Here is a 1,152,773-nt window from a genome sequence, read left to right as displayed (position 1 = left end):
AGCAGAGACTTTGAGTTGGGAAGAGAGACTAAGAGAATGCAGGAGAGAGAGGCCACTCATCCCCACCATTTACGTCTCACCACTTTCAAATGTCACCAGCCGCCACTGATTGCAAAGCTATAGCAGCCCTACATACTTACTTTCAAACTCCAATACCCCAAAGCTCAGCCACATGTAGAAGCATATAGTCAGTACTGTAGAAAAAAGATAAGTATTCCATACACGTGCGCCGACAGCCAAACACACAGCTCACACATTCGCCTAACCTCCAATCAAACATCGCCATACCATGGACACACAAACACTCAAGCAAGCGCACACATACCTACCTCACCACCCAGTACCAGCGCACACACATCTACCGCTCCACCCAGTACCAGCGCACACACACCTACCGCACCACCCAGTACTCTGGTACACTCACCGACGCACGCAAAACAAGCTTTCCCACTCTGGTAACTGCGGGATGGTCTTAGCTGAGGGGAGACACATCAGACACGTGAGAAAACCTAGCGTGTGTGGGGGATGCGGGAGCCTCAACATTGGTACTTTCCCCTTTAAACCACATGCTAAAACACAAGGAATATGGACCTGGAACCCTTGGAAAGCTGCAGTTGCTAATCTGAGAGTGGAAGCCCCAAGTCTAGGAACTCCGCAGCAACCTCCCTGCGCCCCAATCCCCATCCCCGCCCCCACTCCCACCACACCTATGTAACACCAGAGATGTCACAAGGTAGCTCGGTAAATCCCACGGCGCGTATACACCATGGCCGAGTGGACAATGCCACCTTTTCATACCCTCATCTGCAGGTATCACGTCCCCCCAGTAGAGCCAGCGAGGGAACAGAGCACTGGGGTTTGCGTCCGTGCACGCCCCGCTCCTCCTAGAAACGAGCAGAGCGATAGGTGCAGCGTGTGCCAGCAGCACATACCTGGGCTATACTGGCTCAGACCCCGGTGATGCCACTGCCACGACCCACCGCACACACGACAGCGGTTTAGAGAGCGGGCGTTGCACGTATTTGCCACCAGACATGCTGCACCGGGCGCTGCAGGGAGCGGTGCTGATCCTCCAGGAGGTGTAGGGACGACTAATTTAAGTGATTTGGGAAAGAAAGGTAGAGCATCGTGGAAAGTGAAACTAGTTTTTTTTGTGGTTTTTTTTTTTTTTGGAACAGACTAGTTAAGTGCTTGCTTGACACATGCCCCTAATCATTTAACCAGCGAGTCATCCACACTTCTCTGTTGTACCTCAGGCGCTACCTCTCAACATTTCAGGCTCGTTGAAATAAGCCTACCAGCCTGCAGTCACAACCAGGCGTGGACTTTCAACCTGACTTCTGTTTCTTGGCTGTGGAAATTGAAGGTGCTATTAGAAACTTTTGCTGCACAACTTCTCTTGTTACTTGCTGTTCCATTTGGCAGCCTGTGAGCCTCTCTCCGCACTCACACTTCAAAGGAACCTGCTCCCCCGCCACGCAATGCAGAGAACTTGTTGTTTACAGACAACACCCCAGCTTCTTTTGATCCGGAATCCGCTCCCCCGCACCCCTCTGCGCAATGCTAGAGCTTGTTGTCCAGCAGATCACTGCAAGGCTTTATCAAACACTGTCTTTGGAATCCTCTGGTCGCAGGCAAGGAGATAAACGTAAAATCTGTAGTGTGAGCGAACAGGCCACTGATCGGTTTACATTTTGTTGCAAGCACATACTTTAAGACGTTTTCAATGTATGGTAATGTGAAGATATATTCTCACGTTTTCTTGATGAATTAAGGAAGTGTAATGAATAAGTCATCTTAGATAAAAGGACCTCCTTAACTCTCTCCACACCCCTCCCTCTCTACACCCCTCCCTCTCTACACCCCTCCCTCTCTACACCCCTCTCCCTCGATACACCCCCCCCTCTCTACACCCCTGTCCCTCGATACACCCCTCTCTCTCTCTACACCCCTCTCTCTCTCTACACCCCTCTCTCTCTCTGCACCCCTCTCTCTCTCTGCACCCCTCTCTCTCTGCACCCCTCTCTCTCTCTACACCCCTCTCTCTCTACACCCCCCTCTCTCTACACCCCCCTCTCTCTCTACACCCCTCCTCTCTCTCTACACCCCTATCACCCTCACTCTATCTATCTATCTATCTATCTATCTATCTATCTATCTATCTATCGCCCTCCCTCTATCTATCGCCCTCCCTCTATCTATCACCCTCCATTGCGGACTGTGAGGCAAGACTTAAGATGTCGGGCATACTCGCCGAGAATACATATACCCTTATCCACCTGGATTACTGAAAAATTGAAGATATTGCACTGATTAGTTAAGGATAAATGGACCTCGTTTTTGAAGAAATATAAAAGGAAAACGCTATCTAGATCATTTGACCGTGACGTAGAACTGTGCAACTGACAGTCTTTTTGGAATCATGAACCTTTTCTCACTCTAGGAGGAATTATCCTTGCCCTGAAGAAGTCATTCGGTGAATGTCCCGTGGCGAAACACGTGTCGGCTTTGTGCATCTTTTGGCTACACCTGTATGATTATCTGAAGCCTTACTGGAAGGTCTGATTGTTTGAGAATAGAAAGAAGAAAAAAAGAAATAAATGGAACTGATTTTTCTACCACATGATATGCGAAGAATCTGAATCTTTATTTCTCATATAACTGTTATTGGTGTGATCTTTGCTCGGGACAGTTTTGCTTTATCTATCTATCGCCCTCACTCTATCTATCACCCTCACTCTATCTGTCTATCTATCCCACTCACTCTATCGCCCTCACTCAATCTATCTATTGATCGCCCTCACTCAATCTATCTATTGATCGCCCTCATTCTATCTATCTATCGCCCTCATTCTATCTATTGCCCTCACTCTATCTATCGCCCTCCCCCTCTCTATCTATCGCCCTCCCCCTCTCTATCTATCGCCCTCCCCCTCTCTACCTATCGCCCTCCCCCTCTCTACCTATCGCCCTCCCCCTCTCTATCTATCGCCCTCCCCCTCTCTATCTATCGCCCTCCCCCCCTCTATCTATCGCCCTCCCCCTCTCTATCTATCGCCCTCCCTCTCTCTATCGCCCTCCCTCTCTCTATCTATCGCCCTCCCTCTCTCTATCTATCGCCCTCCCCCTCTCTATCTATCGCCCTCCCCCTCTCTACCTATCGCCCTCCCCCTCTCTATCTATCGCCCTCCCCCTCTCTATCTATCGCCCTCCCCCTCTCTACCTATCGCCCTCCCCCTCTCTATCTATCGCCCTCCCCCTCTCTATCTATCGCCCTCCCCCTCTCTATCTATCGCCCTCCCTCTCTCTATCGCCCTCCCTCTCTCTCTCTATCGCCCTCCCTCTCTCTATCTATCGCCCTCCCTCTCTCTATCTATCGCCCTCCCTCTCTCTATCTATCGCCCTCCCTCTCTCTATCTATCGCCCTCCCTCTCTCTATCTATTGCCCTCCCTCTCTCTATCTATCGCCCTCCCTCTCTCTATCTATCGCCCTCCCTCTCTCTATCTATCGCCCTCCCTCTCCCTATCTATTGCCCTCCCTCTCCCTATCTATTGCCCTCCCTCTCTCTATCTATCGCCCTCCCTCTCCCTATCTATTGCCCTCCCTCTCCCTATCTATTGCCCTCCCCCTCTCTATCTATTGCCCTCCCCATCTCTATCTATCCCCCTCCCCCTCTCTATCTATCGCCCTCCCTCTATCTATCGCCCTCCCTCCCTCTATCTATCGCCCTCCCTCCCTCCCTCTATCTATCGCCCTCCCTCCCTCCCTCTATCTATCGCCCTCCCTCCCTCCCTCCCTCTATCGCCCTCCCTCCCTCTATCTATCTATCGCCCTCACTATATATATCTATCGCATCACCACAGCATCACTCCGCACCACCACAGGGGCACCACAACATCACTATGCGCTACCACAGCATCATTCGTCGCCACCACAACATCACTCAGTGCCACCACAGCATCAATCTGTGCAACCATTCAACAACAACTGGGTCAAATATGTTCCCTCAACGTTTCAAGCTTTATTGCAAATGTCACAAAAGGATGTTAATATTTCACTTCTGTTATGGTATTTTCATGACAATAAAATACACTGAACATAATCTTCACAAAAGTTGTTTACTAAGTTGAAACTATTGCCATTATAAATTACAATAACTTTTTTTTAAGTATTAATTATTTTTTTTTAAAAGACAATGTTATTTGTTATATCAATAAATCTAAGTCACGTAAAACGCTGTAGTTGTCACATCTGCGAAAGTTAAAACTATTGGCATTGTAAATGACAAAGCTATTAATTTAGCTATTTTCAAAACCAACACCTAAATACAAAATTTGTCATTTACAATACCAATAGCTCAAACCCTCCTAATGCGAGACCTATTGCATTGAAAATGCTTGTTTTTCACAAGCAGTCACCTTCATTTTTGTTGGTAAGCATAGTGCATGTTTCCAGTACAGAGTATGTGTAGTCACCCTATATATTTATTGAGCACCCCTTGATACAGCAAGGCCCATGTGCTTGCCTTACCTGTAGGATGTGATTGCGAAAATTAAGCAGTCTAGCAGTTATCACCTGCAGTGGAGCTCCTGGCCCCAGAGGTCTCCCTGGGACCCTGTGGCAAGTGGGGCAATTGGGTGCTGTGTAGGTCTTATAACACTAAAAAAGAAGGCAGTTGTAGACTAATTTCCCCTTGCCAATATAGTTGAGATTGTCTTGACCTTGTCAGGTGGGAGGTTGTTCTCCACCACTGTCAGCATATCTTCAGATCCGCCTTCACCCTGGCTTTCAAGCGGACTTAATTTGTCACACCCTTAGGAGCATTTACATTTTTGAGAAATGCCATTTGGATTGGTGTCTACTGCTGCTCAGTTTTTCAGAAACTGGGGAACATGGCTGGTGTAAGGTGTTTCCAAGACGATGTCTTGGTCTTTGTTTCGACCTAGAGGGAACAAAACTTACCATCATGTGAAGTGTCATGAAACTGCAGGATACTGGTTTGACTCTGAACATGGAAACATTTTTGGGAGGTAGCAGAGGGAATGCCTTTTTTTAGGAGACAGTGCAGGTTGAATGGATAAAACCTATTAAATATAAAACAATTAAATATCCGACCATATGTGCGACTTTGGAAAATAAAATGGTTTGGAGACCTCTTTCCAATAAAAGTGATTGTATTGGGATTCCTATAGCCCTGACGCCCACAAAATATTGGCTGGGATCAAGGACTACAAGTTTTCATGTATATTTTTTCCTTGGCACAATTAGGCCCAACCCCCTGCAGCACAAACCCTTTGTCTGCCAGTTTGCAGTCACACATTTTGGATCAGGGACACACTGCGGTTAAGTTAATATGTTTGTCCATATGTTAACGCTGTTCAAACTTGAATTTATGGTTCATTAATTGAAAGCCTTTATTATTCGGGTGAGCGCTCCAATTAAATGTTGTTAGCTCTGACTGCACTACTGACAAGTGGTTCCAATATAAAAGTGTGCACACGTTTCCAAAGTTTAGCAATAGGAGGCTATGTATAATGCTCTCTGATTTGATGCAAATATTTGCAGAAGCTTGAAAGCAAGATTGATGAATCTATGCTTTCAAAATAAAATGTTCATTAAAAAAATGAAAGCAGGAAAAAAACTTTTTGCTAAACTACTGTGAAATTTCAGGTACCATTTCTTTGCAGCATCATTTAGTAACGTGTGTTGATGCATGCTAGTATTTCCCCAACATATTCATAATGGAAAATCAGTGTAACCAGTTTCAATAAGATTATGGAAAACTAAAAATAAACAAGCATTGGCAAAACCAGTAGGTCTGAAATTAGTGGCCAGCTTTTTAGTTTTATCAATGTGTGAATTGTTTTGGCTTGGTTTTTGTAAATCTCTATTGGTGTGGGAGATGCAGGGTCTTCACCATTATAACAAACATTGGCAAAAGAAAACATATTTTTTGGTCTCAAAAAGCACATACTGACACAGCAGTAACTGGCACTGAACAAAACTACTTTGTTTGCTGATATGCTCTTTGTGAAAGAGCATAATGCTGTCACTCACAGTGAAGCCAGCTAATTCAGAGAGCGAGAGAGACAGAATTCTAATAGACATAAAAGGTCATGGTCCACACCAAACCAAATTAGGGGCCTAATTATTAAAGAAAGTCTCAAAAGTGCTCCCATGCTATATGTCCTTGCTTTAAGAGCAGCTATACGTCTTTCGTCAATTCCCAAGAATTTACAGAAGTAGGACAAGAAATATTACTCCTAGAAAATATATGTGAACTGCATTTTAGCATGAGCAAATATGCATGTGTAGATTTGCTCATGCGAAAATTTGAGTGTTTGCAAGTTCACTTTCCCTCCACCCACTTTTTTCACATCTGGAAGAATGTTTTTCTCTGCCATTGTCAGGAGTAAATTTCCAACATTTCTCAGTATGGGAAACGATTAGGGAAGAGTTGTTGAAAACCCTTAAAACATTCAAGTTAGTAGGTTTGCACCGACTCAGAAGGACTTTCTAAACCCTGGAACTATTGCTTACTCTTACTACTGCCTTCAACCCCAGTATGTTCATCTGTGGAAACGTGGCAACATAAGGGGATTGCAAGTATTCATACACTACTATTGTATGAGTCCTGGCATAATCAGAGAGGCCAAATCAGAGTTCTTATGAGGTTGCTGCCATAATGTGTCGCCTCACTACATGGCACCAAAGGGATAAGTAAATTTTGTTATAGGACAAGTAGATTTATGAAGCAACCTGCCCATGAACAAGTAGATATTGTATTGAATCCCACACTCATGTGAGTGAGTGTACAATTCAATGTACAATTGAAAGTTTTGGAGTCTAGAGAGGAGGCGATCTCTTTTCAAGAATGGTGGGGATTTTTTTGCCATTCTCGCAACAATTAAGCTGACAAAGCCGCTTGTATGAGACCTTTGTGTAGGAAATGAGTGAGGTTATTACTGGACTGAGTGAGACATGTAACAAGAAATCTGAGTTGAGAAATTCAGAACAGAAGTCTGCCCTTTATTTGTTGGGTCCAAATTGGAGTGGCGGGGTGGGCAGAAAAATTAGATAAAACCCAGATCTGTTGACTGCGGGTGAATGTTTGCATTGTTCAGCATTCCATCTTTCATCTGTTCTTTTTTCGTCGTAAGTGGGAAGGGTATGCTCAGACATGGGTCCCGTGCTCACCGGATTCAAGCTAGCTGATGAAGGTTGATACTCCAGAACCGGTCCCAGGGTGCTTGTTTCTGGTCCAGGGAGGACCTGGCTTGGCAGTTCCGATTGGAGTGATTCCACAAGGAGCAGGGTCAGGACTGATTTGTATATGGTTGGGTCCTAACTGGGTTGGCGTGGTGGGCAGAAATAATGGACTAAACACAGATGTGTTGACTGGGGGTGAATATTTGCATTGTTCAGCATTCCTTCCATGATCTGTTCTTCTTGATTTGCTGCCATTCATATATGGGAAAGATAGTGGTGGTGACTGATGCCAGTTGCAAGGGACTAAGAGTAGTCCTAATACAAGTTGCTGACACAATGTAAAAGACTATTGCTCTCTTTCTCGCGGTCTTTAACGGAATTAATTTGACTATTCTGTAATTGAAAAGGAGGTTCTTGCAGCATGTTGAGCAATCTAGAAGTTTAGAAATTTCTTGTGGACAAATACTATTATAGTGAGATTGGACCACACACCTTTTAATGTAGATTTTTCTCAAAAAGGGCCTACACTTTGTGACTTCCAGGATCAGAAAATGGGTGCTAGATCCTAATTGCCCCACAACGAGCCACACTTACACAGTTTTATTAAGACTAGGCAGGAATTACCACAGACCCGACTATCAAGTTGGAAGCCATTAATCATTCAATCTGATTTGTATAGCGTGGCTGCATCACCCGTGAAGTTTCGAGGCCCTGGGAGAACGAGGTGTCTATTCTCCCTTTGGTTGAACATCCAAGTCTTGATGTCCTTCTTGAACTGCTAGAGCAATGGTGAGGCTCTGAGGTGCTGGGGAAGGTTGTTCTTGGTCTTACATAAACAAAGTGAATCCAACAAGGGAAGGGGAAAGAGTGATCAATAGTTGTTGAAGCACTCAGTGTTTTGAAAAATACCCCTCACACACCAAAAGGCCCCTTGGTGTCATGCTTCATCATCGGGGTCTTCGCACCCCTCTATCGGGATGCGGCGTGCTGCGACCTACGACTACGCGGAAGCACTTGCGGTGTTGACTATGTGTGGTGTCCAGTGTGTGGGGTATATTAAGAGTGAGTGGGGGGGTGTGTGTAGTGAAAAATATTAAAAAGTACCTGGCACTAGAGTATAAAAAGAAAAAAAATGTATTCTGAACTCTGGCTGGTACTGTTAAAAGAAGTGCAGGTCGAGGTCTAAGTTGTATAATGAACTAGACCTCTGGTGTGCGTTGTTGTCGACATGTTTCGGAGACAAGCTCCTTCCTCAGGACGGGGGCACAACCTCCCCTCCCTACTCACGTCTTGTTAATAAAAATAGTGTATTTACAGAAAAGTGAATTTATAATTATAGGCTAAGTGTGCCTACAGCGGTCTGCTACAAGCACAATGACCTGTAGAAAGACAAAAAACACAACTAATGGTTACCCATGTAGCGGGTAGTTCAAACAGGTGCAGTCACCAGGAACCATACCATTTGCTTATTTTATAAGCCTGTTAAAACGGACTCACAACACATACAACATAAAACACATAAAGTACTAGGGTGTACTGTAAGATGTATTCCTACTTGTGAAGCTTCTTTGTAGGCTTCATGAGCATAATCAGGACGTCGGGGTGTTGCTCCAATGGCTATCTGTGGTGGAGAATGATGTAGCTGTAATCATTCATTCTATCACACTTACGTTTGTAGAGGATTGTCACTGGTCGTATTTGCTTAGTTTGTTCTGTATCATACTCACAAGAACAGGACTCGCTGGTCACCGTCTTACCCCGCACGCTGCTCCGCTGATGTGGAGTGAGGATGTGGTTAAGGATACTTATACCTTTTCATCCTAATTGGCGCAGGTAAGGGTGTGTTAATTAGGGGTGTTTTCCCGCCACTGATTGTATGTCCATGTATGGAGCATCCGCTTTCTGACCATACAGGGCTTACGTATGTGCTCGAGCGGGCGCCGACCTGGGATTAGTGTCTGCTTCATAGATCAAGTATAGACGGCGCATGTGCACTATCGTTACAGCATCCATCCATAGATGCGTGAAGGTAGTGAGTGTTTTTCCACGCGCATGCGCGATACACATACATATGTGTCGCTGTTTACTTCCAGAGTGCGTCTATTGATTCTATGGAGTATCCATTTAGAACTGTTGGTCCTTTTTTTTATAATGATAATTGACTCCAGGGTACATCATCATTAAGCCCATTCAGATGGGTCCTCAGTCTGAACACCCAACGTTGTTCCTTCTGGAAGAGGCCAGCCTCTGAGGGTAGTTGTTCTATGACCGTCCATTTCAAATCATTGACGCAGTGTTGTTGGGTCAGAAAATGCGTTGCCATTTTGGTTGTGCTTTTTTTGCACCTCACGTTGCTTTTATGTTCATTCATACGTGTTTTTATGGCTCTTGTGGTCATCCCCACATATTCCAGGTTGCATGGGCATTTGATCATGTAGATTACGTTTTTTGAGTTACAGTTTGAGAATCTCCTTTGTTCCCATGTGGTGCCATTGCGAAAAATAAGTCTCGTACTTTTTTCTGTTAAATGGCAGCTACTGCAATTACCGCAAGGGAAATGGCCCTGGATGCCAATCGATGGTTGAAGGGCTATTGTTGTCGGTCTCGGTCTTGTGTGTACCAATATGTCTCTCAGGTTGCGTCCCCTGCGGTGTGCAAACATTGGTTTCTCCAAATCCAGTTTTCCACATGTTAATATTCACCAATGTTTATTTACAATTTTTGATACATCATTTGACAAGGTGTTGAATGTTGTCACACAGATTGGCCGCTTGTTTTCTGTGGGTTCCTTTGTTCTCTCCTCAAGTAATGCCTCTCTGTTGTTATTTTTTGCCCTCTTCATTGCTTTGTTGATGATTTTGTCGGGGTATTCTCGTTGTCTGAGTTTCTCTTTGAGGTCGTTCGCTTGTTGTCTGAATTCGGACACCTCTGTGCAGTTGCGCCTAAGGCGTAAAAACTGTCCATAAGGCAGATTTTCCTGTAGATGTCTCGGGTGGAAGCTGTCGTATCTCAACAGGCAATTTCTGGAAGTAGGTTTGAAGTGAGTGGTGGTTTTCAGCACTCCTGCTTCTGCATAAATGTTCAAATCCAGAAAGACCAATGTCTCGTTTGAAATTGTGCTAGTGAATTTTAGGAAAGTGTTTTGGTTGTTTAACCATTCCAGAAAACTCTCCGCTGATTGTGGATCACCTTCCCAGATGACCAGGATGTCATCTATGTACCTCCTCCAACATTTTATATTGGCCCTATATGGATTTTGGTCATGGAGGATCTTGTTTGTCTCAAGATGGTGCACATAGAGACCGGCTAGGCTCGGAGCGAAGGTGCTTCCCATGCTAGTCCCATGGCATTGTTGGTAAAGCGTGGTTTTATACTGGAAAAAGTTTCTTTGTAAGGCCAGTGAAATGCATTCCAGAACCAAACCTCGTGGTGTTTGGTATTTCCAAGGTGTCGAAAACAGAACTTCCTCGATGATAACCAACGTTTCGTCATGAGGAAGGCTGGTATATAGGCTTTCCACATCTAGGGACATCAGAAATTGGGTTTGTGGGTCAAAAGTTGTCTCTTGCAATAGTTGTAAGACTGCCTTAGTGTCCTTTAGGTAGGTGTTTGTGGCTTGCACTAAAGGTCGCAGAAAAGCATCCGCGAATTTTGATAGTGGTTCTAGTATCGAGTCAATGCCCGATACTATCGGTCTGCCCGGGGGTTTGGTTAAGTTCTTATGTATTTTTGGAATACAATAAAAGTATGGGATGCGTGGAAAACAAGCGGCCAATCTGTGTGACAACATTCAACACCTTGTCAAATGATGTATCAAAAATTGTAAATAAACATTGGCGAATATTAACATGTGGAAAACTGGATATGGAGAAACCAATGTTTGCACACCGCAGGGGACGCAACCTGAGAGACATATTGGTACACACAAGACCGAGACCGACAACAATAGCCCTTCAACCATCGATTGGCATCCAGGGCCATTTCCCTTGCGGTAATTGCAGTAGCTGCCATTTAACAGAAAAAAGTACGAAACTTATTTTTCGCAATGGCACCACATGGGAACAAAGGAGATTCTCAAACTGTAATTTAAAAAAACGTAATCTACATGATCAAATGCCCATGCAACCTGGAATATGTGGGGATGACCACAAGAGCCATAAAAACACGTATGAATGAACATAAAAGCAACGTGAGGTGCAAAAAAAGCACAACCAAAATGGCAACGCATTTTCTGACCCAACAACACTGCGTCAATGATTTGAAATAGACGGTCATAGAACAACCCTCAGAGGCTGGCCTCTTCCAGAAGGAACAACGTTGGGTGTTCAGACTGGGGACCCATCTGAATGGGCTTAATGATGATGTACCCTGGAGTCAATTATCATAAAAAAAAGGACCAACAGTTCTAAATGGATACTCCATAGAATCAATAGACGCACTCTGGAAGTAAACAGCGACACATATGTATGTGTATCGTGCATGCGCGTGGAAAAACACTCACTACCTTCACGCATCTATGGATGGATGCTGTAACGATAGTGCACATGCGCCGTCTATACTTGATCTATGATGCAGACACTAATCCCAGGTCGGCGCCCGCTCGAGCACATACGTAAGCCCTGTATGGTCAGAAAGCGGATGCTCCATACATGGACATACAATCAGTGGCGGGAAAACACCCCTAATTAACACACCCTTACCTGCGCCAATTAGGATGAAAAGGTATAAGTATCCTTAACCACATCCTCACTCCACATCAGAGGAGCAGCGTGCGGGGTAAGACGGTGACCAGCGAGTCCTGTTCTTGTGAGTATGATACAGAACAAACTAAGCAAATACGACCAGTGACAATCCTCTACAAACGTAAGTGTGATAGAATGAATGATTACAGCTACATCATTCTCCACCACAGATAGCCATTGGAGCAACACCCCGACGTCCTGATTATGCTCATGAAGCCTACAAAGAAGCTTCACAAGTAGGAATACATCTTACAGTACACCCTAGTACTTTATGTGTTTTATGTTGTATGTGTTGTGAGTCCGTTTTAACAGGCTTATAAAATAAGCAAATGGTATGGTTTCTGGTGACTGCACCTGTTTGAACTACCCGCTACATGGGTAACCATTAGTTGTGCTTTTTGTCTTTCTACAGGTCATTGTGCTTGTAGCAGACCGCTGTAGGCACACTTAGCCTATAATTATAAATTCACTTTTCTGTAAATACACTATTTTTATTAACAAGACGTGAGTAGGGAGGGGAGGTTGTGCCCCCGTCCTGAGGAAGGAGCTTGTCTCCGAAACATGTCGACAACAACGCACACCAAAGGTCTAGTTCATTATACAACTTAGACCTCGACCTGCACTTCTTTTAACAGTACCAACCAGAGTTCAGAATAATTTTTTTTTTTTTTTATACTCTAGTGCCAGGTACTTTTTAATATTTTTCACTACACACACCCCCCACTCACTCTTAATATACCCCACACACTGGACACCACACATAGTCAACACCGCAAGTGCTCCCGCGTAGTCGTAGGTCGCAGCACGCCGCATCCCGATAGAGGGGTGCGAAGACCCCGATGATGAAGCATGACACCAAGGGGCCTTTTGGTGTGTGAGGGGTATTTTTCCAAACACTGAGTGCTTCAACAACTATTGATCACTCTTTCCCCTTCCCTTGTTGGATTCACTTTGTTTATGTAACTATCCCTGTGGAGCACAAATCCAACGACTTGCTCTACCTCCCTCAATTGTTTTTGATAATGTTCTTGGTCTTAGCCACCAGGTGAGAGAACATTGACCTTTATAAAGCATACATTACTTAAACCAGTATAGCAATAGTGACTAAGTGGCCAGAATTAGGGCTTGGCTGATCAGTACAGACACTAATTACTACATTACACGCAGCAGATACTATAGTTACCACTCAAGTTGATATAAATGAAATGCTGTACACTTATAATTCTGCCCTGTACAAGCAGACCGGAACACAGATTAGAGTGATTCACCTGGAGTATGTACATTATACCCAGCTAAAGAGACTATCCACTGATTAGTGGTCACTTATGGACTGCCCATTAAAGAGTGAGGAAGTGAAAACCGCAATGGAGGGAATAGCTGTGTGAAAAACCCTCGGAAGCAATGGATTGCAACAAGAGTTTTACACTGCTTCTAATGATATAATTGCACCTTGGTTGTTGGAGGGATTTTTGGCATCTAGAGACGTCAATTCACTGCCCTCTACTATCTCTGAGCAATAATAATGGTGCAGCTGAAGCCAGGCAGGGATCTATTAGATTAGTATTTAACCACCCTATCTATGTTTAATCTAGATTCTAAAATGTTGGCTAAATTATTGGCAAATATGCCTTTTGGTATAGTTGAATGTAAGCAAAATCTGCTGTGGCTCGATTAACTGACTGACCGCTGTGCATTTTTGAAGACAGACAGTTTTGTGGTGATACACTAGTGGCATTGTCTCAAACTTGACTCATAAAGGTCTTTCAAAACAAGCAAAGCAGGGCATAACATACAATATTGGTGGTCATGCGATAAATATGAAAGTGATGAGAGTTGAAAGACATGTTGTGAATAGTCCTTCTGCTTTCTGTGCCACTCGTTTCCCCCTTGTTTTTGTGCACCTTTTGCCTTCTGTTCCACTCTTTTTTTGTGCCCTTCTGCTCTCTGTTCCACTCGTTTTTTTGTGCCCTCCTGCCCTCTGTGCCACTCGTTTTTTCCCTCGTTTTTGTGCCCCTTTTGCCTTCTGTTCCATTCATTTTTTGTGCCCTTTTGCCTCCTGTGCTACTCGTTTTACCCTCGTTTTTGTGCCCCATTTCCTTCTGTTGCCTTCGTTGTCCCTCACCGCCCTCGCCAATGCGTCCCCTGTGGCCCCGCCCCCCTGACTGCCCACTCGCTGCCCCCGCCTCCCAGCTGCTTCTCCCCATATATGCCAGCCGCTGCGCGGGCGTGCCGATGGCGAGCCAGTCTCCGACCGTCCGCGCCCAGCGCCAGAACCCCTGGCCCCCGCACCCGCCACGACGATCGCCGCCACTACGACGCCAGCACTCTGCACGCTCTCAACTCCGGACGGAGCCACACCTGCTTCAAGAGCGCCCCCAACACACACACGGCCACTGCACATGCCGGAACTGCAGCTACACTAGCCTCAGAGCCGACGAACCTCCCGCCAAGAAAGACCCCAACCACCTCCGATGCACACTACTGAACACCCGCTCTGCACGCAAGCATGCCGTCGAGCTCTGGGACCTGCTCGACACCACATCCCTGGACATCGCCTTCCTGACAGAGACCTGGTTTAACGACTCCTCCGCACCCGACATCGGCATAGCCATCCCAGACGGCTTCAAGATCACCCGCAGAGACCGCACCAACGGAGTCGGAGGAGGAATCGCCATCGTCCACAAGAACAGCATCAGGGTCTCGACTAGCACCGACAGCACGCTCAGCACCGCCGAACACATGCATTTCCAGATCCACACAGACCCTAATTCCGCCCTCGGAGGCACCTTCTTCTACGGACTGCCTGGACACCGCCCCCAGTTCAGTGACTCCATCGCCGACTTGATCAGCACGCACGCCCTGACCTCCACCGACTACATCCTCCTCGGAGACCTGAACTTTCACCTTGAGAACAACAACGACAATAACTCCACAACCCTAATCGATGACCTCGCCAACCTCTGACTGAAGCAACTAGTCACAACACCCACCCACTCCGCCGGCCACACGCTCGACCCAGTCTTCTCCTGAAGCCCGTACGTCTCCATCAGCCACACCACCTAACTCTTCTGGACCGACCACCGCTGCATCCACTCCGTCTTCCAGAAACCCACCACACCCAACAGATCCCCCGCCGCTGCTGGAGCAAAATCACCGAAGACCAACTAAAATCAAACCTCGCTCTTAGCCCACCCACCGAACCCTCCAACACCGACGACTCTGCCCAGTCTCAGACGCTGGATCGAGGACTGCGCCAACACCCTCGCCACGCTAAAGAACCCCCCCACCCCACTGAGACACTGGCAAGAGGGCCAGCTGGTTCACCCCAGAACTCATAGCCTCCAAGCAAGCCTGACGGAAACTAGAGAAGAAATGGCACAGTGAACAAACTCCGGACAGCCACGTGGCACACAAGGACACCATCCGCAACCACCACCACCACCACCACCACCACCACCACCACCTCCTCATCAGGGCGGCCAAGAGAACCTCCTTCATTAACAAATAGCGGTTTCATAAGATAAAATGGAGCATTTCCCACTGATTATTTTAACTTTCATTAATTTTCCATTTAATCTCTGTGTTATTTTATATGTAGTTACTTGATTGTGAAAAATCAACACAATGGTTCCAGAATTTGTTCATTTTAGCCTCGCCTTTGGATTCCGCCTCTGCGCTCCCTAGCCCTGTCCCTGCTACAATATCCATATGATTTGTAAAGCACTTAAATCGCTGCATAGAATAGCTAGCTAATGAAAAAGCCAGTGATATTAGTATATAGTGTCCTGATTTCCCTCACCTTCATTATGTACATTTATTTATTTTTAAATATTGTGTTAGATTAAACTGTGATCGGCATTTTTTTTACAGGGTACTATTCATCCTACAGAATTGTACAAAAACTGTATTCTGGTTTTAAAGGGGACTGAGAAAAAGAAATTAACAACCTACTCAATGGCTTTAGTGCACTAAGTGTTACTGGAAAGCCTGGGTTCAAATCCCAGATTTCCTGCATGACTAAATTGTGTGAATATAAGTCCAATCAATTTACTTAATGTGTCAAATTCAGTTTAAGATGACCTGTGCAAATAAAACTCACTTGTATGTTTTAATAGCCAGTAATGTTTACCATCCATAACAAGGATATTGGTGTGTGGAGGGTGTGTGTCTGTGGGGTGGTATGTGTGGGGTTGTGTGTGGGGGTGTGTGTGCGGGGTGTGGGGGGGCTGTGTGGGGTGTGTGTGTGTGTGGGGGGGGGTGTGGGGTTGTGTGTGGGGGTGTATGGGTGTGTGGGGTGGTGTGTCTGTGGGGTGGTGTGTGTGGGGTGTGCGTGGAGTGGGGTATGTGTGTGTGGGGTCTGAACCCACCTTAGGTGGTTCGGGCTTGCTCGCTGCGCTTACTCACGTTACTGTGTCCCTGAAATGTTTTTCACAAAAAGGTGTGTCACCAACATGAAAAGTTTGGAAAGCTGTGCTCTATACAAATGAAACACAGGAAGGAGCGACTTCCTCGATTAGCTTTGAACCTTGCCACCAGGCACCAGCTGTAGGCTACGCCCTCTAAAGGGAAATACAATAGAATAATGGTAGCATTCATCTATTTTGGGGGCCTTTCAAAAAGGGTCTCATTTCAAGAGTGAACATCCTTTCCTCTCCTCAAAAACGCCGCACATTAAAGAAAGCACATATCTCAACTCCTGTACCACCCCCCTTCTAAGGCCGCTTTCAACTTGCAAAAGTGTTACTCCGTCAGAGAGGAGAAACAAAGCGCCAAGAGGTCAGTAAATTTAGATGAAGTGGCTGTGGCACATCTAAAAAAAAAAAAAAAACGCACTGAACCTTAACAGTACACGTTTCCGCTCTGTTCATGCAGAGGTGCTAATTGCTAATCTGAATGCAATCAACACCTTATATGCAAAGTATGGCAAGTGTTTCTTCTGGGTGAGCCACTTCCAGCAGGAGGATCCAGCAGATGCCTGAAGGACCTCCACGTTGCGAGTCTTATCAGGAGGACCACCATCGCCACTGATGTCCACGTGACACGGTTACTCGTTCTTTGACTAGTTCGCCATTCTTTCTTACACCAGATTCTAGAACTCTGTGTTCAAAAGCATCAACGTGGCGATTTTGGTTTTCGTTTAATATTCAATATTCAAGTGGTTTGCAAGGGCCAAGCAAACTATATAATATCACAAGAACAACAAGCATTTGCAATGTAATAGGTCTCGCGTTGGCCAGCGTTTGAGCTTTTGGCATTGCAAATACCAATGCCTTTTATTTATGTATTTTAAAAACCCGCAAGCTGTGCATAAACATACACTTTGTACTTAAAGATGTTGCTTACGAGAAGCAATGGCAGTAACTACGCCTCCTTTTTACTGCCAGCCTTGCTTCTCGAAAGCAAGGACTATAAGTACAAAGTGTGTGCTTATGCACCACTCGCAGCTTTTCTGAACACATAAATAAAAGGCATTGTCATTTACAATGACAATATCTCTCAAACACTCGCAAATGCAAGACCTTATTGCATTGCAAATGCTTGTTTCTTTCTTTTCTCCAAGACATGGGCGTTAAAACTTATTTTTTACCTGAAAATATTTAAAATCTCTCGAAATGATTGAATGTCTTTGCTAGAATTGCTCCATTAGGTAGGTACTCTATGCCACACAACAGTTCCTGCAGTATTGTCAACGAAGAGGCTTTTCTGAGTGCCTCTTAGATTAACTTTGCATTTAGGAGCACTGTCAGTTGTATAAACCTGATGTCCGAAACCAGTGTATTGTTTGCCGGTGTAATAACACTTACTTTTTAACCGATAATGTTGGTTAAATCATGTCTTTAATGGGTGCTTAATTGCTTGGAGCATGGCTGACACCGTTCTTGAAAATGAATGAGCAAACACTTTGGTAACTTTTTATACTGCCAAGATGGTAGGTCTGTGTACTGACAAGATAGTCTTTAGGTGTTTGTTACTTTCGCTGCTAAGGAATAGGGTGGATTGAAATCTCTAAAGCCCTTGTGTGCCTTCTAGCTAATGGAGCATTTATTCTTTAGCAGAAGTTTTTACAGTTGACCCCTCTTACACCTCTTGGAGCTGTCTTGAATTGTGGGACTCGACACTGAGGGCTCAGTGGACCTTAATTATCGTCTGAGCTGTAGCTAGATGCCCTCGGTGAAAAATGGGTAAGAGTAGTATTAAGACCTTTTTAAAACTCACTAATTATTCTGTTGATAAGACTTTTGCTGGGACTTTTTATTTTAGTATTTGTTCTAATGCCACTACCCCACTGCCTGTCTTACAAAGTGAAGAGAGAGAGATAGGCAAATTCGGGACTATTGAAAATGCATGCCTTTTTTATTGTTTTTGTTGAAAATAATATCTGGGTATCAGTCTTACAAGTCTGCTGGGGAATGTGAATTGCCTTTATTATAAACACTTGCACCGTTGCACATCTATGGGCTGTGCTAATGTAATGCCAGCTGGCAGAAGGATAGGAGTCAACTAAGGTTTCTGAATAGGAGATTCATGTGAAACTAGATTAGTGAGTGAGGATTATCCATTGTGATATTGCTCACGCCAACAGAACAGGAATATCCGCACAGGGTGGGACTCAGAAGTTTCAGGCTATGAAAGAGCACAGAACTGATTTTCCCTACCATCTTGGTTTAACGATGTTTCATGTAGTGAGAATGAGTAAAGCTGTTCTGTAGCGTACTGTACTTCACAAGTGATCTCTGGGTGCTGGGGTCTCCTACCGGATTTTTCAACAAAACCAAAGTTGTAATAGGATCCTCTTTGAAATATGGCCGACTTCTGATCGGTCCCAACTAGACTTTTCCTATAGACCGTAAATTGTAAATATACAAAAATATTCCAAGTCTGTAGTGTGATGCAGCCAATTGGAAAGGGTGTAAGATTCATCTCGCTTCCTTGTGGTCAGTGAACATATAAATGTACCCTGTCTGGCCGAAAAACGTTACTTGAATATAATGCATGCAGAGCCCTACTACTCCTAAAATATTGCTTTCCCCAGTAATTTTGTCAGTCTTTTCTCAACAAGTCTTCTCCAGTTCAACTTGTGTTTAGTGTGTTGCCACGTAATTTTAACGCGTGTATTTGTTCGTGTAATTTGGCTAATCATTTTAGTGGGCTAGCATTTGATCTGGTTACCTGCTTCTCAAATGGTCGACTCAGAAACCCTGGTTTAGTCAGTTGGCAGATTGTATAATCATGAATAAGCCACTTTGTCTCCTGTTTTTCTGGTTCCTTATCTGCTAAAAATTAGTGGTGCTCAGAAACAAGCTAACCCGAAATAACGAGTGAAATGTGTTCAAAATGTTTTTTTTTCTTTCAAAAGTGAAAATTTGCAATCTAAAAAATCTAAGTTGCATTCGTTTTCCTGTTCTCATGCCATGCTCACTACGGGGTCCAATTTGCTTAGCATCACCAAAGAATCGCATCCCGCTTGCACCGTACACCCCATCCGCTACCATTTTTTTTTTTTTTAGTTTAAGAGCTTTATTAAAGGATTTAAAGACATAGCTACAATATACATCCATGCAACTCGAACAAGAAGCATTAATTGAGCAACTGAATATATAATTTGGCCAATAACTAATACGGTAGAGCGAAGATGAATGAAAAATACGCCAAAAGGAGGAACATAGTAAGAAAAGTATGTATGTAAAATTCAAATAGCATTTGACATTTTTTAATTTTAAGGGAAGGAAAAGATCAGATAAAATGCAAGAGATCCTCTACCACTTTTAACAGGATGAATTATGTATGAATCCGTGGTAGTCCTCCATGATCTGTATTGATTACCGTTGAAGTGAAGCGTGCAGTGCAGACTGTTGTGCGGACAGTATTGGCTTAGTAATTTTCAATACTTGGTAAATTGATGGCTGAAGGTGTTCAAATAAACATTTGTTTAAGTTCTACTGACCTGCTCTCTTCCTTTGTGTCCATCCCAGACATGGCAAATATGAAGCAAATTGTCGATCGTGCAAGGGCAGCCTATCGCACTGGCAAAACCCGGCACCTGGAGTTCCGAATGCAGCAGTTAAAAGCTTTGAAGAGGATGCTTGTAGAAAATGAGGATGCAGTCAAGAAAGCGCTGCACGCCGACCTAAACAAGGTTTGTAGTCTATGCTTATCTTCCATAGTACGTGAAAATCTTTCCTAGGGACACCACATGTTCAAGACTTCTAGAAGCAGCAGTCACAAGTTTATAGTATAAATCAGAGGTCTTCAAACTTTTCCCGGTTGAGCCCCCCCAGCTGAATTCCCCCAGATGTTGGGGCCCCCCCACCACCCGACAGAAACCTCGGGAATCCGGCACACCGCATGATTGACTGCCACGCGCACACCACGGGCCATATCCGGCAAATAATGCTCAACACAACAAGAGTGCATAGCAAACTGCAGGCCTGTGAGTGGGTGTGACGAAACGACAGAGGCGTACCAGACAGCTCAAAACACAATCCTCCAAGACAAAATGTGCGCAAATTCTCCCCACTAGGATGCCCTGCCTTACACAGGACACAGATCAACAACAACACCACCAACATGAATGTGACGGGTGTGCCGGTGCCCATCCCTCCCCTCAATGGATTCGATGAGTCGGAGGACATCCCTAGTGTCTTGTAGAAAGGATGGGATCTTTCTGACCAAAGGTTGTAAAAATGTTCCCCGGCAGAGACACGGCGCAAGCGACGTATGTTGCCCTGTTTTCCCGCACACCCTGGGCGGACCACAGCTGGTTTTGGCCTTAGCCGAGTTACGGGACAATTGCTTTATCGAAACAACCGCCACTTTAGTAACGAGGTTGACTTTCAGTCTCCTAGTATTGTCCCGTTTGGGCTTCTTGACCCCCTCCCCTTCCATCTTTTTATCAGTGTGTCACGATGATGCTATACCTCGCCCATTATATTTTCCCTCACCAGGTACCATACCTTTACAGCTGGTCCCACGGGAGCAGACTGTGAGGTACCTTAGGGATTTCTCTGGGGTAAGCAAGACAACCCAGCCCCTTCATTTTGCAGTAACTTTTGCTTCTTCTTAACTCCAATGTTATACGACTCTGCATAAGTGAGATGAATGTTTGTCACAATTACTGCCTCACTATGCTGCTGTTTGTTTGTTTTTAACCCTTCACTTTTTGGTGTGTGTATTCCGATTGAACTTGTGCGGACCTTCCATGTGGGAATATTGCATTCACCCTGCTGTTCTGTGAATTGTCTTTATTCTTACAGGTCGCAATATTGCAGCAGGACCAATCGGCCTGCATCCCGGTATTACCGATCAAAGAAGGTTGTATACCATATTGCAAGTTTTAATTAGAAACTTTTTTTCACTGTGTGGTACTATTTACCGAGGTCCTGAGGAATTGCCATCACGGCAAGAAACATGTCGACCTAACCAGAGGGTAGTAGCTAATATACTCGGATAGTTTCAGAGCATTTATCTCCCCTCCCACCTTTTAATCAAGGGAGTCTACCACGTGAATAAAGTTGATTGTGGACTGACCCACCTTTTTTAATTTCACCTTCTCACATCACGACCACACCTCCCCGCCCTCTCACACGCATGCACCATATGGCCGGAACAAAAGATCTCAGATAAAGAGCCTCGGTCCCGGGAGCCCGTCAGACATTGCAGCGCCAGTCTGACGAGGAGCAGAACCCATATGATGAAGCATGACACCTAGTTTTCTGGGTGTGTGAGGGTTTTAGTTCCAACAATGGGATTCCCCCTTCTGTCTAGCACACACACCTCCTTTCTGTCACTCTTCCCGGGGAACTTTGTACTCTCTTTGTGTTATTGAAAGTCACTTTTGTCACGCTGGAAAAGTAACTACCAATTCTTTATATATATATATATATATATATATATATATATATATATATATATATATATATATATATATATATATATATTTCAGTCTACTCCTTCCCTAATTCTTCCCTTATACAACATAAATACAATCAAGATTGTGTTGCACTTTTGTCTTAATCTTCTGCTCGATCTCCCTGTGAGAAACAGAAGGCTGCCCTGGGATGACGCTTATGTCCCATGCTAATCCTGGTGTGTTCTGAGTGAGGGCGGGGAGGAGGAATTCAATTTACAAGCTGTTCCAACTTTCGTGGACATGTTTGTGCTGCGAGTGCTGCTAATCCCTGTGGAAGTCCTACACAGTGCTAGGGTGACCAACCGTCCGTAAATTTCCCGGACAGTCCGTAATTTCGTCAGTCTGTCCGTTGTCCGAGAAGGATTGTTTAACGGACGCCATTTGTCCGTAATTTTAACCGGGCACTGGTCCCACCACCCTAATGCCGGCACAGCTTCCACCCACCTCCCCTCTTGACTCCGAGGCTGTTCCAAAGCTTAGATACCCCGCAGCATTGGAGAGTCACAGCGGGATGGCAACCCTCATACCTTCAGCCCTTGATGAGCTGTTAAGAGGTGCTTGAAGGTGACTGAGAGGGAGGGGCTGCAGCTTCAGGAGCAGGGGCATCTATTCAGATGCAAACAGCCCTGAATGCTTCACGTCTCTGCAATTTAGAGGGGGCCTCACACATTCCCTTCCTATGAAGAAAATAGGCAACGTCTGTGGGGTTTTCTACAGAAGATTGTGGTTGCCCCTAGATTAAATGCTGTAATTCTTTGATATAGCTCAATCCTTTTGCACAGGTTTGATCTGGCTGTGACGGGCAGTAGGCCTGATTTTTATTGATTCTGCAGGGATAAAATTGAGATGCCTCGTGGCCTCCTGTTTAGCTTAGCCTCATCCACAATATGAGTTTTCTTGACAGGAAAAGTAATACAGAAGGAGGGGAGAAACCCTGACGACTCCTTTAAAGCGGAGGCTTCCCTAACATTAAATCACAGTCACAAACTGAACTAAATCAACAGGTGAGAAGAAGTGAAAACCCAAGATCTTAGCTGAGGCTTGCGATTTGTAAAAATAGCCTCCTTGCAGCCACAGATCTAGAAAGCAAATGCCAGTACATGCGCTGTCCCACCACTGCGGCCCTTGTGTATGCAACAGTGAGCATTTGAGGTAAGAAGATGCATCTCTCCCATAGTCATGAAAGAACACAACACTCTCCAGGCACAGACAGTGGGTCATGCATATTCGGAATCCTCTTCGGCTACTGGTGCTGGTACAAATGTGTGTCAGTAGGCAGCCCTGATGATCGTGTACTCTCTCTCTCTCCTTCATTCGTAGTTTTCATAAATTGCAGACGAACACCGCTGAGTGGTTGGAGCAGCAATATTTAGAGAGTAAGAAGGTGCTAGCAGTGGGTGGGCCAGCTATGGAGCCTCTCACCAACCTCTGGCTGTGCAAACATCCTAGTACCAGCCCTGATTACACCGAGGCAGCACGTGGTTCTCTTCACAGAACTTAATTACTGTCACTAAATTGTAAACAAACCTCGGGTCTTCAAACATGCAGTCTATAATGTAATAAAAAAAAGAAATGGCACAATGGCACCCACACTGATTAAGAAAGTATGGAGGACAATCAGTTAAATCAGTTCTCTTGGAGTATCTCCTTTAAGTACTGTACATCACAGTGGGGGATGGCAAAACTAACAATTTGGAAAGAGCATGTCTTCTCGTTGTCTTGTCCAGGAAGGGGTGATGGCTCCTGTCCCCCCCTTGTAGTGGATCCTGTCTCAGCCCTGGGTGCTAGATGGGTAAAAGGGTGGATGGATGAGTGAATGGATGGATGAGTGAAAAGGTGGATGAGTGAGTGAGTGGGTGGATGGATGAGTGAAATGATGGGTGGATTGATGAATTGATAAGTGCAAGGGTGAATGGATGGACGAATGAGTGAAAGGGTGGATGTAAGGATGGATGAGTGAGTTAAAGGGAGGGTAGATGGACAAAAGGATGAATAGATGAGTGAAGGAGTGAAAGGATAAGTGGATGAGAGAAAGGATGGATGAGTGATAGGGTCAATGGATGGATTCATGAGTGGATGAGTAGATGAATGGGTGGGTGGGTGGATGGGTGGATGGGTGGAAGGAAGGATGGCTAAGTGAAAGGGTCGATGGAGAGAGAAAGGGAGGATGGATGAATGGATGACTGAAAGGGTGGATGGGTGGAAGGATGAGTGACTGGGTGGATGGATGAGTAAGTGATAAGCTGGATGGGTGAAATGGTAAATGGGTGGATGGATGAGTGAGTGAATGGATGGATGGGTAGAAGAGTGGATGGATGAGTGTACAAATGCATATGGTGAAAGGGTGGATGGATAATGGATGGCTGAAAGGATGGATGAGTGAAATAATAGATGGAAGGATATATGATGGATAGGTTTGCAAATGGTTTAATATGGTTTAATATGTTTGGATATGGCTGGGCTTACTTATATACTATTGCGCGACCTATGATGTGTCTGTAAAACGTATTCAATTGTCTTGAAGTTTTGTCCTGAATTTTGAACTCCTGTCCTGAATTTATGTCCTGACTTTGACCCTTTGTCCTTTATTTTTACACTCCCTATCCTGAATTTGCACCAATGCCAGTTGGTCACCCTACACAGTGCCACACCCGACCGTAGGACTGAAAACACTCGAATTATTATGGGGTGGTGTCCCACCCCAAACATTCACCCTGAAGTTACACCGCCGAATTCATGTTTCTTCACGGCACTGTTATTTTCGTTTTGGGGAGTATAATCAACGCCTTTGAAGTCGTGCTATGAGTCTCTCTTCTCTCTCTCTCTCTCTCTCTCTCTCTCTCTCTTCTCTCTCTCTTTCTCTCCTCTCTCCCCCTCCCTTTCTGATAACGCATCGGAAGAGGGGGAGCAGAGCAAGCATTTCTCTCAACTCCCCAACACTATGCCCACTATGGCCGCTGATTTTGAAACACCGTGTCAATTATTTACAGAATCTGCCGCCAGGATTTGCTAATCTTTGGCAGTATCTGCAGTATATCTTTGCCAATTGTATTTGTAATGCACGTTTCAAACCTAAAAGTAAAGGATACAGCTCGCAGGCTTATGCTCTTTACAATTAGTGCTTTATTATTTACGTCGCTGTGGCTTGGAGTGGGATTACTTTCTCCTTTTATGCCCTGTTAGTAGTTGGGATTTCATACGGCATCCTAACTTTTCGCTTTTAAAAGTGTGATTCTTTTTGAACAGAAGCCTTTTTAGGTCTCGCCCTGGAATTCGCATCCGAAGGATGCGTCCAGGGCGGAGACTTATAGCTGTCGGCTGCCGGGGAATGAGGGACAAGAAACTGTGACGAGCTTATCCTGGCTGGATTGAGCTGCGTGCACGCGCGTCAACATTCACGCATGCGCACATCACAGCCACACGCATACACAGCACTCACGCATGCGCACATACACACGCATACACAGGCACACCCCCGTCACCTACACGCATACACAGAGACCCCTCCACACACACCAGCCCCTCTCCTCTCGGCTCCACACACACGCACACGCATTTACACTTACACAGACACGCAGGCACCCAGACAGGCAACCCCCCCCCCCGTCACACACACGCATACACACAGACTCCAGGACACATGCACATACACACACACACACGCACGCTCACACACATACACAGTCCGCCGCCGCGCGCACAGATGCCCCCCCCCCCCCCCCCCCCCCCAACAAGGCGACGCCCCACTCACCGGCATCCTCAGTGCAGCGGCTCCCACCGGCAGCAAGACTCTTCTTCGGCACCGGGGCGCAGGGTAGGCTCCTGCCTGCTCCGGTGCGCCAAACAATCGCGGCTCTTCCGTGGGAGGCGGGGTAGGCTCCTGCCCTCCTACTTCCTGTTGTCGCGCCGGCCTGCCTGACTTCCTGGTCGCAGGCCGGCAGAGTGACGGAAGGCGGTGACTTGCGGTATTTATTTACCGTACTGGATGCAGGGTTGTCTGAGAAATGTTGCCTCAAAGCACGTCTTGTTTAATCTATAGGAGTGTATATATAGTAAAAAGACGGCCACAGTGGACATGTATGGGGTTTGATTTTAAGCGAAGTACGTGAAGGGGAATTTACGTTGACCATGTCAATGCCTTAGTGCTAAAATAAATTGCGGCGGGAATGTTCAAATGTGCTTTATTTTTTCCTGCCTGTAATGTTTTACATCTCAGCTATGCAAACAGATAATCTTTCCATCTTTTCTCTATACTTCTCCCTTCTAGTCTTTTCTCTCCGATGTTTACCTATGCCCTCTTCACCATCCTTTGTCTACCGTGTCTCCTCACTCCTTTTTGCTGCATTTTGTGATGTTACTTGCTGGTTTGCTGCTGTTCTCCTGTTACGTGCATTTCTTGAGACGCTGTTTTTCCCTTGTTAAATGTGTTTCTCCAGACTAGGGTTTCTCGGTTTGCTTATTTAGTGCTCTGACATCCCCTTGGGTAGAGTAGCACTATAAAAATGTTTAAAAAACGTAGAAATCTAGCCACAATGTGTAGTTGGAGCGAGATGTAGTCTTTACATGGTTGTTTATGGAACCAGCAGGTGTGTTTGTGTGAACAGCATGGCTAGAGTGACAGTGAGTGCAGAGTGACAGTGAGTGCAGAGTGACAGTGAGTGCAGAGTGCGTGCAGAAACAGTGAGTGCAGAGTGACAGTGAGTGCAGAGTGAGTGCAGTGACAGTGAGTGCAGAGTGACAGTGAGTGCAGTGACAGTGAGTGCAGAGTGACAGTGAGTGCAGAGTGACAGTGAGTGCAGAGTGACAGTGCGTGCAGAGTGACAGTGCGTGCAGAGTGACAGTGCGTGCAGAGTGCGTGCAGAGTGATAGTAAGTGCAGAGTGCGTGCAGAGTGACAGTGAGTGCACAGTGAGTGCAGAGTGACAGTGAGTGCACAGTGAGTGCAGAGTGACAGTGAGTGCACAGTGAGTGCAGAGTGACAGTGAGTGCAGAGTGAGTGCAGTGACAGTGAGTGCAGAGTGACAGTGAGTGCAGAGTGACAGTGCGTGCAGAGTGACAGTGCGTGCAGAGTGACAGTGCGTGCAGAGTGACAGTGCGTGCAGAGTGACAGTGCGTGCAGAGTGACAGTGCGTGCAGAGTGACAGTGCGTGCAGAGTGACAGTGCGTGCAGAGTGACAGTGCGTGCAGAGTGCGTGCAGAGTGGCAGTAAGTGCAGAGTGCGTGCAGAGTGACAGTGCGTGCAGAGTGACAGTGCGTGCAGAGTGACAGTGCGTGCAGAATGACAGTGAGTGCAGAGTGACAGTGAGTGCAGAGTGACAGTGAGTGCAGAGTGCGTGCAGAAACACGGAGTGCAGAGTCAGAGTGAGTGCAGAGTGACAGTGAGTACAGAGTGACAGTGAGTGCAGAGTGAGTGCAGAGTGACAGTGAGTGCAGAGTGAGTGCAGAGTGACAGTGAGTGCAGAGTGACAGTGAGTGCAGAGTGACAGTGAGTGCAGAGTGACAGTGAGTGCAGAGTGCGTGCAGAAACAGTGAGTGCAGAGTGCATGCAGAGTGACAGTGAGTGCAGGGTGAGTGCAGAGTGCAGAGTGAGTGCAGTGACAGTGAGTGCAGAGTGACAGTGAGTGCAGAGTGACAGTGCGTGCAGAATGACAGTGAGTGCAGAGTGACAGTGAGTGCAGAGTGCGTGCAGAGTGACAGTGCGTGCAGAGTGACAGTGAGTGCAGAGTGACAGTGAGTGCAGAGTGACAGTGAGTGCAGAGTGACAGTGAGTGCAGAGTGACAGTGAGTGCAGAGTGACAGTGAGTGCAGAGTGACAGTGAGTGCAGAGTGACAGTGCGTGCAGAGTGACAGTGCGTGCAGAGTGCGTGCAGAGTGACAGTGCGTGCAGAGTGACAGTGCGTGCAGAGTGACAGTGCGTGCAGAGTGCGAGTGCGTGCAGAGTGACAGTGCGTGCAGAGTGACAGTGCGTGCAGAGTGACAGTGCGTGCAGAGTGACAGTGCGTGCAGAAACAGTGAGTGCAGAGTGCGTGCAGAGTCAGAGTGCAGAGTGACAGTGAGTACAGAGTGAGTGCAGTGTGACAGTGAGTGCAGTGTGACAGTGAGTGCAGAGTGACAGTGAGTGCAGAGTGACAGTGAGTGCAGAGTGACAGTGAGTGCAGAGTGAGTGCAGAGTGACAGTGAGTGCAGAGTGACAGTGAGTGCAGAGTGACAGTGAGTGCAGAGTGACAGTGAGTGCAGAGTGACAGTGAGTGCAGAGTGACAGTGAGTGCAGAGTGACAGTGAGTGCAGAGTGAGTGCAGAGTGACAGTGAGTGCAGAGTGACAGTGAGTGCAGAGTGACAGTGAGTGCAGAGTGACAGTGAGTGCAGAGTGACAGTGAGTGCAGAGTGACAGTGAGTGCAGAGTGCGTGCAGAGTGCGTGCAGAGTGACAGTGCGTGCAGAGTGACAGTGCGTGCAGAGTGACAGTGCGTGCAGAGTGACAGTGCGTGCAGAGTGACAGTGCGTGCAGAGTGACAGTGCGTGCAGAGTGACAGTGCGTGCAGAGTGACAGTGCGTGCAGAGTGACAGTGAGTGCAGAGTGCGTGCAGAGTGACAGTGCGTGCAGAGTGACAGTGCGTGCAGAGTGACAGTGCGTGCAGAGTGACAGTGCGTGCAGAGTGACAGTGCGTGCAGAGTGACAGTGAGTGCAGAGTGACAGTGAGTGCAGAGTGACAGTGCGTGCAGAGTGACAGTGCGTGCAGAGTGACAGTGCGTGCAGAGTGACATTGAGTGCAGAGTGACAGTGAGTGCAGAGTGACAGTGAGTACAGTCACTCAGCACCACCACATTATCACTCAGAACCACCACAGCACAAATATGTTCTCTCAATGTTTCAAGCTTTATTACAAATGTCACAAAAAGATGTTCATATTTCACTTCTGTTCTTGGATTTCGTTACAATAAAATACACTGAACATAATCTTCACAAAAGTTATTTACAAAAGTTTAAGCTATTGCCATTATAAATTACAATCACTTTTATTAAGTATTAAAAAAAATTAAAAGCCATTGTTATTTGTAATATCAATACATCTAAGTCACGTAAATACAAATGTTGCATTACAAATGCTATAGGTGTCACATTTGCGAAAGTTATAACTATTGGCATTGTAAATGACAAAGCTATTAATTTAGCTATTTTCAAAACCAACACATAAATGAACATTTGGTGAATTTCCATTAAAATATTTGACTTTTTTACTAAGATATTATTATACTTTTTTTATGCAAAGAAAATTTAGATACTGCATAAATAACTTTAATAAAATATATTTTATATGTAGCTTTTTATGTAAAAACATAACTATAGCATAAAGCAAAAAACAATTGCCATTTACAATGCTAATAGCTCAAACTTAAATAATGCGAGACCTATTGCATTGCAAATGCTTGTTTTATTAGCTTTAATTCTTGACAATTGCTGCTGTGCCATCTATTTTCCATAGTCTTCCTTTTGTCATATAACACCTAGCAGTTTTGCTCAGGTAAACATATTCGGATCCGACATTTTAGGTCTGCTGAACTTCTGCATCCAGATATATAATACAGCAAGTAAAATACGCCTACAACAAGCCAGGGCTATTTGCTTTGTCAATTGTTGTTAGTTGCATATAATAAACAAGCAAAAACGAAGGCTTTGCTGTATATAATATGGAAAATGCTTCAGTTCTAAAATGATAAGACTGTGAAAGAACTAAAACGAGTGAGCAGTAAAATGCTGCAGAGTTCAGATTTTCTTTTCGAAACTGACGGTGGGGGCAGAAATGGAGAGCCTGATAGGGACCCGTCTCAGCATTTCCAAGAATTGCGGGTGTTCAGCACCGGCAAGACCCAGCCCCCCTAAAGCCCTGGATCAGCTTAACCCCTTCGCTGCTGATGACGAGCTCAGCTCGTCATCAGCCACGGTGGTCGTGTGCGGATGACGAGTTGAGCTCGTCATGTAACGCGGCTTTTTAAAAATTGCCGCACACAGCGGGAAAAGCCGCCACAGCGATGCGGTTCAAAAGAGCTTTCAAGAGTACTACAGGCAGTACTACAGGCTCATCCCAGATGTTGGTTCATCTGATTACAAATAAAATATTGCTTCGGTTGCACTCCTGTTGGCTGCTGGAGCGTCTAACATGCCCAGCGCGTTGAGATATGATGACGCAATGGCTTGTCAATGGAAACCCATGGTAATGCAGCAGTAACATTGCCTAGTGCATCAATCAGAGTGCTAAATGTGCAGAAATCCTATCTGTTGAGAGGGGTTTCCTCTCAGCGGAACGGCATTCAATGGCAGTCCTACGCAAGTGTCTGCTTTAGTTGGACTGTTTTACTCACGCACTTGTGCTTTATAAAAAAAATAAAAAAAAGATATATATATATTTTTATAACCTTTACTGGTGCTAGCCAGCTCCTGAGCTGCTACTGTCTCTGGTGTGAAAAGCGCGAGAACTTGACAAGCGCCCGCTTGGGGCCCGGCCCCCTGGATCCCGCCACACCCCCATAGGAAGTCCAGTAGCCGGCTGGCTACTGGACAGGAACTCCTTCCGGGTCAGGCGACAATGCACTTCCGGTGCAAGCCAATGCAGTGGGGGCGGAGCCTAAGGGGACTATTTAGCCCTGAGGGCACAACTGCTCGCCATCTTGTTCCTGCACTGGACACCAGACCGGGGCTATCACTGGAATCTCGTCTCGAACCACGTGGGGACTTGTATCGCAGTCGGCTCCGGAGTTACGCGCCTGGATTCTTGAGCGTAGCTTGTAGGATTTGCGTCGGGCGTCGGTGTAGCATGGCGGGATAGATTACGAACTGCCCAGGGGTCGTGGATCTGAGGTGAGGTGTTCGGCACTGGGGCTTGGAGAGTTTAGAATGTGGGTGATTTAATCTATCGCCGCTGGTGCTCCCTCCACTCCATTGTAGGGTGGCACCCGGGTGATTGCAGTATTTGCTCCCGCATTGGGGCCGAGCCCTATTCTGAGACCGGGTTAGTGTGGGCGGGAGTCCGGTGGGTTTTGGAGCACCCCGTTTGTGTGGCGCACGAGCGAGGGGTAAAAAGAGACTGCACTGGTCTTGAGGCTTGTCCTTGTTTACCGCGTTGTTGGGGCGGGAGTCTGCTAGTTTCGAGCACGTGGGGCCCATTCCGGTGTGCGGCGCGTGAGCGGGGGTTCACCTGGGCGCGAGGCAGAGCGCTGTAGTGTGCGGGGGTTCCGGTGGGGCCTGCAGGGGGATCTGGCATTGGGTTTGGTGCTCGGTAATCGTTGTGCCAGCACAGCTGCACGTTCGTGTTTTAGGTGCACGAATGCTCGGGCCGGATTGGTGTCGGGTGTTTCCTCGGTACTCCCGTGGTTGCGGCGGTTATTTGTGGCGGTAACAAGCAGGTCCTCTAAGCCACATAAAGGAGAGCAGGGGCGCAAGTGTGAGCGCCCGGGTAGATTGTGCATTTAACCGGCTTCGGGCTTTTGTTTCCTTTTTGGTCCAAATATCTGAGGCAGCTATGTACATGAGGGCGAGGGTGTGAAGGAGTGCCATGCACAGTACTTGGGAGGGCTGGAGATCGTCTGCTTTGTGGGGATTGTATTAATTGATTAAGATTACTTTGGTAAGCACTGCATTATATTATTTGGTTCAGTCTGCTTAATAAGGGCTGCATTGAGTGGTAGAGGCTGCATCAGACTGGGAATTTAAGGAGTAAAGACTGCATTAAACCTCATCAAAGGTCCACAATGCCTCCCAAGCGCAACCAGAAGCGTAAGGAGGGGGAATCCGAAATTGCTCAGCTTTTAAAGCTAGTACTCGCAAAATTGGGCAAGGATGACGAGGATAGTGAAGGTGAACTATGGGGGGGAAAATCCAGTATCAGATAGTGAAGAAATGCCTGAACCTTTACCTGGGGCCCGACCACGGCGAGCCATAGTCCCTCCAAAAGCTGCCTTCCCACCCCTAGTTAGGAAGCCCAGGGTGAACAAGAAGGGGAGGGGGAGCAAGGTTCCAGATGATTCACCCCTGCTCCTATTCCCCCGGTGACGCCTTTGCTGCCCTTGCCTAGCGCTCCCACACCAGTATCAAGCTTACCGGATTCAGGGTTTCCTGCACCACTGGGGCTCCCAAATATAGTTCCTGGGGTTCCCATACCTCTGGTGCCGGCAGCGCCAGCGCCCAGTGTAGTTTCTGTGGTGCCCACATCCGTTGTCCCGGCAATACCGGTGCCCATCATCCCCGCCCCCACAACCGATGCCGGTTCCCCCACAGCCAGTCAGCGGGCCAACAGCAGAAGGGCGGGATGACGTAAGCATGATTTTGGCTGAGATCCGGAGTGCTTTGAAGGTCTTGACGCCAGCTCCAAATCCTCCTACCCCCATAGCACCTGAGGTGGCCCCGGTGGTAGCGCCAATTACGCCGGGGCAGTGCCAGGGGGGGTAGGGCCCACCCCCTCGGGATTGACGGGGCCAACATTGCAGGGAGGGCAAACTACCACGGCTACCATACTATCCACAGTAGCGACACTGTTGGCTCAGTTTGGCCCGCACGGAGTCAGCCCGACAGTGGCGCCATGGGCCACATCTGGTGGCACTGGGGGAATTGAATAAACAGGTTGCCCTCTTGGCCAAAACACAGGAAAAGGATTTGTGCACGCCTCCACAGGTGGTGGGTCAAGCAGCCCCCGCGCAACCAGGGACAGCACTAATTGCGGCCCGAGCTACTGTGAGATACCAGAATGATGGGTTTTGACATAGCAATGCTGACGTTTACATTTCTCTTCCTACTACTAGTATGTCATCGAAAGTGGTGTGGGTGTTGGGACACTCGTTCGTGCGGCGGGCCACAGTGCGGCTACGGCAGAAGCGGGTGTCGAAACCACCAGGTTTGAAAGGGACACCGTTCCTATGGCGTGGCGTCGGCGGCCTGCGAATTTGGCAGTTGCAGCGGCTAATCGAGGAGACACGAGAACGCGAGGTACATCAGTCCCCGGATTTGGTGGTGCTGCATTTGGGCGGTAACGACATGGTGGAGCTAGGACGCATGGCAATCAGAGAAGCCTTGCTTACAGAGTTTGCCTGGATAGGAAGGCTTTTCCTAACGCTCGCATTGCTTGGTCATGTATGATCCATCACAGGACATGGGCAACTGGAGTCAGATCCCGGGCTTTGAACGTATCGGTGAGACACCTCAACGGGGAATTGGCCAGGTTGTGTTTAGGCCCGGGCCGCTTGAGCCACATTCCACACAGACTTATCCCTGGAGACTTGATGTTCCATCATAATGGAGTGCATTTGTCGGACATTGGCACAGATGTGTGGATCAAAGGGATTTGGTCATTTGTGCAGAACTTGTTTGCGGGTGGGGAGGGTGAAGGACCTGTGGGCCTTGGTCACCCTAGTGGCGGAAAAGAGGCCACTGAACATTGATTGGCAGGGGGAGGTAACGGGAGGCCCGCTTACATACTCCTGAGGCCAGCACTGAGGGGAGAGGCTGTAAGCTCTCCGTAGGGAGAATGGGGACACCAACTGGGGAGGCAAGGGCGCCAGATCCCACAAGCCTCCTTGGCAGCCTGGTGGTAGAGGGGTGGGCCCCTGGATATGACTGACAAGGATTGTGGGCTCGGGGCTCACTGCTCAAGGACGCAGGTGTGTTGCGCCTTGCGTGGTTCTCAGTTTGGAGATACGAGCTAGAAGTCCCCTTGGTGCTGTAGGAAGTAGGTATTGCATAACCGGTGGTAATGAACAGTTAGCATACTTGTACATATTAAAAATGCAAATATTTGAATTCTGAAATGTGAATTTTGAATTTATGATCTGGTCATTTTTATGAATGTTTCGGAAGATTAAACATGGCCATTTTTTACCCACACTTTAGACTGGTTAGTTGTTTGTGGGTTGCATAAGGTTGGGGCGGGGGTCATACTGGGGGGTTCGGGCCCTATGAAAAGCACGAGAACTTGACAAGCGTGCTCTTAGGGCCCAGCCCCCTGGATCCCCGCCACACCCCCATAGGAAGTCCAGTAGCCGTCTGGCTACTGGACAGGAACTCCTTCCGGGGCAGGTGACAACTCACTTCCGGTGCAAGCCAATGCAGTGGGAGTGGAGCCTAAGGGGGCTATTTAGCCCCGGGGGCACAACTGCTCGCCCTCTTGTTCCTGCACTGACACCAGGCCGGGCTATCACTGGAATCTCTCACCCACCCGTCCCTAAAATTAGTGGTTCTAGTTATTGGAAGAGGGTGATGGGCGGAAAAGAGGCCGCATAACATTGATTTGCAGTGGGGGTAACGGGAGGCCCGCTTACATACTCCCGAGGCCAGCACTGAGGGGAGAGACAGTAAGCTATCCGCAGGGAGAATGGGGACACCGGCTGGGGAGGCAAGGGCGCCAGATCACACAAGCCTCCTTGGCAGCCTGGTGGTAGAGGGGTGGGCCCATGGAAATGACGGACAAGGATCGTGGGCTGGGGGCTCACCACTCAAGGACGCAGGTGGGTTGCGCCTTGCGTGGTTCTCAGTTTGGAGATGCGAACCAGAAGGCCCCTTGGTGCTGGAGGAAGTAGTTATTGCATAACCAGTGGTTATGAACAGTTAGCATACTTGTACATATTAAAAATGCTAATATTTGAATTCTGAAATGTGAATTTTGAATTAATGTTCTTGTCATGTTTATGAATGTTTTGGAAGATTAAACATAGCCGTTTTTTACCCACACTTTAGACTGGTTAGTTGTTTGTGGGTTGCATAAGGTTGGGGCGGGGGTCATACTGGGGGGTTCGGGCCCTATAGCTCCGTGGTTATGCGGAGTACTTCTCTGCCACGTGCTCTGGTAACTCCATGATGGGTGACTCTGCTGTAGTTTTAACTATCACATGTTCAAGTGGCCCAGTGGCTGTGCTGCATGCTGCTCTTTCGTGGGCTCCGGTGATTCCATGACACATGCCTCTGCTACAGTCTGGGATACCACAGGCTGAAGTGGCTCCTTGTCCGTGTTTGTGTTGGGACAGAAAACTCCTCCACATGGTGATGGATGTACACCCTTGCCCTGTGTGCGCCAATTCTACTAATGTCTGGATCACTGGTGCTGATTTTTGTTAATGTAGGCCAGGGGTACTCATAGTACGGCCCGCGGGCCAGGTGCGGCCCGGCAAGCCTTCCCTGGCGGCCCGCGGACCCTGCAGACATCGCCCTGCAGACATCGCCCGTGCTTTCCATTTTTGTTTAAGAGTGTCAGGAAACACCCTGCGGCAGCGCGACTCAGACAGCCGCTCTGTGGGGGCCGGGCGATTCCTATCATTGTCAGAGTGGGGCTCCAGGGGCGCAAAGAGGTGAACAAATCCTCATTAACATCGGAATGGTCTTTTAACGACTTGTGAAGTGCTTGGTGATGTGTTTGCGCGTTCGTGCACGTGTGTGTGTGTTCATCTGCACATATATAATCGTGCTATTGTAATCTAATCAGTGTGATCCTGAACAGAAATATCCTACACAGCAGCACAAAAACTAATATAAAGCCTCCGGAAGACACCTCATCACATAACAAACTGCACCCCTTCGTTGTGGGGTTTGGCACTTGCCATAGACGAGGTGTGACCCAGCAGGGCTACAGCACACCCTGAAGGGGAGGCGAGGACCCTTCTAGATTCGCCTCCATGCCACTTTCAGCACATGCCAACTTGCATATTTCTGAAAGAATTCCTGCTGAAAAACACATTTGTTCAGGCACCTATATATTAGCAGAGCCCTCGGTGACTATCAGGGTACTGACTGCTGTGTGTGCCGGCGGGGAAAGGGGTCAGTCAGTAGCGGTTAAAATGAGCCCAGTGGCTTTCCATAATGCAACCAATTCGGATCCCGCACTAAATGCTTCGAAAGAGACAGTAGCATGACGTCAGAAGCACACACTAGCACCGCATTAACCGGAACCTGTAATGCAGATTAATGTACAGGAGCTTCCCTTGTGACAGCCTCATGAATAAGGCATCAAACCTAGTCCAACTGCACATTCAACTATTTCTGTGTACACATTTGTTTGCCTCTGAAGCAGCTTCCATGACACTCACAGAACAGCGGGTTTACTTTGATTCTTTAAAATAAAAGCAATAAGTATTATGTTGTCAATGGAAACGTGTTCTAATCGCAAAACTCCTGAGAGCTCAATGTAGACATCACAATACCTAAGACTTGCTCTTTTCTTCTGTCTTCGTCTCAGAGAAAGTATCGCTCAACTGTACCTCAACTGTCACCCACAGCACCCGTGCTTTCATGCACCCTCTGCTGCTTCCTGACATGATGTAGGAGTCATTCAAACCTCCCGGCTTCACCTCACAAACTGCATGACCGCCCCACGCCATCTGCCTTAACCACACAGCGCCCAGTACTTTTATACACCTCTACGTTCACTGCATAAAACTTTTGGTTTTTCCAGTACTTCTACCCTCTCCTACAATAAATGCACGACTTTCTCACGTCCTGTGTCTGTCCCTGCTTTCCAGCACTTCTGCCTGCAGCAACTGTGTGTGTGTGTCTCAGCCCGGGCGCAGGGGGAGACAGGGAAGGAGAGGAGGCGAGGGAGACCTCAGAGTGAGTGAGGATGACAGAGGGAAGGAAAGGAGAGAGACAGAGGAAAGGAGGCAGAAGGGAGGGGGAGGGAGGCAGACCTCAGAGTGAGGGAGAGGGAAGGAGAGAGAGGGAGACAGAGGAAAGGAGAGAGAAAGAGACGGAGGGAAGGAGGCAGAGGAGGGAAGGAGGCAGGGAGGGAGAGGAGGCAGGGAGGCAGAGGAGGCAGGGAGGGAGAGGAGGCAGAGGAGGGAGGGAGGCAGGCAGAGGGAGGCAGAGGGAGGCAGAGGGAGGGAGGGAGACAGACCTCAGAGTGAGGGAGAGGGAAGTAGAGAGAGGGAGACAGAGAAGGAAGGAGGGAGAGGGAAGGAGAGAGAGGGAGACAGAGAAGGAATGCATGGATCTTTAATGTGTGCCGTGAATACATCCGCCTGTCTCACAGATTGTGGTCTTGTTGAACCAGAACAGGCATTCAAAGTACTGCCTTCATAGTAGTGAAAGGCTACAACCTTTACCAGGAGACAATCAGCACTAGTGCGGTGGTGGAAGCATAACTTGTAGTTATCAGTAAGTGTGAACAGGTCCGTTTAATCTGTTTCACTAGAGTGAGGCCCACAGGCTCACTCAGTTAAAGATCTGCTGCTTTGTTCCTAACTCACCTTTCGCCTGCATCGGTTTGGTGTGTAGCGCTGCGCCTTGCATGTGTAGTCTATATGTGTTGGGTGTTTGTGTAGCAACACAAAAAGATGTTAGACGAAATGCTGAACATTGTCAAACATTCACCTCACAGATCTGGGTTAAATTAATCATTTTTTTGCTGACCGTGCGTCCCCAGTTTGGATCCAGCCATGGGCAAATCAGTCTTGACCCTGCTGCCCATGGGAATAATCCAGCCCGAACTGCCAGGCCAAGTCCCCCTTGGACCGGAAAGCAAGCATCCTGGGCATGGGCAAATCAGTCTTGACCCTGCTGCCCATGGGAATAATCCAGCCCGAACTGCCAGGCCAAGTCCCCCTTGGACCGGAAAGCAAGCATCCTGGGCGTGTCTATGTATGTATGTATGCATATGTGTGTATGCCTGTGAATGTACAATACAGTGATAATGTAGTGCACACATGTTATTTGCATGTGCTCTGTGTTCTGTTTGTGTATGTGAGTGGTACAATACATGAAGGATGTAGTGCTGCGAAGTGTGTGTGTGTGTGTGTGTTATATTCATGTGCTGGATGTATGTTTGCTGCTAATGGCACAATGCACAGCAGAGACCGAGTTCCACTATGGGAGACCCACAGCTGCATGGTGAAACGAGAGGAGGTAAGGGAATTTCAGCTCTTTTGTGTATTGTTGCATTCCAGCTTTCCCTGGTTTGATGGCCTGTATCACCTGGACAGTCTCTTCTAAGCTGAAGTATAGAGTAGTAGTCCTTAATGGCAAATCGACCACCTGTTCAGCTATGGGGAACCCCTCTTTGTTTAGGGAGTATAACTTAAGAAAGTGAGCTCAGCATTCATATAAAAGTTGGACTATTGTAGGAGAATGCAGGTTTTTAAAATATTGTATTCTTGTCTTCCTCCAAACTTGTATGGGTTGTCTTTTATATGAAGGTTAATCAAGTGGAAAAATGGACACTTGTGACAATTCTAGACCATTGGTTAGAAAAACTATGGTATCCTCAAAAGACCCAATGTGTACAGGTGTAGCGGTATATATCGTTCATCCGCCCCTACATTGTGGTTTTTCGGCAGTTATCATTGGATACCATAGAGAGTGTGGGTGCCTGCCTCATCCAGAGGCTCCTCTGGTCTAGGTTGCAGTGTCCAGAGATGAAAAAAGAAACCAGTGCAAAGAAAGGTAAAAAACTGTTAAAAATAAGGTCAACACCAGAAAAAGTTTTAATGAATTGGTGGAGATCTTCTATTAAAATAAGTGGGTACTTATACTAGATCGAGTTACTTGATCTAGAAGTGCGATTTATCACAAAATTGTCGACATGTTTCAGCCCCCTTCGGCTCAACGGAGTCTATGGGGCTTTCGTCAGGACAGAGGGACAAACAAACATCAAGAATCTACTCACACTTTTTGTGTGGAGTTCAAATGGAAGTAGTGAGGGTCAACATTAGCCACTCTAGTTTCATTAACCTGAAAAAGAAAATACACAAAAATATGTTGTGCAGGGGTAATATGTATTCTCACAGTATTACAGGAGTAGTGGTAGGCACAGTAGTAAGCAATAGTCTAAACTACTACATTAATGCATGTTTAGCAAAAAATAGCGTAAAAATTCTAAACAGTGGAGTATCACCTGGTAGGGTAGAGGATAGAGGGAGGCAAAGGTGTGCAAGAAGGTACTGCGATTTGATTTCAAACGGCAGGGGGTAGTTTGTACATGATGGTGACATACCACAACTTTGTTTAGATTAATCGAGCACTTGGTCTGAAGCTCGTTAATAACACACAATAATATGTACAGAGTAATCTCAATACCTATTTTTCAGGGAGGACGAGGTCAGGTAATTAATCCGGAATTCCGGATTAATTACAAGATCTCCACCAATTCATTAAAACTTTTTCTGGTGTTGACCTTATTTTTAACAGTTTTTTACCTTTCTTTGCACTGGTTTCTTTTTTCATCTCTGGACACTGCAACCTAGACCAGACCTGGATGAGGCAGGCACCCACACTCTCTATGGTATCCAATGATAACTGCCGAAAAACCACAATGTAGGGGCGGATGAACGATATATACCGCTACACCTGTACACATTGGGTCTTTTGAGGATACCATAGTTTTTCTAACCAATGGTCTAGAATTGTCACAAGTGTCCATTTTTCCACTTGATTAACCTTTATACTTACCTGGGGAAATAAATGGACATGTATTCCTCCTCCCCTTTCTGATTACCCTTGTCTTTTATATGCTCTTCTGTGAGCCATATCTTTTCTTGTACGTATCCAGTAGGCTGACTTCTTCTCTCCATTGTGTCACAGGCTCTCTTCAACATTCTTTGTTGGTGTCTAGGTTTTAGCAAATCATGTATGAATTGCACTCTACCGTGCTTAATAGAAACGGAGTAGCTACTGTTTTTTCTCGTCGGAGTTCTCTTATTTTAATTATCTTGAGTGAGTATGGTCTTTAAGGTGGTTTGGTTTAATTGGAGTGTCTTTTCCGTATCTAATCTTTGTTGTTTTGCTTGTTTTACCCACCATTGTTAACTGAGGGTGACCTTGCTTGTTTTTTTTTACAGTATTTGTGAATATATTTCGGTATTGAGAAGACGCTTACATAGAATTCCTTTTCATTCATAAATCTTTTCTCAGATGATGACGCAGTCTGCTGCTTGAAAGTTTATTGTATCAAATTCTTCTGTCTAGGTTTTACCTGTCTTGTCAGTATGTTTCTTTGTCAGGCAATCAGTTTATCTTTTATTTTAATAAAACCCAGATTATCGTTTCATTTTTGTTGTATTCGGTTTGCAGTAATGCAATGAGAGATAGTGCCTTTAGCGAGAAATTAAGAAATGAAAAAGGCCAATTTCTTTGTGGAATAAACGTTTAGGTATGTCGCTAAAAGCTGGATATAGTTCTGTTGATGAGAAACAGCCTTTACAGCCAGGCATTACCAAACATCATTTACCATGCACTGCCTTTACCACGCATGTCTTTTCTACGCATGCAGCTTTGCCATGCATTGCTTTACAACGCAAGGTATGTGTATTTTAGATGGGGGTGTGTGTGTATATAAATATATTTATACATTTGGTAAGAGTATTTTAAGGTTTATGGGGTGAGTAGGAGTATAGAGAGATGAGGGTATTTTTAGGGTTTAGGGGTGAGCTGGAGTAGGATTATAGAGAGGTAAGGGAATTTTTGGGGTTTAGAGGTGGATAGGAGTATAGGGTGGTAAGGCTGTTTTTAGGGTGGCAAGAGTGTTTAGGGTGTGTAGGGGTATTCGGGTAAAGGTGTTTATAGGGTCTAGGGTGGATAAGTGTAAGGTGGGTAAGTAAAGAAAGAAAGAAATAAACAAATATAACAATTTAGAAGAAAGGGGTTACAATTACTGTGTATGTATGAAAATATGTTATGTATATATGTGTGTTGAAGCTGCCCATCTGGGGGTGGTAATTTAAGCAGTATTTGAATGGGAGAACTGTGACCGGAACTTGCACTTTCTTTTTCCGTCCTAGCCTCTGAAGAAGAAGATAAGGACTTCGAAACAAGCCGGGCATCTTTGACGGAAACAGTTTTTTAAGAAATCGGCATGTTGGAGGAGTCTGTACCTATTAACTCACCTTTTACCCTTGTCATTATGAATCTTCAGTGCTCTGTCCAATTTACCATGAATTCTTTTTTTTTATTTCAAATCATTTTTATTTCAAATCAGGAACAAAACAAGTACAAGACAATACAGTACAATAAGGATCAAAGAGGTAAAAAAGGATATTACAATGATTCAACATATTCAAGGCCTGAACAGGCAAAGTATAAAAGAAGGAAAATGGTGGGTGAATCATTTACTCATAAGTGACGTGGACAAACCTAAATAAACAAAAAAGACATCAGCAGTGGACATGTTGTGACATACAAATCATACATACATGAATACAATTGCAGTTGCGAGACCATCAGAATGCGCGTTTACGGTAAAATCATTAATTCGGGGGATTGCTGTTTGGGACAGGATGACTAGAGGATAGGTCATTACTCTAAGGGGGATCAAACGAAAAGGAGGAAGCATCCAGGGCCCTCCAAAGCTTTTTATGGGAGAAGCGGTTCGTTGAGGTGTGTAGCACAGGGTTATCTGCGCCTCTTAGGAAGGACAGCCAATCTTGCCACATTTTGAATGTCACCTCTGAGGGGTTCTTCCATTTACACAGAACAACCTTGCATGCCAAGGTGAGGAGGAGATCAAGGAGTTGACGATCCACTGGATTGACCAGACGTGGCTCTTGCACCCCCAATAGAACATACGCAAACTCTCTAGGTGGATTGAAACCAAAGATGTGCGTAATACATTCAAATATTCTGTTCCAGTAGCCCTTCAGTAAGGTGCAATTAAATAACATGTGAGCCAAGTCCCCCACCCCTGCATCACAGTTCCAGCAAGTTGGCGATTCCCTTAGATTCGTCTTAAAGAGTCTTTCAGGAGTCCAATACGCTCTGTTAATTAACATGAATTTAGTCTGTGAGAGGATAGGGGAAATCTTGTTTCTAAATGCAGTAGTGTGTATTATCTCCCAATCAAAGCTCATACCTGTCGTGTTCGATTCTGTTTCCCATTTCATCTCATTTTTCCTGTTAGCTTTCTGCGGAAGTGGGAGGAGCATTTTATAGACCTTTGAGACGAAATGTCCAGATTTATAGATGCGTGGAGCATAGTCCCACAACCATGGCACAGATGAGGACAAGGAGCGTGCAGAGAGTATTGCCTTTAGCTTCAGGAAGTCGTAAAAATCTAATGGTGTAAGGGCATGTTTGGCCTGTAGGGACGAGAATGGGAGGGGATCAGACCCCTCAAAGAGATCACTTGCTAAGTTGATACCCTTCGTGGACCAGTGTGCCCACCGCAGCGGTGTTCCGTTGATTTTCAATAGTGGGTTGTACCAGAGAGCAATTGATGTGGATTTTTTGATCTTTAGGCCTTTGTGGTTTACATGGTCAAGTTTCAGGAGAGCCCTTCTTGTATTCAAAAGAATATATTTGGAATGGGGTATATGTGTAAGGTCCATGGTGAGTAGGGCCACGAGAGGGATGCTGTCCAATATTGCTTTTTCAATGTCTATCCACAACGGAGTATATTCTGAATCTTTGATTAACCATAAAGCACCTTGTTTACATAAGAACGCTGTTTGGTAGTGTCTGAAGTTCGGGAGACCCAGGCCGCCTTTCTCTTTAGCTAGTTGTAGCTTTTTCATTGATATCCTTGGCTTCTTCCCTTGCCACAGAAACGTGCCAAACAGCTTCTCCACCTTGTTGACAAAGTCATCAGAGAAAGTCATTGGGAGCATGCATGCTATATAATTAACTAAGGGGGTTACCATCATCTTCAGGGTTTCAGCCCTGCCCTACCAGGATAGATATTTAGGGGACCACCCATCTAGAAGCTTATGTATTTTGTTTAACACTGATTTTTCATTAGTGCGGATTGTGGAGATTAGATCGCTATCAAAATCTAACCCCAGGTATTTAAAGCAGCCCGGCTGCCATGTGAGTCCCGAATCTCCTATCATGTCCTTAGTCCTCAGATTATTGAGCGATTTGACTTCTGTCTTGTCTTTGTTTAGTTTGTATCCGGATACTTTAGAGAATTCATCAATCGACTTGAGTAGGGCCGGTATTGCTTCATTCGCTTTCTCTGAAACTACCAATACATCATCTGCATATGCTGTTAACTTTATGACACAGTCTTTGAAGGGTTCTCAGCTATATTTTTGTTATGTCTAATCTGATATAGGAATGGCTCGATCGCCAACACGAATAGTGACGGGGAGAGGGGACAACCTTGTCTTGTGCCTTGGTGTAGTCGAAAAGGTGACGAGAGCGATCCACCCGCCCTGACCTTCGCTACTGGACAGTGGTAAAGGGACATGATCATCTTTATGAGTAATGGGCCTAGGTTAAATTCATGGAGCACAGCCTCCAGAAACCTCCAATCTACCTTATCGAATGCTTTTTCAGCATCTAGTGTTATTGCTGCTGTGGGGGTAGATAGTAGTTTCGCTTTCTCTAATACATGTGCTAGTGTCCTGGTGTTGTCACTAGACAACCTGTTTTTCATGAATCCCGCCTGGGAAGAATGTATGAGTTTTGGTAGTATTTTCTGGAGACGTGCCGCCAGGATGGATGCAAATAGTTTACAGTCAAGGTTTATGAGAGAAATGGGCCTATAGTTTTTAGTTAGGGTGGGGTCTTTCCCTTCTTTCGGGATAACTGCAATTGTGGCCTCTGAGAGGGTGCCCTTAGCTTCGCCTGTTTCGCTTATTTCCTCGAACATGTTGAGCAGGGGCTGTGCGACTGACATGGAAAAGCATTTATAAAATTTCGCAGAAAAGCCGTCCGGACCCGGGGCTTTACCACACTTTAGAGATTTAATGGCAGACTGGACTTCCGCTAGCGAGATCGGGCCGTTTATGTCTGTTTGTTCTTCCTCAGACAAGGAAGGGAGATTGCAGTTATTCAAATATTCATTAATCTTTTGGTTTTCCACTTCTGCATTCTTGGAGTAGAGTTTCTCGTAAAATTCTTTAAAGAGGTCTGTAATTTTGGCTGGGTCAGAGTGGGAAACACCCAAGTTATCAGCTATGGAGTTTATTGTGTTTTTTTGTATTTTAAATTTGAGATATGCAGCCAGACTTTTACCTGCTTTGTTTGATTCGCACAGTTTGAACCTTTTTCTCCTATCGAGCCAGACCCCTGCCCTTTCACTTACAATTTTATTATATTCGTATTTTTTATTGGCTAGCTTATTTAGTAACTCAGCTTTTCTGCTCTGCAGGTACTTAGCCTCCAGATTTGAAATTTCTTTTTCTAGCTCCTCTAATTTCCCATTATGATTCTTGTTCATGGCAGATTTAATTTTGATAATTACACCCCTCAGAGTACTTTTAAGCGCCTCCCACCTAATTAAGTCGGAGGTATCCCCCCTAGCGTTGTGTACCAGATATTCTTTGATAGCGGATTGAATAGTTGCTCGGTGCTGTTCGTGTTCAAGAACCTCATCATTGAGTCGCCATGTTGACTGACGGGTAGACGGTTTTATGTCTGAGATGGTGAGAGTAATGCATGAGTGATCGGACACAAGTCTTGGTTCTATTGTGGTTTCTAGTATTCGGGGTGTAGCGTTCTGTGTGATAAACAGATAATCAATCCGTGAGAATGAGTCATGGGGCGAGGAGTAAAATGAATAGTCCCTGTCAACCGGGTTTTGTAGGCGCCAGGAATCTACCAGGTGAAATTGCTGACATAAATTTTTGAAGGCCCTATGAGATTTATTACTACGAAAGGGACAACGCAAATTTCTGTCCAGTGTTGGGTCAAGTGGCAGATTAAAATCCCCCGCCAGGATGTGGACTGCCAAGTCCGGGATTTTTTCGATTTTTTTTTTTGTAAGGTCCGACCAAAACTTTAAGTCACATGTGTTCGGTGCGTATATGTTTGTAATATAGAATTCCGTCCCATCCTTCAGGAGTTTTGCTGTGACCCATCTCCCCTTCGTGTCAGATGTAGATGAAAGAAGGTCAATGTTAGATTTTTTGGAGATCAGAGTAGCTACACCATTCTTCTTCCCAACCGGGTCTGAGCCCGTGACTTCCCTGAAAAATCTATTCCTAAGAGTATATAACTGTTTAGCCTCCAATTTTGTTTCTTGTAGCAATGCTATATCTGCCTTTTGCCTGCGTAGGTAGTCTAAGATCTTTTGGCATTTTACTGGATTGTTAAGACCTTTGACATTAAGGGAGATTATCTTCAGTTTCCCCATCTGATGCACCCCCAGAGGTGTGTTAATCACTGACGAGGGTGTAGTCATTATTAGAGTGTAATACCGTCAGTATCCCAAGATTGTAAATTTACACCCTGTGCTTTGTTCCCATCCTCCTTTGTGTTCCTGTTCCCTATAATGGCAGTTCGAGTATCAACTATACTGGCTGTGGGCATAACCTTCAGCGCAATACATGCTAGTGTACAATCCCTCTTTGTAACATTGTAAGAGAAGTGCGCATTGACTGACGACGAAATGCAACCACTGCTGAAAATTAGAACATTAATTAAAACCAAAATATACACAACCCCAAATATACACCCAAGCCCCAACCCCTAGGCCCCCCACCCCCCCCTCCCCAAAAGCAACTTGTAGGTATGGCGACTCGAGAAAAATAACAACGGCATTATCTTCCCATGGGTAATAATACACTTACAGGAGTTGGAACTGGAATTCTATACCATATCAAATTATCACGAATTATCACAGCAGGTGTGACCATAACATAACATAAACAAGCTAATACTAGCCCTTCTAGCAGTTACATGGCTAGTCTAACGTAATAAGAGGCTAACTCGGTTTTGGAGAACATGTAATGTAACATCATGTAGCGTATTCAGAGTTTTTGCATTAGACTCTGTGTAATAGAAGGCAATGGATGTCTAAACATACCCGATCTGCATGCAAAGTGTTGTTATTGACATGCCCGTAACCATGACAACAGCAATAGCATAACCGTGACGATGACAACAGCATACAAATTCAAGGATTCTGGAGTAAGAATAACAATATTATAACAATATTTAGCCCCTCCATCATGTATACATCCGAGACTGTTCCTCAGTGTAATAGTATGTAATAGTATGTGGATCTTAGGACCCAAGCAGATATTCGATGGGGACCTGATCAGCTTTTGAGTCTGTTGATTGCAGATTCCCTTAAATCGTGTATGTAGCAGATGGAGGCAGCCAAAACTGACAGACAGTCGATAATGAACACAACTTTAGGCAAAAGCATTGTCAGAGATATACGTACAAGGAGCATGGTAATAATAAAACAAAGGATACTTAGCGTTGGGCCGGAGCTGAAGCAGAGGCCGAGGCAGTCGCGGATGCCGTCGCAGGAGTAGTCGTTGAAGCTGTAGCTGTTGCGGAGGCAGACGCTGAAGAGGGAGGCGGAGTATTACCATCATTTGCATTCTCATCAGTTGGGCCATTCGTGTCCATGTCTTGGATATCTTGGTTGCCCAGGAGTCTTTTGAGTTTTAGTGGGTCTGTGAAGATCTGTGTGGATCCATGCAGTGACACTCTGTATTTGGAAGGGCCAACGAATCCATATTGGTAACCTCTTGTTTGAAGCTGTGGACGAAGGGCCAGGAACGCCTTCCGTAGTTCGACTGTCTCCTTACTATAATCTTGCGAGATGTAGACTTTTGAGTTCTTCCACAGGATATGGTTACACTTCCGGATGAATGTCAGTATCAGCTCCACGTGCTGATATCTCAATGGTTTGCAAACGATAGGTCTGAGACCCCTCTGGTTTTTCATTATTCTGCCTGGGACCCGGTGGGCTCTATCAAACTCTAGCGGTTGATGGAAGGTGATGTTCGTGGCCTGTGTGAACCAGTTTTCTAAAAACTGTACGCAGGAGGTGTAAGACTCTTCCGATCCCTCCGGAATTCCGAAAATTCGGAGGTTCCCCCTTCGGTTCCTATCCTCCAACTCATACAGTCTTCTCGTGGTTTGATCTGAGACTAAAGACAATCGTTTGAGGGCGCCGCATGTTGTAGTCTGAGCATCCTCTATTTGGCTAATCCTTGACTTACCATGAATTCAATGCATAGAATGCCAGAGGACCCAGTGTTCCTTAGCCTTTATTATGATAGCATGTATTATCTGACTTCATTTTCTTTTGACAAGTTTATTAAACCCACATAATTCCAGCAGATTACTACTGAGGTGCGTCCCTTAATGCCCACCCTTTAGCCGATTTCATTCTGAGATAGTGTGATAAGGGCTGGGCGAGATGTAGTCTGATTAGATTTTTAGCATCTGCCTAATTGATTGTGTCTTCCCTGGCATGTCTTCCTCTGTCTATAGAACGCTTTGACCTTTTTAGGTCTAACCTATGCCATCCCGTAGGGTTGGTGGGCAAGATTTATAGTAAGGCTTCCGAAAAGTTTCCCCAAACTGCGGATTAGGTACAGTTCATGTGAGGCAGGCGCGTGCACATCGCCAGCCACATCATGCCTCGGCATCAGATTACAAAGGAAACCGCTCCCCCGCCCCCTCCAATCAGACTTCAAAGGAATGTGCTCCCCTGCCCCCCTCCACGCAATGCCAGAGCTCGTTGTTTACAAGCAACAATCCAGCTGCTTTGACAACCCTCCCTTCCTTGAATGTGCCTGTGCCGTCTCCACTGACACTCCCAGCCGAGATTGCCGATTACCGATTGAGTGAGCGGAGCCGAGCAAGTCGTAGCGGGAGCAATCAGGAAGGACACCGAAAACGCGGATCCCTCACTGACACCCGCTGACATCACTGCCTTTCTCTGCGGTAGCGGGCAGCCAAGTGGGGCCGAGTGAGCCGGGCAGAACAACCAGGAAAACAGGTAGAGCAAGCGGGAAAGGCGCTGAATCGCATATCCCTCGAATGGCGGCCCCCCCTGCCCTGAACTCGTCTGCTCTCCTCTAACCTTTTCTTCTCTCTGCGGTAAGTTGGCATTCAGCTGTGGACTGCAGGCAGCGGCAGCGGGCAGTGGGCAGCGGGCAGCCAAGTGGGGCTGAGTGTGTTGTGTCTGCTGAGTCTCGACCCCACCTAACATTGTGCTGCTAAAATAATCCCAGACAGCAGCAAGCAGTAACACAGACGAGCAGCTGAACAGTGCGTTGGAACTGTGGGCACTGTCACAAGGCGGGGATAGCGTGCTGCACAACAGACGAGGTATTGGCCCATCGGCGTCTTCCCTCCGTACAGCAGTAAAGACTCGGGCCCTCTAGCCCTGAGCGAAGGGAGATCTCGCTACTGCAGTGGCAGTGGCCGTGGCCCCCTCCGCTCCAGCATATTGGTCAGGCAAAGGCAATGCGGCTGGGCTTTTTTTTTTCTTTCTTTTTTTCCCTTTTATTGAAGAATTCTGGTACAAACAATACATATGTAATTCAATAATCCAAAAAAGACATATTCATTATACAAAAGGTATGGTTTTAAATGGTTTAAAATCTGGGGTTAAATAATTAACAAATACATAGAGTAAAAGGCATTGATTATTACTACACAGCAGTACTAGGATAAGAAAAGAAAAAAAGAAAATATACCTCATTTATAGACTTTAACATTTTGGAACCAACATTGCTAAATATACACATTCTATACCAACATATAATATCTAAATCCCAACAAAATTCATTATTCAAGTCTTGAATCCCTCCACCTTTTAAGTGGGGCCCAGATATTTCTACCCATTTCCCGGGTTTTCTTACCCTTGTGGTCATACAAACAGGATTCTATATTATGTATTCCCAACAATCTAGTCAGCCACATTTGAAAAGATGGGGCTATTGTATCCTTCCAGCCGGCAGAAATAAGAATCCGAAATACTGCCACCGAAATAAAAACCAGCGCTTCTACTTCCTTTCCCAATTCCTGCTTGCAACATTTTGCTGCTAAAATAATCCCAGACAGCAGCAAGCAGTAACACAGACGAGCAGCTGAACAGTGCGTTGGAACTGTGGGCACGGTCGCAAGGCGGGGTAGCATGCTGCACAAAAGACGAGGTATTGGCCCATCGGCGACTTCCCTCTGTGCAGCAGCAAAGACTCAAGCCCTCTAGCCCTGAGCGAAGGGTGATCTCGCTACTGCAGTGGCAGAGGCCGTGCCCCCACACCCTCCTCTCCGCTCCAGCATATTGGTCAGGTAAAGGCAATGCGGCTGGGCTCTGTCAGCATTTGTGATCCGTGGCACCGCCCTGGAGCTAGCGGTCGCTGGTCTCACGCACACCGCCAGCCTGATAGCAGATGGGAATAGCACACGGAAGGGAAAAGCACACGGAGCAGCTAGCTTAAAGCAAGGATGGGTCAAGCCAAGTGGACTTAATTTCTTTTGTTGAGGAAACTGCCCTTTCTGCCAGGAAGACTGATCTCATTATGGACATCTGCTGAAACACAAGCCAACTAAAGCCTTAAGTTACCCGTGACTGAGTGCGCGTGTGTGTGTGTGTGTGTGTACACCCAACATCACAGCCTGCCCCAGTCACTGCTCCCGGAAGGGGTGGTTTATAATTAGCGTGTGCCCCTGAAGCACCGCTGAGGTACCACTGAGGTGCTAGGGCACTGAGGCACTGAGGCTTTACAGGGGCACCGTTAGTAGCTACTACAACCTTGCAATTAGGTCAGGGAGAACCAGAAAAATGCAACCCAAACCCCTACCCAAAGCCAAAAGGCAAGAGTACTTAAGTGATAACTCAGACACGCCAGAAGCACTTTCCCTGGACACACCCCAGCCCAGATTGACTCACGGACATGCTCAGTCACCATCAACTAACCTAGTGATCCCCACCGGCACTTCTTCTCCCCCCTACACTGTCGGGGCCAGCACTCTGTCAGCTCTAAATCTGATACAAACAAGGCATGACAGTCTGTGTGGCCACTTCCCCTTCACGGATGACATTGAGGGATTTCTTTAAAAACGCAGCAGCAACAAAAAAGCAAGGCCTTACCCCAATTACCCCTTACAGCACTACGCTGGAAACTACAAAACCCCTGTGCCTTCAGATCAGAAGCTAAATCAAGTAAAGGCTATGCTTTATGATGGCCCCCACAGGTTAGGCCTTAGTCCGCCTCAAACTACATCTTCCTCAAGAACTTTAACGAAGGACGAATACTCAGCTCCAAATGTTACAGAGAGCTGTTCACCATCACCTCCACAGGGATTTAACATGCTTCAATACGACCTGCCACCAGCCAATATAAAGCCAACTCTGGTCTCGCCTCAAAATTCCCCTTTAAGGGAGGACGACCACCTTTTTATTATTACAAGCTCGCCACCACCGTTAACAGCAAACGCACAGACTATGATTACGGTCTCGGATGAGCTTGCTGGGAGTAAACCAGTATTAATCGCTCAAAGGGAACTACATATTGGGCCTACCATGCGCAACAACTTTTTATCACCCATAACATTCGTTCTAAAGCCATCTGACCAGTGCAACTACATGGGCCCCTCAACAGGCAGCCCGATTATTAGAAATTCATTTGACTTGTCTTTTTTCAATGACAATCACAACAGGCCGTCCGCCAAGGAGAGCTGCTGCTCGCACAACGAGAATATTCTGTGGCCTCAACTCCTGCAAACACTCCAATCAACAGATTCAGCTTTAAATTACCAGTCTGATAAATTGGATATGCAGGTGGACCTTTTAAACACACTGGCCGTGTTCACAGATGGGATTAACAAAAGCTAGAGGACCTTAACACCTTGATTATGAGGCACAATCCAAAGCTCACCTGGCGCAGGTGGTATGTTGCTGTTCACCAATATTTAATAGCCTCTCCTCGTTACCGGAGTTCCTCGCGTCAGTTCTAACTGAAGTCAAGAAACTCCTGCTATCGGGGCAGACCTGCATTCCATCTCAGGATTATTGTTCTCTTGCGGTTTCTGACCCAGTCGTTCAGAAAATAAACAGCCATCAAGGACCCGATAACAATAAAACCTTATCAGAAAGTTCGAGAATTGTCAAACTAACAACCCCTGGGACTACCAACCCCACTCTTGAACTTCAAGATATGGACAAGTCAAACCGCATAATCTTTCCATTCTTAATAACTAACTCTACCTCCTTAAAATCAAATCAAGTGACCTCTTGTAAGAGCACATGCTCAATCGGCAATACGGCTCCCGAGAGCTCCGGCTCGGGTGCCGATAAAGAAGTGATCGTGGCTCATATCCACAAGATGAGTAAGCGAGAGAAAAAAAAGACTCCGGAAAAACCGCAACAGACGAGTAACTGAAACTCGAAACACAATAAATAACTATTTTTTAAAAAAAATTCTACCCCACCACCGGGCTCGCCCAGTACAACTAGTTCCACTATCAGCCAGCCCTCGTCACAACAATCAATTTTGTAAAAAAAAAAAATTAACAAATCCACAACCTGCACTAAACGCTTGGTCTGACCAAATTGAAGTTCTCAACCCTACTCCCCTAACATCACCAAAAGGAGATCTTCCTCCACCCAACGTGATGCCCGAAATAGATCAGGCTAGCCCGTCTCCCACAAACAACATCCTAATGGCTACCTCCGGTGCTAGTACATCTATCCTGCCGGTAGCAGGCAAGACAAGACCAGGGAAGAACTCAGAGTGTCTAGCACACGTCGCAGGTAATCCCGCACATGACGCAGAGGAAAGGCGACAAAAAATTCCAACTACGACCCTAGGCCATGCCACCAAGTGTAAAATCACCCTTAATAAAGCAAGCCTTACATCCCTTAGTAGCAAAACCATCTTTAATAAAGTGTCCCCAAACCTCTCCAGCAAAAAGACAGGCCACCCGCAAAAATCTTTTGGAAACTATTGGGGACCAGACAACACCGCAAAATCTCCAGCTCCCACCATCATCCCAACAGAGAGCCAAAGGTGCAAAGAAGGGAACCAGTCCAAACTGTTGTTAGTCCCGGACTATATTTCCCAAGGCCCGAATGATATCCTGAATCGTGGGAACATTCCCAGACTTTTTAAATCAATTCCAGAGTTAAGCAAACTGGCATCTAGCGACATACTATCTATTGGATTTACACCTAACAACAGCAACCGATCAATTGAAACCACCTTGATAACCTTGGCAACCGAAGCAATAAAGGACCTGGTACTAACACAGACAGAGCAATTCAACAGCTTGGGGTATAAATCTAGTAACACCTACCGACCTTCGGTACCCCTCAATTCTGACTAGTGCCTTGGATCCTGCAATCCAATCAGTAAACCCACCATTTTCGATATTGAGATCAGCTCGAAGCAGCTCCCTAACAGAGTCTGGTGAGTCTGTCATAGAGAGCCAACCCACTGTAAAGGCCGATTGGGACTGGCTGCCAGGGGCCCTGTTCCGAGGTCATAAAGACTGAAATATTATCCGCTCCAGCTTCTTGCTATGCTCCTGGCACATTAATGGCCTTGATGCGAAACTTCAATCCCTTGACAGTCTGGAATTTCTTAAAAAAACAATATCATACTTCACCAGGAAATCTGGTCTGTATCAATTTCCCCTATCGAAGGTTATCTTGAATTTAGGTTACCAGCAACAAGAGTGCACAAACTTGGCCGGCCACGCGGCGGCCTTTCGATCTACGTCAATGGTAAATTATCTTTGAACAGTAAAGCGTTGGAATTTAATGAAGACTGGATTACTGGCATCAGAATCGGCAGTCCAAATCCAGCCAGACAACTTTTTCTGCTTAATATTTATGTTGCACCTTATTCTAGCAAGAAAAAGGCAAAATTCGACCGTCTGATTGACATCATGTCCAACCTGATAAAAGCCCATGGTGCCGTCCCATGCTTAATTTCTGGAGATTTTAATACCAATTTACACCTAACCACCCAAGATGAATATTACTAAATACTCCCTGCCGTACCATCGTACCTAGTGCCCCTTCTCAAACCATCAGGCATCAGGCCAAGCAAGTTGGATGAATATGCTGTTTTACAACTTAATAGCCTGGGTTTCACTGTATTGAATGGGAGATTTTCCATGGATTCTACACCAGCCTGGACTCTATCTAACGGCCTCTCCTACTCATTTCTCGTTTACACGCTTGGAAATATTCCCCCTAATAGAGAACTTTTATATTGAACCTCCGGGTGCAAGTGACCATCGCCCCCAAATAATTGGCTTATCCCTCAACGTTGCTCATCATTCAACAATAGCTCACACTACAACTGGCATACGCACAGAGAACCTTGAAAGATTGAAATGGATGGATCATCTACCCCCTGCAATAATGGACAAATGTAGATCTCTCCTAGGAGAATGGAGCACAGGTGAGATTGATTCAATTAAAATATGGGAGCTCCTCATCCAACAATTGTTGAGTCAATTTCCGCTTTCAGTAGGCAAATCTCCAGACCCTGTACAATCTCCCATTAAAGCAGAGACAAAAAAATGAAAGACCAAACGCAATGCTGCATTGCATTCCGCCAAGAAACGCCCAGGTGATGTTCATGCATTCGCTGTCTACAAGCAAGCTCAGAAAGCATTGAGAATATCAGTTATCAGGGACAAACACACAGCTGCTGACCAGTTCTGGTTGAAACTAGTACACGCCAGCAAAAACTCCAATCCCAAACCCTTTTGGACACTGGGGAATAGGAGGACACTGGGCGCAACCGGCCAATGCAGCGCCAACATAAGTGAACCTGAATGGGCCCTTTTTCTAACAGAGCACTTTCAAGATCAAAATAAAGAAAGGGATTATTTGAACATCACCTCACCATGGAGCACAAAGAGAAATGGCACATTAATCATAAATGATATTCCCAATGTCTTTACCTCACTTATTAATAAAGACGAAATGACGTTCCAGCAAGAACCTTTACTTTCAAACTTCTGGTTTTCTTATGAAGGCATGAGACAAAATATCACTCGCCGTATTACCAATGCCCGTTCGGATGGGCCCCGGGCCCTAATGGGCTCCCGCAGGCGCTGTTTAAAGCTGATCCTACGCTTTGGTCTGAACATCTGGCTCCACTATTTTTGCATTGCCGACACACCTACAATATACCAGATTCATGGAAAGGAGCGATAATTCACCCAATTTTTAAAGGAGGCAGAAGAGCCGATCCTAAAAACTACAGGATGATAGCACTCCTAGACGTAAACTCCAAGTATTTCGCCAGCCTCTTGTTGGAAGATCGGTCGTCCTGGGCGCTAAAAACTCAGCTGCTGCCATTTAATCAGACCGGCTTTGTGGCCAAATCGGGCACTACTAGCAACCTACTGGCCCTATCCATACTTATGGAGAAAGCAGCATCCTTAAAAATGCCATTGCACTGCTGCTTTGTTGACTTTAAAGCGGCCTTCAACCAGGTGCCTAGGGATCTTTTATGGCACAAATTACAAAAATGGGGAATCCCGAGTGTCCTGTTTAAATTAATAATCCAACTTCATTTAAACACCTGGATTCGCATCAAATTGGGTGATGGGTCACACGTCTCAAGGAAAATACAGACTCTCTGTGGATTCAAACAATGGTGTGTGTTGGCCCCTCTTTTGTTTAATCTCTTTCTCTCTGACTTATCCCATCTATTGGACAAGGTCAACTGTCATCCCCCCTCACTTGGTGGATCCCGAATTAGCAACTTGCTTTATGCCGACGATCTTGTCTTCTTCAGCCACAACAGGGTCGGTTTACAAAGACTTCTTGACCAGCTGCTTTCTTTTACATCAAGTAATGCTTTGGAATGAAATCTCTCAAAAACGAAAGCTATCACCTTCGGGAATCGGAAGCAGAAAACCGGTGGGTGGACCTTTCACGGCAAAAAAATTGAAACAGTGACATCATATAAATATCTGGGTATTCACATGGATTCCAAGGGCTCTTTTGTAAAACAGAAAGAAGCAGTCAAGGCAAAAGCATTGTCCCTTGAAGCAGCAATGATGAAAGTTTCGGCACAGTTACTTGGCCCTAGCTTATCCCCGCTCCTGACAGTTATGGAGGCAAAGGTTACAAACTGTTTAACCTACGGGCAAGAAATAATGTTGGGGAGCGACTTGTCAATGCTGAATAAAACGACAACCAGAATTTACAAACAAGTCCGGCACCTTCTGAAATCTGCTCTCCGGCTTAGATTAGGCTCGAGCTCGGCCTTCTGAACTATGAGGGCGTTGGTGCAGGTGCATTCATCAAATTGTGCCACAGACTGCTTAATTCAAGGGAAGGAAGCATGGAGACCAAGTTGTGGCAAGAAATATCAGCAGGTGACCCAAGTCAAAAACATCAATGTTTCCTTGACCACTCTTTGAAACTGCTCGATGCCATGGATTATTGGGGAACCAATCCGTCCCAGCAGGCACTTAAATTGTCCATTAAAAGAAGTGTTCGCCTCTGACCTTTCCATCAGGACAGGGCACAATTGTCTAAACGAAAACATACCTGGTCGATAATCACTGAGCTCAAACCCAGATCAGAGGCCCCATATCTTTCAAGCACCTATGCAGCTGTCTGGAAGAAAAGATTTATGGCCCTGAGGATGGGCGAATGGCCATTTTTAAAACACTTGCCTGCATGGCATCGTTCAAATGAGGACACTAATTGTAGGGGCTGTGGTCATTACACTGAATCAATTGAGCATGTGGTGTGTGTTTGCCCAGCATTTCTCAAGGATAGAAGGCGGTTGTTGCGAGGTGAATGGATCAAGCACGGCGTTGGATCATGCCGGCAAGCCATTCTATCATCAGTGAACCCCAACAACACAATGCTAAATGTTAAGTTCGCAAAATTTGTTTTCCAAATTGCAAAGAAACTTAACTCTGTAGGTTTGCAGGAACCATCACCACAATCTTCAGTTTCATGACTGGTCTGCAACACCCCGTCCCCTATTTAATTCCAAAACTCTTACTGGTGGAGCACTTGTATGGTTTACTGAAAGTCGGGGGCGGGTTTTACACTCGCCAATAATGTCATTACGTTTTTAAACCTATTTTAGCTGCTTTTTGTTTAAAAATAATAACAATAATTATTTATACATACTATTGCATTTTTTAAAAAAACTTTTAATTTTTTGTTGCATTAAGATGAAACGTATTTTTGTTTGTTTTTAAATTGTCATGATTTTAAGTAATCAAACAATAAACAATAATCAATAATCATTCCCTCCCTTCCTGCTGGCATTCCCCCCTCCCTTCTCGCCCAGTCCTTGTTTCCTCAGTAGCACAGCTGTTGGTAACTTTTAGCGCTGAGTTTTGGTTTTCAATATTTGCAGATTGGGATTGAATGTGTGAAGATCTAGGCTAGCCTGGGAGGCAGGCGACTTAAGTGACCGTGGGGAGGTGCAGTGAGGTTGCGAGTTTACTTCTCAATTGCAGCAGTTTATTGTGGAGGTGTCTGTGCTGACGCCAGCAGTCAGTATCTGCCCTGTGTGCTACTTTTATGCTGCTGATGCTCTTATACATTGAAAGCTGCCCGCTTCATTTGTTGGCGCTCGCTGTGCAGATGTTAATCTCCCCGTGCCCTTCCCCACACCACCCACAACAGTTCATGCACACCCCCCACACACCTCCAAGGTTACTGCTTCTGTTCTTGTGTTTTTCCTTGTAGACTCTTACTCCAGCGCTCTCTAGTTTGCTGTCTTGCCTGTGGGCATTTGTCCCCGAGCCAGATTGCATCTTTAACCTGTGTGGTTTCTGCAGGTCGTAAACTCTATCCCAATATTAATAGCTTTTTCCGTTTTTTTTCCTTTCTAATTTACTTGCGCTTAATTTATTTCGTGCCAGCCTTTTAAATCAGAAACGCGCTCAGATTAAGGCCCATTGGGAGCTTTACATTACTGTTGCATGTGTTGCGCTTTTAGTTGACTGCGTGCAAACTTTATTAAAATAATTTCAGATGTTGGTTTTAGCATTTCAGGTGCTATTAATTTTTAACACGGTTTAACTATTCTTCCAATAACCCTAATGCCCAACTTTTATTCTTTCTAGAGCAAATAAGACACAGCACGTTTCTTTCTTTGTGAGGTATCCGTGTAACAAGGGAGTTCCCGGCACTGCTCCATTCCTCACACCGATAGGAATGTCTGAGGAGTATAAAAAGAACACTCCCATTAACCAGACCCTAGCCTCAAGCACAAATAGCGTCGAACTGTGTATATTTGCTTTCGGAGGTTCCTGTTTTTTGATAACAATGCTTAAGTGGATGGAAGGTAAACTAGAAAATACATCTATCTAGGTAAACTGTGGTATCTCCAGCTGCAGGCAACTCGGAACTCTTTCTTGCTAATCTTATCATGAAGTGAAGTGAAGTGAAGTGAGGATTTGTAAAGCGCGTTGGCTACCCAGGGGCGTCCCAGCGCTGTAGGAAGCTTGAGCTGAGTCAGAGAGGTGGGAAGGGGGAGCATAGTGAAGTTTTAAACCGGAGTTTTCCTGAATAACCATGTTTTGAGATTCTTCCGGAAAGTGAGAAGGTTGGGTTCGGATCTGATGTGGAGAGGGAGGGAGTTCCAAATTTTGGCTAAGTTGTAGGAGAGCGATCGGCCACCACATCTGGCCTTCCTGATGCGTGGTACTGAGGCGAGATGGGAGGTCGCGGACCTAAGGGAACGGGTGGGCTGATAAGTTTTCAAGGGTGGAATTGATGGAGGGGCCTGTTCCCCAGTAAGAGCGATGTGCAATGCACATGCTCTTAAAAACGATTCTGGCTCTTATAAGGAAAATATGCTAAGTGGTAAATGAAAGAAACTGGTTTTCCACTTACCAAGTTCTGTTTTTTTGGCCAGGAACACTGCATTATGGGATTTGTAGTTTCGTGTTCAACTTTTTGATTATGTGCTTGTCCAGTGCAAACACAGACAGCCATAATTGGCTAATGGGATGCTGCGTGCATTCAGCCACTTGACAATTGATTGACTCCCCATGCCAATGGGCTCAGTGAGTGTCTGTACTTATTTATTTTGTATTGAATATGGACCTTTATCCAGCAGTAAGCACCCTGGCAGCTTTAAAGGGCTGTATCAACTGCAATAGAAGTGAAGCTGCCAAATAAGGCACGCCTCATAATTACACTGCATTCAATGCAACATACACTCCAAATACCGCTCAGTGCCACATAATTACCCGTCACATAATTACACTGCACTCCATGCAACATACACTCCAAATACCACTCAGTGCCACATACTTACACGCCACATAATTACACTGCACTCAATGCAACATACACTCCAAATTCCACTCAGTGCCACATAGTTACACCCCACATAATTACACTGCCCTCAATGCAACATACACTCCAAATACCACTCAGTGCCACATAATTACACACCACAAAATTAAACTGCGCTCAATGCAACATACACTCCAAATACCACTCAGTGCCACATAATTACACACCAAATAATTACACTCTACTGAATGCAACACACACTCCACACAATACCACTCAGTGCCACATAATTATATGCTACATATTTACACTGCGCTCAACGCAACATACACTCCAAATACCACTCAGTGCCACATATTTACACGCCACATAATTACACTGCACTCAATGCGACATACACTCCAAATACCACTCAGTGCCACATAATTACACACCACATAAATACACTCTACTGAATGCAACACACGCTCCACATAATACCACTCAGTGCCACATAATTGTATGCTACATAATTACAATGCAACATACACTCCAAACAATACCACTCAGTGCCACATAATTGCATGTCACACAATTACACTCTGCTGAATACAACATACACTCCTCATAATACCACTCAGTGCCACATAATTACATGCCACATAATTACACTGCACTCAAGGCAACATACACTCCAAAAACCACTCAGTGCCACATAATTACATGCCACATAATTACACTGCACTCAATGCAACATACACTCCAAATACCACTTAGTGCCACATAATTACAAGCCACATAATTACATAGCACATCAATGCAACATACACTCCAAATACCACTCAGTGCCACATAATTGTATGCTACATATTTACACTGCGTTCAACGCAACATACGTTCCAAATACCACACACTGCCACATAATTACACGCCACATAATTACATGCCACATAGTTACACTGCACTCAATGCAACATACACTCCAAATACCACTCCGTGCCACATAATTACACGCCACATAATAACACTGCACTCAGTGCAACATACACTCCAAATACCACTTAGTGCCACATAATTACAAGCCACATAATTACATAGCACATCAATGCAACATACACTCCAAATACCACTCAGTGCCACATAATTACACACCACATAATTACACTCTACTGAAGGCAACACACACTTCACACAATACCACTCAGTGCCACATAACTATTTGCTACAAAATTACACTGTGCTCAAGGCAACATACACTCCAAATACCACTCAGTGCCACATAGTTACACCCCACATAATTTCATTGCCCTCAATGCAACATATACTCCAAATACCACTCAGTGCCACATAATTACACTGGATGCAATGCGACATACACTCCAAATACCACTCAGTGCCACATAGTTACACGCCACATAATTACACTCTACTGAAGGCAACACACACTCCACACAATACCACTCAGTGCCACATAATTACACGCCACACAATTACTCTACTGAATACAACATACACTCCACACAATACCACTCAGTGCCACATAATTATATGCTACATAATTACACTGTGCTCAATGCAACATACACTTCAAATACCACTCAGTGCCACATAGTTACACCCCACATAATTGCATTGCCCTCAATGCAACATACACTCCAAATACCACTCAGTGCCACATAATTATACTGGATGCAATGCGACATACCCTCCAAATACCACTCAGTGCCAGATAATTACACGCCACATAATTACACTGCACTCAATGCAACATACACTCCACATACCACTCAGTGCCACATAGTTACACCCCACATAATTACACTGCCCTCAATGCAACATACACTCAAAATACCACTCAGTGCCACATAATTACACTGGATGCAATGCGACATACACTCCAAATACCACTCAGTGCCAGATAATTACACGCCACATAATTATACTGCACTCAATGCAACATAGACTCCAAATACCACTCAGTGCTACATAGTTACACCCCACATAATTACACTGCCCTCAATGCAACATACACTCCAAATACCACTCAGTGCCATATAGTTACACACCACATAAATACACTCTACTGGATGCAACACACACTTCACACAATACTACTCAGTGCCACATAATTATATGTTACATAATTCCAATGCACTCATTGCAACATACACTCAAAACAATACCACTCAGTGCCACATAATTACATGCCACACGGTTACACTCTACTGAATACAACATACACTCCACACAATACCACTCAGTGCCACATAATTATATGCTACACAATTACACTGCGCTAAACGCAACATACACTCCAAATACCCCTCAGTGCCACATAATTACACGCCACATAATTACACTGCACTCAATGCAACATTCACTCCAAATACCACTCAGTGCAACATAGTTACACACCACATAATAACTCTATCGCATCACCACAGCATCACTCAGGGGCACCACAACATCACTATGCGCTACCACAGCATCACTGAACGCCACAGCATCACTCGTCGCCACCACAACATCACTCACTGCCACCACAGCATCAATATGTGCAACCATTCAACCACAACTGGTTCAAATATGTTCTCTCAATGTTTCAAGCTTTATTACAAATGCCACAAAAAGATGTTAATATTCAACTTCTGTGCTTGGATTTTCGTCACAATAAAATACACTGAACATAATCTTCACAAAAATTATTTACAAAAGTTTAAGCTATTGCAATTATAAATTACAGTAACTTTTTTATTTAAGTATTAATTATTTTAAAAAATAAAAGCAATTCTTATTTGTAATATCAATACATCTAAGTCACGTAAATACAACACATATTGCATTACAAATGCTACAGGTGTCACATTTGCGAAAGTTAAAAGTATTGGCATTGTAAATGACAAAGCTATTAATTTCGCTATTTTTACAACCAACACATAAATGCAAAATTTGTCATTTACAATATCAATAGCTCAAACTTTCCTAATGCGAGACCTATTGCATTGCAAATGCTTGTTTTGGTAGGAGTAGGCTCCGGCCATAAATGGGAGCTCCGATTTGCCAAGGAAGTTTAGGGCAGGAAAAATGCTTGTAAATAGGGATTTTTCTTAGGCAATCTAAGAATTTATTACAGATAATGAGGCGTGAAGTGCAGTGTCTTTCTCTATCTGTTAAGTTCAGGTGTTGCCTTAACATCATCATTAGACTTGAAGTTAAGCTCTGAAATGTAATCATTTCACTTCCTCTAGGTCTCTTCTAGGGAGTTAACCCTTTAAAGTCATATTATGTGGTAGTATACAGGGTGGGACCCTCTCCACAGTTGTTTTCTTCTGCTGTTCACCCTGGCACTATGTCAGAACTTTTTTTCAAGGGCTTGTTTTTGCACCTTTGTGTCTGTCGGAGGGCAAACTGGATTGTCACCGTTTTCTTCATTGTTTGAAGCTGAGGGTCTCTATGTCAAGATGCTGATCAGTGGATGAGAGGTCACTTAAAATTCAGATCTTCCATGACATAAAGGACTTATTCATTGAAGCATAAACACCAGCGAGTCTTGAGTTAGAGGCCCTCTTTATTAAGGGTTTATACGTTGAGGCTATGCTTAAAAGTGTGGATACTAAGAAACGGTCAAGGGGTTCTGTCTGCTGTATATGATCGCTGGAACCTCCAGCGAAACCAGACATCATTCCTTACACGAGGAAATTCAAGTGAAACTCTTGTCCATGGAGAAGGGCACCTTGGAGATGTCCGACCGTAGGTAATGTAAATGCATTCTCCACAAAGGCCACTGAGTGTCTAATTCTCTAAAATATTGCAGTACACGTGCAGTATTTTATGTCTAACCTTATCTGGACCTCTTTTTTCCAGGCCCTCTTCAGTAGGTGATTTTATTGATTTTTACAGACACTCGGATGGGAACTGCTGCAAAGCTTATTATCCCCGCATTTACTCCACAACCGGAAGCATTTGCTATTTTTTAGATCTTCCTAATTGACAGTTTTTCAGTTCCATTTCTACTCGGCATCTGCCTAAAGAGACTTTTTTAGCAGACCAACCAGTCTGGTGTGTTAAGTACTGATGAGACTGCAGCAAAAATCTGTTTACTTACCGACTGATAGCGGAGTGATTTCCTTGAGATTGAAGAAGAGTGGTGCATGGTGGTGGCTGGGTCAAAAGACCGTGAAGCCGTTTCCATGTAACAGATGCTTTACATTCTGGCAAGCCCAGCATGATTTGTTGTACACGTTTCTTGGCTAGTGATCCACATTATATTGCTTGCCTATTGAGAGCTAGACTATGTTGGGTATTTGGTATCCTCCCCTAGTTTTTAATTGGGGGGGTGGGGGGGGGAGAGAATAGGGGGGAGTGCTGCAGAGCTACTAACTGTTGATACCAGTTACCTACTGACATTTCCTTGGAAAAATCATCATATATGGAGTCTCTTTCCCCTTGATTGAATTCTTTGTGTGCCTGAGAATGGTAACCCGAAAAGTGAAGTGGTGCACTCTTATTGCCATCCCCCTTTATATTTGTAAAATCTAGTTTTATAGTTTGTTCCTTAGTTTTAACTGTAGTCAAAGCATGCTTTCGCCTGCATGTCCCCCAACAAAACAAGCAAGTGGCCTATATTTAAGCAGCACTGTTGTGCACCAACAAAACGAGAGCTTGCACTAGGAGCTAAAAAGACAGTATATGCTAAAGTCTAGGATATTGTTTCATATTTAAAAATAAAACTGTATTTTGAAAAGCTCTAATCCTCCCATTTAAAATTTGGATTCCTTTTTTTGGTTCTGAATAAAATAAAATAGTCCCTAACGTGTGACTTTCTTTCATGTATGTTTCCTCGATATTGTGTATTGTTTTAAAGTTCGAATTGTAGGAATTACTTAGGTGGCAGTCGCCAGCTTTCAGTAGAGATTGAGTGGGGGAAGGGAGGTAGGAGCAAGGTGGGGGCCACTACAGAATCCAAAAGGTTACTACCTTTAGGATTCTATAGTGCATGATTTATGATCAATCTACAAAAGGATCAACATGAGTGAGGTCAAGGTATTGTAAAATAGTGCTCAGATACATTCCCGTCTACTAACATTTCATGCAAATCGTTTTTACAATCTTATGTTGGCTGTGAAATCACAAGACTAGAAATGGAATTTGAAACTCTAGTCAATGTGCCTTGTGCAGAAGGAGAAGAAAAATGATCTACTTCTTGGGAATCTTATCTGTTGATCTCAAACAGTCCATGTCAGAACCCCTTCTTGCAACAAGTGTCACATGTTATGTTATGTTAATTTATTTTTCTAATGCGCACAGCTACCCAACAAGGGTTTCCCAGTCCATGGCCTGAAAGTGACTCTGAAAACCTAGATTAGAATTATTGATTAAAAAGCCAAGATTTTAGTTGCTTGCGAAAACTAGGGTACAAATTCTCTTTCCGCATCACATCAGGTAGAGAGTTCCACAGGGTTGGTCCAAGAAAAGAGAAGGAGTGACCTCCCATTCTCAGCAGTTTAATCCTGGGAATTTCACATTTCTCTTCCGTGGAGGAACGAAGCAGGCGGGCGGGATGATAGGGGCGTACCAGATCTTGTAAGTATTTGGGTGCCTAGCCATTCTTGATTCTAAACATATACACTTGTAGAAGTTATTCTACCCCAAGTACTCCTAGAGTCTCCTAGATGAAAGGAAGAGGAGAAAGACCTCACTTTGAAGTAGCTGAAAACCCTCCACTTTATGCAGTTCAATGATTCCAATGCTCCCTCTCTGCTTTCAAGCACCCAGGTTTGTGAAAAACATCAGAACCCTTTTTCCTCCCCAGCAAGAAAGCCAAAGAGAATTGAGTATTGAATATTGTGTAGAATGGATGTGCTTTCAAATTCTAGCGCAGTGCTAAACCTGTCTACAGTAATCGTCCAGATCTCCCCTACCTGAACCAGCTGATTCAAGAGATGCAGTGAATGACGATGAAAAATGTAATTAAGATTATGCCCAGTTCACAAATGAAAGGGGGGATATAGTGGTGCTATATCTTGGCTGTAGACAAGGGGATGAAAACCACTGGATCTAAAAAATCTAAAACCTGGATGAAAATGAAATATTTCTGCACCAAAATTATCAGCTTCTAAACAGTGTGTATTGGATGGACTTCATAGGGCTTCAGAACTTATAGAAGACCTGCCTCACCTGTTAAGTCACATTTCCGCTGAAGGCTGCCAAGTTGTTCCCAGACAGTCTGTTAACATCTAGTCTGCACAGTTCTGTAGTAGGGGATCTCTGTGTATAGTCATAATCTAGTGAATAGTCCCGCTCATGTGCGGGGACCCCGGAGCAATAAAAAATAATCTCTTAAACTGTCTTCTGTGCAGACCTGCATAGACACTTAAGAGAGAATTAAAGACAAATAATGCAGCCTATACCTGCAAGGCTACACTGTCCAGTACTTCAACTAGAAATGCAAAGGATATTCCATCAATATCATATTCAACACAGTCTGCTAAATTTTACCCATGGAGAAACTTCCCTTTCACAAAATCCTTGGAATGATAGAGAGGAAGGGATGGACAGACAAGCCCCCCATAGGCTGCCATTATGTGGCTTAAAAAGGGATACCATGCCTTCGGTTTCCCAGAATGCACAGCAACTCCCTCCACTTTCAGTTCTTTTTTCCGGCTCCTGCTAGCAGGACCCTGGAGCATTGAGCTCTCCCTTTTTTGGGTGTTTTGTCAAATTATTTTGCAATTTTCAAGTGTTTCACTCAACGTGTTTTTGCCCTTTCTTCCTTTTACTGGTGCTTTCTGGTGAGTTTGGCCACTCTTTTGTCAGATATGCCTTCCTTATTTGACAAATGCTCTGAGTGTGCCAGGAAGAAGGCCAAATCTGATCCACACAGGGTGTGTATCCTATGTCTCCCTTCTTCTCATGTCCCTGTGGATTGTGAGATCTGCCAGCAGTTCTCCAACTGGACCCTGAAGGACAGAGAGAAGACTCTGCTCCAAGGACTGGAGCAAAGAAGACCGCAAGGTCAAGATGGGTCTGGGCATGGAGAGGCCTCTTCCTCTGCCCGTACTTCGGCCTCTGGGGAGCTCCCCAGGAAAGAGAAGGCCAGAAAAAGGCTCAGGTCTCAGTCGATGTCGATACCCTCGACATCGGCGTTGAGAGGAATAACCACTGTCTGCTCCTCGTCTCCCCAGGGCTCTGGGTCGAAGCGACGTCGCCGTTCGACGTCGAGACCTCGGACGAGGTCGACGTCGAGGACCGCTTCGTCGTCGAGACACCATCCACGTCGTGAAGGGTCTGGAAGGTATCGGCGCTCGCCGTCGAGGCGACACCGCCGTTCGACATCTACTCGACGTTCGTCATCGAGAAGAAGATCATCGATGTTGAGAAAGAGATCATCTACGTCAATGAGGAGGTCAGCATCGAGAAGGAGAAAATCGACCTCCAGGGGGTGTTCTAAGGCCAGGTCGGAGTCCCAGGGCTCTGTAGTCCGCCTTTCCTCTGCTTCCACAAGCCCACGGTCGCGGCGGCGCCGTCGCTCGTCCACGAGGAGGTCGGCCTCGAAGTCACCCCGGTCAAGTCTCCGGGCTCGGAGTACTCCCAGACCTTTTCGCCCTCACAGCCTAGGACGCCTACGCCTCCCCGGTTGCCCAAGGACCCTCCTCCGCGTAATCTTACGCCTCCACCGCCGCCTCCTCCTCCTCCTCATGACCCTCCTCCTCCTCCACCGCCACCTCCACCGAGGTCTCTCTTTGCCTCATCTCCCGACACCTCTACGGGGCCTCCACGTCCTAGGCTCCCGCATCCTCCACAGCTCCCTCCTTTACGGCCAGTGGATAAACCGAGGCCTAGGAGGTCGAGATCTTGCTCCAGACAAAAGGACAGATCCAGAAGTGAGTCGCTCTTCCACACGGTCCAGACGGCGCCACAGGAGGGACAGGTCTAGTCCCGCCACACGGAATCATCCAGTGCCCGGGACTATTCACCCTCATGGTCTCCAACCAGGTGATAAGCTCGGCTGCGGATTCCTCGCTCTTGGCAGCCCACGGGTACTGCCACGCCTGCCTGCGTCTGACGTCACTGAAGCCAGAGGCACAGCAGAGGGTCGCCAACCTACTGTTTTCAGGGGCGACCCTGTTCGTCAAGCATTCGGATGAGGAGATGGCCTGCATGAAGGCAGAGGCTGAAACCCTGACGGCTGTCGGGTTGGAGAAGCCGAAGGAACAGAGGAGGCCCTTCCACCCGTTCAAGCGGCGTTACGGTGCGCAGGGCAGAGGGCAAGGTCGGCAGGCTGGACAGCAGCAGCAGCACCAGCGGCGGCCGTTCCAAAAGCGCCAGAGGGGCAGAGGTGGTCACCAGTCCTCCTCTGCGAAAAAGGGCCCGGCCAGCTCTAAGCCCGAGGTGCTACTTCCCCCTCGTCCGTTACCCGCTCCGGTGGGGGGAAGCATACAAAATTACTTGGCAGAGTGGAGAAAAATTACTCAGGACAAGTGGGTGCTGAATATTGTTTGCAATGGATACAGTCTTTGTTTTCTCATCCCGCCTCCAGCGGTTTCACCGGTTTGCTCGCAGTTCCAACTGCGCGAGCTTCAGGCGGAGGCCGATACCCTGTTAAGAAAAAGGGCGATAGAAGACGTCCCTCTGTCTCAAAGGGGAAAGGGTCTTTACTCGCGCTTCTTTCTGGTACGCAAGAAAGACAAGAACGAGTTCAGGCCCATTCTGGATTTGCGACAAGCAAACAAATGGGTTCGCTGGGAGAAGTTTTGCATGCTGTCTTTGCACCAGATTTACCCTCAGCTGCAAAGGGGAGACTGGCTTTGAGCGATAGATCTGCAGGATGCATACTTCCATGTGCCCATTGCACGGAAACACCGTAAGTTCCTGCGCTTCCAAGTAGGCACCAATCACTATCAATACACATTACTCCCATTTGAACTGCGCCCAGGACTTTTTCAAAGTGCATGGCAGTGGTGGCGGCACACCTGAGAAAGAACAAGGTGTTTGTTTACCCTTACCTGGACGATTGGTTGATCAAAGCCTCCACCTTCCAGGAAGCGCAATTGCACTTAAACAGGACGGCCGTTCTGTTGAACCAGCTGGGGTTGCACATAAACATGTCCAAGTCTGTCCCGACTCCGGCCCAGTGCTTACAGTACTTGGGAGCCTCCATCAATACGCTGTCAGCAAGGGTGTCTCCTTCAGGGGAGAGACGCTCATCGCTCCTTCGGAAGGCTCAGGCTCTCATGGCTGTTCCACCTACAACAGTGAGGAAGGTGTCTTCTCTACTGGGGTCGATGGTCTCTTGTATCTTCCTCACTCCACATGCACGCCTACACATGAGGCCGCTTCAGGAATGTCTGGAGAATCAGTGGGACCAGAGGCGAGGGAACTGGGATGACAGGATACGACTGTCTCTGCACGCTCAGCAGTCCTTGAGATGGTGGTGTTCAGCAGAGAACCTCCTCAAGGGGGTTCCGTTCCACAAGGACATTCCCACTCAGACTATCATATCGGATGCTTCTTTCCACGGCTGGGGAGCGCATTCCGGACAGTTACAGATCCAAGGGACGTGGTCCCCAACGGAGTCCACGTACCACATCAATTTCCTGGAACTCAGAGCTGTTCACTTGGCGCTAAAGGCCTTTCATCCGTCCTTCCAGACCAACTCTCTGCTTGTACAGACAGACAATACAACCACGATGTATAACCTCAACAAGCAGGGGGGCTTGAGATCGCGCACACTGTCACAGGTAGCGCAGGGGATCTGGAACTGGCTGCTAACCAGAAGACTTACGATAACGGCTACCTATCTGCCAGGTGTGCAGAATGCTCAGGTGGACGCACTCAGCAGACTGATCCAGGAAAACCAGGAGCGGGTCATAAATGACGAAGTGCTCAAAGAAGTCTTTGCCAGGTGGGGCACTCCAGCCGTGGATCTGTTCGCCACCGCCGACAACAGAAAATGCAGAGACTTCGCATCCAGGTATTACCAGCAGGGGACTCTGGGGAATGCGTTATGGATCAACTGGTCGAACAGCTTTCTGTATGCTTTTCCGCCCATTCCCCTGATTCCGGCGGTGCTCATCAAGCTGTCCCAGGGCGCAGATGATCCTCATTGCCCCGGAATGGCCCAGACAGTGGTGTAGTTCACAGACCTGCTTCACCGGTCTCTCCTTCTTCACATACGGCTGCCGTGTCGGCCGGACCTTCTCACGAAGTTCGGGGGGCAGATGGTGCACCCCAACCTCTCGTCTTTGCGTTTGGAGGCATGGCTCCTGAGATAGTGCAATATGGCCATTTGAATCTTCCTGAAGATTGTATGGACATACTGAAGGAGGCTAAGCGTCCTTCCACTAGGACTTCCTATGCTTAACAAGTGGAAGAGGTTCTGTATCTGGTGCACGTCCAAGAACTATGATCCGATGACATGCAAGGAAGATGTCAGCCTTCCATACCTTTGGTGCAGTCTGGCCTTAATTTCCATTCTATTAAGGTTCATCTCGCTGAGCTGACTGCCTACAGGAAATGCCCTTCACAGACATCCTTCTTCCAGATTCCTGTGATAAAGGATTTTTTGGAAGGCTTGAAGAAAGTTTCTCGTCCGGTTCCGCTTCCTTCGCCTTCGCGGGAGTTGAACGTGGTGCTGTCCAGGCTGATGAAGTACCCTTTTGAACCCATTCATAAGGACTCGCTGCAGCACCTGTCCTGGAAGGCGGCGTTCCTCGTGGCCATTACATCGGAAGTGAAATTCAGGTATTGTGTTGCCAGGAACCTTCTACTGTATTTCATGCTGCTAAGGTTGTGATGGGTACTCACCCTAAGTTCCGTCCTAAGGTGATTTCTGATTTTCATGTTAACCAGACTATAACTTTACCTACGTTTTTTCAGAATACTTCCACTCCAGCGGAAAGGTCTCTTCATTCCCTGGATGTCAGAAGGGTGTTGAAATTCTATCTGGATAAAACCAAGGATATTCGTAGGTTAGACCAATTGTTTATCAACTCTGGGTCGTTCAGGACTGGTCTTGCTACCTCTAAACAGTCCATTTCTTGGTGGATTGTGTCCTATATCCAGTTATGTATCAAAAAGCTAATAGGACCTTAGGGGGTAAGCCTAAGGCTCATTCCACCAGGGGCAAAGCGGCTACAACAGCTTTTCTCCGTAATGTTCCTATTGCAGACATCTGTAGGACTGCCACGTGGAAGTCGGTCCATACCTCTGCGAAGCATTACTGTCTGGACTCTGATGCCAGATCAGATGCTCAGGTTGGGCACGCTTGGTGTTGAAATCTGTTTGCACAGTAGTGGTGTTGTCTTTTTCCTCCACCGCCGGTTTGGTTGTGGGTATGGGCTTGCCATCTATTCACTAGATTATGACTATACACAGAGATCCCCTACTACAGAAGGAGTAGTTTCTTACCTGTAACTCCAGTTCTGTAGTAGGGATATCTGTTATAGTCAGAAGTGCCCGCCCTCCTCCCCGGTGGAGAAAATGATGAAGTACGGAATGCTACAGGTCTAGCTTTATACACCTCCAAAAAGGACTGAAAGCGGAGGGAGTTGCTGTGCATTCTGGGATACCGAGAGTTCTGGAAAGTTTCCTTAAAGGCACGGTATCCCTTTTTAAGCCACATAATGGCAGCCTATGGGGGGCTTGTCTGTCTTCCTCTCTATCATTCCAAGTATTTTGTGAAGGGGAAGTTTCTCTATGGGTGAAATTTGGCAGACTGTTTTGAATATGATATTGGTAGAATATCCTTTGCATTTCTAGTTGAACTACTGGACAGTGTAGCCTTGCAGGTATAGGCTGCATTATTTGTCTTTAATTCTCTCAAGTGTCTATGCAGGTCTGCACAGAAGACAGTTTAAGAGATTATTTTTGATTGCTCCGGGGTCCCCGCACATGAGCGGGACTATTCACTAGATTATGACGATAACCGAGATATCCCTACTACAGATTTGGAGTTACAGGTAAGAAACTTACTTGCTCACTAGCATTACTCATTTCTTTCCTTGACTGCAGCCATGTGGCAGGTTGGTTTAATTTCAGTTATATCCTTTCTTGAAGCAAGTATAAAAGATAAAACCTCACCACACACATAGTTTATGCTGAGGAGACCGCCTAAAACATTCAGCATTTGGGAAATCGCTTTGCTGGACACTTGCTGGGATTGTTATGCTATTGTCACCAATTTGTTGTAGATGAACTAGATATGACTGGCAGCTGTGTTTTGGTCATGTGTGGAATCAGCCTTGTGAATTGCCAACACAAATATGCTTGAACGCCTGCCTCCTTCAGTTTATTTTGCTTGTTGTTCAAGGATTTCTAGACCAGTTTTTATCTCACTACGTTTCAGGCAGGCACTATGAACTTTGTGGTATCCTTCCCTCGTCAAGGAGGATGCTTGGATAAGCTCACATCATGCCCTCTGGCAATTTAACTAAGCAAAGCACATTGTACTTTGTACTATTTTGTGCGCTTAATAAGTTAGCGAGAGTCAGATTTTTGCTCCCATTATTGAGAAAGCTTCGACCGTGCACGTATAGCGAAGGTTTTAGCTATCTGCATTCATTGGCTTTTACCGATCTTTGTATTGAAGTAACAAACTTCTTTAGGGGCGCTGCCGTGATGAGAAAGCGATAGGAGTAAAATCTGTTCTAGAATATTAAGGGTGGAGCAGGGCAGCTACTCGTACCTTAATCGCCCCAATTTTAACCTTTCAATTGACTTCGTATTAGGTACATAATGATTTCTGATTACTTACATTAAGGTCTCCAAATTGGCCCAGGAGCGCGATTTTATTTATTTACTCGTTTCATTTATTTTAATGACCTCCCAGATCGAGTGTATGCTGGAAATAAAAAAGAAACTTGGGCGACTTGGCGGACCCTTTATTTGAGGTTCGTCACCTAGCTGCTGATCGCAGTCTTGTGGCCTTATCCTATATTATAAACAAGATGCACTTTAAAGATCATGAGATCTAAATTGTTAAGGAATGTCACTGCTTTTAATGGATTGTAGATTTTATAGTGTGCGCTTTTATAGTTCATTGAAATGAAATAAAGTTTTTCTGACTGACTGACTCTACCTTATAACATAACAGAACCTGATTATGTATAGTTGATGTTCTTGGAAATCGCTTGGACACCCTTGGGTCATGCGAAAGTTTTATAGAAACCTCAAACGGGTGTGGAATTTAATAAAAATATCTACTTGGCCATCAGCAGGTTGCTTCATACATCTATTGTCTTGTAACAAAATCCACTTGTCCGATTGGTGTCATGTAGTGCGACAAAAAATTTAAGAGCCCTGATATTGCCTCTCTGATTAAGCCGGGGCTCATACCATAGTAGTGTTTGAATACTTGCAATCCCCTTATGCTGCCACGTTTCTGCATATCTACATACTGAGACGGAAGGGAGTGGTAAGCAATTGTTCCAGGGTTAGAAAGCCCTTTTTAGTCTGTGCAAACCTACTAACTTGCATGTTTTAAGGGTATTCAACAACTCTTCTCTAATCTTTTCCCAAACTGACAATGGCAGAGTTGGGGAAAAAAGTTGTTAGAGGGAAAGTAAACTTGCAAACTCTCAGATTTGCGCATGAGCATATCTACACATGCATATTTGCTCCTGCTAAAATGCAGTTCACAAATATTTTCTATGAGTACTATTTCTTGTCCTTCTGTAAATTCTTGGGAATTCATGAAAAGCTGTATAGCTGTATAGCTGCACCTATTGCAAGGACATATAACAAGGGTGCACTTTTGAGACTTTCTTTAATAATTGGGCCCCTAAATTGGTCTGGCATTGACCGAGACCTCTTGTGTTTATTAAAATTCTGAGTCACATTTTGTATCGGCTTGCTTCACTGTTTCACAAGGAGCATATCAGCACACAAAGTAGTTTTGTTATGTGCCAGTAACTACTGTGGCAGTTTGTCTTTTTTGAGACCAAAAACTATTTCTGCTTTTGCCAATGTTTGTTATAATGGTGAGGGCCCGGCAGCTCCCACACCAATAAAGTTTTACAAAACCCATGCCAAAATAATTCACACATTGACAAAACTAAAGAGTTGACCACAAATTCCAGACCTACTGGGTTTGTCATTGCTTGTTTATTTTGTTTCCCATACCCTTATTGAAACTGGTTACAATGATTTTCCATTATGAATATTTTTGGGAAATACAAGCATGCATCATATTTTTAGGAAATACTAGCATGTATCAAACATGTTACTAAATGATGCTGCAAAGAAATGGTATCTGAAATTTAAAAGTAGTTTATCTAAATGTCACACTCACCGGAGCTGGGGGATGAGGGGAGTTCTCATCTGTTGCCGCCACCGCCAGGAGTCACTGCATTGCAGGCATAGGACCGCCGCCCCGGGACTGCAACTCCCGGCTGCCTCAGCGGCGGCGCAGCTTCCACACGCACTGCAAGCGCCAGGAGGCGCCCACATACAGCGTTCTGCTCGGCGGAGCAGGGGGGCACACTCACCGGAGCTGGGGGACGAGGGGAGTCCTCATCTGTTGCCGCCACCGCCAGGAGTCACTACATTGCAGGCATAGCGACGCCCCCCCGGGACTGCAACTCCCGGCTGCCTCAGCGGCGGCGCAGCTTCCACACGCACTGCAAGTGCCAGGAGGCGCCCATATACAGCGCTCTGCTTGGCGGAGCATGGGGGGCACACTCACCGGGGACGAGGGGAGTCCTCATCTGTTGCCGCCACCGCCAGGAGTCACTACATTGAAAGGCATAGCGCCGCCGCCCCGGACTGCAAATCCCGGCTGCCTCAGCGGCGGCGCAGCTTCCACACGCACTGCAAGCGCCAGGAGGCGCCCATATACAGCGCTCTGCTCGGCGGAGCGGGGGGGGGCACACTCACCGGAGCTGGGCGGGCGAGGGGAGTCCTTCATCTGTTGCCGCCACCGCCAGGAGTCACTACATTGCTGGCATAGCGCCGCCGCCCCGGGACTGCAACTCCCGGCTGCCTCAGCGGCGGCGCAGCTTCCACACGCACTGCAAGCGCCAGGAGGCGCCCATATACAGCGCTCTGATCAGCTTCGCGGGACGCGAGCGAAGCCCGGGCAAAGGGCGGGCCCTCTGTGGCCCTCATAGGACCGAGAAGGACGGGACGGGCCACCCCCCTTGGCTCCTACTGAACAAGGTATAGTGAGACTCCGACCTACATCTCTGCACATACTGCAGAGACACCAGGACTTTCATTGACTTTTTGCGGGACTCTGTTTGCTGCACCTTCGCCATGTCTCTTAAGGGGGCTCCCAAATCCAGTATTCCCCCAAGTGACTCTAGTAGGGGGAGGTTAGACTGCGATGTAGACAGGGTATTATAACCCGTTATTCATAATTTGGAAGATCTAGAAACTCGTTTGCCCTCACATAGCGTAGCCTGCAAACATCCCGAGGCGCAGCTAGTCGACACAGCATCAAGTTTGTCCTGGTTGGAGGAATTGAACGCCCTATGTCACATTCGATATGCACCATTCGAAACCATAGCAGACCCACCCCAAGCCCTTTCCAGCCCAATACTTCCCGTACATTTGCAGTCTAGCTCATTATTGAACGCAAATGATAACATTTTGGCTGCCCCACCCTTATCCCCGTCTGTAAAAGCAAACACTAAACAACTTGGGAACCCTAAAACTCCTATGGTCACAAGAAAGCGTTCCGGGGATAACAGCATGGGGAGGGAAGCAAAACTGCTAAAGCCTTGCACAAGTTCCTCACTGTCCGTCAGCAGCCTACCTACAGCTTCCCAGGCCTGCGATAACATTGAATCCTTTGCACCCCCCTACCAGACAGCTCTTCTGGTCCTGATTGAACGCCTGGTCACCTCTCTAATATCCCCTTTGACTGCAAGAATCAACTCCCTAGGGGATAGGTTAAGGGACATAGAGACCTCAATTAGGGCACCGACTCAACCTAATAAGAACCTGGCACGACTTAGCCAACCACAGCCCTTACCCGCTACCGTGGTTTATAAGTTAGCTCCTCAAAGAAGTAGCATCCCTCTCAACAGACCTACGGTCCCACAGAACCGCCCATGTATCTCCTTGTCATCCGACACCGAGCCCACTACCACCAAGAGTATCTTCGCTGATGTAGGGGTGCCAAACATTCCCACACCTTATGAGGAGAAAGCTACTAACCTAGATTATACTAAACATATACATTTGCCTCCAATGACCGCCCCCTTTGTCTGTGTTCTCACTGGTGTTTTACCAATTACAAAGGGAAAAACCGAGAGATCAGAGGATGTAAAACACAAGGTCATCTATTGGCTGTCTAGGAATCGACCGTTGCCAGTGAACATTGATGGTGCCTTATTTACAAACTTGGTTTCCACAATTAGGGGATGGCCCGATCTGTCTGGGGACTCCATGATTTCTACCCTAGGTCCCGCTACCCTCGGCCCTTAAAGACAAGACTAGAGAGAAAACACAATTTTCCAGAAAGAACAAGCTTAGAGATTAATTATCGGCCGGATCGGAGTGTGTATGTACAGAATGGCTTTAACAACCCCATCCCAAATTACTTTCCATGAAGTGTTTTTAGCAGTGGTATCCAGTGATTAGCAATTCGTCTGAATTGATTTAATCATGTCTTAACTTATTATCAATTATTGTAATGAAATGGTTCTTAATGTTGTGTATATAATGAATGTTGCTTTTATGATTTTATGTATCAAAATCGAATAAAGCTAATCTGAATCTGAATGTTATTTTATTTGAAAAGCAAAGAATCATTGATCTTGCTTTCATGCTTCAAATTTTTGCATCAAATCAGAGGGCATCTGGGAGCATTATACATAGCCTCATATTGTTAAACTTTGAAAGCGTGTGTACTCATTTTTATAGTGCAACCACTTTCTGTAGTGCAGTTAGATTACAACATTTACTTAGAGCGCTGACCCTAATAATAGAGGCTTTTAATTAATGAACCATGAATCCAAGTTTGAACAACGTTAACATATGGACACAAATATTAGTGAACTTCAGGCAGTGCCCTTCCCCGATCCATAATGTGGTACTGCAAACTGGCAGTCAAAGGGTTTGTGCTGCAGGGGGTTGGGCCTACTTGTCCCAAGGACAAAATACACATGAAAACGTGTTGCCCTTGAATACACATGAAAACTTGTTGCCATTGACCTCAAACAATGTGTCCTGGGCTTAGGAATATAGGAATTCCACATCCCTACTCAAACCAATAAATAAAAAACTAATTCTCTTCGAAAAGACTATATATTTTTTATATGAAACCCATTTCACAACACCGTTTTTCTGAGTGAATGGTGGTGGTACTTGCCCATCTCGGGAAAATGAGGAACACTGATGCATTAAGAAATGGATCTAGAACAGAAATGTGGATGAGAAAGATACTGAATTGAATGACATCTCAAAGAAAAGGCTTTGAAGGTTTAGGGCCTGATTTAGATCTTGGCGAATAGGTTACTCAATCACAAGGGCGACTGATATCCCATCCGCCGAAATATAAATCCCCCAAGGTATAATGGGATTTGCATTTCCTCGGATGGGATATCCGTCACCATTGTGACGGAGTAACCCGTCCGCTGAGATCTAAATCAGGCCCTTAGTTCTTTATCAAAGTAATGCCAATATAATGTTTTGCTTGTTGTCTGTTGCCATGCTTATCTGATCCATGCAACGCCTGCAGAGGCATCTGTTTTAGAAGGTCTTCAGGAACACAATCTTGTTTAGTGAGGAGTGGGATTCCATCACCTTCACCCAAGGACTTCACAGAGAAATGTTGGTAAGCTGAAGGTGATTATTTGATGAGCTTTGGCAGATCTCCAAAGTTAGTGATCATGACACTTAATCCAAAGTTGTACCTGTCCTGGGTTTGCCATTTACCGTCTTGCCACTGGCAGAGAGGGAATCCCTTTATAGTGATGTCCTTTGTGTTGGATTATCTTTCAATATTGGTTTGAGGTCTGTTTCATCCCTGTGTGACCCACTATGCTACATGTTGACTTATTTTGGATCCTGATGTCATTCAAGAAGGTAAGGCATCTTAGCTTTTCCCAACTTCCCAACTTTTTTTCTGTAGGGCTGGTTACACTTGTTTCATTGCATTAAGTATTGAATCTCCAAACTCTGAAGTTCTTTTTTGCCTGTTTTGAAAAGATATATCTTGGGACCAGTTTCAGAATAAGGGATCCTCTTTCACACTGTTTTCACAGCCAATGCAGACATTTGGGAGAGAACAAGACAGATTCTCCAAAGGGATTTTCAGTTTATTCTGTCCATTCTTAAAGCAGCTGTACATGAAGAAACTGAGAAGGTGCTCTGGAGAGCAGTGCTAAGAGAGCAACTCTCGTTAGCCCTAGCTGTGACCTGATCAGAATATTTTCAAGGAATAAAATGATTTGCGATGATATTGTCTAAATATGTACATTCTTGGATCTCTTCTTTTAAGCATCTTGACACACTTTTCTTGGTCTAATATGCAATTTGTATTTGTATATATTTTTTTCTCCGCGAGATTATGCTCCAATGGCGTGACAAAGGCCTCCACAGCCCCCCTGATGAGAGGGGCGCAGAGCTGCATGGGGGCCCCTTAGAACAGTACTTTGGTCTGAAAGCGCCTGATTAAATCCATAGCTGGCCCCTCCATGTACCTTGCAGGAGGAACCCCTCAAGTTTCGTTACGCTATTAATTTGCTCTGCTACATACAAACGTTGTTCATTTATGCAGATGTGTGCTGTATGTCAGGACTGAGACCTAAACGTGAAAATCCTGTGGAAATCTGCTTACCCCCAAAAAATGCTAGAATTCTAAAACCACAAAATAGGGCAGGCCACTGTTTTGTTCTGTTTGGCCATGTACCTGTTGAGGTGTTGGTAATTCAAGCCTCTTTGTTTGTAGGAGTGCAGAAGCCCAGCATATAAATTCGATAAGCAAATCCTTTATTGTTAGCAGGTTAATTTCCCTTTATCATAACAAATTTAGATTGAAAGTGAAGTCAAAGGGAAATATGAAATATTTTGTTGATTCTCGCAGCTCTGAATAAAATTCAATTGTTCATTTTGTGTTTGTTTTGATAGAATGAAAACACTGCTTATACTTATGAGATTTTGGGGGTTATTGAGGAGGTGAACAGCACTCTTGAAAATCTCCCAAAGTGGATAGCTCCAGAACCTGTGCAGAAGAACCTGATGACCTTGACAGATGACGTCTACATCCATTATGAGCCGCTGGGCGTAGTCCTGATTATTGGCGCTTGGAACTACCCCTTTGTCCTTCTTCTCCAGCCGTTAATTGGTGCCATAGCAGCTGGTAGGCTTTACTAGACTTAACTTTTTTGACTTTTGTTTTTCGGCAAATTTTCAGACCTTTTCCAAACTGTCTTAAATATGTCTTTTTTTCTCATAAATCTTAACACTGAACAAGCATGGAATTTTAAATGCATGAAGTATGTAAACGTTGCAGATATTTACGTGTGTCCACTAGACCTGTTATAAGTTTGGATATTATGGTTCTGTATATAATTTTCTCTTTCTTCTTTAACAAATATTGTTGTGAACTCTTTGGGCCAGTTTGAATACTTTGTGCGTCCTTTATTTAGAGGCCCTAGATCTTAATACAGTTGCAATACATTTCATAAATAAGGATCAGTGGTAATAGTTATGCCTCACTATATAGATTAGGCTTACTTATCTTTAAGGCCCATTAGGAAGCCAGCTTAGAGGCTGGGCGAGAAGGAATCTCTGGAAGCAACTGTGCTTCTTTTTTGCTTATGACCAATGTGGGAAGAGCCCTCTTAAGCATTCCTTTCTTCCTAGCACAGGATTAAAGGGCAACATCAACATAATTTACTTTGTAAATTCAGAACGTCCTTACACTGATATCACTAGGACCATTTATTCTTAAATTCTTATGATGTTTTATGGCTACCTTCGAAGTCCTGCTGGGTGGGTATTGCACCTGCAGCAATACTACTTGGATGTATTCTTCATAACTCTTAAGTTGGTGACAGGGGAGGCTGTATATGGTATCTGGGTTGAAAGCCACAAAATACATTTTTTAGGACGTGTCACAATGAGCCCAGAACAATCTTTGAAAAATCATCTGGGTAAAAAAAATTCCACTGACTGAGACTTTCTAAATTATGGTGATGTTGACAGAGGTGTGGAATTTTATAAAATATCTGCTTGTCCTTGGGATGGATTCTCTATTAGGTGACACATTATTGCAATGCTCTCATTATATGAGAGCTCTGATAACAACCTCTCTTATTATGCAAGGGCTAACATTATAGAGGGTTTAAATTCTAGCAATGCCCTGGTTTTGCCATTGTTCAAAGTGCTACATAATAGCGCTGTTAGTAGAGGGAAGCAGTATATCCGGGGTTGGAATACTCTTTTGAGTCTGTGCACGTTTACTAACTTGCATGTTTAAGGATTTTCACCAACTCTTCTCACCTTTTCTCAAACCAACCAGGAGAGGCTGGATCTTTACTCCCCACAAGGGCAGAAGTAAAACGATTTGCAAGGTGGGTAAAAGGGGTTTGTAGGGATAGTGAACTTGCAATCACTAGGAGATTTTCTCATGAGCAAATGTACACATAAATGCTTATTTGTTAAGGCTAAAATGCAGTTAAAAAACTTCTAAGATTATGGTTTCCAGACCCACCTCTGTAATATCTAGTGAGTTTTTGAAAATTGTAGTATCCTTCAGTGCCAGGGAATACTATGGCACTGATGTTTTGTTTTTTTTTGGTTTGTTTTGGGGGTTTTTGGGACCCAAAATATATTTTTGCTTTAACCAGGATTTTTGTCATATTGGTGAGTAACTCCCACATCATGTTTTACAAAAACCATGCCAGAACAAAAAGCTGACAACCAACGCCTGAATATTGGCTTAGCCAATCTTGCCGAAACTGGCTTTACACGTATGTTCCATTATTAATACTTTTGGAAAAAACTAGCATGTATCAAACATGTTTTACTAAATTGTGCTTCAATTAAATGGTACCTAAATTTGCACAGCAGTTTAGCAAACATTTTCTTTTAGTTGCTTTTTTATGTTCATTTTATTTTGAAAGCCAAGAATCCTCCATCTTGCTTTCCATCTTCTGCAAATAGTTGCATCCAAAGCAGAGCGAATTCTGAGTGCATTAAGGTAGCCTCATTATGAAAAACTTTACAAATGTGTGTATTCATTTTTATACTAGAAAGAAAATCTGTAAGTAGTGCATATGAAGCACACGGTCTTCCTTTAGAGCACCCAACTTAATAAATGAATGCTCCCACCCCCAGTTATCTTTCTCCGACACCCCAGATATTTCCCTAAAAGAGACAACGGATGCTTTAATCTGGGTAATTCCTGCAAAGGCACCAGGTTTAGATATGATTCCCGGTGATCTTTTTCGCACTAAACCAAGCACCTGTACCCCGTACTTATGGATTCTAATTAACGCTATACTCCAGGGAATGGCGATCCCCACGACTTGTTTGGGGGCGGAAATCTTCCCGATCTATAAAAAGGGCTCACCTCTCCATCCTGCAAACTATAGGCCCATCAGCCTCATTGATGTTACTCAGAAGATATATCCATGAGTGCTGCTGGACCGATTACAGAGCTGGATGGAGAACATACCATTCTCCGTCCATATCAGGCTAGTTTTAGAGCAAAAATGTCCACTATCGACCAAATCTTCAGGTTGCAATTACTGCACTGGAAGACTGTGATCTTGGAGGGGGGCAGCATCTATATGATCTTTGTGGACTAAAAATCGGCATTCGATCTAGTCCAAGGGATACATTATGGGCTATCTTACTTGACCTGGGTCCCCCCCCGAATCTCTGCCACCATCTGAAAGGACTTCATGAACATGATTTCTCCCAAATTAGGTATTGAAAAAATGGAGAGCTTACTGATCACATACCTATAGATTGAGGCGTAAGACAAGGGTGCGTATTGGCTCCGACCCTCTTTTGTTTATTTATCAATGGTCTAGTGGAGGCTTTGGCAGTAGGGAGGGATATAGAAGCCCCAAGGTTGGAAAACTGCAATGTACCATCCTTGATGTTTGCCGACGATACTCCTGCTGTCACAGTCCCCTATGGGAATACAGAGGGCTCTGGACACTTTTCACTCATTCTGCAAGAGTAGGGGCGGGCCTGGAGATAAATACTCAAACTAAATATATGGCTTTTAATGCAGGGTACTCTACACAACCCAATCCCCAGTTAGACGGGGAAATTTTAGAGAAAGGCTCAGTTTGTGAATATTTGGGATTGTCACTCACCGAGGAAATGGAGTGGGTGCACAAATAAAGAGGGCACCCTTAAAATTGGTCCAGACAACGGGAGGGGAGGTCTTAAAGATGCAGAGGAAGTGTACATATAAAACAAATGGGCCGGTGTTAGACATTTATAATGCACAAGCCAGAGGGGCTGCTTTGTAAGGGGCGGAAATCTTGGGTCATCGGCCATCTGACCATCTTTCTAAGATTGAAAATTCCTTTGCTAGACACCTCCTAGGTCTTCCTAAAAGTACACCGCTCATGCTGCTTCAAATGGACCTTGGAGTTGGCCCGATCGCAGTAGAGACTGCCCTTAGACCCTTGTTATAGTGCATCACCAATTTAGTACCCCAGAACTATCTGCTTACAGAAATGAACTGAGGGAAGGGCTAAATTTACAAGAAGCAAGTAAAATTCAATGGTTGGTCCATATTAAAAACTCTCTAATTGCTATGGGAATGGGTGACTTATGGGATAGTGTAGAAGAAATCTATGAAGGCCCTGTTAAAGAATTATAAGGAATACAATCTCACATTATTACAGGGGAGTTCTGCAACTGGCATATTGACAGCAACGTTTTTGGAAGTAAAACTCCAATATAGGCTAGAATCTGCCATTGACGACATACAGCCAGTCCTTGCTAAAAAGCTATATCTTCAATTTAGGCACGGCACTCTACCCCTACGTGCTTTTACAAAAAAATTGGGAGGGGGCCACTTTATTTGAGGGCTGCCCGATATGTAACAATATACTGGAGACGGACCAACATCTACTATTCTTCTGCCCGGCATACAAGAAAGCGAGACACAGATGGTTACTGCAGTTGTGTAGAAACCTTGGAACAGTTCATTGTGCACAGGCTTTCAGGATATTAAAATACGATCTAGCACGCCCATTGCATACTCAGTTTCTTGCTGTTTTAAATGTGGTGGGCACGCCAAGTTATTTTAAAGACACGGCTTGCCAACTTAACTCACCCTACTCCATCACTGTGATTGATTGTTTTACAAATCTGATTTTATATTATCTTGTGTCACAAATGTACACTTTTATATATTTTTCTAAATTTTGTAAACCCGTAGGAAATTTTAAACACATTATTATTATTATTACCAACGTATGAACTGCTTGAATTGTGTTTTTAACTGTGCTTTTATGGCCTTGTTAGGCCGAAATAAAGTATTTCTTGACTTGACTTGATAATAAAGGCTTTGTATTAATGGGCCATAAATCAAAGTTCCAATATCATGAACATAAAGTTAAAAATCTTACCTTAACTACAGAAAATGCTCTTTCACAGATCCATAATGTGGTTCTGTAAACTAGCAGCCAAAGACAAAATAAACATGAGCACTTGGTGTCCTTGGCTCCAAACAATGTGTTCTGGTCGCCACACCCCTGGTGGATGTTACTAGGAGTTTCTGAATAATTAAAAAAATAGTATTCTTTCTTGATAATCATGACTAAATTGTGGTGCCAAGATCCCTATAAATATAGGTTCAAGATTCATCTCATCGTCTCTTATAGACACCATGGGGTGTAGCTCCTATCACCATGCAGAAATGTGTGCATAGGGGCACGATGTGGGGTGCTGAAGTAAAATAGCCGTGCTGGAGTTCAGAAGGTGAATGAGAAATAAAAATCCCTTTACATTTTTTTTATCTCGTCACAGAGATAAAATGTTACTCTTGTCTTAATTGCTACACTTGTTGTATGAAGGTAGGATCATTCTAGCATGGTTACCCCAACTCTTTTTGCTGGTGTCAGTCGTTTTTTTTTTTTTTACTAGAATGACTAGCAGGATCCCAATCAGTCATAATGCTTATGCTGCTGCTAATGCTCCCTGTCACTGTTCTTCCTCCCCAAATTGACTTCGGTAAGTACTTCTGTGCCTCCAAAATTGGCTACTGGTGTACCCTTGCAAGTCCCTGGTATATGATACTGAAGTTCCCGGGGCATGGGTAACCAAGAGTCTCCCATGGGCTGCAGCATTATTGTGCCATCCATGAGACCCCTCACGACAGATGTAAGCTTTCTTGTATTTGAGGTCACTGTACTTAAAACCTAATAGTCACCCCTCTGGTAGGCCTTTCAGTTCTGAAGCCGGTGTGCTTGGTTATAAGTGTGAGGGTGTTCCTGCATGAGCAAGACACCCCTACAAACCCCGGAGTCGATTCTCCAGCAATTTGTATACATGTAGTGAACCTCCATCATTATGATATGTCTATCCATATAGCGGCTACACCGAACCTGGTCATGTTTGGTGTCAAACTTCTTAGAATCACACCCCAAAACAGATTCCAGTGTTGGAAGTACGATCCATTGTACTGGGGGGCTCCCTGGTGGTACCCCCCCCTTGTACTACCAGTTACAGCCTTCCAGGGTCTCACAGCAAGCTAATGTTGCTGCCAACCATAGACGTGAATCTGCCCTCTTCCTGCTGAACCAAGCTAGAGCAGGGGAAGGTAGAACAATAGGTTTACTGTCGAAGGGGGGTGTGACCACCTCCCCAGACAAGACTTGGTGTGTTGGACTGAGGCGCTTGCCAGCGCTACCAGATTACATTTGGTGCCCTCCTTGCACACTCCAGTTAGAAGCAGTTCCGGGAGCCCTTGGATCCTGCTCTGGAATGAAACTGGAGAAAGGACATGGGAGTATCCTCCACTCTGTCCAGCCACTCCTCAGGGAAGGGACCCTTGAGTCGTCGTAACCCCTTTACTAGTGTAAATAAGGGCTTACCTTGGGTAGGCACTTAGATGTGTCAACGGAAAAGACTCAAGCATGAAACCACATCACTCTTTGACTGTCTGGACACGTGGACTTCGCTGTATTTCGCCTGTAACGGACATCGCCTCAAGGAAGACCCTGATCAGCACCTGGTCTCACTGTTCTGCAAGTCTTCTTCATCGTCTGTGTGTGTGTGCTTCCTCCAGGATATTCAACGGACCTGTGGGCATCAAGGACGCCTGAAGTCATCTTCCTTGGAGTGAAGGAGTCACTCTCCTGCATCTGCAGGCACAGCAACGAAGCTGCCTGGTCTGCTGCTCCTGACGTCTCACGGGTTTCGAAAGGCTCAGCAACATTAGTGGTGGTTCTGCAGCTCCATTGAGGCCTGATCGGTCCTCTTTGCAATTTTGAGGCCAGTATCCCTCGTCTGAACCACTGGGACCAAACCCACTGTGCACTTTCGACTTGCTGTTGCCAAGGCTTGTCGTCTCTAATGGAATAAAATACAAAGGACCAGATAAATCTACTTCTGTGGATTACTCATTGAAAGATTGTGAATGGAACTTGTGTAATTGAACTTCATTGATTGGAGCTGTTTTTCTTTTGTGTCACACTAGTATATGAGGATAAAAGTAACAGTGTTTTGGTGGGCTTCGGTGCATATGTTGGACCACTGTATTTTGTGCTTATCTACCTGTTATAATTGAAGTATTATTGTGTATCTGTGTTTATATCTCCGGGTAGGAGATATACCAAGGTGTTTGTGAGTGTTGTGTAATGAATAGAAGTATTTTAATATATACACTGAGTTTTTCTTTCAGCCTACACTAATGATTGGATCTGGTAAACCCAAGCTGCTTAACACTCCTTCAAGATAAGCATGAAGGCTGCGCTCCACAGCTACCACTTGGAGAACTTTCTATGATTATCTAAGACCACTGGTAGATGCCCTCTCCGGGCTGCAAGGAATGTAAATGTAAATGTGGGATATTTGTAAAGCGCACTGTTACTCTAACCGAGTGTCCTGGCACTGCAGACCGCTGCGGAACCCGTCCTGGTTTTCCCTGTGAGATGGTCCCTTACTGGGTATCTCCAGGGTGAAACCAGGCATCACTGGCGTCTGTGGGGGGCAGTTGTAGAGATGAGGCAAGCTTAATGCCCAGAGTTACCGAGTGTGTTCCCAGGTTAGTGTAGGCACTGAGGCGAGAATTATCGAGTCCGTTGACCCCTGGTCCACGACCCTGCCACGTCGGGAATTGAACCCTCGTCCCGGGCCGTTCTCTGCTTACAGGTCTGCCGCCTCTAACCAATGAGCCACACCTCTCCACCCTTACTTTCGTGTGGGAGGCCCATATCCTACATCTTTACTGTAGAAGTAAAAAACACAAGGTGACCTCTCTCTTCCTAGTTCTAGGACTAGCAGTTGCTAAGAGGCTGATCACTAGGAAATGGGAGGCCCCTGAGCCCCCTCACATATTGGCTTGGAGGCGCTCAATGCTGACATGGGCTAAAGCTGAGCGCGTTGCTCTACATCTGAAGGACACACTGGACATTCTTAAGGCCTCAATTGTGACAAACTGGAATGCAATACTGAGTGATCTGCAAAAAAGTCATAACATCGATGTAGCCACGCTGCCCCAAAAGGACGATAGCACTGAGGGTGTAATATAGCCCTGACTCAGATGTAGCAGAGGGTCCATGGCTGGTGAGCACGCTCGCGCATCACCTGATGCGGGTTTCAGGGCATACACCAGAATATTCTCAAAACGAAAGGAGAAGATATGCATTGACACGGGGTACCAGGAAGTTCTCCAGCTAAATACACAACCACCTGTATGTTTTTACTTTGTCCCGTTACATTACTACCCTCCTACCCCATTAGCAGTCAGCACTTGGGTTGACAAATAGGATGCACTTGGATACTGAGTGACAGCAGATAACACCACCGATTAACATGTGAGGTGTATAGAAGTTTAGTATGAACATGTGCTTGCAGGGGTGGCTCCCCCATTAAGACGGTGGAGCATCGCCCCAGTCCCTTCTCGCAGTGCGAGAAGCAGAAACTTAAAATGGTATTTTAAATACCATTTTATGTATCTGCTTCGTGCACTGCGAGAAAGCAGAGGTGTATACCTGGTTGGGGGCAGTCGGGTGGGTGGGTCAGGGAGGAGTGGCTTGACCAATGCTGTGGGCCCTGACTGTTTGGTCGGCCCTCTGGGGCCGACCAAACTAGTCATGCACACTCTGGATTTTCTCTATGTAGGCTGCATGGAGCCTACGTAGAGAAAATTGCCCCCCCCCCGGGCGCCCTCTTCACCAGTCTCAACGCTGCCTATGCAGCGTTGTGATTGGTGTTTCTGCCAGAGGCAGGAGAGCAGGAAAGCAGCAGGAAAACGTGGGACCTGGCCAGTAACGGGGCAGCGTGGAACCCGGTAAGGGAAGTTTTTACTTTGCGCTACCTTCCGACACGTGAGTCGTGCCGGCTACGACTGCGTGCTTGTCACAGTCAGAGACGCAGATGCTGTGCATTTGTTTTAATATATACTGTCTGCCAAGTAACCAACCAATAATGGCTGATACAAAATGTAGTTTATACTGTGTATGTCTGGGTTGTTAACTAAAAATTCAATAAAACCGATTCAAATACAAATTAGAGTTGTCTGGATTAGTGCAATGTGTTTCACTTAAATAAGTCTGCACCATATAATAAGCCAGCCTTTTACACTTGTTCTTTGTGTGAAGCATGGGTTTTTCATAATGTCTATGACTTAAGTAATGTAGCATTGATGCCAGTACACCTTAGTGGGTTTAAAAAAGGGATAATAATGCACATCTGAGGGTCTGTCTTACACACAACTTAACAAGGCTGGGTTCAAAGTGGTCCACTCGCAGCTTGAGCTTTCTGATCGGAATCACATTGATTAGGCCAGTGGTGTGAAAGCTAGAAGACATAGGCTTCGTGGTGGAAAAGCTCACCAAGGGCTTCGTTGCAAACTGTTGGCTCACATTAAATGGACTCTATTTGGGCCACATGAAGGCAATTAAACAAATCTTATAAGTAAAAAAACAGGCGAGTAAGGAGAATGTGGTATGGGTTAGAAGATTGGCACTAGCCAAATTTGAAGACTAGCACGTTTGTTGGAGCCCAATGAAATGGGCTCAACTTTGAATCCCCCCGCACCCCACGCCCTTTACCTTAAAACCTCGTATAGCAACCAATTGTTACACAGGGTAGCAGGAAAATGACTGAAGTAGGTGCTTAAGTCAGCAAGCTTCCAGGCAGTCTTTTATTGATTCTCTTTTCTCTGCACTGGACTTCACCCAGAAAGTTGCTTTAACCCGAGATTGTGAAAACAAAGCAAGAGTTCAGGGTGTATGTAGTTCATAGTACACATTGGGCACTCATTCCACATTCATATCTTATCTGTGGGCAGACTCTTTCACTCACTGCATACAGTTTGTGGCTGGTACAGAGGCATCCTACCTTATTTGATTACTGGTTGCGTTATTTGTTTAGCTTATGCAATATCTGCCACCACCCCTTGCCAAAGTTTTGTTTTGGTTAAGCGCTTATCTTTCCCATGCTTGACATACTGACTTTGGGATCAGCTTTGCTGCACAAGCTATAAACTGCAGTCCTCATGGGATATTCACCCAACCATGATTCAGTAGTTTGTGAAATGTGTTCAATTTATGGTACAGCTGGTTGAAAGAAAGTATATATGTACATATTGTTTCAGGAGTGTCCTTATGTTCTCTTACGGGGAGTTTATTGCCGACACATTCAGTCACAAGAACACATGACCTTTCATTGTGCACATTCCTCCCACATTCCAAATAAACATGTTTATCATTACATTGGGAATAATCTAATGGCAGGATTGACCCTTGAGACCTCCTGCTTCGTCTTTGCTTTACCTCTCATGCTAATTGCGGTCACCCATCTCAGATTGTGTGCACATCTGTAATGAGATCGTTTATCAGATATTTTTAGGTTATTTTGAGACACTCCTATCTTTCCCACAGCTCTGTCAGCAAGTGTTGCTCTATCCGCTCAACAAACAATGAAACGTGTTAGTATAGTTTTGGTTGATTCGATAGAAAATCTTTATTCAGCACTATCACCAATGACCATTTGACAGTCCTGATTTAATGGTGATTACTGTGACCTTCGCATCAGGATTTAGCTTAACCATTTTTAATATCGGTCAGAATATTAAAGGGATCTGATAAATCACCTACACTTGTCTCTCTTAGAAGAAGCTGTGGACACCGTCCAAGCAAAGACAAAAACCGAAGTAGCAGTGGACTTTAATACCTCTTTTGAACCCTCTGCCCATTTAAATGAGAACACAAGAGTGGAAGACGAAATATGGGGTATTCCTCTCCTATTAGGACAATTCAAGAAAAATGTCTCTAACCTTGCACTACAATTAGCATCCTTAACAATTGGCAGGGGCATTAGAATCTGAAGTAGTATGCCTGTTGCATGCTCTAACAGAGCAGCAACATTCAAAAGAGGAGATTGCACCAGTGTTATCGATTACGCCCTTGTTGATTTGAAATTATGGTAACTTTTGGCTGATATGACAGTGGCAATGCGATTAGATAGTGGACACAACTCTTTATAAGTGACTCTGATGGGTGATTCCTTGAGACAAGCAAACAATCTATGCACAACTATAGTACCAGCTCCTCTTTTAACTTATAACTGTTGTTCTGTTTCATGGCTGAATTTAATGTCAAGCCAAAAATGATATATGCAGAACTATTGACTTGTTGTAATGTACTTGGAGAAATATGCGGGGCTTAGTGAGGATGAAATCCCTATCTTAAATATACATACTGGCTTGTTTAATGAGCTGAGAGAGGCTTTTTATAAGGATATTCCTAATGTGAAATCTAACTCGGCTGAATGTAATGATGTGATGTGCATGCATGCACATGCATTATGATGTAGCTTAGGAATGGCATGAGGGAAGTTTTCTGATATAGAAGGTTATGGGTCTTTCAATAGATTACAAGTTACAGTTTTGACTAGAGACTGGTAGCATCAGGAAGTTAATTTATACATATGCCAATAAATCACTTAAGAACTTACCATATGTTAAGCAAGTCATTATACTAGCGACGAGTTGGAGAAACCTGGGGGAAGTACTGTAGAGACTTCGGCACTGTAGGAAGCTAAAGACGAAAGTTGAAATGCTCCCTGAGGCTGTTTCAATTTTTCGAGGAGCGTATGCCTCCAGTTCTGGCAGGAATCTGTGGAGTTTGAAGTGCTCCAAATGCAGTAAGAGTGACTTTGTTTGCGTTGAAGTTCCCCTGTGAGGTCTGTTGGAGTGTGAATCAGTTGGAGTTTCCCTGAAAGCAGCAGTAACTGTGAGTGACTTTTGAATCTTCCGTTAAATTGTGCTGATCCATATGCTGTGCTGTTCCCACAGTAAATCGGAGGTGTTTGAGCACATATGTGCACTTACAAGTTGTTTTTTTTCCTCTGAATTTCATTAATCACATGTGCGCATGCGCAATGCACGTTTTACATGTCGGCCATTTTAAGGTCCGGCATTGAAGAAACCTCTATTGGAAAATGACAGTTTGAAACAATTGTGCATCGCAGAATGATTTATATTTTACGCTGATGTACATAGCTTTATCCTTATAACAAATACATATACACTACGCTTTTATACTATTTACAAAACTGGAAATTTCTATTTTTTATCAAGAAACTTGAAAAGTGTTATAAAAAACTGATGTATTATTCACAAAGATGAATTTTTTTATTTAAGTGCCAAAACACACGCAATTTAGTCACCATTTGGTGTGTCTCATTTGGAATACAATAAATAAACGCCAAAAGAAAGAAATAAAGCTCAATAATAGTTATGACAGCAGAAAGAGAAGTAAGGGTAAATGTGAGTTCTGATATGCATGACGAGGAAAATAATATAGGAAAAATATCACATACTGTATATAGAAGACCACTGCCCTTTGATCTCTGTGAACAACAAAATATTGCTCAAAGGTGGGAGAAATGGACAAGAAGATTAGAATTTTTTTTAAAGGCAACGTGTAAAAATCATACTGATGAACAGGCAAAAGATTTGATGCTGTAGGAGATGAAGTAGAAGACCTAATAATGACATTTCCACAACAAGAGGGAAACGCATATAAGAGCTCATGAAATGTTTAAATGATAAATTTGATCCTCACAGAAACCTTGATTTAGAGAGATAATTTTAATGTGCCATGTCAAAGAGGATGAAGCTTAAGGAATTGGTAACATTTTGTGAATTTGACAAATTCAATAATGAAGAGGCAATAAGGTTAGGAATAATACATGGTTGCAACTCAAAGAAATTCAGAAAAAAAACTCTTAGAGAAGACATATGATCTACAAGAAATTTTGCGCAAGACAAAAACAGAACTGAGGGCTGAAAAATATGCCATGAATAAGGAAGAAGGAAGAATACAAACTTTAGAGAAATGAGACAAATGTCACAAAAAGTGAACAGTGAAAAAAGAATGGAGACACATTACGGAGAAAAAAGACTATGTTAGAGATGTGGATTTCAGTTTCCCCACCACAAATTCTGTCCAGCTGTGGGACAACAATGTAAAGAATGTGGGAGATACAACCATTTTGCAAATGTGTGCAAGTTTAAGAAAGAAAAAAGGAAAAATGGACAAAGAAAGTGGAAATAAACAATTTGGTTCAGATGAAAAAAAAAGAAATGAAAACATGAAACACATGAGGAATGGAAGGAATTGAAAGAGGAGAAGAATCTGTAGAAGACTTTGAACATAGTGAAAGGCTATACATGATGCAAGAAAAAAGTGAAGTTCAACAACTTAACATGATGAGAAACGTGGATATCAAAAAGACAGCCTCAGTTGATTTGTTGGTAGGTTCTCAAACATTACCTTTTGTCCTGGATAGTGGAGCAAATTCCAATATAATGTGTGTAACTGAGTATGCAAAAATTTCTGAACAACCTCCTCTTAAACCATCGAATGTAAGTGTTTTTCAATGGGGAGCTACGCGTCGCCTGTGTAGTAAAATTTGAGGAAATTTTAAACATCAAGAAATAAGAAGCAGGGAGTTTTGCATGGAGAGGTTCCAAGATCATGCCTACTAAGTAACAGAACTGCTCAGTTTATGGGTTTACTAGCAATGACCTGTAATCTAACAACTGATAATCCTGTTCTCTGTAAATATCCAAAATTATTTGATGGTCTAGAGAAACTGAAAGATAAAACAATCACCTTACTTATAAATGAGACAATAAAACCTGTAGCGCAGACTCACACAGAGGGTCCAAGTCCATATGCAAGCAAAAGTTTAAAAAGAAATGAAGGCATTATTGGAAGAAGACATAATTTACGAAGAAGCAGGCCCAACAGCGTGGGTATCTCCCATTATAATCATTCCAAAAAAGGACACTGAAGATTTTCGAATTTGTGTGGACATGAAAGTTCCAAATAATCCAATTGAAAGGGAGAAATATCCAAGCCCTCATTTATATGACATGATTAGTAATATCAATGGTACAGATGTAAGACACTGCAAGATGTCCTGAGCTGTCTATCCACCGTGGAGGAGCGCGCAAATTACTTAGAGGGACGCTCGAGGCGCTGCATCATCCGCTTTTTGGGCATTCCGGAGGGCATTGAAGACGCAAACCCGCTGGAGTATCTAGAAGCATGAGTGAAAACCTTCACCCCCACATCGGACCGAACAGCATTCTTTTCCATTGAACGTGCCCACAGAGTCCCCGCCCGTAGACCTCCACCGGGGGCAGCACCCCAAACAATGCTGGCAAAGTTCCTACATTTCCGAGACCGGGACGCGGTACTCCTAGCAGCCAGACAAGCAGCTCTCCTACGGCTGGAAAATTAACAAATAATGATCTTCCCTGACAACGCACGAATGGTGCAGCAACAGACATCCTCATTTCTGGAAGTCAAACATCCACTAGGAGCGAATAATATCCAATATTCCTTACATTTCCCGTCTTGCCTCAAGGTCCTTTTTAATGGCTCCGCTTTCTTTTTCGCAAACGCAGAGGAAGGGCATGAATGGGCAGATCAACACTGCACACAACAATCCAAAGTCGAGACAACACGAGGCTCACCCTTCAAAGTGCTGCACTCTAGAAGACGTACCCCGAAACAACAGCGTGGCAGATTGCACAAAATTGCTGGCACTCAAGACTCTCCGGACCTGGAACAGATCATGAAGGAAAGACGGGGAGTTCTGCAGGCAGTGATTGACCTGCAGGCCTCCCCCTATGCGGAGGACATTGATCGACCCCCTAACATTTTTTCATCTAACGGTGAAGACAACAGCGATGGAACACTATCCGGAACGGACTCAGTCACACCACACCTGGTCACCCCTCAGACAGCAGATGCCATATTGGATGGACAATCTTCTACCACCCCACCCTGAGATGACCCGGTAGAGAATACAGTAAGAACTCACTCCACTCAAGCTCACCCGGTGAACGCACACTGCATTGACATGGCCTGACACATCTCAGGCAATGCACTATGATCCTAATATAGCACGCTCAACGTTACGCCTCGCACACATGCACCGCCACCCCCATTACATTTTGTAGTACTTCTCCCCATTAGTTCGAGGGAGCCAGTTTGGACGCGTCGTCACCATCAATGGGTATTGAAACGGTTTACCGACCCCACTATTTATCACCCCAGTTCAGAAATGTCCCATCCCCTCATGGAACTTCACAACACAGGGTACCTGCAAAACACGCATAAGTGACCATGTATCTCACATAGGTGATCACTGACCTACCTGCCACGTCAGCGCGCAATAACAACCATACATGGCTATGACAACACAGAGCACTGATATTAGCATCCTCATAATTAACGCTAAAGGCCTGCACATGCCGAGCAAACGCTATCCGGTGTACTAATGTACAAAGTGCCAGAACGCGCGGATCGTGTTTCTACAGGAGACTCACCTCACTGCGATGGAGATAGACGAACTACAGGCCAAATGGCGCAGAACCATATGTGCCTTGTCATACTCTGCATTCGCCCATGGGGCACTGATTTGGGTTCGTCCAGGGACCCCATTCAAAGAGCTCAGACGGGTGGTGGACAAGGAGGGTAGATACGCCCTGTTAGAGGGACTCCTAGACGGACAGGCAGTCTTACTGGGAAGCATATCCGCCCCAAATGTCGAGCAGGATAAATTCTGGGACCACCTTACAAAAGTTCTTGCCGAATTCACTCCTATACCATGGCTACTAGGGAGAGACTACAATTGTATACCAGATCCCAATTTGACCTATCCTACTCCCCCCTCGCACACTCCACATTTAGACAAATCTAACGGTTTAAGACTTGGGTCACACAACGGGCACTCACAGATGCATGGAGAATGCAACACCCACAGGCACGACTGTACTCGTTCCACTCTATACCACACAACCTACGGGTCCATTTAGATAGATTCCTATGCTCTGCGGCACTACTCCCTAAAATACACCACTCGGACTACATGGGTAGGATTGTCTCTGAACATGATGCCCACGTCCTGAGACTTAACTGTAGACCCCCTCATCCCCTGTCCCCACATGGCGACTACCGCTGGACTGTTTAACGGTAACCATTAAGAAAATGGGGTGACCCATAAGGTATGGACCTGGGCATTCAATGGTATCAAAACAACAATGGTCCTAGACCTATTAATTATACAAATTGACTTAAATCAATAATATCCATATTATTTTGTGAGTAGAGCAACCACAATCCGTCTGCTCTGTTTAACGGATCACACCTTCACACACGAACAGGGACTAAGTATCCAAGACTACTTCGCCCACAATGCAGGGACAGCCTCCTCGACGTTAGTAGAGTGGGACGCGTTCAAAGTAGCGGCCCGAGAAGAATGCATTAAGCAAAGAACCGGGGTAAAACGGACATTAGAACAAGCACTTACCAGAGCCGAATCACAATTGGCCAAGGCTACCAAATGAGCCGATGCCTCCGATGAAATGGCGACACGGGTGGCTAACGCCAAGACAGAGTACCAAACAGCTTGTGTAGACCTCCGGCGACACGACTTTCGAACGTACGGGTCCCGGATGCATAAGGAACGAGATAGAGCCGGCACTTTGCTGGCATGGTTAGCCAAAAATTACACTGACACACGGCCCATAACAGAGATAATAAAGCGCCTCGGAACTCTTGTACGATCTCAAGATGAGATCCTCTTAGCGTTTCATCAATACTACTCGGCAGTTTATCGTAACCCGGCAGCGGCTGAGCAGGGCATGCTCGACCAATTTCTAGACCCCCTCTCAATCCCCAAAATTACGGAGGCAGACAGGACAACATTCGATGCGAAGATACAATCTACTGACATCACTCAAGCCATCCACAACCTAGCCCCCAACAATGTTCCGGGACTAGACGGATTCCCCCTAGAATATTATACCACCTTCTTCACCTTACTGGTCCCCCGATTGGTCTCAATGTTCGTGGTCGCTTTAGAGACGAGAGAATTACCTAGATCCCTTCGGGAGTCTGTTATAGTGACATTCCTGAAACCAAACCGCGATCCTCAGCAAATTGCTTCCTATTGCCCCATCACACTGCTATCGGCCGACTGTAAGATTCTGGGAAAGGTACTAGCGGACAGATACTCGCAAATCATACAGCCATTGGTGCACCCCGACCAGGGCCTGTTTTGTCCCAGGCAGGAACACATCCCAGAATATTCGCAGACTATTTCATGTTCAAGACCAAGTCGGTGACGAATACCCCCGGGCAGCATGCCTTATCCTGGACCTCGAGAAGGCCTTGGATACCCTTATTTGGCAGTTCCTCTTCTCGGTCCTGCAACAAGCAGGACTGGGCCCCACCCTTATAGCGTTCACGCAGCTTTTATACACCAAACTCACCTCATGCGTTTGCATCGGGTGGTACATCTCACCAGAGTTTGCGGTGCAGAGGGGCATGAGACAGGGTTGCCTGCTCTCGCCTTTCCTTTTCGCACTTGCGGTAGAACCCCTAGTTATACGGCTTCACCAGGAGGGACAGCAATGGGGCATCCCACTTGCGGACGCCGTGCACAGTGTATCCATGTACTCCGATGACCTCCTGTTATATGTTCGGGATATCACTGCGGATCTCACTCCCATCTGGGCAACACTCACAGAATTCACGGACGTCTCGGGCTGAGATTGAACTGGGAAAAATCCACAGTATACCCACTGCACCAAACCTAATCGTCCACCCCATTAACCCCCCCTCACCCGCCCCACCCCCGGACGTCTTACTCGGGGATCAGAAGGTGGCTGTGACCGCAGAGGCTCCCCAATACCTTGGGATCCACCTTTATCACTCTCCAGCCGACCTATTCGAGGGCAATCACCGCAGGGCACTGTCCAGTATCAGATCAGCGGTTGGATTCTGGCGGAATCTACCATTAGCCCTGATTGGCCGGGTGGCACTAGCCAAAATGATAGTAGTCCCGAGACTGTTGTACCATTTCACCAATCTTCCAGTAATCCCGCCCGGAACCTTTTTCAGAGACCTAAACGTACTCCTCAGTTCGCTAATATGGGGGAAAAGCAGACCGAGGAAAGCATTAGCTAAGCTAAAACTACCCACTACGCAAGGGGGACTAGGTGCCCCATCGTTCGAATCATACTTTCTCGCAGCGCAGCTTCAGTGGCTATCCTACTTGAAGGCAGGTAGACACTTAGGTGAGACATACACCATGGCAGGTCGGGTGCCCACCCCGGATGTACAGCACCTTTTAATGCCAGGGACTACACCAAAGAGGACATACCCCTTACCAGTAGCGGTGGCCCGCACATGCGTGCAAAGGATACCTAGGATGTCACTAGAGAGGCCCCCACACTCACGACATGCGGTATCACTGAAGCAGAGTCACTATTTGAGGGCGGACAACTTAGACCATTCCAACAGCTCATAGACGAATACGATCTCTCCCCAGGACAGTTTTTACTCCATCGTCAGTTACTTGAAAGCTACCGACGGTACTGCGACCTATCTTTAGGAGAACCAACCACACACCCAGTCATCCATACAATATTATACGTGGGGGTGGGGATGGCACCTAACCACGTGGCTGTACAAAGCTATAAGGGATCTCACAACAGACCCCTGGAGGCCCTACGGAACACCTGGGAGGGAGAACTTGGGTGGCCCCTGCATGAGAAAGAATGGGAGGGAGCACTTGAATTTCCTAAGAAGGTGTCTAGAAACGCACAATTTAAAAATATAAATTCTACATCCTACACGGGACGTATCTGACACCGGCTCGTCTCCAAAGATTTTATCCCGATACTCGATTCCTCTGCCCTAGATGTCACGCGCAGGAAGCTGATTTCTACCATATGTTCTGGAACTGCCCAACTAAACAAACATACTGGCACAATATACACAAATCACTTGGAGAGCTCACTGGGCTCACACACCTCACCACTTGGGAATCCTGTGCCCTAGGCATATTCCGGAAGCAGAAGCAACACAAAGTACCCACCAGGTTTGTCTCATTAGCCATCTTACTGGCCAAACGTGGCATAGCCATGCACTGGCGATCCCCTACAGGTCCCCCGATCACTGCATGGGTGGGAGCAGTACTCAAATAGCGGTGGCAGAGGAAGAAGCACTGCGCGAGGAGGAGGTGAAAGGGATACGCAAACTCCCCATATCCATGAAATGGGTGCTGCTATTATTTCCATTCAAACAAGCCCAGCTTCATGAGAACCCAGACCACGACACACATGTATCTAGGGCATCACAACCACCAGCTCAGCCCACAAATTCACACCCCAGATCTCACCCTGAGGCGTCCATGCAGAACCGATAGCACATAGGGCCATACAGCACATCACATCTAAATACCAGCCATCAGAATGCGTCCGGCTTCTTATACCCCAATCCCCCCACCCCTTGTGTATACAATGACCTGATCCATCACTAGACAACAGTACCCAGAAGTTGAGGAACACCCCCGTTTTTTTTACCCCAGTTTTATATAGCAACCACTCGCTGCGACATCCCACTGTTGCCAGAATAATGGACTAAGCAGAGACTAAATTTCACAGCACCATATGCTAATGGAGAGTATGACAACACAATGTACTATATCCAAGAATACTCTGCAAATGTAATTTTTAAATGCCAATAAAAACATGTTATAAAAAATAAATCAATGGTGCAGTTGTTTTTTCAAAACTTGATTTATGTAATGGATACCATCAGCTAGAGATTGATAATCAATCAAGGCATATTACAATAATATCAACTCACTTGAGTCTTTTCAGGTATAAACGTCTGAATTTTGTTATATGTTCTGCTACTGAAATCTTTCAAGAAATCACAAAAAATGGCATAAGGCCAATACAAAAAAGCATGAATTATAGTGATGACGTCCTAGTTTTTCATAAAAATAAAGCAGATCAGGTTCAAGTCTTGGATAGTGTGACTCAACAACTCCTTGCAGCTGGATTGACTCAATCTCAAGAAATGTGAAATAAATAAAACCGAATTAACATTTTATGGGCATATATTTTCTTGTGAGGGAATTAAACCGGTTCCCAAGAAACTAGTTGCCCTAAATGCAATACAAAGACCCAAGGACATAACAAACTTGAGATCATTTCTAGGAAATGCCAGTTATTGTGCAAGGTATGTTAACAATTTTACAACTTTAAGTCGGCCTCTGAGGGAACTGTCGGCTATAATTCAGCCAGGCTTCCCTTATCGAAGGTAAGCGGCAGGTGTTAAGAGCTATTGAGACGATCCAACTGCCATTCGTAAAAATGACCTCAAGGTAATAAAAGCTCAATACTTACCCTCCATAAATGAGAGATATATAACTGTTAGCCCAAGTAGGTCTCTTACTACCCTGTTTTTAGACAAGGATCTCTCCTTGTCTAAAAAAATCATAGTCTATTGCGTTCGACTTAGGACCACATCAGAACTTGGCGTTTACAGAGACACTCACTGATAAATATATTAAAATTCCCAGGAGCTAGGAATATCCCATGGGTTAAATTTGTTACAGGCTCGGCATGCAGAGCTATTGAGACGATCCAACTGCCATTCGTAAAAATGACCTCAAGGTAATAAAAGCTCGATACTTACCCTCCATAAATGAGATATATAACTGTTAGCCCAAGTAGGTCTCTTACTACCCTGTTTTTAGACCAGGATCTCTCCTTTTATGACCATTCACAGCAAATGGTATCTAAATCAAGATCTTACATTCTGTCCCGCATGTGATTTGAACGACAAAGTCGAGATTCATATAATCTTCTTTTGTCCTGAGTATCGTAATATACATTGTAAATGGATTGTGTCCATCTGCCGTGATATGGGAACAAATAGTCATCTGGCAACATTTATCAAAATTACTTTCATTTGGCAGCATCATAGACTGATACAACAACATAGAATCAGTGGAGGCCGTACAACCCTGGGGCACAATAAACCGCTAATAATAGTCCAGTTTCACATGCTGCAGGGTCATTACACCCCCCCCCATATGCAGAAGAGAAGATGCTCGATTTCAAACAACTAGTCGTAAGGTTATACCCTACATAGAGAACAAGAAATCATAAACGAGAAAAAAAACAACTTCCGACCCCAACCCACCCTCCTCCCACGACCCGGTGGTGGTACTACCGCTTTCTTAAGAAGTGAGTAACACAGGTGTAACTGTAAAGGTGGACTGTGTAAGGGAGGCCCAGCCTTTCAGTGGGGCTTAAGTGTTCCTGCAAATCCTCCATGGAGAGGCTAAAATTGAAAGAGATGCATTGCCCTTAGAGAGGTGGACACACTGCTGAAGGCAAGCCTCGGGACAGATGCCCAACCAATGGGCCCAATTTAAATGTGAAATTCTTGTATTCGTCCCAGAAGATGTCAGCGAGGCGTTCCATAGAAAGAATTTGCCACAGGCGGGAGTGCCACAATGATATCACCGGCACCTCTTTCTTTTTCCATGAGGCTGCAATTGTAAGTTTAGCCGCCCCTAGACATGCCCACATAATTGCCTTGTCCGCTTTCGTTTGGTGTTCCGGATCTCTGATGCCCAGTAAGTTGTCAGGATAGGATATCCCAGCATCGCCTAAATATATGAAAGGATTTCCTCCCAGAACGGCCTAATCCCAGGGCAGTCCCACCAGATGCCGCGAAAGTCCGCTTGTAGACCACAACCCCCCCCAGCAAAGATCTGATGTATCAGGGAAAATATGCTAGAGTTTAGTGGGGTAAAGATCCCCGTCTAGTAGCGTTTTATAGTGGGCCTTCCTCAGTGCTAATGTGGCAAGGCGTATAGTGAGGAAGTAGCCCCTTTCATGGAACCAGCTTTTAGCACCAGTCTCTCCAAAGCTGTGAATTCTCTAGTAGCAGCCTCTCATTTGTGCGGTAGTGTAGCCCAATGTTTAAGCTGGAGGTAGTGTTCACTATGTGCGACCTGAATCTCTTACAGCTCTCAAATGTTAATACATCGAAGTTGTGAAATAGGTCTGATAGCTTTAAACATTCTCCCTCTCTCCAGCATTCAAAGGGTTTTTCGTGTAAATCCGTCGGGAAGGCCAGGTTGGAGGGAATTGGGGTGTATGGGGAGGGGAAAGTGGTCCAACCCTCCTTCTTTGTGACTATGAGTGTGGTTTGTGTGGGGGTGCTTAGGTACGCATTGGCTGGTCTGTGTTTCTTTGGTTTCCACAGGACATCCCGGATGGACCGACCCACAATCGCCCTGTCCATGTGGAGACCGTGTTTTTCATATTTTCTCGCCGTCCATTCCATCACCACCCGCAGTGGGGCCGCTTGATAATATAGTGCGAAATCTGGTAGTGCCACCACCCACCCCCCTCCTTTTTAGGTCGATGCCACACATGAAAGGGAAGGCGAGCCCATTCCCCTTGCCAAATGAAGCTTGTGAAGAGAGAGTGTAAGCGGGACATCATGTCCCGAGGAAGCTCAATAGGAAGAGCCTGAAAGAGATACAGAAGTTTTGGCGAAACCGTCATTTTGACTACGTTGATTGGACCAAGCCAGGAGATGTAGAGCGGTTTCCACCTCTTAGAATCCTGCTGAAGTTGTGACACTAGCGGGGGGGTAATTAGCTTTATACAAAGGGGTTAGGTGCACCAGTAAATAGAGGAGGGAGTGGGGAGCAGATTGGAGGGCCGTTTGGCCCTTTAGCCGCGTTGCTTTGGTGTCGGAGAGGGCGAGGTTAAGTATGTAGGATTTGGAGAGGTTATCTTTAAAACCCGCCACCAGTTTGAAGTTCTTCCTGGATGACCTGGAGGGAGGTGGCTGGTTCCCGGAGTGTGAGCAAAATGTACTCCGCAAAGAGACGTTTTGTGGTCTGTACCTCCGAAGCAGATTCCCTGGATTTCCTCATTAGCCTGGAATTTCACAGCCAGAGGTTCGATACTAAGGGCAAATAGCAGGGGGGAGAGCGGGCAGCCCTGCCGTATACCTCCGCTTAAGGGTGAAGGGGAGGGATGTGTTACCATTGACCAAAACCCAGCGATTGTGGAAGATAGTTGGCCTTGACCATGTTGAGGAATTTGTCCCCCGAAGCCCAATTTGCGCATGGTAAGAAAAAGGAATGACCACTCCACCCTGTCGAAGGCTTTTTTGGCTTACTAGGATAGGGGCCATCTGAAATTTAGAGACTTTCTCAATGAGGTGAATAGTGTGCCGTATATTGTTGCCCCTATATGAAACCTGATTGATCAGGGTGGATTTGTTTAGGCATTAAATCATCCAGCCTGGCAGCTAAAAATCGCAGAGTAAAGCTTCACATCAAGTTTAAGGAGCGCTATGGGCCTATAAGAGGCTCTCTTCTGGGGGTTCTTCCCGGGTTTGGTAATTACAGATATCACCGCCTCAGGCATGGATGTTGAGACCTTGGCATCCGTCGCAATCGCATTGAACAGTTCAGTGAGGTGTGGAATTAATTCAGACGCAAAAGATTTATAGAAATGCGCTGTTAGATCGTCTGGACCAGGGGCTTTGTGGGATTTAAGTTTAGAGATCGCTTGCCAACCTCCTCCGTATTAATTGGAGCCTCTAGAGGCTCTGCGGGAGAAAGATGTGGAAGGTCCACCGAATCGAGGTATCGCTGCTGCAAGACTGTGTCTGGTGGGTTACCCGAGTATAGTTCCCCATAAAATTTGGCAAAAAGATTAGCTTTGATGTCATCGGAATGGGTAAGGCGTCCGTCCCCAACTAGAATTCCCCAATGTATTCGCGTGCCCTCTTTTCGCGGAGCTGTCGCGCTAAGTGTGTCCCTACTTTGTTCCCCGGAGCATATGAGTTCTGTCGCAATTTCAACAAGGTAAACTCTGCTCTATTATTGTAGATGGTGTGCAATTTGCCCATTAGTCTGTTGAGCTCTTGATGAAGTGCTCATGTACGAGTTTTCTATTGCCCTCTTTCTATGGCTTCCAGTTCCCCCTCAAGCGCTATGTTCTCCCTTGCTCTGTTTATTCAATACTGAGTTGAGCTGAATGCATTTGACTCTAATCACCGCTTTTAAAAGTGTCCCAATTATTCTGTGGAGTAGTTGCCTGTGGCGTGTTGATTGCAAAGAATTCCGTGATAGCGGCTCTCAGATCAACACGTAGGGCCTTGTCTCTGGTGAGCGAGACCTGGAAGTACCATCGCGCTGTGCCGGGCTTAGACACATCCCATGCTAGACTAATTGAGATGAGGCTGTTGTCCAATACCGAGGGGGGCAGAATCTGAGCTGCCTTTAAGGGGCCCAATAAAGCTGATTAATAAAGATATAATCTATTCTAGAGTATGACTGGTGAACACAAGAGAAATAGGTGAAGTCCTTGATAGTAGGGTGCCAAGTCCGCCAAGCATCACAAAGGCCCAGTGTGTTCAATTTCTGTTTAACCCCTTTGGAAATGTTGCTGAGAGAAGCCCTATGGGTGCGGGAACTGTCTAGAGATTCGTTCCACGTCCGATTGAAGTCCCCCAGGAGTATCATCAGCCCTTCCGCAAAGCCACTAAATGAATCTAGTGTGTTGGAAAGAAAAATCGCCTGACCCACGTTTGGTGCATAGAGGGAGATGAATGTACAAAGGGTGCCCCTAAGTCTTTCCTTCACTATTAAGACTCTGCCCTCCCGATCTGTCTTGATGGCCTCAGGCTGGAATTTGGCTGTGGTGCGAAAAAGCAGGGCCACTCCGTTGTGCTTGGTGTTAGCCAAGGAACGATAAATTATTGGTTATGTTTAGTGGCGCCGCCCCCCATTCCGCCCCCCCATTTGCCCATGCATCAGGTACACAGAAGACAAACTGCGGACTATAAAAATCTTGGGGTGTCAAGAGTGTCCCAGAAGTTTCTGATTTAAGTGTTCAAGGTGTCCGCTTGGTCACAGCACTGACATGCCAGACGTCCCAGCGGTAAGACGTGCCTGGAGCTCAGCATGGGGATCGCCGTGGTTGATGTACCACATCTGGGAACTTCACTTGGGTGATCGTCTGTTGGTGGGGACCGTGTGCTAAGGTTGGGGCTCTCTCAGGGGCAACCCCGGGTCTTTGGAAGGGCCAGGATCGGAGTCCTCAGCTGGAGTGGGTGGACCCAGGAACGCTGACCCTCCTTCAGGTCGGAAATATGGTGAGATTTGTTCATGTGCTCAAAAGAGAGGCCAAAGGGGAAGGTCCAGCGGTATAGCACTCCGTCCTCTCAGAGTTTGGAGGTGATCAGACGTAGCGTCTGCCTGCGTGCCAGCGTAGAGGGTGCCAAGTCCTGCAATAACGCGCATTTGGAGCCCTGAAACGAGGTCTCTTCCTTTTTCCTTGCCGCCCACAGGATTGCCTCTTTGGTGGAGATTGAGTGCATCTTGACCAGGACATAGCTTCTGCGTCGGCGCTCTCCAGTCTGCACCGCCCCCACGCGATTAACTCGATCGATCTTGAGCTTCATTTGTTGTGGACTCAGGATTTCTGAGAAGAGGCCTACCATAAACGCCTCCATATCCGAGCCTTATGCTCCCTCTTCCAGGTCCCAGATACGTATATTGACCCTTCGAAACCTGTTCTCCAGATCCTCGGCCTGCAAGATCACTTGGTGGAGCTGGGCTCGAAGATCTTGTTGCGTGTCGTGTAGTTTTGTGGGACGGGCATCTACGGTCTGCTTCTGTTCCTCCACTTCCAGCACTCGGGACCCCACTGCGTCTACATCTTGGTGAAGCACCCCCATCTCTTGTGAAAGGTCAGCCTTGAGCTGGTCCATTGAGGCGTGCAGGTCCTGCTTATTTCCAAGCAAACCTCGGACTTGAAGTCCCGAAGAGAGGCCACCAGGTCTTCCCTGGTCTTCCCTGGTGAGCGCCATGTGGGGGCTCTGGTTGCAGTCATAGGCAGCTGGCCCTTTATCAACAGCCGTGAAATAGCAGGAAACTTTATTCGATGTCTTTTTAGGTGGCATAGGGGCAAAGAGACACTCTGAGGTGGGGCCGGGTACCGGGGGTCCCTTCAGCCAGCGGTCTTCGCTACTCCAGGAAGCTCTCTGAACTGGAGCCTTGTGTGGAATGCTTGCTGTCAAGGCAGGAATTCTTTGTGGTCACACCCCAGCAGCCATCTTAAGGTCAGGGGCCCTGCAGCAACATCCACCGTGTAGTCGGTCCCGGCCCCCTCTTTCCACAACCAGAACTGGCCAGGGGCTTAGGGTAGTTATTCCTCCATTGACCTCCCTCTCATGTCGCTGTCGGGCTGCTGGGTCTCTCCTCAGGGATGATCACTGGGCAGGCGCCATGTCAAGGTCAGGCAGGCAGGGCCTTGTGGTCTAACTTTCCATCAGGCCTCCCTCCCGCCGTCAGACAAACTCAGCGAGGGAGCAGCAGGCACCTCCCCAGGCCGGGCAGCACCTTCTCCGTGTCCCAGGTAGCAAGGGCACTGCCCGCTGATCACCCGCAGTCAGGCCGTCGACGTGGCACAAGTGAGTTCCCGGCCGCTCTCGGCGTCACAGCCCAGGCCACCCGGGCTCCCCTAGTGCGTCTCAGCAGTTTCCGGAGCCCCGCACAGCTCCGCTCACCGCCGATCAGGGAGAAAGCCTCCAAGCAGGCTACTTCAGCGGGGACAAGCGACAGCCGATCCATGCGTGGGAAGGCGCCCTCCATCTATCTCCGCGCCATCTTGAGTGCAATCCCGAAACCCTAGACCGCCTCCTGGCTAGGTCCCATCCACGGCACATAACTGGACCGGAGGTAGAGAAAGTGCAGCAGGACACGATGGGCATCAGCTGGAGCGATTTTCAACCCCGAGGGTCCACTGGAAGTGTATTGAAGGTCAGTGGGCAAAACTCTGGGGCCGGAGCTGAAGCGGTTCACATCCGCTCCGCCATCTTACTTGGCCACGCCCCCATCTGGCAGCTTTTAGGATTTTAAAAAGTGATACATCGATAAAAATAGTATTCGCAGTCAGCAAATTCTTACGAGCTGTTTGGTTCAGGAGAAAAACATTTTTAAAGCTAATTTTTAAAGATGTGCTAATACTGTGCTAACAAAATATGTTTATGCTTTTTTAATTATATTGTTCTTTGCACATCAGTATTTTTTGCCCTATGAACGTTCACTTTATGGTTTTGCTGTACTGTTTTAGTGTTTTTAATGAGGATGTCGCCCCACGAATGGATTGTGATGGATTGTAGATGGCAAATATTTAGAACGATGCTTGGGTCAGTAAAACAATTTTTCATGGCCTAATGTTTTTAGCTATGTTCTCATTGTTTTATACAAATTATGTATTTTATCTATCCAGTATTTGCACACTAGATCTGGTTGCACAATGCACTGTCACTTATGGAGCTATTGCTCTGTTGCATACCCCTTTTGGAGGTATATTGTGTATGAAATTACATGAGGTGGTTATGATGATTTTATTTTGTCCTAAGAAAATGATGATTAACTATAATTGGTTTACTGCAAAAACCTGAGACTATCATAGTTAATTTGTTTGTAAACCTATTCCTTTGAATGTGATTGATCGTATTATGTGTTTGTGTGATTTTACTATTGTATTTTGGTTTGAGTACACTTTGATGGCTATTCATAACAGGATACAATATTTCTACTACTACTACTATTCAGCACTATCAACATAGGCCATAAAAGACAACTATTTAAAATACAGTACATAATAAAAAAACGTTAAAATCATTAAAATACACATACGGAGCTAAACATAGTGCAGACATAAGACAGTATTACAATTGATAAAAAATGCTTTTCCTAATACATATTACTTCCCAAATATAAGAAGCCACATTAAAACATATTGCAGGTGCCTCCATGATACAGAGAAAATGCATTGCAGCATTATGATCCCTGACATTATGTGCAATAAAAATTGGTTTCAGAAAGTCCAGATAAAATTTGTTTTGAGGAACCACCACAGGAATAAAGGACCAATGCTCTGTACCATTAATTAATCAGGCGTCAAAAAATCTAGTTCCCTCACTAGCTATGGCAAGTCAGCTTTTATCAGGTTGTGCTATAATTAGGACCTGCTCGCCGTTCTGGTGGATTAACCAAGGACAAGTGGTCTGTCAAAGTAAAGGTGCAATAAAGATGTCTTTAAATATTGTTTTTATCTTGTAACACTTGTTCTGTGTTCGGAGACAGAGGTCAAAAGTCAGTTTACAATTACTTTTCCTTATCTGACTGCAGAGTTTCAGTATTTTGTAAAGTGAACTGTCTGACCCTCTGTACAAAGTATGAACCAAAAGGCTGTAGGATATCAGGTTTTTCCTAACACATTAAAATAGCTAATAAGTCAACTGTACAAACATTTCAAAATATCAGTAGTTGTGAAAGGTCATTTTTAGTTTGGGCCTAGACAGCGCAGTACTTTGTGGGGTCTGACACATCCCAACGGTTTGGATTGGCTTATGTCTGTGTCCTTCGAAAACCATAGCATGCAATTGGCTTATGGTTGGTGCTTGCCCCACCTGTATCTTCTTGTTTAATTATGTTTTCTACTAGTGGAGTACACTACTGAAGTATGCGGTATGTAGGGCCATGCAGTGCTTAATTTGTAAAATATGAAGTGCAGGTGCTCAAATGTTTGTTGAAGGCAACACCTACTTTTCTCCGGCTCCGCCCATTTCCTCCACTGGCTCCACCATTTACTCTATTAGCTCCACCCACATCCTCAACAGGCACTGCTAAAAGTCAGATGTAATACAAGGTACAAACACCTGTTAGTAACAATTCAGGAAAAGGGTAGAAACAGTAAAATGACTATTACACCAACGAGAGGGTAAAAAAAATTGATCTGTGTGCACTAGAGTAAGTAGTGATGCCAAGGCATATACATGCATTAAGTAGAGGGGCAGGAGCTGCTGTAGTAATATATAATATTACACTAAGAGGCATCGGGTGAAGTGCAACTAACAGGAAATAAGGACATGCTAAAAACTGTGGACCAACAGCACCACTGATACGTACCAGAACATTACTTCCCCATCCCAAGTTTCACAACAAACCCGTCCCTCCCCCACCCAGACAAATAAGTAGCTTACTAATGGATGATTTTCGGCAAATTGCTGCTCACCATGTACGATGTAACCGGTCTCTCCCTCCAACCCCCACCCCCAGTACACATCTTGTCCAGTGACTGTGATCTGAAAACAATTGTACTTCACTGTACTCTGCTCCTGAGGGCTGAGCGGACTCGGACACAACTGCGGCTTGCCCCGGTGCTGTATAATGGAATGCAGATGGCCAGGAATGAGACGTATCGGCAGAGCTATCATTTGGACTTAAGACGGGAATATCCAGGGCTAGACACCAGGAAGTCACAGTTGAAGTGAATAGGCAGAGCACTGTACGTGGAATCTAGTAATGGAATAAACCAAGGGCCAACGGGGAGGGTGGAGGTGCATTGGTGGGTCTAAGCTTGGATGCTGAAATGACGCGGCAGAGCAGACAAGAAGTGGGGGGCACAGGCAGGTCTGTGTGTAGTTTCCAGATTAGAAAAGAGTGCTTTGGGGCTAAAATTGAGATGCATTGGAGGGCAATGTTTGGTTGCCAGTGGTAATATAACGGTGAAAGGAGTCTGCGAGCACTGTGTGTGCGGCCAGAACTGTGTTAGAGGGGGTAGGGTGGGGTAGAGGGTCACTGTGTAAAAGTGACTGAGGTACACTATTATCCGAGCTTAGTTTAGTCTCCACTGCGCTGGTAGGAAGGAGCGCTGTGATCGGTGATTGGTAGAGCTGTGTATGGATACAGTTCTGGAATAAAGACGTTGCAGGCTACAAAGAGGTGCACCTGCGGAGCTGTGCATGACCTTCAGAAACAAAAATCAGGTGGGGAAAGGGAGATGTTGGGGTGCACTCATAGAAAGAACTGTGGATGAGTATTGAGAGGTCTGGCACGCCGGTCTCTTTTGAAGTGAGGCCAAATTGTTTAACTATTCCATAAATTGTCAAGTGTGGTGGGATATGTGACTAGAATCCAACATCGCGTGTCTGTGGCAGCTTAAAGGCCTCCTGTAGGTGTTTGTTGTAAAAAAAAACTTTGGAGGTGCTGTGTGCCATGCAACACGTGCAGGGACATCTCTGCATCATCATACCCTGCCCACATGAATAAGTTGTCTGATTGCATGGGGCTGTGCAGCCATGTCCCTGCAGCCCTGGCAGTGCAGGAGGCACACCCACTTCAACCGAAAGCCTATGGATGCTGAGTTAGCAGGGTATCAAAAGCCCCTCCCTACATTCTGCCCCTCCTCCTGCTCTGTGACCGGGCTCATAGCCACAGTTGCCCTCCACCACCTGTGAAACAGGTAACAAGAACCGAGGGGTCTTACCTGAGAAACTCCAGTGCAGACAAGTGTCACAGAAGTGTTGCCCACAGGTGGACACCTGCACGGGCTCGCGCATGACATTGGTGCACAGAAGGCAGAGAAGCCACAGTTTCGGCTTCTCCAGGAACTTGTAGGTATCTTTGGGGGTGCCGGGTCCGAGGGATCAGATGTCAAGGTGTCTGAGCCTTAGGGTTTTACACTCACTCTCGGGCCTTAGTCCTCCCAGTCCTTTTGTTCCTGGGCTCCCTCTGCCGGGTCCTTGCCTCTCTCATAGCCCCCGGGTTGAGGGCCTCTTCCTGCTTCAAGGGTCTCTTTCTCTTGCTCATTCCCCTGAGAGATGTAACCTAGACCTGCTGCTGTTCCCGGTGCACTCCTCTTGTTTCTAGGGCTCTGCCCAGTCTTCTTGTAGAGGAACTCTATCTACCGCTCTTGCCGGCCATGCTCCTTAGCGCGTGGCAGGTCGGGATATTTAAAATGTCCTGCGCACAGTCCGTGATGGTTCCTGCAGGTGCGCCAGGGCTTGACCTTGGTGCCCATGCAGCACTGTGGGAGGGGGGGGGGGGGAGGGTTTCTGTCTGGGTCGCGCTTATGTTACTTGTCCTTTCTGCTTCCCGACATGATAGCAGATTGCACTGTGACCAGACGTCCTCATGTACACCCCCTTGCTGGTGTCCGCGGCAGAGCCTGTTCTGGAGTCATGGCAGTAGTGGAGGCATTCTCACCGGAGAGTTTGACTGCATACATACATGCTCTCAGGGAAAGAGGGCGAGAACAATTTATATCGGCCGTGCTTGGTAATTAAAGGCGAGGCTACGAGAGGAAGGAGTGAGAAGTGGTTTGTTCTCTATCGCCACATTCAGTCGGTGTTAACCCCCTCCTCGCGCTGTCCTGTCTATTAATTGCACCCTTCCTCTATCTGCTCCTGGGGTCCACTGATCCTCCAAACCCACCTTACCCCTAAATGTCATCCCCCTTTGGGCATGGAGACGCTGCAGCCCCCCATCTTCGTGCGTGGCCCACCTACTGCAATACACTCCCTGTTGTACCTCTGACCAGTGGATACCTTCTGAAAGTTCCCACCTTCAATGTTACAAATCTAATAGCTTGGTGCTGCCCTGCTCTTAATAAAGAGGGGTAAAGTAGCCTCCAAAGGAGTTGATTTGATTATGTTAGTTATTTTGAAATAATATGCAGGTGACTTAATCGTCCTGAATGAAGTTAATCCTAGATGGTTCAGTAAACATGAAAACACTTAACATTAACCAAATATGACAATACTTCACATAAACATAATGTAATCAACGTAATAAACAATGGACATGTGTATAGGCAAAAAAATGATTTTATCAAATTTCAGTTGTGAAGGGAAAATACAATACAAAAGAATCTGTACAACAGGAAAACAGGATAAAAATTAGACACTTAATCAAAGATCACTGTAAAGCCTGTGCTATGCCTATCCAAAAATATAGATGTAGATAATTCTCTTTTGGATAAGGCCGGGAGTCGACGTTTCGGTCTTTATGGATAGCTCGTTAAGACCATCATCAGGACGGAGAGAAGTTAATATTGTAACTCCCTTAGGGCGAAAAAATGCTCTTTCCCTTTGTTGAGGAGAGTTGTATTTGATAGATAGACCAAAGCGAGAAGATTCAATCTCCTTAATAGCGGGGAAATGGCCACTGATATTAGCACTTGTATGTTGGCTCAAGTTTGCCGATTAGCTTAGTTATTGGGGAACTTCGTCACGTTGTGATGATCTCTAAGGATTCAGAAGTAGGACCGGCTATTGCTCTCAGGATATTTCAAACTCGTTACTTCAAGGTAAACAATCTGTCTCATTCGTGAAGGTTCACCGATAGCGGAAGGGTTCAGTCGTCACTCTGCACGCCAGGAGTGAACCTTCACAAATGAGACAGATTGTTTACCTTGAAGTAACGAGTTTGAAATATCCTGAGAGCAATAGCCGGTCCTACTTCTGAATCCTTAGAGATCATCACAACGTGACGAAGTTCCCCAATAACTAAGCTAATCGGCAAACTTGAGCCAACATACAAGTGCTAATATCAGTGGCCATTTCCCCGCTATTAAGGAGATTGAATCTTCTCGCTTTGGTCTATCTATCAAATACAACTCTCCTCAACAAAGGGAAAGAGCATTTTTTCGCCCTAAGGGAGTTACAATATTAACTTCTCTCCGTCCTGATGATGGTCTTAACGAGCTATCCATAAAGACCGAAACGTCGACTCCCGGCCTTATCCAAAAGAGAATTATCTACATCTATATTTTTGGATAGGCATTGCACAGGCTTTACAGTGATCTTTGATTAAGTGTCTAATTTTTATCCTGTTTTCCTGTTGTACAGATTCTTTTGTATTGTATTTTCCCTTCACAACTGAAATTTGATAAAATCATTTTTTTGCCTATACACATGTCCATTGTTTATTACGTTGATTACATTATGTTTATGTGAAGTATTGTCATATTTGGTTAATGTTAAGTGTTTTCATGTTTACTGAACCATCTAGGATTAACTTCATTCAGGACGATTAAGTCACCTGCATATTATTTCAAAATAACTAACATAACCAAATCAACTCCTTTGGAGGCTACTTTACCCCTCTTTATTACGTTTGTACCCAAGCCCCCAAAGGTTTACTGGGTTGCTCACTCTATTCACTATAGCCCTGCTCTTAAAGCAGGACTGGCATGCTTCTAGTGGCTGGCGGGAGAGACCTCGTTCTGCACTCGGGACAATCCGAGCTTCCAACACTAGACTAACTTCTCAGACCCAGGAAACACAACCATACCCATCTATTTCGTTCTTACCCACACGCCATATACTCACCCCCTCCAACTAGTTTCCCTACTGTGGTTTGTCTCTCCCCATGCACATAGTTGGTGTTAACACCATTCTTTCTTCAACCCTCCTCGTGCTGCCTTTTTATTTATTTAGCTTTGTGGGCAGTTTTATATAGTGAGAACTGGACTTGAAGTATTGGAGAGCTTTACATGAGCTCCAGTTACGTTACCAAAGCACACATTAGTTTTTAGTAGGCACAAAGAGTAAGTGGTATGCCCAGAATCACGGGATGTGGAGCTGACGCAGTGACTCGAACCAGCTCCAAAGTCAGCAGATGTGGCCGTTATCCTCCCACCCTGTCATTCCCTCCCACCGTCCGCCATTTCTTCACTTGTTTTAACAACCTTCGCATGTATCGTTCTCTATGAAAATTTTACAAATGTGATGTAAAGTAATATAATTCTTTGCTGATAAATGGCAGATTTCTCCCTTTCAGGAAATAAAACACCAACAAAGGAGGTAAATCACCTTTTGTGGGAGCATACATTCTAGTCAGTAGGAGACCTTTTCAACATGGAATGTGTACAACCATAAAGACTATAATTCATTTATTAAATAATTCAATGGGAGTTCTGTGTCTGCTCTGTCCAGAGCTCTTCTCGGACACCTGTAAAGCAGGTCCAAATTCTTAATAATATGCTGCTGGAAGTTGTGTGGAGCAGTAGATCAAAATCGAATCCTGGCAGCCCAGTCTCATCCTTTCATCATTCCAAATAGATAAAACGTTGATTGAACTTATCGAAATGTCTTGGTTTATTCAAGCTATTAAATCTTGCCTGTGGTGGCACAATTTAATGGAATGACTTTCAACTAGAGAGTCTGCCGCATCCTCCCGTCCTTGAAACTTATAGTTTCTCACCGTATACCATACACACGGATACCTATACATTGGTTCAGTGTGCTGTGTACAGTTCTATTATTTCATTGGCTATGCTTTCCTTATTAGTTGATGTTATCAAGAGAAACCGCTAGTCCTCGCCATAGCATGGTAAAAATATTTACCAGCGAACCTACATTATGTCAAAACGTATGGTTTCCATTTTAAGGACAATGACGGGTAGGCTTGAATTCCAATCAAGAAACTGGGTGTGCAGCTTCGCTCCCTCATAGAGATGAAAGTCCAGACCCATAGAAATAAAACCCAAAACCATTTCTGCCAGCTAATGTCCAGACCCTCCCTCAGCCTAGCCGGTATTCCCCCTCAGGAGCCCACACAACACCATGGCCTGTAATATGTCTACTAGTTTAGCTGCACACCAGAGTGGGGCTTTCTGTGTGCAGTCATAAAAAACACTACGCTATTGGGGATCAATTTTTTTCTCCCCTTCAGTGTGTGAGGCCCTGAACTATTATATCTTTGTGTCCATAAAATAGAGGGCAATTGTCCTACCACAGAAATAACATGATCAACCTATCCGTGGCTCCTTTTTGAAGGTCTGGCCTTTTAGTATTGGCTGCTGTTCTACAAAAAAACATGCACTCTATATATAGATAGAAGGGCGTTCAGTCACCAGGCTTCATTCATTAGTCTGTTGAATTGTCATTCGCATTTTATTCCGCCCACTAAAACATATAGCCTGAGGTGACAACAGGCCTCCCACTGTACCCAGTGGCATCCTCTCCTTTGAGTAACTGCCCAAAGCTTCTGCGCATTGTTTATATCCATTTAGAAACATGCTTACACATTTGTCTTCATTGGCAAAGCTCTATAATGTGCACTTTAAAAAAAGTTTAATTTTATATATTTTCTATGAAAAATTGCAATTTATTTTGCATTCAATTAAACTGCCCAGTTAGATGGTGATTTTTTTTTTCATAATCAACTTTATTGCTTTTTTTGATAACAGGCAAATTCATTGGTAGCAGATCAAGCTCCTTAATAAGATGAAATACAATTACGGACAGTCGACAAAAAACATTGGAGGCCCAAATGGAGTGGCTGTGGCAATCACATAATACTATACATGTACAAGCTTTAGTTGGACCTTCACTCAGGTAACAAATTGAACCATTTACCCCAAACTTTACCGAAGAGTTCGGGGCAACCCCGGGCCTTGAAGAGGGACTCCTCCTGTGCTCCACTCTAATCCACCCCTCTCTTCCCCACCTTAGGGCCTGCGTAAGTTCGAGTTCCACCCCTCTCCAGAATGGCGCCAGAGCTGGACATTGCCATACCATACCATAGAAATCTGCTGGAGCATACTCACAGCGCGCGCAAACCGGGGAGGATCGCAGCCGGGCCCGGAAAGTGAGGTATGCTGCATGGAGGTAGTAAAGGTGGACCAGGCATAACTTGGAGGATGTTGTCAAGGTTTTGGGTCTCACAAGGGCATCCCTCCAGTCCTCCAGGAGACCCAACCACCCCTCCCACCGGGTCCGGAGCTGGTCTAGGGACGCAGGGCCATTATTCACCAGTGACCGTTCTATTCGGGACACCACCCCATTCCCCAGGTTCCCCATCATCACCTGGGCCTCTAAGGGACTGAATTCCGGGAGAGAGGTGGGGGATGGAATGTGGGTGTGGAGGGCGTGTCTGAGTTGTAGATACTTAGCGAATTGGGAGGGAAGGAGGGCGTGGCGTTTTTGTAAGTCAGCAAAAGAACTAATGTGTAGCGAGATCCCGACGAGATCCCCACAATGAAAATCAAGTAAGGACGAGACCTCCCGCTGCCATGCACCACTCTACAGCGACGTTTGCCTGGTGAGCCTCCGGTCCCATTGCACATGGCGAAGGGCTGTTCGCAAGGCCATGAGCACTGTCCTAGTGACAGGGGGTAAAGCCTGCGGCACCGGGCTGCCATTTAGAAACGCCTGGATCTGCATGAAGTCTATCTCCCTAAGCTCCACCCAGTATGCTGGGTCAGACCAGCCGCCTAATAACCAATCGTGGATCTCAATGAGTTTTGTGGCCAGGTAGTAAAGGTGGAGATTAGTCGCCCCCATGCCTCTGTCGAAAGGAGGAATACAACAGTGTGCCAGGGACATTTGCTGCCTCCCCCCTCCCCATAGAAACCGGGTGAGAATGCCATCTAATTCCCGGAAACAGCTACCTGGGAGATGAATGGTGATATTCTGTAAAATGTAGAGGAAGTGGGGGAGGATCACCATTTTAAAGAGGGCACTCCTGCCCAGGGGGTTAAGGGGGAGGGCTTGCCATTTCTTGAGGTCCGCCTTCATTCTACTGACCAAGGGTGTGACATTCAGGGCCCATTAGAGCTCCGGCAGGAGGGTGACCCACACACCTAGGTACTTGAATGATTGTCTACGGAGGGGGATGTTCGCTTGCCAATCAAAACACGCCTGAGAAGGATGCAAAGGGACTAGGGTTGATTTTGCCGGTTAAGTCGAAGATCAGAGACCCGTTCAAGAGCGGAAAGGACCACCAGGCATCTGGGGCTGGAACGGTCTGGGTCTGCCAGAAAAAGCATGACATCGTCCGCATATAGGGCTATCTTGTCAATCCGAGTCTGGTCCCAGGCCCAACCACGGATGAGAGGGTCTTGGCGGATGAGCGCCGCCAAGGGCTCCTTCGCCAACGCGAATAGGAGCGGCGAGAGCGGGCACCCGTGGCGGGTGCCCCTCCGGATTGGGAACTTCTCGGATAGCTCGCTGTTAATGAGGACACGAGCCCTGGGGTTACTATAAAGGGCCCTGATCAGGCGACGGAAGGGAAGGCCAAATCCCATCCCATCCTATCCAACACGTCCTCAAGGTATCTCCAATCCACCGTATTGAAGGCTTTTAAAAAATCGATGAAAAGCAGCGCCAGATACGGGGTCAGGGGATGACGGTGGGCCATAGCCAGGTGGAGGTGACAAATGCAATGACTGGTACCCCTGGCAGGCATGAACCCGCACTGGTCAGGATGGATCAAGTCGTGCAACAGTGGATGAAGCCGCTGGGCTATCGCGGTGCCAAAAATCTTTACCTCTATATTAATCAATGAGATCGGGCGGCAGTCCGCACAATCTAGGGAAGGCGTCTGCATCTTTGGGAGGACTGCGATAGTGGCCACCTCGGTTTCAGGCGGGAAGGACCCCTCTTCCACCACATGTTTAAATAGCTCCACCAAATGGGGGACCAAATCGTCGCGGAAGGCCGCATAGTACTCTTGGGGGTAGCCATCAGGCCCGGGTGTCTTGCCTGGGTGTAACATTGAGATTGCCCCGTATATCTCCTCCGGGGTAAAGGGGTGGTCCAGGGTATTGGCGAGGGCCTGGGGGAGGCATGGCAGTTGAGTACCAGTCTCCTTCAATAAGTCTGCCAGGGGAGTACAAGGAGGGCGTGCGTCGTATAGGATCGCGTAGTAGCTAGCAAAAGTTTGCGCAATAGCAGTGGACGTTACATGGTGGATCTGGGTGTCCGTCCGAATCTCTGGAATAATGCGGTTAACTTTGGGATAGGACACTAGGTTGTGAAGAAGCTTGCCATTTTTATCGCCCACCATAAATACGTGCCACCAAAGAGCGCCAGAACATTTTAGCAGACTCCAGCAGGAGCTGCCGAATCTCAACGTGGACCGTTGCAAGCTGCCGAGAGGAGTCATCGCTGCCGGCGGTCAATTGGATTCTTTCCAATCATGCTGTTTGGGCCTCCAGCTGCACGAGCTTGGCGGCCTGCTCCACACGTTTCGCATGGACCAGCCCTCTGGCCACACCCCGAACGACAGCCTTGCTGGCCTCCCACAGCGTCCCCGGCAGGGAACCTAGCCCATATTGGTTGAGAAGTAGTGTCACATCTCCTGCGTGAGGGATTCTACCAGTGCAGAGACTTGCAGGAACCAGGCGTTCAGCCGCCAAATCGCCAATGGGCCAACAGGGGAGGTTCCGATATGGAGGGAGACGGGGGAGTGATCCGAGATCCCCCTGGGCAATATAGCAACCCCAGACGTCAATTGGCAGTCTGTTGCGGGCATCAGGAGCAGGTCTATGCGGGAGTGGGTGTGATGGGCCGCCGAGGTGTGGGTGTATTGTTCTTTACAGGGGTTCCACACCCTCCAAACATCATAGAGGACCAAGGCCGATGACCAATCAGACAGGCTCCTCGCCGAGGCAAGACGGTGTGCCGACGGAGTACCCGTCGCGTCACGTGAAGACTGCAGGACGGCGTTGAAGTCCCCCCCAACAACTGTCATGCCCTGTGGAAAAGAGGAAATCACCGGCGTGAGGCGAGGAAGGGTGGAGGTCATGATTGCGGGGGGAATGTTTGTGCACAGGAGGTTTAGAGGGTGTTCCTCAATCGTCCCTGACATGGCCACATAGAGGCCCTACGTATCAGCCTCGGCTCTGGCCAGGGTAAAGGGAAGCCCCTTCCTAAGTAAAATGGCCACCCCCCAGGGAACCACACGTAAAACCAGAGTGCCAGACCCTGTCAAACCCATACTGGGCCAGGAAATTGCATTGTGAGCCCAAAAGGTGCGTTTCTTGGAGAAACAGAATGTCAGGCGCGTGACGGTGGCCAGTGCGAAGGACGGCCGTGCGTTTGATTCGGTCGAGGAGGCCATTAACATTCCAGGAGAGGATGTGGAGAGGCTTATTGAGGGTGTTGGACATCTAGAGGAGTGGTATGTGGAGGGACGGGTGCAAGCGTGGGGCTATCCGTAGCCCAAGGGATACACCCATTCGGGGCCCGGGCCTTGGGATGAAGGTACGGGGAGTAGTGATCTGCGTGTCTTATGCGGAGACATTTATGTGCTTGCGGCTACCAATGAGAACGGAACACAGTGGCCTGTAGGTTGCTAAAAACAACAAACTGTTGGGAGACAACGGTTTCCCCCCCCCCACCTCCCCCCCCCCCTCCCTCAACCCCCAACTCCCCCCACCCTACACTTCTGAAGCGGAAGCATCTGTCGCCCTAAAGAAACTCCAACCATCAACTACCCCACAATGAGGCGTACCGCTAATCTAAAATTGTTAGCAAACAAGCAAGGATATGGCTGAGCTGGACCCCCTCCATGTATTCAGATGAAATGCCAACAGCTGAAAACATGAGATGATAACCGTGCAACCAGTAGAGTGTATCAGTCCCGGGACTGCGATAAAGATCCAAACTTGAAACTGAACCAACCAGTAGAGCCGGGTCGGCCCCAGTCCGGGGGATCAGGAGCAGTCTTGTTGCAGAGACTCCCAAAGGTGGAACTGTAGGTTGCGCATCGTGTGGCGCTGGTCAGACGCCCTCCTCCCCACCAGATCCACGGACCACAGGGCTCCTGGACAGATCCGAGTCCGACACAGCCCCCCGCAGAGTTTCAGCGGGCCCCGGGATAATGCCCATATCAATCAGAGAAGTAGCCAGGTTTGGGGAGGCGGATCCCTGATTTGGAGTCTGGGGCGGAGAGCTCTGGGCCTGCGCAGCCGGCGAGCGAGACTCCCCTCCCCAACGTTTGCCCCTCCTCCGAGACCCGGTCCGGCGCCGCTGGGACCTGGGCGCGTCCCGGTTCGGCTAGATGGTGATTTATTTCCTCTTCCTTTTAAAAGTTGCTATTAAAAAGTGTTTAAATGACATTGTAGCTATCTGTAGCCTTCATAAAATGTAATGGCATAATGCAATGCACAACTGAAAGGGTGTGTTTTTAAATCACTAATAAAACAGCCACATCAATGAATGGCTTTATTTTTTTATTTAGCCCTTTCATTGCAAGAATATGGAAGCCACATTTATGTGCTGTTTTTAAAGTGTTTTTTTTCTTGTAGCATATGCTTGCATCATAAGAATGTAAGAAAAAGAAACAACCATTGCACCTGCATGCCAAGGTCAACCTATTTCCATATGCTTGTCTGGCAAGTAGCGGTCTGATTGAGAGACTCAAAGGGGCATATGTAAAAGAAAATATCGGAGCACGGAGCTGCACTATGCTCCGACATTTCTAAAACATAGAGATGCTCTTTATTTACAACAATACAGCGCGCCCCTGAAGACTGTCCTGTTTTTTTCTTATGACACTGTAGAGGGGCTAATTAAACAGCCCAAACAGAACACCTCTTGCACATCGAATGGACCTTGTATGGTGAGATTTAACCAACAAGCCTGTATTTTGCTGCTCAACATGCGCTCCTATACACTAAAAGTCTTTCATCCTTAAACATACAACAGAGATGCGGCTTACTGCTCTACTTGCGCTACTGACTTTAGGGGAGGATTTGCAAACAGTAAAGATATTGTTATTGTCTGTACTTTGGCGACATGACTATCTCCTGGAGCAACATGTGCTCCAACACATAGAATTAGCTATTAACCAAACAATGGCTCTTGAGCTAGACTCACACACTATACAGTTAGGTACCGACAGAATTAAATCACAAGAAAAATAGGAAGGTCAGGAAAAGGCCTGATATAAACATAATATTATAAATAACCATGTGCTTGATATAAATAATTTAAAGAAAAAACAAAGGGCGCTAAAACAGTTACACTCATACTATACATAAAATATCACTAAAACATCACATACCATGTAAGAAATCAAAAACACAATGGCAGAGGAAAATATATATACAGCAATAAACACAGTATACAATCAAATAAGTGTCCTCTGGAATTTAGGCTTCAGGAGTGAAAAGCGACCACTTAGCAAAGTTTTCTAAAAGAATGAAAACATGTAAATGGGATTGATAAATAATAATGCAAATCAGAACTAGTAAGGCCTTATCAACACCGAATGTGTGCTCAGGAGTCTTTGGGTTGGTGAAGTAATCAAAAAAAGGTTTATAGTTAAAAGGGGGGGGGAGGAGAAGGAAAATAGTAGAACCAATCGCCCCAGAAATTACACCAAGTGCAACTCATTTTGAAAAAAAGGGATGCAATATTAAAAACTATGAGAAAAGAGGAAAACCTTAAAATCCTGTTCTACAGGGTACCCCTCCTTGTATCCAACATAAAATGATTGTTTTATTGGGGAGAGAGACACACAAGCGCCGCCACCGCCGAGAGTCACATACGGGCAGAAAAGGCCTTACCTGATCCAGCCGCCACCACCAAGAGTCACAAAGGCATCTGACACCGCGCCGCCGCTCCGGGGGACTACAACTCCCGGCAGGCCTCGCGGCGGCGCGTGCAGAGTGATGAGGGACGCGCCAGAGAGCGCCAACGGGCCAGTTAAAGGCAGGAGAATCCCGGCAGAGCGGGGAGAGAGACACACAAGCGCCGCCACCGCCGAGAGTCACGTACGGGCAGAAAAGGCCTTACCTGATTCAGCCGCCACCGCCAAGAGTCACAAAGGCATCTGACTCCGCGCCGCCGCTCCGGGGGACTACAACTCCCGGCAGGCCTCGCGGCGGCGCGTGCAGAGTGACGAGGGACGCGCCAGAGAGCGCCAACGGGCCAGTTAAAGGCAGGAGAATCCCCGCGTCACGGGACGCGAGCGGGACGCCCGGGGCTAAGCCCGGGCAAAGGGCGGGCCCTCTACTGCCCTCATCGGCAGGAGGAGGCTGGGCTGGGCCATAAACGCTGTTCAAAATTTGCCAAAGACGCCTTTCTAAGTAAGACTTGCTTATTATTTGCCTTTTTCGTTTAAACACTGGTCTTGTGTGGAATTCGCTAATTATGCCTAAGAAACTAGAGGAAGTTCAGTCTAACACCATTAACAATTACCTGGTGCAGACAGTTAAAAAGATAAACATGCAAAGAAGAGAGTCTCTGGGACTGAGCCAATCCCCTGATATGCGATGTTTATCTCCCTCTGCAGCTATCTTGATTGATGACACTACCCTGCAAGAAGCTCACTGTGTGGATATTAGTACTGGTCGTATTTCCCAAGGTTCTATTGACATATCCATCAATGCCACCCCAGCACTTGAGGGATTAAATGAAGAAGCTGAGGGAAACACAGACATGGACACTGAACTTGAATTAGATAAACAGATTTGTGCCTCAGCGGACGAGCAGTCCCCCACAAGACACAATGCTAGGCCAAAACGTCACTGTACTAAATACCCACCAAAGCAGGTGGGGTTACGCTCAGGGGCAAAACGGAAGAGGGTTACTACCCCAAAAGCTAAGCAAGTGATTTGTGATGAGGATACACCTAAACTATCTCTTGAGGAAGCCTTTTATGAAAAAATTACTGAATTCCTTGAGATAAAAATTAATACTATCATCAAACCTCTAATATCAAAAATTGATTAATTGCAAGCAGAGGTAAAGAAGTTGGGTGGACTTCATACTTTGGTTGCTGATGGGGTAGAAAATATAACTACAATAGTTACACACCTAAGTAACAACACAGGGGGAAAAGTTGCTGGTGATGATGTAACTGAACAAGTAGGTAATCAATTGCCAGAGGAGATTTTATTATCTCATCCACCAACATTGACTGCTAACAGTGAGGGCCTTTTGCCAGTCAACATTCCCACAGATATAACCCCTCTGGTAAATACCCCCTCAGCACAAATGTATTCATCAGACCCTCTACAATTCTTAGTAGAAGCAACACCTGTGGTTTTAGTCTTAGCAAATGTCCCTCCATTGGAAGAGGGAATAGTGGAAAGCCCTACTTCCCTTAGTAGTAAGGCCCTACACTGGCTGACCAGTAATACGCGGTTTGCACCAGGGGGAAAGCGTCATCTGGCTAGTGTTATCAAGTCAGTAACCAGGGTCCCCTGGTTGGGAAACCGTCCAAAAAAATTTAAAGGGGATTGCGTGGCAGTGAGTTTCTCAGCAAATTATGTTCTTCCCAATATTCTCGCTAACATATTCCCTCCCCAACGCAGACGGGGCAATGTTGTTCCCTTGACTTTAAAGTTCTTTTATGGTGAACAGCAGAATGTCACTTATCCAAGGACCCCAGCCCCAGGGTGGGATAGTAATTGGGATTCGAATTTTAATTGGGATCAGGAATCAAGGCATAACATAGCAGCTTACCACCGTTATCCAGCACAGTTTAACCCGGTTACACAACCTCTGCAACTGTTCAACCGCTATGCTCCACTATTCTTTTTGGATCAAAACGATTGACTCTCCCCAAGACAAGACAATAGAGGCAAGGACCTTCAGCCCGCACTCAGTCCATCAGTACAGAGCTCCGCAGGCAATGGGGCCTGCAGAATTATGAGCTGGAATATCGCTGGACTTAGAGCCAAAATTAAAGACAAGAATTGGCTGGACATAATTAGATTTTACGATGTGCTTGCCTTCCAAGAAACGTGGGAAACATCAGACAGCTTGGTTCTGGGCGGTTTTTCCCATTTTACTGTACCTGCAGACCCCAGTAACGCAGGAAGGGCAAAGGGGGGCTTGGCCATATATATTTCATTAGACCTTCAAGGAAAGCCAAGACACATTAAATCTAGCTCAACAAATTGCTTAGCAGTTGAACTATTCACACCAAATTCCTCTCCCATATTATTAGTTAACTTTTATAATTCCCCTGTCAGTCAAACTCCTAACGAGCATTTGGCAACATTAGAGGAATTCCTATCTACCCACAGTGAGAACAGTACCTATGGGTACGAGGTGATCCTCATGGGAGATTTTAACACCCATCCTTGCCATGTGGACTGCAAGTGGAATATGAGGAATTGTCCCCCTTTTCCTCCCCACCACATTTTGAACATACATCACGTGGACAGATGTTGGAATTGCTTCTAGCCACTTTTAACCTTTATGAATCATCTTGTTGTTCAATAGGCCCGAGGTTACCGACATACGTGGGCAATAATACAGGCACAATTATAGATTATATTTTCCTATCTTCTAGTTTTCTACCTGAAGTTATCAACTATAAGGTAGAAACAACAGTTTTTAGTGATCACAATCCTGTGATTTTAGAGACTATATCTCAGGGAGTCTTGGGAAAAAGAAAGGCCGATATTCTATGTACCACAGAATTAGTCTTAAAAGACCAGAATCGGAGACTGAAATGGGACCAAGTGACCCCTATCGCCTTTTTGCAGGAAACCCTGGCAAAAGTAGAGGGGGAGGTTGCAATCTGTCTGGACAATATGAACCCTGGTGCCAATGTGATTGAGGCCTTTGATACCATCTGCCGACGGGTCAATCTAGACCTGACCGTAAAGACAAAGGCAGATAGGATCAGGGGCCCCAGATGGTTCGATTCAAACTGCTCCAAGGCTCACTCTATTCTCTTAAAGGCTTTGCAAAACAAACCTAGAGACCAAGCACAGATAGCGTTACTGAGGAAGCAATATAACCACGCTATCAGGGTGAGGAAACTCGAGATAAAAAACGAGGCCTGGAGTGAATTATTATTGCCCGAAATACAACGATATAGTGCTAAATTCTGGGCAATCATAAATCACCCATATTTCGTGGGACAAGAAAATCAGAGAGCAGATTGCATTATACCAGACGATAAATGTGTGACACATTCTAGTAACATCTATAGTTGTCCTCACACCCCCTCAGATTGCGAGATGTCATCTCTGCAATCAACAACCACAATCTCTCCCTTTACTCCAGAGGAGGTCAAGAAAGCAATTAATGACACACTCTGTAAGAAGGCACCGGGGCCCGATGGGGTCCCTGCAGATTTCTTCAAAAGTGCCCCAGAATTTAGTACCAAGATCCTTACAAATATTTTTAATGTTACTAGGGACCTTATTTTCCCCATTAGCTGGACAAAGTCTATAATAGTACCTATTTTTAAAAAAGGACAAAGGACAGACCCGGCCTGTTAAAGGTCAATCTCCCTCATAGATTCAAGTGTTAAAATCCTGGGGAGAGTCCTTTTAGGAAGACTGACCCAGCTTATAGAAGGGAAGGATATTTTATCAAACGCACAGTATGGCTTCAGAGCCAAAAGAGGTACTATAGACCAATGCCTAAACCTGGAACTAATTTTAAATAAATATGTGATCGCCAAGGGGGGCTCTCTGTACATGGCCTTTATGGACCTCTCATCAGCTTTTGACCTGGTCAACAGGGCTAAGCTGTGGAGGATCCTTTTGGCCATGGGCATTGACCCCCCTTTGGTTGAGTACCTAGCAGAATTACATAGGGAGCTTAAGTCCTCGGTCAGAGTGACTAGGGAAGGAAGATGTACTTGCCACTTTAATTCAGAGAGGGGGGTTAGGCAAGGGTGCATCCTTGCCCCCCTCCTCTTCACTTTTTATATAAACGACTTGGAGAAAGTCATGGCTGCATCTCACATTGATATTCCGCGCGCAGGTGATACAAAGTTACCCGTCCTCCTGTATGCGGACGATGCAGTCCTATTAGCACGTTCCGGAGTGGCACTGAATAAACTCCTCTCATCCTTTGGAGATTTCATGACCTCGTTGGACATGAAAATTAACACAGAGAAATCCCATGTGATGATTGCAGGAGACGCAGGTAGGAAAAGAAAGACAAAAACATTTTTCTGCACAGGGAAAGAAGTTAGGAGAGTCCCATCTTTCCCATATTTAGGGGTGACCTTTGATGAAAAGGGCACTTGGGGCCCCCAGCACTCCGTTAAAAGCAACGCTGTTGCTAGAGCAGCAGCAGGGTTGCTTGGTTTTGCTAAGAAATTAGGTGCCCGTCCCATGGAAAGCATTATCAAAGTCTACAAAGCAAAATGTGTGTCCACTGCCCAGTACGGCTCTGCTATTTGGGGGTATACTAGTCACGATAAAATCCAGAAAGTGGAAAATAAATTTCTGAGATCTCTGCTTTCTGTCCCCCAATCGACTCCCACTTATGCATTACATGTAGAGCTAGGTTTGGGCCATATAACGGACACCCTAAAATTAGCCCCAGTTATTGGATTGATGAAAACCTGGCTTAACCAGGAGCTCACATTAAATCATATTATTTTAAAAGATTGTTTAGCCCTGGATAGAGCCTTACACATTCCGTGGGTAAAATTTGTTCATATGCAGTTGACTCTTGCCGGACGTCCGGAGCTTTTTTCTTCACCAGACTTGATAACTCAGGATGATCTTAAAACAGTAAAAAACACCCTGACTGAGTTATACGTTCTGGAGAGGGAAGCCATAGAGCTAAGAAAACCCACGGTAAGGAAACATTGTATGTTGACATCTGTTCCAGGAATGGAACCATACCTTGTCTTGGTAACCAAACCATACCATTGTTTCCTTTTAACGAGATTTCGTTTTGATCTGATCCATTTTATTTTGGTCAATTATAAGATTTGGAGTAGACCTGATGATGCAGAACCATGTGACTGTGACCACTTTTCCACTCAGGGCACAACACATTTTATTATGTTTTGCGGACATTATATCGATATCAGAAAAAAATATCTGCGTAACCAAGGTTTTATTCAGGTTAAACCAGCTTTGATGTTTTTGCAACTCCTTCCAAATGTTAAAGTAGCCTTCCATGTTGCTAGTTTCTTAGTTGCAGGAGCACGGATAAATAAGAAACGTACTAGACTTAGGCACCTTACTGAACATTGAATATTGACTTCCCTTTTATCTTTTAAAATTCCGTTTTATGGAGGGTCTCTTTTTAACATTTTTATATGTTTCACTTGTATATTGTGTTTTTAATGTTTTTTAAATATTGATTATTTGTTGAATCATGTATTAACTTGTGCTCTGATGAATTGCTATGTAATCATGCTCGTTCTTTTATGATTTTTAATAATCGAATAAAGATAATTGACTGACTGACTGACTGATTGTTTTATTGAAAGTTATTTGTAAAGCAGGGGAGTCCGAGAACAGAAAAAAGAATTTGAAGGCAGAAAAATGATTATTATAATTCCGCCTAGACTAAAAATTAATTAAGACCAAGACTCATATCTGTATATTAGAAACTCATACACTAGATGTAGAATCATCAATGGAAGGCGTCAGCAAATGATGCCAATAGAACGATGTTCAGGCAGGGAAAAGACCTCTTAGCAACATCGGAGCATTCGTAAATGAATTACTGGAAAAAAGAAAAAAGAAACCTCAATATCCGCAAGATTGACGCGAGTATAAGTGAACATTACTGCAAAAACAATGAGGTCAAAGGTTTAAGACAAGTTGGTAAAAATAAATTAAAACAACTAGTATGCCGACCATATCGTGATGACTATATTTGAAAAACAGAAGGCCCCGACTACAACCAGGGGGACAAAAAGGTATCACTGGGGATCAGATGAGTGAAAACAAGGACCCCCTGGGTATCGGTGATACACAGACTCCTAGGGCAGGGTAAAAACCAATGTGGAAGGAAATCCTAGGCCATCAGCTAAGTATGTGAACAATTAGTCAAAGACCAGTAGAGAAAAGGGAAATCAAAAAATGATGTATATTAAAACATATATATTTTTAATTAACATAGATAAAAATCATATAGAGACTCAGGCACATAAGTCAAACTATATGATACAGTAAAAATATAGTACATTAAAATTCATCAACAAACTTCAAACATGGTAAATACAGGGCATATAAATCATAATCGTATATAGATCAGTCAAGTAGCAAATTATAATATATTCAAGATCACAAATGACATAAGAAACATGGAGGAATTATTTGTAAACACTCGACGCGCGTTTCGGCAGAGAAATCCGCCTTTCTCAGGAGCCACAGATGAAACTCTGAAAGAACATTATTAAAAAAAAATATATAAATCAGATCTCAAAGTTTATATAACATAACTAATACATATCATCACCTATACTCAAAAATCTTACACAGATCAAAATTCAAAAACCCTTACTATCTAGTAGGTCTAGGCTATAAATTTGGTCACATATCGTCATATGGTAGACAGGTTTTCATACAGAAACAGTGTCGCACTTAGCAGAACAAAAAGCCAGATACACAAAGATTCATGGATAGTGCAATATTCATTTCATGAGAAGATGTTATAATTAAGTCCCCCATGGAGGAAGAAATGATAATAAACTAGTTTAAATCATAGTTAGTTATGGCGTACAAATCAATAAACTTACATTAGCAGTATTGACTTTCAAATCACTAGCACAACCAATCGATGATAACTTCTTGATAAGTCAGAGCCGCTTGATAAGGCTAGTTCCTGATAGATAAAATATGTACTTATGAACATGATTTTGAAAAAAAAAAAATTAAAAAAAAAAAAACAAAAAAAAAAACTGTCACTTTGAACACAGAGAGCCATTTCATTACTGATTATATATGGTCTGTCTAATTTCATGCGATCAAATAGAAGGATCGAAATGACATAGATATAGTTACATAGGTAACTGGGAATTCCTACTGACCAGTCTGTATTTTAAAACCAGCCATAATAAACAGGATGTATTGCTTGTATTACGTCATAAGGAGGGATTAAATACAAAGATATGCATCCATGTGCTTTGGTTGCAAGCTTGTTGTATTTAAAGGAGGATAAAGTGCATAAATAGAGACAACGCGTTATCTGTAATAACAAAAGTTGGTATAGGCTTATTATCCAAAATAAGAAATGTAAGTGGTGGCCAGTTGCTAGTGTCGGACTATAAGAGTAAGACAAGTGATAATATAGTCATGGATTTACCTGGTTAAAAATGTCGAAAAGAGAAGACACGGTGGTTGTTTATATGGTAGTAGTGATGATGTACATAGTGGTAGATTACGGCTAAAGATAAGAAGAGAAGAATACAAAATCGATAAGAACGATGGAGGGGAGGGGGGGATGGATAAAAGGGAGCAGGGAGAAGGGGTTGGAAAACAGGGGGGAGAAAAAAAGGAAGGGGGAGGATGGGAGGGGCGAGGATGGCAAGGGCGGGTTAGGAGGCGGATGGTATCTGGAAGAGATACTTGTAAGATAATACAGATTCTCATTGTCCTTAATACGTTAAGCAATAAATAGGTGCAAAAATAATCACCTTGTATATATGGATGCTAGTTTTGAAGTTTTCTGAATAGCAATACTTCAATCGATGAGAAAATCTGATAGTTTTCATTGATTAATGTCTAAAAAAAGAAAATCGCAAACTAATGTCAATAAACTTGTTTGTTGAGCTATGTTAACAGACATTTATCAGTGAGACGCTTTTATATGAATTTATACAAGTATTGTCAAAACCGATAAACTTTAGACATATACCTTCAAATATATAGATGGCTGAAGCTTCTCACGTCGTAGTAATTGTACACTTTTTAATTCACAGTGAGTCAGCATTCAAAGGATATGTTAAAGCTGCAAATAAAGAGATGCTACGTGAAAGCAGGAGAAACGCGAGATTGTTTGAACGTTCTCCAGTGCATATATAATGGAAGCAGCAGCAGGGGATACTAACTTGCATTAAAGGAAAATCTTACCTTAAAAATCATAAACTAATGTGCAGTATGATGATATTGATCCACAGGGGATAGTTAAAAGCTGAAAAATAGAGATATGCTAAGTAACTAGCATGGAACGGAAAGTAGGATAGTTCAGAAAACAACCGGCACAAAGCTCGTATGCGTACCGGCTAGAAATAGTTGCAAACAGCCGACAGCTCTTACCTACGAGCGAGGGACGCCTTGTGAACAGCAAGATGGTGCTGCTCCAGGAACTCGGAAGTTGATAAAAAGCCTCGTCAGCAAAAGAGTAGACGTTACGATGCCTCCAGCTATTTAAAGCTTACATACCCCGCAAAATAAAGAGGTCCGATAATTGGATGATAGACAGTGAAGACGGACTCTTGCTATTATACTTGTTATGTAGAAAACCCATTCCAAGATGGCGCTCAATTTTGGGTAAGCGCGCAATGAATCATATAGTTGCCTAAAAATAAAGAAACTGGGTGATAATATCCTACAAAAAGGATGAAAACATTAAATTCTTATTATGCGTCGGGCTTACAATACATATATAGATCCGTATTGAGGATTGAATATATTGAAATAGATATTGATCCATATTAGGGACTGTATATTATGAATTAGAGGAGATACATAATAGTATATCTTCTGATATAGGGGAGTCTATATATACTAAAAACCCTGACGTATATTATTTTGTACATAATGTGCTACTACTACACAGGGCTGCCATTCCGTAGAATGAGGATGGATTAAATTGTGAGGGTTAAACAACAAATTTTTAGGCTGCATCTTCTTGTGCGTCATAAAACGTGTGCTTGGTCTTCTTGACCTTCTTTTTGTGTTTAACTGACTCATCCGAAGTATCAGGAGTACTTGGAGTCGAGTCTCCCTGTACATCCCTGTCAGCCAAGGAACCATGGTCTAAAAGCACACTCTTTGCCACATTCAACAGGGCTTCAGCCGAAGCTCGAGAAGAAGAGGAAGATGTGCTTGCGGATTTAGACTTTCTTTTACCAGAAGATTTTAAAGTCTTCGCTAAAGGCTTCAGCGCCTTGAGAAGCGCCTTATTCATTAAACCCCGGACGTGGGCATCCTGGGCTTCAACAGGTTGCTTCTCCATAGGTTCCTGATATTCTTCGTACTCATTGTATTCCACCCACTTATCTTCCTCCTCAGCGTAATACGCCATGATAATGTCAGGAGGTCTGAAGGAGTTCTGGGGGGGGGGAGAACCCAAGGGCAAAAACACTTCTAACAGCCAAAAAGAAAAAGACTTGGGTCCAGTCAGCGTTCAAGACTGAGCCAGGGATTTGACAGGCGAGTGTAACACACAGCGTGAAGAGCCGGGCTTCCATTCAGACACCGGCTCTTCGCGCAGGCGCAGAAACACAAAGGCGGGGCTTAACCAGAGCCTGCTCCCCTCGCGCACCGAAGTGCGTAGCTCTGCTCCCTCGCCACAGCCCTCAATACGAGAACAACACGGAGGGGCACCGAAGCCTCAACTCTGAAGTAAGCAGGAGAAAAAAACTTGCCAAATAAAACGCGAAGCAGCGCTACAGATTAAATTGAAATGCGCAAGGGAAACCATGCCAGAAACCTACGGGAAGCGAAACGCTACTCTCGACACAAAGTAGAGACGCACAAGCTCGCGTGAAGCACAGGCAGCGCAGCACGCTAGAAATTTGGGAACAATAAGCATATAATATAAAAAATATGTAATAAGGAAAAGCACTTATCTCGCTGCTGCAGCAGCAAAGAAAGAGGAAGTGCCTACGTCATTTACACCATTTATACTTATTGCTGTCATATTATTGGTGCAGACCTGGAATGGGTTGTACTTCCGGGTTATGCTTGTTTAAAGTTTAACTCTTTTGCTGCTGTATTTGTCAGTAAAGATAGAGAAGCATAATTTGAGCCTCCGTGGACTGACATAGAATCAGGAGTGTGCTAGTTACAGTGGGCTCCATGGGCCATCAGAGACTAGGGGTAGACCGAAGCTGAAACCACAAATCGAACCCCCTGCTTGCTTGAAACGGAGCTACGTGTGCGATATCCATCATGCAGGCGAACAGCAATCCAAAATCAGTGGGACACGGAAGAATCCGGCACCCGGCTTTTAAGACGTGCACCCATTAACAATCGAAAGAGGACTGATCGCCGCGTCAAGCATAATGCGATCAACCAGCATTGGTTTCTGTATTAAAGAAAACCGAAAAAATGCTGAATCTTTGTAATAGGGGTTACAATAAAAAACAATAAAGAGCTTTCTGACATCGTGGTGTATAAATTACTCCACAGTGGACGAAAAGGCAGAATTAACCAAAAAAGTTAACCGACCGAAAAAAACATGGCGGCCATTTCAGGACAGTTTCCGGGATAGTAACAGAAAACAAACCCCATCACCAAGAGTAATAATTATCTACATCCAGCGACGATAGATTTCATAAATTACAACATACCAATTGGCATAATCATTGCTAATCGAATAACTGATGAAACAAAATAAATGCCCATGTTCATTACACATATACAGTTAGAACTACTAACTCAACAAAGCTTAAAACACTCCTCATGGTTGAGTTATCAAGACAAACTGTCTAGTCGTGCAAAAATATATCATTGGTGTAAACAATATCGTACCATTTAGTGTATTCAATGTTCAGATGCCAATTGACATCAGAGCAAACTACAATGCCGTCAAGCTACATAAATGTGAAAATAACAGCATCAGTTTAAAATATTTCCGGATTACGGAATGTCACAATTCTTAACTGAAAATCACGGGTCCAGCCATATGTACTTCATAGGGATTAAACAACATAAACATATGCATGACAGTCAGATTTAACACATGTCAAGTCAGCTTATTAGTTCAGTTGTAAAACATTTTTCAGTCATATATTCTATAGAGCCATAAGGCAACATTAACATATGTCAAACAACATTTGGATGAACCAGACAATATTTTTTGCACATATCCATCATTTCAAACTTGGAATTCAAGCATTTAAATAACATTGACTCAACAGCCTCTCCCCAGCTACTCTCAGCAACCCAGCAGGAGGCATAGTTTTATAGTTCGCTATTAACCCAGAAGCAGTGACTTTGAATAAATTCATCCAAAATGTGCTATCTTCAGACCACGCTTGAAACTTAGATTTTTAACAACAATCTTCAATATATTTGTTGCTGGAAAATGTTGGAATAACACCTCAACAGGCACCGGTTTATCTACCTTAAATTTAAATGGGCACAAAAAATTAAGGTTTTCACTAGGTCTGATTCCTTAGTTAAAACACTTTTGAGATGGATGAACACAGATCTATAATTATTTGGAATTCTGAGTCATTTGAGACTCTGCCATCTTATCAGTAACTTCATATTTAACTCCTTTCTTAACTTATGGTACTATACATGGCCTTGGGACGGGAAGAAGTTAACTTGTACTGTCCCTGAAATTTTACCGACTTACAAACTATTTTTTAGAAAAGACCTGGCAGCATAGGAATTAAATAAACTAGCGCTGTGTGATATATCATTTCTTTGTGGAAATGTATAATTTGGGAGAAATGTACTTAAAGCCAACACTGCTTAAATCATTTCTGCAAGTCATGATCAGGACATCCTTAATGGTACTTAGAGCCTCATTGGACAGAATTTAAATATTGCTGCACGCGACCAATTGCTCCAAGATGCAGACTTGTGTCTCATGCATTTAAAAAGCCATTTTGGGTATAATGTCGTTTTGTTTTCCTCTCAGACCTTACTACTGGGTCTGAATGTGGCCAGGTTATAATGATCGGATTCAGAGTGAACTGGTAACAGGACAGTGGGACCTTGTTCACCCCATTCAAAAGGGACGTAACTAGGGATGTGGATGAACAACTCCATCTGCCGTGATTTATACTGTTCCAGCACACTCTGGGATTAGGGTAATAGTAGATTCCTGCCTACTGGGACAGGGTGCAGGGTTGTTGGGACAATGGGTATGAATGAAATGCTCAAGAAGAAAGGGCTATATAGACATAACATTTTGTCCGATTATCCCTTCAACCATCTTGCTCTTGTGTGTGTGTGGAAAGTTGATAGGAATTTTGACAGACAATACAACAGCCCTGTTTAACACGCTAAACTGGGTGGAAGAAGGTTACCCAATTAGAGAGAAACACAACCGTTGAGGAAGTGGGCTTTCCAACACAGTTTCCGTCATGACCTAGGGTGTAAAAACAGTTGTGCATTTTCCTTTGATTCTGTTCTTTGTTTGCTAGCGGAATACCCTTAAGTTACTATCGACCACAGGCGACTGGCTGACTATCTGCTCTCATGACTCGCTGGTCTGCCCGCCTATCCTTTCGCAGTACGAGCGATCTGCTGTGCTCCCTCCTTTTATACGCGGCCGGCCCTTTTGGGTTGTAGGCGACATGCTGTGTTAATTCTTGGTTGGATGGTACCTTCACCTTTGTCGTGTCAACATGAATAGACCAATACTAGCCGGCCCGCTGGGTTGTAGGCAACATTGCCCTGTTTGCCTGACTTGTTTTCTGCCACTAAAAACAGATTTAATACTAAAAACAGTTGTGAGACCTAAATCTGTTACAAAGGAGTTACAGCTGCAGGGTGCCCTTTCCCTCGGAGGTCCTGATGCTTTAATCTTAGTAATGAATGAAAAGCTGACTGCTTCTCTTATGACCCCTATACACAAGACCAATATGAGATTGCACCAAGTATTCAAAGCTCCTGTCATCTCGAAACAGCAGATTTTAGTGCATCACTGCTGTCATTCCCATTCAAGGCAGACGTCAGTTCCAGGAAGACAGCTGCACTACCCACAAACACGTCCTCAAAACAGACTTTACAAGTTAGCTGAAAGGGAGCGTACAAACCAGAAGTCGGGGAACTGTAGTAGTTGTTGCAATGTACTAAGAGTGAGGCCTTCCAGGCTGAAATGAGAGAAGCACAGAATTAGCAAGGTAGTCAATGAAAATCTCGAACCCATTCTCCTAAATCCAAGATGGAAGAGTGTATCAACTGAAGTCAAGGAGAAGCAGCATACACAAAAATATGGTTATATGATTATACCACGACTTCAGTTACCACACATGGCTTTACCACGCGAATTTTACCTCGCAAGTGGCTTTACCACGCTGGTATTTACAACGTTGCATTTGTCTACGAGTAGAAACGTCTTACCTGCACGTCTTTCTCCTCGAGCCCTTACTTCCATCCTCCTTTGAAACAAACGTCAAAACACGTACACCGAAATAAAAAAAGGACTGTTTTTTTGACGTACACGGCACGTCTTTGGGGGAGGCTCTTTCCTCTTTCTTTTAATTTTTTTCCCGTTTTTTTTGTTAAACTAATCTGCTTGTTTTTTTTGGGGGGGGGGGAGACCCCCCCCCCAGCCCCCCCAAGCTCCCCTCCGAGCCCCCCCCCCTCCCTCTGCCCCTTCATGCCCACGCTGATCGACTTCAAGGAATACCACGTCTCCCCCCTAGCCCGTGGTAAAGACGTCGTGGAAGGAACCCTGCGTGGAAGGCACCCTGCGTGGTAAGTGTCACGTGGTAAACGTGAGTAGTGGTAATGCCTTCGTGGTTAATGATGTTTCCCCAAAAATATAAGTAAATCGCCCAAACAGACTTGGGTTCTCAAACGGATGTATCTTTGAGGCTAAGCTTCAAACCCAATGTGTGAAAGTTATAATCCAACCAACAACTCATCCATGAAGGTTGCTCCTCATTCGTGAAAAGCAAATAAATGTAATAATGCAACATGGAAATCCTGCAGAAAGGAGAAGAGCAGTCTTACGGAGAAACGTCAAGCAAAAGAAGAATAGGAACATCAAGAAATGGAAGTGTGCAAAGGGACAACTCGTCGTGCGGCAGGAAATGTGACCTCGGCTTATTGAATGTGCACAAGGTACTGTTGCCTGAAGGGGCTGTGCTGGAGTGGAATGTCCCTAGAGGACAAAGGAATAGGAGACGGGAGGAAGGTGTGGCACCTTGGAGTCTTGGTAGGCTAAAACAAGAGGCACCAGTGTCTCACTTCTATGCCAGGATAGTCACCACACGCCAAACGACAGACTGGGAGCACTGCATGAGGTAAGGTCTGGTCAAATCAAGCTGGTCACAAAAGTGTATGTATATATTGGCCCTAAAAGATTACCTTCTTCATCACCATATCTGTTGCTAACAGGTTAGAGGAATCCAAACCTGTCTACTCATATGCCTTTAGCACAGTTCTCCACTGTGTGTTTATAAATGTATTTTTTTTACCTATAGTACTCTGAATTACATATCCACTAAACGATTTTGAAATAAATAGGAAACCTCTATTGGTCAAAGTAAAAGGATGAAGAGGACTCTTTAAAAGTCATTCTAGAGCTGTGCCCTTCCCTGCAAATGGCAAAAGGGTATTGCAACCCTTTGGGCTCACAAAATGCAGCCACCCCTTTCACTGTTAAAATGCTACCGCTTCCAGTGTATCCAGTAAAGATAATCTGTGTCTTTAATGTCTTATGGATCTTGCAAGGCTCCAGATTGTGTATGCACAGAATCTTAAATAGGCCCCTCATCCAAACCCCGACAAGCAGCAATACTTACAAAATGTTATAACATGTAAATGAAAGTGAGGTTTAGCCTAAACGCTCAAATACATCTTGCTTCAGTTAGAGTTCCTACAATTTTGCTCCCACCTCTTAAAGGTTTCAAGTCTGTAGAGCATAGGATGATCCTTTCTTGCGGGTAAACAGCCAGAGGCCTACACTGTGTGGCTATTTCATGAGCATGAGAAAAGGTGTCTAGTTAGTGCCCTCCCCATGTCCTCCCCAGAGCACTGGCATTATAATAGAGCGGGTGTAAAGGAAGTATGATTTGAGTCCTCATTTGAGTGTTTTAGAAATGAAACCACTTTCTTACAACTTTAAAATGTACCAGTTGTACAATAAATAACATTTTATAAAATAAATATTTCATATGTCAGTCAGTCAAATTCACTTTATTCAGTTAATTAAAACCATAACCGTATACTACATAAAAGCAATTTAAGACACTGAGGTAGCACAAATACCAACACAATAAAATAAACATACATCTTAATCACCAATATACAAAAAATTCATGAGGGGCTTTATTAAAACTATTTTAAACTATTAAAAAAAATAATTAACATGTTCTAGTTCATAGATATCCTTCTCTTTTCCCTTATTCTGACTGCTGCTGTTAAAAAGCTAGCTATATTAAAAATTTCCCAGACATTGGTCAACATTTGAAAACATATCAAAGCAGGCTTTGCCTGTAAAAACCTTTTGCCCCATAAAATTGGTAAAATAAACCGTTTCCGAATGTGCAAAAAATGCTCACAGAATAAAACAAAGTGCAACGAGTCCTGGGTAGAAAAATTATCACATGTACAAATAACCAGGTCCTCAATCTTTTTCCATCCATTTGGTTTGGCAAATAGTGCAACAGGTTAAATCTAAACCTCACTAAAAGGAAAGAGGAAACCTTGATGCTGATTGGTTACTACATTTAGATAGGGTAAAATTGTGCTCAAAGTTATTAACAATTGATGTGCTTGTACCAATGGTTTTATCAATTTTTTGGCCTCTCTTTCCATCTGTGCCAACTGCAGGTACTTGTTCTTAGCCCACAGTATATCTACCTTCAAGAGTTTATCTGGGGAGTTACATAACTCAGGCCTTTCTAATTGCGTCGCAAGCCTTTTCACATAGCTAAAACAGGGAATGCTACTTGCTTGATCTAGTGCTAGGCAGTCGCGAATAATTTCACGATTCAATCCTAGCTCAGGGTTTATCCAAATTGCTATCCATTTGAGTAAAGGTGCCATTCCAATTAAATCAGACATGAAACCTATACCGGTTTCTTAGTGGATCATATAGGAAGGTGTTGATTGTGGCACAGATAGCAAATTTCTTGAAAATATATTTTCCACTATTTGGATATCCCTGACTTCTCTATATCTCCATATATGAGAGCCATAATTTGATATAGCAATGCATTTGGCCCTATATATATTTAACATTGCGCACATTGGCTTTGCCCCTAATCTACGTGCAAAGTCAAGGATCGCGGTGGATCTGGCCATTACATTTCTTTTTGCTTTCATTTGCAGTAGCTACGTACCCCTTTCTTCGAATAAAACACCGAAGTATGTTAATGATGTAACCCTTGATATGACCTTTCCTTCACAATAATGCATTTGAGGTTTTTTGGGCTTAAGGCTCATAATCATTGTGTGAAATTTAGAAAAATAGACATCTAGATCCAATGATCTCATAAAATCGGCAAAGGTAGTTAAAAGGCGCTGTAGGCCAATCGCTGTACCAGCTAGTAGGGCGGCCTCATCCGCATATAGGAGAGTCAGAATTAACCACTCCCCCACACGTGGGATGTCCCTACTTGCTCCCACTAGAGCACATTCAAGATTGTTAATGTATAAAGTAAATAATAGTGGGGCTAATATGCATTCCTGTATGACTCTTTTTATAATGCAGATGTCTTGCATAAAGTTTCCCTCTTGATCAAATCTCACTGTAGCTGTTGGGTCCAGATGTAGGTCAGCCAGGAAATTCACAATATTCTTGTCCACTCCTAATTTTAATACCAACACCCAAAGTTTGGATCTGTTTACTCGGTCCAAGGCCGAGGAAAGATCCATAAATGCCAAATAAAGCGTCCCTTTTTTCGCAATCGTATAATTCCTGGCCAGCAAAAGCAAGTTTAGACACTGGTCCGTGGTGCCTCTCTCCTTTCCTAAACCCAAATTGTGAATTTGAGAGTGTATTAGTTAAATATTTCATATGAATAAATAGCAGAGAGCAGTGTTCCCATTCATGACATTGCGGTTGCCATAAAACAGTTGTTCACCCAAAGGAATTTAAAACAACACCTTCCCTACTATCAAGGGTTCAAGAACAATGATAGGTCATCATATGTGCACAATATCCACTAACCCACGCAGGAAAAATGATGTAAATGTCAGCTTATGTAGTATATAGCTGTGTATCTTTAAAATATGATTTCTTCCCTGATTCATAACATTCCCAAGTGTGCGTAGTTTTAGTTTTAATATCTATGTAAATGTTTGGTTTGACAACACATTATGGTTGTGTTAGACCCGGAATCCCAGGTTGGCTGAGGTAGGTACCTTAGGCTAAATAGGGACCCGCGTTTCAATGTCAGGGAAAGGACGGACTCCTTCTGAGATATCCCGCGCTCACCCCCTTGGTAGCTTGGCACGAGCAGCCAGGTTTATCTTCAAGGCAAATGTGTAAAGTATTTGCAACCACGCTCACAGCAACCCAATGATGACACCACAAATGGACTCCACCCGAGTTTTATAAAAATTAGTATACATTTCATATAATAAGATATATGATAAGACCACACAATATAAATCCAACATATAAGTATGTGTAATATTCCACCTGGCTAGTTGTTAGGCCAGCACTTGTAAGTTCTAGTGATGATAATGAGCACTTCTAAACATTCCACTGTAGTCCTAATACCACGTTATGCAGTTCGTAATGCTAGAATCAGGCACTGGGCAATGGAAAAGTAATACAATGCGTAACACAACAATCAAGCACTGTCCAATGTAAAAATAATGCAATGCGTAACGCAACAATCAGGCACTTTGCAATGTAGAAATAATGCAATGCGTAACGCAACAACCAGGTACTTCATTATGAAGAAATAATGCAATGCGTAATACGCTAATCAGGTAGCTCGTTATGCAGAAATGATGCACGGTGTAATATGACAATCAGGTACTCAGTTATGCAGAAGTAGAGTAATGCGTAATACACTCCACCACCGATCACAGTGCCTTAGGCTGTCTCTCAACCACTCGTGCTGACTCCCAGTTAGCCTCTGTCAACAGTTGCCCCCAACACGAGTATGGTATAACCAAAAGTGCAGTTCCGCACACCAGCCCCAGTACTGCCACTCCCTTGGCCATTATGGGCCGCGATACGAACCGAAGCAGAGGCTCGCACTTTCGGAATGAGAGAGAGGCCGAGAGCATCTCCCACCGAGCCCGCACCCCGCCCCAGGCATCGACACACATTACCTGGGGGGTGCGACCGCCCTCTCCTCTCCTCTTCCGGCGACTTGGGCCTCCGATGCAATCTTTGGGAATTGGCAATGGCGGGCTCGGGCGGAGGCTCAGATCCTCTAGGGCTGCCGGTCTAGGCCGCTATGGCTCCGAAGATCTCAGACTGCCACAGGGCACACGCACACAGCGTCGCTGAGACACCCTCGTGCTTCGGGTGCACGAATACCAGGCACTCCTCACAAAGTACCACACGAGAAGACGCCACGCGATGGAGCCGGCCTGATCCATATTTTCAAAGCGTTACTTTTGGGCTATCTGACCCTCACTAGACAAAACCTAATGAAATTGGAATGTCTCTTCATAAAATAAACAAACAAATCTGTTTTTAACCTGGAGCCTACTCTGGAGGAAATTAAAGTCAACTGTTTAAAAAATTGAGAAGAGTTCACTCCAACTGCCCTGAAGAAGTCCGTGGAGGTCGAAACGCGTTGGCTACTGGATAGAAGAAATGAATAAAGATTTAATCTTCAAAAATACACCTAAGGAGACTGCTACTCAATTCATTGAATAATTTTGGACTTGTGTTGAATGTTCTTTAGTGTAACAGATTTCTGAAATACTTACGTGTGTGCTGGATCAATTGTTAAAAAACTCCTCACAAAGTTCTCAGGCTGCACGAAGAACACGCACACAGCGTCGCTGAGACTCACTTTAACTCTGGGTGCATGATAACACAGCAATCCTCACGAAGGTCTCCGGCTGCACCAAGCACGCGCACACAGCATCGCTGAGACTCACTTGGATTCCGGGTCTGCACGTTAACAAGGCAATCCTCACGAAGGTTTCCGGCTGCACAAAGCACACACACACAGCATCGCTGAGTCTCACTTGGATTCCGGTTGTGCACGTTAACAAGGCAATCCTCACGCAGGTCTCAGGTTGCAGCAAGCATACACACACCGCGTCGCTGACACTCACTTGGATTCCGGGTGTGCACGTTAACAAGGTAATCCTCGCTAAGGTTTCAGGCTGCACAAAGGAAACGCACACCGCATTGCTGAGACTCAATTGGATTCCGGGCGTGCACGTTAACAAGGCAATCCTCACGAAAGTCTCAGGCTGCACCAAGCACAGGCACACAGTGTGGCTGAGACTCACTTGGATTCCGGTTCACACAATAACTGGACGATCCTCACAAAAAGTTCAGGCTGCAAAAAGCACATGCACACAGCGTTGCTGAGCCTCGCTTGGACTCCAGGTGCCCACGATCACAGGGCACTTCGTACAAGGTTCTCAGACTGCAAAAAGCACACGCACACAGCGTCGCTGAGACTCTCTTGGAAACTTTTGTGTTCCTGTGTTTCTGCAACGGAACCAGCTCACCTCGGGCCCTTGGGGATACGTTTCTTCAGGATACAGCACAGCAAAGTCCTTTCAAGCAGGGGGACATAGCACACAGCAAAATCCCTTCAGCCTTTCCTTGGTAAATATAGCAAACTGCAAGCTAGCCCCAGAATACACAGCAAGGGTCAGTCCTTTCCTTCAGTCTCTTCAGTTTATTCTTCCTTGGCAAAGGTTCCTCTCGACCACGATGTAGCTCCAGTCTTCTTCAGTCTTGATCAAGCCATTATACAAGGTTCATGGGCTTCAGCTCTCATAGTTCTACCCCTCAATGGCTTTGACGTCTTTGTGTTCAGGGGGCACTGACCCCTGTTCAAACCAGTTCTGGGTGCTTCCCTGCCAGTGACACCTTCTTCCTTTGATTAGTGGGGCTCTGGATTCTCAGTCACTCAGTAAGAGATGGGACAATTGTTTTATGGCAGCAACCCAGGCCTCTTCACCTCTAGGGGCTACTCCTCCCCCTACACTCCAGATAAAGGTCAGCCTGTTGCTGTCTCACCTCCTCCCCTGGGTCAAGACATTCCCCAGACCCTTTTGCTTTCAAATCCAGACAGTCAATCCACAACCAGGCAGAGGCACACAGAAATGTTAGAGCACAAAAATCCAGCCACTCCTAAAAGAGCGGCTTATAAACACACATTGTGAGTTCAGGCATACTAAACTTCACCTCTCCATCTTAAGCTTTTGGGAAGATAGGCTGGAAAACATTACACAGCCTCCCCATTCTGTCCTTTGGGCAAGATGGCTATTCAGCAGTGAAAAACGAAATGGAGATTATTTCACTGTCAGGACATGGTACACACCTTAGTATATGTCCTACCTTTCACATGCACTGCACCCTGCCCAGAGGGTACCTTGGGCCTACCATAGGAGTGTCTGATGTGCATACAAAGGGAAGAGTAAGGTCTGACAAGTGGGTGCACTTGTCAGAACAACATGGCAATGGCAGGCCAGAGTTCCCTCTTTAAGGCTACTGCTGTGGGTGGCACAAGTAGTGCTGCAGGTCCACTAGTAGTATTTGCATTACCAGCACTGGCACACATAGTGCACTTTACTAGGGACTTTACTAGTAAGGCAAACATACCAATCATGGACAACCAATTACCATTATACTTTATACAGGGAGCACTTGCACATTGACACTGATCAGCAGTGGCAAAGTACCTAAAGCAATCAAGATTGTCAAAAATAGAGGAGGTAGAGGCAAAAAGTCCGGGGTAATCACGCCAAGAAATGCCAGGTCTAGCAGGTTGTATTTTCAACCCCAACATTTGCAAGATCTATGCATTGCATATATTTTTTTGCATAGAGTTGGAAAATGTGAGATTCTTCATCTTTCTACGGAATAACTTTTTTTTTCTTAATAATTTGCATGAATCGATCATCTTCATGCATCCTGAGAAAGTGAGGGAAATTTATGGATTTTTCCACACTTCCACAGGACGTAACTAGGTTACCTGCTCATTAACTTGTATCTGTGACATGTGCGTTTAAAACTTCATTAAAAATCCCAGTCATGCCTGTGTGCTCGTTTACTATGGATTTTCGTTACCCTTTGAGTCCTATAACACATTTGAACATGGGAGTAATTTGAAAAGTTTTTTTTAAAATTCTTTTTATTGTAAAGAAAAACAATCATGCATAGTACATTAACACTAATACAGGGCAGAATTCGTTGCCATATTTTCCTCCCGATGGAGGCATTCCCAACTACCCCACTCATTTGCGTGCCCCCGTTCTGTGGTTACAACAGTTATTCTTGTGGTTATCAACAGGTATTCTTGCAATGCATTCACCAAGTCGTCGTCGTCTCCTTCTTGATTTACAACTGGGCGTCATCCCATGATTACGATCCTCTATATTTAGCCCATGTCCCCCATATTATGTCTCTGTTTCGTGGGCAGCCCCGACCCTGATAAATTGTTTTCTACGCTGCACAACACCAATCAAGATCTTGCTCCCATTCCCTCACCATTGGTGGTTGTGGCTTCCCCCATGCTCTGGCAATATTCCTTTCTGCAACTATGTCTGCTAGCATCAACCAAAGTCTGGTGTGTCTTGGCCAAGCTATTTGTCCTGTAACTCAAAGAAGGTGCCATCAGGCCTCCATTGGGACTTCCAGCCCCATCACTCTGGACATCACAGCTACCACTGTCCTCCAGAATCTCTACTATCTTGGGCAAGTCCATATTGTATGGAAAAGTTACCTATCTCGCCACAACCCCTCACACATTTGTCTGAGTCACGTTTACCCATTGCACAGAGTAGTGGTCTAGTGGTGTAGTATCTGTGTATTATTCTTATTTGTATCAATCTGAAGCGCGCCCTAATAGCTACCTCCCTGAGGCCCTGTGTGACTTCCATTCTTTCATTGGCCTCTAGTATCCCAACATCTGTTTCCCATTTTTTTCCTTAAGGGCCACTAATGGGTCTCGAGCATTGCTCATAATTTTTGTTATATATTTGGGATGTATACTTATTTGATATTGGGTCTGCCAGTATTCTATCTTCAAGGGGAGCCGCCTCTGGTATTTGTTCGCCGTGACTTACGCGCATAGTCCGCGCATGTCTAAGCCGTATATAGCGGAAATTTTCAGTATCTGCCATTTGGTATTCTAATTACATTTCCCGAAAGTCCACCATTTTTTTTCTCTAGATCTACGTATAATTTTTGTGGGCTCTGCACACAAAGATGCAACCTCCCCACTATTGTTTTTTTGACGTGTGTCTTTGGGAATTCTACTGACTCGCTCGATCATGTCCGTGTCACAGCCTTACAGAAAAGTGTGTGACCTGCCCCCCTATTGTGGTAGTTTAAAACAAAAAACAAATCTCACCAGTAAGAGTGACGAGGTGTCTCATTCTCCTGACTTTGTTCATCGAGCTCATGGTAAAGATGCTCTAATTTCTCTGTCATATCTGAAACCTATTAGATTAAACTCCCAGTGGTCACAGGGTCACCGTTCACGTTCGTCCACACCTTACTTACCTTTTAATATTTTCCTCTGTTCTTGTTGCATTACAACATGCAAATAAACTGTGAACCTTCCGCCAAGTATTTCTGAATCCCCTGCTTCTTGCCTATAATACGATCCAATAAGAAGCAGTCATTGGCTTACTCCACTTTTCACTTGAACTGTGGGCCATTCGTGGAGGGTAAAACCATCTCAGATGCAGACTTTGAAAGATGAGTGCAAGACATAGCAAGCTGCTGTAAGGTTTCTGTAGAGAAAGCAGGTGATGTTGTGAAATACTGTCATATAATGCTGGACTGTGCAAAGTATTGTTGAAAAACTCTCTGCTACAACATTGTTTTTTCTTTGTCCTAGGAAATGCCGTAGTGTTGAAGCCCTCGGAGGTCAGCGAACACACTGCAAATCTGATTGAGCAACTGGTCCCAAGATACCTTGACAAGGTGTGTCTGTTGCGCCTACCTGTATGGACCGGGATATGGGATAGGGCTCAAAAGCCTTTTATGTGCTGTAAGATTAACTAAGTGACATTGTTTTGAATGCTCATCATTATTATTTCTACTCTAGTTTTCGGTGTGGTTATCGTCAAGTAAGATACCTTTGTGGATGATAACCATGTTGAAAACTAGAGCAACCGAAAATTGTATTACGAGTGGATAACTAGAATAAGTGAGTGCACTTACCAGAGTTGGGCCACCGTAAATATAAAAGTAATGATTTTCAAAAAATACCAATTCTTCAAGCTTATGAATAGCCTGTCTCCTATGTTGATGGCTATGTGAAAACATTAAAGAGCTTTTAGATTTAGCTGTAGTTCGTGTAAATGAGCTACGTGAAGGTGTCAAGTGACTGTTAGGGATAGACAGCAAGAAGTTGTCCCTCCGATTTAAGAAGCCCCAGCTCTTTAGATGGAATTTCATGTTTTAGATCCACTTTCTCAAGGACATGATGTGTAGTCAGGAAATGCATGTAGGCCATTCTACGGAAATTCACAGATACTCTTGAGTGCAAGCTTTGTCTCGTTAAATTGGTCCCCTTCTATATGAGCTGTAATCATTGAGACTTGTTTTCAGAAGTGGTTATCCATACCATCATAAGGCCAACAAAGGGCACGTATTCTGCTATTTGTTGTAACACTATTTCATTTCAATGTCCAGACATCAGTAGTCTGTGTTTCCCAGAGTAGCACATTTCTTGAGTGGATTCTCTCTCTTAGTCATATACTTGAGATGTTCTCCCATGTTTGAAGCAGACACTTGTAGTTCAGTAGCATATGTTTTACATATGTTAACAAGTAGCACATTACGATACAGCACGTAATACAATAAGGCAACCAACATTTGTACATTCCCATCCGATTGTACACCATTCCTGGCTGTTGCCCCCCCTAAGGCATTGGAATCTCTTGCGCAGTGAAACGCCGCAAAAGACTCCCATACGTCCCAGGGGCGGGAGTGCAGTGGCATAAGTTCCCAGAACTTAGACAGTTGTGCTTGGCAGTATGTCACATCATTAAGCCTTCCTTAAGAGGGGACTGGCTTCCTGCACTTAGCCAACAGGAGTAGCATGGCTGTGAGGCGACAAGATCTGCGTGTGTCTTTGACGTAACCCAACATACCCACTAAAGGGGTGAAGAAGGGCGAGTGGCCTGTGTTTGTATGGATGGTGGCAAACACCACTATCCAAAAGGATGTGACCCTCCTCCCCTGGGCAATGCCAAGCAAATTGGATACAGGAGGCAGAGGGAATGTTGCACCGCAGACAGCGCACATCTGAAGCCAATACCATTGTGAAAAGCTGCAGTGGGGTGCGATATAGTCTGAGTAGAAATGTAAAGTGTATGAGTCTGGGTCTAGTGGTGGGCGGTCAGCAAATGGTTCTGTGCTCTCGCCTTGCTCTGCCTGGTGGGTAAGGGGTCTGCTATCTGAGAGTTTGGATTGTTTGGCCTCGTGTTTCCCCATGGTGAGGACTGCTAGCGCAAAAAAAAAAATGACCACAGAGCAGGGTCTCCCAGATGCAAGATGGACACGTTGTACACCAAGCTGCGGGCAAGAACATCCAGAGTGAGCGGTCTCCGTCTGCAAAAGATGAACGTCGAGTGGTGTGTGGTGCCGCCCTGTGTTGTTCAGCGGAGCTCCGCCACACCATTGAAGGGCATGAGCAGGCTCGCCCTCTGGGATCGGGGCCAGTTCAGGCGACCCCAGCAGGCACTGGATAAGGGTGAAGTGCTGTGTGCCCAGCAAGGGAAACTGCTAGGATCCACGCCCAACGGTACAACAGTGCATCCCCTGATCTACAGGACTGTAGAGTGACCAGCCGAGGGGTGATAGAGGAATATGCCAGGGCGGGGGCAGCCGAGGCGAGGCTCTTGCACCAGAAAGACTTCGGGGGAAGCCAGAAAGCAGCCAAGAGAACTGGGCCTGCCAGTCAAATCTGAGTGGATATGTTTGTTACCGCTCAAGGGGGTCGAAGTGGGTAATGCAGTAGCACTTAATGGCGGCAAGTTTCTGCATTGTGAGGAACACACTGAAGTGAACCACAGGGTAAGTAGCAGAAGCACTGCAGATGCCTGCCTCTATGCACGACACAAAGCTGCAAATGCCCAGCTCCCCACAGGGTCCAGGAGTTAGAATGTTGAGGTCGGGTCACACATGGAATGAAGGCCATAGGGGAGCAGGCACAGGTCGCAGGTGACCCGCAAGATGCGGCGAAATGTTAAGGGGCACCTGCCCCAAATCACCAGCCCTATGGAAGGGGGAATCTGACTGCTTACATAACCACAGCTGCCACTCACAGGCCACGGGAGTGACTCGAAAGCCAAGGCCGTGGGATGGCTTCCAATGGGCCACCAGAGAAGAAGGCACAGGGCTGCCTGCCTACTGTGCTACTCCCAGCCCAAGGAGCCATTGGTGGTCCCATGGTCACGCTCGATCCGGTCTGGGACAGCTCTGCCTTGACTGCCCATCTGGTTGCAGCGTTGGTAAGTTGTAGGTGAGGGTGTCATGGTGCCACATGGATCCAGCGGGCACATCAGTGATTTAGCACCAGACCTCACACCGCACATCCATTGGTGTAAAGGGGCAGTGCGCCCTAACCGCAGGCGCAGATGGGCACCATCAGTCTCTCCACAGTGATCTCATGGAGGGTAGTTGTCAACAGCTCACAGTTGCAGGGTCATCCGCAGCCAAGGCACACCTCCCGGCTCTGGGACAACACTCCCTGCCTGGCTCCATCCTGCGTGGTCGGCAGTTCAGGGCCATGCGCACCGCACCAGTCGCCGACTCACCAGTCCCACTTAGAGGGCACATCTAGGGACTCCGGTGCCAGAGGCAGGGTCGCAGCTGTGAGGTGACCCTGTGCAGGCAATGGCTGGCGTTTGGGAGCCCAGTTGGTGATGGATAAATGATGAATTTGAGGTCCGGACGGCAGAGCCCTTTAAAGACTGGCCATCTTGCTGCCCGGCGGAACCGCGCGCCCTACTTCACTACTTAGTTAAATGCTAACATCAAGGGTATATTGCCACATTCAAAACCTATTTTAAAGAAGCTGCCCCTTGCGTCAACTCCCCGTCAAGATACCCCTTGTGCTTCTGTAGCTTTCAGTACAAGGATGCAGAAAAAGTATCTCTTCATGCGCAAGAGATCCCGTAGGGGCACAGCCTGGCTACTTTACTGTCATTACAGGAAACCCATATCAGACCTGCATTTTCTGGTCTACACTTTCCTTCAGTGACAGAGAGAACACACTTCAGCACCCTGCATCTAGTTCACAGGGAAGTAGTTGCTCGTGCCCAGCGGTTCCTAGTCAAGCTTCTGCATATTTGTATGCTAAAGGTAGATACCCCAGTATGGCTGTCTACAAAGACATGTACAAATGATTTCACACAATGTCCCTTCACATAGTAGGAATGTCCTAACGCAACGCCTCAGACTTGAGTTAGACTTCTGAAATGTAATAGAGGACTAAAGATTCACATCTTGTGTCCCCACTCACGGCTTAGATTGGGTCTTGCCCTCCTCTTCCTCTCCACTAACTATTGATACTTGCCTCCATGGCTTCTCATCCTTCCTTCATACTGCAGTCATAAGGCAAAGACCTTTTTTGTTTTTTAGTTGTCGCAGCCGTTATACATCAACATATCTTTTGTGGTTCTCCTACTTCTAAGGCTTTCCATATTAGTACTACAAAAGGGGATGATGGACGGAGCGTTTGAGCAAATCATTCACTCACCCCCAGTCAACGGATCTGGGTTTAATCCATCACCATTCTTTAGCTCACTCCGCCACCCCAGTTCAGACATGGCCATATGCAAATCAGTCTGACCCTGTGCCTCATGGGAACAGTCCAGCCCGAACTGCCAAGCCATGTCTTACCTGGACCAGAAACAAGCATCCTGGGACCGGTTTCGGATTCATAATCCTCATCAGCCAGGCTATCTTGAATCCATATTAGCACACCACGATAGAGGCTTTGAACATTGGCCGAGAAACTATCTTTTCTTTGTTAACCACTTCTCTTGCACTAATACAGCTCCTTCGCTTCAGCCTCAAAACATGCTCAGAAATTTGCTGCAACACTCGAAAAATCTCTAAAATATTTAATCATTACAGGTAAGTAACCTAACCCTAATCCACTTTCATGAAAATAGTCATTTGCACCTGCCCAGTTGTGTAGCGATCATGCATGTGCCCTGCTTCTGGCTGTAGAGATTTCTTCTGAGACGGATTACTTTTTGTTTTCTATGAACAGGAGGCATTTCAAGTTGTCAACGGTGGGGTGGCAGAGACAACTCAACTTCTTAAGGAGAGGTTTGATCACATTTTGTATACTGGGAGCACCAGCGTGGGGAAGATAGTCATGGAGGCTGCTTCCAAGCACTTAACGCCAGTCACCCTTGAACTGGGTGGCAAAAGTCCATGCTACATTGATAAGAACTGTGACGTGGATACAGCTTGCAGGTGAGAGGTTACTTGTCTTATCTTACTAGGCCTGAGGTGAAGGCAGATAAGATGCAGCAGTTGTGAAGCTTTCAAGCTTTTATGAATGTCCTCCTCGCTCTCCCACGTAGCTGAAACGTCTGAATTCATACTACATGATGTGATGACCTGTCTCTGTGTGGTGGTCTGGTTCCATGCTAGAACTTAGAGCTTGGAACCACCTGTCACCAGTGTTCATCTAATATGTAAGTTCCATATTTGTCAGTTGTTAGCTGACTGTTGGTTGGGGCTGAATAAATGTTACTCCCCAATGGTTTGCAGAAGGTTGCCTAGGTCCCCCTGGTATGAGATTGCAGTTGATATTGTGGAGCCGTTACATGGTGAGCATCAAACTCAGTTTATTTTGGTTTTGTTGGACTTGTATTCAAGATGGGTGGAGGTTAGTTTGGTGAGGGAGATTACAAGTGAGTCTGTTATTTCTTTCTTGGAGTCTGTCTTTAAGCGCAAGAGTTACCCGAACTCTATTCTTTCTGACAATGGGCCACAATTTTGTTCTAGGAAAGTTGAGGATTATCTCAGTAGGTGTGGTATAGTTGACAAGAGGATTTCTTTGTATCATTCTGAGGCAAATGGTGCTTTGGAGAGACTTAACAAGACTTTGAAGGAAAGCATTCAGTTGGCAAGGGTTAACAATTTGGACTGGAGAAGGGAGTTACAGAACAGAATTTCTGCTTATCGATTCTCTCCACACTCAACTACAGGAAAGACTCCGTTTGAACTCTTCAAGGGTAGGGCGCCTAATACTTGTTTGTGTCCTGCCTGGATGGCTGCAGACAAGGGTGGAAAAAATAATGATGTGGGTGCATGGAGAGAAAGGGAATTGAAACTACAGTGGCGAAGGAAGTTGTATGTAGATAGGAGAAACTCTGCAAAAGAATCCAAATTCAAGGTAGGGGAAGTGGTAAAGATTAGGGCTCCTGTGGGTTGTCAAAATTGGTCAAAGTTTTCTGTTCCTAGAACCATTGTAAAAATTTTCAAAAATGCTGTAAAGACGGAGGATGGTCGTATCTGGAACAATAGTCGTGTTTCTCATTTTGGGGGTAAAGGGAAATGTGAAGATAATGTTGTTGTTCCAGATTTGCATACTGATTCTTCTCGTAAGAGTGTGAGAGTACGCAGGCCTCCTGTTCACTTGCGTGATTATGTATAGGAACCTTTTCTATTGTTTCTTCATATGTTTCTGTTGTCTATTTTATTGCTGGACTTCTAAACCTGTTTAGTGTTTAAGAGGGAGAAGTGGGATGACCTGTCTCTGTGTGGTGGTCTGGTTCCATGCTAGAACTTAGAGCTTGGAACCACCTGTCACCAGTGTTCATCTAATATGTAAGTTCCATATTTGTCAGTTGTTAGCTGACTGTTGGTTGGGGCTGAATAAATGTTATTTGTTAACCTTATCCTGGATGAACTCTACTTTATTACACATGACAGCGTGTATATCGAATTAACTAACATGGGAGTGTTTTTGTAAGGTTTAATTTCAGATATAACGTTCTTTGGCATTCTTATAACTGACACCTAGGCAGCCTTTGTTATAACAGCTGCTATCAAGGGCTCATACAACATTAAACCATGTGCATGTTGTAGATATGTCCGGTTCGTCCATAGCCAAGGGAACTGGCTTGAAATGAGATGCTTTGCCATGGAACACCACCAACACCGTAAAATATCATATGTGTTCTCTGATGTTAAATTAAACAATATTTTAGATGTTTTCTTTTGTGATCTCAGATTTTGGGAGAACTCCGAATAATGTATCTTGTAAGTTTATTCTGCACTGGTAATGGCTGAATTAAACACAATTGCGGTACAAAAGACTAATGGACCTGTTCTTACATTGAACATTATTGGACGGGATAGCCTCTATAAAAACACCACCAAGAGCATGTAGCATCTGATTTGCATACCCAGCAATCATGCTCTCATGCTCACCAGTCTTGGCTCTGAATACGTAACTCGTTTCAGAATGTATCCCTAGAGAAAGGGGTGATTTCCTATCATGGTAAATGTACATCTGGTGGCTTAGCGCTAAATTAATCAACTTCAGAGATCTGTGTTTGATTGCATGATCATAAGTTCTAGTCCTGGTGGGTTCATTCATCCTTGGTGGATAAAAGTATTACCATTGAGCAGGGTAACAATAAGACACCTGTTACATAGAGCAAAGACCACCCTGTGTGAATGTGTGCTTTACATTATTGTGTTAAGGCGAAAGGGCTCATCAAACTGGGGAATAATTGTTTCACTAGAGAGCTGTTGGTGTGAAATTCTGCTGCTAACAATCTAATTCTCTTGGGCTTCAAGCTTTCTTGGCAGCTCTTTTACTTAGTCACTACTCCTTTGCCTCAAATATGCGAAGAGACCTAGTAACTTTCCCATTAATTAATATGACTCTTAACTTTGTTTCCTGGTCTTGGATGTTGGCTGGTGTGTTTGAAGCTGTGTTTGTGTCCGTTGGATTCTTAATGATGAGGTTGACATGATTTTTAATAGGGAGTCTCAAAGTGAAGATAACGTGTCCAAATTTTGAGTTGCTCTTTTTTTTTTTTTAACAGCGAATACTTTTTTCAAATACTTCTTCAGTTACTTAGTTTTTTTTAGCTTGAACCTCAATCCAGGTTTGGAATACATTTATTACAGAAAGGGATACCATTGGGTACGAATACAACATTCATATACAAAAATTGTTTGCTCCTTTTCTATTTGATTTACTGAAAAAATAATTGTCATCAGGTATAAGAAGTTTTAAGCATTGGAAGAAATCATAAGAACATTTAGTAGCTGTTAACATTGTTGTAAGCATGGTGACAATTCCTCTTCTTACTTTTTCTAGTTCCATTATTTTTATGCTTTCTGACTTTACTATTTTGTTTTTTTACCTTATTCAGAAGTTCCTATTTGTGTCATGGAAAGTGTAAAGTTTTAAACGTGTAGAAATGCTAAAAATGTCTGCTCGTTGTGTGCCTGCTTTTGTCACGATAATGCAGTTGACACATTTGTCGCCATGTCTGTTTTGTCTTATCACTGGTTTAGTGTTAGCTAGCCCCACTATTGTTTTCAAATTCTAAAACAAGATTGGTATTCAAGTACTACAAAAACCTAGGTACCAGAACATACTTTAAAGTGGGATTGCACGCCAGGACCATTGGGACAGAGATCATGCCAGTTTGCAGAGTCAACTTCCGTCCTTGGAGACGACCCCTGTTGACTGTTGATATTCGAGCCTCAAACAAGTTGTCTTAGGAAATAGCTTGCTTGTTATTTGATAATGAAAACGCAGGTATACTGTTGGTACCATCTCTGAAACTCGAGAACAGGCTTGCTATTTATTGCTTCAGATCATAACTGGGAGGAGAACGCTCCATAACAGAGCATGTACTGTTTGGTAACTCTAGGCTTGCTGACACTAGTGCACCCGCTGTCAAGTACCGGGATTGAGCTCTGCCGGCACAGGGCTTGGTTGCGTCCCACAAGGGCTCGCATCCCATGCCTGGCAGGTGGCTATCCTTAAAAATATCCCACTCAGAGAAGGAACTCGACTGAAAGTTGCTGATTAATGCACTGTGGTATGCCATCACTGGCTCATTCACAACACATTGGTGGTGCCCTAAACCTTGGCCTGCTGTAGGAGGGACTGATCTGAATTGTGGCCCAGGTAGTCAAGTAATGGGCTTACTGTGGGACTCTGAGGAATGGATACTATATGCCAGACTAAAATGTTATGTGATTGTGACCTTACGGCCCTCAATGTGAAAAACAGCATTGACAACCACAGTGGGTGAGATGGCTGTGGTGGTGAGGTGCTAGAAACCAATTCATATAATGAGTACTTGGCTTCCCTGACAACCAAGAGATCATCCTGTTTGACACTTGAATTACAGGCTGTGTGCTGCATGAGGAGTAGGAATTCATTGGGGAAGACCACATTCATGGAATGACTGACTATCTACTGTCATAGAGCAGGCAACAGTTACCACCTAAATCCGTAATAGCTGGCTTGCTTAAAGAAATAAAGTAGAGTTTGCTCCCTTTTGGCTCAACAATTGATCATCATACTTTCCAAATGTTTTGCAAAGGTGTAGAGAAGGCAGGATAGACACGGTAATACATTAACAGAGAAGGAGATCAGAGTGTCAGATGTTGAGGACTCATGTCAAGGCTCTGCTGCACCACTGACAGCCATCTCCGAAGAACTTCACACAGTGTAACTGAAATGTAAACATGATGACCTTGAAGGGCGCTCGTGCCGAAATAATATCAGGGTAATGGTGTTGCAGAGTCTGAGCGACCCACTTCAGGGAGCTCTTTGTAGAGAAGAGGTGCCTTTACACCTGTGTTTCGAATTGAAAGGTTCCACAGATTCCTGGCCCCTAGGCCCCACCCAGATCAAAGCCCTAGGCCACACCCAGATCAAAGCCCTAGGCCAATCATCGCCTGTTTAGTGTCTGTGTCCCTGAAACTCAGTACTGTGTCCAAAATGGGCTCAATCTGACTTCCAGTATGACGATGGCTCTCCAGTGGCGTTCTCTCCTCACTTTACACAGTTGGCGCAAGAATCTAGGAAATTATTCCTGGAAATCAAAATAAAAGGGAAAAAACAGCATTGTAAACAAGAAGTCCAATACTCCCTGATTTTCACTTTAAAACTGAGGGTGGAGAATAGTGGGAAAATATCCTTTTCACTTAGCTGGAGGCAGTGCAGGGATTTTTAGACACTCCTTTCAGGTCCGCAGGAGGGTCCAGGCCAGGAGCCAGTAACCAGAGCCATGGTCACAGTAGCCAGAAAAGTCTTCCTCCTTGCATCGATAACGACTATTATATTTTTTAATATCTCTGCTTGTTTGTATTTAGTATAGACGGAAACGTGTTATCTCAACGAGGAGACTGTTTTCAATGACTGTGCTGATTGGGAAAGTAGCAAACCCAATAATGTAATTGTCTCACGGTCAGTGTACTGAGAATGAAGACTATTTTGTTAGAAATATTTTGTATTCTGCTGCTTGACCACATGGCATCCGCTTATAATAGAATGATTACGTATGGGCAAAACTCTAATATAAGCTATGGGATCGATGCAATCTCCAAAATAGTTATTTGCATCTCGCCCATCCCATAGGGCGCAGAATGGTGAATATGAACATCACTGCCCAGGTTGATCATTGGGAAAACTTTGGGGAGGTAATATTTAACAGCCATTGGGGTCAGAATGGGAGGACAAGTTATGTTTAAGGGACTTCTATATACATTACTATGATGTACTTTCAAAGTCCTATTTCACTGTAATGTTTCTCAGTGTGTGGTTGTTAAACCACTGAGACTTTGCATATACATCATAGTAATGTATATAGGACATAAATGATCCAACATGACTGCACACAACAGGGCTTGCACCACTCTAAAATCGATCAGCTTTATTTGTACACGGCGTTAATAATCCCCACAAAACGTGAATTAACCTATCCTAAAAGACAAAGGGTGATTGAGGATTTTTTTTAAGAAACTCACACACCACCAGGAGCGCTTCTTATCTGTGCAACTGCACGGGGATGACCGATATTCCTCCTCGTTTTTGACATACTCCAGCGGGGGGGGACATTTGAATAAAACAAAAAGTGAATTACATACTCCAAGAATGGATACTGGAAACATAAATTTGCGTAATGTTTATGGGAGCCTTGTAGGGTCACTGAACTTTTACAGTGAGTTAATTGTAGTATCTAAGAAGTTTGTGGAGCATGCTAATCTGTGGGTAGGCGATTTCAGATTAGTATTTTTGACACAGCTGGATACATTGGCTAAACCCAATAGAACCACCTCACAAACCAGTGCAGCACTGGCTAAGATGATGTAACTTGAGTTGGTCGATGTCTGCAGAATTATATACCTCATTGGAGCAGGTTACCCATATTACCTGTCGACACATGCCAGCTCACATATCGAAATGTCGCTATAGCCACATTTCTATATGTGAGCTGGCATGTATCGACAAGTAGGATGCTAGCTTGGATTCTAAAAGCACAAAAGGATGACCCGCAGATAATAAGTCTCTTTCGGCAGGATAGTTGCATGCTCACTGACCTAGTAGCTAACCCAAACACTTTTAAATCTGTTATGAACAATTGTATACCTCACTCTTCGGCTATACTGTAGATGAAATAGCAAAATATTTTAATAACATAGCATTGGCGTGGGTGGAGGGAGTGGTCTGCGAGCTCCTTAACTCACTATTAACAGTTTACAATCTAAAACAAGCAATGGAGGCATTAGTGAATGGGAAGGCTCCAGGTAATGATGGCTTTCCCATTGAATTTTACAAGGAGTTCTCCAACATAATTGCCCCAGCTAATACGGATCTACGAGGCTATTAGAGGTTGTGTATTTCCCCCTCCGATGCGCGAAACAGTATTGCCAAAGCAGGTTGCAATCTTAGTCAGTCAGCTTCATATAAACCACTGTTATTACTCAGTGTTAAAAATAAAAGTCTGGTTAAGATACTGGTGCACAGATTACAATTCTGGGGGCGTGGCCAATCTGTGAAGCGAAATGGCCGCAGGCTAGAGGAGCTACGACACCCGTGAATTTCTCCTGACTATCCGCCACATCAATCCGGCTCCTACTGCGTTTGGAAAACGCATATATCCTTGCTGTTACAACCCCGCTGTGCGACGAAGGCTTGGACTGTAAGCCGACAGGAGTGAAGCCAGTGGGAAACGGAGGCCTGATCAGCTTCCCCCTGTAAAAAGCTGTGGCAGCTGCAGCGCGAAGTCAACGAATTGCAGACCTTCTGTAAACACGCAGAGGAAGAGCTGGAATACTATGAAGGGCACACCCGCCGCAACAACGTGGGCATCATCAGGGCTTCCAGAGAAAGTGGAAGTGAAGGCGGCGGATCTTTTTGTGGAAGACCTCATCCTTTCTCACCTCCGGCCCAAGGAACTTTCCAAGTTTTTCGTGGTTGAAAGGGCACACAGAGTCCCGGGTGGGAAGCCAAAGCCTGGAGCACCTCCCCCGCCATTCTTGGGCAGATTACTAAAATTCCGGGATTGACACGTACCCTCCAGACCGCCAGGAATGCCCCGCCGCTCCGCTATGAGAACTCTAAGGTCTGCTTTTTTCCGTAGTTTATCCTCGCTGTGCAGAAACCGAGACGATCATTTTTGGCAGTCAAGAAGAAACTCCGGGATTGGGGGTTAAGTATGCGATGTGATGTACCGAGCCCGCCTCCGGGTTGAGGAGGATGGTAGAGCTTGCTTTTTTGATCATCCGGAAGACGCTTCGGACTGGCTTGAGTCAGTCAAAATCAACTGGGATATACCCAAATCACCCTGTTATACCTAGGTATGGGACGTAATTTATACAATAGAAAATAGTATAAAAGGAAAAAATACAGCACAATTTATGAGAAGAGCACATTGAATTAACCCCTCCAAAATTCCAATTATTTTTGGGTAAATATCAAAACAGTTTCATATCACTCATGCACAGAGGCGCCTCATCAATGGAATAAACACAAAAATGATATATCACAAGACAGAAAAAATCAATATATACAATAACCCTACAGGAATAATTCTCACTAGTGTCCCCCTTGCAATTCAGGGTAAACTACTTGGAGGTAGTCCGGGGGACACACCTAGGGTGATATGAACTAATGGACCTAATTCTAGTATGGCATTTTACAGATATACAGATTATTAAATTACAACAACTCCTCCTTAGAAGTGTTGATGTGACCACGTTTCAGCATTTTCTTCTTAGGCCTCCTCAGGACTGGGGTTATACATTAATGTGGAAGACATCAAAAAATGCTGGGGTTCGAGGTCTCAAACACCATATAGGTGTCTCAGTGCTCCGGGTACAGTGACCTCCCCATCAAATTGGTAGAACACCCTGCCGATTTGACTCATGGAAAGTGTCACCATCCGCATCAAAATTGTCTCGTAGAACCAATCAATCGACTTTCGTCATGACAACCAGGGTTCCAATCTCCTCAGTCAACTTCTAAACTCCTATGTACACCGCGGACTGGCTTGAGGGCTGGAGAAGTGCGGAGGATCAGAACGCTCAAAGATGAGTGCCCTTTGACTCTGACTGTCTCCGAACCGTAAGATGCATGTACTGAGATTCTTGAAGGTATGGTTGGGCTTATGCTGGGAGGTGCTGAGCGTGTAGAGACCCGGGTAGGGGCTTGTCCTTACAAAGTGGGGAACCGTATTGACAAATGGTAGATCTATTTGCCTTTAAATCTAAAGTAGGAGCCTTAATTTTCTTTTCCACTAGGGGAGGGTTCATGTGGGAACTAGCTCCGCCCCCCCAAAGTTAAGCTACAGTTAGTTACCAGTTCGGGCGACAGGCACTCTGCATAGTGTTTGATGGGCAGTTTGAGGCCCAGAGTGCAGGGTGGGAGGATGTTGGGTTGGAATTGGGGATCTTAATTTGTTTTTCTTTGTTCTTTATTTACGCTTGTCGACTGATCTATTCTTCGAGCTGGAGCAAATAAGTATGAACTCTTTTCGTAATGCTGGGGACCCACCGTGGCGGACACTTTAGACTGTTAAGCTTGACATCCTCTTGTATCTGGCCACCCCCATGTCATCCCTATGAGTCGTGCTCGACATCTTTACCATCTTTGGGAGATATTCCGGGTACAGGATTAGCTGGGGTTAAGTCCCTCCTGTATGTTCTCAGTGGTGATTTCCCCCCCCCCCCTTACCTCACGACTGTCCTATGCAAATAGCAAAAGAGGGTTTCCGCTACCTGGGCATCTTTATCACAGCGGACCTCAGGCTCCGATACGAGCGCAATTTACTCCCCCCCACTCAATAGACTAAAAAATGATGTCACCACCTGGAAGAAACTTCTGCTCTCACTATTAGGAAGGGTGGCATTATTCAAAATGTCACTGCTACGTTTTTTATACGCTCTGCAAAATTCCCATGACTTAGTTGCAGCCAGATACTTTGGCGAGATTGAGAGTCTGCAGAGAGATCTGTTATGGGATGGACGGCCACGCTTAGCACTACAGATGGTGGTCCTGAGCTGGTATGACAGGGGTATTAGTTTACCAGACATAAAACAATATTACTGGGCCGCACACCTGGCGGCCATTAACCACTGTGTATATATATATATAGACAGGGTGATGACCCGACATATAGAATGTACAAGTGGTTATTACCTGGGAGGCATTTACTACAGAGTTCTCTACTCTAGGCCCCAGAGATATCACCTTACGGGACCGACCCAGCACTCTGTGGCAATTTGGCATGTTGCAAACAGGAGCATGGGGTGGGACAAAAAATTCTCTCTGGCTACCCCTCTATGGGACTCTGAACGATTGGGTACAATAGGCACCACAAAAGGGATTGACAAGAGGGACCTGATCGGAATCTCCACAATTGGAGACCTTTGGGAAAACGGGGCAATTATACCATTCTCTGCTCTGCGGCAGAGCCACGAGCTCGTGGATTCGGCGCTTTTCAGATATCTGCAAATCAGACATGCACTACAGTCAAACTTACCCAAAGACACCTCCCTACCGGACGCTTCACCTTTAGAGGACAGTCTCTTGGACGGTTACCTGCCAGATGGGGTTATATCATTGACGTATAAAAAGCTGATAAACAACACTCCAGATCCTCTGATGCGCCGCTGTGAGGGAGATGAATTGGAGATAGATGACGAGGAGTGGCAGGAGGCTCTAGCCTCCCCGAGGGAGGTTGCAATCTCTAATAGACTGCTCCTTATCAAGCTAAAGATCCTCCACCTGGTCTATGTTTCTGGTAGATGAGGGCGGCTGTAGACGTGGATGTGTGAAGCTTGGCTCATTTATGCGCATTCTATGGGAATGCCCTCTTATCCAGTCCTACTGGTCACGAGTGCATGAGTGATGTATTGGGGTAACCAAATGGCCAAAAGGTGTCTTTTAAATATTTGTTAGCCCACTGACCTTAATAGCAGGGACAAACTCTGGGCTACACTGGGACAGATGATAGCCAAACAAAACATTGCGCAGTTGTGGGGGCGGGAGACCCACCCAGGGTGGACTCCTGGAAAAATGACATGAACTGGTGTATTTGTAGGGAAAAGATTTTCTATGTCTCCCGTGGATGGGCCAATAAATGGTCCTCTATATGGAACAAATCGAACACCTACCATGGGAGTATCTGTGCTCCCCCCCCCCCTTGATCCTGTGTCGGACGACCATCTTGCACCATAGTCATGGTTGTTAGCCACATTTACCTGTACATGTATGCTTATGATTGCTCTAGACTCGAACTATGTGTACATTTTCAATGCTCTGTAAAGTCGACTCTGATGGTTAATAAAAAGAAATTAAAGAAAAAAGATTACAATTCTATAATGCAAAAATGTGTCCCCCTCGCACAATCTGGGGTTATTCTTCAACAATTTAAATGCATTTAGCTTAGGCATACTGATGGCTATATTCCATTGAATGGACCCCGAAATATCAGCAGCTTCGATATTAATAGATGTGGAGAAGTCGTTTGATGCATTCGATTGTGAGTACACGCACCAGCTGCTTAAGTGGATAGGCTCACATTGTTGTATACACAGCCTATGTATAGCAATTGTGAAATTCAGCGCTGTGCAAGCTGAAGCTTTTTCCATAGGTAGAGGCACCGCCACGCCAGAGTTGCCAACTCTCATCCCTGATTTTTGCTCCATACATTGAACTGTTGGTGTCCTGGTCACTTGAATTTCATCCACCTAAGGGGATGGGGGCTGAAATCTATTTTAAATTGAAACGCTGCTAGTATCATTATATGCAGACAACATTATATATCTAAAACTCAGTTGAAAATACAGCCCATATACCGTATCTGTTTCGCTGGCTATTTGCCCCCGCAGACCAGTTGTTAAAAAGTCCGACACGTTCCCACTAACAGATAAAACCAGCCCCTGGACAGCGGAATAACCTCTTTGGTGGACACCGATTGGACTGATATACCTTGGGGAGTATATTACCAGAGAGATGACTGAGCTAATACAGAAGAATTTTAGAGTGGTTCATGAGAATATCTGAGTACAAGTAGGTAGATGGATCAAGCTCCCATTGTCAGTAGCTGGCCGGATATCATTAATTATAATCATCAAATCAATTAAAATAATTAAATCATAACATTAATGTACCGGTCTACTTATCTCAAGAGTTTTTAAAACAAACCTGGCAGCTGTAGACATATGCTGCACTGAAGCTGATATAATAGCTACTACAGGCTGGGAATGGTGGGAAATAGCAAAATATAGGGGATTGGATACACTGTACTCTCCTTTTGTGTATTGCACATAGTACATTCCTAGCAACCCTGGTGGAACACTCATCCCAAACACTGCTTCAGAAGCTTACTATTATGATGGGAGACTTCTTTCCGGAATTCACTTTCTTAAATGAGGGCGGCTGTAGACGTGGATGTGGGAAGCTCGGCTCATTTATGATCTTTCTATGGCAATGTCCTCTTATCCAGTCAGGAATTCAAAAGTAATGGGGAGTTGGCAAATTAGTGGTCTTAAATCGCTGGCTCAGACAAGATGCTTGCACAGTTTCCCCTGACTTCCCCCAACTGAGCTGATGAATCTAACAAAAATGTATATCGGGGGACATGACAGCAAACCAGTCTTTCATGCATAATAAAATAATCCACATAAACAAAAAGATTCTATCAAAAAAAGTGCAAGTGTTAGATTTAAGATTTTTACAGTTTTTTTACTTAAGGGAGTGTAAAGTGAGGCTATTCATCAGATCAGTGGGATGAAGGCACTATGTGCTTTTAAAATACCCCTCACACACTAAGAATCCCTTAGTGTCATGCTTCATCATTGGGGTCTTCCCGTCCCTCTACGGGGCGGGGCGTGCTGCGACCTACGAGCTACGCGGGAGCACTATTTTTTGTGATGAAAGACTATGTGTTAGTGCAGTGTCAGTAAGGTTGGTGAAGTGTAGGGACCTTGTGATATTGGCAGAAAAATTAAAAATTCCCTGGCTAGTGGAAAAAATAATTTTATTCACTTCCCTGGCTGGGAATGTTAAAAAGGGGTTGTGAGGTAGGGCTGCACAGCCCTACCTCACAGCCTGTGCAGCCCTACCTCACAACCCCTTTTTAGGTTTTGCCTCGCCAAAAAGATGCGCTCTGCGCATCTTTTTTGCGCAGCAAAAACCTAATGAGAACTGTAGTGTGGCTTTGGGTCGGCCCTCGTCATTCATTGGCTGGCTCCATAAATGGAGCCTAGCCATTGGATGAGGGGCCTGTCCGTCAATGCCGGACCAGACACGGGGGCGTTCCCGACATTCTTTGGCTTTTGCCGACGTCACGCGACGCCGGGAACGCCCCCGATTCTGTTCCGGCATTGCCGGCACCTCCCTTGCTCCCCCTCCCGCTTGTTTCCTGGTGCCAGTCTTCTGCTCCGGCCGGCCGTCGTCAGCTCTCTCCTCCCCCTTTCCCGCCCCCTCCCGCTTCTCTCTGATTCCCGCCTTCCGGTGAGACACTGTGATGAATGCCACTGAAAGCTCTGGATGGACTGGGCTGGGTCCGGGTCAGTCTGCTCGGTAGTGGGCTGACTAGTGACTGTCAATGACCTCCTGCAGCGCGAAGTGCTGTTCGAAACTCGGAAGCCACCGCCTCTTAACACTAGTGAGTACGAGGAAAGCACGGGCGGCCATGCGTTGCTTTGTTAATATTGCATACAGATCTGAAATCACCGTTTGAGGAGTGGAGCCGGGGAGGGGGCGGAGCTTCGTGGCGAGAGCTCCGTAACAGACACTTGCCCTCAACCAAGCCCTCCGCCCCCTTACCACTCACACAAACAAAACGGAAGTTGTCGGAACCAAGAAGAAAAGCGAAAGGAGGTAGGGAGGGGAAAAGAAGCTGCCAGGGCTGCCATGAATATTAAAGTAAAGCTGGGTCATAAGCTTCCAGCCATGGGAGTCTGTGACTTGTAAACGGCTGATAACCCATGACCCCATGACCTCTCATGGGAACGTTCACAGAGCAGCAGAACAACAGACATCCTTAGTATCGGCACAAAGCCATCGCTGGCACAGTGATTCAAGCAAGTGTATTTTGAGGGAAGGGCTGTGATAATAGCAAATATGCATTAGGCGGAGCGACCCTTGGCTTGGCTGCGGTCTTACCAGGCGCACTTACCTCCATATCCGGCTCCACTCACGGACCCTCGACATGCCGAAACGGTGAACTAGCAGGAAGTGAAACTTATCGCACTAAGCAGCAATGCCCCTCCCCCGCAGCGCCCGCGAGCAAACAAGACAAGCATTTAGTGCAATAGGTCCTGCATTTGCGAGAGGTTAAGCTATTAGCATTGTAAATTACAATGTCTTTTATTTAGATTTAAAAAAACAAAACAAAGGCATTGTCATTTACAATGCCAAGAGCTCAGACCCAGCAAATGCGAGACCTACTGCATTGCAAATGCTTGTTTATTCTGAAAGCATGACCAGTGTACCGCACAGATGAGCCGCACAGGGTATAATGTGTCTATGATTGCTGAACGTGACTGACAGATGGGCGTGGGCTGCAAAATGTTGTTGAACCTACCTTACGATTATGCCTCCACGTTGAACCTTCTTGGCATCTGTGAACCTAAAATCTCAAATTCGTCCCTTTCTAAGTGTTGGAAAATAACTGCACACATTAGCAGCACATTACCAGCACTCAGTTTATCGACCTCAGAAGATTGAACAGCCGTGTCGGCCCAGTCCGGATATGAAATAACGACCTGTGCAAACAAAAAATGTTAGCAGCGACTATTTTGGTTACTTGAGTCTTCCAGACAGCTCAGTTATTTCGTGGAGAGCACAGACGGGGCTGCTCTGCCACATTCAATAAACAGAAGCGCCACTGGCAATTGATGATCACTGTGACACTCCCCCATATTGAGCGCTGAAAAGTCCAGGTCAAGAAAAGATGCCTTAGTACTTGATTAACTGTGTAGTCAGAAACCTTCGAATAGCACGGCTATTTGCAAATGAAGGGTTGGCCTCTAAATGATGGATTTATGACTAGCTGAGGACTGGCGGTCAATCAAAATCGACTGACTCAAAAAACATAGTGCTTACCGACTTATCAAGGACACTGTGTAACGCCGCAAGTAAAAGTGAAACAAAAACAAGCATTGGAAATGCAATAGGTCTCGCATCAGGAAAGTTTGAGCTATTGGTCTTATAAATGGCATTTTTATTTATTTATGTGTTTGTTAAAAAAGCTAAATTAATAGCTTTGTCATTTACAATGCCAATAGTTATAACTTTCGCAAATGTGACACCTATAGCATTTGTAATGCAACATGTTTTTTATTTACGTGATTTAGATGTATTGATATTACAAATAACAATGGCTTTTATTTTTTTTGTTAAATTAATTGTTAAATAATGTATTTAATTTGTAATGGCAATAGCTTAAACTTTTGTAAATAACTTTTGTGAAGATTACATTCAGAGTTTTATATTGTGACGAAAATCCAAGAACAGAAGTGAAATATTAACATCTTTTTGTGATTTGTAATAAAGCGTGAACGCTTGAAAACAGCTTGAAACATTGAAAGAACATATTTGAACCAGCCTTTGACAATAAATTATGACGTAATGCAGCTAACACAAATGTAACGTGTGAAACTGCAGACTGTTATGTTCAGCCAGAGTGGAGCTTCAGAGTGGAGCTTCAGAGTGCAGAGTGGAGCTTCAGAGTGGAGCTTCAGAGTGGAGCTTCAGAGTGGAGCTTCAGAGTGGAGCTTCAGAGTGGAGCTTCAGAGTGGAGCTTCAGAGTGGAGCTTGAGAGTGGAGCTTGAGAGTGGAGCTTGAGAGTGGAGCTTCAGAGTGGAGCTTGAGAGTGGAGCTTGAGAGTGGAGCTTGAGAGTGGAGCTTGAGAGTGGAGCTTGAGAGTGGAGCTTGAGAGTGGAGCTTGAGAGTGGAGCTTGAGAGTGGAGCTTGAGAGTGGAGCTTGAGAGTGGAGCTTGAGAGTGGAGCTTCAGAGTGCAGAGTGGAGCTTCAGAGTGGAGCTTCAGAGTGCAGAGTGGAGCTTCAGAGTGCAGATTCAGAGTGGAGCTTCAGAGTGCAGAGTGGAGCTTCAGAGTGCAGATTCAGAGTGGAGCTTCAGAGTGCAGAGTGGAGCTTCAGAGTGGAGCTTCAGAGTGCAGAGTGGAGCTTCAGAGTGGAGCATCAGAGTGAAGCTTCAGAGTGGAGCATCAGAGTGGAGCATCAGAGTGGAGCATCAGAGTGGAGCATCAGAGTGGAGCATCAGAGTGGAGCATCAGAGTGGAGCATCAGAGTGGAGCATCAGAGTGGAGCATCAGAGTGGAGCATCAGAGTGGAGCATCAGAGTGGAGCTTCAGAGTGGAGCTTCAGAGTGGAGCTTCAGAGTGGAGCTTCAGAGTGGAGCTTCAGAGTGGAGCTTCAGAGTGCAGATTCAGAGTGGAGCTTCAGAGTGCAGAGTGGAGCTTCAGAGTGCAGATTCAGAGTGGAGCTTCAGAGTGCAGAGTGGAGCTTCAGAGTGCAGATTCAGAGTGGAGCTTCAGAGTGCAGAGTGGAGCTTCAGAGTGGAGCTTCAGAGTGCAGAGTGGAGCTTCAGAGTGCAGATTCAGAGTGGAGCTTCAGAGTGCAGAGTGGAGCTTCAGAGTGCAGATTCAGAGTGGAGCTTCAGAGTGCAGAGTGGAGCTTCAGAGTGCAGATTCAGAGTGGAGCTTCAGAGTGCAGATTCAGAGTGGAGCTTCAGAGTGGAGCTTCAGAGTGGAGCTTCAGAGTGGAGCTTCAGAGTGCAGATTCAGAGTGGAGCTTCAGAGTGCAGATTCAGAGTGGAGCTTCAGAGTGGAGCTTCAGAGTGCAGCTTCAGAGTGCAGAGTGGAGCTTCAGAGTGGAGCTTCAGAGTGCAGCTTCAGAGTGCAGAGTGGAGCTTCAGAGTGCAGAGTGGAGCTTCAGAGTGGAGCTTCAGAGTGCAGCTTCAGAGTGCAGAGTGGAGCTTCAGAGTGGAGCTTCAGAGTGGAGCTTCAGAGTGGAGCTTCAGAGTGGAGCTTCAGAGTGGAGGTTCAGAGTGGAGGTTCAGAGTGGAGCTTCAGAGTGTCAAGAGCAATGCCAATAGCTCTAACTTTAACAAAGGCAAAACCATTGCATTGTAAATGCTTGTTAACATTCCCAGCCAGGGATGTGAATAAAATTATTTTTTCCACTAGCCAGGAATTTTTTTTATTTTTCTACCCATATCAAAAGGTCCCTACACTTCACCAACCTTACTGACACTGCACTAACACATAGTCTTTCATCACAAAAAATAGTGCTCCCGCGTAGCTCGTAGGTCGCAGCACGCCCCGCCCCGTAGAGGGACGGGAAGACCCCAATGATGAAGCATGACACTAAGGGATTCTTAGTGTGTGAGGGGTATTTTAAAAGCACATAGTGCCTTCATCCCACTGATCTGATGAAGAGCCTCACTTTACACTCCCTTAAGTAAAAAACTGTAAAAATCTTAAATTTAACACTTGCACTTTTTTTGATAGAATCTTTTTGTTTATGTGGATCCACAAGGAGGGTGATTCTATCAATTCCTCTACACTTCCTCTATTGTTTTGTAATAAAATAATCGCTATGGGTTGGCTCAGGACTATGCTGCTAAGTTAGAATGGCACAATGAGAGCCGTTATAGAAAAAGTCGCATTTCAGTATCGCACAAGTCAAAGATTTACTTATAAGCACAAGCTCCTACATTTTAAATTCATATAGTCTATACAATACCACAGAACCTATAGACACATTTTCCCCAAACTCTATCATCTAGTGTAAAAACTGCAATGTTATAAATGTATTTTTTGGCACTTTACATGGAATTACCCAGTCATGGCTAACTAGAGAGTATCGGATACTATCCGAAATGGTTGGAGTCGATATACAACCTTCTCCAGAAATAGTGCTGATGGATATTAATGAGGAGTTTCCATATAACATTCGCAGATTTAGATCTCTGGCTCTAATGTTTCATAAAATACAGTTAGTGGTGATCTGGATGGGTTCCGCGACACCTACTGCGGATGCATGGTTAAGATATGGAATATTACTATACAATGATGGAGATCTAGAGTGCTTTGGTATGCCCGAAGTTACACCTCACAGATACATGGGAGTGAAATAAAAGTTACACGCAATGTGACGATACTGATATAACCGACAATGAGTTGTGAAATTGATCTACCTGGGGGATATATAGAGTGGAGGTAATGAAATTTAAAGCCAAGTACACAAAGGATTATTATTGATATGCTATATGACGCTGTTGTGATGCTGGTATGTAATTGAACTGTCTACAGTATTGATGGTGGTCATGATGCTTAATTTAACTAACTTTGATAAAAATGTAACCAGAAATTAAACGCAAATAAAACTTAGCCTAGCATTTAGAAGAAATTGCTTAAGGATGAAATCAACTCCGTAATCGTGGTAGAATTTTTCAGGTTGTGTTAGATTTCCATGACGTGTCTTGCTGCATTACCTATATTCTATGTGGTTACCATTCATATTTTATGCACAAGTTTATAATTTAAAAATAAATATTTTAATGGGAAAAACGAAAGCAGAGAAATACATTGGAGGAAACCAAATCATGAAAAACGAATTATAAGGAAATACCGCTTTAAGGAAATACAAATACATCGAAAATTAAAGGAAACGTTTAAAAGGAAAGATAATTTTGAGGAAACCTCAAAATCACACACTTTGGTGAAGATTAGGAGTAATGAGGGTGGGTGATTAAGGGCGAAGAGGGCTTTTTGGGGATCAGGCATGGGTGGAGTTTATGGTGGTAAAGTGTTTTCAGGGTTCATGGATGAGTAGAGTTTGGGGTGTGAGGGATTTTAGGTTTTATAGATGGGTAGAGTTTAGGGCTGGTAAGTGTTTTTAAGGTAGGTTTTGGGGTGGAGAAGGGATTCTAGTGTTTGGGAATGGATGAACTTTAGGGTGGTGTGGGGTTTGGACGGGTTTAGATATTGGTGGAGTTTATATGAAGAAAGGGGATCTTAGCGTACAGGTTTGGGAGAGTTTAGGGGTGTTGTGTGGTTTTAGGGGATAGGAATCAGTGGTTTTCACGGGTGGTGAGGGTTTTTATGGTTCAAGAATTAGTGGAGTTTAGGTGTGGCAGGGTTTTAGGTGTTCAGAGATTGTTGGAGTTGAAGCACAGAAAAGGGTTTTTAGGCTTCAGGAATGGGTTGAGTTTGGGGGTAGTGAGAGGGTTTTAGGTTGATAGAGTTTAGGAGTAGAAAGGGCTTTAAGTGTTCAAGGATGGGTGGGGTTTAGGGGTCAGAGAAGTTTAGTTTGTGTGGTGAGGGATTTTAAGGGTTCAGGTGTGGTTCGAGTTTAGAGTTAGAAGGGGCTGTTAGGGCTCAGGGATCATTAGAGTTTAGGGGTCCGGGATGGGTGTCATTTATGCGTGTGGAGGAATATTTAGGGTGCCTAGATCGGTGGTGAGTCCAGCAAGTTAAAAGCATCCAAAGGAATTTTTAACTGTGTAAAAGTTATGAATCTAAAATAATGTCCCCTTTGAAAAAATATTTCTGAAAAAAACACTGGCTAAGTCAATCGGTCTTGCCTGTGTGAGACCCATTGGCTTTATCATGGCTGAAAGTAAGGGAAAAAGAAATGCTATGACTCAGTTAGCACTAGCCACGTCACAGCACTTTTTAGGTCTTGCGTAGCATGGCAGCGCATCCGCTGCTCGCCTCGTGAGATTTATTGTTGATCAGGACTTTCAGAAGAGGGCTTTAAACCCCGCCCCTCATTTCCATTGGCTGGCGTCACCATTTATGCTAAACGGTGCGCTGCCATTGGGAATGAGGGTTTTCTGTAGACACCCTTTCTCCTCCGAGCCGGACTCGGTGGCCTGATTTGCGTCTGTCGTAAAGCACTTTCTTACCTTTATGGGGCCATGTGTTTCTAACACATGGCCCCATTTGGACTGGAAGGAGGAACTAATACTTTCTTTCTCAAAGGTCCAAGTCTGTATGAGGCCATATTGGATGTAATGAGAGCATGCTGCCTTGTGACCAAACAATGGATTTAATTTCTTCTACTTGTAGGATTTTTTTCCCCGTTTCTCGCCATCACATTAAAATTATTTGTAAATAGCCACACATATTTATTGCTGATCTTTAAATATGTCAACTAAACTATCCATGCTCGCCCAGAGAGGCGAAACATCAATTGATTAATATCTTTCGGCAGAAAAATCCTGCCTAAAGCTACGTTTGGACAGCAGAGGCTCGGGGCTTCGAGGCGCTTGCAGCTCTCATTGGGCAGCAAGAGCGGGTGCACCTGGGGTAGAGCCGGTGACCCAAGAAGGCATGGAGCTGCTGTCCTAGGTGGTGACATGAGCAGAGACCCTTACTGCAGCCTCTCTGTCAGGGCCCCCCGCTCTGTTATGAGCCGGGTCAGCAGGGAGCGTTTAACCGCACTGAACACAAAGTGGAAAGACCGCCGGCCTCGGTTTAAGATTATACAAGCTCTGCTGTCCCTGACTGACTTCAGACCATCAAACAAGAAAGGTTTACATCTAGCAGCAACGGTTGGTTAGGGGTAAGTCCACTGCCCCCCAACCCCGTCACTCTCCTCCCAACCCGGCTGGGTCTCTTCCACGGCCCTGGCATCGAACTAGCGCTCAGCCTTGCTCTAAGCGCTACATAAAAGATTTGGGGTAAAAGGAGTTGGGGGGGGGGGGGATTTATATTGTCCAAAGTAAAGTAAGCATATTCTTTACACATTATCTTCTTTTGGGGGGGACAACACCTGCTGTGCAATCCCCCAATGCCCCCACCTCCCTACCCCACAATACACACGCACCGGCCCATCACAAAAGTGACTGTTTTCAGCCCTCGACAGGGTGTACAGTAGCCCTTCTTGCATCTCATAGCAGGGGGCTCTCACTGCGCCCCCTCTTCTTCCTGAGTGACTCATTGGGTCCGGAATGTGACAGCTCCTTTGTGCGTCTCTGATTGCGGAGGGGTAATCCGCTCACAGCTCATGGGATGTAATACTGTCAATGGCCCTTCGCAGAGAGCAAACTACAAACCGGAATGTGGTTGCATACTTAGAGAATAGGTGGGCTGTTCCGTAACGAAATGGCAACTACATGACCGTGGAAGGATGAAAGGCTGTAACAGTCCGACCAACATTAGGACCTTGGAACATTGTACAAAGCTCCTAGGCGACTTAACTGTCATGCTAAGATAAAGACCAGCGGGAAGGAATCTAGGACCCTGCGCGTGCGAGTCACCATACTACTTTTCAATACCTACGGGCATTTTATTAATACTCAAAACTCCCACAGGCCACGAAACACTCTTTCCAAAGTGCCTAGGCGCTTTACAAACGGTGCTGCAGAGCTACGCTCGCCTAAAAGACAGAGCACTCGTTTTATTGACCTCCAAAGGCTGAAATGCAGAGTAGACATCAGTGGGATTTGGACCTGAAACAGCGCAGATGTTTACAGCCACAGTGGTATCTCGAGAAGTGATTTCTAGGGGCTTGGGGACAGGGGAAGGAGATGCAACTGGCCTAAAATCTAATTGGTGGAGTCACCCATGAGGGGCAATCGTGAAGGGTGTTTGTGCACATGTGTGTGTACACAAATCTGTACTCGCGCACATACAAAGTTATAGTTATCGCATTCACAAAACACTGTCCGTTACAGACGCATGCATGTCCTCCTCAGTCACTGATTTACAGTGAGAGGTACTTGGACAACATGGGAAAGCACAGATTTAAATTGTTTTTCACCATCACCGATGCTAAACACACAAAGTGCCAGCTGAAGTGCACCCCTGGAGATACCCATTAAGGGACCATCTCTCAGGGAAGCCAGGAAGGGTTTCGCAGCGGGCGAAGCGCCTTGGGACCCTCCGGGTAAGTAGTGCGCTTTATAAATGCCTATACACACATACATACACACACACATTCCGTAACTTGTGCTCCATGCAGGTAACAGTGAAAGTTTATACAACTGTCGCCTACACCGGCTGACGAAACGGCGCTGGAAGCAACTGGAGCACACACGGAGAGTGAGCCAAGATCAGCAGACAGAGATGTTCAAACCCACACTGAGTTGCGACCAGCAGAAAATCCGAAAGACCAAGCGCACAGCCCCCAAGGCCTCAACAACGGCAGCACCACCAAAAACAAGCTTTTGCAATGCAATAGGTCTCGCAGTTACCAGAGTTTAAGCGGATTGCATTGTAAATGACATTGCCTTTTATTTATGTTTTTAAAACAAAAATAAAAGGCATTGTTATTTGCAATATCAATAGCTCAAACTCGCATTAATGCGAGACTTATTGCATTGCAAATGCTTGTTTTTTAGGGCTCGGGCCTCGCCTTCCACGAAGTGGAGGCGGAGCTTGCGAGCTCTTTAGTATTTAGAAAAAAAAAGTTCAGAAAGGGCTCCGGCTGGCACATTCCTTAGTTTTTTATGGCATCTGCCTAGTGATTCGTCTTCGCTGTGCTGTGTATTTAGTAGCGTTGACGTGATAGGCTGTATGTAATGTACGCGTGCCCGATTTGGCATATTCTGTGCGCGAACGAGCACGGAGAGTGATTAATCTTAATTAGGAGCTGTCAGAGTGCCCGTGTAATGCAATCCAGATGTTGTGCGCGCGTTCACCATCTAGCAGTGCGTTTGTCGGGCGCGCGTCAAGCAATGCGTGACGTCAGCACATGGTCGTAGGCAGCATGGAGGGCCAGTCCGGCACTTTAGGGACACATGTCCAGCACTTTTGTGCTCTGAGTTCTAAGGGATCCCCCAGTGCTGTAGAGGCAGACGCCGTATTCCCTGTTTGCAGCCCCAGGCGCAGCTTCCTGCCCCAGCTGAGTTTGATGAAATCTCTTGGCATTCCAGCAAGTTTAATGGGCTGCTGTCTCTCAGCCTGGGACCCCTGGCAGACCGACGGTATGTCTGTGATCACTATTCCTGGCTGGACAGAGATTTTAGGCAGTATTTTAAAGAGCCCTCTTCATGCATTACCCGTTATTGTGTCATTCACGTTTCTTCCCGCCCACTACATATGACTTTGCAGAAATTGACCCACTAAAGCCGATGATAATGCATATCTACAGGCTAGCGATGACAGCGCATATCTACAGGATAGCAACGACAGTGCATATCTACAGGCTAGCGATGACAGTGCATATCTACAGGCTAGCGATGATAATGCATATCTACAGGCTAGTGAAGCCAATGCATATCTACAGGCTAGCGATGACAGTGCATATCTACAGGCTAGCGATGACCGTGAATATCTACAGGCTAGCGATGACAGTGCATATCTACAGGCTAGCGATGATAATGCATATCTACAGGCTAGCAACAACCGCGCATATCTACAGGATAGCAATGACAGAGCATATCTACAGGCTAGCGATGATAATGCATATCTACAGGCTAGCGATGACAGAGCATATCTACAGGCTAGTGAAGCCAATGCATATCTACAGGCTAGCGATGACAGTGCATATCTACAGGCTAGTGATGACAGAGCATATCTACAGGCTAGCGATGACAGTGCATATCTACAGGCTAGCGATGACAGTGCATATCTACAGGCTTGCGATGACAATGCATAACTACAGGCTAGCGATGACAGTGCATATCTACAGGCTAGTGAAGCCAATGCATATCTACAGGCTAGCGATGACAGTGCATATCTACAGGCTAGCGATGACAGAGCATATCTACAGGCTAGCGATGACAGTGCATATCTACAGGCTAGCGATGATAATGCATATCTACAGGCTAGCAACGACCGCGCATATCTACAGGATAGCAATGACAGCGCATATCTACAGGCTAGCGATGACAGAGCATATCTACAGGCTAGCGATGACAGTGCATATCTACAGGCTAGTGAAGCCAATGCATATTTACAGGCTAGCGATGACAGTGCATATCTACAGGCTAGCGATGACAGTGCATATCTACAGGCTTGCGATGACAGAGCATATCTACAGGCTAGCGGTGACAGTGCATATCTACAGGCTTGTGAAGCCAATGCATATCTACAGGCTAGCGATGACAGCGATGACAGTGCATATCTACAGGCTAGTGAAGCCAATGCATATCTACAGGCTAGCGATGACAGTGCATATCTACAGGCTAGCAATGACAGTGCATATCTACAGGCTAGCGATGACAGTGCATATCTACAGGGTAGCGATGACAGTGCATATCTACAGGCTAGCGATGATAATGCATATCTACAGGCTAGCGATGACAGTGCATATCGACAGGATAGCAATGACAGCGCATATCTACAGGCTACTGAAGCCAATGCATATCTACAGGCTAGCGATGACAGTGCATATCTACAGGCTAGTGAAGCCAATGCATATCTACAGGCTTGCGATGACAGTGCATATCTACAGGCTAGCGATGACCGTGCATATCTACAGGCTAGCGATGACAGAGCATATCTACAGGCTAGCGATGACAGTGCATATCTACGGGCTTGTGAAGCCAATGCATATCTACAGGCTAGCGATGACAGAGCATATCTACAGGCTAGCGATGACAGCGCATATCTACAGGCTAGCGATGACAGTGCATATCTACAGGCTAGCGATGATAATGCCTATCTACAGGCTAGCGATGACAGCGCATATCTACAGGATAGCAATGACAGCGCATATCTACAGGCTAGTGAAGCCAATGCATATCTACAGGCTAGCGATGACAGTGCATATCTACAGGCTAGTGAAGCCAATACATATCTACAGGCTTGCGATGACAGTGCATATCTACAGGCTAGCGATGACAGTGCATATCTACAGGCTAGCAATGACAGTGCATATCTACAGGCTAGCGAGGACAGTGCATATCTACAGGCTAGCGATGATAATGCATATCTACAGGCTAGCTACGACAGCGTATATCTACAGGCTAGCGATGACAGTGCATATCTACAGGCTAGTGAAGCCAATGCATATCTACAGGCTAGCGATGACAGAGCATATCTACAGGCTAGCGATGACAGTGCATATCTACAGGCTAGCGATGACAGTGCATATCTACAGGCTTGCGATGACAATGCATAACTACAGGCTAGCGATGACAGTGCATATCTACAGGCTAGTGAAGCCAATGCATATCTACAGGCTAGCGATGACAGTGCATATCTACAGGCTAGCGATGACAGAGCATATCTACAGGCTAGCGATGACAGTGCATATCTACAGGCTAGCGATGATAATGCATATCTACAGGCTAGCAACGACCGCGCATATCTACAGGATAGCAATGACAGCGCATATCTACAGGCTAGCGATGACGGAGCATATCTACAGGCTAGCGATGACAGTGCATATCTACAGGCTAGTGAAGCCAATACATATTTACAGGCTAGCGATGACAGTGCATATCTACAGGCTAGCGATGACAGTGCATATCTACAGGCTTGCGATGACAGAGCATATCTACAGGCTAGCGGTGACAGTGCATATCTACAGGCTTGTGAAGCCAATGCATATCTACAGGCTAGCGATGACAGCGATGACAGTGCATATCTACAGGCTAGTGAAGCCAATGCATATCTACAGGCTAGCGATGACAGTGCATATCTACAGGCTAGCAATGACAGTGCATATCTACAGGCTAGCGATGACAGTGCATATCTACAGGGTAGCGATGACAGTGCATATCTACAGGCTAGCGATGATAATGCATATCTACAGGCTAGCGATGACAGTGCATATCTACAGGATAGCAATGACAGCGCATATCTACAGGCTACTGAAGCCAATGCATATCTACAGGCTAGCGATGACAGTGCATATCTACAGGCTAGTGAAGCCAATGCATATCTACAGGCTTGCGATGACAGTGCATATCTACAGGCTAGCGATGACCGTGCATATCTACAGGCTAGCGATGACAGAGCATATCTACAGGCTAGCGATGACAGTGCATATCTACGGGCTTGTGAAGCCAATGCATATCTACAGGCTAGCGATGACAGAGCATATCTACAGGCTAGCGATGACAGCGCATATCTACAGGCTAGCGATGACAGTGCATATCTACAGGCTAGCGATGATAATGCCTATCTACAGGCTAGCGATGACAGCGCATATCTACAGGATAGCAATGACAGCGCATATCTACAGGCTAGTGAAGCCAATGCATATCTACAGGCTAGCGATGACAGTGCATATCTACAGGCTAGTGAAGCCAATACATATCTACAGGCTTGCGATGACAGTGCATATCTACAGGCTAGCGATGACAGTGCATATCTACAGGCTAGCAATGACAGTGCATATCTACAGGCTAGCGAGGACAGTGCATATCTACAGGCTAGCGATGATAATGCATATCTACAGGCTAGCTACGACAGCGTATATCTACAGGCTAGCGATGACAGTGCATATCTACAGGCTAGTGAAGCCAATGCATATCTACAGGCTAGCGATGACAGAGCAAATCTACAGGCTAGCGATGACAGTGCATATCTACAGGATGGCAATGACAGCGCATATCTACAGGCTAGTGAAGCCAATGCATATCTACAGGCTAGCGATGACAGTGCATATCTACAGGCTAGTGAAGCCAATGCATATCTACAGGCTAGCGATGACAGCGCATATCTACAGGCTAGCGATGACAGAGCATATCTACAGGCTAGCGATGACAGTGCATATCTACAGGCTAGTGAAGCCAATGCATATCTACAGGCTAGTGAAGCCATAGCAATGACAGTGCATATCTACAGGCTAGAAATGACAGTGCATATCTACAGGCTAGCGATGACGGTGCATATCTACAGGCTAGTAAAGCCAATGCTTATCTACAGGCTAGTGAAGCCATAGCAATGACAGTGCATATCTACAGGCTAGCAATGACAGTGCATATCTACAGGCTAGCGATGACAGTGCATATCTACAGGCTAGCGATGACAGTGCATATCTACAGGCTAGCGATGACAGTGCATATCTACAGGCTAGCGATGACAGAGCATATCTACAGGCTAGCGATGACAGTGCATATCTACAGGCTAGCGATGATAATGCATATCTACAGGCTAGCAACGACCGCGCATATCTACAGGATAGCAATGACCGCGCATATCTACAGGCTAGCGATGACAGAGCATATCTACAGGCTAGCGATGATAATGCATATCTACAGGCTAGCGACGACAGCGCATATCTACAGGATAGCAATGACAGCGCATATCTACAGGCCAGCGATGACCGAGCATATCTACAGGCTAGTGAAGCCAATGCATATCTACAGGCTAGCGATGACAGTGCATATCTACAAGCTAGCGATGACAGTGCATATCTACAGGTTAGCGATGATAATGAATATCTACAGGCTAGCGACAACAGCGCATATCTACAGGATAGCAATGACAGCGCATATCTACAGGCTAGCGATGACAGCGCATATCTACAGGCTAGTGAAGCCTATGCATATCTACAGGCTAGCGATGACAGTGCATATCTACAGGATAGCAATGACCGCGCATATCTACAGGCTAGTGAAGCCAATGCATATCTACAGGCTAGCGATGACAGTGCATATCTACAGGCTAGTGAAGCCAATTCATATCTACAGGCTAGCGATGACAGTGCATATCTACAGGCTAGCCATGACAGTGCATATCTACAGGCTAGCGATGACTACATATCTACAGGCTAGCGATGATAATGCATATCTACAGGCTAGCGACGACAGCGCATATCTACAGGATAGCAATGACAGCGCATATCTACAGGCTAGCGATGACAGAGCATATCTACAGGCTAGCGATGACAGTGCATATCTACAGGCTAGTGAAGCCAATGCATATCTACAGGCTAGTGATGACAGAACATATCTACAGGCTAGCGATGACAGTGCATATCTACAGGCTAGCGATGACAGTGCATATCTACAGGCTTGCGATGACAGTGCATATCTACAGGCTAGCGATGACAGTGCATATCTACAGGCTAGTAAAGCCAGTGCATATCTACAGGCTAGCGATGACAGAGCATATCTACAGGCTAGCGATGACAGTGCATATCTACAGGCTAGCGATGACAGTGCATATCTACAGGCTAGCGATGATAATGCATATCTACAGGCTAGCGACAACAGCGCATATCTACAGGATAGCAATGACAGCGCATATCTACAGGCTAGCGATGACAGCGCATATCTACAGGCTAGTGAAGCCAATGCATATCTACAGGCTAGCGATGACAGTGCATATCTACAGGCTAGCGATGACAGAGCATATCTACAGGCTAGCGATGACAGAGCATATCTACAGGCTAGCGATGACAGAGCATATCTACAGGCTAGTGAAGCCAATGCATATCTACAGGCTAGCGATGACAGTGCATATCTACAGGCTAGCGACGACAGAGCATATCTACAGGCTAGCGACAACAGCGCATATCTACAGGATAGCAATGACAGTGCATATCTACAGGCTAGCGATGACAGCGCATATCTACAGGCTAGTGAAGCCAATGCATATCTACAGGCTAGCGATGACAGTGCATATCTACAGGATAGCAATGACCGCGCATATCTACAGGCTAGTGAAGCCAATGCATGTCTACAGGCTAGCAATGACAGTGCATATCTACAGGCTAGCGATGACAGTGCATATCTACAGGCTAGCGATGATAATGCATATCTACAGGCTAGCGACAACAGTGCATATCTACAGGATAGCAATGACAGCGCATATCTACAGGCTAGTGATGCCAATGCATATCTACAGGCTAGCGATGACAGTGCATATCTACAGGCTAGCGATGATAATGCATATCTACAGGCTAGCGACGACAGCGCATATCTACAGGATAGCAATGACAGCGCATATCTACAGGCTAGCGATGACAGAGCATATCTACAGGCTAGCGATGACAGTGCATATCTACAGGCTAGTGAAACCAATGCATATCTACAGGCTAGCGATGACTGCATATCTACAGGCTAGTGATGACAGAGCATATCTACAGGCTAGCGATGACAATGCATATCTACAGGCTAGCGATGACAGTGCATATCTACAGGCTTGCGATGACAGTGCATATCTACAGGCTAGCGATGACAGTGCATATCTACAGGCTAGTAAAGCCAATGCATATCTACAGGCTAGCGATGACAGTGCATATCTACAGGCTAGCGATGACAGTGCATATCTACAGGCTAGCGATGACAGTGCATATCTACAGGCTAGCGATGACAGTGCATATCTACAGGCTAGCGATGATAATGCATATCTACAGGCTAGCGACAACAGCGCATATCTACAGGATAGCAATGACAGCGCATATCTACAGGCTAGCGATGACAGCGCATATCTACAGGCTAGTAAAGCCAATGCATATCTACAGGCTAGCGATGACAGTGCATATCTACAGGCTAGCAATGACAGAGCATATCTACAGGCTAGCGATGACAGAGCATATCTACAGGATAGCAATGACAGCGCATATCTACAGGCTAGTGAAGCCAATGCATATCTACAGGCTAGCGATGACAGTGCATATCTACAGGCTAGCGATGACAGAGCATATCTACAGGCTAGCGATGACAGTGCATATCTACAGGCTAGCGATGATAATGCATATCTACAGGCTAACGACGACAGCGCATATCTACAGGATAGCAATGACAGCGCATATCTACAGGCTAGCGATGACAGCATATCTACAGGCTAGCAAATGACAGAGCATATCTACAGGCTAGCGATGACAGCGATGACAGTGCATATCTACAGGCTAGTGAAGCCAATGCATATCTACAGGCTAGCGATGACAGTGCATATCTAAAGGCTAGCGATGACAGAGCATATCTACAGGCTAGCGATGGTAGTGCATATCTACAGGCTAGCAATGACAGTGCATATCTACAGGCTAGCGATGATTCATATCTACAGGCTAGCGATGATTATGCATATCTACAGGCTAGCGATGACAGTGCATATCTACAGGATAGCAATGACAGCGCATATCTACAGGCTAGTGAAGCTAATGCATATCTACAGGCTAGTGATGACAGTGCATATCTACAGGCTAGTGAAGCCAATGCATATCTACAGGCTTGCGATGACAGTGCATATCTATAGGCTAGTGAAGCCAATGCATATCTACAGGCTAGCAACGACCGCGCATATCTACAGGATAGCAATGACAGCGCATATCTACAGGCTAGCGATGACAGAGCATATCTACAGGCTAGCGATGACAGTGCATATCTACAGGCTAGTGAAGCCAATGCATATTTACAGGCTAGCGATGACAGTGCATACCTACAGGCTAGCGATGACAGTGCATATCTACAGGCTTGCGATGACAGAGCATATCTACAGGCTAGCGGTGACAGTGCATATCTACAGGCTTGTGAAGCCAATGCATATCTACAGGCTAGCGATGACAGCGATGACAGTGCATATCTACAGGCTAGTGAAGCCAATGCATATCTACAGGCTAGCGATGACAGTGCATATCTACAGGCTAGCAATGACAGTGCATATCTACAGGCTAGCGATGACTGCATATCTACAGGGTAGCAATGACAGCGCATATCTACAGGCTACTGAAGCCAATGCATATCTACAGGCTAGCGATGACAGTGCATATCTACAGGCTAGTGAAGCCAATGCATATCTACAGGCTTGCGATGACAGTGCATATCTACAGGCTAGCGATGACCGTGCATATCTACAGGCTAGCGATGACAGAGCATATCTACAGGCTAGCGATGACAGTGCATATCTACGGGCTTGTGAAGCCAATGCATATCTACAGGCTAGCGATGACAGAGCATATCTACAGGCTAGTGATGACAGCGCATATCTACAGGCTAGCGATGACAGTGCATATCTACAGGCTAGCGATGATAATGCATATCTACAGGCTAGCGATGACAGCGCATATCTACAGGATAGCAATGACAGCGCATATCTACAGGCTAGTGAAGCCAATGCATATCTACAGGCTAGCGATGACAGTGCATATCTACAGGCTAGTGAAGCCAATACATATCTACAGGCTTGCGATGACAGTGCATATCTACAGGCTAGCGATGACAGTGCATATCTACAGGCTAGCAATGACAGTGCATATCTACAGGCTAGCGAGGACAGTGCATATCTACAGGCTAGCGATGATAATGCATATCTACAGGCTAGCTACGACAGCGCATATCTACAGGCTAGCGATGACAGTGCATATCTACAGGCTAGTGAAGCCAATGCATATCTACAGGCTAGCGATGACAGAGCAAATCTACAGGCTAGCGATGACAGTGCATATCTACAGGATAGCAATGACAGCGCATATCTACAGGCTAGTGAAGCCAATGCATATCTACAGGCTAGCGATGACCGTGCATATCTACAGGCTAGTGAAGCCAATGCATATCTACAGGCTAGTGAAGCCATAGCAATGACAGTGCATATCTACAGGCTAGAAATGACAGTGCATATTTACAGGCTAGCGATGACGGTGCATATCTACAGGCTAGTGAAGCCAATGCATATCTACAGGCTAGCGATGACAGTGCATATCTACAGGCTAGTGAAGCCAATGCATATCTACAGGCTAGTGAAGCCATAGCAATGACAGTGCATATCTACAGGCTAGCAATGACAGTGCATATCTACAGGCTAGCGATGACAGTGCATATCTACAGGCTAGCGATGACAGTGCATATCTACAGGCTAGCGATGACAGTGCATATCTACAGGCTAGCGATGACAGAGCATATCTACAGGCTAGCGATGACAGAGCATATCTACAGGCTAGCGATGACAGTGCATATCTACAGGCTAGCGATGATAATGCATATCTACAGGCTAGCAACGACCGCGCATATCTACAGGATAGCAATGACAGCGCATATCTACAGGCTAGCGATGACAGAGCATATCTACAGGCTAGCGATGACAGTGCATATCTACAGGCTAGCGATGATAATGCATATCTACAGGCTAGCGACGACAGCGCATATCTACGGATAGCAATGACAGCGCATATCTACAGGCCAGCGATGACCGAGCATATCTACAGGCTAGTGAAGCCAATGCATATCTACAGGCTAGCGATGACAGTGCATATCTACAAGCTAGCGATGACAGTGCATATCTACAGGTTAGCGATGATAATGCATATCTACAGGCTAGCGACAACAGCGCATATCTACAGGATAGCAATGACAGCGCATATCTACAGGCTAGCGATGACAGCGCATATCTACAGGCTAGTGAAGCCAATGCATATCTACAGCTAGCGATGACAGTGCATATCTACAGGCTAGTGAAGCCAATTCATATCTACAGGCTAGCGATGACAGTGCATATCTACAGGCTAGCCATGACAGTGCATATCTACAGGCTAGCGATGACTACATATCTACAGGCTAGCGATGATAATGCATATCTACAGGCTAGCGACGACAGCGCATATCTACAGGATAGCAATGACAGCGCATATCTACAGGCTAGCGATGACAGAGCATATCTACAGGCTAGCGATGACAGTGCATATCTACAGGCTAGTGAAGCCAATGCATATCTACAGGCTAGCGATGACTGCATATCTACAGGCTAGTGATGACAGAGCATATCTACAGGCTAGCGATGACAGTGCATATCTACAGGCTTGCAATGACAGTGCATATCTACAGGCTAGCGATGATTATGCATATCTACAGGCTAGTGAAGCCAATGCATATCTACAGGCTTGCGATGACAGCGCATATCTACAGGCTAGCGATGACAGTGCATATCTACAGGCTAGTAAAGCCAATGCATATCTACAGGCTAGCCATGACAGTGCATATCTACAGGCTAGCGATGACAGAGCATATCTACAGGCTAGCGATGACAGTGCATATCTACAGGCTAGCGATGACAGTGCATATCTACAGGCTAGCGATGATAATGCATATCTACAGGCTAGCGACAACAGCGCATATCTACAGGATAGCAATGACAGCGCATATCTACAGGCTAGCGATGACAGCGCATATCTACAGGCTAGTGAAGCCAATGCATATCTACAGGCTAGCGATGACAGTGCATATCTACAGGCTAGCGATGACAGAGCATATCTACAGGCTAGCGATGACAGAGCATATCTACAGGCTAGCGATGACAGAGCATATCTACAGGCTAGTGAAGCCAATGCATATCTACAGGCTAGCGATGACAGTGCACATCTACAGGCTAGCGACGACAGAGCATATCTACAGGCTAGCAACAACAGCGCATATCTACAGGCTAGTGATGACAGTGCATATCTACAGGCTAGCGATGATAATGCATATCTACAGGCTAGCAACGACCGCGCATATCTACAGGATAGCAATGACAGCGCATATCTACAGGCTAGCGATGACAGTGCATATCTACAGGCTAGCGATGATAATGCACATCTACAGGCTAGCGACGACAGCGCATATCTACAGGATAGCAATGACAGCGCATATCTACAGGCCAGCGATGACCGAGCATATCTACAGGCTAGTGAAGCCAATGCATATCTACAGGCTAGCGATGACAGTGCATATCTACAAGCTAGCTATGACAGTGCATATCTACAGGTTAGCGATGATAATGCATATCTACAGGCTAGCGACAACAGCGCATATCTACAGGATAGCAATGACAGCGCATATCTACAGGCTAGCGATGACAGCGCATATCTACAGGCTAGTGAAGCCAATGCATATCTACAGGCTAGCGATGACAGTGCATATCTACAGGATAGCAATGACCGCGCATATCTACAGGCTAGTGAAGCCAATGCATATCTACAGGCTAGCGATGACAGTGCATATCTACAGGCTAGTGAAGCCAATTCATATCTACAGGCTAGCGATGACAGTGCATATCTACAGGCTAGCCATGACAGTGCATATCTACAGGCTAGCGATGACTACATATCTACAGGCTAGCGATGATAATGCATATCTACAGGCTAGCGACGACAGCGCATATCTACAGGATAGCAATGACAGCGCATATCTACAGGCTAGCGATGACAGAGCATATCTACAGGCTAGCGATGACAGTGCATATCTACAGGCTAGTGAAGCCAATGCATATCTACAGGCTAGCGATGACTGCATATCTACAGGCTAGTGATGACAGAGCATATCTACAGGCTAGCGATGACAGTGCATATCTACAGGCTAGCGATGACAGTGCATATCTACAGGCTTGCGATGAATATCTACAGGCTAGTGATGACAGTGCATATCTACAGGCTAGTAAAGCCAATGCATATCTACAGGCTAGCCATGACAGTGCATATCTACAGGCTAGCGATGACAGAGCATATCTACAGGCTAGCGATGACAGTGCATATCTACAGGCTAGCGATGACAGTGCATATCTACAGACTAGCGATGATAATGCATATCTACAGGCTAGCGACAACAGCGCATATCTACAGGATAGCAATGACAGCGCATATCTACAGGCTAGCGATGACAGCGCATATCTACAGGCTAGCGATGACAGCGCATATCTACAGGCTAGTGAAGCCAATGCATATCTACAGGCTAGCGATGACAGTGCATATCTACAGGCTAGCGATGACAGAGCATATCTACAGGCTAGCGATGACAGAGCATATCTACAGGCTAGTGAAGCCAATGCATATCTACAGGCTAGCGATGACAGTGCATATCTACAGGCTAGCGACGACATAGCATATCTACAGGCTAGCGACAACAGCGCATATCTACAGGATAGCAATGACAGCGCATATCTACAGGCTAGCGATGACGGCGCATATCTACAGGCTAGTGAAGGCAATGCATATCTACAGGCTAGCGATGACAGTGCAAATCTACAGGATAGCAATGACCGCGCATATCTACAGGCTAGTGAAGCCAATGCATATCTACAGGCTAGCGATGACAGTGCATATCTACAGGCTAGTGAAGCCAATTCATATCTACAGGCTAGCGACAACAGTGCATATCTACAGGATAGCAATGACAGCGCATATCTACAGGCTAGTGAAGCCAATGCATATCTACAGGCTAGCAATGACAGTGCATATCTACAGGCTAGCGATGATAATGCATATCTACAGGCTAGCGACGACAGCGCATATCTACAGGATAGCAATGACAGCGCATATCTACAGGCTAGCGATGACAGAGCATATCTACAGGCTAGCGATGACAGTGCATATCTACAGGCTAGTGAAACCAATGCATATCTACAGGCTAGCGATGACTGCATATCTACAGGCTAGTGATGACAGAGCATATCTACAGGCTAGCGATGACAGTGCATATCTACAGGCTAGTGATGACAGTGCATATCTACAGGCTTGCGATGACAGTGCATATCTACAGGCTAGCGATGACAGTGCATATCTACAGGCTAGTAAAGCCAATGCATATCTACAGGCTAGCGATGACAGTGCATATCTACAGGCTAGCGATGACAGAGCATATCTACAGGCTAGCGATGACTGCATATCTACAGGCTAGCGATGACAGTGCATATCTACAGGCTAGCGATGACAGTGCATATCTACAGGCTAGCGATGATAATGCATATCTACAGGCTAGCGACAACAGCACATATCTACAGGATAGCAATGACAGCGCATATCTACAGGCTAGCGATGACAGCGCATATCTACAGGCTAGTGAAGCCAATGCATATCTACAGGCTAGCGATGACAGTGCATATCTACAGGCTAGCGATGACAGAGCATATCTACAGGCTAGCGATGCTAGAGCATATCTACAGGATAGCAATGACAGCGCATATCTACAGGCTAGTGAAGCCAATGCATATCTACAGGCTAGCGATGACAGTGCATATCTACAGGCTAGCGATGACAGAGCATATCTACAGGCTAGCGATGACAGTGCATATCTACAGGCTAGCGATGATAATGCATATCTACAGGCTAACGACAACAGCGCATATCTACGGGATAGCAATGACAGCGCATATCTACAGGCTAGCGATGACCGCATATCTACAGGCTAGCGAATGACAGCATATCTACAGGCTAGCGATGACAGTGCATATCTACAGGCTAGCGATGACAGAGCATATCTACAGGCTAGCGGTGACAGTGCATATCTACAGGCTTGTGAAGCCAATGCATATCTACAGGCTAGCAATGACAGCGATGACAGTGCATATCTACAGGCTAGTGAAGCCAATGCATATCTACAGGCTAGCGATGACAGTGCATATCTAAAGGCTAGCGATGACAGAGCATATCTACAGGCTAGCGATGGCAGTGCATATCTACAGGCTAGCAATGACAGTGCATATCTACAGGCTAGCGATGATTATGCATATCTACAGGCTAGCGATGACAGTGCCTATCTACAGGATAGCAATGACAGCGCATATCTACAGGCTAGTGAAGCCAATGCATATCTACAGGCTAGTGATGACAGTGCATATCTACAGGCTAGTGAAGCCAATGCATATCTACAGGCTTGCGATGACAGTGCATATCTACAGGCTAGCGATGACCGCGCATATCTACAGGCTAGCGATGACAGCGCATATCTACAGGCTTGTGAAGCCAATGCATATCTACAGGCTAGCGATGACAGCGCATATCTACAGGCTAGCGATGACAGCGCATATCTACAGGCTAGCGATGACAGCGCATATCTACAGGCTAGCGATGACAGTGCATATCTACAGGCTAGCGATGATGATGCATTTCTACAGGCTAGCGATGACAGCGCATATCTACAGGATAGCAATGACAGCGCATATCTACAGGATAGCAATGACAGCGCATATCTACAGGATAGTGAAGCCAATGCATATCTACAGGCTAGCGATGACAGTGCATATCTACAGGCTTGCGATGACAGTGCATATCTACAGGCTAGCGATGACAGAGCATATCTACAGGCTAGCGATGACAGTGCATATCTACAGGCTAGCGATGACAGTGCATATCTACAGGCTAGCGACGACAGCGCATATCTACAGGATAGCAAGTTAGCGCATATCTACAGGCTAGCGATGACAGAGCATATCTACAGGCTAGCGATGACAGTGCATATCTACAGGCTAGTGAAGCCAATGTATATCTACAGGCTAGCGATGACAGTGCATATCTACAGGCTAGCGATGACAGAGCATATCTACAGGCTAGCGATGACAGTGCACATCTACAGGATAGCAATGACAGCGCATATCTACAGGCTAGTGAAGCCAATGCATATCTACAGGCTAGCGATGACAGTGCATATCTACAGGCTAGTGAAGCCAATGCATATCTACAGGCTAGCGATGACAGTGCATATCTACAGGCTAGCGATGACAGCATATCTACAGGCTAGCGATGACAGTGCATATCTACAGGCTAGTGAAGCCAATGCATATCTACAGGCTAGTGAAGCCAATGCATATCTACAGGCTAGCGATGACGGTGCATATCTACAGGCTAGCGATGACGGTGCATATCTACAGGCTAGCGATGATGGTGCATATCTACAGGCTAGTGAAGCCAATGCATATCTACAGGCTAGTGATGACAGTGCATATCTACTGGCTAGTGAAGCCAATGCATATCTACAGGCTAGCGATAACAGTGCATATCTACAGGCTAGTGAAGCCAATGCATATCTACAGGCTAGCGATGACAGTGCATATCTACAGGCTTGCGATTACAATGCATATCTACAGGCTAGTGATGCCAATGCATATCTACAGGCTAGCGATGACAGTGCATATCTACAGGCTAGCGATGATAATGCATATCTACAGGCTAGCGATGACAGAGCATATCTACAGGCTAGCAATGACAGTGCATATCTACAGGCTAGCGATGACAGTGCATATCTACAGGCTAGCGATGACAGTGCATATCTACAGGCTAGCGACGACAGCGCATATCTACAGGCTAGCGATGACAGAGCATATCTACAGGCTAGCGATGACAGTGCATATCTACAGGCTAGTGAAGCCAATGCATATCTACAGGCTAGCGATGACAGTGCATATCTACAGGCTAGTGAAGCCAATGCATATCTACAGGCTAGCGATGACAGTGCATATCTACAGGCTAGCGATGACAGTGCATATCTACAGGCTAGCGATGACAGTGCATATCTACAGGCTTCCGATGACCATGCATATCTACAGGCTAGCGATGACAGTGCATATCTACTGGCTAGTGAAGCCAATGCATATCTACAGGCTAGCGATGACAGTGCATATCTACAGGCTAGTGAAGCCAATGCATACCTACAGGCTAGCGATGACAGTGCATATCTACAGGCTAGCGATGACCGTGCATATCTACAGGCTTGCGATGACAATGCATATCTACAGGCTAGCGATGACAGTGCATATCTACAGGCTAGTGAAGCCAATGCATATCTACAGGCTAGCGATGACAGTGCATATCTACAGGCTAGCGATGACAGTGCATATCTACAGGCTAGCGATGACAGTGCATATCTACAGGCTAGTGATGACAGTGCATATCTACAGGATAGCGATGACAGCGCATATCTACAGGCTAGCGATGACAGAGCATATCTACAGGCTAGCGATGACAGTGCATATCTACAGGATAGCAATGACAGCGCATATCTACAGGCTAGTGAAGCCAATGCATATCTACAGGCTAGCGATGACAGTGCATATCTACAGGCCAGTGAAGCCAATGCATATCTACAGGCTAGCGATGACAGTGCATATCTACAGGCTAGCGATGACAGTGCATATCTACAGGCTAGCGATGACAGTGCATATCTACAGGCTAGTGAAGCCAATGCATATCTACAGGCTTGCGATGACAGTGCATATCTACAGGCTAGCGATGACAGAGCATATCTACAGGCTAGCGATGACAGTGCATATCTACAGGCTAGCGATGACAGTGCATATCTACAGGCTAGCGATGATAATGCATATCTACAGGCTAGCGACGACAGCGCATATCTACAGGATAGCAAGTTAGCGCATATCTACAGGCTAGCGATGACGGAGCATATCTACAGGCTAGCGATGACAGTGCATATCTACAGGCTAGTGAAGCCAATGTATATCTACAGGCTAGCGATGACAGTGCATATCTACAGGCTAGCGATGACAGAGCATATCTACAGGCTAGCGATGACAGTGCACATCTACAGGATAGCAATGACAGCGCATATCTACAGGCTAGTGAAGCCAATGCATATCTACAGGCTAGCGATGACAGTGCATATCTACAGGCTAGTGAAGCCAATGCATATCTACAGGCTAGTGAAGCCAATGCATATCTACAGGCTAGCGATGACAGTGCATATCTACAGGCTAGCGATGACAGCATATCTACAGGCTAGCGATGACAGTGCATATCTACAGGCTAGTGAAGCCAATGCATATCTACAGGCTAGCGATGACAGTGCATATCTACAGGCTAGCGATGACGGTGCATATCTACAGGCTAGCGATGATGGTGCATATCTACAGGCTAGTGAAGCCAATGCATATCTACAGGCTAGCGATGACAGTGCATATCTACAGGCTAGTGAAGCCAATGCATATCTACAGGCTAGCGATAACAGTGCATATCTACAGGCTAGTGAAGCCAATGCATATCTACAGGCTAGCGATGACAGTGCATATCTACAGGCTTGCGATGACAATGCATATCTACAGGCTAGCGATGACAGTGCATATCTACAGGCCAGTGAAGCCAATGCATATCTACAGGCTAGCGATGACAATGCATATCTACAGGCTAGCGATGACAGAGCATATCTACAGGCTAGCAATGACAGTGCATATCTACAGGCTAGCGATGACAGTGCATATCTACAGGCTAGCGATGATAATGCATATCTACAGGCTAGCGACGACAGCGCATATCTACAGGATAGCAATGACAGCGCATATCTACAGGCTAGCGATGACAGAGCATATCTACAGGCTAGCGATGACAGTGCATATCTACAGGCTAGTGAAGCCAATGCATATCTACAGGCTAGCGATGACAGTGCATATCTACAGGCTAGTGAAGCCAATGCATGTCTACAGGCTAGCGATGACAGTGCATATCTACAGGCTAGCGATGACAGTGCATATCTACAGGCTTCCGATGACAATGCATATCTACAGGCTAGCGATGACAGTGCATATCTACTGGCTAGTGAAGCCAATGCATATCTACAGGCTAGCGATGACAGTGCATATCTACAGGCTGTGAAGCCAATGCATACCTACAGGCTAGCGATGACAGTGCATATCTACAGGCTAGCGATGACCGTGCATATCTACAGGCTTGCGATGACAATGCATATCTACAGGCTAGCGATGACAGTGCATATCTACAGGCTAGTGAAGCCAATGCATATCTACAGGCTAGCGATGACAGTGCATATCTACAGGCTAGCGATGACAGAGCATATCTACAGGCTAGCGATGACAGTGCATATCTACAGGATAGCGATGACGGCGCATATCTACAGGCTAGCGATGACAGAGCATATCTACAGGCTAGCGATGACAGTGCATATCTACAGGATAGCAATGACAGCGCATATCTACAGGCTAGTGAAGCCAATGCATATCTACAGGCTAGCGATGACAGTGCATATCTACAGGCTAGTGAAGCCAATGCATATCTACAGGCTAGCGATGACAGTGCATATCTACAGGCTAGCGATGACAGAGCATATCTACAGGCTAGCGATGACAGTGCATATCTACAGGCTAGTGAAGCCAATGCATATCTACAGGCTAGTGAAGCCATAGCAATGACAGTGCATATCTACAGGTTAGCGATGACAGTGCATATCTACAGGCTAGCGATGACGGTGCATATCTACAGGTTAGTGAAGCCAATGCATATCTACAGGCTAGTGAAGCCAATGCATATCTACAGGCTAGCGATGACAGTGCATATCTACAGGCTAGCGATGACATTGCAGATCTAAAGGCTAGCGATGATAATGCATATCTACAGGCTAGCGACGACAGCGCATATCTACAGGATAGCAATGACAGCGCATATCTACAGGCTAGCGATGACAGCGCATATCTACAGGCTAGCGATGACAGAGCATATCTACAGGCTAGCGATGACAGTGCATATCTACAGGCTAGTGAAGCCAATGCATATCTACAGGCTAGCGATGACAGTGCATATCTACAGGCTAGTGAAGCCAATGCATATCTACAGGCTAGCGATGACAGTGCATATCTACAGGCTAGCGATGACAGTGCATATCTACAGGCTAGCGATGACAGTGCATATCTACAGGCTAGCGATGACAGTGCATATCTACAGGCTAGCGATGACAGTGCATATCTACAGGCTAGCGATGACATGCATTATCATCGCTAGCCTGTAGATATGCACTGTCATCGCTAGCCTGTAGATATGCACTATCTACAGGCTAGCGACAACAGCGCATATCTACAGGATAGCAATGACAGCGAATATCTACAGGCTAGCGATGACAGTGCATATCTACAGGATAGCAATGACAGCGCATATCTACAGGCTAGTGAAGCCAATGCATATCTACAGGCTAGCGATGACAGTGCATATCTACAGGCTAGTGAAGCCAATGCATATCTACAGGCTAGCGATGACAGCGCATATCTACAGGATAGCAATGACAGTGCATATCTACAGGCTAGCGATGATAATGCGTATCTACAGTCTAGCGACGACAGCGCGTATCTACAGGATAGCAATGACAGCGCATATCTACAGGCTAGAGATGACAGTGCATATCTACAGGCTAGCGATGACAGTGCATATCTACAGGCTAGTGAAGCCAATGCATATCTACAGGCTAGCGATGACAGTGCATATCTACAGGCTAGCGATGACAGTGCATACACTCACAAGGAGACCACAGCCAGCTGAGGTGCAATCTTCTCCCACTCACAAGAACGACATCACAGGCAGCAGCAGTGCAAGCTTCTTACACTCACAAGGAGACCACAGGCAGCAGAGGTGCAAGCTTCTCACACTCACAAGAAGGACATCACAGGCAAGTGTTGCAATATTCTCACACTCACAAGGAGATCACTGGCAGTACACACCACATGAACACACTCCATAACACATAGCAACAATACATTGGCATTTACAATGCCATTAGCTCAAACTCAAATAAATCCGAGCCCGATTGCATTTCTAATGCTTGTCTTTATTTGCAGCAATACTACATATTAGCCTGGCAGCTGTATAACATGGTTGAACAAATCATTGAAAAGCCAATAGCTCTTTCATAGGGGATACCTATTGCATTTGTGCTAATGTTTTCTTTTACCCACAGCAAAGCCTTTCAGATCGGTGGCCTTGTGCTGCTCAATCCTCTTGAGACGTGTGGTAATAGTGGTTTCTCCTGTTCTATAATGATTCATCCTGCATTTACAGATTTGTTCAGAGAAAATGAATGGTTGGGTGCTTCGTGTGTGCGTGTTTTCAGCCCCCAGCCAGATTCCAAAAGGGCACGTGTGTATTACATTCGCTTACACTTACCTGTCTGTGCCATGGAAGTTCTACAGATCTATGGAAGGGGAACCTAAAAAACAGTTTGTTATCCCTGTTGCCAGAGCTTACCAAACTGCCACTGGTGGGCTTGCTCTTCTCTCCTACGCCTTGTTGGTCAGGCGCATAAAAGTGAATATGTTGCTTAATGGCATCTAGTTTACTATGAAGTCCTTTCTATTTGCAATGTTTTCAAAGATGACAAATTCAATATTAATGGACCATCGTGAAATTGTTTCTCACCACAAACTTGTGGGAAAGAGAGGAGAACTTTTTAATAAAAATGTTGACAGTCTTCTTAATTTAATGCAGCAGCAAGGAAACCCCTTTAAAATGACTGAGCCTGTGCGACTACACAACTTTGTGACCAAACAATATGTGGATAACAATCTAAATACATGTCTAACAGATGTCCTGGATCATGGATCGAAACTATACGCAGGAGAGATTTGTTTTGAAAGAGAAAAAGCTGCATGACCTAATCACTAAAGCTAAACTTCCACAGTTTAATTGCTATAGTAAGACTTTCGTCCCACCAGCCACAGTAACTTTCGCGAGCACATAGAGAGATACAGTTAACAAAAAAAAGGGGGAATTTATCAAGGACATTCTGTTGCATGATCTTTTTTCAACAGTCTCATTATTTGAGGGAGATGTTGCAACCAGACCAGAGAAGCACAAACTCTTACAAGAGCTCGAAAATAAAGTTAATCTGAAGAATTTGAATTTGCAAAGGTGACCTCATTGAAAACTGTTGTTGTGGACTATGTCACAATTGTGAATGGTCTAGATTTTATCCATGCAAACCTTAGGAGAGGTTGTTAAGAGTGTTCTACTGATATAAAACATAGTGTGCACCTTGCAAGAACTGCACATTGTCTCTGACCGTTATTTTGAACTATCTGACAAAGAATGTGCGAGAATGAGACCAATGTCTATAAGTGGAACAATTGACCTTGCCTGCATCACACCTATACCTGTGCAACTTGATAAATTCTGGTCTTGAACATCAAATAAGATGAACTTGGAGATGTCAACTCACAAAAACATTGCTGATGCTTTATTGAACACTTAATTTCTAATTATTCCAAGTTTAATGATTTTCAATGAGTAGTTGTTGTCTGCAGACCTATATTCAAAAGGTGCGGGCCATATTGTTCAAGAACTTAGCAGCAAATTGGAGGAAGATGCCCATCATGTTGTGCCACATGTTGAGTGGGCTGTTCGAAATTGTTCCAATCGAGTCATTGTACTGTCAAATAACACAGATGTTATTATTGTTGCAATGTTCATAAGTCAAGGATTTTCAGTTATGGAACAGGCAAGAAAAGACACTTAATCCAGCTTCATATTCTGTACAGGAAACTTGACTTGGAGATGCCCAAGGATCATTTTCTTACGGGTGATGACACTTAGCGCAACATTGAAACAAAGCTTTTGAGCATTAACCTCATCGCTGCTGAGGATATTTTCCTCTTGTGCTGCATTTTCAGAATTGGGTGTGGTCATGACGGAACGGTTCCGTCATCAGCACAGCTCACCCGTAGCTGATGACGGAACCGTTCTGTCATCAGCATGGAAGGGGTTAACTGCTTAACCTGTGAAGTTTCTAAAAGTATTGCTGAGACAGAAGAAGAATGTGTCTTTAAAGAAAAATATTTTGTGTGTGTGTGGAAAATGAGTTCTGAATGTCACATATTTGACGATCTTCAGTACAGTGAGTTCAAATGACCAGTCTCGCTAAATGACCTTCCACCGATGTAATATTCTGTGCATGAAGACATTAAAAGAGCGGTCTACTTGATCAGAAGATGTGTATATGTTTTGATCATGCACATGTAGAGAAAGATCCATGTGAATTTGGTCCTGAAGATATTGATGGGGTGCTAAAATCTACAAAATGTCTAAAGCCTCTACACACAGAACTTACACGTACATGTACTTGCAAGACCTGTGCTACAAAAAAGATGTCCCTGTCGATATGCTCAACTCAAATGTTCAACATTCTCCAAACGTACACAAGCAATTTCTGAAACAAATAGCTAAAGTAAACTATGAAAATGTGTGTAAAGCGGGAGTGATAATTTTTTTTATATTCAGATCATAAACATTGGCGTATAACAAAGGATTAATAAACCATTATTATTAGTTTAATTTTTACATCTCTTCTTCCTCAATTATAGGAGCCATTTTGAAAAATGGGGGAAGAATTGCTCTGAGTAGTTATTTTCTGTCTCTACATGACTATTTGACCCCCAACACTTTTGTTTTGACACTAACGTGAAGTATATAGGTCTCATGGTTTCTGAAATATTGAATCGTCCTTGCAATAAATCTGCAATTTTTTTAATGACAGTCTAGAAAAAAACTGCCTGGCTCAGCAATGTCTACTCAAGCTAAATTATTTCCCTACTGATCGAAAAACAAAAATAAAATCTCTGGACAACCATTTTTTTTATAAAGGTATATTACATATTGGTATTTCATCAAGTAGTTTGTCTATGAAATCCTATACAACCTATGCTGTTTTGATGCTGGCATGTGATTGATTGGCCAACAATATTGATAGAAGTCATGATGATTAAATTAATGTACTTTAAAAAATGTAAATAAAAATTAAACTCAATTAAAACTTAGCATAACTCTCAAGAAATAGATTGAGGCTGTGAGGATGAAATCAATTTGGTGACTATGTCAGAATCTTTCTGGTTGTTTTAGTTTTCCATGACATGTCTCGTTGCATTACGTATCATATTCTGAGTGGCTACCATTCATATTTTATGCACTAGGTTAGGATTTTAAAATAAACATTTTAAAATTCATGTCCCAACTTTTAATGCCATTCTTGTATGTGTTATTAACAAAAAAGAGTTTGGAGTACCAGTCTGTACCTGATCTTGTGGGATTGATATTTACCAGGAAACACATCCTACACCATATTGCTTAGTCGGTAGTTTGAGTTGCAGTGCAACTGGATTTCTAGCTTGTATTGGCACATTGACTAACTCCGTGCACCAGGGGGGTTGAAACCCCCAGAGAGCATATGAACATTGAGGAACCAAAGCACATATAGGCATGTCAATTGTGACAGTGCAGAGCTGTTCATCTCTGTGTTGCAGAGCAGGGTTCCAGAGCAAAGATTAACATTTATTTAAACCCATGTGAAAGCAGAAATAGCACAGTAAAAAATTCTACCTTGGTTTGTAGAGTGTTTGCTACTGTAGATTTGCGGCCTTCGTAACACTGCCATCTATAGGTCTTGAGGGTAGCACCCAATAATATCAATCCAAGAAGGAAGAAATGCAGTGTTGGCCTTGTTGAGTCTCGCCCATGTGGCTGCAATACATCTCAGATGTCCGCAAGTAATGCTTCACTTACGAGCCATATTTCTGGCTTAATTCAGACAGTGCCTTTTCTAACTCAATGTCGCTGTGAAAAAGGTAGACCTAGGTAATCTTGCAGTACAAGACTCTGTATATGGTGTCACAGGCAAGGAGTGTGCTGTAAGTTGAACTCTATTTTAGGTCTGTGTTCCATATTGGTGTTCTTTTTAATGTTCTTGAAGTTGCATTGCCAAATTATGAGGACTTTGAGCTGGACAGTGAGGAGACCACTAGAAATGCAGGATTACACGTCATAAGGCCAAAAAGGGTATGTTTTTCTTTTCAATAAGAGGTAGACTTAACCGCATTTATTGTCTGAGTCACCACCTTTAAAGTCATTGTGCTTGGCTAGTTCTAGCCGTACACGTGTATCAACAAGGGTGGGCGGGCAATGACCGTCTGAAAGAGCCTTGTAAAAGGGAATTCTGGTTTCCAACCTCCTTCAGATTTCCAAACTTTGGAGAATCATTTCTGTGCATAATTGACTGCAAAGTGGCATAAGCCAGCATGAGGAGTCAAAGAGGTTACAAAGAATAACTTTCCAAATTTAAGGTATACTCTAAAATATAAATGTATACTGGTTTGTGGATTCCCTGTCTTCCCTAAAGATGCAATAGATACAGTAGTTATAAAAGCCTCCTTCCTTTCCATAAGAATATTATGGATATTCATATATTTCAACATTAAGTTCAAGCCACCAATGTTAATTTTCTTTTTGCCGTAGTTAAGCTAACTGACTGTACCTTGGTGCCCCACTCAGCCTGCTATATAGAAAGCAAAGATGACAACATTGTGCTGCAAGGTTCCTACTATGTATATGCGATTGGTATCCAATAGATACTTTGACTTATCTGGCAGGCAATGACCCTCTGCATTCTGCTTCATTGCACATCACAGCCGATACAGACTAGGGCCAGTATTTCTGAATCGAAATCTGTGCTGCAGCCTTCTCAGCAGTAATGTTCATTCCAAGAACGAACTTGTTTTACTGAAGACTGCTTAGCAGAAACAACTTATCTTGAATTCACAACCAGCAAGTATTTGAGAAGGCTGTTTCTGCTTGCCAGATGACAAATAGGCAGTAATCTTTACCACTCCCATAATGTAGAAACACTGCTCCATTGGGACATGTAAGGGACGTGAGATTCTCCCGCAACTCTTCAACCAAATAACCGCTCTGCGGCTAGTACATATAGCATGTAGCAATGTTGTGTTCTAATCTAGGACCCCGATCAATACTGTGACCTTATGCCCCTATACGGCTATAATCCATTTATACCCCTATAATGGCATAAACGATCAAGAGCGATATTTCAGAAACTCGTCTCTGGCCTAACACGATCAGAGCCACATTTCAGAATCTCTTTCTCTGCAGCTCATTAGAGCAAATGACACAGCAGAAGCCACTATCTAAGATTCCTAGATTACACTCCGAGTTCTTCAACAAGATAAAACTCAGCAACCTGGGAAAGCCCCGCTTGCTATGTTTTGATTAGTAATAGAACTCTAATGAGCACTGAGAGACGATCACTTCCTAGTGACATCTTTATTGACGTCTTATGTCCAAAAACATACGTCAAACAAGGCACCTTTCCGGTATAAATATTACCAACGTTGCCTTAAGCAAACGCTGCCTCAACGACATCGATGATAGCGATGGTGTGGTGAACATAGGAGCAGAACAGCTGTCCCCTGCAGAGCCCAGCAGATGCAAGCTGCCCACGGACGCTGCCCCTCCTCCTCCTTGACGCGCTGAGAAAGATGCTGTCTTTTCTCTTGCAGAGAAAATCCAGCTCTGGCGTTTCCAGCCTACTCTTGCGAGTGACTGGGATATCGAGTCCTGGAAGGAGATACAAGACCTCCAACATTCTATTTCAGAGGTATGGTGTTGACTAAACCCTTAGAGAGAATTCTTGAAGCAAACCTTGGCAAAACCAACTTAACTAAAACTGCTACTTACTTACTCCCTCCCAAGTATTAGGCTTAGGTCAGGTACACTGGGGTAGGCGTAGTTAGAAGCACCAGTTGAGTACGTTAGCTGAATGTATGTATTTTATTCATTTTAAACCATTGTATGGCTAAGAAACCATATCAATGCTTTTACGGTATTATTTCGCAATCCTCATTTTACTGTACGCACTTTTTTATAATAACTAGTCTTGCAATTGTGGCAATTCATTTCTCTTGCACAAGAAGAAAGACTGTTCAATAAGTAATACCTTTTTATTGAAAACGCCCGTCTCTCTATTCTCTGCATCTTGGTGAAAGTAATCTGCACAACTGACTGAGTAAAATAACTGTCTATTGTTTCACACAACTCTAGACATTGACTCTTATTCTAAGGAGCAAAGTTGTCATGTTTATGCGGTTGTTGGAAAACTGAATCCCTTCTTGTCTGTACCAAGGAAGCTGACCACACAAGGTGGCACAGTCGTCTTCGTGATAGAGGCACACGAATATCGGCAGACAGAGGTATTCTATTCTTGGATAAAATTTCCAGCGGCAAACAACGCAACACACGAGTTCTACTATTACAAAATAGGGGATCCACCGTAAGAGTACGCTCCTTTTGAGGAGATTGAAATCCCATAAAAATTCCAAGAGCATCTGCTCTGGTTTAAAGGCGCCCTAAAACACAATGATCATATTACCAGGCTCGGTCCACTAGGTAGACCAGGAGCAACGTGGCCGGTTCTAGCCAGCTACACACCACATCCAGACATTGATAAAATGTCAAGTGAAGAACTCTTAGTTAAAATAAGAGAATTAACAAAGGCATATAGAGAGTTAGTTCAATTGACAATGGAGGATAAAACGATCCGCCAGAAGTTGAAGGAAACAGAGATAACAGATCAACCAATTGAGCTTGCCAGAATTATATAAAATGTTATGAAGAACTAGGTAGAGACAGCTTGGGTGGAAAACCAGTAAAGCCCCAACTGCTCGAAAACCCTGAAATTCTTTATTAAAAATAATTCTAATACTCCTAAAAAGAGCTGGGATGGAAAAAAACAATCCACTCCCAAAGAAAAAGTTTTCCAGTCCAGAGGAGGGTCTCCTCGACGGAGGGAAAGAACTCTGACTCGAGAACACCAGTCTCCCCAGAGGGAGCCCTCTGAGAAAAGATATAACCTTAGAAATAGGGATAATTTGAAGAAGCCTGATAGATATCAAAGTACTGATACACGTCCCTCTCGATCTTTTTCGCAGAAATCGGAAAGAAGAGGACGGTCAGACCCAGGAGAGCACACCAAGTCCAAAGACAAGGAACCTGCTCAAAGTAAAAAATCTCAATTTCCAAGAAAGAAGGTAGCCAGTATTAGAGTAATCGAACATGCCGAGAATACTGAGGACACAGGTGAAAAACGGGGAGTGGGCACAGACAATGCTAGACAGTGCAGCAGAAATCACCATAGCTCGCAAGATCCTGGTGAGTCATCTGGAGACAGTGGAAACGAATGAATACATTCAAGTAGAAACTGCTGACACCAGAGTTAGCGAGCCCCATAAGATATACAAAATAACACTGCGTATAGAGGGTGATAAGACTAGGAAAATAAAGGGTCTATTTTGGGATAAACTCTCAAAAGGCTATGACATTCTGTTAGCTGAAAAAGATTGGCCCCCAGAGTTTGTCAGGGAGTGCCCTCGTGGCGAAGAAATGATTATGCCTGCCTTCTCGAATCACATTCCGATTCACACTAAATATATATATGCAAGGAAATGGGCAGTAGCCCAGGCACCAGCATTAAATAAAAATCATGTAGGATGGGATGAGGACTCTCCTCCTCACAAAATCCAGTTAAAAAGTCAACCGACTGCACAAAAGCAGTATCCCATTTGGCAAGAAGCTAAAAAACAAGTCAGGGTGATATTAGATCAACTTGAATATCAGGGGGTGATTGAAACATGCACCTCTCAAATGAACAATCCCTTGTTTCCTGTCTCCAAACCGGACGATTCATATTGTCTAGTTTTGGACTACAGACACCTTAATGCATGTTGCAAAACATTTGCAGTACAAAATTCGCATAGTGCTGCAATAATGAATAACATAGTTAGGAAAAAATATAAAACGACATTAGACATATCAAATGGTTTCTTTTGTCAAAACATTGCACCAGAAAGCAGATACTTGACCGCTTTCTCAGTAATGGGGTCTCAGAAAAATTTCTGGAGGCTCCCACAGGGATTCAAGAACAGCCCAGGACTATTTTCAGCCAGAGTAACAGAGTTACTACAAATGTATGATGATGAGGCATTATCTTATGTAGATGATAGCTATCTTACAGACGACGACTTGGAGACTCACTTGAAAAGAGTGAACACCATAATACTTGGGTTCGCAGCAGAGGGTTACAAATTCAACTTTAAAAAGTCTCGAATTGCCCATTCTTAGGATACGAATTATCAAGTGAAGGAAAAAGCCTAGCGGACAACTTTTTAGAGAAGTGCGCTGTACTCCAAGCACCAAAAACGCTGAAGAACTTACAATCGATTCTAGGTTTCCTGAATTTCGGTAAACTTACACTTTAAATTATGCGGAGAGGGTTAAACCTCTCTACGAACTAATTAAACCTGATTTTAAACCAATCACTTGGACTCAAAAACACACAGAAATTTTGAGATCACTGCAAACAGACATGTTAGCAAAAACAAAATTAGATACACGTGACAACACACGAAATCTTGTAATCCGAGTCATCCCAGGAAGATGCGGATTCACGTACCTGACCTCTAATGAGGGAGAAAAGGTACCAATTGCTTACAAATCACACTTGTACACACAAGCAGAAAAAGCATTCAGTCTCACAGAAAATACTGTGAAAGCAGTACAAACTGCACTAGCGAATGAAAGGGAACTAGCACACGGCAAAAGGATTAATGTTCTCACAGCGGAATCCGCCTTTGAGGCGCTATTCAGCCCAGTAAACCTGCCTACAGTGTCACTGGGTCCGAAATGGATACAGTGTGTAAATTCTCTTCGAGCGGAAGATGTGAAATACTATTTCGCCCCGCAATTCGAAAAACTGAATAATTTGACTTATGAAGAAGAATATCCTCTGCCAATCGAACTTCTGCCTCTCCCACAGTACGCCTGTATAATCTATACAGACAGATTCGTACAGCATTTAAACGTAGAGAACAAATCCTACGATGCACCCTGCGCGATTATTAAAGGTCGCTGGCTGTGCGGTAAATTCAGACCGAAAATAACAAAAACTGAATCAGTAAGAAACTGTTCGGCTCAGAGAGCTGAAATCAGATCTTTAAAGATGGTGCTTGAAAATGCAGAACATGAATTCCCTACACTAATCGTGTACGATTCGCATTTTTGCGTCAACTCGTACAACAACAAGTTACAGAGCTGGGTTCAAAATGATTACAAAGATGACACAGGTGCCACAATAAAGCATAAAATGCTTTGGAAACAGGTAGTTCTTTTACAGAAAGAACTACAAAAGACTCACGTGATACACTCTCTGAGTCACCAACGTGATGGCATTCACGTTGCAGGGAATTCATTGGCTGATGAAGCCGCGAAGGCAGCTGTGCAAACGGCTTCCGTAGCTGCGATTACTCGGTCACAAACAAAAATAGACAGCGACATTCTACAAGCTGTCAGTGCGTCAGTAAAAGATGATAAAAAAACACTCCCAAAAGGCTTGCCAGAAAAGTACTTATACTTAACAGATACGAATAATGTTCCTTTTGCTCGAATCCCTGGAGTGGGGGATAGAGTAATTCCAAACATGGAACATAGGTTAGGACTAATCAAAGCGGCACACGAAGGGCTTGCTTCTGCACACGCTGGCGTTTCCGCAACAACATCACTATTAAAACAGAGATATTGGTGGCCTCGCATGAGAATACAAACTAAGAAGTATGTATTAGAATGCGAAATATGCCAAAGAATGAAAGTATCAACAGTAAAACGACCAGCGCAGACACCCCTTCTCATCTCAGATAAACCATTTGCATGTGTTTACCTGGACCACTGTGGTCCCCTACAAAGGGACGGCAACTATAAATATATCATGGTCGCAGTGGATTCCTGTACGAGATTTATATGGATGTGGCCCCAGCGCTCGGCTGATGCCAGAACGGTTATAAAAGATCTGCGAGTCTTTATCGGCACATACGCAATTGCCATGTTCCATTCTGACCAGGGTCCTGCTTTCAGCTCTCGAGCTTATAAGGAGGCCATGGCCAGCATGGGCGTTGGCTTGCGATACTCTTGTCCATCACACCCCGAAGGGAACAGTGTAGTGGAAAGAAAAAACCGGGACATAAAGCAATCTATAACAGTGAAGGTATTAGGTTCGGGTGATGGGTGGGTCAAACATTTAATAAGTGTCCAGATCAGTCTTAACAATTTGCCAAGAAATTCTCTAAAAGGTTTCAGCCCATACGAACTATTGTTCGGAACTAGAATGTACATTCAGGACTTAGATAGTCAGGTATCAGTGGTAAAAGATAAGAATAAAGACTTTGACATCAAAGACCGTTTGGCTTTTTACAGGACTTGAATGAAACAAGAAAATCCTTAAGCAACATAAAGTTAAAGCAACAGCCAGCTACCACTGACGGGGCACCACCAGCCCCAGCAAGGCCTGTCTGGATTCCAAAGATTGGGGATCTAGTCAGAGAAAAAATAGCGGTGAAGAAGGAATTTGGGCCTTCTTACAGAAAAGCAGTACCTGCAATCAACGGAACAAGATCAGTAGTACTACCGCCCCTTGCTGGTAAAAAGGAGAACAGAGTTGTATCAATCGACCTGGTAAAACCACAAGCATGTGGCCTATAATCAACAGTAGGCCCAGTGGACTCCCGAGAAACAACAGAATACCCAAACTTGCAACAATCCAAGAGGTTCAAACTGAAAGACTAATCACATTCGATCAGCCTGCAGTGCACAGAGAGGGACTATGCAATAATGCCATGGAACTCGTGCCACTCGGAACACAGATTGAAACAGTTCGTCAAGAAACACCAGTCAACAATGACGTGGCATCAGAATGTGCTACCGAAAGACAAATTTGAAAGAACAATTCCAACAATTGACAGAACTGCCTCTGGTTACTTCATTAACTTCGACAACTTTTCTGAGGATCAAAGCAACGCCGAAGTGATGCCAGAAACAAAGACTTTTAAAGAAAAAGCAACATAACTCTTTCATCAACTGAAGGAAATTTACCTTATATCTCCCTGGTTAGAGTTCTGGTTTGGACTAGGGGTATTTTTCCTCCTGCTTTGGCTCATCATGGTACTTTGTTTGGGAAAATGTATTGAAGGAAAATACAGTTCAATGGACACAGCAAGTCAGAACATCAACTTAGTCCTCAAACCACACAGATCATCCCACGTAAAGAAAAGAGAACTGTCAACAGTAAATGTCACAGCCATTCCAATACCGGGGGGGTAGTATGGGACAAAACTGACTATGAAATATATGGTCCGGTCGAAATCCTGACATATCCTCACCAGTTCAAGGTTTCCTTAAGTGACTTTGTAAAACCAAGTACATTTTCTGATGATTGGGATTTTGAAAGTATTAATAATATGATGTCTGATTTAGTGTTGTCAGCAAGATTTACAGAACATGATTATTTACAAGGTTTGTCTAGTTATGAACAGATGTACTGCTTCTCACATTATGGGGATCATTACTTACATAAATCTGCACAACCTAGAAATGTTTTTAAATATAACCAATGGGAGCATTGTGCTACTCCACCTAAAAGCAGTTTGAAAACATTCTATGAGAAATTTCAGTACTTCTCAGGGTTTAACACCAGTGATGCAGAAACGTTTTATTATAAGCTGTTAGATAAAACAGGGTTGAAAACAATGCTGACAAACACTAAATTGATATATTCAGAAGCATTTTATGAAAACATGATGACATTTGGTTTTGATTTTTGGAAAAATACCATTGAGACAAAAACGATCTGGGGTACGAAAGATTGGCAGGTACAAGGCATAGCAGCATTATTTCGAGCCTGCATGATCCCAGAACAAATAATGTTCTTAAATGACCCAATTCAACAAACAACCTGTCTTGGCCTAGCTAAAATTAAAGACCTTAACAAACCGTCTATTCCAAAGCCAATACCTGATAATGCAACTACAGATATTGAAATAGACGTATCAAAATTTTTACATCTAAACAGAACACATCCTGATTGGAAAAAGTGGTTAATCTGGCCTACTGACACAAACAACTGTCAAGATAGATTCCTGAATAAAACACAGGGGTTAGCAATGACCAGACCAGACCCTAGATACTCCCAGAGACAACATCCAGGGATAGTAACAACATACAGTGTAGGGAAACTGTGCCTCGAATGGCTAGAATCATCCACACTGGCAGAAATTAAGCAATACTTATCTTTACTTAAAGATAGTGCTGATTTGTGCGATTTCATTCTGGGACCTCGCAAACAGCGTCAAAAACGTTTCATAGCGACCAGTATATATGCGGCTTACAACGAGGCTTGGAAAGTCACACAAATTGAAACAGCTGAAAAAATACGAGAAATTGATCGTATTAATTTAGAAAAATCAATTTCTGTTGTGGACAATGGGTTAATGACTCTGTCCTCCAGAATATATTCACTGGACAGTATTGTATCATCTGCCATAGATATAATAGACAAAGACTTGCTAATGTTACAGCATGGCCAGTCGCAATTGCGTTCTATTGTACAGTTAGGCTGGACGCTGCAAAATCTTCGTTCAGGCTACGTGCCATGGCGTTTAATCAACACAACGTCATTGTTTTCCATCTTTAACCTTACTGATAAACAAATCAGCTTGGGACAGAAAGGAGCGGACTATACAATCCTGAGCATCGAAAAACTTGAGAGATTACCTTTGACAATGTCAGAAAGTCCAGTCATTGAATGGATAATTCACAGGATTATCACAATTCCGATAACAACTTTCCGATTTAAAAATTGCCTTGAATACATACCGACTGGCCGATATGAACGTTTGGGTAAAGGGTACATTAAGTCAGCATGGAAATTACCATACACACACACATGCTATAGTGACAGCAACAAAAATGTATTTCTTAGTGGTGAAAACTGCAAACATTCACTAAGCGGTATACTTTTGTGCCAAGGTATTAATTTACACGGAGCCTGTGAAGGAAATTCAAACAACCTTTCATGCCACCAACATGTCACACCTGCAACGCAGATAGAGCCTTTCTTTAAGCAGCTCTCGAACGGGAGTTACATTCTAATAACGGATCACAGCTGTTGCGGCCTTTTGCCAGGGAAAGCATATCTCGTATGTGTAACTTCCATGGTCAAATGCTGTATGCAAGCATTGTTTCCAAACGGCCCTGGAGACACGGAGACTCCCGTATGGCCTTGTTTGAATGTCTCTTCTATACAAATTGATACTTTAAGCAGAATGAAGTCTGTGCTTTTGCAGACAACAGTGCTCATCACGTCATCAAAAGAGACGTATGATCTCCTAGTTGCAATGACAACATCAGAGATTCATGACCTTTTATCAACAAATTGCCCGTATATTTCACTGAAATGCGTAGCCAAATTCTTAACATGTCGAGTGCCATAGGCATCCCAAGCGTATTTAAGACCATTTTTTCGGGACTGTTAACACCATTCAAAACAATTCTGGGAATCATTCCTAATTTTGTCCATTCAGTCTTTGGCGGCATACCCCTACTTTTGGGACTTGTAGCAGGCATTTTATTTTTGACCCTCCTGCTCCGATATGGCAAGCCAAAACTCAGACATGACTCCGGCAGGGATGGAAGAAACAATCCTAGCAATACGCTACCGGGACCGAATAACTAGTGTCCTTGGATTGGCCAGGCTGAGAGATCTGAACATGACCTGGTTTCTTTCATTCAGACCTATATGGCAGAGCTGCATCTTACCTGTGCTTCGATGTATGCTATGCGGAGATGAGTGCGTGTTGAACACCTGTCTTGCACTTCCATCAGCAGTACCAATGGATATCGATACTTTGCTAAGTCCTGTAATGGCTCACGCATTGTGTTGTCCCCAGCGGCTACCAATCCTGATGACGGCATTCGTTGAGACTCCTGTGCTACGACTAGGTGGTAACAGTGGAGCGAGAAATAAAAGCAACATCACCCAGGTACGACCTTCTGTGAGCATTGCTGATCCAGACTTTGATGATAGCAATCATTCTCACACCTGCCAAGTTACAGCATTATCGAACTTGGTCGAACTGTCACCTGATTTTGTAGACCAATTCTTTGAGAGCCTGTCTGATATGATGTTCTCCCCCGAACAGAAACAATAATTTTTGAAAAGCATTCCGACGCACAGCGTTCCCATGAACTCTGAATTCGGCCTTCAGTTTTGATAAACAAAAACTACTGAAAAGCGTTGGAACTCTATTCCCCCGTTCACCAAGAAAAAGTTTTTTTTTTTAATTGAACATTTTTTCAAAATATTTACCTTTTTCTGGCACAAAAATTCTTTGCTTAAAGTAGACCTATTCATAAAGAACAGAACTTCTATTTTTAGGTAAATCTAGAGACATAATAACTTTACATCAGCCTCTAGCACATGTAACAGCAAATGCATTTCTATGTGATGAAATTATCTCGCCGCCTTTTCTGTACAAAGAGATATTTCATGTGTAATTTTTTTCAAAATCGTTCACTGATTACATATGCTATAATTTCGAATGATTTCTATGCTTAAAGACGTACAGTACCAATATTTCCATGTATTTCAAATACGCCATTTCAAATGCAGATATGTATTTTGGGGTGGCCAATGTTACACATGCATCTTATTGCTATAGTGTTTAGTAATTTGATGGACATAAATTCGTGGAGTGGGTGTTGTGTTCTAATCTAGGACCCCGATCAATACTATGTCCTTATGCCCCTATACGGCTATAATCCAGTTATACCCCTATAATGGCATAAACGATCAAGAGCGATATTTCAGAAACTCGTCTCTGGCCTAACACGATCAGAGCCACATTTCAGAATCTCTTCCTCTGCAGCTCATTAGAGCAAATGACACGGCAGAAGCCACTATCTAAGATTCCCAGATTACACTCTGAGTTCTTCAACAAGATAAAACTCAGCAACCTGGGAAAGCCCCGCTTGCTATGTTTTGATTAGTAATAGAACTCTAATGAGCACTGAGAGACGATCACTTCCTAGTGACATCTTTATTGACGTCTTATGTCCAAAAACTTACGTCAAACAAGGCCCCTTTCAGGTATAAATATTACCAACGTTGCCTTAAGCAAACGCTGCCTCAACGACATCGATGATAGCGATGGTGTGGTGAACATAGGAGCAGAACAGCTGTCCCCTGCAGAGCCCAGCAGATGCAAGCTGCCCAGGGACGCTGCCCCTCCTCCTGCTTGACGCGCTGAGAAAGATGCTGTCTTTTCTCTTGCCGAGAAAATCCAGCTCCGGCGTTTCCAGCCTACTCTTGCGAGTGACTGGGATATCGAGTCCTGGAAGGAGATACAAGACCTCCAACATTCTATTTCAGAGGTATGGTGTTGACTAAACCCTTAGAGAGAATTCTTGAAGCAAACCTTGGCAAAACCAACTTAACTAAAACTGCTACTTACTCCCTCCCAAGTATTAGGCTTAGGTCAGGTACACTGGGGTAGGCGTAGTTAGAAGCACCGGTTGAGTACGTTAGCTGAATGTATATATATGAATGTATATATTTTATTCATTTTAAACCATTGTATGGCTAAGAAACCATATCAATGCTTTTACAGTATTATTTCGCTATACTCATTTTACTGTACGCACTTTTTATAATAACTAGTCTTGCAATTGTGGCAATTCATTTCTCTTGCACGAGAAGAAAGACTGTTCAATAAATAATACCTTTTTATTGAAAACGCCCGTCTCTCTATTCTCTGCATCTTGGTGAAAGTAATCTGCACAACTGACTGAGTAAAATAACTGTCTATTGTTTCACACAACTCTAGAGATTGACTCTTATTCTAAGGAGCAAAGTTGTCATGTTTATGCGGTTGTTGGAAAACTGAATCCCTTCTTGTCTGATCACTTCCTATTCAGTCAAGAAAGTTACATTTCTGGATTTCTTTGTCTGAGGTTTGATCTGTGAACCATTTCTGCCAATTAGCACAAGAAAAAAGACCATTTAAATAAGTAATCTGGAACTGTTTGCTTTTGATAACTGATTTCATAGTTGTATGTTGTTATTTATAAATAGAATTGGGAATGGTGTCAGGAAACAGTCTAAATGGACAGTATTTCCTCTGCTAAAGTTTGTAAACAGTTACTGGTCTCTTAACTGTGGACGCTGTTCCGAAGTCTCTAGACTAGAGGAACTCGAAAAAGTACCTGGAGCTAGTTAACAGTCTTAATTTTATGTGATTTCTCAAGAGACACTGAAAATCTGTCGCTATTATTGCATGTTGTTTTGTGTTTGTTTCAAGGCGGATAACCTGGGGCAAATATGCCAACTGTGGACAGACATGCATTGCCCCAGACTACATCCTATGTGACCCATCCTTGCAGGGAAGAGTAGTGGAAAAGATTAAAGAAACTCTAAAGGTAAGAAACGTTTCTTTTACAGAACTCTGCTTTTGAATCTAGTTGTAATCACTCTCTTTCCTTTTGGGGTGTGGATGCAATGCTGCTTATTTTAAAACTTGGCACAGCCTCATGAGCCAGTTTTGCGTTCATTTGTGTGGGAATTTATAAATATGGTTTAATGACTAGGCCTTTTTTCTGAATATAAATTTCAGCAAATGAGATTTTCTGGGTAATGGCACAGAGTACTTCAGTCTCGCAGAATAATATATTCAGCTTTGGTTCATGTCTCTCATCTTGAAAATCATGCATTTTTCTCATAATGCCAGTCTACTTTCGTGGTGGTATCTTTATTAGTATATAGAACCTTTGTTAGCAGGGCACCGGCATTCATCTGTGATTGACTGGTGTATTGGTTGTATCCCAGTAACTACAATCTTTTTTCCTACAAGCTCATATTTAGCAGTGATAGTTTTATCCTGGGTACTTCAGAACCAGAAAGGCACTTCAGAACCACAAATTGCAGTAAGGTTCACTGCTTTTTTTCTAGCTATTATTTCATTGCCCTGGAACCGTTGAATCTTAGAGCGCCCTTCCCATCTTCTTGTATATTGCAGCCTCCAACTTTTCCCTTTGCGATTTGGCTACTTTTTCCTTTTTCCTTAAAAGCATAGAAAACTGGCAACATGCTATTTCTTCTGTCATGTTTTTCTGCCCATATTACTGTGGCCACTGTATAGTGAGAACCTCAGGTTAGACTTCATAGAAAGTGCGACTATTGGCATTCTGAATCCTGTGCCTGTTTTGTGGTTATTTAAGTAGTCAAACTACACATTCATCAGCCATCTGGTGCTAGCAGCTTATCTTTCTGAATCTGTCTTTAGTCTTCGTGTCTTGCACACTGTTACCATGTCTCTCCTTCCTTTGACCTTGCTCTTTTCTTCATGTAAACTGAAGAGCTTCTGAGGTCTCCGTCCACACCTTATTACTCCTTCTGCACTGCAGCCGAAAGCAACCTACAAGTAATTGATACCTGTTAACATAAGCACCATTAGGACAAGACAGTGCATTCTAAGAAGTAAATATTACCCCTGATCAAAGAATCGTAGGCATTCTACTTCTACCTTACAACTTAGATCGGGTCCTCTAAAAGCCCTGGTTAGTGTTTTCAATAAAATGTTAATGTTGTCATGGATTCGAGGAAATGTTTTATTTAGTGCCAGAATCGGAGTCCATGTTTATACTAGTTTACCACCAGAGAAGCTATTCCTTCTACCCGATTAAATAAAAGTTCTTGAAGGTCGTCTCTGCAGGTCATTCTGCCACTTTTCTGATCTCTTCCAGTGTACTTCTCAAAAACAAAGGCTTTAGGTGCCATTGTGCATCTGGCGGAATGATATCCAAAAAGCGAAGTCAATCCCAACTTCCAACATAGCTCACCTTACCTATCTCATAATAGATTTGTGTAGAAACTGCTCCAAAGGGCTTTTTAATGCAAATCAAAAGTTGAATAACTCACTCCGATGTCTTATTCTCATATTACGAAAGGCATCAAACCACATAGTTTTGGATTGTGGTCAGACTTCAAGTGAGAGACTATGTGGATATATGACTGGTTCAGTCTGGCTATGGTAAAAAATGACTCCCTTCAGAATGTGTAGTTTTCCAGCGAGATCAAGGGCTCTGACATATGCAACCCTTTTATGGAAGATGAGAATCGCCTTCCTAGGAAGGAAATAGGTATTGGGCCAAGAAAGTAAGTTTGAGAACTGAATTAACATTTCAGAGTGTAAAATACCTGTAACCTCGAGACTTAGAAAGGAGAATATCCCTGAAAAGTTTGTAAACCAGAAAGTGTCAACTATACTAAATCATCCCCTTGAGGGGGAGGTGTTCCACAGAAATGGTGGATTTAAAGGTGATTACAGACCTGTATGCCAGCCCTGCAATGGTCTGCTCAGTCAAGTAATTCAGAATATGGAAATGGTCTGCCCCCATGGGATCTATATCTTGCCGATATAAACTAATATTCTCTTCCAAGTATGTCTGTATCACATATCGGTGCTTTCCGACCAAGGCCTGCTAGTGAGGCCCTGAGCCTGTTACAAAATGCCTGGACTTGATTAGCGTCTTATGAAATCCGCCAGGCCATGAGCTGCCGGAGGCCTTGTGAGACCAGCTGGTGAGTGTGTGTACTTGACTGTGCCGCAGAAATTCTTGAAAAAGGGGGAGAAGGATTAGAAAATCTCAAAGTTCCACAAGAACTAGAGACCAAACTTTAACTCTCCAAAGGGGTCTTACAGCACCAGATTCACCCTCTGCCTCCTAAACAGGGTTGCCGTCATTGTGACCTTGACAAAGGAGGAAAAGATGTGTTTGGTCCTCCCCGCCCACTCGAGTCCGGGTGGTCCTCCCCGCCCACTCGAGTCCGGAAGGAAGGTGTGCAAAGCCAAAGCTCCTGGATCCTGGCGCCACCTGTTATATCTCTACAATTGATGATTAAGGTGGGAAATAAACATATCTTCCTCACAGGCGCCCCCAACACGCCACCAGTTCCTGCAAGACACCTGGATCCATCATCCAACTTTTAAGCTCATGAAGGTTGATCCTAGGACAATACCCTTTTTTGTCGCTCTGGAAATGGTTGCTCAAAAACCACAGCGGTGAAGGGTCAGTGGAACCACAACCCTGATGGCCTTCAAATCTGCCACTTTCTCATCTGTCCACTAAGACTGATTGGGGACAAGAGGAGCAGACATGGGTAATATTCTTGCCTTGGGCATGGTAGAACTCAATTTGAAACCCTCAGATGGTTTGAAGAATGCAGGCATCCCTCGTAGTAGACCGGGAAAAAGCTTTCCAACCTTCTGCCTTAGCTAGGAAGAAGGGATAAGACTCACTTAAGGAACCTCCAGGGGCATTGGTGGGTCTTCTGAATCTACTGGGGGTAAGAATGTGCCCTTTTGGATTGACAAAAATCTCTGAACTTAGAAGCATTCTGGAACTGAGGCTATTTCTTAAAGGATTGAGAGGAAATCGGAAGACAAGCTTCCATTTCCACTAACTTCCCAAGAAAAAATCAAAGGGCGGAAGACCCTGTTAATGAAGGCTTGGGCCTTGTCCAATACAGAGAAAAGAGGGGCAAACTTCCTTGGCTCCTTCAGGAATGGATCCCTAAAAAGACCCACATCATCCACGTAAAGTAGCCAACATGCCCAGCTTCATGTCCATAAACATCGGTGCTCTGTTGACAACATGCAATTAGCACTGCAAAGAAACATCTGACCCACTTGGCCCAATCTGACAGGATCTCTGGAGAGAGCAGCTTTTCGGAGACCTTGGCACCTGTGCCACATCAGATTTTGGTAAGATGCCCACCAGTATCTAAAAGCTTACCTTAGCAGGCCCTCCAGGGCTTGTTAATAGTACTCTCTTCAAGTCCTTTACACATTTAGACAGAAATGTGACAATTTTCCTGTCCATCTCGGATGAGAGAGGCCATCTCCTCCAGCAAGGGGTGTGGTCACTCAGCCTGGCTTTCTTGAACCTCCTTGTTCAGGGGTTTGTCGATGCTCTGTGCCACATATTCTCTGAAGGGCACAACTCTGAGGACATAGGATGGTAAAGGTCTACTGGTTCCTACATGTCAAAGCGCTGGGCCAGGCTTGCATAGGGTGCCGACAGGTAGCAGGGATGTCTAGGGACTTCATTTCCATCCTAGGCCGTGAGCCCATGTCAGCCTTTAGATCCTCCTTCATGGAAAAAGTACCACTTCCGCCACGAAGGAGAGGGTTCTTGTTCTGGGGTATGGGCACGTTTAAAAGATTCCCATAGGCATTCAAATGCAACTGAGTGTATAGGATCATCTATCTTGCACTCTGCTTTACCTTCCTCGGGTCCCTCCCCTGGCAACTCTGCTCCCTTAGCTTCAAGTCCTTCCTGGGCCTAGATGTATCGTAATCACCCCCTCCCACCCCCCCAGACCTCCGCTCCCCAAGGAGTGGTTAAGGTGAGCTGCTGCCAGGAGCAGAAATTGTCTTTCCGAGGGGTTGCAACGTCTCCTAGACTTCCTTCGTAATGGACAAGTCTAGCATTCCAGGTAAGACTTCTTCCTTTAGTAGGAATCTAGAGAGGTGTTGGTTTGGGGGTGTACATAGGAGACTGGAGATGCATATCATAAATAGGTATGATTCTCACCCTAACTCAGCCTGCAAACACACAAAGCCCAAGTACGAGCAGAAAAACAATCCTGGGAAAAATACTAATAGCTCTTTGCTGAATTTGCCCTCTGAAGCCTGAAAAGCACTAAGGGAACGGAGACCCGAACAAGTACTCCCAACTGAAAAACACTCTACTCTGATATAGCACAAGAGGATCCCTGTGCCTACAGCACCCTGCAAGGAGTGGAGTAACTAAGCTCCTAATTACAGGCTCTCTTAGAACCTGGAAGTGCATGCATCCAGCGTCCCCTAGGGAGCAGAGGACCACACTACAGCAGAGCGAATGGTGCTATGGCAATCGAGAAGGATGGGCCGAGAGCAGAATTGATGAGAAACCTGCAAGCACTCTCAATTAAATGCAGCGCAACCAAGCCAAATTGGTTAGCTAGGCACTAAAATACTGCTGGGCAGGATGAAAAGAGAAAGACCAAAGGAATGGGCTTTTCTGCAAATTAATTTAAATGTGAACATTTTACGATGCTGAGACAAGGAGTTGAAGAGCTATGAGCATAATCCTTGGCCACCGGTTATGACATTGAATTTAATTTATTTCTTTTGGACTTGTTTTAAAAGGGCAAGAAAACATGACAATACAATTCTTGATTGTGCTAGTACTATTTCAGAGCTGTGTGTTGTATCTAACCCTGGGCGAAGCACTACGCTACGCTCGCGGAGTTTGCGAAGTTTGCGCAACTTCGCACTACGCGAGCTGCACGTAGCACAGTGCGAACACGCGTAGTGCAGCGTAGCGTAGTGCAGCGCTCATTTTCTGCTTGTTCGCGGTCCTGAACGTCATGTTCGCGACCACGCGCAAGCAAAATGACATCCCGGCGAGATTCTCAACGCGGGGAGGTAAGGTTTCTCATTGTCAGTGGTTGCGCATGCTCGAGACCGCTCTCAATGAGAAACTACCAGTTGGCTTTGAGAAAGCTGCAGCTCGAGTAATAATCTACTCGTGCAGCAGAAAACTACAGCTCGCACTGTGCAAGATGCCGTTTTCAATGATTGCACAGTGCTGGATGCTTGTTTGCACTGTGCAATCATTGAAAACACATCTTGCACAGTGCGAACATGCTACTACGCAGCTCGCGAAGTGCTACGTGAAGTTCGCGTAGTGCGAAGAGCACTTCGCGTAGCGCTACTTCGCGAACTACGCCCACCCTTGTATCATGTTTTGATGAGAGAGATTTTTTTTTTGCTTAGTACTTTTATAAGAGCAGACTTAAGCCCTCAATATGCTTTTCCTGTAATGATCTCCCTGGGTGCGATATCACCCTGGGACACTGTGCAATCCAGTGTGCCTGGACCTGAAGTTAATGGGTCTGGAAACATATGACCTGTTTATATAATGGTAAACCAAGAATGAAGAGGGTAGGGGCAGTGGACCACTGCCCCTTCAGCACAATGAGGAGAGCAGCAAACGTTTCTCCACCCCATCACCCCTCACAGTCTATTACCCCAGAGGCTCTCTCTGCCCAACACCACTTCACTCGCACTAATCCCTGCTGATATTAACCCCAGGATTGTGAAAAGATCCTGGTTTTCACCCTGTATTTTTAGGACACATAGTTGTTCTCAATTCTGGGCACTAAAACATGTAATGGCTGGAATTAGGTACTGGGATACAGTCTACAATTAAAGTTTTTGGACCTCTGGTATCCCTGTACCTAAATCCTGCCAAATCCTAATGAGGGTATTTGATTCAAAGACTTTCCCCCTCTCGGTGTTGTAACATCCTCCATGTTCTTGCTGCTAAGTAACTATTTTTTCATATTATAAGGAGTTTTATGGAGAAGATGTAAAGAAATCACCAGATTACGAAAGGATTATCAACAAACGTCACTTCAGTCGGCTGATGGGTTTGCTGGAAGGACAGAAAATCGCCTTTGGGGGACAAAATGATGAATCTACCCGATTCATAGGTATGTGCTGTATCGTATATTTAGTGTTGGCTTCTAAACAATTACTGAATCAATATCTGTCAGTCTGTTTTCTATAATTAGTCTGGACTGTATAGCAGGACGATGTTGTGAAGGAGCTTCTTAAAAATATTCCTCTTACTCAAATACTCTAACTTAAAGATATGCTAAGTTTGATGCCCATTGTACACCCTCACTGTTTACATTAAGGACTACAGTGTTGATTCCTTACATTTATATTCTTTATTTCAGACTGTTCGTTTTTCCTGTGATTACAATGGGTTTGTACTTGGAAGTTTACAATCTATACAAAAGCAGATTCCCAACAGGATGGGGACAAACAGCAGTGTAACACTTGTTGGCATATTTGGTTTCTCAGGTTCATTAATACAGTTCCATCAAAGAGTAGAAGGCATCTAAATCTGACTAATCTGACGAAAATCCCTAAATGGAGACATAGCATGTAATGGCCATTATTTGCAAATGGAATCTTTTTTTCAGGTTTGGGTGCTTACCTGTAATTCTGTTTGGGTTATCCGCTTTCCAATATATAGTTGTCTGCAGCAAACACACACTGAAATATGTGGTAGACAAATGCCCTAGAGAAGCTGCTACCGTATGAGAAGAAAAAGCCAAAGGCAATAAAAAAAAAACCTTGCTGAACAAAGACTTCAGAGGAATGAAGAAAACTAGGAACTCACCCTCCAGCCAGACTAAGGAATTTAATCAGTAAATGAGTAGGACAATAAAAAATGACAGACAACCACACGTGAAAAGAATCATAATGGATTGGGAAATTAAGAACGATTTCAAGGGAGGAACAGCCATGATTGATAGGGAAAACAAAGGAGAATAAAAACCTGATGTTGACTATCTGCAGTGTCTTCTTAATAGGCAGCTGCAAACTCTCTGGCCGGTGATTGATTTGTTGGAGCTCTAGATAGAAGGTATCAGTAGCACAGGATGGAACAGACCCAGATAAGAGACTCTCCCAGCACACAGCTGCGGGCTTCAAAGGGTGTCTTCCGAGTACTGAGCTCCAGGCTCCCGGCCAAGAAGCTGCAGCGTCCTTACTAGTGTGGAATATCCAACTTTTATATGATTTTCCAGGTTTGCCTATGCTTTGGTACAGGGCAACGGAAAAAATTCCAAACTCTGCATCTGGTGTAATTGTTGTTTCCTTTCATTGAATTGAGTTTACGATTGCTTTTTGGCATAGTCTATAATGGTGGACCATCTCTGTCATACAGTCTGATGGAGGCTCTGTCTCAAATCTTTGAGTAGCACAGTCCTGCCAAGCATCACGCAACAGGTTTGATACTCACGCATTTCAGTGCGGTGATCCGCATCACCACACTGAAATGCATTGTCACACATTTTGTCACCTGCCAGGGCGCGCCACCAGTGGCGCCTGTTCCTGGGCTCTCTGCTGCTTTGAGAGACGTGCTGCTTGTTGAGCGCAAGTTCCTAAATGGTTAACCGATCTGCTCTCAGCTCTGTGGAGTGGCTGAGAGCGCTACAGTATATCTCTGTACTCTGCCCAGGCAACTGCCTGCTGTGTTGCCCTGGAAACAATGAATGCAGCTAATGGTGCGTTGCGTGGCTTACTCAGACTCATCACACACTGCAGGGGTGGGGCTGCCCTCTCAGCAGTCGATACTGCTGTCAATCACCGTGGCAGCTTGGGGGCCGGGATTAATAATCCGGATGTGCCGGCCACGGCGGTAGAGAGTGCCGTCATGTCCCGGAGGAAGTAGGCAGAAGTGGCGGGGGATCTGAATGCAGCAGCACAAGACACTTGAGTCAGGAAAGGGGCAAGTCAGTTAGGCGCATGAAGAATGTGCGGCGACGGGACTCCGAGTCGCTGGGCAGAGTCTCACACAATGCCATGGCCAGGCAGCGCGGCATGCATGAGGCCTCACCTGTGGCTACAATGCAGCATGATCGGTCCGGCACGCTGCGTGTGCCGTGGGGAGACTGGCGCTGCAGACCTGCGCACACTGCTGCAGGGCTGGCATGATCATGATGTGTGGGGCGCCGTCCGCCGTCCGAGGAGAGGCTGCAGGTGCAGCACAAACTGCACTCAGAGGTCTGGTCCCCCGCCTACCGTGCGGCTCAGCGGCAAGCGCCTGCTGGCCGGGCTCAGCGCCCACCGCCCGGTATCACCCATGGCTAGCAGAGGGTAGAGAAGTTGAAGAACTTCAAAGAACAACTCAGTAAGTACTAGTAGAACTTTACTAGTAATACTCGTCTGACTGTCTGAGGGAGCCTGCTGTACTCAGTGCTCTCTGCCATTCTGAGACTCTGCCAGTCTAAGTGTGCAGTGTGTTATGCAGTAGTTACGTCGGCGGCTGGGCTAACTTGTTGTGGTGTAATGTGATGGGTGTCTCTACTCTTAATGTCACACAGAACTCAGCCTCAGCTGCACACACGGCACTGACCGACTCACACTTTTGTGACATTCTCAGAGGCCCCTGAGTCCTCTCATCATACTCTACAGATTTTTCAGGCAGAAGCTGGCCAGGGGGCGTACTAGGGTTAGTGCCCTCCCATTTCTTGTACTCTGCTGCATTTTCAAGAACTTCTTGGTGTTTCTTGTTGCTCAAATGGCTGTAATTTCTGATATTTAGACATTTCCCTAGTCTTCATTTTTTGCCTGCGAGAAAGTTTCACTCATTGTTGTTGAAATGTCACTCATAATTTTCCAAAAATTACAAAAATGTCACACGTGGCAATCTGAAACCTTGGCAGCTATGGTAGCAGTAACCCTCTGCACAAGAATAAAGGCTAGAGTGGTACTAATAAAGGCCCGTCTGGCGCTCTGCACCTAAGGGAGTCCTGTATTATTTTTCTACATCAGGCTGCTCAGGAAGATCTTCCTGAGCTGTCTGATTGTTTTTAGGTCGAGTTTACTCGAACCTATTGCTGTCCATCCAAAAGCTGACTTTTTACGATCCGGATTTTGACAAGTGCATGTACTCTCGTGCACGAGCTTGCCCGAGCCTTCTGCCTGCCTCCTGCCTTGAAGGCAATCTGCTTCTCCGCCCCCCTGGCAGCCAAACGCTCTTCAAAGGGTTTGCTCCACGCCCCCCGCCTGCACCACTCTCCATACTTCTCCTCCCACCTCCCACGGCCGTCCTTCCTGCCCGCCTCGCACACCACATCAAAGCCTGTCCAGCCTGTGCCTTCTCTCCCTACCCTTAACCCTTCACCCTGCCCCCACCACCTCTCGATATTGCTGCTTGTTTTAAACTTGTTTAAGACTTGTTATTAAATGTAGACTTCGTAAATTTTGGCCATTTTCTCCAGGTTTTAAACATTTTGTAAATTGCCTGCATATTTTGAGTAATTTTGATAAACGCCCTATGGTTTTGTTTCCCTTCATCGGTTTCAATGTGAATCGACAGCCTGCAAAAGCATCAGAGAGGGGGAAGGAATGGCTGGGTCCAGAGAGGCTCGGGCGAAGCTGCAGCCGGGAGGCTAGCGGTAGAGGCTGGCACTGACATTGGCACATCCTTAATATGAAAGCAGTTCAGCCGAGTGCCCTCTGTGCCAGGGGTTGGGCGCCTGCAGTGTGAGCCATGGTTCTAGAACCCTTCTCAGAGCTGCGATCATTGTAACGCCACCCAATCACAGAGATGGTGCAAACTCCATGCGTCACACCCACTTGTAGCAAATGCGTCAGATCCGGTCAGCGGGAGAGCGGGCATACGTAGCACGTCCCCAGCAGTGCCTTTTGGAGCACACCACTCAAATATGACTAACTCCCAGTGTGCTCGGGCACTGCCATTTACAGAGACTACATGTGTCATTGAAATGACGACTACATCAGAGTCAGACTTGCACTTTTACTACACAGTAAAGAAACAATACTGTATGACAATCGGGGTTTTGTGTGCATTTATTATTTGCGCCTCACACAAGTGTTTTGGTTTGTTTTAATCCTATTAAAATATTTCTCTCTATTACACTTTAGAATTGCAAAAAAGGCCCTATTTGTCCTATAAAATATTTGTGTATTTTACTTGCAAGTAAATGTATGCGTCCGTTGAAAAAATATTTGCTATTCCCCAGTCAGCCCCTTCTTGTGCCCGAAGGTTGTCGCTTGTTACTGCTTGCCTCTGCGTGCGTGTTTAGGTAAGTGTGCATCAGTGACAGGTGCGTGCTTTACTCACGCAGCTCCATTGTCTATGCAGTGAAATACGTGCGGCATTACACTGTCTGCCGGCGCACGCACTTTCCTTTTGGCTTTTGGTACTTTGTTTAAGGGTGGAACTGTGGCATGGGAGAGTGGTCACTTGTGCAGATAAGGTGGTTGTAACGCGCAGTATATATGTGATTCTGTTGGTGAGTGTGGGCAAACCCTTGAGTCGGAGTGCTCCCTCACTCACCAATGATAATACACTGCTCAGCCCCTATGATCTCCATGCACGTCCTGCACCCTTCTCTTTCTTCATGTATAACAGGGATAAACAAGCGTCTTCACCCCAAACCCTAGCGAGTTCACGTGAACACAAGCACGCGCTTTTCCCCTACATTGGCTTTCATGCTGGTTTACACTTCCAATTACCCTACCTCTCCCACAAAGCAAGCCAAGAACATCAAAGAGACCGGCCGCTTTGAGTCCATTTGCCACCCACCATCCACTTCACGCGCTCCTCGCTCCTCCTCCCAGCGCTACCTTTCCTCTGCCGGCTACTTTTAACTTGTTTACCGTGGGATCAGTAGCTCGGTAAATTGTTGGAGTTTGCAAGCTCTTCTCTCGATCCCTTTTCTTACACTGCAAGTGGTCAGGGATTTACTCCAGTAAAGGGCTGGAGTTGCTCCGTTTCTAGGTGGGGAAAGGTAATGGTGCACACCAAATTTCGTGTTAGTGCAGGGGAAGAGGTTTCTCTGTGTTGGCTTTGCACATAACATAACCCGGGAAAGCTTTCGCTGCGGATACAAGAAGACAAAATGTGTATTTGTACGACAGGCTGCCTCTCCCCAGAAGAATAGCCCCCACCCCCCAACATCACCCGCTGGTGAAAGAGCAGATGATCCCCGTCCTAAGCATCCCTTGGCGTGTTTGTGACCCTCGGAGCTCACACGTGTCTGTCTCCGCTAATGAAATCAGTGGCACACAGGCATTGTTCGACTGGCTGCTTCCCGTGCAAAGAATGTCTGTGGCCCTGTGCACAGACAGCCCAGCCTTCAACTCAGGGCAAGAAGAAACCCGTTGTACAGTTTTCAATCCTTCCAAACTCTAATGGGTATTCCAAAATATGTTTATTTTTTATCAGAACATCTGTCTGTCCGCGGGTAAATGTGCGCTGATATTATCGCCGGTCCCATCGTGATAATGTAGACTCTCGAAGATTAACAACCATTAGGGCCGTTGAAAGAAAACCATGCTTTCGATTATTTATTTATTTTTTTATTTTATTTTATTTATCGAATCAGTCATTGATACTAATGTCAGAATGAGAAATGGAAAGGAAGGGATTCTCGTGAGTTATCCTATTTGCAGACATTTAAAGAACTATGAAGCAATTGAGCCCTGGTGGTGTGAATGAATGTAGTCAAAAGATTATAAATGAAAACTATGTAAACACGGTAATGCAATTTTCTAACTACTTTCCATGTGACGCAGTGCATGTTTTAATAATTTCAGACTCACTTGCGAACAACGCATGTTATGGAATATACACAATAGGTTCTGCCTTAAATGTAAGGCAGATGCTGCAGCCCGCTCAGATACTTAACGCTGTGACTTTCACTGGAGACTGGCGTGAGCAACAAGACAATAGTGGCTGATTTCAGCTGTGTGCATGCGAAACCCAATACATATCCATAGCTTGTTTTTGTGCTCTGGCAGGGGCCACGGGTCCCAGCGGGTGCACGGTCTCGGCCTTTGATGTGGACCCAAACCTCCCTCTGTAGCATCCGCACCAGCTGTGATGCTTCACCACACGGTGCTGCATCATAAACCAGGGGCTGACATCCCTTGCCGGCCCTGCTGCGGCTGGCTCGCAGGCTTCTTGTTGATTTAAGATTTTCTCCTTCTTCAAAGAGCCCGATTTCGTTTAATCCAGATTTAGTGTGACCCCTATATTATCTCCTAGAGTAATGCTTAATACGAAATTTCTATCTTTAACTTTTCACAATGTTTTTCTTAAGGATTATGCTTGTTTCCATTTTTGGTATTCTCGCAGTTATTTTACCACTATCTTTCCCCTAATGTGCCTTTTTTTTAATTCGTTCACCATAATCCACACTTTATTGTTTAGAGCTCGCATTTGCAAGAGTTTAAGCTATGGTTATTGTAAATGACAATGCCTTTTAGTTATCTGTTTTAAAAACAACACATAGATAAAAGACACTGTCATTTACAGTGCCAATAGCTCAAACTTTTGTAAAGGCTGCGAGGCTTAGTAATTGGCAACGTTTATTAATGTGAATAAATTACAACCAATACACTTGAAGACTGAGGTCAACCAAGGAAGGACGAGGGGGCAAACAAAGGCAAGAGAGAGGGAGAGGAAATAAGAAACCCCACCCCTCTGAAATAGAACAATATAAAACTGCATGAAAAAAATAAATAAATACCTGATGGTTTGTAAGAATTGCTGGTACTGTCCAAGTAAAAGTATCATGTTTTTCTTTAGAAGTGCCGGTACTGCTCCCTCTAAAAATAAAAAAGTGAGGATGCTCCGTACTGGACAGTTCCGACCCATTTAACCCACTGGTTATCAAGTATTTATTTGTGAGTATCTTCATGTATGGACTAGCTGGGACACAGGCTCACACCAATTGCCTGGTCACTAAATGAAATATACACATTCCTAGCACCACCACAGCACCACCACAGCACCACTCAGCACCACTACAGCACCACTCTGCACCACCACAGCACCACTCTGCACCACCACAGCACCACTCTGCACCACCACAGCACCACTCTGCACCACTCTGCACCACCACAGCACCACTCTGCACCACCACAGCACCACTCTGCACCACTCTGCACCACCACAGCACCACTCTGCACCACCACAGCACCACTCTGCACCACCACAGCACCACTCTGCACCACCACAGCACCACTACCACAGCATCACTCAGCGCAACCCCAGCATCACTCAGCGCAACCACAGCATCCCTCAGCACCACCACAGCATCACTCAGCACCACCCCAGCATCAATCTGCGCAACCATTCAACAACAACTGGTTCAAATATGTTCTCTCAATGTATCAAGCTTTATTACAAATGTCACAAAAAGATGTTAATATTTCACTTCTGTTCTTGGATTTTCGTCACAATAAAATACACTGAACATAATCTTCACAAAACGTTATTTACAAAAGTTTAAGCTATTGCCATTATAAATTACAATCACTTTTATTTAAGAATTAATTATTTAAAAAAATTAAAAGCCATTGTTATTTGTAATATCAATACATCTAAGTTACGTAAATACAACATATGTTGCATTACAAATGCTATAGGTGTCACATTTGCGAAAGTTATAACTATTGGCATTGTAAATGACAAAGCTATTAATTTCGCTATTTTCAAAACCAACACATAAATAAAAAAAATTGTCATTTACAAGACCAATAGCTCAAACTTTCCTAATGCGAGACCTATTGCATTGCAAATGCTTGTTATTTTCTGCAAGGGCGATCAGCGTGCAGGGCTCGCTGACGTCATTACAGGAAAGTGAAAGTAAAACGAGCCGATGGGTTAATTTCACTGACACTGAATCATTGCTCAGGGGCATATCTCCGCTCCCTGGGCACTTATTCCTTTGGGAGAGGTAGCGTTGGAAATGGGAGAATCTCAGCTTCCCAATGCTACCACTGCCCACTGAAACCCTGCCTGGAGATCGCCACAGGAGGCAATCCCCAAGCAAGGATCCACCCCCTAACCACAAGGGATGGAACATTAGAACAGTGCATCTACCTAAACCGGATTGTGAATAAATATACAGTAGCAAAAACGGGTGTCCTTAATTTTTGTTTCGCAGATCTAAGCAGGGCTTTTGATCCTGTTAGTCACTCCAAGCTGTGGAACATATTGGTTGATTTGTGAGCCTCCTTGATATAATATCCTTTATTTCGCAATTATATAGCTATTTGACTGCCCATGTACGTTGCGGTGTAAATGGAGAATGCACTCTGGGCTTTAAGATCATGAAAGCCATTCGGCAAGGGTGCATTCTCACACCACTTCTGTTTTCTTTATGTATTAATGTGGTGGATGTATTTCTCCAACAAATAGCTGCTGACCCAGCTGCAGATGATTGAGTTCTGATAGTGTGAACTGCAAAAGGCCTGCAATCCCTTATTCGGAGGTTTTAACACTTTTATGGAGGAAAGGGATATGAGACTTAATCTATCTAAAACATTTGTGATGGCATGCAGTACAGTCAACATAAAGAAGAGGGTTTATCGATTAAAAGGGCAGAGAATAGCTGAAGTCGATAATTTTACATATTTTGGCCTTCATTTTTCAAATAAAAATGCGTGGAACCCTCATCTAAAAATTGCTAGTATGAAATTTACTAGTAATGCAGAAGCAATTTTTAGATTTGCTGCAAAAATTGGAAACAAACCGATAACAGAAATGTTACAATTGTACAAAAGTAAATGCATCAGTAGTGCTAATTATGGGTGTGCTTTCTGGGGTTGTCAACAGCACAATCACTACAAACCGTTGAGAATAATTTCCTATGCAGGCTCCTTGCTGTACCCCGTTCTAACGCAGCATACCTTGTTCATAAAGAACTTGCAACCCCAAATATAGAAGATAGTATTTATGCTAATCCATTTTTGTCTTTGTAAGGAATTTGGGATAAAACTGGAACCAAATGAACTAGGGACTGTTTGGCTTTAGTTGACAGGGATAAAATCCCATGGTTTGTCCATGTGAAAACTCTTTCCAAAATTGTAGACCCCAATTCTACTGTCGATGACCCATACATAATATTAAATTATAGTAAAAAAAATTATAAATGATTGTTATGGACCAGAGAGAAGTTTTAAGGGAAACCAGGGAGCGTATTAAAAAAACATCTGTAAAGTGCTGCTTTAATTGTTATGTACCTAATGTTATCCAGAGTTATGTAACTACTGTAACGTACACAGGAGAGGTTTTACCTTACTAGGCTCCGGCTATGCACCTTGCACTTTATAGTTCCATGTCCACAATTGGGGTCAAAGGCAAAGAATGTACAAATTTATCAAATTTACCAAATGGCAAATCTGCACAGTCTACTCAACATTTTCCTTTTTGTAAATCTTATTAGGATCTTATAAAATCATTTTTTAAAACTATTATTTATTGTTAATAGATTTATTTATTTTAAAGATGCTTTAAACTTTAAATTTAAATTAAATTCTGTGGAAGTTTGCTTTGCAGTAGCTAAATATATGGCATGTAGAATAAAACATGTTGAATGAGAGATTAGCTGTATGTAATTAGTAAACTGTGACTAGATTATAATTATCATAGGATGTCTGGATGTCTTAAAAATAATTGTTTTATATTGGTATACTGCTGCCAGATAATTAAAATGTATATGAGGATTGATTTGTTTTCCATGATATTTGCAACTTTTATGGATTTCTATATCCAAATTAAGATTAATTTGCAATGAATTGACTCTTTGAGTAATCATGCCATGTAGTGATGTTAGCTGAAACTCATACGCCATGCAGACGAAAGACTCGACCTCCAAGATGCCCAAGTAATTATTCCACTGGAAGGAAATAAACCAGCGGTCTTTGAGGTTGCCATCACTTATGTGTGTCCTTTGGCTGGAACATAGCTACCAAAGCACCCATGAAGGTATTCTAAGTTGCGGTGGCCATTTCCACCATCAGGGAATTCCTCTTTATCCTCAGCTGGATGGATGGTTTGTGAAAACTTCATCTCAGTAGACCAGCCTAGAGCATCTTCAGTTTAGTTGGCATAACATGTCACAATCTGGGATTTGTAAAACAAATTAACAGAAACCTCCTAGGGGACCAGCCATATGCAAATCAGAATTGGTCCAGCCTCAATAGGAGCATTTGTCTGAATGGCCTTGCCAGAATGTCCTCTGAATGGGAATGCAATCAACCCTGGCACTTGTTTATTCTTTAGGGACTACATCAGTGAGGTGGAGCTTTAGTCCTCTTGCACTGTGAGCTCAAACTCTACATCGTGGCAGCCCACTTAAAGTGTTCTACTGAAACACAAAATTGATGGATGAAATCCTTGCAAGAGTATGAGCCACAGGCAGTCATTTGTTGCTTCATTGTAGTCCATCATGTTTTGCCTACTATGCCCTATTAGACATGAATCGACCACATACATTGAAACCTGGTCCTGTCGCCAGAGGAACATTCTGGTCCTAACAGCTGGGCCACGTCCTCCCTGAGCGGGAACACAAGCAAACCAAAACAGATTTGGTTTTGCTTTATATTTCTTTGCGCTGTGTGATGCATACCAAAGGAATCATAAAATGCAATTGAGAATAGGAGTAAGCTTGTTTAAAAAGTCAAGTCTTTAGATCTTTATGGAAAGAAATCTGATTAGTTTGCGACAGCCAGGAAGATGGAGTAGAATTCCAAAAGGAAGGAGCCACAAAAGAAAAGAGGCTGACATCCATTCCCACCTTTCATAAATCAAGGGACAGAGTGCAGCTCTCGAACTGGACAGTACCATGCCACAACTTTTTTGATAAAAATCGAGGTCACTTCCCTGCAATTGCTTTAAAGGTGAGACCGCAAACCCTAAATTTATTTATTTGTTCCGTGGGCATCCAATGAAATTTTCAACGTAAAGGAATAGTGTGTATATACCCCAATTCTCTGTAAATCAGCACGGCTGCTTGATTCCGAACAGATTGTAAAATTTAAATCATGTTTGGGAGGCCCTTATATAAAGAATTGTCAAAATCTAGTTAGGATACAACTAGTGCCAACATAAATTTTGAGAGAGAAAATTGGCAAATTGTTATCTTTTTCAATGCAAGTATACAGATGGAATTATTGCATCAATTTGAGATTTAAGACGGGGATTGCTTTAAAAAAATTCATTGTTTGAGGCATATGAGCTGTAGATCATATGCTTTAGCATAGATCGCCATCTGGTGTCGGGTCCGGATGTTTTCACTTTGTTTTTGTTCGAAGAAGTCTTGCAGTCACAAGGAAGGTGACTCCTCCTTTCGGTGATACTGAGCATGGGCATCAACTCAATCCTTGGATTGGTTTTTTTTCACCATCGGGTTCGGATGTGTATTGCGGCGCTCCGCTTCGGAACCGTTTTCGGACACCTTTGATGCATTACCCTCAACGTTATTGTTATCGATCGCTGTTCCTCAATCGATGCGCATCGTCTCACCTCTGAAAACCTTCCATTGGAAAACTTGTGGCAGGCCCTCGGGCCTACCAGTGCCGACCCCGCTAGCAGTCGATGGATCGGACTCCATTCAAGCTATGTCCTGGTTGTCGTGCTAAATTTCCACGCACAGACTTGTATGAAGTTTGCAATCTCTGCTTGTCCCCATAACACGACGAGAAAGATGCACTATCTAAACAAAAATACACTCTCTCCAAAGAGCCTTGGCCCGATGAGCCACCTTTGGAATTGAAACAGAAAAAGCTGGTGATAAACAGTAAAACAGGACATATTCGAGCAACTCTTCCAAAAGAAAAACTAGACAACTAACCTCTCAGAGGACAATCCTATCCCTCTTCAGAAGAAGAATGTGGGTACTAACCCTTCTCCTCCTTCTCTTCCACCTCCTCCTCCTCCTAACTTGGCTATCACACCATTAAATTCACCACAACCACTTACACCTGACCCACAGGATGAAGGGGATGAGGATCAGACGTCACCATAGGATACTGACCCTTGGGAGGATTACCACATAGATTCAAATACAGATAATGACCCTGATTTGTATCCATCCAGAACCTCCCCACCTGATGACAACATTGGCTATGTCTAGCTCCCCAACATGGCTGCTCATTATCATGAGTTCGAACTCCATAAACAACCCTTAGACGAGGATTTTCTCTTTGAGACAATTTCTTCATCACAAAGAGCCACTCATACATTGCCCATGCCGAAAGGCATGTTCAAATACACAGACAAGACATTTAAAGATCATGTTAGGGCATGAATAATCACACCTGAAGTGGATACAAAATACAAATCAACTCCTACTGACCCTGTTTATATTAAAAGCCAGCTGCCCTTAGAATCTTGTAGTCTCCAACGCACGCAAGAGAGCTAACTCACAAGCCACAGGAGATATCCATCCTTCTGACAAGGAGTCCAAGCTTATTGATGCCTCAGGCAAAAGAGTCGCGTCACAGGCAGCAAACACCTGGCGCATTGTCAACGCCCACGTGCTACTGGTTCATTATGATAGAGCTCATTATCATGAGTTAGAAAAAATCATGCAACATTTGCCGGACGAAGATAAATCTAAGGCTAATGACCTTATTCAGGAAGGCAAACTCATTACCAACATCTCCTTTAGATGTGCACTTGGTGCATAAGACACAGCAGCTTGTGCAATCAACACAAGCGTACTATTACGCAGAAACGCTTGACTCAGAATTTATGGATTTAAGCCTAAGGTACAAACCTCCATACTTAACCAACCCTTTGACAAACAGCATCTTTTCGGCCCAGCTGCTGACACCTTGCTGGAAAAGATGAAGACACTGAGGTCGCAAAGTCAATGGGGGATTTATAATTACCTACCAGTAGAGGTTCCTTTCGCTGCTCTTTTTACAGGGGTGGTTCAAAAACAGCGTACACTGAAAATCCCTCCTCCTCTTACAAGGGCAACAACCAATCCCCTCGCCCAGAGGTTATTCAAGAGGAGGTTGCAGAGGGTACAATGGCAGGGGAAGAAGTAGAGGCAATTCCACATGCACTTCCCCCTGAAACAAACAATCCTTCCTTCCGCTATCCCAGATCATTCCACTCCTATTGAGGGACGTCTCTCCCCGTTCCTACCTGTCTGGAATTCAATCACCTCAGACAAGTGGGTGCTACAAATTATCCAATATGGTTACTGCCTGGAACTTACAAGCACTCCCCCAAATATTCTTCCAAGAGCACATGCAATGTCACCAGAACATCTCACCCTCTTAAAGCAAGAGGTTCTATCTCTCTTGGAAAAACATGTTATAGAACCGGTCCTATTAACATACCAAGGGACCAGGGTATACTCCCTGTATTTCTTAATTCCCAAAAAGGACGGCTCTCTAAGCCCTATACCAGACCTCAGAGAGCTAAATCTGTACATACAGTTGGACCACTTACACATGGCCACACTCCAACAGATGCTCCAACTACTTCACCACAGTGACTTTCTGGCCACCCCGGTCTTGAAAGACCCCTATTTTCATATTCCCATTCACCCTGCCCACAGAAAATATCACAGGTCTGTGGTGGACGGATAACATTACTAGTTCAAAGCCCTCTCATTCGGGGTAAATACAGCACCCAGGGTTTTCACCAAGTGCCTTGCAGTAGTCGCAGCTCATCTAAGAAGACCGAACATTCATGTCTTTCCTTACCTTCCCTTAAAGCCAGATCACAACAAAGCTGCTGACACCACAATCGAAAGACAGTTCAACTGCTTCACGACTTGGGATTCACTGTTAACTTCACCAAGTCTCACCTAAAGCCATTCAACACACAGCTGTATCTAGGAGCCACAATAGACACTCGCAATATACTAGCTTATCCCAACCCAGTCAGGATCAGCAACATGCAAGCCCTAATATCACAGTTTCAGCCTCAACACTCATTACCAGCCAGAGTGTTCATGCTATTGGTCAGAAGGATGGCTTCTTGCATTTTAATTGTTTCCTATGCAAGACTTCAAGTTCGTCCTCTACAGGAATGTTTAGCACGTCAGTGGAACCAGGCTCAAGCTATCAGATCTGGTATTGGTAGATGGCTGTACTCATCGCTCTCTGCAGTGGTGGAACGTACAAAACCTTTCCAAGGGACGGCCATTCCTCGACCTTGTTCCACAGATAGTGCTAACAGCCGACACATCGCTCACTGGTTGGGGTGGTCATCTGAAAAACCATACCAATCAGGGCATGTGGACTCTGAAACAGAAACAACTACACATAAATCATCTAGAACTGCTAGCAACTTTCCTAGCATTGAAAGCCTTTCAAATTCATCTAACAGGCAAAGCTGTCCTGATTCGCACAGATAACATGACTGCGATGTACTACATTCACAAACAAGGGGGGACACACTCTCTCCAGCTCTCACACTTAGCCCAGAGAATCTGGAGATCAGCTTTACCTCAAAAAATATATGTTCGAGGCATGTAGGCTGCTGAATTCATATCTGTGCATAGATCGCCGCCTAGTGTTGGGTCCGGATGATTGCACATTGTTGTCCTGGAAGAGTCTTCGAAGTATCACGAGATAGGTGGCTCCTCCCCTGGAGTACAGTGCGCACGGGCATCGACTCCATCCTCAGATTATTTTTTCTTCGATGCTGAGGAAGATGAGGGAGTCGAGCAGGAAGTTCAAGAGAACCTGTCTGATCCTGGATCGGAGCTCGACTCCAGTTACAACGCGGATGTGGAAATGGTCGATAATGAAGACGTCGTCGACGTGGTAGGAGACGACGATGAGGCCTTTGGGGCCGTGGAAGATAGCTCGAGCGAGGAGCTAGGCCCAGATGTTGGTACAAGGGCCGCAACCAAAACACTCGATAAGGCTCAGGTTTAGGGATCGCCACATGGCCTTACCCAAGATCGTACAGCTGGTTCTACAGCCTCGCCCCAAGGCCCGGCTACGGACATTTCCTACGAGCCATCGGTTGACCGATCAAAATCAAAACCGAAAGCGTCGGTGTCTACACAACCGAAAGCACTGGACGCTAAACCGAAACCAAAAGTGTGCATTGCTTTGGTCGGTTCGAAGGTCTCTGAACCATCGGCACCGACGAAACAGAAGAGTGTTATCGACCCGCTGAGGTCGCTAAAGGGTGTCGAGCCAAAGACCGGGGCACCGAAGAAACTAGTCAAGGACGTCGACCCGAAGAAGTCGGCGCCAAGGGCAGTCGACATAGACAAGGGACTCGGAACTCAGAAAGTTCTCGATCCAAAGCGTCGACCCGACAAGGCTAAAAGCAGTGCAGACCTCGAGTCCACACCCAGCGGTGGCTCGAAGGAACCCGTTGAGTCAACACAGCCATCCGCCTCAATCTCGAAGCAGGTGTCTGACTCGCTAAAACGCATTAAAGAAAAGGCTACTGCTGTCGGACCGAAGGCTACTCCACCCCCGAAGCCGGTCCGTAAACCTCCAAAATCATCGGCACCCATCCAGTTCACTCTGCCGCCGAAAGTGGTACCTAAGGCCTTCGCCCCTCGGACGGCTGTCAAAGCGACCAAGAAGGTGTCCACGGGGCCGAAGCCTACAACTGCGGAGGTGGCCACTAAGCATCGACAGCCTCCGCCTGAAGATCAGTCAAGGCAATTCATCGACGCTGAGACGGGTAGACTTTCTATTTTCAAGCGAAAGATCGCCCCTGAACAGCCTATGGAGTCATATAAAATTCTATTAAAAAAGAAGAGGGATTCTGCTACGTCACCTCTTCTTTTTGAACCTATAACACCACATGGACAAGACACTGCCCCTATCTCACCCACATACTCAGATGTGGAGGCAGGGGATGGTGACAATGAGGAATACAGCTATCCTGTTGACACTGTTCCTGAAGATCACAGTGAACCCTGGGCAGACGCTGCTGACCCAGGAGATACACAAACTGTCCCAGACAGTTATGTCTATGCTGTTAAAACCTCGCATACTGAAGACACTGTTGCGTTTAATGCACTTATTGAAAGGGCAGCTAAAAATCATGATGTCCATCTCCATGCTGACCCTATTGAAGAGTATTTTTTGTTTGACACCTTCTCAACCTCAGAGAGAACTGTCAAAACTCTACCAATGCTAAAGGGTGTCCTAAAACATGCTGGAGACATTTTTAAGGAGACCACAAGGGCACGGGTGATAAACCCCAGAATTGAGAAAAAATACAAACCTGCACCTGGGGACCCTACGTATATCAAGGAACAGTTGCCGCTGTACTCTCTGGTTGTTTCCAATGCCCGGAAGAGGGCGAACTCGCAAACAACGGGTGATGCTCCTCCCCCTGACAAAGAATCTAAAGTGCTAGAGCATCAGGGAAAAGGGTGGCAGCTCAAGCGGCCAATATCTGGCGCATCTCCAACACACAGGCACTCTTAGCCAGATATGACAGGGCTCATTATGATACACTTGAAACCCTGTTACAACACTTGCCAGATGAGTATAAGGAGGCAGCAGAGATGCTAATACAAGAAGGGAAACTCATATTAAATGCATCTATCAAGTGCGCGCTGGACGCAGCAGACACCGCGGCCAGGGCAATTAATACAAGTGTGATGTTACGGAGACATGCCTGGCTGAGGATCTCCGGTTTCAAGCCCGAGATACAAACCACCATACTAAATCAGCCTGTTAACCCTGATCACTTATTTGGCCCAGAGGTGGACACCACCTTGGAAAAAATCATAAAGGACACTGAGACTGCAAAGTCTATGGGGGCTCTACAGTCGCAGCAGTTCAGGGGTGGTTCCTTTCGTCGCTCCAACAATAGAGGAGCTTCCAGAGGCCAGCTGTCCCAGCAGACACAATACAGTAAAGGAGGCACGCAGACCACCTACAACAAACACAGTAGGGGTGGCTATCGTGGAAACAGCACCAAGGGCAGAGGTCGTGGAAACAACAGCTCCCGATCCTCCGCCACTAACAAACAGTGACGTCTTGTCACTGCCCCCCGACCATACCACACCGGTCGGGGGGAGACTGCAACAGTTCCTGCCGGTCTGGAAATCCATCACTACAGACAGGTGGGGGAGGCAGCTTATCCAGTACGGTTATTGTCTGGAGTTAACATCCACTCCACCCAACATACCCCCAACACACCGTCCTATGTCCACAGATCATTTGCAATTATTGCAGCAGGAGGTAGTTAGCATGCTGCAAAAAGGAGCCATAGAGCTTGTGCCTGTGTAACAAAAAGGTACAGGGGTGTACTCGCTGTACTTCTTGATCCCAAAAAAGGACGGGTCCCTCAGACCCCTACTGGACCTCAGGCCCCTAAACCAGTACATTCTATCAGAACACTTTCACATGCTCACATTACAGCAGGTTCTACCGTTACTCAGTCAGGAAGATTTCCTCGCAACATTAGATCTGAAGGATGAATATTTCCATATACCGCTACACCCGTCACACAGAAAATACCTCAGATTCACCATTCAGGATCAGCATTATCATTTCAAGGTCCTCCCTTTCGGAGTGACGACGGCGCCCAGGGTGTTTACCAAGTGCCTGGCGACAGTGGCTGCACACCTACGGAGACAGAACGTTCACGTCTACCCTTATCTGGACGACTGGCTTTTTCAGGCAAAGTCGGCCCAGCAGTGTGCCGCCCACATGTCCCACACCATTCACCTTCTTCACGATCTGGGGTTCTCACTGAATTATCCAAAGTCCCACCTTCAGCCCGCCCACGTACGGCAGTATCTTGGCGCGACAATAGATACTCTGGCAGCCAAAGCTCAGCCAAATTCAGTGAGGATCAACATCATGCAATTGCTGATACAACAGTTCAAACCACAACACTCGCTTCCAGCACGAGTGTTCATGCAGTTGATAGGCATGATGGCCTCCTGCATCTTCATAGTCCCGCACGCGAGACTACACATGCGTCCGCATCAGGAGTGCTTAGCACGTCAGTGGGATCAGGCTCACAGACAGTTGAAAGACCCAGTGTTGGTGACCGGTCGCGCATACAACTCTCTGCATTGGTGGAATCCACAAAACCTTTGCAGGGGCCGACCGTTCCAGGAGCCTGTGCCACAGATTATTCTGACAACGGACGCATCTCTCCAGGGATGAGGAGCTCATGTACTCCACTACACAGTGCAGGGACTATGGACAGCACATCAGAGGAAGATGCATATCAACCTTCTAGAACTGATGGCTATCTTCATGGCGATGAAAGCATTCAAGGTACATCTGTGCAACAAGGTTGTGTTGATCCGGACGGACAACATGACGGCCATGTACTACATACAGAAGCAGGGAGGTACACACTCTCCACAGTTGTCTCACCTGGCTCAGAGCATGTGGAAGTGGGCCATTCACAGGAACATCTTCCTCATGGCGAAACACCTCCCGGGCAAGGACAATCAGATGGCGGACCTGCTCAGCAGGTACAGCCACCAAATGCACGAGTGGGAGATACATCCATCAGTACTCCAGCCGTACTTCTAACAGTGGGGTCATCCAGAGATAGACCTGTTCGCCACAAAGGAAAACGCAAAATGCCAAAGCTTTGCCGCCAGGTTCCCACATCCACAGTCGCAAGGAAATGCGATATGGATGAACTGGTCAGGCATATTTGCGTACGCTTTTCCCCCAGCACCTCTAATACCGCTGGTGGCACGCAAGCTGAAGCAACACTTGATGACTCTCATCCTGGTCGCTCCAACGTTGGCACGCCAACCATGGTACACCACGTTTCTAGAACTCTCCGTGGTACCGCATCAAAGGCTGCACCTCCCACCCAGGCTTTTGACGCAGAGCCATGGCGACATTCAGCATCCAGATCCGCAGCAGCTCAACCTGGCGATCTGGCTCCTGATGTCTTAGAATTTGGCTACCTCAACTTGCCTCCTGACTGTCTGGATATCATAAGGGAGGCAAGGAAGCCCACCACTAGAGCATGTTATGCGGCAAAATGGAAGCGGTTTGTCATTTATTGTGCCGAACGCAACATCAACCCACTAGAAGCATCTACTCACAACATCATTTGTTATCTGTTACACCTATACAAATGCAATCTGGCCTATGCTTCCATTCGTATACATTTGTCCGCAATAGCAGCTTATCTCCAGAACAGGCAGCATCTCTCGCTTTTCAGAGTGCCTGCCATCAAAGCCTTTCTGGAAGGACTCAAACGAGTTATTCCTCCCAGACACCCACCAGCGCCTGTATGGAACCTAAACGTGGTCCTCACCAGGCTGATGGGTCCACCTTTTGAGCCTCTCCACTTATGCGAGATTCAATTCTTGACGTGGAAATTGGCTTTCCTAATAGCAATCACATCGCTACGACGAGTTAGTGAACTTTAGGCACTAACTATCCAGGAGCCATTCATACAGATTCACTCCAACAGGGTGGTACTCTGCACTAACCCTAACTTTCTGCCTAAAGTGGTTTCACAGTTCCATATCAATCAAACTATAGAACTGCCAGTGTTCTTCCAGAATCCTGAGTCAGTGGCAGAGAGAATGCTCCACACATTAGACGCCAAAAGACCTCTAATGTACTACATAGATGGACGAAAGATTTTAGGAAAACAGAACAATTGTTTGTTGCCTTTTGGCCACAACACAAAGGCAACCCCATTTCCAAAGCAGGTATAGCCAGGTGGATCGTTAAGTGCATTCAGATTTGCTATCAAAAGGCCAAGCGCACATTAATGGTTCCCCCAAGAGCCCACTCCACGCGAATTTTGGGGGCCTCCATGGCTTTCCTTGGAAATATTCCTTTAGAAGACATATGTAGAGCAGCCACATGGTCTACCACACACACATTTACAAAACACTACTGCGTGGATGTGCACTCCAAACAGCAGGCAGCTGTAGGGCAGGCTGTTCTAAAAACACTTTTTCAAACTGCTGCAGCTGGCACAGGCGGCCGCCGCTAATGGAGGGACTGCTACATATTCTATGCACAGATATGAATTCAGCAGCCCACATGCCTCGAACCGAATATGCTGCTTACCAGTATGCATCTGTTCTTGGCATGTAGGGCTGCTGACATTCATATCGCCCGCCCTCCTCCCCGGCGCCTGTAGCGGCTGCAGCACTCAGAATTACTCTTAGCATGGTCATCACTTACAGTGTTACACTCCATCTTTGCCACAATGGCGAAAAACAATCTGAGGATGGAGTCGATGCCCATGCGCACTGTAGTCCAGGGGAGGAGCCACCTATCTCGTGATACTTCGAAGACTCTTCCAGGACAACAATGTGCAATCATCCGGACCCAACACTAGGCGGCGATCTATGCACAGATATGAATGTCAGCAGCCCTACATGCCAAGAACAGATGCATACTGGTAAGTAGCATATTCGCTCCTTGCAGAACACCTTCCAGGAGTAAACAACCAAATTGAAGATCTACTCAGTCGTCAGCGACAGTAGATCCACAAATGGGAACTCCACCCTTAAGTTCTCCTCCCCTTCTTCCAAATGTAGGGCTTCCCAGAGTTAGATCTGTTCGCCACCCACCTAAATGCAAAATGCCCAAATTTCGCGTCCAGGCATCCACACCCATTGTCGAAAGTCAATGCACTATGGATGAATTGGTCAGGGATATTTGCTTACACTTTTCCACCTCTCCCACTCATTCCTTTAGTGGTTCAGAGACTCAAACAGCATTCCCAAAGGCTTATCCTAGTTGCTAAACCAAAATCAAAGATTAGGGAGTGTAGAGGTAGTGCTCCTAAGAGTACTGTGGTGGATGCATCCTCCAGACAAAATTCAAAGAAACAAAATGAACCACCTCAAAGAGGATTATTGTCTGCCTAGGTATGTAAGGCATACACAATGTTTGTTAAAATACCCCCCACACACCAAAAGGGCCCTTGGTGTCATGCTTCATCATAGGGGTCTTCCCGCCCGCTGCGCGATGGGACGTGCTGCGACTTGGAGACTACGCTGGAGCACTGATATTTGTAAGTGCTATGTGAGGTGTATTTTTGTGAGTGAAAGGGTCAGTGGTGGATGGAAAGAGTGATGTTAAAAAATACCTGGCCTTATGGGTTCAAAAAAACTTTTTGGCCATAGGCTGGTATTGTTAAAAAGTGTGGTCGGAGAGATCACGCTATTAATGTGCATTTTCTCCTTTGGGTGTCAACATATTTCGAAGCCAGGGATGCTTCTTTGTCAGGACAAAGTACGATCCCTCAGTCACTCACTATGTTGCTATCAATATGTGAAAACACTATATACAAGTGATGTTAAAAATACATACCCAATTGGTACAGGTACGACTTTACTAGAGCTCTATCAGTATTTCTGAGTATAAGCCTGTAAAGAGAGAGAGCACAGTTATTTCCGATGCGCTCCCAATGCGCAGTTACAGTATCACCTAAGGAAGAAAGGTGAGGCATAGTGAATATTTCTATAGTTTAACGTTGATGCCGTGACCTGTATCAGTGAAGGAAGGGGGGAAACAATACACACAACAGACAACAAAGAACAGAAATCACACACTTTGTAGGCTGGTTTTTAGATAGGTTTTGAGTAAACTAGGAGGTAAGGAAAGTTTGTTTAAGTAAAACAAAAGTACATACTAGATAACTGGGGAGTCATTGCCCCATGAACATCTGGGTCGATAGATGGAATGAAAGTTTCATCTTTATTTCAGAGGAAGAAAAACAAAATACAGAGTTGGTTTTTATTGTTACTTGAGGAAGAAGAAAGCCTCTAGAAATGCTCTTGTGTCAGAGGAATAAAGGTAGGATCCATACTGTTCTCACAAGCGGTTATGCCGTACTTACATATTGTTGTGAAGTCACTGCTTGCTCTCTCACCAACCCTAAGTTCTGTGGTTTGGTTTGGGAAGGCGAGCTGAGCGTATTTATGCATGGCTTAATTGGAAGATTCTGTGCACCTGGCCGTGAGAAACCAAGGCGGGATTTTCGAAAAAACAACTAGCGCTGCTTGCCTTTGTTTCGTTGTGGTAGAATCGGGGGCCATATTGGAGAGGTGCGCGTTTATTTCTATTGTTTGAAAATTAGAGTTTAACTTCCTATGTGCATGTGAGCGGCCCACTAACAATGGTAGGTAAATTTGGACATCCCTGAACGGAGGGATGAAGAAGTTGTAGTTTAAACCATGAAGTGGTTAAAAAAACGGCGGCCATGTTGGGAGGTCCGGCACGTCCACAGTGTCTTATGCGTGCAGCGCCCTTGGTTGAAGCGATATTCGTCAAACGAGAGCCGATTGGGCAGTAGTAAGTGTACTTTGGGCCCAAAACAGATACTTTACTGTGCTGCGTGGTATGATCAATATCCACATGCAAGGGGCAGTTTTTGTAAAGAGACGGAGGAGGCGTACCGATTGTCAAAAAACATTGTTCGTTTTAGTGCGCAATTAAACACACTGGTTGTGGGCTCAAAAAACCTTGACTGTGCCGCATGTCAGCAAAAATTACTTAATGCAGGAGGTAGTCAATGTGAAAAGAGGGGGGGGCGGGCAGTTCACCACACACATTCATATAGTGTGGATTGTAGCCCACTGGTCAGAGTCATATTCGTAAAGGTGTCTGCAAAGCAATTTCACATGTTGGTGTGAAGGAGTGATTTTACATATATCCACCACAGTACTCTTAGGAGCACTACCTCTACACTCCCTAATCTTTGATTTTGGTTTACCCTTTGACAGCGCACAGCTGTGGGAGTCCTCTCCCAAAAAAACCCCGTATTTCTGGTCTCAGGTGACAACTGTATTTTTCCGAGACACCCCTTTCCGTGAGAACAGGAAGGGATACACATAGCAGACACACACAGTAAAACAGCAGCAGCTAGACAATTTTCAACATACAAATTATGTATCACATTTTTGATGCTGCTACATACGGGAAAAAGCTAATGGACCTAGTAGTTAGAAATGTATACAACATTTCCACTAGGAAGAACTTAATTAAATGCAAGAGTCTCCGCATTGTGTAAGGCCAACGCGTTTCGATTCTCTTAGTGGCTTGCAGGATTGTCTTCAGGGCGATGACTGGTTTATCTAGGGATAGAGGAGGTGTGAATTATTAAAATGAAAGAACTCCCAACCTCCCATATATTGAGGATATGAGATTAGTTCCCCATAAAAAGTACCTGGCTAAACAGAGAAGTGTTTGTAAACGATGCAGGCTCGAAGGGCTAAATTGGTATATGAATGGCACAATCTAGAATGAAATGAGGCTGCTTTCAATTATGATGCTCGAAATGGTATGCGTGCAACATTGTAGCCACAAAAAGAAAATTGACACTTACATTCGCCTGGCGGACGGTGTTTTTGATATTGTATGCTGGCTTGTGAACTCCTGATTCAATAGATACTGTGTCCTATAATTTATAAATCAAAGCGTTGTAATGGAACTCAAAGGGGGCCTCAATGGAAATTTTTAATAACACGAAGCTGTAAGCTTACTTTAATTTAGCTTGTGCTGGCTCGAATTTGGCCAGCGTGTCCTCGCGCTCTGTAAACAAAATGAAGCTTTAACGCTTTGCGCGTCTTTAAAGATATTAAATGTGAAGTCTAAAAATGGGGAAATCACAAATTCTTACTTTTGAATTTGGCAAGGTGCAGGGCGTCTGACATTGCGACTCTTTGGAAACAAAGTTGATGGGGTCTACAATGACCGTAACCTTATTAATGGGACTGACTATTCTATCCAAGCTGTCACTGCCTCGCATCATAACCGTTCAGTTCTTTGCGAGTTTCGTACTATTTCCACTGAGCGTTTGATCAAACTTCTAAAAAATAACCGAAGTCCGTAGCTCCATCACACCCTTCCCCTCTAAAATGCGGCACAACATAGCCAATTTTATTGCACTTCCACTGGCGTCGCTGCTCAACAATATTCTAAAAACTGGTTCTTGTCCTTCAGAATGGAAAAAGGCCACCATTCTGACACTTCAAAAAAAAAAAAAAAAGTCACCCCTTGACCCGGTAGGAGAACAGAACTGTTGTCCAAAATCGAGACTTCCCTTTCTAGTGGAAGTACTAGTAAAACATCTAAATTTCTTGCTGTCTACATTCCATGACCAGCATTGCATTCTGGACAATGCCCAGTTTGCCTTTATCTTAGCCTATAGTACTGAAACTGTGTTGATTGCAATTTCAGAGGAGGTCAGGGACATACTGGACCATGGAGGCAAGGCTGTGGTGGTCCTTTTGGACGTGAGCCAGAGCGCAGGTTCATCTCGTTGCATCTCGCCTGTGGATGATGTTTTTCTCAATTGTTCGACCTCCTTGACGATTAAACTGATTAAAGCTACTATCTTTGCCTTGAAGAAGCTCTAGCCTGCAAGCCATTGGGTGAAACGCGTGTCAGCTGTTTTCTGATTTTACCTGTATTCTAAAAATAAAAAGGACAAGATTGCAACAACCATTTTACATTTATTTGCATATTGAAAAATAATATTACAACGACAGACTGTGTCACCTCGTATCTCTTGTATACCAATCCAAATTCTGGGATCATATCAACCCTGAGATTCAAGATAATGTATGTAGGCCAAACCTATCCATTCTGTGCACATTGAAACTGTGTTGCTGCAGTTTCAGAGGAGGCCAGGGACATACTGAACCAAGAAGGCAAGGCTGCGGTGGTCCTTTTGAACCTATCCGCAGCATTTGACATGTTAAGTCAGGAGATTTTGTAGCATTGGTTGATTGAGATAGGTGTCCAAGGCTCTGTCTTCAAACTACTCTGCTCCTTTCTGGACGAAATGGATAAAACTGTCAATATGGGAGATTTTGGTTATAAGTCTTTCACTTTGCCAAATGGTGTCCCGCAAGGGTCTTCATTATCTCTAACATTATTTAATATATAGCTGGATCCCTTTATGGGACTGATAAGTCCTTATGGCTTCTTTACAATTTTCTATGTGAACGACACCCAAATTATCGTCCCCATTAATGATACAGAAGAGGTAGCTTCTTGTTTCAATAAATGCATGAGTGGATGAGTTCCCACTGTCTTAAATTAAATTCAGAATAGACAGAGGTGCTGCTCTTTGAACATGATAGCTCCTTCAGAAATAAAATCTAGTGACTGCAGTCCCTCGGCTCTCTTCCTAGCCCAGTAACCAAAGTGAAGAATTTACTAATCATTTTCGATTCTAATAACTCTTTTAGAGGTCAAACTAATTATTTTACCTCCCCATGTTTACTCATTTTAAAAACTCTGAGGAATATCCTCCCTTTCCTACCATTTGACTTACAGAAAACAGTGGTCTCTTCTCTTGTGTTATCAAAGTTAGACTACTGTGATGCCCTCTGTTGGAGCCCAGCAAGGTGTTTTGGTAAGACTTCAGAGACTGCAAAAAGCTGCAGTACGTGTTCTAAAAAAAGATCAATAAGTTTGAATCAGTCTCCAAATCCAGGGAAGAACTCCACTGGCTACCCATCAAAAGAAAGTGACTTTTTTAGGCGCTCTGTATAGCGCATAAATCACTTTACCATCATGGTCCCAATTACCTCAAAAATTCTTGGTACACTCCAGATAAATCTCTTTGCACAGCCACAGCTAAGACAGTGTTTGTCTTTGTTATTCACAAAGCCTCATGGTGAGGTAGAAGCATCTCCTATGCCCCCTCCCATCTCTGGAATTATATGCCAGAGCACTAGAGGAATCAATCCAATTTCCTTGCTTTTACAAAGTTACTGAAAACTTGGTTGTTTACTCTTCCCTTGTAGGCTTTTTTTAGGCTTATTTCCTCTTTCATAATACTGGGAGTGCCAAGAAGCCTTTGGGCATACCCTGCGCTTTACAAAATATTAATCAAATCCATTTACTTACCCTGCACATCATCAAGTATGGAAAGCATAACTGACTCCGTGTTTTGGACTGGCAGAAAGCTCGCCTGAAAACAATCAAGAAATTTGGTCTCCTGTAAGTGGCGACATAATTCCTGCATGCCAGAGGCTTCCATGACTTTGGAAGATAATGGTAATAGCAAAATCGGGCGGTAATTTCTCATAGGTCAAGTGATCTTCACTTTGTTTCTTTTGCTGCAGTATTACAATAGCCTCTTTGAAAGAGTTGGGCACTGTCCCTTGGGACTGCAGGGAGCTTGAAATTTCAGATTGAAAAAGTTTTAGAATACAATAAATTCTGTACCTCAAACCACAGATTAATCACTGCATACCTGGAGAAAACATTGGCAGAGCCATCATACATGTGCTCTTGGCAGTTATGGACAGACCTATTAACCACCCGTAGCTCTGGACAATATATATATATATGTTAGGGGTAATGTTAAGGTTTTAGGGAGAGCACTGCTGCCGTGGTCAACTTACAAATATTGGGAAGGACTAGTTCTATTTATTTAGTCTTCTTGCAACTTTTCCCTTGTGAACAATTTAGTTCATAATTCCCATCTAGAGGTAAAGAAGATAATGGTAGCAGATAAGTAGAGCTGACTATCTGCACCACAGAAATGGGAGATCAGTTAAAAGTGCTATTGTCTGTTCAAGGACTGGGACTTTCTACAGATGGACCTTTGGCAGCACACAATACGTACAAAGTATACCTCCTGTTCCTCTTATTGGCTCTTAAAAAATTCAAAAGATCTGTAAACTCCGAGATGATACTAGAGTGTGGCCCTATTTTGGATTTGCCCGTTTTGCTTCTCTGAACTCTTGCTTTTCACACAGCACAACCTTCTCCCTCTACCTAGCTTACAGACTTCCAAACCCAAACAAGAGATTTAATTATTCAGCATTCTCCGATATTGGTACACTTGAGAACATTGGATCTTAAGGCTTTATGTAGTTGCGATTTCTGCGATTCAGAATGAAATCATCTTTTCATTGTACCCACTCCTTCATGGTTTTTTAAGTCATTTCTTACTGGGTGTGTGATCCTGATATAATACTGCTTTTGGCAAGGAAAGGAAGTTCCTCAGTTTTCTTGGTGGACACCTTGTTGTCATATGCATTTTCCCCTTCCTGCCCAAAGCCTAATCCCATCTCTATATTCTTGACTACCAAATCAGGTTCATTCCATATTGAGAAGAAAGGATTAGAGAACGGATGGCAATACCCTTAGCTCTTTGTCGCTCTTTCATGATACCAATCTTGTTTTCTCAGAGGAGCATATACTGTTGTTTTGATTTGATTGATTTGTATAGCGCAACAATAACCCGGTGCATCACTGCACGAAGCAGTTTACAAGAAGCGAGGGCATGTACTGGCTTTACTACTTCGGTGGGCCAACTTATCATTGTTTGGCTGCCCAGGGATGTCCCACTTTGATATTACCTTGCATTAATAACTTATCCAAGATACAGCGTACCGTCTGCAAAAACCTGGCTGGGACAGTGAAACCTACGGATTAAAGTGTGCTACGATTGGGAAATAGTCAGGTGTTTTTATTCACGATTAGGATCGATTTGCTAATTATCTCCTGAATGTGTGGAATATTTAGCTCTTTTTACTTTTCAACTCCTTGATGGCTACGTGGAATTCTGATTTGACACGCGTGATTGCCTTGAAAAAGTCTGAATACTTATTAATGTACAGACGAAACACGTGTTGGCTTGTATCTATTGCTGGGAACTTGCTATAGAAAAATAAAGAAGATCAATTGACATCCAGTGTGGAGAATCCATGAGAGCCTAGTTGTTACTTTGAAGTATCACAGTCATTCAATAACTGTACAATTGTGTCATTAGTGGAATAATATTTACCTACATCATAGGTTGTGTTCGAAGAGAACAAAATGTGACCAGAGGAGGTAGTGCTATTACTAATAATTTAGCATTTTGGATGTGCAGGTTTTGCAACAGCACTGTTGGTTAATCCGTGCGATTAGTTACCCTAGCACCCCATTTTTTTTTATTATATTGACGCTATTACTGGTGAACTATTTGACTTGTTTTCTAAATTGATGTGCAGCTTATCCCTTTCCGGGGATTGCTCTTACCCATTGTATTTATTATCAAGGTAGTACTGCTGCCGACTCCACACACAGTTCTACCCTCCTGCTGCTGAGCTGAGCTCGAGCAGGGGAAGGTAGTACAATCAGTTTCCTGTCAAAGGAAGTTGTGACCACCTTCCAGTCAGGACTTAGTGTATTGGGCTGGGGTGGGGGCCCTTGCCGGCGCCACCAAACTGTTTGAAGGGTACATTTGGTGCCTTCCTTGCCTACTCCAGTTGGAACCAGTTCAGGGAGCCCTTGGCTCCTGCTTTGGCGCAAAACTACATAAAGGAAATAGGAGTATCCTCCCCTCTATCCAGCCCCTCTCCTGGGAGGAACCCTTAGATATTCCCAACCCTTTCACCAGGGTACTTAAGGCTATTCCTGTGGGTGGCTCTTCTGAATCGTTGAGGGACAGTATTCAAACCTGAAACCACTTCAACTTGGACTGTCTGGGCACCTTCGACATGGTCTGGAACCAAGACTGCCACAAGGAAGACTCCTGCTGCTCCTGGTCTCGCTGTTCTGCAAGTCTTCTTCGTGGTCTATGCCTGTCATCCTGGTGGTCATCAAAGACACCCAAAGGAATTTATCATGGAGTTAAGGAGTTACTCCCCTGCATCTGCGACAAATCAACGTAGGTAGCCGGTCTGCCTCTCCTGACGTCCTACGGATGCTGAAAGACTCCGCAACACAGCGATATTACACACTTCCTTTCCAATTTACTCCTTTTTAATAGGTCAAAATGAACAATCTCATCCAAAGTTGATCCAAGAATGTATTGTATATTGTATGATAAGAAAATAGCACTAAATGCAAAACAGCCCAAAAGGCAGCGCTAGCAGCTGCTCGTGCTAGCTAAATTTCTTATTTCTGTACTTATGCCCCCCCCCCCCATCCACTAAATTAATCTTAATTACGTGAGTGGGTGTATTCACATAATTATTAGTCATTCCATGTTAAAAAGTAACATGCAATTCCCAAATTTTCTTGGTGTAATTAAATCACTCCTGAGACTAGTTACAGTGCTTGTGCCGCCCACTGCATGATCACTTTGTCAGGTAGCTACCATGTAGCAGGTGGCGTAAGTACAGTGAATCGCGGTCCTAAGAGTGTCTCTTAGGTTCCTGCTGCCTTCGAACCCCTTCATCAGGCTCCCCAGGATTTCTGAAGAAGGAAAATTATTTATTAATTATTTAATAATGATTATTAGAAGGTTGCCAGTTTCAAGCACTAGCCGCACTTCAAACCACACCCCTGCCCCATACCTTGCATGTACCTAACCTGTTGTCAGAGCATTTCCTCATAGGCAATGCTTTCCACAGGCTGAGCGCCAGTGGCCTCTCTCCTTTCCAAAGAGTAAATGTGTAGAGGAGGACTTCGTACTGGCTTGCCCTGAATGAACTTCATTGATGTGAATGGCCGCTGTCCTTTCCATAGAGTAAATGTGTAGAGGAGGACTTTGTACTGGCTTGCCTTGAATGAACTTCATTGATGTGAATGGCCGCTGTCCTTTCCATAGAGTAAATGTGTAGAGGAGGACTTAGTACTGGCTTGCCTTGAATGAACTTCATTGATGTGAATGGCCTCTGGCCTTTCATTAGAGTAAATGTGTAGAGGAGGACTTTGTACTGGATTGCCTTGAATGAACTTCTTTGATGTGTTAATGCACGAGTGTCACTGAAAATGTAGCCAGATCTGCCAACGCTGCCCAATGTGGCAGCTCGTCTGGCTTGGGGACTTGTCCTCAGTTAGGAGCACCTTGCTGCTAGCAAGTCCTGTGAGCGGTGTTCTGGTCTGAGGTCTTACATTTTACCTCTTGCCTTCAAAACCATGGTTCTTTAGTAAAGTGCCTATAGATGTGCACAGGAAATAGTTCCACCATTTAAAGGTGAATGCTTATGTGTCTTTCAGCTCCAACCATTGTTACTGATGTGAATCCAGAATCAAAAGTTATGCAAGATGAGATCTTCGGCCCAATCCTTCCAATACTGACTGTTAGAGATGTGCAAGAAGCGATTAACTTCATTAATGAACGTGAAAAGCCACTGGCTCTGTATGTTTTCTCCAATGACAAAAAGGTAGGCGGTGTGACGATTTTAAACATGCTGCAGGATATTTATATTTATGCTTTAAATTCCTTTTTGATTTGTTCACATTTGCAAAGTAATGGATTTGTAGCCGTAAAATTGCTGTAATCATGGTTGACCAAACTTTACGACGTTCATCTTTATATAATTGGCAAAACATGTATATCGCCTACTAAATAATTGTGTGAAAAAAGAGCGTTGGCTTAAATTGGATTGGAAAACAATTCACACAATTTCATTTCAGTGTCAGTTCCCTGAATCTTGAAATGCATTAATAGACATGAATGACTAGGTTTAGCCATTTTATAAAGTGTTTGATTACATTTGGTAATGGCATTTGCACTGGATGGTAACCTTATTTTTTGCTCTTGTGTAAGGAATGGTTAAAATGTCAAATTTGTGTATTCTGTACATGCTTAAAACTTGTGGGGACGGTAGATGTAATATCCAGAGAGGAATCTGCAAAGCTAAATATTTCAGAAACCCAGACAAAATTCAAAATCAGCTAGGGGTTATTTGTTCAGATTGGTTAATATGTCCCAAACAAAACAATCCTTGACTACCTCTAATGCTGTTAGATTATGATTTTTTTATAGAGCATTTTCTGTGGATTTTCACTTATGATAGGAAAATGTCAATTTTACAAAAATGAATGAGCAAATGTTCTACCATAATTTATTACCACACGTCTGTCAATGAAAACAGCAAACCACTTAGAGGATTGGCATATTGTACAGAACAAGAACCTGCCAAAACCACACCCATGCCGAATGACCTACAGAGAAGTAAAAATCATAAATTATTTCCAAGGGGGTATGGTTATTTGGTTTCAGGGTTGGCTGGCACCTAGGGAACCTTACGATCCCAAAAGATATTTGAAGGTTAAGGACCCAAGAGAAATCTGGGAGGTGTGGCTCATATGGATCCGACCACCTGTTGCCCAGAGTACTCTGCAAACATCACACAAGGGCTGAAAATAAAAGAAATACAATTTGCTCACATATTTAGGGTTCTCACTGGAATTTGATGTAAATAGCAATTTACTCACAGTCCTTTGTTCCCATATGCCTCCCAATAAAAATGGGTTCTCTCGATGCATGAATTGGCATACTGTACAAGACAAAAACAAGCCTAAACTGCAAAACTATCAAAGGTCATTGTTAGAAACGGGTAACGTGGTGCATAGTGGGTTGGCCAAACTCCAGAGGAAATGTGTAAAGCATCCACGCAGCACACAAAGGCGACACACAAGGCACACTACAAAAAGAGACTCCACACCAGGTTGGATGAAAAAGAACTTGTGTATTATAAAAGACATTAGAATGCAGAACACAGGTGCAAATCTTCTGTTCCAGCCGGCACTGGGTAACCATACACAGGGGACTATTTACAGGGCAGGGCCAATCGGGCCGCTGCCAGAACCATCACAAGGTACAATAGGATAAAGGTAAGTGCAAAGAATAAATGTAAAGTCCATCAGCTTTAGGACACATCGGCATCAGACCTGAAAAGAAAACATGCTTTTAGGCCAGGAGGCCTCACCTTAGGCATAAAGATGTTGTCAGACCTTGGGGGAAAAACATTATCATTAACATACAGCATTAGGCCGGAACATCTGTAAAAGGCACAGACCTGTGAACATCTCATTAAGCATGCACATTAGCAGTGGTATAATCATAAGGGATTTATGCAACATCGCATTTGCATAAATCCCTTTAGCATGGGGCATAAACACATTAGGTCATGAATCACAGCACAGTCACATAACCACATGAGATCAGGCGTGGATCTAGAACATCTGAGCACCTCATTAGGCATAAAACATATTATGTGGCCTCATTAGACCTAAACATATGCATGTGGCATCTCAATAGGCATAAAACACCTCAGACACAAAAATAGGCATGAACCTCATCAGCAGCCTGGGGCATGGCACATTATGCGGAACACCAACCTGGTAAGCGTTAGGGGAAAATAAACCATTAGCATTATAACCACATACATTAGGCATAACACACGAGGCATGTCTATAGGGCTATGAGCATGAAGAATAAACCATTGCATGCATAATCTCAGCATCACATTGACCGGGAAACACATTATGCATGACAGTGGGTATAAAAACCTCATTAGCATAAGTGCAGTGTCATTTGGCATAAATCATGAGGCATCATAACCTGACATTAAGCTTAGGCCCAAAAACAGAAACAGGCATGAGTCATGAGCATGGAGCATAATCATTAGGCAAAACACCAACAGTATACGCCTTGGGGGAAAAAGGCCATAGCATTAGGCTACAGCCACCTTATGCAGAAAAACAGATGAGGCATAAATGCAATATCATTAGGGTAAAGTCACATTAGGCATACATCATGGCATTAGGCATCATCAAATACAATAGGCACCAATCCTGGGGTATAAACACCCCGGGCATGAATCTTTGCAGGTACATTAAGCATCATTAGGGCCTTTCTCATTAGCATAAGAGCATGAACATCATGGCAGGATTACACTGCGTGTAGAAAAGCATTAGGCCTCAAGTCAGAAGGGCGAACCTCATACATGCACACACTTTGCAAAGATTGTCACCACTCCCTGGAAGTAGCTGTCTCTCAGGTGGGCAGTATAGATAAAGTGCTCTCCTCATGTATGGGAAGCCGTTCACGTCAAAATTACAGATCTCCATATAGGACACCTCCTGAAATGCATATCGTGATGCAAAATGATTATGACACACACCAGAATGAATATAATATATGTCAAGGTAAATATGACACCTGGCAGAGTGAATCTGACTTGAACCAAAACAAATATGAAACCTGGCAGAGTGAATATACTACTTAGTGATTAATATGGATAACACACACTCTGAATTGAATAAGAGACTTATTGAAATATACATCAATGATATTTTTGTGAATATGACCCTCACTATAAACGATATAGCAATCAGTGAAACAAATACAATATGCATCAAAAAGAATGGAACATTCCTTCAAATGACTAACATATGCCAAGAGGAATATGACATACAATAAAATGAAAATGACAGATTGAAATGAATATAAGTTACTGAAATGAAGATATTATATTCTGAAAAGAATATAAGGCATATTGAAATTATAATATACACTGAAATAAATGTAACACATGTTGCAATGAATATAAATTAAGTTGAAATGGATATTACCTACATTGCAATGAAAATGAGATATACAGAAATGAATAGGAGATGATTTCAAATGAATATGGCTTGTGTTGAAATGAATATAAGCCCCTTTGAACTGAATTTAACATGCCTTAAAATGAGTATGAACAAAGCTGAAATTCTCATGACCTTTGTCAAAATTAATGACATGCATTGAAATTATTATGCTACATATTCAAATGAATATGATATATGTTAAAATGGATAAGTTGCATCTTAACACTTATATGACAAGTGGTAATATCAATATGACATCTATTGAAATAAATATAGCATTGATTGAAAAAAATCTAACACATGTTAAAATTAATATGAAATAAGTTGAAATGAATATGAGGTCTATTGAAATGAATTTGCCATGTTTTAAAAAAGAATACGAGTAAAATCAAAATGAATACAGCTTGCTTTGAAAGTGATTTGATACACATGGACATGATTATGATACGTGTTGAAATGGCTATAATTCATGTAAAATTAATATAAGATGTGTCATTTTGAATGAGACATCCATTGAAAGCAATATGATAAATGCTAAGATGAATAGGACATGCATTGAAATGATTATGAGCCCCATTGAAATTGATTTAAAATGTCTTAAAATGAATATGACCAACAGCGAAAATAAAATTAAACTTGTCAAAATGAATATGTTATGCTTTGAAATGAATAAGATATACATCAAAATGGATATTTCATGTATTGGAAGGAATATTACCTACATTGAAATGGATGTGAGCCATGTTAAAATGATTATGACACCTGTTAGGGTGAATCTGACATACATTGAAATGAATATGACATTCATTGAAAGGAATATGACACATGTTAAGATGAATATGAACCACTTTGAAATGAATATGGCACCTGTTAAAATGAATATATCCACATCAAAAGGAGTATGACATTTATTAAAATGAATATGGCATTTTTTAAATGAATATGAAACTATTTGAGATAAATGTAACATGCTTTGAAATTAATAACCACATATCGAAATGAACACAAGCCATGTTTAAATGAATATGACCCTTGTCAAATGTATATGGCTTACAATGAACTTATGTTGATTTGCTTTAAAATTAATATTACATATTGAAATTAATATTACATAGCCTGAAATGATATGATGAGGACTAGATTGAATCAACTACAATTAATAACATACATTTAACAGAATATAAAACAAGGAACCAGTCTTTATCATGCATCCATTACATGCATCTATTTGCAATGCAGGTAAGTAACAACAGGCTCCTGTCCCTTAGCGGCGGCGTCGTTTGGCGTCGTCGCAGGAAGGCTGAAACAGCCTTAAGGCCCACAGCAGCCATCATGTTATTGGATGTTAGTAAGCGGCTTGCCTGAGCCGCGAAGTGAGCCCCAAGGCTGTTCCACCCTTCCTGCGAGGACGCCAAACGACGCCGCCACTAAGGGACAGGAGCCTGTTGTTGGAGGAACAATCTGTGCTGTGGGGACCCGAGTCCTGCACCACGAGCCACTTGGTTGTAATTTTCTGCTACGGGGGCTAAGCGCTGCACCTCACTAAAGGAAAACTGAGCACCACAAGTCCCAGAAAGCCATGGGGTAGCCATGCCCACTGGGGTGGGCTCTCATCATCAAAATGGTGTCACAAACTGCTGTGCTTTTACCTCCCAAGTTTATTTCCTCTGAAGAAGTGCTCTGCATGAAACGAGTCAGGCTGGACTTCACCCCTGTGTTGCAGTGCTCCCCCTCGCTGTGTTTTCTCCAATAAAGATGGTTGGCAATTGACTCACCTGTCGTTGGGCTTCCTTCACAGCAGGCATCATGTTGTGGGATATATATATATATATATATATATATATATATATATATATATGGTTCAGATATGGTTTAATAAATCATGGTTCATCCATGTTTTTCAAGTGCCACGCTTCTACTTTAGAAACAGACATTAGTGTGGACATAACATAAATGATAATATGTGTAACACTCTTGAGCGACACCCCCGCATCAGAAAATAAAAAATAAAAAATAAAATAAAAAGCCAATAAACAGCGAGGCAATAAAGTTTGTTGAAATGTGAAAAAACATATAAAAACGACTATTACCATAATGCACTATGAGAGGCATCAATGTGCATGTATATGAAGGGAAGGAGAGAAAGGACCAATGTACCATACTACCCTGATCAGGAACTATGGTTCGAAACGTGTAGGAGAAAGACACGTTTGTGAAATAAAACTATCTTGAATTTACCAAGAGGAGTGCCGTGAAATTAATCTTGTGAGACATATATATATATATATATATATATATATATATATATATATATATATATATATATATATATATATATATATGAAGCAGAAAACTCTGGGTAGTTCTCACGTTTAGGTGTAAAGCAGCTCCTGTATAGAGCACTCTCAACACAAGCTACGCTCACCTCTAATGTCTGTTTTTCTATCAAAGTCTTTAAGTGTAGGATTAGCACAGTGCCATTCACGCCACGATAGAAAGGGATAAAGGCGTTTGCCATTTCTACAGCAATGCTTTTAAACATAGGACTAGCACAGTATTATCCAAGCCGAGCTGTTAAATGACAAAAGCCTTTTACCACTCCCGGCGCAGTATTACAGCTCTGAATAGGTAAAATACCAACCGAGCCAACCTGAAATTAACAAAAGCAACCCCTGACATGTGTTTCGCTGTCATTACAGCTCTTCAGAGAGGTTTAGCTTTGTCCAGACACAAGGTAGCACCCTGTTTAAGTCAAAACAATACCCTTTCAGGCTAAGACTGACACATAAATTGTGCAAAAAAGAAGTACTCTGAGTAGTTCTCAAGTTTAGGTGGAAAGCAGCTCCTGTATAGAGGCCCCTCAAGACCAACGACACTCTAAATTTGCTCACCTCAAATGTCTGCTTTTCTTTCAAAGACTTTTATAGAAAAGCAGACATCTGACACTTTAAATAAAACATCCGGGGTAAGAACACATGTAACAGGGGCAGTCCTCATTGGAGGAAAGGAGGTACTAAGGAGGGACTTAGAAACAAATTAACCAACAAACAAAAAACAATTAAAAAAGACACTCAAAGAAGCCAATTAAGTACATAGGCAGAAAATGGACAGGGCGTCAAGCCCATATTCTGAATAAAGCAACCTAACTGTTGAGCTTCAGGCGACCAGGCTCGTTGCGCTCCAAAAGCGTTAAGCGAGACCTAGAAATGTTAAAAGGAATACAGCACTCAATAATTCACCACAGAACCTATTTGCACAGTGTGGGGATGAAATGTTAGGGAAGAGTGGTGAAAGATAAATCAGGAATAATAGAGATCAGAAATGAAGGGGAGATGGATGAGGAGAAGGACTGAGACTAAGGCATGAAGAGTAAGTAGTGTGAGATGAGGAATACTGCATGAGGTATGAGAAGCAAGAGATGAGTAGTGAAAAATGAGAAGTGAGGGATGAGTGATTAGGAGTGAAGGCTGAGAAAAGAAGTCTGAAGAGTAAGAATACAAAACCAAGGATGAGGAATGAGGAGTAAGGGATGAGAGTTAAAGAGTGAGAAATTGTGAGTGAGAGATTAAGACAGAGGTGTGAAAGGGTATTGAGGGAAAAGGGGGAATGAGTGATGAGTAAAGGATGAAAAGTAAGAGAGAAGTGTAGGAAAAGCAGTGAGAGAAGAGAGTTAAGGAATGAGGTGCAAAGGTTGAGAGGTAAGAGGTGTCGGATGATGACTGAGGGTTGAGGCCCGAGCAGTGAAAAAAGTGAAGAGTGTGGGACAAGAAATCTAGCACAAGAAGAAAGGAGTAAGGCATAAGCGTTGAGGTATTAGGAAGAAAAGAAGAGAAGTGAAGGTCTCATAATGAAGAAAGAGAAGTGAAAAAAGAGAAATGAGAGGTTAGGGACAGGAATCAAGAAATGAAGAGCAATACGTTCAGACTGAGAATTGAGCAATTGGAGATGAAGATTGAGGGATGAAAAATCTGAAGTAAGGCATAGACAATAAAGAGGTGAAAATGAAAAGAAGGTGCAGTGAGAGATGAGGAATGAGAGATGAAGAATGAGGTATGAGATGTGAAAGTAGAAGAGTGTTGGATGAGGTGAGGTACTAGAACTGATAAATAAGAATTGAATGGTGACAAGTGGAGAATGGGGTTTAAGGAGAGAGGTTTGATGAAAGAGGGGTGATCACTGAGTCATGAGGTCAAAGGAAATTGGATATATGGATGAGTGATAAGTAATGAGGAATAAGAACAGAGGCATGTGGCATGAGGTATTAGATTACCTTAAAATAGACAGGGTGGTGAATATTTTAGGACATCATCATTTGTCAATTGCACTTATCACGCAAAGCGTAAAGAAAAGGTGAAATCCAAGAGATCGAGAATGAGCGATTAGGGGTAAAAGGTGAGGAAGAATGAAGGGAGCATGAGGGAAGAATTATGAGGTTCCAGAGCTTCTGGAGCCTTGGATTATTGTTGAGGACCCTCTGGACCCACAAAAGGATCTTCTTGGAAGAAGATTCAGAAGTTTGAGATCATTTGGAGCATTTTTGTCAAAAACCTCCATAACTTGACCGACCTGTCGTCGAGAGCCAAGCAGGCGACGTCAAACCGTGACTCGCCCTCGTCATCGTAGTGTGCCCTATCACGTTGAATAGTTCTCCTGCCCTTCCCTAATGGAGAGCATAATCAGGGACACACGTTCCTGTCAGGGGCTAGTTACTCCATCACATCCATGGCACCAAAGCAATTCGAGGTGGAAACTGTAAAACTAACAGGCCTTATCACATGCTCAATGGGAGTCTTTACAGGGCCAATGTGAAGACATGACCTTTTTTTGTGCAAAATTATCACATTCCCTAACACAAGATGGTTTATAAAAATACCCCAGCTGGAATACCTGAATCATAGACTCTCTTCTGAGTCAGGGAAGCAGGCCAAATAACCTCTGCACTACCTTGTGTGGATCTGAAGTTTACAATTATATAATCACTACAATGATCCTTGTATCCTGACCCCAACCGTGCCACTCTCCATGTGAGCAAAATCTCAGTATTTATTTATTTATTTTTTTGCATTTGTACGGCGCTACAGCTACCCAAAAAGGGTTTCCCGGCGCCTGTGACATTCGATTGGATAGAAGGAAGACAGCTAATTGTGGTAAATTACTGCAATTGCTTCTGGAACAGCCAGGTTTTTACGCATTTTCGGAATTTAATATAGCTTTCTTCTTTCCGAATCTGCGGGGGGAGTGAGTTCCATAGAGTGGGCCCTCTCACAGCAAAAGAGCGCCCTCCCGTTTTTTGCAGTTTGAATCTTGGAACAGTGAAATTTGCTGCAGTTTGAGATCGGAGATCCCTTGTTGGGAGATAGGGGGAGGCCAAGGCTTGTAGGTAGCCGGGTGCAGTTTTGGTTTTAATTCTGAACATATATGTCAAGGTTTTGAAACTAATCCGATGTTCTATCCTGAGCCAGTGTAAATCATTTATGTGTTTTGAAATTCTGTCAAACTTTGGGATCTTGCATAGGAGTCGTGCAGCAGAGTTTTGGATCAGTTGCAGTCGTTTAATCACTGCTAGATTTGAGCTCAGGTAAAGAATGTTACCGTAGTCAATGCGGGATGTTATTAGTGCATTGACTACGGTTTTTTGGGTATTTTGGGGCAACATCCAGATAATTTTCTTTAACCATTTTATTATGGTGAAACAGAGGCCAGCCACTTTATTTGCCTGCTGTTTCATCGACAGAGTATTGTCGATAATGACTCCTAAATTTCTCACTTGTGTGGCTGGAATGGGAAGGTTGCCCATCTCTGTTGGCCAATGTGAGGGGCACCAAAGTTCTTTTTTTCTTCCCAGAAGGAGGACCTCAGTTTTATCCCCGTTTAACTTCAACTGGTTGGTGGTCATCCAGTTGAAGATTTCCTGAAGACCATTTTTCAGAGCAGATGGGGTTGAAGGCTTTGACTCAGATAGAGAAAAAATAATCTGAGAGTCATCAGCGTATGACATTAAGGTAAGGCCAACGCAGTCGGCTAGATCGGCCAGTGGTCTCAGGTACAAATTAAAAAGCAGCGGGCTCAAGATAGAGCCCTGTGGGACTCCATATGGAGTGGGGAACGTATCTGAGCATGAAATGCTAGATTTGATCTGAAAGGATCTGTCGGTTAGAAAAGACTTTATCCACTGAAGGGCCTCGTTGCGGATGCCGAATCTCTCTAGTGTGGTCAGGAGAATTTTGTGTGATATGGTGTCAAACGCCGCACTCAAATCTAAAAGAATGAGTGCGACAGTCTGACCCTCATCCAGGAGCTTTCGGATTTTTTCTGTTACACCCAAAAGAGCGGTCTCCGTTGAGTGTCCTGCACGGAAACCTGACTGCGATGGGTGAAGGAGGTTGTTGTTCAGCGTAAAGGAGGTGAGGGTGGCATGTATATGTCTTTCCATCAATTTAGAAAAGGCGGGGAGTAAGGATATAGGCCGATAATTCGACAGGACCGCGGGGTCAGCTGAAGGCAGTAGCCATGTAATAGGGGAACTTCCCCTGTTGGGCCAGCCAATTTAAACATGTATTAGTCCTGACCCTCCTTCTGATTCATTGATTCACATTCAACTCAGGAACTCCTACCAAAACAAGTGCATATGGGCAAGATACTGTGGTGAAATCAGTCACTGTTTGCCTCTGCATGCATACTGGGGTATTTAGCATTGGTGGCTGTATCCTCGCAGCTCCAATGTTTTTTTTTTGTGTGCAGATTTATATAGCGCAAAGTCGACCCAAAGGTATTGGACCGCTTTACATGAGCACCAGTTACATACACAGGACACTTTTTTTTTGGTAGGCACGGTGCGATTAAGTGATTTGTCCAGAATCACAGGATGTGGAGTTGACCCCGAGGCTCCAACCTTGGTCTCTCAGCTCCAAGGTTGGCAGTCTAGCCATGAGACCACTCCCTCTCCCCTAAAGGACAATGAGGCCTTATTAACTCCTAACACTTTTGATATGTGCAAAGTACACACAACTTCAGTCCCTTTACCATGGCTAGTTACAGCATCTCTAGGTAAAGTGGCTGTGTGGCTGTGTGGTTAGTGCTAGAGTCCTTAAACAGTTTGAGTTGGCAGTTGGAGGTCATAATCGGGGCACCATTCTCTGCTTCTGGTATTGAACATACAACTTGCTTTTGTTGGGATCAAACGCAATTGAGACCCATTTCGATGGGTTTCAACTGCACTATCAATGAGGTAAGTTCTTTATCCAGATATTTTTTAATTTTTCCAAAACAGGACTACATGAGGTCCACAGCGAAAGGAGGTGTAAGCATGGTCCCCTCTAGGCTGGAATTGTAAGGATCAATAATGTTCGAGTTAGCATATGAGCTAGTAAAAGCTAGAGGGAACAGAGACGTGTGCTGCTGTTAGGCCGTTTTGGTGGCTCAAGAATGTCGAGATGTAACTTTCAGGCATGCCCCTGTTGGATTAGGGTCCGGATTTGCCTCCTTGGTTGTTACCCAACCCCAAGTGGTCCACTGTACTATTTGTAAAAGTTGGGCTGTATGATAAGGAGCTGTCCAAGCTTGCATCATTTGGGATTCCCAGAGACAATGTCCTCTTAGTTGGGGATATTTCTGTGGAAATGATTCCCATAGCCCTCTGCAACATTTTATCGATGCTGGTATTCTTAGAGGGAGAAGGTGCTTTTGCCTCAACCTACTGGGGTTTACGTTTGCCCATTGTAATTTGGCGTTATCAAAACCTCAAGATCACCAGAGGCAGTATCCAAAGAATAGCAACCAGGGTAGAGCTATACCCAAACATGTTAACAGATCCAAACTATTCAGCTCTCCAGTACAATATAGGAGAGCACTCATTCCAGGATCACGATGTCAGAGTGTGGTCCAAGCCTCCTCCGGGCTCTGATGGGTGTAGAACACACCCGTCCATTGCCCGTGCAGTGGGAGTTTGGGGATTGCTTTAAGCGCTAAAGAGGTTCCTACCCCTAGCCGCAGATGCAGGTGCGTGCCTCCTGGAGCGATGGCAGCTAGAATGTGGAGTCCCCAAGGAGTAAAATGAGGGAGGAATGGCGGTATTATGGGAATGTATATACACACTGATTCCAGGACAAAAGCTCCTAATGTAATAGTATCTGAATGTGCTATCTCGGCTCTATTTCAGCTTTGATGAATGCCACTATGCTTTAGAGGTGCCATCCTGACGTGTGAAAAAGGTCTGTGAAAAGAGGGATACTGATGGAATGTTAATCTCTTAAAATATATGCTGTTTTATGTGTTAAGATGCTGTCATTTGTTGTAGGCAGGTGTACTGTTTTGAATAGAGTTGAAATAAAACAAAAGCTAATTTGAAACTAAATAAAAAAAATAACATTACAGGATGGTTTAAATATAAGAACTCTTGAAATTGATATAAATAACAGTGAAACAAATAACACTGTTTTTGAAATGAATATGTGCATCAATGAAATCGAATATGAATCACATTGTGTTGCATAGAATGCTGAATGAACTGGATAAGGATGTGAATGAATTGGATACGGTGAATTGTGTGTATAACACATACTGAAAAGCACGTGACACTGACAGCCAATCACAGCCGTATCCTCTTAGGAAGCTTTTTGGCTCAGGGAAGGTACTGTCCCGGCGTGCCTTTGGACGTGGGGAGAGGCGGATCCTGTTTGAAGGCCCCGGGCGCTGTGGCCCCTGCGCCCACACCATGCCACGAGCTCCGCTTGCATTTAGGAACAGCAGGGACTGTCTGGAAGCGTCCGTGCCCATTATCGCCACTCGAGGCGAAGCCTTGATGACTGTTGCTAGCAGCGGATGGAGGAGTGAGACGGGCCTGGACGGGCTTGCTTCGTGTTTTAAGCCTCTTTGGGCCCGTCACTGTCCTATAAACTGTCATAAAGACTGCACTTCTCACGGCAGCGCAGCACTGCAGCAGGGGTTGCGGCGCTCTCAGGTGTCCATCAGTGCCCCCCCCCCCGCCCCCCACCTGAGATCTAGCCGAGCGTCGCCTCTGCTTCATAGCCAGAGTCACTGCTGCCCCCAGAGATGCATATTTTTGGAGGAGTGAGGCTGCGGTTATGACGGTGTCTGTCTGGGGCCATGAGCCCGGATGCACCAGCGGTGAGAGCACCGAGATTCCTCTGTGGGCTTCCCCGGACAGGCACCGTTTGTGTGTGACTCAAAGTATCCCCTTCCAGTGCCAGTGGCCTTCTCTTCCTAGAGACCAGTGCACATTGTTGTCACACTCTTAGCTGGCCATGGCACTTTCTCCGTACAATGGCCTAAGCAAATAGGCCTTGCCTAGTACAAGTACAAGTGAGTGGATTCTGGAAAAGGGAGGTAAGCAGTGTAATCAGTCAGGGAGCGGAGAGTCTTGAACAAAAAACACTGATAAGGGTGAAAGTTGCAAAAACAATGTTTAGCTCTCTGGTGCTCAAGTGCAACGAGGGCAAGCAGTTCTTCCAAAAAATGCTCACTAGTCCAGCTAACCAGTCCTTTGCGACGAGCTGGATAAATGTAGACCACAAATGAGCTCAAAAAGCACGCTAGTGTCTAGAGGCTAGCAAAGTCCTGTTGTGTGCACCTATTCAAATGAATCAGCAATTTGGAAGCCGTTTTTAAGACCCTCTAAAGAAAATAAAAGTAGATGCTTTAGCATCAAAGCTAATAAAACATGTATTGGCATGATGCCCGAGAACTATATTTGTGGTCCGGTAGTTGTATCCTGGCAGACACTTTTGTAATGGCCTGTGGAGTAAAAAACGTTAAATGTGATCCTAATCAGTCCCTATTTTAGTTTGTAAAATGTGTACCGTGGCTCTGTGTTCAGAGAAGTGGTCTTTTGAAACCATACTGCTTACGTTTTTTAATGATCTAAACTAAGGACATTGAAACCTGTCGCTTCCTGGCAAAAACAATAATTGATTTCTGAATAATGAGTGTAAAAGGGTAAAGGTAACAATGTTGTTTACATTTCATATTCTTTACTTATTCTTGCATTCGCTATTTGCTTTTTCCAGGATGGTGGTACTTTCTTTTTCCGGCAGCATATTGCTCTTATCTAGTGCGTAATTTGAATTGAGCCGCATCCAGGTGGTTATAGTGGGGCACAATTGGATTGTAGCTGAAGGCAGTGTGAGTTTCTCTGTGGAGCACTATGGTTTTCAGTGGGGAGAGGATGTGGCACCATGGCCAGAGCTGCCAACTTTAGAACTGAGGAACCAGGCTCGGCCTTCATAACCAGTCCACCGACCACTCTCCTGAGGGAGCAGATTCCCGTGCTAGACTTTAGAAGGCCCTGCTAGACCATATAAGCCCTGGTGTCTTAGCAGCAGCAGGGTTAACCTAGTGGTGGCAAGTGTGGGTTAACCTTAAAGGCCTGTCCACCACAACCCATACTGAAGTTCACCTCCAGTCTTGCGGGCAGGCGGAAGCAGCATACCCTAGAGCAACAGTGACTCTGTCACTGCGGTCACAGAACCCTTGAGGCCAGTCCGCCTCACACATTGGTACCTCCATTGTCCTTGTTTTATCAATATTAGTGCAACTCACCAGGGATTGGCAATGCAGGATTTGCATGCACACCAAACTACGGGGCATATTTACAAGCACCTATCACCACTACAGCATCACTTTCAGTGATGTTGTGATGGCGATAGTGGCCTCGTCATATTTACAAGGCAGCATTAAGCCACTTAATGTAGCTTAACGCTGCCTTGTAAATAAGGCCCCTTTTCACGCTGAATTTAGCGTGAAAGGGGAGGGAGAGAGCAATGGGTGTTTGTTGCGGTGGAATGCCCACCGCAACACCCATTGATTTTGATGCTGCACCCTATTTACAAGGGTGGTATAAATAGAAAGCAGCTCTAAAATTAAGACCAGATAAAACCTGGTCTTAAACAGGCGAAACGAAATGAAATGCTTGATTTCTTCCCGTTTTTGCTTTTTGCGGATGTATGACGTGACAACGCATACTGTTACCACGCATACCTTTACAACGCAGTATTTACAACGAATACCGTTACAACACATAGCGCTTAGAGGTGCTGGATAGTGGTAAGTATAATTTTATATTCCAACTCCAGTCCCCGTGGACACTAGGGAAGGTGTTGGATATAAAATTATACTTATTCCCTATCCTAGAGCGCCCCCCAGCGCAATGCGTTGTAATGGTATGCGTGGTAATGCCTGGGTTCTAAAGGTAGTGCGTAGTAAAAATTCTGTTGTAAACGTTGTATACCGCTTTTTCCATGTGTGCTGCCTTGAGCAGCACACATAGGAACAGCAAATTGCCTATGATTGTTTATGTGCAGGAAGGTAGCCCTTCCTGCACATAAACAATCATTTTGAAAAAAATGACATTTTGTAACTTCTGTGTGTGCCACATTATGTAGCACACATAAAAGCACTGGCGGCTGGTGACATTTGAAAGAGGTGAGGCATAGAAGTTTGGCTTGAGTGCCACTGGCAAGTGAGTGAGCTTGACAGACTGTCATAAAATGGGTTTGGGGGGGTTTGTCCTGTAGGAATTTTTATTTTTAAAGAGGACAAATGATGCATTTTCAAGCAAATTTGAGAAACCAAGAACTTTTACAAAGCAATTGTGAAAATGAATATTAAAATATTAAAATAAATAAAGATACTCTATATATAATAGTGAATTAAAATTGTTCAACGGTTAGTGTAGTTTATAAATTCAAATTGTACAATGCAGAAAGCAACGTCTGCCATTATCCTACCTGGACTCAGGGTTGTCACTCTCTGCACTTCATCTGGTTGGCACTTAAAGCTGAAAATGTTCCTACAATAATGATTATGTAATAACAAGCAAAGACGTGGGCATTGCAAAATTAAAATGTTCATTATGGTTCGAGCAAAATATTAACATGTAATTACGTATGTATTAAACTGAATGGTAGAAGCCTTCCTTCTCTTTATAACAAACTTTAGTTGTGATGACACCAATAAAGAGAGTCATTTCATATAATGGATTTCCTTTCTCAGTGTTTACACAGTGCAGACTACAGCCTGAATCCATATGTCCTTCGATACCAGGCCCGGTATTCATGTGCTAACAAATGGTTTGTATTTATTGCTTGAATTTGGACCTAAGTGTCTGCTTTAGGTAGTTTTATTCAGACTTAATGTATGTGTTAAGACTGAAACACAGACCTTTAAAATACTTTGGTGAAGGAATTAGCCCAGGCACCTTTCCTTTGATGCCACATCACACAGACAATCTACATACATTGCCACAATATCAATAACACTGCTGATTTTTTAATTCATGCACAGGCAGTGCTCCATGAGCTGCTTTGTATTTCCTTCATTGCTTGCCTTGCCTGCTGTGCTTATGGCTTTTCATTCAGGGGCAGGCCTGAGCTGAGAGTCGCATAATTCAACAACACTACACGCAGGTAGAACACCACGCTATACAACGTTTAGCACGCATTTTTTACCGCGGACTACCATTACAACGCAGGCATTACCACGCATACCATTACAACGCATTGCGCTGGGGGGCGCTCTAGGATAGGGAATAAATTTAATTTTATATCCAACACCTTCCCTAGTGTCCACGGGGACTGGAGTTGGAATATAAAATTATACTTACCACTATCTAGCACCTCAAAGCGCTATGCGTTGTAACGGTATTCGTTGTAAATACCGCGTTGTAAAGGTATGCGTGGTAATAGTATGTGTGCTAACGTCATACATCCAACACCACACACTAGTTACTAAATACTATTTATTGCAGTTAAGCACACCGATCTGAATCCCAATCCTTAATCATCTCACACTGCTGCCTTTCGACCGGAATAAAACAGAAAGAACACATTGCGCACTGCAAGGCAGTTTAGTGGTAGTGTACAAGGTTAAACAGAAAGATAGATATCCTTTGTGAGGTGGTAGTGTGCACAACATTGCAGATTTTTTTAAACACATGCCATGCTGCAGTAGCACTATATGCGCTGCTCTTATGATTGCATTGCTTGCCTCCCCTGTGACTGTGGCTTCTCATTTAGGGGCAGGTCTGACCTCTGGGTCAGATAATTCAACAACACCGCACACAGGCAGCACATCACAAACGAGTTGCTATGAGACACCCAATCAGAATAACGATACATAATAATTTTAAACCACTGCCTTTTCGGCCAGGACCAACACAAGGAAAGAACACTCGGGGCAATGCAGTCCAGAGTAATAGTATACCTATGCGAAGAAAACACAAATTTCGTGACCTGTGATATTTGATTGTGTACAAGGATGGACTTTACAAAGGCGAGGTCTCGGAGGCCCGCTCCGAGTTTAAGTTAACCTGCGATTTATTGTGACAGGCCTGATCAGAGGGTCACATAATGCGAGACTTACACACAACACATAGTGACATACTAGTTGTGAAACGCTATTTCACTGGCTTATTTTTACAGATCCATCCCATTCCCGATCCTTACTTACTTTTTGGGACAAACACAGACAAAACACACGGTGAAGTGAGTGCAGTAGAGGAAAATTAAAACATCCTTATTCTTGGTATTTGAATTACCACAATTGTGTTTTTTACTATGTTGCTGCTTAACTTTGCAAAGGCGAGTAGCTGAGGCCCACTCTGAGCTTGAGTTTACCGTCCGATTACTTTGTGAGTTGACAGTGTGCAGCAAGGCCCACCCAGCTTAACCGCCAGTTTGTAACTCGTCGTGGATTGTGTGACGCAGTAAGTAATTATAATTCATAAAACAGCAGGGGAGATCTTTCAATGCCCATTTAAAAAAAAAAATAGCGAACATTTAAACTTCAGGGATGTCATGTCACACAATAAACACACTGCATCCCCACAATCAGGACTGCACTGCCCAAAAAAAACATTATGCCACGCACAGTTTGTCTAATCAAAATGACCCATGTGAGTTAGTTGCAGGCAGCAAAGCCTGAAGATATTATCAATAACAGCATGTCAGACCGAGATTGGAGTCCAAGAACTCTAAATAGCACCTGCGCTAGCTTTTAGAAAATTGGGCTTCCTCATCTCCACAATAATAACATAATACTTATAAATGCAAAACAAATTTTCATCTTTAGTTAAAAAAATTCACAAACAGCCTCAGAAAAGTATATCTTATAAATGTCCTCCTACATTTTCTACACCATTGTGGGAGACTCACGCCATCTCAGAGAGCTGTCTTCTTGCTAGCAAGACACTTGCCTGGAACCACTACGACTTCTCCACCTCTCCTTCTCCTGCACTGCCGTTAGTGACGCTGCATGCAGAGAAAAAGGGATGGAACAGCAGGTGACAGAATGGCCAATCACTGCTTGGCTCCATATTTGAGCTGTGCAGTTATCAGCCATATGCTCCATGGAACTAACATCCCCACCCCGCCCTGCTTCATGTGCAGGAAGACCAGGCCTAACTGTGAGTCCTGGCCAATCCAGACACTGCCCTCTTGCTGAGCGCAGACCAGGATTGGATCGAACAGGTGAACCCAGCACTCATTCCGAGTGCAGGGGCCTGCGGCTGGGATCCACCTCCCACTCACTATGTAAAAATAATGAGAGGCCAGTCTAATGAGCATGTCGGGTTGGCCACGGAAAGGCAGTCAGCCAACCTGGTTTGCGCACCTCAAAGTGTACGTGCGTTGACAAAGTGAGCCTGTATTCCTGATTGCATGTCAATTACCTTCAAGCCGCACCCTCTAATCACGATACAAGCAGTCCAGCCCACAGCTGATTATAAAAAATGAATGCCCAGCGGACGAAACGAAAACATTTGACTACAATTATTTACGTTAAATTCAGGAGTTGGGGGGCAACGCCCCAACACCCTACTGAGGGAGCCGCCACTGCATACAAGTTACAAAATGGAATTCAAATATTGTTTATGTGCGGGTCCCCCATCCGCACAAAAACAATGCCCCCTCCACACGGGCACCCTTGTACTAAGGTGTAAGGATGCCTGCGTTTGCGCTAGGTAGCCAAAGTTGGTGCCAGCGCATGTGGAAACGCAGGGCTGCCCCATATTCGACTAAATATGGAACATACCTGCATTTAAAAGTGATGAGACCGGTCGGTAGCCTTCTTGTCTTAACGATATGCTTCACCACTTTATTGTAAATATGCCCCTACATTCACAAACTTCATGGTCTCTCTGCTTCATGCACAATGTGAAAAGCTAAACAAATACTAGAAATTGGGATGTTTTGCTCCTTCTGGCTGCACCTCTGACCTAGATGCTCTGCGGGTGTCTACTGTATTAAACAAGTTAAAAATCTATAGTCCAACGAGAGCAAGTGGGCAGGAGCCCAGAGGCACTCCCATGTCATGAGAAATGAATATACTATACCTGTTGCAGTTACTGCAATGGGTGAGTGCTGCTCACATCAGAGGAAGGACCTGTCTGTGCTGGCCCCCGAGACTGATAAGATGCACAAAAGAAATACCCTGCAAATAATAGAAGAGATGAGGGTTTACTACTCTAGAGTAGTCCTCGAATACTTGGTGAGTGTTTGCCAACCACGCAGTACTTCTGACAAATGGGGAGAGTAAAAATATGGGCATGTTACACACATGCAAACATCTTAGAACAGCAAAGAGGGAGATTTTGAAAACAAAAAATCGAGCAAAGTTTTATTTCCCCATGACTTCTAATGAAGCATGGGCAATTTCAAAATAGAGACCCCTAAATTAATGCCATTTGTGTATTCAGAATCGGGAGTTCCCAAGTCTGTTGGCATGTATGTGTCAGTGCGGATTAGGATCTTAAACAAACATGGGCCCGCAACCCTGGACATTTGGGCTTCCGTTTGTCCCTATCTATAACCATTTTGTTCTTGGGCACAGACAAAATGTCAACTGTACTCGAGCGAGTGATAGATAAAGTACTATAATGTCCCCTCTGCCTGCCTTTTGAAAAAGCAGCCAAGCAGTCTCATGTCATGTTCGACTCCTTCATCCAGCCCTAGCTCAGTAGCCCAAAAAGCCAGGACTTGGGGATTCTGCCGACAGGGACTGCTCTTGTGTGAGTCGGACACGTTCTCTCTGCCTTTCATAGCGCTTTCTCTGTGCTCCTGACAGGTACAGAAAAAAGTATATTTACATTTATGATATCTGATCCTGCTGCAGCACATGTGCAAATCCCACACATGACAATAGTGCTGATTCAGGCATTATTAGAAGTCAATGGGAGAAAAACATTCTCCCGATTATTTTTTGAAAAACCTCCCACTTTCCTCTTCTAAAATATTGGCATGAATGTGAGTGCTTTGATAGTATGCACTCCTCTTCAGACTCTCAGCGCGGCATTCTGTCTGTGTGGCCACCATGACTCCTACCTCAGGAATGGGGTAATTGCTTTTCACTGCTGACCGAAGGGCTGAGACATACCTGCTGTCTACACACTCCCTGCAAAGCTGTTTACTAGCCCTCTCTAACCTTTCCATAATTTCCTGGCCTCCCGAGCATCAGGTGTTTATTCTTAGGAGGCACACTGGGTGTATGAGTACCTCTCAGACTGCTGCCTGGCACTACTGTGGTGTCACAGGACTTCCATCCTCTTACCATGCCAGTGGAGGCTTTGTTTCTACTAAGTTGCTCCTGAAGAAAGATAACACTGGAGGACCCTTGATGAGTGTACTCTACTTTCCAGAGTGCTCTCTATTATGTATATGCACCCAGGGGGGGTGCCTTTATGACTCCAGGGCTATGCCCCCCTTTGTTATACCAAGAGTGAATAATAATCTTTTATGCACTTTGGTATAAAAAGAAAATTCTGTCTAGCAGCAGCTTAAGGCATCTCTGTTAGAGACTGTTGGAAAATGAGGCAGTATCTGTGAGGCCTGCACAAATAACATTTCTACATGTGTCCTTCAGTAGGAACCAAACACCCCATTGTAGTGCTTGACTCTCAGAGAGTAGTGTTGCAGAGCAGTGTAAGGCTTACTCAAGGGAGGTGGCGTGGGCTAGTAATCACCATTTACCAGTACTCAGAACTAACACTCAATATTTGATTGTTCAGTCTGTACTATGCTTTATAAAAGGAAGAGCACTACTCAATACCATGCAACAATTTGCAAATATACATGAGCTGTTGGAATTACTTCATGGCATTGCATAACATGGGGTCTAGTACCACCACTCCGATGTATGCACATCACCTTGCCCCCAGATACAGTAGGTTGACCATAACCTAGAGTGAGGGCCCTGCCCACTTGCACCATACTAGTGGCGACCTACCCCATTATCTAAAGAAGCATATTTAATGGGAACACCTGCCATAGTGACACATAACCCTGACTGAGCATCTCATACTGACCATACAGTATACACCCCTGAATCATAGTGGCTAACAATCTGGGCTGTTCATCACTTAATGCAGTAGCAAGAATACATTTGTAGGCATCACTTAGACTGACAGTAGTTATCATATCTGGTCACATTGATAATGGAATAACATTAAAGCCCCTGAAAGGCATCACAGTTGTAATAATAGGATTATGCATGTACAACCAGGAACCCTAGCAGGAATGCTTAGCAACCTAACCCACTTTGTTTATGTCTTCACATTATACATGTGACTTCCAGTCCCCAAAAGAAATGCTATTCCTGAATGCACCACCTGTGCAAGTACACCTTCCCACAACTAGGGGATCACCTCAGTGACAATACATGTTAGACACTGCACACTTCATTGCAACCCTAAGCGGCAGCTCCTGATAGTTAGAACAAAAGTTTCAGCATGAGGTAGGTTTTAAAACAGAGATGAACCATTGAGAGGTAGTCTCCTTTGAGTCCCCCAGAGACTGAGGGTGGGGATGTTCCATTTTTGTGCTGGGGGTCTGCATTGCTCCTGCACCTCCCCCTGCACCTTTGCATGGATTTTGTGAAGACCCCACACCACCAACAAGCTGGTTTTCTCTGCAGGCCTTCCGAGGGAAATTTGGGCCATTTTCCTCATGCACAGTGAATAACAGAGCAGTGGTTCCCCCCGCTGCTCCGGGAGAGCCGTGCTGCCATGGTTGGTGGCCTTATGGCACTTCTGCACCCCGTTGCGTGTCTGTCCCAGCCGGCTCCCCTCTGGCCTGCACCCTTCTGTGCAGCCACGGGAGCCAGTGCGTCAATCTGGTCTGCCTGCTCCTGCGAGCATACATGGAGGCTGCTGCTGGTCCGGCAGGACCTTCTTCCCCGCCTTCCTCCTACCACGGGGGGAGTGCAGCAGCACTCCCCCTCCTTCTGGCATCACTGAGGCCCGAAGTTGGGGGTCCCGAGCCTAGGAGGTCTTCACAGGGAGTCCGACGGCGCTCCCCGACTTCTTCGTCGGGGGCAGGATAGGCTCCTGGGTACCTTCACAACGTTCTCTTCTTCTGGGGGCAGCCCCGGGACCTGACCTACTACGGGGCACATCTAAGACCAGCGGCGGAGACCCACGTGCTCCGCCATCAGTCAGCTCAGAGGCCAAAGGTCACCTACTTTCTGGGGGGCATATCTCCAGGGAACCGATTTCCACCATTCCGACCTCTTCGTGCTCCTGGTGGCCAGCCCTAGCCACTTTGAGCTCTCATCACCACCCTCCTACCCCCCCAGGAGGGTGGGCTTGGCAGGGAGCTGCCTTCAGTAGCTCCCTGTGCCAGCTTTTCACCTGGCTCTCCTTCTGGGCCTCTCATCTCCTTGCGTAGAGGCCCAGAATTCTCTTCACTGGCCCTGGACTCCCTGAAAGGCACAGTCCAGGGTCTTCGGACAGTCAGGAGGTTCCTCCTTCCAACTGCCCATAGCACCAGTCTTCCTCAGCAAGACCGTACCCCAGAGAGAGCTCCTCTCCTGTGGAAGACCTTTTAAAAGAATTTTGAAGAAGAAGAAAAAGAAGTGGCATTTATAGAGCGCATGGCTACCCATGGGCATCCCAGCGCTAAAATGACAGAAGCTTTTTGAGATCTATCTAGGAAAGAGCCAGGTTTTCAACAACTTGCGAAAGGTCATATGATTAGTTTCTTTCCGCAGTTGAAGAGGAAGAGAATTACAAAGTTTGGCGGCATTATAACAGAAAAGCCGACCTCCACTTCGGGCTCTTTTGATCTCCCGGATGGGCAACCAATGTACAGCTTTCATGGCTGGCTTGGCTGACTGTTGATATGGCGTGCCTATGGGTTCTTGCTGCACAGCTCTGAATCATTTGAAGCTTAGAAAGTACTGCCTCTAGGGCACCCAAATAGAGTGCATTATTGAAGTCCAAGCGAGATAGAGTAAGCACTTGCCCCTCAGTTTATCTAGCATGAAAAGGAAGTAGGGAAAGTAATTTACGTAGTGTTAGAACTGGCTATTTCTGGTTGGCTAAGGCTGACGCCAAAGCCAGGCAGAAACCACCATTCCAGTCAGGGCAAGGAAGTCACACGCCAAGATAACCTCTGCTCACCCCCTTGGTAGTTTGGCACGAGCAGACAGGCTTATCCCGGAGGCGATGTGTTGAGCATTTGCGCACCCTCACAGCAACAACATCCCAGGCACACCACAAAAGGAACTCCACACAAGGTTTTATAAAAATAACTTTTGTATTGTAAAAACACATCAGATAAAATCACACATATACATTGTGCCAACTGGCACTGGCAATATTCACATGGGATTATTTACACAGGACAGGGCCACGTGGGCGCCTGTCAAAATCAGATATAGCACTTCTAGAATAAAGAATAATAAACATAAAATGGTAATCAAAAGATCACAACCAGTATCCACTGGTAACAGGAACCAGGACCTTACTAGGACCACCTGTACTAAAAACAACAACCACCTAAGTATCACACAGCATTTAGGGGTATAACCAAGAACACAATACCCATGATGCCAAAACACATTCAGAGGAGTAGTAAAGGGAAACACATGATGCATAAAAACATTCAGAGGTGTAAGGACAACCACCTAAGTATCACACAGCGTTTAGGGCTCTAAGAAGGAACACATTACCCATGATGCATAAATATACATTCAGAGGAGTAGTAAGGACAACCACCTAAGTATTACACAGCGTTTAGGGGTCTAAGAAAGAACATATTACCCATGATGCATAAACCTACATTCAGAGGAGTAGTAAAGGGAAAGAAAGACACATGATGCATAGAAATACATTCAGCGGTGCACAACAACTCAATAGCGCAAAAACACACAGTAGGCAGTTACCATCCTAGACATCGCAGATAACCACATTGCGCACAACTTACATAAGCCACCACCTGTGGCAGTCCCTAGGCCAACTGGCCTTGTTGGGGCAATGATGCCATTGGTTCAAATGTCAGGGCGCGCTGCCATGCAGCGCCAGTCTCATGAAAAGAAAGCCTAAACGTAGCAGCTGGCACTAAGTGCTGCGCAGCTGTGAAGGCCTGGCACCACTGTGCCCTCTCTGTCCCACACAAGGACTCTCTCCTGAAATTGCGCCTAAACGGTGCAGCTGCCCACTAATTGCTGGGCAGCTGGAGAATCATGAAAAACTGTGGCAGGGCCTTCAGTAGCCCCTCTGGCGAATTGCGCTACAAATGGTGGAGCCACACAGGCTCTGCAGCAAATCCTCTCTTTGGAGCCCTCTGGCTCCTCAACAAAATACCCCCCCTGAGCCTAGCAGGCTCTTAACACAAATAAGGGGTCGTTGGAGCCCTCCCTCGGGGGCTCGACATCAAGAACCTGGCCCCCGAGCCTCTCTGGGCTCACAACACAAAAATGCGGGCGGGGAGTCCCTCTCGGGGGACTCAGAACAAAATGCCCCACGAGCCTCTGTCAAAGCTCAAGCAACAATGGTCTCGATGGTGGGGCGGCCCGCTACCATCTGGGGCCGCCCGACATGCTAGCAGCCCACAGGGGGGGCGGGCACCGGCAATGTGCCCCGACGCCCGCCTCTGCCATAACCACACCGGCCCCACTCGGCCCAGCCGTCCCCAACTCACCGGCTGCTGTTCCTGTCTCTCCGGCGTCAGGACCCGGGCAGGCTCCTTCCTCCGCTTTGGGGTCGGCCTCACTCTTCTTTCCCTCGCCGGACATCTCTCTCTCCTCGGGGCTCCCTCCAGGCTACGGGAGCCCCGCACCAGCCCGACATCTTCTCCTTCCCCCGAGCTGCGGGGGCGGGACTTCCGGCCGGCCGGTCAATCACTTCTGGGTCGCCGCAGGCAGCGCGGCGGCCCGATTCAGACAGGCAGGTGGGCGGCGATCACTGGGACGAAATTGAGGTGGGCTCTCGATCAAAGTAAATAATAAAGCGAGGTGGGCTCTTGTGAATGGGCATCAAAAAGCGCTCCCAAGCGCTACAAGGACAATGAAGCTCTCTAAAGCGCTAGGGGCGAAATACAGCGCTAATTACCAGAGCAGCACTCTCCAGCGCTAGAAGGGAAAATTAAAGCACTCCCACCGCTAGCAATGAAATGCAGTGCTCCCAGGCACTGTAAGTTTAAAGAAAGGTCCAGCACAGTTCTTCAGGGGGAAAACAGCGCCAAAAGGTCCCCAGCAAAGTAGGACACACAATCCAGCAACGAGGTCCTTCCAGGCAGTCCTGAAATCATAAAGAGGGAGCAGCATAGCCCCCAGCAAGAAAAGTCCTCCAAGAAATGCAGCAGGCAGGGGGACAGTCAGGAAGAGTCCCCAGGCAGTCCATCAGGGCATCCAGGGGCTGGGCAGGGCTCAGGGAGGTAAGCCTTCCCCTGAGCCCAAGCAGCAGCACGCCCGGCAGATTCAAGTCCAGAAAACAAGAACAAATTGGAAGGGGACACAGCCCCTTCTTATACAGAAAAAAGTCTTTGAAGTCTTTGTGCAGGCAGTGTGAGAACCAGCTAGAACTGGTTATAGGGAAGTCCCTTCAGTATCCGGGACAGAGGTGACAGTCGCCCAGCGGGGGGGTGGAGCCTGCATTGTGGTCAGGCAGGCACAGCCCTTCACTATCAGGTGCCATCTCCTCCCACTTCCCTGGCAGCAGATGCTGCCTTTCATCCACGGGCTGCCTCAGACAACCTCCTGGGCTCTCCAGCCCCTGTCACCCTCAAACCAGATAGTCAATACACAAGCAGGCCCAGGCACTCCTGGACCAGGCTCACCAGCCAATCACACGCCAGACACAAATTTCACAAATATGCCAACTTCTAAAAGTGGCACTTCTAGAATAGACACAATCATGCCGCATATACCATTAAGCAGCATTCAATCTCACGAGTTCTCACATACCAAACTCGCCCCTGCACTCCCCACACATCAGGAACTACCATGGGCATACATATTCCCCATTCATTCCTATGGGAGGGCAGGTCACTCACCACACATACAGAGAGCTCAAGCACTTTACACTGTACCACAGTGAAAAAGTGCGCAGAGGCCTAAAATCACCACCACCAGGTCACAGAAACAGGCTAGGAAAAAGCAAAAAGTCTCGGGGTGAACCTGCCTAAAGGGCCGGGTCCAACACGTAGCATTTTAAGCAGGCCAAAACAGGCCGCAACTACCTTCCTGGCTTGGAATTTAAGAGTAAGATCGGAGTTCAGCCAGAAACCCAAACTCTTTATGTTTGGTTTGGGAACGGGTGCTGATCCCATAATGGTCGGCGACATCTCAATCCGTCTGAATAATGAAGAATTACCAAGAATCATGAGCTCTGTCTTAGGGGCTGGCAGTAGGGCCCTTCTGCCCGATTTTGCAGCGACACATCACCTCTCAGCCACTGCTCCCTCCTTCCTGCACAGGCCTCTGGGATACTTAAAAATGACGTCGTCCAGGGGTCTCATGCCACATGGTCTCTGAAAAGGCCCCTTCCCCCTTGCTGCCTTCAGGGCCCGGGCCCAGAGCAGCCCTGGTGCCTGTCACCGGGAGACAGCTGCTGATAGATAACCTGCATGTTCACCCCCTTCTTTACCTCCTGGAGAGGAGGCCTTTGCCCTTAGGAATGCTTCTAGAGAAGGGCTAGGCCTCTGATGCCACAGCTTGGGGAGGAAGGTTATTAATCCAGCCTGGCAGGGTCACACCCAGCCAGGCTCTGATTATGAGCTGAGTTAGAGGAATATGGCATTTCTGGATGACCCATAAGCAGTACAGATATGGCTTTGGACTTAGCAGAATACCTTTTTTTACACATCTTACAGTGTACTTTGTGGCATGTCTGGAATGTGTAAGCCCTAGGGAAGTGAAACTACCCCATGTGGTCCCCATCTACATAGGAGAGTAATAGAGTGTTCCTACAGTGAAAACAGTAAAACACACTGACTTTCCCTTCCATGTGTCTACCCACATTATAAAGCCTATTCCATGTCACCACCCAACACTGCATCATTCCTGCCACACCATTCTATTTGTACCTGCTCCTGGTCTGCGCATGACAGGAGTCTTCCCCGAGAAGCCCCTACACATGTGCACACGCATGTATACAAGTGTCTATATGTAACCAGTCCGGTGCCCCTTACTCTGGCTGCAGCCCTGTGGCCTTCTCTCACAAGGGGGACACTGGTAAAATCCACATGCAGTCTCTGTCAACATGAGTTCACTGTGGCTGAGTCCCAGCTTATGAGGGTCTCCCTCAGTAAAAGCTTAAAAATTAGGTGTTCAAAAAGCAAAAATCTGAGCGGCTCAGATGGGCAGAACCACCTTCTAACAGAGACAATGTCTGATGTCTCATGCAGATGCATAATGGAGCCTGCACCAGCCATCAGAGATTATCTGTTGCTGTTGAAACCCCCAGCTCTGGCCTCAGGCCCCTGGCATTCCTCAGTGCTTCCCAATCTGTGATGTGGTAAAGCTTCACAGATAAAGTTAGACACAGCATTGCAGGCTGAAGCCCTGCAGTGCCCGAGGCCACACATCAATCCGCAAATCACCTCACCCTTTCGGAGCTTGTGATAGAGTTGGGAAAGGGTGGGATGAATGAGTAGAGACTGAAAACTCGAATCTGCGCCTGCGCAGGTTTGAGGTTTCAGTTTCAATTTTCGAAGCTGAAAGGTTCAGCAGCAAACAGGACCTGCATGGACAGCAAGGTGAGTAAAAACTGCTTTTAAATAAGGTGTAGTATATGTGAGTGTATGTCCGCGAGAATGTGTATATGTGAGCCTGTGTGAGTAAAAGAGATTGTCAATGAAGGCGTGAGTCAAAGTGAGGACTGTGAGTGATAAGAAGACTGAGCATGAATGAGGGACGGAGACAGACAGGGAGTGTAACTGAAGGTTACTTTTTGTGAGACTGAGTGAGTCAAGTCTGAGTGAGTCCGAATGAGTGGGACAGTGAGCCAGTGTGAGAGAGAGAGTGATACTGAATGAGTCAAAGTGAGCAAGAATGATTGTGTCTGAGTGAGGTTGAGTCACAATGGCTAGAGAACCTTTAGGGTTTGTAGAGGTCTCTCGGCGGCAGGATAAGGCAGTCTTTACCGATTGTTAAGTTTGCAGTGGCGGGTAAGGTTTCGCGCTGAAATGTCCACAGCAGGTTCTCTGTTCTTGGGGTCAACAGCTCTATTTTGCCTTTCTCTTCTTACGTGCATCAAAGTTCAGGGCTTTGGGATGCTGCTTGAATACTAAATTTAGGGGCATGAAATGTAGTGCCAGGTAATGGCCATTGGGCTATCTACCTTAGGTTGACTACACCCTCTATAAGACCCCTCCCACTGGGGTATGTGCATGCCCCTAACATGACGATTTCCCTCCAAATCAAGACGGCGGGGACTGAAAATGTGTTTCCCCTCACCTGCTACTTCTTAGGGGAGGTGCTAGCTGAAGGTGGGCACACCTCCTATTCTTTCTAGTTTTCCCACCTGTCCTCCCACCAAGAGTGAGGTCATGACAGGACGGTTGGCATCCAACACTAGTTGGAGCTGCCTGGGTTACATTTGAAAGATGGCATGGCCTTTGAAGCGTCCCACACTGGAAGGCTGTTCCTGCCCTGGGGAGGTGTGAAACACCTCTGCCCAGAGGAAACTTTGTTCCTGGCCTCTGAGAGCGCAGGCTCTCACTTCATGAGGTCAAGTACACATCTAGTGGTGGCGGCTGGCTGGGGATGGTCAGTAACCACACAAGTAGTCTGTAGGTTTTCAGGGCGCACCTGATGTTCTGTACCAAACATCTGTGGGTACAATGAAGCCATCATGGAGCTAGGAAACTTGTAATGACGAGTGTCCTGCCCATGTACTCGATATGGCTTTCCAGTGCACTTACAGTTTCCAAGAATGGACTTAGATATTGTAGGGGCATAGCTGCTCCTGCAGCTATGTCTACACCTGAGGTATAGTGAACCCTGCATTAGGGCTGGTAAGGTCTGCTGTAGGGATGGCTTACCTATATCACAGGCAGTGTCTGTAAGTATGGCACACAGAGGTATGTTTGAACATGAGGATGCACTATTCACCAATCCTGTAAGGTATATGGTTCATTAAACCAAATGTTTTCAATTGTTCACCTTCCTATTTACATAAACAAATTTTGTTCAAAACATATATATGCTCATCATAAATCACAAACTGTTGCTGGTGGATATCAATAAAGACAACACATTATTATATATCAAGTGTGGCTTTTAGAAAAGATACTGCAACCATCTTCACAATTCAATACACTGTATATTTATTTTCTTTGTTGAATATTCAATTCTTAAAGCTTGAGAAGGAATGTTTGATGGTTCTCAACTCCCAATGCATTTCGATGCTAAGCACCTTCATCAGGGGAATGCTGTAAAGATATACAAATATTTCACATGTTTCTGATTCTCATCATGTGCGTGCAAACACCATCATAATAAGTTAACTCAAAAAGTTGTTGTAAGGTACACAAACCACAGTTCTATATGTGAAAAATCCAATCTGTATACATGCAACTACCCCAGTGTTGCAACCAATGTTATTAAGGCCCACTAAAAAGTGTGAGAGCACAATGTGTTCAAATCACGCAAAAAGTGCAAAGTCATGCTATGCAACGTCAAAGATTAGTGATGTGAGTTAATCTCTAGTGTGTAAAAACCTGAAAGTGCAAAAACCAAAAAGTAAACTCTGTGCTATACAAGACCCACAAAGAAACACTCACTGGCACCAATGGCCGCCAACAGAATACCTCTCTGTAGGAATACGTGTTCAGTATAAAAAAGGACTCTACTGTCAACAAAAACGAAATTCACCAACACAATTCAAAAAGAGGCCTCATATTGCAAAATGGAGAGGCGAACCAGGTTTTTTTGAGGGTTGCACCTTGCATACTGTTTTGAATACCATTGCAATTTAGAGTGACAGTTTAATATTTTCAAAAATTAGGAGTGCAGGTTACGTCCATTGAAACTCCATTGAAACATAGAGATATGTGCCATGTTGACTCTTTTAGTTTTGCTTGCATCAAGGCATGCAGCCTGCAGTGGTAGTTTGCATAGCCTTGGTGAGTGGACCCTAGGATGGCACAATTGGTGCTGCAGCCCCAGTGGTCCCTTTTCAGTTTCTGTGCCCTTGGTACCAAACATACCCTTTACTAGGGACTTATAAAGTGGTCTGAATCTGTGCCAGTTGTGGTGCAGTTTAAGGGGAAGAGCTCTGGCACTGGGGCCCTCGTTGGCAGGCACCCAGTACATTTACAGTCAAAACCACAATCCCCTTAGGTTTGGCCTACCCAACACAAATCAAAATAGAGAAAAAAACTGGAAGAATTAAAAAGACAAAGCCAGAACCCCCCCCCCTTTTCTCAACTTCCCCAAGTAGAAAATGCAAAAAAAACATGTACCAACTACCTTCCCTTCATAGTCACAACGAGCATCAGCCTAAACAGCTTAGCATCAGAGGTAGTTGACTTCCCATATTTAACAGCTAGCAGCCCAAAAAGAATTCTAAAAGTGTAAAACAGAATTTACTACTTAAAAAAATAAAATAAAACTTCCCACCCCTGTTCGTGGTCAGCTAGCTGACAAGTGTGTTTCCTGCATGCCTCATTTGCTATGGTGGTGTTTAAGGTGGCTGAGGTTTTGGACCTTCAATGGCAGCCAAGACAAATGTCTTTACAGAGGTTCTTCAGTAGTGAGTCACCCCATCTGAACCCTTCTTTTAATGAAGCCCTCACTGATGTCCTACTCGGGCCTGTTCCGCGCCCTACAAAGGCCCTGCTGTACCTAATACAATTTCCTGCCACGGTTGTTCCGCTCCTGGGGACCCGAGTTTCCTTACCCAGCACTCCACCCTGGAGAACTTCGTGGCCAAGGTCTCCAAATTTGGAGTTAATCCTCATGTGTTCCATACCACTCCACCGGATTGGGGATACAAGAGGTTGGATACCTTTGGGAAGACGGGTTGAATGAAGGAACCCCACATGCATTTACCACACATGCCTTTACAATGCATTCACTACCCGACTGTGACGTTACCACACGTTACTTTACCACGCAAGTCATTACAATGACTTGGTTTAGGTGGCACTGGACTTTGTAATAGTATAAATTACTATTCCAACTCCAGTTTATGCATCAGTAGGAAAGGTGTTTGACTTAAAAATCCAACACCAGTCCAACAACGCGTCCCATACAGCGAGTCATTGCAACACTTTGTGCAATAAAGTAACATGCTGTAACGTCATAGTCGGGGTAGTGACTGTGCTGTATAAGCTGGTCTTTGTTGAAACTGCGGGGTAAATGATATTTCCTGGAAGAGGATGTCCTCTTCTGCCAGCCTTGCACTGTGGTCTGTGAACACCGCATGTATCTTGGGCCGATACTCTCATATGATCTGGGACTCGGAGGAGGCCAAGCCATACTTTCCTAAGCCATTGCTGAGGGGAGAGATGCAGCAAAATTAAACGTACTATGCGCACTGAACACAACAGAGTTGCTGTGACCTCATTGTCGGCGGCCCTTCGGCGCCATACCTTGCTGAGAACCAACTCCTTTTCAGGGGATGCCCAAGCCTCACTAATGGACATGCCCTTTGAGGGGTCTCATCTCTTTGGAGAGAAAACAGGCTCAGTGCGGCTGTGATTCAAGGATAGCAGCATGGCTAGCTCCTTGAGCTTCTCCATGGCCCCTCATCAACATCAGTCAACCTGCTGCCACACATGGAGGTTTTTAACCGCATTCATACCTTCCCGGCCTTTTCGTAGTCTTGGACCAAAGTCCACCCATGGACCAGAGACCATGTGGGAGAGGTAGCCAAAGTACACCGCCCAAAGCAGCTGCAGCCCTCAAACCCCTTTAATTTGCCCTCAGGCAGGATAGGCCATCACCTGCACCACCGGAGTTTGGAAACATCCGACCATTGTGTTTTACAGATTGTAAAAAGGGATTACTCCATCCCCTTTATTACAACACCTACACCCATGTCAACCACTTACAACCAGCTGACATAGGACCACCTCTCCTTGTTCCATCTGGAAGTGTTGACTCTCTTGGCCAAGGGAGCAATTAAGAGGGTGCCAGCATCAGAAGTAGGTCATGGTTTCTATATCACTACTTTCTGGTGCCTAAAAAGGACAGAGGCCTCCGTACTTGCCTAGACCTGCACCTTCCAATTTATTTCTGATAAAGGAGAAATTTAAATTGTTCATGCTTCCTCAAGTCCTGTGTGTCCTGCACCTGGGAGTCTGGATGGTAGCATATGACTTGCGTGACACATTTCTATCTTGGCGTGAAAGGCACTGTGCTAATCCTACGCTTAAAGACTTTGATAGAAAAACAGACATTTGAGGTGAGTGTTGCTGGTGTTGAGGGTTCTCTATACAGTAGCTGCTTTACACCTAAACGTGAGAACTACCCAGAGTTATCTGCTCATATATATATATATATATATATATATATATTCACTGAATAAACCATAGGTTTCACACCGGTTATAGTTAGGAATTAGCATTTAAAAAACCTAAGAAATTCACTGAAAAAACCATAGGTTTCACACCAGTTATAGTTAGGAATTAGCATTTAAAAAACCTATTAAATTCACTGAAAAAACCATAGGTTTCACACCAGTTATAGTTAGCTGGAAATTTTACTGACATAAAACCATTGAAATTCCACGTTATAGTTAGTTGGACTCACTATAACTTGCGCGCCTGCAATGCACTGCTGATGATGTCACATATTACATCACTCATGACATGGTCAGTGACATCACATATATACATATGTGTGCACGCCCGTGTATATGGATTTATATGTGTGTGTGTTTCTTTTTATTTTGTACATGAGAACCTTTTTTTTATTCCTTCCTTCCCTTTACCTCATCTAACCCCTTCCTAAACCCTGAAAGCACCATTACCTCCCTTTATCTCTACCCACCTCGAAATCCAAAAGTAATTCTTACCTCCCTTTACCTCCAACCACCTTTAAACCCTAAAATCATCCTTACCTCCTTTTATCTCTACGCACACATAAACAATTATGTTATTTACAAAAATACTCACCTACTTACCTGCATTGCAAATAGATGCATGTAATGGATGCATGATAAAGACTTGTTCCTTGTTTTATATTCTGTTAAATCTCTGTTATTAATTGTAGTTGATTCAATGTAGTCCTCATTATATCATTTCAGGCTATGTAAAATTCATTTCAATATGAAATATTAATTTTAAAGCAAATCAACATAAGTTCATTGCAAGCCATATTCATTGGGACAGGTGTCATATTCATTTAAATATGGCTTGTGTTCATTTCGATATGTGGTTATTAATTTCAATGCATGTTACCTTTATCTTAAATAGTTTCATATTTATTTAAAAAATGCCATATTCATTTTAATAAATGTCATATTCCTTTTGATGTGAACATATTCATTTTAACAGGTGCCATATTCATTTCAAAGTGGTTCATATTCATCTTAACATATGTCATATTCCTTTCAATGAATGTCATATTCATTTCAATGGATGTCAGATTCACCTCAACACTTGTCATAATCATTTTAACATGGCCTACATCCATTTCAACATAGGTCATATTCATTTCAATACATGAAATATCCATTTTGATGTATATCATATTCATTTCAAAGCATAACATATTGATTTTGACAAGTTTAATTTTATTTTCACTGTTGGTCATATTCATTTTAAGACATTTTAAATCGATTTCAATGGGGCTCATAGTCATTTCAATGCATGTCCTATTCATCTTAGCATATATCATACTGCTTTCAATGGATGTCTCATTCAAAATAACAAATCTTATATTCATTTTAACATAAGAATATCCATTTCAACACATATCATAATCATGTCAATGTGTATCAAATTACTTTCAAAGCAAGCTGTATTCATTTTGATTTTACTCGTATTCATTTTAAAACATGGCAAATTCAGTTCAATAGATCTCATATTCATTTCAACTTATTTCATATTCATTTTAACATGTATCATATTCATTTGAATATGTAGCATATTAATTTCAATGCATGTCATATTAATTTTGACAAAAGCCATGAGAATTTCAGCTTTGTTCATACTCATTTTAAGGCATGCTCAATTTACTTCAATGGGGCTTATATTCATTTCAACACAAGCCATGTTCATTTGAAAACATCTCCTTTTCATTTCTGTATATCTGATTCATTGCAATCTAGGTAATATTCATTTCAACTTAATTTATATACATTACACTATGTGTTACATTCATTTCAGTGTATGTTATTACAATTTCAATATGCATTATATACTTTTCAGAATATAATATATTCATTTCAGTAACTTATATTCATTTCAATCTGTCATTTTCATTTTATTATATGTCATATTCCTCTTGGCATATGTTAGTCATTTCAAGGAATGTCCCATTATTTTTGATGCATATTGCATTTGATTCACTGATTGCTATATTGTTTATAGCGAGGGCCATATTGATTAAAGTATCATTGATGTATATTTCAATATATCTCTTATTCATTTCAGAGTGTGTGTTATCCATAATAATCACTAAGTAGTATATTCACTCTGCAAGGTTTCATATTTGTTTTGGTTCAAGTCAGATTCACTCTGCCAGGTGTCATATTTACCTTCACATATATTATATTCATTCTGGTGTGTGTCATAATCATTTTGCATCACGATATGCATTTCAGAAGGTGTCGTATATGGGGATCTGTAATTTTGACGTGAACGGCTTCCCATACTCATGCAGGAGTAAAGTTGCATCACTAAGTCCAGGAATGCAGGACTAAGAGTCCTGGGGGCTGGAAAACAGTTGTAGCACTTCACGAGACTCTAGACAGCAAGCAGAGCACAGTCAATGCAAATATAGCACTCTGGCAGCACAGTGCTGCAGGACTCACTCACCTTCTTCTCCTGGGCAGGGGCTGGAGGCAGTGCTCACGAGGCGCTAGATGGCTCACAGTCCTAGTGTCCCCCAGAATAAAGTTGCAATCTAGCAGCACAGCGCTGCAGGCGTCAGCTCCTCCTCTGGCAACCATGAAAATAGTGCATTCAAGGCGCTAGGGAGCTGGTGAGGATCCAGAGTCCCACACAAGACAGTAGTGCCCACGAGGCGCTAGGTCCCAGGAATGCTGTCAAGGTCCACAGAATCAAGCTGCAGCAAAAATGCGGCGAATTGCATATATAGTATTGACAATGACCCGCTCTCCCTGGCAGCACCCGCAGCAGGTCCCACCAAATAAAGCTGCAGCCCTCAAAAGGCGCTAGAGGGCTGGCGAGGATCCAGAGTCCCACACAAGGAAGTAGTGCCCACACTCCTCACCTCCTTGAAATACAGGCAGTCAAAGTATAGCGCTCACGAGGCGCTAGGGCAGCAGAGCTGGCAGGTAAGGCTGGCAAAGATCAGCAGACAGTGGACACTCATCAGTACAAGACATCAGCTCCTAGAAGCAGTCATCTCCCTAAAGTGGCACTCCTCCTGACATAGCAGTCTTCACTCCAGCACAGGCTCTCACTGGCCCTGTGGACAGCAGAGGGGTACAGATGGGCTCAGGGGCCAGCACACCGACCCTTGCGGTGGTACCTCCTGGCAGTGTCACCTCTCAATCAAGTCCACGTTCAGTCTGAGCACATGGCATCTCTACTGCTCTACATATATACCCCTCCTCCAGCCTACCAGAAAGGGCTGGAAGCTTCTGGAAGGTTCACTGGGGAACCGGTCCCAACTGGTTTAGGGGGAGGTGTAGAGCACCCTGGGTGCCAGGCTGCCCTCCAAAAGCTGGGGTTGCTGGGAAACAAACAACTAGACTGCTAACCCACCTCAGTCAGGCGGCAAAACACATGGCCATGGCATCCATTTTAAAAGTAGCATTTCTCCACAACAGCACAAATAAATCTGTGCACGCCATTGTGCAGCAGGAATTTCCTCAGACATGGTATAAGGCTAAGGGGATTTTCAGAAAAAAGGGCCAAGTCCAACAGTCATTATGCAGAGGAATATTTGTACCAGTTTTTCATGGGTGATGACAACAGTCTCTGGGCAGAATATTGGCTGGCCTCCAGATACCCACTACTGGATGGATATGTTAAATAGGCCCAGGAGAATCCAGGGAGGTGTGGGTTGCATTGGTCCCACCCTTTTTGCTAACCAGGTTGCCATGCAGCTGTGATACAATGGCTTGAAAAAGAAAAGCAACTACTTCACATTTGTGTGTCTGACAAAACCAGAATTTATGGCATAGCAAGTCTAATATCCCGCCTTTCCACTTTCTCTGGCGAAAACATTGGATGGGCACTTAGTACTGGATAGGAAGAGGCCGAGACCTTGGCTTATGTCAAATTACTTTTGCTTATCATGATAGTGGTTTTGGCCGGAGGGACGGAAAGAAAGGTCTGGTGCTAACACCCCTGATTTGCTCTCATAGGGGAGAGTAAATGCATACTGTGGGTATGCCTAGCTTCCTTCTCCATTTTCATTTTGTATGTGAGAACTATATCTGCTGTTAGGGGGACATATCAAGTAGGGTCATAAAAGCTCTGATCTGCTCCCGCAGAAGAAAAGCAACCTAGATGCTGCATGGAGGCCATTGGGGGCATTTGGCACCTTGATACCTAGCTTCCCTATCCATTTTTATGTTTTTGTTTCTGAACAAATAGTTTTGGTGGTGTCAATACAGCACCCTGAAGGAGGCAGTTCAAGGGTAGAGAGAGCAAGAACTCCTCCAGATTACTACTCCAGGGAAGCTGAAATGCAGATGGTGGGTAGAGACTCAAGAGAGGCGTGCCTTGTGCCAGGTTTCCCAGCTCCTCTCCTCTTCTTATTTCTTCACTGGATAAGAAATTATCCTTGGCATTACAGAGGCATTTTACGTTTGCCAAGGTGACACAATAGGACAACATCCCTCATCAGTTTCCCTTTGCACCTGTGTTCCTCCCAAAAAGAATCCTCTTGGATTGCAGCAGAATGGTAATCTATGAATAAGAATCGTTTCAAGAGGCTATTGAGGTCTCTTTCAAAAAGATTCCTGCTCCGGACTGATGGTCTTGCCACAGTTCTTGCACAGGAAATCTACTGTGAAGGGGGCATTATTGGAGATGGCAGACCACTTTTCCAGCAGTGCCTCTAATACAATCATTACTCCTTGGGATGCTGCGATTTCTTACTTTGACTGTGAATAGTGTCACTAATTCATTTGCATGGCTTTACCTTTGCTCTCCGTTTCAGGACAGATTGCTAAGCTAATTAATCCCCTAAGCCACTCCATTCCAAAGGTTCCTCTACGTGAGTCTCAATACCTCAAATGCCGTTAATCTAAAGAACTGGTGGCAAACTTATTATGTTGCCAAGCATGTTTCCTCTCTCTTTGTGGGGTTGGCAGGTGATGGCAGGTGACACTCTGTTATACCTCTCCTGCACACAAAAATACTACTTATGCTGTGTGAAAGGATCTAGTGGGGCAGATTGGGCCCTGTGCAATGGGGCAGATCCATCCAGAGGTCTTTAGTTCCGGTGGGAAACATTCCTGTTGGGTACCTGTGGAATGTAGGATCTGCTTTCATAGTTACCCCACTTTTTGCTGGTGTCATTCTGTTTTTAGGTCTCGCTTCAGCCAGCGCATGCGCTGCCCTGGAGAAACATTTAGTGAGTGGGTTTTAAAAAGCCTACCACAGCTTTTTGTCTGGCATACTGCGTGCGGTTACATGCACAGGCACGAGCAGAGGTACCATCTGGCTTTCCTCTCGCTCTCCCAAGCGCGCGCGCCTCGCTCTGCCTCTCTGTCTTGCTCCCCCCTCCCCCACAACAGAGTGCAGTGCGTCTCGCGGCCACGGGTCTTGTTTGCTTTTCATCCGTCGCAGTCGAGCTTTTTTGCTCTTTCCCTTGTATTCGTCCCTTTCTCTCTTTAATTATTTGATTCTCTAGTCCTCCTCCTCCTTCATCGCATTCTTCTCTCCTTCTTTCGTCTCCTGTAGTTTTGTTTTTTTCCTTCTCTTTAAACTGCCAGTTCTCAATCTGTATCCCTTTGCTTGTTTCTTGACCTGCTTCCATAATTTCTATGTCTGTCAGTTTTCTTTCTTCGATGACTAGGGTGTATTCATAGTTCTGTGTCCCAGTATTTATTTCGCACACATCTTTTCACTTCTTCTCTTTTTCTTTTCCCTTTCATGACGTGTAGGAGAGTTGGGTCTGCTTCCTATGGTTACCCCCAATTTTTGCTGTGTTTCACTGGTTTTTCGACTTTAGTATGGCTGTGGTCCTGCTAATCAGGCCCAAAGCCTAGCTGTACTCTCTCTAAATTGATACCATGTACTTTAGGTACATACCAGATTGGTTACTGGGTCACCCTTGTGAGCCCCTGTATATGGTACCTTGGGTACCCAGGGGATAGGTCAACCCCAGGCCTACCAGGGGCTGCAGCATGTATTGTGCCACCCCTGGTTAGCCTTCCAAACTGACACCACAGGTCTGTACTTACAGCCTGGGTAAGGTGGTGTAATCACCCCTTACCTAGATAGAGCATATCTATATCTACCTTATATATAGACACATAGTAACCTATAAGTCACTCCTATGACAGGCTTTGACAATCCTGGAGGCAGAGTGCTTGGTTTTATGTGAGAGGGTGCCCTAGCTTGAGCTGAGTCCCTCTGCAGTTTTCGCAACCATCTCCTTATAGCTGTTCTATGATATAGCTATATCATATACTCTTAAGTGCATTATAATCCTCACAGTTAATGCTAACTTTGGTTTGGCTTTATCAAAACATGTCGTGTAAGGTATCAAACACTTTGGAATACTATCCCCCACCAATTCTGGTGGCGGGGCTAGCATTCCACCCTTCTAGAGAGAGAAGACATGTAGTAACTGTTAAACCCGGTTAAAGTTAAACAGAGCCCCAGCATCACAAAATGGATGCTGCTGCCACAGACACAAGTCTGCCCTCCTGTTGGCTGACGAAACTCCGGCAGGGGAGGCCTCAACAATAGGTTTCTTGTCCAGGGAGGTGCTAGCACCTCCCCAGACAGACTTTAGTGTATTGGGGCAGGGAGGGTTGCATTCAGTGGATGCTTTTCAGACATTGCCTGGGGCACACAAGGTGCTCCATGCATTTCTCAGTTCAAACCGGTTGCTGGGGCACTCAGCCCCAGCTCTGGCGTGAAACTGGACAAAGGGGAAGGGGTGTAACCACCCCCTCCCCAGGTCCACTCACAGGAGGGACCTTAGAGTTAGTCCATCCCCTAAACTTACTATAAGTATAGAACCCCAGTCCCTAGGACTTGAGATTACCCTGGACGAAACTCTGCAACATATATCTTGGACCTTCGACATTCCATATCGACTGGAAGATGGAAGAAATCTCCCTTGTGGTCAAGGAGTGACCACCCTGTTCAAACAGGCACCAACTGCATCTTTGCCGGTCTGCATTTTCGAGGTTCCCGCCGGATCCCGAAGAATCTGTGACACAGGACACTGACTTCCAGACATCTCTGACGCTGACCTGTGCTCCCAGCAAAGCTGAGACCTGTAGTGGACACGATGGACGTGGGACCGGAACTCCTGGACATCCTGCATTTTGCAACCTGCACCTACTTCCAGAGGTATCCCGAAGTTGTGCATTGGGGTGCTTGAAGCCTCAGCCCGAGCACCTTTTGCACCGTAGCTCAGAGGCCCACACTTTACGAGTGTCCCGTGGGCCCGCTTTGTGCATTTCAGCTCGACGCGCCTTCGCGGTTCCTAGTCCGTTGGCTAGTGAGCCCCCAAGAAGACCAATCCTTGATTTACTTTGCTTTCCTGGTTGCTCCAGGCTTGCTCCAACTCCTCTCCAAAGGGGGAGTTCCACAGACCTCGCTGGTCTGCACCGAAGCCCATCTCGGATTGCGTTTGCCAAGGCTTGTTGGGTCCAATCCGGATACCGACACTGCAGTCAACTAGGTCCTTTGTGGGACAGCTCGAATCCAGCTCCTGGTCGTCGTCGACGCCTCCTGGTCCTTGTGGCTGAAGAGACAAGTTTCACCTTCTCACCTGAAATCACCCGACATCGGCTGGCATCTTCCTATCGCCAATGTAAACAAGAAAACTGATGCAGTAACAAGGAGGGAGTAAACGATAAGTGAACAAGCAACACAGGTGGTTAAAAAAATACAAAATTTTGTTTATTTATTCAGTATATATACTTAGATTAAAAAACATAAAATAACTTGACATAAAGTTAAAAAAAATGCTCTTGACCTATTAAGAAAGTATAACCTAATATACTATTCCAAACAATATCATAAATTATTGGTTCTTAAGACAATAGTGGACAATGTTAATCTTCTTCTCGACGCGCGTTTCGGCGTTATCACTGGAACGCCTTCTTCAGGAGTCACATGTACAATCTGAAAGACATGTGCAATAATTCAATTTCCCTTTTTAAATAAATCATGAATACATCAACATCTGTATACATAAAGAAACCTGTAACAGCTTTGCATCTTATCAACTCCCTACTTATGTAGCCAACTATAGGGCTACACAAGGTACAACCTAAAGATCTTATATTTGAGCGGTAGTGTAACATAAATGGCTTGAGAAACGTGAGTACAGATATAAATCGTTTCTCTGAAAAGTATATATCAGCAAAGTACCAAATGTAAGGGAAGGTAATGCTCTAGTATCTTGTCACTCAATATAATATAATAGATGGATATGGTAAATATTACCTAGGCGTCTGCTAATAACAGCTGTGCAAATAAAGATAGTTACAGCTAGCCTATTACCAGAACTCAATGGGTTACAATCCCAAAATATTAAAGCCCTGGTATCTATATTCTTACCTTATTAGGCTGATAACTAGGTATGCCGGGAACGTTGCAGCAGAAGTGGTTTTTAATTGTGTTTCCTTGAAACACAATTAAAAACCACTTCTGCTGCAACGTTCCCGGCATACCTAGTTATCAGCCTAATAAGGTAAGAATATAGATACCAGGGCTTTAATATTTTGGGATTGTAACCCAGTGAGTTCTGGTAATAGGCTAGCTGTAACTATCTTTATTTGCACAGCTGTTATTAGCAGACGCCTAGGTAATATTTACCATATCCTCTATTATATTGAGTGACAAGATACTAGAGCATTACCTTCCCTTACATTTGGTACTTTGCTGATATATACTTTTCAGAGAAACGATTTATATCTGTACTCACGTTTCTCAAGCCATTTATGTTACACTACCGCTCAAATATAAGATCTTTAGGTTGTACCTTTTGTAGCCCTATAGTTGGCTACATAAGTAGGGAGTTGATAAGATGCAAAGCTGTTACAGGTTTCTTTATGTATACAGATGTTGATGTATTCATGATTTATTTAAAAAGGGAAATTGAATTATTGCACATGTCTTTCAGATTGTACATGTGACTCCTGAAGAAGGCGTTCCAGTGATAACGCCGAAACGCGCGTCGAGAAGAAGATTAACATTGTCCACTATTGTCTTAAGAACCAATAATTTATGATATTGTTTGGAATAGTATATTAGGTTATACTTTCTTAATAGGTCAAGAGCATTTTTTTTAACTTTATGTCAAGTTATTTTATGTTTTTTAATCTAAGTATATATACTGAATAAATAAACAAAATTTTGTATTTTTTTAACCACCTGTGTTGCTTGTTCACTTATCGTTTACTCCCTCCTTGTTACTGCATCAGTTTTCTTGTTTACATTGTCTGAATTTCCCTGTCGAACATATTCTGTTACCTATACAGGGGGTCCTTCTTATTTACACATCTTCCTATCGCCATCCTGGTCACTGGCTAGTGCCCCAGACTCTGTCTCCTCTGCTTTCAGGTTTTGCACAGCTCCGATCTGCCCTTGGATTCACCCTGACACTTTTCCTCTGGTCGCCTGCAGCACTTCTTTGCAGCTCTCCATTGGAATCGACGCCGAAACCCGACACCAAAAGGCAACTATTCATCGTAGTTCACCTAGAAGTACCCTTAAACTGTAACTTTGTAACTTGTTCCTTCTCCATAGAAAGTCAATGGTAACCCGCGGCTGTGTTTAGACACTGCACGCGTCTCCCGTGGGCCTCCTACATCCTAACCTTTGGTAGTTCTAGGCAGCCCCAGCGATTCCACAGGCCCTAGGCCTGCTTTCTAACTTTCATGTGGTTCTTATACCACTCTTTTAGTATATGGTTTGTGAGGCCCCTAGGGCATAGCGTATACTGTGCAACTTATGGTATTCTAATTACGTTCCTTGCATTGTACTTTTACCTCTGACCTCATTAAGAGTGCAGAGGGGTTGTGTTCAGAATAAATACATATATATTTGATATATACCTTGTGAGGTGTGCTTTCATTTGATCATTCAAGAGATTATAATTGGTAAAACAACTTGCTTAACTCATCTCCAAGTCTTAGCCTGAAGGCTGCTCTCCACAGCTACCACTAGAATAGCTTTCTATAAGGTTGACTTTATAACGTACCATCAATAAGGGTCGTTTGGACTGGTGCAAGGTGCCCACTAGAATAGTGGACATCATATACCAGGTCAGCCTCTCACATGACGTTGATTCAGTTTCTCACAATTTATGCTTTTAAAAATGCTTTCAATGTTGGCATAGCATAGGGAACACCCCTATGCAACCAACTCCACAGCAGACAGAACATTGAGCCGACCTAGGTCCGTACATTTCCGCCTCATGGCGCGCAATCGCAGTTTAGAGCAGCCAGAGCCTCCAGTTTCAGCACCTTGACAGGAGGGACTCCATCAGCTCTAGCTTTTACCACAACTACAACAATCATACAGACACTGGGCAAAGGCCAAACTCAGCCGCCCATCAGACCCCCTCAACACTCAGGCCTTCTGGGGCTTTCAGACTCGCTTTATTCAGGGCTGGCTGTGGGTGGTCACAAACACAGTCCACAGCAGGACAACCCTCGCCAGTTCTCGGCAGACCCAAAAACAGACTCCAAAGCAGTCCCAGAAGAGGGGCCCATCGCTCCAATCTCATCTCTTCCGGCCCTCACCGGAATCTCTCCGATCTACACCAGAGCCAGGGCCTGATAGCTGCGCTCATCGCACCCCATGCTCTGACATCTACTCTGGCTCTCCATTGCCAGGCCACCTGCCAAGCCCCTTACTCCCAACTGCACACGCCGCTTCGCACGCAACTGATGTGTGGCCCACCTTACGCCATGGCAGCAGCTCTATCATACCATTCGGACAAACTAGACAGCCAAGTGGACATCTTGGCTCTCTAGCGACTCACCACGGACATCGATAACAAATTGGACACCTTGAATACCTTGATCGAACGCGTGCAATCAGCGTCTGAACTGGCTGATCCTCCAACAAGCCAGTAGGGCGCCTTTCCGTGCTCTCCGATCTTAAAAAAGCTGGCCACCTTACCGCATGCCATGGAAACCCTGCTGCAGGGTCTCAAGACCCCTCTCCCTCCCTCCGTTCTCAGCAAAAAAAGCTTGTCTCTAAGTCATCTCCCAGTGGGCTGTATCTATTTAGACCCAGTTCCAATTTAGGAAAGAGCAGAAGACTCCTCTTTTGCTCTCAGAACCCAGCTTCCTTTCCAATGACTTGACTATATCTTTGCATTTGATACTTTCTTTCCAGCACCCAGTTCAGCAGTATAAATACCATTATCAAGCGCCATTACACACACAATGTCTTTATATGGCATTTGTGCATATCCCCCTAAAATGATCCGTGCTTAGGAGCGTTGTCCTTCTGTAGTTACTGGTCAGGAATAGTTTCAGAAGGGGCAATGTTGGAAAGGGGAGTTTTATCCAATTTCTAAGATGATTATTTGCTTCTCTCAATATCCAAGGATTTACAATTTCAATCCCTTTCTTGGATGCACAAACGTGCATAACATGCTGAGAGTACACCAATTTTAATCATGAGTGGCTTATAAAGACTGTGGCAGAAAATCTGAGTGTAGTGAGGCCACTGTCTAAAAGGGTCAGCTAACTCGCCTTTCTATATCCTGGTGTCTAGTGTTTACCCCCAGAGATCTACAAATTGGAGAGTGGGCAATTTCCTCTTGCCTCCCAGGCGAGTAGAAAGACTTTCAGAATTTCTACAGTTGCAGGATGTAGGGTCTCTAGAGGGCAGCCCCTGGCATGGTTCTTAGTATTGCTTCCCTTGCATAGGGCAATGTTTTTCAATTTGTCGGGCCTAACACAACTTGTGGTCCCTGCTTGTTCTTCTCATCGAAAGGAAAATACTATTTCTGTTGGTGGTTTCCCAGTTTTTTAACTCCCTCCTCCACCCCCCAACCTTTATTCCTAAATTATGAGAAACAATGCCATAATTAATCATCCATTACACAATTTACATTATATATAGAACTTTAAACAAATTACTGAACTCTTGTATCATTACTCAAACACATTACGTCTAGTGGGGTGGACAATACATCATTCAATTAGAATGGTTTAATGTGCTATATTGGTGTTACAATATGAGCCATTCTTTGAAATATGCAGAAAAATGTTAACAAATAATTTTAGGCCTTGCAACGTGGCTCACTAGGATACAAAAATTATATATAACAAATATACCATTCTTTTAAGCCAGCCCAATTACTTTGGGTTCGAGCCTCATAACCAACCCATAGTTATACACCTTTTTTGGATATATTCGTAGCATAGCATAACAATAGTCTTCTGATGGAAGACTGTATTGCAAACAATCCGAAAAGCCATATTTAAGGTGTTATGGGTAGAAGCTTATTAAACTTTTTGAACAAATGTTTTTTGACTCTGCTACATAGGACACATCCACACCAAGTGCTTCCCCACTCTACCTGCAACTAGAAACTTATTGGGATTACCAGACCATTTAGTGTAGGAAAGCTATGAAATTTCTCCTTCACAGTTGAATATAATAAAACCCTGTTAGTCCTGACATTGTTCTCGTCACCCTCAAGTAGTCCAAGATCAAGAATTTGCCATTGCTTTACTGATCCGAAAGATTTTTAACACTCTCTGATGGACTTGCTGTCAAACGTTTCGACAAGATCTTGAATTTTTAAGAGTTGAAATATAAGAAAGAACAGGGGAGTATTCCAGAGTAGTCCATCAGTCTACTCCCTGCTGCCAACATAGTGAAAAATTGCAGCATCTCATTGTTTTCAGCACGGATCTAGAGAATATTTGATGGCAGAGCACTTAAGATTACTTCTTAAGCACAACCATGTGGGAGGTCTGTACCGAAGTGACTCAAGTAGTTTGCATATTGAGTCTGTACAACAAGATATTATCCATCTAAGTCAGGGAATCCAACCCCTGGCCCCTTAGTGTGCAGGGAAACACTTGTATCTAATTAATTCTCAGGTAGCACCCCTCACATATCAAACATATCATTGTAGACTTTTAAAGAACTACTTCTAGACCAGTATAGGAACAGTCTGAAAACTATATAGCAGGTTGGGCAACTCCACTAGAGATACTAGCAACCAAATTCAATTATACAGTTTTATCTCCAGCTCAGTTGGCGCTACAGTGTAGTTACTTTTCTACAAAGCTTCTGAGTCAACCACAGTCCTCATGCCCAAATATGTCCTAGCGGAGGGAGACCACTGAAACAGAGACCCATCCACCACTCGTTGAGAAGCAGGAATAAGAGCTGTGAGGCCTGACATGTACCAATTAATATGTAACCCAACATAGACACCAAAGGCTTTGATGCCAGACATTTGGTGCACTAGATGGACCTGAAAGTTCTTACTGTGAAGAAGAATATCAACAGCTTATAAATCAATAATGTGTTAATATGAAAATATGTTAATATCTCTATTAGCATGTGCGTCACAGATATAAAAGGTCAGTAGTTATATTGCCAAGGCAAAATATAGGGGTGACAACATGCATCCATGCCATGTTCCCCTACTCGGAGAGATGACAACCAAGAGTACTATATTGACTTGTAGTTTAGCTGGTGGGGAGATGTATAGTAGACCAACCCAATAAATCAAAGTAGCTTCCAACTTCAATACTGCACAGAAGCTTGAACAGTTAAGGCTGCTTGCTAAAATTTATACCCCAGTAACCAATTCTACAGTAATAGAAGCAGCCGAATTCCTCAGAGATATCCACATCGCCACACACTCTGAAGAAGAGAAACTACAGCTTGAGAGTGATCTCACAGTCGAAGAAATAACATCAGCTATAGGTAGTATGCAGTCAGGAAAGGCCGTTTGACCCAACAGCATCCCAATCGAAATGTATAAAATGGTAGCAACAAAATTAGCACCACAACTGATAGAAATGTACCAGGCCAGCTTGGAGACCTGGGAGCTCCCAAAGGGCCAACGTCTGGCGACAATATTCACAATATGCAAACCAGGCAAACCAGAGGAGGAGTGTGCTTTATACTGACCCATTTCACTGCTTAATGCAGAAGCTAAAATACCGGCGGACTGGGAGGACCAGATATCATTATGGACGACATTCTCCTACACATCGCGTCACCAATGCGCTCCCTAGCCAGAATAATGAAAATGTTCACAAACTTGCGGAAGTATTCCGGGTACATGATAAATTGGAATAAATCAATTTTGTATGTCCTTGTCGGCTCGCTCCCAAACCTTCCCAGGAAGTGTGAGTCGAGGGTGGTGGTAGACGGCTTCCGCGATTTGGGTATCTTCATCACAACAAACCTTGAGGAATTCATGAATAGGAACCTCCAAGGACCCTTGCGACGCTTACGGAGAGATGTTGAACATTGGCTGTACCTTTCATTAACATTACTAGGGCACGCTGCACTCTTTAAGATGATGGCATTACCTAGATTCTTATACGCCCTTCAGAAAACACCATTCCGTGTACCACAGACATATGTCAAGGCAATAGAGGCTGAGGTACGTAGCCTGCTATAGGATGGGAAACCACCCCTCATAGCCTCCAGTAAGTAAAGTCAGAGGATGATACGATGGTGTTACAGCTCTCCCACACATACAAGCGTATTACTTGGTTTCGCAGTTCATAGTCCTTAACCATTAGGCGCACTCCCCCAGGCCGACCCCGCATTTCCAAAGGAACGGCACGTCCTGGGTGAAGGGGGTGCCCTACAAGCACTATACACCAAAGCAAACAATACAAGCCTCTCCTGACCTACAGCACAAACGGTCCACCTATGGCACACAGTACACAAGAAGCTGGGCTGGCATAACGGAATGACACAGATCACCCCACTCTGAGAGACTAAGAAACTGGGCATATCGATTAGCTGTGAATGATTCCAAAAATGGGATCTTGTAGGAATCTCAAAGGTGGGTGATCTCTGGGACAAGGGGAAAGCTATCCCATTCGAAAAGCTGCAACAACTATACAACATGGTCACAACGGAAACGTTCCGCTACTTACAGATCAGGTATGCACTCATGGCTGTTATCCCGGCAGACACAACCCTACCAGAAGCATCATCACTGGAGGACAGGCTACTTATGGAAAGAATGGATCATAAGGCAATCTCCTTAACATATCAAAATTAATGAATAATTTGCAAGATCCAACGCAATGCCTCCGATAGAAATAGCAAAAAGACATTGGGGAAATAGATGACACTGACTGGCACGAAGCATTGGAGTCCCCACCGGAGGTGGCAATACCCACTAGACTGTGCATGGTGCAACTCAAGGTGCTCCATAGAACATACCTACCCAGGGAAACACTAGTTAAAATGGAGAAAGTTGACTCCCAACTCTTGTCTGCGACGGTGTGTAGGAGCATGCACATTCTACCACATTTTATGGGACTGTCCTGAAATCAGGAATTATTGAGAAACAATCATGTATACTATTACGCAGGTTTGTGGCGTCCCTGTACCACCTGAAACCAAAATATGCCTTCTACATATATGGGAGGCCACAGACCTTAATCGCAAAAACCAAGACTGAAAGACACTGGGCATGATTATTGCGTAGCACAATATCGCTAAACATTTGGGAGTGCAGCCTACACCAACACATGCCAAATGGTACAAAGATATGAATTGGGCCATGGTAGCCTAAAAAGCCAGCATATAGAAATGGGGGATGCCCCAAGAAGTGGGAGCAGGTGTGGGGAGGAGGGAATACGTACAGGGGGGTAATAGGTATCCCGCCCCCCGGGGCTTGTCGCTGGAGGAGAGCTGAAGAACACACCAGGACAAATTAGGAATTGAGCCTCAAAAACGGCCCTTGAACAAGAAGAAGGAATGGGCATAGTTTACCAAAGACATTTTGATGCAATGTGTCAAACATTGTTTGAACTGTACTAATAACTTATGATGCGATCAATAAAAAAGGTTCGAGGCATGTGGGCTGCTGAATTCATATCTGTGCATAGATCGCCGCCTAATGTTGGGTCATGATGATTGCACATTATTGTCCTGGAAGAGTCTTCGAAGTATCACGAGATAGGTGGCTCCTCCCTCGGACTACAGTGCGCATGGGCATCCTCTCCATCCCCAGATTGTTTTTCTCCGCCATTGGGTTCGGATGTACTTTCCTACTCTCCAAGTTCGGAATCAAGAAAACTTCTCAAAAGGCCAAAAGGCCTTCGGATACTGTCGGTATTGTTAAGCGCTCGGTGCCGATACACTTTTTACAACTCGGTTGCACTCCAGTCGTCGAATCGGGCCATGAGGCCTTCTCGACACCACGTGGACCGACCGTTGATGGAACAAAGTCCGTTCAAGTACTGCCCTCAGTGCAACTCTAAGTTCCCCCACACAAACAAGCATCCAGTGTGCAACAAATCTCCAGATCACAACGAAGATAGTTGCCTGGCCTGTGCCCAGTTCTGATCAAAAAATACTATTCGGAATCGACGGGCGGCGAGGCAAGAAATGCAACGATCGGCGCCGGAGCCCGATAACATCTTCGGGGACGAAGAAGATCTAGCGAGCGCCGAAGACTCAGACCGAGACGACGGACAATACTCGGAGCCCTACTTCAAATATTACCCCGAAGAGGGAGAACTAATCGTCGATCTTGAAGACTATGATCAGGACATCATAGCAGTGGAAGACGACTCCGATGACGGCGAGGGGCGAACCGTGAGTACACCGCCCCATATAGACACTACACCTCTATCAGAGACTCAGGTCAAGGCATCGCCAGCAGGCCTTAGCCGAGACCAACAACCTCGTTCTACAGCCCCGCCTTGTCGCCCGGCGAAGAACATATCGAAAGAGCCCTCTGAGACACGTCACACAACATCGGTTCCATCGAAACCGAAACTTGTCGACAATACAGTGTACGGACCGAATTACGTCGAACCGAAGGTATCGAAGCCTAAAGGCGTCGACCCAAAGGCCACAGTACCCTCGAAACCAAAAACCGTAGAGCCGACATCGAAGACAAAAGCAGTCGAGTCGAGCTCAAAGTCAAAGGCCGTCGAGTCAACCTCGAAGCCAAAACATGTCGATTTGACACAAAAACAAAAACACGTCAAATCGACCCCCCAAAGGCACGTCGAATCGAGCAAATCAGCCTCAAGTATCGACAAGGGGAACAAACCAGTCGACGACAGAACAAGGCCTACGCCCAAAACTAGCGTAGAACCGAAACAGAAGGTGGACGAAAAGAAATTGGTCGAGCCGAAGCCCATTGACCCGGAAAATGGCGTCGACCCAGAAAATGGCGTCGACCCGAAACAGCAGGCTCCAAAACAACATAAAGAGACTATCAAACCGACAACACCGCTCGGTCTGAAAAAAGTTGTGAAGCCAGCAAAGGACGTTCAACCAACAAAACCTGTTGAAAAACAACCGAAAGCGATACAACCACCTAAAACGGTCGAGGTACCAAAAACCATTGACCCGAAAAAACAAAAAGCAAAGGTTGTAACACCAAAACCAACAACTGTGGAAGAGGAGCTTCTTCACCCAGATCCCTCCACAGACAACCAGTCAAGAATCTACATGAATCCAAAAACTGGTAAAGTGACTGTCTATACTAAAAAGAAAAGGCTTCTACCAACTGAAGACTTCCAGGATCCCCCTAAAGAAAAAGAGAGAATGTGCTACCTCTCCTATCCTCTTTGAACCTATCACTCCTGCTATGCCTACTACTCCTTATACCCCAACCTCACCAACACACTCTGACTACAACCCCGATGGACATCAGGACGCAGATGTAGGTTTTGGTTATCCACAAAACCCAAATACAGAGTCCGACACACAGCCATGGGGTGCAGGAGGGGAACCAGACAATGAAGGGATTCTGCCCATTACAGACCCGGCAGTATACCCTACTAACCCATCACCCATAGAGGATACAGTTGCATTTAATTCTCTGTTAGATAGAGTAGCAACCTACCGCAATGTAGAGATGCACTCTGATGCTATTGAGGAAGACTTCCTCTTTGATACACTCACAACATCTGAAAGACACGTTAAAACACTCCCAATGCTAAAAGGGGTGTTAAAACACGCAGGTGACATTTTTAAGGACACTGCTAGAGCCCGGGTCAAAAACCCTAGAATTGAGAAAAAATACAGAGCTGCACCTATAGATCCTACATACATCAAGGGACAGCTACCCCTAGATTCCTTAGTGGTGTCAAACGCACGTAAGCGTGCAAACTCACAAACCACTGGTGAGGCTGCACCTCCAGACAAGGAATCTAAGATATTTGAGGCATCAGGCAAAAGAGTGGCGGCTCAGGCAGCAAACTCCTGGAGAATAGCCAATACAAAGGCCTTGCTGGCCAGATATGATAGGCCGCACTACGACAGTTTGGAAGAAATTCTCCAACACTTGCCTGATCCCTACAAACAGCAGGCAGATGAACTCATACATGAGGGAAAGCTCATCACCAATGCATCCATTAAGTGTGCACTAGATGCGGCAGACACGGCTGCCAGAGCCATTAATACCAGCGTGCTAATAAGGCGACACGCATGGCTTCGTATATCAGGCTTTAAGAATGAAGTCCAATCTACAATTCTTAATCCGCCAATTAACCCAGACTTTTTATTTGGTCCAGCTGTTGATTCAATTCTGGACAAAATGAAAAAGGATGCAGAAACTGCAAAATCTATGGGAGCACTTCAGTCCCAACAACACCGGGGCTCCTTTCGTCGCTCCAATTATAGAGGAGGAGCGCGAGGAACATCACAGCAATCCTCTAACTACAAACCTAACACACAATCCACATATAACAAGAACACCAGCAGGGGCGGTTATAGAGGAAACAATACCAATGGCAGAGGTCGTGGAGGCAATGCAAATAGATCCTCCACTAACACAAGGCAGTGACTTCTTGACACTCGCCCCGGACCACATAACACCAGTAGTGGGAAGAATACAACAATTTCAACAAGTCTGGTTAAATATCACCACAGACAAGTGGGTCAGGCAAATTATCCAACATGGCTATTGCCTAGAGCTCACCTCAACTCCACCCAACATACCACCCGTGCACAGTCCTTTATCACAAGAACATATAACGTTACTTCAGCAAGAGGTCATCAGTATGCTGCAAAAGGGGGCCATATAACCAGTCCCACTGCAACATCAGGGAACAGGAGTATACTCCCTATACTTCCTAATTCCAAAGTAGGATGGGTCTCTCAGACCAATATTGGACCTCAGGCCCCTCAACCTCTACATTCTGTCAGAGCATTTTCACATGCTCACTCTCCAGCAAGTCTTACCATTGCTTCGCCAGGGAGACTTCCTAGCAACTTTAGACCTCAAAGATGCATACTTTCATATACCAATACACCCTGCTCACAGGAAGTATTTGAGGTTCACCATTCAAGGGCAACACTACCAATTCAAGGTCCTGCCATTTGGGGTGACAACAGCTCCTAGAGTGTTCACCAAATGTCTAGCTACAGCAGCAGCACATCTCAGAAGGCAACACATACACGTGTACCCTTATCTGGACGACTGGCTAATACACGCGCCAACAGCCTAGCAATGTGCCGACAACATGTCAAAGACCATACACCTACTGCACAGTTTAGGATTCTCACTAAACTACCCAAAGTCACACCTACAACCCTCCCACGTCCAACAGTACCTGGGAGCGACAATAGATACACTGTCAGCAAAAGCATATCCCAACACAGCACAGGTCCAGGGAATGCAGATACAAATGTTCAGACCCCAACACTAACTACCAGCTTGAGTGTTTATGCAGCTAATAGGCATGATGGCCTCGTGCATATTCATAGTCCCTCACGCCAGACTACATATGCGTCTGCTCCAAGAATACCTAGCAAGGCAGTGGAACCAGGCTCACGGGCAATTAAAAGACCTTGTGTTGGTGACCAGGCGTGCATACAACTCTCTGCATTGGTGGAATCCATAAAACCTTTGCAAAGGTCGACTGTTCCAAGAGCCTGTCCCACAAATACTGTTAACAGCGGACGCATCCCTACTAGGATGGGGAGCCCATGTCCTACACTACACGGTGCAGAGACTCTGGACTATACAGCAAAATAAAATGCATATCAATCTCCTAGAATGGATGGCCATCTTTCTAGCCCTAAAAGCTTTCGTGAAACATTTACGCAACAAAGCTGTGTTGATCCGGACGGACAACATGACAGCTATGTATTGCATTCAGAAACAGGGAGGAACACACTCGCCACAGCTGTCGCACCGAGCTCAAGCAATGTGGAAATGGGCCATTCAGAGGAACATCTTTCTCATGTCAGAATACCTCCCAGGCAAGGACAACCAAGTGGCCGACCTCCTAAGCAGGCACAGCTAACAGATGCACAAATGGGAAATTCACCCCAAAGTACTCCAACCATTCTTCCGGAAGTGGGGACATCCGGAAATAGATCTGTTTGCCACAAGCGAAAACGCAAAATGCCAGTACTTTGCCGCCAGGTTCCCACATCTGCAGTCGCAAGGCAATGCGATATGGATGAACTAGTCAGGCAAATTTGCGTACGCTTTTCCCCCAGCTCCACTAATAACGCTGGTGGCATGCAAAATGCGCAACATTCGCTGACGCTCATCCTAGTTGCACCCACGTGGGCGAGGCAACCATGGTACACGACGTTCCTAGAACTGTCAGTGGTGCCTCATCAAAGACTGCGACTAACACCCAGTCTTCTAACGCAGAACCATGGCGAAATCCAACACCCAGATCCCCAACAGCGGAACCTAGCGATCTGGCTCCTGAAATCCTAAAATTTGGGAACCTCAACTTGCCTCCAGACTGCATGAATATTATCAAAGAGGCAAGGAAACCCACTACCAGAGCATGCTATGCAGCAAAGTGGAAACGTTTTTTCATTTACTGTAATAACAATGACATTAACCCGCTTGATGCTTCCACTCAAAACATCATTTGCTACCTATTGCACCTCCAACGATGCAATTTAGCTCTTTCTTCCATCAGAATACACCTAGCTGCGTTAGCAGCATATTTGCAAAACAGGCAACACCTTTCACTATTCAGGGAGCCAGCAAATAAAGCGTTTATGGAAGGACTTAAACGCGCAAGTCCCTCAAGACGCCCACCCTCACCCGTCTGGAATCTAAACGTTGTTTTAACCAGACTAACGGCACCACCCTTTGAGCCACTGCACTCATGCGAACTACAATTTCTTACTTGGAAAGTGGCTTTTCTTATTGCCATTACTTCGCTTCGAAGAGTTAGTGAGCTGCAAGCCCTAATTATTCAAGAGCCATTCATTCAGGTACATGCAAATAGAGTAGTTCTTAGAACAAACCCTAAGTTCATGCCAAAGGTGGTATCCCATTTCCATATAAATCAAACTATAGAACTGCCAGTGTTCTTTCAGAACCCACAAACAGTAGATGAGAGGGCCTTGCATACCCTTGATGTCAAAAGAGCTCTGCTATATTACATAGACAGAACCAAAACATTTCGAAAGACAAAACAATTGTTTGTTGCCTATCTCAAAATCCAGTATAGCCAGATGGATAGTTAAGTGCATACAAATATGTTATATAAAGGCAAAACGTACCTTAACAGTCCCCCCTAGAGCGCATTCCACACGCAAGTCAGGGGCATCCATGGCTTTCCTAGGAAATATTCCTTCACACGAAATTTGCAGAGCAGCCACATGGTCAACCACACATACATTTACAAAACACTATTGTGTAGATGTACATTCAAAACAGCAAGCTGCTGTAGGACAGGCTGTTCTCAAAACTCTTTTCCAGACTGCTGCAGCTGACACAGGTAGCCACTGCTAAGGGAGATACTGATATACATTCTATGCACAGATATGAATTCAGCAGCCCAAATGCCTCGTACGGAATATGCTACTTACCAGTATGCATCCGTTCTTGGCATGTAGGGCTGCTGACATTCATATCGCCCACCCGCCTCCCCGGTGCCTGTCGCAACTGCAGCCTTCATTGTTTGCATGGACATCTCTTACTGTACTATACTCCATCTCTGCCACAATGGCGAAAAACAATCTGGGAATGGAGAGGATGCCCATGCGCACTGTAGTCCGAGGGAGGAGCCACCTATCTCGTGATACTTCGAAGACTTTTCCAGGACAACAATTTGCAATCATCCGGACCCAACACTAGGCGGCGATCTATGCACAGATATGAATGTCAGCAGCCCTACATGCCAAGAACAGATGCATACTGGTAAGTAGCATATTCCTTTTTTTAAATGACTGCTTTTATACTCCCACTGACCAGTAATCCTATTGTAAGAAGTGTATCCAGCATCTCCTGGTAGGGAAAAATAGCTAAAGACATATGGTGTCTAGATATGGAGGTGAGTAGATGCAAAATCAGAGTGGCTGGAGCATGATTTGAATATCTGCCTACAATATAAGTAGGCAAGACTTCTGAGAGGAAGAGAAACAAGGGCCATTTACTCTGTCAGCATTCCTGTTAGAGCTGTGGTGTCATTGTCTTCCCAATTCTCCTTTTACTCAGCCCATGAATAAGGAACTGATCACACATGAGATGTTCGTAGTTGGAATATTGCATCTCAAGAAGGCATTTGTCATTGAGGTCTCCGACTTATTGATGGAGGGCGGCTTCAACCACTGCCACCTCCAGATGAGAGGTTGAGTCATTAGGAAAGGAGTTTATCAGAGATATTTCAAGTCCATCTGTGGATTTTTTAAGTTTTTAATTTTCTTCGACATTCATCCAAACATCATTGTTTATTGAAGGCCTAGCAGCTTTTCTGATGCCTACGTTGATGCAAGTTATTCACTCTGTCCTTACCTCTACTTTTAGTTCCTGAATTAAAACCCCTTTTATGCAACTCTCAGATCTCTTATTTACACCGTGGCTGCTGCACCAGCCGGGCTCCTCTGCGAACAGTGTAAAATAATAACAATGACCCAGTGTGACGGGATTGTTACTAGAAGCAATTCTGGACAAGGCAGGAAAGCCATTTCCTTTGGAGAAGAGATTCTCCGCCATGTTTCAGAGATGCCACACGATCGTTGGAAATGTACTCTAACAGAGCGAACCGAGTAGTTCATGATGGGGATCATGGCTTTCAGTATTTTGTTTCATATCAGACTGAGTGAGACCCCTGCATGTATACTTTGTCAAGCAGTGACACTAAACAAAGACAGACTATAGTCCCTTCGGAGGAGAAGTACTGTTAGTTCCCTTTCAAGGAGAGGATTCATATGTAACTGATTACAAATTGCACAGCAACTTTGTGACTAACCCTTAGTTTTGCAATGTGACTTGTGTACTAATAGGTGGAATTGCAAAATCTCCAGTTTGCAGGGGGGTCATCGAACGACCTGTCTAGGTAGATCTGTTTTCCACCACCGCTAAAGAAACAGCAGACCACAATCTTTGTGTTTGCATTCTCAAACTGCATTATTTTTTTAAAGTGCAAATGTTCTTTAAAGGTGCCTGGGCTGCCTTTTGCTTCTCTCTTTCTGTTTATCCGTTTTATAAAAAATATACATAGAATATGTAAAGAAAAGTTCTAGTTTGGGAAAACCTCAAGAGGAGAAGCCAGCTTCTCAAGGTTGCCCACCACACTCTCAAAACAAATGTGTCTCAAGGGCAGACCGTTTCCTTTACGTATGTTACCGCCACCTTTGACGAGTCGGTCACTGATCAGTGATTTTGAACCTCTGTTGTAGATGCAAGCCATTGATTCGTGCCATACCGAATCGGAGTTGAGAGGAATGTACCTTCCTAATTTCAATTTAATAAGTTGCTAAACCCATTTTGTTAGATGGAAATACATACCAAAACCATTTTGTGGTTGCAGACATTGTGATTAATGTTAATTTCAAGATTTGCAATTGCAAAATGGCTTGGTAGACCTGGCCCGAAGGCTTGTTTTCCCTTTTGATGTATTATGGAAAAAATCAAGATTCGGATTGAGTGATCTGTAGATCTGCAGGCCATTTCTTTTTTTGCAAAATACCCACATTTCTCTTTTCACAGCAATATGTGCACATGCAAGCACTAATTGTATTTAATATCAGTGTAACTCTTCTGTCATCTCCATACCAGCGGCGTCATTCTAGACCTGTGCACTCAATGTGAAAATATGAAGAAACAATCTTACAAAGGACTTCAGCCCGTAATATTCCTACTGAATTTATAATATTATTTGTTATATTCCAGGTGATTAAAAAGGTGATCTCTGAGACCTCCAGTGGTGGCGTCACTGCGAACGATGTGATTATGCACTACACCGTTCCAGCTTTGCCGTTTGGAGGAGTTGGTGAGTTATGGTATTACAGTAATCTAAGCGCTCCTTTATACTGTTAAACAAGAAAAAGTTCTGTGAATTTACGCGCTCTGTTAAAGAAATCCCTGGCATTGGGTCAAGGTCCTTGGACTACGTTTGTATTGGTCATTTTTCTCTTTTTGTTTTGCGGTAGGTCCTAAATTTGCTATTGTCCCTTGGACATTGAGTCTTGAACATCCCCCTGCCTTTCCAGCGCATGTGACATGTATATAAACCTGAAGTTATCATCGAGCTAGACACACACTTAACTGTTATTCTTAGGTCATTGCCCACTCAGTCCTTTGTATACTATGCAAATCTTCTCTAGCAAGACACAAAGTTCCGAACAATATATGGAGGACTCCTCTCCAGGGAGACGCATGAATGAGTTGAAACAAATCATCTGCTCTTGAACGATATCAGGGCACGGAAGCGTTGGTGGACTAATTATAGAAACCCTCTATCGACAAGAGCACAATGCAACATTTCCAGGATGCGCAACATACAGTTGCTCTCTAGTTGTTGGTCAGACTTCTCTTCTCCAGTGGCTGGCTTTTCCCATCTGATCTGGATGCTGAGTTTCAGGTCTCCTATTGAAGTTTGGCCTAGGCTCACTTGTCAGCATGGCTGTCCGCTTCCACTCTCTTCTCTGCAGATGGGTGTTTTTTTACAGTACCTCCTTGCTCTAATCCCTAGTTTCACAATAGTTCCTGGAGAATGGCCCACTTCCTCTTTTGGCCAAAGATCAGAGTGTGTTCTTAAAATGAAAACAAGGTGGAATCAACACTTCAAAGGCAATAGGCTTTCTCACTGGTTTGGGGAACAGTTTGGGCAGAATCCACCGTTCACTCAGGAGGGCTGCAACTTTTCAGTTCTGAGCTCTCCTGCAGATTATTTGATGCACATATCCTGCCAAATCTTTCCAGTTGTGATGCTAATAAAATAGTTAAGGGGAGGTCATGCTCTCCTCCTGGCTTGCTCTTATGTTCTCGATCGAACATCGAAAGGGTTTGGCTAAAGCGCAGTAAGGCTGCGCCACTTTTAAGTGTAAACAAAACAAGATGCCAATACTGCCGAATGAGTATGCCTATTTTCTATATTCAACGATATTAAACTGTTGATATATACCAAGGACAAACAAATGTCAGATTAAATCAGTTTTTAATTTTGAATTTTTCTAAAGGTGTATTTTTGGTTGTATTATAATAAAATTGTGAATATTTAATTACAAACAGGGAGAGGAGCTTGAAAGAATTATTTTCTACACAGAGTAAAAGAACACACAAAGGATGTGGGTGTAACAAGTGAATGATATCAAAACATCAAAGCTCAAAACATACATACTCATCACTCATTTACTCCACGACATTCAACCAACAATCATACTGGAAACCTTGCACACTGTGTCAGACTCGCAAGTGGAATGAAAACTTAGAAAAGGAAAAAAGAAAAGAAAGGAAGGACAAGAGCCTTTTTTAATACCCTCACCTAGAGTCAGGGAGTCTATTATTAATTTTGGGGGTGGGGTATTAATGCAGTACTTTTAACGAAATTTTGACAATATGTTTCAATCAAAAATACAGGCCATCAACAATTTTTACAGTCAACAGAAAGTTACGAGTAGTCTACTCGTGTGATTGGCCTGGACAACAAGAAGGGGTCGACGCCTTTCGATGCCCCTCAATGCCGGGGAATCTCCTCAGGACCTTGAAGGATTGAATCCTGCAGAAGAAATGATAACAATCCTTACTATCACAAACCTCCTTAAGACAACCTTCAACTTCAGAATGAACCCGCACTAGTTTTTAAAGTTACCTTAACCTCTTCGAGGTGAGAACGGGGGGTATTTAAATCCAACGTTCCGTATGTTCTAGATGGCAGGGTCTTACTCAATGCAGCACCAGCAGGCTGTTGAAACCAAGGAAGTTCTATTGTAATTTCAGTTTCCGCAAGACGCACTTAATGTACAGCATACAATCAAAGGTGCACTTGTTTGTCTGTGTTTTACCTTAACGCCTGGCCTGGGTCACGTGATCTTGACTAAGGGCACTCGTTTTATGGCAGATGTAACATCGTTCCCGGAATCTGCGTGTACACAAAAAGCGTGCAGCCTCATGAAATTTCCTTTGTTTTCCTCAACATCATCTCTAATTCGCCGTTAAGACACAGTTCTACATGCGCTTGTGCTTACCTAAGTTTAACCGGGTCTCCTCTCCTCTACGCGGCGTCTTCCTGATCAGCCGTCACATATCGAGATGCGTCACTGTCAGCTCTTTTCAATGAGCGTAGTCAATGTCCGCGTGGTGCTGGGAGATGTAGTTTTTCGTTCCATGGGTTATACGGGCGGATGTTATCGGTGCAAAAAAGAACATGTATTCTACTTATAGAGGTGGTCGAGGGCAATCGATGTCGATGCTGGCACGATAAAGGTAGTGTCTCGTGGGTTAAAGGCTAGAGGGTAGGATCTATGATTGAATGAAACAGACGCCTGTCTGTACAATTCAGTGTGGCAAATAAGAACCATTCCGCTCTTGAAAACTTTATAGATGGTATAATTCAGACATTTCGTTCAGTCCAGTGACTGACGAGTTAAATTTTAAAATCAGGGTAGCTTCTCGTGATGATAATTTGGCCTCCAGGTCACCTCCTCTTTGGTCGGGTTCGACCTTGGAGATCACTGTCCATTTTAAGTCGGTTTCTTCGTGTTTATAGTCGATCCAATGTTGCACCAAAGGTGCGGAAAGGACAGATCTTTTTATCCGGGATCTATGTTGGTTGATCCTTTGTCTGATCTCTTGACTCGTCTTTCCAATGTATAATTTATTGCATGGACACAAGATTCCATATATCATAAATTTTGTTTTACAATTCGTGAACCTTGAATGTCGCCAGCTGATCCCATTGTGTTGAAACAAATCACCTTCGATCGTTGACACGCATGATATACATGTCCCGCATTTGTGATGTCCTATGATCGGTGGAAGATTCATGTACTCTCTCAATGTTTGGGGTGTTTGTTTAGGCATAGCTGCTCTAACAATGTGGTTTGCCACGCACTTGTCTTTTCTGAAGGCAAAGAGTGGCATTTCTGCTAGATGGTCGTCCAAGTCTTTCACTAAATGCCAGTTCTTCTGGATTTCTCTTTTTAGCCAGTTGGAGGTTGGACAGAATGTAGATACATAGACTATTCTACTCTGTTCATTCTTCATTTTTTTCGTCAAAAGGGTCTCCCGCGGTGTCCACCACGCTCTTTTCAGAGCGCGTTTCAATAATTTAGCTGGATATCCTCTCGCTAATAGTCTTTCTCTTAGAGCATTCGCATGTAGCATATATTCATCCTTGAATGTACAATTTCTGCGAATCCGCAGAAATTGTCCCAGTGGAAGATTTTCTTTTAGACTTCTCGGGTGGTAGCTTGAGAAGTGCAACGCCTTATTTCTGTCAGTTTCTTTTCGAAATAAGGTGGTACTAGGGCTCCCTCTGTGCAGTATATTTCCACATCTAAGAAAGACAGTCGATGTTGTGAATACTGTAAACTGAATTTGATGTTTTCAGTCCTATTATTGGGCCATTGGTGGAACTCTATCAACTGTACCTCTGTTCCTGACCAGATGAAGAAGACGTCATCTATGTATCGGAGCCATCCTCCGATCCATGGAGAAAAAGGATTGTTTTCATAGATGAATTTCTCTTCGAATTTACTCATAAAAAGGACTGCCAGCTCCGGGGCGAAGGGGTAGCCCATCGCCACTCCGCGTATCTGAAAGTAGAAATCCTCCTGGAATTTAAAGTAGTTCTTTTTCAGGGCAAGTTTTGCTAGTTCAAGGATAAACTCTGTCGGAACCCTCATTGGTCTTGTTCTCATATTTAAAAAGAATCTAAGTACCTCTAAACCGTGTCGAAGATCTGGGGATTAAGCATAAGGCTAAGGCCCTACTGGCATCCTTCCTTGCCGGAAGGACTCAGGTGGTCACCATAGGGCCTTTTCAATCTACCACCCTGTCCCTGCCATGCGGAGTCCCCCAAGGCTCATCCCTGAGTCCGACACTTTTTAATATATACGTGTCGGACCTTGCCAATACCATCAGAGCACATGGGATGAGCCTTACTTCCTATGCTGACGATACCCAGTTGGTCTTGGCCATCAGAAATGACGGACAAAAAGTGGCTGACAACTTCAATCTGGGCATGCAGGCTATAGGAAGTTGGATGGCCGCCAACTGCCTCAAATTGAACTCGGATAAGTCCGAGGTGGTCATCTTTGGACACTTATCCCCAGATTGGTCTTCTCGCTGGTGGCCACAGTCCATGGGCTCACCGCCTACTCCAGTCAGCAAGGTAAGGAACCTGGGTGTTATGGTTGATGACAGGCTTACTTTTCTTCCTCATGCAAATCAGATTGCTTCCTCCGCATTTTACAAACTACGAATTATCAAAAAAATCCTCCCTTTTCTCCCTACCTCAGCTGGCAAGACCTTGATCACGTCCTTGGTCTTATCTACCTTGGACTACTGTAATGCTTTATTTTTGAATGCCCAAGAGAGAGTCCTTAACAAGCTTCAGACCATTCAAAATGCCGCTGCCCGACTGCTGGGTAACATCCCCAAATCCCAATCAGTCTCGAGCACCATCAGAGAGTTGCACTGGCTTACCATTAGGAACAGAGCTAAGTTTAAGGCTCTGTGCATTGTCTATAAGGCACTGCACAACCAGGGACCGGCCTTTCTGACTCAACAACTCATCCCCTACCGGCCCGCTAGGTCCCTACGGTCCTCTGATCTCTTCCAGCTGGAAGTACCCCGTACCAGAATGGTCTCATGGGGTGACAGAAGATTTCTTGTTTCCGCACCCAAGCTCTGGAACTCTCTGCCGCTAATCATAAAGAACAGTCCTTCTTTGTGGTCCTTTCGGAAACAACTAAAAACTTGGTTATTTGACCAATAAGTAGATCTTCCTTTAGGGATGAATTTAGCAGATATCAGCGCCGAGATGCCCAAGGGCCTTTGTAGCGCTTTATAAATGTTTAAATAAATAAATAAATAAATAAATAAACCCTCCTCCTGTGGGATCTGAGTATATAGCGATGTGATGTCCATGCTTACTAGATAGTCGTTGTTTTCTTGGAAAGGTAGGTCACACAATTTATTAATAAAGTCCGTAGTACCCCCCCATCACAAAACACTCTAACCCCCCCCGAGCTGGTTCCGCCAACCTTGATCCTCCAAGTTTAGCATGCCCTCCTAGGGAAAGTCTCCTGGCCTTTCCCCAGATCCCCGAAGCAGAATTTGAGAAACTGGCACTGGGCATTACCTCCGGGTCCCCCATTGACCCACTGCCCCCGAAAACCTGGAAAGCATGCGGGAATGAGTTATTCCACACCCTCCGGAGGATTTGTAATCAATCTCTCGGCTGTAGACTCGTCCCCAACCCCTGGAAGCAAGCGCTCATCACCCCGCTTCTGAATAAACCATCTCTGAATCCAGAATGCCTTTCCAACTTTCGCCCCATATCACTTCTGCCCTTTCCGGCGAAAGTGGTGGAACGATGGGTCAGCACCTGCCTGTCAACTCACCTCGAGCAGCATCACGTTCTGGACGACTTCCAATTCGGATTTCGTCCAGCCCATGGCACCGAAACAGCAGTGCTTACTGCCATGGAAGAACTTCGAGTGCGAGCAGACAGGGGCCAAGCTGTGGCCTTGATCCTTTTGGACCTGTCTGCCGCATTCGATACTGTCAACCACGTGATCCTGCTAGATCCAGGCCAGGATCGGGGGAAGATCTTTCAGAATAGCTGCTGCCAAGCTTTGTAACAGTCTGCCTGCCGACATTCGCCAAATTCCACAGCTCCTACCTTTCAGGAAACGAATAAAAACTAGGCTCTTCCCCTAGCCCTTCATTCCCGCCCCCCCTAATCAATTCCCATCGCTTCTAACCCAGGAGTAAGCTTTCCAGCGCCAGGATACCTGCCAGGTGACAGCCGCGCTCTACAAGTGTTTTAAATAAAAAATAAAAAATAAGTATCTTGTAAAAAGGACCTTACTTCCTTTAGGAACGGTTTTAAGAAGAAGTCAATGAATTTTGAGACAGGCTCAAAAAGAGACTCACATTCCAAGACAATAGGTCTCCCCGGCGGTTGTTTGTCATCCATATGTATCTTGGGTAATGCGTAAAACAGAGGTACGCATGGGTGTTTGTTTTTAAGATATTCTGTTTCTTTTTTACCCCAAAAACCTTGTACTGTAGCGTGGTCCACAATCAAAAAAAGTTCTCTCTGTAGGTCAAGAGTAGGATCCTTGTCTATTTTCCTGTAACATCCATGATCAGATAGTTGTTTGTTAATCTCCATTATATAGGCGTCGACTCCCCAGATGACAATTGAGCCACCCTTGTCCGCCTGTTTAATTATTATGTTTTTATTGTTTGCAAGTGATTGGAGAGCGTCCTTTTGTCCTTTTGAAAGATTTTGTTTAATGAAGCTAGATTTTTTCTTTTCTTCAGAAGAAATCGCAGACAAAATTGTTTTTTCAAAAGTTAGAACCTCTTTTGGTACTTTGCTAGTAGGAGGACAGAACTTCGATTTATTCTTTAGACCTGTGTTTTCAATATTCACAATTTGTGTTTGATCTGAAAAAAATGTTGTTAGTCTTATCTTCCGGCAGAATTCCATAAATTCCGATTTGAGTTTGATAAAGTCCATTTTTCTAATTGGTACGAATGATAATCCTTTTTCCAGAAGGCTAATTTCACATTTTGTCAATGTTTCCTTGGAAAGATTGTAAATCGGGTTTTTGCGCGTGGTTTTTGTTGGCCGTGTCCTAAAAAAGATTGTTGCTGTTGTTGTTGTGCCCCTTGTTGGAAATTTTGTTGTTGAAAATTTTGTTGAAATGCCCCTCTCCTTGTGTAACCAGATCTATAGTTTGAGTTGTCTCCTTCACTACTGCCCGAAGAGGATGTATCCGAAAACGTTAGAAAATTATTCCGGGATCTTCCTTGATTGTCCGAAAGAAATCTTCTAGACTCAGGTCGTGTATAAAAGTCTTGCTGTAAATATGGATATGCTTTTTCCAAAGAGAAGTTCTTCTTGTCTCTTTGGAAATTGCTTTCTTTTTGAGTATTTGTGTAATCTTTAAACTCGATAATATCTTTTTCCACTTTCTCTAGCAATATTTTTGAGTCTGTTATCAGTTGATTGTTTGTAATCTCAGTCTCTAGGCTTGCTATCTCTTCCAATTGAACTTTTGATAACCGTTGCGCCGTCTCTACAGTTAACACCATTAGGTCACGGCTACATTTTGTTTCTATCAGGCTGTATCCCTTTTTATAAATTGGATCTTCGGTGAACACCACTGGGATGTTCCTGATGATAAGTCCTCCAGGAATCATGCCCGCTCTAAGATGTTGCAAAAGGAAATGACCATGGAGGTCAGTACGTATTTGTTTCTTTTTGAGTCGCGTTAATTTCTCTGATTCGTTATTTACTTTGGCTGAGTTACTTAATACTGCTGATCCAAAAGAAGGAGGGTCGCTCAAGAGATTTTTGATATGTTCTTCAGAATATGCGAAAGTATCTTTTTTTCCCATCCTTATGAAAGGATTTCAAGAGAAGGTCAATGAAGTCAATGTTGCATTCCCTGTTCCAAGTTGGATAATTTTCGTCAAACGTTAATTTTTATTGTGTGCTTCTTAGTAGGCCTTTGCTTGAATCAAAAAGTGGAAATATTAAATTCTGGGTGGGAAACCACCTATTTTTGGTTAACTTCGAAAGAAACCAAAGAAAGGGACCTCGCGAGCGTGCGCCCGCTAATTAACAATTGACCATCGAAAGGGTTTGGCTAAAGCGCAGTAAGGCTGCGCCACTTTAAGTGTAAACAAAACAAGATGCCAATACTGCCGAATGAGTACGCCTATTTTCTATATTCAACGATATTAAACTGTTGATATATACCAAGGACAAACAAATGTCAGATTAAATCAGTTTTTTATTTTTTATTTTTCGAAAGGTGTATTTTTTGTTGTATTATAATAAAATTGTGAATATTTAATTACAAACTCTGTGTAGAAAATAATTCTTTCAAGCTCCTCTCCCTGTTTGTAATTAAATATTCACAATTTTATTATAATACAACAAAAAATACACCTTTCGAAAAATTAAAAATAAAAAACTGATTTAATCTGACATTCGTTTGTCCTTGGTATATATCAACAGTTTAATATCGTTGAATATAGAAAATAGGCGTACTCATTCGGCAGTATTGGCATCTTGTTTTGTTTACACTTATGTTCTCTAGGCTCCCCTCGCTTTGCGCCCAATTTGATCTGCATATGTTTTTGCATTTTACAATTGAAAGCAATCCACTGAATGGCTAATTTTTAAATTCCTGCTATCTGACTTATTGGCGTGGCTCAGATAGAGGCAACAACATAAATTGGCATACAAGACTTTGCGCCTCTGTAAAGCCATGCAAACTGATGCAAAGAGTCTTGATTGCCAATTTACTTTCCAGTGCAACAGTTGTTTTGCCCTTTTATGTTGCCCTTTTTGTATTGCAAATTGTTCTATGCTATGCTTTGTTACATTGCGTCAAAATAGCGTACCTTGAGTGGTTCCTGGGCATTCCAATAGTCCCACCCACGGTTTCTGACGCAAACCTAGATCTTAAAGGATTGTCGGACCTACCTTTGCATCAAAAAATAATATTGAGGGAGGAATAAGACTGGAGAAATGTTTTATTTGTCTTTACATTCACACATTGAATGTGTGATGTACAGAGCAGCATACTTACAGTGTGTGGAATGTTAAAATAAAATTGAGCATAGTTTTTTTGTACCCTAAGGGTATCCTTGTAGTATAAAACCTATAGTAGATATTCTGCACACATGTTTGCACCGTGCCGCCAAGGTGTTTGCTTCTGCATTGTGGTGCAAATGTGTGCGTGTGGCGATAGACAACCTAAAAGTGCACTAGCACTTGGTAAGAGAGCAAACACATAACATCCTATTAGATAGGGGGCTTTCCTGCTCTCCCTTCTCATGCAGCAACTATGGTTGCTGCGCTGCATTGTGTGAATTATTTGCTCCTTCGTCTCCCACTGTGACAGTGTGCACCTTTCAGCTGTGAGTGTCCGCCCAGTCTTTCTCCAGTTGCTGCGTTTTGCTGCATTAGAGGGAGAAAGCAGTGTAGAGCAATAGTTACTCCCCTCATGCTGTACTATTTTTATGTTTCGGTCTTAGTCTCCCTCTTCCTTCCAGTTGAAAATCTAACTCCAGACCACCTCCCGATGAGATTTCCAGCGCGGGCTGTCACGGCTGGTCGTTACCGCCCACATTTAGAAACCTTTTGCTCACATCTATTTAAGCTGCAGAAAGAAGCTGCACCTTCTTGTTCATGGTGCCATATTCACGCTGATTTTACAGTGCTGGGCAAACACCTGGCGCTAAAAATCAGCGCAACATATCACACTTCACTGCTTGGTCACTTTGCGGAGTTCTGCGTAGTGAATTTTAGGGAACTCCACATAGGCCAAGTATATAGACATAAATCAGAAAGAAAGATAGATGAGTAGGGGGGTGGATTGGAGTAGAGTAGAGGGGGTGGATTGGAGTAGAGTAGAGGGGGTGGATTGGAGTAGAGTAGAGGGGGTGGATTAGAGTGGGGTCCATAGGAGTAGAGTAGAGTGGGGCCGATTGGAGTAGAGTAGAGTGGGGCCGATTGGAGTAGAGTAGAGGGGGGTGGGTTGGAGTAGAGTAGAGGGTGGTGGATTAGAGTAAAGTTGGTGGAGTAGAGTAGAGTAGAGGGGAGTGGATTGGAGTAGAGTGGGTGGGATGGGTTGAAATGGGGTGATGAGGGCTGGAGTGGGGTGGACTGGACTGGACTGGAGTGAGGTGGGCTTGATGGTGTAGACTAGATTGGGGTGGGGTGGGGTGGACTGAACTGGACTGGGATCAATCAATCCGGTTTCTGAAGCTCTCTCAGGTGACTGGTGATGTTGCTGCAGCGTGAGATGTTCAGGATGAGTCAGGATGTTCTGTTCTGCAGTTTCTTTAGGAGTTTATTGGCGGTGCCGGCATAGAGTGCATTGCTGTAGTCGAGTCTACTGCTGACGACTGCATGGGTGACCGTTTTTCTGGGCTCGTTGGGAATCCACTTGAAGACCTTGAAGCAGGCAGAGCTTGAGGAATGCGGACAACGAAACGGCGTTCATCTGGCGGTTCATTGAGAGCAAGGGGTCAAGGATGATGCCGTGGTTTTGTGTGTGATCTGTGGGTGGGCGGATGTTAGAAATGGGGGAGGTAGGTACCTTTGTCAAAATAGGAACCCTTGCTTCTAGTCAGGGTAAGGGGGATACACTCCTAAAAAACTGATGTATGACGTTACAACGCATACTTTTACCACGCATGCCTTTACAACGCGGTTTTTACAACACATGCCTTTACAACGCATAGCACTTTGGGGGGCTGGATAGTGAATAGTTTAATTTACTATTCGAACTCCAGTCCCCGTGGACACTAAGGGAAGGTGTTGGATAGTAAATGAAACGTATTCCCTATCCTAGAGCGCCCCCCAGCGCAATGCGTTGTAATGGTTTGCGTTGTAATGACTGCATTGTAATGGTAGTGCGTTGTAAAAGTTTCGTTGTAAAGGTTGTATACCCTAAAAAACCTCTTCTCGCCCCCTTGGTAGCTTGGCAGACAGGCTAATCTCAGAGGCAGTGTGTAGAGCATTTGTGAAAACATACAGTAATACAGGGAAAACACTAGAAATGGACACCACAACGGGTTAGATAATAAGTCCTCTTTATCTAAACCAAAACAAGACCAAACAACAAAAATCCACGATACGTATCAAAAATATCCTGGTGTGCAGCGTCGGGCCCAGAGTCAAGCAGACTCACAAAGAACAGTACCTTGGAATTGATGAAAACAAAGACGGTGCGCGGCATTGGGGAGGAGATGCTTAGTTGGCGCCTGCGGTCACGGTTCCTTACCACCCCAATGGAGGTGATGCCTCTGTTCCTTACTGCAGCGCAGGAGAGGTGAGACGTTGGTTCCTTACTGTTTCGGGGAGGTGACATCATGAATGGCAATGAGGCATTGGTTCCTTACGATGGTGCGATGTCGATGGATTCGGTAGTCATCAACGTCGCGGATCGGCTCCGCGTTGATGAAGCACCGCGTCTGTGAAGTCGGTGCTGCGGTGCGAGTTGGGACAGTGCATCATGGATGTCATGAGCGGTGTCCTCGTCTCTGATGGCAGGCAGTGGCCTCGTTGACAGCTCTGGAGTCAATGTGGCACAGCATCCGCAGATGTCGGGCCTATGGTGCAAGTTGGGGCGGTGCATTGTGCTCTTCTCGAGCAGCTGAAACAGCAGTCCCAGATGCAGAGAGACAGAAGGGATAAAGTATTTGTGTACCTTAGACTTCAGAACAGGAGGCAAGCTCAGTTTCAAGCCCTTGGAGATGTTCTTCAATCAGGTGGCAAAGCAAACATCAAAGTCCTTTATCTCCTTTCCTTTGCAGCAAGCGGCCACTGCAGGCCAACTCCAAACAGCACAGTGGCAGTATTCCTCCTCAGCTTATCCGGCTCTTCTCCTTGGCAAAGGTTCCTCTTGATTTGCAGAAGTGATCTAAAGTTATGGGGTCTGGGCCCCAATATTTATACCACAAAATCCTTTGTTCTCTGAAAGTAGAGTGCACCTATACCCATCCAAAACCAGTTCTGTCCTCACTGGTGCAGCTTCCTGGCAGAAGGTGGAGACAGCACTGTTAAAGGCAGACCAGGCCCATTCAGGTGAAAAGGAAATCTCCTCCCCTTACTGCAACCCAGGTCTATTCAGCCAAGCCCTGACTCTTCAGACTTCTGGAGCCACTGCCCCTCTCCAGCCCCTGCCATCCCAAAGCCAGACATGCAGTACACTAACCTAGCAGATGCACACTGGATGGTTAAGCAAGAAAATACCTACTTTCTAGAGGGAGTATTTTAAAACCCAGAATGTACAAATCATTGTCACTAAAAGATGTATTTTAACATTCTGAGTTCAGGTATACTAAACTTTATTTTTCCACAATGTTCCCAGGGCCAGTTATGTTTATAAGATGTTATACACAAATTCCCCATTCTGTCCTATGGGAACAGGTAGCCTTGCAGTAGTGAAAAACTAAATTGTCCCAACAAGACTTGTGTAAACAAGTCGACATGGCAGTTCTAGACTGCACACTGGCAATGCAATGGCAGGCCCAAGTTACATTTTACAGGCTGCTTCTGTGAGTGGCACAATCAGTGCTGCAGCCCACTAGCAGTATTTGGTTTACAGACCCTGGGCACACACAGTGCACTATACTAGGGTCTGACAAGTATATCAAATAGCCAATCATGGAAACACTAATCCATAATAACAATTTACAAAAGGGAGCACTTGCCTTTGGCACTGAACAGCACTGGCAAAGTGCCCAATGCATCCAGACCAGCACAAATGGAGTCCAACACACAGCAAAACACAGGAGGCAGAGGCAAAAATGGAATTGATACCCACGCCAATGGTGCCAGGTCTAAGAGTGGAGGTGTGGGATTCTGAATGCTGACGTCCACCAGGAGTCGTCCCAGGCAGAGGTGGTTGAGCCCAGGATGAGGACTTCGGTGTTGTCTGAGTTAAGCTTGAGGAAGCTCTTTCCTTCATCCAGGTGGCGACTGCCTTCCTACTGTTGTGGAAGTTGCTCTTGGTGGCTGCGGGTTCACCTGTGAGGGAGAGAAACAGCTGGGTGTCGTCGGCGTGAGAGACTACGTTGAGTCGGTGGCTTCTGACGATGGCAGCAAGTGAGGCCATGTAGATGATGAAAACGATGCGCTCAGGGAGGATGCCTGAGGCACTCTGCAGCTGATCTCTGTGGGTTCTTAGTTTAACAGTAGAAGTCTTACCCTGTGTTCGGCTGTTGAAGAAGAAGCCGATCCATTCTAGGAGTTTGTTGCGGATGCCATAGTTGTGGAGTCTTGCGCAGCGGGTGTGGAGGGATACGGTGTTGAAGGCACCGGAGAGTTCCAGGAGGATGAGGGCAGTAGTTTTGCCTCGGTCGAGGAGGGTGCAGATGTCTCTAGTGATGGGGAGAGCAGTCTCTGTGCTATGGTTGCTTCCGAAGTCTGATAAGGAGCAGTCCAGGATGTAGTTTGTTTCGATGAACTCGGAGAGTTGGGCGTTGATGGCTTTCTCGATTACCTTGGCTGGGATGGGGAGGAGAAAGATGGGTCTATAGTTCTTGCTGTCTGTCGGGTGGGCATTGGTTTCTACAGCAGGGGGTTGATCTCGGCGAGCTTCTAGTCTTCAAGGAAGGTGGCGTACTCGATGGAGCAGTTGATGGTTCGGCAGAGTTTCGGGTGCAATGGAGGTGCTGGCTCTTTTGAAGATGTAGTGAGGTCAGGGATTGGATGGGGTCTGGAGTGGATGATCTTCAGGTTGTCGTCAGAGAGGAGGGTGGTCCAGTTGGGCAAGATCTGCTTGGGTATGGAGTCATTGGGTGCAGTGGTTAAAGGTGGGGTGGGTCGGTCTTTGGTTGCCAAGCTGTCGTAGATCTCCTTGATCTTGCGATGGAAGAAGGTGAGATTGCTGTACAAGTCTTGAGAGGGGGGAATGTCTGCTGTCTCTGTGCTGGGTTAAGCGAATTCTTTGACAGCGATGATGAGTTCTTTAGTGTTGTGTGTTGGCGTTGATGTGTTCCGGTATGGCTGCTTTCTTTGTTGCTCTGATGAGGTGGTGGTGTGCCGTGACGCTGGTTTTTAAGGCTGAGTGGTCTGCTCCTCCATCTTTTCTTGAGCTGTCTGTAGGCATGCCTGAACTCTTAGAGAGCAAGATAGAACAAGCTGACTTTCTTGGAGGGCTCCTTGCCTGAGGGTATCCTCAGGGGATCCAGTGTGTTGGCGCAGTCAGAGATTCAGCTGTGGAGGTTGCCTGCTGAGGTGTTGACTTCTGTGGATGTCTGTGGTGGGGTTTTGCTGAAGAAGGTGGTGAGCTGGTCTGTGGTGATCTGGTTCCAGCTTCTGCGAGGATCGCAGTGGGTGTGGTGGGTTACGGTGGGTTTGGTGAAGAAGTGCCCCGGTCAGATACACTAAGCAGGAGGCCCGGTCAAAATTTTACCTTGACAATAAGAAACTGTGCTGGAGAGTTTTCTTTCGTAGTCGAGCAAGACTCCTCTTCAGGCTGCGTTTCGAGTTGACGACTGCAGCTTTGCTCAGCTCCAGGCCTCTGTGAAAACCTGGACATCTTGAGTTCCGGAGCTTTCAGTGGGACTAACTTGAAATTGGGCAATTTGAAATAGGCAGATTCGTGGAGTGGGGTGGATTAGCATGGGGCAGACATTTGGACTATAGTTGTTGGAGACTGTAGGTGAGGCAGATTGGAGTTGGGCGGATTAGAGTGGGCCAGACATTTGAATTGGAGTGGGGTAGACTGGAGTTGGGCGCATTAGCTTGGGCCAGACATTTGAATTGCAGTGGGACAGACTGGAGTTGGGTGGATTAGAGTGGGCCAGACTTTTGAATTGGAGTGATGCAGACTGGAGTTAGGGCAGACTTAAGTAGGCCAGATTGTTTTTTATTGGAATGGGAAAAGTTCAAGTAGGATGGTTTGGAGTGGGGCAGATTGTTTTGGATTGGAACGGTGTAGATTTAAATGAGATGGCTTGGAGTAGGGCAGATTAGAGTGGAGCAATTTGGAGGCGGAAGATTTGTATAGACTAGGGTTGGGGCAGACTGGGGTTGGGGCAGACTGGGGTTTTGGGCAGACTGGGGTTTTGGGCAAACTGTTTTGGATTGGAGTGAGCCAGACTGGAGTTGGGCAGATTAGAGTGGGCCAGACTTTTGGACTGGAGTTGGGGCAGACTGGAATAGGCCAGATTGTTTTGGATTGGAATGAGGCAGATTCAAGTGGGATGGCTCGGAGTGGGCAGATTGTTTTAAATTGGAATGGAGCAGATTCAAATGGGATGGCTTGGAGTGGGGCAGATTACAGTGGAGAAATTTGGAGGGGGCAGATTCGTATAGATTGGAGTTGAGGCAGACTGGGGTTTGGATAAACTGTTTTGGATAGGAGTGGGGCAGACTGGAGTTGGGTGGATTAGAGTGGGCCAGACTTTTGGACTGGAGTTGGGGCAGACTGGAGTAGGCCAGATGGTTTTGGATTGGAATTGCGGCAGATTCAAGTGGGATGGCTTGGAGTGGGCATATTGTTTTGGATTGGAATGGGGCAGATTCAAGTGGGATGGTTTGGAGTAGGCCAGATTGTTTTGGATTGGAATAGAGCAGATTCAAGTGGGATGGTTTGGAGTGGGGCACATTATTTGGATTGGAATGGGGCAGATTCAAGTTGGATGGCTTGGAGTGGGGCAATTTGGGGAGGGCAGTTTCTTGGAGTTAGGCAGATTAGCTTGGGCCAGACTTTTGGACTGGAGTGAGGCAGAATGAGGTTGGGCGGATTAGAACCGGGACATGCTTTTGATTTATGGACTGGAGTTGGGGCAGACTGCAGTAGGCCAGATTGGATTGGATTGGAATGGAGCAGATTTAAGCAGGATGGCATGGAGTGGGGCAGATTAGAGTCGGGCAACCTTAAGGGTGCATATTTTTATGGATTGGAGTGGGGCAGATTAGAGTGAGCGGGATTATCGTGGGGCGTTTGGACTGGAGTTGGAGCAGAATGGATTTAAGGCAGACTGGAGTGGCCAGATTGTTTTGGATTGGAGTGGGGCAGATTCAAGTGGGATGGCTTGGAGGGGTGCAAATTCAAGTGGGATGGCTCGGAGTGGTGCAGATTCATGTGGGATGGCTTGGAGTGGGGCACATTCAAGTGGGAGGGCTTGGAGTGGGGCACATTCAAGTGGGATGGCTTGGAGTGGGGCACATTCAAGTGGGATGGCTTGGAGTGGGGCACATTCCAGTTGGATGGCTTGGAGTGGGGCACATTCCAGTTGGATGGCTTGGAGTGGGGCACATTCCAGTGGGATGGCTTGGAGTGGGGCACATTCCAGTGGGATGGCTTGGAGTGGGGCACATTCCAGTGGGATGGCTTGGAGTGGGGCACATTCAAGTGGGATGGCTTGGAGTGGGGCACATTCAAGTGGGATGGCTTGGAGTGGGGCACATTCAAGTGGGATGGCTTGGAGTGGGGCACATTCAAGTGGGATGGCTTGGAGTGGGGCACATTCCAGTGGGATGGCTTGGAGTGGGGCACATTCAAGTGGGATGGATTGGAGTGGGGCAGATTATTTTGGACTGGAGTGGGGCGGATAGGAGTGTGCAGATTATTTTGGAGTGGGGTGGATTGGAGTGGGCAGATTATTTTGGTGTCGATTGGAGTGGGCAGATTATTTTGGATTGGAATGGGGCAGATTATAGGGGGCAGATGTTTTTGGATTGGAAGGGGACACTTTGTTTTGGGTTGGATGGGGTTGCATTGGAGGATTGGAGTGTGGTGGATTGGATTGGTCTGGGATGGTTTGGATTGAGTGCAGCAGATCAGTGTGGGGTGAGTTGGGGTGGATTGCAGTGGTGCAGATTGGAGTGGGTTGGATTGAGCTGTACTGCATGATTATGTGCTAAAGCATTGTTTCAGAAATTACACAAGAAAGAAACAATGTTGCTTTGCAATAAAATAATCCTCATCTTTTGAGAACAGAGCCCAATGGCAAAATTAAAAGAAAACGTGTGCTAGGGGAGAAAAGTAGACGTGGCAAAATAAAACAAAGTTAGCTAAAGAAAATACATTTTTTTGCAGTGTATTTGTCCTGCTGGGCACGATTACGCCAGTCACTTACCTTCTGTTTGCGGGGCACTTAAAGTTAAACAGAAGAAATAAATACCTCAGTCGTGTCGGGGGCAGTGGACGGACACTGATTAAATTGGATCCAACAGTGCTTGTTCCTGGCTCCGCAGAGAGGACTGAAACTATGTTAGGCCTGCCTTGAGGTATTACGTGGCTGTAAAGATGAATGCCATGCAAGTCAACAAATGGTAAGCTACGGACAGGCTCCAAGCCCTTTTTTAACAATATTGTTCGCAAGCGAGACACATACTCTAGTGAATGCTCTCGCAGGCTTGACCCTAAAAGGAGTAAGACTAAAGTGGCCCAAGTGCCATTACATGTGAAACCTAAAAATAAAGGTTAATTTATATTCATATTTTTTAGACCTGAGAATGCAGTAATGGGCTTAAAGCGTACAAATACAAAAGAGCATGGCTTGATCTAAGATAGCAGCAGCTGCATAGTCCGTGGGCATACCTTGGAGGTCAAAGGTTCAACCGAGAGAAGCATCAAGGTCGAGACTGGGTTGAGGAGGTTTGCAATGCTGCCAAGATCTAAGGTTAGTGACTGACTGCGAAGTCCCACAAGGCAGAAGCAACTAATAGATTGGGGCGCTTGAACTGAAGCAGTAGTAGATGTGATGCGGTGAGAGTGCCATGCCCAACAGAGACCGAAATCCAACCACACTCTTAGAATGATGTTGCAGCCCTGATACTGGTTGAGAAACTCCTGGGGAGATCCGGGATGACCGAAGCTCATCCGTGCTCCAAGGCCCTTGTTGAATCGACATGGCTTTAGAGAAACTAATAGAGGCATACCAGATGTTATTGTTTTTCAAGCTCCAGCACATTATAGTTATTGATCCAGTCAAGCTGGGGTTACAAGTGTTCAATCTTAGCATATACAGATCTGGATCTTACGATTTCATAATCTCCGTACCAGTCCATAACATTAGACTAAATTGTTCCCTCCCTCCCCCTGTTAGTCAGTGCTGTGTGAGATGCATGAAGTCGCTTCTTGCTATATGTGGCATATCTCAGTGCCATACTTGGGTGAGAGCTAAGGCAGTCATAGATCGATTTAATAACCTGGTGGGTTTGGTTTGAACCAGTCTATGTAGCAGGTCACATTCGTAAGGGTGGGCACCCTCCATTAAGTGCTCATGTGGGTCTCGCAGGCGTTCCTTCGGGGGTCTCCAGGCCAAGGTGAGACAAGTCGTTTAGTAGGGCTCACCAGGGCTAGCCACCTCCCTTCTCCCTATTCCTCTCTCTTAGCCTCTCTGAGCAATATCCTTCCCTTGCATCCTGCCCACTTTTCCTGTTACCCTCTCCATGTCTAGGACCTCCTGATACCTTCCAGTTTCTGGCTATTTTGCGCTTAGAAAGGATCAGCACTAGATCCTGAAATTTGCTGGTGACTTTAGTCTTGGATGGGTGGGGAAACCATCCCAGCAGGCAGTGGGCTGGGTGTGGGGGACCTCTCTCTCAATAGCCTCTTCTACTACGTGCAAGACCCCCTCCCAAAACTCGTGCAATAGTGGGCAGGACCAGAACTTATGAAGGATATGTACCCTTTTCTCTACTACGTGGAATTCTTGGTTTATGCGCTCTGGAGTCAGGTAGGATCTGTGCAGGACATACTATTTAATGAGTTTAAAGTGAGCATTTCTATATACCTTCAGTATCCCAGCTAGTATGTTCTCCCATTCCTTCGCTAGAATCTGGGTGACTAGGTCTGCTTCCCTCTGGGTTTGGTTCATAACTTTTCCAACAGTCGCTGTTGGTTTGCGTGTTGCGCTCCGTACAAACATGACACTGCCTTTATGGAGCCTGCAGACAAGGCCATATAATAACAACTTTGCTGTGGCAGGAGTTCAGTTGTTCCCACATGCCAGTGTTTGTGTATTGCTGTTGTGAGCACTCTGTATAATAAAAAATATCCGTGGGATAGGTCAAACTCCATGCGGAACTCCTCGAAGGGGAGCATTCCTGCGTCTCTGTAAATAGCCCCCATCTTTGTTGCCCCAGCTTCCACCCAAACCTCCAGATCTCGCTAGTTGCACCCATGAAGAAATGCCTTTATCATGCCTGGTGGTATTTTTGGGAAACATGGAATCTTAACCACATTTTCTGCAAACCGTGATATAGAGGGTTGCAGAAGCACTTTGAAAGTGCCATCACTTTTATTAATTTAGAGGATGTTCTTTTTTTTTTTAATGATTTTTATTGATTTCCATAAAGTAACATCAATAATATCTGCTTGACGATTCAAACTAGCTTATAAAATTATAGAGTAGCAATACATTCAAATGGCATGGGTGGGGGTACAAGGGAACACTCATTTAGGTAACATTTAGTGTCCGTTGTACAGGCTGGCTTGCTGCTTCACTTTGCAGAGCCGCACAGCCGTACGCAGTCAAATTATATCAAGAGCATCAAAGAAAGAATCGGCCATTGTTCCTCAAAACCATTTCCACAATAGGTTACATACTGTTGCAAAATACATTTTTAAACTTGAACAAGAGGAACACAACAAGGAAGAAAGATAAAAGGAGTAAAGAATAATACAGAGAAAAGGAGAAAATAAGAACCAATCTTTACATGGGAGTGCCGTCGTGGGTGTATTGATTGGTCTGGTGCATTAATGAGTAGTATATGTAAATACTCCTTCAAACTGAAACGGCAAGGAGGGTGCCGCTTCTCCCACCTGGCCCCCAAATTCTGGAACTCTCTTCCTCTGGCACTCAGGAGCTGTGACAACCTCCTGGGCTTCAGGAAAGCTCTGAAAACATCGCTGTTTGAGCAAGCCTATGCATAGTCACTCCGCTGCGACACTCTTCATGTTCAGCGCCATGAAACCTATGGGTGACTGTGCGCTTTATAAGTTGTTATTAACATAACGTATAATAGTAAGGGCAGGTTATATCGTGTAGTAGTGTGTGTATCTAGGGTGGAGGGGGATACAGACGTGTGGAGGGGGGAGCAAAGAGTAGAAGCAAAACCAACGGGTCACATCAGGGTAAGAAAGAAATGGAGCTAGCAAATCTAGGCGGGAGGGGGCTCCGTAGAGAGTTTAGTCTTGGTCACAGACACATTTCTATTTCTATTTAAAAGATTTGTAGTGCGCGACATCTGCCCCAACCAAGAGGCGTCTCGGCACTAACAGCAAATAGGTGACCACAACGCAGGAAGCCAGAGCAACACAGTGGGAAAGAGAAAAGTTTTGATGGCATTCCTGAATTCAAGAAAGTTGCTGAGGCCTCGAATATGGAGGGGCAGTGAGTTCCAGAAAATTGCCGCCTAGTACCGGAAGGAACGGCCTCCAACCCGGGTACTCCTAACTCGAGAGACCACTAGTAAATGTTGGCCCATGGAGTGAAGCTGACGGGAGGGGACATAAAAAGAGAGCAGATCAGTCAAAATGTTAGGGGAGGCGAGCTTCAAGATTTTAAAGGCTATACAGAGAGCCTTGAACTCAATACGTTGAGCCACAGGCAGCCAATGAAGGCGGCGGATTGTGCTAGTCACAGAGCAGACTCTGCGCAGATCCAAAAGAGCTCTTGCTGCGGCGTTCTGTACTCTGTAGCCTGTGTACTTCCACCTTGTTAGCCCCCAGATACAGAGAGTTTGTGTAATCAAGCCTAGAAGTGATCAAGGACTGAATGATGGTCTGTCTGGTCGGGGCATCGTAGAAACCCAAAATAGGTTTGAGTCCGCGCAACAAACCGAAACAGTTGCCAGCCACCTTCTCAATAACTCTGCCATTTTGTAGGGGTTTGCTTCGCGGGAGGGGTGGCGCAGATGCCCCCGCCGCAGTCTATTGCCTGTTTGTGTGCTCCGAGACCGATGTCGTACGAAGATCGAGTAACCACACATTGATCCTGGGACCCGTTTGTGCCTTCCATGTCATGTCAATCTTACGTTTGGCCATGGCCAAAGCTAGATCCAAAAATTTGTTCAGGCCCTTGCTAGATGAAGTACATCTTGTGACTCCCAATATAAAGTGAAGAGGTACCACCTCCACCCGCACGCTTGCCACTTCTGTAAATTCAGTGGCTACCTCAGACTAGAATGTTTGAATGATTGTGCAGTTCCACACCATGTGCGTGAATGTGGCTGCCTGTTCGGATATTTGTGGCATATGTCTATGGTGGTGGTGTACATGAGTGCTAGCCTGTAAGGGGTGAGATACGTGTGGTGTAAATAATTGAATTGAGTACATTTTACTCTAGAGTTGGCAGAGATCAGTTTCGGTTTGTTAAGGCATTGTAGCCACTGCTTGTCAGTTAGGACAGTGGATAATTCGCTGTCTCAATACGCATGCAGCATCGCAAACGCCGGAGATCGTCCAATCTGATGGATGTAAAAATGGTCGTTACGGAATGTCGGCCATGGCCATGTGTGAACAGTGTGTGTAGATGTGATGTGGAATTTAAGAGGATGTTCTCAATTTAATAAATTCCAAGTCCCTGTGTTCTTAACCTTTCGACAAATGTCTTTTCCTATTTACCTTTCTTGGGGATTGCTGGTACTATTCCTATGACCTCTAATAGGCAGAATCTCACATATTAGTTTGTCTCTTTTCCTTTAATTGATTATCCAGTACATATGCGTGCACCCCTCTCCTGGCATTTTCAGTCACTACTCGTTTTCTTGGCTCGCCTCTTTTTGGCAGACAGAAGCCAACAAGTGTGGATTCCTCTTGTCTCCTCAAAACCCCACGAATTGACAGTGGGAGTTCCCCAGGGCTCTGCCCTAAGCCCAACTTTATTCAATATCTATCTTACTCTCCTTGTCCCGAATAGCTGAAGCCATATGGGCAAACGGTATAGCTTACGCTGAAGACATGTGGCATGTGCTGTTCTCATGTGGCAAGAGTGAAAGATTTCGGGATTACGGATAAAAACATGCCTGACTGCAGTTTTCCACTGGATTACAGTACACCAACTCAAGTGTATTGTAGACTAAACAAATTCTTTTTTTTTTTGGCAACATTCCTCCAGAATTTTGGCAGACTTTCTAGCCTGAAGATGCTCCTCTTCCAAACCCGGAGGGTGGCATAGTCAAGAATCTAAAGGTCAAATTTGATAACAGCTTGTACTTTAAGCCTCAAATTAGTTGAGTGGTACGCACTTTTTTGGTTCACTGTGTTCCTTAAAGTTCTTACACTCCCTGTCCTTAACGGCAAAAAAAGTGGTTATTCAGGCATTGATAACCTCCAGGTTGGTCTACGGTAATGCCCTCTATTATGGGCTACCGAAACATTTGATGGGCAGACTTCAAGTGGTCCAAAATGCGGCAGCTCACCATCTGAATTTGCCTGTCAGAATGTGGATCTGTTCTCATCTGCGTGCTCTCTACTGGCTTTCTATCCAGAAAAGAAGCTCGTTTGACGCTCTAGTACTAGGGCATGAGGTTTACGAGATCGGTGCGTCCATCTTAGAACCAGGGTCAGCTTCTAGGCTCCATCAAGAAACCGGAGGTCTTCTAACAGATTATTAGCAGTGACTCCCAGAATTCGAAGTGTAAGAGAGGAAATTAACTTACCTCCCTAGGGTCAGAAGCATGGAATCCGCTCTCCCTGGAGCTTTGCGCATTGACTAATGTTTAAGTGTTTAAAAAAAGGCTGAAAATATGGCTTTCTGTGCAGGAATAAATGCAATCTGTTCCACCTTCTTCGATCTGTTCCAAGGTGCTGGGACACTCCTAGGAGTAGCTGCGCACGATACAATTTGTTTTCATGAAGTTGCTTTCTTCATAATGCATCACTTGCCACAGACTGTCTCGACACTGGCCAGGACTGAGCCTGTTACCTGTCTGGAAGAACCTCAGAAGCTTCCATCAGGTGAATTCCTTTAAGTGTCTCTTTTATGTCCTGTCTTTGGAAGGGCGAATAAAGAAAGAATTGAACTGAAGTTAGGTTATTGAGAAGTTTGTTTCTTCTTCAAGTCCCAGTATACATGTTTCTTAGGAGGATTTGGTACCTAGTACAGTACCACAATTGCTAGTGCCTCCATACTGTAGTGAGGATGTACCTCCGGTTTTAGTGCCCAATTAGGAAAGTCCACTCTCCTACACTTGGTTACACTTCTTTCTGTTTGATCCTGAGACGGTTATCGGTATCAGACTTCACTTATATCATCTATGAAAGTTAATTAGGCTCTAGGTAAATTAATAATTCAGATGTTGACCCTAGCTTACTCCTTTGTCAGGGAGACTCATGAGAGGGTTTACTTTTAGTTGAAAAAACAGCTAATGGACCAAATACTCATGTGGGTCACTCCCAAAGGTTTGAATATTTGCATGTATGTATGTGCTATTTCTATAGTACAAACATATCCAAAAATGCAGCAGAGTGCTTTACAGGGCGACAGGCAAGCTTAAGAATAATTAGTTATAGGAGTTGTAGCTGGTTATTATTTTTTATTTTCAAAAGCATTGTGATGTGTTTAAATGTTTTCTACTAAAACCCATCCATGCTTTTAGTATTCTGATGAGATGCTAGTCTGTCATTTTTACCCTTCGTCTTATTTTAAGTTTTGCTGTATGGAGTTCAGCACTCTTGCGATAATACCTTTCCTCATTTCTCATTTTAAGATTAATGCTTTCTTCCTAAACCAAACAGTGGGTCTTTTCACGAGGCTTCCCTGAGACCTTTAGATAGTAACACTTCTCAAAATACAATGGCATCTGTGGTTCAACCAGAATTATGTCCTAAATCGGATCACTGAAATAATATCGAGGGACAAAATATCGACTTGCCAAAATATCGTGGACAAAATATCGACAGTCAAAATATCGAGTTTGTATCTACAAACAGGTAAGTACAAAAATATCGAGTACAAAATATCGTTAACAATAATATAGATGTAAAAAATATCGACTTTATTAAAAACAGTGTTAAATTAAATTAATATTAAATTTTAATTACTAAAATATACTTAAAACTACTTAAATTAAATTATAATAATTAAATAATGAAAATAATAAAAATAATTTTTTACAATCTTATTTGTTGACCCTGAACCCTAAAAATACCCCTTTACCCAAAAACCCAAAACTGACCCTGAACCCTAAAAATACCCCTTTACCCAAAACCCCAAAACTGACCCTGAACCCTAAAAATACCCCTTTACCCCAAAAACTGAAAACTGACCCTGAACCCTAAAAATGTCCCTTTACCCAAAAACTGAAAACTGACCCTGAACCCTAAAAATACCCCTTTACCCAAGAACTGAAAACTGACCCTGAACCCTAAAAATACCCCTTTACCCATGAACTGAAAACTGACCCAGAACCCTAAAAATACCCCTTTACCCATGAACTGAAAACTGACCCTGAACCCTAAAAATACCCCTTTACCCATGAACTGAAAACTGACCCAGAACCCTAAAAATACCCCTTTACCCATGAACTGAAAACTGACCCTGAACCCTAAAAATACCCCTTTACCCTAAAACTGAAAACTGACCCTGAACCCTAAAAATGCCCCTTTACCCAAAAACTGAAAACTGACCCTGAACCCCAAAAATACTCCTTTACCCTAAAACTGAAAACTGACCCTGAACCCTAAAAATGCCCCTTTACCCAAAAACTGAAAACTGACCCTGAACCCCAAAAATACTCCTTTACCCTAAAACTGAAAACTGACCCTGAACCCTAAAAATGCTCCTTTACCCAAAATTTATCAATATTATTTAATTACCAATTAATTATTAATTAACAATAACAATAAAGTAAATATATTAGAACATTAGCTGTAATTATTTTAATAATTAATATTATTTTTTCCAAATTAATGACTTAAAAATAACACAAAATTATATATATTCAAAATTTACTCTAATTAATGTAATTAACTAATTACAATTAATTAATTAACAATTAATTACTAATACAAAATATGTTCAAAATTATATTAATTAATTAACTAATTAATATTAATTAATTATCAATTAATTATTAATTAAAAATATTAACAAACATATATTAATTAATTAATTATTATTAAATTACTTCCCACCCTATTCCCCTATAAACCCACAACCCGCTACAGAATTACATTACGCAATTATTATAAAAACAAAATTCATTTAATAAAATATTTTTTAACATTAATACACACTATTCACACATATTATTACATAAAAATACACTATAAAATATTATATATTATTAAAAATTCGATATTTTTGCTATCTATATTTTATACAGTCGATATTACTTCACTTACCTGAAAAACGATATTTTTGTAGTCGATATTATGTCCAGTCGATATTTTGTCCAGTCTATATTTAAAACTCGATATTATGTCCAGTCGATATTTTGGAGTCGATATTTTGTCTGTACACCCCTAAATCATCACTTGTGGATTTTGTCCACCTATTTAATTTTTATCTGCAACGAAGACTGTAGTATCCTCAGGTTGTACATATGTTCATTTACTCCTCTGCATCTAGCTGCTCAGCCAGTGTGAGTGTTCCAGTTAGAATGTTAGTGTGAGTGGAATGTTTGGGTGCATGAGTGTTGTCAGTTGAGGGCTGAGCAGCAAGGAGGCTGCTCCTGGTGGGGCTTATTATATCTACATCTAAGAACTTAATAAATATCATCTACTTTTACCTGGCCACGTCTAAAGCGTCTGCTTATGACACCTGCACATGTGGGACCAGCCCACTACAAAGACTCTCTTCCTGGTCGAGCTGAACTTGATTAAGGACACATATATCTAAAGGTTGTGCATAGTTTGAGACTAAGTGGCTCATTTAGAAGTGACTGATGAGAAGACATTTGTCAAACATTGATGGGTGTCTCATCCGCCTAGGCTTCCACTCCCTCACCCCCTCTAGAGGTGAAGAAACACTAGGTTTCAGGCAGGATAGTCCCAGCTGGCTGGCGACGCGAGTGGAAATACTCTGGCTCGATTCACATAGGCATCTTACACTGTACACTTACATTAAAGGTACTTTCAGGAGTTCGCACAGCCGTTCCCAACAAGAATACATGTTTTCTGTTCTACTAGTACAAACATTTGCACACTAGCACATCCCATGCAAGGGGCGGGAGTAGGAGAACAAGGAGTCGTTTAGCTTGTAAGTTTATGAACAGACACAAACTTGTGAATTCCAGTTCAGCGCTTTCCCACCTTGGAAATGATTGCCATTTTATTCCAGCAAACAGCTGCAGTAACTCCTTTACTCACCAGTCCTGACATAGAAGGGGGTTTGCATGTGGATAATATATTCCTCATGAAGATATGCACGTTGAGCTGCATTTTCCCAGTGCTTAATTATAGATCATGTATGTCCATTTATGCATTGGGAATGTAGCTGCCTGGGGAATGTCACAACATTCTCAGCCGGGAACACAGTTGCCAGCCACTTAGTAGGTTGTGGACTCTGAGTCGGTTTAGGGGTGGGGCTGCCCTCCAAACTGCTATTGATGAAAAGGGGTGGTCCTTGCGTACCCTAGTTGTGTTGGGATTTTCAGGTATCGTCAATCCTCAACGGTGCTGATGGGTGTACTCTTTCCTTATTTCTTGTCTACCCAAAGCAGACGGAAGTAAAGCAGCTTGCAAGTCAGAAGTACTAGTGAAAAGTGCCCAAGCCTGCTCCATAGGCTGAAGTGATGCATGCGGACTTGTCCAACATTGTATCATAGTATTGCTACTTCTCAGGCCTCTGCTTATACAGTTAGTATAGGTAATCGCACCCTCCTCCACACCTCAATAACTTAATTTTTGTAATGTAATCCTCCTTGAAAGATGCCTTGCTGAGTTTGGGAGGTTCTAAAACCATAATAAAAACTGCTGTGAACTTTAATACCACAGCATGAGCGGGCCTCCGCTTTTCTGATGATCCTTGTGTATGGGCTTGAGCTGCAGTAAGTAGTTTTTAGGTCTCGCCTAGGCAGCGCGCATGCGCAGTCTCTCCGAGACATAAAGTAATCTATAATATTGGAGGGAACTCCGCCTATTGCAAGGTAATTTGTCCTGCTGCTTGGCATTAGTTAACTCAGGCATTTCTTTTGTTACCGTGCTTATTACTGGCTGTGCTTCCGATGCGTCACTTCCCCTTATTCCGGAAGCAGCACCTCCTAACTTCAGTGTCCTTCCCCTTTCCAGCAGCGCTTGAAGCTTGTTGTCTTTTTAGGTCGAGCATCATTGTTTTTTTTAAATAGTGTGCATTTACATATGCGCGCAACCTTTCCCTTTCCAGCAGCCCACATGCATACATAATCAGCAAGGCGCCCTTTTACGAGCACCGCGCTGATAATAGTTTCATTGTTTCCTTCACCATGCTCTCCGCTCTCACTCCCCCTCCCTCCTTGTTCTAAATGATGCAATGTGGCATGCCGAGGTTTATTTTGAATTATGGTGCTGCCAAGCACAAACACCGGGAGCTGCTTGCCTTACTTTCTACTTCGTGCGGTCAGTGTTTTATATACTGTGACTTTGCCCGAGTAGCAGGTTGTGTATGACATGCAGCTCTCCTTGTGCTGTACTTCGTACTACACATTCAGACCGATTCACGTGCATCATGTTTTAAAAAAATATTTCATCAAGGCCACCGCGCGCCCTTCTTTCGATTTGCACAGCGCAGCATTACAAGCCGAAAGGCAAAATGTCTGCCTTCTCACCCACATTTCCAACTTCATGTTAGTTAATTAGCTTTATTGGAGTTAATATGCGTTACCGTGTTAAAGCCCTGATCAAGCGCGGTAACCCATGCTTTAACGTGAGCATAATGCCTGCGCACATTTGTTTTGTTCTGCAAGGCGTGGCACTCCTACACTTTAAAAACAGGATGACCGCCTCTCTGTCCGGGACAAATATGAAAGTCCAACCTATCCCTGTGAATGAGTTGAGCACAAAAACCGGGAGCTGCTCTCCTTACTTTCTAATTCGTGCGGTCAGTGTTTAAATGTTTACATTCTGCGCCTTTGCTCCGTTTTAGCATAGTTTGTGTACGACATGCAACCCTCCTTGCTAATCAAGGACCATGATGTACTTCACGCTACACTTTCAGCCCACTCACAGCCTCCATAGTTTATTTAATCAAGGCAACCACGCGCCTTTCTTTTGTTTTGCACGTCTTGCATTTCTACGCTTTAAAATCAGGAAGTCGCGTCTCTGCCCTGGCACCCAGAACAAATGGAAGTTTTAACCCCGCTCCCCAATAAATCGGACACCTAGGACCGCTGTAAGAAATCCCACCACCCCCTTTCCTTAGCAGGGCGGGCTCCAAGAACATATGTGAATGCCAGACCCTCCATTGCCAACTCTGCCTCCAACCTCCAGTAGAATCGCTGTTATCAGGCCTTCCTACTCCGATCTTATTCCCCCTTATGTTTTTATTGCAGTACAGCTCTCTGACACCAGTGAGGCTCCTCGTAGTCACTTGCCAGTGTATACAAAAATAGTGAAACATATAAAACATAAATGCAGTTCCTTTGATTTTCCATGGAGTACACCACAAATGTGTAATTTGTCAAGTGCGGACACCCTGTTGTTCTGTTTGGTCATTCTATGATTGCCTTGTAACACTGTTCAACAACCCGTAGCAGAAGAGTATGGTATATCATGTGAACAGTAAAGCAGATACCATAGATTAAGTCACCCCATACTGCATTTCAAAATAGCACAACAGAGTTTAGCACAGTCTGTGCCAGCCTGGTGCAGCTGTGTACATCACATCATAGCACAGGACAACGTAGGCCAGCACAGCACATTGCAACACTGCATAGTACAGAACTGTTTAGCCCAGAATGGGAAAAAAAAGTACAGCACCACATTCTTTATCATTTAATATCCATATCATTCCACTGTGCACCATGCCACATAATTTCCACAGAAATACAATACACACCACACAATTCCACACCTAACACATCCTATTCAACCAACATAGTTTCACTCCAAACCACATACATACACTCCACTTCAAACCAAAACACATAGATAAATGACAGCCATTTACAATCCCAATAGCTCTAACTCTTTCAAATGCGATTCCTATTGCATTGCAAATGCTTCTTCTTTTTCTTTCCAAGGTCATAGCGGCATGGGCGCATACCACGGAAAGCACACCTTCCTCACCTTCTCTCATCGGCGTTCATGTTTAATCAAGTCTCTCGGAATGGAGCGCGTGAACAGCCTGAGGTACCCACCGAGCAGCATCAAAAAAGTAGAATGGGCCAAGTTTTTCTTGACGAAGAAAATTAACAAACGCCAGGTTAAGCTCTGTCTCTTTGCCGTGTTTGGTATCATAGCAGCGGTGATTCTAAAGGTAAAGTATTTTTATGGAAATTATGTTAAAATAATCTGTGCTTTACTAATGACTTACAACAGACCCAGATGAGGTTGGTTTACACGTTTAAATGATGTTATTTACTTTATCCGCTCTGCAATCTTTTTATTATTTTTCTGCAACTTTATGCATATATATTTGAATAAACAAAGCACAGGAATACTAATTTTTGGAGGCTTCTTTCCAGACCGGTGACAGGACAGAATCCTGTGATTTTAATATTACAGCATATGATGCAAGCATATTACAAAAACAGTTAGACAGTGTAACCTTAAGTGCCTATTTGTACCATCGCCCGCCAGAGAATGAACTTTTTTGTGGGAATGCTTTATATCAAATGGTGTATTTTTCCTTCTCATTTTAGGCACAATCTAGATTGGGCCCGAACTGTTCGTTCTGTTTTTGCCAATAGTATAGGTGTCACTACTCTACAACAATGTGGGCAGATCTGTTGGCCTAAATCACTTTGTTCTAGGTAGTTTGTTTAGCGGACATAATGGCATCCGAGGCATCCCCTCCCAGTCAGTACATCCACTGCCAATTTTGAATAAATTCTGGCTGTTTTTGTATATGATGGTTCCGCTAGTGCCCATTCCTAAGCCAGCTTTCGATTTTCGGTTTTTCACTAATATTTGGATTACTGATTAAAATTCTGGAATGCAGATAACTTACCTATTTAATATTAACAGTGCTGCAACCTCAAAAGCCAATATTGGTCACAGACCCACACGACGTGTGCCTGTGGTGCTTGGGTTATAGGTATTATTCGAAGTAGTGATAAGTGCTCCCTTGTGTATGCAGAGGCATCTAGGCAGTGGGAGGCTCACCTTTGTCGTTGAGCATAAAAAGAGATCGCTTTCGTGAAAGAGGTCAGGATCGCTCTCCAAGTCACAGAGCTACTTTCATTCGGCCAGTTTTGAAGGCAGGTTATCATCGAAGTCTTTAGAATAGCTATAAACACACCATTAGCCCAATAAAGCATACCATAACTCATCCCCATCTTGCTACTCAGTCTGGTGAGAAGTTGCATGGCGTCACATGATGAGTTTGGTGTCTTCTAATTTCAATCTGCTCCTGCATTTGATCCCATTAGGACAGTGGCGGCCGCCACAAATAAAAAGTGGTGAGGTGGGTGGAGGGAGCGCAGTTGAGAGGAGCACTGGGGGTGATAATAATTTCAAAAAGGAACTTACCTGAAGCTACCGGCTGCCTCCTGTGTTGCACCTTGGTGTGTACCCCTTTCTTCTTCCTTGTCCCAGCAGACACTGGGACAGCATCACAGATTCCCTGTCCAATCTCCGTGCTGCTCTCAGGCTGTGAGAGCAATGCAGGGATTGGACTGCGTGGGTTGGTTTGACGCTGTGCTCGGGACACTCAGTCAGTGCTGTTTCTCCAACCTGACTGTTCACTACAGCCACGTTGCAGAAACCCAAGTGCGCATGTGTGTTTGGCCTGCCACAACAAAGCACATGCGCAATTTAAAGAAGTGCACCAACCAGTGACACCCCCACCCGTCCCCCCAATAGCCCGACCTGCATCTCCCTAGGCATGCTGACTCTGCCAACAGTTGAAAAATAAAACAATGATAGAAAATCACTTTCTTTTTCACCTGCTGGCTCTGAGCCAGTGAGGCTATGCTCCTCCGCCATTGCAGAGGCACCTGCATTAGGCCCCTTATTTCTCAGGTCGTCGGAAACCCCATAGCAAATAGCAGCCATCAAGGCACCATGCTGCAGGTTTCCTATAGGCGACCAGCTCTCTCTGCCATGTGTTTTGGCCCCACAGAGCCACATCTGTCAGTGGGCCTTTTCCCAATGAGGACTGACCCCTTGGGCCCCATTCCCAAGCTTGCCACGACACTGGTTCAGCATTTGACTCTGACCCCAGGTTCCATACTAGTTTTGTGCTAGTACTGATCCATCTGTGCCAGGGTCGCAGATGTTGGCCTGTGTCTTTCTATGACTAAAGCTCATCTACTGGTCATACAGCCAGACTTTAAGACTGTACCTCTTACTTGATACCTGTATCTTACTTGATACCTGGAACAAGCTCCCTGTCAACAACAGATGCTCCCCAGCCTCCACACCTTCAGGAAGAACCTTAAGCCCTGGCTCTTCAACTGAATCAGAGCTGCACCCCTTCCCTCCTCCCCAGTGCCTAGAGACCCTCATGAGTGAGTAGCGCGCTTTAGAAACCCCTGATTGATTGGTTGTATGGAAGATAGAGGCCCTATGCGACCCATACTATGTTGCAGTCCAGGGCATATCTAATGTCGCTCATGACACTGATGATGAAGCAAACAATCTTCCCACCTCCGTCCCCCCAGTTACAGCACGGAAGGGGTGTACCTGTACTTGCAAAATGTCAGTTGAAAATATACTACACCAACATGTAGCTAGTTTCTCTCCCTAGTCTACCTACAGAAGAAAGTGCCTCTTTTAGAGTAGTTGTGCGAGGGGCAGCAGAAGTGCTTGACATGCAGTTGCCTATTTAAGAATCGAAGGCAGATTTATTGACTGAAATTCTTCAACACGGTTCAACTTTACCCGAGCCACGTATCATTTAGCAAGGCCTTTATGGACACTCTCATAGCCACTTGGTCTAAGCCAAGCTTGGCCCCTTTGATCAGTTCACCTTTGTCCAGGTGACACAGACCTGTCCCTGGCTATCCTGATTTTTTGAGGAGACACAAGTACATGAAAGACTTGCGATGTACACGTCACGGTAGATGGCTTGTCAGCCGGGATACACTTACTCTATCAGGGATAACAATCCTCCAACTATTTTTCAGCCCTGCTGCAGTTATCCCTAATTCACGTTGATTTGCCCTATCAGGCCTATATTTAGCTGGTGTTGGCATGATAGGTTGTTTCCTACCTGATGGAAATCCATCACTTCAGATTGATGGGCTTTACAGATTGCTCAAATGGGCTATGCCCCACCTTTCATTTCACCCCACACCAGAGTGATTTTTGGCAGACCATACTAATATCCTTATTACACAAATACTGAGGGTAGAGGCTATAACAATCCGCACCGAACAATATACTATTTGAGCAGTAAATAGCGGTGTGCAGAACCAAGGAGCACTTCCCTCTAGGTGGGCGTGGCTAGGACGCCGATGGTGGAGGTGGCGTGAGTGCTTAGCTCCGGGCCGGATCCCGCCAATTATCCTGCAAAATCGACCTGTGGTGCAGCCGTTTTCACATCTACGGGTGTCTGAACATTCGGTGACCCCGCTGTCCAACGGTGGTGCTCCCTGAAAAGCGAAGAGTGCAGTTACGGCGATTGTTGCTGTGGCTGCGTTCGACACTGGAGCCGCAAGATGGTGGCGGTGCTCGATGCCTGAGACCGAGACGGAAGGCCCTGGGGTGTGTTGAATTTCCTACGCTTGCAGTGGGACTGAAGGCGCAGACCACACTGGAACCGGTGACGGCGAGACCCACGGCTGTTAGAATCTCATATTGATTGGCGACCACGCACTTCGAACTTTTATCGGAACGAGGCCTCCGCTCTTAAAATCCAAAATGGCGCTGAGTTGATGAGCGGCCTGCAACGAAGGAAAAGTGCAATCCAGCCTGGATACAGAGAGCGCAGAGCTGATACCCGACTGGGGGACACACCGGAGGTGTTCCACAGACCGGACCCGATCAGCTGCGATATCTACCGCCCGGAGGTGTCGCGGAAGGCGGACATTTCGGGCTGTCGAGCGGACTGCGTACTAACCTAGGGTGTGGCTGGTGTACCGGAGGAGCCCCTGTTTGTGCTGAGAAGCAGCTGGTAAGCGAATCCCCGCCGACCGAGGGAGTGCTGGACCCACAGTATATTAGTGGAGGGTGCGGACCGCAGTCCGTGGAAGTTGACCCTGGAACTGGTATTCCTGCGGGCCGCTGACCCGCTATTCCTCCTCCCCTCGAAGAGTGGTACAGCTGACGACTAGCTGGTGGTGGCCGACGACTTGTTTGTACTTGGGTGATAAGCTCAGCGGCGATGAACCCCAAGGGCAAGACTGAGGAAGCTGCGGCGGCGGATGGAGCCAGAAGTGGTGACGCAGATGCGGAGACCACGCCGGCGGAAAAAAGGTTGGCTGACCGTCTAGATAAAATTCTGGAAGCCATTGAAGCGACGAAAAATTCCCTGCACCAGGATATTTCGCAAGTAGCTACCGGACTGGGGCTCCTGAGAGCGGACCATGCGAAGCTAGTGGAAAGGGTCAAGGATGCTGAATCCACAATACTGGAACTGAAACCGGCGGTGGTAACAGTGGAACGCAAGCTGGAAGATGCACTGTAACTTTGACGACTCTGGAACGGAGGGTGGAGGATTCCGAAAGTCGCAATCGACGAAATAATGTAAGGGTGGTGGGTCTGCCAGAGAAAATTGAAGGAACAGACATGGTGATATACCTAGAAGAGTGGTTCAAATCAAGGGTGGCACCTGAGGGCCTATCGTCTTTCTTTACCCTGGAAAGGGCGCACAGAGTGCCGGCCAAGCCGCCCCTGCAGGGTCGCCCCCCTCGACCTGTGGTGGCCAGGGTGCTTCACTATAAAGACCAGGACTTGTTAATCCAGAATGCACGGTCGAACGGGCCCTTTAAAGTGGAGATCTGCTCGGTGACATTATTTCCGGACTATACTCAAGACATCCAGAGGCGTAGAGCGTCCTACTTGGCGATTAAAAAAGAACTCAGAGAAGAAGGCATCCAGTATTCTCTGCTATTCCCGGCGAAGCTATGAAATATCGTGGATGGGGGGACGCAGTTTTTCTTAACGCCGGAGGAAGCTTGGTCATGGCTTGAGACATATAGAGCGGGAACGGACCGCAGAACCCGAGGGCCCGGTGCACAATATAAACAACCGAGAATGCGCCAGTCACAGAGGATCCAGAACAGAGGAAACGCTAAAAAAGGGTCCCAGTCCACGCAGTTAGCAGCGGATAAACAGGACGCGCTGCTGGCCGCTGCTGGATTAACTGGATCGCAGACGGAGAACTCGACTAGAGGCACGGACTCTGAGGAGGACAAGCGTCATTCGGGACCTGAGTTTTCGGACACGGACAGTATCAAGGGCCCGGAATTGACACCCAGGCTGGCTGACGAACTGTAACTTTCGCCAATTCTGCAAGGGTAAATACTGTTGTTCAGGAGGAGCGCCTGCTGCACTAGTGGGGGACCCTCATGAATATTTGGCTGCACAGTAAACTGTGGGGATTGCGGGCGGGGGGTTGAGATGTTATCCGCCTCATGTCGGGCCTACGCCACCTCCCTGTAGCCCATAAGGCGTCCTGTGGTGGTGACTGCGGGATAGTAGTGTGTGTTTGTTGTGGAGGTTTGGATGGGGACTGATAATGTGTTATTGGGTCCTGTTCTGGGGGGGAGGGGGATGGGTGTTGAGTTACAAAGTTTGGGGGTTCGGTTTATAGCTCTTGGTGTGGGCTGGGAACAATGGAGTAGGGAGAGTTTGTCATGCCTTATCAATGGGTGACATTACCTGAACGGAAATATATTACCAGGAACGTGCGTGGATTGCATACTATGTCCAGACGCCACAAAGTGCACGCTTATTTGGTAAGGCGGGGAATCCACATTGCGTTGCTTCAAGAGAACCATTTGACTAAGCAAGAATGTACCGCATTACTAAGGAGATGGAGAGGGCAAGTGTTTGTTACTACTTATTCGGCGTATGCAAGAGGGGCTCTGGTATGGGTGAGAGTGGGGACTCCTTTTCAGATGACGAACACTGTGATAGATCAGGAGGGCAGATATGTGGCGGTGGAAGGGAGATTGTGGGGAAGAGAAGTGGTGCTCTGTAGTGTTTATGCTCCAAACACGGAACAACCCAGATTTTTGGATAAATTGTCTGGTTCATTGGCACATGCACTAGCTGGTACGGTGATAATGGGAGGGGATTTTAATTCTATAACTGACGTGCTGCTTGATAGGTCACACCCACCATTGGTTGATTCCTTGGTCCGTAGAACAGCGAGACTGAGGACGGACTGGCAGGAGAAATGGGGGTTACTAGATATTTGGAGAGGGCACCACCCAGACGACAGTGACTATTCTTTTTTCTCGGCACTACACAAATTACACGTTAGGATTGACACGATCCTCTGTAGTCGGGAGTTGGCTCCCTTGGCGATCCGCTCAGAGTATTTGACCAGGACGTTGTCAGATCATAACCCTCAGGTGGTGGCGTTTCAATGACAACAGGAGAGAACTGCGATACCCACTTGGCGGTTGCGACTGGACACCCTGGAGGATCTGATCTTTAGCACCAGGGTACAGGAAGGGATTGATAAATATTTTACGATGAATGAGGGTACAGCGACGTCCAGAGGGGTGGAATGGGACGCCTTCAAAGTAGTGATGAGAGGGCTCTGTATTAGTAACCATTCAGGACAGCGGAAGGTGGTGCTGGCTGATGTAGCGAAGGCAGAAGAGGGTCTGAGGAATTTGGAAATACAGAGACCTGAGCAGCCGGGGGTGCAGGAACGATTGATGGAGGCCAAGGAGCGAGTGGCAGCGGAAACGGAGAGGTTGCGCTGTTTCGATTATAAGCAGTACATGGTGAAAGTCCATGCGGAAGGGGAGAAAGTGGGAACGCTTCTAGCAAAATTGGCGTCACCAGTGTCAGGGCGGTGCTCGGTTTTACATATTAGAACTGACGCAGGGGAGGTGGTGTACTCCCAATCGGTGATCCTTTCCTGTTTTTTGGACTACTACACGTCATTATATAGTAGTCATCCGGAGGCTGAAGAAGCAGAGATAGTGGAGTATTTGCAGGGGACCCCGCTGCCGCAGCTGGAGAAAGAAGATGCAGAGGGGTTAGGTGGAAAAAAACGATTGGAGGAAGTGCGCGGGGCAATTAAGCACATGGCCAGGAACAAGACGCCAGGGGTAGATGGGCTCCCAGTAGAATTTTATGCAAAATATGTGGGCGTCTTGGCTCCACGATTAGTGGAGGTCTATAATGAGGCTGCAGAGAGGGGCCACCTGCCGCAATCTATGAGGGAAGCATTAGTGATCCCCCTATTAAAGTCCGGAAGAGAGGGTAGCGACGTAACCTCATACAGGCCGTTATCAATGCTAACGGTTGACTATAAAATACTGAGTAAAATATTGGCCACAAGACTATTACCCCATATGACTACCTTGGTGCACGTGGATCAGGCGGGGTTTATTCCGACTCGGAATACTTCGACTAACATACGTAGACTGATACGGGTGTTGGAATGTGGATTAGAGGAGGGCATGTCCCCGGCTGTCTTATCGGTGGACGTAGAGAAGGCATTTGACAGCCTGGAATGGCTCTACCTAGATAAAGTGCTGGAGAAGTTTGGACTGGGGGAACAATTTAGGAAATGTGCGGCCATTTTATATTACTTAGCGACGGCTAGAGTGCGACTGGGGCCTGTTATTTCGGCTCAATATCCGGTGCAAAGGGGCACAAGACAGGGCTGTTCACTCTCACCTCTGCTGTTTGCACTGGCAATCGAACCTCTAGCGGCTCGTGCTAGAACGGGGGAATTCTATAGCGGCATTGTCTGTAGTGGGGTACCACATCATATATCGCTATACGCGGACGATCTGCTTCTGTTCCTGGAAGACACGAATGTGGCTCTTCAAGGAGCGGTGACCCTATTGACGAATTGTGGGGCACTTTCGGGCCTCAGGGTCAACTGGGGTAAGACATGTATATTTCCTCTTAGAGCAGACATGCAGCAACCGCTACTACCCCAGGACTGATATGGGAGAGGTCGTGTTTTACCTACCTGGAGGTCCGGATCTACCATGACTCGGAGACCATCCTAGAGGGGAATGTGGGCCGCTGTATCAGAGCTTGGAGGGGCTGTATATCGTTCTGGGCTTCGTTGCCTCTTTCGGTGTTGGGGAGAGTAGCGCTGCTTAAGATGGTGGCTCTACCTCGCCTCTTATATTATTTCCGTACCCTCCCTCTCTGGATACCTCCCAGGTTTTTCCGGAACCTGAGGACACTCAAGATAGATTTTATATGGGGGTCTGGGAGGAGACGAGTAGCGCTGGATACACTACTGAGGCCAAAATTAGACGGAGGACTGGCTGTCCCGAATTTTGAATTATATTACTTAGCAGCTCAGCTGCAGATCCTCACGCAGAACGTTGCGAGGGAGTTCAGGGGACCAGAGGAAGTCCGTGGGACGGGTGCGCAGAGGCATATACTTTCTTACATCATTATGCAGCAAAAACTAGAATTGAAGGAGTTGACATCGGAGGACAGAACCCAGAGGCTGTGTTGGACAGGAGTCAGCGGAAAGCAGGGGTGCTCCATCCATATGCGCCTGAAATCCCCTTGGGCATGTTGACGGCGCTACCACATGGGGGGGACTGGTCGAGATTGATGGAATGGGAGGAGTTGGGGCTCCAGATGGTCGGTGACCTGTATGCTGAGGGGGAGCTGTTGTCCTTCCCGGCACTGCAGGACCAGTTGGGCCTTCCAGATGGTGGTTTCCTGTTGCACATGGCTGTGGTATCTGCCGTGAAAAAACATTGGAGATCGGGGCAGTTGGAACCCAAGACTACGCTGGCCTGCCAATATGTGGTGATGGCGGCGGGCACCTTCAAGGCGGTTACTTGTCTGCAGTCGCGCTTGCTACAGGAAGGGTTGACACCATTGGACGCACTTAAACAGAAGTGGGAAGAGAGTATGGGGAAACCCATACCGGATGTGACTTGGGCCCAAATATTAAAGAGAACATGGAAAGGGAGCAGAAATGCGCGTTTCCAAAAGGTGCACTTTTTTGTGTTGTGCAGGGCATACCTCACCCCGCGGAAAATTAAGAAATATTTCCATTAAGAAATATTTCCATGTCCAAGATGCGGCCTGCCCCCGGTGTTTGGGGCCCGAGGTAGAGTTGGAACATATGGTGTGGGACTGTCCCAAATTAGGGCACTACTGGGCGGAAATAGGGGAACTGTTAAATGAAGCTACGGACAGACAGGTGGAGTACTACATGGCGACCTGCCTGCTGCTTTGGTTCCCCCATACAAGGAAGACCAAGGTAACCAGTAAGGTTATTGACCTGGGACTTATGCTAGCGCAGAGGGAGATAAACTGGCACTGGAAGGCAAAGGAGGGCCCTTCTGTTAGGAGATGGGCGAATGAGATGTGCAAATGGGCCAGTAGTGAAGGAGTGTTTAGACGTCAGCAGGCAACTCGCTCGGCCAATGAAAACTGCTTAGAGATGGCGAGAGCGTGGGAAGACCTAGTACAGACATTTAAGAACAGCTTAGAACCTAAGGATGAATGAGTTGATGGGGTTTTATGTTGCATTCCCAGGAAATACGTTGTGCATGGAATGAGGACGAGATGAACTCAGTATTGGATCAGATCTTTGACCTCAGTGAGGCCCACACCAATTACAGTTAGATGGGGGGTGGGTTATACGGGTTACGACATGACGCAGCTGATAGAGGTATGGATGTGAGGGAGTGTTGTGACTAAGCACCAGGCTCGGGAGGAGGGAAGTAGATATGCTGAACTGGGTCTGCCGGGGAGTCCGGGGTGATCTAACATATCAATAAGGTACCTGGAAGGGTAGGAACGGAGGGAGTTGTTTGGAGTTTAGGTGAGTTCAGTCCTGCAAGGTGTCCTACAGCGTGGATTGTCGGTAGTTTGGGAGTTGGGGGGGGGGGGGGGGGGGATACCAGATGTTTGACCGAATGAAGATCCTGTTATCCCCTATGCGGTTGCCCGGGGTGAATGTCACCGAGCCGTGCGCCGCCCAGCCTCCGGGATGTGGGCTTTAAGGCTGTGTAAAGATTGTTGATGGGTATTACATGGCTGGGAGGACGGACAGTCACATCGACATGTACAGTTCTGTGTTATGTTTCTTTTTTTTTTACTTCCTGTCTGCAATAAAAATTATTTAAAAAAAAAAAAAAAGGAGCACTTCCATCTATACTCCTTACTAGGAAAAAAATCTATATAAACATCACAACAATTGGTTCAGCACTCAATACAGTGTAGTCAATAAAAAAAAGTCCATAATAATAAGCATATAAAGAAGATTCCAGGATTCCAAGTGTTTTCTTTTAATTCCAATTATTCTCTATTTAATGTTCATTAAAACTTCTTCAGGGCTATAGAAAAAACATATATACAAACTTTGATTAAAAACACAGTTTCTCCAAGGAGAAAGTCTAGTTAAAAAGACACATAACTCAGATTTCAAATATTAACCCCTTCCGTGCTCCCGTTGGCCGTCGTGAGCACTACCTGGCTGGTGCTGCAAACGTTCAACGGCCGACGCGGCCCCGCCCGTTCCTTAGAATGCCTGCACTGCGCCGAAATAACGGCCACAGTAAACGGGTTAACTGTTTCTAAATCTTACATTGTATTGTCATCCGACAAAAATATGTACAACAAATCGTATATAACACAGCCTCATCTCTCTAAGTAACTCAATGGGGAACATTTACATAATATTAATGAAATCGGGTGTAACAATGCAATACAATATATAATTATAGCAATGCAATTCAAAGCTTTATTGCACCCCTTATGTGCCAGATGTACTGCATCTAAGGATTTTAGGAAACAAGTAACACATGAATTTCTTCTTGAAAACTCTGGACGGATGCAATACAAAATGACTGAAAACAATTTGACTTGTTATGAGATATGCTGTCATAACTTAATATCTTAGTGGTTCAATGAATGCAATAAGCATATAGATTCCTTTTTTTGTTATACAATGTGCTTTGTTTTAGATGCAGTATGTCTGACACATAAGGGGTGCAATAAAGCTTCAAATTGCATTGTTCCTCATCGAGTTACTAAGAGAAATGAGGTTGCAATATATACAATTTGTTGTACATGTTTCTGTAGGATGACAATACAATGTAAGATTTAAAAAACAGTTAATATTTGAAATCTGAGTTATGCGTCTTTTTAACTAGACTTTCTCCATGGAGAAAGGGTTTTAATCAAAACTTGTATATATGTTTTTTCTATAGCCCTGAAGAAGTCTTTTTTTGAGATGAAACTCATCGGCTATGGTCCTTCTGAGTTTTAATGAACATTGAATAAAGAATAATTGGAATTAAAGGAAAATAATATTATATAACAAATACGTATTTTTATAAGTACCTTGTATGATTCTCTTTCACTTAATCTATACTATAAGATTGCATTATGATAAAAAAAAAAGCTGATTTACACTCATTTTTGACTAAGCCTGAAGGCTGCTCTCCTCATCTACCACCTAGAGAGCTTCCAAGGTTGTCTACGACCTCTTAAATCACCATAAGGGTTGTCTGGACTGGTGCAAGGTGCCCACCTACATTAGTGGACATCATATACCAGGCCAGCTTCCCACAGGTTGTCTTTTGCATCAAAATATGCTATACTTTGGCGAAGAAGGACCCTCCTGTGGGGTTGTGTGCTCATTCCATCAGAGCAACGATGGCATCAGCACGTGAAGTTAAGTCCTTGACATCTGTTAGGCAGCAACATTGGCATCCTTGCACAGCTGTCAGGCAGCAACATGGGCATCCTTATCCAGAGGGATGGGTACTTTGCCCTTTCGGTCCTCCAGGACTTTTTGGCATGATCTTGGTTCGCAAACCCTCCTCTGGGGATGGTATTGCTGGGGTATCTATTCTAAGGTAAGAAATCTACAACTGTCGTCGGTAACAATATATCTGGTAGAGACATATGTTAGTTGTAGATTTTTTTACCGCCCACTCATCCTCCCTGCTCTGCGCACTGATTTCTAAGGATAGGGACTCTCCTATAGGGTCCTAGTTTTGACACACCAGTGATCAGTATCCCTGGTGTGGAAAGTCGTGTTAGGAACGGACATCAGCGAGCATAGGCAACGTCTATGTAGGTCCCTCGATGTCATCCTGATGCCGCCGACGGACACGGAGCCGACCAACGCCACCTAACGACACGCAGGGGGAACTGCTGAAGAAAAAATCTCTGGCTCCAGATGGACACCTGCAGGAAATTCTAAGGTAAGCAATCTACAACTAAGATATGTTTCTACCAGATACATTGTTACCAAATGTAAGTAACTTGTTCTGTGGGGTCAGTTATATATAACTCGAACATCACCCGAAGGCACAGGAGCGCTTTATATTACCATCAGTTACTTCATACAAGCACATAGGTAACTAATCGCCTACGCATTTTAACCTGCTTTTCATAATTGTATTTCATGGTCCGTTTTATATAGTGCCAACGTCACCTGAAGGTACAGGGCCTCTTTATCTAACAACCATATTCTGCACAGTGTTGCCTTTTAAAGAGGTTCTTTAAGTTATATTGCATGACTGCCCACCAACCTAAAATGTACACAAAAATAATTATTAATCACATTGGTTGAAACTTATCGCATTTGCAGTCTCATTGTTTGTATCTATTGCATAGTGTGCAATTCTTATCTCTAGTTCTTAATACCGCTATTCCCAGACCAGGAGAGTCACCATTTACGCCAATTAATCAATAAATGGCTGATTCTTTCTATTTGGGCTATAAATATTTAGAAGGCAAATTTCTTGACCAGAGTGTACTCTGACTACCAATACTTAGCGACCTCTCCCTGGCTCCTGTAATTTCCTAAGCTACTGACTTACAAAAGATACCATCTTTATAACCACTCTAGAGTTAGTAGTGTACAAAGCTGTTAAGAGGTGCCATCTTCAATATGGCCGGGATGCCTGTTACCCCCTCCCAACACAAATCCCCAAGGATGGGAAGACGGACGCAGTTCTGAACTTTTGGAAGGCGGGAGGGAGTCACCCTCCCGGCCGTATTTATTAAAATATGAAACAAAATTAAAACATTAAAATAAACGTTTCATATCATGTACAATTTTCATTTATTACATTTCGATGAAGACATGTTTATTGGCTAACCTTAACAAATCTCTAGTACAAAGGTTTTCCTAGCCGAGTCTAACATCCTGCAAATGCATAGTTTCTAAATTAAAATTGTACATCCTAGCATTACGGGCCAACGGCAAGGTCGCAACCGGTGTCAGATCCCTACTACCAAAACTCTCGCCCTCACGGTGTGAGTGGCGGCCGCACAGAGGACTGTACCCTCTGTGCCAACTCCAATTTCCCTTGTCATGTGGGGCCCCCCATTTAACTCAACGCCATCTTAAAGGTCGTCCGAGGACCCGTGTGAGGTGTCTGTAAGAAGGCAGCGTGGACTCCCCCTCCCACCCCACACTGTCTATCACATCCGCCGTCGCGGATATCCGGGCCCCGGGAAATTCGTAGGAGGTGCATATAGCCCCCTCCTCCCCTGGAAGGGGCCTATGGCCGTCTTCCCCTAGGCGACCCATACTTAGTGGGTGCCGCCTCCCCGTGGGAGGGGCCAATGGCCACCTCCCCCCGGGCGCTCCCATCCATAATGGGTGGCGCCCCTCTCTAGGGACCTTGAAATTACTGCTCACCGATCATGACCTTACCGCCACAGGCCGGATAGTTGACCGGCTATCCGGCCCCCCCACACTCCTCCTAAAGGTCATGCTTCCTCAAACCCCTTAGCCAAGCTATGAAGTCTCCTATGAGTAAGACATTCCCCTCCCGGGACAAGTGAACCCCATCCTCTAGATACATGTGATCTCCCCGAATGCATCCATGCGGAATACTGTGCAACTGCGCCGAGCGAAACAACCTACCAAGTTTGTTGTTGACCTTTTTCACCGAATGGTTCAAAGCTGACACCGAGAGGCCCCCCCGCCACACCTTCCTGGGAATCATGTGGGACTATGCTATCGTGCACCCCGGGATCCTTCTCGCAAGCCAACTAACAGTAGACAAAACTCGCTCGAGTAATACTCGCCTCCCGAGTCACCATGTCATTGCCCCCCAGGTGTGCTATGATTACAGATGGCGGTGACCTCTGCCGCCCTAAGAGTTCCTCGAAAAAAGATTCAAACTGGTCAATACAGAGCCCGCCCCTTCCGTGGAAGGTCACTCTGCACCCGTATTCCCCAGCTGCGCGAGTCGCGTCACCTGCTTTGAATACGTCCCCGGCCCGCCTCATGTATGAGTGGCCCACAACCCACACCACTCTCTCCTCAGCCGGTGATCTCTGAACGCTGGTCCCCTGGTGCCTGGTTGACTGAAAATTCCGCCCCGCATAGCATGCTCGCGAAACTGTAAATCAAACAGAAGACAAGAAGCGTGAGTGCATGTAACTTGACTTCACAACATGTGCAATCGCACGTACCTTTTAAAACAATTCGAGGACCATCGTCCTAACTGTTTCACCTCTTCAGCACTCTGACCCCTGGCTGTAGCCTCCGTAGCAGCCCCAATCCTAAAGGAGTGGGTCCCAGAATCGCACGGGTCCATGCCCGCTGCTGCGATTGCCAGTGCTAGCACCCTCTGGAACTGAAACCTCGTCAGTGGGGTGGCATCAATGTGTCTCAGCAGGCTCCCCCCCACGTATCCGCCCTTCGTGCCAAATATTCTTCAACGCACCTTACCGGGCACATGGGGGACCCCCGCATGCGCTGGACAACAATACTGTCTCCCATAGCCCTCTGATCAGTCTTGGATTTGGCTATTGTGACTACCATTGAATCACCCCTAATCAGGATGTGATCCCGACACAGGCCTCCCCCCACATCTTTCTTATTCTTTGCGACCAGTTCGCTCACCCGCATAGCCCCGTGGAATGCTAATGCGAAAGCGGCCTGGAACAGAACTGTCTCGAAATGGGAGGAACATGTCATGGGTAGAGCCGACATGAGCAGGGACAACCTTTCTAACCCAATCGGGCGCCTCTCGTCTGCTGTACGACCTTCCATGCGTTGCCAACCACGCAGGGCTTTCCTTACCACAAAGGACGATGTCGGGTCCTTGATACCATGTGCCTGCGCCATGAATAAAATGGCGGCCCGGTGCCTATTGGCCGTTGCTACTGATCAGCCTTTCCTGTGTAATGCTACTAGAAACCTTAGGAAGCAATCCTCCTGACCCCATGTGTCCTCCCCTGCCGGACCCAAAAATGTACAATAGGAACAAAACGCTCCTTTGTATGCCTTCTTCGTCCTGGGGGCTAAGCTTGCTGCCACGAGGTCTTGTAATCCGGGGCACCGAGTAACCAGAGTGCTTCGGGAAATGGTGCCGCCGTTAGGTCCGCGGAAGGTAGATAACCCCTGAAAGCCTGCATGTGTGAACGAGAGAGTGCATCAGCAGCCTGATTCAGTACACCCGGCACATGTTTCGCCCTGAATTGCACATTCAGTCTCATGCAAAGTAGTACAATTTCCTTCAGTAATCTCAATAGCCACTTGCAGCGTGCTGCCTGATTATTTATACATTCAACGACAGTCATATTGTCGGACCAAAATACCACAGAGCGATCTCTGAACTCTTCCGGCCATGCCATCAGAGCCACCAAAATGGGGAATAACTCGAGGAACCCAATGTTACCTGTGAGACCGCTGGTGTGCCACCACGCCGGCCATGTTTGCGCCGACCATCGATTACCAAAGATGGCGCCAAATCCCACGCTCCCCGCCGAGTCGGTCCACAACCCCAGCTCGTCCGAAGACGCTGGCGGTTTGTTCCACACCACTCGACCGTTGAAATCCGCCAGAAATGCCAACCATATGCGCATGTCCTGGCGAACCTCTGCAGACAGTCTCGTGCGGTGGTGACCTTCCTTGAGACCAACCATCGCTTGTGCTATAGAGCGGGAAAAGGGGCGGGCCATTGGTATCACTCTTAGGGCAAAGTTAAGCTGACCTACTGCTTGTTGTAACTGATGGAGCGTAACTTTCTCCTTGCTAAGGCACACTTCGAGGGAAGCCCTGAATTTCGCTACTTTCCCTACTGGCAAACGGAAACATCCCTCCACAGAATCGAGCTCAATTCCCAGAAACTCGAGTGAAGTGGATGGTCCAACCGTCTTACCTGGTGCCAATGGCACTCTGAATCCCTTCATGAGGGAGCAAAAATCCTGCAGCGCCCGCGCACATTTCGTGTCGCCGGCTGCCCCCAAGAACAAAAAATCATCCAAGTAATGCATAACATGGCTATGGCCAGTGGCTCTGATAAATGCCCATTCCAAAAAACAGCTGAATTTCTCAAAATAAGCACAAGAGATGGAGCAACCCATTGGCATACATCTATCCATGTAATAACGTCCTTGGAACACAAAGCCTAACAAACGCTGATCCTGTGGGTGTACCGGGAGCAACCGGAACGCCGACTCGATATCTGACTTCGCCATCAGCGCTCCGGGCCCCAGGCGATTTAACATAGTGACGGCATCATCGAAAGATGCGTACCGCACCGAACAAACTCCCGGGTCAATCGCATCGTTCACCGAGAGACCCCTTGGAGCGGACAAGTTATGGATCAACCTAAATTCCCCCGGGTCCTTCTTGGGAACCACTCCTAATGGGGAACAGATGAAATCCGTTACCGGCGGGTGCCTATATGGGCCAGCAACCCGGCCAAGGGCAACCTCTTTTGCAATCTTCCCCTCCACAACCGCTGGATTATGCTGAGCCGACAGTTGGTTTCTGCAAAGTGGCTCCCCACGAAAATCCCCCGCCGGGATGTGGAAACCATATAGGAAGCCATTCCTCAACACCTCAGCGGACACATGATCAGGGTATTCGCTTAGCCAAGGGATCAATGCCATGATATCAACGGGGGTAGGTAGCGGTACACAATGGCCCCTTCAATCTTGTTTGGACCCTCCGCTACCCGCCGTCCCACTATTCCTGGATCTGCACGAACTCTCGGGGTGTGATGAATTCCCGCACCCTGCACATGCATGTCTGAACCTACATGTCCCTTGTGGCCTGCTGCAATTGCCCCTGTTAAAATTCCAACAGACCCCTTTCTTACCCCCCTTCCCACCAGTCCTTGCTTGGCGGTTGCCACCGGGGCCCGCTCGAAAGGGCACCGAGGGCTGGTGGCGGGGAGGCTCCGACCCATTACCATCTAGCGAGGACGACTTCGTCGCGCCCGGCAGTAGCTGCTTCTGCCAAGAAATTGAGTCGAGACAATCCCACGTCAGAGATGAATCGTACTCCTTGGCCTTACGGAACTTCATATCGTACCCCATCCATTCATTGCCCTCATACGTTTCATATAAATCCAGTATTCGTGTTTGATAGCAAGACAATTCGGACAGAACCTCGGGTCTACGTTCCCCCATGATTGCAGTAAACATCGCAAAGGCCTTGGCCCAATTTGTGATTGTCTCATCCACCCTGAATCCCGCCATTTTTGCTCGCCATAGACTCGGGTGCCACAAATCTTTCTGTGTCTTAATATACTCCATTTCGTGATGGTCAGTCAGCAGAGAAAACATATTTACATACTTATCAGCCCATATCAATTCTTTCGTGGCCAATGGTATATGTTGGACCACCTTCTCCCGTCTTGAGGGCAACGACCCCTCCCCCACCATTGGCAATGCCTGCTTACCCGGCTTAATCGTCGTTCCCGCAGTTTTCTCTACGCCTGCTGCCGGTCCTTCCGAGGTCACTTGTGGGGGGACAAGAGGGAGATTCGCCTTTGCGGCAGCTCTAGACTGCCGTAACTGCTGCATTAGTAACTTGGCCTCTTCGGCCGTGTCTTCAGGCGCCGTAGCACCCCCTGACTTTTTGCCGAGCCATACGGCCAGCTGAGCGGCTAATTCCGGAGGCATATCCTCCTCGCTGGCGGGCGTAACAACAACCGGAATCGGTTGACCCTCGTCCGGAATTGGTACCGGAGTCTCGACTGGGCTGTCCGGGCTCGCCGGGGGAACCTCGGGAACCGGGACCTCCCCCCCCCTGCCGCCCTATTCCTAACTCGCTTCCCCCTACCCTCGGGGGCAACTTTCGGCAATGCCGGGCCTATTACCTTCTTCGGACTACCTGGAATGTTCATCGCAGCCATCTGCTTCTTCATGTTCGCCATATCTCTTACCAGCATGCGAAGCATCTGGTTGGTCCCAGACTTCTTTCCCGCCTTCTTGCCAGGCATTATTATCGAGTGTCCGATCTAAGTTGATCAACACGGTCCTGTACCCTGAGCCTCGAAGTCGCTGAAAGAGAAACACAAGAATTACAAGTTCTCAAAATTGCTCCTTGTTCCGTCGAGGGCTCACGTGCAACGAGTGGGTGCAGCTTCCAAGCACAGGAACAAGAGGATGCTTCTTCGGATTCCCGCTACTTTATCCATCTTCGGGAGGGCGTGAACCCTCTGCTGGTACGCCTCCGGGGCGTGGCCATCGGTGTAGGTGTCTAGGACAACCCCTCCTGGGCGGGAAGAAGGCGCGCCCCGGCTACGCCGCTTCGGGCATACCAGCCGTGACACGCCCCCCGCCCAAAATGGTTTCCCGGGGGGATCCGGGCCCCCAACCATACGTTCGGGGGGACCGAGTGGTCGCCCCTTTCCATTTCACCAGTTTAGTGCATTCCAGCCCCATCAAGAGGATCTCATGCAAAAATGCAAGGCCTGTTTTTTGTCTGTGGAAGTCGGAAAGTACCTTTCATCTTTGTAAGTGCAGGGACATTTGACATTAGCAGTACACTTCGCCATGCTGAGTCACAATGTAAATATTGTTATAAGGAGTTGGTAAACATACCATATTAATCCGGGTCTCTCTCTGTATTTCCCCACTTTCAAGTATCTGATCAGGATAAACACAGCAAAGAATCTATGATTCACAGTCCCACCTCTTAACCCCCTGTGCATCAATCACCTGGCATAATCTCTCATTTTATCATGGACCTTGGTAAATGTGCTCAACGCTCTGGGCATCTAGTATCTCTTCTTTGACACCCAGTTGCTAGATGTGCCCTCTTCAAGAGTTTCTCTGTAGGCAATCTAAATCAGGGATCTCACCTTAGTTAGCTTAATGTTCCTACGTTTTTTTACCTGATTGTTCGTCTCTTCTGAATATGCCTCCTTATTACGCATGCCTTCACTCCGCATGATATTACAAAGCGGTTGTTACAACGATCGCGTTATAACAACTCGTACCATTAACCTGCAAGTCGTGAGAACGACTTGCAGAGGGGGCGCTGGATGTTGGAATAGGATTTTAAATCCAATAGCTTCTCCAACCTCCACAAGTCGTTCCTCCGACTTGCGGGGTAATGGTATGCGGTGTTAGAACGTGGTCGTTGTAACGACCGCGTTGTAATTGCATGTGGGGTGACAGATTTGTTGTAAGGGCTGTTTACCCTCTCTTCTGCTTCCTAGCCTTGTGGTCCGGGAATTACTAAACAACTGAAAACTCATCTTGCAACTCTTTCTCCCTTTAATTATGTAGTAAGAACAGTACCAGGTCACCCTATCCCGGGTCTCAGAGCGTTCTACAAATATAAAAATAAAATAAATTAACACAGTACCTGTCAGGATAATTGTTGAAAATGGGGGTCTCTATTTAGCAATGGGTTGCACCTTTGTCCAAATAGGGACCTTTGCTTCTAGTCAGGGAAAGGGGGATACACTCCTAAAATAACCCCTGCTCACCCCCGTGGTAGCTTGGCACGAGCAGACAGGCTAATCTCAGAGGCAGTGTGTAAAGCATTTATGAATGCATACAGTACCACAGTGAAACCACTACAAATGGACACCACAACTGTTTTGAAAAATAAGTATCTTTCTCTAAACAAGACCACAAGGCAAAAATACACAATAGAATATCAAAAATAGGCTCTCCAATGGTAGAAATAGTTCAGTTCAATGCAAGTTGTAAATGCAGCACTTTTCCCAAAAGTACCTTGGATGCGTCACGCAAAACAAACAAAAGGGTCTCATGGAAGGCGATGCGTCAGTTCCTTGCTTTGGGGGAGGCAGCGCACCTGTTCCTTACTGCAGCGCAGGGGAGGGGATACATCTGTTCCTTACCGGAGAGGAGGGGATGCGTCTGATTCTTACTGCATTCCAGTTACGATGCGACAAGATGGCGCCTCGATGTGTGGCGACGATCCGGTGCGATGCGACACAATGGCAGCTTGATGCGATGCGACGATCCGGTCGATGCATGAACGTTTGCAGCCGCACAGCAGGTGCTGCAACTGTTTTCTCAAATGCTTTGTGACCCGGTGTGGTTGCGGCACGCGTCTTCTCTGTGACTCGACGATGTGTCTGGAATCGGTGCTGATGCGATACGCTGCTTCCTCGTTTCGTCGATCTTGCTGCTCTAAACGGCAAACAACCTCTAGAGGTCCTAAACAGCAGCAGGCACCTCTTTGCAGGTTGGAATACCCTGCAAGGGAATTCAGGGGAGCTGGGGGTGAAGTCTTTGTGTCCCTGAGATTTCAGACAAAAGGCAAGCTCAGTTTCAAGCCCTTGGAGATCTTCCTCAGGATGACCAAGCAAACAGCAAATTCCTTTTTCTCCTTTCCTTGGCAACAAGTAACCACTGCAGGTCAACCCCAAACAGCAAACAGCACAGGGGCAGTAAACTTCCGTCAGCCTCTCCTGTTCTTTTCCTTGGCAAAGGTTCCTCTTTTTCCAGAAGTGATCTAAAGTTCTGCGGTCTGGGTTCCACTTTTTGTACACACACATCCTTTGTCTCTGAAGGCAGAGAGTGTCTTTTCCCAGCCAAAACCAGTTCTGGTGCAGCATTGTAGAAAGCAGACCTGGCCCAGGCAGGTGAAAGGAAGTCTCCTCCCCCTACTCTAAATTCAACTCCGGTCCTATTCAGCCCAGCCCTGACTCTTCAAAATGCTGGAGCCACAGCCCTCTCCCAGCTCCTGTCACTAAAGTCATGCAATGCACAAAACTAGCAAAGTTAGTTGGATGTTTCAGCAAGAAAATACATTCTTTCTAAAAGTGGTATTTTCAAACACAGAATGTTAAAATCACCCACACTAAAAGCTTTGACCCTGGGAGCAAGATAGGAAAATAAAGTTTGGTATGCCTGAACTCAGAATGTTAGTTATGTTTATAAGATGTAATAATCAAACTGCCCATACTGGCCTATGTGAACAGACAGCCTTGCAGTAGTGAAAAACGAAATTGGCAGTATTTCACTATCGGGACATGCCACACACACCAGGGCATGTCCTACCTTTTACATACAATGCACCCTACCCACAGGGGTACATTGGGCCTACCTTAGGAATGACTAACATGCAGAAAAAGGAATGCCAATTCGACATGACAGTCTGAGATTGCACGCAGGCTCTGCAATGGCAGGCCTAAGCTAAATTTTACAAGCTGCTTCTGTGGGTGGCACAATCAGTGCTGGAAGCCCACCAGCAGCATTTGATTTAGAGACCCTGGGCACATACTAGGGTATGACAAGTAAATCAAATAACCAATCATGGAATCCCTAATCCATACAACAATTTACGAAAGAGAGCCCTTGCACTTTGGCACTGAACAGCAGTGGCAAAGTGCCCAAAGCATCTAGACCAGCAAAAACAGATGAGGCAACAGATAAAAGTGGAAGGGAGAATCACACCAACTGTGCCAAGTCCAACAAATATTCAGTTATTAACTTTATTCGAATGATATAAAAACATCATAAAAGTATACAGGTTAAAAAACAATCATGTAATATTATTGCACAGGGAAAGTACATATCATGTCATTACTTAGTATCAAAAAACACAACTACCGGCAAATGTTAAGAGGGAGTATAACTAGAAAACCATACTTTTTCTTGCAGTAATCGATTTTAGAATGAAGGTTGCGGTTAAAAAACATAGGTCCGGACTAGCCAGTGAGAATAAAAGTTTCATAGAGTTTGTCGTAGAAGACAGAGAGTATTTTTTGAACAGCGGTTTTAGATAAAAAATACGTAGGGATTTATACAAAGGGCAAATTAACAGGAATGCAGGGTACTTTGCTTGGTAAGTCCATCACATGGACAAGGAGTGGTAGAATGGATTTTCCATCCAACAAATATTCTAATGTTTGTCACGTTCACAAAATAAGTAACTAAAGTTCTTTTTGCTGTATTCTTTCATAGTCCTATGTTTTTTAATATTGTACTTTTTATTAGGCCTCTAAAGTCTGGGTTTATTTTTAGGTTTTGCTTGCGCAACGCTTGCACTGTTCTTGCAAAATCTCTTGTATTTATTGTATCTTAAAACGGGGTTCCTAATAGTTCCTGAGGGCCGAATTACTGTGTCCATCTGGTGTTGTGTTGAACTTTTTGTTTGTTTGTTTACTTTCCCGGACTGCTCGCATTGAAACAACTGTTACATTCCAGATCTTTTCATTGGTATGCCACTGAGGAGTATTCATTTTATCTCACTCTACAATAATTTATGTGGGCTTACGTTCTTGATTTGATTTTATGACTTTGTTTTCTGTAGTTATATTACTGTGCCTGCACGAACCATGTGAAGATCTCGTGTCACTCTTCCCCTATTGTTAGAACTGGACAACACTGCCATCTACTGGTTATTTCTTTAATTGAATATAAAAATGACAGTTTCTAACTGACACTTCCTTGCCTCTTGCCATTTGTCATCTAGCATTATCCGTATATCTTTCCCATTCCGTTTCAATTTGGTTAGCATGTGTTTGGCATTAATTTGTATTATTTTATATGTCCACAAAACTGCATATCCTCCATCATGTGATTCAATAGACGCTTTTCGAGCAGAGGATAATCTGTTGCATGTTCCTCTGTTACCACTATGGTGTAATGCAATTAAAGATAACTAAAGAATTCAGCCGTAAGCATCTCTAACTCTTATGTAGCTGGGAAAAGGAATACAAAGCATTTAGTCCCCATTTTTAGGTCGAGCCTAGCCTAGCGCAGCGCGTATGCAGTGCGCTAGGAAAACTACCTTTTGGAATCACTCTGGACTTTTCACACGCACATTTTTTCTATTGGACTTTGTGTGCGTCTTTCTATAAAGACAGCACGCAATTGAGCAAAGGCGGGTGCATGTCCCACCTGTCACAGGAAATGAATCCGCCGATGGCTTGCGGTTATGAGCAGGGGCGCCATCTGTTTGTGATTATACTCCACTTGGTGCGTTCGCGGTCGCCGCGCTGCCCCGTTTAAGGTAGGCTTTTCTGTTGTTTGCTGACAGAAATTGCAGCAATGTTGTCCTTCGGCTGAAAATGCCATGTCTGTGGCTCCTCACTTACTCCTACTTCTCCCTGCACTTCATAATGACTGTCCCAAACCCCGTGCCTTTTTCCATTTTCTTTTCATCCTTAGATTTTCTTTTTTTTACCCCTTTCGTGTTTTACCTCTTTCTTTCACTCCTTTTTCTCCACTTTTTTCTTTTTCCTTTCTCCTTCTAGCCTAACCAGGTCGATTGTGTGCGTCTCTCATACTCGCAAAGCTGTTGTGGACTTCCTGACACGCGGCTTGTGACGCAGCGAAGGTACTTATTTATACAGTGTTTTGCTTTTCGGAGTTTAGCTGTCCCGATAGCATTCGACATTGGAAGGGCTTGATAAATCCAATAACGTACCAGATAAGGACTGACCACAGGCTTCAAACATTTGTCAAACTAAGCATCAGGGCTCTCACACAAACAAGGGTGCGCATGCACTTCCCAATGCCACTTCAGAAACACAAACTGGTGTACACCCATGTGAAAAGGCTCGTTTTCACACCCTCACTTATGAGCATACAGCATGCGTGCACACCCACAAAAATCACAGATGTACATGCAGGAACAAATAGATTCTCATGCACAAACAAACATTTGAGATTCAAGCATCCTACCCCTTCCCTCACACACACGGAGGAAAAAGCAGACACGTACATGCACATGCCCACAAACCAAAATGAAGACACACACACACATTTAAACTAGTAGACACACATAGTTACAGACACTACCCCATGCACACACAATTAGGAGGTGGATGCCGGCTTGCAGGTCTGAAACCAAGGAATTACCATGATGATTTTGTGCGTATTGACAAATGTATTTGCAGACAATATCTTTCTTCCTTTTTTTTTTTAACCATTTTTATTGATTGCAAGAGAGAATATTTACAATACTGAAATCGCATTAATTATGCATACATATAAGAAAAAAGAAACTGTACATATAGTATTCATTGTATATAAGAGAAAACAGAAAAAGAAGAATAAAAAGAAATAGTAAATTACAATAAGTACATAAAGAAAACAAGCGTGCCGGTAACGCAATACAATCATACATTTAGTTTATAAATGATCCCCATATTTTTTCCCTTTGTTCTAGTGCTTTTGGGCCTCTTAGTTTAGCCAGTGATAGCTCCATTGTATAGATTCCATGAATTAGATACCACCAATCCATAACGGTTGGGGGTTCTTTTGATATCCAGGTTCGCGCGATGGCCAATCTCGCACAGGAGAAAATGATTGTTATTAAATTCTTAAAATTACTATTATTATCTTGTATATCAAGTAAGATTAAGTGGGCAGATATGGCCGGAAAAGTTATTTGTTTTTTATTAAGAACCTCAGTTATTCCTGCCCAAAAAGTTGAAAGTTTCGGACATTGATAAAGCATATGTTCAATAGCAGCGGCTTCTTTATTACATTTTGGACATTTGGTACGTTCATTAGAAGTATGGCCAGATGTCCAGTTTGAGATTCTCTGAAGGTGTATAGTATAATTGGGTGATTGTCCTATAGAATTGTAGCCCTAAATTTGAAGAGTGGACAACTCTTTTTATTTGTTTAAGTGAGCTCGTAATCTGGTTGGAGTTGATATTAATTCCCAGCCTATTAGTCCATTTGTATGCTATCTTCCCACAATCGATTTGGTGAGATTCGAATAAATACATTGAAGAATGTCTGATTGTTCAACGCTCACAATTTTGTTTTTGTTAATCAAAAAATCTTGTAGCTGTATGTATTTAAAATACATGGGATCTTTAATCTTATATAGTATTTTTAATGTATTAAAGCTTAGAAGACCTTCTGAACCATAAAAATCTCCTAAAGATTTAATACCATGATCTAGCCATTGAGCACCAGCGCCATCAGAGAAAATGTTTGGTAACCCCGGGTTCCCCCATATTGGTAGTTCAGCGTTGAAAAAGGGAATTTTATTGGTGTCTATAATTTGATCCCAGATTCTTTTGATGGCTCTAACAGTCTTGAATTTAACTCTTTTGTAGTAGTTTGGGTCATGGACCCGAAATAAGAATTAGTTGCTTTGTGGCCCTAGCATGAATTGGTGATAAAACAGAGGAGTTTCTTTGGACAAGAGGATTCGTATACGTGAAATAAAAGTAGCAAAAAAGTAAATTTTTAGTTCTGGGAAGTTTAATCCTCCTTTTTCAATAGATAGTTTCAGTGCCGTCATTGACCTGCAGGCTTTTTTTGTATCCCCATATATAATTGCTACAGATACTTTCTATCCTCTTAATGTAAGATTTATTCAGTTGTAACGGAATTGATCTAAACAGGTAAAGTATTTTTGGTACTATTTTCATTTTAATTGTATTGATGCGTCCGATCAAACTAAGTGGTATTTTATGCCAATTTTTGAGAGTGGATGTAATATCCTTTAGTAGGGGGTCATAGTTTAATGAAATGATTTTATCAATGTTCGAAGTAAGTTTCACCCCTAGATATGCAGCGTCAGGGCATAAGCCTATTATCGGTTGAAATGGTTTATAATTCGCTATCACTTGAGTTTTATTAACATTTAAGCGATAACCTGATATATCGCCGAAATCACTAGCGTCCTTAATTATATTAGGCATAGCTTGTACCAGTTCGGTGGTAAAGATGGCAATGTCATCAGCGAAAGCTGTAATTTTTAAGGTATTGCCTTCATGTTCTATTGGAATAATACGGTCTTGGATCGTAAGAGCATTTAGGAATGGTTCTAAGGCTAAGGCAAAGAGCAAGGGTGAAAGAGGACACCCCTGTCTAGTACCCCTTTTTATCAAGAAACTATCTGAGTTATTTCCTAGATAGCTTACTATAGCTGTTGGTGTTTCGTATAGGGATTGTATCCATCTCAAGTATTGTCCCTGTATACCAAATGATCTTAATGTTGCCCATAAGTACTTCCACCCCACTCGGTCGAATGCTTTCTCAGCATCTAGCATAACCATTCCGAGTGGGGTGTGAGTAACCGCCTCAACATCAAAAGCAGTTATTGCGGTGTTAATATGAGCAGTACGGTCTCTCCCCACCATGAATCCATGTCGTTGGCAGTTAACCAGATCGGGCATTATAGGGGCTAGCCGGTTGGAAAGTATTTTGGCGAAAATGTTTGCGTCAGTATTGATTAATGAAATTGGTCGGTATGATCCCTGTTCTTCCGGTGGTATGTTTTTTTTCAAAAAAAAAATAATTTTTGCTATGCGCCAAGAAATGGGGGTGCTACCTGTTTCAGCTATAGAGTCTATCACCTGATAAAACAAAGGAAGTAATTCTTGTTCGCAGATCTTGTAGATCTCTATAGGCAGATTGTCTTCGCCTGCGGCCTTGCCGAAAGGGAGTGAATATATAGCCTTTTTTATTTCTTCCATTGTGATTTTAGTATTGAGTATTTTGTTTTTTTCCGAATCTATTCTTGCAGGTCTATGAATTTCTAGATTGGATTCTATTGTTTCTAACGTGGGTGTATTCTCTGGAGTATATAGATAGCAGTAGTATTTGGCAAATTGTTCTAAGATCTGTTCTGGTTTTTGATAATTTTTAGAATCTAACCCTTTTATTATTTTTATGGTGGTTTTAGCCTTTTTATCGGCTACTTTATAAGCCAACATTTTTCCAATTCTATCTCCCCCTTCATATTGTGTTAAGTTATATTTATGTATTTTGGAGCTATATTTTTCTCTAAGTTTTCTTTAGGACTGCTCTTAATGATATTAGTGTTAGTGTTATCTCTTCAATATTGGTGTTACCTTGTGTAATAGCATTTGCAAGTTCTTGTTCGGCTACTAAAATATTGGAAGTGGCTAGTTTTTCAACTCTTCTCTTGTCTGCGTTATCCCGAAATATATATTGTTGTGTATAGTCTCTAATACTACATTTACAAGAGTCCCATACATCGTTAACAGCAGTGGAATTAATATTTAATGATATATACTCTAGTATGTGGTTCTTCAGACCCAAGATGAATTTAGGATCCGTAAGTAAGTATCTAGGGAATGTGAATTGGCGAATAGTTTGTTTAGTATCCAAAATTTTGAATTCAAACAGTATCGGATTATGATCAGAGGTAACTTTGGGACAGATTTCTATTTCGCAATCAGTTAAAATATTATCAGTTGTCCATACCAGATCGATCCTAGAGAGAGTTTTGTATGGGGCGGAGAAGTAGGTGAAACCGGGAATGGTAGGATATTTAGTGCGCCAAACGTCTTTCAAATTATGCATCCTAGCTAGTTCCTCTATGGCATATCTCACTTTCCTCATCCTATTTCTAGTACATTTACTTGTAGAATCTATAGTATAGTTCATAACTCAATTAAAATCCCCCATTAACACCAGTTCCCCATCCCAATCAAGTAGTTCAATAGTCAAGTATTCATACAGTTTAGGTATATCAACATTTGGGCCATAGATAATACAAAATACATAGCATTTTTGATTAAATTGCAGTTGAGCTATTGCCCACCTGCCTTTAGCATCACTAGTAGTTTTGGTGACATTTAGTTTTAACCATTTCTGTTTCAGAATAGCAACTCCTCGGTTGGTTGTCTCTATAGTTGAACAGATAACAAGATCATAGCCCATTGGTGATAATAATTTGCGGACACTGTATCTAATGTGAGTTTCTGAGAGGAATACCATATGTGGTTTGTACATATTAATTTCTTCTTGTACCAGTTTTCTTTTACATTTATTATTAAGACCGGCAACATTCCAAACCAAACCTCTAAGAGAAGACATAAATTATAATGGTCTCACTTATTCGTCTCCATATATTAAGTTCAAAAATCTTGTTATACTTTTTTACATATTTTTCTCTCCTGCAATAGTTCCCCCCCCCCTTCCCCCTACCCCCTGACCACCCAAGTGGGTCAGTCCCACCCAACCCTCCCCACATCTTGAAGACCCCCGAGTGGGAGAAGCTTCTCCCACCCTTCCCTCCCTTCCATTCTCCTAGATCCCTCCCCCTGTACCTACCCGGAAGCATCCCCCTATCTTCTGCTGCCGCTTATGGGGCAGCCAGCCAGAGAGGATTCCCTAGGAACCCCAACCCTCTGTATTGCTCTCATACAGAAAGACAAATTACCCAAAACTATATAACAAGATTCAGAAGAGAAGGAAATTGCCCTAGTCAATTGTAAACACATATAGCACCAATAGCAGATTAGCAACATAGCAAGTTAGGCTAATGTATCTTATTTTTTCCCTCTCTCCTTTTTTCCCATTATTTTCTTAATTAAGATTTTGATTTTGAGTTCATTTTCGAAAGAAAATGTTCCGCCTCTTTAATGTCATGAAAAAAATAATTATGGCCAGACATAATAACTTTGAGGCGGGCCGGTTCCTGTAAATAAACCCTTGCTCCATGAGACTTAATAGGGTCAATCAATTTACGTAGGCCCCACCTTCTGTCCATAGTTACTTTGCTCAGATCTGATTTTACGAAAAAAGTTAGGTTATCAATTGTCACTGGAGTTCTTGGTCTGGCTTTTATTGAAACTGCTTGCCTAAGTAAATAATTGCCAAAATAGATTAGAAAGGGCCGTGAGTATTTGCTCTCCTGGGTTCTGGGGATAATAGGAAGTCTATGTACTCGCTGAAGTTGAGAGTCCCAGTCCCAGTCAGATAGATCCGGAAAAGCCTTTTGTAGTATTTGTACCATATAACCCCTTGCGTCAGCTCCCTCAGATCCTTCAGGTATCCCAAAGAGTCGCAGATTCTGTCGCCTCTGCCGATTTTCCAAATCTTCAACTTTGCTCTTCAGAGTACCTATTTCTTCATTTTGTCGATCCGATAAAGCCGTAATAGTGGCAAGCGTTTCCTCCACTTCAACAACTCTTTGTTGTATTTCCTCAATTTCTTTTGTTACACCACTCCGTTTGTTAGTGACTTCCTGAAGAGAGCTGTGAATTTTAGTATTGTCCTCCCGTAGTTGTCGAAAATTGTCTTGTACCTCTTGGCGATGATCCATTAGTGTTTTTAAGATTAGATCTAAAGATGAGGCATTGACATTACCAGCGTTGGCCGAGGGAGAAGCCAGTGGAGGAGAGATAGTAGATATTAGGGCTGAATCGCTATGAAATGAAGTAATTACAAGAGGTTTGTCTTTCTGAATATTCCCAATACTCCCCATAGTATCGATATTGCCGTCAAAAGTATTTCCAGTAGATAGTATAGGAGCAGGAGCGGAGAGATCAGTTGTAGGAGGCAGCGGCAAGGGAAGAGAGTCTGAGCCTGTACTAGATAGGGCAATGCTCCCGAGGAGAATAGTCTGCGTTTTTTTAATAAATTTTTTTTAGACTTTCATCTGCAGCAAAATTATCTGCTGGTAAAGTCGGGGATAATTTTCTTGTTTCTCTTTTTGAAGCTTGAAACCATTTACTCAGCGGGCTCTAATCTGTAAGCAATTTTCCTCCAGCAATGGTTGGTATTAATGTGTTTAATAAGGCTGCAGGGATCATATTTCTCCCCCTTTCTTAGTTTTGTTTTTTGCCTTTCCCCTTTTTTTTAGGGCTGAGGATCTGTTAGTCTTTAGTTGCACAGAGCTATTCTCTATGTCCTCACATGTGTCTTTTCCCCCCTCGGTATCACCTCTCTCAATTATCTCCTCATATTCTGGGTCATCAGAGTTAACCTCCAAGAATATCTCATTATCAGTGCCATCATTTCCATCGGCGCCGTCAGCGCCATCAAAAAGATTGTCTTTTCTCTCGTGAATTATAGTCGGATCTAAGCCCAGTAAAGGGTGAGGAGATTGAGCAGGTTGTAGACCAGGTTTAGTAATAGCATACGTAATATGGGCCTCTGCCACCGTGTTCTCGTTATGTTCTGCCTTGCCCAGCTTGTCCGCCTTGTACGTAGCACTCCTACCCACCAAGTCTGACATCGCTTTGCCTTCTTTATCAATAGATTTATCAGATTTATTGGTGGATATTCCTGCTGCTTCGTTTTTGTCTTTACCTTTGTCTTTATCTTTGTTTTTAATAGCTGTTGTGGTAGAGCTAGTTTTGTTGAATGTATCTGGAGAAAGTTGAATAGCATGTTGTTTGTCAAGTTGCCTATCAGTGTGCCGGGGTATCCTCGCTACCACTGCTGGTGAAATTGGTTTGAAAATTGGTGAGGTCTCCTCGCCCGCTCCATTTTTCATGGGAGTGCCTTTAGTTAATTTACTCTTGACGTTTTTGGGTGCCATTAGTGCAATATGCCTGCTTTATCCCTTTAGCGTAGTAAAGCTGATTGCGTAATTGTTTAAATCCGAGATTGCTGTACTATACTAATGTTAAAATACCAAAGAGCAATAGCTTAGTGATCCTTCTCCACCAAACGTCCAAACAGTCAAAATTGGGCAGACCTTGAATTTCGGGGCCTGTTCCAAGTTCCAGTACAGTCACTTTAGTCTTACTGGCAGCTCAGGCTAAACACCTCGGGTAAAGCAGATAAAGCACCTCAGAAAAATCAAAAATCAAAAGCGTGCTTTACCTGGTGAAGTCGATCAGTTAAGGCAGCCTCTCTAGCCTCTCTAGTTCGGTGACCGGCCTCTCTAAACACAGTTTGCCGGCTTCGAGTCTATGGGAGAATGTCTGCCTCCGCCTCCGCTTCTAATGCCGTTGAACACCTTCGCCTGCATGAATGTTCCAAGCGTTCGCAGACTTTTTGACTCCTCCTCCTAGCAGTCTGCCTCAGCGGCTTTCTCGCAGCCCTCCAAAGCGCCACCGAGCCCGAGCCAAGCCAGACAGAGCAGTAAGTTTTCGTGTTCCAGATGTCGGTTCCGCAGTGGCAGCCCACAGCAAGGTACGGAGGGTAAACCGACTTCCTGTTAATCGCGCCGGTAACTTTGTAGCTCTACAGCGCTGTAAAGAACTTTTTGTAGCGCGAGGCACCCTTCGTTAATTTGAAGGATCGTTTTTCCTCCTTCAGCAACCAGAGCTTCCCAGGAATCAGGCCATAAATATTACAGGAGCATACTTGGCATACTCGGCATTTTCGATCACTCAATCGTTGAGAGCTCGAGGGGTTGAGGGTTCACAGCGGGAGCATCCTCTCCGTGGCCTCGTCACACCGCCATCTTGCTTCCACCGGAGACAATATATTTCTTCCAAAGCTTTTGCTCACCAATGTATTATGCACTCCTCTAGGTCTCTAAATGTACGTAGAGCTAGACCAACAATATTGATATTGGGGTATTCTGGTTGTCCATATATGAAATGTATTTTGAAGATACGAGGGGTCAACAAAGTGAAGATTGGGTCAAGAAGAATAACGATTACAGTATTTTCCATGCCTGTGCTGGTTCATTTGTAATTTTCACGTTTCATGCCTCTGAAGTGAATGACTTAGGCCCCAACCTTCCCGTAAAGTTTACCTAGGTTTGAATAATCGGAACAGGGAGCTGCCATTAAGAGAAAGTTGCACAAATTAGCAGGTGAACTCACCAAGCCTGAATTCATACTGACTGCCGCTGTGAAATATTGCACCCATGTTTCGCTGGGGTCTGTCAGCGGGTGTCTCTGTATTTCCAATTTCTGTCAAAGTGATGGTAGAAAGAACAAGAAGGAGCTCTTTGGTTTGGGTGACATGGTTTGTTGTGGGCAAGTGGCTCCTTCCAATGAAGTCTTCCACCAAAATTATCATCATGCCGTTGCAACAAAAAAAAATTGTAGGAAGCTGATGTCTAATAGCAAGTGCTTCAGCAATTACACAACACAACCAATGTTTATATTGGCTGTTTCTGCTCTGTGAACCCAGTCTTTGGCTATCAAAACAAGTGGTTAGAGGCGGCAGACCCGGTTTTGTAGAATAGAAACATTATAGACTGTTACTGTCAAAGTGTTAAATGTGATGGATAGAGAAACGGAGGATCGGAAGGGAAACCAATACCCGCCATGTCTGAGCCAGGGTGCTCATGGGAAAATAAACCATCCGCATGTAAAATAAGCACTGGCATAGCCAATAGGTCTCCCCTTATAAGTGGTTAGTCGTGCAGTACATTATCCTGGGTGGTGTCCTGCCATGGATTGAAGCATTATCAGGCTTATCTGCACCACTTTTGCCTTTGCTATATTATGTGGCAGAAATCTGATGTATTTCAGGTTTAAAATTACGTTTTAGCTTGCTAGCTCAGCTTGGACATTTGGTCTTAAAACTAAGCCAGACCCCTGGCTCTGCTATTCTCATGAATCCCATGGCTTTTACAGCTCTGTCAGAAGTACATTTGATATGCGCAAAGGATGAGGTCCCTGTCATCATAACATACCAACATTCCTCTATTAATACCACCTAAAGAGATTTAATTGGGCCGGGTCCGTCCAGATCTCGACCTGGTAGTAAATAAAAATGAACATCGTGTAGGTCTGCAAATAGCAGAGTTGTAATTGTATTTATGTAGCGTTTACTACCCCTGACTAGTCGTTTAAGCGCTGCAAAACTAAATGCACATCTTGACTGCATTTAGGAACGCCAGAAATAGGAACGCATAGATGGGGACCTAGGGGGCATAGCCACTGGTGCATCTGCCGGGACACCCGGCGGAGAGGGGAGCCAGATCTGTTTTTTCCTTCTTTCATGCTCTGTTTATGATTTCACGTTTCCGTAGTTGTCTCCCCAGCTGCCCCCATTTACTTGGAGAGGGTCTCGTCTCTTTCCATGATCTAACACCCCTACTACTGCCTTACTACAGCTTCACCTACACTACAACAGGTAGGTACTTATATTTCATTTACAGGGCACTTTGTAAATTAATACTTATAAAAACCTCATACACAGCAAAACGACTTAAACCTACTAAAGGCGAGACCTATTGGCTATGCCAATGCTTGTTTTCTCATGTTAGCAATTCCAATTGTTTACTTTTCCCGGTATTTGAAACCTACGTTTTTGACCTCCTTCATACATATTTCCATCCATAATGGAGTTTCATGGATTGCTTTTTTCCATCCTGTGCCACTGGTGGTCCTGTCTATCTTGTTACCACCTTTGTTGGAGAGAGCAGGGATAGGAGTGTCCTTCCCCTGAATTGATCGTTCCGCTATTCCTTCCACCTTATTGCAAATTTAGCTATATTAAGAGATGGTTCACTCTGATCCGTAAAAACCCACTCGTTGGTTATTCCCTAATAATAATTCTGCATATCAGTCAGGGAGATTCCCCCATCATAAACCGCTTAAAGAGGATCTGCAAGGAGATTCCTGGTGCACCACCCTCCCATAAGGAATCCTGTAAAATGTGAAGTGCATTTAATAAATAAAAGTCTGTGACCCACAAGAGCACTTAGTAAATCCACAAGCGCACTTTCCGAAATATCAAGAAATCAAGTGCATTCTATCATGTTATAACACTAGTAGAGACCGTGGGGGAGTCCACCAAGGAACAGTCTCTGCCCACAATGATCAAGTAGCCGTTCCTAACTTAGCAACAAAAAAAAAACACTCTTTTCAGTTCTTGCTGCAGATATGCTCAGCTATTTAAAGCCATCTGTATTTATGTTAAGTGGGGGAGTAGTGTTGGTTTTGCGCTGCCACTCACGCTCAGCGTACAGTATCCGCTTTCCCCAGTTAATTAAAAAACCCGAGAACCAGCTGAAGACCTGAAATATTATCAAAAATAGAGTTTTTGGTTTGTAAGGCTTGTAAAATGCAACAAGATATTGTCTCCCTGCAACCTAATTTTGTCTTTCCCACTCCAGGCACCATCTCACAAACGGAGCAACCCATGGGCATGCACATATCCATGTAGAATTTGTCACGGAATTTAAATCCCAGAAGGTGGTGATCCAGAGGATGTAAAGGCAGCAGCCGAAAGGCAGACTCAAAATCAGATTTGGCTAGCAAAGCCCCGGGGCCCAAAACTTTAGCATATCCACTGCCTGGTACAAGGAGGCAAATTTCACGCTACAGGTTTCCTCATTGATGTCATTTAATGACTTGCCTCTAGGGGCTGACAGATTGTGAATCAACCTGAACTCCCCCTTCTCCTTCGGGACCACTCCAAGGGGCGAGCAAACAAAATTATGCACAGGGATGTGGTCAAAAATACCAGCTATTCTGCCCAAGCGCAAGTCTTTTTGAATTTTTGTAGCTGCAACCCTCAGATTGGTGCTTACAGAAAGTTGATTTTTAAACTCAGGTGCCCCTATGTAATTCAATGCAGGAATCCTGAAGCCATACAAAAACCTTTCTTGTAAAGTGCTAGCTGTGGCTTGATCTGGGTACATGTTTAACCAAGGGGTCATCGCCATAACATCAATGAGTAAGTGTGTTACCCGTTGTGTCCCCGCCTCAATACTGTTTCTTCTTTCCCCTATAACCTGCTTTCTTGAGACATTTAGATTCTGGGTGAGAAGGGTTGTTGCAGATAGAACATGCATGTCTGAACTTACAAGTGCCTTGGACCCTGGTGCATGTCTGTCTATTAAAATCCCAACATGTCCCTTTCTGTCCCCCCACCCCCCTGTCCCTGGACTAGGGCTGTGCCCGTGGTTTGGGGCGACCTAAAGGGCTGTGACGTTTGAAATGTGTGACCTTTGTTCAAATGTTGGACTGTTACCCTGCTGCCCCGGCCCGAACTGCTCCACCCATGATAGCGTGTCAACTCTGTCCAAGTAAAGTGATGGGTCAACTGCTTTCGCCTTCCTGAAATTCATGTCATAATCTTTCCACCCTACGCCCCCATATTTGTCCTGCTCTGGTAACAAGCCATTTCTGCTTGTAAATTAGGTGAACGCGCGCCTATTATCGCTATAAATACAGAGAAGGCCATAATCCAGTTGCTCAAACTCTCCTCTGCCCTGAATTTCAACAGTTCAGCACGCCATTCACTAGGAAGCATCCAATCTTTCTGTTTCCTTGAAAACTCCATTTCCCTATCATCCACCATTAGGGAGAAAATATAAATGTAAGCACCAGACCATACCAATTCCTTCACTTCGCGTGTTACAATTCTGGCTAAATGCTCACTTCCTGTGAGTAGCTCATCCTCGCCCAGCAATGGCAATGTCACTTCCTTACCTGTTGCCACCACTCCAGCGGGCTCCGTCACTTTGTCTTTTCCATTGCTGGTCGCTGGCAACTCTTTGTTGTCTCCTGCTAATGGCACCACCCCTGTTGGTTGTGGGTGAGCTGGAGTACTCAGTCCTTGGCCTGAAGTCCCGCCTGGAGCTGCAGTAATCTTTGCCACCAATTTCTTTGCCTCTGCCAACGGGTCCTCCCCTACTTCTTTTGCCCCCACTGACATTGGCAACATCCCCCCCTTCCTAGCCAAGGGAGAACAGCCACAATCTGCCCCACTAGCTCCTGTGGGACCTGATTGATGTCTGCTGGCACTGTGACGGGAGTAGGGACCACTGGACTCTGAACCGGTAACGCTGGACTCTGTGTGGGCACCACAGGAATTGGTGTGGGGACAGACGGGAATGGTGCGGGTGCCACCAGATTTGGCGTGGGCACCACTGGGACAGGTGTGGGGACCAATGGGTTACTTGTAGGGATCACTAGTATCAGTGTAGGGCTCACTGGTGTTACTGGAACTCCCAAGGGACCCTCACCCGATGCGATTTCCCCTACAGGCTGACATGGCATGGGGTCTTTATCCTGATTCTTCCCCTTCCTGGGCCTAACTCGCCTGGGGAGCAGAACTAATTCACCCCTGGGTTTTGGGGGCACTATGGTTCGCTTAGGCCTGCCCACCGCCTGACTCTGGCCATTCACTCTTTATTTGAGCTCTGCAAGGCTCTGGCCCAGTTTCTCTACCTTTCCCCATCTCCTATCCATTGTCACCATCCTGCGCATCATTGATTCCAACATATGTTCCATGCGGGAATGCTTCGCGCCACATTTACTTGCCATAGCCCCTGACCCAACAGTTGCAAGATAACTTATAGCCTGATAGGGAATAACACTGCAAAACAATGTTATCTGTTACCCAAATAATTCCTCTCGCTGAGAGCTTCCTCACACAGTATGCCTGGCCTGGGAAAATGCCCCGTACCTTACCTGAGCACCGTTGGGGGTAAACAAACCGGCCGTAAGCACCACGCAACTGGAGCCGCGCCACACCAGCTAGCCTTGGTGTTGGGCGAGTAATCTCGAGCCCGGCGGCCCACAGAAGCAGTGAAGTGCAGGCCTGTCTGTGTCCTCTTAAAGCGATGTTCCCCGCATTCGCCTCTTGATGCGCTGCCCTGGTGAATCCCTTTGTTTCGACTTCTATAATGATAAATCAAAACGTTGTCTTACACACTCGGCACCCAACTAATGATGGACCCTGTTGTAACCTCTGGCCTCTCACAACAATGTATTCAACATGAAGCCCGGACATCAACTATGCAAATAAGGCACCTCCCAAATCCAGTGACCATTTACTTCAAAACTTACAGCATAGCGCCCCGCATATCCCCCCTGCTAGCTGTTTAAAAAACAAACTGCACCGTTCCAATGACTAAATGTATTGGGCACCCAATTACTCGTTTTCCATAGAGTGCTTCCACTTGTATATTTTTGCCACAACACCACTCATCTACCTGTGGCCCAAGACACACACGGATAGCACACACCCTCTTCTGCCTAATAACATTTTAGTTAGCACTGGAAAATTGTCACTTAATTCAACACCTTTCCTGGAAAACCATCTCCCCATAGCCTGCTGAAGCTCTGACCAACAGTGCTAATCGGGCCCATGCTGACTCCCAACTGACTTCTGGTGCACAAAATAATGGGGCGCCCGAGCACACAAAGTATTTAAACAATTTGACCTCCCCTCGTGGTGCCTCCGTAGCGCGTGTGTGCGCTTAGAAAGACCCAAGCGTCAAACTAGCAGCGTCGACTGGACAGGCTCTAGTGCTACTGTGCTCCCGATCTCCCCGCCTCGCTTTCAACGCCACGGAGTACCTTCGCTGTCCACCGCCGCTTGTTTCCGGCGCGAACCTGCAGAGGGGGAAATAAACAAGAAAACGCTTGCCGCCCTCCTAAATGACGACACGATCACGATGTCCACCGCAGCTCTCTGCCAAACGACACCTTGCTCCAATGCGATCCTCCTGTTCACCTGCAAAACAAGGAAAAATAATTACAGCCTCCTAGAGCCTGGGGGGGCAGACCGCGCAGCGCGGGGTCAAAGAGACGGACTCCCGTGCTCCACGGCCTTTTAAACCCCTTACTCACGGTTCTAACCGGCCTGACCTTTGCTCTCCTGAAGCGATTCAATCACTTCTGGGTCATTGTGGAGCCGAGGTTCCAATCCACGATCAGGCGCGCCCGCCTCCTCATTGTGACGCGGCGTGGCGCGCTCACTGCAGAGAGCGGGTGGGGGGGGCCTTTGCCCCACCATACTTGCGGCGGGGCTGATGCCAGCCCCGCCTTTCTTTTCTTAACTTGGCTAAAAAAAAACACCCTTTTCAGTTCTTGCTGCAGATATGCTCAACTATTTAAAGCCTTCTGTATTTATGTTAAGTGGGGAAGTAGTGTTAATTGTGCGCTGCCACTTGTGTTCAAGGTACAGTATCCGCTTTCCCTAGTTAATTAAAAAACCCAAGAACCAGCTGAAGACCTGAAATATTATCAAAAATAGAGTTTTTGGTTTGTAAGGCTTGTAAAAAGCAACAAGATATTGTCTCCCTGCAACCTAATTTTGTCTTTCCCGCTCCAGACACCATCTCACTCCCCTAATTATGCATCTTTTTGTATCCCACATGCAAGCGCCTTGAGCACCACAGCACAAGGAATTGATGCTGTGGGAAACCCTGTCTGGTACCTCTATTATATAAGGGGTGAGGCAACCTTCTGTTTAACGTAACCCTAGCATTGCTAACCTATGAAGCAGCTTAATCCATGTCACTTGTCTTGAGCCCAATCCCATTTTCTCAAACACCCATAATACTTAGGACAATTCCGCAGAATTAAATGCCTTTTTGGCATCCAATGACAGAATAAACAGAGTATGCACTACCTCACTCTCATTACGCTTGTTGAATTTCCACATTCTATCACAATGCCTTTTTTTAGCCATCAGTAGTGCGAGGGAACACAGGGTGAGTTTTGCTCTGGCGAAGTCAGCATCATTCAGGATGCTTCATATGATATTGTGTAACTGCAACAAATGCTGGACGGAATGGTGATTGATTCAAACTTTCTCCCCCAGTCAAGAGATCTGGGTTAAATCCATCATTCTTTTGCCCACTACGCCCCCCCAGTTTGGACCCATCCATATGCAAATCAGTCTTGACCCTGTTCCTCATGGGAACAGTCCAGACCGAACTGCCAAGCCAGGTCCTCCCTGGACCGGAAACAAGCATCCTGGGACCAGTTTCGGGGTATATCGCCCTTCATCAGTCAGGGTAGCTTGAATCGTTCATATGACATTGTGGCATCCGCAGGACTGAAGTTTCAACTGTGTGGGAGAGTTCTTGACTATTTTGTCCTAAATTCTGCACCCTCAAATTGTGTATAAGAAAGTGTCTTCTTCTCTCTCCCTGTACTTCAGCCAGTCCGCTTTTGTTAGTAGGCCCACCTTCTAAAGCCTACTGCTATCACAGGAGTCCAAATGTAAGATTTTCAGCTAGATCAGTCCCAATCAGTCGTATTACTCCCTCCCTTGGATGCATTAATGCAGCTTTCCTGTGATTGTCCTCAGGATGGCCTACATCTTTTCCATGAGAGGGTCTAAGACGAAGTAAACGGCCAGGCATATTATTATTTAAAGTTTCACAGCTGCCTAAACTCTGTTTTTTGTCAAACTCAACATTTTAAGCAAGCATTCACAGTCCACGCGCCTGGGTTGACCGGCATCCTGCTCTTTGGATTGGTCTCTGGTAAACCCGACCAGTCCAGAATGCAGGGTGCTACTTAGTCCATTAAAATGGGCTGTGCATATCATTGCCTCATTCTCCACATAGAATACAATTCTTGCTACAGGCTAATAATGTGAAGGAGCTATGTAACAAAAGGGCTAGAGTTACTAAGGTAAGTATTTCTTTCCACTTGATATACTTTCTAATATAAAAGTAAAAATGAAGTACCTTTTTATTAGAATGCATTTATCTTAGCTGCTCAGTGAAGGTCCCTTAATAGAAAGACAAATTCCAATTTTGTATTGGATGTATCACAAACCTTGCTGTATGACATTTGTAATAATTTGTAAATCGTTTGGGTTTTCTCAGAAATACCATTGGGTGCTGAAAGGCAAAGCACTGTTGCTTTTGCTGCCTCTTCTCAGAGTTGATGGGCTCAGTAAGCACAAGTGAGCAGCAGATTTCAGAGTTCGGCAAATGGAGTGTTGCTTGGAGGTATGGACTGTAGTTTCATCATGTTAGCGATCTGTGTGGCACATGCTGCTTTTCTGTCACTGCCTGGCTTTTCATGCCGAGGCTTTACAATGTACTGTGGCGTTTTTTATTCCAGCGCTTGGCTTTGTGTGCCAATGCTTTACAATGTACCGTGGCGATGTGTTTGGCATATCGGATGCAAATGCAGCTAAAGGTCTGTGAAAAATTGTGAGGTTATGGTCTGTTGTCAAATGTAGAGAGAAAGTGCTGGTTTGGTTTAGCTGATTTAAATTATATAGTTTGAAAGAGTTTTCCTGATTTCTTGGAGAGATTGATGGTTGCTCCACATTTAACATCCTTTCTCATGCGGACATTCATAACTCCAGACACCGGTCTCTCATATTTAGCTGAGTGATACAGCCTTCGAGTTAAGACTTCACCCACCATATTTCATTACTTTTGAGAAATACACCGAGGTCAGTAGCTCAAAGCCCTCATTTTAGTTGCCCACTGGCTATGGTAAAGGTACGGGTATTGTTCATGTGGTTCAGCCACAGCGAGCCAGCTCCAGTGAAAGTTTCCCACATATTCAGCTGCGCGTTTTTAGGGCACCCCATAAAGCATAATTGGAGATTAGCGCCCATGATATTAAGGATATGCAAATTAACCCTGGAATGGCAGTTTTCTTGACGTTGCTGTTACAGACAAGTACAATTTAAGTAGAAGTTAAGAGTGCATTGAAACTTAATTCGTCAGTTTTGCAGCTGATCTATCCTGGGAGCAACACCAATTTCATACAAAGATGAAAAATGACATAAAACGAACAAGCTATATAAACAAATTACCTGCCTTTATAACAGCTGCCAAGCTTTTGAAACTGGATAGGTGGGCGTGTCATCTGTACAAATTAGAACATTTTGGCTAGAGAGATATGATGATAGAGATGGACATGTGCACCTCGTTGCACTACTGCACCCCCTTCCTCGTTGAAATAATGCTCCAACTTCCTCATGGCATTGCTGTTTTTTGCTCTTAATTACACTATTGCACCTCCCTGTTCATAGCACTACTGCTCCATCACCATGGTACCTCCTTCCACGTCTACACACTTGCTCCTCCCCCCATGTACCTTGACGACCTCCCCCTCCACTGCCAGGTACACCTCGCCCTTTCCATTCATTGTTATTTAATACAGAGGCATTGGTCTGCCTGTTGTGTGCTCCACTGCTGAAATTCAACTCTGAACCTTAATCTTCGTACTTGCTCTAACCTGTCCTAAATCACCTGCCTGGGCAGTAAGCACATCCACAGCTACCTACCCTTCCCTCTATTGTACTTCGCTTTACTCAAAACCTTCCTTGCACGGGCGACACTGCATTCATGCAAATCTCCATCCATGCATAGGTGCCTTATACGCCTTGGCTTCCAATCTCATGCCTTTTAATCGAATACATACCATGGGAGTAGCAACACCAGCACAATTCTTATCATGCACAGCACTAAAACCATTTGTCTAAAAATGCTTTCCAGTGCCTCATCAGTGGTAGGAAGCAGTATACAGATGCAAGTAGAATGAAATACAATCAATTTTCCCACATATATATTGTGGACTTGGCCTGTGGGCATCAGACTTTTTTTGTCATGGGAGCAGAACCAGACAACCATTCACAATGTACATAGCATAAACAATCTCAGACAGATTAGAGCATAGACTGAAGAGTGAGAGAGGAATGGTGTTAGACCTGACAGCCTTAGAGTGGTGTTCCCCCAACATTATGCCTTACTCCTCCACTTTTTCTGAACTCGTTTTGTCATTTGTCCCAGTTAGGTCTGGAAGAAAACACTGCCATTTTACATGTACAGGGTCTTTTCTAAAATTGTCTTCACTTTTACACGAAGACTTGTCACACATTTGCATCGGTGACAATCTGGATTAGTTTCTTAGAAACTACACTTGCTTACAAAATCAACTTTGGAAGAGCACCATTGTTGGACCTGTCAGCCAAAGGGTGGTCTTCCCCTACCTTTTTGCCCTTGCGCCTATCATTTTCACTGTACCTTTTTGTTGGACCTATGACTCTGGGCGCCTCACCACTGCTAAATAGTGCTGAGGTGCAGGTGCTCTCCCCTAAAACTTTGTGACGCTGGCATATCTGCCGTAAGCCCCTGCTACTGCAGTAAGGTTTGAGTCTCCATAGGCTTGCATTGGGAACCCCCCTTATGGGATAATTTCTAATAGGTCTGTCATGTTTGGTCTTGTTGGACTCTGGGCAGCGAACCCTTTCCAATGATATATGGGGTTTGGGCATTACTACGCTAGGGATCCCACTTTTAGAAAGTGGACCTTTTCCTGCCTACACTTAGATTGGGCACTGTAGACACCCCCTCCCCTCTGCATACTGATAGCTGCCCGGGTTGGGAGGTGGGAGTGGTGATTCACATATTCTTCCCTGGGATGGGCTGTGATGGGCTGCCCACTGTAACCTTAACGGCCCTGTCTCTCGTCACTGTGACAGCAGGTCAGGGAAGGCAGGGAACATACCAGAACTCCCTGGACTCTTCCAGAAGCCCCTGCCCCCAAACCCTTACAGAGACTTCTACGACTTTCTAGCCCCTAGACTGTAAGATTTATAAGGGAGGGTCCTGGCCTCACTACTTTGTTACACTCCTGGACTACACGGAATCTCTTCTGGAGTGAGGACTGCTTCGCCAGGAAGGATTACCACTTGGAAGGAGGCTGACTGCTCCAAGGAACTGCTGCCCCTACTTGCTGAGCTGCCCTACTGCCTGCTGAGCCTGCCCTGCCAGGGAGACTCCACCAGGCTCATAAGAACTGCCTTTTTGAGACTGCACTCTTTTTTTTAACGAACACTACCTTTCTTTGGATAACATAGTCATAAGGCCTGCCTTTCTGGGACAACAACATTTGCAGGATTTGCCCTACAGCGCTGCGCCTGCGTGCAATCTCTCTGGCCCCTTGACCTTTAAAGGTTGGGACGTGGATGGCAATTGTGGAGAATTAGGAAGGAGCAACAAGCGGTCATAACCATGCGCTCTGGATGCATACAGTGTGTGTGTCCCTAATATTACGATATTTGAAGCGCTTTTCAGATGCAAGAGACTTTCAATCTAATTATTGCTTGATTTGAACTCTGCAGCTTAAGGATGATGTAGGTCCCCGTTGGGTCTGCTGAAGTTGGAGGGGCCTTCAGTATCTGGTGCTGACAAGTAAGCTTCTTCATGACTTTGGTGTAGTGCTGATCGTAATCTGAAGATAAGCCGCCCGCAGCCATAAGGAAATCATTAAACCCTTACCTAGAGGGTTATACTGCTGCAACATAACTGTCCCTAAGCCATAAGGCAATCGTTAACCCCCTACCTACAGAGTTATCCTGCTGTAACATAACTGTCCCTATTGGCCTGGCAGAGGTGAAGAGGAGGGACGTGGCTGCCATTTTTAACTTTTTCCCCCCAGCTGAAATCTTCCTAATAATCCTACCAGGACTGTGCCTGACCTTAAGATGGCATCTGGAATTCATTCGGTACATGGTTTCTCCTCCTCCCCACCCCCCCAAATCTGACATTCTCTTAAGTACTCCTAATCTCCATCGTGACAGCAGAGTCCTAACACTATGTCCAACGCCCGGTGGAGCTGCTCTATCCAGCTATTGAGGAGATCAGCCTTGGTTCATCCCCTGACCCTGGGCACAGTTTTTCTCTGCATCTCCATGTCTCGCCCCCCCACCCCGCCCCCATATCGTATTTATGTAACTCTGCTTTTTTCCTTGTCTCCTATCTATCTATTTGTTCCCATTTAGCACTCTTTCTTTGTCCTACTTCCTTTACTCCTACCCCTCTCACCTGAATCTTTCCCCTTGCCCGCTACACCGCCTAGCCCCCTGTCCTTTTGTGCCCTTTGACTAAGCGCTCCTTCTCCCCTTGTTGGGGAAAGATCCACTATTTATACTCTGGAGTCTCAGCCAGCCCACTGAAAGAGTCCACAGCGCCTAGGGAGGCACTCACAGTTGAGGAATGGTATGGCACCCCTTGCCAAAGCACTCCCTCTCCCCTTTTTGGGAAAGGATCCAGTACCTTTGAGAGAGTACACTGTGTATAGGGAGCCTCTCGCAACAGAGATGGGGAAATGATACAACTTACCCTGTGATCACAGCTTACTGAACTTTGGACACAGCTCTGACTCGTCTACCGGTTTGTGTCCCCATCATCCCTCCCTCCTCTTACCATGCCGTGTCTCTCACCCTCCCCTCCTCTTCCTTCCTCCATTCTCTGTCTACCTCCCCTGCTCTTTCCCCCTCCTCCCCTCAATCTCTCCCCTTGCCTGATTTTACCCTTACGTATATGTCCTTTGTGTTTGTCTAAAATTACTTGTCACTATGTTGCCAGGCTCTAATAACTGTGTAACCTTTGTAACAATGTAACCTGCAATTATGGTCTGATACTCATGTAAAGCGCTCTGATACCTCCGGGACTAGCCAGCGCTATATAAAACCTTTAAAATAAAATAAATAAATAAAATAAAGAAACTGCCCCTGTGACACGGCACCTGGGACTGCCTTATCCCACGTAGGGGAAGCTGCGTTTGTGCCTGGGAACTGCCCCTGTTGTCACCTCTGTTAGCGTGGGTGACTCATGAGTTGAATTGCTCAGTTTCACCGCCGCCCCCAAGGGGGACAGGATTGTGCTGAGAAGCGTTGCCCAAGGACTGAGAGCTGTTACAAAGAAGCTCTGTGTGGGGGCTGAAGGATTGAAGCATATCACCAAAAGCATCCCCCGCAGCGCTGTGCATGGGCGCCTGCTTCTCCTTGTTTTTCCTTACCGCTGACTGGAATTGAAACTGACCATCGGAATCACCGCCGCTAGTCCGGCCCCCTGAACGCGCTGTGCACTGGCAGAGTGCTGTATGTACTATCTTCACCACTGCGGGCCCGGGGCCTGAATCCACAGAGAAACGCAGTGACTGAAGAGCGCTGAGGGCCAGAGATCATGGCAGCCGGTCGGGAACCTCGGGACTCCGGTGAGGATTCCCCTCCGTGACGTCAGGCTCTCGCCGCGCTGGGATTGGGCGCCGGTGTGAGAGTTGTCCTGGCAACAGGAGCATCATCAGGGAAGCGGTGTCAGACTCGGAAGGAGAGCCCCCCTGCTCCCCTGTGCAGCCGCGCCAAGGACCGTGTGCCCATGAGGAGCCGACTCTCCAGGTAAAGGCGCTTCCTGCCGCACTGCTTTGTCTTGTGTGTGTGACCGGGAGAGCCTTGGGAGTTGGTGGGACAGCGCAGATACCCTGGGCATAGTAAACGGCGCACTGCTCACCTACATAGTGCAGTAACTAACTGAACCTTATGAGACTTGGTGGCATTATTTAGACCCCTGACTGCAGTGTGAGAGGCCCTGCACGCTAGAGAAAGCGCCCAAATCAAAAGACCTCAGTACTCTAAGCTCATAATCTGTTTTTCCATGGGGCTCTCCCCACCACTTAAGAGACTGAACTGGTGATATCCTTTCTGTGTGGACAGTGTCCTTTAGCAAAGACTCACCTAGGCCTGTGCATCTATGGTTATCCTGTACAAGGGAAATCCTTAGCCCATGTGAATTTCATTAGTACTGGTCTTGCCTGGAAATTGGATTCCTTGTATAATTGATCTGACCTGGAAACTGGATTCCTTGTATTATTGATCTGACCTGGAATCTGGATTCCTTGTATTACTGATCTGGCCTGGGAACTGGATTTATCTGATTATTGATCTGCCTGAAACTTAGATAAATATATTTTTATTTTTATACTTCATTGGTGTAGTGTATTTTTCTTTTGTGCATATTTTACTGTAAGCTTTGGTGTGTTGCACAAATACTTTACACATTGCCTCTGAAGTTAAGCCTTTCTGCTTTGCGCCAAGCTACACTGTCGGAAGCGGTGGTCCGCATACCCCGGGTCAACTAGAGACCCCATGCCACCTTGACACAGTGTACAAGGTTTATGCATACATTGGGCAAATGTGCTTGTTGTTTTTGTACATATGGCAAACAATGGCAGTGTGATTAAGATCTCGGCCCAAGGCAAGGATGTCTTTTGTTATAAATAATCATCTGTTTCCATGCCATTGGCAAGGTCTCTACATGCTGATGCTTTGGCCCAGCAGCCTGCTGATTTCTCTATGAGGGTTGTCCAGCTTGTGACCATGACAGGGGCCGGCATTCTTTCCCTTGAGGCAATAGGGGTTGGTATGGGGATTCTTGACAAAACACATACGCATACCCTAAACACTTAGGTTAGGGGACGTATAGTAGGAGTACGCCAGATTTCTATATTGTTTTATATGCTTGTAATAATTGTTTTAGCACAATAGTGGAACTTTTCATTCCGTTTACTGTCCTAATACTTCTGATCACTTTGATTTTTGGTGAGCTAGCAGGCCTATAGGTTGACATATCCTGAGGGGTTGTATGGAATCTGTCTGGCACCATTGCAACAGTTATGCTGTCCACAAACTCTGGGGTCGAAATTACACAACAGTGTTTGCTGGTATTAAGACTCAGCGCACTTTACCACTGCTAATCAGTGCTAAAGTGCTTGTGGTCTCAAGTAAACAGGATAATATTGGTTTATCCCCAATTGGCATATTTCATTTACTTCTAAGTCTCTTGTAAAGTGCACTACATGTGCACAGGTCCTGTAAACTAAATGATATTGGTGGGCCTGCAGCACTTACTTTGCTGCCCATTTAAGTAGCCCTCTAACCATAGCTCAGCCTGCCATCGCTGAGCCTTTGTGTGAAGTTACATGACCATGTCGACCTGGCAAAATAATCCTTTTAGCCAGGCCCATGGGTAGACCCTGGACAGCCCAGAGGGCAGTGTGCAATGTATTTAAAAAGGAGGACGTGAACTTTTAGGTTTTACATGCCCTTTACATTTGTTTTTCACTACTGTAGTGCCCATAGCTTTCATAGGAGAACATCTGGATTACCTTATTACACTTTATAGGAGTAATTTCCAAAGGGAGAGATATAACTGATTCAAGTTTGATGACTCTATAATCACAAAATCCAAACTTATGGTGAAGTCCGATTTTAAATTGCAATTCTGGAAAGGCCTATTTTAGAAAGTTGGCATTTTCTTACTTTAGCTATTTGGTCCCTGCTGCCTGTCTCTGATCATGTCTGGAGTGGGTGACAGCTGGAGTTTGTGTATTCCCCCTAGATACCCAGACACAATGGAAGGAAATGACCTCTGTGCACTTGAAAGGCCTGTCTTTGAAGTCTTACCCACTTCAAAGGCAGCACTGGGTATAAGTACTGGACCTTAGGCACCACCATTTCAGTACACTTCTGGGCCTGAGTGACTCAAAGGGCGAGTCTGCTGGCCTCCTATTCTTAGCCACAGGTATATAACAAGCCCCCCACAGCTCACGGACTCATCTTCGAGTTCCCGACCCCCCAAGAGGTGCCTCTATTAGATCCTGGGTCCATAGTGTGGTCCTCGAGGTCTTAAAGTCAAACTTTTGGGCTCATCGTGACCGAAAATGGGCCAGTTCGCACTGGAACTGGGCCGCTTGCACCTGAAACCAGTGTGAGCTAATGCAAGTTTGTTTCTCCGCACAGCTAGCAATGTCTGCCTGCATGGATCGCCACTGAGTGGCTCCAGGCCTGCCATCTGCGACGCCTGGCCTGCTCTTCGTGCCCTGCCGACTATCGCGAGTGACGCTCTTCTTGCTCCCGGTGAACATTTTTCCTGTGAACTGGACTCTTGGCACAAACCTTGAGAATGTAACCTTCATCGTGACTAATCTGGGACTGCATCCGACTCGCGCTCCATAGCTGTGGGCCTGAACTTTTGACTTTGCGTGACCATGTAGCCACGGTTGGCGATTTGTTTCGAGGCATTATTTTACAGAACATTTTTTTAAAATTCATAAGTCTGATAATACTGAATGGATATTTGTCATTTTGGTCTTTATTTGGTTACTTTTTTTAAATGAAGATCTGTTTTTCTAACTTGATTGCTTCTAAAGTTAAGCCTGACTGCTCTCTTCCAAGTTACCAGAGGGTGGGTACAGGTTAATTTAGGGTTTGCCTACTTCTTACCCCGACTAAGATTGTGGTTGGTTCTTGACTGGGTAGACCCAGTAAGATACTAACCAATTTCTAACAGTAGTGATCAGCATTGAGGATAGGACTTGTGGTTGTAAAGTGTCTTACATTGATTTGGTGAATACTACTATTCCACATCCAAAATCCATTCACATTTTGAATTCTCTCTGAATAGCATTTTCCAAAATCATGTCCATGTGTTGGATTTGAAACCACACCAGTGAGCATTGGATTATGGCTGGCTAACATGGAGCTATACACTTTAGCCCAGCTCAAGGACTTCTGCAAGTAGTTTGAACTTCCTGCCAAGAGCACCACTAGGTAGGTGGAACTGCAAAAGGCACTGAGGATCTGGACAGAAGCTCTCTCCATAATGGATGAGGCCACAGGAGAAGTTAAAGCGATTGAGGAGCCACCTGCAGTGGAAAGGATTGATTTACCCCCTAAAATGGAATCCCCTGCAAGGGCAGAGAGCATTCTCTTCCCATGGCCTATTCCCAAAGGAACTGGGGGAGAGGAGAGAAGAGAGAACATTTAAACTGCAGCTGGCCCATTTAAAAATGGAGGAAAGGAAACTGTCAATGGAGGAGAAAAAGGCTGAAAGGGACTTGGAAGAAAAGAAAGTTTTACTGGCTTGTGAACTGATTCTAAAGAGTTAGACATCTAGGCCTTGGCAGGCACATTTCAGAAGTGATTGTAGGAGCATATCTGCAGTGTCTGAGGTACATAAAAGAGTTTGGATACCCAAGGATGTGGTGCCTAGTTATGTGGTTTCAGTTGACATAGACAAATAGTTTTGTACCTATGAGGTTACACTGATGGTTAACGAGGTACCTGAAGAGCACTGGTGGGATGGTGTGTGGAAACACATGCCTACTGTGGGGTAGGACACACCTCTGACACTAGTGGATGGGGACCAAACCAAGTACACCCACATGAAGGCCATTTTACTGGGCAAATGTGGGCTGACCACTGAGAAGTACCCCCAAAGGTTCAGGGGCAGCCAGGAGCTCCACAGCCAATCCTGGGTAGATTTTGTGGATTACTCCAGCAATGCACTAAACAATGGGGTGCAAGGCAGCAATATAAATGATTATTTTAGGTTGTACAGTTTGATCATGAGAGAGCACCTGCTCAGTATCGGTTTTACAGAGTTGCATCAGCACCTAGTTAACAGCAAGCTGGTGAAGAAAACAAGAAACCTTCTCAGGGGTCCCACTGATACTTGGTCCTTTTAAACCAACAAAGAAGAAATTGACACAGAAGCTGTAATATAAAAATAATATATTTATTCACCTCAGATGAGGTAGACTACGTCACACAGAAGCCTTAGCAACTGAACGAGGCAGTCTAAGGAGTACAGAAAACTGGGGCCTTATATATGCTTAGGGTTACATAGTCCGCATAAGACCATGGTCATGTAAGTATGCAAAATGACTAATGTGGGCATACAAGAGCTGATTGCTCAACAAAGTGGGAGGAGCTAACAGTGGCTGTTTTTGGCAAACACATCCTGACATTTACAGACTAGGAACAGTTACAAGGAGAGCTACAAGCTCAACTGAGCATGTGCGAAGGTGGAAGATGCTGAATATAGTTTGTTTCTAGGCAGATTACAAGAGCAGTCAACACTGAGGGAGGACAGAGCACATGGTGAGCATTTGGCAGCACATGGCTAACTAAAATGGCTGCCAGAAATACTAAATGGCTTTCAGCTCATGCTAACAAATCTGTCCAATATTTAACAGATGCTTCTTTTAGCATGAGCTAAAGACATTCCTATGATCCAGTAGGAAGATAGAAAATATTTGCCCAATAATTTTATCAATATCCTAATTCATTGCTAGGTGGGCATTTTCCATTCTAAACATTTCATTATGCAGGTATAAGCAGGAATACAGAGGGAACGGAGCATCATGTCATAATTAAAATACAGACAGTAGGAGAGAGTAATGACCACTATTACAAATAGAATTATCATTTTTCCTAGTCCTAAGCAAAAGCAAATCCTAAAATCATCTAGTTAACATTTTCAGGGCTCCTATGCATTTCAGTGACTATTCATTTTAATTTCAGAATAGCCAACAGGACATATCTAATAAAAACATTTTCCAATTGGCTTTTACATTTTCCTTTTATGAGGGCTAGAACATCAATTTAATACATTCAAGGAAAGGGCAAAGTTACATTTTTCAATTGCTCAGAAAAATGTTTTTCATGCATAATAAGTATAACTATTGCAAATATTAAATCGACTAAACATATTATTACAAAAACAATCCTGGCTCCAAGGGACCAGGAGGACCACACAGGGCCATAAGAATTAGGACGAATCGCTGCAAAGGGCTGCTACTCCTTAAAAACGGGATATCAAAAGGGGTACATTATTGACAAGAAAGAAGAAGTCGTCCTTGGGGAAATTGAAGCCGCTGTACAACCAACCAGAGGGGTTCTCTTCTCCCTGTGTCCGTTTGAGCCTCACAGGCAGGCTCTTGTTGTTTCCACAGTGGAGCTGCACAGCTTGCAACTCAAGAATCACAGCCCCATTTTCAAGGAAAAAGTCTCTTCTTTCAGGATAGGGCAGTCACCCACCAGGCAAATGCTCTCAGCGATCCTGTCCAGTGTCTCAGGCAGTGCACCAGTTTTCTTCACTTCAATCTAACAGGCACCAGAGACACAGCACCTGTACCCTAATCTCAAGTCCTTCCCTAACTCCTGTATTGCTCTGCTGGCACACTGCTTATTCGTTGGGGCCCACACATTGCATCCAGTGTACCCAGGTATCTTTTGACCAACAAACAAAGGAGCAAACTTGCATTCACTTTAGGACCATGATTCAGAGGCCTGATGCTAGGATCTCTGAAGCAACCCTTGTTTCAAAAGGGGTCACCTCAATCAAAGCCTCCTTGCCATTCTGGTCGGTCTGTGACTCTCAGTTGGGCATGATCCATGATTTCTCCTTTCTGATTTGTGACCCCGTCTTTCGCCCAAGACAGTGGCAGGGGTACACACCTTCACTAAGGTCCTAGTTGCCAGCAATGCCTGTCCTGGTTAACTTCCCTTTGGCTTCAAACTGGGCTGGTGCTGACGCGGACTCCCCAGGCTGAATCTGATGTCCGGGCCCCTCTGGCAATGGTTGTAAAGCAGCAAGTATCCATTGGTGGACAGAGCAAAAGGTCTTTAGACAAGGCACAGAAACAGTCTATCAACAGAGAGGATAGTCTCAAAATATTTCCTAGTCTTGGGACGCCCCATATATTAGCAAGGCACCCGGGAACCACTCCTATCTATCTATGTGAGAGTAAAAAAAACAACAGCCTGCACCTATTGGCAAGTATAAAAGGAACTCTTTGGAAAGAGTAATACATCACCCAATCCCAAGCAGCCAATGAAGTCTGTATTGTTTTTCTAAATTGTGAGGAAAAGTGAAAAACAACAGACATACCCTAAATCCTTACATTGCTGTATACCTGTGTGCAAATCTGAAAACCCTAAAAAAAGAAAGGAAATGTTTTACACTTTTGCTCATAAAATTTACATTTACTTGTACAGGACTGCAGACACTTCTAAAATGAATCTATTTATTTATTTATTTATTTTAGTGTCTTATAGAGCGCGAACTTGACCCGTGAGGGTATCAGAGCGCTTTACAGGGTATACAAGGTCTACAAACCAACAAAAAATGCAGAGAAATACTAACACATCTTACCCTTACCCTTACTCCTACATGTAAATGATTACAATCTTAGTCAGCGTCGGTGCTCAGAACTGAGAGAGGTGTGACAGATTTCTGGGCTATACCTACATTGTACGCTTAGGACTCTGCTCTCATGTTATATGGATTTAACCCAGATCTGTGACTGGGGGTGAATGTTTTGCCATTGTGCAACATTCCGTCCATCATGTTGTGTGTTTTGCTGTTCACCATATGTGGGAAGGGTATGCCCAGACGTGGCTCCCTTGCTCATTAAGCCACTGGAGTCAAGCTATCCTGGCTGAAGACTGCTGATAGCCAGAAACCGGTCCTAGGATGCTTAATTCCTTTCCAGGAAAGACATGGCTTGGCAGTTCGGGCTGGACTGTTCCCATGAGGCACAGGGTCAAAACTGATTTGCACATGGCCATGTCTGAACTGGGGTTTAACCCAGATCTATGACTGGGGGTGAATGTTTTGCCATTGAGCAACATTCCGTCCATCATTTTGTGTGTTTTTCTCATGTTATAAAAGCAGCAGGAAAATCTAAAACTGCTAATTTAACAGGGTTTCTTATCTACAAAACAGCATTTCCTTCAAAACATTTTTTCTAAGGATCACATGGGCATCTTCCCTGCATTCTACTTTTCATGATCCAGACTATGCAAAATCAGCTCTAATAAGGACTGTCAGTTTATTTACACAGACTAGCTAATAAAAAACTAGCACTGCCCTTGCAAAACTATGTAGCATGGAATAACATAAAATAATGGTGTTATCACATAAGACTTTTAGAACAAAAACTACCAACATCTAGCTCCCCTTAAAGGTCAAATAAGGGAACAACAATCTAGACTTCTGATCCTGTCCTAATTTCATCAAACAAGATGGGCAGTAACATAACATATATTTATTCATTTTATTAATTCTAACAATGTTTAAAACAGTGTTACTGAATAGCCAATAATCCCCCAGATTCATCAAGCACCCGTTCTACGAATTCCAAATAGCGAAAAATTCCGAATCGCTATCTAGAAGTCGCAGAATGGAATGCATCATCAAAATCGCAAATCTAGTGCGATTCGCAATCGCCGTATGCGATTTTCCATAAAGCGCTAATAATTCGCAAAATCGCCTGTTTCCCAACCCCAAATTGCGATTTTCGCAAATACCAAAATCGCAAATAGCGATCTCGCAGATTGCAAGATCGCAAAAACGGGGTGTCGCATTTTGAGCACAATGATGACATCACAACCAGGAAGTAGGCAGCTCCATGACTCATTTGGAACACAAAGCTGGATTGAGAAGGAGGCGCAGCACTGAGCTCCAGGAGACTGTTAGACCTGACATCTTTGGCCTAAGTCTCCCCTCCATTTTTTCTGTTTGCCTCCTCTGTTTACGATGTTTTTGTTGGTATATCGCTTTGGGCACTGTGCCACTGCTGATCAGTGCCGCAGTGCAAGCGCTCCCTATGTTAAATTACTGTATTGATTGAATTCCCTGTTTGGCTTATTTGGTTTACTGTCAGTCCCTAGTCTAGTGCACGAGGAGTGCCAGGGCCTGTAAACACAAATGCTGCTAGTGGACTTGCAGCACGTGTTGTGCCACCCACACGAGCGGCCTAGTAAAAGTATGTCTAAAGGTCTGCCATTGCTAGGCCTACGTGCAGTCTGGTACTGTCACACGGACTGCGCGAGTACACCTACTTGCCAGTCCCCAAAACCTTCCCTTAACTTCATGTTAGTCACCCCTATGGTAGGCCCGAGGGCAGGGTGCATTGTAAGCGTAAGGTAGGACAAGCCTGACGAAGTTGGCATGTCCTAATAGTGAAGTACCGCCATATTCGTTCTTCACTATTGTAAGGTTGCCTGCTCTCCATTAGTTAGAATGGGCTGCCGGGATTATTAATGGTATAATCCTAGCGGGCTCGGGGAGCATGGCACAATGTCGAGTTTGATATCCCTGAACTCAGAGTTTAATAACGCATCCGTTTGGGTGGATGGTTTTTGGACTCTGGGTTTGAAAATAGCACTTTTAGAAAGTGGCTATTTTCTTGTCTAACTATTTCTGTTTTCTGCTGGTTTGGTGTGTGCGTGACAGGGGCTGGGTGGCTCCAGAGTTCTAAATGAGTCAGTGTGGGGTGAGTGGTACATTTGCATTGAGAGTAGGGGAAGAGTAGCTCCTGATAGCCGGCCCTGCCCGATACAATGCTGGCTCCACCTCCTGCCGAGCGACGGATAGCTCTGCTCCTGCCAGTGACAATACTGGCTCCACCTCCTGCTGGGCGTCTGAGGACCCAGCCTTGCACCATAAATAGGCCAGGTGCCTCTGCCTGGCTACACCCACAACAGACCCGGGATGAAGGGGAGTTTCCCTGCATGGACAAAGGAATCAAAGCCAAAAAGGGGTATAAGTGAAGGACCCCTGAACCAAGACTTTAGATAAATTCTGACAATTAACCCTGAACCAAGGACAAGAAGCCTGCTGATCCTAGGACTTGCCTACCCCTTCTGCCAGAGTGCTGTTTGCTGGGGGGAATCCTGCAGTCACTTCTTTATTTTTGCCAAGGAACCAGGAGAGAGGAACTGAGTGTGTACTCTTGAACTTTGCCAAGGAAATCTCCAAGGGCTGGAAGAGTGCCAGCCTCCTGTTGAAGTCAGAGGGCTAAAGGACTTCACCATTTGCTAAAAGTGCTTGTTGCTGGAACCTGAAAGTCCAGCACCTCTGAAGAAATCCAGCAATCCCGACGCCGACGGACGCCACCGAATCCAGCCCGACATCGTGAGTGCAGCTCCCGTGTCCCGCATCTTCGACGCCGGCCGCTGGGCCCGATCGACGCTAGTAGCGAAGCCGCTGCGACGCCTCGACCCCGAGCCCTCTCGATGCCGTGAGCGCTGCTCACTCTTGCAACCTCATCATCGACATCGACGACGAAGCCGTATCCTGCTTCACCTCGTGAGCAGCATCTGTCGACGCCGCTGCAGATCGCCCCGATTCCGAGGCCTGATCGACGCCGAAGACGCGACGCCGGACATCTCGACGCCGCTGATCATCGTGTGCTTCGCTTTTCCAAGGTACTGTGTTGTAGGGGGTCCGTGTGACTCCGGGCTCGACGTAGCGCTCCTCGCGGTCGACGACGAACCTTTGGATTAACTTTGCCTCGACGTCGTGTGACTCCCGTGTGGGTTACATTGTTGCCAAGAACTGTGATCTAAAGAAGAAGAGTTGCTTTTGTTACTAAAGACTTTGTGCTAAGAAGAGACTACGCTTGAACTATTATTCTTCCTTCCAAGAGTGTTTATTAAGATTGTGGTATATTTTTGTCGTTATTTGGTCTTGTGCTAAGCCTTATATAAACATTCGTATTTTTATAATACTACTGTGTCGTGTCCATTTGTAGTGTCTTCACTTTATTACTGTATGTGGTCATAAATGCTTAACGCACTGCCTCTGAGATAAGCCTATCTGCTTTGCCAAACTACCGAGGGGGTGAGCAGGCGTTATCAAAGGGTGTGATCCCCTTGCCCTGACTAGAGGAGGTGAGTCCCTATTTGTCAGAAGTGTATACCTCTGCCAACTAGAGACCGCCAAGTCTAACAGAGACACACCCTGCAGACCCAAGGCAGGACACACATTTCAACCACAATGTCCCAGGATGCAGCAGGAGGCAGTGAAACTGGCAGGAAGAAGAAAATCAAGTTCTCCAAACAAGAGCTGGAATACTTGATTGAGGGGGCAGCAGGGACCATGACAAGCTTTTTGGAAAGCTTTCCAGGAAGGTGCCCGAGGCTGACAAAAGGCGCATCTGGCTGCGCATCAGGGCGAAGGTCAACGCGTAGGAGTGACACAGCGGTCAATCGATGACCTCAAGAAGAGGTTGTTTGATCTCAGAGGTCGTGCCAAAGAACGCATTGCGGAGAGGCTGGGGGAGAGACTGGCCACAGAAGGAGGAGAGTCCACAGTTTCTGCTAACACACCACTGGAGGACTTGGATGAGGACACCATCAACCCTGCAGGCTGCGTGGGGATCACTCAGCTGGACACCTCCCGAGACACACACCAATCACAAGGTAAGAGCCATGCAACTGCGACCCCGTATCCTACAAATGCCCATGCCTCCATAGCCAGCCATTTGGTAATCCCAGTAATGCAGTCCCTGTCCATCAGAAACGCCCAATTGCATTGTGGGACCTGTAGTGTGACAATATGCCCTGATAGCCACACACATCCAGAAAAGTCAAGTGAAACATACCCCTAAAGCCAGTCAGGGAATGCAAGTCTGCATGCATGTTGCTACATCACAGGTGCCAGAATCATATCATTAATCATGCACTCATTCCCATCACAGGTGCCGCAGATGCCGAGACCACAGATAGCGAGGCACTCCATATTGCGGAGACTCCGGATGAGATGGAGGGAGAGAGCCAGACAGCCCCAGCACCTGGACCGTCTCATGCACCTGCACCTGCAACAGTACCAGCACCTTCCCAATCTCACAGGGCCACCCCTGCAGCCACAGGAGGAGTCCAACCACCCCATGCGTCACGCATGGCAGTGGATCAGACCCCACCACCACCCAGGAGGCAGACACGCCGCACAGCCACTGTGCGGTCCCAGGCAAGCGGTTAGTTGAGGCAGCTGCGCACCGTGGCCACACGACCAGACAGGGAGCAACAGGCCCAAAATCTATGGCTAGGAATTGAAGCCCGGATGCTAGCTGTGCACCTTAAGCAGGCACAGCACATGGCAGCCATGCAGCTGCAGTTGTACAAAACTGCACGCAATATAAACCAGCTGACAGAAAGTGTGCATGAGCTAACGGCTGCAGTGAAGGAAAATAACCAACTGATGGTGTCGCTGCTGGGCATCACCCGGCGACGCCACCGGCAGCTGCTGACCAGGCTGTCTGAATATACCCGGTCAAACCACCTCATAGGGAACGCCATATCACAACTGTCGCGCAGGTCGCTGGCCATGCAGCTTCAAATGGTACAATGCTGCCAAAATGTAGCAAGGTCCGTGGAGCAGGTTACCACCATAGTTGAGAATCAACAGATGTGCGGCCATGGCCATACACTGGGGTGGGTGATGATGCCAGTCAGGACACATCGAGCCTGAGCAGCCTGTCTGTGCAGGTGCTAGCAGAAAGGGGCCGCATCTCTAGGCCCAGTGCTGCATCCAGGCCGGACACTCCCAATGTGGAGTTGAAGAGGCGACTGGGTGCGTCCGGCAGGAGGCGCCAGTGACTGAGTAAACATTTACAGCAGTGCCATGCTGATGAAACCACGCACGCCAGCCCTGGACACAAGTGCCTGTATGATGCAATACAGTTGTAATTTTTTAGATGAATCTAAGCATATCTACAGCTTGTAGAACATAAAAATAAGATTTTATTTTGTACACAAATCTTCCTCATGTCATTAATTCATGTGGCATGCATGAGTGCAGTGTTGTGTGAGGGGTATGGGTGCACTAGAAGTAGTTCATTGTGATGTTGTTACGGCAGCTTTGTCCTTCAGCAGTATTTTCCCCGCATGCATGATGCACATGTGCAGGTGGCCAGTTGTCCCCCTCAGATTCCCTACCAGACACCTCCACAGGTATCCTTCGCTCGGTGGCAATATTGTGGAGTATGGCACATACGGCGACAATGCGGAAGCAGACCTCAGGCTGGTATTTGAGGGCCCCGCCAGTCTTGTGGAGGATGCGGAGGCGACTCTTTAACATACCAAATGTCCGCTCAATAACATTTCTTGTGTGTATGTGAGCTTCATTGTAAAGCCGTTCCTGTGGTGTAGCAGGGTTGAGGTATGGGGTGAGGAGGTATTCATGGAGGCCCTAGGAGCTGTCACCTGAAGGATAGGAGCAGAGGGTCAGTGCCTGTTATGCGCAGCAACATGGTCTTGACATACTGTATGTGGTCATGTGTACTTACCTAGGAGATGTTCTTTGCCAAAATCACCCCTGGCCATGCGGGTGTGTATGCCGCTGTGCCGGAAGATGAACGAATCATGCGTGCTTGATTGGGCCACAATGTCAGTGATGATGGCCTTCGCATTGCAGACCATCTGGATGTTGAGTGAGTGGTATGACTTGCGGTTCCTGTACATGTATTCGGTCTCAGCGGGTGGACCGATGCCGATGTGGGTGCAGTCGATGCAGCCAATTACATGGGGGAACTGGGCGGTGTGATAGAAGTCCAGTTTTGTTTGTGTTAAGTCCTGTTGGGTTGTTGGGAAGGTGATGTAGTGGTAGATCCGGCTCAGCATGGCGTCCAGGATACTCTGTAGGCAGCTTGACAAGGTACTCTGTGATATACCCCCTGCATATGCGACTATCCCCTGGAAACTTCCGGAGGCCAGGAGGTGCAGACAGCACAGCCCAGGACCTGGACATGGGTGGGCACGGCGTTGGTCCTCCGTGTTGGGTGCTGCATCAGGGGGTCAAGGTCTCTGATGAGCTTCCTTATCATTGCCCCATTTAGCCTGAATTTTGAGTAGATCTGTTCCTCAGTCTGGCCCAGGAGTGTAATGCGCAGCTGGAAAATGCGCTCCTGGATCCTGCGTCGGTTCTGGGCTGCAGCTTGGAGCCTCAGCCGCCTTGCCACGATGTAGAGACCTGGCATTGTGATTTTCCTCATGCTCCTACTGAGTTTCCTTAAGTGTGTTTGTTTTACCCTACTCCTGTTTCTTGTTTGCAATTTTTATTTTTTTTCCTATTGGACTTTATGGTTACCACCTGGTTTAGCTTCTCCTTAAATTGCGACTCATTATAAGCGATTTTGGGTATTTTCGCTATTTGCGATGTATGATGAATTTGATTTGCGATTTGATTTGCGAATTCGCAAATATATTGCGAATTCGCAAATTAAATTGCAGAAAATGTGGGAAACCGCTGTTACGGAATCGCAATGGGGGTTAACAATTGGTTTTGCGATTCTTTATTTTGCGAATTCTCTATTTCCTGCTTTTGTAGTTAATGAATTCCGGGAGCGGAAATTGCAATCGCTATTTTGCAGCGATTGCGATCGCTATTTCGCTTGATGAATCTATGCATAAATGTCTTATTGCTATTTCACAGATAGTTTAGACAGGCTAAAAAAAAAATTGAGTAAAGGAGAGAGTAACATACATATTACCCAGCCTTAATTTGTAGAGGAGATAGCCTCCTTCCCCCATTTTGACAGTAGGAAACCTGAAACAGGTTTCACTTCTGTCAACACTAACAACCCCTATTTGTATCAACTGGGCATAAACAAAGTTATAGGAGATACATAGCACTTTTGAGAGGGCTAAAAAAAAACATTAATGCCCAAACCCCAATCCTTTTAGCAAATGTACAAATGTAACATGAGGGCACATGAAGTCAAACTAAATTTCATTGCCTCAGCTTTTAAGCATTAGTACTGAATAAATATGGCAAAACGTATCTGTTAATCAAAGTTCACGTATACCATTATATCATTTTCTATCACATGAGTGCAAAAAGTGCTTGTTTTTTTGCCAAAAAAAGTAAAACTTCTCCTTTTTATCCTGCGCTGCCATCTTGTCTTTCAAAAGGTTTCAGATGTCAAAATGTCAAAGCAGACCTTGCTCTGGTAGGCCTGCCAGGCTTCTAAATATAGAACTGACATTTAACTCTTCCCAGCTGTTCTATTCTGTGTGCACATTTTCCATGCAGCTTTCCCTATTCAAAGTCACCTTGAAAACAGAAAGCTGACCCATTCCCCTGTTTGTCAGTTTAGAGTTTAGAAAATAACTTCTGCTGGTTTTTTATACATATTTTTAATTGTAAGCAGTGTGCAATATACTTGTCTAACATTTATACCTAAATGTATGCATTTACTGAAGCCTAAGGCACTTTAAAAACTGAATAGAAAAAATGTTGTTTAAATTGTGAATTTTACCCAATTTCGACTTTGATATTTGGGGCACTTAAAAATGAATATCCTATAATTTATTTACATGATATTCATTATGAGAATGTTCTCTAGATAGCCCAGGAGTAAGAAACCAAAAATAATCATATATACCCTTATAAAAATGAGTTTATTACGCCTGGGCAGAGTGATATTTCATATGCAAATATGCTCATTATGTGGTACAACACAACTTAAATACAATTTTGGTCACAGTATGAGTATTCAGCTTTATAAATATTAAAAAACAAATTTAAAAGCACTTATTTTTTAAATAATTGTTTCATACTATTCTTTTTATTTTTATAAAACCAATCATTTTGATAATTCCACATAGGAAAAGCAAGCTTTATTCCTTGCCTATCATATTTAGACACATTCATTTACATGCCTAAGCACAGAAGCCTAACTTGAAACATGACAATTTTTTGCACCACTTTTTTAAAAGGACTGTTATTATCTAACATCAGAACCAAGAATATGGTTATGTAAAAGGCTTTAAGAATGGAAATCCCTACCTTAAATGTTTTCCTGGTATCTAAAATAATGAACTTGATTTTTGTAACTTTTTAAAACAGCAGTCTGAAATGCAGGATTTTACCCCGTGTTTAACTGACAAAATCCTGGCTGAGTCAACATTCCTGTCTCTCCGTGGCCTACAATCAAAACAGCTGCTTGCTTATCGGCAATTAAAACACAGCTGTCTTTAAGCTTTTTTTTTGTTTGGAAGGGGACAGTCTATTTAAAACTGAGGCATTAAAATGTATGTTCTATAATATGTGTTTTAGTTCAGCAAAAATTTACTCAGATGATGTATTTGCCTGTTAATATCTAACACAATGTATCCAAGAAAAATACTGTAAGTTTATTTATTGCAAAACACAAAATTTCGTTTTTGAGACCTATTTTATTCCTATTGAATGTGAATTCTAATTTTATCTTTTAAGCATTGGCAATTTGTACATGTGCATAGTTGCTTACTCTTATCAATTAAATAGTAACATATAATCATTTAGCATAGCATATGGTTCATTTCTGGATTTTTATTTAATTTTTATTTAATATTAATTAAATGACATTTTGCATAACAGCCTGATGACAGCAAGAAAACACAAACAAACACATTGAGCTAATTCCAGACATATACAGAAGGGGTCAAACGCTCAGGACACATAATACAGCGCACTTAAGGCTAGCAATCCTTACACAAAGAGCGCAATCGCTATTTACTTACAGAAGTATCACTAATGTGAAAACCACAACCCACATAGACATTTAAACACACATTTAACCCACCGATCAACACTTAAGACAGAAACAAAGGACAGCCCACAGACTGTACTTAAACCAAACCATGTGTAAATACTAATTGTAAGTCATATTTACAAGAAGAGCTTCTCAATAGTATTCCAAAAGACTGCAAAAAAAAAAATAGCCCAACAAACTGTTTTATTTCCAAGAAGCCAAAAAACACTCCATTCACTAGCTTAGGCTGGCAGAACACCAAAAAATCGCTCTGCATTTCTCCATTCATAAAATTGCGCAGAAAAAGGATCCTTGTTTGTATTATGTCCATATTTTAATTCCCTGGGGATACAGAATCACCAAGGAAGAAATATGTTTTTATACCTAAACCTATTTAGGCATTCCCTCTAGGGGAGCCGGCTAATTTAAATCACATCTCACTATGGTACCTCCAAAAAGCAACACATTCTTCGATGTGTGCTTGAAAGGGGCATGCCAAAAATACTGCAGAATATGCCAATATTATAACCAAAGTAGTGCTTAAGGTACTCTTCGTACCTTGCTCCGTTCAAACAAATTCAAACAGATTCAAACAGAGAAAAATCTCCTCATTACCTACCTACACAAATTGCAATTCGGATATCTATCCCATACAAATCCAAAGTTGGCCAACACAAATTCCAAAATTCCAAAGCCACAGTAAGTGTTACTAAACTACCTTACTAATCCAAGGCATCAAACCAAAAGCAAGTGCCACAGAATGACTCTTACCAATCAAAAGGTTGTCCAAATTCTAACTGCCAAGTTCTGAATGACCTAACAGTCTTTTTAGAATATTCACGCCAAAAAGGTTCTCAGTCAGGGGTGCCCTCATGTGGAGGATCAAAATCAGGAAGATCAGAAATATACCGAGCTGCAGAGACAGAGAATCCCCAGAATCTCCGTGCACAGAGTACCTCCTTAGTAGAATCCTTTCCAGTCCTCCTCAATAGATTTCTGTCTCCTGACAAGATCACTCCCTCAGATAGCCACTTCTCTGATGAGGTCCACGTTTGAGCGCCATTTGAAGAAAACAAGAAACCTTCTCAAGGGTCCCACTGATACTTGGTCCTTTTAAACCAACAAAGAATAAATTGGCACAGAAGCTGTAATATAAAAAGAATACATTTATTCACCTCAGATGAGGTAGACTACGTCACACAGAAGCCTTAGCAACTGAATGAGGCAGTCTAAGGAGTACAGAAAACTGGGGCCTTATATATGCTTAGGGTTACATAGTCAGCATAAGACCAAGGGGCAGTCCTGGCTCATGTAAGCATGCAAAAAGACTAATATGGGCATACAAGATCTGCTTGCTCAACAAAGTGGGAGGAGCTAACAGTGGCTGTTTTTGGTAAACACATCCTGACATTTACAGACTACGAACAGTGTAAGGACAGCTACAAGCTCAACTGAGCATGTGCGAAGGTGGAAGATGCTGAATATAGTTCGTTTCTAGGCAGATTACAAGAGCAGTCAACACTGAGGGAGGACAGAGCACATGGCAAGCATGTGGTAGCACATGGCTAACTAAAATGGCTGCCAGAAATACAAAATGGCTTTCAGCTCATGCTAACAAATCCGTACAATATTGAACACTGGCTGACCCGAGGAAGCTTGCTGGGAAGTCAGACCTCTGGGCTAGCACCATGGTGTCCAAATAGGTATCTGGGGTGGGGGTGAGAATTCCCACGGAGGTGGTCAGGGTTTGAACCAGAAGAAAGAGGGGGGATACAAACTTAAAAATAAGGAGTTATTCTCAAGGGAGTAGTAGTAACCAGTCTGCCTGCTAATACTTCCAAGATTAGACCGTATGTCCCCATCAATGGGCAACAGATGGAGGTGCTGAGAGAGACAGGAGCCAGTATGACTACTGTCAAGAGCTAGCTGGTGTCCTCCGAGCAGGTCCTTTTGAACACATTCCACCAAACCATAGTCTCCAACAATTGCGAGAGCTATCTGTCAGTGGCTCTAGTTCTCCTTGAGTGGGAATGGGAGGGGGTCAGGTTCTCTGAAAGTAGCGATGATCCCTGCCGTGCTTCCAGGTTGTCTGTTAGGCAATGACCTGGAGCACACTACATGGAGGGAGAGCTCAGGTCACACTTGAAGCTGTTGGATTGCCTGAGTGGGTCTGTATGACCACATGATCCATTGTTGCCTGAGAAGGGCACCAAAGTCGTTTTGAGCCTGGGACAATGGGCCAGACAGCTGCCAAGAAGGAGAGGGGTAGGGGGCATGAGAAATGGGTCCCTGAAGTTCCCACAGTTAGGTTGATGGGGCTCCTGTGAACAAAGCCCCTTAGCAAACCATGGAGGATATTAACCCCCCTGGGTGACATGCCTGAAATTACTGGTAGGCAAGTTGAGGATGGGTCCGCTAGAGAGACTTTCTGTAGAATGCAGAAGCAGTGTCTCGCTCTTGAGGCAGCAAGTGAAACCTCTGGGGATCACCTGATCTACTGGTAGAAATTACATGTACTGGTGGTCCCCTAGTATTACAGGGCCTGCTTACTGAGTTTGGCAGCAGGTCAACTGCCTTTGGAGAACCAGTACATGACGCCTTCACATCCCATTTCCTGTTTAAAGGTCTTAACGGAGCTATGTAGTTGACTGTGGCAAAGGCATCAGCGAGGTCATGGAGAACAATAAGGCATAAATGTCCCTTGAGTAGGACACAAAGAGCTTCATCCACAATCTGGAGAATAGAACTTTCTGTGCCTTAAGGAGGCCTGATTGAAGTGGATCAAGGAGGTTTGCTTTGATATTTTGCACTTACTGAGAGGCTACCCAGCTTTCAGTGACCTAACCTAAGATTGGTAACAGGACTGTTGTTTAGTTGGGATAGTGTGTTTTTAGGAGAGGAGAGATGTGACTCACTTTTAGACTGTTAGGGAATAAACCTTGTTCAAGGGAGGAATTGACCAGGGTAGTCCGTAGGGGAAGTAGAAGTTTGGCGAGGGGTTTTCTGATGGAGCCAGGAATTGTGTTGCAGGGATGGTTTGATGGTTGAATGTGATCAGCAGTAGGTCAGATTCTGGGATTGGCAAGAAAGAGAGCTATGGCTGCAGTGCCTTGCAGGAAAGTGTCTTTCGTGCTACAGTGTGCAATGTGGCTGGAACGGGGATGTTTAAATCCCTTTCTCGTTGTACAGCTCAAAACATTTGTTGCATAGGGCTACATAGGGCTTAGGTGTGAAAGGGGGAGAAGTGTCTTTGGCATGATTGATTACCATAAATTATAGTATAGGTCTATTCCTGGAAGAGTCCAAGAGGGATGTGATGTGAGAAGACTTAGACCATAGAATGTGTTCTTTGTAGTTTTTCCTTGCTAATAGCAACTTCTTCAGACTAAGTGGGGAAGGTGTCTTTATCCTTTCTCAAGCTTTTTCAGTGACGTCCTTTCTTCATAGAGGTCTTTTCAGTACCAAGGAGGAGAAGGTTTGGGTCTGTAGTATTTGGTCTTGAGGGGAGCAGCTTCTTCATTCAAGGATTCCATGTAAAAGTTGAATTTTTCTGTGGCCTCGTAATATCGAGTTTATGGATCATTAGGACAAGGTTTGGGAGGGTCATGTTGGCCATGGCATTGATGTTGTGGTTATGTGTCTCTGAATCAAATGTTTTCCTTCTTAGGTTGGACAGAAGTTTTAAAGATGAAGAAAGATATTGAGAAGGGGATCTCGCAGTGGTCAGTCCAGTCCACTGAAATGGAGTCACTGGTCAAGAGATGGAGCATTCTGGATATGATTACATCAGAATGGAGCCCCTGCAGTGTGTAGGCTTCTAGCAGTGTTGTTAGAGGTCATTGTTATTGAGAAAGAAGTTGAAGGGGACCACAGATTTGTTGCACTTGTTACCCCAGTGAAAATTGAAGTCCCTGAGGAAGATGTTGATGTCTGAGCTGATTGTGATGTGAGGAATGCATGCACTTCCTCACATCACAAAGTGCTGGTTTGAGCTGGGAGCGGTAAATCCCATTCAAACTGATGTTAGGCCACCTTGTGAAAATATGTCCAATGACATGCACTCAAAGGATTGAAAGGCTAAAGTGGAGGATCCTGCAGTTATGCTAATTCCTGGTTAATGATGGGAAGACATTTGCCTATTCTGTCTTCTCGATTGCAGAAAAAAAGAGCGATGGGGGAGGGGATATTCACAGACTAGAGTTAGAATGCTAAGAGGAAATAGACATGTCAAGTATTTTATATTTGCTTGACTGCCAAATCCTATTCTACACATCTGTCGTCCTACTGGAATTGGTTACAAAACTGGCGTCGCTCTGGCAAGTATTTTTGCTAAATGGCGGCACCAACTCTGAAGTTATTTTTAACATTAAGAATTGTAACACATGCTTTCCAATGGCATAATTTATTTGTACACTGTTGAGTAGCAGAATTGCTGCTTAAGGTGCTGCGGCATCATACACACTTTTGACTAATTACCAAAGAGTCAAAGGGAGGAACTCTTTAGTAAGGCCTAATAATGTTCCTTCCCTGGATGCGGCAACCAGTGAATGAAGGAATAACCCCGCACACGTTGCACAATGGAGGGTGGGACAGGCATATGCCTGATAACTACTTGGCCGACTTCAAGAGAGGACTGTGGTTTTTTTTTTGGGTCATCATTCACCTCTGACCACAATGACTACTCCAGGTGCCATTACCCAATTTGCCCTGGAAGCAGGTGTGGGAATCCTTCCACCTGCGGGTACACCTACATACTAGACAGGTACTGTCCCGGTAAGGTCACTCTCAGATTTGGTCCGGTATAAACTGGCGACTGCTAAGATGGGCCCTCTGCTTCTTCTTCCCCTTATGCCATCGCAGTCTAAAGAGATCCAGAGAGGTATAATCATAGAACAATTTTGTGGAGATATATAGAGGAGTCCTGATCAATTTACTCCTGCCTCTATATCCAGCCATCTCAGTGGAAAGTTTCAAAGGGTTTTCTTACTCTTAGATTGATTCTCTCTCAGATCTAACTTAGACGTTGAAATTACAGATTCTAACCAATCCTAGTGTTGGGGGGGGGGGTCCACTCATCTGCAACAGATTTCCCTTCTTGCTAACATTATGACATAGAAAAGGAATGATCTTGCAGGGCCTGTGACTTCATTAGAGATTCCAAAGATAATCATAGAGAAGCTTATCTTGACTTGAAACTCAAGAATTTTCGAGATGGTATCACCGACCTTTACCCAAAAATCAAGAATAGCCAGACATTCCTCGAACATGTGTATGTCTGATGCTCTCTCCATGCCACATTTCTTGCATATTACAGAAGGCCCTTTTGTCATGTCTGATAACGTTTGAGAGGTTAGGTAAGCTCTGTGAATTGAAAAGAGATGATTCCTCCTTAACCAGGTCGGCTTAACTGTAAGGAACAAAAGTGCTAAGGGATACTTGCCAGAGTTGTTCCCAGGGCTCTCCCGACAGGCAAGCACCCCACAGATCTTCTGCCAATCTGTAGTCCCAGTCTATTGCTTCTTCGATTTCCCAGTACCAAGTGGAAACCTCTTTCTTCCCTGGGGGTTTTGCCACCAAGTATTCCTCTAAGAAGTTGCCTACGCCAATTGCAGATTTCAGATTTTGGGCCCAGCTATTCAGTTGGATATACTTAAATTTAGAGATAATCCCCTCTAGAGTGGCATGTAACATTAACCTAGGCTGAATTGTACCCTCTTCAGCAAGGTCTCCCCATATGCAGAGCCCAGCCTCCCTTAGTGGCTGCACTAGTTTGTCCTTTAAACAGTCCTCTATTCCGGGGAAGTTCCAGAGGGGGGCAAGACTAGAGAAATAGCTGAGGTCCATCGACTGTCGAATGCTTGCCCATGTTCTGGCCATTGCTGTAGCACCTTTAACCTTATCTTTTCAAAGGACTTGGGGTCTCGGTACTTAAACATGAAACTATCCTTGCCTAGGTTAGCTCCCTTCAACATAGCTGAGAACATAGATCCTACCCCAGAAAGAACTGGAGATTTTAACAACATTCTGGAGTGGGTCAGTAGGAAGGCCCACGCATAATACTGTAAGTCCGGGATGGATAGTCCTCCCTTATATGTCTCAGCTTCTTCCAAGCAATTCTACTTCCTTTATAGGCCCAGATGAAAGAATGTATGGCCTGCTGAAGTTTGTCAATGGAGGACTTGCCAAAATGTAGTGGGATTGTGTTAAAGAAGAAGGTGATTTTAGGGAGTATTATCATTTTAACCAGGTTCACCCTCCCGAAGATTGACAGGGAGAGGTGGACCCAGCTCTTCATAAGCCGCAAGCACTCCCTTGTAACATTAGACATGTTAGTTTCTGTGATTTTTTTCTATCTCCTGTACTATCTTCACCCCAAGAAATCTCATCTCTTTTTTGGTCCGATGTTGGCTCTCCTTTAGATTCTATGTCATAATCTCTGTTTTTCCTGAGTTAACCTCGTACCCTGACACCCTCCCAAACTCTTCTTTATGACGGTTGGCAGGGCAGCAGACAGATCAGAGGTAAAAAACAGTATATCATTGGCATAAAGGGCTACTTTTCTCTCCCACCCTTCATGCCTAAATGGTAGAATATTCACCTTGTCTTAGCTTCTGAGCACACAGCTCGATATAAAGATTAAAAATAGGAGGGGATAAGGGGCAGCCCTATCTGGTACCACTGGTTATTTTAAAAGGTTGAATTAAATTTCCAATAACCACCATTTTTGCTGTAGGAGCCTGATAGATCAACTGGATATCTCTGCAGACGTTCTTGCCAATATTATACTTTTCTAGCACAACTGCCTGGTATACCCAGTTGACTCTTTTAAAAGCCTTTGTGGCATCTATAGTCATAACTGCTAGAGGGAGTGAGTGTGTTTAGGTTAGGTCTATCACACCAATGAGGCCATAAGCATGTTGATACAGATTTCTACCCTTGACAAACCCCTTTTGGGCAAGGTGTAGCATATCACCTGGTACTGTACCCAGTCTATCGGCTAGGACTTTGGCAAAGATCTTATAATCAGAATTAAGATGGGTCTATATGACTCACAGCTGATTGTATTTTTCCATGGCTTTAAAATTAAAGTAATTGTTGCCTCGCCCCAGGAACCAGGTAATTTTATCCCCTTGCTTAAGATCTCTTTGAAAAGCAGGGTCCTAGCTGGAATTAAAACATCACCCAGACTTTTGTATAGCTCAGTTGGCAAACCATCTGGGCCTGCCACCTTTCCCCCTCTACTTGAAAATACAGCTCTTTTAACCTTCTCCAGGGTAATTTCCTGCTCTAAGAGATGCTGTTGCAATGTGTCTAAAGGGTTGAGAATGTTCGAGCTCAATCATTCCTCAACTTCGTGTTTGATAACCACACTATCTTCCGAATATAGTTTCTGAAAGAAGCCATAAAAAGCTCCTTCTATTTCAGCATCAATAGTTAATTTGGCCTTACTCTTTCCGTCCTCAATTTCGCTTATCAAATTGTGTGTTCTGTCTGTTTTTGTTTTCCAGGCCAGTAGTTTCCCTGCCGCCTCTCCATACTCAAAGAGCCAACTTGCTCTTCTCCCACCCCTTTGTGACCCTCATCTGTAGGATAGTATCGAGCTGTTTCTTTAGTTTCTCCAGTTTATATTTGTCTCCCTGCTGATTGTGCTGTATTCACTGTCCTGTGTCTGACTTAGTGGTTATAAATCTGTTAAAAGTTGCCATGTTAATTTTGACCCGGTGAGTGCATACCAGACCCACCAAGAGGAATTCCTGCTAAAATGCAAGGCCTATTTTTTTGTCTAAGTAAGTCAGTCAGTAAGTACCTTTCATCTTTGTAAGTAAAGGGGCATTTGACTTTGGCAGTACATTTCGCCATGCTGAGTCACAAAGTAAATTGTAATACGCAATCGCTAAACGTACAATATTAATCCGGTTCTCACTCTGTTTCCCCACTTTCAATTGTCTGAGCAGGACAAACACAGCAAAGAATCTATGGTAACATTCCTTCCTCTTAACCCCCTGTGCCCCCAGACTTCAATCACTCATTTTATCATGGACCTCAGTAAATGTGTTCGACGCTCTGGATTTGCATCTCTTCTTTGGCTCCCAGTGGCCAGATGTGTCCTTCCCCCCAACCCCCCCCCCCCCCCCCCCCCCCCCCCCGGGGAGCCTCGACTGCTTGATCACAGCGAACATGGAGTGTCAAGTGCAGAAAGAATACTTGACCCAGTTGCTCAAAATCTATAGTAGGATGGGCTTTAAAGGCCTCAAACACCACGGTTGGGCCCAGTAGCCCCTGTGTGCCCCATGGCCCTCAGAAAGGGGTTCTGACAAAGGTATAGGATTAATGCTTTAGGATATGAAATTAAGTGTTGGGTTAGCATTATGGGATTATGCTATGTTATTATCGTATTAAGATTTACTGCTTCATGGCATAATTCTAATGGTTAAGCTTATGGGTTAGGCTCAAGGGTTTGGGTATAGGTATAAGGGTTTTGTGAACAGAGTTTAGGGTATGGGGTTTATAGGATAATGGCTAATGTTAAAGGATTATGGGAAAAGGATTCATTATAGGTTAAAACCTTTCAGTAAGTTGTTCTGGGGTAAAGCGTTAACCACTATGATTACATTTGTCTAGTGGAAATGTATTAATAGTGTGTTGATAACAGTTATTTTAAAGTCTTATCTGTTCACCGCACGCTCCAGGTCATCGAAGATGGCAGGAGCTCCAACCCCCGCCAGTGCTGCATCCCACAGGGCTCGTCGCTGAGTCCTACTACCATGGCCCCATACAGTATCCATATGGTCGGATTGGTGTCGTTACAACGCAGGCTATTACAACGCCTGCTGTTACAACGCGGTTTTTACATCGCATACCACTACAACGCATAGTGCTTTTAAGCGCTGGATAGTGATTTATTTAATTTACTATTCCAACTCCAGTCCCCGTGGATAGTAGGGAAGGTGTTGGATAGTAAATTAAATATATTCCCTATCCTAGAGCGCCCCCCAGCGCAATGCGCTGTAATGGTTTGCGTTGCAATGGTTGCGTTGTAATGGTAGTGCGTTGTAATAAATGCGTTGTAAGTGATGTTTCCCATATGGTCACCTACGCTGACGGTACCCAGCTGTTGGTAGCCTTGAATAAATCTACCCCTCACTCCTCTACCCTAAAATCTTGCCTTACCGAAGTCTTAAACTGGATGGGGTCCTCCCACTTGAAATTGAATGGTAGAAAGACCGAGATCATGACCCTTGGCAATTTTGACAACATCTCCCTTAGCACCATCTGGCCATCATGCATGGGCCCAACCCCCACCCCTAAGCCCGAAATAAAAAGCCTGGGCATCGGGTTCGACAACAAACTGACCTTCCAAACACAAGCCACCAAAACTGTGGCAACATGCTTCGGCCTCATTAGAACAGCAAGGAAAGTCCTTCTCCTACGCCCCCCAAGCTAAGAAAATCATGGTCCAGTCTATCATCTTCTCGAGACTGGACTATTGCAATGCGATTTACCTGGGTGCACCCACCTCGGTCATCAACCGACTACATATCATCCAGAACTACGCAGCCAGACTGCTCACTGGTACACCCAAAATCTTTGTCCAAACCCGCCCTGCTCCTCCTTCACTAGCTCCCCGTAAGGCTGCCCCTACTCTCAGCCATAATCCACCCATACAATGCCAGGAGGGCACTGCGCTTGAACGGACTTCGTCTCCTCACCACTCCAAGAATCAACTGAGCCAGAAGTGGTGGTAGACTGTTCTCCCTGAACGCAGGCAGACTGTGGAATGCCCTCCCTCTGCAACTCCGAAACCAACCCAGTCATGTCATCTTAAGAAAACAGCTGAAAACCCTCCTCTTCCCGTTCTGTCCACTTCTTAAGTAGTTCTGCCTAGCGCTGGGAGGCCTCCGGGTAGTCATGCGCTCCATAAATGTCCATTTCATTTCATTCATTTCACTGTGAAAACAATTAAGAAATGCTGTTCATAATTCATTTCAATAGAACACAGTAATTTTCAAAGTGATGCTATTAAAACTGTAAAACAACAAATACCATTTCTCAGTAAAAAAAATATGAACAAATATCTCTCCTGCTGTGAAATATCAAAGCACAGTTCCATCAAAGGGGGTATCCCTCCCAAATTTGGGATGAATAGTTTAGAAAACAAAGCCATTAGGGAGCCACTGCTTCAATATCATCAAAAAGTCTTAAATGTATGATTAGTATTTGTGAAAATATTTTTGCAAAATAGTGTATGCATCTAAACGTCATTGATGCATATTAGTATGTTATATATATTCACTAGCACTTTAAAAGAGAACTTGCACTATAATCACGTTGTCATGTGATCAAGGCTCGTTTTGAGCAGAAACGTTATGGCGACAGCACTCGAATAAATCCTGCATCTACTACTTTGTGGTCCGTGTCTGTTCTTGCCCCACGTCTGGGGAAGCGGCAGCGTGTGGGGAACGGAGTTCTTTCATATATATATGACATATCGGACACCCAGTTCTGAAGCGTGGCAGTATCGGGGGACACAAGGGGAGACCAGATGAGCGGACAATCGGCGCTGTGTACCATCAAGTCTGCTGATATCGGGGACCACAAAAAGAATTCACCTATCTACTCCCGCTATTTTTTCACCTGACTGCACTGCTGCAACACGGCATTGTGGGTGTTGTGGTCCAAGGATTACGACGGACCACAACAGGTGTGTGCATTCACCAGCGGGGGAGGAGCGGTCCAGCCTGCAGTACTTCAAAGGCAGCGAGAAAGGACTACTGTGATGATGCATGGAGACAGTGTTGGGCGCTGATGAAGGCAAGGTCCGAAATGCATTCGCCGCCACCGTAGCAATTGCTTGCTCAATAAAGCCTCTCTGAACTGTCCCCCTGGGCTCCTGCTCTTTCTGTGGAGGGAGAAGCATACCGGATATATATATATATATATATATATCAGCTTCAAAACGTGGTTGCTGGCGTGCACCAAAGCATCGGCGGTGCTCATTTAGACCCGCCCGGACTCGCCTCTTCTACGATAACATCAAATTTAGGTAAGGTTTAAAAACGAATCCCTCTTTTCCAACTAGACCATCAGGTCTCGGTCAAGACAGTAGTGCATCTTCTGTGCATGATTGCCTCCTGCATTGCTATAGTATCCCATGCCAGACTACATCTACCTCCTTTGCAGGAGTGCCTAGTGCAACCGTGGTCTCAAGGGTAGGGTACTGGGACCATCTAGTGGTGATCGGCTGCCACACTTGCAGCGGCAGCCTTTTCTAGACACAGTTCCACAGAAGACCATTGCAATGGATGCCTCCCTCACTTAAAGCACTTAAAGATCTGACTGTTCAGGGCCAGTGGGAGCCCAAATACCAGTCACTCAATCACCTGGAACTTCTAGCATTGAAGGTTTTCCTACCTCACCTGATGGGCAATGTCGTTCTTGTTTGGACGGACAACATGACACCCATGCATTACCTTCAGGAAAAGGGCAGCACCTGCTCTCGCAGTTACCCCAGAGCATTTGGAGGTGGGCTCTCCACCACAAAGTCAATCTGCTAGCAGAGTACCTTCAGGGAATGGACAGCGACTTTGGCGACCTCCTCAGCAGGATGTGGCAACAAATCCACGAGTAGGAACTCCACCCACAAGTCCTCCGCCAGTTCTTCCAGCGCTGGGGCTTCCCTGAGATGAACCTTTTGGCACAGCAGAGAATTGCAAATGCCCAGCCTCCAGGTTCCCAAACCCATGATTCTAAGGAAATGCACTGTAGATTAGTTGCTCAGATATTTGCCTACGCTTTTCCACTTCAATCACCACTTCCATTTGTGGTTCCGACCCTCCGGCAGACATCTTTCAACTTCATCCTGGTGGCTCCCACATGGGCCCACCAGCCTTGGTTCACGACTCAGCTCATAACTCTCTCTGGTTCCTCATGATATGCTCCCCAACAGGCTTCACCTTCTCATGTAGAATAGTGGAGAAATCTGACACCTAGACCCTAGGTCTTGCAATCTTGTAATCTGGTTCCTTTGGTCATAGAATTTGGATAACTTTATCTTCCACCTGAATGCATTAGCATTCTCAGAGAATCACACAGACACACCACCAGGGCATCCTATGCAGCCAAGTGGAAGAGGTTTATGTTCTATTTGTTGGACCCAGGGTCTCCGGTCCAACTAGGGTAGCTTGGCACAAGGGGTAAGGGCTTAACTCCAAGACTTCTGTGTTGTACTTGCGTCACACTCAATTCAGTAACTCAGCGTACCTCCACTCCAAAAATGACACCACACTGTCTTTAGAAAAATAGTAAAGCTTTATCTTCATGTAATCCTTATATTTGAAATTATCAACACATTTCCTCAATAAGGTTCTTAGCAAGGCAAAATCCCAGCATAAACTTTAAATATGGAAAATACAAATCTGTTTCACTTAGTTCAGAGCATTATCAAGCAATATTCAGTAATCAGGTCAATGTGCTGTATGTAGGACACTATAACCAAGCGTGGGACTAATGGTATTGGTTAAACATCAGGTGGTTATTGGCATCTTCCATTACATAAATAAATACATACGTAAATAGTCCCAAGGTAGTAAATTACATACGTTTACCATCAGGTCTTTTTGGCCAACTATTCACTTAGCATACGTGCAGGTTCCGGGAAATGGCACAACTTATTACCCTCTTACTCGACATAATAACATACAGTAACAGAGGTTGGAATTATCTCAGTAAAGCGTTTTCTTGTACCATTCTGGGAAGGCAGTTCAGACAAATTCACTCCGGGAGAGAGCCAGTAGAATTTGCAGTTCCTAACAAGGGCTGGAGAGCGCAAACTAAATGGCCAATGCTAGCACTACAATCCAGCAGGAAAATTAATGGTCAACAATGAACATTATCCAGATACCTGAAGTAATAGAACCAGTTTACCCACAGGTTCAGGCCCTTGCAGAGTCACCACTGGAATCAATCAATCAATCAAAGACATTTGTAGAGCGCACTACTTACCCGTAGGGTCTCAAGGCGCTTGGTGGGGGGGGGTGCTGTTACTGCTCGAACAGCCAGGTCTTGAGCTTCTTCCTGAAGGAGAGGTGGTCTTGGGTCAGGAGCAGGTCGGTCGGGAGGGAGTTCCAGGTCTTGGCGGCCAGGTAGGAGAAGGACCTTCCTCCTGTTGTCGCTCTTCAGATGCGGGGGACGGCGGCGAGGGCGTGGTTGGCTGATCGGAGGTGGCGCTTGGGAGCGTAGAAGTTGATTCGGTTGTTGAGGTAGCTCGGGCCTTGATCGTGTAGGGCTTTTTGTGCGTGGGTGAGGAGACGGAAGGTGATTCTTTTGTTGACGGGGAGCCAGTGCAGGTCTCTCAGATGTCCGGAGATGTGGCTGGTTCGTGGGAAGTCGAGGATGAGTCTGGCTGAGGCGTTCTGGATCCTTCTGGAGCTTGGCGGTGGTACCGGCGTAGAGGGCGTTGCCGTAGTCCAGTCGGCTGGTGACGAGGGCCTGGGTGACGGTCTTCCTGGTCTCGGTGGGGGTCCACCAGAAGATCTTCCGTAGCATGCGTAGGATGTTGAAGCACGACGAGGAGACGGCGTTGACTTGCCTGGTCATGGAGAGGGAGGAGTCCAGGATGAAGCCCAGGTTGCGTGCGTGGTCCGTCGGTTTGGGTGCGGTGCCCAGGGCGGGGGGCCACCAGGAGTCGTTCCAGGCGGAGGGCGAGGAGCCCAGGATGAGGACCTCCGTCTTGTCTGAGTTCAGTTTCAGGTGGCTGGTCGTCATCCACTCGGCTACATCTTTCATCCCTTCGTGCAGATTGGCTCTGGCGGCGGCGGGGTCGGTGGTCAGGGAGAGGATCAGCTGGGTGTCGTCGGCGTAGGAGATTATGTTGAGGTTGTGTTGGCGTGCGATGGCCGCGAGGGGGCTCATGTAGATGTTGAAGAGGGTGGGGCTCAGCGAGGATCCTTGAGGGACGCCGCAGATGACTTCGGTGGCCTCTGACTTGAACGGTGGTAGGCGGACTCTCTGTGTTCTTCCGTCAAGGAAGGAGATGATCCATTCCAGTGCCTTCTCCTGGATTCCGACGTTGCTGAGGCGCTGCACTAGGGTGCGGTGGCAGACAGTGTTGAATGCCGCGGAGAGGTCTAGGAGGATGAGGGCCGCTGTATCTCCGTTGTCCATCAGGGCTCGGATGTCGTCGGTGGCAGCGATGAGGGCGGTCTCGGTGCTATGGTTGGCTCGGAAACCAGACTGTGAGGGGTCGAGGGATCCATTCGTCTCGAGGAATGGAAAGATCTTAATTATTATTTTCCACTTCTAGTTGACTGGCTCTCCCATTCAATTCCCTCCCAGAGTTGTTGTAAGCTTTCTATGCTTCTGATCGTCAAGTCTGGTACCACCTCGTAAGGCCTTGCAGACGTGTGGGGAAAAACACTCTTGTTAGCCCGCTAACTGAGGTCGCTTCCTATCTCTCCTCACATCGGTCCCAGCGGGTGTGATTCCCTCCACTTCTCACCTGAGGTTCGTTGCCGATGGAAGGAGGCCGCTGCCCGCACAAAGGGAGAAAAGGGGGGCCCACCGCCACAACCTCGCCTCACTCTGAATCCCCAACAGGCTCTCAATGCCGGGGACGGACTAACGGCGTCGATCGGCAGAAGCCGGAGACGGAGCACTGACGCAGGAGAGTGACGCGCTGGGCTGAGGCCTCGGCCACTAGGCGACCCCACCCAGCGTCTCTCCCGATCCTCAGTCAGCTTCCTCACAACACGGCCTGACTTCCCCTCTCAGCCCGGGCCACCGCGCTGACCAGATTGCACCAGCGGCACTCACTTCAGGAGCGGAGGCCGGCACCCAACTCCAACGGCCTCGCACACAAGAGAAATCCCCGGGCTGCAGCGGCGAGTTAACGTGTGTCTGACATCACCAAAGGGGGAAAATCACAGCTGTCGGTGGTATCCGTTAATGCGCTCCTACAGCTAGGAGGGCCCTGGGCTCACGGGGGATATTTGAGGGCAGTTCTGTCAGACTAACGCTGCAGGCCGCAACAGCAGGGCTCCCAGGGGGGGGTTACTTCACTCAGGCTTCGCCTCCAGCTGTAGGCGACTGCACTCACCACCTTTCAGGGATCTTCTGTCTTCCTCAGCATATGACCCCGGGGTCAATCTTGAACCTACACTACTGTGGAGGCACGGAGGAACAGCGGGACAATGCTGTAGGCTGTAGCCATTGAGGGCTCCACGAGGCCAGATACCTTTCAGAAGAGGAGCCACTGAACAAGATTTGCTGCAGCTGAGAAGAATGTAGTGGGAGCTACTGCAAAGTCTGGCCCATTCGGCGATACACCTTGGGCGGATCGGTTAGTAGGTAGTTCCCAGTCTCTTCTCAGTTCTAGGAGCACTTTTAGGCCGACCATTTTGCAAGACCCAAGTTTTGGATTAGGGCTATCTGGACACCTAGCAACACTGCCAAGAGTCCGTCCAGGCCTGGAGGGGCACCAATTGGCGGATTAGACTGGGGTCTGGCAATTTCGCCAACAAAACGGGCTTATAAAACAGGAAGGTTAAAGGCAAAAAAGTATGGGCATGACCCTGCAGAGATGCAAGTCAAACAACTATCAAACCATACAAAGATTTATTTTCTACTAATTTGATTTCATTTATTGTCCAACTTCCTCTGGAATGTTCCATGCAACAATTGCACAGCAATGTAATATTGTGAGAGATTTGGGCAGCAAGACTGCCTACCATTACCAGTTGTTGCCAGGTTTACTATTAAAATCTGGCAGACTTGCCATTATGAAGAAATTGGCATAGATTAAACATTTAATACTAACATTTTTGAATGTCCGCTATTCATTACTCCCTTTTGTTCACCTGTAACTTTTGGCACTTTTGCACAGTGCCTAGGAATGTTTCATTAGTTCATAGGTTAGTAGAGGTGCCAGTATCATGATAACAATTAAAATACACATCTAATCACTGTACGTGCAAGGCATTGTGCTCCAACACTTCTGTTCACTGCTCAGTGAGGACCATGGTTCACAAGTAGGGTCATCATGTTATAGACGTGCAGTAGGGACAGATGAGGACGATGATTCAGATTGGGCCTGTGTTGCCTCTCAGACCACTCTTTGTGAAATGTGCATCTAAATGTTCACTGGTGGTTAACTCTGTTTCGTTGCCCAGAAAGTATGGATATATCTATCTGCTGAAAGAGTCAATATTTTCATTTGATTTTACTGCTTTGTTCAAAAGGAAAATGGATTAAAAAAGTCAGACCTGCTGTCACATGTGTTGAGATGCAGGCCACTACTAGTGAGAGAGAATGATCCTTTTGGGGGAATTAATGCATTTTCAATGTGTGGTTGACTATGGTTTAGGGTGGCTTCCCACTTTAACTTCATCTGCTGCACATTTCTGTGCATTGTTTTAGTAAATGGTTCAACTGGGGGACAATAAAGCAAGTCTTTGATCGGCTTGTCTCCCTGGGCACAAGTGAGCCAACAAATCCATAATTTAGTGAGCCAACAAATCCATAATTAATTTCAATAGTTTCATTTTAATTATGATCCATGGTGTTTCACACAATCCATAATGTTAATTCACATCATTCCAAATTTCACGATGTTTCAGTGATTTAGTGAGCCAACAAATCCATAATTAATTTCAATAGTTTTATTTTAAATATGATCCATGGTGTTACACACAATCCATAATGTTAATTCACATCATTCCAAATTTCACGATGTTTCAGCAATTTCACTATCTTTATATTATTGGCATTCAATAGCCTCCCAATGCATTTCGGCGCAGCAGCGCCTTTGTCAAGGGATCTGTAAATCAGAATTCAAGTAATTAGTACTACTTACTATCGCCATCCATAAAGTGCTATAACTAGCTACTAACATAACATGTAATTTACTAAAACAAACCAAAGTTAACAAAGTGTTTAGCGCATTACAACATTTCCCTGCTGTACACAACCTCTCTATTAGGATGGTAAACTATAGACTCCACATCCCGTTATATAAAAACAAGATTTCATTCTCCCTGTTAAACAGATAGCTGAATGGCAACATAAGTATGTAACATTTCAAAGCTCTGGTGTAGTATATAAACATAAGAAAATGCGCTCGCGCGAGTGTGAGGAAACTTCATGTGCTTCTCTATAGACTGATATGATGTCCGTTCGAGTGAGAACCGTTGGTGACTTACAAAAATGCGGTACCGTTATGAGTAACAAACCCACTACGAAAATTTGATATATGAAAAGGGGTTGGCATATTAATCAAAAGATTTTTAAACGCTGCAGTTACGCCGATGCCGCTTACCGGTAACCAAAAGTTTGTTAGGTTCCGCTCTGTCAGCCGTTGCATTTTACTCCATTTGAAATCTCTGGAGTGTCGAACAAGGAACATATGGGAATTAGTGGGTGGAGCTAATGCCTACGTGTACGCGCTAGGGTTTCTGGACCTTGTATTCTAAAAGAAATAATAATAAATGTGCGCTTAAAAGGATTAACCTATTTTTCCATGACAAGAAACCTAAGCAGGTTAACTACTAAAATATGTTTAGAAATAACATAAAAATTCCACTCTTTCATTTAGCCCCCCCGGTCTTAAAGTTTTTAAGCTATAAATCCAGTAATTCTCTCTCTTTAGGAGCTGTGTTTTATTGTTGGTGCCTTTATGTTTCTCCACAATTTCCAAAATGCGTGAGTTAAATCATGTTTGGCCTCCACGAAGTGCGTAGCCACCGTTGATTTGAGCATTTTTGTTCTAATGTTGCTTTTATGCTCATTAAGCCTGACTTTTAATTTACGCTCTGTGTGTCCCACATAGTTCAGGTTGCATGGGCAACTTAAAAGATATATAACATTCATGGTGTCACATGTTCCATTTACCTTTAAAGTGATATTTTCTTTGAACTCAGGAGGTAGTAACGAGTTACCTTTACTGATGATGATACAGTTATGGCAATTCATACATGGTTGGGTACCTCTGTATTTCGTAAGGACACTTGTTTTAGTCTTTGGTTTCAACTGGGGGACACCCATGCTTTGAGGTATACAGCCCTGGTGCAATGCTTCCGGTAGCATAAAATGCTACTTGTATCATTCTTTATAGCATTATCAATTTTTTTGTCTAAAGCCTCACCCTGTAACATTACTACAACTTCTCTGTGTCCATCCATACACTTACACACTTTATCCATCCTTCCATACATTTGTTTTTAAAACATTCAGACATCTACTTAGCTAGCCATCATGTTGCAGTTCATTCATTCATCCTTCCATTCACTCACTCATTACTCCAACTATGGACTCATTTTCACATTCACTCAATCATAAAGTCACACAACACATATACACAAAGGCATACAAACCTGAAAATCAAAGAAAAAGAACTTTGACTTTTATAATTTCCAGACCAAAAGGCTTTGGCAATACTTGTTAACCTTTGTGAGCTATCCTTTAGGTCGGAAGTGAACCATTTAAGAACCATTGCATTTTTAGTGTGCTTATAAGCTTCCTGTGAATTGTTGTATTGCATGTTGAAGATGTATTCCGAAGGATAATGAGCCAAGTGTATTCTGAATCTATGCTCTGGACCCTGCTGTCTACAAATTGAAATGGTGCAGATTTTGTGCTGCAGCCTTTACTAATGCCGGATTGGATTTTAGCCAAAATGTCATTCTCTTGGATAGGCTGAGTTAGCTCCATCGCTAAACCGTTTTCTGCAAGAAATAGAAGATTAGGTACAGGGTGGAAATTGTTGAAATCACCTGTGTCTCTCTAAGGTTTTTTGAGATGTGGGGTGACTTGTCCAATGTTGAGTTTGTCTGGAAGCCCTCCTTTGCTGAGGGAGATGATCACTAGGTTTGTCCAACAAGGTTACAGGCAATGAGCAAAGTATTTGGCAATATTCCCAAGTGCTGAATCTGTACAATGTTCGAGCATTTGTCATTCAAGATGATTTGTGATAGGTGATCCTCCCACTCTAAGTCAAAATATTGCCATGCAATCTTCAATTTGCAGGTGATGTCCAAATTGATTTGCGAGTCAGAAATAGTTTTTTAATGATTATGCAGTGGGCATCCCTTGTTATTAAAGAAGTGTGCTAATTCTTCTGATTTTGTACTGGATCATCAAATTTAACAGATGGAGGGGGGTTGTTAGATCGTAACAATTAAAGTTTCTTGGGTCTGTTTTTTATGTTTTTGATAAAGAATCTGGAATGGTCACCTATGTGCAGAAGATTTTTTTTTTTTTTGCTGTATAGAGATCTTGCTACTCTGGTTGGACGTGAAAGGCAAATCTTATAATTTCTTCATCAATTTCAGGGATTTTCTTTTTTTCAAATACATTCTAATCGAACCTGGGAGCTAATGGTTTAGGTCTTTTCTTTTTGCTTTTGAGTGGAGCTTGGTTGTCCATTAGATGTGAGAGAGCTAACATGCTGAGTGGTGAAGTTGTTAATGTCAGAGTTGGGTTTAATTCGTAGGAGTAGAGTCTATCTGCTACTGACAAAATTGTTGAGGGCTTTATTTTTGGTTTGGGTAAATTGGCATATTTTAGATTTGCCTCTAGTTATGAAGTGAGAGAGGAGAAAGGGGTGAGAGGATGATCAGACCAATTTACACCTATGGGGGTCTGCTGCGATCAGAAGTCCCTTCTATGATATAATCAAGTCCAGAGTGAAGCCTATGGTATAGGTAGGTTTAAGAGTGTTATTTTAGGTAATTTCCAGAGATGAATGTGGAAAGGAGATTAACTGCTGCTTTATCACGGCTGTTCCAATGAAGATTAAAGTTTCTAAGAAAGATGACATTGTTGCATTGTTAGTTCGTCATGAGCTCCATGCATTCTTCTGTAAATACATAATTGTCACCAGGACAGTGATAGTTAATGGTTCGTTTGATAAAGGAAGTTTGTTGTGGGTTGAAGTCTAGAGAAAGATACACAAAACATGAAAATACAGTGTGGGTATTATTTTACTTTGAAGAACATTCCTGACTGGTGGTGGAGTCATTCAGAAGATTCATAATAGTATGTGAAGTGTCACGGAACCTGATTTGAGCTAGTATTATTAAATCAAGATTGTGGTTTGTTTAGTGTCCGCTACTTCAAGCTTTTGCTTCAGCACCGAGCTAATAGTTGTGATAAACCGAGTATACAGGCTTCAGTCTGGACCACAATGATGCTTCAGTTTGCCGTTGACTTTGCAGAGAAATGTAGATGTTAGGTTCTTTGTGACGAGATAGTTGGTGTCGTGCTCTGTGAAAGGTTATTCATAGGTGCCAGTTCTGTGGCTGTTGCAATGGCTAGAGCGATATTTGAGATGTAGTCATCCAACAAGTCATTAGTATCTTTCTGTGGACGGTATGGATGGAGCCTTATTATGAAGGTTGTTTCTTGGTAGTGTGCATCAGGAATGCTCCTGTTGCAGGTGGGGAGAACTAGAGTTCACAAGAACAATAAATATTGAGCTTAAATGAGACCGTTTAGTGAGATAAGTGTAATGTGGGGATGACTCTCACTCGATGCTGGAGGAACAGAAAAGAGACATATCGTTTGGAGATGAGGGTCAACTGGCAAAAAGGAACATTTGCCAACCCTAGACAAATCTTAAGAAACAAGCAAGAAACCAAAATCAGGAAAGTCTTAGAACCATCCCATAGAACTAAGGATAACAACATTCTCCCTTGCGTCACGACATATCTTTCTGTCTCAAATCTCCATAAAAAAAGACATCAATAAACGTTGAATTATCTTAACATCAAACAACTTAAATTTGCCAAATCCACGGTCTTCCCAAAAAAGGAAAAAGAACCTATGGGCTCATCTTGTCCACACCGTCCACGCACAGCATCAAACCGGAACCTACTGTGCTTTCAACCTGGGGTTTTCAACCAGCATGGGCCACTAGCCATGCACATCCTGCACCGTATGTCATCTAAGGCGACAGAAAATGTACAACTGAATTATGACCTACATTGAGCTTTGAGGAGACATTCAAACTGCAACTCCACGCACGTGATCTATATGATCAAGAGCCCATCCCAACTCAGAAACATAAAAAACACACAAATGATGGACGGAATGTGAAACAAATCAAACCTTCTCTCTTGACTATTGATGAGTGGTTGAAAAGTTTCAGCGCTCTGTCCATATTTAAACCTTATCCCTATCCCTATCTGTTAAATAAAATCCATTTTGAACTCACTTCACCACTGTCTCCTTAGACAGTTGACCTCCAGGAAGGAGGATGACTCTTCACTTGGAGAACGGGACACTCAACTGAAGAACACCCTATGATAATGCTATGCATGAAATCAACCCTAGCAGAGATAAGCATCCGCTTTGAGGTGTTATGGTTTGCATTCCAAGTCCAGTGTGGTGTGCCTTGTGTTGATCCTACAACGTTTTCTTACTAAAAATAAAATGAAAACATCAACTAAAATCACATATGTTCTTCTCATTTCTTTGGGGGAAAGCTCTGCATGTGTGCAGAGCCATAAAATTCCTACTACCCAGTGGTCTCACTCTTCTGATAAAAACACTACCCCATATGTGTGAGTGGGTGTAGGCATTGTAACCAGAACACATCAAACCAGAAATCATGCCAAGTCAATAAGGGCTTCTCATGGTCCTGGTGTCCTCTGTGTGTGAGCTCCCTCACACAGTGAGCTTATTGGGAGAAGGCACCGATAAAGGGCAAGCGCCTGACTAGCTTAGACTGCAACAACGAGCCCTAGCAGAGGTTGAGTGAGGAGGTTTCTGGCACCTTCTGTGGGGGATCTTCCTTAAGTGGCTGGTAATTGAAGCAGAGTGCCTGCACCGTGAGGTCCGAGCCCGCCAGCCAAACCTGATGTGTGGACCTATGAAGCCGAGAAACAAACCAGTTCTCATTCATTTGTTGGCTAAAGAATTACCAGTTTGCTGCAGACATCTGGGGGAGACTTTTGTCCCTTGTTTTCAATAAAACCTCTGCCCATAGTGGCTGAAAACCTTATCCTATTGTTGTTTTATATCACTTAGTTGTCACTATAGCAGGTGGCAACATCCCTTAGTGCGGGGCAGCCAGCCTCAATGGGGTCTGGAGCACAGGCCCACAGGTGAGGGGTGTTTCCTTGTGATTGCTTTCTAAAGTTCCTAGTGGTTTTACTTCTTTCTCCGCCATGGATGTTTGTGATATTGCATGAATTCCCATGCTCGTCAGGGGAATAGGGATGTGTAGCTCATTTCAATCAATCAACTAACTTGAATTTATGGAGCGCGGCTAATCACCGGGGGTATGCAGGCGCAGGATTCTTGCTGGGTTCAGTTGAAAAGCCATGTCTTCGGCCCTTTTCTCAATTGCTGAGAGAAAGGGAAAGGACCGCCCTCCAGCAGGTGAATTATAGGAATGATTTTTAAGCTCTGGTTTAAAAAAAAAATAAAAGACATAAATGAAGAGAAGAGTCTGCGGGGTTTGTCACGGTGCAGAACCAAGTATGCCAGACCTGAATGCACATGTTTCAGGCTAAGCGTTCGCCTTTCCAGGTGAAGAAGAGGCTTAAAGTCCGCTTAAAACCTCCAATGACCAAATGACCAATTGGAGCAGCATGCAGGGATTTACTCCCACACAACCTGAAAGCTACCGGTACTACTTGGAGAATCCGTAAGAATGGTCTCTTCTTTTACTGAGAGTCTCTGTTACTGTTGAAGCAATCCGATGAACTCAACCCTTCTGGCCTCTCAGGCATGTGGCCCATGATGTAGCTTTGCTTTCTGGTGGCGGATAATAAACGTTTTGATCTCTCTCTCGCTCTCTTGATAAATAAGGAATGTTTTGTGGACCACCCCACTGTGTTACTGAGTGAGGGGTGTCCTCCACTGTATCCTTACTTTGAATTCCGTTGGTACCGCCCAGCGTAACAAGGTAGTCTAATAAATGGCAGTCACGCCCGGACATCCGGTTCAGATCCGTGTAACACACCACCAGAGTGCCTGTCCTGTGATTCCTGGAGCTGCGGCCCGTGGTCTTGGCCCTGGGTTTTCGTGCATTTCCCTCTGCCCACTATTCTGAGGACGGAACAGCCGAGACGCGACCCTGGTTCCTCGGTTCCAAAGTCTGTCTGTTCTGTCTATTATGCCACGTTTATACCCCAACATTTGTGCGAAAGAAGACCTACTCCAAAACTAATTGATTACTGTGCCGTGCTTCACCTACGTCCGTGCTGTAAGTAATTCTATGTTGTGCATTTAAAAGTAGGAGCCATTCGTTGATCCATCTTCTGCTAATAATTCTAAATGTTGAGCACTCTAGAGCTTAGAAATGTTTGTCGTTTACCGGAGCTGTTCATTTCAAGTAGCTGATAAAAGCACGTAAGTCCTAGTGTAGACTGAAGGGTGAATATAATTCGCGTTTGCTTATTTGCATTGTATAATTGTATATTCTTCTTTTGGTCTACCATATAAACGAAAGACAAAGTGGTTCTAGTAATGAACGTGATTCAACACAGCCTTCATTTTCCATGATTTTTATTCTTTTCTACCTTTTCAGATGGTGCTGTCCAACTAAGAAGGATCAAAACCTACACTGAGAAATCCGCAGGACCCGTTTATTCCTCTCTTCATCATTACATCATCTTGCTCTGTGTTTTTAATGATATCTTTTTAGTTTGTCTCGTATAGAAATATTTTGAAGCTGAAAGTAACCAAATACACAACCAATCTTTATGCACTTTTATATTCCAGCCTTAATGTTCAAAATCATAACTAACAATACTACAGCAGTGTACTAGAAATATGTTGATAGACATTACTTTATAGATATGTATCATGTACACACTACAGTGTACATGATCATTCTAGGTCTGGTTTAGGGACAAGTTTAGCACTCACCAGCACATTGTTTGCCCAAAAATACAAAATAAAAATACATAGATTTATATTTGTATACCTGCAGGGGCTTTCGGACAACTCTTTTCATCATTGGTCTGTTCAGGTATCATTCACATTTTGTTTGTGTCCACCACATCATACAGTATAGGGCAGTGTGTCCGCACATTTCAGCTCTTCACTTTCTTACTGTAAGTGATGGATGATGGCATTTTGCTTGGGTACATGTGCACACCTCCTTCAAAATAGTGCCAGAGCTAGCGGACCAATTTCTACTTTAATTTCACGTTTTTTAATTCATTTTTGCAAGGATTTCTTTTTTAATCATGTTTTTGCAAACACCTTCACACCATCTTCAGATGACCCAATTTTTAAGCTTTTTGTGCTTAAACACATGCAATTCACATTTCATATGCTTGCAAAAATGAGGTAAAACAATTGCAGGCTTCCAAAGGGAAGACCTGGTGTCTTTGCCAAAACTTCTTTGTAGGCAAATGACACCTTTTAAAAGTAATACTTGACTTCATTTGTGTTAATTGTTGAGCGAACTACGTTCCATTATGATGTTTTCATTAAAGAATGCAACTCTAAAACTGCAACATGCATATATCATGTTTGAGGTCTCAAACGTTACATGCTCTGAATTAATCCTTGGCGTCACTCAGTATGGCCTGTTGCAGTGAAAGCATTTGCACTGCATGTGAATTCACAAGAGACCTTTCCATTAGCCTGGTAACACTGTGTCAGTTTCCAGGCCCCAAGTCATTGAATCAGTTGCTGGGATATTGGAGAGGCTTTGAGCAAACATGATCTGTGGACCTATGAACCCGAGAAACAACCCTGTTCTCATTCATTTGTTGGCTAAAGAATTACCAGTTTGCTACAGACATCTGGGGAGACTTTTGGCCCGTGTTTTCAATAAAACCTCTGCCCATAGTGGCTGAAAACCCAATCCTATTGTTGTTTTCTATCACTTGTCACAAAAGCAGGTGGCCTATAAACCCAGAGAGCTGCAGAAAATAACTTCTCCCTTTGAAATGAACCAGCTTGAGCAGTGATGAGACCTACTGTTTGAGACATGTTCTTGTCTCCTGACATTGAATCTGTTGTGTGGGATACATTTTTTTCCGTTTCTAGAGACAATAAAACGTTCCAGAATGGTTTGCAGTACATTTATCAGTGCTGCTGAGTTAACCATATATCGGCAATCATATTCACCATTTAGGTGATTTATATAATTCTCTCCTTACCACTATTTCAAGGGATCTTGTTTTTATCAATACATGCTTCTCCAGGCCATGCTCATGGCTTAGTAGTCTCAGCAGTAGACTTGATCACCTTTAGATGAATGCATTATCCATGTTTTTCCCCTTGATTTTCAATTGTTGCCAGTACTTTTATAAGCTCATTTTGAAGTGATAATGTTAATTTAGGCTAATTATTAATATTTAACCAGGGCCATAATGTTCTAGTATCTATCAACATTATTTCAAATAAGGGCTTTCTTTCCCTCAGTTTCTAGAGGGTTCATAGAAAGCTCAGTGTGTGGTGGCTACAGTCCTAATTTGGCTGATACCTCTTGGTATGTGGCAGGTCTTGATTTCCAGACTGGTATGCCAGGTTTAGCAAGATGAGTTGTGTGTTAACTGAAAGGGGCTCTTGTTGTATAACTTTACCCTGCTACGGTGCCTCTGCAGACACCGACGGACGTCCCATGTCCAACATAGAAAAAAAGCTTAACGTCACTAATAGCATAAAAATCACCATCTTTGAGGTATTCAAAAAGCTACTGGGAAGGGAAAGAAGTGGAGACTGCAGTTTTAAATACATATGGTTGAATTTCCTCTTTAAACCAAGCATTCAATTCCTTTCATATCTGTGCAACCAAATATTTTGCATATGGGTATCCCTCAATCATTAGAGCTCATTTAATTAGTTTATTTTCTCATGTACCATTTTTAACATGGTTCAACCTAATCTTGAATGACTAGCTTTGCATAGCATAACCATTTCTAACATTTAGTAAATAGTATTTTAGACCATTCCTGTAAATGGGTCGCAACCACTATAGCAATAAGTTCTAAGGCACACGAAGTTCTTTTACTTGAGTTGCTTTATGATGCAATCTTTGAAGCGACGGAATGTATGAAATACAGTATGGCAAGAAAGAAAATAGGTTTGTGGTGTTTTTTTTAAGAAATCTGAAGACAAATGACTTAGTTTGCCCAAGTGTAATGGTCATACATTGGAAGTCTGCCTTTTCATTGAAAAGTAATGGCCTTTCAGCAACCCAATTTTGCCAAAGCAGAAGTGAGTCTATTCAAGAAAAATGAGATAGATGGAGTTTACTCAACCAATCTAATTCTATAGAGAAACGTGAGGGAGGAGTGGTGCGTATACGCTAGAAGAACAAAAACACTGAGATGACAAACTACCAAATAATCTCAATACATATAATCTAGCAATAATAAGCCTATTATAGAAAGAAACAAGTGGAGTATATGACTTAAAAATACATTACACAGCATGTGCCTTTTTCTTGAAAATTTGAAAAAAGTCGTAACCGACAATACAATTGTGATAAAGGTCTACGCTGAATTACTAAGTGTGTTCAAGAACGAGTAGGCGTAATTGATTTACATCCTAGAGAAATGTGAGAAATAAAGGGCTGAATATCTCTATTCAATATATTGCACTTCCAGTTTGGTGGTTCTATTTGAAATGGATTTTGACACGCTGAACTTTCTTGCATTTATATTTACTTTAGATAGCATTCAATATGCCCTTAAAATAGATGTGTTTTTGTTCAGGACTGTTTGGGGTAAATGGGATAAGTGATCAAATTAGGAAACTAACGCAATACTTTTAGCGGGGCTTATGTGGGGCTGTAGGTATAGGGCCATTATGTCTACTCCCATTAGTATGATTTTATTTAAAAGACTGCATATTGCCATTCTGCCATGGGAGTAATCTGCGTATAAAACTTGTAATGAGTTTTTAAAAATAGGTGAATGAATTAACATTGATGGAGTGTAATGTTCCAATCTGTACTGGATTATGTTAAAACTGAATTTCTCAAAAATAACTGCTGTCAAACGTTCTACTTATTTTTTTATGTAATTAAGATATCAAGAAGAAGTTTTATGCATCTGTAAATGTGTATCTAAAAGAAAATCCGCACTACATTTTGAAATTTGTATAACACATTTCTACAGCAAGAAATCAATAAAATATGCATTGCTTGCTTCACTATTTTACGTTTAGATTATGCATTTTGTTTTAATAGATGTGCTTTAAGTGAATGAAAATGTAGGGCATTTGTTATCAGAGTTCCGAAGGCTGCAACCGTGCCAACCTTAAAAACCATGTCACCACTTTGCACAATTGTTTCCAGTGGTAGAGCCTTTGGTTCAGCTACATTATTCAAAGACCTTTGTAAATAAGTTGTCTTTGTAATTTGAATTCAGCCCTTCATGTTGAAACAATGGACAGTCTTTTAATTGCAAGGCAGTGTGTCATCTGGACAACACTGACTATCTTGAGGTAGATTTTATTTTTAATTTGAAATTGTACACAGTATGGATCAAGTTATAATGGGTATCATATCGACAAATTTAAAACGTTCAGTGAAGATGTGTATATAAAGGAAACATGACACACTTTGAGCTAGTTTAAGGTCTAGGTATCATACATGAAAGAGCGCACAGTATTATAGTATGGAAAACCCATATTTGTTTCAAAAATGAATACTATGTTTGCGGTATTGGTGTCCACACAAAGGCTTATTTAAGATATGGAGACAATTTTATCAAGGGAGAATGTAGATCGAATTTTGGCTAAGGGTGCATGTATTAGATTGAAAACTGAAATCGAGGTATTTTTCTGGTGCTACAGAAAGTAGGCAATAGGGGGAAAGATATAAGGTGAACTTTGTAGAAAGGCTGGAGGCAAGAATATGGGCCTTCCCCAATACAATGATGACTGCAACATGTGTGTACTAGGAAGACAGGCTACACAAAAGAGTGAGAAGACCATGACAAAGAATCGGGGGTCACATTGTAATTTTGAAACATTGATTACAAGGCATGTGCCATAATCAATCCAGTAGGAGAATCTAAAAGATAAGAAAAAACAAAATAATAATTTAAATATGCAAAATGGGAGCTAAAGTTTAAAGTTAAAGATTCTTATAGCAATAAAAATAAGAAGAAAGTGAAGCATAAAGCTCCTAACTGTGTAAAATTACACAAAACAGGAGTGTATTTCTCGCAAAAGAATGAGAATAGTACACAAAGAAGAAAATTGTGGATTTTTAAAAGAGAATGTAGATTTACCATTCAAACTGCTAATTCAAAAGCTTCAAAGTGAAAAAAGTATCTCTTTCGTATTCCACTAGACTGAGAATTTCAAGGACACTCAAACCGAGTATGCAGAGAATGTAGAAGATGCAGTTAACATTTATCATTAATGTAGATATGAAATCCATAAGGTAATATGGCAAATTCGTTACAACGCCCTTTAAATCTATAGCAATAAACTAAGAATCCAAAAGTGAAGACTAAAAGTTGCTTAAGAATGGATTGATCCCAGTATTAACAGTAGGTAGAGTGCCAAAAATGAAAAAGCTTATTTCTACAAGTGAAGACACAGAAAGTAGACCAAATAAATAGCAAACTATTTTCTAATTTATATCACAGTGAACACCACATGGATTTGAGGATTGGTACAACATACTTGTGGTAAGTAAGAATAATATGTAGTTCTTAAAAGCCATTAAGAGATGATGCGAAAAATGAAGTACAAATTACCCTAATCACTGAAATAATGAAAACTAGTTATCAGATAAACCTGGAAGCCATTAAAGAGGCCAATTTTAGGTTAATGATATGCTTTGCTAAATTGTTACTTAATATATCCCCTATGTTTTTAAACACAATGAACAAAAATATTACGACACATTGTGTCAGATGCAGCTGCTGCTCGAGCAGATAAGAGCTGTGGGGAGGGGTGGGGGCGGGGTTGGGATTTCGACAGAAGACCACAAGAGAAAATTCATTATTTATTTAATTACCCCTGGTGGTCGTCTATCAAAATCTCCCCCACCTGGCCCCACCGCTTTTACCTTCACGAGACGCGGCTGGTCAGATTAATTACACAAACTGAGTGAACATCCTTTTTTTTTATCGACAAAATACAGGCTATTCAGGACAGCCTAGGGACCTTCTCTGTGGAGCAGAGAAAAGCTCTCTCTTTATCTCCTCCGCACCTTAGGGTGCCCACTTCAATGTAACCATCCCCCTGGCCCACTGGCCATCTCAGTAAGGGGGCTCAAATGCCCTATGTCCATAAAGTCAGGACTGCTGCCTAGGCAGCGAAGGTCAAGGTTGCGCCACTGCACAAAACTTAAACATGGCAGCTGCCCACTACTTGCTGGGCAGCTGAAAACAACAACATGGGGCCTAAAGATGCAACTGGCACTAAGTGCTGCACAGCTGTGCAGGCCAAGGTAGGGCGGAGGAGTGCATCACACGCCTAGATTCAAAAGAACATGTCCCCTGAAAGAAAAGTCCTAAACGGTGCAGCTGCCCACTACTTGCTGGGCAGCTGTGAAAGGTAAACTGCGGCATGGGCTCTCACTGGCCATTAGAACAAACTGCCACACGTTGGAGCCCTCTAGGCTCCGAAATCAACCATGCCCCAGGGAGCACACTGACTCTTTAAATAATTGGGTGTAATATAGGGAGCGCGCTGGCGCTTTAAATAAAGAGCTGCCCACTGCAAAGACAGGGCCGCTCAGCGCACGGTAGGACACTGTGCCTCAATCGGGCACCTCGATGCACACCCGGAGCCCCCCCCCCCCCCCAGCCCTTTCACGCTCACTGGGCTGTTCTCCTCTGGTGGGTACTCCTTCCGTGCGGCTTCTCTTCTGGAGGCGGCAGAGGAGCAGGCTCCAGCACTGTGCCTCGCGTCCCCTCCGCAGGAAATAGTCGGCGGTACTTGCGGGGCTCTTTCTCCTGACGAGAGGCCCGCCTTCCTCTTCACCCGGGCCCCTTCTCGGGACCTGGGACTCTGCTGCCATGCTCCGGGAGGCGGGGTGGGCTTCCGTTCTCCAGCGTTGTACATAGCAGGGCTCCCATCAGCTCACGGGAGCCCTGCACCGACGACACGCCAACTCCAGCCCGGCCGCCCGTCACTTCCGCTCCCGTCCAGTGGCCCACCCACAACCAGGCAGGCCACGGGCGGTGGCAATCTTTCGGTGACAGAGATTGAGGGGTAGGCTTCCTCGGTTAGAAAAAAAAAAAGTTAGGAGTGGGGTGGTCACCCGCTTAGGCTCCCATAAAAAGGGTGGGCACCCGTATGAATGTCACCTCAAGACCGGACACGCATGGGTGGGCACCTGCTTAAATAAAAACACAAAATTAAATCTAATGTGGCCATAATGCATGTTGGGAACCTGCAATAAAAGATAACCATAAGCGGGGTGGGCACCCGCAAGGCTCGCAAGGAGGAGGGGGGAATCCCTACGCTGGGGATTCCCTCCAAAAGGGGCTGCAGCATCCTCGCTGTGCAGGACATATGTTTTCCTGGGAGGCAAATAGAAGAAAGGAAGAACAGCGCTTCCAGGGCGCCAAAGAGGGCTACCAAAGTCTTTCCAAGGTCCTGGGAATAACAAGCATCCAGGGTCAGAGCAGGGCCCAGGGAGGCAAGCTTTCCCCTGGGCCCCAGCAGCAGCACGCCCCTGGTAGATTCAAGTAGGAGGACAAAAACATTTTCATGGGATCACCGACCCTTATTTATACAGAAAACTCCCTTTGTGACACAGCACAGTGCTAGGAGGGAACCAGTTACAACTGGTTCGGGAGCTCTTGAGCACTTTGTTTTGCTCAACTCTTCTCCTCGATTCACAGGACAGGCCAGTGACATCAGCTGCACCACAGGGGGTGGAGCCAGCATTGTGGAGGGAAGGCCCAGCCCTATTCAGGTCCCAGGTGCAACTCCTCCCTCCCATTCACATGCAGATCTCCCTATTCACCACCGGCTGACCCATCCTGGCTCCTGAAGCCAAGCAAACCAGACAGTCAATTCAATTCACATTCACTGCACACAGGAATGCCAACTTCTAAAAGTGTCACTTCTACAGTAGACACATTAAATCTGCGCACACCGTCGCGCAGCATTAAATCTCACGAGTTCGCACATAGCAAACTCGCCCCTGCACTCCTCTCACATCAGGAACTACCATGGACACTGATATCCCCCATGCATTCCTAAGGGAGGGCAGGCCAATCTCACCACATACACTCAGAGAAAGCACGCACTTAACACTGGGCCGCAGTGCTAAATTGCGCAGAGACCAGAAATCAGTACCACTATGTCATATTGAAAGGCAAAAAGTTCAGGGGTGAACATGCCGAAAGGGCTAAGTCCAAAATGGCCTTACAGATTCTATTGGTATCCAGGCAGGCGGGGGTGGGAGAAAAAGGTTGGCAGTTGGAATCAACTGAAGTTAGAGCGGTGACCTAACTTGGTTTGTTTTTGTGAATAAGCTACCATGCTACCATACCCAAACCTAGCCGCCGCCAACTTCACCCTATGGTTATCCAACACCGCCGACACCTTAGCACCACTGAAAAAACGTCAAAGCAAACCTGGCAACAAGAAGGCCTCATGGTTCAACGATGATCTTAAGAAGTCCAAGAAACTCTGCCGCACCCTTGAAAAAGCTTGGAAAAAAGACCCAACCACCAGCACCAAGGACGCCTTCAAAAACGCCTCCCGCACTCACCACCAACTAATCCGAAAGGCCAAGAAAACAGCATTCAAGGATCGACTTGACAACAACGCCCACAACAGCAAGGAACTTTTCAACATCGTCAAGGAGTTTTCCAATCCCTCGGCCAACTCCAACGACATCACCCCCTCTCAAGCCCTCTGCGACTCCCTAGCCTCATTCTTCCACAACAAGAATGCAGACATCCACAACAGCTTCGACAACCAACCCGGAGTCCAACCCACCCAACCACATGCTGAACACTCTCCCCCCGCGAACACCCTTAACGAATGGAACCCAATCTCCACTGAGGACACCATCTGCCTGATGAACTCCATCCACTCAGGATCCCCCACAGACCCATGCCCTCACCACATCTTCAACAAAGCAGACTCCGTCATAGCTCCGCACCTCCGAGACGTCCTCAACTGCTCCTTCAACTCCGCCACCTTTCCGGAAAACTGGAAACACACTGAACTCACCGCCCTTCTGAAAAAACCCACAGCGGACCCCACCGAACTCAAAAATTACCGCCCCATTTCGCTCCTTCCATTCCCGGCCAAAGTAATCGAGAAAGCTGTCCACAACCAGCTCGCCGCTTTCCTCGAAGCCAACAAATCCCTCGACTCCTCACAATCTGGCTTCCGAGCAAAACACAGCACTGAGACCGCCCTCATCGCAGCAACAGACGACATTCGAACTCTACTGGACAATGGAGACACAGTCGCCCTCATCCTCCTCGACCTATCTGCAGCATTCGACACAGTCCGCCACAGCACCCTTTTACAACGCCTCAGCAACATCGGAATACAAGGAAAAGCACTTGAATGGATCACCTCGTTCCTCACCGGAAGAACCCAGAAAGTCCGCCTTCCACCATTCAAGTCCGAGGCCACCGAAGTCATCTGTGGCGTACCACAAGGATCCTCTCTCAGCCCCACCCTCTTCAACGTATACATGAGCCCCCTCGCGACCATCGCCCGCCAACACAACCTCAACATCATCTCTTACGCGGATGACACTCAACTGATCCTTTCTCTCACCAAGGACCCCAGCACCGCCAAAACTAACCTACACGAAGGAATGAAAGAAGTTGCTCAATGGATGAAACACAGCCGTCTGAAACTGAACTCAGATAAAACAGAAGTCCTCATCCTAGGTACATCCCCCTCTGCATGGGACGACTCTTGGTGGCCGGAAGCCCTTGGAAAAGCACCCATCCCGACAGACCACGCACGGAACCTAGGCGTTATCCTGGATTCTTCACTTTCAATGAACAGACAAGTCAGCGCCGTATCCTCATCCTGCTTCAACATTCTTCGCATGCTCAAAAAAACATTTCGCTGGATCCCCACCGAAACCAGGAAAACAGTCACCCATGCTCTGGTCACGAGCCGACTGGACTACGGAAACACCCTCTACGCAGGCACTACCGCTAAACTCCAAAAGAAACTCCAACGAATCCAAAACGCCTCAGCCAGAATCATATTAGACATCCCACGCAACGAACACATCTCTGGTCACCTGAAAGACCTCCACTGGCTACCCGTCAATAAGAGAATCACTTTCCGACTGCTAACCCACGCACACAAATCACTCTACGACATCGGACCAGAATGCCTCAACTCAAGACTGTCCTTCTACACCCCCTCCCGCCAACTACGTTCTTCCAGCCAAGCCCTCGCCACTGTACCTCGCATCAACAAGACCACCATGGGAGGCAGATCCTTCTCATACCTGGCTGCTAAAACATGGAACTCACTCCCCACTTACCTTCGCCTTACCCAGAACCACCTAGCTTTCAGAAAACAACTTAAAACGTGGATATTTGACAAGTAATCCTCCTCCCCTTCCTTAGCGCCTTGAGACCCTCTGGGTATGTAGTGCGCTATATAAATTCTCTGACTTGACTTCCGACTTAAGTCACACCAAGTGCTTAGTTATTTCCTTTGGAACGAACTCAACTGTTTTTGGTGACAAATGCAGTGCAAACAACCCAGTTGCACTAACTGTCTGAAGATTTCCGTAATTTCATTTCAACTACAGACTGGCCTCTACATATTAGCCTATTTGAACTACGTTTCAATCTGGGTCAATACTTTTCAGACATTTCACTACAAATGACTGATATACCTTTTTAGGTTGAACCTAGAAGCAGTGCGCATGCACTGCTCTGCGCGGCATGCTGGAATCCCTCTGTGGAGTTTGAACACACCCACCGCTTTTCTTTGGCTGCTTGGTCTGCCTTTACAAATTCTGTCATTTTCCTTGTTGAATAGAGAACATTTGCTCGGCCTTGCGGCGGTTTTGTACCCACCCTGCAGACTCCCCCTGCTGCATGGATCTTTTCTATTCGGGCCATATGTTTTGGTACGTGCACTACTTTTTCTTTGGCTTGTTTTGTAACTTCCTGTTCATGTTTTGAGCTCTTGACCTAAAGGTATTTCAGCGCTTTACGGGAACACTAGTAGCATTACAGACGGACACATATTATTTTTTTTTAGGCACGGAGAGATTGTGATTTGTCAATCTTAGGATGTTGAGGCTCCTGCCGATGCTTGAACCTGGTTATCCAGCTTCAAGGTCAGCCGCCCTAGCTGGTAACTCCACATCCTCTGCCATTTTGATGATGCCAGAGTAATTTGAGATAAACATAAGCCACATCGAAGGGGGTTGAGAGCATTCGGTGCCAAGCATGCATGGGTCCTGGTGTGAGACTCCCATTTCATAAATGTCTCATGCCTACTGCAAGCCTGCAGCTTCGGGGCACAAAGAAGCTCCTAAAGAGGAAGGAACTACAACCTTGAGGCCCACAAAACACTAAAACCAATTTATTACTGAAAACGACATGCTCAGCCTGTCATCCCCCCAAGGTCGGAATGCTCCACATTCTTCTTGTTTATATTGCATGTAGTTCCTAGCGCTGCTCTCATCACGTTTGCCGTTTTTTAAGTGCACCTCTTCCGTCCCCTTCCAGTTCTGCCTTTTTTCTTGTACCTTCGACTCTCATCCCTGTTCCTCCCTCCATCTTTCTCTCTGCTTCCCTCTCTCAAACCTTTTCCCCCTCCTTTTCTCTTCCTTGCCCTCTGATACCTTACCTTAGCCACACTCTTTAGTCTTCCTCAACACCACTCCTCCATTGGTGCTAGTTTTTGTTTTACGTTTTGAAAATCAGTGTGCTTATGCCTGCCAGTACTCATGTTTTATGAATGGCAGTATGGTGTGTGTCTCAGTGCACACAACATTAAAAAAAAACCTCTCAATCTTTGTCACTACTTTAACAAATGGTCATTGTTAAAGTAGATTTGTGGGAAATTTTGTAACCACAAGAGCGATTCATGAACAAAATAATGCAGCATGGTAATGGTCAGGTGTTTCAAATAAGAGACCATCTCCATCTGCTATGTGGAAGTGGACGCCTAAGGACAAGCAATCATTTCATAGAGCTGCAGACAGCTGTAATTGTCAGTTTGATTATTTATTGACAGAAAGTGGTCTAATTTCCTACATTTGCTCATGTTCTGCATTTTGCCTATAAAATGTTCTCTGCCTCCATGCCCCTTGCTGTGTGTTTCTGTAATGAGAGTGGAAGGTAGAGGAAGGGAAATGGTTTTCTATAGGTAGAAAAATAAAAAGAAAACATGAAAAGAACTACTTTGTGCACAATGTACATATCCCCCTGTCTTCCTGTCTAATCTGTGCAACTCTCACCCCTATCTATCCACCTTGCCACATAATTTCACTACACAAATCCCCTCCACACAATTCCACGACTAACAATTCCAATCCAACCCACATAATTCCACTCCACACCACATACAGCCATGCCAAACCAAATCACATGGGTTAAAATGCATTGTCATTTACAACGCCAATAGCTTTAATTCTTGCCAAAGCGAGACCTACCGGCATTGTCAGTGCTTATTTTCTAAGGCAGTTACCTTGCTTGCACAATCACTGCTACTGGTCCTGGAGCAACGCATTGCCCTGCCAGCTGCTAGACCAGGATCTTCTCCTACAATTCTGCTGCTTATCTTTGTCTTTAGATCTCTCCACACATCAGACAACTTGACTGGCAACCTTCAGCTAAAAGGATAGAGTTTAATCCCTGACTCTGGCATTTCGGGCTTTGCAAGATGGTGGCCCAGGCTATCTTAAGCGTAGGCTCTGCCTATACCAACAAGAATGCACGCTGCGATCTAACTCCCAGCACCTGCTCTGTGTACCTTGTTTTGCCAAGTCTCATTAGGGAGGCAGGTCCTTCACTGTGGGGACGGCCAGACTGTGGAACTCCCTGCCTTCCATAGGCGCCTGATGACCTTGAAGACTTGGCTATTCTGCCAATGCTAGTACCCTCACCTGCTGCTGACCACAAGGAGCTGGGACATCTCGGCTTGAGGTAGCTATTGTGCTCCATCATTATTATTTAGAGAGCAGTCTGTGCATACCTCCTGACTTGTTGCATGTTACCCTATGTGACACATGTGCCGTCATCTTGTTTATCTTGCATTTCTGCTGTGCATTTACATAGGACACAGGCACACCCCTTCTCTCTGCTTTACAGAACCATTGGTAAACTGTGCCATGCAGCTTTTTCGTTAGGTACATTTGGGTATATATAAGGGAAAGACGAGGATCAAGTGTACCTGCTGTTGGAGGCCAGGTACGGATGTCGATCTGGCGAGGGCTGTACTCCATTTTAGTGAGCGCTGTAACTCTGATAAGACTCGCACTAGCTTCTGTCCACCTTCAACAGGGCGTTAAGTGGGCCGAGTCCTGAAGGTGCTTAGCACAGCAGTTCTCACAAGCATTGAAAATGCAATAGGTCTCGCCTTTGATTAAGTTAACCCCTCGATGCTCATGACGGAATGGTTCCGTCATGAGGCCAGGGGCACGAAATTCTTCTGCTGCAGACAGCAGAGGGATTTCCTTTTCTCCCCTGTGACCTTGGGAGCTGGGGAAGAGCTTCCCCAACTCCTGTGGCCCCCCTCCCTGGTTTCTGTTCAATGAGGATCAGTGCGCATGTCGCGCTGTCGTCATTGAACACAAACCAAAACTGAAATGAGCCTTTAGGCTCATTTCAGTTTCACTTTCTACATGCTCAGGAGGCTATCTCAGCCCCCTGAGCACGTAGAAAGACGGAGAGGTATTATTGGAAAGGGGAGAATCCCCTCCCCAGTGGATTCCTGTTTGGGGATCGCCCCAGGAGGACGATCCCCAAGCAGGGATCCACCCACTAGACACCAGGGAGGGGGGCACGGCCCCTTGGGCAAGGGCCTTCACTCTCCCCATAGAGAAATGAACATTATTCAGTCTTTCTTCCCCCCCTGGGGAGTAGAAGGGGCAGTAGCCCCAAATTTGCCCCACCCGGGGGGGGGGGGGGGCAGAAAGCCCACTATACACCACAGATTTTTTTGGGGGCACTTTCTTTTAGAGTGGGGGCTGCCCGAAACAGGCGGGCCAATGCCCCCACCCTGGCACCATTACAGCCTTTCTGCTCCCTCTGGGGAGCAGATGGGGGCAGTAGCGCCCAATTTCCCCCCCCCGGGGGGGCAGAAGCCCACTATACACCAGGGATTTTTTTGTGTGCAAGTTTTTTTTAGGGTGTGGGCTGCCCGAAACGCCCCCACCCCTCGCCACCATTACCACCTTTCTGCCCCCCCCTGGCAGTAGTCCCCAATCTGTCCCCCCCGGGGGGGGGGCAGGAAACCCACTTGACACCAGGGATTTTTTTCATGCAATTTGTTTTAGGGTGGGGGATACCCAAAACGGGCACGCCAATGCCTCCACCCCTCCACCAATACAGCCTTTCTCTGCCCCCCCTGGTGGGAAGATGGAGGCAGTAGCCCCCAATCTGCACCCCCAGAGGGGCAAAAAACCCACTAGATGCCAGGGATATTTTGCGGCAAATCTGAATTAGGTGGGGGCTTCCCAAAATGGGCATGCCAATGCCTTCACCTCACCCCACACAAATTACAGCCTTTCTGCCCCCAGGGTAGTAGCCCGCAATCTGCCCCTTAGACACCAGGGATTTTTTGGGGCAAATTTGAATTTGGGTTGGGCTGCCCAAAACGGCCTTGCCCATGCCCCCACTCCCTCCCCCACACGAATTACTGCCTTCCTGCCCCCCCTGGTGGCAGATGGGGCAGTAGCCCCCAATCTGCCCTCCCCTGGGGGGGCAAAAAGCCCACTAGACACCAGGGATTTTTTTGGGCAAACTTTTATTAGGGTGGTGGCATTGGCATGCCCGTTTTGGGCAGACCCCACCCTGAATAAAATTTGCTCAAAAAAATCCCTGGCATCTAGTAGGCTTTCTGCCCCCTTGGGGGACGGGGGGGAGCAAAAAACCCACTAGACACCAGGGATTTTTTGGGCACATTTTTATTAGGGTGGGGGCTGCCCAAAACGGGCATGCCAATGCCCCCACCCGCAACAATTACAGCCTTTCTACCCCCTCCTGGAGGGAAGATGGGGGCAGTAGCCCCCAATCTGCCCCCCCTGGGTGGGCAAAAGCCAACTTGACGCCAACGCTTACACTGGCTTACCCATGCCCCCACCCCCCAAGAAAAATAGCCACAGTCTTTCTGCCCCCTTGGGGGCATATCAGGGCAGAAAGCCGACTAGGCACGGATTTGTTTTTAGCATTTTGCCTACCTGTGGATTTTGAGCCCTAGCGCAGCCGGCACAGAGGGAAACCTAGCAAACCTGTACATTTTTTAAAACTAGACACACGGGGAAATCCAGAATGGGATGACTTGACTGGCTCTCACCAGGTTCAGTTACCCAGAATCCCTTGCAAACCTAAAAATGTGTCCAAAAAACAAATTTTCCTCACATTTCTGTGTTGGAAAGTTCTGGAATCTGCGTGGATCCACAAAATCCCTCCCAACCCATGTTCCCCAAAGCCTTCCGAGAAAAATGGTACCTCACTTGTGTGGATAGGCCTAGTGCCTGCGACGGGCAAGGGCCAAAAACCTATTGAGGCGACATCAAAATTACCTAACACAAAATAACCTGGATTTGTAGCCCCCGGGTGTCTACTTTTCAGAAATGTGTGGGTTTGGTAGGTTTCCCTAGATGGCTGTAGAGCACTGGGCCAAAAACCCAGGTGACCCCCCTTGCAAAAGCAGGTGGTTTTGAGATAGGCAATTTTGATGTCGCCTCACTAGGTTTTGAACTCTTGCCTACTGCGGGTACGTGCGCCTCCCACACAAGTGAGGCACCATTTTTATCCGGAGACCTGGGGGAATGCTGGGTGGTAGGAAATTTGTGTAAGCCCGGTGATGCCACAGTTTCCCACATGAAAATGTGTGAAAAAATAGATTTTTTCAGCTAAAATTTAGATTTGCAAGGGATTCTGGGTAAGGAAACGTTGGGGGATCCACACAAGCCATACTTCCTTGGAAGGCCCCGGGCGTCTACTTTCCAGAAATGTGTGGGCTTGGTAGGTTTCCCTAGGTGCCGGCAGAGCTAGGGTTCACAAACTACAGCTAGGCACTTTGCCAGAAAAGGGTAATTTTTCACTGTGAAATTGAGGTATGACCGCGTTGCGTTTTGCACAGTTTCCTGTCGCAAACACTAGGCCGCCCCACACAAGTGAGGTACCATTTTTCTCAGAAGACTTTGGGGAACGCGGGGTGGGTGGAAATTTGTAGATCCACGCAGATTCCAGAACTTTCCACCACAGAAATGTGGGGAAAATGTGTTTTCTTTGTCAATTGTTTAGGTTTGCAAGGGTTTCTGGGTAACAGAACCAGGTGGGAGGCAGTCAAGTCACCTCATCCTGGATTCCCTGGGTGTCTACTTTTCAAAAATGTAAAGGTTTGCTTGTTTTCCCTAGGTGCCGGCAGAGCTAGGGTTAAAAAACTACAGCTAGGTACTTTGCCAAAAAAGGGTCATTTTTCACTGCGAAATTGAGGTGTGACCACGTTGCGTTTGTGCCGTTTCCTGTCACAGGCACTAAGCCGACCCACAGAAGTGGGGTACTATTTTTCTCAGAAGACTTTGGGGAACGCGGGGTGGGTAAAAATTTGTGGATCCATGCAGATTCCAGAACATTCCACCACAGAAATGTGGGGAAAATGTGTTTTTTTGGACAATTCTTTAGGTTTGCAAGGGATGCTGGGTAACAGAACTTGGTGGGAGGCAGTCAAGTAACCCCATCCTGGATTCCCCTGGGTGTCTAGTTTTAAAACATTTATAGGTTTGCTAGGTTTCCCTAGGTGCCGGCAGAGCTAGGGTACAAAAACTACAGCTATGCACTTTGCCAAAAAAGGGTCATTTTTCACTGTGAGAATGAGGTGTGACTACATTGCGTTTTGCAAAAACAACAGGTGATGGACCGAATGTGGATCAATGTCACACACTCAACCCAGTCCAAAGATCTGGGCCCAAATCCATCGTTTTTTTGCACTCCACACCACCCCGGGTTAGACAATGGCGATATGCAAATCAGCTCTGACCCTGTGCCCCATGGGAACAGTCCAGTCCGAACTACAAAAGCCATGTCCTTCCCAGAACGGAATCAAGCATCCGAGGACCGGACCGGTTTCGAGGTAACACCTCTCATCAGCCCGGCTAGCTTGACTCCAGTGGTGTGGAGTGCCTGGGACCCACGTCTGGGCATCCCCAGCGCACTTAGGGCGGAATTTGCAAAAACAACAGGTGATGGACCGAATGTGGATCAATGTCACACACTCAACCCAGTCCAAAGATCTGGGCCCAAATCCATCGTTTTTTTGCACTCCACACCACCCCGGGTTAGACAATGGCGATATGCAAATCAGCTCTGACCCTGTGCCCCATGGGAACAGTCCAGTCCGAACTACAAAAGCCATGTCCTTCCCAGAACGGAATCAAGCATCCGAGGACCGGACCGGTTTCGAGGTAACACCTCTCATCAGCCCGGCTAGCTTGACTCCAGTGGTGTGGAGTGCCTGGGACCCACGTCTGGGCATCCCCAGCGCACTTAGGGCGGAATCGAAACCGGTCCGGTCCTCGGATGCTTGATTCCGTTCTGGGAAGGACATGGCTTTTGTAGTTCGGACTGGACTGTTCCCATGGGGCAACAGGGTCAGAGCTGATTTGCATATCGCCATTGTCTAACCCAGGGTAGTGTGGAGTGCAAAAAAACGATGGATTTGGGCCCAGATCTTTTGACTGGGGGAGTGTGTGACATTGATCCACATTCAGTCCATCACTTGTTGTTTTTGCAATTGCCGCCCTAAGTGCGCTGGGGATGCCCAGACGTGGGTCCCAGGCACTCCACACCACTTGGAGTCAAGCTAGCCGGGCTGATGAGAGGTGTTACCTCGAAACCGGTCCGGTCCTCGGATGCTTGATTCCGTTCTGGGAAGGACATGGCTTTTGTAGTTCGGACTGGACTGTTCCCATGGGGCAACAGGGTCAGAGCTGATTTGCATATCGCCATTGTCTAACCCAGGGTAGTGTGGAGTGCAAAAAAACGATGGATTTGGGCCCAGATCTTTTGACTGGGGGAGTGTGTGACATTGATCCACATTCAGTCCATCACTTGTTGTTTTTGCAATTGCCGCCCTAAGTGCGCTGGGGATGCCCAGACGTGGGTCCCAGGCACTCCACACCACTTGGAGTCAAGCTAGCCGGGCTGATGAGAGGTGTTACCTCGAAACCGGTCCGGTCCTCGGATGCTTGATTCCGTTCTGGGAAGGACATGGCTTTTGTAGTTCGGACTGGACTGTTCCCATGGGGCAACAGGGTCAGAGCTGATTTGCATATCGCCATTGTCTAACCCAGGGTAGTGTGGAGTGCAAAAAAACGATGGATTTGGGCCCAGATCTTTTGACTGGGGGAGTGTGTGACATTGATCCACATTCAGTCCATCACTTGTTGTTTTTACATTGCGTTTTGCGCCATTTCCTGTCGCACGCACTAGGCCAACCCGCACAAGTGAGGTACCATTTTTATCGAGAGACTTAGGGTAATTCAGATTTGTAAAGCAACTGTTATTACCTGTTGAGTTTTGATGCATGTCTGCCTTCCAAATGAGACATTGTGTAAATAAGAAGTCATTTTGAAAAATGACCAATAATTCTCATGCCAGTATGAGTATTCCCAATTTTTTACCCATTTCAGAAATACATAGGTGTCTTTCATACAGATTTTTCCATGTATACATTTTCGCACAATAATTGCTATATACCCAGTACATAATAAAAAGCCATTGCAAATTGCTACTGAGTTTTTGACTCTGGGTTTGTCTGCTACTTGGTGAACCTACAAGTCCCATATATCCCCACAACTAGGAAGGTCCAGTGGATGTAACGGTATATTGCTTTCAAAGAGCTGTCATAATTACGAGAAGTTACAGGTGAAAACGTTGACACAAAAGGCTGTTTTTTCAACTAATTTTCAATTTTTCCAATATTTAACTGTTAGTTTCTATAAAGAAACCTTGATGGATCTACACAAATGACCCCTTTCTGAATTCAGAATGTTGTCTACTTTCCCAAAATGTATATCTTTCCAGGATCCATTATTGCTTTCATACTAATTTTTTACCATTAACTGGAAGAAGGCTGAAAGCACTAAAAATTGCAAAAATAGGCTATTTCCCAGAAAAATGCCAAAACTGTAAAACATGTTGGTTCTCTGACAAAAGACTGTCATTCCCTAAAAGCTGGGGAATTGTGAATTCAGCCCCACAAACCCTTTTTTAATAACATTTACAGGGAAAAACCCAGAGGCCTTCATTTGTAACCCGTTTTTCCAATGTTTCTGAAAAAAACAAACATACTGTATTTTGGCTAATTTCTGGGACCCCTCCAAGGAAATCCACAAACCCGGGGTACCTTTAGAATCCCCATGGTGTTTGAATAAAAGGACGCAAAATTGGCATGGATACCATATGTGGTCAAAAAGTTACAGGGGCCTAAGCGCACACTACCCAAAATAGCCCAAAAAAGGCTTAGCACAGGAGGGGAAAAGGTCTATCAGCGAAGGGGTTAAAGCCATTTGCTTTGCTAATGGTATTGTAGAGCAAAGCAAATGGCTTTAACTTAATAAAATGCGCGACATTTTGCATTTTCAATGCTTGTTTGTTTTGCTAGTCATGGTATTGGGTTGTCACAATGCCGAAAATTCTGCTGCACATGAACATTCAGTTGAACCTCAAAGGGCAGCCCTTTGATCTCAGCGCCTGCTTGCCGTCAGTCTGGCATGTGCTGTGCTCCCAAAATAATGTTTTGAAGAACGAGGGCAGGATATGGGGCTCTCAGGATCTTACCACCATTGGTGGTGTTTTTAGTCACATCTGTCACAACATGAGGTACTCCGGAGTACAAAGTAACGCCGCCATTTTTGTTTATTAACTAACAGCATTCTGGGACTTGTAGTTTTCTCTGTACAACTAGAAGTTGCCGAAAGAATCGCAGCATGCAGCTGGGTAATATATGGGGCTGGTATAAGGTGTCACACCTGACTTTGGGCCACCTCAGTTGACCCACTAAAGTGACCAACTGTAATTTAAACGTACCTACGTCACCGGTATGTCACCACTGTGTGCCAGTTTGTAAGATTTTACACACAGCAGTTATGAAGAAAGGTTACAACTAACGATGAAATAAAAATTGGTTTTATACACCTTTTTGGACTATATTGTGTTTTTACGGTATCAAATTACTTCGTGCTAGTGTATCAACTTTGGAAGGATGAAGAGCTCAATTGAATGTGACATGCGGCAAATTAAAGGTAAGGCCATCCATCTTAAATGTTAACATAAGGTTAACCTAGGTGCACAGCATGCACCTCCTGGGATGCACTGTATATAATCCGTGCGTCACATGAGTGCACATCATGGATCCAAAGCATGTACCCTCCCAAGAGATCCTGCATAACTCCTTGTGTACACAGCATGCACTGCAACAGCCCTCTTGGGACATCTCACGTGCACAGCATCCACCTCCCGGGATGCACTGTATATAATCCATGCACCGAATGAGTGCACACCTCACATTCAAAGCATACATCCTCCCCAGAGACCCTGTGTAGCAGCATGCCCCCCATGAGTTCACACAAAGCATATACCCTCCAAGAGACCCCGTGTAACAACATGCCCCCCCATGAATACACACAAAGCATATACCCTCTTGAGACCCCGAGCACACACCATGCAATTGTGTATGAGACTGAACACAGAACTGCGCCCACTGCTAACCAGCAGCCGGTAACTCTCTTTCTAAACACCAGTAACAAACAGGACTCCCCAAACCAACCTGCAACATCAGCTCTTAGGTAAACATACGTCTAAATATCCCAGTTCGCTCTTCAATGTGCCTAGAGGCACACAAATCCGGGTAACTCACCTGGCTATGCAGGTTTCTGTGCAGTATAAGAAATATACATACAGGGACATGGCCTTTATTTAAAACCCAGTTATCTTGGTGAAATCCCGCCACAAGGCACTATAATAACATTCATGCCCCAAAGAGCAGAGCGCACAAAACCTTACTGCTGGTATGTAATTGTGCTGAGCACTTAACGAAACCTTCAATGAAATCTGTTTGACAAAAAAAACAGGAGTGCATGCAACTTTTCTTTAGGGGTGGGCGGCCAGCTACGCTCCGTCTGCGGAGTGTGCGTAGTGCCGCCTACTCCGCATTTTGCGGAGCTGGCGGAGCTGGCGGAGCCAGGCGGCACTACGCACGCTCCGCAGACGGAGCGTAGCTGGCCGCCACCCGCCTCCCTCCCGCCCTCCCTAAATACTTTGAAATAAAGGAACGAAATAATTTAAAAAGCACTTACCTTGCCACCGCTGCCCGCCGCGTCCCCGGGGCTCACTATCTTCCGTCTTCCGTCCGCTTTACTAATGCGCATGCGCGGGCGGCCGCGCATGCGCATTTTCACGAGAAAATGCGCATGCGCGGCCGCCCGCGCATGCGCATTAGTATAGAAGACGGAAGATAGCGAGCCCCGGGGACGCGGCGGGCAGCGGCGGCAAGGTAAGTGCTTTTTAAATTATTTGATTCTTTTATTTCAAAGTATTTAGGGAGGGCGGGAGGGAGGCGGGTGGCGGGGCTGGCGGCCAGTGGTGTTTGCGGAGTGGGGCTACGCGGAGGTGGGCGTAGTTTCTCGCCCACTTCGCGTAGCTCCGCGAAGCCCCACTCCGCGAACTCCGCCCAGGGTTACTTTTCTTTCAGTTTCATTGTAAGTGTTCCGCCTCAGACCCTGGTCTGGAACCACCATTAAACATCCCCCGCACTGGAACCCGTGCTGCAACCCTTTGCAAAAAGCAGAACAAATGCCATAAATGCATAGATTATAGAGACGAAAACAATCAGGCAAAATAACATAGGATAAAAATGAAATCAAGAAGGAAAGCGGAGTATGGGGAAAAGAAAGGAGAAAAGGAAGAAAAGCGGAAAAGAGGAAAAGAAAAAGAAGGAAAGAAGAAAGGAAGAAGAAAGAGAGGCAAAAAAAATCACCCAGTAGGGTTGTTAGAGGAAAGATAAGAGGTGAAAGGGAGCAAAAATAGATCAGATTTGATTTTTTGGGGTATAGAAGAGGAGGAGACAGAAGCAATCCTATGTTCATCACAAATGAAATTCCACCAAATAGACATTGATATCTTAGAATTATCTTTCCAGGATGATAAAATGACCTTAATGGCTAAAGCAAGAAAAAGGTCAAACAGTTGAGAAGCAGAAGGTACTACATCAATGTCAGGCGATAACGATCCCATAAAAACATGTGTAAATGATAGTGTGGTATGAAATATTAACTTGCAAACCTTCCAAACTGAATTCCAAAAGGAAAAAACAGCAGTACAGTCATATAATAAATGTTTCAAAGTTCCTGCAGCATTTGAACAAGACCAACATAGGGAAGAGGAAGTTGGTGAGAACTTACAAATACTAACAGGAGTAATAATTGCTCTATGATAAACAAAATATAAAGATTGTGTTATACGTGCAGCTGCAGAAATGTTAAATAACTTAGACCAAATTTTATCCCACGTAGTGATAGGAAGAGAAAAAGACAAAACATTTTCCCAAGCAGTTTCAATATTGGATTTTGGACGAATCTAAACAGTGGATAACAATATAGCATATACAGAAGCAGCCTTAGGTCTATGGGTAGAAAATAAAGGATATAAAACAGATGAGGGAGTTATGGAGGGAAAATCCAGTGGGAGTGAAAAAGTGGCTAAATGCGATTGAATCGCTGTAGTAATGATAGCGTATTCATTCAAAAAAGTATCAGGTAATTGATAACTGCGTTGCAAATCTTAGAAGGAAATAATGGAAAAATTGTGGAGAAATTGATAAACAAAAGATAAATCCTTCTCCTTCCAGTATTTGTAATAGAAGGACTTACCTTTGTACTTAAGGAATTTATTATGCCAAACAGTGGAGGACAAAAAACATTGCAGGGGGGTTAAACCTTTGGAAAAGGTATCGGAAAGGAGAGCCTGAGAGTATTTTAAAACAGGATATTTGGACAAAATTTGACATAAAAGCAACATGTTTAAAAGGAAGGTCCTTTAGAAGGGAGAGTTCAAAAAGAACCCATTTAGGAATTGGCAAATCTAAGAAATCATAAGCTAACAAAAATGATTGTTTAATCAAAAAGGCGGAATGGTAGGCTTTAAAAAATAGGAAAACGAACACCACCTTCACTTTTGGGATGAATAAGTTTAAGCAAAGCAATACGAGGGTGTTTATTATTCCATAGAAATTTCATACATAAAGAGTTTATTCGGTAAAAATATACATTGGGGATTTTGAAAGGTAACATAGAAATCGTATAAAGTACATGTGGAGTAATCATCATTTTAATAGTGTCCAATCTGCCCCACCAGGAAAGAAACAGTGGAGACCAGGAAAGAAGGAGGGATTTAATTTTCCTAGTGAGATTATGAAAAGTAAATTTGAGAGTGTCAGAAAGGGTTGCGGAGAACCAAATACCTAAGTATTTAATCTTAGATGGGCACCAGGTGAAATCTGTATCACTGAACATAAATTGACTACAAGGAGAGTTTAAGGGTAAAACTTCAGTCTTGGATAAATTCAGTTTATAACCAGATATAGAGGAGTAAAGTTGGACTTCATCCATAAAATGTAGTAAGGAATCAGCAGGTTGTGACATATAAACCAAAATGTCATCCGCCTATGCAGAGACTTTTGTTTCAACAAAGGAAAACTTAAAACCTGCAATCATGGGATTATTGCGAATACGTTCTAGGAAATGTTCAAGGCAGAGAATAAATGATAGGGAAGAGAGAGGGCATCCCTGCCTCGTACCACGAGATAGGGGGAAAAACTTAGAAAACTGATTATTAACAAAAATACTGGCATGGGGACAGGAATATAATAATTTGACATAAGAAATAAAAGAGGGTCCAAAACCAAACCATTGGAGAGTCTGAAACATAAATTACCAATTGATTCGATCAAACGCCTTTTCTGCATCCAGAGAAAAGGCAGCTACGGGTTATTTAAATTTCTTTCTAAGGGAAATAATGTTGGAAAACATGCGTGCATTATCGGAAGCCAGCCTGCCTTTTATAAAGCCGACCTGATCCGTTTTATTCAATAGAGGGATAATACTGTCCAAGCGGGAAGCAAGTATCTTAGCAAAAATGTTGCCGTCATAGTTTATTAGGCAGATGGGACAAACGTTTTTACATTGGAAATGGTCCTTATCAGGCTTGGGGATGATGATAATTAATGCATCCATGAAGGATCCCGAAGCTTTGGCTTCAGCAATAAAGGAGTTAAAAAGTTGTAGAAGTTTAGGTACAAGAATGGGGTGGAAAGTAGAATAAAATTCTACAGGAAGGCCATCAGGACCTGGGGCTTTTGACTTCTTCAAAGCATGAATGGCATTAATCACTTCCTGAGTAGAAATATCTTTCTCCAAAGCATCATTCTGTGCGGAAGGAAAAGTGTCCTCTGAATAAAGAGATCGATAATAGTTATAAAAAACATCCGCAATGTCTTCATCAGAGGTTACTAATTTGTTAGTAGTTTCATTAAGAACTGGACCAATAGTTTTAGGTTCAGACTTAATTTTTAGATAATTTGCTAACATCTTGCCTGCTTTATTTTGACCGCCGTGATATTTAGACTTACTTTTGAGTAGAACATTACATGCGTCAATAGTTGCTATCTTGTTAAGTTCTGTTTTAGCTGCAATTAAGGCATGCAGGGCATTGGGATCCTTGGAAGTAAAAAACTTATGTTCTAGTTTTTTGATGTACTGTAATTGATCTTCATATTTAGTTTTAGCAAGCTTTTTCTTCTTGGAGACAAAGGATATAACAAAGGCACGCAGGGCAGCTTTAAAAGCATCCCATGTGTTTGGAATAGAGGTATCCGATGGCACATTAAAAGAAAAAAGTTCATTAATAAAGGTAGTAACATCTTTGATAAATACTGGGTCAGATAACAAGAAAGTATTGAGTTTCCAACAATTGAATTTGGTGGAAGTAAGGAAAAAATCAAGTACAGCAGATACAGGTGCATGATCCGATAGAAATATCGAACCAATTTCCGACTGCTGAATGGAGGGTAGGAGAGATTTACTAACTAGGATATAATCAATTCTAGATCGGATATGGTGCATATTGGAATAAAACGTATATTCAAAGGAGTCAGGATTACATGTCTTCCAAACATCATAGAGTGGACGAGAGGTAATGGCCGATTGGAATGATTTGTGAGTCTTATCTGGCTGGAACTTACATTTAGAGGATCTATCAGAATATGGATCTACACATTGATTAAAATCCCCAGCCATAACAATATTAGGGCAATCAATAGATGATAGGAGAGTTTTGATATCTGTCCAAAATTTGGGGTCCGGACGAACAGGGCCATAGACATTCAACAAAACTAACGTCTTGTTATGGACAATAATCTTGGCCATTACCCATCGTCCATCATCATCACTTTCGGTTGATAAAATTTGAACTGACAAAGTTTTATGGAACAGTATAGCAACACCACCTTTCGCATTAGAAGCAGGGGAGAAACCAACCTGGCCCACCCACTGCCTTTTTAGCTTTAATGACTCCATATCAGAACAATGGGTCTCTTGAAGAAAAACGATCTGAGAGTTAAGTTTAGACAAATGTGACAGTACCTTTTGACGCTTGATAGGGTTTCCAAGACCATGGACATTCCACGAAAACAAGATTACACATAATGGAGGATTGGGGGGATGATATACACATGGGAGAACAACATTGCAGGAAGGAGACTATAAAAGGAAACACAAGAAACAAAAAGGTTCCAAAGAAAGGACTTATCATGGTAATCAACAAGAAAATTAACAAATGTAACGGAGAGAAAGAAAGAAGACAGAATGACCAATAAGTAACAAGAAAGAAAGGAGAAGAAAGAGAAAGAGCAGAATAGAGAGGAGGAAAAGAAAGGAAGATAAACAGATCAAGGCCACAAAGCCAGATCTGTACAACGCACAAAATGCAGTGGAGAGGGATCATGATGACGCATGGCAAAGCAGACTACAGGCAGCGAGACAAGAGGAAAAAAAAATGAGTTTAGCCGCCTTCAGGATAGTCATTAGGTCAGTAAATTCCATAAAGAGCATGATTATACCCCTGGGTCTCGCAGAATTGGAGGCAGAGCGACCCAGCCGATGAGCTCTTTGTATGTTGAAAGGAGGAGACGAGGAAGAGAGACCAAGAAGCTCAGGAAGGAATTTTTGAAGGAACACAATCATGTTAGACCCTTCAACATTTTCCGGCAGGCCGTAAAGGCGTAGATTGTTTCTTCGATTTCTATTTTCAAGGTCCTCGGTATGTAACTTCAGCTTGTGGATTTCCTGTTCAAGCAGTGGAATTTTAGTTGAGGCATCCTGAATATCACTGACACGTTGACAAGCTCTAGAACCTTGCCCTCCATAAGCATCCATCTTTCCTCCATTTGTTTTGATTTCTCATTAGTTGAGGACATAAATGGTTGAAGACCACGTACTTCATCCAGAATTGAGTCCAGAACTGGATTAGGAGACGTATGGATTGGAGACGGAGGGTCATTTTTGTGTCTTTTAGGCTTGGTACCTGTTACTGATGAGTGAACAGAATGAGAATCAATAGCCATTGTAGATAAGAAAAAGACACACCAAAAAGTGGAGGAGAGCAAAAACCAGGATGCACAAGGGAACAATGCCTGGAAATAATTAATAGTAGAGTCGCTAAACTGATGCAGGAAATGGGAACATGCGCTCAGCGGCTAAAAGAAGCGGCCGCACACATTCCACAACAATAGCAGCAGGCAGTAAAGCTGTGGTAAAATAGAGAAGATTGCCAGTGAAACAGTGCATGAGTTGAGGTAGCGTTTCCATCCACAGTTGAGGTAAATGAGATAGTGGAGAGTTGGGCAATGCAGGAGTAAATTAGTTCAGCATAAGAGGCAATGCAAAGAGTAGTCAAGGCAGCCGCCAAAATGAAGAGGAGAGCAAAAATCAGGATACACAAGGGAACTATGCCTGGAAATAATTAATAGTAGAATTGCTAAACTGATGCAGGAAATGGGAACATGCGCTCAGCGGCTAAAAGAAGCGGCCGCACACATTCCACAACAATAGCAACAGGCAGTAAAGCTGTGAAAAAATAGAAGATTGCCAGTGTAACAGTGCATGAGTTGAGGTAGCGTTTCCATCCACAGTTGAGGCAAATGAAATAGTGGAGAGCTGAGCAATGCAGGAGTAAATTAGTTCGGCATGCGAGGCATTGCAAAGAGTAGTCAAGGCAGCCGTCAAAATGAGGAGGAAAAATAGTGGCGCTGAACATTAGGGGAGGGAGAGAAAAACGAAAAAAGGCGCAGAAATGGCAAACAGACCGTATTGAATAAGAGCGGTAAAACGCACCTTCATAGAACAATCTCGACATGAAGATATTCAGCCCCAATGGGAAGCAGGTATAGAGTTTGCCATGAGGAGGCCAGGACAGGCAGCTTGAAGACAACGGATGGCTCAGGAGAACGCCGGGGCTAGCAGTGAATGCGTGCACGGCGGCCTAAAATGGCGGCCACACGCATCCAGTCAGGGAGAAAAAGCGTCGCATTTGTCTTCTCACCCTCCGGCGGCTTAAATCACGGCAAAACGCGGCAAACGCCTTACCGCAGGTTCCAAAGCGGAATTAAGCCATCGCCGCGGACAGAAAGTGAAGATTGACGGCTAGAATCCGCCCGAAGTCTTGCCTAGGAACGGAGCTCACGCCGAGTCCGCCGTCATGCCGCGGCGTCCAAGCCACGCCCCTCCACCCGCTCTCCTTAAACTGCATTGAAAAACACTGCATGGTAAACACTGCATCTGCAGATCCTCACCGTCCCACGGAGAGGTTAAAGTTGCCCAAGAGCACATTATGCATGCAGGCCAGGCTCCAAAACTTAAAAGCAGGCAGTGTGGGGAAGAGAAGTGCAGGCAGTTTAAGCAGTAGCGGTAGGTGCAGTCAGGTGACCCAGCGAGGGCAGAGCTGGGCAACAGGCAGAGCATGCGAGGCGTGGCAAGTGAGGCAAGAGACCCGTGAGTGGCGTGTGTGCTGCCAATCCTGACTGCCCCAGTCTTAGAGAGAAAAGGCCATAGAAAGGAGAAGAAAGATCTGTTTCAAGGCTCCCAGCTACAGGTGAGGCTCTGACGCATCTTTAAAGGGCTCTCTCTGTACCTCTGCTGTCTCTCCGCTTTCAGACATATTAAGTTAGGGTGACCAGGTGTCCCCGATTTGCCCGGATGGTCCCGTTTTTTAGCCAGCTGTCCCGGCAGATTTTAGGAAATTTAGCTCCTGTCCCCGTTTTTTAAAGGTCGACTGAAAACGGCAGGAGATGATTTTTTATGTTTTATAAAGCAGGGATAGTTAGCAGTTGTTAGCAGTTGTTTCAAGAAAGCAATTTAAGTAACAGGCAAGCTACTGGGTTTAAAAATTGCATTTATTATGTTTTTCCTGCCTGTTCTGTAATTCTCAGCTGAGGATCGCTTTTATTGCACTCGCTTGAAGTAAAATTGTAGTCCTTCTATTTTTGTGGAATGTCCCGGTTTTTGGCTTTAAAATTATGGTCACCCTATATTAAGTACATGTTTTGTTTAGCATCCAACAATTCTTTTCAACCACTTCAGGCTGCTTTGACGGAAAAAATTATAGCAACACGGTAGCACTGATGTTATGCACCTTGGAAGGAGGATAATCAACACTTCTTCCCTACAGGGATCAATTCCTGACTCTCTCAAAGCCGGCCAGGTGGTCCCCATTCTTAAAAAACCCACTTTAGATACTGCCTCTCCTGACAATTACAGGCCTATCTCTAACATCTCTCTCCTAGCTAAAGTGCTGGAAAAATGTGTTCAGCAACAGTTAAGCCAACACATCTCTAACTTCCACCTTCTAGACGACTTGCAATCTGGTCTCAGACCTGTGCACAGCACGGAAAGCACACTCCTCCACATAGTCGATGATGTCCTTCAAGACCTTGACCATGGCAAAACCTGTCTCTTGTTCCTCCTTGACCTATCCTCTGCTTTTAACACGGTTAACCACGAAATTCTCCTGAATTGCCTCAAACTTAGGATGGGCCTGGATGGCACAGTGCTGGCTTGGTTCCGATCCTTCCTCCAGAATCGCTCGCAGAGAATCCTGATCAAGGGCAACCTATCCGCCCCCTCTCCCTTCACAGTTGGTGTCCCCCAAGGATCAACCTTATACCCTACCCTTTTCAATCTCCACCTCGAACCGCTCTCAGAGGTGCTGCGCACTGCCAATATCTCCTACCACATGTATGCCAATGATACACAGCTCTACATCAATATCTCTTCTCCAGAGGATATCCGTTCCCTGAATGGTGCCTTAAAACTAACTGTTTACTGGCACACATCCAACCATCTCAAACTAAATGCCAAAAAAACAGACTTTCTCTTAATCTCGCCACATAACGCTAATACAGACATTCAAGCTTGGACCAAGGCTATCACAGCGCTAAACTGCTCTCCTACCATCGCGGACTCGGCTAAATCTCTGGGAAATACCTTAGAGGGCAACCTGAACATGCGGGCCATATCAACACGATGGCCAAAACCGCCAAATTTCACCTGAACTACCTACGAAACTTGAAACCTTTCCTCGACCCTCCTGATCTAAAATCAGCTATCCAGGCCTTAGTTATCTCTCAACTAGAATATGGTTGCTCCACTCTCGCGGGCCTACCCAAGACCTCACTGACACCCTTGAAAGCCTGCCTCAACGCTGCCGCCAGACTCCTATCTGGCTCTAAGAAGTCTGACCACATCTCGCCCCACCTTAAAGTTCTTAACTGGCTTCCTCTCGAGGCCAGAATCCAATTCAAACTGGCTTGCATCACCCACAAGGCCCTCTATTCCAAGTCCCCTGCTTTTCTCGCACAGAAACGTGAATTATTTGGAGGAAGCAGAAACTCCTGGTCCACCAGTGCCCTTTTGCTCCAACCCGTACGCTTCAAGAAAAAAAGAACAGACATTCGGGCTTTCTCTGGGGCCGCTCCAAGAATATGGAACTCACTCCCAACCGCCATTAGAAGGAAAAATAGACCAAATCTTTCCTAATGGGCAAATTCCTCTCCTAAAGGTCACACTTAAATCACCCCTTCAACCTGACTTTACCTATCATCATTGCACGTTTCCGTGGCTGCCTTCCCTATGTTACCCACCCTGCACTTCGAACTATCCTTCCGGGTGATGAGACTGCTTTACTAGTTTATCGCATCGTTTTTGCTCCTACCCTTTATAGTAGTCGATTATTATGATTGTTTTGTTTTACCATATATTGTTTCTATTTGTTCCCTTATCCCTGGACTCTTCTTCACCCTTGTTATATATTCCTCGGATTCTACTGTAAAGCGATCTGATACCCTCACAGGTCTGGTTCGGGCTTTACAAAACACAAAATAAATAAATAAATAAAAGCAGATCCTGCAGAAAGTCAGGCCTGCTCCAGTTTGCCAGCGGACTTTGCCTGGACTCTCTGAACTACTGTATATAGGATTGTGTTTGATTAAACTGAACCTGAAGTTTGTACAAAAATATCTTATTTCAATATCACTGTTTTTCATCTAAACTCTGTTCAGCTTTATAAGGAGAGCCTGTACGCGAAGTCCACTTGCAATTTGTACTGGGTCAATAAAAAGTTCTCGAGACTTACCCTGTACCCCTCCTCCTCTCAAGAGGAATTGTCTCCTATGGCACTGACAGCCAGCCCTAACGACTTTCCCCCACGGGTGATGACAGCAAATGTGCACCCCTCTGAAAGCCCTCAACACCTATGGAGGACAGATTGGGGTAAGGGTGCAGGGAACCAGCTTTCTGTCTCCTGACCTCGGTTTGCACCTCTGGTTACTAGAAGTCCTGGGCTCACCAGGGCCTGTTTGAAGCTTTGCCCCCCAGGAGATCGGTTTCTAATGTCTAAGCAGATGGAAGCATCAGGAGGTGCTAATGGCATGACATTGAAACTGCCGAAGAGCTCTCTTTAGTGCATTAGCATCGCCAGCACAGATGGCACAAAGGTTTCAGCAGGCCTGGGCACTTTCCACAGAACGTAACCCTATCCAATCATAACAGAGCTGAGGTCGCCCGGAACAACCTGGGTCACTCACATCTGGCTCTTACAAGGTGTGTATCTCCAAAAATCTTTTATATATCAAAAGCAAGTTGAACTCCCAATATTAATCAATCTCGAATGCACTCTAAAGATTTTCTGGAAAAGTTCCATTCTGGGCTTGCTCGACACAGCTATGCCCCACCTCTGACCCTCTTTTGCCAGTTGTGCCTCCCGCCCGTGCCACCCCCGGGCCCGCGTGGCTGCCATTACCCGGCCCATTCCTCAGGCCCTGAGGAATGCCCGCGCCGGCTGATCCGAGGAGATGGCTGGCTGCAAGCTTGCGGGATTGTCGCTGCCTTTGACCCTTTTTGTAAAGTTTCAGACCACACTGGAAACCGTCAAGTAATCGCAAGGTAAGGGCTGGCAGCGTTGTGGTTTATCATCTGAAAGTGTGTGTTCGGTTATTAAGTACCCAGGTCTGCTTGGGGCGCATTTGCGTGGAGAGGTGGTGTCTCTGTGCATGGATTTAACCCATTGTTCTCGTGTTCTGCTCGTTAACGGATCCCCTCAAAAGCACACTGTGTGCAGGGAGATTGTCAGTTTTATCTTTAATAGGGTTATTTACGTATATTATAGAAACTCTTACAGCCCACATGTGCCCCGGTACCATGCGCGAAGTGGAGACAGTCTTTGCTAAAAAGAAAAGTTTTACCAGCCCACTGCTGCTGCTGGACGCGTCGTCCTCCTGCTGTCGAAAAAAAACAAACGCAGAACTAGCCCCCCTTCACGCACCCCACTCACTGGCGAATCTTAGAGGACAGAAAAACAGTTGTTTTGTTCAGTCCTGATACAGTACTGGCCCAACCTAGCTGAGTGGTACAGGGCCCACCCCGTGCGTTACTAACCTCTAGTCAGTTGTCATTTTCCTCCCTTAGCCATTTAGTACCTCTAGCCTGCCCCTGAGTTACTAGACTGGGTCTATCTGACAATTGGGCTTTTTGTATTCCTCCAAGACAGCCACACATCATAGAGCGATTAGGTGTGATTGGATGGACCATCACTGTCAGTATGGAAGGCCGGAGCCTAGCCCAGCCCTACATACACTTGAATAGACTGTGTCTTGGCTCCACACAATGAGCTGCATAACCCCTGTAGTTAGTCAGGAGCGAGGACAGGGAAGGCAGAATACCTGAGGACTTCAAAGGGAAACCTCTAGAAACTTTTCTCCCTTCAAAAGGCTGAACTGGGTAAAAATAGTGGACCTCAGGCACCAGCTCTTCAATACAATTCTGGACCTGTGGATACTCTGACAGGAAAAAGGACTGCTGTTCTGCTGAAAGGACTGCCACTCTGCTGGACTGCTGATTAGAAGGAATTCCTGCACTGTTGCACTGACCTGCTCCCCACTTGGCTGGATGAGAAGGACTGGACTTCCATCTGTTGAACCCAGCACTCCAAAGTGACTCAAAGAGCTAGTTGGCTGGCCTCCAGACAGACAAAGACAGAGGGCTCCAACATCCTTGAGCACAGCGCCTGGACTCTGCCATCTAAGTGGTGCCATCCTAGTCCTGGACTCTTGGAAGTGGGCCAGAAGGTTTTCCGCCAGCCCATCTGTGGACCTAGCAGATTGGATGCATCTCTTTTGCTGTGCAGCGCAAACCTGAGGAGAACTGATGCATCACCTCTGTTGCAAGGGTTCCCTGACACATAGGACTCTGAATTGACTTTGCTGCCCACAACAGAACTGCTGCCTGCTCAAAGCTTTCCTAATGCAGGCCCTCGCATCACACATCTCTCGTCAACTGCCTACATATGACAATGCAGGTTCTCGCACCGTAGCCTCACAGCTTCTCGGAACTGGCACATTGCTTCAACTGCCCAACACTGGACTTCGCAGCGCAAACCTTCATTGACTGGATCCTCAACAGCAATGCCACACCTTGAATCGCATCTCCTCAGGAACGAAGCATCTCCTTGGCTGCGTGAACCATCCTCAGTCTGTGGTCTTGCAATGCTCCACAACCAGAGTCTTAGGATACTCTGTTCAGCGGGCCTACTTGGGTCCCTGTATCCAGCCAGCACTTCATCATGGTTGCATTTGGCCTGAACTTGCTGCTGTGTCCCGGTCCGGAGTGACCAGATATCCACAGTTGGCGCTTTGTTGTTTTTGGTGGTATTTTCACTTAAATCTTTAAGCATGCATATCTCCAGTTCTAGAAAATCAGGGGGGAATGTATCACTTGTCAAGCATAACTTAGGTTAGCGGTTCCTCATGGTCTGTCCCAGTAAAAAACCCTCAGCCATGTGTAAAAGATGGTAATGGCAGTATATCTTGATTCTACGCCTCTTAGTCACATGGTAGCATCATCATTGGGTTAGTGCTCATGCTACCTCCACCCTGAGGTTAACCCCTAGTTAGTGCAGTAGTGATCAGTGATTATAAAGGGTCAAGTGTGGTTTAAAAATACTCGTACAACCAGGAAAAGATTTAATAAATCTGAGTTCGAGATATTGGTAAAAATAAAGTTTGTGCGTGCTGAGATAGAGTTATAATAATAATAAAGGAGTTTGTAGAGCGCATGGCGACGCCATCTCGGCGTGTCCCCGCGCTGTGGAGAGAAGGCATAACCTTGACCGAGAGACAGAATCTATAGTTAAGAATCTCTCGCACTATTAGACATTGTATAAAATGGTCGACATGTTTCAGCCCTTGATTCGCCTCTGTAGGTCAGTCGGGCTTTCTTCAGCACCAGGGTGAAGTTAGTGATCTGAGACTGTGGGTTTCTCTTAGTGTATGCGCCTTGGTAATGTTATGTTACCAAGGAGAAGTGAAAATAAGATGTATTAATCTCATTTTTAGCAGGATCCAACCGTACCTGTGGAAAAAAGAGGGTGGGGGGGAGGGGTTGGGGGAAACACAAACGTATACATGGGTATTTAGTTTTTCACTTTTTGAGCCATGCTGTCTATTTGTTAGAGCTGTCAATTATATTAAGATTTTCACAACAAAAAAATGGCAATTTTCAGTACACAATCACCATACTCTTGTTGGGCAAAAGTTCTCTCTCAGATATCAGGATCAGTATTTATATCACGTGGTTTGGTGGCGTAATAGGCAAAATATCTCTTCTTGTTCAATTGGCAAGAGATAGTGAGCAATAGTAGTGGTACCTGAAATGATGCATCAATTGGCCAAAACCAAGATTCGCAAACAAGTGAACACGCAACCTCAGAGACATGCTAGTGCATACCAGACCCGCAATGAAAATACGGGTGGAGGTAGCATGAGCACTAACCCAATGATGATGCTACCATGTGACTAAGAGGCGGTGAATCAATATATACCGCCATTACCATCTTTTACACATGGCTGAGGGTTTTTTATTGGGACAGAACACGAGGAACCGCTAACCTAAGTTATGCATGACAAGTGATTCATTCCCCCCTGATTTTCTGATTCAGACCAAGGAAGCTGAATGGATCAAAGCTTCTTCTTTCTCCCTCCCCTTTGATTATTTGTTATCTCCAGTTCTATTCATTGGATTTTGACTTGTTGGTCTTGTTTTATTTACTTAAAATTATTTTATTTTCCAACCTGGTGTGGGATCCTTTTGTGGTGTGTTTTCACTATATTACTCTTTCAAGTGTTGCACAAATACTTTACACATTGACTTCTCTGTCCCAAGCTACCCAACAGGTGAGAACAGTTTAATTTTTGGTTTGCTTGTGACTTCACCCTGACAAGGATTGCAGTTTCTGCTTGTGTAGGGGGTTCACCCCTCTCAACCAGCAACCCGATTTCTTACAGCCGAATGGCAGAAGCACCGAAAGCAGAATGTATCCAGATCCTCTCCACCCTGGCACACAGAAAAGTCTAGGTCAAGCTTCATGGACTGAAGGGCCCAGCTATGATACCTCTAAAAGACAGAACTATGAGGGAAAGCTGCAGGACAGAAGGGTCTAGTTGTGAAACCACCAAAAGGCACAACTACCAAGCTACACATGCCCAGAACACCAATCCTATGGCTAGCTTTATAGTTTGAAGAGCCCTGCTGTTACAATGCCAACAGGTGGAAAAACCAATCTACTCTCAGACCTTCTATGCCAGTGCAAGCTTCACAAACTGAAAGGTTCGGCTGTGAAAACTCCAAAATCAGCACTACCAAGCTTCTCTTACATTCAGGAACACAAACACTAGGGCAAACTACATGGACTGTTGAGCCCTGATTTGAAATGACTGAAAGGTGGAGCCACCAAGCTACCCTCACCCGGTGACATAGATCCGAGGGAAAGGTTAGTGAACTGAAGGGCCCGGCTGCGAAATGGTAGCAGTGGTGCAAAACTGAAAATGTGGAACTGTCAAGCTGTCCCCCGCCCGTTACCCCAATGGAAGGACAAGCTTTACGGAGGGAAGAGCCCAGATGCAAAACACAACAGGTGGAACAATTGAGCTCTCGTTCACCCCACCAAATCAACACCAAGGCAACATTTACAGCCTTGAGGGCTCCTCTGCAAAGCCACTAACGATGGAACCAACAAAATCTCCCCCACCTTGATATTGCAATGCTAGAGCAAGTTTCAATGACTACATTTCTTGGGCATGAAACTTGCAAAGACGAACAATCCTTCTGACCCCACCACCTCGGAACAGGAACATCTGGGTGAGCTTCATGGACTGGAGGACCCAGCTTTGAAACTGCCAAAGCCATAACTGTCATGCTTTTCCTCAACCCGGTAAACAAATGCAACAGGAAACTTCACAGACTGGTGGGCCCTGCTACAGAACTGCCAAAGGCAGAACCATTCAGCTCTTGCCCACTCTGGTACACCAAAGAGCATGCTCCTTTACTCAACATACCTACCTAAAGTTAGCAATACAGAGCGTTCATGCTTCAACCATTGCGCATTAGGAACACTAGTTAAGCTTTGAAAAAGCCATAGGACAAAATACATGTTGGTTGCTGGTTTCTGGATATTGCCACACACTAGAGAAAGATTATTTGGTTACTGGCTAGCATCACACACTTGAATGGGAACATATTGCGAACCTGCTGTACCTGGGGGCACCTGGGAAAAGTTTCGGTCGACTTCAAGTGCTGCAGAAAGCGGCAGCACGCCTGATCCTCAGGCTGCCCAAAAGGGCGCCCTCGAGGGAGGCCTTGCAGAGGCTACACTGGCTCCCCGTGAGGAGCAGAGTAGAGTACAAGGCCCTTTGCACCTGCCATCGTATCTTGAATGGCAGGGCACCTCGGCCACTGCAGAGCCTGATTGAGCCCTATGAACCTGCTCGAGCACTAAGGTCTGCGGGTGGGGGACTGTTAAAAATCCCCAAGGTGAAGAAAGCCTGCATGGGAGGTAGATCGTTCAGGTATTTAGCGCCAAATCATTGGAACAAACTTCCGGTGGAGCTACGACTAGAACCGGCAGAAACTAGGTTCCGTGCTAAATTAAAAACATACCTATATGTCAGGTAGACTGCCCGCCCCTCAGTTAAAATCCCAGCTTCCGCCTCTCTCACCATAGCGCGGGGACACGCCGGTGTGCGTAACTCAGCGCTTTACAAATGCCCCTATTATTATTATTAAGGAACAAAACATACAAGTATACCAAAAAGAAGAATCTATGCAAACCAATGTACTTTGACTCTTTATCTGACATCTAAAGGGTTCTTTGTATGCTCCCATATTATTTCCTATATTTAGGCTGTCCGGTTTTAGGTTTAAACCTATACTAACTGATAAACCCCACCGGAAGGGAAATAACCCCCACCAGTGTAAGCATATAAACACTGGGAAAAAAACCTGCACAACCACAAAATAAATGCTATTCAAAGAAAGGAATAGGAGAGTGAAAGAGTCATTTTTATTTTTTCCTGAACAGGCCAATCCAATGTAACTTTGTTATATAAGGTAGCAGTAAGAAAGACTGAGCTAACATTATTCTGCTTGAGTTTTGTTGTTTAGGGATGTCACTATTGTTTCTTCTTCCATTTTTCAGGTATGTGGTCTTTTGTCTAAAGATACAGGGGTTAGAAGCATGTTTTAGGTGTTGCTTATTTATTTTATAAACTGTAGAGAATCAGGAAATATCAAAATCATATTAGATTTTTGGCTACGTTTGAGTCTTTCACTGATAGAAAAAATTTAGGTTTCATAAGAATCTTTCCCAATATGTACCATCACATTTACCTACAAAGAATGGGTAAATACCCTTGATACATCAGCCCCCTTTTCTAGTGAGTCAGTATTGATAGTAGGTGAATTTCCAAACACCCCAGGCTTTAAACATTCAATGCAAGGTATAGTGACAGGTATATGTGAAAAGAGTGCAATCACAAAGCATCTGGGATACTGGTGAAAACTTGACACCAGACTTTTGGAAACATAGAACGCAGCGTCACTTGGAATACTGCTGCAAAATGTTCTTACCAAGTTCAAGAAAGATTGGAGTGATATTGTTTGTATTTGCAGTGTCAAAGTCAAAGTCAAAAGAACTTTATTCGAATGTTCATAGTAACATCCATAAAAGCACATTTCAATAAAATTTTACAATTAATTCATATATAACTAGAAATCACAAAAAGTATCAGTTTACAGGCAGAATACACAGTTAAAAACATTCAGATTTAAATAATTAAAAGGAAAACTCTCGACAGGAACACAAATTATCCCTCCATGCTTTTCCTAAATTTGATCGCAAGTTTTAAAAAATTACATACAAACAATGTGCAATCACTACTTAGTAGTTGGAGATAATAAAGTGCTGGTCGAATTTGTGCAAAGTTCAGCTTTTTGAGTATTGGTTTTAGGTATAGTTTCCGTGGTATCAAATAAAAAGGGCAGATGAATAAAAAGTGTGCCAAATCTTGCGGAGACTTATCGTCGCAGCCGCAAGATGGCAACACTTGGCCCCGATGGGTAAAAAACGGTCATAGCCTGTCAGGGGCCATGACAGGTACGGTTCCATATGTACAGAAGTTTTTACAAGTACATGTTTCCGTACACTGTCTTTCTTTAATTCGGCCTCCTCCCGGGCTAAGTACCTAGAGGAGAGAAATAACTTCTTCACAGAGGTAACATCAGTTTTTCTAATGAGTTCTGGGGTTGTAAAAAGATCAGGGCGCCCTAGTTCAGTTAAACACTTTCTAATATATTTGAACCAGGGGACTTTAAATCCGTTTTCCCAAGTTATTGCTTCTTTTAAAATTTCTTGGGTGAGGGGTATTTCAGTATTTGTCCAGCAGTTTAGCCAACAAAGTACGGGGTTTAAGGCTAGACTGTCGCTCAAGTATGACATACCTAATTCTTCATGAACTGTGAAATTACCAGTGCCCCTAGGTACCCTCAGAACTCTTTTTTGGAAGTTATTTTCTGCAATTTCCAAACCTCTGGAGGAGGTGAACCCCCATAACTCACTTCCTTAACACGCAATAGACATACTTTTTGCTTTATAAAGTTGGAGCAATGCAGCCACTGGTGTATTACCCATTTTCCTTGCAAAATCAAGTATGGCAGCATTAGCCCTTGTTACCTCCCCTATTTTCCTCTGTACAGCGGGTCCCCAATTCAACTGGTGGTCCAAAAGGACACCCAGGTAGGAGAATGTCTTTGTCACAGGAATTTTTTCCCCATCTACATTGAAGGTATTTGATTTTTTATACCCCAGGTCTACCTTCATGACATAGGATTTTGAGTTATTAATACTCAAGTCCCGGGATTGCATAAAATCATGAAATGCTTTTAGCAGAGTTTGTAATCCCGCTGCTGTCCTGGAGATCAGGACTGCGTCGTCCACATAAAGCAGTACCGGCAGTCCTTTCCGGCCTACATTTGCAGTGTATCAGCTACGTTTATATAAGAAGTTGTGCAATTACCTGTCAAACTCGATACCTGAGCTGAAGTGCTTCCCTGTAAGAGATACTTGCAACTTGTTACATGGTAATAAAGAATGCTATTGACTTTTTAGTCCATTCTGGTGCATTGATTTGTTAAGCGCGGAAATAAAAACGCAAATATTTCTCATTTTGTGCTTTGTGTGGCATCAGAGAAAGAGTCATCCCAACAGTGTCACTTAGCTGGTGGTTCCCAGTGCTAAAGGCCATGAAGACTATATTAACCATGGGGCAACTGTTTACGGAATTTTTGCTGAATGATGATGCCAAAGGCAGGACATGTGAGGATCTTTGGTCACATATTGATAATAATTTTGTAAAAACTACACTCTACTGTATTCTTAGATTTTTACTGGAAAGCATGACTGCTATAGTGGACACAATAACAAACTAGAGTCTGAAAACACCCTTGCCTACCAAGTGTACAGCGCAATTGGTGTAGATGTGAAACATCTCCTTGAGGTTAGGCTGGGCGACACTTTTAGTGACTTTGTCACTGCAACATGTTCCACGTTAGAGTGCTTGCCACTTAGTAAGCAAAGAAACGATGAGGAGCAATTCAGGAACTTTTATTTTACAATGTATGCGAAATAGCCCATGACATTTGAAGTTAATAAAGCCTCACTGAGGTACTCCACACAAGTTATAGATCCCTTCCATAAAGGGAAATGTTCTCTGAGGGCATATGCACCCAGTTCAGTGCATATGTTGAAGAACCTGTCACAGAGAATCACAATCTTCAGGTGCACCAAAATTGGCATGGAAAGCTATGTCAGTGGACAGAGTTGGCAAATTGTGTACTAGCTATTTTGGCATTGCCTGTCTCAAGTGCAAATGTTGAGAGGGCCTTTTCACAGATAAAAGTTTACATGGGGAGGAAAGAGCATGACAAAAGAATCACTGAAGAAGTATTGTATGGTGTACTACGATAAGTTTGATTTGTAAAAATGTATGTGGTCTTCATATACACTGTATGTAGACTGTTTATATACCATGCACTATCAGTGCATAAAGCAAGCAATAGTAAAAGCAAAAAGTCCCATAAACAGCGGAAAAATAATGTTTTGGTTGTTTTTAATGGCGAGAAAATGTGTAACCACTGATAACCACTTATTTACGGTATTGAAATTACTTGAAAGCACTGAAATTCCCCTCCCCCCCCCCAGAATTTACCAAAAATAGAAACTGAAAACAGGACTGCCTACCTATATGTATTGTTAGCAGAAACCCTAGGGTTGATTCTATTACCACACCACGGGGTAGCAAGGTGTTTAATATTGTTGTCACACCTCTTTATACATGGACAACTATCTTCTGACATACTTAAATCAGAAGCAATACAATCCTTTCACAACAACAGGGATGTGCAGCTGCAATGTAAAACCATGGGTCGTGAGGAAGAGGGGAAAGTGCTGCATGGTAGAGGCACAGACCGGTCCCTACCAGGGCCCTCAAAGACCCTGGAAGGGGAAGACATTGCTTCTCCAGAGAGCCCGCAACATCCATACCACCCAGATCCCTTCTCTGCCATAGGCCCAGTATCTAAAACCGCATCCCAGGTGGCCAATAGGGGTTGAACTCCAAGGAATCAAGGAAAACTAGCAATAAAGTGCTTTAGTTTTCCCAGCCAGCAGGTTACTTACCGTCTTGGCAGTTTAATTCATAATTCCTGTTAAATAACAGGTTGATTCTATCTGGAATTGTCAATTCTGGCTGGAATATTCATGTCAAGTTATGGGGATCTCAAATAGGGGCCTGAAAGGGAACTTTAAACAACTTTTTTAGAAATTAACAAACTTGCGCCATAGTACATGGTGTCAGCAGGAGCAGGGTCTGCTTTAACTTTGTTGATGCTCCCTAATGACCTCCTTCTCCACAGATCCTCTCTCTACCACTCTCCAAGGGTGCCCCTCATCTCTGGAAGCCTTTCTAACATGTATTTAATTTCCTTTATAGCACTACTCGTACTAATGTAGGGTGTCATGGAACTTTGCACCACACAGTCAATGCACACCATGGAGTGGCAATGAATCATAGATGTGTAAATCGATGTATTGTAAATGTTACATATGTCATCCATAATGGTAGTCACTATATTTTATGGGTGATTGGTCTGGAGAAACTCAAGATCAGGATTTAAAACGTAACACAGTGGTTATTGTTCGCTTTACTAATAAGAATGTATTTCTACCCAAATAAACCCTCTAAAAGAACCCTAGGATAATGAAATGGTGCTGGAACAATTTTAAAAAGTGAGGGTGCTGCTGACATTATTATTGTTTAATCTCTGAAGTCATAGGAACTGTGCAAATTCCAAGGGGAGATTTATTAATATTTTAAGCCATGTTTGCTTCACAAAAGTGAAGTAAATTGGCGCAAAATCTGTTTTTGATTTACTTTCCAGCTCTAACCCTGTTGAAATAACATGAACGCATTTGCATTACCATGTGTAGTGAATGGGCATTTCAATGCAACCACCCAAGGTTTCTGATGCAAACCCCTATTTACTAAAGAAAGTAGACAGGGTTGAGCCTCAGAAAACTGTGCTCTTTTGAAGTAGGTGCAACAAAGAGAAATGCTTTCATTTCTCCTTCCTTTTTCGATTGTATTATTAAATTAAATTTATATGGCGCAACAGCTACCCGGAGGATTCCCGGTGCCTACAGACCCATGCAGGAAAAAAAGAACAGAAAGTCAGAGCTCAGAGGTTTAATAACCACGTTTTGAGGCCTTTACGGAATTTGACATAATTATGTTCATAATGAAGTGGCAGTGGAAGAGAATTCCATAAAGACGGGGCCAAGTAGGCAAAGTACCGTCCACCCATTTGAGTGAGTTTAATCCTAGGAAACAATAAACTTTGCCTGTTTGGATGATCCAAGAAGGCGAGTAGGAATATACGGGTGAACTAAGGTACTAAGGTAACGAGGAGCTGTACCGGAGTCAATCCTGTGCATGTAGCAAAGTGCTTTGAATTTGGACCGGTTTTCTATCTTAAGCCAATGTAGGTCCCGGAGAGTCCCTGTGATAGAAGCCATTTGAGGTAACTGCCAAAGAAGTCTGGCCACCGAGTTTTGGACCACTTGCAGCTTCCGAATTACCTCCTTGCTAGCACCTAAATACAAAACATTGCCATAGTCTAGCCTGGACACGATCAGGGCCTGAACCACAGTTTTTTGTGTCAATGATGGCAGCATCCATAGAATTTTCTGAGCCATTTCAAAATTAAAAAGCAAGTTGAGGCAACCGTGACCACTTGCTGACGCATAGATAGTTGATCATCTATAATAATGCCAAGGTTGCGAACAAATTGAGAAGGTTGGGGGTGGGCACCCATTTGTAGAGGCCAATGTTGTGGGCCCCAGAGAGCTTTGTTTCCAAACAGAATTAGGAGTTCCGTTTTTCCTTCATTCAACTTCAAATTGTTAGTGTGCATCCATCCAGCAATTTCTTGGTAGCCTGTTTGAAGAGAGGATACCTTAGAAGTGTCTTTAGTTGATAGGGAAAAGATGAGCTGGGTGTCATCAGCGTATGAATATATGGTTAGCCCAGCCTCTTCTGCTAAGGTCGCCAGAGGGCTTATGTAAATGTTAAAGAGCAGAGGGCTGAGAATTGAGCCCTGTGGAACTCCATAAGGGGAAGCATGGGATTTGGAGCTGGCTGTCTGGGAGAAAACCTGAAATGTTCGACTGGTTAGAAAGCACACCAGCCATTTCAGTGCTATGCCGGCAATGCCCTTAGAATGTAATACTTGAAGAAGGGTCACGTGGGACATGGTGTCAAAAGCGGCACTCAGATCAAGTAATATGAATGCCACTGTGTCTCCCATATCAAGCCGTTAGCGGATAGTTTCGGTGACTCCCAGAAGCATCGATTTGGTGGAAATACCTGTTCTGAAACCAGATTGGGCTGTTGCTGGTTGATATGTTTTTCCAAGATTTTGGAAAAGGCAGGGAGCAACGAGAACGGTCGGAAGAATTTAGAGAGAACTTCCAGATCAGCATTTGGTTTCTTTAGCAGAGGAAGGATCACTGCATGTTTCCACACAGCTGGTACTACTGCTTCAAGAAGTGAGGCATTGAGAAGTTCCATAATAAATTTAAGAATTGAAAGGTATAATTTTTAAGAACAGAAATTGGAAGGAGGTCCTTATGGGAGCCTGATTTGATACTTGTTAAGATGTGACATAAAGGCAAAATATCAAGAGGTAACCAACTATCAAGTATATTATCAGGTCTATACTTTTTGTCCAACGTTCCAGAAAAAGAAGTAGAGTCTGATAGTGTATTGTTGGTCTTAGAAGGCGGTTCTCCATTAATATCAAATTCAGAGTAAATTTTGTCAATTTTATTTATAGAAAACACCGCTAGACATCCGCATTGTGTCTATGTGTACTGCAACTTTACAGCATACACACATAGAGGGAAAAGGGTTAATGTAAGTCTAGGCCTGGTATTTTATACTAGAAGGCTACCCTCCCAGTGCATATCTATGCTAGACTAATGGAGACACCCTTGCACTATGGCGCAAAGGTGTCTCCGTGACGCATGGCATCTGATTTCAGCACCGGCAGTAGGGAGAGGGAAGGAGAGTACCATTTTTTAGTAAATATGGCGCTCTCCTGCTCCCTCATTCTCCTGCAGCACAGCATTTGCGGCTGCTGCACTGCACTGTACCGTATGAGAAAGTGATAAATGAATGAGTATTTCCTTGTATAGCGCATGGCTACCCGAAGTATCCCAGGGCATTTGGACCGGCAGTGAGGAGCAGATAGGGTTATTGTGGGAATAGCCAAGTTTTTAGCTGCCTGCGGAAGGAGAGGTAATTGGTTTCATGACCGATATGAAGAGGCATGGAATTCCAAAGCTTGGATGCGTTGAAGGAGAAGCAACGCCCTCCTGTGCGGGTCCTCCTGATTCTGGGGACCTGGATAAGGCAAAGGTCATTGGAACAAAGGTTTCTGTTTGAGGAATACGGTTTGATGAGGTTCTCAAAAATAGGGGGGCCATTGCACTGTAGGTTTTTGTGTACAATGCAGAGGGCTTTGAAATGTATTTGCTCCTTCATCGGAAGCCAGTGGAGAGTTTTTAAGGCCGGTTTGTCTGAGGATCGAAGGTAAGTGCCAGTAAATAATAAATCTGACCCCAAGTTTTTTTAAAAAAAACAAGTAAAGCACATAAGCCACATAATTCGAAATAAAGACGTATGAACTGAACTGAACATAAGCCACACCATTCATCAGGAGAGTGGTAAAGGTGTGGTATGTGGCCAGTGGTACAATTTGAAGAACATATTACTTAAGCATGGTGTGGTAGCACACTGTTATTTACAGACAGCACATTTTATATTGAACTACCCACAAAATTTGCACTGACATTCAGTTTCACAGATAAAACTATATGGGATATAAATAATAATGGGTGGAAATAGGGTTTGAACAAATATTTATCATTTGCACATTGCCAAGTAAAGTGTCTTGCTTAGTTATGATCGTATTAAAATCTTTGTTTCCATCACACTTGAGAATTATTAAAAAAACGTGCTTCATTTGTTGGTTTATAACTGCTGATATATTTCAAAATAGTTGGACAGTTTATTTACAGGTATTTCAGTTTTTTTGTGTGTTAGAAAAAAACAGATAACCTGCAAAATTTCCTTACACACTCCCTGTAGTCCAGCAAGATTGTCAGATAGTTCCCTTTACAAAATCCTCCAACTTTGTATACCCGGAAAGAAAAATAAACACCAATCTACATGTAAGAACAGTCAGCAGCTATTTGTCAGAAGACACAGACTGACAATTGACTGCTGTCTTTAAATGCACAGCAAATGTGACAAGATAAAAATACAATTTGAAAGCATCTTTATTGCTCATTCACCTCCTGAACTCAAGCATAGTTATTTTGATGGTGAAGCATCACCCAGCCCCAGTAGCTTTACTTCTGGCACCTACAGGATAACGAAAGACTGGGGAAGAAATATATGGCTCTAAACCTATGCTTTGTAGTTTGCATGCAGCTCTTCAATGCTAACTTATAGCTGACTGTACCATATTAGAAGGGTTGTAAGAAACAGGATCTGTGTGACAAAAGCAATGACCCGCACAGTTGTCTACATAAAAAAACAATTCTGTGATCGGCATGTTACTCGTGCTTTGCAGAAGGCACATTAACCCTCTGTACTACTTTGTGATGTCAAACCTGTGACTAAAACGCAGATCTTTTCATTGGGTACATTAACCACCCGAGTTATCCTGAAAAATTCTGGATACACAAGGAACTCTGCAGCAGTTGTACTTAAACCCATACTATCATTCAAAATGCAGCATCCATGGAGCTGCCTCGCCCGGTGCGGTGGCACGGGTCACACTGCACTAAAGCCAGCACTGGGGGAGACATAGGACTACACTCCAAGACCAGGAACACACCTGCTGCAGCAGCACTTCCAGTAGTTTCCACGATGGATATTATCTTCAATAGGGGCACTCATGCCTTGGGCGAACCTGGTTACCCTGTTTCATATAAAAACGGATCAATTCAAAATGATCAAATACGTGTAACCAACGTGGACTACGACTGTGCTCTCCCACAGTCATCGTGTGATTCACGTCAACTCCATACTCCGCTGCAGGTCGTTATGCAAAAATATGTTTTAGAAAGCAGTGGCAGGGCGTGGCTTGGCAAACATCCGTGTGCATTAAGCTCTTGTGGTTTTTGATGGTCGCTTTTGCTTATGTTCAGTGGGAGAGGTGGATGCGGAATCTCTTGACTGAAGTTTCTCGATGGACCGCTTGGCCAGTGATGGAAACTGTGATATCAAAAAGATATGCCCAGTGCCACCTTTGGAGCACCCCGTGTGCTGGTGCAGGGCTTGTGCAGGATGGTTGCGTTGGTGCATCCACGTCGGCTCCCTGGACAAAGTCATATCGCTCATGAACCTGGCCGTGCCGCTGGTAAGGACGAGTGCCAACCATCTTATATCACATGTTAAGGAATGGATGAATGAATGAGTGGCATCGTAGAGCCCTGCGCAAAAAGTGTGCCTTATATTTGTGGTTCCTGGGCTGTATAAGGCCTGCTTTTCTCTAAGAAGCAACTTATTTGAGGATTGTATCCCATGATTTGATTGGATAAGCTTACAGAACCCCCAGGGGCATGGTGCTTTATTTGCTGCTCATGCTTTTGGTGCCCGACTATCTGCATTTGTAGGTGCTTTGTAGGGTTTTGAATGTGAATGAGATACAGAAGGTGAGTGGGGTAACTGGGCCAAGGAGATGGAATCTAGTTTGCATTCGATGTTTGGACCACTTGAGCCCTGATTATCAGCCGGAGGTAAAATTCAAATTACTGTGGACACAGAAGTCCCCAGTGTTCTGCCCTGAAAAGGCCTGGCAAAATTGCCAAACTTGTGGAATTCAGTGTGCTAAATATCGATTACACTTTTTGTATCTCATCCCTGAAATTGGACATTTCTCCCACACAAGGCAAACACCTCACCTGGGGCTAATGGTATTTACCACGTGTGTTACAGACCTCACTTATTCTCCACAACTTAGAATCTGAGCCTTGGAGGTAGGTGATTTGGTGCTTTGACATATGAGGGTGATTGAACTGTAGTAGTTGGCACAGTAGTTCAAGGCAGTCTCCAGCACCTCTCATTGGCCCACTGGGCAAGTGAAGGGCAGGATGCTTTGCAGTATGTACTGATAACCGAGAACCGTGCTGATCAAAGAGGGCAAGCCATTCTTTTGACTTGAAGGTTTCTTTCATACTTCCTCCATGGTGCTAGAGATGATGGACTAACCTACAATAGGGAGGCAAACGATGCACCTGGGGACACATTTATTAACATTTGACGTAGCAGCAAGGAAGCAAGACAACTTGCTGTGCTGCCTCAACTGGAGAGAGCAGGTTTGTGCCACGTCCACCAAGATATGCACCATTCCTGCTCTCTCTCTCTGCACTGGGGTATTAGGGGCTGCCGAGTGCCAACAAAGAGAAAGACATCACATGTAAGTTACATCACTGCGGAGATAATCAGTGACCTCACTGAAGGTTCTCCATGTCCCTACATGCCAGAATGAATTCCGCTCAATTTTTTGTCATTACTAGAAGGTGCTGGGAGTAAAGACAGCCCCCATCCTAGCCCTGGGTTGAGTGTATTGTATTGCATCGTAGGCACCCGCTGCAGGGCGCACAGCTTCCAGGTTACAACATGAGAGAGTGCTCACTAAGAAGAGTTGTATTTGTTGTGAACGAATCTATGACATAATATCGACAGACAGAATATCTCCATACAAAAATATCGACACAAAAATATCGAAATCAAAAATATCGAAGTTATATCTACATGATGGTAAGTACAAAAATATCGAAAAAATAATATCGTAGTACAAAAATATCGAAATTAAAAATATTGTTTTTTAAATGTGTTAATAATAATTTAAAATTAATTTAAAAATACATATAATTGTACAAATATTAAATAAAAACATTAAAACATATTTAAAAAATTAAAACGAATACATATAAATTTAAAATAAATTTAAAATTCTACATATACATTTATAAATATACTTACTCTACATATTACAACAGTAGAAAAAGCATTGGATAGCGTAGGGGTTTAAATTACTATTCCCACTCCAGAGAGTGCAACAGTAGGGAAAGCGTTGGATAGCGTAGGGGTTTAAATTCCTATTCCCACTCCAGAGGGTGCAACAGTAGGGAAAGCGTTGGATAGCGTAGGGGTTTAAATTACTATTCCCACTCCAGAGGGTGCAACAGTAGGGAAAGCATTGGATAGCGTAGGGGTAAAAATTACTATTCCCACTCCAGAGGGTGCAACAGTAAGGAAAGCGTTGGATAGCGTAGGGGTAAAAATTACTATTCCCACTCCAGAGAGTGCAACAGTAGGGAAAGCGTTGGATAGCGTAGGGGTTTAAATTACTATTCCCACTCCAGAGGGTGCAACAGTAGGGAAAACGTTGGATAGCGTAGGGGTTTAAATTACTATTCCCACTCCAGAGGGTGCAACAGTAGGGAAAGCGTTGGATAGCGTAGGGGTAAAAATTACTATTCCCACTCCAGAGGGTGCAACAGTAGGGAAAGCGTTGGATAGCATCGGGGTAAAATTACTATTCCCACTCCAGAGGGTGCAACAGTAGGGAAAGCATTGGATAGCGTAGGGGTAAAAATTACTATTCCCACTGCAGAGAGTGCAACAGTTGGGAAAGTGTTGGATAGCGTTGGGGTTAAAATTACTATTCCCACTCCAGAGGGTGCAACAGTAGAGAAAGCGTTGGATAGCGTAGGGGTAAAAATTATTATTCCCACTCCAGAGGGTGCAACAGTAGGGAAACCGTTGAATAGCGTAGGGGTAAAATGTACTGTTCCCACTCCAGAGGGTGCAACAGTAGGGAAAGCGTTGGATAGCGTAGGGGTAGAAATGACTACTCCCACTCCAGAGGGTGCAACAGTAGGGAAAGCGTTGGATTGCGTAGGGTTTAAATTACTTCCCACACTACTCCCCCTGTAACACACAACACACTAAACATTAAAAAAAACACAATTAATAAAAGTTTCAATGAATCATTTAATAACAATAAATATTATTAAATTGATGTAAGTATAAATGAACTAATTAACACTTATTAATTACCAATTAATTATCAATAAATACCAATAAATAAATACAATCTCTTTAATTAATTACATGTAATTATATAACACCCTATTCCCCTATAAACACACAACCCACTACACATAAATAAATCACATCATTGAATCACTTAATAATTATTAATTACCAATTAATTATTAATTAACAATAACAAAAAATTATAAATTAAAAATATTAACACTTTAACTCTAATTAATATAATTTACTACTTAATATTATTTCATTACAAATTAATTATGAATTAACAACACTAAATTAAATATATTAGCACAATAAACCTAATTAATGTAATTAACTAATTATTATTAAATAATTACCAATTAATTATTAATTAACAATAACAATAAATTAAATATCTTAGCACATTAAATCTAATTAATGTAATTAACTAATTAGTTAGATATATTTACAAATATATATTAATTAATTAATTATTATTAAATTACTCCCCACCCTATTCCCCTATAAACCCACAACCCGCTCTAATACTAAAACGCAAAATTAAACAAAATTACTAATTTTCAAACATACATTTCGAAACATATTTAGCAAACATATAAACAACATAATAAAATACATAACACTAAACAACAAAATGTCGATATTACTAACATACATACCTTAATATCGATATTCTGTCTATCGATATTATGTCACATCGATATACTATACCATCGATAATAAAACATCGATATTATTGTATATCGATATTTTAATTTCGATATTTTGTCTGACTACCGTTGTGAACATATGTGGAAATCGAGTTGGTGTGCGTGAGTGACAAGACATGTACTGTTAGCTGGGGTGCAGTGTCTGTTAGTGTGATGGAGGAGAGGCTTTGATTGATAAGGACACAAATTATAACTGTAATTAGGACCAACACATTTAGGCAACTACAGATGCAAGGGTGCCAAAGCCTAAGTAAATGAGTTCTATATGTGCAACACAAACTTCAAAGACCTTGTATGTAACACATCCCACAAGCTATCTGCTGTTGTGAATTCTATCGCTTTCAGTTGAATATCTCTCACCCTCATTGAGAGAAGGGCACTGATTGATTAGTAAAATAATAAGTGGCAGCGCCTAGGCCAGGAGGCCACTGCAGCTTGCACCAACCATTGCCCCGTCATCGCTGCCAATGGCGGTACCAAACCAACTATTAACCATCTCTCTCGCCTTACGACACTTAGATTATTCCAGGTCCCCAAAGATAAAGGAAGGGTTGGGGAGGTAGGTATTAGTATTTTGTAATGTATATTGTATTCATAAACAACTGTTGTTCTGCTCATCGCTAAATTAGATGAGCAGCACCACCATGTGGCAGAGTGTCATACGTACATTGATGACTATTAAGTGCCAGTGCCAGCACCAGAAACCAAATAAGTGCCAATGCCAGAACCGGAAACCACCGGATCCAATTAAGCACTGAGCAGCGGAATGAATTGCAAGTTTGCTTTGTTTTCAAGCTTCAATCATAGAGTTTAGCCTAATTCAAAATGTAGCAGACTGTTTTGTAAAGGGAAATAATTGTACAAAGGAAAGCAATTCTAAGAGTAAATGGCCTTGGTGGAGTGGAATGGAGGTAAATTGCTTACTGTGGAACATAGAGACCGCAGTTCTAATCGTGGCTTCACTATTTAACTATGTGAATGCAGATACATATCTACACATGTGGCTCTTTTCCCTCGGGTATCAATTAGCAGAGTGTGCACAGTCAGTGTGAGCATCAGCGCTAAGCACTGTGTTCAAAACCCTCTGCACGCGCCTCCTTTCCATTCGGCTTTGATGTTGCACTTTACAGGTGTGTTCACTGAGAAATGCGCGCTTCACCGAGTTTGGGATAGTCACTGTAGCTAAAGTGAAGTTCAGATTTCCCTAGTGAAAGGAGTTTACAATTTACTCATAACTTTGACTCTGTTCGACAAAACTGCTCAGCACAGAACTTGGCAAAAACGTGCCCCCTCCAGCTCAGGTTATTTTTATCAACTTTCTTTCAGAATGATCAAGAACTAATAAAGGTATTGAGGGTGATCTAAAAATATAGAGGCAGATTTACAAGAAAGTGACTCAGGGCGTGCTGCAAGACATTTGGCTATTCCGCACTTTCATAGCACAGGGATGCAACATATTTACTACAATATGTTGCATCTCTGTGCTTTCCCCTGCCCCGGCGCACAAACTGCTGCCATGCGCTGGCGCAGGCACTCTTGCACCATGGTGCAAGGGTGTCTCGTGTGGAGATTGTTTTTGTTTAGTAAGGGTTCCCTTCCTGCACAAAAACAATCTGAAATGCTTTTTTTCAACTTCTATGCGTGCTGCATTAGCACACATAGAAGTTGAAAAACATAATAGTTTCAAATACTGAACAAAAACAACCCCACGATGCAGGCATCTTTGCACCATGGTGCAAGGGTGCCTGCGCCGGCAAGTGGCAGCAGTTTGTGTTTTGCAGCCTCTGCTGGAGGTGATTTCCTCTTTCTATGCGTGCTGCAGAATGCAGCACGCATAGAAAGAGGAAAAAAACGAGGAAAAAAGAATAAATTTCTCCTCGTTGCGCCTCTCCTGGGGAGGCGTAGTATTCACACGCATTTCCAGATTTACAATTCTTTGTAAATCTAGAAATGTGTCTGGTTCCATGGAACACCCCTTCCACGCAAAGTGCTGAGTGTAAAGGGGCCATATTTACAAGGACAGGAAAAGTCACGCAGGGTGGCTTTTCCTGTCCTTGTAAATATGGGGCAGAATTATGCGCTGCCGGAGCATCACAAAAAGTGACCCACCGGTGGGGCAAGGTGCTTGTAAATTTGCCCCATAATTTCTAATTGTCCCATAAGAATATCTGCTCTTCCCTATAGCAACATTTGCTGACCTCAATTGCATGACACTTAGCATTAAAGTAAAACTTTGGAAAGTCTAGCCTTTATTGTGTTTGAAGCAAAACCATTCAGTTAATTTGAAAATATTGGCGGGTTAAGGAGGTTTAACCATTTGGGCACTATCTGGCAGCATTACCTTGCCATGAGGGAAACGGCCGATATCCTGCGACACTCCAGCCGTGAGAGGAACGGCCAGCAATTAATACATCCCTGCAGTGAGGGGAACGGCTACAGCGGGACCAGCCGCATCAGAGGGACTACATCCCCCAGCAGACCCGGCACCCCGGCACTCCCGTGACGCTCCTGCTGTGCCCGCAGGCGCTATAACAGAGCAGAGCATCGAGCGGGGCGTGGGGGCATTATCTGGCAGCCTTACCTTGCCGTGAGGGAAACGGCCGATATCCTGCAACACTCCAGCCATGAGGGGAACGGCCAGCAACGAGTACATCTCTGCCGTGAGGGGAACGGCTACAGCGGGACCAGCCGCATCAGAGGGACTACATCCCCCAGCAGCCCCAGCACCCCGGCGCTCCTGTGACGATCCTGCTGCGCCCGCAGGCACTATAAGAGCGCAGAACATCTCCCGCCTCGCAGGACGCGCGCGGGACAAACCGGACGAAGCCCGGACAAAGGGCGGACATTCTGTGACAGTCCGGGACTGAACGAGACTGGTCTGGGCCACGGACTTTAGCTCTTGCGATCCAGATTCACCAAATATCAGTGAGACTACCTTTGTGCCTATTGCTTATTTCTTTTTATAAGGAATTAGTATTATTATATTTAAATTTCTTGTTTGTATAGTTCATATTAATGTGAGCGATTCAAGCTAGCTACGGTGCTTTTAAAATATTGTTTGTTAGGTTTTATCTTGATTTATTATAATGTCTAAATTGAGATCTGCCAAAATCCCCTTAGCGCCCACTACGATGGACAACTACTTGGTTAAAGTAGTTAATAAAATTAACAGCGACCGGCGACTTTCATTAAGCCGGGTAAGCCCCCCGCCTTCACCCTCCATACAGCCTGTCCCCCTAGAAGCCCCTGCGTTAGATAATAGTTGTAATGAAGGATTACAACCAACATTAAATATTGAAACACCTGCTTCTCCAGCACCTAGCCAGGTAGTGTTGGATGATCCCTCTGACACATCACAACACTCCTCCCCAGCACGTAGAGTAGTAAGGGCTTGCAGGAAGTTACCAAACAAGCGGGGGGGTAACAGGAAAACTAAAAGAGCTGGCTCACCACCAAAGAGTTCTGAGGGAGTTATCGGGACCTTGAAGAAGGATGGGATGACTAATCTGAACCCTGATCCATTTCATTTGTTGGCCAGTTTCATTGAAGCAAAACTGGATTTAATGATCAAACCATTAGTGGCCAAATTAGACCAGGTCTCTAAAGAAGTAATTAGATTGGGTGGCATTTTGAATACTCATATTGCCCTGGCTAAAACAAATAAGGTGGCAAAAGTGGGCGACAATATAAATAAGGGTGTAGTTTTACCCTCTGAGGGGGGGGACAAAGGCCATTCAAACAGCCCCAGCCGATCAACCACCCACAGTGAGCCTTATTAACCAATCAACCACAGTAGTGGAGAACAATGAGGGGTGGAATGAAGTAAGGAGAAGACCTTGTGCTAATCTCCCCCCTGATTGCGCTCCCTACGTGGTTGTATTAACTAATGTACCCGAGGTGGATTCCCATTCCACTGAGTTACGGCAAGAAACTCATGACTCATTGAAAAATAAATCAGTATCATGGCTGCACAAAAACTGTGGGTTTCCGATCGCCTATGCGAATGTAATAATATCTACTAGAAGAGTTAGCTGGATAGGTAACTCTAGAATGAAGAGTTGGGGGGACTGTATTATTGTTAATTTTAGGCACCCCCAGCATGCCGCTACAGTTCTGCTCAGAGCGGCTTCCCTACCACTTGCTGAAAACAATGTATGTGTGCGCCCTCTGGGCTATTTCTACAGCCACCTCAGTAATATACCACCCACTTATTCCAACCAGCCCAAACCATTTTTATTGTTTCCTAGGCCTGGTTTTGCTATCCCACTGCAAAACAGTTTTCAAGCCCTAAATAGCTTGGATTCCAATGATTGACTTATCCTGGATAAAACATCCTCCCTGTGTGAGGTTGTTAATACCACAGCATCGGGAGCTACTATAAGCCCTGTGGCCCATATGGAAACTAGTCCGGAAAATTCCAACCAGCTAAAAGATAGTGTGGCGTTGATTTTTGATAATCCAGTGGTAAAGGACAGGTCAAATGTGAGTTTGGTATCGGATGGGGCGAGTACAGTGGGAAGCGGGACTATTATTATTAGCTGGAATGTGGCAGGTTTGAAATCTAAGGGGAACGCTTTGGGTTGGTTGAATATCATTAATAGTTATGACATCCTCTATTTACAGGAGACATGGTGCAGGGAAGATGTCAACTATGAGGGGTTTGTTTCATATAACCTGCCAGCGCAGAGTATTGGGCCAGGCAGAGCCAAAGGTGGTCTAGTGGTCTTAATATCCATCCTCCGTCCGATTACAGTAAAAAGATACATGACAGTGGGAGCACATGCCCAGATCCTCTGGATAACGGAGGGCAAAGATCGTGATATTCTTTTGGTAAACTACTATAATAACATTTTTGATTGTACTAGGGCTGTAGTAGTGGATGATCTGAATAGCAAAGAAAATTTTACTTCAGATGTAAACTCTTCATTTGATTTTATCTGGGTTGGTGATTTTAATATCCCATTGTGTGAACAGACTAATGGAAAAGTTTGTGGGTTTATTGATGATTCTGGTTTGGATGATTTACATTTTGGACACAACCGGTATGGAGAAGCCCTAAACAATCTCATGGGTTGCTATGATCTGGAAATCTTGGGGTACCCTAAAGATGAAAACGGTCAAATCGTTCCCACTTTTAAGAATCAATTTACCAGCTCAGTCATTGACCATGTGATTGTTTCCACCAGTATTGTATCGTACTGTGCCCCCCCCAGGATTGTAGTAACTACTTTAAGTGATCATAACCGTATTATTCTTAACACATCGTTATGGGGCGGTTGTACTGTAAATGTGGGCCCTATGGTCTCTAATGTGGAACCCCACAGACCTAATGGATTCCGCATATGGTGGGTAGGGGAGAAAGCCTCTGAATTATTGCGCTCTATTGTCAGGGATTGACTGGGAGATATTACTCTTATTTTTGATAGTAGCTCTGATTCTAAACTGGTTGGCTTTTAATGATATCAACAACTCTATTGATGCCAAGTTCACTAATCCAAAAGGGGGTCAGCATAGTAATAATCCTGCCTGGTTTGACCACTCATGTACTAGGCTTTTAACTGAACTAAAACATGCCCTTGCCAAAAAGCCTAGGGACACTAACACTGTAACACTATTAAGATGGGAATATAAGTATGCCCTAAAACAGAGGAAGAGCGAACTTCAACAGTCGGCATGGGATTCACTCAACCAGACTGCTGAGTGCTCAAATAGTACTCTATTATGGGCTACTGTGAATTCTCCTTTTCTTAAGGATGAAAATATCCCAGTGTTAACTTCTAATGTCCCGTGTAATGACTGGGTAGCACACTTTTCTAATATCTTTGACTCTAATAGCAATCCGGTCTTTGACCTGAGTAGGTGGGAAGTTCTACCTCTGGCATTACAATTAGCGAGGTGGAACTTGGCATACGGGCGAGCAAGGGGGGGGAAAGCCCAGGGACCAGATGGGGTGCCCATTGATGTTTATAAAGCAAGCAGCGCCGGAAATGTGGAGCCCCCTTCTGGCAATAGTTTTTAATGCAGCAGTATGTATCGAGGCCCCTGAAACATGGGGGGAATCTATTATCATCCCGATACATAAAACGGGCAGTAGGTCGGAGGTGAAAAACTATCGCCCCATCTCTCTTCTTGACTCCTCAGTCAAGATCATGAGCAGAGTCTTGTTAGTGAGGCTTGAGAAATGGGCTGAGGAGGAGGGAATCCTTGCTGATAGTCAGTATGGATTTAGAAAGGGTGGGTGTACACTCGATCAGTGTGTAAATCTTGATTTACTGATCGGGAAGTACACCGAAGCAAAAACTGGATCCATCTATCCGTGCTTCGCCGACCTAAGTAGTGCCTTTGATATGGTTGACCATACTATTTTATGGAAGACCCTGCAGCAGTTAGGAGCACCCGAGGGCATAATTTATTTCCTGGCTAGGTTGTATGGGAAATTAAAAACCTGTGTTCGTTTCCGTGCCAATGGTAATTGTACCCCTAAATTTGGTGTCAAAAGAGGGATCAGACAGGGTTGTGTTTTGCCACCCCTACTTTTTATTTTATTCATTAATGGAATTGATGAAATTTTAAAAAATGTTAAGGCGGATGCCCCCCAGGTCAATGGAGTTTCTGTGCCGGTGTTACTATATGCCGACGACGCTATTTTACTTTCCAGAACTCTGTTAGGATTACAGCGTCTGATTAATACCTTTTCTAGTTTTATTGTTGACAGAAAATTAATAATTATTAAAGGGAAATTGTTTACCATGACTTGCTAGGCTAAATGCAAAACACTAAATAGCTTTTTTATTGATAAGGAAAAGGTGCATCAGGTGGATACCTTCTGCTACCTTGGCATCCCCTTCTCTAAAGACAGAACGTGGTGTAATGAATTTAAGAACATCAGTATTAAAATGGCAAAAAATGCCCACGGAGTTTTTAGATTTGCTAATAAGGTCGGGGAGTGACGTACCTGTGATATGTTGAAGATCTACCAAGCTAGGTGTGTTTCTATCGCACTCTATGGGGCAGGGGTTTGGGGACATAGACGCGACCATAAGTTGCAGCAGGAGGAAAACTCTTTTTAAAAAGAGCCCCTGTTGCTGCCACATTCTTCCTCAACTGAGTTAATCCACCGGGAACTAGCCACCAATCTCTTGATTGGCCAGTTATCCCTGAGGCGACTTATGATCTGGCGGTCAATTTGGCTTCAGGAGGAAAAATCTTTCACTAGAACTATCATCAAGGGCTGTCTCTCGTTGGACAAATATTGTAATATACCCTGGCTAAAATATGTTATTAGCTGTTTTTCCGAGATTTTTAACATTAATGTTGTGGCCGATCCCGGTGCCCCGTTATTGATTTCTAAATCCGAGTTGAAGACCAAATTTCTGGCCTTTTCTGCAATGAAACAAGCTGTTTGCAATGGATCTTTATCTACTGTAACATTTTACAACAGTTATACTATTGCTGAAGGCTTCCCCATTTATTTAATCTGGGTGACTAGGCCATCACATAAGTCTGTGCTAACCAGACTGAGGTTTGGTATAGCGCATCATTTAGTAGCCCTACCAACTCTTAAGAAACATCCTGTGGGTCCTTGTACGTGCGATGGTGTAACCAAACAAAGCACTATGCACTTTCTCTTGATTTGTAAACTGTATTTGAATTTTCGTACTACCTAGCTAAAGCCCATGTTTCTTAGATATGGTGTACGTACAGTTACACAGGCTATGAGTCTTATTTTTAATCTGCAATTTGTCGATGTATGTTTTTTTACTGCCATGTTTTTAACTAATTCCATTAAGGCCAGGAAAAGTATGTGTTTTTAAATTATTCTGTCTGTTACATTTTGGTAGTCTTTTTTTTTAAAAAAATGGCAGTATTTATTTTATAATGTATATGCTTTGTGCGTTTATGGTCATTTTGTATGCACTGAATAAAGCTTCATGACTTGACTTGACACTTAGCATTAAAGTAAAACTTTGGAAAGACTAGCCTTTATTGTGTTTGAAGCAAAACCATTCAGTTCATTTGAAAATATTGGAGGGTTAAGGAGGGTTAACCATTTGGGCACTTAGACAGATAATAGAAAATCATAAATCACATTTTGCCTGCAGAATATATAATTTAGGAATATAAGAGTACCTGGGGAGACTCTCCAGACCACTGGGAGGATGAAGGGTTTCAAAGAAGGACAGATCCTCCTATGTAAATAAATTAAAACTATTTTACATTATGTGGATCACAAGTCCTATTGATCTGCATTGGCCTGCATAGCCTAAATGGTGTTTGGAACCATGGGAAATGTGACAAAAAAACGTTTTTATTAAACACTAATATAGTAAGACCTCAGCATGTGAATGGGCACTAAGTGCAGGGACACTAAGGGCAGGGTATGTCCAGGCACAGAGGGGCAGATCTACAAGTTCTGGCGCATCCCTGCATAGTAGCAGGGATGCACCAGTAAAGATGCGATACGTAGGAATACCCTTGCGCCACCATGAATATGTCGCATTTACAATGAGATGCACAGTGGCGCAAGGATAGTCAGATGTGTTGCATCTTATGTCGTAAGGGCAGCTCATTGCTGGAGTCCTGTCGCAAGTGCAATGCCACTCCAGCAATGCTTAGGGGCACCCTATACCTAAAATACCTAAAATGCTGCATCTCGCTTTACATCTGCTTCAAGCAGGCGTAAGGATTTGACGCAGCGGGAACGTAGAATTAACTCAGTGAAATCTTGTAAATTTCACTGCGCCACTTTTACGTGGATTCCTTGCGACAGAACGCCCACCCTGCATACATTATACCTTACGCAGGTATAATGTAGCGCAGGGCTTTACAATGTGATGCATCTCACTAGATGTGTCACTTTGTAAATCTGTCGTGTAGTGGCGCTTTGTTTAGATGCTGCTGTGCCACAGAAGAGACGCAACAGTGTTGTAAACATGTCGCAAGGAGCTTTAAATCTGCCCCAGAGTTTCTAGGATTATAAGTGCATGGATTCTGGCATGATGAAGCTTGTGGCCATTATCTGTTTATAAAACTTAAAGACCACAGTCTTGAGGGTAGAGGCTGATCAAATCCGCACAAAACAAATGAATACTGTGTCTGATTATTAGATAGTGCACAAAACCAGGGAGTACTCCCCTCTATACTCCCTAAAAGATGTCGGAATAAGTCCTTCACAAACACTCAGTGCAATGAGTTTCAGCACTATATACATTAATATTAACGTGGCATATCAGTATTCAACAACAATAGCGCGTAAAGAAAACTTCCAGTTCCAGGGTGTATGTTTCTTAGTGAAATTTTCTTCTTTATTTTTCGCAAGATTTTCTTTACATTCCACATATCATAGCCTCATAGCCAACACGTTTCATCTCCAAAGAGACTTCTTCAGGGCTATTGGAAAAATACACATAAATATAATTTTTTATTTAAAAAAAAAATATTAGCCTAGACTCATCAAAGAATGAGACATACATATATTGCTAAAAACTTAATAAAAACTTAAATTTTCAAAAACATATATACAGTTATTACTTTCGACTTTAGCATATTCACATTATTCATAGAATGCACAACGATCAAGAGACTTTGTTTTATAAGAAACAGTCATGAAATCAATATTTGTCTGTAAACATATTCCCATAGTCGTGATTTGTGATTCAGATAGCTAGTATTAATTATTAAAGTACAGTGACATTATTAAAGTGACACATAGCAAAAACGGAAAGAGAGACCCCTTATCATTGTTTGTGTAATAATATTAAACACCCCATACCTTAAACGTATGGCATACAACTTGTTCCTTAAAAGATCGTGAGATTCAGATCCAGTGGTCATGGTATATTTATGAATCACACAGTTCTCTACAAAAAATAAATAAATATGGGAAATATAAAACAAAATATCCATTCCCATTGTGTGTATTACAAATGTATCTATCTATCTATCTACCTATCTATCTATATATATATATATATATATATATATATATATATATATATATATATATATATATATATATATATATATATATATATCTATCTATATATATATGTATATATATATATATCTATCTATCTATCTATCTATCTATCTATCTATATATATATATATATATATATATATATATATATATATATATATATATATATATATATATATATATATATATATATATATATATGTTTTGGCATACCACTAGATTTTCTCTATTTAGTTTATATTTGAGACATTTTATCTGCTCATGCCATATTTAACACAATTCTTGAATCTGAAACCTGTCTCTAATTCAAAGAAGTAATACCTATATGATGCTCTTATCCCCAACACAGTATTCAGAAATGATTACCCTAGTAAAAAGCAGAAAACCATGGAAATTAATGCCAGATGGAATATATTATGTGTCAGAATAGTTAAAGTCACCAAGGTCCCGCACAACACGACAAGCTTATTACAGTCTCAACGATGACTGTTTATACAGTAACAAAAAGCCCTCAAATAGAGCCAAGCTTGTTCAGTGTATTCATAATTAAGTGCTATAAAATGCATTCAAATGAGAACCGAACGAAATGCATGAATACCTACCGACTTTAGAATGCATCCGTCTTAATATTACCTAAAGCTAAATATATATATATGTGAGCCCACTGTGCAAAAACACAAAGGTGATTAGAAAAATAAAAATAAAAAAGTGTAATGAATTACTGTAACTACAGGAAAACAGGCTAAATATGCCCATTTCATATCGAGATTGGTACTACAGCGGCGGCCTTCTTAGTAAAGATGTAAAATAAATAAGTGGACCAATGACCACAGTCAATTTGAAAAGACAACATGTCATGGTCCATGGATTTACATGAAAAGCAAACATATGGCTATACCCAAGTGTCATTTCGCTTACCAAAAACAGTTCAAGTATTTTTTCAAATTTGTAGCGCAATTGTATTAACCGCATGACTTTGGTTTTCCGCGTAGATATTCTTTTGTTTGTACCAAGTTCTTTTTATCCTTTCGGTGCCTTAATTCATGACGAATGTATAATTATTGTGCTGTATTCTTTTATGGTTTATTTTAACCGAAATAAAGATTTGATGATGATGCCTACTGCCTGATGTCATTTATGCCTACAGTTATTGCCTCAAGGTGATACCTAATGCCTAATGTGTTTATGCTAATGAGGTTTGGCCTAATGCATTTATTTCTAACAGCAAATTGACCAAGTTCCCTATGGCAATGTTTTTTAACGTAAACGTGGACTAATTTTTTGTATAAACAAACTTCTCCCCTATATATTATGGGTAGCAAGTCACACATTTCTCTTACCTATTAGATAAGAAAGTCTTCCTCCCAAACACAAAAGACAGTCTTGCTGAATGCTCACAAGAAACCGGAGCTGATAATCTCAAAGTATATTCAGCTCTCAGCACTCACAAGTGACACGTGAAAAATGTGAAAAGGAGAAATGACCCCTCACGGGCGAACCACCATCGGGATACCTGGCAGGTACTCACCAGGAAAGCCCATTGTTATCATCATTGGCGGTCATAACTCCAAAAATAAATGAATGTGTCCAAACTAAAACGTGCAGTGAAAAAGGTGTAAAGTATCAAAAAAGTGGTAAAAATGATAGGTAACACGCTACTGCTCCTTTTATTCCTTTCCTAACTTCGTGGAACCTATCACATTAAAAAGTAAGGCTGGTAGCTACACATGCCTACCATTACCTATACACCAACATGTTTCATTGCCCACAACACTTTAGGCAATTTCTTCAGGGCCAAATGTTTTTGCCACTGCCTCGAAGTATGACACACCATTCATGTAGACCTTATTCAGCCACGGCGTCTCCTACCGTCTGCCAGGTCCAATTGAAAAACAGGTAACCCCTTGTGTGAGTCTGCCTTTCAAAGACGGTTCCGTCACTATCTGAACCCGTCGGAGCTGTTCGAAGCGTATTGTCTCCGCCTAATGCATGTATGACTAATGTCATGCTATATTTTAGGATGGTGTCTAATGCTAATGGGACAATGCTGAGGTCATTATGGTCCCAGTAGTTACTGGTTGTGTTTTACATTTGCTACGTGTGCTTTGTGATGGTTCTGACAGTAGCCCGATTGGCCCTGTCCTGTATATAATCCCCTGTGAATATTGCCCAGTGCCAGTTGGCACAGTATATATGTGTGGTTATGATCTAATGTGTTTATGATAATACAAAGGCTATTTTTGATATAACCTTGTGTGGAGTTTCTTTTGTAGTGGGCCTAGTGGGTTGCTGCTATGTACGTGTGTTGCGCAAATGCTTTACACATTGCCTCAGGGATGAGCCTGACTGCTTGCGCCAAGCTACCAAGAGGGTGAGCAGGGGTTATCTTCAGCGTGTAACTCCCTTGCCCTGACTAAAGTGATGGTGTCTGCCTGGCTTAGGTGCATGCCCTAGCCAACCAGAAATTCCATTTCTAACAGAGTGTCAGTGGTGGAAAGAGGGGTACAGAGCAGGTCCTGGATATCAGAACTGTGCGCCGTATGTTGACATTACATGCAAGCAGGGAAAGTGGATGGAGAAGTATGGGTGCAGCGCAGCACTTCTGCAATGTCTCCAAACTTCACTAGCACCAAGCTCAACTGCCATGCTGAATCCTCAACCTAGTGCTTATTGCTTATTGTGACCCTGAACCAACAGGAAGTGGAAAGTCCTTCACTACAGCTCCCAATATTCTCTACCAGACACAAGTCCTCCTAGTCGCCCTCAATAGCCCTTTTTTTTAAATTTGACAAGGAAAGTATTGGAAACAAACTAGGAATATACCATCTGGTGGTAAGCAATACTCAGTTTGTCTGCTGCAGATCCCGCCTGCAGGCAGCCAGACAGCAGGATATATATGTATCTATATATATCTATATATCTATCTATATATATATATATATATATATATATATATATATATATATATATATATATATATATACATATATATCCTATATATATATATATATATATATATTACCTACTGGCGATAGCCAGTAGGTATATATAGTTAGGATTTTTTTCCTATGGGATTTTTGAAAATTCTATGTCGAATAACTTTGGCGTTTGAGGACAGAATTGGCTGAAATTTTCAGGAAAATGGAACATTTTGTTTCTGAGCAGCCCCTGAAAATTTGGGGGGGTTTCGTCAAGGGGAGGCCGAGAAAAAAGGGGGGTCCCAAAACGTGTTTTTCCCATGCAATTTTCCATAGGGCGGTTGGCCTCACTTTTAGCCTGAACGGCTGAATGGATTTACACCAAACTTGGCAAAATTGTAGGGACTGGTAGCCCGATGTGCCTTTGCTATGTCTCAAGATATAGGATCCAGTGGTTTTTACGAAAATTAACTTTGAAAAATATATATTGGGCTACATTGGGCTATATATATGTTGGAGCCCAAATGTAGCCCAATGTAGCCCAATGTAGCCCAATGTAGCCCAAAGATGGCCACCAGAGACAAAAAAAACAAATGTAGCCCAAATATCAGCCAGATGTAGCCCAACTATAGCCCAATGACAGAATGTCCCAGAGTGTTCAAAAGAACAACTAGAGTGCTAACAGTCCTACTTATTACAAAGGTATGGCACACCTGAAGCCATCTTGATTGGAATAAAGTGGTAACTCTTAAAACATTTAATTTAAAAAGGAACAAAATGACGGGGTTCATTTTGCCATAGAAAGTATGATTAGCGAATATATGACGAAATCCCGCATACCATCAGTCCGCAAAAAAAATCCCGCATGTACTATTAGGCCGCAAATTAAAATAACGAAAACTTTTAGAACAAATATGCCTTTAGCATACACTAAACAACTAAACTACCCTAAACCCTAAAACACTACCCCCAGCATGACCCTACACTACACAAACAGTACAACACTACCCTAAACCCTAAAACACTACCCCCAGCATGACCCTACACTACACAAATACTACAACACTACCCTAAACCCTAAAACACTACCCCCAGCATGACCCTACACTACGCAAACACTACAACACTACCCAAAACCCTAAAACACTACACCCCAGCATGACCCTACACTACGCAAACACTACAACACTACCCTAAACCCTAAAACACTACCCCCAGCATGACCCTACACTACACAAACACTACAACACAACCCTAAACCCTAAAACACTACCCCCAGCATGGCCCTACACTACGCAAACACTACAACACAACCCTAAACCCTAAAACACTACCCCTAGCATGACCCTACACTACGCAAACACTACAACACTACCCTAAACCCTAAAACACTACCCCCAGCATGGCCCTACACTACGCAAACACTACAACACTACCCAAAACCCTAAAACACTACACCCCAGCATGACCTTACACTACGCAAACACTACAACACTACCCTAAACCCTAAAACACTACCACCAGCATGACCCTACACTACGCAAACACTACAACACTATCCAAAACCCTAAAACACTACACCCCAGCATGACCCTACACTACGCAAACACTACAACACTACCCTAAACCCTAAAACACTACCCCCAGCATGACCCTACACTACGCACACACTACAACACTACCCTAAACCCTAAAACACTACCCCCAGCATGACCCTACACTACGCAAACACTACAACACTACTCTAAACCCTAAAACACTACCCCCAGCATGACCCTACACTACGCAAACACTACAACACTACCCAAAACACTACCCCCAGCATGACCCTACACTACGCAAACACTACAACACTACCCAAAACCCTAAAACACTACCCCCAGCATGACCCTACACTACGCAAACACTACAACACTACCCAAAACCCTAAAACACTACCCCCAGCATGACCCTACACTACGCAAACACTACAACACTACCCAAAACCCTAAAACACTACCCCCAGCATGACCCTACACTACGCAAACACTACAACACTACCCAAAACCCTAAAACACTACACCCCAGCATGACCCTACACTACGCAAACACTACAACACTACCTAAAACCCTAAAACACTACACCCCAGCATGACCCTACACTACGCAAACACTACAACACTACCCAAAACCCTAAAACACTACCCCCAGCATGACCCTACACTACGCAAACACTACAACACTACCCAAAACCCTAAAACACTACCCCCAGCATGACCCTACACTACGCAAACACTACAACACTACCCTAAACCCTAAAACACTACACCCCAGCATGACCCTACACTATGCAAACACTACAACACTACCCAAAACCCTAAAACACTACCCCCAGCATGACCCTACACTAAGCAAACACTACAACACTATCCTAAACCCTAAAACACTACGCCCAGCATGACCCTACACTACGCAAACACTACAACACTACCCTAAACCCTAAAATACTAGCCCCAGCATGACCCTACACTACGCAAACACTACAACACAACCCTAAACCCTAAAACACTACCCCCAGCATGACCCTACACTAAACAACCACCACAACTCTACACTACACTAACACAACACTACACTACACAACACTACACTACACTACACAATCACTAACCCACGAAAAAATTAACACAAACCCACTTACCTCTCTTGTCATCGTGGTTTTCACAACGCAAATGCATTTACCATACATGCCTTTAAAACGTAATTCTTTGTAAAGGCATGCGCGATAAATGCACATGCGTTTTGAAAAAATGCGGGGTAATGGTATGCGAGGTCAATGACCTTGCGGGATAATGGTATGCGGACTGAAAGTCTGCGGGATAAAAAATGCAGGAAAATGGCTGCAAACCTTGATTAGCAGCAGACTTCCCTGGTGAGCACTAGCTTTACTACAGTGATCTAATGAGCAACTAGAGTGCTAACATTCAGAATTTATGGCAAATGTGTGACACATCTGAATGCCTTCTTGATAGAACCAAAGTAAACAAGCATTGAAAATGCAATAGATCCCGCCCTCGTTTAAGTTAAAGCCATTCTGTTTGTAATGAGGTGGCTTTTTAGCTTTGCTTTTATTAGTGTTTTTAAAACTTTCATGTAAATAACATGCATATGTATGCATATATGTATATGTATGCATGCATTTATATTTATATAGATATGCAGATTATATATGTTTATATATGTATATTACCTACTGGCGATAGCCAGTGGGTATATATAGTTAGGATTTTTTCTCTATGGGGTTTCTGAAAATTCTATGTCTAATAACTTTGGCGTTTGTGGACGGAATTGGCTGAAATTTTCTGGGAAATGGCACATTTTGTTTCTGAGCAGCCCCTGAAAATTTGGGGGGGTTTCGCCAAGGGGGGGGCCGAGAAAAAAGGGGGGTCCCAAAACACGTTTTTCCCATTCATTTTTCCATAGGGTGGTTGGACTCACTTTTAGCTCGAACGGCTGAAAAGATTTACATGAAACTTGGCAAAAATGTAGATATGGTTGGCCCGACGTGCCTTTGCTATGTCTCAATATATGTGCTCCAGTGGATTTTGAGAAATGAACGTTTAAAAAAATATATATATCTGTGACAGCGCTCCGGTTAGCGCCCCGGTTCGCGTACCTGACGCGTAACGGAACTTCGCGAAGCTGATTGGCTCTCCGGTGTCTGTCAACATTCTAAACAGTCCGGAGCGGCCGCCATCTTGTCTCTCGGTAGGATCGAGAGACAAGATCTGGTGAGAAACGAAGGGGGAAATGAAGGAAAGGGGGCAAGGTATACCACTCCTGACCCCCTAGGATTGATGAGGGGGATATTAAAGTGCCCCGCGGGGCAAAAAAAATAAAATAATTTTTGTTGCGATTTTACGCCGTAGAGGCGCGTCCCGGTACGTGAACCGGGCAGCTCACCGGGCAGCTAACCGGGCAGCTAACCGGCAGCGTAGCTGTCAACATTGTAAACAGTCCGGAGCGGCCGCCATCTTGTCTCTCGGTAGGTTCGAGAGACAAGATGTGGTGAAAAAAGAAGGGGGGAAATGAAGGAAAGGGGGCAAGGTAAACCCCTCCTGACCCCCTAGGATTGATGAGGGGGATATTAAAGTCCCCCGCAATTTTTCGCGGTAGAGGCGCTTCCCGGTACGCGAACCGGGCAGCTAACCGGCAGCGTAACGGGAGTCCGCCATCTTGTGTTTTTGGAGCGTCCGGTTCGCGTACCGGGTAGCGTCCCGGTAAGCGTAACAAGGGGAAAACCAAGAGAAACAGTAAAAAAAAAAGTAAGGGAATAGATTTCCAGCAAACTTGGCAAAATTGTAGGGACTGTTTGTTTGATGTGCCTTTGCAAGGCCTCAAGATATGTGCACGTGTGGATTTTGTCTAATTAAGGTTAAAAAAAAAAATATATCTGTAAGCGTGCTCCGGCATGCTTACGTTACGGGTTTTGTTTGCGCTGCAGAGCCGATACGTCACGGTTATGCGACGAGTCATGAGGCGTCTCACGTGGCTACGTGATACGTCACGTAATAAAGAATATATTTTACAGCTATAGATATTAGCTTTTAAAAAACCAATGAAATTCACTGAAAAAACCATAGGTTATAGACCATATATAGTTAGGAATTTGCATTTACAAAACCTTGAAAATTCACTGAAAAAACCATAGGTTAGAGACCATATATAGTTAGCTGGACATTTTATTGACATAAAACCAATGAAATTCCATATATAGTTAGTTGCACTAACTATATATCGCGCACCCGCAATCCACTGCTGATGATGTCACATATTACATCATTCATGACATGGTCAGTGACATCACTGATGACATCACTGATGACATCTCAAATGACATCACTGATGATATCACTGATGACATCTCAAATGACATCACTGATGACATCATGACACACCAATACCAGTTACTACATACGCACTCACTGATTCCTACGTCTACACACACATTCACTCATTCACCCATACAATCACTCATACATACAGTCACTCATTATTACAACACTATCATATGCACTCATACACCTATGCAGACTCTCACACACTGCCACTCATCCATGGAGTTACTCACACACCTAGTCAGTCCTGTAAAGAATCAATCACACTTCCATTTCCTCATCTATACAGTTAAACACAGAACACCATACTTCAGTGACATCACTGATGACATCTCAAATGACATCACTGATGACATCATGACACACCAATACCAGTTACTACATACGCACTCACTGATTCCTACGTCTACACACACATTCACTCATTCACCCATACAATCACTCATTCATACAGTTACTCATTATTACAACACTATCATATGCACTCATACACCTAGTCAGTCCTGTGAAGAATCAATCACACTTCGATTTCCTCATCTATACAGTTAAACACAGAACACCATACTTTTCACACATATACTAACACATACTTACTCTCTTATACAATCACTGATACAAGTACACATTGATATGCACAGAGTCACACACCTCCCAGCCAGCCACACACACACAGTCTTCCATACATCCACTCATTCTTCAATATGTAAAACATATTTAAACTTTACAAAAACACACAGACACTAGATGATGTCATCAGTGATGTCATTTGAGATGTCATCAGTGATATCATCAGTGATGTCATTTGAGATGTCATCAGTGATGTCATCAGTGATGTCACTGACCATGTCATGAATGATGTAATATGTGACATCATCAGCAGTGGATTGCGGGTGCGCGATATATAGTTAGTGCAACTAACTATATATGGAATTTCATTGGTTTTATGTCAATAAAATGTCCAGCTAACTATATATGGTCTCTAACCTATGGTTTTTTCAGTGAATTTTCAAGGTTTTGTAAATGCAAATTCCTAACTATATATGGTCTATAACCTATGGTTTTTTCAGTGAATATATATATATATATATATATATATATATATATATATATATATATATATATATATATATATATATATATATATATATATCAATCCACAGTTTGCTCGGAAACCGTGTCATCAAGACACTATCAGTGTCGAAACGCATAAAGGTTTTCTGTGAATAAACTTGAGCATCCACACTCCTGAGTGCGCGTAGTGCTTCTGAGCAAACTGTGGATTGATTAATTGTTCAGCATTTGGGTTCGCCGAAACGCGCCACCTGACAATGGGAGCATGATCCCGGAAGGACCCTTCTTGGGAATTATATATATATATATATATATATATATATATATATATATATATATATATATATATATATATATATATATATATATATTTTATATATCGTAACCCTCAATTGCAATTTCTTACTATCAACAGTAGGGTATGAAATTGTGCTATACTTCCATTGGTTTTCCCACTATAAAACCAAGCCATGAGGTCAGGAAGGGAAAGAATTCCACAGAATGCAACAAAAAGAAAGAAAAAGTTCCAAACGTCTCAATCTGCTATCAAAGTAAAATCAGCAAGAGATAATCAACCACAAATTTCACCGTAGCCCATATGTTTGAAACATCTCAAAAAAATCCAACAGCTACTTGATTTTTCAAAAGATCCAAGTAGTATTTGGTTTTCTACACCTAACAATTTGAATATTTTACTGGACCCTTTAATACCAATGAAAACAATAAATTGTTCACTTAAGACTACCAAAACCAAACCTCATGTTTTCTAGATATAATGGATCAAACCTAGAAATCGAAATCGAGAGAAAGAAAGGACATAATATGGGTCCCAGTTAGGAATTTAGAACTCTGTCAATTATTCCAATATCACCTAATCAGTATAATCAAGAACAATATAAAAAATATGTGGATCCAAAGACACACCTTTTAACAAATTAAAACCCACTTCCAATATAAATTGAAGTTAAAGCAATCAAAGGAATAACCCAAGTAGTATTAACACCAGCAATTTCCGAAAGATCTGAGCAAGTAGCACAGCAATATGTGAACCCTACAGCTGTAGGGGATGCCTCTCTGCCTATGGAACAAACCAAGTGGTATCAAGAGAAAACAAAATGGGCTCCTCTTCCCAACAGAACCCAGTGGAAATTAAAAATCCAGACTGGGATGTTTTATTAAGACCTTCACAACTAACCCTGGAAGCTGTGGCCTATCAATCAAAGAAACTGGATATTCACATTGATTTACTAAATATAATGGCAATGGCAGTATCTGGAAGCAACTAGAAAAGGGCAAATTTCATAATTTGATAAATTGTGCTAAAAACTATGCAGCCTCAACCACAATAGATTGCACATGCATCCAGAGCCATATAAACTGGTTACAGTAACGGATGAACTGCATTATTAGAAGAACTAAAAACAAATTTTGCAATAATTTTCAAAGCTCATTGACAAAGCAGGCAAACAAATCACCGAACGACAAAACCTTTATTCTCTAAGGAAATAAAAGAAAAGGAAAAAAATATAAAAACGAAACTCCTGTACAAAGCAAGAAAATATTTAAAACATCAGCTACGATGGATGAATCTTCCCTTCAAAATACAGAAATTCTTATAGCCAAACCGAACATGAATGTTGTATCTTTCCTTTCCTCACAAATAGATTAGGAAACAAATGAATCTCAAATGGTTAATTTATTACAATCCGAATCCAAAATAACTAAGAAGCAACTGGAAAAAATGCATGAAGCCTGAAATAAACAAAAGAGCAAACAGTGTAAAGACTCTCGGTTTCATTGCAACAACTAAGCGAGGTAATGCAAGCATAATGATCCAAGAGGATAGACAGCCAGATTACAGAGATAAAATGGCTGTAAAATTTGTTTAGCCATTCCCAATATTTGAGGTTAAAAGGGATTCTAAAATAAAAAAGGAGTAAAATGAATATCTCAATAGTGAAAATGTTCAACGTATGCCTTCCCTACTAATAACCGAATGTATTAAAAATAAACCATTAGATAAGGAAAAGTAACAAAAGTTGACAGAGCTTGAGCAAAAAAAAATAACTGACAAGGATAGTGCCACTGGTGTGGTAGACAGCAGCACTCAAGATGAAAATGAAAATATCAACACCTACATTCAAGCTGAATTTGAAAAACCCCAAAATATCAAATCTAAGTGGATAACACAATGCCCAAAAAGGGATGAGACGAAAATTATTTTACCTTGTGAGGGCAAATCTACATAAAAAATAATCTTTACTTCTTTTGAATTTTAGAACCGCCAGATAAAATGTCTCCAGAATCAACCCTAGTCACTTGGGATTGTACTGCTATGAAAAATAAGGTATTCCTGGCAAAAGATTGTCTACAGTCCTGGGGCATCCAAGTTGAAATGTTCTCCCCTCCTGACTGTTAAACCCCATTTGTCAACAGCAAACAAAGGATGAATAATTATGACAATCATAGACACCCTTATTCAGTTTTTGCTAATCCAGTAGGAAGTACCTTAACCATCCCATCCCAACATCAAAAAATTAAGGCAACCTCAGATGAAGCAGGAAAGATACAATTAAATATAGGTTGGCTAACTGAGGCTCTGCATGGGAAGAATGGCACATGATATCATAAGGTCGTCAAATTAGAGGGATCTAAAATTCCTAATGAAAAAGATATTTTAACAATTTGCTCTTCAAATATTAATGGTGCTCTACCTAAAAGCGATAAAAAAATCTCATGAAACTATTGGGAAATAATCATATAACAGGTCTACTAGAGACTTGGGCATTACAACCATTCCCCATTAATGACTACGTAGGTTTTTATTGTCCAGCAATAAAAATGAAAAAAGCAATGTTGCCCAAAGGGAGGTCTTGCCATATTTGTAGCAGTAGCCTAAATTTTGATAATAAAACTTACAAAATAGCATACAAATGCAAAAAATCTTTTTTGGGTGGTAAATCTCTATTTTACACCAAAAGCAAGGTCAAGAATGATCAATGAGATACTGCAGATAATTCTTGAAAGTCCATAAAATGGTTTGCTTCAAAATGTTTTATTAACAGGAGACTTCAATCTGAATTTATTGACACTATTTCCCTGGGATGAGCAATTAACACAGCAGGACTATATATGGACAGTACCAACATAGACCATGAAAGCTACAACGAAAATATCCTGTGATGCAATAGCAGTTTCTATAGTGAAAGATTTTGAATCCTCAATGGGAGATATCAGCAAGACTGTCCTACAGAATGGACTTACTACACCACCTTTTTGAATTCCATCCTAGATTATATGTTAGTATCTCTTTTGCTCTTGTATCAAGTGGCATTTTTTAGAATACTAAAGACAAATAAAAGTGATCAGGCACAACAGATAATAGAAATTATTGTCCAAAACTCCTTCCATCAAATGAATAGGAGATTGATCCAGGCTGTCAAGGAAAATAGAGAAACTTCAGGGCCTAAAGCAGAGTTTTGTCCTTGCTCCACACCTATTTAATTTATTTTTAGCTGACCCCACAACGGATCTGGATAGAGTAAATTCCCACCCTCCAAAACTGGGTTCCTTGCCCGTATCTAACCTTCTAAATGGTGATGACATTATATTACTCACCAGACAAAAATTGGCTTGCAGCGACTCAGAGATCGACTTTTTATAAGTTCGGCAAAAAAAAGGGCTGACGGTAAAACCTAAAGAAACCAAGATCATGGAAGTGAGCAGAAAAATAAAAAAGAAGCATGAGTGGTTCTTAGGAAAAAACAACTGGAGCAAATAACAACATATAGATAATTGGGCTACTTTTGAACAGCATACAGTGGACTTGAAGAGAAAAGCTATCTCCTCGACCTAGTCATTCCGGATCCTTCTAAGAAGTTTAGATGGTCCCAGCTATGCACCACTACCTAAAAGCAATCTCAGCTAGACTCCTATCGATTGTTACATATGGTAGTGAGCTACTTTGTGGCAGGGACGTAGTTCTTTTAAATCTGATCTCCTCCAAAGTATTGAGACCTCTGTTGCACCTACCCTTGAATACATCACCAGCCTAGATAAGACTGGAATTTGGAGTTATAAACCAAATAATAGCAAGAAAGGGGACAAATGGAAAACATGGAACAGATTAAGAAAAGCCTTAGAAATTCACTTATACCAAGCTTTGTGGCAGGAGATGCAAAGGAACAAAAAAGCTCCAGCATATATTTCTTTAAATGCAGAAATAAAATAACGGTATTCAATCAATACGGGCAAATTCCCTGCCGCCAATTGCTTAAAATAATAAGGCAGTAAAGGCAATATCTGTTTTCAATAATAAAGAGAAATTTGCCACTGATCCCAGGCCTGGTCGGTGATCAATTCTTACAAAATTCTTAAAAACCAACCATATCTAGCAGCTGGCAGATCAAGAAGACTAAAAATTGATTTTATGCACTTTTGTTTCAGCTTAATCCCAGGTGAAGAAAATGAATAGAATAGGAAATCTCCAAAAACACTCAGTAGACTGTGTAACAAAGGGGTGGAGAACATTATTCACATTACATGTGTGTGCCCGGGACAGGCAAAAGAAAGAAAAAAAATACTGAAATATTTTTTTAATAAGTGGCAAATTTACACTTGTAGGCAGGCTGTCATTACATGCCTAAGATCTAAAGAGCCAATGATGAACTATCAATTTATTAAATGTTTAAATAGTGCCGGAAAAAACTATTAGATACAGCTGAGCATTGGCCGACACATGAGATTGTATAAAATATAGGAAGTTTACTATGACGTTTATCCTGCCATATTTTGATTTGTTATAACTCCATGTCTTATTTTTATATAACACTGCTAATATCATTGCACTTTTAATATGGCATAGCACATATGCACTTTAGGGATACAAAAACACCTCCAGGTACCTGGAGCAGTTGGAAAAGAGATATTTTCTCTTATATATAAAGCTGTTCACATTTTATAAACAGTTTAAGATTTTATAAAAGCTTTCTTCTTTTTTATCATTTGTAAAATATTATTTGAAGAAATGGTGTGATGGATAATCTTTTTACAACCTATTTGCTCTTTGATACTTGTAAGGTGTATGCTTTGGTTTTAAATCACTATGCATAAATAATGAATAATATAAACTTGAAGCACTCACCAACATCCTCTAGCTGGATTTAATATAAAATATGACTAAATTCATGCTGCTCCTCAAGAACGAAACATGTGTTTGGGGCTAAAAAAATGAAATATTGGACTCAACTAATGGTTCTAAATAATTTAAAGTGAAATATTGGAATAAACTAATCATTACCATGCTTTACTTCATCATAAGAACTGCTACCTTGCCTAAGGAGTTTGTAGGTTTTGCTAGTAATGCACTGTTGAAAAAACTGTTCTGCATGGAATTTGCCACCCACCCCAGCTAATTATTTTCAGATTGACTAAGGATGTACAAAGTAATTGAGGGTGATGTAAAAGTATAAGTATAATGCTCTTCAGTATAACAAAAACTGCTGAATGGAATTACATGAAACTTGGCATGAAGGTAGGCCTAATTCCAGGAATTTTACATTATATTTTATATGTGAAATTCCACAAATTGGGCCATTACACCTCTTCGTGAAATTATGCACCATTTGTTGTAAAAAGTTACTGCGAATAGTTCAATTCATTATAAATCACTGTGAATTGACATAGGAATGACACAATGAGAATGTTAGTTGTGCTCTTGTTTAAATACAACCTCAGGTTGAAAATTGATGCAAGGATGCATTTCAGTCTAACTATATTGCAAAATTATGAAATTGCATTTCTTGTAATTGTATGTAACTGTGTGTAATTTTGATGTCATTTCTCATAATTACATGACAGCAAATTACTCAAATTTGGGACACCCCTGCACATGACACAAAGTAACATAACACCAACACACTAACTAACATAAAAAAATTACCCACATCCCCAACCTCAAAACCCATAGAAATATCATAAAATTAGTCTTACACTATTATGGACCCCAACCTATAGGAACTAATACTGCCAAACAGTGATGTGAATAGGAAACAAAATGCAGAAAGCAATAAATATGGTTGCAAACTTAAAATAAAATTTACTATTTTCCTAGGAAAACAAATTGAAATATTAAACTCAATGTACAAAAATTAAAATATATATATTTACGATTTTTTTTAATATGTAATCATTTAAAAACATGAAATGAACCAATACTAATGTATTTGAAATATATGTATGAAAAATACTAAAAAATATATAAAACACAATAGTACCTATTAATGTATTTGACAGAAAATGCACAAAACTGTTAATAAACAATATACTTGTGATAAGAAATGCATATTTGGAGAAACAAATGTGTAACATATATATGACATAAAAATGTATTAATGAAAATTACACTACAAAATGTTTGTAATTACAAAAAAGTAATTTACATGCAACATATATTGATTTTTTTTAAATGAAATAAATATTTGAAAATTAAATGTTACTTTTTATTCATTCTAAAACGAACACTACATCACTTTCAACTGCTTACAGAACAATAATTAACACTTTACTTTTCGAAAACATATGTATATATAACTCGAATATTGTCATGAAAAAACATAAAGTTAAAAAAATACACTTAAAAGACTCTAACATAATGGGCCGATTACGATGCAGCTCATAAAGGCTCCAACCTAAGATTAGAGCCTTTATGGCGGCATCGTAATGGGCTGCTCGGTTTCCTTTCCGACCACCTTATTACAATGGAGGCGGACAGAAAGGAAACTGACCGATCATTTGCTCTGGCTTCTGATGGGCTTGGAAAGCTCGTCCTCTTCAGAAGCCAGGTAGTAATCTCAAATACAATGACAGTTTCCAACATGGTTTCCATGCCAGTCTGTCTGACATGGAAATCATGTCAGAAAGCATAATTGGGGGACCTACAGTGCCCACTTGATGATCCCTGCACCTTGTAGTAGGCAACTTGAGGTGCCTGCCACGGGGCGCAGGGATGAACCGCACCTCCTATTTCACTATGGTAGCATGCATCACAGCCCTTTTACGGCAGAAATGCATGCTCCCATAGTTAAATTTAGGAATGTGACGAACAGTGTTCGGTTGCATCCTAATGCGGCAGTCAGGACCTCCGAGCGGGTGTCGTTCGGTCCCTTGACAGACTCGGTGTCAGACAGAAGTGATTTCGCACGACAATCTATTGACCCTAAATATGTATTTATTATTAACACTTACACAGAAAAATATACATTTTATTCTCACTCTAATATAAGCCACTTTGGGGAGGATGTTGGACATTAAAATGGTCTGATTTACTATTCACATTCACAAGAAGTATTTTTGGTGAAGGTTTTGGACACTAAAGGGGCAACATTTAACAATCCTATTCCATGAGTAGGTGACTTTCCTGAACTCGGAGGAAAGAAGGGACAAAAAGGAGGAGCCTTTCCCTGTCATTGTCAACATCAGCTTCTCCATCCTCAGGACATGCCATAGCCTGTGAAAGTAGGGGTTTGTGAGGTGCGCCAATGTGTTAGTATGTTTTGCACTGCCGAACCCAGTGCTATCACCATCAATCGGCCTCGGCGGGATTTGAGTGGGAAAGTCAAAGGGCTTGGGAAGTCCAGGAGAACATAACCCGGGAAACGTGGTATTTGTGTGTCTAAGTGTGTGTCTACCTCGTCCAGAATTTGAGTCAGGTATGCCTGGATGTGTGTACAGTCCCACAGCAGGTGTACTAACCTTCCCACCTCCCTGCAGCCCCGCCAACAAGTAGAGTCCTGTGAAGGATCCATTGAGTGAAACCTTTCGGGGGTATAGTACCAGTAGGTAACTAATTTGGTGAGGGTTTCTGTCAGTCCCATGTGGTACGCCGGGCTCTGTAATATATCCCCTCCCATTCTTTATGGTTGAGTGTTCTGCTTAAGTCCCTTTCCCACCTCGCGCGGCTGGTGCTGTACAAGTGCGCGTTTCGGGCTAATAGCAGTTTGTAGAAGTCCGAAGGGAGTTTTCTGTCAGAGGTGAGAGTGGTTAGGAGCCTGCTGGCGGATGGCTTCATCTGAGTGTGAAGGACTCAATGCCGGATTTGACAGTATCAAAGCCTCTCAGTTTCAGAGAGTCCGTAGTCTGACTTTAGTTGATGGAACGGTATAATTCCGTTGTGGGAGGGATGGGTGGTAATAGAAGCTAGGAGGCTTTAATAGTTTGTCAATGGTGAGATTTTTTAACGAAAAGTTGGGATGTTTCTTCTGACTGGTTTTTAGGGTTCTTGGGATAGTACACGCAGAGCCTTCTTCCTTCTTCAGGTAGCTTGGTTTGTCCAGGGTCTGCTGACCCCCAAGATGCTCAAGGAAAGAGATAAGAGGATGGTAAGTACTCTATTGTCAGGCTATCTGGATTAAGCTGACAGCCCTTCACCACACCCAGTGCAAAAATGTGGGGCCTCAAAAGGTAGGGAAGATTCACTAAATATCTGAACTTCATTTTCCAATAGAAACATGGTAGTTATTTATGTCAGGTTCTTATGGCCTCGATTTCTTAAGTCGTGTAAGCTCGAGTGAGGGTCTTGGGAAGGAGTTCTCTGGGGAATTGTGCAAACGGAGCTAAACGGTAATGTCATGAAGAACTCTATGTACAGTGCCCCTGTTACCATTCCTTCCTCCTCCCATGATGTCCCTCTCACTTCCCTGCACTCCCCAGCTGTGCCCCGTGTGCGGAGTCACTCACTGTCCAAGCCGTAATTCTCCTGAGTTATGGCAGCGGTTGCTTCCTCCTGGGAGGGAGACGGGATCCACCAGTCTTCTGACCACTCCTCCGGTCCGCGCTGCTTCTCCCGGCATCTTCTTTGGGACTCGATGACGTCACCCCTCTCTACGTCGGGATCCTCCTTTTCTCCACGCCACGCAGTCCGTGATTGGCTCTTCCTGTAGGTCCCGCCTTCTGCTTCCTGTAACAAAGAGCTACCCGGGTTGTTGCCTGGTGGATCCTTGGACCATGTGACTCCCTCCGTGTGTACAGGTAAGGGGTCCGTCGTCACAGAGTCCCCTCCGTGTCCCCTCTGACATCCATCTAAGTCCAATAGGTAGCCCACAGAGCGGCAACCTGAGGATCTCCACCGTGTAGCAGCAGCTGCGTCCATGCCCCGTTGGAAGTCAGGGTTCTCAAACAACGGGGTAAGTGGCGATAGAAAGGTGGTGAAATTGTGATTAATGTTAGTACGGTCCCACGTTTCAAGAATGACCAGAGTGATATGGGACGCATAAAAGTTGGGTGGCCTGTGTTTTCTCCATAGGAAGGGGATGCCCTGCAGTTGTCTGGCAGTCACTGCCTGGTCCTTGAATAGCCAGTGTTTCTCTGAATCCAGTCGGCTCCACTCAACCAGATGTCACAACTGGGGCACTGGGAAATAAAGAAGAAGATTGGAGATGCCAAGACCCCCTCTCTCCGGGGGAGCATCGTCAGTGTTTGCTTCATCCTGGGGTTGGGGCCCTTCTAGATAAAGTGTGCAAGTTTGGATTGTGTCTGTTTAATCCATCCCGCTAGGGGTCGGAGAGGTAAGGTGTGGAAAAATTATAAAATCTGCGGGAGGATGGTCATCTTAACTGCTTCTATTTTAGCGAGCCAGGAAAGCAGATAGTGCTTCCATTGGGTCAACTCCTTACGGATTTTCTGCCGCAATCTTGTGTAATTGATGGTCACTGTATCTGACAGGGAGGGGGTTAACTGAATTCCCAGGTATGGAATTGCATCGGTCGCCCAATGGTTGGGGTGGTGTTCTTGGAGGCACATGTGGGTGAAGGGAGTACGAGAAAGGTCAAGGTCCGACAATGAGATCAGGACATCCTCAGCATACAAGCTGACCGTGTGAGTGTAGCCTCCAAATCGAATCCCTGTGATCTCAGAGTGGGTACGGAGGCAGTGGGCCAACGGCTCCATATAGAATGTAAAGAGGAGTGGCAACAGGGGGCACTCCTGTTGCATACCCCTCTCTATTGGGAAACAAGATGATGTGTGGCCATTGACCCGCACTGTAACTGATGGGTACTTACAGCAGTTGAGGTTGTACATCCGAAATTTCTCCCCTAATCCCACTCGGGCAAGAACCTGTTCTAGATACGGCCAGTGGACCTGATTGAAGGCCTTCTCGACGTCAATGGCAAGCATCATATATTCCCCTTGCCTCTGAGAGGCTTTCTCAATAAGGTGAGGAGCCGGTTTCATGTTGTCACTTGTCTGACGTTGGGGAATAAACCCTGCCTGGTCTGGGTCAATTAGCTCTGGCATGTAGGGCGAGAGGCGGGCTGCCACTATCCCAGTGTATAACTTGAGATCAATGTTGAGGAGGGAAATGGGGCGATAGGCCCCACAGGCGATCCTGTCCTTTCCCGTTTTCAGGATGACCACTATGGAGGCCTCAAGCATTTCCACTGGGATCACTCCTGGCTTGGCAAACAAGTTAAAAAGCTTAGTTAGCACCGGGGCCAACAGGGTGCAAAACGTCCTCTGCTGCAAAGATTCGGACACTGGGTGTTACTATGGGCGTTCCACTGCAACACCCATTTCTTTTTGAGGTGTCCCCCTTTTTACAAGTGTCTCGTAAATATGGGGCAGTGCCAACAACAGTACCAGGAAATACCAGGAAAAACCTGGACTGAAACAGGCGCAACAAAGAGAAATAAATATTTTCTCCTTGTTTTTACTGTTTCTTTGTGTGATGCATTCTGCAGCACAGATAAAAAACAGCAAATCAGTAAGGTATCCCTTCCTGCACATAAACAATCATTAAAAAATTATGTTGTGCAACAAATCAACATTACTGAGTGCTTATATGCAGAAAGGGATGCCTTCCTGCACATGAACAATGATTCCTTGCAACACAGGCACCCTTGCACCATGGTGTATGAGTGTATCATGTATGAGTTTATTGTGGTTGTAAAGGCAGCATATCAATCCCAGTTGTAAAATAAAAATAGGCATTTTGTTTAACAAAACAATACCACCAAAATCGTATAATGAGAGTAAAAAGTGGAGAAATACAGATGAACATTAATGTACTGAAGCAGTTTCCATTGGATCCATCTCATGTCGATCTCTGCTCATAGTTTCCCACTGTGCAGCTGAAGTGCCATGTAAGTCACAGATTGTTCTCAGGCCCCATGTGACGAATTGAAGGAAAATCAGTGCAGGCGCGTTAGCTGTTGTAAAATGGTTACTGTTTGCTGGGAGCAAGCATGGCATGAATTTAATAACATCATCTTGCTTCCTGCCCTCACAATTTTATGAGAAAATATCAATTAACCCATCCCCTAAACAGTTCCTACCCCCTAATAACATCTTACACTTTAAGGTCAACTTGACCCCTTCTGTTTTTGTGTCTTGTTCAGGCCTCTCACCTTTTTCTTTTCTGCCCTGCTTCTTTCATCTCATCCGCTTGCCTGCTCTTGGACCAAGCCTGCCATATTTTCCTTCCCGTCCTCTCTCTTTACTTCCCACTGTGTATTTTTGGTGTTACTACCTACTGCTGTATTTCCTATTACCCATACCCTCATCCTTAGAACCCTTTGACCTGGCACCAGAAGAATCCATCCCCTAAGGTGATGCTTCAGTCCCCTCTACCAATCAAGAAACTTGTTCTCTCACTCCACCATCTTTCCGGTGCATCTGTCTCCCACTCCAAGTACAGTCGGTCCGTCATCAAAGATAAATTAACTCTGTCATGCCTGAATAATTGCAGGCATTCATGCACAATGGCTGCGTGTTTTACCACTTCTATCCCATGCACTTTGCAGAATCCTAACATCTCTCTGTTAACTTCCTTCCTATCTCTGTACATAGCTGATGGATTTTGCTCTCCTACTCTACTTTCCTTGGCGCCAATTGTGTCCACGTGACATAACCTCAATTCCAGGCCATAATTCTCTAAATGCCTTTTCATCTTCTTAATCAGCTCCAAACTCGTAGTTTGAATCAAATAGTTTGGCACTAAGTGTATTAAGAATACATTTGGGCAAGACCATTTTTCCACATTTCTGACTCTGTCAGCATCAATTAACCCCACCATGTTCCTCCAATCTTGTAACAATAAATCAGAACTTTCCCCCCACGTCCAACTTCCCTCTGTTTCTCCACTTGCACTCTTGCTCACTTAATGATTAAGTAGTTACAGATCCAATCCCTTGCTTCATGGTCTTACGTATCTCCAACATGTAACTCTCCAACTCCCTAGCCTTCTCAGTTGCTGCTCCATCAAGCCTCTGCAGCCACACTTATACAAGAAGTGCATGTATAAAAGTACCCTCCCATTTAAAGCTCCCCTCACCAGGCATATACTCAGAACCGCCAATAATTGTATTGTCAACACCAAACTCTGATCACTATGCACAAACAAGGTTCCACATCTGCTCCCCAGTACTTTTAACCACAAGTTCATTGCCCACACCGGGCATGTACTCAACCGTGGTCTTCCCCGCACATGCACCTCACCATCCTACCGTCCTCCACTTTCTTGTTTGTCTTGAATGATCTGAGAGAGCGCCATGTTGTTTTCAAATTTGTAGGGGTGCACTATATACCCAAGTAGTCAGCACCCGCATATTTAGAGGACCTACTAACGTAGTAAAGAAATTTAACGTTAGGAGGAGAAAACGCATGATATATGTGTTAAGAGATTAACGGGTTTATGCAACATGTAGTATTGCCTAATGTAGAAATGTAATCCTATGTGAAATGTCGCATTAGCAAGGATGTGCCTTAATGAGTTAATATACGCGTTTATAAATGAGTGGATTAACATAGAGTTTTAATATGAAATTGTATTGTGTGTTTTGAAGGTAGAATTGACGTTTTATACTTGATGAGATGTAATGTTTTGTTATATTAGAAATGCATTTAAACGTGCAAGGGCCTGGGACATGTTGAAGCCAGTAAGAGGCCTGACTGTATTTTCTTAGGTTAGCTTTAGTCGAGAAGGAATGATTTTCTCTCTTCGGGAAAGAAGCTGTTCTCAGAAAAATATTAAATCGTAACTTTGAATGTTTGCAGAGATGTTCACATGTATTTCAGCTTGCAGGTGCAAGGCCACAGGGTTCGTTAGGTAGAAGGGACCATTGTTTAGGATTTAGGATAGTAGGTGCGGATCGAGGAAAAGCTGCCAAGGAATTCGGGAGTGCAACATTCAGCGAGAAGGTGCCTGGGACCCAAGGACACACCAATGGATGCTGGATGGAGAGGTGCCATGCTGGAAAACTCCGAAGATCTTCACCCGCCAGAGGGGCGTAACCTCTAGGCGTGTCGATTGATTTTGGGATTTTGTATTAGGGATAGCACCCGAGGGTGGAGAGCAGATCTTGAGAGGGAATTGACAGAGCAGGATGTAGTAAGTTATAGAGAGAGAGTGTCTTGGGAACTTAGGTAGAGTGAGGTGTAGAAGTAGCATCTTAGAACAAGCTCAATGGTATATCATTGATTTAGCAAATAGTGATGGTGCTTCTTTGGAAGCCTTCACCGCTGACACCTTTATTCTTGTCTGATGGAAATGTTATGTAGGAATGTCACCTTAGAGTAGTGTAGTGTAGGGATAGACTAATCGTTTTCTGTTTCCTTTTGTAAATGCAGTCCAAACTTCAAGCTGGGACTGTTCTTGGTTGCCTAATGTTACTCGAATTAATTTTGCTTTTTATCCTGAGCCGTTTAAGGATCTTGCGTAGATTATGTTTATATTAGTGCCAGTTTATTTCTTGAACATTTTATTGAGAAGTCTGTATGTTCAACTATTTTTGGCTTTGTAATAAATCTTTTAAAATTTCAGTGGTAGTCCGTGGTCCTTTGAGTTCATTTGGATTTATGTGGAAGGGATTTAACGTTATCAATGCTAGATCTTCCTTTATACTTCTAGAACAGGGAAAAATTTTGGTCGACCAGGTTTGGGACTCTAGAGACGGGTAAGAAAATCTAGATGAAAAACCCAGCTCCCTCAGATCTATTCTTTGCCCATGATTTTAGGTGGTGTGCCTGCGTATCCTCGTGCCTGTGTAATCCGAAACTTTCCCTAAAGTCCCTTTCCCAGTATCCATGGCCCTGGAATCTGTGTACTACCTTAACCAGTGTAGCAGAACCTCCACTTTAATTAGTGTCACTGCATTTTCCAGGTACTCCTGCTGTACCTGACCCCTTGTATTGCTCCAGGTCCCCTATCCCAGTGCAATACTGGGTGTTTGTCAATTTCGTATATTCATGCCTGTATTTACAGAGGTACCAGTGACAAGCTCACTTGTTATGAGTCTAGCAGGTGCCCACAACTCTGGTTCTCCTTGCACGTTAACCCCTTCCCCTTCCCCCGGGTGGGATGCCCTGAAAAATCTGCATGACAGACACAACCACTTGCCGTGTGCGGCATTGACAAAGCCCTAGTGGGTGTCATGAATTTTAGGCACATCTTATTATCCAAGTCCCCTATGCTATTGAATGATTTGCAGACCTATGTGACTTGAATTCTTCATCTTCTCTCCGCCATGCCGTCCTGATCACACCCATATATTTAAAAAAACCTGTGTTCTCTGTTGGCTTCTTCTTGCGTTTGATACACACAAAGTGTGTATCAAACCATTCATATGTCATTGATCTTGAGAACTTGCAGGCGTTTTGTTAATTACCGCTCTTCTGCTTTAGATCCCTCTTTAAATGTCGATTCCCTGTGTTACAACACATATTTATTATTCCATATTTTCTCTTTCCCTCAGCCTTCAGCAATTGACTATCCAATACATTTTGCAACTCACATATTGTAGTTTATTTTCTGAACCACAGAGTGGGCACCGAGGCGAGAGAATTATCGAGTCCGCTGACCCTGGTCCAGAAACCTGCCGTGCCGGGAATCGAACCCTGGTCCCGGGCCGTCCTCTGCTCTCGGGTCTGCCGCCTCTAACCAGTGAGCCACACTTTAGTACACTTTATTCTTGTCGTCTTTGTCCTTATTCTTCCCGCCCGCCCAGTCTTTATAACTGTGTCTTCTACCTCCCCCTTGTCTGTCTGTTTCCTGTTTCATGCTGTCTTTGTCACCTCCTCCACCTGCACCTGCACCCTTTCTTCTTCGTTTGTAGTCCACCCTGTGTCCCCTTTCTCGCCCTTGCAGCATTCCCACGTGTCCTTCAAATAATGCTTCCATGCCTCAAACAACACTCTTTAAAAGTCGGACCATCCATCGGGTTGCCTGGAGCCTCTTCCTTTTACTTCCTACCGTTTTGTCTCTTCAATGTGTCTGCTAGGGTACCCTCCCCCTATCACCATCCATTGTCAGACTCACACTCTAGGCGTTTTTCCTCTCCATGTCCTGGTAAACCTTTTTGTGACATTTTCGATCCACTCCACTGCCAGTGTTGCTTCTCTCTATTCACCATCCTGACCGGTCTTAGTGCAGGAGTGGCCCATGCAGGTCAGAGCGGTAGGATGGTGGGGCTGGGTGGGTGGGGGAGTCGAGTGACGACGATAAGGGAAAATATAATTTAGAAAAAAAAATACTTGCCTTGCGCTCACTGCATCTCATTTTCTGTCTACTCTCCCCACCTCGTCTCATCACTCTTACCTACAACACGGGCCGCTCCTGTCTCTGTGGGCTGCTCATTTGCACTTTGCTCTGTGTCTGCATCCTCCTCTACAGCTCCCCTGCCCATGTCTCTATGTCGCCAAACCACGCCTATCCTGCTCTTTCTGCTCAGACATAGATGTAAATCCGCCCTTACTCCTCATTTCTTCTTTACTTCCTTTTCTTATTCTTCTCTCACTTTCTTCTCTGCTCCTCCTGACAGCTGCAATTTACTGTCAAGACCGGAGGATAGCATTATGCAAATATCTATTATTTCCAGCTCCTTGCAGCACTTTAAAGCAAAATATCCCAAAACCCCAAATTCCAGAATTAGAATGTCCCCTAAGCCTACACAACTCTCAACACAGCAGCTCTTCCCTCTTTTATCTGCTGCGCCTTAACAGATAAGTATCGCGTGGTTGGATGCTGAAGATGTAGGCCATGACTATAGTTTAAAAATGTTTAATATATGGTTATGTATTTATTATATTTGTTAGACATGAGTTGGTAGAATTAAGCTTTGCTTAATTTGTAAAATATGAAGTCCAAGGGGCAGATTTACGAGCCCCTTGCGCCACGTTTTCGCCGCTGTTGCGTCACGCAAGGAGGCGTAAACATGGCGCATCCCTACGAGGCATTTACAACGTTATGCATCTATGGAGATGCGTCACGGTGTAAGGCCCTGCGCCACATGAAACCTGCGTCAGGTTTAATGTAGGCGTTCCAATGTAGGCGTTCCGGTGCAGGGAGGGGCGTTCCGTCGCAGGAACGCCCCTTTAAAGTGAGTCACTTTCCCAAAGCTGCTACGTCAATTCCTTACGCCTGCTTGAAGCAGGCGTAAGGAGTGACGCACCATGTAATGTATGGGTGGCCACTGTGCATTGCAGGAGTTGCGTCGCGCTTGCGACGCGACTCGAGCAATGCACCGCCCGAAAGCCAAAAGATGCGTCACACATCCGCCCTTCCTTGCACCATGGTGCGCCGCATTGTAAATGTGGTGCATCATGGGTGGTGCAAGGATGGACTTGCATGAGGTATCTTTACTGGCGCATCTCTGCCGATTTGCAGAGATGCGTCAGGCAACGTAAATCTGCCCCCAGGTGCTCAAATATTGGTTGGAAGCCACACCCACTATCACCTGGCTCCACCCACTTCCTCCACTGTCGCCACCCACTCTCTGTTGGCTCTGCCTCCTTGAACTTATGGGGCCACCCTGATTACCGTTTTTAATATATTTTGGTCATCCATAGTATTAATGGTGTCTAGACCTGACACAAAGGTGGCATCCACGCAATGGTACCCATTATTGGCCTATTGTGTTGTCCCTGGCATTATGGTGGTCATCTCTGGCATTTGATGGTAATAGCTATGCTTGTGGAAAACAATGTGTCCTGTGAGGGCGTAGTACATATGGGTACTCGATTAAATTGCATGCAATTTGGAAGTCAAATACACAGTATTTACCAACATGTAAACTGTACATTATGTCACAGTTTGTGTTTCTCAATTACATATTTTTGTTTGGAGGAAGTGAGTTTGTGTGTATTTAAAGCCATGCAGCTGAGCTGGGGAGACTTAGATCTGGTGTTACTTCATTGATGCCACAGAGAACTTGCTGCAATTAAAGGTATTAATTCTGTTTTTGTAAAGGGAATGCACAGATTCAAACATGCTCTAGGTAAAAGTTGTAAAGCGTCCTCCAGCGCAGGCTTACACAACTTTAACGAACAAAAAATGAAGATTGTCTACTGATATCCCCATTTTCATTGGGAAGCACAGTATATTTTTTGCCCCGAGCTGTGTAGCTAACAAATAGTTCTGATGCACAGCGTTATTTTCGTTCTCTTGGCAAACATCAACCTAGCTGTTAGGCCGGCTTTCTGAGACCATCAGGGCTCAAAGCCTGCTCCACCTCGCACTTGCCAATGATTGGGCAATATCCATCCACCTCCTGTCGAGTTTGTTTTCATGATGAGGGTCCTCCCCAGAGCTGGGGTGAGAGTATAGTTAGGCTGAAGAGAGGCACGTTTCACTAACTGGCAGTATTGTGTTCCTGTTTACCGTGGGCATTTAAACAACCCTCACTACAATGGCTCTAACCCCATCGCAAAATAAAGAATGTCTGGGAAATTTTTAATGGTTGCTGGATTTATTATTGTCCCTTTTTGGTAAACGCAATTTGCAGTGTTTCGTGTACCTAAGAAACACTTAAAACAGGGGCTCCTGAACCAGCAGTAACCGCCGTCTATGGACAGGAAGGCTGTACAGGCCCGAGCGTTACTGGTGGCATTTTACACACAGTGCAAATCACATGATGTGATTTACAGAAATATCATCACACCTTTTTTATTCCACTGGCGCTTTGGCTTTCATGCTGGACTGATTTAATTTCTTTTGGGCAGTGGCAGCAAGTACGTCAGAGTCAGACACTTTACAGTAGACAGGGGTTAACATAAATTAGGCAAGGCCCTGCCTTTCCCAGCAGCCTCAGAGCATTGCACTGCACGTGGTGCCCCGTCCGACGCCGGTGGCATGTTTGCTGGGGCCTCAGAGGCTCTGACTTGTGGTGACGGTCTAGCTTATCCTGAGCGAGGGCCGGAACCGGAAGGGGTAAAACGGAACCGGAAGGTGGACATTTTGTTAGGCGCCGAGCAGGCAGAGGGAAAGGCGCGCTGCCCCGGCGTTCCGAGAAAATAAACGTGTAGAACACATACTGAGGCTCCGTGTATACTTTGAGCGGCAAGCAGCTTTCCTACAATGGCGACGAGGCGGGACACGGCGAGGAAGCAATAGAAGCACCTGAAAACATTTTTTTTTTGTTGAGGTGGAAAATGCCGAATAGAGCCCACACATAAATAAACAAAATAAGAAAGGAAGAAAGGGAAGCAAACTGCCACTGTGACGTGGGGCACACTCTGAGCGCGGCAGAGGACAAGCAGTAGCGCATAAGGCCGGCGCTAAACAAAGCCCGCGAAGCATCACACCAGCCGGGTAGGCAACAACGCACACACCCTCCAGAAGACACAAGGGCGGCAAATCCCGCAGCAACGGCAGACTCGGGGACAAACGCCCACGACGCGCGCTAGGCAAACCGCAGGGCCATAGACGAGGCCCAACCCTGAAACAAGGTGGAAAGAAGGTGCCGGTGCACAATATCACCACCACCGACCCACTGCCACAAAAAGCTGGCGGAACAGCTGGGGCAAGGTGAGGAACCTTGCACAAAGCACGGGGCTGGTCGGCAGGCAATCCTGGACACTGGAGGTGCAGCGGGAGGCGCACATAACGGACAAGACCAAGGAGAGGACACGGACGCCAGGCAAGCACCTGGCAGCCCGCCCGGTCACAGCGTTCCCGCCCAGGAGGCCCCAAGGGGAAAGGAGAAAATGGCGACACCGTCCACTTCCCTCGCAAACATGATGCCCTTCCTCCCAAAGAGAGGAGAACCCACAATGCCGTGGGAGGACTGGGCGCGAAACTTCCTGAATTATTTTGAGGCTCTAGAGGAGGAGAGTGATGCAGAATATTCCAGCCCGAGAAGGAAGGAAATCCTCCTACACAATCTAGGACCGGAAGGTTTGAGGGTATTTGCCAACCTGGTGAAAGTCAAGAGAGAAGCGACGGACACAGATGTGTTCCGACACGCAATAGAGGACTTGGACACGCACTACAGGCCTGTGGTATGTGTGGCCATAGACCGGTGCAAATTCTTCCAAAGGAAGCAGGAGAATGGAGAAGCCATAGATGAATATGTCGCGGCATTGCAAAAACTGGCACTGACATGCAAATTTGGCGACCTGCACGACGAACTGGTAAGAGATCAAATTATCATGCATACGTCGAACGATACAAGAGAAGCTATGGGTGAATGGCGATGCCCCCCTCAAGGAAGTTTGATCCTTAGTCAAGAAAGCAGAGTTATCTAAAAGATGTGCGCAAGCGGCCAGAAAAGACACAGGGAACACTCAGGCGGTGTGCAGAGTGATGGTGCATAACAAAGGAGACAAAGCCAAACCACAGGGACCGCCTCAGCACCAGCACAACCGGAGAGGCCAGCAGTATACAAGTGCGTCGCCCAAGACCAGTGGGGAGAGAAGGATGAATTGTTATAGGAGCGGGAGCACCTCGCACTTAGGCAATGACAAGGTGTGTCCAGCGTTTAGAGCGCAGTGTGCATTCTGCGGCATGTTTGGACACTACGAGAAAGTGTGCAGGCGAAAGCCCAAAGGAGCAGCGGTTAAATACATCGACCAAGGCAGTCCGGAGGAGGACGAGACGCAAGCTGAGGAGGAGTACCTCGAAGAAGTCTTATATATAGATGCCCAAGTAATTGATGTGGATTGCAAGGGAACCAACAAACCAGTACTCAACATGAGCATAGGAGGCGTGATGATCGACATTGTAGCCGACTCAGGAGCTCCGATCACGATAGTACAGAGGAAAGTGTGGGAAGAGAGGTTCGCAAAAGAAATAAAAGAAGAGCTACACCCAATGGATTTGAGACCAGTCACCTACACAGGATAGAGAATACCCATGTTGGGGTATTGCCCATTGCTATTTGAATTCAGAGGGCGCTACGCAAACTGTAAGCTGTATGTGGCCGAAAAGGGGCCCTCAGTACTGGGATGGAAGGACCAGGGCACGCTAGGAATTCAACTGAATCCCGGTGGTATGGAGAAGGTACTACTGATGGACATGGAAAGAGGACAAGAAGGAGAAGCATGGAAGAGAGAATACCCACAGGTGTTCAATGGGAAGATCGGAAAACTGGCCAAATTCAAGCACATGATACGCCTAAAGGAAGGAGCCACACCGGTGAGCCACAAAGTCCGGAGCATTCCGTTCCGCTGCAGGGAAGCGGTGCAAGAGGAATTGGACAGATTGGAGAAGGGAGGCGTGATTGAGGCAATCGAAAGTGCTGAGTGGTTGTCCCACTTAGTGGTGGCACAAAAACCCAATGGGAAGGTGAGGCTATGTGTGGACCTCAGAGAACTCAATAAGAACATCCTAGTAGACAAATTCCCACTCCCACGAATAAATGAGATGCTCACAAGGACCAAAGACATAAAGTGGTTCTCTACTGTAGATCTGTCATCGGCATACCATCAAGTGGCACTCCATCCCACGTGCAATCACCTCACATCCTTCATAACACCGTTCGGGTGTTATAAATTTGTAAGAATGCCATTCGGATTGCGTCAGCGGCTGCTGTGTTTCAAAAACTAATGCACAAACTATTCAAAAATGTGGAAGGAGTACAATACTTCCAAGACGACATTCTCATAATGGGGAAATCGAAACCCAGAGCACAACGAGAAATTGCACACCGTGCTCAGAGTGTTACAAAACAATGGTCTCACCGCAGAGTGGGCGAAATGCAAGTTTGGGGTGTCATCAGTGACGTACTTGGGACATGAGATAAGCGAGAAAGGAATTGAACCCAAGAGAGAAAACATGGAAGCTATAGGGAAGGCGCCAAGCTCCGGGAATAAAGAAGATGTCAGGTCGTTCCTCGGCCTGGCGGAATTCTATAGTAAGTTCATCCGACATTTCGCCACCAAGACACACCACATGCGCCAGCTGTTGAAAGAAAGGAACGGATTCAAATGGGGCAGAGAGGAACAGGAAGAATTTGAGGCCCTGAAGATGGAAATGAGCGAAGCTATACCACTCAAGGGTTTCAACAAGGAAGCAAAATCCATACTCACCACGGATGCCAGCGACCGAGGCCTAGGAGCGGTGTTGATACAAAGATCAGGCAGAGAGGAGGTATCCACGATCTGTTTTGCATCCAGAACCTTGGCCCCGAATGAAGAAAAATTTAGTGTTATCGAGAAAGCAATGCTAGCGGTGGTATGGGCGATGGAACGCTTCCGACAATTCCTATGGGGAGCCAAATTCCGGGTTCGCACAGACCATAAGCCATTGATAAAAGTACTGACATCAAACGGGCTTGCGCATGCCACCCCGAGGATAGCAAAGATGACCTTGAGGGTCCTGGATTATGTATACGAGGTGGAGTACCTGCCAGGACACAGAAACAAAGTCGTGGATTTCTTGAGCAGGGCAGCCACCAAGGAGAAAGCAGAGGACCAAGAAACCCCGGGATGGGAGGGGTACATGGTAGCGACTATGCAAGACATGAAGCAGGTCATCAGCAAGCAGGAGTGGGCTGAAGCGTACAGAAATGATGAAGACATAGAAGCTATAAAGGGATTCGTAACGCATGGGTGGCCGGAGAAAAGGCACCTAGAAGAGAAGATGAAGAAATACTGGGAAGTGAGGGAAGAATTGTCCCTAGGAGAGAACCCCATATTTTTAATGAGGGGAGACAGGGTCATTCCTCCCCAAGGACTAGTGGAACATCTGTTGGCGATTCTACATGAGGGACACCAGGGGATCACGAAAACAAAGGCCTTAGCGAGACAAGCATACTGGTGGCCGGCCATTGATGTCCAGGTGGAAAGGTATGTGAGGAACTGTGACTCATGCTCCAAAGCGGACAAGACACAAACCATGTTGAGACCACGATTGGGAAACTTTCCTGTACCCAACGACCCATGGGAAATGGTGTCCATAGACATTATAGGACCCATCTTGAACATTGAAGGAGTACAGAAGTATGCCATAGTGTTAGTGGATAGGTTCTCCAAATGGCCTGAAGTGGAGGTGAGAGAAAAAGTTGACACTGAAGCGGTGCTGGCGTTCCTAAATGCTATCTTCGTGAAGGAAGGAATCCCCAAGATAATTACATGTGACAACGGGCCACAGTTTATCTCAGCCAAGTGGGAAGCATTCATGTCTAGGAACGGAATAGAAGTGAAGCACACTCCTATATACCATCCAGCAGGGAATGGACTAGCGGAACGCTTCAACAGAGTCATTATGGGAACTATCCAAGCGGCCATAAGCGATGGACAGGATTGGGAAAAGGAGCTGCCCAAGATGCTGTGGGCATACCGCATTACACCAGGGAGCACAGGGTACAGTCCCTTCAAAATACTAAGGGGAAGAGAGCCATTTACAAAAGACAACATCGCATGGAGACAGATGGTAATACAGAGCAAATGGTCACCTGCGATAGTGAAGAAGAATTTGGAGAGAGCACAAGAGACTTATACTGAACACTACAACAAGCGACGGAGTGTACATGAGGTGAGCCTAGAAAAAGGAGACTGGGTGAGAGTGAAGGTAGCCACATTAAAAAGGAAGGGAGAAAGCAAGTTCATGCCACCACTTCAAGTCCTGGAGCCATATGCCCGATCAGCGTTGTTGAGCGACGGCAAGGTGTGGTCGCAGGACAGGACGGCGAAGTGCAACAAAATCCTGAGATGGGAAACAGAAGGCGAGACAGGAGCAGATGTGGAAGGAGCGAGGTGTGAAGTCGGAAGTAGGATACAAGAGTACGTAGGAAGAAGGGAAGAGCAAGTAGAAGGAACGGAGAACGAGGATTGTGGAGTCAGAGAGGAGAGTGCAATGGCGAGTGATGCAACAGTGAAAGGTAATGAGGAAGAAGGGAACAGAGAGAGACAGGTGGCAGCAGGAAGTGACAAGGACGAGGGACACGAGCAACATACATTCCCCAGGACCCCAGGTGGTAGAAAGGAAACAGAGAGGGTGAGAACGAGAGCAGGACGTTGTCGTGCCTGTAAACAGACGCTTGGTTGGCAAACGTCCGCCCCTGGTGGTTGGCAAATATACAGCGCATGCGCGAAGAGACACGCATGCGCAGAAAGAACCGACGCGTCATTTAACCACCCCCCTTCCCTGCAGTAAATGCTTCGCGTTCCGTTCCGGTTTCGTTGCTTGTTCCTGTGTTGCGGATACGGGTCACGGTGGTGGCGAGCTGCGGGATCCGTCGGGTCTTCGCCGGGCGTCGGTACTTCATCAGTAAGGTACTGTCGGCCCTTGCAGAAATCTGATTGTGCGCTTATTTTCATTTTGTTATTTCGGAAGCGTGTTGAGCTGTTACACGCGTTCCGGTTTCTTTAAGTTATAGGAGTCTCGAAGTTTTCCCTGACTTCAAGGGATTATTTGCGCTGGTCATTGTTTGCTTATATTTGGATCTCCACACAGTTAGTGGGGGCGATTAGACTGCGTGTCTTTAATTGATATCTGTTTATTCGGGACTAGTGGAGTATTGATACTAGTCCTGGTTTTGATTCAATGTTGCCAGGAACTGGAGGAGTATTGATTCTAGTTCCAGGCTTTTGAGGCTCCCTTCATTACGATACACAGGTATGCAGGAGCAAGTATTTATTAATTATTCTGCATACGTTTGAGACAGGTTTCCTCACCTTGTTGTATATTACACAGGAGACAGAGTTACAGTTCCTGGATACCATTCCCTCCACATTTCACAAGTTCACGGATTGGCACTTGCACACCATTTTTTGTAGGTATCTGTTATCTCTATCATTGCACTTACCTATTACACTTAGTATTACTGCTCTAACCTGTGTTCTTTACATCCACCTAGGAAGCTGATATTCAGACGTTCTATGGTTCCAGGAATTAACCCTTCAGGTGTAAAGAAGACATCTACATATTCTTTTGTTCCCCACTTTCCTTGTTTTGTCTCCCTGTGTTCCCCTGACGGGCATCGCTATTCCTGTGCAGTGTTATATTCTGGCAGGTGGTGAACCGGTTAGGGGATATCGGGAAAGAGCATCACCTTCCTGGTACTTCTGGGGCAACATTCGTGTCGAGCACTACAGAACGCGAAGCCTAATTGATTTGCCACCCAAGTACCATGGAGGTGACTTTAGGTGATTTGGCGAACATGATGGGTAATCTCCAGAGAGAAACCCAATCATTATCTGATAGATTGGATAGAATGGACTTAGATGGTGGGGCAGGAGGTGCAGGTCCACAAACCCCTGTAATACAAGTAGTCACTCCTCCTCCCCCTATACCCTTAGCTCCTCCAGAAAGATTCAACGGAGACCCAGCCAAATGTGCCGCTTTCATTAGTCAGTGCCAACTACATTTTATGTGTAAAGCGACATGCTTCCCCACTGATCAAGCCAAGGTGGCCTTCGTCCTGTCATATTTAGGAGGCCCTGCGGCTAATTGGGCTATACCCTTTATAGAGAGAGATGATCCCCTTCTCCTAGACTACAACGCATTCAAGAGAGAATTAAGGAAATTATTTGACAAACACACCTTTACACATGCAGCAGATACTGAGCTTTTGACACTTAAACAGGGGTCCAAAGATCTAGCCACATACATATCCACTTTTCACCGTCTAGTGGCAGAAGCAGAATGGCCTCGTGAGAAGCGCAGCGCCTTGTTTTATAAAGGACTGCGTGATGAGTTAAAAGACGCCTTAGCTCATGTGGTGAACCCCCCAGACACGTCCGGAGCTCATTGATCTAGTAGTAAAGTTGGATCACCGTTTAGGTGAAAGAAGGAAGGATAAGTCTAAAGGCGACTTCAATAGGATACATGTTAAAGAAAGCAAGTCAGAACCTGAAGGGAGCGCCGACAGTACAGAACCTATGCAGATTGGGAGTATTAAGGGCCCCCTTAGTGAAACTGAAAAACAACGCAGAAGGAACCTTAAATTGTGTCTGTATTGCGGTAAAGCTGGAAACTTCCTGAGGGATTGCCCCGTTAAACCTAAATCAAAGAGACAGTCGGAAAACTAGAGGACCCGAAGCCCAGAGAGACTAAGGCCTCGGGTCATTCAGGATCAATAGTCTCCTCATTAGCTCACTCACAGAGTCATTTCTTTGTACCTTCTTTATTGCAAAGCCCAACTCAACAACTAGAAGTCGCAATAATGATCGATTCCGGAGCTTCCGGTAACTTTATAGATGGTAATTGGGCCAAAGAGAATCATTTTACCTACATACCTAAGGCAACCCTGGAAGAAGTTTATACCATTGATGGGAGTTCTTTAAAATCCGGCCCCATAACACATACTACAGAGGCATTGGAAGTATTTATAGCAGATGCCCATAGGGAATCCCTTTGTTTTGATATCACTCAATCCCCGCAGTTCCCAGTAGTTTTAGGTCTCCCCTGGTTAAGACATCACAACCCTACCATAAATTGGCAGAAGGAACAGATCGTGTTTAATGACGTGTCTTGTCAGAACCACAAGAAAAACATTGCCTCTATACTGGTCAGTACACCCCTCACTTTATTAAAGAATACTGAGGGGGAAACCCTGGAGACTCCTGTAGAGCAGGAACCGGGGGGCGTGAAAAAAGACGAACAGGTGGACCAGCCTGATGCAAAGTTACCAGAGGTATATCACCGGTATTCCTCGATTTTTGATGCCAAAGAAGCCACCAGTCTACCCCCTCATAGGGTGTACGACTGTAGAATAGACCTAATAGCAGGAGCTCGTATTCCAACGAGCAGAGTGTATGCCTTGACCGAAAAGGAAAACATCTATCTCAGAGAATATTTGGATAAGATGTTGGACCTTGGATTCATTAGAGTATCTAGATCTCCAGCATCGTCTGCTCTCTTTTTTATTCCTAAGCGGGAGGGTGGTTTGCGTTGCTGCATTGACTACCGTTCCCTTAATGCAGTAACCATAAAGAACAGATACCCGTTACCACTCATCTCCTCTCTCCTAGATCAGGTTAAGAATGCCAAGTATTTTACCAAACTAGATCTTAGAGGGGCATATCACCTCGTGAGGGTACGAGAAGGAGATGAGTGGAAAACGGCGTTTTGCACCAAATATGGATTATACGAATATATGGTGATGCCCTTTGGGCTCTGTAATGCGCCTTCCGCATTTCAATATTTCATTAACGATGTGTTGAAAGACCTACTGGATAGCTGCGTCATTGCATACATCGATTATCTTCTTATCTATTCAGCAACTTTGAAGGAACATGAGGGTCATGTTCAAGCTGTATTACAGAGACTAAAGGATAATTACTTGTTCTGTAAACTGGACAAATGTTTCTTTCACAGGTCCAAGGTTACCTTTTTGGGGTACATATTATCCTCCCAGGGATTGCAGATGGATCCTCACAAGGTACAAGCCGTGGTTCAGTGGCCCTCTCCCACTTCAGTTAAGGACATACAAAGATTTCTTGGCTTCGCCAATTTTTACAGGCGGTTTATCGAACACTTTTCTGAAATTGTAACCCCCATCACCAAGCTCTTGAGAAAAGATACACCTTTTGTATGGTCCCCAGAGGCAGAACAGTCTTTTCGGATATTGAAGAAAGCCTTTACTGAGGCTCCGATACTTCGACATCCCGATCAACAAAGTCCCTTTGTGGTAGAGGTTGATGCCTCTCAAGCAGCAGTAGGAGGAGTGTTATCTCAAGCCAACCCCGAAACGGGGGAATTACATCCTGTAGCTTATTACTCCCATAAGCTCACACCTGCAGAAATCAACTATGCCATTGGTGAAAGAGAGTTGCCTGCAATAAAGAAGGTGCTGGAAGAATGGAGGCAATACCTGATGGGTTCCAGGTATACAGTCACCATCATAACAGACCATCGCAATTTACAGTACTTGAAAACCACAAAAGCATTGTCCATGAGACAGTTGCGGTGGACTCAGTTTTTTGGTGGCTATGACTTTGAAATCCATTTCAGAGCAGGAAGGAAGAACGGAAAAGCCGATGCCTTATCCTGTTTGGGGTTTGATAGTCCACCAATAGATGAGCATCCCCCCTCTATCATAGAGGCTAGGAAAATCATCGGTGGTACAGTCACAGAGGAACAGTTCCTGAGAGAGGTAGCTAGCGCTCAGCAAAGACCAGAAGCGGACGCCTTTCTCAAGACTCAGAACACTCAGACACGACAAGGGTTACATTATGTACATGATGGGCTATACTTACCTGAAGATAATCAGAGACAGACTGTAATGAACTGGTGTCATACTCAAGGCATAGCTGGTCATCCAGGGTTTAAGAGGACGGTTGACTTGGTGAAACGCTATTGCTGGTGGCCATCCCTTAATCAGGACGTACAACGATATGTTAAAACATGCGCTATTTGTGCACAAGGCAAAGCCTCTCACACCAAACCAGTAGGTCTTTTATGTCCTATTCCCTCGCCACCAAGCCCTTGGCATACGGTGTCTATGGACTTCATCGTTGAATTACCACGCACTAAGAAGGGTAATAACACTGTACTGGTAGTGGTAGATTTATTCACTAAGTTTGCCCATTTCCTACCCTTGTCTGGTCTCCCTACATCAAGCATTCTGGCACAAGTCTTTCTACATAACATCATTAGACTTCATGGCATTCCTTCTGTGCTTATCACGGACCGAGGAACACAATTCGTATCCAAGTTCTGGAGACAATTGTGTACCTTATTACAGATTGATGTTCGGTTGTCTTCAAGTCATCATCCTCAGACGGATGGACAAACCGAACGAGTCAATCAGAGCTTGGAACAATTTATGAGATGCCAGTCCCTTCAGTCAAATCAGGAGTGGGATGAAATGATTTGGTTAGCCGAGCTATCGTACAATAACAGTCATCACTTTTCCACCTTATTTACACCCTTCTATGGATCCCATGGTTTTCATCCCAGAGTTTTGCCCATTCCTCTGTCAGTAGCTTGTAACACTCCCTCCGTCACCTCTTTGGTACAGAAAATCCAGACTACACATACTGCTATACAAGACAATTTAGACAGAGCCAAGGCAACATATAAGAAAGATGCAGATACCCATAGACAACCAGGACCTGTGTACCAAACAGGAGATAAAGTGTGGCTTTCCACAAGACATTTGGCTTTGAGAGGTTCTTGTAAATTCAGACCTAAGTTTATAGGACCCTTTCGTGTAACCAAGGTCATAAATCCAGTAGCATTACAACTAGACCTGCCTCCAACAATGAAGATACACCCAGTCTTCCACATATCCCTCCTCAAACCCGTTGCACCAGATACACGCATCCAACCACGTCTGAGTCCGGTGATAGTAGATTCAGAAGAGGAGTATGAAGTGGAAAAGATTATCGATTCTAGACGTTGTAGAGGCAGATTACAATACTTGATTCATTGGAAAGGGTATGGTATCGAGGAACGTAGCTGGGAACCTGCAAGTCAGATACATGCACCACGGTTGTTACGCCTCTTCCATCGCAGACATCCAATCAAACCCAAACCTATTGGTGGTGGAGTAGGGGGGATGTACTGTCGTGCCTGTAAACAGACGCTTGGTTGGCAAATGTCCGCCCCTGGTGGTTGGCAAATATACAGCGCATGCGCGAAGAGACACGCATGCGCAGAAAGAACCGACGCGTCATTTAACCACCCCCCTTCCCTGCAGTAAACGCTTCGCGTTCCGTTCCGGTTTCGTTGCTTGTTCCTGTGTTGCGGATCCGGGTCATGGTGGTGGCGAGCTGCGGGATCCGTCGGGTCTTCGCCGGGCGTCGGTACTTCATCAGTAAGGGACTGTCGGCCCTTGCAGAAATCTGATTGTGCGCTTATTTTCATTTTGTTATTTCGGAAGCGTGTTGAGCTGTTACACGCGTTCCGGTTTCTTTAAGTTATAGAAGTCTCGAAGTTTTCCCTGACTTCAAGGGATTATTTGCGCTGGTCATTGTTTGCTTATATTTGGATCTCCACACAGTTAGTGGGGGCGATTAGACTGCGTGTCTTTAATTGATATCTGTTTATTCGGGACTAGTGGAGTATTGATACTAGTCCCGGTTTTGATTCTATGTTGCCTGGAACTGGAGGAGTATTGATTCCAGTTCCAGGCTTTTGAGGCTCCCTTCATTACGATACACAGGTATGCAGGAGCAAGTATTTACTCATTATTCTGCATACGTTTGAGACAGGTTTCCTCACCTTGTTGTATATTACACAGGAGACAGAGTTACAGTTCCTGGATACCATTCCCTCCACATTTCACAAGTTCACGGATTGGCACTTGCACACCCTTTTTTGTAGGTATCCGTTATCTCTATCATTGCACTTACCTATTACACTTAGTATTACTGCTCTAACCTGTGTTCTTTACATCCACCTAGGAAGCTGATATTCAGACGTTCTATGGTTCCAGGAATTAACCCTTCAGGTGTAAAGAAGACATCTACATATTCTTTTGTTCCCCACTTTCCTTGTTTTGTCTCCCTGTGTTCCCCTGACGGGCATCGCTATTCCTGTGCAGTGTTATATTCTGGCAGGTGGTGAACCGGTTAGGGGATATCGGGAAAGAGCATCACCTTCCTGGTACTTCTGGGGCGACATTCGTGTCGAGCACTACAGACGTTTGGTGAGAGTACCTAAGAAGTTCGAGAACTTCACCATGAGCATCCAGTAAGACTTAATTGTGCAAGTATTGTGAATTGTTTAATGTTTAAAGGGGGGTGATATATGGTGACGGTCTAGCTTATCCTGAGCGAGAGCCGGAACCGGAAGGAGTGAAACGGAACCGGAAGGCGGCCTTTTTGTTAGGCGCCGAGCCGGCAGAGAGAAAGGCGCGCTGCCCGGCACTCCGAGGAAATAAATGTGTAGAACACATACTGAGGCTCCGTGTATACTTTGAGCGGCAAGCAGCTTTCCTACATGACTAAGTTCAGGTGACCGTCAACACGCGCGCACACCAGTAAAAGCAGCATTGTTTTTTTTTTAATACTCACTGCGTGGTGGCACTGCAGGACTGCCTTAAGAGGCCTGCTGCTGCTTCACGTCCTCCTAACCGGTGCTGCTGTGCTGGTAACTAATTCAGTGCATGTGTGCTGCGGTGAGTTCCACCGTCCCTGGCATGAAAAAAGGTTACGCACGGCACGTTGCGACAGCCCCCTACCTCCCATTCTTTGGCCCGCCCACCAGCAACACTGAAAATAAAAAATGGTACGTAATCGCATCACATCATGGAACTAGATTTATTATCGGGCTGACTGGCTCGCTCTCGCAGCAGGGGGTGGTGATGGACGGAGCATCTTAATCAATCAAACACTCACACCCAGTCAAAAGATCTGGGTTCAATCCATCACCGTCCATTACCACCCCCTTTTGTACCGCTTTTGGCTGCCATAAGTGTGGCAGAGTATGCTCAGACGTGAGTCCCTTGCTCACTTTGCCACTGGATTCAAGCAAGCCGGGCTAAAGACGGCTGGAATGCCAGAAACCGGTCCTCGGAAGCTTGTTTCCGGTCCAGGGAAGGCATGGCTTGGCAGTTCGGGCTGGACTGTTCCCATGAGGCACAGGGTCAGACTGATTTGCATATAGCCATGTCTGAACTGGGGTGGCAGAGTGGGCTAAAGAACGGTGATGGATTAAACCCAGATCTTTTGACTTGGTGTGAGTGTTTGATGCTCCGTCCATTACCACCCCCTTTTGTACCGAGTTTGGTAAAGAAGGCAGGTCTTCTTGTTTTGCAAGGTTTGCGATGAAGTTAAGGAATTACAATGTTTTGCTAGTATATAAATCGATTAGGAGAAAGCAGGTAAAGAAATCTGACTCAGATTGTGAAACAGATTTGGAATTTTTCTCTGGGTCAGAATATTGGGTCACAGGCAGAGTATTTCCTAGGGCAGGACAATTTAGTGGTGGACCGGAATTTATGATATTTCAGAGATTACACTGATTGGAAGCTGGATGCTCAGATCTTCAAGAGGATACTTTATGTTTGAGGGACTCTAGAAAAGGACTTATTTGTATCGAAGACTGACTTTCCAGTTAAATCGTTATCACAGCTGGAGGCCTGATCTCCACGGAGAGGAAGTGGATGCATTTCAACTGGCTTGGAAGGTATTAAAGGGTTAAATATTTCCTCCATTTGCGATGATACAGAGGGTTTGTTAATGGTCAGAAAGCAGAGATGTCAGTTAATTCTGGTGACTTCTTTTTCGGCAGGTCAACCTTGGTTCCCAGGGCTGTTAGAGTTAGCAGTTTTAATTCCAATATCAGAGGTGGTGCTTTTAGGCCTAAAATGGGAAATGCATCCTATGGTCATGGAATGGGCTTTGACCTTCTTGTTTGGAAGATTTCAGTGGTGGAGACCAGTTTGTAGGACATTCACAACAAGCTCAGGAGTTACTCAGAGAATCATGGCACTAGGAAAAGATATGTTGGTGCATGGAACAGATAGGTGTGTTGGTGCATGGAAAGGGGTTTGGATCCAATGGAGACATCAGCCATAGTGCTATAAAAAAATGTATCAAGAGATTCGAGCTGCAGAACTATAAATTGTTATTGGTCTGCAGTTGCAGAAGAGCATACATAGTCTGGTAGATGGATGCTCTATAGGTATAACTCCCTTGGTGTGTAGAGTAATAAAAGGTATAATGTATGCAAGGGGGGCGTATTGACGCAAGGAAGGGTCGTAAAAGTGACGCAGTGAAATCTATGAGATTTCACTGCGTCACTTTTAGGACACCGTTGCGTCAAAATCTTGCGCGTGCCTCACAGCAGGCATAAGACGGACGCAGGCCCTTTCACATGGGGCTTGCCCCATGTGAAAGGACGCATTGCTGGAGTTGCGTCACTTTTGTGACACTTTTGCGCTTACAGATATGTATCTAGGTCAACTGGGCCTAGATACAATTGTATGTGGAATGTAAATTCACTTCTTCAATTATTTGAGAGTTTGCCGGTGAATATGTATTTACCCTTGAAACTGTTGTGGGGCAAGATGGCAGCTTTGTTGTACTTGATCTCTTTCAGGAGAGTTTCAGATGTAAGAGCTTTGGTGGTAGATAATGGGTTTTATAATCCTGATGGTGGGATTCTTCAAAATACCAGTATTAATATGCTCAGATGATATTGTATTATTAGCTAGGACTTTGGTGGGCCTCCAGAGAATTTTGAACTCCTTAACAGAGTTTATGATGTCACTTTATATGGAAATTAACTACTTAAGATCCCACACAATGATGATTGGGCAACTAAACAAGCCTCACTGGAAGATAAGGAGGGGGTGGTGAACAGGATTTGAAGAGAGTGGCAACTTTTCCATACTTAGGGGTCATTTTTGATGATAGAAGAACCTGGGTACCTAAAAGAAAAATCAAGCGAAATTTGACAGCTAGATCAGTGGCCTCTGTATTTGACTTTGTGAGTAGGTTGTAGGTGAGATCGAATGAGGAATTGTTAAAAATGTTGCAATCTAAATGCCTAGCAATTGCTAGATATGGCAATAATATATGGGGCTGTAAGGATTGTGAAGAGATTCAATTAGTGAAAAATTATTTTATTAGGGGGCTCCTGATTAAATAAAAAAAAAGTTCTGTCCTGGTTTATAAACCATTTTATGGCAAGAGCTAAATTTGAAAAAGAAGAAAGGGAATTAGGAAAATATACTGTGAGGGCATAAATTCTTCTGATAACCGTTCCATGTATAGAACCCTATTTGCCGGAAGTGTCTTCACCCTATCATCATTTCTTACTAACACAATTTAGACTAAATCTTCTGTATTGGCTCTAAGCTGAACCTGGGGTCCACATATAGGGGGTCATTATGATTGCGGATTTTCCGCATCCTCGGGGCCGGCGGAAGCCACCGCCGGCCCCGAGGATGCGGAAAATCCGCAGCGGACTGACCAAAGACCCACCGCCAGATTAGGATGGCTGGTGGGTCCTGGTTTCCGTCCGCAGCTTTTCCGCCGCGGTCGGAATACAACCGCGGCGGAAAAGCTCTAATATGGTGACGGTGTCTTCCAGACACCGTCCACCATATTAGGATGGCCAGTAAAGTATGCTTTTCCGCGGCAGGTTTTCCGCCGCGGAAAAGCATACGGAACTTCACTGCGGGGGCCCGTTGCGGGCCCCCTAGGTGAAGGGGGGGTGGGGGGTGCACATGGGGGGTACCTATGGTACCCCCCTGCATTTGCATGCAGAAAGCGGCAGGCACCGCGCGGTGCCTGCCTCTTTCTGCATGCAAATGCAATGCGTGCATTTTTAACATTGCCGCGGGTGCAGCTTGAAGCTGCACCCGCGGCAATGTTAAAAATAGAGGATGTGACCGCCAGGGTGGCGGTCACATCCTAATTGCACAGGAGGGAACTCCGCATGCCATGCGGAGGTTCCCTCCTGCTCTGGGTTCGCGGACGGACGCAAGTCCGTCCGCGATCCTAATCGACCCCATAATGTGGAAAGTAGAGGGCCATATCCTGCAACAACTTCTAATCACAAGACACTACCTAGTTTGTGTTTTATTGTGATTATTATAGTGCTTTAAAGCAGCATTATATCCCAATATCGCTCAAAGGTAAAGGGTTTTTCCAGGTCAAACCCGCACAAAGAGACTTACAGATGCTGCAGTCTCCTGTAGTTCTTTTTAGTATGGCTTGTTTTTTGTCAAATGCATTGAGACTAAGAAAAAAATGTTTGCCCTTCGAAAGCTGAGATGTCCAGGCTGGTTTTAATGGGTAATTGGTGTCAAAGTTAGGACAAATATTAGATTAGTCACCCTGTGTACCATAGTGATGGGTTTCTTGTAGGGCAGATAACTTAATCAGCACAGTATTAGTTACCTCATGCTGACCTGGAGGTGTGCCTAGGGATACCTGTATTGGTAAGGCCTATTTTATCTGATTTTTAGAAAGTTTTTAAGACCAATTTTGTTATAGATTATACTGTGCAGACAGTGTTTTCTGTGGGTAATTGATGAATTGTATGTATTTGTATCTATTGCAATTTATGTAAGTAATGTTTGAGTGGTTAGTATGCTGTTATGGATTATTGTCTAATCCGAATAAAGTCTAGTACTACTACCACTACTAATCCTGATGGAGTAATAGTGTATGTCATAAATGGACAACAACAATGTTATCTTCAGCATTTTACCCAAAGTTTGATGACCATCCTAAATTGTGCGTAGTGAGATGTGTGAGGGAATACGAAAATAGAGTGGAAGAATTCAGAAGGGATGGTGATAGCCAATTGTTAATTTCGTATGTCAAGCCTTACACGCCTGTAAATTTGGAAACAATAGCCCATTGAGTTTGGAGCTCTATGCTTGAAGCAGGTTTTAATTTGCAGAGATAAGGGGCTCATTATATGAGAGGAGTGATGTCAAGAAAGGTGTTCACATCAGGTGAATGTTTGGAAGAAATTTTGCAGGTGGATGACCGTTCTAATGCAGATGTGTTTGCAAGGTATTACTTAAAGCCAATGCAACATGTATCATCTGTGCTGTTGTCAAAGCTTTAAACATGCATAATGGCAGCCTTCGGACTTGACATGAACTGTACATTTTTCAAGTAGGTGAAGAGGGAATCTGGATTTCATTAAAGACATGGAGGCTAGTATGAGCTCTCCCTCCTTCCCTCTGTCCCAAGTGAGAAATTATGAAGGAGGGAGTAGGTAGGCAGTGCCATAGGAACAATGTGAGTTAAGTTATGAATAGGTTTAGAAGAACACTATATATATTTAGACATATGTTATTTTTGTTTTCGATGCACAATAGAGGTAGAGAAGAGGATAAGGACACTGTTTTATTCATTGGTTTGCAAGACCTTTCAAGTTATGGCAATCGAGGAGCTATAAAGAGGAAGGTGTCGAGAGGTAAATAGGCTCAGGGGACATTCTAATTCTAGAATGTTTGGTTTGGTGATTTGTTGCTTTAAAATGCTGCAAGGAGCTGGCAATAAAATATGTGTGCATACTGCAGTCTCTGTGCCTTTAATGAAATCCAGATTCTCTCTTCACCTACTTGGGGTATCTATATTTTACACCACCATCGTCATACACTCTCTTTGTCTTGCTGTTGGTCTTCTTTTCATTCAACCTTTTATGTACTGGTGGACGCAGTAGTACCACTGCTGACCAAAATCCCTATGCTCCCCCAATAAATATGTGCTCTGAAATAATCAATAGAAGGAGACAGGATAACATGATCAGCATTACGAAAATAGTGAAGAAGATAAATAATTTAACCATTGTGCTGCTACAGAGAATATATGCCTGCATACAAATGCTGTTATATTTTATGTTCCTACCTAGTACTACTTAACCTAGTGTTCCTATGGTGAGTCTGTCAAATCCCTGTAGGGTGATATAACTTCTCCTTTACTTATGCGTATATAAGTATAATGAAGGAGCCTGTCTTAGTGTAGAGCTGGGCATCATCCATTGCAAAAGAGGTAAATAGGAATCAGCTGGGCTGGAATTCCAGCAAGGCGATGACATTTAAATGCCAGCGAAATGCTCCTCTAACTAAAGAAAGAAGTGATGCCATTTATATAATAAACACCCTCCATGTTGCCATACTGAAGTATGTATGTATGTGTTTTCTTATATAGCGCTCGATGACCCGAAGGGTATCTCGGCGCTTGCCTTGGGAACCCGTCCTGGCTTTTCCCTGTGAGATAGCCCCTACAGGGCATCCCCAAGGTGAAAGCCAGGCATCCCGCCGCAGGGGGCCGTTGTGGAGATTAAGCAAGCTTAATGCCCAGAGTTGCAGAGTGAGAACCCATGATTAGAGCAGGCACCGAAGCGAGAATTATCAAGTCCGTGGACATTTGAGCTCAAGACCCTGCCGCGTCGGGAATTGAACCCTGGTCCCGGGTCTGACCTCTGCTTCAGGGTCTGCCTGCTCTACACCGTGAGCCACACTTCTCCAGTTCAAGTTGTTCTGTCATTGTTGATTCTTCTATGAGAGCTCAGTTGCCAAACGGACAATAACAAACAACAACATTTTGCACAGTGAACTTAGCCCTTGTACAGAAAGTTCAAAGTATTTGATAACATGCCTATACAAAGTGTAAATGTAAGTAAAGCCATTTCATAGAATATTATTCTGCACAGGCATGCAAGGAAATGTGTGCCAAATCACAGCATGTTTAGGAAAAGAAGGCAACTTAAAATCATGAGCATAAGAAATGTTGGTGTTCCAACCCATGCGTAATGTGACCACATGACAGCCATTTCATGCTGACTATCTTCACTTCTCACTTGCGAGCTGTTCATTCAGGGAACTCTACCCCTATGTACTCGAATCCTGGATTTCTGCAATTTCTGAAGTCTTTGAGCTTCCAGTGCTACACATCGGAAGGACATTAGTCTTAGCCCCTCTTCTTGTGCCTTGTCTGGGAGACCCTCTGTAACTTTCTTCCAGGTGTGGTGAGACCAACCTCTCCTCACTCACTCTGTGCCACCAGTTAATATTTCTGGACTGCTGAACTGGCTCCTAAGAGTCTGTATCTTCTGAGCTGGTGCCAGCATGATTATTATTTGTGGTGACTCTTTTTTTGTGGTCTCTGCTCTTTTCCCCTTAAATTCTTTTTGTGTTGCTGGCTCACACCTGCCCAAGGGGATGAACATTTCCTTTCATCTTCCCCCAAAAGTAGCTCTATCTTGTGGATCCCCTGTTTTGCTCACAAAAGTGGTTCTCTGCCCAGCGTCTCAATGAGTACCAGTGGCTTGCCCAGTTCTGCCGGGATCCCTTTGCAAATTGGTGGAGTGTGGGTCAGTGACCCTAGTAACAGCTCAGATGCAATCTTGCCCCTTTTTGGGCAACATACTGAAGGCCATTGTGGCCTACCTCCGTCTTAAGGCTTCTACAACTCTTGTGCAGCCAGAATCCTGCCTGCCACCTTGAAGGTAGTGAGGATGGTCTGAATGTCTGCCTCAGTTGGAGCCCTGAATGTGACCATCCTCTTCGCCAACTTAGAAGCAATCTGGCACTTTCCAAAACTGGATTTCTCCTCATCTCCCCTTTGAAATTGACACTTCCATTACAATCCTGGATGGACACACTCAACCTCCTTAGCAGTAAACCCACTATAATTGACAGTGGCTAATCCCTTGGAGTTATCCTAGGCAAGAAGCTGAACTGAATGGCAAGAAACATACAGTATCAATTCAATTCAATTTCAATCTTTATTTCGGCATGAATGCCATAAAAGAACAATTGTATACATACAATAAAACATGTTTATAAAAAACAGCTTGGTACATAAATTCATTTTTCTAAAACAATCGTTTGTATTAAAAAGCGAGGAACATGAAACCATTCATAAAAAGACAATTCATTCTTATTGGAGACAGTTATAGAGAACAGGAATGGGGTTTCGTCAGTTATCCCCCTATTATATGGTTGAACCGCAATTTTGACATATCAACTTGATTACAATCTATAGCCCAGTTTTCTTCTTTGGAAAAAAATACAATACAAGAATCTACTTACACTAAATACAATAGGTTGGCTAGTGTTAGTCGAAAGAATTCTCAAGGCCTGAGAACAGGATCTTACACCTAGTGCTAGACATATTGGTTTGATCCATCTTTTCCTAGCCTGAGCATATACTGGGCAGAAAAAGAGGATGTGTAACTCGTTATCTTTTTGGTTACTTCCACACATGGGACAAGGTTCATCTTCCACATGGTTTGAAATATTTGCACCGCCAGTCCAGCGAGCCAGTGTGGAGCCTGTTTGAAGATGGCCATATCTGAATTTCAGAAATAGGGTCTTTGCTAAAGGTGGTTCTATTTCGTCCAAAAAGGTCTCAAAGATTGGAAGGTAAGGAGCCTTGTTACTAATGTCCCACTGGATGAAGCACTTTTGATCATATCAGTAATATAAGACCAAAAGGCCTTTTTTACCATAGTTTTTGAATTAGGTGGTAATAGATCGGGGTTTTCCCAATAGTGTGTCAGACCTAGATTTTTAAGCCAGAATTTAACATGTTTGAACCAAGATATTACTTTGAAGCTATCAAGCTCCATGATTTCTTTAAGCCCATCTCTATAATCTTGCAACTCAGGTACCTGCCATAGCCTAATCCATAGCAGTAGAGGGCGTAAAATGATATGATGGTCGGTTCTACGAAAGTTTAAATCCAATTGGAGGGGCACCAGAGGAGTACTTCTGGGGACTCTGACCAGACTTCTCAAGAAGTTATTATCTAGGACACTAAAAGTGTCTTTCAGCCCAGGGCCCCAGATTTCTGAGCCGTATAACACTGCGGGTTGAACCTTAAATTTAAAAAGTTCAACTGCAGGAGATATGGCTTTGCTGGTGCTCTGACCTTGCTCCCTGAGAATGGGTTTTGTATTCTGACAAAAGTCATACAGTATCAATTGGGTGTTGTAGGAGGCTGGCTTAGTATATAATGCTCACTTATGTAAGTGTGTAGCAGGGAAGTTGGCCAGGACCTGTTTTAATTTGATGTGTCTGAGTTAACGCTAGACCAAACTGTTTCTTTTTATTTGATCTGGTACTTTATTTATACCTTTTTCTTTAACTTTTTTTAAAACTTTGTTGCATATTTGAAACAGAAAGTGACAATAAATTCAATATACAGAAAATACTTATCTACATATGAAAAAAATTAAACAACAAAATTGTGTTCTGACTATACAATATAAATAAACATTGATGTGAAAAAATCATTAGTGTGAGAAATCATCAAAAAAATCCTAATATCTTAGAAGTCTTATATTGTCTATTGCATAGAAGACAAAATCCTATTTAACATATTGATATTATTTCTAAGCATGGGCGGAAAATCCGTTCCGCTTGCGAATTTTGCGGATTTTCGGTAAATTCGCGATCCGCGAGATTCGCGAATTTCCCGCAAAATCCGCAAATTCGCACGCAGCAGATTTTTTTTTCTTGGTGATACAATTTTGCGGCGTGCGGCGTTCACTTACCGTCATTCAGCGTTTGCCGAGTTGTTTTTCTTGATATTTTTGCAAGTGCTGCGCCATTTTGGATCTTGCTGCGGGATCCCGCGGGAGTTTGGCGACGCATCGCGAGAGTTCGCAATTGCGAACATGTAGGTTCGGCGGGCAGCAACAATCTCGCGCTCGCGAAATTACAACATTTGCAATTCTGCACAAGAAATCTACTAGCAAGCAGCATAGACCTTCTGAAAATTATGATTTTTATCAGAATAACTCCTCAGGTTGACATTTGCCTGCTTTTTTGGGGATTTGAGGCCTTTTGACTCTCTTTGGATCACTTTTGGATTAGAAATCAACTTTCATAAGTAAGTTTGTTTGGGGCATTACAGTTGCTGTTCTGCAGAAAGCACTCAGCAGGTGCAAAAGTTCACTCATCATTAGTAACCATTCCCTGTAGTACTTCCTGAGGGCCCCCTCCAGAGTTCAGTTGCCTATGTTTGTTTGGGGCATTACAGTTGCTGCTCTGCAGAAAAACGAATTTTCAAAAATGAAAGCACTCAGCAGGTGCAAAAGTTCAAACTCATCATTAGTAATAGTAGCCATTCCCTGTAGTGCTTCCTGACTGGGGCCCATCCAGAGTTCAGTTGCTAGTTGCAACAATTGTATGACCCTGCTCTGACCCTCACAGCAGGCTCCTAGAATAGCTACAAGTAGGCCAAAAAGGTCCTGGAAAAAAAAAGTTGCACTGCAACAGAAAGCAAATTACAGGTAAGGAAGCAGGTTCCAGACTGGAATTTTAAAACAGTGACACATTAATAAACCAACCCCAAATTAATTCATGTCAGTTGAAGCAGGGCAGGTGTGCTTGCTTCCCCCCCCATAATCTACAGTGATGATGAACCAGAGGGTGGCATTGATGTACCAGAGGGTGGCATGGGTGAAACAGAGGGTGGCAGTGGTTAAACAGAGGGTGCTGGGAACCTGTGATGATGAACCAGACGAACATAGTCGCGACCGTTGCGAGCCGACAAGTAAGTTCGCAATTGCGAACTGGTACCAAACCCTCGCGAATTGGCAGAAACACAAAAAAAAATCTGCAAATTCGCGAGAATTCGCGGATTTTGCGGATTGCGAGTTCGCAAATACGCAAATTCACGAACGCCAGATTCGCAAAATTCACCCATGCTTAATTATTTCATAAATATTCTATTTCAATTATGAAAGAATAGGGAAACACGGGGAAAACATTAGTGTCTAATACATGGGACTTCTCCTTTATATATAGACAACAACTTAATTCATAATTCCTCCATGTTCGTATCATGAATCCTAATAAAACCAATGCATTTCAAGTCTCTGATATTTAATATGCGGACTGTCATCAGGGCTCTTGAATTTGGCAGCAATGTAGGTTTCTGAAATTAGGATGAGCATTAAAGCATATGTTTAAAATAACAAATAACTTACATTCTTTTATTACATTTTAGCTTCCTCTTTGAGTCAGTCAGTCAAACAAAACTTTATTTGGTTTGTTACAACCATAAAAGTACAATTTACCTCTCATCCTGATAAAACACATAAAACATAACACAGCGGTATCGTAAAGGTTGTGACACATCAATATACATATAGTTTAACTTCCTTTTTTAAAATCGGAGCATTGTAACATTCTAAATTATTAAAATCACTTAATTCATATATATACATCAGATCGTTCACATGCGGCAAGTAATACTGTAATCCCTTGATAGTTCCACCTTTGTGTAATATTAGTTAGAAGCATTCTTAGTTCTTACTCTGTGCACTTGAGGAACACCTTAACTTTATTCATATATTTCCCCAGGGGACAGGCTATATCTAAATTCCCCATTTCCACCAAAAGGTTAACAGCTTGCATCCTATTCATAATTTTATAATTTTTAAAAATCGGACATAAAAACTCCTTTCGTATATCTAAAAACCTCATACAATCTAATAAAATGTGTAAGATATCGCAGGTGGTACCTAATGTACAAGTGCATTTACCATTGCATCCTATCATAAGGTTTCGAACCCCGTTGTTCGCATAGCATGGGTTTATCCCAATTTGCATTTTTAATACTTCCCGCCTTAAACTATAGCTTGGTAGGCGGTCCACATAAGGGAAATGTTGGTCAATCTCCCAAGCCAATGTCATGTGGGCCACCGAGGTTTTTTGTAAAAGGTACTCCCGATCATATATACGGGACATATCGTCCCCTAAAAGCCTTAGTTCTTTCCTACCTATTATCATGTGGTCTTGCGGCAGACCTACCGTCAGATTGAGCACCCCGTATGCATCACTTATTGATGCTCTGGTCTCTTTTGCCCAGGGGAACTCGCTAGTGGCAATTTTCTCTTTGGCCCATTGGGAGATTTTAAAAACCTCCCCTGCTCCCATTTGCTGCCTGAAACGTACGAGGGCCATACAAGCAGATATAGCCCAGGAGGTTATTCCCAGCTCTAGTCTTGCTGCCTGTACCATAGATGATTTAGGCAGCAGGAATAAGCTTTTTAATATATTTCCCTCCTCTTTATCCCAGGAGGTCTTGGCACTTAGGTAAAGGACCTCGGCTTCATACAAGAATTGCGGGGGCACCATTGCTTGGTAGGCTTTTATGACCAGCCTATCCGACATCTCCCCATAGGTACTACTGAATCTTGTTAGGCCTTTCACAGAAGCCAAAGCTCTCATTTTAAAGCTTGCACATGTGTATACCATTTCAGGGTACCAGTAAACCACATTCCCAGATATCTATAATCTGACACCCTCTCAAGCAAAACTGTGCCAAGATACCATGAGAACTTTGTTTTCCTCCTTCCAAAACATCCAATGTGTGTCTTCTCCATGTTTACTACTAATCTTTTGGTTGTGCAGTATTCTTTAAACCTATTTAATTTTCTCTAAAGGCCTATCTCCGTCTGATCCATAATCACCAAATCATCGGCATATAGAAGGCACCATATCTGGTTTCCTCCCAATTTCGGGTTCGCCCCTCTAACCTCTCTTAATTTTTGGGGTAGGTCGGCTGAAAACAGGGAGAACAATAGGGGGACAAGTACACATCCCTGCCTTAAACCATTTCCAATTGGGATTCTCTCAGTCAATCCTCCCTCCTCGTCCAAAATTATCTGCGCTCAATTTTCTGTATGCAGTGCTTGGATTAGGGCTAACAAGTCACTCTGTATTTCGTACCCTACCAATGTTGACCACAGCTGCTCCCTGTCCACCAGATCGAAAGCTGCACGGAAGTCCACGAAACAGCAGAATAAATTACCCCTCTGATCGATCGACTTCCGTGCAATGGACCAAAGGGCAAAGCAGTGGTCAACCGTTGAGTGACCTTCTTTAAACCCCCCTGCTCTGGGGGTACTATCTGTTTATCATCTACCCAATCCTTCAGTAGACCTAAAATTACTTTGGAGAAAACCTTTTCACCTATGTCTAGGAGGTTTATTAGGCGATAGTTTTTTGGGGAGTTTACATCGCTTTTTTATGTATTGGCCTAACAATAGCCCCTTTCCAACTATCCGTGAAAATACCAGTATTTATGATCTCTTGGAACATATTGGAAAAAAACTCCGATCACCATTCTATGTTTGTTTTTATAATAACAGCTGGTAAATTATCTGGACCAGCAGCCCGTGTTAAGTTTAACCTAGTTATTATACCTCTAATTTGATCAGGGGAAAAGTGTTCTTTATTTCTTCCCTTGTTCCAGTCCAGACGTTGGCTATTGATTCCTCCCTCCTTGGCCATTTACCGTAAATTTCCTCTAGGTAGATCACCCACTTATCCTCTGGCACAGAGCACTGCCGGGTCCCTTGGGCTTTCCCGTACATTCCTGTATTAATTTCCAAAAGCCTTTCATATTTTTTACCTCAAGTAGGTTCCCCCAACATTTATCCTTAAAGATCCTTTTTTTGTCTCTAATGATTGCCTTATATTTTATCTTTAATTTCCTAAGTTCTAATGCCACTTCTTCACTATAGTTACCTCTAAGGCGTCTCTTCTGTTTCCTAATACCGGCCATTACTTTCCTGCATTCATCATCAAACCAATGTTTGTTATTATTAGGATGTAATTTCACATTATTTACTGACTTATATTTAGCATATTTTAATTTTATCCTGAGGCAATCCACCAGTTTCCTTATTATATCCTCGTACCAGGATATACCCTCTCCTGGTGCTAGGTTATCTAAATTGACAATCAACTGGTGGGCACTCAGTTTCTTTATATATTCATCAGTAATTCGCGTGGTAAGACGCTTGGGGTATTCCACCTCTACTGGTAGCACTTTTTGTCTATGTGGGGTGCTGTTTACCTGGAATTCTACCTGTAATGGATAATGATCGCTACCCTCCACCCTGAGTATTTCAAACTGCTTGATTAGATGGAAGCTCCAGGCCTGTAGAAATAAGTAATTTATAGGGCACGTTTGTTGCCCTACTTTAAATGTACGATTCGCGGGCTGGTCCGCGTCCTTTCTTCCATTCACGCAGACCAGGCCCATGGCCCCCAACAGTTGCCCAAGCTCATCATCTTGAGATGAGCTGTCGCAACAGGGGAATTGTGCAGATTCTATTTTATGTGCTCCTAGCAGATCCCTCATCCAAGAATCCGTTTTTTTGGGATTTAGTCTATGATTGAAATCCCCCAGTATCATAAGTACATCTCTTGGATAAAAATCACATAAATCCACCACGTCCGTTTTTAAGCGTTCCAGGTCAACCTTATATTCATTTGTTTTCCTTTTCTGTATATACACATTTATAATACATAGATTCTCACCCCCTAGCATATTGTTCAGGGTTCGCACTCTACTACCCAATGCCCAATTACACTTAAGTTCGAGGGGTTCAATGTCTTTAGCAATCCTTGTTGAGACCAACGTCATCTGACCACCAGATGGTCTACCTACTGTATTCTTCTTTGCTGGTTTTATATGGTGAGTGAAGCCTTCGGTTGCAGGGGTTTCGTCGCACAGCAAAGTTTCCTGGAGACATACAATATCGTTTTTCCTCAAGAGGTTTTTAAAGTCTTCCTGTAACAATATTCTATTGTATCCATTTACATTCCAGGACAGAATAGCTAGGCTGTGCGACGACCCTACTTCCTAATCACTATTACTTATATAGCCATCTTCCTCACCGTTCATGTATGCCAACTCTCTATATCAATTCCCAACAAGGACATCTTCAACATCCCACCTCTGATCTTTTGGTGTTATTGTGATTTTAAGGGCGTCTTTCTTACCTCTACCCAGGCTAATCATTTTTATTTGTCTTTCACCCAATGCCGCATGGCTCCTGAGGAATGATTTCCCTAATTTGTCCAGCAACACTTCCTCCCTTTTTAATATTCTAATTCCTTCCCAAAGCATCTCAGTCTCTGCCTTTTCTATTGCATCTTTTATTAGGGCTGAATGAAGTAGGACCTTAGTAATTTCCTCCCCCTTACTATTAACCGTGAAACTCACTTCTTTTAAATCAGCAGTACTAACATATCTTAGACTGGGACACTTTACAAATGAGGAGAGGAGCTGGGACCGATTCAGGGGGTTTAATTTCTTAGTTCTCTTCCTCCCCTTTTCCCGACCTGTTGGCTCTACACATATCCAAGTGTCTGCAGACAATTCTAGGTGTCGTTGTTGGAGATTTCCATCTGGCATTTCTTCCCTTATGTGCCTACTTACTTCTTCTCTGCCTCTTATTCTGGCACCCTTCCCATGAGATGGATTAGTAGGCCCCGCACCTGGGGGTGTATCCATCCCCCATGCTGCTACTGCACTATCCTTTACCCCTGGATAATTCCCCATGGAAACCTTTTCACTTTTTCCCATAATATTCCTTTTTTTTTGCCTGGATTATTCCTCAGGTCTACTACTACTTACTCCTATAACTGCGAAGTTTAGTTTTTTAATACCTTGCCTTACTATCTTACCCATTGTCTTATATGAAGGGGTTATCCCCCCCATACTCCTGTTGCTTCATTGTATGGGAAATAACTGGCACCTTTTTCCCTTTCCTTCGCCGTGTGGTATTTTGTTTTCTATGCCTCTTTTCTTCAAACCTTCTTATGATCATCGGGCAGTAGGATATATATTCTGTTGGTACATCCTCTAGGGGGCTACTCACCCTTCCCGCTACTTCCCCCCTGTCCACTTTGTTATCATCCTTGCTTCTACTGGCCTTACTGGTGAGGGCATCAAGTTTTTAATCTGTGCTAACTCCCCAATTATATATTTAAATTGGTCGCCTTGTCTTTTCAAAATGTCATTATTTAGGACTGAAACCTCTAAGATGCCCTGCAGGGTTTTCTGGAGCATTAGCATAACCTCAAGCATGGATAGGCTGGAGGAGCCTGTCACCTCAAAACTACGTAGAGGCACTCTTGATTCATCAAATCCAACAAAATTTGAGTTTAGTCTTTCATGTCCATTAGGGCTGGATTCCCTCCCAACCATGTTTCCTTCGCTCAAGGGATTGCTATAGTTTATTATTTCTTCGTTCACCATCTCTGCTACTATATTCTGGGTGAATATCGACTGAAACATCCTTGGCGAAGAGGACAAGCGAGGTTCCATTGGTATCTCAGCAATATTAAAGTCAGACTGGTTCAAAGCTTCCATGCTTGTTGCTGCCGAGTCCACGATGGTTTGTGGGGACTCTAGTACACTTATCTCCTTATCTACTGTCTCTTTCCCTTTAAAATGTTTACCAATAAAATCCTTAATGGATTTAGAAACCGCCGACCCCCCTTTTGCGCCTGCTGACTTGGAGGTTGTCGGCGCTAGCTGTGGAGTTGAGCTCGGAGGGGGGGTTGCTCCATTGGCTGTTGCTCTACTGCCGGTGGGAGTTGCCAAATCTTTATTTACATCGTCCGGATCTTTCGATAGATCAGTCACTTCCACCGTACCAGATTTATTTCCTGATTTTTTAGGGTTTTTCTGGACTTTACGTGGTTTAGATTTTCCTAAGGCCATTGCCTTTACTTTTTCTTTTCTTGGTTTCTTCTTCCCGGCATACGCAAAATTGCGATAGGGTTTTCCTTCACCCTATTGGCTTCCACCGCTAAAAGGGTGCACAACTACCCCCACTCCCTATGTATTTCCCCTAATTATTTATTTTATTAAAAAGGGGTAAAATTGGCTCTTTCACTTACCTCTGTTTCTATAAGCCCGCACTCTTTCCTCCACCTCTCCACTCAATTTCCGGGTTAGGTACTCAGCTACTTATATGCAAATTAACTGCTGCAAACTTCGGTGGCTGTGTTTCTCCCCTCCACAAGTCCATACATGAGAATGCTTTATCCTTCTGTTAAAAGCTTTATCCTTCTGTTGTATTGTACTTGCCACCTACCGCTTATCAATATATTTATATTTGGCTTGTTGTCTGACTGCCACACGCCCGCGCTCCATACCTCCTGCGGTGCGGTTATTTCCTGCGCTTCTTGTGCTTCTCGCGCTGTGGCTTGACCAGCTCTCAATCAGCCATGAGGGGGGGGGGGGCAGGCGCCACGTCCTATCAAACCCCCGCAGGCACTGCTCGTAGAGGCTCCTTGCCGCTCTTGCCCATGATCCTTGCTCCGTTCTTTGTACGGCGGCGGCGGCGGCGGTCAATGCGGCTGGCAGTCACGATCCCGCTCTCGCTAATCCGGAAGTCGGGGATCAGTGTGAACACTGAACGTGCTGAACGTGCTGGAAGTGGGAGGTTCAGTGGGAGGTTCGACGAGTGCTCAGATTCGGGCAGAGAAACAGAGACTCTTTGAGTCTGCAAACTGATTAATGTACCTGGACAATGATTTATTTGATGTCCATTCAAGTTTCGTTATCTGTGTGCAAGAAGGAACCATATTTTTGAATTATTTTTTATTGCCACTAGCTTATATAGAGAGCTTACATATAGGCTGCACCATCCAGCTTTTAAAAGCCTACCTTTTCCTTCAGCTGAGTTTGCTGAACTGAGTGCTTCTCTGGCTGTTTAAGTTTTCATGGACTGGCTCTTTGTGAGGAGTAACAGACCATTAGGGAAATGAAGGCTAAGAGATTTCCCCTATAAAGTATGATTAAAAAGTTTTTAGCATACCTGTATGCTGCAGTAACTATTTAGCCTGATGTGACCTTTGTTCTACTTGAGTGCACAGCACAATGACGGAAGCTCGTAAAGCAAGCAGCATGAAGGATTTACTGCACTAAAGATTTCAAGTATGCTAAAAGTTTTTTTGCAGACATTAGTGAAAGCTTTAACAACATGACGGAGGCTTTATTAAAACAAGCGTTTTGTTTCACTTGCAGCTTTTTAAAACCCCTCCAGTGAACTCAAGTAGAACGAAGGTCACATCGCGCTAAATAGCTACTGCAGCATACAGGTATGCTAAAAGCTTTTCAATCAAGGGATAACCTGCCTTACGGGCAATACTTGAGGAGAAAGAGAAATTGATCCCACCAAATGGATTTCTTCAGGGAATCGGAAGTATTGACAAATCATTTGAAAGAGAGAGGATATCCGAAGGGATTTCTATAACGCGCCAGAAAACGGGCATGGTACTGCCCTCAGGACCAGCTACTGGAAGTAAGAGAGAAATCTGAAGAGACAGACAACATCGTATGTGTAACTACTTTCAACATAAGGAGCAATGACATTAAAAAGATCATACTGAAGTATTGGAACCTGATTGCGGGTGAACTGCATACCACCCAAAAGCCAATCTTTGCCTACAAAAGAGGAAGGAACATTAAGGACACTGTCGTGAAAGCTTTCCTGGAACCACCCAAATGCACAGACCTGAGAGATTATCTTGGCCTCCTGCCGGTAACTGGACATCACAGATGTGGGAATGGTAAAGCCTGTGACCTATGCAAGGAAGGCACTGCCTTCACACACAATAACAGGACCTACAAACTGCCACACTTCACCAACTGCAATAGCACTAACCTGATATATGCTATCCTTTGCCCCTGTGCCCAAATATATGTTGGTCAAACAACCCTGAATGTTAAAACTAGGATCCTACAACATATGAGCCGCATAAGATGCATTACACTAGGGGCTCCTTTGGTTGAACACTACACTACGCACAACCACGTACCTGACAACATCAAGTGGTGGTTCTTAGAAAAGATCTGCCCTAATGCTAGGGGGGGATCGGTCATCAGATCACTGAGTTATATAGAGTGTTGATGGATACATTCACTCAACTCATTACAGAATGGGTTGAACGAAATTGGGGAAATCACTAGACAAATGGGACAGTTATAATACATAAATGTCTATGAAAGTATTCCCCTACTATGATACAGTACCACTAACCCTGGGAATCAGTGTCTACCAGTTGAGTTTATTGGAATTATATCTAGACAACTGGCAGGTTACTACACTTGGGTACATGCAGCACTGCCGTTGTTTATTGGGTTATGTAATTGTCTGCTTTTTCTTTCAAAATGCCTTGTTTAAATACATAGCATAAATCCTTCCCACAACATGTGCGTTATTAGAATGTATGTAATTAGACAAAGGTCATAATGCTTTTCAAACCATTGGCATATCAAATGATGAACGCATTACTGATCGTAATACATGCAATGGGACATTGACCACTATGTAATGCCATACGCCTAAGCACGATGTGTTAACCTACATATAGCATGGTCATACTTAGAATAACGTATTTGAATGGTTAAAACCTATTTGTTTTAGAAAAATCTAATTGTCTAAAATCATATTGCCAATACTGAATTTGTTGAATTTGTTGATGTAGAAAAGCCATATGCTGTGGCAGAGTGCACGATGGTACACTTGTCCAATAATATGATCGCTACCAGGAATACTGCGAATGTATGCATTGATATTTAATTTTAAAGTTTTAATATCACCTTTATTGCAGAAATTTTGTTTTCAAGTTTGATTATCACCACTTTTGCAATTTTTAAATGTTCATAAATGGACTCAGCCTATGCCTAGCGATTGCATGCGTGTGTTAACTGTGCAACACCTCATAATTTCACCGTCCCAGTTAATAGTCAGATTTGTTTTCTGAGGCATGACAAGCAACGTATTTCATTACTTTTGTTAATTGAATAAAACACTGCAACAGTCCAGTAGCACGGCTACTATGAGTCGGACTGCCACTCTGGACTGGTCATGCAACGTAATCCATTCACGCTGTAATGGTCCCTTAGGAACCAATCCTGATGCCAGTGCAAGCGGAGCGTCCTCACGCTCGCTTGACTGGTTTATACGGGTTCCCTAGCCATACCGCTGTCACTCACATAGCAAACTCGGACGGAGCAATCAACGCCGCCAAGTTATTGAGGATTACTTTACTTTGATCCAGCGGGACCGAACGGAAAGCAATTAGAAGGTCACCGATGGGTTTGGATTTCTTCAAGGTAAGCGAAGTACGATTAATCGCACATTCGCTAAAACTGTACATTGCCCGATAGAACTTTAATCATCACTCCCCCCCTTCTCTTAGACTGCTGTCATCGCACTCAGTGATAGCGCATGGGCCAAGGAAGTAAATGTGGCACATGTGCAGTGCTGGATTATTGGACTACACTTGAGTCTGCCTCTTCAAGTGGACTAAAGCTACTGGTATCAAAGGTGAGCGACACACCGACCACGCTACTAGCACTTATTAAAGCCAATTGTTAGCGAGGAACTAATTGCATATCCATCCCTTTCACTAGAATCTTTGAATAAGGGACCCTGGAACCCCTTGCCAGCCACACATCTCAAGTAGTTTGGCTTGTGAATACCAAAGGAGAGCTCATCTGGGCCTGCTTTGAGGTGAGTTCTCATCACTTTGCAAATTCCTAAATAGCTGTTTGCCACTCTCCTCTTACCAATCCAAACCTGACATTCATTATTTTAATTAACAGGCTGCAACAAACACACCCCCACCTCCCCCCGCCTTCACCCAGTCCTGATGAAGACCCGCGCTGATGCTTCAAGAGCGCTTTTTCAGGGTTGAAATGTCGACTTTTAAACTTTGTGGACCAGTGATAAGGATTCTGCAACTAGGCCGACTAATGTGGTCTGCAGAACTCTCTTAAGGACTTTGCAATACTGGCCATTTTCCCTCCCCTTTACCTAAATCACTGTTGTTTATATTACACTTGCACAAAACCACACTGAGCACTGAATGTCACCTTTCTCACTTTATTCTTTTTTTTAAATATGTTTTATTGAAACACTTGACATACAGTTACATTACTGTGAGCATAATTTGAAAGGGAAACAGAAAATTAAGCAGCTCGTACAATGTCTGTGAGAATGCTGGTGACAGCCGAAAACCCAATAAGTGCAAGCATTAGCAAATAATTTAATCAGCTGTAATGGGGAAAATCTCGGCGTCCACAATAAATGACACTCTTATATTGCACTACAACATATTTTGCTGTATCCATCCCACCAGAGTATCTGGCCCATCCCATCAAGTCAGGTGTGCCTCTGGTCGACTGTCCCCGTGCTGCCCACAACCCTCCGGCCAGTGATGCAATGTGTTGTTTCTCAATGGTGAGTGTTACCGACCGGGTCTGACACTGGGCGGTGTATGTGAGTATCGTGGGTGGCGAGTACACTCCGATTGTTGTCGTGGTATGGTAGAGGGTTGCGGCAGGGGTCGTCATGTGGGTTATGACCTTGTGCTTGCTTGTCAGGTGCAAAAATAAAAATGAAGAAAAACAGATGCAGCGTAGTCAACTGGGGGGCGACAGTCTGCTGAAACCACCTCCGAACCAAGGGAGGGAATAGAAAAGAAATTGGGGGTGTAAGGAACCTTAACTCGTGGGGGGAAGGGGGTGCTGCAGTGTGGATCCTGTCGCCCAGGTTCCACGACCATGTAGTGTGGCAATGCAGGGTGGAGGTGTCAGGTAGCTGCGGGGCAACGGTTTCAGGCGGTGTGTGGAGGCCACAAGGCCCGGGGCGGGAAAGCTCCGTTTGGGTCGGTCGCGTATGCGGCCCCTCCCGACTGGGGGGGGGTGGGGGGGGGGAGGGAGTCGTGTGGGGGGGGGAAGGGGGGAAAGGAGAGGGGGACGGGGGTTCCGACGACCGGGGGGGGGAAGGGGGGAGAGTCTGCAGGATCGGTGGCTCATGTCTGTATGTGTGTGGCTCTGGTTTCACATTATTGCTGTGCATTATTCTTCCCAGACGTGTCTCTTGACCCCTTGACCCTACAGGGGGGGGGAGGGGGAAACCGGGGAGGGCTTTCGCCCAGCCTACATTATTCCTTTGTCGTGGCAGGTCTTGGTGAATGCTTGTAGGATGCCCTCCCAAATCTGGGCTATTGGGATGGCTATCCGTCCCGCGGTCTCTTCCCTGTGTAACACTGTGCCCTCTGCAGTGGCCAGTAAGTGAGGGAGGCACACCAGCTTTTCGTCAGTGGTGGGTTCGTGTCTTTCCAGTGTCGTGTTATGAGTCGTTTGGCGGTTATTAATCCCAGATCCCAGAACCTGGTGTGGGCCTTGTTGTGTTTTGTTCTTTTGATCAGGCCCAGCACACAGGTGTCCCAGTCGTGACGAAGTTCCAATGCTGTCCCTTTTGTCAACAATGTAGTGACATCATGCCAGTACGTCCGCAGTTCGGGACATGCCCACAGCATATGTAGGAGATCTGCATTGAGCAGCGCGCATCGTGGGCAGCTGGAGGTGTCCAGCTCGAAATAACGATTGATCTTGTCCGGGGACAGATACGCCCTGTGTATGATGTAAAATTGTATTATTTTGAATCTCGAGTTGCGGGGTATGTGCCATGGGCCTTCCAGGATCCTCTCCCATTCCTTATCCGACCAGTCCCTCCCTCTGTCAGTCGTCCACCTGTCTCTTAATGGCTGTAGTGAGCATGTAGTATGGGACCGTAGCGCCTGTGTCAGCCCGTGTATTACGTGCGACCCAGCCCCCATAACGTGTAAGTATTGTATCAATAGGTGTGTCTGAGGTTCCTTTGATATGTCGCCCCAGTGTCTCGTGAGGACCCGGACCATAGATGCATGGATCAAGAACTGTCCTGCAGGCAGACCAGGATTCTCCACTAGACTCTCGAACTGGACCAGGGCGCCGTCGTTATACAGGTCCGCCATTGTCTCAATCCCCACCTGCATCCAGCTGTCCAATTGCACTGCAGTTACTGCACCCCCAGGCCTGGGCATTCCTTCCAGCGGGAGGGCTGGGGCGTAGGGTGTTATCCCCTTAGTTAGTTTTATTGCTCGTTTGTAGCATCGAAGTGCCACCGCGAGGTGCAGTTGCATCCCGCGAGCTGCGCCGTTGAGGGGGTGGAACATTGCGAGAGCCCCCGCATGAGTCAGGGCTGGGGCCGTTGAGGCCGTGTCATTCAGGTTTCTTCCCGCAAGCCAGGCCACCACCCATTGAAGTTGTGCTGCGAGGTAATAAAGTTCTTGGTTAGGGACCGCAAGACCCCCTGAGGACGTCGGGGCATACAGTTTCTTTAGGGCCACCCTGGGTCTCCCTGTGTTCCATATGAGTGTTCGCACAATTGTCTCCAGGTCTTTAAAGATCCGGGCAGGGACGTACACCGGTACATTCGAGTAGTAATAAAGGAGTCTAGGTAAGACTATCATTTTCGTCAGGGTGATTCTGGCCGGGACATTCAGCGGGAGTGTGCTCCAGAAATGTATCTGGGCTCGCAGGCAGGGAGGATATGGCCCTGACCAGGTTGCCATCCAGTATATCCGTCGGAGACCTGTATACGTGGATGCCGAGGTACTTAAAGGTGCCCGTATACCAGGCCAGCGTCGTGCCCCCTAACTGCACTGCGCACTCCTGCATGTCAGGGTAAAAGGGGTAGACCCCAGATTTCCCCCAATTGACTCTCAGTCCCGAGTGGGTTGTGAATTCTCGTAGGGCATCGGTGAGCCTTGGCGGTATCTGCGTGAGATCCCTGACGTAGAGGAGCAGGTCATCAGCATACAGCAAAACCGCGTGTGTGCCGTCTACCAGCGGAATGCCCCAATCGGCACCCTGACCCCTCAGCAACTCCGCCAGCGGTTCCATTGCCAACGAGAAGAGCAGAGGCGACAACGGGCAGCCCTGACGTGTGCCCCGCCTTACCCGTATGGTGTCCGACAGGAGGCTCCCGGTCCGGACACGAACGCTAGGTGTTTGGTATAGGAGGCCTACCATATCCAAATAAGCGTCTCCCAGGTCGAATTTCTGCATAACCGCTCTAAGGTACGGCCACTCTACTGAATCGAATGCCTTCTCCAGATCTAATACTATACAACCCGATTGTGGCCAAGGTTCCCTCGTGTATTCCTGCACCCTAAACAACCGACGGATATTGAGCGAAGTGCTGCGTGTAGGCACGAAGCCGTTCTGGTCAGGGTGGACCAGGGTGGGTGTGTATTGGGTTAGCCTCCGCGCTAGTGTGGATGCTAATATTTTATAGTCGGTGTTTAGGAGGGCGAGTGGTCTATACGAGCCCAGTAGCGTCCCGTCCTTTCCCGGTTTTAAGAGGGAGACCAGGGTGGCTTCATTCAGAGAAGGAGGTAGGGAGGAGTCGTCAAATGCCGTCTCATACATTTTAACGAGTTCAGGGATCAGGAGGTCCGGATACGCCTTATAGAATTCCGCTGGGAGTCCGTCGGGCCCAGGGGACTTACCGTTGGAAAGCGCCGCTATGACCTCCCTGAGTTCCTCAGAGGCAATGGGCGCCGCTAGGGCAGTGCGTTGGGCATCGCGGAGTGACGGTAGCGGTATCTGGCTGAGATAGCCCTCCATGTCCGGGGCGGGGGTGGGCAGGTAAGAGCAATACAGTGTGCTATAATGTGCAGTAAATGCGCCATGGATCTCCAATTGAGTGTGTAAGGGCGTCCCATCTGCGCCCAGTACTTTCGTGACTGGTTTAGTGTTTTCCTCTCTGGCGATGAGCCACGATAACAATTTTCCAGGTTTGTCGCCCCTATCGTGGGTGCGTGCCGCATGGGCCGCATAATTGAAACATCTGAGCCTCTCCAGTAATCTTTCATGACTCGCCTGCGCAGATTGGAGCCCAGTGACATCCCCCCTAACCGAATCCCGCTCATGTCGGCTCAACTCTTCTTCTACCTTCTGACGGTCCCTCTCAACCTGCCTTTTGAGATTTCCCTGCGTGCCCAGGCATTGTCCCCTTATGACCACTTTGAATGCATCCCATTCTATTTGTGGGGAGGTGGCAGAGCCCGCATTCTCCTCGAAGTAATGCACTATATGTGTGAATAGTGAATCTCGTAAGGGTGCGTCCAGCAGGAGGTCTGGCTGCAGTCTCCAATTGGGGACAGGGGGACGTGCGCTTGCCCATGAGACTGTCAGCATGTGAGGATTGTGGTCGGAGTGTGTCCTACCCATGTAGTGTGCCTCTGTCACTAATGGAAGTAAGTCGTCAGTGAGCATGTATCTGTCTAATCGGGTGTGCAGGGTGTGGGCTCCTGAATAGTATGAGTACATCTTGGTGGTTGGATTTCGGTGACGCCACGCGTTGTGTAGGTTCCAGTGGGAGGCCCAGGCTACAAGGGCTTTCATGGCGCCCACTACTGGCGCATTGGGCAGCGGTGGGAAGGAGCGGTCTAGTGTGGTGTCCAACACGCAGTTGTAATCCCCTCCCAATATCCAGGGAATCCCGTGCCAGTTTGATAGGGCTGTGGTCACTGTCGCGAGAAAACCCTGCTGATCCGTGTTGGGGGCGTAAAGCGACGCCAGTACTAGCGGGCGCCCATCTAGGCGTCCCCTCACTGCCACTAATCTCCCCTCCCCGTCTATGTGTGAGTCGTCAACCTCAAACGGAATCCCCGGTCTCACCCATATTAACACCCCCCCTTGCGTAAGAGGAGAACCCCGTCGCGTAGAGCTGGCCACGCCACCGCCTGCGTAGTGTGTGCACTTCAGGGGCTGTTAGGTGTGTCTCCTGCAGGAACGCTATTTGCACTTTGTGTCTCTTCAAATATGAGTATATCATGTACCTGCGCGAAGGTGTGTGTATACCGCGTACATTCCAAGTACAGAATTTAACCTCAGCCATCAATATTCAGCATGTTAGTTTTGTCCGTTCTCCCCCCCCCGCCCCACATACCCCCCCAGGGAGCTCTCCACCACCCGAGTCCGAGCCATCTCCACACCTGTCCGTAGGACACCGAAGTGAGTCTAGTGAGTACGTTACCAGGCCGTATATGCAGCACATCACAAAAGGGAGGAGGAGGGTGAACATGAACTGGGGGAAATACCATAGGGTCGGCTGCCAAACGTGCAGCCGTCCAAACATTCTACCAAGAGTACTAACAAGCCATTCTGGGGGGTTGCTGCCCATCACGCAGGCGAGGTGGATAATGAGTACCAGCAGAGCGTGAATGCGTGAGCATCCACTCATGGGGGGAAGATACATAGGTCCGGCAGCCATCAGACGGGCCTCACCGTCAGCAGTGTTGTGCGACCATAAAGTCATGAGGCACCATTGTTGTCAAGTCTCAGCATGAACAAAAAACACAGAGTAAAGGAGGGCCTAAGGGGAATCGTATTTATAGACCTCTTGGTACCTTGTCCCCCAACTTAACAATAAACAACACGAGAGGTGCCAGAGGTCTGAAGGTTGGAACCTGAGAAGTGTCCCTTCTGTGAAACAAAACCTACAGGTTAATGTTTGAAGAAAAATACTCCAAGAAAATGCGGATATGGACACACAGGAGAAGAAAAGATTTAGAAAAAAGCCTGAAAAGTGCTTGAAAAAGTACCCATCAGCCCACTCAATAGTGGAACCTCGTCATCTGGGTTCGGATGGTTGAAAATAGTGGTATCCAGTGTGCCCTTCCTCAGGACAAACCCGAGGCTAGCAAAACTTGGACCACATGGTTGACCCTCAACCATTAAGGATGAACAGGTACAGGCTGAAGGGGCAAAGTTGCAGTGCTCAAGAAATGTGAAAAAAGGAAAAGAGAGGAAAAAATTCTGATCCAAGTGTTCTAAAAATACCTATCTTGATGTCATAAGCAAAACTTTATTGGGTCTGTCCATCAAGATGGTATGATTAAAAGCAGAGTGAAAATAGCATGCAAGGAATTGCTATTCACCAAAGATGTAAAGTGGTCGACATGTTTCAGCCTTGATAGGCTTTCTTCAGGACCTATGATGCACTACTGCAACACTTACTTACTGTGAAAAACTACAGTGCAACTCCAATTTCCCAAGTGAGAAAATGGTAAGTCTTCTCCCCAATTTCAGGGAGGAACCACCTCACCTCACCTGGCAACCGCTCAGAGTGAAGGAGGCCACGCACTCTCCGTCGTTGCCTCGGTCTAAGTGCTGAGCCGAGGGGGAGGAGTTGAAACATGTCGACCAATTTACATCTTTAAATCTTTGGTGAATAGCAATTCCTTGCATGCTATTTTCACTCTGCTTTTAATCATACCATCTTGATGGACAGACCCAATAAAGTTTTGCTTATGACATCAAGATAGGTATTTTTAGAACACTTGGATCAGAATTTTTTCCTCTCTTTTCCTTTTTTCACATTTCTTGAGCACTGCAACTTTGCCCCTTCAGCCTGTACCTGTTCATCCTTAATGGTTGAGGGTCAACCATGTGGTCCAAGTTTTGCTAGCCTCAGGGTTGTCCCGAGGAAGGGCACACTGGATACCACTATTTTCAACCATCCGAACCCAGATGACGAGGTTCCACTATTGAGTGGGCTGATGGGTACTTTTTCAAGCACTTTTCAGGCTTTTTTCTAAATCTTTTCTTCTCCTGTGTGTCCATATCCGCATTTTCTTGGACTATTTTTCTTCAAACATTAACCTGTAGGTTTTGTTTCACAGAAGGGACACTTCTCAGGTTCCAACCTTCAGACCAAGTCTCAGCATGCGCCGGAGGCCTTTGCCCATTCAGAGGGACCCCTGCCATAGTGTGCCCCATGAGGCGTGAGTTTCCCAGGCCGTCTGTTCAGCGGCAGGTGACATTAAGTGTGGCTCAGTATCAACTTACTGCGTTTTCAGTGTGCGCCTTCGCAGGGAGGAGCTGGCTCACCGCTTCCGCCTCGTGTGATCGATCGATATCTCCCGGCCGTCTCCCTCCGGTGCTTCATGTCCGTCGATTTGCAGGTGTAAGGGCAGAGAATGGGAGGGAAAGCGGAGCAAGACATTAAGAGTGCCGGGGTGCGACACTCCATCAGCCATACAGATCCGATGTTTGTGGGGTGATGTCGGGTAGACCCTCTGAGACTTGTGAGTCCGGTAGACCATAGATCACCTCGTCGTCGCTCAGTGATATCCTGGGGCTGGTGGTAGGCGGGGAGCGTTGGGACGGGGAGCCGCTGAGCTCCGAGACCATCCGCAGGGCCTCCTGTTGTTCCCGGCGCATTTCTTCCTCAGGTGGACTCGCGCTGTGTTGAGTGCTACTTGCCGCAGGGGAGGGCGATCTAGCTCCGCGTCTCCTTTTGGATCTCCTGCATCTCCTTGACCTGTTCGGGTCTCCTGATTTTCTCGTGTTTTTGTCCGTCCCGTTGTCCAGCCAGGCTTCCACGTCTTCTGAGGAGTCGAAGAAGTGTGTTTTTTCATTGGCTATTACTCTCAGCCTTGCTGGGAAGAGGAGGGAATACGTAAGTCCTAGTTGGCGTAGTCTCCGTTTCACTATCAGGAAGGAGTGTCTCTGGCATTGCACCTGAATCGTGTAGTCCGGGAAAAACATTATATTTGCATTTTCAACTTGTATGGTGCCGAGTTTGCGGGTTTCTCTCAGGACAGCATAGTCTATAGTTAAGGATGCGGATGAGAAAAGGGCGCGGGTCAGAGCCGGTTTGGAGCGGTCTGGTCGGGACTCTGTGCGCCCGTTCCACCACAAAGTGAGGTGAGAGGGTGCCTTCCGGCAACAGGGTGCGCAGCCAGTCCTCCACGTGTGTTGTCGGATCTCTTCCTTCCCATTTTTCGGGTAAACCCACTATTCGGACGTTGTTGCGTCTCGCCCGTCCTTCTGCATCCTCCGCCCTGTCTTCCAGGAACTCCACTCTGTTAAGGAGGTCTTTTATCTGTTTGTCTGACTGGGCAACTCGTGGTTCCAGGTCGGACACGAAGGCCTCCAGGGTCGTGGTGCGCTCGGCTAGTTTTTTGTGGTCCGCTTTCAGGTGCGTGAGGTCTATGGCGACTCCGTCTATTTTCGCCTCCAAGGACGTCCGAGTGGACTGGATGGAGTTCTCCAGTCATTCCATGGCCGCCAGCACTGAGTCCAGGCTGGCCGTCACCGGGTCTGCGTCCGTCGGTTTCTGTGACTTGTCCATTTTGCCCTTCTGGGACGTACTCCCGACTCCTGTGCGTTTCCCCACGCCCCCAGACATGGGCAGGGTCTTGCGCGTGGATGACCTGGTCGGTGCGATAGTCAGCGGTGGTGCGGACTGTCTGTACCACAAGCAGGGACGGCGTCTGTACACCCGTAGTGAGGGATGCTGGGAGTGTTCTCCGTGGGTCGTCGAGCGGGGCCAACCAGCGTGCGGTCCAGAGTGGTCCGGTGGCAGCTGCGTCACTTCCCGGTCTTCGGCTAGAGGTAATGCGCTGCGTTGCTCGGCCTCTGTGGACGTATAGCGTTGGATTTGTGTTGTCCCTCCGCTGTGTCGTTCAATTAGCGATGCTGTGACCCTGAGGGTGTCGGTGTCTGCAGGTGTCCAGCCGCACGATACGGAGATCCCAGCGGTTTGGTGGCGCGTGCGGCATTCAGATGGCAGAATCTCCCGTAGGCGCCCCCCTTTTTGGGCAGTCCGTACGTCTCGGGGGCGCAATTTGCAGCGGAAACCCTCCTGATGAGCCGCAGCAGTGGTGGTTGGCGTGGTCAGTCAGAGCCCCGTCCGGCCAAACGGTTGATGGTGTCCCCTGGTGGTTACCACTGCTGCTTGGTGGTGTGGGCTATGGCTGCGGCCCCCGGGGCACCCGGTTCAGTGGCGGCTTGGCTGCTCTGCAATTGGGTCGGGTGTCGGGGTCCGTGATTGCCGGGGCCCGCCAGTGCCTCTGTGCAAGGAGGGGGGCCCCCCGCTCAGTGCTGACGAGGTGGAGGGTCCTTTGGTGGTGTCCCACGCTTCTTCACTCACCGCTCAGGCCTAGTGCAGGTGGCGCCGGGGGTCCGATCCTCGACCCGGGAGTGCACGAGCCCTTTGGGTGCCCCGCAAAGGTCAGTTCTGTAGGATCTGGGCGGGTGTTCAGTTCGCTGGGCAGCCAGACATCTCCTGTCGACTCCGGGGCCCACTCTCCCCTATTCCGATCGGCGCCGCAGATACAGGCCGAGGGGGGGAGGGGCTCCTCCTCGCATCCGACTCCTCCACGGCAGCACAGATGTCGGCCTCAGTCCGCTGCTGTAGTACAGCACACTCGCCGCCGTGGTGGTCCCGGTCGGGCCGCCGCCACCTCCCAGCCTCCGCGGAGGATAGGTCACTGCTAGTGCGCCCCAGCGCCGCCGGCTCCGCTCAGCCGCCCAAGATGCCCTGCCAGCACGGCTCGCACTTCCGGTCTCGACCCCGGACTTGCCTGGCGGGCCCTGCCGACTCCGTGGTCTCCTCCTCGGCTCCGGCGGACTCACAAGTGCTGGTGCGGTTCCAGGGCAAGTTGGATACCGATACTCGGTCCGATGCTGGGTCGCCGCCTTATAGCAACCTGCTGCAAGTTGTGGCCGGCCAGTCGGAGATTTAATCGGATAATTTACCCCCAGAGTGGAGGATCACGCCGGAGCTCCGCTAAAGCGCAGCCAGTCTCGCTTCGCGCGTAGCCACGCCCCCGTCACCTTTCTCACTTTATGCTCCACCATGTACTAAAACATCCTTGTGAATATTTAATAAGGGTGTTTATAAATGAATACAATTTATAAAATATTTGGTGATACCCTAGATGGTTTGGATTAATTGTTCCTTGATTTGTTTCACTTATAAATGATTGAATATGTTTTGAAAAAATTTCTGAAATAATCAAGAAATATCACGCACACAACAGAACCAATTGTATATTTACTGGGTTAGTCTGTAAGTGAGTGTTCCACAGAGCATCGTTTTAGGGTTGGGCTGAATCTGGAAATAGAAGTGTTCCATGAGGGTTGAGGCATTGTCCGAGCAGTTGCTTGTTAGTCAGAGGGAGCTTATATGGACAATGGCGAGGCCGCCTTCTAAGCAGTTGAGGCAGTCCTTCCTCTGGATCTTGTATCTGTCTGGGATGGCGGTTGAGGTGGCGGGAGCGGAGCTGACATGGTCCAGGTTTCTGTGAGGAAGGCGACATCGGCTGAATGAGAGATAAAGGGGTCCCAGATTTGTATGGCATGTCTGTGCAGGGAGTGTACATTGAGGAGGATGCAGCTCAGGAACTTGTGTACTGTGGCATCTGGTGGCTTGGGGTTGGCTGTCTGGATCCAAAGTTGGGTGAAAGTGCGGCATCTGGGGTTGAGTTCGTGAAGGGTGCTATGGTCGTAGCAGCGGGGGTCAGGGGACAGGTGCAGATGGGCGCAGATAGGCTTGCTTTTGGTGAGCCTTTGGTTCACCAGCAGCAGGCCAGCTGCACACAGCAGCCATTAAGTAAGGTTTGTGGGACAGGGGCTGCTGGGGGCAGCAGTGTCAGGGAAAAGGCAACACAATACAGGAAAACAGAAAGAAAAACAGAAAAAGGCAAAAACTATCAAAAAACAGTAAAGTCAGAAAAATGGAAAAACAAAAAGAGGATGGCACACACAGAGTGGACTAGCAGAAGAGCTGGCTCTTCCACTAGACCGCCAAAGATGAGGTGCAGGTAGGAGCCATCAGGTGGTGGACCGGCCTGAACACCTTCCTGGATCACAAGAGGGCGCTAAGGGCAGTGCCTTAATGGTTGACCGGCGGAAGAGGAAAGAAGTTACTCTGACCAGGAGGTCAGAGGTCTTGCCCTCCTTGGCAAGCAGCAGCCACCATTAAGCTGGGGTGGAGGGAAGGAAGAGCAGCCGGGAGGTGGGAGGCCAGAGCAGGGACATGCTGGTGGGGGGGGGGTGGAAGATTACCCCAGGGGCAGCAGCAGCCGCGAAAAAGGCAAAGCAAAACAGGAGAACAGAAAGAAAGACAGAAAAAGTCAAAAACAACCAAAAACAGGCAAAAGACAGAAACAGGCTGAAACAGAAAGAGGATGACACACAGAGAGCGGACTAGCAGAAGAACAGCCTCTGAATACACTATTGTAACTTTCTCTTGGCTCGTCTTCCCAAAACCCATATCACCCCTCTGAATTCGATCCTACACTTGACAGCACACTTTATGCACGGGACAAAAGGGTATGAGCACATCACACCTCTGCTGGTCTGTCGCTGCTGGTTGTCCATTGAAGCTAAGGCTGTATACAAAATTGCTTGCTTCACTCAAGGCCCTACATACAGACCACCTGGTGGACAAGCTCAAACTTTCAGGAGGTTCTACACCATCATCAAACACTGAAGCATTGCTGCCTGAAGCCCAGACACCTCTTGGTATAGAACGATACTATCTGCACTTCATCAGATGCTTACAAATGTGTCAATGCTATGTACACCCACTGTATAACTTGTTTGCTTTTTCAATCATGATTTACCATTTTGAAAATTCAGGAGCATACGTAACTATGGCCTAGATGTATCAAGCATTTTGCGATTCGTTAAGGCCGAAATTCGCAGAATTTCGGCCTTAATGAATCGCAAACGGACATTTTGCATCTTTTGGGATGTATGTGAAATTAGCAAAATAAGGAATCGCAAAAAATTGCGATTCCTTATTTTGCTTAAGCATTTAAGGAATCGCAATTTTGCGATTCCTTAAATGCCATGTATGAAGCTTTTTTAATTTGCGAATTCAGGTTAAGGAATCGCAAATTAACACCAACTTGAGGTTCGTGTTAATTTGCGAAATCCTTTCAAAAACCAAAATTTGGCAATTTTGAGGGTGGCATGTGGCCTCCTGGCCCATAGGAATGAATGGGAAATTATTCCTTATTTGCGAATTTGCAACTTGCGAATTCGCAAATTAGGAATAATAAGGAATCGCAAAAAAATTGCAATTTAAAACATATATCCCATTTTGCGATTTCTTAATAGCGATTCGGTAAAAATCGCTATTAAGAAATCGCAAATAGGAACAATGATACATCTAGGCCTTTATGTGGTAATATTTGGTCATTCATGTACCCTGTCTAGTTATCCATGTTATGTCATATGTCTACTGCTAAGCGCCCTGGCACCTTTGGGTGATTTCGCACTATGTAAAAATGCATACATAAATAAATACTCTACACAGCTGCTGCATCACTGCACTCGCACCTCTTCCTCCTAAATCACCAGGCACCATCTCCTCCGCCCAGGGTCCTGCTTTCTGTCCTTTTTCCGAGTTTATCAAGTGTTCATGTAACAGAACAGCTCTGACTAACCAAACCTTAATCTAAATATAAGTTTAGCTGAGATTACTGGTAATGACTAGATTTGCCCGAGATCGCATGTTGTGTCCTCAAGGGAAGAGTGAGTGGACTACAAACTCTGCTTCACACCTACCCTGTGTTGTACGGTTTCCTTGATGGAGAATTGCCCTTCGTGGAAGACCACATTAGATGCTGGCAGCCGTTCGATTTTTAAAGATAACAATGGCTTTACTTTAGCTGTCTCCGGGCTAAAACTGTCTTTGCTTTAATGCACTTTAATGGGGGAAATGGAGTCGCCAATTTTGTTTCGGAGTGTGATGCTTTCTAGGTGTGCCCCGCAAACTCTCCTAAAAGAATGTCTGACGCCGGTGGCATACATCCTTATGCATAATGCTCACAGTCAGGCTCCCTCAGCAGGCACTTCTACCCAGTGTGGAGGGGGAGGAATGTGTTGGTCCTCAGTCATGTGATAGTGAAAGATGGTAATCAGTTCCATTTAAACTTTGTTGTAGGTCCTTATAGATTAGAAAGGAGGGGGAGGCAGCTTTCTAAACAACTCTGGACAATGAGCTCTTGTTCCTTTCGGCTGCTCCTCCTGCGCTTCTCTTCAGTGGTCTGTGTTCCTTGAGCCCTCTCCATGGATAGCCGGGCCATTGCTGGGGACACCGACGTACTGGAAACAATGCAGGCGCCCACCCCTGCCGCCTCGAGGAGCCCTCTGTGCTGCTGCCCGGCGTGCGCTCGATGTTTGCGCCGCTGCATCCCCATCGGCTGCCTGGAGGAAGCCAAAGCGCTCGGAAAGCTGGCCGTGCCTCTGGTAAGGACGAGCGCCCTCTACCGTACGTGTCAATGGATCAGTGAATGAATGAGTTGATATATGTAGCACTATTACAGCTCTACAAACCAAGGGGTAGATTCATTCAACCTCAAGCAATGCAGCGCAACAACCAACATCTGAGTTGATTGGATGAGAGGGAGAGAGCCGAACAACGCTATATTTACTAAGATTTGGCGCTGTCCTGCGGTCTCCCGAGCACTGGCACACAATCTGGCTGCATAGCGCCACTCAGCTGTGCACCAGGGTCCGAAGGTGTCTGCCTCATGTCTAGCATAGATTTTATACTGAAAGGGTTACCACCAAGTACAAAATACGATACCAAGACAAACTTTGGAACTTTTCACACTTTGGATGAATGCTACACAGTGCAGCACACATACAACCCGGTCTATAATGTTTGTAGATAGGGCTTTGCATCACAAGCCATGGGTATATGCATGGGAACACCCATGTTCCACCCAGGGAACAAAATGCTACTTTGCTTTACGTAGATGCATCTTCTCAGCGCAATGCTAGTTTTTCTCCGAACGTAAATTGCGAATTAACATTTTTGCGCTGGTTTTTATCGCTTTTTGGGATGAAAAACTGGTGTCAAATGTTGGTAAATATTCCCCTAAATCTTAGGCTTGGAAAAATATATAAGATTGGGTGGAGCAATTAATATTTTTAGGAATGGCGTAAAAAAAAGCTACAGGTGGTGGAAATATACCAAGTAGATTTTGGCTTTGCAATAAAAGTATTTTGCGCTCCCTTCAAGCTGTTGGCTATTTGGTGCATCAATGCATCTTCTCTCCAGTGCTTACATCTAATTACCTTACATGACGGGCTGTTTTACATCGTGAAAATATACTTAATCATGAAATTTGTAATTCTTTATCGCATAAATGCATTGTATGCAGAAAGCAGTAGTTTTTATTTTGTCTGCGCTACTGCTGGCTTTTAGAAAACTGTTTTAATCGGAACTTTCTGCAGAAAGAAAGGGTGCCTGGGTCAGGGGCAAAGTGTGCACAAGGAGCATGATCCATAGTTAGGGCCCCTGGAAGCAGTGGCGTAGGAAAGGGGGTGCGGTGGGTGCAGGCCGACCCGAGTGTCCTCACTGAGTGACAAAATGGCAAAATATCATGTTTTAAACACATATTTTTGCCATTTTGTCAAGCCGGGGTGACAAGAAATGTTCTGCACCGGTTACCACCTGACCTTGCAACACCACTGCTTCCAAGCAGCAGCCTGAAAGCGGGTTTCAGTGCAGGTTTGGTTGGGGTATGCATGCGGAAACTACAGGGTCATCGCGTTTTATTGTTTTTTGCTCAGTAATTTGGCTCTTCTGTGGATGCAAGTTGAGTGACGTGACCTTAGGGTCGGGGAGGTAGAGTCCATGAGCTCTTTGTAATTGGTTAGTTGGCACTGTATTCGGAAATGGACAAGAAGGCATGATAGTTTCTAATACTGGGGAGTTTAAAATGGCGTATACGTGGCTATTATTAAGTTTAAAGCTACGCTTTTTAGCTTGGAAAAAGGGTTTAGTGTCTGATCTATGTTGAAGGGAGTAGTTTAGTCTGTTGGGGCGTTGCTGTGTGGAGGCTGAAGGTGGGATTTATGTTGCATAGTAATAGTTCCGTTTAAGTGCCATTGTTTCAGGAAGCTTCTAGCCATCCAGGATTTCGTTTTAACATACAAATGAGCAATAACAAAATATTTAAGCATAGAACTTGCACAACAGATCAAAAGCATTACACAAATACCACCACAATAACACAACAGCAGTACACACAAGATAGTAAAAATACAACATTGCCAAGCGATATACGAAAGCAATTCCATCACCTCTGGGTGCTTAAGTGTCAAGCTTACTGAAGCCAGGAATAGGCATTTCAACGTATTATATTTTGTAGCTTCTGAGAGTGTAAGCAAATTGAAAAATTTACAAGGGAACAAAACAATCCGAATAGAACATGTCTATAGGGGGGATGTGTTCCAATCATGGCTGCTCCTTTTACCCGAAAATGTGCGATGTGATGTAAATCCCTTTGGGCTGTATGTATGAAGCCAATTTGTGATTGCAAACGCTGAAATTCACAGAATTTCAACATTTGCGATCAGAAGTTAGCAGTGTGCAATGTATCACACAAAACCCCCTCACAAAGTAAGTAATCGCAAATTTTGCGATTCCCTATTTTGCAATTGCATTTAAGGAATCGCAAATTGTGATTCATTAAATGCAATTTAAGAAGCACAACATAAATTGCGATTTGGCGTTAAGGAATTGCAAATTACAACCAACTTCAAGATGATGGTAAATTGGGATTTAACCTAAAAATGCACTATTTAGGATTTTTTTAAAGTGCCATGTGGTGCAGATACATGCCATTAGGGGCATTTCAGTGGTACAACAGGGTGTCCTTGTGACACCCTGAAAAGGGGGTGGTGATGAACAGAGTGTCTGAATTAAGCAGACCACTCTTACCCAGTCCAAAGATCAAGGCTTGATCCATCACCGTTATTTATCTCACTGCACCATCCCAGCTCAGAACCTGGCTACATGCAAATCAGACTGTCCCTGGCCCAGTGCATCATGGGAACAGGGCAGACTAAACTATCAAGCCAATTCTTCACCAGAAAGGAGACAAGCTACCGGGGACCGGTTTCTGGCATTTCAGCCATCGTCGGCCCGGCTTGCTTGAATCCTGATGGTGCAGTGAGAAAGGGACTCATGTCTGAGTATACCCTGCCACACCTATAGTGGCCAAAAACGATACAGAAAAGGGGGTGGTGATGAACAGAGTGTCTGAATTAAGCAGACCACTCTTACCCAGTCCAAAGATCAGGGCTTGATCCATCACCGTTATTTATCTCACTGCACCATCCCAGCTCAGAACCTGGCTATATCCAAATCAGGGGTGGACTGGGTGAGAGTATTCTGCTTAATTCAGAAACTCTGTCCGTCACCACCCCTTGTTGTTAAATATTGTGACACCCTGGCACCCTTGAAATTGCATTCTCAATTTGCAATTCTCTAATTGGTAATCACAAATTAAGAATGCCTTCCCATTTATTCCTATGGGCCTCCTAGCCCATAGGAAGGAATGGTAAGGTATTCCTTATTTGCAAATGTCAATTTGCGATTCACAAATAAGGAATATGTGGGATTCACAGAATTATTAGCAAAGCCCACATACATTGCATTTTTCGATTCTTGCTGAAAATCGCAATTTGCGAATTGCAAAACTCTATTTTGATACATATGGCCCTTTATCTGCATTTGTCTGCTTTTCCCTCTGTACAAAAGTTGAGAGCACAAGAAGTGGGCAAAGTGAGGTCATTCTGCATAATTATTGTAAGCCCTAAAAAATGTACACGTGCTACGCAATGGAACATCCTATACTTGGGTAATAAAAATATTCAGAGGCCTAGAGAGCACGTAGGATCATGCTGAACTGCTCTTTAACTCCCCCTTGGGTACAGGTCTTCAACCAGGCTTTGTGGTCCGTGCCCATGGATGGATATTAACTTTGGCCAGGCTCATTGTGGTGTGAGGCAGGGTTTGACCTTCAGCCTGGCCCTGTAAATCCTTCCTGAGTGCCGCAGCTTCACTGATGTCATTGATGCTATTTTTGATGTTCTTTGCTATGACATGTCTGAGTACAGCTTTCATCATGTTCTTTTTACGGATGGGAGTTGTGGCCACACCCTACATCCATTCCCCTTGACCATAGAGCCTGCTGCACCTGACCTTTGGATGTGGGCGGCAGCCTCGGACTGCATGCTTGGCAAAATGACCAGAAAGTGCTGTCTTTGCCAACCTTAAACACAGGCTACCGCCCCTGCCCTGTACATGTACCCCCAGCACCTAATGAGCCCAGCTCTTGTCCTTAGTCATTAGGCTCCGGTCTCCTTTTGTCACACAGACCATAGATCCTCACTTTCAGTCTAGTGCTCCCTCATCTGGTCATCTGGGAATTCGTTCCGGCGAATTCCCCCTCCCCCTTCAATAGTTTGTTCTGTATCACTGTAGGAGTAGTGTAGGAAAGTGGCTCCACATATACTGGACCAAGTTAAGGACAGTGTGTGTATAGAGTCCCCAGAGGTCTGGCAGAGGCTAAAGTTAGATATAACCTTACTCTCTCAAGTGGTATCTTGGTTGAGCAGAAAGGCAGTACCGGAGGACAGTGTAAAGCATTTGTTGTACACACCCAGTCAGCAAATGGTCTCACACCCTCAAGAACTGAATTCTAGGGCCATGTGTTTTGTATCAAAAGATATAGTTGTTTTATTTTAGAACCAACAAGGTATCAAAATATACGTTCTCAGGATGAGTTACTTTAGTTTAATACTTTTCAAACAGGCAATAGACTTTTTGAATGCAATAGTTACAGTTTGTTGCAATAGGCAACACAATTTCAAATACAATGCAACTTTGAGTTCAAAGGGAATTTCTGGTTAAATGCAATTAGTTACTTTGTAGATTACTTTTCAAACTACGGACTGGATCCTAGATTCAGTCCCGGGACATGAGCTGTAAACAGTTAAGTAAAAGCATTTTGGTTACAGTAGTGATTTTTAAGGAATATTATTGTGTTTTAAAAGTTAACACTTAGAAACTTTTTCAGCTCAAATTACCAATGTTATCCAATCCAAGTTGCAGGTAATGTAGGTTCTCGTTACTTTTGTAATCCAGGACTGGACTCCTAGGTTCAGCATTGGGACTTCTTTCTAAAACTGGTAAGTAATTACATTTTGGTAGTTGGTACGATTTTGAAAGAATATTTGTAATTTGCAAAAATCAACACTTAGAAGAAATTTCACAGAAAAACAGTCAATGGTTTCCTACGGAAGAAAATTCAGGTTACTGGTAAGTATGGTTAAAATTACTTTTCAGGGTTTGTGCTGGACTAAAAGGTGAAGCACTGAGGCCTCTCCTGATAACAAGCGAGTAAATCGGAATTCGTTGTTCGGCTGATTTTGGGTGAATATTTGAAAGTTCCAAAACTGCACTCTTAAAAGAATTTCCAAGTGAAACCAGTCAATGTTAGCCTGTGGAAGAAAAGTGAGTTATCGACTTTTAGGTAAGTACTCGACAGGTAGAGTTAAGGTTCTGGGAATAGACTCAGGGGTCTCCAGGGTCAGGTAGGTACATTTGGTACACCCTCAGCGGCCCAGGCGCAGCCGGGTGCAGAGGTAGTTAGGCCCAATGTTATCCAATGAGAGGCAGGGGGCCTTCGGTTGGTGGCTGCTTGCTAGCAGGCCACGTGGCTCGGGGAGCTGGTCTTCTGGTCACTTGCTGAGGGCAAATGAGGAAGCAGGATAGGACACAGGTTGCACTGCCAGGGGCACTCTGGCAGCTAGGTGCAGGGTGCTTTTGAGCCATCAGGCGCTCAATGTTATTCAATGGAGATCTTGAAAAGGGAACAAAGGCTGCAGGATCTTCTGGAGCGACCAACACTTCGAGGGGTAAGTTCGGATCTTGGCAGGTAGGTAGGCACCCAGGAGTTGGGCACAGGAGTCCGGGGGCGACGGGTGCAGTGGTGTGTTTGGACATCCGGAAATCTTATCCTGTGCTGGTCACGGTAGGAGGGGTCCCTGGTTCTGAGTCTGCAGGAGTCATCTGGGTCGTCGAGGAGGGTCCTTGGGCACTGGATTCCAGGTCAGAATTGCCGGGGGGATGTCCTCAGGGTCTTTGTCCACTTGGGCACAGGCCGGACTCGGCGGGTGCAGAGTGGGCTGGATTTGTGTTTCCTGGCTGGCACCAGGGGTATTGCTGTTTGAGCAGAGCCACTGCTCGTGGGAGTCACCGTCTCTAAGAGGGTCAAGGCAGGCAGCTCCTCCAGGGTTCTGGAGGTTGCTGTCTGCAGGAGATGTGGGATTTTAGCATGAGCCGGTTCAAGGATCAACAGGCCTGTAGGGCTGGGGCCAAGTCAGTTGCTGTTGTCCTCTTGCTAGCAGCTGCACAGCAGGTCTTTTTCTTCTTGGTCTTCTTTCTTGTTTCGAAATAAGGATCTTAGGAAGGAAGGTTCAGGGTACCCCTAAATACTACATTTACGGGCGTTACAGGTAGGGGAAAGGAGGGGACTAATAGGGACCCCCTGTCCTGCTCCTCTCCTGTGGGAGGGGGCAGGAGCCTATCTATTAATTGGGCAGGGCTCCCCTTCTCCAAGATGGCCGGAGCCCGGAGTTGTGCTTCAGCTTGCCTCTCCCACCTGAGGGGTGGAGTTTGCAAAGGCTGACACACCCCCTTTCCTAGCGTAGGTTTTCCTGCCAGTCTTCCTGCCAAAGTGGGGGTCAGAACTGGTGGGGGCCAGTTGCTGAGTACAGCAAGTGGTCTGGAGAAGCTCACAAAGGCGGTATGCCTTTGAAGCTTCCCCCTGCCCATCCTGGGGGAGGAGGCCTAGCACCTCGCCCAAGATGTGCATTGTTGCAGGCCCAGGAGATTGGGGGCTCTCCAGCCAGGGGTCCAGCAACATGTATGCTGTGTGGCAGCCTAGGCAGCCTCTCAGACCAGACGTGGATTGTAGGTTAGGTTTCAGGGGGGCATCTTTAAGATTCCCTCCGTAGTGCATTTTACATTAAATCCCACACTGGCATCAGTGTGGGTTTAATGCGCTGAGAAGTTTGATATCAAACTTGTCAGTCTTCAGTGTAGCCAATATGGTGCTGTGAAGTTCGTAATGACAACCGTCCAGCACCATATACTGTTAATGGCATCACTGCACTTACAGTGCCCAGGAATGTCCCTGGGTACTGTAGGGGCACAGGACTCCTGCACCTGTGCCCACACCATTGGCATAGGGCACCCAGTTAGAGGAGTGACTGAGGTATGCCAGGGCAGTGGGTATGTGGGCATGGGACACAGGGATGTGTGCCATGTCAAGACTTTCGTTAGTTCTGCACCAGGCCACTCAGGGCCCGATGTAGGTGGCCATTTACTGGCCGGTAACGGCCGATTTCGGCCGTTACCGACCGGTAAATGGGTTTTTGGTATGTAGGGGGCCAATTTTACCGATTCGGTAAATTTACCGAATCAGTAAATTTACCGAATCGGTAAAATACAGAATCAGTATTTTTACAGATTCGGTAACTTCCAGATGTAGGTGGGACTCTTCTGAGTCCCAAAGGCCTTTCAGATTCGGTATTTTACCACCCAATCCAATTGGGTGGTAAAATACCGAACCCAGGTGTGCATGCACATGTGTGCATGCACACCTATGCCATGTGACAGACAGACATGCCCTTAGGGCATGTCTGTGTGCCACATGGCACACATGCCTGTATTTGGGGTGCCAGAGGGTGTCAAAGTGACACCCCCTGCACCCTTGCTGGAATCAGTATTTACCGAATCGGTAAATACCGATTCGGCAATGCCCATTGATTCCTATGGGCTTCAATGCCCATAGGAATCAATGGGCATTACCGAATCGGTATTTACAGAATCGGTAAATACTGAATCTTAACGATTCGGTATTTACCGATTCTGTAATACCTACATCCCCCCATCTATTTTACCACTTCTTAAATACCGAATCGGTAACATTCGGTATTTAAGAAGAGGTAAAATAAAATTACCTACATCTAGCCCTTAGTCTGCAAAAGCAGTGTGTGGGTACAGGGTGCAGGGCCCCTATGGGTGGCACAATAAGTGCTGCAGCCCTTAGGGGTGTTCTCTGGTCACAATGCCCAGGGTGCCTAGGGTACCATTTCTCAGGGGCTGGCAAGTGGCCAGAGATGCCAATTGGGTTTCAGCTTCAATACAGTTTAACGGAAGGATCACAGGCCCCGGGTACCTGATTGGCAGGAGCCCAGGGCACACTCAGTAAAAGCATATCAAAGCACATCAGCAATTCAGCAAAAAGTGGGGGCATACCAATGTAAGAAAGATGGCACTTTCTCACAAGTAGCAATGGTCTTAGCCAACTCCTCTTGACCGCACAATGTGGTTGACAAACGTTAAGCACAGGCCCATTGAATTCAAACATCTTTTGAGTTTTTGTACATCCCCCTGTTTATCCCAGTTTACTTTTCTGTGACACTCAAACAGTTCCTAGATGGGACTGGTTTGGGGTCTTGCATTTAGCATTTCCAATGTACATATTTTTCTGACAAATAAATGTATTGTACACTCTTCTGGGATTTGCAGTGATCTGCTTTGGGGTTTCGATGTGTCTTTTGCTTCCACATGCCACTAAGAATTGTTTTTGTGCAGGATGTTGTCCCTTCTGGCACAATAACAATTCTGCCTTTAATGCAGGCATCCTTGCACCATGGGGCAAGTGTGCCTGAGTTGATGCTAGGCTGCACAGAGTGCATCAGTGCAAGGAGAGAGCAGAAATGTTCAATATATTTGTAAATATGGCACATTTCTGTCCTCTCCCTATCATGCAAAGCAATGCAGAAACGTCGCTTGCTTCCCTGCATTGCATGAAAGTGGAGAAAATGTGCCCCTCAGTTTCTGACTAATCAGATATGTATTTATAATGAAAAACTAGTTCTCTTATCCTCAGTTTTGTCTTTATATATGTTTGTTTAAGATTGAGCGGAGAGTTCCTTAGGAAATTGTTTTTTGTACAATATCTTAAGTGCTGTTTAACAAATCTTTAGCAAATTTGGCAGACACTTCACGGTCTATTTTATAAGATTTTACACCATGTTTGCATCATAAAAGTGACACAAATCGGTGCAAAATCTTTTCTACCCATTTACATTCCAGTGCTAAACTTGTTTAGTGCAGGACAATCACTTGTAAATAACGCAAAGCAGCAATTAGCGCCAAGGGGGCATACCATGGGTGGTGCATGAGCGTTTTCATTCAACCACCCAAGTTTTCTGACGCTATGCCCTATTTACTTAAAAAAGTAGACAGGGTTTAGCTTCAGAATTTTTTTCAAGTAAGTGCTATAAAGGAGAAATGATATCATTTCTCCTTCCTTTTCTGACTTTGCATGTGTGCTGCACTGTACAGCACACATGCAAAATTAGAAATGGTTTATAGTCAGTCTGAGTGTAGTATTTTGTACCAGAAGGCTATCCTTCCAGTACAAAACCATGCTAGGCTCACTCAGACACCCTTGCCCTATGGTTAAGCGACACTATGAGCAAACAAAATTAATTGGAGGGCAGCCCAGAGCAATTATTAGTGGTTGAGATTAATTCAAACGCTCCTTCGATCACTTTTATTGTTTTTCTCAGTATGATGCCCTAAGTGTGAAAAATATGCCAGAATGTGAGTATGGTGGCTCATTGTGCCACAGCATGCAAGCTGCACCTCGCTGATGAGCCCCAACAAGGTGGAAACTGCTCTGTGCTTTTTTGTGTTCCTATTCAGAGGGGTTGGAACCTAGCAATTTGACCTGGGTGCCCCCAGTCTAGAGTAGCACAGTGAGCAAAAAATGATAGACTGGAATGTGGCCAGGAGTAAATAACCTTGGCTGTGATTATTGCAATCACTCAACACACCATTTAGTTTTCCTAGTATGAAACTTAAGTGTGATGATTATGTCCAGAAGTGCTTCCCCTTGCTTGAAATCAGTCTTTAGATGCTTGTGTTGTCTTTCAGAGAGTGGTAGCCTAGTGGTTCAGACTGGATTGTTCTTATTTGAGCAGGACTTCATTGATGGGGCCCTATTTGAATGAAACCCGTCTTTGGACACTTGTGCTGTCTTTCAGGGAGTAACTGACTTGGCGATTCTGGTGGGCTTGGTTTAATTGGAGCAGGACCACGGCTTATTTTCATATAGTGTCTCCCTGTGTAGAGTGTTATAGTGAGCAAAAAAAACGAAGTATTGAGATGTATCCTAGTCATTACTGATAGCCAAGATTGGTTTAAGCAGTCCAAAGATTTTTTCTCATTTTATTATCTTTAGTGCCGTAAGTATACCAGGATATAGTTCTAGCGGCTCCCCTTGTGGCACAGATCCAGAGCTACACTTTAGAAATTAGGCGGAAAAAGACAGGGACCAATATAGGGTTCTTGTTTATGATCCGGCCTTACAAGCCTACAAGAGCTCTATGCTCTGACAACAAACACCTCCTTCAGACGAAGAGAGTTAGGAGAGCTCGTTCAGGCGGCAGGAGCTTTTCCATCCATACAGCGCGGGCCTGGAACTCCCTCCCACTCTCATTACGTTCTGAACCAAATCTTCTCAGGTTCCGGAAACTTTTAAAAACCTATCTATTCCCGGTATAACCTTAGCTCTTTTGCTCTGCATGTGCAGCTCGCTCTAGGTCTCTATAAGCGCTGGGATGCCCCTGGGTAACCGTGCGCGGTACAAAATTTGTTAATAATAATAATAATACTCATTGTTTAGAGGGGATGTGCCTTGGAGGTTGGGGACATATTGTTCCAGGGCTGACATTCATATGTTGTTTATGTGTCTTGAGATGCACAGAAACAAAAACAAATTATGCAATGGAATGGAGCCCAAAATAATGATCAGCGGCTAAGATAAATGCAAGTATTCAAAGCATCACATTTATTACTTTTAGTTTTTCTCAGTGTCACATTTTAAGTGCTATGGGTAAGTCCATGTCATGTGTCCCATAACTCACTGTGTCAGAGGAAAAATGCTGCACCTCACTAATGAGGTCCAAAAGTCTGAAATAAGTCTGGTACTGCTTGTATTCCTTTTCAATGGGACAGGTTCTGTGGTTTGGGGTGGACTGTTCTTATTAGAGCAGGACCAAGGCTGATTAGCACATGGCTGTTCTCCGGAGTGGCACGGGGTCAGCCCCAGCTCCAGGACCCTGGGGAACACAGGTTTTTCTGGGCCTTAATTGTGGGGGTTGAACCCACTGAAGTCAGTGGCCTGGCCTAATATAGATACTGAACATCAATATACCCTTTTAGCACTTGCCTTTAAGAGTAGGGAAAACTGTAGAAGTTAAAACCAATAGAATAAATTTGCAGTAAGATTCAAGGCATCACTTTATGAAACACAGTGGTGTGAAGTCATTCACTTTTCTGGCATTGCCCTCCCAATAGCATTTTACATGGGATTTAGTACCTTTCCCAATAAGAATAAGGTGTACCGCCTCACTCGGGCATAGGGAAGGTCAGGCACACTTTTTTGCAAGGAGCGCTGTAATGGGATCCCGATTGTAGGGTCTCTTCTATCATATTCAAGTCCTTGGCTAGCCCTGCTTTCATCAAGGCTCAATGGACTGAGCGATTTCAGTTAATGTGGCAGCGCTAGACCAAAGCAAAACCTTCTCCCAAACAGTGGTACAAAGCCACTGCATAGATTTTGTGCCAAGTTGCAGGCACTTGTAAGGGAACTGAGAGCTGTTCTCATGTGCCATGTTCTGGGAACCTTAGCACACTACAAGTGGAGAATCCTATGACACTGGGTTCATTTATCACCAATAGCAATAGTTGGTTGCAGTAAAAACCACAGACAGCAATCTTTTGCATCCTTATGCCACCAAATGCTTCTTGAGCATAGTTCAGTTCAGTTGCAAAGATGGAATGCAGTCACATGTATTCCCTGTAATGGAATCTCAAGCAGAGTACATGCCTTAGCCATTCTGGTGACAGTTATTGCACTGGTCCACTCCAGCCACCACTTCGATCCAGGGGCAGAGACCACTGAGAAACCATTGTGGTGGTCCCGCCAACAAACAGCCCTTCAGTATGACTGCTGCCTTACGATTCAGGCAGTTGGACCCTTAAATCTCGGCGGACAGACTGCCGCCTCAGACAGGACCTACTGATCCCGAGGGTGCAGCAGTCAGAATCGTGATCCTGAATGGAGTCAGTGTCTGCTGAGGCACCACCACCACGATCACAATCTCCCTTTCTGACTGCCAATTCATGGTGGTCTGGGAAAGCTATGTCTTTGAAGCATGACCACTGTGGGATCCTACCAGAATAGGTTTGTGAGAGATATGAAGCAGGCTTGGTATTGTCGATGTGCTGACAAAACTTCTGTTTTTTTTGTTACTGTAGACGAGGTTGATAGTATTGCACTTTTCTATGGAGTGAGGAATACATGGGTCTTGCAGGGTGTTTATGCAGTGCTTTGTAGTCCTGAACAGTGTTCTGCTTGTGTTGGTGGAGTCATTGATGAGCTGTCTCTGGGTCGTGTGGAGGGCCTTCAGCATCAAGAGGCTATTAGGAGTTCTGTTTTTCTTTTGTTTGCTTCTGTGTCTGTGGATGGATCGTTTATTGTCAACACGGTCCTTAGAATACCAGGGCGCTGAAGACTCTGGCTTGTGCTTGAATGTTGTTATGTCGGCGTGAACATTCATATGACTTTCCAAAACATTGTGGGTGTTTTTTAGAAGGGTGTTGGTATCAGATGTGGAGTTAATTAGAAGAGAGATGATTTCAAGCATTAGGTTTTCAAAGGAGAAGTCTTTGTAGGATCTGAAGGTTCAGAGTGAAGAAAGTGAATTATTATTCAGGGTGGTGTGAGAGCTCACCAATGAATAATGTCACTAATCCATAGCAGGTCCAGTTATATTTATGTAAATCAAACATTAGCTGAGTCCTGGTTAGCTGTGGCATCGAGCATTCAGGCCTAACTCAAAGGAAAAGAAATGTCAAGTATTTATCCGTACCAAAACAGTCAAGTTAAATGTAAGTCACAATAAAAACCTCACTCCATTTAAAAATATAGAGTATATTATTATCTTTAAATAGACCCAAAAATGACCATGATCTGATGAAAAGTTACAGTTTCTGCAAAGTTTCATATATCACTGTCTTTCAGACCTAAAACTTTAGAAAACTTGAAAAATTATTGTAAATCACTGCTATTCGCTCATAGTGGTAGTTTATGACCTTTGAACGCAAGGTCTGAGGCAGAATTTCAGGATGACCACGATGGAAGTCAGGTACGCATGCAGGTGCTTAGCTTGTCCCAGATTTTACCTTCTCACTTAGAAACTTTTCTGGTTCTTTCATGCATTGACGTTGATATCTGCAGAGTCCTCTGCAGTTTGACAATTTCTTTGGGATCGAAGTTGGTGGACAGGTGAAATCCAGGGGTTCGGTGAAATCCTTGGTGCTTGGCAGTGTTTGAGGCTACCAACAAACTCGCAATCAGTGGTAATATATGAGCCTTGGACGTTGTGCTAAAAAAATGATCTTTCGTCTTAAGATGGCAAGTTGCAGTTCTGTGGTGAAAAAGTGCCTGGTCCAGCACTAGCCAAGGATTAAGGACCAGAGAGGGACCTCCCTGGGGATTACACCAGCAGAGTCCAGGGATCGTTTAGTGCAAAATGGTCAGCTGGGCACTTTGCTGGTGTAGTTCTGGCTACCCAGTAGGCCTCGAAGTCCACTCACTGTTCTGTGGCACAAGTGGAAGCAAGTTCAGTCTTTAGGGGTCTCTCTACACTACTTCAACAGAGGAAGCAGCCATTCTCTTTCTGAATTAATGCCCTGGCCTAGTAGGTGCAGCAGGTGCAGTCTTCCTCAGTGCAGTCTTTCATTCTTGATGTACACAGGTTCAGCAGGTGCAGTCTTTCTTCTGTTCCTTCTGAATACAGTGGTGCTCTGGGGCTCTTAGCCAAGGGTGCCACTTTTATGCCAATTTATAGTTTATAGGTGGGGAGGTTTCGCTAACCAATGGGGTTACTAGTCCAATGGGTCAACCCTACCCACATTTACATAATGTTCTGTGGGCTTTCCACTAAACAATCCCACAGTGCACCTCTCTGTCCAAATCGAAGATTTCAGGACTCTTCTTCCTTCGGACAGAGCCATGGGAACGCATATGTGGTGTTTCCAATATAATTAGCCATCCCTCCTGCAAAACCAGTTTTGCAATAAGTGTTCATTCCTTTGAATATATGTGTCTATATCTATGTCTATGTGCACAAAGTGAGAGGCAGGCTACAGTGTAATTCTCATTTGCCTGTCAGATGCAATAGCCCATTTGAAGCTGGGCCACGTGTGGCTGCCGCCCTGTGGCCATCCTGCTGGAGGAGATCACACCTCCTTCCACCAATAGTAATTTTGTTCCCTGGTCTGTAGAGAGTTTCACACCTCTTGGCAGGTGGGCAACAGGCTGTCTCAGCAGACAACTGATCTAAGTAATTAGAAACGGTTACTAGAACTTTGGGGTAAGGAAGCGGTGAATTTTCTAAAGTCATCTTCGCATTAAAAGTTACTTTAAATCTGACTTCAGCAATAAATTGGCTTTAATGTAACAATGAATTCAATGCCTTGAAGTACTATATTCGGAGGGTCCAAACGAAGGCTAACACTCAGTGAAACCACATGCTAGCCAATGGTATTACCAGTCTTACTCAGTTAAAATTACAATTTCAAGTTTTCACTGTCAGGATGAGTAAAGTTTACATTCACATGCCCTTCTTTTTAACATCTGCCAGCCTGCCGTATGGGTTACTAAGGCATGCTTTATGGGTGACTTACATATATTTACAAATATTTAAAGGTTATGACTGCCCATCTAGGCTGCAACGGCAGACTTTCACTTTGTCTCAACAGTGGCGGCACAATAAGTGTACAGTTGACATGTGACATTTAATTTACTAGCCCTGAGTGCATTTTGTAACATACACTTAGACAAGCCTGTGCTTTAGGCTCTTTTCGTTGCATTATGTTTTAGCACTATGATAGAGCTGGGTAAACTACAGTTTTTGCAAGTACCAGTAAAATAACATTTATAACAATACAATTTAGAAGTATATTAAAAATGCTAATCTGGGATTAGCCAATTACACTTACGCTTTAAGAGGTACAGAGCACAGGGTAAAGAGCACATGCACTGGCGCCTGATCAGTAGTGCCCACTGCACTTCAGAATAAAAAAAAAACAGCAGCATCAGTCCAAAAAGAGAGGTGTAAGGGATTCTGGGTAAAGAGATTTGGAGACTGGAAAGGGAAGGATTTTGTCAATGTAAGTAGTTTCACTCAGAGAGATTATGATACTAACAGTACTTTGTTTTTAAGAGCTTGAAAGGGTTTCTGGAGTCAATCGGTCTGGGGAGAATATCTGATTTGACAGTGTATGCGTTAATCTTGTTGATGACATGTCTTGATAACTTCGAGAAACTCGAAATGAGAATTACCAAATTTAGAAATTGATGAGAGGGAAGGATAAATATTTTCCTCTAAAATAGTTTATTTCAGCAGGATTATCACAATTGTCAACACTGTAATTCGAACACTTAGGGTGATATTCACAAAGACGGGCGATAACTATCGCCATTATCAGTCATCGCCAGAAAAGGTAACGCAGCCTAACCCTGATGAATATCACCATGTTAGCAGGCTATTTTCAAGCCCACTGTACATGGCGATAGTAATAGGGAAGGGTTGTCAAACCCCACGTACTAATCATCGCGATGGCGAATTAAAATCCTGCGTTAGCCAGCGGTACGTTGTAAATGGCCGATAATCGCCTGAAAAGTCCCATCTTCACTACTTTAAGCTCCCGGCCTAACCCTGCCCCTGCAGGAAGCCAGGTGTCACCGTGAGACTGGCAGCATGGTGACCGCGGCAATCAGCTTCCTTGAAGTCTGACCATTTGATTTAACTAAAAATACTGTCATTTTAGTGGGGCTAACTTAGGAAGGCAGCTTCCATCTGGAATACCTACATCTTAAAAGGCTCCTAGCTGCGTTCCCTTTCATGCTGCAAGTAGTCGTCTTGCTTAGCACCAGCAAAAGGCAGGTGTCAAATTCCTGTGGTATGACTGGTTATCCCCGGTTTTTGCTTCGCTTTGTAGATCTGGCAGGTCGATGTGAATGTGGTGTTGTGGTTTTCTCATTTGTTTTTGCACTGGAACGCCTACTCTGCATCTCATTAGTATTAGTTGGTGGTGTCCACCGTGGTGATACATTTGGGGAATACTAATGTCTGCGATTTGCACCAGATTATGAATGGGGTGTTAAATATATCTCCACTTTTGCTGTGTTAAATGTGGAGATAAATCAATGTTAACTCCTTGTGAATATGCTCCTTATTAGGGTTGAGACAGGAGATGGGTGGTAAACATGGAGCATGGTGTAAAATCACTGCCAAACGCCGCATGGCATAGTTTACTGCCTACCCCTACATTTCTGGTGCTCTCTGGCAGTAAATCAGCTCTGTTGTCCTATGGGAACACTGCTGTTGCATTATTTGAGGCTGGCACGGTGATAAAAGATCCTGTTGGGGTTTAGAGGTGACCCCACATGAGCAGACTAGCAGCGGAGAGGAGTGCAGACATCTAACGTAGGTAATGAGTAGTTTACATCTCCAAGGGTCGGCGACTGACAATCAGGGCTGAGATTGTCTCATTCCGAGGTTATTGATCCTAAGGAGCTGAACAAAAGCTTAATGCTATGTATGAGCACTGTATTTGATGGAGAGGATTGAATAATCACCTCTTGAGTTACATGGAAAGATCTGCTTGAATCTTCTAAAGTCTGCGTCTGCTCAGCTTGTTAGTGTGCTTGCCGTGACCTAATTCTCTCCTTCCGGCAGACTCATCAGCAGGTGCCTTAATCCTCTGAGTTAGTTCACAGGGACAGTAGACTATGGCTTGTCGGTTAGCCCCACAAAGCTCAACAGTGGGTGCATTAACCCTTTAACGCTGTCAATTACCCAGAGTTGGAATGAGTTACCTACAGATTACACAAGGTTCTTTTGTAGGAAACAAATACATCACTAATAGAAATTACTCAAATCACAACTATTCACCCAAAATGGGCAAGCATGGATTACTAACACTGGAGTCTATACATTTTGGGCCTGGACTTTGTGGTCTACAGGATAACGCAGAGCTCGGTAGTGGTCAAATCAGTCAGATTGAGCTTTGACAAATAGGTTCTGCTTGGAACTATACAGCGGAGCAGACACCCACTGAGCTATCTAGTCTAGTGTTGCTGCAAATGAATGAATGTATCATTAAATGATAACAGTGGTAGACATGCACTTTATGGGGTGAGGAATAATAATCAAAAAGTAAAACATGTTCCAGTGAGTTCACTGACTGTCACTGACCCTCCTCTTACTCACAGCCTTTGCAACCAAGTGCCAGTTCATCTACTGCATTGACAGACTTCCCTGGAAAGCTTTCCCCATAACCTGAGGCAGGCCCCAACCCCTGTGCTTCACAAACCTAGCAGAGAGGCCATATTGTTAGTCTCCCATAACAAGGATGTCTCTGTAAACATGCAGAGACCCTAGATAGCAGCACAACAACTTCAGATCCCAAAAACGCAACAAGAGATAACTGTGCCTCAACCACCTTATTTATACTAAGCCAAAAAAGAACAGAAGAGGGTGCATGACAATAGTATACTTCAATTACTGCAGGATGGAGGAGCTGGAATCTAGCTGTTCAGCCAAAGTGATGTGCTAAAACGAATTTCGTTGCCCACGCTGCATCACATTTTGCGATGCAGCGTGGGCAACGAAATTCGTTTTTTTTTTTCGGTACTTACCTCTACTTACCTCTAATGGTTCATATCCCGCATTTCACAACCCCCCACCCTGACCCTCCCCTGCCTGACATCACCGCCCCAGTAAAACGCCCGGCATGGACGTACCTGGTGAGGAGTCTGCGTTCCTAGTTGCCCATTTAGAAAACTCCTAGGCATTGGGAAATTGTAGTTTATTAGGATAGGTTTGTTCAGCGCTGACATTTTACCGGTCTTGCACACAATGGGCTGTCCAAATATTACATTCATGATAGAGCCAAACCACTTTTAAGTTCATTTATAAATATACCTGTTTGGCAGTGTCTAACTGTCATTGATGTGGAGCGTGTTATAGGCAGGGGAAACCCAATAAACCCTTGTAGGCTTGGGCACTATATGGTTACAGTCAGAGTATGCTACAAGGGACTTATTTAGAGAATAGTCAGTATGATTGATGAGTTGTACAAATGTAACACACTCAATAGTATCCACAGGATAACAGTCTTACTACACCAAAATAAATTGGTGGAAGGCAAAGAGAGAACACACAGAGTAAAAACTATATTTGACAAATGTTATATATTTACTGAAGCAAAATTGGGGAGATAGATACAGACAAATGAATTGGAGCAAAAGTCATGAACAGAAGCAAACAATATTTTCTCTACAGTTCATAACTAAAAACATCAACTCCTAATGGATAAAGCAAACAACCTACATTAATTAATAAAAAATGGTTGTAAGTTAGTGTCAAAGCAACATTTGAGGAGATGATGGAGTGTCGACGTTTCGGTCTAGAGGGCAGTCGTCAAAAAGACCATCATCAGGACGATATTTTTCAATGCTGAAAGAACTCCCTGGAATTTCTGAGAGAATGCCGAGTAGAATGATAGAAGACGGCAGTGGACGTGGGGCGGAATGTCAACCACGAGTAAAATCTTAGATATTGGAGGATCGGGCCACATCCGTTGACCTAATCTCAGGTAACTGTCAAATTGGAAATGATATCCAAACGTTTTGGAACAAGAGTGCGAACGGCGTTCATCATACTGACTATTCTCTAAATAAGTCCCTTGTAGCATACTCTGACCTTAACCATTGATGTGGAGCAGCACTTAGCCAGAATACCATGGAGAGCACACTTCATGAGCGCTTCTGAGGCCAGTGTCTTGTGTCTTGGCTAATAAAGGGGAAGGCAGACCTTGCCGCCCCTGTGGAGAACTTTGCCTCCAGTCCCTTTTTGGCCAGTGCCACATTGAGTTGCTTGTCCCTATTTTCACATGGCGGTTATATGCCACAATCACCGACTCAGCCACCTCATTTTACGTGACATTGTCAAACATCAGCTTCTGAAAATTAGGAATGGTGGTGGAATTCTGAGGAATATCGCAGAGTTTTAACTTAACACTGTGGAATTCCGGGTAGTAAAACTTCACGAATTCCACCAACCCCTAGTCGAGACGTAGGGTGGAGACTGTCTGAGTCTTCACAAGACTAATGGGCTGGTTTATATTTCTGAAGGCATTCAGTTTTTTCCATCAGAACCATGGAGTAAATTACTTTATTGCTCTAATGGAGATGCTGTCTGCTGAATTTAGAAATGGCTACCAAGCTAGCGTTGCATTTCACAGTTTGGCACAGGGCTCCATCAACATGATGGAGCCTTGCAACAAAATGTTCTCTTCTTTCTTTTCAATAAGAAAATCCAAAAGCTGGATTTTCTTTATGTACATAAAAAAGACAACGCCTCCTCACCATAGAAATTATTTCACAGGCAGAGGACAGTGTTTTTTGTTTTTACTGTCCCTTTTCACTCGGATTTGGCTGGCGGTGATGGAGAGTATAAAAAAGCTATATGTTCGCACATCCTAATTGAGTGGATGAACCAATAGCCAATTCTCTGACTTACCTTACCCTGTTGGGATGTTAGAGACGTTTGGCTACTGGGGTGACTTAGTAGTCACTATCATAGCCAAACCTCTGGTCTGTGCACATTAAATTCGGATGGTCAGACCGCTTTGGCCTACAAGACCCTCCACAACATCGGATCACAATAGCTCAACTACTGCCTCTACTTTTACATCCCCAAGAGGAACTTCCGCACAGCTGACCTCTCCTTAGCCACTGTTCCAAGGTTCTACAGGAACAGAGCGGGTGGAAGGTCCTTCTCCTACCTCCCAGTCAAGACCTGGAACGATCTGCAACTTCACCTCCAGTAAAGCTTGACACCAAACAGATTCAGGAGAGACCACCATTCCTGGCTCATCGAATGACCCCAACGGATCTGAGCTCTGCACTCCCTTCCCCACCAGCACCTTGAGACTCTAATGGGTGAGGGGCACGCTCTATGAAGTCCTGATTGATTGGTTGTGTTGGCGGGGAGAGACAACCGTTGCTGTCGCCATGGAGTGCCCTCTCTGCAAATATCAAATTCAGCCCCAAGTCAAATGTCAATAATTGAAACCTGCACAAGGCAAGAACATTGACATTAGGTTGATCTTAAGAGCAAGTATCTGCCAGAATTAAACTATAGTTATGTGAGAGGAACAACATAGAGTATGCTCTCTAAGCAAGTACAAAAAGCTACAAGTATAATTCAACAGACAGACTGACATAGAGTCAGCACAGCTAGTAAAGCAAACACGTCTAAGTATAAATCAATGGACACACTAATACAAAGTCTACCTTCTAAGCAAGTGCAAATAGTTCCTGCACAGCTCGCAAAACATCATCTTTTACATGTTTCGAGCCACTCAGTATGGTGATACATGACATAATAGGGATGGAATAATAAAAATGCATTCACCAGCCAATCATTTTTCAAATACGCTAGATACATCAAATAAGTTACAGCTAGCACATGCCTACTTTGCTGTATATGAATAAGAAGGTGTGCATCAGAAGTGAAGGCGATGACATGACATTTATATAATACAGAAATAAAATAGGTAGTTCAGATAATCAATGGTCCATAGAAAAAACTCAAGCAGAGCATCTTGAATGTTAAAAAGACAGTAATATCTGGAATGTGGCTTCTTTATAAGGAGGACACATTTATACAATTATACACAGTAAACAACAACAAAAATAAAGCTTCTATTTTGCTGATTTTGCTAAATAGAAAAGCACAGATATAAAAACATACACAGGCAGAATGCTTGCTCTTTCTGTAAACGTGAAATGATGCTCATGCATGCTGGTTAAGGCCTAGTCAGGCTAACTTGACCACCTAATTCTTCCTATTAAAATTATTTTTAAATCACCATGCTGCACTTCACTTTGCTACAATATAATACTTCATTCTTGGTTCCAACTACTCTTTCTACAAGGCCTTCAATTCATAATAAATCTTGGCTTTAAGGTCATCAAGTTTGATTTTCTCTGTCTTCCATCATCTGGTCAACTTTTTTTTCTTCTTGGCAAAATAGCACTTTGAACCTCCTTTAAAACAATTAACTTAAAAAATGTTTCAATATTACTACTAAGTCCACTATGCGTAATATAAAAATTATTTATGGGTTCGGAAATGTCTTTAGTATACCACTGGGTATGCCTCCAGACCATTCTACTGTCCTACCAAATCCTTCACCAATTTTTCAAAACTATTCACTAACAGTTTCTCGAACACCAGGTCTTCAAAACAATGAACTTCTCTTGCAATGTAGGTATATTATCAATATATTTATTTATGGCCATGAGAGTGTCAGGGAGAAAAGTGAAATACTGTTGAAACAAAATTACATGGCAAAGTCCGCTTTCTTTAGCGTAAAGCATATTTAAATCTAAGAGGTTCTGGATGACCATTACATTAAAGCACTAATTTCTTCATTGATTTAGTCAATTCACATGTAGAATTAGTAGTGAAATAGTCCACTAAATTAGTCAACTTTGAAATGTTTGCATCTTTCAAAGCCACACCAATAGGAGGAATAAACCCACCAAATACATGCATAAACCCTTGACCAAACCCACGTTTAATTAGTTTGAAAGTGATTTTATTCAATTTATTTACATGGAAGATTTTAGGGAAAACTAATGCTAAACAGTAAGAACCTACACAATTGTTTGGAATAATAAGTTAAGCTGTTTACCACAGATGTGATAAATGCATCTGAATATAAAGGATTCCTTCAACTTAAAATTTCTATAAACCAAATAATCATTACTACACATACTTGATCCAGTCATAACTGATGTAGCTCATCTAATGCTTGACACATGGATCATGCATACCACTCCTTTATTCTCTTGTGATATCGTAAGTCAAGGATGTAGCTGCATATTCATATAGTCTCTTTTTTGAATTATACTCCATTGTGTCAACACCACTGATACTAATTTTCTCTCTCCTTTCATTATATTCTCTTAATCAATTACATCCTTCATCGGTCAATCTACACATATGCCTCTAGTTAGTGTTGTTAGCTTCTGAGCTATAGTAACTATAATGGGACTATCACGTTTAGTAGAAGAATCTAATCTTACAAATTCTGCAATTGTATGTACAGAAACATTATAATCTACTTCATATTCCTACAGCAATTTCTGCTACATATTTAGGGAAATATAAACACTACACAATAAGCAATAAGACAGGTGTAACTGGACATAAGACACTCTTTCTGAAAAAGTGGTAGGAAGGTGTACACAGATAGAACAATTAGAAAACAACGTTCTGCTCTTATACTTGTTAAGAAGATTTGCATAAGTATTTGCCCCAACGTTTCCATCAAATGTATTCCTCAAATTTATTCTACTATCTTTAGTGTTGTTATGATGTTGGGTACTATTTAAGTGGATTGAAGTATGTCCAGCAGGGATGTATAAACTCATCACGATTCCAATTAAAACTACTACAATATAATTATAATACCTATTTATAGAGCCAAGTACTGTCTTTCTATACATGAAACCATCTTCTTTCTATAAACAGTCTCTTAAAGGTTCAGTCTAACAGTAGAAACATTTTTAAATTCTCCAAAAATGTTACAATCAATATGATGCATGCATTTAACTATGTCTGGGTGAAGTATTAATTATGGTGGCCTAACTTGCTTACTTTTGGGAATGTCATGTTACTCTTTTTTGTGCTAAATGCCTACAATTATGCTACTTTTCATAATTATGCTGCATTCACAACTAAAATGTATCTTGAATGGGACAATTGTGGTACAAATGTACTGCAAATGCACAGGAACCACAGGACACAAGCGACTATAGTCCACAGTGCAATTTGTGTGAGGATGCATTTCATATGAATAAATAGTACAAAATAACAGATTTGCATTTTGTGTAATTATGCTTAATTTCATATACTTTTACGTTAATTTACATGTAATTGGAAAAAGGCAAATTCCGTGAATTTCACCTCTACACTATATTTAACAATAAACGTCCTTTAAGCAAAATGTGAGGGCAAATCTAAGGTAAAATAGTCCTTCAAAAATGTTGGTGCCAACAGAAAATAATGTAGATATGGGCATATAATTTACCAGCTCAGATATTCCCCAAATGTCATATGAGCAAGGGAAATAGTTCAATTTAGCACAAAAATATGGGCCTCACTACAATGGTGGGGGGACTGGCACCGTTGGGCCATTGGTGGCGATCCCACCGCCATCAGACCATGCTTGTCTGCTCGATTCAGTATGATGTCAGGCAGATGGAGGGCGGTTGTACCATCAGAGGGACAGATATTCTTACAATAGCAGTGGTGCCTGGCCAGGCACTGCCGTAGGAATTACAAATTCCCTTTTTCCACCAGCCATTTCATGCACACATGAAAAGGCAGGTAGAAAGGGACTTAGGTGCCCGTAAAAGTCCCCCCTTCCCTCCGGACCTCCGATATGGGATCTGGAGGGCACCTATGGTGCCCTCCCAACATATCCCTACACCATGTGCCAGGCACCGGAAGGTGCCAGTGAAAGGATATGTTGGATGCGTTTTTTTTTGTATTGCGGCATGTGCTGCAGCCCACAGCACATGCTGCAATACAACAAATACACATTGAAGGCTATTGCATCATAATACCTATGGTGGATCACCGACAGCCAGTCAGGCGGTCCCATTTCCAAAAGGATGGCGCTCGGATAAAAATACGACCGCCATCCTAATAAGGCCCAATGTCCAAATGTTCACAAAAATTACATGGGCAAGAAATAACATTAGTTCAATTGTTATCATCAAAGGGCTTTGTAGGCACAGAGCTATCTTCTTTATCCAGGTGGATATCTAAATAAATACAAAATTAGTCTTCTAAGATAAGAGCATACTCTTAATATGCAGGCAAAATCAACAATTCTTAAGTGGAGATTTAAGAGGGTACACTCAAATAAAAAAAAACATTTTCTTCCCAGAAGTACAAAAATTGAATAACTTTATTTTATTGGAAAATGATTCAATGTTGATCATCTTCATTTGCAGATCATTTGTAGTTTCATGGAAGTTCTTCAAATCCCTAATATAAATGTCTCTTTCTTCTGGTTCAATCTTTGCCAGATACGCTCATTTAGGAGATGTGTGATTTTTGTTAGACAATCTTACTCTTGTTGATCTTCTATCTGCAAATTTTCCAGACTCTTTGTAAATATATCTATCACTGCTTCAGCTGATTTTCCTTCATTCCTCTTTCAGCTGTTCAACCTTTGCACCGTTCTCTTTCTCTCTCACACACCTTCAGACCATTCAGCTTGCATCAAGCTCTCAGCTTCAGCTTCATTTGCTTCTCCTGCCTCATTTTCTGAGTTTGATTTTTTTCTTGTTTACAAGTTTGAAGGTGGGTGGAAGTGTGAAAGCGACCACCAATACTTGCATTTTAATCATTAAAAGTTTGATATTTTCTTGATTTGTTTGGTTTTTCTTATTCTTCTTTCGGCTAAACTCTTTGTTCTCCTCGCTATGGATCCATGTAGCGAGCAAAGGCATATTGCTTGAATCATCAGCTTGAACCACTGCTTCTTCATCGGCAGTCTACACTCTTTTCATGTGAGATACATGAATACAGTAATACATTTGCCAATATGGGAACTCTCCACACATCACACCAGTATTAAGTGGTAGGGCCCCTTCCAGCAAGCTTCCAGGCAGATCTTTTGAATGTATTTCTTCACCACAACTTAAGCTCCAGCTGCTAGGCAAAGGTAGGGTTCATTGTTTGCTGAAGGTGTACTTAGTTTTACCTGGTGGGAGATAGAGCATAACAATTCAGCCAAAAACCTGACAGTAATCCACAACTGATCATCAGTAATATTCTTATGGCTCTCCCCATTAACATCTCATGTGGTGTTAATCTTAAACTTTTATTTGGTTTGCTTTTCATGCTGTGTAGAACTAGACGAAGAGCATCTGTCTACTTTAATGATGTAGAAGAGCACATTTTAGTCAATTTTGCTTTCATTGTACTGTTAGGTCTTTTCACTACACATTATGCTTACATATGGTAGTCTATTTTTAGTGCCAGGTATAGGGCCCTCATAACCTCATTGTTATAAATGAGTTCCCATATTTGATTCTGAAGAAGTTGGCAGACCAAATCCAGGGATTAACTCCCTCTTTAATAGCTAGGCCACAGTGAATATCAATCCATCTACAGAACAAAGAAATGACTACTAAAATGTTTCTTAGATCATTTGCAAACTAACATTTCAATAAAATGTATTTGCAGCATCATGAATGTACCCTCCAGTTTTTCCATATGACTCATGGTTACTTAACCTCTTAGCAGCTATGGAACGTCCAGCTCCAGTGCTGAACGTTCCATTGCGCAGGTGAGGTTCGAACGTCCAACGGCCGACGGCAGCACTCCTGAGGTAGTGGTGCCGTCGGCCGTTGGAATTGGCGCAGCACCTAAGAGGTTAAGTCCTTCTCCCCATGTTCACCTACAGACAGATTATACATCTTTGATATACATTTATTTTCAGCACTACTTCTAAAATGAGGATTAAAGTCATATTTCTAGAATGTGGCTAATTTTCCAAAACGTCCCACATGAGCAGGTCCAAGCATGTATCTTGCAATTTGCAGTAGCATTGAATCTGGCAGCCTAATCCTCCATCAGTTGGCTTCCACAACTTATTGTTATCTTGAACACAACCTGCTTTTCCCATTATTTATTTTCATTATCTGATGCCTCACTCAGCAAGTCCATGCGTTCCTGCAAAGTTGGACATGACATTGATAAAAATGTTATTTACAATTCCTACTTCTGTTTTAGAGTTCACAACCAGTTCTAAAGTACCAGACATAAGAGCGCAGCATTTTGCAGCTTCATCTGCTAAATTATGGTCCGATGAAACCATGTAATCTCTACTCTTGGGCTTGGCACATTTTAACAACAAAGTTCACAGCAATTGTCTTTGGAAATGTTAAAGCTTCCAGTAAGTCTATAACTCATGGGAAATTCTTTATTAGAGTGCCAGCAGATGTTGTGCAACCCCTTGGGGACCACAATTGACTAAACTCATGGACCAGGCCACAACCATAATGGCTGTCTGTGTAGATTGTAACATGAAATTCATTGGCCACACAGCATGCTCTTGTAATAGCAATCAGTTTCTCTAGTTGTGCTGAAGTCACACTAAACAAGTATGATGTCTCCACAACATCTGTGAATGTGCAAACAGCATATGCTGATTTAAGTGGAACTCCACCCCGCTCACACCACAGGGTTACCCAAGCACCCTCTACCACTACCCTTGAGACACCTTTGCCCTCACAAGCACACCCGTAGTCAGCTTGACCTTTCTGAAGAGGAAATCCTTGCCATCCTCAGCGACTACAACCCTGACCCAACCACCCTTTGTCCGCTAGGCATGAGAGCCGAACATGCAATCCACACAGTCTCTATCAACACCAACAGATCGGCTACTTTCTGCAACAGAAGTGTGGTCAAGAGTAACCTTACACTTGTACACTTATCCACCCTGACTCCCGACACTCCTGCAGATTCCTCTCTGTCTGGCCTTTTAATTAACTGCCGATTGGCGTTTAAGCATGTTGTTGACATTGCTGCACTCATCCTAAACAAAAACTTCGACCTAGCTATTCTAACAGAATCATGGCTCAACGATTCCTCATCTGATTGCCTGGACCTCTTAATCCCTCCCGGCTATAATATCGCCAGGCTGGACAGACAATCTAGCAAGAAAGGAGGGGGCATCGCCTGCATCTACCGCTCTAACCTCAGCATCACTGAACGTCTGGCTGATTCCTCCAACTCTTGCGAATACCTCGCACTCTCCATTTGTAACAACTCCACCCGATTGTGCAACCTACACATCATCTATCATCCCCCTGGCACGAACGACTCCTTCACTGAACACCTCATGGAACTTATTACTGCTAAGTTCTCCTCCAATTCCAAAGATATCTTCCTGGGTGATTTCAAACTGCATTGGAATGACCCCAAGGACCCTCATGTCAGCACCATCAAAGACCTCCTGTTCGATCAAGCCCTGACCCAAGCCTGCTCTCTCCCAACACACTCAAAAGGGGCCATCCTTGACTGGATCAGTTCCAAGGAATCAACAGTCAAGCTTATCTCCATAGACCCGTGCGACTGGTCTGACCACCACGCCATCGCATTCCTGCTACCTGGCACCCACAAGATAAGGGCCCCTCAACCAGTGATTCCCAAACGCTGGATTAGAGATACTAGAAACCCGGACTACAATGAACTGGAGGCTCGCTGCAAATCTGACCCCCCCTCGCATTGCTCAATGGTCAATGAACTTAATAACCACTACTCCGCAACTATCTCGAACATTATGGATGACCTAGCCTCACTAAAGCTAAAAAGAACCCAAACTAAAAATAGGAACCTCTGGTTCACTGGATCGTTCAATAATGAGAGGAGATGCCTCCGGCAATCCGAAAGAATCTGTAGACAGGACCACTCCGCCTCTCATCTAAAACTTCTCTGCCAGGCCAGAAATGCCTTCAACAAAAACGTCCTGAACTCAAAGAAAGAATTTTTCAGATCCAAACTTGAGAACGCAAAGAGCAGACCTCGTAAGGTCTTTGATCTGGTCAAACACCAATCCAATAAACTGGTCAAAACCTCGAAAGAAGCCCCCAAGGCTTTAATATCATTTGAGGAATTCTCCTCCGCGGACAAAGTCGCAGCTTTAGAAGATAAACTTAGTGCGCAACATATTATCTATTCCTTCCTGGCCTGCCGCCCGCCTCCTGTGATGCCCCCACAAACTTTACCAAAAAATCAAGCACTCTGGACTGACTTCAACCTCAATGAAGAAGACTCAGTTTCTAAAATCTTATCGTCCCTAAACCCGAATAACCATTTCAATGACCCGCTCCCTTCCAACTGCCTTGCGGCTGTCGCCCAATCCATTATTCCTATATGGACCGCAATAATTAACGCCTCGCTCTAGCAGGGTTCCATTCCTGACTCCCTGAAAGCCGGCCAAGTCCTCCCCATTTTGAAAAAACCATCGCTGGATCCAGCCATCCCTGAACATTTCAGACCTTATCCAACATCCTCCTCCTAGCCAAAGTGTTGGAGAAGTGTGTATAACAGCAACTAAGTCAGCACATCAACAATTTCCACCATCTCAATGATTTCCAATCCAGTTTCCGACCTGGACACAGCACTGAAACGACCATGCTCCACATCGTTGACGATGCCCTCCAAGCCCTGGACCAGGAAAAACCTGCCTTTTAATCCTCCTCGATCTATCCTTGGCCTTCGACATGGTCAACCACGAAAAACTAATCAAACGCCTAAAACTGAGGATGGGTTTGGACGGCTCTGTTCTAGAATGTTTTAAAACCTTCCTACAAAACCGATCGCAGCGATTCATAATTAACAGCAAACTATTTGCTCCCTCTCCGGTCAAGGTCAGAGTCCCTCAAAGATCAACCCTGTTCCCTACCCTCTTCAATCTTTATCTTGAAACACTTACCGAAGAACTACGCACAGTGAATATCTCCTACCATATGTATGCTGACAACACTCAGCTTTACATCAAAACCTCCTCTCTTGAGGATATTCTCTCCCTGAACGAGGCCCTGAAATCAACTGTCCACTGTCTCACCTCCAATCAACTTAAACTTAACGCCAAGAAGACAGAATTTCTCCTGATTTCCCCTCCAAAAACTAATCCGAAGATGCAGTTATGGGTCAAGGCTATCACAACCTTAGATTGCCCACCGACCATTGTGGACTCAGCAAAATCTTTGGGAATAACCCTTGACTGCAATTTGACCATGCAAAACCACATCAACTCGATTGGCAAATCAGCCAGATTCCACCTGAGCTACCTCTGGAAACTGAAACCCTTCCTTGACACAACAAACCTAAAAAGCACAGTCCAAGCGCTAGTAATCTCTAGACTGGAATACGGCTGTTCCACTCTCTCAGGCTTACCCAAGATCTCCCTAGCACCCCTAAAAGCCTGCCTTAATGCCGCCGCCAGACTTCTTACAAGAAAAATTTGACCATATCTCTCCACACCTGAAAGCTTTGAACTGGCTCCTGCTCGAGGCCAGAATTCAACTCAAGCTGGCTTGCATCACACATTAAGCTTTATACTCTAACTCCCCTGCCTACCTTGCACAGAAACTTGTGGTATCTGGCCAAAGCAGAAACTCCAGTTCCGCCAGAGACCTTTTACTCCAACCTGCACGGTTCCAGAAAAAAAAAAAAACGTATAAACGGGCTTTCTTAGGATCTGCTCCAAGAATATTGAACTCTCTCCCGCCCGCCATCAGGGCCGTTTCTAGGTGTTTTGCCGCCCTAGGCGAGAATTGAAAAATGCCGCCCCCTCCCTTTTACTACCATCACTCCCCCCCCCCCCCCCCCCACGCCATCCAGGCTAGAAGAATCAATTAACAGGTGAGGCTTGTAAGTACCAAGGAACATCACTCCGGTTCTATGCATGCTGATAAGCAGGTGACGCAGCCCAGATATAGTGTACTGAATTCACCCACCATAACTGGAATGCACTTTATTTTATTGAATGGGCAATCATTGAGCTCAAATACAGGGCCCTATGACGTGGATGCGTGTTCGTGCAGGGCACAGGTGTGTGTTTGTTTTTAGGTGAATTTATTGTGACTTTTAAGCTGGGGACCAGGTTGGAGTCTGGCGGGAGGTTCAATCATCCTGTGAATCGGGGCAAATCCCTTAGGGGCAGATTTACAATTATTGGCGCATCCCTGCATATCGGCAGGGATGCGCCAGTAATTGTGCGCCACAGCTCCGCCACCCTTGATGTGCCGCATTTACAATGCGGCGCACCATGGGGCAATAACGGCACAGATGCGTCACACATCTGTGCCGTAAAAGCGGTGCATTGCTGGAGTTGCATCGCAAGCATGACGTGGCTCCAGCAATGATCAGGGGGGCCCTATATGCACAATGCTGCGTCAATCCTTACGCCCGCTTCAAGCAGGCGCAGGGTTTTGACGCAGCATGGGCCCAAAAGTGACTGAGTGAAATCTGGTAGATTTCACTCAGCCACTTTTGGGAGGCGTTCCTGCGGCAGAACTCCTCCCCCTGCGATGGTACGCCTCTTCTGGCGCAGGTCTTTACAACATGACGCATCTGGGAGATGCGTCACGTTGTAAATACCCCGCACCATGGCGCATCTTTTGCGCCGCCGCTGTGTCACAAAAGTGATGCAACGGCGGCGTAAAAGCGGCGCAAGGGGCTTGTAAATCTGCCCCTTAATCTCCCAGTGTCTAGAAAAGAACAAAAATTAATGTGTCCGTCTGTAATTCTGTAATGCAGCTGGTGCTCCTGTAAAGTGCACTGATACCTTCCGGCTGAGTTTGTGGTATATAAACTGCAAAAAAGTACAAACACTTAACTCAGAATTTCTCGGAGGATGTGCAGCAAGCAGCAGAACTAGAATGACAGGCATTCACCTCCCACTGTTATCAAGTGGTGCTCTCTACAGCACATGTTCTAACCCTGAAAACAACTCGAGTTTATTGTATGCGCTTTAGTAGGTGCCTCTCATAAACAAGAAGACATCAGTGCCCTGCGGGAACGTACGCCTTCATGACACCACCGGCACCCCAGATCTTATCTATGGGTTTAGTATTTCTTGTCATCTCACATAGTTCTGTTTGTATTTCACTTAAACCTGTTTCCTATACATAAATCTCTCCTGCGCAGTCAGTATGCACAATGCCATAGTTTACTGGGCCGCGCCAAAGACTAAACAGATAAAAAGCCTATTTTTCTGATGTGTAACGCATTACATTTCTAGTCTGCACTAAAGTCTCGTAATCTTCCACTTCTGCATGTTTATTTTTTCTGACAACGTTTCCCGTTGTAGCATCAGGCAAAGTAGCCTGTTGGTTAATGTAAAACTTGTCTTTGCTCCCGAATTTGAAGGAAAAGCTTCTGTCGCTGTGACCTAGACCATATGCCTCCCAGCTTTTACAGATGGCCTACATGCTCCGAAAGAAAGGGCTTATCTTAGAATACGAAACCTCGCCACCTGTAAGCGCTGTAGAAAATGTTATTAAATCATGACCACTTGCCACTGTACACAACAAAACAGGAACAAGTATATACACATAACCATACTACTCGGACTTTCGATAGTTATCAAACCTCGCGTCTTGTCTCGCTCTTGAGCACATGACTTTTAGTACAGTTCTTAAAGTCTTCGTCAACTACATTATGTTTTTCAGAAGCGCTTTCTCTACCAAGCACAGGCTACATGCGTGGCTGGTTACAAATGAACCAGCCTGGGTCAGCACAAACTCATGTTTTTGCCGCCCTCCCCCTTTTGCCGCCCTAGGCGGCTGCCTAGTCCTGCCTAATGGTAGAAACGGCCCTGCCCGCCATCAGAAGAATCCCTTCTCTGGCACGCTTCGAAAAGAGGCCGAAACCTTCCTTATGGGTAAATTCCTCTCCTAAATGCTGCCTCCTGCCGATTCACAGACCTTGACCAATACACAGACCTTGACCAAATACAGACTAGCACCTACCGTCAGGAATACCAACCTACCTCTTCAAGAAATCTTGGGCCTTATCTGGAGTTAATTATATGTAAACAGTTTCATAGGTGTCCGCTAAACTATTGTGATTCCTTGCCTATTGTACACTGCTATGTTCCCCTGTAAAGCGCTCTGATACCCTACGGGTCAAGTTCGCGCTCTATAAAACAATAAATAAAAAAAAATTAAAAAAACCTAAACATGATGGTCTCTCAGACAAGAACTATCAACAAGTCAAATCAAATCATCCAACTTGAATGGTACATCTTGAATATCTGTTCTTGACGTTCTGCAAATGTAAGTTACTTCAGTACTATCATGCCTAAATTCATAAATTCTATCATCAACTTCTTTTGCTTCTTTCTATGGCAAAGGCAAGACAGTGGTAGGATTCAAGGTATTGCAACATTTAATCAAAATGTTATTTGCCGCTAATATAATCTGTTCATACTTAGTCAAGCGGTCACTTGTTAAATGCTCAGTGCATGTGTAAATTAACAATGTCTCAACTGAATGTTGAACCAAGACAAAGGGGGCCCAATTACAAGGCTGTCAGTGCGGCGTCTGGTCCGCCCGACACTGCACCGCAAAACTTGTGGGTTTTTTTGGCATTCCCACCGTAGTGTCTTTAAAAACTGGCACCCCAATGGGAATTCCAAAAACAGTTTCTCAACGGCATGGACTGAAAAGTCCATGCCGTGCAGGAACTGGTCTGTATGCACACAGGAGGCTACATGTTGTGCCTCTCTGCGTGCATCCACAGGGCTCAGAAGCACAAGGGGGGCCTGTATGGCCCCCTTTGTTTCCTCTCCACCAGAGCTTACACAGAGGAGGAATTGCCATGTAAACCCTGATGGAGAGAAAACTGCGAAAATGCTTGGAGGGACTACAGTGGTCCTGCCAAGCATATGAATGCCTTCTGACCACTGTAGCACTACCACAGAACGGCAGTTCGCTGACGGCAGCGGCAGGGCTCTGGCGATCCCACCACCAATCTCATAATAGGGTGGTTGAAAGACCCCCCCACTGAGCGTCTGGTGGTCCGTGGACCTCCAGACTCGTAATCAGCCCCTAAGTGTATACTATTCTACAGTTGTCTCATTCTGTGCTATTGCCAAAGTAGTAGCTGCAATGTTGTTTAGGCAACCATGCAAATCAGTGGCTACTTTATCTAATGTTGCAGAAGGGTACGCAGTGGATCTCTTCCCAGATCCGTGGTGTAGAGTAAGGACAGAAGGTGCGCATTCTTTCTTTTTATGACAAAATTGAAATCCTCCTTATATTATTGCATTCCTAGAGTGGTGTGGTACAAAATGTCCTGATTCACAAAGGTAAACTTACACAGTTGTGTAAGTATATGATTGTTTGCTATTCACAAATGTATTTTACAAGTAGGATCTTTATGACTGTGAAGCCTCTGCACATTAAAAGATAGGACAGTCCAGTCTTTTTATGTGCGGAGACTCCACAATCATAAAGATGCTACTAGTAACATATATTTGTGAATAGCAAAAAATTGTAAACTTGCACACAAGTGCAAGTTTACCTTTGCAAATAAGGGCCTTGGGGCCAGATGTAGGTGGCCAAATGCCGGTCAGTAACGGCAGATTTCGGCCGTTACCGACCGGTATGTGGAGTTTTAGATGTATGGGGCTTGAATTGTACAGATTCGGTAAATTTACAGATTCTGTAAAATACCGAATCGGTAAATTTACCGAATCGGTAAATGTACATGTAGGTGGCACTGTAAACAGTGCCACAGGCCCTTAAGAATTCGTTATTTACCACAAAATAATATTTCTTGGTAAATAACGAATTCCAGTGTACATGCACATCTGTGCATGTACACCTGTGCCATGTGGCACACATATATGTCCTAAGGGCATGTATGTGTGTCACATGGCTGTGGCACACATACAAGGGCCTCAAGGCCCATAGGAATCAATGGCAATTACCGTAATTACCGAATCTTAATGATTCGGTAATTGTTACCGAATATTTACCTACATGGCATTTACCGATATGTAAATACCGAATCGGTAAAATTCGGTATTTACGAATCGGTAAATGTCATTTACCTACATCTGGCCCTAAGTGTCTAAGCTCCAGGAAGGCTCTCCTATATTTATTGTGCCAGGACACTTGAACACTGTCACCCTTATGCATCAGCCTCGGCGGTGGCTTTGAAGTCAAGAAAAAATTTGAATCCATTGACGACAGTAGCCAACCATTCCTAGAAACAACCTCACTTTGCTCTGTGGGGTTGGTAGATTCATTCTAGGGGTGGGTGAAGAATTCTGCTCCGCCAGCAGAGTTCGCAGAGTTTTACCCACTCTGTGGAGTTTTTTTCTCAAGTGTCTTGCCAACTGTAAGTTGGGGAATGCTTGCAAGAAAAAATATTGTGCTAGACCTCCTCCTGGTGAGTTATCTCATCGCGGGCGGTCTCAGTTGGGCATGACCGCTCACGTTGAGAAATCTGCCATTCGCTTTGAGGAAGCTGCCGTTCGAGTACAATGTTTACTCTAGCAGCAGAAACAGCAATGCCCTCTGGTGCGACATGTATTGCCGTCCACACTGATTTTAGAGCACAGGACAAACTCCTGGCAATGAAAATCAGTGCAAGCAGCATGACTTAACAGACTCTGCCGCTGGTGGAACTCCATGGAGCGCGGCAGAGTTTTTCTGGCACTTCGCAGAGTTCCACGGAGTAAAACTGTGAACTCTGCCCAGGATTAGTTAATTTGCAAAATAGCAGCAATACCTTCTTTGGGCACCATCCTCACTCTATTCAGTGTCCAAATAAATGACATCCTTTTGAGAGTATTGCATTTTAGTAGGGGACACTTTATGCCCATGTGCAGCCAAATGGTTTTTATAAAGCAATTGAATCTATATAACAGCCGTCTTTTGCTTTGTCTGCAATATTCAAATCATCAATGTGCTGCACCAGTACTAAATCACAAGGCACATTTTAATTTTACATATCTTTCTTTAGTATTTGTAAACAGATTGAGGAGTCTGTGTATAGCCCTGTGGAATTCTACACCAGAAAAAGATAGTGACTGACATGGGGTCGAGAAAACTGCTTGACACAAATCAATTTCTGTGAATCATTCTACATTGACTGAATCTGAAACAAAATCACTGCAATATTTGTTAGCTCGGGTCAACATGGACTCACTAAATGATTTATTTTGCACGAATCTTGTACTATTCTCAGTTTACCACTCAGTTTCTTCAAGCCCATTATAGGTGAATTGCATGGACTCCCTGGTGTTCCTCTTAGAATGCCCTGCTTGCTCACGGCATTTGATTTAACAAAAATCTGTAATGCTCCTGCTTTGGTCCTGCACTTTTGGTCAGCCCAGTTTCATTTTCTGTAAAATCCCAAACTTCTTTTTCACACTGTGAATGTCAGCCTTAGGGTGGTCTTCCCCAAACCTTTAGCCTACTTCCTCCAATTTTTGAGGGATAGTTGTTTTTGTTGGCCTTAGCTTTCTGTGTAATTTACCACTGCTAACCAGTGCTAACGTGGTTTGATTGGCATATACCTGATTAGTATATTAAATTTGCTTAGAAGTCCCTTAAAGAATGGTATACCAAGCACCCAGGGACAGTAAATTGAATGTGACAAGTGGTCCTGCAGCAAATATGCACCACACACTTAAGTAGGACCTTAAAACATGTCCCAGGCATGCAATTTTAGCCTGTATGCAATGTCATACTACCATGACTTGCCATGCTTTAAACTCTCTTTTTATTACATATATGTCACCCTAAGGTAAGCTCTAGGTGCCATATAGGTCAGGTTGCTGTGCAATTAAAAGGTTGGACATCGTTTTTTGAGTTTCACATGTCCTGGTAGTGAAAAACTCCCAAATTCATTTGTCAGTACTGTGAGGCCTACTCCTACCATTGGATAACATTGAGGATTCCTCATTTCATTTAATAAGCTGGAATTTCAAATTGAGAGGATGTGGATATGCCATGTTTGGTACTTATTACATTGTAATGGTAAACCCTCTTTAATGGAAAAGTCTGATTATCATAATAATTTAGAAACTGCCACTTTTAGAAAGTTCACACCAACATTATTTTTTATTTGTGACATTGAAAATCAATTAGTGTGGTTACCATTTAGTTCACTTTTATTACTCAACAGATCATTATTATTTTTCTATTTGGTGTCTGTCATAGAAATAGGAACCATCAAACAGCAATTTTACTTCACAGACTGATTTAACCGAACCCATATGCCAAAAAAGCAAAGAATATAATACATTAAACAGTGAATAGACGTAATTTCTGGAACTTACACTTGAAATATACATGAACATAAATATATCACAGTTCTCAATTTCAACAGCAGAAAGGGAGCCTATATACAATTTCCAAATAAATGGGGGCCCCAATTTAATTTCAATTTAATTTAATGGACAAAATCAGGGAAGGAGCAATGAAATTTCACCTCATTGGAACAATAGAGACCATGAAATAGCAAATTGTTGCTCTGAATGGTACCCTGTGTCCTACAAAATGTTATGCTTTTTTGCTGCACTCCCCCTGATGTGTTACAAACCCGGACCAAAATCTGGGTTCTCCTCAGTACCGAGAACTGCTAACCAATGGGTTCCAGGCTCATGTGCCTAGAGGTCTTCTTTAAAGCATTTCTTTTATGCAGGGATTTGTTGTATTTGTTTTGATGTGGGTATGGAAACGCCTGTGATCAATTACGTCTTTAAACTATTTTCTCATTTCTTTATATCTAGCTTTACAGAAGCTGTCAATTAATTATACCTTCCAGTTGTCGCCTCCTTTGAATCTCTCTGTGTGAAGTAATGTCAATGCTGTCTCTTGTTTTGTATGTGATATTTAGAATGGTCTAGCCTTGCTAACATAACATTGGCCCAACCCCTGCTTTGTTCCTTGGATTTGGGAAAGTTATTCTTTTCCTGCTCTTGGTCAGCCCTTTGTGACTTGGGTCACATGACTTGGTGTAGCTGACAAACTTTGTGAATTCTTCTCAGGCAGTCAGACAATAGTGGGATTATGAGTGCCTGAATGGGCTATCTGATGTGCAGGGTGGGGGCCAAAGCTGATCAAAGTCCCACTGACTGAGGAATAGCCTGTGCTCTGCCTTCACACAAAGGGCATATTGACCCTGTATTGTCACTGCAGCCAGCTTAAATCAAGGGCATGGGAGCAAAGAAATTCGAAGCACTTCAAAGAACCTTTGCAGAAACCTCTCCCACCTGCCAGAAAAAGGACACCAGAGTACAAAAGTCTGATCTGCAGACCCACCATTCAGTTTACTACTGGACCTGGGCTATGTTGGTCAAGATTGGATAATTGGCTATCCAGATCTGAAGTTGCTTGCCTTTCTTTGGAGCTATCCCCAAGGTTCAGGTGTAGTGAGTTGATTATATATTCTACTTTATAAATGAAGAAAGTGGTTAGCTCTCTTTGGAGGATTGAGTCGCACGGGCACCCTGTTTAATCGTGGTGAGTGACTTCACGATTTTGAAGAGTTCTTTGGTGCAATTAGCAGCCATATTTATCTGCTCCTCATAGAATTTTGCCTGCACTAGTTTGATGTTGTCATGATATTGTCTGATGGCCCTTTGTAAACCAGCTCCAGGTCTGGGGCAAAGGTTTTCCTTCAGTTTCTTTTGAGTTTCTTGCAATTCTTTTTTGACTAGCTAACTGGTTATTTAACCAAGCTGCTCTTTTTGGGTTGTGTTGTGCTATCTTTCTTGGTCTCTACCCAAGTCTACCCATTGTTTATGTGCCTCTTCAATATCATTTGTTAGAGAGACATTAGTGGACTCAAGACATTTGATCCAGTTTACTGGTGCAGTCCTGGGCAAATTCCTGCCTGAATTCAGTTTATCTGCCAGGGGTGTTTATGTGACCTGTATCGCAAACAAAAGAGGGATATAAAAATGGTCAGATGACGGAACCTGAACTGGAATGAGGACCTGCAGTCCGGATTCAATAGAAAACATGGGGTCAAGGATATGCCTTTTTCTGGTGTTGCTGAACCCACCTGCTGGGAAAGTTACAGGGTCTCCAGATCTGATAGGAGTCTGTTTGCTGATAAATTATCGGTGTTGTCAAAATAAAAATTAAGGTCACCAATCATTGTAATAGCGCCAATTCCTACAATAATGCTGGCCAGGAGGTAGGAAAAGCCTCTAGGAATGCCCTGCTCGTCCGAGGGGCAGGTAGACAAGAATTCCAGAGAAGGAGAGGGTGGGTGCCAGTGATATTCTAAATAGCATTGCATCACAGTTGACTAGTATCAGTGGAGTGGTGGAGTAGCTAAACTGTGATTTATAAATAATAGCCACCCCATCTCCTATCTTTCCCACCCGGTCCAGTCTGCTGATGCCATATACCGGGGGTAGGGTCATATAGATATCTCTTTTTGAGCTCTCTTTGAGCCAGGTCTCTGTATTGAACAGAAAATCAAGAGCCTTTTCCTCTAGAAGCATCCTGATTTCTATCTTGTGTCTTGGTAGGGATCTGCAGTTTATGAACCCCATTTTTAAAAAGGTGTTATTGTCTTGGGTACCTCGGGGACTGTTATGGTTATACAGGCTCCTGTCTGTGTTAAACATGCAGTGTTGGCACGGCATTCCATTTTCTAAATAATTACCTGTCTGTAGAGCGTGTGCGCAGAGTGGAGGCACAGCCTGAGCTGTCAAAGTTCCACAGCAGTAAATTGTATATAGCTTGTGGGGTCTGTGGAGATTTGGGGAGGGTTCCTGGCCCCTGGCCCTGTTCAGGCACGGACAGGTTTGCCTTAGGCATGCCAGCGGCTTGTCCACCGCATGCCCACGCTGCTGCCGCCATTAATGGGCGAGCCCGAACAACTGGAGAGCTAACCTGATTGTTCCTCTTTGTGGTCACTATGAGTGTCTCACCTCTCTCTATCATAGAGCAAGCAACCCAAGAATTAGGCAAGGCAAGAGCTTTTAACTTTGATCTACCAACAACTTTTTAAAAGAAAGCGCCAATTTTAAAACAGGTAATGCATTCAAATTGAATACGATACAGTTAAAGTGCAGTATGGCTCGGTTTAGATAAAATGCAAATGCAAGGGCAGAGTGAAAATACCTCCCAAGAGAGTGCTGACACCCAAAGAGCCCTGTCTCAGCTGTATGTCTTCGCTGCCATTCATAGGTGAGCCCGATCAACTGAAGGGTTAACCTGAGCATTCCTCTCGATGGTCACTATGAGTATCTAGCTCCTTTCTATCATAGAGCGACCAACCCACAAATTAGGCCAGGCAAGAGCTTTGAAATTTGACCTACCAACAACTTTTTCAAAGAAAAATGTGATTTTAAAGCAGGCAATGCATTCAAATTCAATACAATATAGTTTGAGTGCAGTATGGCTCAGTTTAGATAAAATGCAAATGCAATAAAACCTTTTAAATCCCTTACTCCGGTGCCGTGATTTTTGATATTTTGGTGACAAATCATTTATTATTTTTTTTTTTTTAAATTTTTGAAAACCTTTATTGAAATCAGAACACACAGCTATTCAGCCTGACATCCCGGAGGCAAGGCAGCAGGGGTAGCAGGAGAGAAGTAGTGTCAAACAATTTAGACATAATCATCGAAGGTTAATTTTATATTAAGATGAAATACAACAAAAGGGCGCCCGAGGGCGCGAAAGTGGCAATGGGGGCAGCGTGACGCTGGGTGTTAGGGATGGGTAGGGGAGGAAGGCAGGGAAATGTTCATCAAGGATAAGTTACCAGAATGGGAAGGAGGAGGGGGGGAGGGTAATCAGGAGAATATAGTACAATAGAGCTCAGTTGGCGTCACAGGCTAGGGAGACACATTATCATGCAGGCTGACTGGTTCAGGCGGTAAGCACACATCTCCCCTGTACTCATTCCACGCTCCCCAAATTTTAGTCCAAGTTCGAGGTCTCCCTCTAGCCACATAGACTGTTTTCTCCCGGAACATGCACCAGTCCATGTTGGCTTTCCACTGTACCAGCAGGGGGGCCTCGGACGCGCCCCATTTCTGGGCTATATCCCTCTTAGCCACCATGTTCCCCAGGGTAACCCATCTAGTCTGCGCTACGTTGTGATCGGAAGGCTCCCATACGTTCAGAAGGCATCTACGGGCTTCCGCGTGGGCAGCCACGCCAGTCACCTCCTCCATAACTCGGTGAACTCTCCTCCAGTATGAGGCGATTACTGGGCATTCCCAAAGGATGTGTAAAAAAGTGGCAAGAGCTCCGCAGCCCCTACGGCAGAGACCGTCAGGCGAAAATCCCATGCGCATTAGTCGGGGTCCAGTCATATACACCCGGTGCAGGATCTTAAACTGCACGAGGCGGAGACGGGAAGAAATGGCAACCTCCTTAGGGGAGGAAACTGCACTCTGCCAATCCTCATCATCCAGCTCAAGACCATCCGCCACCCACTGGTTCCTCAAACTAAGGAGGAGGTCTGTGCGCACATTGATCAATTTTTTATAGGAGAGGGAGATAGCGCTGTCCGGCATGTGCCCATCTAGTATCCTGTCCTCCAGAGGGGAGCTCTCAGGAATGACGCCGTCCGGCGGAGAGGCCGAAAGCAGCGCGTGTCTCAGTTGAGCATAACGAAAAAACTCCGTCGCGCCCATCTGGTATTTGGTTTGTAACTGGGGGAAGGTCTTAATGGAGCCCCTGGAGAGCATGTCATCAACCCTGCTGATGCCAATAAGGTCCCACTTATCAAATCCCTTGGTGTGCCATAGTCTACCCAGGATGTCCGAATCAAAGAGGGGAGTGAACCTTGTGAGTCTGCCTTGCCATCCTTGCGCCTTAGTAACCGCCCGCCAAGTGTGGACCGCCGTACGGGTGGGGCCCGTCATCCGCCGGTCGAAGGACTTCGAGTAAAGGGCCCGATAATAGTTACCATTGCCCATCAACCATCTATCCATGGCGTATCCGGGGCTCACCACAGGGCCATAGAATCCGTGGTTGAGGGCAGCAAGTTGCGAAGACCAATAGTAACGGCGCACATCTGGGAGGGCGATGCCACCATCGTACCAGGGGAGCGTGAGTTTGTGGATGGCAACGCGAGGCCGACCATCCCATAGGAGGGTCCGGAGGAGACTTTCAAGGTCACGAAAGTAGCGCGCCGGGACCGGGTCCTGGGCGTTTTGGAGTGCGTACAGGAACCTGGGCAGGGACATCATCTTGAACAGAGCGGCACGGCCAAGGAGGGAGAGCGGCAGTTTTCGCCAGCTGTCCACATCACGCCGTAACCGCTGAAGAGGGGGGAGTAAGTTGTTGTCGTGTCTCAACTTGGGGTTACCAGAGATGTAGATGCCCAGGTATTTGAAGCCTCGTGTGGCAATCTGAATGTTACAACCTCTGGGGAGACGTGGATTATCTCCCTTGAGAACATATAGGGAGGACTTGGCCCAGTTGATAACCAGACCAGAGTACCGCCCGAAAAGTCTGATCACATCACAGGCCACAATGAGGGACCTGCAGGGGGAAGTCAGATAGAGTAAGATGTCATCGGCGTACAGGGAGACCCTGTCTTCAAAGCCAGGGGCCCATGTAATGCCTCGCAGGTCAGGATGTACACGCAGTAGAGCTGCAAGCGGTTCAAGGGCCAAGGCAAACAGAAGGGGCGACAGGGGGCAACCCTGTCTAGTACCCCGATGTAGGGGGAATGGCGCCGACAGGCGGCCGTTGACCGTAACATTAGCCATCGGTTCCGCATACAGTAGCTTCACCCAGTTGACAAAGACCGGTCCGAATCCGAGTTTGGTCAGCACTGCCCAGAGGTACGGCCATTCGAGAGAGTCGAAGGCCATAGTGGCATCGAGGGACGCGAGGACAGCCAGCTCTTCAAGAGTGTGGGCCCTAGCCATGACACCGTGGAGGCGTCGCAGATTGAGCGCGGTGTTTCGGTGGGGGATGAATCCCGACTGGTCGGGGTGTACAAGGTCGCCAATAACTCCAATCAACCGGTTGGCAAGCAGCTTGGCGAGGACCTTGGGTTCCACGTTAAGGAGAGAGATAGGACGGTACGAACGACAGACGTCCCGTGGTTTACCTTCCTTGTGGATGACCACAATGGTAGCCAGTCGTTGATCCAGAGGGAGACAGCCCCTCTCAAAGGACTCAAGGAACATTTTCCGCAAGTGCGGCGAGACCGCGTCCGGGCGGATTTTATACAGTTCCACCGGTATTCCGTTACGCCCGGAGGCCTTTCCGGTCCGTAGGGAGCGGATCGCGAGATCAATCTCGTCGGCGGTGATTCCTCTATCCAAGTCCGCTCTCTCATCGTCGGAAAGGCAGGGTAGGTCAATATCCGAAAGGAAGGCCGATGAATCCGCCTCCGAGAAGTCCGAGGCAGACTCATAGACCCCCCGGAAGTAGCCAGCAAATGAGTCGACGATGGCACTAGGGTCCATAAGGACCACACCGTTGTCTCCAAGGAGTTTGGGCACCACACGGCTGGCCATCTCCCTTCTGTCTAACCAAGCCAGTAACTTCCCGGCCTTATCGCCCACATCGTAGATGCGGCCTTGCTGTTCCTTGGCTAGAACGGGTGCGGCATTCGCGGCCAAGTCATGGTACTCTGCTTGTTTCAGCGAGAGGGTGTGCAAAACAGAGGGGTCAGGCTCGGGCCCCAGCTGGGCCTCGAGACGCAGGACCTCTTGCTCAACAACCATCATGTCAGAATCCCTAGTCCGACGGGCCTCAGCGATAAGCGCCTGGGCCTCCCCACGGAGCACTGTCTTGAAGGCCTCCCAGAGCGTAATGGCCGACCTAACCGAGCCCACGTTCTCGGAAAAATAAAGATCAATGGCTTTGGCCAGGAGGGAGCGGGTGTTGATGTTACGAAAGTACCACGGATTGACCGCGGCCGGTCGTTCCGACAGGACCACCCCAAAGTCGAAGGAGACCCATAACGGGGAGTGATCAGAAATGCCCCGTGCCAGAAAGCGGGCCTCGAAAACGGCCAGTGCATCCGAAGCCAGTGTGAGGACATAATCAATGCGAGAGAGACTCCCGTGTGCACCCGATAGAAAGGAAAATTGACGGAGCGTGGGATGTAAAAGTCGCCAGCCGTCTACCAGACCCATGAATTCGAGAAAGGAGGGCAGCCACATCTGCGGGCTACGTAGGTCGCGGGGCGGTTGGCGATCAAGCAGACCAGAGCAAACTGAGTTAAGGTCACCCCCCACTATCAACCGGCCAGTCGGCATAGACAAGATGGCACCACCAAGGTCCTGAAAGGTACAGGATTGAAGCCCCGGGGGGACGTACACAGAAAACAATGTGAGGGAACGCCCTTCCCATCTGCCAGCCACGGCAGCGTACCGCCCCCTGTCGTCAATCAAGGTGACATCTATCTCTAGGGGAAGGGACGCGCGCACGAGGATGCCCGCCCCCCGGGAACCGGAAGAGAACCCCGAGTGTGCCACCATTTTGTATCCTTTGCGATTCAGAGCTTTACAGGCGTTGCCCACCAAGTGCGTCTCCTGAAGAAGGACAACATCTGGCATGTGACGTTTGATCAGTTGTATCACCACCCCTCTCTTAATTCGGTCACCCAACCCGTTAACATTCCAACTGAGAATTCGTAACAATCTACCCCCCATCCCCCCACTGCCCGCCCCACCCAATGCCCAAAGACACCCGCATCAAATACAGTTCAAGAGCACCAATGTCCCGTTGCCACACAAGAGAAAGAAAGGAAGAATCAACACACAAAGTAACTGTTCCCAACATACCCCCCACCCTGCACCCCTGCAGCAGACTAAAAAGCCCCCCCAACCAGCAGTGTGCCTGTCGCCCCATTAACTACTCTATGAAAGACCCAGAGGAGTAAGGAATCCCCGTGAAGACGTCCCGCCACCCACCATGTAAACGAAGGAGAGACCTTTAAGTAACGAAACACAAGTCCGGCGGTCATTCGAGGCGGGGGGTAGCATCAGCTCCTCGTTCAGTCTTGCCGCTCCGCTCTGCCAGAAGCGCCTCCAACATCATCCTCTTGTTCGTCACGAGTTGGCGAAACAGTGTCCAACCACTCACTGACATTTTCAGGATAGTCAAAGAAGAGGGCACGTCCCTTGTGCTCAATTCGGAGTTTCGCAGGGAACATCATTGAGTACTTGAGACCCAAGTCCTAGAGGCGTCTCTTCACCCCCGCGTAGCTCAAGCGCTGACGCTGCACCAGCCTGGTGAAGTCCGGATAAAAGTGCACCTCCGCATTTTGGTAATGAAGTGGTCCATGCGATCTGGAAGCTTGAAGGATCGCGTCCCGGTCCCTGAAGTTGAGGAGGCGCGCCACAATCGGTCGCGGCGTCGCTCCCGATTTCGGCGGGCCTCCCGGTACACGATGGGCTCGTTCCACTGAGAAAAAATTGCTCAGTCCAGAGGGCGCCAGATGAGTCTTAACCAAGTCCTCCACAAATAGGTCAGCTGCATCATTCTCGGACCCCTCCGGTACCCCTACTATGCGGACGTTCTGCCGCCTGGCTCGCCCCTCAAAGTCCTCCAGCCGCCTTGAGAATAGATCAGCGGTCGTCCGCAAATTGCGGACCTCAGTCTGTAACTCGGAAACGTCCGAGGTTAGGCTGGAGGTCTTGATGTCGAGAGCCTTCACACGCTCGTTGGTCTTGCCCAAATCGGCCCTTATAAGGGTGATATCAACAGCCATGGAGTCCACCTTGTGGGTCAGGGTCTCGTGTTGCTGCTGCATGTCGGCCCGGAGGCTTGTAATGGCACCCATGATGTCCACGAGGGTGGGGTCCGATCCATCCGGTGGGCTCGTCGATGGGGTCCCTTTAGAGACGGCCCCTGATGTAGGTGGCGACTTGAGATTCACGTATCGCTCCATGCGATTGTGTTGCGTTTGCGATTTGCCCCGACCACCTTTATTAGATGCCCTGTCCAGATCACCTCTGCCCGCCATGATGGGTACAAGAGAACAAAGGAAAGGTGGCAACAGGTCCGGGTCAACAGCCGAAAGGCAGACAGGTCAGGGAGGCAAGACCGGGGTGTAGAAGGCTCAAGCAGGAGCGCAATTACTTCACCAACTAGGGCGGCAGGCGGGCACTACGCAGTCCGATCGTGCGAAGTGACGAAGCCCGGAGGGACAATGGCACCGTCACGGAGCGGAGTTCAGCTCGACGTAACTTTGCTCAGGAACCATCGATTCGGAAGCTGATCGCAGTCCCCACCTCAGCAGGCCACCAGCATCACAATTCCACCAGTGTGGACCAGGATTTCAGGCAGGATAGTTGCGGTGGGTCGGACGGTCCACGGAGCTCCGAGCTTACGCGGCCATCTTGGTCGCCCGCGAAGCTCCTCCCCCGACAAATCATTTATTAAACTTTACTCTATTCTTCTAAATTGGTTTAGGATTTTACTTGTGTTGTGTCTTAAATTTAATACTGTTTTTGTGCTGCATAAATACTTTACATATTGCCTGTAAGTTAACCCTGACAGATTTTTGTGCTATGCTATCCAGTGTTAAGCACAAGTTAATTTAGTAACTTTTTGTGGCTCACTCAGTACGGTATTGTGGGTGCTGCTTGACCAGGGCTCACATCTTAGTCAGCCAAAACCGAATGTCTCGCACTTACCTAAATCTGGAGGAAAATGTTCTGTTGTGAGAATTGGGAACAATTTAACTTTTGACTTTTATGATTTTAATTTAAAGTCCATGTCATCATCTTTTGTTTGAATGAAACACCATCCGGCGTGCAGTAAAGTGCACAATTCAACTGGCTCAAAATATCACGACTTACTGCACTTGTCTCACTAATTATGAACGCATGATTATTAACAACCGATTTCAACAGGGTCATTTGTTGACAACTTTTTAGCCATGTGTTTATTTTAAATGCCTACAACTTGGACTTCTTCTTCCAAAACGGTATGTTGGGAACCTCAGTTGGTCTTACAGTGGATCAGGCAGCATATATATTAATAAAAAATGATACAGCATGGCCATTTACTTCTCTTTCCACATAAAGGACCATCCTGGTTTACCTCTAAGACTGCACCAAGCATGCAATCCTTTTCCCTCTCAGTCACCATCACTGTGCCAAGCAAGGCCCATAACTCGGTCCCATAGAAACTCTGAATATAGCTGCAAATTTAGAAAAACTATCATTAATTACTGAATGCTTTTGGTAAAATTTACAATTTGGCTGAAAATCATGCTGTATTATTCTGCATATATTGTTATATTTTTCAGGTTAAAAGCATGTTCCCATTGAACTGTTTTGGCTTCTACATGCTCTGCACAGAGTTCCATAGGGTTTGCTCCACTGACTGCTTTTTCCCATTGTGTGTCAGCTTAGTCATATTCTGCAGAATGTATAGAACCATTTGTGAATAATTTTGAAATCTATTTGTTTTTATTTAATGTATTCGTTTCCAGAGCCTTCCTTACCACAAAAATGACATGGCCCATTTCTCAGTTGTGCTTTTTTTACTTTTTTACTTACATTACTTGTGTTCAAATTATTCATCAATTCTCTACCTCTACCACGAGGACCACTACTTTTAAAAAATCACTTTAATACTTTGCATTGGCAAGGAAAATCATTAGGAAAAAGAAAAATTGATGGACAGAATGCAGAACAATGTCATACATTCACTCCAGTACACAGATCTGGGCCTAAATTCATCGTGTTTTGCTCGCCATGCCATTTAAGTTTGTACACAGCCATATGCAAATCAGTCTTGACCCTGCGCCCAATAAGTCCAGTCCAGTCCAGCACGAACTGCCAGGCCGAGTCCTCCCTGGACTGGAAACAAGCATCCTAGGACCGGTTCCGAGCTTTCAGCCCTCATCAGCCAGGATCGATTGACCCCAGTGGCATGGCGAGCACAGGACACATGTCTGGGCATACCCACCCACTAGGGGTGACAAATGCAAAAAGAACAATTGATAGACAGAATGCAGAACAATGTCATAGATTCACCACAGTACAGAGAGCTGGGCCTAAATCCATCATTTTTTGCTCACCATGCCTTTCCAGTTTGTACAAAGCCATAAGTAAATCAGTCTTGACCCTGCACCTAATGGGAACAGTCCAGCCCGAACTGCCAGGCCAGGTCCTCCCTGGACTGGAAACAAGCATCTTAGAACTGGTTTCAGGTTTTCAGCCCTCGTCAGCCAGGATAGCTTGACTCCAGTGGCATGGAGAGCACTGGACCCCCGTCTTGGCATACCCCTCCCACTCAGGGTGACAAATGCAAAAAGAGCAATTGATGGACAGAATGCAGAACAGTGTCATACCTTCAAACCAGTACAGATATGTAGGCCTAAATCCATAGTTTTTCTGCTCACAATTCCATTCCGGTTTATACCCAGCCATGTGCAAATCAGACTTGACCCTGCTCCCAATGGGAACAGTTCAGCCCAAACTGCCAGGCCAGGTCCTCCCTGAACTGGAAACAAGCATCCTAGGACTGGTTTCGGGCTTTCAGCCCTCATCAGCCTGGATAGCTTGGCTTCAGTGGCATGGAGAGCACAGGACCCACGTCTGGGCATACCCGTCCCACAAGGAGTGACAAATGCAAAATGGACAAATGATGGACAGAATGCAGAACAATGTCATACATTCACCCCAGTACAGAGATCTGGGCCTAAATCCATTGTTTTGTGCTCACCATGCCATTCCAGTTTGTACCCAGCCATATGCAAATCAGTCCTGACCCTGCGCCCAATGGGAACAGTCCAGCCCGAACTGCCAGGCCAGGTCCTCCCTGCAATGGAAACAAGCATCCTATGACCGGTTATGGGCTTTCAACCCTCATCAGCCAGGATAGCTTTGACTCCGGTGTCATGGAGAGCACTGGACCCACGTATGGGCATACCCGTCCCACTCGGAGTGACAAATGCAAAAAGAACAATTGATGGACAGACTGCAGAACAATGTCAAACCGGTCCCAGGATGCTGGTTTCCAGTCCAGGGAAGACATTGCCAGGCAGTTTGGGCTGTACTGTTCTCATGAGCCACAGGGTCAAGACTGATTTGCATATAGCTGTGTCTGAACTGAGGTGGCGAAGTGAGCTAAAGAACGATGATGGATTCAACCCAGATATGTGACTGGGGTGAGTGTCTGAAAAGTTTCAGCTATCCATCCAGCATTTCCTTCTATTTGCAAGGAAAATCATTAGACAACATTCTTGCCTATGCAAAGTATTACAGGGATTTTTGAAAAGTAGTGGTCCCAATGATTTTCCTTGACAACACATTACAGTCTGCCCATTGATCTCTGGACGCAATCCCAAAACGAAAGCCAAAACAAATATGGACACACTTTATTTTACTGCATCATTGACTTCACTGTACTGCCTATAAAACTACACCATACTATGTCTAAAGTGAATCATCTGAATTTTGTGTTGCCCTCATGATTTACAACCAATTGGCTTGTTTCTGAGGAACCTTTTCTGTCAAATGCTCTAGAACATGTTTATACTATGTTCATGACAATTTTCAAAGGCTTATTACTTGGGCCAACTCTCTGAGGTTCTTCCTCAGGCCACTGGACTATACTCTTACACTTGATCCACAAATCTTTATGTATTATAACTGAAAATAACAGATATAGATCCTTCCAAAGCTCCTGTGAAATAGTCACCATTCTTTCCACTTATGTATGCCAATTTAATGGCTTCTCCCTGAGCTTCAGTAAATTCTTTGTAAAAGTCTGCAAGCCACTCCTTGACCAAGGTTTTTCCACATATGATCCTCCAGGCACTTCTCTTAACGGAAACTGCCACTTCACATTCAGAATCACTCACATTTGTATCTCTTTTGATTTACTCATTCTCAACCCTTTCGGGCTTGTTAGGATCTTCTGTCCACGTATCTCGATATCTCATCACATCTCCCATTCTCTAATATATTCAGTAATTCTCTCAGACTCTGTCATAAATGTTCAATCATTTGCTTTTGCTATTCAAATTCAGTCAGTTTCATTCTAAAATTCATACAAATTATATTTTTATTCAAATTCACTTTTAATTCTTCGGTCATTTTTTCTCAAATGCACGATGAGCATGCTCCCCTACTTCTGCACCCAGAAATGACAATTCATCTTTATTATATTTTGAAATGTTGTCATTTAAAAATGTCAATTTTGGCCATGATTTACCAATCTTTATTAAGTTTTAAGATACTAATGTCCATCACTTTTGTCTGTCTTTGTGAAGACAAGCTGGAGGCTTGTTGATCTCTGCTTAAACTCTGCTCTCCTACTGCTGCTTCTCTTCGTAGTGTGTGATCCTCATTATATGTGGTGAGCTAATCCTCCATCTCAGAATCAATCCCATTCTCTTTCTTTTTATTCTTTTTCTCTTTAATTTTATTTATGTCATCATTTGTTTTCTTTTTTTCTAAATCACTAGCAATCACAGGAAACACACCTACAGTCTCCAGAACATACTTTCTACATCTTTTTCTGTAAACGCAATCTCACATACAAACACTGGTTAACAGCCTTTGTTATGTGCTTTTTGATTCTCCACATAATCGCATTCATTCAGTTCTTTGAACTGTGCAGGTCTTGACTGCAGCTTCATCTAAAACATTGCATTGCTTAAAATCTCAATGTTTTTAATCTCAAGCATACCATTCACAGAAACTTTGAACTTTTTATTATTCGTGGTAATTTTAGGCCATTCTTTAATTCCAGTCAGTCAGTCAAGATTGCTTTATTCGAGATTAACTCATAAAAGCAGAAAAAGGAACCATCCATAATTAGTACAGAAATACCAAATTACAAGAAAATAAGTTAAAATGTACATGCTTGAAAAAATGATAAGAAATACATGATCCAGACAAATGGAAAAATAAAAAATTCATTTGCACTAATTACAATAAGATAAAAATCATTTGCTACAAAGGTAAAAACTACTAATAACATATTATAGCCAATCACATTACATGGTCGATCTAAACTAACTAAAATTATTAGTCAGAAGCCCTAAGAAGACTCCGAATTGAATGCTGCCTTAGCACCCAGAACCATCCTAAGTATTTGGCTACCGCTATTGAAATGAATGGCAAAGTGCTGGTGCATATAAGCCTTTCTGCTACAGCGCTTCTGGTAGTGCCCAGTAATTTGCACATTGGGGTAAGCCAAACACACCTTGGGTCTACATATACAGGGCAGGCGAAAAGAACATGAAAAAAAGTTTCCTTTTGACTCCCACAAGCCGGGCAGATATTACCGCAAATATCAGACCACCTAGAGGTCAATGATTTCAGGGGTAATGATCCAGCCCTAAGCTGAAAGTAAAGCTTCCTATCCCCAGGCTTGGCAATGATATCCCAATAGGATTCAAGCCTGGGCGTAAGTTTTACCCCTAAAAAAAACCTCTCATGGAAGATGGATCAGTGCTGCTCCAGGCGAGATATGCAGCCTGCTCCCTGTATAGGTCCGTTAAAACTTTTTTAGAGGGGAATACGGCTTTTGCTGGGTTTTCCCAAAGCTTTTGCATGCCCAGAGCAACCAAACTATTTCTAACATTTCTTAGCCAGCGGATCTTGTGGAAAGAATCAGATTCTATAACATCCACAAACCCTGCGGCGTAGGAGGAAAGCTCAGGTGTCGTCCACAACCTGTACCAGTATAAAATGGGACGCAGCTTGGCGACATCTTCAATAGCCTTCCTTCCCAAGTCATATCTTAGTGGCTTTAAGGGAGTGCACTGTGGGAGACCGGTGATGTTACGAAGGAACTTATTTTCCGAGAGGGTTAGTGGTACTAGTTTCTCAACCCCCCATAATTCCGGGCCATGTAGCACGGAGCTAACGGCTTTTGATTCGTAGACCTGGAGAACGGGTTTGGTTGGTTTCGTTAACGACCTTTTGTGCTCCAAGCTTAAAGCTCCTGAAGATTGGCGATGTTTTAGAGCGGCTATATCTATATGCCAATCCCACTTAAGGTCTTTTCCTAAGTGGACGCGCGAATACGTAAAAGATTTAACCAACTCAAGTGGCTTCCCATTCATAAAAACTTCCCCCTTAAAACTAGGATGCGGATTAAAAGTCATAAATTTTGTTTTTGCCACGTTAACTTCTAGCCCTTGCGAGGTGCAAAACTCTTCAAAAATCACCTGAGCGCGTTGGAGGCCACTAGGAGTTTTAGAAATAATTAACGTGTCATCCGCAAACATTAAAATCAGGATCTTAGCACCAGCTAGAGAAGGGGCATCTGTATTTACTGGAGACAAGCGGTCGACAATTCCATTAATGTACAAAGAAAATAGGGTTGATGCCATAGCACAACCTTGCCGCACCCCACGTTCAACTGGAAATTGGGTGGTGACCCTTCCCTGTCCACCCCATTGGATTTTAGCATAATTATCTTCGTGCAGTCTCATTACCATAGTTAGAATCTCATCAGGGAGAGCTAGTTTCTTTAGTGTCACCCATAACTGTGTGCGGAGAACAAGGTCAAAGGCTGCCCTTAGATCACAAACACATATATGTGTCTTGATCCACCAACATTTCATGGGCAGCTGTGTCAACCGCAGGTACCGCCTCTCTGTACCTGCACACAGTCCCTGCAATAATAATGCGCATAGCCCTTTGAAAATCTACAAAGGTTATTTCTTGGTCATAATTCATTTATTTTATATTTTAAATTTTATATACCACTGGCTAGACCCGAGGGTATCAGAGCACTTTATATGTTAAAGATTACATTTACAAGAAAGAGAAGAGCAATACATCATTAGGCGGTTATAAAGTCACAACAGAAATGGCATCGGGATATTCATGGAAGGAACGTCAATAAGGGAAACGTAGAGCAGCTTTTGCGTGTGTTGAAGTCATTCATTGAAAGTAGAATTTTAAGGTCCCATTTGAAGGAAAGAAAAATTGCAGCGGAGATCCTTGTGGAAAGAGTTCCAAATCTTAGGAGCATTTCTTGACAAGGAGCGCCACTGGGATGATTTCTTCTTTAGTTTAGGAGATATGAGAAGAAGATCAGAGCTTCTCAGTGCCTGTACTCTTCCTGCTTGAGATTTTGGTTTCTAAGTATTTGGTGTTTTTTGTATGAAGGGCTGATACAGACTGTTTTGAAGATGCATCTTCTTCGATGGGGTGTGAGTTCAAACTCTTGAAGGCAGGAGATATCTGATCAAATCTTTTGATTCCTGTGAGGAGTCTAGCAGCTGCGTTGAGAACTGCTGTAAGGGGCACAAGGTGATATTTAGGAATTCCTATATGGAGGGCATCGATCTAGTAGTTTGGAAAAGAAGGTGGCTTTTTCTCTAAAGATGTGTTTTTTGTAGAATAGCCGTTTGGCTCTGAGGAGTGTTAGGTGAGTCAGTGAGGCGTTCTGTCTCCAGAGCCTTTCGATTTGTCTAAGTTGTCTCCTCTCAGAGTTGAGATCAGAGTTGAACCAGGTTCTGGATTTAATTTTTCGAGAGCGTTTAACCACATTGCTGCTGTGGTTATTTTTCTCCTGTGCTGGATATTGCCATTTCCCATTGTTCATGACGAGCTGGGCTCGTCATCAGTGTTTGAGGAGGCTACACCATGACGAGCCCAGCTCGTCATCAGCCTCGAAGGGGTTAAGTTTAAGTGTGGCATTTGGTCAAGCGCATCAGTAATAGCAGAGGAATAATGGGCGGTAAGGTTGTCAGTGGTGTGAAGGAGAGGTTGCAAGTGTAGTTGGGTGCAGATTCTGGATTCCAGTTCCCATTAGGGAATGTGTTAACTATACCTTGCCCAGTGCGTGGGTTTATTGGTGGGGGTGGGTGGAGTATGGGATGGACATTTATATTAAACAGTATGAGATGATAGTCGGATCAGTTGGTGGGCTTTATAGATTGAGTTTGAGTTTGAGTTTAAAATATTTGTATAGCGCACTTTCACCAGCGGTTTCATGGCGCTGCAATAGACAGATCTCCAAGGTAGGAGTAGGGGAACAGGAGAGGAAGGGGGAGCATCAAGTGGTTTAGTTAAAACATTTGGCAAATAGGTGGGCTTTAAGTTTCTTCCGAAATTGAGGGTACAGAGTTGTAGATCTAAGCTCAAGAGGAAGGGAGTTCCACAGAAGTGGGGCAAGAGTGGCAAACTTTGATCTTCCCCATTTCTTTCTCCGGAAATGGGGGGCTGATAGCAGGAATTACGAAGAGGAGCGCAATTCTCTGGTTGGGACATAGGGAACAATTTCAGAAGTTATAAAGGCCGGAGTCGCGCCCAGTCGAGCTTGAAAGGTGATGGAGGCAAGTTTAAACTGGACGCGTTCACGGACAGGAAGCCAATGTAGAGATTTTAGAAGGGGAGTTACATGGTGAGATTTCGGGAGATTGAACACTAATCGTGCCGCCTGGTTCTGGATTAATTGCAACCGCCGTAAACTATATGCAGGAATCCCTGCATATAGGGCGTTGCCATAATCAAGGCGGGAGATGACCATTGTCAAAATGATCAGTTTCAAGGCCTCGAAGGTAAAGAAGCGAGATACCTTGCGGATGGTGCGGAGTGACAGGAAAGAGGAGGATACCACGGAGCTGACCTGGGAGTGAAGAGTGAGCTGAGAATTGAGTTTGATGCCTAGGGTTTTAACTGAGGAAGAGGGAACCGGGGGGGAAATTAGGGAAGGGGGCCAGAAGAGTGAGGACCAGGGACTGGAGCAACCACCTGTTAACACCAGCTCGGTCTTATCCGGGGTAAGTTTCAGGTGGTTGTAGTTCATCCAGTCCTGGATAAAAATCATAATAGACTGGAAGTTTGAGATGGAGGTAGGGGAAGAAGGCAGGTTAAAAACAAGTTGGAGGTCGTCAGCATAATTGTATATGCTGACGTCCATTTGTTGTAGTGAAAAAATAAGAGGGGCAATATAGGTTGAACAAGAGGGGTGAGAGGGAGGAACCTTGGGGGACCCCGCACTGAACTTTCTGGAAGTCCGCAGAAACCTCCCCCAGGCGAACAGCCTGGGTGCGGTCCCTCAGGAAGGAGGATAGCCATACCAGAGCGGAGCCTCCGATCCCCGCCGCCCCGACATGGGAGAGTAAGATGGTATGATCAACCGTGTCAAAGGCGGCTGATAGATCGAGGAGAACCAAGGCCTGGGTCTGGTTGGTATCCATTCCCTCCCTGAGGTTGTCAAGGACCGAGAGAACTACGGACTCCGTAGAGTGTGCGGGGCGGAAACCGGCCTGGCGGGGAGCGAGGATCCCATACTCCTCCACAAAGGTGCTCAGGGACCTGGTGACATGGCGTTCGAGCACCTTCGCCAAGAATGGTAGGAGAGAGATAGGGCGGTAGTTAGTGGGGATCGAAGGATCAGCGCCAGGTTTTTTTAGAATGGGGACGATAACAGCGGTTTTCAGTGGGTTGGGAACAACCCCCTGGGAAAGTGAACTGTTAAGGAAGTGGAGGGGGGGTCTGGACAGGTTGTATAGATGTGGCGAAGGATGTGTGCAGGACAAGTGTCCAGTGGTGATCCGGATTTGACAAGAGGAATTATTGAGGCCAAGGAGTCTTTAGTCAAGGGGGGAAAAGCATCGAGTTGTCCTTTGGGTGGGGGGTACTGAGGGTCAACAAAAGTCGGGGAGGGTGAGGGGATATTGGTTTTAATAGTAGCAATCTTCTCGATAAAAATGTTATTCAAGGAATGGCAGAGGTCTTGGGACGGGGAAGGCTTGAGAGATGTCCTGTCGGAAAAAGCCAAGTTGTGGGCAATCGAGAAGATTTCCCTCGGTTTATTCTCAGCTGCGTGGATCTTTGCAGAAAAGTAGGCCGTCTTTGCAGCCAGGATGGCGTTCTTATATTGAGCAAGGAGAGTAGTAAACTCAGTTCTAAGTGAGGGGGAGTAATTCCTCCTCCAGGCACGCTCGGCGTGGCGTACTGCAAGTTTGGTGGTTTTAAGGTCCTCCTTAAACCATAAGTTGGCATCTTTCTCCCGTTTAGAGGATACCCGCTTCAACGGGGCGATTGAATTGCAACTAGAAGAGAGCCAATGTTCAATGGCAGCGGCCTGAGAGAGGGTGGAAAGGCCCTGTAGGGTAGGGTAGGAAGAAGCTAATGCCGCAGATAGGTTCTCCGGCACCACACGGTTCCATGAGCGGACCCAGACATTCTTTGGAAGCGGGGGCCTGGTAGAGGGATTAATGGGAAGGGTAAATGAGATCAAGTGATGGTCGGACCAAGTGCATGGCGAGATGGTTAGAGAGTCTATAGAGCAGTTCAAGGACCAGATCTGGTCTAAAATGTGTCCTTTGACGTGAGTGGGGGAATGGACATGTGATACAAAATTGAGGGATAGGAGTGTATCTGAGAATTCCCTAGAGGAAGGGCATTCCGCAGGGTCTGAAGGCCAGAAGTTAAAGTCTCCCAGTAGTAGGATGGAGGAGTTGTTGACTGTCAGTGTGGATAGTACCTCCTGAAAATCGGGGAGGAAGGATAAGGGTGATTGAGGGGGCCGGTAAGTGAGTACGCAAGTGAGAGTAGGAGTGATAGAAGTAGTGCGGATAGCTAGGTACTCTGTTGTAGCAATATCTGGCAGGGATAGACATTGGAAAGGGAGGTCGGACCGAGCGATCACTGCTACGCCGCCTCCACTTCTGCCATTGGAGCGATCTGCTCGGAGAGCATAGTATGGGAGAGGAAGGGTGGCCAGTAGGGTGGGGAGAGAATCCTCGCAAAACCAAGTCTCTGTTAGAAAGAGGAGATCAGGTGCTTGGAGGTCTAGCAGCACATACAGTTCATGTGAGTGGGCTACTACTGACCGAGTGTTAAGGTAATAGGCCGAGAGAGTTTTAGGTGAGACTGGGCTATCGTCCTCTCTGGGAGAGTGGGAGGAAGTGGGGGGAGCGAGAGGGTTGAGAGATGAAGGGGCCGGAGAAAGGTCAAGTGCAGATATGAGAGAGCGAGTAGAGGCAGGGGCCCTGAAGACTGCGGAGTTGTGTAGCGGAGTAAGAGGTTATTTGAGCAGAATGGCATGCCCCTAGCCCCGGTCGGCCGCGGACGGGCGCAGACGGGCTTGCCTTAGGCGCGCCTTCGGCGCGCAATGGACGCGACCGCTGCGCTCGTCCGCTGCGCGTCTGGAATCTACACATGATTTATAGGTCCGTGAGAGGGGCGGGGGGGCATGGCCTCGAAAAGGGGCGTGGCCGTGGCAAGCGCCGGAAGTGGCGCCAAGAGTGTCCCGGTACCAGCAGCCGTGGAGCGCTAGGTCCGCTACACGGGTGGTCTGGGCGAAACTGAGGTCTGCAAGCAGCAGATTTGAAAAGCAAAGGGTGAGTGGTTTAAAAAGCACAGGAATAAAGTGACACTCAATTATTAAAATCAGCAATGTTTACAAAAGTTTGTGCTCCCGGCTTTCCGCCTCAGGAGTTGTCTGTCGATCTGGGGGGAGACAAGCTCATTTCTTGAAATTATGGCAGCAAGAGTAAATCCTTTCCTTTGGGTTGGTGTGTTGCGAAATTGCTCCAGGTTGTTGATATCAAGAAGGTTAGTTAAGTTATGGACTGTGGCGTTTTCAGCAATGTTGCAGTGCAGATTGAAGTCGCCTAGAAAATGTTTATTGATGTCAATTAGGGAGTGCTGTGGAATAAGGTCAGTTAGTTCTTCAGTGAAGATTGTGTGATCACCAGGGGCGTGGTAGACGGTATGGAGTGTAATGGGAGTGATGGCTTTAGCTGTGAGTATAACTTCCAGGTATTTGTAGGTTGAAAAAATCAGAGGTTCTAGTGATTTAAGCTGAATTTCTTCTTTGTGGTTGATTGCTAGCTCGCCCCCTGTTCGACCTGGTTTGTCCCATCTGATACTAGAATAGCTAGGTAGGTGTGTATCACTTACAACGCAACTTTTACGTCGTAATGCTGTTACAACGCAGCTATTACAACGCAGGATCCATTACATCGGATGCCATTACAACGCATGGTATTACATAGCAGATGGTATTACAACGCATACCATTACATCGTAAGTATTGGTAAGTATATAATTTTTTTAAATTTTATTTAATATTATATCATTGATTTAATTATTATTAATTATAAATAAAAATAAATAAAAATATGTATTTATGTTTTTAAATATTATAAATTAAATTTATTAATTTAAGTAATTTTTTAAATAAGTATGAGTATAGGAGTATATGTTTTGGGGTACTGAGGTATATGTTTTGGGGTGTTTGGGTATTTTTAGGTTTTAGGGCAGGGTTTGGGTTTTGGGGTACAGGGTGTTTTTAGGTTTTAGGGCAGGGTTTGGGTTTTGGGGTACAGGGGTGTTTTTAGGTTTTAGGGCAGGGTTTGGGTTTTGGGGTACAGGGGTGTTTTTAGGTTTTAGGGCAGGGTTTGGGTTTTGGGGTACAGGGGTGTTTTTAGGTTTTAGGGCAGGGTTTGGGTTTTGGGGTACAGGGGTGTTTTTAGGTTTTAGGGCAGGGTTTGGGTTTTGGGGTACAGGGGTGTTTTTAGGTTTTAGGGCAGGGTTTGGGTTTTGGGGTACAGGGGTGTTTGTAGGTTTTAGGGCAGGGTTTGGGTTTTGGGGTACAGGGGTGTTTTTAGGTTTTAGGGCAGGGTTTGGGTTTTGGGGTACAGGGGTTTGTGTTTTGGGTTAATTAAATTATATTTACCATTTTTAAATTAATTAAAATATATTTAATAAATTAAATTAATTTTATTTCATTTATTACATTTTTAAATTAAATTAATTAAATTATTTACATTATTGCAATTAATTTAATTTAATATCAATTATAAAAATATGTACATTAAGTTAATTTTATTATTTTAATTAAATTAAATTATTCCCATTTTGTATTAAAATTACATTTATTAAATAGATATTATTTTATTAAATTAAATTAATGGCTATTTTAAAATGTATTTTATTTAAATTAATTAAATTAAATTAATTAAATTAACTTAATAACATTTTTAAAAAAAGGTATACTTACCTATACTTACGATGTAATGCCATGCGTTGTAATACCATCTGCTATGTAATGCCATGCGTTGTAATGGCATCCGATGTAATGGATCCTGCGTTGTAAAAATTCCGTTGTAACGGAATGCGATGTAAAAATCTGCGTTGTACTGACACCAATCCGCTAGGTAGAATGAGCAAGCCTAGAAACAGGGTAGAGTGTTTTTTGAGTCAGGTTTCAGTGAGAAATTCTATGTCAATTTCTTCTTCAAGTATAAGTTCAGCTAGATCGATGATGTATCTCACTGCTTATCTGCAGTTAAGGAGCATATAAGATAGTGAGTGAGGACTATTATTACTGGAGTGTATTGTCTCAACAGTAATGTATTATGTGGGAGGTCTAGTTAATGTGTGGGCTCGAGGGAATCGATTCATGCCCAGGATTAGAGGGACTCTGGAGAGAGGTTTAGGGTCAGCAAAAGGTGTTTTTGTGCTGTAGGATTCACTAAGTGATTCAGCTTCCACTGGGTAAAGGGGGTTGAGATCCTCAAAGGTGGTCTGATGGAGTGTCAACAGGGGTGCTGTCTGTTTCTTGGAGATCATTTCTAGGGAGACCCTTTCTCTTTTCTCAGGCTCAATAGTGTGTGATCTTGGTCTGGATCATGCAGTCATTTTTTACATGAGAGATGACTTTGGCTAGACAGTCAAATTTTTGTTGAATTCGGCTCAGGCGCAAGGTCCGATCAGCTATGAGGCTATCCATTCTGTGGTTGAATGGAAAAGCGGAGGGTCCAGAGTCTGAGGTGGAAAGGAGATCCTCAAAGGAGGGACGGGCAATATTATCAAGGTAGGGGGAAAGGAGGGTTTGTTTGTGTTGGCTGGGTTCAATATTGGGATTCAGGGTTGTGTTCGAGGGGAGTTCTGTGGTGTAAGGACTAGACATTGAGCTGGTGCTGTCATGACCGGTGAACACGTATAGGGGAAGTGTTGCGGTATGATCGAGTGTAAGGGTGGAAGCAGTGGGGTTTGGACTGATGCTTACTAAACTACGTTGTGTGACAGGAGAGGAAGGAGCGGTGGACTGTGTGGCGGAGGAAACCAGGGGTGGAGTGGCTAGACGGTTCACTGGTAAGGAAGAAGGGTATGAGGAGGGTTAGGAGTAGGGCTAGCATGTGTTAATGAGGCGAGAAGTGACAGAAAGTGTTGATCAAAGATGGTACGGTGCTGGTCTGATTCTTAGATTTGTATGTAGCCTGTTCTGTGGATAGAAATGGAGATTTCCTCACTGAAACTTTAGGAGTGGGTGGATGTGAGTTTAGTTCCATATGAAATGTTGATTGTTTTTGAGATATGAAGGTGAAGAAGGAAAATGCTTTTCCATTTTGCAGGGCTTTTGGAGTAGAAGAATGTCAGTTTTCAGAGTGCCTCTGTTGGCTCTGTAGGGTGCATCAGTGTTATTCTTTTTGGAAGTTGCTTGTAATTACTTGAGAGGTTATGTGGATATTTTATGCTGCAATAGTTGGGGCTGTATCTCTCAAAGGGGGTGTTGGAAGGAGTGGGGAAGGAGTAGGATATTGTGGGCATTTCCTTGCAATCAGGTTCAACTCAAGATGAAGTGGTGTGTTGAGGGTTAAGTGCACATCCTAGGTGTGCGATCAATGTACTCGGGGATTATGTTGAGATGACTCTCCAAGGGCTCTCTTCTGAGTTATGGGGTGAGATTTCAGCTAAAGTATGTAGGACTAGTATGTGCGGTGGAGCTTAGACTTTCAGTTAAAGATATGTAGGTGTCAAGTTTTACTCCTTGTTTCTACATGAAGGGGTGATTTGTCTTTCTCCAAGTATCAAATTGAATCCTGGGCCAAGAAGCATAAATTAATTTTGGGTGCAAGGAGCTGTGTCTGGCTGCTGAAGGAAGATTTTAGAACTACAGTTTTGCCAGTATTGACACAGACTATGGTAGTCTATCAATATGTGTCAGCTGGGGGTTTCATCAAGCCAAATGCTATCACAAGGGCTTCAGGTCTTTCAAAACCCCAGCTGTGAGGCTATCTACCCCAAGCCCTCTGCTGTGAAGCTTCAGCCTCCTGGCCTCCAGTGGCAGCAGCAGCCTATGAACTTCCACCAGTAAGCATGCCTGCAGCTCGATCTATCTACACTGGACTGCAATGGTGCTGCCCACTGCACTGGTATTTCGTGGTCCTTGTTTTGGAATTCGAGTCGATCACAGCATCGGTGGGACCAGGGAAGATGCAAACGATCTCTACATGAGTCAGGTGTTCAATAAACCCAGGAATGTGAGAGACTTCACATAAGGAGGTCATCGAACGATGGAGTCAGCTTGGGAGGGGTCTGCCTACTCAGGGCGAACATGTCAGGCAGCCATTGGCCTCCGGTCCTTCTTTAGCTGAGCTGAGATTTAAAAGAGGCATACTGAAAAATTGCTACATTAAATTACCAACAAAAATATTTTTTGGGAGGCTTTTGTAAAGCCAGAAGTTTCCTAGGACAGTGTTGAACTTTTGACAGCAGCACAATGTTCCTATTAAATCCCCTTATCTTTGCATACTGCCCAGTTGATTTATGAGAGCCTGCATTCCTCTCAGTGAGGTATACATTGATGCTTGATGCCACGGACATGCAGGTCATGGAAAAAGTCTACCGACCTGCTATGCCTAGGTCAGCAGAGCTGTGAGGGGCAAAGGGCAATGGAGAGTGTGCACTAAATAGGTACAAATGATTAACACTTAAAGCTAAGTTTTGACCCCCCCCCACCCCATGTGAAACTGCAGTTAAGGTCACAAGCTATAGCTATTAAGAAATTCCCTCAGCACTGGGTCTTTCACATTAGGGAAACCACCACTCTAAGATGACTGCCATTGTGGATCTCATCTCCTCTTCTATTCAGTATTCACCAACATTACTCTTCCAAGATGGTCGCTGAGTTATTGACTGTAGCCTCTTTCAGTTCTGACACCCCCATCGTACCCTGTTTCTCCCGTCCGGGGATAATATTAATGAATAATTAATTCATGTGGACCAGCAAAAGTATTGTCACCAAATATTTATATGGATAACGCTCCGTGACATCACACACTCTTCTTTGTAATCTGCACAAACTCATAGTATGGATCGTTGTCTTTGACATACTGCCAACCAATGGACCCATTGTGACTAGTACTCTTCATGGGACATAATACGTAATACTGGAAGCATCCTTGCATAATTCACACAAATGCCAACCAATGCAGATTTTTGAAGGCCACACACACATTTCCATGTCATCGGCCTATGTGCATATACTTCTAAACTTCACCAAATAACAGTCCTTGAAAAAGTACTTGTGAAGAAACATGTGTCTTCTGTACCTGATGAAAATGGACACCTAATATGGCCACTTAATGTCATTGTCTAATAGTGAGGATTCAACCCTCACAATCTACTTATCTGTTGTACCAAGAGTGTAGTCTGTTGTAGCACAAAACTAGTTGCTAATTTGCTTGGCTTGCTGATCTTGAGCAGTAGCGCTACTTCCCAGGCAAGTGTGGTTTTCAGTACCATTGCTAAAATTGTAAAGTTCAACGTTATATTTAACATGAGTTCTCAATTCTCCATAAATCTATAAGCTTTACACATGAGTCCAAAAAACGAAACCTTTACAATAAAATCACATAAAATCATGTCTCTTCATCAAAATACATAACCTTATACAAATTTGAAGGTTATAAAGCTGTTTCACGTTGCACAACACATTACAATACAGTACAACCTTACATTTTTAACACATGCTCAAAACACAATACTACTGACAAAATGTAAAAACACAATTGAAATCACAAAGTCACATCATACCACTGCAAGACAAAAATACACCTCACAAAACCCTATTAATACTCACCTCTCAACAACACCTACATGCGCTACAATAATAATCCAAATGCCTGTTGCCGTGAGGTGAACGGCCAGCGTTCTTCGGTCCCAGCACCTGCTCCAGCACTGCCGTGAGGGAAACGGCCATCGCGTCAGCAACATCCAGGACGCCGCGTGGGCTGGGGCTCCATATCCCTGGTGCCCCGGCGGCTGTGGTGCGGGAGTGACGCCACAGGAGCGCCCGGAGGCGTGTTAAAGACCGGAGCGCCTTGAGCTCCCTGGGGGCTTACCTGTTGCCGTGAGGTGAACGGCCAGCGTTCTTCGGTCCCAGCACCTGCTCCAGCACTGCCGTAAGGGAAACGGCCATCGCGTCAGCAACATCCAGGACGCCGCGTGGGCTGGGACTACATATCCCAGGTGCCCCGGCGGCTGTGGCGCGGGAGTGACGCCACAGGAGCGCCCGGAGGCGCGTTAAAGACCGGAACGCCTCTCGCAGCCGCGAGTCGCGTGCGGGAGCGGCCTGGGAGAAGGCCGGGACAAGGGCGGGACAGTCTACGACAGTCCGCGACTGGAGGAGGCTGGGCTGGGCCCAACCCCCTGTCATCTTGCCCTCATTACCTTTTGACTTTGTTGATATTGGAGTAACAGATTCTACCGTTCCCCCATGGTAACAATCACTTCTTTTAACTTCAGCTCCCAAATTTTGGGTCTGTTACTGTCCTACCCATGATTTTTTAATTGTGGTTTTAGGCCGTTTCATATTGAGTGCTATTCGGATTTATTTATTATCTTGTTGAATTCATTTTTTTTTAATACTGCATTGGGGTCTATTCTTCGTAGCGTATACCTTACACAAGGCACTATGTCTAAGACAGTCGGCGGGAACCCCCGCCCTATTGTCTCCACACTTGACAACTACTTAGTGAAAGTAGTTGATAAGATTAATAAGGAACGAAGATTGTCCCTGGGAGTAGGTAGTGCCCCAGACCCTACCCCCATATTGGTTACTACTGAGATCCCTGTTCCTTTACCCACTCCCTTGCCAACGTCTATTGATGACAGCTGTGCCACTGGTTCTCCGGATTGTCAACCCAGTGAGGGCACCATTGAAATTGAGTCCTTACAGGATGTCCTTGACGTTAATGATCCCGATAAGACATCGGATGCTGATGAGTCTCAAAATGAGCCCCATAATGACTCTGACGCATCGAGTTCCGTGGCCCGCAAAACTCATAGAGTGTTGAGGTCAGGGAAACCCTTAAACAGACCTGTATTGTCCAAAAAGGGGGGGTGGGGCGTAAAAATAAAAAGAACAATGTCATTGTATCTAATGGGAGCTCCAACGATCTAAATCCTCCTTATAATGACGTCATTCCCACCCATATGAAATTAGCTCCGGATCAGTTTGAGTTGCTTATCGGAATGATTGATGCCAAGTTAAATAACATCATTGTTCCACTCTTGGATAAACTTGACGCTGTCTCTAAGGAAGTGACTAGATTGGGTGAGATGGTGCAATCCTGTCTGAGTCTTAATAATAGTCCGCAACTAGCCGTTGTGGCCGGGGGCAGTACCAGTAAGCCTGTGCAATCCAACAAAGGCCCACCCGGAGCTGGCGCAGTCCTTGCAGGCTCTAGTATTCCTGCACAGTTAAGCAGTAGCCCCCTGATAGCTGTTGAGCAGTAGGGCGTAACTGGAAAAACAAATTTACCATCGGTAGAGGGCCTTACCAATGACACCACTGTAACACAAGTATGTTCTAAACCTGTCCCTTCGAACCCTTCCACTATTCCTGTCTTAGGGAATCAGACTAAGAACATTGAGAGGGGGAAGTCTAATAACTGTGGCCTCTCCCGACCGAACCTTCCACCGGACTGAGCACTTTATGTAGCAGTCCTGGCTAATGTTACACCAGTCAGGGAAGACGGGTCTCATCACTCTACCGAATCGCATGATTCCCTTAAATGTAAAACTGTGGCATGGCTGAATCGGGAGTGTGGCTTTCCAGTGGATCTGGCGGACCAAATCTTGACTACTACCAGAACCAGTTGGATTGGCACGTCTCCGAAGAACATCGCCGGGGATTGCGTCATTATTAATTTTAGTAACCCTCATCTGGCCACAACTGCCTTGATTCGAGCCACACCCGCCCCTGTAATGAGCAGGGCATTTCACTCCGCCCCTTAGGCTTTTTTTACAGACAACATACCAGCTATCATCCTAGTAACCACGGGTGGGAGAAAATGAGGGGAGAGGTCCCGTATAGTTTCCCAAGCAGTTTCCAGGTGAACACCGTTAATCGTTTCCAATGTCTTAGCGGGTTAGATCAAAACGATTGACTGGAGTTCTGTACGGTACCCCTAGAAACCCCAGGGAGAGAGGTCCTGTCTGGTATGGGACAAAATGTTTGTTCATTAGGAGGTTTGCCTGTAAAACGGGGGATCACTGTAGATTGTGCGCCTACGGGCAAGGAGGGTAACGCAGTAGGCTGCCCAGTGGTACCACCTGGTTATTACTAACATCGCACCTTCCCAACAGGGTTGCGGTCATCCTCTTGTGGGGTCAGGTCTCTCCGGTTTCCCCATCTGCCATATTGCTAGCTGGAACATTGCGGGCATTAGGTCCAAATCAGATTACCTGGGATGGACAGAATTTTTAGCCCTCTTTGACATTATCTGTTTCCAGGAAACTTGGTGTAGGGACTTTAAAGGATATAATGGTTTTGTCTCCTACCAGTTACCTGCTACCGGTTCTTTATCAGGTACAGCGAAAGGGGGCCTTTTGATCTTGATTTATGTCCAAACCCCTCTGCTAGTTAAAAAATATGTACAAGTCGGGGAGCATTCCCAGATTCTATGGTTGCACAAAACAGGAGGTAGGAATATTCTATTAATACATTTCTATAATAATGTTTTTGATGGCACCAGGGATCATGTGGTGAGAGCACTTTCAAGTGCCTTGGATGTTATCATAAAGGATTCCAACATAGTCTTTGATTTGTTCATGGCAGGGGACTTCAATACCACTACTTGCCCACTTTCTAATGTTAATGTATGTGGGGCGGTGGACTGTCATGGGGATGGAGCCCCCCACTTTCAACATATGGAGAAGCCCTAAATAGTCTCCTGGATTCACATAATATGCATATCATAGTAAACGAGAAAAATGAACAGGAGGGAAACTACCCCACTTTCACAGGGCGGGGAGCTAATTCTGTTATTGATTTTATCTGTATCTCGTCGAGCCTTGAGGCCTGGATTATGGCACCAAAAGTTATAGATATCCAACTTAGTGACCACAATTGCCTGACAGTAGAGGCATTGTTATGGGAGACCAAAGGGACCCCCACTACGGGGCGTACTATCAATAACATCGAGGCTGTGCGTCCCAACGGCATTAGACTTAGGTGGAAGGGGGATAGGGCGGAAAGCATGTCTGATTCAATCATTTCTAGTTGTCTGGCTGGAATTACACAGAATTTAGAAGATGATCAAGGCACCACTAGCTTTATTGAGCTTTTTACTGGTATTAATGCCATCATCAACTCCAAGCTTACCATCACATCTAAGCATAAGGAAGAAAGCCTGCGGGGGTGGTTTAACCCGGCTTGTACCTTGGCCCTAAAGGAATTAAAGTCAGCCTTATCAGCAAAGCCTAGGGATAAGTGCCTGGTTCTGGACCTTAGAGTTAGATATAAAGAAACCCTAAAACGTAGGAAACTGGAACTCCAACAGGAAGCATGGGATAATTTGACTCTGGCTGCCGAATTGAATAATTGTACCCTTTTTTGGAAAACTGTTAATTCCCCATTCCTCAAAGATGATAAGATCCCCGAATGAACTTCCAACGTCTTGAGGGATGAGTGGATCCTTCATTTCTCCAAATGTTTTGACTCGGATAGTGTATCAAGTGATTCAGGGGATACATGGCCACATACGCCACTTGATATCACTGTCCAAGAAGTCTTAAATAGCATAGGGGCCAGTAAAGGAGGAAAAGCACAGGGACCAGACGGGGTACCAATTGATATATATAAACTGGTCCCCGAAGTTTGGGGGCCTTTGTTAACCAATATTTTCAACGCAGCAGTCTGTAACGAGGTGCCCCCTACCTGCGAAGAGTCAATCTTAATTCCAATCTTTAAGAAAGGAAACAGAGGGGATGTCAAGAATTATCGTCCAATTTCCTTGTTGAACTCCTCCGTAAAAGTAATGAGTAGAGTGCTCTTAGTTAGGTTAGCAGAATGGGTGGTGGAAAACGGCATTCTAGCAGAGAGCCAGTTTGGGTTCAGGAAGTGCCGTGGCACGATTGAGCAGTGTCTAAATTTGGACCTGCTCATCGGTAAATATACTCAGGCAAAGACTGGCACTATTTATCTCTGCTTTGCGGATCTGAGTAGTGCCTTTGATCTGGTGGACCATTGCATCCTCTGGGCAAAGCTTATTAAAATTGGGGCACCTGAGGGTATTGTGCACTTCCTAGCACGTCTTTATACCAAATGACGTGCTTGTGTCCGTTATGGCCTTAACGGGGAATGCACCACTAACTAAAATCGGGCGGGGAATTAGACAGGGATGTGTGTTGGCTTCACTGCTCTTTACTCTTTTCATCAATGAGATTGATTCTTTTCTCAAATCCTTGGCAGTGGATGCTCCCAAAATGAACGAAGACAGCGTCCCTGTGTTACTTTACGCAGACGACGCGGTCCTAATTTCACGCACCCCTATCGGCCTTCACCGGCTGATGGTGGCTTTTCGCAATTTATTAACAGTAGAAAATTTGTGTTAAATAAATCCAAAACCTTTGTTATGGAATGTGGGCGAAAGAATAGAAAGAAGCACTTTCTTTATAGAGGGTCAAAAGGTCCAAGCTGTTGATAATTTTTCCTATTTGGGGGTCACCTTCTCTAGTAACAATAATTGGGCCAATGAGCATAAGAATTTTCGGGCTAAGATGGCGAGGAGTTCTCATGGAATATTCACTATGGCTACAAAACTGGGAGATAGGCGGGTCCACGACATGTTAAAAATGTTCCAGTCTCATTGTGTCTCGATTGCCCTGTATGGGGCAGGCATTTGGGGCCATGCCATGGCAGGGTCTCTTCAGGTAGAGGAGAATGTCTTCTTGAAGAGACTTCTGTGCCTGCCAAGCTCTGTCTCAAATGTTTTAGTGCATAACGAATTGGGTATTTATCATCTTGCCGACTTGATTCTCCTCAGACCTCTGATGCTATGGCGCTCTATTTGGATAAAAGAAGAGACCTCATTGTGTAGAGCCATTATTTCTGATTGCCTTTCTTTGGATCACTATGAAAAGATTCCATGGTTAAAGTGTATTGTGGACAACTTCCGTGAGATCTTTGACATTAATATCATTGTGGACCGATGCGGGGCCAATGAGCTGTCTAAAACTGAACTTAAGGGCTGCTTTTTACAACAGCTATCTATAAGGCGATATCAAAACAGTGCTGAACTTTCTTCCTGTGTTCTTTATCGTGACTTAAATGAATTTGTAGGTTTTCAACCGTATTTATCACAAGTGACCTGGAAAGCACATCGGTTTGTGTTGGCTAGACTGAGAACTGGAGTAGTCCATCACCTTGTGGCCTTCCCCTCTCTGCATTTACATCCTGTTGGCCCTTGTTTGTGTGATAATACTACCCCACAAAGCACTGTGCACTTTCTTTTGCTTTGCCAGCTGTACAAATATCTGCGGATTGCCTATCTGAAGCCATTGTTTGTTAAGTTCGGTGTAAGGACAATACGAGACTCCATGAGCCTGCTTTTTAATTTACATCACCCCGATGTTTGTTTTTATAAGGCTACTTTCATTCTCAAATCAATTAATGCTAGGAAAAGCATGCTTTTTTAACCTTTTTGAACTGTTGTATCCTTTGCTTCTTATGGCTGTTGTTTTATATTGTAATCTTTTTTATGCTGTGCTTTTATGGACTTGTTTTTTTATCCGAATAAAGCCTCATGAAATGAAATGAAATGATTCCAGGGTTCTCCAAGGTTCTGAAACCCAAATATTTTTTCATAAATAGCCTAATAAATTTGCGTTAATAGTGTTGATTAGAGTAACTGGCAGATTAGCTACATTCTCCACCAAAAATCTGTTAAAACAATTCAGTGGCTTGAGACTAGGGACTATCTGAATCTTCATTAAACTAAGACCCTAATTACTCATGCTGGCAGTCTGCCCACAGCCGAATTACAAGTGGCACCGTCAGACTGCCATGAGACAGATGGCTCCACCGAGATCAAGGATCCCGCTGTGCCGGCACTCTGGAATGGCACAGTAATATGCTGGCAGTGCTGAAGCCAGCACCACCAAGCATAGTACGAGTTACCTTTCCACCACCATTTTCATGGCGATGAGACTGCCATAAAAAGGGTGGCGGAGAGGCAAATAAAGGAGCCATAACCAGGACCGCGTGCCACTCCTGGGCCTGGAGGTGCATGCAGGAGGGGGCACATATTGCACACCCCTGTAATTGTACCCCTGTTCCAGGACAGTGTGGCATGCATGCAATACTGTCCAGTAATGTGCAGTTGGCACTCTCACAGCAGCAGTCTGCATGTTAGGCTTCCTTATGAGCATAACAGACCAATGCCGTGAGACCACTTCTACACTTCCTGCCACCATCAATTACAATTGTAATCTGGCGTTCTTGGTGGGCCATCAGGAAGACCGCCAAAGTTGTAATAAGACCCTAAGTCCAATGCCAATAAATGAATCCTCGACTAGACAAGAATTCTAATCAACTCATTAAGTTATAGTCGAAATTAGCGTTAGGGCAAGAAATAATTTGTTAAATCATGGGGAAGCAGCATTTAAAAATCGTGCAATATAAATCAAAATCAGAATATGCAAGAAGATTAACAGAAGGTCCAACTTTAAAGCAAGTATAAGCCAGAACAAGGTACAGTTGAGCAAGAGGATCAACATAGAGGTTTCTCTTAGCAATGGCAAAAAAAAGTATAAATCAACAGATAGACACTGCTAACTAAGCAAGTGTAAAAAGCTCATCTTTATAAGGTTTTAGGCAAAGAAAGCCACACACTCAGTAAGGTGAGTGTTGGACTTGGCCCTTTTTGCAGGGTCATCCCTGAACTATTTCCCTTCCTCCTAAACTTTTTTCTGACAAGGTGTTGGCGGTTCTGGGACTCTGGGCACTTTAGCACTGTTGTCCAGTGTAAGTGTGCGTGCTCTCTGTGGTAAATATTGTAAAATTGGTCTACACATGTTTGGCATATTTAATTTACCTGTCAGTCCCTTGTAAAGTGGTTTCTCAGATACCCCGGGCCAGTAAATTAAATGCTACTGATGGGCTTGCAGCGCTAATTGCGCCACCCACCAAAGTAGCCTTTCAAACCTGTCTCTGTCGTTGTAGGGCCAGTGTGTGCAGTATTACTGCAGCTGTGACGTAACAATTAAAGTGAGTGCCACATCTGTGACCCCCCTTTTAATGCATGTCAGTCACCCTCAAGGTAGGCCCTAGCTAGCCCTATGGGCAGGGTGCATTGTAGGTAAAAGGTACGACATGTACCATAAGTGCGAGACATGTCCTGGTAGTGACAACCAGCCATTTTGGTTTCTCACTGCTGTGAGGTTGCCCTCTCATAGAAATGCGTTGGGGATTCCCTGATAAGTGGTTCAGTGGTTATTCCTGATATGAAAGGAGTAGCGTGGTCAAGTTTGGTATGTTTGGAATAGTAATAATAAATGCTGTGCAATGGTGTGTGCAGATTTATTATCACTATTTTAGAAATACCACTTTTAGAAGATGGCATTTCTGTGTGCTATGTGTCTGCCAGCCTGATGTGGACTGCATGTCTGGCTCTGGAGTGACAGGGGCTGGTGAAGTGTGTGTGGCTCCACCCTCCACGCACTCAACACCGGCCGGAACCCCGCCTGCCACCGAGCCACCCCGAAACGCACCCACTGACCCTTCACCTGCCAAGCCTGCAAATTCACCTCCCTCCAAACCTGCACCGCACCCGCCAAGCGAGGCACCAACAACAATCCCCTCAAGTGCATCCTGCTCAACACCCGCTCCGTCCACAGGCACACCGACGTACTCTGGAACCTCCTCGACACATCATCACCAGATGTCACCTTCCTCACAGAAACCTGGATGAACGCCTCCTCAGCCCCCGACATCGCCATAGCCATCCCGGATGGCTACAAGATCACCCGGAAGGACCGCATCAACCAAACCAGAGGAGGCATGGCCATCGTCCACAGAAACACCATCCGCATCACGACCAACTCCGACGACACCCACACCGTCGCAGAGCACCTTCACTTCCAGATACACACCGCACCGACCCCAAGACCACCCTCAGAGGCACCCTCATCTACAGACCCCCGGGACCACGCACACAATTCAGCGAAGCCATCGCAGACTTCATCAGCCCGCACGCCCTAACCTCCTCAGACTACATCCTCCTAGGAGACCTCAACTTCCACCTGGAGAACGACAATGACAGAAACACCGTCGCCCTGCTGGACAACCTCGCCAACCTCGGACTCAAGCAACTGGGGAACACCCCCACCCACTACGCCGGCCACACGCTTGACCCCATCTTCTCCTCCAGCAAGCAGATCTCCTTCAGCCACTCCACCGGACTACACTGGACAGATCACAGCTGCATCCACTTCAACTTCAGGAGAACCACGACGCACCACCACCCACAACAGGTTCCCCGCAGAAGCTGGAGCAAGATCACCGCCAACCAGCTCGCCACCTCCCTCAGCCAGAACCCTCCCACCAACACGACAGACCCCAATGAAGCAGCCAGCAACCTCCCACATTGGCTCACCAACTGCGCCGATGACCTTGCACCACTGAAGAACCCTCCCAGCAAACCCCGAAGCAAGAAAGCCTCTTTGTTCAACAACAACCTCAAAAACTCCAAGAAAACCTGCTGCACCCTCGAGAAAGCCTGGCGCCACGACCAAACAACAGAAAACATGACAGCCCTCAAGAACGCCACCCGCAAACACCACCAGCTGATCGGCACCACAAAAAAAGGACCACTTTCAAAGAACGACTGGACAACAACTCTCACAACAGCAAGGAACTCTTCAGCATCGTTAAAGAGCTCTCCAGCCCCAGCGCCTGCAACAACGACATCATACCCTCGCAAGACCTCAGTTAGCGCCGAAGATACCACCCGCACGATGAACACCATCCACTCCGGCTCCCCAACCGACCCGTGACCACACCACATCTTCAACAAAGCCGACTCCATCATCACACTCCAACTCCGGGACATCATTAACAGCTCCTTCACATCCGCCACCTTCCCGGAAAGCTGGAAACACGCCGAGCTCAGTGCCCTCCTGAAGAAACCCACCACGGGCCCCACGGTCCTCAAGAACTTCCACCCCATCTCGCTCCTCCCTTTTCCAGCCAAAGTCATCGAGAAGACCGTCAACAAACAACTCGCCGCCTTCCTCGAGACAAACGGATCCCTCGACCCCTCGCAGTCGGAGCAAACCACATCACCGAGACCGCCCTCATCGCAGCTACCGACGACATCAGGTCCCTGCTCGACAACAGGGAAACAGCTGCCCTCGTCCTCCTGGACCTTTCAGCAGCCTTCGACACCGTATGCCACCGCACCCTTATACAGCGCCTCAGCAACACCGAAATCCAAGGAAAGGCCTTGGAGTGGATCATCTCGTTTCTTGCCGGTAGAACCCAGAGAGTCCGCCTCCCCCCGTTCTGGTCCGCGGCCACCAAAGTCATCTGCGGCGTCCCGCAAGGATCCTCTCTCAGCCCCACCCTCTTCAACATCTACATGAGCCCCCTCGCAGCCATCGGACGCCAACACAACCTTAACATCATCTCCTACGCAGACGACACCCAGCTGATCCTTTCCCTCACCAACGACCCCGCTACCGCGAGAGCCAGCCTCCAGGAAGGAATCAAAGACGTTGCGGAATGGATGAAGCTCAGCCGTCTGAAACTGAACTCAGACAAAACAGAAGTCCTCATCCTGGGAACATCCCCCTCTGCCTGGGACGATTCCTGGTGGCCCCCTGCCCTGGGCACCGCCCCCAAGCCAACGGACCATGCAGGCAACCTGGGCTTCATCCTGGACTCCTCCCTCACAATGACCAAGCAAGTCAACGCAGTCTTGTCATCCTCTTTCAACACCCTGCGCATGCTCCGAAAGATCTTCCAGTGGATCCCCACCGACACCAGGAAGACGGTCACCCAGGCCCTCGTCACCAGCTGACTGGACTACGGGAACACCCTCTACGAGGGAACCACAGCCAAACTCCAGAAAAGACTCCAGCGCATACAGAATGTTTCTGCACGATTCATCCTGGACATCCCCCGCCACAGCCACATCTCTCCCCAGCTGAGAGACCTGCACTGGTTCCCCATCAGCAAGAGGATCACGTTCAGACTCCTCACCCACGCACACAAGGCTCTCCACGATATGGGCCCCAAATACCTCAACAACCACCTCACATTCTACACACCCACCCGCCAACTCCGTTCCGCCAACCTCGCCCTCGCCACCGTCCCATGCATTCTCAGAACCACCGACGGAGGAAGATCCTTCTCCTACCTGGCGGCCAAGACATGGAACTCCCTCCCCGCCCACCTACGACTGACCCAGGACCATCTCTCCTTCAGGAAACAGCTCAAGACCTGGCTCTTCGAGCAGTAGCGGCTCCCCCCCACCCCCCTCACAGTGCCTTGAGACCCTCACGGGTGAGTAGCGCGCTATACAAATTTGTCTGATTGATTGATTGATTGATTGGCTCCAGGGAGTGCAGGGTGAGTCAGCACTAGGCTGAATAGGAGATCTGCATTTGGAGTAGTGGGAGGAGTAGTCCCCTGACCCTGAATAGGTCTGTGCCTGCCTAGGTGAATGCTGATTCTGCCCCCCTGTGGTGTGTCTGATGACTGAGCCCCCACCTGACAAAAGGAAAGAGGAGCCCTGTATGCAAAGTGCTCCAATACACCCCAGAACCAGTTGAGACTGGTTCCCCCAAGCCCTGTGCCAGGGCAGACAAAGAGAAATGTGGTATAAATATTGGGGCTGTGACCCTATGATGGTGTGCTTCTTTGTGATTTGGGACTTGCTGTAGGGCCCCAGGAGGAACTGCCACGAGGGACTGCCTTCAGGCTGGAGGGCCCTGTAAGCTTGCCTGTCTGGGCCCAGCCTTTGCCCTGGAATTTTGGATTAAAGTGCCTCATGAGTGCTACACAGTTTTTCTCCTGTACTCCAGGATAGGGAGAGGGCTAGAGCTCTGGAGAGCTGGGCTGCAGCTGGCTCAGCATTTTTGCGCTCCTCTGAGGCAGAGTCAAGCACACTGCCTGTAGGAAGGCGGGCCCCTGTGTGCCGGTGGGAGCCTGCGTGTGCTCAGGAGAGTGGTGCTGGAAGGAGGGCAGGAGCCTACCCTGCCTCTGTGACCACGAGACGCGGCTGAGCTATCCCGGTGTTTAAGGAGATCGGAAGAGGCCAAGAACATCTCCAAAGAGCCCCGTTGAGTGGGGGCCTGGGAGGAGGCACTATATGTGCCTACGAGAGCCAGTGAAATCTCCCTGCAAGAGGAGCCCTGGTGAGGGGGGCTCCCAGGCCATGAATGGTGCAGAGTGAAATGCACCAAGAGGAGCCCAATGAAAGGGGCTCCCTAAGGCACTGTTAGTGCCAGCGCTTGTGTCCACAGCTACCCTGCCGGCCAGCGGGCAGCTGCAATGTGGGGGCAATTTTGTTCATCAGTCCAGGAGTGGGACCTGAAAGGCACTGTGGTGCCAGTGCTTGTGGGTTGCCGATTTCTTCACAGCTGACTCCCCAGTTGGAGGGCAGCTGCAACGTTGGGCAATTGTGTCTCTAGAATCCCAGTGGGGTCTCAGGAGGCACCGTAGTGCCAAAGGTGATTCCTCAGCTGCACCGCAGGAGCAAGGGCAGCTGCAACACAGGGGCATTTTCTTTTTGTGAGTAGGAGAGGGTGAGATGCCCTGCCCAAGTGCACTACGCACATTGTTTTTGCTGCATCTGCAGCCACAGAGCCAGTGGAAGGCCCAAGTTGTATGTTCTTACATTTGGGACAAAGGGCATTTGAGCCCCATGGAAGGCCAATTGGCCTGAGTTCAGTTTGGGGTACCTGTGTGTACCGGTAGGGCAAAAGGCCCTAAGGGAAGGCATAATGAAGTTCTGCCAAAGGTGATGTAGACACCTGGGGAGTGTTACTAAGGCGCGCTCCTAATTCTGATTTATGCATAATTAATGTGTATGATGCCTAATGTGATGCAGACATAATGCGTTTATGTTGCTAATGCTAATGCTGAGTACAGTATTTTACCAGTAGTTACTGGTTGTGTTATTTACTACTTGTGCTTTGTGATGGTTCTGACAGTGGCTGGATTAGCCCTGTTATGTAAATAATCCCCTGTGAATATTGTATAGTGCCAGTTGGCACAGTGTATATGTGTGATTATGATTCTATTGGGTTTTGGATAATACAAAGGCTACTTTTTATATAACCTTGTGTGGAGTTTCTTTTGTGGTGTGCCTAGTGTGTAACTGTCCTGCATATGTGTGTGTGTGTTGCGCAAACCCTTTTCACATTGCCTCTGGGATAAGCGTTACTGCTCATGCCAAGCTGCCAAGGGGGTGAGCAGGGGTTATCTTCCGCGTGTAACTCCCTTGCCCTGACTAGAGTGGTGGTTTCTGTCTGGCTTAGGTGCATGCCCTAGCCAACCAGAAATCCCAGTTCTAACAGTGAGACATGACATAAAAGAGTTGGATTAACAAAGATACATTTATGCAGATCAAGCCTTTTTTCAAATATACAAGATGCGTCAAATAACAAACATCTACGAACATCTACTTTGCTGCATATTAGTAAAGAGGGATGCATAGGGAAATGAAGGAGATGTCCTGACATTTATATAATACAGAAATACAATAGACAGTTCAGCTAATGAGTGCACCCTAGAAAAGACTCCAGTATAGGATCTTCAATGTTAGAAAGACGGGAGCATCTTGAGCATGGCTTCCTCATGAGGAATACAAATTAATACATTTATATTTAGCGCATTAAACCACATCACAAAGGAGGCTTCTATTTTGCTGATTTTCTGAAGTAAAAACGCACGCAGAGAAACACATCTAAGTGAAAAATTCTCCTTCACACAAGAGAAAGCATTTCTTTTTTGCAGGTGTGAAATGTTGTCAATACAAGCTGGTTAAGGCATAGTCATCCTAAATTAAACACATCCAAATTAAGTTTTATTTTCTTAATATTATAATTGCTTCTCACTATTAATACATTTATTAAAATGCACTTGAGGAGGCACAGTAAATCTGAAATTATCAAAGCACAACCTAACTAGAAAGTCAGAAATAAGTGAGACTTTTTTAAAATTTGGGGGCATATTTACAAGGGTGAGTTAAAATTATCGCTAAAGCAGCGATAATGGGCTTGATAATAGGCTCCTGAGAATTCCAGAGAATTCCAATAGAAGCCCAAGTTTACACCCGAACATGGGCTTCTATTGGAATTCTCAAGAACCTATTATCAAGCCCATTATCGCCGTTTTAAAGGCAGTTTTCTGCCGCTAAAGCGGCGATAATTTTAACTCTGTCCTTGTAAATATGCACCAAGGTTTTAAACTTCTCTAGGTCGCAAATTAATCTGTTATCCTGAGGGGTTGTTTCATACGTTTTCCACTAGAGCAGGAAATGTTTTTCCCTCGGGTTAGCAGTTATTTGGATGGCCCAAACCAGCAAATACGGGTTTCATTCATTGAACAGGACCAATCCCATGTCAGAACATGGGCATGGTAAATAAGTCATGGAGTTATTGTCTTCCCCGAACGCGAGTCAGTGCAAAACTCATAATGCCGGAGTTACATTGTCCAGGGCGAAGACTAAAATTCTGTCTCTGCAAACAAGATTTAACATTTTCTTTAGTTAATTTTTTTAATTAATTACCTGGATGTGTCCGAGAACAGTGCTCCAACCCTGTATGTTCATGAGCTGAGCGCTGACGTTGATCATGATGCGACAAAGAGTCTGAAATTCCCACCTAGAAATAGTCTGTGTTTAGAGTGTGTTCATAGCCACTGTAACTCTTTGCAGTAGCATTCAATTGTTCCTCCAAAGATAAGTTACAGACTAAAGTGAATCTTAATTGTGTCTCTTTTTTGTATGTCTGGATATTATTTGTATGAATAGCGAAGTAGTTGTAATATCTGTTGTTCATCTAACTGCAGGAATCATTTGGATGACTGTCTTCATCTCTGTCTGTAGGGTGTTCAAGGCAAGCCAGCGATTGGCCATCACTTTTGAAATACTTGTAAATAGTTTATTGACCTTCACCTGACATTTATAATTGCCTTTAAGAGGAGAGAACAGGTGATTGTTGTCTGCATGTACGTGGAAAGATCTCCCCTGACCCCTATCTCCTCAGGCTCACCACGTAGGTGTTAAATGGAATTGGGGAAAGAGAGAGAGCTGGGGGCTCCAGGAGTAGCAGTCAGCGCCTGGCACCACATAAGGACATTAACTTCCTTAACTCCCTCCTTTATGAAACCCCTAAACCAATTAAAGGGTGAGTCAGGCCCTCGAGCTTCTCTAGACAAGATACTGTTTGTGCTCCTCAACCCTGCGTGATCTGTCCTATTTGAAAGCATTTCCCGAAACCAAAGCTGCGTCACTGAACCTTGTTAACAGCCCACAGCGGCTGTTCCCTGGCACCAATAGCCAGAGCCTTCAGCCCAATGTGCCGGTGCTGTGAGGCACGGGGCGTGGCCTCAGGGTAGATCAAATATGCTCTGTTGCTACAGCTCCTAAAGGTATGTTTTGCAGCGACACCTGTCTGTCCTTTTCGTCTATGTATGTGCTTTGTTTGTTTTTCCTCCTTCATGCGCGCCCTTTCCCCTTCTCTCCTGCTGGTTCCCGTTCCCTCAACTTAACCTCGTCCCAGACTGCATGATACCCCTCCCAGTAGCCTGTTGCTCCTCCGAGTGTAAGTCTCCTTCCATCACTCTGTATATCTTTTTGCTCTTAAATACAGTCCCTTTCTTTGTAAAACAAAAAGTATTTTTATTGGTTTTTACACTTACAACATATGACATATAACATATCATCGCCATCGCTTTGTCAAAACAGGGGTGACAGCCCACGTGGCATAGTTGCTGGTAGTACAGTTTACACTTAAATTAATCAAGCTTGTCCGTCCCTGCATTACTACTATAATACACAGGGCCGGTCCTAGACCTTCTGGGGCCCCGGGCGAAAGTCAAGATGTGAGGCCCCTCTAATTTGCATGTAACATCACAAGAAGTGACATCACAGAAAGTGACATGGCAGGACTATCGATCTTATTTGGCATCACTGAAGAGACCTAATGTGGATATCAGTAACATGGACAACAAGCATTTGCAATGCAATAGGTCTCTATTTGCGAGAGTTTAAGCTATTGGCATTGTGAATGACCATGCCTGTTATTTATCTGTTTTGATAATTAACACATAAATAAGTCATTGTCATTTACAATGCCAATAGCTCAATCTCCTGTAAATGCGGGACCAATTTCATTTCAAAGAAGGGCCCGCAAATGTCACGGGCTGCTTGTAAAGTAAAAGCACGCACTGTGCAGAATGCTGCAGAAAAGCATGTCGTGACTCCAGTAGGAGAAACTCATTAAAGAAAATAGTGCTTACAGATTAAATATGAAGTAAAAGGGCCATCCCTCATGGGAGGTTACAAATGAAGACAAGGAGATACTAAGGAGGGACTAACCAGCCTATTAACGAATCCGAAGCGAGCCTTTACAAATGACAATGAAGCAAGCCAATGAAAAATATGGGTGGAGAGTGGGCGGAGCTTCAAGTCCATACTGCATTGCTTCAACTGGGTATGTCTGTGCCTTCCCTGAAGTGTGGGGTTGACAGAACACAGAAGCGAATCTGCACATAGCAAACACCTGGTCCGATGACTTCTAGAAGTTAATCAAGGTATCAATCAATTTCTGACAAAAAAATCATTATTACTAATGTGCTTGCATATTCATTTATTTGATGGCTTTTTTGACAGCATATGAATTGTCTCCCGCCATTGATTTACCCCAAACTTTAATATCTTAAATGGCTAATGTAATAGATAATGTGCTGCCTGGCTAAAAACTTATAAGGTCCCAAAGGCGAGACCTATTGGCTATGCCAATGCTTGTTTTTGTAGATGCCATGTAGAGGAGATGCCTAATACCATGCACTGAAGAGGATGTGGCATAACAGCATCATCTCTGTACTTTGGTGCTGGGGAGCATACTTCGAGTCTTGACGTTATGGTCGTAACATCCAGTAGTTCTAACAGTCAAAAAATATTTCCTTTACAAATTGAACAGCTGCTTCTAAAAAGCGCTCCAATACTATCTGATGTATATCCCCTTTAGGGCATTGTTTTTATTTGTAACCATGTAAACATTTATAAGCACAGGCATGGCCTCGTGTTCACACAGACACACACATTTAGATACTAGTGAACAGCGGGTAAATGTGAATGCACGTTTCCATAGCGTGAATCACAGCATCACCAAAGCAATAAATAATGAACATGGGAAATGGGTTTGTTTAAAGGTTCGCTTTGAAGTAATGTTTTGTTTCCGTCCATGCCATGTTCACGAGATATCCAGTAGCACAAACTCAAGAGGATAGAGGATGTGGCATTACGGCCACATCTATCTACTTTGGTGCTTGGGAACAAGGTTTGAGTCTTGATGTTAACTTAAAGCCCTATCATTCTGGGCAAAGCACTACATTTTCCTGTCTGTACAAAAAATATATATTCTTCCGTTATCACACTAGTGGTCCTGTAGAGCACTCCAATACCTTCGCTAAATTTTGCCTACGTATAAAAAATGCGCTATAACAGATACAGCTGCGAACTTTGAAGCTGAGGATTATTATGGTGTAAATATGGTCTATTTGCCTACTTTTCAAGTGCCTAACAGTAAAACAAAAAACATTATTTCGGAAGATAACTACTGCTTTGAGAAAGCGCTTCAATACAATCTGCCTTATTTACTTTAAAGGCACGGATTCTATTTTTCACCATTTAAACAATTACAGGCACAGCCCCATTTATTCACAGATTTATATAATGGTGCACAACGTCTAAATGTGCATGTATGTTTCTATAGCGTGCCTGAGAACATCATGAGAGCTCTACAGCACAGCTGCCCAGGGGCCATCTCACCCAGTCTTTTAAATAGAAACAAGGACACACCCGTCTCACACATCTACGGTCCCAGCACTCAGCCTCATAGCACTAACAGCTGCAGCTACAACAGCACTTGTTTATACGCTTTTTTGATTCATTTTAGGTCACATTAAAAAAAAGTCTGCTAGGTCTCCCTATCGTGAGGGGTAGTCTCAAGGCCGGTAACTGCAAATAAACACACACACACTCGATATTATTGGACGGAAGAATGCACTGTGCTGTGCTCACTGCGCAGGGCTTTTCCCCATCATCATTTATTTATTCCCGCAACTGCGGGGCCGGCGGCGGGCCCCCCTGAGCGTGAGGCCCTGGGCAGCTGCCCATACCGCCCATGGCTAGGACCGGCCCTGATAATACATATAACTACCAAGCCGAAGCTGTCTGTGAAGAAGTTCTAGAAAAACAGGGGGTCAAATAAGGAGCCAGGGTCTCTGGGATCCACGCACAAGTAATGAGTTTGCCTGAAGGAACAAAAAGATGATCAAAGATGGGCAACGTGGTGGGAAGATTCATCTTGTACTGTCAGCACAATCACTATCAATCACTAAGGGCCACATGCAACAACCTTTTTTCCGGTCGCAAACGGGCCAATTCAAAGAATCGACCCATTTGCATTTGGAAAAAGGCCTTTTTTGGGAGGCATGAAGCAATTTTCATTGACAAATTAGGGAATCACGTTTTTTTGCGATTACCTAAATTTCGAAAGCATTTAGGGAATCGCAATTTGTGTTTCCCTAAAGTTTCCCTAAAAGTGATGCATCAGGCCTTTCCTAAATGCAAACTATGCATTTAGGAAATGCTAATTACCATCAACTTTAAGTTCATGGTAATTTGCGCATTCTTTGAAAGATGCACTAAAGTGCATTTTTTAAAGTGACATGTGTGCCACACACTTACCTTTTTGGAGGTTGCATCAGGCCCCCTGGCACCCTCGGAATTGCATTCGCAATTTGCAATTACCAATTTGGTAATCGCAAATTGCGAATGCATTGCAAAACATTCCTAAGGGCCTATAGGCCAATAGGAATGAATGGAGTAACATTACCTATTAGCGATTCACAATTTGCAAATCGCTAATAGGTAATGTAAAGAAATCACAATTTATTTTGTGATTTCCACATGCATAAGGATTTGTGATTCCCAAATAGCGATTCCTTAAAAATGGCTATTTAGGAATCACAAATCCTACTTTTGATGCATGTGGCCGTAAGTCTCTCAGAGTCACGCAGAGGGGCATAGGAAACGAATGTCTGCTCAAAACGTTTCTGCATAAATAGTTGAATTCTAAGCCTTGTCAAACACGCATTTACAATGCAATAGGTCTTGCATTATTAACGTTTGAGCTATTGGCATTGTAAATGACAATGCCTTTTATTCATTTGCATCAGTGCGTAAACAAGCACTCTGTACTTCTATTCCATGCTTACTTGAAGCAAGACTGGAAATCTCTTTTGCTGCCAGCCTTGCTCATTGTAAGCAAGGACTATATGTTCAAAGTGCGTGTTTATGCACCGATTGCAGGTTTTAAAAACAAATGAATAAAAGGCATTGTCATTTACAATGCCAATAGCTCAAACTTTAATAATGCTTACATATTGTAATGAATTAGATTGAAACAATTACAACTGTTAAAGAAGTCATATTTTATTTACTATAAAGAATTTTTATTTTATACAATTACAACACTTGTCACATGATTTACATGTCCAGTCTTTTGATGGTTCTATTCATCTTTCGGCTCCCATGCAAGCCAAGCCCTGGTCTCAGACCTCTCTGTCAGTCTCTGACTTACCCTGTCCTCCCTAGTCGTTGTAAAATGTCTGCAAGCGTGAGGGTCTAATAATGACAGTAAAGCATTAGTCCTATATTACACAGGTATGGTTAGATGTTTCAACAGTTTTATGTGGTACCCCGGGGAAAATGAATTAATCTGGTTTGAGCTTGGTTTATTTCCTGGACTCTGGTCTGTATTGGCGGCAGCCTGGCTCTGACAGACTAGAGCTGGCGGCCGGTTGCTCCTAAAACAGCTCGGAACAGACAAAGAGTGACAGAGGGGGGACTAAATGCACGCTCCATCTTTGATACAGAGGGCAAGGCAAGCTGCTGCTCTCCGTTGAGACTAGAGAGCAGAAGCAAAACAAACAATGCACCCGCACAGCCCCTCCGCGCGGTACCTCCATCTGCAGCCGCCTGCAGATTGACACCTCTACAGTCCGCCTCTGTTGCCCCGCGCCCCAAGAAAGACAATCTGAGAGGAGGGAAGAAACTCAAGGGGCCCGATTACTAACTTAAGACAAAATCCTAAATTAACTACCATTTTCGTACTTCGTATTCACAGAAGGCACTTACACATTTTGGTATTCACAGAAGACACTTACTCATTTCGGTATTCACAGAAGTTAGGACTCCTAACTTTAGGACTCCTAAATGCCTTCTGTGAATACCGAAAGTCTTAAAATTAGGATTTTTCACAATTTAGTAGTAGTAAAGTTAGGACTACTAACTTTAGGAGTCCTTAATGCCTTCTGTGAATACCGAATGTCTTAAAATTTGGATTTTTCTCAATTTAGTAGTAGTAAAGTTAGGACTCCTAACTTTAGGACGCCTAAATGCCTTCTATGAATACCGAAAGTCTTACAATTAGGATTGTTCTCAATTTATTAGTAGTAAAGTTAGGACTCCTAACTTTAGGACTCCTAAACTGAGAAAAATCCTAATTTTAAGACTTTCTGTATTCACAGAAGGCATTTAGGAGTCCTAAAGTAGACTGGAGACTAGTGCTGGAGACTAGTGCTTTCCAAATAAAAAACATAAAAATTCATATCATCTCTTCCCCTTATTGGATTTTTGTCATTTGTATTTTGTTTCTGTTTATTTGTGTTGTGGTACTGAATACAAATGTTACACTTTACCCTAAAATAAGCTTGTCTACTCTGTGCCATAACCCCTGGGAGGTTGAGATCAGGTTAATTTAGGGGCTGTTAAGGTTAACCCTGTCAAATGTTGTGATTATTCCTTGAAGTGGGTAGTCACACACCCCAAATGATAACCCAATTTCTTACAACGCAGCAGTCCAGATGCCTGGATTTTCTTTTTACCTGATACTCAATTAATAAAGAAGTAACATAACATGGACCTGGTTAGAAACAAGTTTGTTTTATGTCAGTATGTTACGTCATATGGCATGACTGTTTTTTCTACACTCTGAAAAGCAATATCCCACTTCAAGCCTAGTAATAGAGTATTTCAACAATTTATACACATTATAGCCTCATGCTTTTCTAAGTAAATGTTCCAGTTCCAAAACAGATTTTATTGTGGCAGTTGGCCTCATGCTGCATAGCATGCTAATACAGTACAATCAGTGCAAAGGCTATACTGAAGACTTGTTAAAAGGGAAATGCCTTATTGAAGCATATCATTCCTCTAACCCAATTCTCTGTGGTTTTTGTAACTTAAGAGTTCAAAGTGTCTATTGATATTCTACAAGTCATCCATTTTATCCAGGGCCATCCAATTGTATGTGGGGCCGCCCACCTACAAAGTGGAGGCCCTACAGGGAAAATTAGGATGTGACCAACACCATAGTGGTCGCATTGCCCATATTTTGTATTGTGGCAGGTGCTGCCCTCTGCAGCACCTGCCGCAGTACAAAACAACCACCCCACACAAATCCCTACACTGCTTGGCAGGCACGATGGGGAGCCTGCCACACGGTACAGGAAGATGTAGGGGGGCGCCCATGTAACAGGCCCAGGTGGTAAGGGTGGCCCACTTTGGGCCCCTAAATCCGTTTCCATCTGCTGTTTTGTGGCGGGTTGACCACCGCAGAATGACAGGCAGAAAGAGATTTTGTAATCCCTACGGCGTTACCTCACAGGTACTGCAACCTGTCTGGGACTACAGGGAGGTCGGACAGGCGGTCGGATCAAGACCGCCTTTCGAGACCGTAACTGTCTGTGCTTCCGACCACCACCCATCCGGAAGCCATTATATTATGATGGATGGGTATCTCTGTTTCGATGGCCGAGGGACTACTTCTGGCATCCTGTCGGGGACGGTACCTCGGCCATCATATTGAGACCCATATACTCAGGATACACAGGTGGGCTTGGCCTGTGTAAGCAGAAGACAAGATGTAACTAGTTCATGAGAGTACAAGGATCCTGGCTCAGGAATGGAACAAGAAGGCAACATCACTGCAGCGCTGGGAGGAGGGAGCTTAAAATAAACAAGGATAGTGGACAAATTAAGGATGCAATGGAGGATACAGGTAAGTCACTGTCCTGGAGGGTACATGGTGATCCATGGAATGATTGTTGGGAAATAACAAAGGTGAAGGAACGTAATATCCAGGTGCATACTATATCGAGGTGTTGAGAGAGTCAAAACAACTGAAACTGCCAGACAACTTGCCCTGTACAATAAGTACTTATACACTCTCTGCCATCGGGCTGCCTATAAGAGTCGGTTGATTAGTTCTGATGGTGTGAATCCTTATTCGCTTTTGTCCTAACTGTGGCTGATAATGGCATTTTTCTGTGATCCTTTCTTTCCTTCAGGTGCAATAAAATAGTTTTAGCCTCTCTCCATTTTTGGAGTTCTATCCACCAACCCTTAATAGTGGGGGCTACTCAGGTTTTTCATTTTATACCAATCATATGCTTGTCCAATAGAAGAGAAAGGTCTATAAATCTAGAAGTGGGCCTACTGGCTGCAGGGCAAGGAGCTTATCCCAAAAAACAGCATTCAGGATAAAGTTTATTAACATACCCTGTAATAACAAATAACAAGTAACATGCTTGGTATTTGCATTGAGTATTCGACAATAACAACGCATATGCCAGAACCCAGCCCCATAATATGAACATCTTGGGCACCTAGAAGTAACACGGCAGGGGCTTAGTAAGTCCTATAAAGGATAGTAAATTAATACATTTAAAACAAGCAGTCCTTCAGATACTATATGGATAAGAACCTAAAACTTGACTCTTTCCCTAGAAATAAAAGGTTAACTTAAAATGATTCAGCAGCGCCTGTATAAGTTATTTCTCCTCTTTACTGATAAATTACTAGCGCCAAGATGTCCGTTGGATGATAGTTGCGCATTACAAATGTCTAAAAATAATAATAAACTATGATAGTATTTCACTCAGCATTGTGGACACACCTGCCCAGATCAGCATTACATTAATCTCTAAGGAGTGTAATGGGATCACTCATAATTTCAGCAAGGCCCTGTATAACCAGTGACAAGATGTCACCCTCTCCCACAGTATGGATGGTTTGCCCATTATCTATGCCGCTGGCTCAATATCCGTAATATTCCAAATTGCTTTAAGTGCTTTAATGAGGCCATTGCGTGTGAGAAATTGCACCCTGTGCAAGTCCAAAATTGTTCATTATAGAGTCAAACTAGAGGAGCTGACTATTATCATGCAGATCACCCACTGCAAATATGCCTACTTTATCCCAATGCAGGGTGTCATTACTGTTGAAATAACACTTGACCTTGAGCTGATCCTTATGAGGGACTGAGGGGGCATATTGGACTTTCTAACATGGGTTGCTTTTAACTGCTTTCTAGCAGTGCGGGCCAACTCTCAACAATCCAGGGGGCGAACCAACCGGTAAACGTTTATCTTACAGCATGTTAAATAATGTGCCATCCTGATTCACATCAAGTCGATATCCAGTCTCTGTTACGTCAGCATTCACAACAAACACGTGATCCAGCGGATTCAACCTCGCCATCCTGGCCCTGATATTTTAGACATTTTTGTCTTATGAGGATAGATCTCCCTGTCTGGCTAGATCATTTACTTTCACTTTTTTACGTGCTGGCTTGGTCCACCAATGGTCCATTTTGCATCGTACTGAGGAACGCAGGTGCCTCCCTACCTCAAGATTTAACATAGTGTAGAAGAACTGACCCTGCTTAACTATTCTTTAAACATGTTTTGACACTCGAATAATGCCCTTATGGATTTGAACGTCCTCATGACTAAAGGAATCTGACATTAAATATTGTAGAAAAGACCTTGTTCATAGGGCATGCTATGCAAGTGCATTCTATATATAATTTTTTCAAGATAAGCAATAGAAACACCTTCATTCATTTGATGGAAACACCCCTTCTTCTTGCAACTGGAACATCTTAGGCAGAAACAGTGCAAGTATCCCTCCTGCAGAGGTCAAATATAGGCAGGGTGGCAGAAAAGCATGCTTCGAATGGAGGAGCTCAGGGCAGACAATTGAATTTGAATTTGAATTTAAAAACATTTATTCAGCGCACTTTTACCCAGCGGTTTCATGGCGCTATGTGTGATGCAGTGGACGGCAGCAGCTGGAAGAGGTTTAGGCAGTGTAAGCTTGCGCAAATAGGAAGGTTTTGAGATCCTTCCGAAACTGTAAGTAAGAAGGCGATGTGCGGAGGGCAGCAGGAAGGGAGTTCCAGAAAGCTGGAGCAAGAACGGCGAACTTCGCTCCACCAGCCTTCTGTTTTTTAAAACGGGGGGTAGCTAGAAGTGCCATATGAGTGGAGCGGAGTTCTCTGCCTGGAAGGTAGGGCTTGATAGCAGAGCATATGAACTCGGGGGCAGTGCCCGACCTAGCCTGGAAAGTGAGGAAGCCAAGTTTGAAAAGGGCGCGCTCTCTCACCGGAAGCCAATGTAGTGCTTTGAGCAGTGGAGTGGCCCGATGGTATTTAGGTAGGCCGTGAATCAGGCGGGCAGCCTGGTTCTGTACCAGCTGCAGGCGGTGGATCGCATAGGCAGGAGCCCCATTATAGATTATGTTGCCATAATCAATGTGAGATAGTACCATGGCCAGCACAATGATTTTTAAAGCAGAGGGGGAAAAGAAACGGGAGACTTTCCTAATTATTCTGAGGGAAAAGAAACAGGAAGAAACCACTGAACCGACTTGTGAATGAACAGAAAGTTGTGAGTTTAAGAGGATTCCAAGAGTTTTAACCTTAGGTACAGGGAGTGGAGGGACACCAAGTGACGGGGGCCAAAAGGAGGGGGACCACGGACTGCAACCACCCCCGGTCAAGACCAGCTCGGTCTTGTCCGGGTTGAGTTTGAGGTGGTTGCAGTTCATCCAGTCCTGAATGAACGTCATGACTGTCTGGACATTCTGGGCAGATGAAGATGAGTGGGAAAGGTTGAAGATTAGCTGGAGGTCATCTGCGTAATTAAACACCGTGACCTCCAGCTGCTGTGACATAAAAATAAGGGGGTAGATGTATAAATTGAACAGAAGAGGGGAAAGTGATGAGCCCTGGGGGACCCCGCACTCTACCTTGCAGGAGGCCGCAGCGAAGCCAGCCAGATGGACCGCTTGAGCTCTCCCGGCTAGGAACGACTCGAGCCATGAGAAGGCCAAGCCCTCTATGCCCGCCGCCCTGACACGGTTGAGGAGGATGGAGTGGTCCACCGTGTCAAAGGCGGCGGACAGGTCCAGGAGGATCAGGGCTTGCGGAAGGTTGCTGTCAATACCTTCACGCAGTTTGTCCATTACTGAAATCACCACCTTCTCCGTAGAGTGCAGGGGTCGGAAGCCGGCTTGACAGGGGGAGAGGCAGTGATTTGCCTCTACATGGGTGCTCAGAGTGGTCGTGACATGGGTTTCAAGAACTTTTGCTAAGTAGGGCAGGAGGGAGATAGGGCGGTAGTTGGAGGGGGAAGATGAGTTGGCGTCAGGTTTTTTTATGATTGGAATGACAACCGCTGATTTATGTGGACTGGGGACAGTGCCGTGTATGAGTGAGTCATTAAGAAGGGTCAGGGGCGGGGTGGGGCAGGCTGAATAGATTTCCCTAAGGATATGAGCTGGGGCAAAATCCAGGGGGGAACCTGATTTAACCCGATGAAGCAGCGGGAGAAGTGTGTCATTGGTTAACAGCGGAATGGTGGTCAATTTAAGGGCAGTGGGGGGTGGGGAGGGATTGACAAATGTAGGGGAGGGCGGGGGGATGTTGTGTTTAATTTTGGCAACTTTGTCAATGAAGAACTCGTTGAGCGAGTTGCAGAGGGACTGGGAAGGGGGGATGGTGGCCGTGGCTCTGCTGGATGATGCCAGTTCGTGGACAGTAGAGAAGATTTCCTTTGAGCGGGACTCTGCTGCCATTATCCTGCTCGTATAAAACTCAGTTTTGGCCTCGAGAATGCCCTTTTTGTAGATTTGCAGAACGGACAGATAGATTGTCTTTTGCGCTGGGTTGTAAGTTCTTCTCCAAGTTCGCTCGGCCCTCCTTGCAGCTAATTTCTTTTTTTTTAGGTCTGGGGTAAACCACCGATTGGCTGCATGGGCCCGCTTGACTGTGAGCCGCCTTAGGGGAGCGAATTCGTCACCCGCTAGGGTCAGCCAGTTGTTAATGGCGGCCAGCTGGGCAGTAGCTGCAAGGCCTGTAAGGTCAGGGCTGGTTTTGGCCAAGGTTGAGCAGAGAGAAGGCATGTCGGTTTTGCCCCATTTCCTGACCCAAGTGTTCTTGGGGAGCTGGGGTTTGGCCATAGGGGCTAGAGCAAGGGAAAAGGTGATAATGGAATGATCTGACCAGGAGCACGGGGATATTATAGGGGATGTGGACGGGACATTCAATGACCAGATTTGGTCTAGCGTGTGGCCATGTGTGTGGGTGGAACTGTGAATGAGCGATGAGAAGTTCAAACTGATCATGAGGTTGGTGAATTCTTTGGATTGGGGGCTTTCAGCAGGGTCATTGGGCCAAAAGTTGAGGTCCCCTAGGACTAGTACTGATGAGGTGTTGATCACCAGAGTAGCCAGGAGGGTCTGAATGCTTGAGAGGAAAGAAGGAGTAGGTTGAGGAGGACGGTAAATTAGAACAAAAGTGAGGGGTGCCTGGTGAGAGGTCGAACGGGCTACAAGGTGGTCTACGTCAGGGATAGGAGGGGAAGGGAGAATCTGAAAGTTGAAGTCAGTACGGGCTATTAGGGCAACTCCTCCGCCCCGCCTGCCTTCTAAGCGGTCCGCCCGAATGGCGGAATATGAAGGTGGTAAAGCGGCTAGCACATTGGGCAGGGAGTCGGCCTTGAACCAGGTCTCTGTTAAAAATAAGAGATCTGGTTCATGAGAGTCGATGTAATCGAATATCTCGTACTGATGGTTGACCGCAGACCTAGTGTTTAGGAGTGTGGCCGAAGTACTAAATACCGGAGCAAGGGGGACAGCTGGTGATAGGGGAGCAAGGGGAGGTGTAGTGAGCGACGAGGCTAGATGTGATACAATCCCAGGGGGGAAGTAAGGAGGGGGGGTAAACAGACCAAGATGCATCAAGTGAGTAGTTGTAGAGGGGTCAATGGAGCCTGGGGCCCAATACGAGCAAAGCAGAGGAGGCGAGTACGAGGTTAGACGGGCAGCACCTCGTGCCCCTGGCCCCGGCCAGCCGTGGACAGGCGCAGACGGGCTTAACTCAGCCGCAACTCTGGCGCGCCTTCGTCGCGCCCGCTGCGCTCGTCCGCTGCGCTGACTCATACTGCCGGTTTAAATAGGGGCGGAGCGGCGGGGGAGTGGCAGGGTTGGGATAGTGAAGTCAGGCCAACCCAAGATGGCGCCCGCTGCCGCTGGGAGCCCGCAAGCACGATCAGCCCCAGCCGGCAGCTCACCTCTGAGAACAGAACAGAAATCAAGTCAGAACCTGCATAATTTTAAAAAGGTTAGTCACAGTTTAAAATACAGTGAGCAGCGTAGTAGCGCCTCCGCTCGCATTCAGCGGGGCGAGATGCGTGAAGTAATGGCAAAGCTCTCCTAGCGTTCACCGGTCTGCCCACTGCCACCGGGCCACTGGCAAACACCAGACAAGCTATCAAGAGAACAGTGAACAACTAAGAGTTGCTGGGACAGTCAAGTAGTATAAAAAAGATAAAAACTGAAAAATTAGGAATTTAAACGAGCTTGTGAAAAGAGAAAATTAATAAAAAAGGGAACTATTAGTTGGGGTGGATGTGGAAAATGTACAAAAGCAAAATGCCTTCGCTCAAATTGAAGGATCCCAATGGCTGAAGTGGATAGAAGCCCAGCCCCATGTATGCTGTGTTGGATATAGGCAGGGAGGCTTTCCCCAATAGGACAAACACACAAATCAGGCAACAACAGCGCAAGCTCCTTTTTTTGTCCTCATTTGTGACAATGGCTGGGCGGTACACTCCAAACTCCAAATGTAGCCCACAGCCATTAAGGGTTATAACCTCCTAAATCCGGCCTCCTTCAAACAATTAATGGAAGGTTTGTGGAAGCCACCACTCAACTCCTCCAATGTTGAGGTTTGTCTTTAATCCTTGGACTATTAAACCGAATTATATGGTCTCGTGGTTGGCCCGTCCCAACTGCAGTGTTAACTTGTCAAGAGGGAGTGGAAGGGTTCCCACATCTTGGTGCTCTTTACTGAACCAGTTATACAGTCCATCCTCCCACTGCACTTCGCTGAGTTAACCCATTCCATCAGTGGTGAACCGTACAGGTAAGCACGTTGAGGCGGTGGTGAGGGGCAGGGGTGGTTGGGAGTGAAAGCGATAAATGACAGACTAGGTAAGTTAAAAGAAATAAAACCACTTACCTTGCGTTCGCCTCATCGCCGACTTGGCGATGCGGCATGCGCAAGGTAAGTGGTTTTATTTATTTATCTGACCTATTACATTGTTTGTCACTTTCACCCCCATCACCCCTGCCTGCCCCTCCGTGCTTACCTGCAAGAGCCACCACTGCATTCCTTGCAGGTATGTAGAGTGCTATATATCCATTTAAAGCAAATTGGTCTGAGTGCAATTATAAGAAGTAACTGGGACTGAGATTTTACCAATTTCGTGTTTAATGTTTCATCCTCTAGACTCCCCAAAAGAATCAGTCAGGCTTACCTCTATATCTCTTTTCATTACTTCTGTTAAAATCTTACCCACTTTTTGCCTGAAGACTTGGACTCCTGGGGGCATATTACCAACAAGTAGCGATATTTATCGCTAAATAGGCTTAGCGACGATTTTTTTATCGCTGCCTATCACTGGATATGTTAGCGGAGAAAACATGCTATTAGCAACGTTTTTCTCCATTGTGGTAAAATATGCAGCGATAGCGGAGAAATGCGTGATTATCGCTTAGAATACAGCGATATTCACGCATTAGCGATGAAATGCTCCTAGCCATGTTAAGCACCTCCCATTGGATAACATGGCTAAGAACTAGTCTGAGCAGGCGTTGGTTTTTGGCGATAGCGGGAATATTTCCATCACTGCGCCTGCCTTGCTAACAGGCGATAGCGACGTTAGCGACTGCTTTCAGTCGGTAACAGGTTGGGTACGCCCACTTTGCATGTCATTAGCGATAAATATCGCTGACATGCAAAGCGGGCCACAAACCACTCGCTATCGCCTAAAAGCTGTCGCTAAGATCAGTTAGCAACAGCTTGCTAATGGAGCGATAGAATTGTCGCCGCTTGGCGGACAGAAACGGACGCTAAACCGGCAATAATTGCCTATCGCCACCCTTGGTAATATGCCCCCGGGCACTGCCAGAGTAGATGAACATTGTCTGCCTTCTCGACTGCACATTTTGGACAATACCTCGTTTCTGCCCTCATAGCAGTGCAAGTTTTGCTTGCTCACAGACTCGATGAAGGACAGTAGCAGCAAGGCGAGCTTCCCACGCTGACAGTAGAAAGCAAGTGCATTTTCCATTCCCCAAAAGATCCAGCGGTACAATCAAGTACAAACTTTCACCAGTCACAGAACATGTACTGCTAAGGCAAGTTCAGAATGAGACCTCTGAACGGGTCTGCTGAACTCACTGAAGGGATTAGTGTGGGAATATGCACGTTTTTACATGATTCTCACTTAAGTAATATTTCACATCCACATCCCGAAAGTCTTACTTGTATCACATATTGAAAAGTAGCCATTACCTAAACGATTATTGTATTTGGTGCAATCCAGCCTGGTAAGGATTTGAAATCACACAGCAGGGGCTGTGAAATCCTAGCCTTGGTGATGTTGAGGGCTGTCAGTGTGGTGATTGCGGTTTACTTTTCGTTTCTCTGGCTATAAAGTTAGAAAGTTAGGGGATTTTGCACAGTGAACTGTTTGAACTTTGTGACAGTCTTGCTGGCCTTCAGGGAGCTGTAAAAGGAACGGTTGTAAGGTGTCTATTTTTTTCTAACACAGACCAAAATTTCAATACCTGTAAATGAACTGTACAAACATTCAAAATATATCAACACACTTTATTGTAATTCTGATGTGGGACAGAAACAAGGATTAGCATACTATCAAAACAAATCAAAACATTTTAATCGATAATGTACAAATAATAAATATTGCTTGAAATCCATCACTTTAAGTGTTGTTTGTGCTCTATATAATGTTATCAGTAAAAGTGCATGTCTGTGCAAATTGTGTGGCGATTTAAAATGGAAAATGTGCTGTGCGCTGCCACACTATGCTTTCATACTATATTTGCTACAGTGTGCTCCAAAATGCATCACCGGCTTAACCAAACCCTTATCACTTTTTTGCTGAATGGGCGTGGCTCATTACACTTGTTCTTTGTGTGGTGCTTGACAATTACTTCAGTGATGCAACATTGATGGCAGCACCCCCACTCTGAAAATATACCAGCGCCTCTGCAATTTTCTGAATACAAAAACTATTAAATAAATAAATATTCAAATAAATAAATAGGTAGAGAAGTAAATAAAATAGTCACAAACAACTTTTCATCTGAAATTGGAGGCATTGCCCCTTTTTAAAGCACTACTCTCAACGCGAGAACCTCCACTGATACTGTATGTTATCCGGGCCAGGCCTAAGTACCTTCTAAATAACATAATCAACAGTGTCCTCAATGGGGGAAACGATTTCGAAGTTCTTCCTCATTTGACACTTTCTCTTGGGAGTGACTTTCGACATTTGCTCACTATTTGTATCCTGGACCATCAGCCTGTACTTTAACTAGAAAGGTTTGCCCAGGTCATGAGACCCCGGCTGCGTCATGCGGTTGCATCTTGTGCTAAAGAGGAATTTGAGCTCTGCACTGGGTATTGTATCAATTATTACAAAAGGGGGATTATGGGCGTGCACTCAGGCCACACAAAAGGTTTGTGTAAGCCTCCTCAGTAGCCTCGGGGCCATCTGCATGACCACGTTGTTTGATGTCACAGCAACTATAAAATCAAGCATTAGCAGAACCAATCGGTCTCTAGCATCTGCAGATGTTTGGGCTTTTGGGGCGTGTATTTCCTTTGGAAATGTTTTTCTAAAACATATTACAAGATATTTAAAGACGGCCTTACGTGAGTACATGTGTGCTCATGGACGGGCAGCCAATGGGTAGTTTGTTTTGACAGGCATGGCCCTCAAAGCATTTACAGGTTTTATCAAAACAAATTAAAAATCTCATATGACTGACCTTGCGTCTGCGTACATCCCCATGCATGGGTGTTCATCTTGAAATGTTTTCAGATAAGTTAAACTAAAAACATTCCAATATTGCCGCACGAGTACACGCTTCCACAAACAACAAGCCCATCTTGGGATGCTTTACAAGGGGTCGTGTCCAAGATGTTGGCCTCAACAATGACCCTGTACCAGTTCTTGCTGAGCTACCAGGCCCTTGCATTAGAAAACAAATAAACGGCTATAAAGAACCCCCACAGGCTAGGCCAGCCGTCCCAGGCCCCAAAGGGGACTATTTACAGGGATGGCGGCGGCAGCAATGTAGACTGCGGAATCAGTCACTGTTGCAGAAGGGTGGCGGTGGCTTCAGTGGGCTGGCCGGGTACCCAGGCGGTATGCGGTGCTATTAGGAAACAAACTGTGAAGGACACCATAAGAGACCATTGGATGGAGAGGGCTGACTGAAAGACCCTTTCTGAATCTACGCAGATGCAAGTATGCCAAATTCTATTGTGGGCCTCATCTCAGGCATGACATTTACAAGCTGTACAAAATAGAGAATGCAAAAACTAAAGCATGAATAAGCCGGCTATTAACTCTAGCATTTGCAAATAAATTTTATATTTATAACAATAACAGCTTTGATATAAATACTAGTTGATTTAAAATGTTCAAAGTATGTGGAGAAACAGTTTCTTTGGCTCCTCTATAAGGATGTATACTTGTCCACAGTTAGTCTTACTCACTGCTGATGGTCAGTTATTTCCGACAGCAGTGAGAATGAAAGAACAAACACTGACACCATACAGCAACACATGAGAGAAAGATGCTGCGACAAACTGCTCTGTAGACAAACACTACACGCAGAATGCACGAAAGTACAAGATGTATGAAAAGATATTATGTGCGTTCACACATAACTGAACGTTTCAAAACAACTTCTGTAAAACCCAGTATGTGTTTATTTTATCACAACGCTCAAAGCAAACACAGCACACATGTCTACATGCTGCTTGAATCTCTTTCATTTGCTGGTCTAGACTGCTGGTCTGACTTAAGCCAAACAATAAGACAATTAAAGAGTTCAATTCAAGAAAGCAGACGTGTTTCCACACAGATAATACAATAATACACATACTAATGGCAAATGTGGCTCTCCCTTTCGTCTTCAACAACACCTACACATGGGTACCAGCACAGAATGAAACAGTCAATAGAAACAACCCAACGAACACAGGCGTGGTCAAATAAAATACACACAAAATACCAATGCTGAGTAAACAAAAAAGCACTAGATTCCCAATTTCCACATAATAGAATTTCCAAACAAACAGCTTATCTTGTGACTAGGACATAATATTAGTTAAGTGCTCACATGCACACGAGCATCCATCACGAGGCAGGCTGTTTCATTTATGCTTGGTGGCCGTAGGGGGAAGAGGGAGGAGGGGTCGCTTTAACAGGGTGGAGAAATGGGAGCCACAGACGACCTACAAGTGATGTTTCAACAATAACACTACTCAGTAGAAAGCGGATGTCAGGAAAAGATGAAAGTAGAGAGCGTTTCCCATCTTAGAATAGAGCTGGTTACTGAAACGTCACCTAAATCATATGACAAGTAACATGTGCTTGTCTGCATGTAAAAATATAAACATTCACATTTATTCACACACACAGGCAGTCAGTATTTTGAAGCTGTGGTAACAGTAACTGTGGCAACACGTGTGCACTTGACAAAATAATGTGATAATACTGCTCCGAAACTGACAGTGTTCTGAAGAAAGAGGCCCTAATATTGTCGTGACTGCTGTGTCCCATGAGAGGTGGAGACTGGCTCACAGAAGCTGAGGGAACCGGAACAGGGCGAGAAAGGACGCTGCGGGGACTGTCAAGAGCCTTTGAAAGTTGAAGCTCGGGGCGGGCAAGGTATTCAGAGAACAGTGAACCACCCAGAGTTGCTTGCACAGTTGAGTGGTATAAAGAATTTAAACTGAAAAATAAGGAATTAAAGTAAGCTTGTGAAAAGGGAAAATGAAAAAAGGGAAGTATTTGTTGGATGGATGTGGAAATTTTGCAAAAAATAAAATGCCATCGCTCAAATTGAAGGGATTCAATCCCTGAAGTGGGTGGTACCCCTGCCCCTTGGCGTATGCTGTGGTGGGTGGGAGCAAAAAGTGAATGATGCTGCAGCAGAACAATGTATGAAAAGGGCCAGCTATGAGCCCCCATAATGGAGTGTGAGAAAGGGGATTATTAGTTGGATTGTTAGTTAGTAATAATGTCACTGTTCTTGTTAGGTCCAGTAGAGGTTTCAGTAATTTAAACCTAAGTAGCCATGGCGCAAAGCAGATAGGCTTATCTTAATAACATGTGTAAAGCATTTAGAAGTTCCCAAAAAAGTGGAAAAGTCAAAAACACACCACAATAAAAACCCCACTCAAATGTATAAAACATAGAGAATAATTTAATGAACACAATTACACTAAAATGACAAAAATCCACAGGAGAAACCTGGGAATTAATTTAAAAATGTTTAAATAAAATTAGCAGTAATAAGCATTAAGCAACAACCACAGTCTTCTAGTTGCGGTTTACCAGGAACTAGGAACAATTTAAGGCTGACCTCGCTGAAGCACAGGTCAGATGCAGTAATCATGTTTGTGCCAGCTGGAGGTTTTACCTTCTGACCTAGGGCCGGATTACGATGTCAGTGGCTCCGACGGCCCATCGGTGTCGGACTCACTGACATCTGCCCCTGCAGTCCGCCTGCCGTATTACGGTGTAGCTGGCAGAGGCATCGGGCAGAGGAACCGTCTGCAGAGCTTCCGACGGCCTCAAGGAGCCCGTTGAAGGGTTAATAATCCATATAGCTGTAGGGATTAAAATGTCCCTTTCCACATGCCCTTTCATGGCGGTTCACCTGCCATGAAAAGGCAGGCGGAAAGTGACCTTGGGGGCCCCTAGCAGGGCCCCCTCATCCCCTGGCCCTCCACTATGGGGTCTGGAGGACACTGTGGTGCCCCCTAACCATCCTTGCACCATCCCTGCATCATGTTTCAGGCACCGCATGTTGCCTGCCACATGGTGCAGGGATGTTTCTCAAGTGTTTATTTTCTATTGGGACATGTGCTGCAGCCTGCAGCGCACACCCCAAAAGAAAATATACCCATTGCAACTGCCATGAAGGCGGTTCCATTATAATCAGGGCAGTGGGACTGCCGACTTCTAGTCGAGCAATTCTGCTTCCGCTATGGTGTCAGTCGGATGAGAGTCCGACATGCATCGTAATGATGCCCTTAGTCTCTTAACCCCTTCCCTGCTCATGACGAGCTCAGCTCGTCATGAGGCACAGTGGAGCTGTGCTTATGACGAGCTGAGCTCGTCATGAACAATGGGAATAGAGGTCATGCAGCACAGGAGGGGAAACCTCTAGCAGCCAAGGTGTTAAATGGAAGTCAAAAGGCCTCAGGTAACAGGATGTGGATGAGAAGGGCTCCAACCAACTCCCAGCGACACTGTTAAATTTTAGGGGAGAAGTTCAGAGGAGGAGAAATTAAAAATCTGTGCCTAGGGAAAGGTCCTTGTTGGCTATATACTTTTGACACCTTCACCTAGTGAAGAAATCTATGCCTGGACTCTGTCCCTTTTTTGTGACTCAGATTCCTCCAGCTTGAAAGGCTGCAAGTTGTAGCCAAACAGGGCTCACAAGGCCAGATACCCTCTCCATGATGCCCTACTGTAATGCATTTGCTGCTGCAGAGAAGCTCAAAGTGGAAGCAACAAGAATATTTGACCCAGAGGCAACATACCTTTGTTGGATTTACTTATTTACTTGGCAGGTTTGCTCTGGTCCTCCAAAGGTCTTTGGAGCCAAAAAAACTTCTAAGTCCCAAGTTTTTCAAGATTTTATGAGTATACATTTATGTAGCCAAGGTTCCCAAGACCTCAGAAAGAGCACTTGGGGGGTCAAGACTCACTTCAGCAGAAACCACCAGCATGGTCCAGGGCAAGTGCAGTTGGAACTGGTCACCTGGGCTCTTCAGGAAGAAGGAATTCCAGCAGCTTGTGTCCCTGTAGCTGAACCAGATGTCAGCCACCTGACCATTGACATTCACTTCCTTGTCCTGGGTACAAGTGTGAGCAAGTCGAGCCTTTCAGATCCCCTTACATGTCTCGAAAGCAGGTGCAGTCTATCCACTGTCTTCTATAGGTCCCGTACTGTTCTGATGAGGGTGCCCAAGGGTGTCTCTATTATACCTGGTACTAGGTTGTGGGTGACTCCTGCACCCTCCCTAGCCAATAGAGAAAAGTTTCCCAGGGGTTACCTTACATACTTTTTTAGCAGTTCCTGTGTGCATATCTGCAACCAATCCCATAGTGCCCGCTCTACCTAATTCCAACATGGCAAAATCTTTCTTCCCTTGAGCAGAATTCTGGTGCCTATCCTAGAGGAATGGCCAGGGACATTATTAGTTTCTCCTCTGTGGTTATTCAAAACAAGTTCTGGGGGCAGCACTTCTTCCACTGGGGCTGGTGTGCAGCTCGTCTCCCACTGGGATTGGTGCTTGGTTGACTAGAGTGACCAAGGAGGGGAGAGGCCCTGGTGGTAGATGCAACTGCCTCTGACAGGGCAGACCTCTTTCAAGTTACGTTCCTGAGTACAACTCAAATGGCCATCCTCCCAGGGGAACAGAACACCTCCCTGAACCCAAGGTCTTTGTCTCAGCTCTGGTAGTAAGTTCACACCTCATGAAGGAGCTATTTAGCTCTCGGGTGACACTTGGAAACTCTTCCAAATTGGTTTCTAGAGGCTTTAGAGTGACTTTCTAAAAGTCCCTATGCTAAAATGTCTATCAAAAATCCAACAATCCCAGTAAATTGGGCTTTCGATCAATGTTTAAAAAAAGTAAGAGAATAAATATTGTAGATGTGTCTTTGGTGGAGGTAACATTATTCAATGTAATTTGGTTTCTTAATGCATTCCTTTGGAACAGGTAGCCCTGCAACAGTGTAAATAGCTTTTAATGCCTTTTCACTGCAGGGACGTATCTAACATGACAGGCTTACATGACCTTCTTTTGAATACCATGTACTCTGTCTTTTGGATATTATGGTCTACTTAGGGGTGGCCTATTAATATTCCAAAGGAAAATGTAGGCCTGACAGAAGGGGTTAGTTTCAAAGGCCGCATTTTCTGCTATAAAACTGCATAGACAGGCTACTGTGGTAGGGCTGCAGACATGTTTGATCTGTCACAGTAGTGGGTTGCACAATGGGTGCTGCAGTCCACTAAAGGCATTTATATTACAGGACCTGCGCATACTTTGTACCATATACTAGTAAATTATAGGTAAGTTTGATATGATAATTAAGAGTATAACCTATTTTGACATGTTTTAGGGTCAGAGCAAATGCACTGGGGCCTGGTATCCCTACCCTGCCCATCATATGTATATTTTTAAATTGTAGCACAGCGGACTAAGTACCTGAATCCTGTAATGTCTGCCCTCAGCATTTTTTTTTACGTTGCTGACAGCCAATCAGAGCGCTCCCTCCTGAGGGAGTCTGACTCCCTTGGGAGCGCGATGGCCCTAGGAGAAAAATTCCCCCTTGGCCAACAAGAACGCACTGTTTCAAAACTGGTACAAAAGGGGGTGGTAATGGACGGAGCATCTGAATCAATCAAACACTCACACCAGTCAAAAGATCTGGGTTTAATCAATCATCGTTCTTTAGCCCACTCTGCCACCCCAGTTCAGACATGGCTATATGCAAATCAGTCTGACCCTGAGCCTCATGGGAACAGTCCAGCCCGAAATGCCAAGCCATGTCTTCCCTGGATCAAAAAAAAGCTTCCGAGGACCGGTTTCTGGCATTACAGCCGTCTTCAGCCCGGCTTGCTTGAATCCAGTGGCAAAGTGAGCAAGGGACCCACGTCTGAGCATACCCTGCCACAGTTATGGCGGCCAAAAACTTGAATGGCATGGGGAGCAAACCAATGATGGATTTAGGTCGAGAACACTGTTTTGGAGTGCATGTATGACATTGTTCTGCATTCTGTCCATCATTTGTGCTTTTTGCTTTTTTCACCCTGAATGGGACGGGTATGCCCAGACGTGGGTCCCGCGCTCTCCATGCCACTGGAGTCAAGCTATTCTGGCTGATGAGGGCTGAAACCCTGGAACCGGTCCTAGGATGCTTGTTTCCAGTCCAGGGAGGACCTGGCTTGGCAATTCGGGCTTGACTGTTCCCATTGGGTGCAGAGTCAAGACTGATTTGCATATGGCTGGGTTCAAACTGGAATGACATGGGGAGATAAAAAACGATGGACTTAGGCCCAGACCTCTCTACTGGGGTGAATGTATGACATCGTTCTGCATTCTGTCCATCAATTGTTCTTTTTACAAAAAACAGCCAGTATTTGTAGTTCTGGCATTAGCCAAGGACTTTTTAGTTTAGTAAATTAATATACATATATAATATATTCAGTCAATGAAAATGTCTCTTTTTTGGCATAACCACCCCCATTTGTTTTGGACTGATGCTCCTGGTTTATGGACGCAGTCTGCAGCCTGCTATCCAGGCCCTAGAGCATGTGCTCTGACCCCTAAAACATGTAGAAATTGGCTGCACTCTTAATTTGCATATCAAATTAACCTAAACGTCCATAGTATATTGTATGAAGTAAACCCAGGTCCTGTAATTTAAATGCTTCTCGTGGACTGCAGCACCCATTTTGCAACCCACAATTGTGACAGAGCAACCATGTCTGCAGTCCTACTACTGTTAACTGTCTAGTCAGTTTAAAAGCAACAAGTTTGGCCTGTCAAACGAACCCCGCTTGTCGGGCCTAAAAAAATGATTAGGTCACCCCTAAGTAGACCGGTCCGTAATGCCCATAAGGTATACAGCATGGTATGTAAAAGTAGGGCATGTAAAAGTTTAATGTTAGACATGCAGTTAATAGGAATTAAAAGCTATTTTTGCAGGGCTATCTGTTCTATAGGAAAGCACTGGGATACCATATTACATATTATAATGTTATCTCAGCCTAAAAAACATTACAGCATTCATTTGTGTTGCACTCTCCTCCCCTGAATTTAAATAAAAGCCTTGGAAGATGGGGTCTCTGAGGATCACAGTGGCTTGAGGAGTGGTGCCACTCACCCTCCTCCATAAAAAAGGTGCCAGGCATAGGGACCCCGGGCCAAAAGCAGTTTGAGAAGCAGGGCTCTAACAAAGGGTGGAACACAGTCCTGCAGCAAACGCCACACTACGCACAGCCTTTGGTTTATTGTGGGGTGCAGGCCACAGAGCATGGTTGCAGGTGAAGGGTTGGCTTTAGGTATGGTAAAAAAAAATATTACTTTACTTAAAAAAATAATTAGAAATTTACTGAAAAAAGCAAAGGTTAAAGTGACTTTCTAGTTAGGTGAAGGTTTCAGTGGCAATGTAAATTTGAAACTGAAAAAAACACTGACATTCACCATTATTATTTATCTCTAGTAACTATAACTCAAGTCTTTTTAGGTCTGGATATATCTATATATATAGTTACCTTTTCACATACTTGGTGTAAATCCATCCAGTAGTTGTTGAGAAATTTAAGGAAATCCAATCTGCAATTTGTGAATAATGCTGAACTTGCGCAGAGAACTGCAGAGCTTTGATTGGCTGCCAACACTTCAACCAGGAAGTGTTGTCAGTCATCTTGGGACTCGGCTTCAGCCGAGTCCCCCCAAAAAAAACCCAAAAAAGAAAAGGGAGAAGGGTTGGTATTCCCTGACTCCAAATCCTTGGTCTTAGGGTCCCAAAGCGACCACAGTTGGGTACAAAATCATTTTTTTAAACTTTTTGCCATGAATTCTTGAAAGGAGAGTTACTATGGGAGTTTGATTAGGTGTGTGAGAGGTTCTGTAGATGATGTCACTAGTGATGTCATTTGAGATGTCATAAGTGATGCCACTGAACATGTCATATGTAATGTAATATGTGAGGTCATAAGCAGTGCAATGCGGGGGCACAAGTTATAGTTAGCTCAGGTAACTATAATTGCTGGATTTCACTGGTTTTGTACAAGAGAAATCTGAGCCTAACTATAACATCCCTGTAACCATTGTTTTCTTTCATTGAATTGCCAATCGCCAGTAGGTACTTATAGTTAGGACATTGTTTCTATTCAAAAAATGTTTTTTCTTTTACCAATATCTTTGGCGCCGTTTGATGAATCTCCACAAAAATTAATGGTCCACTAACTTTAGCTGCTGTGTTGAAAATTTCGGGATGATTTGTCAAGCAGGGGCTAAGAAAATGGGGGGGGTCCCAAAACACATTTTCTTCATGTTAATTTTCATAGGAAACTGTTGACGCAGCTACAGCCTGAACTGTTGAACCGAATTACACCAAATTTTGCAGAAAGGTAGCGCTTGGTCCAGAGTGCGCTCATTTTAGGTCTCGCTGAACTAGCACACATGCACTGTCAGCGAGACATTTAGTAAGCTTAAAGCGGGTTTCAAAAGTGCTACCCACCACAAGCTTGCAGGGGACCAGCTAGCTAGAATGCACACACGCGCGCACGACGTGCACAGCACTTTTCCCGTTGCATGCACGCGTACGCACCACTTGCGTCACAAGCCGCGATTACTTTCACTTTCGCTGCGTCGCATTTACTTTCGCTTTTGAGGCACCGCGATTATTTTCACTTTTGCAGCGCCGTGTGCTGTGTGGCACTTGTTTCTTGTTGCTATTTTTCATTTTTAGACTTATGCAGTGAAATGTAGGCAGACTATTGGACCTGCTTTCAGAGTTATAAAGTAAGCTGGCAGTACCAGTCAGTTTGAATTCTAAACAGAAAAGATAACCCAGTTTATATGCAGCGGAAAATAAATAAGCCCCACTATTAATCACACGCCAGATTCTGAAGCATTTTTCCGCGAGAAAAAAAATAAGGTTTTACAGTGGCACTTTGCATGTTCATCATTTCCGTGTTCCCCTTGCTTCCTGGGTTATAACATGACTATTGCTATGGCCTTAATAGCAGGGCCTCGATATCATGAGTTAAAATGTCTTTTGAAACCTGTGTAACAGGCCTGTGGTTAACATCAAGCGCTGAGAATTACTCGTCAAGGCACTAGAAGCCTTGGAGTCCATTTCGGAATTGGACTAGTCAAGAGTTTACCAGGGTAAACACAAGTTGGCAAAGGGGTAAAGCTGTGGTCCGGGTTCAGATCTCTTCTTTGCAAACCCCAAACTTTGCCAATCAACCAGCTCTCCCTTCATTTGTGTGCACCCCTGTATATGAAGTGGACCCTGTCTCTCCTGCCCTTTCTTCTGTGTGAGCACTCCCTGGGGCTCACCAAAATCACCCTTAGACAGACATGACGTGCAAGATGTTCCACGTCTCTCACTTCTAGTGCCTCTTTTCAAAGTGTCTTCTTTAAACTTCGATGCGCCCCGCCCCAAGCTTTGCAATGTAGCGCTTAGAAGCACAGCCACAAAGCAGGCGGGCGCAGAAATGCGGAGAGGAGCAGTCACATGACATGCTGGGCTGCTAATAATGCACCCGTAGTGAAGCTCAAAGGACACTTCGCACTCGGGGGGGCCAGCAAACGGGCCTGCTAAGTCCCCAGCTTTCCTCCTTTTCCTGCAACAGCTCCTCCTTCCCTATTGTTCTCCTCGAGGTCCCACCTTCTTTCTTCCCCTTCCCCACCCCAATTTCTTCTGCAGTTCTGCTTGTTCCTGCTGTTGTTTTTTTACTAATTTTTTTCTCCACTTCCTCTTTCTGCCCCCTTCTCGGTACCCTCTTTTAATCTGCTCCTTAACACCCTCCTCCTCATCTCCTCTGTTCATTGTCTTCTCTTCTTTCTGCTCCTCCTCCTACTCGGCCTCCTATTCATTCTCCGAAGTATTCTTCTTCGCCTTCTCCTCATACCCCCCCTCTCTTCCCTTTCCTTCTTTTATATCTTTTCCTCCTCTGTTTTCAACAGCCAATCCTCAAACATCCCTAATCTCTTTCTCCTTTTTGTTCTTCTTCTTGTTCCCTTACTTCTATTCATTATATTACCTTCTCGTCTCCTCTTCTCTTCCTTGATTTTTTGTTCTCCTCCCGTGTCCCTACTTGCCCCTCTCCCCTGTTGTTGGGTGCTCCATCCACAGATTTTCCACCCCCTTCCCTGAACCCCTCACTGCTCTGCTTTTCCCATTTTGGTGCTTGCTCCCCATAACTAACCCCCATCCGTTTCTTCTCCCTACTACCCACCCACTCCTATCCGTTTCTTCTCCACCCGAACCTCCCACCACCCACACCCATTCTCAGAGTCATGCAATTGTGAGTGTAGCGGGCGTACTGTGTGCTCTTGTTTTTAATGTTTACTTTGCGCCGTGGTTACCCGTCGTCAGTGCTTGTTTTATCATTGGTGTCTTTGGCGTAAGCATTGCACAGAAAACAAAGACATTTATTTAACCCCTGCTGCACTCCGGGCTCCGATAGTGGATTCACAAGGCAAGATATGTTTTTCTGTGACCGGCTCCATCCCATTATGTAATTTTACATATTGATGAGACGTTTGTGTGATTAAGCATACACTAGTCACCGCTGATTTGCTCGTTTTTCCCATCTCTTTTCCTTTCCCTCTCCTACCAGCTATGCTTACCTCCCAACCCTTACTATGGAAAATCATGGGTTTGTTTACCAGCAGATTTTTCATGTTTCGAATGTTTTATTTTACGAGTCGTTTCTTTTTCCCACTTTGGAAAGATGTTCATCCTTAGTACTGCGTTTTCTGGAAATATTTGTTTATCATATCCCTTAGGCTACTGGCCTTGCATTGCCCAATGCAGCAGTTGTGACTAGTGTTGAAGGCAGCAGTGTCTTATCAGAGAAACAGGCATTCATGCCATCAGTGCTGCTTCAGAACTGTACATTCAAAAGAAGTGAAGAAATTAATACAGATCGCGCCTTTCCTGTGTTTGTGTTTTCATGAGATCGAGTGCCTTCACAATGGAGGCTTGTTTTTCACTGCTGCAAAGTGGCTTAAGCCTGGCCCATCTCTCTCTACAATTATGACAATTGCCAGTATGTGTTTTTGTCTCTGAAGTCAAAGAGGAGCAGCGCCATAAATTAACTAAATTGTTTGCAGGGAGAATGTGGGGTATTGGGGGCAGTTTGGAGATAAATCAAGGAACGGGAAATACTATTTTTATCACCGTTATCAGTGCCTGCTGCTGAGATCAGAGAAAGAGTTCGTGTGACGGATGCGGTCTCATAAAGACTGAAAGACCGTCTCACTCTGACTTCAATCCTTCAGAATCCAATAATGCAGACCACTAGGTTAATGCACATATTGCAGAGCTCAGCATGCAACGTAAAGCTCAGGGTTTGCAATGCTGTGGGGGCTAACTGAGCATTTGATCCTATTTCGGCTGAAGGACTGCGCTCCACCTCCTGTTTAGCTAGTGCAGGGGGCAGGGAGGGTCACTACTATTTGCTGCAAAAAAAATGGATTTTGTTAAGTCGTCTTACTACAGGTAGATTTACAAATGAGTCACTGTGACAGAGCTAGGAAAAACAGGAAGCCTATCTGTGCTGTCAGAGTATTTTTTGCAAGCTTTGTAACCTTTACAGTTGAACAATAATCATTTGTCTTCAGCGCCTCTGTGACTCCCACACTTTTCATAACTTTACAATATAAACGTACAATTCACCATCCATTAGCGTGGAAGCCTGGCCTTTCTTTGGTCTGCAATTGGCCATGCCATATACATATGAACTGCTTAGCTAAGCACTTAAAAGGTACCAAAGGCGAGACCACACACACATCCACACAAACACAACCACACCCACACAACCGCACACACACACCTGGACACACACAAACCACACAAACAACCACACACAAAACCACACACAACCACACCCAAAAACACACACAACCACACACGCACAACCACACACACACACACACACATCACCCACACACACAACCACATATACAACCAGTTACACACACAAACACACATAACCACACCCACAACCACACACACACACAACCACACACACACACAACCACAAACACACAACCACACACACAATCACACACACACAACCACCCACACAAACATACACACAACCACACACACACACACAACCACACACACATACAACCACACACACAACCGCACCAATAATTGGCATAGCCAATAGGTCTCGCCTTTGTGACCTTATAAGTGTTTAGCCACGCAACAGTTGATGTTGTTGCACCAACGATATTGTGCTGCATAACTAAATACTTAGAAGGTCCCAAAAGCGTAGGTAAAACAGTCAGTGGTCACACACACCACCAGCCGTCAGTGCACGCTTTCACCAGGCACACATCACCAGCCATCAGTACACGCTTCCACCAGGCACACACACCACCTGCCGTCAGTGCACTCTTCCACCAGGCACACACACACCACCAGCCGTCAGTGCACACTTTCACAAGGCACACACATACACCACCAGCCGTCAGTGCACGCTTTCACCAGGCACACATCACCAGCCATCAGTGCACACTTCCACCAGGCACACACACCACCAGCCATCAGTGCACACATCAATTGTTAACGCATCCACAATGAACTATTTTAGCAATCGCAGTATGGCGCACTTTACTTTTAAACATATTCATCTAAAGGGCAGCATGAAGCCATTGCTACAAAAATAAATACACATTTTTTTGGCCTACAATTTATAGACTTTTGTTGCAATTGGTGTTGCAATATTTCGCAATGCCAATAGCTCATACTTAAGTAATGCGAGACCTAGTGCATTGCAAATGCCTGTTGTGAAATGTTGTGTAAATTCATTCAGTAGTTCCATAGAAATTTAAAAATTTCTCAGATATACAAATAGGGACCCAAAAGATCGGCAAACCCTCCCGATCTTGTGCCTGGGATCTGATTGGCTGCCAGCACCTCAAACTAGGAAATGTTGGCAGCCATTTTGTGACTTGGTTGAACCGAGTCACAAGGAAAAAGGTGAAAAACACTATGAATAACAAGAAACAGGGTCAATGTAGAAACACCCTGCCCCCACGGGGACCCCCAGGGCTAAAAATAAAGCATTTTTATTTGGGATGGATATACATTGGATCTGCGAATATGGCTGAAAATAAAATTAGAAAAATGAAGTGCGGGCTCCCGCGCTACATTTCCTTTAAGCCCCGGGGTGGGCCAGGTCACCTGAGGGCCTCAGGACTAAAGTAGACTTCATCCCCTAAATAGTAGTTTGCCTGGAGGTGCATTTGTTGATTGGTTTGGAAAGGGGCATGGCTTGCGACCACCTCTCAGAAATCCTACTGTGTGGTGTTCACTGGAAGTAACAGGTGGGCTTGCTGGCCCCTAAGGACCCTCAGCAGCGAAGGGGGCTTCATCCCCAAACTAGCAGCATGCAAGGAGGCATGTTTGCAAGGTGCTGGAGAAAGGGGGCTGGCCACCAACAAATTACTGCCTTTTTTTCTTTTACTCTTTTTTGTACCATCCACCAGGGCCCAGCCTTTTATTATTTTTATATATATAAAATAGAAAGGAATTTGAGCTAGACGGCCACCCTCCCGGGCCATTTTTGGCCCTGGGGACCCCATTCCTCGGAGCCCAGCCTCTAGGGTGGGTGCCCTGGTCCCATCCAGGACACCCACTCTTGAAACGCTGGGAGCCTGCATTGCTTTGAGACAGCGGGCAGGGAAACAGACACATGCTCTGCTATATGCAAGTGTGAGCATATGGCCGGGATGCCTGTTACCCCCTCCCAACACAAATCCCCAAGGATGGGAAGACGGACGCAGTTCTGAACTTTTGGAAGGCGGGAGGGAGTCACCCTCCCGGCCGTATTTATTAAAATATGAAACAAAATTAAAACATTAAAATAACGTTTCATATCATGTACAATTTTCATTTATTACATTTCGATGAAGACATGTCTATTGGCTAACCTTAACAAATCTCTAGTACAAAGGTTTTCCTAGCCGAGTCTAACATCCTGCCAATGCATACTTTCTAAATTAAAATTGTACATCCTAGCATTAAGGGCCAACGGCAAGGTCGCAACCGGTGTCAGATCCCTACTACCAAAACTCTCCCCCTCACGGTGTGAGGGCGGCCGCACCGAGGACTGTACCCTCTGTGCCAACTCCAATTTCCCTTGTAGTGCGGGGCCCCCCATTTAACTCGACGCCATCTTAGAGGTCGTCCGAGGACCCGTGTGAGGTGTCTGTAAGAAGGCAGCGTGGACTCCCCTCCCACCCCACACTGTCTATCACATCCGCCGTCGCGGATATCCGGGCCCCAGAAAATTCGTAGGAGGTGCTTATAGCCCCCTCCTCCCCTTGAAGGGGCCTATGGCCGTCTTCCCTTAGGCGACCCATACTTAGTGGGTGCCGCCTCCCCGTGGGAGGGGCCAATGGCCACCTCCCCCCGGGCGCTCCCATCCATATTGGGTGGTGCCCCTCTCTAGGGACCTTGAAATTACTGCTCACCGATCATGACCTTACCGCCCGACCAAAAAATAAATACGACATTGATTATCTACGAAGGAGAAAAATTACGCTGTTTAATTGCAATGTTTGTCAATGCTACGAAAACAGTACATTCAGACATTCATCATATCACTAACTGGACCTTCATATCCTGCTAAACAAAGGGAAGAAGATGTTATCAAGAAGAGAATTCCTTTATTGCAGTACTAGCCATGCTATAAGGGGCTGGTGGGTGGGTCAAAATTGCTCCTTGTTCCGTCGAGGGCTCACGTGCAATGAGTGGGTGCAGCTTCCAAGCACAGGAACAAGAGGATGCTTCTTCGGATTCCCGCTCTCTTTATCCGTCTTCGGGAGGGCATGAACCCTCTGCTAATACGCCTCCTGGGCGTGGCCATCGGTGTAGGTGTCTAGGACAACCCCTCTTGGGCGGGAAGAAGGCGCGACCCGGCTACGCCGCTTCGGGCATACCAGCCGTGACACGCCCCCCGCCCAAAATGGTTTCCCGGGGGGATCCGGGCCCCCAACCATACGTTCGGGGGGACCGAGTGGTCGCCCCTTTCCATATGGCCGGGATGCCTGTTACCCCCTCCCAACACAAATCCCCAAGGATGGGAAGACGGACGCAGTTCTGAACTTTTGGAAGGCGGGAGGGAGTCACCCTCCCGGCCGTATTTATTAAAATATGAAACAAAATTAAAACATTAAAATAACGTTCATATCATGTACAATTTTCATTTATTACATTTCGATGAAGACATGTCTATTGGCTAACCTTAACAAATCTCTAGTACAAAGGTTTTCCTAGCCGAGTCTAACATCCTGCCAATGCATACTTTCTAAATTAAAATTGTACATCCTAGCATTAAGGGCCAACGGCAAGGTCGCAACCGGTGTCAGATCCCTACTATCAAAACTCTCCCCCTCACAGTGTGAGGGCGGCCGCACCGAGGACTGTACCCTCTGTGCCAACTCCAATTTCCCTTGTAGTGCGGGGCCCCCCATTTAACTCGACGCCATCTTAGAGGTCGTCCGAGGACCCATGTGAGGTGCCTGTAAGAAGGCAGCGTGGACACCCCTCCCACCCCACACTGTCTATCACATCCGCCGTCGCGGATATCCGGGCCCCAGGAAATTCGTAGGAGGTGCATATAGCCCCTTCTCCCCTGGAAGGGGCCTATGGCCGTCTTCCCTTAGGCGACCCATACTTAGTGGGTGCCGCCTCCCCGTGGGAGGGGCCAATGGCCACCTCCCCCCGGGCGCTCCCATCCATATTGTGTGGCGCCCCTCTCTAGGGACCTTGAAATTACTGCTCACTGATCATGACCTTACCGCCACAGGCCGGATAGTTGAGCGGCTATCCGGCCCCCCCACACTCCTCCTAAAGGTCATGCTTCCTCAAACCCCTTAGCCAAGCTATGAAGTCTCCTATGAGTAAAACATTCCCCTCCCGGGACAAGTGAACCCCATCCTCTAGGTACATGTGATCCCCCCGAATGCATCCATGCGGAATACTGTGCAACTGCGCTGAGCGAAACAACCTACCAAGTTTGTTGTTGACCTTTTTAACCGAATGGTTCAGAGCTGACACCGAGTAGCCCCCCCGCCATACCTTCCTGGGAATCATGTGGGACCATGCTATCGTGCACCCCGGGATCCTTCTCGCAAGCCAACTAACAGTAGACAAAACTCGCTCGAGTAGTACTCGTCTCCCGAGTGTCACCATGTCATTGCCCCCCAGGTGTACTATGATTACAGATGGCGGTGACCTCTGCCGCCCTAAGAGTTCCTCGAAAAAAGATTCAAACTGGTCAATACAGAGCCCGCCCCTTCCGTGGAAGGTCACTCTGCACCCGTATTCCCCAGCTGCGTGAATCGCGTCACCTGCTTTGAATACGTCCCCGGCCCGCCTCACGTATGAGTGGCCCACGACCCACACCACTCTCTCCTCAGCCGGTGATCTCTGACCGCTGGTCCCCTGGTGCCTGGTCGACTGAAAATTCCGCCCCGCATAGTATGCTCGCGAAACTGTAAATCAAACAGAAGACAAGAAGCGTGAGTGCATGTAGCTTGACTTCACAACATGTGCAATCGCACGTATCTTTTAAAACAATTCGAGGACCATCGTCCTAACTGTTTCACCTCTTCAGCACTCTGACCCCTGGCTGTAGCCTCCGTAGCAGCCCCAATCCTAAAGGAGTGGGTCCCAAAATTGCCCGGGTCCATGCCCGCTGCTGCGATTGCCAGTGCTAGCACCCTCTGAAACTGAAACCTCGTCAGTGGGGTGGCATCAATGTGTCTCAGCAGGCTCCCCCCCCATGTATCCGCCCTTCGTGCCAAATATTCTTCAACGCACCTTACCGGGCACATGGGGGACCCTCGCATGCGCTGGACAACAACACTGTCACCCATAGCCCTCTGATCAGTCTTAGATTTGGCTATCGTGACTACCATTGAATCACCCCTAATCAGGATGTGATCCCGACACAGGCCTCCCCCTACATCTTTCTTATTCTTTGCAATCAGTTCGCTCACCCGCATAGCCCCATGGAATGCTAATGCAAAAGCGGCCTGGAACAGAACTGTCTCGAAATGGGAGGAACATGTCCTAGGTAAAGCCGACATGAGCAGGGACAACCTTTCTAACCCAATTGGGCGCCTCTCGTCTACTGATCGACCCTCCATGCGTTGCCAGCCACGAAGGGCTTTCCTCACCACAAAGGACGAGGTCGGTCCTTGATACCATGCGCCTGCGCCATGAATGAAATGGCGGCCCGGTGCCTATTGGCCGTCGCTACCGATCGGCCATCCCTGTGTAATGCTACTAGAAACCTTATGAAGCAATCCTCTTGACCCCATGTGTCCTCCCCTGCCGGACCCAAAAATGCACAATAGGAACGAAACGCTCCTTCGTATGCCTTCCTTGTCCTGGGAGCTAAGCTTGCTGCCACAAGGTCTTGTAATCCGTGGCACCGAGTAACCAGAGTGCTTCGGGAAATGGTGCCGCCGTTAGGTCCGCGGAAGGTAGATACCCTCTGAAAGCCTGCATGTGTGAACGAGAGAGTGCATCAGCAGCCTGATTCAATACACCCGGCACATGTTTCGCCCTGAATTGCACATTCAGTCTCATGCAAAGTAGTACAATTTCCTTCAGTAATTTCAACAGCCATTTGAAGCGTGCTGCCTGATTATTTATACATTCAACGACAGTCATATTGTCGGACCAAAATACCACAGAGCGATCTCTGAACTCTTCCGGCCATGCCATCAGAGCCACCAAAATGGGGCATAACTCGAGGAACCCAATGTTACCTGTGAGACCGCTGGTGTGCCACCACGTCGGCCATGTTTGCGCCGACCATCGATTACCAAAGATGGCGCCAAATCCCACGCTCCCTGCCGAGTCGGTCCACAACCCCAGTTCGTCCGAAGACGCAGGAGGTTTGTTCCACACCACTCGACCGTTGAAATCCGCCAGAAATGCCAACCATATGCGCATGTCCTGGCGAACCTCTGCAGACAGTCTCGTGCGGTGGTGTCCTTCCGTGAGACCAACCATTGCTTGTGCTATGGAGTGTGAAAAGGGGCGGGCCATTGGAATTACTCTCAGGGCAAAGTTAAGCTGACCAACTGCTTGTTGTAACTGGTGGAGCGTAACTTTCTCCTTGCTCAGGCACAGTTCGAGGGAAGCCCTGAATTTCGCTACTTTCCCCACTGGCAAACAGAAACATCCCTCCACAGAATCGAGCTCAATCCCTAGAAACTCGAGTGAAGTGGATGGTCCTACCGTCTTACCTGGTGTCAATGGTACTCCAAATCCCTTCATGAGGGAGCAAAAACCCTGCAGCGCCCGCGCACAGCTAATGTCGCCCGCTGCCCCCAAGAACAAAAAATCGTCTAAGTAATGCATAACATGGCTATGGCCAGTGGCTCGGATAAATGCCCATTCCAAAAAACTGCTGAATTTCTCAAAATAAGCACAAGAGATGGAGCAACCCATTGGCATACATCTATCCATGTAATAACGTCCTTGGAACACAAAGCCTAACAAACGCTGATCCTGTGGGTGTACCGGGAGCAACCGGAATGCCGACTCGATATCTGATTTTGCCATCAGCGCTCCGGGCCCCAGGCGATTCAACATAGTGACGGCATCATCGACAGATGCGTACCGCACCGAACAAACTCCCGGGTCGATTGCATCGTTCACCGAGAGACCCCTTGGAGCGGACAAGTTATGGATCAACCTAAATTCCCCCGGGTCCTTCTTGGGAACTACTCCTAACGGGGAACAGATGAAATCCGTTACTGGCGGGTGCCCATATGGGCCAGCAACCCGGCCAAGGGCAACCTCTTTTGCAATTTTTCTCTCCACAACTGCTGGATTATGCTGAGCCGACAGTTGGTTCCTACAAAGTGGCTCCCCCCGAAAATCCCCCGCCAGGATGCGGAAGCCATATAGGAAGCCATTCCTCAACACCCCGGCGGAGACATGATCAGGGTATTCGTTTAGCCAAGGGATCATTGCCATGATATCAACGGGGGTAGGGAGCAGTACAAAATGGCCCCTTTCAATCTTGTTTGGACCCTCCACTACCCGCCGACCCACTATTCCTGGATCTGCAGGAACTCTCGGGGTGTGATGAGTTCCCGCACCCCGCACATGCATGTCTGAATCTACATGTCCCTTGTGGCCTGCTGCAATTGCCCCTGTTAAAATTCCAACACACCCCTTTCTTACCCCCCTTCCCACCAGTCCTTGCTTGGCGGTCGCCACCGGGGCCCGCTCGAAAGGGCACCGAGGCCTGGTATCGGGGGGGCTCTGACCCATTACCACCGGGCGAGGACGACTTTGTCGCGCCCGGCAGTAGCTGCTTCTGCCAAGAAATTGAGTCGAGACAATCCCACGTCAGAGATGAATCGTGCTCCTTAGCCTTACAGAACTTCATATCGTACCCCATCCATTCATTGCCTTCATACGTTTCATATAAATCCAGTATTCGTGTTTGATAGCAAGACAATTCAGACAGAATCTCGGGCCTCCGTTCCCCCATGATCGCAGTAAACATTGCAAAGGCCTTGGCCCAATTTGTGATTGTCTCATCCACCCTGAATCCCGCCATTTTTGCTCGCCATACACTCGGGTGCCACAAATCTTTCTGTGTCTTAATATACTCCATTTCCTGATGGTCAGTCAGCAGGGAAAACATATTTACATACTTATCAGCCCATATCAATTCTTTTGTGGCCAACGGTATGTGTTGAACCACCTTCTCCCGTCTTGAGGGCAACGACCCCTCCCCCGCCATTGGCAATGCCTGCTTACCCGGCTTAATCGTTGTTCCCGCCGTTTTCTCCACGTCTGGTGCCGGTCCTTCCGAGGTCACCTGTGGGGGGACAAGAGGGAGATTCGCCTTTGCGGCAGCTCTAGACTGCCGTAACTGCTGCATTAGTAATTTGGCCTCTTCGGCCGTATCTTCAGGCGCCGTAGCACCCCCTGACTTTTTGCCGAGCCATGCGGCCAGCTGAACGGCTAATTCCGGAGGCATATCCTCCTCGTTGGCGGGCATAACAACAACCGGAATCGGTTGACCTGCGTCTGGGATTGGTACCGGAGCCTCGACCAGACTGGCCGGGGTCGCCGGGGGAACCTCGGGAACCGGGACCTCCCCCCCTGCCGGCCTATTCCTAACCCGCTTCCCCCTACCCTCGGGGGCAACTTTCGGCAATGCCGGGCCTATTACCTTCTTCGGTCTACCCAGATCGTTCATCGCAGCCATCTGCTTTTTCATGTTCGCCATATCTCTTACCAGCATGCGAAGCATCTGGTCGGTTCCGGACTTCTTTCCAGCCTTCTTGCCAGGCATTATTCTCGAGTATCCGATCTACGTTGATCAATACGGTCCTGAACCCTGAGCCTCGAAGTCGCTGAAAGAGAAACACAAGAATTACAAGTTCTCAAAATTGCTCCTTGTTCCGTCGAGGGCTCACGTGCAACGAGTGGGTGCAGCTTCCAAGCTCAGGAACAAGAGGATGCTTCTTCGGATTCCCGCTCTCTTTATCCGTCTTCGGAGGGCGTGAGCCCTCTGCTGATACACCTCCTGGGCGTGGCCATCGGTGTAGGTGTCTAGGACAACCCCTCTTGGGCGGGAAGAAGGCGCGCCCCGGCTACGCCGCTTCGGGCATACCAGCCGTGACACGCCCCCGCCCAAAATGGTTTCCTGGGGGGATCCGGGCCCCCAACCATACGTTCGGGGGGACCGAGTGGTCGCCCCTTTCCATTTTTGCTCACGTTTGTGGAAAGCAGAGTGTTTGCTATGGCAGGAGCGGTGCTCCCAATAAGCCTTAGCAAACTGCAATGTTACAGGGGTGGGCACCCCGGGACATTGCTGGAGACGGCCCTGTGGGGAGAACCATCTATGGCTCCACGAGGGGGTACCACACGCAGCCCCCTCCCATTTCCTTACAGAAGGCGTTGGCCCTGGGGAGGTGGAGGTTCCCAGGGCTTTGATAAGCACTAGGTGAGGAGCCCTGTGTGCCCCCCTACTATATTTATTATATGCCCCCGGTACCTGGCCCACCCAGGAGTAATTTAAAAGCCAGTCAGGACCCAGCGCTTGCTTTTTTTAAAACAAAATTGCAGTGAACATCGCGATTTTGGGTCAAATTGTGTTTTTTTTTAATGCTTTTTATGCGTTGCTGGGATCCTAGGGGGACCTCAAGAGCATGGGTGTCAGGGCAATCCTCACCTACCCCCTTTTCTTTACTTTCTGTTTTTCGGGCGGAGACTCTGTGAAGCAGAGTCCCAAGATGGTTGCCAACACTTCCTGATTGTATACTGCAATGTCAAACTTACATTTCTGAAAAATTACTGAACAGATTTGCAGACAATGCACAAGCTGCATTACAACATCTACTTTTCTGCTACATTTGGTGTAATTCCAGGCAGCGGTTTGGGCTGTAGGTTCGATGGGAATTAACATTACAAACGCACTGTTTTTTTGTGTCCCTATTTCTCGGTCCCCACTGCACAGATCACACCCAAACACACCCACACAGAAACTACTTTGACACTTTCTTTGGAAACTTTAATGAAGATTGGTGAAATGACGCCAAAGTTATTGTAGGCAAGTCCCAAAAACTAGGTTCTAGCTATAACTACCCAGTGGGGGGATATATATATATATATATATATATATATATATATATATATATATATATATATATATATATATATATATATATATTGAGGCTCCAAAGATCCTGAGAATGCCCGGCCGGGTTACAGGAAAGAAAAGCACTCGCAAGCACGGCACAGCTCGTTTCACAGGGCAGGTTTATTAAAGACAGACGCGTTTCGGGAGAGCCCTCCCTTTCTCAATGGTTTCATCATACAAGACGGGCGCAGCGCCATTATGAATGTTTACAAAATCATATGAAAACAAACAAAGGACTGACACTTTTTCGCAGCAAGGGGCGCCATCTTAGAATGTACTGATTTGACATATATTATACTGCATTGCTGATGAGAAAACCACAAACAAAATAATGCTGTGTATCGGCTACCTTATTGTCATAAAGAAAAACCCCAATACTATTAACATATAGTATATCACAAGGCTAAGACAATAACAAAATGTTGGAAACTGACCAACCTACAACATGAACACCGTATTTGTAATGTGATCAGGTCGGATAAATCTTGCCGTGGATCGGCAATTGCAGCCCCTGAGTGGACTGCAGAACATACAATGTGGTTAACTATTCAAGCAAATCCGTCAGTACAATCTCAGTGGTGATGAAAGCATCCATCACACAACAGAAACAAAGAACAAAGACAAAAAACACTCAGAACAATTCCAATAAGTTTTAGCACGAATAAACAGATTGTCAAGTCGATGTTGGAAACTCAGTACTTAACTTGACGGGAAATCATTGCACAATACTACACATGTTTTCAACCCAAATGAGAGGCCAGTTCTTCTCCCATATTTAAGCCTCCAGGTGCTTTCGTCTCGAGGTCGATGATGTACCGGGACTCAAGTCTCCTGAGTGCAAGCAATCTATTGCCTCCTCTAGGATTTTCTTCGACTTGGTCCAGGCAAAAATACCTGAGAAGGTTTCTATCACTGTTGTGTTTTAAGGAGAAATGATGGGCCACTGGATAAGTAAAGTCCTTATTCACAATGGCCCGCATGTGTTCCAATATTCTCAACTTAACAGGATTGATGGTACTCCCAACATACCGTGACTGACAGGGACACATTAGGCAATAGACAACAAAGTCAGACTGACATGACATGAACTTTGTTATTCTCCTACCATCCTTTTTACCCGGGACTTGGTATGTTAAAGTCCTTCTGCTTAAAGCACAGGCTTTGCATTTTCCACAAGGAAAAAAGCCTTTGGCGTCTTTCAGGGTTCCTAGTGATTTTTTCATAGGTGGTAAGTAGCTATGAACCATTTGATCTCTAAGGGATCTGGCCTTTCTGAATGTGATCAGTGGGGTGTTGGGAATATCAGGCCCTACGATCTGATCCGATTTTAAGATGTACCAGTGTTTGGACAGAATAGATCGCAATTTAAATGAGTCGGCAGCATATGGTGTTATAATGCGAAATTTACCTTCAGTATCAGGGCCTTGTTTCTTGGCAAAAAGACTAGCACGTGGTATTTTTCTGACCCTATTTAGGGTGTCTTTCAAAAGGGAAAAGCTGTAACCTCTTGTTAGGAATCGTTCCATGCATTCACCAGCTGCTTTCTCGAAGTGAGTGTTATGGCTGCAATTATGCTTTAACCGCAAAAACTCCCCGTACGGGATGTTATTAATCAGTTTACGAGGATGGCCGCTAGAAGCGTGTAAAACGCTATTGCCGGCCGTGGGCTTGCGGTAAAGTTGCGTGCAGATACGTCCCTCACTCACACTAACTTCTAGGTCTAGATAGTTGACCCTGTCCCTGCTGATTTCACTGGTAAATCTCAGATGGTATTCATTATCATTGAGCAGTTGGATATATTGGTTAGCTTCCTCAACCGTACCATTCCACACCAGGAACAGATCGTCTATGTATCTGCTCCAGGTGACCACCTTGGTGTTCCAAGTGGCCAGTCTGGGGGCCCAGGCTACCTGCTCCTCCCACCAGCCGACGAAAAGATTCGCATAGCTGGGGGCGAAGCAGGAACCCATGGCCGTACCAGAGAGTTGGCGGTACATAGTATCCTGGAAGAGAAAGATGTTATTACGCAGGCAGAATGAAATAAATTCCAAAAGCATCTTGTTATGCATTGCATATTTAAGTTCTTTTTTGTTAAGGAAATATTCCACTGCCTGTAACCCCTGTTCGTGGTCAATACAAGTATATAAACTTGTTATATCCAAGGTAATCAAGATGTAAGATGATTGCCACTCCAACTGTTCCACCTTTTCAATGAAATCAGTAGTGTCTCTGATGTATGATCTGAGGGACAGTACGAAATTAAACAAGTGGTGATCCAGGAATTTAGACAGATTTTCAGTCAATCCTCCTATGGACAAGATAATTGGTCTACCTGGAGGTTCCTTGATGTCCTTGTGAACCTTAGGTAGATGGTAGAAGCAAGGTAATACAGGATTCGTAGTTTTTAGAAACAGATACTCCTCCAGCGTTAGCATTTGTTTATCATACCACTTCTTCAGTAAGGTATGAAGATCGTTGATGCTGTTGAGATATTCTTGTTTTTTAATCACAGCATAACATGAAGTATCCTGAAGTTGGCACATGGCTTCTGCGATGTATTTTGGCCTTGACATGATCACAATGTTGCCTCCCTTATCTGAGGGTTTGCATACAATGGTCTTGTCCTCCATGAGTGAGTTAATGGCTTGTTGTTGCTCCTTAGTGGTATTGAATTGCGTCTTCTGGTTACTTTCGGTATTTCTTAGAGACATCAGATCCCTGATGACCACATCAGAAAAGACGTCAATAGGATCCACTGGTACTTGGGGCACAAATTTAGAAGTCAACTTAAAATCACTCTTCGGTGCAACTTGATCTATGTTGACATTGGCCAGTCTTTGTGTGAGTGTATTTTCTACCAGACTGGCTTCCATGTCGCCTTCTCTTCTCAGATTGTGTAATACTTCGCAGGCTGTCAGGTCATTAACTGTGAGGAGGTCCGTTACATTACGATTCAATCTCAATTGTTGAACTTCTTTCGCTGTGGGCTTGGTTTTGTGAAACTTGTGAAGTTTGACTTTCCGAATAAATTTGTACAAGTCAATACGCGTTTGCGTATATTCCATGTTTCTATTCGGACAAAAAGTGAGTCCTAGCTTTAACACGGACTCTTCAGTTGGCGTGAGGTGTCTTTCAGAGAGATTAATGATGGTGAGTTGCTCTGACGGACTCCCCATCTTCCTCTTCTTTGACTCCTGGTAACCCTGGCGGTCGGTTTGGTCTGGTTGGTGCCTCTGCCTCTTCCCTTTTCCTTTCCAACCTCCCCGTCGGGTTTGTCGGCCTCTTCTGGTGGCTTGTTCTTGCCGTCCCTTAGCCAACTCTCTTGGATGACCGTGAACTCCTGTTGAAAAGGGGTCTGTTCAGCCACTGCCTCAGATGTAGATGCCACGCCAGATGTTTCTTCGCCTGACAATTCACTGGCATTCACGTCGGAGTCTGATGTTTCCACTCTAGTTACGACGTTTGATTTGGGCATTTGCCTTTTTCTTGCCACCTCCTTACGTGGCTGATCGTATTTCTTTGAGAAAGTCAGAACCCTTCCCATGGCATAGTCCCGCTCATCTCGGTCAAACTTTTCTTGTTTCCGTTGTTTGATTTTCGTTTCATATTTTTGGAGTCTCTTTTTCATGTTAGCCCTCAACGTTTCTTGCTCCTCTTTGTCAGTATTTTGTGCTATAACAGATTCCAATTCTTCAATTTCTTTAACCACTTTGTCGCGATCACTCCAAGCAAACTGGATTAAGATCTCCAGCATGCCTTTACATGAGCTGGCTATGTGGGCCGCCCAGGCTTCTAGTAGGAGGGGGTCTGGGTTTTCGTATGCAGGGACGGTAAAGATTCTCAAACCTCTAGGTACTCTCTGTACCTCGATGTAACCCTGCAAAGATGTGCCCTCCCACCATTTACGCAATTTGCGTTCATATAGTTTTTCCAATTTCTGGAACTGCGTTGTCAGGGCATTAGGGGTGGTCACGTTGGTGGTGCGTGCTGATTTGGAAATGTCCGGGTTTTTGTTTTTGAACATGCCCCCAGCTGCGTCTCTGCACTCTGACATATTAAACATGTCGCAATCAGTTGTCTTGTACCTCAATTGGAGCCTGGTCCCAGGATCCAATGAATTGCCCTGCTGTGAGTCTACTGCCGGCTCTCGCTAAGCCACCTGTCAAAACGCTCAACTCAAACAGTCAAATTGGGATTGCCAATTGTAAAAACGGCTTACCGCTTCGTGGGTCTGCCGGTTGGCTGCAATCCCTACGATGTTTGGTCCGGAGTAAAACAACGTCGAGGTGTGCTTCCAGCCTCGGTTCACGTTCTCCGGTGGTGGCGGTGCACTCGTGTGTAGAAAAGCCGCTCCGTTGTTGCACCAACAAAACACGAGTCACTCCAATGTAGCGGGTGCTTTCAGCCGCGTTAGTGCTCGCGGCAAAATATTGAGGCTCCTAAGATCCTGAGAATGCCCAGCCGGGTTACAGGAAAGAAAAGCACTCGCAAGCACGGCACAGCTCGTTTCACAGGGCAGGTTTATTAAAGACAGACGCGTTTCGGGAGAGCCCTCCCTTTCTCAATGGTTTCATCTTACAAGACGGGCGCAGCGCCATTATGAATGTTTACAAAATCATATGAAAACAAACAAAGGACTGATACTTTTTCGCAGCAAGGGGCGCCATATATATATCCACAGCTACCGAACACCAGCCAGTTGCACTCGTGAGCGGGTGCACACAAAACGGGGGTGTGCCCGTTACGAAATGGCTGTATCCCCCCTTCGATCTGAGTTAATGTCTGCGCTTAACGATAGCAAGAACAAAGTCTCTGAATGCGCACACCGCATGAAGAGTGATTACTTTGATACAGTATTAACAGCATCGGTGCTTGAATTTCTGCAACTGTTTCATTTTTGTTCTCTACATAGGTAGATATGGCACAGGATTGGCATCTTCGATGACAGGACTATTTCTCTTGAGTGTCATGCTATGTTTGTTGCTCATCATTGGATAAGTTATGCCTGTATGAGTGCCCATCGCGGGCCTTATTTTTCGAGAATTGCAGAGTTGGACTAATTGTGCCCATCCCGGGATATATTGTTCATGAATTAGAATCCGGGCATTATTGCTCTCTTGTTGGTTGTCGAGCCATGTTATAATTTTGTTTCACATGTTCTCATTACGAATGTGTTTAAGTTTATCTGCTTGATAATGTATACCGTCCCAACATGGCGGCCATTTACGACAACTATACTGTAGTCCTTCTTTGCTTGTGATTATGCCAAATGACGTCTTTTTAAAGAGATGAGTTTCAACACTCTTTGCACAATTTGACAAAGCCCTATGGCGAAACGCGTCGTTGCTGTTTAGTTCCCTGTGATAAACCTGTTGTGGAACTACCCCCTGCGTGTGCTACTTTCCTTTGGATACATTGTCCGTGGATGTTTGGAGCTGTGATATATATATATATATATATATATATATATATATATATATATATATATATATATATATATATATATATATATATATATATATATATATATATATATATATATATATATATATATATATATATATATATATATGTATATATATATATATATATATATATATATATATATATATATATATATATATATATATATATATATATATATATATATATATATATATATATATATATATATTACCTACTGGCGGTAGCCAGTAGGTAGTTATAGTTAGGACCTAGTTTCCATAGGAAATCCGCAACATTCTATTGGGAATAACTTTGGCGCCGGTTGATGAATCTCCGCGAATTTCTCAAATAAGATGGCTCCCTACGCTCCGCTCCTTCCCTTAAAATCTCGGGAAGATTCGTCAATCCGGGGCAGAGAAAAAAGGGGGGTCCCAAAACGTGTTTTCCCCATGTTAATTTCCATAGGACGTTTAGACACGGCTATAGCCCGAACCGCTGAACAGAATTACACCAAATTTAGGAAAATTGTAGGGTCTGGTACGCAGATCACGCTTTTGTTTAAATGGTGTAAATCCCTCCAGTAGTTGCTGAGAAAATTAAAGTTAAAATCAATTATATATCTATAAGCGCGCACAGGTGTGCGCACCGTGCGCGCACCTTGCGCACACCTTGCCGTGCACGAGCTTCATGCTGATTGGCTTCCACTGTCTGTCAACACTCTAAAACAGAAATTGTTGGCAGCCATCTTGTGCCTCGGTAGACTGAGGCACAGGAAAGCAGAAAAACCAAGGTGTAGAACTCAAAAAAGGGGCAGGGTAGAACAACCCTGACCCCCTAGGCCTGCTCAGGGGGTCCCACAGGGACCCCCAAGGCAAAAAATGTTTATTTTTTTTGAAAAATCGCGGGGTGCGCGCACCGTGCGCGCACCCCATGATTGTCCAAAAAATAATAAAAATGTTTTGCCTTAGGGGTCACTTACCTCCCTTTTATCATCCTCAAATCACCTTCCCTCACCATCTTTCCATTTCTTTTACCTTCATTCCCCTTATCCTACTCTATGTATCTCTCTTTGTCCCTTACTCTCCTTACATATGTCCATCCTCACTCCCCTTCTGTCACTCCTCCTTTACTTTCTTTTCCATACTGCTCTTCCCATATTTTTAATTTCCCTTAACTCACTACCCTACCTTTAGACACCTTGGGGCAGATTTACAAGCCCCTTACACTGTTTTGCGCTGGCGTTGCGTCACTTTTGTGACTCAGCGGCGGTGCAAAAGATGCGCCATGGTGTGGGCTATTTACAACGTGACGCATCTGGTTCCGTCATGGTCCCGCCCGTTCTTCAGAACGTCAGCGCAGGCGCGAAATCAGCGCCGCGCAGGCCATTACGGAACCACTCCGTCACCAGCGCAGCCCACCCGAGGGCTATGACGGAGCGGTTCCGTCATAAGCGTGGGAGGGGTTAAAGGATTGTTGTACATCAAACAGCCAACGTCCATCGTATATCAAAAGAGATGAAACCATGCACACATTCGACCACAATTGTACAACACACGGTATAGTTAGGAGTATTTACAAAACCTTTGAAATTCACTGAAAAAACCATAGGTTTTAAACCCGTTATAGTTTGGAAGTAGCATTCAAAAAACCTATGAAATTCACTGAAAAAACCATAGGTTTTAAACACGTTATAGTTAGGAAGTTGCATTTAAAAAACCTATGAAATTCACTGAAAAAACCATAGGTTTTACATACGTTATAGTTAGGAAGTAGCATTTACAAAACCTATGAAGTTCACTGAAAAAACCATAGGTTTGGCACATGTTATAGTTAGCTGGATATTTTACTCATATAAAACCAATGAAATTCCCCCGTTATAGTTACTTCAGCTAACTATAACTCGCGTGCCCGCAATGCACTGCTGATGACTTCACATATTACATCACTCATGACATGGCCAGTGACATCACTCATGACATCACTGATGACATCAAAAATGACATCACTGATGACATAATCCTTGTGGAAGAGTGGCAGACCTTCACTCACCCTAATATAACCTTTATTACACACACTCAAAAATAGAAAATAACATTTTCAATACAATAGCCATACCAATGCCACTTAGAACACACCTATTTAGTAATTTGAAGATCTATATACACAACCACTTATTCATCAACAGACATATACAGTCACTCATATATTATATACAGTCACTCATATATGTATTCAGTCACCATATGTTCTTATACACTGATACATCCTGATCATCCTGTTACACACCGACACTCAACCATAGAGTTACCCACACATAACTTATATGTACTAGTTTAAAACATATGTACTTACTCAGAAATACACTATTAAAACAGTTATTCATTCACTTAGACAGTCATATATACGCTCATACAGAAAAAAACAAATAATAACCTATATACCTACTCACCACACACACTCACTCACCCATACAGTCCAGCAAATATGCTGCCTACAACACATACAAACAGTAAGTCACTCATTCATGCATCTATGCACTACGTAAGATCTCCCAACGAAGCATATTGACACTTAGACACTCAGACACTCCAACTAATAATCAAACAAACAATAACCTATATAGACATTATGTATCACTCATATAGCTACTCACCAACACATGCAGCCACTTACACAGAAACTGAGAGACTGATACAGATATGTATATATTTAAACATTGCAAGGCGCCATCCCCCTTCGGGGAATGGCGTCGTTAGTGGCAGCCAAAGGGCCGACCCAGAGTAGGTTCACTTCCGAGTCGGCCGACCCGGAAGTGGTTATGGTGCAAGGACCAATAGGAACGGGGGACGGCGGAGCGCCCCGGAAGTAGTCGTATGGCACGAGGTATAAATGCCCGCGACCATCTTAGAGGCCCCCTCTTTGTCCGCTGACCGCCCAGGAGTCGGACGTCGCCTAGAGAAGACATCGCGGGACCTTCGTGCGAGAGTGAACAGCGAGGGTCAATCCGACTCGTGATCTAGGTTAGCGGGCCGTGCAGTGTGTTGTATGATTGAATCTTTAAATTGAGGGAACGCGATGCAAGCATAGCTCTTTGTTCATACCTTTTGTGGAGGGAGGATCGGGTGCCAGCGGTAACTTTAAATGTTTTGAGGTCGCCCCCTTGTTGTCTTCTTATCTAGGGTGGTGAGCGCTGGCGCATGTAGCACAACCTGATTCCCCGGGAACAAGACCAAGCCGCGCACGGCTTGCCTTAATGCATGTACTACCAAGTTAAGGGGTTTTTAACGTTTGTTCTCTTTAAGTGCAGGATGCCGCCGAAGAGGGCACCGAAAGGCAAAGAACCCGCAGCCAAAAATGATGAATACCTCACCATTACGGAGCTGCTGGAGTTCACAAGAGAAAAAGGCATGGATTGGGTACTAAAGAACATGAGAGATGGAGCTAGAGCAGATGCGAATTCTCAGGAAGAAAGGGGGAGAGGCAGGAGAGCGAAACGTACCCCAGAAAAGCTTAAAGGTGCTACAAAAGGCAAACGGTCTAGGCCGGCAGACCCACAACCAGCATCACCAGGTGAGGAGGAGGTGCTAGAGAAATTTGACTCGAATTCAGGCGCAGATAAAGGCAATGAGGATACCGAAGGGCAGCACGTGGTGACTAGGCCCATACAATTAGGGGGGCTCCCCGTCACTCCTGTGGGGGGGTCCGGTCCGCAGGGTATGTTACCGCCAGTTGTGGCGCAACCGGGTAGCGGAGTATCTCAAGTGTGGGTGCAACCCGGGGGGGGGGTCGCGCAGTTACCAGGAATGCAATTGTATGGATCACATGGGCAAGCGATAGGTAACGGCCTCATGAGCTCGATTCTTCCTACCATGTCCTACCCGACAAATGGGGCCCCCGTAATGATGAATCCTTACTCTAATTTAGGGGGTCCAACACAGGGCCCGATGGCTAGCACCGTGGTTGATGGGGCCGGGTCTCCTAATAGCCAGATACAAGGGGTGGCTGGGGGACAACCAACAGGTCACCCGCTGTTAGCATTCAGCCCTTTAATGTTTGGATCATCCTCAATGACCCTATCGCCATCCACAGGGATCACTTGGCATGTGCCTGCAGACACGAAGGAAAAGATACTCAGGGGTGAATATGTGGAGGTGTTCGACCTCCTTAATGCAGGCGTGGCGGCGGGAAAACCCAAAAGTGGGAAGGAGGGTGATTATAATCAAAAGAAGTCGTGGGTGGAGTGGTCCATGAAAAATTGGATCACGGGATTTGCTATTTATGCCGCAGTTATATTGGAAAAATATCCCGTGCTGGGCCCTCAAATGATGAGCTATATATCCTTGATCCATGGTGCGGCAGCTGAGTTTCCAGGCCAGGGGTGGTTAAATTATGATAAAATGTTTAGACAAATGAAAGCTGTCCACCCAGGTATATCATGGGACCAGCGGGAGATCAATCTATGGCACACAGTGTTCTTTTCCTCCCCTCAGCGTCTAACACTGCTCCCCCTGCTCAGAATCAGTCCTTTCGGAGTGACAAAGGCGTCGGAGAGAAAAAACAGGCCTGCTGGCAGTTTAACAGAAACGAGTGTACCAGGGGGGTCTTGTGCAGGTTCAAACACTGCTGTTCGTATTGCGGTGGGACCTCCCATCCCGAAATCAGATGCTTTAAGAAAACGGGAAATCCCAAGGAACAGTCCGGCCATGTCACCCCAAAGGGAAAGCCACCTAAAACTTCCGACAAAGCTACCAACTCCCATTAAACGGCATGTCCTGACACACCTCCTCAGTAAGTACGACAACCTTGAGGAGGCTCAATTCCTGCTTCATGGCTTTACGTTTGGCTTCCGTATCCCGTCTTCAGCCCCTCCTTCTAATGTCCCGCCCCGTAATCAGAACTCAGTGTTACGAAACATGGAGGCAGCACGAGACAAAATCATGAAGGAAGTATCCTTAGGTCGGGTCGGGGGCCCTTTCAAAGATCCACCTACCCATAATATGATCTGCTCGCCTTTAGGATTAGTTCCGAAAAAAGAGGAAGGTAAATTCCGTCTTATTCATAATCTATCAAGCCCCCCGGGGTTATCTGTCAATGATAAGCTAGACCCAGACCTGTGCACGGTATGGTATACCACGTTTGACACGGCCATTGAAAAATTGCAGGCTCTGGGGGAAGGAGCATTAATGGCTAAAACTGATATTGAGTCAGCCTTTAGGTTACTGCCTGTTCACCCAGAAGATACCAGGTTCTTGGGTTTCACTTTTGATGGTGACTACTTTGTAGACTTATGCATGCCTATGGGGTGTTCTATTGCCTGTGCAGTCTTCGAAACGTTTGCGAGGTTCTTGGAATGGGCAGTGGAGCAGTTCCTGACCTCAGACAAATCGCATGCAGTAGTCCACTACTTGAATGATTCTTTATTCATGGGTCCCGAGGGTTCCCAGTCTTGCAGGAAGGCCCTTCTGGGCTTCCAGCATTTGGCTGGTGCGCTGGGGGTGCCATTGGCGGAGGAAAAAACCGAAGGCCCGACCACGTGTTTGACCTTTTTGGGCATTGAAATAGATACATCAGCAGGAGTGTGCAGGTTGCCAAAGACTAAGGTGGATGCCTTTAAGGCCGCAATCGATAACTGCCTGGGATCAAGGAAGGTAACCTTACACCAGTTACAAGTTCTTTTGGGCCAACTGAACTTTGCCCTGCGGGTGATACCAATGGGCAGGGCGTTTTCCAGAAGTATAGCGAGGGCAATGTCCGGGCTGCGGGCAAAGCACCACAGAGTGAGGCTATCAGCCGAGGTGAGAGAGGACCTTATGCTTTGGAAATGTTTTTTGCAGGATTTCAATGGCACAGTGTTGTGGCGGGCAGCCAGCACCTCAAATGCGGACCTTGAGCTATTCACTGATGCGGCAGGGAGTATTGGCTTCGGGGCGATCTTGGGCACAAAATGGTGCATGCAGCATTGGCCAGTCGAATGGATAGAGCAAGGTCTGACCCATAACATCTCCTTCCTAGAGTTGTTCCCCATAGTGGTAGCTTTGCACTTGTGGGGAGATGTGCTCGCAAACAGGCGCATTGTATTCTGGTCGGACAGCATGTCAGTAGTCATGGTGATTAATAATCAGAGAGCAACATGCCCTTGGGTGCTCAGGCTATTGAAAGAGTTAGTATTGCAGTGCCTGAGCCACAATGTCCAATTCACTGCTAGACATGTTCCAGGTGTGGAGAACAAAGCAGCTGATGCATTGTCTCGTTTTAAGTTAACAGAATTCCGGGAACATTGGCCTCAAGCGGAGACGACAATGACTGCCTTCCCAGCGGAGCTATGGAAGTTTGGTGCCCCACAGCTGCCGAGTTGATATCTGCATCCTTGGCCCCCAAGACTAAGAGTATGTATCAAAAGTCCTGGGAGGGTTATGCGGCCTACCTGAGGGGAGCGGGCCTAACGGACGCCTTTGCGCCTCAGAACGTGTTAGGTTTCATAGTACAACAAAAAGGGGAGGGGAAATCAGTGGCATTCATGAAAAGACAGTTGTCGGCATTGGCATTCTACGCAGGGCTACAGGGAGTTTCTGACCCGACAAAGGATCAGAGGGTAAGAAGAGCAATGAGAGGTTGGGAACGCTTGACGCCAGGAGAAAAAGATACCAGGAGACCCATAGACGTAGGGAAGTTGGTAAAGATCTTGGAGGCACTGCCTTTTGTTTGTTATTCCCCCTATGAGACGCAGTTATTCCGGGTAGCCTATGCTTTAGCCTTTTGCGGAGCATTGCGGATCTCTGAATTACTCCCAGTGTCCAAGACAGATAGGGAGGGGGGCCTACGGTGCTCGGACATAATTGAGTCCGAAGGTGTACTGAGACTTAGAGTGCGTAGATCGAAGACAGATCCTTTGAGTAAAGGGACTTGGTTACAATTGGGTAGAGTAGAGGGGGAGCCCTTTTGTCCAGTTAACCTACTGAGGGGATTCATCCAGGTCAGGCCCCAGGTATCGGAAGATAGACTGTTAATTCACGAGAGTGGTCTCCCACTTACCAGGTTTCAGTTTACGCGAGTAGTAAAAATGACCCTGGCAAGGATCGGAGTTGATCCTTCCGACTTTACATCCCATTCTTTCCGAATAGGAGCAGCGACAACAGCGCTGGCTTAGGCCTGCCCGAACAAGTAATCAAGAGATTAGGTCGCTGGAAATCAGCATGCTATGAACGTTATGTCCGCCCGCAATTAGTCTAGCAAAAGCTGTTTCACAAAATTTACGTCCCTTTCTGTTTTCATGCTCACCTTATCTCTTACTGTTTACTATAGGTACCTCCCCTAAGAGAATCCAAATATGCTGGTGTGGCCACTCCTTCATTCGCAGGGCGGGGGCGCACTTCGAAAAGATGCTCAAAGACAGGGTGACCATGATGCAAGGTTGCGATCATCATTGTGTAGGCATAGGCGGGCAGCGCCTAGCGGACGTCCCGAGAGATGTTAAGGCGGCTTTGGCCAGAGGCATGCCTCATCCAGATGTATTCGTGTTGCACTGCGGAGGCAACAATATGATTCCGGGCAGTAGGAGAGGAGTGAAGGAGTCCCTGTTCTCTACTTTAGCAGCGGTCAAAAGCATTTTTTCGGAAGCCATAGTACTGTGGTCAGAAGTCATCCCGAGGCTCGTTTGGGCACGGGGCGCTCCTATGAAAGCGGTGAACAAATCTATTAAAAGGTTGAACCAGTCGGTGGCGGAAATTCTCTAAAAATCTAGTATCAGAACTGTTCGTCACAAGTTGATACAAACGACCAGGCCAGAGTTATACGCGGAGGATGGAGTGCACCTTTCAGAGGCGGGCACTGAAATATTTATAGAAACAGTCCTAGGGGCCATCTCCGAAGCTCTTGAGCGCGGGGGGGGGGGTCGAGTCCGCCAGTAAGCGCCTCGCCCTGTGGCGGGGTTCCGGACAAGAATACCACGGGAACTTCTTGTCTAGTGACAGTTTTACCTCTGAGCAGGTTTGCTATATCATTCTGGACTCTGGGCTGGCGGGAGAGTTGGGGCTGACCTGCTAGTGGCCTTGGCTCTTCAGCCCTACCCCGGAGGCCGCTGGTTGCCCAAGTGGGGGCACATTCCTCACCTGCGGCTCTGTTGACCGGAAGGGGGTTAACGTAAAGAGAGCAGGTGATCTGGGTTGCGGCCTGCTGGCGCAACCCTGAAGTCAATTCAAAGGCCCATTGGAGAATGGGCGGTAAATGAGTGTATATTGTATATAAGTGCAAGTTTTATTCTTAAATACTGTGAAGGAATATTTTACTAATAAATAAAGAAATGGATGGGTCAATGAAGTAATTGACCTGTGAACTTAATTTTTAATAAACAAGCAAACTGCAGAAAATCAAGCATGACTCCCGAGTTTGATGTCGAATTTAATTGGGGCCTCGTAATGTATGCAGTGGGGAGGGGGAGAATGCACTTTGTATGCCATCTATACTCACTAACCCATGTACTCATTCAGATATACTTAATCAGTCAGTTATACAATCTATTTTTCACCTAAAAAGCAGCCATTTATACACTTATATACTCAATTCTTCTTCCATCAACCTTCAGATAAACATATATCAAACATATTTAATTTTCAGAACTAACCCATTCACTGGATGATGTCATCCGTGATGTCATGAGTGATGTCACTGACCATGTCATGAGTGATGTAATATGTGAAGTCATCAGCAGTGCATTGCGGACGCGCGAGTTATAGTTAGCTGAAGTAACTATAACGGGGGAATTTCATTGGTTTTATATGAGTAAAATATCCAGCTAACTATAACATGTGTCAAAACTATGTTTTTTTCAGTGAATTTCATAGGTTTTGTAAATGCTACTTCCTAACTATAACGTGTGTAAAACCTATGGTTTTTTCAGTGAATTTCATAGGTTTTTTAAATGCAACTTCCTAACTATAACGTGTTTAAAACCTATGGTTTTTTCAGTGAATTTCATAGGTTTTTTGAATGCTACTTCCTAACTATAACGTGTTTAAAACCTATGTTTTTTCAGTGAATATATATATATACATATATTCACTTAAAAAACCATAGGCTTGACACCAGTTATAGTTAGGAATTAACATTTAAAAAACCTATGAAATTCACTGAAAAAACCATAGGTTTCAAACCAGTTATACTAAGGAATTAGCATTTAAAAAACCTAGTAAATTCACTGAAAAAACCATAGGTTTCACACCAGTTATAGTTAGCTGGAAATTTTACTGACATAAAACCATTGAAATTCCACGTTATAGTTCGTTGGACACACTATAACTTGCGCGCCTGCAATGCACTGCTGATGACGTCACGTATTACATCACTCATTACATCGTCAGTGACATCACTCATGACATCACTGATGACACCATCCTTGTGACAGAGTGACAGACCTCCTTTCAGTGTAATGTAACCCTTGAAACACATATTCAAAAATAGAAACTAACATTTTCCAAAAAATGGAGATACCCATACCAGTTACAACAACCAATTCAGTAATTCCACCATCTATATACACATCCACTCATTCACCAACAGTTCTATATAGTCACTCATACATATACTCACTCATCATATGTAGTGATACACCTATACATCCTGTTACACTCCGACAGTCATCCAAAAGTTACTCACACACATACTCACACATGCAAATAAATGATTGAACATCCATTTATTTTCATATAAAACTATACACAAACTATAACTGGTGTGAAACCTATGTTTTTTTCAGTGAATTTATATAAACACATACTTATTTAAACAGGAACTCTTACAATGTCTTACTCTCACATATACTCACTTATATACATCAAAACACACATACACTACATTAAAATATATGTAGTTACTAAAAAAGACAATAGTGAGACAGTCATTCACTCACTAACACACACATATACACACTCATTCACCCATACAGTCCTGTACATATGCTGTCTTTAAAACACATACAAACAGTGAGTTAGTCACCAACCCATGCAGCTACGTATACACAAAGTGAAACACTGATACATATATTTCAATATTTAAAAGTTATTAGCTAATATATGTATTCAATAAAATACACTTAATAAGGCAGTTAACCAACCATTTAAAAAAAAAAAACATCCATTTACACACTTATTTCACCATTTATTCTTCCATCAACCTTTACAAATACAAATATTAAACATATTATTTTTTTAGAAAGGCACACATTCACTAGATGGTGTCATCATCATGAGTGATGTCACTGACGATGTCATGAGTGATGTAATATGTGACGTCATCAGCAGTGCATTGAAGACGCGCAAGTTATAGTGAGTCCAACTAACTATAATGTGGAATTCCAATGGTTTTATGTCAGTAAAATTTCCAGCTAACTATAACTGGTGTGAAATTTTCAGTGAATTTACTAGGTTTTTTAAATGCTAATTCCTTACTATAACTGCATCACTTTTGCGCTTACAGATACGTCTGAAATACTGGCGTATCTGTAAGTACTTGCGACATAATACGTCATATATTTAATATGACGAATGACTAGAAGAATGCATCACTTTTACGCCACCGGTACGTCACTTTTTGTGACGCATCGGCAGCGTAAAGCATGCACCTTATTGAGTCATATTTACAAAGTGACGCATCTAGGTAGATGCGTCACTTTGTAAGCCCCTGCGCCACATTATACCTACGTCAGGTGTAATGTATGCAAAAGGGACGTATTGACGCAAGAAAGGGTCGTAGAGGTGACGCAGTGAAATCTATGAGATATCACGGCGTCACTTTTATGATGCTGTTGCGTCCAAATCTTACGCCTGTTTCACAGCAGGCGTAAGACTGATGCAGGCCCTTTTATGGCCCCCATAACAAACCTAGGGGGTCAGGGGGGTCTACCCTGCCCCCTTTTGCTCATTTACCCCTTTGTTTTTGCCACTTCTTGTGTCTCAATCCTACCGAGACACAAGACGGCGGCCACTCCGGACTGTTTGGAATGTTGACAGACACCCGAGAGCCAATCAGCTTTCCGCGCGCAAGTCGCGTAGCGCGCCCGGTGCGCTCCCCGGTGCGCGTACCGGGGCGCACCTATAGATATATATATTTTTTTTAACCTAAAGTACTCAAAAACCTCTGGAGCACATATCTTGAGACATAGCAAAGGCACATAGGACTACCAGTCCCTACAATTTTGCCAAGTTTGGTGGAAATCCATTCAGCCGTTCGGGCTAAAAGTGAGGTCGACCGCCCTATGGAAATTAACATGGGGAAAACACGTTTTGGGACCCCTCTTTTATCTCGGCCCCCGCTTGACGAATCCCCCACAAACTTTCAGAGAAGGACCGGAGCGCCGCGAGGCAAATTGAGGAAATTTTCTGGCAGATTCCTCAACCGGCGCCAAAGTTATAGCCAATAGAATGTTGAGATTTTGCATTGAAAATAATCCTAGCTATAACTACCTACTGGCGACCGCCAGTAGGTAATATATATATATATATATTTATATATATGAAAGAAAGGACTTCCATTCTCATAATGCTTTGCTATTTTCACTCACCTGAGGGATATGCAAATAAAACATAAAAGAGGAGGAATCGATGGTTGTCACGTATGCTGGTCATTTGTGCTGCAGTCTGCCTATGATTAAGGGCGCCAGGCCCGAAACAGCTGAGGTGTGTTTGCTGAAAGACTTTTCCCGTGTTGTGACTAGCTTGCTGCGAGTGCGTCCCGCCTAGTGGCAACACTTTCTTCCATATTCCACATACCAAGCATGACGAAACCAGACTGATCCGCATACTCGGTTTTGCAAGTTAACTTGGCTTGGATGCGCACTGCTTGGTTACTGAAGGGGATCAAATACTCGCTTTTACTGATTCCATTCTTGCATGTTTTGCACACAGAGCACTTGAAAAAACCCTTACTGCCTGATAGCCAATCACCTGCTGGTCTAATCTCAGGACTGCTGGATACTAAGCAGTCACGCATGGATCTTGCCTTCCTGAATGTAATGTTAGGAGGGGTGCGCAATTGGTCTTCTAGAACTTGATCGCTAGCGATTAATGACCAATTACTGCGTACCAACTTATGGATAGCCTGATATTGTCTGCTATACGTAAGGATCAGTCTGGACAAATTATTAAGTGACAAAGGGCCAGATGTACAACCGTTTTTAACAGTCACAAATGGAAAGTTGTGCAGTTTTCAACTGTTAAAAAGGGTTGTAGAAGTTACAAACCGTATTCTGCGAGTCAGTAACCTATTATCGACTCACAAAATGGGTTTTGTGAGTCGCTGTTAGGACGGGGCTGCCAAGGGCGTCCCTTCTTTATAGCGAGTCGCATGAGGATGTACAATTGCTTTGCGACTGAAAATGCGGTCGCAAAAGAATCACAGTTTACCAACTACTTCGGGTAGGTAGTAAACCACTCGCAAACAGGGGATCCCTTCTCCTTTGTGTTTGTCAGCAAAAACATGTTTTAATAGCAGGCTGTGGTCCTACGGACCATTGCCTGACCTTAAAAATTAAAAGAAAATGATAATGTTTTTCTTTTAAATGCATCCTTTTTTCCTTTTAGGAAAATAGGCTGCATTTTTTTATAAAGTTGCTATATTTAAAAAGCAAACACAGACATGTGATTGTAGCCTATTCCCAATGGGTCACACATTGCGAACTGCCTCATTGATATTGATGAGTCAAGCCATATGTGACCCTATTGGGAATGGCTAAATGTGCACATTAGTACATTATGTTTCGCGAGTCACAAAAAATCGCAATTTGCAACCTACAAAATGGAATGATCATACATCTGACCCAAAAATCCAAGAAATCCCTATCTATGGTAACCCTAACAGTAACAATATTTTGACATTTTTGCTCAACCAATGCTCTCTTGCTAACGTAAACAAATGCAAATATATAAAAATGATTAGTATCAGTTCATTGTACATGAGAATACACTTGTTGACTTCCAAGTGACTTTGCTTCACACTTGTAATTATATACATTACCAACTAATATGCTCATAAAACAGCATTAGTTAGTAGAACCATAACATTGCATATATTGACAATATGACTGACTGAATTTTGCCCCAGTGGACAATAGCGAATATGTGTAATTTTCTATATGTGTTTATCAGCATAAACAAAATGTGTAATTAAATCCTCTTCCATGTTGAGGTCTCCTGGTGTCTTATTGTTCAATTCCAGGTTGTAACGTGACCCTAATCTTCAGAGTTGCTTCACCTTATTGCCCCCCACATGGTTTTTTAAATACTGAACCACTAATGAAGTATCTCAAACCCCCAACATTGCTGCCATGCTGTTCCTCTGGGCTTGGTTCTTTCTTCTCCTTTTGAAATTCTTTCTGGCTTCCCCTCTGGGCGGCAGGTTCGCTCTGTGATCTATCCTTAAAAAATGCCACTCATCTACCACAGTTGGGAATGGCACTGTGCCTAGTTAGATTCCACATTATATACCGATCACTCTTCAACATCAATCTCAACCTCTGAGCTCAATTATGAACCTGTTTCAGATATATGCTGCAATTTTTTTTTTAATGTTACTATCACTTTAATGTTGTCTGTGTAATTCTCAATTCTTCTGGCAAATGTAAAAATCTGCTCTCTATCATAGTCAACTTTATCTCTGTGAAATGTCACAGTTTTGTATTCTTGACTATATCCTCCCTTTTCAAAAGTCTTTTTTTCATGGCAGTCATATATTTATTCTCAAAATCCTGATCTACATGTGCTTTTACAATGATCAGAAAAGGATGTAAGAGTGCCTCTCAGTTGCTACAGTATAGTACTGAATGAAAACCTTACATGGTCAAGAATGGGTTTAGATTGAACAGGGGTAGGCGTAACTCTGCAGAATTCCGTGGAGTTTTTATGTCACTGCACTGAACTATGAAGAGTAAAACTCCATGAGCTCTGCCTACCCCTACACGGCACTTTACAACAACTGTCACCACTTTACTCTGTAACAGGCCATTCCAATACACACCACTCTATTCTACAACAGTCTACTCTACACCACTGCGCTCAAGGCCATTCTGCTCCATTCAACTACACAGTACGACACGCCACTACACTCCAATCTTTAACATGACACGCCACTCAACTCTGTTACATGCCACTCCAGTGTACAACACTTGACTCTATGACACTCCACACCAAAGGTCCTCTAAGGGTCTAGTACGCCATACGAGGAGATCCGCTGAGAGACTGAGACGCTGAGAGACCGAGATGCTGCGCCCAGCCGACCCGTGCTTAGCCGTGCTGCGGGCCCTCCCAGGCTACAGTCGGCAGTGAGTGGCAGCGGGACAATGTAGGACATGGACCTTGAGGGAGAAGTGGCGGCAGAGGGTAAGTTCAAGCGCAGTGCTTTTCCAGCTTGCCCCGTGGCTCTCCCGCCCTCCCACAGTTTCAAGAGTGACTCTCCACCTCCCTCCCATCCACCTACCATTCTGCTTTCCACCCCGTGCTCCCGTGGGTTCTTCTGTTAGAAGGCCGGGGGGGCCCGGGTGCAGTGGCTGGTTTATGCTGGGGCGGCACCGGTATTCAATCCGCCTGCATCCGATGGCCACGCAGGTGGGGGGCATGCAGCAGTCTGTCTGGTTAGGTGAGAGCTCCTGGTGATCACAGGAGCTGCCTCGCAGTGTGATTTGAGGAGGAGGGGGCAACGTTAGCCCACCAGACACCAAGATACTGTCAAACTTGGCCAAATTTTGAACTTCCAAGTAATTAGACCTCTAATCTACAAATACTACTCCTTAGCAGCTACTGTCAACCACCGTCAACCACCGTCAACCACCAGCAGCCACTAGTAAGAGTGTTAACAATATCACTAGTCCTACGGAACAATGGTAATAGCACGAATAATAAAAAAGGCAAGATCAAAGGCAAGGTTAAAGGCAAAAAAAAAATAATACATTAAAAAAAACAAGAGGCCAGAGCAAAAACTACAATAAATCAAAGGAAAACGAAAGGAATTCCAAGGCAACCCACAGGTGAAGAGAAATAATCAAGGAAAAATCAGAGACAAACTAAGCATAAAAAAGTCAAAACAAACAGGCAAAAAACAATAAATAACAAACCAAATACAAAACACAAACGAAAAAAAACACAACAGATAATGATCAATAAATCAAAGGCTAAATTCAAACACCAAACACCAAAAAACGGTAGGAAAAATTCGACAACAGGATAATAGGATTATTATGCTGGGGCGGCAACGGTATTCAATCTGCCTGCGTCCGAGAGCCACGCAGGGGAGGGACATGCAGCAGTCTGTCTGGTTAGGTGAGAGCTCCGGGTGGTCACTGGAGCTGCCTCACAGTGTGATTTGAGGAGGAGGGGGCAACGTTAGCCCACCAGACACCAAGATACTGCCAAACTCTGCCAAATTTTGAACTTTCAAGTTATTTGACCTCTAATCTACAAATACGACTTTAACTACTATAGTGTACCACAGTCAACCACCAGCAGCTGCTAGTCAGATTGTTAGCAATACCACTAGTCCCACGGAACAATGGTAATAGCACGAATAATAAAAAAAGGCAAAATCAAAGGCAAAAATAAATAAACAGTGAATTTAAAAAAAGAAGAGGCCAGAGCAAAAACTAAAATAAATCAAAGGAAAACTAAAGGAATTCTAGGGAAACTCACAGGTGAAGAGAATTAATCAAGGAAAAATCAGAAGCAAGCCAAGCATAAAAAAGTCAAAACAAACAGGCAAAAAACAATAAGTAAGAAACCAAACACAAAACAACAAAAAAAAACGAACAAATAATAATCAATAAATCAAAGGCTGAATTCAAACAGCAAATACCAGAAACGGTAGGAAAATTTTGACAACAGGATAATAGCATCATTATCCTCCCCAAAATATTTTAAGGACCCAACTAAAATCTATAACAAAAAGAAACATAAGAATAATAGGAATCATAAGAATCATAGGACCACATGAATCAGTTGCATAAGGGTCTGGCGAGATGAGATCAGGCAAGGAGAGACGAACTGTCACATCCTTACTGAATAAAAGGAAAAAAAAAAAGTAAAGGACTAACTGACATATCCAGCGAGGAGAAACTAATGATGGAGGAAAATCCCAACCAGATTCTGGTAGATGTTGCAGGCCCCGAACTGAACACAAAAACTACAAAAACCAACTATCAGCCATAGATTGACACAAAATTCACGTTTTTGAGGGACGCAGGGGCAGTGCTCTGCATAAGCAACAAAAGTTTAAATGGCCCCCTAACTCTCTTGTACTCAGTGAAAATAGACAATGAAGGCCTTAAGGCTAACACGTCTGCTCAAGAGAGTGAAGGTTCAGAAGGCAACAGGGAAAAGCCCATGGATACAAGCACTCCACACTGGGAAGGACAGCAAGGGTGGTTAGTGCCCAGTCAAAACACCAGTGTCCCAACTAAGAGAGATCATATAGGATCTTGCCTAGCACCAAAAATGGAAAAAGCTTTTGAGGTAAACCGGGTAACAGTAACAGGAGCATTTTCTGCTATGACTGAGCCTGGCACACGTATACCACTTGAACCGATCATCAAAATCTTTTCTGGGAGCACAAACTTCATTTCAGATATCAAGCCTCAAAATACTGAAAAGGCACCTACAGCTGCCCCTAGCTCACCCCCTACACCCTCAACTCAAAATGAGGCAGAGTGCCCAGAAAGCTTGGCCTGCAGACCCAAGCCAACACACAATGAAGCTATGTGCATTGAGGAAGAGAACTGATCCCTGTTAGAGCTGGGGGTCTCCAGCTGGCAGAGGTAGGTACCACTGTCCAAATAGGGACCCTTGCTTCTGGTCAGGGTAAGGAGGAAACACTCTTCAGATAACCCCTGCTCACCCCTTTGGTAGCTTGGCACGAGCAGTCAGGCTTATTGAAGGCAATGTGCAAAGTATTTGTACCAACACTCACAGTAGCACAGTGAAAACACCACAAACTGACCACAACAGTTTAGAAAAATAAAGGTATTTAATCTAACCTACACAAGACCAAAATGACAAAAATCCAACAGACACAGTTCAAGAATATGGTTTCCAGTGAGTTCTTACGGTTACGTTAAATTTGTCCACAGTTGGGTCACATTTTAGCCAACAGTACCTTTAGTAGCGACAAAAGTTCCCAGTGAAAGCTCTAGCGTTGAAAAGCAAGCGATGCGTCACTCCTGAAACCCTGGGGAGGCAATGCGACAACCACGCTGGACGAAGCGGGCGTGTTGTCGTGACTCCGGTCTGTATGGGGATGGATGCAATACCTTGTATGGACTCCAGTGCACAGGTTTCGGTGAAAGCGGCTCGCAAAAGGTACGATGGGACGATCTTCTGGGTGGTGACAATCTCCGGTGCAGCGACGATGCGCAGCTCCTCGTCAATTTTCTACTCTCACGGCCCCTCAATGCTCTTCGACGACTCTCGCAGCAACGTGATGTGGTCCACAAGCAAGCGGTGCGATGATCTCACCCAGTGGTGACAGGCTCTGCGACGATACTCGCAGCGATGGTAATCTTCCCGCACCAGTTCTGGAGTACTCTGTTTACATGACTCCTTCTTTCCTTTCACAGTGCAGAGCAGAAGCATTGGACGCCCCACAGGAGGTGGAACCAGCATTGTGGAGGGAAAGCACAGCCCTGGAGCACTTTGTTGACATGATTCCTTCTCTCCTTTCACAGTGCAGGGCAGAGACATCAGATGCACCACAGGGGGTGGAGCCAGCACTGTGGGGGGCAGGCACAGTCCTATTCAGGTCCCAGGTGCAACTCCTCCCTCCCAACTAGATGCAGATCTCTCTATTCACCACTGGGTGGACTCATTCTGTCTCCTGGAATCCCCCAGCCCTGTCACTCACAAACCAGACAGTCAATTCAAAAACAGCCAAAGTCACACAGAAAGGTCAGACAAGAAAGCAGCCACTTTCTAAAAGTGCCGCCTTCAGACACAGGATTTAAAAACCACCTTTCCTAAAATATGTGTTATTAAATTGTGAGTTCAGGGATACCAGAGTTTTATGTCCTATCTTGCTCCTATGGGAAGAGATGCAGGTAACCACTGTACACAGCATTCCCCATGATAGCCTATGGGCAAGATAGCCTTACAATAGTGAACAACGAAAATGGCTGTAATTCACTACCAGCATGTCACCGGCACTAGTACATGCTCTACCTTTCACAAACACTGCACTCTGCCCAGGGGGTTACCTTGGGCCTTCCATAGGGGTGTCCAATGTGTACAGAAAGGGAGGGTTAGGCCTGGTCAGTGGGGACACTGGCCAGGTTGACATGGCAGTTCACAGACTGCACACAGGCACTGCTGTAGAAGGCCTGAGACATCATTTTAGGGCTACTCATGTGGATGGCACAATCAGTGCTGCAGGCCCACTAGTAGCATTTGAATTAGCAGCCCTGTCACACTCAGTGCACTTTACTAGGGACTTCTTGGTGATTCAAATATGCCAATCATGGATAAATCAATCAATCATTTGTAAAGGGCAATACATACGAGCAAGGGTTTCAAGGTGCAGGGGGGGGGGGGCGCTACTGGTCAAACAGCCAGGTCTTGGGTATCCTCCTGAAGGTCAGCAGGTCTTGGGTCTTTTGTAGGCTCAGTGGGAGGGTGTTCCATGTCTCGGCAGTGAAGTGGGAGAAGGATCTCCCATCGGTGGTTGTTCTTTGGATGCGCGGGATGGTGGCGAGTGAGAGGTCGGCGGAGCGGAGCTAGCGGTTGGCGATGTAGAAGGAGAGCCATCTGTTGAGGTAGGCTGGGCCAGTATTGTGGAGTGCCTTGTAAGCGTGGGTGAGGAGCTTGAAGGATATCCTCTTGTAGACGGTGAGCCAGTGCAGGTTTCTCAGGTGGGGGTGATGTGGCTGTGGCGTGGTACGTCGAGGATCAGTCTTGCCGAGGCGTTTTGGATGCGTTGTAGTCATTTGATGAGCTTGGTCGGGGCTCCCGCGTAGAGGGCGTTTCCGTAGTCGAGTCTGCTGCTGACGAGGGCCTGGGTGGCTGTCTTTCTTGTATCTGTCGGGATCCATCTGTAGATCTTGTGGAGCATGCGGAGGCTGTTGAAGCAGGAGGAGGAGACGGAGTTGATTTGCTTGGTCATTGAGAACGTTGAGTCGAGGATGATTCCCAGGTTGCGTGCATGGTCAGTGGGTGTAGGGGCTGCCCCCAGTGCCTTCGGCCACCAGGAGTTGTTCCAGGCTGAAGGATTGGAGCGGAGAATGAGGACCTCTGTCTTTCGAGTTCAGCTTCAGACGGCTGGAGGTTGGCTTTGGCTGTTATGGGGTACTTGGTGAGGGAGAGGATCAGCTGAGTGTCATCAGCGTAGGAGATTATGTTGAGGTCGGGCTGTCGGGATTCGTGTGCGAGCAGGGCCATGTAAATGTTGAACAGCGTCGGGCTGAGGGAGGATACCTGGGGTACGCCACAAATGATCTCGGAGGCTTTGGAATCGAATGGGGGGAGGCGGAAACTCTGGGTTCAGTGGGAGAGGAAGGAGGTGGTCCAATCCAGAGCCTTGTCTCGGATCCCTGTGGCGTGGAGGCGTGTGAGTAGTGTGCGGTGGCAGACGGTGTCGAAGGCGGCAGAGAGGTCTAGGAGGATGAGTGCTGCGGTCTCGCTGCTGTCCAGCAGTATCCTGATGTCGTCGGTGGCAGCAATGAGTGCAGTCTCAGTGCTGTGGTTGCTGCGGAACCCTGATCAGGAAGGGTCCAGGATTCAGTTTTCTTCGAGGTATAGGGTTAGCTGTCTGTTGACGGTTTTCTCGATGACCTTCGCTGGGAAAGGAAGCAGAGAGATAGGCCGTACGTTCTTGAGGTCTCTTGGGTCTGCCTTGGATTTTTTGAGTAGGACGTTAATCTCGGCGTGTTTCCAGATCTCTGGGAAGGTTGTGGTCTTGAGGGAGAGATTGATGATGTTGCGCAGGTGGGGTGCGATGGAGCTGCTTGCTCTGTTGAAGACGTTGTGTGGGAATGGGTCTGACGGAGAGCCGGAGTGGATTGAGCACATGGTCTTGATGGTGTCTTCGATGCTCACGCTGGCCCAGGCTAGCAGGGGGTCGTGGTCGATGGTGTACGAAGGGTCTGTTGTGTTGCTGTCTGTTGGGGCTGTCTGGGTGTTGAAGCTGTCGTGGATGTCTGCTATCTTGCAGTGGAAGAACGTGGCGAGGGAGTCGCACAGGGCTTGCGACGGCGGGATGTCGTTGGTGTTAAAGCTGGGGTTGGAGATTTCCTTCACGATGTTGAAGAGCTCCTTTCTATTGTGTGCATTTTGTCGAGGCGGTCTTTGAGGGAGGTCCTCTTGGCCGCCCTGATGAGGTGGTGGTGGTTGCGGATGGAGTCCTTGTGTGCTGCGTGGCTGTCCGGAGTTTGCTCACTGTGCCATTTCTTCTCCAGTTTCCAGCAGACTTGCTTGGAGGTTAGGAGTTCTGGGGTGAACCAGCTGGCCCTCTTGCTGGTGTCTCTGTGGGGGGTTTCTTCAGCAGGGCCAGGGTGTTGGCGCAGTCATTGATGCAGCGTCTGAGGCTGTGGGCAGCGTCGTCGGTGTTGGAGGGTTCGGTGAGTGGGCTGAGAGGGAGGTTTGCGTGTAGTTGGTCTTCGGTGATTTTGCCCAAGCAGCGGCGAGGGATCTGTTGGGTGCGGTGGTGTGTGGTGGGTTTCTGAAAGGCGAAGTGGATGCAGCGGTGGTCGGTCCAGAGGAGTTCAGTGGTGTGGCTGATGAAGACGTACAGGCTTGAGGAGAAGACTGGGTCAAGCGTGTGGCCGGCGGAGTGGGTGGGCATTGTGACGATTTGCTTCAGTCCGAGGTTGGCGAGGTTATCGATCAGGGTTGTGGATTTGTTGTCGTTGTTGTTCTCAAGGTGAAAGTTCAGGTCTCCGAGGAGGATTTAGTCGGTGGAGATCAGGGCATGCGTGCTGATCAAGTCGGCAATAGAGTAGCTGAACTGGGGGTGGGGTCCGGGGGTCGGTAGACAAGGGTGCCTCTTAGGGTGGAATTAGGGTCTGTGTGGATCTGGAAATGCATGTGTTCGGCGGTGCTGAGCGTGTCGTCGGTCCTAGTCGAGACCCTGATGCTGTTCTTTTGGATGATGGCTATTCTTCCTCAGACTCCGTTGGTGTGGTCTCTGCGGGTGATCTCGTAGCCGTCTGGGATGGCAATGGCGATGTTGGGTCCGGAGCTGTCGTTAAACCAGGTCTCTGTCAGGAAGGCGACGTCCGGGGATGTTGTGCCGAGCAGGTCCCAGAGCTCGACGGCATGCTTGCCTGCGAGGCGGGTGTTCAGTAGTATGCATCGAAGGTGGTTGGGGTCTTTCTTGGCGTGTGGTTCATTGCCTCTGAGGCTGATGTAGCTGCAGTTCCGGCAAGTGAAGGAGCCGTGTGTGCGTTTTTCGGGGCAGCCTTAAAGCATGTGTGGCTACGTCCAGAGTTGAGAGCGAGCAGAGTGCTGGCATCATAGTGGCTGCGGTCGTTGTGGCGGGTGCAGGGGCCAGGGGTTCTGGCACTGGGCACGGTCCAGGCGCGGACGGGCGAAGACGGGCTCACCTTAGGTGCACCTTAGGTGCGCCTTCTGCGCGCCAGGGGCGAGGCCGCGCATTGGCTGGCCTATATGGGGAGGTGGGAGGGAGGAGCAGCTGGGAGGCGGAAGGCGGGGGCACCGAATGGGCAGTGGGCAGTCAGGGGGGCTGGGCCACAGAGGACTCAGCTGTGAGGTTGGTGAGGGACAACGAAGGTAACAGAAGGAAAAGGGGCACAAAAATCGAGGGTAAAACGAGTGGCACAGAAGGTAGAAACGGTACAAAAGGGGGTGGTGATGGACGGAGCATTTGAATCAATCAAACACTCACACCCAGTCAAAAGATATGGGTTTAATCCATCACCGTACTTTAGCCCACTCTGCCATCCCAGTTCAGACATGGCTATATGCAAATCAGTCTGACCCTGTGCCTCATGGGAACAGTACAGCCCGAACTGCCAAGCCATGTCTTCCCTGGACTGGAAACAAGCTTCCGAGGACCGGTTTCTGGCATTCCAGCCGTCTTCAGCCCGGCTTGCTTGAATCCAGTGAGCAAGGGACTCACGTCTGAGTATACCCTGCCACACATATGGCGGCCAAAAGCGGTACAAAAGGGGGTGGTGATGGACGGAGCATTTGAATCAATCAAACACTCACACCCAGTCAAAAGATCTGATTTAATCCATCACCGTTCTTTAGCCCACTCTGCCACCCCAGTTCAGACATGGCTATATGCAAATCAGTCTGACCCTGTGCCTCATGGGAACAGTACAGCCCGAACTGCCAAGCCATGTCTTCCCTGGACCGGAAACAAGCTATCCAGGCTGATGAAGGCTGATAGCCAGAAACCGAGTTGATTTGCATATAGCCAGTGTCTAACCCAGGGTTGTGTGGAGTGCAAAAAAACAATGGATTTAGGCCGAGATCCTTGTACTGGGGTGAATGTATGACATTGTTCTACATTCTGTCCATCAACTGTGTTTTTTGCAAGTTTCACCCCGAGTGTGCTGGGTATACTCAGACGTGAGTCCCAGGCTCTCCACACCACTGCAGTCAAGCTATCCAGGCTGATGAAGGTTGATAGCCAGAAACCGGTCCTTAGATGCTTGATTCCGGTCTGGGAAAGACATGGCTTGGTAGTTCGGACTGGACTGTTCCCATGAGGCACAGGGTCAGAGTTGATTTGCATATAGCCAGTGTCTAACCCAGGGTTGTGTGGAGTGCAAAAAAACAATGGATTTAGGCCCAGATCCTTGTACTGGGGTGAATGTATGACATTGTTCTACATTCTGTCCATCAACTTTGTTTTTTGCAAGTTTCACCCCGAGTGTGCTGGGTATACTCAGACGTGCGTCACAGGCTCTCCACACCACTGGAGTCAAGCTATCCAGGCTGATGAAGGCTGATAGCCAGAAACCGGTCCTTAGATGCTTGATTCCGGTCTGGGAAAGACATGGCTTGGAAGTTCGGACTGGACTGTTCCCATGAGGCACAGGGTCAGAGTTGATTTGCATATAGCCAGTGTCTAACCCAGGGTGGTGTGGAGTGCAAAAAACGATGGATTTAGGCCCAGATCCTTGTACTGGGGTGAATGTATGACATTGTTCTACATTCTGTCCATCAACTGTGTTTTTGCAAGTTTCACCCCGAGTGTGCTGGGTATACTCAGACGTGAGTCCCAGGCTCTCCACACCACTGGAGTCAAGCTATCCAGGCTGATGAAGGCTGATAGCCAGAAACCGGTCCTTGGATGCTTGATTCCGGTCTGGGAAAGACATGGCTTGGTAGTTCGGACTGGACTGTTCCCATGAGGCACAGGGTCAAAGTTGATTTGCATATAGCCAGTGTCTAACCCAGGGTGGTGTGGAGTGCAAAAAAACGATGGATTTAGGCCCAGATCCTTGTACTGGGGTGAATGTATGACATTGTTCTACATTCTGTCCATCAACTGTGTTTTTTGCAAGTTTCACCCCGAGTGTTCTGGATATACTCAGACTGGACTCCCAGGCTCTCCACACCACTGGAGTCAAGCTATCCAGGCTGATGAAGGCTGATAGCCAGACACCGGTCCTTGGATTCTTGATTCCGGTTAGGGAAAGACATGGCTTGGTAGTTCGGACTGGACTGTTCCCATGAGGCACAGGGTCAGAGTTGATTTGCATATAGCCAGTGTCTAACCCAGGGTGGTGTGGAGTGCAAAAAAACGATGGATTTAGGCACAGATCCTTGTACCGGTGTGAATGTATGACATTGTTCTACATTCTGTCCATCAACTGTGTTTTTTGCAAGTTTCACACCGAGTGTGCTGGGTATACTCAGACCTGAGTCCAAGGCTCTCCACACCACTGGAGTCAAGCTATCCAGGATGATGAAGGCTGATAGCCAGAAACCGGTCCTTGGATGCTTGATTCCGGTCTGGGAAAGACATGGCTTGGTAGTTCGGACTGGACTGTTCCCATGATGCACAGGGTCAGAGTTGATTTGCATATAGCCAGTGTCTAACCCAGGGTGGTGTGGAGTGCAAAAAAACGATGGATTTAGGCCCAGATCCTTGTACTGGGGTGAATGTATGACATTGTTCTACATTCTGTCTATCAACTGTGTTTTTTGTACAGAAGGTAGAATGGCACAAAAAACGAGGGAAAAACGAGTGGAACAGAGGGCAGAAAGGCACAAAAAACTAGGGAAAAATGAGTTGAACAGAGGACAGAAAGGCACAAAAAACTAGGGAAAAATGAGCCTGGGGTTCTGGCGCTGGGTAGCCAATTACAATAACAATATACACAGAGAGCGTATGTACTTTAGCACTGTCGTAAAGTGCCCAGAGTCCTATTGCCAACAACAACAGGTCTGGAAAAACAAGGGAGAAAGAAGCAAAACGTTTGGGGATAACCCTGCAAAAAGGGTCATTTCCAACAATCCCCGATTGCCACAGGTGCAGAAATCTCTGGGGCAGAAGGACTCAAACTATACCAGCCCGGAGACAGGTGGGGAAGCATGGCATGGCGAGATTAGCCTCAGCTGGAAAAACGGCCCAAGGAGCAAGGACAATAGAACACCAAAAGAGGATAACTCAACTGTAACCAACTGCTCCAGTATTGACTTACCCCTCCAATCTAATTCACAACTAACTAATTTCCCACAAAGTTCAGATCAAATAATTAGAGACAGAGAATCAGGACCAATAGAGGTCCTAAAAGGTGCAAAAGCCAGCAATCTAGCCCAAATAACTCACAGCTAAGCTCCAAAAGAGCTGTCCCATTCTTCTGATGCCTGGCAGTCAAAGGCCACCCCTCTTCAGCAAAATGACATTACAGGATCAAATCAATTAGACTCAGATAAGCTCTGGGAATACTTATTAGATACCATGCAACGTTCCGTCAAGTCAGTCAGTACCATTCTGACAAGATGGATGTTCAATTATCAATCCTTAACTCACTGGCCATCCATATCTCAAATATTGACAGCAGACTAGCAGACATGAACAACTTGATTAAAAGGGCCCAGGCAGACACGCAACAACTTCCAATGCACTGCACCTGCTCCACCCTCCCCGAGGCAATGGGCGATATCCTGGCAGAAATCAGGAAAATACCAATAAGCCCCAGCACATTACCTCAGGAGTCCCAATCAAAAGGGCCCTTAACGGGCTCAACCGGCAATTAGGAGTTCCTGAATAACATAGAGGGAGCAAAGGGTCCCCCAAAGGATCCTTATGAAGAAACACGACCAGCCAAAGACCCAATCGTCAGACCCTTCAGTAATGCTACAGAAACTACTGATCAAAAAAGTACGGATTCCGGCTGCCACAACACACCAGAGTATAGAAGGGACCCAGAAGATAGCTACAACCACCACCTGGAGGAATTAAAACAATTAAAGCTTGAAGCAAAAGCTCCAGAAAAGCCCCATGCTGGGGGGAAAGAAGACCAAACATATAGCCGCAGTAGAGGATAAAGGAAAGAAAGAAGACGAAGAAGAATATGGCAGATTATTTCCATTCAGGTAGCAGAAGACCTGGGACAGGTGGCAAACAAAATAATAGAACTACTGTCCCAAGAAGGAGACAACAAATTGAGCCACTTGACTATTTCAATATTAGAGGAGTCAGAAATCAACTTAGAGAAGGCAGTGGACGATTTAACAATGCCATCTTCAAAAACATCAGATGGAAGAACAAAGAACGAAAACACCAGAGCTTCTGTACTTTTCACCAAAAAAAGATCTGCAGAGGTAGTCATTCCCGGCAAAACAGAAGGAGACCACATACCACGCCTTTTGACCACTTTAACATCAAGGGATCTAGATACTATACTGGTTAAAACAGCAGATGAATCACCAGAGCACGCGATAAATACATCATATGGAGCCAGAAAAAACAAATGTATGAGAGCTCCAGCACACTCAATCAAGAAAAAACCTGGGGAGGCAATCACCTTAAGGAAACCAATGACCACTACCAGGGAAGACTGTGGTCTCCGAGTGGATCCATCGAACCCCCAACTCGATGTGAAACCAGTTATCCAGGCAAAATTGCCAACCGCCAGCCAACTTAAAAACCACTCAATTCTGTTTATCGCTGAATACAAATCTAGAGGTTGTGGGGATATCCTGAACAGAAGGAACATTCTACATCTAATTCAAGCAATTAGAAATTTGGCAGATATAAGTACACAGGATCTGGAAAGAATAGCATTTAAAAACATCAAAGAAATTTCTGACAGAGAAATGACAAAGACAACCTGATCTTCGGAAGAAATAGCGAGGAGGATTCTGGATGAAGAACCCTAACTAAAAGTTTGGGGGATAAAAATACTACTCTATCAAAGGCCTGGCTACCTGGATCCACTGGTTCCAAACAAAAGAGACCAAGGAAAGGTAGCTAACCCGTTAGCGGGGCTGCAGCCACAATCAGTACTCAAAGGCGCGTGCAGTACTGACGCACGACCATCAGAAAGGAATTATTTACACTGAGTAATCAGGTCAGAAGATTGGTCCTGGCTAGCAAGGAAAATAACAACAAGAGGAGAATACTTGACTAAGGACAAAAAGACCACCTCCAAGCAATCATCACCTATGAATCTGCTCCTGAAAAATTAACGGTCTGAGCAACAAAACATCGGATGAAGACCTTCTGGATTATTTTCAAGGCTTCGATCTCATCCTGCTACAAGAAACATGGTTAGAAGAACCCTTCCATTTATTTGGTTTCAAAACCCACCATACTCCAGCAGTGAGTGACTCCAAATTCGGACATCTAAAGGGTGGTCTAACAATTTATACATTAATAAAATCAATATCAGCGACTGAAGATGTTGATTCCTTCACATCTTCCACCAATGCAATTAAAGCACTCAGAGTGAGTACACGGGATAGAAATACTACACAACAAATACTACTTATAAACACCTATATACATCCTTGTGAGAAAATTAAAGGTGTCAAAATGGTGGAGGCAGAAATTTCTAGGCTCCCCTCGGACTAACCAACCTCAAATCTACTGCTGACAAGTGACTTCAATATGTGCCTAATGGGGCCACAGACGAGGGAGGAGCTACTCAAGGAACAACATACTGCCTGTAATATTCCCTGTCAGGAGCTGAGTACTAAGAAGTAGCAATCAGTATTCGCTAGGAATGTTGTCAAAAATCTGGAACACCTAAGCTTTGTGTTGCTAACCATGTGTTTCTCAGGAGATCCGCCACTGGTGGCAACATTTCACAGCGCAATTTCAAACACGCTGATAGACTACACCTTTTTATCTTAATCATTTTTCAGTTGTATTACAGGCTTCCCGGTAGGAACCCAAGATCAAAGTAACCATCTGCCACAGGAAATCTCCACAAGAATAACTGGCTCACCACTAGACCAGTGGGCTGAGGACCCCGAGTCCATACATATGGACAATTTCAGGAGGATTACATTCAAAACCAACCAACCAGATGAACTACTGGTCTCAGGGAAGTCACTATGGGAAAAAAGGGACGAGACTGACATAAATGAGATAACGCACTGGGAGCAATTGATCAAAACATTGGGAGTAACGCACACGCCAAACACTCTTCCAGCCTCAAAGACAAACAGACCTTTAGATCATCAAGAAAAACAATTTCATACTACGAAAACTCCCTAAGCCAGTTAATACTTCTCCACACAAATACGTGGGTTCACGTCAAACTAGGAGATGGAAAGTTCCTGTCGCAGAAAATCCCAACAACCATGGGGCTCAAACAGGGGGGCATTTTGGCACCAACACTTTTCAACATGTATATGTCCGATCTATCATCTGAATTGGACACTTGCAAACCGCATGCGCCAAACATAGTAGGGCTACTACTCTCCAACCTGCTGTACGCAGATTACCTTATGCTGGTTATTAAAACTCCCATTGGCCTTTAACATCTATTAGACACACCCAGTAGATATTCAGCAAATAATGGTTTAACCTTTAATTTTGACAAAATGAAGGTCAGGAGGATTAATCCAAGAAAAGAAACCTCTAAATTCCCCTGGCACCTGGCTAACTCAACAATAGAAGTAGTCGACCAATACAAATATTTAGGAGTGATAATAGACAATAGAGGAACATTTAACCCACAAAAAGATGTCATAAAAAGAAGAGGCAATTCTATTGCAGCAGCAACAAAATCTATCAAACCTAAAACTACTGGTCCAAATCTTACTCCACTTTTACAAGTCTGGCAAGCAAAGCTCATTCTGGCAATCACTTATGGAAGCAAGTGGCCGAGGGGAAGAGATATGGCTATATTAGACAGTACTATCTCAAGAGTGGCCAGAATGATTTTAAATTTACCTAAGTACGTTTTGCCTGCCCAAATAAGGTTTGAATTCAGCCTACAAAGCCAAGAAATAGCCCGAAAGGGAGCATATGTCAAAAACTGATACAGGATCAAAAGGGCCAAAGCAGGGACACAGAATTCCTATCTGTGGAACAAAATACATCGAAAGAGGGGCTAGGCCACCATGAGCTATCTGTCAGCATCAAAAGAGCGTCTGGGCCTGGAGGAATTCTGGGCAGCCTCAGGGCCCTACCATTGTTTTAAACAAATCGTAAATAAGACAGTGAAAACACTATCCCTAGTTGAAGACAATTCAGCGCTCACAGAAAGAGCCCATGGATGGTTTGTTGTTCAAAGTTATATCAAGTCCTCTACGCAATCTCACCTAGGCGTAGGTTTCAACATGAGGAAGAATGAAAAATATCTTCATCTTTGAATGAGCATTTTACCATCATTGCCCCACATTCCACCTTGGAAACGATCGCCGGGTCAAACAACATGTGGTTTATGCAAGGAAGCTAATGAAAGTGTACTACACCTTTTGTGCATTTGTGGAGAACTACAAGATGAACTACGTCAATTACTGAATCCTTTCTTTGTAAGCAAGGGGATAAGATCCTGTAGACAAGCTGTGGTGGCATGCCTCGGAGGAGGAAACGTTCACCTAGCATTTTTGCAATTTATGGAAGGAGCAGGGGAGAAACTTGCCCGTAAAACAACGACCGGTATGTATCATCACTGCACTAAACAGACTTTTTAAGAGACACTTCACAGCAAACAACACATATTTAGATTGCCCCTCATCCGGAAGTCATACTGCCGCTGTTCATAAAACAACTGTTTAATGTACATTTACCTCTTTACTGAGAACCAAGTATTTGTTTTATTAAATTTTAAACTTTCTAGATATTTTCTTGCCTCCTAACAATTATTAGGATCTGAAAAAGGGCAATACTAGCAAATCACTTGGCAATTCTTTAACATACTGAAAGGTTGAAACCCCTTTAAATGTATTATATCACACAACATTATCGATAATTACATTATTGATTTTAGCACAATGCACAGATGTTTCACTGGCACGTTTCTTTTTTTGAATTTTCTTTTAATTAGTTTTAAACCATGAACTTTGCTGCAGTGTCTTTTTTTCCTCTTTGAGAAATTGTAAAGGTTTTAATTGACCGGACAATAAACGTATCTTATCTTACTTTTGATAACTTTATTTCGGTCATAGACCATAAAACCACAGATAAAATATGTACATGCACAGAATAAACTACATAAATAATTAAAGTATCTTATCTATGACACTCCACATCACTCTACTCTACGACACACCACTCCACTCTGCTACAATGCCTTATCAATGTACGCCACTACACTCTATGCCCCTCCACTGTAACTCACTCTTTGATATGCTACTCCATGACACCCCACTCTACTCTTTTTTATGGAACACCACTCTTCTCTAAGCCAGTCCACTGTACTCCATGACTTCCATGCAACACGTGCCACTCCACTCTGCTCCACTCTATGACACTCCACTCCACTGTAAGACACACCAGTCCACTGTACAGCATGCCAGTACACTCTACAAGATGCCACTCCATACTACAACATGCCACTGCATTCTATGCCACTCCACGGCCGTCCACTGTAAGACACTATATTGTACTTCACTACATGCAACTGAATTGAATGCAACTCCTCACAACAACATTCTACGTCACTCTATGCCCTTCCACTCTATGCTACTATGCTCTACTTTCCAACACTCTATGACACACCACTCCACTAGGGTTGGACGGAGTTTACAAAGTTGTTCATTAATCTGTGCTGGATCATGCAGGACAACGCTTTTGGTGAAAAGCACTGAACTGTTAATCCACTCCATGCCACTTCACTCTAACAAACTCTGCGACACGCCACTCCATAACATGCCATTCCACTCTACTCTACGACATGACACTCCACTCTACAACCCTCTACTCAACCACTTTGTGCCACTCTACTACACTCTATGCCACTCTACGACACACCCAGCCACTCCACTCCACTGTACAGCATGTCACTTCACTGTATGACACGCCACTCCACTGACAGGGTAGCAAGTTGACAACACTGTGTATGGATGTGAGAGAGTTATAGTACATTTAGACTGGGACACAAATAATAACCATTAGTTACAACTATAACTTTTGAATGTCTAATGTTCATGTAGCAAGTTTGATTTTTTTTACAGAAATAATAAACGAAATGTTTAAAGCTATAATTTATGTTTAAGTTTTGGTTTATTCACAGATTATCTATATGTATGTCAGGATGGCCTGCCTTCACTAAGGATGTTAAGTGGGAAAATGACTCCCAATTGATTGTTCTGGACAATACCATTCTTTATACTTGTATTGCACATACTGATGGACTAAAAGCAATCACATTTTTCTTTAAAAACAGCTTTTGAAGTTCCAGGAGCACAATGCCATGCTTCTAGAATTTACATAATTTTGTTTGACTAATAACATCTTTCTATTCCAAGATCAATACTACATGCAGATATCTGGAACTGCCATGGGAACCTGCTTTGCCCCAGTTACGCAAATCTATTCATGGGCTGGTGGGAGCAGCGGGTGGCATGGGCGGACACAAAAATTAGTTGGACCAGGAATGTGGTGCTTTGGCATCACTATATTGATGACCTCTTCCTCATTTGGTGGGAATCAGGGCTTACATTGAGGAGTGAAATACTAAAACAGTAAATCTACAATTCATAGGCAAAATTAGTGCTTTGTCTTTGAATGTTTTGGATGAAGTCCATGTGTATGAGGGGACTCTCTGCACTTGGCTTTACAGGATACCCACTGCGGACAATTCACTATTGCATGCAACCAGCAATCACCTACATAAACTTATCAGCAGCATCCCCTATGGGGAGCTACTGAGGTTTAAAAGAAACAACACACAAGATGAAGATTTCCAAATTGCAGCAAAAGAAAGTATGGCCAGGTTCAGAACCAGGGGTTACAACAATCAAACTTTGGTAGAATCCTTGAAATAAGTTAATTCTTTACCCGAATTAGATATGTTGAAATACGCCCCGAAAAAAGAGCAAGAAAATGACAATGGCAAGTTTAGAATGGAAACTACATTCTCGGCTAATTACAATTATTTAAGAAGAACTATGCAAAGAAACTGATATATTCTTAGGACTGACGCCGTCTTAGGCCAAGATATTCCATTGTGTCCTTTATTGACCTTTAGAAGAGCTAGTTCTCTTAACAATGACATGATTCATAGTCATTTTAATAAAGAGGTGGCAGGTTCCATCTTCAAAAAACCACAGGGTTTCTTCCTTTGCGAGAAGTGTAAGGCCTGTAACAATAGAAAAAGAACCCTTTCCTTCACAATTATTGGAATAGCTAGACCTAAAAACATCAGAAAATTCATGACTTGTACCACATCGTACAAGGTCTAATGACTCACATGCCTCTGCGGACTAAGGTATATCGGAAGTACGATTCACCCAACCAAGATACGAATTTTGGACCACATAAGGGCGATTACTAATCGAGATGCCCCATATCTTGTGGCTCAACATTTCAGTAAGAAGCATAATGGAGACCTTCTAACCTTCTTCTGCATGGTTCATGTACTAGCCAACGCTAGGAGAGGAGGTAGGACTCTCAAATTGAGAAGGTTAGAATCACGCTATATAATAGATGTACAAACCAAAGCTCCACACGGTATAAATAAAAGTGTGGAACTAGCCGTTAAAACGTAAAGCCAAGCGGTGACATTGATTCAAGAATCACACTTGATGGGCTTGGCGTGCAAAACCTTAGATAGATGGGGCTTTAAAATGGTGGCACACTCTGAATTCACCTCTGGCTCTCGGGGGTAGGGATCCCGGTCCACAAACATTTCCCCCTTATTATTGTTGGGTCTTGGACTGATGATCAAGGACGTTTTGCAGCAATAGCGTGTCAGTGGGAGGGACGATCATACAATCTGGTATCGGTCTATATCCCGCCAGCACCTTATCGGATGGCCTTTCCGGCCATGGGTAAATTCCTATTAACACTCTCGCATGGAAAATTGATTATGGGAGGTGACTTTAACACCACGATTGATGCTACCATAGACCGAACCCCCCCACAGAGACCCCAGTAACGCAAATCTTAAATTAACAGAATTATTGGACGCCCTAGGGTTCATCGACACTTGGCGATCTATGTTTCCACAGGAGAGACAGTACACTTTCCACTCAGGAGTCCATAATAGTCTTTTGAGAATAGACTACATTTTCACACTAGCAATGGGTTTAGAGAGAGTACTAGAGATACTACACCTGCCCAGGGGTATTTCAGACCACTCACCTGTCCAAATTAAATACACATTGCATATCCTGGGATGGAGACATGTTTTTCCACTCTACCCCGGATATTTTAAAAAACCCAAGATAGAGAAAGGTCTACTCAAAGCCACAGGGCAATATTTTGCAGAGCATGAACACTCAGTCACATCCCTGATGACCTGGTGGGAGGCATATAAAACAGTGTTACAGGGCCACGCAATCTCATTAATCTCTAGATATAAACAGGAGCAGCAACAGCACATGGAGACCCTGGAACAGGGAGTGTCTCAGGCTGAGGGTGAACATGCCATGGACACCAACGACACCACGGCGCACAAATTAAATCTGGCCCAACAAGAATACAGGGCCAATGCATGGGAGGAGGAAAAAACTAGACTCACCAAGAATCAGCACACGATTTATGAAGTCGGCGACAAGACAGGCAAGCTTCTAGACTGGTTAGTTAGATGGGAAAGAGCTAGTCGATGGTTATTGCTACTAAAATTATACAATGGAACTGGCACAACAGACCCACAGCAGATAGTGGATGCACTAGCGATCGACTACGAGAAGGTATACTCGCCTACAGCCACACTCACAATAGCTGATAATCTAGCCTTCCTCAAAGATATTCGAATGCCTACATAACCCATAGTGCAACTCAAGAACTGGAGGCGGATCTGACCTCAGACAAACTGGTATGAGCACTAGGCGCATTGCAAACTGGGAAGGCCCTGGGACCCAATGGTATACCTATTGAAATCTATAAAAAAACTGCCACTCCACTCATACCACATTCGCTTAACATGTATGAAGATAGTTTGAAAAGAGGAGAATTACCAAGGAACCAGTGCCTAGCAACGATTGTAGCAATACACAAACCAGGCAAACCGCCACGGGAATGTACGTCTTATTGGCCAATTTCATTAATAAATGCGGAAGCCAAAATACTGGCGAAAGCTTTGGCCGTCACACTGCAACCGTATCTTACAATGCTGATACACCCGGACCAATCGGGGTTCATGCCAGGCCGTAACATGGCACTCAACCCGAGGCGCCTATGCAGTGTTATGGTACGCATACCCACTATTCAGGAGGATTCTGTCACTCTCTCCTTAGACACACGCATTGAATTCAACCTTGTCAAATGTCCTTTCCTTTTTGTAGTCCTCCAGCATCTGGTTTTTGGACCCAGGTTCTGTACGTGGGTCTGGCTGCTATACACAAGACCCCTGGCACAGATGGTGGCAAACGGACGCATCTCGGCGGACTTTCCACAGGGAAGATGTACGAGTAAGGGTTGCCCCTTATCACTGCTCCTATTTACACTGGTATTAGAGCTGCTGGCGGCATGGATACGGCAAGACCCGGTTATAAGAGGGTTAAAATGGACAATGGGATGGGAAGATTGTATTTCGCTATATGCAGATGATGTGTTACTACAGTGGAAAAAGCAACCTAGGCGGTATCAGAGGATTGCCCACACAATGGTGGTAGGACAGAGACTAGGACTGAACAGCTTCCAGTGAAAAACTTATTTTTATTAAACAATTTATTTTATAATTTATAAGGCATAAACATTGACATGTACATCACTTGAAAGACAGACAAGAAATTTAAAAAAAAACATTTATAAAATTATAAAACCATTTCTAATAAGCATAGGGATTACAAAGTAATCCTAGGTAAAATAGAACAACACTTGTGAATTATTTAACAGTGAGATGTAAGTTGTGTGTCGACGCGCGTTTCGGCGGCCAGCGCCTTTCTCAAGACAGAATTCAATTTTCTGTAAATTAAGAGTACAATTTAGTATTCAAGTTAAAAAGTCCTATTCTTTCCACGAATAAAGAATAAAGCATTAAACATAATTTATTTAAAAAATAAACAACAAACAAAGATTATACAAAAAATGCATCATTATTTTTCTTAAAATATAAAAAGGAAGCTGTGCAGAGTAGCTAAGTCCTATATGTAATGCAATCAGGAACCCAATTGGATGGGGGGTGAGATAGAGGCCTCTACTTTAAGGCCAGAAGTTGGCTTAAATTGACTTGGAAAGGATAATATGGTTGTGGTGAGTTATCAATTGGCGGATAGGTAACCACATAACTATTAGTAACTTTTTCTTAACCTGATAATAGAGGGTAAGGAGCAAATAGACCAAGTGACACTGGAATCATAAAGATGGCAATGTAAAAACAGTAAAGCCCAGATAAACTATAGACAAACTATAAAGAATTGAATGATGGGGCAATGATAGGAATGACAGCATAACAGAAGGTGTTATAGATGGACTCTATCATTCTAAACATCTGAAGTTAGTTTCCTGTACTAGCTGCATTGGGTTATCGTCCTTAGCGTTCTCTATAGTTTTTCGACGTCACATTAGCTAAAATAAGAGATATTAACTATAAATAATATATCATTTGTTTCTCAAGATAAAGATCGTTTTTTTGGGGGGGACTCAATGAAATTCTTTATATTTGATGGATGTTTTAAGAGACAACTAATTTTTAACTATGATGTGTTACTATACATGGCAACCCCTGCACGTTCCATTAATAGCTTATTGGACATCTGCGCAGCATATTGGAAAGTCTCAGGTTACACCATAAACTGGGCAAAACCACTCCTATATGTGCTTCATGGGCCCCCTCTGCGGCTCCCGCGGGTCTGTGAATTACAAATTGAGGTCAGAGGATTAAAATACTTAGGATTATATATGACACCCCAGCCCATGCAGTTTATTGAGGAAAACCTCATGGAGCCAGTAAAAAGATTTCTCTGTGATTTTAAACACTGGAGATCACAACCGCTGTCAATACTGGGAAGAGCAGCCCTCTTTAAAATGATAGCACTCCCCAGATTCCTATACACCCTACAAAACACCCCATTCCTGGTTTCCCCCGCATATTTCAAAGCGATTGATGCCGAAGTGACCAATCTCCTATGGGATGGGAAGCCCGCCCCTATAGCAATGAATAAACTGGTAAGGGGCTGGTATGATGGTGGAATTGCTCAGCCAAATATAAGATATGTCCTTTCTGCAGAAGGTGTTATGGGTGCACTGTACAATAACTCAAGGAAGACTACCCTCAAGGGTCCAACAGCGCACACTGTACGGATATGGTTCACTGCACAGCAAGCACTTGGAAGGGGGGGAGTTCTAACTCAGGCTACGCCACTCTGGGAAACCCGATGGCTATGCAAACTATGCAATACCAAGGGATTCAGGCAGAGGGACCTAATAGGTATCTCAAAGATAGGGGACCTGTGGAAAAAGGGTGAAGTCATTGCTTTCTCTCAACTAAAAGACACAATTTGATTGGCACCAACGGAAACTTTCTGCTCCATGCAGATCATACACACACTCAGGGGAGTCATCTCACCTGTAACGCAACTACCAGAGGTCTCACCGTTAGAGGACAGACTTCTCACGGACCACATGTGTAAAAAGGCCATTTCCCAAACTTACTAAAAAATAATAAACAACCAACCAGATCCCACGGCAGCCCTTAGGGAGCGGTGGCAGACTGACACAGCAGAACTGGACGAAACAGATTGTCAGGAGGCACTCGCATCCCGACGAAAAGTTGCGAGCTCATCCAAATTAAAATCGGTACAACTGAAAATCCTCCATTGCATTTACTACAAGTGCATAACTATGCACCGACTAAGTCGGATGAGCACACCACTCTTCTTACGACAGTGTGGTTTGCCAGGTACATTCTATCACATAATATGGGACTATCCAGAGATCACACCTTACTGGGAGGCGGTCATACGCACAATATCACAGGTTGGTGGAGCTACTGTCCAGCCGGAACCAAAGAGATGTCTCCTCAATATTTGGGAACCTACAGATCTGAACCTTATGACTCAAGATTGGGCGACGCTGGGGATGGTGATCGTGAAGCAAAATAAAGCCCAACATTGGGGAATGGGGCTGACCCCCACCTATCGACAAGGGGTTGTGACATGGACAGTGCAATTTTAGCAGAAAGGGGCAGTCTATACACATAGAGGGTGTCTCAGGAAATGGTCAAGGATATGGGGAAAATGGAAAGCTTTTCAGGGCAACATCTGTGAGCTCCCTCAGCAGGAATCGATATCGGATGTCAGTGAATAATGGATCTGTGACAAAGATATAATGTTGTCAAAAATAATTCTCTGTGATGTGTCGTCAATGAATAGGGGCCATAAATAGATAACTAATACGAGAGTTTAATCATGTCATGTATGATCTTTTCCTACACCGTGTATGCAAAGTTGAATCTAATGTTATGTTGTGCATGTCAACAGTGCAAAATGCAAATAAAATGTTTTTAAATAAATTAGCTTCTTTTAGCTGCTTGACATTGCCTCTCCTTCAATAGACTTCAGTGGGAGAAATGTATTCTCCCGATTATTGTGTTAAATGTTGCCATGTATGCTGGGTGGTAAAGATCACTGTTCTGCGAAGGGTCCATCGTTCATTACGTGTACCCATGCCACAATTTGTGTGACTGACTCCTTCATCCAGTCCTAGTTTTTTGTCAAAGCGCTTTGCTTGCAGAGATATTCTAAGGTCATTTCTAAAATTTTGCACGGAAGGGGATATTTCCAAGCTTCCATGTAATTGCATAAACTGAACTTCCTACAGAAAAACGTCATTCAGAATATCACACAACGGGCATCGAACAATCACACTGTATGCACTCTGAAAACATTGAATTTCCAACCTAAACGTCTAACCGCCCGATTCATCAAACAAAATTGCGCTCGCAAAGGGCCAGATTCTGAGAATCTGGCCCTTTGCGAGTGCGATTTTTGCATTTGGGATTCAGCATCCCAAATGCAAAAATCGCTAATTGCGATCTCGCAATTTTGCGAGGAATTACATTTAAGGAATCTCTATTTGAGATTCCTTAAATGCAATTCATCATCCAATTTTTTTTTGCGAATTCGCAATTTCTGGCCGTAATTTACTGCGAGGTCAGACCTCGTGGTAAATTGCGAAAACTCAGAAAAATGCATTTAAATGCATTTTTCTGAGTTGCATGTTACACACACACATGTCCTTTGGACATGTGTGTGCAACACCTGTGTAAAATTTCATTTGAGGGGTGCTACAGGATGTCCTATGGACACCCCTGGCACCCTTCAAATCGCTATCTTATTTGCGATTAGCAAATAAGGAATATGTAGGAATCACATTTCTTTATGCAATTTCTACATGAATCCCGTTTTGCGAGTCCTTAATAGCGATTCGCTATGATTCGCTATTAGGGGCTCGCAAAACGGGAGAATGATGAATCAGGCTATAAGTCCTTTACAGCGAATCTACAACAACGAATGAAACTTACGGTGACATGCATCAATAAAACGTTTTGCGATTCCTTATTAGCGATTTTTAAGGAATCGCAAATAAGGAATCGCAAAACGGGATGCATGATTTAAATTGCATAATATTTGCGAATCGGCAAAAATCGCAATTTTTACCGAATCGCAAATATTATGCGAATTTCAATTTGCGATTTCGCAATTCCAATTGATTCCTATGGGCCAAAAGGCCCATAGGAATCAATGGGAATAGCGAATTCGCAAATTGAAATTCGCAAACTTTTGATGCATTCCATGGGTGCAGGGGGGGGTCCTTTGGACCCCCCCCCTGCACCCCTGAAATGTATTTTGGAGTGCATGTTTCAAACATACATGTCCTAAGGACATGTGTGTCTGTAACATGACAGTGTTTTTAAATGCAAATTAGAGCATTTTAACACATTTTCGCAAATTACCACGAGGTTCAACCTCGTGGTAATTTGCACCCCAGATTTGCGAATTCGCAATTTTAAAATTGATCATGCATTGCTTTTGAGGAATCGCAAATTTGCGATTCCTTAGAAGCAATCGCATTTTTGGAATTCGCTAAAAATAGCGATTTTCCCAAAAATGCATGATGCATCTCAAAACATGATTTTGCATTTGCAAACGGACGATTTTAGCGAATCGCACCGTTTGCGCATGCAAAAATCGTTGATGCATGTTGGTGTAAGTTCATAATTTAAAGTCAATCGGTGACATGCATCAATAAAACGTTTTGCGATTCCTTATTAGCGATTTTTAAGGAATCGCAAATAAGGAATCGCAAAACGGGATGCATGATTTAAATTGCATAATATTTGCGAATCGGCAAAAATCGCAATTTTTACTGAATCGCAAATATTATGCGAATTTCAATTTGCGATTTCGCAATTCCAATTGATTCCTATGGGCCAAAAGGCCCACAGGAATCAATGGGAATAGCGAATTCGCAAATTGAAATTCGCAAACTGTTGATGCATTCCATGGGTGCAGGGGGGGGGGTCCTTTGGACCCCCCCCTGCACCCCTGAAATGTATTTTGGAGTGCATGTTTCAAACATACATGTCCTAAGGACATGTGTGTCTGTAACATGACAGTGTTTTTAAATGCAAATTAGAGCATTTTAACACATTTTCGCAAATTACCACGAGGTTCAACCTCGTGGTAATTTGCACCCCAGATTTGCGAATTCGCAATTTTAAAATTGATCATGCATTGCTTTTGAGGAATCGCGAATTTGCGATTCCTTAGAAGCAATCGCATTTTTGGAATTCGCTAAAAATAGCGATTTTCCCAAAAATGCATGATGCATCTCAAAACATGATTTTGCATTCGCAAACGGCCGATTTTAGCGAATCGCACCGTTTGCGCATGCAAAAATCGTTGATGCATGTTGGTGAATGTCCCTTGTGAAACCACTGAATGTATTTAGAGTACCTCCGCTGTTATTGCATGTGACATTAGCCAGTACTGAGCACCTTCTTAACATAATCGTGTCCCATAGAAAACGTGTAACTTGCCGAAGTTCTCCTACCACATTTGACGCTTTCTCTGGGGGTGAAAATCTGTATGTGCCAAATATTCTGATCCTGGTCCCCTTATTGAAACATTCAAGGAGCCTTAACTAGAAAGATTTCTCTAGGTCATGAGACCCGGACTGAATCACTTGGTTACGCATCCTGTACTCTACTAAAGAGGAATTTGTGCTTTACACAGTGTCAGGAGGAGGGGGGGTGGGGGTATTGTAAGGGGGCATTTTGGGCGTACACACTGGCTTCACACAAGGGTTTCTTTAACCCCCTCACTAACCTTGGGGCTGTCTGCAACTCTGCATGGTCCAATGTTTGATGTCACTGCAGCAATGACAACATCAAATGCGGAATGTTCTTTGAAGACATGCCGTCAGTGCTCGCGGGAACTGCGGCGTGGCCGTCATTTGATATTTGTGCGCGAGGAAGGGGCGAAAGTGACTTAGGACAGATTTCCTCCGTCCGTTGTCTGTTCTGGGCCGTGTGAGCTCCCTTATATTGTACTGCCTTTGGGCTCTGAAGAACGTGGAAAGAGACTCGTCTTTTCCCCCCCCGTGAAGGACTTGCCGAATGAGAGCTTCGTGTTCATGTCTGTTAGCCGAAAAACGGGTAGATGGGGAACAGAAAATCTCACCAATGACTAGGAAGGCAGCGGTTTGAGTGAATTCATAACCTCGAGCCAGAGTGACTGCTGATTTCCTGACAGTGGTTCTGATAGATGGGTGGCTCTTCGCGCAGCCAATCTCCTGTCATCCACCACTTGCAGACCTGCCATCTACCTGACGTATGTCTAAGGGCCGGACAGGGACAGAAAATAGATCCGGGCACCAAATTAAAAGTGAACCCCATTAGGAAATCAGATCGCTAAAAAAAAGTGGCCCACATTTGCAAATGATGGCAGTTTCAAAAAGACGAGCTGAATAGATGTTTAGCAAGGTATGTTAAAGTGTATGCATTTGTGTTTGCTGCAAGTGATGCCAATGACTTTTATTTACGTATTTGGAAAGCCTGCAAGCGGTGCATAAACAGACACTTTGTACTTATAGTCATTGCCTACGAGAAGCAAGGCTGGCAGTAACTTCACCTTTTTTAAATACAAGGCATTGTCATTTACAATACCATAGCTGTTGTGGTGGCTGTGCAATGTCATCTTTCATTACAAAATAGAAAAGTTATCTGGAGTTTGACAGATTTCCAACCAGTAAATGGAAGTACAGTGCATAAAAGTTGTTGGTTGCTGTATCTTTGAAAGAGGGTGTTACCTTTGCAAAGTGACTGACAGCGCACCTGATTCTTTTTTTTTTAAACCTTTGTTTTCCATTTTAAAAAACTGTTGTTAGCAGTACATATGCAATATTGGCAGTCAGATTGAGTTCATGGGGTGACATGGTTTCTTAAGAAGTAAATTTAACAGCATTCTATCTAGAAAGGGCACTTTGCGTTCGTGATTTTTGACCTGTGGACTGTGGAGATGGCACTGCTGATTGAGCAGTGATTAAGCGATTTGATGCCTCGTCAGGGGTAGTAAGCGCTGTATAAATCGAATTACAATACAATACAAGTATGCCAAAAGCAGGCGACACGGTTAATGAGGCTGAGAGTTCACTTCGCTCTGGTCACAGATATACATTTTATGCTGAGCGGTTATACTTCACATGTTGAAGATGGTTGCCACTCTAATAGCGTTGGAAAAACCCAATAAGGCAGTTCTAATTATCAACTGGGGTCTGTAAAAGAATTGTAATGCCACTCCCCCCCTGGGTCAAACTAGAGCAGAAACAGAGGTAGAAAAACATTCAGCATTGAAACTGACATCAACTCACCCTAAAGTCACAGTGTAAGCCATAAAGTCCAATTTTGACATGGCTGTTTGGGGACTCACAGTAGCGTCAGGCAGTGGACATGCTCTTTTAAGACTGGTCAACTCATCGCCAAATTATGTGGGGGCATATCAGCAACAGACGGCAATAAATATCGCAAAGAGCGCTTAGCGCTTTTATATTAATTGCCATCTATTGCTGGAATTTATTGCCCGGTTAGCGTGTTATCAACAGCGCTTTACTCCAGGGCGATAATATTCCAGCGATGTTCTGGCAAATGAGCCAACATCGCTGGAAAACCAGCGATGTTGCACTCAAAACAGAGTAGCCTTGGTGATAAGACCATGTGGTCGTATCACCATTAGTCACGTCCCATGTTAGCAGACGTTGAATTCCTACTTTAAGGCATAGTTAACGCGATGATTATTATCGCTAAGGCTCTTTGCTGATATCGCGAAGCTGCCTTAGCAATAATTTCCCATGTTTACCCAGCCACGCCTACTTTTCATCTCATTAGTGATGTTAAACGCTGAGATGCCAGGCGTTGGGAATTTGGCAGCTAACATGCGCTAATGCATGTTGGCACCGCCTTGTTTGTAGGGCAATAGGAATATCGCTGCTTTAGCGGCAAAAAGTGCAGCTAAAGCGACGATAACGCCCTTGATGATATGCCCCTTGAAGCGCTATGAGGTGGACACCTTGAACGACCGCTACAAACAAAATATAGAATACTGAGCAAAGGCTCTTTGTCCTTTGCTCTGGGAAATAAGAACAACAGGCCGACTCCCTTCATCATGGCGGATTTCAATAATTTCAACAGTCTTTAAATCAGGTGATAAGACCCAGCCCAAATATTACTGGTTGGTTGCCCTCTTGGACAACGAGGCAAAATACTTTGCTGGGACACTGCTGGACAAACTGTAACTCTGAGGGGAAGATCACTCAATCATCCCCCTAAATCAAACAGGTTTCTCTAAATCCATGGGGACCTCAACAAATATAATAACAAATGGCTTTGTTAATTGATAAGGCTGAGGCCACAAGAACGCCACTACATTTATGCTTTATCAATTAGCGGGCAGCCTTTGACCATGTGAACCGGCAGAAACTGTGGTTGAAACTGGCAGGCTGGGGCATCCCCTGGGTTTTACTGAACCTGTTAATCAAATTGCACACTGAAACTTGGGTGCAAGTAAAGCTTGGCAACGGGTCAAGGCTATCCAGGAAAATCCCAACAACAAAAGGCCTCAAGAAAGGCTGTCCCCAACGTTATTCAATCTGTTTCTTGCAGATCTTTTTTTTTTTAAGTTCAGAAGAAGTTTATTAGGACAAAAGAATTACAACAATGTGCAGAATATAAAAAACAATGAAGGCAGTAGGCTCATATACAATGTATCAAGTGGGTTTAGAAAATAAACAGAATATGAACATAACAAATAAGAAATGCAAATACAGTCAAAAATAATGATAACATAAGCTATATTGTACAAAAGAAGGTATAAATAGAAATATAAATTAACACTAAGGAAGTCATGGAGGTTTAGTAACTTCTTGATGCAGAGGTCTAGTAGTAGTAGAGCATTTAGCACTAGCGTCAATGAATAAAATGACTGGAGCCCATAAATCAGAACGCTTGGATGCCAAATGTGATGGATATACAAATGTAGTGTCTAGCCTATGATTATAACACACCGTATACCACCATGCTTGATATGAAAGCTTAGGGAAATCCTTCCAGTTTCTTGTTATTTGCTGGAAGGCTACTGCTATTAGGAGGTCAAATATTTTGACGTTAAACTCAGAATGGTCGCAGATGGAAGATAAGCTACCTAAAAAAATATGCAATGTAGAAAAGGGATGAGTGGACTGAAAAATCAAGTTTAGTTGAGTCCATACCTTTTCCCAAAAAGGGCGAACAAATTTACAATTAAAGAGTAAATGGAGTAAATCAGCATGTTGGGCCGAGCAGGACCAACATTCATGTGAAACATCAGAGTGGAATGAGTGGAGGGTAAGAAGTCTATTATAGATAAAGAAGAGCGTTTGTGTTGTGTTTGCAGCCCTGGAGGATTTCCTAAGTTTAAGCCAAATTTTATCCCAGACGTCAACATTCCAAGACGTGTCAAAGTCCTTTTCCCATAATAATTCTGTCTGAGTTTTGTCTCTTGGTGTGGATGAGGTATGTAAAAAACTGTAAATGGTAGAAGCTTTAGAATGAGCAAGCAACAGGGAATGCAATTTAGCAGTATGAGTAGAATTGATAGAGCTGTTTAAAGGAGGTGGTCCAAAAGTCAAGGAACCAGATTGGATAGCTTGTGTTAGGATGGAGTATTTAGAGCAAAAAGATGAAGGGAAATGAAAAACAACACGTGCTTGTGCAAAGGACAGAATTAAATCTCGATTATATGTTTCTTGCAGATCTGATTCCGTTATTAAATGCCTGCAACGCACACTCCCCACAGATTGGGAATTTAGAACTACCATGCCTGCTTTATGCTGATGACCTAATATTGATCAGTCAAACTAAAGTGGGTCTGCAGCGTCTCCTAGACATCACGTCCAATACTCGGAGGCTAATGATTTAACCATCAACCTGGAGAAAACCAAAACCATGACAATTAAAAAGAACCTTAAGAAAATACCTGTCTGGTTTTGGGATAAGATTCAAATAGATTCAGTGTCAGAGTATAAATACTTGGGGGTGACCATTGATAAAGGCGGGCACTTTGTAACCCAAAGAGATTTAATTAAAAGGAAAGGCATAGCCTTAGCCGTCTCAATGATAAACCTCAACTCCAGATTAACGGGCCCCTTACTCGCCTCTCTGGTTGAAGTTATATGAGCACAACTTCTTCCCACAATAACCTACTGAAGCGAGGCACAGAGAGGAAGGGATTCAAAGCTCTTGGACGCCGTTGTTGCAAAAGTATACAGAATGGTCTTAGGTCTCCCTACACGAGTCTCTCCAGCACAAATCAGGCTCGAGTTTAGTGTGTAAAAATAGACCATTGCAAGGAAAGGCGCAACAGTTATTTTCTGGGACAGAGTAAGGAAATCCAAACCAGGTACTTTAAACTGGCACTTGTGGACTGAGCTACAACAGAAACAGTCATCTCCAGATGCAAAATATTTTGTCAACCCTGGGCCTTACCGAACTTTGGGCAACTCCGACAAGCCACTGTCTTCTCAGAAAAGCTCCAAAAAAAATTGTAAAACAGGAATCTTGGATTGAAGATAAAGGCAGCCCTAACAAAGAGGTCGCATGGCTGGATGATCCTGGGCACCTATTCTTCTCAGTCTGCACAAAAGTATTTAGCTTTTGGCTTTGCCAAACATATAAAAATCAAAATTTTAAAATACAGACTAGGCATGTTGCCATGCACAAAGCACTTTCCTCATTGGTTGAAAAAACATTCTGATTCTAACTGCCATCTGTGTGGGACAGCGCAAGAAGATATGCTGCATCTCCTCTGTACGTGCAAAGATCCAGCAGAGGAAAGGAGACAGCTTTTAAAACCACTTTTCAATCAGAGAGGCATCCGTACACGGAGACAGGCCGTGTTAGCGTGCTTTGCACCTGGGGACACGCAGCTTAACTGCAGGTTTGTGAAATTTTTAGGAAAAGTGGAGAAGAAAATGCTAAATCAGACCAGCATAGCAGCTGACAATTAAATAAACTGACGCTGCTTGAATAATTACTTGCTTTTTTAATGGACTGTAAATACTTTAATGTCTTTTTATCGATTTTAATATTTGAACTTGCAATGACTTATTTGTAGCAATGGTTTTAAGTAACTCTGCTAAATAAAATAAACTTGAAACTTGAAAACAGTACGAACTGTAGTTTGTGCTGGTATTCCTGCAGCTGGGTGGAAATTCTACCAGACCCGCAGCTCGCGCTTGCAAACGTTCCATGGGCGATTGCAAATGTGGAAAAACTCTGCTGGACATCGCGAAGTGGATTTTTCTGCACTCCTCGAGTTCTGCGGAGTGCAGAAAACTCATCGCCCAGTCCTAGTTTCTCCCTCAGGCTGTCTGCAATCTGGTAAGGCGAGGCTTCCATCCTCAAAAAGCCCCTCTCTGGGGTATCTCAGCTCCAAGGCGTTCCTTCGCTAAGGCCACACTGCTGATGGGGGCCTCCTCAGTTCAGCACCACAGCCCCTGCTTCAAGCCCCAGGGTTCAGACCTCATCCACCGATGGGCACTCAGTGTCTCTGTTTTTTCTGTGTATCCCAATAATGCAAGTAGGGGACTGCTTTCGATTAGGGTTTCAATGAGTGTCTTCAATTTTATGGAAGACTTCCCTCCAGTAGGCCACGACAGGTGGAGACTCTGAAGCCAAATGGAAGAAGCTAGAGGGGTAGAATGAGCATCTAATGGATTGCACTGGTTTTCTCAGGTCTAGTATATGTAGGTAGAACAGGGAGCAATACATTCAGTTAAGGAATTTAAAGTGAAAGAATATGTACCTGTAATTAATGGGAAGCTGTTTTGTCTGACCACAGCAACATTTCCAAATGTCCAGAGTAATGTCACTGTTTAGATCTAACCACCATTTTCCTAAGGCGCTATGGTCCGTTGATGAACTAATCTCAGTGTATAGTTTGTACAATATACAACCCTGCCAGATAGACTTAGCTGCACGTCAGAAGTGTATTTCGTTAGAAAGAAATGTATGTCCCTTGGGGAGGAAGACAAACTCGGATTCACACAAGCAAAACTTCGATCAAACTCAAGGCCCCCAAACAGCGGGCAGTACATATATACTGAAGTCACTCAACTGAAACACCACCAGGCCCAAGAATGTAGCGGCAGAGACTTTATTCATGAAATCTTAACAACCAATTCCTATTGTAAATATAACAATTTTCATTTAAAATCCTGAGTTGTCTTACAATTCTAAAACACAATGATTCTAATATACATTAAAAACAGTTCATATTGAGCATAATAAATCCAAAATACATTTGAAACCAACGTATTGCTTATGTTGTGACACATTTACGTCCCATGGAAAAAAATTGTCAATTATAATAAAACATCTTCAACAAGGATATACAATACCAAGAAAAAGAAAACATTAAGAAGAATTATAAAAACACATAGGGAGACCCTATTGCACAGCTAGAGAGGTACTGTTAAAAAGCCTGCTCCAACTTATTACGTAGAATTCATGTCTTTGCTGTTGTCCATCATTGTTTTTGCAACATTCTTTCACGTAGTTGGATTCAGTCATTTAAAAGCGTTGACACGTTTTGGTGGTTTTGGCACTTTAAACCCAACCTTCCTCAGAAGGTTTATAAGGGTTAAGAAACCTCCAGGGACTACAAATAGATTAAATCTAGAAAAAGAAGCATAGTGAAGAGATATATAAACATACATTTCCAGTGGTATGACCCATTTCATTAACTGACTCCCATTTTTTTATATGAAAAGGTTTCTAAATACCCGTGGGCAAACCCCAACTGAGCAAACATCAACATCCCACCTGGGGCATCTGTCAATACATTAATCGGATATGGTGGATCCCAGTGAGACCCTCATTCTATCATTCACACACTTCGTTTGTTCACGCTTGTTAAATTGCAATTTCAATACTTTCAGTCGTTTCTGTCAAATTGTAAGGAGACTTCACTCACAAAAAATAGGTGATGTGCTATCAGATGGCATCAAATAATCTGTGCAGTAAAAAGTTTTATTATATAATGTTACTTTTTCTCTCAACCGGGTTCCTTTTTCTCTGAACCTAAGTTCTGTCCTTGGTTCTAAAAAAAGGGGAGGGAAACATCATCTACTTAAGTTTGGGGTCAATGAACCGTGCAATAGAGAGGTTAATAGGTGTAAATCATTATCAAGTCATTATAGTGTACATAGTCTTACCTGAGTGATAAATTTCTTATAGCACTACAAGAAAAGATAGGTTGTATGGTCCCAAATGGATCGTCTCATCGAAAGTGCTAACAATACCGAAATTTGAATAACTGGGAAAATCGCTGTACATTGGTTCCTTATGATGAAGATGAGGCAAGGGCTTTTGATACCAGTAGGGAGCCCACCTACGCAGAGTCTGGATATTCATATAGGGTGTTTATCTACATCCTGTGTCTGCTTTTTCTAAGGGAATCCGTCTGCACCCATCCGCGCTTGGACGGCGCCCCGTGAACACCACAACACTGACACCGCTACAACCCCAGCAGCCTCCATGCACTCAACACCGGGCGATCACACACCTGCTTCCATGCCACCCTGAAGCAGACTTGTGGACCCTTCTCCTGCCAGAACTGCCACTACACCAGCCTCCAAACCACCACCACGCCCACTGGTATAGGTCGCAACAGCCTCCGATGTCTACTACTCAACACCCGCTCTGCCCACAAACATGCCATCAAACTCTGGGACCTACTCGACTCCACCTCCCCAGACGTTGCCTTCCTGACGGAGACCTGGATGAACCCCTCCTCGGCACCCAACATCACCATAGCCATCCCTGACGGCTACAAGATCCGCATCAACTGAACAGGAGGAGGAATCGCCATCGTCCATAGAACCTCGACCAGCACCGACGACACGCTTATCACCGCAGAACATCTGCACTTCCAAATCCACACCTACCTCAACACCACCCTCAGAGGAACCCTCATCTACAGACCACCCGGTCCCTGGCCACAGTTCAGCGACTCCATCGCCGACTTCGTCAGCACGCACGCCCTTGCGTCCAAAGACTACATCCTCCTCGGAAACCTAAACTTCCACCTTAAGAACACCAACGATAGCAACTCCACCACCCTGCTCGACAACCTTGCCAACCTCGGACTCAAACAGCTCATTACGAATCCAACTCACTCCACCAGACACATGCTCGACCCCATCTTCTCAGTAAGCAACCACGTCACCTTCAGCCACACCACTAAACCCCACTGGACCGATCAAGATCATCTGCGGCATACCCTAAGGATCGTCACTCAGCCCGACACTCTTCAACATCTACATGGCACCTCTTGCCAAAATCGCCAGATTGCATGACCTCAACATCGTCTCATACGCCAACGACACCCAGTTGATCCTCCCCCTCACCAAGGCCCCCACCACCGCCAAATCCAACCTCCACAAAGGAATGAAGGCCATCGCCAAATGGATTATGATCAGCCGCATAGTCAATGTCCCAGTCAGTGAATGCCGTCTCCTCCTCCTGCTTCAACACCCCCTGCATGCTCCACAAGATCTACAGATGGAACCCCACCGGCACCAGAAGAACAGTCACCCAGGCCCTTGTCACCAGCAGACTGGACTACGGCAATGCTCTCTAGGCAGGAACATCACTCCAGACATGACTACAACGCATACAGAATGCCTCTGCACACCTCATCCTTGACATCCCCCACCACAGCCACATCACAGCCCACCTGAAAGACCTACACCGGCTCCCCGTTATTAAAAGGATCACATTCAAGCTCCCCACCCACGCTCACAAAGCTCTCGCAACAACGGACCAGCATACTTCAACAAACGACTCACCTTCTACACCCCAAACCGCCAGCTTCGCTCAGCTGACCTCGCCTTCACCACCGTCCCCCACATCTATCGAGCGACCGCCGGCGGCAGATTGTTCTCATACCTCGCCAAAAAAGCCTGGAACACCCTCCCCATCCACCTACAGTAGACCTGCAGGCCTTCAGGAGACTCCTCAAGACCTGGCTGTTCGAGCAGTAGCAGCACCCCCGCCCCACCTCAGCGCCTTGAAACCCTCACAGGTGAGTTGTGTGCTCTACACATGTATTAATTGATTGACAATTAAGTAGTGCACTAGTCCCTCTGGCTGGTGGGGCCTCCTCTCTTTTTTACTCACAATTGTATATATTCAGACGTCTCAAGAGGTGACAGGCTCTGGTTTTTATGAAAGTGATCTAAGGTGAGGAACTCTCCGTCTATAAACAGCTGCCCGCCTTGTCAGTCCAGAATTCTGCAATCTACATATCAGGCTTCTTTTTAAGGTTGGGGGCTGAGAAGGGTTATTTATGAGAGGGATGTGTGGTGGACATGATTGTGTGAGTCCCGTGCTATAGGGTCCAGAGTGAACAGCAGATATGTACCGGTTCTAAGGGTACAATGGTTATGGCAGTATGAAAGTCCCCCAATAGCACCTGATCTTTTTCAATTGCTATAAGTGGGACACCACCTGTGAGGAGTCCAGAATACAGTGTAGTTAGATTGTGCAGCATGGAAGTATAATTCTATATTGGAGACTGAGAAGTCTCCCCGGTCAAAGGGCAAGTCTAAACTGGGGTGGCATGGTGAGCGAAAGAATGATGGATTTAACCCAGATCTCTTGATAGGGGTGAATGTTTTGATTTGTTCTGCATTCCATCCATCAATGGTCTGTATTTTGATTTCTCGCCCTAGGAGCTCCAGGTATGCCCAGACGAGGGTCCTGGGTGCACTGTGCCACTGGAATCAAGCTATCCTGGCTGATGTAGGGTGAAACCCCGAAACCGGTCCTAGGATACTTGTTTTTGTTCCAGGTAGGACCAGGCTTGGCAGTTTGGGCTGGATTGTTCCCATGAGGCACAAGGTCAAGACTGATTTGCATATGGCCAGGTCTAAAAAATGCTGAAAATCTTTATTGCATGATTTAAAAAAAACCTTTGCAAGTTGCAGAATTTTAAGAACGATATACGTATAAAAATAAGTATAGAATCATATGCGTTATGAAGATTATAAAAATGTATAAAACATGTTTTTTTTAAAATCATGCAATAAAGATTTTCAGCATTTTTTTCAGCATATGGCCAGGTCTAAACGGGGGTGGCATGGTGAGCAAAAGAATGATAGATTTAACCCAGATCTCTTGACTGGGGATGAATGTTTTGATTTTTTCTGCATTCCGTCCATCAATTGTGTGTCTTTTGCTTTCTCGCCCTAAGTGTGCCAGGTAGGCCCAAATGTGGGTCCTGGATTCACTGTGCGTCTGGAATCAAGCTATCCTGGATGATGAGGGGTGAAACCCCAAAACCGGTACCGGGATGCTTGTTTCCGGTCCATGGAGGACCTGGCTTGGCAGTTCTGCTGGACTGTTCCCATGAGGCACAGGGTCAAGACTGATTAGCTTCTGGTCAGGTCTAAACTGGGATGGCATGGTGAGTGAAAGAATGATGGATTTAACCCAGATCTCTTGACTGGGGGTGAATGTTTTAATTTGTTCTGCATTCCGTCTATCAATTGTGTGTCTAATGTTAATGTCGCCCATTTGAGCATAGGGTTACGGCCTGCCCAAATTATGTTGATGAGTAAGGATTGTAGTTGGTGTAAAAAAGTCTGATTTGGCTGGATTGGAATTGTCAGAAAGTCATCCTTTTTGCCCTGATCACCTTCATTTTTGACTGATACTGGTGGTTACTGATTGTGCACTGGACTCTGCTAACCAGACAATGTCTGTCTAAAAGGTATATGGTAATTAGGTGTTTAGTATATGGTTGGGTCTATAGGTTTGAAAGCCCAGGAGAGTTAATGCACTGCTATATGGCATGCTGTCATTTTAAAAGTCAGCCCTGATTTGCAGGCTGCCTTTAAATGAAAATTATATGCAGGTTTTCCATTGTTGCCTGAGTAGGGCTTCCACCCCCTCAACGATTAATATGACTTCTTACAGTCAGTTAACGCTGTGTGTTTCCTGGGTTGCTATAGACAAACTCTGTGGAATGCAGCCAGTGAAATCCTGCCAGCCATTCCGGAAGACCCATGGGCCTCTTTAGTTCAAACGATTCATGATGGACAAGACACAGCCAAATATGTTATCAACGTTGGTCTACATGCTATTAATAATTTGGAGAGAGCAGTTGGCATGAGTGTGGGGCATTGTCCGATACGCAGGTACCCGCTCCACAGGATTTCTGGTGAAATAGAGGCCTCCCTGAAGGACATCACTTTTTATGGGTCACGCCTTTTCAGTGAGAAGACAGACTCCACACTGGAGTGCTTTAAAGAAAGTACAGGCACAATGCACTGCTTGGGTATCTTAACCCCTGCCATAAGGTTTCAACACCAACTCAAAAAGCTCAGAGGCTAGTCCAGATGCTAGTACATGGGCTAATATTGCATTCCCAATCAGTTTAGAGGCTATTGGTGGGGCATCTGTCCTCCTAATCCTCTTTTACTGCTGTATCAGCCACTAAACCACTTCAGCAAGACCACTGACTCATTGTCAGTGAAATTGCTCTCCTACTTCACAGCTACAGCACTAAGTGAGGCGTTCACTCGTTTTTTACCCTCATCTCAATCTCCCCCTTTCACTCTCCTACTGTGTCTTTCCTCCACTCTTTCTTGCACTTTTGCTGCCTTATTTACACTTTTCTCTCTCTTTTTGCATTTTTCCTTTTGCCTTTTTCACACCGTTTTTCCGCTCCCGCCTCCCAGCTATCCAGCCCTCCCCGACCCCTACATAATGGCGGGCGCTGTGGGGACAATCGAGCAAGACCACTGACTCATTGTCAGTGAACTTGCTCTCCCTCCCGCGCAGAATCAACCATTAAGTGAGGCCTTCCCCAGAGCCCATGCACTCTCGCGTGTTGGTGTTCGAGGCCCACCTCCACCCGCAGGTTTCACCTGCGCCTGATCCCTGGTGGTCCAGTGGACCTCTGTCTCCATTCTCTCGCTCTGCTTTTTCTCTCCTTTTCCTATTTTTTTTCCCTCACTTCTATCTCCCCCCTTCTGGGTCTTTTCTCCATTTTCTGTTGTTTTCCCCTCTCTTCAAGTTCCCCCCTTCACTCTCCTTGTGTGTCTTTCCTCCGTTTTCACTAGTTTTTTACCCTCATCTCAATCTCCCCCTCTCACTCTCCTTCCGTGTCCTCTGTGTTTTTCCTCCACTCTTTCTTGCACTTTTGATGCCTTTTTTGCACTTTTCTCTCTTTTTGCCTTTTTCCTTTTGCCTTTTTTAGCCCGTTTTTCCCTGCCGCTGCTGCCCCCGTGGCCCCTCCCCCCAGCACGACCAGTGCTGAGGGAAGGGGCCGGGAGGGGCCGGTCACACGACCAGTGCGACCAGCCCAATCCAGCTCCCCTCCCCGCCCCCTAGCTGTCCGGCCCTCCCCGACCCCTACTTAATGGTGGCTTCTGTGAGGCCACGACGCCAGTGCACCAAAGGCAAGCCCATTTGCGCTTGTCTGCGACCTAACTGCGACCAGTGCCAGGAACCCTGGATCTCTGCACCACCAACGCTGTGACCCAGCGGCACACCACTCTCTCAACCCAGGCCGCAACAACATCTGCAAGCTAGCATCACTAGCCCACACCCAGGGACCCTTCAGCTGTCACCACTGTCGGCACATTTGAAGCACAGCCAAAGGACCCAGCGCAACCCGCCAGCAAGAACACAACCGAACCCCAGACCCTGCAATGCATCCTCCTAAACTTCCGATCCCTCCACAAACATGCCACCAACATCTGGAACCTCCTCAACAGCACCACCCCGGACGTAGCATTCCTTACCGAAACCTGAACCAAAACCACCTCGGGACCGGACATCGCCATCTCCGTTCCCCAAGGATACAAGATCTCCATGAAGGACCGCCACACCCACCCGGGAGGAGAAATCACCATCGTCCACAAGTCCACCCTCTGCCTGAGCACACTCCCTGATGAGTCCACAGACCTGATGGAACACTTTCACTTCAAGATACTGGCCAGCACTACCTCAACCCTCCGAGGAACCTTCATCTACTGACCCCATGGACTCTACCAGATCGTGACCGAACCCACACACTCAGCAGGACACACCTTCGACCCCCTCTTCACAACAGGAAACTCCATCACCTTCAGCCACACCACCAAACTCCCATGGACTGACCATTGATGCGTCCACTTCATCTTCAGAACACCCACCATCCACAGACTCACGCACCTGCTCCCATGAAGAAACTGGACCGGAATCCCCGACGACCAGCTAACGTCATCACTCGGCAACTCCACCCCAACCATCGGGTAAAATTACAATCCCAACACAGCAGCCCGAACCCTGCACAGATGGATCTCCGACAGCGCCAACACCATAGACCCCTTAAGAAAAACAACAACACCCACGCCAAGAAAGCTAGCTGGTTTACCACCGAACTTCAAGAATCGAGATGCACTTACCGCCACCTCAAAAAGGCCTGGAGAAACACCAAATCCAAAGAAGCCCACAACAACTTCAGAGCTGCCACCAACGGCCACCACCAACTCATCAGAAAAAAACGAGGAAAAAAGCAATTGAAGACAGAATCTCCACTCATGCACACAACAGCAAAGAACTCTTCAACATCATCAAGGAGTTCGCCCAACCCACCAGCGAGTCCACCAACATCCCTCCCTCAGAAGACCTCTGCGACAAACTCAGCACCTTTTTCCACCACAAAATCAAGAACATCTACAACAACTTCGACGAAGACAACCAACACACTGAACCCTCATTAACCACCCTCGACACCCTGCAGCCAGCGATCGACAACTGGACAGCCCTCACCACCAAAGAGACGCTGAAGACAATGAAGTCAATCCACTCCGGGGCCCCCACAGACACCTGCCCCCACCACATTTTCAACAGAGCAACTGACACCGTCGGACCCATGCTCTGCCACACCATAACCACTCCCTAGCAAACACCTCATTCCCTGATGACTGCAAACACGCTGAGATCAACCCCCTCCTGAAGAAACCCTCAGCGTACCCCACCAACCTCAAAAACTACAGACCCATCTCCCTGCTGCCGTTCCCAGTCAAAGTAATTGAGAAAGCCATCAAAAGCCAACTCACCACATCCATCATAGAGCACAACATCCTTGACTCCTTCCAATCGGGCTTCAGAAAAACCACAGTACGGAAACAGCCCTCCGCGCTGCAACAGATGACATCCGTACCTTACTGGACAAAGGAGAAACAGTAGCCCTCATTCTCCTTGACCTCTCAGCAGCGTCCGACACAGTCTCTCGCCGCACCCTAATACGCAACCTCCACGACGCAGGAATCCCAGACAAGGCCCTCAACTGGATCCTCTCCTGCAGAACGCAGCGGATCAGACTCCCCCCTTTCCTCTCAGACCCTACACCTACTACCTGCGGAGACCCCAGGGGTCCTCACTCACCTGTACGCTCTTCAACATGTACATGGCTATGCTCACCACATCGTTAGAACCTACGGACTCAACATTGTGTCATACGCATACGACACCCAACTCATCCTCTCCCTATCCAACGAACCCAACACCCCCAGACACAACTTTTAAGAAGGCATGGAAGCCATCACCAAATGGATGAAAAACTGCTGCCTGCAACTAAACACCAAAACAAATGAAGTTCTCATCATGGACCCAACCCCTGACACCTATAACAACACCTGGTGGCCCCCGCCCTCAGGATCCCTCCCAGCCCCACAGACCATGAACGCAACCTGGGAATCATCCTTGACTCAGAACTCAAAATGGACCACCTGATCAACTTTGTCTCGTCCTCCTGCTTCCACACTCTTGGCCTCCTAAGTAAGACCTTCAAATGGATCTCCTATGAACTCAGAAAGACTGTCACTCACGCCCAGGTCACCAGCAGGCTCGACTATGGCAAGGCACTCTATGCAGGAATAAACAAAAACCTCACCGCAAGCTGTAGAACATCCAAATCGCCGTCGCAAGACTGGTCCTCAACCTACCAAGACACTGTCACATCTCTCAGCACCTGCGGACACTCCACTGGCTCCTCATCGAAGCTAGAGTCACCTTCAAGATGCTAACACATGCTCACAAGGCCCTCCACGACACCAGACCAACATACCTGAACAGCTGACTCAAATTCCATGCACCCCAAAGGACCCTATGAACAGCCCAGCTCTCCTACGTCGTGGCACCCGGCACCAGAAAGACCAGATCGGGAGGCTGCTCCTTCTCCTGGCCTGGAACGATCTTCCGCTCCACCTAAGACAGATTACAACTCTCCCCATCTTCGCAAGAAACCTCAAAACCTGGCTCTTCAACAGACCCCCTCCTTGATGGACTGGAACAAGCGACCCCCTCCACCCCCCCCCCCCAGCACCTCAGATCCTTACAGGTGAGTAGGCACGCATAACAAACACCTGATTGATTGATTGATTAAGTTTGATCTTAATAGCACATTTTCACTCAGAGGAGCCAGAATTCGTAATTTTATCCCAGGGTGGACTGGAGATCAGTTACGTCTGACAGATGGGTCTTACAAATCATTCAATATGGCTATGCCCTGCTTTTTACTTTTGCACCACAAAATATCCCCCTTCACAACAGAGAGAATTTCAAGTCTGGTGCAGAGAGGTGCAAGTGCACTCTCCAAGGGTGCTAATGAGATGACACCAGTCTCAGAAATAGGAAAGGGTTTCGCTATGTACTTGTGCCGAAGAAGGAGGGTGCTCTCGGGCCTATTTTGGACTGATAGCCTCTAAATGCTTTCCTGCAGTAGGATACATTAAAAATGGTCACACTGACCCAGATCAGGCCTGAACCTGGGCTACAGAATGATGTCCTTGGAGCTGTAAGATATGTATTTTCATATACCTGTCCTACATTCCCAAAGACGTTATCTGCAATTCAAGGAAGGCTAGAAGCATTTGCAGTTTTCCCTGCTCCCATTCAGCCTCTCCAATGCTCCTTAGATGTTGACACATGTTATGGCAATGGTCGGAGCCCACCTTAGGGGGAGGGGATACTAATTTTGCCCTCCTTCGATGACTGGCTGTTGAAGGTGGGCTCGCCACAATCAGGCATTCTGACGTTCTAACACATGGTGTGGTTGTGCGACCTTACTGTTTAATAAAGTTTAATAAAGTCACAATCCCATATTAGGTCCAGTCAGGTCTGTTTTTAAAACCATAGCTCATAAATGAGTAGCTGTGGCTCAGAGCAGTCAGGCGTTATCAATTGAACGCATGCAAAGCATTGGGAAGTACCAAAACAGTTGAATAAGAAGAGTGTACCACACAATAAAAATCCTACACCGGTTTAAGAAAATATACACTTCAATGACAAATTTCCACCAAAGGGTTCCGGAGATATGAACTTTTAAGGAACCAATAAATCACAGCTGTTCAGTAAAGTCATGGTTTAGGGATAGTCATGTCATGTGACTTCAAAGTGGGTATATGGGCACACTTGTGGGGACCAATTACAACTGGGAGCCAGATACAGGATTGACTCTGGTCCAGTTGGACTGTTACCTCACAGTTTAATCAGTTTCCAGTCAAGTTGCTAGTCCTATGGGTGAACTGTCAAAGAAGTCCATGGATAGATCCTGATTCAAGAGATGCAGGATGCTAAAGATGCTCAAGTATGCTAAGCTGGTGTTGAGGGTCTTCCTGTAGCCATCCCTTGGTCCATGAGCTTGGGGGGAGCATCCTTGGTCTCAGGGTTCGATGTCCCACAAAGTCCGGGTGAAGTCTAGCACAAACCCAGTTGCCACTGGTCTAATGGTCTCTGGTTACACCAAAGCTAGAAGTTCCCATTAGCTTACAGTGACTTTCAAGCTGGGTGACCACCCTGCAATTTGAGGACTCTCCCTTGTCTAGGGTGTGACTTTCGAGGCACAGGATTCAATCTCCTAGGCTGTACTTTGGCATCTAGCTTCCTGATCAGGCTTCTTGGCACTGAGCTCTCAAAGGAACAGGAATCCCAGCTTTAATGGCCCTGTGGCTGCAAAAAAGAGTCAGCTAACTGACTCTTGGAGTCACCATCTCTGTCTTTGACTCAGTGGATAATTTTTCATTGAGCGGGACACCGCACGCCCAGTCCCCTCTTTGCTAGCCCAAAATGCAGCAGGTGCTTTCTAGCCTTTGGTGCAGCCGATTCACAAACTTTATTCGACAATTAAGTCATAAAATTATGCATACGTATATTACACAAACAGAGATAAAAAAGACATTAAAATCCATACAATAAATTATTTTAAAAAGCCTTTAGTGCAGCCTCTCTTTGCTGATTCCAGGACACAGTAGGGCAGTCCTTTTCAGTCCTCTCTCTAGTCCACACGTGAAGTGAAGTCTGTACATCAGAATGATCACTTTTACACCACTACAAGCCTAAGGGATGTGGTTACTAACTAGTGAAGTGATGCAGCCAGCTCCTTTTGCCTTATTTGCGTTCCATGTACACCCCTGAAACTGCTTCCGAATCATAATTGAGAGGTTTCTCCTGTCTCTGTGGGGTTATGTTACATCCTCTGGAAGGTATCTTTATAATTTCCTTGCCCATTATTCACATTGTTATTCATAATAGAATGTGAAGAAGTTCATGTGAGTACATTTAATTTTACCGCATGTTTTCCCTTACCCACTACCAGTGCCTGACAAAAGTACCCCTTGTGAGTATCCCTTCCTTTAGTTCCACACATTGGGTGTGCACTACATACTAACGCATTTCCTCTTCTGCATCAGTTATGCTCTTCCTTATCTTCAGGCATAAACATTGTTGCCCTAAATAGACAACCCACTGTTTTGTATTTACTGGTGTGACCAATCAGTTGGTCTTGGTCATACCCCACCAATTATCTGACTACATTTATTGTAAAGAGGACTTGTGCTCAAACATTGTTTACTATAACTTGGTTGTTTATGTGATATTTGTAAACTTTTCTTGCTTTATTATATGTTCATTTCACTGTATTGTCATTTTTTACTTTCTTCTGTTCTGTTCACGTGGGACATCCAGCACCATCTGCATTTATTTGCATAAATACAGACTAGATGTTGTCATTTTTTGGGTCTTCTCTATTAGCATCCTACTCCAGTCATATCATGCCATTGTGTCTATTTAATAGACCCCCTAAACCCCCAGGTGCGAGGCTCTAAGAGGAAACGGGAACCAGCACTGAAGAAAGCTAACATACTCGCTAGAAACACGTCTGCCTGGCATTTCCTGGACTGTGCTTTATTTATAATTTTGGCAGAATAAATCCTGGTGGGAAGTCAGCACATGTCGGGCTCATTCTGTTTTGAGTGGGCGTGGGGTTTGATAATATACCAGTATGCTGTTCACAGGTTAACTGGCATTCCCTCCTGATCTGCCGTGAAGCGCAAAGCCAGCAACCGTTGGATTTTGTATAAAACTACAGCGCTTCACTCCCCCCCCCCCCCCGAATAGTCATACAGTATTTTGGCTGGGACACACTACTTTGGGGAAGGGGGCTGCAGCGTGTTTGTAGGGGCCCCACCAGGTACTGTGAAAAATTATCCCTGTGGACGTAAGCAGAGGGATGCGGGACACCGAGACAAGCCACCTGGCGTTTGTCAGCCTTTCACTGTATGGGCTGTCACAATGGACTCGATATACTAGCATGCCTCTGGTCTCAACATCTTCACAGGAGGCCCTGCAGCTGAGAGCGGAGGCGGGGAGTAATCATCAACTTGAAAGGCATGGCCAGAGATCGCTCAGGACACTGCAAGTACCCCCAGGTGCAAGGCTCTAGGAGGAAACGGGAACCGGCACTGAAGAAAGCTAACATACTCGCTAGAAACGCGTCTGCCTGCCGTTTCCTGGACTGTGCTTTATTTATCATTTTGGCTGAATAAATCCTGGTGGGAAGTCAGCACATTTCGGGCTCATGCTGTTTTGAGTGGGCGTGGGGTTCGATAATATACCAGTATGCTGTTCACTGGTTAACCGGCATGCCCTCCTGATCTGACATGAAGCGCAAAGCCAGCAACCTTTGGATTTTGTATAAAACTACAGCACTTCACCCCCCGAGTGGTCTTACAGTATTTTGGCTGGGACATACTACTGTGGGGAAGGGGGCTGCAGCGTGTCTGCAGGGGCCCCACCAGGTACTGTGAAACATTATCCCTGTGGACGTAAGCAGAGGGATGCGGTACACCGAGACAAGCCACCTGGCGTTTGTCAGCCTTTCACTGTATGGTCTGTCACAATGGACTCGATATACCAGCATGCCCCTGGTCTCAACATCTTCACAGGAGGCACTGCAGCTGAGAGCGGAGGCGGGGAGTAATCATCAACTTGAAAGGCGTGGCCAGAGATCGCTCAGGACACTGCAAGTACCCCCAGGTGCGAGGCTCTAAGAGGAAACGGGAACCGGCACTGAAGAAAGCTAACATATTCGCTAGAAACGCGTCTGCCCGGCGTTTCCTGTACTGTGCTTTATTTATAATTTTGGCAGAATAAATCCTGGTGGGAAGTCAGCACATGTCGGGCCATTCTGTTTTGAGTGGGCGTGGGGTTCGATAATATACCAGTATGCTGTTCACTGGTTAACTGGCATGCCCTCCTGATCTGGCGTGAGGCGCAAAGCCAGAAACCTTTGCATTTTGTATGAAACTACAGCGCTTCACCCCCCCGAATGGTCTTACAGTATTTTGGCTGCAACATACTACTTTGGAGAAGGGGGCTGCAGCATGTCTGCAGGGGCCCCATCAGGTACTGTGAAAAATTATCCCTGTGGACGTAAGCAGAGGGATGAGGGACACCGGACAAACCACCTGGCGTTTGTCAGCCTTTCACTGTATGGGCTGTCACAATGGGCTCGATATACCAGCATGCCCCTGGTCTCAACATCTTCACAGGAGGCACTGCAGCTGAGAGCGGAGGCGGGGAGTAATCATCAACTTGAAAGGCAGGGCCAGAGATCGCTCAGGACACTGCAAGTACCCTCAGGTGCGAGGCTCTAAGAGGAAACGCGAACCGGCACTGAAGAAAGCTTACCAGCATGCCCCTGGTCTCAACATCTTCACAGGAGGCACTGCAGCTGAGAGCGGAGGCGGGGAGTAATCATCAACTTGAAAGGCGTGGCCAGAGATCGCTCAGGACACTGCAAGTACCCTCAGGTGCGAGGCTCTAAGAGGAAACGCGAACCGGCACTGAAGAAAGCTAACAAACTCGCTAGAAACGCGTCTGCCTGGCGTTTCCTGGACTGTGCTTTATTTATAATTTTGGCAGAATAAATCCTGGTGGGAAGTCAGCACAGGTCGGGCTCATTCTGTTTTGAGTGGGCGTGGGGTTCGTTAATATATAAGGTACACATATATTTTCCGATAGGAACCATTGTTTCATTGATAATACTTCTGTCAAGTGTGGCCTCTGGATACCCGAGAAGGCACTATTCTGCCATAACCCAATATGGAAGAGCTCTTCTCATGATGTGTGGAGTTCCCTAGCCCAATCAGAGGTGTGGCTACCAATGGAATACACACCCTCTGAACAAATAGTTTGACAACATCTTTTGCCTCTCTGCTGAGATACCAGACTGTCTGCTAAGATAAAAGAGCAGTCACTTCCATGTGTAACTACTATTTGTCGCTTGAAGGTGTCATTCCCTTTGAAGCTCGCCTTTTGGGCTTACACCCACTCTGGACATTCTGCCAGGAGGAGGGCACATTCCTATCCTCTGCAGGTCCTTTATTTTTCTTCACACCTGTTACTAGGAAAGTAGAAGTCTGTCTGGGACTGCTGGAAACTTTGGTCAGCAAGTGGCAACTTCCTAAAGTTGCCATTTGTGAAAAAGTTACATTAAATTCAACTTGAATAACAAATCTTGTTAAATGCAACAATTTGTTTCCTTGAAGTACCATATTAATTAGTACCATTTGGAAGTTAGCACTGCTGAGCTGTCAGCGTGTAACTCCATGCTCGCCAACAGGGACACTAGTCTTTTCACAGTAGAAAACAACAATGCAGGGTTTTTGCTGTCAGGAAATGTAAATTTAATAAAACATACGTCCATCTTTTAAATATAATGCACCCTGCCTTTAGGGCTCAGTAGGCCTATCTCAAGGGTGACTTACAGATATTAAAAAGGAAGGTTTGGGCTTTGCCATTGGTTTAAATGATTTAGCAATTGATACTGCTCTGCCAGTTGGCAATGGCAGACTGGGAGTCATGCTTTGCTTTGTCATACTCATGGTGAAACAATAAGTGCTTTAGACCATGAGGAACATTTAACTCACAAGCTGGTGCATGGTACCCCTGGTACCATATAGTAGTAATATATAAGTAAGTTAACTTATGGCAATTTCAGGTTAACCAATTAGACATACACATTTTAAGGGTCAGAACATTAGCACAGTGGCTTTTTTGACAGTACTCGTTGTACCTTCAATGGCAAAAAACCAGCACCATCAGTCAAAGATCTTGGGGATGATCATGCAAAAAGAGGCATTTCTTTACAGTAGTAGACCACCTTTAGACAACAGCAAACCTCCAGACATTTTTGGAGTTTACTATCAACTAGCCAAAATTGCACCTGATGCTTTTGTAGAGGTTTCCATTCATTGGAGCTTTCCTAGACACAGATCACTGAGAGCAATTGAAAGACAATGGAGGGATCGCTCTATCCGCTGCCCACCTCAAACTACTAAGAAGCACCAGAAACTCCTACTACAGAAAGATTAGACATTCAAAAGCTGACTTCATATGTAAACAATTAGAGCAAGCTAAGAATCGCCCGATTTTTTTTTCTCGAAATAATAAAAGCTCAATCTAAGGGTGTCTCCCACTCCCCCAAGCTAATCCAGAAACACTCCCCAATTGTGAGGAACTTGCCGCCTTTTTCACAACAAAGACTCAAAATTTAAAGACAGACCTACTTAACAACCTATTATCCCACACCCACCACACATTAACACCACGCTGACCACACCAGTGACACCGCCTAACTTCTCTACAAAGTTCGACCTCAACAACAGTGCCTCCTGGACCACCTTCAACTTCTACAGTGAAGAAACTATCTTAAACATGCTCATGGCCTTGACTCCCTCCAATCATTTCACAGATCCTCTCCCAGCAACCACTTAAAGACCTTCATGCCACAGCTAGTGCCCCTTTGGACGAGGATTAAAAACACCTCCCTTTTGCAAGGAACCATCTCAGAGATCCTCAAAGTGGGTCCGGTATTCCCTATCTTAAAGAAAGTATCAGCAGACCAGTCAGACCTGAATTACTATCGCCCAATATCCAATATCTCGACCCTGGCAAACCTACTCGAAAAATGTGTCCACATTCAGCTTAGTAACCACATTGACTACTTCAACCTGCTGGATCAATTTCAATCTGGCTTTCGATCTTGGCATAGAACCGAATCAGCCATGACCCACCTTATAGATGATGCTCTACAAATACTAGATCAAAATGAAACCTGTTCGCTAATCCTACTTAGCTTATCCTCAGCCTTTGATACAATCAAACACAGCAACCTACTAGACCTCTTGAAACATAGAATGGGTTTACCTGGAACAGCGTTAAACTGGTATACTTCCTTCCTCCAAGACAGAACGCAAAGATTCAAGATCAACCAATCTTTATCTAACCCCACCCAAGTCACCTTGGGAGTACCCCGGGGATCTTCCCACTCTTCAACAGTCTTCAATCTGTTTAGTGAACCACTCACTGAGCTTCTCACATCTTCAAACATTAAATATCACATGTACGCCGACAACACACTACCCTAAATTAAGGTCCACTCTCTTGAAGACATCAAGGGCCAGATGTAGGTAGAACTTATTTACCGATCCTTAATTACCGAATTTTACCGATTCGGTAATTAAGAATCGGTAAATAAGAAGGGGGGGTATGTAGGAACATCCAGATGTTCCATTTACCGAATCGGTAATTATCTGTATTTACCGATTCGGTAAATACCGACCGGTAATGCTCCATTCATTCCTATGGGCTTTGAAGCCCATAGGAATGAATGGGGCATTACCGGTCGGTATTTACCGAATAGGTAAATACCGATTTTGACAAGGGTGCAGGGGGTGTCACTTTGACACCCTCTAGCACCCCCAAAAAAGGTTCGGGGGCCATGTGGCAGGCATACCTGCCCTAAGGGCAGGCCTGCCTGTCATATGGCACAGGTGTGCATGCACACATGTGCATGCACACCGGAATCGGTATTTTACCATCAAACATATTTGATGGTAAAATACCGATTCGGTAAGGGTTGTGGGACTCAGAAGAGTCCCACCTACATATCAATTTTACCGAATCGGTAAAAATACCGATTCGGTATTTTACAGAATCGGTAAATTTACCGATCGGTAAATTTACCGATTCTGTAAAATACAGGGCCCTACATCTCAAATTGCATTTACCGGTCGGTAACGGCCGAATTCGTCCGTTACCGACCGGTAAATGCCTACCATACAACGTTCCAAAAAACACAGATCTGGTTGGCAAGCAACCATTTAAAACTAAACACACTAAAAACAGAATTCCTCCTTATCGCTCCCCTCCAAATAAACAGAAAAGATCCGCGAGTGGATGCAGCACCTAACTCCACTCGATGGTCAACGTCTCATCATTGATTCAGCGAAATTCCTAGGAAGCCCATAGTGTTAATTCCATCTTCTCTACGTGCTTAAATACTCAAAAACCCGTAATGGATTCCCCCAGGTGTTCCACTTCTAATAAACCCGCCCTCTCACCAGTAACTCCAATTCCCATAATGCTCTAAACCGACCCTCCCTTCGTAACCCAAAAAATGCTGAAATGCGTTAACCTCCAGCCCCAAATCAAACTGTAACCCGGTACACATAATGCTTTACACGTGAAATACATTGTCGCAAATACCAAATTACAAAATTACGCTACTGTTTCACAATGAAGTCACATTAAATAAAACGGTGCCATGTTCATAACCACTATACAAATACAAAAGAACCCAACCAGAATTCCGATTTGTGCTAGTCAGTTAAAATAATTCATACGGTAATCGATGTTACTAATAAGATTCCACTCCACAGTTCAACTGTCCCCGAGGTGACAAAAATATTTATTAAAGTGTTCCAGTTCAGTAAATCTTCATTCCATCAGTAGGGTGCAGACTCATTGAGGCGATAATTAATGCAAAAGCCAACTACGAGTGTGAGAGTGCACTCCTCTCCTTATATCCGAAACCATTCTTGAAAATTCCCTTGTAAGTGCGTGCAAACAGTGAAACGTGGTTTGCCTCTACCACAGTATTGTAACATTGAACAAAGCCTGGGCACGTGTCACGCGCTCCTCGCTGATGCACTGCCGAAAATGGGATTCATCACCCAGATGTGTCCAATTGATCATAGTATTCCTCAAGTAGTCCATTGATACCTTAATTTTATTCCTTATTTTTAACTTTTAATTTTTCGACTTAATTCATCACTCCAGAGACAGTAGGATTACATCTGTATTTTTTATTATTCTACTTTTCATCACCAAATGTATGCTTTATCAGGCTTTGAGTTTGTACACTGGTTCGTCTCTTACAGATGCATCAATAATGGAGTAAACAAACCCAATGCATTTCAAACCTTCGAGGCTCTTCATCAGGGGTTTCTGTAACAAGATGGAAAAAACATCTTAACTGACCAATACATTAAAGTGAACAAAAGTAAAATAACATGACATTGACAAAGGGTACTTTGGTGGGTAGCAGTGCTTCAGGCCCTTTAGTAGCATTTCATTTTCATGCCCTGGTTTCATGTAGGACCATTTACTGTGGAGTTCCAAGAAACTGGCATGCTTATTAGGTGTAGGCCAATTGTGATATGTTTTAGGGAGAGAGCACACACACTTAGCCTTAGTTAGCAGTGGCAAAGTGTGCAGAGCCCTAAAGCCAACAGAAAAAAACTCAACAAACAGGAGGGGGTCTAGGCAAAAATATCGGGGGGAGGGGATGGGAGTACGGCTCAGGGGAGTCTGGCTAACGGGTCCCGAGTTAGTACTTGGCATACTGGTACCAAGAGTTTGTCATTCTCTGTATCTGAGGGCATGGAAACGGTAAAACAGGAAACTGATGTCAGCACCCAGGGGTGGCACTTACATGTTGCTTTGCTCTACTAATTTAAGGACGGTACAGAACCAACACAAAGGGGAACATGGCCAGCTATCTGAGAGCAGAAGCACAGTTTATGAAACATGCTCTGGATCCATTCTGGTGCATGGGGATTGATCTATAATATCCTACTCACTTCATACTAGTTGAGCGGCCCAGCAAGCACAACATAAGAACTGCTGGGTACTCACCACTGAAAAGACTTAGATGCATAGCAAGCATGTGAGAGAGGGCTGTGAGTGTAAACACAGTGAAGCAGTCATAAGGAGGATGGGGCACAGCAGCAGCAGCAGGACCTCCATGAGCTAACAGGTAACACAAATGGTAGGGTACATAACATGTTGTACATGACCATCACGTTTGCTACAACAGTGACCACCACTATTATCACTGTCACCACTACCACAATTGCCACCGTCAACCTTACCACCACTATGATCATTAGGACCAACACCACCAGCATTGCTACTATCGCCACCACTACAACCATCACCACCACGTTCCTGTATGTGTATAACCACAGTAACCTCCACGCTCTTGTATGTGTATGTGTACGTATATATTGACAGTATCGTATGTGTGCATAGAAGAAAGTGTATTGTGGGCATGTGTGTTAGATCCATTCTGTACATGCTACATTTCATACCAAAAGGCCAGCCCTGTTGGCTTTGTCAGTGCTTGTTTCGGTATATACCTGCATAGAGGGAGCCTACAGGCCCTTAAATGTAAAGTCCGTTACTCCACCATAACTGATTTCTTTAGTTCTGTGTGTTTGTGTGTATAATGTGTTGTTACAATATTTAAAATATGAAGGCTAAAAAATCTACTGTGCAACCTGTTCTGTGTGAAGTCCACTCTGTTGGTAGTTGAGTGCTCTATAGTTTGCATACCATGATGGTTTTTTTTGTACTGCAACCATTAATGCAAATCATTCTTTTCTTCTATAACAGATCATATCACAGATGCTAGTTTTCCTGCTAACTCTAGTCAGCACCATGTTCTGTGGCCACCTAGGGAAAGAGGAATTAGATGCAGTGACTCTGGCTAATAACGTATGTATTCATTTTGCTTTGTATAATTAATTATACTTATACTGGATTTTACTGGTCGTATTGCAGGATATAAAACCTTTTGTCTTGTGCCAAAACAGACTATTTCAGGGTGCTAGTTTGGTATTGCTGTCCCTAGGCAAAAGGTGAAAGTTCCACTCTCTAATTTTCAATAGGAACTTCTGTTAGTGAAATGTGGAACAGAATAATATTTTGCATCAGCCTTAAAATTTCTTTTATGTTGGTTTATGCATTTCTTGTATAGCTCAACATTTGAGCTTTCTTGACCTCGGTGCTATTGCGTGTTTAAGGAGTTCATTTGTAGAATAGCGGACGTAAGGCCAGCCAGTGCTTAATTTCAGCAAATGGCTTCAGGTGAGGCCCACAGCACTGGTTTTTGGGGCCTGGCAACTACATTTTCCCTCAGCAGACTCTGACCTAGGGGAACATAGAACACATAAAACGGGGGTAGAAAAAGGAAAACACAGAGACAAAGAGAGAAACCAGGGACGAAAAAGAACCCGAGAGATTGAGATACAGCGGCAGGATGTGTCTGGTGGTGGATTTAAGAGGCATGAGGGGAAATCAAGACTATGCACCCTTGGTATGTGTTACCCCGACATTTTATAGTGCCGATCACAGGGCTTTGAACAAACCTTTGGGCGCAGCACGTATTCTTTTACAAATTAAGCACTGCAGTGCCATGTCACACAAGGCCATCACCTCCAAATTTCCAGGGGAAGCCTGCTTGCGATTCATAGAGATCCTTCCTAGATGGTGAGGCTTTCTCTCCTTCCAGTGGAGCTACCTACTGCTGCGACATATTCACTGAAAGCAGCAACGCCTTGGGGAAGACGCGTCAAGCTCGATGCACCCGCTCTGCAAAGTATTGTGTTTTTCGAGAAAAAACTGCCAAAATTTAAAAAAAAACATCAATGGCACTGACGCACGTGTAGTATTCCCTTTGTATATGGGAGCCCTTGAGTGATTTCCTGGCCCGCAATAGCTACACCGTGCATGATGGCTTCAGGTTGGGAAATCAGATTGGGAAACATGACTCACCCTAAATAGAGAGCGATGACTGTTGCAGTGAGCGGATGGCCCATTGGAAGATGGACCACCTGGTCAAAGGTTTCGGATGTCTGTATCCACCTGTTTAAACAAACTATACACCCTAACTTGATTCAATCAAACTGGGAACCCTCCCATTGCCCTAAGGATAAAATAATCCTTATGCTTTAAAGAACATGCAGGCACAGACAGAGGTATTTTAAGTGAGCAGGCCAGGCGGGGACCTTGGAGTCTGTGTGACAACAGGCATGCCTCTCCTCCGTGGCCCTTTGGAGCACTATTCGACTATTAGGTGCCTTAATATTTACTCACTTACAGACACCAAGTAGGTGGTTTAGTTGTGCTTGACATATGTATGGTAAATTCACCAGTTACATATGCATTGGATTGTGGTAGAATAATCAGTCCTGACGAAAGCCACAAGCTTTTGGGAACATAAGTGGCAAAAACCTGTTGCCCCTTAGAGGAAGTAGGGGTAATTCGAGCCCTGGGACTTCCTAACTTATCCTGTTTATAACTATACTGGTGGACGTCCAGAATAACACATTAGGGCTACCAAGCGGGTATTTGCAAAGAGTAACCCTGCCCCCAATCACTATTCTATACCTTTTCCAACAAAGTACTCTTGTGCCTCATATATTGTAACACGCCCAGATCCACAAAAGCCTTTGAAGGAACTCCATGATGAAGCAAGCCACCAAGGGGTTCCACTGGAGGATGAGAGTTTGTTGAAGTAAAAGGATTCTTTTCCACTTAGGTCAATGGGAGGGTTCTTGGATTGACCCGATATGTCATCATCTTCTTTCTTATATCAGGCTGAGTATGATCATTTTAAGGTGGCCTTTCCAGAGCAATGTTCTTGGTCTCGAGATTTACCATCTGGACATGTAATAATGTATGGTCTCCGTGCACTTGCCACTTTATAATGTTTTGCACTTCATATTCTTATCCAAGGTCGGTTTATCTTGCATCAATGCTATGTAGGGCAAATGTTACACAATATCGGTTAGCACTAGATTTTTTGCAAAAACTCCCCATGAAAGCGGTCTGTTATGCAGTTCTAAATTATAAAGAAAGACTTGGGTATTAGAAAAAGGTATGAATTATTTTCTTAATACAAATATTACATGTATTTCATGTTTTATAGGAAATATTATGTTTCATGGTCTGTATTTGATTAGCTGATATATATTTTTATTTAACTTATAACATTTGTATGTAGAATCTTTTAATGCTTTTATGGCATACTGCTGAAAAAAGATGCTTTGACTGACTGATTGACCCAATTGACTTGCGCTCTATAGTTTATGTAAAGTTCTGCGTCAGAGGAGGGTTAGCCCATGCGCTACAGCACTAAGTGGTCCTGACTTGTACTCCTGGTGGAGGAGTTTAATACCACTACAGGCCATTCTGAGAACTATTGTTTTCTCGCCCAGGATTACCAGATTAAAAAAATTCAGAACCCACCAATCTTGAACTTGGAAGCATTGGACCTGGAACCTAGTTTGCTGTTGGGGGACTGCAGGGAGCTGTCCTCCTGAAAAAAGGTGGTAGCAGCAATGCTATCCCCAGCGTACCCTTCAGCTATTGTGGCCTTCCTCGCACTAATAACCCCACCATCTGCTGTACTACTGTCAAAATAGCCCCATAAAAATTGGAAGTGGAGGGTGCACTGCGTTGTATTGAACAAAATTCTTAAGTCTTTAGTGGGAGGTGGAACAGGTTGGGTGCACTCTCCGGTGGCGTCTCCGTCCGGCGCCTGTAATATATTAGTAAGTAGTGTACGCATAAAAATGCGTGTGCATCCCTATAAGAGGCACTCCTGGATGGATCATAAGCTGATTCCAATTTAGCAATTGCACAAGCACGTCACATGCCGGTAATCTTTTTTCGACCATCTATCCCCCCCGTATTCTTACACATGCTCATTTCTTCTTCTTTCAGTTCTCCTTGACAAAGGGCACCACACCCGAAATGCATCGGAGTTTTCATCAAATGATTAAACTTTGACTTTGCTATGAATTTCTCTGATATGTTGCTAATATCATGAAGAAACAATTTATGAAAATAAAAATAAACTACTTCTTCAACTAAATTGGAATCAGCTTATGATCCATCCAGGAGTGCCTCTTATAGGGATGCACACGCATTTTTATGCGTGCACTACTTACTAATAAAATAACCTCATACCCATTTCATGCATGTGGTATATAGGTATGGAATGAACCCATTATTTCCACTGGAAATCAGAGGCCTTTATTATCTAGCCTGTGTGTGCCGGGTGTGCTAGGTCCTCAAGCGCTGCATCCTATTAGAGGTGGAAAGAGAAAGAGAATACTTCTTTGCAGGATCACTGGGAACTGCTTGCCACAGAGGCTACAGGTTACTATTTTTAAGGAGACTTTTTTCTCACAGGGTGGTGAACAAGTACCACACATCAGATTGGGTGGTAGTGCGTGGGTTCTCCTGACGATCCTCTTCATCACCCAAGTGGTGTATTGCCTCTTGTCCCCCAGGTGCCATTTTCTGGTTTTGATGCACCAAATAAATTAGCTAAAAGCAAAGAAAATGGCAGCGCAAACTAGACAGGATGTGAACTGCATTAACTGTCACTCTCTTATAATAGTGGATGGGAACTTTTTGAGTATACATCAAAGTAATGATATGAGCCAATATGGTGGTGTTTCAACTTACAAATGCCACAAAAAAGTTTCAGATACATTTGATATTTGAGCCTGTCAGAAAACTTCAAGCTTACACTTTCAATAAAACCACCCCTTCACAGTGAACTCATTTTTTTTAGATGTTCCAGGTCCCCTGTATTCCACCCCTCAAAACTGGTGAAAAAGTAAAGTCGCGCGGAATTGCAGCAGGATCCTCTAATTGGTTCTACTGTTTCTCTGGTACCGCTGGAGCACTTCAAAACCTTTAAAAAATAAATAAAAATTAAAGCAACCATTGGCTTTTCAGATGACACAACTCGAAAAAAGCCCACATTCTTTAGAAACAATCTCAAATGATTTTGCTAACCACCATTACTTGACTGGTGTTTAAGAGAGAGAGACTGCGGGAAATGCAATCTAAAGCCTTTGGGACCTCAGATAAAACTAGAGAACAGCAGACAAAAACTGCATCTTCAACCAACGCTTTACAAAGTATACCATCTGAAAATGATGCCAACAGTGTTCTACCAGGTTTACTTCAGCAGCACCACAAGAAGGAAGTCCAGATAAGGAAACACTGGTGTGGCTCTTTTCGAGCTTCCAGCTGCTGAGAAAAGAAAACCAATGTTCAAGATATTACTTGCACTTTGTGCCAGAAACCTCTCCACACAATTAAGACTGGCTAATATTCAATGGGAACTGCCAGAATCTGGTGGCACCTGAGGGCTATTGAGGGGTATGCATCCAAACCTCATAGTGTGTGGTGAAATGCAGAAGAAGTGAGCAGGAAAAAGAGAATTACTGCTCCAGAGGATGTGCTACAACAAGAAAAACAAGAAAACATGCAGCATTTCGGGATGTACTGCAAACACTTTCATATGGTTGTGGTTTGGCGTGAAGTTATTAGAAGACTCTATAAATGGGCCCTGGAACAACGTCTTCAAATAGAACACAAAGAGTTGTAAAAAAAAATAAAAGAAGTGTTAATAAAGGTTATCAAAATTATGAAAGAATATTTTTCTTTTACAAAAACAGTACTGAATATTTTGGTTACCAATCTTTTCTTTTGCAAATCTTCCCGGACTTCCTTTTGGGAGGGGTGCAGAGCCATGGTGGTGTCAGTTTAAAAAAAAGAAAGGTGAAAGTGGCATTATAGTTAGGCATTGGCATAAGACAAAATCTAACATTTAAAAACCTCCCAAAAATATATTTTACTGAACTGTCTTTAACTTACGCCCCGCCATGCATAGATTGACAGTATGTAGGAATACATATATAATTAGAAACAGCGAGGTAGTGGAGACAAGTCTGATTCAGTGTGGCTAAAGAGATACAGGGCACACTTTAGCTTCCAGTGAAGTGTTTAGTGCAGGCAGTTCTTCATGCAAACAAGGCAAAGACTAAGCTCTATTAGAGGGACTTGCACACATACGTTCCAAATAGGTCGTGGCTTAAATTGAAGTCCTGTTGCCAAAACAAGTGTGAAAAACTAAAGCTTCTCCTTTCAATACATTATTAATCTGTGGAGTACATGCTGATGTTAAACATTTGTCATGTAGTGCTATCAACAATTTCAATATAAACTAGAAAGTTATAAAGTGCAGATATGGAGAAGTGTGGCTCACGGTGTAGAGCAGGCAGACCCGAAGCAGAGGTCAGACCCGGGACCAGGGTTCAATTCCCAACGTGGCAGGGTCTTGAGCTCAAAATGTCCACGGACTCGATAATTCTCGATCCGGTGCCTACTCGAATCATGGGTTCTCACTCTGCAACTCTGGGCATTAAGCTTGCTTAATCTCCACAACGGCCCCCCTGCGGCGGGATGCCTGGCTTACACCTTGGATGCCCTGTATGGGCTATCTCACCGGGGAAAAGCCAGGACAGGTTCCCAAGGCAAGCGCCGAGATGCCTCCACGGTGAGTCGTGCGCTATATAAGAGAGCAACATTTACATTTACATATGTATTTCCATAAGTTGAGTGAAAATTCCGAGACATTATACATTGCTGTAGAAGGTATGATGTATAGTTCAAATGAAAAGTGCGTTGGAGTTTGTGACACACTAAGCTATTTATGAGGCTATCACTTTGTATGAAAATCCATGACTGAAGTAAGTTCTCTTTGGTTCACAGAAGCTCCTTTTAATCCCAGACCCACTAGCCTGGAGCAATGACTACTGGAAGGTCCAGTCAACTACAGGTTCAACATTGTAAAGACCCCCGCCCTAATGCTGGTCCTCACTATATTTAACAACATGTACATTTTGACAGGTTGTCTTGTCCTCAGGGGCCACCAGCACCCACTCAGGAAGCCCCAATATTGCTGCATGTACTCACGTTTGGCTTCAACCCTTGTAAAGTGCTCCAGGTGAATTTTTAGCAGACACTATATGTGTGTGGTCATCCGCTTTGAAATACTGTGAGCCCACCACCATCACCCTTACACATCAGGATAACCACAGCATTCATCTGTCACTTATTCTCTATATGTGCCTAGAAAACACCGAAGCATATAGGGTAATATCTTGTTATTAGTTAACTATATGTGAGTGCATGTTATAAACAGATATGGTGAGCAGGACATGGTAGGAAAAGCTGGTTTATTCTGCATCACCAATCCAGTCTGCTGTTCAACATCAAATCCCTATCAAAGTTCCCAGGTTACAGTTGACAGCTGATGGACCCTTCCAATGAACAGTAAGGTAAGGAGGTGGGAGGGAAAGGTGAACCTGAAGGTGTATTTAATAAGGTAAGATAATGCCATCTATAGGAACAAGAATAAATTACAACATACCATTCCCCCTATATGGACACATGGAGAACACTTAGAAAACCACAAAATCAAATGGGAAATCCATAATAAAAAAATCTAAAATTGGAAAGAACCATAAAGGAAGAACAACACACCAGCATGGAGGGAAAAACAGTATGGAGGATAAAAAAATGCTGAAAAGAAAATGAAAGATGGTGGATAGGATATAGGTTAACAACGTATGAGAAGGTGTAGGGTGCAGCCCAACTAATCAAGGATAACATTTTGTGCCATCAGGGTGGAACTGTAACGTTCCTCAGGGAAGCTTTTCTGGAAGTGCCTGGAGTGCAAATCCTATCTAGCAGGTCCCCTCCAGTATCTTGAGACTTCAGAATATGTTTGGATATCCTATCTACACTCCAAGTTTGTCCATTATTTAGTTTGACTACATTGCATCCCAGCTACATAAATTCCATGAGGACAGAAGAACCTGCTACTTCACTCTTTACATGTCCTAGGTGAAGCCTGTGTTTGCCTCTGTCACTGCTGCTATTACCGGGGGTGAGGGAACTTTGACTCTAAGTCCCGGGAATCTGTGAGGACCCCGCCGCAAGCGTCAGAGCAAGCGCCAAGAGGCACCTACAAAAGTTCCAGAAGGCTCCCGCACCGCAGGACGCGCTAGGGCGTGCCGGCCGAAGCCCAGGCCAAGGGCGGGTCTGTATGCGCCTTTCAGAGCCCGAAGGAGACCAGGCTGGGCCATACCCCTTGGTTTGGAAGAGTGATTTCCCTGCTGTTTCTTGACTCGTGTAGGAAATGCTCCATAAGGTGGGTGTCTTCATCGTATAATTCTACTACGCCTGTGTCTTCAGGGATCTTGGTCTACTGCTCCCCGAACACCCCTCAGTCTTCCATTTCTGAACTATTGGCAATTACGGCGGATCTCTCCATCAAACATCCCCACTTCATGGTTCTGGGAGACTTCAACCATCATGTTGATGTAAGTGGCTGTAATCGGGCCACCTATCTCCTAGAATCCATGGAACACTTAAACCTGACACAAAGGGTTAAGGGCCCCACTCATATCGCAGGTCATACCCATGACCTTATTTTTTCAAACTGCGAGAAGCTTAAAACTCTTCAATCCCTACCTCTGACATGGTCTGACCATTCCTTAATCCCATTCGAGATATGTTCTACTCTTAATGTCAAGAAGGAGTCGGCCATCAGAACACAAGGCAGAAGATGGCACAAAATCTCCTGTATGGCCCTAGAGCAACACTATTACAACAACCGTACTCCTTTTCCTGAGGACATCAACAAAGCGGTACTTATCTTTAACAATGATCTTACGACCGCCATTGAGAAAGTAGCCCCCTTGCAAACTCTCACCTCCCGCAGACAAAACCCTTCGGCTCCATGGTTTACTCAGGAATTAAAGGATCAGAGAAGTAAGTGTAAAAATATGGAGCGTCAATGGCGACGGTCCTATGACCCAGAAGCCAAGGCTCGTTACAGACTAACCCTCAAGGAGTTCCGCAAACTCAAGCGTAACTCCATGAGCACCTACTTTGCAGATACTATTGCCAAGGCTAAAAACTCCACTAAAGCTCTCTTTAATATGGTCAAAGATTTCACTAATCCCAGTGCTCTGTATGTCTCAATTCCCCCTTCCCAAGTACTGAGCGAAAACGTATCTGATTTCTTTGAGGAAAAAATCGCAAGCATTACAGCAACCATCCTTCAGAACGGTACCGATATCGCCGAAGACCCTGTCATCGTCTGTAATCATGCCTTTACGACCTTTCAACCACTTACCAAGGAGTATGCCCTTAAACTATTCTTGAAATGTAAATCGGGCTCTCCATTGGACCCAGCTACAGCCTCAATCATGAATGAAATTGCCCCTTTAGTCATAAACCCCCTCCATGAAATATGGATTTCCTCCTTATCCTCTGGCGTGGTCCCCTCTGTTTGGAAGCACGCAATGCTAATTCCTATCCAAAAAAAAGCAGGCATTGACTCTTCCTGCTTAAGTAATTATCGACCAATTTCTCTCCTACCCAAGCCCGCCTAAGTGCTTGAAAAAGCGGTACAAGAGCAGCTATCTACTTACCTTGAATCAAATGCTTTGTTCCATGATACTCAATCAGGTTTTAGACCAGACTTCAGCACGGAGTCAGCTCTGCTTGAGGTATCCGAGTCGATTCAGGAATGCACGGATAGGGGGGAGGAGGCCATGTTGGTCCTCCTCGACCTATCCGCTGCATTTGACACCATCTCCCATGACATATTACTTGTCCATTTGCAAGAGATAGGGGTTAGCGGAATTCCCCTCACCTGGGTTAAATATTTCTTGTCAAACAGATTTCAACAGGTGATGCTTGGCCCCTTTTTGTCTTCCAAGAAACCATCGATTTCGGGCGTTCCTCAAGGCTTCGCCTTGAGTCCGCTCTTGTTCAACCTGTATCTTAAACCACTGGCAAAAGTGGTTGAATCTTGGGGCGTCAAAGTAACTTTTTACGCTGACGACACCCAACTAGTTTTCTCCTTCAAAGACCACTCCGAAACATCATTTTACAACTTCCGCCATTGCATGACGAACATCGTGGCATGGATGTCTGCCAATAACCTAAAACTTAACACAGATAAGACAGAAGTCTTATTTTTTAACCAGAAATCCCCCACTCCTTCCATTCTCTGGTGGCCTACCGAACTCAACCCTCCCCAGGAACCAGTCCAAGTGGCCTGTAACTTCGGCTTCTAATTTAACTCTGCCCTCTCCTGCAAGACTCAAATAAATAAAGTCACCTCGTCTTGCTTCGGAAAGCTCTGCATGCTAAAAAAAATCATTCCCTACCTACCATTAGACTCTCGTAAGACAGTAGTCCACGCCCTCATCACCGCTCATTTGGACTACGCAAACAGTCTTTATGTAGGTGCACCGGTGTACCTCGTAAACCAACTACAGAGAATCCAGAATGCAGCGGCTAGGCTGATTAGCAACATCCCCTACCGCCATTCTATCTCACCCCATCTGATTAAACTCCATTGGCTCCCAATAAAACTCCGCATTCACTTTAAGGCCAAAACCGTGGCCTTTAGAGCGCTAAATGATCGAGGCCCCATCTACCTGCGTCATAGAATGAAGCTCTCACATGCACCCGAAACCTCAGATCCAACTATCTCCGCCTTATGATTTGTCCCCGTTATCGTCTGGCACGCATGGGTGGAAGGGCCTTTGCAGTGGTCACTTCCAAGCTGTGGAATCAGCTTCCTATAGAGCTGAGATTTATGATGTTCGAACCCCTTTTCCGTAAAAAAACTCAAGACCTGGCTGTTTTCCCTCATTTAACCTCCCCTCTTCCTTCATTTTCCCTCTGATCCTCTCGAGATAAAAGTCTTCAGCGCCGGGACACCTCCGTCGGGAGGTAGCTGAGCGCTCTATAAACTACTAAATAAATAAATAAATAAATAATTGATCCACATATTGCCAGAACAAACCACTCAATGACTTAGAGTTTTATAACTTGTTTTAATTTCACCTCCTGTGAGATCCTTCCAGCAGAATATATTATATTTTGACTGAATGTTTGGCCCCTCCACAAATTGACCAGCCAAACTGATCCAAAAGAAGATTGGTAAAGTTGCACACTTTCCCGTTGGGGAGGCGAATCTGCTCAGGGAAAAAAGCAGTGGTATCTGGCAAATCACCAACAAGCCACCAGCCTACCTCAATCGACAAGATGCTCCAAAGGGCTATAGGTGTGGCTTCAAATGAGATTGAACTGACCGAAAGACGTTTATCAATAACCCCAGATTTAGCCCAGTCTATGTTTAATACTGAACTGCAATCTGCTTTGTCAACCACCAATCCAGACCCCCAAGGGCCCAATCCAGAACATGTGCATTAGTACATGACGTGCAAACTCTGGATTTACATACTGTGGATACTCTTAAGGACTCTCGAAAAAGAGGGAATGCTAAAACTGCTGCGAAAGCTGGGAAAACTCGGAAGAAGGGAGCCAAGGATTCCACAGAAGATGGGGTTCCAGGGAATGTAGGGCTGGGGGGGTGTGAATGAAGGCACAGAAAAACCACAGTGGGTGTCAAATCTGGTCAGGGATTTACATCTGGAAATAAGAAATATAATTAAGGGGGAGTTGACCACTCTGACCACAAGGGTAGATTTTTTATTTATTTATTTATTTATTTATTTATTTATTTATTTATTTATTTATAAAGTTTTGTATAGCGCGGACAAGACCCGTGGGTATCAGAGCGCTTAACAGGGAAAAGAGTTACAGGTATACATTATAGTAACAGTAATAACAACAACAACAAATAGTTATGAGGTAGAGGGTAATATACCGTAAGGACATGATTAGATATATAATTACTAGTGTCTGTGCAATTAGCATTAGGTGACGAACGAGGTTTAGCTTGTGTCCTAGTACCAATACAAGCTCGATGAGGTAGGGTTATATGGCAATCCAGTGCATATCAAGGATAAGATGGATAAATAAATAGGGTGAGAAAGCCGTTACATATATTATGTCTGTGAGATATAGTTATAAGTTCACAGACAAGTGAGGTAGTTATAGGTTCACAAAATACGAAGTAGCAGTAACGTGTCTAGCCTCGGCTTGACCATGGAAATACAGTTCGATATCAGTTATTGATCCTCCAATTTTCATGCCGCGGACAACCCTCTGTTAGCGTAAATGATCATCCCAATAGTCCATCGGCTCCTTTATGTAGGGTATTTACTCATCAAGTGGGTCTTCAGTTCTCGTTTGAATGTTGCTGTATTTTGAATCTTCCTGAGGTTAATGTAAGCATCTCTAGTAGATGTTTACATTAATAAGGCACGACCTTGGGAGAATGATCCCCACCAACAGACCTAGTCCCTAGCTCACCCAGCCCACCTAAGAAATTATCATGTTTTAGAAACTACTTGCAATCCGACTCAACAAGCTCAGAGTAATAGGGAAGATGTGGTTGTTTGTATGAACACAACTGGTAAACTAATTAATTCTATTACTAGCCTAGAAAGTCAGGAATCACGTTGGAGGTGGGAGACTGGTAGACAACAAAGATCCCCAGCAGAAAAACCCCAAGCACGAACAAATATGCAAAACTTGGGTTCAAAGTGCAGAACTAGAGAGGGGCTTGATCTGCGAAATATGGCATTAGAGGGCAGCTCAGACTTACCATGCATTAACCTTCCCCCTGACTCTACACCATATGTCTTGATTTTAACAAATGTGCCAGAACTCGAAAAGGAGCAAAGGGAATCATATTATGAACTAAAAAATAAGTGTATCTTTTGGCTGTCTAAACAACTCCAATTTTCCTAAAAGTATGCAAATTAGATTTTATTCACGCGCAGGGTGAGCTGAGTGGGCCAAAGAGTAAAAGACTTAGATTGCGATACCATTGTGATCAATTTTAGAAATCCACAGGTTGTCAGGACACTCTTAACGCGAACCCATCATATGCACGAAGGGGGCATCAGGCCCCTTCTATTGGGGTACTTCTACCCCCGAGATCGGCACCAGACAACAACCCAAGGGCAGTCTGCAGAGTAGGGCCCAGAAGTCTGTATGAGCAAAATTACACCAGGGGGCAAGAGTATACAAATCTACTATCTTTTAACCTTCTACTTGCAAATAGATTTGCTCCCTTGGATTCCGTTGACTGACTAAAATCAATACAGCAATCAAACTCGGATCGAGGGAAACAGAACAGAAAGCAGGTGGGCTGAGGGAGTAGGAGCTGTACATACTGAAGGAATGGAGAGCCCCCCTAAATTACATTGTCTTAGGTTCACCATTAACAATAGCTCAAACTCCCATAGGTCACCAGCAGCCAACTCCAGTCTTTACAACTACTAACCTTCTCCATTCTACCATTGGGGTTAGTCAACTGCAGTAGTTTATTGTAATTTAAACCAACCTTTAACTAACAAACCCAAATTCCATGTTTTATCCTGGAACATTGCGGTTTGATCCCTAAAGAGGGTAACCTGGAGTGAAGATCCCTTATTGATGTAAATGAAATCTGCATATACCAGGAGACCTGGGCCAGAAAGGATACCCATAGATTGGGTTACACAACTTGTTGCTTGGCAGCTACAAGTAGGGGAAGGGGAAGACCTGCGGGAGGACTTTGTGTCTGGGTTGCTGTCCACTTAAGATGCACTGCAAAACAGATTGACACACCCTCACATGACATTCTTTGTATCATCCTGAGTTTCCCCACCAAGATTAGAATAGCCTTATTCAATGTCTATTATTGCCTGGTTACCTACGGCCAGGAGTCATCAACTCTTAAGCATTTGTCAACCTTTATACATACCATCTCTGATGGCACTCTGGTAGTACTTGCTGGCGACTTTAATTGTCAGTTTGAACCAGTGAAGGACCTAATTGGGGGTGACATTGATGAGGAAGACCAACACTGGTCTATTCCTGAACTGAATGCCCTGCCAACCTAAGGCTGGACTCCTCCGGTGCTTCAAATGAATACTCTTACACTGACCCATTCCTTCAGGGCCTGTAATGGCCGAACCAAATTTGATTCCCCAGCAAACCATACTTATAATAGACCCGGAAGTTCTTCCATTTTAGACTACATCTTGATGGATATTAAATCCTGGTGTTGGGTGATTGATTTTAAGGCCATACCTAGATATGACAGCGACCACAACACCCTTGTATTATTGATGGTATCACCTTGCTCTATGGGTATTCAAGTAGGTAATCATTTAAATGGGTCCAGGTTAACCTTGACTGGTTGTAGGAGGTGAGTGAAATGGGGAGCCATCTGTAATTCCCAGGACAAGTTGGCCTCCCTTTATAAAATTGTTATTCTATACCTTGAGATTGCCAATCAATTTAGCTATACAACAGTCTCTAATACAGTTCTAGCAGAAATCGGTATGTGACCTGGTAAACATCTTCTTTCCTGTTGTAAAACCCAAACAAAAGGTGTCTATGGGCCACTCCTGGTACAATGGTGATTGTTGAAGGGCTAAGCAATCATTGATCCTAGCAAGCAAAGCAAAAGACATACCAATGTTAAGAGATAAGTGAATCGCCTATAGAAACACAATCAATGCGGCAAGAAAACAGTGGGAGGGTGATAAATGGCAAAGCGTGAGGGCTGCTTTATGTTCTAGGGACATGCAGACTTTTTGGAACCTAGTTAATACCCACTGTATAGAGAGTAAATCGGCAAAAGAGCCAAATCTTGGGGCAGAAATCTGGAGGACCCACTTCAAGTCGCTATATGCAAGGGGAGAGGAAGAGATAGGACAAGCCATGGGCACGCTAATTTGCCTACAGCAGTCTTCCCCTAATGCCCCAGAATGGATGCATTGAATAGAGTAGCTCCCGCGGAAGGGCCAGGCCTAGACAAAATCCCAGGTGATGTTTTTAGGAACAAGCCTACTATTTGAGCCCCATACTTCTGGTGCCTATTTAATGCTTTTCTCCTGGGGATGCCAATTCTGACGACCTTGTTGGGGGCAGAGATTATCCCAATCTACAAAAAGGGCTCTCCACTTCTCCCCGCCAACTATAGTCCAATCAGCCTCATAGATGTTTCTCAAAAGATCTACGCACAAGTGCTTTTGGATCGATTAGATGTCCACAATAGATCATATTTTAAGGCAGCAACTCCTCTTTTGGAAGACAGTGCTCCTGGAGGGTAGCAGCCTTTATCTGATCGTTGTGGACTTAAAATCAGCATTTGACCAGGTCCCTAGGGATAAATTATGGTCTATTTGAATATGTAAGAGAGAGCACAAAGGTTCAATAATCCTAGCAACATCTTTGACAAACTTTGAGCAGAATTCTGCAAGTCTTAAAAAGGACTTGAGTTCATTGTTGGTCTAGGATACAAGAGCTTTGGTGATGGCTTCCACCAATTCTAATTTAGGTTTAATGTCATCACTCAAGTTAGTATGTGAGAGGTAGCCCACCAATCCCACCCCAATGCAACATTTCTCTCTCTTAATAGTGTAGCCAGCATGCCTTTTCCTCTCCAAAACCTTTCTCAAAGCGCAGATGTGGTTTTCTTCATCTTTTCCAAATACAAATATAGCGTCTTGGAAGCATAGGACATTAGCCAACCCCTTAAGAATATGTTGCATGATGCACTGAAACACCGCCAACGCCAACCCAATGGCATTTTGGCATAAAGGTAAGTTTCTAAAGATGTAACAAACAATGACAAATGACGTGAAGATCCTACCTGATGAGAGGCCAAAGATAAGTCAAGTAGGCTGAATAGAGAAGCATCTCTGATCAAAGGTAGGCTCTCATGAATACGGGGAAGCAGGTTCCTGTCAACCCAAATGTTAAAATTTAAATCCCCCAGGTCAACACAAAGTGTAATAACTTTTCTCATCAATTTGGTGACTAGGCAATCAGTGACAGACATTCTGGATATTCAATGTGTTATATGATACCTTGTTCTAAGAACTTAACAATTTCTTTCTTTACGGGGGTCTGCATCAAGTGTAAGATTGGTCATTCTCTGTGGATTACAGGTTTAGCATTGTTTTTTCAGTTTGATACAATGTTGGTAATCTCCTAGTTTGTCACTAAAGCCTTCTCTGCACTTTTATTTGCAAAGCGAGGGATCAACAAGCAGAATCGGGTCCTTACTATTAGGGTCAAGTTTAATGCCAAGCTTTTGTTGATGTCTCCACACAAGTAAATTGATGCCCTTTTTTGTAGTGTAGATGTTACCTACAGTAGATCTAAAGATTTAAAATTGATGTTTATCCCTAGCATGCCCTCCAAAGGAATTGGATCACCATTTTAACCCCCGGTTTTAGGTGACAAGATTTTACAACATATGTATTTCCTTGAAAAAGTTTGTTAAAATCATTACTATTAAGGGCAAAAGGCAAATATGAATCTGCAAAAGCAGTGACTGTCATGTCATTTAATATGAATTTACATTTAGGAGCAGTAAGGTCATTGTGGCACCCAGGTAACTGGAAGATTTGTTTCTTATCCTCAGTGTTAATTAAATCACAGAAGGTTCGACGGCTGGGACAGTCAGCGCACTGTACCACAAAATCAAATAAAAGTCTCAAAGTCTTATTCTCTTTGGTGCCCAAAATGTGTTTGTCTACACAACCACATATCGCCAACATGCACAGCAGTACTGGAGATGAGCAAGGAATATGTGTCTCATATGAGGAACCTAATATCCTCCCTACAATTGCTTATTAGAGCCCCATATACTGAATTGGGACCACAAGAGATGTAAGCCCTGATGAAGTCTGCTGTATCAGGAACAGCCAGAGACGAAACACATGTTGGCAAAAGGCGTTTATGACCTATGAGCACAAGGAATTAAAAGGACTATTGAAACCATGATCTCAACTCTAATTTCTGTGTGCCTGGAGAACTTTGTTATTAATTAAATCCACAGTGTGAACATCTATGGGAGAAGTGCCCTAGTAGACTCTTGTGTAGTGGTCTTTTTTCCACAATTGTGGCATGTGACACTTCTTGTCAGCAACTTGATACTATTGGCAAGATTACTATCATTCCACAACTGATGCATTTCAGTATTTCATTAGTAAATATCAACTCTTTGCTTTTTGTGGGGTTATGGGCTTTGTTCTTCATTGTTAAATCATTCTTGGTAATGCCGTTGACTTCAGCTTGTGACTAAGTTGTAAATTTCATTTCCTTTAGACAGTCAGCAGTATGTTCTATGCTTACCACTATTGATATGGCATTTTATAAATCAAGGTTTTCTGCTAAAAGTCTTTCCTGAATTTTAGGATTATTTAGGCATTTCACTAATTTGTCGCGCATCAGAGATTCAGTGAGCATCACAAAATCACATGTGTTGGCCTTAAGGCCGCAAAATATGCAGTAAATTTTTCAATTTCTTCTTGAACCCTCCCAAATAATTTGTGCCTCTTTAGCACAACATTTATCTTTTGTCCAAATTGCTCCTGCAGTTTGTTAAAGTTGAGTTGATGCACATCCATCTGTGCGTCAGGTCCATCCTCCCATACTATCTGATAAATTCTCATTGACCTTTCTTCCTTTAATCCCCAGGTTGTGTCGAAGAATGTGCTGTTTGCACACAGACGTAAATGTCTCTCCACCTATTGCAATAAAGTAAGACTTAAAGATTTGGCTAATTGTTTCCACCTAAGGGAGGGTTCCCCAATATCACATAGAAATGGGGGCAGTTGCGACATGCTGGCTGCACCCATGTTTATACTACTTAAAGAGGTTTTAAAGGAATATGAAAAGGAGTAAACTAAACCTGTAACAGATTTCCAACATTATATTACAAACAATTTACTTTTGAAAAAGCAGCTACTCAGGAATTAAATCATTAGCTTAGTATGCTGTGGTCAGTAGGTAGTATTTCCAATATTTGAGAAAAGCAGCAGTTCAGTTTCGATAAGGGTTCAGGTGTGTTTTTTTGGAAAGTCCTGTTTCTCTGTTTGCTAGAAATATGCTGAGATGAAATGGAAACATGGAAAATCCTGTTTCTCTGTTTGTTGCCTATATGCTGTGGAGAAATCAAACCGCCACTTGCCTATGAGTTGGTTTGTGTACACCACATTGAAAGAGACTGCTGTTCAGCAACTTGGAAGGCCCTGTCTTTGAAAATCTTCCTCCGACATGACTCGTGGGTGGAGGGCGGGGGTCGTGCGTGGGGGTATTAAACTTACCTTCAGTGGTCTTGTCACGCGTTGTCCTCGCAGGAAGCAGCCACAGGCAGCCTCCCTCTCCTCCCCTAAGCCAATACAGCTGCATGCTGACTACATGGAGAAAAGGGCAGAATAGGCCTGACTGGTTTGGTCAGCCCTGGGGCTGACCAAACAGTCAGCACCCACAACATTGGGCTTGCCACTCCTCCCCGACCTGCCCACCAGCCCTCCCCCAACCAAATCCTTCTTCTGCTTTCTCACAGAAGAAGCTTCATCCAAAAAACACCCATGCCAAAATTCAGCTTTGGACGGGAGTAGGAGGAACATTTGCACCTGACCACTCTATAAGGATTTACAATTGATGTCAGTGATGTCCCATCTCAGTCCCTGACAAAGATGAATGAACCACAGGGAGAGGGCCAAGCAGTGCTGGCTTGAATACCAGCAGCATTCTCTGCAGACCTGTTTTGTTCCCAGAGGACTACCTGGGGCAAGCAAACAGGCTCCCCAAGCTGGTGCCTCACAAACTGTGGGCAAGTGTATTCGCACCATGCTGTGCTGGCTAAAATACCAGCCGCACCTTATGCAGTCCCGTTTTCCTGCCCAATGGACTATGTGGAGCAAGTAAGACACTCTCTCCCAGACAGGTATCTCACAAACTGCCGGCAGTAGTAGTCGCGTCACACAGTGCTGGCAGGACTTACCAGCTGCACCGTATGTAGTTTTGTCTCGGTCCTGGATGCAGGGGCGTAGCTAGAGCTTCTGGCGCCCAGGGCAACCCCCCAGATTGCCGCCCATGGCAGGAGGGGGGGCGGGAGGTGCGGGGGAAAAGGACGGCACACAATAAAAATATACATTAAAAAATGGAACGACAAATCGGTCGGTGCACACACACCCACACCCCTCTGTGGCATGAATCGTTTCTCTGTTTCTCTGTTTGTTGCCTATATGCTGTGGAGAAATCAAACCGCCACTTAACTATGAGTTGGTTTGTGTACAACACATTGAAAGAGACTGCTGTTCTGCAACTTGGAAGGCCCTGTCTTTGAAAATCTTCCTCCGACATGACTCGTGGGTGGAGGGCGGGGGTCGTGCGTGGGGGTATTAAACTTACCTTCAGTGGTCTTGTCACACGTTGTCCTCGCAGGAAGCAGCCACAGGCAGCCTCCCTCTCCTCCCCTAAGCCAATACAGCTGCATGCTGACTACATGGAGAAAAGGGCAGAATAGGCCTGACTGGTTTGGTCAGCCCTGGGGCTGACCAAACAGTCAGCACCCACACCATTGGGCTTGCCACTCCTCCCAGACCTGCCCACCAGCCCTCCCCCAACCAAATCCTTCTTCTGCTTTCTCACAGAAGAAGCTTCATCCAAAAAACACCCATGCCAAAATTCAGCTTTGGACGGGAGTAGGAGGAACCTTTGCACCTGACCACTCTATAAGGATTTACAATTGATGTCAGTGATGTCCCATCTCAGTCCCTGACAAAGATGAATGAACCAGAGGGAGATGGCCAAGCAGTGCTAGCTTGAATACCAGCAGCATTCTCTGCAGACCTGTTTTGTTCCCAGAGGACTACCTGGGGCAAGCAAACAGGCTCCCCAAGCTGGTACCTCACAAACTGTGGGCAAGTGTATTCGCACCATGCTGTGCTGGCTAAAATACCAGCCGCACCTTATGCAGTCCCGTTTTCCTGCCCAATGGACTATGTGGAGCAAGTAAGACACTCTCTCCCAGACAGGTATCTCACAAACTGCCGGCAGTAGTAGTCGCGTCACACAGTGCTGGCAGGACTTACCAGCTGCACCTTATGTAGTTTTGTCTCGGTCCTGGATGCAGGGGCGTAGCTAGAGCTTCTGGCGCCCAGGGCTATCCCCCAGATTGCCGCCCATGGCAGGTGGGGGGGGGGGTGCGGGGGAAAAGGACGGCACACAATAAAAATATACATAAAAAAATGGAACGACAAATCGGTCGGTGCACACACACCCACACCCCTCTGTGGCATGAATCGTAACCTAGACAAGTTCCTACTGTATAGGTAGCCTGGAGGGAGAGGTAAAAATTAAATGTCACTTACTTAGATTAGGGCAGGATACAGTCAGTCAATCAATCAATCAATCAATCAATCAATCAATCAATCAGAGTACTTGTAAAGCGGGCTACTTACCCATGAGGGTCCCAAGGCGCTGAGGGGAGAGGGGGGTGCTGCTACTGCTCGAAGAGCCAGGTCTTGAGGAGTCTTCTGAAGGTGAGTAGGTCTTGGGTCTGCCGTATGTGGGTAGGGAGGGTGTTCCAGGTCTTGGTGGCGAGGTAGGAGAAGGATCTGCCGCCGGAGGTCGTTCGTTGGATGCGGGGGACAGCGGCGAGGGCGTGGCTGGCGGAGCAGAGCTGGCTGGTGGGGGTGTGGAAGCTGAGTCTGCTGTTCAGGTAGGCTGGTCCGGCGTTGTGGAGTGCTTTGTGTGCGTGAGTGAGGAGCTTGAAGGTGATCCTCTTGTCGACGGGGAGTCAGTGTGGGTCTCTCAGGTGGGGGGTGATGTGGCTGCGGCGGGGGACGTTGACGATCAGTTGAACGGAGGCGTTTTGGATGCATTGTAGTTGTCGTAGGTGTTTGGCTGGGATTCCTGCATACAGTGTGTTGCCATAGTCCAGTCTGCTGCTGACGAGGGCCTGTGTCACAGTTCTTCTTGTTTCGGTCAGGATACACTTGTAGATCCTGCAGAGCATGCGGAGGGTGTTGTAGCAGGACGAGGAGACGGCGTTGACCTGCTTAGACATGGAGAGGGAGGTGTCGAGGATGAATCCTAGATTGCGTGCATGGTCGGTGGGTGTTGGTGCTGTTCCCAGTGTGGTCGGCCACCAGGTGTTGTCCCAGGCTGAGGGGGTGGGTCCGAGGATGAGGACCTCCGTCTTGTCCGAGTTCAGCTTCAGATGGGTGCTCCTCATACAGTCAGCAACGGCCTTCATTCCCTTGTGGAGGTTGGTTTTGGCGGTGTGTGGGTCCTTGGTGAGGGAGAGGATGAGCTGGGTGTCGTCAGCATAGGAGATGATGTTGAGGTCGTGATGGCGGGCCACTTGTGCGAGGGGGGCCATGTGGACATTGAACAGCGTTGGGCTGAGGGATGAGCCCTGGGGGACGCCGTAGATGATGTCAGTGGCTTCGGATCAGAAGGATGGGAGGTGAACGCTCTGGGTTTTGCCGAAGAAGATGGACGTGGTCCAGTCAAGAGCCTTCTCTTGGATTCCAGCTTCTAGGATGCGTGTCTTTAGAGCGCGATGGCAGACCGTGTCGAAGGCGGCTGACAGGTCCAGGAGGATGAGGGCTAATGTTTCACCGTTGTCTAGTTTGCACCTGATGTTGTCTGTGGCGGCGTTGAGGGCTTCCTCGTTGCTGTGGTTTTGTCTAAATCCGGACTGGGACGAGTCCAAGATGTTGTTGTCTTCCAGGTGGCGGGCCAGTTGCATGTTCACGATTTTCTCGATGACCTTTGCCGGAAACGGGAGCAGTCAGATGAACCATCCTGGTTCCCTCGTGGCATCGTCCTGAAGTTGAGGGCAGCAGCTACTAACTCGAGGATGGAAGGCTGGGGTCGGGGCTTGTGGCAGCAGACAGTGCAGTTAGTGCAGACAGAGTGAGATTAACCAACCAGTGCCAGATAGTAGCAGAGGCGCAACTAGAGCCAAATTTCAAGGGGGACCAGCACTTCAAGAGACTTTCGCACAGAGCAATAAACAGAAAAACACACAAGGGGCAAGGAAAAGAAAGAGAAAGACGGATAGATTGTGATAAAGGGAGAAAATAGGAACCTGAAAACTGCAAGAGAGAGAAATGGGCAGAGAAGTTTGGATGTCCCCCCAGTGAATAACTTATGACGTAAACAGTTCTCAGAGAATTGGTGTACCTCCACTGGGGAACAAGAAACAACTATCATATTCGGTATGTTTTTCTTTGAACACAGGTTGTGTTCTTTGGAACTCCCCCCACCTGACGCCAGTACGAGCCTTATGAGATAATAATAGACTCTGTAAGCCTTTCGTGCATTATCAGTACTGGGTGGGGGTGATATGTACACACAGTGACGTGGTATGCGCGAATGGCTGTTGAGTAATTATGTGGGATGTGTTAGCATATCTCCTCATATTTTTACACACATATATTTATCTTTGTGACACATGTCTTATTTTTAACATAAGCAGCCAAATGCTGACTGGGGGGCATTGATACACAAAACAACCAATTTCAGGTAGTGCCCCTGGAACACGAAGTTCGCTTGTGGGGTACAAATGGTAGCCATGGGCTTTAGAACATCTATCTATACGAATACATGTTGTAGGGATATCTTTCCCAATTTACGGCATCCCATTATATTGTTAGAATGGCTTTTATTTGCATCTTTTCTCTTCTTTTTTAGTAATTATACTCCATGTTGGTGGAAGTTCCCTCCACGTGGGTTTCCTCTAATCCTGTCCTGAGGAAGACCAACGTGACCCATTTAAAAGAGGGCACCCTAATACGGTCAAAACATGTTGACCACCGCAGTCTAAGGAGCAGTGTTTTAGGATCTTGACCTCCTGCCTAAACACTTTTCATCCTTCACATTTGTTAATCCTGACTGTGGAACCTATGAATAAAGGGTTAGCAGACATCCACGAGCCAGTTTTAACGAGCACTACCTAACTGCACTTTTGGTCTATTACTCACCCCGTCTTTAAGGGTAACACTTATTGTTGTGATGACTGTTAGTCACATTTGTGTTCATCCTTGTTCTTTTTGTGTTCTGTGTTTCCCCCTCCCTATGCTCTGCCCCCTGCGTGGCTATGCGGGGGCGTATTGTAAGCAGGCCTGATGATGAAGCATGTCACATACATTTGTAAGTGAGTGAGGGCAGTTTTTCAAAAAATTATGATTTTTCATAGCCTTTTTCTTCATCTTTAGTTGGGCTTCTTTCTCCCCACCCCTTTATGTGTTTACATGTGATGATTAGGAGGTTCGGGTGGTGGAGTTTAGTTGTTGACCCTGTCCCCTCCTTTGTGAAATAGACCAATTCATAGACATTTTAAGTGCAGTAATGCCGTTAAGAGTATATTGTGCTGGGAGTTTCTCAATAGAAACTCCACAGCACCATAATGGCTTTACTGAAAACTGGGAAGTTTGGTATCATACTTCTCAGCACATTCAACCCACACTGATGCCATTGTGGGATTTATTGAAAAATGAACTCTAATTGCATTTTAGAGATACCCCCTGAAAAATTACCAGCCTTTGTTGGGTTCTCTGACTGGTACACACCAGCCTGCCACCACAAGACATGTTTCTGGACCCCTGGGGTGGGAGCCTTTGCTCCCTGAGCCCAGAAACAAAGCCTTTCCTGGGCGGAGGTAGTCACACCTCCCCCAGGTCAGGAAGAGCAATCTATGGCAGGGGAACTTCAAAGGCTTTGCCGCCTTTGTAATGCAACCCCAGCCTCTCCTGCTATCAGGAGTAGGCACCCTTCCTGTCTCCCCTCCTTTTCGTCAGAAAGACAGGTGGGAAAAATTAGCTAGCCCAGAAGGTGTGCCCACCTCTGCCAACCCCACCCCTCAGGTGGGAGAGGCAAGGTGAAGCCCACTCTTCAGTGACCGCTATCTTGCAGGTGGCAGGCCCTCCCCAATCAGGATTAGGAATTGTGCCAACTCCCTCACATGGGGTGAGCACACCAAGGGTGTAGTCACCCTAAGGTCAGTAGCCCTTTGGCTAATGACCTCGAGACCCCTTAAAGGCCCCTAAATACTGTATTTAGGGGGCAGCCCTGAACCAAGAAGGCATATTCCCGCAACCTACAAAGAAGAAGGATGAAAGAAGACACCTAGCAGAGGAGACTACAGAAAAGAACTGACTTTGCCCCAGCCCTACCGGCCCGTCTGCAGTTTCCAGCGATCCTGCACCAAAAATGACCTGGTCCTGCAGCCAGTGACGTCCAGAACCCTGGGAGGACTGACTGCCTTCAACAAAGATTCCTGTGAACAACAGCTCTGTTCAAAAGAAACTTCCAAAGCAGACTCTGAGCCTGCTTAGGACAAAAAACGCCAACGTCTGAAACTACCCAAGTTGCACGCCGTTGACCAGCGAGGTCTCCCAGCACTCCAGAGTCCGAGTCCACCATGGGTTGACCCTTCCAGGACTCCCCGACTTTGCCTGCTGCTTCTGCATGGAGAACCGAGTGGCCCAATAAGATGAAATCTGACCTGAAAAGACACCCCTGCATCCAACTGCCCTATGCCCTGGAGAAGAGAACCCAAGGTGCACCTACGTGCCAGAGGCCGCCAACTTACCTGCCCAGCTGTTGGTTCCTCACGGAAATCTTCCTGGACGGAGCCTGCAGCCAAAATCCAAAATGGGTAACTCACATTGAAAACAACAGGGCACCGGAAGTCAGAACAGCACCCTGCACCCGGCTGCTCCTGCGCCGCTGTGAGTGCACCTTGTGTGCTTACTCAGACCCCCTTTGCCCTGAGCCTAACACCTGGAGCTGTGCTCACACAACCATGTGACCTGCTTGTGAGCTTCCACCAAATGGAGTCCCCCTACCCCCACTGGATATCATTGGGCCTCAGCACTCTGCAGACTGCCGCTCTCGTGCCGCTGAGGGTGCTTTGAGAGTGCATCCTCAACCAGAGGGGAACCCTGGTTCTAACCCCAGAACACCAACTCCCACAAACGTGTATTTACCTGCGAACCGATAACTTCCTTTCCCCCCATAGGATTGCATTGACTGTTTTCCCTGAAAATTCTTCTAAGTGTGGAGTTGGTTTGTATGAAACACTGAAAAACTGCAAATATACAAAAACTGATTTACTTACCTTTTCTTTAGGAAATGTCCCAGTGTGATATCTAGGCATATCAGACTTAGTAGTAAAAGAAACTTAAAAAAGCAATCTAAAAAGTAATGTACAAAGTAATCCGTAAAGTAATTTCGAAATATTGACTTGCCAGTAATTCAATCAACTGCATTTGAACCTGCATTCAACTGTAAAACATTGCATAAGATTTTGCAAAGCATTTATTTCACTTACCTGCACCAGGCTTGCCATGGTTCTAGAAATAAAATAACTTAATCATTTTTTTTATACAAACAAATTGGTCTTTGAGTGTGTGACATCATTTTCTGCCTGAGTGTGTGCAACAAATGCTTAACACTACCCTCTAATAAAGCCTTACTGCGTGCCCACAGTACAACAAATAGAGAGTAAGGTGCTATCTACGTTCACCTCTGCCTACCTTTGGGGTTCCATTGGAATCTGTGCACACTATACCTCATTTTGGTAAAGTATATAGAGAGCCAGCTTGCTATAACCTCTTAACACTAGCCCCTACACTACACCTTGCTGTTTAATTCTCTCGTATTCTTCGCCCAAAATTCTTACCTTAATCAATCTTTTGGCCTGGCCCCTATACTTAACCATAACTCTGATTTATTGAAATTATTAGGAGATAATTTATGTTTTTACCTTATTTTCAATATTTAGAAAAGTTACACATAAACAACAGGGGCCTAATTCACAAAGGTAACTCACACTTTTGAGTACGTTTGCTACTTTTGGCTATTCAAAAAATTCAAGTGCAAGCTACTACAAAACCCCCCAAAAAAGTAGTAAGTCCAGCACCACACATTGCTTAAATTAATGTAACAATAATTTCTATAAAAATATATCAACATTTATTTTAATGACTGCATTAATACTTAATGCATGTTTTTTCTTTAAGTAGGAATTGATTTAAAATTCAGAAAAATATTTTTCATTTGAATAATTTCCATTAATTCAAGATCTATTTCAAAATGAAGTTATACAGCTGTAGCATTTTGTATTTTGTGTTCCACATTTAAAACACATATATACAACGCTGGAGCCATGGGAAGAGCCCAAGTAAAATGTATTGTTCTGTCAACAATGTTGTGGAGACGCATATTAAAGGTTAACTCCACAAGCAATAGTAATGCAACAAACAGTACATTTTGAATTATAACATTCTTAGAATGAGCATTATGTGGGCACACATAGAAACCTACGAATATTACACATAATATTACAGATAATACACAATGAAAGTACACAATGAAAGTCAATCTCTGCCAATACTACACATCTTCCCCAAAAGAAAATAAAAAAAGAGGAAAAAAACTGAACAAGAGCAAAGCAGAAAATAGCAATAGAAAATGAGAATTACACAGAATCACATACAAAACCTACTCCAAATGAAACTAATTCTAAAGCTTCTCCTTGGAATCTCACTCTTAGGCAACATAGAGGCCTCACAGTTCCTAGTGGACAAAGGTTTCTTGGTAACTTCGTCCATCACACAGTCATCACAAGGACTAACTCTGACATTGATAACCCTAGCAAGATTCCACCAATTCCCCCTTCAACTTTGGTCGAATTACCACCAATCTTCATCACGCTGGTAAGCACACCAACCTTGTTCTTCCCTTTTTCACATTTATTTTATTTTTATTTATTTATTTAATTTGTAGAGCGCGTTATAACCACCGGGGCCTCTAAGCGCTGATTGTCCAAATTAACTAGTAGGGCTCAGCATATTACTTGATCTTGGAGTACACCTAGTGGCTGCTCCATGCTTGTTTAAATAAAACAGTTTTTAGCTTTTTCCTAAAAGTTAACAAATTGCGTTCCTTCCTTAGATCTGGGGTCAATTTATTCCACAGAGCCGGGAGTGTTTTAGAAAAAGCACGTCCCCCCACCGTGGCCAATTTAAACCGGGGTTGGGATAGGAGAGTAGCATCTGAAGAACGTAAAGTCCTGCTCGGCGTATAGAGGGAAATTCTGGACTTTAGGTATTTTGGTGCATTCCCGTACAGCATCTTATGCACTATACACAGTCCCTTGAAAACTACTCTCTGCCGAATTGGGAGCCAATGAAGCTCCTGCATCAGCGGGGATGAGTGGGTCATCCTGGGTTTCTTGTAGATCAACCTGGCAGCATCGTTCATAACCCCCTGTAACTTATCCAGCAGCCGCTGGGGTAACCCTATGTACAGGGAGTTTCCATAATCCAGTCTGGCCAGGATTGTAGCTGAAACCACATGTTTCAGGGTGGAAAACGATAGCAGTGCCGATATTTTTCTCAGTTGCCGCATTAAGCCAATGCAGATTCCTACTACAGTCGTGACCTGTTTTTCCATGGATAGTTTCCCATGCATGTACAGACCCAAACTTTTAACTGCAACCGCTGGTTTCGGTGGTACACCCAGCTCTGCAGGCCAGAATTTCTCGTTCCAGGGGTTGCCCGTGATGGAAATGGGCAACACTTCCGTCTTGTCCGGGTTAATTTTTAGGGAGTTTTTAGACATCCAATTAACCGTGGCTTTAAGTATGTCCTGTAGCCTGGTAGACGCTCCTGGACCTTCTTCTAGCCGGATGATAATCTGGGTGTCATCAGCGTAGTTATAAACTAGGCAGTCCATCCTGTTCAGGAGTGCAATCAATGGCTGCAAATAGATGTTGAAGAGTAGGGGCGACAAAGCAGAGCCCTGTGGGACCCCGCAAGTAATAGGCGTGGAGGTGGAAAGCAGGTCCCCCAGTTGAACTCTTTGTGTCCTGCCCTGCAGAAATGATGCAAGCCATGCCAGGGCTGTACCCCTGATACCAAAAGACCTCAGCCGCGACAAAAGTTGTTCATGACGCACGGTGTCAAACGCCGCGGAGAGATCTAATAGTACCAGGGCGCTAGGTGTTTTTGTATCTGCCCGGCTCCTCAATTCATCCAGAATTGATAGCATGACTAGTTCCGTGCTATGATTAGCACGGAACCCTGCCTGATTGGCCTCCAACAGGCTGTTACTGTCTAGATGTTTTGAGAGCGATACCAGCACATGGCTGCTCAATTACCTTAGCCAGAAAAGGCAACTGGGAGATGGGACGAAAGTTCTTTAGACACTTTGTGTCCGAACCAGGTTTTTTTAGTAAAGGGATCAGTCGAGCCTCTTTAAATGCTAGAGGGACCTGTCCTGTGTGGAGAGAAGTATTCAGTAAGTGCAAGACTTCTTCTTCAATGCCCGGTAGTGCTAGCTTGAATACTTCAGGCGGACATGGATCCACCAATGAACCGGATTTAACTCGGTCCGTAATCTTGGTCAGTTCCTGCTTTATAATTGAAGGGAACTCGGCTAACGGAGTGAGAACTGGCGGAACAATGTAATCAGGTGGGCTAGGACAATCGAGGGGTATAGTTGCAGCGATTTCTCCCAGAATGTCGGAGATCTTACTCACAAAGAAGTCCTGGAACTTCTGACAATCCTGTTGGGTGAACTCAGTGCTTTGCTCCTTGTTTGTCCTGAGTTCTGACAGAACCCGAAAGATTTCCTTCCGTGGATTCCTAGCTGCCACTATTCTCTCCTCGAAAAAGACCGCCTTTCTGGTTTGAATGGCTGATTTGTAGGACGCCAGGGAAGACGTGTAGTCTTTCTTAGCAGTGGCGTCATACTCCTTCCGCCATGCGCGTTCTTTCCTCCTCACCCCACGTTTCATGTCACGTAGGGAATCATTATACCAAGGGGCCCCAGCTCCCCTATCCACCTTCTTCACCCTACGAAGGGGTGCCACCAACTCAATAGCTCTCCCCAATTTGTGGTGGAGATGTCCGCAAAGGGCATCGACATTGGCGCCCTGCTCCTTTAACGGCGGAGACTGTTGTAGGAAAGACTTCATTCTCTATCCATCAAGATTTCTCCATTTCCGGGCCATTTTCCAACCTTCACCCAACTTGGGCGGATGACCGTTCAGAAGGATTTTACATTTTATTAACGAATGATCAGACCAAACGCATGGCAAAATCTCTGTGGCGTCCTGGACTGGCATAGTAGTCCAGATTAGGTCTAGCATGTGTCCCTTCTCATGAGTCGGTCCATTCACCTGCTGAGTAAAGTCTAGGGAGGAAATTGCCTCCTCAATTAATAGTGCTTGACCTTCTTTAGGGGATTTCTCCCAATGGTAGTTAAAATCTCCGACGACAATCATTTTATCGTATCTCGACCGCAAATCCTGCAGCAGTCTAATAAACAGCACAGGGAAATCCGGCAAAGCCCCAGGCGGGCGGTAAACCACCAAAAACACCACACACGCCGCCCCCTGTCTGAGTTTGACTCCTAGGATCTCTGCGCCCCCCAAGGTTTCTGATAGAAATCTTTCAGCGCGGAGACGAGCTTGATGGAGGAGAGCTACTCCCCCTCCTTTTTTGGCTCCCTCCCTGTTGAAGTGGAGTGCCAAATAGTTGTCTGGTAGAGCCGCCACTAAATCCGGCATAGAGCAATCTTCCAGCCACGTTTCCGTGAGTGCAAGGGCATCCAGCTCTCCGTCTTCCAATAATGAGAAGACCTCCAGCTTGTGTCCCTGCAGCGAACGCGTGTTCAGAAGACCGAACTTTAACGCCTGGGCTTTCGCGTGGCGCACCCACGCTGTGGTAGTCCTAGGAGAACGCAACAAGCCCTCCCGAACCAACACATGAATACAGCCCTGATCAGGTTGGGACTTACCACAGTTGAGCTCCATTAGCTCACCTCTGGAGTACGACAGAATTGGACCAGGGGTTCTGGCCCCGGGCCCCGGATGGTCACTGATGGGCAAAGATGGGCTCGCCTCTGGCGAGCCTCCGGCGTGCCTATGGCGCGCCCGCTGCGCGTTACCGCTGCGCGTCATCGGGGAACGTTTAAGTAGCACCCAATCGTGCTATGGCTCTGCAAGAGCAAGAGCTAAACCGCCAACAAAGATGGCGTCCCTTTTCCGGCACTTCCCCTCCCAAGATGGCGTCTAATCCCCAACTAACGAGCCGCCAAACAGCGGTGCAACTTCCAAAAATTAAATGTGAGTATGTCCTAGAGCCCCGCTAATCATGAGCACATTCGAAGCTTATTTAAAAAAATACGCAAATAAAAGCGCACAAGACCGCGCTGCAAGCGCCGAGCATGTAGCGCAGTTTAAAAAGGATTCTCAATTCAATTCAATATATGTCCACGGGTCAATGGCAGTCAATGGCAGTAGTTGGAAATTGTTTTAGGCAACAAGCGCAGCAGCAGCAGAATCTCGAGTGATGCCTCGCCTACACTAGCGCTTACCTGGACAGAACGAGCGCCTGCTGTAGTCCACTTAAGTAACACCCAATCGTGCTATGGCTCTGCAAGAGCAAGAGCTAAACCGCCAACAAAGATGGCGTCCCTTTTCCGGCACTTCCCCTCCCAAGATGGCATCTAATCCCCAACTAACGAGCCGCCAAACAGCGGTGCAACTTCCAAAAATTAAATGTGAGTATGTCCTAGAGCCCCGCTAATCATGAGCACATTCCAAGCTTATTTAAAAAAATACGCAAATAAAAGCGCACAAGACCGCGCTGCAAGCGCCGAGCATGTAGCGCAGTTTAAAAAGGATTCTCAATTCAATTCAATATATGTCCACGGGTCAATGGCAGTCAATGGCAGTAGTTGGAAATTGTTTTAGGCAACAAGCGCAGCAGCAGCAGAATCTCGAGTGATGCCTCGCCTACACTAGCGCTTACCTGGCCAGAACGAGCGCCTGCTGTAGTCCACTTAAGTAGCACCCAATCGTGCTATGGCTCTGTAAGAGCAAGAGCTAAACCGCCAACAAAGATGGCGTCCCTTTTCCGGCACTTCCCCTCCCAAGATGGCGTCTAATCCCCAACTAACAAGCCGCCAAACAGCGGTGCAACTTCCAAAAATTAAATGTGAGTATATCCTAGAGCCCCGCTAATCATGAGCACATTCCAAGCTTATTTAAAAAAATACGCAAATAAAAGCGCACAAGACCGCGCTGCAAGCGCCGAGCATGTAGCGCAGTTTAAAAAGGATTCTCATAGGAGACATAATCCGGACCATGTCCCCCCCACAGGAGGAACGGGACCATTTAAGCACCTATTTTAGTATCATGATTTGATTTGATTTGATTTATTATTTTGTATAGGGCTTGAATCACTCCCGAGGAGTTATATGTGCACTCGGATTGTGCAGTGACAGCGGAGGCAATGGCTAGGCTGAGATCAGACTGGTATTCAGTGTTTTCCTAAACTTCAAGTGGTCGGGGCACTGTCTTAAGGCCAGAGGGAGTTGGTTCCATATGATTGGGGCTTGGTGAGAGAAGGACTTGCCTCCAGTCCTTGACTTCTTCATTCTGGGGGTATAGAGGAGGGCTTTGGAGCTTGAGCGTAGGGTCCGAAGTGGGGTGTACTGGTGGAGCCTCTCTGCCAGATAGGGGGGTCTGTTCCCCCATATAGCTTTATGGGTAATGCAACATATTTTGAATTTCACGCGTTGTTGTATGGGTAACCAGTGCAGTTGGTGAAGGAGAGGGAGCGAAGCAGATCTATGGGGGGCATGCACGCACATCCGCTCCCGTCATCGACGCACTGTGCTGGGCGCTCTGCTAAGGGCACGGCCGCTCTCTGACCCTGGGTGTCCAGTCGGCCTGCTACGACGGATGTGCACAGGTCTCACAGCTTGGGGTGGCACCGCTGCACTGTGGACTATGGACGATTGTCGCATCAGCTTAGACCAGGGAGGCTCATCCACCCTGATCTTACTCTAGCTCACCGTTGTCTTTGACACATTGTCACATCCACACTTCTCAAAAATTATTTGAATCTGGTATTTGTATGAATGCCTTGAATTGATCTTCCAGATTCCAAATAGTCTACCTTTCACTATTCAGCTCTGATTTGACTGACATCTCTTGTGGGGTTCCTCAGGGATCTTCCTTGAACCCCACTCTCTTAAAGTACAAATATCTTTGTTGATTTAGTCCCCTGCTGGAGATAACAGTGCATACAAACATAAATAAACATTTGCAATGCAAACAGAAGTGCAGGCAAGAAGACACGATCAGCAGGAGTGGGGGGGGGGGGTTGGAACAGAAGGTATGGACAGTGGGAGGGGGCACAGGAAGAAAATAGAGCTCATGCAACACGAAGTAAAGGGGTCAGTAGCCATGGAAGGATACACTTGACGACATAGCTGTCATTAGGAAGGACTAACAACCTATAAACCATTCGGAAGTCAGCATTTAGAAAGGACAAAGACACAAGCCAATGAAAAGCAGGGGGAAGTGGGCATGGCTTCTCCCCATACTCTATGACCACAGATCAACCCCAGGGCAGCGCTTGCGTGCTGGCTCAGGGCTCGACCTAAAAATGAGTACTGTACAAGACTTCCATCCATTATAGTGCAATGCCGTTTTCCAGCCATAATAGTGCAGTGCAGTTCTATGGCCTAGTAGATATTTTTAGATACGATAACATAGCTTTTCATTAGTTGATGATAAAAATAGAGTTGAGATATTCCATGCAGTGTACACTATCGAATAATTAAAATAAAGATCTAGAAAACTAGCATGAAAATGTACAAGCCAACACCTAAAATATATGTGGTCCAGGTTCCCTATTCCATTGTTACATAAAAGGCCAGTTCAGCAGAAATCCCACTTCAAGTTCCTAAAACTGCTGTAAATGCGCATTTTGTCTGTCATAAGCAGGAATATAGTTCTTCTAATGTTATGATCAATAGCCAATAATAAAATATAGTTACATCTTGCCCAATATTGAGGCACTTGCAATAATATTACATTTTTCCATCGATGAGCAGTGTAATTTACCAAAATTATAGCTAATGAAGGGAATTACTCTTTTTATAACAAGTCTAAGATGGATATATTTCCAGGCTAATAGGTAATCATAAGGAATTTCCGAAATTAAAATAGCATGATGCAGTTTGAGGTCATTCATGCCCTTTTATATCTAAAACAAATCTTTCTTTAAAAATTAAAGATCCTGTTCTGGAGTGTAAAATATATCTCCAACACACTCTGCAGCACAAAATATAATATAGGCCCCTGAAGTCCCACTTCTAATCGCAGAGCCTGAACTGGTATGCTAAATGCTTCAGAAAAATTTGCTTAGGATGTTCCCCTTGGCTTTTTTTAAATAAAGACTAATGTTTGTGGAGATATCTCTTATCCTGTAGAACAGTGTAGGTGGAATGTTGTTCATACATATCTGTATAAGATGTTTAAAATACCTTTTCCTAATTCCATTATGGAATGTATTTATTGCTCTACCATGAGTTAAAGCTTTCAAGTGTACATGTCCAATGTGGAGTTTTGCATTTAGGTTTTGGCATAGGATTCTAACTAACTTGGGGGCATATTCTAAAGCAACTATTGCTGCGTTTTCAGCACTACATCGCAACCAAAGTTGCAATAAAACCAACGCCCCATTCACAAGCTGGTGCTAACAGCCCATAGCCCCAGTTCACCCGCGATAGCAGCTGCTAAAAACATCGCCTAAGATGACCCCGCAACTATCGCTAATGAGATGCAGATTAGGCGTTCCCATGCCAAAAGCCGCTGCAACACCACTCCGCCGCATTCTCAACGACCGGCCAGTTTGGCGATACGACTACAAAACATGTGATACAGAACGTTAGCAGCAGGAAATTAACCCCTGCTCTGACCTGGTGCAAAGACGGACAGCTGCCAGCACAAAAGGGAGCCCAGCCCACAGCCACACCTGAAGACAACAGATGCCATGGAGCTACTCATCATACAGCTCGGAGCCCCAACAGGCCCACAACACCCACTGCACCACCCCCAGGCCCGCCACCACCCTCCGGCCCCCACGCACCACCCCTCCTGGACCACCACAGAGGCAGCGCAGACACAGACCACGGACCTTCAGAAAATGCACCAGCCTCACAGACATGACACCAGAGTATGTCATTGCCCACCACAGGATCAAAAGGACAGCCGTCCTCCACATGCTGAACATCATCGCCCACAAGCTGAAGGTACCAACACAGTGGACAACCAGCATCCCTCTGCAGACAAAGCTGCTGGCCATGCTACATCTGTTGGCCTCTGGTACCCTCCAACCAAAAAACGCCAGAGTCAGGTGAGTATCACAGCCAGCCCTATCAAAGTTCCTCAAACCTGTCCTGTATGCCATCATCAGATTGGTACCCCAGTACCCATACTTCCCTCACACTGTGCAGGAACAGCTCGAGACCAAGCAAGGCTTCTACGCTATTGCTTTAATCCTGCATATGTTGGGGGCAATTGACTGCACACATGTCTTACTTGTGCCCCCTGCTGACACTGCACACAATTAGTGCAATGTAAAGCACACACATTCCTTCAATGTGCAGGCAATAGTGGACAAACTGGGACTCTTCACCAATGGCGTCGCTAACTACCCAGGCAGTGTGCATGATTCCTTCATCTTCCGACAGTCCATCATCAACCGGCGCTTCCACGAGGGTACCTACGGAAATGCACTGCTCGTTGGTAAGTACCAAATGAACACACCACACACCTCAACGCCACAATCATGCAACTCACAACTCTGGCAATGCACACATTACAAACTCACATACAACATGCCAAACAACATGCCAACCCACCAGACACCACAGCACAACTTACTGTGGGAACCTGGGCTAGCCATGTACAGAAGCCATCAACGGCATGGCACCTCAGCCACACAATAGCAGATTTTGGAGAGAGGTGGGAACCAGGCATGTGGGAACCCGGCAAGTGACCCATGAAAAAGCATGTACACAATACCAAGTGTGGCGTGGATGTGCTGGCCAGACTGCAGTAGGCAGACGTCACACATATCCATGTCTACACACACTGCTGGTGTTTGGATTGTAGTGGACAGTGGACGCAACCATGTCACCTTAGCCTGAGGGGGGAGATCAAGGAAATGTAGCTTGTCACATCCCCCCGTAAGTGTGAGTGGAGTGGGCTTGACCTACGTATGCCAAGCCAGCGTAGGGGTGTGAATCAAAGGCATGTAACTCTGGATGTGGTCCTCTCCTGGAATGCCTAATGTCTCTGCCAGGGCGGCACCTCTCACCCTGCCATGAGGCCAACGCGTCGCCATGAGCTGTGTTGCCTGCGATCCTGTGCGCCTGCTGCACCCCAGGCCGCTGATCCCCGAACCCGTCTTGGCCGCCTATGCGCACCCAGGCCTCAATGCCCGACTGCCGATATTAGACAAAATAATAATGGTTCTGTCGGACAAAAATACACTCTGCTTTAGTATTTCAATGTTTCCTTTTGCAGGTCTCGTTCCTAACCAGGATATCAAGACAGGTGTACTAATACATTCACAAACGAACACACTGACCACAAAGAAAAATGAAAGCAAATTTTTACTCAAATACTTTCACATGTGAAGACAAATTACTTCAATCACTGTCCCAAAACGAATATTTAAAACATATATGGCACAAAACCTTTGTGCTAAAGCATAATACACACTAAAAACAACAAGTAAAATGTGTTACTTCATATACTTTTTGGAATCAACAACTATATATATACAATTATCCTGTAGGTACATCAATTCAATCTTGGATCCTACAGGGTTTTGAATAGTTCGTTCACGCCAAAAGCGGGGATTGCGTCGACGTTTCGACCCTGGGAGGGCGATGCAGTGTTTTCACGCACGTTTGACGACTGCCGATATTGGCGTGTGTCAAAGAGGGCCCACCACGTGCCTGTGCAAGCCCCAGGCCCGAAGCCCATGACTTTGGCAGCCTCCTCCGACCATCACGGTCTCCGTGACACAGGCCTGCAGAACTCCATTATTGTTGACGTACTCCACCGGCCTACACAGAGGACAAGTAGGACACACATTTGGAACTGAGTCTTGATTACACCATGGCAGAGTACAATTTCAAGGCTGAGGTTAAGTCACTATACTCCCTTCTATGTGGTGCCACCAAGGCTGTGCATAGGACTCGCACTAAACGTGTCTGTGGGCCCTTGCTGACTGTGGCCTTCGGCCTACATTGCGGTCCTGCAGGCCTCACACCAATCCAATGCAGTCCGTCACCAGCAGGACTCGGCATCGTTGCTGGCCAAACACACGCTCAGCTCTGGTGTCACTACCTGTCACCCACAAATCTAATAAAAATGCCATTCCAACGTCATGTGTTAGAGATCCAGGAGGAGATGGCTGGACAGCGGTTAACCCGCGCTGACCACAGACTCCGTCCCACACTGCGGCCATCTAGGCCCCATTTTTGGAACTGAGTCTTGATATCTTCATGGCAGTGTACAAGTCAGAGTATGCAAGGAGATGAGTAAGGGGAAGATGTGCTTCATCCCGGAGGAGGTGGTGGGACACTACCAACAACTCCACTGGTGCCTCTGACTCTGTGCAGCACATGCCTACCACATGTGGCTGTGGGCCCATGATGACCGCTGGCTCCGGCACACACTGCGGTGGAGTAGGTCACACATTTTGAACTGAGTCTTGCCCTCTACATGGCAGAGTCAATGTCATCATACAGGCCTCCTCACAGACTGCAACCCATTCCAGCTCTGGTGCCTCTGAGTGTGTGCCATGAAATCCATGGGCGATCTCTGTTTGTACGTCTGTGGCGTCTGGGCCCATGGGCTGGAGGTGACAAGGTGAAAAAGTGGAGTCTGTAGCATTCAACTCCTCCATTTGCCGGTTCCTGCTTGCTTCTGCCCTCCTCATCACGATCTGGAGGGACATCTTCCACTGTCCTCCGCAACCCTCCGCGACATTCCCCATGGACATTGACGAGTACACGCTCAGCTCGCGTGACCCTATCTCAGTGCACCGTAAGTCACCGTCCCGTGACAGTGTGCCGGTGCCGGCCGATTTGCATCCGGGGCCACTAACTCTGTATTGCTGAAGTCAGGGACCCAGGTTGTCCGTACTCTATGCTTGGATGATGACACCCCTCCGAGCCTTGAACACACAGGCCCGGAGGCAGTACAATGTGGCCCACAAATGCACCAGTGTCATCATGGAACACACATTTGGCATGTTGAAGTCACGTTTCAGGGGCCTGGATATCACAGTTGGTAAGTTCCTGTACAGTCCAGACCTCGTGTGCAAGATGATAGTTGCATGTTGTGTGTTGAATAACATATGTGTACACAGCAAGGCCCCATGGATACGAGTGCCAGATGCACCAGACGATGATCATGAAGATGGGGCAGGTGGACTACACCCCACTGCAGCCGCATCAGAAATAGCCCATAGGGACTACATCATTGACAATTTCTTCTCTGGTTGACGTCACATTGCGTGGGTCCTTAGCGGTAATGGCACAGTAAGTTGACTGACCACAGTCACTGCATGAGCATTCTGATACACATTCCCTGCATGTATGTCACTCATCATTCTGTACAGGCGCTACAATCAGACAAGTGTTTGTGCGACATGTTGTGCTGTCAATTGAGGGATTTGTTAATGGATGGTGGGTGTGTCACCTCTGTGCAGTGAGGTTCTTTATGGTGACACATATTCGGACTACCAGTCCTATGTGTCACAGTTTTTAAGGTATCTCACTCTTCAGCATTTCACATGTGTCCCAATTCATTCCATTTTGGCTGTCATTTGTGGTCTACAAGTGACAACAGGGATTCTATTGTGCTTGTATATGTGCCGCCTTGATGCAGGGATGCACCCTTTGTCTGAAGTCCCACGACATGGGGAGACACTGCCCCAACATTAGTCCGTGCTTTCATTCTTGTTTGATCATGGACATGGCACGTCGGTGTGCAGGGGGTGTTTGTCCCTCTGCAATGTGTGAGGGAGATGCGGTTTCACAGTGTGCACCATGTTTGTTTCCAAATTGGCGCAGGTTGCATACTGAATGCATGTCGATGTACATTGTGGCTGTTTGTGGGGAATTGCCTATCTGATTTGGACAATGGTCATTTCTTCTCCGTCACAGCTGTGTGGTTGTGCTAGCACGTTGTCATCTCATCATTTATTTACTCTGCTTGTATGGTGCATTTTCCTGCCAGATGTGTGGGATGTTCAGGCCAATCGCAGGTTTTCGGTGCTTTTTGTACCCTGATTGGCCTCATCGCAATATTTATTGTGTTCGCTTTTCGCATTTTTGCGGCTTGGCATTGATATTAACGAGTGTTATCTGGAGACTGTTGCATGGTACCGCTGTGTTGAGAATGCTTGGTTAACATGGCATAATTTTCCCAGGATAGGCTGCGATGTTGGAAGTTGCGTTGTTACTTTTGTGATGGTTATCACATGTTCTTGAGAATATGGCCCTAGGAGTAGATATTCACACAAGTTGATACATTATCCCCCAATTTCTAGCAGTATGCTCTGTTTTTCTTGCCTAAAAAACACAATTGAGCTTTTCTTCACATTGATTTTCCAAAAATGTCTCACTGTGTAATCATATAAAAAATTTACATTTCTCCATAAATCAACTGGAGTTAGATCTAATAAAATTAAATCGGCAATGTATAAAAGAGGAAAGCACCTACATTTTCTAATTCTGGAGAACAATTATTAATAGAGGGAAGATGGTTAAGAAAGTCACTTAGATAAAGGTAAAAAAGTGAGGGAGCAAAAATGCATCCTTGCTTCAACCCATCCACAGTCATAATCATATCAGCTAGACACCCCTCTCTTTAATGTCTATGTCTGGCACCTTGATAACTTAGTGGCTTATTATGAGTATGGCGGTTGGTTCACCTCTGCCCCGGCGGTGGCGGTCTGACCATGGTGAGCCATCCGCTGCATTACGAGTTGGGTGAATTTACTTTGCGAAGACTACTGGGAAACCGCCAGCACCACCAGCACACGGGCGACCACCGTGGTCCCAGTCAGGGGAAGGTAGCCTTCCTAGGGCGGTACAGAGGTGCAACACCGCCGTCCATACTAAGAGTTGGCAGAAATGAAGGTTTCCTTTCCAGTTCTTCACAGCAGATTTTCATGTGGATCCCTTTCTCCAGGTCCCCTCTACTTAGCAGCATCTTACCCCTGAGGAATGCAACCCTGCCAGTGACGAAATACAGGTAAGTGCTTTGGTACCAAATACCCACTACTGGGAGTGCCCACATATGGGTCAGACTCCGACAATTGGTATGTGGTATTTTTCTGCATATATCATGCATATGTGTGCATTTGACAGATATGCAGTCAGAATGTACAAACAGGCACAAATATATACAGAAATTCATTGCCCATCACTGCAAGACAAGTGCAGTCACACCGCTGGCCCCTCTGCAAACTTCTACTACGGTGGTCCGAAGACCAATGGCGCTTGGTCTCCTAGTGGTCATAATAAATAAGCACCTTAGTCAGGTTTTTTTTTACTTGACTGTGTATCATAAACCGGTCATACACAAATTGATGTCTTGTTCTCAAACAACAAGAAAATACTCTGTCTAGATTCCACTCTTGCTTGTCCAACATCGCCAATTGAATGAAGCCTACCTTAATAGAGAAAAACAGGTCATTCTTGCAGATAGCTTTCTTCCACCTAGTGGCCAACTGACTTTGGTCCCATTTCCATCACCTCTGCCAATAAACATTGGAGTCATATTGGTACCACTCTTACCATGATCAGCCAAGTCACCTAAGTGGCTACAAGGTATTTTCTAACGATGACCGCGGAGAATGCTTTTGAAGACCTGTGGCTGGCTTCCTCTATCGCAGCGGAAGAGTGTTGTGCATAAATCTATAACTTCCTAACTTAACTGCTGCACTGCTCTCTACTTGGACAACACCTGCTACACCAATTCCAGGTGATTTAGAATTCGGTAGCCAGGATTATCTTTAATTCTTCTGTAGGTGATCATATTTCCGAACATTTTAAAGACCTGCAGTGACTCTCTGTGCGCAATCGTGCCTTCTTGAAAATCTGCTTTGCCCACATAGTACTCTGTGACTCTGGGCCTTTGTACCTCAATAAAGAGGCTCTGCAAATCGCCATCTTGCGGCGTTTCCAAATGTACAAAAATAGCAGTGTTGGCTGCTTCTTCTCCTTTCTAGCTGTTTGGGCACTGGAACTCTTTTCCTATCTTCCTTCACATGCAGGGAAACTTTGTTCACTTGAAGAAAGACTATAAAACCGAAAGGTTATTCTAGTAGCTCTGTTCGTCTGATCCTATTCTTGCAGTATGTTTGTTAGCTCCTGGGACACACTCTGTTGGGTGGCTGTGTGTGTTTGTGTGGTGCAAAGTTGCTCGTGAAATAAAGTCTGACAACTAGGCAACAGCCTAAAACAATATAAAAGATGGGAGTAATGCACTTTTGCTGAACATAATTTATTGTCATATTTAACTATACCATCACAGAAGAGTCTTATGTAAAGGAAGCAGAAGATGTAGTTACTGTTTTAAACTGGGAATTGAAAATGTATAGAAAGAAAAATAGCATATTATTTTGTTCAAATTGCTAGCCACTATGACTCAACCTGAGATAATATGTACAAGCAATGGAAGGAGTTTTGTGTTAGTGGTGAAAACCTGTATTAAGAACATTTGCTACCCAAGACAGTGAAAGAAATAGGGTAGACTATAGTAGCATTACAAAATAAGGAAACTATGCAAGTGTATGCATAGTTCAGTAAAATGTCTGTTTTATATTTTTAAAGTGGTACATTGTGAAGAAATGCAGTTTATTAAATGGATTGGCTGTGAGACCTCACAGTGTAATAACCACACAAACCTGTCTTGGGTCCAGGCAGGATTGTTTGTAAAACCTCAGCTCAACCCTGGGTAGCTGTGGTTTCGAGTAGTGAGGCTTTAAAAAATGAATAAGAAAGAAATGTGGCACTGAGGAAATCCAACACCAATTTATAAAAATAGATATTATTTTAATGCATTTTTAGACACCAAAATGAACAAAATCCACAGGAGGGTTCCAGAGATATAATGTATCTATATATGTCTTAAATCACTACTTTTCACTCAAAATGCAAACAAGCATTGCCAACTACTACAGCCAGCGGTTACTTTAAAAACCTTCAAAAACTTTCACTAAAGCTGTGTTCTAGTACTCTGGTCGACTTTAGGTGACCAACTCCAGCAGGTAATAAGTCATGGGTTCTACAATCAGGGACACAAGAGGGACAATTAAAGTCAGGTTGCCTTCTACTCACAAGCAACAATATACTGAATCGACCTGATTGCATTCGGACATATTAAAATGTGCTCAAAACTGGGGGCAGCATACTAATCTCTCCACTCAACCGCTGGCTTTAGTCAATTGCCAGTCGTATCCAGTGCTAAATGTCCCACAACAATCTTTCAAAGATATATTTACCAGTCCCCCGTCTATCTGTACCCCCACTGGAAGGTGTGTACAAAATATGTGTGAGGGTAAGAAAGTCCCTAACGTAAGCATCACCAGAGGAGCTGCTGGTACGTTTCTCATCATCGGTAACCTTCGTACCCGTGAAACGAAATTAAACAGTGTCCAGTGTAAAAAGTAAGAGGTGAAAGAGAACTGAAAAAGAATACGCACAGAAGCATGTTTGTGTAAAACTAGACCCTGTAATGTGAGAAAGAATACCCCAATTTTTCCAAGTTGAAACTGAGTTATGACACATACACAAGATCGCAATTTTATTCCATGCTGTGAGCCCACTCAAAATTTAAACCAAACTGCCTGTTTCAGACCACTTTAGGATGGACCAACATGTTTCATTGCCAATCTACCGTTACGGCAATTTCATCAGGGCTCCGGCCAAACTTCAACTCACTGGACTTCCAATTTAAGCCACGGCGACTGATAGACAAAGAACAAAGAGCAAATTAAAATACAAACCAATTAGGAAATCCTACATCGCGTCTACTGACGGATTGTCAAAGGTAAAATATAAAGCACAAAGTTCAGAATATATTTACCATGTGGTAGCCATAAGAATTAATACAGGATTCCCACCATTTAGGGGGTGTCCTACAATTGTAAGTCCCCCAACAGCACAATCCGTTGCCGTCCATATACCTGTGAACATATGCAAATCAGTATCTACCTGTTCACAACCCATGGTGATACATGCGTTACTCAATTCAAGAGGTGGCACACAAGTCTCGCTCAAGCCCACGGTCTAAATATGTGGGGGAAATTGTAGATATGTACATCCATACTAAGTCCTCATCCCCTCAATACTGTTAATCATTATCCCTTTATTTCCAATGGGAGATCCATATCAAACCGCCAAAGAGTTTATCCTCCTTAGTGTAAATGCGGTATAGGGGGACTAGACTTCCTCACCACTCTTTGACTATACATTATCACTTGTCCTATTCACGGCCCATCGCGATGGCATGCATACTATTACCACGTCTTCGCGTGTTCAACGCTTTGCCTCCTTCTAGCGTCTATCTGCTCTCCTCGCGCTGTACTTCAAGAAGCGTCCCGGAAGAACATTGCCACATGACCCAACTAGTGAGCACATCACATGACCACGACGGAGTTAGCGCCATTTTGCATTGGTTCTTTTAAAAAACATGCAGCCTCAATTCCTTCATTAAACCATGTTTTTTTAAAAAAAAAGAGAACGCACCAATAGTCAAGAGAATTCACAGGCGTGTATATGATTCTTACCTTCTCCCAATACCAAGTTGACGACCGCGAGCAAGCAAAATGACATCCTGCTAGATTTGGGGGTCTCTGGTTGGCACAGGTATGTGCTTGTGACAAACAGGGACCCTCTCCTCTAGTCAGGGCAAGAGACTTACTCCTAAAAATAACCCCTGCTCACCCTCTAGATAGTGTGGCGTGAGCAGACAAGGCTAAACTTCAGGGCGATAGTAGTTAAGCATGTATGACCACGTACAGTAATATAGAAATACACCACAAATGGACACCAGGCGTAGTTATATATAAAAATAAGTATGTTATATGAATTCTTCAAGTAGACTCATGACAAGACCAAATAACGTTTGATAAATAAGGCCACAGTACTTTTGTAGAAAAGAGTTATTTAAAAATGCTTTATTTTGGGTCCTGTGCGCTTCACGCTGGCTGTGGGACCCGTTCTTGGAAGTTCGTGCTGTCAAAATGAATTAACCAAACGTTGCGGACCCTGCGGTCCGATGCGCACACAGACTCAGTTCGAGTCATACAGCACCTTAAGAATCGTAGCCGGTGACATGCGGGATGCGTGTGAAGGTGAAGGCGGGCCCGGGACGTATCTGCGGCTTCCTTAGCTGAGTCCGGCTCGCATAGGCGTCGGGGTACGAGGCATAGGGGCGGGACTCTGGGATGCGAGGCGGACGGTCAGGGGCTTCTAAGCGTTCACTTGGTTGTGCTGCGTACGAGGTGTACTTCTTCAGCACGCAGCGATGTTGAGCCTTACCTTCGGGTCTGCTGGGGAGAAGTGGCGTTCCAATGCAGGCAGGCACGGCACAGGGCTCCCAGTACGGAACGCACTGGAAGCTCTCAGTGTGTGGCGTGGCCCTTAAGTTTCAGGAGTGCAGAGCGGGGCGGCCTGGTACGTCTCAAACGTACGGGCCGTCCGGAGCTTGAGGCAGCACTCGGGTCTGATTCCAGCGGGAGTGGCGGTGTGCACAGTGCGGTGCGAAGAGAGCGAGGTGATAGAGTGCGGGCGGCCCAGCGGGACGTACAGTGAGCGGCTCGAACTTGAGCAGGGCTTACATGAGGCGGGTGCGGCCCAAGGAGGGGCGAGGCGCACACAAAAACCAGACAGCAGATACACATCAGAGCAGAGGCGGGCTGAAATGGTTAGGCAAGCAAATACTAACTTTCTAAAAGTAGTATTTGCAAACACAGGATATTAAAATAAACTTTACTAAAATATGTATTTTATTATCTGAGTTCAGGCATACTAAACTTGACTTTTTACCATGTTCCCTGAGCCTGCTGGGATTATAGGGTGTCATAATTCCAGCAGCCCATTCTGGCCTATGAGAACAGGTAGCCTTACAATAGTGAGAAACGAAAATGGCTGTAATTCACTATTAGGACATGCCACACACATCAGGGCTTGTGCTACCTTATGCTTACATGCACCCTGCCCTTGGGCCTACCTTAGGGGTGACTGACATGAAGTAAAGGGAAGGTTTAGGGGCTGACAAGTGTGTGCACTTGCCCCGCCAGCATGACAGTACCAGACTGCATGCAGGTTCTGCAATGACAGACCTTAGACACCTTTTACTAGGCAGCTTCTGTGGGTGGCACAACCAGTGCTGCAGGCCTACCAGCAGCATTTGTATTTACAAGCCCTGGCACTACTGGTGCACTTTACTGGAGACTGACAGTAAACCAAATAAGCCAATCATGGAAACCAATCAATGTATACATTACTTTACAGTAGGGAGAGCATATGCACTTTAGCACTGGTCAGCAGGGGTAAAGTGCCCAGAGTCATTAAACCAACAAAAACAGGTCAGACAGAATATTGGAGGCAGGCAAAAAGTACAGGGTTGACCCTGCAGAAAGGGCCAAGTCCAACACAACCCCCTTCCTGCCAAAACGCAGGGTAGACCAATCACTACCATGATGGGCTTCCCTGCTTAGGGTGATAGAACATGGACCTGGCCCACAACACCAGGGGCATATTCCAGTTCTACGCCAATCTGAACCCATTTCAAATCCGCTGTCCATACTCTCAGGGTCCACCACGCCAATCCATGGGGGACCCTTCACTTCATCTGTGGACACCACCTGTGCAGCATCTAACCTTAACTTGCTCCCAGGTGTGTCCCAACAGAGAGACAGCAAGTCACAGTGGCCACTGACAGTAGTCCGGGATGAGACCCAGGCCTCATTCCTCTCAGGGCTCTCAAACCTCTGTGGCCTCAGAGAGCGGGGGCAGTAGCCCCAGGTGCTTGCCACCCTTTTTCCACTCTCCCTCCTGTCAGGTCAGGTATGACATCCTGGCACGGACCCACCAGCCCCTGGCCTGTACCCGGCGGCTGGACCAAAGACTGGGGTGGGCTCTCCCACACCCGGTCCTCCTCCTTGGGGCTCTGTACCCTCCCACTTGGAGTGGTACCCCCTTCCAGAATTGTCAGGGTACCTGTGGCAGGTGACCTGCACAATTCTCCCACCAGTTCAGGGGTGCTATCCTGCAACTGGGATACCAGGTCAGGGGGGACACCCTGCACCTGGCGCTCTAACCTAGGGTCTAAACCCTCAAGCTGTACCAGGGTCAGAGGCGTAGACTCCCTCCCTATGCCACCTCTTCTAGAGCACTGCACACCCCCAACTGGAGTGGTAAACCAATAAGCTACATTGGTCAGGACACTGATTACAGTCGCCCCTTCATCCAGGTCAGACAACACCTGAACCTGGCTCTCCAACCTAGGGTTTAACCCCTCAGGCTGCACTAGGGTCAGAGGTGAGGACTCCCTCCCTCTCCACCCTCTTCTAGATGGCTGTACCCTCCCACCTGGAGTGATATGCCAGTAAGACAGACTGGTAGGGACACTGATTACAGATGTCCCTCTCGCCAGGTCAGTTAACCCCTGTACTTGGCTTCTCAACTCAGGGACCCAACCCTGCAGTTGAACACTTGCCTGGCACACCAGGACTTCCTGGGGAGCATGCATGCCCCCCCTGAGGGTAACACATAACTCCTGTGTTGTGTGACAGTCTGCCGGGCGCAGGTCTCCCGTCCCCTGTCCATCTGACAGTGCGTGAAAATCCCCCAGGACAGAAGTGGTGTCACCATGGTCATTCCCTGGGAACGCAGCCCTTCCGGCTGGCATCTGACCCACTGGTTCTTCCACTGGGGACTCTTTCCCCCTCTCACCCCTCCATCTGGAGTTCTGTACCCTCCCAACTGGAGTGGCACTGCCAGACACCAGAACTACTGGAGCTCTGCTTACAGAGTCTCCACGTTCGCTAGATACGGGGAGATCCTCCTCAAATGGCCTACAAGTACAGCCTAGGCCCCTGACCCGATGTTCCCTTAAGAAATCATCCAGGCCCTGAGACTAGGATTCGGGTACCTTGGGACAGAACCCACACTCACTCCTCCTCCTCTGAGACAGGACGTGAGCCCCTACACCCCTCCCACTACATTGAGACCTAGCTGGGCTACACTGAACCTCCTCCATCACACAGGACTGGAAGTTACCTGAGCCACCCTTGTTGGAATCACTCTCCAATGCTTCTTTAGACCCTCTGGAATCCACCAAAGGGTCAGCATCCAGTGTGAGCTCCCAGGGGTCAGAGAACGAACTCTCAAACAGGTGTTGGCATAGCTCTGGAAAACAGGGACTTAAAATATGCTCTCCCAGAATTGGATAACACAGCCCCCTACAAGGGTCAATCAAACTATCCTTCACCTCAGCATCCAGTGCCTCACACACATACTGCACACCACTCTCCTGAGATTGGCAAGACAGTATCTGACTGTCTCTGTCCCACAATCCACACTCTTATGGGCGGTCTCCATACTCACATTCCAGGACCTCAACTTTGGGGGATCCCCTCTCCCTGCACCTCTCATCTAGAGTCAGTAGAGTGTCCCTCCCACTACTAGGACCATGAATCCCTACGCCAGTTACCCTATTCCCTTCAGGGACACTGTGCACTACTGGAGCTACCTCATGTCCTTGAACCTCCTGGTGTATGTTAACCCCCTCCAAGTCAGGTGCCACATCTCTGGGTGTGTGTACTACTCTACCAGCACTAGATAACTAAATGTTGCTGCCACCATCTGAGCTGGACTCCACCTCCAACTCAGCAAAACTCAACCTCTGAGCTACACATATTTCTTGTTGCTGGGCTGAAGCCCTTCTGGCCTCAAGCTCCAAATCAAGTTTCCTCATTATTAAGTCATGCTTAGGCTGCATTTTCTTTTCTTCCAGGGCTAATTTCCTAGCTTCTAGCTCCAGTTGCCCATTTATTTCACGTTTTGCCATCTCCATTTCGTGTATCCTGGTCTCCTTCCTGTCTGCCAACACCTCTGGCAACAGACATCGGCCAGAAACACTGCTACCTAACGGGGAGGTTGCACCCCTCCCTTCTGGACCCAGTGGTCCCTCCAGCTGCTGTTCTGCATCCTCACATTCACTCTCATTTCCAGGGGCATTCTTTGCCTAGACCCAGGCCCTCAGAGCCTTTTGGAACTGCTCCCTTCTGGAGAGTCCGGTCTTGGAAATTTTACAATTTTTCCAGAAGCTGCTGAGCTGTTTGTTGGTGTAGTTTTCTAGTTTCACCCAATCACAGTCAAGAGATGAAATGGATGCTGCCTTTTCCATTCTCACTGAACCAGGCATGACTTTTCAAAAAAACATGGAGATTTCCAGCAAAACAAAAATCACCAGTATGTAGCTGTGCTATTGGTCTGAACTCACTACGTGGTGATCAATAATTACTGTACATAAATCATAAATGCAAATTTGAAATCCTCACCGCTGCCTCCAATGTTAGATTTGGGGGTCTCTGGTTGGCACAAGTAAGCACTTGTGACAAACAGGGGACCCTCTCCGCTAGTCAGGGCAAGGGACTTACTCCTAAAAATAACCCCTGCTCACCCTCTAGGTAGTGTGGCGCGAGCAGACAAGGCTAAACTTCAGGGCGTTAGTAGTTAAGCATTTATGACCACATACACTAATATAGAAATACACCACAAATGGAATCCAGGTGTAGTTATATATAAAAATAAGTATGTTATATGAATTCTTCAAGTAGACTTATGACAAGACCAAATAACATTTTATAAATAAGGCCACAGTACTTTTGTAGAAAAGAGTTCTTTAAAAATGCTTAATTTTGGGTCCTGTGCGCTTCGTGCTGGCTGTGTGACCCGTTTGTTGAAGTTCGTGCTATCAAAATGAATTCACCAAACTTTGCGGACCCTGCGGTCCGATGCGTACACAGACTCAGTTCGAGTCGTACAGTACCTTTAGAATCGTAGCCGGTGACACGCGGGATGCGTGTGCAGGTGAAGGCGGGCCCGGTACGTATCTAGGGCTTCCTTAGCTGAGTCCGGCTTGCACAGGCGTTGGGGTACGAGGCATAGGGGTGGGACTCTGGGACACGAGGCGACGGTCAGGGGCTTTTAAGCGTTCACTTGGTTGTGTGGCGTACAAGGCGTACTTCTTCAGTACGCGGCGATGTTGAGCTGTACCTTTGGGTCTGCTGGGGAGAAGCGGCGTTCCAATGCAGGCAGGCGCGGTACGGGGCTCCCAGTACGGAACGTACGGGAAGCTCTCAGTGTGCCACGCGCCCCTTAAGATTCAGGAGTGCAGTGCGGGGCCGCCTGGTACGTCTGGAACGTACGGGCTGTCCTAGGCTTGAGGCAGCACTCTGGCCTGATTCCAGCGGGAGGGGCGGTGCGCACAGTTCGGTGTGAAGAGGGCGACGGCCCACCGGGACGTACGGTGAGCGGCTCGAACTCGAGGCAGGGGCGGTCAGGCACAAGCGTTACGGCCCAAGGAGGGGGCGAGGCGCACTGGGGATCACGACTCCAGCAAAGGGGGGAAGGCAGCAGACCAGCAGCAGACAGCGAAGGCAGGAGATGAGCCCAATGGTCCTGGGGCTCAGTTCAGGGGGCAAGCTCGCTTCCAAGTCCTCGGAGATCGTTTCTTTCAGAAATGCACAAGTCGATTTTAAAAAGTCTTACCCAGTCTTTTCCTCTCCTTCTTGCAGCAAGGCCCCCACCACAGGACAGTCTCCCAAGTCAGAGACAGTAATCCTCCATGCAGCTTTTCCAGGTCCTTCTCTTCGGGCAGAGTTTCTTCTTGGGGCAAACAGGATCTGATTTCTTAGGAGCAGGGCTCCTACTTTTATACACAAAATCCTTTGTTCTTTCAGGCCAGGGGGGCCTTTGCCTAATCCAGTCCAGTCCCTGAGCACTTTGTTTTACAGACTCTGGCTTCTCCTTTCAGTGAGCAGGGCAGGGACATCAGACGCTCCGCAGGAGGTGGAGCCAGCATTGTGGTGACAAGTACTGTCCAGGAGTACTCTTTTGACAGTCTTTCCCTCTCGCTTCACAAACTGCAGGGCAGAGACATCAGACGCTCCCCATGGGGTGGAGCCAGCATTGAGGTGGCAGAGCACAGCCCTATTCAGAGTCAAGGGGCACTCCCCCCACCCATCCTGGTGTAATATCTCTATTCACCACCTGTCAGCCCGTCACCTGGAATTCCCCAGCCCTGTCACACACAGAAACCAGACAGCAGATACACATCAGAGCAGAGGCGGGCTGAAATGGTTAGGCAAGCAAATACTAACTTTCTAAAAGTAGTATTTGCAAACACAGGATATTAAAATAAACTTTACTAAAATATGTTTTTTATTATTCTGAGTGCAATCATACTAATCTTGACTTTCTACCATGTTCCCTGAGCCTGCTGGGATTATAGGGTGTAATAATTCCAGCAGCCCATTCTGGCCTATGAGAACAGGTTGCCTTACAACAGTGAAAAACAAAAATGGCTGTAATTCACTATTAGGACATGCCACACACTTCAGGGCTTGTCCTACATTATGCTTACAATGCACCCTGTCTCTGGGCCTACCTTAGGGGTGACTCACATGAAGAAGAGGGGAGGTTTACGGGCTGGCAAGTACGTGCACTTGCACAGCCAGCATGACAGTACCAGACTGCACACAGGTTCTGCAATGGCAGACCTTAGACACCTTTTACTAGGCCGCTTCTGTGGGTGGCACAACCAGTGCTACAGGCCCACCAGCAACATTTGTATTTACAAGCTCTGGCACTCCTGGAGGACTTTACTGGGGACTGACAGTAAACCAAATAAGCCAATCATGGGAACCAATCAATGTATACATTACTTTACAGTAGGGAGAGCATATACACTTTAGCACTGGTCAGCAGGGGTAAAGTGCCCAGAGTCATTACACCAACAAAAACAGGTCAGAAACAATATTGGAGGAAGGCAAAAAGTTCAGGGATGACCCTGCAGAAAGGGCCAAGTCCAACACATCCTCACAAGACTTTTTTCTTGTTCGAGATCAGCAACATCAAGTTTGACGATCGCAAGCATGGAAAATAAACCTCCCCGCGAGATTCCCAACGTGGGGAGGTCAGGTTTCTCATTGCAAGTAGTTGCGCATGCTCGCGACCGCTCGCGATGAGAAACTACCAGTCCGCGTTGAGAAAGCTGCAGCTCGAGTAAAAATCTACTCGAGCGGCAGAAAAGTACAGCTCACACTGTGCAAGATGCCGTTTTCAATGATTGCACAGTGCCGGATGCTTGTCCGCACTGTGCAATCATTGAAAACGACATCTTGCACAGTGCGAACATGCTACTACGCAGTTCGCGTAGTACTACGCGTAGCTCGCGTAGTGCGAAGTGCACTTCGGGTAACTTCGCGTATCGCTACTTCGCGAACTACGCCCACCCCTAGTTCCAGCACCGAATGACACATTCACCTTTTGTATTTCCCACATCTTATCAAGGCCTCGACATTAGGACTACAATTATCAGGAGGAGTCCATGAGTCTGCTTTCCAAAATGACTCTTGAACCAATTTAAAAAAAAAAACTTAAAAAAATGTTTTCTTAAAAAATATAAAACCTGGGAGGAGCGCGATGCACCTTGGAGCCGATTGAATCAAGGCTCTATAGAGGTTATAATAATTTTAATAAAGACGAGTTCTTCCTGTCAAAACCAGTCCATTCACATGTGTTATCATAAGATATGAATCCATAGGTACACAACCACCACCACTGGCATTGATACTGCAGCCAATAAGTTTTTAGGAAATAGGGAGGGAAAGTATGTAACAAACTTTCTCTCATAACTGACTTATCTGCTGATTTTGTTCCACTCGATAAAATCAATAAGTCTCGATTGATCAGCCTTCTCAGAAAATATCCAACGGGCCTCCTTTCTTGCAAGTGTCTTCTACACTATATGCCTCACCAGTTACTCTTTCCAGTACCGTCCACTTTGGTGCTCTAAAGTTGTGTTGTTGTTCCTGAAAATGGCAATCCAATATTTTTCCTGCTTTTATTGTACTGAGATGTTCCTGGATTCGTACTTTCATTTTTCGCAAAGATAAACCAATGTAATTGTATATCGCATTGGTGGTATTACAGTTGCTGAATTTGTTGAGGTACCATGTTTTACCACTCAGCAACTGCACATTCCTGTTTTTTTTCATAAGGTCACACACCAAACAACTAACTTCTCTGCTTTCACGTTCCCTGCCACCCGCGTTCATATTCAGCACACTGTATTCGCTTTATGAGCTATTCCCTTGAGGTACCTAGACCCCACCGGCTTGGAATTATCACTGGCTGTGGGATTACACTGATCTTGAATGTGCCACACAGCCCTGAAGATTCAAAGATAACTGTATCTCTGAGGAAGCACGTGCAGGCTGGCTGCATTGTGTTGAACTACCAATTAAAAGAAAATACAAGATACCATCGTTGGATTTGAACACATTTTTGTCCTTCAACTAACTGTATTGTCTAAATTCTAATTTATGTGTGTGCTCAGGATAGTCTTCACAGCAACTTGAACACTGACCAGATATAGAAGTGTGTAAACTTAATAGGATGCAAGGTCGGCAGTTGGTACTCTTGTAGGAATGCTTCTTTTCATAGGCTGCCAACCAGCCTAGTGACTGTATTCTCGTAAACTGTACTGTGAGCGGACTGGCCGTGTGCTCTGAACTTGTGCCACGACGCACCATGTATGAGCAGCCTCGCTGTCCAGCCAGCTCCTTTTGACAAGGATTAACAAATGTTGCTTGTAGCATCTTGGTCGAAATGTGCGATCAGTGATTCTTCTGACCAGACAAGTGGTCCACAACAAGCTATGCTCATAAATGGTCTATCAGGTGTAAGCCTTTACAGAAAACACACTTACCCATATAAAGTGGCCAAATCCAAGCCTAAAGAAATCTATCAGATTGTGAAAACACTGACCAGGCTGCCATCGCCATCACCAGGCAATGACAACTCATCCTCTCGATGTGAGGAATTGGCCAACGCCTTTTTTCTAAAAGTAAATACAATCTATGTTTCCTTCTCTGACCCAGAAACAGATTTGTCCTCGCAAAAACCCAATCCACCGATTACATCAGAGGTCTCCCTCCATAACAAATATCTGGACCATTTTCCAATGCTGCACCTTGACACTCTTGAGACCTTAATAAATCAAATCAAATCAGGCTCACCGTGTGACCCTGCCCCCCCTGAGATGCTGACCCAAGTCAATAAAGCCATTCTTCCCAATCTAATGGAGTTGTTGAATTCTTCCATCACGAGTAGGAGAGTCCCACAGTCCTGGAAACACGCTATGGTCCGTACATTGCTAAAAAAAACACCCTCGATCCAACGAATTTTAACAACTATCACCCGATATCACTGCTTCCCTGAGCTACCAAGATCTTAGAGAAACACATCAACATCAGTGTAACTCAGTTCTTCGAGTACAACCATCTGCTCAACACCTCCAAGACAGGCTTTCGCCCAAAACACGGCACGGAGACAGCCTTGTTGGCAGTGACAGAAGAGACTAGGCGGATACTTGATCAGGGAGGGTCAGTGGCAGTGATCCTCCTTGATCTGAGCACCCCCTTCGATACGGTCAATCATAAAATACTTCTGGACCGCCTCCTCGATATGGGAATCTCGGGAGAAGCCCTGGAATGGTTTAGGTCTTTTCTATCTGACCGAACCTTCCAGGTCTTTGAAGGCACATCGGTCTCTTCGAGTAAGCCTCTGGGATGTGGGGTTCCGTAGGGCTCTTCATTGAGCCCTACACTCTTTAATGCCTACATGAGACCGCTGGCTGGAATAGTACGTCCGCACGGTATTAACATCATCACCTATGCGGATGATACCCAGCTAGTGGTCTCTCTTGCGCACAGGAACAACCCACTACCGCAGTCCAACCTAACAACTTGTCTCGAGCACGTCAAGAGCTGGATGACTAAATCATGTCTGAAGCTCAACGACGATAAAACTGAGCTAATGCTTCTAGGCCCTCCAACTTTGGAGCTGTCATGGCCTCTGAGCATGGGCACAGCCCTCACCCCTAGAGATAACATCAAAAGCCTGGGGGTGTGGATAGATAAATCGAAGACCTTCAACATGCAGGCAACCAAAGTCTCTGCGACCTGTTTTGGCCTCCTAAGGATGGTAAAAAAAAATCCTTCCACTTCTCCCCTTTGAGGCCAGACAGATAGTCATTCAGGGCTTAATTCAATCTCGCCTAGATTTTAACAATGCTCTGTACCTTGGGGCGCCGGAGTACACCCTACAAAAACTACAACGTACTCAGAATTGTGCAGCTCGCACTTTACTTGGCACCCCACGAAGAACTTCAATACAACCTGGCATAAGAGCATTGCATTGGCTCCCCATTAGGGAGAGAGTTAAGTTTAAATCTCTGTGCATTGCACATCAGGCCTACTGGAAATCAGGCCAAGAGATCAACCACTCCTTGGTATCGCCATACGTACCCACCAAAGCTCTCCGATCTTCACACGCCTTCCTAGCCCAAATCCCAGGCATTCACAGAGCGAGGGCCGGAGGTCGATCCTTCGCATATAAAGCCCCGAAAATATGGAACACCTTACCACTTCATCTTAGAGCAGACTCTAACCTTTTGAGCTTTCGCAAGAAGCTTAAAACCTTTCTTTTCAATCAATAGTGTTGCCTCACCCCTCTTCTTTTCTCTGAGCACTGATTGTAGTTTTTAGCGCCTGGACGCCTCAGGGCAGCTGCTAGCGCTCAATAAAAACGATTTTCATTTCATTTCATTTCAAAGTACTCTTTTAATCTAACAGTGTTTTGACCAATTTTACACCATCAGTGTCCTTACCATTGTAAGATTCCCACTAAAGTTCTGATAAAACAAACCTTATCCCGTTCCCTGTAGAGTTCGGTAATGAAACTACAAAGTTTTGATATTAATTGCCTACTGTTATTTGCCCCCATTGAAGTTATACATACTTTGACTCTCAATCCTAGCATGGTAGCTTCACACCTGGTCCTAACAAAAGAGACTTTTCTTAAACTATGGCCCTCACTGTGGGCCTGATGTACTGTTTCCATTTATAAACCAGGAATGTGCAATTTGCTCACCGACTGCACAATTCACATTGCAACCTTTGTACTAATAGGTCACTTCTCATATTGTCCATTCGAAGAGATCACAAAGTGGACTTCTAACAGATAATAATTTGGAGGGGTGGATCACAGTTTGCAACCCCCAGGGACTGTAAATTAAATGCTGCTAGTGGGCCTGCAACACTTATTGTGCCATCCACGTAAGTAGCCTATTTAAACATCATGGCCAGGGCCTGTCATTGGAGTCTGCCTATCCAGTTGTAAAACTGCCCTTTTGCCCAGGCAAAAGGAACCTTTTGCCAGACCTAAAAATATTCCCTTTTACTACACATGTCACCAGGATGTCACCACTAGCGCAAGCCCTTTGCATTAGGTAAGGGGGTAGTATGCAGAGCGCAGTCTCTTTAAATGGTTTGGCATATACCTTTACGTTTTTTATGTCCCTGAATAGGCAAGGCTGAACTGCTAATCTTGTTCATTGTGTGATTCTTGAATTTTTCACAAACCCATGACTTCAATGACGTACAGGCAACATTGATGACAGCACCCACACTTTGAAAAGTGTTCCAGTGTCATTGGCCTGCGTGCGTTTTTGTGAATATTTCATACTATCTTGCTAGGGTGCCATGTGAGACATTTCCATGCCTTCTGGCAGCCTGGGTGCTTATGTGTGATGTTTCCATGCTTTATTGCCTGGGTGCTTATGTGTGATATTTCCATTCTTTCTGGCCAGGGTGCTTATGTGTGCTATTTCCATAGTTTCTGGCCTCAGTGACCTGGAGGCTCATGTGTGACATTTCTATTTAATGACAATGTGTGTGACAATCTATTGAAAATACAAAAAAGAATATCAGAATGTAGTTTTTATGCTGTAAAGTTATGACATTGAAAGAGTCTTAACAAAAGCCTAAAACACATAAGGTAATCATTTACTATGCTTTAAAAGTAAATACAATCTAATGAGTAAAGAAAAAAAAGTGTTGAAAAATGGTTTATTTTGGCCTTTCTGTCTCCAAATTTTTTTGGGGGGGACAACCCCCCCAAACTCCCCCAAGTAGTGGTTGCTCACTGCGCTTGCTCGCTTTACACCATGTGGGAGCTGGTCTCACTTTTACTTTGTTCTCTCTGATTCTCTACTTGTATCTATTTTTGATGCTCTCTGAAAGAATGTCTATGGGTACATACGACTGGGTGGGTAACCTGGTGTTCTTTAAGGTCATCATCAACTATTTACTGTGCATTGAAAGTTAATACAATTGAATATGTAATGAAAAATGTGCTGTAAAATTCCCCATTTTGGTCTGTCTTTTTCCAAAATTTTGTTGGGGGGAGAACACCTCCAAACCCCCCAGTAGCGGTCAGACTTGCTCGGTATACGCCAGATGCAGCCTGCTGTGGCAAAAGTTGCCAGGGCTGCTTTCAGTTCCCAGTCTGGCCCTGACGACTTTTGATCCATTGACGACGAGAGTATGTCAAACCATTAGGAAACATTGGTCAATGTTAACCACAAGTGAATTTAGCAGGCCACTGCCCAGATTTGCGTTTACGAGAGCATCAAACTTGAAAGACAAGTTGGTTTATACTCACCCGGTGCAACACATCAAATATTCGACTATTCCGCCTGGACATTAACTGTGTGGTAGATGTTCGGTGTGTCACCTTACAGAAAAGAACAGGAATGTGCAGTTGCTGAGTGGTAAGACATGGTACCTCAACACATTCAGCAACTGTAATACCACCATTGTGATATACAGACTTACCTGTGAATGTGGTTTACAGTACATTGGTTTAAGTTCGCAAAAAATTAATGTACGAATTCCGGAACATCTCAGTACAATAAAAGCAGGAAAATTAACCACATGATTGGCTCACCATTTTCAGGAACACATTTTTAGAGCACTAAAGTGGAAGGTGCTGGAAAGAGTAAGTGGTAGGCATATAGTGTAGAAGCGACACTTGCAAGAAAGGAGGCCCGTTGGATATTTTATGAGTAGGTTGATCAATCGGCCTTAATGACTGTATTGAGTGGAACAAAATCAGCAGATATGTCACTTGTGTGAGAAAGTTTGTTGCATACCTTCCCTCCCTGTTTTCCAAAAACCTTTTGCCTTTGGTATTGATGTCAGTGATGATGGTTGTCTACCTATGGATTATGATAACAAATGTGAATGGATGGGTTTGACAGGAAGAACTCGCCTTTATTAATAATATTATAACCTCTATAGAGCATCGATTCAATCGGCTCCTGGGTGCATTGCTCTCCTCCGAGGTTTGATATTTTATAAGAATTTTTTTTGTAAAAGATTTTTTTTTAATTGGGGCTATATTCCAGCGTCATTATGGAAAGCAGACTCAGGGACTCCTCCTAATAATTGTAGTTCTAATGTTGAGGGCTTGATAAAGTGTGGGAAATACACAAGGTGAATGTGTTGATCTGGGCTGGAACCCATGGGTTTCAGTGTTGCGTTTAGTCCATTTGCTAATACAATGAAGTATGGTGGCAGATTCGAAAAATGACTATTTAAAGAGGGCATTTACTCTGACAGGACTATGTGACGTGACGAGAAGTGTCATCACGGAAAGATCATACTGGGATGCCCTCATGAATGAAAGCGCGAGCTGAGGAGAGTGGTGTTGGTAGAAGGCAAAAATCATCTACTCCCCTATCAGTTCTTTTAGCTATTGGTCGGTTCTCTTTCTTTAATAGAAACAGGTTTAATGAAGGAATTGAGGCTGCATTTTTAAAAAAGTACAATTACAAGATGGCGCTTACACTGGCGCGGTCATGTGATGTGCTAACTAGTGGGGTCACGTGGCAATGTTCTTCTTGGACGCGCTCTCGTAGTAGAGTGCGTGGACAGCAGAGAGACGCTGGGAGGAGGTAAAGCAGTGTACATGCAAAGATGCAGTAAGGGTATGCATGCCATTGCGATAGGTGGTGAGAGAACCTGGAGGTATGCCCCCGTAAGAGATAAGAATAGGACGAGTGGTCATGTATAGCCAAAGAGTGATGAGGAAGTCTAGGGCTCCTATCCTGCATTTACGCTAAAGAAGATGAACACTTTGGCGGTTTCATATGGATCTCCCATTGGAAATAAAGGGATAACGATAAACAGTATTAAGGGGATGAGGACTTAGTATGGATGTACATGCCTACAATTTCCAGCACATATTTAGACCATGGCCTTGAGAGGGACTTGTGCGCCCCTGCTTGAATTGAGGAATGCATGTATCACCATGGGTTGTGAACATGTAGATACTGATTCGCATATGTTTACAGGTATACGGATGGCGACGGATTGTGCTGTTGGGGGATTTAAGATTGAAGGACACGGTGGGAAGCCGGTATGAATTCTAATGGCTACCACCTGGTAAATATATTCTTTACTTTGTGCTTCATATATTACCTTTGACAATCCGTCAAATTAAAATACCAACCAATTAGGATATCCTAATTGGTTGGTATTTTAATTTGCTCTTTGTTCATTGTTTATCAGTCACCCGCGGCTTAAATTGGAATTCCAGTGAGGTGAAGTTTGGCCCTGAGCCCTGATGAAATTGCTGTAACTGTAGATTGGCAATGAAACATGTTGGTCCATCCTAAAGTGGTCTGAAACATGCAGTTTGGTATAAATTTTGAGTGGGCTCACAGTATGGAATAAAATTGCGATCTTGTGCATGTGTGTCATAACTCAGTTTTAACTTGGAGAAATGTGGTTATTCTTTCTCACATTACGGGGTCTAGTTTGACACAAACACACTTCTGTGCATATTCTTCTTCAGTTCTCTTTCACCTCTTACGTTTTACACTGGACACTGTTTCTTTTCTTTTCATGGGTAAGAAGGTTACAGATGATGAGAAACGTGTGTTAACTTATGAGTACCTACTAGCAGCTCCTCTGGTGATGCTTACGTGAGTGACTTTCTTACCCTCACACATTTTTTGTACACACTTTCCAGTGGGGGTTCAGATACACTGGGGGACTGGTAAATATATCTTTGAAAGATTGTTGTGGGACATTTAGGACTAGATACAACTGGCAATTGACTAAAGTCAGCGGTTGGGTGGCGAGATTAGTATCTTGTCCCCAGTTTTGAACAAGTTTAATATGTCCTAATACAGTCAGGTCTATTCAGTATATTGTTAGTAAGTCATGGGCGCCAGTAATGCTTAGCATGACAGGTACCTTGTAGTCAAAGTAGTGTCCAGTTCCAGGTGCTAGGGGACAACCACTATTTACATCAATGGAGTGGTCCTGATACAAGAGATACAGGATTTTGAAGATGCTGAGGAGTTTGATCTGGTTTATAGGGGTCTTCTTGTGACCACACCTCATTCTACAAACATGATGGGGTGACTTAGGATACAGAGACCAACGTCCCTCTGTGTCACCATGATGTCCAGCCAAACATCAGTTGCCACTGTTCTACTAGTCTCTGGTCATAGTAAAACCATTGGTTCTCCTTAATTGCAGCTAGTGTCCATCTTGTGCAACCAAACTGCACTCCTCCCCGGTCCAGCAAACTCTGGTGAACTTTTTGAGTGTCAGGACTCCGTCTCCCCAGCTGCGGTTCGGTAGTCAGCTGCGATTAGGTGAGTGTGGCTACCAACTCACCAAGGCGGCTTCTTCAACTTTTGTGGCCCTGGACCAGTAAAAGGAAGTCAGTCAACTGACTCTTGGAGTCCACCTCTTCTGTCTGAGGCTGGGGGATGACCATTCCTCGAGCTTGCACCATAGGCACAATACTCTCTTTGATAGCCCAGAAACAGCGGGGACAGTCCAATCTTTGGTGCAGTCTCTTTTTTGCCAGGCACAGGGAACAGAAGGCTAGTCCTTCTTCAGTTCTTTCTCCAGTGTAGATGTAATCTGAATTCTAGATGCCAAAGGTGCCACTTTTATGCCCACAAATTGCCCTCTAGGTATGCGGAGACTAATAGCCAATGGGCTACCAGGTCCCCTCCCACTTGATGATGACTTCCTGCAACGTGTGGCATCTAGATATCCCAAAGTGCGATATCATTCTCCTGTGCTTTATTTGTAAAAGAAAGAGTGCCGGGGGCCAAAGCTCTTCCCAGAAGTCTGTGGCCAGTGCAAGTGAATATCAGTGTGCCCAATACCAAGGCTACTTAGTCTTGAATCCAACTCATGCCACTTTAATCCACTACCCCCTGCCTGCGCCTCTATTTGACTCTTACAGGTTTCTCCTTTCTCCCTTTTTTGTGTGTTTCCATCAGTCTCTTTCTAGGTCTTTGTGCTTTGTTTGTTCTTCCCTCTGTTGCTTTCGTTAACTGCCTGATGCAGAAGAATGAGTGCCGATCCCCGAAAAATAGTGCCAGTGGCCCCCACCAGCAATTACCAGTTCAATTGAGCACTGTCCTGCCCATTCCCAAAATAGCGGAATCCTTCTTTGTTTTCAAATGCAAAGCTTTTGCAGGCCACTCTAGAGATGTGGCTACCTGAGGGCTCCATGCCCATGAGAAAACTGGTTTGACCGCTGTTTTCCCCTCCATGCCCCCGATCTCTCAACCAGAATAAAAGAGCAGCCTCTCTCATGTGTGTCCACCATTTGTCTTTCAAAGGTGGCTTACCTTTTAACCTCAACTTCTGAGCTCACAACCTGTTGGCTTCCTACCAGGGAGAGGTAACCCCTCTTCCAATGGCAAGCCTCTATTGCATCATTTTCTGGGAGTTACTCACACCCATCTCTAGGAGGAAGAAGGTTGTCTCAAGGCCAGCAACTATAAATGGCCACTAGAAAACGTGGGCAACAGGGTGGCAACTTTATAAAGTTTCCTTATATTCAAAAGGTACATTAAATAGGACTTAGCATCACATTGAGTTTAACCCCTTAAGCGCTGCCGTCGGCCAACGGTCGTCGCGAGCACTACCTTGCCAGTGCTGCGCACGACCGTTGGCCGACGGGCCAGCGCTCGTTATTCGAACGTTCAGCACTGGGTGCTGAACGTTCGACGCAGCAAAGGGGTTAATGTAACAATTCTTTTGATACCTTGAAGTACCAACTTTAGTACTTCTATTCAGAGGTTAGCACAGCTGGGTTCTTATTGTGTAAGCCCGAACTTGCCAATGTGGCTACAAGCCCTTCTACTATGAAAACAACATTTTGTTTTTTTTTACTGTTAGGACTAACCCTGGGCGTAGTTCGTGAAGTAGCGCTACGCGTAGCTACGCGAAGTGTACTTCGCACTACGTGAGCTACCGTAGCACTACGCGAACTGCATAGTGCGCTATTCGCGATGATTGCACAATGCCGGATGCTTGTCCGCACTGTGCAATCATTGAAAACTGCATCTTGCACAGTGCGAGCTGTCTTCAATTGCCGCTCTAGTAGATTTTTACTCGAGCAGCAGCTTTCTCAGCACGGACTGGTAGTTTCTCAACGCGAGCGGTCGTGAGCCAACGCGACCACTCGCAATAAGAAACCTGACCTCCCCACATTGAGAAGCTCGGCCGGAGGTTTATTTTCCACGCTCGCCTTTGGCAACTTGATGTTGCTGATCGCGAACGAGTAAAAAGTCTCGCTGGGATGACATTTTGCTTGCTTGCTGTCGCCAACTTGCCGTTGAGGACCGCGAGCAAGCAAAAAAATACTGCTGCACTACGCTAGGCGTGTTTGCACTGTGCTACCTGCAATTTGCGTAGTGCGAAGTAGCAAAAACTTCACAAACTATGTGAGCGTAGCGTAGTGCTTTGCCCAGGCTTAGTCAGGACAAATAAAAATACATAGCCTACTTAGTAGTATCCAGCACCCTGCCTTAGGGGCAACATATATAATAATACCCAAGGTCTGGACTTTGCCATTAGTTTAAATGACAAAGTTGAGTCAGCAGTTTAAAACTGCTCAACCAGCCTGTAGTGGCAGGCTGAGAGACATGTTTTACTTTGTTGTCCTAATTGGGACACAATAAGTGCTTCAGCTCCTGAGGGGCACTTAAACCTATGTGCCCTGGATACCCCTGGTATCATATATTAAGGAATTATAAATAAGTTAACTTATGCAAATCAGGTATATGCCATGTAAACATACACTTTTAAGGGTCAGAGCGCTGGCATTGAGGTCTGTTTAAAAGGACTCAGTGTATCCTCAGTCATAATACCAGTACTAAACAGTCCAAAAGAGGCCACAGAGTGGGGAAGAGTAACCAGTTTGGTAGGATGTTACTAATAATCTTATACTCCATGTTAAGGATAGATAGTGGTCTGTATGTAATTTGGCCTCATTATATAATGCAGTCAGTACCAAGGATAGATCATCAATGCAGGTGGCATAGAATTCAATAGGCAAACCTTCCGAATCAGGTACCTTGCCCTTAGCTAATGCCTATGTAGCACCAGTAGTTCTTGGAGTCTAAGGTTTCCTCCTACGCAGATCCTTCTTTTTCAGACAACATGAATGTTGTAGCAGCCGTCACATATTCTTGCAATCTGAACATTTGGGGTATTCCAAGTAGCGTATAATAGTGTGTAATACGTTTTATTTCAGCCTTTGTATAGGCCAGGTTTGTGCCTTTACCATGTACCGTCGCCATCTTAAACGCTTCCCATTCAATCAGCGCCAAAGACAACCTGTCTGTGTTGTTAGTAAAGTAAATACGAATGACATTTGCCAGGCTAGCGTGGAAGACTGGTTCCTCAAGAGCGTCAAATTCGGAATAGCTGTGTTTGTTATTCATGGTAAACATGTTTTAGTGTTGCGCTCTGATGCAAGTGTGAAAGAGCGGTGTCTTACCTGAGTTTCTTGCTCATGTCACATCCTTGAATACAAATCTACTCACACAGGTGAAGTCGCCACTTGCTCAGCGTAAATTGCTGGGATGCAGCTGAGAACCAGCCTGGATCGAGGTGCAGGGCACCAGACCCCATTGCGAGGAAGGGCAAGGGGCCCTACCCTGCCCTTTGAATGCTTTGTCATTCTCTTCTGCCGGATTGAAAACGGACACCAGTAGAGGCTGGGTTTTGTTGTAGGTCGCTTTCCCCTGTCTCCTCCTGCAGAGGATCCCCCAAAGGATGACACCAGGGGCCCAGTGTAGTTTGTTTGCCTGGAGACACCTCTTTAACGTTGGTGGTGAGAAACCCAAAAGACCGCAAGAAGTGTTCCAGTGGAGGGAGGAGCCTGGGGCAATTGCCACTCTTTAGACAGCTGATGCCCTTCGGGCAGGGAGGTGATGATGACTGCTGGCACGAGGACAAGGCGCACACAGAAACAAAGTTGAATAGATATTCTCTGCGTAAGGAGATGGCTAGGGGACATTATGGAGATGATGATACAGGTGGTCCTGTGGGGAAAAATGGACTTAGTCACTTTGGAAGTTACACTCATCAGGGCAGATCTGCGCAAGATGGCAGAGAGAGTGAAAGCGAGGGAGGATTTGATTGCAGCACTCCCGATGGAGTTGTAGACCCTCAGGGACCAAATGGACAGAATTCAGGGCACGCTAGAGAACATCGAAGGTCACTTCAGAAGAAACAACAGCAGGGCTGTAAAGGTCCCAGAGAGAGCAGGAGGCAAAAAATGGACCTCTTTCTGGGGGATTCCATCCTGAACACTCTTCACCAGAAGGGCCTCTCAAAATTTTTCTCTATTGAACATGCACACATAATCCCTGGCCATCAGCTGAAACTAAGCACCCTACTGTGCACCTTCATTGCCCACATATTCAACCAAAGGGATTGAGACGTTATATTGCAGGCTGCTTGTCGAGGGCAGCCCCTTGGGTAAGAATATGCTCCCATCAGTACCTTTCTTGACTTTATCCTCAAAGTTCAGAAGCTCCGCAGCAGTTTTGATGAGGTGAAATAAATTCTGCGACAGCAAGACCTCAAATATTCCATGATGTTTCCGGTAAAGTCAAGGGTGATGGCGGAGGAAAAGAATTGGCACTTTGGGACCCCAGATGAGACCTGGCACTGGCTTGAGGGGTGGTGGCCAGTGGGCGGATGACGGGCATTGCAACGTCCCCAGGTGCCATGAAATGAAGTGGCAGGAGCAACATGGGACACTCCAAGAGAGACTGGAGAAAATGAGCAGCAGGTGCAGTCGTGGGGGGACCCGCAGGATGCCTTAGGTGAACAGCGTTTACTTTGCATGTGATACTTCGCATGCCATTACAATGTCGTTGTTATCACAACTGCGTTGTTAGTTCGCATACCTTTACTATGTAAGTCGGAACAACTACTCGCATTAGGGGGGAGAAGGTGTTGGATTTAAAATCCAACACCTTTCCTAGTGTCTGCACAGACTGGAGTTGGAATAGTAAATTATACTATTCCAAAATCCGGTGCCCCCTAATGCAATTTGTTGTTCTGAATTGCGCAGTAAAGGTATGCAAACTAACAACGCGGTCGTACTAACAACCGCGTTGTAATGGCATGCGTACTAAACGCATGCTAAGTAACGAGTGCTATTCAGCCTGGGGGCGTTGACTAGTGCCCCCACTGATACCCTAGACAGACAGCTTTTGAATGGGCTGATGCTGGTGGGAGGTGGTGTGGGGACAGAAGAGATTGAGAGTGAGACTTGGACCATGGAGGACTTGACTGAGACGTTAAATATAGTAAGATAAAGGAGGGATGAGTAGCAGGAGGCTTCTGTTTGATTTGGCTGCTAGGCCCTGCTGTTATGTACTACTGTTGGGTAGACAGGTGCTCTGCAATGTTTGGAGGTTGATCAGTTTTAATCCTGCCATGCAATGTTACAGGGGGGTTTTGAAGGGGAAATGTTCTTGATTATTTTGTTATACTCTGTCTGTGCTAGTGCACTGTCGAGCTGCTTTGGGGAAATGTGCCTTTTGGACCTTCCCGAATCAGCCACCTGCCTGAGGCGCTTAACATGAGACTAACAGGGCCTCCAGGCAATGTGAATGCACCTTTGCAATGGTTATGTTATGTTATAACCTATTTGTAAAGCGCACTTCGACCAAGGTTTCATGGCGCTGTTTTGAGCTGTTCTGAGTTGACTGCAGTAGAGGCTGGTTTACTCATGTGCCTGTATGAACAGCCATGTCTTGAGCTGCTTTCTGAATTGAAGCAGATCAGGGCAGGAACAGATCTCCCATGGGAGTGAGTTCCAGAGTTGGGGCGCCAGATGCCCGAAGCAACACCCGCCATGCTGCTTCCTCTTGAACTCTGCGCTCACCAACAGATTTTGGTGTTTGGAACGGAGATCACAGGTCGGAATGTATCTCGAGATCAAGTTATTGATGAAAATAGGACTATAACAATTTAGGGACTTAAATGTGAGACATGCGGTTTTGAAGGTGGCCCGTTGGAGCAGTGGGAGCCAATGTAGCTTTTTTATCAGGGGTCTGACCGATTGCCACTTGAGCTGCTGGTAAATCAGTCTTGCCGCCTGGTTCTGTACAAGCTGGAGCCTCTTGATCTGATAAGAGGGAAGGCCTAGATAGATTGAATTTGCATAATCTAGGTGGGACAGAACTAGGCCAATCACAACTTGTATCAGTGCTGCCTGGGTGAGCAAATGATGTATCTTCTGGATCTTTCGCAGTTGAAAGAAACATTTAGAGACTACTGTGCCCACTTGGGTGTTTAGAGACAGATCTCTATCAATAGGCACCCCCAGACTTTTTACGGAAGAGGAGGGTTTAGGGAAAGGCCCTAATTCTGCCGGCCAGTAGTGAGGGCCCCAGGAGATACGACTATCTCCTATCAGCAGTACCTCCGTCTTTCCGGGGTTCAGCTTCAGATGGTTATAATCCATCCAATGTCGGATGAACACCATAGTATCCTGAAAGTTGGTAACAGAGTCGATGGAATTATCTATGGTGAAGGAAAGCTGCAGATCATCTGCATAGTTAAATGTTGTTACTTTCCTCTGTTTTAAAGCTTTGATCAGGGGGAGCAGATAGAGATTGAACAGATGTGGGGACAAAGAGGAACCCTGGGGAACCCCACATGTGGTGTTCAACCCAGACGCTGTAAAGTTAGCCAGGCGAACAGCCTGTGTGTGGTCTTCCAAAAAGGAGGTGACCTATCTCAGGGCTTTGCCCTGAAAGCCTGCACGCCCGACACGGTCCACCAAGATCTCATGGTCCACCGTGTTGAACGCGGCTGACAGATCTAAAAGAACCAAAGCTTGAGGGGTTCCAGTGTCAGCCTTCCTACGGAGCTCGTCCAGAACTGCCAAGATGACCACCTCAGTTGAGTGGCCTGGATGGAAGCTGGCTTGATGGGAATCCAAGTGTCCAGACTGTTCTATAAAGGCGGAAGTATGGAAGCAAGGAGATGGGGCGGTAATTAAATGGTTCTAACATGTCGGCGCCGACCTTTTTTATCAAAGGGACCACTATGGCGTCCTTAAATGATTTCGGGAAGCAACCTTGAGTGAGTGGTGTGATGAAACTACTTGAAATTAGTATCCTGGAATGTTAATGGCTTGGAAGAAAAGATTAAAAGTGGAGTGGTCCTTCAATATTTTATATTCCATGTTCTTAAAATTGTTTTACTACAGGAAATATACATGATGGGCAACACATACCGAGCTCTTGACAGATGGGGATATAAAATGGTGGTACAGAGGGATGGAGGTTCTAATGAGGAAACCACTCCCCTTTATTGTCTAACGGACATGGCCGGACTCCCCTAGTAGAATTGCGGCACTTTTCGGGACAGTGGGAGTGCTAGCCATTCAATGTTTGTTCCATACATATACCACCAAGATTGCCTGTCACCACTTTCGCGAATTGGGTTCCTTGCTCTTACAACTGCAGGACAAAGTGTTGCTTCTGGGTGGTGTCTTTAACATGTTGGTCAGCAAGGTCTGTGACCGCCGAAACTGGCGGGGCATACCGGAGAAGTTTCCAGCATTTGTGGCTGCTTTGGAGATGGTGGATATATGGCTTACACACAACCCGCGGGGATGACAGTACACCTCTGGCACACATGGGAGCCTCTCCTGCATTGATAACTTTCTCACATGACACCAACAGGTCCAACAATACTCTGCTGTTTGGCACTTTGCCCGAGGGATCTCTGATCACTCCTCAGTTTGTGCGATATTCAATTAATAGCATGTCGCTAGCGGAGCTGTACGGCAGATACACTCATGGCATCTGAAACTTTGTGTGATAGGAGAGGGCCTCACTCAGGGCTGGACTGGGAACTGAAAGCAGCCCTGGCTACTTTTGCCACAGCAGCCCCCGTCTGACATGTAGCGAGCGAGCGTAGCCATCGAGCCTGACCGCTACTAGGTGGGTTTGGGGGGTTCTCCCCCCAAAAAAATTTTGGAAAAAGACAGACCAAGATGGTGAATTTTACAGCACATTTTTCATTACATATTCAATTGATTTAACTTTTAAAGCACAGTAAATAGTGGATGATGACCTTAAGAACACCAGTTTACCCACCCAGTCGTATGCACCCATAGACATTCTTTCAGGGCGCATCAAAAATAGACACAAGTAGTGAATCAGAGAGAACAAAGTAAAAGGGAAACCAGCCCCCACATGGTGTGTAGCGAGCAAGCGCAGTGAGCAATCACTACTTGGGGGAGTTTGGGGGTTGTCCCCCCAAGAACATTTTGGAGACAGAAAGGCCGAAATAAAGCATTTTTCAACACATTTTTCATTACTTATTAGATTGTATTAACTTTTAAAGCATAGTAAATGATTACCTTATGTGTGTTAAGCTTCTTAAAAAAACTGTTTCAGTGTCATAACTTTACAGCATAAAAACTACATTCTGATATTCTTTTTTGTATTTTCAATAGATTGTCACTCACGTTGTCACATATTAAGCACTGACATGTGATGTCACATATTAGCACACATGCCACTGAGGCCAGAAACTGTGGAAATGTCACACATAAGCACCTAGGCACTGACCCAGGCCTGGTAACACCAGGCCAGAAAGCACGGAAACGCCACACATAAGCACCCAAGAAAGAAAGCATGAAAATGTCACACATGAGCCTCCAGGTCACTGGGGCCAGAAACTTTGGAAATAGCACACATAAGCACCCAGGCCAGAAGAATGGAAATATCACACATAGGCACCCAGGCCATAAAGCACGGAAACATCTCACATAAGCACCCAGGCTGCCAGAAGGCATGGAAATGTCTCACATGGCACCCTAGCCAGAAAGCATGAAAAATTCACACAAACGCACCCAGGCCAGTGGCACCGTAACACTTTTCAGTGTGTGGGTGCTGCCATCAATGTTGCCTGTACATCACTGAAGTCATGGGATTGTGAAAAATTCAAGAATCGCACAAAAAACAAGGGTAGCAATTCAGCTTTGCCTATTCCGGGACATAAAAAACATAAAAGTATATGCCAAACCATTTAATAACACTGCACGCTGCATACCGCCCCTTTACCTTATGCAAAGCGCTAGTGGTGACATCCTGGTGACATATGTAGTAAAAGGGAATATTATTAAGCCTGGCAAAAGGTCCCTTTTGCCAGGTCGAAATGGCAGTTTTACAACTGCACAGGCAGACTGACATGACAGGCCCTGGCCATAACATTTAAATAGGCTACTTACGTGGGTGGCACGATAAGTGTTGCAGGCCCACTAGCAGTATTTAATTTACAGTCCCTGGGGGTTGCAAACTGTGACCCCCTCAAATTAATATCTGTTAGTAGTCCACTTTGTGATCTCTTCGAATGGACAATATGAGAAGTGACCTATTAGTACAAAGGTTGCAATGTGAATTGAGCAGTCGGTGAGCAAATTTCACATTCCTAGTTTATAAATGGAAGCAGTACATCAGGCCCACAGTGAGGGCCATAGTTTAACCCCTTCACAGCGGGGGTAATTCCCCTGCTGTACTGGGGGGCGAGGGGCACACACAGCGCCCCGGTGCTCATAACGAGCTGAGCTCGTCATGAGGCACAGTGCTCGCGTGCTCATGACAAGCTGAGCTCGTCACGGTCACACCCGTTTTCGTTGAATGTTCAGCATAGCAGGGGAATTATCCCCATGTGCGAGCCTTCCACAGCTCATGACAAGCTCAGCTCGTCATGAGCACACGAGCACCGTGCCTCATAACGAGCCGAGCTCATCATGAGCACGGAAGGAATTAAGAAAAGTCTCTTTCTTTAGGACCAGGGGTGAAGCTAGCATGCTAGAACTGAGAGTCAAAGTACAATTCCTGGTTCTCTTCGGCCCAGCCAAGGCAAGGAAAGCACGGCTATAGTTTCAAAGGGTGCATATAACAGTAGGCAAGTAATATCAAAACTTTGTAGTTTCATTACAGAACTCTACAGGGAATGGGATTAGGTTTGTTTTCTCAGAACTTTAGTGGAAATCTTACATTGGTAAGGACACTGATGGTGTAAAATTGGTCAAAACACAGTAAGAGTAAAAGAGTACTTTATATGGGTAAGTGCGTTTTCTGTAAAGGTCTGCACCTGATCGAACATTTATGAGCATAGCTTATTGTGGACTGGCCTGGTCAGAAGAGTCACTGTTTGCACATTTCAACCAAGATACCACAAGCAACAGTTGTTAATCCTTGTCAAAAGGAGATGGCTGGACAGAGAGGCTGCTCATACATGGGGCGTTGTGACACAAGTTCAGAGCACACGGCCAGTCCGCTCACAGTATAGTTTACGAGAATACAGTTAATAATAATAATATTAAGGGAAGTTTATAAAGCGCTTGGTTTCGCTGAGAAGCGTGTCCCCGCGCTGAAACTGAAAAACTCAGGAGCAGAAGTGAGGAGTGGGCCCGGTTATCTTGAAAATAGGTATGTTTTTAGTTTCTTCCGGAAGCTAGATTCAGATGGATCCAGGCGGAGATTAAGAGGTAGAGCATTCCAGCTCTTCGCCACCAGGTAGCGAAAGGATCTTCCTCCCATGCGGGCCTTTCTCACCCTAGGGACCTTTAATAGGCCTCCATGTGAGGAGCACAGAGCGCGTGATGGTACATACCTGGTGACTAGGTTCTGGAGTAGTGCTGGCTCCTTCCCAGCAAGGATACGGTAACAAGTGCAGAGGGATTTGAATTCATATCTGCTCCTTACTGGCAACCAGTGGAGGGTCTGAAGGGCAGCTTTGGAGTCCGATCTTTTAGGGAATTTTAATATGAGGCGGGCTGCAGCATTCTGTAACACCTGAGGCGATTTATTGCCTTACAGGTTGCTCCCAGATACAGTAGGTTGCCGTAGTCTAGACGCGATGTGATGAGGGCATGCACCAGCGTTCTATGGGCGGACGTAGGAAGGAGGACTAGGACCTTCCGTAGGCTTTTTAAAACGCTAAAACAGACGCCCGCCACCCGGTCTATCTGGGGTCCAAAAGACAGGTCAGCATCAAGCCAGACCCCAAGGTTTCTGACTTCCTGCCGAGGTATTGGAGCCTCACCTAGGCATGGGGGCCACCACGCCGACGACCAGACAGATGGGTTCCCTCCCACCACGAGCACCTCGGTCTTGTTGCCATTTAATTTAAGGCAATTAATGGACATCCAGGTTGCAAGATCTTGCATGCAAGCCCTGAAACTGTCCATGGCAAGGCTGGGTGCACGTGAAAGGGAGATAACCAGCTGCGTGCCATCGGCGTAGGATACAATTTGCAGCCCATGGCCCACCGCAATCAGAGCCACTGGGGAGACATAAAGATTAAAAAGGGTGGGTCTCAGGGACGATCCCTGGGGAACGCCCTGGCCCAATCCTATGTCTCTGGAATAGTGGACACCCTGGCGGACCTGGAAGCTTCTCCCAGTCAGGAAGGATTGGATCCATTGGAGTGCATCTCTAGATATTCCTCCGCTATTCAGACACTGTAGCAAGGTGGTATGAGCTACAGTGTCGAATGCTGCACTCAGGTCCAATAGGATGAGGGCCATAGTATGACCCTCATCCACCCCCTGACGTAGGGTCTCCACCGCCATCAGGAGCGCAGATTCCGTTGAATGGCGGGGACGGAAGCCAAATTGGGTATCGTGTAGTAAGGCAGCCTTTTCCACGAAATCCATCAATTGAAGATTGACCGTTTTTTCAGCCACTTTGGCCAAGTAGGGTAGAAGGGAGATTGGCCGTAGGTTCTCTAATTTATCAAAACTAATAGTAGGTTTCTTCCTAAGGGGTAGGACCACCGCCTTTTTCCAGTCTTTGGGCACGGTCTTGGTGCTGAAAGACACGTCTAATAGATGTCTAATGTAAGGTTCCAATAGCACTAGGCTATCCGCAAGGCGTTTTGTTGTGGTAGGGTCCTGTGGAGATCCCGACTTCACAGATCTGCAGATTTTTAAGAGATCTTCTGGAGGCGGGGTGACAAAGTTGGTCAATCTATGTCTATCCCCCCATTCCCTTGGGCTTTCCACAAATTCTGTCCCATTAATGGGTTGAATCGGAAATGCCGAATACATTTTAGATATCTTTTCAGCAAAGAAATCTGCGAACCTATCGCAGGATTCAGGCGAGCAGTCATCTGGGGCAGTGGCTGGTTTTCCACTCGAAAAAGTTTTGTAGAGCGAAAACAGCTCTTTCATCGAGTTACCAGCTTCGCTAATTCTGATCGTGTAATACGCTGCTTTGGACTTCTAATTAGGCCATGGTAAAGTCGCCTCTCAATCAAGTAGGCGTCTCTAGTATCTTTGGAAAGAGCCCTACGCCATTGTCTTTCGGCTCTCTTCAGTGCGGCTTTCATGACTCGTAATTCATCATTGAACCATGGGGCAGTTTTTTGAGCATGGCCACCAGATTTGGCTTTTAAAAGAGGAGCTGTACAGTCTAGCGCCTCGTTGATGCGCTTACAAAGATAAGTGTTAGCCGTGTCTGCATCATCCCCCCCAGGGCTCCCTCCTTTGGTCAGCGCCTCGCAAAATTTAGACTGGGAGGAGGTAGCCCATCTCCGCCTAAGATGATACAATGCCGTTGGCTGCGGAGATCTACCTCCAGGAATTCGTATAGAGAAAGGTACTAGGTGATGATCCGACCAGGGGATGGGGATAGGGGTCATAGCTTCTACTTCCCCCCAGTTAACGAATATAGGATCGAGCAGGTGTCCTAACTGATGAGTGGGACCACTTACAATTTGATTCAGTTGGAGGGCTCCTAATGCTTGACAGAAATTCTTGTTAACATTGTCTAAGGGTTTGTTAAAGTGTAAATTAAGGTTTCCAAGTACCAAAAATGTGTCTTTACATAGCGCGGTCTCCATAATGCCTTCAACCAGACTCTCCTCAAACCTGGTTATAGGGCCTGGGGGTCTATAGATTAACATGCCCTTCAGCGTGCAGCTGTTATTCACTTTAATAGTGAAACTCCCTGCCTCACTGTCCAGGATGGGAGAATAGTCTAGTTGGCATCGTAGACTTTCCTGGACTACAATTGCAATGCCCCCTCCTCTGCCTATGGGTCTATCCTGTCTATGTATTGTATATCCCTCTGGGAGTGCCTCTAGGGCATCAGGTGTAGATCCTTCATCTAGCCATGTCTCAGTTAGAAACACAAGATCCCACTGTTTCTCGGTGAGTAGATCGTATAAGTCTAACTTGTGTTTCCGTAGCGAACGTACATTAAGCAGTCCGCAGTGTATGATGTAGTCCGTAGTGGCCATATTCCTACCAGGATCATAGGAGAAGTGACAATATTCGCAGCCTATGTTATCCTCCACTCACAAGTTATGCTTACAAGACTCAGCAATGTTGCTGCGGAAGGTTAGTAGTTCATGCTTGCTCCACCGTATGTGGTTCTCCCGAGGGGCATAGGGTATGGCCCTGGACCGCGTAGTATCGCGGACGGGCGCAAACGGGCTTGCCTTGGCGCGCCTTTGGCGCGCTGACGGCGCGCCTTTGGCGCGCTGACGGCGCTCGCTGCGCTCGTCCGCTGCGCTTACTTGTGGAGCACATTTGTAGGTGGTAGAGAATGGGCGTGGCCTCTAAAGTGGGCATGTCCCAACGTTCGAGCCGCGATGGCGGCAGTGGAATCCTTCCCTGTGACAGCGCTCAAGTCCGCTGTAGCAGGGTAACTAGCTGGCGTTTTGCAGGGAAAAGTGCTCAGGGTAGGTGCACAGGAAATTTAAAAACACAGAATACACAATTCAATTTTTTAAATATTCGAGCAATCGCTCCCGGCTTCCGCCTCAGGAGTCGGTCAGTTACGTTTTTACTTGGCTGATTGGCAGCCTATGAAAAGAAGCATTCCTACAAGAGTACCAACTGCTGATCTTGCACCCTATTAGGTTTACACACTTCTATATTTGGTCAGTGTTCAAGTTGCTGTAGTAGGCAGACACCAGGTGACTCTCACAAGATGCCGAACCTGACAGCATTTTGCTAGAGCTGACCTTTAAAAACAATATAGCATGTCACACATGCAACTAACAGATCAGGAAAAAAATGCATGCCATTTGCCTTTTTAATGCAGTAGATTATATGCCAAATGGCTTTGCAATGACACTCTAGTACATATTGCTCAATGTCCTCAAATAATAACATGCACACCACTACAGAGCGACCACGTTAAAAGAACTATGATGTATCTCCTCTGCATGTTGATGTGGAGTGGCTGTACAAATATGTAAATGATACAAATGAAATCTCTAGTTAGGAGACACAGATAAACTATGTAGAGCAGGGTAATGCTACTTAAAGGCGCTCATTCCAGGTCAAATAGGCAATGCCAAATGGGAAATCACGGGGGAAGATTGCAAACAAATAGCACTCACCTTACTTATGAACGTCTAGTTCTTCTGTAGTGTCAGACAGTCCAGTCTGTGACATGCACTGTCTGTCTCAGTCAGAGTCTCTGAGCGCCGGTCCGGGGGCCGCAGCGGTGAGCCTCACTGGGTCGCAGCCAGCCGCACTGCATTGCAGCATGCAGTCTCCCCGCACCGCACACGATCATGCCTCTAATGCTGCGCGGCCACCATGATCATGATGAGACTCGGAGACTCAGAAAGTGATTCCGGTGAGGTCAATGCAGTGCCATCCCACTCGTGGTCCAATAATGGGTGATAAATACGCACTCAGCAGCGCACTCTCTCCCAGACTGCGACTCGGACCGGGACATCGATACAGCACAACACTCCAGTCAAGTCGCACCGCTTCTGACCGACGACTTCCTTCCTGTTAACTGTTCTAGGACGTCCAAGGCGCCACATGCACTGTAGGCACAGCCATTAACGCAACAACCTGCTCAGGCCAGGCCCTCGGTATTGGGCGGTCATAGCTGCCAAGGTTTCAGATTGCTATGTGTGACATTTTCATAATTTCATTGTAATTATGAGTGACATTTCAATGACTATGAGTGACACTTTCTCGCGAGCAAAAGGAAGACGAGCTGGAAACATAAATATCAGAAATTACACCCATTTGAGCAACTATAAACTCTAAGAACATCTAAAAACTGCTATAAAGGTACAGTTAGCTGGCTCACTGACTCTACAGCAAGCCCACCACAGACAGCACAGTATTGAGCAAGCCTCAGGAGAGTGAGGCTGATGCACACACAGTGATCACAGCCAGGCTGCATATATACAAAAACAAATTATCTCATTATCTTCAACCCTGTAAAAATCATTAGTGGTCCGCCGCCCTGCACACTACCTGTCCAGCCCCACTGGCAGCAGAAGAGATCATATGAGCCGCAGCCTGTCACAGAGCTGTACACTCCAAAGTCGGCTGACTTAGTGATGCTCAGCACACTGAGTTCAAAAGCTAAAGTTGCGGAGGAGGAGCTACGCCGCGAACTAAGATGGCCGCATAAGCTCCCGGCTCCGCCGACCTCCGCCGGCGACCCGTTTATCCTGTTGTTTATCCTCTACCCACGCCCTGTGCCTGGATGTATGAAGGTTGCCTGATGCCAACGGTGCTGTCCCGGATTTCCTACCTTATTCAGCGACGAAGTTATGTCATGTCCCATTTCTGGCCTAACCCCCGGCTGCCGCCGGGACCTCGATTTTTGAAACACCCGAGAGGGACCTGATCAACATCGGCTGTGGGACCGCGATTGTGGTCGGTCTTCCAGGTCTGAATAATTCTTTCCGCTCTTGACTCTTGTCCTCGTTGATGGATGGTGCCGGAGAGGAGACACTGTGACGTGCTGCGATCCTCCTGCACCACGGCTGTGGGTTGTGTGCCTGACCCTCGTTTCCCGGTCCGGGGGCTGACGGGCTGCACTCACGGCCGGTGTCTGTCCTGAGTGTGCCAGTTCGGGGCGCCCTTGTTGTTGCGATCGCCAAATGTGTGCCCGGAGCCTGGAGATGTGGGCTGGAGATTGTGTCCCCCTCCGTCCTCTGGACCCCGGGATGGAGGGGATGGATGGCGCACATTCATTGAGATCCGTAATGGCGGCGATTGGGGCGCTCTGCTCGCAATTCACCGGCGCATGTGTCTCCCTGGCAGGGAAACTGGATGATGTCTGCTCGCGACCGGCCACGTATGCTGCAGCGCCTGTACAGAAATCTGCAATCCAGACGAGCAATTTGACCCTCCATCTGCAGGGGCCCGAGCGGCAGCCCGACTTTGCTCCTTTGAGAGTCGGCCTCACTTTTCCTTCATCTGCTACAGTACATGGTCTTCCCTCTACGTCTCTTCTCCGATGGTGTGTTGTCGCTGGATGTCCTGTTCTTCATTGCCGAGTCTCAGGGTCCCGTCGAAGGGGATCGCCATTTTCCTTTGTTCCGGCCCGTCTGTATAACGGATGCCGCCATTTTGAGACCGGCCTTTGCTCCACCTTCACTGCCTTGGTCCGCCATGGACGCTTTGACTGCCTCTGGTCGGATGTGGCTTGGTCGGGATGTGCTCCGGAACGGATTCGCACTGGTCAGGGCTGACTTTGACTTTGAGGTTTTCTTGCTCCTCGCCACTGCTTTGGACCATCTGAGACGCTCACTTGGTTTGCAACTGTTATGACTTTGGCAATAGAACTCCTTGTGAGGCTTGCAGGGTTGACTTCTATTTCCCTGGGGTTGCTCCGTTTATTTTTGCTGGGACTGCACCGAATACTTTACCGGGCCGGGGGTGGGAGGGGGGGGGGGGGGTTCCTGGTGACTGTCCTCCCCGTGCTACTGCTGACTGTTTTTGCTTTATTGATGATGATTGGGCTATGGGGGGTCACCGCCGGTGGGGGGTATCAGGTGTCCGGGGGCTTGTTTGATTTTCTCCTCCTCCACTTTTTATATTTTCCCTTCTGTGGGGCAGTTCCGGGGCGACAGGCACGTTGTTAGTGGGTTAGGCCGTAGCCATTACAGGGGTGCAGGGTGGCGGGTGTGGGGGGGGCTTGTTATTTTAGTTTGTTTTGTTCTATGGTCCCTATCGTTCTTTTCCGGCTTTGGGAGGGTTCTTTCCTCTTTCGTAGGGTTGGCTGTCTCTTGGTCTTGCACCTTTCTTTTTTCTTTTTTCGGCTTCTCGACAAGCCTCTGTTTTTCTGTTCTTGGGGGGTAGGCTCTCTGGAGTGATTTTTAGAAATGTGGATTATTGTAATGTAGTTTACTGTCCAGTATTATCGCCGTGGCTGCCCGGATTGCATAGTCGCTTTAGTTATAGCCTATCTCCGACTGTAATTGGGGTAATTCCCAATCGTCTCCTTTGTGCTCCTATCCTGTGAGGTGCGATGTCCTTGTTGTTGCAGCCCCTGCTCTTTTTCTAAATTTTAAAAATGAAAACCTCATATCCTGTTTGCGAGCCCCACAACCGCATCTGGTATATCTTGATATATCCTGTTTACTGACTGGCTTCAGTTTCTCCTGTTTTCATTGATTGTCTTTGCGGCCGGCCATGATGGTTGTGGGCCTGCGCATGTATCTCCTTCTTTTTTGAATAAAGGTTTGCAAAAAAAAAAAAAAAAAAAAAAAAGAGCTAAAGTTGCACCACAGAAGATGGCTCTCACAGGGCAGGTCCCAAGACGAGTATAGTGCGACTAAGTACCACAGTTGAAAATTGAGCAGACTCACTGATCCTGAGTGTTGGCGTGAGACATGTATGCACTCAAGCAGTCAGAATAAGAGACCTACAGACAATTCACAACTCTAAGAGAACATTCTATCATTGGCCTCTTTGCTATAATCATACGAACGTAATATTACAAATACCTTCAAGGTCTAGATTGTTAACATTAAACATAATTGGGTCTGATGCTAGACCACTTCATCCAGACCAAACACTTTGAATCCAGTTCTGGACTTTGTTGTTGTAAATGATTACCAGATGTATTAGTTAATCGAAGCAAACGTAGACTACTACTCACAGAATGCATTAATTTCTTAAGGGAACACACACGAGTAAAAACACTGTCAGGGCCGGCCCTAGGCATGTGCAAACTGTGCACCTGCACAGGGCCGCCAAACCCCAGGGGCCGCCACGACGAGAATCCGTGGCATTTTTTAGGATATCTCACTACCAAGCTACTCATAGGAAATAGATTGCCTTTAGAACCAGTAAACTTGGAATTTATGTCCAACACTCCCCCTTGACTAAACTGTGATCAGGGGCGTAACAAACACCCCCTCCCCCCCCCCACGGTGCGGGGGGGGAGGGGCAGTCTCCAGGGACCTCATTTATGAGGCCTTGCGTCAGTTTTGCACTGCGGATGCGTCACTTTTTGTGACGCATCGGCAGCGTAAAACATGCGCCTTGTTGCGCCATATTTAAAAAGTGACGCATCTAGGTAGATGCGTCACTTTTGAAACCCCTGCGCCACATTATACCTGCGTCAGGTATAATGTATGCAGAGGGGGCGTTCCCCCGCAAAAAGCCTCGTAATAGTGACGCAGTGAAATCTATGAGATTTCACTGCGTCACTTTTAGGATGCGGTTGCGTCAAAATCTTGCGCCTGCCTCACAGCAGGCGTAAGACTGACGCAAGCCCTTTCACATGGGGCTTTCCCCATGTGAAAGGACGCATTGCTGGAGTTGCGTCACTTTTGTGACACACTCCAGCAATGCGTCACTTTTGCGCTTACAGATGCGTCAGAAATACTGACGTATCTGTAACTCCTTGCGACATGATGCGTCATACATTAAATATGACGCATCATTGGTGTCGCAAGGAGTGCGCAGTGAAAAGTGACGCATCGCTGTTTTCACGCAGCGATGCGTCACTTTTCATAAATGAGGCCCCTGTAGATGAAGGGGGTCCCTCAGCTGAGCTCTCCGGTAGAGAGCTGTCTCTCTCTCTCTCTAAAGCAGGTGCTGCTGTCTGCAGCCTGCTCCTCGCTCCTCGCGCTGCTGACCTTTGACTGAAGAGAAACAAAGTATCAACTTCCATTGTTTCTCTTCAGTCAAAGCCACGAGCCAGGCCCGGAAAGAGGGGCGGGGTGGACTAAGATAGAGCATTCTCCTCAGGGCACTATTCCTTTGAGAAGGGAGGAGGCCAGGGCTGTGAGGGGTGAGGGGTGGGGGAGGGGGGGGGTTGTCAGGGTTTGGGGGCCTACATGGGCTGGGGACCTCTTAATGTGATTGTGGCACCCTTAAAAAAAAACGCTTCCCTGACTCCCCACTACATGTTATCTAAAGACACAATTACAATGTAGAAGCTGGCTCTGTGTTTCCACATCAGCATTTTAAAAGCATGCTCACCTTTTCTGGAAGATTTCAGCCGTCTCGACTACGCATGTCTAACTTGCGAAAGTGAAAGCGATTTGCACACCCCTCTTGAGTGGGCCTCGGTAAATGTGGAGAGCTGGCATGCTGGCATGTGGCGAAGACGCAGTGTTCTGCTATGTGATTGTGCACAGGTTGGCCCATGGTGAATTATAATTATTAGAAAGAACGCTCCAGATGCAGAAGCACTTCCTCAGCCACCAAGTTTGGGACAAGGAACGAGACAGTGAGTACGTTTATTTTTATTGTTGAAAGGTGGAACAGAGGTCTCGGTGGAATGGGATAACGGGCCTGCAAGTAAGGGAAGATTATCTCTGTTCAGACAGCCTGTAGGTCCTTTCTCCAACATACGTGCCTGTGCAATATAGTTTGTAATCACTGTGACATTTTTAGGAACTTTTATACATAATAGAAATTGTGTTTTCCGACAAGTCATGGTTCTTTTAAACAAAATACAATTTTAATTGCTTGCTTTATCGTTGTCCGTTTCACGCTCACCCTGACATCTGTTTAAGTCCTCCGAGTCATTTGTTATTCTCTCGGTGTACCAAGTCAACCTTCCCTCTGAGTTCGGTAAGCTGAGTTACAGTGACAATCGTTATGTACAGCACATAGAGGTGTCAAAATGGCATTTGTACAAACATTAATTTTATTGTGAGAGAAAAGCATCCTCATTAAAACATGAATGCATGTGAGGGTGATGTGCTCTCTGACCACCCTTGTTTGGCCGATATATTGTTGGTAGTTCTTAGTATTTAGTGTGTATCCTTGGCTTGGGATGGTGGCACTTTTCTTGTATAGCCAGAGTATGTATGGATACTGGATTAAAACTGCAAACTGATAGTAGAGCACCTGCCATGCATTTACTAAAAATAAAAAGCTTGTCTATTAGGTCAAGATTATTTTGTTTGAAGAAAGTGATCAGCTTACATTTTGGAGTCCAGGTGGAGGGGGAGAAGGGTGCAAGGCAGAGGGGAGAAGGGTGCAAGGCAGAGGGGAGAAGGGTTGAAGGCAGAGAGGAGAAGGGCGCAAGGAAGAGAGGAGAAGGGCGCAAGGCAGAGAGGAGAAGGGCGCAAGGCAGAGAGGAGAAGGGTGCAAGGTAGAGAAGGGTGCAAGGCGGAGGGGAGAAGGGTGCAAGGCAGAGGGGAGAAGGGTGCAAGGCAGAGAGGAGAAGGGTGCACGGTGGAGAAGGGTGCAAGGCAGAGGGGAGAAGGGTGCAAGGCAGAGAGGAGAAGGGTGCACGGTAGAGAAGGGTGCAAAGCAGAGAGGGAGAAGGTTGCAAGGCAGAGAGGAGAAGGGTGCAAGGCATAGAGGAGAAGGGTGCAAGGTAGAGGGGAGTAGGATGCAAGGCAGAGAGGAGAAGGGTGCAAGGCGGAGGGGAGAAGGGTGCAAGGCAGAGGGGAGAAGGGTGCAAGGCAGAGAGGAGAAGGGTGCAAGGTGGAGAGGAGAAGGGTGCAAGGAAGAGGGGAGAATGGTGCAACGGGGAGGGGGAGAAGGGTGTAAGGCGGAGGGGAGAAGGGTGCAAGGTGGAGAGGAGAAGGGTGCCACGGGGAGGGGAGAAGGGTGCAAGGCAGAGAGGAGAAGGGTGCAAGGCAGAGAGGAGAAGGGTGCACGGTAGAGAAGGCTGCAAGGCAGAGAGGGAGAAGGTTGCAAGGCAGAGGGTAGAAGGTTGCAAGGCAGAGAGGAGAAGGGTGCAAGGCAGAGAGGAGAAGGGTGCAAGGTGGAGGGGAGAAGGGTGCAAGGCAGAGGGGAGAAGGGTGCAAGGCAGAGAGGAGAAGGGTGCAAGGTGGAGAGGAGAAGGGTGCAAGGAAGAGGGGAGAATGGTGCAACGGGGTGGGGGAGAAGGGTGCAAGGCGGAGGGGAGAAGGGTGCAAGGTGGAGAGGAGAAGGGTGCCACGGGGAGGGGAGAAGGGTGCAAGGCAGAGAGGAGAAGGGTGCAAGGCAGAGGGGAAAAGGGTGCACGGTAGAGAAGGCTGCAAGACAGAGAGGGAGAAGGTTGCAAGGCAGAGGGTAGATGGTTGCAAGGCAGAGAGGAGAAGGGTGCAAGAGAAGAAGGGTGCAAGGCAGAGAGGAGAAGGGTGCAAGGCAGAGAGGAGAAGGGTGCACGGCAGAGAGTAGAAGGGTGCACGGCAGAGGGGAGAAGGGTGCAAGGCAGAAGGGAGAAGGGTGCAAGGCAGAGGGGAGAAGGGTGCAAGGCAGAGAGGAGAAGGGTGCAAGGCAGAGGGGAGAAGGGTGCAAGGCAAAGGGGAGAATGGTGCAAGGTAGAAAAGGGTGCAAGGCGGAGGTGGAGAAGGGTGCAAGGGGGAGGGGTAGAAGGGTGCAAGGGGGAGGGGGAGAAGGGTGCAAGGGGGAGGGCGAGAAGGGTGCTGCAAGGCAGAGGGTAGAAGGGTGCAAGGGGGATGGAGATGAAGTTAAAAATGTGCCCCCCCGGAAACATTTCTGCGGATGCCCATGGAACGCACACTACTTTGTGAGAGAGAGTGGGAGAGAGTGGAGAGAGAGAGGAGAGAGAGAGAGAGTGGAGAGAGAGAGTGGAGAGAGAGAGTAGAGAGCGAGAGTAGAGAGAGAGAGTGGAGAGAGAGTGAGTGTGGAGAGAGAGGGTGGAGAGAGAGAGTGGAGAGAGAGTGGAGAAAGAGTGGAGTGAGGCAGTGGAGAGAGAGTATAGAGAGAGTGGAGAGAGAGAGAGTAGCGAGAGAGTAGAGAGAGAGAGTCAGTGGAGAGAGAGTGGAGAGAGTAGAGAGAGTGGAGAGAAAGACAGTGGAGAGAGAGTAAAGAGAGAGTGGAGAGAGAGAGTGGAGAGAGAGTGGAGAGAGAGTAGAGAGAGAGAGTGGAGGGAGAGAGGGTGGAGAGAGAGAGAGTGGAGAGAGAGCGTGGAGAGAGAGAGAGTGGAGAGAGTAGAGAGAGAGAGAGTGGAGAGAGAGTGGAGTTAGACAGTGAAAAGAGAGAGAGTAGAGAGAGAGAGAGAGTGGAGGGAGAGAGAGTGGAGAGAGAGAGTGGAGAGAGAGTAGAGAGTGAGAGTGGAGAAAGAGTAGAGAGAGAGAGTGGAGAGAAAGTGGAGCTAGACAGTGGATAGAGAGTGGAGAGAGAGAGAAAGTGGTGAGAGAGACAGTGAAGAGAGAGAGAGTGGAGGGAGTGGAGCTAGAAAGTGGAGAGAGAGAGAGAAAGTGGAGAGAGAGACAGTGGAGAGAGAGTGTGGAGAGTGGAGAGAGAGAGTGGAGAGAGAGAGAGAGAGAGAGAGTGGAGAGAGAGAGCGAGAGAGTGGAGAGAGAGAGAGGAGAGAGAGAGAGTGGAGAGAGAGCGAGGAGAGAGAGAGAGGAGATAGAGAGAGGAAATAGAGAGTGGAGAGAGAGTGGAGAGACCGTGGAGAGAGAGTGGAGAGAGAGTGGAGGGAGACAGTGGAGGAGACAGTGGAGAGAGAGATAGAAGAGAGAGAGAGTGGAGAGAGAGAGAAGAGAGAGAGGAGAGAGAGTGCACAGAGAGTGGAGAGAGAGTGGAGAGAGAGTGGAGGGAGAGTGGAGGGAGAGAGTGGAGGGAGACAGTGGAGGAGACAGTGCAGAGAGAGTGTGGAGAGAGTGGAGAGAGGGTGGAGAGGGAGTGGAGAGAGAGTAGAAAGAGGGTGGAGAGAGTAGATAGAGGGTGGCAAGAGTGAGAGAGAGAGTGAGAGAGAGAGTGAGAGAGTGGAGTGAGAGAGTGGAGTGAGAGAGTGGAGAGAGAGAGGGAGAGAGAGAGCGGAGAGAAAGAGAGAGTGGAGAGAAAGTAGAGAGAGAGTGTAACGGGAGAGAGGGTGGAGAGGGTGGAGAGAGAGAGTGGGGAGAGAGTGGGGGGAGAGTGGAGAGAGAGTAGAGAGAGTGGAGGGAGACAGTGGAGAGAGAGTGGAGAGAGAGAAGAGAGAGAGAAAGTGGAGAGAGAGACAGTGGGGAGAGAGTGGAGAGACAGTGGAGATGGAGTGGACAGAGTTGAGAGAGAGAATGGAGAGAGAGAGAGAGAGGTGAGAGAGAGAGAGAGACTGACTGACTGACTCAGAGACTGAATACTGACTGATTCAGAGACTGACCGGCTAGGAAACTGACAGAGAGAGAGAGCAAGATTGGCTGACTAAGAGAGTGACTGACTGACTAACAGAGAGAGAGAGACTGATTGAGAGTGAAACTGACTGGCAGAGAGAGAGACTGACTGAGGTAGAGAGATACTGACTGACAGAGAGAGAGACAGAGAGAGAAGCAGAGACTGACTGACTGAGAGAGATAGACTGATTGACTGCGAGAGAGACTGACTGACTGAGAGAGACTGACTGACTAAGAGAGACTGACAGAGAGAGAGACTGACTGAGAGGGGGACTGACAGGGATAGAGAGAGAGACTGACTGAGGTAGAGAGAGAATGACTGACTGAGAGAGACTGACTGACTGGGAGAGAGAGAGACTGACTGGGAGAGAGCGAGACTGGCTGACAGAGAGAGAGACTAAGAGAGAGAGAGAGACTGGGAGACTTACTGGCTGAGAGAGAGACTGTCAGTGAGAGATAGACTGACAGAGAGAGAGACTGACAGAGAGAGAGACTGACTGAGAGAGAGATTGACTGACAGAGACTGACAGAGAGAGAGACTGACTGACAGAGAGATACTGACTGAGAGAGACTCACAGAGAGAGACTGATTGACAGAGAGACTGACTGACACAGAGAGAGACTGACAGAGAGAGTCACTGACTAAGGGAGAGATAGACTGACTGAGAGAGACTAGCTGACTGCGAGAGAGAGAATACCTAACTGAGAGAGACTGACAGAGGGAGAGGGAGACTGTCTGGAAGACTGACTGACTTTGAGAGAGAGACTAAGAGAGAGACTGACAGACAGAGAGACTGACTAAGAGAGAGACTGACTCACTGAGAGAGACTGACAGAAAGAGAGAGATAGAGAGACTGACAGAGACTGCGAGAGAGACTGACAGACAGAGGGACTGACAGGGAGAGAGACTGAGAGAGAGACTGACAGAGAGCGGGACTGACTGAGATAGACTGACAGAGAGTGAGAGAGAGACCGACTGACTGACAGACTGACAGAGAGAGAGAGACGGACTGACTGACAGACTGACTGACTGACAGAGACTGACTGACTGAGAGAGACTAAATGACAGAGAGAGATAGACTGACTGACTGATAGAGAGAGAGACTGACTGACTGACAGAGAGAGACTGACTGACTGAGAGACTGACAGAAAGAGAGAGATAGAGAGACTGACAGAGAGAGAGAGAGAGAGAGAGAGACCGACTGACGGACAGACTGACAGAGAGAGACTGAATGACAGAGAGAGATAGACTGACTAAGAGAGAGAGACTGACTGACTGAAAGAGAGAGACTGACTGACTGAAAGAGAGAGACTGACTGACTGAGCGAGAGAGAGAGACTGTGATGGAATTGAGGTCACAGTGTGTATGAAGTTATGCAATGGCTCTTAAGATTACTATTGTCTACTAATAAAAATGTATTATCAAAATGTGCTCTTTGTAGTTACATCTGCTTTTGAAATACTGCATTGTCGCTTTGTCTAATGTTTTAAAACGGAAACGAGAAGGAGCAGTGGATGCACTTTTTTCAAAACTGAAGGATGAGTGGGCCCGATGTTGTATATCATGACAGGAGTCTGCATCAGGAAACCCACCTAAAATTGGGCAAACTTCCCTGGCGTACTGATGGCAGGGACCCAGTAATGAATGGACCACCACCTATGATAGCCTGCTGGCAGACTAAGCCCAACTTTTAACTCCACCATCCAGTGTTACTTATAACGGCTGGATTGGTGACAGTGGCGTAACAATCGCCCCGCATCCCCTGCAGAATGGCGGGTCGCTGGCCTGAGAGCTCTAGACTGGCACGGAGAATGGGGGGGCCCCCTCCATGAAGTTTGCAGGGGGGCCCCCTCAAGTTTCGTTACGCCACTGACTGTGATCCAGGTAATGCATCCTGCTTTAGTGTCCAGAATCTGCTAAATGCCAGAGCCCAGGCTGCTTGAATGAATTGTGTGATCATGGGCAATAGTTCAAAGTCTGGTAAATACTGTGAAAGCTGAGAGGCCTGGCTAAGTTTGCACTGCCCGTCATACAAGAAACACTGCTCTCCACTGATGTGGCTCCTTTTTTTCCCACACACACAAACCCCTTTCTTTGCATAACGCTGGCACACACTTGGACAAAACTCTAGCCTTTCCACACTCTGGCATAGTATCAAGCCATGGCACGTAAAGGAGTGTTTGTCATTAAGTCGAGGGAACCTACAATAAATCAAATATTGGAAATAGAGGATGAATCATTTCCTTTTACTATTTATTGACTGTTCAGGTATCTTAGTTCACAGGAATCCACCATAAAAGGGCACCAGGTTGCACCCAGAGTACTCCAAAATTGGGGCGCTGCTAGGCGAGAGGGGAGAGGCAAATTGGCAAAATTAAATTTTATCTGTGGCTCTGAAAATCTTTCCACCAAAGATGGGAATAGCCAGAATGCTACGGCAAGGAATATTCTAAATCTCTGGATATTTGACTCATGTTCTCAATAGTTTTCATATTGTTTTCCAATTCACTGCCGCATTATAGTTAAGTTCGCCGTGCATTGTGTGGCATTGCGCCCTAATTTTCCCCGAAAGAAGCTTTGGCTATTTTCCAACCCATTTTCTGCATTTCTGGAAACTCGCAACTACTATGTGTTCATGTACAGGACCTGGTGGAAGACCCTTATCGCTCCTTCTGCATGAAATACTCGGCTCCCGCACCCACCCCACGACCCTTTTAACCTCTCTTTCAGTAAAAAAAATGAAAACATTTTCCTTCATTTGTCAGCGTAGGTAAATCCACAGTTTGATATCTCAACGCCACCAAACCCTTAGTGTTACACATTTTGCCAAGAAACTCTAAATTGAGTAATAGAAAACAAAATAATAATAAAAAGCAACATTTAGGCTTGGATAACGTATTCAAAGATAGACCTCCTTTAAAATTTCTATAGAAATCTGAGCTAATGGCCCTAGATTTTTTCTATTTTGCATTACATGTTTCAAATCATGTACAGAAAAGCTCTGTGATGCAATATCAATGGGAAACTGCGCGCTATAAAAAAACAACCATTTGCAATGCAATAGGTATCGCATTATTAAAGTTTGAGCTATTGGTGTTGCATTCTTTAGCACCTTGTGGTCTTGTGTCGATTTACTGCTGGGACGGCTTAATTTCACTTAAGGAAATACTGGCCATAGCAGTGCAGGTTCAGTGTTCCTTCACAACAGGGGGCAGTGTCCGTTTACTACGAGGGGCAGTGTGAACTTATGCAGGGTGTAGTTCCAGAGTTACCGTATGCATTGTCCTAAATTGTTGACATAATACAGAATATTGACTTATACGGCCAGAAGGTGATTGTTCGGTGTCATTGGGGTGCCAGTCCCACAGAACGTTAGAGCAGTGCCAGAGATGGTTTTTCAGTGCCAGGGGTTTTCTGTGCTATTTGCAGATGTTTCAGCCTGGTGCTCTGTCAGAGGCTGCCTAAACGCAGCAAGGTATTTTCGTCAGAAGTTACGCTTTATCTTGCCTACAGAACTTCGCAGTTTTTATGTGAAATGCCAGATTTATTTTTACTCCATAAGCACCAACCCATTTTTTTCAGTGTATACAGAATCCCGTTTGTACACAGATAATAAGATGCTTTCGAGGTTCAACAACGCAACCAACGCTGTTGGCGCATTTCGAATGTCAAAATCGATGCATATCCCATTGTAACTTTTTCTTGCAGAACGTGTTGTATGCTATTGCTCGTATGTTGCCATTTTCATGTTTTAATGCCCCACTAAAGTTGTTTAACAGAGTGGGCCTGTGGTATGCTCACTACTACCTCTTCTTGTTTTCTCTGTCATTTGTCTTATTGTTTGTCTGTAAGTGAATGTCATCAACCCAAGCAACACACGCACAGCTTCAGTTGTGCTGTAAACGTGTAATCACATAGTGCACACCTTGGTCTAAGGCTTCTCCCGAGCCAGACATAGCAGGACCCCGGAGCGTCGTTGCCATTACCTGATCCAGACTGCACTGAATACGCGCTGCATTTACAACTCTACAGGTCGAAGTGCAGAGCAGTAAGCATGAGCGCAGGGGCGGGGGTAAAAGGTGAGGATATCGGGCGACCACTAAATTGCATTAGAACACCTGTTCTGTTGCACCGCCTGCCCTTCGCGCACTTGCGCATGCGTCGGCTGTACACTTGTATACGTCAGGGCAATTTATGATTAACGAGTCTGAAAAGAGGCTTTACTCTCGAGAGCAGTGTCGGTTTCCTGACAAAGAGATTGGGAGAGAGTGGAAGCGAGAGATAGACATGGATGACATTTTGGGGGTGCCCAGAGGAAGCACCTGCTACAGTGTGTTGCCTTTTGACCTCCACCTTGCCCTTTGGTGACCGGTCTCCTTAGCAAAGTCCTTCCCCCATCCCCTACGTTTACCCCTCCCCCAACCACACACACACACACACACCACACACATTCAGCTTATGAAGAGAGAGAGATAAGAACAGAAACTAAAGAGGGCTCATGGAGCTTTGTTTACTTTTCTGTTGTCTCCATTTCTTGCTCTTTCCATAACACCTCAAGCAGTAAATAAGAGGCCGTCGAAAGTCCAAGGTTAGACACGCCTGTGATGTCACTGGGTGTGAAAGGGAGTGACATGTCGCTTTTGTCACCCATAACATTTTGGCGAATCGATGTCCATGAGGGTCCAGACCCCCTCTTCCGGGGCCCCCACCTACGCTCCCTGCACAGGGCCACCATGAGCCTAGAGCCGGCCCTGACACAGTGCTTACCATACTTGAAGCTAATACGCACTAAGGGGCAGATTTACAAGGCCCTTGCGCCACTTTTGCGTCACTTTTAACATGGGAAAAGTGATGCAAAAGTGGCGCAAGGGGCTTGTAAATCTGCCCCTAACTTTCTTATTTTCACCTTCCTGCTTTCAAAGCATTTAGAATATTTTATTGGACTACAAGATGTAAACGTGTTGAAAATAATCATGTGTGTGTCACTGTAATTTGTGGGTGGGAGGGGGGTGACATTCGTATGTCTGACTTAGCTAACACAACACACACCTGCCTCGAACTACTCTCTAATCAAAGAACAATTTGTTTTTGTCATTAAGCCACGAATAAAAGCAACTGATATTTGTTTCAACCAAACAAGCAGCAGCAATTCTAAAAGCAATCTCCGAGGCTCTTTGTGCAAGTTATATGCAACAATTTAACATAAATAGTAAAAACGCCATTCATCACCCCGTGCAGATTTTTTTGTTGGAAGCCTGGTTAGACTTCTCCGTGCATTGAGCACCTGCTGCAGAAATCTGTAAGTAGTCTGGGGGTCCCGTCACCAAATTCAAGCAGCTCTCCCACTCCTATTCCCCCCTTTGAATTCTGCTACTTGACGTTATGCATTTCTAATGGGTGAAATAAAACATGCTACAGAGAGAAATAAGGGGTAAATGAAGTTCTCAATTTGAGGACCTGATAGCTTCATCTTTTATCCCTACGATAGGACTACACAAGATTAATACTGTTCAGCTGGGAAAGCAAGCCTGCCTTTAGTTTCGTAAGCATAACTAGTTAGGCAACAGCGTTTTTTTTTACTCAGAATTCTGGAACTTGTACTGTGTTTTATGCTGGGTAATGTTTACCAAGAACTTGACACAGCCAACGCGATTCATTCCTTGTAGGAACATTCGTCAGGGCTCTAATGGATTTATGCCTCGAACCAAGGTCTTCCAGTTAATATGCCGGGGATCGCTACATTGGATCGAGTTGATGACGTATTAGAGGGGTCCCATTGATGCGGAAACATTACCGAAATAAAGAATATAATTTGGACTAAAAGAACGCGTGTTGGATTTAATTGAGTGCGCCTTCCGCCTTCATCCGAACATAATGACTAGAAGTACGCCCTAGGACGACGGGGACAGGAAGTGTTTCGCACCAGAGTTATAATCATAATTGTACTTGTGTTTTGGTTGTGATAAACCTTGGTTGGTCGTCCTTTTCTTTAGTTTGCCTGTGTTTTATGCTGGGTAATCCCAGATTCTGAGAAAAAAGCCCATACTGGCCTAAATAGTCGCGCATGGACCTAGGAAACTTGGCATCTGTCGGGAACCTTCAATGCAGGTTATTTAGACTGTAGTCTGCAGGATAGTTAATATTGTTAATTTTAAATTGTAAATTGTATTCGGCTGCGTCTGGGCTTGCCTCGCCCCCCCTGGAAATGCTCACCATCGAGGCACAAACACAAGCAGAGACTGAAAGAACAAATCCGAAGCCAACTCCGGAAAATACGAAAGAAAAGCAAATTGAGGCTAGAGAGAGAGGGGGGCCCTGGACGCCGAAACTCCCCACCAGCGCAAAGACCTGGAACAACAAGGAGCCTGCCTGAAAGAAAAACTCGGTGCCTCCACTACTGATTTAGTGTCTCATTGACACGAATTTCAATGCAGGCAGGCCCAGCCCCCAGTGCAGATTCAATTGTAACTTGTTGCACTAGATTCATCCAGAGCTGAGCCGGCTACCGCTTGATCAAAATGAAATAATAATTTATTTGAAATCGGCGTGGCACCGCAGCTCACACCAGGCCTCTCAGAGAGCCAGGAGACCTGGTTGTGCTTATTTAATGTACTGCTGTAAGCACTGTGTTCTGTTGTTGGGGCCGATTTGAACCGACCGCCTACCGGTGGATTGCCCGGTGCCCAGACTGACCAGTCCGGCCCTGGCCTCACTGAAACTACAGATCACTATTTTAAAGACAACCTCATCTCAGTGGACTCTACGCAAACTGTTTGGGGGGCTTATAAAACAGTGGTGAGGGGCCTTGTGCTCTCCCTTTTATCTGGGTTCAAGAGGGATTAGAGGGCTAGATTTGACGAGCTAGATTGGGACATACCAGAGTTGGAGTGCCTCCTCACAACAGAGATGGGATTGGAAGCACAATGGACTTTAGCGCTGATGCAACAGCCAGGTATATAACGACCTGGATACTGAGGCCGCCTTGGCGGTGCATAGTGCTACGGCTTACTGCCTGTATAAAGTCGGGAATAAAACTGGTGAGTTTCTGGTTTCGCTAGGTAAGAGGGATCAGTTAAGAAATTAACTCCTGGAGATCAAAACAGAGATACGAGAGCTCACCAGGGAAGGAAAGTGTATAGCTGGGAAGTTAGCAGCCTCTTACGTTCAGCTATACTGCCCCAGCGGTGACGGAAATTGCAGAGGATACAAATGTCTGCCATACACCTGCTTAGATTATCAGATGATGATCTGGAGTTTCTAGAAGCAGATATTGATATTTGGTCGCAGTGGGGAGGGAGCTGCAGTCCGGGAAGGGCTTGGATCTGAAAGGACTGCCAAATGAGCTTTACAAAATGATGGCATCTAAGCTTGCCCCACTGCTCTTAACTATGCACATGGAGAGTAAATAGTGGGGATTTCTGCCCCATGACCAAAAGACTTGCCACTGTACTGATGATACACCAGGAGGGAAAGTCCCCTGAGGAGTGCGCCTCCTATAGACCTACATCGTTGTTGAATGCTGAGGTCAAAATATTGGGCAATATACTAGCGAAGAGGCTCAAAAAGGTAATCCGCTCACTGTTCCACACAGATCAGTCAGGATTAATCCCTGGTTCCTATACGAAGTACTTGGCCAGACGATTAATTTAAGGGAAAACGGTACCGGTGCAGTCACCGAATGGCAAAATGGCATTTGATACAGCTGAATAGGACTACATTTTTGCAGTTTTGGCCAAACATTTGGCCAATGCATTAGGTCCTCCCACTCTACAATGGCTCTCTGGCCAGAGTCAAGGTAAATGGGGTACATTACCAGGTTTTTAAACTTCGTTGGGGCACTAGGCAGGGCTGTACATGACAGGACTTGGTGGTCAGAAGATTGCAATGTAGGATCCGTGGGAAGATAGAATATCACTGACGTGCTTCTTTAGGTTGCTGACCAGATTTGAAGATGGCTAGATTGATGGAGATCATCACTAATTTTGGTCAATAATCTGGATATACTATCAAGTGGCACAAGTCTTTAATCCACCCGCTTTGGCGGGATGTTCTGCATCTGCCACCAGGCTGTAGGGTTACTGTGGTGCTGACTAGCCTCCGCTACTTTGGGAAATACGTTACACCTGACACAGAGCTTTTCTTCAAATGCAACCTGGCCCCACTATTAGACTAATTACGAATAGATGTGAGGCACTGACAGACCTTGCCACTTTCCCTACTGGGTAGAGTGGCGCATTTTAAAATGATGTCACTGTCATGTTAGTTATATGCTTTGCAGAACACCCCTCAGAGGTTCCCAAGACTTACTTTAGGGTGGTTGAGGCAGAGATGTGATCGCTACAGTGAAATGGAGTCCAGCGAGTATTGCACTGCCCAAAGTTACAAGAGTTTGGTACGATGGAAGCATTGCTCTGCCGGTTATTAAGAAATATAAGATAAGCACAGTTAATGACTCGGCATTCATGCCACAGACAGAACCAGTGCAACAAAGGACAGATATGTAATCAGTGGTCGGGGTACCCAGAGGCCCTATATGGTGGTGGGAAATTGACTGGCTTGCCTGACTCTCCCATGGTGATGGTTAAAATCTGGAAAGAAGTTGCAGCATACCTGAAGTGGAAGAACGCTGTTAAGCAAACAACTCCACTTTGGGATGCAGAGATAACATGGGCCAGATTTTTTAAAAAGGCACGCAACGCATGGAAACCCCCAAAGAGGCTGCACTGTGTTGTGTGACAGGGAGGGACCGGGAGAGCACAATATCTACAGAGATATGGCACCCTCCTCCACTTTCCCCAGTGCCGGCGCTGAATTCAGCTACCGTGCACCAGGCACACACCCTAGCTCCATAGCGCAAGGGTGCGTGTCTAAGCCTAGCATACGTTTTGTATAGGAAGGAGACCCTTCCTATACAAAATCCTATGCCTATGCCTATGCCTATGCCTAGACCTAGACAAGTTTAAACACTTTTACTACTTTGTATGTGCCCTGTACACTGCAGCACAGATGCAAAGTCAGGAAAAAACCTCTGTTAATACCTCCCTTGTAGTAGCATTAACTTTTGCCTCTAAACCCTGTCTACAATTGTATGTAGATAGGGTGTTTTGTGTCAAAAGGCATGGGTGGTAGCATGGGACCCATTTAATGCACCATGGCACAAAGCAGGTTTTGCTTTGGAATGTAAATTGGTAAAAAAAACATTTTGTGCTGGCTACCATCACCTTTGTGATGCTAACCTAGAGCAATTTTTTTTTTTTTTTTAATTTTTAAAACCTTTATTGCATCAAAGCACACAGCTATTCAGCCTAACTCCCGGAGGCAAGGCAGCATGGCACCAGGAGGACTATAGTGCAAAACGAATCACATCAGGACATTGCAGGTTGTTTTTTATTTTATATAATAACAGAAACCAAGAAAGAAGCGCCAAAGGGCGCGTGAGAAAGGCAATGGAGGAAAAAGAAGTGCGCGTGAGTCAGTTGGAGGCATCGGAGGCCAGGTAAGAATCTAGAGAAGAACGGAAAGTAGGATGTAGAAAGGGGGGGGGAAGGAAAGCAGGAGAATTACAGCAAGTGTACAGTAGCTGGTGTCAACGGTTACGGTGACGGGTGTTCCTCGCGGGGAATAGGCTCCGGTGGTAAGCACAGGTCACCCCTGTAAGCATTCCACGCCCCCCACACCTTGTTCCATGTCTGAGGCCTCCCCCTGGCAGCGTACACCGTCTTCTCTCGCAGCATACACCAATCCATATTGGCCTTCCATTGCACCACCAGGGGGGCCGTGTTAGAACCCCATTTCTGCGCTATATCTCGCTTAGCAATCATGTTGCCTAGTGTAGCCCAACGAGTCTGCGCCGTGTTGTAGTCATTCGGCTCCCAAATGTTGAGGAGGCACCTCCGCGCCTCTGCTGTCAACTAAACTCCAGTCACTTCCCTCATCACTCGGTGTACTCTCTCCCAGTAGGGGGCAATGACAGGGCACTCCCACAAGATATGCATGAAGGTAGCAAGGGCTTCACAGCCACGACGACAAAAGCCATCAGGCGAGAAGCCCATGTGCACAAGCCGGGGGCCGGTAACATACATCCGGTGGAGGATCTTGAACTGCACTAGTCGCAGACGCGAGGAAATGGCGACCTCCTTAGGGGAAGACACAGCATTCTGCCAGTCCTCGTCGTCCAGTTCCAGACCGTCGGCTACCCACTGTTCCCGTAGGCGCTGGAGGAGGTCAACTCTGACATTGATCAGCTTCTTGTAGGACAAAGAGATGGCACTATCAGGCATATGGCTGTCCAGAATCCTGTCTTCCAAGGGGGAGCTTTCGGGGATTTCACCCTCCTCTGGTCTAGCGGCATTTAACGCGTGCTTCAGTTGGGCGTAACGGAAAAACTCCGATCCGCCCAAGTGGTACTCCGCCTGTAATTGGGGAAAAGTCTTGACCTCTCCTTTAGCTACCATGTCTTCCACCCTCGAGATACCTATAAGGTCCCATTTCTCAAAACCCTTGGTGTGCCAGAGCTTGCCTAGGATATCGGAATCATACAGAGGGGTGAATCTCGTCAGTCTGCCCTGCCAGCCCTGTATCTTGGTAATCGTCCACCACGTGTGAACCGCTGCCTTGGTCGGGCCCGTAAGGCGCCGATCAAAGGACCTGGAATACAGGGCGCGGTAGTAGTTGCCTCCACGCAAAAGCCACCTATCCATAGCGTAACCCGGACTCTCCGCGGGACCATAAAGGCCATGGTTGATGGCAGTGAGCTGAGAGGACAAGTAGTACCTTCGTACCATGGCAATGTAAGCTTTTGGATGGCGACGCGGGGCCGACCCCCCCAGAGCAGGGCTCGTTGCAGGCTCTCAACCTCTCTAAAGTACCGAGCCGGAACAAGGTCCTGGGTATTTTGCAAGGCATATAGAAACCTGGGCAGGGACATCATTTTGAACAATGCCGCCCGGCCCAGGAGAGAAAGCGGAAGCTTGCGCCAACTATCCACATCCCTCCGCAGTCGTTGGAGCGGAGGGAGTAGGTTGTATTCATATCGCGCCTTAGGACTACCCGATATGTAGATTCCCAGGTACTTGAAACCTTGCCCGGCCAGTTGTATATTGCAGCCCCTAGGGAGGCGCGGCGTGTCTCCTTTGAGAATGTAAAGGGAGGACTTGGCCCAGTTGATGATTAGGCCCGAGTAGCGCCCAAACAGCCGGAGTACGTCGCACGCCACAATAAGCGACTTACAGGGAGAGGTAAGGTAAAGCAGGATGTCATCCGCATATAGGGAGACCCTGTCTTCAAAACCCGGGGCCCAGGTGATTCCATGCAGGTCGGGGTGCGAGCGGAACATGGCCGCAAGTGGCTCCAAGGCCAGCGCAAACAGGAGTGGTGACAGGGGGCAGCCCTGCCTAGTGCCACGATGAAGCGCAAAGGAAGCCGACATGCGACCGTTAACCGTGACAGCGGCCAGTGGGCACGCATAAAGAAGTTGCACCCAGCCCAGGAAGCCCGGTCCAAACCCAAGCTTTGCTAACACCGCCCAAAGGTAGCTCCATTCCAGGGAGTCAAAGGCCATCGTGGCATCAAGGGAAGCAAGTACCGCCGGTTCCTCCAGGGTGTGAGCCCTGGCCATGACACCATGCAGCCGTCGCAGGTTGAGGGCAGTGTTGCGGCGGGGAATAAAACCTGATTGGTCCGGGTGTACCAAGTCGCTAATGACTCCGACCAGCCGATTTGCAAGCAGTTTAGCCAGGATCTTGGGTTCCGCGTTGAGGAGAGAGATAGGACGGTAGGATCTACAAACGTCCCTCGGCTTACCTTTCTTGTGAATGACCACTATGGTGGCCAGTCGTTGATCCAAAGGGAGGACACCCTCCTCCCGGGCCCGCAGGAACATAGCTCTCAAATGAGGAGAGACCACGTCCGGCCTGATCTTGTATAACTCGACCGGTATGCCATTGGGGCCGGTAGCTTTACCCGACCGCAGGGCGCGGATCGCCAAGGCAATCTCGTCCGCGGTTATATCTCGATCCATATCAGCACGTTCCTCGTCAGAAAGACAGGGGAGGTCAATCGTCGAGAGGAACTCGGCTGAATCATCCTCGGAGCGGTCAGAACCAGAAGTATAGACACCCCGGAAGTAGTCTGCAAAAGACTCGGCAATAGCGCTCGGGTCCGTGACCGCCACTCCGTCATCGCCCAGGATCTCCGGAACCACACGGCTCGCCATCTCGCGCCTGTCCAACCAGGCCAGCAACTTACCGGCCTTATCACCAACGTCATAAATACGACCCTGCTGTTCCTTGGCCAAAACTAGGGCGGCATTCGTAGCGAGATCATGATACTCCGACTGTTTCAGGGAGAGGTCGTGTAAAAGAGAGAGGTCTGGCTCAGGCCCCAAACGGGACTCGAGATCCAGGACTTCTTCTTCAATATGCAAAAGGTCGGCATCACGAGCCCGCTTAGCCTCCGCGATGAGAGCTAGGGCCTCACCCCGCAACACAGTCTTGAATGCTTCCCACAGGGTGACCGCCGAGCCAACCGAGCCGGCATTTTCGGAGAAATAAAAGTCTATGGCCTTGGCTAGGAGTGCGCGCGTCTTGTGGTTGCGGAAATACCAAGGGTTCACCGCCACCGGACGGCTGGACAGGACGATGCCAAAGTCGAACGAGACCCACAACGGAGAGTGATCAGAAACGCCCCGTGCCAGAAAACGGGCCTCAGATACGGCAGGCGAGTGTGCCGCAAGGGTAAGGACATAATCTATACGGGACAGACTCCCATGGGCACTGGAGAGGAAGGAAAAGTGGCGAAGCGCGGGGTGCAACAGTCGCCAGCTATCCACCAAACCCATGGAGTCGAGGAAGGCCGGCAACCACATTTGGGAACTCCGGAGGTCCCTCGGCGGTTGGCGATCCAGGGTGCCAGAGCAGACTGAGTTGAGATCACCCCCCAGGATCAATAAGCCCGCAGGCAGGGACAAAATGGCGCCACCAAGGTCCTGAAAGGTGCTGGATTGGAGGCCTGGGGGAACATAAACCTAAAGCAGCGCTAGGGCACGCCCCTCCCATCTTCCCGCCACGGCGGCGTAGCGCCCCCTATCATCAAGCACTGTGACGTCTATTTCAAGGGGAAGGGACGCACGCACAAGGATGCCCGCCCCCCGGGAACCCGAGGAGAACCCAGAGTGGGCAACCATTTTGTAGCCTTTACGGTTTAGGGCCTTGCAGGAGTTCCCTACCAAATGCGTTTCCTGCAGAAGCACAACATCAGGCATATGTCTCTTTATCAATTGGATTACCATCCCTCTCTTAATTCGGTCACCCAACCCATTAACATTCCAGCTAAGCACTTTTAAATTCCTACCCCCCATCGTCCAACAACCCGCCCCACCCGGCCCCAACCAACGTAATCATCAAGTATACAGTAAAAAACACAATCCATTGCCTCAAGAAAAGGGAAGAGAAAGAACAAACGAACAAATAAACTTGCATAGTTGCACCCCCCACCCTGCACCCCTGCATATGACTGAAAAGCCCCCCCAACCAGCAGTGTGCCTGTCGCCCCATAACTACTCTACAAGAAGACACCCAGAGGAGTAAGGAATCTCCGCGAACACCCCCCGCCACCCTCCATGTACAGACAGGAAAGTCAACAGGGTAGATTAAGGCAACATCCGATAGTCCTATGAGGCAGAAATAGCAAACGATGAATCACCCACTATAGAGCCAAGTCTCACAGGTCGGGGCCACCAGCAGCACCTCCTTCATGGTCATCCTGAGCATCTCGGCGCGGCGATAAAGTGTCCAGCCAGTCACTTACATTTTCAGCAAAGTCAAAGAAGAGGGCATGGCCCTCGTATTCGATTCGGAGCTTGGCAGGGAACATCATGGAATATTTGAACCCCAAGTCCCGTAGTCTTCGCTTCACCCCCGCGTAGCTCTGGCGCTGTCGTTGTACCGTCCTGGTGAAATCCGGATAGAAGTGGACGTCGGCGTTCTGGAATTTAAGTGGTCCATGCCATCTGGAAGCCTGCAGGACCGCGTCTCTGTCTCGGAAATTGAGCAGCCGGGCCACGATGGGTCTGGGCGCCACGCCCGTCTTCGGCGGGCCACCCGGCACTCGGTGCGCTCGCTCCACCGAGAAAAAGTTGCTAAGGCCAGGCGGTGCCAGATGGGTCTTGATCAGATCTTCCACGAGGAGGTCCGTCGCCGCCTCCTCTGAACCCTCCGGTACCCCGACAAGGCGGACGTTCTGCCGCCTGGCACGGCTCTCAAAGTCCTCCAGCCGCCTTGAGAATTGTTCCGCGGTCCTCTGCAGGTTCCGGACCTCCGTTTGCAGGTCCGAGACGTCGACCGTTAGGCTGGATGTCTTAATGTCCAGATTCTTGACTCGATCGTTAGTTTTACCCAAGTCGGCTCTAATGAGAGTCAGGTCGACGGCCTTAGTGTCCACTTTATGTGTAAGGACTTCATGCTGTTGCTGCATGTCCGCCCGAAAACTAGTGATGGCCCCCATGATGTCACTCAGAGTAGGCTCCGAGCCGTCTGGCGAGCCCGAGGACGGGAGGGTCTTGGCAGAGGGTCCGGTAACAGGTGGCGTCTTTGGCTGGGTATAGCGCTCAATCCTGTTCTGCTGCTGCTGTGTTTTGCCACGGACGCCCTTGCCCGAAGTCTTGTCGGGGTCCCCTTTGCCCGCCATGTTAGGTCCGACAAGAACAAAGGGCTATGCCAGGTCAGCCCGAGCCCAGTGAGCCGGAGATCTTGTCCGGGCCAGACAGTAGGAGGCCGCCTCAGGAACGCACTGAGAGCAGAAACACCCCACCGGTGAAGACGACAGGCAGGCACTCCGCAAGTCGGTCGTGCGTAGTGGCGAAGTCCGGAGAGACAATGGCACTGCACTGGCACGGAGTCCCACTCGACGTAGCTCAGCGTAGGAAACACCGACCTGCGATCTAAAAACGGTTTTCGCCTCAGTGGACCATCAGCAACTAGTATCCACCCTTGTGGATCAGGATTTCGGGCAGGATATTTGCGGAGGATCGGAAGGTCCGCGGAGCTCCGAGCTTACGCGGCCATCTTGGTTGCCCGCGAAGCTCCTCCCCCTAGAGCAATTTTTAAAAAAATCTGCCACTAGGTATCCTATGGAAGCAACTGGGGTTTGTCAAGTGGGACCTCATTAGCATTTCTACAGTGTGGGATGTCTGGATTCAGGACCCCCTGTCAGACTTACAGCCAGAATATAATTTGGCACCTTCCGAGTCTTATAGGTACTGGCAACTCCGGCATGCGCTTAGGGTGGTGTTGATGATGGGTTAGAGGACAGGCTGTTGGGGGATCCCATGCCCAGGAAATCCACGACATTGACACACCACTGATGTCCTACAACATTTCCGAGGACAATGGGGGCACCTTTGGGTAGTCTTGACAATGGAGAATGAGCAGAGGCCTTTGGTGCCCCAAGAAAGGTAGCCTTACAATCAGGGAGGACTACCACTGAGCTGTGCTTACAAGATTGTGGGCAAACTAGATCCTTCTTCCATATCCTCTGGGAATGCCCTCTGATAAGGGACTTCTGATAGAGCATTGTGGAATGTCTGGTGAGAGTGCAGGGGAAGGGAACTAATGTCTCTGCCAAACAATGTGTTCCTAATATATGGGGTGAATGGGGTCAGCAAGACACAGCGGACATGTATGACACTGGGCTTAATGGTGGTGAAAAGGAATGTAGCAAAAGCAGGCCCTGGACCTATGGGCATGGAAGCGAGGCATGGATTGGTGCATGTTAGCTGCAAAAGTGGTGTATGAGGGGAGAGCATACACCCGGAATTGGAAGAAAGTATGAAGAAGTTGGAACTCATAGAGGGGACTGATTCAGAGGGAATATGAGTTTAATAGTGGGAGTGCACCTAGTTATCAGAGAGCTGCGAGGTAATAGTGAAACAAGAGGGGCTTCAGGGGATGGGTAGGAAGGCTACAAGCAATTCTTGATTGTATTATAAGGTGCAGAACAGTGCTATTGCTAAATAATGTTGATGGTATCATAACATTCTTAATAAAGAGATCTTTTGAAAAAATAAATCAGTTTTGAACACTAGGGCACAGAGAGGTTACTCTACGTTGTTCGTCAGGAGGTAAATCTGCTCAGACCTTGTTCACAATTAACAACTTAACTACTGAACCACATTTCCTCTGCATATGGTGAATTATTAGTTTGAGCACCTGCCTCTGATTTAATTACAGCTGTGTTTGTTTCCAGGTCATGGCCGTCCTGGGTTTTGCTTTGGGAGTCGGATTCTCTGCAGCAACTGACACACTCATATCACAGGTGAATACTGTCATGATATTTTCTTATACTTTATATCTTATGATTGATTTCTTGCCTGCAATGATTTTAGAGTTGCAAGGTATGTGATTGTGCATTTAAACGTATCTTCTACCTACAAGGGACCCCTAAAGCACTGAATCTCTGTCCTTGAAGTGAAGAAGTTTCACCAGCATCATGTGAGGGGGGAGCCCAGAGGTGGGCACCGCGCTGAGACCCGGTACACCCTCTCGAGGGAATAAAAGGGTGTAAGGATGGGGTGAATATTTTGGACCAAGCCTCTAGGTAGGCAATGGGGTTAGACCCATCAAGTCCCTCCAGCAGCCCCAGAATATGACTATTGATCCTCCGGGAGTGACCCTCCAAGTCATCTGCTCTAGTCTCCAACTGTGTTACGCAAACTTGTAGGTCCAGGATTGCCGCCTGATGATTCTTCATGAGTGGCTGTAGGGCAGAAAGGGTTTTCTGGACGTCTGTGACTCTGTCCGCAAGCTTGCAGTGGTCATCCCGGAGGAAGTTCAGGTCTGTGGCTAGGGATCCAGATCTATCCTCCATGGTGATCCTGGAGTGTTCTATTGCTGCCAACACTTTGTCCAATTCGTCAGATATGGAGAGGGTCTGCTCTCCCTCCTTCCCCTTCATATGGCATCGGGAGCTAAGGAGACCAGTTGCGCGAAAGCACCCACCCAGGGCCTGAGCCCAATCTGCCCATAGTGTAGGTGATCAATACAGCCCTAGCTGAGGGTCTGGGGAGGACACTTGTATCTAGGCAGGTGGTCCTCCCACCTACGGTATCCACTGTGTCAGCTGCAATCAGGCCGCAGAGATCAACTGCGGTCTACCTTCTCCTCGAAGTGACTACTTGTGCTGTGAAGGGTCCTGCTTGCAATTCAACAGGAACCTCCACTCTACACAGCCCTGGCCTGGCCCCACAAGATAAGAAGAACGCTGGGTGAAGGTAGAGTGTCACAGATCTTCAGTCCTCTGACGGCGCCCCATGCCTCCATTATGGCACCAGATCCCACTGCCCGCAGCACCCCTCAAGACCACCCCGGTAGAGCCTCTCACATCTCAGGGCCTCCCCGGAGCCCATGGTATTTCAATTGGCCCTGTTAGGGGGTGGGATGGGGAGACCAGGAGTCCAATGGCACTCGGTCCAGCAGCCCTATTCAGTCCTGTGTCTCACCCCGATTGCTGTGCCACCACAAGGGCCGGAACGGGATTGCTGCCATCAGCCCCCTCGACCTCCTTCACCTCCCAGGGGCCAACAGCTGCCACATCTCGTTCATGGACTGAGACAGGGGCCGGGACAGGAGTGCAGCCACCAGCCCTCGCAACCATTTCCCCCTCCCTGGGGGACAACAGCTCGTCAGCACAAGGATCAGCGCCTCTCCGCATCTGTGATTGCTGGGCAGGTGCTGCAGGGCTCCTTGTGGCCTCCAGGACTTGTCCGCCGAGTGGGTGCAAGTTGATTCCCCGCTGCAAGTACAACTTCTAAGGGGAATACTCCGACAGGTGGGTAGTCTCCCCACAACTCCTCACAGGACCCCTGCTGGAGGGTCGGCCTGCCTTTCCCTCTTGAGAGGAGCGTTACACGCTCACGTGGACCAGCAGGGGCTGGGTGCCAACATGTTGCAAGTGGATTTACGGCATCGGGACTCAGGGCTCCTTCAGCACTCTGAGACCGGACCGGAGCAAGGGTATATGCCAGGAAGCGGCACAGCTCACAGTGCTCCCCGAAGTGTTATAGCGGACCCATGGGTGCCACTGGTGAGGATGGATTCCAATGGTTAGGCAAAACCATAAAGCTCTAGGCAGCCACGTTAGCCATTAAATTCAGCCATGGCCTGCTGCCCAAACCATTCTTACAAACCACTTGTATAAACGGGATGGTTAGTAGTTATGTTGTTACTAACATTGGCAGCATAGCAGGGGCAAGCTGCAGTGGCCTCCTGACGAGAGCCCTGGCACAAATATTTACTGGTTATAATGCAAGAGACAGCTGAACATGACCAATGACCGTATGGCTTTAAAGTAAACCCACAGAGTAATTGGTCATATTCAGTGAACCTACAGCCCCAGCGCTGCTGCTTGACTAGAGGCCTATCAGCCGGCACTCTGAAATGAAATGAAATGAAATGAAATTGGGTTTATAAAGCGCATGGCTGCCCTAAAGCGTCCCAGCGCTGGTAAACTGATAACAAAGAACTCAAGAAAGGGAAGGTCTTAAGGAGTGATGGGGAAGAGAAAGGTTTTAAGTGCTTTTCTAAATTTGAGGTAGGCGGATTCCATCCGGAGATCCCTGGGGAGTGCGATTCCACTTATTTGCCGCATTCAGCGAGAACCGGCGGCCTCCGGTATGAGCTTTCTTTACTCTCGGAGTGAAGGCCAGGTTTTCTGTGTCGGACCGAAGGGCCCGGGCCGATTTGTAGGGGCGAATCAGACCTCTCAAGGCCGGAGGGCCTTTACTAAGCAGTGTTTTATGAGCGATACAGAGTGACTTAAAAGCAATTCGCTCCTGGATTGGGAGCCAGTGAAGGGCTTTTAACAGAGGTTTGGCTGACGCCCGTCTAGGCGCCCCCATGAGCAGCCTGGCTGCAGCGTTCTGTACTCACTGGAGGATATTAATAGTGGCCAGAGGCGCGGCCAGGAGGAGAGCGTTGCCATAATCCAGTCTGGACAGAATTAGGCCCTGGATTAGTGACTTTCTCGATTGAAAAGGCAGGAGGGGGAGGACCTTCCGAACTGCTCGTAATAAGCCGAAACGGCCTCCTGCGACTTCCTGCGCATGGGTCTTGAATGTTAATTGGGGTTCAAACCAAACCCCCAGGCTTTTAATTTTCTCCTTGGGAGAGGGTAAATCCCCATGCAGGGGGGCCACAGCTCAGAGGGCAGGGATGTAAATTGGTGGCCCAGCATCATGATCTCAGTCTTAGCTCCATTTAGTTTGAGCTTTGAGTCCGACATCCAGGAGGAAATTGCAGTTAGGCACTTCGGGAGGTCATCTGGGCATCCCCCTTGTTGCGACAGCGAGACGACAAGTTGGGTGTCGTCTGCGTAGCTGATGGATTTGATCCCAAAGGGGGCTACTACTTCCTCTAACAGGGCCATATAAACATTAAACAGTGTGGGGCTCAGGGAGGAGCCCTGAGGAACCCCACACTGCAGGGGAGTGGATTTAGACATAGATCCATTTTCCCATATCCTAAAGGAACGTTTGTCCAGGAAAGATTGCAGCCATCTGAGGGCTGACCCTGTGACGCCTAGCTTGGCAAGACGTTGAACAAAAGTTGCATGGTCAACGGTATCGAATGCAGCGCTTAGATCCAGGAGGATCAGGGCCGCTGAACCCCCTGAATCTAAGATGCATCTTGCCTCTTCCCCCACTGCTATGAGGGCGGTGTCCGTGCCCTGACCTGGGCGAAAGCCCGTTTGGGAGTCGCTCAAAAGACCATTGGTCTCCAAGAACTCTGAGAGCTGCCTATTCACTACCTTTTTGGCCACTTTGCCCAGTCCAGGTAGAAGGGAGATGGGGCGGAAATTGGCCAAATCGGATGTGTCTAGCCCCGGTTTCTTTAGAAGCGTTTTGATTTTGGCCTGTTTCCAGCTCGGGGGCACTGTACCTGTGGTGAATGACGTGTTTAGCAACTCTGTGGCTAAAGGAGCGATGGTGCTCATGATTTGTTTAAGAATATGCAACGGGACTGGGTCAGAAGGAGAACCACTTTTTATATTAGATAAAGTGTTGCAGAAGTCATCCCTGGTGATACAGCTGAACGCCTCAAGTTGGGGGCTGGTAGAAGCAGGGAAAGGGACTTCGGTGGGATGTGTGACAGGTGATTGAGGGAGGCTGTCAAGGATTTTCTGTATTTTTCCGTCAAAGAACTCTGCTAACTGGTCGCATTTTAGTTCGGGGTCGTTGTGTGCGATTGTTGGGGCTGGAATTTTAAGAAGCTGGTTAACAATTTTGAACGTTTCCCTGGAAGAGTTGGCTGACCGTAAAATTTTCTCCTCGAAAAAGTCTGCCTTGGATTTCAGCCGTGCGGCTTTATAGCGTCTCAGAGCAGCTTGGTAGGAGGATTTACTGTTGAGTGCCCAGTCTTTCCGCCACATACGCTCAGCTCTTTTACAGGCTTTTCTAAGCTCTCTTAGTTCGGGCGTGAACCAAGGGGATTTGAAGGTACTGCTCTTTTTTGTGGTCGATTTAAGGGGCAGGACCGTGTCCAGGGAATTAGTAAGCCAATCGTGGAAGTTTATATCTGCTTGCAGGACATCGGATTCTGCAGGGGGTACCGATTGCTCGAGGGCACTTTTCAGATTTTCTACCGATAGCCTCGGCCAGGGTCTTTGAAGTATACGGGAACAGGAGGTCCTGGTCTTTTCAGTCTTTCAACCCTGGTCCTGGAGCAGTGTCTGACTCAGACACTGCTCTAATGCAGTTTGTGTTAGTAAACAACATGAAGGCAGTGCCAGGATTGGTTAGGGCAGTCAAACCTTGCACTCTAAAGGAGACAGAGGAGCAGAGGCTGTATTCCCCCCAGCACTGCAACATTGTACTGGTTAGAGAGACTTCAAGTGCACATGTTGAGCTGGCCTCATTATGACACCAGTCTAGCCTGAGATTCGCACTTCGCTTCTAGACCTCGCTGAAAACCTTTCTTTTACCAATCGAACTCTTCTCCGCCCTCAAGGAGTTATCAACCCGACCCGTGGTGCAATTTAAAGAGTGCAGCAGCAAAAGCATTTATATAAACTGTAGAGTTTGTGGTGGTTCATGGGGGGCAATGCCCTTAGATCCCTACACTCCTGGGTGATGGACCCATAATGTTTGATGGCAGACACTTACCTCATCTTGCTGGTACTTTCACAGCATGCCCCTCTCTGGGTAGTTCTTACAGAGACACATAGCGTATTCCATGTTAAGTGAGAGGTAAGTACCCATTCTCTGTGCCTGATATTACAATTGATTCTTCTCCAAATTGGAAACAACAGAAGATTGTGAGGGCTTATGCCTTTAATTTTTGTGAGGAAAAGAAAGACAAGGGATTTTTACTCTGTCTGTGGGGTACTGTAGGGTACATTGTTCTTTGTTTTGATCAGGCATTATTTTCCTCTGCTAATGTCCTGTGGATAAATATAGGTATGTTTTCACCCTTTGATTGATTTCTAGTTATCAGTGTGTTTGTAGACTTGGCTACTACTGTCGTAGTTAAGCACTGTCATCATGTTTCTCCTTCTACCTCTATGGAGAAGTATCTTCATGAAGTCTGAGACAGGGGGCATAGGTCAAATATTCCTCCTATTTCTGAGAGAGATCTGCAAGAGGAGGTGAAATCACTATTGGTGGCTTACAATTGCTGATGTAAGAGAAAATCGCCATCTCAAATTACTCAACTCTCGTCAGGGAAATCCTAGTCGTCTGTCTCCTCATCTTTGTATTCTTTATGGGCCTGGATTATGACAAAAACGAGTTGGGGTTTTATGGTGACTTCTCTGCACCAAGAGGAAAATATAACTTGAAGGAGAATCTCAGAATATAATATCGTATCCTTTCTCTAATCTCCAGCCACTGGTAGAAGAGAGTGAGCCTGACACAAGTAGGGAATGGCTCCGTCAGTTCTATAGGCCCTCTTTCCCCAGAGTTCTAATAATTCATGCCATTCTGAAACTCTTGAAATGAGAATGGAACCATCCAGACAGAGAATGTCTGCAGATTTGTGGGTAAGTTATATCCTCTTGAGAAAGGAAAGATTAAATTGCCACGGTTGCTGGTGGCTGACCCCCTGTTGGCAAACATGGTAGGCAAAACATCTCTACTTACCAAGGATATTGTAATGTTGGATCTGGTATATAACAAAGTTGAGAGTGCACTGAATAGAGCTCATGCTGGTCTCAGTCTGGCAATAAGATCAAAAATCAATCCAGTATCGGCATCTTTGTCCTTGGTGAAGGATTTTCAAGCTCTTTCATCCAGTATCCAAAACTAGTCTTAACTGTTGTGGCAGTAGTTTGCCGTTGGACGAGAAAGGGAATGTACTTCCAGTTCTTCTATAGGAAAGAGTCTGTGGGTGTTGTTCCACAGTATTTCTGGTCAGAAAGTTATCAAGTGAATCGAGGACGATCATAGACCTGTGATTTCTAAAACAGTTCCGCCCACAAGTTTACTTCAGGATCAATATATTTACCCTCATTTCTGGGAGCAATTTCCCTAAAAATCTAATAAAAAAAACGATCCCCAGAATATGTTCCTCCACATCCTGATCTCACATTCCCATCAGAGTTTCTCAGGTTTGCTTTCGGGAACAAGCAATGGTAGTTTTGAGCATTGCCTTTCACAGAGAGGTCCCTTATCAAACGTTTTTGCAAAGTTTAGGCCCTGGTATTGCATTGCCTCATGCTCAGAGGGTGATAGACCATTATTATCTGGATGACCTGCTAATCCAGTTTACCTATCATGACAAGTCTCTGGATGTCATGGCCTTAATGCTTCTTCATACATTGTTGATTTCTAATCAACTGAGCAAAGTTTCAGCTCAGCCCTGCTCAGAGGCTGGACAATATAATAGCTGTGTTTAACACACCTCAGGGACTAATCCTATTTCCAGAGGATCATGCGAAGAGACCTCTTTTTTTTGTTCGTGTGCAAATCTGAGAATCCTCCCTTGGGTGTTTATACACATGGGGCAGTTGGTACTTCACATCTTGACCCACTGTCAGTCCCTCCTAGAGAATTGCAAAGATCCAATTCCTGTCAATCCTGTGGTCATAGAAGGGATTTCCTAGTGGATGAAGCCCCTTTTTTACTTACAACAATCCAATAAACCCAATCACAGATGCCAGCAGCATGGGTTGTGGGGCTATTCTGGATGATCAGACTACTCAGGGTCTTTGGGGGTAGATTAGAACAGGTCATCCAACAGGAGGGAGATGTTATCTATTTGAGGGACAGAACAATTTTTTTCAGATCTGCTAAGGGGAAGATCCTTTGTAATAAGCGCAGACAAAACCAACAATGCCTTATTTGAACCAGCTCATTAAATCTAATAACTCATCAGATGTTTGGGTGGAGCACAATCTCATGAGCCTCGGGTCCATTTACCTCAGAGGAGTTCTAAATCTAAAGGCAAACTATCTCAGAAGGATTTGTCTACGCTCTCAGGACTTTGTCTCCCGCGCTCTTACATTTTGGGAGATACGTGAGAGATGGGGATCTATTTGCGATACAGAAGAACTCTCAGCTTCTGCAATTTCTTTCAAGATGCTAGGATCAGCAGGCTGTAGAAATAGAAACTTTGACCAGCCCCAGGGTAGATGATCTTATCTATGCCTTCCCCCTCATTCCTCTAAATGCAAGAGTTCACGTAAGACTCCAGAGGGAATCAGTGGAGATGAATATGGTCCTTCGGTTCCTGATAAGCAGACTGTGGTTTTCTCTCCTGAGACTCCTAGCAGTGGAGCAGGAATGGATACTACCTTTCTTGCCATCCCCTCTAAATTACCCTCTTCCACCTCTAGACACCCTACTCCGATTTAAACTGCTGATTCAGAGGTTGAGAGGGCAGGTTTCCTGAATAATGGTCTCTCTCTTTAGCTGTCTCTGAATCTCTGCAAGCCTCCAGAGGGCAGGCCAAGAATAGGACCATCATTGGGCTTCTTTCGATGCTTGATGTAAGGCATTGAAGTCTACCTGGAGTGATCTCTATCCAATAGAACCTCTAGTTTGAAAGCTATTTATGGATTGAGACCAAGGATTTAAGATTGTTTTTCAGCTTGAGATCTAACGCTAGTCTTGTTTTTCCTCCAGAGGGCTCCCATTGAACCTTAGAAGTGGTGTCTGAGCACTTAAGGTGTTTTTTCTAGGTTCAATAAGCACCTCAAAGATAACAAGGGAATTAAGGGCCTTTGTATGTCGACACCTTAACTTCAGAATTTTTGAAGATAGAATGGTCTCTCTGGACCTGAGATTAATTCTAATTTTCATAGAAGTCAGGAGAACATACTACCTTTCCTCACAGCCAAACACCAACAGCTCATGTCCTTTTGTACATCTTTTAGATGTGGTGAGGGCAGTCAAAACCTACACAATTGCAAACAGCTAACCGTGCTAATGCAAACCATAAGCAAGGAAAGTTTGCATACAACTCTCAGGCACTAGTGCGAAAACATGCATAACTGCGTTTTGCATCAATTTCAGTCCGATAGCTCAATTCTAAAAAATCAAATAAGTGAATTTTCTAATCACATGACTTTTAGTCGTGTGCCAAAGTGAGGATTGCAACCAATTTGTTAGGATTGCAACCAAAGTGAGGATTGCAACCGGGGACCGCCCACGACCTTCAGAGTCTGAAGGGGGTGGGCGGTCCGGCGTAATGCTGACTGACATGCATTGTCAGGCTAGGAGGTGGAGCAGAGCGCTCAGCAGGCAGCAGCACAGGTGCGCATGCTGGGTTTAGGTCAGAGAATTTTTCCGACCAGCCCAGTCATGCGCACTAGTGTTAAGTCGGGCTAGCGACTGCGCATTAGGAGAGCGAGGGTTGCTCAACCGCCGGAACCCTCGGTCTCCTAATGGGCAGCAGGGCGGCGAGTATCCCTGCTAAGCCAATGCTGGCGCTGCTGGCGCAGTGTCAGTATTGGCTGAGACTGGTTGGTGACGCAACTGTTGTTCCTGTTCACAAGTTGAAGGCAGAAGGCGCCAATGCGGGACCCCAGCCCAAGAGCAGAAGTGGCACGGACCCGGTAAGGTACGATTTTTTTTCCAACTCCCCCGACCCCCATCCCGCGCGATCCCCCTTCGAGTATTGCAAGCCGTTACTGCTCTCTCGGACCCTTTTCCCTACCCCTCCCAATCCTGCATGCGCTGCTTCTCTCTCTCAGACATGCTCCTGGACGCAGGGCTTCAAAGCAGCAGAAACAAAGAGCACTTCTCTCTAAGCTTAATATACTTGAGTAAACTCACAAAGGCCTTCGTCGACAGTGGCACAGTTCAGTCAAGGTGGAAGCCATGTTCTGGCCCTCACAGCTCCTGTCCCCACAGCTAACCAATCAAGCCCCCATTTACCAGGAGTAAATGCCTCTAACTCCTAAAATTGAGATGTACATCAAACCTGAGCCAGAGAATAACACAGCTGCTCACATAAAAGGTGTTGTGCATCATTTTCTAGCAGCCAAACCCCCACATCAGTTTTCGATGTAGGGGTACATTGTTTTCTGAAAAAAAGACAGCAAGATTTCCAGTTATAATCAACTTGGCCCACGCAGAGGTGGTTTGCTCCCCCTACCCCCTCCCCTTCTCCTCGGATGGAGATGTTTATAAGGGAAGAAACAGGAAGCCATGTTATTATTTTTGCCCCCTCTCTCGCTTTGCCACAGAGATACCTCTGTGATTAACAAAATAGTTATGTGTATTTTTTTTTTTATTGGGGTATTTGACATTCACTGAACTCCAATAACCTACAGACAGTGACTATGGCATGAGCGCATCGTCTGTGTGTGCATGGGCATGAGAACACACACGTGTGGAGTCGAGTTGACACCAAGTAATGCAGGTAATGTATGAGTGCTGTAATGAAAACTGCAGCAGGCTGTTAGTGAGTGAGGGGAGATCGTTAAGTAAACGTTCGATGTTAAAAAATTTGTGATCTACAAGTGGCGAGTTACAATCCGGATTCCGGGCAGCTTCCTCCCATACTTAGATTGGCAAATTGAGTGGCATTTACATTTACGGTTGTATTTATTTATTTATTTATTTGTTTACATAGAAACTTATATAGCTCACAGCTACCCCCCAATGGGGCGTCCCGGCGCTGAGAACAGTAAGCAGTTGTGAGTGTTTCTGTGCGACTAAGGGTTGGTAAACAGCTAGGTTTTTAAATTGTGTTGAAATAAGCATTCCTATTCTGTCATATGGAGGGACAGTGGCAAGCTGTTCCAGGATCGAGCAGATCTGTGTTTGTAGCGCTTAGAAACATTAGATATTTAGGTTGAGGCGCCTTACCAATTAAACTATAGGATCGTATCGTCTCTACCACATGACATTCCAGTTTATGTAATCTACACTTCGTTCATTTTGAACTGTCTTTTCTTCTGCCAGTAAGCTCTGAAGGCGCACAGAAAACAGTCTGGCAAAAACAATGAAAACCAACTGTCATTCGATTATAGCACTAAAGTACTCTTGGAACCCTATTGGACACTACAAATATTGAAAGATTCCCATACAAAACGTATGAGTAGCTAGACAATTTGTTATATATGTATTTATTGTGATTGAGTGGCAGCTCACAACATGTTGTTTCACAAAATCTGCAAACAAATACCTCCTGACTTTGCCTGATAATCTCTGCACACCACCAGCTTTCGCGGTGCCCCCGACTCTCAGTTTCCCTTTATGTCAGTCTCTCTGAATTTTCATCAAAGATTCCTCACCTTCTAATTAACATTTTTTTCTGGTCATTAAAAGTTCAATCCCCCCCTCCTTTCAGATGTTTACCTGCCCTCGTGGGTGCACACCTGGCACTCGCCATTAAACATGGCATGCACCCCAGATCCAATGTCACACATTTTCATTGGCTCATTTTAATGTCTGGAGGGCTTGGGACAGACAAGCTGACTTCACTGGGGATTTGATTACTCAAGCGCACCTCATTCGTCCAACTTCAATCCCCTCTGTGATGAAATGGTTTGATGCCTCCCCACCACACCCAGGCTCCAGACATCTCACTTTATGACCCTTTTAGCTTCAAAGGGAGGTGGCCATTGTTCACACCTGCTTGATGAAACTAGACCATTTGTTTTTATATATGTATTTATTGTGATTTTATGTGCAATCACTTAAGTTAGGCTGATAGATTGTCATTTTCGGTTATAAGGCACCTAATAGACCCTGGATGGTGGAAGAAAAATCTTTTATAGCAATGTTTCTCTGAGGTGTCATGCAATCTAAAATGTACTTACTGTTGTGGAGTGCATTGAGAAGGCATTTACGATCCTTTGTGTAGAGGTAACTAGCAAGCCAAACGTCTTTGGTCACTTGTGCGTAGAAAATATTTGAAAATCTAAAATGTAATTGCTCTCTTGTTGCATTTTGAAAGTAATGAATTGCATTTTTATGTGCTATTACATACAAGCGCTTGCCTTTCCTTTAACACGGTCCCCACTGGGAATCCTGACATAAGGCTATAACAATGGTTTAACAAACATATAAGCTGTTAAGATGATATGACTAAAGTAAATGTTCATATGCTACTATCTAGATTTTCTTTTAAGATCTTTGTCCATAGAGAAATTAGGGAGCCATTATGAAAGATACTTTTGGCAAAATATAATGAATAAAGAATGCAGTGGGCTTAGTGTGATGGGAAGGAAGTGGGGATGAGACAAAAGTGTGGATGTGAGTTTAGGCGGCAGAGACTGAAGAACGAAGGCAGCAGTGGCTGGGTGGTAGCTCAGCATTAGTACATATGAAAATAGATATATTAATTTCCACTGGTGGAACAGAGCAGATTGAGGCACATTTTAATTGGAAACATGTCATGTAATAAGGAGAGGCGAAAATGGTTTGAAATAGCAGTAAATTAACAATAAAAATTGGAGTAGGAGAACTTGATTTGTACTCACTTCAATGTTTGCCCTGAATGCATTGAAATTCATACCGGCAGGATGGGTGCCCAGTACAACTTTGCTTCCTAAAATTTGCTTGAAAATGCACCATTTGGGGCGTGGCTTGGACGCCGAGGAAGATGGCTGCTTAGAGCGTCTCTCCTCCCGTCACGAGCGGTTGAATCTTAAATTGGAACGCTTCTTCAGCTCTGTGGCTGAAATGTGACCGCAGTTTCAGGAACCGGAACGCTCACGGAACACGAGGAGCTGTCCCATGCGGTCGTAACTGCAGTGGTTCGGGAGCTGTGCCGTTTGAAGCTCCGGACACGCATGGCGGCAGAACGCGGTGATAGGAAGACGCGGAAGACGCGGAGCGAGAGGTAATCTCCAGCGTGCCGATGCGGGGAACCTGCCGTAGCGAGGAAGTTTGGAGCGGAGGTAAGGGCCAACGAAGGAATGTGCCCCTGAGCAGACGGACTGAAAGCACTGGACGCGTGAGTACTTGATGATCGTCCGTGCCGAGGCTTCCTCCGTCTCACACAAGATGGCGGCCGCCACTCAGTAATACACCGAGACAAAGTGACTCTCCCAGCCATCCTTGCCTGGAGCGAGAATGATAAATGATAAATGACTGATACTGATACTGAGGAGCATGTGGCAATGAGAGGTTAATGCTAATTCCACCAAACACCAAACACGTGTTCTGTGCCTTATACGTGATAGATGCCATTCTGTTGATGGGGGCTTAATGCTGAGTGCAGCTTCACACATAATGGATGCCATTCTGTTGGTGGGGGCTTAAAACTGAGTGCCTGCCTGCTACACCAGCGCTATCCCCGAATGCTGACTAGTCCCTAGAACCCAGCTTATGTTAATCTACAGAACATTACATGCAACAGCAGAAGAGCAATACTGACATCTGCGCTACCAGTTGAACATGTGAGCATATGGCAAATGAGAAGCTAATGTTAATGCAACTCAGTTAGCGCCACGTACACACAGTGAATGAATGAATGGGACGCCCTGCTTCTCAATGCCTTTTGCAACACCAACAGTGAGCTGAGTTCTGGCTGACCAATCTCCTAGGTAGGCTGGTGCTGGCTATTTCGCCCTGCGTGAGTGCGTGAGTGCCAAGGAGAGCTTTCAGGTCACTATCTACAATTCTAAGCAGCCCGGAGAAGGAGCCAGTGACCGCAATGGATACCAAGGACCAGGGAACCTTTAAGAGACTTAAATCTGATCACTCAAACCCGGGATCGCCTAACAAGCCGAAGAAGGTTACCCCGGACGCACTTGACATGATATTGAACAGGCTCGATGAGGTGAAGGACCTAGCCAAGGTCACTAAGGAGGAAGTGGTGGCAATCCGTCAAGATATCCGAGATACTAATGCGCGCCTGACAGAAACAGAATCCCGGATCAGTCGCCTGGAGGACATAGAGGTTAAAACCTCAAAGGCCTTGAAACACCTCCACATCTCCTCTGACCAGACAACCAGACGACTAGCCGAGTTGGAGGACAGGAACAGGAGAGGGAACCTACGCATATTTGGAATTCCGGAAGGATCAGAAGATTCGGATGGTTCATGCATCAAATTCTTGGAATCCTGGTTCACTAAAGCCACGAACATGACCTTCGCAAATCCTCTGGAATTTGATAGGGCGCACAGAGTCCCAGGAAGGATCACTAAAACACAGAAAGGACCAAGACCCATCGTATGTAAGCCCTTACGCTACCAACATGTGGAGCAAATCCTAGCCTTCGTGAGAAAACACAATCATATTCTATGGAAGGACACCAAAGTCTACATCTCTCAAGACTACAGTAAGGAGACCGTCGAAACAAGGAAGGCTTTCCTCGCCCTTCGTCCGCATCTGTCAGTGAAGGGATACCAATTTGGCTTTGCGGGCCCAGCTAAATACCGGGTGATGATACGTGGTTCGGCTCACTACTTTACGGATCCAATGAAGCTCAAACGCATGCTTGAGGATGCGGAAGAACGAGATATGGAGCGTGACATGGAAACTAACAACCCGGATGGTCTATCAGCCTCGGCTTCTGCTTCAGGATACAAGTGACCACAATAGGTCTTATCAACATTTTCTGTGCTCTGTGCTCTGTTGTTACTGAAAGCCTGATTGGCTTATTTGTTGCTGGGTTCCTACCGGATAGACCTCAAGTCTGCGGATGTACTGGAAGTTTCTTTCATTTACCTCTCTGGTTCATGCTGGAGTGGCCCAGCTGTCTTGGTCTTGATCGGATCCTCTTGTTTAAAGTTGGCTCGCCTGGTTGGCTCCAATGAGACGATGGCCGGTAATGTATACATTGTAAAGTGGTGTCTAACTCCAGACTCTGGTACACTGTCAGGCTACCCGGAGTAGACCGGATTCGTTCTGTCAAGCTATGTCTATTTGACTATTGACTACTGATGTTCTACTGTTCTACTGTTCTCTGTTCAGGTTCTTCGCCACTGATGCGATGTCTTAAATTCTACTAGCCGCTAGCTACTTGGTGCCTTGATGTGAGACATGATGTCATATGATCTTCTAATAGGTCATGTTGGTATCTTCTCAATTTTCTGCTCGATAATCACAGTTCAGTGTGCACTCAGAAATTATTCTGCCATACCAGGAAGTTATAATAAGTGGGTGTGCTGTTGAACACATGTCGGTTTTGCTGCTTTAACTCAACGTTCCACTGATTGCATAGCCTTTTATATGCATTTCCTGTTATGTATTGCTGTTCCAATGTCTTCAAATGACTAAGTTTAGACGGGGGGGCTGCTGCAGTTTTCCTCACGTCGCCATGCTTCTGTATTGCAATTGGGGTGGGTGGGGTGGGGGGCTGCGTGGGTTTAGGAGGGGTGGGTGTTGTGTTCTGTGTTTTGTGTTATTTTTCCTTATTTCTCCTCCATTCTCCTCCCCTCTTTTTCCTCTCCTTCTCGTATCATCTCTTTCCTCTCTTACCTGTCTCTTTGCTCTTGACTGGACATGTTGTATCATGCATATGATGTGTTTATATATCTATACTCAGACTGAGCGTACTATGTCTTCAGGTATCCAGTTATCTGGTGGTGGTTTCAGACTGTATCTCATCCTGAGTGGCAGAACAATGTGCCCTTCACATGATGTGCCGAATACCATGTGTTCCCTTGGGTCTCTTGTTACAACCATGACACATACACCATTATAAATGTCACGTAGAACGCTGTCCACTCCACTTGGTACAACCTCTCTTGATCGACTGAAAGTTTTATCTATGAATGTTAAGGGTCTGAATCAACCCGTTAAAAAACAAAAGATATTAGATTATTTGCGGAGACAAAAGGGGGACATTGTTCTGCTACAAGAAACCAAACTGGATGATAAACAATTCTACACTCTGCGCAACAAGTTTTATACAGAGGTTGTAGGATCAGGTGCACTCGGTAAAAAGAATGGGGTTCTGGTACTATTGTCAAAGAAGTCCAAGGTAGAGCTACTATCCTCCTCCTCAGATGAAAAGGGTCGCTGGGTTACGGTGAAACTCACTAAGGATAACACGGAATTCTTTGTCACTAATGTTTACGCACCTAACACTAATGATTTAGAATTCTGGCAGGATTTAGTCAAACAGATTGCGACGGTTCCTGACACGGCGATACACATAATTGGGGGGGACTTTAACCTTCCGTTTGACCCGGCCTTAGATAGGGACTCTAAGTGTACATTCAAGCCAAACAAATCACATGGTGCCTTCATCAAACTATGCCAACAATTCCACTTAATTGATGCGTGGAGGATACAAAACCCCACTGATAGAGACTACACATTCTACTCTTCCCCTCACGACTCGTTCTCCCGTATTGACTACATTTTCATTACACAAAATGGCGTAGCAAGGATAGAGGATACTTCAATTGAGCCAAGGGTACTGTCGGACCACTCATGTATATCTCTATCCATCAGTAACATTAAACCATCCCCTAAACAAACGGCCTGGAGACTTAACGAAGAAATCCTACACAAAGAACAGAATAGGACTAAAATCTTGGAGGCTATTAGATCTTATCTGGAGACTAATGTGAGGGGGGACACCTCAGAACTAGTGCGATGGGAAGCCCTAAAAAGCACAATAAGGGGAGTGTGCATCAAAATTCGTTCAGCAATGAACAGGGATTGTAATGCGAAGTTAGAAGGGTTGGAAGCTGAGATAGCTACTTTAGAGAACAAACACCAAATGACAAGGGACCAGGAAACGTTCAATGTCATGACCCATAGAAAATACGAATATAACAAGCTAGTGAGCGAAAGGGCGGGAGTGTGGCTGGATAGGAAGCGAAGGTTTAAGCTATGTGAATCTAACAAAGCCGGTAAGAGCCTGGCAGCATACTTAAAATTTAAAGTACAAAGGAATGCTATTAATGTTATCAGGGACTCGGCGGGAGTTGCTCATTCGGACCCTCAAAAGATATCTGAGGTCTTTAAAGACTTTTATGAGGACCTATACGCTAAAAATGAGTTGGTGATGGGGGACAAAATTCAAGAATATCTACAAGAATGTGCTCTACCAAAGTTAAAGCCTGAGGAACAACTCAGTCTGAATGGGCCGATCCTGGCTAACGAGGTAGAAAAAGCGATCAAGGGGTTAAAATGTGGGAAAGCACCAGGTCCGGACGGCTTCACGGCCAAGTTTTATAAAAGTTTTGCATCGGACTTGGTTGATCCCCTTCTAAACCTCTTTCACGAATTTACGGAGTCAGGGGAGGTCAAAGGTACGTTGGCAGAGGCAACTATTGCAGTCCTGCCAAAGGACGGCAAAGACCCATCACTTCCAAAGAACTACAGGCCGATTTCCCTGATTAACCTTGATTGTAAATTACTAGCCATGATCCTGTCAGCCCGTCTGCAAAAAGTCCTCCCCACCCTAGTACATCCGTCTCAAGCGGGTTTCTTAAAACATAGACTATCTAGTGATAACACCAGAGTACTGGCCCATGCTCTAGAAAAAGCGAAGCTTTTGACGACCCCCACGGTGGCAGTCACACTGGATGCAGAAAAAGCCTTCGACAAGGTAGATTGGTCCTACCTTGAGGCAGTGTTACGCAACTTCAACCTAGGAGAGACGTTTACTAAACTCGTAATGGCTTTGTATGCAGGCCCCACTGCTAAGGTCAGAGCGGGCGGCTCCTTCTCTTCCTCTTTCTGCCTAAAACAAGGGACGAGACAAGGCTGCCCACTATCACCTTCTCTATTCTTATTGGCAATAGAACCCTTTCTGTGGCACATCAGACACAATGAAGCCATTGCTGGGGTTACATTTGGCGACTGCACTGTAAAATTGACTGCATACGCCGACGATGTCCTGATCTTGTCGGAAAAAGCTGATGAGGCTATCCCGGCCTTGTTGGACACAATTGAGGGGTTCTCTAGAGTCTCAGGATATAAATTAAACAAGGATAAAACAGAGGTTAAGTTACTGAACAACATCGGGGATAAAGGATTACTGGGAACATCTGGCCTTACCTGGCAGCCGAAAGCTTTTAAATATTTGGGCCTAGACTTTGAGAAGGACTTGATTACGACTCTGAAATTAAATGAAGACTCAACATTAAAAAAGATATCCACTTTGCTAGACAGTTGGTCACCAAAATTCTTGTCCTGGTGGGGCAGGGCTGAGACTCTAAAAATGATGTGCACGCCTCTAGTTAACTACCTGGCTAGCATGCTCCCCATGACTTTCTCAGACGACTTTATTAGGAAGGTGGACAAGCTGTTCGGAGAGTTCCTATGGCGAGGGAAAAAAGCCAGGATATCACTTAAAAAGCTGCAGCTAGCAAAAGATAAGGGCGGCCTGGGCCTGCCCTCATTTAGGAACTACCAAACGGCTTTCCTCTGTAAGCAAGGGGCCCTTTGGCTGGTTGAGGATACATCCTACACTCCAGTATGGCTAACTATTGAACGATCGTTAATAGCAGATGCACCCCTCTCGTCTCTCCTCACCATGGATCTGGCCCATATACCTCACTCCAAATACATCCTTCTAAATACTAGAAGAGCACTTCTCCGACTTGACCAGTATCATAAGACTGCTCTGGTGATTAAGAGATCCACCCTACTCTCACTATGGCATAACCCTAAGATCAGGATAGAAGGGAAAACCCTTTACTGGGAAGTGTGGGCCGGAAAAGGTATACACATAGTGAATGACCTCTATGATAATGGCAGACCCCTGCCCTTCTCGACATTGCAAGAAAAGTTTAACTTACCACCCATAGAATTTTACCAATTCCTAAAACTGAAAGCCGCTATCTCCAAATGCCCCCTCAACACAGACTTACCCTGGCTTGTGTCCCGGCTACGAATACTATACCATGCTGACCATTTTGTATCAAGAATATATAAATTACTCCTCCCCCTACCCAAGACGCCACATAGGCTGACCGAAATTAAGTGGGAGGCGGAACCTAATTCCACAGGCATTGCATTAGACTGGGAGGTGATACACAACACCGCACTGACTAACAAGATATCCCCGATCCTATGTCAAACGAAATATATGCTGTTAAATAGAGTGTTCTGGACCCCCCAGAGATTGTTTAAATGTAAATTGAGGGATACGCCTACCTGTTGGAATTGCCATAAAGCTCCTGGTGACTTGGCACACATGTTTTTTCATTGTTCCCTATTACGAACATTTTGGAATAAAATATTTACATACATTCAACAAGTGCTTGGAATCACGCCTGTCCAAGATTTCATATATGTAATTTTAGGTCCTCTGGAAACACAATTGCCGGACATTCATGACAGGCAACTGCTTGATATTATGCTAACATTGGCGTGCAAGGTCATTCTTTACAAATGGAAAAATTTTGATGACATCAACTTCAAAATGTGGCTGGAATGGCTCTCATTTTTAAGAGGGGCAGATAATCCTGCACTACAGTCAGCTACTTGGAAGCCCTCGAACAAAAAACTCTGGAAATCCCTGGATACGTCATCCTCCCACTTTGAGCCACCATGATATGCATCTCAACAATTGACTTTTCCAAACTGTATATAGGCGGAATTTGAGGTGTTGCTTGTGGTTTTATATACTTACTGCATATTCTCTGCTGTGCACACAGTGTACCGAGTCTGAGAAAACCAACTACTATTGCCCTATGGATACACCTGTCCTCTCTCTTCTCACCTCTCTCTTCTCTTCTTCTCTATCTTTTCCCTTCTCTACCTCTCTTTCTCTCTCTTCCTTTTCTTATCTTCTTCCCTTGATTTGCTTTTTGATTATTGTAAGTGTCATGATACCAAGAATTTGTTCATTTGTACCTTTAAAGATTTATTGTATTGCCTTTATTTTTGTCCTTCTTCAATAAAAAAGATTTGAAATAAAAAAAAAAAAAAAAAAAAAAAAAAAAATGCACCATTTGCCCACTCTTTCATCAAAAATATCCCGGGGGCAGAACTCCCCCGATCACCCTTAGGTTAATAGGGCTCGCTTGCTATGCTCGCTCGCCACGGTACACTCCAACTACAATTTTACGCCTCACCACTTTCAAATGTCACCAGTCGCCACTGGCTAATTTCCATGAAACTGTTTGTCAAATAAAATGTGGAACAATAAAAAAATAGCCTTTAAAAGTTCTTTACAAAGTTGTAACTTTCACGCATTTTGATTGAAAGATTCAATCCATCCTGCAATCCAGGGTACTAAGAAATCCACACCATAATGTTGGATTTTTTTTTTTTATTAGAAAAATAATGGATGATTTAGATGGGCTAAGTGAGCACAACGTAATCTTGCATTGACATCAGTTCTTTTTTGGAGAAGCAAATATTTACTTTAATTTTATGTGGGCGACCCTTCTCCACGTGCATGCTTATTTGTGTGCTTTTATATTTCAGAAAATCAATGAAATAGAAGCCTAGACCATAGTCTCTTTAATATTAAATTGATTTAATTGCGTCTAACTGTTCAGGAAGACATTTTCGGGATGTTCCTGTCTTTGTACCTTTCAAAGGCCTCTGCTCAAGCTTTTCTTAGAGTTCATTCATTAGTTAAACTGTGTCTTCTATTTCTATAATAAATATGGCTGCGAGGTATGAAAAACAGCCTACTCCGTTTTTGGTTTTCTTGATGCCAGGGAGGTATGATCCTGCCTAGGACTACGCAGATCGCAGGAGTTGAGATATATTGCTAGTGCAACACTGTCAGACTATTAGAAGTCATTAAATGTGCCTGGTTTTTCTGTCTAAAACCCTATAAAAGATGTTGGGGCAGATTTACAAGAAAGTGGCACAAAATGCTTGCGCCACCATGGATGCGCCGTATTTACAAGACGGCACACAATGGTGGAAGGATTAACAGATGCATCAGAAATTCTGACACATCTGTTGGGGCAAAAGTCACGCATAGCTGGAGTTGTGTCGCAAGCACGATGCAACTCCAGCAATGCATTTTGTGACCTATTCCCACGACACTGCGTCACTCCTTACGCCTGCTTCAAGTAGACGTAAGGTTTTGACGTAGTGACATCCTAAAAGTGATGCAGTGAAATCTTGTAGATGTCACTGCGTCACTTTTAGGAGGCTTTCCTGCGTAGGAACGCCCCCCTGCATACATTATATACCTGACGCAGGTATAATGTAACTCAGGTCTTTGCAACGTGACGTATCTCCCTCGATACGTCACGTTGTAAATATGATGCATTGTTTGCGCTGCTGTTGCACCACAAAAAGTGACGCAATGGTGGCGCAAAGAGGTGCAAGGGGTTTGTAAATCTCCCCGAGGTCTTTAATATTCATGTCAGAGTTTCATTGGTTTTTAAATTATTATTATTATTATTATTATTATTATTATTATTATTATTATTATTATTATTATTATTATTATTATTTAAGATTTGTAGAGCGCATTGCTACCCTAGGGGCTTCTCAGAGCTGAGAACAGAAAGGATGCAAGCTGAGGCTGGATGAAAGTTAGAGATACTGCTTTACCAGCCACATTTAAAATGGACTTCAGAAATTCCAATTGTTTATGCATGATCCGCGATTCATGTGGTAATGAATTCTACATTTTGGGTGCTAGGTGGGAGAAGGATCTGCCTCCCCACCTTGCTTCCCTGATGAATTTTGATTTTATAAGTCCTTCTGAGCTAGATCTCAGGCTCCTATTTGGGACATATGGGGTCATCAAGTTTTTTATTTTTCTTGGGCCCATGTTGTGTAATGCTCTGTGTGTTATAACCAGTGCCTTGAGTTTGATTCTGGCCTCCACCGGGAGCCAATGAAGTGCTTTGAGGTGCTTTTTGGCTGACTCCCAAGCTGGGGCATTATGCAGCAGCCTTGTTGCCACATTCTGGACCACCTGATGTCTGTTGATCATGTATTTCAGCGTCCCAAGGAATAGTGAGTTTCCGTAGTCCAGACGTGATGTGACCATGAAGTGCACTACAGTCTTTTTGAGCTGTATGGGAATCCGATCTAGTATTTTCCGAGGTATTCTGAGTAGTCCAAAACAGGTGCCTGCAACTTTCTTGGCTTGAGTTGTTTTTGAGCCAGAAGCCCACATTCTTGATGGATTCATTCGGCGTGGGTGGGCTGCCACAGTAGTTGGGCCAGCCTATTGATGGCCTAGTAATTGTCTTCTTCCCGAGAACCATTAGCTCCATTTTGTCCCTTTTTATTTTTAAGCAGCTGTAAGTCATCCATTTCATAACTTTCTCCATACAGGGAGATAACCTGTTGGAGTCCCAGTTGGTTCTAGTGTTTAAAGAAATCACCAGCTGCATATTGTTAGCCTAGGATGTCATGGAGATATTGAAATCTTGGGCGATCCATATAAACATTGAACAGTGTGCAGCACCCCACAGGTTAGGGACATCGATTTGGAGAGGATATTATTTTCCATAACTTGGAAAGTTCTTCCTTCTAAGAACAAAGCCAGCCACTGTAGCGTAGTGCCTTGTACACCGATGGCCGAAAGTCTGTTTTGCAGAATGTGGTGGTCCACCTTGTCGAAGGTGGCACTCAGGTCCAGGAGCAGTAAAGCTGCTGAGCTTCCCCGATCTAACGACATTCTGAGTTTCTCTACCACTGTTAACAGAGCAGATTCAGTGCTGTGTTGTGCACGGAATACCATCTGGGTGGAGTGGAGACAATCGTTTGTTTCCAAGAACTCTGCCAATGATCTGTTTATCAGTTTTTCCAGTAGCTTACCGATGAATGGCAGCATCAATATGGGGGCAGTAGTTCCCTAGTTGTGCTGGGTCTGCATTGGGTTTTTAAGCAAGGGTCTAATTATGGCATGCTTCCATGCCACTGGAGCTACGCCCAGCTCAAGATACTGGTTCATGATCTTAACTAGTGTAGGGAGGATGGAAGGTGTGACTGTTTTGAGGATGTGCGGGGGGCTCGGTCTAGTGGTGAGCCAGACCTCACCTTGCCCATCTGAAGTTCCAGATCCTCTGCCTGCACTAAAGGGAGATTGGTGATGGTTTGTAGGTGGGAGGTTTCCGCCTGATAGTCATTTCCCCTTCAGTCCTAAAAGAGCTGTAGATGTCCGTGACTTTAGAGAGGAAGTAGGTGGCAAAGTCATTGCACCTTTCCTCCGATGTCTCAGTTAGGTGATGATCCTGGGCTGGAGAGGTTAGGGCCTTGACTACTGCAAACAGTTCTTTTGAGGAATTCTGTGCCTGGCTGATTTTCTCCTCAAAGAGTTTTGCCTGTGATGCTGTTGTGGTAAAGTCTAATGGATGCCTTGTAAAATGTTTTAAGTTGTGGGTCATAGTTTTACCTCCAGTTCTTTTTTTTCATTTTTTTGCAGTTTTTCTTTAAAGAGAGTAGTTGGGGGTTGAACCATCCCCCCCGTTTTGTGTCTGGCTTTTGGTTTTGAGATGATTTTAGTGGCTAATTTGTCCAATGATTGGGTGATCTAGGTTTCCCAGTTTTCGTATGCTTCCGCCACTGTTTCTGTTGTCTTGGTGTTTGGTACGGTCATATCTGCTAGGATGTACTCCCATGCCTCTGCATTAAGCTTGGTCAAGCATCTTTTCTTTGTCTCAGCCGTGGTTGTGGCCTTGCCCTGTTCTCTTGCACTCTTCCCTAGATTAAAAGGAATGAAGTAATGATCTGACCAGGGCATTGGTATCGATGGCACAACTTTATTGTTGGGGTCATTGGAAATAACTAGATCCAATATGTGTCCCATGGTATGTATGGCAGACGTTACCAACTGGGGGAGTTATAAGCCCTCCAGGTGTAGCAGCAGCCTTTTGACGCTGAGGAGATTCTGGTCCTCAAAGTGTAAGTTTAGATCTCCTACTATGGTGGTGATGTGTTTCTTCACCAATATGCTAGCGAGAGAATCAGGTAGGTTTGTCTTGAAACTCTCCATATGGGCCCGGAGGTCTATAAATTAAGAGCCCTGAGAAGGTGTTGGTAGGTGATAAGGAAAAAGAAAATTGGAGGCGTTCGCACCCATTGTTGGGGAGGGCATCGATGGTACAGTTAAACTAATTTTTTTATCAAAATGCTCGGTCCACCCCTCACTTGCCCTATTCGGTCCAATCTGTATATTTTATATCCTGGAGGCAGGGCCAGTACTATGTCAGGGGAGGAGCATACCATAAGCCAGATTTCTGTTATAAATAGGACATGTAGGGGGGTGTCCTCTAACAGCAAACAGGTTTCTGTTTTGTGTTTGGGCAGAGAGCTGCAATTGATCAAGCCTAGCATCCATGCCTGCAAATACTTTTGCACTTGTTCTTACTCGTCCCTGGCGCTGACAGCACTTTTATCTCTAGGTTAAAAGGTTGACAGGTCCTGTCTAGTGTTAGCTTGCCCTCGAATTCCCAGCCCCTGTTACAACCAACTACACAGGGTGTGTTGAAACTATGTAATTCCTCACCGGTGTAAGTGATTCTTGTAATTTCTGCAGAGTTCCTGGCCCCTGTTCCTGGTCGGCCGCGGACGGGCGCAGATGGGCTTGCCTTTGGCGCGCCAGTGGCACGCTTTCTGCTTAGCCTTCACTTAAGGGTGTGGGGCCAGTCAACTAGACGGCTGACCTCTGTTCCCCAGAGTGCACTCTATGGTAGAGAGGGGTAACTCTACCTGTCCACCGCACTCTGTCATCTTGCCTTACGGCCAACGCGCTACATTCGCCGACCTACAAGGTTTTCCTATTCAGCGTACTGTGTTGTGCGAGGTGTAGTGTGGCTATGTGCACTACCATAATGGGGGAAAATGTGCGGTAAGTACTTTTTGACGCAATTAAAACAAGCCATCAATAATTAAAATATCTTCTGTAACTGCGTTTTCATAATTACAGTGTCAATAGTACTTGTGTCCCACCCGGACCACCTCTATCATTCTGCGCTCTCTTCGCTGCACACCCACTGCCTGGACTTCATTTAACCCCTTCCGTGCGGTGGTAATTGCCCAGCTGTGCTGGCGGGCGGTTGCGCGCACAGGGCCCCATGCACATGATGAGCTCAGCTCGTCATAAGGCACGGTGCTCGTGTGCTCATGACGAGCTGAGCTCGTCATGACCTCACCCGTTCCCGTGGAACGCTCAACACAGCAGGGGAATTATCCCCGCGTGTGAGCGTTTCACGGCTCATGACGAGCTCAGCTCGTCATGAGCACCGGAGCGCCGTGCCTCATGACGAGCTCAGCTCGTCATGAGCATTGATGAGGTTAAGGGTGTGGGGCCAGTCAGATAGACCGCTGACCTCCGTTCCCCCGGAGTGCACTCTATGGTAGACAGGGGTAACGCTACCTCTCTACCGCACTCTATGATCCTGCGTAACGGCGAACGCTCTGCATATGCCGGCCTGCAAGGTTTTCCTATTCAGCACAGTGTGTTGTGCAGTGTGGCTATGGGAACTACCAGTACGGTGGAAAATGTGCAGTAAGTAGTTTTCTACACAATTAAAACTGGCTATCAATAATTAAAATATATTTTGTTACCGTGTTTTTAAAATGACAGTGTCAATAGTACTCATGTCCCACTCGGGCCACCTCTACCATTCTGCGCAGAGTCTATGTTAGTCTGTTTACTTGCTTATATTTGGTTCTGGCCTTTGTCTAGATTTAGTTACTGACTAGCCCTCTTGCAGATTAGGATTTTAATTGAGCGACTTGATTAATGAGTATACATTTTTGCCTTATGTAATGATTTTAATTTTGAAAAAACCTATAAGGTTTAACCTGGAATTCTGTCTTGCGTAAGTTTGTTTTATTAACTCGGACTAAGGGGCCTATTACGATTGCGGTTTTTCCGCATCCTCCGGGCCGGCGGAAGCCACCGCCGGGCCGGAGGATGCGGAAAAACTGCAGCGGATCCACCAAAGACCCACCGTCACATTAGGATGGCTGGTGGGTCCTGGTTTCCGTCCGCAGCTTTTCCTTTGCAGTTGGCTTACAACCGCGGCGGAAAAGCTCAAATATGGTGGCGGTGTCTCTCAGACACCGCCAGCCATTAAGGATGGGTTTTAAAAAATGCTTTTCCGCGGCAGGTTTTCAACCGTGGAAAAGCATGTGGAACTTCCCTGCGGGGGCCCGTTGCGGGCCCCCTGGGTGAAGGGGGGTGGGAGGTGCACATGGGGGGTACCTATGGTACCCCCCTGCATTTGTGTGCAGAAATCGGCAGGCACCGCACGGTGCCTGACGCTTTCTGCATACAAATGCAATGTATGCATTTTTACCATTGCGGCGGGTTCATCTTTAAGCCGCACCCGCCGCAATGGTAAAAATAGAGGATGTGACCGCCAGGGTGGCGGTCACATCCTAATTGGACAGGAGGGAACTCCGCAGGCCATGCGGAGGTTCCCTCATCCTCTATGGTCGCGGACAGACTCAAGTCCGTACGCGATCATAACGGGCCCCATATGTCTTATGAAGACTCACATAAGCTTATGCATCAATCCTCTTAATTATTTTAATTAGATTGTCGAAAACATCACATAAAAAAATTCTAACATCCCCTGAATAAAAAACACAGATATTCTAATAAGTGAATGTTTGCTTATTGAAGAAATCCACTTTATAGTTATTTGCAATGGAAACACCTCTGGCGAGCTGTGTATTTTGAGCCTGGAACAGCAGCTGCATGAGATTCAGCAAGTCCACTATGTACATACTGACTGATAGTTTGTTTACCTTTTCAGACTTTTGGTGGTAAAAACTTGAAGCAAATTGGCGTCATCCTGCAGAAATCACTGCTGATGTTAATTCTCATTTGTTTCCCCTGTTGGGCTGTCTTCATCAACACGGAGAAACTTCTGCTGTTAATTGGGCAAGATCCCAAGGTCTCCAGGTAGGAGTTTTAATTTTACATTTATCGTGTACCAAAACCCTATCCCGGAGGATGATGCCGGTGATGTATCAGCATACTTGACAGGACTTTGAAACATTTATCGTGTACCAAAACCCTATCCCGGAGGATGATGCCGGTGACTATCAGCATACTTGACAGGACTTTGAAACAAAACATGCCTGCGTGGAGAATGCAGCATAATAGGTGTTGGAGTGAGATGTACACTTGTCCAGAGTGCATAATCAGGGTCTCCTTAGTTACACAGCTTTTGAAGTCCAAATATTCTGGTGTAGAGTAGTATACATATTTCACGATCCAGCTCCTAGCAAACTTAAAGGCAATTAATGGCAGTGTGAAACACAATGTCTCTGGCAAGCAGTTTAGACCATGCATGATGCGCTTTAGGTGTTGAAAGTGACACTTATGAAAGCAAGTAGCCCTCAACTTATATAAGGCTATCCTCAATTATTTATCTTAACTATTTTCTTAATTGAATTGGTATAAATGACTTGAGTTTACAGTTGCACTGCACCTTTCCAATTCACCTATTCGTAACTGCTTATAGATTAGATTGGATGCTGAGTGACATTTCTTTCTAATGCAATAAGCACTAAGAAGCGTACCTTCCTCATTGTATCTGGGGTTCTGGTCTGTGAGGTTGCAGTTGAACTTCCAGCTGCTTTTCAAAAGGATACAGCTGCAATGATTCACCAGACTTTATGCTTCCATGTGTGAAGGCGGCATCCCTCTCCGCCTCTCTGGATGGAACCTGTGCCACTCTTTGGTCCATGCACTCCCTCCCAAGTGAAGTGTTTCTTTCTTCTGTAGCCTTCTGTTCTTCTTCTACTCCTTCCTGAGGCATACTCACCCGCTTCCTTCCAGTGAGCCATCCCACTGAGCTCTGCTGCCTCCCTCAATTCTTATTTTGTTTCGCTGTCATGTCAGCACCTTATCTTTGAGCCCACCAGCCTATCTTTCTCCCTACCTCTGTAGCCTTGATTAAGCCTGCACCAATTTCGTGTTCTCCATATGGACCTGCGGCAAAATAGACCATATCGGCAGGTACAGTGGTGCTGTAGCAGAAGCGGTTCAAGCTCTGTTTTACCCAGAACATCTGGCATCAGAACTGACACACAAACTGATCCATTGCACTTGGAAGATACTGGCAGAGTCCTCTGAAGTTTCTGAGATTTCAGATGGATGTACGTTGTTACAGCGCATGCTTTCACCACGCATGCCTTTACAACGCAGGTTTTTCAAAACGCAAGACGTTACAACGACTTGCGTTGGGGGGTGCTGGATAGTTTAATTTACTATTCCAACTCCAGTCCCCGTGGATAGTAGGGAAGGTGTTGGATAGTAAATTAAACTATTACCTATCCTAGAGCGCCCCACAGCGCAAGTCCTTGTAATGACTTGCGTTGAAAAACCTGCGTTTTAAAGGTACTGCGTGGTAAAAGTTGCGTCGTAAAGGATGTTTCCCATTTCAGACACATGTGGTGAAAGCATGAAACATTGTGATTGGAGAAGATGAAGGTTTGTGTCCACACTAGAAATAGTCAAGTCAAGTCAAGTCAATTAATTTATATAGCGCGCTACATACCCAGAGGGTCTCAAGGCGCTTGAAGAAGGGTGGGGAATTACAAGTCGAATATCCAGGTTTTAAGTTGCTTTCTGAATGCTAGGTGGATCTGAGTGAGGCGAAGGTGAATGGGAAGTGAGTTCCAGGTTTTAGCCGCCAGGTAGGAGAAGGATCTTCCTCCCATGGTGGTTTTGTTGATGCGAGGTACAGCAGCAAGGGCTTGGTTGGAAGAGCGTAGCTGGCGGGAGGGGGTGTAGAAGGAAAGTCGTGTGTTGAGGCATTCGGGTCCAAGTTCGTAAAGTGCTTTGTGTGCGTGGGTTAGGAGGCGGAATGTTATCCTCTTATTGACGGGGAGCCAGTGGAGGTTTTTCAGGTGACCAGAAATGTGGTCTTTACGCGGGATGTCTAGTATGAGTCTGGCTGATGCGTTCTGAATGCGTTGGAGTTTTTTCTGAAGTTTTGCGGTGGTACCCGCGTATAGGGTGTTTCCGTAGTCCAGGCGGCTTGTAACCAGTGCGTGGGTGACCGTTTTTCTAGTTTCGGTGGGGATCCAGCGAAATGTTTTTTTGAGCATGCGAAGAATGTTGAAGCAAGATGATGAAACGGCGTTGACTTGTCTGTTCATCGAGAGTGAGGAGTCCAGGATGACGCCCAGGTTCCGTGCGTGGTCCGTCGGGATGGGTGCTTTTCCGAGGGCCTCTGGCCACCAAGAGTCGTCCCAGGTGGAGGGGGAGGTACCTAAGATAAGGACTTCTGTTTTGTCTGAATTCAGTTTCAGACGGCTGTGCTTCATCCACTCGGCTACTTCTTTCATTCCTTCATGTAGGTTGGTTTTGGCGGTGTTAGGGTCTTTGGTGAGTGAGAGGATCAGTTGAGTGTCATCAGCGCAGGAGATGATGTTGAGGTTATGTTGGCGTGCGATGGTCGCGAGGGGGCTCATGTATACGTTGAAGAGGGTGGGGCTGAGTGAAGATCCTTGTGGCACGCCGCAAAAGACTTCAGTGGCCTCTGACTTGAATGGTGGGAGGCGGACTCTCTGAGTTCTTCCGGTAAGGAACGAGGTGATCCATTCCAGTGCTTTTCCTTGGATTCCGATGTTTCTGAGGCGTTCTAACAGGGTGCTATGACAGACTGTGTCGAACGCTGCGGAGAGGTCGAGGAGGATGAGGGCGACTGTGTCTCCATTGTCCAGTAGAGTTCGAATGTCGTCTGTTGCTGCGATGAGTGCGGTCTCAGTGCTGTGTTTGGCTCGGAAGCCGGACTGTGAGGAGTTGAGGGATTTGTTGGTTTCGAGGAAGGCGGCGAGCTGATTGTTGACAGCTTTCTCGATGACTTTGGCCGGGAATGGAAGGAGCGAGATGGGGCGGTAGTTTTTGAGTTCGGTGGGGTCAGCTGTGAGTTTTTTCAGAAGGGCGCTGAGTTTGGCGTGTTTCCAGCTTTCCGGGAAGGTGACGGAGTTGAGGGAGCAGTTGATGACGTCTCTGAGGTGTGGTGCTATGATGGAGTCTGCTTTGTTGAAGATGTGGTGAGGGCAGGGGTCTGTTGGGGATCCTGAGTGGATGGAGTTCATCAGGCGGATGGTGTCCTCAGTGGAGATTGGGTTCCAGTCATTAAGGATGTTCAAGGGGGGCGAAGGTACGGCAGAAGGTTGGGTGGGTTGGTCTCCGGGTTGGTTGTTGAAGCTGTTGTGGATGTCTGCGATTTTGTCGTGGAAGAACGAAGCTAGGGAGTCGCAAAGGGTTTGAGAGGGAGTGATGTCGTTGGAGTTGGAAGTAGGGTTGGTAAACTCTTTGATGATGTTGAATAATTCCTTGCTGTTGTGGGCATTGTTGTGTAGTCGGTCTTTGAATGCGGCTTTCTTGGCAGTCCGGATCAGTTGGTGGTGTATGCGGGTGGCGTATTTGAAGGCGTCCCTGGTGCTGGTGTTTGGGTCTTTTTTCCAGGCCTTCTCAAGGGAGCGACAGAGTTTCTTGGATTTCTTAAGATCATCGTTGAACCAGGGGGCGTTTTTGCTGCCTAGTTTGATTTGATGTTTTTTCAGAGGTGCTAGGTTGTCGGCGCTGTTGGTTAGCCATTGAGTGAGGTTAATGGCTGCTTGGTTGGGGTTCGAAGAGTGGGCAGGGGGGTTTTGAAGAAGCGATGAGGAGATCTGGTCGATGGTGATTTTGTTCCAGTTTCTTCGCAGCGTAGGTTGAGGATGGTTGTCGGTTGTGGTCTTTTTGTAGACAAAGTGAACACAGCTGTGGTCCGTCCAATGGAGAACTGTGGTGTGACTGAAGGAGATATGTTTGCTGGAGGTGAAGATAGGGTCGAGTGTGTGACTGCGTAGTGAGTGGGGGTATTAACAAGTTGTTTGAGTCCGAGGTTGGCGAGATTGTCCAGAAGGGTGGTGGCGTTGCTGTCGTTGCTCTTTTCCAGGTGGAAATTGAGGTCTCCCAATAGAATGTAGTCCTCGGAGGGGAGGGCATGTGGGGTGATAAACTCAGTGATGTCTTCACTGAATTCTGCACGGGGTCCAGGTGGCCTGTAGAGGAGGGTGCCTCTGACTGTGGTCTTGGGGTCGGTGTGGATCTGAAAGTGAAGGTGTTCGGCGCTAGCGAGGTTGACGTCTGAGCTGGTTGAGGTGCGGATGGAATTTTTATGGACGATAGCGATGCCTCCTCCTGTTTGGTAGGTGCAGTCTTTTCGGATGATCTTGTAGCCTTCCGGGATGGCAATGGTGATGTCTGGGGCTGAGGAGGCGTTCATCCATGTTTCTGTTAGGAAGGCGACGTCCGGAGAGATGGTGTCTAGTAGATTCCAAAGGTCGATGGCGTGTATGTGGACCGAGCGGGTGTTGAGCAGGATGCATTTTAGGTGGTTGGCGTCAGATCTCTGTTTGGTGTTAGTGGATGATGAGTTGGTCTTGGTGCCGTCATACTTGCAGGAGTTGCATGTGAAGGGTCCATGGGTGTGTCCAGGAGCAGCTTGGGCACAGTTGGGGAGTCGACCGGGGTTTAGGACTAAGAGGGTGGAGGCGTCGTAAGTAATGCGGGTGGGGTGGGTAGGACGGGGGCCAGGGGGTCTGGCGCTGGGCGCGGTCCAGGCGCGGACGGGCGTAGACGGGCTTACCTTTGGCGCACCTTCGGCGCGCAAGGGGCGCGATCGCTGCGCGTTATCGCTGCACGAGAATGCATCTGACATAAGCGGAACGTATAGGGGGAGGGGCGAGGGAGGAGCAGCTGGGAGGCGGGAGCGGGGCGGAGATCAGGGCAGGGAGGCACAAACAACAACAACAGGAAGACACAAAATGGCAGTCAGCCCAAAATCGAAAAACGGGTTGGGGCACACTATGAGCATAAAAACGCTATCACTAAGACAGTGGAACTGGGACAAGGCACAACCAGGCACAAAAATACAAAGCACAGGCAACACAAATAATCAGAGCGTAGCAGCGCGTTATGGCAGACTAGCGCCGCGATAATATGCTAATGAGCTCGTCAAATCGGCAGAACAGCGTTAAACAGTGGAGCTGTTAATTAAGGCGATCTGGCACAACCAGCAATGCAGTAATAGTCAATGCAGGCAACAAATTGGCACAACAAGCAATGCAGTAATAGTCAATGCAGGCAGCAGACTGGCACTAGCGCCGCGATATTATGTTAATGAGCTCGTGAAATCGGCAAAACAGCGCTAAACAGTAGAGCTACCAATTAAGGCGATCTGGCGCAATAAGCAATGCAGTAATAGTCAATGCAGGCAACAAACTGGCAGGCTTGTGGGCGCAACGATACCAAACGCAATCTCGCAGGGCAGGGAGTAGGGGTGCATAGGGGTGCATATCCAGTGACTGAGTTTAAGGGTGGATCAGTGAAGGCAGTAATGATGTCCTTCAAAGCTGAGTCAACAACATTTGCGATGTCCCTTGGAGAAAAGGCACTAAGGTGTAGATGGTGGCTGCGTTGCAGGCATTGTGGGTGGCTGCACAGACATATTAAGTATGGTGATGCTGTTTAAGCTCCTACTGCTGGCATTAGCTGTGCAGATGTAAAAGAGTCAAGATGAGACATGCAGAGCATGGCCTTACCTGCATCTGCCCCGTATTTAACCTGATGTCTTGTCACTCATCCCATCAACCTCTGGCCATCCTTTACCCCCTCCACCTAAAAACGGTATCTGGCACCCTATCAACCTACCAGAGCACAGCACACACAACATTACCCTCAACCGCCCCTCTTAAAAAAATAGAAACATGCCTGGTATCGATCCACCCGACCACCCTCGCCACCTTCTTCATTTACCACCTGTCCTATTAAAAAACAACATCCCGGTGTCCTGCTATCCAGGCGAGGTGGGGAAACAGAGGAGAAACACCTTGGGGCATATTACCAAGCAATAGCGATAATTATCGCTATTGCTTGGTTAGCGGGAAAAAAATATCGCTGAGCACCGAGGATTTTTACTGCTGAGATACCTTGATATTATCAAGGTTTATCTCAAAAGCGGTAAAAATCCTGCGAAATGCATGAATATCGCTGAAAAATCAGCGATATTCATGCATTATCGTGACAATGCTCTTAGCCATGTTATCCACCTTCCATTGGATAACATGGCTAAGAACTGCTTTTAGCAGGCGTTAGCTTTTGGAGATATTAGCGCTTAGCGGGAATATTTCCAAAAGTTGTTAATAGGAGTCAGAGATATTAGCGACTGCTTTCAGTCGCTAACATCTTGGCATGCCCACTTTGCATGTCATTAGCGATAATTATCGCTGACATGCAAAATGGGCCCCTAAATGCCCGCTATCACCTACAAGCTGTCGCTAACTGGTGTTAGCGACAGCTTGGTAATAGGGCGATAAGATTATCGCCGCATTAGCGGGAAAAAGTCCCGCTAATGCGGCGATAATGCCCTTGGTAATATGCCCCCTTGTTATCAGATTTCTATTACAATCATAAACAGGCCCTCTGTCCGCTGTTTGTCTCAAACTAATTTAAAAGGAGTTACAGAAATCAGATACATTTGGTCTAACCAGTTGAACTGTGACCTATTTTTCAATGTGTGGATAATATCAATAAAGAAACATTGCATAATCTTCGCCTTCGTGACTTTTGAAACAGAGGAATTCCTTTCAGAGCTGAAGAGAATTCTGAATTACAGTTCCAAGAACATCAGCTCTTCCAAAATGCTCTTTTTTGATGTAAGTTTAGTTATGTTGTTTTATTTTCCATTGCAGGTTAGCAGGTGACTATGTACTAATCTCCATTCCTGTCCTGCTGGTAAGTTTGTCTTAAAAACTATGCTTGCAGTTCATTGATATATTAGTTCAATTAAACTTAGGTGAAATAAGTACTTGAAAGTATGCTTATTATCTAATTATTCAACTGAGGTGGCATAGTGTGAAAAATAACGGTGGGTTGTGATGCAGCCTGAGCTATTTTTTTGTGGCTGGCTGAGATTAATTGAAGCATTTTATCCATCACTTTTGTGTAGACTGACGAGTCCAAATTAGGGTAAAATAGATCTTGGGTTGTTTGTGTTCCGATTTAGGGAGGACCCTGCCTGGCAGATAGGGCTGGACTGTTCCTATTGAAGCAGGGTCAAGACTGAATTACGTTTGGCTCGGTCCAAACTGAGGTGGCATGGAGTGCAAAATAAGGGTGGACTGGGATGTGGCCCCAATTAATTACCTGTGGCTGAGATTAAAATTCTACTCATACACTTTTTTGCAAACTTCAATCATCTCATTGAAGCTACCCAGAATACAGGAGTACAAACATTTTAAGTATGTTTTATACACACTTCAAGATTTGTGGGTTATCACCGACTCACAACCTATTGACTTGAGGTTAAAGACATCATTTGCCACTGGTGAGTGAGGTATGTAAATTGTTCTAATTGGGCACATAGCCTAGTGGGAAAAAGGAGTGGACGTGACTCTCCTAAACTCAGCTCTGCACCCGGGTCCAATAGCATGATTATACTGCTTAGCAATCACTTCTACCGTCAAGGAAATATAGATTTGTGACTGAATACTTGCTGCCTCAAATTGCTTGGCCCTTCAAAGTTCAACGTTCAAAATTAGCTTTATTCGATTTTTAGTTGCAAAATCATAAAAGCACACATATATAATACAATCAAATTGGACATTTAAAAAGCTTTTTTTTTTTAAAATGACAATCATAAATATTTACACAAGCTAAAAATAATCATGATCAGCAACCATCAAATTATCTCCTATTAAACCATGTTCTAAAAATGCAAGTGGAATGATACACATATGCGCATCCCTATTGCTAACATTTTCTAAGCTAAAATTAAACAAGGGTAATCAATTAATTTTCATAAAATCCATAAATATTTTCGTTATAAAAAGAAAAAGTTAAAAAGAACAAGTTACAGACCCTAAAACAGGGGTCGCCCAGATAACATGGTATTCCTCAAGTAAATTAATATTCTCAAATAGGAAGAAACTGCTTTTACCACAAATTCTGTTTCCAATTGCTTTAACGTGCAATAAGCCGCTCTGCATCCCCTAATTCCCCACTTAGTGAGGATCGGCTTCAAGAACCTTTTCCTGGGGGTCACATAAAATTTACAAAACAGAATGGAGTGGATATTAGATTGGTCGGATAATCATCGCAGGGACACTTCACTAGATGTTTGGACCAATTATTACAGTTGGGAAATGTTACCAAGCGAAAAATAAGTGTCCACCCGAAACCTAGTCAGTAACATTCTCAAGAAAGGACTAGAGTCTATCAATAAATAGGGCTGTATGCCTACATAAGAAATAAGAGACTGGTTTGCCTTGGCGGTGCATGTATCCTTTTCAGCGTGCCACCTTTTATTATCTAAAAATACCAGGATCAGTTTTTTAAGCATACACCTTGGAACCAATTCTAAGCACATTGAATTATCAAAGTATTCTTTATGGTCCATATCTGATGCCATGGTTTTGATGTAATGTAACCATTTAATGTTTACTGCTCCTTCTAACTGTAAGCAGTTTAAGACGACGTCCCTATTTAAGGATGTCTCCGGGGTTACCCAAATCTTATGCCACAAGAGAAGAGGGGAGGATTTAATCGTATCCTCGATGTATGGAATCCCAAGTTCACTATGGCTAAAGTAAATAGGCATGGATTTAGGGGTTGCCAATAAATAACGAATAAAGTTGTTTTCAGAGCGTTGTATCTTCTCCGCTTTGACAATCCCCCAGAGCCCAGCCCCATAAATGCCAGTGGGAATGCATTTAGCTTTATAAATTTGGATAAGTTCCCTAACTGGTCGCCCACCTAATTTCCTGGAGAAGTTTATCAAGGCACCATTGGCCCTACTAAAGGCCAATTTTCTTGCATGGACTGCCTTTTTCCAGCTCCCCCTACTGTCAAATTTAACTCCTAGGTAAGAGAAGCTACTAGTATTTTCAATCTTATTTTTTTTCAAATAGATTGCCTTACTAGATTTTATCACAGTGCTACATGTCATAGAATATGTTTTGGAGACATTAATTACCAACCCACGGGTACTAATGTAATCTGAAAATTCGACCACGGCCCTTTGTAGGCCAATGACAATGCGTGACATTATTGCAGCGTCATCCGCATACAAAAGGATGGGGATGGGTATTCCACCTACAGCACGATAGTCAAACTGAAAATCCTTGAGGTGTTGTCTCACGCTGGTAATATATAGGATGAAGAGAAAGGGTGCCAAGATGCACCCTTGTCTCACTCCTCTCTTTATGCTAAATTTATCGGAACAGGCCCCCCCCCCATACCGTACCCTCGCCCCTGCATCCCTATACAGTTCTTTAATAAATAATAGGATCTGGTGGTCTATACCCATATCTGTAAGCGTCTTCCATAACATAGAGTGGTCCGCACAATCAAACGCGGAACTAAGGTCCTTGAATGTAATAAATAGGCTTTCTTTCTTTGCTTGAGTATACTTTGCAGTTAGCAATGCTAAATTTAAACCCTGTTCTATCATGCCCTTACCCGTACGGAATCTGTATTGTAAGTTAGAAATGATTTCATTTTCCTCTGCCCATACCGGCAGCCTATTAAGAATTAATGTCCCTCGTCAAGGGGAGGCACAGTCAGAAAACAGGCAGCAGACAGGGAAATGAATAACTGCCATCTTCAACAATCAGAGCCTGAAAGAGAGATTGGTGTGAGGAAGATCTCTACTTGCACCTTTTAATTCTTTAACGTCTGGGTGGTGAACGCACTTGCGAAAAGGTCAACCAATGTATCTCCTCTTTCCAGGCCATAACACATTTCAATATTGAGTGCACCACTTTGTGGCAGCTTTTAGGCACTGTCCCTATTAATATGGACCTGATCGTTCAAACAAAGGTACCTCAATGCAAGACTTATGAATCACAACAGAGGATATTGAAAGAGCAAAGAAGGATGTACTGCATCATGTGAAGATAATTAGCAGGCACAAAGAGTTGGTGAACGTGGCACAGAATCTGACAACCAAGTCCCTGGACTCATTATGGAGCTAACACATATGGGGCCTGATTCACAAAGGCAAATTACACTTTTGAGGAATTTACACTTTTAAGTATGTTTACTACTTATAGGTGTTTAGAAAATCCAGGTGCAAGTTACTACTAATAAAACATAAGTAAGTTCAGTATCACACATGACCGGCCACTGATACTGCAACACCCTTTCATAGAAAATAATGAAGGTAGGGAAATAAAATAAAAACTGATAGGAAATAATGTTAAATTAATGTAACAATATTTTTTTATTAACAAATAATTAAATTGGTTTTAAATAATTGTATATATCACTTGGATTAATTATCAATGCTTTTTGAAAATATTTGTGTCTTACACAAATTGTATATGCTGAGTATAAACTTCCATAGGCATCCTTCCAATATGAACCAAAACTCAAAATTCCCCAATCTCCAACACCCCGTAAAAAACATGATCATTGTTATAAGGCTTCTTAGATGCTTTCCAACTGTGAGTACTCATCTTACTCTGCTTCAAATCAGTAGCAATGGGGTGGGGGGGTGGGGGGGGTGAATATTGTGTAAAGGAAGGTGCAGTGTCAAGGGACAAAAAAATATTTTTTTTTGTGAAAGATAGGAAGTACCTCATGAAAGCAACCATCAAATGTTTGTTGGGTAGTGGTTGCAACTGGCTCATGTTATCATATTTGACAATTCCCTTTTCAAACAGGAGAACTGTTATAATCCATTCCACTTGGTATGTTCCGTTTCCCCACCCCCCGCTCCTCCCATGGTTTTCCCCTCCTGTGTTGCCAACATTCCACAGTGCCCTCTAGAGAGCTGCCGGGAAACTGTGGTAGTGAGAAGACTAATAAAGTACAGTTACCTTCATAACTTACATTTGTCTTCATTTCAACACTGGTGACTATTCACTGGGTGGGGAAGGTTCACCTCCACCCCCAACGCTTACTCCAGGGCAGCAGTTCTTTTTCTATGAAATAGAAGTGAGTAACTCCCTCATTTCGTCATCCTAGTCTCCTGCCTCACCTCCTCATCTGACTTTGCCGTGCCTGGGTATGTGCCTTAAGGACTTCCAGCGTTCTCCGCTGCCTGCTCATTTCCTCAATTTACCCCAGCTGACGTGACTGTGGTGTTCTTTTACTGGATTTATTTGACAACTCTAGCTCAGGTGGAGCGTTGTAGCAGTAATTCCTCAGAGGCGTCTGTTTCTTTTCCTGCTGTCAGCGCTTTGGAACTGTGGATTTTCACTCTGTAAGGAGCAAGCGTTTTGTTATTAACGCGTGTGGGCGCTTAACTTGAACCCTGCCATCAGCGCACTGTCGCACTCTTGTGTACTTGTAGCGGTAGTGTGTACATTCTTTGCCGCTTCAGTAAGGTAGTTTGTGGCAGATTAATGAAATCCTGCTTTCAGCACTCCTGGGCACTCAAAGATATTCGTTGAAGCAGTGCGAGCACACAGAAACTCATTAAAGCTGTGGTTCCTGCTCTGTATCTCCATATCTCCATATTGACAGCAGGCCCGGCCCATGCAGGGCGTTATACCGGGGCGGTGACGTCAGGCGGGGGAGGGGCAGGGTGGAGGGGTTTAAAATGCAGAATATGGACCATTACAGGTAAGCAGGCCTGGCCTGTGCAGGGCGTTATACCGGGGCAGTGACGTCAGGCGGGGGAGGGGCAGGGTAGGGGGGTTTAAAATGCAGAATATGGACCATTACAGGTAGGTATGGGCGGATTTTGCGGATCCACGATCCGCGGATTTTGCGGATTTGCGGATCGTAGATCCGCAAAATCGGCGGATTTGCGGATTTGCGGATCCGCGGATTTGCCCTGCTGAATGAGTCACTTCATTTGAGCTTCAACTAGTTTCAGCGGCCATGTGTGTCTTACTATGCAATCGCCCCGAGGGGCGCAGGGTTCCCTTGGGTGAGCTGTCCATCATAGTGGGTCAATGGTGGGAAGACGGTGCACACTGCGAGTGTGTGGGGGGGGGGGGGCTTCCAAGCCCAAAGTCAGGCGCCCCGAGGGGTGCAGGGGTCCCTTCAGCTCCTGGCCACAGGAACAGCACGAGGATTGCGCTCGTGAAAGTCAAGGATGCAAAGGCCTCTATCACAGCTGATTTTCCACGGTAGATTTGGGAAGAAGGCACACCTGCCTCGACGACGCTCACGATTGTTTTTGGGCTGATGAATGAGTCACTGAAGTCACAGGAAGGGCATGTTGTAAATATTTTACGATGGCGCCGGCAAGCTGCCAGCGCCATTCTAAAATACTTACTAAATTAGCTTCAACAGGACCTGCTTTATTTTATCTATTAGAGCTTCCTGTTGAAGCTAACTTAGTAACTATTTTAGGATGGCGCTGGCAGCTTGCCGGCGCCATCGTAAAATAGTTACAACAGGCCAGCCAGGCTTCAACTTTTGCCCCCGGAATCCGCCGCTCGCGGATTTGCGAATTCTCAGTAAATTCGCGGGAGTTCGCGGATCGCGAATTTACCGAAAATTCGCAAAATCCGCGAGCGGAACGGATTTTGCGCTCACCCCTAATTACAGGTAAGTAACGAAAAAAAAAACGAATTTCGTTGCCTAAGCTGCATCGCCAAATGTGATGCGGAGTAGGCAATGAAATTCCAGAACTCCCTTTGAGTGGTCTTATGACTGTTAAGATGCCTTTCAAACTGTTAAAGAAAGTATCATTGCTGCCCCATCCCTGGGTAGATTTGACCCCAGCGAAACCACAATCCTTTGCACCGATGCCAGCAATAAAGGACTGGAAGCTAGTCTCACCTAAATTGTATATGGAAAGAAACAGATTGTCGCATTTGCCTAACGGTCTGTAAAGGGTGCCAAATTCAACTATTCGGTGGTAGACAATAGGGGCACTTGCTTGCTTTTGGGCAATCAAACACTTTCGATTTTTTTTTGTGGGGCATTCCATTTATGGTAAAGACCGAACACAAACTATTAATGTTTGCATTTACCACTAAAGGGGCCAATAGAACCACATCCAGGATAGCCAGGTGGATCCTGGGACTTAAGGGTACAATTTCATTGTAAAGTATGTGCCTGGTTCAAAAACACAGTTGCTGACTTTCTATCATGATCTCCTTCTGTGGGGGAAAGCAGTTCTGTTTCTTGTGACTGTGATGATGTGATTCTGTAACTAACTTGCTTGAACAAAGAAGAATGGGACAATTGTATGCAAGCAGATGCAGAAATGAATTCCATAAAAAGACTCATCATAAGCGGTTGGCCTGACAACAAAAGCAACGTTCCTACAACTTTGGGAAAGATTTGGGACGTAAGACTTGAATTAAACATGCAAGAAGGTTTCGATTGTTGGGGAGAAAATAGTGATTCCCCCAGAGAACCTAAGAAAATAAATAGTGGAGTTAGAACACATTGGACACTGAGGACGCAGTCTTACTCGGACAATATCTGTTTAGAATACTGGTGGCCAGGCATGGATGCCATGACGGAGAATGTAGTTAAAAATTCTTTGGACTGTAGCTGCAGTGACAAAATTAACCAAACCTGGAAGCCACCACTCTCTCCTGTTGAAGTGCCCGATCGGCCATGGTCAAAGTAAGCCGTGGACATAATAGGTTCCCTCAACCTAAAAACACTGAAGGAACGTTTTATTCTAGTACTTGTGGACTATCACACAAGATGGGTGGTGTACAAATGTGTCCATCAAATCGACACATGAATTCTCACTCAGTTCTTACAGAGCCTATTCTTTGAGGAGGGAATACCTAACACCCTCATAACAGACAATGGAGTGCAGTTCACTTCGGACAGTATGAAATAATTTCTCTCTCACAGGGACATCACTCATCACAAGTCTACAGTATATTGTCCCCGTTCCAACGGATTAGTGGAGCGGATCAACCGTTTGTTCAAAAAGTGTCTGCAGAGGGCAGAAATAATGGGGACATCAGCAAGTTCAGCCTTCATGGAGACTATTTGGGCCTATCGCACCTCGCCCAATAGTGTAACTGGTTATTCACCGTTCACCTCTCTCAAAGGGAAGATACCCAAAACTAAACTTACCCCACCTGTATTGCTAAGGAATGACACATGTGTGGTAAATCACAGCGAAACCTCCAGAAGAGTAGGTGAACATCAAGTCAAATACAAGGTCAGATATGACCGGACCAAACATGTCAAAAACCAAATGTTCAAAAAAGGAGAATGGGTCTGTGTGGACTTGCCCAAAGCGAGCAGAAAAGAAGCGTCCACATTTTCCGATCCTTGCAGAATATCAAGGGTAGGGAAAAATGTAGTCCATCTTGATAACGGTAAAACATGGAGCATGGACAGATTCATCACGCATGAACAGGGGGGTGATCTTGGCAACAGTAGGAATCTAGAAAACAATAAGCTCACCTGAGTAACCAGAGACTATTGTGTTAAGTGAGAGACTCAGTTTCCTTGTATTTCTGTATTCACTTTCGGGGTTTGTCAATTATTCCATAGTTATTGTATTTAATGCTTTCGACCTTATCCCTGCTTTCCTGTTCCTACCCCTCTCATCCTTGCTTTCTCCTCTCCTCCTTCCCCTCACCTCTCTGCTGCCCTTTCTTTCTTTGCCTTGTGCAAAGATGTGCAGTGCAAGGAAGGGGGTTTTGTAGCATAACCGAAAATGTGCACCAGTTCCAGCAACTCAAAGTGCAACCCGAGACAGAGCAACATTTGGGCAAACAAGTCTGTCTGCTACATTGGCCAGAAGGTACCCACATAAAGAAAGGACAGGAATGATCCCAACCCCCCACATCATGTTCCTTGTGCTCGAGACAGGTATGGTATTTGAAATACACAAAAAACAAAGCAACAGTCCCAGCCACAGGCAGCTGCCAAAAAGATGTGACTACCTGAAAGCAAGAAATACACTCTTCAAGCATTGATTCCTGGGCTGAGCTTTCAGTACGCTTGGACTTACGAAAAAGTCAGCTCTCCTGAACAATGAGCATAAACCAGCCCATTTAGCACATTGAGTCTTGACCTTTTAACTAGCTGAAGGTCTGCTCACCTGTGCAACGAATGTACTTAACCTGGGCAAAACACATGGATGACTTCATTTAAGGGGGCAGGGTCAAATCCCCAGAGGTGTGAGTAGAGCTGTGCTTCTAAGTCCTGCTGAGAAAAAAATTGGACAGTTTTTCTTGCTGCATACCCACCTGTGTTCTTCTGAGACTCAATAATATGCTCTAAGGCCCAGTCTGATCTGAAGGTAAACACCAAAGCAGTCCCCCCATGAGCTACTGCAGGTGCAACCCTGATATAAACACTCTCTGGGGTATCCTATTATTGAAGTCAAGTCAAGTCAAGTCAAAGAATTTATATAGCGCGCTACATACCCAGAGGGTCTCAAGGCGCTTGAAGAAGGGTGGGGAATTACTTGTCGAATATCCAGGTTTTAAGTTGCTTTCTGAATGCTAGGTGGTTCTGAGTGAGGCGAAGATGAATGGGAAGTGAGTTCCAGGTTTTAGCCGCCAAGTAGGAGAAGGATCTTCCTCCCATGGTGGTTTTGTTGATGCGAGGTACAGCAGCAAGGGCTTGATTGGAAGAGCGTAGCTGGCGGGGGGGTGTAGAAGGAAAGTCGTGTGTTGAGGCATTCGGGTCCAAGTTCGTAAAGTGCTTTGTGTGCGTGGGTTAGGAGGCGGAATGTTATCCTCTTATTGACGGGGAGCCAGTGGAGGTCTTTCAGGTGACCAGAAATGTGGTCTTTACGCGGGATGTCTAGTATGAGTCTGGCTGATGCGTTCTGGATGCGTTGGAGTTTTTTCTGAAGTTTTGCGGTGCTACCGGCGTATAGGGTGTTTCCATAGTCCAGGCGGCTTGTAACCAGTGCGTGGGTACCGTTTTTCTAGTTTCGGTGGGGATCCAGCGAAATGTTTTTTTGAGCATGCGAAGAATGTTGAAGCAAGACGAAGAAACGGCGTTGACTTGTCTGGTCATCGAGAGTGAGGAGTCCAGGATGACGCCCAGGTTCCGTGCGTGGTCCGTCGGTATGGGCGCTTTTCCAAGGGCCTCTGGCCACCAAGAGTCGTCCCAGGCGGAGGGGGAGGTACCTAAGATAAGGACTTCTGTTTTGTCTGAATTCAGTTTCAGACGGCTGTGCTTCATCCACTCGGCTACTTCTTTCATTCCTTCATGTAGGTTGGTTTTGGCGGTGTTAGGCTCTTTGGTGAGTGAGAGGATCAGTTGAGTGTCATCAGTGTAGGAGATGATGTTGAGGTTGTGTTGGCGTGCGATGGCGCGAGGGGGCTCATGTATACGTTGAAGAGGGTGGGGCTGAGTGAAGATCCTTGTGGCATGCCGCAAATGACTTCAGTGGCCTCTGACTTGAATGGTGGGAGGCCGACTCTCTGAGTTCTTCCGGCAAGGGACGAGGTGATCCATTCCAGTGCTTTTCCTTGGATTCCGTTGTTTCTGAGGCGTTGTAACAGGGTGCTATGACAGACTGTGTCAAAGGCTGCGGAGAGGTCGAGGAGGATGAGGGCGACTGTGTCTCCTTTGTCCAGTAGAGTTCGAATGTCGTCTGTTGCAGCGATGAGTGCGGTCTCAGTGCTGTGTTTGGCTCGGAAGCCGGACTGTGAGGAGTCGAGGGATTTGTTGGTTTCGAGGAAGGCGGCGAGCTGGTTGTTGACAGCTTTCTCGATGACTTTGGCCGGTAATGGAAGGAGCGAGATGGGGCGGTAGTTTTTGAGTTCGGTGGGGTCAGCTGTGGGTTTTTTCAGAAGGGCGCTGAGTTCGGCGTGTTTCCAGCTTTCCGGGAAAGTGGCAGAGTTGAGGGAGCAGTTGATGACGTCTCGGAGGTGTGGTGCTATGATGGAGTCTGCTTTGTTGAAGATGTGGTGAGGGCATGTGTCTGTGGGGGATCCTGAGTGGATGGAGTTCATCAGGCGGATGGTGTCCTCAGTGGAGATTGGGTTCCAGTCATTAAGGATGTTCAAGGGGGGTGAAGGTACAGCAGAAGGTTGTGTGGGTTGGTCTTCGGGTTGGTTGTCGAAGCTGTTGTGGATGTCTGCGATTTTGTCGTGGAAGGACGAAGCTAGGGAGTCGCAAAGGGTTTGAGAGGGAGTGATGTCGTTGGAGTTGGCAGTGGGGTTGGTAAACTCTTTGACGATGTTGAATAATTCCTTGCTGTTGTGGGCGTTGTTGTCTAGTCGATCTTTGAATGCGGCTTTCTTTGCAGTCCGGATCAGTTGGTGGTGTATGCAAGTGGTGTTTTTGAAGGCGTCCCTAGTGCTGGTGTTTGGGTCTTTTTTCCAGGCCTTCTCAAGGGAGCGACAGAGTTTCTTGGATTTCTTAAGATCATCGTTGAACCAGGAGGCGTTTTTGCTGCCTAGTTTGATTTGACGTTTTTTCAAAGGTGCTAGGTTGTCGGCGCTGTTGGTTAGCCATTGAGTGAGGTTAATGGCTGCTTGGTTGGGGTTCGAGGAGTGGGCAGGGGGGTTTTGAAGAAGCGATGAGGAGATCTGGTCGATGGTGATTTTGTTCCAGTTTCTTCGCAGAGTAGGTTGAGGATGGTTGTGGGTTGTGGTCTTTTTGTAGATAAAGTGAACGCAGCTGTGGTCCGTCCAATGGAGAACTGTGGTGTGAATGAAGGAGATATGTTTGCTGGAGGTGAAGATAGGGTCGAGAGTGTGACCTGCGTAGTGAGTGGGGGTATTAACAAGTTGTTTGAGTTCGAGGTTGGCGAGATTGTCCAGAAGGGTGGTGGCGTTGCTGTCGTTGCTCTTTTCCAGGTGAAAATTGAGGTCTCCCAATAGAATGTAGTCCTCGGAGGGGAGGGCGTGTGGGGTGATAAAGTCAGTGATGTCTTCACTGAATTGTGCTCGGGGTCCTGGTGTCCTGTAGAGGAGGGTGCCTCTGAGTGTGGTCTTGGGGTCGGTGTGGATTTGGAAGTGAAGGTGCTCGGCGCTAGCGAGGTTGACGTCTGAGCTGGTTGAGATGCGGATGGAATTCTTGTGGACGATAGCGATACCTCCTCCTGTATGGTAGGTGCGGTCTTTTCGGATGATCTTGTAGCCTTCCGGGATGGCAATGGTGATGTCTGGGGCTGAGGAGGCGTTCATCCATGTTTCTGTTAGGAAGGCGACGTCCGGGGAGATGGTGTCTAGTAGATTCCAAAGGTCGATGGCGTGTCTGTGGACCGAGCGGGTGTTGAGCAGGATGCATTTTAGGTGGTTGGTGTCAGAAATCTGTTTGGTGTTAGTGGATGAGGAGTTGGTCTTGGTGCCGTCATACTTGCAGGAGTTGCATGTGAAGGGTCCATGGGTGTGTCCAGGAGCGGCTTGGGCGCAGTTGGGGAGTTGGCCGGGGTTTAGGGCTAAGAGGGTGGAGGCGTCGTATGTAATGCGGGTGGGGTGGGTGGTACGGGGGCCAGGGGGTCTGGCGCTGGGCGCGGGCTTGGCGCGGACGGGCGTAGACGGGCTTACCTTTGGCGCACCTTCGGCGCGACCGCTGCACGTGGACGCTGCACGTTGATTCATCTGTCCTAAATGGTGAGTGGGGGTGGAGCGTGGGAGGGGCAGCTGGGAGGCGGGGAGGAGACACGGGCCACGAGCACAACAAATGGAGGTAGGGAAAGTGAAACTGGGGCACGAACACACTGAAGGGGACAAATAATATACAATAAATGCAGCGCAATTAATATAAAATATTCATTTCAAAGAAACGATACCAGGCGCTCTCACAGGACAGGCAATGGGCGCTAAGACAGCAATGAGGCGCTGGATCTGCAGGCGATGTCTGCTAGTGAGAGGCACCCAGTCAGGAGGTCTGTGATTTATGTGAGCCCGATACTAAAACAGGCATCAGTAAGTGTGACTCTGTGAGAGCACCACATGGTGTGGTGTCATGTCACTGTGGTAAGCACCTCCAGCATGTGTGAGCTTTTGAGTGCTACATTTGTGCAGGGCTATGACCATTGTAAGCTTCATGTATCTGACCACAATGACCACAAGATTGCCAAATTATGTCACTCCTCTTGCACACCTGTGACTGTCAGAAATGCCAATCCAAATCTTCTCCAGCTACTCTCTGTATCCATGACCATTGGTGGTACCGAGGTAACATGAGCCAGTCCTTGCAATGTCAAAACCTCAACTCTCAACATTGGCCCGATCCCACTGCTAATGAACTGTTCACTGTTGAGTGTATCTCACATGTCTCTACTGTCCCAATTGGTAGAACAGCATAAAGACCCTTAACTCCCCCAGGAGTCCCGAACATTTTGGAAGATTTACAAACAGTGATTTCTACTGTATTAGAAAAAGTAGGCATTGCATTTGGCTCAATCCTAGTTTAAATATGTGTTTAATTGTAATCCTCATTTCCTGCTGGCATTTTAACCAGCCACGGCCGGTCTTGTTGAGAGCGGTGGGGCCCGGAGGAGAGGTCTTTCAACGGACGATGACAGGGGGACATTAAATAAATAATTAATTTTCCCTCGTCATCACCCATCTAAATCCTTCACCGTCACTGTGCCTGCTGCTCTTCCCTGCACGGGCCGCAGCTGGTTTTATCCCCACTTGAGTCGGAGAACTATATTTAGTAAGAGAATCCCAAGCAAGCTATACTCAATAAAACTCATTAAAGCTACTTCACATGCATGACTAGTAATTAATATAGGTCTTAGGGCTGGATGTAAATGTAAGTGGTCACAGAATTATGGTTGTGAATTCCAACCCGTATTTTTACAACTAGGAAATCATTTTCCTATGTAGTGATAGGTTGGCTCATAAAATTCTTTATCATATTGGGTCATAATCTGACCTAACTCAGAAATATTAATGTAGTAGTTCAGAAATTGCAACTCACTATGATTAAAGGTCATCACAGATATTGTCGTGTAAATGGGTCTGCAGGCCGCCATGTATGTCTGTGATCAGAGTTTAATAAAGTAATCTTTTAATACAATGCAGCCCATTATCGTTAAAGGAAACAGGGGTGTGTTGAAAAAGAAACAAACTTTTTTCTATAGATTTGGTAGTAGTCCCCTGGACCACTGCTTACTTTACAACAAACTTTTTTTAATTCACAAAGAGGAATGGGTCCCAAAGTCGCTTTTTCCCTAGGGAATGCATTAACAGCCAAACTCAAAAGTAGGTATTTTTTTATGTTTTGAGACCAGATGTTGGCATTAAAACAGGGATACATATCATACCGATTTGATATTGGGAAAAGGTGCCTACAACATGCCCCTTCCAAATATGGATTTGTTATGAGATCACAATGCCATTTTAAGAGGCGTGAAAAGCTTATTGTCTCCTATATTGGGATTTATAAGTAAGAAAGCGCAATTTTGAGGTTGTAAATTCGATATGAGGGTTTGCAGCTGGGAAAATACTTAGTACATCTGGCCTAAATCTTTGCTTTGTAAAGAATGACACTGTCTGGACACATCTATTTATTATGAGTGATACTTGTGCTGCCTCAACTAGATGTTCATCCTTCAAGAGTAATCTCGTTTGTTTGACTCCACTGTTCCCTGAAAGTCAAAACCTAAGGAGAAGGACCTTTCTCTTTCCATGGGTATGTGGTTTCTGTGACTCCAAGGACAGCTGCAATCCCTGTTACAACATTGCCTGGAGAAGTGGTCTGTTCCTGCACACAAAAATATCGAAAATCAGTTCCATTCCACCCAGTTTGATTTTGATAATAATATTCTGCAGCCAGCAAATACTTATGAACCCCTTAATTAGAGCCAACATTAGATCAATTTTAGTTTTATAAGCACAGGTGCACCACATGTAGAAATTGGGAAAATTAAGTCATGAAATTGTTACAAAGACACTGAGAGTAATGTCCAATTATTTAGAAACAAATATTTTCTTTATTGTTCTATTTGTAAGAAAGAACAGCCGACGCGTTTCGTCCCGGATGGGACTTCTTCAGGGCGAGATGTAATAATTTTGTGACTTAGTTTTCACAATTTCTACATGTAGTGCACCTGTGCTTATAAAACTAATTACGACAAGTTCGTTTTTGAACTATCACTGTGATGGTGGGTGTTTACCGGTGTGCACACCAGTCCCAGTCTAGAACGTAAAGGGAAAATTACTGTTGTGGTTATTTTGGTTAGGTGTATTTGCAAAGCAGGTTCCACCATCTGTCTTATTTTAGCATTAGATCAATTTTAATTATTGTCCAATTTAGATCCTGCCTAATTCTGTCCGATATTGGTCTGTTGCAACAAATCTAGGAACAAGCTTGAGCATGTTTGGCTTGCATGGCAAAAGGGGTAGGGTTTCTGCTATGTTTTGAAAAGGATTCCCTCTGTTGGCAATGAAAATCTGTGAGGTTTTCACATACTCATACAAAATCACTTCAGTGCAACGCATTGGGGTCAACCCCTCTGATTATCACCCCCGTGCACTTCATTACCATGCATATTTTCCAAAGTACCAATATGTTTTGGATGCATCTCAAGGTTGCTGCTTTCACTGTTCGTAAATGCAGTATCTTAGATTAAATGGTCATTGCCATTTTGTTTGCTAATTAACGTTTAAGTATTATTTATGACATCATATTATGGAGCTGAGGGATAAAGTTGTGCTTATGAAATACTTTTTTCGGAGACTAAATGAAAATCCAATTATTAAAACAATTATTTGTCCTTTTAAAGGCATGCACGCATAAGTCTGTGACTTTGTGGCACTTCAGTTTGGGTACGAATATTGTAAAATCAGTTACATGTCCTAATTATGGTTTTTCTTCTTTGTGGCAGGAGGCCTTTGTTTACCAGCTGCAAGCAAGCTTTTTACAAAACCAGGTACTATTTTCATGTATCTCTTTTTCTTTACGAGTTTCAGACTATCTTTCCCAAACTCTTACCCCTTTTCCATAAGAAAAATTGTGTTTCCTTTCTAAACCTGATTGCTGACAGAATATTCCCAGCTGAAACAGTGACCTACACCTCTTTTAACACGTATCTTCCACCCCCCCACCCCCTGGTCTTCTCTTTGCTCTACCTTGCATCTAATGGCCTCTTGCGTCTGGTAAGGTATCCAGATCTGAAGTTTGTACAAGAGCTGCAGATGGAGGTTATGTTAGAGTTTCTTGCCTATTAGATATATGTAGATGTTAAAACATTTATTATGAGTTCAGCCTCTAGTCGATCGACGCTTGTGTAAACACCACTATGGTGGAGTTCAATACAAGGATCATCAATTAGGTGAGATAATCTTGAAAAACATATTTTTAGATCTTGAAACTTCACAAACCCTCACTGAAATGTCAATGCCTTAATCCACAAGTTCCCTCGAGCCAGTGATTTCCGGTTCAGCGCTCAGAGAGCGGCGGGAGAGCTGCATTGGAGCTTCGGAGGCTTGGAGCCTCAGAGAGCTGCGTTGGAGTTTCGGACCGGCACGATGATTGCAGCTCAGAGGGGAACAGAAGAACTCACACGGAATGTATCATTCTTCAAAAAAGTCAATGCAGGAACTCCCAACGTTCCGTCACAAAGCAGTATGGAGGCGGGCCCAAGTCAACAGAGAGCGGAAGAGGAGGTCGAAGATGGCCAAGGGACTATCCCCATGAATGATCCAGACAGATCTGACAGAGAGGCACCATCATCGCTCGGAAGTCCGGACAGACTTCTGTCCAATGCCCCAGTGAGAGCTCCGGAGGGCAGAGTGTCGCAGGAAGTGACTCCATCCCTATCATCATCACGGGGATAGCAGTCCAGATACTGCCTGAGGAACAACCTGGCTCCCTTCTCCAGTCTAGCGGGATTCATGGTGTGACCAAACAAAGACTAGCAGCAGGAGGCGACCAGAGTGCCGCAGGAAGTGACTCCATCCCTATCATCATCACGGGTATAGCAGTCCAGATACTGCCTGAGGAACAATCCGGCTCACTTCTCCAGTCTAGCGGGATTCATGGTGTGACCAAACAAAGACTAGCAAGTTTCAAGTTTCAATACTTTATTCGACAGCATTGTCATAAAAGCATGTTTCCCTATGCTAAACAAAATAAATACTACCCTAGAGTTAAGATCGACATAAAATACACATTAAATACCATCAAATTACAAAGTGCTGGCGAATACTTCAATTATAAAATTCATACATTATAAAAATCAGAGTCACAGTGCCTAGTTCATGATGATTGAGATTATCCTTATAATTACATTTTCCATCTTACATAATTAATTACAGTTTAAAGTACGCATGCGTATTATCCAGGCCCATCCCAAGTATTTGGCTATGGCAATAGCAAGATTGGGGGCACAATTTGATCTTAATATTCTTAGTGCCTCTAGATATTTCCTTATCCCCAAATTCCTACAAACCGGTTTTAGCCATCTACTTCTTGGGGCAGCATATAATGGGCAGGCAAACAAGAAATGTGGGATGTCCTCGACGTGTACTTTACAATGACAACATGTGTTTACATTGCCTGGGGACCATTTGACAGTAAAAGCATTTAGGGGTAGGGAGCCAATTCTAAACTGGAAATACAACTTCCTATCTAAAGGTTTAGTAATCAAGTCCCAGTACTGTTCACATTTAGGAGTTATTTTAGACTCCAAGAACTGGGATGCCAACATGGAAGGTTGATTGGAAATCAAAACAGTATTATATATCATGTCCCAATACATTTTTTTCAATGAAGCCTTAGATGGAAAGGCAATGGGATCTACTGTAGTCCATAGGTGATCTAGGTGCAATTTTTGGAGCAAGTTCCTAATTTCTTTAGGCCAGGCTATTTTATGAAACCGATCAGAGCTAATGATGTCCATGAGAGCAGATGCATAATGGCCCAATTCAGGAGTAGTCTTTATGCGCCTCCAATATAAAAGAGGATGCAATCTAGCCATGTCCTCGATCTTTTTCCTCCCGAGATCATATAGGAGCGGGATCGAGGGAGTGCTCTGCGGGACACCAACCAACCGGCGGAGAAATTTATTTTCTGCGGTAACCAAAGCGCTCAAGTTGGTGAAGCCCCATAGCTCTGATCCATAAAGACAGACGCCCAGCACCTTCATACTGTAAATCTCCATTGTTGGCTGAATAGGTTTTGTAAATGAAGATTTATGTTTTTGTGCTATGGCCCCGGCCAGTTGATGGAACTTTAACACCACAGAGTCCATATGAGATTTCCAGTTCATGTTGGCCTGTAAAGAAATACCTAGGTAGGTGAAAGCCTTCACTTCTTCCAAAAAAGACTCATTAAAGTGCATTTTTCCCTTGAATTGCTTAGCAGGATTCAGGTTCATAAACTTAGTATTTGTCGTATTTAGTTCCAAGCCCCGAATCCGACAGAAATCTCCAAAAGCATTGATTGTCTTTTGTAAACCACTAGGGGTCTGTAAGACCAGTAAAGTGTCATCAGCAAACATTAATACTGGGACCCGCTCCCCATCTAGTATCGGGGCATCTGTCGGAGATTTCTTTAAAAAATCTACTAAGCCGTTGACATAAAGAGAGAATAGGGTGGGAGCCAGGACGCATCCCTGTCTTACCCCACGTTCCACGGGGAAGGAATTAGTGACGTCCCCCTGTGCTCCCCACCTAATCCTGGCGTAGTTATTTTCATGCATGCGCACATGCAAAGTCAGCAATTCGGGGCTTATTCCGAGATCGCGCAAAACAATCCAAAGTTTTTGTCGGGGTACTAGATCAAACGCTGACTTCAAGTCAAAGCATATAATGGTCCATTTGTCAAGGTTACGTTTTTCCAGAACAGGGTTAAAAAATGGAATACCTGGTCAACAGAGCTAGTTAGTGGATGGAAGCCAGCTTGATACGGGGAAAGGATATCCTTATCATCTATCCAGGCTTGTATTTTATTTTGTATCATCCTGCCCATCAGTTTTTGTGCCGAGTCGATAAGGCTAATGGGCCTGTAGATACTTGGTAAAGCCTTATCCCCTTTTTTGAAGACTGGTATAATCTCCGCACCCTTTCATGTTGCTGGTATCATTGCTCCTTGTGCGATAGAATTCGCAAGCCATACAAAATATTTGCACCAGTTGGCCCTATCAGATAAAAATACATCCGCCGGTATTCAATCAATGAATTCACACCATTCGGGGGTCTCTAATTTATGGTGAATTCCCGCCAGATTCCAGTAAATAAGTTTAAGACTAGCTTTCATCTGGGTAGTCCTCTCTTGTAGAGGTGCAACCTGCAAAAGGTGGGTCAAGGGGAATGAGGGGCTACTTTCCCCATTACATACAGTGGTACGGGGATTCAGTGGCAAATACTCTGCTATACTAGGAGAATCTTCACTGAAACTAGATGTCTTACCATCACTAGGATTTGTTTCTAAGAGCTTCACAGCGACATCAGTTCCACTCTCTTGAGACTCTGCAACAATATCCTTTTCTATGCTCATCCGCCCTTTCAGTCAATCACACTCATTAAGACCAGAAAGGGCCGAGAACCTATTTTCCATCGGGATGCCCCAATTATTCCTTATATCAAGGGTTTTGGCTTTTTTTAGTACAGGGTTCCATTTAGTTTTCAGCATTGTTGGGTTTAGAGTATTCCCCCCTTTTTTTGTGTAAAAGAAATCCAGTGTTAGTGGCACTATTTCAGTAGATCTACGCTGGGGGGGGGTATATATTTGCTAGAATGTTTGGCAACACTTCAGGATCAGAAAGGTGTAACACCACACAGTCCCCCTTAAATTTTTTAGTGCAACCCCCGATCCATTCAACTCTTCTAGCTTTAACTACTTCTTGCGCCAACTGGTCCCTACCTCCCGGGGTAAAAGCCATATTCCTTGATAACCAATGGAGTGATTTATTTAGCAGGGAAGGGATGTTCTCAACTTGCCCTGGTTCCAAATGGGGGATATTTGCCAAAACCAATATTAAGGGAGATGCCTCTACAATTAATTCTACAGGCCCCTTCTCTAGATTAGAATCTACCGTTCTGCCCCTTTGACTCAGCCCTTCAGAATCACCAATGTTGATATCTAAGTCCCTAGGGCCCCCCCTCCTTAGATCAGTAGTCACCATGGAGATCAGGGGAGTGTTTTCAAGTAATTCTAGCCTGGGGGCAGTTTGGGTATTTTTCGATTCAACTATAAGTGTTTTCGGCATTAGAGTGTTTGCTTTTTCTTCTATTGATTTTTGAAGAAGACCCCCCCAGCCTATTCACCTCTTCCGTGAGCTGGTCTATTTTACTTAGGAGAGGCTTGGTTATAGTTTTAATCTTGTTATCTAGGGCATTTAACAACTTCTTGAATTGGTCTTCATCCAAGTGTACCTTCCCTCCAGAAGTTCCCCTTGTATCTTCTCCAATATTTTCCAGGGGGGATGCATCAGGACGTTTTTTGCTTGATCGGAGTCCACCCCGTTTTGATATGCTCTTCTCCCCTCCCTTTACTACTCTTGGTGCTGGGACCGGTGCTGGGGGCTCCTCTTCTAGCAGTATTATTTCTTCGTCAAGTGTGCTCTCAGGAACTGAGTCAGCAATAGCTACTAGAAGCTGAGTCAGTGAGTTGTTCTCCAGTGTCTGAAACGCCTCATTACTAATGTCAAAAGCAGGAGTAGGTAAAGGCGTATTGTCAAATGGCAATTCAGGTGAAAGGCTCAACCCCAGTGATGATCTCTTGTCGTTGTTAATTTTTGCAACTTTCTGGACCATATAATTGTCTATGGTATTAAGAGGGACATTCGATTTTACTTTAGACATGTTGAAGGGCAGCTTTTTCGAATAACGCCTAGATAAATCCGTGTTATGTAGGACACTGGGAGGTATCTCAGCCACTGCAGCTATATTAAGGAGATGATAACTTACTTGGAGATTTTGGTCAGAGTCCAGGGCCCTGTCCCTGTCTCTTCCTGCCGATGAGGGCCGTAGAGGGCCCGCCCTTTGCCCGGGCTTAGCCCCGAGCGTCCCGCTTGCGTCCCGCGACGCGGGGTGCAGCGCTGCTTATGTGCGCCTCGCGGTGTCACAGAGTGCGCCGCCGCGTAGGCTGCCGGGAATTGTAGTCCCGGAGCGGCGGCGCGAGTTGTCAGCTGTGAGATGACTCCTGGCGGTGGCGGCGTCTCTCAGGTAAGTGGCGGCTTGCTTACGTTCGTCAAAGACTAGCAGCAGGAGGTGACCGATGGCTGGGTAGGAGCTGAGAGCAGAAGGCCCGACCAGAACTGGTAACAGATCAATATGTTGATGATTTCTTCATGTTTTATAAAGGTTGGAAGGAATGTAATGTTCGCTGGCGGGGTAGCGTTCCAGTCTACCCGCAGCGGTACTTGCACACTCGCACAGGCGCATGACGCCAGGCGTAGTTATTTAATAAAGAGGCGTGTCCCCGGATAGTTTGTCGGGCCGCACCATTGACACCAACACACATGTGGCGAGTTTTATTAGCGGCCGCAGCGTGCCTCACACATCGCGCTCAGCGGCCTTATTACAGGGGGCCCGGCTGTGGAACAGGCAGGATGTTGAACACATGTAACAGCCTAAGTCAGACACCAGTAGCCAGTTGGCAGAAACAATTGTTGAGAACCTGCCTTCGGCAGCCTGCGCCGACCGTGCCTCCTGGCTGCTCCCTGGAAATTGATCCAATGAATGTTGCATCATTTGAGTCTCTAGGCTCTCCCTCCTAGGGGGTCCGATCAAACAAGCTTAGAGGCCCCAGCGGGGATCTCAACACCTATAATTTTTAAGTACTCGGTGTGTCACTGTCAGCTGACTCGCGGAGTGCTGCCCAGCCCCGCAGTCTTAGCAGTCAGTTTTATCAGTTTTTATTAACTTTGTTGCAGGAGCTCAGGTGCGCAAGACCCATTGGGCTGAAAGGGCTTCAGCCCCCCGCATCCCCCTTGTCGTGTGTGTCAGCTGGAATGAGGCGGCTACCTGGGCGTGCACACAGCCACACCCGAATACTTCACAGGTCTTCCAAAGACCGTTTGCTTCTTAATGAGGCTTTGTTGTTTTTTCACTCCTTCTTAGAGCCTCTGCATCTCCACTCTGCCTAATGCAGCTGGAAGAATTAGCCCTGCCCCACTGAAATTTGGCTCTAGTTGTGCCTCTGCAGGAACTTTATGGGAGATGTGCTTTTAGTTTGAAACTTTTTCTCCCCTGACTGGCGGGGCTTTTGGTGTCACATTTCCCTCTAAAATAGTTCTTTTATTTGGGCTTAGAAGGTTTCTTAAATGACATGTTTTATAGAGGTTCACTTTGGGCGGGCGGTATCTGGCTGGCACTCCCCCACCACCATTGCTCCCGCTATGATCCCGACGAGGATTCTCTTTCTGCCTGGGAGTACCTGACTGAAGTGGTGGGGCACGAGGCACTGATGCAGGGCCTTGTCAAGTATACTGTACCCATTTACAACATAGAATAGCCAAGCAGTGAGCACTGTAACAGGCTCAGAACAGGGAAGATTGTTGCTAAAAAAATAGTATTTAAATTACCTGATGAGACTTTTGATAGTCTGGCTCTGGTCGAGCGAGATACGGGTACCAACGGGGCAGTGTTATGAGAGTCAGCAGGCACCAACAGCATCAAACTCAGTCTCTCCGGCAGCCTCTACGACGGTAATAATTTGAGAGGCATTTTGTGAAAGGTTGCAAGCAGTCTGTGCAGCGGTGAGCGAGCTCCAGGCAGAAACTTTACTCAAGTATAGCGCTCTGAACTTCACAGTGTCAGGAGGCACTATAAATGCGTAACTTGGCATTTTAGTGCGATGGTTCGGATCACCACACGAAAATGCTTTAGTCTCATGCCAGATGCGTGGTACTTGGCAGAGCTGGAGATCGTGGCTGCCAGATCGAGCCCTTCCCGTGGAGGCAGACCGGTGGTGTTCGACCAAGACTGGGTGCGGCCTGCAGAGGGGCCGCCCGCTCACTCTGCTCATTCCGCTTGGGACTGCTTCCAGCTCCGACTACAACGAGCATGGAGAGTGGAGCGGAGTGGAGAAGTGTAACAGCGATTCTTCATCTGCCCAGCGGTAACTGGAACCAGCGACATCCTCTACAGTCAGGGCCGGACTGGGAACCACAACCGGCCCTGGCAAAGTGCTCGTAGGCCACCCGCCCCCCCTCCCCAATCGGTTTGGAGGTGCCACCGAGCTCTTTGCCAGGGCCGGTTTTCGGCCGATTTTGGTACAGGTCCGATTTTGTAGCTGTGCTGCAAAAACGGCCCTGTAACAAAAACGGCCCCCACCCGTGCGGGGCACCGGGGGATTGCTCGGTGCCCACTATGGCCAGTCCAGCCTCGTCTACAGTGGAGGGCGCGGGGAAAGCCAGGTGAGTCCCTGCAGCGGGGACACAAGGGGGGGTCCAGGTAGGGTCATTGTCCGTGCCCACTGTACCCACTGTGTCCTGAAAAACCTGACCTAGAGCAGCATTGCGCTCAAACAGACCCTCCTCTTCCCTAAACTTTAATGTTCACCTTAGTACAGCTCGCAGTAGCCTCAGTACTGGTATAAGCGCCTTGATATCCCTTGGGATGAGTGTTGCGCTCTACAAATACCACAAATAAATAAATAAATAAATAAATAAACAGCTAGAGTGGCCGTAGCAAGGCGGCTAAGGAGCTAGGCATTGGGGCCTGCGCTCAAGCGTATGCTGCTTTCCCTAATTTGAACAGTGCATGCTCTTTAGTGTCTCCCAGTCTCTCTCAGCAATCTCTCCCCAGCGTGGCCGCCTACACAGGAGGCGGCCCAGAAAATCCCTCTGAGTGAGTATGGGGTGTGAGCCCAGGACGTCCAGGGTTACCCTGAGCTTGTTTCTTCTTCTCAGTCTGTACCTCTTCTCCTCTGCTCAACCATCTCAGCTCATCTCAACAGCTCAACAGCTTGAATCAAATAAGTGAAAATAACAATATTAACAATACAAAAGAAGCATAATAAAAGCATAACGGAGAACATAAAAGGGGACTACATAAGAGCAAAAGGCATTAAACAAAGGCAAAGGGATTGGCAACACAATAAAACAAAGACAAAGGTAAAGGCAACACAATAAAGAAATACAGCAAAGATCAAACAGGAAATAGCTGAAAAAAAGGAGACAGGCAAATTTAACCAACTTTAGCCAAAAACGTCAAAGCCTTATGTATAACGAAAGAATCTCAAGAACTATAAGGAACTGTAGGGAAACTACAGGTGTACAGATGTACAGGGAGATGAGATCGGGCAGAGAGAGATGGACAGTTACATCTATTATTAATAGAAGAAGAAATAGTTGTCGTAGATGCTCTTGATTTTGTGGTGGAAAAAGGTGCTGAGTTTGTCGCAGAGGTCTTGTGAGGAAAGAATGTCAGTGGACTTGCTGGTGGGTTGGGCGAACTCCTTGATGATGTTGAAGTGTTCTTTGCTGTTGTGTGCATGAGTGGAGATTCTGTCTTCAATCGCTTTTTTCCTTGTATATCTGATGAGTTGGTATTGGGCATGGTGGCGGCTCTGAAGTTGTTGTGGGATTCTGTGGATTTGATGTTCCTCCAGGGCCTTTACAAGGCGGTGGCAAGTGCTTCTGGACTTTCGAAGTTCAGGGGGGAACCATCTAGGTTTCTTGTCATGGGTGTTGTTGTTTTGCTTGAGGGGGGCTATGGTGTTGGCACTGTTGGAGATCCATCTGTGCAGGGTTCGGGCTGCGGTGGTGGGGTCATTGTTTTCTGTAATGGTTGGGATGGAGTTGCTGAGTGATGAGGTTAGCTTGTTGTCGGTGATTCTGGTCCAGTTTCTTCATGGGAGCAGGTGCTGGTGTCTGTGGATGGTGGGTGTTCTGAAGGTGAAGTGTCCGCATCGATGGTCAGTCCATGGGAGTTCGGTGGTGTGGCTGAAGGCGATGGGGTTTCCTGTTTTGAAGAGGGGATAGAAGGTGTGTCCTGCTGAGTGCGTTGGTTTGGTCACGATCTGGTGGAGTGCAATATTGTAGAGGTTGTCCAGGAGGGATGTGGTGCTAGGGTTCAGTTGGTTGTCGAGGTGGAAGTTGAGGTCTACCAGTAGGATGCAGGTGGTGGACGCAATGGCATGCGGGGAGATGAGGTCCGTGATGGAGGTGGCGAATAGTCCACTGGGTCCAGGGGGTCGGTAGATGAGGCTTCCTCGGAGGGTGGAGGTAGGGCTGGCCAGTATCTTGAAGTGAAGGTATTCCATCAGGTCTGTGGGCTCGTCGGGGAGTGTGCTCAGGCAGAGGGTGGATTTGTGAACAATGGCGATTCCTCCTCCTGAGCGGGTGGGGCGGTCCTTCCTGGAGATCTTGTATCCTTGGGGAATGGCGATGGTGATGGAGATGTCTGGACCCGAGGTGGTGTTGGCCCAGGTTTCGGTAAAGGATGCTATGTCCGGGGTGGTGCTGTTGAGGAGGTCCAAGATTTCTGTGGCGTGTTTGCAGAGGGATCGGACGTTGCGGAGGATGTATTGCAGTGTCTTTGGTTTGGTTGTGTTCTTGTGGGCCGGTTGCGCTGGGTCCGTGGGCTTGGCGGTGCTGCAGGTGCGCAGGCAGCGGTGACAGCTGGAGGGTCCATGGGTGTCGGCTGGTTATGCTATCTTGCAGTTGTTGTTGGGGCTTGGGTTGAGAGCGTGGATTGCCGCTGGGTCTTAGCATTGGTGGTGCAGAGATCCAGGGTTCCTGGTGCTGGTCACAGTCGGGTCGCAGACGGGCGCAGACAGGCTTGCCTTTAGCGCACCGGTGGCACAGCTGCTCTGCGGCTGCCATTAAGTAGGGGTTGGGGAGGGCTGGACAACTGGGAGGTGGGAGCTGGGAGGGGAGCTTGATTGGGCCGGTCGCACTGGTCGTGCTGAGGGGGAGGAGCAGCGGGGGCAGCAGCAGTGGGAAAAAATGGCTGAAAAAGGCAAAATGAAAAATGCAATAAGAGAGAGAAAAGGGCAACTAAGGCAGCAAAAGTGCAAGAGTAGAGGCAAGACACAGCGGACACAGAAAGCGAGTGAAAGGGGGAGATTGAAATGAGGGTAAAAAATGAGTGAAAAAATGGAGGAAAGACACAGAAGGAGAGTAAAGGGACTCGAGGGAAGGCCACACTTAATGGGGGAACTGTGAGGGACGGAGAGGAATTTCACTGACAAAGAGACCTTCTGGACTATTTACAAGGCTTCGACCTCATCGTACTACAAGAGACCTGGCTAGAAGAACCCTTACATCTACATGGTTTCAAGACACATCACACCCCTGCAGTAAAAGGCTCTAATTTTGGGCACCCAATGGGGGGTCTAACAATTTACTCATCAATAAGTACCATATCAGCAACCAAAGATGTTAACACTATTACAACTTCTACAAATGTAATTAAAGCACTCAGAGTGAATATGCGGGATGGCAACACCAAACAACAAATATCATTCCTAAAAATATACATACATTCACGTGACAAAGTTAAAGGAGTCAAAATGGTGGGAGCAGAAATAACCAGAATGGTCTCAGAAGAATCAACGTCTAACCTTCTGCTGACTGGCGACTTCAACATGCAACTACTTGGGCCAGAGAAGAGGGACGAGCTACTGGAGGACCAACATACGGCCTGAAATATTCTGCGTCAGGAGCAGAGTAACAAAAAGCAACAATCAGTACTCACTAGGAACTTTATAAAGGATCTGGAACATCTAAGTGTTGTGGCACTAAACGGGTGCTTCAAGGAAGATCAGCCCCTGGGGGCAACATTTCACAGCGATGTACACTAATAGATTATACCTTCTTAATATTACCACTATTCTGCAAGATTGCAGGCTTCCAGATTGGTTCTCAGGATCAAAGTGATCATATACAACAGGAAACCTCAATAAGAATATCTAGATCATCATTAGATCAGTCTGTTGGGGATCCATACATACCAACAACTTTAGGAGGACCAAATGCAAAACCAACCAACGAGAAGAACTGCTGGCTTCAGCAAAGTCATTATGGAAAAATCAGGAAGAGACTGAAACCGATGTGATAACTCACTGGGAATCATTCATCAAACACTAGGAGAAAAGCACACAGCAAGCTTTCGTTCAGCTCTAACGTTGAAAGGTTCATCAGACCATCATGAGAACCACTTTTCTTTCTCCAAAATTCCCAACCTTCAAAACCTTCAAAAGCTTAAGAAAGCAATAAACAAAACACTACGCAGACTTCGGCATACAGGTCAAGATTCTACTATTCACAAGGAGCTAACACATTCAAAATTAAAAAATTAAAAAGTAATCTGGTAGGCGAAAAGGGAAACAGATGAAAATCTGTGGGCTAGACTGTTGTGTGACTCAAAGTCGAACAATAGCACAAGATTCTGGCGAACAATAAACAGACTAAACAACCAGAAAGTACAAAGGCTTAACTCACACCTGACAGAGGAAGCTTGGGCCTCAAACCTGTTGCTTCATTTTATTCCACCAGTGTAGCAGAGCTCCCTCCACATCTCTGAGGCAACTCCTCCCGATCCATCGGCCCCAGCAGTAAACTGTCATCTTTCATTTACAATGCTTCAGATCAAGGACAGGATAGCCAAAGGCAAGCTGGAGGGCGCTCCGGGCCCTAACGGGATTCCACCAATGCTATTCAAAAAAGATCCTGATTTTTGGGCTTCCGCATTACTACCGCTGTTCATGCAAATCTCAGAAGGAGACAATATCCCAGACTCCTGGAGAAGGTCCATTATATAATCAATATTTAAGAAAGGAGACAAGAAGGTAGCAAACGGCAACAGGCTTGTAGCTTTAATTGAGATCAAGGTCAAATACTATGCTGGCCTCCTTCTGGATGACCTTGCTGCCTGGGCAAAAGAAAAATCAGTTATCCCCATCAATCAAACAGGTTTTTGCAAAGGCATGGGAACAGCAACAAATATTCTTGCCCTGTCCCTACTAGCAAAAGGCAACAAATCAGCAAAATACCCTCTCTTTCTGTGCTTTATTGACTATTCATCAGCCTTCGATAAAATTGACAGGAACAAACTTTGGAAAAAACTGGAGGAAAAGAAAATTCCATCTGTTCTTTTAAACCAGTTAATACTTCTACGTACCAAGACATGGGTCCAAGTAAAGTTGGAGGAAGGAAAATTCCTGTCCAGAAAAATTGCAACAAACGTGAGGCTTAAACAGGGATGTGTGTTGGCCCCAATTCTCTTTAACTTGTGCATGTCCAACCTATCAACAGAATTGGACATTTGGATGGGAGGGCTCTTACTTTCTAATCTGCTGTACGCAAATGATCTCATGCAGATAAGCCGAACCCCATCGGGCTTCAACACCTGCTAGACAAACCAGTAGATATCCAGCAACCAACAGCCAACAGTTTAGAGACAAGATGGCGTCAGTGTGAGCGGACGTGTCAGCAATCGCTCCGTGAGTCCTGGTCGGAGCTCTGGAAATCCTTCCGATTTGATGTAGTACCGGGTCAAGACTGCTAGCTACTGGCTATATGTCATACAGCCGATGGAGTACAATCCCGCCAGTGGACTAGATCTCGTGGGTACAACGAGAAGGGATAAAACAGAGGGGGAAAGTATATCTTAATATATGGGATGGTTTGATAGCAAAGAGGAATAGTTTATATTTATCCTATCTACCCAAGATGTACCTACTGATGATCAGACCACGGGGCAAGCTGTAACGTCTTCACTGACGCCTACACCTGGGTGCCCTATGACCTAGGACGTCTCAATGGGAGGTGGGGGGAGAGGGGGCATCAGGGGAGGGCTGGGGTGGGTTAGCAAGGGAGGGGAGGAGGGGAGGGAGAAGGACGGGCGGGCAATCCGGTCTACAAGAAACCTAGGAAAAGGGATAAGAAGTAGTTACAATATAGGCACAGAAGGTAAAATAAGGGGGAAAAAAAACGACCCGGCTAAGCTAAAAACAGTTTCTATAAATATCTGTGGGCTAAACGACTCACGGAAAAGACAGAATGTCGAAATAGGATTGAGATCAATGGGGGCTAACATCGTGTGTCTTCAAGAGACTCATATTGAAGGATCGCAACGCCACCTCCTACATACGTTGGATATAAACTTATCACAGCTACAACACAGGTAAATAAGACACATGGGGTAGCAATCCTGGCAACAGGAGGGGGACTCCAATGTATTTGCTCCGCAGCAGATAAACACGGGAGATGGGCAATTACTGAATGCCAATACAGTGAGGGTAAGAGGTTAACCATTTGTTCAATCTACGGTTGTATCACGGATGATCCCGACCTACTCGAAGTCGTATCTAGTGAACTATCACACTGGCCACTCCCAGTAGTAATCTCCGGCGATTTTAATCTTAACCTACCCTCAGACTGGTCCTCCAGATCAAATTTCAAATACCAGGGGAGGAAGCCCAAGGTCTTTAGGGCCTTTCAAGCATTATGTAATTCACATGGGCTCTCCGACTGTTGGCAATCTAAATACCCCCATAAATCAGGGTTTATGTTTTTCTCCCATTCTCATCTCAAGTTTGCCAGACTAGATTACATGCTCGTTTCCCACTCCATTATTACCAAATGCCACATCGATAAATTACCTATGGTCCTATCAGACCGCAGTCCATTAATCTTAAGTATTGACATCAACAAAATTCAAACAAATCAAAATAATTGGACATTTGAAAGGACTCTATTAATGAATGAGCAATACTGCCAACTTATTGAGAAATGGATACCTGAATTTCTGGCAGGTAATCTGGGTAGCGCATCTCTAGATGTAGTGTGGGACACATTAAAAGCTGGAATCAGGGATGAAAAGGTGCGTTTCTCAATACGGAAACACAAAGCTGCAAAACAAAAGATAACCGAATTACAGGGGAAACTGATAGACGTTGAGGAAGATCTTGTAAGAGCAATCGAAGGACGTATAAATGTAGAAACGGCATCACAAAAAGTAGCCATCGCAAAATATAGATTAACAGAAATTTTTGCGGAAAAAGCAATATGTAAAGCCAAAACTCAAAAAGAGAAAGTATATGAACTAAGCGAACAAATAGGGCATCACCTAGCCATCCGCACGAGACAAGAAAACACTGCAAATACAATCATAGAGATTAAAGATCGCAACAATATCCTCAAGCAAGATACAGAAGAGATTAGGTTAGAATTCCAAAAATATTACCAAGAACTGTCTAAAGAGACAAATAAGGACCAAGAACTTATTAATGATTATTTAGAGCAGGTCACTACACCTCACCTGTCACAAACTGACCAAGATAATTTAGAGACCACTCCGCAGTGGATGGAAATTCTGTTGTCCATCAACAGCTTAGCCCCAGGGAAGGCAGTCTGACTGGATGGTATACCCGCCAGATTTCATAAGTTTCTAAAAAATGTCTTTACCAAATTAGTGACCCAAATCTTCCAAGGGGGGAAACCACCAAAATCATGGGCATGGGCCAAAATCGTGGTCTTTCCAAAAAAAAACCAAAGATCCAACAGAACTGGGATCCTATCGCCCGATCACGGTAATCAATTGCGATTCTAAAATCTACACCAAATTATTAGCCAGTCGACTTGCTCCAATTATCCACAAGATTATATCGCCCCGACAACACAGATTCGTCCCTGGCAGATGCACAACGGATCATGTACAAAGGGTTATTACACTCTTTGACATAGCGGAAATCGCAGGAGACCCTATGGCGCTTATACTTTTGGACGCCGAAAAGGCTTTCGATAGGGTCTCCTGGCAATATTTATGGATGGCTATGTCAAAGAGTGGGATCGGGGAACGATTCATTAATGCTACTCGCAGCTTGTATCATAACCCAGAAGCAGTCATTATGATAAATGGGGGACTGTCAAACAGGATTGAGGTGACCAGAGGAACCAGGCAGGGGTGCCCTTGCTCCCCGTTATTGTTTGCGATATTTATCGATCCATATATCCGCAAACTAGAGACTAATTAAGCTATATTGCCCATTAAGACACCAAGTGGATCCACTAAGAGTCTAGCATACGCGGATGAAATTGCGATTTTCACCAGAGATCCTCTGGTGGCCGTCAAAATGATGGAAAAAGAGGCTCGCCTTTTCTGCGAAATATCCGGGTATAAACGAAACCAGGGCAAGACGCAGATAATTATCAATAAAAAAATAAATTATAGAGACGAAAGTATTGTTAGAAACGCTGTATATCCAGGTGTTAAAATTACATCAAATCTAGATCAATTAGTCAAAATTAATATAGACCCACTCCTGAAAGAAACAACAAGGAATCTTAGCAAACTACACAACTTACATCTAACCCTAATAGGCAGATGCAACGTCATCAAAATAATTTATTTTCCGAAGTTTTTGTATTTTTTTCGCACTATTTGACTAAATTTTGATCATCAAATATTCAAAGCAATAGACAATATATTCTCTTGGTTTGTATGGGGCTACAAAATATCACATAGAGCTTACAGATATATATCTCTCCCGAAAGAAAGAGGGGGTCTTGCTGTCCCTAACTTCAAGGTGTACCGGTGGGCCACACTCCTGAAATATTGTGAGATCTTACTGACCCCAATTCAAAACCCTACACAAGCAGGGGAGGTTCCAACCCCACAATAACTCATTCTTGGAACCGAAGCGGGTGAACACCTGCGGCGACTTACTTTTGATTGCCACTACAAAAAGGTCCGTTTCAAAACATTAGCGGGCATATATAACGCATGGAGAGGTATACGCATGCTTCTCAGAGTCGACAGATATTCCTATTATACGAGCCTCTATCAGAACTACAATTTACCAAATATATTTTCTGATAATTACATGAAAAGATGGGTGAATATCAGGATCACTCGATGTGGATGTTTTTTCACATCAGCACGTTTTAAGTCATTCGAAGAATTAAAGAATGAGTTTGGCTTAGACCACAGAGATTTTTTAAAATTCCTTCAAATAAGAGACTTTTTAATAAATAAAGGTGGTGGAAGTGCGGAGTTCCACAAAATTCAGACAATTGAAATCCTCAATAGAAACCTTGCAGCTAAAATAGGAGAAATATATAATAACCTAGTTTCCCTGCTGCCAGACGATATGGATAAACATATCATCAAATGGCAAAATAAGCTAGATATGAATGAGGACTCAGTACAGCGGGCATTTCAACTCTCTCAATCACTCCTAATGTCATCCAAACTGCAAGTGCAATACTATAAAACGTTTTTTCAATTATATTATACACCATACAAAATAGCCAAATGGAGCACAGGCAAAGGCACCCAGTGCCCTAGATGCTCGACACCAGAGGCCGACATAATCCATATATTTGCCACATGTGATACATTAGGACTCCTTTGACGCGAAATATCAACATTCTTATCCGAAATCAGGAACTCAAACATAGAAATAACAATAGCTGAAACTATGCTAGGAAACGGACGGGGATATCAGGCCAAAAACAATGCAGGGGCTCATATTTGTCTCCATGGCTGTCTACAGAATTTGCTTAGCATCCAGTTGGTTGGATCCAAATCCACTGACTTTCTCACAATGGCGGGCAAGACTTCTAGCCTCATACGCCATAGAGACAGCGATACATCGGAGGAAGGGAGCTAAAAGAAAAAAAAGGGCTTAGAAATCTGGGACCCCCTTATACAGTGGATACGACGCCAAGAATTATGAAATAGAATGTTAGCTTATGAAATGTAGTTAATGTCACTACAACCCAATATTTAATGTTGAGGTCAATGACAGATGAACATGTCTGTATGAGATGTTTTTCCGGCTTCCTTTTTGATTTGATTTAATGTTCGTTTCTTTCTTCTTTTATTTTTTCTCTATCTTTCTTCTTTTTCTTTTTCTTAATTATCTATTAGTCTGTGAAATGTAAACAGATGACCGGATTGCAGGGGGGGGGGGGGGCCTCCGGGGTGGGCGGTACATGTTGTAATAAAATAAAATCTAATTATCGCTGGCATTTGGCTGACACAACAATAGAAGTAGTTGAAAAATTCAAGTACTTAGGAGTGGTAATAGATAACAAAGGCACATTTAACATACAAAAAGAAGCTATCAATAGAAGAAGCAAATCAATTTTGGCTGCCTTAAAATCTTTTAAACACAAAACTTCCAGCCTAAGCCTTATCCCACTGCTACAAGTCTGGCAAGCAAAACTCATTCCAGCCATAACATATGGGAGCAGGTGCCTGAGGGGAAGAGACGCAGACATTTTAGACAGAATTGTCTCAGGAGCATTTAGGATGATTTTCAATTTATCCAAGTATGTCTCACCAGCACAAATGAGGTTGGAATTAAGCCTGCAGAGCCAAGACATTGCCTGTAAAGGAGCCTACGTCAAGTGCTGGCACAAAATCAAAAAGGTTGAAGCAGGAAAACTGAACTCCCATCTATGGAATTAAATTCACTTAAATAAGAAGTATGAAGCTTTCAGTTACCTGACTGCATGAATTTACAGTCTGGGCCTTGAGGATCTCTGGGAGGCTTCAGGGACCCATCAATGTTTTAAACAACTTGTAAACAAGACTGTCAAACAACTATCCCTACTAGAAGATAAGGCAGCACTTACCGAAAGGGCACACAGATGTTTGTTGTGTGGAGCTATGTCTATTCTTCTCTGCAATCCTATTTAGGCGCGGGATTCAACAGGAGGAAGAAAGAAAAATACCTATATTTTCAAATGGGCATTCTACCATCCCTGCTGCATCTTCCTCCCTGAAAACGATCTCCAGCTCAGGCTATATGTCGCTTATGCGGGGAAGCAGATGAGAGTGTATTACACTTACTGTGCATCTGCAGAGCACTGCAAGACGAACGGTGGCAGCTACTGAAGCCCATCTTTTTAAGCAGGGGGATAAGAACCTGCAGACAAGCAGTGAAGGCATGCCTCGGAAGTGGAGACGTACAGTTATTGTGTCGCTTTGTACGGTTTATGGAAGCAGCAGGGGAAAAAACTCTTACATCAAGTGACCAGCAACTCTTATCACTGCATCCAAAAGACTCTCCTACTCGTACCCTTCAGTGAACATCATTTTTCCAGCTTAATCGCCATGTAGAAGATAGATGCTCATCCAAATCACACCACTGTTGCTGTTTTTTAACCAATCGAACATTGCACACTCTTCAATATTACCCCACTGTATCTGTGTCTAAACCAGCCGAACATTGTACTGTTGTCCCCTAACAGAGACCTAAATATTGGCTTTTTTAGTCCCTGTGATCCCTATCCCTTTCTTCATTCTTTTTAGGCACTTTAAGTGACCGTATTAGACCTCATGGAAAGCCGTCTGCACAAAGAAAGGTCAAAAGACTTTACCAATTCACGGTATCTGACAAACATTTACTGATTAAATGCCCAATTATTCTTTATACAATTAATGAATGTCTTCTAATATGCTCTTTTGATCCATATTACGAACTATGCTGCAATACTTTTTTTTTGGGGTGGGGGAATTGTAAAGGCTTTTATTCACCAAACAATCAATTATGATTTACTTACTTACTTGTGAGAGAGTGGATTATTAGTTAGGAAGGATTGTAGTCAACAACAAGTAGTAATGTCACTATTCTTGTTAGATCCAGCAAAGGTGCCAGTAATGTAAACCTGAACTCACCCCCGGGTAGCTATTTCACAGAGCAGCCAGATTTAAGTACCAAAACTGTTAAAAAGTCAAAAAACACAACACAATAAAAATCCTACTCAAATTAAAAAATAGAGAATATTTTAATGAGCAAAATTACACCAAAATGACAAAATTAGGAAGAAGGCAAAGACTTGCCATTTAAAAACACTTGCTAGGCCTTAAATTACCCTTTAACTTCATATAGGTCACCCCTCAGGTAGGCCCTAGGTAGCCCCATGGACAGTGTTCTGTGTAAGTAAAAGGTAGGATATGTAACTTTTTTTGTGTGCCATGTCCTGCTAGTAACAAACACCCTATTTTTTTCACTCTACTCTGAGGTCTACTCCTTCTATAGGCTAGCATTGGGAATTCCCTAATTTGTATTTAAGCAGCAATTCCAAATCTCAAAGAAGTAGCAATGCCATGTTTAGGATGTTTAGGATGGTAGTGAGAAATCCTGCTTACTGGTGTAGTTGTAATTGCCATTACTATTTTAGAGATGCCACTTTTAGAAAGTGGCCATTTATCAGTGCCTATAACTTTAGGGCTTATTTATAAGGCTGTGCTCCTCCCGTGCATCACTTTTTGTGACGCTCCAGGGATGCAGGAGCCTGCTCCATATTTACCAGGATGATAGACGAAGTGTTGAGCACTGCAAGCACTCACCCCCAGTCAACTGATCTGGGTTTATTCCACCATCATTCTTTGGCTCACTCTGCCACTACAGTTCAGACATGGCCATATGCAAATCAGTCTGACCCTGTACCTCATGGGGACAGTCCAGCCCGAACTGCCAAGCTATGCAATCCCTGGACCAGAAACAAGCATCCTGGGACCGGTTTATGGCTAATCAGCCATCAACAGCCAGCCAGGTGTTTTCCGTCCCCCCGGGGGCAGAAATACTAAATAAGGCTAAATAATTATGGTGGGAGCAAAGGCCTTTGCCCAAGGGGCCCCTCCTCCCTCCCTGGTGTTTAGTGGTGGATCACTGCTTAGGGATCACCCTCCTGCGGCAATCCCTAAGCAGGGATATACTAGGGGATGGTACCTCTCTCATTTTCCTCCGTGCTCGAGGGCTGATACAGCCCCAGGAGCACATAGGCAGTGAAAATGGAATGCATCGATTGGCTCATTTCACTTTCACTTTCCATGTAGGGAAGTTGGTGCGCCATACGCTTAGGGCTGAGATAGCCCCAGGAGCACGTAGGAAGTGAAAGTTAAATGAGCTAATTGGCTCATTTCTCTTTCACATTCAATGTAATGACATTGGGGCGCCATATGCAGCGATTGTCACTACACACAGAAGAAACAAGCATTGGAAATGCAATAGGTCTCGCAGCATTAGAGTTAGTGCTTTTAGAATTGTTTATGGGTTTTTTGTTGTAAATCTTTAGCATTTTTGTTTCCTGTAGCCAATGCTAAAGAATTACAAATAAAAAAAGCCATAAACAATTGTAGAAGCTCTAACCAAAAATCCTCCGAGACCTATTGCACTGTGTGAGGGTGAGGGGTTGAGGGTGAGTGAGGGTGAGGGTGAGTGAGGGTGAGTGAGGGTGAGGGTGAGTGAGGGTGAGTGAGGAGTTGAGGGTGAGTGAGGGGTTGAGGGTGAGTGAGGTGTTGAGGGTGAGTGAGGGGTTGAGGGTGAGTGTGAGTTAGGGTGAGTGGTTGAGGGTGGGTGAGGGTGAGGGTGAGGGGTTGAGGGTGAGTGAGTATGAGTGAGGGTGAGGGGTTGAGGGTGAGTGAGTATGAGTGAGGGTGAGTGAGTATGAGTGAGGGTGAGGGGTTGAGGGTGAGGGGTTGAGGGTGAGTGAGTATGAGTGAGTATGAGTGAGGGTGAGGGGTTGAGGGTGAGTGAGTATGAGTGAGGGTGAGTGAGTATGAGTGAGGGTGAGGGGTTGAGGGTGAGTGAGTATGAGTGAGGGTGAGTGAGTATGAGTGAGGGTGAGGGGTTGAGGGTGAGTGAGTATGAGTGAGGGTGAGTGAGGGTGAGTGAGTATGAGTGAGGGTGAGTGAGTATGAGTGAGTATGAGTGAGTATGAGTGAGTATGAGTGAGGGTGAGTGAGTATGAGTGAGGGTGAGTGAGGGTGAGTGAGGGTGAGTGAGGGTGAGTGAGTATGAGTGAGGGTGAGTGAGGGTGAGTGAGGGTGAGTGAGGGTGAGTGAGGGTGAGTGAGTGTGAGTGAGTATGAGTGAGTATGAGTGAGGGTGAGTGAGGGTGAGTGAGTATGAGTGAGGGTGAGTGAGGGTGAGTGAGTATGAGTGAGTGTGAGGGTGAGTGAGGAGTTTAGGGTGAGGTGTTGAGGGTGAGTGAGTGAGGGTGAGGGGTTGAGGGTGAGTGAGGTTGAGGGTGGTTGAGTGAGGATGAGTGAGAGTGAGGGTGAGGTGTTGAGGGTGAGGTGTTGAGGGTGAGGTGTTGAGGGTGAGGTGTTGAGGGTGAGGTGTTGAGGGTGAGGTGTTGAGGGTGAGTGAGGAGTTGAGGGTGAGTGATGGTCAGGGTGAGTGAGGGTGAGGGTGGGTGAGGTGTTGAGGGTGAGGTGTTGAGGGTGAGTGAGGGTGAGTGAGGGTGTGGAGTTGAAGGGGAGGCGTTGAAGGTGAGTGAGTGATGGTGAGGCGTTGAGGGTGGGTGAGTGAGGTTGAGTGTTTGAGGGTGAGGCATTGAGCGTGAGTGAGTGAGGGTGAGGTGTTGAGGGTGAGGGGTTGAGGGTGAGTGATGTTGATAGTTGTTGAGTGAGGATGAATGAGAGTGAGTGTGAGTGAGGTGTTGAGGGTGAGGTGTTGAGGGTGAGGGGTTGAGGGTGAGGCGTTGAGTGTGAGGGTGAGTGAGAGTGAGGGTGAGTGAGGGTGAGGGTGAGTGAGGGTGAGGGTGAGTTAGGGTGAGGGGTTGAGGGTGATTGAGGATGAGTAAGGGTGAGTGAGGGTGAGTGTTTGAGGGTGAGTGAGGGTGAGATGTTGAGGGTGGGTGAGGGGGGTGAGGGTGAGGGTGTGGGTCAGTGGTGTGAGTGTTAAGGGTGTTGTGGATGAGGGGTGTTAGTATCTTCGGCACAGAGGGGTGGGGGGGGGCAAGAGTGAGGCCAGAGGGTGGGGCAAGAGTGAGGCCAGAGGGGTGGGGGGTGGGGCAAGAGTGAGGCCAGAGGGGTGGGGGAAGAGTGAGGCCAGAAGAGTGGCGAGGGGGGCCGAGAGTGAGCCCTATTTGAGCACGTGGTACACACCCGTGCTCTGTAATATAAAAATACTTTGTGTCGAATGTTTCCCCCCCACACTTTTACGGCATAATTTACTCGTCCTACTATATTATTTGGCCCTCCCCTGCCGCACGATTCCTGTGACCATTAAATAATAGTAAATATTTCCTAAACATCCATCGTGAGGGGGGGGGGAGAGATTTGAAACTAGCATGCCCTGATTAGATGCAAAAGTACTGCTAAACTTCTATCTGAAAAATAAATACGTTAAGTAAAAGAACAACCGACTGCTCTGCTCAGGTCTACACAAATGCCACGCAGTAAGCGTGCTAGCGTTCTGGGCGTGGTCACCAAAAATACGATGTACGCCCACAACGTAGCCTGACTCTAGCATGGCGGCTACGTAAAAAAAAAGTCTAAATTTGCAGGGGGCGTGATACAGAACGTGGGGATGCTTTTCGCGCGCTGTTTGATCACGTGGTAATGCGCGCCCTTTAAACCCAGTGCGGGAAACTACAGCGCTTTACAGATTCAGATCTGAGCCGTACGTGCATTGGCATATAGTACAGGGGTTGCTTTTACAGCTGCGGGACGCCAAGCGAGAACACCGGTTCTGCTACTCCATATTACACAAGCCCCCCCCCCAAATAAAAAGCGCAAACTTGAGTTGACCCCTCCATAACCAAAGATCGACATGGGATAAAGGAAAAGTAAAATAACTAGGAAGGGATAATACGGCAATTGCTCCTCGGCGTTCAGAATTAGGCAGACACCTCTAGTTTCAAGTTCGAACTGTGTTAAACTTAATTTCTGCATACAAAATGTACGGCAGAGATGGGACTTGTGCAGTAACTACAGTGGAACACCAGTGTTTAGGGCATTATAACTACACATCGCCACTTGATTCATGCTGTGTTAATACGGAGCGCAGTGCATTGAAGTAATTTGTTACCGGGGATATTAAAGCGAGTGTTACAAACGAGAATCGACCCATAAACTACGGAACTGAGTGTGCTGGCTCGTTTTTGGCGGGCTGCAGAGTGCCAGGATCGTACACACAACAAAAACATACAACAAGACGGAGGGAAGAGAGGGGAGGGGGGAGGAGAAATGCGACACGGCGGGAAGGGGAGGGGGCGGAGCGGGCGGAGGGAAGAGAGGGGAGAGGGGAGGAGAAATGCGACACGGCGGGAAGGGAGTGGAACACCAGTGTTTAGGGCATTATAACTACACATCGCCACTTGATTCATGCTGTGTTAATACGGAGCGCAGTGCATTGAAGTAATTTGTTACCGGGGATATTAAAGCGAGTGTTACAAACGAGAATCGACCCATAAACTACGGAACTGAGTGTGCTGGCTCGTTTTTGGCGGGCTGCAGAGTGCCAGGATCGTACACACAACAAAAACATACAACAAGACGGAGGGAAGAGAGGGGAGGGGGGAGGAGAAATGCGACACGGCGGGAAGGGGAGGGGGCGGAGCGGGTAAACAAAGACGGACGTGCACGCGCTTTTAAGCTCAATGCGCATGCGCATTGAGCTTAAAAGTCACGGGCACTGCAAGGAATCGCCACGATTCCTTGCAGTGTGGATAAAGAGTAGATAAGTCGCAATACTCTCGCCTTGCTCGATGCGCATGCGCATCGACAGGCGAGACCTAAAAATGCCTCAGGCAGCTGGTGAAACTCTGCCCCAGCTCCTGAGGCTGAAGAAAAAAAAGGAAATCCCTCTGCTTTTTGTGTCCCTGGCACCGTTAGTTGTAAAAAAGATCTATGTGGAGGCAATCTCTGGGTACAGACTGTTACACCAAGGAGGAGGAAACTATGCTAGAGGCTGAACGTAACAAAGGTTTGGTGGCCCTTGTGAGATAAATTTGAAATTAGATTTTCCTTAGTGTAATAAGAGATACCAGATTTTTGCAATGTTATGTTTAATAGTCTATGAGCAAGTGTGATGGAGTAAAGAAGTTTGCTGCCAGCAATGTGACCATCCATATGTCTGTGGTTGTATTCTGAATACAATAACTAAAAAGGAAAAAAAAGCCAAGTCCATCTACGCTCTCGCTTTCAGACTTGCTGACCTGTAATGTGCACACAATTCTGCATTGTGGGAATAACAACAAATGAATAAATAATGTCACATCATGGACCCAATATTACTCCTGAAACCTGGGACAAGCCCAGCTTTACAGACAAAGGGGCAGATTTATGAGGGTCTTGCGCCACGTTTACGCCGCTGTTGCGTCACGCAAGGCGGCGTAAACGTGGCGCATCCCTACGAACGATTTACAATGTGACGCATCTAGGCAGATGCGTCACTTTGTAAAGCCCTGCGCCGCTTGTGGGCGTTCCAGCGCAGGGTGGGCGTTCCGGGGCAGGTGCGCCTCGCAAAAGTGGCTGAGTGAAATCTATGAGATTTCACTCAGTCACTTTTAGGCCAATGCTGCGTCAAAAGCCTGCGCCTGCTTGAAGCAGGCGTAGGTCTTGACGCAGCATTGTTAAAATGGGGCACCCCCGAGCCTTGCGACACAACTCCAGCAATGCGCCACATTTCCGGCACAGATGCGTCACGCATCTGTGCCGTTTTTGCACCATGGTGCGCCGCATTATAAATGCGGCGCACCATGGCTGGCGGAGCTGTGGCGCACTGTGGCGCATGTTAACTGGCGCATCCCTGGGGATGCGCCAGTTAACATAAATCTGCCCCAAAATACTGAGAATTTTTGTAAATTGACTTTCAATCAATCAATCTATCAATCTATCAATAATCCACAAACTACTCACCCATGAAGTTCTCAAGGCGCTTTAACTTGCAAAACTGCACATGTTTACAGCAGTCACTCTTTATGTTCTGATTTACGTCTGTTTTTTTAAACTGGGCATTTAGGGTCTCATTACTGTTGCACTTACTATTGATTATTCATTGTGTTCTGTATTGAAGCCTTGCAGTTCAAAAATACCTTAGATGATCATAAAATTATCCAAGACCATTTCCAAAATTACGGTTCAAATGATGATAAAGAAAGAGTTTGAGATTTATAATCTCAACATGGAGAGTCATTACGCGTGCCTGTTTAATCCTACTATTGTATTGCAATTATCTTGAGAACACAGATACTCTGCATAATCCAGGTAAAAATACTGCCTTTAATTGGAGAAATATATGCAGGAATCAATGCAGAAATCCTGAATCCAGGATATTATGCACCACTGGCCCACAAGTAAGAGTCGTTCTGTCGCCTTGGTGAAAGTGATGACGGTGGTAGCTCCGAGAGGTATATGGACCAAAAATCGTCCAACTCTCAATAGTCTCTTTAAATGCATTGACAGCATGTTTGCTAGCCACATGTTGGCTTGCTGTGCCAATCATATTTACTCAAAGTGAGGGATCTAGAAGACTGTCATGTTATTCGGTTTCATTTTGAGCTTCTTCAGGGCATGGGTTGCAGCATTTAATGTAGTTTCATGCCATTTGTGATTTCGCACTTATCTTTTCCCCAGAAAATCTAGTGCAGTTTTTGGCTCTATGTTACTGGATGATCAATCAACTACGTTCACACTTTACGAGTCTCCTTGGTGAAACGCATGGTCCATTGCTAATAGATTAAGTGCTAGGAATGACCAATTGATGTTACAATCAGTGTGGGTATGTCATGTAAGCCGATGATGTTGTGGCGCACTGGTAGGACTCACACAGAGGTATTGAGTAATGGTTAAAACATTTCTAGAGGCCTTTAGACCTTTGTGGAGTGGCAAGTATTTGAGTATACCAAGGTTGCAGATTGCATTTGTCTGATTGCAGAATTTACTAAGATAACCACTGGTCGATAGTCATTCGATGAGCTTAGGATGATATTGGTATCGAGGTGTCAAATTTTGAAGGGGGACCTTCAAGGGGGTGCAAGGTCCAACTCATGTTTGTATGCACATACTGAATACCAGTTATGGAAATATTGCCTGACTATTGTATCCTAACTAAATTTTTGAAAATATCAAACCCATTAGGTATAGATTTTCTATTACTAACTCCAGAGAGGTGATGCTTCTGTAAACTATACTTAGGACACAATATGTATGTAGTTGGTCTTCTGACGTTAATATTCTGGTAACTTTTTGAAAATTACAATTTTTCTGCTCACCCCAAATGTGCCTTCCTGCCTGTTTCCAGGGTTCACATGACTGTAATATGAGTGTGATGAGTATTCCTTCCAGACATAGGGGGAAAGGGCCTTGGGTGGTGAACAGGGTGTTGCTCTCCTGAGCAGGATGTCCTGGGGGTTGGTTTCAGCCCTCCCTGACCTTGATTGGGTATCCTCAGCGCTATGTCTACCCCTTTACCCCTTCCGGACTTCTAAGGTCTGCCTGCCCTGCCACTGAAAAATACTGCTCACAACTTTGCCAGCCTGACTTTTTACACTCCAGACAGATTACAGCCTAATCCAGGAAAGGAGAAAGGTTAGACAAAGGGGCATCCCCCTCCACAGGCTGACACTGGGAATAAGAATGACAACTTCAGAACCTCACATCATAACTGTACTAGACCTTTGGGAAATTCAGAAGCAGGACTGACCTGCTGTCTTAAGAAAGAAGACTGAGCATGTTTGCCTTGAACGAAGGATTCCCAGAAGGCCAGTTACCCTGTTTGAGCTACAGGGGAACAACGAACTTTCAGGGGTGACCAGATAACTGCAAGTTGAACCTTGTGCTTTTTGATTCTGTTATTACTTGAAACTTTTAAAATGTTGTTTCTCCTGATTGGGGTGCTGCTATATTGGTGCATTGTATGTATTTATCTTGCTCTATTTTTGTAAAATGTGTTTTGTTGTGTTATGTTCTCACTTTATTTTTGTTTGTGTGTTGCATAAATACTTTACACATTGGCCCTACGTTACACTTGTCTACTTTGGTGCCACACTACCAGAGGGTTCAGAACAGGGTTATTTAGTGACTTTTGGGGTTCACTCTGACAAGGATTGTGTTTACTCCTTTGGTGGGGCTCTCACCCCCGTCAGCTAATAATCCAATTTCTAGCATTAAGCCTGTGGAGCAGGAAATGAGATGCTTACAGATCAAATCTGTTGGCATAGTCAACAAGTACAGTGGTTGGTTGCACTAGTTGTGGGAATCCAAGATGAGGGAAATCCTTCTTAGGATCCTTAGCAGGTGGAGGGAACATTACAATATTGATTCTCTATGAAGTGCCAGGAAAATGTTTCTGTCCAGAGTACCTCAGTTGTTTCGGACACTCCTGACAACTAAAGGCAGTTCTCCTAATTACATCAGTCAGCTTACCTGGGTCTAGTGAAGGTGAATTTAAGCGTATATAACTGAGAACAAGGACATCGAAACTCACTCTGTGGATTATGAGTCGGTTTTGTATTAATAGTTTTAGAATTTATTAATGTATTTTTTACATACAAAGTCTGACTAATGCAAAAAAACATGGTGAATTTGGCCCGTGTCTTTAGTATGGTAAGCACAATTTAAAGTTAGGTGGTAAGAAGATGTTCCACTTTACAGAGGAAGTACTAAATCCTCTAAGAATTTCCTGGACGAATTTCCTCCTCATTACCTATTTAATGATGAGGAAACACAAAAGCACATTCTCTGGTAGAATTAGCTTTATTTCTGAAAAGCGTTTCTCCTCACTAACCACATATTTTCACACATTTAACATGTTAACATATTTAATTGTCTTTTCTCTTTTAGGGAATTACTGTTCCTCAAATCTTCACGGGCGTTGCCTCAAATATCATTAACGTCATACTGCATTATGCCTTTATGTTTGTGCTGGATTATGGTGTCATGTAAGTGCTACTTTATTTGATATGATTTTAACAAGAAAAAACATCGAAGTCTAGTTGGCTAAGAAGCATGTTTAAAGATGCTTCTACACTGTTTACTTACTACAAGACCCTAACTGAAAGTCTGCAATATATAATAATTTCTCAGTAAATTCTTGCGATTAAATTCACATCGATGTATACAGTAATTTGAACTAATGGTTTCGAAAATAGACAAATTTTGCTTCAACAGGGAAATTAATGCCTTTTTCGATATATTAACTGGCGATCAAGACGTCATTGCTGTCTTTTAAGGAGCCTTGATGGTTTGCATTCTGCAGAGCGTTTTCAATCCTGTCAATTTTCAATCCTAGTAGGTAAACTTATTGTTTTATTCCTCTGAGGTCTATGCAAGGGTCATTGCTAAAGTGGGTGGCTTTAAAGCCTTATATTAAAGTTCCAGGAAGCAATTCAGCTTGTGGTGTGACTTATATACATGGTTATGTTATTTGTACAAATAGGCAGAATGAAATACAGTTTATACATTTAACTAAGAGTCGGAGAGAGCTCTTATATAGTCATAACAACGAATGCATCACAAATATCGTGGATTTCAAACATTCTGCGACCTACTAATCAAATTAAGACATAGATTGGACTGCCAAGAGTGGCGCCGCTAAAATCGCTTGAAATGTCTGTAATAACTGTTACAGGCAGATTTTCTGTCAACTACTTGGGGGAGGGACAGAAGCAAAGAACGTTACACCGTCATCTACCATTATGTAAACACAGGGTATAACATATTTTTATTTAATTTGTTATTTAAAAAGGTTTTATATAGCGCTGGCTAGACCCGGAGGCATCAGAGCGCTTTACATGAGTATCAGACCATAGTTGCAGGTTACATCGTTATAAAGGTTACACGGTTGTTAGAGCATGGTAACATAGTTACATGTAAGGGCGAGATAGACAATAATGACATGTCCGTGAGGGAAAAAGCAGGCAAGAGGAGAGATTCAGGGGAGGGGGTAGGAGCAGGGGAGGTAGACATAGAGTGAAGGAGGAAAAGAGGAGACACCGCATGGAAAGAGGAGGGGGAGGGCGACGGGGACACAAACCGGTAGACGAGTCAAAGCTGCGTCCAAATTCCAGTAGGTTGTGATCCCAGGGGAAGTGGTATAATGTTCCCATCTCTGTTGCGAGAGGTTCCCTTTATGCAGTGGACTCTCTCTAAGGGGCCCCTGAGACTCCTAGGCCTACATCCTGGATCCTTCCCCAAAAAGGGGAGAGGGAGTGCTTTTGGCAAGAGGTGCCATACAGAGATAAAGGGAACTATCCCAGACCGCCGCTAAGTGAAGAATCCTTTTACACTGTGGACTCTCTCAGAGGGGTATCTGAGATTCCAGGACTGGAATGCTAGGATCCTTCCCCAACAAGGGGAGAGGGAGTGCATTGGCAAGGGGCACATTCAAGGAGGCCAATTGCAATTAAGGCCTATTTCCATTATGTGTGAGATCCCTAACACAGTGGACTCTCTCAGAGGGGGCTCTGAGACTCCGAGGCAATACTGCTGGAACCCTCCCCAACAAGGGGAGAGGGAGTGCTTTGGCAAGGGGCACACTCATGGAGGCCAATAAGGGATGGTTGGGCGGTGGGGGGGCCAGTACCGCGGATGGGGGGGAGTGCTAAACATAAGGTTCAACATAAATAACAAAATTACATCAGTTACACGATTACATAAAATACTAAAAGAACATTTCACGAGGATAGAAGATGAAGTAAATGGATCTAAGAAGGGTAAAAGGGTATAGATACATATATTGCAACAAATTGAAGAGCGAGAAGGGGAGAGAACTAGAGCAGATAGGGGCAAAGGGGTATTGAGAAGGGAGAGGAAAAGGGAGTAGACAGTATGAAGAGATGAAGGGAAAATCTGCTCAATGGTCGACTGGGTAGGTAATGGTCGAGGAGGGAGTCCACAGCCAGTCTCCCCTTAAGCTCACAGGGTAGCTCCATCGGGCATCAGTCAGATGGCTAAGTCTCTAGATTAGATCAGGTATGGGTTACATTGGTAGTTCGACACATTTAACTAGCATATAAGACAAGATTAATGGCACAAGGGAGGGTAAGGAGAGTAAGGGTAAAAGGTACACAAGGAGTGAGAAACGGCGGGGGCTGAAGGAAATTGACTGTCCAATGTCCAGGGGGGTAGGTGACGATTGAGGGGGAGGTCCATAGCCCATCTCCTCTGCATCAATTGAGGTAGCTACATCCGCCAAAGTGCTTGGTCTCCACTATCAGTGGCAAGTTCACACATTAAATTTAAGAAATGTGACCGGATAGGGGTGGTGGGATGGGAGAAATGCACGAGGTCAGGTCGATGACCACTCCACTTGTTGTAGTATTTGTACCCTTTGTGCAGCATGGGCATCATCCGTCACTACTCATCTCTCCTCCTGACTTAAAGCTGATGACTCTCACTTGGAAATCAGCACCTGGCGCCATCCTGAAGTCACAAGATCAGAGGTTCCTGCTACACCACATTGTTTTGCTGGAGTTGTCGGCTATTATTGATCACCTTTTTCGGTATCAGATACAGACACTGTAGACCCATTGTTTCCTATACATTACCTATACTCACATTGGTCCTTGGGTCAACCTGTTGCTCATGATTGGAGAGCTTGTTGTCTGTCTCACTTCCCTGCTCCTGATACTACTTCTTGTTCCCTACTCTTGTGTATGTCCCGCTCAGAAGCATTTTGATCTAACTGTGTTTTGATTAGATGACGTCAATCCTTCCACTGCTGACAGTACACCTTACATTGTAGTGCATCTCAGAGATTGTCTATTCCTCGCTTTGTCTCTTTCCTTGCTCTTTGCATCCCCCTATCAATCCCATCTCCCTCCTATTCCTAGCACCTCTTGCTGAGCGTCCATATTAAAATGGTTTTATACCATTTGTTGATCGTCCTCTATGAACGTGCAATGGCACACAGATGTCGAGCATATGTAGATTTATTTTCTTAATGTTTCAAAAAAAGACTACCTCAAAAATGCTTCCGTGTCAGCCATCTGTGAATGTATTTTAGGAAACTCATACAAAAATGCATTCACCGATGGCCACCACAGATGCACATGGCCTAATGCTGTGTGCACGACCAGCATCCATACCTACAGAACCAGCAAAGCTCATTTTGCACAGCCGAAGGCCATACCATGACTGAACTCAGAACGTTTTGCACCCAACCAGAGGCTGTGCACGTTGGACTTAGAGTTATTTAGAGTTTGGCGTAGAAGGTACCCTGCTACAAACGTGGTAGAGTGCCCTGTCTCCCAGTCTGGTCCATTCATTTAGAGTGGGGCGGTCAGAAATCTTAACTTGACTGCCTGACGGACTTGGGGTTGTCAATGTACTTACATAAGACACCCGTCTTATATAGAGCAGACTGCCTGATTAGCTTTGGGGTTTTTCCAGGGACCAGCAGAGAAAGCATGGTAGTCCTGAAAATAGAAAAATAAAAATGACCCTCAGATCGTGGAAGAAAACGCCCAGCGTTTCAAGGTTGTTCGCATTTTGTTTTACAAAAACAAACTCCTGCATTGAGAGTTTGTTCTTGTAAAACAAAAGGTTTGCTGAGCACCCTCATAAAATATAGCGGACACTCAGCAAACTGTAAAGCCTTCAGAGGAGCAGCTGCGGTCTCTGCCATACTGGCGGAGACCTCCAAATAAAGCCGGCGGTACTCCGCCAGGGAGTCGGAGGGAATCGGAGATTACTACCTCCGCTCCTTTGCTGGACAGGGGACAGCCAGCCAAACTCAACTCGGCTGCTTTACTCAGATCCTGATATGACGCCAGGCGCAGTGGTTTCACGTTTTGACAGGCGGCCAAAATGTACCAATAAAAGGTAAAAAATAATCCCTAAAAAAAGCAATGGCTCTTTACCTAGAACACGAACAACAAAATTTTTTTTTGTTATAAGAGACAATAGATATTTCTCTTAAAAGCCTCAATTGAAGGGCCACTATAGATACAGTGCAAAACCTAGATGCTATTGGGGTTTGCCAGTAATGCAGTCATAAATCCCTCTTTTATTGCACAAAACGCACTGGAATAAAACTATATATCTCACAGTGAACAATGATATATGGAAAATATGTTATTGTTACCCGTGAAATATGAATTCCTTCCTTAAAGTGACAGCTCCCAATTCACTAGCCAGACCTTTACTAATATTAGGGTTATTAGGATCATGTGGCACAGAGAATCAAATTAGGCAGCACAATTATCTAAATGATGTAGCAAAATCTGCGGGCCAGGCTCACGCCTTTTCTTTTCATCTGTCCGCAGCAGGGTATGGTTTTTGCTGATAGATTAATCAGACTGGCCTTGCAGTTGGCTTTCATGTAGATATATTTAATGGTGCCAGAAGAATTAACATATGTACACTTTTTAACCCCACCCTTATAAGTCTAACTCCCTTGATAGACCTTCATGAAAGTACAAAAACCATTAGTAGTGTATATATGTTAGTCTCTTCTAAATAACATGTAGATGCATCAAAAGGTGCCAAAGTCGGGGGTGTGGCTGGCCGAGCTGTGAAATGGCCGCTTCCTAAGCGAGCTCCACCGGCTGAGGCTGTAATCCTTTCATAATCCTGTCAAAACGCTGATGTGAGGACATAACTACGGCGCACTGCACTGAGAAAACGCTTCTTTCCAGAGCGGGAGCTGGAGTGGAAGGCAACTGTGCGCTGCCGACTGCAGGAACCGGTAGGAGGCGGCGCGGGGTGCTGGATGCAGGATGCCCGTGCTCGGCTCTGCGCCAAAATCGAGCCCGTGGTCGGAGAGGCCTGCAGCCGAGTGAGGTGCGATTCTCCTGCGAGCGCTGCAGAGCCGCAGATAGAGCCGCGAATATAGACGGCTGCCCGTCGCGACTTAACTGGGGATCGACATATGTAACTACAGCACGCTGAACGCCCTAAGTACTGCTGCTGGAGATCACTGTGGATTGGGCAGACGGCGCCATTTGTGTGCTCGGGAGCGGAGGAGATCTGCTCTCGGCTCGGCGCTGTGAGGTGGATGACAAGAGGAGTATTACTGGAGGCCAAATCCGAGTTATTGCTAACACAACTGCAAGTATAACTGCTTTGTGGGGTGTCCAATATGTGCTGCTGGTGACGGCTACGTGATGTGTCTGCATAGTGTGTGGCTGGTTAAAACTGGGCCCCTTTCAATGTCCTGAACGACCTGCTGAACTGGTGCAACGGGGCTAAAGTGATGAGCTGTGGCTGCTGCCGGTGGTGACAGGGTGCCTACATGACTGGAGAGGACGCAGCGGATGCATGTTGATGCCGTCTGCCGACTTGTCTAAAACCGCGTTGAGGTGAGGCCCTCCCCTGCTATCGAGATTGCAAGTCCGCATTAGCCGATGGGCATGTACTCAGGCAATGGCTGTTCTACTGCGGATGCCATCATTATTTGTGCATACACTTGGACCCTATAGTCGCTGGGTATTGTGAACTGCAGCAAAGTATCATCGGTGTGGACCGCCCTGGTTGCATATGCTGCTAAGAGACTTACACTAGCAAATGATTGGAGGTATCTACTGAGCGTGCGGCCCGACTTGACATTTGAAGCCATTCTGGTGTCTCGTGTAGCCTTGCTGGCGGTGACTCTGGCTGGTTACGAAGGTGGTGGTCCCCCCTATTTAGCTCTGCATTGCTGCTGGCTCTGGACTCCCTGCCCTGCTTCGGGGCAAGAACCTCGTGGGACACACGCTGTACGTTGTCCTGAGACACACAGTCGACGGACTACCTCTTGGACAACATGGGCAAAGTTAAGCCTCGCCAACCGAAAATCACATTTGAAAATAAACGTCAGGCAAAACAAAATGGGCCAGACCAAGAAGCTGCGGGGAGCGATACATCTGGTGCAGGCCAAGAGGAAGACATTAGGGGCCTCATTTATAAGAAATGACACATCGCTGCGTGAAATCAGCGATGCGTCACTTCTCAGTGCGCACTCCTTGCAACATTCCTGATGCGTCATATTTAATGTATGACGCATCATGTCGGAAGGAGTTACAGATACGTCAGTATTTCTGACGTATCTGTAAGCGCAAAAGTGACGCATTGCTGGAGTGTGTCACAAAAGTGATGCAACTCCAGCAATGCGTCCTTTCACATGGGGCAAACCCCATGTGAAAGGGCCTGCGTCAGTCTTACGCCTGCTGTGAGGCAGGCGCAAGATTTTGACGGAACGGCGTCCTAAAAGTGACGCAGTGAAATCTCATAGATTTCACTGCGTCACTTCTATGACCCTTCCTTGCGTCAATACGCCCCCGTGCATACATTATACCTGGCGCAGGTATAATGTGGCGCAGGGGTTTACAAAGTGACGCATCTACCTAGATGCGTCACTTTGTAAATATGGCGCAACAAGGCGCATTTTTTACGCTACTGGTGCGTCACAAAAAAGTGATGCACCGGTGGCGTAAAAGTGACGCACAGTCTCATAAATGAGGCCCTAGGTCGCTGATGCTGGAAATGCGCACCAGTCTTAGGAACATTAATTCCAAATTGGACACCCTGACATCACAGTTTGAGTCAGTTAAATCCCAGGTTTCCACTCACGAAACACGATTGGACTGCCTGAAAAACTGCCATACCGAGGATCGTGAATTCTAACAGGAAACGAAGTAGCGAATTTCGAGCATGGACAAGTTACTGGAAGTCATACAGGCAAAGACAGACGATTTAGAAGCGCGCTCCCGGAGGAGCAACGTCAGTATCACCGGAATTCCGGAGACGACGGCCATTACAAAAATGGAAGTGATTTTTTTCTCGGACCTCATGCACGAACTCTTCGACCCTGACCTGTCTCCTGTGTTTACGGTGGAATGCGCTCACAGAGCGCTTGGCCAAAAACCACCGGTGGGGGACACACCCAGACCTATACTGGCTAAACTACTAAACTATCAGGACAGAGACTTAATATTGCGGTTAGCCAGAGAAAAAGGGCGAATCACACACAAAGGTAATCTCCTTTTATCCTGACTTCACGCCTTTGTACAGGCAGCCCGCCGAGAATTCCTCCCGGCAAAACGTCTCCTACTCCAAGCCGAAATTCAATATTCATTGCTGTATCCTGATAAACTTAAAGTGTCCCATGATGGAACTGCACATTTTTTTACTGACGCTAAATCCGCGCTTAAATTCGCCAAACACATCTGTGGCCCCAAAATAAAAGCAGTAGCACAGTAAGAGGCGGGGGAGGGGATCAATTGAGCGACAAAGATTGACACAAGGCATCTGGGGGGTTCGCACCTCTCCTTGTGATGCATAATCTCTATATGTGAACACTAGTTCTTCATGTTATTGATTGAGTACCTGGAGAAACATGCCCTCCTCCTGCTTCTGAGCTAACATAAACACAGTGGGGCCTTTTCTTGTTAATATGCATTGTTGCTATGTTGGTTATAAAATGTTGGGTCCTTGCAGAAGCGACTTCCAAGTTCCTCAACCACACTGTGAAGACAGGGGTGTATGCGCGTGCTGCCGCGCCTCCGAGGGGTGATTCCCAATGTTTCGTTTTGCTAATAGTTTCCACGCTCTGCATGACTGTGGGGGGGGATTTGACACAACCTGATTGGGGGGTTGGAGTGGGTGGAGGGTGGTTGGGGTCAGTTGGGGGTTTGGTAAGATATCGGTCATCTGTGAATAAGTTCCCTATCAGCATACAACACAGGTCAGATGGGTGTCGCATGGGAGGCGAGCATATATTGAAGGCAAAATATAGATGGGAGTAACTAAGGAAACTCTTAAGATTCTTACATGGAATATCCGGGGATTGAATGATGGCAGGAAAGCAAGGTTAATGCATGCATATTTGCAACGGCATGGAATAGATGTCTGTTTTTTACAAGAAACGCATCTTAATTCACAACCTTCAACAAAACTAAAACATAGCAGATGAGGGACTACTTACTCTGCTATAAATTCAAACTAAGCTCGAGGGGTGGCGCTGCTTGTACATAGGGGGCTGGGCTGGAGGGAGCGCAAGACACATATTGATCCGGAGGGAAGGTATGTTGTGCTTCATGGGGTATTGAATGGTAAACCCGTAGTGCTAGCAGCAGTGTATGGTCCGAATACTGACGCGCCAGATTTTTTTAGAGAGGTTGGGCCAGGATTAATGTGATGGACTGCTCTACCATTATTTGGGGAGGCGATTTTAATGTGGTTTTGAATGACGCCCTAGATCGCAAAGGTACGGCCAGGCCATTGCACCCGCATGCAAGTCAGGCTCTTCATGATATTATGCTGGAGGGAGGTTTGATCGACATCTGGAGAATGTGCCACCCGGATACCCGTGAGGGGACATGTATATCCAGTCAAATCGCAGCATGGTCAAAGTTAGACTTCTGGCTGGTTTACCCCGATGTAGCCGCCTGGACAGTGGGGGTTCGTGGCCTGGCTCGCTCATTCTCTGACCATGCTCCCTGCCTACTAGAATTGGCGATCCCGGACATACTACACTCGCCTTTAGCTGGCGACTTCCCCCACACACTCTACTAGATGAAGCCTTTAAAGAGGAGATTAGAAAAGACATCGCAGACTATTTTACCCTTAACTCGGGCTCGGTATCCACCGAGTCGGTGCTGTGGGACGCTTTCAAAGTGATCATCCGGGGTTAGTGTATAGCGAGACAGGCGGGAGTCCTCAAAGCCATCAGGGGCACTATCGGTACCCTGGAGGAGAAAATAAAAGAACTTGAAAACATGTTCTGTATCGATCCCAACCCCGAGATAGCAGCAGAATTAAAAGCAAAATTGTTAGACTATGCAGAAGAGGCCCAACGGGAGCTCAAATTCCTGGGTAAGCAGGCTGAAGTCAGAAGATATGGGGAGGGCGATAGACCAAGTCGTACCCTAGCCAGACTTATTAGTAACATCAAAGCGACTACATACGTACACACAATAAATAATCCAAATGGCCATGCTGTAAAAGGGCAATCTGAGATTTTACAGGAGTTTCGAGCATTCTATTCCAATTTATACACTACCACACATTCTATTATACCTGAGCACTTTTAAGATTTTTTAGACTAAATCGGTCTGGTTTGGTTTAATGCCATGCACCGCAAATACATGGATCACCCAGTATCAATAGAAGATATTGCTAAAGTGATTAAGGGACTGCCATTAAATAAGGCACCTGGCCCAGATGGCCTTACCACGGCGTTCTATAAAACGTATGTGGAGGAATTGGCACCAAGACTGCATACTGTGTATGCGGAGTCACCTGAAATAGGAATTCTCCCAGCTTCAATGAGGGAAGCTTTGATTATGACGCTACGAAAGCCAGATAAAGATGAAAGGTCATTGGACTCTTACAGGCCCCTTTCCCTAATCAATGTGGACGTAAAGATTTACGCAAAACTAATAGCTGACCGTCTACAACCCCTTCTCCCGATGGTGGCCCTACCGGACCAATCGGGATTCATAGCTGGCCGCTCTACATCCCATAATCTGAGAACCATTTTCTCAGTACTACATTACCTCCACCCTACTGTACAGGCTGTGGCCGTCTTTCTGGACGCCACGAAGGCATTCGATTCCCTCAAGTGGCCTTTCCTCTTCGGCATTCTAGAGCGCATGGGATTCAGTCCGATGTTTATTGCTCAAGTGCGGCTGCTCTATACCAAACCGACGGCACGGGTACGGGTAAATGGCATGATCTCTGACTCATTCAAAATCTCCCAAGGCACGAGATAGGGATGTCCCCTGTCTCCTCTACTCTTTGCTATCGCCATGGAACCACTTGCAGCCAGAATAAGACAACATCATACTGCTCGAGGGATAGGCTTTAGTACACGCAGTTTATTATTTCCCTCTATGCTGATGATGTCACCCTATATGTCTCGAACCCCGCTGTCAATCTAGACCCCCTACTGCGTGAATTTGTAAAATTCAGCAGTTTATCTGGAGTGTCTATAAATTGGGCTAAATCAGTAATCTCCCCTTTGTCAGACAACACACCTGAGGTGCAATCAGAATTTCCACTTCGCTGGGAGGCAGAAGAAGTCAAGTATTTGGGAATATGGGTCAGTCGCAAACCTCCAAGATATTTGGTCCTTGAATTTTGGGAGAGCTATTGACTGGCTCGAGAGTAGGGTGGCAATCTGGTCGAAATGACCTCTCTCAATAGCGGGGAAGGTGGCCCTATCGAAAATGGTGATCCTACCTACATTTCTTCATTTGTTTGCAAATATCCCGATCCCGCTCACGAAACATTTCTTTAGTTGCCTTCAATCCCATCTACTATCCCTGGTGTGGGCAGGCGGTCAAGCCAGAATCTCCTGGGCTTTATTAACCTTGCCGCTGAGACAGGGTGGTCTAGGGGCTCCAGACATGCATCTGTATGCACTATGTGCGCAAGCTCAATTTCTACATTTCTGGACCTACCCAACGCCCTACCAACCGCATGTTGCGGTAGAGCTCGACTCGATGGCACCATTGCCCTTGGGAGTAGCTCTGTACCAAAAAGCCCCAAGGCCCGCTGTCAATGTGGATTCAGCTAACACCTTACACTGGGCATGGCACGAATTACAGCGACAGGCTCGCCTCCCATTACTGTATGCACCTGCAATTCCATTGAGACATAACCCAATGCTGCCTTGCCTGGAAGAGAGCGGAGGTGAGATTTCGTTAGGAGGCATCCAAATTCGCACATTCGCTGATATATACCCAAACGGGGTGTTCAGAGACCCACAGAGGAGGAGGGTTTGGCTGTTTTCAGGGAATTGTTTGCTTATCACAAATTGAAGGCGGCATGTCGGTCGTTCTGGGAGGGTTTTCCAGATGAGCCCCCAACACTGCTTGCCCTCCAAAACATATTAGCTCGGGCATCCCCGAAAAAATTGGTTACTCGCCTATGCACTAGCATGCAAGACAAAACCCCGATTATAGTGCCAACCTCCATGAACCTTTGGAATAGGGAATTGGATCCACCGCTGACTGACGTGCAATGGTCCTTTTGCTGTAAACAGCTTTTGGAGCTTTCCCCTAACTACAAACTGCGCCTCATACATTTAAAATTTTACCGCACCCCTATTAGCCTCATTCGCATGCACCTGAGAGAGGATACTAAATGCTAGAGGTGTGGTTTTGTCGATGCTACCTTCCTACATGTAGCCTGGAATTGCCATCTGCTCACAGACTACTGGCACGAAATCTTTGATGCAGTGAATCAGATAGTTGGGAGGCCCGATGATCCATCCCCACATTTAGGGCTCGTGGGACTGGTAAATAACACTGAACCGTCTAGACGAAAACTGCATGCCCTTCTATTACTATATGCTAGGGTTGGAAAAAATTGCCTACATTTGCAGCTTGGTTATCTGATGTTACTTATGGACACACACACCTCGGTACCTACTGGGAGCTGATGCCCTCTGCATCTCGACCCCGAGACATCTGGGAGCCTTTTATGCAATGGGCGCGGGCGAGGGCGAACTCCCCTACATCTGAACATTCAGCGACTGGGGCTGCAGAGCACGAGAGATCACTTGGTTAACATATTACAAGGCCGGAATAATTGAGTGATCCACCTAAACTGTATGTTTAATACTTTGCCATGCAAACTGAGTCCCTGAAGTAGACATGTAACCTAGCTTCTCGACATGCCATGTTCTTCTGTATTCCTTGCATGCATCTCCCTCTATGTGACGACTTGCAAATGATTATTCTTCTGATTTGTACTTCCATGTTGCCTAATCTGTAATAAGATGCTTTAAACGGGGAACGTTAAACTATCCAAAATCATACAATTCACAGCTGTACTGACCGATGTCCGTTTGGTTTTCGTGAGTTTGCTGATTAGTTCATATCCTGTATGTAACACTGTCATATGATTATTGCTGCTGTAACAACATTTGCAACGCTTCTCTTCTGTCGTATGTACTGTGTTCACCTTTAAAAACTTCAATAAACAAAGATATATAAAAAAAAGGTGCCAAAGTCAGTAATAAATAAAACATATTCTGACCTATCATTTTTTTAATTTCACTCCCTATTCAAACTGCCTGCCACATTTGATGAAGATTCATCAGTGTCAAATTTACATTAAAATAAAAAGTGTATTACCCACTTCTCTAATTTCCACTTTTTATATATTGTAACCAAACACTCACAGTAATCTAATCCAACCAAGCTACTGCCACATTTTGTGTCCATCCTGTTTTTTTGGCCTCTCGTATATAAATGGGCATCTCTTGATTGTTCCAGACAAATTAAAAAATGCCAACACTGATCACAGCATACTAAGTGCAGATTGATGACATTTTGGTGCGGAGCAAGGCAGCAAGTTATCTTGATGCGCTGCCCTGGGTTAAAGGCAAAGGGCAGGAATGCACAGTATCTATGGTATAGGACACATTCATGTCCTTTACCCCTGTGCTGGTGTTGTTTTGTTAGCCCAGAACCAGCACAGACCCCTTTCACCATGGTGCAAGGGTGTCTGTGTTGCATGCAGGATTATGTTTGTGCAGGAAGGGACAACTTCCTGCACAAAAACAATCCTGAGAGCCGTTTTCCTCTTTCTATGTGTGCAGAATGAAGCACATATAGAACGAGTAAAAAAAGGGGCACCAATAGTGCTATTTCCCCCATTTGCACCTCACCTGGTGAGGAGTAAGGTTTTGGTGCGGCACCAGATTTACCAGGTCTTGTAAATCTGGAGATGCATCAAAATCTATAGATGTTGCATGGAAACACCCACCGTAACACCCATGGCACGCCTCCTTTGCACAGAGTAAGGCAACACAGCAATTTGTTCTGCCTAACTCCATTTTTTTGGGGCCAAGTAAAGGCACGCAAAGTGGCTTTACATGTCTTCATAAATCTGATTTAGTGGTTTGCGCCACAAAAAATTATACAATAGTGGCAGTTGTGCCTCATATATTTATAGTCCTGGTATCTACAAAAGTCATGCATATTTGCAAAATGGTTCAAAGGTCATAAGCAGATCAACAAATTGGCCTTGCGGCCAACATATTAGCTGGATGGTTGGTCACAAGGCCCTTCGCCTATCTGTTGAATGTAGTTTATGGTTAGGGTTTCCGGATACATGGTACCTCTTTCTTAGGTCGAGCCTATAGCGGCATCGCACATACGCTGCTCGCTTTGCGAGGCGTGCAGTAATCGAGTATGGAGTGGAAGCTCTGTGGAATATATCGTAAATGCTGCCATCTGATTATGAGGCTTGTTAGTCCCACCTTATTATGGCCATGTCGTCATTTGTACCCTTCCATGGCAATTGGCCCCTTTACTTCAAATGTTACACAGTACGGTACGTATTATTTAGACTGTGAGCACTACTTTGTACATGCCTTCTCACTCCCTTCTCCCGCCGGCACACTATTTGTCCATGCTCCCCCACTTCCGTTTTCTATAATGCAAGGCAATAGGTCTCGCGTAAATGCAAGTCCTATTGCATTGCAAAGGCTTGTTTCCCTTACTTTCACTATATTTAGTCAACAGTTGCCTTCCACTCCTACTGTCACCATTTCCCCTCGACACATGTTTCTTTACACTACAATTATCATGCTCTCACTCGTTAAAGCCAGTTTCTGCTCCCTGCTGTCCATGTTCTGATGTGGCAGTCGCCATTTTGCCTTGCTGAAAGTCTCCTTGGACTTTAACCCGTTGCACCTCTCCCCTCACTTCTTGCTACTCTGAACCATTCAGTCTGTCTTGTGTCTTTGCTGCAGACTGCTCACAACCTCCTCACATTGGAGCCCCTTCGTCTTATTAACCCCTGTCCTTACGTAACTCCAAGACATCCTGCCCCCCTCCCTCTTGATGCTTGTCAGTAACCCTTCTATTCATGAGACCTTTCCTTTCTCACTTATCTCTCCATGTCCATGAACCTTGGGTGAGCAGCTCACACAGGCTAGAGTTTTCCTTTGCAGCATGGGGCGTGAAGCCCTGGTTTTACGAGATCAAACTGTAACACACATCCCAGAAAGCCAAGAGATAACAGGGTTGGGTGAGCTACCCAAGTATAGGGTTGGGAAGACCAGAAGCTCCGCATTCATGTCGTGTACTCACCGCAGATTTGATCATTATCCCATGCTGTGGGATTTGGAAGACCAGAAGCTCCGCATTCAAGTTGTGTACTCACCGCACATTTGATCATTATCCCATGCTGTGGGATTGGGAAGACCAGAAGCTCTGCATTCATGTTGTGTACTCACCGCACATTTGATCACTGCCTCATGCTGTGGGATTGGGAAGACCAGAAGCTCCGCATTCATGTCATGTACTCAGTTTGATCACTGCCCCATGCTGTCATCTTTTGCATGTGTCCTGAGTCCTCGTTTCACCCTGTAACATCTTTACGTATACCCCTAAGGACAGGCCCAATGGGAGAGGGTGGTAGGAAAAAGGGATGTTTTCACTGTATGCCTTCTTAGTGTTACATATTGTATTGCTGCCATATGGTGCTTCAAAGTCCTGACAAGGCGCCATGTTTGTTTTACTCCTAGAAACTGTGTCCAGTAGTACTGCTGGCTCGTTTTTTGCTCCATCAGAACTATTTGGATCTGTCGATGATATAAAAGTACAACATTGGGGTTCAAAGGTGGACACAAAGCAACTGAGACCGGGACTGCAGAGGAATCGTGATATATCGACGAGGTGTTGTGTTTAGAATTTCTGTATCCTCCATATGAGACAGACAGTTCTGACCTAAACAATGCAACTTTACCACTACCATCGACCGTTCCTGTGAATGTTACCTTATGTGTTCTAGCACTTATGTAGCTCGCTGCTAGAACTGGTGAAGCATCGCAGCGTCCAAATCTTTATGCAACTAGGGTTCGGTGTGCTTTATCCCAGTGAAAAGAAGCAAGTTTCTACTACAATGTCCAAATCCAGGCATAGCTTCAAATTGTCACTTTTCACAAGTGTTGAGTTATTAGATGATTTGGTCGATTCGGGGTGTCACATTTAAAACAAAAGATGAACTATAAGGCGGCCAAAAACTTGAGGTGTGTCCCAGTATGGTTCGTATACCTCGTCACAGCTTTATGCTCTCTAGTGTGCTTCCCAAGATAGCACACACAGCTGCATCCTCGTGTTTGTCTTTTGGCTCCTCCCATTTCATGTGCTCCGCCCCAGTCCGCATTCCAAAAAAAACAGTTTAGAGGGTAGGGAAAGCGACTTGCCGTACATTTTTGTGACGAGGACCCTATGGGGCAAAGGATGGGTTGATCTGGTTTCTGAAATATGATGATTTGAGGCTGATTTGTGCATGCAGAATGCCGAGCAAGGGCAGCCTTCAACCAAATAAGCATTTGCAGTGCTATAGATCTCGCATTTACGTGAGTTTAAGCTATTGGCATTGTAAATGACAATGCCTATTATTTTTGTCTTTTTAAAAACATTTATTTAACCGATAAAGGTGCAGTCCCTGTTGTTAGCCAGGCTTCAGCACATCATACAGCCACATTTAATAAAACAATACACCCACATGATATTATTAGCATAATATTGCAAACATAAATGAAGACTGCAGTGATTAAGAAAATGTCATTCTATTTTTTAACTCATCATGCTGTGAATCTGTATAGCAACTTGTCCGAGATTTACAGATCATAGGATGGCAAGTCACTCAAATGAAGCCCAGTTTTCTATATTTTTCTGCACTCAAAATACAATGCAGGCAGGAAACACACAGCCTTTTGTCGATCTTTTCTGTAAAAACGGTAAAAACGGAAAACTGGGAGCTTTATTTTTTTTATTTTTTTTTAAAACTCTGTTTATTGGCATTTTTCAACATGACAATATAACAATTACATAGGTATAGTAGACATCACATTAGCAGTCCATAAAATACAGCAGCACAGTACAGTAATTGAATTAAGTTACACAAGGTCTAGCACATGATGGGTATTATTATCATGAGAGATGTGCTCTTTACTTCAACAATCGTGACAACGGCCAATCCCCTGATCGTGCAGCCTGTCATTGTCGGTGTGGCGTGTAACCTGCGCAGAAGTTCTCTGGTCTGGTGCGTCCATTGCATTTATTCTGAGTAGATAGCTCGTGAGTGGGTCCCAGATGTCCCTTGGACGTGAGTGGGAGGGTAGCAATTCAGCATAAATATTGTTTGCTCCTGACAATAAGTAAGATCCTTCAACCATTCCTTGAATTTGGGGGCTCTACCCGACCCATCGGCAGGCAATTCTACGCTTTGCTATGAGAAAGCCAATCACTAAGAATCGTTTGGTGCAACCCTGATGTCCCCCAAAGCACTTCCCACTTCAGTCCAATATTGTGCTATTGCCCCACACTCCCACGCCAGGTGTAGGAAGCCCGCGCCCTCCTGCCCACAGAGGTCATATCTGTCATTTATTTAAGAAGTTTTATATAGTGCTAGCCTGACCGGAGGGTATCGGAGCTCTTCACATCAGTTACAGAGCAGAGGAAAAGAGAGCAGAATATAATATAATAAAGCAAGACACTCCAGATAAGAGTAATAGTAATGAAAATCACAAAGAGTTCCAATTCAAGGACATGTTAACACCGCATCCGAGAGGGGTGAGGTGTCAATCTCAAGACTCCAGCTGCTCCTATTTGTTCATTAGGGATCCATCGGGGAAAAGGGTTTTGAGCTGACTTTTGAATTTAGCAAAAGAAGGACTAGTTCTAATGTGAAGGGGAATAGAGTCCCAGATTTTGAGCGTGTTTCCGGCGAAGGACCTGGCCGCGGTTTTTTGTTTTCGTGATTTTAGCGGGATGAGAAGTAGGGTGCTGGAGCTTCTGAGGTTCCTGTTCTGGCCTGCTTTTTTAATTTTGGCCGCCAGGTATTCGGGTTTGCCTGTGTGAAGGGCTTTCTGGGTGAGGCAGGCTGTTCTGAAGTTCGCACGCAATTCTATTGGTAGCCACTTGAGTTATTTGAGTGCAGTAGAGATGTGATCAAAGTTCTTTATTCCAGTGACCATTATGGCCGCCATGTTGAGAGTTGTTTTTAGAGGAGCAAGATGTGTTTTAGCTACTCCTGAGAGGACTGCGTTTCCATAGTCCAGTCTTAACAGCACCAATGCTTGGGTGGCTTGTTTAAGATCTTTGGTCGGAATAAAAAGTTTTCTTTTGTTTAGTAGCCTCAGGTTAAGGAAGGCGCTCTTCGCCAAGATCTTAATGTGTTTAGTCATGTCCAGTTTTGGGTCTAGCGTAAAGCCTAAAGATTTAACAGAGTCAGCCGGGGTGAGGTTCCCATTGAGCGCATCAATAGCTGTTAACCTCTCAACCATTTGTGGGTTCTCTTCTTTGTTCGAAATGAGGAGTAGTTCAGTTTTGTCCGGATACAGTTTTAAGTGGTTGCTTGTCAGCCAAAGTTGCACTTCTCTCAGTGTATCATTGAGTCTATGAATGTCTTTGGCAGAGGAGATTTCCAAGTAAATTTGAGTAGCATCAGCATACAGGTGGAAAGGGATGTTAGCTTTTCTGAGTAGGGTGGTGAGGGCTTCCATGTAAATGTTGAAAAGTTGGGGGAAGAGCACTGATCCTTGGGGTACTCCCTTGTTGACGGGGTGGAGGTCGGACTCAAAGCTTTTGATTTTAATTCTCTGAAAGCGGTTGTGAAGGAATGAAAAGAACCATTTGAGGACCACCTCGTCTAGACCAGCCCTATCTTCGAGAGCCATGAGGAGAAGTTTGTGATCTACTGTGTTGAATGCTGCCGATAGGTCTAGGAGAATAAGGAGGCAGCATTGGTCTGAGTCCAATGATTTATGGATGTCATCGATTATGTTAAGGATCGCGGTTTCAGTACTGCAACCATTCCTGAATCCCGACTGATGGGAATCGAGAACGTTGGTGTTGTCCCGGTGTTGGGTTAGTTGTTGGAGTACACATTTTTCTAGGATTGTGGAGAGAAGACGAAGGTTGGATACGGGTCTGAAGTTGTTTAAGTCATTTATGTCTAGGCCTGGTTTTTTCAGCAGTGGGGTGACTTGTCCCACTTTCAGACAATCCGGAACAATTCTGATTTTTAGGGAGCTATTAATAATCCTGCACCAGAGTGGGGCTAGGGAGAGTTTCATCTTTTTGGTGAGTTGAGCAGGTAGAGGGTCTAGGGCATGAGATGAAGGTTTGGAGGTGGAGATAAGTTTGACTAGCTCTTCGTTGGGATGCGATGGAAGAGTGACCAGGGTTTAGTGGTGGCAGAGGGAGCGCAACCAAACACCCCGCCCTGGCTGCTTTCGAGAAGGAAGGCGCAGTTGATGTCGAGAGAGCGCTCGATCTTGGAGATCTTATCATTGAAGAAGTTGGCACCGTTCTTTGGATGCCTGGCCTAGATACGTATCGGATATGGAGGTTTGGCGTCTGATGATATTAAAGAGGTCCTTGGGTCTGCTTCGAAAGCTCTTTCCAGTGCGAAGCGGAAATACATGGATTTTTTAGTTCTTGATATGACTGTTGTATTTCTTCCGGACTGTTCTAAGTTGGTCGCAATGAGTGGTAGTGGGCATGATCCTCCAACGTCTTTCTATGGCTCTTAGTTGTCTCCTTTCATCATTGATGTCTGAGTCGAACCAAGATCTGGACGGAATAGTACAATTTCTTTTTAGTTTCAAGGGTGCAAGGTAGTCAAGCAGGATTACCATATTCATGTTATAGAGCGAGGTGAGATCGGTTGTGGAGAGCTCATTGTCACTCCAGTATTGAAACTTTCATTGATTCAAATCCTGAATCATTCCCCGTCGTCGAGACGAGAGTCTCCGGTATATAAAAAAGCAATGCTTAGGAGTATAGAAAACTGAAAAGAGGCCTAGGTCCATTTCCCTTTTGCAACCCATAGCCTTTGTTATGTAAAAAAGGCCCGAACCTTTCCCTGAACCAATTAGAGCTCCTCACCCTCTAGAACACTCCTGAGAGAACCTACTGCCCCTCAGATTTTCTACCGCACATTGTGCTAGGGAGTCTCCTTTGAGCTCTGCTCAAACTCGTTACTTCAACAGTATTTTGACTGAGATTTGAGGTCTCTCATCTTCTAATTTCTTCTTATTGGAATTCCTTATTCATCTACCATGTCTGAGAAGGAGAAAAAGAGATTATTTAGAGCTTGTTCCACCTGCTCTTAGAAGAGGCTTTATACAGATGACCCTCACAAAGATTGCAAAAACTGCCTCTATCCAGACTATAAGGCAGAAGATTGTAAGGTATGTCGAACCTTTTCAAATAAAACCTTGAGGGATTGTGAGGGAAGGCTGCTGATTTGGCTCCAGAAGGTGAAAGCAAGGAAAGAAATCCTCTCAAGTGAGAGTGAGGAGGAGTCTGTATTGTCTAAGAGATCTCAAAAGAGAAATAGATCTCCTCAGACGCATTCTTCAGGAGAAAGACCTGAGAAGGACCCAAAAAAGACCACCCCAGGGTCATCAGGGTGCAGTCCCTCAAAACCCCCTTCAGTTAAAGCTAAGGGGAAGAAGGGTTCTGCTTCTGAGGTAAAGCAACAGAAGTCGATGACGATGACAGCCGGAGCGTCGACGAGGACAGCGTCGACAGTAACTACAACGTCGACGGTGGCGTCGACGACGATAACTTGGTCGACGACGGTGACGGAGATCTCGTCGACGGGCTCGTCGACGACGGAAAAGACACCAGAGAAAAGATTGGTACCCTGGAAAAAGCCTATAACACCAGAGGTCACATTGCCAAGCAAGGTGTCTCCATTGGTTCCATCTTACTTGCTGTAAGAGGAAGATTCGGAGGAAGAGGATGACGAAGATCCTTATGGTTTTGCGAGTAGCCCATCGCAATTACAAGTCAAGTACCAGGAGGTCGATTCTGAGGAAGAATATGGGGTTTTCAAGAGCATCCCCAAGAACAGCACCAATATCACCAGCAGCAGAGTGAGGATATGACAAGTGTACCATCCTCTTTGTTGAAAGACTTCCAGGGCATGTTGGAGGATTATAGAAAAGATATCCAATGGCTCCAGCCACTCAGGAGGTTCCAGAGGCTACTCTGCCTCCACAGTCTGTACCAGGGACGCCAGTGCGTAGGAGAGCGATTTTGCCGTAGCCTACTGCTAGGTCTCCACCACCAACGTCACAACACGATACCACGGATGATGACCACGAGGATGGAGAGATTGCGGAACCAAGTGCAGAGTGGAATGACTATCTCATCCCCTCACCTTCACCTCCTACACCGAAGCCAGTAGATTCTCCACCGGAGGACATTGGTGGTTTTCATAATTTAATGGAAAGAGCCACTAAGAGATTTGCACTCACCATGACTGAGGATAAAGCTGAATGCTTTTTATACGACTTCAAGGAATCGTATCGCAAATCTGTCCAATCCTTGCCTATCATGAGTCATATGTGGGAGGAAGGATTAAAGGTCATGGAGACGCCAGCTACGGTGACACTGGTACTGGCCAGACTAGACAAAAAGTATAAGGCGCCTATAGATGCTCCAGCTTGTCTTTTGGGTCATCCCAAGCCGGATTCTGTAATTACTCAGGCGGCACAGCAGAAGTCCAGTAACCCATCTGCTCCAATCACGACACCTCCAGACAGAGAGGTCAGAAGACTGGATAATGCAGGAAAACGTTTTTCCTTAATGTCGGCGCTGCTGGTTAAAGCCGCTAATGCCCTCGCTATCTTGGGAAGGTACGACAGGCAAGTGTGACCTGTCTCCATACATTAACCCGGTGCCAGAACCGGAGAAGCAGGAGGCCAGGAAGATTACCCTGGAAGGGGAAAAGATTTCGGCTGAAGTCATAGACTGCGCTATGGATATAGCGACGACGGCATTTAGATCTTTGGGAGGAGCAGCAGTCCTGCGCAGGCAAGGATGGCTACAAGCAACAGCTTTTAGGCCGGAAGTTCAAAACAAGATTCTAGACCCCCCATTCAATGGAGAAGATCTATTTGGGAAGCATATTGATGATACTCTGCAGAGTATCAAGAAGGATACCGATACTGCAAAGGCTTTGGGAACACTGCAGTACAGAAACCCCCTTTTTTGTGGCTCCAGAGGTAGAGGAAAGTCCTCGTATAGAGGAGGATATCAACAAGGGAGATATTCCTCTTATTCTGCCTCATCGCAGCTCTACCGTCAACAATACAATCAGCGTCAATCAGGAGGATGTACGAAATTAGCTCCAAGAGGAAGGGGTGGCAGTCAGGGGAAGGACAACACCTGATGGCAATGACAACCTCCATCTTCCGGCTATGTCAACATTCCAGAGATCAGGTGCTCCCCTGGGTAGAAATATTGCTCACCATTTTCAAAATTGGTGAAAAATAACAACGGACCAATGGGTCCTCAAAATTGTTCAATTCGGTCACACCCTAGAATTTCTTCAAACGCCCCCTTGTACGCCACCGATGCATCAGAGAGGCAACCATATGCATCAACTCCTGCAGGAGATTCGGACAATGCTCCGAAAGGGAGCAATAGAACCGGTACCGAATGCCCAAGAAAACAAGTGGTTTTACTCCCGTTTTTTTCTTGTCAAGAAAAGCAAGATCCAATGGCGTCCCATTCTGGATCTCAGATCCTTAAACACCTATCTCAAAAAGCAATCTTTCAGGATGGTTTCTCTACAGGACATCCTTCAGTTATAGAACCCAGGAGATAATATGATTATATTAGACCTACAAGACGTGTATTTCCACGTGCCGATCCATCCCGCACACAGACAGTACCTTCGGTTCTTAGTAGCCGGAAGACATTACCAATTCAGGGTACTGCCATTTGGCTTAAAGACAGCTCGAGAGTGTTCAAAAAATGCCTGCCTCCAGTGGTGGCCGTGTTAAGGAAGAAAAAACATCAAATATTTCCTTACCTCGACGACTGGTTAGTCAAAGCACCATCGAAAACACAAGCCAGAGCGTCAACACATGCCTGCATAGATTTGTTCGCCAAACTGGGGTTGACTCTTCACGAAGGAAAGTGAAACCTCCAACCAACAAGAGTGATCACATTTCTGGGGGCAATACTAGACACTGACTGCAACAAGGCGTTTCCCTACGAAGAAAGGCAACTGAGGATTGTGTCCCTCTTCCAAGACTTTGTAAAAAGAAAGTCTCTTTCAGTCCGCAGGTACAAATCCTTGCTGGGCATGATGTCATCTTGCATTCCCCTTGTACCTCACTGCAGATTAAGGATGCGCCCATGGCAGGAACAGATCGATCTTCAGTGGCGTCAAGCGGAGGGATCCTTCGACGACACAATACGAGTGACACCAGTGATGGTGCAGGCAGCGGCATGGTGGACACAGAAAGAAAATGTATCTCCGGGTCTGACTTTTCTTTCAAATGCGGCTCCATTAGTGGTGACGACAGATGCGTCCCTAGGGAGCTTTCCTTCAGGACCTTTAGGTCAGCGGTTGTAGAAAGGTACACGAGCAGCGGTTACACATAACTCTGCTGGAACTCAGGGCGATCCGCTTAGCATTGCAAGCCTTCCTACCACGGATACGAAGTTCGCCGGTGTTGGTAGGAACAGACAACACGGTGATGTACTATTTAAACAAGCAGGGGGGAACAAAATCTCTCTCCCTATCTCAGGAGGCCCAGGAGATATGGGAATGGACTCTTCAACAAGGAATATCATTGTCAGCGGAACACCTCCCGGGAGATCAAAACGTCAAGGCGGATACTCTCAGCACTCTCAAATCGTCCTGCTATGAATGGGAGCTGGACCAGGGGACCCTGGACAGCATCTTTCAAAGGTGGGGAACACCAATAGTGGACCTCTTCGCCACAAGAGAGAACAGAAAATGCCGGTACTTTGCAAGCTGGCTTCCCCAGAAGGGATCTTGGGGGAATGCGTTTTCCATGGCATGGTCTGGCGTCTTTGCCTACGGTTTTCCTCCAATTACTCTTCTCCCCGCGTACTGGTGAAGATCAAGAAAGAGCTGTGCGGGCTGATCCTATTAGCCCCGTGGTGGCCCAGACAACACTGGTTCACGGAACTCCTGCTGCTGTCGGAGGACTGTTCAGTTCGGCTGCGACCAATTCCATCGCTTCTGACAATGTCCAGGGGTCAGGTGCTCCATCCGGACCCAAAATCCTTGCGATTAGCAGCCTTTCTCCTGAACACTGTGAGTTTAGTCATCGAAACATCTCACACGAATGTAGGAGAAACCTGTCCAAAGCTAGAGCAGACAGTACCAACAAAACCTACAGGATGAAATGGAAGAGGTTTTGTCTGTGGTGTAAGAGACATAACATTCACCGTCTTACTGCTGCACCTCATCAAATTATACCTTACATTCTGCTGTTAGCAAAGTCAGGATTGGCGCACGCTTCCATCAAGGTGCATTTGGCTGCGTTATCCCGCTACAGGAGGTCTTCATCAGGCCCGTCCTTATGGTCATCAAGGATCATCAAACAGTTTATGAAGGGATTATTCAGGGTCTTTCCTCCAGTAAAGGCTCCACCACCACTATGGATTCTCAATATAGTGCTGTCACAATTGATGAAAACACCGTTTGAGCCGATGCACAGAGTGGACCTTAAGTTCTTGTCCTGGAAAGTGGCTCTTCTCATTGCACTAATTTCAGCGAGAAGAGTAGGTGAACTGCAAGCGCTCACAATTCAGGAGCCTTTCCTACAGTTTTAGGAAGATAGAATGATTCTTAGGACTAGTCCAAAATTAATTCCTAAGGTGCCAACTGATTTTCATCTGAATGAGCCGTTGGTGTTAAAACGTTTCTTTCCTCATCCGTCAACAGCGGCGGAAAGAGTGTTACACTCACTAGACATTCAAAGATGTATGAAGTTCTACTTAAAAGAAACTAAGAGCTTTCGCAAATCTTCTCAGCTCTTCGTCGCTTTCAGCGTGCCCAGGAAAGGATTTCCAGTGCAATTGTCTACTGTCATCAAGCTGCTGGAAAGCCTCTAAATGCACGAGTTCGTGCTCATTCCACCAGGGCAGTGGCCACATCCACTGCACTATTTGGAGGAGTGCCAATCCAGGATATCTGCAGAGTAGCGACCTGGGCATCTACGCACACCTTCACCAGGCACTACTGCTTGGAGGCAGCCGCAGAGTCGGATGCGGCGGTGGGAGAGGCGGTACTGCGGAATATCATCCAGTAACGGTGAGCCTTCTTTCCATCCCTCCATCCGTAATTTGTCTTCTTTTTCAAAGTCACATTTTATATATTACCTACTGGCAGTCGCCAGTAGGTAGTTATAGTTAGGATTGTTTTCCATAGGGAATCCGCAACATTCTATAGAGAATAACTTTGGCGCCGGTTGAGGAATCTGCCTGAAATTTTCCTCAAATTTGCTTCGCTGCGCTCCGCTCCTTCCCTAAAAGTTTGGGGGGGATTCATCAAGCGGGGGCTGAGAAAAAAGGGGGGTCCCAAAACGTGTTTTCCCCATGTTAATTTCCATAGGGCGGTTGGACTCACTTTTAGCCTGAACAGGTGAATGGATTTCCACCAAACTTGGCAAAATTGTAGGGACCGGTAGCCTGATGTGCCTTTGCTATGTCTCAAGATATGTGCTCCAGTGGATTTTGAGTAATTTAGGTTAAAAAAAAAATATATATCTATAAGCCCGCCCCGGTACGCGCACCGGGGCGCGCACCAGCGCGCTACGCGAGTTCGCGCGGAAAGCTGATTGGCTCTCGGGTGTCTGTCAACATTCCAAACAGTCCGGAGCAGCCGCTATCTTGTGTCTCAGTAGGATCGAGACACAAGAGGTGGCAAAAACAAAGGGGGAAATGACCAAAAGGGGGCAGGGTAGACCCCCCTGATCCCCTAGGTTTGATGTGGGGGCCATAAAAAATTCGATTTGCGCGGGGGGAGCGCCCGGTACGCGCACGGGGGAGCGAACTGGGGAGCGTACCATGGGGAAAAAAGAATGACAGATTTTTTTAAAAATGTAGCATTTTTTTATAAATTGGAGGTAGTTTCAAAAAGAACTGTTTTTTTATTCTTTTTGAGGTTTTCTATTTTTTTATTGTTTTTTTGGAACATTTTGTACTTTTTTGGCTTTTATGAACAATTTTATATATTTTTTGTTATTTTTATGGGGACAAACAAAAAACAGGGAATTGTAAACGGCTCAACTGGAGCAAAAAAAAATCAGGAAAAAATTAAGTTTTTTTGGGCAATTGTGGTTGTCACCAGCACGGTTGATGAGTTTAATGCTTTGCTCACCACAGGTAATTGTTTTTCCACAAAATATGCAACCGATTTTGTATTGTCCAAACTGGGTTTGTATGTTTGGGACCATCTCCCTTGTCTCTGGACCCGATGGAGGGGGTTGCTTACTTTGGGAGGTGCTGGGAGAAGATTGGGGAGGGTTTCTGGTCATTTCTCGGACCTCTGCCGCAGCATAGTTGTTAGGGTGCCGGCATTGCATGTGGCGAATCATAGTGTTATTGCCAAAAGAGTACTTTTTGTTAGGGTTCCCCCTGGAAAGTACAGTGCCACAGATTAGACAAGTAACCTTTGGTGCATTTACTTTCTTGAGGTCCTTTGGGATTGAAAAAAACTCCCAGATAATGTGCTCCTTTGGCTTATATGGGGTAGTATCTTCAGGCAGGAACCTCCTCCTCTCCTCCTCCTCCTCTTCTTCATCTCCACCACTGTGGTGTTGTGGTGGTCCTTGTGGTGGTGGTGGTGGTGGGGCTGAGATGCTCCTGCTGCTACTGTAGCCATTTTTCAGTACAAATTGGTACTAATAGATTTCCAAACAGGTCTTCCTCAGTCAATGGACAAAGTGAGAATAAGGAAAAAAGGTGGGGGCTTTCATAATTTGGAAAACAAAACTGTCCTGAACCAATGAAAAGTGTTATTTTCAGGTCACATGACCCGGGCTTTCATCATTTGGAAACCAAAACTGTCTTGAACCAATAAAAAGTGTTATTTCTAGGTCACATGACCGGACGTGCTTACGCTACGAGCCCCGGGGCGCCCCGACGCGCTTACACTACGCGCCCCAGGGCGCTTACGTAGCGCGATCGTATGCGCTCGAGTGCTTCCGGGTGCGCTTACGCCTTGCGTATCACGCGGACGTGGCTTCGTGATACGTCACGATGATGTTTTCGTTCGCGGCATTAGCGCTAACTGGACGCTCACCGGTACGTGCACTGGGGCGCGCCGCAAGACTGCGCCTTCCGGTGCGCTCACTGGTACGCACACCGGGAGCGCTCCAGGGCAAAAAACAAAAAAAAAATGAACAATATACATAAAGAAAATAGTATTGCATACATATACAATATAGGATTCATTATAAAAAAATATTACATTTCAGAGTTATTGTAATTTGCTTTTAAAAAACCTTTGAAATTCACTGAAAAAACATAGGTTTGAGGCCCTATATATAGTTATGAATTAGCATTTAAAAAACCTATGAAATTCACTGAAAAAACCATAGGTTTCACACCAGTTATAGTTAGGAATTAGCATTTAAAAAACCTTTGAAATTCACTGAAAAAACCATAGGTTTCACACCAGTTATAGATAGGAATTAGCATTTAAAAAACCTTTGAAATTCACTGAAAAAAACATAGGTTTCACACCAGTTATAGTTAGCTGGAAATTTTACTGACATAAAACCATTGAATATTGGATTTAGGGGAGGCTGTGGGAGGAGAGTCATATGTGGAAGCTAGGTCCGCTGCTTCTTCCATGGACATTGCTGCTTTGGTCCTAGAAGGTCTTTGTATCTAGGTCACAGCATCTTTACTTGGGGTACTCTGTAACCTGGATGCGGGGGATTTCAGTCTAGTGAGGGTCTGTAAGGGGATTACAACGTCAGTTTTTGTGGGCCTCTGGTACTGGTTTTCGGGGAAGAAAGAGGGCCCAAAATGGGGTTTTAGAAGGTTAGAGTCGGTCGGTGGAGAGGCCCTGGAATGAGAATATTGAGGCAATCAAGCCTTGTCTAGGTTGGTTAGGATTTCATCAAGGCCTCTGAATACTATTTCTAACTGACTCTCTAATAGGGTCAGCTGGTGCATCATGTTTTCAAGGGCAGGGGGCATGCACTTGTGGGAAGGGACAGTGTTGAAAACGAGCCCATAATTCTATCAATGCCCAGGCTGCTGGCGCAAACCGCCTCTTAGTTCCCATTCTGAATAATTACCAAATAAAGAGACGGGCGCTGGAAGCAGGAATCAAGAACAGAGTTTAATTCTCATGAGGAGAGCCAGTCATTTCGGACACGAAACACAGTGTCTTTCGGGAGGTGCTCTAACAAGTGAGCTTGAGACTCTTGTTTTTATACCTTGCAAAACATTTGATGGTACAATCAGGTCAGTATGACGCAAAAGAAAGACATCCCTATAATCCTCGTGATGATCCTACTCCACATACGTTCACAATGGGGACCCTTGACCTGCTGATAAGAGGGGAGAGCAATCATGCAGCTGAGTGTTTCGTAGGATGTGTGCGCCTGATCATGGCCCAGGGGGTGGGGTGGCTAGGCATACAATAAGGGCAGTAAATGGTATCTCCTGGCTTAGGCGATGGCCTCGGACATGTGTGGTCAGCTGAACTCGGGGGAAGGGGTCATCAAAGGAGTGGTATTCATGCCTGCGTGGACAATCGAGCATGGAGGGAGGGCTTGTCAATAGAGGGGCATTCATGGAAGGGAAGGAGGTGCTGGTCAGGCGCGGCCGTGACGCTCAAGGACAGGGCTCTGCGGAAGAAGAGGGTTTATGACTTGCTCATATGAGGAGAAGGAGGGGGGGTCAGGGTGCGTGCAGGGTCAGAGTCGCAGAGAGAGAGAGAGAGCTTATGACCTGTACATGAGAGAACAGGGGCAGTCAGATACAACTGGGGGGGGCTATGTCAGCTGAGGCGGAGGATGCTTCTTCGAGAGGGAAATGGGGAAGGCCTGGGTCGAGCAGGAGGGTTACCTTTCATATCAGGATCGCGCAAAGGGAAAGGGTTTCACGTTCTATACACGAGAGAGGGGGTGCAAGGTACGCGCAGGAGGGAAGCTGGGGATTCCAATGGGTAAAAAGGCCATGGTGCCTAGAATGGCGGTACATATGCATAGGGGTACGGGTTCCTACTGGCAGGGTGATACGGTCAATAATTTACAGTATCCATGGTGCCCACAGGGAGAGGAGTGGGAAAAGAAGGGGAATGAGTGCTGTCTATGTACATCAGTTTCGTCAGATTTTACAGTCGCCCCTTTTTACATGACAGCAATCATTTTTGCAGCTGATGGCATTACAGGTAGACAAGCATCGTTGACGAATTAGCACTTTGTCGATACTAACATGCGGCGTACAATCATAGACAGTTAAGGTGATGGGAAGAATGCAGTACATGGGAAATTACTTTTTCGTTGTGTTCCAATGAAAAGCACTACATAGCATAAATCTTTCTGACTTAAAAAATGTGACTAATGAACAGTTTTTGACCAGGTAGTTGGGAGCGGAATTCAGTTCAATACATAAAATTTCTTCGTCACAGTGTCTTTTGATCAGCGAGCCATCACTGGTAGGCTCTAATCCGGGTACTTTCGTTGGCGCTGTTGAGCACCGGCGGTGGAGCTATAGGTCCAGCTCGGTTCTATCCTTACGCGTTGCAGGGTGCGGTCAGTCCTCCGCTGTTAGACCTCAGTCCTGTTCCCTAAATAGTCCGTTTGGCGGCGCCTCATGCTCGGCACCATATAATTGCAGCTCTTTCCTTTGGCAAAAAAGTCACGTGGGAAGGTGGGTGAATGTTGTTCAAAATAGTCGATAGGAGAGAGAGTGAGCGGAGTTGGGTCAGAGTTCCTGGGACACACAAAAGGGACCAAGGGAGCAAAGGATAACAAGCAGGCAGGCCCATCAATCGGGCCCAAGGAAGGCAGACGGAGACTCCAGGCACACGTGGGTTAGCAGTCGGAGGGCTTCAAGGCGGCCCGTCATTTTTCATTTTCCACGTTGAAATTGCGGTCTCATCCCGTGCCTTGTTGCTCTGCAGCTCCACCTTTAGTCGATGTCATACGTGTCCCAAGATCTGCAGTCAGGTTGAACATTCACATCTGACCCATCTCCTCCGGTGATCATGAATCCTTGAATAGGTACAAGACAGTGTTTTAGAGAGATGGCAGAAGAAGACATCTACGCATATGAATTCCTCCCTCAATTTTACGCATTTGAGATTTTATGCTCATCGGTCATAGTCAGAGGTCAATTACCAAGCAGTGCATGTGTCGGCATTCCTACTGAGTTTATGGCAGGTTCATTCATTGTCTTATTTATAACTCACGTGAGGATAAATGACATTTCCATCAACTGTGCGTTACATCATATTCAATATTACATAGCATTTCCCTTCAGGACTAGCTAACATTTTCAGACAGGGCGGGGGTGCTATCGTCGAGAGTCGGGCAAAACAACATTTCCTCAAGGGTCAACAGCTACTCATGGTCATTATGTTTATACCCGGGACAGCAGAAGTGGTTCTATCAAAAATGGGGCGGGGATGCTTCGGGCGCTTGCGCTTGGGTGCAAAGGGGTGGGGCAATCTGGGTATTGGGTGTCAGTCTAGACGTTGGCGCTCGTCACTGAAGAACAGACATAGGATGCCATTGACATACAGTTCCCCTATAAATGGCCAGATTTGGGGGACTTTTTAGTCGTCTTACCTGTCCTTTCTTTCTCAGCCAATTCAAGTTCATTCATTTTACAGAAAGGAGAGGCAGTAACATGGCGAGATATGTTCATTTTAGTTTCGGTCAATTTCGCTGAACACCTTCGTGTTCAATATGTATCAAATCAGACTGGTGCCGGTGGGGCACAATTTTACCAAAAGAGGGAGGAACAAATAGGGAGACTCTCATAGAGAGTGAGAGTCGTCCGCAATCTAAACGAGCCATTCGGTACACGTATGACATGTAGGGAGAGAGAGAGAGAGAGAGAGAGAGAGAGAGATAAAAAGGAGTGGAGAGAGAGAGAGAGAGACGTGTACGAAAATAGGTCATTTAGTGCGCTCACAACACAGAACGGCAAAGGTCAGGTGACCTGTAGATACAGACAGAGGGGAGACATAAATTCGTACGTTACACACACACAAACTCAGACAGGGAAGACGGCACATATATTACGCATATACAAGACATTCACGACAAGACAGGAAACAATTGTTAGTCTACAAGATCTGTTTTTATATTTTCTACGTATCTTTACTATCCTATTTATCTACGTGCTTAGCTCTTTCTGCCCTTCCCCCCTTTCCCTTCTCGCTTGTCATGCCTGCGAGCGTTCCCAATTACCAATACTCACACCTCGGTTGGTTGGTCAGAAATTAACCTGGTTGCGCTAGTTACCCATGGTTGGATCTTAAACCATTTTTCTGTTTCCTCCTGTGGTGGGAAGTTCTCCAGGCTGAGGCAACGGCAAATATTGATCGGGAAAAACAGTCGGACAGCTTGGCTATATCTGTAAGAGTGTGAGAAAGGGGGCAGTGCATTTTGAACATCGGCAACATTTCTAACTTCCTAGGCGGGTGGTGCCGTGGCAACCCTTACCCGTACAATTTTTTTTTTCTTTGTCCTTTCCCTACCTAGTCAAAACGTCCAGTCATTTTATTTAACGCGTCGTTTCTAGTCAATTTTATTTTTGTCATTCAGTACTTGTCCAGTCCCTATGTCAGTCCATCCTCCCGTTGCTATGCTCTAAGGAGGAACAGTCATGTTTAAGTCTTACGTCTTTTAAAAACTTTTATTTGTCATAAGGACCATGCTCATATTCCCTTCTTCCCCTTCTCGTCGGCGGTTCGGTCGTCGTCCATCCATACATCAGCCAGTGTTCCGACGTGACCTGCAGAAGGGAGGAGAAAGAAGGGGTGGGGGGGGCAATATCCGAACCTCATCAGCATGCAGTAATCCGGAAAGGTTTTTACCTACCACATACTCGACCTATCTCCACGTAGTGCATTTCCCTACCATCACGGCGTTTAAGCCCAGATGGACCAGAAAGGTCAGACAGATAATCATTGACGATCTGCGTGACATGAGCTACTTGGTCGTAACCCCTTTTGATCGGGTACGAGGGTGGCGGTCAGGTGGCATTTCTGTGGGGTCGTTTTAGGGCTTCTAAAGCTCCTTTCCGGCTGCCTGTGAAACATAATGTGGTTGCCAAATATCGGGTCCCTTTTAACCTTTTACCTTCATCATACTTTCTCGTCGCTCACAGTAGTAATACATTCAAAACTCATTAATGCAACCGCTACAATTATGCTTTCGTTTTTAAAATACTTTTAATAAAAAGTGTTGACGCATAAATACAGGCCTACAACCCAGTGGACTAGCCACAGAGCAGATTGGAACTGTACATGGGAAGAACGAAGCTGGTGGCAGTTCATTGCATAAAGTGCGGCAGTGCAATAAAATCGTATTAGACTCCCCTACAGAGCAAGCATGATGCATGTCAGTAATTCATCTTTAATAAATTCATAAATACATTATCCAATGTTCATTCATTACCTTAAATTACACCAATTCATTTTCCAACTCATAATCGGTACCCACCCTAAGTCAATTCATTGTCCAAGCACATACTCAATATCCTTCATATCTACTTTCATTATCCAAAACGTTATATATATATATATCGGGGTAAAAAGCTTGCGCAATCAGGGTGCAACAAAGTTCATTAAAAACGTCTCATTTTGTGTCGGCGCCATTTTGGGTGGGGTCAGGCAAGTTCCAGCACAGTCAGAGTGTCTCTAGTCTCGCATGGTTGGCCCAGAACTTTCCATTGGCAGTTCAGAAAGTCTCGTGCAATGTGGTTAACAGTCTAACAATATGGACCATGAGTCAAAGAATGGGAAGGGCGGCAACAATTTTCCTACCGGGTCATTCTGGTGTTCCTCCGGAACTGAACAAGCCTGTGCCGTGGCGGCATTTTAGCCATTTCCGATCCGAGTCTGGTGCCGGCAGGAGTAGCACCGCTGTCGTGGTTCCCAGTGAAGGGGACGGGGGCACCCATGCAGGGGGTCGGGAGCCCCCCGGCTCTTGTAGAATCTTCAAGGTCGAGGAGAGGCGATATGGAGCGAGTGCCCGTCCTGGGCAGAAGACCGCTTTTTGATGTTGACCCTCTTTAAGCAAAGAGTGTTGGGGTGTCGCTGGAAGCCTCCACCTGGAGGGAGGTGGGGGAGGGTCGTTCGCGCCACCTCCCCCTTCCAGCGACCCCGCGCCGTTCTTCGGCTCCGTCGTCTCGACATTGGCCGTGCCAGCCATTGATGATGGGGGGGGGGTGGTCGGCGGCTGAGGCAAGACAGCCCCCCCCCTCCCTTTTTGACATGTGGCGGGACTACCTTCAACTCTCCAGGGAGCCCGAAAGGTGGCGGGACTGCCTGTACCTATGCAGGCGATGGCATGCGGCGAATTTGGCATGTGGCGGGACTACTTGATTTGCCGCCGATCTCGCCTTGGCTTCGGCCTTCGACAAAAGCCGGATCGGGTGAGAGAGAGGGGTGGTCGGTGGCCGAGGCAAGACAGCCCCCTCTCTCCCCGCGGCCTGCAGGGCGGCAGAAGAGAAAAGATGGAGAGGTCCTTGTCATCCTTTGGACCGCCTGCCCAACATCATCTCCTCCTGACTGTGGCCAGGCGAGTCCCTCGTGCCTCGAGGCCTCGCCTTCCGGATGGGCGTAACCGCGGGCCTGTTGCACTTCGGGAGCTTCCGGAATGGGGGTAGGTACCTATTGAGTTGTTTCTATTTCATGTGACCGTTATTTGGGCGGGGCGGGCAATGAGGCAGACATGTTGGGAGCAGGAACAGGCAGTGAAGCCTAGTTACCTCGCGGCTATGTTCTGCTATCAAATCTTTTCGCCATTTTACATTTCTTATTACGAACTATTTCTAATGTTTCTTATTTTTGGTGAAGTCAAAAGCTCATCAGGGGGTTACTGACTTAGCCTGATTTCTTTTTATTTTTCTTTCTCTTCCTTAGCGTGTTTCGAGCTAAAGCTTTCTGTTAGTAGGGAACGGTGATCACTTCATATTTTTATGTGTCCTTTTCACTAGGGGGGTACATCTGGACGGACCAGACGAATCCCCTCCAATAAATGGTCCGGGGTGGAACGAGATTATCGATCAAAAGGGGAACATATATTCCTTCATTAGGGTATCATCCTGGACAGACCGAGCGATGTACTTCCACTTACTAGGGTAGCCTCCTGGACGGACCAGTCGGTCTATTTCTACTAAATGGCCCATGAGTAGAGAGCATATGTCCTCCATAAGAGTAGTCTCCTGGGCGGACCATGCGAGCTACCCCACAATAACCAACCAGTGGGGAGTGGGTAGGACTGACGAATTCACAAAGGGGCATAACCTACCCTTTTCTACTTGCAAAGACTAAACAGAATATTTCTATTTCTCGTTGTTTGCAAATAGAAAATACCTCAAACGAAACAATTCCTGGGACAACAATGTCCAGGCAACCAACCAATCAATGGGGAGAAAAACAGGCATGACGGATTACAACGGGGACAAATGTCTGCATTACCTGCCCTTCGCTATCCATAAAGGGAACAGAATATTCCTATTCGTCTCTGTTTGTGGACAGGGAAGATCTCAAAGAGCAACAATCGATTATTAATCGACTTCAAACAATCAGTGGGGAGAAAAGTAGGCATGACGAATTACAACGGGGGACAAAAAGTCTGCATTACCTACCCTTCTCTATCTGCAAAGAGGGACGACGTTCCTATTCGCTGCTGTTTGCAAACAGAGAATGTCTCGTTCTCAAAAGAGAACCAATATGTCAAGTAGCCTTCAAAGCTAAATGAACCAATACCAACAATATCAGTATACAAATACCGACTTTCAATACAAACAATCAATCAATCAGGTGGATAGAGCCACCCTACCAATCAGGCGTAAAAACACCCTACTTAATCTTACCCGGACCGGACCATACGGACTGTTCTTCGTCTTCCTCCTCCAGCGCCTGATTTTTCTCTTACTCCATGTAGCATTCCTGTGGGATTCCAGTCAGGACAATAGGTCACTCAAGAGAGGTCCTTTTAGAATTGGTGAAGTTCTGTCGATCGGCAGCCGGGCTAGGGCCCTCTCAAGGCAGGTATACTCCGATCATTTTAGACGTTCACTTCTTCGTCTGGATCTCTCTTACCGAACCCCATGTCACTGATGGGCCCCGCGTTGGGACGCCAATTGTTGAAAACGAGCCCATAATTCTATCAATGCCCAGGCTGCTGGCGCAAACCGCCTCTTAGTTCCCATTCTGAATAATTACCAAATAAAGAGACGGGCGCTGGAAGCAGGAATCAAGAACAGAGTTTAATTCTCATGAGGAGAGCCAGTCATTTCGGACACGAAACACAGTGTCTTTCGGGAGGTGCTCTAACAAGTGAGCTTGAGACTCTTGTTTTTATACCTTGCAAAACATTTGATGGTACAATCAGGTCAGTATGACGCAAAAGAAAGACATCCCTATAATCCTCGTGATGATCCTACTCCACATACGTTCACAATGGGGACCCTTGACCTGCTGATAAGAGGGGAGAGCAATCATGCAGCTGAGTGTTTCGTAGGATGTGTGCGCCTGATCATGGCCCAGGGGGTGGGGTGGCTAGGCATACAATAAGGGCAGTAAATGGTATCTCCTGGCTTAGGCGATGGCCTCGGACATGTGTGGTCAGCTGAACTCGGGGGAAGGGGTCATCAAAGGAGTGGTATTCATGCCTGCGTGGACAATCGAGCATGGAGGGAGGGCTTGTCAATAGAGGGGCATTCATGGAAGGGAAGGAGGTGCTGGTCAGGCGCGGCCGTGACGCTCAAGGACAGGGCTCTGCGGAAGAAGAGGGTTTATGACTTGCTCATATGAGGAGAAGGAGGGGGGGTCAGGGTGCGTGCAGGGTCAGAGTCGCAGAGAGAGAGAGAGAGAGAGCTTATGACCTGTACATGAGAGAACAGGGGCAGTCAGATACAACTGGGGGGGGCTATGTCAGCTGAGGCGGAGGATGCTTCTTCGAGAGGGAAATGGGGAAGGCCTGGGTCGAGCAGGAGGGTTACCTTTCATATCAGGATCGCGCAAAGGGAAAGGGTTTCACGTTCTATACACGAGAGAGGGGGTGCAAGGTACGCGCAGGAGGGAAGCTGGGGATTCCAATGGGTAAAAAGGCCATGGTGCCTAGAATGGCTGTACATATGCATAGGGGTACGGGTTCCTACTGGCAGGGTGATACGGTCAATAATTTACAGTATCCATGGTGCCCACAGGGAGAGGAGTGGGAAAAGAAGGGGAATGAGTGCTGTCTATGTACATCAGTTTCGTCAGATTTTACAACAGCTCTAGAGGTGGAGGGCAAGATCGAGTTGTGGGGTCTAGTGCTAATTGGGTCGCCCAAACTGCCACTATTCGCGACCCTCGGTAGAGGGTCAAGTCGAAAGCTCTTCCTTAGAGGTTCTGCAGGAGTGAAGAGGGGGTCAGTAGACCAATCTCGTGGGATGATGATGGGATATAGGGGAGGATGAGTCTGTGAGGGTGGAGGGGTCAGATCTACCTCGGAAGATTGACGGATGCGATTAGTAGGAATGGAGGAGTGGGAGGAGCTACTAGCGGGGAGGCTGAATGGTCTCACCGGGGGAGTGGGAGTAGGCATTTGCGTCACCTGGTGGCGGTGGGTGACCGGGGAGGGGGGTTGGGGTGGAGCAGATCAAATAGAGTAAACATGGGCAGAACATAGAGCAGGAAAGAGTGAGTCGAAGGCCTCTAGGTTCTCGTTGTTAGCTTGTATCAACACTGTGCCATTTGATTAAATGGTCACTGTTATTTTCCCGTTTCTAGTTGCCTGGTTAGGGAGAAAGGTCGTCAGTTTACAGCTATGTGTGGTGGTCGTCGTTTTGGATATGTGAAGTTGCAATCTTAATGTAGTGATCCAGTTCTCAGGTCTAACCGTGTGGAAGATGAGATCCATCTTTATCTGCCCTTTGGAGGTGCAGTGGTAGGTGTCCACAAATAGTGTTTCTGAGTGTTGTCTGATAAGACTATGTTTTGATGGAGAGCTTGGGGTGGAAGCTAATTGCGAAGGTATTCACGCCTAGCGGTTTCATGTGGATCGGCATGGGTGAGTTGACGGAAATAGGGATGCCCGGTGGTATTGTTGTGTTTTCATGTGATTAGCAGGCACGTGGGGGCCCTCACAGCTGTGGGAGCTGAGGGACTCGCTAGGGAGAAAGGCCACAGAGTAGTGATGGAAGCAATAGGAGGCTGTGGAGTCAAGTAGCCACAATAGGAGTCAGAGCGTTCTCGATGGCCTGTTCAGAGGTGCTCGGACGGTATCACTTATAGAAGAGGGAACCTTGCAACTGAATTGGGAGAGAGGCTGCTGTGTGAGGGAGGAGGGAGTGAGAGTTTGTGGGATCTAAATTGCCCAAGTTCAGGCACTCTTCAATTGGAGGTTGGGTGCTCCTTGTCTTCTTTGGACCCTAATCTGCATTGTATGTGCTCGTTGAGGAGTTCGAGAGAAGCCGTCCTAGGATCCGTGGAGATAATGGTTGAGGGTCAAATATTTGGTAGGGAGATTGAACTGAATGCTGCCAGGGGGGAAAAAACGTTTCAAAACAGAGCTGGTACCTTAGTGTGGGCTAAGAGTCACCAGTGCCCCTGGGGCAATCGGAGGATAGTCTTTTTTGGTCGCCAACAGATGGTCAGGCAGTCTCTGGGCTCCAGGAGGATGCCCCGAATTCTCATCAAGGTCCTAAGAGGGTCGAGAATTGTGTTGGTTCAGGTTGCGCTCCACTATGTGACCTGGGCACGTTCCTGTGCTGCGTGAATACCCCGATAGAAATTCAAATGCCACTCTCCATTTACCAAGAGGGACTGTCCGCAGCCATCTTGGGACCAGGCATCAGCTCAGTGCCAATCAAGCTCCCCATCAGGGTTCCTTCGGGGTAGATCAGAGGAGGAAGGAGCCGCGCCTCAGCCCAATGTAAGCTCCAGTGTAGAGGAGCAAGAAAATGGCAGGAAATGAGCTTTGTGCAGTAGGATCCTCAAGCAAGGTCCACAGCGTCGGTCATCTTAGGGTCATTCACACAGAGTTGTCGTCTGTGCAGTCTTTCCGGGGTGTAATACACTCTATGAAGGAACTTCAAATGAATAATGTGAAAATTGCTGCTAGCGGTGATGCGTTCAATTTGTTGGCAGCAATATCCCAAGGCCTCTTCTGTGATCTGGCGCCCCAATTCATCTTCCGACCCCTGCTTTGCTTTCACTATAGTGATGGTCCCCATCCCCATGGATGTCTTGTAGATGCGGATTACAACATGTGAGGTCTCCGCCCGCAGCAGGTGGTGCATTGGGAGCAATGTAGGAGGTTCTTCCGAAAATGCGGGAGTAGCTGCCTTAACAGCTTGCCGCAAGCAAATATATAGGAAGTGGTCCATGGTAGTGGGTGAGCCATCTCCTAAGAATGCGGTTGCATTTTTGAACTGTCCCTGAGAATACATGTCTCCCCAAAAATGTTCACCTAATCGGGTAAGCATGCGCTTGCAAATTCCTTCCTGCGTCACGGGCTGGTTATGTTGGTCATGCAAAGGGAGTAATGGGGAATAGATCATGGTGACTTGGGATCATTTGGCTTTGGCGCGCCACACATTGTTTGTGCAATCCACAGTGGAACCCATCACCTCAGCAGCCCTATCATCCACACCCAGGAAACCTGAGAAAGACATTGGCGCTATTAGCCCCTGTTCTACTGCCAAATGTGTCATGAAGGGCGGATCGCGAGCCAATACGCGGCAAAGTGCGCCTGGTCGCTGAGAAAGTAGAGTTTGGAGTCTAGTGCCTCAAACCCACCCTGAGCAAAGGGCAACATCAGGGTTCGCCACTTGACCCGAGGTTGTTTCCCACCCCAGGCAAGACGGATGAGTTGGCTCCTCAGACGAGTAAAGAAAGGATGCCCCAGGGAAAAGGGGATGTTTTTGAATAGATATAAAACATTTGGGATACCAATCATCTTCATTAAGGCTATTCGGCCTGCCAATGAGGGAGGGAGGGCAATCCACCTGTTAGTCGAGTCTTCTACCCTAGCAAGGGCCACTCCGTAGTTTGCTTGTAGTAGTTCCTCCCTATCTCTGGTAACGGTTGTTCCCAGATAGGGAACCTCATCGTCACACCACAACAGCGGATATTCCATTTGGAACCAAACAGTACTATTTGTTAGTGGTATGACCTGAGACTTACCCCAGTTAATATTAATACCTAAGAATTCCCCAAATTGTATTATTGGCCAAATCATGGGATTTACTACGTCCAAAGGGTTGCATACGTATAGCAATATGTCATCTGCTTAGAGTGATATTAACATCGGTCTCGTGGGGTAGTCGAGTGCATATGGTTTGTGGTGCTGTCAGAGCATGGCGGCCAGTGGTTCCATGGTTATTGCAAAGCGCAGGGGTGAGAGGGTGCACCCCTGCCATATGCCTCTGGTGATAGCGAAAGTTGAGGAGTGATTCCCATTCAGGAGCAAGGAGGCACAGGGTTAGTTGTATAGTAATATGATCCACGTGAGGAATCCTAGAGGGAATCCCATATGCGTCAACACGGCAGGGAGGTACTCCTACTCCATGGAATCAAATGCTTTGGTGGCACCTAGCAAGACCACCACCTCCTGCTCTTCTTGGTCTATGCCATGTAGTATAGCGAAAAGTGTCCGCAAGTTGTGTGATGTTGATCTACCTGGTATAAACCCCGCTTGATCAGGTCGAATTAGCCTATCCATTAAGAGTGTAAGTCTATTAGCCAAGACTTTGGCCAGTATTTTGACTTCACAGTTAATCAGTAAAAGTGGTCTATACGAATCAGTGAAGTCAGGGGGTTTCCCAGGCTTCAATAGTGACTCCAGCATTGCTTCCCTCATAGCGGGAGGGAGCATCCATGTTTGGGCCACCTCCTCATAGACTGCCTTCAGGAAGGGGGCCAAAGTATCTATATATGTTTTGTAGAATTCTATGCCAAGTTTGTCTGGTCCCGGAGCTTTGACATTACTTATTTTCATTATTGCTTCTCGTATTTCGCCCAGTTCCAAGTCGGCCGCCAAAAAATCCCTCTGCCCGTCACTAAGCCAGGCCAGTTCCACCTGTTGTAGGTAAAGCGGGGTTTCTGCCTGTCACGTTGCACATGACTTAAACAATGCACGGTAGTGTGCAGTAAAGACTGCCATCATGGCCCCTGTGTCCATGTGTGATTCCCCTTCCGTGTCACGGATAGTCAATATGTAATTGGCTGTTCTAGGTGGTCGGGTGGAGTCGAGAGCGATTTGCCAGGGCTTTCTCCCTCGCCATATCGCCACACCATGTGATATTTGCCTCGGATGTGACATTCCATTTCTGCTTCAGTTTGGTAGTCTTTGAGCATCTCCAGTATCTGGGCCTTTATGGGGCCAGAGTGCGCACCATGTGGATCTGTCTACAGATGATTAATCTGGCATTTTAAGTGTTGTTGTGTTGTGCGAATATCCCTGAGGATTCCCCCCACCTTGGCTATGCAGTGGTCCCGTACAGGGACTTTTAACGCTTCCCATACAGTGGCTAGTGATGGCACGGAATCAACGTTAATTCTCAGTAACTCTTCCAGTATGTCCCCCAACTCAGACTGAAACACTGCATCGAGGAGCGACGAAGGGGATAGACGCCACTGCCTACCCTGAGGCGATGATCCCAGAGGCGTCATAGACATCAGCACCGGGGAGTGGACAGAGTAAGTGCGAGCTAAGTGGTGAGAATTGAGGGTATGCAGTGCGATGTCCTGTGATACGAGTCATAGGACTAGCCTGGTCCAGGTATTGTGTACTGCCGAATGAAATATGCCCTCCTTCTGTGCTGGGTGATGTTGGCGTCAGACATCCACAAAGAGATTGTCAGTGACTATCTGCTGGAGCTGGTGCTGCGCTTTAGTGTAGTGGTGTGGTAATAGGTGGGATCGGTCCGCAGTTGAGGGTATGGGTAGGTTGAAATCACCTCCTCATATAAAGTGAGTCGAGCCAATGCTGACTATGTGGGCCCATAATAAAATGTAGTAGTCTTCGTCATCCACATTGGGTCCATAACTGCACACCAACATGACGGATGTCAACGCCAACCTCCCTCATTTAAGACAATCCCTGCCCTGTGGATCCAGCAGGGATCCCTCTTCAACGTAAGGTACAGTTCTTTTTATAAGAATCGCTGCTCCCCTGGAAAAAGCAGAATACGAGAATATGAGGCCCACCTGATAGCGAATTGAGACTGTTTCTGGGGCGGTATATGCGTTTCCTGTAGCACAGTTATACTAACATGGCGCCTGTCCATAGAGGCCAGAATATGACACCTATTTCTGGGGTCTCCCAGCCCTCTGACATTCGAGGTGAGAAGGGTTATTGCTGTATTAGCATCTGCCTTCAGCCGCTCACCCGGCATATCCAAATCTCCTGTATATGTATGAGTGTGTCTGCTCTGTGCTGCTTACTGTATGTGTGTGATGTTGATGCCATCAAAACAGTAGGCGTAAAATGATAAATGTCCAGTTGTCAATGTCTACCTGTGTATCCCAAGAATCCCCCCACACGGCAGCCCCAACTTGCTGTGCATTGTATCCACCTTCCAACCCCCTCCCATTGACCCCCATAACAATAGGAACATAGGAAGCAACATTTTCCACAGTGTTGTGTATTAGCCATATACCAATGCTGTGTGTCATTTGCGGCATCGTGTGATTCCAATACACAAACAAGTTGGCATAGTGTAAGGTCGAATTCAATAGAAAATATGCATTACAGTCATTAATGAATCGTGGTGACAGTGTTCCTCTGATAAAACAGCAAAAGTAACAGATTAACAAAATAACCCTCACACATGAGGGGAAGGGGTATTCCCTCAGAGACGTGTGGTCCAGGAGGCATGCCTTCTCCTCCCACAACGTAGTGGCGTAAGCGAGGGGGCCCTGGACTGCGGGTGTAGTATCCGATGGGGTCATCACCATCTATGCTCATGGAGTTAGGAATGATCCGGATACAGTACTGTGATAAGCATTAACTTTACCTCTTTGGCGGAGCAAATCTTCCAGCCGTTAAGGGCAGTATGGCTACCTGTCACCAGTCTCGTGTCAGCAAGTTTCTCAGTCTTCCTCAAGATGTGCCAGGGTGCTTCCACCGCTTTCCGTAGATCTCTTTGCTTTCTTGCCCGCCCGCACATGACGTTTGAAGAAGTCCGTCGCCTGTTGTGGAGTAGCGCATGTGTGTTGCCGGCCATCGTATGTGATTCGGAGTCTAGCTGGGTAGAGCATTGCATATTCCACCCACTCCTGCTGGAGCTTCTTCTTGATGGGGACACATTTTTTTCTCACCTCTTGGACATTTAGACTGAAATCAGGGAATATTGAGGTGGCATTATTTTCAAAGACAACATTTTTAAGGTCTCTTGCCTTACGTAGGGCAGTGTCACGTCGCCATAGTTAAGCACTCTTGTGACTATGGGTCGGGGTGGCGCACCCGGCAGAGGCCCGGGAACCAGGGTACAATAGGCTCTTTCCACTATGAGCATTTTAGAGAAGGCCTCCTGGCTGAAACCAGTGACTAGCAACTACTCTATGTAATCTTCTAGGTGTCCCTGGGTGGTGGATTCCAGTTATGCAAATGCTGTTTCGCTTTGAGCAGGCTTCAATGCCTTCATTTTTGGCTGCGATCACCTTAAGCAGTATATATATATATATCTGGAAGGTGTCCCGTTGCCTGAGTGTGGTCATCTTCTAAGGTGGTGATGCGTGCTTCAGCCTCCATGAGTCTTCCGTCCTGCTTTTCAATTTTCTGCGTTACCTGGTCCTTTCTGGCGCATATGGAATCCATTTTCCCTCTATTGAAGCAAAACTAGTCTTCATTGTATGGAGGATTGTTTTCATATCCACCTCATCTGTAGATTGTGTCCCTTGGCCGGATCCATCCTGGTTCGGATCGGGTGGTTGTCCTCTAAGTGTCTTTCGGGTGTCAGAATTAAGTTTTGTTTGCTTGCTTCTGGCTTGCCCTTTGTAGCAGTTAGTTAGGTGGGTGGGCCCTGCCGCTGCCTCCACAAAACCTGAAGGGTTATGGTGAATTCCAGTGTTTTTTGTTTTAAAAAAAATATTTTTATTTGCATTTTCAACCATTTTGTATTAGTATTTTGTATTGGATGAGGCGTAGCCAGCACTTTATTGCCACCTCCCTGTGGTGCATTAGGGCTGTTTCCCAGTGCACCAAGTCCATCTCACCCACATCCTGTTCCCAAGCTGCCCTAAGTTTCCCCAGCCTGTCCGGTGCATTATTATTCAGAGTCTTGTATGTCAGGGAAACCAGTTTGTTGGGCACCTGTTCCTGCAGCAAACGCCCTTCTAACGGAGCATACTCCGGCAAGGCGGAGGCGAGCGCCGGTTCAGCCCTGCACGCATGGCCTAGTTGTGCATATTAAAGGAACTGTGTGTGACGGAGGCCAAACTTTGCCTGCAGGGTTTGGTAAGATTTAAGGTCCCCTCGCGCTAGCAGGTCCACCAGAGTGAAAAACCCAATGTCATCCCATCCCTTAAACCCCCTAAGTTTGTGGAGCCTCTTCAGCCAAGAGCAGGACCATATCAGTGTCTGTTTTATCAGTTTGTGCACCCACCCCATCATCTGTGTCGCTCTATCCCAGACCCTTATGGTTATTTTTTTTTATTTTTATTTTTTGTATGTTCTTATATAGCGCTCGACTACCCGGAGGCATCTCGGCGCTTGCCTTGGGAACCCGTCCTGGCTTTTCCCTGTGAGATAGCCCCTAACGGGCATCCCCAAGGTGAAAGCCAGGCATCCCGCCGCGGGGGGCCGTTGTGGAGATTAAGCAAGCTTAATGCCCAGAGTTGCAGAGTGTGAACCCATGATTAGGTCAGGCACCGAAGCGAGAATTATCGAGTCCGTGGACATTTGCGCTCAAGACCCTGCCGCGTCGGGAATTGAACCCTGGTCCCGGGTCTGACCTCTGCTTCAGGGTCTGCCTGCTCTAACCAGTGAGCCACACTTCTCTATTTGTGTGGCCGGAAGTAGTTGTCTCCTACCCGTACTTCCATATAAATAGTGCAAGCTGGTACGTCTGGCCTTAGTGTCCCTTTCCAAACGGAATGTAGGATGGTCAGCCAATGCATGAAGCCAGTCATTGATCGGCACTACGTGCTCGGCCCAATAATCGGCCTCCATATCCGGTAGCGAAATCCCTCTATTATGCTTGTTCCTCTGGAGCGTGGCAAGAGCTATTATAGGTTGTTTCCCAAGCCACATCAGGGAGCGCAATTCTGCGTGTATCATTGTGAACGTCTGTCGAGAGAGGGGAAAATATTCATTTTGTAGGGCGTACATGGAGCAGGGCAGCGTGATAATTTTGAACATTGCAGCCCTGCCTAGTATCGTGAGCAGGAGAGCTTTCCATCTAAGTGCATCCTCTGCAAAGTTTGCCAGTACCCGCGAGATGTTCTTTTGATAGGACGCGGCCCTGTCAATTGTCAGGTAGATACCCAGATATGTAAATCCTGCTTGAGTCACCTGGAGGGCTCTAGGCAGGGGTGGCCATGATACTTCCTTTTGCGGAATATACAGAATTGACTTGTGCCAGTTTATCGTATACCCCGAAAAGGAGCCATATCGATCCAAGAGTCTGAACAGAGCGTGGACTGTAGTGTGTGGCCGGGTGATATAAAGTAGTATACCATCCGCGTAGAGCGAGATTTTCTCTTTCTGGGTATTAGTAGGTGATATCTGAAATCCCCTGACCTCCGCCTCCTGTTGAACCGCACAGGTCACTATTTCCACAGTGAGGGCAAAAAGCAGTGGGGACAGAGGGCATCCCTGCTGTGCCCCTCTTCTGATGGGAAAGTCCTCAGAGAGGAGCCCATTCACCTTAACTCGAGCTCTAGGGTCGGCATACAGGAGTCCCACCCACTTACAAAAGTTAGGGCCAATGCCAAATGTAATCAGGACGGCCTCCAGGAAAGGCCAGTGGACCGTGTCAACCGCTTTTTTAGCGTCTAAAGAAAGGAACATATGTGAAGCAGCCCGACCCTCTACCTCCATAAGCCAATTGTGGGTCCGCCTCAAGTTTTGCCTCGTCGCCCTGTCCGCAAGAACCCGGTCTGGTCCTGCTGTACCGGGCCCAAAATCACCCCACGCAGGCAGAGAACCAAAATCGTCTCCAGGAGCTTCACCTCCGCGTTCAGGAGAGAGATCGGACGGTAGGACGCACAGTCCTCCAGAGGCTTGCCTTGCTTATATATGGGTACAAACTTGCCATTCGCAGATCCAGGGAAGAATACCCTTGTGGCTTCATCTTGGAACAATGCTAATAGGTGGAGTGTCAGCAAGTCAGCTCCTTTATTAAAGAACTCCGCCGGTAGCCCATTGGTGCATGGTGACTTTCCCGGTCGCAATCTGGCGATGGCCTCCCTAATTTCGGTGACTGAGATATCTTCCTCCCAGGTCTCCCTATCTTCGTCGTTAAGCCACTCTTCCTCCCAGGTCTCCCTATCTTCGTCGTTAAGCCACTCACTGTAAATAGCTTGCACCTTATGCACAGCGCGCCAACAACGCTGTTTTCATTTCACTTACGTCACCACTTGCACTTTTTATTCACTTTTTTTATTCACGTTTGTTGCACCAAGTTCCATGTGGTTGTCATTACAATCTATGCAGTGCTGTTCTTAACTGTATATGTCCGACCTTGAAACTAATGTTACCACATAAAGATGAGTAATTACCTTTTGACTAAAAAACGAGTAATCTCCTTCTTGTCCACCCAAGTAATCTATGTGCATGCTATCTATAATTGTCTATTGACTTTCACCTTTCAGGACACTGTGTTCTAGTTGCATCTTCAGAACCTCTAGCACTTTCCCAGCGCTCTGCTTCCCTTGCAAGGAGCTCTGGATCAGAAAGTCCACATTCCAACAGGTGTTGGCGCTACCCTGGCAAACTACAACTGAGCAGGCGCTCTCTAAGAACCATATTGAACAGTTCGTCAAAATCAGATTCCGTGCGAATCTCTACCCAAGCCCAGAGTGCTCCAAGACAATTCCTCTTCAAACTCCTCCCAAGACTGGTGAGACAGTTTCCTACTGTCCATGAACTTCAACCTGTACTTCTCCTCTCGTCAACAAGGTACCATACTTTGGAAACTGGTAATGGGACTTCCTGCACTGGACTCTATATCGCTGCCACCACTGGGGAATCCAGAAAACTATAACTGGGCTCAGGGGATAATCTACCCTCCCAGACAAGGTCCTCTGTGGCAAGGGAATTCCCAGCCTCCGCCAACCTCTCCTGCGCTAAGACCCTCTCAGTCTCTAGCTTTTTCCTCTTAACACCCATCTACGTCATCTCCTTGACATGCTCTAACCTGAGCTTTTCCAAAGTCAGCTGGTGCTCCCTTTCTTCCCTACTATCTTCCCACTCCTCTGGGGACAGAACAAGGGATGGGGCGCTGCTCCTGACACTGGACCCAGCAAGGGACTCCCTATCTATGGGATCTTCACTATCTAATGGCGTCCATGCAGTGTCATCTTCTACCTCCTCTTCAGACTCTTCAGGGCTCCCCTCAGACCCACCACCCTCATGGCGTGTGGCCTGGGCCCTTTCCTCCTTCCTGCGCTCAAGATCCCATTAATCCTTTTGCCATAGGATTGGGCTGTTCCCAATTTTGGACTGGGTGTCTGACTCACCCACCTCTAGGTCTCTCTCTTCACAAAACCTTACCAACTCCAACTTCTCTTCCAGGGGATACTCATCAATAGTCATAAGCACTGAATAGTCCCGCCCATGTGCGGGACCCCGTAGCAATAGCCAATAATATGCATATATCTACATATATATATCTGAATACACATAAAAGCACCTATATATATATATATATATATATATATATATATATATATATATATATATATATAGATAATATGCATATACACATACATATGCAGCCTGAAATACACCACTCTAGGCTAAAGTGCATGTAACACTTTTACATTTGCTAAATAAAGACATATTTATTACATTATATGATAATGTAAAGAAGAAACACTGCCCTGGGTTTCTTTAAAACACACAACTGTTATTTTCAAAGGTAAAAACAGGCAGGATCATAGAGGCAGATTTAGCCTAGATAGGCTGCATAGTAACAACTGAAAAACTTGGCGCCGTGCCTTTAAGACCTCCATGAGCCTCCAGGCTCCGATCTTGCACCATAGGTGACAGTTAGGATGCAGGATCGCACAGCATTCGTCAGGACCATTAACAAATTGCACTCCGGTGGTATGCACGCGCTAAGGTGCACCCTACCGTGAGGCACTTAATGTGAAAAAGAAAAAATCGTAGTGATATTACTCATGGATATTGCCCGTGCCGGCACACTGTGGTTCACAGCAGCCAAAGTTACAGATAAAGGGAGAAATATCCTCTTCCTGGGTTAAGACGGCGCGGGTAAATTTCACGTGGTGTAAAATTATTGCACTCGCGACTCCCCCGCGTGTAACCTATAGTCAGGATTACCGTCTACCCGAAGGACCTTCGGGCAGACGGTAGGTAATCCTGACTATAGGTGTGCCGGAATGGGCAATATCCGTGAGTAATATCACTACAATTTTTTCTTTTTCACATTAAGTGCCTCACGGTAGGGTGCACCTTCTGACGTGCATACCACCGGAGTGCAATTTGTTAATGGTCCTGACGAATGCTGTGCGATCCTGCATTTTTTGACAGCAGAAACATGTTGACCTACCATCTTATCTAAGGACACAGGTCTCCTAATTCAGAACCTAGTTTTGTCCGCTCAAACACGTTTTTAATCCCAATACAGGTTGGCCCACATTAGATTTTTTGTTTGGGTTCCAACCCTGTATTTTTTAATTCTGCACTCACATTTGAATAGCACATTTTGAGTTAAATCACTGTTACACTCACCACCAACCTGCTCTGCTGTAAATCAGGCGTTGTAGCACGCTGGGGGGGCATTAGGCCACCCCAGCGGGGACCCAATGATGAAGCATGTCACCAACTAGTGGTGAGTGAGGGTCCTTTTAACAAAGAGGTAGACTTGCCCTTTCAGATGTGTGCTAACACATCAGTACACAACGTTTCTACCTACAGGTTGTCACTATTTGAATTTTCCAGTTTTGAAGTTACCTTAACCGGGTAGGGGCTTCTGTAAAGTCTAACACCTTTATACTTTGTTGCACGCTTTTTGCTTCTCGTTTTTCACTGAGTCACTGCTTAGTTGTTTGAAGATATATATAAACATAGCCTTTGTATTATACCAAACACATTAGATAATAAACACACAATTTACACTGTGCCACTGGCACGGGCGGAATTTACAGGGGATTATATACACAGGACAGGGCCACATGGAACACTGTCAGGAATAAGCACTCGGTAGAACTAGCACTTTGTGGGAATAGCACTTAGAACATAGAATAATTGTAGCACCAAAAAGCAACTGTAGCACACAACCAGTAATGACTGGTAAAAGGTAAGTACACACCACGCAATCCTAACCACCTTAGGCATATATCACGCAGGGAACCAGGAACTCACTAGCATAACTATACTGGGTAAAACAACCTCCTATGCATGAAAAACACATGTAGAGGTATAGGCAAAAAGCATTGCATATTATGCATAAATCATAGTAGGCAAGTAATCACATTTGCGCCAAAAATCACAGGCCAACTTGGTCTCTCAGGGGCTCACAGGCCCAATGTCCAGAATGTCTGGGCTGGCTGCACAGACAGCCAAAGAAGAATGTGCAACAGGTCTAAACTATGCAGCTGCCCACTAAGTGCTGGGCAGCTGGGGAATTGAACCTGGCACCAGCCTGCCTCCTGGATCTCCTCTGGGGCTCTAAATAACCAATAGTGCCCAAAAACAACAAGGGAGCCTCGTGGGCTCTGAAACAACTGTGCCCTCAGATCAACGAACAAAGTGCGGCCTCAATCATTGGAGCCTTGTGGGCTCGAGATACAACAATGCACCCTTGGAGCCTTCTAGGCTCTAGAAATACCTGGAGCTTGGTCGGAGCCCTCAGGCTCTGATTATCCCCAATGAGCGTTAGAGCCTCGTGGGCTAGAAATTACCGGGAAAATGCTGCACTTAGCAGAGGAGCGACCCGCTGCCATCCGGGGCCGCTCCTCACTGACTTGGGACCCACCGAGACGCCCGCACTCACCGGCTGCTGGGAGGCGACGTCTCCGCGGGGTTTCCCTGCTTCTTCCTGCATCGGCCGGTGCTCCTCTTCCGGCGCTGCTTCCGGGGGAGGCTCTTATCCTGGGGACTGCCTTCTTTCGCTCGTCCCAGCGCGGGGGAAAGGCTCCCGCCTGGCTTCCGAGGGCGTTACTTCTCTTCCCGGTTGGCAAGCTTCCTCCAGGTCACAGGAGAGCGGGGTGAGCTCCAGTCCGCTTCCTGTTGACGGCCTTTACTTCCGGGTCACCGCGTGCAGCGCGGCGGCCAACAGGGTTTATTTCTTGATAAGCTGCAATCCAGGGAAGGCACCCGTTAAACTGCACGAGTCCCTGGCGGGGTAGGTACCCGCCAGAGTTCCACAAAGTACAGGGAATGAGCAGGGTGGCACCCACGCCGAAGATCGGAAAAAGGGGAACCCCCATGCCGGGGAATACCTCAAGAAAGGGGATTGGAGCTCTGGGCTGCAGGTGAAAACAACAGCGCTCCTAGAAAGTAGGAACACAGCGCTTCCCAGGGGCTTTAGCAAACAAAGTCACCAGTCCAGGCAAAGTCCAGCAAAAGTCTTGTAGGAGTTGGGGGGCCAAGGCTGGGCCCAGAGACCAGCTCACAGTGCCCACCAGGCCAGGAGGCAGTCCCCAGTGGCGGTCCTCCAGAAGCCCAGCAGCAGCAGCAGGCCCCCCTCAAGTTAGGCTCAGTAAAGAACATTTTCATGGGGTCACAGCTCCTCTTTTATACACATATTCCTTTGTCTCTTGCTGCAAGGTGGGGGGATAACCAGATGCAGCTGGTTCTGGAGCACTCTTTTGTGCAGGCTAGGGACATCAGTTGCACACAGGGGGCGGAGCCAGCATTGTGTAGGGAAGGCCCAGCCCTATTCAGGTCCCAGGTGCATTCCTCCCACCCATCTGGATGTAAATCTCCCTATTCACCACTGTGGCAGACCCATCCTGACTCCTGGAGCCAGGCACACCAGCCAGTTCCAGCCAATCACAAGCCAGACAGTCACTTCACATTTATTACACAGACATGCCAGCTTCTAGAAGTGGCACTTCCACACTAGACACATTAACGCCGCACGCATCATCGCGCAGTATTCAATCTCACGAGTTCGCACATACCAAACTCGACCCTGCAATCCCCATGCATCAGGAACTACCATGGACACACATATCCCCCATGCATTCCTATGGGAGGCAGGCCAATCTCACATCACACACTCAGAGTGTACACGCACTTTTACACTGGGACACAGTGGTAAAGTGCTCAGGAGCCAAAAACAACCAACACCAAGTCACATATAAGAGCAAAAAGTTTAGGGGTGTACCTGCCATAAGGGCCAAGTCCAACAGGCGATAGTTTTGACGCAGGCTTTTAACCACATGACTGCTATGGCTTTTCCCCTCCTGTGCTGGAAAAGCTTGAAAGGCTTTATTTCATGATGAGCTCAGCTCGTCATAAGCACACGACCAGTGTACTGCATGACGAGCTGAGCTCGTCATGAGCAGGGAAGGGGTTAATAGAGCCAGAGAGTTCTTGGGTTGCCCTGCAAGAGTAGAGCATCCATATTCTAGTCTGGAAATGACTAGGACCAGAGTTGCCATTTTAAGGTCAGACACATCGAAGAAGGGTTTTATGTTTCTTAGGTAGCTCAGGGGGAATCTAACCATTTTGGCCATTGAGTTTATATGGCCATGCCTATTCTGGCTGCTATCAAGGGTTATTCCGAGGGATTTCGCTTAGTCAACAATGGTAGGAGGGCAGTTTAGTGCTGTGATGTCCTTGATCCATTCCTGGATGTCTGGATTGGGTTTAGGTGGGGAGATTAGAAGAAATTCAGTTTTATTTGCATTGAGTTTAAGCTGGTTGGTGGTGACCGAATGGACTGTCAGCTTCAGGTCCTCGTTTAGGGAGAAAATGTCCTCAGGACAAGAGATTTTTATGTAGATCTGCATATCGTCGGCGTACATACGGTAGGAGATGTTGGCGGCATGAAGCACCTCGGTGTAAGGTTCAAGGTAAATGTTTAAGAGGGTGGGGGAGAGGGTTGATCCTTGGGGACTCCAACCAAAACCAGAGAGGGGGCAGATAGATCACCGTTGATGAGGACTCTCTGTGAGTGTTTTTGGAGGAAGGATCTAAACCATTCAAGGACGGAGCCATCCAACCCCATCCTGAGTTTGAGGCGTTCCAGGAGAATTTTGTGTTTAAACGTATCAAAGGCAGAGGAAAGGTGTAGAAGGATTAGGAGACAGGTTTTGAGTAGGTCGAGGGCTTGGAGGGCGCCATCCACAATATGGAGGAGGGTAGTTTCCGTGCTGTGTCCAGGGCTGAACCCTGATAGGAAGTCATCTAGCAGGTGAAAGTTATTAACACATTAAAAAGGTGCCCATTTATTTCACCTAAAAACTGCCTGAATTTATTGTTAAAAAGATCACAAATATACTATTTCAAGGATTTACATGACAGTTCCTGCTTTACCAAAAGGAACTGATATATGCATCGCCTATTGCAACGAGACAGCTCCTCAGAAATACCAATGAGGTATTAACCTGATCCTAAAGTAATGTATTTTTTCTTAAGTCAGTGGATAAACTTAGCTCTAAGAGAGAGCACTCTGCTGATTCCTTGTCATGGTTTAATTGTTTAAATCAGATGCCTTGAATGCGCTGCCCCTTATCTTAATAGGCTTTCTTGAATACCAAAATAGGAAAACCACCATACGTGCAATTAAAACACGATAGGCCTCGTGCTGCAGCACGTTTGAAAGATAAATATGGCTCCTAGCTAATGCATATCCAATTCAAGACCCACATTTTGATAGCTTTTGAAAAAAACCTCTAACCAGGTATCCGAGCTTCATGATCCTAAAACATACAACCTTAGTATTTGTTAAGTTGACCATTAGGTTGTTTAACCTGACATATATCCATCGAGGAAATTCAGCTCCCACTCAAATCTAAAAGAAGTTTTAGCCAGACTCACCATATCATCTGCTTAAAATAAAGACGTTACATACTTGCCACTCAACTTTGGGGAATGCTTGTTCACCCCTCCTTCGCCAGGTTTAATATATAAACACTAACTTGGATGAGGATGAGCAAACAGCCTTGCCTGCCACAATGCTGACTCCTAATCAGATCTCTGTTCCTGACCCCTGTTGCAGTCATATCAGATACTAGCCCACCTTCCATGTTGTAACATTAAGTGCAATTATCTGGGGAAAGGCAATTGTACACTCACACCAAAAAATTACTATTTTTTGATGAAGTACATTGATTTCTTGTATTGCAAATATTTGATCAGCAAAAATGTATGCAACTAGATGACCTTTTTTCATCAAAGTTGAGAAGTGGGAGGTGAATGAAGAAGTCGGATACTTTTCCCCTTACCTCTAATTAATGCATATTTTCATTCTGCCAGCTCCTACTGCACTCACCTTCAGTAATGAAAGGCAAATATTTATAGCTGTCCAGTGATAGTTCCAATGCTGATCTAACAGTTGATTTTCAAGGTAGCAAAGAAGTGGAAATGTTACATCTGAATCTGGTTGTGTAGTTGCCTGTTTTCTGGACATGTGTATTGATATCATAACTCACCTTCAATCAACTAATCTCATCTCTGCTCCTGTGAACCCTCCCCACCCTTTTCTCATTTCTCAGGGGCGCTGCCTTGGCCGTCAATATTGCTCGTATTTCCCAGATCATCATGGTTTTCATCTATATCTGGATAAAGAAGCTGCACGTTGAGACCTGGGGAGGTACCATATAGTTCACTTTACTTCTTATGTGGGGACATATTGTGGCTAATTATATAGAGCTCACCAGTGATTGTTTGTGAATGGTGGGAACAAGGGTGTTGTAGGCAGTGTGCATTTTAATACATTGATAAAATAATTAAAATCAGTATATTACTTTAGGTTTCAATGCGACAGTCCTGAATACGTATTCAGGGACCCTCTAATTAAGTAAAATGCCAGTTTCACCTTCGTAACACTTTATGTATTATCATCCAAGGGGGTCTTACTTTGTAACCACCCCTGTCTGTTACAGGCACACCTTTAATGGGGGGCAACTGGCACAGACTAGGATAGTGTGCCATGTTACGTAAATAAAAAATGTGGTGGTCCCCAATTCAGGATTACATTTACCCGTGTACTGGCAACCCGGCAGCAGTATTTGTTGATGTATTGTAATTTAAAATATAGCCAGACCTACAGTGGAATCATCATGTCCATCTTTCAATGCAGCAAAACCTGTGACAAAATGAGGAGTGAGAATGGGTGAGACCACAGGTGGGTGTGGTGTGAGACTACCTATGCCTGTTAGAAGGTCCCCATGGGCTCTCCGGGACAATTTTGGGGAGCACATTTACTCTAAACATATTCATACGCCCTCCACAAACTCAACGTGAATCATATTCTAAATTCCCTGCTCCTAGATGAATGTTTTTGCCTGTTTCTGACCAGCTAGGTGCACAGATAAATCCACCTGGGAACTATGGTTCACCATTAAGTATCATCATATTTTATGGTGTAACTTCAGTACAAATTCTACATTATACACTGAACATATCATTTTTGCTAGTACCTTAAACCATCTTGGTAATTAGTGGGGAATGAACAACAATTTTTCTTTTTCTGTCTTCACAGGCTGGTCTTGGGAATGCCTTCAGAATTGGGGCCCCATCACATCATTGGCTGTTCCAAGCATTCTTACAGTGTTTTTTGAATGGTGGATCTACGAAATTGGGACCGTACTTACAGGTGAAAAAAACATACTTTCATTACTTTAACGGTTCAATAATTTGGATTTTACAATTTTTTTCTAGTATGTAGTCTTTCCTTTGTGCCCACGGAAACACAGTCAAGCTCCCTTTCAAAAGCAGATTAGCCTACATTTCAAAAAGGTAGGTAGGGATGAGGAAGAGTCAGTCTAATTCTCAGAGAATAACTCTGACATCCCTAAAAATCAACGGACGGTGATGCTTGCTTGACGAATTGGTAGGCGCACCAACTTTGATCTCATGCTCTGTCAGAATGGTAATAAAACATTACTACCCAAAAGACTCACGGAAAGGACTCAACCTTGACAGTGCATGGCTTGTCCAACTTTCACAGTTAATACTCTATACTTACAGATAGTTACTGCAATGTGGTATAAAGTGATGGAAGAGAGAGTGAGATCTAATTTGGAAATGTCAGAAACCTACCGAGGACAGGGCCAGTCAGGCCAGGTATATGTACAACGACTGCATTCATTCAGCACCACTGCCAATGAAAACATGCGCCTTCTAACACTGCCTCTGCCACCCTACTTATGTTTCCAGCTACTAACACTTTCAGGCCAGCTGTAAACTCCTGTTTTTTAAAATCACCACTGTCAGCTAGGTGTAAACTCTTGTCTTCAGCTGGGATGAAGCCTGATGTCATCAAATACAGGCAACATTACCACAGTTGTAAATGACTGCCCTATATTACACCTACTACTTGCTTAGGGAGGGTGTGCTTCTGTGTTCTTGCCATTGAGTAAAACAGTGCCTATTCTAGGCATAAGCCTGTGTCATCTGACATGGCCACTGTTAGCCAAGATGTATTTATGCTATCTAAAACATAACAGCTACAAATCTAGGAGTAATACTAACCTCTAAACGGTCACTGAATCTAAACTCTAGACCTCTAAGATGTCAGCTAAGTTGTGAAAACGTATTGCCCCAGTATTGGAACTTTCATAGATTCCCATGCTTTTGTATCATTCCCCGTCGTCGGAATGGGAGTCTCTGTAACAAAAATACCATAGCTGTAGTTACAAAAGAGAAAGGAAAAGGCCTAGGCCTCATTCCCTTTTGTAGCATATCACCCTCTTTTTGTAAAAGAGACCAAACTTAGGCATCAGTCAATCAGAAGCGCCTCACCCCTTAGAACCCTCCTGAAGGAAGGTAAAAAGGAGAGGGTAGGACCAGCTACGCCTTCCAAGGGTGAGAAGACTGCCTCAGCCTTCAAGAAACCCTCTTCCCAGTCTTCTGAGAGGAGTTCTAAGTCCTCCACGACGAAGGCGTCGACGGCGGAGTATCCGTCGATGAAGAAACCGAAGTCGAAATTGAAATTGGTTTCGTCGACGAGCCCGTCGACGGGGGATTCGTCGACGAAGGAATCGTCGAAGGCAGGTTCATCAGCGTCGACGGGGGGTTTGCCGCCGACGGTGTCGACGATGAAGGCGTCGATGAAAGCGCCGACGACGAAGGCGTCGAAGACAAAGGCGTCGACGAGTACCACAGCATTGACGACGAGGGTTACAGCGTCGCCGACGATAATGATGACGACGACGACGATGTCCACGAGGACGGTCTCGTCGACGAGGGCATCGACGACGACGACTTTGACAATGACGACAGCTGGATCGTCGACAGATTCATCGTCGATGACATCGACAACTCCAATCTCGTCGACGTGTGTACAACCGTCAACGACGGAACCGCCAACGGTATTGTCCTCTGAAAAGAGAATTACAATTTCTGTTACAAGAAATATGCCGGAGATGACCTCTCCTAGGAGAGTGACCCCCCCTTCTACCAGACTTGCTCTTTGAGGAAGGGGAGTCGGATGAGGATGGCCAAGACTCGCATAGCTATGCCAATAGTCCCTCTCAACTTCTAGTCAAATGCCAGGAGACGGACTCTGAAGGAGAATATGACCAGGACGATGGTGGTCATCATCAGGCGGCCCAGTCGCAACATCATTCTGGGCAGGATATGGTTACAGTGCCATCTTCTTTTCTTCAGGACCTGCATAAGATGCTGCAGGACTACAAATCTAAGGGGAATAGGCCAATTCTGGTCCCGGCGGCGCCTGCTGCGCCTGCATTGATTTCTGCCTCAACGGTGATGCCAGGATTACCTGCTCAGGTATCTCCTCAGCCTCAGACATCTTTTCCACAGGATCCCTCCGGGCTGGCAGATGCCCATGATGATTCCTCGGATGAGGATCAACAGTCGGATCATGACTCTGTTCATACAACTGAATGGGATGAATATATCATTCCGGATCCCTCATCATCAGTTCCAGATCCAGTTGATTCCCCACCAGCGGACATTGGAGGTTTCCATCAGCTGACGGAAAGAGCAGCTGGCAGGTTCAAATTGGCCATGCCTGCTGTGGCTACTGATTGTTTCCTATATGATTTCAAGGAACCCTTTAGAAAGACAACTAGGTCAATTCCTATTGTAGATCATCTGTGGAAGGAGGGCCTGAAGGCTATGAAGAACCCAGCGACGGTGGTACCTGTGCTACCGCGTCTGGATAAGAAATACAGGGCATCCGACGATGGACCTGCAGCCTTGATGGGTCATCCAAAACCAGACTCAGTTATCTCACAGGTAGCGCAGAGAAAATCTTGTAACCCCTCTGCCCTCTTAACAACTCCTCCGGACAGGGAAGGGCAGAGATTGAATAATGCGGGGAAAAGATTCTCATCGATGGCGAGTCTTCTAGTGTGAGCTGCAAATGCCCTGGCGATCTTGGGTAGATACGACCGCCAGCTTTGGTGTGATGTTGCCCCGTTCCAAGACCAGCTACCTCTGCAGTCAACATCAGAGGCGAAAAAGATCTTGCAGGATGGAGAAGCGACGTCAATGGAGATCATTGACTGTGCAATGGACATTGCAACAACAGTGTTTCGTTCCTTGGCTGGGGCGGCAGTCCTCCGTCGCCAGGGGTGGCTGAAGGCTACTTGGTTTCGGCCTGAGATCCAAAACAAGGTCCTGGATCTTCCCTTTGATGGGGAGGCATTATTCGGAAAACTGATTGATGACACTCTTCAGGAAATAAAAAAGGACACGGACACTGCCAGGTCCTTGGGGACCCTTCAATACTGCAAGTCTACTTTTAAGGGACCCAGAGGCAGAGGTAATAACTACAGGGGATCCTATCAACAGCAGCGCTATTCCTCCACGGGCTCAGGTTCCCAGCAATACCGTCAGCCTTATCAGCAGAGACAAGGCCAGTCTTAAAGCTACTCCAGGCCTTACAATAAGGGGAAACAGACTGGACGAGGATGAGATTTGTCCAAAGCCAATAGCGGCCTCCTGGCTCTTCCTACTGGACTCTCCTCCAAGAAATCATCAGTTGGAGGCAGGGTAACCAAATACCTTCAAAACTGGTCCAGGATAACATCGGACCGTTGGGTGCTCAACATCATTCGGGAAGGGCATACCTTGGAATTTACGCAAGTCCCTCCACCCAAGCCCCCGGCAGCCGTTCCATCGAAACACCAGCATCTTCTGCGGCTCGAGGTCCAACAGATGCTCCGGAAGGGAACGATAGAGCCGGTCCCCTCAAATCAAAAGGGACAAGGATTCTATTCCAGGTTCTTCCTGTTAAGAAAGACGCTAGAGAAATGGCGCCCCATTTTAGACCTCAGGGAGCTCAACTCCTATCTCATCTCCCTGTCCTTCCGGATGGTCTCTCTCCAGGACATCTTGAGGCTCATCAGCCCTGGGGATTTTATGGCCACGCTCTATCTCGAGGATGCGTACTTCCATGTCCCGATTCACCCAGCACACAGTAGGTTTCTAGGATTCACAGTAGCCAAGAGCCTTTTTCAGTTCAGGGTTTTACCCTTTGGACTCCACTCAGCCCCGAGGATTTTTACAAAGGTGCTGGTGCCAGTAGCAGCTTTTCTGCGAAGGAACCATTTCCAGGTCTTCCCCTACCTGGACGGCTGGTGGCTGAAAGCTCCGTCCAGGGAGGCAGCGCTGGACGCTGTTCAGGCTTGTACAAATTTGTTTCAGAATCTGGGACTCACTCTAAACAACGAAAAGTCACCCTGATCCCATCCAGAAAGGCTTGTTTCCCGGGAGCCATCCTGGATTCAAAGCTCTCTAGAGCCTTCCCTACTCCGGAAAGGAGGGAGAAATTACAGACCTTGGCTCAGGACTTACAAGAAAGAAGGTGTCTTTCAGTACGCCGCTACAAATCTCTGCTGGGGGTAATTTCATCATGTTTTCCCCTAATTGCAGACTAAGAATGCGTCCTCTACAGGAGCAAGTAGACAACCAGTGGAAGCAGGTCCATGGATCATTCGAGGACAAGGTGACCATCATTCCAATGATGAGGGAAGCGGCCTTATGGTGGGGAGATCAAAACAACTTGTCCCAAGGTCTATCCTTCGTAAGCGACCCGTCTCCTCAAGTAGTAACAACGGACGCATCATTGGAGGGTTGGGGAGCAGTGATGCAAGACCTGCATGTCAGCGGTCATTGGTCGCCCCAGGAAAACGACTCCACATCAACCTTTTGGAGCTAAGGGCGATAAGACTGGCTCTGCAAGCTTTTCTTCCTCGCCTGGGAGGTTCGCAAGTGCTTATCAGGATGGACAAACCCACGGCCATGCACTATGTGAACAAGGAAGGAGGAACCAGATCTCGTCCATTGTCGCAAGAAGCTCCACAGATCTGGGAATGGGCGATCCTTCAGGGAATATCGCTAAAGGCAGAACACTTGCCAGGGGTTCTAAACGAGAACGCCGACAGACTGAGCAGGTCATCCTCAGTCAGCCATGAGTGGGAATTGAACCAGCGAGTTCTGGAGGAGGTCTTCAGCCAGTGGAGCAGACCGGAGGTGGATCTCTTTGCCACACCGACCAACAAGAAATGCCAGTCTTACGCAAGCAGATTTCACCATCGAGGGTCTCTGGGGAATGCGGTTTCGATAGCCTGGTCAAGGACATTTGTCTTCGCCTTTCCACCCATACCTCTGATCCCGCCTCTTATCAGGAAGATCTAGGTGGAGCCGTGCAGGATGATCCTGATAGCCCCTGCTTGGCCGAGACAGTTCTGGTACACGGAACTCCATCTGTTGTCAATAGCTCCTCCTCTTCCTTTGAGGGTTATACCAGATCTCCTCACAATGTCCGAAGGACAAGTTTGGGACCCAGATCCATAGTCATTACACCTGACAACATGGCTCCTGAGCAGCGAGAGTTTATGAATCTCCCCATATCAAGCGAAATTAAGGAGGTCCTTTCCCAGGCAAGGGCTCCTTCAACGAACAGGACTTACCGTCTTAAATGGAAAAGATTTTGTTGCTGGTGTAGGAGAGAAAAGATTGATCCTTTTGCTTCCAAGCCTCATCAGCTCCTACCTTATCTGCTGTCCTTGGCTAAGTCGGGACTAGCCAATTCATCGATTAAGGTCCATTTGGCGGCCATTTCGAGATTCAGAAGGTCTGGGTCTGGGTCTTCTTTGTGGTCTTCCGGGATCTATGACTATCCAAGAACCTTTCCTGCAATTCAAAAGAAACACTGTAATCTTTAGAACTAACCCTAGCTTTATGCCTAAGGTACCCTCGGACTTCCACTTGAATGAGCCGGACATTCTGAAGGCGTTATTTCCTCAACCGGCTACACCAGCAGAAAGAACATTGCATTCGTTAGATGTACAACGATGCTTGAAATTCTATTTGGAACGTACTAAGGGATTTCGGAAATCCTCACAGTTATTTGTTGCCTTTGGGGGTCCAAGCAAGGGCCTTCCGCTATCCAAACAGGGTATTTCAAGATGGATCACAAGTGCCATTCTGCATTGCCACACTGCAGCAGGAAAACCTCTGACTGGTAGGATTCAGGCACATTCCACAAGATCTGTGGCATCTTCAACGGCCCTCTTTGCGGGGTGCAGATTAAAGATATTTGCAGAGCTGCTACCTGGAGCAGCGTTCACACCTTTACCAAGCATTACTGCTTTGAGTCCTTACAACAAGATGATGCAGCAGTAGGACAGGCTGTCCTGATGAACCTCTTCCATATAATTGGTGAGCTTTCCTTTCTATCCCACCTTCCGTATTACACATTTTGTGTCTTTATGTCATGTTGGCTATTGCAATAATTTTATGACACAAAATGTGGTTTTATTGCTAACTGCTTGCTACTCTGATACAAAAGCATGGGAATCTATGAAAGTTCCAATACTGGGGCAAGAAAACAAGTCACTTACCTCTAACTTTGGTTCCCCAGTATTGGTAACTTTCATAGATTCCCATGCGCCCACCCACCTCCCCGAGGAAAGCTCAGCCTACAACAGATATGGTGTCTGGTACACAACGGCTATGAAAATCTGAGGTTCCTTCAGGATGGTTCTAAGGGTGAGGCGCTTCTGATTGGCTGATGCCTAAGTTTGGTCTCTTTTACAAAAAGAGGGAGATATGCTACAAAAGGGAATGAGGCCTAGGCCTTTTCCTTTCTCTTTTGTACCTACAGCTATGGTATTTTTGTTACAGAGACTCCCATTCCGACGACGGGGAATGATACAAAAGCATGGGAATCTATGAAAGTTACCAATACTGGGGAACCAAAGTTACAGGCAAGTAACTTGTTATCTTCTTTAAGATGTCCCACTCCTGTATAGTTTCAGCCAACACGAGAACAAACTCATTTTTTTTAATATGTCTGCTTCAAACTTAGGTGTCAGTGAATGAAATTTAGGCCATTTGAGTGAAGGCAGAGCACAGCTATTCAGTTGTAAGTGGGTCACTGCTCAATTCCGCCCCTCCATCCTGCTAGCAGAATGTCCATTGAGGCACACCTGCTCCCTCTATTTTATGACTGTCTGGGAGGAATTCACAAAGTCTAACTGTCAGCTACATTCAGTCATGTGAAATAAGACAGGCTGCAGGCACAAAAGACTAAGGGCAGGAGGTAAACGCCAAATGTTTTCAGTCCCATTTTTCAAAATTGTAATAGAAAATCAGAAATTACAATGAAGAGGGTTTATCATTACTATTTCATAGGTACCAAATATGACATGACCACCTGCTCCCAAATAAGAATTTCAGCCTATTGAATGTAATAAGGAATCCCCAATTATATCTTAGGGGAGGTACGAATGTAGGAGTTCTTCACTACCAGGACATGTAAAACCTAAACGTACATGTCCAGCCTTTTAATTACACAGCATCCTACCTAATTCACTACATAGGGCTTACCTTGGGGATGCCTTATATGTAATAGAAGGGGGGTTTAAGGCTTCAGAAGGGGGTTTAAATATCAAGTGGACATGGCAGTGTAAAGCTGCACTCAGGTTGCAATAGCAGGCATGGGACATGTTTTGTAGTGCTACTTAAGTAAATGTCACAATGAGTGCTGCAGGTCCACTGGTAGCATTTAATTTACAGGCCCTAGGTTTATGGTATGCAACTCTACAAGGGACTTATAAGTAAATAAAATATGCCTCTTGGGTATCAACCAATTTAACCATGGTTGGGGAAAGAGTAAAAAGAATGTTGCACTGGTTAGCAGTTGCCAAATGCACAGAGTCTTAAGGCCAACAAAAATAAATTCATCAAAATGTTGGAGGGTAAAGACAAAAGGTTTGGGGGGATCCTGCATAGAGGGTCTTCCACCAATGTAAGTAGCCCTTTAAGAATATTTTTCACGCCTGCCAATGCAGCCTGCAGATGCAGTTTTAAACTTCCATTTCAACCTGGCCAAATAAGCCATTTACTAGCCTAAAACTCCCTTTTTATTACATATAAGTCAAACGTTGGGCAGGCCCAACAGGTCCTTGGGCAGGGTACATTGTAATTAAAAGTTGCACATGTACTTTTAGATTTGTCCTGGTAGTCAGAAACTCCTAAATTTGCTTTTCACTGATGTGAGGCCTACCTCTCCCATAGGATAACATTGGGTTACCTTTTGCTAACTTTTGATTGAGAGCAGGTATAAATGGCTGGTTTGCTGTGTACGTAATTGTAATTTAAAACCGCCTTCAATGGTAAAGTTGGATTTTAAGTCACTGGTCTCAAAAATGCAACTTTTAGAAAGTTGCCATTATATTATTCTTACCATTTTGTGCCTTCAGCTTCTTCCAGGGTCATATGACAAGATATGGTTGGCAGTTGGTCTCTGTGTATTCCTCCCACACCTTAGCACAATAGAGGGTCTAGTTGTTGGCAAGATGGACCTTCCTGGATTGATGGTGGGGCCGGAGATGTGAACTACCAAACTTGTACTTTAAAGGCACTGACCCAGTACACACGCAAATACCTTAACACTCGCCTATTGTGCCCACAGCCTGACTGGGACCAGGGAGGGAGGCAGAAAATTATAGACACTACTAGAAGGAGAAAACTCCAGAAGCTTCTGCCACGACAAAGGAAGCCCCATGCAAAAAATGAGACTCACTGACCCACTCTTCAGTATACTCCTGGACCTATGGATACTACAGAAGAAGGACTGCCCTCCTTCTTGAGGACCACACGGCTGTTTGAGCCCTGCCCTACTGTCTGAGAAGGAAAACTAGACCTGCACCCGCATCTCAAGCAGCAGTGGCTCAACGGGTCAGCTCTTTTCCAAGCTTCATGGACTTTACAAGCTCCAAAGGCCTCTGCACTGCACAGCTGACCTTCTGCAACTGGAATGACCCTTGATGACCTCTGCTGGAGTGAGTTCCTGATCCCAAGAAGGTATCTCCCAGGTCCTGCACCCTTTTTGTGGTATGAGTTGAGCTCCTCCTAGACAAAAAAGAGAAATCCTGAAGTTTTGGGCTCTTCACAACGGTAAAGCACCCAGTCTTGCCAATCTCTTGCCATCCGCTCTGACTGCCAGTGTGCAAGCTCACTAGCAGCGACCAGCAATGCATGATTTATTTTTCACACTACAGCAATGACCATCCATGACACTCTACCTGCTCCTCGTGGCCTCCTCCACCGCAAACGCAACTCTTGGTGATGGACTTTAGAAGCTAACTTTTGGAGCAGGAGTACTCTGGTCCCTGTATCCGGCCCATGCTCCATAGGGGTTGACACGTACTTTTGAATTTCACTTGGTCTCGCACAAACAGATAACATAGGTTGGTAAGTGTGAGGGTGGGCTGCTGCATGGAAGGAGATGGATTTGTATTTGTATTGGGGTCATTACATTTGGGGGTCTTCCCATCATTGCTATTCTCCACACTACTACCATTTTGCTCTACTGAAGGTTTTGCCAGTAAGAGGGTTCGTTTTTAAAATATTTTATTTACAACTTGGAGTATGTCCATATACTGCTGTGAGAATCAGTCAATGGTTTAAAATGAGGAAATTATATTGGGTATTAAAGTTCTACATTCTGGATGTAGTATTGCAGCAGCCTTCGATTTTATTCAATAAAATGATTGAACAAAATAAGAGTCATCTTGATTTACCAGTTGTAAACTCCTGCACTCTAACACGATCACTGCCAGCTCTTGTGTGAGTACCTGTCTTCGAAGATGAACACTACTAAACCCAGTTTAAACACCTGTCCTGTTGCATGTCCACTGACACTCTAGGCATAAAAACATGTCTACTCAATTTTATTTTACATAGATTTTTATTTTGGAGAGTTCATTTAAAGGATGACACACAAGCAATCTTGTTGAGATTAACAATATACATAAGAGGGTAGAAAGCATAAAAAGAGGGCGGAATTATTACATTATTTATAAAATAATAAAATAAAATGACCAAATACTTGATAGAATCAGCTTTGCACATTCCCGAGAGGTCTTTCAGTTTTTCAAACACAAAACGTTTTCATTTGGAATCCTTTATCCCCCACAATCATCAAAGGAATTCCCATGGAGCTTTAAACTTGGTATAGGAACCGGACCTTAAAGCATATCTTCTTTCCAGTTCTCAAACTCTACACATTTTGTTCAGCCATTGCTGGAATATTGGGATATTTTCCCTTCACCAATTCTGTAGTATTAATGATCTGGCTACCAAGGCAGGAATAAATAAATATTTAGCCTGGAAAGAATTGGTTATATAGTGTTCAAGGACTATCCTAGGATTGCGGTAGGCTTATCAATGACTGCCCCCTCCTTAAATTGTGCTTGCAGTATTTCTCGACATCATCCCAGAAATGTTTAGTCTTTGGACAATCTCTTACAATATGAGACCAGCTACCTCCACCCCCCATTATACATCAAAAGCATATATCTTGTATCTGGGGATATATACTATGTAAAAAGGCTGGGGTCCTGTATAATAGCCATTTGGTGTGGAATTGCATTCTTCTAAAATTGGCTCCTCTTAATAGTCTAGTGTTGAACTTGTTGATCCTATTCCAAGCACCCATTGATACCAGATGGCCCTCTTTAGTTTGCCATTTTCCAGAATCCTTCAAACTTTTTTTTATTGGTATCTTCTCTAAGAATAGATATCCAACCGCTAATAGATCTACATGTAGTCAATTTAATTAGCTTTGTTGAGGGTAAAATGGGATCTATATCTTTCAGAACATTTCTAATCTAAAGGAATGACCACTGGAGGATATCTTTGTAGCAGCTAAGACATCACCCAATCATGTTCCATTTTTTCCAAGCGTCAAAATTGATAAAATTGACCAGCATGAAATATCCTTTCCTTTTCTATTTAGTTGAGATATTTAATTCAACCAAACACTGTTCCCCTACAAATATCTGATAAACGTGTAGATCCATTTATCAGAGGTATATTATAAGGCTTAAACATTTGTGTTTGTCTTCTAACATGAACACTGCCCACCTACTTGTAAAAGCATGTCTACTAACATGACCATTGACAATCTGTCTTCTAATCTTGACACAAGCAACCTATAAGTAGATTTCAAGCTTTTAAGATGAACACTGGAAACAGCGATGTAAACACCTGTTACCAAGGGGCATATTTATTAAAAGTTCACGCAATGCATGGCAGCAAGGAAAGTTGGTGCTCTATGATCCATGAACAGGAAAGAGCTGAAGAGTGCCCTATCTTGTTCCTGGTACACCTCAGTATGGTGAGCACACAATTTTGGTGCAAAATTCAGGTTTACAAGTCTTCTGGGTTTGGGTCAAAATGCATGGGTGGAAACATGAGAATGCCCATGCCCAATTTATGTAACACCTACTCAACATAAAGTAACACAAGACAACAGTATGGGCAAGATGTATGACACGCCAATTAGCGAGTCGCAAATTGTGTCGCATTTGTGACTCGCAATTTGTGACTCGCTAATTGGAATGCACAACAGTGTCTCAGATACTGTATGCGATTCCTAATGGATTCGCATATTGCATACCTCCTTAATATTAATGATGCAGGCATAATTTGCGACCCCTTTCTGACTGGCTAGCGTTCACAGGGATGGTGACCTGCTGGGGTCAGCAGACCACCATGTCTGTGACTGCTTTTTTAATCAAGCAGTTTTTTTTCAAATGCAGCCTGTTCTCCTTAAAGGAAAACTGGATGCATTTAAAAAAGAAAAATGAAACTTTTCAGTTTCATTTTTTTAAGGACAGGCAGTGGTCTCTGGGACACTGCCTGCTCTTAAAAAATATTTTCCTACATACTCACAAAGGGGAAGGGTCCCTTTACCCTTTACCAGTGGTTTACCACCTACTTGAAGTAGGTGGTAAACTGTGAGTGTTTTGTGGCTGCAAATGTGGCTCAAAACATAAGTACATAGCATGTGGACTCGATATTAGGAAGGGACACCCCTTCCAAACAGCGAGAATCTCAAATGCTATTTTGCGAGTGAGTGACTCGTAAAATAGTATTTGTACATGCTATTACCCTTTTTTCCGGCCTCAAATGGGAGGATCTCCCGGTTGCGGCCACAAAAAAGGGTTGTACATCTGGCGCCTCATGCTGTGTTGCAATACTTTGTATTTACTAAGCATGGGCGAATTTTGCGAATCGCAATCCGCAAAATCCGCGAATTCTCGCGAATTTGCGGATTTTTTTTTTTTTTTGTGTTTGCCACTCTCTGTCACCACTGCCACTCTCTGACTACTCATGCCACCCTCTGGCCCACCCATGCCACCCTCTGTTTCATCACAGCACCCTCTGGTTGTCCAGTTTTACATTATTGTGGCAAAGCAAAGCACACCTTCCCTGCCTCAAGTGACCTGAATTAATTTGGGGCTGATTAATGTGTCACAGAATATTTTTTTAGTTGGCACCTGCTTCCTTAGTGCTTCCTGATTAGTGATCTTTTGCACTTGCTAAGTGCTTTCATTGTTGCAAAATTAGTTACAACACCTGCCCTGCCCCAACTGACAATAATGAATTAGGGGCTGATTAATGGATTTGAACTTCCAGCCTGGCTCCTGCTTGTCTCCCTTAGCTGTAATTCAGGACCTTTGTGGCATATGTGTAACTTTTCTGAGGTTCAGAGCAGGGTCACATAATAGTTGCAACTGGCAACTGAACTCTGGAGGGGCCCCTCAGGAAGCACTACAGGAAATGGCTACTAATGATGAGCCTGAACTTTTGAACCTGGTAAGTAGTTTCAGTTTTGCTAAGATCGTATTTCTGCAATTTGGCGCGAAGTTGTACTGGAAAGCCGCGAACTCACGCGAATAGTGCGAGCAAGCCATAAAATCCGCTGCTCGCGGATTTGCGGATTTTGCGGGAGATTCGCGAATCTCGCGGATTGCGAATTTACCGAAAATCCGCAAAATCCGCGAGCGAAACGGATTTTCCGCCCATGCTTAGTATTTACTAAACCATGTAATGGGGCTTTGCACGACTTAGTAAATACTAAAAATCATTTTGAATTGTGGCTGCACCACAAATGGGACAAACCCCAATGCAAAATCATAGTAAATCTGAGCCAATGTCTTTTCCAGAGTAGATGCAAACACTTGGGGGCATATTTGAAAGCCCCTGGTGCCACAGGAACGTCACTTTTGTTGATGCTCTGGTGGCTTTGCGTGCTGGCCCATATTAACAAGGCAGAGCAAAGTTACTTTGCATTGCTTTACACGTCCTTGTAAAATTGGCACTCTTTCACACAGTACTTTGCATCAAAAGGCATGTCAAGGGTGTTGCTGGGAGTGCTGTGGAGAAGCGTGGCTCAATGGTTAGAGCGGCAGACCCTGATGCAGAGGTCTGGCCCGGGACCAGGGTTCAATTTATGCCTTGGCGGCTCTTGGACTCAATCTCCCCGGACCTGATAATTCTCGCCTCGGTGCCTATTCTAATCATGGGTCCCACTCTGTGACTCTGGGCAATAGCTTGCTAAATCTCCACAACGGCTCCAGCAGCGCTTGGATGCCTGGCTTCACCTTGGGGGTGCCCAGGAGTGGACATCTCACAGGAAAGCCAGGAAGGGTTCCACAGCGGTATGAATACAGCGCTACGAGACCTCTAGCTAGAAGGCGCGATATAAATACAAACACATTTACATTTACATTCCCATGCAAAACCTATGACTTTTTGACACTGCTCTGGATTCGTAAATCTGAAGCAGCGCCAAAAACACCTTTCCAGGGGAGGCATTAAACTGGCGCCACAAGGAGAAAACATGTCTCTTCGGTTTTTGGTTTTTTTATGTGTGAGGCATTCTGCAGCACACACAGAAGTAGCAAAACACCATTAATGATTTTTTTGGGTGTCACTTCCTGTACAAACACAATAATTCCTGCAATGCTGGCACCCATGATCTAATAGTGCCTACATTGGTGCACGGCTGCTGTTTGTGCACCAGTGCAGAGGCGAGCACAGGGGTGTGCTGTATTCTTGTAAATACAGAGCTTCCCTGCATTTTTCAAATGGAGCAGCTAAGCAAAGCAAAATTGCTTGTGGCGCCGCACTGCACCATTTAATTGTAAATAAGCCCCTTATTGTCTATTATGATAAATGCCAGCCCATATGTAGACATCTGCCCTTTAACACAGCAAATAACCTGCAAGATGATTTTCATTTACCTTAAAATGTGCAAATTCCTGTGCTCTAATCATGCCATGGGCTATAGAGCGACATAACATTGCAGTTGATTCACAAAATAAATAATTTGTGAATACAGAAGTAGAAAATAGTACTTTTTTTGTTCTTGTAAATACCTTAGTAAGTCAATCCCAAATCATTCAAATCTCTATCAGTAAAAGTCCAGTGGGAACAGTCCTTTTTGTTTGTACTATTTGTATATAACCATGAACTGAATATTCCTATTTTATTCCCTTTGTAGAAGTTCTGGGTCAATTCACAAAGATGTTAGAGTGCATAAAATAGTACCAACTGCGTTTTTGTTATACATACTCTTACCTGTCTTTGTGAATCTGCACTCATGTTTTCTTTATTCACAACTGTGTCTGAGAAACTATTGTGGGGACCACATAGACATTGCCTGTTTCACAAAACTGTTAAATTGAAAATACAAAAGTTAATAGCTATGAGGGCATATTATCAAGGGGGTTTATCTCCGCTTTTTTTGGCTTTAAAAGCCAAGAAAGTGGAGATAAAATGATCTTCCTTTTTTTTTCCTAGCTGTTGCTAACACCAGTTAGCGACAGCTAGTAGGAGATAGCGACCATCTTGGACACCGCTTTGCATGTCAGTAATATTTATCACTAATGACATGCAAAGTGGGCGTGCCAAGATGTAAGCGACTGGAAACAGTCGCTAACATCGCTATCTTCTATTACCAACTTTTGAAGATATTCGCGCTAAGCGCGATTATCTCCAAAAGCTAACACCTGCCCCTGAGCAGTTCTTAGCCATGTTATCCAATGGTAGGTGGATAACATGGCTAAGAGCATTAGTCGGTAAAGCATGAATATCGCTGACTTTTCAGCGATATTCATGCATTTCCGACGATTTTTATCGCTTAGGATATAAACCTTGATAATTGCAAGGTTCCTAGGCGATAAAAATCGCTGCAGCACAGCGATAAAAATAGTGCCGCTAAGCCAACATGGCGATAATTATCGCTAGTTGTTGGTAATATGCCCCTATGTTCGCAAGTATACATTTAAGATAGAGCCTGAAGTTTGGAGTAATTCCATCCGTTTGTGAATGATTTGGCTACACTTCAGCATCAGAAAATGTTCTAGGGTATTACAAAAGCATGTTTATGGAATCTTCAGTCTGTTTGGCTTATGTTTCGCAAATGTACTGTTCTTCTGAATCAGCTTTTATTTTTCAGGTCTAATCAGTGTGACCGAGCTCGGCGCACAGGCTGTCCTGTACCAGGTCGTGATTTTCCTTTACATGGTAAGACATCTCCTTTTACGCATGAACAGTAAATTTCACCATACTTAATAGAGCCAGGATTCCATGTGCAACCTGGGTAATGTCTTGTTCTACAGGTTTCCACTGGATTTTATAAAAGACTTGGAGAATTTCAGTGGGGATAGCAAACTTTTTGCATGAAAGCATCAGCTCTCCAAGTGCATTGTTGTATATTCACTATATTGTAGTGTTTACACTCACAATCAACAGTATTTGGCATCCAGTATTAGCAGAACTAGTTCTGGATATCCCTGGACATGATGTCATGGTATTTGTCATTTATCAGCATATAGCCTAGCAAATGCAGTATTAATCACCTCAGCCATGTTGTAATAAAATACTTAGGGCAGATTTGAAAGCCCCTTGTGCCTCTTTTACGCCGCTGTTGTGTCACTTTTGTGACACAGCAGCGGCTCAAGAGAGGTGCCATGGTGCGGGGTATTTACAACGTGGCACATCTGGGAGATGCGTCGCGTTGTAAAGCCCTGCGCCAGAAGAAGGTGTTCTGGCGCGGCGGGAGGCGACCCGGCGCAGGAACGCCTCCTAAAAGTGGCTGAGTGAAATCCACAAGATTTCACTCAGTCACTTTTAAGCCCATGCTGCATCCAAACCCTGCTCCTGCTTGCAGCAGGCATAAGGATTGACGCAGCATTGCACAGATAGGGCAACCCGGAGCCTTGCTAGAGCTGCGTCGCGCTTGCGACGCAACTCCAGCAATGCGACGACTTTACGGCACAGATGCGTCACGAATGTGTCTGTTTTTGCCCCATGGTGTGCTGCATTGTAAATGCGGCGCATCCATGGTGATGGAGCCCTGACGCACAATAACTTGCGCATCCCTGCTGATATGCAGGGATGCACCAGTTATTGTAAATCTGCCCCTCATCATATTATCTCACTAGTGCCATGGCATATTGCACACCATATGCATAATGAGCATTATGACTAAGGATAGAGTATGATCTCTGTTTGTGTACATTCTGTGCTCTTGTGAGAAATTCATATTTTTTTGCAGTGATCACCCCCATTTTTTGACTGATACTGGTATTAACTGACTCTCATTGTGCATTGGATGCTATCAACCAGACCCAGAGCCTGTGCTCTGTGCTCTTTGTAAAAAGTATAAGGTAACTAGGTGGAATTACAATTGGTATGGCAACCTAACTATAAGCCCCTAATATATGGCAGGGCATTTAGGTTTAAAGGCCCACCAGATTTACTGCTCTTCAGTATGCACTGTTGTGTTGCCTGCTGTCATTTTAAAGGTAGCTGTGCTTTTAAAAGTAACTTATATGCAAATTAAAGGTACTTTAAAAGTCTTAATCGACCTTATTTTTATATATTAGTCAAACCTAAGGTGTCTTGTAGGTGCCTTGTAACTATAAACAGGACTTTACAAAATAAGATTTATGTGCCCTGACGAGAAAAAAACTTCGGATTTTGTTTTTCGGCATTGTAGCCCATTGGCTCCATAGGCTAACATGGGAATACTTTAATAAAGTATAACTATTGATAGGAGTGAGCTAATAATATACTTCAAAGTATATACCAACTTGCCAAGGTTGGATTTATTATAACTTTCACAGAAAATAAGTTAGAGAACTTGTTTTTTTGATATGCTAAAATCCTTCCAGGAGCCTCTCCTGATTGGCCATCCTGTAGCAGGCTGAGCCAACTGCTCCGATGAGGTGTGAAGTGGTCTACACAGAGACAAAGGACATCTGGTAGGAGGAGATCTGCAGCACCGGAGCAAATGGCAGGATGGGGGTGGAGTAGCCAAACTGGCCTTCAAAATGGAAATGACAGGACAGGACAAAGGCTCACCCCCACATCCTGCACCTGCAGCCAGACAGGAGCACCAGTAATTGCATTAGGAGAGGGACTGGAAGAGGAGTGTTAGGGAAACTTTGCCATGCCAGTGGGCTGGCTTAGCCAGATTGTAACTTTCAGGACATAGTTTTCCTATTTTTGATTTTAAAGGAATAGTGCATTATTGGACATGAATATGCCATACTTTGGAGAAAGTTGTCATACTTTTTTTGTAACTTTATTTTGCTTTTTATACTTAAAACAAAACATCATGAGTACAGCATACAGTATAACATCTTTTTTTAGCTTAGGTTGCGGCATTGAAGGTCAAACGAGAACAGAAGGGGTACAGAATCATTCTTACATATGGCACATTATGGAACGGAGCATAGTTTAGGTCATATAAGTATTAGTCCTACACTTAGCATTTATTCTCCTTGGCCTCTGCTTCCTCGCCGGTTTTCCTCATCTGTCCCGCCCTCCTCAGTTTATGATGCACTGTGTTCGGACTCACTCCCCATTGTTAGCCCAGTATTACACAATTCCCACCATTCCATCAAATCTGATTGTAACTATTCATATTATGTGTGAGCTTCATGTGTGCCTCCTGTGCTAATGCCCATTCACAAACGTCCTTAAGCCAGACTGACACCTCCGCGTCACTCTGCCCTATCCATGTAATGGCCACTCTATGTCTGGCAAGTACTTGCATTAATTGTAGTAATTTGTAGGGTAATTTGCGTTTTTTGGCCTTCTGTACGTGGACTAGTAGGCATTGCAATGGTTTGTTCCTAAGCAGAAGGCCTGAAATCTCCCTTACCCGATGAACCACCCCTGTCCAGAACTGACTCACCATCAAACAGTCCCATGCAAGATGTAGAAAGTCTGCATTTTCCGTGGCGAACCTCGGACATCTGCTATCTCTGTCGTGGGAGATGTTTTTTTAACTTTGCTGGTGTCAAGTACGTGCAGTGTAATAAATGTTACTCCAGTATTGGAACTTTCTTAGATTTCACCGTCGACGATACCGCCGTCGACGGTGAAAGCGTTGACGGCGTCTTCTCAATAGCCTTTACCTCCTTTCTCGTCGACGATGTAGATGGTTTTTTCGTCGACGATGACCCCTTTTTCGTCGACGATCGCGTCGACAGTGCTGAAACCTTTCCTTTCTCCTCAGAAGGCGTAGAGGAAACTTTCCTGATGGTAATCTTAACTCTATGAGGCAATTTTGGAGGTTCTGAGGTGGACTTTCCCAATTTTAGCTCAGAAGCAGAACCCTTTTTCTCCTTAGGTTTGCCTGAATGAGATTTTGACGGACTGCGCCCTGAAGATCCTGCAGTGGTCTTTTTTGGGGCCTTCTCAGGTCTCTCCCCTGAGGTATGCGTCTGAGGAGATCTACCTCTTTTTTGAGATCTCTTAGATGAACCAGACTCCTCCTCACTCTCACGTGAGAGGATTTTGGAGCCAAATCAGAAGTCTTCCCTCACAATCCCTCAAGGTTTTATTTGAAAAGGTTCGACATACCTTACAATCCTCTGCCTTATGGTCTGGATAAAGGCAGTATATACAATCCTTATGAGGGTCATCTGTGTAAAGGCACTTTCCCAGACATGGTAGATAAATAAGGGCTTCCAATAAGAAGAAAACAGAAGATGAGAAACTTCAAATTCCAGTCAAAATACTGTAGAAATGAAGAGTTTAAGCAGAGCTCAAAGTAGACTCCCTAGCACAACGTGCAGTAGAAAATCTGAGGGGCAGCAGGTTCTCTCAGGAGTGTTCTAGAGGGTGAGGACCTCTGATTTGTTCAGGGAAAAAGTTTGGGCCTTTTTCACATAACAAAGGCTATGGGTTGCAAAAGGGAAATGGGCCTAGGCCTCTTTTCAGTTTGCTATACTACTAAACATTGCTTTTTATATACCGGAGACTTCCGTCTTGACGACGGGGAATGATTCAGGCATGTGAATCTATGAAAGCTTCCAATACTGGAGAACTACAGTTACAGGTAAGTAACTTGTTTTCATAATGTTTTAGTTTAAATCTGGCTTTGCAGGAGACAGTGCGTGTGAGAGCGCCGATAGACACCCACTGCTTTTCTTTTTTCTGCATACTGAGGTCTCTCTCCCAGGCTGCCCTGGATTTAAACTACCTCCTGCAGTCTTCTGTGGTGTAGTTAATGTCCCTGGCCTAGACTACAACACTCCCTGGCCTGTTTATAGGATATAAAGGTTTCGTTCTGGAATAGGTCCGCAAGGACCTCACAGCCGCCATCGCTCCACATCTGAAAAAAACATGTGTGTTTCCATCTCTCTGAAGGGGGCCAGGATCCAGATCGGCAACTCTCTATGGAATGGTGCCCGCCCTAACACACTTTCAACAACTCGATGCCAAATGCCTGCTGTGTGTCTTCCTATGTATGGGAGAGTTCCCTCCGTGCCCTGTCCCTTCATCAGCGTGGTCTGAAGTGTCGCAGTATGAAAGTTGTCATACTTGAGGGTGGCACCTTACAACCGATTGGTCAAGGACGCCCCTCTCTTTGTCACCCAAAAACATTGGATACATATGGGAGAGCTGCCCAGCAATTCAGATCTCAGTCTGAGATTCAGGATTGCCATGCTGAAGCTCCAGGGCTTTTCATCGCTGAGTCGGCTTCCAGGAGTTGACCAACACATTGTGCTGAAAAGTGTTTATTCTTTTAAAATTCCTATCTCTGATTCCCTACATTGGATTTTTGTTGTGTTGGTGTCATTTGAATCATTACAATATATCATATTTTTAAAATCTGGTGTTAGACTTGTATTTTGTGTTGTGTCTAACTCATTTAATGTATTGTTGTTTTGAAATAATTTACACACCTGTCTTCTTATATTGTGATTGTGGCCTTATTACTAGTGGCAGACACATAACTACACCTATTAATAAGCCCTACGCCCCTTACATTGAAAGAGGTCTTAACAATTAGGACATCTTTATAACATAACTTTTTATTAATGCTGATTTCTCAAATACTAGTGAACTAGTTTACAACAAACTTCACAAGGGCACTCTTCTGAGTATAGTTCCAGTTACATGCGAGAATTGGTGCCATTCCGTTTTTTTTTTTTTCTGGAGCACAGAACAAACATCCTGATGGGAGTCAATGGGAAACACCCTCCTCTTTGTCTTCTCGACTCCTGGACAGATCGGCATGAAACTTGCACTGTTGAGTCTATGTTATTACCGTTTCATGTTTTATGTAAAACGTGTGTGTTGGTTCCAGTACTTTTTGGGTGGCTGAGGCGGTGCCCAAGCCAGGCAGAACTTATCACTTCTGTCAGGGTTATGCGATTACACTCACTGTATAACCTGTGCTCACCCTTGGATAGCTTGGCACTGAACAGTCAGGCTTATCACACAGACAATGTGTAGGCATTGGCACAGCACTCTCACACAATAAATACACTAAGCGTCACAAAAGAGTCGTCACATGTGGTATATGACAACATGAACATCTTTTTGTGAGCATAAATCACATTTGGAAATATTATTGGCAGTACTAGGCCCAGAAGTGTTAAAATGACATCAGTAATATGCACCCTTCTTATTTTTACAACCAGCATCCTAATGCGGTGTGATACATTGTCAGAACTGGGCCCACAATGGCAAATAGCACAATTAAAATCTACACATTTCCAGGGTGCACAGCAGGTCACAATGATATCAGGGATGTGTACACAAAGGAATTTATAACACTTTTCAACAACACTGTTGGCCAAGGCTTCACAGGTAAAACCAATTTCAAAACAGAGTATTCCTTAGGTAATGAAACAAACCATTACAACAACACTGTTGTGCTGTACAACTATTTGCAGGCTGTTCTCATGCAGCACATCATCCCAAACTCACACAGCACCATAACGCAGTGCAAAGGATATCAGTAAGTCTGTATGAAGTAGACTCGCACACACACGCACTGTTCACTTTAATACGTTGCAGTATGATATCAGGCAGGTCAGTTGATAATATGAATGTGGACCCTGTTACAGAGTCCCTCCCATAACATTCAGTTAGCCCCCCTCTACTCAGCCCACAAGTAGAATCAAAAACCCCTACCCCTTACTAAACCGGCTTAAGTACGGAGTTCCAGGGGAAAAGGCTGGAACATCTATTAGGGTAACCAGGCAACAGTCGACAAATGGGGGGTTGGCCACCACTCCGAAAGTTCCCCCACTTTATGCGTAGCAGTAACAAGCTAGAGGGTGTCCTCGTTCAATCAAGAAGTCCCTTAAATCGCCTTCCAGCACCAGCTCAGTTCTGCGTAGCACAGGGAGGTCACGCGGTCTGTCTACCCTCTAACGATCGCTCTCGGAAGTGTTCCTCAGTCCTGTCACTTACTCCCACCAGCCAGGCCTGGTCTGGGCAATAGTACCTGGCAACACAATGTAGTTGGGCCAGGTGAGAAAAAGGCAGTTGATTCGCTGCACTGAAGGCAAAACGGATCACTCGGTGCATGAGGGGTGCTGATGTCCCCACACTCCATGGGAATTGATACACAAAGTCTGGTGTACGTTGATCCGAGTCGCACCAGACAATCTGGTCCCAATGAACCATGAGTTGGGTTCTCCATACTTCCCTGGAAATGAAGCACAACATCTGGTGCGCAATTATAAGAGTTGTACCAGACAATACGGTCACAATGAACCGAAACTTGGCTTCGCCATACCCCCCTCGAAATGAGGCACATCGTATAGTGTGCAAAGATACTAGTTGCACCAGACAATTTATTCACAATGAACCAAAAGTTGGGCATGTCATACCTCCCTGGAAATGAGGTGCAATGTCTGGTGTGCAATGATTCGAATCCCACCAGACAATCCATTCACAATCACACCATGGTCGGGTTTGATGTACCTGCCAGGAATCAGGCACACATCTGGTGCACGTTGATACAAGTTGCACCAGACAATCCGGTTAGAATCAATGCACAGTCTGGGGCCTCCCTGGAATGAGGCACAACATAGGGTTTGCAATGATATGAGTTGCTCAAATAACAACAAAGCCTGTAGGTCAAGTGGCGCTGAGGTATATCACATTACACTGGTGAAATTGCACAAACAAGTGAATTAAACAAAGACTATCAACAGTTGCTTATTAAGTCCTATCAGCCCACCTAATGGCGGAGCCTCATGATATGAGTTGCACCATGCAATTTGGTCTCACACACAGTTGCAAGTATAGTGGTGCCACACAAGGCACTACTACGGATGATCTCTGCCTCCGAGGGTCACAAATCGGTGAATAGCACACCACAGGCAAAAAGCATGCAGTCAGCATGTCTCACAAGAGAGATGAAACACAGACCATAAAGAAGGCCATGCTAAGTCCCATAACTGTTTAGTTTGCTCACCACTAATTAGATGCTTATGTGTCCTGAGGTGCCACAATACATGGGCCACACTCCTTAGATGCGGGCACGGTTTAGGGATTTCACACGAAGAAGTGCGGTCTACAGTCGCAATACTTAGTTCCACCCCCATACTGCTCTGCACTCAGGATCCAGCAGATGAAGTAGGTGTTTGAGAGGGCACCGTTCTCCAGATGAAACACGTAGATTGTGCAGGTCCCTCATGGGAGGTCTTTGATGACCCTGAGACCTCCACAAAGAACACGGGGCAAGCTAACAAGCCATTGGAGAGCAAACTTGAGCAGAAGGTAGTCAGCCCAGGCCAGCAACTATTCGAGCAGGGTGCATGGTCCCTCCAATGGCATTAATCCTCCTTGTACACAACAGATTCCTTAGGCAGTGCACACTACGCAGTCCAGGGTGTCTGGTCCCACATCCCTACAGGGATCAGCTCTGCTGAAGTATGGCACCAATAGTTATATTGTAGTGTGCCTTTGAAGAAGGGGTGGTTCAAAGGGTTCCCTTTGAACCACACATGTCTCCCCTAAATTTTAAATATATGACAACGCTTTATTTCGATATAAAAATATCTTAAAAAGCACAAAGCAGTTAGAATACAGTACATGTTTTTTAAGATAATGTTAGTTCTGTCTGCCACAAGGCATTGGAATGCAGATCGTAATCTTTAGTGGGGCCATGATCTGGCTTTCCAGAGGCCAAGTGTCAAATCCAATCCCCCCAGTCTATCCAACCAAGTCCTCAAATGGCAGTGGCCTGTCATTCTAGTTGCATTCCCAATGTTTATGGCTGTGTCTGGGGAATGCACATATGTGCTCCCCAGCCTTCAGTGTGGACTGCAGTCAAACTAAAAGGCACACAAAAGAGTTTAGCGCATAGAAATGCCCCCTTTCTAGATGTGCCATTTCTAAGCTATTAATGACAAACCCACCTTTACCAAGATGGATGATTTGTCACTGTAAACCTAATGATATTAAACAACATGATGCTGCTGCACTGTAAGCCTTCATTGCAACTTAAAGTAATCTCAGCTATTACCCCATGCTAACATGTGAGAAGAGCAAACGTCATAAGTTCTTGTTTCAAACCCTGCTACTGAAATACTAGCACCCAAAATGGTACTGAATATTTTACTCGATTAACTATTAAGGGGCTTATTACGATGTCGGTCAGATGCATCGTAGGGGACTGGAAATGCCCTGCCATATGTCAGCAGTTTGGAGCACAGAATTTGGGTGCGACCGGCCTATGGGCCATCTGAAACATTCATTTCTCAATGGCAGCTTGTGCCGGGGGTGGAAAAGGCCAACAGAACAAGTTGCATTAAAAAACGGATATTTGTAAACATCCCTTCACCCTGTGGTAGGCACCATGTGGTGCCTGCCACAAAGTGCAGAGATATTTCGGGGGGGCACCAGGACCCATGGCGGAAATCCTGGGTACGCCCTGCTAGAGACTCCCTGCTATGGGCCCTGAAAACCACTTTCTGACAGCCTTTCCATGTTGGAAAGGATGTCATGGAAATACTGTGGGAAAAGTACCATCATAATCCAGATGGCAGAGCTGAGGCTGACTCCGCTGTCTTTATGGGATTATGTTGCCTTCCGACGCTCCAATGGGCTTCTTGAGCCCGTTGGAAGCGCAGCGGATGGTCCCTCTGCTGATGGCTTGACCTGCAACATAATAAGGCAGTGGGCAGACTGCAGGGACAGATGTCAGGCGGTCTGCCCTATATTCCCCTTTGTGTTTCTGTAACATGCTCGATCCATTGGTATTCAAGCTTCGAAATTTGCAGTTAGTGTTCGATTTTTTCAAATTAAATGTGCCATCCAGTATAGTGTCAATTTGTCTATTACTTCTTCCTATTCCTACTTCTGTAACAACCAGCAACAAAGGGCTGTTTAGAATGTTACCATGGTTGATGACGTCAGCTGGTGTTTTGAGCTCTGGGGTAGGGTTATTCACCAGATGGTGCTTTTAAATGGAAAGAGATGGATTTATTTTGTTTTACATTTCTTTTAATTAACATTAAAAATATAAGAATTAATTTCAGAAAATAAGAATGTTACATTGAAGAGCCGGAACTATGTTAATCTAACTCTTTGTTGACACAGTTCTGTAAATCAAGACCAATGTTCGTTGTTTTGTAGATACCCTATGGTATGGGCACTGCTGTCGGCGTCCGGGTGGGCAATGCACTGGGAGCTGGAAATGCAGAGCAGGCAAAGAGTTCTTCGACAGTTGCTTTGCTAAGCACAGGTAGGATTACTCTACTCACATCTGAACCCACTCATGCATAGCTATTAATAGATCACAAAAGAGTGCACAGTGGCTATGACCAATGCACATTCAATACACATTAGCTGGACAGAATGTACATCTTCCTTTAGCTCAGTTCTATATGTTTGGTATAGTAAACGAAATGTGCCTCGTACCATCTTATTTACCGACTTTGTAAAGAATTGTTTTGGATCTAATTAGAAAAACACAACTTGAACCAAAGTGCCCAAATGTTTTGATTTACAAGTGCAAGTGCAAATTCGGAATTGGTATTAAATAAATGTAAACATTGCACCAATAAATGTCCACAAATACAATTAAATTAACTGAAGTGCGGTCCAAACACTGTATGTTATTTTTGACTAAATATTCGTTTTAAAGTCTGTGAAATTTGACGTGCAAAAAAATCTACTCCCTGTACTAAGGAGTGGCCTCTAGGGTTGGGTAAAATGAGATATGGGTAAAAACCCAAAGACCTGCGAAATTGTTGATAGTCACAAACATTTGTAAATCACATTCCCATGCTGAATATAGTTTGCAATTTACACCGACCCAGGGAAGCCCTGAGCGGGGCCAAAGTATATTTGGGGAGGCCACATAACAATGCGCTACCATAGTCTAGTCTTGGCAGGACAAGCGCTTAAACCACCAGCTTGAGGTCCTCTTGAGGGAGGACTCGTTTTAGGATTCTAAGAAGCCTCAATTGGTAGTTGGCGCCCTTACACATCACACTAATGTTTTTCTTTGTGTTCAGGTGTGAGTCTAGGGTGATTCCGAGAGATTTAGCTGAATCAATGATAATAGGGGAGCAGTTGAAGGTAGTGAGGTGTTTCATACAGATGCCAATCTTGAGGGTGTGATTAGGAGGGGATATGGCGGTTTTGAGCAGGAGATTGTTCTCGTTTAGCCAGTTTTTGGTAATCCTCAGGGAGGATTTGAGTGAGAGGAGGTCTTCCGAAGAGTTGATTTTCTAGTAAAGTTGCGTATCATCTGCATACATATGAAAAAGAATGTTCATGGATTTTAGAGCACTCGCTAGTGGTTCCAGAAATATATTAAGAGTATGGGAGAGAGTGCCGACCCTTGCAGGACCCCCATGAAGCCTGCGGATGTTTAGGATATCATATGGTTCACTTTAACTCTTGGGGATCTATTGATGAGGAAGGAAGCAAACCATTGCAGTACCTGATCTGAAAGGCCCATCCTGTGTTCCAGAATGGCTAAGAGGATATTGTGAATAACCCTGTCAAATGCCGAGGAGAGGTCAAGTAGGATTAGTAGGCAGGATTCGTTATGTTCTAATATTTTTAGGATGTTGTCTATGATGTGAAGGAGTTCGGATTCAGTACTATGACCGCTCATAAACCTTGGTTGATGTTGATCCAAGAGATTGAAAGTCTCAATTTGCGAGTAGAGTTGCGATTGGATGTTTTTTTCAAGGAGCCTGGCCAGAGTAGGGATGTTGGGGATGGGACGAAAGTTGTTGAGGTCAGATCTATCCACATCAGGTTTTTTGGGAATGAGTGAGACCTGAGCTGCTTTTAAGCATTCTGGGATCTTGTCTTGAGACAGGGAGGCATTGGCAATCTTTGTCCAAACGGGATAAGGGCACTGTTGATTTATTTGAAGAAAGACACGGGTAAAGGGTTGCTGAAATGATTAGAGGGGTTAATGTTCAACAGAGTTTTGTAGATGTCATTTTCACTGAGGGGGGACAGGAGATCGATGTGGCCATGTACTTGGCGCTTATAGTAAGTGGCTTTAGACTCTCAGAGAGGGCAGGAACAGTCGCACTCGCAGGTGGTGTAAGTAGGGCCCTCTTGGATTCGAGCTCACGACTGATGAGCTTAGTTTTTTTCATAAAGAAGATAGCCAGATCGTTGCAGGTGGGTGAGATGACTGTTGATTCAAAATACTTGGGTGCTATAGCTGATTGCTGTTTGACAATTTCGAAAAGTTTTCTGGGACAATTTGAGGCTTGAATGAGTTGGGCTCTAAAATAATTGGCCTTAGTCGTCTTGATTTTTTTATTGTAAGGACTCCTGACTGATCTAAGGAATTTTAAATGATAGATGTAGGGTTTGGCTCTCTAAAAGGTCCATTATATCAACTATAAGTCAAGAAATTGTATCAATATTGGGAGTTCCTGCAAAGCGCTAAATGTTGTCAGAGTCATCAAAGCAGACAAAGACACTAGGCCCTTAGGATAATTTGTCAGATTAAAAAAACAAATATCAAAATTACAGTCCAAAATAGCATCAAGTCAAATAGACTATTGGCATACTATTGGACAGGGTTTTTAACTGTCACCCTATGTGACTTGTGCAATATGGTAGGCTAACAATCAACCCACACCCCCTAGCAATGCTAACAATTAGCAGCCTTTTGATTTATTTGCCATATGTAACCCAAACATTTGGCAACACAGCTAGCATATAAAGGGTGAGGGTGAGAGCCAAGAATTCTAAGAGCCATATTACAACTATAAGTGCTCAAGTAATCACAAATAGGATTGAGCCATCTTCCTCATGATTCGTCGTAAACATGACAAGCAAATAAAGCATGGGTTAGAGAATCAACAGTACCATTGCATACAGGGCTCGACAAACCATCATTACAGGTCCATTTATGGGTAAACGATTTCAGGAGTAAAGTACCAGCCCTAAATTAAAAGCATAATTTACTATCTTGAATATGTTATCTCAATAGGGCTACAAACGACTAGAACTTTTAAAACCTAGAAAAGCTCTAGATAATGATGACTTTTCAGTTGCTGGAACATCAGTCTGGACAGACCATTATTGTCTTTTCAAGGACTCTCTCGAAGGAAGAAGATGGCTGGATGGATTATGCAGAGCTCGCCCAAGCCAAGGGTAAACCAAGTTTTTTGATTTGCTACAGTTAGGCAATGTCATTGAACCTGTCAGAGTCTATAATATCCTAGAGTGCGGTTGCATAGTGACTTAGGACCTGATTATGAGTTTGGCAGTGTGGGAGTGGGGCAGCATGCCACCACGCACTCCCACAGCCCTAAACTCCACTGCTGACCGACTCCTAGATTATAAGTTTCCTCATGATCTTGCATGCGGTCCCGTGGCAGTGCAGTATAAAGGCTCATAAATGAGCCCTAGTACTGCAATGAAGAGGGAGCAGCAAAGCCCATTACTGCATGACATGGATTGTGAAGTCCATACCTTGCAAGAACATTGGATGCACTCCCACAGGGGGCATTCCATGTGCCCCCCCCTTCGTCCATCCCCAGGCCTTAAGCCAATAGGGGGCCGTGTAGGACCACTTTTATTTCCTCACCACCACAGTTTTCATGGCGGGCTCACCGCCATTAAAAAAGTGTGGCAGTGAGGAATCTTGTAACATGCTTGGCGGTGCTGCACTGCCAGCATAGTGCTACCCTCTGACCAGCACGCCACTGCAGAGGGATCACGGATCCCTGGTAGTTGAGGCGGTCCAATGACTGTCTGACCACCGAAGTCGTAATTGGGTGGTCGGACTGCTGGTGCAGCAGTTGCTGCACCACCACCGTGGGTTTGATTGTCCATAGGACTGCAAAACTCATAATCATGCCCTTAGTTTAAGAATTGACCAAAGCCTCCTCCAGAATTTAAAAGGCTGCAATCCAACTTTCCCTCCTCTCACCTTTCTGCCCATATCAAGAAATAAAGGGAGAAGTGGGGTTCTTGTAGGAAGTGAGACAAGCACCTCAAAAATGTATTCTCAGATCTAGCGAGGGCAGTTGGAGAAGAGATTCTCCAAAGTTCAGAGCCAAACAGAGCTTAACCCACAGTCATGGCCTCCTAGTTAACAAGAACTGGCCCCTGTCTATGTTTGAGTGTCATAGTCTCAACATTTAGCTCCAAGATATATTCAAAGAGAGGGTGACACCCATATAAAATAAATAAAGTTAAGCCTTTCCAATGGGAGATCCCCACAAAATATTTTCCCCTAAAAGATGTGTGTTGCTTAAAAGTCATAAACTTTGTCTTGGCTTTGTTGATTTCCAAGCCACATCCCATGCAGAAATCTCCAAAGCACAGCAGCAATTGCTTCAAACCGCTGGGGATTCGTTATTTACCACCAACTACAAGTTGGTAGTAAATACCGAATACCTTTAAAAAAGCAATTATTGTCTTTTTTAAGAATGCCATGTGGCAAACATACATGCCCTTAGGTCATGTATGTGCACCACATGTGCACACATGCACGATTCAGGGGTGCAACAGGGTGTCAATGTGACACCCTGCCACCCTTGAATATTCTCCAGCTATTACCGATTCGGTATTTACCGAATCGGTTATAGTGAATGACTTCCCATTCATTCCTATCAGGCCCATAGGAATAAATGGGAAGGTGTTCCTCATTACTGAATCGGTATTACCGATTCGGTAATAAGTAATATTACCGAATCGGGAAATTTTACTGATTTATTACCTACATCACATTTACTGATTCTTAAATACTGAATCAGTAAAATACGGTATTTAAGAATCGGTAAATTGTGACTACCTACAGCTAGCCCTAAGTTATTAAGAAATAGAGAAGTCCTAGTAGGGCCCAAGTAGCAGCCCTGGTGAACACCATTATGCACAGCAAATCGATCTGTTAATTTACCCACGCTACCCCATCTGACTTGCACAAAATTACCTTCATGGAAGCAAATGATTATTGCTAGGAAAAGGGGTATGCCCATGTCCTAAATGACTTGCTACAACTTTGTATGTTGAACTAAATAAAAGGCAGTGTTTAGGTCGACAAAGGGAACATATACATTGCCTTTGCTGATAGATGCTATTTTCAAAATATATAAGCAAAAATGTTACTTATTTTTTGAGTGGAACCCAGCTTGATATGGTGAAAGAATGTCATCATTATCAATCCATTCCTGGTCCAGATGACAAAAAATATTTTCAGCATAGTCACTAAGACTAATAGGTCTATTGTTGCCCTTTAGATATCTCTTCCCCTTTTTAAAAACGGGAATAACTTCAGCTTCCTTCCAGGAATCTGGGATGGGGTTCAATGGGCAATATCACTAGTAAGAATAGTAAAATACTTAGCCCAATTAGCTCTTCTATAGAGAAATATGTCAGCAGGACCATCCAGTCCTGCTGCTCTACTGCGAGTAATTGTGCCAAGGGATTTGGAAACATCAACAAGATCAAAAATGGTAGATGTCGATGCTGAAGGGTCGATAACTGAAGCCTCGTGATTACCAGACGCAAATAAAGAGTGATGACTTTCAGAATACAAGTTGAAAAAGTGATCAAGCCAATCAGAAGGAGGAATATAGTTGGGTAGTGGGGAGGCAAACTCGTCACTTCCCTTTGCAACCAGGTACCAGAAGTTGGCAGAGTCCTGAGAAGAACAGGTGTCCTTTAAATAGTTCCACTATCTATCGCCCCACTCTCTTTTTGCATTGGCCTGAATCACTTTGTACCTATTGCTGGCTGAGGTAGTTTGGATCTCATCCTTACATTTAATACCCTCAGCCAATTCCCTGCATGCTTGTCTACACTTTTTATTAAAGCAGGTTTTAGGTCTGAGGGCATGCTTAGTAATGGCAGGGACTGAGATGATAATGTAGGACACACTTTGCTTGAAATATTTGCAAAGGGTGTGCGGAAACCCTATAACTATATCAAGAAAAGAGCATTTATCAAGCAGACCCTGTGTAATAGCTGCCAGGAAGGTCAGTGTGCTCCATTACCTGATTCCATCTTAGCCACCTCCAGCCATTAGTAGGCTGTATGATGCTAGTAGAATACAAAGTCTGAGGAATGTTCAGTGGTTTTGCAGAGAAGGCAGTTAAAGTGAGACCTAAGGGATTATGGTTGCTCTCAATCCATTCATCTATGTCCAGTTCAGTTCAATTCAATAGGCTTTATTCGGTGATTGGCATTCATTTAAAACTATTAACAATCTCGGCCAGTCCAAAAATAAATATATATTTGTTGTCAAAATGTTTTTATTGACTTTTCTTCAAAAGATACAAACATTGTGTACTAGTCACATTTGTGTTCAAATCGTCCCACAGGATCTTGCACAGTGCATTAGATAGCTAGAGAGCATGTACAGTGTATTCACAAGTTACAAGCTTCTACTGCGGGGATCTATCAGGAACAGACGGGCATGCCATTGGGTAAGCGAGGGAGGTTCTGGCTTCTTCCAGGCCACGCCTGTAGGCATTTTGGCTGCTCCCAAACATATCCACGTGATGGAGCGGGCTGCATAAGTCTGGTATTTGAGGCTGGGGTCCCGGATACCTAGGAGCATGTGTTCCACAGAGTCAGCAATCGGGTAGCCTAAGATGTGTTTAATTTGAGATAGGATTTCCTTCCAGAACAGTTGCATAGAGAGGCAGTACCACCAGATGTGCCTAAAGTTCCCCAAAAGGCCGCAGCCCCACCAGCATTGGTCAAAGGTGTCGGGAAAGATCGAGTGCAATTTTTGTGTGTGAAGATACCAGTCATACATAATTTTGTAGTGAGCTTCCCTGACGAACATGGAATGTTTGTGTTTAGTGTGTAGAGGGATTCCTGTTGTTTCTCAGAGGGCGAGCAAGAGCACATTTAAGAAGGAGATGCATCCCTTAGCTGTGGCGCCTGTTTGGACAAATCTTTCTATCGGGAGCAATTCTCTGGTGGCTGCCCACTGCATAAGTGGCTGCTGGGCCAGTTGATACACTTTTGTGGGTGTAAGTCGGAAGCAGGTTGCACAGTCAGCAAAAGTTTGCATCTTACCCTTGAGGAAGAGATCCGAGACCATGAGACATCCTTCCTCTCTTCATTTAAAAGCATACCTCCTCCTCAATTTGATTGCGCACAAGTTATAATTAAGGACAGAGTAGCAAATTGTAGGAGAATTTTGACATTTTAAAAAGATCCGCTCCTCTTGGAGTGATGTAAAGTGCTTGTGCTTTAAAATTAGTCGTAAGAAGCGTCTTCTCAAGCTATTATATAAAGTTAAAAAAAGTATAAAATATACTGTCATTTGAGGTGAAGAATTATCACATAGACAGCCTGGACGGGATTCAAACCAGGAACCACAGTTAGGAAAAAGCAACCAAAAATGAATTAAATGTAGCATGAGCCTTGTGAGATAAAATCTATGTTCTGAATACCTCAAACACCCTCCCCCGACCCCACCCCTAGGTTAAATATTACTGTAGCACGTGCATTGTAGAAATTGGCAAATAGTTGAGGCTAAATAGCTTGACCTTGCAATCTCATCATTCATTGTTATACTAACTAAGACATTATTTTGTGGCCCATTGGTATCTGGACAATCAAAAAGGTTAGTCAGGCCCATATCATTAAAGCTTTTCCTGACATTTGTCAGCCTTGGGATTTGGAGTAAATTTTCCAAACTCAGACAGTCACTCAAAACGTCACTCGAGAAACCTGCGTGTGGAGTACACTAGATATTAACCTAGAGTAAGAGGTAGACCATTTTAATTTTGTCTTCCAAGTAGCCTATGCCACGTTCACTGTGGGAGATAAAGCTTGAGGTCAATTTCAGGATGGACAATAGTTTGTAAAAGAACTTGTTTTCGAAGGCCTGCATTCTAGGTGCTGTTTCATAATCCCACACGCTTGCTCCATTTGTTGCTATGCCAATCTATTTAGATTTATACAACTGGACCATCTCTTTGATAGGCTTATTCCCCAATTATTTTGTGAATCTAAAATAGATTTGCACACTACTCCCATTATCTGTATTCTCTGGGTGGTCGTGCTGCCCCACAACAAATTTGCTTCAAACGTGATACCTAAGTAATTTAAATATGGCACCTTAGTGATCGATGTCTCACCAATAAGGAAAATTTTTGTTTTATTGTTTTTGGCCCACAGATTAAAATAAATGATTTCTGATTATTTACTTTTAAACTTAGGTTTGTCTTAAAACTATTAAAGAAAACACAAGGAGATGATGGACGGAATGCTGAAACTTTTCAGAGAATCACCCCCGGTCACAGATTTTTATTAAAGCCATCATTGTTCTTTAGCTCACTTCGCCAACCCAGTTCATACCCATCCATATGCAAATCAGTCATGACCCTGTTACTCATGAGAACAGTCCAAACCGAACTACCAAGCCATGTCTTCCCTGAACCGGAAACAAACATTCTAGTACCAGTTTCGGAGTAACCCACCTCATCAGCCAGGTTATCTTGAATCCAGTGGCAAAGTGAGCAAGGGACCAATGTCTGGGCATACCCTGCCAACTTAGGGTGAACAAATCAAGCACAAGGACATGATGGACAGAGCGCTGAAACGTTTCAGACATTTACCCCCAGTCACAGATCTGGGTTGAGAAGCTATCATCGTTCTTTAGCTCACTTTGCTACCGCAGTTCCAACCCAGCCGTATGCAAATTAGTCTTGACCCTGTACCTCATGGGAACAGCCCAACCCGAACAGCCAAGTCAGATCTCCCCTGGACCAAAAACAAACATCCTGGCACCAGTTTCGGGGTACCACCTGGAGTGGCAAATTTGCCCACTATTCCTCTCCAAGCAAGGTTCTGGAAGTGGTGAGAAGCGTTTACTACAAGGAATCGCAGGCACCATCAATTGTTGGCCTAATGGTTCATTTAAGCTTGTAGAGTCCCCCGGGCAGGAGAAATGTTGGTGGTAATCTTCCGTGAGGCAGGTCCTTTAACCCCCTCCCCCCTGCTGATGACGGAAGCGCTCCGTCATCAGCCGCGGTGGGGCTGTGCTGATGACGGAGCGGTTCCGTCATGGCCCGCCCGACGCTCCTGCGCGGCGCGGATTCCCCGCCTGCGCTGAGCGTTCTATTGAGCAGGCTGGGCCATGACGGAACCGCTCCGTCATAAGCACAGTGCAACCGACGCTGGTGACAGAGCGGTTCCGTCACCAGCATGCACCCGCCGCATTTACGCCCCGCCCCCTTAGCACTGCGGCGGAATAGCGGCCCCAGTGAAGGGGTTAAAAAAGCTAGAAATTGAATAAGATGAGATGTTTTCTTCCTTGAGGGCACACTTCCACACCCCTCGGATGGTACATGATCAGTTATTCTCTTGGAGATGGCCCTTTAGCTGCCTCAAGCAATTTGCTTGGAATTGGTCCCCCATGTGTGCTTGTGAAGTTGGGTTTACTCTCATAAGGAACCCCACCTCCTTAATGAGGAGGTCAATTTACATAAGAGTGCAGTCATCAGACTTGACAGAGCCCTTCGAGTGTTTGGCAACCTTTTGGACGACATCACTTGCCTTACGTTTTCTCATGACATATGAATAAAGCAGATATGAGCACTAGTAAAAACTATTTTATTAACCTGGCTATTACAACTGGCACAACCTACACAAATCAAATGCTGTAGACAGTAAACAAATTAATGCAATATTTTCAAAACCATGCTCTTCAGATCAGGATCACAAAGTAAATTAAAAAAACAAAAAACACAAAGTCCAGAGTACCAGTTCATACAAAGTAGCTTCAGGACCAAGTTCTCCATCAAAAGATGGATAGATAGGGGCGACGGTACCTTTAGGACCATAAATGCTTGACCAAGTGGTGTGGCCCAGCCTCATCCAGGCTCCGTTGCATATAGATGGGCCTGCCCTTCGCCTAGGCTTTGCTCATGCGTGTTCTGTTCTCCAAGATGTCTTGAGGCACTTTATGTGCATGTCTGCAACAGTCCCATCTCCTTGCTCTCAGAAAGGATATTGGATCTTGTAGTCCCTCAGCGATGCAGTGAGCAGTTTTCATGGACTCTGAACCCCTTGGCAGCAGTGACTTAGTTGTTTGAGCAGTGAGATGTCTTGAAGAGCTTTATGCGTGTGTCTGCACCAAGCCCTGCGTACTTGCTCCTATGAAGGACCAGGGGGCTTGAAGTTCCCCAACAATGGAGTGAGCAGGTTTCAGGGAACATAACCCCTTCATAGAGGTAACTGAGTTGTTTGGTATAGTATACCTTGGAAACCGCACCTGACACAGATTTCTAGGCGTAATACTGAGAATGTTGGTGAATACGGGGAGTACAAAAAAGCACTTACTACTATTGAGTCCCTTACCGCAGAGGATATATTTGGGATAGAGGAGGAAGACAATGGTTGGGGTGTACCACCTCTGTCCATACCCCCTGTAAAGCGATGGACCCAGGTGGCTATCCGACTGTATGCACTCACTCTGGAATACGGTTTAAGGACTGCAAATGGTAGGACTAGATCCGACACCCTTGGGGCATCTACTTATAATAGGGCAACCAGTCCATCCCGAATTAACTATATATTACTGGATGTTAGGCTTTGGGGTTTTGTCCTAGACATGATGGTGTGTAACACAACCGACATTGATCATAATCCTCTTTGTATGTCACTGAGGCCCCCCTGGATACCAATTCGCCACACACTACCTAACCACATCTACTCTGTGACCAAGGAGGTGATACCCTCAAACTCTAGCAGAGCCCTGAGGTTGACCTTGATGAAGTAAAAATGTAGGCCATCAAGCGAGTTCTTTGTGAAAGCATAATTGAGCTAAGAGAGGGAATAGTAGTAGTGTTAACTAATGCTCTTAGTGTGCACTCTCGTACTATTGAACAAATTTGTATTTACTTTCAAGCCCCGAATAGGCCCACTAAATCTCTTGTCGAAACTGGAAAAGGCAGAAAATGGTTCACAAAGGAGTGCAGACTCAAACGCACGGCCCTGATAATTGCGATTAGAGACAAGAAGAGTCCCGCTATTAAAGTTGCAAGGCAGGAATATAGAAAGTCGCAGCATCAAGCGAAGCTAGACTGGGATGAAATCCTATGGGTTGACCTAAAAAATGCGAGTCTAGCAAGAGATTCCAATCACTTTTGGTCTTTGGCTAGATAGGCAAACATGGGGGAGTTAGAACAAATCCCTAATTACATGACATCCCAGGTCTGGAATGACCATTTCTGTAATCTATACTCCGAGCGTAACAGTCCAAATGCGGAGGCCCATTCCGCTCAAACCTTATTAACTCCTGTAGAGGGCAAATGCAATTTATTTACATTAAAAGAAGTAGAGTCAGCCATAAGCAAGATAGTACCCGCAAAAGCTCCAGGACCTGATGGCCCACCAGGGGACTTATTACTAGCTGATCGGGTCAAGCGGGCTGCGTATGTTCTCCTCCTCATTAACTCCATCGCTGGAGGATGCCCGGTCCCAGATTCATGGAAGGGAGCTGAGGTAGTCCCAATTTACGTAAAGGGGGCCAGAGAAGACCCTTTCAACTATAGGCCAATTAGTCTTATAGATGCAATGCAGAAGATAGTTGGCGGGGTCATAGTGCAGAGGATCCTACTGTGGGCAGAGGAAGAAGACATTCTTTCACAATTTCAGGCAGATTTCTGGACCAAGATAGGAACGTGGACCAGGTCTTTAGGCTTCTTATGATCTATTGGAAAGTGGTGGTACTTGGTGGGGGCAGCCTCTACGTTTCCTTCATCGATTTGAAGACTGCCTTCGACTTGGTCCCTAGAGATAAGTTATGGCATGTATTGAAAGTTATGGGCATCCCTTCATTGACTCTTAACCTACTCCTAAGGCTACATGAGGGTAACTACACTCAGATTAGGTGGGGGTCACAGGGACTGCTTACTGGCAGGATTCCAGTAAACAGGGGAGAATGACAGGGTTGTGTGATGGCACCCGCCCTGTTCTCATTATATGTAAAGGGGGTGGTTAAATTCCTACAAGAAACACCAGCAGATGCCCCTACCCTGGCAACAAGGTGCCAACTCTCCTGTTTGTTGACGACACACTACTGATCTCGAAGACACCAGCAGGCCTCCAGAAGCTCTTGAACAGGTTCCAGCTTTTTTGTAGTACTTGGGGTTTAGTCATGAATACGTCCAAAACAAAGTTTATGAGTTTTAATCCCCTTAAATCTTTTAAGAGCAATATCATTCTAGATGGAATGTGTCTTGAGAGAGTTAAGACCTTTGACTACCTTAGGATACACCTCTCTCACAAAGCCCAATGGAAATTTCATTTGGACAAAATGCTTCTGAATCACAAGCGCGGGCTGGAGTGATAAGTAAAGAACATCACTCGTCATATAGCAGATCTATTGCTCCAGTCCTCGCCGTGTACAAAGCTAAGGTAGTTAGTACGACCCTTTATGGCGCCTAACTATGGGGTTTTAACAATCTTGACAACCTTGGTAGATCGGATAATAAGTTCCTCAGGGACCTCCTTATGCTACCACAAGGAACACCTTTAACGGTAACCCCCCTGTTATATGACTTGGGCAGGCATCATATTAAAGATCTGGCCAAACTCTGCCCCCTGCTGTAATGGGTACGCCTTAGGCGCACCTCAGAACTTGTAAATTATGCCAATGCTTTCACTGAGGTAATGACATTGGATACTGGTAAAAACATCAAATGTATTACGAATGTCAAGGCTCTGCTGCTAACTTTGGGACTTAAAGTGTCATGGGACTCCCAAAACCCCCCGAAAAAAGCTGAGCTTAAACGCATTTTATGGGAGTAGATAGGTGCTAGAGATCTCAGTAACCTAAACTTAGGTAGGCTTACAGAGGAGTTTTTTCATCATAAATCATCTAGAGCATTTGAATCTTATCTAGATGTGATTCAGACCCCAAGAGACAGGACTTTATACACTCAATTTAGATTTGGCACAATCCCAGTTGCCGAATTTACTATGAAGTGGCGCTCCTTTGATCAGACCGCTACAGAATGTCTGTCTTGTGGGAATCCTAATGAGAGCATTGCACACCTTATGTTTACCTGCCCTGCTTACGCCAGCACCAGGTCTTGTTGGCTTGTACCTATTTGCAAGCAGCTATAGGCACCACTAACCATCAAGATGCCCTTCGAATACTGAGAACAGACCCAAGAATCTTGTATGTTTGTGCCGTTGCTATGTTTCTGGGTCAAGCCTGGTCAATTAGGCATAACGAAGGGCCTCCAAAAATTAACATAGTGGTTAAAAGCACGTTCATTGTAAGATTGAAGCTTGTTATGCTACTACTTGATTTAGAGAATTTACTTTATGGGGCAGATTTATGTTGGGAATGCGTCACGTTTGCGTCACGCAACTGCGGCGTAAACGTGGCGCATCCCTACGACCCATTTACAACGTGACGCATCTAGGCAGATGCGTCACCGTGTAAAGCCCTGCGCCACTTGTGGGCTTTCCGGCACAGGGTGGGCGTTCCGGGGCAGGTGCGCCTCGCAAAAGTGGCTGAGTGAAATCTATAAGATTTCACTCAGTCACTTTCAGGCCAATGCTGCGTCAAAACCCTGCGCCTGCTTGAAGCAAGCGTAGGTCTTGACGGAGCATTGTAAAGATGGGGCACCCTCGAGCCTTGCTGGAGCTGTGTCGCGCTTGCGACGCAACTCCAGCAATGCGCCACCTTTACGGCACAGATGCGTCACGCGTCTGTGCCGTTTTTGCCCCATTGCACGCCGCATTGTAAATGCGGCGCACCATGGGTGGCGGAGCAGCGGCGCAAAATAACTGGCGCTTCCCTGGGGATGCGCCAGTTATCATAAATCTGACCCTTTATATTTTTAATACAATTGTCCTCTTTGTCTTAAATTGTTTCTCTTAACCATACTGATTATTTATAACATTTGTTAAAAGCTTTAACTTCTATTGATTCAGTGAGAATTGTGTTGCATGTTTTTATCTATTCGATTATTTATATTTTAATAAGCTATACATTTTTTTGAACAAGAGAGAATTGTGCTGTATGTTTTTATCTATTTATGCATTTTCTCCCATATTAAAATTGTTATTGCTTTTACGATATTTATAGCGAAATAAAGCTTGATTGCCTTGACTTGAAAAAGCATAGAAACACAATCAGCAGGATATCTAAATGTCATACTTTACAATTTTGAATTGGTGAATATGGCCCATTGTATCTGCTTATTGCTTTATGAGAAATAGTGGAATCCGCATTTTCCTGCACTTAATAAAAGAAAGTCTGCAAAAAATAACCATTGTCCAACAGGTTACTATTCTAACAGGATATTTATGCACTTTAGTCACAGGTCAAAGACATGTATGTTGGTTAATGATTCTTATTTTTCAGGTATTTTGATTACTTTTGATGTCACTGTGATAGGCGCATCAAGGACGGTAATTGCAAGACTCTTCACCACTGACGAGTGAGTATTCACAGTTTAATGAGAAAACAGCTTTTTTATCAATCTTCTGATTGTTGATCAGATTTACTGGATATTGGTCAATCTATGTAATCAAATGCCTTACAAGGCTTTAGGGATTCAAGGAATCCGGTAAACATGTCAAGAAAATCGATATAAAGAGTCATGGTTCAGCAAGTCTAATTAAGTGGATAGTTATCATGGCAGAAATATCCAAATGAGCTCTTTAATTGGGAATTCCCCAAAGAGAAAATTATTGTATACATTTCTGTGAAATATGGGAATGTAGGTGGGTCCATTGCTTTCCTTGTTTGAAAATGGATTTGCACCTCCTCCTTGAAGATAGGGTGGACACAGACTTGGAGGGGCCGTTGCTGGTGCTGAGTGGACACAGACTTGCAGGAGCGGTTCTTGGTGCTGAGTGGACACAGACTTGCAGGAGCGGTTCTTGGTGCTGAGTGGACACAGTCTTGCAGGGGCAGTTGCTGGTGCTGAGCGGACACAGACTTGCAGGGGCGGTAGCTGGTGCTGAGTGGACACAGACTTGCAGGGGCGGTTCTTGGTGCTGAGTGGACACAGACTTGCAGGAGCGGTTCTTGGTGCTGAGTGGACACAGTCTTGCAGGGCCAGTTGCTGGTGCTGAGTGGACACAGACTTGCAGGGGCGGTAGCTGGTGCTGAGTGGACACAGACTTGCAGGGGCGGTTCTTGGTGCTGAGTGGACACAGACTTGCAGGAGCGGTTCTTGGTGCTGAGTGGACACAGTCTTGCAGGGCCAGTTGCTGGTGCTGAGTGGACACAGACTTGCAGGGGCGGTAGCTGGTGCTGAGTGGACACACACTTGCAGGAGCAGTTCTTGGTGCTGAGTGGACACAGACTTGCAGGAGCGGTTCCTGATGCTGAGTGGACACAGATTTTCAGCGGAGGTTGCTGGTACTGAGTGGACACTGACTTGCAGGAGCGGTTCTTGGTGCTGAGTGGACACAGACTTGCAGGGGTGGTTGCTGGTACTGAGTGGACCCAGACTTGCAGGGGCGGTTGCTGGTACTGAGTGGACCCAGACTTGCAGGGGTGGTTGCTGGTACTGAGTGGATCCAGACTTGCAGGGGTGGTTGCTGGTACTGAGTGGACCCAGACTTGCAGGGGTGGTTGCTGGTGCTGAGTGGACACAGACTTTCAGGGGCGGTTGCTGGTACTGAGTGGACCCAGACTTGCAGGGGTGGTTGCTGGTGCTGAGTGGACACAGACTTGCAGGAGCAGTTCTTGGTGCTGAGTGGACACAGACTTGCAGGAGCGGTTACTGATGCTGAGTGGACACAGACTTTCAGGGGAGGTTGCTGGTGCTGAGTGAACCCAGACTTGCAGGGGTGGTTGCTGGTGCTGAGTGTTGGGGCTTCGCCCTTTCAATAATTTGAGTCATGTGGATGGTAATTACAAAGAACAATAACCATCCACATTGACAGAATGCGTGGCCCTCCTGATTGTTACACTCTAATAAGTTAGGAAGCCAGGCAGCTTTCAATAGGGACAGGCATTATTGCGCATGTGCCACCTGAGAGCAGCTGAATTGTAGCAGACTAAGGGCTGGCGTGGTGGCAGCCCTGGCGTGGGATGCTAAAGAGTCCCACTGAGATTACCCACTCAGGACTCGGAGCAGCATCATATTTTAAAGCAGCCTTCGGGCATGTACAACATCAGCCCCGTACTCCTGGGGATGCTTGTAGCATGCTGTAAACAGATACACTGTGCGTGCTTTTTTGTGCCTGGTGTACTTGATTGCAGCATTTTATTGAGAGCACTTCAGGATTGGAAGGATGCACTGCAGTCCTCACTGCACTGCAGCCACACCAACTGCTGAAGAACCAGCAGCAAGCAGTCCACGGGCACAGGAAATCAGGGCCAAGGGCGCACTGATGGTGCTGCAGGGAATCTGTGACGAAGTGTCTCGAGCGTTTCAATTATTGTTGCCTCGTGCTTCCATCACGAGCAATATGAGTGGTTTGCTCCATTCATAATTACTATAAATAACGTTTGAATTGCTTTAGGCCAGGATTCCATAATCGTGTGTTTCAGTGTTTTTCAGCGCAAAGGCTCATGCGAATCCGTGCATTAACTACAAAAGCAACTTACAGAGTGATCATACATAAATGAAGGCACTCATATTGGTAGTGATGTGCGCCTGGAGCAAAAATAATTTGTGCACAGAAAATCCTTAAATTCACTTTTGGCACTTCCTCACCACTTTCATGTTCCACCAGCCACTACTGCAGACTTGCAAACTGTGATCAAGCACCCACAAACGTAAGCTTGGGGCTTTTCACAAATAGTGGGCTAGGATGTCAGTCAGGAATGCATTCTCTTTCACTCCTCGGGTGTGTGATTTACTCTACCAGTCGCATACAAGAGTAAATCTAAATCATGGTGGAGATATCTGCTGCGTTTCTGAGTCCAGAGCAGTTTTTTGTACATGTAAGTTCTAAATATGTGCTCATAAGAACGTGTAATTCGGGCTTTTCAATTAATAAAAAAAAGTTACATACCTGCACTCCTTTTTATTTTTTAATGCAGCCTGTGTTTTTTTTAATAAAAAGGAAACAGGTCTGCATTTAGGAAAGGAAATGTACTTTTATAAAAATGTATTTTTAAGAGATGGCACTAGTCCCCTGAACTATTGCCCATTCGCAAAAAAAATGTCCCAATCACCACAGTGTACCGGTCGCACAGAGAAACCTTCATCTTTGCTTATAGGTTACCACTTTCTTTGAGTAGTTGATAACCTATGTGACCGAAATTGCAGTTGTTAACCATTGGTACCATAACATTACAAATTGTAACTTTGAAGGGACGACTTAAACACCTCCTTGCAAAGTGCAAGAGTTTTTTTGCATTGTGATTAGAATAGGTTTTGTGCATAAAGGGATAACGTCTTACACAAAAAAGTATTCTTAGAGGAGTATTAATAGATAGCAGCACACATGTAAAGAGAAAATAACTAGGAGAAATAAATATATTTCTCCTCATTACACCAGCATCACATAGGTACACCATCCTGATGCAAATGCGTACCTACTTACTTTAGTAGATATGGGGTGGCTGGAGGCAGAGGAACTCCCATGCTGCATACATATTATGCCTCCCCGATTCAAGATAACACAAGGCAGGTCATTGTCCTGCGTTTTATATTCTTTGTCCAAAGCCACGCAATCAGGCCATTCTTGTGGCTTACAAAATACCTAAAAAGCACTTGGTCTGCATCAAAAAAGTGATCTAACCCCGATGCAAAGTCTTAGTAAATCTGTGCCCATATATCTAGCAAAGAGAGACTCAAATGTGTGAGTGCAGTTACTGCCGGGGGTCCGACCAGGAAGGACAGGTATTTTTCGCTAGTAGCAGGTTGTAGTCTGGAATATAGAAGGTATTGAGTGTTGTTGTACCAATCAAACTTTTAAAGTGGTTAAGAGTTAAAAGTGTTCCTTCGTGGTAAAAGTCATGCACCCTGAGCGCTCCAAGATGTCTCAACTTCCTCTGTGCTGTGGGTTCACCTGCGATCCCACAAACAGAAGTTAGTTAATAAAGGCAGGTTTGTGCTGAAATAGTACAATGGTTCAACACCCACATTGGCTGCCAGTCGTTGCCAGGCCCATACCATGTATGCCACCAACTCTACTTGTCACAAGGATGTAAGGATTGGTTAAGCTAGTATTGTGGTAAGTGGTATTGGACCTATATGCTCAGGTTCTGATACCATATGCGGTAGTGAGTGTGTGGTACGAATAATTCTCACATTATGCTTGAGCACCCCAAAAATATAGCTCCATATCGGGGACGCAATCAAACTCTAGGTCATGACTGTTTCCCTGCCCACACTAGTTTTATTAGCAGGGTACTCTAAGTTTTAAATTGATTTTACTCAAGGGTATCACATGTTAACAAATAGATACAGCAGCTTTGGAAGCGGTATCATTTTGATCAGCGCCATTCAACAATTTGTGTTGTGTTCACTTTTTCCGTAGTCGTCACAATACTACACTCAGCTACTTTCTCTAGCCAGTCCTTGATCGGTCACAATACTCCTCAGCTGTCTTGTAGAATGCTGCATACCGGGTGTGTTTCTTGGTAGAAGTTTTGCATGGTCATGTGCATGATGTCTGCTCAGTTCCTGCTGTCACTAGGCACCCAGGAAACCAAGGTTCTTTCAAATGATTACGCAATTTGTAGCCAGCTTTCTATATTCAATTTATTTGATATCCCTAGTAAGGCTTGTGAGTTTTCTTGTATAATTTCCATCACATTTAACCCCATTGAAGCTGGCTGCCCTGAGGACGAGACCATTTTGTCTTTAGCAATTAAGAGCTTAATTCGTATCCCCTTCAGCTATAATGCGTTGTCAAGATAGCATGAGGTGGAGCAGTCTCAGAGGCACAGATTACCTCTCACCTCATTAATGCCATACTGTGGGTAGTAAAGCTACTGGCTTTATTCCTAAACTAGCAGGAGTCTGCTCTCCCTCTGCCTGTGGCCAGGGCCGCTCCTCTTTTGTCTCTGAGCACATTTTTCCGTCTTCTGTATCAAAGCTACCGGCTAACAGGCCCCAATGCCCGGGCATTACCTCCCGCCAGTTTCTTTGAGAGTTTTGGGGAATATGAGTTATTTGAAGCGTGGCAAATTGGCAGCCTTATGGCTGGGGCAGATTCTGCCTGATGCACTGGGTGTTTTTCTCCAGGCTGTGGTGGACAGTTGTTTTTTCCGCCAAGGTGTGGGGTACATTTCTTACCTTGGAACTCCCTATTTAAATGGTAGACCTGGACAGAAACAAGCTGGCTGTTATGCCATTGGACGTACTATCCTAAGTAGGATGCTCCTACTTGAGCCATGTCCCCAATTAGTTGCTCTGCGGGGAGTGTTTTCACTGTCAGAGTTGGCTCTTGCTCCACAGTCAGAAAAACATACGCTCGCAAAAAATTCTGTATGAGTTGCGGGTATGACGGAGGTGGGAGCCCATATCTTGGATCATTTCAGGTGGCTGTCCTGTTACTGCCCACCTTTGCATGAGGTTCTGTTACTTTGGCTAATCAAGGTCTCCTGCTGCGCTTCCCTACCGCAAAAGAAAAGGGTAGGAATGCGCTGTATCTATAAGAAATGGGGCATTCCTGTCCTTTCCCCCAGCGCCAGCCCAGTATGGACTGCCTGAGCCAACGCAGGCACCTTTGCACAATGGTGCAAGGATGCCTGCGTTGGGGGGATAATTATTTTTGTACAGGAAGTCAAGTCAAGTCAAGTCAGATAATTTATATAGCGCACTACATACCCAGAGGGTTTCAAGGCGCTTAGGAAGGGGAGGAGGATTACTTGTTGAATATCCACGTTTTAAGTTGCTTTCTGAATGCTAGGTGGTTCTGGGTAAGGCGAAGGTCAGCGGGGAGTGAGTTCCATGTTTTGGCAGCCAGGTATGAGAAGGATCTGCCTCCCATGGTGGTCTTATTGATGCGAGGTACAGTGGCGAGGGCTTGGCTGGAAGAACGTAGTTGGCGGGGGGGGGGTGTAGAAGGACAGTCGTGAGCATTCTGGTCCGATGTCGTAGAGTGATTTGTGTGCGTGGGTTAGCAGTCGGAAAGTGATTCTCTTATTGACGGGTAGCCAGTGGAGGTCTTTCAGGTGACCAGAGATATGTTCGTTGCGTGGGATGTCTAATATGATCCTGGCTGAGGCGTTTTGGATTCGTTGGAGTTTCTTCTGGAGTTTAGCGGTAGTACCTGCGTAGAGGGTGTTTCCGTAGTCCAGTCGGCTCGTGACCAGAGCGTGGGTGACTGTTTTTCTGGTTTCGGTGGGGATCCAGCGAAATGTTTTTTTGAGCATGCGAAGAACGTTGAAGCAGGATGAGGAGACGGCGTTGACTTGTCTGTTCATTGAGAGTGAAGAATCCAGGATGACGCCTAGGTTCCGTGCGTGGTCTGTCGGGATGGGTGCTTTTCCAAGGGCTTCCGGCCACCAAGAGTCGTCCCATGCAGAGGGGGATGTACCTAAGATGAGGACTTCTGTTTTGTCTGAGTTCAGTTTCAGACGGCTTTGTTTCATCCATTCGGCAACTTCTTTCATTCCTTCGTGTAGGTTAGTTTTGGCGGTGCTGGGGTCATTGGTGAGAGAAAGGATTAGTTGAGTGTCATCCGCGTAAGAGATGATGTTGAGGTTGTGTTGGCGGGCGATGGCCGCGAGGGGGCTCATGTATACGTTGAAGAGGGTGGGGCTGAGTGAGGATCCTTGTGGTACTCCACAGATGACTTCAGTGGCCTCGGACTTGAATGGTGGAAGGCGGACTCTCTGAGTTCTTCCGGTGAGGAACGAGGTGACCCATTCAAGTGCTTTTCCTTGTATTCCGATGTTATTGAGGCGTTGTAAAAGGGTGCTGTGGCAGACTGTGTCGAATGCTGCAGAGAGGTCGAGGAGGATGAGGGCGACTGTGTCTCCATTGTCCAGTAGAGTTCGAATGTCGTCTGTTGCTGCGATGAGGGCGGTCTCAGTGCTGTGTTTTGCTCGGAAGCCAGATTGTGAGGAGTCGAGGGATTTGTTGGCTTCGAGGAAAGCGGCGAGCTGGTTGTTGACAGCTTTCTCGATGACTTTGGCCGGGAATGGAAGGAGCGAAATGGGGCGGTAATTTTTGAGTTCGGTGGGGTCCGCTGTGGGTTTTTTCAGAAGGGCGGTGAGTTCGGCGTGTTTCCAGTCTTCCGGGAAGGTGGCGGAGTTGAAGGAGCAGTTGATGACGTCTCGGAGGTGCGGTGCTATGACGGAGTCTGCTTTGTTGAAGATGTGGTGAGGACATGGGTCTGTGGGGGATCCTGAGTGGATGGAATTCATCAGGCGGATTGTGTCCTCAGTGGAGATTGGGTTCCAGTCGTTGAGGGTGTTCACGGGGGGAGTATGTTCAGCAAATGGTTGGGTGGGTTGGTCTCCGGGTTGGTTGTCGAAGCTGTTGTGGATGTCTGCAATCTTGTTGTGGAAGAATGTGGCTAGGGAGTCGCAGAGGGCTTGAGAGGGGGTGATGTCGTTGGAGTTGGCCGAGGGATTGAAAAATTCCTTGACGATGTTGAAAAGTTCCTTGCTGTTGTGGGCGTTGTTGTCAAGTCGATCCTTGAATGCTGCTTTCTTGGCCTTTCGGATTAGTTGGTGGTGAGTGCGGGAGGCGTTTTTTAAGGCGTCTTTGGTGCTAGTGGTTGGGTCTTTTTTCCAGGCCTTTTCAAGGGAGCGGCAGAGTTTCTTGGATTTCTTAAGATCATCGTTGAACCATGAGGCCTTCTTGCTGCCAGGTTTGCTTTGACGTTTTTTCAGTGGTGCTAAGGTGTCGGCGGTGTTGGATAACCATAGGGTGAGGTTGGCGGCGGCTTGGTTTGGGTTAGAAGATTGAGCTGGGGTGTTGAGAAGGAGCGATGCGGAGATCTGGTCGGTGGTGATTTTGTTCCAGTTTCTTTGCAGAGTTGGTTGGAGGTGGTTGGTGGGTTTTGGCTTGTTGTAGGTGAAGTGAACGCAGCTGTGGTCAGTCCAGAGGAGATCCGTAGTGTGGCTGAAGGAGACATGATTGCTGAAGGTGAAGATGGGGTCGAGTGTGTGACCTGCGATGTGGGTGGGGGAAGTGACGAGTTGTTTAAGTCCGAGGTTGGCGAGGTTGTCCAAGAGGGTGGTGGTGTTGCGGTCGTTGATCTTTTCAAGGTGAAAGTAGAGGTCTCCCAGAAGGATGTAGTCTTTGGAGGGGAGCGCGTGTGGAGTGATGAAGTCCGTGATGTCTTCACTGAATTTTGCGCGGGGACCTGGTGGTCTGTAGAGGAGGGTGCCTCTGAGTGTGGTCTTGGGGTCGATGTGGATTTGGAAGTGAAGGTGTTCGGAGTTGGCGAGGTTGGCGTCAGAGCTGGTTGAGATGCGGATTCATTTCTTATGGACGATAGCGATTCCTCCTCCTGTGTGGCCGGAACGGTCCTTGCGTGTGATCTTATAGTCTTCAGGGATGGCAATGGTGATGTCTGGGGCGGAGGAAGCGTTCATCCATGTTTCTGTTAGGAAGGCGACGTCTGGAGAGATGGTGTCTAGTAGATTCCATAGGTCAATGGCGTGTCTGTGGACCGAGCGGGTGTTGAGAAGGATGCATTGTAGGTGGTTGGGGTCAGCAGTCTGTGGAGTGGTCGTAGCGGAGTAGTTGTCGGTGCCGCTGAATTTGCAGGAGTAGCAGGAGAAAGGTCCATGGGTGTGTCCAGGAGTTGCTTGGACGCAGTTTGGGGCGCGACCGGAGTTAAGGGCTAGGAGGGTTGCGGCATCGTAGGTAATGCGGGAGGGCTGGGAGGGACGGAGGCCAGGGGGTATGGCGCTGGGCGCGGTCCAGGCGCGGACGGGCGTAGACGGGCTTAACTTTGGCGCACCTTCGGCGCGGGTTGGGCGCGGACGCTGCGCGTGGACGCTGCACGCGGGAGCTACTGTCATATATGGATAGTGGAGGGGGAGGGGCGAGGGCGTCTCAGCTGGGAGGCGGGGCGGGCACACGAGCAGGACAACAACAAACAAAATGGAGGCGGAGGGGGGAGCACAGCGGAGCGCTAGGGGTAAAAGCGCATCAGACTTAAAAAGCACAATTACAAACACAAAGCGCTATTTCAGCAAAGCGGTAAACCAGCACAAAGAGGGCAAAATTAAGTGGCAGTATTTAAAGCACAATCAAGCAATGCAGCGCTACGATACACAAGAAGGCAAAATTAAGTGGCAGTATTTAAAGCACAATCAAGCAATGCAGCGCTACGATACACAAGAAGGCAAAATTAAGTGGCAGTATTTAAAGCACAATCAAGCAATGCAGCGCTACGATACCAGATGTCAGCAGGGACACTGGGAGCGACCACTCGGCCCGTGGGAGAGGAGCGAGTCACGGCGCCTTCAGGGAGAGGAGCGCTATTTCTGCTCAGTGGGAGGGCGTCTCAGCTGGGAGGCGGGGCGGGCACACGAGCAGGACAACAACAAACAAAATGGAGGCGGAGGGGGGAGCACAGCGGAGCGCTAGGGGTAAACGCGCATCAGACTTAAAAAGCACAATTACAAACACAAAGCGCTATTTCAGCAAAGCGGTAAACCAGCACAAAGAGGGCAAAATTAAGTGGCAGTATTTAAAGCACAATCAAGCAATGCAGCGCTACGATACACAAGAAGGCAAAATTAAGTGGCAGTATTTAAAGCACAATCAAGCAATGCAGCGCTACGATACACAAGAAGGCAAAATTAAGTGGCAGTATTTAAAGCACAATCAAGCAATGCAGCGCTACGATACCAGATGTCAGCAGGGACACTGGGAGCGACCACTCGGCCCGTGGGAGAGGAGGGAAACCTTTCTGTACAAAAATAATCACAATAGGCTTTTCATCTTTCTATGTGTGCTGCAGAATGCAGTATACATAGAAAAAGGAAAAACAAGGAGAAATAAAGATATTTCTCCCCGTTGCGCCTCCCTTACGCCTCCCCTGAGGAGGCAAAAGCTTTTGGTACTGCCTTAGATTTATGATTTCTCTTAAATCTGGGGCAGTGTCAAAAGGCCATGGATGTTGCTGGGAACACCCCCAGCAACACCCATTGCACGCCCCTTTAACGCAGAACACTGCATTAAAACGTCTGATATTTATCAGGCAGCATTAAGCCAAAAAAAGTGGCTTAGTGCTGAGTGATAAATATGACGCAGGCTTCTGCGCCACAGAACGTCACAAAAAGTGACGTTCCAATGGCGCAAGGGGAGCATCAAATGTGGTACAAAACCTTTCACATTTGACTGTCAGGGCAGCAAGGGTGATCAGTCACATGATTCCCAGGGAAGTAGTGTGGGTGCTTGAGCTCAGGGTTAACTGTCAACTATAGTTCAACGCAGTCTAGATCGTGTCTTTCCAAGACAGAAAGTGCTTTAATCACATAATTGTACTAAGTACTAAATATTCCCAATAGCCACAAAAGCTAGTGTCTCAGATATTGATTCTATTGAAGGCACTACACCCTACCTGTTCACTCTTCTTCCCCAGGTTCTTCCCTGCAATGAGTTCCCCATTTCTGGAAGTGAGGCAATAGCGTAAATCAAGCAAGACGACATCTCAGGCCAATAGTCAAATGCGTAGGGTTTAGTTTAGCAGATGAGATATTCTATCAAAGCATGGCAGCCATCCCTTCCTCCATAATGAAAGTGATATAGGCTATCCTGCACTTCTAATACTGCAGATGGGATATCCACCATGTTTTGACAGTGTGTCTACCCACCAAACTCTACATAAGGCTATTAGTCTCTAAATTTTATGTTGTTATGATAACGCTGGCGTTTTTTAAGTCCTTGTCTCCCTCTGATAGGAAAGACTGACAACCCTCATATTTTCTGCAGGGAATGCAGCAAGCCAATATTTCACTGCATTGAGAAGGAAACCAGTTGTAGGCTACATTTGTCAGTGCACCCACCTAGCCTCAGTCTATGGATCCCCTTCACCAGTGGAGATGCAGACCCAGTTGTGAAGGTATCCACAGTGGTGCAATCATGGGACTCAACCAACGTCAAAGACAGTGGAAGCATAAGTCAGGCCAAGGGTGGTCACAGACGTTGTAGCTCAGCTTGGAAAAGAGTTGGTGCAGACTTGGTTTGGCATAACTTGATCATGGCAGCTGCAGCTCCCATGTGGGCCTTTGACACCCATATAGTTCCAGCCCTCATCTTGGACTGCAGTAGTCACACAGTTACGGCATTTATCTGGGCCTTCGGCAGTCACACAGTTACAACCAATGTCGTGGCCATCAACAGAATGCGATAGCAGCCAATCGAGAGCACCCTCAACAGAGGCACAAATTGGTGTGATATTTTCTGTACCTGGCTGCTATTATCCCAAGTGAGTGAGTGATCAGGAACGGACAAATGGGCAGATCTCCTCTAGAAACGTCCTTACCTCTCACAATAGAAACTGTAGCCCCACCCCGTGCACCACCATCCACCAAATGAAATAGCTCAGAAAGGCTAATTTGAAGTTATTTCTTTTTTTTTTTATTCCTCTTGGAAGGGCGTCCCTGGCACCATTTATTGCATTACAGTGTTCAGGGCTCCTTTATCCTGTTGCAGGAATGCAAGCAATACACTACAGCTTTCTAGGTGCACACTCTGTACCCTCCATCATGTTCAATGCCAGGCCATGTTCAGTCAAAATGGTTCTCACTGGCCTCCATTACTCAGGCTACTCATACACACAACTGTTCATCATGCATGTGGTATACCCACCACGTATGCACATGTGCATGTCTCACATACGCATACATGATGTCCTTCCAAGTGTATGGGCATGCCAGTGGTGCTGGAACAAATTTCAAAGTGGGGGTGATGCTATCAATGTACCAAAACTACAGTCATACCAACTGCAAAAAATCCAGTGTCACACAAAAACCAAATGCAGCAAATGAGGCACACCCATTCAGCAGAATACTGCAAATGGTGCAGTTTTCAGCTGCAGCTGCATTTTGGAGCACACTGTCACAAATATTTTGCTAAAGCATGCTGTGGTAGTACACTGTCATTTACAGATAACACAATTTCGATTAAAGTGGTCACTATATTACCAAAGACATGCAGCTGCACTAATAAAACTGCACAAATGATAATGTCTGGAAATTGGCATTCGGCAAATTCTTATCATTTGTGCATCAACAGGTAAAGTGCTTGGATTTGTTTTGATCCTATTAAAACCTTTGTTTCCATCACACTTCATAATTACATCAAATCTGCAACAAATATTTGTACAGTTCATTTACAGATATTTAAATTCTGTTGTGTGTTAAGAAATTACATCCTGTATCACTTTACACACCCTGTGCCACAACGAGATTGGCACATAAATCAGTTTACCAAAGTCTCTCCATTTTCAGTCAGGTGATAAATAGAAAATATGTCAGAAGACATAACCTGACATTTGATTGCTGTCTTTGAATGCCGAGGAAAAGAGACAAGATAAAAACGCATCTTTATTGCTCATTCACCTTCTGAAACTCAGCGTAGTTGTTGTGGGAGTGCTGCAGGGCTCCCAGCATCCCTTCATCAGTTGCCTATGAGCAATACTCTTATTGGCAGAACAAGTGGACTAGTAAGCCTGCTCCCTGGTTATGCAGATAAGAAGGTTTCCTTATTCTATTGATCTCTTCAAATAACATGGCTGGCTGCCACAACCGCAGTATGCAGCATACCCAGGACAGAGACAGAAGGCTACTAACCACAATAAAGGCACACTTGGTTCCCCCTTGACAGGTCACTGGTCAGGTCCAGGATACCACATCTCATAACATCAAGGACAGGCCTATGCCTCTAAGAAAATACTAGATTAGCATGACACCAGGAGAAAAATAAATACCAAATACTAGCTAAACATGCAGTTGGGCACTCGGACAGAGGAAATACACAAAACCATGCAGGTGGCATTCCTTTTTCAACAACTGTCTACAGTTTTATGCAGAAAAGATAAAGGAGAAAAGACACTTGTTTGGATTTTTCACAGTTTTTTATAAAATTATTTAAAATAATTAATCTCCATTTATGTTTACCATATTTTTAATGAAAGTCGGTGCAACTCCTGCATTAAAATGCTTGTGAGGTTGGGTCTTTCCAAATGCAATGAATTTTGTTTAATAAATAAATTGCATTTATATACCTTAAATATTTTAACAACATTTTATTTGATGAGTTAAAGTGCTATGAATTTTTATTTATAGGTTAATAATATTTATTTTAAAATAATGTATATTTTATATCAACATATGCTTAATATTTTTTAAGAATGAATGACCCCCAACTCTTCCATGACAAGAACTTAGCTGCTCCATTAGATAGATTTAGAAACAGCGCCATTCACTGGAGATCCCTACCGTTCTCTTTGCTATGCCGAGCGGCCCTGTTTAAGATGCTTGCTCTTCCACGGTGTTTATATGTCCTTCAGAACTGCCCATACAAGATTTCTGATTCATATTTCAACAGTATCAACAGTGAGGTTAGATCACTATTGTCGAGTGGAAGGTTGCCTCGTATAGCTCCTACCTCTATATCTCCGAATGGAACGAGATCACAAGAGGTATCGCAAATGTCTTAAAACCAGGCTTTTCCAATTCTGATGAGAGACCTACCATGGGTGACTGAGTATCTGCTGGCGCTGCAAGACCTACTGGTGATACATGCGCCTAACAAATTCCAAAATACATACATACATTGCTCTGCATAAATTAACTAAAGGGTGGTACGATGAAGGGATTGCCCTCTCAGACATACAACTTGATTATTGGGCGTCGCAGCTAGTGGTGGTACATCACTGGATGTATCGCACTCCGTTAGAGCCGGCCTACATGCCTGACAGGTATCAGATGGGGAGGGTGGATACCTTGGTGCCCTAGATACAAAGGTCCGGAAGGGAAGATATTTGGGCCCCACAGCCTGCACGGTGGAACTCTAGCACCAGGCGACTAAACATTTAGGTTGGACTGACGTACTAACTCAGTCCACTCCTTTGTGGTACACCCAGAAGTTAGGACTCTTGTGCTACGAGCCAGGGTTTGATACATGGGACACAAGCAGACTCTCTAATATAGGCCATCTTGTAAAAAGAGGTAAAATCCTAACGTTCCAGGAACTACGGGAGAAATATGAACTGGCTCAGGGGGAGACGTTTCGGTATTTACAGATCCTCCATGCCCTAATGACCGCTCTCCCGGATATAGGTAGTCTCCCGGAATTCTCCCCAGTAGAAGACCTGCTGCTTTCTGAATCAATCCCAGACAAAGCTATTTCTTTAACGTACCGCACGCTATTCAATAACTTGACCTGACCCTCTGCAAGCTTTCTGCACTCAGTGGCAAGCTGACATAGGAGACATCGAAGACACAGATTGGCAAACAGCGCTGATGTCACCAAAGAGGCCACTATTTCACTTTGCTTCCATTTGATCCAATTAAAAATCCTACATGGAACATACCTCACTGGGATTAATCTGGCAAGAACTGGGACTAGACAGGATGCATTTTTCCTAAGGGGGTGTCACCAAGAAACCAGTTTCTACCATTCTATATGGGACTGTAAATTCCAGCGACTCCTATGGGAGGGGGCAACTACACACATGCAATATGCACCTGGTAAAAAGATCAGCTACACTCCACCATTGGGGATTCTCTACATTTGGGAGGTGACCGATCTCACAGTAGTAGAACAACAATTGGTCACTTTTGGCTACACGCTAGTTAAAAGAGCATTGGCAATGAAGTGGGGGTAGCGGGGCAACCATCGACAAAAGCCTAGGTGGCTTAACTGGATAAGTGCATGATTGCAGAAAAGGTAGTGTTCAAATCTAGAGGATGTCCCAAGAAGTGGGACAACAAGTGTAGTGGGTGGAATTCATATCGACGAGACTTATGTATATGCCCGACTGTGGAAATGGGAATTCCTAGGAATAATCATTATGCACCTGACATGCTTGATTGTATATATGTCTGCTGTTAAATATTATGCACCCGATGTTATGAGGTCGAAATGTCTGTAAATGACTACAGGTGATGATTGGAAGTTTGTAATTAATAAAAACTTTATTTTAAAAAAAAATGGCTGACCTCTTTTTAACTGTCCCATTATTTTCTCATAGGGAGATCGTTGCCCTTGTGGTGGTAATCTCTGCCTTTTGTGGGAAAAGCTACTAGTAGTAACTTTACACTCATAAATCCTATTTTTACACCTAGGTGCAGAAGTAGATTGGCACAAGAGTACATCTAAATGCGTGTACTAACCTTTGTGACTTGGGCCCATAGTATTGGTTTGCCTGAGCATAGCAGTGCAGATAATATGCAGATAATATGATCCTGCTTTCCTGAAGTAATGCCCACCAGTAAATGTAGCATTTAGGGCTGAGCCAATCGTAAAGTGCGATTGTCAGTGATGTGTTAATGAGCTGGGATAGTTATGATAGTGAATAATGAATCTTCATCGGGTCGTCCAACTCCTTCTGGCTTGATACCAACTACCAGTGGCGGCTCGTACAGGTACCGCTGTGAGGCTGTGAGGTGGGGCGGGGCTGAGTGAGGGGATAGTGCAGTTCGCCATACGACAGGAAAGTGGAAAGTAAAGAAACAAATAAATAAAACTACTTACCGTGAGCTTGGCTCATCGATGACTCTGCTCCGCCCCATCCCCGCCTTACCACCTCACAGCGTTACCAGTGCAAGCCGCCACTGCCAACTACCAAGCCTTGGTGCCTGCCTGGTGATGAGAGCATGGGCGAATGAAAGACTTAAAGCAAGCAGGTCAACCTCTGCGTTCACTTTTGACTTAAATCAAGAATGGGATGATTAGAAAGTATTAGTGGAGAAGTCCATGTGGTTAACCCCTTGCTATGTACATTTTCCATTAAACACATAGATTCTGGCATAGCTATCCCAAGCTAAAATGGGTGGTCAGATTTACTTGTAGTGTTATATGACACAAAGCAAAAGCGACACATACTGCTGCGTCAACCATCAATGTAAATTAGTTCACTGAAAACAAGATGCTAGGGCGCCACAAATGAGCTTTGAGTAATGCACTATCAAACCTGTGTTCATGTATGTAAAAGAAGAGTAATGCACGGAAAATGGCATTCACATCTCATGGTGCAGCAGTGCTTAGTGTCGAACAAAATCTGCTTTTTTCACTCCATCATGACAAAACATAATCCTCTCCCGACTCCTTGTAAATACAGAACTGCACAGATTTTTACCTTTCACAACTTAGTATTTTCACACAGCACTGCTTGAATTTTAGTAAACCTGGACCATATTGTCACCGATGTTGAGCAAATCATAGGCTGTCTCATTATGAAGAGGGTTAAACATACTGCCAAGTAATCAGTGTTGTGTCTTTTATTTGTCTTCCTTTAACAGAGGGATCATTGCACTGACTGCTTCCACGCTGCTGATATACTCACTCTTCCATATATTTGAGTCCTTTGGGGTGAGTATGGTCAATTGTTAATTCACATAAGGTCAGGTGAGTTCAGCAGTAGATAGAATGGGAGCTTCTCTATATTCACTGCTTTTAATTCCTGCCATGCCACTAACTAAAGAGGGTTACAGGTAAATAGCGTCATCCTCCCTGGCAGTACTAATTTGTCAGTCTCACTTTGGCCGAGATAGATCCACTATTAGGGGTTGAGCCTTGACGAACAGCATTGTTGGTCGGCATGCTCTGCCCGAGGGTTGTGTCCATGGTTGCAAGCTGTACTTATCAGTGCTATCCATCTAGAATATAACCCAGTCACTAAATGAATATGAAATTAACAAGAAAAAACAGTTCTTCTAGGACATGATGAGAACATTTTTTGAGGTTCCCAAAATTCAGTTTTTATTGATTTGTGTAGATAAATACGGGCTGCGCTGTGTCTCTGGGAAAGAGCAGGAATTCTACATAATTAAGGCTTATGGCGCATTCCTGACTTTTGTCCCTGCGCTGGCGCATAATTGGCTGCCTAGCGTTAACACCGACACCCTCGAACAATATTGCAAGCGTGCCTACATTGCAGGCAGGATTGCTTTCACTATGTGTGTTGCAGAATGCAACACACTTACAAAGGGGAAATACCAAGGAAAAATAAAGACATTTCTACTTGTTCTGCAACTCTTTTTGGTGCATTCCCAGGTTTCTAAAGTCTTGTAACTCTGGTAATGTATCAAAAACCATGGGAGTTGTGCGAGAATACTTACATAATGCCCATGGAATGCCTTCCCAGGATAGAGTGATGCAATGCAGCTATTTGCAATGCGTTGCGTTACGCCCGATTTTTGGAGCCACTCAAAACCACGCAAAGTGGCTTTTGCGTAGCTTAAAAAATCTTAAGGTTTTTGTTGCTCATATGCCACGTTGTGTGGTGCAAGAGCAACGCAAACAGGGTCATAAATATGGGCTCTGACTGCTTTGTGAACAAGAATTACATTTGCAATGTGACCTATGTATTAACAGACTGTGTCAGAAATGTTGCATTCACAGGAGGGTGCAAGCTACCTGCCTAATGAGTACTAATTAGGCAGCTTGCACATTACAACCTCTGATGACTGGCTACTAATGGGGGCCTGCAAGGAATAGCAAACACTCATCCCTGTATTTGCATTCCCCAACAGGAAACTTTAAAAGCAGTACATGTCCAATAAAGGGAAAGGAGATGCTTCTAAAGAAAGCATTCTAACTTGGGTACACAATGGGAGGAGCAGGCAGTGGTCAGCCAGGCGACTGCCTTCTCCTACCAAAGCTGCTGGCACAATTCCTAAAGGGAACGCTGCCCAATGGGAACTGCTTCCTCTTTGTAAATCAGTTACCACCCCAACTCAGGTCAATGGTTTGCGACCACGATTATGGTCATAAGCCATTGAAAATGTCATTGCAACTCTCAAATAGGAGAGCAGGACAACAACTCTTTCCTACCCGTTCCTGTTTCTAAATCAGAATGGATCACAAAAGCCTTTTTAGTAATCAAAAAGACTTTTGCAACTCATAAATGGACCATGACGCATTGCAATCATTGAAAGCAAATGTTTTGTGATCGCAAATCCTTTTTTTTCTCGAATTTCAAGCTTTATGACACAATGCACCTTTGTATACGAGGCCCTATATTCTTTAACACTTTGGCGCTACATCCTACTTGGAAATGCCATTTAACCAGGAACAAAACGTAAGCATGGTTTTGTTTATGTTTCCTTCTCCCCAGTGTGTAACAAACGGAATACTTAAAGGGATGGGAAAGCAAAAGATTGGGGCTGTGGTGTACGCCATCGGTTACTACGTGATTGGATTACCAGTGGCAGTGGTGCTTATGTTTCCAGCCAAACTTGGAGTGCTAGGTATGGACAATGATGGCGCACGTGGCATGATCATGCAAAGATATCTATAAGTTGCACTTTTGATTAGTAAAAAATGTCTAAATTCCACATTGTTGATAATGATACAGTACTTTTTGATGGAAGTTGCTGCCAAACATGATGTGCAAGGTGTAACTGTAAGTGGCCTGTAGCTGAATATCTGCTTCTCCCTCAGCAGCAATATTTTGAGCTTCAGCAGTTTCTGCCGCCAGCTCCTCGTTTAATGAACTGATATAATCTGACTTTGCCCAGTCAGCACTCTTTCTTCAGTTTGTCCGGTAACATTTATCACAAACGTTTTGATGTTTTTCCCTTTTTATCAAACCCAAACAGCCTCTTCCTGCATACTCTTTTAATGTGGTTTTCCCATTAGTTAGTTGATTACCATTTCCAAAAGAGGTGCATTATTGGTGCTACTAATGGGTTAAATATCTCAAGCTATTAATATTGGAGGTAATGGAATTGAGAGTACAATAACATAGATAGTGGTAGGAGTTGTGGGTAAGGTCCAATTAATGGGTTATGTACAGCATAAAGGAAAGATAATTATTAAAATGTAAAGGGAAACGTGGAATTAAAGAGAGCTGGATTAGGGGGTCGCTACTTATAATATGCATAAAAAATTTGAAGGTTATGTATTAAAACTAGAAGAACAGATGGACAATGTTAAAACAGGGGAGGTACGAGATACTGAGTCTCTGCCGTAACTACAAAGAGGGAACTCTAAGCTTTACCTTGCAATGTCAGAAAATAAAATCTGAAATTATTGCAGACATATGGTGATGAATCAGGTCTTTAGAATATTTACAAGCGACTTATCATCTATGATTAATCCACTTAAACAAAATATGCAATTTCTACTTTGTGCTTCTTGCAACTACTGTAGTCATTTGAGCACCACACTAATACAAAGAGCAGCCCTCGCTCTGACTGAAATGTCCCCAAAGTTCCCTTTGTCTCCAGGGATTCTGCTTGGGTGAGCTTTATTTGACTAGAAGCATGTTGCAAAGAATGATACTCTATAGGCAGATAGTGTAGACTTAGGATGACATTTGTTTGAAGGAAATAGTCTTAGTTCTCATCCAGGGGATACTCATCAATAGTCATAATCTATGAATAATACCCGCCCATGTGCGGGATCCCGGAACATATAGAAAATACATCTAAATATATATGTATATATATGTGAAACCATATATTTGCAGCCTAAAACATTTCCCAACTGGCAAAATTGCCGCAAAACTACATAAATTAGCATACATACAGTAGTACTCTCCCAACCCCTAAGGAAGAAAGAGAGCAGGAAAACATTTGTATACAATAATGCTTTATTGCCATAGGAAAACCCTGTAATTGCAGGCATTTGCCAGTAGGCTGCAGTAGAGTATAAAGCAACAAAGAAAAACTGACACCTTGCCTTTAAGGCATTAGAGTAGGGGTACCGTGCCTTTAAGACCTGAAGGCAACCCCCTGCTCCCATGATGCACCACAGGTGACAGTTGGGTCAGTTCTTTTTTACGGCTCCTTCTGTGAGGATCCTAGAGCTTGAGCTCTTCAGTTTTCAACTGAAATTGTGTTTTTGAGAGAATTTTCTCTTATATTTCAACATTTTTTGGATTAATAAGGCTTCTGATTTATTTTTCTGTGGTAACCCACAAGAATTTCTTGTCAGAATGCCTGCTCTATTTCGGAAATGTCCTTCTTGTGACAGAAAGATGGCTCTGGCTGACCCATTCTGTGTGTATTGTGTGCCTACCATCTGCACACAACCCTGATCAGTGCCATCACTGTCAAAAGTTTGCTAGCCGAACTCTTCGCGACGGGGAGAGAATTTGACTTCATGCCATGCAGGAGATAGGCAAAAATCACCAGGTGGGTGCTTCTACAGTCCCCAGATCTTCTCCTACAAGCAAGCACGGCCAAAAACGTCGTCATTCCACTTCTCCTGTCCCCAGGAAGAAGAAGGAAGGTTGAAGAACTCCGTTGACGTCGAGGTGGCTGTCAAAGAGGCCCAGATCATCTTCACGACGTCAAAGATCTCCGCCGCAGTCAATTAAGTCGGCGTCGAGGCGCCATGCTTCGGCCTCGAAGTCTATGGCTGCTACCACATCTAAGTCTCCGTCGACGTCGAGGCTTCCGTCGACGTTGAGACACTCTCCGCCGCCCAGGAGGGGATCTGCGTCGAGAGCTAGGATGGCATCCAGGTCGCCGCCAGTTGGCGGGCCGCCGTCGAGAGGGACTGTCAGATCCCATCCTTCGACATCAAGGAGGTCGACGCCTAGGCGATGCCAGGAAAGGTCGCCGTCGACGCGACATCGAAGAAGATCATCGTCGACACGACTTTGAGAGTCGTCGTCGATACGGCGTCATGGAGCATCTCCATCTGTTCGACGTCGAGGGAGATCGACGTCGAAGTCTCCGGATCGACGTCGAGATTCTCAGTCGAGCCTCTCTCGACGTGGTCGATCGCCATCGAGAGCATCAAGACACCGCTCGACGCCACTAGTCACCCAGACATCTTCGACGTCGAGGCTTTCGCCGTCGAGGGATCAAGTGACGGTAGTGGTGGAGTCCCCTGGTTCCGGATCTTCAGAAGGCAAGTCATCATCTCCTTGTTTAAATATCGTGGAGATTTCCCCGGAAACGTCACCCAGATCTGCGGACAGGTCATGCAGTTTGGTGCCTCACCATCCTCAAGGGGCTGTATCTGGAGGTCAGAGTAGCCCGGGCTCGGGTTACTCCCGCTCATATTCTCCGTCTACGGCAGGAACGCCGGCCAGACGGTCTAGGTCTCCTCGGAGTCCCAGGATTTCACCCAGGCCAAAATCTCGGATCAGATCACATTCTCCAGTACGGCCAAGAACACCTGTCAGGCCAAGTTCTCCAATAGGTCCAAGACCGAGGTCTCCATCAAGACATTGCTCTAGGTCCAGGGACCGTCTCAGCAGGAATCGTGACAGGCCCCATAACAGACGGCATACAAGATCTTCTACACGGTCGTCTTCGACTAGGTTGTCTTACCGAGATTACTCTCCAACCTTCTCATCTATGTCTCCTTCCCAAGTCTCTCTAATTGACGGCATCGCAACTTTCTCCGATGTTCTGGGCAGGGGAGCAAAAAAGCTGAACATTACGCTGCATACTCCAGTGGTTCCCACTTCTGTGATTTTTGATACCCTTCATCATCGCACAGAGCCTAGGCCTCTACTGCCCCTGGTCCCCGGCCTCCTGGAACCGGCTATGGCTACTTTCCTCACACCAGCAGTGGTGGGATCTGTTCCATCTCGGATAGCCAAGAAGTACAAGGCCCCTGCGGAGGATCCCTTGTTCCTCAGATCTGATCCTCTTGTGGACTCCATTATTGCGGCGGCTGCCATGAAATCCCATGCAGGCTCTACTTCTTCCTCAGTACCACCTGAAAAAGACAGTAAACTTATGGACTCTTTTGGTAGGAAGGTATGCAACACCTCCTCTTCATTTATGAAGGTGGCTAGCGCCTCTGCCTTGCTTGGAAGGTACGATAGGTCCCTTTGGGACTCCCTGACTCACTTTACAGACAAGCTCCCCAAGGAAGATCGTCAAGATTTTCTGGAGAAAATACAGGAGGGAGGCCTTGTTGCCAATCAGGTTATTAGCCCCGCAGTGGATGCCTCTGACCTTGCGGCCCATGGCTATTCCAATGGCATTTGTTCCCATCGTTCGGCCTGGCTCCGCCTGACAGAGCTCAAGCCAGACGCCCAGAAGAAGATTTTGAATCTGCCATTCAATGGGAAATCTCTGTTTGGACCACACGCTGATGACAAAATGTCCAAAATGAAAGCGGAGATGGACACCGTCAAAGCGGTGGGATTAGAAAAGCGCAAGGAATTCAAGAAACGCTTTCTCCAGGGAGACAGGAGGTCTTTCCAGCAGAGGGTTCAAACCCCCCAGTGGCAATCCCAGTCTCAGCAGAAAATGCAGTTCCAGCAGGGTCGTCCTGGCAGAGGAAGAGGTGGCAATAACAAGCAGCAGTCTTCCTCCAAGCAACCTCCTAAGCCTTGAGCCATTGCTTCCTCCACGTCTGTTCGCCACTCCGGTGGGAGGGAGTGTTTCTCATCATCTGGTAGAGTGGGAATCCATTACAAAAGTGGAGAAGTGTGGCTCAAGTGGTTGGAGCGGCAGACCCTGATGCAGAGGTCTGGCCCGGACCAGGTTCAATTCCCCGCCTCGGCGGGTCTTGGGCTCAAAATTTCCCCAGACCTGACAATTCTCGCCTCGGTGCCTATTCCAATCAGGGAGTCCCACTCTGTAACTCTGGGCAATAGCTTGCTTAATCTCCACAACGGCCCCTCGCAGCGGGATGCCTGGCTTTCACCTTGGGGAGGCCCAGTAATGGGTTATCTCATAGGGAAATACCAGGATGGGTTCCCTAAGCAAGCGCTGGGACGCTTTCGGGCAGCCATGAGCTCTACAAATCAAATTTCATTTCATTTCAAAAGACAGATGGGTGCTGACTATTGTGCAGCATGGTTACTTGCTGAGGTTCAAATCTCCTCCTCCCCAAGTCCTCCCTCAGGCGCGACACCTTCCCCGTTTCCAAAGTCAATTGCTACAAGACGAAGTCTCCGTCCTCCTAAAGAAGATGGCCATAGAGGAGGTTCCCTCTATTCACAGAAATCAAGGAGTGTACTCCCGGTATTTCTTGGTCCAAAAACGAGGAACTGTCAAAGAATACAGGCCCATTCTGGATCTTTGTATGCTGAACAAATTCATACGAAAAGAAAAGTTTTGCATGCTCGCCCTGCACCAGATCTTCCCGCATCTTCATCAGAGAGACTGGATGTGTGCCATCGACTTGCAGGACGCCTACTTCCATATACCAGTGTCAGTCAAGCATCGGAAATTTCTAAGGTTTCAGATCGGACGCCGTCACTACCAGTATCGAGTGCTGCGGTTTGGCCTGAAATCTGCACCTCGGACATTCTCCTAGTGCATGGCGGTGGTGGCTGCTTTTCTTCGCAAAAGAAAGATCTTCGTCTATCCGTACCTAGACGATAGGCTGTTGTAAAGCTCCACTCCGACGCTGCTTCAAAACCATCTGTCGTTTTGCCTCAAACTGATGGACTCGTTGGGTCTTCAAGTCAATCTGAAAAAGTCAGTTCTCAACTAAACATGGGAGAATTTTGCGAATCTGGCGTTCGCGAATTTTGCGAATTTGCAAACTTGCAATCCGCAAAATCCGCAAATTCTCGAGAATTTGCAGATTTTTTTTTTGTGTTCGCAAGGATTTCTGCCAGTTCGCAAGGATTTCTGACAGTTCGCGAGGGTTTTGTAACAGTTTGCGATCGCGAACTTACATGTCGGCTCGCAACGGTCACGATTATGTTGTTTCTACGTCTGGTTCATCATCATAGGTTCCCAGCACCCTCTGTTTCACCCCTGCCACCCTCTGTTTTACCCATGCCACCCTCTGGTACATCAATGCCTTATGCCACCCTCTGGTTCATCATCACTGTAGATTATGGGGGGGAAAAGAAAGCACACCTGCCTGCTTCAACTGACATGAATTAATTTGGGGTTGATTTATTAATGTGTCACTGTTTTAAAATTCCAGTCTGGCACCTGCATCCTTATCTGTAATTTGCTTTCTGTTGTAGTGCAATTTTTTTTCCAGGACCTTTGTGGCCTACTTGTAGCTATTCTATGAGCCTGCTGTGAGGGTCAGAGCAGGGTCATACAATTGTTGCAACTAGCAACTGAACTCTGGAGGGGCCCTTGTCAGGAAGCACTACAGGGAACGGTTACTAATGATGAGTTTGAACTTTTGAACCTGCTTTCACTTTTGCAAAACTCGTTTTTCTGCAGAGCAGCATTACAGCAACTTTAATGCCCCACCAAGCTTATATGAGAAAGTTGATTTCTAATCCAAAAGTTATCCAAAGAAAATCAAAAGGCCTCAAATCTAAAAAAGTGCAGGCAAATGTCAACTTGAGGAGCTATTCTGATAAAAATAATTATTTTCAGAAGGTCTATGCTGCTTGCTAGTAGATTTCTTGTGCAGAATTGCAATTTTTGTAATTTCGCGAGTGCGAGATTGTTGCTGCCCGCCGCACCTACATGTTCGCAATTGCGAACTTACACCGCAAAAAAAAAAATCCGCTGCGTGCGAATTTGCGGATTTTGCGGGAAATTCGCGAATCTCGCGGATTGCGAATTTACCGAAAATCCGCAAAATCCGCGAGCGTAACGGATTTTCCGCCCATGCTTATTCTCAACCCTCCCCAATGGATCCACTACCTGGGTGCTTTTCTGGACTCACTACAGGCAAGCGTGTGTCCTTCGGAGGAGAGGTTGTCATCTATGCTCCTGAAGGGTCGCCTTCTTCTGGACACTCACGCCCCTACAGCCAGACAAGTATCCTCTCTTCTGGGATCGATGGCCTTGTGCATTTACATTGTGCCCAATGCTCGCCTTCACATTAAGCATGGGCGAATTTCACGAATTTGCGGATTTTTGTTTTTTTGCGTGTTCGCTGGGTTTTTTGCGTGTTCTCGGGGCTTTTTGCGTCCACTTGCATAGCGAAGTTACCCATGCAGTCGTTTATGGGAGAGGGATAGATTAATAGATAGATAGATAGAAAGAGAGAGAAAGAGAGGGAAAGTGAGAGGGAGAGAGAGAACGAGAGAAAGAAAGAGATGCCGGATCTCTGAAGGGCCAGATTCCTGAGTTGCCCCTACAGAACATACAGCTTTTTATTTTTAGCAAAATGCATATGAAAATTGTGCTGTAAAGGTCTCTTTTAGTTTAACCCCTCCTGACAACTCAAAATGGGGTATTTGCCATCCTCTCCCTTCTTCCTGTTTTTTATATCTGTAAGTGCTTCCTGATGAAGTTTAATTCCTTGGACAGGTGCCTCGTTGCCTACTTGTAACTATTCTCTGACCTGCTTCAAGGGTCAGAGCAGGGTCAGAGAATAGTTGCAAGTAGATAACGAGGCGCCAGGAAGCAATTAGCAGCAGGTTTCCAAGTTGAAGTTAATTTGTTTGTAACCCTTTTGTAAAAGGTTACAAAGAAATTAGGTTCAACTTTTGCACCTGCTACTGTAACCCTTGCTTGGCTAAAAATTCGTCCCCGCTGATTCGCATATTTTACCGCGATTTCGCGAAATTCGCGGATCGCGAAATCGCGGAAAATCCGCAAATTCGCCCGCGAAACGGATTTTACGCCCACCCTTACTTCACATGAGGCCTCTGCAACATGCCCTCGAGGATCAGTGGTCTCAGAGATCGGATCAGTGGGAAGACGGGTCTTGCTTCCTCAAGAAGCCAGGGACTCGATCAGATAGTGGTTGAAATGGTCCAATCTCCTTGGGGGAGTTCCATTCCATCGTCCTCCTCCATCCCAGTCAATTGTCACGGATGCCTCCCTTCAAGGCTGGGGCGCTCACATGGACCGACTCCAAGTTCAAGGCCTCTGGTCCGAGGTAGAGCAAGGCTACCATATCAACTTCCTGGAGCTTCGAGCAGCTCACCTGGCTCTCAAGTTTTTTTATCCTTTTCTGCGCACCAAGTACCTCCAGGTTCAGACGGACGACATGACAACTATGTTCTATCTGAACAAACAGGGAGGCACAAGGTCAAGAGTCTTGTCTCTGGAAGCACAAGCCATCTGGCACTGGCTCCTAGCAAGGGACCTGTCCATCGTGGCAGTTCATCTACCAGGAGTTCAAAACGTTCAAGCAGACTGCCTAAGCAGGGTCTTCGTAGAAGCGCACAATTGGGTGCTCAACGAGGAAGTCGCGCAAGAGGTTTTTTGGTGCTGGGGCGTACCGGACGTAGACCTGTTCGCAGACGCGGCCAATGTAAAATCCCCCGTCTTCGCGTCCAGGTTTCCCCAACAGGGATCTCTGGGGAACGGTCTTTTGATCAGCTGGTCGCAGACATTACTCTACGCCTTTCCTCCCCTGCCTCTGATCCCGGCGGTGATCCAGAATTTCTACAGGACCAACACCTGGATGATCCTGATAGCAAGATAGAGTGGCCACGCCAGTGGTGGTACCCCGATCTTCTACAGCTGTCGGAAGTTCCGCACCGGCGCCTACCATGCCGTCCAGACTGCTTGACCGAAGACCAGGGAAAGGTGTTTCACCCCAACCTTCCTTCCCTTCGATTGACGGCATGGCTCCTGAGGTCATCCAGTATGGACATTTAGATCTCCCAGCAGACTGCATGACTATTCTTAAAGAATCAAAATGACCCTCCACTTGGAAGTCCTATGCTTTCAAGTGGAAGAGGTTCTTCTTATGGTGTCATGAGCACACTCTTGACCCGGTACATGGCCAAGAGCAGGTGATTCTTCCATATCTATTGCATTTAGCGAGATCAGGCCTGAAATACCCCTCCATCAGGGTTCATTTAGCTGCAATCACAGCATATCGGAAGACACCTAATCAGACATCTTTCTTCCTTATGCCTGTAGTTAAAGATTTTCTTAAGAAAGTCTTCCCACCGGTGAGGTCCCCCTCCCCTCCCTGGGAGCTTAATATCGTCCTGACTAAGCTGATGAATGCTCCTTTCGAGCCTATACATAAGGCCTCTTTGCAGCACTTGACCTGGAGAGCTACTTTTTTAGTGGCGATTACCTCGGCCCGTAGGGTCAGCGAAATCCAGGCCTTGTGTTGTAAGGAACCTTACACAGTTTTTCATGCCAACAGGGTGGTCTTAAGAACACAGCCAAGTTTTCTACCTAAGGTAGTTTCAGACTTTCATATCAACCAGTCTATTACCTTACCTACCTTTTTTCCTAAACCTTCCACTCCCCCGGAGAGGTCATTACACTCTCTAGATCTCCGGAGGGTCCTGAAGTTCTACTTGTCAGAAACCCTTCCTCTTAGAAAGTCTGACCAGCTTTTTGTTAATTATGGCAGTACTAATACTGGCCAGTCAGCTTCCAAAAGGTCCATTTCTCGCTGGATTGTCTCCTGTATAGCTTTAGCGTATCAACTAGCTAACAAGACCTTGCAGGGTAGACCACATGCACATTCTACTAGAGGGAAAGCTTCCACTACAGCTCTCCTTCGTAATGTTCCTATTTCTGAAATTTGTAAAGCGGCAACTTGGCGGTCTGTCCAAACCTTTACCCGCCATTATTGCCTGGACTTAGATACTCAGGTCGATGCCAGAGTAGGGCAGGCCTAGTTAAGGAACTTATTTGCATAAGATGTATTTGCAATATATGTCTTAGTCATTCTGTGAAGTTTTTTACTTCTTGACTTTGGGTATGAGCTGGCTAATCTATTCATGGATTATGACTATTGATGAGTATCCCCTGGATGAGAAGGATTAGTTACTTACCTGTAATCCTAGTTCTCACCCAGGGGTATACTCATCAAAGTCATAAGCTCCCGCCCAGCCCCCCCCCCCGGACAAGCAGATTTACAGAGTTATTAGATGTTTTATTGTGGATCTCCTCAGGTGTTATGCACCTCCAAAAAGAACTGACCCAACTGTCACCTGAGGTGCATCATGGGAGCAGGGGGTTGCCTTCAGGTCTTAAAGGCACGGTACCCCTACTCTAATGCCTTAAAGGCAAGGTGTCCGTTTTTCTTTGTTGCTTTATACTCTACTGCAGCCTACTGGCAAATGCCTGCAATTACAGATTTTTCCTATGGCAATAAAGCATTGTTGTATACAAATGTTTTCCTGTTCTCTTTCTTCCTTAGGGGTTGGGAGAGTACTACTGTATGTATGCTAATTTATGTAATTTTGCGGCAATTTTGCCAGTTGGCAAATATTTTTGGATGCAAATATATGTTTTCACATACATATACATATATATTTATATGTATTTTCTATATGCTCCGGGATCCCGCACATGGGCGGGGATTATTCATACCTAATGACTTTGATGAGTATACCCCTGGATGAGAACTAGGATTACAGGTAAGTAACTAATCCTTACAGGTTACAGATGTGTTGTAGATGTAATATCAAGAACCCACCAGGAGCAGCCTCCCATGCTCAACCTGCTCTCTATAACTGCTCCCTCAGGCATACATAAACATTCTGTGACATCACATACGGAGGCTGTGCAGCAGGTTTCATGGCAACTAGGGGGAGAGAATTATATCCAGTAGAGAGTATAACACATTTCCCCCCTTAGAAATAATAAACATACATAATGGGTATCTTTCAACCCAAATCCAAAAAATACACAGTGGGTATCTTCCAACTCACAATCATACCAGATTAGGGCATCTAGTGAACATATAAAAGGGTCTCTTACAACCGAATAATGCCAGCTTAGGGCATCTTGTGAACATATAAAAGGGTCTCTTACAACCGAATAACGACAGTAGGCAGCGGGTATCTCTCAACCTTTGCTCATCCTTACACAGAATACTACTTAAAATGGTAAAGGGTGTAACTCAACCCACACTCATCCCAATTTAGGGCATTTTGTAAACATGTAAAATGTCTCTTTCAACTGCTAGAAGCTAAAAATAGTAGGCAGCGAGAAACAACAACCCTCGCTCATCCTTACATAGGACACCACATAAACTCAGAACATGGGTATCTTACCATCCTCACTCAAGCAGTAGGCAAAGGGTGACATTCTGTGACATCATACAAAGAGGCTGAGCAGTAGGTATCATGGCAACTAGAGAGATAATGTATGATATCTGACACAGAGTATAAAAAAGCACTACTTTAAACAGGTGAACATTTAGAAAACCCATTTTATTTCTGCAATATCAGGACAATTAGGTTCACTCGGAATGAATGATGGCATGAGCTTAACCCATCTGTGAATACCATCACCATCATTAATAATTACCCATTTATCTTTCTAAATATTTTGTATGCCACTTAGTGAGAGCCACAGTTGTGAATACCAGGATATACATCTGATTATTCACTGCTCTGATGTAGGAAAAGTGGAAAACAAAAGGAGGTTGGGAAAGGTACAGAGGATGGCAAAAGTAGGTGCCTAAGGCCAGGTATGCTATTATATTTTGAACATGGAGAGGAAATTAAATTAAATTTCAATGTGTAACATGCACTACTACCTGGAGGTGTCTTGGCGCCAGTGCTCTGCCTAATGAGTAAGAAAAGAAAAGAAGGTGAGGATGGGGAAATGCAACAATTGCACAGCATGAGCTACAGACTGATATTTTGGGATGGCAAACAGCTGTCGTGCAGCTGCATTTTGGAGAACCTGCAATTTATTTAAAAATCTTATCCTAATATTAAAAAAGAGGGCACTGCATTAGGTGAGGAAACTTTGGGGGGCAGGGATCCAAAGGATACCCTGACCTTGTTTGACAGAGAATGGTCTGAACTAAAGACTTTGAATGGAGGTTAAAAACTTCAAAAATGGTGTTATTGTCCAATGTTGCCTCTGTAGAGGTATTCACCACCAAACGGGGAAAGGTTGTCTCCTCCGCAGACATCCCATCAGCAGGATGATTGGAAGCAAATGTACTATAAACCCATTTGACGGTTTTCTGAAAACAATCCTCTATTGAGTTAAAGAATTGTTGTACACCCTGAAAACAGTATGAGACGGACCCCCTTATGTACGCGTCGTACACCCCATGAATACAGGGGTACGGTGCGTATGTACGGTGCGTACGGATGACACAGAAAGTGGGGTACGGTGCGTACATACGTGATGAAGGGGTACTGGTCGTGTACGCACCGTACAAGCACCGTACCCCAAAATCACGTATGTACGCACCGTACCCCAAAATCACGTATGTACGCACCATACCCCAAAATCGCGTATGTACCCCAAAATTGCATATGTACGCACCGTACCCCAAAATCGCGTATGTACCCCAAAATTGCATTCGTACGCACCGTACTTCAAAATTAGGTATGTACCCCAAAATCGCATACGTACGCACCGTACCCCAAAATCGCGTATGTACCCCAAAATCGCATACGTACGCACGGTACCCCAAAATCGCTTACGTACGGTGCGTACATGCGCGATATTGGGGTACGCACCATACACACACCTCGCATGTGGGGAGACCCCTGTACACCTCATACCCCTATACGACCTGTACCCCAGTATGAGTCATACCCCCAGAATGAGTCATACCAGGGTACAAGGCGTATAGGGGTTCGCTTTGTTGCCCGGTACGAGTCATTCCCCATATACAGGCCATTTTCCATACAAATTGTATGCTGACAACCAGGTACGAATCGTACTTGACGGGTTGGAAAGCCCTTTTACAAATTGTATGGTCTTTTTTACAAGTCCGTGTTGTACAGATTTTCCCGATCTGATTTGTAAGGATCGGGCCGATCTGTATGTATTTTTCCCGTACGAATCGTACTACACGGGTGGGAAGGGACTTTTACAATTTGTATGGACAAAAATACAAATCCTATTTGTATGGAAAATAAAAATCCAGGATCAGAATCGGCCCCTGTGTGTTCCTTCCATTTGATTGGTCAGAAAGACGAGGAGAGGTCATCACACCATACTAAGATGAGATCATTTCAATTTGAAATAGTTGATCAATCTTCCCGCGCACAATTTACTTTCCCATGCTTTTTATTCCACCCAGCAATATTATTTCATTTAATATACAATGTTTAACAAATTTGCAAGTTATCTTCCTTTTCCCAGGTCATGGGGTGAGTTGCACAGGCGCATCACAGGTAAGACAGTCTTTGGCAAGGTTTCAATGCCACTGCTCGAGGTCTTTCATTGCTCCCAGCACATGCGCAGAGGGATTTCAATATGGCGATTCAAGTCACCCGTCCGGCCCAAATCCGAGCTATTAATAAAGTCAAAGAAAGACACATTAGAATACAAAGATAAATGGATGCACTGTATACCAATTATTTCTACTCTAACCCCCTTACTTTATATTAAATGTAGCATTAATAGTTAAGCAGAACACCCGAGTTGTAGTTCGAACAGGAGCATGTGCATTAGTATGTAAAGCAGGCAGCTGCCATCTTTTGTACTAGTGCGCAATTCCAAGAATTTCCACCAAAAGCATAGATACGTCACACCACGTAGATGTGGCAGACACATGCGCAGAAAGGTTCCCACGATTTCGGTGGCCATATTAGGACACTCGGGTTACTGTTAGTAACAGCATATAGGAAAGCTTTCCCTAGATGCCAAAAATGTTGTTAAATGCAATTATTAGTAAAACAAAACATGTTGATAAATACGTTACATGTTATTTCGAGAGGATTGAATCTGAGCAGGTTTCTGTACGTATGAAACCTTGCTCCATCAGATGGTAAAGTCAGAAAAAATTACTTTACCTTTAATGCCATCATCTGACTGCTGTTGTTCAGAAAGGCTATTCTGGGAGAGGGGGCTTATAAATTACAGCCTCATTAAAGGAATTAAAGGAATGATGATCAGTCGAAGATATTGTGTAGGCTGGAGCTTGACAGTCTGAAATAGCCCACCATGGCCCAAAGGATGCTTTGAAATGATCCCTTTAAATAATCACTACTCTCCACCCCTTTTGCCCGAATGATCTAACCTGGAAATAGCAAACCCAGGCGGAGAGGTCAAGATGACATCTGGGGCCAGGGCAGCATCCGCCCAGGTCTTGTGACAAATGCCATGTCCAGCGAGTGGAGAAAGTCAGCAAAAACAAATCCATTTTTAATGTGCGGACTGCCATTTATGAGTGTGGCTTTTAAAATGCTGGGTACCCTAGTTGAGTTGGTGGTAAAGGACATGGGGGATTTTAGACACTCTTAGTGTTGGTCAGAATTAGCTGACTCTGTGGGAACGTTACGGGGTTTGTAGGATTAAATGGTACCAAAGTGGGTCCTATGCAAAGCTTACTATTACACTTCAAGGAGAGCAGCTCATCTTGTGAATAGCAAAGGGGAGTAACCTGTTGTAGAATAAAACCTGCAGGGGGGCTGGCACAGAGAGCCGTCTGAGCATGGACAGACGCAGATGGGTGTACCATTGGCACTCCAGCGACACGCCCGCTGCACACGCCCACTCTGCGGACGTTCAAACAGTGCTTTTAAATAACCCACCATTCTGGCGTGCAGAAATGAGGAGGCGTGGTCAAGTTCAGAGGTTGTTGGCGTGTGACCAGAAAACAGATGGGCAAAAGAAGACACAACCTGGGGTCCAGCAACCTCCCTTACCTTAAGCAGGATTCCCTGTCAAGGAAAGTTACTTGTAAATTAAAACAAATTATACAAAACGTGAGAAAAGAAAAACATACAACCAATGAAAAAGGGTATTAATACACACTAAAAGATGGTGCCCAGTGTTAGAGGAGCCAGGCACCTCCTGAAAAGGGCACTAAGATGCCCACAAGGAAATAAATACGGGTGGTTCACAACGTGAGATTGGATAGTAGGAAAATAAAACCTCCTAGTCGGAACTGTGCAGATGCGCCAGCAATGCAGTTAAATAGCCTTCCATTCTGGCGTGATGAAATGAGGGGGTGCGGCCAAGTTCTGATGCTGTTGATGTGCGGCCTGAAAACAGTTCAGAAAAAATTGTCCAGCAACCGCACTTACCTTAGCATAAGAAAAGAAAAACATACAACTAAATAAAAAGGAAATTAAAACCCACTAAAAGATGGCACCCAATGCTACAGGAGCCAGGCACCTCCTGAAAAGGGCACCAAGGTGCCCACAAGGAAATAAATATGGGTAATTCACAATGTTAAATTGGAGAATAGGGAAAGAATACCTCCTAGTTGGAGCTGGACATTTTACGTTTGGCTTCTCTCAATTCTTCACTGCCCCTGCACAGTAGTTCAAAGCAGGTGCAGATAACTTTAGGATTCTTACATAACAATAATTCATAGATAGGTAGCTGCGTGTTAGAGAGATGTTTTTCTCTATATGATTCTGAATGACATCATAGAGAACTCCAGCTTTGCTCTAGTTATCTATTTGGTGGTATACACTCAAAATATCGAGTTTTTAATATCGAGTTACATTAATATCGAGTTACAAATATAGAATGGACACAATATCGAATGGACAGAATAGAGACTACAAAAATATCGAATAGAATAGCATTAATATTGAATCAAAAATATAGAATGGACAAAATATCGAATGGACAGAATATAGACAATAAAAATATAGAATGGACAGAATATAGACAACAAAAATATAGAATGGACAGACTATAGACAACAAAAATATCGAATTTGAGGTAAGTTAATATTGATTTTTAAAGTATTTTTATGTTAGCATATGTGTGAAAAGTGTATATTTATTTTATAATTTATTAATTTTATGGTATTTAATTTTTGCGTAATGTAATTCTGTAGTGGGTTGTGGGTTTATAGGGGAATAGGGTGGAAAGTAATTTAATTATAATTAATTAAATATGTTAATTTATTTATTGGTATTTATTTTTAATTAATTGTTAATTAATAATTAATTGGTAATTAAATAAAATATAATTGGTAATTATTTTAATTAATTGATATTTATGTTAATTTTATTGATGTATTTTCTGTAGCGGGTTGTGGTATATAGGGGAATAGGGTGGGAAGTAATTTAAATATAATTATTTAAATTTTTAAATGTATTTATTTTGAATTAATTGATATTTAAATTTTTTATTGGTACTTAGTTAAAATATAATAGGAAATTAATTTTAATTAATTGATTAATTGATAATTATGTAAATTTTATTTATGTATTTTCCGTAGCGGGTTGTGGGTTTATAGGGGAATAGGGTGGGAAGTAATTTAATTATAATTAATTAAATATTGTTATTTATTCATTGGTTTTGTTTTGTTGTAATTTTTAATAATGTTTTAATTGTTAATTAATTAATGGTAATTGGTAAAAAAAAATGTATTAATAGGTAATTATTTGTAATAATTTAATTTTGTTTGTATTTTTAATTGATTAATTATTATATGATATCAAATTGTTCATTACTTTTAATTAATTTGTATTTGGTATTCATATTTAATTTATTTTTATTCATATATGAAGCGTTTACTTTCCCTACTGTTGCACTCTCAGGAGTGCGAATAGTAATTTTTACACCAACGCTATCCAACGCTTTCCCTACTGTTGCACTCACTGGAGGGGAATAGTAATTTTTACCCCTACGCTATCCAATGCTTTCCCTACTGTTGCACTCTTTGGAGTGGGAATAGTAATTTTTACCCCTACACTATCCAACGCTTTCCCTACTGTTGCACTCACTAAAGTGGGAATAGTATTTTTTACCTCGACGCTATCCAACGCTTTCCCTACTGTTGCACTCTTTGGAGTGGGAATAATAATTTTTACCCCTACGCTATCCAACGCTTTCCCTACTGTTGCACTAACTGGAGAGGGAATAGTAATTTTTACCCCTACTCTATCCAACACTTTCCCTACTGTTGCACTCTCTGGAGTAGGATTAGTAATTTTAACCCTCCCGATATCCAACGCTTTCCCTACTGTTGCATTTTCTGGAGTGGGAATAGTAGTTTTTACCCCTACGCTATCCAACGCTTTCCCTACTGTTGCACTATTTGGAGTAGGAATAGTAATTTTAACTCTCCTGCTATCCAAAGCTTTCCCTACTGTTGCACTCTCTGAAGTGGGAATAGTAATTTTCACCCCTACGCTACCCAACACTTTCCCTACTGTTGCACTCTTTGGAGTGGGAATAGTGATTTTTACCCCTAAGCTATCCAAAACTTTCTCTGCTGTTGCACTCTCTGGAGTGGGAATAGTAGTAACTTTAATGCTCCCGCTATCCAACGCTTTCCCTACTGTTGCACTCTTTGGAGTGGGAATAGTAATTTTAACTCTCCCGATATCCAACGCTTTCCCTACTGTTGCACTCTCTGGAGTGGGGATAGTAATTTTTACCCCTACACTATCCAACGCTTTCCCTACTGTTGCACTCACTGGAGTGGGAATAGTAATTTTTACCCCTACGCTATCAAACTCTTTCCCTACTGTTGTACTTTCTGGAGTGGGAATAGTAATTTTTACCCCTACGCTATCCAACGCTTTCCCTACTGTTGCACTCTTTGGAGTGGGAATAGTAATTTTAACTCTCCCGCTATCCAACGCTTTCCCTACTGTTGCACTCTCTGGAGTGGGAATAGTAATTTTTACCCTCCCTCTATCCAACGCTTTCTCTACTGTTGCACTCTCTGGAGTGGGAATAGAAATTTTAATCCCTAAGCTACCAAACACTTTCTGTACTGTTGTATTAACTGGAGTTGTAATAGTAAATGTTACTCTCCTGCTATCCTATGGTAAAAATATAGTATATTTTTTATTAATATTATGTTTATATATATATATATATGTGTGTTAAAACGTTTAATTGTATGTTTATTTATTTTGAAATTACATTAATTATTTATTAATTTTAAGGTTAAGTATTTTAAGTATGTTTAAGTAATTATATTTATTATTTAATTACTTTTACATTAATTTTAACATATTTTAAAAATTTGATATTTTGACTAACTATATTTTTTACATCGATATTTTTGATTCGATATTTTTGTACTTACCTGTTTGGAGATAGGAAGTCGATATTTTGGTATTCTATATTTTTTCATCGATATTTTGCTACATCAATATTTATGACATCAATATTATGTCAGTGATCCCTATTTGGTGTCACTGAGAAGCCCTCAGAGAAAAACATTGCCTGTATTGATTGTTAACCATTATTAATTTTAGGGGTTAGTACTCGTCCTTTTAATTTGGACCAGTCGAATATACTTTTGGAGAATAGTTTTACTATTAATACATCACTATTAGTTCCAGGTGCGGCTAGTAGGCGTAAAATTGCAAATGTTAATGTAAATGAGCAATGCAAATCCCCTAATATTGTCGATCTATCTTTGCTATCAAAATTTTATGGCAACTTTCAGGCCAGACCTGGTGCTGTGGAAAACAATGTAAACAGCCCTGAGCGTGGTATATGGAATTGTATGTTAAACACAATTGATTTAATTACTAACGCCCTTAATTTTCATTCGGATGAACTAGACATCCAGGTGGACATCCTAAATACTCTAGCTACACACGTTGTTGGAATTGATGCAAAGCTACTGCAATCAACTAACCTGATCTCTAAGGTACAAGCTGATAAAGAGAGTCAGTTAATATCTTGCACATGTGCTCAATTGATAGATAACATTTCTGATTTGCCGTTAATTGTTTGCTCTATGGTACACGAGGTAAAATTGTTGGCAGGTAGAAATGCCCAAGGGTATGATGAACCAAAAAATTGTAGAAATAATTCCCAACTTACGAAATTTGCAATCACACCATCTAAAAATGAAAAATATAAGGGCCACCTGATAGCTGTAGAAAAAATCAGTTTCCTTCCTGACCCTACTCAAACCCCAAAAGCGATGGAAAATGCTGAATCTTATAATATCTGTACCAAAGCAAATATGGCTTTACAAGCCATTCCAGAGCATGTGGTTTTAACAAAACGGGCAAGAAAAAGGTTAAGGAAAACCCACACTAAAACAGCACAGGAAAGAACAAACCCTAGTGGGTTAGTATTTAAGAGTCACAACACAACCTCAAATCTTAAATCTAAGGCCCTTTTCCCTATATTTAGAATAAAGAAAGACTCTGAAGGGGACCAAAAGAACTCACAAATTAAACAAGTTGTTTGCAGTGAGATGAAAGAGGAGTCCAATCTAAATCTCGGGATTAATATCCAGGCCCAAACAAATTTAGGGATGACAGGAGAACAAGCTCAGTTAAATAAGGAACCGCTTTTCCAGTGTGGAAGTCACAACAGCTCTAATCAGAATATTGCAAACCTGATTCAAATTATAGCAGTACCCAAAGTTCAGTCTGAAATAAATCTTGGGAAGACAGGGGTAGTAGGGTTTAGAAATGAAGGGAGATCCCAGCAGGGAACTCAAGACGCCACTAATGAGAATTTTGTAAATCCCATTCACTCCCAATTCAACATGAACGGACAGGAAAACCGTCCCTGTATTCTGGTTCATATGCCTCTAGAGCAGATTGACCGTATGAATCTAACGGTCTCTGTCTTGCCCCCAAATGATGGGAAAGGGGTCTTAGTTGACTCCAGAGTAAGGGGAGTTATAGAAACCCCCGAGGAGTTGGTGGAAAAAAGAAACGTGTTCTTTTGTCCCCAGTATTCTACTAGAGGCCTGTATGACATTTTGAATCGGGGAAACATTCTGAAACTATTAAATGCAATTCCTTATCTTAAGGAGGCAGTCTCTGAAGATCTGGAGTCTGTGGAGTTCAAGAAAGATAGTGGTAATAGGGAGATAATGCTTACGACCTGACTTAAAGATGACTTAAAGATGATATTGTTAGTAAAATAATAGCTAATGCTAACAAATTTGAAAGTTGGGATATTAAGGTATGGAGATCTCAAGGTTTGCAATATCCTACTCCGTTAATCCCGTTTAAAACATCAAGTAGTCCAGTTTTAAAGGACGATGTTGTAAAATCAATTAGGGCAGCGCATGTCAGAGTGTTGAAAGGTGCCTCAGGTCCAACAACAGAGCTAAATGTGGCACATGGCATTAAAATCAGGAGCTGTCAGCCGGGTACACGAATATGTGAGGAGTTAAAGACAGTCCCAGAGCCTGTAGAAAACTGGAGTTGGCTCCTATCAATATTAACAAGTATAAATCCAGCAAAGATTGAATGATGCTGGGATACCTTGGGTAAAGCAGCAATACCGTTTAAACTTTGTTCCTGGAATACAAATGGTTTTAAAACACTAATTGAGGATGTAAATGTTGTAGGATTTTTAAAAATGTTTGACCTATTAATTTTGCAAGAAATATGGAACATGTGTAGCGAACCACTGATTGGCTATTTTGAATATTCGATTGTGGCATCTAGGGAGGCCGTTTTCTGTCGGCCATGTGGTGGTCTCTCTATATACGTTTCATTAAGTCTTGATGTTGAACACTTTGAGATTAACCTTCAGGTCAAATGGATGCAGTGCGTTAAAAAAATTGCTAGACAATCGTTAATTTTCATAAATGTCTATTTAAGTTCGAAAAAAAGGGTTAGATCATTGCAATTTATTCAGTTATGGGAAACGGTGAAAGTGCTATAATATGATCAAATGGATTCACTGATGATCATTTCAGGGGACTTTAATACTCATCTCGTTCAGTATAAAAACCGTGAAATTCAGTCAGAATTACTAGCTCAATGGACTAATTGTGAGTTTATCAAATATAACTGAACGATTTTGCATGACAGAGAGCATATACCGACATTTAACAAAATCAGTAGCTCCTCTATAATTGAATAAACAATACTATCAGATAAACTTTCTGATTTAGTCCAAAGCTATGAGGTAATTCCAAGGATTGAGAGTGACCACAATCGCCAAGTTATTTCCTTTGACTTCCCATTCAATCATTTGCCTGAATCAAGAATATTAAGAACTGCGCCCACAGCTTACAATCTTAAAAGCTGATATGGAGAGATAAAACTGAGAAAGATATTTTGGAATTCCTATCTCAACTTATTCTTGAGGCTCAAGTAGCTAAGTCTAAAGGGAACATAATGGTTACTCATTGGCCGCCCCTATGTAATTCTCTTTTGGATACATTTTCTTCACAGGAACCCTCTGGGGTTCTTTTAGCTTAAAACAAAAGAACCCAGGGTGGTATTCCCATCACTTATTGTATTTGCAAAGAACTCTTAATAAAACTATAAGAACACTGTATAGAAAAGCGAAAGGGTATTTTTCAATGCCACTTAAAATTAGAGACCTAAAAAGGGGATATAAGAACAAAATTTGGAGGGCCAAACAGACTTACTATGAAGGGATTTGGTCCAAATTACATTACGCATGTAAGTCCAAAGACTCACAACTATTCTGGGGTATTATAAATAATTTAGAAAATGGTAATTTTAGAAGTAATAGTGCCAAAATTGATGAATTAAGTTGGGTAAACTCTTTTTAAATTTTGAAAATAGCTTCCCATGGCCCACAGTGCGACGAGGTGGTAGGTTATCAAGATCATTGCAAATTGGAACCAGTGGAAGGGCATCTTCTCCCTAGTCCCAGTTCCCAGTGATTCATTATGCTCCCCTGATATTGTACCATGGTCGGTTGATAAAGTTAAAAAAATCTTAATTAAGATTCGGTCTAATGGAGCGCCTGACCCTAATGGTATTCCTAATGCCATCTTTAAAGCTAAAATATTGAATTGGCCAGAGGTATTAACGCTCCTTTTTAATGATGTTCTTAAATCTGGCTGTATCCCGGAATCATGGCAGGGAAGCATCATTCAGCCAATTTATAAAAGTGGACCCCAGGACAATCCTGCAAATTATCGCTTAATAACCCTCAGACGCAGAAGGGAAAATATTGCAAGTTGTCTGTTAGATTATTTAGAATCATGGGCACTAAGAGAAAAACTGATCCCAAATTTTCAAACAGGTTTTAAAAAATGAGAATGAACTCTCACTAATTTGATTTCATTGACATTATTATTATTATTTTTATTTTGTTCTCATACGCCAAAAAAGATATTCTCAGAGTAACCGATTGCTGCCACCCCCTACACAGCAGCAGAGGGGCCCCTTCTTAAACTCTGATGATCTTAATGGATGCTCTTTCTGCAGATACCCAATGCGTACCACACAGTACTACAGGATATAGATTCAATTCAGATCTTCCATCTTTCCCAGCCCTTGAACTGATCTTAGGGTAATCTAATCTGCAAAAAGGCATAAATATTGGACAAAATCATTCACATCCTGTCCAGCAAGTTAATACATGGGATCCAAAAATGCTTCCTTCTCTTCCAGGCTACCGTATCCAGTTTAAGTGTATGCTGAATTGCCTTGAGCCAATCTAGGTATGAAGGTGCAGTGTCACTAACCCAAAGTTTGCATATCTCTCTACGCACGAGAATAATTAAATACAGAGATAATTTATTAATGTCTTGAGCAAGTTCCTCATAATTAGAAAATAATCCAAAGAAAACCAATGATATACTAACCTGTATATCAAAATTGAGGAGCATTTTCATACCTTCTTCTACCTCAAACCGAAAATTCCTTAGAGCAGGGCAAGTTAAAAACATGTGAAGGTCGTCTGCCTTTTCCTGGTAACACTTTAGGCAACAGGGAATAGGACCCTTAGAGAATTTGGCCAGCCTGGCCGGAGACCAATACACTCTATGGAGAGAAAAAAGATAATTGTGCTTTAAATTGGCGGGTGACACTGTAACATGAAGTAAATCAAAGGATACTTGCCATAGATTCTGCAAGTCGACATCTGGATCTTGGTTCCTCCAAAGTTGTACCGGGAGACAGAAATCCCCGTCCTCTGCTTCCAGGATTGTCCAATAAAGAACTGATGTTTTTATTCTGCCTGCTTTCTTCAATAAAAGTTGCTCCAGAACTGAGTTAACGCCAATTCCCACTGCCATAGCCTGAGCCCAACTCTTGATTTGTAAATATTTAAACTTAGATAAGTTATTATGCGTAAGAGTAGAGATCTCCTCCCAGGTCAAAAGGACCCCTTCCAGCATCAACTGGCCCCAAGATTTTACATTTGCTACCCGAAGTGGAATAGTCAATGCGTCTTTCTTTAGACCTCTCTGGAAAGCCTGGTGAATCCCAAATTGGAGCCATCGCAGAATAGTATGAAATGTTTAGCAATCTTCTTATTCTGGCCCAAACATATGCCATATCTCTAAGAACCTTTAAACCTACCTTCTTGAAAAAACGCGAGTCGCCAAACTTAAACAAAAATCCCTGAGTGCCTCCCTGGAGCTCAGATAGCATAGTCTGGAACATACAGTCTATTTCTGTCCTCGCTGGGAAATCGAATAGCCTTATTCCCGCCTTAATTAGAAAATTCCAGACATATAGTTTCAGATCTGGAGCACAGAGCCCTCCTTTGCTTTTCTTTCTACGCAACTTCTTCCATGCAATCCTAATGCCCTTTGAAGCCCAGATGAATAAATTCCATTTAGCTTGAATCTGACTTAACCGGGCTTCCTTAAAAGCAAGTGTGATATTCTGAAATATGAAGATTAAATTAGGTAGCAGCATCATTTTAATAATGTTGACTCTTCCAATTAAAGTCAGGGGAAGAAGTGGCCAGCCTTTCAGAGATTCCGCACTTTCTCTTTCAATTTTCACCAGATTTTTGTCGGCCATTTGGTGTATGTCCTGCGTGATTTGTACCCCCAAATATCTTATTTCGTGTTTTAAGATTGGAATAGATGTTAAGGTTGTGATATTCCATGTCATACATTCTGATTTAGACTGATTGATCTGATATCCAGAAATTTGTGCAAACTGCTCTGCCGCACTATAAATGAGAGGAATTGCATTAATAGGGTCTGATGTATACAACATCATATCATCAGCATATAGAGAGACTTTTTCTCCCAGTTATTATATTTGAATGGTAAAACACTCTGGTCTTGTCTGATTTTTTCAGCCAATGGTTCAATATATAGATCAAAGAGCAAGGGTGAAAAAGGACATCCCTGTCTTGTACCTCTATTGATTTTTATGGGTGATGAAAGACTTCCATTTATTAATAATCTAGCTATTGGGGCCTGATAGAATGCAGATATAGATTTACAGAAATTCCTACCCAAGTTAGACCTTTCTAGGACTTTAGCCAGAAATACCCAGTTAACGCGATCAAATGCCTTAGTGGCATCTAATGTTATGACCGCCAACGGAATTTTATGGAGGAAGCAAGGTCAATTGCACCTACTAGTGCTTGCATCAGGTCTTGTATAGAACACCCTCTGACAAATCCCTTTTGATCTAAGTGTAGTAATCTGCCAGCTACCCCATTCAGTCTCTCTGCCAATATTTTAGCCAAAAATGTATAATCCGCATTAAGCAGAGCGATGGGTCTGTACGAGTCACACTGCGATGGAGCCTTCAGTGGTTTAAGAATAAGGACAACTGTAGCCTCATTCCAAGAAGAGGGAATTTTACCTCCTTCCTCAAAAATATATGTGAAGAGCTTCTGAAGAACAGGGGTAATTACTGGAGCCAGAGCTTTATAAATCTCGGCTAACAAGCCGTCCGGTCCTGGAGCCCTACTTTTTTTTAGCAGAGTCTATTGCCATGGCTATTTCAGTCAAACTGATTTCTATATTTAGATTCTCAGATGCCTGATCATCTATTCGCCTAACAGCATATTGATCAAGCCATATCTGAATCAAATCTAGGTGTGGAACTAAATCCTCTTTATATACTAAATCAAAGTGATTGAAGAAAACCTGTTCAATATCAGTGCTATTCTCTGAAATCACATCCGTATTACCCAACTGAACTCCTTTAATTGTGTTCCTCTTCTGCTCTTTTTTTGCCTTCCAAGCTAACAGCTTACCACTGGCTTTGCCATATTCAAAATGAGCCAGAGAACTAGCCTGCCATTGTTTCCTAAGTCTTTCACCTAAAATCTCCTCAAGTTGTAATTTGCAGGCTATCAGATAGATCTTCCTTAATATTTGCTCCTGGCGCTGAAGATGGGTCCAATAAGCACATTCTAAAGTCTTAACTTTTGACTCGATCTGCGAGATCTTCGGCCTATATGTTTTGTGTTTAGAAGATTGAATGGCCAGTAGTAAGCCTCTCAAAAAGGATTTATATGAGTCCCATACCACGGAAAGTGTAGCTGACCCTAAATTGATTTTAAAGAACTCATTTGATTCAAAAAGCAATTTCTCTATTGTCTCTTCGTCCAAAAGAATACTCCTATCTATGGTCCATCTTTTAATACTCTATGGACCTGATAGTTTAAGTATTAAGGAGACGGCAGAATGATCTGAAATATGAGCTCCTAGATGTTTAAACTCTTTTACGAGCTCACATAACTGTTCTGCAATAAGAAAAAAATCTAATCTGGATTTATGGCTCAACTTCTTATTATGAACAGTGAATTCTCTTTTTGTGCCCGATATCGTCCTCCATATATCTTTTCAGCCAAACTGGTTGATTGCATTTAATAATAGAGATCTAGTTTTAGGATTATGGGATTTATGAAATTTATCGATTTGTGGATCAAGAACTAAATTAAAATCGCCTGCAAGAATTAGGGGATCATCAAAATCAGGTAGTTCTACTAGGAGTTCTCTAAGAGGGAGTGTATCATCTAAATTCGGGCCATAATATCCTGCAACTGTAAATTTATATGAATAATTTTTTATCTTTGCTATAACCCATCTCCCTTTTTCATCGGTTCTTGATTCAAGTAATGTAATCTCTGGATTAGATTTAACCATTATAGCCACTCCTTTATTTAAAGTTTGCTGCGAGGTTGTTATTACATGCTGAATCCATTTTGTTTTACTGCACATGTCTCTTAACTCTTGTTCCGTAGAATGTGTCTCTTGTAGAATAAAAACATGTTCAGGCGCATCCTTTAAATATTGGAATATCCTCTCTCTTCTATGTTTAACTCTTAAACCATTTAAATTCCATGACAAGATCTTAATATATGCCAACGAGGCTACCCTGTCCTGCGACATTTTATCTTCACTAGATGTGAACGATTAAGTATCATATTTGGCGATTTGGATTTTTTTGTTTTTTCTCCCACATGCTCCCCACCCAGTGCCCTTCCACCCCCCCCCCCCCCTGTACAAGCCTAAACCCTCCCGTGCTCCACTGGAGAACCCCCCTCTTTTCTCTTGGCCTATCTCAGGCCATTAAGGCTCCATCCCCGGGTGTCCGGATGGTATATATGTTGATATAGCTATTGTAGAAATGAAAAACAAACAGGATAGTCTATTTACAAAATCAAAGTAATGTGGACATTAGTTATTGTATCTGCTATTGGAGCTTTGAGTCGCTTATTATTACTCAGCTTGATCACTTTTGCTGTCGTCTGTGACTAGTTGGAGATATTCTTCTGCCTCATCTACCCTTTTAAAGACTCATTTTGTTTTTATACATAACTTTTAGCGGTGCAGGGAACTTCAATTGGGCAGTGGCACCGAGTTGTTTAAAAGGATCAAGTAATTTGCCAAGCTCCCACTGCATGGATGCTGTAATCGAAGATATATCCGATCTGATCTGAAAAGTAATCCCTTCGACTAATAAAGAGCTACTTTTTAGTGCCCTGTTGAGTATCTCATCTGTTACAGTATATGTCAAAAAGTGAACTAAAATCTTCCTAGGTCTGCTTTTATTAGGATTTTGTCTAAATTGATCCCTTTGGACTCCCTGAATGTCTCCCATTAATTCTTCTTCTGAAAGTTCGAACTGAATCGCTTGTTTTATCAGTTTAACCACAAACTCTTTTATGTTGCCCCCTTCTGCCCCTTCCGGAACTTTCAGGAAGCGCAAATTATTCTTCCTTTGCGCATTATCTAGCGACTCCATTTTCTCTTGGTATCCCTGTTCACGTTGTCTGAGATCTAAGATTTTTCTAGAATGTTGGACTGTGAGTAATTTGAGGTCCGAAACAGTTGACTCCACTTCAGTAGTTATAGCTGCCAGTGCATCAAACTTATCTTCCAGCTTCTCACAGTACAGTTTTATTTCTTGCTGATTTCTCTGTGAGGCTAGGAACCCACTTTTAACCTCATGGCTTAAAGCCTGTAACATTAACATAACCGACTGATCATAAGTGTCCGTAGCCAATATGACTGAGGGAATAGATGCTGGCTCATCCCCGCTGTTACTTATTGAAGTACTGATCAGCCCTTTAGGCTCATTACCCGCCATTTCAGAACTCTGCATCCTAACGATTTCTAGAGACTCTACTTGCTCCAGACCTTGATCTGACTCTAAGTTTTCCAGAAGATGATATTTATTATATGTTTGGAGACCCCTTGAAGACTCAAGTGCTGAAGTCCCGACAGAATGTTTAAGTTCCAATACCGCAGGGACTGGCTTAAAGTAAGCCTTCAATGAAGGTGGTGGTTTGAACTCCGTAACAGGCTTCTGTGCTTTGGAAGTATTTTTTTTCCTGGTCCTCTTAGAAAATGTTGCCTTGGATTTAGCCACAGCCGAAGGCGGAATATCTGTGGATGCTTTTACATCGGCTTGCTTCCCACCTTTGCTTCTAAGGGTGTATCCAGAAGCCTGGCTTCCTTGAAACTCGCTGCCTGACATACACAGTGAGGGTACTATGCACACTATCCTTCCATTAACAGTGTGACTGGAATTATTCAGTTTTCTATTGAAGGAGCTTTGGAGCCCAGTGCATTGTGGGTTGAGTAGTTTTTCCTGCGTAGTGCCAAAATCTCTCCCAATATAGGAAATTCTAAATCCAGCCCTTCTTTCTCTCCTGACTTCAGAGGCCGCCTTAACCCAACGGATAAGCCCCCCTCCGGGAATATTGTGCTGTCTCACCTTTAAGTTTGTGCCAGGAATCTGATTGTAGAAGTAGTGGCGGCTCTCGCCGTGTCCAAGCCTTCTGCCTTCTCCAGGCTGAATCGACCTGCTGGGCTCGCGATGGAGAAAGAATCCTAACAGCAAGCAAAATCGCAGGCAGCATTAAAGATTATGACTGGAAATCCTATCCAGGTCTGGGCTCCATTACCGATCTCTCCGAAAGCCGTTGTGTGCTCAGAGCTGCCCAGCCCTGCCTTCTGCCTCGCGTATGCTACCGCGGCTCCCACCGCATTTCCACGGTCATTGCTGATAGGTGAGTGAAGATTCCAAACTCACTAAAAGCAATATATTTTGCGCAGAAACTGATCTCAGATGTTGCAGAAAGTAAAAAATAGCTAATTTTGATGAAGTGCCGTTGTAGAAGCCCGTCCAGGACAGCCGAGCCTCTGGAGACTCCCGACTAGTCGCGTCTGCTAGCCACCATGTTCTCCCTAAGAATGATTTTATTGACATTATTAGGCGAAAGAGCAAAATGTAGGAAACAAAAATTGTACATCTATTTCATAGACATAAAAGCCGCCTTTGATTCTGTCCCCAGAAACATTATTTGGCTAAAATTAATTAAATGGGGTACATCAGAGACTCTTTTAAAGATGATCAAACTTTTATATTCGGGTACTTGGGTTCAGATCAAAATTAGGCCGGTAGACATACTACCCGTTGCCTTGAAACTAATGTAGGTTTGAAACAAAGATGTGTTCTGGCTCCTTGCCTTTTTATTTTATTTATGTCTGATCTTCCAGCCCATTTTAATGATGTTATTTCACACTCCCCTTCAGTGATGGGTAAAGAGTTAAAATATTTACAGTACGCAGATGACACTATTTTACTTAGTCAAACAGTTATAGGGTTAAAAAACTAATAAACTCCTTTAACATATATGTTACTCAAAATGGATTGACAATTAATACAAGAAAATAATGACAATAGGGAAAGGCAAACCGGGGGTTTGGGATTGGAATATTAAAGGTTTGACTATAGATTGTGTAAAAACATATAAATATTTGGGAATCACTTTCGATGATGGTTTGACATTTAGGCAGCATTTTAATAATTTAGAGGCTAAAGGTACGTCACTTGCCTTTACCTTTAGAAAACTGAGAGATAATTTATTATGCCCTAATTACGACCACTTGCTGAAGCTTATGAGAGCAAAACTCATCCCATCCTTGAACTACGGTTCAATAATCTTTCGAGGTATGGATGCGAAACCTATTGATGACATAGCAGCAAGGACGTATAAATCAGTTTTCAGGATTCCTAGACAGATTCCTCGTTACAACTTAAGACTGGAATTCGGTTTAAGGAAACAGTTATTGGTCCGACAAGCAACATTCTTCAAAACCTTGTTGGCACTTTCTCGATCTGATGAGGGCTCTTTAGCAAATATGTGCTGATGTGAGATTTTGAAGGGCGATTATTCAAGTAGTTAGCGGGATTATTTATGTAAGTGTCTATTTAATTTTGAATGCCCAAAATTTGAAGATGAAGTGAGGAGTAAAACAGTTTATAAAAAAACACTTAATTTAACCGTTGCTCTGCTCTCAGAAATAATGGATAAAGATGAACTGAGGAAAAAAAACACTTCTGCTCTCTAGCTAACTCCCTCGATAAATTGTTAGTTCAACCTTATCTGCTTTTTCATTTAAAACCTCTGATTAAAAGGAAATGTATGCTATTAAGGTTTGGCAATTACCCAACTAAAGATGGAATCCCAAAATGGAAGTATAAATGGTCATCGAACATTTGTAGCCTTTGTGGGCTATGTGAGGAAACTTTGCAGCATGTAGGAACTCTTTGTCCAAATATGCTGCAGGAGCGGAAATCAGTTTTAAAGTCCATCTTTAAAGAAATGGGAGTCAGAACGTGTAGAACTGCAATTATATACTGTTTACGTGTTGTCAATATTCATTCTATATATCAGTTTGTGCAGTTCATCTTCAAAGTGGAAAAGAAATTACATAATGTTGAGATCTTGAGTAAATGATATATCTGTAAGGGTAATGATATAATTATTTTTAATGTTTTTAGGTGAGCTGTTTTATTATATTTTTTAATTCATTTTGGAAAAGTAAAATTTTTAGGACTATGGTTGGCACTTCATTTTCTTTGATTTTAAAGATTACAGCAGAGGCACTTCTTCCACGATAGGAGTTTTCTATTATCCATTATTTGTAATGTAATAACATAACATTAACTCTTTTTGCTGCCAGCATAAGGCACTTTTAGTTTTGCCGTTGGAAAAATGTAATGCACTTTATATCTTGCTGCTAATAGCTGAATGTGCTTTAGCTTCGTTGCTGAAAATCTAATACACTTTGTATCTCGCTGCTAACTGCATAAGACACTTTAGCCTTGCTGTTGAAAATTTAAAGCACTTTATATCTTACTGCTAATAGTTACAGACAATTTGTTATGATGTTAATAATTGTTTGTTTCTCTTTTTTTCCTGCTAATTGGCACTGAAAAATTACTAATATTTGCTGCTAGCACAATGCTCATTAGTTTAGGTGTCATGAGCACATCACCCTTTATTCAGTCCTGGTTGACTGGTACTGACAAATGGACAAATTTGTTTTTAGCACAATGCATTTTAGTCTGTAACTGGAAAATTGCTAAATATGTTGTTTAACTAATGTTAAGGAATAGATGGCATACAAAGTGCATTCTCCCCCTCCCCACTGCATACATTACGAGGCCCCAATTCAATCCAACATCAAACTCGGGAGTCATGCTTGATTTTCTGCAGTGTGCTTGTTTATTAAAAATTAAGTTCACAGGTCAATTACTTCATTGACCCATCCATTTCTTTATTTATTAGTAAAATATTCCATCACAGTATTTAAGAATAAAACTTGCACTTATATACAATATACACTCATTTACCGCCCATTCTCCAATGGGCCTTTGATTTGACTTCAGGGTTGCGCGAGCAGGCCGCAACCCAGATCACCTGCTCTCTTTACGTTAACCCCCTTCCGGTCAACAGAGCCGCAGGTGTCGAATGTGCCCCCACTTGGGCAACCAGCGGCCTCCGGGGTAGGGCTGAAGAGCCAAGGCCACCAGCAGGTCAGCCCCAACTCTCCCGCCAGCCCAGAGTCCAGAATGATATAGCAAACCTGTTCAGAGGTAAAACTGTCACTAGACAAGAAGTTCCCGTGGTATTCTTGTCCGGAACCCCGCCACTGTCCTAACTGAAAAAACCTTATTATAGGGATGGGTGGGTGGGTGTCTTCTCTAGGCGACGTCCGACTCCTGGGCGGTCAGCGGACAAAGAGGGGGCCTCTAAGATGGTCGCGGGCATTTATACCTCGCGCCATACGACTACTTCCGGGGCGCTCCGCCGTCCCCCGTTCCTATTGGTCCTTGCACCATAACCACTTCCGGGTCGGCCGACTCGGAAGTGAACCTACTCTGGGTCGGCCCTTTGGCTGCCACTAACGACGCCATTCCCCGAAGGGGGATGGCGCCTTGCATAGATGGCATACAAAGTGCATTCTCCCCCTCCCCACTGCATACATCACGAGGCCCCAATTCAATTCAACATCAAACTCGGGAGTCATGCTTGATTTTCTGCAGTGTGCTTGTTTATTAAAAATTAAGCCTGAGCACCCAAGGGCATGTAGCTCTCTGATTATTAATCACCATGACTACTGACATGCTGTCCGACCAGAATACAATGCGCCTGTTTGCGAGCACATCTCCCCACAAGTGCAAAGCTACCACTATGGGGAACAACTCTAGGAAGGAAATGTTATGGGTCAGACCTCGCTCTATCCATTCGTCTGGCCAATGCTGCATGCACCATTTTGTGCCCAAGATCGCCCCGAAGCCAATACTCCCTGCAGCATCAGTGAATAGCTCAAGGTCCGCATTTGAGGTGCTGGCTGCCCGCCACAACACTGTGCCATTGAAATCCTGCAAAAAACATTTCCAAAGCATACGGTCCTCTCTCACCTCGGCTGATAGCCTCACTCTGTGGTGCTTTGCCCGCAGCCCGGACATTGCCCTCGCTATACTCCTGGAAAACGCCCTGCCCATTGGTATGACCCGCAGGGCAAAGTTCAGTTGGCCCAAAAGAACTTGTAACTGGTGTAAGGTTACCTTCCTTGTTCCCAGGCAGTTATCGATTGCGGCCTTAAAGGCATCTACCTTAGTCTTTGGCAACCTGCACACACCTGCTGATGTATCTATTTCAATGCCCAAAAAGGTCAAACATGTGGTCGGGCCTTCGGTTTTTTCCTCCGCCAATGGCACCCCCAGCGCACCAGCCAAATGCTGGAAGCCCAGAAGGGCCTTCCTGCAAGACTGGGAACCCTCGGGACCCATGAATAAAAAATCATCCAAGTAATGGACTACTGCATGCGATTTGTCTGAGGTCAGGAACTGCTCCACTGCCCATTCCAAGAACCTCGCAAACGTTTCGAAGACTGCACAGGCAATAGAACACCCCATAGGCATGCATAAGTCTACAAAGTAGTCACCATCAAAAGTGAAACCCAAGAACCTGGTATCTTCTGGGTGAACGGGCAGTAACCTAAAGGCTGACTCAATATCAGTTTTAGCCATTAACGCTCCTTCCCCCAGTGCTTGCAATTTTTCAATGGCCGTGTCAAACGTGGTATACCGTACCGTGCACAGGTCTGGGTCTAGCTTATCATTGACAGATAACCCCGGGGGGCCTGATAGATTATGAATAAGACGGAATTTACCTTCCTCTTTTTTCGGAACTAATCCTAAAGGCGAGCAGATCAGATTATGGGTAGGTGGATCTTTGAAAGGGCCCCCAACCCGACCTAAGGATACTTCCTTCATGATTTTGTCTCGTGCCGCCTCCATGTTTCGCAACACCGAGCTTTGATTACGGGGAGGGACATTAGAAGGAGGGGCTGAAGACGGGATACGGAAGCCAAACGTAAAACCATGAAGCAGGAATTGAGCCTCTTCCAGGTTGTCGTACTTACTGAGGAGGTGTGTCAGGACATGCCGTTTAATGGGAGTTGGTAGCTTTGTCGGAAGTTTTAGGTGGCTTTCCCTTTGGGGTGACATGGCCGGACTGTTCCTTGGGATTTCCCGTTTTCTTAAAGCATCTGATTTCGGGATGGGAGGTCCCACCGCAATACGAACAGCAGTGTTTGAACCTGCACAAGACCCCCCTGGTACATTCGTTTCTGTTAAACTGCCAGCAGGCCTGTTTTTTCTCCCCGACGCCTTTGTAGCGCCGAAAGGACTGATTCTGAGCAGGGGGAGCAGTGTTAGACACTGAGGGGGAGGAATAGAACACTGTGTGCCATAGATTGATCTCCCGCTGGTCCCATGATATACCTGGGTGGACAGCTTTCATCTGTCTAAACATGTTATCATACTTTAACCACCATTGGCCTGGAAACTCGGCTGCCGCACCATGGATCAAGGATATATAGCTCATCATTTGAGGGCCCAGCACGGGATATTTTTCCAATATAACTGCGGCATAAATAGCAAATCCCGTGATCCAATTTTTCATGGACCACTCCACCCACGACTTCTTTTGATTATAATCACCCTCCTTCCCACTTTTGGGTTTTCCCGCCGCCACGCCTGCATTAAGGAGGTCGAACACCTCCACATATTCACCCCTGAGTATCTTTTCCTTCATGTCTGCGGGCACATGCCAGGTGATCCCTGTGGATGGCGATAGGGTCATTGAGGATGATCCAAACATTAAAGGGCTGAATGCTAACAGCGGGTGACCTGTTGGTTGTCCCCCAGCCACCCCTTGTATCTGGCTATTAGGAGACCCGGCCCCATCAACTACGGTGCTAGCCATCGGGCCCTGTGTTGGACACCCTAAATTAGAGTAAGCATTCATCATTACGGGGGCCCCATTTGTCGGGTAGGACATGGTAGGAAGAATCGAGCTCATGAGGCCGTTACCTATCGCTTGCCCATGTGATCCATACAATTGCATTCCTGGTAACTGCGCGACCCCCCCGGGTTGCACCCACACTTGAGATAATCCGCTCCCCGGTTGCGCCACAACCGGCGGTAACATACCCTGCGGACCGGACCCCCCCACAGGAGTGACGGGAGCCCCCCTAATAGTATGGGCCTAGTCACCACGTGCTGCCCTTCGGTATCCTCATTGTCTTTATATGCGCCTGAATTCGAGTCAAATGTCTCTAGCACCTCCTCCTCACCTGGTGATGCTGGTTGTGGGTCTGCCGGCCTAGACCGTTTGCCTTTTGTAGCACCTTTAAGCTTTTCTGGGGTATGTTTCGCTCTCCTGCCTCTCCCCCTTTCTTCCTGAGAATTTGCCTCTGCTCTAGCTCCATCTCTCATGTTCTTTAGTACCCAATCCACGCCTCTTTCTCTTGTGAACTCCAGCAGCTCCGTAAAAGCGAGGTATTCATCATTTTTGGCTGCGGGTTCTTTGCCTTTCGGTGCCCTCTTCGGCGGCATCCTGCACTTAAAGAGAACAAACGTTAAAAACCCCTTAACTGATAGTACATGCATTAAGGCAAGCCGTGCGCGGCTTGGTCTTGTTCCCGGGGAATCAGGTTGTGCTAAATGCGCCAGCGCTCACCACCCTGGATATGAAGACAACAAGGGGCGACCTCAAAACATTTAAAGTTACCGCTGGCACCCGATCCTCCCTCCACAAAAGGTATGAACAAAGAGCTATGTTTGCATCGCGCTCCCTCAATTTAAAGATTCAATCATACAACACACTGCACGGCCCGCTAACCTAGATCACGAGTCGGATTGACCCTCGCTGTTCACTCTCGCACGAAGGTCCCGCGATGTCTTCTCTAGGCGACGTCCGACTCCTGGGCGGTCAGCGGACAAAGAGGGGGCCTCTAAGATGGTAGCGGGCATTTATACCTCGCGCCATACGATTACTTCCGGGGCGCTCCGCCGTCCCCCGTACCTATTGGTCCTTGCACCATAACCACTTCCGGGTCGGCCGACTCGGAAGTGAACCTACTCTGGGTCGGCCCTTTGGCTGCCGCTAACGACGCCATTCCCCGAAGGGGGATGGCGCCTTGCATTGTACCTGTATATGTTCAATCAGACCTGATGCTTGATATGTATTTTCTTTTTTTTGTAATTATTTTAATTAATCAACAAATAAATTACTACTACTACTACTGTTACCCATTATTAATTTGAGGTGTTAGTACTCATTCCTCTGGAACTGCTAATAACTATTCCGAATGCCTAAAATTCAGTTTTTTTTGGGGGGTGGAGGTCATATTGGTTTAAAATGTCTACAGTCGGCATTAAAAAACTCACAAAGAGTCATGCAGAGACTGGTCATTGCTTTGATATAGAAGTGGCATTCAAGGTGTCAGGCGTTTGATAGTAGAATTCCACTCATAGTCACATCAAAACTATAGACGTTTCACACATAGGCAACCTAAAACTTGACAGCCATTTAGGTTGGTTAGGCTCCACCCAAAATATCTTTAGTATAATAGTATCACAACAGAAGAAGCACATCCAGATTTTTCGGCTCTGGCAACAGAGCATTTTAAGCCATTGAAAGTGACAATGGACTGCAATACATCATCATCTGATCCCAATGGCCAACTTGAAATGTTAGCATAAGAACTACTGAACCACTCCTGGTGAAGTAGAACCAAGACTTAGTATAGGACGTTTTTCTTTCCTGCACTAACTGTATGAAGGATACAGGCGAGAAGGGGATAACAGGGCAGCCATCAAATCAACATTTCAGTGGAGATGCGCCACCAGTAGCATCCACCATCCCACTAAACGTGCTTGCTGCCATTAGGCTATTCCTCATCGATAGGCAACCTGAAGTGATGAATTCATCTTTTTAGAAGTATTGCAGTCAATGTATTCTGTTTCACAAGCTTCAGAAATAAATTCAGTCACAACCCGAAATATTGATCTCTTTAATTATGGTACAACCCTTTGCAAAGCCAAGTGGTCTGGCCTTGCGAAGCTGGTGCAATCGTAAAATTAGATTTTTGTCACACGCCTGTACCATATAAAGAGAAAAAAAGCATGCCCAAGGGTGGCAACAATACACTTGCAAAAATAATTAAATGTAACATTTACATATAATTTATTTGAGTGCTTCATAGCTTACAGGTGTACTTAGAACGGGTATAGAAAACCTTTTGAATTTTAATGAAGTTAAGGAAAATACGATTTCCATTAGTCTCAAGAAAAGGTGTTACTGACTTCGAATTACTGACTGTAACTTGAAGATCTAGTGTAAACATAAAAGGATTGTTAATCAAACACTGACAAAATATTGATTTACCACCCCTGCACTGAGGTGCACTTTTTTCTAGGTGAATGTGTACATATACTCAAGTAATATACCATCGCTCTCAGTCTAGACAGCCTATGGTCTCATTTGTCCATGCTGTATGTTGTGGTGGGTGGAAGCAAAATTTTACTAACAGTTGAACAGATAAATGGACGAAGATAGGAGAGGCAAAACCTCTCTATGTATATATGTATATACTTGTTATTCAGAATTTTCTTTGATTGGATGACACTGGTAAAACAACTGAAGATGTCTCCAGACCAGATCTGAAAAGCTCATTTAGTAAGAGGAGTATTTTGTAGCATGATGATGGAAAAATGTGTATTAAGTAGGATCATTGAGACATGCTTATTATGATATGTATTGTGAACTGATAAGCAGCAATTTCATTGCACTTTTTACAGAAGGCAATAAGTATGATGTGGCTGATCAGAGGCTCATTCGTCCTGTAATACTAACACAATAGTTTTCCAGTAGTGGTGATATACATTCCACAGTGCCAAAGCTAGCAATTAGGCATTAACATATCCTCTAAATCTTTGCTGACTTGACTACCACGCCTTATAACTCATTGCATTCCCTGGGATGCTCCTCACTAAAAATGTGTTTTGTACTCAGTTGTACCTAGTTTCTTTTCCTTCCACACCTTTTACTTTCACTATCATTCATTCATTACGTTTTATTGTGGCTATTTCAGCCAAAAAAGCACAAAAGTCATTTTTACAATACATTAAAACATAATCAGAGCCAGCATTGTCAATTGCAGTTTCACTTCATATAAATGCACACATTGTGCAAAGAGTCGCAGTAGGAGTGCAATGAATCAACCATATAGTTAAGGCTATATAAAAACATAATTTAAGATAAAAGGTTAAAAAGGGAATCTAAAAATCAGCGAACAATAATTTTTAAAAGAGAGCAAAACATCCCAACGTAATACATACAAAATGTATCCAGAAGAAGGGAATCACTACTAACTATATAGCTTCCTTTACCAAAAACATACATTTAAGCCACATTGCATAGAGAAATTTTGAGCACACCACAGCATGTTCTAATGCAGTGTCAGATTTTAGAATCCTTAGAATCAATAGTTTCTAATGCCCATGTTCTTACACAATTGGATGGTCCACTTTGCCCTGGATGTTTTATACGCAGGGCAAAAGAACATTACATGGGTCAGAGTTTCCTCCTCCACCATGCAGCCTGGGCATAGAGACTTTGTGTGTCCAGCCCACTTATCAGTTACTGCATAAAGCGAGAGGGTTCCGTATCTGAATTGCAAGTATAGCCTCCTAGCTAACGGTGGCTGAATGTGGTCTAAAATCAATTCAAATTGATAAACTGGCTTAAAATCCAGAAACACCTGTGTTAAGCTTGTCGTAGCTACTCCCTGTATTACTCTCGTGAGTTTATAAGCTCTCACAGTCTTAGCTAATTGACTTTTGGAGATAGCTGGACATGCTTCCTCAGGCGAGGTCCATAGGTCCTCCATGCACATGGCACGGAAGGAGTCCTTAATAAACAACAACCAGGGTATCCGGCCTGCAGCCCCCAACAATGAAAGTACCGCTTTCAGTTCATCACTATAATGCCTTAATTCCGGTGTGCTCCACAGCCGCCGCCAATATAGCAGCGGCCTAGCGGAGATAAGATTTTCTATTGGGAGAATTCCCAAGTCCATTCGTAGCAGGACCATGGGGGTGCTTGTTGGTAAAGCTAGAATGTTTCTTATAAGCTTATTTTCCGTAAGTTGGAGGCATTTAGGCGAGCAGTGGCCCCAGAGTTCTGCTCCATAAGTGGCAGCCGCCCTAGCTTGGACTTTATAAATCTCAATTAACAGGCTTATAATCTTTGTCGTACAGGACTTGTGGACTTTCATTAAAGCTCCTACAGCTTGTATTATTTTCAAATTTGCCTTGTCAATTTGGGTGCTCCATCCCATCTTGTCATTTAGTGACAGACCCTGATAGTCGAATGCTTTAACTTGCTCTAACGGTCTATCATCCATCAGAGGATATGGGCAGTTAGTGGTAGTGGAATTGAAGACCATATATTTTGTTTTATTAATATTAACCACCAATTTTTGCTTCTTGCAGAACTGGGCAAAGTCATTCATCACCTTCTGCATCCCCATTGATGACTTAGAAAGGAGCAGGGTGTCGTCTGCAAACATTTGAGCAGGAAATTTAGATGACGAGATTCTCGGGCATCTAGATCTTTTGCGAGAAGCAGGTCATCTATCAGACCATTTAGAAATAAAGAAAAGAGGGTTGGGCCAATACACAGCCTTGCCTGACACCCTTTCCCACTAGGAAGGGTGCTTTTAAAGAACCGTTATTCCCGTATCTTACCCTAGCATAGGTTGTTTCATGAAGGCGTTTAAGTTGAAAGGAAAGATATGGCGGAACCCCCATGTCCAGTAAGATCTTCCACAACTGGTCACGGTCCACCATGTCAAATGCCGACTTCAGGTCTACAAATGTAAGATACAAGCTCCCCCCTTCTAAAACTACATGCTTCCAGTAAATTAACTGGAGCCTGAATAATTGGTCTGTAGTCGAAATTTTTGATCTGAATCCTGCTTGTAATGGAGTTAATATGTCTCGGTCCTCAATCCATTCCTGTAGTCTGCCCAATAGTACCCTTCTGTACATTTTCTGTGTGACATCGATGAGACTGATTGGTCTGTAATTCGCAGGCTCAATCGGCGACCCTTTTTAAAAAATGGCGACAATCTCTGCCCCCGCCCATGTTAAGGGTAATGGAAGGCCATGGAGTATCTCATTAAACAACAGTAAAAGATACGGTGCCCATACTGTCTGTTCATTTTTAAGCAGATCTCCTGGGATCCTATCCAGCCCGCGCGCCTTGTTAGGTAGTAAATTTACTAGAGCTAATAGAACCTCGCCACTTGTAAATGGGGGTGCTTCCTGTATTAGTTCCTAGTTAAAATAACAATGGGATGAATTACTATTAGGAGGAGGAGGGGAAGATCCAGAATACAATTTTTTAAAATATAGAAACCATGATTGTTCGTCAATGTTAGGATCAATATCTGTACTTCCTTCGGATTTCCCAGTGTGAACCAGGTTCCAAAATGATCTGGCGTCCTTAAGTTCTAAGGCGGTCTTAATGGTCTGCCATCTATCATCCTCCCAGTCCAATTTAGCTTTTTTAATTATTCTTCTAAAATCAGCCCTGGCATCCCTAATGTGAACCCTGTCACTCCCCTTGAGTGCAGAGAGCAATGCCTTTTTGGCTACCCTGCAATCCCTACTATACCAGGATTCTTTCTTTGACCTGGATTTCTGCTTTTGCGAACTGACATTAGAAAAAAAAACTCAGCTAAAATCTGTACCATTTCCGAGTGTATTTCCCCGAAATTGGTTAAAGGGGCCGTGTTTAATCTATTCTCAGTTAGGCCACTAACCTTTTCCAGTAGAGGAATAACACTTGTATAAAGCTTAGACAGAATGTCCGGAGACTGGTTGATTTGTGCCCACCTTATACGCCTACCTCCATGTGCCACTTCTAGATTATTACATAGCACAGTCTCTTGACTGGTGGCCACTCCCACCAAATGAAAATCCAGATTCAAAATCAGTGGGTTGTGGTCACTTTCAGGGCATGCATTGACTCTCAAGTCAGTCACATGGTGCCAAAGTTCCAAACTAAGCATTAAGTAGTCAATTATTGATGATACATCTCCTGACCTGAATGTGGGATTACCCGGATTGTCTCCATTAAACCTCCCATTACATGCTCTAAATGAGTAGGTCAGTGTTAGGGTTGTTAACTGTAAAACGAGAGGTGTCCACCCCCTAGTGCAGTGGTTCCCAAACTTTTTTGACCCACGGCTCCCTTGACCCATTGGCTGTTGGCTGCGGCTCCCCATTATGTTACTTTTCTATTCGGGTGGGGGGATGTAAGCCCAGCCTCAGCTCAGTACCTAGAAATGCATTTGAAGAAATGGGTAAAGTGTTCAGGACATCTGAGTGCTCTCACCTAGTCGATAGGTCGCTGGCTCGAGGGGGGTTCACACTTCAGGGGTGTCTCTTCTGGACACAGTCCCGTGTTGCAGCCTTCTTTGCTCCTGCACATGCCCTTCGCGCACAGCCTACACAGAGGCACTCAGGGGCATGAGCCGTTCTCTGCAGCCAATTCTAAGTCCTGCAAAGATAAGGCTGATGAACCTCCGCCGATCAGCGCCGGGACAGTTTTGAAGTCGCAATTCAAGCCCGTTCTCGCAGCAGTGCCTGTGGTCCCGCATAAGTGTGAGTGTATTCAGCCAGTGGGAGAAGGGAGCAGGGTTCTGCACATATGTTGCACTGGTTCTTGGGCTGCAGAGTTACATAGCTGCCAAAGTTTCAGATTGCTTATGTGTGACATTTTCCTAATTTTTGAGTAATTATGATTGGCATTCAACGACTATGAGTGACACTTACTTTCTCCCCAGCAAAATCAAGCAATAAAGATGTGAAATTGGCCTTGGCCCTTGCCCCTCTCAACCATACACTCCTCTGTATCAGACCTTGCAAGGCTCTAATTTTTCCCTGCGCCAGACTTGCAATGTGCATATTCTAGTGCTTGCAGTCACATACGGAACATTGGAACAGTGGAATACAAAAGTTGCTATCCACCCTGTGCTAGAAAGGACAAAATGTAGAGATTGTATTGACCAATCGAAAAAGTAATGATATTAATGCAAAAGGATGCGTTTCTAATTTAGTTTGCCTAATTTGCCAGGTCAGCTATTCAACACTTAAGCTATGAGTTGTTTGGTCAGGCTGGGAAGGAGGGTCACGGGATGCAGAAGCATGCAGGAATTGAAGTGTGTCTGAGCCGTGGTCGGACTGGCCTTTAGGGCAGTGAGGCGCTGGTTTTTTGTTTGTTTGTGGCCCTGTTTTGTGTTGTGCCGGTTGTCACTGTTGATTTGCCTGTCATTAAAACAAACATAGCAATGCTCAAATTCATTGCATTTTCTATTTCTTGCAAAACACTTGTATGACGTGTCTGCGTTAAACCTTGTACAATTTGCAAGCATGTCACTTAGTGACGCACTTTTATTTTCGTGCCTGGGCCTAATGTCTTTCTGTTCTAGTCTGACTCTGGTAGAAGTTCACGGAGAGTCACAAGCAGTGTGATCTCTCCTCGCTGGGAAATGTTAATCATCCGGTTTCTGCGGGCCAAGAGACAGACAGTAATTAAGTAGTGACACTCACAGGACCACGCGTGCCCCCTCCAAAACACTCATCCACGGCAGTACGACCTCTTCTGAATAGTGAAATAAACAAGACACTGTCAAAACCCTGGCAAATTCTAACGGCGCACTAGGGCGTCGCGGCGTACAGTTTGGGAACCGCTGCCCTAGTGGGATAACTATGAGGAGGGGGAATTGACCATACTAAATACTCTTCGGAACTTATGGGTTGTGTTATCCCTTTAAGTGGCTCATAATGACAATTAAAATCCCCCCCCAATAATGAGGTGGATGCCACCCTCAAGTGTGCTGAGGAAGGCTGCCAGAGAATCTATAGTTGGGGAGGTGGCCCCATATTGTACTGACCTCGAGTAGACATTATCAACAGCTAGTCTAGGGAGATTACTGTGTATCAGGAGGATGCACATAATATCGGGGGAGTGTGTGTCTACCCGCCTTATTTTGAAGCCCAAATGGGTGCCTACCCATATACAAAGTCCTCCTGATGGTCTACCCATGGGCCCCTTGGACGCTGCTTCGCAATATGCCACATATCCTGTTCTATACTGAGAATCAATTGCCCACGTTTCCTGAAATAAGGGGATCTCATGTCAATCAATGAAGGCCCCCCAGTCCGGTTGGTCCATTTTGGACACCAGACCTGAAATATTCCAGGCCAAAATTCTAAGACCACCTACGCCTAAACTTTTCTCCCGTTGGGGGCTTATCTCAAACATCTCAGCCAGACCTCGAATAACAGTTTCACAGCCTCCCCTAGGTCCCTGGTCTATCGCAGGGGTACTTCACAATTGGGCACGTTAATTCTAGTGGAATTCTCCCCCACATCAGCTGTATTGGGCCACAGTGTTAACTCATCCAAAGCCAGCACCTCGTTTACCTTTGGCACAATTCGGGGCACTATCCCCCCTCCCTGAACCCCACTAGATATTGGTTTTAGAATTGGCATAACATGCCTATTAGTGAGAGCGGGGGTTAGTCAGTCTACCAGATCTAAACCACTGAATCTATTACTAAGTGGGACCATGAATTGCAAACCGTTGTATACGACCCTATTCCCTTCTTGGTGGTCATAATTAAACAGTTGTTTTAGAGGGCAGCAGAAGTGGCTAAGGTTGTAGGCCCTGATAGTTGTACCTGTGGGTCTCAACGGCCATGCACATACGTGGCTCACTGCTCTCGGGTCCCTAAAATTTACAACAATGCAATCCCCCACTTCATTTTTCAGTTGGTTCCCCACCCAGCTCACTCTCCTCACGCACAGTATCTGGCTACGAACTTCACCTGGAAGGGGTCTGTTAGCATTTAGCCATTGAATCGTTTTACATTTAAGTTGATCATGTCATTCAGACTTCCCCTGTTCCAGTTCTGGGACCCCCGTCAATATTACCACATATGGCGCACAGTCTGGAGGAAGACCCAAATGGGGCTGGTTAGTCTTTGCAGCCATCCCATTATTAATTCGCTGGCCAGACATGGACTTTCTTTGCGCATTTAGAGACCCCAGGGTCCTTCCCTCATGATCCCGCTCCCGAGTACCACCATTATTCACATTAACCTCTACATCACTTACAGCACTTGGGGCCATTGCTTGCACTATCTCGTTGGAAATAAGTCTAGCAGGCCCCCCACCACTATCCCCGGGTCCCTCCTTCAATATAGCATTTGGTCTATCAAGATGTTCTATAGTGCTCTTGATAGTGTCCACACTAGACAGCATCATTCCTTCAATTTTGTCCAGCTTATTTTCAATATGCATTAATAGTTCTATCAATGGTTTCAAAGACGAAGTAATAAGCCCACCAATCCTCTGCCAATAAGGATCATCTATGTGGGAAAGTCTTGTGTCAGGGTCAGTCACCTTGGATGTCCCGGCCGTAGCATTGCTATCCTGGACTATTTGGATGACGGAAGAGTCCAGTATAGCTTTGTTATTGCTTTTACTTGGCTCAAACGCTTTTGGATTTCTCCCCTTCTGATGTGTGCCTCCACAATTCCTCTTCGGGATTGCTCCCGATGACTTTTCAAGGGGTGGCAGTTTAGGCCTTACAGTGTCCATTGCAAGAGTCGCAGGACCTCTATGCAAGTCCGGTGTGATATCATTAATGGGGGAAACTGAGTGATCCTGCACCCCCACTAGGTTAATTTCAGCATTCACAACATGTGAATCACCACGGCCTGTTATTTGGGGCGGAGTAGTATGGGCCAATGGTGTGCCTGTCGCGGGAGATGAGACACTCAAGAGGCCCCCAAGGAAGAGCACTTATTAAAAGCAGGGTCCAGCGAGAGGTGCCTTTCGGTTATAGCGATCTCGTGTTCAAGGACAGAGGAAGGCCTCGTAATAAATTGGTCCAATGTGCCAGCCACCTATCCTACGCCAGTAACCTTCCTCCCCCTTTTCTCCTGGGCAGGCATCCTAGTCAACAGTCTAGGACAGAGTGTATACCGCTACTCCTTCCTTGGCTTGAAGCAGAGTCCAGAATACAATGGGTGTTAGCGGAGGGGCCCAGCCCAGCCTCCTCCGGACTCCAACGGGCTATAACGGGCCCTCCCTTGCCCGGGCTTTGCCCGACGCGCGTCCGCGCTGCGGAGTCAAGTGCTTCCCAAAATACTTCCGGTACAGAGAGGAGGGGCGGGGTGGTCTCCTGACGGCCCCCGCGGCTCTCTGGGTGTTCGAGTCTTGGGCTCCCGGCGTGTAGCACAAACAGAATTCAAGGCAAGGCGCAGCGTCTCCCCTTCACTATCTCTGTTACCCATTGCGGATTGCTTGCTTTTTGTATTGTATTTATGTTTCATTGATGTCCTTTGGTGTGTCTCTAAATATGTTAACATCCCGTGAATAAGTATTCTCTTTGGTTACCTTTCACTATCTTTCATATTTATCCTCTTTGCTACTCCTCCTCTTTTCTCCTTTTCACACTGCTCACCCATACTTGCGCCTTCTCTACTCAGTAGAGTTACATTAATTAAGTCAATACATTTTCTGCTTTATGTTGCGGTGTGGTTTATTAAGGTCTGCAAAGTATTTATATTACCTAAGGTTCAAAATGTCTAAAACAAGTATACAAGATTGGGAGTACAATCAATATATTTGATTAAAGTGGAATACCAAGAGGAAAACATTCACTTATCTGCTGGTGCATTTGCAAGAAGATTTTATGACATGGGCTAGGAGCTCTAGTAGGAAAAACTATAGAAAAGAAGGGAGAGGGCTGCAAGGATTTGCTCACCATTAACGTGTCTCAATAATGGGTAATATCATTCTAGAGGGTAACTATGTCTGACGATAGGTCTGGTGTTCTTTTAGGAAACCATGTGTGCAAATTTGGAGTGATATTTTATGGTATGCAAATTCATAGAAATGCAAAACAACAGAAAAATGTTTCAGCAAACCAAAATAATCAAAACACAATTAGTGGAAAACAAATTATGGAAAAACAAAGACTGAATGAAAAAGATAGATACTACTGCTATCCACGAACAATTACAAATAACGTTGATATTAATTTACCAAAAAAGTTAACAAAAGGCAAATGTGGATACACCAGATTACCAGATCAAATCCCTGCTACGGGACATAGGCGGTCCCTCCGCCATCTGACTCCCATTTCCCCGCGCCACATTATGGAAAGGCTGGTGGAGGCTGTGTTTGGGGGCCCGCAATGGGCCCCTCTGTGTAGCGTACTCATGGTACCCGAAACATTTCCATGCACAAGGTGGCAGGCACATGGAAATGCACTACATGGCATTTTAGCATTGCGAACAGTGCTGCAGCCAGCAGCACCGTCTGCAATGATCAGGGCCCTGGATGCGCCTGCCATAGTGGCAGGCACATCCTAATTCACTCAGTGGGCGGTTCCAGCACTGCAACGATGGCGGGCAAACTGATGTCCACCCGCCAGCATAATGAGCCCCGTAGAGTCTGATTTGCATATTGGTGGAAGGCCAGCTGTCTATCAGGTGCGCGGAGCTCATTATTTCAACCACCCTGTCCAGACTTGTAACCACCATATTTACAATGCTGTATGCATTCAGAGGGTCAGCTTCCACATCTGTGGGTCAGCCACCACAGCAGTTCCTCAAAACGAATTGCTGAGTGGTACCCATGTTTTATGCTCCTGCTTGGATAAAAAAAAAAAAAACTCTCAAGGCGGGAGTTTGGCTCTGAAAAAGCCAAATACTAATATTTTCTCCAAAGATGTGGAAGTTATTATTTTTTCTATTTGGGGCCATTAGCCTTTTCCTGGCAGTCCTATACAGAAATCATTACAGCTCTAAATAGGTTGGATGGTAAGCTATATTTACACCAACAGTCCTTCCATCAATTTAGTCTTTACACTGGCAGATACAGCGGAGGCACCACCGTCAGAAACTATCTCAAGCAGTGTCCCCATCCTCTGATGGCCACTGCTAAGTGGCCTGGGGGCACATGTAGTGCACCCCAACACAGCCATGCACCATGTGACAAGCAACCACATGGTGACTGGCACATGATGCATGGATGTGCACAAACTTCCTTTTCCCACTGTGGTCTGTCCACAGCACAAGCCACAGTAGAAAAATTCAGTTTACAACTGCCTATACAGCGTTCTAATCGTTATATGGTGGGTGAGACCTCAAACACCTTGCTGACTGGTCTCATACCTGCTGCAATTGTGGCCAGTAGTCCTATGGACCACAATCTTAATTAGGACCAAAGTTAGGGAGTATGCTTTGTCATATTATGTTACGTTATGGGGATTTATGAAGCACATGGTTTCCCCAAAAAACGGCGCTTCCCAGCGCTGAACCTCGATGACAGATAAGATATAGCAAACAGCCTAGCAGGAAGGACAGGCATTAGATGGTGAAGAGCCATGTCTTCAGAGGTTTCCTGAAGTCATAGTGGTTTTCAATGTTTCTGATAGGAGGAGGTAATGAATTCCACAGAACAGGGGCCTTGGCATGAAAGTTGCGGCCCCCAGCTCTGGCTCTTTTAAAACACAGGACATTGCCCAGATTAAGATCAGCTGAGCAAAGAAGGTGGGCAGGGTGGCACAGCAGTAAAAGATTAAATAAAATGGGGGCCCCCAGGAAGTCCAGAATCTTATGAGTAACACACAAGGTTTCATGGTGGATGCGATTTTCCACTGGGAGCCAATGCAGTTTGTAGAGAACAGCAGAGACAGGGCAACATTTTAGGGGAGAAAAGAGCAGCCTGGCTGCCGCAGTTTGGGCAGTAGTTCATTTGTAAATAAATAATTTTTGAGGCTCTCTTCAGGTGGCAGCTTGCACTAGCTCATTTCTCCTGTTAGAGCTGCCTAAAACAGAACCAACTACTAACCATGAAAAATGGGAGAGGATGTGGTTTAGGCCAGAGCTGTTGACTTCAGAGCTGGGGAACCAGGTATGAGTCTCGGCATCGGCTCATCATCCTGTGATTCTGGGCAAATCACATAGGGGCAGATTTATGTCGGACTTGCGCCACGTTTACGCCGCCTTTGCGTCACGCAACGGCACGGAAACGTGGCGCATCCCTACGACCTATTTACAACTTGACGCATCTAGGCAGATGCTTCACGTCGTAAAGCCCTGCGCCACATGAAACCTGCGTCAGGTTTCATGTGGGCGTTCTGTCGCAGGGTGGGCGTTCCCTCGTAGGAAAGCCCCGTAAAACTGACGCAGTGAAATCTACAAGATTTCACTGAGTCAGTTTTACGACGCGGCTGGGTCAAATCCTTATGCCTGCTTGAAGCAGGCGTAAGGAGTGACGCACCACGTTATGTATGGGTGGCCTCTGTACATTGCAGGAGTTGCATCGCACTTGCGACGCTACTCCAGCAATGCGCCGCCCGTACACCACAAGATGCGTCACGCATCTGCCCTTCCTTGCACCATGGTGCGCCGCATTGTAAATGCGGTGCATCTGTGGTGCCGCAAGGAGGGAATAGCGTGACGCATCATTTCTGGCGCATCCCTGCGGATGTGCAGAGATGCGCCAGAACTCATAAATCTGCCCCTTAATCGCCACGTAGCGCCAGTGCTGATGATTAAAGTGCTGGTGCTCAGCACCGGAAACGACTGGCTCAAATTAGCACTGAACTCTTCTGATGACCTACTCGTTGGTGCCTAAGTACAAAATGTTAAAATAGTCTAGCTATGACAGAATTTCTACCTGGATGATGTTTTTGTTAGGTGCTAGATTTAAAGAGGCCAAGAATGGGTTTGATGCTCCTCAAAAACCCAAAACAGGTGCTTGCTACCGATTAAGCTTTAGCCTCAAAGGCCAGGGGGCTTTTATGGAGAATTTGGGAATAGGAACAGGCCAAAGAGAAATTGGCTACCAACGGTCACCCCAAGAGTAAGTGTATTTTCCCAGTTTTTTCACATCAGGCAGAGGCAATTGGCATTCATTCATTCTGTGACTGCTACCAGTCCTGCTTGAAAGTTAGACCTGTCAAGCATAGGATTGATTATCTGTAAAGGAGAGCACCAGTTGAGTGTTGTCAGCATAAGATATTAGTGAAATCCCTGTAAATGTGATGACCTGAGCAAGTGGTTGGACATAGATATTAAAGAAGTTGGGGCCTAACAAAGAGCCCCGGGAAAGACTGTGGGGTAAATTGTGCAAGGCTCTAATTTTTCCCTGCGCCAGACTTGCAATGTGCATATTCTAGTGCTTGCAGTCACATACGGAACATTGGAACAGTGGAATACAAAAGTTGCTATCCACCCTGTGCTAGAAAGGACAAAATGTAGAGATTGTATTGACCAATCGAAAAAGTAATGATATTAATGCAAAAGGATGCGTTTCTAATTTAGTTTGCCTAATTTGCCAGGTCAGCTATTCAACACTTAAGCTATGAGTTGCTTGGCCAGGCTGGGAAGGAGGGTCACGGGATGCAGAAGCATGCAGGAATTGAAGTGTGTCTGAGCCGTGGTCGGACTGGCCTTTAGGGCAGTGAGGCGCTGTTTTTTTGTTTGTTTGTGGCCCTGTTTTGTGTTGTGCCGGTTTTCACTGTTGATTTGCCTGTCATTAAAACAAACATAGCAATGCTCAAATTCATTGCATTTTCTATTTCTTGCAAAACACTTGTATGACGTGTCTGCGTTAAACCTTGTACAATTTGCAAGCATGTCACTTAGTGACGCACTTTTATTTTCGTGCCTGGGCCTAATGTCTTTCTGTTCTAGTCTGACTCTGGTAGAAGTTCACGGAGAGTCACAAGCAGTGTGATCTCTCCTCGCTGGGAAATGTTAATCATCCGGTTTCTGCGGGCCAAGAGACAGACAGTAATTAAGTAGTGACACTCACAGGACCACGCGTGCCCCCTCCAAAACACTCATCCACGGCAGTACGACCTCTTCTGAATAGTGAAATAAACAAGACACTGTCAAAACCCTGGCAAATTCTAACGGCGCACTAGGGCGTCGCGGCGTACAGTTTGGGAACCGCTGCCCTAGTGGGATAACTATGAGGAGGGGGAATTGACCATACTAAATACTCTTCGGAACTTATGGGTTGTGTTATCCCTTTAAGTGGCTCATAATGACAATTAAAATCCCCCCCCAATAATGAGGTGGATGCCACCCTCAAGTGTGCTGAGGAAGGCTGCCAGAGAATCTATAGTTGGGGAGGTGGCCCCATATTGTACTGACCTCGAGTAGACATTATCAACAGCTAGTCTAGGGAGATTACTGTGTATCAGGAGGATGCACATAATATCGGGGGAGTGTGTGTCTACCCGCCTTATTTTGAAGCCCAAATGGGTGCCTACCCATATACAAAGTCCTCCTGATGGTCTACCCATGGGCCCCTTGGACGCTGCTTCGCAATATGCCACATATCCTGTTCTATACTGAGAATCAATTGCCCACGTTTCCTGAAATAAGCGGATCTCATGTCAATCAATGAAGGCCCCCCAGTCCGGTTGGTCCATTTTGGACACCAGACCTGAAATATTCCAGGCCAAAATTCTAAGACCACCTACGCCTAGACTTTTCTCCCGTTGGGGGCTTATCTCAAACATCTCAGCCAGACCTCGAATAACAGTTTCACAGCCTCCCCTAGGTCCCTGGTCTATCGCAGGGGTACTTCACAATTGGGCACGTTAATTCTAGTGGAATTCTCCCCCACATCAGCTGTATTGGGCCACAGTGTTAACTCATCCAAAGCCAGCACCTCGTTTACCTTTGGCACAATTCGGGGCACTATCCCCCCTCCCTGAACCCCACTAGATATTGGTTTTAGAATTGGCATAACATGCCTATTAGTGAGAGCGGGGGTTAGTCAGTCTACCAGATCTAAACCACTGAATCTATTACTAAGTGGGACCATGAATTGCAAACCGTTGTATACGACCCTATTCCCTTCTTGGTGGTCATAATTAAACAGTTGTTTTAGAGGGCAGCTGAAGTGGCTAAGGTTGTAGGCCCTGATAGTTGTACCTGTGGGTCTCAACGGCCATGCACATACGTGGCTCACTGCTCTCGGGTCCCTAAAATTTACAACAATGCAATCCCCCACTTCATTTTTCAGTTGGTTCCCCACCCAGCTCACTCTCCTCACGCACAGTATCTGGCTACGAACTTCACCTGGAAGGGGTCTGTTAGCATTTAGCCATTGAATCGTTTTACATTTAAGTTGATCATGTCATTCAGACTTCCCCTGTTCCAGTTCTGGGACCCCCGTCAATATTACCAAATATGGCGCACAGTCTGGAGGAAGACCCAAATGGGGCTGGTTAGTCTTTGCAGCCATCCCATTATTAATTCGCTGGCCAGACATGGACTTTCTTTGCGTATTTAGAGACCCCAGGGTCCTTCCCTCATGATCCCGCTCCCGAGTACCACCATTATTCACATTAACCTCTACATCACTTACAGCACTTGGGGCCATTGCTTGCACTATCTCGTTGGAAATAAGTCTAGCAGGCCCCCCACCACTATCCCCGGGTCCCTCCTTCAATATAGCATTTGGTCTATCAAGATGTTCTATAGTGCTCTTGATAGTGTCCACACTAGACAGCATCATTCCTTCAATTTTGTCCAGCTTATTTTCAATATGCATTAATAGTTCTATCAATGGTTTCAAAGACGAAGTAATAAGCCCACCAATCCTCTGCCAATAAGGATCATCTATGTGGGAAAGTCTTGTGTCAGGGTCAGTCACCTTGGATGTCCCGGCCGTAGCATTGCTATCCTGGACTATTTGGATGACGGAAGAGTCCAGTATAGCTTTGTTATTGCTTTTACTTGGCTCAAACGCTTTTGGATTTCTCCCCTTCTGATGTGTGCCTCCACAATTCCTCTTCGGGATTGCTCCCGATGACTTTTCAAGGGGTGGCAGTTTAGGCCTTACAGTGTCCATTGCAAGAGTCGCAGGACCTCTATGCAAGTCCGGTGTGATATCATTAATGGGGGAAACTGAGTGATCCTGCACCCCCACTAGGTTAATTTCAGCATTCACAACATGTGAATCACCACGGCCTGTTATTTGGGGCGGAGTAGTATGGGCCAATGGTGTGCCTGTCGCGGGAGATGAGACACTCAAGAGGCCCCCAAGGAAGAGCACTTATTAAAAGCAGGGTCCAGCGAGAGGTGCCTTTCGGTTATAGCGATCTCGTGTTCAAGGACAGAGGAAGGCCTCGTAATAAATTGGTCCAATGTGCCAGCCACCTATCCTACGCCAGTAACCTTCCTCCCCCTTTTCTCCTGGGCAGGCATCCTAGTCAACAGTCTAGGACAGAGTGTATACCGCTACTCCTTCCTTGGCTTGAAGCAGAGTCCAGAATACAATGGGTGTTAGCGGGGGGGCCCAGCCCAGCCTCCTCCGGACTCCAACGGGCTATAACGGGCCCTCCCTTGCCCGGGCTTTGCCCGGCGCGCGTCCGCGCTGCGGAGTCAAGTGCTTCCCAAAATACTTCCGGTACAGAGAGGAGGGGCGGGGTGGTCTCCTGACGGCCCCCGCGGCTCTCTGGGTGTTCGAGTCTTGGGCTCCCGGCGTGTAGCACAAACAGAATTCAAGGCAAGGCGCAGCGTCTCCCCTTCACTATCTCTGTTCCCCATTGCGGATTGCTTGCTTTTTGTATTGTATTTATGTTTCATTGATGTCCTTTGGTGTGCCTCTAAATATGTTAACATCCCGTGAATAAGTATTCTCTTTGGTTACCTTTCACTATCTTTCATATTTATCCTCTTTGCTACTCATCCTCTTTTCTCCTTTTCACACTGCTCACCCATACTTGCGCCCCTCTTTACTCAGTAGAGTTACATTAATTAAGTCAATACATTTTCTGCTTTATGTTGCGGTGTGGTTTATTAAGGTCTGCAAAGTATTTATATTACCTAAGGTTCAAAATGTCTAAAACAAGTATACAAGATTGGAAGTACAATCAATATATTTGATTAAAGTGGAATACCAAGAGGAAAACATTCACTTATCTGCTGGTGCCTTTGCAAGAAGATTTTATGACATGGGCTAGGAGCTCTAGTAGGAAAAACTGTAGAAAAGAAGGGAGAGGGCTGCAAGGATTTGCTCACCATTAACGTGTCTCAATAATGGGTAATATCATTCTAGAGGGTAACTATGTCTGATAACAGGTCTGGTGTTCTTTTAGGAAACAATGTGTACAAATTTGGAGTGGTATTTTATGGTATGCAAATTCATAGAAATGCAAAATAACAGAAAAATGTTTCAGCAAACCAAAATAATCAAAACACAATTAGTGGAAAACAAATTATGAAAAACCAAAGACTGGATGAAAAAGATAGATACTACTGCTATCCACGAACAATTACAAATAACTTTAATATTAATTTACCAAAAAAGTTAAAAAAAGGCAAATGTGGATATACCAGATTACCAGATGAAATCCCTGCTACGGGACATAGGGGGTAAATATGATGGCGGAAGGACCGCCACCACAGGGCTGGCGGTCCCTCCGCTATCTGACTCCCATTTCCCCACGCCACATTATGGAAAGGCTGGTGGAGGCTGTGTTTGGGGGCCCACAATGGGCTCCTCTGTGTAGGGGGAGGGTGTATGTGCACTGGGGAGCGTACTCATGGTACCCCACACATTTCAATGCACAAGGTGGCAGGCACCACGTGGTGCCTGCCACCTTGCACATTGAAATGCACTACATGGTATTTTAGCATTGCGAACAGTGCTGCAGCCAGCAGCACCGTCCATAATGCTTAGGGCCCTGGATGCGCCTGCCATAGTGGCAGGCACATCCTAATTCACTCAGTGGGCGGTCCCAGCACTGCAACGATGGCGGGCAAACTGATGTCCACCCGCCAGCATAATGAGCCCCGTAGAGTCTGATTTGCATATTGGTGGAGGGCCAGCTGTCTATCAGGTGCGCGGAGCTCATTATTTCAACCACCCTGTCCAGACTTGTAACCACCATATTTACAATGCTGTATGCATTCAGAGGGTCAGCTTCCACATCAGTGGGTCAGCCACCACAGCAGTTCCTCAAAACGAATTTCTGAGTGGCACCCATGTTTTATGCTCCTGCTTGGATTAAAAAAAAAACTCTCTTAAGCGGGAGTTTGGCTTTGAAAAAGCCAAATACTAATATTTTCTCCCAGGATGTGAAAGTTATTATTTTTTCTATTTGGGGCCATTAGCCTTTTCCTGGCAGTCCTATAAAGAAAACATTACAGCTCTAAATAGGTTGGATGGTAAGCTATATTTACACCAACAGTCCGGCCATCAATGTAGTCTTTACACTGTCAGATACAGCGGAGGCACCACCGTCAGAAACTCTCTCAAGCAGTGTTCCCATTCTATGATGACCACTGCTAAGTGGCCTGGGGGGCACATGTAGTGCACCCCAACACAGCCATGCACCATGTGCCAAGCAACCACATGTTGACTGGTACATGATGCATGGATGTGCACAAACTTCCTTTTCCCACTGTGGTCTGTCCACAGCACAAGCCACAGTAGAAAAAGTTATGTTATGTTATGTTATGTTATGTTATGTTATGTTATGTTATGTTATGTTATGTTATTTATTTTCTTCTATAGCGCACAGCTACTCACAAGAGCATCCCAGGGCTTTGGCGAAGAGAACTAAGTGCAGAGTGACAACACAACAACTAAAAACTGAGGGGAACCTAAAGCTACTATTGAGCAAAGAGCCAGTTTACAACTGCCTATACAGCGTTCTAATCGTTATATGGTGTGTGAGACCTCAAACACCTTGCTGACTGGTCTCATACCTGCTGCAATTGTGGCCAGTAGTCCTACGGACCACGTTCTTAATTAGGACCAACGTTAGGGAGTATGCTCTGTCATTTTATGTTATGTTATGGGGATTTATGAAGCACATGGTTTTCCCAAAAAACTGCGCTTTCCCACCGCTGGACCTCGATGACAGATAGGTTATAGCAAACAGCCCAGCAGGAAGGACAGGCATTAGATGGTGAAGAGCCATGTCTTCAGAGACTTCCTGAAGTCATAGTGGTTTTCAATGTTTCTGATAGGAGGAGGTAATGAATTCCACAGAACAGGAGCCTTGGCATGAAAATTGCAGCCCCCAGCTCTGGCTCTTTTAAAACACAGGACATTGCCCAGATTAAGATCAGCTGAGCAAAGAAGGTGGGCAGGATGACACAGCAGTAAAAGATTAAATAAAATGGGGGGCCCCAAGAAGTCCAGAATCTTATGAGCAACACACAAGTTTTTATGGTGGATGCGATTTTCCACTGGGAGCCAATGCAGTTTGTAGAGAACAGCAGAGACAGGGCAACATTTTAGGGGAGAAAAGAGCAGCCTGGCTGCGGCAGGTTGGGCAGTAGTTCATTTGTAAATAAATAAGTTTTGAGGCTCTCTTCAGGTGACAGCTTGCAGCTTGCACTAGATCATTTCTCCTGTTAGAGCTGCCTAAAACAGAAACAACTACTAACCATGAAAGATGGGAGAGGATGTGGTTTAGGCCAGAGCTGTTGACTTCAGAGCTGGCGAACCAGGTATGAGTCTCGGCATTAGCTCAACATCCTGTGATTCTGGGCAAAACACTTAATCGCCACGTAGCACCAGTGCTGATGATTAAGTGCTGGTGCTCAGCACCAGAAACGACTGGCTCAAATTAGCACTGAACTCTTCTGACGACCTACTCGTTGGTGCCTAAGTACAACATGTTACAATAGTCTAGCTATGACAACATTTTCTACCTGGATGATGTTTTTGTTAGGTGCTAGATTTAAAGAGGCCAAGAATGGGTTTGATGCTCCTCAAAAACCCAAAACAGGTGTTTGCTACCGATTTAGCTTTAGCCTCAAAGGTCAGGGTGCTTTTATGGAGAATTTGGGAATAGGAATAGGCCAAAGAGAAAGTGGATACCAACGGTCACCCCAAGAGTAAGTGTATTTTCCCAGTTTTTTCACATTCAGGCAGAGGCAATTGGCATTCATTCATTCTGTGACTGCTACCAGTCCTGCTTGAAAGTTAGACCTGTCAAGCATAGGATTGATTATCTGTAAAGGAGAGCACCAGTTGAGTGTTGTCAGCATAAGATATTAGTGAAATCCCTGTAAATGTGATGACCTGAGCAAGTGGTTGGACATAGATATTAAAGAAGTTGGGGCCTAACAAAGAGCCCCGGGAAAGACTGTGGGGTAAATTGTGCAATTGAGAGCTGTGGGTGGATGAAATTACCTGGAAGGAGCGTTTACATGACCTGGAAGGAGAATTTAGGGAGTAAAGTGAAAGAAAGAGGAGTGTTGGGGAGGCTAAATAATCTGTTGTATAACATGGGTGAAGGAGATAAATGAGTAGTGGCAGGGAAGGAGACTGACATTAGAATGTCAGAAAGAAAAATGCAGTGGAGTGATTGACTAGGGCTTGTGGGTTGCCCAATACACATGCATGTACAAGGCAGCAACAAAAACGCTATTTTGTAAACTGGTTTATTTCAAATGGTAAAAATCCATCCACTTTAAAGTTTTGGGTTAAACCATTGAGCTGAAATGGTTTCTCAGACTTAGAATACTCGTTTTTCTACGAAATACCAGATAGTTGTCATGTAGGTTGTCCTAAAATATTTTATTTATAAGAATGTTCTTTAAAATGAAAATGTAAGCCACTTGAAGCATTAAAAATAAGTTCTAATAATGAGAGTATGTCAACGAAGATGGGGTCGAAGCCACTACACCTAGACTTCATGAAAACATGGATCTGGTCTCTGATAGTGATGTGAACAGTATAGAAGGGAATAGCCAAATTACTGAGAACGATGATAAGTCTACCGTGTTAGGAGGTTCTCAATTAAATGCCCTTACCTTACCTGGTACCCCTGTCCCGCTATTAGAAACTACCAAACAGGTACCATGGAAAAGAAAACATGCCTCAAGCCCTCAGGGAGGAAAGACACAGAAACAACCTAAAATAGATTCCGAGAATAGTCCCTCCCACTCCCAGTCCACCCAAATACCCCCGATAATGTATTGTCCATCATTGGCCCACCCAGGGTCCTCTAATCCTTGTCCAACCTGCCTCAGTAGTGATGACGTCTTGTTGGCAAAAATGGAAACAATGGTTAAAAATTCATTGCTTCCGGTTCTAGAAAATATAAGGATAATGTCTGCTAAAATAGATGTCTTAGAAGCAGCAATTAACATTAATATGGACCTCTTGCAAAATCTAACTGGCACTAAGCCAAGGGGCCCAAATCCAAAAGGGGGTACTACCCAAAGTTCAGGGACAACTACAACTATTCCCGCAATGACATCATCCTCTAATACCAACAAGAAACCACTAACAGGGGCAAAAATAATATCTGCAAGTAGAGCCCCCATTAAAGACACACCGAAGGCTAAACATGCACCGGTAGCTAATAATGTTCATGGGGTTAAACATCAAGCTAATGGTGCACTAAAGCAACCAAAAAATACCCCAGTACACACCCCTGCATTGAGTAGGGATAATAAAAACCTAAATACAGACAGGAACACGAGGTTAGATAATAGAAATTTAAGAAAGCCCCTGAGGGTTAACCTACCACCAGAAGCGGCACAATATACAATTGTGCTTACAGGAGTGGCCCCACTTAAAGAGGGTACTAGAGAATCCCAAGTGGACCTGCGGAACAAGGTTACATTCTGGTTGAACAAACACCGCCCACTCCCTCCATCGTCTCCCACTGAAATCCTTTATGTAAGGAGAGTAGATTGGGTAGGAAAGGGCGAAAAAGACCTGGAAGGGGATTGCATTCTAATTTCATTTAGGGACCCATGGGTAGTGGATAGAATCCAAAGGAAACCTAGATTCGCCCGTCTGGGTGATGTCCAGACTTTACATCTTGGCTACTTTTATCCCCATACATATCAAACTAGCGATATGGGATACAATCTATGGAAAGTTAAAGGGGGAAGACCCCGTGAGCCTGTAATACATCATCCCCCATATTACCCCCCCCTCTACAACCATTTTGATGCTTTGTCAGACCTAGAATGGGTTGACTGACTAAGTGCACCAACCCAGTCACCCAACCTAGCAATAGTGGAAGCAGAAGGACCCCATACCTCACTCACCCCCACCCCAGAACCAGTAGAAGTGCAACAGTTCACGCCCTATAACAGCAGGTCACTAAGGGGATCCTTGAGGGTTAAAGGTATCGTCCCTAATATAGAACAATCAGGACCAACAAACATCCATTCACCGAGTCCTCAAACCCCTCTGTCTGCTACTGGCACTCATGCAGTGTCAGACCTGCCATTTTCACACTTGGTGTCCTGGAATGTAGCTGGAGCCAAGTCACGTCTGGTATCTGAGGATTGGTTGGCATTCATAGGCAACTATGAGGTCGTGCTACTGCAGGAAACATGGGCTACAACTCCGTTTTACATGGCTGGATATATCAACTTTTTTAAACCGGCAATAAAAGGTATAAAGGGGCGGGCATCTGGGGGCTTAACCATGTGGGTTAAACAAGACTGGGGTTTTTCAGCTTCTGAACTGTACGTGGATAACCCTGACATACTGGCTGTAAGGTTAAGCAAAGCAGGGGGGCAGGACATGCTTATTATTAACATATATTCCAGAGGTCTCCCTGGTGGCAGATGCCCCAAACTGATAGGTGTTTTAGATACACTTTTAACGGGCTGGGATAAAGCCTCCCTCATTATGATAGCAGGTGACATCAACTGCACGATTGAGCCCTTGTATCTGCCAGAGGACAATTGGGGGCTCGATGAAGACGTTACGTGGAAAATCCCTGAACTTTCCAACAAAATTTTAGTCAAAGCAACGGAGGCCGCTCTGAACTGGACAGCCTTTTGTCTCACATGGGGCTTAAGGGCTGTGAACGGTCGCACCAAATCAGATATTGGAGCAAACCCCACCTTTGACAATGGTATGAGGAAGAGTCGTATCGATTACATCTTTATAAAAATGGAACATTGGAGTGTAATTGATGACATGGAAATTATAATACGACCTGAGAGTGACCATAACCCCATGTCCTTGAAATTTTTAACGTGTGACCAGACAAGATTAGGGCAACCTGACCCTAGGGGGCAAGGGGCGATAACTATATCAAATGATCGAAGGAGAGTGAAGTGGTCACTAATTTCAAATGATGCAACGACTCAGTCCAATATTGAAAATGTGGTGACATGTGCTTTAATTAAAATGAAGTCTGTTGCTGCTGAGCGGGGTCAGGACGAATTACATAAGATGATGGGTTTACATGATAAATGTTTTTCTGAACTCAAACTTATTCTATCAAAGCCATGTAACTCTTCTACTGGGCATTCGAATCCCCCAAGAGCCAAATGGTATAACAGAGAATGTAGAGAGGCACATAGCTATCTTATAGAAAAAGTTAAATCCGGAGACAATTGTGCTGTTAAAGAGGCCAGGAAAAGGTACAAAAAAGTACAATGGGTGGCAAAAAAGGAATGGGAGGACGAATTTTGGGCAGATCTTCTGGAAGCCAGTAAACTGAACGACCAGATTAAATTCTGGGACATTGTCAAATGTGGAAAGGATGGTGAGTTTCGTACTCCGTCCAACCATGTTTGCCCAGAAGAATGGATCAAACACTACTCTACCCAATTCTGCCCAGTAGCCGTTGCCTCCTCGTCACCGACTATGTTACCAGTAACTATTTCTGGCAATTTGACCCTGTCTTTTACTGAAGCAGAAACAGAATACGTATTGGGGCTAACAAAGAGGGGGAAGGCACCTGGGTTAGATCAAATTCCGGCAGACCTTTTTAAAGCTAATATAGGTCTCTGGGTACCCTACATAACATACATAGCTAACACCATTGCGAGAGGTGCCCACATCCCTAAGACATGGAAAGGGGCGGAAATTCTCCCCATACACAAAAAGGGCGACAGAACAAACCCAGGGAACTATCGCCCGATTAGCCTAATCGACTGCTTTCAGAAAGTTTTTGCTCGCATGATTCTGGTGAGGGTCCACGGGTGGATGGAGCTTGAAGGAATACTGTCCCCGTTACAGGCAGGTTTTAGACCCAGTACAAGCACTATAGACCAGGTCCTGAGGTTTTGTATGATTTTTTGGAAATTTGTTATACTTGGCGGCGGTACCATCTTTGCTGCATTTATAGACTTAAAATCAGCTTTTGATTTGGTGCCGAGGGGAAAATTATGGCAGGTTTTAAGAGACCTAGGAATGCCGGGGGAACTAGTGGAAATAATTATTAGATTACATGAAGATAATTTCGCTAGGGTTAGATGGGGGGCACAAGGCCAATTTACGGACTCTTTCCCAGTCTCCCGAGGAGTCCGCCAGGGGTGCGTTCTCGCACCCACCCTATTCCTACTCTTTATAGACCAGGTAGTGAAATTCTTTGGGTCCATTAACACCGATGCTCCATCCCTGGCGGGGACCAAATTCCCAATGTTGATCTTTGCGGACGACACCCTCCTCTTATCCAAGACGAGAGGGGGTCTGCAGAGGGCGTTAAATCATTTTGAGGAATACTGCAACCAAAATGACCTACAGATAAATGTGGGGAAAACTAAATTTATGGTTTTCTCCAGGAAAAAACCAATACGTAGTAGTGTACAACTAAATGGGGTTAACCTAGAACAAGTTGACACGATGACGTATTTGGGGGTCACTCTGGATTGTCGATTGTCCTGGAAGCCACAAATAGAGACCCAGCATTTAAAACTGTCCCAACTCACTGGCTGCCTCTTGCGGGAGCAAAAGAAATCGATTACCAAAAGGGTTGCCCCTGCTCTACAAATTTATGATGTTAGAATTAATGCTGCGACATTGTACGGGGCAGAGCTATGGGGTTTTATGGATCTTTCAGGATTGTACAAAATCCAGTGCAGGTTTCTCCGAAATTTGGTGGGACTCCCCCAATCAACTCCACTGATCCCTCTTTGTCACGACATGGGTTGCCGCCCAATAACGGATATGGCACGATACAGAGTAGTGTCTACCTGGAGGCGTCTATGGACTACGGAGGAGTTGTCACTCTTTGTAAAAGAGGTATCCGAGGTGAAGGCTATTGGGGGCTCAGAGCGAATCCCATGGCTGCAGATGGTGAAAAAGACCCTGTTTGATATGGGTCTTAGCCACCTGTGGTCCTCGCCAGGTATTAGTAACTTCCCCTCAAAAAAGGAATTCAAGAGTTTATTCTGGGCTTCTACCCGCCATTCCTTGGCACACAAATCTAGTTCGGAAGACTTGTCAGGGCGTTTTTTAAGATTTAAGTTGGATCCAGTTCGTGAGCCATATTGGGATCTTATTTCAAAGCCACTAGACAAAAAATTGTATCACCAATTTCGGGTGGGCTCATTACCCCTCAATTCCTTCACAGCAGCTTGGAACAACAACACTAGTAATTTATGTAGCTGCTGCCCTGGGTGTAAGGAAACAGAGGGTCATTTTTTGTTTGCATGCCCCCGATATAGTAAACCCCGTTTAAAATGGTTAAAACCCATTTTTAAACGCATGAACTGTAATAAATCCTCAGATGCAATATGGGTTTTAAAAACAAACACAACTGACTTTATTGTGATATGTTTGGCTAAATACTTAGGTTGGGCATGGGTAATTAGAGCAAAAAGGAATCCAACCGCTACCTTATTAAATAAAGTGTGCAAGCTGTATAATGCCCACCGCTAATATCTGCTAAAACATATTTTAGAGTTCTAAAGTACTAATATTTAAGATTTGGAAAACTTAATGTCTTGATCTTTTGCGTATAATGGTTTAATAACTTTTTAATCTTGGATTCATGTTTGATGTATATCGTTGACTTTATATAGGCACAACTACGTTTTATATAAAACTCTATTTTTTATTATGAAGTGATAATGACATTGTTGTAAAAAAAATTTTTGTTAAAGTTGTCTTTTATGATTTCATTTATCGAAATAAAGACATTAAAACCTGAACCTGAGAGTATGTCAAATATTTCAATTAATTGTTATATTATGTTGTATTTGTGGAATGTCACAATGGTAATATGGTGCATTAATGTGTGTTTTCCAAACGACCATGTAATAATCCTGGTAGCATTGGCCATCTACAATAAGGAAATTCACTGTAGTCCATTTTATCGATGTTCACATCATGTTTAAACAAATCCGTTGTGTTCAGGAGACTGCGGCTGTTCAGAGGGCAAGATGACTTTAAGGCACCCTACTTATCGGCTTAGGGCATCATTTCTAATTCTAATAGTGTTGATTCCCTTTTACCTAGGTCTATGGTCCGGCATGACGGTCAGTGCTTTTATTCCAGCCTTCTTCCTCACTGTGTATATTTTAAGAGCCAACTGGAGGAATATAACAGAGGAGGTAACTCATAAATGTTCATATATTGTTTAGCATGTTTCTCTATAGCATATAGATATGAAGTTACACGTTTAAACTAGGTGGGCTTAAATATGTGTGTATATTTATCAGAATAAAGCTGGGATAATATTTGTGGCACGGTGTGAATGTGAATGGTAGTTTTGAGAGAATGATAGCTAATGATTATGCGGATGGATTTAGGACATTAATGACTGACTTCTAATCACTGATTCTCCACTTGTCAGGCCATTTCTTTTCTTCCATTCCCTTTACTTGGTCTTTCCTTGCCCCCTTTAGTATATTTTGCAATTGTGTAATTTTACAATCTTTATACCTATTTATTGTTACATAACTGACCATTTCATCAGGGTTTGAACATTAGATAATAAAACTTTCATAATGGATTACCTACTTGGATCAAAGTATGTAAGTTTAAGCAAGTACACGAGTGTCTTTTAATATCAAAATGATTGGAACACTCATAATAAAGTAAATAAGATTTGATGGCACAAACGGTAAGCATCAAACATATTTGGAACTCCTAACAAAGGTAACATACTTGTGAGTAATTCTAAAATAACTTTTTTCTATACACTGTTGAGTAACTTTACTACTTTTGGCTATTCGCTGATTCCTTTGGCTGAAAATCTGAGTGTAAAGTTACTAAAAAGTGTACACATACATCTACTCCCTGAAAAATGGTGTGCAGCCCAATGTACTAATGTAAGCTATTACTGCCATAAAAAAACAGTAGTAAGTCCAGCACGGCACTTGGCTGGCCATTTAATACTGCAACTCTGGAAAGGGAGGAGTCGAGTATGATTCCTAGGTTGCATGCGTGGTCGGTGGGAATAGGTTCTGTTCCTAGCGTGGTCGGCCACCATGAGTCGTCCCAGGATGAGGGGGTGGGTCAGAGGATGAGGACCTCCGTCTTTTCCAAGTTCAGCTTCAGTAGGCTGTTCTTCATCCATTCGGCGACGGCTTTCATTCCTTCATGGAGGCTGGTTTTAGCGGTGTGTGGGTCCTTGGTGAGGGAAAGGATCACTTGGGTATCGTCGGGGTAGGAGATGATGTTGAGGCCGTGTTGCAGGCGACGGGCGATAATGCATAATAAACGTTTCTACATTGAAATGTATGTCAATATTTGACTTAAAGTATTTTTAATTTATTGCAAAGTTTGATAAACCTCTTTAATTTTCCCTATAATTCTGAACCCAGACTGTTATGTCAACTTGTGGTGAACTATTGGGAAATGAAAAAAACATATTTTACCCAAGCAAAATAAATTATCAAAAGATTTTAAGTTAAATATTAATGGAAATTAATTTTGTATAATCAATTTAAATGTAGAACAAAGTATATACTTTGATTAATTTGAATATATTAACTTAAATACAATTTATTTTCTTATATTTCCTAATTCCTTGAAAGCAGTACACCCAGTTTAATGTCTGAAAAAGTGACAAATGCCATGTTTAGTAGTGCTTTCTCCCTTCCAACTAAACAGGGCAGTTAGATCTAGTGCAAAGTGTTGCAAACATTAAGCTGTGTATATATTGAAAATATAAGTTTGTGGTTGGTATCCATAAAGGTCAGTGCTGATACCTGTAACCAAATCACACATAGAGTAACTCAGCATTTCACTTTTAGTTGCCTTCTAAATATTCAAATACATGCCTGTGGACATTGCCAAACCCAGAGAAAACATTATGTCTGGTACTCCTATAATAAGAATAGCCAGAGGACTAGGAGGCCCATAGGAATGAATGGGAAGACATTCTCAATTTGAGATTTGCAAATAGACAATCTCAAATTGAGAGTGCAATTTCAAGGGTGCCAGGGTGTCAAAAGGACACCCTGTTGCCCCCATGAAAAATGTATGCATGAATATGTGGCGCACATACAGATGGCAGACGCGGCAGAGCCTGATCAGTGGTAATGCTGCTAGCTGCACAGTTGCTCTCTTACTGCTTTTAAAACCGTATTTTAGCCTGTTCTACAGTATTGTCCTATTTTATTTGGCACGTTCTTTCGCCCACATGAAAAATTGCTCTTTGCACATAATTCCTACCCAGCCTCTACCTACCCACATTGAAGTGCTCCCACGCCCCGGTCCAACTCGGCAAGTGCCGTTGAGCGGATGGCGTTCACGGGAGGCACTACCAGGGCGGGACACTTACGGCTGCAGTCAGCGTTCTACTTTCGAGCTGTACTGCTATTTAACCAGATGGTTGATCTCTCGCGCAGCGGACGCGGCGGAGCCTGATCAGAGGTAATGCTGCTAGCTGCACAGTTGCTCTCCTACTGCTTTTAAAAACGTTTTTTAGCCTGTTCTACAGTATTGTCTTATTTTATTTGGCACGTTCTTGGTCCACATGTAAAATTGCTCTTTGTACGTAATTCCTACACAGCCTCTACCTACCCACATTGAAGTGCTCCCACGCCCGGGTCCGACTCGGCAAGTGTCGTTGAGCGGAGGGCGTTCATGGGAGGCACTTCCAGGGTGGGCCGTAGTGAGTGCTCTAGTTTCTCGCTGTACTGCTATTTAACTAGATGGCCGATCTCTTGCGCAGCGGACGTGGCAGGACCGAATCAGAGGTAATTTTGCTAGCTGCAGAGTTGCTCTCCTACTGCTTTTAAAAACGTTTTTTAGCCTGTTCTACAGTATTGTCTTATTTTATTTGCCACGTTCTTTGGCCCACATGTAAAATTGCTCTTTGCACATAATTTCTACCCAGCCTCTACCTACCCACTTTGGAGTGCTCCCACGCCCCGGTCTAACTCCGCAAGTGCCGTTGAACGGAGGGCATTCACGGGAGGCACTTCCAAGGCGGGACACTTCCGGGCCGCAGTTAGCGCTCTAGTTTCGCACTGTACTGCTATTTAACCAGATGGTCCATCTCTCGCGCAGCAGACGCGGCAGAGCCTGATCAGAGGTAAAGCTGCTAGCTGCAAAGTTTCCCTCCTACTGCTTTTAAATACATTTTTTAGCCTCTTCTAAAGTATTGTCTTACTTCGTTTGGCACGTTCTTTGGCCCACATGTAAAAATTGCTCTTTGCACATAATTCCTACCCAGCCTCTACCACATTGGAGTGCTACCACGCCCCGGTCCGACTCGGCAAGTGCCGTTAAGCGAGGGCGTTCACAGGAGGCACTTCCAGGGCGGGACACTTCCGGCACCAGTCAGCGCTCTAGTTTCGCACTGTACTGCTATTTAACCAGATGGCCGATCACTCGCGCAGCAGGCACAGCAGAACCTGACCAGAGGTAATGCTGTTAGCTGCACAGTTGTTCTCCTACTGCTTTTAAAAACTTTTTTTGCCTGTTCTATAGTATTGTCTTATTTTATTTGGCACGTTCTTTGGCCCACATGTAAAATTGGTCTTTGCACATAATTCCGACCCAGCCTCTACCTACCCACATTGGAGTGCTCCCATGCCCCAGTTCGACTTGGCAAGTGCCGTTGAGCGAGGGCGCTCACGGGAGGCACTTCCAGGGCGGGACACTTCCGTCCGCAGTCAGCGCTCTAGTTTCGCGCTGTACTGCTATTTAACCAGATGGCCGATCGCTTGCGCAGCAGATGCACGAAGCGGGCGCGTCGGCACCAAAAGCATGCCCATCTGCACCCGTCCTTGCCTGGCTGGGACCAGGGGCCATGACCCCTGGCAGTTTTCAAAATATTCTCAGTTATAGTGCTCAGTCATTGACTGCTTTGAGAGGGGCCACTGGTATAAACTGCCGACACTCAATGAACATTGCTAACAGCCCTTCCTGCTGCTTCCTCTGTAACTATGAGCTTCAACCCCGCAGCAAGGAAACACCACCACTAGGTCCCCCCCTCAAATTCTTCTTTCTGAACTGCTGCTCACTTCCTTGGCGTTATACTGAACTCACACTCCTACTAGATGACCTTCGATCAAATGCCTTATTCTTGACAGAAACCTGGTTACAAGAGGAAGTTGACCCAATCATCATTCAAATGCTGCCACCTGGCTACTTAATCCATAGAGCTGAAGGTAGGATCGGAAGGGGTGGGGGACTAGCTAAAATATTTAAAGAATACTTTAACTGGCTGTCTTCTATGGACAGGCCACCAGATTGCGAGTGCATGAATTTCTCCCTAGAATTTTCTCCTACCAGTACCTTCTCCAGTTTACTGCTCTATCGACCCCCAGGACCCATAGGTCAATTCCTTAATGCACTCCTCATACTCGTTGCCAACTTAGCCCTAACGCCAGCTAATTTCATAATTCTAGGTGATCTTAACATCCACATGGTGGATGACAACTCTAACCACCTGGCTAATGGACTATCAGCCAGCCTATAGGCACTGCAAGTCAAGCAAAAAGGCTTTGCCCCTACACATGACAAGGGCCATCTTCTCGACCCAGTGTTCAGTAATGATCAGAATCTCTTGGTGGGCACTCCCATCCCCCTCCCTTGGACTGATCACTCGCTTATTCCCCTGGTCTGGGAGACTCTTGGTGCCTCTCCCCCTAAGAACTCTACACCGACACTTGATAGGAAATGGTCTAATCTCTCCATTAGCCAATGGAGTACTGTTCTCGACACCACCAGACCCCATAGTGACCCTAACCCTGAGATGGCAGACAATAACTTTAAATCATGGATCCAAAAATCACTGAACTCTATACTTCCAGAAATAAATCTCTCAAAAGAGATTCAAGCAAAAATCATCGATGTGGTTCTCCCCGAAATTAAGGGAGCTTAAACAGACCTGTAGGAAATTTAAAAAAGGAGATGGAGACAGAACTTTGCAGAAGAAAGAAAACAGGATTATAGAGAGGCAATTAGGAGGTACAAGGCAGAGATCAAATTTGCCCGAACCAACTTTTATGAGAAAAGAATCAATGCAGCTGCTAACCCTCCTAAAAGGTCTTTCTCATTGCTAAATCCCTCTCCACGTATAAATCTCCCAAAATGGAGGAAGCTTCAGATTGGTGCAAAAACCTAGCAGAATAGTTCCACCAGAAAATCCAGCTGATCTGCCAGCCGCCCCCCACCACCCTGAGCCCACGGATCTCAGTACTAGAAGTCCATACCCTGAATTACAGTGCTCGCTAGGAGATTCCCTAGATTCCATCCTCAGCTCGGGACGGAGATGGCCATTCTGGCAGTAACAGAGGAGGCAAGGAGACTTCTGGACCAGGGCAGCTCAGCAGCTATCATTCTTTTGGATCTCAGTGCCGCCTTCGACACTGTCAATCATAGCATCCTGCTTGAGCGGCTAAAAAACATGGGAGTAACACATATGGCACTCACCTGGTTCCAATCTTTCCTAAAGGATCAGTCCTTTCAGGTCTTTGAGGGCACTGCCTCATGCAACAGGTGGCCTTTCAGCTGTGGGTTCCCCAGGGTTCTTCCCTGAGCCCCACACTTTTTAACACCTATACGTCCCTATTGGCAGAAATAGTCCTTCCATTCGGCAATAAAATCATTACCTACACAGATGACATCCAACTGGTGGTGGCATTCAACCACCCTGAGGGATCATCTGGCACTCTAGATGCTTGCCTAGAGGCGGTAGCCGTATGGATGGACCTATCCCACCTCAAGCTAAATGGGGACAAGACCGAACTGATGTTTCTGGGCAAATCTCCATCTCCCTCCCCGACACTTGCTTGGCCTACCTGTCTTGGCCTCATTCCCATCCCAAAGCAGCAGATTAAGAGCCTTGGCGTGTGGCTGGACAGCTCCTTCTGTTTTAATCACCAAGCCACTAAGCTGTCTGCTACTTGTTTTGGCCTTATCAGAATGCTAAGAAAGATCCTCCCTCTGCTCCCTTTCCAGGCAAGAAGGATTATGGTACAAGCCCTCATACTATCCCGCCTAGACTACGGGAACACACTGTATCTGGGCACCTCTCAGTCCACAATCCAGAAGCTGCAAGTAATCCAGAATTGTGCTGCCCGCCTACTGCTCCAGATCTCCTGGAGGCAAACAGCAAAACCTCCCTCACTGGTTTCCCATCCGGGCCAGGATACATTTTAAGGCAATGTGCCTGGCCCACAGAGCTATGTGGAAACCATGCCTAGGCATCCTTCAGTCCTTGGTCACCCCCTATCAACCTCATAGGAGTCTTCGGTCCAGCTCGGCGTTTCTTGCCACCTCTATGAAAGTACACAAATCCAGATGGGGTGAACGCTCTTTCTCAATGAATGCCTCCAATCTCTGGAATTCACTCCCCCCCCTCTCCGAGGGGAACCCAACTTACTCTCATTGCGGAAACGCCTCAAAACTCATCTTTTCAGCACCTCACACTAACTTGAAGTTGGTGGTAATTTGCGATTCCTTAAGGCCAAATCTCACTTTTTCTGTGCTTCCTACATTGCATTTAAGGAATCGCAATTTGCGATTCCTTAAATGCAATCACAAAATAGAGAATTGCAAATTTTGCTATTCTCTAATTTGCGATACCATTTTGGGATGATGCATCCCAAAAGGCTTTTTCACGTTCGCAAATGGGCCGATTCTGAGAATCGACCCGTTTGCGAACGGGAGAAGGGCTTGATACATATGCGCCTATATTTTAGTCAGACAATATTTGCACAACACAATATTTTGGTCCCATTCCATTCAGTGCATCTTATGTCCCAGCTACGGCAAATGAGACATGGCTTGCAGCACTAAATTCCATACATTGAACAGAATTAGAAAATTCTATGTTTTTTATACTTTCCATGTAGGTATGAATTGCATTACTGTCATCAAATGAACACTATACCATAGACAGTCCTTCTGCCGCAAGTTAGAGATCTGACCTAAAGCACAAATGGACTATATAGACTACATACCCTAGAAAAAGTCATCCTTTTTGCTCTGATCACCCCCATTTTTTGACTTATACTGGTGATTACTGTCTAATTGTGCCCTGCCCATGCCAATGCAGACAGAATTTCCAGGTTTTTCCACTACCAGGGTGTAAATTAGTTACCCATCACCTTTCTGGTGAGGAGGACTGTGTGAGAAAGTCCACCTTTTTACCCTGACTACCTCCATTTGTTGACTGATACTGGAGGTCAGTGACTCTGCTTGAGCCCTAGGCTCCGCTAACCAGGCTCTGCCAGTACAAAGGTTTATAGGAGGGTGTGGCTAAGATGGCGGTGTGAGAGGGAGTGTAATCCTGTCCCTCTGGCACCGCCAAGCATAAGCTCTGAAATATCACCCACCTCCAGTGCCATCCGCCGCTCGCTGGGGTCACCGTGGCTCAGCAGTGCTGCTGTGCAACCCTCTACTTGATATTTTCCAGTGACGGGCTCTGGCTTGCGGCACTCAGGCCCAGAGCAATATGGTGGCCTGGTGAGCGAGGCAGCGGGCGGCCTAGCCACGGACCACCAGGAGCAGCATCAAGAGGTAGCCCGCCAGAGATGAGACGAGGGAAGGCCGAAGGGTGATGGCCCAGCAAGCTGTGGAGGGCGCTGCTGTACTCCTGCGGCAGGCAAGATGGCGGGGGAGCATTGGACATGGAAGGCACCATTTTGCCACGGCGGAGGGTGACCCGGAGGGGGGGGCACGGGTGGTACCCCAGCGCTGGAGAGCTTGACCGGAGGTGATCTTGTCTGCGTATGAGGAGGTGGTGAGCTGCAGACGGAGGATGCTGTCAAGCCGTACACGCTGTGTGGCTGTTGGATCTGACCTACTCTGATGCCTGCGAGAGCCCGGTAAACCACTGCGTGTGTGATGTCTGACTTGAGGGGGCCTAGTGCAGCAGACATGTAGGTCAGCGGGTGGTGTGTGACGGCAGGCGGGGAGGGATTGCTGGTGTGAGCTACGTGCTCCAGTCCACGGAGCTATGAATACCGGTGTAGGAGTGCAGAGGCCTGGAGACCCCGCAATGACAGCAAGAACTGCGGTGACTTTGCGGGAAGGCCCTCAGGGCTAGTGAATGATTGCCTGGGCCCGCAGTATTGGGGCTGCTTCCACCAGCTTCACTCTGAGTATGCCATTCCTGCTGTGAATGTGCCTTGGTGGGGCCTGAGAGTGGAGTTTGTTGTTGCTGGCCTGGCTCGCTGCACCCCCTGAGGGAGTTGAGAGCTGCTGGCCCCCCCCAGCTCCCCCATTGTAGTTGAGATGGTGCAGGGGCCCCCCGGCGAAGCCCTCCTGTGCTTACCTTGTCCTGGGCTCTGTCGATGGGGAATCTGCGGCTGGTAGAGGGAGACTCTTGGAGGTGTGGTAATTAGCGGAGAGTCCCCTGGGGTTGATTTTACAGGGTTGAGACAGAGGAGATGTTGCTTGAGGTTGGGGCAGAACTGGCCAACCCGGGTGCCCGGACGGGGTATGTTAGCTGTTTGTAATCCGATGGATGATGGCTCTTGGTGTGGATAGGAGTCCGGAAAGGTGTGCCACTTGAAAGGGGACAGGGCAAGGCGGCTAGAATCTGAGGGGTGTGCGACAGCCCCCGTGGACAAGGCTGCAGCAAGGGCACGCAAGGAGACATCCTTGAAGGACCTCCTCCTGAAGCAATCTAGTCATGCAGCGGTGCAGGGTGACCAAGAGGGCCGCCCAGTGGAGGGAGAAGATGCCCCTGCTACCAGGACCTTTATGGTGGAGCTTTTTTCAGCAATTAAAGAGGACATACAAGAGTTGCGGGCCCAGCTGGCGTCAGACTTAAGGACGGTGTGCCGCAATGTGGATGAAATTGGGGAGCGGGTGGCGACCCTAGAGCATGACCTGTCGAGAGATGAAGAGATCCATTACTTGCAGCAAGAAATGCTACACCTCAGCAAGGAGAACCTTGATCTTTAGGCCCATTCTGAGGCTCTAGAAAACCGCTCGCGACAAAACAACGTTCGCATCAGAACATCCCCATGGAAGGCAGAGGGGGAGGATCTTCGATCGTTTGACAAAGAGCTCTTCCAGCAACTCCTCGGCGAGGAAGAGACTGCAGACATTCAAATGGACAGGGTCCCCCGGGTGGGTCTCCTGCAAGGCAATAAAGCACCACCACCGAACATTCTAGTGTGCATACATGACTTTCAGGTAATGGAGGCTATACTTCGGAAAGTTTACGATGCCCAGTCTATCCACTTCTGTGGCTGCCAACTGGCTCTATATCAGGACCTAGCAGCTTCAACCCTTGTCAAAAGGAGGATGTTCAAACCTGTGACCACGCACCTACGAGAGCACAATGTTCCCTATGCTTGGGGCCACCCCTTTTGTTTGATTCTTAAACACCAGGGCAAGCTGCTACAACTCACATCGCTTGAAGAGGCAATGGGGCTCTTGGGCCTGGACCGCTCCGCATCTGTAGTTGATGAGGAGACACCCAAGTCGCAATGGGTGCGTCGTACCTCGGGATGGCAGCGAGTGGGCAGGGCCCCTAAAGCCAAGAAATCTGACCAGGCCACACAAATCAGAGAAAAAGAGGCAGTGTTTTCCACCCTGGCGCAAACCACGGACCTCCCTGCTACCCCATGAATATGTAAACGGCAGGCATGGAAGTGGGCACATCGAGGGGCGTCGCAGGGAAGGAACGTAGGGGACGGCTATCTTGATAGGAGCTCGATGTCAATGCAAGATCATCTCCACGGTGACAGAGATTAAGGGGTGGCTATTGGCCATTAGAGTGCAGTGGGGGGGGACTTGCCTTACAATCAGGTCAATTTATGACATGAAAGAGAAGCAAGAACCCTTTATTTTGTCATCCCTGGCTTCAGTGCTCACCTCACCGGATGCTGTGGTCCTGGTCGGTGGCGACCTGAATCTGGTGATGGACGCGGCCCGGGATAGATACGGGGCAGCGGACGCACACTGTCGGCGGTAGGAAGGGAGTGGCTGGTGGAGAGTGGGCTGTGTGATGTTTGGTGTGCTCAGCCTCCCAATGCCCAAGACTATACATACTACTCGGCAGTTCATAAAACGTATGCGCGACTTGATCATTTCTTGGCTTCTACATCCCTCATGTCCAGTATCCTCTCTTCTGACATTGCGCCCCGCTCCCTGTCCGATCACGCACTCATTTTGTGTCCTCCTGCCTGCGCAGCATAAGCGCACCTTTCCTCCTAGCTGGCGACTTAGAGAGAGTCTGTTGCACTCAGAGGATGTGGTGAAGCACATGCAAGACACTAAAAGTGCACATAATACCGGCTCGATATCTCTGTCATCGGTCTGGGAATCGCTGAAACTTGTCGCTAGAGGGGAGTTTAGTGCGATCGCAGCAACCTTTAATGCTTTTCGTAGAGATAGCACGTTGCGTTAGAGAAAGAAGTTAGTGAGCTAGAAGGGATTCATAAGCGCACCGGGGCAACACGGATCTGGACAGAGCAGAGCATGCTCTCCTTAGATTGAAACACAAATGTTATCTTATCAGTGATCGATGTGGAAAAATGCTGGCACAGAGGCTTCACGTTAAGATGCAAACCTCGATGATCCAGTCGGTCCGCAATGAAAAAGGGATAGAACAGACTTCGGATGAACAGAATCCTGGAAGCCTTTCACAATTTTTATCAACTTCTCTACTCTGACAGAGATTCGTCTTCATTAGACCCGCAGATACTTGCAATATTTCACCTCTCCCCACCACGGCCATAGAAGACCTTGATGCGCCAATATGAATTGAGGAGGTGATCACTGCGATCTCTAAATTGAAGCTGGCCAAATCTCCGGGGCCAGATGGTTTTACGACTTCCTTCCTTTTATAAGGCATTCTGTGTGGAGCTGGTCGCCATCTTTTAACCAATGCGCATGCACGAGCTGCCGCGCATGCGCATTTCTCGCGAGAAATGCGCATGCGTGGCTGCCCGCGCATACGCATTGGTTAGCAGACGGCGCCGTGAATGAGCAGAGGGAGCCCCGGGAAGCCTGGGACAAGGTAAGTGTATTTTATTTATTTATTTGTGCCCATTTAATTAAATTAGGTATGTTCAGGAGAGTGGGAGGGAGGCGGGTGGCGGGCAACTTCGCTACGCCCAAGGAGTGGGCGTAGTGTTGCCTGCTTCGCCTACTTTGCAAAGGGCGAAGTAGGCAACACTACACCCACTTTGTGGGTATAGCGAAGTTGCCCGCCCAGGGTTACTTTTTACCCCATCTGTTTAATTCTTTTGTTGATACAGATGCGGTGACCCCGTCTATGGCAGAAGCAGCCAGATGTGGTATTCTCAAGCCATTTAAAGATGCACAACCATGCGGGTTGTATAGACCTATTTGGCTTTTTAACGTGGATGCAAAACTCTTTGCAGGGATTCTGGCTGCGCGCCTCAACCCTCTTATGGAGGGCATCATTGATCCTGATTAGTCGGGTTTTATCCCGTCCAGGCAGGGAGGAGATAACACTAAGCGCCTGTTACACCTGTTCGCAGAGATTGCAGAGGCCGGCCTTTCTCACATCTATCGATGCTGAAAAAGCCATTGATCGTGTGGGGTGGGACTATTTGTTTTACAGTGCTGTGCAGGTATGGGATAGGGAAGAATTTCCTACAGTGGATCAGATGCATATACCACTCCCCAGGGCGTTTGTGCGGGTCAATAGGTGCAGATATGACTTCTTCTCTATTGAGCGTGGGCCGAGGCTAGGTTGCCCTCTGTCCCCCCTCTTATTTGCTCTACATGGAACCTTTCACTCAGCGGATCCGGGCCAATCAGGAGGTCAAGGGGCTTAGATTTGGGGCGGACGTCCATAAGATTGTCTGTACGCAGACAACGTGATTCTCTCGCTCACTCAGCCCAGGACGACCTTCCCAGCACTATTAAATGAATTTGCCCGTTTGGGGCTGTCTCTAGTTTTAAAGTTAATTTGGAGAAATCGCTAGTTCTGAACCTGCCTGTCCCCGCAGGGGAAGTGCAGTCCCTGCAGAGGAATTGCACTTTCCGATGGACACATGCCGATAGAACATATCTGGGAAATAGTCTGACCACGACTATTGGGAAAACGGTCTCGCTTAACTATGCCTTACTGCTGAATCACACGACTAAGACGCTGGATGCCTGGTCACAACTGCACTTGGCATGGCGGCGGTAAAGATGACCATACTGACACACATCCCTTTTATCTTCCAGCTGTTACTGATGATCTCACCGCCGGGCATGCTCAAGAAGTTACAGGGACTAATCAATAGGTTTTTGTGAGAGGGGAAGAAGCAGAGGCTCTCATTTTCACAAATTATTCGCCTGAAGGCGCAGGGGGGTTTGGGCCTCCTGAGTATAGGCGACTACTACCCGGCGGCGTGTCTCCGCTACGTCGTGGAATGGAGCAGGCCTACATCCAGTAAACACTGGAACTTTATGGACCAGTAATTTGCTGGCGCAAATATCTGGAGGGAGCTTTGGTTACTCTGTAAGCACAGATCATGGGGGCTTTAGTCCGTGCCGGTCACGTCGCCTACACTTTGGGGGTCATTATGATGACGGGCGGACTAAGTCCGCCCGCCATCCTACCGGGACTCGGGACCGTCCGCCATAAGGGCGGGGGTCCCGTGAGTGGTATTAGGATGCGGCTGCCACGGTGGCGGCCGCATCCTGCATTTATAACATTGTGGCGGGCGGTGCTCTCTGCACCGCCCGCCACAATGCCATAAATGCATGTATGCATTTGTATACACAATGCGGCAGGTACCGCGCGTTGCCTACTGCATTGTATATGAAAATGCAGGGGGTACCACAGGTACCCCCCTGTTTGCACCCCCCACCCCTCCTCCACTTTGGGGGCCCCAATGTACTTTCTGATGCTGAAAGCCTCATGTCTGGCCATTCCCAAGCAGCCTCTAAAAGAAGTAGTGTGCAGGAGTTGCCTTCTCTATTTATAAAAAACTTCTGGGCCCACAAGACCTGGCTCTCAGGCTACTGCTGCGACTTCCACAGGTTTTTCTGTGAGGAAAACTGTTGCTCCGTCGACGACAGTGTCGACTACAGTTCCGTCGATGAGATTGGCTGTCTCTGGTACATTGATGACGACGGTCACGACGACGCTGGCTTCTGGGTTGTCTACAGCTTTTCCCTCTACGTCGTCGTCGACGATGAAGGTGATCCTCAGTTCTAAGACTGTGTCGTCAGTCATTCCAATTACGTCGTCGTCGACGAAAGGTGTAAAGTTGCTAGCTTCATCTACGCCTTCGACGACGAGTATTCCATTGACGAGTGATCCGTCGACCACGGCCCCGTCGACGAAGAAGAAGCCATTGCCGTCAACGAAGGTCCCGTCGACGGCTACGTCGGCAAAGGTTCCGTCGACGACACCATTGCCGTCGACGACATCACCGTCGATGGTTGCCTCATCGACGATGTCACTGTCGATGACGTTTTCGAAGACAAAGACCAAGAAGCCTTCGTCGTCGTCGATGCTGATGACGGCACCATTGGCAGGATCATTGCCGTCGGCGATGGAGTCTTCAACTGGGGAAAAGACAACTACGATGCCATCTACATTTGCCTCTCTGCCTTTGCTGCCACTGTCTTCCACTGGTTCTGCAAAGGATGACACTCCTCACAAAGGTCATAAGGTTCCAAGTGGACATCTTGCACTTTCTGGTGATACACTGCCTCCCTCACCTTTTTTTGCTACAGACTCAGACCAGGAGTCTGAAGTGGATGTGCATGAGTCCTTCACTAACATCAAAGTCCATCTGATTTAATTATAAAATGTCAAGAGTTCAGCAATGATGAGGAGGAGCAATATGGCCAAGATGAAGAAGTGCCTGTTCAAATTCCAACTGCGATGTTACCTTTGTCGCTCATCTCTAACCTACAGAATATGTTAGATGACTATAACAGATGTTTCCCTCCATCGCCACAGGTGTCTACTGTCCCTTCCGTCTTAACACCTACGGCTGAGCCGTCAGCTGCTCCTTTTGTGCCTCCCCCACCTGCAGTTACTCAGAGACATACATCCATTCAGGTACACGCAACTGTGTATCCAGATGATGAGGAGGAGAACCCACCTGATCGAGAAGATGGGGAGGTTACGGATGTGGATGCTGATGATAATATGGCGGAGTGGGATGACTATAGGGCTCAAACACCGTCCCCATCTCAAGTGCCTCAAGGAGATTCTCCTCCAGTAGATATTGCAAGGTTCCATCAGGTAATGGACAGAGCGGCTTAACGTTTTAAGCTACCACGTGTCCAAAGAGAGGAGGATTGTTTCCTCTATGATTTTAAAAGTCAGCCATTCAAACAGGTTCATACTGTTCCAATTATTGATTTCATCTGGGCTGAAGGAGAAAAATTGATGAAAACACCAAATTCCTTGCCTGCCCAATTGCCAAGATTGGAAAAGAAGTATAAGGCGCCTGATATGGGCAGACATGACTGCTTATGTGGCTATGCTTCCAGATGCTTCCAAGAAGGAGGCGTTACAACTTCTCCAGGAAGGCGAAAGAACGTCAGAAGAACTGATTGATTGTGCAGTATGTAATATCCTATCATTCCCTATGTGATGCATTTATACCATCTTTAGAATGTTCATAAATGCTGCAGTCAGAATGTTAGTACTCTGACTGCAGAGTGACAGTTGGATGGGCTGAGCACCTGGATAGGAGCTCCTGGTGGGGTCTCCCAATGGTCTTCCCTAGGTCCCTTAAATCTCCTATTGAGCTTGTACCTGACTTAACTTATCTGCTCAATAAAACTACATGAAAACTACCTTCAAGCGTGGACCTATTTACTACATTTATTTTGGCGACGATCCTGAAAGAACCTACTTCAGTCACCTCTCAAGTACTACAAGCAACCTACTGGAACAAGATTTTGTGAAATTCATTCAAAGCACCTCAACTGGCATCGTGACCCCACCAGTGACCCGACATCGGTCGCCCACAACAGCCTGCCAGTTGTCCAAGTGTCTGGTGAGTTCATTCTCTGACAGTAGCTCTAACAGCCTTTTCAACACAAATGAAATATTTGTAAAATAAACTGTCGTTTGTCTAAGGATTGAGCTGACTGCAATTGAAACTGCTTATGATTACTGAACAAACCTCGAGCTAACATGCAAGGAATGGGTGGCTAAGTGGGAAGGCTGCTGATTGGCTATTTGTGATACTCCTACCTTTGATGGCTGATGTGCCACTCGTGAATCAGATTGATTGACGCCTTAGATGTTACTCATACTTCCGCTTTGCCAGCTACACAACAAGGGAGCATATTATCGGTGAAGCAATAATTTTGACTTTGGAAACGCGTACAAATGAATACTTGCTGCCACCTAGTGGAGAAATATTTGTCTTCTGCACGACGTTCGAGATCAATTTAGTTTTGTTCGACTTCCTACTGTCAAATGCTTTTAAAATGAAGCGCTGCGCTAATGTGGCAAGATTTACGGTCTGAAGGGCCTCTGCTCTCAACATTCAAAGGAGCGCTGCGCTATTCAGGCTCGATTTCCAACATCGCTCGGAGCTTATTTTCTCACCTTCCTGGATGTCCGTTAAATCGACGGTTGTTCACAAGCGATCTTCCCTCCTTCCCTCCTGCCGTCCATTTGATGACGTCCGTAGAATGCTCCACGGAGTTAGCGAAGCAAGATTCTTCTCAGGTCCAGTGACGCCTGTGACGCCGACCTTTGGTGACGCGTTCTTCGCGCTTCTCACGCCGCTACAAACAACGTGACAGCCATCTTGTGTTTGTTTAGGTCGTCATAGCAACAACAGCTACTCGTATTATTTACAGACTACAAGTGAGTCTTAAAGCGTTTGTTTTTCCTTCGGTGATATACACACCAGTGTATATTTAAATCTCTGGATTTTCTTCATAAGTGCAAACCACGAAGAACTATAGAGTAGAAGAGTCTTCACTCATGGAAACAATTAATTTATACTCTACTGACCAAAATTCACAACAACTTATAGAAACCAATCTGCGTCAACAAAGAACAGTGTACACAGACCCCGGGTGAGAGATCGCTCACCGGAGCTAATGTTGTTTATTTAATTATTTGTGTTACAGATTTATTACAGGATTGTCTTAGTTTTGGTGTGCACGATTTATAGGTTGTTCATTTTATTCTAGGTTCCTGTTCTCTTTTCTTAGAGATAGGTTAATGTTCTTGCCATTTATTACGAGTACCTACAAAAGTAATGTGCCATTTGACAGCATTTTTTTTTCTTTTATATCATCACTCTGGTTGGTGATATGTTTTTTTTGTAATGTTCACTGCTATTAGCTGCCTGGGTTTGTGTGGTTTTTAGATGAAATGTTATATTTTAGTGTTGTTTGGGGACAGTTTGGAAGTGTTTTGGAGCTGGTCTCCTTACCCTAGTTCATCTTTAGTGTTGAGTGGTGCGCACACTCTTTCACTAGTCACTCCTTTTGAGTTCCTCTTCTATGTAGTCTGTACTTTTCGAAATGTGACTTAAGTGTGCACATCTAGAGTCTATACACAGATTACACCAATTTTTGTTTCTCTGTGTTTTGCTAAGAATTATAATCCTTTAGTTCTCAACAGCACCACATTAGTTGTCCTCACATGGACCCCATTAGTTTTGTAGGTGCATTTCGTCTTGCTTGGGATACTGTCCCTTGACTTTATTGTTATGGGTTCCTACTCATACTTATTCGTGTATTTCTTTTCCTGATTAGGAGTTATTTTAGGGTACAATTCCCTTTGTGTGACATGGGTTCCCACCCATACTCTGTCTTTTCGGTCCAATTTGAAGGGATTTTTGAAAAGTTTAAAGTTTCTTATATCTCTTTTCACGAGTTTTCTCATTTTGCTAGTTATTTAGCATTTTATTAAGTGCACAACGTGGCTTTCCACACAGTTTACTATTTATTCTTACATTGCCAGTAAGTTCTGTTTCTATTTTGGTGCACTTTGTTTTTTTCATAAAGAGATTATGCCTTATTATCATATTTAGCTTATGTCTAGTCATATTTTAGTGCCTTCATGCATTTTTTTTAGCTAAATATGTTCTGTTTTACTGTGTTTTAATTAATTTTTCTCGCACTATTTCCATTGCACTACTGATATGTTTTTGTTTATGGTTTATAGTGTTTTGATGAGGTTCTCCTAATTTGTTCCTCATTTTCTTTTCTGTTTTATTCTTCTTTCTCTGATTTTCTGTGTTCCATAATTTCCTTTTCTCTTTGTTCTCCATTCATTCCTGTTCTGGCCAGTAGGTATGCGTTGGAGTTGTGTTTCGTATTTTCTTCTTTTCTTTTCTGCCGTTGTGTGAGAAGGGAGGATGGTCTGTATGTTTGGTTCTATTCTCCTATTCCTATTTCTGGATTGCTTCTTTTCCCTTTCTGGATTTCTATTTCTGGTTTGTTCCTATTCCTACTTCTGGATTGTTTCTTTTCCTATTTCGTTAATTCTTTCTTTCTTGTGCTCTCCTTTCTTGATTTCATTCTCTGCTTCTAAAATGATGTTTCTAACTTTTAAAATTTTATATAAGAAAGGGGGATATGTAATATCCTATCATTCCCTATGTGATGCATTTATACCATCTTTAGAATGTTCATAAATGCTGCAGTCAGAATGTTAGTACTCTGACTGCAGAGTGACAGTTGGATGGGCTGAGCACCTGGATAGGAGCTCCTGGTGGGGTCTCCCAATGGTCTTCCCTAGGTCCCTTAAATCTCCTATTGAGCTTGTACCTGACTTAACTTATCTGCTCAATAAAACTACATGAAAACTACCTTCAAGCGTGGACCTATTTACTACACAGTAGATGTAGCCTGCACTGGTTTCCGACAGCTTGCGGGAGCAGCTGTCTTACGAAGACAAGGCTGGTTGCGCTCCACCTCCTTCCGTCAGGAAGTTCAAGTAAAGATTCTGGATATGCCGTATGATGGCGAGTCACTCTTTGGGGCACACATTGATGAGGCACTACAGTCCATTAAAAAGGATACGGACACGGCACGTGCCTTAGGAACCCTACAATTTAAAAAGCAGCCCTTTCGGGGTGCTCGAGGACGAGGCACCAACTCTAATTTTCGAGGAGGAATCAATCAATATCGCTCCTATAATCAAAACAACTCCAATAACCGACAACAGTCGTCTCGCCAACAGCCAGCCAAAACCTATAGAGGAAAATCCTCTTACAGGGGATCCTCTAATAAACGACAATGACTTGCCTTTAACCCAGCAGATTGGTGGTCGAATCTCCCTGTTTGGTTCTCAATGGTCCTCCATCACCTCGGACCGTTGGGTTCTAGACATCGTAGACAAGGGCCATGCGTTGGAATTCGTCACCATCCCTCCTCCAACTCCATCTTCCGGACCGCCACCCTCTCACATTAAGGAACTTTTCCATCAAGTTTATCTTCTGATTCAGAAGGGTGCAGTAGAGGTGGTGCCCAGGTCTCAAAGAGGGAAGGGGTTTTATTCCTGTTTTTTCCTTATCGTAACCTTGAGTCTACCACTACTCCTAGGTACTTGTATGTGACGCTTTGCTCTGTAGTGTTTGAATTTGAATTTTTGCCGCCCTGTGCGTGATGGAAAACAGATGACTTTCATTTTTTTTTATGATTGATGATGGCCTGCAGTAACCTTGCCATCTTTTGCCATAGGATCTCCCTTGGTACCGTGTTGAACGCTGCTTTTAAATCGACAAAACAGGTATACAATGTTGTCGATTTGTTCTTAGCTTTTTCGACAAGAATATTTAAGGCGAACAAGTTACACAACATGTTTGTTCCCGGACTGAACACGGTCTGTTTAATTGGGAGGATCTTATTCGTGGTGATCCATTCTTCCAGTGCTTTCAGGAGATTTGATGCGTATATTTTGGCCGCTACCTCAATGAGAGCGATTAGCCTATAGTTCGCCAGGTCTAATCTCGCGTCTGCTTTCAAAATTGGATGCAAAATTCTCCCTCTCCATGATGGTGGTATGTTTCCCGTTTGAAAGGCTTGGTTGAACATTGGGTTGAGGTATTCTGCCCAAAACGATTGGTCTTGTTTAAAGAGCCCATTTGGCAAACCGTTTGGGCCAGGTGCGCCAGAATTCCTCAGTTCAGTTCAGTTCAGTTCAGTTCATAAGCTTTATTCGATTATTCAATAAACAATCATAAAAGCACACAGAATTAAAAGTGTCACATTAAAATTGTTACAAGGTAAAATAATTCCAATGTATTACAAGAATTGGGACAACTCGAATGGAGGCAATACCATGGACCTAGCAGCAACTAATTATACAAAAGGCAATGTTAAAATTCCAGGCTGTTTCTAATGGACACTGATTTTGTAATAAAGGTTGCAGTAAAAAAACAGATATCCGAGGTAGCAAGTGCAAAAAGTAATCTCATGGCAGTAGCAGTTGTAAACACAGAGTATTTCTTAAAAAGAGGTTTGAGGTAACAAATACGAAGGTGCATATACAGTGGACAAATTAGCATAAAGTGCAACGTGCTCTGTTTGGTGGTACCATCACACGGGCATGGAGTTGAAGTATACGTTTTCATCCTTGGGAATGCCACCAGGTTATGAACAATGCCTAATATCAGCCTTGTAAGAACAAACTGGTGTGACTGTTTGGTAATTACTTTTAAATACTTAGGCATGCCATAACCTTCCTCCTTGTTGGATAAATAAAAAACATGAGTTGTAAAATGGCTACATTGATCTTTACGCCTATTAGATTTGTTCCCCAAAAAAACACTTTTGACCTCCTGTTTAGGTATATTGATGGCACATAAGGGGTCACTGTGAACATCCAAATCAAAAATTTCCTATAGGATTTTAAAACATATTTTAACCAGGGGATCTGGCGGACTTTGTCCAAGCGAAGACAGTCTTGAATTATTCGCCTGGTAAATCCAGTTTCGTCTTTAGCCCAGATTGACCTCCATGCCATAAGGGGTCTCAATCCTGTTAGATCAGTCAAGTATTCCAACCCCACCTCTTTATATATTAGTTCTGTGGATGCCGAGGGAGGGAGACAGAGGAGTCTCTTAAGGAATACGTTTTCAGCTACTTGCAGTTCCCCTTGGTTCCAATGTCCCCACACTCCTGAGCCGTAAAGGGAAATTGAAGCACATCTGTGCCGGTAGACATTCATCATATCAGGGATGCGGCGATTGCCTAGTTTAGAAGCAAAACGAAATACTCCTGAGGACCCCTTTCCCATCTTGGCCTTGACATTGAGTAGCTCCGGGGCCCACGACCCACTGTTACTAAAAGTTATACCTAGATAACAAAATTTGTCCACAACCTCAGTTCGATGTTCCTTGAACTGGAATGATTTAAGTTGATTCACCTTTTTCCCACAAGCCATGATAAAAGTTTTAGAATGGTTGATCTTTAATTTCCTCCCCTGAATAAAATCATAAAAGTGATTCATATGTTTTTGAAGACCTATTGGAGTTCTCGAAAGTAGGACAGTATCGTCTGCATAAAGTAGTACCGGTATTGGTTGGCCCTCAACTTGAGGAGCGTCGGCTTGGACCCTCTTCGAGTCGGACTCCATAGAATTTATAAAAAGGGAGAAAAGTAGCGGGGCCAAGACGCAACCTTGCCTAATGCCGGATTTAACCTTGATCTTCTTCGTGCATGCCCCCGCTTGCCCATAGCGGATCTGTGCTGACAACTTGTTGTAAAGTCTAGCCAGGAAATAAATTATAGCTGCCGGGGCTCCCATTTTGAGTAAGGTGGACCACAAGAGAGTATGATCCACCAGATCAAAGGCACTGGAGAGGTCTGCAAAGCAAAGAAATAAAGAGCCCTGTTTAGCTTTGGTGTATTTCCCTATGATAAGATCTAAATTATTACACTGCTCGATTGTGCCGAGACCCTTCCGGAAACCATATTGGGAGTCCGCAAGGATATTATTGGCTTCAGCCCAATCCTCCAGTCGTAGCAGTAGGACCCTGCTCATAATTTTTAATGAGGAATCCAGAAGGGAGATAGAGCGGTAGTTCTTGGCCTCTCCTCTATCACCCTTCTTATAAATCGGCAAAATTATGGATTCACTCTAGGTAGAGGGAGTTCTATCGTTGACGGAGGCATTAAACACCTGGGTCAGGAGGGGACTCCATAGTGCCAGATCAGTTTTATACAGGTCGACCGGAACTCCTTCCGGTCCTGGGGCCTTCCCCCCCTTGCTGTTACGGATGGCATTATCTACTTCTTGTAGTGTAATCCCCAGGGGTTGTTTAAATCCTATAATATCAGCACTAAGACAAGCCTGATCCTCCCTGGCCGGATCAAAGATTCCTGTAAAATATTGGACCCAGCTATCTTCACTAACATGGGCAGTTAAAACTGGGAATTCCTCCTTTTGGAGGAATGGGCTGTTGACAGTACTCCAGAATAACTTACTGTCACGCAGCTCCGCCGCTTTGGTCAGGTTGTCCCAGGCTTGCTCCCTAAGCTCCTTTTTTCTACGGGTCAACTGGTGTTTACAGGCCGCCCTAAGAAGTGTAACGGCATCCCTGTCTCTAGGGTGGTTTGACAATGCCCTCTTTAGTTCTTGTAACGAATTTGTGCAGGCTCTGTCGAACCAACCTAAAGCTGCCCTCTTGGATATACCCTTTGTAATAGTGAGGGACCTTTTAATTATATCGCCGAGTTTCTCAAAATCAGCGATAATGTACCAGGGGGCAGCATCATCGTCAAGACAGCGGAGTAGCTCTTCGGAACCTGCTCCCACTATTTTCCGCAGCAGTTTATTAGAATTGTCCCCACACCATTTAATCCGAATACCATTTTGCCTGCAAGGGGTGATCTCATCATCAATCCTGCGCTTAAAACTAGACATAGTCCCTCAGATGGAAGTCGACATAGTAATGGCATTGTGATCACTAATACCAAAATCAACAATGATAGGGACCGTACAGAGTGGGGCAATATGTACTGATATCAGCAAGTGATCAATGACGGAGGCGGAATTCCTCCCAACAAAAGTCGGTGCAATATTACCTTCTTTATCCGCGGCAGGTTGGTGGATTAGCAAATCAATATTTAACAAAAGGGTATTAAGGGAGTCACCATAAGGAGTGTGGATAAAATGGGCCCGGTTCTCCCCGTTATCCCCGTCAAACCCACATACATTTGTAAAAGAGTAGGGACAAATCCGGATATTGAAATCACCTCCCCAGATGATATCACAAAGCTTATGGGTATCTCTACAAATTTTCTTACCAGATGCCTCAAGTTCATCTACAACACGAGTACTCGTGGAATCAAACATATTGTTGTAGTGATTGATTAACAAAGTATCACGGCCCCCTCTTTGTTCCAACCTTAGAATTTGTGAATGGAATCCTACGGTAGAATGGGAATTCACACATACTGGGAAGTTCACAGACAGTAAAATTACGAGCCAACCTTTTGCCCTACCCATAGTGGACTCTTGCGCTAGACAATTGTAGGACACAAAGCCGTCAAAATGGATATCTGTCGCAAACCAGGTCTCCTGTAAACAGAGGATGTCAAACTTGGAGATGAATTTCCTCCAGCCCAGAGACGACACCTTCTGTCGCCAACCGGCAATATTCCAGCTCACAATTTTGAAACCAGGTGGACAAGAGACAGGCTCTGCGAATCCAAGGACACTTGGGAACACTGTGGTTGGTAGCGGCTCCTCTAATATATCCAAAGAGACTAATGGGAGGTGGGTATCCGCTGGGACTGCTTCCAAGGGTAGCTCCAGGAGTTTAATAATGGTAGGAGAAGGTAACTTCATAGGGGTTACAGCCAGTCATCTCTACCTCTAACATGATTCATATAATTAGGTGGAAAGAAAAAGGACACTGGAAGGGTCTGGATGGTGGAGTCAAAGGATCTATTAAAGCCCGCACAGATATGCGAGACGGTTCTGGGGTCTCTGAAACTGACCGTTATGCAATCTCCATTTATGGTCTTAACAGTTTTACCCAGCCAAGGCACCCTTCTTACCATGGTAATTTAGTTGTGGAGGTGGGCCGGGAGCGGTCTATTCCAGTTGAGCCACCTAACAACTTTGCTTTTTAGGGAATTAAAGGTTTCAGCTTCTCCGGCTTCCAGGGTAGGAGCTTCCGCTAAGACTACCATAAAACGATTTGCTTCAGGTGGAATGTCTGGCAAACGTGGTCCAGGGGCTCTAGGTTCTTTGGCTGGGGAACCTATTTGACCATCGACCGTTAACCCATTTGCATTAGCATTAATTGGTTGCGGCCCAGATATTTGTTGCGGGGGTACATTATTAACCTGGTTGGGGTCCTGGGTGCCTACGGGAGGGCAGGTTACATTTAAGGCCTCTTTAACTAGTGAGGGACCAGGGATAGTAAGGGTAGTTGGCAAGGTACTCGGATTACTGGGCTTTTTGGAATTAGCCAGTATGGCAGCTGTGACTTTCTTTATATTTGACAGTCTGAGTTCTATTCGCTCCATTTTGGCCTCTAGGGGGAATAGGATCGATTTGAATAGGGCACCCAAACTTTCAATTGATACCTCGTTGCTAAGCAGTGGTTGGGTTGAACTAGTTGGAGGGGGGATGGTGTCATGTTGTAACTTCGCAGATTTAGACTTTCTACCGGCTTTCTTATTGTAGGTCCTCTTGCGTTTTGAGGTAGCCCCTTCTTTAACCCCCTGTGACAGAGTGTTAATAATAGTATCATCAAGTTCAGAAGAAATGGATACATTATTATCAAGGACTAAATCAATTTCAGGAAGTATTTCATTAACCAAGATGTCTAAGTCCAGTGAAGCCTGTTTGTCAACTTCAGAAATGGAAGCTTGGCCAGGCACGTCGCTGGTAATGGTTTCGATGGGCCTTTCAGGGGTTTTGGCATTAGATATTGTTCCGAGAGAGGATCTCTTGATAGCCGACAGTTCTTTGGACAGGCGATTTTCAAGGACATTCATTTCAGTGTCTATAATTGTATTGGCTCTAATGAGAAATTTTTCCATACCTCCAACTGTAGAACCTCCGGCTAGTGAGTTCCTGCTCCTCGTTTCTCGTCCAGCCATGTGAAGCCGATGAAGCTGGCAGGGTTTGGGACAAATGCAAGAGGAGGGGCCCAGTCCGGTCAAGATCGGTCACGAACGGGCACAAAAGGGCCCGCCCTTTGCCCGGGCTTCGCCCGGCTCGCGTCCCGAGGTGGCGTTCTGGGCGTTCCTTATATGGAGGAAGAGGAGTAGGGGCGGGAAGAGGCACCAAGTGCGCGCTATGACACAAGCGCAAGGAAGCCTGGGCCTCGTAGTCCCGCACCCCAATGTCCAAAAACCAATTAGCAGCTTCATTGCAGGGTCCGGTTTTCAGCTAACCAGCAATCCCACAGAAGACGGAAATAACTTTTAAGTGCCCGGTGCAGGAGATTCCTTTGCAGCAACTTCGAGCGGCCCCTGCGGAGCGGGGGCCGTGAGTCAATTTCAATCCTAGCAGGTCAGCGCGGAGGAGGGGCGGGAAGAGGCACCAGGTGCGCGCGATGAAACAAGCGCAAAGAAACCTGGGCCTCGCAGTCCGGCACCCCAATGTCCAAAAACCAATTAGCAGCTTCAATGCAGGGTCCGGTTTTCAGCTCACCAGCAATCCCACAGAAGACGGGAATAACTTTTAAGTGCCCGGTGCAGGAGATTCCTTTGCAGTGACTTCGAGCGGCTCCCGCGGAGCGGGGGCAGCGAGTCTTATTTCAATCCCAGCAGGTCAGCGCGGAGGAGGGGCGGGAAAAGGCACCAGGTGCGCGCGATGACACAAGCGCAAGGAAGCCTGGGCCTCGCAGTCCCGCACCCCAATGTCCAAAAACCAATTAGCAGCTTCAATGCAGGGTCCGGTTTTCAGCTCACCAGCAATCCCACAGAAGACGGGAATAACTTTTAAGTGCCCGGTGCAGGAGATTCCTTTGCAGCGACTTCGAGCGGCAGTTCCTCCGTTTTTTTATAACCATTTGTGATTGATGTGGTCTGATCCAATTTTCACCAAAGTTTTATTCATATTCTTCCCTTTTATGTTGGGGATGAGAAGTGTGATCTGATTTCAGTACTTGAAGGTTGCAATTGTTCCATTGATTTTGCTCTGGGTGATGTTGATGTACCCAATCTGCCTCTAGTATGTTCACGTTGTATTCATGGAATGCTCCGTTTACTATTTTGTTAATTTCTGCCTAAAATGTCCTCGTATTATTTGATTTGCCTGTTTCCAATAGTTTTTGTCAAGTTTCTATTTGTTGATTTTTCTTTGCTATCCAAACCTCTTTTTTGTATTTTTGCCTTAATTTGTGGATTTTTCTCTTTGTGTCTTCACCCATAATCTGATCTTTTCCTTGCAACTTTCTAATTTCCTGGCCTAGAATCCTTTTTGTACACACTATAGAGCCAAGATGTACCAATAATGCTGTCATTGGTTGTCTTCTATGGCTTTTGTTTTAGGAACCAAATTTGTTTGTTAAACTTATAATCATCTTTTACCAGTTGGCCCGATGGTCAACTGATTGTTTTTCCTCGCCTTTTTCCTGTGCCTTTATTACGTAGGTCTTAATTTCTTCAACATTCTTTCCATTCCATGCGAGTCATTTTAGGTTATATGGGCTTGGGGTTTCCGTCAAGTCGTTACTTGCTGGTGCCCTTACACATGGAAGGCTAAGATCAATTGATTGCAGACTATGATCGCTCTCCAATTTGTGTATTATTTGGTAGCTGGACTCTTTGAAGTAGCTCCAAGTCCATTATGGTATCAACTTCGACTGATTGAGTCTGTTTAACTATTCTGGTCGTGGCTGCAGGCAGGTCTTGTGGGAAACGACCGTTCAAAGTGATCATGACGATTTCAGCAAATTTCAAGGCACACAGCTAGCCGTGTCTGTCCTTATTCTGATTATTTGTTATCAGTGGTGGAATTGTTTTGCCTTTCAGTTTGTTTTATTGGATATTTTGTGTGTGGTCTACTTGTAATAAAAACATGATGAAGTCGCCTGACACTACAAATCCCGCCTGTGGGAAGGTGGATTGCAGAGATTTGACCAGTGCTTTGGGGGTCGTGAATTCCTCTTGTTTCTTCTTAGATTCTGGGTGAATGTAGATGTTGCAGATTACCAATGACCGTAACTCTGGAGAGGCCTGCGATCCTGAGCAGAGGTCTGGTGGTAATTCAATTTTTATGCACTAAATCCATGTTTGTCCTGATCCAATTAGATCGTACGTCCATGGTATGCTGGTGTTCAGGTACATTAATAATCTGCCGGCTGCCCTACCAAGTGAACTTGCGAAATGGTATTCCACGTAGACATTTCAATTGCTTTGGGGCATGTGAAGGCTATGGGTGGAATTCTTCAGAAACACATGCAGAATTTTGCTCATTAAGTCCAATGTTTGCTGGCTATTGCACAACAACTCACAAATCCTGTTATTCAATCAATCGCATAAACTATAAAGTTACAACAATTATAAAGTTAAAATCAATACTAAATATACATAAAACATCTAATATAGACCATTTTAAAATACATAAATCGACAATATGTAGCTAACATATCCTCCTTGTTTCAAGCTAAAACTATTACTTTATATTATCCAATTCGTTATACATATAATAAGATTTTCACGGCAAAAATATTTCCTGGTATTCCCCTGCTCTCTGAATTACTGATGTCCCCAGTAACAGTAAATCCATTGTGAGGAAATAACTGCAATAATTACAGATCATAGTCTTCTAAGAGAAAATTACTTCAAAGTATTTGTAAAGATTGTGAGAATATAATCAAACTGTCCAAACTAGGTTGAGCATCAGTAGGTGAGTTTACCAATCATGAAACACCGAAAGGAAGATCAGGCTAATGAATGGTAGGTTCACAGGAGCATCTTCATTCAACTTTGGTACATCTGAACTTGGAGATGCAGGTGGTGTTTAAGGTGTTTCAGAATGCACTTGAGTTGTTTGTAGAGGTCCACTCGAAGTGCACTTGTGTTCATAGAAGATCCAGAGCACATATACCAGAAATGCATGGGATCGAAGCATAAGGTACATAGGTTGTGAGTAGTTATGATGCACAATAAGGCGGCATCTATGAGGCAGTGATGAGCGAGTGTGGGTGTGAACGAGACTAAACCAATGATAAGAGTCATGACGTCGATAAAATATGGCGCAATGAAAATATCCATTTGGGAGCAGAGGAATGATACCTCAGACTCATCTTTTTGCTCCTAGGCGCAAGAACGAGCAGGATTGAAGCAGAAGACACCATCAGGACTGGTGCCTTCATACACGGATTCCATCTCCTGTAAGTGCTACTTTACTGATTTTCTAGAAAGGGAACATGAAATGTGATTGATGCTTCTCATATATAAAAGAGGTCTTCCACAGGCATGATATTTGATGATCTTGTGAAGTTTCCGGACTTATTTTCACTTCTAGAATAAATGTCTCTCTTATTAAAGAAAGTGCTTAATTGTACATAAATATCACTAGGTAATTGAGAAAAAATAATTATGAAATGAGTCTGTGTGTAATTACAGCAACATCATGCATGCAATGGGATTTACAGTGTGATACATAATTAAACATCTAGAACAGAACTAGGATGCGATGTCTAGTACTAATGTTCTAGTTGCAGAGTGACACAGAAGCTGTGCTTCACCTCTTTACCCACATACATTATCCCGGACAAACATCTACCATCTACTTTTAACTCAGTGTTTTTATCTGCCTGAATAGGAACTCACATAAACAAGCTAAATACTTAATTACATACTATATATAAGCTCTTCAAGCCTGCTTTCTTTCACATTTGCTGCAACTAGGTCCCATCTTTGGTATTTTCTCAACTACTGAAAGTATTTTTTTCTCATTGCAGTTGGGAAAATGCATTTTGTGTAAATACTGATTACCAAAACGTACCCGTACATGTGTTAACTGTGTTCCAGATCCAGGGGCCGATTTACAAGCCCCTTGCGCCACTTTTATGTCAATTTTAACATGGGAAAAGTGACGCAAAAGTGGCACAAGTGGCTTGTAAATCTGCCCCCCAGAGTATAGTGTAAATAAAAGTTATATGCTGATATTATTTGTCTCCAAGAAACGCATATTGAAGGATCATAATTGCAGTTGTTGGATACATTGTGGTTTAAGTTAACTGGGGGACAATGCATAGTGAGTTGCTATAATAGCTCACAACACATGCGATCACCTCTCTGCAACCCAGGCCTGTGGCGCTTACTGGAGCTAACTGGTGGGCTAGTTGGCCCCCCGGGACCCTCAGGATTGAAGGATACTTAATTTCCCAACTTAAAAGGCACCACAGGGGGTGTTTGCACACATATCACCTCAGGCCCACCCCCTCCCTTCACCGCTGTGCAAACGCTCTTCGTGGCACATTTTAAGTTGGGGGATGAAGTCCCCTTGAATCCTGAGGGTCCCTTGGGTCCAACTATCCCAGCAGGTACATCCAGTAAGCACCACAGAGCTGGGTTGCAGAGAGGGGTAAAAAGCGGCATGGCCTTGGACCACCTCTCCGCAACGCAGCTCTGTGGCACTTACTTAAGGTACCTCGTGGGCTAGTTGGCCCCCAGGGACCCTCAGGATTCAAGGGGAATTAATCCCCCAACTTAAAATGCACCATAGGGCGCGTTTGCAGAGTGTTGCTGGGAGGGGGCGGGACTGATGTGACATGTGTCTACTTATGCAATCACTCAGCCAAAACCCAAGCACTTATAAATTCATTATGCACTCTCCTTGCAGTACTCTAATCATCCAGTCAGTACCCATGCACTCAAGCAATGACCCATGCACTAACTCATGCACAGCAACAACACCCCGAGCACTTCCCATGCAGACCTCTAACTAAGCCGGGGCAAAGCATGACGCTACGCTCGCATAATTTGCGCTACTTCGCAATACGCGAATTGCACGTAGCACCACGCAAACACTCGTAGCGTAGTGCATCGGGCATTTTTGGCTTGCTCGCGGTCCTCAAAGTCAAGTTGTCGACCACGAGCTAGCAAAATAACATCCCGGCAAGACTTTTTCCTCGTTCAGCATCAGCAACATCAAGTTGCCAATCGACAGCGTGGAAAATAAAGCTCCCGGCGAGCTTCTCAATGCGGGGAGGTCAGGTTTCTCATTGCGAGTGGTCGCGTATGCTCACGAACGCTCGCTATGAGAAACTACCAGTCCGCGTTGAGAGAGCTGCCGCTCGAGTGGAAATCTACTCAAGCGGCAAAAAACGACCTCTTGCACTGTGCAAGGTGCAGTTTGCACTGATTGCACAGTGCAGACAAGCATCCGGCACTGTCCAATCAGTGCAAACAGCATTTTTCGCAGCTGCGCATAGCTTGCGTAGTGTGAAGTGCACTTTGCGTAGCTACACGGAGCACTACTTCGCAAACTACACCCATGGTTATCTCTAACCACCTACAAACTACTGATTCACTTCTCTATTACCTAGGTAGTACCCATGCGCTCCCAAAATCCCTCTGTCACTACCCATGCACTCCTCCAATCACCCAGCCAGCACTATGTACTTACCCAATCACGCTGCCAAAACCCAAGCAGTTATAAAATCTCCATGCACTGTCCTTGCAGCACTCTAATCATCCAGTCACTACCCATGTAGCCATGCAATAATCCAGGCACTAACACATGCATTGCTACAATCCCTGTGTACTACCTACACACTTCTCATTCGCTTCTTCAATTCGACTGGTAGTACCCATGCAGCCCAGGAATTACCCTGTCACTCCCGGTGCAGTCCTCCAGTCACCTAGCCACTACCATGTACTAATCCAAACACTCCGCCAATACCCAAGCACTTATAAATTCACTCACGCACTCTCCTTGCAGTATTGTAATCTTTCAATCAGTAGCTATGCACTCATGCAATGATCCAGGCACTAACTGATCACTGTTATAATTTCATGTGCCCTTTTAACCAAGCTATGGGCGATCACTGTGTGCTTAGTCCCTTCTACAGCTACTCTATGTGTCGTTCTCTGGTCCAGAAAACATTTTTTTATTCTAAGCTTATCTAAGGTTAAAATTAATGTGGGATTTGTAAAAAGATCCACTTGGTCCAAACTTTCCAGGTTTGATTTTACATATTTCAGTCATAGTATATTCATGCTTTTATCCCTCTCCAGGCAATCTTTTAAGATTTTCCTGCTCAATGCTGCTTCGAGATTTAACCAGATTTTTACCCAGGTCACTATCGGTCTAAATTTGACCAAGTCCTCAATATACGGGCACCCTAATTTCCTATGAGCGATTACAGCTGGGATACTATGGGGTATTTTCAAAATAGATCTTAATATTTTGTTTTCCTCCTGTTGCAATTGTTCGATGTTAACAAAGCCCCAAACTTCAGCCCGATATGTGGCTTTGGAACAGCAAATGGAACTGTACAGGTTCATGACCTGTTCCGGGGACCAGCGACCCAGCCTCCGCCCATAGTTGGCTATAGCGCCGTTAGAGGATATTAGTCTCGAGCAACGTTCCTCCACCAGGGAATTACATTTTACGGAACCATCGAATAGCAGGCCAAGGTATGAAAAGAACTGCACCCTTTCTAATATATGTTTTCCTATATTATAGGAGAAACTAGTACAGGGTTTCTTACCCGCCAGCATTACATACGATTTGCTCAAGTTGACTGAGAGATCCAGGGTGTCCATAAATTTGACGAAACCGTCAATTAAGGTCTGTAGACGCTTCGGGGTATGAGCTAGTAGGACAGCTTCATCCGCGTACAAAAGTACCGGAATATGGCGCGTTCCTACTTGTGGGGCAGTCCGTCTTTAAATTAATCAAGAACTGCTCTATGTTATTAATATAAAGTGAAAATAGGAATGGGGCAAGAATACAGCCCTGCCTCACACCGCTATTGCACAGGAAAGGATCAGTGTTCCCCCCTTCCGTATTATAACGTACCCTGGCAATGGTTTCCCCATGTAGTTCTCTCAGGATGGTGATCAGGGCTGGGTCAATTCCCAGGGTGCTCATGAATGACCAAAGTTTGTCCCTGTTCACGTGGTCAAAAGCTGCTGCCAAGTCCATGAACCCCAAATAGATGGCCTCGTTACTGGTTTTAGTATATTTAGCAACCAGTAAATAGAGGTTCAGACATTGGTTGCTTGTGGACCTCCCTGTTCTAAAGCCGTACTGAATTTCTGAGATGGTTTTATTTTCATCGGTCCACTCAGTAAGGCGATTAAGGATAACCCTACCCAAGATGTTAGCTGAAACATCAATCAGTGTGATGGGTCGGTAGCACTGGGGGCTGTCCTTGTTGCACTTCTTAAAGATGGGAACTATTATGGCCGTAGACCAGTATTGGGGTAAGCCTGACCTAATAGCAGCATTTATAACTCTAGTAAGGATTGGTGCCCATAACTCAACATTACTCAAATAAAGGTCAGGCGGAGTGCCATTGGTGCCTGGGGCTTTATTTTTTGTCAGGCCCATAATTCCCACAGTTATTTAGGCTAAAGTAAAGTCCACAGCCTGATCTTGCAGAGCTACTTGACCCCTCCCATAGCTGGGTTCCTGTGCATGATTATACAAGCCCTTAAAATGTGTAACCCACTGGTCCGGCAGAATATTAGTTCCAATCTCAGGGGCATTGCTATCCTGGAAGCATGGCTTGTTAATTATTCTCCAGAATTCAGCAATGCCCCTTCTATCTGCTGCCTCTCTCAGGTCTGCCCTAGCTTTTCCCTGAAGGGCTGCTTTCCTCCTTTTGACTGCCTTCTTGTAATTCTGTCTTTTCTGGGCTATTTTTTGTATATCTCTGGGTTTGTCTTTTAAACTATGTTTAAGCTCCCGTAGGGCATGTGAGCATTCACCATCAAACCACTTTGGTGAGTTGTTATTTTTTGTGGGTGCGCTAGATTTCAGCAACCCCTCCACCAGCCTAGGTATTTGCCCGAATGCACTAAGTAGTGCTGACCCCTCTACTGCGTGATCTAAACACTGCTCAATGGGGAGTTTCCCTTTGTCCAGTAGCGACTTGTAGAATGTTGCCCCATCGATTTTTGACCACCTGAGCCGTCTTCCCTGGTCCGTAGCCCTCTGGGTGATACCAACCGCCACTCCCACCTTAGATCGGGGCATGTGCCTAAGCTCAATCACCAGGGGGTTGTGATCACTAAACGGGCTCCACTCAATCCCTACATAGTTAATCCAATTTTTCAATAGTCTGGCTATCAAGATATAATCTATGAATGATGAGCACCCTCTCCTCTTAAAAGAAGGGGGGAGGGACCCGTCACCCTCCCGACTCATCATATCGATCGTGTGCTCAAGATCATGAGTATTCAGGATCCTGCTCATTATCACTCCCTCCCTGGTGTGATCAAAATGGGGGCCTTTCTCTATTGGGCAGCGAGACCAATCGGCATCTGATAGGAACAAGAGTGGGCATAAGTGACAGTTCAGATCGCCCATTACTAAGGTCATTGCAGCAACTGCCCCTTTTTTAGAAAGTAACCTCTTCAGACAATCTGTGGTCTAGTTCCTGAAGGATAGGATTATGTTCACTATGAGCTTCTGCGTTGTATACATTGAACAGGACCATCCTTAGCCCACTGCCCGAGAACCACAGAGCTTGTATGTTCTCAGAAGACCGGGCCACACCGGACCACGTTCCCTCCAGGTTCAAATCTACATATATGGACAATCCACCTCTTGCCTTTCCTCAGCTCGATTTCTGGGCAGGTACAAAAAAACATTTATAGCCCGTCATGTGGAAGGGGCTGTTATCAATAACCCATGCTTCCTGTAGGCCGATAACTTGGAACCGGCTTATGAACTTCCGCCATTCGCAATTTTCAAATTTGCCAGCCAAGCCGGCAATATTCCATGAGATTATACTCAATCCGCCATCGGCTACTTGGTCACCTACTGGTTCATGAGTGCTAATAGGTACTGGGGACACGACGGGCTTTGACCCAATAGTGCCTGTGACCCTAAAAGCCTTATCTATGGCTGGTGGATCAGTGAAAGCCATTTCATTTAACGCTTTCATCTCAGTCCTTCGTGATTCCACCTGATTGGTATACCCCGCTTTGCTTCTTGCTGGCCATACTATAGTAGGTGAGGGCAGAGGTAGTCAATCAATGTCCTCGAGGGACGCCAGTGGGCTAAACCTGTTCCTCCAACTGGGTGAGCCCCCATCCCTCGCCCGAACGCTATGCCAATTGTAGCTTACTGCCCCCTCTTTGGTTGGACCCTTCCCTGCTCTCCCAATTAAATGAGGGGCATCCATAGGTGCAAATTGTCTAGGGTAAAAATATCCTAGGGGCAACGGGCTTATCACAGAGTTACCTATCCTGCTCGACAGTATATGTGCTACTACATTCTCATCCCTAAAGTTTACCACTATACAATTACCTTCAATGTCTTTTGGCCTAGTGCCTAGCCACTTCACTCTTCTAACGTGAAGAATTTCCCCTTTGTTATTGCCAGGAAGAGGTGAGTTCAGGTTCAGCCAATATGTAATCTTATTTTTTAGTTCTGTGTGTGACTCTGTCTTCACACTCTTTAGTTCCGGTGCCCCTGTGAGAATTACTACGTAGGGGCACGCTTCCGGAGGCAGATTGATAGTAGGTAAATCAGTGGTAGTTGGACTATTGGTCGCAAAATCCCGCTGTACTATCTCTTGTTCATGGGCAGGTACTGGTTGATCAAAAAGTTGTACTGGCAATTGTATGGGCGGACTCTCATCTGCATGTGAGCGCCTCCCATCAGTCACCATGTCCCTATCCTGCCGCATTGGGGGATCAAGTGTGTTAATAGTCTGAGCAACCGATGGTTGGCCAACAATAATTAATCTGGATTGTGTGGTCATCTGTTGAGCTGGGTTAACTTCTTGTGTGTTTCCACTATTAGTAAGGTCCGGGATGGTACCTGATACCCGGCCCCTACTTTTTACTTCGCTCAAGATCTTGTCCAACCTGCTAGCTAATGGCTTAAACTGGCTTATAATAAATGACTCCAGATGGGTCTGGAGATCAGTCACTATTTGCGCCATCCACAATGGAGGAACTGTCAACTGGGGCGCCCCCGCTACCCTATCCTCCCCTGGGGTACTTCTTGTTATCGCTAAGGGAGTAGTTAGTCTAGTTTTCCTGGCTCTCAATTTTTTTGGGCAGGCTCAATGTTTCCTGGGTATCGGGGCTGGCTTGCCACTCTCGATATCCACCGCATCAGCCCTATTATCTGGCTGAGCACAGGGGATATCCTGATCCGGTAACACTATGGAGCATGTGGGAGAGATGTCCACAACCTCAACCTCCGACCCCTGGGGGAGGTGGGGAAATCGATTACTGGTGTTAGGGACAATCGCCTCTCCGTCCACTCAATTTCACTAAATACTGCCCCAATCACTTTCCGCAACATGCGGTCAATTGCAGTGGGCTGAGTTACAGGGGAGGGCAGTATACTTTTCTCCGGGCAGGGCTCCCTGGGAATGGATGTGGGATTCCCCCTTACTTTAGTGGAGCGTGTTTTCATTTTGCTTGCCATATTACCAGTGTATAGTGCCCAGTGTGCCCTAATTATATATGTGAAGTCACAGTTTCAAAAGCCCCACGTTTGCCCCTTTTACCCGCTCACCCTTCTCCTAACACATTCCCACAGTCCCACTTGAAGGATGGGGAAATGGCCTCCTCTCTCTCCACCAATTCACCCCAGTTACTTGCGCTTCGGAAGCCCGAGTTCACAGTTCAATCTTTCTTTCATCTTTCCCTCGTGACTCGACAATTCCAGATTACTTGCGGCGGGAACCAGCAATATATAATGACACAGGTACGAGGGGCGGCCCAGCCCAGCCTCCACTGGGTGACGACGGGCAAGGACGGGCCCGCCCTTGGCCCTGGATTTGCCCGGCACGTCCCGTGCCGCGGGAAAAGATGTTCCAATTTGTGCTAGGAGGTGGGAGGGGCTTCAGATGCACATCGGACCAAATGCCTCCTGGGTCTTGTAGTTCTTGTGGAGTTGTGCTTAAGTGCCCCGAGCTGTCTGTATCAAGAGGTGGCCGCAGCGTCTCCCACGGGGCAAGGTGATTCAGGTAAAGCCTTTCCTTTGCTTTGAGTTCTGCCCGTTAGAGCCCAGGGACAGCCTTACTCGAACAGTACTTGCGCAGCGTCTCCCCTTTTAATGCAGTTCAGGCTGGATCTGGTGGTTTGGTGATCTTCAACAGGGCTCCAACTGGGCGCCAATCGACACTCCTGGCTCTCCAGCTCCAGCTCCTGCTTGGACCGCAGAGGGCTCCACACAAGGGATAGACGGACACCAGTAAGGAGCTGAGCTGCCTCGCAGCTGATGCCTTGTACCTGCTCCTCTCAGCTCCGTTGCCCTGGGTACTCGGATCTGCCCACTGTGCACTAACCACGGACCACACACCAACTAGCCCCAGCTAAAATGGGCTTGATGCATTAGTGGAGCAGGAGAAGTAGTGGAGAAGTGGTGGAGCCCCGGAATTAGCACCGGTCTGGGAGGCAGGCTATTTGGAGTGCGAGAGGCTCTCGTATAGCGGGTGCCAGTTTTGCCGGTTCTGGCAGTAACTGTCCTTGCCGGCCGCCGGTTACTGGTTAATGGTTACTTGCCGCTTGCAACCCGTTTGCCGAACCTGGGGGATTGTCGACCTCATTTACCGGCCCCGGGAGCCTCGAGAGGCTCAGGAGGCCTCGGGAGCCTCAGGGAGCCACGGCAGCAGCAGCCTTTCTCCTTCGCAAAGTTTGCACATGTGTCTGCGGAAACCCAGAAAAACTCTGTGGAAACCCAGAAAAACTAGGATTCAGTCCTGTGGTTAGAAAAGTAATCCATAAAGTAACTAATTGCACTTAACTATAAATCCCCATTGAGCTCAATGTTGCATTGTGTTTAAAATTGTGTTGCCCATTGCAACAACTGTAACTACTGACAGTCTATTGCCTATTTGCAAAGTATTTAAACTAAAGTAATTCATTCTGAGAAAGTATATTTTGTAATATAATGTATAATGTAATTATAATGTAATTTAAAACATGTATCTAAGAATAAATAGTTTAAAAAAATGTAGTAAATCAGTATCAAAAAAATAAATATAACAATTAATACATTTAAAAATGTCATTTACAAAACCTTTGAAATTCACTGAAAAAACCATAGGTTTCAGACATGCTATAGCTAGGAATTATGACATGGTCAGTGACATCACTGATGACTTCTTTTATGACATCTCAAATGACATCACTGCTGACATCACTGATGACATCATCTACATGACAATCTGATAAATCTCATTATACACTAGCATAACCTTTCAACACTCATTATAAAATATGGAGTACCATATTTGAAACCATGGACACACTAATGCAAGTTTCCAAAAACCCACTCAGTGATTCCTATATCTACACACACATCTAAACACTTACCTACAAATTCACTCATACATGCTAACAAAGATCAATAGAACATTATTAAATATACTTATACACCTACACCGACATTACACACCAGCACACATCCTATTCACATATGCAGTCATCCTACTCACTTATGCAAACAATTACTCAGACTTACATTTACTAAGCTACACACTTATACAAACACCACTTTATTTATTCATATAGATAGTAACTCATACTTAGTGTGTTATAAAATCACTATTACAAGTATACCATTTTTGTTACAGTCACTCATACAATCACTGAGTTTTATGTATACTTATTTATATACAACAACTGCCTTTTCCATTTCTAATTTGTTGGACATGTATCATTGAGAAATATATTTACTCATCATCACACCCATAAAGAGATTCACTAACCCAAACAACTGTTTCCACATGCAATCTTAACCTCATATACCTACTAAATCAACTATTTACACATCTTTGGAAAGTCACACACCTCCCACCAACCACACACGCATTCACTATCCCATAAAAATACTCACTTAACTACTTAATAACTAATATAAACTTTCACATAGCTAGTAACCAATTTATGTAGTAGTTTACACAACAAGAGATAAAGTTATACAGATATTCACACAGTTTAATCACTATCCCATATATTGAGTGAGACACTTTAAATTAGTCACTTAGACAGTCAATCACAGTGCTACTAAATCCTCCATCCAGACACTTATACTTTCACTCAGTCTTCAATGCAGATTGCTATATATATATATATAATACTTATTTAAATATCGAACCAAGCCACATTCACTGGATGATGTCATCGGTGATGTCATCAGTATTGTCATTTGAGATGTCATCAGTGATGTCACTGACCATGTAATGAATGATGTAATATGTGACACAATCAGCAGTGGATTGCGGGCTCGCAAGTTATAGTTAATACAACTAACCGTAACGGAGGAATTTCAATGGTTTTGTACGAGTGAAATGTCCAGCTAACTATAACACCCCTAAAACCTATGGTATTTTCAGTGAATATATATATATATATATATATATATATATATATATATATATATATATATATATTGAACTTAGGATTGATAAAAGATGTATATTCTCTTATTATTGCTATTATGGGCACTTGCCCGTTATATCTTTAGCCCTTGTTTAATACTAATTGTGTCTATGTTCAAGATTGCAATTTTTCATATAATTGTTAGTAGAGACACTTTTACATATACACGTATTGCACTAAAAATACTTTCTCGAATAGTCTGTTTTCTAGATCCTTTGTAAGTAGGGGAGGAGCCATAGCTAATGGATAACAGTATTTATGCACTGTGGTGGTCATGGCATGCCATGTGATCAAGTCCGGGGTGACCGGATGAAACGCGTCATGTCTGTCTGAAGGGTGAATAAAGCACTTCAATTTGGAACTTGCCGTGTGGTCCGTGTCCTGATTGGAATCCGTCTCTACGGTGGAATTGGGAGCTTGTTTGGCATATACATATATATGTATATATATGTATTACCTACTGGTAGTTATAGTTCAGACCTAGTTTCCATAGAAAGCCCGTTTTTTTATTTGCCAATAACTTTGGTGTCATTTCATGAATCCTCATGAAATATTCAAAACGAATATGACAGTCACTTTAGCTGCTGTCTTAAACATTACGTGGTGATTCGTCAAGCGGTGGCCGAGAAAAAGGAGGGGTCCCAAAACACTTTTTCTCCATGTCAATTTCCATAGCAAACTTTCAACACAGAATTACACCAAATTTTCCAGAAAGGTAGCTGTTGGTCTAGAAATCGACCTCCTTTTATGGTACAAATTTGTTCAGTCTTTGCTGAGAAATGTTAAGATTTCTCAGTTATACAACAGAGGCCGCAGTGGACCAGCGACCCCTCCCGATCTCGTGCCTGAGATCTGATTGGCTGCCAACCCTTCAAACCAGGAGAGCTCAACTGAGTCAGAAGAAAAAAGATTAAAAAAAGAAAAGGGGGCAGGGTAGAAATGCCCTGACCCTCTAGGGCTTTAGGCGAGGTCCCACAGGTCCCCATGTTCCATTTAATTTAGACCTCCAGATGCGTCAGGTGCCAGGAGCAGTTGAAAATAATGATTGGGACCACCACCTCCCCAGGGCTGAATACAAGTGAAATGCGGAGGGCCAGGTAGTCTCCCTGCAGCCCCGGGGACCACCTCCTCTCTGTGGGTAATTTTTGTAGAAATGCGGGGAGGCCCTATGACCACCTCAGCAGCCCAAGAACTGGCACCTCCCTGCAACTTATGTAAAGGGAGGCCTCGCGTACCCCCCTGCCCCTGGAACCACCACCTCCCCTGGGATTTTAGATTTCCATGTAGGGGGCCTCATGGACTAGCCCCCGCCCCAGGGACCACCACCTCTACAGGGCCAAATTATATTTTTAATAAATGAGAGGTCAAGTTGCCAGGCCCTCCTCCCAGCCCATTCTCATCCCCAGGGAACCCCACCTCCCTGAGGCAAGCCATATTCTAGGAAGATGGCCCAGCACCTCTCTTGGAGCCCTACATGGCCCGGGGAACCACCAGCCTGGGACATTGCAGTGTGCTATGGTGTGGAGGGAGCGCTGATCCCGCCATAGCAAACAGTGTTCCCTGCCTTGAGCTAGCAAGAGCATTTTTCTCTCGCTTTATAAAAGCGGAGCACACTTTGCTTTTTACACACAGGAAGCTGCGTTTCAGCATTTCCCTGTGTTTAAAAAGAAATTCAGGCTCCAGCAACAGGCTGAGAGATGGCCAAGGCTGTGGGGGCCCTGCGGTCCCCAATGGGGTGGCCATGCCCTGGGGGATGGGGTCCCAAGGGCTGAAGTTGGCCTGTGGAGGGGCCTGCATGGTTTCCCGCTTCATTTAAATATTTATATTAAGGCTTGACCCTGGGGTTATGGGCCGTGCAGCGCCACTCCCTTTTAAGAAACAAAAGGATAAAGTCCTGGCCCCTGGGGATACGGGCCCCTTGGTAGAAATCGGCATCAGGAGTGCAGCCCTCCCCAGCATATCTCTATTAATTGTCTCAGGGAGGAGAAGGCTTTTGGGCTGGGGGCTCTGTGTGCCCCCCATTAATAAAGCCCCGGGAAGGTGAAGCTAGCATGTGGCAGTTTGCTTTCAGTGAGGCCTATCCAGGCATCCAGGTTTGTTTATTTAGTTAAGGACACTACAAGGCTTTCTAAGACATTTGCAATGCATTATGGACATGGTAGTTCATTGAAAGACAGGATTTCTAACCAGGACTACTAAAACTCGAATATTATTTCATAGTGGGCATTAGCCATGTTATTGACAGAGTACTAAATAAGTAAAAATGTTTATTAAAAATGACATGTGGTGCACTCATAGTCCTCCTAAGTGTATTTAAATCCCAATCCCAATGCCACTGACCCTTGCATTAGCATATGATTAAGACCCACGTGGCAGTCAAAATGGGTAATGCTTTCCTGTTGAAGATTTACCTGTCTTACCTGACGTCTGTCTGGAGGACTTGATTTCGTGCACTGGATGTTGCATGAAGGTTGTGCTGTGTTATTGCTGTGACGTCGCACACAAGCCCCGGTCCCCTTGCATCTGCGTTTGGACACACACACACCCACACCCACACATGCACACACACACACACACACGCCACACACACACACACACGCACACACACCCCCACACCCCCCCCCCACACACACACACATTTATATATATGACGCTCCAATTTCACAATGCAATAGAACCCGGTGCGGGTGCCACACACACGTGTAATAGTGAAAATCACACAAATAATTCAGCACTCCTCCAACATTGCAAGGCACTCACCGGGTTCTTGTTATCATCTTTATTTCATCTTACAGATGCATTTTGGTGATAGGTTGCCTTTCTCAATGTTCCGATAAAAAAGTTGGTTCACTCACATTGTTGCAAGTTCATTTAAATATCAAGAACCTTTTTGCCATTGGTGGATTTGGAGGCATGATCAAAAAGAAAGAACTGCAATGTCCTTATTGATTTCAGAGCTGCCACATTAATAGAAAGCTTTTAAAAGTATGTATTAAACTGGTGGTAATATTGAAATGTCCAATAAACTCCCTACTAATGTTAAGTCATAATTTTTATTATAATGCTCACTACATTGTCACTCACATTTAGATTTTTATAATGTTGTGTATTAAAAGTGCCCTTGCCTGCCACCTGATGTCATTTCAAAATGAAATGAAAACCCTAGTCAGATTACTGGCTTCCCTGAAATTGAATAGTTGATGACATTGGTCCATGGGCCAGCTCTTCAGTGGTGGCTCAGGCATTTGAAATTAAACATGATGCTATGATTTCACCATGCTGCCAAACTTGCAGCGGGTGACATACAGACACGTGATGATAAAAATCACACAAATAATTCAGCGCCCCTTCAACATTGCAAGGCACTCATTACCATATTTATTTCATCTCACAGATGCATTTTAGCAATATGTCACCTTTCTCTATTTTCCAATGAAATTTGTGCTTTACACATATCATTACAGGTTTATTTAAATATAAAGAACCCTTTCACCATTGATGGATTTAGAGGCATGATCACAAAGAAACAACTGAATTTGCCTCATCCATCTCATAGCTGCTGCATTAATAGAACACATTTAAAAATATGTATTGTACTATTGGTAATAAAATCACAACCATTGGTAAGTTTTTAATGCGCAGCACACCACATTAACATGCATATTTAGATTTGCAGCTTCGAGATCGATGAGCTAATTGCAATCCTTCGTTTGGTCCTTATCTGGTTTGAGGAGCACAATAAGTGTGGCATCTTTAAATGTACCATTAACAGAAGCATTGGATGCAAAATCGTGTAACAAGCATAGGAGTACCAGGTCTAATTGAGTGGAAAATATTTTGTAGAATTTGGCTGACAATGTGCACTTTTGGACTTTGAGAATTTTATAACAGAGTAAACTTCTTCAATAGTTAAGAGGGAGTCAAACGATGCATATGTCTAGATTATTTATACAAATGTAAAGCTGTCATCTGTTTTGTAGAAGAAACCCCTCTTGAAATACACCACTTCTGACTCCTACACCCAACTTGATAAATAGATCTGCCTAATACACTGATGAGTCAAACCCTCGACTCCATACCTTTGACTGTATGTACCCTTAAAAGACCCAGGGGGATATTCTCAAGAACGTATGATAACCATTGCAAATTTAGCTTAACGCAACTTGGCATATCGCAGTCCATCACGAGAAAATAACACCATCTTAACGGCCAATTCCAACCCGGCTGCACCATGCAAAAGTAGCATGATATCGTGCCAAATGACCGCGTAAAAACCAATGCGACAAACCACAAATGCGAAACAGGAACGCCCACAAAGTTGCAATGCCCTAAAGCCCGATACTAAAATCAGCAAATACCAGCAACAGGTCTGCAATTCCTACACGTCATGCGGGAAAATGCACTATAAAAGCAACAAAAAAAAACACCAAAACCAATTCGTACTGCGTAGCACCATAGATGCACCCGGAAGGAGTGCAGAAGACAAGCCAAACTCCACAAACCCCATGGAGGACCAGCCAGGAACCCTGTGTTTGGGGAAGGGCAAGGAGACGAGAAAGATGGGGTTCAGTCCGGAAGAAGACCGGATCATCGTCACGGAGGTGATAGAACACCACCAACAACTGTTCGTCACCTCCACTGCAGCACTGGCAACCCAAACAGAAATATGGCATCAACGTAAATGCAGTCGGAGTGTTGAGGAGGTCAAAAGGTGCTGGCATATAGTGCACAACCAAATCAAGGAGAAGCTCGCCGCCAACAGGAAGGCAGCAAGGGCGACTGTAGGTGGGAGTCCTGCACCAGGAGGAGCTGGATGAGCTGGAGGAAATGGTGGCCACAGTCATCAGTATGGAGATGGTGGCAGGAGTTGGGGACATGGACACAGTTCAATATGACCTGACCCAACGCGAACAGGGTGAGTAACCTCCAGGGACTGGGGGTACGGGGGGAGATGGGCACAATGGCATCCATGCACAATCATGTGTAGCAGACTGCACACGCACAATGACTTTGGGACATGTCCCTCATCCTCGTGGCACACTGCAGCACACACACATAGCAATAACAGCACATCCGACGACAATGTGCTACAAAGTGCAACACCTACACTGCAAAACAGATGACACAATAGGTTCGGCTTGTGCGTAGTAACTGTCCACTCACATCTGGCATTGCCTGACACTGTGTGATGATAATGTACAGGTACTACTACACATCCATCATGTAGTCGAAAATCCACTGTCTGCCATCAAATAGCCAGCTCCACCAAAACAGCCACAATGTGCCTTGTAACGCAGTCTGTATGTAAACATCTGTTCAGCGTCAACATACATGGGAAACTCTCTTAACCTGCATCTCCCTTTAACATTGCGGAGGGACAATCAACATTTACTGCAGAGGGGACCACAAATCCCATCCTTGATGTAGAGGACAAGCTGCACATATGTCAAGACACCCTCCAATGGATAATTGACAGCCTCCGCACCCCACCCGCAGGAACAGGGCAGGCCAGCTGCCTTAAGGTGATCCCCCTACCTGCACAGACCACACAGCAGGAAACACACACCACCACAGATGTCTCCCAGGACCCCACAAACAATACATGGAATTTCAACGCCGTGTTTTGGGTTGCCAGGAGGAGTTGGTGGATCAGTTGATGGTGGGTTTCGAGCTTGTGGCAGCCAAACTCGATGCCATAAGTGGGTGTCTGAGTCCCATCAGGAACCATCTAAGTCCCTAACGGACACCCCCTATACGCACCATACTCACCGACAATCCTTGGCTGACCTCGCTGGGGCCATTACTCAGATACAGGAACTGACTAGTCAGACAGGCGCCAGCGATGACAGCACAGAGTTGGCATAGATGCAGAGGACAATGGAGACCATGGAGCAGATGCAGGCTGAAATTATGGTTGCTACGGCTGAACACCAGCAAGATGTAGCTGAGATCTTCCATGCCCAGCATTTCATCATCTTGCCATTGCTGCCACTGAGCCAGTCCCAGATAACTGCAGCAGGAACTTTGACACACACATCACCTTCTCACCCTGATGTGTCAGTGGCACCCAGTGATGCCGCCCCATCACCTTTGCACCCTGATGTGTAAGTGGCACCCATTGATGCAGCCATTACACCACCACACACTCCGGACACACCGGACACAGAAGAAGTATCAGAGTAGTAAGAATTGGATGGTAATTGCTGGGTGAGGAAGGAGGTAGTAGCAGCCATCACCACCAGATGGCCTGCCCCTGCCTGTTTCTGCCCTATGCAACATGCCCTGGGACAACACCTTCGACTGACCCCCAGAACACTTGGCGAAATCCACCCAAACCCCGACATGGACTGCCACATCTTCACTGCTTGACAATTACACAGCGATGGCCATGTACATCTCCAGCTCCGTCATTCACCAGAATGTGAATAAAACATTCAGAATCACACAGATGTGTCATGACTATGTTCACTCACGTATGAAAGTATGCCTGGATGTAAGGACAGTGATTGCACAAGAAGGTACACCCTGGTGAATGACATCAATCCTCTTGTTTATCCCTGAGACACATGGCCAATTGGATGACTGTGAAGGTGAGTACTTGCTGTGCCCCCATTGCACATTAACAGCAATCTCACAACCCCCCAACGTAGGCATATGTCTAAGTATTGAAAAGGGCTGTGTGTAGGAATGACCAAATAGGTAGCAGGACAGGAGTGGTGTCCTACATCACATGTGACAACAGAACCTCACGTTGCATACCTACTAACACACATCTGTGTGGACACATTCTGTTATGGTTTATGACATTGGTCCACATGGTCAGAGGTTGGACACCATACTCACGTTGCTGTAGACACTTAATTGCACAGGTCTTCCAGGAACTATCCCGAAACAGTGTCTTGCTCAAAGAGATGGAGCTGTCAAAAGGGACCCACCCCCATTGTAAATGCATCAGTCAGACCCTCCATGTGTAAGAACGATGCTCATTGTGGCACACGAGTGGTCAATCTAATGAACAGTTACAAACAGCTGGAGGAGTACCACCCGATGAGAGAAGAGAAGGCTCTTTTCCTGACAAGGAAACACTGTTCCTTTGTTAGTAAACCCCTCACTCACCACCTAGTGGTGACTTGCTTCATCATCGGGGCCCACCCAAGTGGCCTAGCGTCACTTGGGTGTGCTTCAACACCTGGTTTACAGTGGGGCAGGTAGTGAAGTGTGGGGTGCAAAAAAACAGTGTGAATGTTAAAATTGTCCTGGTTAACACGTCAGTATTAGCTTTAATAAAAAGGTAACTGGACAAAGTTTAAAACGTATGGTGAGATACTGGCAGGGGAGTTACGGCCTGTGTATCTCTGCTATGTGTTGGTCGACATGTTTCTACCTTATGGGGTAATCCCCGGTATTCTTCAGGACCAAAACAAGGAAGTGGGAGGTCTGGGTCCCCTAAAAGACGCACCCTGTCCTAATTCCTTGGTCTTCCAGAAGATAAAACTGTATCTCTGGGAATTCACTCCTAGGGTTTAGGAGATGAACAAAAAACCTAGGGAAGGAAAAAAGAAGTAAGGGAATAATTACTATCCTGTTACGAAGTGCAGTGTTTTTGGTGAAAAACGTCGTGCAGGTTGTCCTTTCGTTCCACAGTGGTGAATGGAAAAGGTGCCTTCTCAAGTAGAGGGCGTGTCTACTTATGGGGTGGGAGCGTGCTCATATTTGTGAGAGTGCGCTATGGTATTTGTATACCTAGGACGAGTCTATAGTTGAGGCATGCGTGTCCTTAGTGCGTGCCTAGGTCAGCATGCTTTAATGAGGAAAGAAAATAGCGCGATGCTTTTAATGTTTAACAGCGTGAATTGTACTGCGCTTAAAGCAATGCCATACATTCGGTAAAAGGATTGCAAATATATCCTACTGTGGATGCTTAGTGAACAAAAGACATACAAGACTCTCACAAACATAAAACATATAGAGAGGCACGGAGCTGGACTCGACAGAGTCAGGGCTTACTTCAGTAATGCTTGTGATGGACTTCATCGAGCTGGGGGTAGGCACTTCACGTCTGCCAACGTATTCTATGTGGAGAAGTATGGATTCGATTAATCACAACATGGGTAGATCTAATGGGCGTGAGCTGGGGCGTTCAAGAAATTTGGTCAGCCCCAGGGGAGGGAAAATCTACTTACAGTTCGTCGTGAAGAGCAAAGGCAAGTAGCCTACATCTACCATCCGCCGCTCGGTTAGGAATGAGTGAGCGAGCGCGGAGTAGATATCTCTGGGAAACCCGCTTCCGGGGTAGGTCACGTGACGCTACGGGAGCCGGTGGGCGGGAGGTTGTCAGGGAGATCACAGGACGCTGCGCATGCGTGTTGGCTAAAGGTCTGCGCATGCGTCAGGTTGTCAGGGTGATCTAGAGACGCTGCGCATGCGTGTTGGCTTGATGCCTGTGCAAGCGTCGGGTAGTAGGAAAACAGATGCGCTTGGGAACTGGAGGGGCAAAGGGTGTCAGTCTTGGCTTGGGGTGGGAAAGGAAAAGAGCCCTTAGCTCCAGAGGTGTGTGAAAATTAACGGGATACTGGGGGGCCGGTACATGTGTTGGACACAGCGGTACTCGTGGTGGAAAGGAAAAAAGCCCTTAGCTCCAAAGGTGTGTGGAAATTAACGGGAGACTAGGGGGCCGGTACATGTTTTGGACACAGCGGTACTGGACACAGCGGTACTCGCGGTGGTGTGACTGAAACACGGGCTGGTGTAGTTCACAGTGCCCCACGAACACATAGGGCGTCACACTCGAAGCTGTGGTTGTCAAAGCAGATTTGAACTTCATCGGATTGGATCAATTTTGACATATGTCAGACGGTGTGAAGCCATCATTTGATTACAGAATTCCACGGTATGTTATCGTTGAGGCCCCGTTGGTGGGTGGAAAGTCTATATATCCACCTTTGTTCTTTCTCGAACAAACGGGCTTGGATGTTAGGCCCTGGTGTCAACTGTTCTATTATCGTCCACCTCATGTCGTTTGTGGTGTGATGGGCCGTCAGGAAATGATCCGTTAGTTTGGTTATGTTCTTTTTACATCTGATTGTGCTTCTGTGTTCACAGATGCGTTGTTTAATTTTTCGTGTCGTCATGCCCACGTAAGGTTTTCCGCAGGTGCAGGTGATAAGATAAATAACATTGCTGCTATTGCAGTTAGTTTGTGCCCTTTGCTCCCAAACCTTTCCTGGTTCCAAAACTATGGTCTTTGTGTTTTCTGTCAAGTGACAGACACTACAGTTTCCGCATCGTGAGTGGCCCGTGACTGGTGGAAGACCCCATATCTGTGTCAAGGTTGGGTCGCTGTTGCTTTTGTTTTGTCTTGGTCTCGTGTTAACCAGAGTGTTTTTCAGGCTCTGTGCTTTTTTATATGAGAAGAGAGGTTTCTCCCACTTGAAGGATCCAGAGTTGACTATTGGCCAATGTTTCTTAATGCTTTTGCTGACCATGTTGGAGATAGCATTATATGTGGTAACACATGTGAGAGGTGTGTTGTCATTTTCTTTTGTGATTTCTTCCAACAGAGCTTGGCGAGGTTGATTTCTAGCTCGTTTTTGGCATTTCGTAGTGATCTTTCTGGGGTATCCGCGTTGTGTGAGTTTGGCCGTCAGGTCTTTAGCATGTTCTTTGTAGTCATTAAGTTTACTACAGTTCCTGTGTAGTCTTAGATACTGTCCATAAGGGAGGTTTTCCCTTAATGGACGGGGGTGAAAACTTTCAAATCTCAACAGGTTATTTTTTGCGGTAGGTTTGAAATTAGTTTTGGTAGTCAGACCTTCTTCTTCTCTTTTGATCTCAATGTCAAGGAAAATCATTTCATTATTACTCACATTGTGGGTAAAGTGAAGGTGTTGGTCGCAAGTGTTGAGCCAAGTGATAAATTGTGTTAGAATTTCTGGTGGGCCCTTCCAAATCGTGAGCACATCATCTATATATCTGCGCCAGAACTTGATGTTTTCCAGATATGGGTTGGCGGGTGAGAGGATGTATTTTTGTTCGAAATCGTATACATACAATCCCGCTATGCTGGGCGCAAAAACACTGCCCATAGACGTGCCGCCTATCTGCAGGTACAGGGACCCTTCGAACTCAAAGAAGTTTCTTTTGAGTGCCAAGGTTGCACATTTGATTATGAATTCCCTTGATGTTCCATGTTCCCAATTGGTTTGATCTAATGTTCCTTTGAGAACATTGATGGTGGCATCCTGGGGAATATTGGTGTAAAGGCTTTCAATATCGAAGCTGACCAAGATCATATCCTCTTCCATTTTGATGGTTTCCAGGAGTGTTAGGAGACTTTTGGTGTCTTTAAGGTAAGTGCTGGTTCCTTGGACTATCGGTTTCAAGAAGTAGTCACAGAACCTGGAAAGAGGTTCTAGTAGTGAGCCTATACCAGAAACTATGGGTCTGCCAGGGGGTGGTGTCTTGTTCTTGTGCATCTTAGGGACTACATAGAAGTACGGTATTTTAGCTTCCGTCTTAGTGAGGTAATCCGCTTCTTGTTTAGAAATGTCTCCTAAGTGTTCAGCTTCTTCCACTAGTTCCACTATTTCCCTTCTTAGATCATCTGTAGGGTCGTCGGTTAGAGGCAGGTAGTTATTACGGTCCTCTAGTAGTCGTTTGCATTCCTGTTGGTAATCTATCTGGTCCATGACTACTAGGCCACCACCTTTGTCCGCTGGTTTTATGATGATGGTTTCATCTCCCTTCAGATCTGTTAGGGCCTTTCTCTCTGCCCTGCTGATGTTTTGGAATTGGGTTGGGGCAACCGTAGATTCTATGTCGTTAAATACTGCCTGTTCAAATGCATTTATTTCCACAGGAATGGTGTGGGGTGGAGGGACGAAGGTAGATTTTGTTCTTAACCCAGTTTCGTTGGGTACTTCCTCATTGTTATCCAAGTTGTTCCTTTCAAAGAAAGCTTTTAGTTTCAGTTTTCTGAAGAAGGCTGCTAGTTCGCAATGTAATTTGAATTTATCCAAATTGGCTGTAGGGACAAAACCCAGTCCTTTATTGAGGATTTTCTTTTCCACGTCTGTTAGAGCTCGTGACGAGAGGTTTGTCACTAGGTCCTCATGTTGCTGGGGCCTGCTTTGTTGGATGCAGTTTTGTTCCTGGTGTTGTTGCTCACCATTTCTTCCTCTTCCCAATGGACGGTGTTCCCCCGTTTGTTGCGGCCTCTCCCGCGCCTGCCTCTGTTCTGAAAAGGAGGACGGAATTGATTTTGTTGGAAGGGATACTGTTGGAATGGTGGTTGCCAGCCATACATCGGAAATTGTTGGGGTTGTTGGTATGGATTATGAAAAGGTGGGTGGGGGTATTGTGGCCACTGGTAGTTCCCTTGATATCCACCTCTCTTTTTCTGTCGTGGTGTGCTTGAGTTGGACCCTCCACTGCTATTCGAACTGTGGGAAGTATTGCTTGAGACATCGGAGTCTTGTTCTTGTGCTGTAGTTGCTTTATAGTCTGGGTCTGAATATGGATAAGCCTTTACAAAGGAGAATTTTTTCAGATCTTTTTGGAACTTGGATACTTTTTGCTGTGTGAGATTCTCTCTATATTCAATAAACAAGGGGAACACCGTCCATTGGGAAGAGGAAGAAATGGTGAGCAACAACACCAGGAACAAAACTGCATCCAACAAAGCAGGCCCCAGCAACATGAGGACCTAGTGACAAACCTCTCGTCACGAGCTCTAACAGACGTGGAAAAGAAAATCCTCAATAAAGGACTGGGTTTTGTCCCTACAGCCAATTTGGATAAATTCAAATTACATTGCGAACTAGCAGCCTTCTTCAGAAAACTGAAACTAAAAGCTTTCTTTGAAAGGAACAACTTGGATAACAATGAGGAAGTACCCAACGAAACTGGGTTAAGAACAAAATCTACCTTCGTCCCTCCACCCCACACCATTCCTGTGGAAATAAATGCATTTGAACAGGCAGTATTTAACGACATAGAATCTACGGTTGCCCCAACCCAATTCCAAAACATCAGCAGGGCAGAGAGAAAGGCCCTAACAGATCTGAAGGGAGATGAAACCATCATCATAAAACCAGCGGACAAAGGTGGTGGCCTAGTAGTCATGGACCAGATAGATTACCAACAGGAATGCAAACGACTACTAGAGGACCGTAATAACTACCTGCCTCTAACCGACGACCCTACAGATGATCTAAGAAGGGAAATAGTGGAACTAGTGGAAGAAGCTGAACACTTAGGAGACATTTCTAAACAAGAAGCGGATTACCTCACTAAGACGGAAGCTAAAATACCGTACTTCTATGTAGTCCCTAAGATGCACAAGAACAAGACACCACCCCCTGGCAGACCCATAGTTTCTGGTATAGGCTCACTACTAGAACCTCTTTCCAGGTTCTGTGACTACTTCTTGAAACCGATAGTCCAAGGAACCAGCACTTACCTTAAAGACACCAAAAGTCTCCTAACACTCCTGGAAACCATCAAAATGGAAGAGGATATGATCTTGGTCAGCTTCGATATTGAAAGCCTTTACACCAATATTCCCCAGGATGCCACCATCAATGTTCTCAAAGGAACATTAGATCAAACCAATTGGGAACATGGAACATCAAGGGAATTCATAATCAAATGTGCAACCTTGGCACTCAAAAGAAACTTCTTTGAGTTCGAAGGGTCCCTGTACCTGCAGATAGGCGGCACGTCTATGGGCAGTGTTTTTGCGCCCAGCATAGCGGGATTGTATGTATACGATTTCGAACAAAAATACATCCTCTCACCCGCCAACCCATATCTGGAAAACATCAAGTTCTGGCGCAGATATATAGATGATGTGCTCACGATTTGGAAGGGCCCACCAGAAATTCTAACACAATTTATCACTTGGCTCAACACTTGCGACCAACACCTTCACTTTACCCACAATGTGAGTAATAATGAAATGATTTTCCTTGACATTGAGATCAAAAGAGAAGAAGAAGGTCTGACTACCAAAACTCATTTCAAACCTACCGCAAAAAATAACCTGTTGAGATTTGAAAGTTTTCACCCCCGTCCATTAAGGGAAAACCTCCCTTATGGACAGTATCTAAGACTACGCAGGAACTGTAGTAAACTTAATGACTACAAAGAACAGGCTAAAGACCTGACGGCCAAACTCACACAACGCGGATACCCCAGAAAGATCACTACGAAATGCCAAAAACGAGCTAGAAATCAACCTCGCCAAGCTCTGTTGGAAGAAATCACAAAAGAAAATGACAACACACCTCTCACATGTGTTACCACATATAATGCTATCTCCAACATGGTCAGCAAAAGCATTAAGAAACATTGGCCAATAGTCAACTCTGGATCCTTCAAGTGGGAGAAACCTCTCTTCTCATATAAAAAAGCACAGAGCCTGAAAAACACTCTGGTTAACACGAGACCAAGACAAAACAAAAGCAACAGCGACCCAACCTTGACACAGATATGGGGTCTTCCACCAGTCACGGGCCACTCACAATGCGGAAACTGTAGTGTCTGTCACTTGACAGAAAACACAAAGACCATAGTTTTGGAACCAGGAAAGGTTTGGGAGCAAAGGGCACAAACTAACTGCAATAGCAGCAATGTTATTTATCTTATCACCTGCACCTGCGGAAAACCTTACGTGGGCATGACGACACGAAAAATTAAACAACGCATCTGTGAACACAGAAGCACAATCAGATGTAAAAAGAACATAACCAAACTAACGGATCATTTCCTGACGGCCCATCACACCACAAACGACATGAGGTGGACGATAATAGAACAGTTGACACCAGGGCCTAACATCCAAGCCCGTTTGTTCGAGAAAGAACAAAGGTGGATATATAGACTTTCCACCCACCAACGGGGCCTCAACGATAACATACCGTGGAATTCTGTAATCAAATGATGGCTTCACACCGTCTGACATATGTCAAAATTGATCCAATCCGATGAAGTTCAAATCTGCTTTGACAACCACAACTTCGAGTGTGACGCCCTATGTGTTCGTGGGGCACTGTGAACTACACCAGCCCGTGGTTCAGTCACACCACCGCGAGTACCGTTGTGTCCAGTACCGCTGTGTCCAAAACATGTACCGGCCCCCTAGTCTCCCGTTAATTTCCACACACCTTTGGAGCTAAGGGCTTTTTTCCTTTCCACCACGAGTACCGCTGTGTCCAACACATGTACCGGCCCCCCAGTCTCCCGTTAATTTTCACACACCTCTGGAGCTAAGGGCTCTTTTCCTTTCCCACCCCAAGCCAAGACTGACACCCTTTGCCCCTCCAGTTCCCAAGCGCATCTGTTTTCCTACTACCCGACGCTTGCACAGGCATCAAGCCAACACGCATGCGCAGCGTCTCTAGATCACCCTGACAACCTGACGCATGCGCAGACCTTTAGCCAACACGCATGCGCAGCGTCCTGTGATCCCCCTGACAACCTCCCGCCCACCGGCTCCCGTAGCGTCACGTGACCTACCCCGGAAGCGGGTTTCCCAGAGATATCTACTCCGCGCTCGCTCACTCATTCCTAACCGAGCGGCGGACGGTAGATGTAGGCTACTTGCCTTTGCTCTTCACGACGAACTGTAAGTAGATTTTCCCTCCCCTGGGGCTGACCAAATTTCTTGAACGCCCCAGCTCACGCCCATTAGATCTACCCATGTTGTGATTAATCGAATCCATACTTCTCCACATAGAATACGTTGGCAGACGTGAAGTGCCTACCCCCAGCTCGATGAAGTCCATCACGAGCATTACTGAAGTAAGCCCTGACTCTGTCGAGTCCAGCTCCGTGCCTCTCTATATGTTTTATGTTTGTGAGAGTCTTGTATGTCTTTTGTTCACTAAGCATCCACAGTAGGATATATTTGCAATCCTTTTACCGAATGTATGGCATTGCTTTAAGCGCAGTACAATTCACGCTGTTAAACATTAAAAGCATCGCGCTATTTTCTTTCCTCATTAAAGCATGCTGACCTAGGCACGCACTAAGGACACGCATGCCTCAACTATAGACTCGTCCATAGGTATACAAATACCATAGCGCACTCTCACAAATATGAGCACGCTCCCACCCCATAAGTAGACACGCCCTCTACTTGAGAAGGCACCTTTTCCATTCACCACTGTGGAACGAAAGGACAACCTGCACGACGTTTTTCACCAAAAACACTGCACTTCGTAACAGGATAGTAATTATTCCCTTACTTCTTTTTTCCTTCCCTAGGTTTTTTGTTCATCTCCTAAACCCTAGGAGTGAATTCCCAGAGATACAGTTTTATCTTCTGGAAGACCAAGGAATTAGGACAGGGTGCGTCTTTTAGGGGACCCACACCTCCCACTTCCTTGTTTTGGTCCTGAAGAATACCGGGGATTACCCCATAAGGTAGAAACATGTCGACCAACGCATAGCAGAGATACACAGGCCGTAACTCCCCTGCCAGTATCTCACCATACGTTTTAAACTTTGTCCAGTTACCTTTTTATTAAAGCTAATACTGAAGTGTTAACCAGGACAATTTTAACATTCACACTGTTTTTTTTGCACCCCACACTTCACTACCTGCTCCACTGTAAACCAGGTGTTGAAGCACACCCAAGTGACGCTAGGCCACTTGGGTGGGCCCCGATGATGAAGCAAGTCACCACTAGGTGGTGAGTGAGGGGTTTACTAACAAAGGAACAGTGTTTCCTTGTCAGGAAAAGAGCCTTCTCTTCTCTCATCGGGTGGTACTCCTCCAGCTGTTTGTAACAATTCCTTGATCAGGGGATCAGGAGTATTCCCCGTCCAGCCCCTTTGGACGAAATTCCTTACTCTCTACTTTTGTTATAGACAATCTAATGAACACTCATCACAGTTATACACCAGTGAAGTTGCGTAGATTGTATTGGCATGTGCGTGTCAGTACAGACAAGGCAACAGCTACAACATGCAGTGACATGCAGTGACATGCTAAAGACACTTACACGCAGCATGGGAACATGTCGTGGTGCAGGAAATTGGGGTGGCAGAAATGAACACCAAACATTACAGATGGCAACGGTCTTAGTGCACCTTGCCTTGCTGGATGAGTCATGTGTTGTTTGGCGTTTGCCCATTGCCCCGTATGAGGGGGCACGACTTACAGCCCATGGGGTCTGCATAGTGCTCTGCCACCGGACTATGCCGACTCTCTGCTCTGCTGACAGTGATCAGGTGAAAGGTTCCGACAAGGTCACAAGTCGTGCTACATTGCCATGTGTGTGCTCTCTCCCGAGCAGTGGGTCCGAATTGGTAACATTGCCAAACGACACTGTGCTGCTCTGACCATGGAACTGCATCCCCTTGCACAGGTGTGTGTACACACACGTGGTTCCACGCACATGCATTCAGATTCCAGATGAAGGCAGACATGTCCTCTGTTGTGGTGGGATATGTGAGTATTCTCCACAATGCAACAAGGTGTTGGGACCTGTGCTGTGGGTGACAATTCGATGTTGCTGCAGCACCATAGTTACTTGTCAATGAATGCCAGCGCAACTTCATGGGCAATGTGTTCCATTAGTACCTTGTTGTTGGGTTCTATGAACACCAGGGTGAGCCAATCCATTGAATTGTTGGGGAAGATGTGTTCAGCCCATGCCGTTTCGCGAATCCGCAACACAGCCCAATAGGGCAGCGCCTTGACGTGGTCACTGCACACGAGGAGTTGTGCAATCTTCCATGCGCAAATGCCAGCACATAAGCCAAAGATCAGTGCATTCTATGCACGGCTATCCCTGTGACACTCCTGTTCATGGGCCAACAGGGGGCGCACTGTCAGGTCATAATCCAATTCAGCTACTGTTGCATTGGATAGGCAGACCTCATTGTGCCACTCAAATTAGCATGATCGACGGTGAAACCAGAGGTGGATGCAGGTGACATAGGCAAGACGGAAACTGATTTGCAACACTGCCAGTGGCAGAGATCCCAACAGATGCAGCATTCATGCACGGTACAGTTCCACATGACAGGGGTTGCGCATGTGCCCGGGAATGCCTGCCATTGCATTTGTTGGGCTTGTGGCACCGGCACTCCTCAGACCGGCAGAAGTTCGGTGGAAGATATGGCACAGCTCTTGGCAATGAATTGTATGTGTGTGCAATGTTTGGACATATGGATAGTTTTTAGCCAATGTGTCAAGGGCATCCCTTGCAGGTCTAGGTCATGCAGGGACAAGTGGTTGTGGGGTGTTGGCACATTGGTGTTTCATTAGCACAGTTCGTCGTGTGGGAGTCGTCGGAGGCTGGTATGGTATCTCACCCTGGGTATGCCAGCCACATTCAGGACCAAGGTTGGCCTTCAGCCTTGGGTGTTGAGACAAAGGGGATTTAATTCCTGATTTCAGTCTGGTAACTGCATACATTTCCTAAATGTGATGTGGACTTGGTGCTGACTTTGATGCCAGGCCTGTGATGTGGAGTGCACAGATTTGGGCACACACACAGCTGTTGGCATGTTTGCATGAGCAAAGGGCCCAATTGGCCTTGCGCTCTTCATCCAGTCTCTCTCTTTCTCTCTCTCCCTGTACTTTGATGAGTGCCGTACACACCTTCTTATCTTGGATATTGTCTTGCAGGCTGTGAGGCAATGATTGTCCAAGGATACCCCACCATGACTCTTCAAAATAGTTGTTTGGTGACAAATTAGAATGTTACATTCAGTTTGGTCTTTCAATGGTGAATGTATGTATCAGGGTTTCAGTGCTCACATGTATGTTGATTGTTGAAATTGTGCGACATCAGGCGTTTGCTTTTGTTCATGTTTCTGTGCTGTTGATGTGCAGTGTCTTGGTCCGGGGGAGTTGGGGGATGCCCGGGGTGGGGCCGGGGGTGGGTTGTGGTCCTGGGGGTGGTGGCAGTGTGTGTTGGGGCCCTCTTGGGTGTCTGGCATGCATGTTCAGTGACTCCATGGCATCTGTTGTTCTTCAGGTGTGGCTCTGGACTGGGCTCCCATTTGTGGTGCAGGCTGTTGTCCGACTTTGCTCCAGGTAAGAGCAGGTGTTAGTTTCCTGCTGCTAACACACCTTATCGGTTGTTTTGTGGTCTTTTCGCCAATCTGGCTGGTCGTTGAGAATGTTTTGGAGTGGTGTTGTCGCAGCGTTTTGCATTGGAATGCCTATTCTGCATTTCATTAGCGATAGTTGCCGGGGTCATCTGTGGCTATGTATTTTGCGGCTGCCATTGCAGGTAAACTAGCGATATGGGCTGTTAGCACCAGCTTGTGAATGGGGTGATACATTTATCGTGACTTCGGCTGTGATAAAGTGCTGTTAACTCGGTGATAGCTCCTTGAGAATATACCCCACAGTCTCCTGACACAATTTAAAGCACACTCATTCATTAGATGCATGTAATCTTAACTCTTTACTTATCTTCAATACACACTCCTGTATAATGCTTAAGTGAACAGTATATATTAGTTTGTAATGTATTATTTATTAGGCCTGGGCGGTTAATTCCGTTCCACTCACGGAATGTGGGGATTTTCGCGCTGTGCGGAGAACCTGTAAATGGCAAAGATTCTGCGATCCAAAACCACCAACTGATTGTGCTTCATATCGCCCAATATCCATGCTTAATGTAGAGGCCAAGGTCTTGGCCAAGCTTCTGGCTAACCGTTTGTTGCCACACCTACATACCCTGATCCACCCTGACCAGTCAGGCTTTATGCCTAATAGAAGTACAGCATTGAACCTCCGGAGGGTCCATGGGGTACTGGCTCGTACGCACCTCCTCTCGGAGAAGGCAGTAATTATCTCTCTCGACGCCAAAATGGCTTTTGACCTAGTTGAATGGGAATATCTCTTTGAAGTACTAGCACGTATGGGCTTTGGGCCGAAATACATAGCCTGGATATGACTCCTATACACGAAACCGGTGGCACAGGTGGTAGCCAACGGCCACATCTCGCTGACATTCCCATTGGGCAGAGGGACTAGACAGGGATGCCCCTTGTCACCCTTACTATTTGCGTTGGTACTCGAACCCTTGGCAATCCTGCTTAGGACGACACCCTTATTCAGAGGCATTAAATGGGCGGAAGGATGGGAAGATAAAGTATCACTATATGCAGACGACATGCTCGTCTATATGGTTGACCCTGATGTCGGAATCCCAGCCCTGCTGGATCTCTGCAACACGCACGGGAGGTCCTCGGGATATACCTTGAACTGGTCAAAATCAGTGATATACACACTGAAGGGCCCAGCACCAAATCTGCAGGAAGATTGCCCTTTGGCGACGTCGACGACCTCCTTTAAATACCTAGGCATTGTCGTCACGCAGGATGCACCAGCCTTCTTTATTAACAACTTGAAACCACCTATGGAACGCCTGCGTGCAGACGTTAAGCACTGGGCAGCTCTACCTCTGACCCTCCTAGGGAGGGCAGCCTTATATAAGATGATGGCGCTGCCCAGGTTCCTCTATGTATTAGAAAACACCCCGCATCTTGTCCCACCACGATACTTTAAACAAATTGCGGCGTTGGTCTCCAACCTGCTCTGGAATAATGGCCCGGCATGTATAGCCTACGACAAACTGGTGAAAAGTTGGTATGAGGGGGGGATTGCACTGCCCAACATACAACTATATTACTGGGCAGCTCAACTTAAAATAATCAACCAATGGCTCCACGCCCCGAGAGACGACCCAGCATATCGAGCAGATTGGTCACAGCTAGGGACGGATTGCATGCTCTCGGTGCTATATAATAAACCACAGCTTAATCATCTGACTGGTCCAACGCGACACACAGCGGCACTGTGGCACATAGCGCAGGCACGGCTGGGCTGGAAAGGGAAAATCACTAAAATGACGCCATTGTGGGATACAAAGTCACTGGGGACCCTGAGAATGTGCAAAGGATTTGCGCAATGGGATCAAATAGGCATTTCCACGGTAGGGGACATGTGGGCCAAAGACACAGTAATAACGTTTCCACAGCTTCAGCAGCAATATGGCCTTAGATCCACGGAGACATATAGATACGTACAAATCAGACACGCACTACTCCGGGTGATTCCAGCGGGCACTGACATACCGGAATCCTCACCACTGGAGGATAGATTACTAACAGATTTTATGCATCACAAAGCGACCTCTCTTACCTATAAAAAGCTAATTAACAACCTGGAGAACCCTACACTGAAACTGAAAGAAAAATGGGAAAGGGAGGTAGGTGAGATGGATGAATCAGAATGGAATGAGGCATTAGCCTCCCCGAGAGAGGTGGGAATTTCGGCAAAGTTCCGACTGGTGCAACTAAAGATTTTACACCGCATCTATTATACTAGAACGTTGCTCCATAAAATACATAAAGCGCCACACCCCTTTTGCCTGCGGGGCTGCGGGGAGGAGGGAACTCGGTTTCACACATTATGGGACTGCACACGTATTCAGGAATTCTGGAAACAAGTAATGCGTACTATTTCCCAAACACTTAAAATCTCTGTTTTGCCTGAACCACGCAAATGCCTCCTAAATATCTGGGATCCCAATGACCTGGACAGATATGGACTAATCTGAGCTACACTGGCCATGACGGTGGCTAAGCGAGACATCGCGCAGAAGTGGGGGGCTCCGGAGCTACCCACGGTGAACAGATGGGCTAAAAATATGGATGCGCTAATGGTTACGGAGAGGGCGGTTTATGTCCTTCGAGCCTCCCCCCGTACATGGTACAAGGTTTGGGCAGCTTGGAATGTCTATAGAGGAGAGATATGTAAACCTCTGCCAGAGGGAGATGACCTGGACTCCGAAGGGGAAGATGAGTAGTGGAAAGACAAGGGGATGACCGCCTGTGAGGGCCGAATGTAATGGTGGTCTAGAACAAGGTGTCTAAGCAGTGATGGAAGGGAATGCAGGCTTACTATTGGACAGAATGATGTGGTATCACAAATAGACATGATGGCTTAAGTTTGGGGGGGGTAGTTTCACTAGGTTTATTATGATGGGGGGTCATGTTAAGCAACGCGATCGGGACAATAATTGGCAAAATCCACCGACTACGGATTGGACATATACGAATGGTTACATTAGCCTTAGGTGGGGTAGATAAAGTCAATGTTTGAAATTGTATGATACATATTGCATGATGCGGGAATATTATTATGACAAAAAGAAATTTATGAATGAATGTACCACAATAAATGCTTAATATGCCTTCATGTCAATAAAGATTTAAAAAAAAAAAATCTGCGATCCGCGGTTTTGCGGAATTTTTTTCTTGTTCGTGCATTCGAAATGAACAAGCAATTCTGGGGCATATTATCAAGGGGGTTATCTCCCCTTTTTTGGCTTTAAAAGCCAAGAAAGCGGAGATAAAATTATCTCCCTATTACCTAGCTGTCGCTAACACCAGTTAGCGACAGCTAGTAGGAGATAGCGACCATCTTGGGCCCCGCTTTGCATGTCAGTGATATTTATCACTAATGACATGCAAAGTGGGCGTGCCAAGATGTTAGCGACTGGAAACAGTCGCTAACATCGCTATCTCCTATTACCAACTTTTGGAGATATTTGCGCTAAGCGCGAATATCTCCAAAAGCTAACACCTGCCCCTGAGCAGTTCTTAGCCATGTTATCCAATGGTAGGTGGATAACATGGCTAAGAGCATTAGGTCGGTAATGCATGAATATCGCTGACTTTTCAGCGATATTCATGCATTTCGGCCGATTTTTATCGCTTAGGAGATAAACCTTGATAATAGCAAGGTTCCTAAGCGATAAAAATCGCCGCAGCTCAGCGATAAAAATAATGCAGCTAAACCAACATAGCGATAATTATCGCTAGTTGTTGGTAATATGCCCCTCTGCGTGTTCGCTGAACTTTTGCATGCTCACTGAGATTTTTTACCATTTTGCAGAGATTTGCTTAGCGCGACTACGCAAATTCCGCCCACCCCTATTATTTATTACTAGATGTTTGTGAGAAAGTTTCTAAACTATTCATGGACTTTTAAAAAGTTATAAATAAATGAAATTGTCATTTGAGTCTTGCCCAAGTGTCTATGTCAGAGGAATTCTAAGCCCACAGACTCTTCACTTATCTATTTTATTTGTATTGTGTGAGCATTCAGTTCAGACAACTGTGAATAGTTGGTAGACATTTTCTTATTCTAACATACGTTGTGTTCATGTTCTACAGGGGAAGAACATAGCCAGAAAGTTTTTGATTTTCCCCATTATGACCAAAATGGGCTTCACCTGGATCAGTTACCTTTGAAGAACCAATCTGTACCAATGGATTCTCCAAAAAACGACACTGTGCCTAAGACAATGCTGATTTTTGGACGTGGACTGCTTTTCATGGCTGCTGTGGTTATATTAATAGTGGGAATTTTGGTAAGGGTCCTGGACCTCTAGAGATAATTTGGCTCAGAGAACCAACCAATGTTATGTACTACAGGATAAGGAGACATGACAAGGTGCAAGACTGACTAAAATTTCCAATGTTTTGGCAATACTTTAGCGATGCCCTTGAGAACCGTTGGCAATTGCGTACATGCCTGTTTTTTTGGCATTTAATAGACACTTTTGGAATGATAAAGCTTTGAAATTTTAGGATAAGATTTTGACACATTATGTTGATTTCATGTCGGAATCTGTGTTGTGGAAAACAATGATCTCGATGGCCCTAAAGGTAACATCATCCTAGGTAGGCGGCTCGAAACACAGGTTGTATGATGGAAAAAAGATTACCATTATGAAGGAAACAAATGTCTGCTTTCTAGGATTTGAACTCTGATTCCACAAGAAGGAACCACTGTTAACTGGCATGGTAATCTTTTGTAGCAATGGAGGGAAAGATACTGTGAGTAATGGGTGACAATACCATCAGGTACTGTTTTCTTGAGTGAGCATGTAATGGCATTGTTTTACCCAAAATGTTATTCATTTCCTTTATGCAATAAAAACTCAGTAAAATAATTGAAAAATGATTGTGATCTTTTAGTATTACAGTGAAAGTACCAAATGGGCAGTAGCAATGCAAGTTTCCCTCATTTAAGAATAATATCCAGTCTACACATTGTAGGTTTCACTCAAATGCAGCACACATTTCAGTCACATGATGCCAGGCTTCACAAACCTGTATGGAGTTTAGCATCTGAATGGAGAGCAGTGTTCAAAGTTGTCAGGGCCTGCCATGGCTGACCCTGCCTGCCATATCTGAACCCTGGTAAAGAACTGGAGCTGCAATGTCATGTCACCCGATGCACCAACTGTGATATGGGGTTGAAGCAATACAGTGGATGCTGCCACATACCATTGCTGTTACAAGACCTAAGATGTTATTAATACAAAATTAAATACCAAGGAATCCCCTTTAGTTGCGCCTCTCCAACAGAAGTGAAAGCAAGCATATTCTCAAATGCTTTATTGTTTACAGTCCAGCGTAATAGTGCCATATGAAGGGTCAAAGATTGTGTTACTTGCTATCTTTAGTAATTGTTTGCTCTATTGTCTCTTTATGAGCTTATCAAGGACAAGATTTACATTTTCATGCAGCATCTTTAGTTGCTCTGGGCAATCCTCTTATAGAGAGTTATAGAGAGTTTCAAGTTATTCTTGTTAAGCTTCACCCATTTTTTGGGACCCACGCCTTTTTCACCACACTTGAAGCACTGATGAAGCGGTGCCTTAGGGTTGGTGTTATTGTAGAGCAATAAACTCCTCAAGCTTAGAAGTGGTGGGGTGATTTGACAGTGCCACACAGGTGAAAGGGATGTACACATGGGTGGGAGTGGAGGTAGTGAGGTAGTGCTGTAGCAGAGGATTGTAAGTCCCAGATGGCACTGCAGCACACAGTGGAGAATGGTGATAAAGTAGAGCGGGATGAATCAGAGTTTGGCCAGGTGTGCACTCAGAAAATTAGGTAAGAAGATCTGGTTCTTAAGGGAGTACATGAGAGGAACACAATCGAAGGCACAAGAGGAGCAAAGGTGCAGCATCGTTCACTAGGTTGAAAGACTATGGAGGCAGAAGGAGGCCTGTTACAGCACTAGAGGAGAAGAGTATGAGTAAGGTGTTGGGCCAACATGGGTCATGGCACAGATAGAAGGAGAATGTGTGCAGTGCAGTCCGTCTGGTTACCATTAACCATAAAGTGCCCTTCTGGTTGCTGCGATTGAAGAGGTTTATCAATTACTCACAGTCATTGCAAAAATAGATCACGTACACTTTCATGCCAGAGGAAACACATCTATAGCAATTTTCTACATATGACTTACATAAAACATTTAGCATAGAATTAGTATCACCATGTTAACACAACGGTCTTTGCTATGTCCCTGAATGAATACACTAACAAACAACAGCAAAGATCCAAATAGAAGTGTTGTGCAAATACATTTCAAAAAAACGAAATTCTCTCTCTCTCACTCTCTCTCTCTCTCTCTCTCTCTCTATATATATATATATATATATATATATATATATATATATATATATATATATATATATATATATTTGTATATGTATATATAGTTATAGTTAGCACTTAGTTTCCATGGATACAGCGTTTTTTCATTTGCCAAGAACTTTGGAGTGATGGATCCGCGCGAAAGATTTTAAACTAGTTTGCCACTAACGTCAGCTGCTCTCTTGAACATTTTGGAGTGATCCGTCAGAGGGGGGATTAGGGGGGTCCCAAAACACATTCCCTCAAGTTAATTTCTGGAACTTTAGACACGGCTACAACCCAAACTGCTGAACGGAATTACCCCAAATTTGGCAGAAAGATAACTGTAGGTCCGGAAAGTGACCTTTTTGTGAATTGGTGTAAATCTGTTCATTGGTATATATGAGAAGTGGTGGATCGGGACCCTTCCTAATCTCATGCTGAGATCTGATTAGTTGCCAACACTTCAAACCAGGAAGTGTTGGCAGACATCTTGTAACACAGTTGAACCAAGTCACAGAAAAAAACTGAAAAAAAAGAAGAGGACAGGCCTCGGGGGTGGAGGGGAGTCCCACAGGGTTCCCCCAGGTCCAATAAAGCTTTTCTAAACACAATCTTAGTGGGAGTCGCACTGGATGTGTAAATTCTGCTGAAAATGTAAAAAAGGAGCATGGGCTTCCGCTCTTCGTTTATTATCGGCCACTGGGTGGGCCAGGTCCCGGGGGCATTTGTAAATATAAAAGGGGGAAAACAGGAGCCCCTTCTGAGGATTACTAATACCCCAGTGACCACTACCTCCCTGTTGTTTTTTCAAATTGTAGGGAACAGTACAACCACGCCCGCTTTCCCAGGGACCACCACATCCCCAGTTCTTGATATGTTATAAATGAGGGGGCCCTTAGGCACCGCCACCTACCCTGGGCACCCAGAATTGTGGCAAGGCTCCAGACAGGGGTCCCTGGGGCCATAATCTGCCCAGGAAGATGGCCACACACCCCCTCTCATTGTAAGAAAATTAAGGGTAGTCTCTGTAGGATGGGAAATGGGCCCAGGTAAGGGGGGTCATGCAGCCCTACTCCTGAAAAAACAATCAATGAAAACCAATGGCTAAACAGATGTTATATTTAGGCTCAGATTTCACTCATACAGCAGCATTGATTCAACAGTTATAGTTAGCTGAGCGAAAGATTGTTTAAGCCCTTGTAATGTGTGGCTTATGGCCTCACATATTACATCGATCATGACATGGTCAGTGACATCACTAATGACATCACTGATGATATCTCATATGACATCACTGATGACATCATCCACAGAACCACTGACACACCCACTTATACCTCCATAGAACCTTTTATGTATCCACTCAAGCAACCACACAACCCATTCACATACCCATTCAAGTACTCTCACAACCAATCCTTCCTCCATAGAGCCACTCAGATACCCACTTACTCATACAGCAACTCACACAACTATACACTCACCTGTGCAGCTAGTCATTTACTCATATAGCCACTCACAGCATGACATACTCATCTATACAACTCACACTTAACACTTAATCACCTCTAAAGCCACTCATATAACCATTCATTCACACACACTCACTCACTCACACAGCCTCTCAACAAAGCCACTCCGACATATACATATAATATATATAGCTATAGATATATTAACTCCACATGCCTGCCTCAGTGTCCAGACTGACTCCAGCCCGCTCGTGTTTGCAAAAAGGATTAATGTATAGGCACACAAGCAACAGGTATTGCGTTTCAACAGTCACAGCTGCCTTTGTCAAACCTTGTGTGGTTGCCATATTAACTCTCATTTATACATGTTCCTCAAGTCTTACAAACATTAAAGTTACAGTGCTTTTTCCCTTAAAGTGACAAATGCTATTTGCTGCCGTAAAAGCAATAAACTATATGCACAGACGTGATTTCAAATACATCATTGCCTTCATATAGACCGGACTACTCAGCACTGGTCAAGGTTGCCCCTGACGGGGTTGCATCAACAAATGATTAGGCAACCACCCTATATACATAAATGTACAAAAGATGTAAATTATTTCAAATATGTAAAAATGACTATGGCAGATAGAGGGCAAGTGCCCAATGCACCCCTATGCTGGGTTGCTCCACAATGACCAAGGATTCCCTTAGAAGGTTCACATCAACCGATCATTGAGCAATCATCTTTTTGTAAAAAGTATAAAGAGGACCATGGCAAATAAAGGTCACCCAGTAATTTCTAAAAATTCAAAAACACTTCTTATTTTGTCTTTGTGCTCTACGGCTAGAGAACGACATACAAAAACTAAAAACAACAAACAAACATGCTCCAAAAATAAAAAAACACAAAAATATGAAATTCAGCTGTTATGGACAGGATCATTGTAAGAAATGAATCATATCAAACAACCCCTATCAAAAACAGACAACTGTATGTGAGGAATTTGGGATAACAAATAAACTGCCCCCACCTAATGCAAGGATTTTACAGGTGGACATACAAATCCTCTTCAGTATTTAGGCCATTGAGAATTTTTGAATTGAATCTCAAGATGTATCTGTATTCTAATTGCCTTAAATGCCGATCTCTGTTACCTCCTCTTTGTCTTGCAGGCAATTGATCAAGCACAAAATATTATAAGTTGTTGACATCACTGTAATGTGTCGTTTCAAAATACCTTGCAGCTGCAGATGATATCCTACTGTTTGTTAAGAAGCCAAGGCAATCAGTAGACCGCATCCTTCAGATCTTTCGTATATATGGAGAGTACTCTGGCTATAGAATGAACTGGGAAAAGTCATTGTTGTTTCTACTATGGGAAGGGCTCCCTGCCCTGACCTCTTGACGCTCTGTGCCGCTGCAGTATAATGGCTTTAAATACGTAGGGATCTTTATGACACATGATCCAAGTGAGTTTTAAAGCCAAAACTTGGTGCGAGAGCTGGACAGTCTAGTCATGGACGCAAAATTCTGGCGTACACTCCCATTGACATTGATGGGCAGAGCGGCACTACGCAAAATGATGGCACTCCCACGCTTCTTATATGTTACAAAATTCACCCTTTGAGATACCTCCTTGTTTCTTCCGGAGAGGGGACTCAGAAATTAGGACATTACTGTGGAGCTGAGCGTCTCCCCGAATTGCTCTGAGCAAACTCCGAAGAGGGGTCTTTGACGGGGGCCTGGCGGTGCCGGATATCTGTGGCTAATATTGGGCGGCACAATTGGTGAATGTCAATGGTTAAATGTTTGATGATCATGCAGAACCATCCTTTAGGGTCTATAGATTGGCCATGGGGATTAGAGGCCCACAGACACTACTATATAGGAAGCGTGTTGTTGACAGGCTTATCCCGACACATAAGGGGATTGTAATGAGGATGTGGAAAGCTGCCACAAAATACTTGGGGGGAAAGATAAAGCCTTACGGAATAACGTCACTTTGGGCAGGGGATTTTTTGAAGGAGGTAGGAAGCCTGGATGGCTTTGCTAAATGGGACATGCTAGGTATAGAGACGCTAGCTGATATTTGGAGAGGAAGGGCATATATTGCATTTACAGAGTTACAACAAGACTACAAGATCGGGCAGGGTGAATAGCATACACGATTGGGACATGGAATCAGGAAACATGTCAGGGAATGTGAAACAACAGTAGAAGCTGCACCTTTTGAAGATAGGGTTTTGACAGAGCAGATATGTGAAAATATAATCTCTCTCTTCTATAGAAAGATCATTAATAATACCCCAGATCCCACGAACACAATTAGGCAGACATGGAAGCATGACGCCGACACTTTAGAGGAAGATCTATGGGTGGGAATACTCCAGATCCCAAGGGAGGTGGCAAGACCTGCCAGATTCTGGCTCATACAACTCAAATTGTTACATAGAGTATACTACCCCAGATCAGTGTTGTAAAGAATGGGGGGGGGGGGTGTACAAGTGCAAGTTGTAACAGGGTGTGGGTTAGTGGGATCTTTTTATCACTTGAAATGGGAATGCCCTAGAATTCAGGAATTTTGACAATGAGGTTAACGTCAAAGGTGGTAGATATGGATGTGCAATTAGATCCTAAATGGCTCTTTTAACAACTGAGGATAATGAAGACTGACCCCGACATGTGAAGCAATGGCTGATGCTGGCAGCAGTGGTTGCTAAGGGTAATATAGCAAGGAATTGGGGGCAATGCCCACCCAAACACTGGATGAATGGGAAAATGACATGGATTGGTGCTGGCAAGCAGAATCAGTGATTTATACAAGTAGAGGGTTCCCCAAAAAAGGGGAGAAAATCTGGTTGACATGGCAGATATTTTGTGAACTATATGAGGGAAGTGGGGTATGAATGGGGTTTTTACTAGAGTGGGCTCAGACTTGTCAATAGAAATAGATAATTCAAGTGAAAATGAGACCAATGATGCAATATTACTGCTCTGTGTATGTACAATAATTTTGTGGATTAATAAAAAGAGTTTATAAATTAAAAAGAATACATGTACAGGTAGACATATACCTCATTCCTGCGAGCACACAGACCGTTACACTAGAGAGCTTGAACTTCCCATTGAGTACAGCAAGAGGTGAGAGAAGTACTGAAAGAGACAGGAGAAGTGCAGAAAACGCAAGACAGGTGCATAAAGAGTAAGACATTTGCATAAAGAAGTAAGAGAAGTGCAGAAAGAGGCAAGAAATATGCAGAAAGATGTAAGAGAAGTGCACAAAGAGGCAACAGAAATGCAGAAAGAACTAAGAGAGGTGCAGAAAGAAGCTTGAGAGGAGCAGAAAGAGGAAGAGAGGCGTTAAAAGAGACAAGAAAGGTTCAGAAAGAGGATGAAATGCACAGGAAGAAGCAAGAGAAGCACAGAAAGAGGCAATAGTAGCGCATAAAGAGGGAAAAAGGAGCAGAAATAAGCACGATAAAAGCAGAAAGAAGCAGAAAGAAGCAACAGAGGTGAAAAATGAGGCAAAGGAAGTGCAGAAAGAGGAAATAGAATTATAGAAACAGGCAAAAAATGTGCAGAAAGAAGCAACAGCAGTGCAGAAGGGACCAAAAAAGTTGCAGAAGGAGGCAAGAAGGGTGCAGAAGGAGGCAAAAGGAGGTCAGAAATTTGCAAAAAGGGTGCAGAAAGAAGCAAGAGAAATGGAGAAAGAACCAACAGAGGTGCAAAAATAGATAGGAGGAGTGCAGAAAAAGGCAAGCAAAGTGCAGAAAGAAGCAACAGATGTGCAGAAGGTAGCAAGAGAACTGCAGAAAGAGGCAATACAGTTGCAGAAATAGGCATGAGTGGTGTAGAAAAAGGGAAACGGGTACAGAAAGAGGCAAAATAGGTGCAGCAAGTAGGAAGAAGGGTCCAGAAGGAGGCAAAAGGGGACAGAAAGAAGCAGCAGAGTTGCAGAAGGAGGTGAGAGGGGTGCAGAAAGAAGAAAGAGAAGTACAGAAAGAAACAACAGAGCTTCAGAAAGAGGCAAGAGAAGTGCAGAAAGAGGCAAGAGAGTGATAGAAACAGCCTAAATAGGTGTAGAAAGAAACAAGAGCAGTGCAGAAAGAACAAACTGAGGTGTAGAAGGATGCAATAGAGGTGCAGAAATTTACAAAAGAGGTGCAGAAAGAAGCAAGAACAGTGCTGAAAAAAACAACAGAGGTGCAGAAGGAGGCTATAGGAGTGCAGAAATTTGCAAGAAAAGTGCAGAAAGAAGCAAGAACAGTGCATAAAAAACAACATAGGTGCAGAAGAGGCAATGGGGTGCAGACATTTGCAAGCGAGGTGCAGAAAGAAGCAAGAACAGTGCAGAAAGAAACAACAGAGGTGCAGAAGGAGGCACGTGGGGTGTGGAAAGAGGCAAGAGAAGAACAGAAAGAGGCAAAAAATGTCCGGAAAGAAGCAAGAAGGGTACAGAAAGAGGCAAGAGTGGTACAGAAAGAGGCATGAGGTGTGCAGAAAGAAGCAAGAGAGCTGCTGAAAGAAACAAAAGTAGTGTAGAAAGAAGGAGCAGAGGTGCTGGGAGAGGCAAGAGGGGTGCAGAAAAAGGTAGGAGGGGTGTGAGAGAGGCACAAGGGGTGCAGAGAGAAGCAAGAGAGGTACTGAACGAAGCCAGAGAGGTGTAGAAAGAGGGAATTCAGGTGGAGAAACAGACAAGAGAAGTACAGAAAGAAGCAGCAGAGATGCACAAAGGGGTAACAGGGGTGGAAAAAGAGACAAAAGGTGTGCAGAAAGAAGCAAGAGAGGTGCAGAAAGAAGCAAGAGAAGTGCAGAAAGAAATCAAAAGAAGTGCAGAAAGAAGGAACAGAGGTGCAGAGAGAGGTAAGAGGGGTGCAGAAAGAAGAAAGAGAAGTATAGAAAGAAGCAATAGATGTGCAGAAAGAAGCAAAAGAGGTACAGAAAGAGGGAAGGGGTACAGAAAGAGGCAGTAGAATGGTAGAAAGAGGCAGGAGTGTTGCAGAAACAGGCAAAATAGGTACAGAAAGAGGCAAAAATGCTGCTGAAACAGGTAAAATAGGTGCAGAAAGAGGACACAGAGGTGCCAACAGAAACAAGAGAGATGCAGAAAGGCAAGAAGGGTGCAGGAAGAGGCAACAGAAGTGCAGAAAGAAGCAAAAGAGATGGAGAAAGAGGCAAGAGAACTGCTGAAAGAAGCATGAGAGGTGGAGAAAGAGGCAAGAGAGGTGCACAAAGAGGGATAAAGGGTACAGAAAGAGGCAAGAGGAGTGCAGAAAGAAGCAGGAAGAGTGCAGAAAGACACAAGAGCAGTGCCGAGGATCCAACGGAGTGGCAGAAAAAGGCAAGAGGGGTGCAGAAAGAGGCCAAAGAAGTGACAGAAGAAGCAAAAGAGGTGCAGAAAGAAGTAAGAGGGGTGTGAAAGAGACACGAGGGGTGCAGAGAGAAGCAAGAGAGGTACTGAACGAAGCCATAGATGTGCAGAAAGTGGGAATTCAGGTGGAGAAAGAGACTAGAGATGTGCAGAAAGAAGCAGCAGAGGTGCACAAAGGGGTAACAGGGGTGGAAAAAGAGACAAAAGGGGTACAGAAAGAAGCAAGAGAAGTGTAGAAAGAAGCAATAGTAGTGAAGAAAGAAGCAAAAGGGGTACAGAAAGAGGGAAGGGGGTACAGAAAGAGGCAGGGGAATGTCAGAAAGAGGCAAGAGTGTTGCAGAAACAGGCAAAATGGGTACAGAAAGAGACAAGAATGCTACAGAAACAGGTAAAATAGGTGCGGAAAGAGGAAACAGAGGTGCCAACAGAAACAAGAGAGAGAAAGAGGCAAGAGAGGTGCACAAAGAGGGATGAAGGGTGCAGAAAGAGGCGGGAGGAGTGCAGAAAGAAGCAGGAAGAGTGCAGAAAGACGCAAGAACAGTGTTGAAAATCCAACGGAGTGGCAGAAAAGGCAAGAGGGGTACAGAAAGAGGCAAGAGAAGTGTCGGAAGAAGCAAAACAGGTGCAGAAAGAGGTAAGAGAATTGCAGAAAGAGGCAAGAGAGGTACAGAAAGAGATAAGAGAGGTAAGCATAGAGAGATAAAGGGTGCACAAAGAGGCAAGAGGGGTACAGAAAGAAGAGAGGTACAGAAAGAATCAAAAGAAGTACAGAAAGAAGCAGCATTGTCACAGAAAGAGGCAAGAGAAGTGTAGAAAGAGGCATGAGAGGTACAGAAAGAGGGAACGGGGTGCAGAAAGAGGCAAGAGAGATACAGAAAGAGGCTAGAGTGGTGCAGAAAGAGGCTAGAGGGGTATAGAAAGAGAAAAGAGAATTGCTGAAAGCAACCGAGTTGTAGAAAGAAGCAAGATAAGTGGAGAAAGAGGCAAGTGAGGTGCAGAAAGAAGCAACCAAGGTGCAGAAAGAGGCAAGGGAAGTGCAGAAAGAGGAAAGAAAGGTACAGAAAATGATAAGAGAGGTGCACAAAGAGACTAGCGAGGTGCACAAAGAGGAAAGACAAGTGCACAAAGGGGCAACAGAGGTGCAGAAACAAGTAGGAGGGTTGCAGAAAGAGGCAAGAGAAGAGTAGAAAGAAGCAACAGAAATGTAGGAAGAGGCAAAAAGAAGCAACCAAAATTGGCAAGAGAAGTGTAGAAAGAAGCAACAGATGTCCAGAAACAGGCAAAAGATGTGCAGAAAGATGCAAGAGATGTGCACATACAGGGAAGAGAGGTGCACAAAGAGACAAGATAGGTGCAGAAAAAGAGAAGACAAGTGCAAAAAGAGGCAACAGGGGTGCAGGAAGAAGCAAGAGAGATGCAGAAAGAAGCAAGAGAAGTACATAAAGAAGCAACAGAGTTGCAAAAGTAGGCAGGAGAGTTGCAGAAAGAGGGAACAGGGGTGTGGAAAGGGGCAAGAGGGAACCAACATAGGTGCAGAAAGAAGCAAAAGATGTGTATAAAGAGGCAACAGAACTGCAGAAGGAGGCAAGAGAGGTGTAGAAAGAAGCAAGAGAGGTGCCCAAAGAGGGAAGAAAGGAACAGAAAAAGGCATGAGGAGTGCAGAAAGAAGCAGGAGGAGTGCATAAAGAAGCAAGAGCAGTGCTGAAATATCCAACAGAGTGGCATAAAAAGGCAAGGGGGTGCAGAAAGAGGCATGAGAAGTGTAGGAAGAAGCAAAAGAGGTGCAGAAAGAAGCAACAGAGTTGCAGAAAGAGGCAATAGAGGTACAGAAAGAGGCAACAGAGGTGCAAAAAGAGGGAAGAAAGGTGCACAGAGAGGCAAGAGGGGTGAAGAAGCAAGAGAGGTGCAGAAAGAAGCAAGAGAAGTACAGAAAGAAGCAACAGAGTTGCCAAAACAGGCAGGAGAGTTGCAGAAAGAGGGAACAGGGGTGCAGAAAGAACCAACAGAGGTGCAGAAAGAGGCAAGAATGGTCCAGAAAGAGGCAACAGAAGTGCAGAAAGAAGCAAAAGAGGTGTAGAAAAAGGCAAGAGAACTGCAGAAAGAGGCAAGAGAGGTGCTGAAACAGGCATGAGAAGTGCAGAAAGGGGGAAGAAGGGTGCAGAAAAGGCAAGAGGAGTGCTGAAAGAAGCAGGAGGAGTGCAGAAAGAAGCAAGAGCAGTGCCGAACGATCCAACAGAGTGGCAGAAAAAGGCAAGAGGGATGCAGAAAGAGGCAAGAGAAGTGCCAGAAGAAGCAAAAGAGTGTAGAAAGAGGTAAGAGAATTGCAAAAAGAGGCAAGAGAGGTACAGAAAGAGACAAGAGAGGTGCACAAAAAAGGAAGAAGGGTGCAAAAAAAGGCAAGATGGGTACCGAAAGACGAAAGGTACAGAAAGAAGCAAAAGAAGTACAGAAAGAAGCAAAATAGGCAAGAGAAGTGCATAAAGAGGCATGAGAGGTACAGAAAGTGGCAAGAGAGGTACAGAAAGAGGGAGCAGGGTGCAGAAAGAGGCAAGGGCGGTACAGAAAGAGGCTAGAGTGGTTCAATAAGAGGCTAGAGGGGTGCAGGAAGAACAAAGAGAATTGCTGAAAGAAGCAACAGAGGTGTAGAAAGAAGCAAGATAAGTGGAGAGAGAGGCAAGAGAGGTGCAGAAAGAGGCAAGAGTGGTGCAGAAAGAAGCAACCAAGGTGCAGAAAGAGGCAACAGAAGTACAGAAAGAGGGACGACAGGTACAGAAAATGATGGGAGGTTCACAAAGGGACAAGAGAGGTGCAGAAGGAGGGAAGACAAGTGCCCAAAGGAGCAACAAAGGTGCAGAAAGAAGAAAGAGAGGTGCAGAAAGAAAAAAGATAAATGCAGAAAGAAGATACAAAGATACAGAAAAAGGCAAGAGGGTTGCAGAATGAGGCAAAAGATGTGCAGAAAGAAGCAACAGAAATGTAGGAAGAGGCAAGAGGAGTGTAAAAAGAAGCAACATAAATGCATAAATTGGGAGGAGAAGTGCAGAAAGAAGCAACAGATGTGCGGAAACAGGCAAGTGATGTGTAGAATGATGCAAGAAAGGTGCAGATACAAGGAAGAGAGGTGCACAAAGAGACAAGAGAGGTGCCCAAAAAGGGAAGATACGTGCAATAAGTGGCAACAGGGGTGCAGAAAGAAGCAAGACAGGTGCAAAAAGAAGCAGGAGAAGTACATAAAGAGGCAACAGAGTTGCAGAAACAGGCAGGAAAGTTGCAGAAAGAGGGAACAGGGGTGCGCAAACGGGCAAAAGAGGTGCAGAAACAAGCAAGACAGTGGAGAAAGAACCAACAGAGGTGCAGAAAGAGACAAGAGGGGTGCAGAAAGAGGCAACAGAAGTGCAGAAAGAAGCACAAGAGGTGTAGAATAAGGCAAGAGAACGGCAGAAGGAGGCAAGAGAGGTGCACAAAGAGGCAAGAGAGGTGCACAAAGAGGGAAGAAGGGTACAGAAAGAGGCAAGAGGAGTATAGAAAGAAGCAAGAGAAGTGCAGTAAAAAGGACGTGCAGTGCCAGAAGATCCAACAGAGTGGCAGAAAGAGGCAAGTGGGTGCAAAAAGAGGCAAGAGAAGTGCCGGAAGAAGCAAAAGAGGTGCACAAAGAGGTAAGAAAACTGAAGAAAGAGGCAAGAGAGGTGCAGAAATAGGGAAGAAGGGAAGAAGGGTGCATACAGAGGCAAGAGGGGTACAGAAAGAAGAGAGGTGCAGAAAGATGCAAACGAAGTGCAGAAAGAAGCAACAGAGGTACAGAAAGAGGCAAGAGAAGTACAGAAAGAGGCAAAAGAGGTGCAGAAAGATGCAGGAGAGGTACAGAAAGAGGGGATAAGGTAAAGAAAGAGGCAAGAGAGGTACAGAAAGATGGAAGAGAGGTGCAGATACAGGGAAGAGTGGAGCACAAAGAGATAAGAGGAGGGCAGAAAAAGGGAATTCCAGTGCAGAAAGAGGCCACAGGGGTGCAGAAAGAAGCAAGAGAAGTGCAAAAAGAAGCAACAGAGTTACAAAAACAGGTAGGAGAGTTGCAGGAAAAGGGAGCAGGGGTGCAGAAAGGGGCAAGAGAGGTGCAGAAAGAGTGGGGGGTTAAGGTGATTGAAGTGCAGGAGTCGGTCATGCCTGCAGGAGGCACACAGGGGGAGACGGAAGTCACCTCAGTGCCAAGAGGGTGCTCCATTCTCAATAGCACGATGCAATTAAAGGGGCAGCCTCACACAAACCATACATGCTTCTCTAAGGCATGAGGTCTTTAAGCGCTACAAAAGCAGTTCCTTACTCATCACTAAACTTCTGTGCCTTGGGTCATGGGGGGTTACCTCCACTCCCTTAGTCAAGGTATTTTGTCCTCATTATGTTGTATCCTCTTCCCTACCTCTCAAGTAAACCGTTGTTGTGGATAACTTCTCTACACCATATCCGACACAGTGTACTCATGTCATCAATGCTCAAGACATGTCATAAGTTTGCTGCAATATTCTCACTTGGCAGTTATGGTCATTTGAACATAATTGTTCTGTGAAGGTAAAACATAAATGTCAATATAAAATAAAGAGGTACAAAAAGAGGGAACAAGGGTGCGAAAGAAGCACAAGGGTGAGAAAGAAGCACAAGGGTGCAGAAAAAAGTGAGTGGTGCAGAAAGAAACAAAGGAAGTGGAGGAGAAAGAAGGAACAGAGGTGCACAAAGAGACAAGAGGGGCTCATAAAGAGGAAAGAGAGGAGCAGAAAGATGCCAGACATTTGCACAAAGAGGGCAGAAGGGTGCAGAAAGAGGCAAGAGAAGTACAGAAAGAAGTTAAAGAGGTACAGAAGGAGGCAGGAGAAGTGCAGAAAGAGGCACGAGAGCTGCAGAAAGAAGAAATAGAGGTGCAGAAAGAGGCAAGAGAAGTACAGAAAGAAGATGCAGAACCAGGCAGGAGAGGTGCAGAAAGAAGGAACCAGGGTGTGGAAAGAGGCAAGAGAGGTTCATAAAGAGAGAAGAAGGGTTCAGAAATAGGTAAGAGGGTTGCAGAAAGAAGCAAGTGAGGTGCAGGAAGAGGCAACATAAGTGCAGAAAAAGAGAGGGAGGTGCAGAAAAACGCAATAGAAATGCAGTAAAAGGCAAGAGAGGCACAGAAAGAAGCAAGAGTGGTTTGCACACCATTAGTACCAAGTTAACACCCACAATTAGCAATAAGTAGCAGGTGCTCATTCTAGGTTTGCAAAGGGCCTTCCACTACGCTGTAACACTTGTCACTAAAATTGTGGTTACCTTTGAGCCATTTGAGCTAGAAACAAGTTTTTTTAATTAAAATCTGCCAATTATGCAGTAGATGATGGATTATGTGGCAAATGCTGAAAATGTATAATTGTGCAAAAGTCGGTGCAGTCAAACAATCGCATAATTCCAGTTGCCCTGCTCATACCACTGACTAGGTTCAGAATTGCTTGTCAGTGGTTCCTTTTTTGTCCCATTGAGTTTATAGTTTAGCTTCTATGGAAATGAGGAAGACTAAGCCTAAGGTTACCACTCCACATCAGTGATAGTGGGATTGCTGTGAGGTGGACATAGGCCACACCCCCTTTCTTCACAACTCTGCAAACGCACCACCTGACATGCTGTTGGTTGGGGGAAGATGTCCCCTTGCCTCCTGAGGGTCCCTGGGGGCCAACTAGCCCTCCTGTTATCTCCAGTAATCCCCATACAGCTGGATAGCTGAGAGTGGTTCGAGGCCACGCCCCCTTTATGCACCACTTTGCAAACGCACCTCCTGGTACACTGGTGTTCAGGGGTTGAAGTCCACTTTAGTCCTGAGGTCCTCAGGACACAAGAGGACCTCATTGCCCCACCAGCAGTGTACCAAGAGGCACATTTGTGGTGTGGTGTAAAAAGGGGCATGGCCTTGCACCACCTCTGATCAATCCCACTGTGTGGGGCTTACTTGAGTTACCTGGTGGGATAGTTGGCCCACAAGGACCTTCAGGATTAATCCCCCAACTTAGAATGTGCCAGGATGCGCATTTGTTGAGTGGTGCAGGGAGGGGGCAGAGCCTACGGTGAGATGCCAGATTTTCTTTTTTTTATAAGGGGGTTGTGTGGTCCCCCTTCTCTCAATATTCCCAAGGGCCTCAGTCATTTAATTCAAATTATTTTTTTTAAACAGAAAGGGTCCTCGTGGCCCCCCTTCTGAGGCCAGTTTCGGCAACAGGAACCCCATCCCCTGGGTCATGCCCACCTATTTTTTATGACTTTTTTTATTTTAAAGGAGGGGGGCTGCGCGGCCCCCCTCATGAGGCTATTTTTGGCACTGGGGCCACCTTCGCTTGGGGCCTGGTCACAAGTTGGGGAGCACGGGGGAGCCCCAATGCCCCCACAGTCCCAGACGGCTCCCCGCCTCCTGCAGGAGCCGTCAATGCATTTGGACAAGGGGAGCTGCAAACATGCAGCTTCCCTTGTCCAAAAGCAAGTCTGCTTCCCTTCACAGAAGTGAGAGCAGGTTTCCTGCTCCCACTTCCATGAAGCGAAATAGTGTTTGCTATGGCAGGCAGGAGCCAAGCTCCCGCCCTGTCATAGCAAACTGCAATGTCCCGGGCATAGGCACCACAGCACATTGCTTGAGCCGGCCCCCTCTCCAACAGGTTCCAAGGCCCGGGGAGGTGGTGGTCCCCGGGGATGGGGTTCTGCTAATGACCCCTGTATTGAATTTACTAAATGCCCCAGGGAGGAGGTGGTCCCCAGCAGTGTGCAGGGTCAGGAGCCCCTGATCACTTGTTTATGTAAATTGAAGTCCCTGGGAGGTGGCCCACGAGGACCCGCACTTAATTTAAGTTATGCCCCGGCAAAGAGGTGCTCCCCCGTGGGCCTCCACACCATAATTATGGATTGCCACCAGGACCTGGCCCACCAGGGGGCTTCTAGAAAACAAAGCGTTGATGCCCGCGCTTTAGTTTTTTAAACATTTTTGGCGGGATTTGTGAACCCAGCGCAAATCTTGCTAATTTTATTGTTTTTTAAATGCTTTGTGGGCCCTGGGAGGGGGTCCTGAGCAGGCCTAGGGGGTCAGGGTGTTTCTACCCTGCCCCCTCTTCTTCATTTTTACCTTTTTATCTTGTGACTCAGTTCTACAGAGTCACAAGATGGCTGACAACAAGTTTTTGTTTGGAGTGTTGGCATACAATCAGAATCAAGCTCCTTTAAAAAAAAAGTTGCTTTCTGTACCAAGAGCTACTGTTTTTTGCCAAATTTAGTGTAATTGCATTCATCAGTTTGGGCTGTAGCTTTGTCTAATATTTCCTATGGGAATTAACATGAAGAAAATGCTTTTTGGGATCCCCTTTTTTCTCGCCCCCCCCCCTGCTCCTTAACGAATCACCCCAAAACTTTCAAGACAGGAGCTGACTGTAGCAGGGCTTTAGTTCTGAAAATGTTGTGAAGGTTCGTCAAGCGGCGCCAAAGATATTGGCAAATAAAAAAAACGTTCCTATGAAAACTAGGTCCTAACTATAACTACTTAAGGGCGACCGCCAGAAGGTAATATGTTTACGAAATATCAGCAATCCGTGAATATACTGAATATACTAAAGTAGCTTTAGAATACGAACGGTAGACTAAAAATAAAGTTTACGCTCCAGCGCGAGTTTTCTCAGAACAGTACTTCAGCTCACTAAGGTTTTGTTTGTAAACGCATAATACATTTCTTGGGTTCAGCTTTAACTTCCCCTCACATTGTCAAGGAAACAATCTCCAAAGCTTCAAGTAAGCATATGATAATAGTCATGACAGAAGCAACAAATTATCTAGATTAAGTAAGGATTTTCTGGACCACACAGAATGTAAACTGAGGGACTTTTTTATGGGAGGATTGCACTGCCAGAGGATCAATTATATGTATACTCCTGGGCAGCATAGAGGATGAGAGTGACAAGAGGCACTGCAGGACCTAAGAGAGATTCCAATAGGATTGCGCATTTGGTTAATCTAGCTCCGGATTCTGCATCGCTCCTACTACCCTATGACATTCTTACATACGATTGGCAGGGCGTCGTCACCGCAGTGCATCCAAGGTTGCCAGGGTGAGGGCACTTTCATTGATATGTTGTGGGAATGCCCCAGGATAAAGCAGTTTTGGTGTAGGGTTACGGCAAAAATGACCAGAGGGGTGGGTACCGACGTACTACTTGACGCAAAGTGGCTTCTGCTTCTAATTGAGGGAGAGACAGTTTGGCCCACATATCTCATTCTCTGGCTTACATTAGCAGCGGGTGTTGCGAAGCACAATATTGTAAGGGGCTGTGGGTCTATTCAAACCTCTTTGTTTACGGATTGGAAGAAAGACATGGACTGGTGCCAAAGAGTAGAAGAAACAGTATATAAATGCAGGGGGTGTTTAAGAAAATGAGAAAAGGTGTCGGCGCCATGGCAAACTTACAGAGGGTCACTGGATAGCCCAAAAGCAGCCATGGGGTTCAAGTCAACCAGGCCTCAAGTAAGTAAGAGTTTTATTTGCATAATTAATTAAAATCATTGCAATTTATATGAACACATTCTAGTAAAAGCAGTGAGCACATAGGAAAGGGAAGATTGATTTTGGGAATTAGAGTTCATTCTTTGTCATCTAGTGGCAGCAAAAATTTTATTTCAGACATAAATTTTACAAAACGAGTCGCCATCTGGGATGAGTCGCCTCATGCATACTTCCAGTGCTTCTTGGCATGTCCTGACATTAAGAAAAAGCCAAATCGGATGCAGCCAAAAAGTTTGTTGGGCTAGTAAAGACTACAAATGTACAAGATGTGAATTAAATGTTCCTCCTCTTGTTTGCAGAAGCGGCATTGTGTGTGGGCAGCTTTCTTGTATCCTTGACCAAACTTATATGCCATCAGTGGGATTAGGCCAAAACGTAGTCTCATTAGTTGGTGTTTTACGTAAGGTTTCATGGGCGATGAGAGGTAGAGCAGTAATGTTTTTGGGGCATAGAGTTTAGAGGCCCAGCTGCCATGAGAGAGCTTTAACACCGATTGTGCGTCAAAGGGTAGCGATATTGACCATATATCCTGAGCCTTTAGAGTTTCCAAGCAAAAGGTCAAATATTTATTCCAGGATGAATCGGGATTGCTGAGCAATGACCATATGCAGCTCTTTAAAGTGTGAGAACCTGCTAGTTTTGTTTTTAGGCTATAAGCAATAAATCTAGCACTCATAATCCAGTGTTGGGAGAACAGGGAAAATTCCTTTCGGATTTGAGCATGAGCAGTCGAGTTTGGCAGTTGGAATACTCTGCGAAAACATGCTGACTGAGCTCTATATAGACAGTTGGTCATTTTGTCTTTGTAGGTTGTGGCACCGAAGGCTATTTTCGGGAGGAGTTTTGCGCCTATCAGCCTTATTAACGGGGCAAAATCCGGAGAGTGGAGGGCTCTCTTTGTTCTTATAAAAGCCCCTTCCAGGCTACGAGCAATGCCCTGCATTGCGGTTATGTGAGTGGTCAGTCTTCCTTTGTGGTCTACCCAGACACCCAAATATTTATATGCGGTGACTGATTCCAATGCCTTCCCCTCAATGAACCAAGTGCTCTTTTTTGATTGCGATGAAGAAACTGCCATTACTTTGGTTTTGGTAGCGTTGATCTCTGGTATGTTGGTGTTGCAATACTGGACGAGGGAGTCAAAAAGTCTTTTGAGGTTCCGTGACAATTGTAAGTGGTGCTTTCGACTCGTACGAATATGGTCGAGTCTGGTATCTATGAACCGCAAATGACGAGTTTAGTAAGTGTGCGCAGTTTCGCTGTGCTAGCTTGAACCGTTCATTTGTTATGTGGGTTTTTCATCTGTACCCACGGGTTCCATCTTAGATACGGCATCCATTTTGTCTCTTGCCCTCAAGTAGCCAGCGAACGGACGTTGTCCGCTTCGCGACCCTGGGACTCCCAAGATATTTGCGGAAGACACATGTTCTTTGTAAGTGTCTTTATGGCGAGGGGGATGCTACTGTAAGGCAGATGGCGCCGCTTGAGGCTCATCTTGCCGCACGGGCTTATTGTCTCAGCCGTGCATCTCATTAGGCACGTCCCTTTGATGCCTGCAGCTCGTGTTTCCCGTTACCTCCCCTTTTTACACCCTTTCCGATCTCCCCACTGTCTCCGTCTTCCTCTACACCTGTTCGTGTTCCTATTTCGATCTGTTTTACTGCTGATTGGAATTTGCTAATGGTGGGAAGATGGGTTTTTACAGTTGGGAACCGCCAAATGTTTCCGCACTTATGTTCCGGACCTCATGTGTTTCAAAGTGACCAAAGCGACCCCTCTGGGGGATGATTGTGGGAACCGGGTTGTAAACTTTTGTGTTCAATGTCATCCTATGGGTAAAAACTGTATAAAAGGAGCGATCTACAGAACCAATTTGAAGCAGTCTCCCCAAGTTGCACGCTGTGTACTTGTCGTGATCTCTGTGTTCCCTGCAGCAAATAAACCTTGAATCGTTGACGCCCAAGGAAGTGTCCCGTGTCTCTGTGACTTGTCCGCCGGAGCAGGTTACCCACGAAGGTTTCAGGTGTTGTGCCCTGGCACCGCTGGGTCTTACAGAACCCAGTCCTTCAGTTGGCGCCCAACGTGGGGCTGCATCAGTGGTACCGGTCCAAGCCCGACGATCGTGAGGAACTTCGTGTGAAATCTCCGAGGGAAGGTGCACTCCGCTTCATCGATCCTGTTGTCGAAATAAGTGGCCCGAAGACTTTTCCCGCGAAGATTCCCGCCTCCGGACGGCTGCGACGGACTGCTGCCCTGACTGTAGACCTGTTTTGGCGCCTGGCGTAGACCTTGGTATAGCGAGACGATTGACGGGCCTTCCTGGTGACGCCATCGATTTTTGAGTTAAGTATTTGTGGGTCGCTCCCATAGCTCTTGGTTGTTGACACTTTAGCGAGTGTTTTTGTTGTACACGCTGTGTGAGTGTTTTTGTCGGTGACACTTTGCTAAGCGTACTTTGTTGTGTTGTTTGACGACTGCAGCCGCCAAAGACCGAGGGTTTTTCTCTTTGCTGGGACTTGGTAAATCCCGTAACCCTTGAAGTTTGTGAAACTCGGCTAGTGTGCAAGATGCCTGGTCGCAGTACTTTGTTTAGTTGTTTCAGACCTTGTGGTGCGGATTCCCGACTGGAGGACTTGTGTCCGATACCTCCGGTTGGAACTCCTACTTATGATCTATATAGCAAACATGGGCTAGGCCCGATTACCTTTAACGATTATTGGATTAAATATACAAAGAAGGACGGCGACCTTCGTTGGCCACCTCACGGTAGCTTCGAGGCGTCAATCTTAGATAATCTAGAAATGAAGTTGTTCGAACGAAAATCAAGGCCGGCCATGTTTGATGCCTTTCGGTTGTGGCGCAAAGAAGCCCGACAGAAAGAGATCAGACAAAATAAACGTAGTCAGCGAGATAATGTTGCTACCATAGTGAAGAAAGCTGAGCAGTTCCAGCGTGATAAGGAGGATAAGGATAAGGAAGTGTTTGAGAGACTACAGCGTATGACCATAGATAAATGTTATCCTGTTTTGCCTACGGAGTCGGATAAGAAGGAAGAGGTAGTTGAGGATCCTTTAATGTCCTATCTTATGAAGTCGCCACCACCGTACGTACAGGGTACCGCAGCTCCTGTGGTCCCTGCCGTACCTGTTCTTCCACCTATTCCTCCTCCACCTGTTCCTCAACCTGCACCCGTTCTTCCGACTGTTCCTGCTCCTTTGCCTGCTTCTATCCCTACTGCTCCTCCGCTTCCTCATACTCCTGCTCCCGCTACTGCTCCTGTTTTGTTGACCCCTGTTGCTGCTACTGTTTCTACTCCTTCTCTTGTTAGTCCTGTGTCGTATCTCTCTCCCTCTACTCGTAATCGTAATTCTCCTCTTGCGGCTAGCTTCTTTCATTCGCTCGGACCTGTTCATGGGTCCGCTGGTTCTGATGGTCCTCAGAGACGAAGTCAGCTTCCTGGAAACAGAGAACGCGTTGCGCTATATAATATGGCGATGGGTTGGATGGTAAATCCGCAGAGAAATCCACCACGTGTTGTCCTCGAAACGTTTTGTCAATTTAATATACCAACCCAGAGATACGTGTTTGATGAAATGTGCAAGTTCCTTTATGGTCAAATAGCGGCCGATGCGCCTGACGAGGTGCTGACCGCTCTGTCTGAGCTTCGGCTTCAGTTCGCAACTGGACTGATAGTAGATACTAACGTCCGACGTGCTATTGAGCGGTTACTATCTTTTTGTCCCGCTCCAATCCCTCATGCATTGTTTGTTGAGGATATTGAACACCAACCAGACGAGTCTGGCCAATATCCTATGCGCGAAGTTCCGCCGGTTTGGATACCAGCTGATGCTAATGCTAATCCTCCGGTAGTGGCGCATTTCCAGAAAGTGTGGATACATCTCCCATGGAAACGTTCGGAAGTGCTACAGGTGAAGCAATCTTTGCCTGATCCACGCAAAAATCCTACTGGGTATTACAAGGAATTATCGCAGCTTGTAGATGCTACGGTAATGAATCTTGCCGATATCGACATGTTGTTCGGCAATGTCGTACCGCAACCGGTATGGGCTAAGATTCGCCAACAAGATCACGCAAATGAATTAGGTGGTGATTGGGCTGCCATTTTAGCGGCAGATGCTGGACAAGTGGCTGCTACTAAACCCGACCAGTTGATTGCTGCTCTTCCTCAAAGAATAATAACGTTAATGAAGACTCTTATGCCGGCTATGCGGGTAAACTGGGACAAATTGTCAGCTTGTAAGCAAAAGAAAGATGAGAGTGTTTCCGACTTCTTTACGAGGTTTGAGGAAGCATTCATTGACCATAGTGGTCAGGATATGGGTACTGAGGGTGGACAAAGGTTGTTTGTGGATAAATTTGTTTCAAATTTATTGCCCGACTTGAGCAATAAATTGAAGAATTCGGAAAGTGCATGGGCCGTTTCCACCTCAGCTCAGATATTGGCTACGGCACAATATTATGAGAATAGAGAGAAAGAAGAGAATGACCGCGCTGACAAAAAGACGAAAGAGCTGAAAACTAAAGTGTTGTTGCAACAAGCGTATCCTCCGCGGCCAAATCAGAACAATTCACAACAAAATCGATCGCAGTCGCAATCGAATCGGTCACAGCCGCGTAATGATTCCTCCTCCCAAAGATCATCGTTAGGGTACAATCAATGTGCTTATTGTAGACAGGAGGGACACATTAAATTTAACTGCCCTGTTTTAAACGAACGTAATAGTGGTAATTCGTCTAAAGGAGGTCGTGGTGGTTCACAGCAGGCGTCACGTGGTAGAGGTCGTGGTGCTCAGAATGATCGCTCAGATAACTCATCTAATTCTAATAACTGTTTTGATCAACGTGGATCATCGCAAGGACGATCTGCGCAGTACAATGTAGACGATTATTACGTCGATCAGGGAACTGACGACAGTAATTACTAGGACAGCCAAAGACAAGGAGAGGGAGTGGTATCAGTTCCGGTTGATCAGAGAGGGCCTTACGTCGCAGTTGCTACATCGGGCGTCGTTGAGCCTTTTCTGTTGGACACTGGTGCAGCGAAAAGTTCTATCATGCATTCCAAACTCCCTGGCGCACCTTTGTCTGGCTTAACAAATGTTTCCGTTGGATTCTCTGGCGCCCCCGTTAGCAATCCAGTTTCACGCCCTTTGCCCCTTCAAATTGGGCCACGTGAGCTAGAAGCTCCGTTGATTTTAACCACGGGTTGTGGCGAGAATCTCTTGGGCCTGGATTTGCTTAAACGTTTGTACGCAACTTTGTATTGCTCTCCTGCGGGTGTAAAGCTTACGTTAGGAGAGAGGGTTGTCTCTCCTATGTACTTGTCTCTTGATAAGCTTCCACCGGAATTGAGTTCTCTTCCTGCGTCTTTGTGGGCGACGGGTCCAAATGACGTGGGCCTACTTGATATCTCCCCTTATGTTGTTCAGTTGAAATCTAATGTGCGATTGCCACGTATTCCCCAGTATCGTATCTCCCTTGATGGTGAACGAGCACTGTTGGCGATCATCTATGATTTGATCGAGAAAGATGTTATTGAAGAGACTCGGGGAAACGTGTGCAATAGTCCTGTACTGCCTATTCTTAAACGCACAGATCCTACAAAACCGCCTGTTTATCATTTTGTTATCGATTTACGGGAGGTGAATAAAATTGTGGTTCCTCAATTCCCTGTTGTGCCTGACATCACGGCGCTCCTGACTCTGATTCCAGCTACTGCAGCATGGTTTTCGGTGATTGATTTGAAAAATGCGTTTTTCAGCATCCCGATTGCCGAAGAGAGCAGGGACCTTTTCGGTTTCTCTCTCGGTGGACGAAGCTTCCGGTTCAAACGCGCTCCTCAGGGCTACTGTGAAAGTCCATCGATTTACAGTCAAGCCTTGAAGGGTCAACTGGATGCGTTTCGGTTGCCGGTTGGTGCGGCCTTGATCCAATACGTCGATGACTTATTGGTGGCTGCCGATACTCAGGACATTTGTAAAATAGCTACGGTATCATTGCTGCAACATCTCTGTGAGCTAAATCATAAGGTGTCCCCTTCTAAACTCCAATATTGTTGTCAAGAAGTAACCTATCTAGGTCACTTATTGTCAAAGGAGGGAAGGAGGTTGACCCCAGAAAGAATTGCAGCGATTGCGCGAATGGCTGTGCCAAAAACCCAAAGAGATGTGCGTGCCTTTCTAGGTATCACGTCATACTGCAGGCAATGGATTCCTAATTTTTCATTGCTAGCGAAACCATTGGTGGCTCTTACGTGCAAGGATGTTTCGACTCCTTTACCATGGACGGAAGAATGTCAGAAAAGTTTTTCTGAACTGCGTGATTCATTGTGTTCGGCTCCTGTGTTGGGTACTCCCGACTATAGCAAGCCGTTTACATTATATGTTCACGAGAGAGAAGGTTGTGCTTTAAGTGTCTTGACGCAACCTTTTGGTGGTAAGCAGCGTCCATGTGCATATTTTTCCTCGACCTTGGACCCAGTAGCTAGAGCATTGCCGAGTTGTTTACGAGCAACAGCGGCAGCTGCGGTCTCCATCCGACAATCAGCAGGATTGGTCATGGATAATATGCTTACGGTAATGGTTCCGCATGCAGTCGATACTCTTTTAAATCGTACGAAAACTCAGCACTTGACGAGTGCGAGGTTGTCTGGGTACGAGTTGACGTTATTGGCAAGCCATATTCAGATAAAACGTTGTAATGTCTTAAATCCGGCAACTTTGTTACCAATTAGTGCAGAGTCAGATGAAGTAGCAGAACATGACTGCTACTTGAGGACTGAAGAGGAAACGAAAGGTCGAGTGGACCTTAAAAACACCCCATTGGAAAATCCGGATGGCACTCTGTATGTGGATGGGTCATGTTTTAAGTTACTGAATGGTGATGTGACTACTGCTTATGCAGTTGTAACATTGAATACTGTTGTTGAGACTGCAAGATTGAATCAGAATTCTGCCCAAGCTGCGGAGCTGATTGCTCTTACTAGAGCATGTGTGTTAGCAAAAGGTAAACGTGTGAATGTGTACACCGACAGCCAATACGCTTTTGGTGTAGCGCATAGTTTTGGACGATTGTGGCGAGAGAGAGGTTTCTTGACGTCGCACGGTACGAAGATTCAGCATGGCCAGCTTGTGAATGATCTTTTGGATGCATTGACTTTGCCTACGCAAGTCGCGATTGTTAAATGTAGTGCGCATCGTAAAGTGACGGATGATGTTGGTCGTGGTAACGCGTTTGCAGATGAGATTGCTAAGGAGACTGCCCGGAACCTTAGTACTCGAATGTATGTGACGAGTTCGGTTAGGTGGCCTACGGAATCGAGTATGTGTGAAGACACCATCGAAAGTGTGAAAGAAATTCAGAATGAGGCCACCGAGACTGAAAAGGCGAAGTGGAAAGAAAGTACGGGAAAGTTGGATGCGAGTGGTTGTTGGATTGATTTGTCGGATCAGAAAAGATGGTTGTTGCCTGATGCGTATGTGCTGGCCGTTGTGACAATGGCACATGGGTTAGCGCATATTAGCGTGAAAGGCATTTGTAAATTATTGTCGCCTGTGTGGAAGAATGATGGAATTACGAAATGTGCTGAACGGTTGGTGAAGAATTGTATGGTGTGTATGATGTATAATCCTGGCAAAGGAACCCCAACTCCTCCTGGCAGTTTTGCTCCCCCTTCGTATCCCTTTGAGGTGATTCAATTGGACTTCATCCATATGGAGCGATGCAATAACCTGAAATACGTTTTAGTTGTGGTTTGCGCATTCTCCCGATGGATTGAGGCCTTACCTCTCAAAGACAATACTGCTTTGTCTACTGCGAAAATCTTACTGAAGGAATATTTTCCTCGGTATGGAATGCCTAGAGTCGTGTGGTCAGATAACGGAAGTGAGTTTGTTGGAAGTGTGATGAAGAGTGTGTGTAAGGGCCTTGGAATAAATCAAAAATTCCACAGCGCCAATCATCCCCAGTCAGCTGGATTGGTTGAAGGGTACAACGGCACCCTTAAACTAAAGCTAGCGAAGATTCAGGCTACGACTGGTCTTTCGTGGCCTGACGCTTTGCCTTTAGCATTACTGTCAACTAGGGCGACTGTACACTCCCGAATAGGGCTTAGTCCCTACGAAATAGTGTTCGGCCGTCCTGCGAATGTGTGGGGGGTTCCTAGGCCAGGAATGTTTTCTGATCTTGAGTATCCAATGTTGATTGACTATTTACATGACTTGACTGCTAAACTGAGGTTAATTCACCAACAGGTTTACGACGCATTGCCGACGCAGACGGAGGGTCCAGGCCACCAGCTCCAGCCTGGAGACTGGGTGGTGACACGCAACTTTTCACGCAAGAATAATCTGGACCCGAGGTTCACCGGACCTTACCAGGTGCTCCTGGCCACGAGGACTGCCGTTCGTCTTGAGGGGCGTAAAAATTGGGTGCATGCCACCCATTGTAAGCGAGTCCCTATCCCTTTGCCGGCAGACCCGTGGGTAAGGAAAGGCATTGCGTCAACAGAAACAGAAACATTGCCGGCGTTTGTACCTTTCAGCGACGCGCAGCCTGTTGGAGAATCCTCAGCGCAGCAGAAAGACACTGTTGAACAATTGTCAGCAAAAGACTCAAGACCAGAACAATCAACTGATCAGCAGGACGCTGTCTCTTCAACGGATCCTTTGTTCGACGAGCAGACACGTCCCGGGAAACACCGATATTCTTTGCGATCTCGCACTAAGGACAAATAAAATATTTTGCTTTGATAAATTTGACAACTGCATTATCCCCGTTTCCCGTGATCAGCTTGAACATTCGTATCACTGAAATTTTTGTATATATATTGAGCTCCTCCCTTGTATCTTTTACTTCCACAGCCGAGAGACTTTGTGTTTGTATATACATATTGTGTATTGAAGGCCGTAGGGCCGCGCGCGTACTTCCTTCTGGATAGTAGGTCTTGACGCTAGGTTAAAGGCCGTCGGTTCCTGGGAACTCCTAGGGATTGACTATTGCTACACAGAACGAAGTGCGTCAAGAAACGTTGCGGACGGTCGTAGGGAATGGCATTCTCGAAGCTGAATGATTTGGAGGAAGCTAAGGCGCACAGACTCAAGCTGCAGCAACTCAGTCGTACCAAATGTTTTATATCCCAATTGTTCGTGTTATTTTTGACTGCTTCTGCATTATTGGCGGGTGGGGTGTACTA

The 1,152,773-nt window shown here is 45.2% G+C and overlaps 2 protein-coding genes across 4 annotated transcripts; both read left to right on the top strand.

The window, feature by feature from the left end:
* Positions 1-19,924: 19,924 nt before the first annotated feature.
* Positions 19,925-411,194, top strand: ALDH3A2 (aldehyde dehydrogenase 3 family member A2). Of its 2 annotated transcripts, XM_086955006.1 has the most exons (11): positions 19,925-20,089; positions 76,818-77,049; positions 140,433-140,518; positions 144,825-145,033; positions 202,424-202,541; positions 208,521-208,662; positions 238,367-238,533; positions 294,614-294,713; positions 323,553-323,788; positions 363,011-363,136; positions 407,605-411,194. In XM_086955006.1, the coding sequence occupies exons 1-10, from the start codon at positions 19,928-19,930 to the stop codon at positions 363,092-363,094; spliced, it is 1,536 nt and encodes a 511-aa protein (XP_086811132.1). In that variant the 5' UTR covers positions 19,925-19,927; the 3' UTR covers positions 363,095-363,136; positions 407,605-411,194. The 2 variants fall into 2 exon arrangements, with proteins under 2 accessions (XP_086811132.1, XP_086811131.1); XM_086955005.1 differs by lacking the exon at positions 363,011-363,136 and having other exon boundaries at positions 19,927-20,089.
* A 41,722-nt stretch (positions 411,195-452,916) lies between these two features.
* LOC147730245 (multidrug and toxin extrusion protein 1-like) lies at positions 452,917-1,126,697 on the top strand. 2 transcript variants are annotated; one of them, XM_086958536.1, is made up of 17 exons: positions 452,917-453,117; positions 723,728-723,829; positions 820,678-820,746; positions 846,485-846,633; positions 853,431-853,473; positions 868,430-868,474; positions 896,030-896,127; positions 947,972-948,069; positions 948,961-949,074; positions 964,213-964,280; positions 973,656-973,764; positions 987,859-987,934; positions 1,003,852-1,003,921; positions 1,005,669-1,005,801; positions 1,066,347-1,066,441; positions 1,093,447-1,093,519; positions 1,125,930-1,126,697. In XM_086958536.1, the coding sequence occupies exons 1-17, from the start codon at positions 452,947-452,949 to the stop codon at positions 1,126,145-1,126,147; spliced, it is 1,731 nt and encodes a 576-aa protein (XP_086814662.1). In that variant the 5' UTR covers positions 452,917-452,946; the 3' UTR covers positions 1,126,148-1,126,697. The 2 variants fall into 2 exon arrangements, with proteins under 2 accessions (XP_086814662.1, XP_086814661.1); XM_086958535.1 differs by lacking the exon at positions 452,917-453,117 and adding an exon at positions 538,399-538,656.
* Positions 1,126,698-1,152,773: the final 26,076 nt, after the last annotated feature.

Source organism: Lissotriton vulgaris, chromosome 2_1 (genome assembly GCF_964263255.1).
Source record: "Lissotriton vulgaris chromosome 2_1, aLisVul1.2, whole genome shotgun sequence".
Lineage (NCBI taxonomy): Eukaryota > Metazoa > Chordata > Amphibia > Caudata > Salamandridae > Lissotriton > Lissotriton vulgaris.
The sequence above is the reverse complement of the archived record's forward strand: the minus strand, read 5'-3'. Positions and strand labels throughout refer to the sequence as shown.

Excerpts from the sequence above, each read along its gene's own strand:
- ALDH3A2 (XM_086955006.1), top strand. The coding sequence starts at position 19,928 with ATGGCAAATATGAAGCAAATTGTCGATCGTGCAAGGGCAGCCTATCGC. Across the intron at positions 202,542-208,520 it reads AGATTAAAGAAACTCTAAAG|GAGTTTTATGGAGAAGATGT; the intron begins GTAAGAAACGTT and ends TCATATTATAAG. Across the intron at positions 294,714-323,552 it reads TTTGCCGTTTGGAGGAGTTG|GTCATAGCGGCATGGGCGCA; the intron begins GTGAGTTATGGT and ends TTTCTTTCCAAG.
- LOC147730245 (XM_086958535.1), top strand. The coding sequence starts at position 538,477 with ATGGATAGCCGGGCCATTGCTGGGGACACCGACGTACTGGAAACAATG. Across the intron at positions 853,474-868,429 it reads TCTCCATTCCTGTCCTGCTG|GAGGCCTTTGTTTACCAGCT; the intron begins GTAAGTTTGTCT and ends TCTTTGTGGCAG. Across the intron at positions 868,475-896,029 it reads CAAGCTTTTTACAAAACCAG|GGAATTACTGTTCCTCAAAT; the intron begins GTACTATTTTCA and ends TTTCTCTTTTAG.